Genomic DNA, 1,145,524 nt, shown 5'->3' with positions numbered 1-1,145,524 from the left:
TCTGATCCTTTTGTTGTTATAGGGCATCAATTCAGATCTGGCTACTTACTGCTGAGTAGGGGGCGTCATGGGGGTCCCTTGGAAGTGGGCAAGCAGGAGTAGGGGTGTAGGAGGAGTTGGTTGACAGATATTCAAGACATTTCACGAATTCGTTCCTGAATGAATCCGAGAATGCAAGGGGCCACCATTAATAATGCCAATGATTAGGAGTGGGCTTAGAAGGGGGAGGAGCCATGTAGTTAGTGGGGTCTGCCACCATTGAGGTGTAGTTGGCTGCTGGGGTGGTACCAGGTTTGGAGAGACTCATGAACTTTGGCAAGGGTGTGGAGATTGGTCTCAACTACACCTGTTTCACTGATATAGTAACAGCATTCTTCATTGAGAAACTTGCAAGTTCCGCCCTTGTCTGCGGTGAGGAGGTCCAAGGCATGTTGGTTCTGGAGAGCTATCTGGGCCACTGAGGTTATTTTGCATTGTAGGGAAGCCAGAGACTCTGCCGAGGCCTCAATGGCCATTTGAAGCCTTTCAGATAGGTCCCTGGTGGAATCTACAGAGTGGATTAAGGCCCCCATCCCCAATCCCCGTGGCCACTAGGGTTGAGGCCAGGGAGACACCAACAACTAGTGGGAGAAAGACCACTCGTTTCTGCTTTTCCAGGGTGCTGGTGAGGAGAGCTACTTCTGCCTGACTATAGATAGTTAACCCCAGAACCAAGGAGACAGGCAGACAGAGGAGAGAGGCAGAGGTATTAAGAGATTTAGAAAGGGTGCCATTGTACCAAAAGAAACCACCAATAGGGGCGTGATGAGCGGTAACCTTTGACAGGGTGGCGTTGCAGAGGGAGAGTTAGGGGTAGAATACAGAAAGGGGAATTGGTGGTTGAGAGGGTCAGTGAATAAGGGAATGTCATGGAGAGAGGGAGAAGGTCCCAGAGGTGTGGGTGTGGGGTTGGTGCAGTTAAATGGATTGCAGAGGGGAACAGCCACCAGGGGGGCTTTGCCCAAGGTGGCACAGATAAAGCAGTGGGACAAATTAATAGGTTTAAGACCCGGTCGGGGAAAAAAAAAAAAAAAAAAAAGACCCGGTCAGTGAGTTTCTGAAATTGGAAATTGGGGACTAGAAGGAAAGGAGGTTTGATCTTTTAACTGGATTTTTACTGGGGGAAAGGGGGGAGTGGCCACAATTGGTTTAGAGGTGTCCCAGACTTGGGGGTTAATGGGTAAAGGAAGATGGGGTGGTGGGGAGGGATCAGGAGAAATTAAGGGTAAGATGAGGTGAGTAGAGACAGTGGGTGAGGGAGAAAGACAAATGGTGGCCTTGAGTTTGTGTAGGATATCCCAACCGAGGAGAGGAGCTGGGCAGGAAGGAATGATAAGGAAGGAGTGTGAGAAGGGGAACCCATCCAGGCTGCAAGAGAGTAGTGGGGTAGTTCATGGACTAGAGGAGGTGCCATCAATTCCCACCACCGCTACTAGGGAGGTGAAACTGGCCCCTGAGTAGGAAGGCAGAACATAGTAGGTCGCCCCCATGTCCAACAGGAAAGAGATGGACTTATCTGCTGCCTGGAGCAGGACCCTGGGCTTGGCCTGGGTTAGGGGGTGTCTAAGTCTGGGCCTCATCAGTCATCAGCCAATCCGAGTAGTTGGAAGTCTGGACTCACTGGTTCAGGGTTTCTTCCTCGGTGTGCAGGCACCAAGGATCCTCCGAGACCTGGACAGTCGGATTTCCAGTGGCCCATCATTCAACATTGAGGGCATGGCCGCGTTGGCTCCTGGGGATTGAAACATTGACAGGCCCAGTGTCCCTCAGTGCCACATCTGAAGGAAGCCCCAGGCAGGGTACAGTTGGTTCCCCCTTTCTGTGGGATCCCGGAGCCCGCCAGCCGCAGGGCTGCCACCAAGTCTTGGGTCTGGAGTTGGACCTTCTGTTGGAGCCTGGCCTAACACTTGAGTTCAGCCGCTTCCTCCTGGGGATTAAAGACTTTAAATGCCATTTTCACCAGGTCGGGAATGGGAGTTTAAGGACCCTCCTCAGCCTTTAATTTTTTACAGATATCAGGGGAGGACTGAGAGATAAAATGGGTCACCAAGACAGTAGCCCCAGCTGGGGAGGTAGGGTCCAGGCGAGTGTACTGGGTTTGTACCTCAGTGAATCTATTAAGGAAAACCACAGGGTTTTTGTTATGCCCAAGATTGCAAATCCGAGAAACCACCAAGGAGCCGACACCAATGCAAGCACACGAGGGTTTATTAGCAAGCTCGAGCTTGGGTCCAAGTATACCCGACACAGCGGAGCAGGGACTTGGACCCAGAAGTGGGTTCCAGCTGGATTTTTATGGGCTGGTCTAGGGGATTTCCGGTAAGGGTGGGGGAGTTTCTCAAGCTCGTAGTTCCTCATTCCAATATGGAACTTCCTGTTAAGGGCATGCTCTGCGGTTTTTCTTGGAACTAACTTGGGCTAGAGGCTGCAGTTGTTACTATCTAGGGGCCAGGGGTGGGGGACATTTTCTGAAATTTCTTGGGTCCCACATTCCCCCCTTTTTCAGAGGAACCCAATGCAGGACCCATGATTGGGTCCTGAATGTTCAGTGGTTGGTATTGTTGCCTTAGCACCATGAGTTGAACAGTGTTAACCTGGTCCTTGACAAAAGCCACTAGTCTATTAATGAGGCAGGGTCTAAAGGTCAGAAAGAGGAGGAGGAGGAGGGGGCCAGCTAGGGAGGACAACAAGGTAGTTAGCCAGGGGGAATGATCAAACCAGGATTTGAACCACCCCTGTTGCTGCCCTCGCTCTTGTTTTCGCCTGTCCTTCCCTGACCTTTGCCATCGATTCTTGGACTATCCCTGAGTGGTCATTGTAGAAATAGCACTCTTTGTTCAGGGCAGCACAGATTCCCCCTTGCTGTAGAAAAATTAGGTCTAACCCCCTCCTGTTTTGGAGCACCACTTCAGATAAAGATGTTAGGGATTCTTGGAGGTGGGAAATGAAGGTCTCTATGTGCTCTATGTCTACATCAATGGCAGCCCTAACGCTACTGTACTGGGAAGCCTGGGTGGCCAGTGAGGCAATACCTATTCCTGCACCAGCCAAACCAATTCCTAGTAGGGTGGCAATGGTGACAGCAGAGATGGGCTCTCGTTTATTTCACCCGTGGGTACCCAGGTCCATCCATTAAAGTACCTGCTCATCTGAATGGTAGATGATTCTAGGGAGTAGTTGAACCAGCACACAGAAGCCCCTAGTTCTGTTTATAACCTGTCGGTGAGCACAGGGAGTTAATCCCTCAGAACAGGCCCACCAACTGTCTTAGGGCGGTAGACGATACCTGGTACTGTTTATAGGCTGTGTAATGTTGCACAGAATCTGGTAGTGGTGTGGAGGAGTGCCTAGCAGAGCCCCTGGCCTGACATGGATTGTAAGGTGAGGCCTTTACTACCAGGCTTTTGGTTCCACCTGCAAGCATTAGGGTACATGGTTGTGTTATATTGACCCATTATTGCAATTCCTTCATAGAAGAGGGGCTGGATGTCATAGCACAGCCAGCAGGATCGGGTAAAATTAGGTTTAGCTGCATTGAGGAATTTGTAAGCTTGGGACATCAGAGCCCAAAGAGGGTGTTGAGAAGGGTTGAGGGGAAGGCAAGTCGGGACTGGGGTGCCCCAACTGGAGGAGTTGTGGGAAAAATTCAAAGGGGGTGTTGTAGAAATTGCCTGAGATTGAAGAGGCACTAGCACAGGGTTGGGGCCTATCCCTTGAGTTTGACCTGGGGGCTTCTCAAGTTGTCTGATCATGAATAGGACTCCATTATCATACCATGAATAGGACTCCATTATCATACCCGCTTTGGTAAAGTTGGAGCCCCCCACAGAAGTCCTACCCCCCAATTTGTATCTTGTTTCCCAGCCTCTGTGAAGGAAACGGTGACTGGATTACAGTAAGGGCATCCCGAGCATGTGGGGCATGTAGTATTCAGTTGGATTTTTATGAGGCCGGTTGGGTTTTGTGACAGCCAATGGCATGTCCCAGTTTGTTCGCAACCCCATGTTTTGCAGAAGTAGTCCGTCCAGCCACCACATTTGGAGGCCTTATTATGGTCAGACTGGGAGGGGGCCAGACATATGTAAAAGCAGGTATCTCAGAGGGCCATCTTGGCCCTCTTGGTGCCACATCCTGGTATTCCTATTCTGCCTTGGTGCCAGGGGTCCTGACTAAATAGTTCACATAAGTCGATAGTCAGATTAGGCCACCAGGCACCTCTAGGGGGTAGCCCCGACAGCTGGGTTACTATCTGATTAGAGTTTGGGATGAGGACTTGCCAGGTTAGATTAAGTGGCTGGTGGGGGTTGGTTTTAGCCGCGAGGGGATACAGCGCAAGTAATATTAGCGGGGTAAATGGGAGCAACGCAGCCTTAGCTTTAGGGAATTGTCCTTGTCAGGCTGACTCTTCCATTCTGGAACAAAGTCCTTGAGGACAGCATGTGGATCAGCTGGCCGGACATGGGTGTAGTGGATCCAGGGAGTTATTCTGTCGACCTTGAGAGCGGTGGGTGTAGTCAGGATCACAATGTAGGGTCCTTTCCAGCAAGGCTGGAGTGTTGGTATCTCTGCAGGTACATCCAATCGCCCGGTCAATATCGATGGGGGTCAGGAGGTGGCCCAGTCTCATAGAGGGCCCTCAGCTTAGGCCATACCTGCTCATGGGCTCTTTGTAACATTTGGAGGGAAAAAAGAAGTTGTTGGTCATTGAACTCAGCAAGCACTTTGGGTTTCAGGGTAGGAATGATAGGTGGGGGTATACCAAATACGATTTCGTAGGGAGTCAGTCCCATCTTATATGGTAAGTTCCTCACCCTATATAGGGCAAAAGGGAGGAGAGTCACCCAGTCCCCACCAGTCTCTAAGACTAATTTAGTTAAAGTCTCTTTTAATGTCCTATTCATCCTTTCTACTTGACCTGAGCTCTGGGGTCTGTAAGCACAATGTAATTTCCAATCTGCCCCCAGTATTTGTGCTATTCCCTGTGTTACCTTAGAAATGAACCCTGGTCCATTGTCGGATCCAATCCTGGAAGGAAATCCATACCTTGGCAGAATGTCCTCCAGCAGCTTTTTGGTAATGATTTGTGCTGTTTCATGTTTGATGGGGAACGCCTCTGTCTACCCTGAAAAGGTATCTATAAAAACTAGCAATACCTTCCAGGCCTTACCTCAGTGAAATCTACTTCCCAGTATGCTCCTGGGCGGTCTCCCCTGAGTCGGGTTCTGGGGTTAGACCCATGGGCAGTGGCATTGGTTAGCTGGCATGCATGACACTTGCCACAATCTGCTCGATCTTTGCTTGAGAGTCTTTTTCTTTTTTTAAGATTTATTTATTTATTTATTTATTTATTTATTTATTTATTTATTCATGACAGACACAGAGAGAGAGAGAGAGGCAGAGAGACAGGCAGAGGGGGAAGCAGGCTCCACGCAGGGAGCCCAACATGGGACTCGATCCAGGGTCTCCAGGATCACACCCCGGGCTGAAGGCAGCTCTAAACTGCTATGCCACCGGGGCTGCTTGAGAGTCTTTAACAGTGATCTTTGCATGTCGTATGAGGTCTTCCATCTTTCTTGTTCCCATATGAGTACTCCGATGCATTTTGGATAGGACTTGTCATCCTAGTTCCTCTGGCAGGATGATGCTGGAGTCTGTGGCCCTCCACCAGCCACGCAAGCACTGGGTCATAGGCAAGCGTTTGATCCAGTGTAAGTCAGCATCAGTATAGTTGGGGGTGTCTGGCAGGGTCGGTGCCTCTGGATCGGGTAGCATGGTTGTTAAGACCTGGGTCACCTAAAGGGCCGCCTCCTTTGCTTTTGAATTGGCTATCCGGTTTCCCCTAGCTACTGGTGCATCCGCTTTTTGGTGTCCCAGACAATGGATGATAGCTAGTGCCTTGGGCAGCCAGAGGGCCCTCAGGAGTTCAAGGATCTCTGTTTTGTTTTTAAATAGTCTTTCCTTCTGCTGTCAGAAGCCCTCTCTCTCTGTAAAGGGCTCCATCGATATGAGCAGTGGCAAAGGCGTACCTGCTGTTGGTGTAAATGTTTATTCGTTTACCTTCTCCCATGGTTAGCACCTTGGCCAGTGCGATCAGTTCTGCCTGTTGAGCCAATGTTCCGGCTGCCAATGGCTCTGCCCAGATGGTCTCCGTTTCTGTGGTTACGGCTGCCCCCACGTATCTGATTCCTTCTTGGACAAAACTGCTGCCATCCATATACCAGGTGGCGTCTGCATTAGGCAGTGGCTGGTCCTGGAGATCAGCTCTGATTCCGTGTACCTGTGCCAAAATTTCTTGACAGTCATGCAGAAGGGGGTCCCAGTCTGGGTTAGGGAGTAGCATTGCCGGATTCAGTGTTGTCGGTGGCTTGAATAAGATTCTGGTGGGGTTTAGCAGTAGGCTCTGATAATGGGTCAGACAAGCATTGCTGATTCAGTGGTCTGGGGGCTGTTTGAGTACCCCTTAAATAGCATGTGGGGTGGTAACATACAGTTCTTGCCCCATGGCCAGCTTGTCTGCATCCTTGACCATAGTCGCCACCACAGCAATAATTTTTAAGCATGGGGGCCATCCAGCAGCCACCTTGTCCAGCTTTATGGAGAGATAGGCTATGGGTCTCTTCCAGGGACCTATGTACTGGACAAGGACCCCTTTTGCCACCCCGTCTTTCTCATCCACATACAGGTAGAAGGGCTTGGTTAGGTCGGGCAACCCGAGAGCTGGGGCAGACAGCAAGGCCTGTTTAATGTCATTAAAGGCTTTATTCATGGCCTCCGTCCATTCAAAATTTTGCTGGTGCCTGGTGGCCTCATAGAGGGTCTGGCCATCTCAGCAAAACTCGGAATCCATAATCGACAGAACCCTGCTGACCCCAGAAATTCATGTACCTGGCAGACGGTTTGTGGCTGTGGGATCCTTAGGACAGTTTCCTTCCGCGCATCCATCAACCATTTTTGTCCATCCTTTAATTTGTACCCTAGGTAGCCTCTGCTCTGCAGATCTGGGCTTTTTAGCTGAGGCCCGGTATCCTAGAGCCACTATTGTCTGGAGCAAGTCCTTGGTGCCTCACAGGCATGTGTCCTGGTCCTCTGCCACCAACAGGATAATATCTACATATTGCAATAAGGTCAAATGAGGGTGCTCGGAACGGAACTCACCCAAGTCTTCATGTAAGGCCTCATCGAAGATGGTTGGCTAATTTTTGAATCCTGGTAGTCAAGTCCAGGTGAGCTGGCCATTGATGCCTTTCTCGGGGTCCGTCCATTCAAAGGCAAAAAGGTCTTGGCTCTTGGGTGCTAAAGGCAGGTTGAAAAAGGCGTCTTTTAAATCTAATACCATATACCAAGTTTTGTCTGGAGGCAAGGTGGAGAGGAGGGTGTATGGGTTTGGGACCGTAGGGTGCATATCCTCTACTCACTGGTTGACTTCCCTTAAGTCCTGGACTGGCCTATAATCGTTAGAGTGCAGTTTCTGCACTGGCAGCAAGGGAGTGTTCCATGCCGATTGGCAAGGCCTCAATATGCCCAAGTCCAGTAGTTGCTGTACGTGGGGTGTGATTCCCATTCACGTTACGAGAGGCATGGGGTATTGGCGGACCCTGACAGGGTCTGCCCCTGGCTTTAGTTCTATGTATATGGCCAGTCGGTGCTGGACCAGCCCAATTCCCCCAGTTTCTGCCCATGCTTGGGGATATTCCTGCAGCCAACAGTCAATGTCAGTCATTGGGGCTGAGAGCATTTGGTGGAGATGATATTCGTCTTCTAAACTCAGGACAAGCACCTGAATTGGGTTTCCCTCCTTGTTTAGGATTTTTGCCCCTTCAGGGTGGAAGTGAATTTGTGCCCCCATCTTGGTGAGCAAGTCCCGACCTAACAACAGGTAGGGACACTCAGGGATGACCATGAAGGAGTGGGAGATACCCAACCCATGCCAAGATCCACAGTTCTTCGGGTAGTCCATGGTACTGTTTGGTGCCTGTGGCCCCTTGCACCCATGAAGTCTTGCTTGCCAAGGGGGTTGTAATAAAACCGAGTGTTGTGCCCCAGTGTCCACTAGGAATTCAACAGGTTGCCCCTCCACTCTGAGAGTTACCCTGGGCTCGGGGAGGGGTGCCAAACCCCGACTCCCCTAGTCATCCAGGCCCTCCATCTCCAAGATCTTGGCAGGGGCCTTAAGTATTTTGTTATGGCAGTCTTTGACCCAGGGGCCCTCTTCTTTGCAATAAGCACATTGGTTTTTGTTCAGTTTAGGGCACTCCCGATGGGGACCAGGGCCATCCTCCTTACCTGTCCCCGAAGCCAGCTTCTTAAGGTGCCTCTGTTGTTCCTGTGGGTCATCCATGGTTGTGGCCAGTAGGATCTTGGCCAGGTTTTGGGTCTGCTGGTCGCTTAGTTTAGTTTGTTGCTCTTCCAGACTTTCTCCATTATTATAAACTCTTTCTGCTACTATTATTAAGTCCTGCAAGCTCTTCTCTCTCAGTCTCTCTACTCTTTGCAATATCTTTTTAATGTCTGGAGTGGCCTGGTTAACAAAAGCCATGATAATTGCAGCCTTTGTTTCTGGGTCTTCTGGGTTCATAGGGGTGGACTCCCTAAAAGCCTCTATGATTCTAAGAAGGCTGCTGGACTCTCATCCTTATCTTGTCTTACATCATATACCTTGGCCAGATTGGTAGGCTTGCACGTGGCAGCCTTGAGACCTGCCATTAGAGTCTGGCGGTAGACCCGGAGTCTCTCCTTACCTTCAGCCGAGTTGTAGTCCCAGGTAGGCTGGGATAAGAGGAAGGCAGCATTTATGAGGTCTGGATTTTGAGTCAGCTGTCTGTCCTCTCCCAGGACAGACTTCCGGTCTTCCACCTGAATTCATTCTATCTCTTTGGTGGTGAAGAGAACCTACAAGAGCTGTTGGCAGTCATCCCAAGTAGGCTGGTGGGTAAAGAGAACAGTATCTAAAAGCCCGATTAGATCTTTCAGGTTATCAGATAATTTTGCATTTTGGGTTCTCCAATTATATAAATCACTGGTGGAGAACGGCCAATATAACATTGGTTGTTCTCCAGTCTCGTTGGGAGGCCCCATGGCACAGAGGGGAAGGGCGGTGGAGTTGGCTGGCCCCACATTTGGAGGTGGGGCCGCCCAGTGGGTCCGTCCGCATGTCCCTATTGTTGGCCCGCACACAGGGACTCCCTCTTCAGGGAGGGGTGGTGCCCCTTCTGCAGACCCTGGTGCCTCCAATGGAGGAGCAGAAGGGTGAGGGGGCGTCAGGTAAGACAGTGGGAGAATCAGGTCCTCTGGAGAAGAATCCTGCAAGACCGGATAAAGGGGCCTTTTGGTCTTAGAGTCAGTCTCCTTCTCGGCCTTTCGCAGGGCTAGAATCTTGGAAGGTCCTGCTTTGGGAGGTTAAAATGATTTTAGCCAAGGAGGGGGATTCTCGATCATGTCCTGCCAGACCAGGATGTAGGGCACAGGGTCAGGGTGGCCGACCGGTTTATCCCTGAAGATCACGGCCTTAACCTGTAAGATAATAGGTAGGTGGAAAGTTCCTTCTCGGGGCCATCCCACGTCAAAGGTTGGCCATTCTGACATGCAGTTAAGTTTGAAATTTCCCTCTCCATATGTCTGTGCTCAGATTATGAGCTCCTTCCCTAGCGTCCGAGAAGTGGGAGAGCATAAGAGACGGGGGTGGTTTGTGTCTGCCCTGTTATGTCCCCCATCCACACCAAGGCACAGACAGTTATGACGATTAACAAGAACACAGTAACACAGACAAATGTTCCAGTGCGTTCCAGTGGGGCCGCGGAGACAAGTAAACCGAAGGGCTGGCTGTCCATAAGGGCAGTCGGCCCTCCTCACAGATGAGGATTTCGTCCTCCTGGCGGGGGCAAGGGACGTCTCCTCAAGACCCTTGGTTGATGGCCTGCCAGCACATCTACCTAAGCCAATGTCGACCTAATACAGATTGGAATTCCTACAGGTAAAAGTACAGTTTAGAGCTCTCAGAGAATATGTGTGCAAAAGGTAGAAAAAGTTGAGTGCACTCACGAGGCACAGGACCCTCTGGGTGGAGTTGTGGAGGCCGAGAAAATTAAGGCCATTCCACCTCAAGTTTAGCGTTGGCACAAGTACAGTCATTTTAGCTTCGGCAGCCATCTCAGGCCCCTGTGAACAAGAGCTGAACTTCACCCGACTTCAGTTACAGGAAAAACCACAGAACACCCTTGACAGAAAGTCCCATATAGGAATGAAGACAGAGCTTAAGAAACTCCCCCACCCTTTCCCCCATATCAGAAATTCCTCCACCCCTTCTGGAAATCTCCTAGACCAGCCCATAAAAACCCAGCTGGAACCCACCTCGCGGTCCAAGTCCGTGCTCTGCAGTGTCAGGTACACTTGGACCCAAGCTTGAGCTTGCTAATAAACCCTCATGTGCTTGCATCGGTGCTGGCTCCTTGGTGGTTTCTGGGATTCGCAATCTCAGGCACAACAGGGTCCTCTCGGATCCTGGACGGGCCCCCAATCAGGGCCTTTTGTCTTTGGGACAGAAGGAAGTGGCGCCTGCGCCAGGACTTGAGCAGTAGAACATTGGGAACAGAGGGAGGGGTGAGAGCGGAGGGTCCAAGAAGCCTGAATGTAAGAGACCTCAGGCCATTCACCCTGGCGTTGACAGAGGTTGTTCAGATCCGTAAGGATCTGGTTAAGACGGCGTTTTCTGAGATCCTGTGAGAACCCCAGAGTTTCAAAATTGACCAGTAGACAACCCTAGGGAGCTTTGGGGTCAAATTTGGATTGGGCAGTTCCCATGATTCCCGCTGGGTAACCCAGAGACTGAAAACAGGCGTCCCCGTTTGCAGCTCAAGGTTATGGACAGAAACAAAGGTCACTGTGAGGATAAGGACATCTCCTGATCCCCAGGGACCAAAGGAGAGCCACGCGGCACTCGGCAGGAGTGCCCTGGCGTGTCGGGCAGGACCACCTGGTCCGGGGTGTGGAATCGGGGGAACTTACCAGCATCTCAAGGCGTTGGGTTCAGTTAAGGTCCTGGTGATGAGAGGAGAGAGGCTTCCCACCAGAGTGGGGCCTCGATCTCCTCCCGGGATTCGGCACCAAATGTCAGGTTTAATCCGGTTGGTAGTGAAGTGAAATAGAGAGGCCAGGCAAAGGTCGGTGGAGGCAAGCTTTTAATGGAAGCACTTTCGGATGAGGTTCCGGCCCTGCAAGGGAGTGAAGCTGGGGAAGTCGGGGACCGGGGAATCGCACCCAAAGGGCGTACATGGAGCATTTTAAGGGGGGGAGGGCAGAGGAGTTGTGTCTGTCTGAGGTGATAGGTATTAGGGCATATTACTGGTGGAATCGGTATGGGGCAATAACTGCTTATGCCCTTATATGGGGTTTGGGTAAGGTGCGGTTCAGGTTTCCTGCATAGGTCCTGTGTCCCCATGGCGACGTGTCCTTGGGCGGTCTGCTGGTGCTACCTTCTGAGGTGAGGGTAACTAGATGGGGGATCCAATCCCCCTTGATCCTGCGGGCCCAACAATTAGTACTTTCTGTGGGTATTAATGAAATAATACATGTAAAACTTTTATACCAGTGCCTGACACATAGGAAGTGCTCAATAAATGTTACCTCTTACTAGCTGGCAATGTGATCTTGGGCCACTGTCTTTTTCTATTTTCTTTTTTTAAATTTTATTTATTTATTCATGAGAGACACAGAGAGAGAGAGAGAAAGGCAGAGGCACAGGCAGAGGGAGAAATAGGCTCCATGCAGGGAGCCTGACGTGGGACTTGATCCTGGGACTCCAGGATCAGGCCCTGGGCCGAATGCGGTGCTAAACCGCCTAGCCACCCGGGCTGCCCTGTTTCTATTTTTAAAATGAGAAGTTTGAACAGGGTTGTTTTGTTTCCAAGTTTTAAAAGGTGATTGTAGTCCCTGGATATTTAATTATATACTGTCTTACGTTGTTCTCTAATGTTCCTTGTGTTATTGTTAATTGCTGTGGGTAGGGGACAACATAGGTTTTATACTTTTAACCTTTGGTAGCCATTGCTCTAGAATCATGTATATCTGTAGTGGCTCTTCCCCTTGTATTCCCCCTACCTCTGCCAAATATATATGCTGGATATCTATATGCATACATGTATAAATACACGTATGGATAGCCTCTAAGTTTTTCTGAGATAGGTAGGATTGAGCAAATTTATGCACCCTCTATCTCTTATATCTTATTGTCTCTCCTTAACCCTCACCATAGATTCTAATTTTACATACATTCCCCACTGATTCGTAAACTCGAAGGAGGTAACCATGTCCATCTGCTTCAGAGGTACATCTCAGCATATAGCAGTGCTTAGCCCCCAATAAGCATGTATTTTTCATTAAAAAGGTATTTTTAATATTGAATATTAGTATTGTGACCCAGCTAAACCTAAATATTTTTGCTACCTACAATTGTCAAGATTATATGTTAAATCTTCCCAATTTCTTTTACCTTATGAGGTATAATAACGAATTCATTAAATTTTTTTAAATAAATGATTTGGATGGGAAAAATTTTTGTCCTCATAAAATTTAAGATTCGATCTCTGTAGAAATGGTTTATCCTGACTTCGTTTTAGGTACTGTACCAACAACGTGTGTGTTTGCCTTATACATAGCCTAAGGGTTTCTAGTTTCCAAGTAAAGTTGGCTTTTGCTGAGCAAATGACGAAATCCTTGTTTAGTTGAGTAATGGCTCCAGCATGCAATTAGTTCCTCCTTCTTTTAATCTGATAAAAATGAGCTTGTAGGGATGCCTTTAATGAACCAACAAAAAAGAAAGTGACCATCTGGAGACCTCAACATCCGAGTTTCTGATCTTCTGTAGCCTCTTTTATTATTAAGTAAAGTCTGATCCCCCACCTTCCGGTTACCTTTAACTTAAAATAACATAGTAGTTTGTCTTAATATAGCCTCTAGTGTTTTCATCCGTTTTTAAAAATGTTTTTACATTAACTATTTAATAAAAAGTGATTGTTTGAAACTCACTTTCCTATGATTTACTGAGCTGATGCAAATAGATTGGCCAAGCATGATTAGCATTTCCATTATATTAGCTGGGATGCTATTTAACACAGGACTTTGGAATCCGACTTTTCCTGTTGCCCCGGGGTACAGTACTCTTTAACTAGTACTCACCTGGTAAGGCCTAGGGTCTTATAATACAGGCTTGGCCAATCAACTCCTTGGGAGACAGCTAGAGCTTGAAAATGGAGACCTGGGTCCCCATCTGTTTGGAGACTGAGCAAAATATCCTCATTTCTTCAGTCACAAAATGCATACAGGTGCAGGCCTGCTGTGAAGATTGAGTCTTAGAAAAGCAGTGAAGTCCAAGTACTCTATGTCAGAATTAGATAGACCTGGCTTCAAATTCTGATTTTTTTTAAATTAACTTAAATTGTTCAATGTCTTACAACACTTATTTAAATTGTGCATGATAGCATCTTCCTGATATCTCTTTTTGGGAGGATTAAATGGAGATAAAGTAGGTGTACTTGTCCACAGGCCTTGTCCAGTGCCTGGCATACGGAAAGCACCCCGTAAATAGTCTGTACTCAAGATAACCCATGTTAGTGGTTTTAATTTAGTTAGCATCAAGTATTTAAAACGCCTTCCACCTGACAAATTGTTTCAAGGGAGAGCGACCACCTGCTGTGTCTCTTTTAATGTGCTGGTAAACTTCCAGACTTTTTAATTAACTTAAATTGTTCAATGTCTTACAACACTTATTTAAATTGTGGAATACTTCAATACCGGAAAATTGAAAACACCAAAGGGGGGGGGGGAGCCTAGAAGCCAGCAATCCCCACACCCCCCTTTAAGTTCCCCAGATCCAAATCCTGTTAATACTGGGCGGTGAAGTGACATCAAAGGATCCCAGGTATTGACTGCTGGCTGGAGGCAAGCCACAGGTTCCAACTCTTTAAGATAAAAGCGGGGCGGGGTGGGTTGCAAGATCTGGTGGGAAAGGCCCAACCTCTGGGCTCAGGCTTTCAGGTGGTTGTTTCAGCAGTCCTTTGTCTTATCTCCTCTGCAGGCCCCCATACACACGCAAATATTTCACAAGGCTGCGTTTCCTCCCGTTTCCTCCCGCATCCGCTGCTTGAAAGCTCCTTTGGTGGAGGAAGCCCGTGCGTGCGGACAAAGGGATTATCTGGCTACGACAGGCGACGCCTGCGCCCGCGGGAGCCACCCAGGCTTGCCTCCCTCCCCGCAGCGCCGGCCGGAGCGGCCCGGGAGGTCGCGGCGGGCCTTCAGCTCCGGCCACCCCCAGAGCCCGCCGCGGCGTCGAGGTATTGGCAGGGCGTTGCCGTCACCCCTTTTGGCGGGCTCGGGCGCCCCGAGGCTCCGCCCCCCTGCGCCGTCTATCCGCGCCCGCGGAAGCGGGCGCCGCGCCCCCATTGGCGGAGCGGCCCGCGGAGGCCCCGCCCCCTCCCGGCCCCGACGCGAGCACGTTGAGTGGCGGGGGCCGGCAGAAGAACTGCCCGAGCGAGGAGCGGCTCCTGGGGCCGGGCAGCACGGTTGGGGCGCCAGCTTTGGGAACCCCCCCCCAGAGGCTGCTGGGTCGGGACCGCGGCCCGCGGTCACGGGGGGAAGGGGGTGGGTGGGCTGAGAGCAGCTCGGCGGCGAGGCCGGCCCGCCGCCCCTTCCCCCCCACCCCCGTCGACCTTGCCGGCAGAAGCTTCCCGGAGCTCCTCACGCCGGCGCGATGGCGACTGCTGGGGAGACGGAGGCCTCTCCGCCGACGGACGCGAGCTGGGAAAGTGGCGGCGGCGGGGACGACGAGATGAAGCTGGCGCTTCCGGAGCTTGAGTCCTCCCCACAAAATGGCGGCGGCGGCGGCGGCGGCGGCCTTAGCATCGCGGAGCCCGGCGGCGGGGCCGGGCCTGAGGAGACCGCTGCGGCCTCGGCCGCCCCGGGCGTCAGCCACGAGCAGCCTCAGGACGCGTCTGAGGCGGGCGCGGCCGCTCTGCTCAAAGGCCCCGAAGAGCCCGAGAGGCCCGTTAGGAGGAGTTTTCAGATCCCCAGGAAGAGCAGAGAAAAGAAAGGTGGTGCTTCCCCTCTTCCCCAACCCCTCTTTCTCTCTCCCCTCCATCTTTTCATTAGAACCTCTCTGTCTCCTCTTCCCACACCCATCCGAGACACGTAAACGCGCATGCAGCGCCAGCCGCCTCCCCTCGCTGCCACCCAGCTGCTGCGCCTGGTGCGAGAGGAAAGCGGTGGAACCACGCTCCCCTGCTCCCCCTGTCCCCGCGGAAGTTGGAAGTAGCTCAGGTTGGAAGCTTGTCCGTAAGGCTGCAGCTCCCAGAGAGGAAAGATGGTGCTCGGCGCCCCTCCCTCCCAGCCCCTGAAGGCACAGAAGCTGGTGTGTCCTCCTAAGGATGCTTCTGACAAGTCTCACTGTGGAAATAGCCCGTTGGCCATGGATTCTGGGGCTTTCTCCAAGGCCTTTGCATTCAGAGGACCACAAGTGCTTCTCCCTATGGAAATTTCTTCAGCTAGAAGTGTCTACTTGAAATTTGCTCGATGTCAGCGTCTCCCCTTGTTTAGAAGTCTCCATTAGATGTGATCCATGCACACTGCTATTTTCCATCACACTTCATTTCCATGTAGATTCTCCCCCTTGTTTTTGAAGCGTAAGATTAAATAGGTCTCTCTCTTTAAATCCAAACTTTAGAATGTTTTCTCTTGTATTTGAGAGGAATGGGAAGGTAGGTTCTTGGTGCAGTAATTTCCCTCTGGAAAGGAAAAAAAAAAATAGAGAAGTTAGCTTATGCCCAAGAGTCACCAACTTGATCTTGCAGACAAGAGAACTTTTTATAAAAAGGCCAGTCTAGTTTTTGGAACCAACATAGGAACAGTTATACGAACTACTTTTACCTTTTTAAAACTTAATGCTATATTATGACACATTTCTAATGGAGATCGAAATTACTATTATCGTTTTCTGTTGTACTATTTTTGACTATCCAGTGATTTGGGATGTTCTGGATCTAGTCAATTTAAAGTCTCTGTTGTACTGCGTGGTTCAGTTTTTCATGACTTCCTTTGGAAAAATTATGGGAATTCTTATTTGCAGAAAACTTTTTAATTTGTAATTTAAATAATAGTAAAGACTTAGAATCTTGAATGAAGCCTGAGCTTCCTTTTTCCATGTGCTTAACCATCTCCATTTGTACAACTGAAGTTGTTAGAGCCTTTTATCAGTAATATACAAATAAAGTCAAACTGTTAATTTCTATTTCAATGACAAAGCCAAGGAAATCCTTGATATGAGAAACCATGTTGACAAAAATGAAGTTACCTTTGTCCACTAGCATGAGGAATGTTTCTAGAAATATCTTTTAAGGGAATTGATGTAAAGTTCAAGAGGATACTTGTAAAAGTCAATTCTTTGGTTTAGTTAAGATATATGGTATCCTCTATATGAGGAAAGTTAGATGCTCTCATCCTAAATTATCAACTGGCAGAGAATAAGTTTAAAGTACATTCGGGTGGGCTCTGAGGAGGTAGGAAATTGAAGCTTTTTTGTTCCAAGCTTGATAGTTTTGAAGTCCCGTTTTTTTTTTTTTCTTTTAAGTGCCCAAGAATATGGTTTATGATAATTCTAAACCATAGATTTACCATCTTTAAATTTTTGATAGGACCAGAATATTGTAGAAATCCTCATGGTTTGGTTTGAGATGAGGGAAGTCACCAGTAAATGTTGAGGTGCACTGTATTTACATGTATTTTTTTTTTAATTAGGTAAATCCAGAGGTTGCTGTAAAATAGGCTTTATTTGAATGCTAAATGTGGATATAATTGAGGAATTAGGAAATATAAAACCTAGCTTTCTCCCCTGAGTCTGATGCTCCTTGGGGAAAATTTATGTTTTCTATTTTCACTTACTAGAGGCAAAGGGTTCTCAACTTTTGTCTTGTCAGGGAGGTTATAGGTAAGGAAAATAAACACACCGAACTTTTCTCCTGTTGAGTGAAAATAAATAATTTATGCACTAAGCGGCAGTTGTTCAAGTAATGCAGTAACGATTTAAATAGAGCTTTTAAAACTTTAAATAAGCAGCTATTTTACCACCACAGATTTTATCCTGTTTAAGCTGGAAGAAGTTAGTGATTGCCGATAGAGTTTAATAGGAAAATTGAACTTTGCATTATTTTTTTTAAAATGCTTTATTAGAAATACTGTAGCAGGTGCTGCTAGTTTCACACTTCATCCCCAAATCACCTCTTGAAAGGTATCACTTTATGCACCGGATTTGGCTGGATATCAGTAGTGGTCATTTGAATCTTTTAGCGCAAATGTTAGATCATTTTCAGAAATACCTTTGAGCCTTTCAGTATCAGAGATTCTTTTGCATTCATATTTTAATATGGCAGAACTTTGCTTGTGACTGTGCTTTTCCAGTGAAACTTAACATTATGACTTGATTATTTTGGGTATCTTAAATACTATATGAGTACAACTTGCTGACTCAAACGTTTTCTTGATCTTGACGATAATATAACACCCAGAATACTGCCGTTCTAATTAATAACATTGGCAAACACTTTGTAGTGCTTAGTAAGTTGTAAGCATTGTTTAAAGCAATTTACACATATTAACTAAATCTCAACAACTCTGTAGTAGGTATTCCCATTTTACAGATGAGGAAACCGAAGTATTGAGAAGTTAAAAACCTGGCTCAAGGTCATATAGCTAGTAAAAGGTAGAATTGGATTTTGAACTTAGGTGTCTAGTAGTTAACACTAAAACTGTAGCAAGACTTCTTTTTTTATAATATAAATGTCTTTGTTAGCTTTTGATCTGACATTAAAATTTTTTTAACCTCTTAAATTTAGAAATATTTAGTATGTCTTCATCTCTGGGGTATTTTGAGATTCAGAAAGTATGTTCATTATGAAATTAACACATTTAATCAGTGACAGATTAAGTGACATAACTATCGACTGGAAGAGTAAAATTTACTCTTTGATGTGTGTTGTGTTGTTTATCAGCTGGGCTATTTTCTATAGTGTAAACAGGCACTGTTCTAACATTTAACCAAATTGTATAATTGCATTTTGTCAGTAGAGGTTTCATTCTTTTTTTTTTAACTTTAATACTATAAGTAATTTAAAAGTAAATTAAAATTGGTAATTTGATATAATTTTTCCTTCCAAAGTTCTTGGGGAAATAGTGATGATTCAGTTTCTGGAAAATGTTTATTGGTTAATGTTTTCTGTAGGGCACAAGACTAACTGCTCATGTCCCTGCATCCATACTGGTCTAAGTCTAGCAGGATAAATGGCTAATTCTCTCCAACACCCATCTTTTCCCCACAAAATTTGCAGCTGTCTTTTTGAAGACTTTGGGGCAAAGTCTCCTTTAAGGATATTTGTATGGTGTTTCCATAGTTGTACATGAATGATTGGGTTCTAAGTACCATAGATTTCTCTGTATAGAAGTAAGCAGGCAAGCACAGGCAGAATCCGGTCATCCATATAAAACATTTGGTAGGTGTGTATAAATTCTAAGTAACAGAAGTACAGTTTTCTTTGATTTATTCCTCAGGCCAGAAAAAGTCAATAGTTTTATATTTGTATTTGTCTCTCTAGTTCTCTGCCAGCATAGTCATCATATTCTTATTTGTACTATGTTCAGTCTTTTTATTTAAAGATTTTATTTATTAGAGAATGAGAGAGTGCAACAGTGGGAGGGGGAGGAGCAGAGGGAGAGGGAGAAGCAGACTCCTTGCTGTGCAGGGGACCCTATGCCAGGTTTGATCCCAGGAACCTGGAATCGTGACTTGAGCCAAAGGCAGACGCTTAACCTCCTGAGCAACCCAAGTGCCCTCCTATGTTCAATCTTGATTTAGAGATGAAACTCCATTCTGTAAGTATTATGTCTGTAGCAATTTTATTAGACTGAAGAGAAATTATTTTTAAAATCTTTTAAGTAAATATTGGAAGGAACATGGGTATTTGTTGTATTTTAATCAGCACCAGTAGACCTCAGAGAAATGAATTCAGAGAATTGTAGAACCTACATGATCCACATCCCACTCCTGGCTATTTCCTTTTCTTCCATGAATTAGTTACTTTAAATTGGAATGTGTATTCCACATTGTCTTTTTTGTATGTTTTGGTAACAGTGGTTTTTATTTAAGAAGTTAGTTTGTGGGGCACCTGGGTGGCTCAGTGGTTGAGCGTCTGTCTTTGGCTCAGATCATAATTCCAGGGTCCTGGGATTGAGTCCTGCATCAGGCTTCCCAGAGGGAGCCTGCTTCTCCCTCTTCCTATGTCTTTGCCTCCCTCCATGTCTCTCATGAGTAAATAAAAATAAAATCTTTAAAAAAATATATAAAAAGTTAGCTTGTTTTGTATATATGTTTACATGATTTTTTTGTTTTACATATACACATAATACATGGTATTGAACTAAGTAAATTGGTAAAAGTAATTGAAAAAAATGTTCCTTTGAGTAAGGAACCAAGCTGTTTCATGACCTATATTTTATATCTATTCCAACTACTTAAATTATACCATTAAATTGAATATTTTGTAAGCTACCAGTTATAAGGAAAAATGATTAATGATAGTATGGATAGTATAGAATCAGGAGATCTGAAATCCAGTTCTAATTTTCCTTGTCTGAATTAATGTCTCTTATTGTCTTTCTAAATCTGCGTTCAGTCCCATAAAACCTCTATAATCAATTTTGTCAATAAGGAAATCTTGTGAATTATGAAAGTCAACTCATTAGTCCTGTGTTTAACATGTATTGGATGGAAGTCCTGTAAAGAAAAATTATGTTTCTCAGTGTGTGGAGTAACTATTCAACCTTTATGAACCAAAAGAGTGTGATGGCTTTTGGCCCTGTTAAATGCATTAAAATGAAAAAAAAAATAAGATTTGACAGAAGAGACAATAAGAAGGTAGAGCATAATCCTGGACATCAAGTTCATTTCCTTTTACACCTAACTTCCTGTGTCTAGTGTTATATATGATTTCTTGGTCTAAAATGAGAAAACCGTTTTTTTCCAGCTCTGTAATGATTAGTTTCAGCTCTTGTGTATACACACATAAATCTTAAGAGTTCAGGATACAAAATTTGGAGCTAAGTGGCCTGAATTTGAATCTTACCTGTCCTATTTATTCATTAACTGTAACCTCGGGCTGCTATAGCTGTTAGGTTCATTTGTGAAATGAATATAATCAAATTTCATGAGCTGGTTTTAATGACTAAATGAGATAATGCCTGCAAAGCACTTAGTATAGTATCTGAATAGTGATAGTGACCCACTAATGGTTAGACTCAGTAATTGTCAGAATCCAGAGAACAATGTATTTGATACTAACTTTCTTAAGTTAAATAATTACCATGTAAAATGTTCTGTTCCCCATTTGGATAATCACAGAGTTGATTATTATTGCCTCAAATAATGGCCCATAATAAGATTATGATACATATGTGTTTTCTTTAAGAGAAGTGACCAAAGGATGTGCAGTATAAGAGGATTATGAAGTACAAAATAGGCCACTAGGGAATGTACACTCAGAACATAAATTCGTTAAATTTCTAATTATTACCAGCACATTGATTTGAAATCCTTAAAAATAGTTATTTTTGTGGAAATGATAACTGGGAAGGGAAAAAAGTTCTACTGGCCTAAGTAGTAAAGCCAATGGAGTCATTTGAAATATACCTAGGACACAGGCATCTTTTTGTATATTTTCATACATAATTCTTTTTCCTCGGCAGTCTACTTAAGTACATTTAACGTGATTGTAGGACATACTTTGGAATGAAACAACTGTTAAGTACTTCTCAGAGAATTGGAATGTTAATTTCTACATAAATATATATGATTTAATTTTTCACTTATTAGGTCAGTGGTGAAAGTAGTATTGGGACAGCTTAGGTAAGGAAAATAACTTATGTAGGCGTGTAAAATTTCATAGAAGTTTAAAGCCATATGGTACTTTCAGGGGGAGCATTTTAGATGTCTGAAGACACTTTGTTAGTTAGAAACAAAAATCAGTCTGCATAAAATCCAATCTTAAAAATCATACTTCACCCGTTTTGGATGTGAAAGCCTATAAAGACTATTTCACATGCTGTTTTCCTTGCCAAGTTTTTCCCAATTTAGTTGGGAACAGTCACAAAGATGTTTTTCCCAACCATATTCTGTAAAACATTTGAATAAGGATGTATTTCCTCCTCTTGAGCTTTCATTTTGTTTTACATATTACTGAATTGTTGAATTTGAGAATTTAAGAGGACAGCCATGATACTTCGGTAGTTGTAGGATATATTTGTATTCAGTTTTAAAAATCTTTTACAAAGCTTATTCTTGTTTTCCTTACCAACTTATTCAGTTTACTTAGGCCCAGTGTTCATAGTTCCAGCGATTGGTATATGATAAAGATAGAGTAAAGAACAAAGCAGATACAGGTCTTGCTCATATGGACCTTAAAAGTCAATAAATTATTGAGTACATGCTACAAATTTGATTACAGGACACCTTTTGTTCTTAATAGTATGTTCTTTTTGAATTTTTTTCCTGCTACCCCTATTTAGTATCTTTTTTGCATCATAATTATGTTGGGTTTATTTTAGTGTGGGATCCCAAAGTAGTAGGAACCATTTATACACATTTTGTTACTGAATGTTAGTTTTTTACAGACACTTTTATGATACATACATAGTTTGGTAGATGAGTGGATATGTCATTTGACATCACATCCTTTAAAGCCTAATACTATGTATAGAAAGTACAATAAACAGTTTATTAGCCTCTGTCTAGTATTTTTAAGAATGGTACAAGTAGGACATTGTTTTTAGTAGTAGCCTAAAGGTAATTTGACATTTATTGACTCTTTAGAAATAGTATCTCAAAAGAAGTTAAGATAATATAAATTCTATGGATACTTCTATATACAGTGAGATATAAGTGGTTCCTTTTGTTGCTTGGAGAACATTTATATGTGTCAACTTTTGAAATTTATTAGTAAGTTAAACTATTTCATGCATAAAGTGGAAATTTGAAATTATTAGGCCAGAAATCCACTGATCCAAGAATAAATAGGATATTTGACTTTTAAGTATTTTAAAAATTAAATGTGGGTATGAAATAGTTGTAGGAGGGGAGAATAAACACTTTTATTGTCTTTATGCCAGATGCTATGCTTAGAGCTTTTTCCATGTGTTGTCTTGTGTGGCATGTAGAATTTAGTGGTTATTAGGATAGCTAGAGTTCTTTTTTATGGATGAGAGAACTGAGCTTGTTTTTGGTTAATTGGTTTACTCAGACTCCACAAAGCTAGTGAATGCTAGATTTGATATTTGTGTTCAGGCTTGACTCCAAAGCTCTACATCTTTCCATTTCACTAAGGTTTCATAATAAATGTTCTACTACTTTATGTTGGTGTATAAGAAGCCAATGGATGTAGCATATTTTATCCTAATTTTAGTACTAAAAACCAAATAGAATAATTTTATAGACACCTAAGTGTCTTAAATGTTTTTAGGCATTCATTTATGCTGTAAGTTTTTAGTTTGCTGAAGTAAATGGCCCTAGACATACTATTTCAGTGTAACAAAATAGAAGTTGAGGATATGCACAGGTTTTTTTCTTACGAGTGTCTTTAAGCAGTTTAGGTTGCCTAATGTAGCATTCTTAAGGTTTGCAAAATTTTTACCTCTTGTCTGCATGTGTAATGCCAGATGCTCATTGCTGAAGGAACTGGTCAATGTAGGCAACTGATTGTAATTTTTCTTCATTGACTTGATTAAGTGTCTCTTTGGCATATCATTTAAAAAAGATAGCCTTGATGCCTTTTTTTTCCAAATTCATTTAGAAGTTACATTAAACCCACAAAATTTAAGAGACTGCATTTAAGATGCAATAATCTTAAAATTAATGTCTTTTTTGTTTTAGCACTTTTTCAGCCATTAACTCCAGGCTCTCGAGAATTTGAAGATGTTCTGAATATTCTCCATTCATCTTACCTTGAACCAACCTCAGTAACAAATTTTAACTACAAACGTGCTTGCTTGATACATAATGAACTTTTGGAAAAGGAGGTAGGTTTTATATTTTGCTTATTGTAAGATTCTTCAGAAGCAATTAATAGCCTGAAAGTTGTTTTATGTTCCTATTCTTTAAACACACCAATTTTTAGGAAAACCAAATTATGGTAAGGAAAAAATTTTTAAATGACATCTTTTTTCTTCTAAATATTATTGATAAAGCACTGTTTATCTGTTGTGATAAGTTAATGTTCAGTTATATAAAATCTTAAGCATAGAAATAGCTTATTGTATAACGGCTTAATTATAAATTTACAAGGCCCTTTGCTCTTTTAAGTATGTATTAATTAAATGAAATCTATAATCTATATTACATCTAAACTGGAAGATAATGAAATCAAATATGTACTTTTTTTTTTTTAGGATATTTTTAATTTTTCCCCTCAATTACTGCCTAGTGGCTGAATTATCTTAATATCACTAGTAGAAATTCTTAATGAAAAAATAGAAACAGAAAAGAAAAAGTGGAAACAAAGTGTATACGATAGTAAATTTAAGTTTCATGTAAAAATTAGAATATTTTTAGGAAAAGCCAGAATGTATAATTCTGAGGTAATATAAATGAGATGTTTAGAAATATGTGTTTATTGCTTTCTGATGCACATGAAATACTATTAAGTATGTATTTTTAATAAGTTGGTGGTTAACTTTCTGGCTCCCTGAGAAGTTTAAAGCCTTGATAGTTTGATGTGATTTCATGGTATGATAGGGGTTATTTATTAACTTTATATGAAAATTTAGTGTAATGATTCATTAATTATATTACTGAACATCAGTAATGGCCTGAATACTGCATATAAATCTACTAGATATGAGTTCCATATTTTGAATATATATCTATTTGCTTGTATCTAAAAGTGAAAGTCAACAGTTTTAGGCGACATGCAGTTCATTTATACTTAGACAAAGGAGTTTTATCCTGGCAATATGTATGGAGCACATCTTATGTAGTTGGCATTGAGAATATAGTTATAAAGAAACGAAACATTTTTCCTTGTCCTAATTGAGTTTATAGTCCAGAAGTGGAGTTTATACTCATTCAGCAGAGATTTATTAAACCACCTACTGTATGCAGTGCATCATGTCAAGTAAAGTGAGAGATCCAAAGGTAACTAAAATATGAACTTAAAAATCTGTGGGAGAGGGGCAGCTCCGGTGGCTCAGTGGTTTAGCGCCGCCTTTGGCCAGGGATGTGATCCTGGAGACCCAGGATCGAGTCCCACGTCAGGCTCCCTGCAGTGGAGCCTGCTTCTCCCTCTGCCTGTGTCTCTGCCTCTCTATCTCTCTGTGTGTGTGTCTCTCTCTGAATGAATTTAAAAAAAAAAAAAAAATCTTAAAAAAATCTGTGGGAGAGTTGGAATATGGTAAAATCTTCATAGAAATTTAGTTAAAATTGATAAGCACTAAATGCTTATCTGATTTTATCTGATTATTATGAGGTAAAGAGTTATAATGGAGAAAAAAATTGAAGCACAGAAATTACAGGGAGAGAAAAGATAATTTGTGCTTTGGTTACATTTGGGATTTCTTAGAAGTACAATTACTGAAGCTCTTAGCTTGAAAGACATAATAACATACTTAAGGAGTTGTTACAGATTTAGTTTCATTTAGTTCACAGAAAAGCGAAGAGAACTGAAGTTTGATGGTCGTTTAGATAAAGAACTTTCAGAATCCTATGCATTTCTTATGGTTGATCGATACCAGGTGGGTGAACTCATTTTATAAAAAATCATTTGAAGATGTTTCCATTGTAAGTTACTAATTTTGCAATGTAATAATACACTTAATAATTATAAACTATTATTTTATAAATTAGTATAAATGATATATATAAATGAAAGAGATGATTTAGTAGGGCAAGATATTTCATTGTCAAGTAATTTGCTTTTCAAATATGCTTAGTTTTTCTCTGACCAAACCTATATTCTTTTCCTAGGATGTGCTTGATAATGAATAATTTTTCTTTTATTAATTTTATCATCTGTATTGTTAATATGTGATGGGAACTTTTTTTTTCTCCTTCAATTAAAGATGTTTAGGTGGGGTTACTTTTTATTTAAATATTTTGCCAGTCTAATGCTATCTAAAAAGGGGTGTTTATATATGTGAGTGGCATGAATTCTGACTGTCACACCTAGTATAAACAAAAATGGATTCCAGCTCTGGTTACATTGGAAGCATAAGCCAGTTTCACATTGATATTTAGTTACAAACTGTTATATATATATATATATGTAAAATTTCTGTAATGCAGAACTTACATAGTTCAGAAGCTTGGCTTTTATTTAGTGCAAGTTTGCAAATTATCTTTTCACTTTTTTATCTATCATGATTGTGAGATGAAGTGTTTTGTTTATTTAGGTTCAAAGCATATGTGAAAAAGGATTACAGGTTGGCCAGTCCAAAATAACAATTCTTGGCAGTCCTTCCATGGGTAATTTTTTTTTCATTTATCTACTATTAAGTTGCCATTTAAACATATGACTTAATTTTACTGCATTACTTAAAATTAAATTCATGTACACTTTGTCCTGTTTCCAGAAAAGGAGGATAGTTTCAGGTTCTGTGATGTAAAATCAGTTTTTCCCTTTGTTTCTGATTTTGCATACTTCAAATTGATCAGAGATTTTTTTAAAGTCAGTCCTGGTGATTTTGAGAAATTTGGTTGGTTTGATGTTTCTGGGTTTTTTTGATGTTTTGCTTTGGTTAAATATCAGCTAATCTTTACTGTAATTACATTTTTTTTTTGAAAAGTATCATACCTTTTATCTCTTATCATTAGGTTAAATGTTTGGATTTTCTTTTTGTATTTGTGCTCTTATTCAGATTCTTTAATTTTTCCTCTTCACTAGGTATCTATCTTTCTAGGTATGCTGATTTATTACAAGCTAATCCTTTGGAAGCTGGGGCAGTGGGCGATGTTGTTATTTTTAAAATAATGAAGGTAATTTTAACATTTACATTTTCATATATCAAGGACAACATTTGATTTTGATTTTAGTTGGTCCTATCTTTTTAAGAGTTCAATTAAATTAAAATCAGTCCTTGCTTAGTTTAGTATATAGAGATACTTCAAGAGTGGTTTGCTATCTTTGATCTATTTGGTTTCCTTTCCAAAGAGAAGAATGAAGAGGGTAATATGTTGGTAATATCATTTAGGCTAATGAACAGTATTGTAAATACAATTTTTATTTTCTTGTTATTAAGCATATTTGAACAGCACTACAGCACTTTTTTTTCCCCATGGTTGGTTTTATTTTTATTATTTATTTTTACTGCTCCAACATTGGTAAAAGGTGTTGAATGTTACCAGCTCTTAAAGAGCTGTTGTCATAGGTGATCTATATTCACAGCAGTATTTTATAATGTTGTGTAGTTGTTAATTAAGTTTAGGTGGACTTAAAAGGTTTTGTCTATTTTAGGGTAAAATAAAGAGTATATACGACCCCATGGGTGTAAAAAGTTTGGAATCTATATTAAATAAAAGTGCTTTGGACCCAACACCAAAGCATGAATGTCATGTGTCAAAGAATGCCAATAGAATTACATCACTTTTGGCTTACAGAGCCTATGAACTTACTCAGGTAGGTGCCTGGATTCATTATGAAATCTCTTTGTCACCAAATACTGTAAAATGTCTCTCTTTATGTACCTTTTGCCACCACACCAGTCAACCTCTGGTTTCCTTATACTACCACCAGACTTAAGTGTCTCTCGCTCCTGTTTGTTTAGTATTTTCAAGAGAGCTCAAAAACATATTGTGGCTCCCCAGACTTAAGAGTAATAATATTGAGATTCCGTAGTCTAGTTCTTTCTTCCAACCTGGTATTTTGTATGATTGCTGCCCTCAACATGCCTCATTTCATTTTGAAGCTGTGGCTTCTCTTGGCCTAAATCCTGGTCTAGAAAGATCTCCTGCCTAATAAAATACTACTCATCTTTCAAGGTAAAGTTGAAGCCCCTTGAATTACCTTCATTCATGTAATACTGTACTATTGATTTGATAGATATTTTTTACTTTTATTAACATTTTTCTAAGATGCAAACTTAGAGTTAAATTTTAAGCTTTATTCAGATACAGTTGATATACAGTAAAGTGTGTATTTGTCTAATTTTAGTCATTATGTTTTTATATGATCTTTGACAACAGTCCCCCTTATCCTCAGGGATATGTTCCAAGGCTCCCAATGGGTGCCTGAAACCACAGATAGTACTGAACTCTGTATGTATTATGTTTTTCCTATGCCTGCATACCTATGATAAAGTTTAACTTACAAATTAGGAACAGTAAGAGATTAATCATAGTAACATTAAGATAGAACAATTATACTATAATACAAATTATTGTGGTCTCTCAGAATCTCATTGTGCTGTTTACCTTTGTGGTGATGTGAGATTATAAAATGCCTGTGTGATGGGATGAAGTAAAATGAATGGCATAGGCCGTATGGTATAGTATTAGGCTACTCTTGACCTTCTGACCATTTGTCAGAAGGAGAAACCTCTGCTTCTGGACTATGGTTACCCACAGAAGCTGAAACTAGAAAGTGAAACTGCATATATGGGGGTAGGGGGCTGCTGTATAAATAAAGTGTATGAAGTATCGAATGTTTTTTTTTTTTTTTTTTTAACACTTCTAAAAAGTGTGTATAGATGGATTGTTTGGGAAGAAAGTGGTATGTTAACCCCCCTGGAAATGTTCTTTTTTTTTTTTTTCCTTTCTTTAACCTATATTTGTTTTTTTTTGTTGTTTTTTTTTTTTTTTTTAAATTTTTTTTCATTTTTATTTATTTATGATAGTCACAGGGAGAGAGAGAGAGAGAGGCAGAGACACAGGCGGAGGGAGAAGCAGGCTCCATGCACCGGGAGCCCGATGTGGGATTCGATCCCGGGTCTCCAGGATCGCGCCCTGGGCCAAAGGCAGGCGCCAAACCGCTGCGCCACCCAGGGATCCCCCCCTATATTTGTTTAAAATAAAATTTATTCTTGCTCCTTTTTTTTTTAAATTTTTAAATTTTTTATTATTTATGATAGTCACAGAGAGAGAGAGAGAGGCAGAGACACAGGCAGAGGGAGAAGCAGGCTCCATGCACCGGGAGCCCGATGTGGGACTTGATCCCGGGTCTCCAGGATCGCGCCCTGGGCCAAAGGCAGGCGCCAAACCACTGCGCCACCCAGGGATCCCTCTTGCTCCTTTTTTTAAAAAACAGTTGTAAGTGAAACTTTTTTTTTTTTTTTTTTTTAAAGATTTTATTTATTTATTCATGAGAGACACAGGCAGAGGGAGAAGCAAGCTCCATGCAGGGAGCCCGACACGGGACTCGATCCCAGGTCTCCAGGATCAGGTCCTGGGCTGAAGGCGGTGCTAAACCACTGAGCCACCTGGGCTGCCCGAAACCTTTTTTTTTTAATTGTAGTATAGTTGACTCTTAATACTCAGGGAGGCTTTTAGCAAAAATTATATTCACTAGTCTTCTGGGATGGCTCATTTGATTATCTTCTGGACAGTAGTTTCAGAAGGTAGCAGTAGGTTTTTCTTTTTCTTTTCTTTCTTTCTTTTTTATAAGTAGTATGTTTTTTTCTAGCAGAACTTGTAAACTGGCTTGACGTTTCCAAAAAATTTCCAGGCATTTTTAGAGCAGCAACATTACTGCAGTTGTTAGTTTCCCAAGGAAATGGACTTTGACGGACAATGCTTTGTTCATAAACTAGGGCATTCTTTTTAATGAAAATCACTAGTCCGCAAGTCACAAAATCCTAATGTTGTGAATAGGTGAAGGGGAGAGACAGATGGGTAGTAAGAAGAGAATGAACTACCTTTGTCACCTGCATTCATAATCTCTTCCACCTCCTCTTTGCTGCTTGGTCTGCAGTTGGAACCAATAATATGTTTTTCTTTTGAGATAACAAAATGCTAGATTTTGGTTGAGGTTGTGTAGCATTTTACTTTTTTGTATCAAAATGACATTTCTGGGCTGACTTGGGAGGTTACAAATGTTCATTTGTACTTTTTTTTTTTTTTAAGATTTTATTTATTTATTCATGAGAGACAGAGAGAGGCAGAGACATAGGCAGAGGGAGAAACAGGCTCCCTGCAGCAAGCCTGATGCGGGACTCGATCCCAGGACTCCGGGATCACAACCTGAGCCAAAGGCAGATGCTCAACCAGTGAGTCACCCAGGTGCCCCCAGTTGTAACATTTTTATGAGGAAATTTGTTGCACATTCGCAGCGGTCAGCTCTTCAGAATTAAGCTTTTAGTGTATCTAAGATAGATAGGTACGTAACATACAAACAAAAGCAGAATATATTATATCAAAATATAAAGTGCAAATTATTTTAAATATATTGGCAAACAGTGCTTAAAGATAGTTTCTTTAGAGGTACTTTTCAATAGTGTTACATTTCTCAGAAATCAGGCAGATAAAGATTCCACTGTGTACATTTTGTCTTCCTACAGAAGTTAATTTTGCACTCTCTTATTTTTAGTATTATTTTTATGAGTATAGCTTTGATGAACTCAGGCGAAGACCAAGACACGTGTGTCCATATGCAGTTGTATCATTTACATACAAAGATGATATACAAACTCCAAAGTTTGTGCCTTCATCAAGGTAAGACTCATGAGTTTTAGACATCATCCAGAATATTATTTTACATGTCCTGCCCTGCTGAACACTGTATTTTCTTCCCATTTTTTTGTTACCTTGCAATTAATTAGATGCATGAGTGTTCATGATGATTTTTTAAAGGTCATTGTGGAGAACATAATTTATGTGGAGATACAAACTGCAGTTTATTTAAACTTGACCAGTTAACCTTTTTTCTTGATATTAAAGATTTGTATAGTTGAGTAAAATGCAGTTTTTAAAAGTGAAGTTTTATGTATTAGCTCTCCTAGAAATGGCGAGCTTCTACAAAAGACGCTTGAGTCCCATCTCAAACCGATTAAATCAAATGTTTATTAAGGAGGCTAGGCATTAGTAATTTTTAAAGCTTGTAGGTGATTCTAATTTTTAATGAATTGAGAATCACAGATGATTTCTTATAAGCTCTAATGTAAAGTGACCAAATATAAAGCAGTTTCCCTTATTTTTTTCCCATGTGGTGATTTCAGAAAAATGTTGGTGAAGTTGATACTTACTTAGAAATACTGTTTTAAAAAGCCACATTTCATGAAATACATATATATATATATTTTTTAAATACATGTATTTTTGAGGTCAGTCTTTTCATTGGTTTTCCAGATCACATTATCTTGTCTTCATTTAAGTTGAGATCCAGCATTTTTTTTTTCATGTCAGCAAATAGCCCTGGTAACCATCCATCCATAGCCATAAGTAGCAATTCATATGACATCTAGACACTTGTGATTTTCATTTTTCTTGTGGCTCTGTATTTATGATTTCCATGATGTATTTACAATAGTGCATTTCAACAGTAATCTTTAAAAGACTCCCAGCACTTAATTATGAGGCCATACTTCTAGGAATAGTAACTATCTGCTAATTTTCTTTGCCTCTTCTTTGATTCCATCTTTTGATCTCTATATCATTTAAAACGAGCATTGATTAAACATTCTTGCTGTACATTGAATGCTGCCATGAATGCTTCTGCCACAAGGCCTCTGCATTTGCTGTTCTCTTGCCAATTAGCGGCATCATTTACACTTAACACTTTTATCAGATCTCTCCTTATCATTGAGGTCTTCCATGATTCTTATTTTTAACCCCATACCTTAAGTTGCTTTTTTTCTCCATAGCACTTAAAACCATCATTGTCTGGTAAACTATATACTTAATTTTTTATTGTTGTCTGTCTTCTTCATGAGATTGTTAACTGTGTGAAGTTAGGGGCATTTTTCATCCTGGTAATCTATTACCTAGAACTGTGCCTGGTAAATAGTAGGAGCTTGGTAAATATTTATTAAATAGGTTTAACTTGTAACTAATTTAACATTAACATTTAATTTTTTAAAAATATTTTATTTATTTATTCCTGAGAGAGTGAGAGAGAGAGAGAGAGAGAGGCAGAGACACAGGCAGAGGGAGAAGCAGGATCCACGCAGGGAGCCCGACGTGGGACTCTATCCCGGGTCTCCAGGATTTTGCCCTGGGCTGAAGGCGGTGCTAAACCGCTGAGTCACCAGGGCTGCCCAAACATTTAATATTTAATAAATAAGTTTAAATATATATGGAGGCTATTTCTTCAAGTCTCATCATTAAAATAATTCAGAGACTTTAATGGACTCTCTTCTCTCCTGATGACTATTTTTGAGAAAAATAGCTCCCATAAATTTGGACAGATACAGTAATTTGATCCAAGAGGGTAACTGTTTTCTTCATGTGGACTTAGATCTATTAAATGTTGTAATAAGTAGTTAATATGTTCTTCACACTTGGATGAAGGACTTAATTTTCCTATACGTTACACTACTAAAAGTAGCACTTACGTCAAGGTCCTGAGTGTTAACCTTCTTGTTGTTACCAATCAGTAATTTTTTTAAAAAATTTATTCACAGATCTAACAGTTTCAATGCAGATAGAAACACAGGTAAGATTCTTTTATTTCTTTCCTTCAATTTTTTAAATTGAAAAAATAAGTACATAGAATAAGAAATAAGTGTTCTTCTTTTTATTTATAATGAACAAAAATTTGCAAAGTCTGAAAAAGGGCTGAGGCCATGTTATGATGTAGCATCAACATTTGGTTGTTCAAGCATAAGGTCTCGTTTGAGAAGCTACTGATACTATGAATAGTCCAAAGGATTTTAACACTTTGACAAAGGTAAAAAAATAAAACAAGCTTCGCAACTCAGCTTTTTAAAATCTATGTTTATCAGAGGTTTAGGATTCAGAAGACCTAGAGAAGATTAAAAACAATACTGACATTTTCTGTCATTCAGTTTCTCCACAATGAAAAGAGAGTAAGTAGAAGGTATGAGATGCTGTAGGAATTCATGTAGTTAACTGGATTTAATACAGTTGTCTTTGGGGGAAATGAGGGCACTAAATATATTGTCTTTGATCTTAAACTTTCAGATATGAAGACATTTAGACAAATTTGTTATTTTTTGGACCTGAAATAACCATGTGAAGGAAAAAATACTGAAAGAAAAATCCTAATATTTCTATTCTCTTATAAATAGAAATGTCATGGGGTTTATTTTGTTTTCTGTTGTTGTTGCTGTTCCTCTACTTAAACATTGTTTCTAGGTGTGTTTCCCTTATTTCTATCTAGCAAACATGTATTTGCTCCTGGGCTGCCAGTGGCTGAATTATGTCATTATTCTTTTTATTTAGATAAATTTAACTACACCTTGTGGAAAGGACAGCTTTTAAATAAAGGAAAGCTTTTGTGTTATATTTCTCTGAGGTCAGCCACTCGTGCTTTTTTGCCTATCAAGCTGTAAGTATGTTATATTACAAGAAAATAGCAATTAGTGGTTGCTAATTATTCAGTTTCTTCTTTTGTTTTTTTATTCTTAAATTTTACTTTGGTTTGAAAGAATATAAATGTCTATTTGTTTTAAAAAAAATTGGTAACTTAGGAGAGTTAGTTGGCAAAATGAGCCCTCTACCTTTCTGTCTTGGTTTGAGAGTGGGCTAAATAAATAGTCATACACATTTATGGCATAAAACTTTCTCTGAGTGATTTTAAATTTTAACAATGATTTTTCAAAGTTTTATGCTAATTAAATATATATATATTTTTCATTTAGCACATGATAGACTTAAAAGTTATCAGTTCTGTGTTGGAAACAGTTTTGATGTGGTGAGTTAAAATTTATAGACTGTTTTCAGTCCTGTGCAGCATATATTAGGATAGAAAGGTCTAGAATGATCATTTGCTATCACCCCAGTAAATATCATGGGCCTTCATAAATGTTTGAAGATTACTTTAACAGTTCATACTTGAATTGTCTTTAATAAAAAGACAGCCTTTTATCCTTTCTGTTTTAGTAAAAGTGGTATATAAGGTTAGCTTCTGGCTTAAAGTTGAAGGTTGGTGATACTGGCAGCCTTTTATATACTTCTGTGAATATATCTGGACTTCCATATCAAATCCTCTTTAGAATCACCTATAATATTAATAAATATGCTCTTCTGCTTTCCACCAAGATCCTCATATGAGTGGGGGCGGGGAGGAAATAACATTGACAGAGTTAAACATACAGGTAAGGGAAACATGCTTTTTCAATTTTCTTTCAGTCCTGAAAAGTTAGATGTTGAAACAGTTATGAGTATTGATCATCTGAAACAGAAAATCCCTCCAGCACTATTTTATAAGGAAACATACTTAGGTCCAAGTGAAGGTAAGTAATTTAATTTTATTAAGATATATAAAAAGCAGATTTGATTTGAATATTTACTGTGTATTTTTTCTTATGTCAGTTTTGAAGAATGGAATGTATTGCAGCCTTTATGAAGTTGTAGAAAAAACAAGAATTGGAAGTAACATGGAGAGTTTACTACAAAAACTAGAGAAAGAAAAACTTGTGAGTGAAAAATTTTTAAATTTCCTCATTCTCCCTTAGAAATAAGCATTTGAATAAGTGACCAGATTATTTAAATTTATATCATTTTTGCCTCTGAAAGTACCATAACGTCTCTTTGTTGCTATTTAGCGAACAGTTATACTATGGCCTTTGATAGTCTTTTTATTTTAGCCATGACAGTAGACCTTCTGTAAGCCAGTCTTCCCCATGAATACAATCTTTATTGTATTTTGTGATGTGACAACATATAATTATTGAATACTATTTTCTTATGCTGAGTGTATACGTCAGTAAAGAATGAGATAAGGAGACTATTCTTTTCGATTATACAGAGTGATAAATGGAATTCCTCAGATAGATGTGGTGTGTTTCAGTAGACTCTGTGTCATATTTGAAGATTCAGAAAGAACAGGGTGCTTGGTGAGGTTGAAAAGAGATAAAGGAACACTAGAGTAGTTGGGGGAAAGTGGTAGGACATGAGACTAGGAAAATGTGTAGAGGACTGTGTCCTGCAGGGTCATGTAGGTGGTATTAAAATGTTTGGAAATTTGGATGTAATCTTAAGAGTAATTGGGTTTTAAAGGGAGTAGCATGAGGTTTTGATTATGTACACAACATGATCAGATCTGTGCTGTGGAAGTTTATTTGGTTACTCTTTAGATAATTGAGGGGAGGGGAGGCAGGAAACTAGCATTACATTACTGGGTGGTAGTGGCTTGGAGAAGAAAGGTTAAGAGTGATGATAGAGATTGATTTAAGAGATACTTACTAGATAGTATCCAATTTAATAGATACTGATTTTACTGAATTTGAATAGAGGGATAGGTCAGGCATCAGCTGTGATGGGTTCAGGAATGAACAGAAAATGAATATATGCTGTTATGTATAGTTTAACTGAAGGGGACAGGAGAGGAGCTATTTCAAGGTTTCTGTTAACCTGAGATAGATGAACTCATGTTTAAATGTTGATGGAATGTTTCAGTAGAGGGGAAGTTTTGCACAGATATGCTATGTGATACAAGTTTTTCAGTAGTTGACTTCCTTTTACTCCTACTTTGTTGAGCCTCAATTTCAAATTGTAGTCAAATGGAGGTTACTGTTAATGATTTTCAGAATTTGCAACTGCATTTTTAATGGCTTTGTAGAATTTCATTGTATACACATATATTTGCTTACCTAATCCATTGTTTATAGGTAGGAGAGTCAAATTGTATACAAAACTTAGAGGCAGAGTTTATACACTTAGGAATTGGTGGACATCTAACAATAACTTATTAATTAACCAGCTAGAAATCTTGGGGTTAGGCATTTTAGAACACACACATGCATACACACACATACACATTCATTACATATGGATATACTTTTATATTTACATATCTTTTTTCTTCTAAAATAAAACTATTCCTCATGATCAAAACCTGTTTAATTCCAGAGTTCAGGGGATCCCTGGGTGGCTCAGTGGTTTAGCGCCTGCCTTTGGCCTAGGGCGCGATCCTGGAGTCTCGGGATCGAGTCCCATGTCAGGCTCCGGGCATGGAGCCTGCTTCTCCCTCCTCCTGTGTCTCTGCCTCTCTCTCTATCACAATTAAATAAATAAATAAATCTTTAAAAAAAAAAATAATTCCAGAGTTCAGAAAGTGAAAGTTTTGGATAGTAGGTTTGGATATAATTAGATACTGGTTTATCCAAATCTGTTCCATTCTTGCATTTCAGAGAATGAATATTGAGTCTTGGCAATGAGGAGTTTATCAGAAGATTATAACATCTGTTCCATTTCTAGTAGTAAGAATCAGGATAGGAAGATACTAGTATTTTCTTTCTTTCTTTCCTTATTATTTTAGGTTCTTGGAGGACTGGGTTTTCCCAGAAGTAAGATCTTACATCTTAGAGGACATGAGCATTCCACAAGGTCCATTACCTAAATGTAATGGACCCTAGATATTTTGTGTAGCTATCCCTTTTCCTGCAAACCTCATTGGGAATTATTCTAACTACAGCTACTTTCTTTATAGTCTAATGATGGGAGATGCGTTGAGGACTGTTGGGTTCTCAATAATTCTGTCTTGAATATGCACACGAAATGTTATGGATCAGAGATAGATTTAATGAATACATCATAGTAATTGTATTAGCCTTCCTTTGCCCCAGTCTTTAGCCTTAGGGCAACCCAAGGAAAGACCAATCAAACAGGCAACAGATGAGGTAAAATGATTTCTCTTGGCTTATTAAAGGAAGAAGGCCACTATCTCCTTCCCCTCCTGGAAAGTTCTCTTTGAAAATGTAAAGTGCATTACATATTAATTACAACCCTGTAGTAAATAAATAAATCTTTTCAGGAGCTGTTTAGCCCTCTGGGACCTAAGGACATCTCCAAGTTTCTGGGACTCATTCATCCTTGAAATATACATACATAAGTCTTCTGGCACCTTGGGGCTTAATATAGGAATTAATTGTGCTGTAACCTCTTGACCTTCTTGTGTACCCACTTGGCATTCTCAGGGAGATAAGGGAAATTTAATTATCCTTTTCGATCAGAGCAGTTATTTAGATAATTGGCTACAGATCTAATTCTTAAAGTATATGAGGAGTAAAAGATTTCTAGAGGAAATGAAAGCAATTATTCCCTATCTTTGTATTTACTTTTCTGTGTATCAGCAGGCTAGTTTTGGTGGAGGAGCACTGAGAAATCTAGGGAAATTTTCTCACAGGGAGATTTATTATGTGAATATGATTATATTGAGCTCTCTTGTGGTAAGGCATAAGTTAATAATTCTTAGAACTAACTTAATATTTAAAAAAAAGAACTAACTTAAGGAAAATGATGGATGTCGCTAAATTTGAATGTTGTTTCTAATGTGAACATTCTGTATATCTCCTGGTGTATATGTACAGGTTTTTCTCTTGGGTATATATCTAGTATATTGGATTTATTTATAAGTAAAATTATTGAATCATAACATATACACGTGACTGGCTTTACAAGATAATGCGATAATTGTTTTAAGTGTTGGTACCAATATATATCCCCTGCTACCAGCAAGTTCTCATCAATTCACACAGTCGCTGGTACAGATTGTGGCAGAGTCTTACCAATCTGGTAGTTGTGAAATATATTGTACTGGGATTTTAGCCTGTATTTTCCTAAAATATGATGAGTTGATCATCCTTTTATAAATTTCTTAGTGTTCACTTGCCTATTTTTCCTTGTGTTTTCTTAATAATTTGAGGAATTTGATACATATATTTTGGGTACTAACAGTGAGGTATGTGTGCTAGAATTTTTTTTTCATAATCTGTGCTTGCCTTTTTTATTTTACTCATGGTGTTTTTTTTTTTTTTGAAGAACAGATGTTCTTAATGTAATTAACTTTATCTCCCTGAATGTGAAGCACTTTGTGGCCTCTTTAAGAAATCTTTCCTTACCCCTAGATCTTACAGGTATTGCCCTGTGTTTTCTTCTGAATGTGTTATGATTTGGCCTAAGGCACTTAAGTCCTTAAATAAATAGTTTTGGGTTTGTTTTTGTTTTTGTTTTTGTTTTGTTTGACAATATAGGAACCCAACTTCATTTTTCCCCAATGTGAGTAACAAGTTGTTCCTGAATCATTTATTGAATAGTCCCTCCTTTCTCCACTAAGAAGCCTTGATTGGAGGTAGGGCCAACTGCCCCACTTTTTTCATCCTTTTTGGTTTAGGAGTGTTTAGCTATTTGAGACGTAGCTTTTTTCAAGAACTTAAGTTTCAGCTTTACTTTTTTTTTTTTTTTTTTTTTTTTTAATTTTTATTTATTTATGATAGGCACACAGTGAGAGAGAGAGAGAGGCAGAGACACAGGCAGAGGGAGAAGCAGGCTCCATGCACCGGGAGCCTGATGTGGGATTCGATCCCGGGTCTCCAGGATCGCGCCCTGGGCCAAAGGCAGGCGCTAAACCACTGCGCCACCCAGGGATCCCTCAGCTTTACTTTTTAAAAAAAAAATTTAGAATCAGCTTTTAAGTTCCCCCTCCCAGCCCTCTCACCTTGCCCGCAAAAAACCCTATTGGGATTTTTTTTAATTGAAATTTTGTTAGGTCTATAGATCAAGTTTAAGAGAATTGATATCTTTTGTGTACTGTCTTATCCATGAACAAGATAGCTCTTTACTCCTTTAGGGTATTCTTTTAATAGAGTTTTATAGTTTTCTGGATACACATCTTGGTTATTTTTTGTTCAGTTTATCCAGGCATCTTACTATTTTTGATGCTATTTTAAACAGTATTTCCATTTGGGTTCTTTTTCTATTTGTTAGGTATATAAAAATGTAATTGGTATTTATGTTGATTTTATGTTATATCAGTGTATGAAATTTAAGTAATTCTTTTTTGTACATTCTTTGGGATTGCTATATAGGCTTTATTATCTGGGAGCAACATTGTTTTGTTTCCCTCCTCCTCCCTCTAGTCCTTAAGCTTTTTATTTCTCTTGTATTACTGTGTAATCTAGGATCTCTAGTACAATGTTTTTGTTGTTGTTGTTTTGTTTTGTTTTTTAATTTTATTTATTCATGAAGAGACGCAGAGAGAGAGAAAGAGACAGGCACAAGGCACAGGCAGAGGGAGAAGCAGGCTCCGTGCAGGGAGCCCAATGTGGGACTCTGTCCCAGGACCCTGGAATCATGGCCTGAGCTGAAGGCAGACACTCATGGCTGAGCCACCCAGGCGTCCCTAGTACAAAGTTTAATAAAGGTGGTAGTGATAGGCATTCTTGTCTTTTTGATTTTAAAAAGAACATATCTAACATTAATCATTAAGTAGGAAGTTTGCAGTAGGTTTTTCACAGATATCTTTACCAGTTTAAAATTTTCCTTCATTATTTTTTTTTAACCATGATGGGTTTTGAATTTTGTTAAATGCTTGGGCCAGGGGCATTTATCAAGATTGTAACATGGTGTATTGGTGTATTAGGGTTTTCCAAAGGAGCAGAACTAATAGGATGTACATATGGAAAGAGATTTATTATAAAGAATTGGCTCACAAAATTATGGAGGCTAAAAAGTTCCAAGATTTACAGTCAGCAAGCTGGAGATTTGGGAGAACTTATATGTTCAACTCATCTAAAAATACTCTCAGAAATACCAAGAATAAGGTTTGACCAAGTATCTGGACACGTTGTGACCCAGTCAAGTTGACATGTAAAATGCACCATCATATATAGAATTTAGCTTACAGGCTTATAAAATGAATTATATTTTATCTTTTTCCGGTATTAAACTGTATTTGTGTTGCTGATTAAGAATACCAACTCCAGTGGCCCTGTGTGGCTCATTCAGCTAAGATCTGACTCTGATCTCAGCTCAGGTTTTGATCTCATGGTCATGAGTTGAAGCCTTGCCAGCATGGAGCCTACTTTTAAAAACAAACAAACAAACAAAAAACACCAACTCTTTTTTTTTCTTTTAAATGCATGGTTTGATCTGTGGATGTTTTTTTTTAGGAATTTTGTATCAGTGATGATGAGTGAGATTGACCTGCAATCTTTCTCATACTGTCCTTATCTAGTTTTTGTATCAACATCTGCTAGTTTCTCAGAATTGAGTCAGGTAGTATTTCTCATTTTGCAAAAGATGGATATATATGTATGATTAAGATCTATTTTTTGGACGTTGGCTAGCACTTAACTACAAAACTGTGTCATTCATATATGGATGATTTTATTTTTTTATTTTTTATTTTATATATATGGATGATTTTAAAGTATTCAATTTAGTGTTTAAACTTTACAGGCTTTCTGTTTTTTCTCAAGTCTGGTTTTTAGGGATTTGTCCATTTCTTCTACGTTTTTGTGTTTATTGTGATAGTCATTTATATAGACTCTTATTAATAGCTGCTGTGAGCATTATTATGTGATAATATTTTCATTATGCTTTCCCTGGTTAGTCACTTTCACCAGAGGTTTGTCTATTTTATTAATCAAATATGGTTTTAACTTCTGTTACAGCTTTGTTTTACTCTTACTAGTTTTAGCTGTTTTATTAACTCCTACTTTTGGGGGTTCATTTTGTAATTTCTGCCTTCTTAAGTTGGAAAAATGTTCAATGAATTTTGAGTTCCAAATACTGCTTTAGTTGCATTCCACAAGAGTACTTTTGTTTTTTTCTAATTTAATTGTTATAATCAGAACAGGTGGTAATTATTGAAAATTTATTGATACTTGATGTAAAACTGACATTGTGGTCAGTTTTTTAACATGCCCCTGGGTAGATTTACCCCCTCCCCCCCCCCAAAAAAAGTGTCTTCCTTAATTGTTAGAAACTGGGTACACAATTCTGGGTTGACAGCTATTTTCTCTTAGCACTTTGACTATATTACCGTATCTTTTGGCATCTGTCTTTGTTGAGAGGTTAGTTCTTAGTCTAATTATTACTCCTTTGTCGGTTGTCATCTTTTTTGTTTGCTTTTTTAATCTTTGGTGTTTTGCAGTTACATATCTAAATATAGATTTTTCATTTATCCAACTTGCTGTATATTCTTTAGTATCTGGATTTACATATTCATTTCTGTAAATACAGTTAGTTACTATCTGATTAATTCTTCATTCTGTTTAGACTTTCTAGGACCCTAGAGTATCTTATGTCAGGTCTTTTCATGATGTACTTGATATCTGAACTTTTGTGTTTTACATCCACTTGTTTCTCAGTGTGCTGCATTCTGAGTATTTCATAGCTGTCTTCTAGCTTACAAATTCTGTGTTTAGCTGTGTCTAATTTGCTGTTTAATTCATGCATTGAGTTTCTTATATCACATAGTTTTTATTTCTAAACAAGTATACTTGATTATTTTTGAGATCTGCCTGGTCTTTTCTTTTTTTGGGACAGATTCTTAACTTTTTCATTAACACTTACTTGAGTACCTGTTATGTGTCAGGCACTGTTACAGGAGGTAAAAGTTATATTCTGATACTTTACGATTTTATTTATTTATACGTGAGAGATACAGAGAGAGGCAGAGACACAGGCAGAGGGAGAAGTAGGCTCCGTGCGGGGAGCCTGATGTGGGACTCAATCCCAGGATCACGCCCTGAGCCAAAGACAGATGCTCAACTGCTGAGCCACCCAGGCATCCCTCCTTGGTATTTTTTTAATTGAAATAAACTTCACTTTAAGTGTACACTTTTTTTTTTTTAAGTGTATACTTTTTGAGTGATTTTTAGTGGATTCACAGTATTATGCAACCATCACCACTATTTTCAGAACATTTTGATCACCCCAGAGAGCAACCTCATACCCATTAAGCATATACTCTGCATTTTTTTCTTTAGTTCCTACTAACTATGAATCTACTTCTGTCTTTATGGATTTGTCTGTTTTAGACATTTTATACATGCGGTATGTGCCTGGCTTCTTTCACTCAGCATAGTAATATTTTTTAAAGATTCTTTTTATTTGAGAGGGGAGGAGCAGAGAGAGAGACTCTTCAAGTAGACTCCCCACTGAGCATGGAGAGCCCTATATGGTGCATAAGCTCACGATCCATGGGATCATGACCTCAGCTGAAACCAAGAGTTGGTCGCTCAACTAAATGAGCCACCCAGGCATCCCTCTTAGCGTAATACTTTTATGTATCGGTACTTGATTCCTTTCTTATGGCTGAACAGTATTTTCTTTTTTTCTTTTTTTCTTTTTTTAAGATTTTATTTATTTATTCATGAAACACACGAGAGAGAGAGGCAGGGACACAGGCAGAGGGAGAAGCAGGCTCCATGCGGGGAGCCCAATGCAGGACCGGATGCAGGGTCTCCAGGATTTGGCCCTGGGCTGAAGGCAGCGCCAAACCGCTGAGCCACCCGGGCTGCCTTAACAGTATTTTCTTATGTGGATAATACCATATTTTGTCTATTCATCAATTGTTTCCACTCTTTGGCTGTTATGGATAAGCTGCTATAATAATTTGTATACCAGTTTTTCTGTGAGCATGTTTTCGATTCTGCCAGTTATTTCTTTAAGCATCCATACCTATTATTTTATATATTATATTTAATAATTCCAATTTTAAGTCCTTGGATGTTGGAATCTGTTGTTTCTGCTAAATTTTAGAGTAGCTTATTTCCTCTTAGTTTATGAGCTTGCTGTTTTATATTTTTAACATTTTTTTTAAAGATTTTTTTATTTATTTTTAATTTTTTATTTATTTATGATAGTCACAGAGAGAGAGAGAGGCAGAGACACAGGCAGAGGGAGAAGCAAGCTCCTTGCACCGGGAGCCCGACGTGGGATTCGATCCCGGGTCTCCAGGATCGCGCCCTGGGCCAAAGGCAGGCGCTAAACCGCTGCGCCACCCAGGGATCCCTTTAACATGTTTTTAAGATTTTATTCTATTATTAGATTTTGTGTCTGTCATGTTTAGTTCTTTACTTCCATTTTGCATACAATTGTAGTAGCTCATGAACTTTCTTCACATTTATGTTGTTTTCTTTCCTCCTCCTTCACAGTGCTGTTGGAGTTTTTTTGTTGTCATTTTTTGAGCTCCAGTTTGAAAGGGTGTGTATACTCTTGAGAGCATTCCTGGCCAACCTGGCATTCTTGTCTTTTTACAGTTGAGCCTAGGATCTTTCCTTCTAGACTTATACGTTTGGCCTAGTCTGTCATCACCCTTTTGCTAGTCATAAGTACTCTACTGCCTGCAAATTGTTCCCTCAATTATAACTCTGCCTTTGCTTACGATGTTCACTCTATTGAAATATCCTTCCCATAATTTTGGGCTCTTGGCGATGTTCCCATCCTTCAAAATCCACCTGAAGTATACTCTCAGTACCTTTTCCAGCTATAAAGTGTATTTTTTTTCTCTTCCTGTTATTTTGTATTATCTTTTTGAGAACTTCTCTGTCTTGTGTTGCTTGTCTTTGAAGTTATTTCTGGCAAGGCAGATTGCCTTAGGTTGAAAGGTGTTTATTAACTATGTGAAGAATTAGATTCTAAAAATACATTTCATTTGAGATTAGCTTGATTTCATGAAAGGCAGTACTTATGCTACCAACATCTAGCATACTGCCTTGACAATTAATAACATGTCTTTTGAATTGTGAGGAAGATATTTGAAGTCTTTAATTTGGTCCTTGTATTTGAGCTTCATGGAAAAATCAAGTTGGTCTTAATTAGGGAAATTCGTTCAGTAATATTTTCCTGTTATTGTTTGTATGAGAAAACTAGGGAATTTTTGTTTGATTGGAATCTTGTTAATCAGTAGAGTTTTTAATTTGGTAGCAATATTTTTCCTAAAGAAAGATGATCAATAACTTGTTTTCTTCATAATTAGGTGAAACTGCTATGTGCCTGCCTTATGATGAGTAATAATAAAGCAGATTCAACTTCTTCCCTCTTCCCAAAATTCAGGTTCTTGTTAAACCTTTGGGAGACCGAGGATACCTTTTTCTTCTTTCTCCTTGTCAAATGGTTTCTCCATATGGTAGGTGATTGCTTTAATTTTTACAGTTCCTTAATTTTTTTCATGAGAACATATTGCCAATCAATTTGGCTTTTTTTTTTTTTTTTTTAGAACATCAAACTGCCAAGTCTCGAGTCCTACATGCTTTATTTCTATTTCAAGAATCTAGAGGCATAGTTCCTTGTAAGTTCTTTGAATATCTAAATCCAGTCACTGATAGATACTTAAATTTCATTGAGATTTTCCAGATAACTCAGTAAGCATTTTGTTTCTTATATTTTAGAAAATATTAGGGATATTAAGAGATATTAGCAGAATAAAACATAAGTTATATATGATTTGATTTTTTTTAACGAAAAATTATTTGGGTGTGATCAGTGTTTTCACTAAATATTGTAATTATTAAAATACTGTTGCTTTGTTTTTTAGTGTTTTGTATTATGAATCTTTTCTAGCTGAGTTAAGTTTTGCATTCAAATTTTAGCAACAGTAAAAGAATCGTGCTAGGTTAAATTTACGCCATTTAAAATTAATAAAAATTTTTCACATTGATGTTAGAGAAAATTTGCTATTCACTGTTTTTAAAAACATACTGGAATCCTATATTAAGGTAAAATTCCCACTGATGGGTTTCACTGTTAGATTAAGAATGACATTTTCAGTTGTAGCCACCGGGTGCCTATATGCTTACTTATGAGGGTAGAACATTTATGTAAAGTTAAACTTGTTATAGTAGGAAGGAGTGACATTGCTATCATTTGCAGGATTCTCTTGCTAGGAGCCTCAGATCTTGCCCTGCTTCTTTATCTCTCCTTATATTTTGCTTACCACCAGTTGAATTGCCTAGGGGCAGTAAGAAATGAAGATCATCAGTGAAATGGGTGTTTTTCCCTTTAAAATATCTTCTGCAGTTTTTATTATTGGCCTGTTTTTAAAAGCAAACTCTTCATTTATTTCTATACTACATATATGTATTAGGTTACATACTGCTAGTTTGGTTTACCATTAATGTATGAATGTTGCATTTCTTTTTGACAACGTGTAGATGTGTATTTGATTCTTGATGGCTAACGTGATTTGCTTTTTTGTTTGTTTACAGCACAAAAAAGTTCAACTAATGCAGCACCACAGAAGAGACACGAGAGCATGACAGATGTATTAAAAATAACTCAGTTTTTACAGTTTGCTTTGATTCAGTGTCGAAAGGAATTCAAAAATATAAATACTATAAATTTTCATTCTGTTGTTGAAAAGTATGTAAATGAATTTTTTAAACGAGGTTTTGGTTCAGGTAAACGAGAGTTTATCATGTTTCCGTATGATTCACGATTAGATGATAAAAAATTTTTATACTCGGCTCCAAAAAATAAATCCCATATTGATAATTGTTTGCATGCCTATATTTTTCGGCCTGAGATGTATCAGTTACCAATTTGTAAATTAAAAGAGCTTTTTGAAGAAAATAGAAAACTTCAACAATTCAGTCCACTATCAGACTATGAAGGCCAAGAAGAAGAAATGAATGGTACAAAAATGAAATTTGGAAAACGAAATAACTCAAGGGGTGAAACTATTATACCTAGAAAGCAGAAGTCTTCTCATTCTTTGGATTATGATAAGGATAGAGTCAAAGAATTGATTAATTTAATTCAGTGTAGGAAAAAAAATGTGGGTGGGGACTCAGACACAGAAGATATGAGAAGCAAAACTGTCTTGAAGAGGAAGCTTGAGGACCTACCTGAAAATATGAAAAAGCTCGCCAAAACCAGTAATTTATCTGAAAATTGCCATCTGTATGAAGGTAAAAATATCAGGTTGCTTTTGTATAGTATAAAAAATAACCAAAAATATAATAAAGTAGTTTTGTCCTTTCCCCTAGTACAGGGCTCTGCAAATTACAGCCTCAGAGGCAAATCCAGCCTGTCCCTTGTTTTTATAAAGAAAATACGTCAGATTTCTGAATTGTGTAGTTGAGGCTAATATGAGGAAAATAAAGTATGCTCGGCTATTATCCTATTAGTTGGAGTTCTTGGCCTTATATCCCTTTAATTTTATGGTTGGAAAAGTACATTGAATATTGGGTTTTCTTAGCATATTGCTGTGAAAAGGAATCTTCTGAGTTTTAAAATCAGATTTCTTAGGGGTATACAGATTTTTTCACATCTCAGGAGCTCAGTAATATGTTTGCCTTTTTCTTTTTTCTGTTTTTCTTTATTTTGTTTTAGTTGACAGTAAAAGAAATGGGAGGCCCTTCTCTTAAAAGAGTGTGTTTCATTATTGCAAGTACTCTAAAACATTTTTTAATGTTTTAAAATAAGCATGAAATGTGTTCTTTGAGTTCAGGGACCTTGTAATTTTGTGCTGCTGCTGTTCTTGTTTATGGCAGATCTTAGTATTCTATTTTTGTTTCTTACTAAGCAGTTTAACTTGTAAATGTTCAAATTCAGTGTGTCTCAGAAAAGACTAGGTTAAATCAATGTTTTTATTATACTGTTTTCTGAGCAATTGGTGCTTGTGTCCTCAGTTACTTTTCAATTATCTGTTCTCCTTTACTTCCTCTCTTTCTGCACATATGATAGCCACTAGCCCCATGTTGTTATTTACGTTTAAATTAAAATTAAATAAAAATTCATTTCATGCACTATATTGAAACATTTTAGAAGCCGTACCACTGTATTGGAATAGCAAAAATGGGGAACATTTCCATCATTATAGAAAGTTCTATTTGACAGGGCTGTGTCTTCAGTAACTTTTAAGTGTTTTTTTTTTTTTTTTTTTCTTCACGTGACCTGTGTTCTCTTTTTCTTTCCAACATTTTCCTCTTGCTCTTACCTCTTGGGTGGCTTTCCTGGCATCTGTCACCCATTTCAGTATCATGTTCTTCAGTCTCAGCTTTGTATTTGTCTTTTCAAAGGTATTTTTATAGACCAGCCAGTTCCACCTGGGTAACCATGTTTCCCACCCTTTTTTTTTTTTTTTTTTTTTTTAAACATATTCCTTGATTAGGGTTCATCTCTCTCCTTGGAATGTCATGGTCAGCCCTTTACACTTCTCTCTTCCTGAAGCGTCTTTCATTTCTCTCAAGCCTCATATCTCCGCGGTTCAGATCCCTCCCTAGCTTTCTGGCTGTTCTGCTTCTTGATGGTTTTTATTTCCTTTTGCTTCCGCCATGCTGAACCTGTTGATATTTACTGATCTGCACTGTCTTAACACTGTTGACCTGTGTCTTGAGAATTAAGTGCTTACTATGTGCCAGGTGCTGTACATACATGGACTCAGTTCAAGTGGTAGACGTTATTATTCTTAATTTACAGATGAGAAAACCCATCTCCAAGAAGTTGAATAATTATCCCTAAGGTTATAACTTAGCTGTGTCTGGCTCTAAAACATTGTTCCTAAACTTGGCTGTATTTACTAGCACTGAGAACATAATGGTCAAGATACTTAAATGTTAGTACTATTTAAGCTGATAATTGGCTAATTTTTTTTATGTGTGAAAAAATAGTTGTAGGTGACCACAGGTTTTATCAATAATTGAAATGGTGGGAAAACTGTACTAATAGGCCAAAGGAGAAGTAGGTCAGGGGAGAAGGGGGAGATAGGTTAAACTGGAACTGGTGACAGACTTGCATTTATAGGTGTTCCTCATTTGTGTTTCTTTTTAGTCATTGTATATACTTTTGATTTTTGAAAATAGAGATTTAAAGGTTGGTTTCTAACTTTTAAAATACCCTCATCTTGATTTGCTAGTAAATCCACTCATTTCATAAGAGGTAACCTATCTTCACTACCCCCTTTTACATTAATTTTTTCGAGATCTGACTTCTATATATATATGTACCCATTTTAAAGGCACAGTTTAAAGATGAATTTTGATAGCTAGTTGCTACCACATCAACATGTAGAACATTTTCATTACCCCCAGATTTGCCTTGTACTCCTTTGTAATCTCACCCCACCCCACCAGTGATCTGCTTTCTGTTTCTATATAATAGTTTTTCCACTTCTGTGATTTTATAATTCATATAGTGGGAATTATATAGGTTATACTATGCTGTTTCCTTTTTTTTTTTTTTTTTTTTTTTTTGCCGTGGTACATTATACCCTGCTTAAATTGGAAATCATTGGAAATCCTGACATCTATCTAGGCTTTATCCCCCTTCAGCATTAAAAGGCACATGACTTTCTGAATGTTTTTTCCCTTTGCAGGTTTTAATATAGTGATTGTACAGAGTACCCAGATTTATACCTGCTTGTAACCATGTCTTAACATGTTTTCTTTCATAGTGTTTTTTGTTTTAGTGCAAGTTTGGTATAGATTTCTTGAGGATGATTTTGTATCTCCAGTATCTTAGCATTGTTATGAAATTAACTGAGTCATTCAAGATAAAGTTTTAGATTATAAGTATCAGTTATCTTAAAGACAAAATCTAATAGGCATAGAGGAGATAGAAATCAAGCCATATTTTTGAGGTTTTTTAGTAGAGTTAAATGTAATCTGCATATCCTCCTAACACTTTGCAAAAGAAGTACAGATATTTTATCTGTTTTCAAGTCAGACAAAACTAGGATTAAACTGATTGGGATTTTGGTAGTAGAGTTTAAGGTAACTATAGCACAGGTATTAATATATATTACCCATACTACCAACATGGTATCTGAGCTCTTTTCTCCATTAATACAATTTTCAAATTATGAAAATAAACTTTCATTTATGGGAATTTTTAGCTATGCAAAATTGTAGAATCAGTTATATTTGTAAAGAAAAGGATGAATATACTTCTATAATCTAAGCCAGTTGTTGCCCATAAATATCTTATAATTAATCTTTAGGTATATTTGATTTTTAAGTTTTTATGCTAACATTCCAAACTTAACTTTAAAGATTTTCTTTCTCTTCCCCTTCAGAGTCTCTGCAGCCTATTGGCTCTCTTGGGCATGATGCTGATTTGAGACAGCAGCAGCAGGATACCTCTAGCTCTGGTGTTGCTGACATCCATCGGCTATTTAATTGGCTATCAGAAACACTAGCAAATGCACGTCATTCTGATGCATCCTTGACAGACACGGTTAACAAAGCCTTAGGATTGAACACTGATGATCACTATGAAGAGCTGAGGCAAAAGCATGAGTATGAGTTGAACTCTCCAGATAAGAAAGAATATGAGCAGCCTACTTGTGCAAAAATTGAAAATGTGCATTTTAAGGGTACTCAGAGCCCATTGCTAGAAATTGATACATCATTGTTAAAATATCCTGTTGCTCTTTCTACCAGTGAAGCAGGCACTGACCATAAACTACATTTGAAAGAAGTAAGCCTATGTCTTTTGATTATCTTTCTTGCTTTTGTGAATGTATGTCTGAAAGAGGACGTAGGTGTGGTTCAATGGGGTTTTTTCCCTTTCAAAAAGAAATAAAATACACATTGCAATAAAATTATCTTTCCAGGGTAGTTAGTACTTCTAAGTTATTCCTTGTTATAAAGTGTAAGTGCAGAAGTAGCAGTTTTCCTTCCAGCTTATAGGATTATGTATACTAACTTATATATAGTTAGTAAAATTGAATCCTCAAAAGATTGGCTTTCTGCTGGCAGTACTAGAACCCAAAAGTGAGGTTGATAAGGTGACCAAAGCCAGTGTGTCAGTATTAAAAACAAGATTAGGTATTTCGTATTTTTCATGCAAATGGGAATGGAAAGTGACAGGACATCCAGTTTATGATACGACGTTGGAGAGTACTGATCCCTAGCTAAGAAGCGGTTTTGTCTTCCCCAGAGAGTTACTGCATCTCTGGGTAATAACAAGATGGCACCATTTTCCTAGGGGCTTATTTTTAATTTACTGTTCCCTCCTATTTCTCCTCCTTGCCTTTGAATAAAAGTCATATGCACGTGCCCAGACTCTCCATTTAGTTTTAGGATATTTTAGGGGGAGGATGATGGCAGGAGACTCACTTAGGGAAGTATGTAACTTATGTAACTTATATTAATGACATTTCCTGGCATATTTAATATTCTAAATTGGGTCAATGGGAGCGTGGGCTGAACCCCACCCACTGCCTTTTTTGTAACTAAAGTTTAATGGAACACAGCCATGCCCATTTATTTAGGTATTGCTTCTGGCTGCTTTTGCCACTACAGTGGCGACTTGAGTATCTGGCCCACAAAACCAAAAATATGTGGTGCTTTACTAATAAAAAAGCTTATCTGCTCTAAATCAACATCAAATTATGTTTTGAGGGAAAACATGTTTTAATTTAAGACTAGAGTATTTTAACTTTGCCATGCTGATTTTACTCCCTTGTAATGTTTAGATTGAAGGTTGTGGATTTGCTAACAAAAGAACATGTGACTCTTGGTCTCAGGGTTGTGAGTTCAAGCCCCACATTGGGTTTGGAGCCGACTTAAAAAGAAAGTTTTGTTTTGTTTTGTTTTTAAGAAAGTTGTTTATTCTGGACATAAAAATGAATCAAAAAGAAAGCTATTGAATATGTACTCTAATTTTTAGGATCCAAATTTAATTAGCATGAATAATTTTGAAGATTGCAGTTTGTGTCCCGCTGTTCCCATTGAACATGGATTCCGTAGACAATCTAAGTCAAACAATGTTGAAGAGACTGAAATACATTGGAAACTGATTCCAATTACAGGTAAGAAAAGTATACTGGGACTTTGGTTGGCTTGGTTTTACTGAGGGAGCAGTTTCCTGAAGGGCTTCATCTTTTCTAGATTCCATTCTTGGGTTACTAGGTGGCTCATCTTACTTGGCTCTGACATCTTCATATCTCATTTTGAGCAGTTTAGAATTCACCTTGATTATTGCTGGTTTGGTCAACATCAGCAAGTATCTGCAAAACAGCCTATGAAAGCAGAGGGATTTAAAACATACTTAACCTTCCCAATGCAGTTTAGCATGCAGACTTCCAAATGAAAATTGTTGGCAGAAATTTGAATTTCTAATAAGGTAAAGTAGTGACAAAGATGAAATGATGGTCTTTGGGGAAGCGGACTAAATGCAGTCTTCATTAGAGTATACTTCATAACAAGCTATCATCTAAGAAGTGGTCATGTTGAGGTTCATCTATTTGAAAAAAAAAAAAACTTCATTTCTTAATACTGGGTTATATTCGAGAAATTAGATCATCATAGAGTGTGGCCTGAAATGATCAAATGCAAAAATCCCTAGAAAGCTTATTGGATCATGGGGCAAGACTAGGTTAGCAAATGGTGAAATATCAATTTGCATTGTTCTGATTTCTCTGTGCAAACACATACATATACACATACACATATGTACATACTCTTACTATTCCAGTTCTTTGTTAGCTAAGCATTTTTTAAAATATTCCCAGGGCACGTCTTTTCTATTCCTAGATTTTTAAAAAGAAAAAAAAAAATAACTTTTGCTAAAAGACTGGCTTGTGACCTAGAAGTTACTGAGACTTCCAAGAACTTTGAGAATAATCTCTAAAACTTGATGAGTTTCCAACGGTGTCAGCACCATTCTCTACTTAGTTACCTTACCAGAAGGGGCAAGAGACCTAGAAGTGATGGTAGAGAAAAGTAACTGGTACTTAGGGAGCTGGAGGTGTTGGCTTGAGTGGGAAAAACAGAATAAGAAAGTAGTCCTACAAATGATTATCGTAACCATTCCTCATTTAGGCAGCTTCATAGTTGATGTTCAGAGCCATTTGAAGGCATAGCTTCTAGGTGTTGATGACTCCATCATCACCTGAATGGAAAGGGAAGCAACTTCCTATTTCTGAATGACCCTTCTGGATTATTGTAGGCAAAAGGTGGAATACTTGGATTTGTTAGCATTTGGGTTTGTCTGAAGGGTGTTTAATAGTTATCACCAATATCTGAAGAGAGTCTACAAATCTAACGGATGCTTTCCCTCAGGAGGGAATGCAAGAAGCCCAGAAGACCAGCTGGGGAAACACGGTGAGAAACAAACACCAGGTGAGAAGGCTCCCTTTGCTTTTCCTCCCCCTGTGCCCTTCTTCAGAATTGCTACGTGCATTTCTAGTTCTCTATCAATAGGCATCATTTTAAGTTCTGTTTATTACAGAAAATTTGGACAATACCATATTTGCATTTAAAATCATTATCTGATTTGCATCAAATATTCTTTTACAAAGAATGTGTTTAAAGAAGTCACTGAATATTCACAGAAGTTAAGTTTTCTTCACCTGTAGTGATTCTATCTGATATGATGACTTGGGAAGACTGGAGTATTTTTCTTAATACATTTCTATAGAATATCCTAAGAAATAGTCTTCAAGAAGTGATGCCGTTTATCTTTCAGGTTATATATTCCTTATCTCCTTATCTTGAATTTTTTTACCCAATTCTTATTATTTAAATAAGGGTAGTATAAATAAGAGACTAGGAAACTCTGGGACTCCAGAAACAGTTACAGATGTTGCTGATGAGCTAGTTGCTGGTGGTTCCTAGAAGACTTTTTCTTTTGTCTGAGTTGTCAATTCAACATCTCTGCAGATGGTCATAGACCTTGTTTTCTTGCTTTGGGTTTGGTGGTGGGCCTTTTTTGTTTTTATTTTGTTGTATCCTGCTCTTTCAGAAATCTTAAGTGGTAGTGGATCCCCCACACACAACCCTTAATTTGGAAGGAAAGCTGAGTGGCTTAGTTTTAGTAGATCTTTATGGTTTTCCTCTCTTTGGGGAATTAAAAAAAGACTGAATAGTTTTCTTCAAGAAAAATCTTTGTCTCCTAGGAAAAATGACCCAAAAAGGCAAAACAGGAACAACAGATAGATTACATACAGGAAGGTGCATAAATCTTTAGTACACAATTCAGTGGATTTTTACATGTATATAGACTTATGTTACCATTACCCAAATCTAGATGTAGAACATGTCCAACATCTCTTAAATTTTCTTCTATATCCTTCCTGTCAGTACTCTCCCTGACCCAACAGTAACCAGTAATCTCTTTTACCATAGATCAGTTTTACCTGTTCTTAAATTTAAGATAAATGGAACCTATACACGTCCTGTTTTACTTTTGGCTCTTTCACTCAACAATTCTTCGGGGATTCATCTATTTTGTATCTGTCAGGAATTCTTTCTCATTAGAAGCAGCCAGGTATCTTGTTTATGCTTCAACATGTGCCACTGGCATCTGCAGTCCTCTCTTATTTGGTATACCATCTTTATATTTTGTGATTGAAAATGTAAATACATGAATGATGCTGCCTTTAGAGAACCCATTATTCCCCTTTTCACTTAAGTCAAAGTACTGCAATGCTTGAATGACACTAGAAAACATGCATTATGGATATTGATGGGTGTTTCCTTTAAAACGTTTATTGAAGACAATTTATAAAATACAGTAAATTTTAGTGATTAGAATTTCATAGGGGAAATTTGTGCAAAATAGAATTAAAATTAAGTAATGGTAATTTGCATTTTTAAAAGGGATTCCCTAGATGGATGTAAACTCTATTCAGCTTTAAAAAAAAAAAATCACTTTATCTGTAGCCTTTCAGGTGTAAGCTTATTGGTGTGAACTACAGCTATACATTTTGGGAGCAGGTATTTCATTCGAAATAATACATAATCAGAGGTTTAAAAATTATAGGTGGTCCTCCCCAGCCTTTTTGTTTTACAAGGTACAATTTAAAATGTTTTATTTAATAAATCAGACATTTGATATGGTACATAACTCAAGAAGTACAAAAATATTTCAGAAAGTAAAATACTTCAGGAATTCTTGCAGCCCTAGCCCAGACACCTAGTCTCTTTGCATGGATCAACATCTATTATAAGTTTCTTATGTATCCTTCCAGACATTTTATGTGTGCACTAAACCCCATGGTGCAGATTTAAGAAGGATGTTCTATATTTCAGTTACTTTATGGAATTTGAATTTCTGGTTTATCAGTTTCACACAGTTTTAATTCTTACATTGGTACATTGGATATTTTGGTTCCCTACTCTTCTCCCACTCATAGACCTGTTGTGGTCTTCTTAATTGCCAACAGGTGCCTTTGCAATAGTTAATGGGAAGGAGTGGTTCATGGTAACTACCAGGGTTGGTGGAGAAATGTTACAAGCTGACTGCTGCTGAGGCTGTTAAGAGCCTTAAGAAAGTGTGAATGTGAGGAAACCCCAAACTGAATTTGTGTGGAGAGAGCATGTGGCCATATCTGGGTGCAAAACTTAAATAGGGAATTTACTATACCTTTAAAGTACTGTAATTTTGAAAACTATACTTGTACCTGCAACTTCCTGATATAGAGGTACCTTTTCATAGACCACAACAGTGATTTGTTAGGAAATATTGGCTAAGATCTAAGAAAAATTAATTTAAAAAATAGAATAATATCATCTAGGCAAAGATCACAAATTTTTTTCTTTTCTTAAAATATTACTATATATTGCCATTAACCATATTTTCCCCTTGTTTTTAAAAGGGACTTAAGGGGGACGCCTGGGTGGCTCAGCAGTTGAGCAACTGCCTTTGGTTCAGGGCGTGATCCTGGAGTCCTGGGTTCAAATTCCGCATCAGGCTGCCTGCAGGGAGCCTGCTTCTCTCTCTGCCTGTGTCTCTGCCTGTCTCTCTCTCTCTGTGTGTCTCATGAATAAATAAATAAAATCTTAAAGGGGGGGTACTTATGGGTATCTATTTTGAAATGTAGTTCTAAAAACATACTGTGTTTGGATTTAGAATTTCTGGGAAAAAGGTACAATCTGTGGATTGAGCTAGTTGTCAAAAGTCAAAGTTACAGTTCCATTAACATCAGGTAGCTGAATGACCTCTTCATCTCAAGAGTATTACTGTTAATGCAGATATGAAATATGTTCTCTTTCATATTATTGAACCTTTTTTATCCCCCTGATCTATCTGGGAAGCAGAAATAAGGAAATGACTTAATTTGTATTGATGCCAAATTGGCACATGTTCGAACACTTCAAAAGGAATCAAAGAAAATAACATCCAAACTTGTTACTCTAGCTACTGAAATCCAGAGACCAGGCTTAAGTAGGGCACATAGAAAATGGGGTTCATAACCATCATTTGAGATTTTTGTTCTGCCTACCAGTGCGTAATTAGTTTTAAATATATACTTTGATCTGACATTCTTATTTATGAATTTGTATTTTCAGATGTTATTTTTTTGGATTGCTCTTATAATAATGAACTCTTCCTATATAGGTATGAAATCACCAGAAGAACAGCTGGTGTGTCTGCCACCACAGGAGGCCTTTCCTAACGACCCCCGAGTAATAAGTAGACAGAGAAGTTCTGATTACCAGTTTCCATCCTCTCCATTTACAGACACACTAAAGGGCACCACTGAGGAGGACGTGTTGACAGGTCAGGTGGTGACAGTGGAGGAGCAGTGTGTGCCAGCAGCAGAGCCGCCCACAATGAGTGAAACCACAGAGAGGACAGTGTTAGGAGAGTACAATCTCTTTTCTAGGAAGATAGAAGAGATTTTGAAGCAAAAGAATGTTTCATATGTCAGTAGAATTTCCACACCTATTTTTTCAACACAAGAGAAGATGAAACGGCTTTCTGAGTTCATATATTCTAAGACTTCCAAAGCTGGTGTACAGGAGTTTGTAGATGGCTTGCATGAGAAACTAAATACTATTATTATCAAAGCATCAGCCAAGGGTGGGAATTTGCCACCAGTCAGTCCTAATGATTCTTGTACTAAGATAGCATTGAATCCTCTGGGAAAGCCTGTCTTACCAGTTTCCTCAAGTGACTTCAACAACAAACAGCTCCTTGAGCCACTTTGTAGTGATACTTTGAAAGACACCAACTCCAATGAGCAGCATTCCTCTACAACTTTGGGTTTAACTGAAGTAGAAGTGAACCAGCCACAGCATGTCACAGAGCTGATGTTGACTTCTGATCATACTGTACCTGGTGATACTGCCCGGGAACCCGTAGAAAAAGAAACAACAAAATCTCCCAGTGATGTAAACATTTCTGCCCAACCAGCTCTTTCAAATTTTATAAGCCAGTTAGAACCTGAAGTATTTAACAGTTTGGTTAAAATCATGAAAGATGTCCAGAAAAACACTGTGAAATTTTATATTCATGAAGAAGAAGAGAGTGTGCTCTGTAAAGAAATAAAGGTAACTAAATGAGAAGGTAATAGTCATGCTGTATAAACTTGTCTTGTTGGGCCTGATCTCTATAAAATGGAAATTTTGTTTTTAAATGTTGATCATATATTTTCACAATTTAATACAGTGTATTAAGACTAATTAATAGCAAGTTTAAATTTAGAACCTGTGACCTAAGTATCTTTGAATTTAGAATCTTGTTTTATCCAGTGATTTTAAAGACGATTTGTATGTACATTGCAAACCTTAAAAAACTTTTGATTCAAATATTTTTTAAAATGTTTTTTTACTTGGGTTTTTAACAGGAAAGATATAGAGAGGTAGAAGAAGCTGTTAGTGTTTACCTCTTGGGGGTTTTTATCAATCAAATAGAAAAAACTGTCCAGGGATGACCTAATGGTGATATATATAATTTTTTGGCATTTCTCGATACCCTGGTCATGTCAGGGTTCCCTACAGCCTTTTAGATCAAAAAATATGATGATTCTGAAAGACTCTCCAATCATGAAAGATTCCTCACTGCAAGGTACATTTTTTTTCTACTGAAGCTACAGAGTAAGACTAGTGTTTCAAGTATTTGATTTTTAAAAATACATGCGTATTTTTGTGTGTGTGTATCTTTTACATAAGATATGTAAAATTTCTAACAAATAGGTAAATTAAGACAGGAAAAATCATATCAGCGTTTTAATATTAATAATTAGTATTTACTAAACTATAGGATTTTAATCCTTTAAGGGATTGGCATAGGTTTTAAAATAAATGCCTGCTCCCATTTATAGAATTGACATATTATGATGAGTTTATGCTTGTTTTGTCAGAGAAAGCAGAATGTACTACAAACAAGTGCCTTATAGCCTAGAGTGGCCCAGAAACTGTCCTGACATGTCCCGAGCCTCAGTTTGAGGATCTCTTTGATGTTAGCGTGTTTCAGATAGTGTGCCCATGAGAACAAGAGGAACATGGAAATGAAGGAGGAAGTGATTTTTGGGGAAGATGAAACCAGACTTACTAGGAGTTTCTTAGTTGCATTTTTGCCCTGTATCATTAAATGTAGAGCTTCTTAACTTTTCCCACTCTCAGCAACATATTCAAGCATATTTGTAGGGGCAATAGCTGTGTGTTGGGGGCTCTAGATGAGAGGATAGAGTGGATACAGTTCCTCGGTGTGCTCATTATCCCACCTACCCCACCACATTTTTAAAACTAATTGTATCACACAGGAAATGCATTGATTTATGAATGGTGCATTTAATTCATTCTAGCATAGAGCAAGTCCAATTTTTGTTACGTAGAAGAAAAGGGTACCATGTATTTTACAAATCTGATAGGAGACCTGAACTTTAACTCTTTTAATCAATATCCATTGGAAAATATACAGCAAAAATGTTTAGAGTAAAAATACTGTGAATAAAATTTTAAGCTTCTTAAATATTTCCAGAGTCCAACAGATTTATTATTATAGGAGTAAAGTGGTCTTTTCTAAAAGGAAGTTGCAGTTAAAGTTTTTTATTGTAAAAAGGACCAAAAATTACAAGCTGGTCAGACAGTAATTTACCTTCTCATTACCTGTCTTTAAGCTGTTCTGAGATTTGCCCAGAAGCTTTAGAGGTTAGAGCAAAATCTAATAATGAAGATGCTGCTTTAGTTGAGGACTACACAGAAACATCCTCTTTGGGGTATTGCTTATAGACCGTTCTTGACAGAGCAGCAGACTGGTTGTGAGGCACGCTAGGTTTAGACTTAATGGCTGTCTAACCAGCCTTGCCAACCTCGAGAAAATTAATCTGCTCCTGTATCTGAAGGAATGTGACCTCTAGGACCCTGTAGTTTACTTCAGACTTCAGGATTCCACCAGCAAGCAAAGAGCAAAGGAAACTTCTGCGTGTACTACCACCATGTGTCCTTTGAAAGGTAGTACCATGTCACCAACATGGAGGGGAAGGTATTAGATGGGAGGGTCTGTTTTGTTTGAAGGTGTGAACTTGACAGGCATGGCTAAATAGAATGTGAATGCCATGGTACATGCTGAAGCTCTGTATGTAGGACTTTAGGACCATTAAATGAGCTCAAGTAGTCAGAAAAGTGCTCTGTAATGGAAGGAGTAGTTTACCAGCAACCTTGCTGCAAATAACCATTGAAAGGAGAGGAAAATGAGATGAGGGAGTGGTTACTGATTGGGTTCTGGGTTGCCCAGAATAAATAATGGAACTGGGTTAAGAAGCTGGGCTAATCCCAGCTATTATTGTTACAATTTTGTTACCCGTCACTGGCATTTACTTGGCTCTGATTGCATAGCATCCTAACATTGTGACTGTGGCCACTTAAGCTCTGAGCTATAGATTTTTCTACAAGAGTGGGCCTGATCTCTCAGGTTCAGAGTATAAGGCCCTCATTACTCAGTGACTGTACTCAGCGACTACTTATTATTTTAATACTGCATTTCTGGTGTTAAGTAGATATTTGCAAAAAAGCTTTTTAATGTTGATTTAGTTTTTCTCTTTAACAGGAATATCTTATCAAATTAGGCAATACAGAATGTCATCCAGAACAGTTTTTGGAAAGAAGATCAAAATTAGATAAACTATTGATTATTATTCAGAATGAAGACATTGCAGGTTTCATTCACAAGGTAGACTATTAAGTCAAATTCACTATTATTTTGGTTATAAAAGCTCCCTTATTTTCAAATCTTACGGTCTTTGAGGCTAAAACTGTTTGTTTTTAAAATAGAAGATCCAAAAGATAAAACTTCAAGGTTGGGAGATGTAGGACTTGAGACCTAAATGATCCATCTGTGAATCAGCTTGTGATCGAGTTTGTACTTCTGCAAAATTTTAAACTACAGCATGTCACAGACCCTCCCTGTCACTTATCAAGACAAATAATATTCTTTGAATGTCAATAGGTCTGTTGACTCTCTTTATATTGTTGTCATCTTCATTTGTATGTCCCAAGTAAAACCTGTTTGTACCCCCTCTTTGCCAGATCATTTCCCCTTTGTGTTGCATTTGGAGGTACCCCATCCAGTCTTAGGAGCCTGTCTCAAGTCCTGCAGCCCTTTGAAGGCTTTCCTGACTGCATGGGCTCTTGCCCTATAATTCTGACTGCACTCTAGAAGGCTAGACAGGATGGCCTTTATCATTCTTTTTCTAGGGTCTGTTGTGGGTGCCATTTTCTCAGAGTGTTCTGTACATGGTATGTACCCAGTACAGAAATGTTGGTTTATATATTTGGACATGTTGGGAATAATTATTTTTGTATTTGTTAGCCTTTACTTACAGGTTTATTTCACACCTGAGTTTTAACCATTTCATTCTCTTATCCTTAATTCTGTTTTTGTTTTGGGATTTAAACAGGTACCTGGCTTGGTGACTTTAAAGAAGCTCTCTTGCGTTAGTTTTGCTGGTGTTGATAGTCTGGATGATGTTAAAAATCATACGTATAATGAATTATTTGTATCTGGAGGTTTTATTGTGTCTGATGAATCCATTCTAAATCCAGAACTTATCACAATTGGTAAGATTTATGCATTCTTTGGAGCATGAACAACTTCTATCCTTTCTAGGTTTTTCTCATTAATAACTCATGCTTTCTAAATGTATTGTCCAGTGTGCCAATCAGAATAACTAGTACGTTTCTATCATTTTATTGCCTCAAATTCTGAGTCTCTCTTAGTCTTTGCATATAATTTCCTCTAAATCTGGTGTAAAGCAGGTCTCTGCACCTACTGCATTTGGATCCCTTCTGCTTTGTTACTGTTATCAGCATGGGTTTTTTGTTTTTTAATGCATATGTTTTTAAATCTAAGAGGATATATAGATGTCTGTCTCCCTTGTGGGGGGGTGGAACAAGGAAAATACTATATAGGAATGTAGATGTTTCTATATGGTAGCAACAAACATGTCTTCCATAATTCAGTTGAGTGACTTTTATTAAATTTAAAATGAACTTCATTATCTCTAACAGAGAACCTTAAAAATTTTTTGACATTCCTTGAAGAGCTCAGTACTCCTGAAGGAAAATGGCAATGGAAAGTCCACTGTAAATTTCAGAAAAAACTAAAGGAATTAGGCAGGTAAGATTTGAAAAAGAACTATAAAATGGTTGTTGATGTTAACATTGTGTTCACAAAATTTCTCTATTTTTGTTTATAGATTATAAATGCTGCTCAGTTTTCACATATGTGTTTAGCCAGCAATAAGGGGGAATATAGTTATTCTAGCCTGTTTGGAAATAGTATTCTTATTTAGGTAGAAGTTTGCTAACGTTGAAGTTCTAGTTATGTGTATAGGTAAAATTGGTTTAATCTTTGCCACTTGAGCATTTAGAATAATAATCAAAATGGAATAGTCTTTTTTTTTTTTTTTAATCAAATTATATATGCCAACTAGATCAGACTCTCTCCCAGTTGAGGACTGCCTTAAGCTGCTCATCTAATAACACACATACTGAGACATGAATTCCAAGATAATGATGGGATTTGTGATTAGGACATTGATTTATGTAGTTGATTTCTAAAATGCCTACTGGTCATTGGAGTACTAGTCCACTTGAGAGGCTCCACAAATGATCTAACATGAATTTTGGATACTGTATCCTACTACTAGAGTCCATATAGTGTACTTACATTTAAGGTTCTGAGAGACTCTCTAGTTAAAATTGTTTTCTATTTTGTACAACCAGCATTTTTTTAAACTTAGACAGGAAGACATTTTTTTCTTCTGATACTGTAATACCTTCTAATTCTATGGTACACAGGGAAATTCAGGCTTAAATAATTGAAAAGTATTTAACTTTTTGTATTTAGTTTTTTAAAACTTGCTTTATCTTCAAATTATGTGAAAACAGGCATTGGAAAAACCTTTACCTTTGTATAGGGCTTGTTTACAGGGAACGGTAAACAGATAATAATGAGGCCCAAAAGTATTACTTTGGTGCTAATTTCTACCACTTGTTGCCTTGTGCTTGGAGGTGTAGAAGCAGCTTTGAGCCATGGTTTTTTTTTGTTTTTTTTTTTTTTGCAGGAAAGATTTTTTTTTGTCCTTCTATGACCTTTATTCAAGTTCTAAATTAGTAAAGCTAAAGGAGGAAATGTTATTTAGTAAGTAAAGTGACTGAGATTTTAGTCTAAGTTCAATAACTGGCTCTCAGGCTTTGCACCCATAGAAATCCCCTGGACTTACGTGGGTTGCACAATATTCCTACTCCCCTCTCTCTTTGGAAGCACCCTGTGCATCAGGCAGGAACTAATAAGCAGTGCAGTTATCATTGGTTGCCTCAATTGAGAAATTACGGTTTTAATTTGAAGCAAAAACATCCATACCAAATTTTAGAAATGCAGACCTAAATATTGAACTACTTACTTTCACAGGTTGAATGCTAAAGCTCTAAGTCTGTTGACACTTCTGAATGTCTATCAGAAGAAACACCTGGTTGAAATTTTGTCATACCACAATTGTGATTCGCAAACTCGAAATGCTCCAGAATTGGATTGCCTTATCAGACTTCAGGCTCAGAACATACAGCAACGACACATAGTCTTTCTAACAGGTAAAGAGCCTCTTAAGCTTTCTATTATGAATATAGGAATGTGCATGGAATGGTTTTGTTGGCCTGTGGTGGGTGTTAAGCACTTTTCATGGGGGCCGGGGGTAGGCATCGTTGTCTGTGTAAGTTTTCTCAGGTCTTGACTTGAATCTTTTTTTTTTTTTTTTTTCCATTTAGAAAAGAATATCAAGATGCTTTCCAGTTATACAGATAATGGAATAGTGGTTGCAACTACTGAAGACTTCATGCAAAACTTTAAAAATCTTGTGGGCTATCACAACTCAATCACAGAAGAAAACCTTCCACTGCTTGGTGCTAATGAGAATCTTGAGTCACAGTCAGGTAACTTTTCAGTAGTTTTCCTTTTCTTTAAGGCAGACAGAAAAAGAGGAACGATTTTGGTTCGTTTTCATAGAACGAAATGCCTGTTCTGAAACTACTCCCCCCTCCGTGTAAATAGCTTCAGGGGAAGTGTTTCAAGGCACTTATCGTTCTTACGCTTAGCGTACACAAAATCTGCTCATTTATTATACTGTAGTCAATACAAGCTGTTAAGTATGCTGCATACTACAGAGTAGGCATTTTTTCTTTGAGGGTATATAAACTTTATTGGCTGCTGTTGTCAGCAAGGGGGTCCTATTTTTTAAAAGGACGACACCAGATAATGGGGATTTAGCACTGGGCTACGAAATCTCCCCAGACGTATAAAGCAATTTAGGTACAAGGTAGTAGGGATGTATCCATAGCTTTAGTGTTTTGTGTGGCGGCCTCTGCTTTGGTTCCAGGATTTAGGTTAAATGAAAGATGTAGTTTGTTTTTGATGAAAAGCAGAGATGATCAAACATTTGCTAGAACTAACCAGTTTAGTCATAATCCAATGAAGCTAGATGTCAAAATTTTTATTTTTTATTTGTCTTGTCAAATACTGAATTACCGTATAACTTTAGATGCTGTTTTGACATTAACCCCTTTGGAGCTGGGAGTTGGGATTTCCCAACATTAAACGTGAACACATTTCGCAGAAGCTTTTAGCATCGGATTATCTGGACATTCACACCTAGTGTGAGTGTTGTGACTAAGTGAACTTGTGGCTGAAGACCAAGCTTTAAGGGATTGTGGACTTGCAGACCCTGACGCATTATATTGTGTGAGTAGTGTATAATTTTAAAACTTAAACAAATTGTGTATTTCAATAGAGGAGGACTTTTTGTTTTTTAAATGTAGCTCTTTTAGAAAACGATGAAAAGGATGAAGAGGATATGTCTCTGGATTCAGGGGATGAAATCTCACAAATAGAAGTATGCAGCAATTTTCATTCAGAAATATTGGCGAAAGAGACCAAAGGATCACGTGGAACAGATCAAAATAAGAATATTCAAATTGAGTTGCAATCATCTCTTGACGTGCAAAACAGTTTATTAGAAGATAAGACTTATCAAATTGATTCTGAAGAGAGAGCTTCTGTTGCTATAGTATGCTCTGAAGGAGAGAACAGCAGTGCAACTGAACAAGATTCATATAGCAACTTTCAGGTTTATCACAGTCAATTAAATATGTCCCATCAGTTTAGTCATTTTAATGTTCTCACTCATCAGACGTTTTTGGGGACACCATATGCCCTTTCATCAAGTCAGCCTCAAGAAAGTGAAAATTACTTTTTATCTGCTTATACTCAAAGCTTGGATAGAGATAAACCTCCATTAAGTTGGGGGAAAAGTGATTCTTCCAGGCCGTTTTCAAAAGAGAAATAGTCACTTTTTTTTTTTTGAAATAGGTTGTTACTGGACTGTTTCTTATAAGTGAATTAACAATTTATATTTCACTCTCTAAACAAAAGGTTTCTTGTCCTTCCTCAAATGTTTTTTTTTCCTCTTATTTAAATCATGATGGCCTGTAACAGTTGAAGCATCTGCAAATTGAAATAAATATATATATTTTTAACATATATTGTACTTGAATTATCTCATGTTGGCACTTTTAAGTTTTACATTTATATGTCACCTGTACTTGGGCTTCAAATTGAAGCCTGTTTTATATATAAAATGAGATATTTGCAAAAGGATAATAAACAGTGGCTTTTCTTTTTCCCCCCCTCTGTCAGATGATACCAACTACTTTTGCTGAAATGACGTACCAATCAACTGTTGTATTTATTTTAAGCGTTTGTATAGTTTTTTATACAGGTATAAGCCAGTGATGTCAATAGATACTTAAGAGGATTTATCCTCTAGATTTATCTCTTAATAAATCCTCAAGATTTATCTAACAATGAATGCAGGTTCATTTAGATGATAAACTATGTACATAAGACTTAGGACTTAATACCAGGCAGCATTATTTTTTATCTTTAGGCTTAGCCGTGTAAAAATTGCCTGCTGCTAAAATTTTGGGTAAACCTTTCCTTTTATTTGAGGTATTTTGATCATTATGATTTTCAGTGCTTAATTAGTGTGTGGTCTTTAACTTAACCAAATTCATATTTCCAAAAGATAGACGACTTCTGTTTATTAAAGGCATTGAACTTTGCTATAGATTTTTAAATTCGTAGTCCTAGAAAAAAGTATATTTTTGAGGTGGTAAACACTTAAGTGCTTTACTAAAAATAACGTTTAAAATTCAGATACTGGTTTTAAAATTGATCCCCATATACTTTATCTGTTGCTAATAACTGCCTGCATTACAAATGCAAACTTGTTTTTGAAGAGTCTTAAAAAAAGAAATCTTGAGCTATTTTAGTTAATGTTAGGATGTGTTAAGTCAGACCTTCCTTTGGCCCCTCAGAGAACTTGGAAGAGTTCTAACCTCTTAAATCTTTTTATAGACTATACCTAAGTGGTACTTCAATAATAAGCTATGTAAGTGTAGAAGAACATTGTCTGTGAACAGGTCAGAAACCTGTCTTAAGGTAAGTAGAAAGTGCTTAAATGCCTAGATTGTGATAGAGCAGAAAAAAATGGTTTTTTAAACTAAGCTTTACAAAAATGTGTTTTATTGTAAAAATATATATATACACACACAGCGTTGTACTATATAATGTACAAGTTTTAAATAAGCATTTTTAAAATATAGGTTATCTGGAAAATACAGTTATGCAATGAACACATAATTTAGAAGCAACAAATGTGAAGAATTTGATTTTCTACATTTAAAACGAAGAATTAAAATTCTCTTCTTGATTTGCAGCTAAAGGCATGAGATTAGTTTCCAACTCCCTTTGCTTCTGGAGAAGGCCCTGAAATTACATTGATATGTTAGTAAGGTGTGCAGCAGACCTGCAAATTATTCCTATTTTACATTTCAGCCCCGCTAAATCCAAGAATTATATTTACTTTGAAAACCTGTAATAACTTACATCAGATTTTCTCACTTGGATATTGTGTAGCTATCACATATGTTTTTAGCATAAAAACCAATAGGGATGACTTTTCCAAGTCTCCACAACTATGGGGCTGAAATCCACCACCACCACACCCCAGGCTCTTAAAATGGTAATTAGACACACTGAAGGAGTCTCCCTTAACACATCCAGTGTTTATCTTGACTGCACTAACCTTTAGTGGCTTAGACAAGGCCCTGCTGAAATAAGATGTGGCTACTACACATGGTGGGTCACTATATATATATATATATATTCCTGCCTCTTGACCTCACAACTTTTACCTCTATTAAGTGCCTTGTCACTTTAAAAGAAAATTTTAAAATATTTACTGCTTGTTACATAACCTATATGTAATCAAAGCTAGCATTTAAAGAACTAAAGGATACTTTGTTGTCATTTTTTAGCTCTATGCCAACGAATTGGGTAACAGTTTTGAAATGCAAGAGGCAAATGTAAATAAATGACCGGACATGGAAAAGGACACTCCAAAAGTGGTAGCTTAGTTTTTCCTAAGATCAGGGATAGGTATTTAAAAGCCAGTTGATAAAGGTTATAGCCTTAAATATTGAATGTGTTACCAGATTTTATTTTTGCCTGAGCAAGATAATGAGAAGTGACAATAACTGATCTGGGAGGAAGACCTGTAGTCGGATGGGTATTTTTCTTTGGGATTCTGTTCTGAACACTGCCAACACATTCAATTTAAAAAAAAAGTGAACTGCATCACTAAGAATTTATTAAAGCATAATTGTATATTTTCTGCCGTTCATTTTAGGGCCTTATGATAATGTTTTACTTTTCAAATGTATGGTTTTTTTTTTCCACTTAATAAAACTGTCTTAATATTTGAACTGTCTCATGGTTTCATACTGGAATATTTAAGATGGCAATGTGAATCAAACTCCTGTTTTATTTCAATATTAATATACAAGGGAATTTTTAAACATCATGTAACCCAGTAGTCCTGCTAATATCTGCTGTATATGGCTGATGGACAGCTAAGGTTATTCACACTTAAAGCCTACCTGTCTCAGTTCTGATAGTCCCTTAAGGATTGCTTGCTGTCGATCCCTGTTTTTCACCAAGTTAGGATTGAGAAGTGGGTCCCTGACATCAGATTCAAATAGCTGCCATTGTTCTTGGTCACAGTCTGAAGACAGATGAAAGTGGTAAGTATTAGGATTCATTAAGAAAGTACCAATACCAAGCAAAATTTAAGTTAATATTCAATTAAAAATTTAGTAACGGACCCCAGAAGAGAGATTCTACCCCTCCTAGCTACTGTTTGGGGGGAGGGTGCTTACCATGTGGATTCTGGTACTGAAGATCCTGGGTTAAAGGCCTGGACAGTGGTGCATCTGGATCAAGATGATAAATCTCATTGGTTCGGACATAGGGGATAAAATGGGATGGTTCAGAAGCTCCAGCTGATGTTTCTGTCTGACTGTCTCCTAAGATCAGATTCTCTCTGTTTTTTAGTGTCTGAGTTTGTTGTGTTCTGTTTTTCACCAGTTCCAGTGGTGACTGAGACCTGTTTTTTTTTTTTCCCCAAAAAAGCACAATTAACTACTAAGAAGCTTTAAGCACATCTACTCTTTAATCACATTTCAATTTATTCTACATGTAGCATTTTTAAGAATACTAGGTATAGAAGTGAGTTCTATGACAGTTTTCCTAAAATGACAACAGAATAGGATGAATTTTTACTTGGCAAGGATATATGCAGTACAGAGGAAAAATGAAGATCAACACTAGCTGGGCTGATTTAAGCCTAAATAATGTACTTACCAAGTGAACCAAACTTCTTTGTAGAGCCACATTGCAACACAACTCTAAACCACCTGGTTCATGCACAAAGGCATGGAATAAAATTTCTCATCCCTACTAGTCATTTTTTCATAACTTCCTTGATCCAAGTAGAATGTCTGTTCTACTACTGACATAAGTAGAAAGTCCAAACTATTTTAACGGGAAGAAGGAAGGAGCAGAGAATTGTCCCAAGCAGACTAAGCACAGAGCCTGACATGGGGATCAATCCCATGACCCCGACCGAGATCATGACATGAGGTGAAACCAAGAGTCACTTTATTGAGCCACCCAGTCACCCCAAGTCAACACTATCTTGGCTAAGTCTGCAGACAATACCTCCCCTACACTGCTACCTAGATGCTTAGGCCCAGTCCTAACTGGGTCTTCAAATTGTAGATAAATGCTAGCCACACTTCCCTTAAACTTCTGTATCTCACCTCAAAGTCCCTACAGTTTACTGTAACTGACTTCATGTATATACATGCTTTGATCTTACCTATGGTCTGAGCAAAGATTTTGTACTTTTTTACCACACAGCACTAAGTAGCTATGCAATCAATCCAATCCATAACATACCTTTCCTTGCTGAAAGAATCACTTTTCAGAGGTTCCTCCTAAAAGGCAGATAAATGCAGAGAGAAGTAATAGTACTGCCGTATGTCCCCACAAATATTTAAGAACTTTTTGAAATAAAGAGATTGTTATTTTTTTCAGTCCCAGGGAACCAATGCAGTAATTCCTGACCTTGTAAAATTATCCTGTCTATATGAAATACAAATGAGTTTTTAATGGCTATTTGAATAATGAAACCCTGTAGAGATTAATGGTATTAAGTGTCAAGTCTTGCTGTAAGGACCCAATAGTAAATACTTTTGGCTTTGTGGGCCACGTGGTGGTCTCTTGGAACTACTCTAAGCAGACACAGACAATTCATAAAAGGATGAGCCTGGATGTGTTCCTATAAAACTTGATTTACAAAAGCAACAGCATGATGGATTTGCCCATGACAAATGCCTGGTACAAATGAAAGCAAATTTCTTAAATTCTTGCTTAGATCCAGAACAGTCTTGTCAAAATAAGCATGTGGGGAACTATTTTCATCTAGAAACATCAATACATACTTTAAGACAGAAGAGTTACCTTTCTGATTAGATGCCACCTGAACCTTGCCTCAGCTTCTTGAGATGAAGGAAGAACTGGTGAAGTCCCTCTATTATTTTGAGAGAGATGTCCAGGATTATTTCTTTCTACCAAATTAAGCAGTTCCATCTGCCTTCTTACTTTTTTTTCTTCTCTCTGCTTTTGAAGCTGTTTAGGGTACTTTTCTGATGCCGGAATATACCTTTTGAGTGGCTTATTTATATTCCAATCAGGCCTTTGAGGACACTTCTTCATATGTTTTTTCTCTGTCCTTGCAAACTCATACTGATCATTATACCAACTGTTTTCTTTTTCTAAGTTGGCTGCTTTATCCTGATTGATTAGTTCCTGTTTGTCTTTCTTAAACTGATCATTAAATTCTGCAGGAATCTCAGGAGATGAGCAATTTAGAATTTCCCTCTCTATTATTGATCCACAGCATGATTCTGCAATGGTGAACATTCCTGTATTTAAGTCATCTAAAGAAAAATTTTCAGAGGATTAAATTTCAATTGTTGTAAAACACAAAATTTATTATTTTATCTATTTTTTTTCAAAAGCATTTACATAGTTTTTGGTTTTCAAAACAGGTTGTTTCTATGAGTTTGACTAAGTACCTTATCAGTGGAATCATACGTTGTCTTTTTAGGACAGGCTTGTTTTCCTATTAGGATAATGTCCTCGAAGTTCGTTCATGTATTTGTATAGCTTGTGTCCTAATTCCTCCCTTTTTGAGGCTGAGTGAGTAATATACCACTGAAGGTGTATACCACAGTTTGTTTATCCATTCATCTGTAGGGACATTTGGATCGATTCCACCTTTTAGTTATTGTGACTAATACTGCTATGAACATGAGTATCACCCTAAAGCATCAGAATACATCCTTTTTGAGTGAACATGGAACATTCTCCAGAATAGATCGCATACTGGGTCACAATGGCCTTCAACAAATACAAAAAGACGGAGATCATACCATGCATATTTTCAGACCACAATGCTACAACCCTGAAGTCAACCACAAAAAATTTGGAAAGACCACAAATGCATAGAGATGAAAGAATATCCTACTGAAGAATGAGGTTAATCAGGAAACTCTTAAGAAATTTAAAAAATGCATGGACGCAAATCAAAATGAAAACATGACAGTCCAAAACCCCTGGGATATAGCAAGGTGGTCCTAAAAGGGAAGTATACTGCAATAAAGGCATACCTCAAGAAGCAAGAAAAGTCTTAAATACACAACCTAACCTTACACCTAAAGGAGCTAGAAAAGGAACAGCAATGTCTAAGCCAGCAGAAGAAAGGAAATAAAGATTACAGCAGAAATAAATGGTACAGAAACAAAAATACCAATAGAACAGATTAATGACATGTTTCTTTGAAAGAATTAATACAATTGATAAATCCCTAACCAGCTTTATCAAAATGGAGAAAGGACTCAAATAAAAGAGGGGAGATCACAACCAACACCACAGAAATACAATTATAAGAGATTATTAAGTTTGGTTTTTTTTCTTTAAGATTTTATTTATTCGTAAGAGAGAGAGGCAGAGACATAGGCAGAGGGAGAAGCAGGCTCCATGCAGGAAGTCCTGTGTGGGACTCAATCCCAGGACCCCAGAATCACAATCTGAACCAAAGGCAGACGCTCAAACACTGAGCCACTCAGGTGCCCTAGTTAAGAGACTATTATGAAATCTTATATGCCAACAAAATGGGCAATCTGGAAGAAATGGATAAATTCTTAGAAACTTACAAACTACCAAAACTGAAACAGGAAGAAAAAAATTTTAACAGACCCACAACCAGCAAAGAAACTGAATCAGTAATAAAAAATCAGGTCCCAACAAACAATAAAAACAGAAATGGAGGGATGCCTGGGTGGCTCAGCGGTTAAGTGTCTGCCTTCAGCTCAGGGCATGATACTGAAGTCCCGGGATCAAGTCCCACATCAGGCTCCCTGTATGAAGCCTGCTTCTCCCTCGGCCTGTGTCTCTGCCTGTGTTTCTCATGAATAAATAAATAAAATCTTAAAAAACAAACAAAAGAAGATCCCCACTAATAAAGAATTATAGGCCAATATCCCTGATGAATGAACATGGATGTGAAAATTCTCAACAAGATACTAGCAAATCAAATCCAACAGGACACTAAAAGAATTATTCACCACAATCAAGTGGGATTTATTCATGGGCTGAAAGGATATTTTGATATTTGCAAGTCAACATAATACACCACAGTAATAAAAGAAAGGATAAGAACCATATGATCCTCTAAATAGATGCAGAAAAAGCATTTGAGGGATCCCTGGGTGGCGCAGCGGTTTGGCGCCTGCCTTTGGCCCAGGGCGCGATCCTGGAGACCCGGGATCGAATCCCACATCAGGCTCCCGGTGCATGGAGCCTGCTTCTCCCTCCGCCTGTGTCTCTGCCTCTCTTTCTCTCTGTGACTATCATAAATAAATAAAAAATTAAAAAAAAAAAAAAAAAGAAAAAGCATTTGACAAAATACAGCATCCATTCTTAATAAAAACCCTCAACAAAGTAGAGATAAATGGAACATTCCTCAACATCATAAAGGCCATAAACTAAACTCAGAGCTACTATCATCCTCAATGGGGAAAAAACGGAGAGCTTTCCTTTACAGTTAGGAACAAGAGGGGGACATCCACTCATCACTGCTATTTAACATAGTACTAGAAGTCCTAGCCTCAGTAATCAGACAACAAAAAAATAAAAGACATCCAAATTGGCAAGGAAGAAGTCAAACTTTCTCTATTACAGATGACATGATACTCTATATAGAAAACCACCCCATAAAAGAAAACCAAAAAGACTCCACACCAAACTGCTAGAAATGATAAATTCAGTAAAGTTACAGGATGAAAAAAATCAATATATAGAAATCAGCTGCATTTCTATACAACAGTAATGAAGCATCATAAAGAGAAACGAAGGACTGAATCCCATTTATAATTGCACCAAACAGCTTAAGATACCTAAGAATAAACCTAACCAAAGAGGTAAAAGATCTGTACTCTGAAAATTATAAAACACTGAGAAAAGAAATTAGAGACAACACAAAGAAATGTAAAAACATGCCACGCTCATGGACTGAGAGACAAATACTATTACAATGTATTACCCAAAGCAATCCATACATTTAATGCAATCTTGATCGAAATACCACTAGCATTTTTCACAGAACTAGAACAATCCTAAAATTCGTATGGAACCACAAAAGACACCAAATAGCCAAAACAATCTTGAAAAAAAAGCAAAGCAAAGTTGGAGGCATCACAATTCTGGACTTCAAGCTATATCACAAAGTTGTAGTAATCAAGATAGTATGGTACTGGCACAAAAACAGACACACAGATCAGTGGAACAGAGAACTCAGAAATGGTCACACAACTATATGGTCAACTAATCTATTCAACAAATGGCGTTGGGAAAACTGGACAGCAACATACAAAAGAATGAACTAGACCACTTTTTTATACCATCCACAGAAATAAATTCAAAATGAATGAAAGACGTAAATGTGAGACAAGAAACCATTAAAATCCTAGAGGAAAACACAGGCAGAAACCTCTTTGACCTCAGCCGTAGCAACTTCGTATTAGACACGTCTCTAGAAACGGCAAGGGAAACAAAAGCGAAAATGAACTAATGGGACTTCATCAAAATAAAAAGCTTCTGCACAGTAAAGGAAATGATCAACAAAACTACAAGACAACCTAAAGGATGGGAGAAGATCTGTGCAAATGACAGATCTGAAAAAGGGTCAGTATCCAAACTCTATAAAGGACATAACGAATTCAACACCCAAAAAATAAGTCCTCCAGTTAAGAAATGAGCAGAAGACAACATTTTTCTAAAGAAGACATACAGATTGGCTAATAGACACATGAAAAGATGCTCAACATCACTCATTATCAGGGAAATACAAATCAAAATCATGATGAGGTATCATCTCACACTTGTCAGAATGGCTAAAATTAACAGCACAGGAAACAACAGATGTTGTCAAAGGATGTGGAGAAAGGGGAAACCTCTTACACTGTTGCTGGGAATGCAAACTGATGTAATCACTCTGGAAACCAGTATGGGGGTTCCTCAAAAAGGTAAAAGTAAAACTGTTCTCCAACCCAGCAGTTGCACTACTAGATATTTACCAAAGGACACAAAAATACTGATTCAAGGGGCACACGAACGATGATGTTTACAGCAGCATTATCAACAATAGCTAAAATATGGTAAGAGCCCAAATGTCCATGGACTGACAGACGAATGGATAAAGAGACGGAATATCACTCAGCCATCAAAAAGAATGAAATCTTGCTATTTGCAACAATATGGGTGGAACTAGAAGGTATTATGCTAAGTGAAGTAGGTCAGTCAGAAAAGACAAATACCATGTGATTTCATTCTTCTGCGCAATTTAAAAAACAAAACACATGAAGATAGGGAAAGGGGGAAAAAAGAATGGGAAGCAAACCCTAAGGGACTCTTAACTAGAGAGAACAAATTGATGGGTGATGGAGGGAAGTGGGCGGGGGGGGGGGGGGCGGGGGGCTAAATGGGTATTGGTATTAACAGGCACTTGTGTATGCACTGGGTATTTTACTAAGTGATGAGTCACTATATTCTATCTACACCTGAAACATTTTCACCACATATGTTAATAAAAATTTAAATAAAAACTTGACAGGCAGGGATCCCTGGGTGGCTCAATGGTTTACCACCTGCCTTGGGCCCAGGGCATGATCCTGGAGTTCCGGGATCGAGTCCCATATCAGGCTCCCTGCATGGAGCCTGCTTCTCCCTCTGCTTGTGTCTCTGCCTCTCTCTCCCGCCGTGTCTCTTGTGAATAAATAAATAAAATCTTAAAAAACAAAACAAAACAAAAAAAAACCTTGAGGGACACCTAAGGGGCTCAGTGGATGAGCAGCTACCTTTGGCTGAGGTCATGATCTAGGGTCCTGGGATTGAGTCCTGCACCAAGCTCCCTGCAGGGAGCCTGCTTCTCCCTCTACCTTTGTCTCTGCCTCTCTATGTGTCTCTAATGAATAAATTAATCTTAAAAAAAAAAAATAAAGAAAAAACACTGCACTGTATCCTTTAAAAGGGTTAATTTTATGCTATGTGAATTATACCTCAATAAAGCTGTTACAGAGAAATTAAAACCCATGACATTCCTTTATTTTCTAATTCTTATTGAAAACTTTGAATTCCTTTCATTTTTTAAGACTTTATTTATTTACATATTTGACAGAGAGAAAGAGAGCGCATGCACACAAGCAGGGGGAGTGGCAGAGGCAGGCTCCCCGCTAAGCAGGGAGCCTGATGCAGGGTTCAATCCCAGGATTCTGGGATCATGACCTGAGCCTGAAGGCAGACTCTCAAACAAATGAGCCACCCAGACATGCCAACTCCTTTCATTTTTAATCAGGAGCTCAATTCTAAATTGAGCTTAATTCTAACTGTGACATTAATTTTAAGTAAATTTTAAACCAAATCACAAGTTTTAAATACCTGTTTGTACAGCAGTATCCTTTTTGGGAGAGGTTGTAGAATTAATACATGTATTCATTTTACCACTGACATCATCCAAGCCATATCCTAAATTTGAAAGGTTGTTAGTAGATGTAGCATACTCCACTTTTATCATCAACTGACAAGAGAAATATATTACCCAAATAATGACAGTTCAGGAAGATTAACAGAAAATATGTGTAGCAGCAACCTAATATGCACAAGACTTTTGGTGCAATCAGTATGTGTGAACAGTGCAATGAAAATGTAAAAGGACTATCCCAAAGTTTCTTACAAAAAGTGACCTGCATTTTTCTCCCTTATCGAATATAGAGAGATCACTACATAGATTTCACCAAAAAAATTGGGTAAAAAAGTATACATTTTACCTACTATGAGCAAAACATCAGGAAATCTACGTAAAATGATATGGAAAACAAAGGCAGAAAAAAATTATTAAATTTCCTTGCTACTTACAGCCCACTGACCAGTCCCTGAAACAGGCAGTGACATTCCTCTAGGAACTCAACTGCCTGGATGCTGACACTTTGCTAAAGGCAAACGGCAATCTTAGCCCCCAGAATCCTGTAAGTCTACTTGATACATGTTGACAATCATCCCCCAAGCATATAACCCACCAATATACATTTGAAGGGTCCCTAATAAAATGAAGGTTTTATTAGACAGTAATAAATGACCTTTTCCTAGCCCCCACAAGGCCCTGGAAACCTTGCCTCCAAAATTCCTTAGAGACTTACATTCTCTCTAACCTCCTCCCAACCTGAAAGTATATAATGGGTTAAAAAGAAAAAGAAAGAAAAAAGAAAGTATATAATGGGTCACTACCTCATGACCACAGTGCAGCTCTTTCTGCCCATGGGTCCCCTCTCCATGCTTTAATAAAACCACCTTTTTGCACCAAAGACATCTCAAGAATTCTTTCTTGGCTGTCAGCTTCAAACCCTAACATCTTTCCTATATCATAAAAGATTATTGGAAAGTGTAACATTATTTAGTTCTGCTCTTAAGGCAATCTCCCAAATAAAATAAGCAATATAAAGTTACATTAGTTCAAGGTCTGAAATTCCTTAAAAAAATGTTAATAAATGTATTAAAAGTATTTAAAATAGGCAGTTAAAGTCATCTTCAAAAGATATTATAAGTGAAATTCTAAAAAAAAAAAAGAAAAAAGAAAAAAAAAAGAAATTCTAGCAAAGTGCTTACCACCAAGATTTTTAATCAATCCAGACGTATCATGTCCCTTCTGAGCCAATTCTCGTATTCTCTGTTCTTGTTTCAGTCTCTGTGCTAGCTCCTGTGCTCTCTGCATTGTCTGGAACAATTCATTTGTCTTGAGAGTCATGATTTCCTATTAATATTGAAGTATACAAAATTATTAAACATTGTTATCATGAACAAAAAAAATTTTTTTTAAAGATTTTATTTATTTATTCATGAGAGACACAGAGAGAGAGGCAGAGACTTAGGGAAAAGCAGGCTCCTCACAGGGAGCCCGATGCTGGACTTGATCCCAGGACCCAGGATCACGCCCTGAGCCAAAGGCAGACACTCAACCGCTGAGCCACCCAGGCTACTTAACTATTCTGAGCAGACAGGCTCCTCCTAGGGGCCAGGTACTATTCAAGATACTGGAAAACAACACAGCAAAGTTTCTCCCTTTTGTAACTTACACTTTAGTATCATTTTCTCCAGCTATATTAGACCACAAATATAAGAACTCCTTTACCCACTGAAGTTTATAGTAATAAAGTTTTCAAAGTTTCTAAAACCAGGTTCAATTCCATCAGAACTCCATTAAGATTAAAAATATATCATTAAGATGTAAAACACAATGTTAAGGCCATTTCATTCAATTCAAACAAATGATCCTTTTATTTTTTTCAGATCTATAGTTATTTCAAAGGAGTAGTTGGCTCAAGCCAATTCAACATAATGAACTTAGATCCCAGACTATCGCTGCTTCATCAGCTAAGTATGGAATGAAAGCAAGAAAATGCATGCTCTGGGCCCCATCTCCCAGAGCCAGGGGAAATGGTCATTGCTCTACCCCTAAATCTCACAAATCCTTGGCAATCAAACGTCATTGTAGGATTTGCTCACGTGAGGTCAATTCACACATGGCACCTGACACAATTATATCTATGATGTCTACACCACTTAATAGAGATGTTCTCCTAGGTAACCAAGTATCTACTCTTTTTAAAAAGGCTCTTATATATTAGCACACAGGAAACCTCTAACACAGCAATAAAATGTATCATTAATCCCAGCCAATCACTGCAAACATATGCCCCTGTTCACTAATGAATACAGACAGAAAGGCCAATCATTTCAACACATATAGAATATTTTTAATAATCACTGCTTAGAAAACATTTCAAAATGAAGCACATGGATAACTTTTGTATTCCGTTGTATTGACCCTTCTCAGCAGAGAAAACCACCAAAGCAATATAGCACGGTGAACCGATCTCTTGAAATAATTAAACCTTTTCCAGCTTCTCCTTTACGTTCATAACTTAAAAAAAAAAAAAAAAAAGATTTATTTATTCATGAGAGACACAGAGAGAAGGCAGAGACATAGGCAGAAGGAGAAGCAGGCTCCCTGCAGGAAGCCTGATACAGGACTCCATCTGGCATCACGCCCTGATCTGAAGGCAGATGCTCAACCACTGAGCCACCCAGGCATACCACATTCATAACTTTTTAATGCAAAACTTCAGTGTTTTTGCATATACCTTCAAAATTTCAAAATAACTGCAAATGTTCAACATCTGATTACTTTTTCTTTAAAAATACATCCATTTTTACTCTATGTTATTAATAATATAAATACTGCCATATTCGTGGATAGGAAGAATTAACACTTAAAATGTCCATTCTACTCCAAGCAATCTACAGATTGAATGCAATCCCTATCAAAATACCAATAGTATTTTCCATAGAACTAAAACAAATAATCTTAAAATTTGTATGGAAACATAAAAGGCCCCAAATAGCCAAACCAATTTTGAGGAAGCAGATACAAAGCTGAAGATACCACAATCTCACATTTCAAGCTGTAGTAATCAAAGTATAATAATGGCACAAAACAGATCAACAGAAAAGGATAGAGAGCCCAAAAATAAAACCATGCTTACCTGGTCAATGAATCTACGACAAAGGAGGCAAGAATATGCAATGGGAAAAAGTCTCTTCAATAAATAGTGCTGGGAAAACTGGACAGTTATACACACAAGAATTAAACTGACCACTTTCTTCTACCATACACAAAAAAATAAACTGAAAATGGATTATGGATCTAAACTGTGAGACCTAAAACCATAAAATTCCTTAAAGAAAACAGGCAGTAACTTCTTAAACATTGGCCTTAGCAACATTTTTCTAGATGTGTCTCTTCAGGCAAGAGAAATAAGAGCAAAAACAAACTGTTGGAACTACATCAAAATAAAAAAGTATCTGTACAACAAGGAAACCATCCACAAAACAAAATGGCAAATTACTGAATGGGAGAAGATATCTACAAACAATATATATGAAAAGGAGTTAACATCCAAAATATACAAAGAACTAGTACAACTCAACATCAAAACCCCAAATAATGTCTTTTTTTTTTTTTTTTTTTTTTTGAGAGCACCTTTACTTGTGCATGTGGGGAGGGGTAATGTAGGGGAGGGATCTTAAGTAGGCTCCACACTGGGCTTGGTCTCCTGATCTGATGAACATGACCTGAGCTGAAATCAAGAGTAAGACTCTTCACTGATTAAATCACTCTGGTGCCCCCCCAACCCCAAAATAATTTGATTTTTAAAAAAGGGCAAAGGACCCAAACAAACAGCTTTCCAAAGCATACAGATAGCTACCAGGCACAGGGAAAGACACTCAACATCACTAATCAGGAAAATTCAAATCAAAACCATAACTATATCATCTTACCCTAATGAGAATAGTTAATACCAAAAAGTCAAGAAATAACAAGTGTTCGTTGAGGATGCAGAGAAAAGGGAACCCTCATGTACTGCTGGTGGGAATGGAAATCAGTATAACCACTGTGGAAAATAGTATGGACTTTCCTCAAAAAATTAAAAGTAGAACTATCATACGTCACAGTAATTCCACTATTGAATATTTACCCAAAGGAAACAAAAGATATATGTACCCCTATGTTTACTCCAGCATTATTTATAATAGCCAAGATATGGAAGCCACCCAAGTATCCATCAGTAGATGAATGGATAAAGATGTGGTATATACAAAAAGTAGAGTATTATTTAGCCATAAAAGAAGGAAATCTTGCCATTTGCAATAACATGAATGGATTTAGAGGGTATTATGCTGAATGAAATAAGTCAGATGGGAAAGACAAATACCATATGAAGTCACTGACAGGTGGGATCTAAAATGATAAAATGGAAAGCCAAACAAAAAAATCAAACCAGCACAAAAATGACCCACAAACTGGTAGTGGGGGAGAGAGGGTTAGTAAACAGGTGAAAGGGAGTGGGAGGTACAGGCTTCCAGTTATGAAATGAATAAGTCATAGGGATGAAAGCAACAGCATAGGGAATACAGTCAATGGTACTGTAATAGTGTGTAAGGAACGCTTGTGAACATAGAATATATAGGACCCTTGAATCACTATGTTGTTGTACACCTCAAACTAATGTAACACTGTGTTAACTATATGTATTTCAATAAAAAAATTTTAATATGTACTTACTTCCTTTTGTTTTTGCTTAAGTATGTCTTCTTCATACTGTTTCTGCATCTCTTCTCGTTCCCTCGCTAAGCGACGCTCCTCTTCTTGTTCTTCCTTCTTTCTTTGCTGTTCTTCCAGCTGCTTCTTCCTGCGTTTCTCTTCTACCTGAGCAGTGATGGCTTTCTAGTCATAAATCATAAATCACAAAAAGCATTGCCATAAATTTAAAAAATCCATTTTAACATTTATTTGTATTTCTAAAATAAGTTTATCAATATCAGATAATATATAATATAGTACTACATATATAAGTAAAGTTAAAATGTCAAATTTCCAATGTATTAGTCCCATATCTCATCTGTCAGATTCTATATGCTTTTTCTTTAACCCCAGAGGACTGTTAAAACTAATCTGAAAACTGAAGAAAAAAAAATCTCAGTGCTTAGCACAGTGCAGAGAATAATATATGTTCTATAATTCACTTGGCTGATTAAGAGTAGCAATATTAATTAAACCAAATTCTCCATGTATCAGAGGTTTTAAAGAATTATTCAGAATCTTAAGTTCCTTTAGTGTTAAAGACTAAAATTAGGAGAGAATTTTAATCTTAGTCCTTTCTTCTCTTATCTGCTAGATTTCTCAATCAGAATTCTACTTCAATGCCCTATATAGTTCCCTTAAAAGAACGAATTCTCATCCTGAACAGAACTCAGAACTAAACCAAAGAAAAAAATAAACAATACTAACTTAAGATTTTTAGTACCATTTCACATATACGACTTCTATATTAAAGACCTACTCTTCTGGAAGGCAGGTGGCTGGCTATACTATGTGATACTGTCTGGTTCTCAAAATGAATATAATCTTAATGTAAATGTAAGCTTCAGTAAGAATCAGATTCATCACAGAACTGGACAGTGCCTATGCTGTACATTTATATTGAAATTTTTATTTCCATTTATTTAGGTATCCACTGGCCATGACTATTACTTATTAAAGCAAAGAACAGTGTTTTACAATGTAATACCTGATGTTCTAACTGTTTTTGTCGTCGCCTGTCACGTTCTTCAATCTGAGCTGGATCCAGGAGAGCAGTCATAGAACGGAGAAAGCTGGCAAGACAGACATTTTAGCTATTCAAAATCCCCAAAAGGTAGATTTAACAGGATGCTAAATCATTTTTTCCAGATATATCCACTAGTCATTTCACTTTAAAGAAAAATACCAAACTTACAATCAAGTAAGACATATTATAAATATGATGACAGTCCTTTTCATAAAGCACACTTTCTTAAGAATTAGTACTGAAAAATAAACTTACTTTGTTTTCTGACTATTTGCCATAGCCATATCTCTAACAGGTTTTGCTATATGCTCCTCCTCTGAAGGTTCAACCTGGCTTCCAGTCGTTGGTGTATAAACATTGCTGATATCAGACAGTTCCTGAGTGTCCGGAGAGACACAGAAGTACTCTGGTTGGTTGTGTATTGACCGAGAGGACAGTTGAGACTGAGAAGCAGGATAGTTCTTTAATGAATCAAAATGCATTGCCCATCTGTCATGTTCCTCACCCTAATCATGATAAACAAGAATTACTAAGAATTTTTCCAATTGTTCTCATGTATAAAGTCCTAAAACGACAATCAAACATGATTTTTAAAAGTTGCCAACAGAGTTAGCATCATAAAAATGAATGGAACTACATTCTTTACTGATTCCATATACTTAAGACACTAATGTGGAGAATATGAGAAATTCATAAAATTAGGAAATTCCTAAAAAGGTAGTTTTAAAGAGCTATGCAAAATCACTTACTAAAATACATTCAATAAAAGGTTTACAAGAGCAAATGTGAAATGATCTGAATACTAGTCTAGTCTTATCAAATAGTTTTAGGATACTTTTAGGTTTATAATTAAAGATTCTAAAATTATTTTTTCCCTTTATATCATCCACATAAATTTGTCAAGTTACCTTTGAAGATGTAATTTTTTCCTCTATTTTTCTTTGCCGATCATCTTCTATTTGCTTGTTCAAATCTTCAATCCATTTTCTCTGCTGTTGTTTCACAGTACTCAAAGGGCGCTCCAGTGGTACTGTTTCCTAAACAAGTCATCAATATTATCTAAAGCACAGCTCTCTTTTTCTAACCACTTTATAAATCTTCCCCAAAATTTATACAGATTTAAATAGAAAGGCATTTAACTCTAAGAGGAATAATAATTGTAAACACAAAATTTGAATTATACAATAGATGTATTCCAGTTTTCAGAATATTTGTAACATGTGCTAGTAAACATAGAATAACTAAATGTAAAAAAAAGTAATTTCCAAATAAAAATTCTTTTTCTAAAAAAATTATAGAATTTTCAAAATTCTTGTTTATACTTTGAAAGGAAATCACTAATAATTTAAAATAGGTGAATATCATTTTATGTTTGGCTTCAGAATACAACAAATACTGCCTTTGGACCAAGAGCCAGAAGGATGTCAGAAAACTAGAGGCTTTCTCTCTTGAATCATAATGTCTCCCTAGGCTATCCCTCTTTTCAATTTCTCCTGCTATAGCCCTATCACAATCTCTGATGTTTCAATAAGAAACACATATTGTGCCCAGGTTGTCTTTGGACTAAAAAACAAAAGCAATAGCATAAAAATTTGTTGTTGCTTAATTTATGAAAATTTAGTACACTCTAACATAAAAGAAAAGAATATTTTCTATTCAAATTTTCCTGAAAGGCAAAAGCTAAGCAACAAACATTTCATTATATGGAATACCTGGAGGATATACCTTAAAAAGTAGTTGACAGAATACTATGACGGCAATATACCTTGTGTACTTTGCTTTTGTTTTTAACAAAAACGATGGCAAAGCTCCTAGTTTACAAGCAATTGCTTTGATCAAAGGAAGGAAATAGTTATATAAAAGAAAAAAATCTTATTATCTCATATATTCTTACATGTTTTAAAGAGATAAAAACTATCACATTTCTTTAAGCCTGACCGAACCACTTCAAAAGGAGCACTATCTTTAAGGAGGTAATTCAACAATTCTATCTCTAGAAATCTTAGAGACCACAGTGGAAAAGAAAAACAAATGGCCCTTCTGAACTCCTTAAAGCAAGATATTCTCAACATGGCACTCATCATTTTAGAACTACCATCTGTTTTGGTTTTTTTTTTTAAGATTTTATTTATTAACTTGAGAGTAGAGCATGAGAAAGAGAAAGATCACAAGGGGAGGGTGGGTAATTGGGAGAAGCACACTCCACACAGAGCAAGGAGCCAGATTCAGAACTTGATCCCAGGACCCTGGGATCGTGACCTGAGCCAAAGGTAGATGCTTAGCTGACTGAGCCACCCAAGTGCCCTGTCATGTTTCTTGAGTCTGATTTAACCAGATCTGGCTTCAAGTCTTTTTTTCAGTTTGTCTTTTTAATTTGTTCGTTTTTTTTACATTCACATTTGAGTGAAATCATATGGTATTTGTCCTTCTCTGACTTATTTTGCTTTATACTCTCTAGCTCCATGTTTTTGCAAATGGCAAAATTTCCTTCTTTTTTATGGCTGAGTTATATTCCATTGTATATATGCCACATCTTCTTTATTCACTCATCTGTCAACAGACATTGGGCCTGCTTCCATAATTTGGCTATTTTAGACAATGCTGCTATGAACACAGGGATGCACCTATCCATTTGCATCCATCCATGTGTTCATATGCTTTGGGTAAATATCCAGTACTGAAATTACTAGATCATGTGGTAGTTCTATGTTTAATTTTCTGAACATACTGCTTTTCACAGTGGCTGCACCAAGTCTGCATTCCCACCAAAAATGCATGACAGTTCCTTTTTCTCCACATCCTTGCCAATAATTGTTTTTGATTTTAGCCATTCTGACAGGTTTGAGGTGCTATCTCAGTTTTGATTTGCATTTCCCTGATGTTGTGATGCTGATTATCTTTTCATAGGTCTGTTGGCCATCTCTGTCTTCTTTGAAGAAATGTCTGTTCATGTCTTCTACTCATTCTTAAACTGGATTATTTGTGGTTTTTTGTGTTCAGTTGTGTAAGTTAAATACTTTGGATACTAACCTTTATCAGGTATGTCATTTGCACCTATCTTCTCCCATTCAGTAGGTTATCTTTTAGTTTTGCTGTCTCCTTTGCTGTACAGAAGCTTTCTATTTTGATGAAGACACAACAGTGTATTTTTGCTTTTGCTTCCCTGGCTTCCCTGGCCTGAGGAGACAGATCTACAGATCTACATTTAACAATAAGAGGACTTTCAAGCTTTTTGTTTCTTTTTAAGTCAGTTTTTTTTTTGATTGTTTTTTTGAAAAAAGTAATCTCTACACCCAACGTGGGGCTTGAACTTACAACCCCAAGATCAAGAGTCACATGTTCTACGAACTGAGTCAGCTAGGCACCCTTTAAATTATAATTTTTACAGCAACGTCTCCCATTTCACCTAGTTTTTAGAATTGTTGGCATAAAATATTCACTAATGATTTAATCTCTACTGGCAATTATGTCATTTTCTCTTGTAATTTTATCTTCTTGATCAGTCTTTTCTGGAGATTCATTTTGTTATTTCTTCCAAAACAGGCAACTTTCAGCTTTGTATGTTATGACTGGTATCCCTATTTTCATGATTTATTCTGTTGTTCCTTTTTCTAACTTAAGATGGAAAAGTACACCTTGCATACTGACAGGTTTTCTTTTCTAATACACCTTCTCTTGAATTTATGTATTTCTGGAATATATCCATTATCATTCTTTCCAAGTATTTATAATTTCTGGGTTTTTTTTTTTAACTCAAGTTACTCAGGTAGTGTGATTTTTATTTCCAAATATATATATATATATATATATAGTACTTTAAAAACTCATTTTGTTAGTAACTTCTAAATTACCTGTAATTAGAGATCACTTTACAATAGCTATTTAAATTTTATCTGAACCTTTATGTCCTAGTACAAATGAATTTTGTAAATATCCATGTGTGCCTGAGAAAAATATTTCCCAGTTACTGAACAAAGAACCTGATATGTTAACTGGACTAACTTGCTGTTTTTGATTTTTACATTGAAATCTCTGTTTAAATAAAGAATTTATAAATTTCTCTGCCATTTTAAGGTGCCTGGGTGGCGCTGTTGGTTAAGCATCTGACTCTTGGTTTTGGATTGGATCATGATCTCAGGGTCATGAGACAAGAGTCCCACTTTGGGCTCCGCACTCAGCATGGATAGACTCTGCTGGAGATTCTCTCTCACCCCCCTCCCACTCATGCTTTCTAAAACAAACAAATAAATCCTTAAAAAAAAATTTCTCCACAGCTTTAACAATTTCTCAATTCAGATACTGAATAGAATCTTTGAATCTACCACTTTTTGTTCCATGTATTTTGTCAGGTTCATGCATGTTCAAAATTGCTATGCCTTCTTGATATGCTATATCCTTATCTATATTAACAACCCTCACCATCCCTAATAATGCTTTGTCTTATTTTTATTAGTGTAGCAATAATAATTTTATTTTGGTTAGCATTTTTAAAAAATACTATTTTCAACCTTCCTGTGTTCTTATGCTTTAAGTATATTTGTATTCTAGAAGGTATTCCAACTGATTTATTCCAATCAGTTATTTTCTTAATGAGTTTTGGTTCACTTAGATTAGATTCATTATGTTTATTGATGTATTTGGCCCTATTTCTACTATCTTAATCTTACATTTCAGTTTATCCTACTTTATTTTTAACACTCTTTAAATTTTTGATATCCAAAATATAATCTTCTAATAATTTTAATATGCTCTCATATCCTTAGATCTTGCATCCTCTGCCAACCCATCAAGGTTGGTATTAACTAGACCTTTCTTAGTTAGTAAGGGTATATCTATTATAAAGATAATAATCAACTCTACCAAGGTAAATAATCACGAATGTCTTGCAGCATCCTTTAATTTACCTTACCTTTTTGGTTAAGCACTTCATTCAAAACTATTTTCAATGTGCGCCTTTTAATAAAAATCTTCGGAGGACTTTAATAATGCCTGAGGGTATTATCTACTCTTATTTCAATGATAGTTTCGCTAGATATTAAATTCTAAGTTTAAGACCTTTTCTATCAACTTTGAAAATAGGATTCCATAGTTTCTTATACCCAGTGTTGCTGTTGAAAAATATGCCCCCTGCCAAAAAACAGTTAAGCTCATATTTGTTCTTTTATGTGCTGCTGCTTCTTTCTGTAGGCTTTTACAATTTCTTGGTCTTTCATATTCTTAAATTTCAGGTTAGCATGTGTAGTCAAGTTTTCTTTATTCTTTTTTTGGTGCTCTTTGGCCTTTTAAGTCTGAGGTCAGTTAACAAACTGATCTCAATTACTTTTTCAAATATTTTTTCAAATATTTCTCTTCTCCAAATTTCCCTCTTGTTTGAGCAGCTTATTATCTGAATGTCAGCATTTCTATTTTCATTCTCATACTGCCTTAAAATTTTTTTTTCCCTATCTGTCCTTTCCTTTTTCAAGGTATTTTCTAAATATGGCTTTCCAATTATTTACTCATTCCCTAGCTCTACCATTCCTGCTATTTCTCATCTATTGTGTTTTTTACTTTATTGTATGTTTCACACCTAAACTTTCTGCTTGGTTGTCTCTGGTCCATGTTCTCATTTGTAACACTTTCCCTTCTCTTATGATTTCATTAAGCTAAATTTATTAATCTGTCCTAATATTTTTGCTTCTGTTGGACTCTGATACCCTCTATCTACATTGTTTTTCTTTGAAATAGTTGTGTTTCTCCAGTGTTTTTGTTATTTCAGGAGTTAATTTTTTTCCTGGCATTATCAACCAAACTTGTCCAGCAATGAACAATATATTCAGTGGTAGGAATGGCAGAAAGCAGACTAGGCCTTGGGTGAAGACTCAGGCATTAACCTAAAATCACTGCCCTCGGAGCTTCTTTTTGGGGGGAAACACTACTTAGATTACAATTGTAAATCACCAGACAAGTGAGTATGAACAGGAAGAGGCAGAGCAGTCTCTACCTGATTTTCCAAGTTTCTCCAAAGTAGTAAGGTTTAAGCAAAGACTGGCCCAGGATTTTATTCTAGAGGACTAGAATAGAGATCTGATATACAGTAAATGGAGGGTGAGGTACTATTTAAGACAATGAAATTACGGGAGGGAGGGGGAAACATGTTAACAAGAACAGAATTCCAACAATTGGTTTCCTATTTTATACTCCCACAGAGATGCTTGAATTAACTTCTACCATAAACCACCTACCAATTGAACAAACCAAAAAAGTATCCCTCCCTCAGTTCTTCCAGCATCTTAGGAGCTAATCATAAGGGGAGGTACTAGCCGTTTACAACCAAGGTACAGTATCTTGAGATCATGGGATCTTAGTATTTTTAGGTCTGTAAAATCTTATTTGTTGTATTTTCTGCTTGGTTTTTATTTTTGGTTATGTTTTAACATTATAGCATATTTTGTAAATGCTCTGTTGACATTTAAAAATTGATATATTTGTAGAAAATGAAATTACTGATATTTTCATTGTCCAAATACTGATAATACTCTGGTAAAAATGTGCCTCAATTTCTCCTATTTATTCTTGGTTTATGAATCACAAAAACATTTTTACATCTTTGTTACTGCCTCTACTTTTTATCAAAAATCTATTATATGGGAAAAATCTATTATGGGGGCACCACGATGGCTCAGTCAGGTAAGCATCCAACCCGTGATTTCAGCTCAGGTCTTGATCTTGGGGTCGTGAGTTCAAGTCCATACTGGGCTCTACTCTGGGCATGGAGCCTACATTAAACTAAGTAAGTTAAATAGCTTTCTCTCCCAAGGTAATGTTTCTAAAATTACTAGAAATTTTGCTTTCTGTTTTTTTTTAATTTGGATTGGCTTATATAATCTATTTTTAGTAAAGAATAATTTTATTTCAAGTATATCTCTTTTAAGTAGCATGTCTGTGGGGTTCTCATACCTCTGCTTTTAAATAAAAGACTTTTGACCTTTCAGAGTTGACTTTTGTTTTCTTACTATATGTTTCCTGTTGTACAGGTTACATTAGTAAATACTCTGTTTATAATTAAACTAGTGGTTATCTTTGCTTTCTACATTTTTTAAAAAAGATTTTATTTGTTTATTCATGAGACAGAGAAAGAGAGAGAGAGAGAGAGGCAGAGACATAGGCAGAGGGAGAAGCAGGCTCCATGCAGGGAGCCCGATGTGGGCCCGCTACTCCAGGATCATGCCCTGAGCCAAAGGCCGACATGCTTAACTGCTGAGCCACCCAGGCATCTCTGCTTTCTACATTTTTTTTAAAGATTTATTTATTCATGAAAGACAGAAAGAGAGAGAGAGAGAGAGAGAGAGAGGCAGAGACATAGGCAGAGAGAGAGCAGCAGGCTCCATGCAGGGGGCCTGAATGACGTAGGACTCGATCCTAGGACTCCAGGATCACACCCTGGGCCAAACGCAGGCACTTAACCACTAAGCCACCCAAGCATCCCTGCTTTCTACATTCTTAAACCATTATCTGGTTTTTCAGAATAATTAACTCTGTCTTTATAAAGAAATCATGCAACATATCAACACTCTTCACAAAAGCATAAACATAAAATCATAAAGAACAAAAGTGCAAAGTTCCCATTTGCCTCCATTACACTTCACCAGACACAGACAAGGCTAACAATCTGCTTTCTTTTATGTATTCATATTTGTTGATGTCTTCCAGAGTTTTTTTCCTTTAAACACAGAAATGGTTACATTGTATCGTTCTGCAATTTACCTTATTGTACAAAGTCTTAGAGATTTTGTGTCAGTATATATTTCCTTTTTTAAACACACAAATTCCTGTGTTTTAATTCTGATCCACTTTTCTGACCCAGAAATCATCTTTAAAAACTTAAAAAAAAAAAAAAAAATGGGGAAAGATCCTTGGGAAGAATATTTTATAAATTCTTACAGGTCTGAACATAACTTCACGCTCCCTTTACATGTGAACATGTTGTTTAAGCATTATATTCTTTGCCCCACTGTATCTATTAAACCTCTTAAACATTGTTCTATTATCTACAGAGGAGAAATCTAAGGTTAACTTGATTTTTGTTCTGTCTTCATCTTATTTGAAATGCATAAAGAAGTCTATACTTGTTCTTTAAATTTTAACACTTACTGGGAAATATCTTCAAATCAGCCTCTTTTTATTCATTTAGCTTAATTTTTTTCCTGGTCTAGGAAGTTTTTTTCTCTGATGTGTATGTTAATATTTACCTATCTGCTGTTTTCTTTGAAAAAAATCTATCATTCAAGGTTGTGTCTTAAAAGCTATTTGTAATCTTCTATGTCAGACATTTCATTTTTTAAAATTCTATCTATATTCGAGCCACTGGGTGGCTCAGTTGGTTAAATGTCTGACTTCAGCTCAGGTCATGATCTCATGGTCCTGGGATTGAACCCTGAGTCAGGCTCTGCGCTCCATGGGGAGTCTACTTGTCCCCCTTCCTCTGCCCCTTGTCCTCCTGTGCTCTATCTTGAATAAATAAAATCTTTTAGGGGCACCTGGTGGCTTAGTGGTTGAGCATCTGCCTTCGGCTTAGGTCGTGATCCCAGAATCCTGGGATCAAGTCCCACATCAGCCTCTCCCACAAAGAGCCTGCTTCTGTCTCTGCTTCTGTGTCTGTCATGAATAAATAAATAAAATCTTAAAAATAAATAAAATCTTTAAAAAAAAATTTTGATCTATATTCATGGAGTGTCCCCACACTGATTTCTTCTTCCTGTGATTTCAATTTATTTCATTACCAAATCTTTTTTCTTTCCTTCTACTGTATTCTTAGTTTTCTGCTACTCTCACCTTGGACCTATTCTTGTATAAGAATTTCCTGAAACATGTCAGGTCATCAATGGAGTAAGACAGGAATAAATAAAAAAGGGCTCTATCAAGCAAGTGAAAAGGCAACATGAAAAATAGTACAAAATATATGCAAATCATAGATCTGATAAGGTTTGCAGAATATCTAAACAATGCCTACAACTCAATAAACACCAACCCAATTCAAAAATGGGCAAAAATCTTAGACATTTCTTCAAAGAAGATACACAGCCAATAAGCTATGAAAAAATGTTTAACATTACTAATTATTAAAGAAAATGTAAATCAAAACTACAAAGTGCTACACCACTTCACACCTAATAGAGGTCGGCTCTTATTAAAAAAAAAAAAAGTTGGTGGGGTGTGGAAAAATCAGAACCCTTGCGCACTGGTGATGGAAATGTACAATGGCATACCAACTATGGAAAACAGTAGAGTAAACATAAAATTACCAAATGAAAATTGGTAAAAATCTGGGGTGCCTGGGTGGCTGAGTCAGTTAAGCATTTGATCTTGATTTTGGCTCAGGTCATGATCTCAGGGTCTTAAGATCAAGCCTCACTTTGGGATTCCCGCTGAACATGGAGCCTGCTTAAGATTCTCTCCCCCTCTCCCTCTGCTCTGCCCCTTTCCACATAGCCTCTCCTACCACCCACTTGGGTGTGCTCTCTTTCAAAAGAAATCGCAAAAAAACAAAAACTCTCTTCTTAAAAAGAAAATTGGTAAAAATTTAACAAAAAAATTAAATATAAAATACTATAGGATCCAACAATTCCACTTATGGGTATATACCCCAAAGAACTGAAAGCAGAGGGGCACCGGCCGGTTCAATGGTTAAGCACCTGCCTTTGGCTCAAGTCGTGATCCCAGGGTCCTGGGGTTGAGTCCCGTATCAGGATCCCCAGAGGGAGCCTGCTTTTCCCTCCACCTATGTCTCTGTCTCTCTCTGTGTGTCTCTCATGAATAAATAAAACCTTTAAAAAAGAAATGAGAGCAGAGCCTTAAAGAGATTATTTGTACCTCAATATTCATAGCATTTTTCTACAATAGACAAGAAGGGGTAACAACTCAAATGTCCATCAACATTTGGAGAATAAACAAAATATTATAAATACAATGAAATATTTAGCCTTAAAAAGGAATGAGATTCTGAAACATGCTACAACATGGGATGAATCCTGAAAACATAACGCTAAGTGAAGTATGTCAGAAACAAAAGAGTAAATATTACATGATTCCACTCAAAGGTATCTAAAATAGTCAAATTCATAGACAAATTAGAATGGGTGCGAACAGTGCAGTTTCCAAACATGAAAAAATTCTGGAGGTGGACAATGGTGATGGCTGACTGACAATGTGAATGTACTTAATCCCTCTACATTGCACATTAAAATTATTAAAATGGTAAATTGTGTGTATTTTGTCACAATAAAAAAGTTTAAAATGAATAAAAATAGAACTTTTTACTGGCTAACTGCAGAACTATGATATGGTGGTAGTAATAAGAAACTTAGCAGAATGGATAACCTCACTTTCTTACCCATGTTAGAGAATGCATTAGAATATACTCCCTTCATTCAAAGGCCTTCCCAAAGAGAAGTAGTGATTAAGGAAAGCCAAGTTTTCATGGAAGTGAGGTATTCCCAAAGAAGTTGAGGCTATAAGTAAATTTCTTAGAAACACATAGTAATTCAAAATTACACAGTATGTGAGAATGTTTGGGTTGAATAAAACAGAGATGAGAATACAGGGCCATTCGACTGGAAGAGGAGGGGTAAGACTGAGAATCAAGAAAAGAAGGGAAGGAAGCTGGTGAGATGATTGAATCTAAAGAACCTCGCTGTTCCAAATGGATTTGCTTTGTTACGATACAGAGTAAACCGTCACTGAAGACTTGCTAGTTGTCAGTCATTGTTCTAAGCACTTTACATGCATTACTTCATATTTTAACAAAATTGGCCTTGGTGACTCTGGATGAAACCAAATTTCTGCTCTTTTTAACTAAATGAAAAGGTTAACTTAATATTCAAATAGTAGGGCAGCCCGGGTGGCTCAGCGGTTTAGCATCGCCTTCAACCCAGGGCCTGATCCTGGAGACCCGGGATCAAGTCTCCCTGCATGGAGCCTGCTTCTCCCTCTGCCTGTGTCTCTCCCTCTCTCTCTCATGAATAAATAAATAAAATTTTTAAAAAATCAAATAGAATAAATAGTTCTAGCTATGGCTTAGATTTCTGAAACCAACTGTTTGCAGATATTTAAGGGGAGTTTTTAAATTACAGTTAATTTCCCCTAAATAGCATTTCTCCAATATCTTAAAACATGCATATATAAATGCATAAAAACTGTATTATTGAGGAGTAGATAATCATAGCCTTTAACCACTGGTTGTCCTTATATTATTTTACTTTCTAGTCCTTCTCCCATCCCCAACTCCCATCTCTACTGTGAAATGTAAGTAATTTTATTGGTATTTTGGATTATAAAAAAAAAAATACGTTAGCATCTAAAAATATATACAAAATGTAAAAACATCTAAAAGTCACCTCAAATGGCTATTTGCATTAACAATCATAGTACGAATTACAGATAATAAACGACCTAAAATACAGTGCAAATTAATAATAAATGATATATTAACATTTCAACCTAAATTTCTTTTGCTAACTGAAAATACCTATTTCATAAATAGTTTTAGTTGTAATTTTCAGTAGTACCTGCATGCATCAATTTTTAAACTTTACACTTAAAGTTATCAAAGTTATCATACTGGGGTGCCTGGGTGGTTCAGTCAGTTAAATGTCCCACTCTTGATTTTGGCTTGGGTCATGATCTCAGGGTGGTGAGATCAAGCCCTACATCAGACTCCACACTGGGTGGGAAGCTTGCTAGATTCTCTCTTCTTTTCCCTCTGCCCCTTCCTCTTTATAAAATTATCCAGAACTACAGATTTTTACCAAATGCCTTTTTATAAAGGCTACTTATTGCCTTTCAATAGTCCAAGTGTTTTTGGGAATGTGGAAAAGTACAATTCAGATTTCATTCCTTTTGTTAACTATAAAACTCTTTGATATAGGCAAGTCAACCCTATATGGAACAGAACAGCCATTAGAGCCATGCAAACAATCTAACTTGGAGGGGTTCTATAAGAAATCCACCAGTGCTGAAAATGTCTACCTTTAGAATCATCCCTTTAGGCTACTACATTATTTTCAGAATACATTTGTTAAAAGGCAAATGTTCACTAGAAAGGAATAATTATTATATGTATAAAAAGAAACAACTCATAACTTCTTTAAATTTAAGGAGCATAATACACTCAGCAAAAATTAACTGGTAATTAATAAGAGTATTAAGATTCACTCTTTCAAGGAAAATAGGTAATATAGAGATCAAGTACAAAAGGGTTTATATATTCAAAGTAATGACACTTATGACTTACCTCTAAAATCTGACTGGCTCTACGTAGTGGGTACTCATCAGCCTGGACCACTGTTATCTGACTGGGAGACTGTGACAGAATGTTGGAAGAGCTAAGACAAGTCTAAAAACAAAGAGAAAACAAAATACTTTTTCTGTACATAATATTAAACACAGGCAAAATTTAAAGGTCACTAAAATACTACCTAACAGACACCTGGTCTGTACTTATGTTTGATAAGTAATCACTTAGGTTTTATAGAACCTTGTAGAAGATACTACAAGGTCAGTGGTAGAGTTTTGCGGTCATCTAAAAAATTGCAGAACTTTTTTACAGGGGCCTAAAGGAATAGCCTCAGGCCTCTACACTCACCTACAAAGTAAGACAATTTACACAATGCAAATAAAGACTAGTTGAGGTCCTAATTAAATTTAAAATAACATTTAAAAAAATAACACAAAAAATAATTTTTAAAACGCGTTATGAACATGGCTTACCATTTTAAAAAGTAAAACTAAAATGTATATATTCCATAAATGCTTCATTTTGATACTCTTACCTTAGACTGGCCAAGAGTTTGAAATTTTTCCCACACTATCTTATCACTTTCAAATTTTTTCCAAGGATTGTTCCATTTTTCAGAAGCTTCTTTTTCTTTCTTCTTTAAAGCAACCTGTTCATCTGTAAACAATGTCCTTTTTAAAAAAAATGTACAAAAACTGTAAAAAAAAAATCACGTAAACAAATCATGACCTTCTTAAAGAGCCCAGATTCCAACACAGATTTAATCAAAATTGTTTCTTAGGGGGATTAACTCACAAGACAGAAAAAAATTTTAAGAGATATAACATTTAACTGAACCAAACTTAGATATGGCACAAATGGATTAAAAATGTTTATCACAATTAGCAATAAAAATCCATTTTTTCAGAACATATTTTATATTATGCAAATTATTCTGAGGTACTATTGTCCTATAATGTTCCTTCATTTATTACTAAGAGACTGAAAAGCTAAATCTCTGGATTCAGAGAATCCTGGAATTAATCTAACTGCAACCACTTCCTATCTATGTAATTGTGGGAAAACTGCTATTCATCTTCCTAAACTCAGTTTCTTCTTCTGTAAAGAGAACAGTGCCTATTTCATACAGGGCCTAGCACAAAATAAATATATAATAAACGTCAGCCACTATTATTTGTAACTGCTGAAAGTGAAAAAATCAAAATCTTATGTCTAAAAACTGATATAAAAACTAGGCCCCACACTGAGGGGGGGCACTTGACGGGATGGGTACTGGGTGTTACGCTATATGTTAGCAAACTGAACTGCAATAAAAAAAATATACAAAAAAAAAAAAAAAAAAAAACCTAGGCCCCAAATCACCAATAGTTCTTTAAAAAGTCAGAGACATATAACTTTAAATTTCAAGAAAATTAATGAAAGCATTACTTCAACAAAAAAAGATTGCTTTTTTAACATTATCAAATAAAAGTAAACTTTTCAGATAATAAAGCATAAAACTTCATTTCCAAGTAGTTCCATCCTACTTCAGAAGTTTGATTAGTTTGATAAGCAAAATCTTATTGAAAGAAAATATACAGACTGAAATTATGATATAAACACATCAAATCTCCAAACCTTCAGATACTACTATATATTTATAATTTCTCCAAACTTCTGTTACCTTAACTTCCAAAATCAAATCATTCCCGATTTCTTCTACTTATCTCTTTTTCTGTATCACCTGTCTCAGCAGCATTACAAACTGCCTCACAGGACTTTCTAGTTGAGTGGAGGGTGAAGCCCATCTTTATGTTTTTTGTTTGTTGTTTTTTTTTTTTACAGCTATTCTTAATAAGTACAACTGTTACTTCACATATTTTCCAAATTCTGATACCTAGACGTAAGTCTAGTCCAAAAAGAAGCAAGAGTTTCTTAGTTATCAATATTTTAAGACCCTAACAGAAGTGATAAATTTTTCTAAGGTCTATATGCTGACAAAAGCAGTAAGCTGGCTTTTGTATGAAATATACTTACTGAGAGAATATTAATGATTCTTGATGAGAATGTTTTAAAGAATGAGCTCAATTATTTTTATTTTTATTTATTTTTTAAAGATTTTATTTATTCATGAGAGACACAGAGAGGCAGAGAGAGAAGCAGGCATACTGTGGGAAGCTCCATGCAGGACTCGACCCCAGGACCCTAGGACCACACCCTGACCCATCCAAACTCAATTATTTTTAAATAAAACCATCTTTAAATCCATAGAATTTCTAGAACAGAAAAAGATGAAAATGGATTCTCACTCAGGAAATGAGAAAAGTTAGGAATCTTTGAACTCCTGAATGATACTGATGACATTAATGCTCAGTGCTCACCTCTGGTCTTCTGGTATACACCAAGAGACTACCAGACAAAAAGACACAATCTAAAGGAATGTAAAACCACAAAGCTTTCTTTCTTTCTTTTTTTTTTTTTTTAAAGATTTTTATTTATTCATGAGAGACACAGAGAGAGAGAGAGAGAGAGAGGCAGACACACAGGCAGAGGGAGAAGCAGGCTCCATGCAGGGAGCCCGACGTGGGACTCAATCCCGGGTCTCCAGGACCACACCCGGAGCTAAAGGCAGGCTAAACCTCTGAGCCACCCAGGCTGCCCCCACAAAGTTTTCTATATATTACAGCAAACTACTGGATGGCAAATGTTATAAAACAAGATTTTTCAGAATATCATACTGAAAGATATATTTCAACCTCAATGTAGATTCCTTAAGGCAACCAACCTGTAATAAAAAGTATAGTAATTACCTACCAAGCTCTTTCTTCCACTGGGCTTTTTTTGCTTCCAACAAACTTCTATCACGTTCTCTTTCCCCCAGAGTACTGAATATGTCAGCTGGTTTCCATACATTCTCTCTAAGACAATACAAAAAATAATAGAAATCTTATGTTTCTACACAAGGTACTCCGTAAATATTAATAAACTTAAATAGCTCTTAGTCTTCAGAGTATTTTACATGAAAGGCAAGGAAAAACAAAACCATTTTCATAAGATGATTCCACAATAATAGATATGAGTTACATACATGGCAATTTTCTGCTCATACTGCTTAGATGTCTCTTGATTTTTATTTAAAGTGGATTTATTTTCATCCAGGACAGATGAAAGAGCCTCAGTTTTTTGGAATACTCCCATTATGTTCTCATCCTTTGGCTGATTGGAAGTATTGTTTAAATGTAGACTGTCTTGACCTCGGAGGTAAAAATACAGTTTTTAAAATTAACACTAAAAGTGCATGTATTACAAGAACTTATTTTGGCATACTGCTACATACTTTAAAAACACTGCCTTCCATATTGCCAGTTATCACCTCTCACGGCAGTCCTTCAGTGGGAATTACGACTCCCTTTCGTCAAAAGAGGAAATTGAGCCCAGAGGTTAAATGGTCCAGAGATATGGCTATTGCTATATAACCTCTCCTGTCTAATAAGAAAACAAATAAGCAACAACAAAAAAACTTCCATTCATTCTTGCTAACAATATTTTTACAAATAAAACACAAATCACAACTTAAAGAATAAATGCAAATAGATATATGAAAAACTCATTACCTTGACCTGATTTTTCTCATTTAGATGGGAAATAAATGGAAAACTTTTTTATGGACCACTGTCTCTATGCCTCCGTTATCTCTCTTCCAAATGTTTCATATACAGTCTCCTATGCCTGGCTCAAAAATTGTTCTAATTCTTCCTTAATGTGCTAGTTTTCCCAATGAAGAGAAAGTATACTTAACATGCATGTCATTATATGAATAGATAAAAATCTGCCTTCAACTTTGTTGATATTCTCACTCACTATACGTAGTTAAGTTTTTACTTTTTGCTCTGTAGGCTATAATTCTAGCATTAAACACTCAGCTCCCTCATTTTACAAAGAATAATCTAGACCAAGACAAGATAAATTCCTCCAACTTGAATACCTTGGGAGTGTGTATAGAAGCTACCTGGTCCCCATATCAGTTGTAGAGCCTCTTCCTGGTGACTATTAATGTTATTTTTATTTATTTCATTACTGCCTAACAACAATTTTTTTTTTTTTTGCCTAACAAAATTTTAATGACATTTCTACTCATATTAATTCCTTATCCAAAAGCTAAGGAAATCAGAAGGCTTTTAAAAATATAAAACAATGCCCTGACTAATGAAAAAGAAGACACATACTTCTACTCCTTCCAAGTCTGTATTTTATATTGCTTAAAAAGATAGTGCTGACAATCCTCAGCATGGATTAAGGGTCAGGAAAAGTACAATGAAGGCATCAAGAAAATAATCTTTTTTGGCAACCCAAATCAAATATTCAAGTTAAGGTTCTTTTAATTTTGACTAGGAACATTATAGTGATATTTTAGCACATTTTATATAATTATTTTTCATGTAAGTAAAGCCTCCTACATTTATTTTGTATTTTTATTTTTTTTAAGATTTTTATTTATTTACTCATGAAAGAGACAAAGAGAAGGTAGAGATAGGCAAAGGGAGAAGCAGGCTCCCCGCAGGGAGCCCAATGCAGAACTCTGGAACTTGGATCTTGGAACTCTGGGATCATGTCCTGAGCTGAAGGCAGATGCTCAACTGCTGAGCCACCCAGGCGTCCTTGCCTTCTACATTTTAAAATAAGCACAACAGCTTTTTGTATGAAGATCTTTATAGCGTTCACAGAGTTGGGTTTCTTAAGGCTATGGTACCATGGTTGTCATATTCTGATCATTAACCTTAAAATATAGCACATTGTAGCTATAAAAGTAATTTTGCATGAGAATGTTCTCTAGAAGAATAATTATTTTTTACAGTGTTACATGGTAAATTAGAATTTCAGACACATAATTATGTAAAATCCAAAGAATAAGAAATTCTAAAACACTGGTAAAATTAATATTAATTAAAACTTCAGAAAAACCTTACTTGTTTCCTCCTTTCCATTTTCAATCGCGGAAATAGACTTATTTCCTTGGTTCACAGTCATTAAAATCTGTTGTAGTTGGTCTTGTGTTAGACACACCAAACCGCTCTTCGTATTTTCAGCTGTGATGTGTTTTCTGCAATGCTTCTGCTTAGCTACTACAGAGGTATTTATGGTGTTTCTAGTCTTCTGTATAGTGGGGGTTGCAGGTGAAATCTCTTTCTGGACATAAAGACAGTCTTTATCTACATACTGCTTGCATAAATCCTTAGTGGGTGAAAAAATCATGCTACTTTTTTCACCTTTTGCCAGTGAAGTTTCTGAACCCATTCTCTTCTTTTGCAAAAGTTTTCCACTCCTGATACAAGTATTTTGTGTTGATTTTAGAATGTATCCAGTCTGTTTTGTTCTTATAGGACATTTTGCAATCTTGTTCTTACTTCCCATCTGTTAAAACACCAAAAATTTATTCTTTATAACAGCGACTGAAAAATCAACACTTATCATTATATCATCTGTCATGTCAGGCCTCTAAACATTTTGCATTTTGCTGGTAAGACATGCACGATACACTAACATTTAACCTTTGCACATCTTTACTTGAAAGCTTCAACAACTGGAAATTATCATTTTATTTAGACATAATAAAGAATTTTTATTCTAGCTGCTATAGGACATCTCCATTCTACTCCAGTTTTGAATTTCATGTCATGATTATACCACTCAGACTACCTCTTTTCTTTATAGGTATCTATAGACCTGTAACTTAGTTATTTCTTGAATAACTTATAGGTTAATATCCCTCTACCATAATTCCTATCTTAATTATTAGTGCTTTCATATCCACATAGATCATTCTTCCAATTCCCTGGCCTCTCATTTCCTTGAACTCTGCTCCTTTATTTTTTTTTTTAAAGATTTTATCTATTTATTCATGAGAGACATAGAGAGAGAAACAGACATAGGCGGAGGATGAAGCAGGCTCCTCGCAGGGAGTCCAATGCAGGACTCAATCCCCAGACCTGGGATCATGTCCTGAGCTGAAGGCAGATACTCAATCCCTGAGCCACCCAGGTGTCCCTTAAACTCTGCTCCTATACTCTATAGGAGTATATCTCAATTACTCATTCTCATAGTGATAGTTTATACTAATCTTGTAACTACTGCTCACAGTAATCCCTCCATAACCTCAAGTAGGGCACAATGACTACCACCTTTTTTTTTTTACCAGCTTAATTCCTTGCATATCCCAATTCTGACTATTCTTTTATTCAGCTGGAATCTATATTTATCCTACCACTTTCCTTGTGTCTTCATTTCCTTATCAATCTTAAATTCCATGATCAACCAAAACCACCACCATCTTCTATTGTCAACTGCTCTGCTCTGACATACATGCTTTGCAAATCCCCAGACTGAGAAAATCTAACTCTTCACCTACTCTGTGCCTGCACTCAGAAGAAAAACACAAAGCCACAGCAACTAATTTCACCTTAAATACACAACCCAAAACAACAAAGAGGCCCTTCATGCTACCTGGCATTTCACAAATTCATTTACTCTTAGTCTTTTAACAATTTCAACTTTCTCCTCTTTCCCAAAACTCCAAACACTTTCCCTTTCACACTTATTCTCAGCTGAAGATCTTGATCACTATTTCACTGAAAATCTTATAGAAAAGTAATCAGAAAAAACTTCAAATTTCTATTACTAAATCTGTACCAGCACTAGTACTCATACAAATCGCTTATACTTGTTACTCATAGATATTCCCATAACCCTCTCTTTCTAAAGGATCTTTCTCTAGCATCTCTTGCTTTCTCCTGAATCACCAACTGTTTCTTTCCTGCTAGACCACATCTTTATCATCTTTAAAAATACATGAACACACTTTCTCCTCTCATCTTCCACAATCCCATTCCAGCTAGGCTTTCACCCAAATCACTCCACCAAAACTGCTCATCAAGGTCATTAATAACTTTTCACACTGCAAATTCAGTGACTGATTCTCAGATCATCTTACCAGACTTATTAGCAGCACGTGACTCAGTTGATTATTCCTCCCATTTTGAGTCACTTTCTCTACTTGATTTCCTGAGGACTCCACAATTCTGGTTCTTGCTGTTCCTCCTCAGTCTTATTGGCTCTTTCCCCCAGACCTCTTTTTTTTTTTTTTTTTTTTTTTTTTTTTTTTTTTTTTTATGATAGTCAGAGAGAGAGAGAGAGAGGCAGAGACACAGGCGGAGGGAGAAGCAGGCTCCATGCACCGGGAGCCTGATGTGGGATTCGATCCCGGGTCTCCAGGATCGCGCCCTGGGCCAAAGGCAGGCGCCAAACCACTGTGCCACCCAGGGATCCCTCCCCCAGACCTCTTGAAGTTGCTTAGTCCCAGGACCTCTTAGCTCTAATTTACTTCATTCACTTGCTAGTTTCACTTACCCTTGTGGTTCTAAATATTATCCATATACTGATGACTCCTAACTAAACTTGTCTTCAGTCAGGATGGACCTCTCCTCTCACTTAAGGTTCCATCTGCCTATCCAAACACTTCCACTTGGATTATTACTAGCCATTTCAAACAGCATGCCCAAAACCAAACTCTTGATTTCCTACATACCCCTAAATAACTTCCTCCCTTCAATTTTTCCCATCTCAGCCCCCCATGCCAAAAATTTTGAAATTATCGGCTATTCTCTCATATGCCAACACGTCATCAAACTTTGTTTTGCTCCATCCCCAAAATATATCCTAAATCTGACCACTCCTGAACAACTCTTTTGCCACCCCTCTATTCCAAAACATTAGCTCTTGCCTGAAAAGCCTTCTGATTTTCTTGGTTCTGCCCCTGCTCTCTAGTCTCTCAACACAACCACAGTGAGTACCTTAATAGGTTAACTTAGATGTCACTTTCTACAAAAGCTTCTAATGGTTTCCTAGCTTGCTTAGGAGGAAAAATTGAACTTCATACTATGACAAAAAAAAAAATTAATAATCTGTGCACCCTTCATGCTTTATCACCTCATCTGATCTCATTTCCTTTTTTTTTTTTTTATGATAGTCAGAGAGAGAGAGAGAGAGGCAGAGACACAGGCAGAGGGAGAAGCAGGCTCCATGCACCGGGAGCCCGATGTGGGATTCGATCCCGGGTCTCCAGGATCGCGCTCTGGGACAAAGGCAGGCGCCAAACCACTGCGCCACCCAGGGATCCCTGATCTCATTTTCTATCTTAGCCACGAGCCATACTGGCTTCTTCACTATTCAACAAGAACCTTCAATTTTAGGCCTTAGCACTAGTCAATCCCTCTAACTGGGACATTCCTCCTTCAGATTCTACATGGTTTGTGCATTCACCTCCTTCAAATCTTTCCTCCAACATTACCAACTCAGTAAGGTCTTCTCTGATCACCCCATTTAAAACTGTAACTGTAGGTTTCCTGTTCTTTGTGTGTGTGTGTGTGGGGGGGGGTTGCAAGTTTCCTGTTCCACTCTCACACTTCTACCTACCTAGCACTCCCTTTTCCAAAGACTGCTGTTCCCCTGAAGTGACTGTGCCTCTTCCCTTTCTCTTTTCCTCTACAGCACTTTTCATCTTGTAACATACTATATTTATTCTTATTGTATGTCAATTCAACTCCTTTCAAATGTAAACACCCTAGGGTAGAGATTTTTGTATATTTTATCTATTGCTATAACCCCAATAGAGAATAGTGAATGGAACAAAGTAGGTGTTCAGTAAATTTTATTATCCTCAATGATACTATTTTAAAAACTGACTTCTATGTTTGTTCCCTGTTCCAAAATGTCCCATTTCTGTGGCACTGTTGATCTAACATCTCCGATCGGTACGTATAGTCTTCTTTAACTTCACCCTCCTTGGGTCTTCTTTACCTTACACACAAGTATTGGTCTTTTCTTCCTTTCAAATATCTTTTTCTCAACCATTTACATGATGATAAGCCTAAACTTGGGTTTTCATTACCACACTACTAGATTACAGCCTGCTTATATCTTTCCTCTATTTAATCTACTGTACCTTTTGGCAAATCTAATTAACATAATTAAACAGTCATTCAATCAATATTAACTGTTGCTTTTTGTGTGCTCACAAATATGGAAAAGTGCTGGATATAAAGATTAATAAAATACTTGCTGTCAAAGAGTAAGGTAGATACCACATGACTTACCCAGCTTATGATATCCCAACTCTCCTGGTCTTTCAGTAACTTACATGATATACAAAACATTTTGACCAATTAGCCAAACTCATTTCACCTCACTTTTCAAAATGTACCTGTACTATGAGCTACTAGATCGGTTTATTATCATCTTCATCTCATCTACATCCTATTTGTTCCTGGCTTTAGGCTTTTGATAATACCAATACACTATAAAATGCCTTTTTACCCTCCCAATTTGTGGCTGTTTAAAAAATAATTTTTTTGGGGGGGGGGGGGGACTGAGGGGGGAAGGAGAGTCTCACACAGACTCCCCACTGAGCGTGGAGCCCCAACGTATGGCTTGACCTCATGACCCTGAGATCAGGACCCAAGTGGAAACCAAGAGTGGGACACTAAACAGACTGCACCACCCAGGCACCCCTGAGGCTATTTTATGTAATATAACTAATCCTCTAAGAGAGAAGTGGCAAACTCAAATACCTACTATAAATTACGCTCTGTAGAACTGGTTTGATGGGATCCCTGGGTGGCGCAGCGGTTTGACGCCTGCCTTTGGCCCAGGGCACGATCCTGGAGACCCAGGATTGAATCCCACATTGGGCTCCCGGTGCATGGAGCCTGCTTCTCCCTCTGCCTGTCTCTCTATCATAAATTAAAAAAAAAAAAAAGAACTGGTTTGAGCTGAAGAACATTTTTCCACTTAAAGGAGGCAGGCATTCCTCAGAACCAGCCAATACTGCTATATAGGAATCTGAGACTACTTGCTAGATCATCCAGTATTTCAAGGAAACCAAAAATGTCAGATTTTACTTTAAATTTTCCAATTTTTAGATATTGACAACTCACTCCAGTTTTTAAAAACTACTGTGTGGATTAAGCAATTATCAGCAGATACACATAGCTTATATAGCTGAGCCCTACCACCTCAGTCCCTACAGCTCCTACTATGTCACTTTTCTTTGGCTCATACTAGCCTTTTTTTGGATCACTCATAGTTGAGCATTTCATTTCTCTAATCAGCTGCTTATCCAAACTGTTAAAAAGTACAGTGCATGCCATTAACATATCTTGAAAGTCTCTAATTTCTGTCCCATTTTAATCATTTCACTAACCACTACACATGTTCAGGAACTTATAAGACTCTCCTTGAACTATAACTGGCTCATAACTAGTCTCCCTTTTACAATTTGTCCTTCACCTAACTGTCCAAAGTCCTATCCTACACACAAATTATACTATACAGACTCAATACTTTAATCCTCCCTACACAAAAATCAAGGAGTTCAAACTCTTTAAATATACATTTGAACTCTTTAAGACTGTAATCTACTCCAAGTTTTATGCTCTGTACTTCCCCAAGATATGTACTATTCCCCAAATGCAAATTATGCTTTCTATCCTAGTGTTTTGCCCACTATTTTCTGAGCTTAGAATACACTCCCCTACCTCCTTACCTATAAATACCCCCCTCATTTTTAAGTTCTAATTAAAATGTCACTTCCTTTTACGAAGCTTTCCCTAGTCTCCTCACACCACAAAGAGCTGCTCTTTGCAGTGCTCTCTGCCTTTTATAACCCTACCATGGCATATTTACATTCTATTTGTATTACACAGTTATTTACCTGATACCCCCACTTCCAGAAAACAAGGCCTAGGTTTTACTCTTTTTCTCTCAGTCAAGGAAGAATTACAGTCAAGAATGGCACTCCACTAAAACTTTACAGCTTCAATAAATCATTGTCAAACAGAAACCTACTAACTGGAGCTCTAAGTAGATTTATCTTGCTACATTCCACCTATAAAAGAAAAAATACACCAAAAAATCTTCTAAAAGTATTTAATTAAGGGGGTACGAGGGTGGGCAATGACCTGGCTTGAGGTCAACATACATTCATTCAGCTCAATTCTGATTACTTTGGGGGGTAGGGGCAGTGCAGAGAAAGAGGGAGAATCCCAAGCAGGCTCCATGCCTAGCTTGGAGCCCAATGCAGGGCCTGATCTCACAACCCTGAGATCATGACCTGAGCCAAAACCAAGAGTGGGATGCTTAACTGACTGAGCCACCCAGGCAGCCCCTGATTACTTTTTGTAGCTAAACACCAGGGAAAAAAAAAAAAAAAAAACAATGAATGGAGCTAGCAAAAGATCATGAACTACTAAACATTCAATTATACTCAGGTTACTTAATAATAAAAGCAATCTAGCCTAAATAATTCCCCAAGTATTTACTGGATCAGATGAATTTTAACAGCTCAAAGAGTCTTCATGTCATAAACATTTTTATATAGCAAGTTGCTCTTTTAGCTAATTTTAATTCTACCAATGTTTTTCAAAATATAAACAATGTTCAATGTATTTGTTTAATACTGGCTGAGTTTACCATTTATATGGAGCCAAGATCCCAAGGCCAGAAAGAAGCAAAGTATTTTAAGATATAAAATATGATACCTAACACTAATATTGTATACATCCTTTAGTGTCACTACTCTGATTCTTTCATGTAGAAATACCTGTGGAAAAAAAATCTTTTAATGTTTTCTATTTCCACAAATTTGTGAGAATTTTAAGCATAAGAGTTTAGAATTTGTAAATTACTCATGACACTGAACCATTAATATTTCTTTCATTTCTCCTCCTATAAGCTTAAGAAATTAAGCTGTTAGCCATCTTTACTTCTTATTCCTTACCACAGATTTTTAAAATTGCAGAAGGGATTTTGAAAAGTAAAGAAAGTACTCTGACCACACGTATTAAACTTGATGATGAAGAAAGTTCAGTTGTGTTTAAAGAGCATACTATGATGATGATAGTAATTCAACCTGTGAGAAAAGGGAAAAACAGAACTGTAGGTAGATGCTGTAGTCACTCAGGAACTTCTCCCAGTAGAAAAAGAAAAGCACTATGAAAAAAGAATCCATCAATAACTTATGGAAAAGAGAATCCAACATATAGCTGCAGAACTGAGATTTGGGAAATTAAAAAACAGATTTAAGCAAAAGGAAAAAGACAAGCACTACTGTTTTTGTTTGTCTTCTGTAAAGAGCAAAGAAAGAAATGAGGAGGATCTTAGCAACTCCGATAAATAAGGGAACAGAAGCTCCTTGAAATAAAATCAATAGAGAAGGGAGACTTAAATTGTATCAGTATTTTCTTCCAGCTTTATTAAGTTATAATTGACAATTATAAACTATTTAAGATATACAATTTAACATATGCATACACTGTAAAATAGTCACCACAATCAAGTGAATAACATATCCATCACTTCACATAGTTACCAGCATCAGTATTTTGAAGTCCTCAAAGCAAGAAAAATAAAACGAAACAATTTGCTCTAAGACAGTAAATAAAGATCAACATCAGCTGACACATTATTCTGGAAAAGAATCCTAGGATAAAATATTTCTAGACTGTTAATATAATCTTTAAGTTCAAAACTAGAAGATCACCACATATTCTAGGTTGGTTACAAAAACAATGAAATGTCTTCACAAATGTGGTGACTAAAGCAAATGCATTAAAGACATCAATGCAAGGGGATAAAAGTGAGAGAAAATAGAGCGGAGGAAGATGGAAATCAACTACAACAAGCAGCTTTTTATCTAAGATCTCAAAAACAGGTGCTGTATTTGTTAATGTAAATCAAATAAAATAATGAGTTGCAATATTTTAAGAGTAGGACCTTGGACACCTGGGTGGCACGGTCGATTAAGCATCTGACTCTCGGTTTCAGATAGGTCATGATCTCAGGACCATGAGGGAGAGCCACAATCCTCATGTGGGGCTCCACACCCAAGTGTGGAGACTGCTAACAGTCTCTTCTCCCTCTGTCCCTCCCCCTCTAAAGTAAATAAATAAAACTTAAAAAAAAATTTTTTTTAAATAGTGCAGGAACAGGAAAAATATATACTATTCATATTGTAACTAAAAAAGCACCCAAGATATATGGCTATATACCATATTTGGAAAATAACTTTTATAAAGGGCAGCATATGGAATTACTCTGTATCATCACCCATTTATGCTGGATACTCAAGCAACTTCACTTTGATTAAACCTGGAAAAAATAGCAAAGCCATCAAGAGCTCAGAGGTGGAAAATGCCACATCATCAAATTGAGCTCTATTCAAGAAACACAAATAAAGACTAAGATGCTACAAAGAAAAAAAAAAAGATGCTACAAAGAGGAAAAGGAGGGCTACAGTTAATAATGGGAGGGTTGAAATTTCTGCTGATATCAATCTAAAACTGGAAAAATAGGGAACAAGAGAAGTAGGATATCGAAAAGTTGTTAAAGTGGTAATGTATTTTGTTGAAAAAGGCATTTTGGGCTCCTGAGAAAAATAATTTAAAAGGAAAACTATCATTAAGGTCAAGTACAATCTATTAAGGAGAAAGCAAAACGCATGTACGAATTTGTGAATCAAATACAGCATTTTGGTGTGGGAAAATGGAATTTGAGTATGAAAAGAAAAATATTTTCATCTCAGGAATTGCACTGTCCAGCAGAGTAACTACTAAATTTATTTTTTAAATTAAAACTTCACTTCCTTTGTCACACTAGCCACATTCTAAGTGCTCAGTAATCATACATGACTAGTGACTGGCTACCATCTTGGAAAACATTGATCTTAGGACAGTTCCACAGTTCCATCATCACAAAAACACTTACTGGACAGCACTGATCTAGAGAAAGAGGTTCTGTATGGCTTTTTAAACTGAAAAATTATGATTCCTTTTCTATGAAAGGACCAACCTGAAATCAAAAGAAAGTAACTTCCCACACCCTTTAAAATATATTGACAGGAATTATTTTTAAACCACTGTAAAGAAAACCACATTTTACATTCAAAAACAGTTCAGGTCATTTGGCTTACCTTCACAGAATTTTTTGATTTACATTCTACAAAAGAAAACAATAATTACTGGACTATCAACAAAAACATACTAAGGCAGTTATAAAAGAAATTTTTAATTAGCATGGTTTTAAAAAGATATTTAGCAGAAATATTAACCCCCAAAGCATTAACTTTAGGTCCTATTTGAGTGTTCTAACTTTTACAGTGTAGTTCAAGTATTCCTATTTCATTTGTTTATTTTCCAAGGTAAAACTACAAACAGAGAAAAAGAAGATGAGAATGAGAGGATTACCATAGTATACTGAGTTTTAAAATTAATACTAAAAATGACTTTGGCAACTGTGGTCTTACTACAAATTTAATTTTCTTGAGCAATACATCTTAACATGCACAGAATTACATAAACCTCACCTAATTGTTGATTAGGCAACATATTAAATACGAAATACACTGGAGCATTAAATTTTATGAATACTGACAGTGGTAAGCAATGATGTATTCTGACTTTACTTGGCTAAAAATAAATCTGAGAAAGTTAGTCAAAAACATCTTTTCGCAAAGTATCATTTAAATATTACTCTACAAGCAAAAAGTATATTAAGCTTGTATAATTTTACGTAGGAGGTTAAAAATTAACATTTTAGATTTCTGATAACACATCATACCATATGGAGACAATATTAACTTGGTTTTTCCATCCAATAATTCAGTTTCAAGCTTTAAGCCATCTCTGTAAAATAAAATAAAGTTTGTCATTTTTAAGAAATAGCAATATTTTAAATAGAAATGGCATGCTCATTTGAATCTTGAAAGTAACTATGGTCTTTTGAATTCATATATAAATCTTGTAAATATTTTTTTTTAAATCTTGTAAATATTAAACCATTCTTTAAAAAAAAACGTTTTTCAATCCAAGATAAAACTAAGCTCTAGAAGGAGAAAAATGCCTGAAACTTTCTAATAATGCAAAGAATTCGTTATGTTTAACATGAAAAGTCATTTTTGTTAAACTTCATTTTCTTACTAGTAAGCAATAAATTCAATCATCATAGCACTACTTAACTTTTTTAAGATTATTTATTTATTTATTCATTCATTCATTCATAGAGACATAGAAAAAGAGAGAGAGAGAGAGAGGCAGAGACAGAAGCAGGCTCCATTCATTCATAGGGACATAGACATAGAAAAAGAGAGAGAGAGAGAGAGGCAGAGACAGTAGCAGGCTCCATGCAGAGAGCCTGACGTGGGACTCGATTCCAGGTCTCCAGGACCACGCCCTGGGCTGCAGGCGGCGCTAAACCACTGCGCCACCAGGGCTGCCCGCTCTACTTAACTCTTAAAACTGTTTTTTTGCTGTTACCAAAACTCCTTACCTAAGTTACAGGAGCAAAAACATATCTAACTTTTATTAGTTTCACGATGATCTCATGACTAACCCATTCTATGGCAACCTACAGCGTTAATTTGAGAGTGAGCTATAACACTGCCACCAGGATTATTAACTTTTTTGAGTACAGTGACAGTTTGTTACTATCACAACAATAAATCTGTAATAAACTTTGGCTGCTCTAATTGACTTGTGCATGTCCAATGCAAGAGCGCAAAGTAACAGCAGACACTGCCAAGGAAACTTGTACATAAGATCCTAATAAAAACTCCACTGAGAACAAAAATAGTCCACATTTAATACATGGCTTCCCAAAAGCGGGGCGGGGAAGGGGGAAGGTGTGTGTCATTAAACATCAAGAGGAACAAAAATGAAGTCCAAGAGACAGAATTAAATCAAATGGGCGAAACAGAGAAGAGACACGTTGGGAAAGGTCTCCCTGGGAACACATTTGGCAGCGTTGCTCAGTAGCGGACATCAAAATACCTCCACTTAATTGAGATAAAACACGGGGGGGGGGGGGGGGGGAACGGGTTTTAAACCCTGTTGCAGGGCAGCCCCGGTGCGCAGCGGTATAGCGCCGCCTTCAGCCCGGGGCGTGATCCTGGAGACGGAGGATCGAGTCCCACGTCGGGCTCCCTGCATGGAGCCTGCTTCTCCCTCTGCCTGTGTCTCTGCCTCTCTCTCTCGAATAAATAAATAAAATCTTAAGAAAAAAAAATATTTGATTAAAAAAAAAATAAACTCTGTTGCAGGGTAGCCCCGGTGGCGCAGCGGTTTAGCGCCGCCTGCAGCCCGGGGTGTGATCCTGGAGACCCGGGATCGAGTCCCACGTCAGGCTCCCTGCGTGGAGCCTGCTTCTCCCTCTGCCTGTATCTCTCCCTCTCTCTCTATCGCTCACGAATAAATAATTTAAAAAAAAAAAAAAAAAAGCCCTTTTGCGGGGTTAAGACAATTCACGTTTATGTCGGTGAAACTGAACAAACGAATGAACCCAAGAAGTAGGTCTGTTCAACATTACTGCACTGTCCACTCCCTGAGGGGACATGGTATAAAACACCAAGTTCATTTGATAAACGAGATGCAGCTGTCGGAACTTGGGGGCCTTTTCATCTTTTCATATTAAACGTCCCAGGGGAATGAAAACCCTGCGACAAACAGCCCTTTTCCTTCAACCACTACTTAACAAGTAGGGTCTGTGAGGGGCCAAGCACTGGCAGCGACCCGGTTGCTTGCGCTGGCGGCGCGAAGCGCATCTGGGCGCTCCCCACAGGCCGCAGAGAAGCGAAAGCCAGAGCCGCACAGGACCAGCGAGCGGCCTGGGCCCGGATTCCTCCCCGGAAGCCGCGAAGCTTTATCTCTCCATCTGCCCTCCCCGCTTATCGCCTCTTCTCCCCCTCCACCCTGAGGTCAATGTGAGGGCAGGAACCAGGTTCCGGGCAGATTTACTCCGCGTTACCATGTGGAAAGGCGATGGCGGCAGCGGCGGCCAAGGCCGAGGCCGTTCTGGGGCCCTCGCCCCCTCACCCGCTGTCCGCCTCAGGGAGCCGGGCCGCTGACGGCGGCGCAACGTGGGAAGGGGTTCCACGAAGGGCTCCAAGGGACCACCCAGCCACACCCGCCTCAGCTAAAGACCGCTCTGCTCCGCCCGGCTTACCCCAGGTTCATGGCCTGACCTCTCGCTCTCTCCACAGAACGCTCCAGCCGCCTGTGTACGCCGGTTGCCGCCGCCGCCGCAGCCGCGCAACAAGCGCTGCGCCGATTGGATACAGTGATGCCGGTGAGCTGAGAGAACGGACCAATCAGAGTTGAGCGTGCTGCCGGGTGCGCTCGGAGGCGGGGCTGCGGGGGCAACCCGCCTAGTTGGCGGCGGTGGATTCGGGCGCTCTACCCTGAGGCTCTCTGGCTGGCCCTGGGCTCCTTCGTTCTACGGAGTTGTACCCCCCCCCGCCCCCGCCCCCGCCCCAGTTCACTCGGAGCCCTCAGAGGCGTGCCTCATCTCAGGTGGAGGTGACAAAAATGTGGAGAAACAAAAAGCATAAACTTTTTAAGAAACGGACATTTTCCATATTTGTAAGAAGAGAGGTTAAAATTTGGGAGTAAGGTAAGTTGGAGGGCTGGGCGTTGGAGAGAGACTCCTAGGTTGAGGACAAGATTTCTCTTGTTTGTCGCTCGGCATGAAGCCTAGTACATTAGACCTCTTTTTATTTTATTTTATTTTATTTTATTTTATTTTATTATTTTTTTATTTTATTTTATTATTTTTTATTTTATTTATTTTATTTTATTTTATTTTATTTTATTTTATTTATTCACGAGAGACACAGAGAGAGAGAGAGAGACAGGCAGAGGGAGAAGCAGGCTCCACGCAGGGAGCCCGAAGTGGGACTCGACCCCGGGTCCCCAGGATCACGCCCTGGGCTGAACCAGCTGGGCCACCCGGGCTGCCCAGAACTCTTTTTTTTTTTTTTTTCCAGAACTCTTTTTAAATTGCAACAATCACAGGGGATCCAAGCACTTTGTCTATTATTTGAGCTTTACAAAATTACCCGTGAGGCACCGAGCTTAAGCAGCTTGCCCAAGGACTATGAAACCATTTAACCCCAGACCCGGTGTTCCCAACTAGTGTTTTAGGAGTCTAACTGCGGTTCATTCTTAAAGATACAAATGTAAACGTTATTTCCTCCGAGAACCTCCTCTGGAATCCATTAGTGGGTAAATCAGGAACCTATTCTCTGCTCACCCCACCCCCAACCCCTGCCCTTTTGATCAGAGTACTAATCCACTTAAGATCCTGTGTCAAGAGTGAGCTGCAGACGGGCAGGCGGTTGGTGTCTTACCTCCATAGCTGAGCGCCTGACACTGAAGGGTGTAGACAGTAAATAATTGATAAATGAAAGAACAGTAAAAAGTAAAAAATGTCACCAACTTTACTAAATTTTTCTGAATGCTATTTTGTGCTGAGGATTTTTTTTAAGATTTTATTTATTTATTAATGAGAGACACAGAGAGAGAGGCAGAGACATAAGCAGCGGGAGAAGCAGGCTCCCTGTCTGGAGCTGGATGCAGGACTTGATCCCAGGACCCCAGGATCCTGACCTGAGCCAAAGGCAGATGCTCAATGGCTGAGCCACCGGGTGCCCCTTGTGCATGTGTGTGTGTGTGTGTGTGTGTGTGTGTGTTTTAAGGATTACTTATCTATGCATAGAAAAAACAAAAGACTAAAAGGATTTAAACCAATACTTTAACAGGAGTATTTCTCAGAGATACAGCTGTCTGACTTTAAAAATGTTACCTTATTTCTAACTTTTATTATTATGAAAATATTTAAATAAAAAATGACAGAAGGGTACAATGAACATCTAAATATCCTCTACCTAGATATGACAGTTGTTAAAATGTTGCCACAGTTTCTTTCTCTTTCTTCCTCTCTCTACACACGTGTGGGCAGGCACACCATACACTGTCCCCCACCACACACCTTTTTTTGTATCACTATTTGTAAGTAAGTTACAGATGTTATAACACTTTACCCTTAAACACTAAAGCATAGAAATCCTAGGAATAGTAAGTTCTCTTATATAACCATGGCACTATTATTGTACCTAGGAAAATTAGCAATTTCACAATAACATCTAATGTCCTGCCTGTATTTACCTGTCCAGGGGAATATCTTATGCCCAAGGGTCTTGGCATCAAGGTGTCTGGAGTCATTGGTCTTGGGAAACATATATGACAATATCAACCTCATTAGGTTACTCCTTAGATGTTATCTGTTATGCTGGAAGACTCCAAAGAAATCATTAACTCCTTGACCTTTACAAGGAAGACATACATTAAGGTGTGTGTAGGTGGGGGTGCAGGTCCTAGCAAGAATAGAGGCAGCAAAAAGCAGTCCTTTGTGAGGTCCCTTTAGCTTCCCTATCATAATATAATATTTGTCCTTTTGTGTCTGGCTTCTTTCGCTTAGCGTAATGTTTTTAAGGTTCATTCACGCTGAAGGAAGCATCAGAACTTCATTCTCTTTTATGGCCAAATAACATTCCATTGTATGTACATACTACAGTTTGCTTATCCATCCTTCTGTTGATAGACACTTGGGTTGTTTCCATGTTTTGACTATGGTGAATAATGAACATTGGTTACAGGTATCCATTTGAATCCCTATGTTTAGTCAGTGTGTGTATATATGTGTACAAAGAGAGAGGAAAGAGAATTATAAGGAATTAGCCCATTCAGTTATGGAAGCTGAGAAGTTCCATGATCTGTAAACTGGAGACATGGGGAAGCCAACGATAGAGTTCTAGTTTGAGTCCAAAGGCCTGAAAACCAGGATTTACACCATGGTGTAAATCCCAATCAGAGGGTAGGATAAGAATAATGTCCCAGCTCAAGGAGTCAGGCAGAGATACAATTCCATTGCTTTCCCTTTTTGTTCCATCTAGGCCTTCAACAGATTGGTTGATGCTCAGCCACACTAGGGAGGCCCATCTGCTTTACTCAGTCTACCAATGCAAATGCTAATCTCATCCAGGAACACCCTGACAAATACACCCAGAAATAATATTTAAGCAAACATCTGGGCACCCTGTGGACCTGTCAAGTTGACACAAAGGAAATTCACCATTACATTCTGTTTTCAATTCTTTTGGGTATCTACCTACACATGGAATTTCTTGGTCATATGGTATTTCTATCTTTAGCTTTTTGAGACATTAGCAAACATTTCCACAGTAATTGCTCCATTTTACATTTTTACCAGCAACATACAAGGGTTCCAATTCTCCACATCTTCATCAACATTTATTTTCCATTTTTTGTTTGTTTTTAATTATAGCCATTCTAGTAGATTCCCTGATGCTCATAGTTTCTGCTTGTTTTGTTTCTTTTTTATTATTTTTTGAGATTTTATTTATTTGAGAGAGATAGGTAGAGAGAGCATGATCAGGGGTGAGGGAGAAGGAGAAGCAGTCTCCTTGGGCTCCATTCCAGGACCTTGGGGTCATGACCTGAGCCAAAGGCAAACTCTTTCCCCACTGAGCCACCCAGGCGCCCTTTTGTTTGTTTCTTAAGAGCTTCTTAGAGCTTGGAGCTGCCAGCTCCATCTTTTTGCTGCTGTCATTTCTCTTTATTCCCTTTTAATGTAGAACAGTCACCTGACCTGTAGAATGGCTCACAGTCAGATTTGTCTGATTATTTCCTCAGGATGTTGTTTAACTCGTGCCTCTATCCTCTATCTTTCCTGTAATCAGCAATTTAGACATTTTTTGCTAGGAACACTTTAAGGTGGTATTGTGTGGTTCACAGTATAGCACATAAGGTTGTCCTGTTACTGTGGCCAAGTTTGAAGACTTTAGGTGTTATCTGGACCATCTCTCAAGTGTAAATGTCCATTTTCCCTTTTGAAATTAGTAAATAATCTGAGTGGTTGATAGTTTGATACTGTGCAGATACCTTGTTCCCTAACAGCCCTTCACCTAACCGTGAGGGGTAATTTTTATCGTACATGTTCTGTAAGTCATATTTCGCATGGCTTTATATCCTTTTGTGTACTACTCTTCTGCACAACAGAGATGGGATATACCTTGCCCATGATCTTAACTACAGTACTGTGCTTCCCTCTTTTATAGAACTAGTCTCCTTCAATTTGAACTAAACAAGTAAGAAAGGGACGCCTGGGTAGCTCAGTGATTGAGCATCCACCTTCAGCTCAGGGTGTGATCCTGGGGTCCTGGGATCAAGTCCAGCATCAGGCTTGCTGCAAGGAGCCTGCTTCTCCCTTTCTCTATGTCTCTGCCTCTCTCTGTATGCCTCTCATTAATTAATAAATCTTTTAAAAACAGAAATGTTTTCTTAAAGATAACAGCAGGTTTTGAAAATGTAGTTTTCTTAAAGATGACTATAGGTTTTTACTGAAGAAAGGAATATAAGCCATTTGGTTGTCTTATTCTCCTGAATTTAACTTTTGATTAAGCTAACTTTAAGGGCACTGCAGAGACCCTCCTAACATAATAAAAAGCATACATCTTGCTTATCCAAAAATGAGCAAACATGGTTATGATTATTGAGCTGTTGATATCTGTAGAAAAGCATTAGAAAAAAAAATCTCCATTCTTACTTTGCTCAGTCATCTAAATCCCACATGTGTGAATCATTTCCATTTCTTCATATACTGTATTTTCTTTTTTAAAGGATTTATTTACTTTTTTTAGGACTTTATTTACTTTCTTGAGAGAGAGAGTGGCAGAGGGAGGGGGAAAAAGATAATCTCAAGCAGACTCCCCACTGAACACAGGGCTCCATCTCACAACCCATGAGATCATGGCCTGAGCCAAAATCAAGAGTCGGCTACTTAATCAACTGCACCACCTAGGCGCCCCTGTATTTTATTTCTGTATGAGTAAACGCTTTTTGTCAGGGAAACTGCTGCTTTTATCAAATACCCAATAAGTTATCTTCAAGTTAAAAAGGTGTTCTGTGTTTATTTTGCTTCTAGGAGTTTGTATCAGCCTGAGCCCAATCAAGAGAGAGAAGCCAGATGGTAATTTGAACAAGGAAAATTTAATATAAAGAATTATTAACTATGTAATAGTTAATAGGGGTCTGGCATAATGAGAGATTGCTTAGTAAGAAATAAAGAGAACTCTAAAAAATACAAGAATAACAGATGTAAGGTGTTTTCCCCAAGGAAAGACCCTTTTATCCCACAGGACTGAGATCCAGACCTTACTGAGGTCATGCCCTGGCTTATGTCAGAAGATCTTACCAGAAATCCATGCTCTAGGTTATTGGGGGAATCTATTCAAGGAGATATCTCTCCAGGGGCAGGTCACTACAAACCTGCCTAAGGCGGTTGCTGGGGCAAGCTGCTGATGGCTGGGTGCCACGGCCACCATGCTCTACAGAAGTAAGTGCTGAAGGGGACTTGTGCACTGGGGGCTGGACCCTGGAGATACTGCCCATGTTGCATGAATCTGATGTTGGAGAAGCTTCCAGTGCTGCAGAAGCTGGAAAGTGGGGGAAGCTTCTTCCACTAAGATGTCGGATGCCAAGGAGCCTACCAAGTGAACACACTGGAAGCAAGGACAGGACTCTTTCCTCCTCAGTATCTCTCTAGCCTCCTCTACTAAGAAAGCTAAACATGCTGTCAGCTATAAAAGAAAAATATTTAAAGGACCCAGATCCGTTTTTACAGAGACGTAAAGGATGAATGTGAAGCTGAGCCAACAAATTGATAACTAACATATATTTTTGATACCTACTGAGGCTTTCACTAGCACCATGAATTTAATACTAGTAGAACAGTCTTTCAACAAAGAGCTACAACATAAAAGTAAGGTTCATCACTCCATGATCTGATGGACATTGAATACTAATTGATACAAGTGTGGATATAGCATATGCTGTTTGAGAAGATTATGTATTTCAGGTGTTTTTACATATTGCTGTCCACTTTAGAGTTCATTTGTTTAATAGCACTCTCCTTGAATGCTATTTTTATGACCAATTTATATTCTTAATAAAAACTGACTTTAAAAAAATTTAGAGAGTCACCTGGGTGGCTTAGTCGGGTAAGTGTCTGCCTTTGGCTCAGGTCATGATCTCTGGGTCCTGGGATCCTGTCCTGCATCAGGTCTCCCTGCTCAGCGGGGAGTCTGCTTCTCACTTTCCCTCTGCCCTCCCCCATCATGTGCAAATCCTGTCTCTCTGTCAAATAAAATATTTAAAAATAAATAAAATAATTTTTAAATAGTAAAGCACACAGATCTTAGGATATAATTCAAAGAGTTTTTTGGTAAATGTATTTGCTCATTTAACCATCGGTTCAATCAACATATAGAACATTTCTGTGACCCCCAAAATTCTCTTGTACTCCTATCAAACCCTATCCCTTTCTGTAGACAATCACTGTTGTGATTTTAATCACCATAGATTTAGTTAGGTTGTTCTAAAATGTTACAAAAATGGAATCACGCAAGGTGTGGCTCTTGAGCCTGACGGCTTTCAGTCAGCATAATATGTGTGAATTCATCATGTTGTGTGAGTATAGAAGTTTGTTCTGTTTTGTTGCTGAGTAGTGTTCCATTGTGTGAATGTATGACAATCTGTTGAATATTTGGATCACTTCTAGTTTTGGAGTTATTACGCAAAAAGGCTGCTCTATATACTCTTGCACAACTATCTGTTGGATATATATTTTAATTTCTCAAGGGCAAATAGGAGAATTGCTGAGTCAGAGAGCAGATGTTTTGAAATTTTTATTAGAAACTACCAGACTGGGATGTCTAGGTGGCTCAGCAGTTAAGCATCAGTCCTCAGCTCAGGGTGTGATCCCGGAATCCGGGATCAAATCCTGCATCGGGTTCCTTGCAGGGAGCCTGTTTCTCCCTCTCCCTGTGTTTCTGCCTCTGTGTGTGTGTGTGTGTGTGTGTGTGTCTTTCATGAATAAACAAATAAAATCTTAAAAAAAGAAAAGAAACTACCAGACTGTTTTCTGAAGAGTTTGTGTCATTTCACACTCCCAGTGTACAATAGCTTTCACATTTTCATCAACATTTGGTATTGTTGCTTTTCCTTTTAGCCACTCCAGTGGATGTGAAATGGTATTTCCTTGTGGTTTTAGCCTGCATTTCTGTACTGACTACAGAATGATTTTCAATACATTCACTCAGCTTTTATGGAATTTGCAAGGGGAGGCCCTATTATTGAGGGCTTTCTTCCCTTAGGTCTTCATAGAAGGCTCTATTAAATTCACTCCTGAAGGGATCCCTGGGTGTCTCAGTGGTTGAGTGCCTGCCTTCAGCCCAGGGCATGATCCTGGAGTCCCAGGATCAAGTCCCACATCGGGCTCCCTGCCTGGAGCCTGCTTCTCTCTCTGCCTATGTCCCTGCCTCTCTCTCTCTCTCTCTTTCTCTCTGTGTCTCTCATGAATAAAAAAATAAAATCTTAAAAAAAAAAAAATTCACTCCTGCAGGGGCACCTGGTGGCTCAGATGGTTAAGTGTCTGACTCTCAATTTCACCTCCGGTCACAGAGTCTTAAGATCAAGCGCCATGCAGGGCTCTGTGCTCAAGCAGAGTCTGCTTAAGATTCTCTCTCTCCCTCTGCCCCTCCCCTCATGGTCTCTCTCTCACTCAAACTAATGAATAAATCTTTAAATAAAAAAATTCACTCCTGCAGTTCCACCCTAAGTATCAGACTACTTAGACATTTCTGACTGACAGGGTGTGGCAGTAGACCATTCTCTCTTCATTTATATTAAAATGTTATTATATCGTGTATGTCAAGCATTAGCAGTTGGTGCAGGAGCATTTGGATTAATGGTGCAAACCAGTGGCTTCAGAACTGTATAACTTTGAGGACTATATCAAGACTACCTAGAAGCTTATTTTACCATCAATGACTAAGGACCTTGCTGTCGACCTCTATAATTTTCTTCCTATTGGACATCAGCAGATCCACTTTTATGTGATTCAAAATAATTAAAACTATACTGGAAAGTTGCATCCTTGACTGATTGAAACTATTCAAAAGCCTTTCAGAAATACCTAACTGGGAAGACCTTCCTACATCCTCTATTTATGGAATTCACTTTTCTTCCTTTCTTCCATTCACTACCATTACTGTCGAGTAGTGTTTGTGATTCTTTTGTGAGCACCACTCTACAGAGCCAGTTAATTAGCCATCTTCTCTGTCTCCAAGAATGGATACAAACCAAAGGAACAATATATTAGACAAAAGCAAAACTAAATTAAGTAAATTGTTCAGGTGTGAAGGGATGAAGGTCTTAATTGTGCAATTCTGAGAAATGTGAGAAATACCAAAAGAGCAGAGGAAGAAGAGAAAGAAAACCACTATAGGAATAAGTCAATTAACCCTCTCTGCCCTCAGAGTCTTCATATGAAAGATTAGATGAGCTGTCTAAGATTCCTTTCAGTTCCTAAGTGGATGATTCTAAATTATCCTCAGTTCTCTCCATGCCCACTGTTCCATCTCATTTAAAGCCCCCTACTGCTCTCCCCAGAACTATTCCAACAGCCTCCTAACTAGTCTCTATTTTGTGGTCAGAATGATTTCTAAAATGCAAATCTGTTTAAGTCACTCTGCTGTTTTAATTCTCACAATAATATAAAAACTCTGTTGCCCTTGCCATAAAATCCAAATCTCTTAGCACATTTACCAGCCGCATCTTGATCTTTCTGATTTTTGCTTCTTACCACTGCCCCTCAAACCCTGACCTTCCCTACACCAATCTCCCACTTCCTCGAAAGTAGCCAGTCCTCCTGTCTCCCACCTTTGCATCACAGATTTTATTGGGTGCCTATTGTGTCCCAAGAATTGTTTTAGCCCAAAGGATAAAGCAGTGAGTGATCCAGGTAGACAAAATCCCTGCCCTCCTCAAGCTATTTCTTCTTGCTGGAGTGCTTTTCCTCATGGCACTTCCCTCCCTAAGTAACTTTGCTGAGTAACTTGTCCTGTAGGTCTTTACTGAGATGTCACATCCTCCTGGGAGGTTCTTCTTACTGCTTTCTCTCCTCATTTCTTTAGGGTGTACCCTCTATTTCTCAAATAACATTTGTTATCCTGTGTGACCATCTCATTGTTCCACTAGAGTGTACTCTGTATGACAGCATGGACATGCTGCCTTTGTTCATCATTTCCCCCCAAAGCCTGACACATGGTAATTTCTAAACAAATATTTGTTGGAAAGAAGATACATTAAAAAGGCTATAAGCCAATGACTACCTGCTAGAAAAGGAATCATGTAGAATGGAAAAGTGCTACATATAAATCTGTAATGGGGCAACAGGGAGACATAATTTACATATTAGGCATACCAAAGAAAGGGGTACACACAAGGATAAGTATAAGATGTAGCAGCAACCAAAGAGAGGTTAGCTAGGCAGCTCTGAGTCTTAAATTTGGGGAAAAAATCTCTTGTAACTCTTGTAACAAGGGTATAAGAATAGAGATTCCTTCACTAACTCCCCAAGATGAAGTCACTAGCATGGAGACTTCTTCACTGGTCAATCTTAAAAGAGCACACAGAAGTAAAATGTGAAACCTTTGTGGAAAATGAATTGTGCTGGGACACCTGGGTGGCTCAGCAGTTGAGTGTCTGCTTTAGCTCAGGTCATGATCCCAGGGTTCTGGGATCGAGTCCCACATCGGGCTGCACACAGGAATCCTGCTTCTCCCTCTGCCTATGTCTTTGCCTCTCTGTCTCTCTTAAATAAATAAATAAATTCTTTAAAAAAAGGAAATGAATTGTGATATCAACTAATTATATTCATGACAGGTCATATACATGAAAGCCATTGTAGTAGGCAGAATGATGCTTCCCCAACCTCTCACCCCAAAAATGTGCCCAACTTTCCTAGAACCTTATGTGACACAGAGGAATTAAGGTTGTAGATAGAATTCACATTGCTACCCAGCTCACCTTAAAATAGATTATCTGAGATAACCTGAGGTGATCCAAAGTAATCACAAGGATCCTTAAACACAAAAAAGGAAGCAGGGGAGGGTCAGAAAAAGAGATGTGACAATAGAAATAGGTCAACTAGATGTTATGCTCTTGGCTTTGAAGATGGAGGAAGGAGACCATGAGCCAAAGAATTTAAGTGGCCTCTAGGAGCTGGAAAAAGCAAGGAATTGGATTCCCTTCTAAAATCTCCAAAAGGGGGCAACCCGGGTGGCTCAGCTCAGCGGTTTAGCGGTTTAGCGCCGCCTTCATCCCAGAGCCTGATCTGGAGACCTGGGATTGAGTCCTACATTGGGCTTCCTGCATGGAGCCAGCTTCTCCCTCTGCCTCTCTGTCTCTGTCTCTGTCTCTGTCTCTGTCTCTCTCTCGATCTCTTTCTCTCATCTCTCATGAATAAATAAATAAAATCTAAAAAAAAATTAAAATCTCCAGAAGGAATGCAGACCTGCCAACACCTTGATTTTAGCCACATGAGACCAATAGCCAGACTTCGGATCTTACAGTTCACCCAAAACTGTAAGATAATTAATCTGTGCTGTTTTAAGCCACTAAACATGTGGTAATTTGTGAAAGCTGTAATAAAACTAGCACGTATGTTTACTCTGTAAGCATACCTCCTTTCTAGTAGAGCACCCAAAAAGAGTTGAGCCCCCAAATCTGAGATCTGATCACTGTTGTGATAAACAAACTGTAGCATTTGCTTTAGATCTATGAATGGCTTGGAGTGCCCTGATTTTCTTCATCACCCACTCTCCTACACACGTTTCACCACACACATGCAAACATAAAAACGTGAACACCAACCTGATTCAGAAAGATGTGGCCTGCCACAAATATGCCTAAGATCCTTCTTTCACAATAGCATCTAAAGGGATGGTTTTCTCCTCCCTGTAAACTAGACTGAAGGCTCCTCTCTGGTTGTGGCTTCTCTTTTCCTTCAGGTTGGCCTGATATTCACCTAAACCAGTTTGTTCTTACATAGAAGTGTTGAAGAAGTTGGGAAAGGTTGTAGATGGTGCAAGGTCTCAGGCTCTGTATCCTTTCTTCTGGGATTGCCTCTATTCAAGTGCATTAGAACAAAAGGACACTTCTAAGATAAAGCCAAAAGAAAAAAACGCTCTGGTTATAGCCAGTAACAGGGGTCAGGTGCTGTGAGAATTGGGGGTGGGACTATTTTTATCATTTGCAAAAAAAAAAAAAAAATTGTGCTGTGGCATCTCAGTACTAACTCTTCTAGTTTTATTTTCTAGCCCCCACGGTCCATGCTCTTCTCCAACGCCCCTCCTCTGGCTGCTCACCCCTCACTCACCTTTATGCTCTTACCTCTGTAAGGGTGGCTCTGAAATAGCCAGGCTCTGTTTCTCTCCTTAGCTTCAAAATTCCCAGTTTCTGGCTGCTGCAGTTTTCAGGCTATTTGAAAATATACGAATGCAGCAGAGGCCATGCCCATTGTGCCAGGCTTTCCCTGACATGACACTCGGTGTCCAAATTTTCCTTCATTCTGTGAATGACACAATGTCTTTCCTGGCCCCTGGTAGTCAGTGTGCAGGTGGTATGACATGACCTCTATGTTTCTCCTCCTCCTCGTGCTCCAGCTGTGACAATCTATTTATTCTTCCCCGCATACACTTTTTATTCTCTCATTTCTGTGTCTTTTCCTTAGCTCTCCCCCACCTAGAATGCACGTCTTTGCACATGCAGTGTAATGGGACAACAGAGGCTGATAAGATATATAGCATCTGAGACATGCCAAAGCAGGAGGGACGCCATGTGATTGCTGTCAGACTTAGTGACAACCAGGGAGAAGTTAACTGGGCAGCTGTGCATCTTAAATTGAGGGAAAAGATTCTTGGGAACAGGTGTATTGGAATAGAGCCTTCTCCACTAGCTTCCTAGGATGAAGTGTTTCTACCATGGAGACTTCACTGGTAAACCTAGATAAAGCACACAAAAGTAGGTGAATGTATTTACCTGTTAAATGTACACATTTGCTTATTAAAAACTTTCCAGTGATAAACATGACACTGGAGAGTGATTTCTTTGGCACGGGTGTAGGAGTGGTGGGCAATGGGACCAAGGAGACAAATAAGCATTGGTAATATTCATTTTTCTTTTAAGATTGTATCTATCATCTATCTATGTATCTATTATCTATCTATTTGTGTGTATGTGTATGTGTGCGTGAGAGAGAGAGAGAGAGAGAGAGAGCACATGTGGTGGGGGGCAGAAAGAGAGAATTTCAAGCAGACTCCACACATAATGTAGAGGTCCACTTGGGGCTTGATCTTATGACCTTGACATCATGACCAAGGACTGAAACCAAGAGTAAGTTGCTCAACCCACTGAGCCACCCAGGCACTCTGGTAATACTCATTTTTACATATAGATGGTTGGGACATAAGTTTAGTTATATTATTCTCTATTATGTTTTTCATGTCATATTCAAAACACACACACACATAATTCCTCCCCACACTTTCAATATAGTTTGAAATATATAACTGTAGGCATTTATTTTCCCTTGTACTCATTTTCCACAAAGTGCAGTGAGACAGGCTTTCCATATGTATATTTTGCATTCCTTAAACCCAGTTTATGTGGGTAATTTTTCACCTAATCTTGACACAGCAGATGGCAGTGTAGGTCCAGCTTCCTATGCAATAATAACATGGATAATTTCTAACAAAACTTACTTTAGCTGAAAATTTGTGGTTTTAAATAGTTAACAGAAAATATAAAATTGTAGAAAGTCATGACTCCCTTCCTGGGGATTTGGAGATGCATATTCTAATTATATTAAACTCATTAAAAATACTTCATTAATAATATAAAAGCTAATTCTAATGCAGAAATAGGAATCAGCACCTCCAAAGAGACACTGAACAACTCTCATTCTCATAAGATTTGAGTAATTGTCTCCTAACTCTGGTAAACGAACAAGGGGTAGTGGAAAGGGAGGTGGGCAGGGGGTTGGGGTGACTGGGTGATGGGCACTGAGGGGGGCACTTGGTGGGATGAGCACTGGTGTTATGCTAAATGTTGGCAAATTGAACTCCAATAAAAAAAATAAATAAAAGATTTGAGTGATTGTCTGAACCGACTGATACTTCAAGTTCAACTTTGGCAAAAAAGCCCCCTTACATAAAATTACTTAAGAATCTTCATGTTCATTACCATAGTATAAGATTACATTTTTTACAAGACTTAAAAAAAATCAAACACAAAGAGAGTTAAATCAATTTTTATTTAAGAACTGCAGATAGATCTTGCCAGTACATTTTCTTTGCATCCCCCGCCCCCAGGCCCCTGTACCTTGGTTTTCCAGATTCTGTTGAATCTGCAGCTTTCTTCCCATTAGCAAGAACTTTAAAGGCAGTATGGGAAGACGCAGGAAAGAACAGTCTGGTTAAGCAAAGCCAGATTCAAATCTCTGCTTTATTGCTAGCACCTGTGTCATGTATGGGGGGGCCAGGGGTGTTAACTGGCTGCTCTGAGTCTCAGTTTCTTTTCCTGTAAAATGGAGATAATAATAGATGTTGATGTGTAGGATTACTGTAATAATATGTTCACAAAGTTACCACAGATGACAGCTCTTGAGGATTGCCAGGCTTCACTCTCATTGTTATCCTCTTGCATATATTCTCTCTTCCCTTCTACAGGATGTGTAAAAACACCCATCACCTGACATCTTTCCTTCCCAGTCTTTGGAGTGATGTGTTTCTAATATGCTGCCCTTCTTCATTAGACCCTGATTTTCTTTTCTTTCCTCCTTCTCATTCTCTTTACCATTCTGAAACCCCACTTGTGTCTCATTTTGCTCACCAGTGTTCATCTCATTCACTCCTAATTTCTAAAGAAATTAGCAACAGACCTTGTTTACTGCTTCCCTGCTGGGGACACAGGCTTCTTTTCTTCAGGGTCCACCACCCTAGAAAAGCTCAGGAGAACCGAGAACTCCATGTCTCAGCTAGAAGATACACCAACAGGCTCTTCTTTAAATGCTGGAAATATCTGGAAATGGGATATTTCAGAAAGTACTTGAAAGTATCAAATCATTGTACAATTTTCATTCTGTTGGAGAAATTTTTGTGATACTTTAGTTTTGTATTTTATTTTGTATATATTTTTGAAAGCTTCATTAATTTTTCCAGAACACAAAATACATCACAGCAAGAATTATCTAACTTTATTTCCACAGAGAATCACTGGATAGGGACAAAAAATTTTAATCATGATATTGATTAACTAGTTGTTTCACTAATAGTATCTTGAAATAAACTCCCTCTTATTGATTACCTACTATATTAGGCATAGACTGAGGACTTTAGAAGCACTTATTAATTTATTCTTTTTTCTCAATTTATTTTTTTAAAGACTTTATTTATTTATTCATGAGAGACACAGAGAGAGAGAGAGAGAGGCAGAGACACAGGCAGAGGGAGAAGCAGGCTCCTGACAGGGAGCCCAATGTGGGACTCCATCCCTGGACTGTGGGATCACGCCCTGAGCCAAAGGCAGACGTTCAACTGCTGAGCCACCCAGATATCCCTCAATTTATTCTTTTAAAAAACTCCTCAACTATAGATACTAATATTATCTCTATAATACGAATGATAAAACTGAACCCCAGAAAAGTTATATGATTTAAGTTCAGACAGTAAGCAAGTATAAAGCCAAATTAGTCTAATTCTGGAGTCTAACTTCAATGCTAATATTCTTTTCAAACTATTATTGGATATAATTGTTGTATACTATTATGTTAGTTTCAGGTATACAACATAATGATTTTTATATGTGTATACACTGCAAAATGATCACCACAATAAACCTAGTTAACGTCCATCACCACACATAGTTACAATGTTTTTCTTGTGATGAGAACTTTTAAGATCTACTCTCCTAGCAACTTTCACTTATACAATATGGCATTATTAGCTATAGTCAGCATGCTGTATACTACATCCCAAGACTTATTGATTTTATACCTAGAAGTTCATATCTTTTGACCACCTTTGCCCATTTTGCTCAATGTTTCTATTCTATAGTAACTAGTCAGTACAAGGCAAGTTTTCTCAGTGAAATTGGCCAGTTGGATCCTGAATCAATTCTACAGGTCCATCTTTTTTTGGGGGGAGGGTATTTATTTATTTATTAATTTATTTGAGAAAAAGAGTGAGAGAACACATGCATAAGTGGGGAAGGGGCAGAGGGGGATGGAGAGGAAAAGAATCCCAAGCAGACTCCTTGCTGAGCATGGAGCCTGATGTGGGGCTTAATCTCACAACCCTGAGATCATGACTTGAGCCTAAATCAAGAGTCAGATGCTTAACCAGCTGAGACACCCAGGTGCCCCTACAGGTTCATCTTTTTAAAACTAGTTTTCAATTACCAAGGAGCTTATTTATACACAAATTTATTAGGTACTTATCAAATAAAAGTCATTTTTAATTTCTCCACTTCCCTTCCCACCCATAAGAAATCCATGTACAAACCTTGCTGAAATATGGGATTTATCTCAGAAATGTGTCTCAAGTGGATCCAATTCTCTCCCCTTTCTCCTCCCTTCCCTCACTCTATTCCAAGCTAATATCATCTCTGCTCTCTGGATGGCTGGAACAGCCTTCTAACTAGGCTCTCTTCTATGTTCTCTAAATATGCTGCTCTACTATATTTATCAGCTGCTTCTTCCACTTCCATATAAACTCCATAAGGGCAAGACTCTGTGTTGTTCAATACTGTACCTCCAGGACATAGAATAGTGCCTGGCACATGGTGAAGAGCTCAGGAAATGTTTATTGGTTGGATGAATTTAACACCAAGCATATAAAGATGAGGAAAGTGGGGGTGCCTGGGTGGCTCAGTTGGTTAAGTGTTCAACTCTTTCTTAAATCTTTTTTTTTACATTTTTATTTATTTATGATAGTCACACACAGAGAGAGAGAGAGAGGCAGAGACACAGGCAGAGGGAGAAGCAGGCTCCATGCACCGGGAGCCCGATGTGGGATTCGATCCCGGGTCTCCAGGATCGCGCCCTGGGCCAAAGGCAGGCGCTAAACCGCTGCGCCACCCAGGACACCTAAGTGTCCAACTCTTAATTTTGGCTCAGGTCATGATATCAGGGTCATGAGATTTAGCCATGCGTGGGGGCTCTGCACTCAAAACAGAGTCTGCTTGAAATTCTCTCTCTCACTCCCTCTACTCCTCCCCTCCTCTGACACACACACACTCTCTCTAAAATTAAAAAAAACAAAAACAAAAACAAAATCTTAATAAAAAGATTAAGGAAGTGCATTCTTTACCCTCATGGAATGTATTAGATATTACTGGGAACAGACACATAAGCAAATATATACAGTATAGTGTGATAAATGCAGTAAAAAAGGAGCATACAGGGATCCCTGGGTGGCGCAGTGGTTTGGCGCCTGCCTTTGGCCCAGGGCGCGATCCTGGAGACCCGGATCGAGTCCCACGTCGGGCTCCCGGTGCATGGAGCCTGCTTCTCCCTCTGCCTGTGTCTCTGCCTCTCTCTCTCTGTATGACTACATAAATAAATTTAAAAAAAAAAAAACTGTACCATTCAAAAAAAAAAAAGGAGCATACACAAGATTTAGTTCATAGTGGTGAAAAAGGCAAGGGAGTGATTCTATCTGGTGGGGATGGGAAGGTCTGAGGAAAGTTTACAGATGCTTAAAAATATCTTCTAGGTTAAAGAAGAGTTCATCACATGGAAGAGGAAAAAGAACACTGGAGGTAGAAGCAGCAGTATGCTCAAAGAGAGAGAAGTAGCTACTGGTTAGTGGGATGAAGAGGACAACTAGAAATATCTTGAAATGGTTACAACCAACAGTACACATGGGGGAATGGTGAAGGATGAAGGTGGAGGGATGGGAAGGCGTCTTATTGTGGAGGCATGAAATATACCACAATAAGCAGCTTAAATTTTATTCTATAAATAATGAGAGTGCCATAAAAGACCTTTAAGCAAGGGAATAATAAGAGATTGATATTTTAGGAAAAAATAAGACTGGGGAAGTGAACAGATTACAGAAGTCTGAGGCAAGGTGATCCATTAAGATTTAATTGCAGTATTTCCTTTTCTAATCAGTACAGAGTAACAGGCTTGGATTTACCTTTCTTCCTGAAACAATGAATATATATATATATGGTTTTCAAAACACTGGACATCAGGCAACAAAGGACAGAGATCCCTGTGAAACAGGAAACAAATGAGATGAACTCTATGATTAATTACCCCAACTTACTACCCTGAGAGAGTTTCTAGACTGCAGTACAGGGAGGGGAAAACAGATGGGGTCAAGGGGTCTCCCTGATGAAAGAGAGTTAAGAGTCTGGGGAGACCAGAACAGCTGATTTCATAGAATAGAATACCAGAGAGGAGAGAGCTAACAGGGAAGGAAAGATTTGCAGAGACACCCCCTCCAGTATTCAGCAGAGTACTGACCAGCATATGTATGAGGCCAGGGAAAGAACTATTCAAAAAGATTAGAAAGAACAGCACCTGACACCCATGCAGGGCCAACAGTAACCATTCCCACCAGCCAGACTGGAAAAACCAATAATTCAATTCATGGCATTGGGTAGATAAATCAGGAAAGTTTTTCTTTCTTTTTTCCAATATTGAGGAATAATTATTCCTAGACTGAATTCCTGACAGCTCTGGACCTGTCTAACAAATCATAAAAACTAGAAAGGATCAAACTGTTCCCAAGTTACTTAACTGCCTCCTGGAACAAAGCTCAAGAAGATTTATAGGATTACAAAAACATTCAGTACTCAATAAGGTAACATTTACAATGTCTGGCACCCAATCAAAGATTACCACACATACAAAGAAGTAGGAAAACATGTTCCATAATAAGAAAAATAATCAATCAATTGAAACTGACTAGGAACCCACACAGGTATTAGAATTAGTAGAGAAAAACATGAAAAAAATTGTTATAACTATATTGTACATATTTAAAAAGCCAAGTACAGATACATAAAATATTATAAAAAAAGATTCAAATAGAACTTTTTAAAAAAATATTTTATTTTTGGGGTGCCTGGCTGGCTCAGTTGGTGGAGCATGCGACTCTTGATCTCAGAGTTGTGAGTTCAAGCCTCACATTGGGTAGAGAGATTAGTTAAAAATAAAATCTTAAGAAAATAAATAAAAATAAAAATTTTATTTTCAAGCATTCTCTTCACCCAACATGGGACTTGAATTCACAACCCCAAGATGAAGAGTCGCATGCCCCATAGACTGATCCAGCCAGAGACCCTCCAAATTGAACTTCTAAAGACGAAAATCAGTATCAGAATTTTCTGACCATTGTATGAGAGTGTAGAGACAGAAAGGGAGAGGGAGATTGGGTGTTAAATGCTGCCATTAAGAAGAACAAGGAATAAGGAAGGAAAGATGTGAATGGGTGTGGCAAAAACAGAGTTTGGGGCTTATTGACTTCGAGGTGCTCCATGATAGAACTCTGAGGAACTCTATCATTTAAGGGATTGATAGAAAAAAGAGGAATTTATCAAAGTGATTAAGAAAGTGGGGTCCTAGAAGGAGAGGGAAAGCAGGTATTAGAGGCATCGTAGAAGCCAAAGCCCCAAATTTCAAGAAAGAAATAATTGGTATGACCAGTGCTACAGAGATCAAATAGGAAAAAAAACCTGAGAAGTGGCCAAAGCAGTCCCTGGATTTGGTAGGTAGGAGGTCACTGATGATCTCACATACATGATGGAAGAGACTCCATCTGTTTTGTTCACCCAGTGCATATTCTGCAGTTTCTGGAAACAGATGCTTAAAATAATTTGGCAAATGGATAGATGAATTCAATAGTTATAAGATATTCTCTGTGTGGCAGAGCCCTTTTGTGATGAGAATTGTAGCAGATTTAGTGGGATCAAAAGGCAGAAGCTGGGGATCCCTGGGTGGCTCAGTGGTTTAGCACCTGCCTCCCACCCCGGGCATGATCCTGGAGACCTGAGATCGAGTCCCATATTGGGCTCTCTGCATGGAGCTTGCTTCTCCCTCTGCCTGTGTCTCTGCCTCTCTCTCTCTCTCTCTCTCTCTCTCTCTCTCTCTCTCATGAATTAAAAAAAAAAAAAAAGGCAGAAGCTAGGGTCGCCTGGTAGCACAGTTGGTTAGGTTCTGACTCTTGATACTGGCTCAGGTCAAGATCTCCGGGTTGTGGAAATGAGTCCCACGTAGAGCTCCATGCCCAATGAGGAGTCTGCTTGAGATCTTCTCCCTCTGCTCTCCTTTCTCCTCCCCCCTCATACCTGTGTGTGTGCTCACGCAAGGATGCTCACTTGCTCTCCCTATAAAATATATATATATATATATATATATATATATATATTTTATTGGAGTTCAATTTGCCAACATATAGCATAACACCCAGTGCTCATCCTATCGAGTGCCCCACTCAGTGCCCATCACCCAGTCACCCCCACCTCCCGCCTATAAATATATTTTTTTAAAGGTCTTCTACTAGACTATAGTGGATTTAGTGACTGGAAGGCGAAAGGAAGAAGGCGATAGGAAGAGGCAGGATCCAGTAAAACTTATTTTGGGAGGGGCCATGGATTTGGACAATATCAAGAAATCTGAAAAATACTGAGACAGGAAAACAGTATTTCAGAGCACATACATGTTCAGGTGTTGAATTGTATGGGCCAAACGTTGTATAATGAACTCATCTAGAGTTAACTTCTCTGAGCCTTATTTCCTGGATCTGCAATAGTACTCCCTACCTCATAAGGCTGTTGTCAGGATTTAATGAGGTAATGCAGGCAGAGTGTTTGGAACTGTCCCTAGCTCAGTGAATGCTAGCTGTGGCTGCCAAGAGGATGGCACCATAAGAGACAGACAGGTGGGCACAGGTGGCAAATTGCCTTGATGAGGAAGGAGTCTCTTGTTCTGAGACAGGAGGGAAGGAGGAAGGATGGGGTGGAGGTAGGTAAGCTCCAAAGAAATGAGGGAATTCATGGAGCTACAGTTTTATGTTTAGGGATGTGGAACTTAAAAAGCTGTTTGAGGGATCCCTGGGTGGCGCAGCGGTTTGGCGCCTGCCTTTGGCCCAGGGCGCGATCCTGGAGACCCGGGATCGAATCCCACATCAGGCTCCCGGTGCATGGAGCCTGCTTCTCCCTCTGCCTGTGTCTCTGCCTCTCTCTCTCTCTCTGTGACTATCATAAATAAATTAAAAAAAAAAAAAAAAAAAGCTGTTTGAATTTTGAGAAAGGTTATTTAGATGTTAAAAAGAGAAAAACCGGGACAGCCCGGGTGCCTCAGCGGCTCAGCGGTTTAGCCTTCAGCCCAGGGCCTGATCCTGGAGACTCTGGATCAAGTCCCACGTCGGGCTCCCTGCATGGAGCCTGCTTCTCTCTCTGCCTGTGTCCCTGCCTTTCTGGGTCTCTCATGAATAAATGAATAAAATCTTTAAACAACAACAACAGGTCCAAGCAATCATTGTGTTTGAGCATTTGTATAGATTAAATGAAACATATTCCTTTAGCTACAATTTTGAAACTTTTTAAAAAAAGATTTTATTTATTTATTCATGAGAGACCCAGAGAGAGAGGCAGAGACACAGGCAGTGGGAGAAGCAGGCTGTATGCAGGGAGCCCAACGCGGGACTCGATCTCCAGACCTGGGATCATGACCTGAGCTAAAAGCAGATGCTAAACCGCTGAGCCACCCAAGCATCCCTATAATTTTGAAACTTAAAAGCATCAGTCCCTAGCCTTGAGAAGTACTGCAATATAGAAGTCTATATCGGACTAGGATAAAGGAGATAGGAAAATGTAACAGTTGGAGCTCTTTGGCTGTGAGCAAAAGAAAGGAACTGGTAAATTTCAGCAAAAATAAAAAAGTCTGGAGTAGCTCATAGGATTTAAATGAAAGTTGAAGAACCATGTCTCAGAGAGCAAAGGCCCAAAGGCTGCTCCAGGGTCCAATGGAACAAAAGCTGACAGCTTGTCTTTTTGGGACCTCAGGCCCTCCAGATGAGGCTTCACCTCTAAGCATTTGTCCTGTATGATTCCCTCAAGATTTAAATTCCTGGGAGAGAACAGGTCTGATTCGCTTGCCTCAGGGCACTTGGTAACAATTATATTGCTTTCTTAATGTGTGACTTCAATCACCCTCATTCTCTCCTCCAGGAGGTTGGCTGGACCTCAAGAAGGATGGCTCCAGGAAAATAATCTAGTGTGCTGTTTTTCTTTTCTTTCTTTCCTCTTTCAAGGAATACTTTATGTGTTTGTTCTGTGCCAGGGGCTCATTAATATAAAGAGATACAGTCAATACAGAGCAAAATGTGACAAGGACTCTGCTCCCCTGGTGGGTTGAACTGTGGGAGATCAACATGAATTTAATGTTTAACTTAATGATTATGCAATGGCAAACCAAAGAAATGCTCTGAAAGAAATGACTGCCTCTTGGAGAGCAGAGAGCATTTAACAAGAGAGTCTGATCTGACTTGGGGGCTGAGGATAGACTTCCAACAAGAGATGCCAGAACTGAGATATGAGGGATGAATGAAGAGCCTGGCAAACATGCAAGCAGTATGTGCAAAGGGCCTGTGGCTGGAGGGAACCTATGATACACCCTAATGGCAGCACAACTGGAAAACAGGACTTCTTTGCTTTTAGCATCTGACAAGTTTGACCCAAGTGCAGGTTTATAGGTGATTCCACCATTCCTATTTGTGATATTAGTACACTTCAATTAATAAAAGAAAATTTTAAATGTGGGTTTAATGAGATCACTTTTTTGAGGACACAAACGTTTGCATTTTTGTGTGTATATTAGCTGATGCATATCTAGAGGTTGAACATAAATTTTGCAGTAAAAATTAATTCAAATTTCATCAAGCTTTAGCTTTCTGTAATATTGATAATAAGGATCGTGTTATATAACTAACAATAAAGAAAAAAACAAATCAAGCTTAAGAATTTTACTTTAAGTGGACTATTCTCTGTGGAGAATAATTACATAAAATTTGCATAAACGGCAAGAGCCAAGATAGGTGTTTTCATAGCTGTGTGTGTAATCATTAATTAAATATGACACCTTAAAACTTGTCTACTAAATAGAATTAAATGTTGATCATAGACATAATTATTGCTTGAGCTTTAAAAATTCTAGCAATGCATTATTAACTGTAAGATAAAATAGTCATGAAAACCCAGATCAAATTTTGTAATTGTTCTTTAGAAGACTTTCTCATGCACAAATGTAACCCAACCAAAATGAGTTTGCTCCTTGGTGAGTCAGAAATTGCATCAGATTGAGTTGTCCCACAGAGAAAACCTTTATTTGCAGCTAATCAGGAAATCATAGGGAATAGCTTCCAAAGCTTTGACTCCTTGAGAGAGGGTGAATGGGTTCCTTTTATTTAGGGTTAGGATGAGTATTTAGATAGGGATGCCTAGTGATCCTCTGTAGAGATAAGTATAAGGAAAAAAAAAAAAAAGATAAGTATAAGGTCACAGATGTGCCTTAAGGAAATATGCCTATCCATACATTGTATGCTATGTGAATGAGGCAAAGGCTCCTCCCTGGGAGATTTTAGTATTATAATGAGGTAAAGGCCACACCATGGTCCATCTACCCAGGTGCAATTCGGGTTTAGTTCAACATGTGTCCCTGGACCGGGCCTGCTGGAATCTTGTCTGGGCTGTTGCCATCACCTGGGGAGTACTTTGGGGTTTCATTGGCTAGAGTCTAGACATAAGCCAAAGAAAAGAATTTAGGGAAATGTGTAAGACAAAGGTTAGTGAGCACAAGCAGGTAAGTGGTAAAGGCCAGGTCTTGGGAGTCTAGCTGGTGACACAAATACTTATTTCACATAATAGTTGATACACTTAAGTGTTTTTACTATTAGTACAAAGTTTTAATATCACATTGGGCCTTATTTTTAAATTAATAGCATTTGGGGAAAAAAACCTTTTGAGTTTTCATCACCACCATCTAGTTTTAGAGCACTACCATCACTCCAAAAGCTCCCACCAAGATTCATATGGATATCTTTTGAAAAGACTTTAACTGAAAAAGACAGTACAGTTGACCATTGAACAACACAGGGATTAGGGGCACTGACCGTCCGTGGAGTTGAAAATTCACATATAAATTTTGATCCCCCTAAACTTAACTACTAATAGCCTACTTTTCACTGGAAGCCTTCCAAATAACATAAACAGTTGATTAACACATATTTTGTATGTTATGTGTATTATATACTATATTCTTACAATAAAGTAAGTTAGAGAAAAGAAAATGTTATTAAGAAAATTATAAGAGAAAATACACTTGCAGTACTAAACTATATTTATCAAAAAAAAATCCACATAATAAGTGGACTCATGCAGTTCACAGTTCTGTGTTGTTCAAGGTTTAACTATAATTATATGTTAATGTTTGTCGTTGATTAGGTAAGCCAATCAATCTCAAAAATCCAATTTTACAAACAAATGACATTCAATCCACACTCCCTCCTCCACCCCAGGCAACCACTGGTTGTCTCTATAGAGAAGCTTTTTTTTTTTTTTTTACTTTAAAGATTTTATTTATTTATTCATGAGAGACACACAGAGAGAGAGGCAGAGACATACACAGAGGGAGAAGCAGGCTCCCTGCAGGGAGTCCCGATGTGGGACTCGATCTGGAAACTCCAATCACGCCCCTAGCTGAAGGCAGATGCTCAACTGCTGAGCCACCCAGGCGTCCCTCTATAGAGAAGCTTTTGACCTGATTAAATTCAATTGAGCCAGAGAAAAATGTGGGAGAAATTGCAAAAAATGTGGTTCAACATGGAAGCTCTTGGGTGGCTCAGTCAATTAAGTGTCTGCCTTGGGCTCAGGTCATGATCCTGAGGTCCTGGGATCGAGCTCCAAGTTGGGCTCCCATCTGGGAGTCTGCTTCTCCCACTCCCTCTGCTGCTCCCTCTGTTTGTGCTCTCTCTCAAATAAATAAATAAATAAATAAACAAATAAATAAATAAAATCTTTTAAAAATGTGGTTCAAGGGCAACCCGGGTAGCTCAGCGGTTTAGCGCCGCCCTCAGCCCAGGGCCTGATCCTGGGGTCCCTGGATCGAGTCCCATGTCAGGCTCCCTGCATGGAGCCTGCTTCTCCCCCTGCCTGTGTCTCTGCCTCTCTCTCTCTGTCTCATGAATAAATAAAATCTTAAAAAAAAAAAAAAAATGTGGTTCAACATGTAGTTCATGGCACATAGTAGATGCTCAATAACCAGAATATTTCGTACATACAATATATAAATGCTGAATATATTGTAGTTACTTTTTAATATTTCTTTCCTTGTACCAGTGTGCAAAATACTACTACATCTACGAATTGAAAAGGAGAGTAATAGGGATCCCTGGGTGGCGCAGCGGTTTGGCGCCTGCCTTTGGCCCAGGGCGCGATCCTGGAGACCCGGGATCGAATCCCACGTCAGGCTCCCGGCGCATGGAGCCTGCTTCTCCCTCTGCCTGTGTCTCTGCCTCTCTCTTTCTCTCTGTATGACTATCATAAATAAATAAAATTAAAAAAAAAAAAAAAAGAAAAGGAGAGTAATATAATCCAATTCTACCCATCCTGATGCTTTATTCACAACTTCTTAAATAACATTTCCATTCTCAATAATAGCCCTTGATAACTGTCACCTTATTTACTGTCCTTTCTTAGAGGTACAAATAACATCAGCTTAGAATGTAGTAAAGCCCTGAGGTTATCTCTCTTAGCCTATTTGGGTTTAATGTTATTGCAACAACAAACAAAAGTAGTTTCATTTTATCATATGAAATGTCCTTATTTCTCTTTTCTTGATAAATTTTTCTTTTCTGAGTGTAAGAATTTAATGCCTTTTATTTCTGAGACTGGCTTTTTGGGATCGATTGGCTTGCTGATTCAAGAATAAGTATTTTAGGGGATCCCTGGTTGGCTCAGCGGTTTGGATCCTGCTTGGGGTGTGATCCTGGAGTCCCGGGATCGAGTTCCACATCAGGCTCCCTGCATGGGACCTGCTTCTCCCTCTGCCTGTGTCTCTGCCTCTCTCTCTCTCTGTGTCTCTCATGAATATTATCTGAAAGGAATTAACTGTGGAAATAGGAAAACCATATCTTGAACTCCAAATGTTCTCTGCTTACAGATTTAAAAGCATTGAAGAAGCATAGACATTTATCTAGGACACTAACTTATTATTATATTTTAAATCCATCCAAATAATTGTAAAGGAATGATAATTTGACAATGAAGAATATTCAAGGGAAGAGAGCACATTTTGTGCTTAAACCCAAAGGAACTTCTTGGGCTTTTCTTCCTATGGGCGGAAGGAAGCGGATGTGACAAGAGAGAACAAGCAAGTGAGGAAACTGATGGAAACAATCAAGCCCTAGGATCTATCCCTGTGTCAGCAAACTTGACTTCTATTCTTAGATATTAAGCCAATAATTTCCCTTGCACTTGAGCTAATTTGGTTGGAATTCTGTTACATGCAACCAAACCGTCCTGACATAGTTATGTTCTAATTTTCTTTTTTTAGGAGAAGTTGATTTTATGAAAATTTCAAGCACACAAAGGGACATATGTAATAGATACATTAAGTGAATATCAAGATATTCACACAAGAAGCAGAACTTCACAAAGACCACTGGAGTCTCTGGTGTGCTGCTTTCTGGGCTCATCCCTCTCCCAGCCACAAAAAGACCCACTGTTTTTTTATTTTAGTTATCTATTTTACTTTTTGTTTTTCACTGTAGCTTCACTTATATGTAGATATTTGTTGTGGGCTGAATTCTGTTCCCCCAAAATTTGTATGTTGAAGTCCTAACCCCTAGTATACAAGCAACCCTCAGTTTGTTTCCTGTAGTTAAGAGTCTCTTATGGTTTGCCACCCTTTCTGTTTTTATCTTATTCTTCCTTCCCTTCCTCTATGTTCATCTGTTTTGTTTCTTAAATTCTCTATATGAGTGAAATCATATGATATTTGTCTGTCTCTGACAAACTTATTTCACTAGACATAATAATGTGGTTCCATCCACGTTATTGCAAATGACAAGATTTCATTCTTTTTGTTGGCTGAGTAATATTCCATTATATATGTGTGTGTGTGTGTGTGTGTGTGTATGCCATGTATATATATATTAATATATATATGCCACATCTTCTTTATCCATTAATCTGTCAATGGACATAGGATCTCTTTCTATAATTTGATTATTGTGGACATTGCTATATTTTGCTTCCTTCTATATTAGATTCTGTATTTTCCTTCTTATATTGGGTTATCTTTTCCTCATTCACATATTCTTACATATATTCTGAATACTAATCCTTTGTTGCTTACATGGATTGCATATTTCTGCAATCAGTTTGTGAACCATCTTTTCACTTTCTTTATGGTGTATTTTTTAACAGAAATTCTTAATCTTAATGCAGTAAAATATATGAATATATTCCTTTATTATTTGCTTATAATGTCTCTTAATTAAGAAAATTTGCCCTAACCCAGAAAGTTCCCATATTGTGTGTGTGGGTATGTGTGTGTTTTCAATTAACTAGTTTATTAATTAATTTGTTTTGTTTGTGTGTGTGTGTGTTTAATTTAAAGACAGTTTTTGGGAGTTGCCTAGGTGGCTCAGTTTGTTAAGTGTCGGACTCTTCACCTCAGCTCAGGTCTTGATCTCAAAGTCATGAGTTTGAGCCCTTCATTGGGCTCCAGGTTGGGCATGAAGTCTATCCAAAAATAAATAAATAAAAACAATTTCTCTTTTTTTAAGAGTAATTTTAGATTTACAGCAAAATTGAGAGGAAGGTAAAGAGACTTCCTACATGCACCTTTTCTTCACATATACATAGACTCCTCCACTGTCACTATCCCCCATCAGAATAGTACATTTGTTATAATGAAAGAAGCTACACTAACATGTTATAATCACCCAAAGTCCATAGTTTACGTTAGAGTTCACTGTTGGTGTTTACATTCTGTGAGTTCAGATGAATGTATAATGACAACCATCGTTATAACATACAGAGTAATTTTACTGCTTTTAAAATCCTCTGTATTCCACCTCTTCATCTCTCCTTGCCCTAAAATTGTGTTTCTCACATTACAGTATTTAATCCCTCATTCTCATTAAAGTCTTTAATTGATTTTTTTGTTTGTGGGATGGGTTTGAGATCCTTCCTCCACTGCTCTAACAATGCCACTTCTCTCATATATTAACGCTCCATATGTGTGTTCAGCCTATTTGTTTTTTTCTTTCCCCATCAGTATATTGGCTTCCTAATATTTTATTGTCGTAACTACTAAAGCTCTAAAATAAAATCTTGATTTCCAGTATGGCAAGTCTTTCCACTTTGCTTTTCATTTTAGGAGGTCTTTTCTCTCCCATATGTATATATATTCACTCCCTTCCATATATTTTAATATTAGCTTGTCAGGTTTCTTGGTAGGAATTGCACTGAATCTATAGGCCAGTTTAGGAAATTAGAAATCTTTATGATATAGAGGTTTTCCATCTGGGAACAGGGCACATCTCTTCATCTGAGTTACTTTTAAATTTCTTTCAAAAATTTTTACAATTTTCTTTATAGAAGTCTTAAATATACTGGCTTGATTAATTTAAGAGCATCTCACAGTTTTTGACTTTGCAAATGGCATCTTTATAGTTGTTTTTGTGTCTGCAAATAGTGTTCTTTTAAAAACAATATTGAAGTTTATTACTCATCTGTTTATTATAAGTTACACTTCATAACTTTATGAATTTCAGTAATTTATAGATTCTTTTTTTTTTTTTAATTTTTTTTTTTTATTTATTTATGATAGTCACAGAGAGAGAGAGAGAGAGAGGCAGAGACACAGGCGGAGGGAGAAGCAGGCTCCATGCACCGGGAGCCTGATGTGGGATTCGATCCCGGGTCTCCAGGATCGCGCCCTGAGCCAAAGGCAGGCGCCAAACCGCTGCGCCACCCAGGGATCCCAATTTATAGATTCTTTTGGCTTTTCTATGTAAACAATTATATCATTTTCAAATAAACACAATTTGGTTTTTTTGCTATCTAATCTCAATACCTTTTTCATCTCATCTGGTTAGGATCTCTGGTTTAATGCTAAATAGAAGTGATGATAGAGGGTAGATCTGTTTTATTCTGCTTTTAATAAGAATGATCAAGATTGGGCAGCCCGGGTAGCTCAGCAGTTTAGCACCGCCTTCCACCCAGGGCCTGATCCTGGAGACTTGGGTTCCAGTCCCGCGTGGAGCTCCCTGCATGGGAGCCTGCTTCTCCCTCTGCCTGTGTCTCTGCCTCTCTCTCTCTTTCTTTCTGTGTCTCTCATGAATAAATAAAATCTTTAAAAAAAATGATCAAGATCTTGCCATTATGAAGGACATTTGTTATTGACATTTTGTTGTTATCCTTTTATAGGTTAAAAAAGCTCACTTTTATTCAGAAAGTATGTCTTAAATTTTATCAAACATTTTTTCTGAACCTACCAAGTACTTGACTTTTTTTCTTTTAACCTCTAAATGGTATTTAGTACACTAGCAAATTATTCTAGTGTTAGACTAACCTTACATTTCTTGGATAAATCAAACTTGGTCATGATAATAATATATAATTTACTTTACTAATATTTTGTTCAGAATTATTGTTTTGGTGTATAAGTGAATATAGTTGGCCCAGACCTTTTTATTCCCCTGAATATTCCTTGTTTTTGTTTTGATATCAGGTTATATTAAGTTTTTAAATAACCTGAGTATTCATCTTCATTCTCTTTTATTTTTGGAGAGTTTGTATAAGTTTGGAATTATTTATTAACTGGAAATTTTGATATATGTATCTTTATCTTATCTATAACTTTTAAAGTTAGGTGTAGAAACAGAAACATATGGGGACTGACATTTGCAAAGCTGAATAACAAATCAGGATTGAAATAATTAGTGTTAACAACTCAGCCTTCCTACGGTATTCACAACATGTAACTAAGAAGAGAGAAAAGATAAAGCAATTACTAATTGTGAGAATCTTCTCTAAGTCTGATGCTTCCTTGGTGAGCATTTATGTCGACAGGAAAGATAAAAATGAAAAGCTTTGAACTTCCATTGAAAGAAATAGAATCCTTATTTACACAAGACAAATTGAAGCTGATTGCCACCTTTCCCCAGACATACATCTAGCTCTTCTCTTCTGCTATCAGATAGGAAAGATTGATGTGCACTGCCATTCCTTAGAATGTTGTGTTGCCATAGACACTGGCCAGTTCTCAAACCCCTTTTATTTCATACATTTCCTTCACAAAAGAGTGCTGATTGAGTTCAAACAAATTTATGTTGAAAAATAAAAGTATACATAGAAGGGAGACGAAATTAGAATCTGGCTAAGTTTCTTTCCTTCCTAAATCCCCACCTTCGGATTCTTTTCTTAGTTAATGGAAAGAGCAGCTTGCTTAATGGCATATACATACATTTCACTACTCCTTCTAAGCTCATTCAATAATTCTTGAAATAAATCTTAGCCAAAAAAAGTAAAGGCTGCATAAAAATTGAGAAGTTTTGTCACGAATTTCTTCATTCTCCATTTGTTGCCCTGAGTGGCATTATTAATAGTTTCACTTTGCATTAATGTTGCATTTTATAGGTTAAAACAACTGTTGTTAAATATTTCTATGTCTATTCAATACTATCTAATTATATTGGAAAGACAGGCATCATTCCTATTTTACAAGTGGGAGTAAGGCTCAGAACAGTCATGTATTTCCCAATGGAAATATTAAAGCACCAAATACTTAGGGTATTACAATTATTGAGAACTTGGTTATGATTCCTTCATTGATAACTACTCCTTGCCTTAGGAAAAGGAAAAAAGTTAGATCCTTGGAGAGCAAAGACATTTTTATGCTACTGGGAATAATTTTTTTCTCTTGACTTCAGAAGAAAAATGAGAAAACCATCATGAAATTGCCTGTCTTTGCCAGTGGTGATGAGATTGAATCTACTCTTATATGGCACTATCATTTGAAACAATTGTAATTTGTTGGGTTAATTTAAATATGGCCAGTTATGGGCTGAACTGTTTTCCCCCTAAATTCATATGTTGAAGCCCTAACCCCCAGTACTTCAGAATGTGACTATATTTGGAGAAAGGGCTTTTAAAGAGGTAAATAAATTAAAATGAGGCTGTGAGGTTGGTCCCTAATCCAATGTGATTGGTGTCCTTATAAGAAGGGGAGATTTGGACACAGAGACACAGCAGGGATGTGTATGAACAGGGAGAAAAGACCATGTGAGGACACAGTGAGAAGACACCATCTGCAAGCAAAGGAGAAAGGTCTGAGGAGAAATCAAATGAGCCAACACCTTGATCTTGGGTTTCTAGCCTCCAGAACTGTGAGAAAAGTAATTTCTATTGTTTAAGCCACCCAGCGTGTGGTATTTTGTTTTAGCAGCCCTAGCAAACTATTACATTGGCCTAAAAAACATTAGATCTGAGGAGGGGAAATGATCATTTATCAATGAGAAGCATCCCAGGGCTCCTTTAGTTACTCAAGTCACAAATTAGGGCTTTTCAAAAGGAGCCTTCCCATAAACTAAAAAACAAAGATTGGCATTTAACTATAAATACTCTAAGAATCATTTCACGAATAGCATCCTCTATTTTGGAAAAAATGGTTCCAAATGAACTGCTCATTACCCAACACTTGACTGAACTACATTATGCAAAAAGCATGGCAAGGATTCAGCAGCATTTGCAAGTTAACAATAAGCTATAAACAGCTCTATATTCTTCTTCTGGGCCTTTCTCCAGAAGGAATTATTTAATTTGGAATTAATTTTTGTATTCAAATAAGTATTTAATAAAGTGGGTTTTTTTTGAAATAGTGTATTTGTAAGAAAACTATATTTTAGGTGCTATCTTTAAAAAATAGTTTATTGAGGTGAAATTCACATAATATAAAATTAAGCAGTGTAAAATAAACAATTCTTTTTTTTTTTTCAAAGATTTTATTTATTTATTCATGAGAGACACAAAGAGTGAGAGGCAGAGACATAGGCAGAGGGAAAAGCAGGCTCCATGCAGGGAGCCCAATGTGGGACTCAATCCCTGGACCCCAGGATTGTGCCCTGGGCCAAAGGTAAACGCTCAACCACTGAGCCACCCAGGTATCCCTAAAGTAAGTGATTCAATGGTATTAATTATATTCATAATGCTGTGCAACCTCTACTTCTCCATAGTTAAAAACATTTCTGTCACTCCATAGTAAAACTCTAACCATTAAAGAATTTCTTCCCATTGCCATCTTTCCCCAGCTCCTAGCAACCACCAGTCTGTGTTCTGTCTCCATGGATTTATTCATTCTGGATATCTCACATAATGGAATTAGACAACATTTGTCTTTTGTGCCTGCCTTCTTTCACTTAGCATAATGTTTTAAAGGTTCTTTCATGTTGCAGAATATGCCAGTAATGGATTCCTTTTTATGACTGAATAATATTCCATTGTATATAAATACCATATTTGGTTTATTCATTCATTTGTTGATAGACATTTGGATTATTTTTACCTTTGACTACTGTGGATAGTGCTGCTATAAACCTGTTTTATATGTACTTGTTTGAGTAGCTGTTTTCAATTCTTCTATGTGTAGATCTTGGAGTGTAATTACTGGGTCATATGGTAATTCTATGTTTAACTTTTTGAAGAACCACCAAACTGTTTTACACAACGGCTGCACCATTTTACGTTTCTACCAGCAATGTATGAGGGTTCTAATTTCTCCATATCCTCTCAAACTCCCTTTTAAAAAACTTATAGGGATGCCCGGTGGCTCAGCAGTTAAGCGCCTGCCTTCAGCCCAGGGTGTAATCCTGGGATCGAGTCCCACATCAGGCTTCCTGCATGGAGCCTGCTTCTCCCTCTGCCTGTGTCTCTGCCTCTCTCTCTCTGTGTGTCTCTAATGAATAAATAAAATCTTTAAAAAAAAATTTTTAATTATAGCTTTTGCTGTTTTCCGTTTTCTTAAAAAAATTATAGTTATTACCATGGGTGTGGAGTAATATCTCTGTGTGGTTTTTATCTGCATTTACTTAATGACTACTGATGTTTAGCATCTTTTCAGATGCCTGTTGGCCATTTGTAGGTTTTCTTTGGAGAAGTGTCTATTCAATCTTTTGCCCATTTTTAAATTGGGTTATCTGTTTTTGAGCTTGTAAGAGTTTTTTTTTTTAATATATTCTGGTTATTTTAAAAATAAATAAATAAATAAAAACATATTCTGGTTATTTAATCCTAATCATATATAGATTTGCAAATATTTAATTCCATTCTATAGGTCATCTTCTCATTTTTAAAATAACATCCTTTGGGGATCCCTGGGTGGCGCAGCGGTTTGGTGCCTGCCTCTGGCCCAGGGCGCGATCCTGGAGACCCAGGATCGAATCCCACGTCGGGCTCCCGGTGCATGGAGCCTGCTTCTCCCTCTGCCTATGTCTCTGCCTCTCTCTCTCTCTCTCTATGTGACTATCATAAATAAATTAAAAATTAAAAAAATAAAATAAAATAACATCCTTTGGAGTACAAAATTTTTTTAATTTTAAGTTTTTATTTATTTATACATGAGAGACACAGAGAGAGAGGCAAAGACACAGGCAGAGGGAGAAGCAGGCTCTATGCAGGGAGCCCAATGCCGGACTCGATCCTGGGTCTCCAGGACCACGCCCTGGGCTGAAGGCAGGTGCTAAACTGCTGAGTCACCCAGGCTGCCCCCAAATTTTTTAATTTTGATGAAATTCCAGTAATGTATTTTTTCATTTCTTCTTTGTGCTTTTCATCATCCTATCTAAGAATCCATTGCTAAATTCAAGCTCATAATTATTTTTTAAAATATTTTATTAATATTTTATGAGAGATGCACAGAGAAAGGCAGAGAGATAGGCAGAAGGAGAAGCAGGCTCCCTGTGGGGAGCCGGATACAGGACTCGATCTCAGGACCCTGGGATCCTGACCTGAGCCAAAGGCAGACACTCAACCACTGAGCCACCCAGGCACCCCAAGGTCATAATTATTTACTTCTATATTGTCTTCCAAGAATTTTATGGGTTTATTCCTTATATTTAGGTTGTTGCTCTATTTTGAGTTGATTTTTCTATATGGAGTGAGGTAGAAGTCCAACATCATTCTTCTGCAGATAGAAAGGCAGTTGTCCTGGCACCATTTGTTAGAGTTTTCCTTCCCCATTAAATGGACTTGACACCCTTGTCAAAAATTAATTTCCTATCTGGACTCTTATTTATATCCTATTGGTCTGTATGTCTATCTTTATGACAGAATCACATTTTTTTGGTTACTGTAGCTTTATAATAAGTTTTGAAATTGGGAAATGAGTCCTCCAATGTTTTTCTCCTTTTTCAAGATTGTTTTGGCTATGCAGAGCCCCCTGCAATTCCATATGAATTAGAGGATAGGTCTTTCCATTTCTACAAAAATGGCTGTTGAAATTTTGATAGGGATTGTGTTGCAGTTGAAGATTGCTTTGGGTTATTGACATCTTAACAATGTTGAGTCTTCCAATCTGTGTACATGGAATGTGTTTCCATTTTTTTAGGTCTTCTTTAACTTCTTTTAGCCATGTTTTATAGTTTCAGTGTGCAAACCTTTCACTTTCTGGTTAAAATCATTCCTAAGTATTTTATTCTTTTGGATGCTATTGTAACATAATTGGTTTTTTATTTTTTATTTTTTATTTTTTTATTTTTTTTATAATTGGTTTTTTAAAAAAGATTGTATTTATTTATTCATGAGAGACACAGAGACAGAAAGGCAAAGACATAGGCAGAGAGAGAAGCAGGCTCTGTGCAGGAGCCCAATGCGGGACTCCATCCCAGGACTCCAGGATCTCACCCTGGGTGGAAGGCAGGCCCTCAACTGCTGAGCCACCCAGGCGTCTCTAACATAATTGTTTTTAAAATTTTCTTTTCAGATTCTTTGCTGGTATATAGAAATACAACTGATTCTTGTCTGTTGATCTTGTCCTCTACAATTTTGCTGAATCTTATTAGAGTCACTATTAGTTTAAACAGTTTTTTGGTGGATTCTTAGAATTTTCTCTATATAGAATCATATCATTTGTGAATAAATAGCTTTACTTCTTCCTTTCTAATTTCAATGCCTTTTATTTCTTTTTCTTGTCTAGTTACTTTGGCTAGAACTTCCAGTAAAATGTTAAATAGCATTGGTAAAAGTGGCATCTTTGTCTTGTTCCTGATTTTGGGGAAAAAAGCTATTGGTCTTCCATCATTGAGTATGATGTTAGCTGCTGTTCATTCAATCCCTTTATCGTGTATTTTGTATTCCTAGTTTCCTAGTTCCTAGTTTCCTGATTGTTTTTATCATAAAAAAGTATTGAATTTTGTCAAATAATTTTTCTCTTTTCTGTATTCAGATGATCATGTATTCTTTTCCCTCTATTGATGTGTTGTACTATATGAATTTATTTTCTCATGTTTAACGACTTGCAATCCTGGGATAAATTCCTCTTGGTTATAGTGCATAATCCTTTAGATATGCTGTTGGATTTGGTTTGCATCTTTATTCAAAAGAATATTGACCTGTGACTTTCTGTTCTTGTGATGTCTTTCTTTCTTTTTCTTTCTTTCTTCTTTCTTTCTTTCTTTCTTTCTTTCTTTCTTTCTTTCTTTCTTTCATTTCACTTTGGTATCACAGTGATGCTGGCCTCAGAGAATGATTTGGGACAGCTCTTGCTCTTCTAATTTTTTAAAGAGTTTGAGAAGGATTAATGTTAATTCTTCTTTAAATGTTTTGTTGAGGGCACCTGGGTGATTCAGTGGTTGAGCATCTGCCTTTAGTTTAGGTGGTGATCCCGGGGTCCTGGGACTGAATCCCACATTGGGCTCCCCGTGGGCAGCCTGCTTCTCCCTCTGCCTATGTTTCTGCCTCTCTCTGTGTGTCTCTCAGGAATAAAAAATTAAAGTCTTTTAAAAAATGTTTTGTTGAATTCACCCATGAAGGCATCTGGTCCTGAACTGTTTCTTTTTTGGTACGGATGTTTTTGATTATTCATTCATTCTCTTCACCTTTTATAGGTTTGTTGAAGTTTTCTATCTCTTCTTGTGTATTTCTAGGAATTTGTCCATTTCACATAGGTTTGTTTGTTCACAGACATTCATAATATTCTCTTACAATCCTTTTTTTCCTATAAGCTCAGTAGTAATGTCCCCATTTTCATTTCTGATTTAGTTATTTGCATCTTCTATCTTTTTGTCTTTGTCAGTCTAGCTACAGTCTGTCAATTTTGTTGATCTTTTCAAAGAACCAACTTTTGTTGATTCTATTTTTTTAATTCTCTATTTCATTTATTTCTCCTCTAATCTTTATTATTTCCTTTTTTCTGCTTGCTTTAGGTTTGGTTTTCTCTTTTTATGATTTCTTAAGGTGTAAAGTTAGATTATGACGACATCTTTCCTCTCTTTTAATATAGGCATTTACTGCTATAAAATTTCCTTCTGCTCACTACCTTGACTACATTCCATAAGTATTTTGTATTTTCATTTTCATTTGTCTCAAGTATTTTCTAATTTCCATTTTGATTTCATCTTTGACCCATTGGCTATATAATAGTATATTTCTACATATTTGTGAATTTTCAGTTTTCATTGTTTTTGATTTCTTGCTTCATTCAATTGAGGTCAGAAAAGATACTTTGTATGATTTTAATACTTTATTGAGTTTTGTTTTGTAGTCTAACACGTGGTCTATTCTGGAGAACGTTCCAAAAGTACTCAAGAAGAATGTGTATTCTGACATTGTTGGAATGTTCTGTGTATGTCTATTAAGTTTAGTTGATTTGCAGTTTTTGTCTAGTAAGTCCAAAACCTATGCTTCCTCAGGGATGGTTTCTGTGAATGTATTTATTTTTTCCTTTAAATGGACCCTTCTTGGGGATCCCTGGGTGGCTCAGTGGTTTAGTGCTTGCATTTGGCCCGGGGTGTGATCCTGGAGACCAGGAATCGAGTTCCACATTGGGCTCCCTACATGGAGCCTGCTTCTCTCTCTGTCTCATGAATAAATAAATAAAATTTTTAAAAAATAATAAATAAATAAATAAATAAATAGACCCTTCTTTCCTGTTTTTTTTCTTTTGCATGCCTTGTGGGTTTTTTGTTGAAAGCTGAACATTTGAAAGTTATAATATGATAACTCTAGAAATCAGATTCCCCCCACTCCTCAGATTCTTGATTATTGAAGGCTGCCATCATCTGTTTGTTTACTGATTTTTCCAAAGTATTTTTACAAAGATATTACTTGTTGTACATGCTGACCAAAGTCTCTATTCCTTTAGCTTATGTTCATCCAGTGACAGAGATTTCCTTGAATGGGAGAAAAAGTGAGAAGAAGAAAGAAAGAAGAAAGAAAGAAAGAGAAAGAAAGAAAGAAAGAAAGAAAGAAAGAAAGAAAGAAAGAAAGAAAGAAAAGCAATAATTTGCTAATAAGATCTGCTTTGCTTCCTCCAGAGCCAAGTACCCAGATCCCACACTGAGAATATGCACTGCCATCTTCAGAACCAACAATGAGCCAGGGAAGGGGGGGGCAGGAGCAAATAAAAACAACACAAGGTTTTCCACTGTTTTTAAGTTGATTTTTTTCTTGATTCAGTGTTTGCTTGGTTGCTATAAACTGTTGACTGTTTTTTCAGAGTTCTGACAAAGTTGGTTCTAAGAGATTCTGCTTATTTTTTGATGTTTCCATGAAGAGACTGATATTTGGAGTTGTCAACTCTGCCATTTTGCTGATATCACTCCATGAAAAATATGTTGTAATGAACTTCCTAGCAAAGCCATGTAACTAACACTTAAGTCCAAATCTCCACAACATTTGGACCGGTTTCATATCTCTACCATAGTTCTTCCTTCTTTCTTCTCTGTCACTCATATCTCTTACTCACCTAATTTGATATACAAATCATAATGATATTAAAATAATTAAAATAATAGGTAACACTTATTGACCATTTGCTATGCACCAGGTCCTGGGCTAAGTGCTTTTCATGACTAATCTCATTCAATCCACTTAATAATTCCACTATAAGGACATTTATAATCTCTATTCCATAGGTGAGTAAGCAGAGATTCAGAGAGTTTGAGGAAATTGTCTAGAGCCAGCCAGTAGCAAATACAGAATTTAAACCAATTCTATCTGATAACAGAGCCTATGTCTTTTTTTTTTTTAATTTTTATTTATTTATGATAGTCACACAGAGAGAGAGATAGAGAGGCAGAGACACAGGCAGAGGGAGAAGCAGGCTCCATGCACCGGGAGCCCGACGTGGGATTCGATCCCGGGTCTCCAGGATCGCGCCCTGGGCCAAAGGCAGGCGCCAAACCGCTGCGCCACCCAGGGATCCCGAGCCTGTGTCTTTATTTAGGTTTAGACTTTCTTCTTGGGCCCCTGTGACTCCTTAGTCCTCATTTCTTGTTAATTCTCCCTAGGCAATATTTTTCCTGTTGAACGTTAACCACTTTTATTTCTATCATTCTGGTTTCCAGGCCAAGGAAAGGGCCAGACTTGGGAGAGAATGGGGTACCTCCTGAATGCAGCATCCATCCACTTGTTCTTTTGGCTTTTCAATAAAGCCTCATGTTTGTTTGGCTTTGATTTTTTTTTCCTCTGCTCTCTTCATGTCTTTTCTTTTCCACACCTTCTGGATAAGTATTCTTCCAGCTAACTTGAACCAGGGAAATTTTAAGGGAGGCTGAGCAGTATCCTTGGGGGCAACTCTGGGAGCTTATAGAGGTTCTCAGTGTCTAGAAATTTCAGTCCTAGTGATCTACCCTACAGGAAAATTCATGAAAAAAATATTTTATCTCAAGATATTTTATTTTTTGTTCTTCTAACCACACAGTCTGCTTATTTCTCTTGAGGCAAATTAATCTCCTCAGGGAAGGCCAGAAACATAAATAACAGGTTTGGTAGTATTGGATTTTTTTTCTTTCAAAATAGCTGACTTAGAATATAGTTTCCAAAGTTTTAGTTTATCTAGAAGTTATAAGACATTTTGGCAGGAGTATCCATGCCAGAGGTTTGGAAATATCTTAGAATGTTGCCACTTACTATACACCATCGCTGAACTTTTATAAATACCTAAGGAACCAAAGGGAAGGGAAAGGCTCTGATCTTGGCTCATTTTTTAAAGATTTATACTTTTCTTTCTTAATTCTGCCTCTTAGAGTCATCTGGAGCTGGCATTTGATATGCTTCTAATAGATATTTATCAAGCACTGCAGGGTACTGGGGACTCAGTGGTGCACAAGAGAGGCTTGGTGCCTTCTCTGGAGGAACTGACAGTCTGGTGGGAAGACATCTAATTAAACACAACCATACTATGACTCTAAAGTGTAAGAAGAACCTCAACAGTGGAAAGACATGCCATGAACCCCCTACTTGACTAGAGAAGCAAAAGGTGTCTTGCTTAGCATCTGGTTTAAACTCCCTGTGGGAAGTGGCCTACTTTTTGTTAGTAATTAAACCAGAACTAAAAGTTTTGTTTTATGTCTTATTTCTCTCTCTCTTTTTTAAAGATTTTATTTATTTATTCACAAGAGACACACAAAGAGAGAGAGAAAGAGAGAGAGAGAGAGGCAGAGACACAGGCAGAGGGAGAAGCAGACTCCATGCAGGGAGCCCGACGTGGGACTCAGTCCTGGGTCTCTAGGATCACACTCTGGGTTGAAGGCGGCGCTAAACCGCTGAGCCACCCGGGCTGCCCTTATGTCTTATTTCTCAATTCAGCATTAACACACATAAACAAAAAGACAAAAACAACTTATCTGCTATACTTTCTTTCTGATTTAGTTGGAAAACCTGATCTTGGCTTTTGATTTCTTTTTTACTCACATAGAAGTTAGTTTGATTGTTCAAAAACTAGAGACAAGTGCTGGCAATTGTGTAGGCTATTCACCATGTAGGCTTCCCATGGTACTCTGCACATGCCAGCCACTGCTGGTCTGATCTGTGAACAGGACTCTCTTTCTTATGAGCCAAACCTGGGATGAAGTCTGGGGTGGTTGGATGATGCACAAATGCTTCTAGCAGGCCTTGAGTTGACTTCAACCCCACTTTTTTTTTTCTCAGACCAAGCTTAAGCCTGACACCTTCAGATTCACTTATCAACTCAGTCTCTCTCTAAACCACAACTGCCTGGCAAATTTTTATTGCTTAACTGTTGGTTGTGTGATGACAAAAAAACACCAAACATATTTTAGTTTTCAACATGCATTGGGGCCAAACCACATTGTAATTGGTGGTTCTTTGGATTTTTATTTCATGTGACATGAGTAGGGCAAGCAGAGACATCACTGATTTTGCATGCAAATAAAATAGCCATCAGCAGATCAGGGCTTGAGGGATCTCAGAAGATCATCCTAGGAGGTCATCTGGAATCACACAATTTCAGAGTTGGAAGAAACCTTAAAAGGATCACCTAGTTCAACAAACACCCTTTTAACTCTTGAATTTCCTTTATTATGTAATTTTTCTTTTCTTTCCTTTTTTCTTTCTTTCCTTTTCTCTTTCTTTCTTTCTTTCTTTCTTTCTTTCTTTCTTTCTTTCTTTCTTAGAGAGAGAGTGAGGAGGACAAGGCAGAAGAAGAGGAAGAGAGAGGATCTTAAGTAGGCTCCATACTCAGTGTGGAGCTGCATATGGGACTTGACCACATGACCCTGAGATCATGACCTGAGGTGAAATCATGAGTGCTTAACCAACTGAGTCATCTAAGTGCCCCTACTATGTATTTCTTATATGGACATGCAGCTAGACTGATGTCCATCCTCAATTATCCACTGGAACTGCTCTCTGTTAGTTCACCAATGACTTTCTAGTGGCCTAAACACTGGTCCCCTCAGTCTTTATTTTACTCAATATCTTTTAGGTATTTATTATGGTTAATTACTTTGCAAGTCTTTGGCTTCTGGTACATTATTTGCTTCTAACTTTTCTCCTACATCTTTGATCAGTGATTTTGAGTCAGGGACAGTCTTTCCCTGCAGGGGACATTTAAGAATGTTTGGAGACATTTTTTTGGTTGTCACAAGGGGCAGAGGGTGCTACTGGCATCTAATGGGTAGAGGCCAGAGATGCTAAACAAATGCATAAGACAGCTCCTTGTGACAAAGAGGCTTGAGGACTCCCAAGCCACATCACAGGATGCTGCTTGATCCAGAATGTGTTGCTCCTTTCAGAACCAGAGACCTGGCATTTTCTCCTAATGAAACCTTTGCAGTTGGAAAAGATATCAGAGTGGCCACATACACCTGTTCTTTATGTCACTCATTCATGCTGCCAAAGCCAAGACTTGATATGTCTATCTGCAGTTGGAAGAGAGATGGCTTGAGCTGAATTGCTGGTCCTGTTGGCTTTTGCTGCCACTGCTGCTACTGCTGCACACCCCAACCCAGGCCTCAAAGGCTCCTCGAGGGAGGACATACTTCTTTCTGACTTACATTTAGGAAGAAGTGTCTTTGCTGGACTGATAGGTCCCAGGGTTATAACTCTCTAAATTCTCTTATACTGCCAGTCTACCACTTGGAAAGAAGGATGCATGGGTCAGAATCTGGTTTGGGCTGCCTCTTGGACCTACGTTGAAGGTTTCCTTCCACCTAGAATGGTCATCGGGCAATAACACCAGATGTCTATGTGGTCCCTTTCTTACGCAGAGACTGTGAATGAAAACGGATGGGCCCCCGAGTTTGGTATAATTCCCTCCTCAGCAGTTTTTTGCTCTGAGGGTTAATATGTTGGGAGAGAGGTGGCCAAAATCTGTTTGCCTTTAGGGCTAGTATCCAGGGTTTGGTAAAAAAAAAATACACTGTTCCATCATATTCTTCTTGATTAGACTATATCTTGTAAACTGAATCTTTTATTTATTGTAGATCTGAAGTGTAAAACCAATCTGTTGAAATTTATTTTCAGGGGTAGCACCCTTCAAAGCTGCACATAAGGTGTTTTGTTTTGTTTTATTTTTTTCCAGATCAAAGCACTAGAATATGTCAAGAAGGAAATTTCCTAAGCTCAGTAATGCCCACAGAAATAGTTATGCACACAGTATTTTAGCTAGCATTGGTGCAATATAATTTTTAAATCAGATATCTTGTATACCTGAAACTAATATCATAGTGTATGTTAACTAACTTGAATTTAAATAAAAACTTTTATTTATTTATTTTTATTTATTTATTCATGAGGGACAGAGAAAGGTAGAGATACAGGCAGAGGGAGAAGCAGGCTCCGTGCAGGGAGGCCGACGCAGCACTTGATCCCGGGACTCCAGGATCAGGCCCTGGGCTGAAGGTGGCACTAAACTGCTGAGCCACCTGGGCTGCCCTAAATAAAAACTTTTTAAAAAGATATAAAGGCAAAATGGAAATGATAAATACAGAAAATAGAATTCAGTAATTACAATTCACTAGTCTCCTAACCAGCTGTCTGCTTACTCATTTATTCATTCCTTAATAATTTATCAAGTATCTACTCTGAGCCAGTCACAGTGCTGGGTGCCTGAGATGGGGACAATTCCTATCTATATGGAGTTTGGACTCTAGTAAGGATCGCATTCTAGTGCTATGTTAATTTTGAAGAAAATTCATAGCTTGAATATGCAACTATTTCAAATATCCAAGTCATAAAACTATGCCAAAATGCATGGGAGAGTCCAAAAGGAGAATTCACATTTTTTATTTGGGAATGAATATACAGCATTTATGTCTCTAACTTCTACCTTTATCATAATGCTCATTTCCCCTAATTTCATTTCTTTTTCTTTAAAATAAAATGGAGAAATTAGGGAAAGGAAAGATTCTCCAAAAATTTGGATATGGATCCGTAACTCTTAATTTATTGTGAATAATTATTTCAAGGAATTCTATTGGAGCTCTCCATGAAAAAAAGCAGCTTTTCCCGCGTCCTGAGAGACCATACTTGTGTTTAGAGTGTGTGTGTGAGTGTGTTTCTTGAGATAGATCAGGTTGGCTGTTAAATGCTCCATGTGGTTCAAAAAGAGATATCAGGAAGCTTTGGAAACCATTTGGAGCAGCATCTACAACAGTGAGACTAGAGGTTTATAGGCCTCCTCCCTTCACACCACCCACCCACAGCTGAATTGCCCACAGTGGGGCCGCTGCCTTGGGGAGCACAACTCTTGAAAGAACAGAGATTCCTTCTGGCATGGTCTGGTTGGCATCCCCAGCACCAACCACAGCTGGAAGAGTTGGCACTCAGTAAGTATTTGTTACATGAATGAATAAACATTTAAAAATGTACTTTGAGCAAGAGAGGACAAAATTAAATCTCCTTGGGTTCCTAGTCAGATGATTTTTACAGCTTCTTTGATTAGTTGATTGGGAATTACATTTGATATACCAAAGACCCAATAAAAGCAGACAAGGAATGTGGGTACCCAGAGACCTCAGGTTTTTGAGAAGTAGCACCAGGTGCTTCTATGATTACATTTAAAGTAAACATCAATGCCTATATAGCCAGTGCTCTGGTTTAATTACAAATTATTGATGATTATAGGTTACATTTTGATTTACATAAAACAATCTGAATTCCAGATGCATATACTTAGAAGTTATTATTTTAGGATAATTTTTGGTATTTCAGGCATTTTACTAATTAAGAAGGATTTCTGCATCTTGTAAGCTTAAAGAGGGTTTTCTTATATCAGTGATGGCAGACGGATTTCATCTCACTTGCCGATTTTGATTAATTGGTTTGCCTGGAATGCCAGATTGGGAAGGATTCTGAGGCCAATCCTGAACCCTCTGGAGAAGGCTACCACACATGATAAATTATTAATGTCTTTTTTGGCTGATAGAGGTGGGGAGATGGCACATGTCCTGCATAATTTCCATCCCCATTCTATAAACTATAATGCAAGATCTGAAGTACCTCTTCTGCAACCAGAAACTGAATGCAGCCAAGATCTGCAAATCGGCATGGTGGTGGTGATGAGTAGATACATCAGTATACATCTTGAAGGAGAGTCTTTTTTTTTTTTCTTTTTGAAGGAAGAGTCATTTTTTAGCTTGATGGCAAATGCCCTGAAATGAAAATATTGAAAGAGTCTGGTTCCTTGCCAGAGAGATGAAGACCTAAACGAACACAAAATTTGTGAAGTCCAAGAAGTCATTGCTGAACCTTGAAAATGAGTTAATAAACCTGGTGGGAGTTAAAACAGCCCAGGATTGATGCCAAATAGCTACAGTTCAGCAGCTAGTGATCAACTGTGTGCTTTTGGTCAATGCAGGCTCTCTCCCTGGGACTGTGTCCTGATCTCTAAGATATGGATAATAATACCTGCTCTGCAGTTGATAACAGATATTATATCAAAGGGCTTGGCACAGAGAGCAACTCAAATAGTAATTTTTAGGGTGCCTGGGTGGCTCAGCAGTTGAGCGTCTGCCTTCGGCTCAGGTCGTGATCCTGGAGTCCCAGGATTGAGTCCCACATTGGGCTCCCTGCTTAGAGCCTGCTTCTCCCTCTGCCTGTGCCTCTGCCTCTCTCTGTGTCTCTCGCGAAAAAATAAATAAAATCTTTTTTAAAAAGTAGTAATTTTTACCACAGAAGTGTAAATTGCTGGATTTTCTGGAAAATTATCCTTTAAGCTAGTTTGGTAACATGTTTATGTTTTCAAGCATGCTTTTGGGAAACTTTCTATTCTAAAAGATCAATGAGTGTGTCAGCTATTGATTGCTTCATGAATACTAAAATAAAGCATAACTCCCATGCAGTAGCTGGCATTCATTTTATCTGGCAACCCTGTGAGGGCAATTTGCATTTAAGACAAATTACCAGTGCATCTGAATCTACTCATTTTTATTCTCTAAACTAGCTACAAGCTACTTATTGATGCTTGCACTGCCCAATTCAAATCTACTTTACCACCTCGTTAGCTGCCATGGTAGTAGAGTACACAGATTAGAAGAAATTATTCAGAACAGATGTATAACTCAAAAAATAGACAAACTCTGGGTTCAAGGAAAGATGGTGTTTTCAGCACTCTTTCACATGACTCTTGTAATTTTGGGTGCTCTTAGAAAGAGATCTCTTTAAGTGGAGGTTACTTTTTAAATCCAATTTAGGCTTACACTTATCTCCAGAGGAGTCTTAACAAGAAGAACTATGCAAACATTGTTTATTGAATAGAATTATTTTCTAGTTCCCTTTAGAACTCGAAGATGAAAATTCAGGTAAGGAAATTATCATTACCAAAATGGTATGTCAACAAAGAGATTTTATCTGTATTTGCTTGCCTGTAGGAAAGCAGTGTAAATATCTGCCTCTGATTTCACAGGGAGGGAGAGTTGGGCAGCAGGTGAAACTTTTGTCATTTGCCCGTGGTTTTAAAATGTAAAAAAAAAAAAAAAATCCAGCTGGACCCAAAAGGTAAAAGCTGCTTTGTGAACACCAATAAAAAATAAATTTATAAAAAAAAAAAAAAAAAAAAGCTGCTTTGAAAAAAATCCACTTAGGGGATCCCTGGGTGGCTCAGCGGTTTAAGCGCCTGCCTTCGGCCCAGGGCGTGGTACTGGAGTTTCGGGATCAAGTCCCGCATTGGGCTCCCTGCGTGGAGCCTGCTTCTGCCTGTGTCTCTGCCTCTCTCTCTCTGTGTCTCTCATGAATAAATAATTAAAATCTTGAAAAAAAAACCATTTGGCAGGAGGAAGTTCTAAAAAACAGTAAGATAGTTGCATTTTGAGTTATTTGGGCAATCTAAAAATATTTATTATAGAAAAAGTAAAAAAGAAGACACACATACATACTGTTGATTGCTGAGAAATGGTGTACATGTACATCTGAGAAAAGAAAGTTATCTAGAATATGAGGTACACATTTTTAAAGAATTACCTAATAGCCCTTCTGTCTTAGGATACAGTAGAATTCAGTGACTACAAAAGTGGGACTCTGAAGACTAACAGACCTGGGTGCAAATCCTTACAACCTCCTAGCTGTGTGATCTTGGGGAAGCTACTCACTCTTTGAGTCTCAGGTTCACTATCTGCAAATCCACAATAACTATGCCAGTACCATGTCACTGTTGCTGTGAGAATTAAATGAGACACTAATTATAAAGTGCTCACTATGGGGCTTTATACAAAAAAAAAAAAAGTCAATAATGTTGACTAATGTTAGCCTTGGTCATTTTTAAAATTCTGAGGTTTGTGCAGTTGACAGGAGACTCAGAGCTGTTACTGAAAGCAGAAAGCATCAACCCGTCCCAGGGGGCTCCTGCATTGGAGGTGGTGGGGGGAGGGGCTGTTGGCCTTCTGATTGAAAATCTCCTTTTTCACAGATAGCTCCAAGGTACTGTTTTAGGAATACGGTGGTTTTTAAAAATTATTCTTAAACTGTTAAACATTACCTTGTATGGTGTATTTTATAAGTTTTCAAAAGTAGCTGCTTTCAAGAACTATATTTAACTACATTAATTGCTTTGGTAGTGATACATATTCTCAGATACCCACAGTTTAAATTTATTTTTTTTATTTATTTTTTATTTTATTTTATTTTATTTTTAATTTTTTATGATAGTCATACAGAGAGAGAGGCAGAGACACAGGCAGAGGGAGAAGCAGGCTCCATGCAACAGGAGCCCGACGTGGGATTCGATCCCGGGTCTCCAGGATCACGCCCTGGGCCAAAGGCAGGCGCCAAACCGCTGCGCCACCCAGGGATCCCTAAATTTATTTTTTATAAATGAAATTAATGACAAAATCAAATATATTTCATATGGTCTGCTTGGATAATGAGGCCTTTTTTTCTTCTTGAGACCCAGTATGACTGGTATTTTCTCCATGTTTTTGTCTCTATATTCAAATTTAACTAGATAAATTTTAAAATACTCGTATTAGAGTTTAAACTTGGAGATAGGGGGGATCCCTGGGTGGCGCAGCGGTTTGGCGCCTGCCTTTGGCCCAGGGCGCGATCCTGGAGACCCAGGATCGAGTCCCACGTCGGGCTTCCAGGGCATGGAGCCTGTTTCTCCCTCTGCTGGAGCCTGTTTCTCCCTCTGCCTGTGTCTCTGCCTCTCTCTCTCTCTGTGTGACTATCATAAATAAATAAAAATAAAAAAATAAAAATAAAAAAATAAAAAAAATAAACTTGGAGATAGGGATCCCTGGGTGGCACAGCGGTTTGGCGCCGGCCTTTGGCCCAGGGCGCGATCCTGGAGACCCGGGATCGAATCCCACATCGGGCTGCCGGTGCATGGAGCCTGCTTCTCCCTCTGCCTGTGTCTCTGCCTCTCTCTCTCTCTCTCTCTCTCTCTCTCTCTGTGTGACTATCATAAATAAATAAAAATTTATAAAAAAAAAAAACTTGGAGATAAATATCAGATTGGGAGAAAACATTTCCTCTACTTACACTTGCAAAGGATTATGTAATCAAGAGGCACCAAACAAAGAACTCTGTAACAATGGATTAATATTCTTGATATATGGTAATGGTTGCACAACTTTATAAATTTGCTTAACGTCATTGAATTACATATTTAAAATGGGTGAATTTTATGGTATGTAAAATATACTCCAATATAATTATTTTAAAAAGTCCTCCATACATAAAAAACTGCAAATCAATTGGGGGAAAATGAGTCAACAGCAAAATGTGAAAGAGATATAAGCAGGAAGTTTGCAGGAAAGCAAGTATGGATGGCTAGTAAAGATACAAATAAGCTCAATTTCATTAGTAATTAGGAGACTTCACCATAAAACAGCAAGTGTACTTGTCATAAATCGTTTGTTAAATTTTTAATATTTTATTTTATTTAAAATTTTTTTAAAATTTTTATTTATTTATGATAGTCACAGAGAGAGAGAGAGAGAGAGGCAGAGACACAGGCAGAGGGAGAAGCAGGCTCCATGCACCGGGAGCCCAATGTGGGATTCGATCCCGGGTCTCCAGGATCATGCCCTGGGCCCAAGGCAGGCGCCAAACCGCTGCGCCACCCAGGGATCCCAAATTTTTAATATTTTAATTCAAATTGTATACATTATTTGAGTGGGTAGTACACTTAAAGCATTCAAAGATAAAAGTGGAAAAAGGTGTAAAAATGTACAGTTAAAGTCCCCTTTCTTGTTTTTTTTCCCCAGACATCTAGTATCTTTTCCCCTAGTGCAACAAATGTTACCAGTATCCTGTGTAATTTTCCTGAGATCCTTACACCTGGGGAAATATGTGTATTTACTACCACCACTTTATGCACAGATGTTCAGCCACTGTCTATATTGCTCTGCACATTGCTCTGTCTTCTCCCTTCTAATAGCTACCCCATAAGTCCCTAGATAACATCTTCATTATTTTTTTAAAGCTGTTATAGAATTTCATTGCGCAGATATGTCATTTAAATATTTAAATGTTTCTTATTGGCGGGGATGTTTTTTCAGCATTTTCTCATTTACACTGCACTAGACATTTCATCAGTTCACATACATGTGAGAATGTCTGTGGAGTATTCCTACAGGCAGTTTTGATAAAAATGGCAACACTTTGAAAAATCGATTGCATATAGCATCAGTGAGGGTTCAGGGGAATGGGCAGCTCATACATTGTTTGAAGGGAGCAGTCTTGCTCTGTATCACCATTAGAAATATGCTTACCCTTTGGTCCAGAAATTCTATTTTTAGGAATCTACCCTGTAGAAATCCTTACAAATGAACATGAAGTTGTTCATTCCCGCAATGCTTGTGATGGCAAAATACTGAAATCAACCTAAATATATGGTAATCTTAGTAAGCAAATTATGGTACATCTATATTATGAAATATTACGACAAGGTAAAAAGAAAGAGATGGATACTTATAAATTGACATGTAAAGACAGTCCTATAAGTTGTGTTAAAAAGAAAAGCATGTTATATGAGTGATGTGGCCCCGCATAAGACAGATAGATAGAAAAGATCTATAAATTTATATCTATATCTAGAAACTGTGTATCCTTTATCTCTGCCTCTCAACCTCCTTCCCCTTCTTTCTATAAATATATAGAAAAAGATCTGGATATATACATACACATTAACATTTAGCAGTGGTTAACAAAGAGGAAAAAATATTGAAGAAAAGTGAAAGAGAAATTTTTACTCTTTATTTTTTGTATGGTTGGACAGCTTTTACAATATGAATATATTCACATACAATTTCTATAATTAAAAAAATGGCATTTGACAATACCAATAAAATTCTAATGAAAGCTATCAGCTACCACTTCAAGACTTTTTTTTCTCTTTCTTCCTCCACCCTGTTTTTTGTTAATCATGAACATTTTCAAGTATACATAAGGTACAAAAAATAATATAACAGATACTCATGCATCCACCATCCAAATTTAACAGATGTTAACATTTTGTCAAATTTGCTTCAGCTTTTGCTTTAAAAAAAGAATGAAAATGTTATGCTACAATTAAAGCTCTGTGCCCTATACCCTCATGGTGGCAATATTCTTGCAGTTGTATATCATTTACAAGTTTTTAGATCATAAAATAAGATGCCCTTAGATGATTCAAAAGAAAAAAACTTTTAAACTTAGTTTTCCCACATTTTGTAGAAAACTACCTGTAAGAGAGATTAAAAATTGCGTTTTTCTTTTTCTTTCAAACTACTTGGAGGGTTTACCATTTCCTGTTCATCCTGCCTCCACCCCTCTAAACCTGGTCTAACTTCTGTCTCTCTGAATGAGTGTCTTCCCTAGACTCTTTGCTTCCATCCTCTTCCCTCTGTTCCATCTTGACAGCTACTGCCACACTATCTGCCTAAACTGGGTTTCTTAACTTTGGCACAACTGACATTTTGGGTGGATAATTTTTGTTCAGGGGGAGGTTATGGCAGTTATGACAGCCAAAAATGTTTCTGGATATTGCCATGTGTCCCCTGGAGGGCAAAGTTACCCTTGTTAAGAACCAGTGTCCTGATTTTTTTTTTAAGATTTTATTTATTTATTCATGAGAGACAGAGAGAGAAAGAGAAGCAAAGACATAGGCAGAGAGAGAACAGACTCCATGCAGGGAGCCTGATGTAGGATTCGATCCCAGGACTCCAGGATCATGCCCTGGACCAAAGGCAGGCGCTCAACCACTGAGCCACCCAAGTGTCTCCCCTAACTGACTTTTGATATTGCTTCCATGATCAAATAGCCTCCCATTTGCCTATCACAACATACTCAGACTCTCCCTTCATTCCCTCTTGCCACACCTGACTTGTCCTAATCTGCCCTCACTTCCTACTTATTTCTCACTTCTTCCCATCAATCAATCCTACCTCCCTGTTCCTCTGCCCTTTATGTTAAGCTAATTCTCATCTCTGGGCTTTTGTAGATGCTTTTCAGCATTGTATGCTGTTTTATCTGTTTCTGTCTGCCTATCCAAATCCTGTTAGTTCTGCAAGGCCAGACTCAAGTCTCATTTCTTCAATAACATTTCCTGATGCTTTTGACTACTAGCTGTGTCATTCTTTGGAAGCAGTGAAATCCAGTGGTTCAGTGGATGGGCTTCAGAATCCGGTGAATGTGGGGACAGACTTGACATTCCTACATGCAAACTGTATTATTTGGGTGACTAGTTTATCCTCTCTGTGTCTTGTCTCCTATTAGCATAATGGGGGCAACAGTCTCTTCCTTGCAAGTGATTGAGATAATTAAATTACGTTTTGTAGACCTCACGTGGCATCTTCAGTATATATGCTATTTTTGGACTTTTGAGTTATTTCACGTGTGTTTGTCTTAACTGTCCAAACAGAATGAACTTCTTTAAAGAAGGGGATCTTTTGGGGTGCCTGGGTGGCTCAGTTGGCTGGGCATCTGTGTTCAACTTAGGTCATGATCCCGAGGTCCAGGGATGGAGCCCCGCATCAGGCTCTCTGCTCCACAGGGAGTCTGCTTCTCCCTCTGCCTCTGTCTCTGCCTCTGTATCTCATGAATTGAATAAGTAAATAAAATCTTAAAAAAAAAAAAAAAAAGAGGATCTTTTGCTAAACTTCTCTGTCTTGCCAGTGACAGATCCTTTGTGGACACCCAATAGATATGATCAACTGCAAAGGGAAAATGTTGCTGTATACATGTACCAATTACTTTATTACTATGATACAGCCTTGTCTACATAACCTGCTTCTTTGGCTCTTCGTTCCTTTGAAATGACTTTCAGAAGCACTAGGCTTATGACTTTGATTAATTTCAAAATAAATATATACCACCAGTCAGTTGCTGCTCTGTCACAATGGCTGAAATAATGGATTGCCAGAATGATTAGTGAGGATGACTTATTTCATAGTGCTCTTTGAAATACAGATGGAAATCATGGCACTCAAAAGATTCAATTCCATGGTTTCTCTTTGGGATCATCGTTTGTGAAGGTGTTAGATGTTGCTAGTAGTTTGAATTTCTTCTCTACAGGGTCATAGTTAAGAGCACAAATTTAGGGATCCCTGGGTGGCGCAGCGGTTTGGCGCCTGCCTTTGGCCCGGGGCGCGATCCTGGAGACCCGGGATCGAATCCCACGTCGGGCTCCCGGTGCATGGAGCCTGCTTCTCCCTCTGCCTGTGTCTCTGCCTCTCTCTCTCTCTCTGTGACTATCATAAATAAATAAAAAATTAAAAAAAAAATTAAAAAAAAAAGAGCACAAATTTAAAATACAGACCATGATTGTAATTTCAATTCTGTGCATACCAACGGTGTGATTTGAAAAAATGTAAAACTTCTTCAAGCCTCAGTTTCTTGATCTGTAAAATGGAGGAACAATAGTACCTTCTTTATGGAATTACTATGAGGTAATATATGTGCTGCTCTTAGCATTATTTGTGGCACATGGCAAGTGTATGTTAGCTATCTAACCATTATTTTTTTTTCTCTCCACAATATCAAACATCAACTATGCTACAGGTAGTGAAAAAAAAGAAAGAAGAAAGAAAGAAAGAAAGAAAGAAAGAAAGAAAGAAAGAAAGAAAGAAAGAAAGGAAAATGGCCCTGCCCTCATAGAGCTTACGGTCCGGTTTTTATTATGTTGAGTGTGGTAGATAGATTTAAATGGAAGGCTTATTGGACTACGTGTAGGTAAAAGTTCTATTAGAAAAATTACTTTAAGGGCAGCCTGCGTGGCTCAGTGGTTTAGCGCCACCTTCAGCCCAGGACGTGATCCTGGAGACCCGGGTTCGAGTTCCAGATCGGGCTCCCTGCATGGAATCAGCTTCTCCCTCTGCCTGTGTCTCTGTCTGTGTCTCTGCCTCTTTCTGTGAATCTTTCATGAATAAATAAACAAAATCTTTTTTAAAATGTTTAAAAAAAAGAAAAGAAAAATTACCTTGAGAATTGATCAAAAAGTTCAAATAGGAATTATTAGGAAGAGATTAATAATTTTACAACAACAACAAAAAATAATTTTACATTATTCTATGGTCATTTCAATGCTTGGAAATAACCTTGATATGGATGTAGAGTCTTAACCATCCAGTAAGCCTCTTAAATCAAGTATCATTTTTATTGTTGTGGAAAATAAGTATAGCTGGTGTGGTTTGCAGTGACACACAAGAAAATCTGTTCACAGAACCAAGTGCCAAAGCCAGGGACTTAAATGATCCCATACTGTCCCTGGTATACCTTCAACCCCACTCTGCTGTTCACATTACATCCTGGGCATTGGAGACTTTCCATGCGGACACTGTGTATGTTTCATCTTTTTAGACTTGGAAACCAATTTGCAAAACACAATGAGAAGTAATCCACTTTCTCTGCACTTTTCAGTTTCACTTTGGAGTGGTAGATGGAGATTTCTGAGACATTTGTAGTTATCACTTAAAACTATTAGGAGGATTTCCTCTTTAAGAAACTGGGACAGGATCCCTGGGTGGCTCAGCAGTTTAGCGCCTGTCTTTGGCCCAGGGCAGGATCCTGGAGTCCCAAGATTGAGTCCCAGGATTGAGTCCCACGTTGGACTCCCTGCATGGAGCTTGCTTCTCCCTCTGCCTATGTCTCTGTCTCTCTCTCTCTCTGTGTCTCTCATGAATAAATAAATAAAATCTTAAAAAAAAAACTGGCACAATCTAGTTCAAGCCACTAGATGCCAACAACAACTGAAGCATGCTGAATGGGACTGGTAGGTCCATTCTTTTGTCAATTTTGATTTAGACATGCACATATGACCCAGTTCTAGCCAATAATAAGTGGAAAGTCGTGGGGCACCTAGGTGGCTCAGTTGGTTGAGCATCTGGCTTCAACTCAGATAATGATCTCAGGGTCCTGGGATGGAGTTCCACATCAGTCTCCCTGCTGGGGGAGCGGGGAGTCTGCTTGTCCATCTCCTCCTGCCCCTCCCCCTGCTTGTGCTCACTCTCTTTCTCTCAAATAAACAAATACAATCTTTTTTTAAAAAGTCCAGAGAGTTTCTGCATTTTCCCAGGTTGTGAGACACACTGTAAGGCACAGTCCCCTTTTTAGTCTTAGCTGCAATGGTGCCTGGAACTGCATAGCGATGTTGGGATTGAGAGAAAACAGCTGGAGGAGTCACCCTGTTTTGCTGAGGATAGAAAAGCAGAAAAACAGAAAGAATCTGAATCCTTGATAATGCTGTTTAACTCCTGAATAAATCATCCTGGGGTCAACAACCTCTGGACTAGTTTAATGAAGTTATACACTTTATTTTTAAGCCAGTTAAAATTTGGTTTCACTTTCTTGTAGCCAAAAGCATCCTCATTGGTACAATTGAAACCCAGAACAAAACACATTAGAGCAAAGTAAGTTCTATAAACCCTTGGATGCCTTTAGGCCTATACCAAAAAAACACAAACTCCCACATCTAATACACTAATACCAGCAAAAAATAGCTTTCCTTTGACTAAAGCCCAAGGTCTTAGTGAAGGACTCATTTTGTTTGGAATATTGACACCCGTAGAATATACATTTGAATGCCTCCCCTTTCATGTTCTCATGTCACTGAGTAGAGTGTGTTCCAGTGGCCAAGGGCCATGTTGCATAGCAACCTTAGAGATTACTTAATTTTAACAGCAGCCTCATCCCAGCCAGTTAACATGGGAGTACCCACAGAATGCACAACCCAGGATCCTCTTCTGGTGGGAAGCTGGGGGGCTATGAAACAAGAAATTCAATCCTACCTGCTAAATGCTTATGTTCAAGATAAGGGAAGGTGGATGGAGGAGAACCCCAAGGTAAATAAAGACAATGTATGGGTAGGTAGGAGGGATGGAGGGGTGGATACAAGGTTTGCTTTCATTGGAGGAGGCAAGAAAAAGACTAGAAAGTCAGAACTGTTTCCTGGACTCACCCATTTATAAACCATTTGCTATGTTCAGTTTTTTTTTTATTTCATTCAGATCCCTTTGCTAATTTCATTCACACAGAGAAGTCTTTGTTAACCCCCCAATCTGAGATAGGGTGCTCCATCTATCACCCCTGGTCTCTTCTATGCACTGTCCCTGCTTTGTTTTTTTCTTCATAGCACTTAGGCCTACAGTGACACTCTCTCAGGGGAATTGTCTCTTAATCTCTCTCTGTCAGCAGCACTGTGCAAATCAATCAATGATGTGGACTCTCAGAGACTTTGGAAGTTAGTTGAAAGGTTTGCACTCTTGTGCTGGGAAAAGATCTTAAAAAATTGCGTACATGTGGGCATAAAGACATATATGTACTATAGTTCCTTATAGCATTATTTGCAACACAGGAAAACTAGGAAACAATGGAAATGTCCATTAGTAAGAAGGCCATTACATAATTTGTAATACAACCGTACTATGGAATTCTATGCACCAATTTGTAATTACTAGTAGTAATAATAATAGCAGCTAAGAGTTATTGAATGTTCACCTATATTTTATCATTTATCCCCCCTAAAATCCCTCTAAGTATGAGTTTTTAATGATCCCTATTTTACCGATGAGTGAACTGAGGTACATAAAAGTTAAATGATTTGGCCAAGGTCAGACAATTAAGAAGTGGCAGACTTAGGGTTCATGACCAGTGTGTTGCTAGCACACATTCTTTCAACCACTCATTCATACTGTCTTCCACAAATATTAGGAGCTATGTGTGCTCAAATAAAAAAAATCACCTAGGAATTATATTAGTTGAAAAAAAAGCAAATGGTTCTAGAATGAATCTGTTCACAATAAAAGATGTGGGTAAGTATATGTGTGTTATCGATGCTTACCTCTGAGAAGGGGAAGGAAGTGGAGAGAATGATGTACACTTTCATATTTACTCTCTATATTCTTAAGATACTTAGGTCTTTTTTTTTTTTTTAAGATTTTTGCTTATTTATTTCACAAGAGACACACAGAGGCAGAGACATAGGTAGAGGGAGCAGGCTCCCTTTGGGGAGCCCGATGAGGGATTCGATCCCAGGACCCCGAGATCACCTGAGGCAAAGGCAGACGCTCAACCACTGAGCCACCCTGGTGCCTTGCTTAGGTCTTTTATAACAGTAATAGCTCCATTTATGATCTGAGTAATTAAAAAAACAGTCGTGCCAACTAAAGCTACCACTAGAGGGCTCAACAAGCTGCTTATCCTGATCTCCCTCTAGGGGTGACGCAGAGAGAGCTGTCCAGGTGCTGAAGTGTGTAGGATGGGTAGCTCACTGTAGTGACACTGGGACATTTAGAAGGCCTCTTGGAGCTTCCACTACCAAGTTCTGTGGCTGAGAATCAATTGGTGTTGGGTGTTAGGCTAGAGTATGAGATTGTACTAAATTCTTTCGTCCTCTCTGTCATTCCAGCGTGAGTCAGCTCTAGCATGTCAGAGAAGGATAGGCAAGTGATTGTATTCCTTTTTTTTTTCAAGATTTTATTTACTTATTTATTTATTTGTTTGCTTGTTTGAGAGTGAGCGACTGCATACAAGTGGGGGGAGGGGCAGAGGGAGAGGGACAAGCAGACTATTTGCTAAGCGTGGAGACTGAAATGAGGCTCCATCTCAGGACCCTGAGATGAGGACCTGAGTCAAAATCAAAAGTCCAATGCTCAACCCACTGAGCAACTCAGGCACCCCAAGGGATTATATATCAATACGGTCCTCACTCAAGAAAAGAGAGGACTCTTTGTTATCCTGGTGAGATTTGTAACTCAGAAACTTGAAGTGGAAGCTTCACTTAGCAAAAGAGACTAGGAATTCCTGCCTAGTTCTCAAATAATGGGAGAGGATATCGCCTAGGGAAAGAAATTAAGTTTTCAAGGTTTTAAAAAGGATTTTATTATCTTTTTCTTTTTTATTTCTATTAAAAAATTTTTAAAGATTTTATTTATTTATGTATGAGAGACACATACAGCGAGAGAGAGAGAGAGAGAGAGAGAGAGAGAGAGAGAGGTAGAGCTAGAGACACAGGCAGAGGGAGAAGCAGGATCCATGCAGGGAGGCTGACATGAGACTCAATCCCAGGTCTCCAGGATCAGGCTCTGAGCTGAAGGCAGCGCTAAACTGCTGAGCCACCCTGGCTGTCCCTATTTTTTATTTCTATTTTTAAGATTTTATTTAATTATTTGAGAAAGAGAGTGAGCATGAGAGAAAGCATGAGTGGCAAGGAGGGGCAGAGGGAGAGGGAGAAGCAGGCTCCCCACCAAGCAGAGCGACAGTTGCAGCCTTGATTCTAGGATCCTGGGATCATAATCTGAGCCGAAGGCAGATGCTTAATCAATTGAGCCACCCAAGCACCCCTATTGTCTTTTTTTGAAAAAAGATTTATTTATTTATTTTAGAGAGAGAGATAGTGAGCAGGAAGAGGGGAAGAGAGAGACCCTCAGGCAGACTCCCTCTGAGCATGGAGCCAGATGGCAGGCTCAATCCTATGACCTTGAGATCATGACCTAAGCTGAAATCAAGAGTTGGGTGCTTAACCAACTGAGCCACTCAGGGGCCCCAAAGATTTCATTGTCTATAATTAACTTTAAAAACCCAAACTTTAAACTCCTCTGTCACATAGTTTGGAAATGATAGGCAGGCCCTGCACTGTAAAGATTGTAAATACAAATGTAGAAATAAGAACTTTGTAAAAATGAAAACTGCCTACAATGCTCACAGTTGATGAAGGATTGAGGAAATAAGTATGGATGTATACTGTTCCTGAGAGTTTAAAGTGTTGCAGCCCTTGTGGTACCTGGCTGGCTCAGTTAGCAATCAGTACAGCATGCAACTCTTGATCTTGTGGTTGTGAGTTCAAGTCCTATGTTATATATAGAGATTATTTAAAAATAATATTTTTAAATTGTTGCAGCCCTTTAGAGGACAATTTGTCAGAACTTACCAAATATCAATGAGTATTTTTTTTTGGCCCAGTAATTCCACATGAAATATTTAACCTAGGGAAATATTAGTAAGTATGCAGTATCTTCATATTGCAATCAGATAGTCATTATACCATTGTTCCTTGTAGTAAAAAGTTGGAACCAACATAAATGTTATTAGCAGGAGATTAGCAGGAGAAATTATGGCTCAGCAATTAATATACAGACACTAAGAAGGTTGATTTATATGAATAGGCAAGGAAAGAAAGCCATAACATTTTGTTGGATTAAAGAATACAGAGTAGGGCAGCCGGGGTGGCTCAGCCGTTTAGCGCCGCCTTCAGTCCCGGGTGTGATCCTGGAGACCCGGAATCGAGTCCCATGTCGGGCTCCCTGCAGGAAGCCTGCTTCTCCCTCTGCCTCTCTCTCTCTCTCTCCTCTCTGTGTATTCTCATGAATAAATAAATAAAATCTTTTAAAAAAAATACAGAGTAAATAAATAAATAAATAAATAAATAAATAAATAAAAATACAGAGTAGAGAATGATATACATAGTATAATGTATTAAGGTGAAGAAATCTACATATGTATGGGAAGAAGCATCTAGAAGGCCATACACTAAAATATTAATGATAGTTTTTGTTCAGAGACTGGGATGCCAGAGGAAAAGTGAGGGACTTTTCACTTGTTTGATACATACTTATATTAGTACTCATACATACAATGAGCATGTACCATTGTATATTTTTAAAAAGATAAGGAATTCTTTAAACCAAAATATTGAGGTAGACTATAGTACCTTTCTTTGTGCCCACGTCCTTTTAAAATTTTATTCTCTTCAGTTTTGCTTTTATTTTTTATTTATTTTTTAAAGATTTTATTTATTTGACACAGAGAGAAAAACAGAAAGCACAAGTAGGGGGAACAGCAGAGGGAGTGGGAGAAGCAGACACCCTGCAGAGCAGGATCCCAGGACCTTAGGATCATGACCTGAACAGGAAACAGACTCTTTTTTACATTTTATTTTTAAACTTTTATATTGATTTTATTCAAATTCAATTTGCCAACATATAGTATAACACCCAGTGTTCAGGGGAGGTGGGTGGGGGGATAGTTTAACTGAGTGACAAAGGCAGACCCTTACAGATGAGCCACTCAAACGCCCCTCAGTTTTGTATTTAACACCACTAGGAAATTTTATTCTTCTTAGTCTTTCTTTCCCTCTTTTGGTCTCCAACAAGAAACTTTATCAGAAACCTTTTAAAAAGTGAGATGAATATTACACTAAAAATTCCTCACCAAAAAATCAAATCACAAAAGTCCCTTGACAGCTCAATAGATCAACTCACATGTCCTTTCTGCAAGCCTTATTGTAACAGACAGCTAAGACTGTATAAGCCTCTCACCACAACTTCTTGGCTGTGAAGTTTCAGGTGTTGCTCTTTTGAATCCAAGGATCTGGGAAAACATGGCGTAGGTCCATGCCAACTTATAAGGATAATTTTTAAATTGCCTTATGCCAATTTCAATTAGTATTGATTAAACTCTTGACTTTGGAAGGGGCAGTGAAGAAGTGGGGAGTGGGGAGTTTATTTAATATTGGAAAGATTCCTGAACCAGCCATAGAAGGAATCTTCTGTGAATATTCTAAATTAAAGGTGAGTATTGCAACAGATCCTTCATAAAAACAATCTCAGCTCTCAGATTTATCCAGTTTGCAAATTGTACAGTTGTAGGATAATTCCTCTGACTTGTGTCAGTAAGGTGGGGTGGAATGAGTCACCACAAGGCTGAAATCCTATAACAGATTACACTTCCATCTGCATGTGGGTAATTAGAAATTTTCTAATAAGATCTTAATACAGTTAAGCTGTGTTTCTGTACAATCTGTTCAGAATCCTGTTTAGGACATTGGAATTGTTAGAAAGTTAAAACAAAGCTAAATCCAAGGCTTTCACAATAAGGGTTCAGTAGGTCTGCCTTTTAACATTTCCTTATCCTTATATTTTATGTGTTCCATATATAGAGCATATTGTAGTTGATGCTTTGGCCATACAAATTGCTATTTAAACTGAAACATAACAACTAATGGGACTAGAAAACATTACTGAGGCAAAAAGCATTCCATTTTAGAGTGCCAGTGGAGAGAAAAGGGAACCTGGGTTCCATTATTTATTTCTTTCAACCAGTAAAATTCTGTCTCTCTCATCTCTTCATCCACTGGAGAGAACTGAACCTGCAGTGATTTTGCATCTTCTGGGTAAAACCATTTTCATTTTCCCAGATGTGGCTTCAGAACAAAATAATAAAATGATAATAGTTCTCTTTTAATGAAACACTTTCTATGTGCCAAGGAGTTTTATCTCATTTAATCCACACTGCTGTCTCAGAAAAATTCTATTTAAGAAATAAAATATATTCCCCATTTACAGCTGTGAAAACAGGAGTAATTTATCCCAGGTTATTGGATTCCTGGGTGGCTCAGGGGTTGAGCGTCTGCTTTCAGCTCAGGGCGTGATCCCAGAGTTCCAGGGATTAAGTCCCACATTGGGCTGTCTGCAGGGAGGCTGCTTCTCCCTCTGCCTATGTCTGCCTGTCTGTCTTCTTTCTGTGTCTCTTATGAAAAAATGAAAAAGTCTTTTAAAAAAAGTTTTATCCCAGGTTACATTGCTGATAACTAAGAAGAGTAATTTAATTACCACTTATTTAAGAAATTTAGATTTGTTGAATGCCCAGAGTCTATACCTTCTTTCTAGGCCTTTTAGAATAAAAGATGCTTATATAACCCGATTTTTTTCCCTGTGAGTTGATAATGTGCTTTGAGAGATAAGACACATTTTGATGAAGTAATGTGTGAACAAGGGAACAGTAAATAGAATAGACTTAAATCTGATAGAAAGACTGAAAACAAGACAGTATAAACTACCAAAGAGGCAGGCTACATAGAAGGCTAAAAATCTCCAGAGGGAAGTGGAAGTATCTTAGTCTGCTCAGGCTGCCATAACAAACCACTGAAGACTAGGTAGTTTAAACATCATACATTTATTTTCTCACAATTCTGCAGGCTGGAAGTCCAAGATCAAGGCATTGACAGGGTTGGATTGTCCTGAAGCCTTTCTCCTTGGTTTGCCAATGGCCACCTTCTCTGTGTCCCCACATGGCTTGTCTTCTGTGTGCCCTATTTCTTCTCTTACAATGACACTAATCCTATTGGATTAGGACTCCATCCTTATGAACTAATTTAACTTTAATTACCTCTTCATTTAATTTATTTTTAAAAGATTTTATTGTATTTATTTGAGGGAGAGAGAGAAAATGCAAGTGAGGGGGCAGAGGGAGGAAGAGAGCGAGAATCTCAAGTGACTCCCCACTGAGCGTAGAGCCTGACACAGGGCTTGATCTCAGAGATCATGACCCTAGCTGAAATCAAGAGTTGGATGTTTAACCAACCTAGCCACCCAGATACTTCCTTAATTACCTCTTTAAAGGCTCTATCTCAGAGGCACCTGGGTAGCTCAGTTGATTAAGCATCTGCCTTTGACTCAGGTCATGATGCCAAGGTCCTGAGATGGAGCCCCTGCCTCAGGCTCCATGCTCAGAGAGGGAGTCTGCTTCTCTCTCTTTTTCTCTACTCCTCCCCACTGCTTGTGCTTTCTCTCTCTCTCACTCTCTCTTCCTCTCTCTCTCAAATAAACAAAATCTTTAAAATTAATTAATTAATTAAAACAAAACAAAACAAAAAGGCTCTATTTCCAAATACAGTCATGGGAGGTTAGGGCTCAACATATGAATTTGAGGGGACAGAGTTCAGTCCACAACAGGATGTCAGTGTGAGCTAATGCAGTCAGCAAAGGCTTCACAGGGGAGGAGGGCTATGAAAAATCAATAAAGTTATAGACAAACAGAGAAACTGATGAGGAAGACATTTAAGGAGTGGGACCCGGAACAAGAAAGGGGCTAATGAGACAGATGCAGATAGACACTGAGACAAAGACAGAGTCAGAGAGATCACATTAGAAGTACAGTGGAAGGGAGTATCCTGCTTTCTCTAGGTGCCACAAAGTAGAAGAGATGAAGAACCTTCTCATGAAACTTTCACCAAAAGCTTCCTTTTGGGGTGATGTTAATCCTCTTCCCACCAGGTCGAATGGACTCAACATCTTTGGGGGAGGCAAGAAAGAGGACAGCAATCGAGACAACAAGTTTCTTCAACAGTTAGCAATGCAAAGAAGGAAGATTGTCGCTTCACAGTCACATAAAGAGATTTTCATGCAGAGATGCTAATACCAAGAGTACATGAGATGAGCCCACAAGTTCTTGAGCTGTTGGTCTCATCTCCCCACCTTTTGTTCCAGCCCCAAATCTTTCCTACACGAACGATCTCAGCCTACACCCTCTGCTTGGGTTGCTCTCAAACTTCGTATCAGTGCCTCCCCCCTTCTGCAATCCCAAGGTCATAAAAAAATATAGACTCTTTTTCTTTATCATATCTCTCTCTTGGCAGAGCTAAATTCTCACATTGACCCACTTAAACTAATTTAATGCATTCAGTTTCTACCAACAAACATAAAAGCAACATACATGTCCACATAGGGGCAACTGGGTGGCTCAGTTGGTTAAGCATCTGCCGTTGGCTCTAGTCATGATCCTGGAGTCCTGGGTTGAGCCCTGAGTCAGGATCCCTGCTCTACTTCTCCCTTTCCCTTTACCCCTCCTCATTGACTTGTGCTTTCTCTTTTACTTTCTGCCTCTATCTCAAATAAATAAATAAGATCTTAAAAAAAACCAAACCACACATATGTCCACATAACCATACCTTCCTTCATACAGAACCTCATGTCTGAGCTCTCATCGTTATCACTTGATTGAAGAATTTTAATCTACATTAATATGATGTGTCTTGCTTCCTGATTATTAGTCCCTATCAGTGTGATTTGAGTGGAACAAAGGAAGTGATCTAGAATCAGGGTTTGAGGCTTCAGGGAAGCCAGAAGAATAGGGAAGTGGCCTACTCAATTGATAATGCTTATTGAGATGCTACTGTGTGCTGGGCACAGTAGTAGGGACTGAAGATTGGAAGAAAAGTGACACCATACTGATCTTCAAAAAGTTTACAATCAATGGAGAGGAAATAAATGAGTACAGAATAAGTCTAATATCACCTATTGACTATTGTCTAAGAGAGGTGGCAAAGGGAGGAAAGCGGAGGTCCAGGCCCAAGACCCCTCATACTTGACATGTCTCTGCCACATTCTAGCTTTCTGACCTTGAAGAAGTTACCAGAGAGTAAGTTTACCCATTTCCTATGTGAAATATGAGGATGATAATATCTATTGTGAAGAGTTATTGTATAATATTAGATACTATACTGTCTAGTGCATAGTAAGTGCTCAGTAAGTTGCGTTATTGTGATGATCTAATAATGATAGCATTTGTGATGTATGAAGTGTTACAGAGACTCAGTGGGGGCAGCAATGAATTCTGACTTAAGGTGAGGGAAGTTTGCTAGGGGAGATGGTGCTAGAGGAGTACCTGCATCTGCAAACCATCTGTCAGGAATGTCAGGAAGGAAGCTCTACACTAGGAAAAGTATTTGATGAGACAACCTCAAAAAGCCTGTCCAAGTATAAGATTCTGTGAATATTAGGTCAGAGAATTCTCCAGCTGGCAGAGACCTTTCGGGAAGAGTGCTTGATAAATACTCTTGACAATGTGTAATGAACTGATGAAGCTAAATTGATCCTCAATATGCATAAATAGATAATTCCTTCTCCCCTTTTTGTGCAGATAGTGTAGTACATAAGCTTCTGTCACTTTCTAGGATTTTTATAATTCAGAAGGTCAAGGGTTTTGTTTTCTTGGATTAAGATATTCATACTTTCTTTAGAGGGGCATCCATTTGCAGTAGGATCTGATTTTAAACTTCTCAAAACTTTGGAACACAAGACAAATGATGACTGCTTAGCAATCTAATGTGGGCTTAGCAAAAACATAATCACCTGCACTAATACAATGATTCTTCCTCCCAAAAGATGTTTTATTTCAGTAAATATAAAGAATAAAAATGTGATACGATGCCTTCTGGATGTCAAACTTCAGATTTTTTTCAGAAAAATAAGAAATCAAAAAAACAAAAACAACAACAAAAAAAAGAAATCCAGATGTTTCTGAGCATGTTGAGTCTCCCCAAGATAAGCCCTCCAGCTAGGCAGGTGATGCTCCGGCAATCTGGATTTGTGGGAACAAATGTGGCCTATATAGAATCTCTCCCATTTCCTACTTGATTCTAATTCCTACAGGGGCAGGTCTTGTGGAATGTTTTTCTTTGGCCTTGAATTTCTCAGGGTAATGTGCATTAAAGTGAAAAGTCGATATCTATAGTTCAAGGGCAAAAGAGACCATAAGGTACTGAAAAAATTAGAGCCCTGCAACCCAAGAAGGCTGCCGCGTTGTGCTGGCATATCAGGCCCCAGCAGCGGAGTAAGCCAATTCTTGAGGCAAAAGCCACAGGGAGGGAATTAAAGCTAGGCCAAACCTCTTACTCAGCACATGCTGTTATTCATGCAGAAGCGGGGATACCAGTAAGACTCAACGTGCTGACTCAGCATCAGTCCACAATTCATATTATGAATAGAGAAATCCTTGAAAGGGCTAACTCCTAAGAGATGAAGCACCCCCTTATTATGGGTGAGCGTGACCTGATGTGGGCAACGGAAAGGAGAAAGGTGATTTGCCCAACCAAGGGCACAGCTGGAACTGAGAGAAATACTTCCCTTTGCAAATTGTGCACAAGCTGTGGAGACCTTGAGAGCCCTAGTGCTGGAGGCAAATTCCTTCTAGCTGTACCCTTGGACAAAGAACTTACTTTCTCTATGCTTCCCTTAGTTTACTTATCTGTAAAATGGGGAATAACTTGGGGCGAACGGGGAATGCCGCTTTGTAGGTGTCCCTGGAGGATTAAACAACATATGTGTGTGATGTGCTTGCCCCAGTGCCCTCACACTTCATGAGTACTCAACAAATGCTAGTAATAATTAAGATAGTACCTCATGATGCATTACCAGTTGCTCTTAAGCAACTAGAATTTACTCCTCATTTTTAAACTCCCAGACCTATGTTCATAAAGATTACTTTTACAGGGATTCCGGGGTGGCTCAACGGTTTAGTGCCTGCCTTCAGCCCATGGCATGATCCTGGAGTCCCTGGATCGAGTCCCACATCGGGCTTCCTGCATGGAGCCTGCTTCTCCCTCTGCCTGTGTCCCTGCCTCTCTGTCTCTCTTTGTCTCTCATGAATAAAAAAAAAAAAAAAAAAAGATTACTTTTACAAAAGTAAATGGAGAAAATTAAAAAACTTATTTAAAAGACAGAACAGGAAATTCTCACCAGAGTTCTAAAAAAAAAAAAATCAATATTATTCTGGGATCTTAAAAACAGGATCTAACTCTTAAGATTCTAATGATGATAATTGTGTGCACTTTGAAATGCTATATGACGGTTACTACGCTAAGGGCTTTGTCTGAAATATTTCCTTTAGGGACGCCTGGGTGGCTCAGCGGTTAAGCGTCTGCCTTTGGCTCAGGGTGTGATCCCGGAGTCCAGGGATTGAGTCCCACATCGGGCTCCCTGCATGGAGCCTGCTTCTCCCTCTGTCTGTGTACACTCTGCCTCTCTTTCTCTGTGTCTCTCATAAATAAATAAATAAAATCTTTAAAAAAAAGAAACACTTCCTTTAATTTTCAGAAGAACTGTGTGCAGTGTGATATTATCCCTATTTCACAGATTAAGAAACTGAGGCTTTGAGAAATCAGGTACATTTCCAAAGGACTGATAGCTAGCACACTAGTTAACTATTGTTGAATAACAATTATTCCAAAACTTAGTGTCTTAGGACAGCAAACATTTCCAGGCCTGAGACAAGGGAGAGTGAGAGAAGTACAAAAGTTAAGGGCATGCCGAAAAACTTAGTGGCAAAGGTAAATAATATTATTAAAAATAAAAATTAATGTAAAATACCCTTGAACAATATACCAAGATTTTATTTTATTTTAAAGATTTTATTTATTTATTTGAGAGAGAGAGAACAGAGATAGCAACAGAGAGCTTGAATTAGGAGGAGAGGGAGAAACAGGCTCCCCCCTGAGCAGGGCTTGATCCCAGGACTACAAGATCACAACCTAAGCTGAAGGCAGATGCTTAACTGACTGAGCCACCCAGGCACCTCTCAGATACCAAGATTTTATTTTATTTTTTTATTTTTATTTTTATTTTTATTTTATATACCAAGATTTTAAATAAAGACACGATCGGTATTACTGATTTTTCCTTCTGCTTCAGGCTCTGATATGGCTAGCCACAGCACTACTAATGATCTTGTCTTGCACTCCATTTCCCCATCTTTCAAATGATCATATAATCTCACATTTGTTTATTTCCATCCCCAGAGCCAGTGTGCTAGTGCGTGCCATCTTTTTCTATCACTTGCACTACTGAAATTGTACCCCCCCAAATGCCCTTCCCACCTGTCCTCTGGGTTCCCCAGGAAACAGACTCTGACCTGGAGATTTGCCTGCAGGATTACTGGGGGGCATGCGTGGAATCAGCAGAGATGGGAAATAAGGAAAGCAAGATCAGGCAGGGGGAGAAGCTGAACTGTGATACAGTCACAACATGGGTCTCCGCTGATTCCACAGGAAGTCCTGCAGTTGTCCCAGATTGCTGTGGCAACAAACAAGACTTTTATACCAACACCCCTTCACACTCCCATAACGTGTAGATTTGTCACTGGATGCAAGCTGCCCCCAGGGAGGGCCATGATCTTAGGCTAGGCAGTTCTCTTCAGACAAAGTGAATTCCCACAGAGGAATCAACTGAGTGCCTTCAGTCATCACTGCCAACAGAAGCCAGGGAATTGAGAACTTCAGTCTTGAAGAGACTGAAGAGAGAGTATCTGGATGGCTTACCACAATATCCACTACCTTCTTCAATCTATCCCCTCCTGTAGATGCCTCCTTTCAGCTATTAGAGAATCTGAGAGCTACCCATCCTGAGCCAAAACTCTATCATCCTCAGTCTGAAATGCTCTCTCTACTCTGAGCTTTGTCTTACCAACTCCTATTCATTCTTCAGCCTAGATGACCTACTCACCAAACTCTTGCATGATCCTCAATTGCTTCTACTGCTTCATACCAAAGTACCATAAAACGTAGTGGCTTAAGACAACATTAATTATCATTTCTCATGATTCTGTGGATTGGTAGAATGGTTCTTCTGCTGGTGTTACCTGGGCTAATTCATGGCATAGCAGTCAGCAGGGCAGGTTGACTTGGGGCTGGGCTCCACTGGGACAGTGGGTCTCACTTTCTCCACATGGTCTTTCATTCTGGCTTTTTTAATGATATGGTGGTTTCAGGGTTCCAAGAGGCTGAGAATGGAAGCTGAAGGCCTCCTGATGCCTAGGCTCTGGAACGTGCATATCATCACTTTTACCACAGTCTATTAGTCAAACAAGTCACAATGGCAGCCCAGATTCACAGGTAGGAAAATAGATCTGCCTTTTGTTGGGAAGAGCTACAATGACTTTGTGGCCATATTTGATCTATCAAAGCAACCTCACCTAAGCACCCATGCTAAACTCTCCCCATCCATGCCCTGTTTTTCCTTCATTGTTCTTCTTATCACAACAGACAATAATGTTTATTTAGGTCTTAATTTTTTCTGCTATTCTGTGAGCTCTGAAAGGATAGATAGCATGTCAATATTTCTCTGCTCATCCCAACTGCCTATTTGTGCCTTACAAGTAGTTGGCGCTTGGGGTGCCTGGGTGGCTCAGTCAGTTAAGTGTCTGCCTTTGGCTTAGGTCATGATCCCAGGGTCCAGGGATTGAACCCCATATTGGGCTCCCTGCTAGTGGGGAGTTTGCTTCTCCCTCTCTCTCTGCCCCTCCCCTACTGCTAGTGATCTTTCTCTCAAAAAAAAAAAAAAAAAAACCACTCCTGCCAAACACAAATAGTTGATGCTCAATTAATATTGGTTGAATAAATGAATGCAAGTTCCACCTCAGATCTAACATTCTATGACTGCTATGGATTTTGACAATCCAGAATTATTACCAAAACACCCTGAAACTTAGTTTAATTCTACATATCTCAAAGTAATAGTTCTTCAAGTATGGTCCCTGAATCAGCAGCATTGAAACTTGTTAGAAATGCAAATTCTTGGGGCTCATCCCAGACCTACTAAATCAGAAACTCTGGGGGAATGACTGAAGAATCTGTGTCTTATCAAGCTCTATAGGTGAGTCTAAGGAACATAAAAAATTTGATAACCATTGTCTCAAAGCATATTTCTTGGATTTTTAACGGGATTCAAATGAGTGTTAAAGGACAGAAGGATTCAATGGACCAATGACTGGGAAGTACTGAGTCAAATACAGCTAGATTTCTATACTGCACTTGTTCAGAACCTTTAGTTTGTTAATTTGTAATGGGACTTTCTGAGAAAAGTTTATAGTCCCCAGTTCCTATTCTAGGAGCATTTCATGGGACTCGCATTCCATGGAATGCACTTTGACTCTTGGGAGGAACACTACTGTAAATTAGAGCCAGAGTGTATAAACTGGCAAAAACATGTATATTACAATTAAGAATTATCTATTGAAAAAGAATCTTGAAGCTGATCCAGTTATAAAAGACCTTTTGGGTCTAAGTCACAATGTTGTGTGACATTGCATCAATTAGTTGTTAGAACCTATAGCAATGTTATCTTTAAAGTTGCATTGTTTCTTTTTTAAAAAAGATTTATTTAATTATTTTAAAGAGAGAAACAGGGAGAGCAAGAGTGTGTACACAAGTGGGGGTGGGGAGGTACAGAGGGAGAGAATCCCCAAGCAGACTCCCTGCTAAGTGTAGAGCCTGTTGCAGGGCTGGATCCCATGACCCATGAGATCATGTCCAGAGCCAAGATCAAGAGTTGTATGCTCAACCGACTGAGCCTCTCAGGCACCCCAAAGTTGCATTGTTTCTAAACTAAATCCATTTTCTGTTATTATAACCAATATACAGATGAGGAAATCAAGACTCAGAGAGGGCAAGAACTTGTTTAGGGTCATGAAGATGATGAGCATGAAAATGGGATCTCAAACCTGGCATGATATATGGCTATAGAGAAGTTAACATTGACAGAACATTGCAGTGTTTTTCTGTCTGGCTTCTTGAAGAATATCAGTAAGTCCTGGATATTCAGGACATTTCAAATGCCTTTGAGCCTAACAAAGAGACAGCCACTGGAGCCACTGCTGTTTCTTTCCACATGGTAAGGATACTTAGACACTTAGGATGCTCCTGGCACTGCCTTTACCACTGTTCCTCACCTTGAACAAGAAAGGCCATCCCCCATGCATATTTGGATGCCAGTTGGTGGGTGCTTCAATATAATTTTTTAAAAACCTGGCATCTCCTGCATGGTCCTCATCTGGTGAATCTGCATTGCTGCTTTTGCAATAGGAGAAGAACTAATAAATCACATCTTTCCACCCTGCTGTTGGTGCTATTCTGGCTTTCTGTTTTCCAAGCAGAAGCAACTATCACTCTATAATGATTCTAGAACCCTCTCCCTAAACAAAGCCACAAATCTAAGCTTCTATGAATAAACACCAACAAAATACCCATCAATGAGAAATAGTTATTAGCAAAAAGGAAAATAAAAAATTATAGTCTAAAATCAGAATATTTTCCTTATTACAGTTAGTTATCTCCAATCTATTACTGGCAATATCATTATATTACCATGATGTGTCAGCAGCAGTCTTTCTTTTTTTCTTTTTTTAAGAGTTTATTTATTTATTCATGAGAGACACAGAGAGAGGCAGAGACACAGGCAGAGAGAGAAGCAGGCTCCATGCAGGAAGCCCGGCGTGGGACTTGATCCTGGGTCTCCAGGATCAGGCCCTGGGCTGAAGGCAGGCGTGAAACTGCTGAGCCACCCAGCAGTCTTTCATAGAGTCCTCCCTATGTAACAACAGCTGTGCTTAATGCTGTATACATCACTGAGTTCTCACAGCAACACAATGAGGTGGTATAGAACCCCCATTTTACTAACAAGGAAACTGAGGTTTAACAAAGTTTTCCTGCCTCAAAGCCAGCTAGACGGCTAAACCACTCCACCATGGTAATATAGCAATGGGAAGCATAGAAATAATTTAAATGTTCCTTAGAAACACTTGCTTTATTTTCCTTTTGGCATACAAAATCTTAAGATAATGTACTTTTAAGAGTTGAACCACTGGATTTCTTTTAAGAAGTGCCTTCCCTTTACCCAATCCATTAGTTATAGGAGACAGCATGGTGTTTTTGTGAGTGGTCATGGCTTTGGTGTGAGAAGTATCCAGATACAAGGAGAATTACTTTATGGGCCACGGTCTTTCATCTTGCATGTGGGGAATACTACATTCCACCTCCCAGGATTGTGGCAAGTGCTAGGAGAAGAGATGTACGTCTGTGAAGCTCTTGGTCCCGTGCCTGGCGCACAGCAAGTGTTCCCTGAGTGGAGGCTGATTTTATTATTATTCAGGGAGTCCTTCCAGATCAGCTCTAGCCTCCTTCTGTGTTTACTCTTTCACATCCCCGACTCCACAGCTTTCATATGCATCTTCATTTACTAAAGGTTCATGTTATACCTGTCAAAGAGCATTCAAGACAGAGGCGCTAAGTCAATCTCTGTATAAGCACGCTTGGTTCCAAATTTATTGGAGAGGTTCAGATGCCATAATGCTAGTCTCAGCCATTAAAACTAGGCAAGCCCCATGCCTCAGTTTCCATATTTATCAGCGGGGATAAAAATCAGTACTCTGTTCTTCAAAGGCTTGTTAGTAGGGTGATAAATCACACAAATGGAAAGCTAAAATGTACTACCAGCAGCCTTTAGTATCAGCTTCTAGAAAGCCCGTAAATGCCACAAAGGGTATGTTCTGCAACAGGGAACAGCCTGACCCTGTAGTGAAACCCAGTGACAGAGTAAACTTATTTGTTTATCTTTGGTCTTCCTCTGTGGACCACCAATGTGAGAGGGTCAGCCATCCTGTTCTCTGCTTCCTCTAATGAACTCCCTGTGGTACAATCCCTTACTTAAGATCAAAAGGCAAGTCTTAAAGGCAGAGATGAGGCAGGAATATTGTTGTCCTCTCTGGTTTACTCCTAACATGGAAGTGTTTCACCCCCTCGAAGTGAAACAAGTGAAGGTGCTGTGAAGGTTACTCTCGATTATGAGCTGAGAATTAATGGACTGATACAGGAAGAAACATAGATACTAAAAAAAAGTCACAAGTATTGCTGATAACCTGGGAGAAGTTTCTTTTGCCCGGAAGCTGAGGTTCATTTGTCATTTTACATTTTAGAAGCCAGTCTCATGGAAGAAATTCTTTAACCTTCCTTTCTACTTGAGGCTACATCTGTTCTCTGACTCTTGCTTTTTAAATGATTTGCAGTGTTTACTTTGACAGATAATCAGCTGTGTTTCCTTAAAGTGGACTGAATGGCCAGAGCTACTTGGACAGTTAAGATTGGAATATCCAACCACAGCCTGCTCTGAGGAGGCTGGTATAAAAATATATCCTCTGGCTGTGTGGAGAGCATTTTCTAAAGAGGCAATTACTTATTTGAAGGCTGAGATGGGCATTCTGGAGCTGTCCAAAGTGCATTAGATGGTGAGAATCTTAGTTGTCTAGTGGTAGATCAGTAACTTGGACTTGGGAGGCACACAACCCAGTAGACCCTGACTTTGCTCATTGTGTGAGCTTGGGCAAGTCACTTCACCTCTCTGAACTTCCTTTCTCTCTTATAGTGCAGCTGGAATGGTAGTTGATTCAGGGTGTTGCTCTGAGGTTTAACTGAAATGAAGCCTATAAAGCACTTAGACTGGTGCCTGATAAGTTGTAGGCACTCAATGGATATTAGCCAGTGTCATCAAGATATGCAAAGTGCTTGGCACAAACATGCATATTAAGAGTGGCTGCTGCACCATTGTTACTGTGAATTTTGTCCCTTGTCACCTGGATCTTGAATCAGCTTTGCTTCAGCTCCTTGATCTCACAGACCCTTATGCCATGGAAGTGGTTCCATCATTTTTTGGCTTACAGGCTCCCTTGGCACAGAACTCAGACCTGACTTCCTGAAGCAGTGGGTGGAGGCCATTATCTAATACAGACTCTCAGCTATCCTCATCCATTTCAGTCTTTGCCCAAGACTAGAGTGACCCTCTTCCTCTCCTCACATTCTTGCCCCCTCCCCCCACTAAGTGCCTCTAACCTCTCATGCAAATCCAAAAGTTCCTTAGGAACTGAAGCATGTAATTGACTTGCCACTAAAACTCAGTTATGTATAGGGACAATCATGTCCCTCACTCAGTCTTCATCAATGTTTGGGTCAAAACTGACCTAGGGGGCAGCCCGGGTGGCTCAGTGGTTTAGTGCTGCCTTCAGCCCAGGGCCTGATCCTGGAGACCTGGGATCCAGTCCCAAGTCGAGCCCCCTGCATGGAGCCTGCTTCTCCCTCTGCCTGTGTCTGCCTCTCTCTCTCTCTCTCTCTCCCTGTGTCTCTCATGAATAAATAAATAAAATCTTTAAAAAAAAAACTGAGCTAGGGGTTCCCGGTCCTGGATACGCATAGATTTGTCTGGTGGGGGGTTTCTAGAACATACAGGTGCCACACTGTTGACGATTAAATCAATGTGTGGGGCTGGTCCTGTATATCTGTGTAGCTAAGACTTTTGAGTGTTTATGTCAGGCACTGTGCTAAGAGCTTTCTACGAATCAGCTCATGGAATCCTCGTAACAACTATATGAGGTGTTATCTGCATTCTACTAAGAAGCTAGTTAAGGTGCCCAGGGCTCAGTATGAGGTAGAGTCTGGGTGGGACTTGGCCAGGTGGGGGTGGGGTCTCTTAATCTCCAAAGGATAGACTAATGACCAAGCTACTTCTTCACAAAAACTATTTCAAGAATGACTCAGTATTTGAGCTTCCCTAATATTTCACACACTTGTTGTAAAGAGTCTACAGGCTCTGATATTAGCGGGTACCCAATTTCAGCTACAAGGATAGAGGAGGAGGTGGTGTTGAGGCGATGTCCCCCTTTTTCACACCCTCACCCACACTTCATCTGTAGTCATTGCAAGGTGAGGCAAGTGTTAGTCATGTTCCCTGAGACCCAGCACACATTGGCCATTTATTCTAATTAGAAGCAATTAAAGAATTATTCCTTATGGTGTAAGTATTTCCTTGCCCAAAGAAGAAAGGTTTGGGGTTTTGGCAAAACAGACAAAACATTTGACTCTTTTCCATTTCTTGTCTTATTTTAAAAATGAGGCAGATCTATGGGTTTAGTCCATAATTAAGTTTATTTTACATAGGTGTTTTTGATTTTTAAAAAAGATTTTATTTATTTATTTATTTGACACACAGAGCACAAGCAAGGGGAGCAGCAGAGGGAGAGGGAAATGCAGCTCTCTGCTGAGCAGGGAGCCCAATGTGGGGTCAATCCCAAGACCTAGGATCATGACCTGAGCTGAAGGCAGTCACTTAACCAACTGAGCCACCCAGGCACCATTGGGTGTTTTTGATTTTTAGTAGTTTTCAAAATTAACAAAGAAGCCTATAAAAATAACTACAGCAGAGTAACCCTCCAGAATCTTATAAACTGACCACCCTTTATGTTGATGTGAAAAAATACAATTATATTTACACATATATACTTGCACACACATATACACACTTACACATATACATGCTTGCTCACAATTCATACATGGAATGAAGAAACTTAGAGGTTTATTATATTTTAAAGTACAGCAATAAGCCTCATTTTCCAAATTAGTAAATATTACTTTATCAACACATCCATTTGTTCTGGTTTTGAGGAGTAGAATTAGAGTCAGACACACATTGGTCTTAATATAGTAAGAAATCACCTAACCCTTTGAACAATTTGATAATGGAAAGGACTGCCTTGTGGTATATGTGAGTTCTGTCTCACAGGGAGGATCCAAGTGGAGGGTAGGCTCTGGGAAGGGAAGCTGTCTCAGAATTGCTATTCTTTCAATATTGTGCTAAAACCTAATGTTGCAGGTGCTCTGAGAAGGTGAGCAGTATCATTAGCAACTCTAGTCTAGCACTTTGGCTTTTTTCTAGAATCTGCACTTTCAAGTATGCCTGAACAGGGAGCTAAGGTATGGCTTCTAAGCTCCCCTCTTATCTGAGTCTCTCTCAATTCCTTTTTGGATCTAACCAGTTACACATCCAATTAGTGTTAATTGTTGTAATTATCACTTTTTTTCCCTAAAACTGGTAACCAATTAATTTCATAGAATGTAGATGATATGACATCAAATAGCTACAGGTTATTTGGGGTTTTTTTGTTTTGGCCACATGGAATAAAGGCATTTTTCTGACTTTCATAAGGAAAGCTTCTTAGCAAATCAGCTACTAGTGGAGTTTCCAAAGCTTAGAGTCTAAATTCACAGAGTAAAAAATTTTATTCTCAGATTTTCAAAAGATATTTATTATATCACTATATTGGGCCTGACATTGGTGTCAACATAATAGATGTGGTCATATTCCTGATGAAATTGGAGCAAATAAGTGGGTGTCCACCAGCACCAGTGGACAACACTGGGTCTGTGAATCATGCATTTATTCCAGTATAGTCATGATAAGAACCATGAAGGAGAATTGCAAGGGACAATGAGATTTGGCGGTGTGGGCACCTAACAGATGGCTTGGGGAGAGCTTCCAGAGAAGATGCCATCTGAGTTGAGGCTGAAAGTTGAATAGAAGTAAACTAGGTGAGTGGTAAGGAGGGTGTTAAGCAGAGGAAAAGGCAAAAAGGAGTCCATTTTTGAGAAGGCATTCAATTGGATCCAAAATCAGGTTGCACTTTTTCCCATGGTGGATTTTCTATGAACATTAGTCTGAATTCTCGAGGTGCCTCAAAACCAATATGGGAAAGGCCCTTGAAATTTTATTTCACAAATTGTTTGTCTTATGGCTGGAGGAAATTATCCTTTTGTACCTGTTTGTATTTTGCAGAACATAATCCAGGGCAAGGCTGAGCATCATGGATTTTGTAGTCCAATGTAGGACCCTTCTTCTCTCTTCAGCCTTTTAATCCCCACTAGAGAGAGATGCAGACATGCAACGTATGTTCAAAATATCCTGAGAAGGGCATATGCCACTCTAAACAACATCTGACATGCATCATGTTCCAATAAACTCTGTTTTTTAACAAGGTCACAGAAACAATGAGTTTTGATCTTTACTCACAGTGTAAGTTTTCTCTTAAAGAGAAACCCAACATTTAAAAAGTCATACATCCCTTTCTTATTTTTAGGACTGTTTTGGTTCCAAATGTGTTCTGGCTAGCACCCAGCTTTTTATGTGTGTTCTGGAAGTTTAGAAAGAACAGTTTTTGAAAGTCGCACTGGCAATTGAGAAACTCAGAAAGTGGAAACTGCATAGAGCCCCCGACAACAGAATTTATTGTAGACCATGAAGAAGATGATGTTAGTCCTCATTTACTAAGCATTTACTATAAGCTTAGCATAGTCAGAGAAACTTTTCATGCAATTTCTTATTTAATTCTCTCAAATTATCTATGAGGCAAGTACTATCAAGCACCTTACCCCTGACCCCCCCCTCCCCTTTTTTTCTAATGAGGAACCAGGCTTAGATGGGTTAAGTAAATTGCCCAAGACCACACAGCTCATAAATGGAGGGCTGGGACTTGATCCCATTACTGTGTGACCACAAAGCCCAGTTTTAGCTCTTTTACAGTTCTGCATGTCCTGGAAACTAAATAGTGGAAACACAGGGTGTATTAGATTTTTAGACAAATTCAAACTCAATAGTAATTGTACTTATGGTTCCAGGCCTCAACAACTAATGCAAGCACAGCTCCTTCTCATCATCACTCACAAAGTTCTATCCTCAAACAGAGGTTTAAAGATCCTCTGCATGAATGGATGAGTTTGAGTTTACTACTAGGTGTGGTGGAGAAGCTTGAGATGCAAAAGGCATAGTCTTTAGTCATGTGGCAGCAATGATAACAAAAGCTGCAAGGGACAAGACAGGTGTGATGAGTATTGCCTGGTGCCTGGTGGCTTGGAACTATGCACCACTAAAACTTCATTAGGGCTGACCTTCATTTACATAACAATCATCACCACTCCTGGGCACCCCAGGTGGCGCAGCGGTTTAGCGCCGCCCGAAGCCCGGGGTCTGATCCTGGAGACCCAGGATGAGTCCCGCATCGGGCTCCCTGCATGGAGCCTGCTTCTTCCTCTGCCTGTGTCTCTGCCTCTCAGTCTCTCTCTGAATAAAAAAAAAAAAAAAAAAAAAAAAAAATCATCACCACTCCTGATGTGGCTGCAGCTCTTCATCTGAATTTAATTCTGTGCTTATTGCTTTTTTCTTATTTAAAAGAATGGCACTTTACAGACTTCATTTCATTTAAGAACAAATTCCCAGAAAGTTTTAACCCGCCTTTGTTTTTGTTTTCTTTCCCCCCTCTTTTTTACTTTTCGTTTTGCAAGTTTTCCAGCCTCACACAAAAGTAGAGAAAATAACAAAAAATGAACTTAGCTTCAACATTGCTTGACCTTGTGCCACTTTGGTTCATCCATCTTTCTTCTACTCCCTCAATTATATTTCTGGAGTAGTTTTCTTCCCTTAATTTTACTTTTATTTATTTTTAATTAACTTTTAAAATTCTTATTTTTATTGAAATAATTGACATACAATATTAAACTGATTTCAGATGTACAACATAGTGATTCACCAATTATGTATGTTATACAATGCTCACCACAGTAGGTGTAGTCACCACCCATCACCATATGAAGTTATTACATTATTGACTATGTTCCCTATGCCATAGTTTTCAGCTCTGTGACTTATTTATTATAAAACTGGAAGTTTGTGCCTTTTTACCCCCTTTTACCTTTTTGCCCCCTCCTAACCATCAGTTTATTTTTGGTATTTATGAATCTATTTCTGTTTTGATTTTTAGATTTGACATGTAAGTGGAATAATATGGTATTTGTTTTTTCTGTCTGACTTACTTCACTTAGCATACATAATGCCCTGAAGATCCATCCATGTTCTTCCAATGGGCAATGTTTCATTATTATTTAAGGCTGAGTAATATTCCAATGTGTGTGAATATTCCATCTTGTTTATTCATTCATCTGTTGATGGATACTTCGGATGCTTCCATATTTTGGCTATTGTAAATAATGCTGTCATAAACATGGGGTGCATTTATTTTTTGAATTGGCATTATTTTTGTTTGTTTGTTTGGGTAAATACCCAGAAATGGAATCACTGAGTGGTATGATATTTCTATTTTTAAGTTTTTGAGGAACTTCTGTACTGTTTCTATAGTGGCTACACCAATTTACATTTTCACCAACAGTGCACGAGGGCTCCCTTTTCTCCATATCCTTGCCAGCATTTGTTACTTCTTGTCTTTTTGATATTAGCCATTCTGATTAGTGTAAGGAGATACCTCACTGTGTTTTTTTTTTTTTTAATTTTTTATTTATTTATGATAGTCACAGAGAGAGAGAGAGAGAGGCAGAGACACAGGCGGAAGGAGAAGCAGGCTCCATGCACCGGGAGCCCGATGTGGGATTCGATCCCGGGTCTCCAGGATCGCGCCCTGGGCCAAAGGCAGGCGCCAAACCGCTGCGCCACCCAGGGATCCCCTCACTGTGGTTTTGATTTGTATTTTTCTGATATTAGTGATGTTGAGAATCTCGTGTTCTTCACTTCTTAAAATGTCTTGTGTTCCTGGCTCTAGAAGACGGTCAAATATATTCATCCACATACAATGGACAGTGATTCAGCGATTGAAAGGAAAAAGGGAGGGCAGCCCGGGTGGCTCAGTGGTTTAGCGCCGTCTGACCCGGGATCAAATCCCATGTCAGGCTGCCTGCAGGAGCCTGCTTCTCCCTCTGCCCATGTCTCTGCCTCTCTCTCTCTCTCTCTCTCTCTCTCTCTCTCTCTCTGCCCCTCCCCCCGTCACTCATGAATAAATAAATAAAATCTTTAAAAAAAATGAAAGGGAAAAGGGAGATGTGTGCTGACACGAAATTGTCCATGATGTACACAATCAGCTGAACAAAATCAGATTGTAGAAGTGTATGTGTAATTGGCAGACAGCCATGAGAAATTGGTTAAATGAGAAATAGAACTTTACTGTAGGTCTAGCACAGTCATAAGAACTAGAAGGATGGTAGAGTAGTTCAGAGAGTTGAAGATAATGTTACACAGAAGAGCTTTGGGAATCATGGGAACTTTGGGATCCTCAGCAATGGAATCAGGGACCTGACTGTTCTCAGAGCCTAAACTCTCTTTGCCTCTTATCTCTGCTTCTCAGTGTTTGCAGCTTTTTTATAATAGTGGAGCCATGGGTGCCACCAACTCTGTAATTACATTCTTAGAGATCCTTGACTAAAGAATAGAGGGCCAGTTTGAAAAATCCCAGGGAAGGATTCTTACTGGCCTGGCTGTGGTCATATGTCCAGCCCTTGGAGCAATCACCGTGGCCAGAAGGAAAGGTGGTATGAAAACTTCTGAAGTCAGAAAGACAGGTGTAAAACTAAAAGGAGAAGATAAGGGATACTGGAAGGAAAAAAAACATAATTGGGCCCAATTTTTGTTAAAATATACATTAAAAAATCCAAGAGCATATACACCAGATTGTGTTAAAAGTGGTTGATTGTGAGGGTAGATTTTCACTTTTCCTGGAATGTTTGAATTTTATTTTAGAATATACTCCTCTTACTTTTGTAAGCTAAAAAAAAATTTTTTTTAAGATTTTTATTAAAAAGTTAAGCAGAGGGGATCCCTGGGTGGCTCAGTGGTTTAGCACCTGTTACTGGCCCAGGGCGGGATCCTAGAGCCCCAGGATTGAGTCCCACGTCGGGCTCCTGGCATGGAGCCTGTCTCTCCCTCTGCCTGTGTCTCTGCCTCTCTCTCTCTCTCTCTATGTTTATCATAAATAAATAAAATATTTAAAAAAAAAGTTAAGCAGAGGGATGCCTGGGTGGCTCAGCTGTTGAGCATCTGCCTTTGGCTCAGGGCGTGATCCCGGGACCTTGGTTCAAGTCCCGCATTGGGCTCCTCCCAGGAAGCTTGCTTCTCCCTCTGCCTATGTCTCTGCTTCTCTCTGTGTCTCTCATGAATAAACAAAATCTTTAAAACAACAACAACAAAACTTTTTCAAAAAAAATTTTTAAAGAAGTTAAGCAGAAAAGGTCCTACACCAGTAAGCTCTTTGTTTGTTCAGTTGATAATGTATCTCATTAATCAAACCCAGGAGCATCATTCTAAAGGTTTTGCCAATTTGGTACATATTTTTATCATTCAAATAGCTTGTTTTCTTTTATTATTCTCCTCCAAGCAAATTAGTTCCCTTTCATTTAATTGTGTAGTTAAGGCTTTTGTTTGGAAAAGAACTGTTTCTCAGAGTTGATCCAAAGCCTGTTTCAAGAAATGGATGAATTTTTGGCAATGTAAGTTATGAAGCTTTTTACTGTCTATAAGAATTGCTCGCTGATAGATCATTCAGTAATCTGAGCCATCTTTGTAGGTGGTAGGATATATACCTAATGGTTAGAAGGAAAACTAGCACCCTCTCTTCTTTTCTGGGTCTGGGCATTCTACCATCAATCCCTGCCCCAAGGTAGGCTGATGAATGGGCCCATCACTTATATCTTTGCAGTATAACTGTGGATTCCACTCTTCATATCACATTAATGATTCTCCTGTTACTAAAAAACAACTCATGTTTATGTCAGAGTGTTTATTCAGACTTTTCTTTCAGTGACTCTTCAAATATGTAGCCTAAAGCTGTTATTTTGTAGACCTTGGGTCTTTGGTTAAGCTGGGTAAACAAGTCCATTTTGGTCCCAAGAAACATTTCTAGGCATCTTGCTGCCCTTTCTCTCACAAGAATCCATCTTTAGGGCTGGTATTTTTCTCCTTCCCAGAGAGACTCCAGGTGGTAAAGATAATAGATGAGCACCGGCATTCTCACAGCACAGGAATGATGTGCTAGAAGCACATCAGGAAGTTGGCTGCTAGTTAAAAGCCCTAGTGTAAGAAATTCTTTTTTTGGAACACCGCGGTGTAAAAATCCCTATAATTGAAGCTCCAGTCTCTTTTACCTGTTTCCTTTAAAGTTTGTTTGTTTGTTTGTTTGTTTGTTTCCTAAAAGTTCCAATAAAACTTAATTTACAAAAACAGGCAGTCAGCCCCTGGGCTGTAGTTTGCTGCTTTTTCATAAGCATTATATTAAGATATATTAAGTTAAGACATGATTAAGATTTACCTTGATTGCTGAGATTTTGATGCCTCCTTTAATTTTCTACCCAAGGCTAGTATCTCACTTGCCTTACCCTGGTCCTGATCATTTAGCATGGAGATTCACAGATTTGTTTAAAACTCCTGACAATGTTAATGTAAGTTTTACTCTTTTCCTTAACATGATCAGCATTATGGGCACAGAAGCCACCATTCCTTGAGTCTTCTAAGGACTTTACCTGCATGGTTTTATTTTATTCTTGTCATAGCCATGTGTAGAAGAAACTGTGAACTACTCCCCTCTTATAAATAAGGAGACTGAATCTCAAAGTAAGTAATTTATCTGAAGACATGTAACTATTAAATGCTGAACTTTTGCCACTAGGGAAGAAAATAGAAAAAAAAAGGGTGGCTTTGCTATGCTATTGATATTTTAAACATCTTTCATGTTTCAAAACCTCCTCCCCATTTTTTAAAATTATTTTTCTCTCATGTAACAAATCTCATTATTATTAGCTCCCTTAAAAGTTTTGTTGGGTCTTTTCAGCATCTGCATAGATAGGATTCAATGTGGATAGGATTTAAGGTAAGAACTTTTCATGAGTTTCTAGAATAGCTTAACTCTCCATAAGGCCTTTAGCTTTTTAGAAAGAGAACATGCTAGTGTTTGAATGTAACTGCTTTAGTAGGAAAAAGCACAAGTCTAAAGGAGTCAGGATTTGGGTGAAGCCAAAAGAATATGTGAGCCTGCAGCATTTGGAAGGTTTAAAACCCTGTATCTTTACTTATTCCTCTTCTTAAGGACTTCCAAGAGGCCTTTTCCACCTTGAAATTGTTCTTGAAAAATGAGCATGGTAAAAAGTCCTTTTAATTTTACAGCTTTTAGCATAATTTAAAATGTGTTAATGAACTACCTTTAAATAGCCAAAGCAGGGAATGCAGGAAGAAGAGGAGGCCTAAGGGATGGGCAGTAGATCATGGAAAATAACATAAAGAAACAGACGCAGGTCAGGCTCAGGGCTTGGCCTGGCCATCTGCCATAACTTTCCAGAAGCAGTGTAAGGAATACCCAATAACTATAACAAAATCCACTTATGTGATTTCCCCCAGGTTTGTTTTCTTTGGGGAATCTGGTATCTGGGCCAGATTCAGGCTTTGGATTCTAGTGGAGTGCAATGAGGGGCTTTGCCTAAGCATAAGGAAACTGGCTTTCCAATTCAAGGAGTAATTGTGGCTGCAAGGAAGAGAAACTTGCTCAAGCCACCTGAGGCAGAAAAAGAATGGTATGTATCTACTGGAAGGACACAGGGGCATCTCATGGAACCCAAGAACAGCAAGGGTGGCAAGACTTCATGAAGGGCCAGAAGTGTGGAAATGGAAAGTTATTGGAAACCAAGGAACTAAAGCATTTAATGTAATTTTACATTATATAAATATTTGACCAACATTTTTGCAAACCCCTGAAAGACTTTCATACCTTGAGATTACAGTTTTACAGGAAACTGTAAATGGGGAATTAATAAATGTTTAATTATAAATGTGTAAAAAACATAACTTCATGGTTTTCCATATTTACAAACATTTCATTACATTTGAAAAAAATTGTATGTTGGATTTTTTTCTCATCTCACAATAATTCTTGAGTATGCTCTATGATTATGGACAAATCATAGCCACAAGTGACTATAATAAATTAGCCAAATAATTTTAAAGCAAAGCTAAAAACTCTCAAAAATTTCCACAGGGAAAAATATTTTGATGGTGCTGGATTTTGGTATGCTTGCTATGATACTTAGGACTAGAAAGGCCTTAAGACATTCCTGGCAAAGAGAATTGGCTTAGATTGATTTAGCTAAGCCAATAGGTTGGCTTCCTAAGGGTCAGGTGATTATTTCTGACCCAATTAACTGTGGTGGTGGTGATGCTAGTGAATCAGTTAATTGGGTCTTTTTTCTTTTATGGGAACCCAGTGATGTTTCTCTTGAATTAAACCTACCCTGTTGGGCAGCCCAGGTGGCTCAGTGGTTTAGCACCACCTTCAGTCCAGGGTGTGATCCTGGAGACCTGGGATTGAGTCCCGCATCGGGCTCCCTGCATGGAGCCTGCTTCTCCCTCTGCTTCTCCCTCTGCCTCTCTCTCTGTGTCTCTCATGAATAAATAAATAACATCTTAAAAAAAAAAAAACCTACCCTGTTAAGATGCATATATAAATGACCTCATGGCTAGGAGGGACAGATAATTGTGAGTTGTTTAGGGATTTTTGTTTCTCATCTAACTAAATTCTTCTCATGGTTAATGACTTCTGGGTTACTCATCCATGCCCATGGCTCTAATTACTAAATGTGATGACTTCCACACACAGTGGCCTCATAATCTCTCATCTGACTTCAAAGCAGCCTGAGAGAGTCACCTTCTGGGTATTTCCACCATGAGATCCCTGGCACTGCAAATTTAAAAAGCTCCAAGTGAATCCAGAAATGATTCATAAATTTTCTATAAACCTGTATCATCCACACCCACCTTTATTTCCAATCTTAGTGAGTGGCATATTATCCAGCTGCCAGAACCAGACTCCTGGGAGCATTCTTGGCTCCTCCCTTTTGTCCCATATCCAATCACTCACCAAGTCCATTTGATTTTGCTTTGTTGATTCTGGGGCTGAACTGCCTGGTGTTAGAGGAAGTAATTGAGAGAATGTGTTCACCAGTTGACCATGAGCTGGACCTGGGTAATTTGAGGCTCCTCATCCACTCCCCAGTCCTTAGAATGTACACTCTGCTCACTGTTCCCACAGTGGGAGTCATTTCAAGGACATAGCCTTGAGAAGGTAAGGTGTTGTTGAGACCATCTGGAGAGTATACATGACTGAATGCAGTTACGGCCTCTATATAAACTTTCAAGATTCTGGTGGGCAGGTGTGGAGATCTATTCATCTTGCAATCACTGGAGATAAATCTTGTATGTAAGGTCCCTTGCTTATTAAACCTGCCACCTGCGAATCAGAAGTGGTCTGCCTCTTCCTTTGGTCTCTCTTTGTCCTCTATGTAAGGGGGCCAATTTGTGAAATAGATTTGAGTCTTTTTTTGGTAATAAATTTGAATCTTAATCCTGCGACTTCCTAGTTGTATATATGTATAAAAGAGAGAGGGGTTATTGTGGTTGTGTTTCATGACTCTGTATCATTGTGCAATAAGAACAATTGCTTATTTTAAAAAATATTTTATTTATTTATTGGAGAGAGAACGAGAGTGAGAGATATCAGAGGCAGCCTGACACCAGGCTCGATCCCAGGGCCCTGAGTTCATGACCCGTGCCAAGGCAGATGCTAAACAGATTGAGCCACCCAGACACCCCAAGAACAATTGTTTCTAACCAGTGTTCAGTTCCTGGGCCACTTGGCCATTGTGTCCACCTACTGGGCAGGTTTATGAAGGTTGGCCGTAGTGACTGAAAATATGGGGCAACATGGGGCTTTAGAATAGTTGTGTTTTTTCACTGTTGATATTTTATTAATTTTTTCTACTTGGTTTGAAAAATACATATGGGAGTACACAATTTTCTTTTTGCTTCAGGCTCTGATATGACACTGGACAGAGATGATAAAACTGGTGATAAAACTGGCCGATGGGGTGGAGGTATGGTATAAGCAAAAGGGAGAATCAGAGACGCTTCTAGGTTTGGACCTGAGCAACTGGATAAAGGGTGGTGTCGTTAATCTGATGGGTGACCTTGGGAGAGAAGAGACCTGGTACATAAAAATCCAGAGTCCTGGGATGCCTGGGTGGCTCAGCTGTTAAGTGTCTGCCTTCAGCTCAGGGTATGGTCCTGGAGTCCCGGGATCAAGTCTCACATCGGGCTCCCTGTGTGGAGCCTGCTTCTTTCTCCCTCTGCCTCTCTCTCTGTGTCTGTCATGAATAAATAAATAAAATCTAAAAAAAAAAAAAAAAAATCCCAGAGTCCTGTTTAGAATAAATCAAGTTTGAGATGCCAGTTAGATATCCACATTGGCGTTATCAAATAAGCAGTTAGATATTCAAATTTTTTGGACCTTTAGGAATCTCCGTTTCTGTCTACTTGGCTCTCTATTCTTTCTGCTGACCAGCAAAGGTCTTAGAGCTCATTTCTCAGTGACTTTGGCATCATGGTTTTGGGTGCCCTAGTTCTGATTTGGGCTACAAGCTCACCACTCAGTACCCACTGTCTGACTCATTCCAATGGCCCAGTTTCAAATACTGTGGAGAGAGCTTGTGACAGCCCACCCAGGGGCAGGTGTTCTCCAAAGATTCAATCTCCTGTGGTTGACTTCACAGAGTATGCAGGCTGCTGCTCTGGGTTGAGCACAGGGTGGGACAGGAAGGGTGGATGTAGCAGGCGAATTTAATGACATTTCCTTGGGAATCCATCAGGGAAAAGGCTGACTGTCCTTCCTGTATGCTCCTACGGTACCCAGAGCTTTGTCCCTTCATAAGCGGTATTGTAATGGCCTGTTTTCTTGTCTGTTTCCCTTACTGCAGTAAGGGAATATCCTTTAGGCCAGCTTTTTAATTTTTCAGATGAGAAAACGAAGTCCCAGAGAGGATGAAGATGACTTAAGATTCCTAATACTTCCAGTCCTTGTTTTACTACATAAAGTTGCTTTCTGTTTAAAGTGATTATTCTTAACTTTTTCAAGGACCTAATACAAAAGAAGTCTATTGAGAACCATAGATCTTCTCTCTGGGGGTAAAAATGTACATAAGTATATAAACAACTTATTCTTGTGAAGTCCAATGATTCTTGTTTAGAACCCAAAGATCAAAGGAAAAGAGAATGAGTGGCCAAGAAGAGTGAGCTTTAGGCATAGATGCAAATACATTCTCAACTGGGTATGTTACCTGATTTTCTGAAAGACAGTAAATATCTTACAGAGTTTTTGTAAGAGTAGTGGAAAAAAATCTAAGTGGTATACATAGGAGGTAGTCAATAAACATGGGTCACATTTCAAAAGATAAGGGATTTTAAGACTTCTCAAAGCACTCAACAAAGAACATTTATCTATCTATCTATCTATCTATCTATCTATCATCTATCTATCTATCTGACAAGCTTTTTTAGCAGAGGCTGTCAAGACGGTACACAGGAAACTAAACACAACAGGTGTTGCTTGGTTTTACCTTGGAGCATCCAGGTCAACAGAATGAGTGCTGATTTCTTGGTGACTGAGAGAAAGAAGAAGGTAAGGGCAAAGAGGCCTCAAGGGGGATGAGTCTGTGAAAAACTATGAACACCAGATGTGTAAAAGGAAAGCTTAAGGAACAGGGCATTTGAATAGTCTACTTCCTTCATTTAATATTTCAATTTCCATCATAGGAGGAAGGAAGGAATCATCCCTAGTCATTGTGCTGATACCATACCTCTGCTCACCCAGACAGCCCATGGCTGAATTTAGCTTCATTTGCTCAAGCTTCCCAGCAGGAGACATTTAGATCTGGCCACTGAAATTGCTGGCAGCAGACTCATCAGGACAGGAAGGAAATCACTGCTCTAGTTTTGCAAATTGACTACTCAGTGAGACACCAAATCTGGAGATCCCAGTGAGGTTTGGAGTCCCCCTTTCTAATATAAAATGGTAGTGGCTGGGGCTCCAGACTTGTTGGGTGGAAGCCTTTTGTAATGAAAAAAAGGTGTCCAACCCTGCTTGCACGTTACCTTGAGGCGCGTGTATGTGTGTGTGTAAATGAACTCAGACACCATCTTTCTACCTTAGATGGGGGCAATGCACACCCGCTGCGGGGCACAGAGAAGGGTCACTCAGTGAATGACAACGATGAGGCTGATGATGATGATTTTTTTCCTTGCTCCCTTTTTCCATCTTCCATTCGCTCTTTTCCTTGGGGCAACAAGAAAAGTGACAATCTTATGAAATCCCTTCACTCTCCTAAAGAAGATTAAGCTAATGGGAGGGAGGCTGCCAGAGTATGGGAACCTTGATTCCCGCCCCCCTCCCCCCACCCCCCCCATACTCTAAAGCTTAACTTAAAAGACAGCTGCATCCTCTCCACCAAGGGCCATCCCTGCCCCTGTTGCCAAAGCCACCTGACCTGTCCCAGGAGTGCTTGGCTGCCTTTGGGAGGGAGTCCCGGGGAAGGGGCCTCGGGCAGGTGCTTCCAGCGGGCAGCTGCTGCGAGGAGCGCCGCGAGGACCCCGCCGCCCGGGCCGCGCGCTCTCTGCTGCCCCCCGCGGAGGCGCCCGCGCCCCGGCCCCGGCCCCCGCCCCCGCCCCCGCCCCGGCCCGGCCCGGCCCCCCCAGCCGCTCCTCGGGAATGCTGGGAATGTGAGTCAGGGCCGCGGCGAGCAGGCGAGCGGGCGAGCGCGCCGAGCGGCCGGGCGGGGGGCCCCGGGAGCGCAGCCCTGGCGGCGCGGCGCGGCGCGGCGCGGGCGCGCGTCTCGGGACTGCGGCGGGCGCCGCCCCCTCGGCCGCCAGCCCCGCCCGGCCCCGCGCCCGGCCCCGGCCCTGCGCGCCCTCCCTCCCTCCCTCCCTCCGCCTCCCCCTCCCCGCGCCGCTCCACCTCCCGCTCCTCCTCCCGCTGCTGCTCGCTCGGGCTTGGGCTCGGGCTCGGGCTCCGGCTCCGGCTCCGGCGCCGGCTCCGGCTCCTCCCGGCCGCCCGGGGCCAGGGCGACGTGAGGTTGTAAAAATCCATGTGGGACGGCCCCGGGGCGAGCATCGCAAAGGTGAGACGTGGACGCCGGGGCCGCGGCCGCCGGGCGCCTGGTTCCCGCGGGGCGCCCGAGCCGGGCATCCCTCGTGCCGGGTCCCCCTCACTCGTGGGGAGCTGCAATGCGTTATCGCGGGGAGCCGAGGGGTGAACCATCCGCCTCCCCCGGGGCTTTTGGGGCGGGGGGAAGGACGGGGCGGCCTAAGGGCGGATCTGCCTTGATGGAGAAACCCCCGGATTGGAACAAGTGCACGGCTTGCTCTGGCGCGCGGTGGCCGCTCGCTCCCCCGGCGGCCCGGGCCACCTCCCGCAGTCCCTCCCCGGCAGCCACCCTCACTGCCGTCGTCTTCCTTCTCCCCGGATCCCCATCCTTCTCCTCCCGGCTTTTCCCCCCTCTTGCCTCGAGGGGTGGGGTGTTCGCAGGGGCAAGGGGCTCGGGAACCCCAAGCAGAACAAAGTGGAGAAAGGTGGAGCAGCCCCGGTGCAGGGGGGTGGGGTGCCTGGCTGCCTCGGTGGGCTCCGAGGGGACAGTGTCAAGAAAAAAGAAAAAAAAAAAAAAAAAAAAAAAAGAAATCCGTGTCAGGGAAAATGAAGCCGGCTTCACTGGGGAGGGGTAGAGGGTGGTGGTGCATGAAAACGAAGGGATGTGAAATTAAACTGAACGATAGTCCTTCCGTGCCTCTCCCCACCTCCGGATTATCCAAGAAAAGGAGCGGGGGGGGGGTTACTTAGGAGGTGGCACTTAATTTTTTATTTTCATTTTTTAAAAAAAAGATTTGGTGCGAGCCTTTTGGAAGATCATCTTAGGACGGCGAAGATTAAGGGCTGCTTGGTGCGGGATAATAAAACAGCGCTCATAAACTCTCGGGTCGGCCCGGCCTTATTTATTTTGTACTTAAGGGTCTCTGTTCTCCTTGCCGGAGAGGGAGAGTCTGCTCCGTTCTGAGCGGATCGATTTTAGGCGGCTACCTGCCTTTGCTGGATGAAAGGCAATTTACTCCCGGAGTGGAGAATTGTCAGGTCCCTCTGTGATTGACAGTCACACCTGCCACTTATGTGGGCAGAACGGGGACCGGTAAAACCTCAAGAGCCAATCAACGCTCGGGAGAGGAGGGCAGCTCCCACTTGTCATGGTTAGTTTCCTGGTTGGCTCTTTAAATCAGTGGTTTTACTTAACCATTGGTTTCCACCAGGTATGAGGCTCCAGCTGTGAGGGGCAGACCAGCGGGGAGAAAACTCTTCGAAAATGGGCTTAGAAGCAAGTATGCTCGACTTGTGTTTGTTTCTCCTCTCCCCCTTCTCTTCTCACTAGTTGTAGTAGTTGGGGATGCTCAGGCCATTGGCTTAAAAATGAAAAGGAAATGGATCTGTATAAGAAATTCAGTGGTGAGGGGGCGCATTGGGGTTTAGAATCGTTCACCTATTTTTCTAGAATTGCAGGCTCCCTTCTAAGAGACACCATTTACTGTTGAGCTATTTGGGAAAAAGGGTGTGGCACTTTGTCTCCTATGGTCACTCTTGTCCTTGTAAAGTCACATTGTTTTCTCAGTATACAGTAGTACTTGGCTCTTGGCTCTATTAATGGACTTATAAGATATTTTTGAAGCAGACAAGCATACTTTGTTAGGACTGCCATAAATAGAAGGGGTTCTTTTAGTTTTTGACGGTGTAACAACTTCTGGAAGTGAGGGTTTGCCTTCTTCACTTACAGTTTGGCTGTCGGTTTGGAGGTGGCAGTGGGGTCAAGCCAGATCCTTTCTGGAGGGTGGAAGAGTTTGCCTTTGAGGTGAGTTTGCTTCTAAGGTGAGCCATCTTGTCTTCTGCCTCTGTGCTTTAATAAAAGCCCTGCACAGTTTGGGAGGGCGGTGTGTGGATGGTGACGGAAGCATGGTTTCACCAGCAAGACTTTCATGGGTGGATGGAGTGTGGGCAGCAGGAAGGACCAGCTCCTCCTCAATTCTCTATAAGTGAAAGGCTTATTTTTTTCAATGCCCTTCTTCCTGAATTCAGTAGAAAATTTACTGGTTGATCCTGTTACCTTATAGAAGCTGTATCTGGATGTGATAGAAAGCCGTGCATTCATTATTTTGTGAACAGATTGTGGGCCAGAATACGCTGATTAGGATGGTTTTCATGTACCAGCCAGCTTTGTCAAGGTAGTATTATTATTATTATTATTATTATTATTGCTGTTGCATATGCTAGCACTTTGTGGAATATTTTACATACACTATCTTTTAAAAAACTTTCAGAGCTTCTATAAGGTAGGGGTTATTATTATTTCCCCCAAATTACAGATAAGGAAGCTAAAAGGAATTATGTATCTTGCCACAGTTTAGTGTAAGAGTGAGCACTTGAGTCCAAATTTCTCTGACCCAGAGCCTTTGACCTTGGCTGTGGCCTTGAATTCAAATTTTGTTCCTGCTGTCTGTATGTGTCCATTCTGAAGTATGGACTCTCCCAGCACACATAGGGCCTATTCTGTTGAATCCATTGCGATGTTAATGGTCTTTGCACTGTGTGCCTTGCCACTCTGAAGGCCAAAGGCCATCACTTTACCAATAGACAAATTTGGTAACCTTGGTATTATATATTTCCTTTAAGTCAGCTTTTGGCCCAGTGGAAATTTGGTTCCAAATGTAATGATGATTATTTAAAAGAAGGTAAAACAAAACAAAATCCACACTATTCTACTTTTACTGATACCTTAAATTTCCAGCTGGAGTTCAGAATAGGTATTGGTTGAATACATGCTCTTATCATTCAGTTGGCTTTTTTTCCTTTTCCTAAGGGATTGGAATTTTATTTTCTCTTTCACTTATAAAGTGACTCCATTTCATTAGTGATTAAATATAATTGTATTTTAAATTATTCTACTGGAATAGTGTGGCCCTCTTGTTTTATTATGTTGAAAAAGTCGTTAAGACTTAAGCCTTATTGGTATCTTCCCATTGGTGAAATGCAATGGTCATGGTTTGTCTAAACAGGATATGATGTTGGAATCCATAAATTTACCTCAACAGATAGTCTTTGACTTGGTTGAGGTTAACTTTGTGTAATCTACTGCTACTACTACTACTACTTCTTCTTCTTCTTCTTTTTTTTTTTTAACTAGGGACACCCTTTAACCCCTTTTATCAACAAAGAAGTTAACATTTTGGCTGTTATATGAGAGACCTACTTGCCAGCCAATGGTTTAGTTTCTTTATTGTGACTTTCCTTATTTTGGAAAAATAGACCAAATGGAAAATGGAAAAGCACTGATATTAATGAAAATTGTAGGTCTTATATCTAAAACAGTTGATCCAAGGAGAAACATCATTGGGTGTACCAAAAGCAGGTTCTTCAATCTGTTCTTTCTTGTGTGAAGAAAAGGAACAAGGTGAATTAATATGTAAGAAATTCTAAAATACACCAATTGATAAAAGTTACATTAGTCAAGTTATGCTGTGTATCAAAACTTCTTGATTTACAGCAACAGGTATTCATTTTCACACTCCCGAGTTTTTAGGTTGGCCGTGATTTGGCTGATCTAGGCTGAGCTCCTGAGGTGGCTCTGCTGTTGGCTGCATGTTTCGTTCTGGTCTGCTCCGCATGTTTTCTGGGGCCCAGGAGGAAGGGATAGCCCTTCGTGGCAGACGAAGACATACATACCCCTCTCGTGGCAGATAACTGGATTTGATAGCTGAGTCAAACTGCGCAAGCAATGTCATTTTCACAAAAAAACTTTTTGGACATGGCATGTCCCATAGTGAAGATCAACATCCATGGGTAAAAGCAGACTCTGCCCATAGTAGAGGAGGGAATATTTGATGAACTATAATCAGAACTCCCACAACATGTAAAAAGTATGGTGTTTTAGAGAATTTTATGATTTTTTTCTTTTTATTCTTGGGGAATACAGTCTTCATCTCCTCACTCCCACAATAAGCTTTATGACATATAAAGCTAGTAGTGTGTTTAACTTTTACAGTTCAGGAATATACCATGTTTGATTCTAGAAGATTGACTATAAATGTGGGTATGAATATGTACATGAATTACTTAAATTATCAAGGCACTGTTTATTAGAACCTACTGTGTTCCAAGAGACTATACTCAATGGAATAAGGAACACAGGAGTTTTTATCTGAAATGGGATCTGCCACCATAGAGCTTATTATTAGGAGTAGGTATCAGAAAGACTTCCTGGATGAAATGGCATTTTCCTGGACCTTGAAGCAGAGATAATGTTGGAGATATATAGAAAGCATTTAGATATATATTAGTAAAAATGTAAGAAGAACATCTAGATATAATGAGTTATTTCATTTGGCCAGAGGGTAAGATAGATGAATAATAATAATAACAATAGTGATTATAATAATAGCAGTAATTACAATTCGACTTTTTTTTTCTTTTTTTTTACAATTCGACTTTTATTGAGCTATTAACCACTGTGCTTCTCACTTTACATAAAATATATAATTTAATATTGGGATAGACAGTACTGATTGCTTATCCAATATTCATTCTCTCCTTTCTAACTAAAAGAACCCCAATTTTGTTTGAGATGGAAATAAGCCCATCTCACTTTCCAAGATGACCTTAACAGCCTAGAGTGGCCATGAGACTCAGGTTCTTATAATGAATAAGTGGATGTTGTTGGTTGGGGGCTTTCTTTTCTTTTTTTTTTAAGATTTTATTTATTTATTTATGATAGACATAGAGAGAGAGAGAGAGAGAGGCAGAGACACAGGCAGAGGGAGAAGCAGACTCCACACCGGGAGCCCAAAGCGGGACTCGATCCCGGGACTCCATCCCGGGACTCCAGGATCGCCCCCTGGGCCAAAGGCAGGTGCCAAACCGCTGAGCCACCCAGGGATTCCCAGTTGGGGGCTTTCTTGAAAGCTTAGTAAGGATGACACATTTGGCTATGATACCACAACAGCTTTGGCCCCTTTCTGCTTCCTGCCGCTGGGAACCTGGGTGCAATGCCTGAAAGGCCCACAGCCAACCACAACGACAAAGATAGGACCATGTATTAAAAAATTCCAGCAAAGCTGGAACTTGGAAGGATCGTGATCTTGATGATGTTGTTGAGCCATAGTACCAGCCTAAACTGACTTCTCCCATACTTTTTTCTTTTTTTTAGGGGAGAGGGGCAGAGGGAAGAGAGAGAATCTTAAGCAGGCTCCATGCCCAGCATGGAGCCCAACGTGGGGCTAGATCCCAGAACCCTGAAATCATGACCTGAGCTGAAATCAAGACTGACTGAGCCACCCAGGTGCCCCCTCCCATACTTTTTATTGCATAAAACAAATAACCTCCTTACCTGCAAGCCACTATATGCTGCTTGTAGTCAAACATAATTCTCACTGTTACTTCTCTCAAGAGCCTTTCAAAGTAGATGCCATCATACCAATTTTATAGGAGAAAATATTGAAACTCAGATTAAGGAATTTGCACAAGATCCAGGATTCATTACTATGCCACCATCTTGCCTTTGGCTGGGCAGGATAAGTACTATAGCAGAGATAATGTTGGAAAAGTAGGTTAGGGGAAAATTGAGGGGGTAACTGGATTCCAGGTTGAAAAGTTTTGAGTTTTATTTCATGGGCTATATACGATGATTTGAAAAAGCCAGGGACTGGAGGTTAGAAGACCATTGAGGTTTAAGTATGTGATACCTAATGCTTTAGTGTGAATGAAAGTGGAGGAAAAGCTGGGTACAGAGCAGAGCTGGGAACATGAGAAGAGAATGGAATTGAGTGAAAGCAAATCATAGCTGGCTGTTACCTGTAATCTTCTGAGAACAAAATGAAAGTCTCCTGAAGGTTAGTATTAACTTCTACTAATGGCTTCACATTTGCCAGGAAGTAAGGAATGAGTAATATAGAGAATTGCTAATGGGATGTGAATCATTATTTAGTGCAGTAGGGTGGGCACCACTTATCATCCATACCATTTACTGTGTGACATGATTTTGGTCTGGGTCTGGCTCTAGCTCTGTTGTGCCAGTTAAAGGGAACAGAAATGAAGGGTAAGACCAGAGGGTGGTGCAACGGTACAACAAATCTGTCAAAGGACATCTGCTAAACATTCTGGAGCTTTCCTGGAGGTGGGGTGGGGTCACTTTAACTTCCTGGGCCGCCCATTTTTCCCCTCTTTCTACTTTTTAAATCTGTAAAACAAAAGATTTGGTTTACATTAGTGGTTTTCAAATGTTTTTCAGCTGTAGAAACTTTTTTGTCTTTCCTAAATAAAAACTTATCTGGACCCTCAGTACAGTTAGAGAGAAAAAAAAAAAAAAAGCAGAGTTGCTCTGAAAATTCAGAGTCCAGGTTTATGTTGTTTGAGATTCCTTCATGTTGAGGTCACTGTTTTCAAATGATCCCTATACACCCTCCCAGGTCTAGGATTTGAAAGCCTTAGAGCTATGTAGTTGTTTTATTGGAGCATCCTCTTTAATAAATCCCTTTGCTATTCCACAGCTTGTTAGTCTTGTATCACCTGTGGTAGAGATTATTAATGTTCTCCCCAGTTACTTTTCTCTCCTAGGTATATATTGGAAGTGACTTGTGTCATGTCTATGCTAAAATATTTAATTTACAGTGTGAGACCATCCAGTGCTTACTTCTGCCATGATGGTCATGGAAGCAGGTGTTGAGATGGAGCTTCCATCTAACTGGGTCCTTGAGTCACTAAATGAGCAATTGGAATGGGACATATAATGTGACCAATATATAAACCTTTGTTGTTTTATTTTTTTTTTATTTTTTTATTTTTTATTTATTTATTCATGATAGTCACAGAGAGAGAGAGAGAGAGAGAGGCAGAGACACAGGCAGAGGGAGAAGCAGGCTCCATGCAGGGAACCCGACGCGGGACTCGATCCCAGGTCTCCAGGATCGCGCCCCGGGCCAAAGGCAGGCGCCAAACCGCTGCGCCACCCAGGGATCCCAACCTTTGTTGTTTTAAACCATTGAGATTTTATGATTGTTTGTTTATGTGGTACTTTTTTTTTTTTAAAGCTTAGCCTTTCTGATCGTCTTTTAGTATGTGTACCAAACTTCATTTAACTTGCTTTTAAAAAAAAAATATTTATTTTATTATTTTTCTGGGGGGATGTAGAGTGAGAGAGTGAGAGAAAGAGAGAGAAGTTGGGGTAGAGGGAGAAGGAGAGAAAGAATCTTAAGCAGGTTCCATGCCCAGCACAGAGCCTGATGCAGGGCTTGTTCTCACAACTCTAAGATCTTGAACTGAGCTGAGATCAAGAGTTAGATGTTTAACTGACTGAACCACTCAAGCACCCCTAAAGATTTTATTTTTAAGTAACCTTTACATGCAACGTGGGGCTCGAACTCATGACCCGAGATCAAGAATTGCACTCTACACCAATTGAGCCAGTCAGGCACCCCATTATTTAACTTAACTTTTTACATGTCTTCTGGATCAACCTGAAGCCTGTTCAACTTGTCCTTACTTTGTGGTTAGGAAAGCAATTGGTAGGCATCTATATTAGCTGTCCACGCAGGTCTCTATACTAATAGATTCCTTGAACTGGAATGCTTATTTTTAGTAACATTCACTTTCATGTGAAAAAAAGTCTGAAGGTATGTTGTGTAGTGCACCTTACTTAAAAAAAAAATGGCTTTAATTTAATGATTTGTTGCTTTTTTTAGGTAATAGAGCTCAGTGACTTGGGGAAGAATAATGATTATCACTTATCATAATAATGGCTACTATTGATTACTTATTCATTGATTTGTGAAATATTTATTGAGCATCTACAATGTTATAGATACTCAGGGGCATACAGCTGAGCCAGAGATAGCTCTTCGGTTGGAGCTTACACTTTATTTTTTTTAAATTATTTTTTTAAAAGATTTTATTTATTTATTCATGATAGAGAGAGAGAGAGAGGCAGAGACACAGGCAGAGGGAGAAGCAGGCTTCATGCAAGGAGCCCGATGTGGGATTCGATCCCGGGACTCCAGGATCACACCCTGGGCTGAGGGCAGGTGCTAAACCACTGAGCCACCCAGGGATCCCCTGGAGCTTACATTTTAGTTGGGAGTTGTAGATGTTAGTTCTATTCTATGAAAGATACCATTTACTGAGCATTTACTATGTGTTAAGTGCTTTATATTCCTCATTTCAGATTACCTATAATGGTAGGTATATTATTCCTATTTTATAGATGAGGAAACTGAGGCTCAAAGAATTTGCTAAGCTCTATGAAGGCAAGAGCTTTTGGTTTATGCTGTATTCCCAGTGCCTACAAGAGTCTTTTTTTTTTTTTTTCTCCCATGGAGCCCAACTTGAGGCTTGAATTCATTACTCTGAGATCAAGACTTGAGCTGAGATCAAGAGTCAGACACTTAACCAGTTGAGACACCAGGCACTCCCTAGAAGAGTCTTTAGTGCATAGTAGATGCTCAGATAAATGTCTGTTGATTGAATGAATGAACAGAAGAACTTGCTCAAAGTTAATACCTTGGCAGATCTAGAATTTGTTTTTTTTTTTTTTTTTAAGATTCTATTTATTGATTCATGAGAGAGACAGAGAGAAGCAGAGACATAGGCAGAGGGAGAAGCAAGCTCCATGCAGGGAGCCCGACATGGGACTCGATCCTGGATCTCCAGGATCACATCCTGGGCTGAAGGCGGTGCTAAACTGCTGAGCCACCCAGGCTGCCCCAGATCTAGAATTCGAATCCACGTCTGCTTGACCCGCAAGGTTGCTAAATCATCGCTTGCCACAGTAGGTGCTGTGAGTGGCCCCATGATTACAATAGAAACAACAACTGGGCCCCCATTGTTTTTGTGAAGACACCAGGAAAAGCCAGGCTGTCTTTCTTCAGCATCTAGGGCTGAGTCCTCTGTGTGATTTGCTACTCACTCTGCCTCAGTTGTGGAAGCTAAAGGCCACAACCTCACTGACTTAATTGCTGATATAATTGGTTACCCCTTTCTTGGGCCAGTTCAACTTCTGCCCTAGTCAGATTTTCTTAGCCCTTGGCTGGCTGTTTTCCAGTGTTGTGTCTCAAGTTGTGCATTTAAGTTTTTGGGCATTCCCTTTCCACTTTCATCTTTCAGATTTATTGCTTTGAAGTTCCAGGGAATCTCTAGTTGCTGGCACCTAGTGAGCACTCAACAGAATTAAAAAGAGAAGAGAAAGGAAAGAAAGGCTGCCTTCACTGTCAGGAAGGAACTAAGTGATTATTTGTTCCTGAAAGTCAATGATGAGATTGTGGCCCCAGCAGATGAAAAGTATGGGTTGGGTCGCAGGGCATCCCTAGGATACACCTCTAGGCAGAGGGGCAGTGACAATAATCATAGGTGCCTTATACAAGCAGTTTTACTTTGCTGTGGTTTATTCTTTAGATTTTATATTTTGCTCACTCGATTCTCTGTGTGCAGTGTGTTTGCACATGTGCGCGCATGTGTGTGTGATAGTGTTTCTTTTTTTTTTTCCCTTGCCTTACAGCTTTCCACTCCTAAAGGTAGTTGTCATGACATGATATCAGAGTATGAATGAATTGCAGGCAGCAAAGTGCCTTCCCTGTAAATGTATTAAGAGCAAACTATTAATTCAAGGCAACTCCTTAGTGGCTTAGAAGACAAGAGCTTGAATGGAAATTGAGCAATGTGACTGTTCTGCAAGAATATTCTCAGATCCTCATACAGACTGTGAGAGACTTTCCACTAAAGTGGTGTGGCTAAATATAATAGGAAAGGGCAAGGTTTTATATAAGAAACTAAATCTAGTTGTGCTTTGTAATTACTAGTTGGTATGTAGCAAGTTTCTCTAAAACAAGGTGGGTGTGATCAGAGTGAGTGGTTCATCCTCTGGGGTCCAAGGTGACTGAAGGTGGGGTCTGGGAGTTGCTCTGGGGGTGAACTCTGCTCTGAAGGTAGAGGTTTGAGCTGCTCTGCAAGGTATGTAGTTAGATTGGTACTATGATCCCTTGTTATTTTCTTGGTGATACTAGCAGCCACCAAACTCCTACCAAGATGGCTTTCTTATGCATGGTTTCAGGCAGATTAGCCATGCTGCCTTCCTGCCAGCCAGCTCAATGTTAACTGTTATCACCTGGAGGAGCAAAACTGTGGTTCAAAGAGCAGGATCCTGGGAGCAACGTTGTTGACTCTTTCACATTTGGCTCTCAGGAGAGGGCTTTTGATGTATTTTCTTTCCCGTGATGTGTGTTTTTTTCCTTCTAGGTAAAGTTCCCTCCTACCCCTTCTTTGTTTTGCATTTTAGCCCTTTAACCATCTTGTTCCTGGAACCTCTCCATGGGGGGATGCTGGACGTTTGGTTGTGAATGGGATGATAGCTTGGCATTCTTAGGAGCTCTTTGAAAGTAGATCTTGTTTGATGCTGGGTGAATACAAAGGCAACTGAGTTTCAGTGACTGCTGTTTATTAGGCTTGCTAGCAAAGAGCTGATAGCGCGGGTACACAGGGGGCATTCTTTACCTTTTTTGTTAAGTCCAAGAAAAAGCTATCTTTTCATACAAGCTCCAAATACTTTGACAGCCCATCTTGAATTCAGTAACACAAACAGTTGCTTAGAATAACTTCAGAGCAGATTCTTTTGGATATAGAGATGTGAGCACTGACCTGTGAGTCAAAAGACCTAAGTTCCATTTTTGGGTTTGCCACTAGCTTTCTCCTTATTTGAACATCTCTTGGTATGTGTCAAAATCATCTGGTCCTTTTCCAGATCTAAAATTATATTTTTTTACAACAGTTTTTTCATGCAAAGAATCAATGAACTGTAATTTTATTAGCTATTTTATCTTGGAAAACAAGATGAGCAGTGTGCATTCATGATAGACTATTAACAAGGAGTTAAGTGTTTGTATTATATATTCACCATATGTGTGTGTGTGCTTTATGCCAGTCCTCTGCTGGGCATAGGGGGGTACAGCTGTAAACAGAGCAAATGATTTTTAGGGGCTTAGGGATTGTAGTATTTAGTGGGGCACTAGACATTAAGAAGGCTATTATGGAGGAGCACCCAGGCTGTCATGGAAGAGGGAGAGTCAGGATAAAGGATGAGAATGGCTTCTGAAAGAAGGTGACACCTAGGGTGAGCTGGAACACTAGGTGGCATTAGCTGGCTACCCTTGGTTTTGATGGTACAAATAACAGAGGGGAATGGTCTAGGATCGAAAGATGAGCAAGAGAATGGGAGAGTTGGGATTTGAGGGGGGTGAAAGTAGACCTGTGGAACTGGAGATTAGCTTGGCTGGGGATGGGGGATGATGAAAGAGGCCAGACACAGTGGCACGTGTGAAGACTTGGTGTTTCACTCTGGAGACGAGGTTTGAACTTTATCACCAAGGGGTTTCAGTAGGGGACTAACACGAACAGATGCTGAATTCTCTTTATTCTTTCATTCCACTTTCATGGCAATAATTACTTGATTTGGGTGTTTGTGGGAGTATGTGGGGTTTGAAATTGGGGTGAGGGAGTGGTAGAATGACCTGGACGACAATAGAAAGATTATAAATATGATCTTGGGAATCCTAGCAGTGCCCATTCTGATTCCATTGACCAAACACAATTTATGCATCCTTAATACCTTTAAAGGACCACTTTTCTTTTCTTTTCTTTTTTAAGATTTTACTTATTTATTCATGAGACAGACAGAGAGAGAGAGAGAGAGAGAGAGGCAGAAACCTATGCAGAGGGAGATGCAGGCTCCATGCAGGGAGCCTGATGCGGAACTTGATCCCGGAACCCCGGGATCATGCCCTGAGCCAAAGGTAGACAGACGCTGAACTGCTGAGCCACCAGGCATCCCGAAAAGACCACTTTTCAAGTAAAGATGTTCCTGATATATAGTGGGACTCCACATTGCTTATTGGTTTTGAGAAGCTTTGCAAATGTTATCAGGGACTAAGTTCTTTTCTATGAGTTTTGAGCAGAGCCAGAGAGTATGGCTCCTGTTGTAAAATCGTCGTAAATATTTGCAGTTTAATGGATGGCATTAAACTGACACTGTTAGACTAATAGAAGGAAATTCATAGTATACAGCTTCTGAAAATAGTGTGAGAAAGTTCATGAACAGAAATGGTTTACTCCCTGAAATGCGCAAGATTGAGTGTGCTGCAGCCACATTCAATATCCTATGCCTACCAGCTGCTTAAGACTTTACTGTTGTATGACTTTTACCACTTTTGTACCTTAGATAGTAACATTGCTAAATTACCTTTTTATGCGTTAATCTTGACTTCCATCCTTCAGTTTATGGACCAACATTTTGAGCTATTGTAATCATGGTCTTAACTCCTAACAAATAATTTTATTTCAGCAGCACCACCATATTTGTATAGCAGTTATGTAATCGTTTGAAAATTTCTTGAATCTCGTCATTATTTTATAAAAAGTAAATGCAATGGAAATATATAGGCAGTAATGTAGGGAGAGGTACGAGCCTCACACTTTTTTTTTTTTTTAAGAATTTTATTTATTTATTCATAGAGACAGAGAGAGAGAGAGGCAGAGACACAGGCAGAGGGAGAAGCAGGCTCCAAGCAGGGAGCCTGACGTGGGACTTGATCCAGGGTCACGCCCTGGGCTGCAGGCGGCGCTAAACCGCTGTGCCACTGGGGCTGCCCCCGAGCCTCAAACTTCATGTAATTGAGGTAAAGATGGAAACCATTAGACATGCCCAGTATGGATGGTGTTTACCTTTAGTCAGATGCTTTGGACTTAAATTGACCACCTCTGTATAGATAGTTGTGGGAGATAAGAACTAAGTTAAAGGTTATAGACATATGAGATGTGGAAATAAACTTTGGATAAAAAGCAAGATATAATTTGGGATTTTATTTTTTATTTGTTTTGGTAACAGAGCATCCCTTTTTAACATGTAGGCCTAGTCAACTTTTGTTCAGTTTTTTAAAAAAAGTACATATTCAGTACTTTTTCCTATAAAAGTAGAGGATAGAAATTGAATTTCTTATCAGTCTTATTTAGGAGAATCCACCAGAGTCAGTAACCTGTTCCTCTGGTTAGCTAATTGGCATAGGTGATCACTGTGCTAACAAAATTCTCTGTGTATTTTGGCAAGCAAGTAAAGACAAACCGAAGCAAATAAAATGGTACTTAGCAAGGTGTATATATACACTTTAGTGGATTTTCATGATTTCATGGTTTCTTTTGGTATACTGTAGAACAGGAAAAGACTAAATGCATCTCAGTCTTCGTTGTAAGCCTTAATGATGCTAAGATCGTACATTCAGAGGCAAAGAGAAGGGGTAGGAATTAAAGTTTGTGTATGGTTAACCTCATAGCCCCCTAATTCACCAGGTCAGAAGGGTACAGTGCTGATCTGTCTGTTTTGGAAAATCTGGTTGATATCTGGGACCTTATCTAACTTCCTTTGTGGGTCTAGCCCACTTCTAAACAAAGAATTGAATGGGATGCAAAATCCCAGTTCCTTTTGGTGTCTTTTGTGGTTAAATGGTGAGTAATAAATCATAAGAAGGTGTTAATCAGGTAAAGGATGGGAAATAGTAGCTCTTGGATTTTTAATCTCTTCCTGAAACTGAGAAACTTAGTTTAACTTCAGTTAGAAAGGCATTTAACTATTGGACTAGAAGTTTGAGAAATTTACAAATATCTACTATGTGTCAGGCACTTTGCTAAACATGTTCAAGAATTATCTCATTTAATCTTTATAGTAAGTCCATGATCCAAGTATTATTTCTCATGATGAGGAAATTAATGTTTATAGAAGTTAAGAAAGTTACTTTTAGTAGTGAACACTGAGACAAGTATTTCTTGAAGGTAATTATTTGGGACATACAGGCATCACTAGTAGGTGAACAAGGGTATGAGACGGGGAAGAGAAGGCAGACACGGCAGTAGCTTATTCTGTAAGCTACTACAGTGGTGACTGGAGTTTAATTTAATCTCACAAAGAAATTCTGGAGGTTAAAAAAAAAAAAAACCCTCTGCAGGTGGTGTAAAACACTTCCCTTAGGATGATCTCACATGAGGTGTGAAGGTACAGGGATGTGAAACCACCAGGTTCTGTCAATTGTTTCTTTTTCTTTTAGTTTTTAAAATTTATTTTTATTAACTTTATTTTTTACTGTGGTAAAATACATATAACTTTTACAATTTTTATTTTATTTTTATTTTTAAAAATTTTATTTATTTACTCATGAGAGACACAGAGACAGAGAGAGAGGCAGAGACACAGGTAGAAGGAGAAGAAGGCTCCATGCAGGGAACCCGATGTGGGACTCGATCCCAGGTGTCCAGGATCACACCCTGGGCTGAAGGTGGTGCTAAACTGCTGAGCCACCTGGGCTGCCCCATCATTTACAATTTTAACCATTTTTATTTTTATTTTTTAAATTTAAATTCAATTTGCCAATATATAGTATGTCATTAGTTTCAGATGTCTTTTTCAGTAATTCATCAGTTGCATGTAACACACAGTGCTTATCACATCACATGCCCGCCTTATGCCTGTCACTCAGTTACTCCATCCCCCCAGCAACCTCCCCTTCAGAACTCTCATTTTGTTTCCCAGAGAAGGGTTTCTCATGGTTTGTCTTCCTCTCTGATTTTTCCCCATTGAGTTTCCCCTCCTTCTCTTAAGGTCCGTTCCACTATTTCTTATATTCTGCATACAAGTGAAACCACATAATTGTCTTTCTCTGATTAACTTATTTTGCTTAGCATAATACCCTCTAGTTCCATCTACATCAAAGCAAATGGTAAGTATTCGTCCTTTCTGATGGCTGAGTAACATTCCATTGTGTATATATACATATATATGTACATGTATATGTATATGTATATGTATATATGTATATATACAGCTTCTTTATCTATTCATCTGTTGAAGGACATCTTGGTTCTTTCCATAGTTTGGCTGTTGTGGACATTGCTGCTATGAACATTGAGGTGCTAGTGCCCCTTCATTTCACATCTGTATCTTTGGGGTAAATACCCAGTAGTGCAATTGTTGGGTTGTAGGATAGATCTATTTTTAACTCTTGAGGAACCTTCATACTGTTTTCCAGAGTGACTGTACCAGCTTGTATTCCCACCAACAGTGTAAGAGGGTTCCTCTTTCTTCAATCCTCACCAACATTTGTTATTTCCTGTCTTTGTTAATTTTAGCCATTCTAACTGGTATAAAGTATCTCGTGGTTTTGATTTGTATTTCCCTGATGACAAGTGATATGGAACATTTTTTCATGTGTCTGTTGGCCATTTGTAATGTCTTATTTGGAGAAATGTCTTCTGCCTATTTCTTGACTGGATTATTTGTTTTTTGGGTGTTGAGTTTGATAAGTTCTTTCTAGATCTTAGATACTAGCCCTATATCTGATATGTCATTTATGAGTGTCTTCTCCCATTCTGTAGGTTGCCCTTTAGTTTTGTTGACTGTTTCCTTTGCTGTGCAGAAGCTTTTTATCTTGATGAAATTCCAATAGTTCATTTTTTGCTTTTGTTTCCTATGCCTCTAGTGATGTGACTTGCAAGAATTAACCATTTTTAAATGTACGCTCTTGTGGTATTGAGTACATTCATAATGTTGTGCAACCATTAGGACCATCCATTTCCAATTTTATTTTATTTTATTTTTTTAGAGAAGGAGGGAGGGAATGAGGGAGAGAGAAAAGGAGAATGAGAGAGAGAAAAAGAGAGAGAGAGAGAGAGAGAATGAAAGAGAATATTAACCAGGCTCCATGTCCAGCATGGAGCCAGATGGGGGGCTGGATCTCACAAGCCAGAGATTATGACCTGAGATGAAACCAAGAGTTAGATGCTTAACTGACTGAGCCACTCAGATGGAGCCCCCATCTCCAGATTTTTTACATTATCCCGAATGGAAACTACATACCCATTAAACAGTGACTCCGTGTTCCTTCCTACCCCAGCTTCTTGGCAACCATTATTCTGTTTTCTGTCTCTATGAATTTGACTGTTTTAGGTATCTCATGCAAGTGGAATCATACAATATTTGTCCCTTTGTATCTGACTTAATTCACTCAGCATGTATTTTCAAGGCCCATCTTTGATGTAGCATGAATGAGAATTTCATTCCTTCTTTTTTTAAAAAATTTTTAAAATTTCATTCCTTCTTAAGGATGAATAATACTCCATTGTATTTATGTACCACATTTTATTTATCCATTCATCCATGGATGGAAGTTTAGTTTGTCTCTACCTTTTGACTACTGTGAATAATGCTTCTGTAAACATTGGTGTATAAGCATCTCTGCCAGTTGTTTTTTAGGGTGATTAGTTCTCTTGTACTTCTATCTTGCACCCTGTAAGAGTAGAGTGGTTTTCCATGGTTCAAAAGAAGTTTTCAGTAAGGATGCTGATATTAGCAGTGTGAAGTCCTTTGGAGCACTCTAATATGTTCAAGTCGGAGGGACATGAATAGGGCACTTAACAGCATCTACTCATAAGGCTGTTATACAAGTAAGTGGAGAAGCTGGTATTTGAATCTTGAACTCCTGACTCAAAGCCCATGCTTTTAATTGCTCTGTACTGAGCTGCCTTTAATTTTAAGTAGAATAGTGCTGGGATACAAAGGTGAATGATTAGACATGGTTATTGCCTTTAAAGATCTATCAGGGTTGAATCATCTGTCTTGCAAAATGTGCATGGGAAGATGGACTTCCAGATTACTTTGTGCAATCTGGAACTCACAGAGCCAATGATTGTAAGATGGAATCACAGATAGGAGGTGCATGGTCTCCTTTCTCTTGACATCCTGTGGTGAGGCATGCTTGGGCCAAATGTGACTGGACTCTTCATGGCACTGTGCTCCAGGGCAAGCACTCACATATGTGGTGATCATTGGTGTTGTGAGTTCCAGCCAAACCCATTGACGTTTCCTGTCATTCATTTGAATTGTTTGCATAACTATATTATCTCAGTAGGATTTATCCTCCTTCAGGCCTTTCCAACATTGCCTTCCTCTTGATGTCCAAGCATTAGGAACAGCTATTTGTTAGGAAAGAAATCAGGGTCCAGGAATGGTAAAGAGAATACATTTGGAGGCAGTTGAAATGGTTGGTGATGTGTATGTATGCCTGAAAAGACATAACTTGCAAGCGATTTGCATTTGTCTAGAGACCTAACATGAGATATTTTATCCCTGAAAGAATGACATTACCAGATTGGTATTATGGCAAAAGGAAGAAAGAGATGAGAAATAAATCAGTGAGAAAATGCTGCTCTATATTTTAGCCTAAATGTTAAATATTTTGTTTTAATGTTGTATTTGTGGGAGATGGGTATATTAATCAGACACTGCCAAGTTATGCTGAGATAACAACCTCCAAATCTCAGTGGTTTATTTCTCTCTCTTGGGTTGTCTGTGGCACTATCCTGCATTGTCTTTATTCTGGTTCTCAGGCGGAAGGAATGGTCACTTTCTTGGATGAACCAGTCTCACTGTAAAGAAGAAACCAATGGATTGTGCATAAGATGGCTCTTACGGCTTCTGTGTGGATATGGCCTGTGTTACTTTGGTTCACATTGCAATGGCAAAACAAGTCAAATGGCTAAGCCCAATGTCAGAGGGGCAGGAAGGACTCTCCTTTTATGGGAAACAGACTGTAGGGATGAGATAACTAGAGAGGGACAGTGAATATTTTGAACAAATGATGCAATTTTTGCACTGGCAAAAATTTTACCCTTATGTGCAAATTGCTTAGCAACCTTTTTAATCAGCCAATCTTTGTAGAGCTGTTGCAACATGTCTAATATTGTTATTCCTCTTTTATACATAAAGAAGAAACATATTGTGCTTAAGGGTCTAGTTCTCTTCCTGGAATCCATGTAAAACCACCCACATAAGTAATATTATTAATTCTAATTATTTAGTCAATTTACTGTCTTTTAAGAACTGATCATAGAGAATGAAGGGAACATAAGGCTCAGAATTGAGTGCTTTTCATAATCATATGTGAAATTAATATGGAGCAAAGAACTAATTTTTTTAAAGATATTTTATTTATTTATGAGAGATACAGAGAGAGAGGCAGAGTCATAGGGAGAGAGAGAAGCAGGTTCATCACAGGGAGCCTGATGTGGGACTCAATCCCGGATCAGATCCCGAGATCACGCCCTAAGCCAAAGACAGATGCTCAACTGCTGAGCCACCAGGGGTCCTCAAAGAAATAATTATTAACAACTAGATGATCATCCTTTAATGTTGATGATGATGAGAGTTGTACTCTGTATTTACTAAGCTTCAGGCATTGAGCTGAGCACTTGTGCTTTCTTTGATTTAATCAGGACTCACCTTAATTTTGTGAAGTAGCCATTGTTATTCACTGAAGCTCAGAGAGATTTGTTAACCAGATCAAGGTTAAACAAATAATAAATGTGGGATTCAGGATTCAAACAGATAATAAATATGGGTCTCAGGACTTAACTAGAATTTCTCAAAGATGGATGAGATACCTTTTAAAGAAATAATTTGTAGAACCCCAGGGTTGACTTAAATTACTGTATTATAGTAATTGTAATATGTAATGTGTAATGGATGTAATATGTAATGTGTAATGATTCTAATGGTAATATGTAATGTAACTGCAGGTGAGGGTTTTTTTTTTGTTTTGTTTTGTTTTTTTTTTTTAGCTCCTATACCTTTATAAAACCTAAATCAATTTAGAAGTTAAATATACTTCAAGGCACCTGGCTGGCTTAGTTGGTGGACTATGTGACTCTTTTTTTTTTTTTTTTTTAAAGATTTTATTTATTTATTCATGATAGACGTAGAGAGAGAAAGAGAGGCAGAGACACAGGCAGAGGGAGAAGCAGACTCCATGCCAGGAGCCCTATGTGGGACTCGATCCTGGGACTCCAGGATCGCGTCCTGGGCCAAAGGCAGGCGCTAAACCGCTGAGCCACCCAGGGATCCCAACTATGTGACTCTTAATCTTGGGGTGGTGGGTTTAATCCCCATGTTGGGTGTAGGGATTACTAAAAACAAATAAACAAACTTAAAAGTAAGTACACTTCATATTACTAATTCAAATTGACAAAATTAATTTAACCACATTAACTAAATTGCTGCTTATAACAAATATGATACTATTCTAGGTGGATTCTTTGGCAGTCAACTGGTCTACCTGCTATATAGTAGGTGGTGACTCCAGTTCTCCCACCATGTTCACAATATTAAGCTTCTTTGAAACTTAGATTCATGCTGAGGAACTTGACCTCCCTTACCTTTCATTGAGCAAGAACTTGTCATTTAGATTCCCAAGTTTATCTTTTTTTCTTTCTCATTGACCGAAGGTGATTCCTGCCGAAGGTGATTCCTGAGGAGACTTACAAATTCCTTATATATAGCTGTAGATCTTATCCCCTCCTCAGTACTTCCTAGGTTAAAAAAACTGGGTTTTCTCGCTCTGGTATTCTGTCTTTCTTTTATAAGACTCTCTCCATTTGAGACCACTCTCTATACTCCTAGAAAGGTTCTCATCTATTTCCAATGTTCACAACACCTGGCAGCCTTGCACAATATCTACAGTTATTGCTCATGTAAACCTGAATAAAGGGGCTCTGACTCCTCTTTGAAATGGAGGTCTCTGGATCTCTGGAAGGTCAGAAACTATATTACAGATTTGTTTTCTAGAAATATTGTTGAAGAGATTTGAACTATGTGCTGTAATTTCCCTTTTAATATACTTTTATATTAGATAAGCTTACCCTTATCTATGTACTAAGAGATTTAACTGAGCTTCTTGATAACTTAATGTAGATATTAGCTCTCATAATTTCAGTTTTTTTAATGCATTTCTGAGCAACACTCAGCACTGCCTTGCACTTGGCCCTTGCTATAGGCTCCTGTGATTCCTCCATGGTAATCAGTCATATTTTTGAGAGATCCCAGAATTAAGATATAGCATTTATTCTTTCTCTTCTTTGCAGAATACATAGATGAATACTTGTCTCTAAAATGTGCACATTTAAGCCATTCCCCATCTCTTGCTATTGACTGTACTGTGGTTGTTTTTGTTCTTCTTTTTTTTTTTGGAATAGCTTAAAATCTTTGCCAAATTTTTTCCTTGTGTGTGTGATTATGTGTATATTCTTTTCTAGCAAAAGCCTATTTAGACATAATCCTTCATGTTGATTTTAAATGTAGAAAAATTTTGTGTGATTGAGTTTTTAAGGGCATAGGGGTGGAGATGTTATTCCTTACCTTTCTATCACTTTCTCTGGAACACCTGTTGACAGATGGAGAATTTTTTAGTGTAAAGCTGATAATTCCTGAATATTCTTTTTTGTAAGTACACTATAGCTAAAGCTTTGCCAATTGACTTTTTATGTTTGCAGATTAAAGAAAATGCACAGATGTTTTAAAAATGAATCTAAAAACCTTATTTATCTCTTCAGTGCAACCAGCTTAATTTGTTATATTTATGGCACTTTATGAGGCAATGAGTAATGTTGTTATAGTCAGTATATTATATTAACTATAATTGTCTTTTTATTTTGGTTTAGCATCTCACTTTTCTATTTTAACTGTTTATTGCTTGAGATTTTACTATATTTTTAACTCATAGATTTAGCTGCGTACTAGATAGTGATTCCTTTAACAAAAGTTTTTAGGTCTTTCAGGTTTTAAATTTAATTCTTTAGAATGAATTGATAGAGTTTGAAATTAAAACTAAGGAAATGGTTAGTGGAAAGTACAGTTACCTAAGTACATGGATATACAGAGTCCTTACTTTATAGTACAGAATATAGTCAACCTCTTCACTTAAGTACCTTACCATAAAATAGAGCCAAGGCAGCTGAACATGTAATCATGCTAAATCTGCACATGGAAAACAGTAATTATAAAACGAGTTTGAGGGAACCAAAGGAGAGAGTAGTGATGTGTAGATGAATGTGTTTGAGTTGCAGAGTGCTTCTTGGAGAATGATAGGAAAGCATTTTTTAAAATCTCTGCTATATCAAGCTTGACTTTTTTTTCCTGATTCATACCATTGTGGAATTTAAAAATGAAATGGCTTATTATTGGGACTTTCAATACCTATAGATGTATAATAGTATAGCCTGAAGATGATGGGAAAATGGACATTTTTCTTTCCAGTTTTAAAAAATGGTTGATGTCTTGAGCAGTTTTGAACAGTAGGCTGTATTTGACTTGGGAGTGTCTGACAAAACAAGCTTCATGGACTGAGAGAATTCTAAGACAACTTGAAATTTCGAAACCAGCATGCCCTGTTCTGGTAGCCTTGAGCTTATCACAGTTAGCTTTATTTGAGCATTAGCTGTATGCTGGGCATTGTGCTATTTACTTTTCTTTTATTATCTTATTCTTTCCCAAATTACTATGAAAAATATTGCTATTATCCCCATTTACAGCTGAGAAAAGTGAGGATTGGGGAAGTTAAGTATTTTGCTTAAGGCTGCACATTGGGAAATTTCAGATGTGTCTTCAACTAGATCTGATTTTGAGGTCCTTTCTTTCCTTTTTAAAAACACTATGTTAGGGCACCTGGGTGGCACAGTTGGTTAAGTGTCCGACTCTTGGTTTTGGTTCAGTTTGTGATCTCAGGGTCATGAGATGCAGTCCTATGTTGGGCTCCATGCTCAGCATGGAGTGTGTTTAGGACTCTCTCTCCCTTTGCCTCTCCCCTGCCGCAGGCATAGGTGCCCTCTCTCCCTCTAAAAATAAATAATAAATCTTAAAAAATTATTTTAAAAGAACAAACACTATGTCTCACCTTCCTGGCTATAGTAACAAAATTGTTGTTACTAAATGTCATGGAAGTGATTTCAATGATATGAATAAAATATCATAATAGTAACTATGTTCTCTCAAATATTCAAAATTTTTTGCATATCTTCTGTGTACTCTTAGGCCTGGTCAGGAAGAACCCTTGGACAGGGCCTCAGGCTCTGCCTTCATCTGCCTGCATCTTCCCCGTGGGGGAAGAGTCTGCAGGGCTGAATGGAAATGCCCACCTGGAGCCTATGTCAGCATTCTAGGGTCCACTCTGCATACCTACAGGCTTGAGACTCCCTTTCCTAAATGACCCTGAGATGTCTTCCAGGGTCTGTTTGGGCTTTTTTGCCAGGTCTGTCCTCCTGAGGAGAAATCACGCTATCAGTGTGTATACCCTCAGGCCTGAAGTTGCTGTGGGGCACCTATTTGTAAAAATATAGGACAAGTGTCAGCAAACTCCTGCCTGTATGCTGAGTCAGCTAACACTTGTTTCTATAAATAAAGTTTTATTGGAACACAACCACACTCATCTGATTACAGATTGTCTATGGCTGCTTTGGTGCTGAAATGCAGAGTTGAATAGTTGAATAGACAAAGACTAATGGCCCACAAAATCTAAAACATTTACTATCTGGTGTTTTATAGAAAAGGTTTGGTGCCCTCTGGTCTAGACAAGCTAGCCTGGTGTGCAGGATGCAGAGTTAATGTGTATGGGACCCCCTGGGGTGTGGCTAAGCCAGGGGTGGGGAGAGAAGGATGTTGGCTGGAGACAGGCTTGTCTCTTGCACCATATTTTGGCCAGATCTTTGAAGAATCCAGTTCTTAGTTTAAAATTCAAACTTCACTTTCCACATTTTTATATTTGTCAAGGTAGGAATATAGAATACATTTTATTTATCAGTTTTTAGCTCACTTTATAACTGTAAAATGTATGGATAAATGGTACTTGGGCCTCCATTTGTACTCTTGCCCTGGGACCCACAAATGTTAGAAGAACTGTTAAACCCTGGGGTATAGTGTAAGGGTTTAAAGTAGGAGCCCAGAGAGGCCCCAATAAATAATGACACAAATTAATATGGAATTATAAAGTGTAGAAGGGCTTTTGGGTCATATATGGATTGTTCAAAAGCCTTACTCCAAGTTTCATTTGTCCAAATTAAACCAAAAATGCTGGAATCCATCTGCCAGCTTAGCTGGAAGTTTAGCTCTTTCCTCCAGGGCTTGCCCTACCTCTCTCTACCTCTTCCTGTCTTCTCTGACTCCCTTCCCCAGAATTACACTGCCCCAAAGTGAGGGGGGTATGGGTGTAAATTCCACGCCTAAGACCAGAGATGGGTTCTGTCTAACTATTCTGCTATATGATTGCATCTTTGTGCCACAAGGTGTTGCCATTGAGACTTGTCTTCCTCAGACAGAAAGATACTATGGTCCCTACTATATGGTCCTGCAAGGGAGGGTCAACCCAGTTTTTCAGTGGCCAGCTCAGCCACTGGTGTGCCATGCATGGGGCAGCTGATGCAGTTGGTGCCTCACCCACATCTCAGCACTCATGGACTGTATTTGGAACATGAGGGCTTTCTCATAGCTTCCATGTAATGCAGGCTGGAAGTGCCAGGGGAGCAGATGTCTGCCACTGGGCAATGGATAACTTACCCTTATGGAGGTATAGTTCCGAGGCAGGCTCTACACTTTTTCTCAAAGCTCCTTCAATAGACTGAACCCAGTTTCCCATGGCAGAAACTTCCCTCAAAAAGGACCCCATATTGACTTCTTTCACTTTCATGTTTTAGTGCCAAATTCTTTCCTGAGTCTTTCCTGGGATTACATTCTAAATGAACCACTTGTACCCAAATCCTTGTCTCAGTGTCTGATTGTGGGGAACCCTGCCTGGCACACTTGGACCTCCTCAGGAGTCATAGCCTTTTTTTTTTTTTTTTTTTTAAGATTTTGTTTATTTATTCACAGGAGACACAGAGAGTGAGGCAGAGACATAGGCAGAGGGAGAAGCAGTCTCCCTGTGGGGAGCCCAATGTGGGACTGAATTTCAGACACCAAGTGCCAGACACTAGGATCATGCCCTGAGCTGAAGGCAAATGTTCAACCGCTGAGCCACCCAGGTGTCCCAAGGAGTCATATCCTTGTACACAGCATTATGCCCTACTGCACAAGCTCCACATAATATGGCATGTTTCTAGGAGTTTCCCTTCTCACCCACATGCTTTGTCCATACAGGCTTCTCCATAACTTGAGTCCCAATCACCAGCCTGCATATTCTCTTATCTTTTTTTTTTTTATTAAAGATTTTATTTATTTATTCATAGACAGAGAGAGAGAGGCAGAGACACAGGCAGAGGGAGAAACAGGCTCCGTGCAGGGAGCCCGATGTGAGACTTGATCCCGGGTCTCCAGGATCACACCCCAGGCTGCAGGCGGCGCCAAACCGCTGCGCCACTGGGGCTGCCCCATGTTCCCTTATCTTGAAGTAGTTGTTTTATTCCTGGTAGCTGTAGTATTGTTTGTGACCATGAGCTCCCACAGAGCTCACTGAATCTTGGGCTTGTGACTGGAGTATCAGTGATACTGATACTTCCCTCCAGAATCCTTTGTGCACACTGATTACTCTCCTGTATGGCTTCCTGTTTTGCAAACCAAGAGCCTGAGGAGGTGCAGCTTTGATTGGATCTGTCATACCATGACAAAAGAGCATCATGCTTTGAGAGAATATAGCCAAGAGACTTAATTTGGATGGGATAGACATTGTAGAGAGTATGCTATTGGATGTTGTGATCCAAGTGATGATTAGGAATGAGCCCTATAGAGAGAATAGCACAGGTAAAGCTCTGAGTCAGGAAAGGACTTGGTGCAACTGAGCATCAGAAAGAAGACTCAGGCAGAGTCATTGATTAAAATGGCAAGAAAGGAGGCTGGCAGTATTGGCATTGGCCAAATCCTGTAGGGCCTCAGGCCATGGAAAGGATTTTGATCTTTGTCCAAAGAGCATTGAGATGTTTTGAAGGGCTTTAAGTGGGTCAGGGGAGGTATTTTGTGACCAGAAATGTACTTTAGAATATGATGTGCGAGACAGAAGGAGGAGGATTCGAAAAGGAGAGATGCTTTGGGAGGGTATGGGAAAGCTGAAGCAAGTCATGCTGCTGTAATAGGGTAGTGACAGCAGAAGTGGAAACAAGGGAGCAGATGAGGACAGATTTTGGATGTAGAATTGATAGGATTTGGTAATGGACTCAAACTGGGTGGTGAAGGAGGATGAATTCTTTTTAAAGATATTTTAGGGGCAACTAGATAGCTCAGTCAGTTAAGTGTCTGACTTTTGGTTTTGGCTTAGGTCATGATCTCAGGGTTGTGAGTTTGGGCCCCCATATCCGGCTTCAGGCTCTGTGTGGAGTCTGCTTGAGATTCTTTACCACTTCCTCTCCCTCTCCCTCCCCTCACTCCCCCGATTGTGTTGTTTTCTAAAATAAATGAATAAATTCTTTTAAAATATTTTACTCATTTATTCATTTATTTATTCATGAGAGACAGAGAGAGAGAGAGGCAGAGACATAGGCAGAGAGCGAAGCAGGCTCCCTATGGGAAGCCCGATGCAGGACTTGACTCCAGGACTCCAGGATCACACCCTGAGCCAAAGTGCCCCAAAATATCCTTTTTTAAAAAATATATTTTATTCATTTAGGGATGACTGGGTGGCTCAGTGGTTGAGCATCTGCCTTTGGCTCAGGATATTTTATATGGGTAAGAGTGATAAAATATAAATGCCTATAGGGGCAAGCATGAAAAGAAAGAATCAGACTGAATATAAGACCACAGGGAGTGGTGGGAACTATGGCAAACTGAAGGGGACATACTCTCTCTTGAAGGCATAGCTGCTGGTTGATTCTAACCGTTGTTGTCATGCAGCAAAATGGGTTTGACATTGTCTGATTTTTTAGATTTTCAGTAGATGCTGAAATCTGTATTTTAATGTGAAATGTCTGTGTCTTTCTATGCTGGCAACTAGATCAAAATTCTAAAGAACACTGTGCTAGCCATATATAACACATCTGCGGGCAGCATCTGGCTTCTGGGCAGCTGCTTCTTGCTTGAGATTTGTTCTACACTCTGTCTTCCTCTAGAAGAATTTCAGAATTAACTGTAGTCTGTGACACAAAGTTTTTTAAAAGTTGGGGATGCTGAGAAGAAAAAGGATATTTTAATTTGGGCTAAATCTTGGGAGATACTGATGATCTCAGCTCACACGGTCTGTCAGCAGGACTCAGGTGATGGGCTGAGGCTGAGATCTGTGGAAATAAACTTAACCTAATTTAGAGCAGATAGAAGGAAGTGCTTTCCTCTTAAAATAGACCATTCCAGACCATGATAGTCTGAGACACTTGAGGTAGACAGAACAAGGCTCTTTCCACCTTGTTTCTCTCTGAGCTTATAGTTCAAGAGTCCATAAGCCTTTTAAATAATGAGTGGATGAGTGTATGTTTTATTTATGAATCCATATGCAATTAGAGAAAATATTCTTATAGGTTCATAATATCATCTTTGATTTGATTTTGTATTTGAGCCTTAAATGGAACTTACCCTCAAACTTTGAATTTTATTCATGAGGTGCTTTTGAAGTGAAAGGTGTCATGCAATTAATTTCTTTCGTGTTGCATTCAGCAACATTTGTCTGTTTCTGTGCTCAGTTTAATCTAATTAATAATTTATCCTTCTTGGGATTGTACATTGCAACTACATAAGAAAGCGGGTATTTTTAAGAGTTTATGAGAAAGCTCAATAATTGAGCCTATCTTGGGTTCATAATAGTATTTGAAACAGTAAGATCTTAACTTTGGCCTCTTTTCTTATAATGCATTTATAGTTAGGTAGAAAAGCTTAGAAATGGTTACCCTGAAGTCAGTCATGGGAAATAGAAGACATTATTGCATTATTGATTGCTGAATAAGGTTGATCTCTTTGCTCTTTCTCAGGGATTCATTTTACAGAACTAAAAAAAAAAAAAAATTCAGGATAGACGAGAATTAGGAGACTACAACCCAAAAAAGCCCGAGTGTCAAAACAAGTACCTAAAAATATATCAGGAGACTTAAACACAGCTGGGGGTGTGTGTGGGGGGGTTGTGAGTGACTCAGTAGAACAAATAGGAATCATGAGGCTTGGGAGGACATGACAGCCATGGGAGCTCTCCTTGGCTTACCTTGTCAATTGGGCGTGCCTCATCTGTGAAATGAACATCACCCTTTGTGCTACAGCTAGCTGTAAGGGCAGAATTATTCCAGGAAACCATCTTGCTCTTTGTCAATCTGGAGAAAGAGAGTAATTCCCCAAGTATTGGGCCTAGGTTGCTAACGACAATTTATTGTTAAGAAGCAGATGTGTACTGATGAAGAAATCATTCTGTTACCATTTTGATGGTCTCTGAAATTCCTCTTTGATTTAGTAAGTCCTGTGGAATTGTATGTAATGCCTCTTGTCTGGTGAGCTTTGGAGTAAGCAACATCCTGTTTCCTCACTTGTTAGACACACATACTCATGATAATGGACTTGTATTCTTTTTAACATTCTGGCTCCTCTGTTGAGTGTTTGAAAAATAAATACAGAATTATATTTATTTCTTGTTCTGGTAAGGTCAAAACTCCAACCAGTCATTATTTTGATCTTCTGAATTTCCCTCTGAGAGATCAATTTTGATTCTTTTGGGTCACCTTTATGTCCTTGCCCTTAAAGCAGCGCCTGGTCCCTGTAATCATCTGCTCCTCAAACCAAGTTAGATCTGAGATGAAGAAGACTCAGAGAAAGTCTATTCTAATAGGTAAAATTTCCATAGATAGAAGCTGTGTCCCAGCATTCAACACTGGAAATTAGGCTGATGCTGAAAAAGTAATTATTACATGAATAAATCCAAATGTTCAGTGAAACATTTTCAGGTTTTTTGAAGGGAAAAAGGAATCTCTCGTCAAATAAATTTGGGAAGAGCTACATTACATGCTCACTATTAGAAGAGTCACAGTACACATTAGTGTCCTAAAGTCTCTGAAACATCTTGGTGTAAAATCAAAACCCTGTTAGCCTTGTTTATCTGAACATTTGCCAAACTGTTGAGGAAGCAGTGGCATAAAACAGAACTGGTGTAGCACCCTATTGGTACTTAAATGCTTCTTAAGGTGTATTTACTGAATATGTAGAGCTATGATCCTGAGTTGGATAATTCAAGTATTTTTGATAGCCTTGAGAGAAGATGGTGACTTCCAGAATATATTGAGAGTAAAGAGTAGAGGCTGTTGGAGGTGAAGTAGTCAAGGGTAAGGATGGGAGTATAAATTGTTTCAACATTTCTAGGGAATTTTGATAGTGGGTATCAAGAGTCTTTAAATTTTGATCTTGTAATTCTACTTCTGGAACTTTATCCTAAGGAAATAATAGGAGATGTATACAAATCTTCATCAATCAGAATACTAATTATGGTATTTCCTTTTTAAAAAGAAATTATCTAGGTGTCCCAAAATAGATGATTGGTTGAATAAATGATTATATAACCATTCAGTGAAATGTTAGTGACTGTTTTGCTTCTTTTGCTGCATAGCAACAACCAACTTCCCCTTCCCCAAACTTTGGAGACTAAACAAAAATTCATTATTTCCTATCACTCTTTGGGTTGATTGGGTGATCCTTCTATTACACATAGGGTTGGCTATCACTCATGCACCTAATTTCAGCTGGCTGGGCTGGAAGATCTAAGATGCCTATCTTCAGTGTGGTGTCGTAGTGCTGGCTCTTAGCTGGGATACCTTAGTTCTCCTTGTAGCCTCACTTCATGTGATATCTCAGCTTCTGGGATTTTTCTGTGAGCTCTCTTTCCAGTAAGCTAGCTTGGACCTTAAATCTCTTGTTTTTAAGGCTGCTATGCCTCTTTAGAGCTAGGCTCAGACACTGGAACAGTGTCACTTCTGCAGCATCTGCTGGTCCAAGCAGTCAAAAGGCCTGTCTAGATTCAGGTGGAAGAGAAATAGAATCCACTTCCTTGTGGAAGGCGAGACAAAGGTGTACAGGAAGAGAAGTTGGTGGCCATCTTGGAGACTCATGGTGGCCATTAAAAATCATGTTTTATTAAGACATTTTATGGCATTAATGTTAAGTGGAAAAAAGAAGATGACATTGAGATGAAACATTAAAGAAAATGGAGAGTACAATATTTTATATAGAATATAACAACTAATTTTGTTTAAAATTACATACACAGGCACTTAAAAAGAATTGGAAGCAACAACATCAACTTATTAACAGATATTGCCTATCAGTGCCAGGATTGGGAGTGTTTTCATTTTCTTCAGTATGCATATCTATACTTTACAATTTTTCTATTATCATCTATCAGCTGTTTTAACAATTAAGGAAACTGATAATTTATTTGGTCAACTGGAAGGTCTTTTACAAATTTCAAAGATTAGAAACATGTATATTTCATGATCCCATGCCAAAAATTAGAATCATTAGTCAAAATTAGAACCAATTAGCCAAAAACTTTTAACTACTTTGACATTTAAATATATCTTTCTGAATAATCCCTGGCATAGGAAAAAATTCAAAAAAGAAATAGAAAGCTAATTTATAGATGACAAGAGTTCTAAACATAAAATCCTGGAATACGCAGCCGATGTATATAATTTTACATACATTCATCAGAAAATATGATTGAAGATAAATGAACACTTTATACAAAAAGGCAAAGTAAACACAAAGAAAGTATAAATTATTATTAAGGATAAAGAGATACTGATGAAATGGAAGACAGAATGTAGTAAAATGTATCAATAAAACAAAAGTTATATCTTTAAAACACTAAAAAAGTACACAAACATTTGTCATATGGTTGTCAAGAAAAACAAAAATACAAACAACATTAGGAATAAGATGGGGGCATAACTGGAGGAGATTTAAAAACAATTTTTTTTTGAGATTTAAAAATTTTTAAGGAAAAATTACACAAAGCAATACCAGTAAAACTGAAAAATCTGGATGGAATGGACTGTTGCTTAAGAAACATTTTAATAGGATCCCTGGGTGGCGCAGCGGTTTGGCGCCTGCCTTTGGCCCAGGGCACGATCCTGGAGACCCGGGATCGAATCCCACGTCGGGCTCCCGGTGCATGGAGCCTGCTTCTCCCTCTGCCTGTGTCTCTGCCTCTCTCTCTCTCTCTGTGACTATCATAAATAAATAAAAATTAAAAAAAAAAAAAGAAACATTTTAATGATCATTGGTACAAAATAGGTAACACACCTGAGTAGATCATTAAACGTAGTGAAAAATAAAAAGTAATCAACAACGAAGCCCACTGAGTTTTATGGGTGTGTTCTGCCAAACACTTCAGGGATAGAGAAGTCTCTTACTATGCTAACTGTTCCAGAAAATGTGAAAAATGGAAAGCTTCTCAGCCCATTCCATTACACTAACATAAACCTGATACTATACCTAGAAAGAGAACCCAAGGAAACATGGGAGCTATTGTTAACATGTTTTGCTCTTTAAAGAAACATTGTTTCAAATAAGTTACTATATGTTTGTATATAGTATGTTATCTGTGTGTTGTGTGCCGTGTGTTTCCAAAATGATCAGATACACTATTTATTTATTTATTTATTTATTTATTTATTTATTTATTTATTATTCAACAAAATTTTTTTTAAATCAGATCCACTTTTTGTTGATTATTGCAATTCACCAAAGCCTAGGTCAGTTAGGCTGGTAAAATCACCGAAGATGAAATCTGTGTGGGTATACATTTTGTCAAGTTTGAATTGAGACCTCTAACCTAGCTAGAGACCTCAGAAATATCTGCTTCTATACACAAGAGGAGAAGACAGGGGATGACAAGTTAGATTTCATCACTTCTAGGAAGACAACTCTATAAGTGGTGGCTCAGTTAGAACCTAGATTCCTAGATTCTAAGCATAGAAAAAAATAACAAATTCATTTAGCTGTTGGAATTATAGAAGGGAAGTTCATAGTGATGAACACCTATATTAAGAAAAAAAGAAAGATCTCACATAAATATCCTAACTTTACACCTTAAGGAACTAGAGAAAGAAGAATAAACTAAGGCTAAAGTTAGTAGAAGGAAGAAAATCACAAATATCAGAGCAGAAATAAATGAAATAGAGACTAAAAAGACAATATAAAAGATCTTTGTTATAGAAAATTTCATACATACAAATAAAAGCAAGAGAAAGAAAACCACTTGGAATGCCAACACTGTTAACATTTTGATGTGTGTTGTCCCAGTCTTCTCTGTAAGTTATCATGTATGTATGTGTGTTATATAAGGTGAGTAAACCATAAAAATGTTTTGTAGTCTGTTTTCCCCACCCCTGCCCCAACTAGTATGTCATGAACATCTTCCATCTCATTAACTATTCATGTTGTAGCCACATTATTCTATTTGGTGTCTGTGTCTCTCATTATTTATGTAACTATCCTATTGTTGGAACTGTTGATTTATCTTTTCTATAGAACAGATTATTATGCAAAAATCTTAGATACAAAATGATTTTTGCATATTTTCAAGTTAAATAAAATAAAGCTCTGAGCAACATAAACATTTGAAACTAAGTTCCTTAGTTAGAAACAGGAGTATAATTCTTTGTAGGAACTTTTAAGGGAAAGGAGGAGACTTTATGGAAAATATTTCTTCATACTATATATGAGGACTCTTTAGGGTATAAAACACAGATACCCCAAATAGAATTGAATGTGATGAAAAAAGAAACTTATAAGTGAATGTATCCATTGTCTGTTGCTCCAGTAATGCTGCAGAACATCCAGCTGCAGAATATCAGTCAGTGACATACTAAGAAGCGTTTGTTTAGTCCATATTTGTATTGGGCTCATTGGATGTCAGCTAGACTTGCTCATGCATCTGTGGCCAGCTGCTGGTTGGCTAGGCAGCTCTGCTGATCTTGGCTGAGCTTGCTCAAATGTTTTGGGGTTGGTTAGCTGTTGGCTAGGACACCTTGACTCTATTTTATATTTCTCATCTTCCAGCAAGCTAGTCTGGGTATATTCTAATTACTATTGCAGAGGAAGATGAACAAGAGAGTAAATACACAAGTGCTACTTCAGGCCTCTGCTTCCTTCACACATGCTACCACCAATGGGCCAAAGCAAATCATATGAGTGAACTCAGAGTCAGATTGGGAAGGCACTGCCAAGGACACAGACGCAGGAAAGGGTGAAGAACTTGGGCCATTAATGCAGTCAGTCTACCTGGCACGTGTAACTAAAATGGCTTGGGGTAGATGTACCTTCAATGACTGCAGGGTGTCAAGTGATCCAGGGTGTCGAGTGATGTCACTTGGTTTGATTTCATACTATCTAAAGTTTGGTTTTGCTTTCCTTTGCATTAGCTTCGCTTCTAGGGAAGCCATTTCCACATCAGAAGCTCCATCTCAAAAACAAATAATTCTAGCTGTAAAAGAGCTTATCTTTCCTAGTTATTTCCAGCTAAAGTATGGTATAAATCTTTTTGGGCCAATGTGGGTCACATGCCCATCTCTAACCTAAAGTCACTCAGCTACTTAGTGTTAGAGTGGAAATTCGAACCTTCTTTTGTGTCTTTCCAAAATCTGTGGTCTTAGTGTCTAAAAGGTGAAGAAAAATAGAGTATGCTAAGAGGAAGAGCAGGAGGCCATGATGTACCCCAATAAGGCCATTTGGGTCCTAACACTGAAGGGATAATCACAACCCTGTAGCCCAGCCACATAAAATTCTGCACCAAAGTACTTGACTAACCATGTCAGGGAGCTTCTACTACTTTTCTCCAAGGGATATGGGACCAGGAACTCTAACATGGTGTATTGTTTCCTTGTGCCATGTCTGTTTAGGTGTGAATTAGTGTGGAGTGAATATTTAGGTCAACCAAAATGCAAAAGAAATCCCAAAACACCAGCCTGAAAGAAGTGTGTGGAGAGAGAAAAAGACAGGACTACCATTTTCTCTGGTAATAGCATTTAGGATCTGGCTAGATATATAGGAGTCTTGATGGTTGAGCCACCTCTTTTTCTTCTAGCTCCAAAATGGCCAATAGGTTCCAACGCCTGAGTCAATGTGAGCTGATTGGTGGTAAACTATCTAGAGTATTGTGTTGAGAAGAGTTCCTGACTTGGTGGAAATGAGGACTAGTGATGTCTGGAATGTGTACAGGAGGGGGACATAAAAACATGCTTGGCTGTTATTTGATATCCTAGGAAGCAAATGCTTCTCAGAGTTGCTGTTAAGCCACTTGTGTATGAGGGTCATGCCCTTAGGATAATGGAGTATTTTATAGCTAAATTCTCTACGACGAATTCTATGGTGAATTTTCTAGAGGCCCCAACTGTCACTTAGCACAAATTAAAATGCAGAGCTTCATTTTCCTGAGGAAAAATGAGCTGCTTCTCTGTTCTGAGAACTTTTAAGCTTGTTTGGGAGCAAGGTGGAAGAAATATACAAAACGTTCACATATAGTAAGTAAAGTTTGGGGCCACTTTCTCAAAAATAGAATTCAGTGTGACTGTATATTGTTCATGTATCTATCATTATCATCACTGACCCATCAATATATTTTAAAAAATATAATCAGAGTTCTGAAGAAGTTTATTTTTTATTCTCTCTCTCTCTTTTTTTTTTCTTTTTCAGATCTCCGGAGCCTTTTTCTGGTACAGATTGTGAAAAGAATGCATAGAAAATTCTGGCCAATAGTGGAAATATTGGCTTAACCCCCAGCTTAGTATAGTATTCCTTCTCTTCAGTAGCACCTCATAGTAGAAGAAAAAAATGTATGGAAGTGCAAGAACAATCACCAATCTGGAAGGTAGCCCTTCTAGATCTCCTCGTTTGCCAAGGTCTCCTCGTTTGGGCCACAGAAGAACAAGCAGTGGGGGTGGTGGAGGAACAGGCAAGACACTGTCCATGGAGAATATCCAGTCCCTTAATGCAGCCTATGCTACATCTGGACCTATGTATCTGAGTGATCATGAGGGGGTGGCTTCGACAACTTACCCAAAGGGCACCATGACTCTCGGAAGGGCCACAAATCGAGCTGTATATGGAGGCCGAGTCACAGCCATGGGGAGTAGTCCCAATATTGCTTCTGCTGGACTTTCCCACACAGATGTTCTTTCATACACGGATCAACATGGTGGTCTGACTAGCTCATCCCATCATCACCACCACCAGGTCCCCTCCATGTTGAGGCAGGTAAGGGATAGCACAATGTTAGACCTTCAAGCCCAGCTCAAGGAACTTCAGAGAGAGAATGACCTTCTCCGGAAAGAACTAGACATCAAGGACAGCAAGTTAGGATCTTCCATGAATAGTATCAAGACCTTCTGGAGTCCTGAGCTCAAGAAGGAGAGAGTCTTGAGGAAAGAAGAAGCAGCCCGAATGTCTGTCCTCAAGGAGCAGATGAGGGTTTCCCATGAAGAAAATCAGGTAGGTTATGACTTATCTCAGTGTGTGTTTCAGCCTTGGCTTCTCACTGAGTAGTTGATGCTTTTCAGATGGCACCACAACCTGTGCAGAAGAAAGTTTGGCATCATCAAAAAGACTATGGATTAGTTCATGTTTGACTTAGAGACTACAAAAGGGCATAAAAAATACGAAGTTATAGTTTGTGATCTTATTTTCCAATGACTTTTTCATACAGTTGTAGAAGAGAGGGCATCATCTTCATTGCCTAACTTTTATACTCGGTTAATTTTTTTTTTCTTTTTCAGCACTAACAACAGCAGCTCAGGTGTACTTCCCTCTGCACCGAAGAGGAACATGTTAATTTTTGCAAGAGTAGACACTTTAATGGAAACATTTAGAGAGCCACATTTGACTGGTGAATTATTTATTTTTGAAGTCACAGCAAGTTTATTTCCTTCTAGAATGAGTGGAGTTCATTCTCTAAACAGCATACCAAATAATATTAAACAACATAATATTCAACTAGGTGGAATGGGTTTGGTATCATGTTAGAGAAACAAAACTTTTAACATGGCCTTTCCTTTATCCATTCATATTGCATAGGCATGTACTATGTGCAAGGTACCTTCTTACTCTTTGATCTATCTTGCATGTTATAGCAAGATTAGTTTTCCCTGTGTCTACTTGCAGTTATGCCATTTCTCTGCTCTAAAGCCCTCAATAATTATTTATTGCCTTCAGAGTGAAATCTGTCTCTTAGGCTGAGCTGACAACACCTTCATTTGGAAGGCCTGAGCCAGCCTTTCCAACCTTATCTCAGAACGGGCACATCTCCTATGTTACCTGCACTACAACTTGGTAATTCCTGCACTGACTCAGGGTTTTCCCCCTCCAGTCCTTTGCTCTTTCTGTTCCCTTTCTTAGTGGCCTTCTCAGCACTCTCTCTCCTTGCCTCTTCCCTTTCAGTGTCTGCTGGTCTCCAGTTCCAAAACCTACCTATTCTGTGGGGCTCATTTCTCTACTGCTGTCTTCATAAGGGCTTTATGAGGGCTTTATGAGTCCAACATGTCTGGGTTTAAATCCCAGCTTCACCTCTTATTAGTAGTGAGATTAGTGTTATGAGACTGGAAGAAGAGAGTACCGTACCATTTCGTGGAAAAATTTCCAGATATCATTTAACTTTGTAGAAATTTAATTCTAACTTGGCTGAACTAGATTCTTTGATAATTGGTCTTGATGTTGGCCTCATGAAGCTCTCTGCCTTTCTTGGGGTTATCTGCTGGCCCTCCTATCTGTTTCCCTGGATACCACCCCTTGGAGTCCAGGCATCTTTAGAAGCACTTCTGATCTGTATGAGAATCTGCTCTTCATTCTGCTTCTGCATATAAAAAGCAATCACTTTATCCCTTTGACTATCTGACAGAGCCTTTGCTTGTTTTCAGATGTGGAAATGTGATTTTTAGTTGGAGGAGAAAGTTTTGTTCTTCAATTCTAAATCAAATTAATGCTTTTCACTATTATTTCTGCCTTTCCCCCCCTGACTTTGCTGGTTCATGATGTCCTTGTGAACCTGTTACTGCTATGTGTATTTCCCTAGTTGTATACTGGTTTTCTTCTTTTTTAGTTGTTTTGGAAAATGGCTACAGCAGTTTAGAAATGATGCAAGTAGTGACAAGAGATTTCAAAAGCCATTCTTTAAATTGTCAGCTCTAAAATTACTTTTATTTATGCTGCTATCATTAAACTTTTTTTGAGCATAGATCCCCATTTACACACATATTTATTTATAAACTACATGATATGCTATTATGCTAATGTATTATGTGTCTTTTCTGACATCTACACAGAATTAAATATGGAAGTGACTAAGTAAAATAAATAATATATTGATGTACATTTTAATGGCACACAAAACCTTCTTGCTGTTGTAAAAAACATTTTAAACCCCTTGTATATTTCATAAAAGTTAGTTTAGTTTAAACTAGGAAATATTCATAATTCTACTTAACTGTCCCATGTTGCCATCAGCTAGAAACAAGTGAATGCTTGAGAGTGCTTCCAATAACCCTTCCAAATTCTGGAAACTACTATGATCACAGGCGATCTTGGACATTATGGGTGCCATATGACTATGTGACATATGATCCAGTAAAAGCCCTGGTATTAATCTATAAGTAATGTGCATTTTCTTTCTTAGATTAAAAATGTGAAAGGAGGAAGAAGCATGGAGAGTTTGAAAAGTCAATTTCTTGCAGTATGAGGTAGTATTGTGAAGTAAAGAATATAAACATTGACCAAAAGCAAGTTATTTTTTAAAAATTGAAGCATCTCTCCTTCTCCTATGGGAATTATACCAGGATCTGTTTTAGGAGTATATGAGTACCTGCTTCAGGATAGGGTAGATCCTGCTGCAGCAATCAAATCTCGCTGGCTTAACACATCAAGAATCCTTTCTTATTCACCTGAAGTGTGAAGTAGGTCAGGTGACTCTCCAAGGTAACCCTCCTCCAGGCAGTGACTCAAGATCCAGGGTTTCTGCATCTTGGCACATGGCTTTAAGAGTTGCTACACCAGAGAAAGGGGGTGCATGAAGATAGCACATTGGCTCCTAGTTCCTTGGACTAGAAGTGACACAATTGCAGGGGCTTGGGAGGTATAGTATAGTCCTTACCTTTTTCCAGGAAGGAGAGTCAAAGATGAAGGAATGCTAGAAATTTCTACCAGTGGGGTTTTTGTTTGTCAAAAAGTGGAGCTAGAGGAAATAAAATTTGGGGAGCAATCCAGACTTCTACTGTTGGTGCTGTTTCTATTACTGCTACTGCTACCAATAGACATCTATTGAGGGCTTACTATATGCTACACATTGTTCTTGGAGCTTTGTGTACATTATCTTATTTACTGTTTGCTTCAATTATTTGGAGTAGGTGCTAGACTTTTCACATTTTACAGATGAAAAATAAATGTAGAGAGAACAAGCAGCTTGCCCAATTCACATAGCTAGTTAATGAGAGAGTTGGCTATACGGCTTTGGTCTAGTTCATGCCAATGTCTAAGACTTAACTTTATGTTCCCTAACTCTTTTTTTTTTTTAATTTTATTTATTTATGATAGTCACACAGAGAGAGAGAGAGAGAGGCAGAGACACAGGCAGAGGGAGAAGCAGGCTCCATGCACCGGGAGCCCGATGTGGGATTCGATCCCCGGTCTCCAGGATCGCGCCCTGGGCCAAAGGCAGGCGCCAAACCGTTGCGCCACCCAGGGATCCCTGTTCCCTAACTCCTTATAGGATCAGCTGTGAATATAATCTTAGTAAAATAGGAAGATTATATGTGTTAGATGAAAAAAATGAGTAGTTCTGATAGAATGATTAAGAATGTGATTTAGTTTAATTGGGATTTTTATTCTTAATTAGGAATTTATTTCTTTTTCTCAGAAGTGGTTTTTTGTGCTGTTTAGAGTTCTACATTTACTATAACTGACTATAATTTCCCTTTAGAGTAAAGAATCTTTTTTTTTTTAAAGATTTTATTTATTTATTCATAGAGACAGAGAGAGAGAGGCAGAGACACAGGCAGAGGGAAAAGCAGGCTCCATGCAGAGAGCCTGATGTGGGACTCGATCCAGGGTCTCCAGGATCACGCCCTGGGTTGCAGGCGGCGCTAAACCGCTGCGCCACCGGGGTTGCCCCTGCGCCATCGGGGTTGCCCTAGAGTAAAGAATCTTCGAAACTTTTTCTATATAGAAGAAAATAATGTAAAGGACAGGAGGGACATTTGATTGTGGTTTCTTACGCACAACAACCAGAGACTGCATCTACAAATGTAGTTCTACCAGTGGGTATTTGGATAATTAGAAGTTTACTAACCTAAATTCAGATGATCTAAAACAATTTGAACTATACTATATGAATACAAATGGGAAGCAAGTCCATCATAGAGTGGAGGTCAGGAAGCTCAAGTGCTCTTGTATATGAAATTCATGGTTCTGTGTATTTAATGCTTAGTAATACAAACCTTTTACTTTTTTGGGCAGTGTTGAAGAGGGCTCCCACTTATCAATTCTTTTGCAGAATATTTTGAAGTTCTAGTGATTCTGTCCAAGGGAGCTGAACCCAACTCCAGATCCAAGGGAGGATGTTGAATATTCTTCCTGTATAGGAAGTACAGGACTATATGGAACCTTGGAGGCGATGGGTAGGGCACTGTGACCAAATTTCTTATGTGCAAAGAGTAAATACTCAGGTTCTTGGATGGATATTCAACTCCAGACCTCCTCCCCACTCCTCTCACCCAGGTTCTCTCCAAGGCCCTACTTCTCAGCCATGTAGATCTACATGAATAAAAATACATATGGGACCATCAAGAGTTGCAGTATTGGCATTTGGAATCATTGGCATGTTTGTAATAAACTGGGGTGCAGGGATGCACAGTTACACTTACATTATCACTTGTGCTTTTTGCTTCATGATGTACTTTCTTGAATGGAAGAAGAGAGTGGTGGAGTATTTTTTTTTTTAATTTTTTTATTTATTTATGATAGTCACACAGAGAGAGAGAGAGAGGGAGAGAGAGAGAGAGGCAGAGACATAGGCAGAGGGAGAAGCAGGCTCCATGCACTGGGAGCCCGACGTGGAATTCGATCCTGGGTCTCCAGGATCGCGCCCTGGGCCAAAGGCAGGCGCTAAACTGCTGCGCCACCCAGGGATCCCAGAGTGGTGGAGTATTACAGACAGCTGATTTTTTGGAATGATGTGAACCTATAGCCTGTGCTCTGAATGTCACACCCGTACACTGATTTGAAGAGAAGTGAGAAGAAATGATTTGGAGTGGATGTTTGGCTGCCACTTGAGGCAGTTCCTTTAATATTTGTAAGAGTTAGGGTGGATGTTGGGGGCAGGAGAGTGCAAGTACTAGAAAGTTAAGTGAAATAATTTTCTCTAAAAGTTTATATGATTATCTTTTCTTTAAAGCTCCATTTATTTACCTGCATGATAGAGATCAGAGAGTGAAAACATGGTAGAGAAGAAATTTTCAGAAAGTTCGTAAGGCCTTATGTCTTATAGTTCGATGCATATAAGTTAATGACTTTTTCATATTCTAGAATTTTTTGGTAATTATTAACTTTATATTTTTAATAGAGTACTTTTTCCGAATTAGATGTGTATTCAGCAATTTTGAGACATTTTCCTAACTTGTGCATGGCTAGCCAAGGATCTGCATGAATATAAATAGCATCACATGCTGGGAGATTGTACTCGATCTAATATTTACCCATCTTGTGCATGCAGAAGTGGGGCAAGGTCACTGGGAAACGTAACCTAAGAAGTGTAAGTAAACCTGCCTGGGGAGGTTTATGGCTTTGAAGCAATGGTTATGTGATCATTTCTATTTCTGACAATAGGAAATAATCCACTTTAAATCAATATTAATCTGGGTTTTTGATGAATTTTTGAGCTAGTTTCAACATATGATTTATTAGTTCTCATTTTGAGCCTGTAGCTTGAACAGGTCAAGATGGGTCACATTTCCATGTTTATCACTGTTTTTTGTTTTATTTGATTAACTGTAGGGCCATTTTACCAGGGGTCATTAAGCTCTGTTCTAAAATACTCCTATCACTGGGAGTGTCTCTGTATGAAGAGCTGTACCAATTGGAAGTGGGTGATAGAATTCACTCTGTCTCCTGTTGGGAAGGTAGTGAGGCAGTTGCACTGTGAAAGGGTGTCCATGAATAGTTAAATGCAGCTGCAGTTACTTTGAGTACTAAGTATTTGTGAAATCAAGGGCTCAATCTTGGAGTGTCCAGATCCATCCAGTTTGTTGATGGGACTTAAATATATTCACTACTCAGATAAACCTGTGTTATCCCTGTGCCTTCTTTCAGGCTCCATTCCTTCTGCTACTCTGAGCCTGAGATCCACGATCCCTCAAAGCCAGTTTTTTAAAGTATATCCAGGGAAATGATACTTTCCAGAGGTGATTTTCCAGTCAAATAAACTAGAGACATGAACATCCTAGATATTCCTATCCTGAAAATTCATAATGCATATATTATGGGGTTGAATTATATTCCCCCCTCAAAAGATATATTGGAATCTTAATCCCCTGTAACTCAGAATGTGATTTTATTTGGAGATAAGGTCTTTATAGAGGTAATCAAGTTAAAATGAGGTCATTTGGGTGAGCGCTAACCCAATATGTCTGATGTCCTTACCAAAAGGGGAAATTTGGACACAGACATAAAGATGTACAGAGGGAAGACCATGTGAAGAGACAGGGAGAAGATGGCTATCTAAAATCCAACGAAAGAGACCTGTATTCTTCACTTACAGTCCTCAGAAGGAAGCAACTTGGCGATTCCTTGATCTTGATCTTCTAGCCTCCAGATCTGTGAGACAATAAATTTTTTTTTGTTTAAGCTACTCAGTTTGTGATACTTTGTTATGGCAGTCCTAACAAACTCATACAATGTATCAGCATGTGAAATGAAATACTCTAACTCTTACAGGTAAAAAAATTAAGGGGGCATCTCGGTAGGTCAGTCAGTTGAACGGGTAAGCATCCTACTTTTGATTTTGGCTCAGGTCTCACAATCTCGGGGTTGTGAGATTGAACCCCCTCATCAGCCTTCATGCTCTGAGGAATCTGCTTGAGATTCTTTCTCCGCCCCTACCCCCATTAAAATAAATTAAAAAAAAGAAAAACATTTACTAAGTTTGCTTAACCCCAGCAAAAACCATGAAATTTTATCTTAAACCAAGCATCTATGTATTGAACAGCTGTTGCTGCAGTAATGCTGTGTAACAAGCCATTTGTGTAAAAAGACAAGCATTTACCTCTCCCTCATGTATCTGCAGGTTGGGTACAACCTAGTTGGGCAGGACTGGACTTGGGACATTAGACTCTAGGATGAAACTTGGCTTCAAATATGTTCTACATGTGTCTACATTCTCCTTAGGACAGAAGCTATTCAGGAATTCATCTTATGGTGGATCACAGATGCCAAGAATCCAACCAAACCATACAGACATATTTAAAACCTCTGCTTATATCAAGTCTACTAACATTATATTGCCTAAAGCATGTTACACTGCCAAGCCCAAAGTCATTGGGGTCAGGAGAATGTACCCTCTGCCAAGTCATGTGTATATATATTCTGTTATATATATTAACATATATATGTTATTATTATATATATATATATATTGTTTAATATATATATTTTTAAATAGTCTTATTTGTTACCAACTATAAATGTTCCTAGGGCTAAAGGAATAAAGGCCACGCTTTGGGAAAGACTGCTTCAGGAGTAGCTCTGGAAGCAAGATATTAGTTTGAGACCTGTGAAGATAGATGAGCACTTTCAGCATGGTCAAGGGTTCCTTCAGTGGCTGGGCCTTCTATAGTGTCCTAGTGATGACTGTTTAATGGCTCGACATCGGGCTTCTCCCATTCTGCCTCATGTAACTGCCAATGAAACCCAAGTGGGAGATTCTGGGAAAGGTTTTGTTTTCTTAATAAAAAGAGTAAATGTTATCAGCAATGCTCCTTTCCCCTTCTTCCTGTCTTGAGTGTTGATATGTTGCCTGGAGCTATGTCAGCTGAGTAGTAACCATGTAAGAGAGGGCATGCCAAGCACAGAAACTATGTCCTGCCATCTCTGAGCACTTCCAACAGCACCCATAGTGGCTAGCCTCCAAACCGCTAGTCATGTGAGAAAATAGCCACTAGTGGTTTAAGTCACTGTTGGTTGGGTGTTCTATTACTCGCAGCTCAATACTTTCCTAAATGATAAAATATAAAATTATTATTAGTTTTTTTAAATTTTTATTTATTTAGATAGTCACAGAGAGAGAGAGAGAGAGAGAGAGAGAGGCAGAGACATAGGCAGAGGGAGAAGCAGGCTCCATGCACCGGGAGCCCGACGTGGGATTCGATCCCGGGTCTCCAGGATCCCGCCCTGGGCCAAAGGCAGGCGCCAAACTGCTGTGCCACCCAGGGATCCCTTATTATTAGTTTTTAAAAGATTTTATTTATTTATTCATGAGAGGCACAGAGAGAGAGTGAGAGAGAGAGAGAGAGAGAGGGAGGCAGAGACACAGGCAGAGGGAGACGCAGGCTCCAAGCAGGGAGCCCGACGTGGGACCCGATCCCGGGTCTCCAGGATTACACCCCGGGCCAAAGGTGGCGCTAAACCGCTGAGCCACTGGGGCTGCCCAAAATAGAAAATTATTAATTGAAAAAAAAAAAAGAAAATTATTAATTGATAACTATTATTCATAATAATTATCAGTCATGATAACCAAAAAAATCGGTGCATTTCAATGAGGTGAAATGAGATCTTAAAGGACTTTACATGTTAGAATGAAGAAACCTACTTACTAGTTGTATTGGGCAACACTCCAAAGTAGTGACACAAAAGCTGTGTAAGTGAAAAAGGACTATTTATTAATTCCTGTAATGAAATTGTAAAAAGGCTGAAATGTGGAGTTTGGGATTGTCTAGATCCAGTGCCTCTCTCCATTGTTTCATCTCTGGTTCTTGGTATCTGTCTCTATCTATCATATAAGCCTTATTTTTGTCTTTCATGTGGTGAGTGGTCTTGGCTACCAGTATCCTAGGGTCATAACTGAAGCGTGTCTTCACTTCCCATTTGGAAATTTTATAGAAGGACTTTGGTCTTGCCTTGGTGATATCCTCCCTCCAGGACTTGGTGAGTATGTATGGCTGGGGCAAGGGGAAGGTATGTGAGAAGGGGTTACTGTGACTGGTGACACCTTTAGACTGCAGGCATTGGGAGATGAGCAGTTCTTTATAGGAATTGAGATGAAGGGCAAAGGGATGCTGTAGGACAAAAACAGATATTCATTGCACTGACTTGAGCTGTCCTTAGTCACCCTCTTTCTTCAAATATCTTAAGGGTTTATAAGTCATATCAAGAGCTTGGGTGGCTCATTTGGTTAAGTGTCTGACTCTTGATTTCTGCTCTGGTCATGAACTTCAGGTCATGTGATCAAGTCCTGTGTTGGGCTCCTAACTCAGTGGGAGTGTGTTTGAGATTCTCTTCCTCCCTCTTCCCCTGTGACTCCCCTACCATTTTATCTCTTTCTCTCAAGTAGATAAATAAATCTTAAAAAAAGAGAGACTTGAGAAATTAAGGCAATCAAATGTCATATAGGTTTTCTTCATCTTAAACTCTGATTCAAAGTATGAGTGTTTATGTATGCTTTCTCCAATGTTACATAGGCATACAGATATAGAGCTGGATAATATAAGCCAGTTTAGCACCAAAGCATAACTTGAATTTTAGAAGGACATGTCCTGAATTTTAGAATGACAACAACAAAAAAGCCTACTTCCTCATCTTGAAATAGTCTTCCTCAGCTCTTCAGAGAACTGTTGCTTTTGTCTACCTTTCCAGAAAGGTGGAAAAACTTTGGTCCAGACTTAGGTGATGACCTACTTACACTGAAACCACAATTTTCAATGGCTTTCATGGATAGGTGAAAACTTCCTTTGGTTCTGAAGATAGATGAGATGGCACGGAGCCAACAGTTGATTTCTTTGTTTGCTAGAATGTAGGAGAATGATTTGAAGTGAACTACACACATCTTTGTCACAGATGTCAGCTGGTTTTTGCCTTAGTAATCTCTTGCAGTCAGCCCTAGGATCAGCCATGTGTGCTGCATTAGTAGCCTTACAGATTTTTATTCCCAGGTTTTATTTTATGAAAGACTTGGCTAATCGGGGGAGGAATATAAACATTCCTGTATGCGGGACTTTAGGAGAGCTAAATGACTTCCATCTTCCATTTTCTTTCTGGTTCGTTATTTTGGTGATGGGATAGCAACAGCACATAAGCAACTAAAGAAAACATTTTGGAATATTTCAGTGGATAGATTATTTTAGTCTTACTTGTGCCAAAGTTCTTTTTGAAACCAAACTCTAAGGGGGGAAGGTAGAGGGAGTGGTCACCCCCAAAACATTCACTGCCTAATAAAATTCCCTATAGACAACATCCTCAGAGGATTTTAAGAAGCAAGTCTATGGTGACAGGAGAAAAGTAACAGAGTGATTTTTATCGCCAAAGCAGATGGGGTGGGTTCTGAACCTAGCCTCCTCTGGCCAGAGTGCAATTTCAGTTTCTATAATTAGTTGCAGGTGGAGTTCTTGTGTTGTTGTTTTGGAGTCCGCCGACATCTGTGTGCAAATTCCCACCTCCCCCAGTTGGCATTTGGACTCAATAAGTCGTTTTGGCTTTGCAGGAATATAGAAAATTGTAAATCTATTTCACACACACACACACACACACACACACAAAGCTGCTCTAAAGGTCAGGTTCTGAAAGCTGTGGAAAGCATTTTCAAAAGTTTGGGAAGTAGGTTTTAGGCAGAGTGTAGGCATGTAGCCAAAAGTTAGGGCAGCTTGACAAACGGAATTCTGGCACGTGCAATTTCTTCTCTGTTTCTCTGTAAAGCCAGCATTTGATTATACTTTGGAAGTGATATGCAGCCATTTTGTTTTTCAGTGAGAACATTCTGGAGAGAAAAACTGTAACTACTTCCTGTCTTATAAACCCATGGCGGGGCTTGTACTGTCCGGTTTGGCTTTATATAGGATCAAGTTAACTTGTTCTCAAGTGAGGGCAATTTCCCTTCCAAGGGACATTTGGCAATGTCTGGAGACATTTTGGTTGTCACTACTGGAAGGGGTAACATCCAGTGGGTAGAGGCCAGGGATGTTGCTAAACAGCCCAAAGGGCATAGAACTGTGCCCTACATTATCTGGCTAAGAATGTGAATATCTACAACGATGAAAAATCTTGAGTTAATTGGAAGATTACTGTATCTTCATTTTTCTTAATACTTTGCCTACACTCAATTCTTTTACTTTGTGATGATCAAAATGTATGTATTTATGCAAAAAATATTCATATAAAAGGTAAAACCTAATTCAACGTTGTGTGGGAAAGAATTAGTTGTGAATGATGTCTTTTTTTTTTTTTTAATAACCTGGACGAGTAACCGTGAATCTTCAAATACCTTCTTTTAGAGGTAGACATTTGATAAATAGAGATTAATCTTTTAAGGAAATAGACAACCTGGGCAGCCCAGGTGGCTCAGAAGTTTAGCTCCGCTTTTAGCCCAGGGCATGATCCTGGAGACCCGGGATGGACCTGCATGGACCCTGCTTCTCCCTCTGCTTATGTCTTTGCCTCTCTCTCTCTCTGTGTCTCTCATGAGTAAATAAATAAAATCTTTTAAAAAAAAGAAATAGACAACCCTTTAAGGAAATGAAACTTTTTTTTTTTTTTTTTGAGAGAGAGAGAGAGAGAGAGAGGAGGAGGAGCAGGAGAAGAGAGAGAATCTTAAGCCGACTCTATGCCTAACATGGAGCCTGCAATAAGACTTGATCTCACAACTCTGAGATCATGACTTGAGCTGAAATCAAGAGTCAGACACTTTAATTGGCTGAGTCACCCGGGCATCCTGGAACCTATTTTTTTAAACCCTAATTTTTTCATACCTTTGCTGGCTTTTTATGGTGTTTTTTTGACTATGTCTGACATTGATCTTGAAAAGGAAAGGGAGAGATAATAACCATTTTTGAACTCCTGTTGTATAAGGGACTAATAGTTGCTTTCCGTGTGTGAGCTCAACAGCTCTGCAAAACATGTGGCATCCCCATTTTATAGATGAGAAACAGGACACAGGGTGATTAAATGGCCTGCCAGAGAGTAAGGAGAGCTCACCATTAGGTAGAGCTGGAATTTGAATTTGAGGTATGCTTAGCTTCAAAAGTGTGTTCTTTCTGTTGTCTGAAAGGGAAAAACAACAGATTTGCTTGAAAACCAGGGAATTTGGTGTGGAAATGGAAGCCCTAATATACAGCGGAAGTAGGAATGTGTTGCTTGACAGTATCTTAAGGATTCTCTCAAGAAATTATACAGATGGGCAGCTCAGGTGGCTCAGCAGTTTAGTGCCGGCTTCAGCTCAGGGCGTGATCCTGGAGACTGAGGATCGAGTCCCATGTCAGGCTCCTTGCACAGAGCCTGCTTCTCCCTCCGCCTGTGTCTCTGCCTCTCTCTCTCTCTGTTCCCTCATGAATAAATAATAAATAAAATCTTAAAAAAAAAGTTATACAGGAAGGAGCATCTGGGTGGCTCAGTCGGTTAAGCGTCTGCCTTCAACTTGGGTCATGATCCCACGGTCCTGGAATCGAGCCCCACATCGGGCTCCCTGCTTAGTGGGGAGCCTGCTTCTCCCTCTCCCTCTCCCTGCCACTCCCCCTGCTTGTGCTCTCTCTCTCTCTGTCAAATGCATAAATAAAATCTTTTTTAAAAAAAAGTTATACAGGAAGGACAGAAAGCCAGAGCAAGGAAAGTAGCATGTTGTCAAGAGCAACAGAGGAGAGAGGGCAAGCAGGAAGGAGCAAATGCATTCTTGTCAAATACATGAGCAGAGGAGAAATCCAGAGGAAAACTCCTATCTTGGAAACCTACCCAGAAGGATGGGAGGAAGCAACTTCAAGGACTGGCTGGAAAGTTAAAACTGCAGGTGGCAGAAGAATGAGAATTTCTCACAATGCTCATTAAAGGTCTGGCAGATCCATTCAGGTGGTTATGACTTTGGCAAATTCATTGGATCCATAAGAGCAGAGCTTCAGAAATGGGGAAGTTCTTTATTACGCATTATTGTACTCCAGTGAGGATGGTCTCACTAATCCAGTTAGAATTCTTCCTAAACTTGCCTCTTTCTACAGGAAATTCAAGGTGCATGGACAGCTTCTTGGCCCAGGAGTCATCTCAACTGGAATTCTTAGCATCCTTTTCAGGTGGTTTCTGACTTCACTGGAGTGACCACACCTATTCAAGATTTGGTTTTGGGTTGTTCCAAATCTTGCGTCTCAAAGTCAGAGCTTCCCCTCTTGAGAGTCCCAGCATTCCTGGTTTCTACCTCCCAGCAATTTCCTCCTATGAAACGTTTTCTTTGTCCTCTTTGAGAATCCAGCTCATTTTTTACTAATTGATTCAATCACCATTTATTTAAGGGGGAATGTAGTTGCAAGTAGGAGAAACCCACTCAAACGTGTTGAAGGGAAAAAGAAAGAGACTTACTAGGAATATACAAGAATTCTTTTCAGACCCCAAGTGTAGGTAGGGCAGCTAAGTGTCCTGGGGGATTGGGATCAAGTTAGTTGGAAAATAGTCAGGAATAAAAGGACACAGTCAGTTGCTCACTATTTTTCTCTCATGTCTCTTACTTTCTCTCTTTATATCTGTTTTTATATGCTGCTTGTGAAAAAGTGGCCATTCAAGAAATGCATCTATTCCATTCAAGTGCTTAATAGAGTTGACTAGAGTTGCTTGGTTTCAATTTCAAAATCAGAGAACCGAAAGTCTGATTGGTCTAGCTTGAATTCCAGAGTTTTACTAGGTCCAATCAGCTGTGGCCAAGAGAGTCATGAGAACCACAGTCTCTCAGCAGAGCTATAAAAAGACTCTCTGAGTAAGGTGCATGATGGGTAGATTCTCTAAGGAGGGAACATGAGGGTAATAAGGTGGGAAGGAGAAAAGGACAGCCCTTGCTGGGAAATAAGTTTGTGCAACACATAAATGGGAGCTTGCCTGATTTCAGTTTTTAAGAAGATCACAACCAAAAGAAAGTTAACTACTATCACTTCTGTAGACAGCTCTTTTAACAGCAATGTCAGTAGTCTTTTGGGATCTCCTGACCTTCACACCCAGATTGTCAATCTCTACCTCTGATTATGCCCACTGGAGAAATTCCAGATATGGTATTAACTGACACCAGGATCAGTTCATGCTGTCTTATTTTAGTGGACCTATGTGTTCTCTTTATATAATGTCAGATCACATCCTCTGTGGAACTTTAAAAAATTCTCCACTTTTCGTAAACTCTTTTAGTCTTTCTGGAGAATTAGGTCTCCAAAGTGGATGAGACTATGATGCCAGTTACAAACTTTTAGAACTAGGCCTGTTATAATCTGGCATCTTCTATTTTAAGTTACAACAGTTAACTTGAGTTCTAAAAAGTATTGTTTCCTGAGCATATATTATCTAAAAAGGAATTGAAAAAAATTAAAATTCACTGATTTGTCCCTTGGATGAGCTTTCTGAAATATCCATGTAAAATAACATAAAAGTTCTCAAGGAATCTTGGAACTATAGAAATAAGTAAATATATGAGATGGAAAGTTGGACAGTACACATGATGACCAAATTTAGAAATTGCTCAAATTTAGAAATGTGGCAAATAATAAAGTTTGCTTTCTCAAAATTTTTAAACTTCTGTTTGTGGTTTTTAACTTTGGGAAGCCAAGTACTCTTAGAGGCTAATGAAAACATTTACATCTTTAGAAGAATGTACATAACCTGAATTGTGCACAGCATTTCACTTCCTTATTCCCACTCTGAACCCCGAGGGCATCTGAGGATATTTAGGTAAAACCTCTAACTAGGTATTGCCATTTAATTTTACATATTGCACATTTATTGGGAATAAATAGTTCTTGGTAGTTAATAAAATGAATGAGCTCTTGGTAATGTGAGACATATCTTCAGCTCACAGCTCTTCAATTTTTGCTGAGAAGCTGGGGACATGTGCCAGGATTTTAAAGATAGTTAAAGGGTGTGTATATTCGGAGGGTGAAAACTGGTAGATGGACAGTACCACATTCACTAAACATATTCAAGTACAATATCCTAGAGGTGGATTTTAGTCCACATTCAGGAATAAGTTATCCCAGGAGAGTTTGCATGGTGTTGGATGTCACTCTGAAATATATGTTTAAATATTTTCATTAAGGACTTTTGGTTCATTACGTTTGTTTTGGGGTAACTTGACAGTTTACTCTACCTTGGAACTTTACTTGAGCATGAAATTTGGGCTAGGAAAGGAAGCTTCTTGTTCAATTCTCTTTGTGAGAAGAGCCCTTGCTTGATGTGAGTTTTCTCTCTCTTCTGTAGAAGCCTAGCCAGAGTCCAGGAGAGTGGGCACAGCATCCTTCCAACACCCAGATAGTGTAGGGCTTCTGAAAGAGGTTGGGGAGGGGGAGTTGGAGAAAGTCTGGGCCACTGTCTTTCTCAGGCAAGCATGTGAGTCCATGAATCACTTTTCCATCTAGCACACCCACCTGACTACAATATGTTCTCTTGATAAGAATAAAAATGATCAGTATAGCTTGTAAAGCACTTCCTACGTATACCCTAAATGAAATAATGATATTTCAGACACTGTGCTGATGGGCTCACATATGGTATCTCATTTAATTTTCATGATCATTCTGTGAAGTAGGTACTGCTAATAATGTCACCATTTCAGTTGTGAGTAAGGCAAGGCTAGAAGAGAGATCACTTTGTCCAAGGTTACAGTTAGCAAGTGGCAGAGCTGGAGTTGAGCCCAGGCAGACTTAACTCCAAAGTTGGTTTCCAGTCAGCCCTGATTGTAGTATGGAGTGGCCAGCTAGCCGTGTGTACACAGGTGATCTTAGGACAGGTGTGAACTCTGCATTACACAATTTGGAAGCCCAAGCCACTGGGCTTTATAATGAGAAAGTCAGTGCCTTTCCAAATCTCATCTAGTACTTTTGATGAACTTTAGTGAGAAAGTCTCAACTTGGTATCAGTCTTGACCACCTTTTTAATACCTATTAGGTGTTTCTTGCCCTCACTGTAGGATGTGGAGTGACATTCCTAAATGATGCTTATATTTTTGCTTTTTATATTTGATATGTTGTTTAGTTTCTGTGAGCAGACTGGTAATGTGGCCTTAGTTGGGCCTGCCTTCTTGGGTCTTGCTTGACTATCTTTGACAGTTTGAGAGCACCAGCTTTGGAGGTGGATTTCTTGGGTTCCATTTCCAGGTGTGGGACTTCAGGCAACTTTATCTTTCTGAAATTGTTTCCCCACTTATAAAGTAAGTGTAATAACATACTTGCTTTAGGGGTAAATTTACTGTGGGAGTAAATTTAACAGGATTTAAATTTAATTGGATTAAATGAAGGAGTTCATGTAAAAATATTTAGCATCATGCCAACATAAGTATCCAATAATATCCAATAGTATCCAATAAATATCCAAATAATAGATAATGATGATAATCATGAGGGAAACCAATCTGAGGACAAAGGCATCACATGGGGAAGTAGAGTTCTAAAAGAAAGGCAGAGAAATGGAATCAGAGCCATACTTGAAGATTGCCCCATCTCTGATCTTCCTGCAATTTATATAAGCCAGTTTGAATTCAGACTTTGTTACTAATAGCCCAATGCATCTTGACTGATAGAGCTATCAATATTCAGGGCTCTCTGTTTAGAAGCTTTATGGTTACAAAAATGAGTAGGTCCCAGTCCTGCCATGAGAACCTAGTGTAGCAGAGAAAACTCTGGACTCATAAAAACCTGTAAAAAAGACCCATAAAAAAAGAGAAGAAATTTGTCCCTGCCATTAAAAGATATAATTAAATTGATTTAGGAGCCCAGAGAAGGAAGAGATGAAGAAAGACTTTACACATAGGGAAGGTGGCATTAGATATAGTCTCTGAGGATGGACAACTATTCAGAATGGTAGGTAGGAGCAGGGGTTAGTGATAGGGAATCCCAAGTTCTCAATGGAGGGAATGGCCAAGAGAAACTAGATTACTAGAGATTGATTTCACAAAGCCTAGATATGGAGGTAGGGCAAAAATAGTGGCCTAATACTGAGAGGAGCACTTGATGGGATGAGCACTGGGTGTTATGCTATATGTTGGCAAATCGAACTCCAATAAAAAAAATACCAAAATGGGATCCCTGGGTGGCGCAGCGGTTTGGCGCCTGCCTTTGGCCCAGGGCGCGATCCTGGAGACCCGGGATCGAATCCCACATCAGGCTCCCGGCGCATGGAGCCTGCTTCTCCCTCTGCCTGTGTCTCTGCCTCTCTCTCTTTCTCTCTGTATGACTATCATAAATAAATAAAATAAAAAAAATTATATAAAAAAAAAAAGCTTTAAAAAAAAAAAAACCAAAATACCAAAAAAAAAAAAAAAAAAAAAAAAAAAAGAAGTAGTGGCGTAAGTATTGTGGATTTATTTATTTATTTTTTTAAATTTTTATTTATTTATGATAGTCACAGAGAGAGAGAGAGAGAGAGGCAGAGACATAGGCAGAGGGAGAAGCAGGCTCCATGCACCGGGAGCCTGATGTGGGATTCGATCCCGGGTCTCCAGGATCGCACCCTGGGCCAAAGGCAAGTGCCAAACCACTGCGCCACCCAGGGATCCCCAGTATTGTATTTCTATCTGAAGAGGAGGAAGAGAAGTTGGCCCTTGGAAATCACCTTTTAAAAATTTTTCTGAATTAACAGATGTTACTCTGGTGCATAATGTATATAGAAGCATAAGTTAGGACAAACTTTATTTTGCTTCTAAGATTTTTCCTATATGTTCCTGGCTCTGAACTCCTGGGACTGCCATGGTATAGCAGAAAGATAACTTTAAGATCTTCTCTGTTGGGGATCCCTGGGTGGCTCAGCAGTTTAGGGCCTGCCTTCGGCCCAGGGCGTGATCCTGGAGTCCCAGGATCTAGTCCCGTGTCAGGCTTCTGCATGGAGCCTGCTTCTCCCTCTGCCTTGTCTCTGCCTCTCTTTCTCTCTCTCTCTCTCATGAATAAATAAATAAAATCTTAAAAAAAAATATCTTCTCTGTCAATATGCTAAAGGTCAAAAGGGAAAGTTTCTTATGATCCCAGCAGAAACTGTGGGTCTTTTGAGTTGAGAACAGCTTAATTTTCATTGGCTTAATTCTTTGACATCCCTTTTCTATTATTTGTGTGTGTGTATCTGTGTTTGCGTGCGTGTGTGTGTGTGTGTGTGTGAGAGAGAGAGAGAGAGAGAGAGAAGTGCCATCTTCAAAATGTCATCATTGGATGTGTAAGTATTGTTATAGGCTAAGAAGATACCATATCACAATTTTGGGAATAGTTGTTGTTGTTGTCCTGTTCTTAGGAGTGGCTAGGAGAGTTTTCTTGACCGAGGTATTGACCCCTTTAGTTGAATCCAAGCCAGTTCATGCTGTTTTGCAGATGGCTGCTCTGGAAAAATTTGGGCTTTAGCCAGACTTTTCTCATGCTTTAAAAAAAAGGAGAATCACATTGCATTTTTCTGGTAGGCTGAATTGAAATATTTTCTGCAGCATGAGATGGGAAACTAAATTTTTATATCACTATAGGGAGTAATAGAGAAAAAAAAATGAGGATGACTCCAATAAAAGCTGTTATCTGAACCCTCAGGAAAGGCAAACTCTCAAGTTGCCCAAAAAAGGTCACATGGCTTCCAAGTCTAGAAAGCTCCACACATTAATCCAACCAGTTAGAAACCTGAGGACTCATAGGAGGTGTTTACATGATTGATTTTTGTGAACTTTGGCCTGTTTTGCTAATCTTTGTCTACTGAATCCAACTGCTGCATAATCTCTGGCCAGCTAAAACTCTTACAATGACACTTTAACAGTTTGTACCAAAGGAATGGTCTTTCAAAATTCTCTAACCCAAATCTCTCCATTGGCCTTATGTATGTTTACCCATTTTCCACTAGAGGGGTCACTGCTGTCCTTCCAAGAGGGTCAAGCAAGATGATGATTGGCTGAAATGGATCAAGTTAACAAATACAGAACTTCTATCATGTGCTGGACTAGATGCTGAGTGTATAGTAATAGATAAGAATTCCTGCCTGCATGAAGCTTCCTTTCTAATGGGGGAAACAAAAGGAGTCAAGTTTTGCGCTTGAGTCACTGGGAAAGGCTGAGTCTGAACAGGCTTAGTGTGTGGGGAGATCAGGAGTTTGGTTCTTTGATCATGTTTTGTTGCAAAGCCTCATTCATCCAAGTGGTGAACTATGTAGAGATGTGGGTTTGGTGGAATTGGCTGTCTTGTGGCCTTGCTGGAACATTATGGAGGTGGTGAGAGTAGATATTGGGCTGCAGTGGGTTACAAGTGATAATGTTGATTTTTATATTCTTTTTGCAAGTAGCTTGGCTTTGAAAAGTGGTAACTGGAGGAGATGTAGAGTTTGGGGAATCTCCTCCTACTAAAATGTGACACAGTTGACCACACATTCTTACCATGCAGAGAATCGCCAGGTGAGAAAGGGTTATTGGTGAAACAAAGTCTGAAAGGAGAGAGAGAAGACAAGATCAGCTGTGGGTGGGTGGTGAGGTTTCCTTAAACTAAGGGAGGAGGTGGTCAGGAAAGGTCCAGATAAAGAAACAGTAGGTGTGGAGTAAAAAAGGATGAAACCTAAGGAGATTGCTTGGTTTAATGAAAAGAGAAATCTCCAGAATAGGAATTAACTTAGATTTCACTTTGATGCCAAACAGGATGTGATGTTGGCCAAACTACCTCCTCTCCCTGAGTCCCAGTTTTCCCTGTTGCATCACTAAACTGAATAAAATGGTCTCAAACACTCATGTTGGCTAAAACGTGACACAGATCTAAACTAAATTTTCAGGGAAATTAAGAGTGCCCTAGTGGCAAAAGAGTCATGTGTGCAATTTGATGGGGACATGTGGTTAGGATGAGGCAGGTGTGGTTGAAATAGGCAAAGGAAGGGGCTTCTGGGTGGCTCAGTCGGTTAAGTGTCCAACTCTTGGTTTCAGCTCAGGTTATGATCTCAGTGTTGTGGATTGAGCCTCAGGTCAGGCTCCATGCTCATGCGGAGTCTGCTTGAGATTCTTTCTCTTCCTCTGTGTCTCTGCCTCTCTCTCTTGTGCTCTCTCTCAATAAACAGGTGAATCTTGGGAAAAAAAAAAAGAAATAGGCAAAGGCAGATGTGTTGGTGGTCAATATGATGTGTTGGTGGTTTTATTCAGGTGCTGCTGATGGGGCAATTTGCTTGCTGTGGGATGACACAGCAAGCCCAGTACTCTGCTTGGTGGAGACAGGAGCCACCAGCATGTCCCAGGAGACATTTTACAAGTAAAGGCTAATTTTACTTTTGCTGTTGATGGCATTTCTCAGCTATACTAATTACCACCCTACCATCCTGATAGAAATGCTGCAGAAATATACCCTGTGCTCCCAAGAGTACAGAGGAGTAAAGAGGTTGTTCTTAAATAATCCAAGAAGAGGTTTTACCTGTGGATTAAAGCTACAGTGCTTTCTTTGTCATGGTTTTCTTAGTGGAAGGTGCTCTGGCTTAAATGGAACTTTGCCTTTTAGATTTCAGACTATGTGACCTGTTCCCTCTTCAACATCAATTTTGAATAAAATTATTGTAGGAAGAAAAATGATAGTTATGGATTAAATGTTGTACCTCAGTTTTTAAAAAAGGTATGTTGTAAACTTGGGAATGTTTTGTTTTCTTCTTTAGTTCCTTAATAAATATCTGTATATATCCATTGATCCATCTACTTATTAAAATAATATCTCTGAATATAGCAATTGTTTAGTAAATAGCTGTTGAGTAAAATGCTCAAGTATATACAGAGCCAAGACCTCATAGACTTTGTGAAGTCAGGAGGCCTGGATCTGATTCTCACTCTGCCTTAATTTGGCCGTGTGACCTTGGGAATTACTTGCCAGCATTGTAAAACTTGGAGATTTCATGTAAAAACTTGGATTTCTGAATTTTTTCAACACTGGGCAGGTCTGGTAGCCCTTAACCCAGTGAGCTGGAGCTAAACAATTGTTGCTTGCCATTAGCTGGGACATTGTCTCTCCAGGTTGCTCTAGTCCAAACCTTTGTTGACAGGTATAGATTCTTAGTTTGAAGGTGAAACATAAAACATTTTCAAATTCAAGATGTTAATAAGATATGAGCATCTTTGAGTCTCAGAGACTTGGATGAAAATCTTGACCCTTTTGTGAAGGGAGTGTCTTAGTTCTCCTGGCCTATAGGAGTTTATCAGCTACCCACCTAGGTTTGGAAATGGGAAAGGACTGCCTTTTGATATTTGGGGAAGGAGAAATGGGTAAGATGTATCAGGCCTTGGTTAATTATTGAAAGTCAAAGACAATTGACATGATTATGGGTAATGGTGAAAGTCTGGTGCCTGGCCTGGAGTAAAAGGGATCATGTTTCTCAAATGAATGGAACAAAAAGGAAGAGAGAAGTATTAAAAATTCACCATAGATTAAGGTCTCACCCTTTATGCTAAGAAGGCAGATGCTGAGGTCCTTTTAGAGAATTTGCTTTGCAGGAGAGGAGCTGCCTTTGTTTGCTTTTCTGATGACTTAGATTTCTACAGCTGCTCATGGTTCTTGAACTTCCTGGAAAAAGTACAGGCAGATAGGATTGTGATGAAATCAGCATCCTAGCCCTATGTTTCCTAAGGACACTGTTGATTCCAATAGTATTTATCTTAATTCCAGCAGCTGGCTTGGATTTTATATTGGGATAGATATGACAAGGGGAGTAGTGTGTATTTGTATGTGTGTGTTTGTGTGTATGTGTGTGTGTGTGTATTTAGGTCCAGTGCTATATTTAGAGCAGGATAACCATTACAAAAAATTGATGGTTATTTGATTTGGGGGAGAAATGGCTTTAATTTCCCCAAGTGCTTCATTTTCTTGGTATTTTTCAAGTGTGCATTGTCATTCAGATGACTAATAGGAAGTTGAGTACATTGGAGGACACTTTATAATGAGCCTTATTCTTTGAAAAAATTGAGCTTATTATACACATTTTCCATCAGAAGGTAATATGAGGTTGTAGGAGTTTGGGTGGGGTTTTGGTGTCTGAATGCTACTGTTCTTTCTGCCCTTATCCAGGGTCTGACCAAAAGGGATATATACCTAAAGACCAGCAGTCAAAAGAGAAACATAGTATAGCTTTATTAAGCCCTGAGGATGGGCTCAGTCTCCCTCCATGCAGGGATTTTTTGACAGATGAGAGAGCCTGCTGTTCCATCCCCATCAGACCTCCAGATGGCCATGCCTGCTGCATGTTGATTCTATGTAGCCACCATACTCAAGGGGAAATCAAGTTAGCAAGAGGAGGAGGTTCTGCTGAGCTTACCACATGGATACCCAGAAGTGAAAGGGTATAGGAAGGTGGGCAGGGTCCTGTCCTTCCAGGCAGGTAAAGGCCCTGCCTGCTTTACTGGTCCCCATACCTGGAAAGTTGGGTGGACACAGAACTGCCTAAGAAAGCAGTGTTTTCAGGAGTGGTCATTGTGGGAGAGCAGGAAGCAGATGGCAGGCATGGGGCTGCTTGCTTTTGCTCTTTTGGGGCTGCATGAGCAGGAAAGAGGATGTGGGGCATGGCTGTGTTCTTTTTGCTACCACACAGAGGTTCCAGTCAATGTCCTGGTCAATCATATTGGCACTTCTTTTTGGGAGTGGGGCCAGTGAAGACAATCAAAGAGGTATAAGTGAAAGATGATGGACATTACCTTTTGATGTCCAACACCTACATAAGAAATTAGGAAATAAGGTTTGTCACAAATTTCTTTTTTTGTTTTTTTAAATATTTTATTTATTTATTCATGAGAGACAGAGAGAGAGAGGCAGAGACACAGGCAGAGGGAGAAGCAGGCCCCATGCAGGGAGCTTGATGTGAGACTAGGCCGAAGGCAGGTGCTAAACCACTGAGCCACCCAGGGATCCCCACAAATTTCTATACATGAAGATAAATGTTGCTAATGTGTCTATCAGGTTTCTTTTTTCTAGGTACTCCCATATTCTTGAATTTATAATTTGTCTTTTATCAATAGCTTAATACACATTGGAATAAAATAATAGTAATAGCTAACATTTATTGAGAGCCACTGCATACCAGTCATATATACTGACTCACTTGTTCCCCAAAATAACACAGTGAGGTAGTTGTCATTTCTGTTCTCATTTTGGAACTGAGAAAACGGAGGTACACAGCTAGCAAATGGCAGAACAAAGACACCAACATAGGTAGTCAGGTTCTAAAGTGCATATATAATTCTGTCTCTCAAAGAGGTGGGTTAAGAAGAGGTAGCGGGCCCAGGAATTAGGAGATCAGCATGTAGCCTAGAGCCTGACTTGGCTCTGCCACAAGCCTGTTGTGTGTGATTGATAGCATGCTAATGAATTCCTCATTCTGAACCTCAGTTTTCCAGATCTGTAAAGTGAGGATGTGATTTCTGTTAGTGTTTTTAGGCCTAAAACTCACTGTATTATCTTCCTGGGGCTGCTATGATAAATCACCACTAACTTGAAATTGAAATTTCACAGCAGAAATTTATTCTTTCACAGCCGTGGGAGCCAGAAGTCCGAAATCAAGGTGTATGAATGCAGGGTTGGTTCCTCTGGAGGCTCAGAGGGAGAATATATTCCATGCCTTTCTCTTAGCTTCTGTCGGCTGCCAGGAACTCTTGGCATTCTTTGGCTTGTACACACATCACTCCAATCTTTCCTTCTGACTTCATATTACCTTCTCCCCTGTGTCTCTGTGTCTCAAATCTGCCTGTCTTTCTCTTATGAGGTCACTTGTCTTTGGATTTAGGGCTTGTCCTAAATCTGGGAAGATCTCATCTCAAGATCTGTAACTTTATACTTACAGAGACTCTTTTTCCAAATAAGGTCACATTCATAGATTCGGGGGAGTAAGGACTTAGATATATCTGTTTTGAGGCCACTATTCAACCCACTTCACTCACGATTCAGCTTTTTATCTGCTACAAAATGCCAATGACAAAAAATATTGGAAAAGAAAGGATTAAAGCTAGGTAATGGCTAAAGCTTCCTGGGCAGATTGATGCAGTGGGTAAGAACATAGTATATGGAGTCAAGACCCCTGGTTTCAAGCAATGGCTCTGCTACAATCAGCCCTGTGACCTTGAACAAGTCACTGAATGCCCCTGGGCCTCAGTTTTCTACTCTCTAAAATGGACCTAGTAATAGAAACATTATAGGATTATTAAGTGAGTGATCATAAAGTGCTTAGAACAAATGTTATGTTAGTGTTAGCTGTTATTATGATTATTGTTTCTGTTGTTACTTCCATTTAGAAGTTAAGTTTATGCCCATGATTTTAATAGAGAAATAAATTTTGCAGGGATACATTTAAAATATGGCAAGGAACAACCCACAAGTATGCTATTTTTCCACCATATTTTAAATTAGGGTGTCCAAATGTGTCTGAAATGTGAGGTTTATACTTTCCAGCGTGCTGAAACAATTTTGGCTTAATCTTTTTAGACATCAAATAAGCTGAAAACAGAGTATGGCTGTGCTCACGTTGGAAGAGGCGGGCAAGCAGATGGAAGGTGGCTGAGGGAGCATTTTGATGTGCTCATGGAAGAGGCGTTAATATTTCAACATCTTTCTTGTTATTTACAGATAATTTTTATGAGAGATTTTCAGAGATGCTCAGTTTTTTCCCTTTTCTCTGAATGGCACAGAGTTGTCACAAATCAATCTGTTAATAAGAAACTGAAGAACTTAGCAGTCTCCTGTGTGGAGACTGATTGAAGTTTAGTTTTCTGGAACCTGATTTTATTTTCTGTGATAATTCATCACCTTGCAAAATTCACCCAATAGCCTAGAGTCAGCAAGAGTGATTACTGGCCTAAGCTTTGTTTTAGAAATAGAGGAGCTAATTGCTTTGTATTAATATTATATTCCTATTCTATTTTAGGCAAGGAGATAGACAGAGGTGAACAGGAGAGTCCATAAACTCTTCAAAGGCAGATTTGTAGTGGAGGACAGATCTCCAAGTAAACCATGACAACATAGTATATGATAGGTGCTTTGATTGAGGTGTTCTAATTGCTTGAAGTAGTTAAGCGCAAGTCTTCCAGAGGTAGATATACCTGCGTTTAAACTTTACCTCTAAAATAAAAATCAGCCACTTGGTCTCCCTCTGAGTTTCCATTTTCACATCTGTAAGCTGGGGTTATTTTACTATTTTCCCAATAGTGAGGTTTAAATGAAATAATATACACAGAGTGGTTAGCATGAAGCTTGGTCCACAGTGTCTAGTAAATGTTAGTCAATATTACCATAGGAATAAAGGTGTCATGGGAAAGCTGTCTATGGAGTCATTTTGTTAATTTATTCATATGGCTTGATATTTATGTATCACATTATATGATACATTTAATTCAAGCATGCTTTATTACCTGTCTTTAAATCTTTCACCAAAGTTCATTTACTAAATTTATACTCTATATCGTATGGACATACATTACAATCAGTTTGCTCTATATATTATATCCTGAAATTTGACATTTTGAATACAGCTTTGTACATAAATTTTTAAAAAAGCCATCACTCTAATTACAGGCACTGATAGATACTAAGACACTTGACAAGGATATTCTTTTCCATCTATAGGGAATGGGCCTCACTCAGACTAGCTCGAGTAAATGAGGCTCCGTTTTAAGAAAAGAAGAATCAGTTAATCATAGTGGTGGTTAATAGTACAGCCTTTTGGAGCTCCAGGTCTGCCCACTACAGCTTTATGACTTTGGGTGAGTAACTCAACTCCTAGGAGATGCCTCTTTAGGTATAAACACAGGGATAAGTGATTCTTGCTTCAGTACGTGTTAGCCAAGACTATGTGAGATAGCATGGAAAACCCCTAACGCAAAGCACAAAGTGTTTTATAGTATTACTCAAATGGTATTAAGAGGGCTAGATTCTTCCAGAAATATGATGATAAGAACCAAGGTTTAGCTGAAGCTCGGAGTTGAGACTACATAAGGGTTTTAAATATTCACTCGAGTTCTGTTATTAATATGTCTTCTATATGGTCACTTTTCCCTCCTGGTACATGTTTCTCCTCACCTCTATTTCTTTTTTTTTTTTTTTAAGATTTTATTTATTTATTCATGAGAGACACAGAGAGGGAGGGAGGGAGGGAGGGAGAGAGAGAGAGAGAGAGAGAGAGAGAGGGGCAGAGAGAAGCAGGCTCCTTGCAAGCAGCCCAATGCGGGACTCGATTTTGGGACTCTAGGATCACGCCCTGGGCGGAAGGCAGGGGCTAAACCGCTGAGCCGCCAGGGATTCCCCCAAACTGGTTGGTTCTTTCCACCGCCCTTGGGGTTAAGTTCTGGGAGGAATCTGATTGGCTCCTCTAAATGCCGCGCTCCCTGAGTGAGCCCGAGGCTGGCACCACGGATTGGATGAGCTGGGGTCACGTGCCAGCCTCTGGACCAATGAGCGGAAGCAGGTGGGTCCTGGCGGCAAAGCCTGCAGGTTGCGCGCGCCTCCTCTCGGCTCACAGAGACCCTGACAGAGACCGGAACGCTGCGGAGGTAGGTGAAGTCTTTGGTAAGAGATTTTGGTGACTGGACTGGTGATCAAGTGGCTTGCAAAGTTAATGAATCCACTTGTCCTGTGGGAAAAGCTGGCTTCCCTGTCCCCTCCAGGTTCCCGCGCGAGGGGACTCCTCGGAGAGGCCTGCCTTGCCTTACCGACGGTGTGTGAAGGAGCCTGCTGGCCTGGCCCTACCTCACCACCCCGTTGAGTTCCGTCGTGCCTTTAACCAGTTTCCTTGTGTGCTTATTCTCCGGTTTCCTGTCTGGTAATTGGTACGTGGAGTCTGTTAGGCACATATTTCCGGAATGCCTTCATCGGAGCAGGCACTTGTCAGGACATTTGTTTTCAGAGAATGAACATAAACTAAGGTGTCTACCATGGAGATAGAATAAATGAGCTGTGGTTGCCCTGGCATTGCGGCCATTATAAAATGCGTGTGTGTGAGAGAGAGAGAGAAGGAAGAAAGGAAGGAAGGAAGGAGGGAAGGAAAGAAGGAAGGAGGGAGGTAAGGAAGCAGGAAGGAAGGTGGGAAGGAAAGAGGGAGGGAGGGAAGGAAGGAGGGAGGTAAGGAAGAAGGAAGGAAGGTGGGAAGGAAAGAGGGAGGGAGGGAAGGAAGGAGGGAGGTAAGGAAGAAGGAAGGAGGGAAGGAAGGAGGGAAGAAGACAGACAAAAAGAATCTTTAAATTTTTTAAAAAAATTTATTCATGACAGAGAGAGAGAGGGAGAGAGACAGGAAGAGGGAGAAGCAGGCTCTGTGCAAGGAGCCCCACTGGGACTCAACCCTGGGTCTCCAGGATCACACCCCGGGCGGAAGGTGGCGCTAAACCGCTGGGCCACCCGGGCTGCCCAGAAAGAAAGAATCTTAAGGGGACTTCCGTAGTCCCTCATTGTGCCTGTTTCCCTTTCTCAACCTAGATTACTTGTGTTCAAATCCTATTTCCTCCACTAGGGGCCTCCATTTGTGACTTCTTTGAGCAAGCAACTCTGCTTCAAGTTTCTCATCCATAAAATACGGGTAATAATGGCACCTACCTTGTAAGATTGTGTGAAGATGAGATTAATAGAATCTTGTGAAATGCTGTGAGCAGAGGCTGGCATAGGGTAAGGTAGCTCTACCCACATTAGCATTTATTAGGGTGAAGTGCTAGGGGGCTGTTGAGATTATAATGATGAGTCTAGGACTGGGATCTGTGGCCTACTAAGACTAGTGGGGGTGAGGTGGACATTATTCCTTTACTTGTGCAAAAAAACATCATTGTGAAATACGTGATGCTCTGAAGGATGTTCAGAGTGCTATGAGCAGTATAAATACAGAAACCTCTTTTGGGTTTGCATTGGAGGCTTGTCAGGCAGTCTTCCCCGCAGAGGTGACACTTGAGCTGCATTGTGAAGACAGAGTGTAGGGTTTAACAAAGCCAACAATGAAAGGGTAGCTGGCAGTGGAGGAATTGTGTGTGCAAAAGCTCCAAAGTGGAGGACAGCATGATGGGAGAGCAGGGAGTTTGGGAGATGACTTGTGATGAATGAATGATATATCATGTGGTTATTCTCATTTTGTAGAGAGGGAAACTGAGGTTCAGGGAGTATCTACCCAGAGTCTCATTCCAGGGTGTTGCCTGGGCTCCATTATAGGGATTCTGATTCAGTTAGGAATCAGAATTGGGCTGCACACTGTAATGTGCAACTGAAGTGGGAACTGCTGCTCTTGGCTTGTTACAAATGAAGACTCAAATCCCTACCTAGATCGAGTGAATCAGACATAACCTACATTTTAACAAGATCCCCAGGTGATGTGTGTGTCCAATGAAGGGAGAAGCTCTGGTTTATGCATAGACTTACCCAATGTTGGTCAAAAGAATTGGTCAGTTTCTGCAGGTTAGGTATGCTTGATTCAGAAGGTCAAGCATAGGGCCCAGAAATCAGCATTCTTTTTTTTTTTTTTTTATAAATTTTTTTTTTAAATTTTTATTTATTTATGATAGTCACAGAGAGAGAGAGAGAGAGGCAGAGACACAGGCGGAGGGAGAAGCAGGCTCCAAGCACCAGGAGCCTGATGTGGGATTCGATCCCGGGTCTCCAGGATCGCGCCCTGGGCCAAAGGCAGGCGCCAAACCGCTGCGCCACCCAGGGATCCCGAAATCAGCATTCTTAAGAGTGTAGTTCAGAGGCAATTGATCCAAGACCAGATTTCAGAATGTGCTCTTGAGAATGTCAGGATGAAATTGGGATGGGAGTAAGGGTATGAAAAGGATGTGGACTTGAACTTAAACCTGAAAATCCTTCTGGCCTGATGAAGTGTGGGGCCTCCCTTCCGTGAATCCATCTGCAGAATTCAAATACTTTTTGACCATCTAAACTTTAAATAAAACTTGGGAAAAGGGCAGTGTTCACACTAGGGATACTAATGGTCTATTAAACTTGGGGCTTGGTGAAAGTTATGGAGGGTAGCAAGATTAGTGGTCTGGGTTCCTCTGGAATAGTTTTTATCGGCTCCTGAGACCAATTGTATTATGTGGCTCAGAATAATAAAAAGACACTTATCCTGTCTGTCTTAATTTTCCAGATGGCCTCCAGGAAAATTTCCAAGCAGAAATCACATTTATTTAGTTCAGGAACCTACTGGGAAGATGATATAGTCATAGCAAAAGCCAAATTCGCATTGACTTTGAATTTAATGTTTTTCTGAATTATTGTCTTTCTAGGGTTTTAAAACTTTGTTTACTTTTTCTTTTCATGACTCCTCAGAATTTCTGTGACTTGGATTTAACTTAATTGTCCCCTTGAACTATGTAACTAGTGAAATTAAGAGGTAATTTGATAATGACTTTTTTTGAAAAATGCATACTCTTTAAGGATGCAACTCATGTGGATTAAGTTTGATTTTTCTCCTCCCCCTTTCCCATAAACACAATAATATTGTGCTTTTTGGGGGGAAATTTTGAGTGTGTCTTATGTGCAACACATTTTCCTAGGCACTATGGGGTATGAACAAGACTGGCTAATTTTGGGGACTCAGTACAACATGAAAATGCTGGGCCTTATTAAAAAATTATTGGACAACAGACATTAAGCCAAACATGGGGCTTTTCTAAGCCTGAGGAGCCCTATGAGGCTCCACAGGTCATACTCATAAAGTCAGCCTGGGTATGAGGTCCTGGGTGCCCAGTAAAGAGTCACAGTCATATGGAGAGAGCAGAGTAAACTGTACCTTGGTTCCTTTTTGCACCTCCCTGGGACAGTAGACCCTCTCCTCTCTGGTTTGATTTCTCATACTATTGAGGAAGGAGGTAGAGTATCCAGAAGCCCGCCCCCTGCCTTTTTTTTTTTTTGATGAGATGGATATAGCAACATAAAAGGAATAAACACAAAGACCAGTATTGGAGGTTTAAATGGGTATCTGTTTTGTGATATGAAATTGGTAAATGTCTATTGAGAGTCTTAAAAATATTCCTATCCTTTTTACCAGTAATGCCTCTTCTAGAAATTATATGCACACAAAGTAAAAAATGTTCATCACAATTGTTCTATTTTAAGTTATTAACAAAACATGGGAACTAACCTAAATATCCAATAATTAAAGATACCCATATTATCATATTACTGAATACCAACCATTTAAAAACTGAAGAATATTTAATGACATGGGAGTTGCTGTATTTTATGCTATATATTATGAATACATGATCATTGATACTTCTTCAGTCAGCCCCAATAATAGACATGCTTAGATATTGTAGGGACAGGGACGCCTGGGTGGCTCAGTGGTTGAGTGCCTCCCTTTGGCCCAGGGCATGATCCTGGAGTCCCAGGATTGAATCCCATATTGGGCTTCCCGCATGGAACCTGCCTCTCCCTATGCCTGTGTCTTTGCCTCTCTCTGTGTCTCTCATGAATAAATAAATAAAATCTTTTAAAAAAAAAAAGATATTGTAGGCACAGTGATATTGCTCAGGGCCACCGCCCTAGTCAAGATTGATTCATTCTTTTCTAATCATCAAATATGTCTCTGGCCTTTTCTGCCTAGTTTCCCGCCATGTATCCATTACTTTGGCTAAAGCAGATGTATCTGTATTTGCAGCTCCCTTGTTCTGCACCTTTGCTTGGGTGGTCAGTGCTAGTCTCTAGCTCTCCCCACCTACATCTTTAAATCTTATCCATCTTTCAAACCATTACAAATTCTATTCTCTCTGAGCTTCCCACCCCCCCTTCTAATTATCCCAGCTAGAAATTGAGTGGTTCTTCCTCTCATTTTTTTATAGCTTATTGATTGTATTACTTATGTAGCATGCTTTGTATATTGCTTTTTATCATAATTATTGGTGTCCAAGTTTCCCCCCACCTCCCACTGGATTATTAGCCCTTCAAAGAGGAGATCTTGCTTATCTTTGAATCATCCAAGTCATCTCCCTTGTAAGAGTCATTTGATGTATAGTTTCCTAGTACATATGTTTAATTAATTGCATGATGAGGGCAACATGAATTGGAAGATTCTAGGGATGACACAGAAAAGATACAACAAAATGAGAAAGGGATAAGAGGGGCTATAAAAATTTCAAAACTCTAGAATTAATTTAGTGGACGAATAAAAATAATTTTAACTTAGAAAATAAGAGGCCATCTTACAGGTGTCATATCTAGTATTTTTCTTCATGGCTACATCATCTATGTAGAACATATTTGTAAAAATGAGGAGGAGAATATTATAAGACTTAAAGACAATCGAGTCATCTATGTAAGTAATGTGGTAAACCACATTTGTGCAGTGGAGAGTTGATCTTATCACAGATATACATTACTTGTTAAGACTACTTTTGATTATTTCAGTGTACATGAATATGTCTTGAAGAGGCAGTCATTTTCATCTTAATTTGGGGACTGGATAGAAAGGAGAGTGCTTTTATTATAAACTATCAGTAGTGAGAGAAGATTTGGGAAAAATTAGTTGGTCTTCAATCTTTAAAATAATATAAACGTAATCTCACATGTATTTTTTTTTGCTAAAAAAATTCTGTTTCTGAAGCAACACATTTTGGCATTAGGAAGTGATTTCAAGTATCAGTACAGGTGGGTGAATTAATGACTGGATTAGAAATATACCTAAGAATCTCAGTAGATTCATATAGTAGGGTGAAGAAGATTCTGTAGAACTCTAGGTCACTGTTCAGGGTTTCCTCTGGTTTAACATTTTTGAGTGTTTGGAAGAAGAAATAAGCATGCTCATCAAGTTTTCAAAGTTGGATGAAAGAATTGAGATGCGTTAGGAACTTGGTAGATGAAACCAAAAGACAGAAGCCAAGAAGGTTACATTTAATAGAGATAATTGTACATTTCTGAACATCAGTTTAAACAAGCATCCATGAAAGTTGATGAAATTTGTGACTTCACTGAAGTTCCATGAAGAAAGCCCAAGGAACCTGTTGACCACAATTTTATTACTTGCCTAGTATGATCTGACTGATGGGAAATTGCTAAATAAGGACAAAACCAATGCACACTGAGACAACATTGAAAGGAACCTGATAGTCAGCTCAAAGAAAGTGATGGTCTCCATTTCAGACCTCTCCTGAAACAAAGCCTTGCTTTCTGTCCTTTGTAGACGGGAAGATAATAGAGGGCAGTGAAGAGTTAGATCAGTGGAGATTTGGAAACTAGGTCATATGATGAAAAGCTGAGGATGTTTAGACTGGAGAAGTAAGGAATGAGGGCATGTTTGATAACTGAGCTCAGATGTTTCAATCTCCCAGTGCAATGCTTCTCAAACTTTGGAGTGCACCTAAATCACCTGGGGATCTTGTTACAATGCAGATACTGATTTAGTAGGTTTGGGGTGGGGCCCAAGATTCTGTATTTCTAACAAGCATTTAGATGATGCCAATACTGCTGGTCCTTGGACCACCCTTTGAGTGACAAGGTTCTAGAGCAGCTCTGTACATTGGAACACTCTGAGATGATGGGAATGTTCTATATCTGTGCTGTCCAATATAGTAGCTACCTGCTGCATGTGGCTATTGAGCACTTGAAATAAGGCTAGTATGACTGAGGAACTGAATTTTAAATTTTATTTAATTTCACTTAATTTAAACTTAAATAGTTACATGTGGTTAGTAGCTACTGTATTGAACAGTACAGTTCTAGGCAGTATAACTAAATTAATGATTGGAACTTAAAGGAATTTAGACTTCATTCTAGTTTTATGAGTTTTGGAGTAACTGTAGTCATTTAATATTGAGAGAGCTGCCTAGAAAATTAGCATAGTAATCAAGCCTGTAAAGAATCTTTAAAGAACATTGAAGAAGGGGCACTTCTGTTGGATGGGGAGTGGGGGGTATTAGTATCCAAGAGGCTGTAGCATGTAATTAGAACAGAGGGTTAATCTACTTAACACTGTGGTTCTCAGGCAGGGGCTATTTTGCTCTCAGAGGATATGTGGCAATGCCTGGTGACATTTTTGGTTGTCACAGCTGGAGGGAATGTTACTGGCATTTAATGGGTAGAGGCCAGGGATGCTGCTAAACATCCTGCAAAATTCTGGACAATCCCCCACAACAAACAATTATCCAGTCCCAAATGTCAATTATGCTGAGGTAAAGAAACTTTACCTTAATATATATAGAACTTTTATAAATCAATAACAAGATTAACAATGAAGTAGAGAAATTAGTGAAAAATATGGACAGGCAATTCCCAGAAGGGAAAAAAGATCTAAGGAAAGATAGTAACCTTACTGCTGATAAAAATATATTCAGGTTAAAATAATGAGATTATTTTCAGCTATCATATTGCTGAAATTTAAAGAGAAAGCTAATGCACAGTAGTGGACAGAGTGGTAAAATGCACGGTTATCACCTTTAGTAAGAGCTTTAAGTTACCTCAGGCCTCCTGGGAACAATTTGTTGTTATAATGCATATTTTAAATGGGTGTACCCTTTGCCCACCAGTTATTCTACTTCTAAGAATTTATCCTGGAGAAATAGTAGGACAGATTCACATAGATATGCATATTTGGACATGCATTATAGCATTGTTTATTATGGCAAAGATTGAAGAGAGCCTAAATGTCCAATTTACAAGATTGGCTACACAAATTATGGTATATTTTTGCCATGGAATATTCTGCAGCCATTTACACAATAAGGTAGACCTTGATGAATGAAAGGAAGGATTTTGATGATAGAAAAAAATATTAGGTTATTACAGAATAGTAATTTATGCTGCAAAAGATTTGCACATATGACCATGTGTTTACATTTCGGGGGAATGGGCAAATATTAGGACTGGTTGTTAGGGGATTTGGGTTCAAGTCAACTACTCCTTGACTCTTCTCAATTGACAAATCTGCTAATTCAGAGTTGCAGTTTCTTCATGTGTTAAAGTGAGAGTAATTCCTGAGCGGTGTACTCATTTTACAAGATGCCTAGACTGAAATTGATGCTTTGTTTGCAAAAAGACACTCTGTGTTTAATGCCTCCAGGTTGGCACTGGCCTGATTTAAATTTATTTGAGCTTTTGTGATATAAAAGTATAAGTGAGCTAGAAGAATTCACATGCTGTTTCCCCCAGGCATTGTTTAGATTGTACAACCTTGGGACTTGCCTTCCCTCTTTTCAGGTAATTGCTGGGGAGAGAAAATAAACTGAAAGGATGCAAGAGTAGGGCAGCTTTTGAAATTTTTTTTTCAAGGTTATGGCTGATAAGGCTGATAAAAACTATTTCACGGTATGGCAGTTGAGGTTTCTCACTAGCAACCTTTTTGTAAAAAAATTGCTTGGAGCTTAGGTTTCTTAGCTTCTATTAAAGTCAGACTAACTTATCCTTTTTTGATATTTGATTGCTGTTCCAATTATATGTCAGAATAAAAACGACCAGAGAGTATTGAACATAGTAAGAATAAGTGTTAGAAAAATCATTTGTTAGGATTTTGTTTACAATTTTTTTGGTGGAAATTAATAATTGCTTTTTATGAGAGAAGTCTTGATTTTGCTGGCTGGTAGGAAATTTATATGCATTTGAAATTACCTTAACTTGTATTTTCCTCATTTAATTCATATCAGGTGAGTCAAGCCCTTCTGAAAAATATTCAAGACAAAAGGTTCTATCTGAATTAATGCATAATTTACAATAGGAATTGAAATAGTGGGTTGTTTAAATTATTTTTTCTGATGGAATATTATATTTCAGATATTTGCAACTATCCTCGGGTTTTAGTTTAATTTTTTGGCATGTACTAGGCATTTTAAAAAAATTATGGAGAATTTCAAACATGCAGAAATATAAACAGAAAATAGTTTAATGATTCCCTGTGTCCTTAAAATCTTTTCCCAATCCATCAACCTGTGGCCACTCCTGCCTTATCCTTACCCATCTACCACATCCTCCTCTGTTGGTTTGAGGCAGAACACAGACATTCTGTCAATTCATTCATAAATATTTTAATCTTTACTGCTAAAAGATAAGGATATTCAAACAAGTTCTAGTATGATGCTAATTTTCTTAGGAGTTCTTTGGACAATTAGATAGTCAGGGCTAGGTTCCCCCAGAAAAAAATAGGGAGCTGGGACAGCTAAGACAAAACCACACTAGCATCCTGTTTTATAGCTTAGGCAAGACCACAATATCATCTTGTCTAGCAGCTTCTATAGCAGTGACTTTTGCAAACCATTCTGAAGCAAAACAATTAGCCATAAAATATTGGTCACTATCACAAGTTGAGGCAGTTAGTCTCCAGATGTCTGTCCAAAAGACCATCAACACATGAATAATAGCCTGATAGGTAGATGGGTGCATGATCAAAGCCTTGTTTGGCATTCCTTAGTAGGCAATTCACAGGGGGCGCACACTCAGATTGCTCAAAGTAGTTCTGCAAAAGGGCTTATAAAAACCCCTAGAGGGATCCCTGGGTGGCACAGCGGTTTGGCGCCTGCCTTTGGCCCAGGGCGTGATCCTGGAGACCCAGGATCAAGTCCCACATCGGGCTCCCGGTGCATGGAGCCTGCTTCTCCCTCTGCCTGTGTCTCTGCCTCTCTCTCTCTCTGTGACTATCATACATAAAAAAAAAAAAAAAATAAAAAAAAAAATAAAAAAACCCCTAGATCTGAATGGCAAAATGGCAACCCTTTCTGGTTCCCATCCTCTCAGGGAGCTTTGTATTTTTGCTCAATAAGCTTTGCCTTGCTGCCCACCACTCTTCATCTGGTCTACCTCTTCATTCTTTGAAGTGGCTTGACCAAGAACTGCTGGCTCTAAGGAAATAGAAATCCTGTAACATTATCATATGCACTGAAAAATTAAGTACTACCAAATACTCAGGCAGTGTTCAAATTTTTAATCTTCCCATTGGTGCCATAGCTTTGTTTTGTTTTTACTTTTATATGTGTGTGTGTGTGTGTGTGTGTGTGTGTATATATATATATATATACACACACACATATATTTATTTATTAGAGAGAGACTGAAAGAACATGGTGTGGGGGGGGGTGGGCAGGGGGAGGACAGAGGGAGGGGGAGAGAGAAACAGAGAGAGAGAATCTGGAGCAGACTGCAGTAAATGCGGAGCTTAATCTCACAACCCTGATATCATGACCTGAGCTGAAATCAGGAGTCAGATGCTTAAGGATTGAGCCACCCAGGTGTCCCTGTTTTGTTTTTTTACAACTGTTTGAATCAGGGTTTAAATAAGGATCACACATTGTGATTGGATGGTGCTTTTTAAGTGTCATTTACTTTTTTTCCATTTGTTATTTAGATACTGAAGAGACCAGGTTGTTTGTCCTGTTGAGTTTCCTGTGGCCTGGATTTTGTTGATTGCATCCCTGCAGAGTTTAAAATGTTGCTCTGTTCTTTGTGTTTTCTGGAAATTGGTAGCAGAATCTAGAGCCTGGATAACGATCAGTTTCTTTTTCTTTCTTTCTTTCTTTCTTTCTTTCTTTCTTTCTTTCTTTCTTTCTTTCTTTCTTTCTTTCTTTCTTTCTTTCTTTCTTTCCTTTTTTTACACAGTTTGCTAATTTTTTTGAAGACTTTATTTATTCATGAGACACACACACACAGAGAAAGAGACAGAGGCAGAGACACAGGCAGAGAGAGAAGCAGGCTCCATGCAGGGAGCCCAACGAGGTGGGACTGGATCCCAGGTCTCCAGGATCACACCCTGGGCTGAAGGCAGGAGCTAAACCATTGAGCAACACAGGAACCCCACCCCACCCCCCCGTTTTAATAAAGATCAATTAATTTAAGCGTATGACATGGCTAGCATGATGTCTGATGCTTTATAAAGGCTTATCTTTCGTAGGAAGGTATATTCTTTGTCCGTGAATTATTGGTGTGCTCTACTTCAGTTATTAACTGAGTGTCCATGTGACATGGCCACATTGTATATAGGAAAGCCTGTGGGCTCAAATCAAGAGATTTAAATTCTAAAGCTCTGCTATAGAGTTGCTACAATTAGCAGGTAAAAATACAGGATGTCCAGTTAAGTTTTAATTTCAGATAAACGTGGGATGATTTTTCAGTGTAAGTATGTCTGAAATACTGCATGTGACATTATACTAAAGAATTGTTTGAAAAAAAAAAAAAAAGAATTGTTTGTTTACCTGAGATTGACGTTTTATTGTGTGTCCTATATTTTATCTGGCAACCCTACTCTGCTGGGAGCTAGTTATATGACTTTTGGCAAGTTATTTCACCTCATTGAATCTTAATCCTCATATATAAAGTGAGGGAATTAGAATAGGATCTCTGAAAAATCTCATATTCCTCTTACAATAATTTGTGCAACGATACTCTCATATAAGTGTACATAGACAGATACATAAGGATGTTCTTTCCCTTTTTGTATGACTTGAGAAAGATCGGAAGAAATGGTAAAGATTGCTATTTCCAACTTTCTGTTTTCTCCCATATACTATAGTAAAATAATTCTTATTTTATGGTGGGCACTTGGCTACCTGGAATAAAGACTGCATTTCTTAGCCTTCTTTGGAAGAAAATATGACCATGTCACTAACATGTAAGTGTAAGTAGTATGTACAGTTTTTGGGAAGTGCATTTAAAGGGATGGCATGCCTTTCTCCTTTTTTTCCTTCTCATTGACTGGAATGTGGGCATAGTAGCTGGAGTTGGAGTTACTATCTTGGACTATGCAGTGAACTTGGAATGAGACCATGCCTGATAGAATAATAAGAGAGGAGAGACATGAGTGCCTGATATTGTAGAGTACCAGAACAGCCTTGTAATACTGACTTTTGTAATAAAGAAAGATAATTTTATCCTATTTAAGGCACTGTTATGGCTAGACCTTATCCTAAATAATATAATAATAATATAATAAATAATTAGATCTATATGTACTAATATGAAACATTTGCATAATTATTTAAGTTAAAAAGCAAGCTATAAAACAGAACCTATGTTATTACCATTTGTGTAAAAAAAAGGGGGCTATAAGAATGCATATAGAATATATGTGTAGACCATCTCTACATACTGGACAATACATGGATAACAGTCATTGCCAGGTACTGGGGAACTGAGAATCCAGAATGAGAGGAAGACAGACCTTTTTAAATTTTTTTGTACTGTTTGAATTTTAAAACCCAAGCCATTTAAAAAACATTAACCATAAAAATTGTCTTTTAAAAATTCTGATATGCTTGCTTAAGCTTCCCAGAACACTGTGTACAGGCATTATCCTTTGTGCTATGGAAGCCCTAGAGATGAACTGAGTCCTTTGTTTTTTAGGAGCTTAGGCTCCAACAGGAGGGTAAAGGCATGAGAATTGATCTATTCAGTAGTTTGAGGTAGAAAGTAGTTAAATATCAGAATCTAGAAGGAAGGGCCATAGGATAATAAATAAAGGGGTGGGGAGTGAGTTATCACAATGGAAGTTAGAAAGTTGCCACTGTTCTGAGACAGTTGCAATTTCTGCCTCTCTTAGTTCCCCTCACCCCCATTCTCCAGAGAGAACAAAGGGAAAATTAAAAACAAAACAAAACAAAACAAAACAAAAACCAATTTCCCTTTTTCTCTTTTCAGGAGTAATGTAATTCAAACTGAAAAAATTCAAATTTGATAGAAATATTTAAGGTAGAAAATGAAATCCCATCACTCTAAGATAACTACCATTAAATTTGGGATATATTCCTTCATATTTTTGCTATGCATGGATTAACATTATAGAGGCATATTATAGTCTAACTTGCTTTTTTTGGTTTAACAATACATCTTGGATACCTTTCCATGTGAATATATATCAAACCACTTCATTCTTTATATTTTTAAATTTTTTTCTTTAAAAAAAATATATTATTTTTTTCTTCCAAAATAACTTTAGTGTCCAAGGTTAGCTATCAGGTTTCAGGTAGTTTGTTATGGCTGCCTCAGGAAACTAATATATCTCCTTCCAAGTTTTTATTTAAACTCAAGTAAGTTAACATACAGTGTAGTATTGGTTTCAGGAGAATTTAGTGGTTTATCACTTGCTCATCCCAACAAGTGCTCTCCTTAATTCCCATTACCCATTTAACTCATCCCTCCGCCCCACAACTCCTCCAGCAACCCTAAGTTTGTTCTCTATAGTTAAGCGTCTTTTGTGGTTTGCCTCCCTGTTTGTATCTTATTTTATTTTTCCTTTGCTTACCCTATGTTTATCTGTTTTGTTTAAAAGATTTTATTTTTAGGTGATCTGTACACCCAGTGTGGGGTTCAAACTTATAACCTCAAGATCAAGAGTCACACACTCACTCCACCAACTGAGCCAGACAGGCTTCCTTACCTCATTCTTTTTTTTTTTTTTTTTTTAGATATTATTTGTTTCTTTGACATACTCACACAGAGTGTGTGCACAAGCAAGTGGAGCTGCAGAGGGAGAGGGAGAAGTAGGCTCCCTGCTAAGTGGGGAGCTCGATCCCAGGAGTGAGCCAAAGGCAGATGCTTAACCTACTGATCCACCCAGGTGCCCTTACCTCATTCTTTTTAATAACTGTCAAATATTCTATTAAGTGGACAGACTATTTTATTTAGTCATTCCCTTACCATGGACATCCTGTTTGTTTCTAGTTTTTCAGTATTACAAATAATTACTCAACTGAGCAAGTGTTTCTGAAGAATGAACTATTCTTCAGAATAGTTCAGAATGAAGGATTGAATCTCCAGATAAAATGATATGAATGTGTACAATTTTAATAGTTTTTGCCAAATTGCCCTTCAGATGGTTGAGATAATTTTTACTCCCACAAATAGTATGATTCCTTGTTAACTACACAATTTCCAGTCCTGAGCCTTTTATCTGAACTATAAGCAAAATAAAATAAAATAAAATAAAAAATAAATTCTAAGTTTGCGTTTAAAAAATTCTTTGTAAGCAGATTAGTTTAACATCCATTTGGTGTTTCTCCTTAGTAAACTGTACATTCTATGAAAGGAGAGATGAGATCCTAACCCACTGGTAAAAAATATTCTTTCCTCAACTTTCCATTCAAAATAACAGCAGTCTCCAACTGAATGATTTCTGAAGTCACAAAAAACTCCAGTTTCCCTTTTAACAATTGAAGACCAAATCCAGAGACAACTTAAAGAACTTAAAGTTTGAAATAAAGTAATTAAAGACCCTGGCACTTTGGTTTTTATAAGCTTAAATTCCGAAATTTTTGAAAATAATGGCTTTATTGAGATATAATTTACATGCCATATAATTCACCCAGTTTAAGTGGACAATTTGGTCATTTTAAGTATATTCAAAGAGATGAGTAAACATCATCACAGTTGATCTTAGAATGTTTTGTCTCCAAGAAGAGACTTTGGTTGATGACTCACTGAACTTTGTGCTGTGACACTTTTATGGTCTTTTATGGTTTATGGTGTTTTAGCTGATGGTTTGCTGACCCTGGCTTTTGGTTAGCTAGCTGGGGTATGATTTGAAGAAATAATGAATGGAGAAAGGTTCTTGGTTAGATAAGTTTCTAGCTATTTAATTCAGTTCATTCATTTATTCTATGAATTTATTAAGCTCTGTGCCAGAAAATGACTTAGCTATTAAGGATAGGGGGATGAAAAAGACAGACATAATCCTTGGTTTCAAGAACTAATAGTCTAGCATGATAGTTCCTAAATAGTTCTACAGATAATGAATTATAATAGTGTTGAGTGGCATGGAAAGAGGATATAATTAGGGGCCATAATGGAAGCCTCACCTGTATAGGACACAGAGTAAGTTTTCCTGAGGGAGTGACATTTTAGCTATAATATAAAGTATCACTAGGAAAGGGTAGAGGTACAGGATGTTCTAGGCTAAGAGAATAGCAGGTATGGAGACCTTGAGGAAGTGGTGAGTGGGAGGAACTGAAAGAGAATTTTGGAGAAGATATTGCTAAAGGGAGGGCAGTTTCAGGTGAGATTATGAAGGTTGGTAGTTGTCCTGTTAGGTAGGACTTCCTAGGCCACAGCAGCTTGTTTGGGCTTTGCCAGCCACAGTGAGTGGCTAGTGAGAAGGAAACAGACATTGGTCACTGACATTCTTTGATTATAACCACCATTGTCTTTATTGGAAGCCATTTTTAAAAAATATTTTATTTATTCATTCATAGAGATGCAGAGAGAGAAAGAGAGAGGCAGAGACGCAGGCAGAGGGAGAAGCAGGCTCCATGCAGAGAGCCTGATGTGGGACTCGATCCAGGGTCTCCAGGATCATGCCCTGGGCTGCAGGCGGCGCTAAACCGCTGCACCACCGGGGCTGCCCTGGAAGCCATTTACTATTGAACTTTGTCTCATGTCCAAGTGACACTTTAAAATATTAAAAAAAACATGTTCAAGAAATTTTTCTCCTTTTTTTACCTTTATGGAAAGCTAGTTAACTCTGTCCCATTGTGTCCCTTTGTCCTGAAAGAGGACGTTATACTTTGGTGAATTCTAGTATAATGGTCAAAGAAGGGTGATACACAAGTTAATGAGCATAAGTAGGGCAGAATCAATATAAATATTTTTCATCTCCCTGTAGAAAAAGTGATTTTTGACTCACTGTTTACATGTGTACAATCTCTTTTTGAAATTATCCTATTATGAGACTCAACAAGATAGATAGAGGATGCTTTTGTTGGTAGCAAATATCATTATGACATAAATAATCCTATGAAGTTAACTTGGTTTAAGATGGAGAGGCCAAGATGTGAGATACCTCTACATACAGCTTATGGCCAGAAAACATAAAGGAAATAAAGCTATATGGTGGAATTAAATGTTACATGGGCATCATATATACACAGATACACACTTTTACTTGGAAGAATCTGCTTGTACCTTGATAATTTTGATATTTGTAACATTTAAAAAAAATTGTTTCTTTGAAGTGTCTCTTCACCTTTATCTAGCAGGGGGTAGTATCTTTGCTAATATTTTCAGTACATAGTTCTAATATGTTTACTGAATACATTGCACAGCATATCATCTGCTATCCTGTGCTTTGTAATACAGTAGATGCATGGTAAATATTTGATTTGTCTTAAAATTGAATAGCATCCATGGAATGGAAAAATTAATCTTCCATCAGATGCGATTTAAGACAGTATGATGCCCAGGGGACAGAAAAGGTTATTTTTAGTATTTTTCGTAAAGCCCATAGGCCTATTTTAATTTGGCAAATAAAAAAAGTATCTAATTACAGGCATATTTTTCTACCCCCTGGAGAGATATTCTCCACAGTGTCATTAGCAACCCATATCTGTGCATGATTCAGTACACTCTACCTTTTATGAAAGCTCAGTTTCTACCTCTATAATTAAAACTCATTTTCTCTATCTCTTTCTGTGATAGAAAATATGGGGTCATCATTCAGCTGTTACTATATACCTATTTACTAAAGTTGGTAATTCTTATCTTAAGCAGTAGACATGGCGTGACCTTTAGAATCAAAGCTACAACTTCCTAGTCTTTTAATCTTTCTCTTTTTCAGACTCTTTATTCCAAAAATGGGAATGGTGGTAATATCTCTAGGGTCTTTTTGTGGTCAGTGACTGATAAACTCTGAAGTTGTAGATGGAAATTAATCACTGACATTATTTTGTTCTTTTCCCCTTACTGATGAGAAGGACATAGTCAATGGTATACATTGTAAGCTATGAGTAGGCAGTTTAGGTGGAGTGAGACTGTGGCCTCTTTCCAGGGGACAGTGGGGGACTCAGCCTCCTGTTCCTTATGGTAATCTTTCAGTAGAGAGTAATTTGCAATGTTGGTATTTGAGAACCTAATTTAGCACATATTTTTGGAATGTCTTTTAGGTATGAGACCAAAAGATGTTGAAGATATGTTGTGGTCAGAATGCTTCATTCAGGTTTTCATTTTAATTTCCACAAGAGAGGAGATGAGTGCAAAAGCCATTATTACCATTTAACTGATGACAAAACTAAGGCTCAAGGGTTAGTCTGACATAGTCTGAGTCACATTTGGGAATTGAAGCAGGTGCTCTAAGTTCAGTGCTTTTTCTTCCTATCTCTTTGCCCATAGCTCTGTTAGGCTCTCAGAATACAACAGAATGAGTGGTCTCATCCAACTGGGAGGGGTCCTTGTGAAGAGTACTTCCTGCTAATCCTGGATGCAACCTAGGCCCAAAGCGTTAAGATTACATTCCGTGGTGTGTTAATCCCACCCTTTCATCAGGCCAGATGTGTGAACTCTTAAGTGGCATGTGAACTTGCTGAATCCTAAAAATAAAACTTAATAATAATCATCCTATTGAAAATATTTCTCAATTCTTTCCTCTTATTTCCAATTGTATGCATATAGATTTCCCCAGTGATAAATATACTACTGCTCTCCATTTTGATTCCAGTGGCAGAAATCACTAATCAGTCATGACACTTTCCCACTATGCTAAACCTAGCTTTGGCTTTAGAATCTTTCTAAACCCAGGGCATCAAGGCAGGCAGTTACTACTGTTTGCTGGTTTTTTTTTTTGTTTGTTTGTTTGCTTTTCAGTGTTAAAGTAGCTTAAAACATTCTCATTACTCAATCACATAGAGTTAGTTTAGTTTGAAAAGCAATCTATGAGAAGTCGTGAAATTCTATTTTTGTCATATGAATAAGAAAGTTATTAGAAACCTAGTGTTAAGTTGGTTGTAATCTTTTCCCCTGAAACTTAGCAGAAGGATTTCCAAGAAGTTGAGTGATAGATCTTTTGTAGAGGGTAAAATACACTTGATGGAAAAGCTGATGGAAAAGCTATTTAACAAAGTTACTAATCAGGGCATTTTATCCTATTGAGAGAGATTTTGAGAAAAGGACTAATTTTTTCATTGTAAGAACACTTTATTCCATTCCCAAGTTCAACATGGGCATTTATTTATTGACTGTCATTGCTTTCAAATAGAAAAAGGAATTATGAACTAAGATAATTTTCCATTGTTAAAATTTCAGCCTTATTTTAGGCTCCCTTTCAGAGTCTGCTGTAGATTTAACCACAAAATTTAGCAGCCTTTGTGAAGTTGGGTTTTTAGAGCTGTGGTTAGTTGTTGTTAACTTTCCTGTTCTTGGTCTCTATCTGATGGATCTGACAGTAGATTCCTGCAGGTTTCTTAAATGCTTTGAACTTTTCTTTACCTAGAGAATGATGTCTGTGGGTTCTCAGTTTAGGCTTCCTGATTTCTAGTGTTTTCTTCTAAGCACAGCATCAAAAAGTAGACAGAATGAGATAATGGGACTAGACAGTGACATGATTTATTATCTCTGCTGACTCCAGCCAAGGTCAGTTGGAGAAACAACAGGCCAGTGTTGTTAAAAACACAGGTTTGACCTAATGTCTGGTCTTCCTTCCTGGGACGTCATTCTTTCTGTGGCACAACCCCTGAGGTAGCACTCGCAAGACCATGTGTGGACCTCACCTGCCATTGTAGGTGGAATAGTTTCATTTCATTTGGAGGGGACTTTTCTCATTGTCCTGCCATTGACATGAATTAGGGTACCCCTGTCAGTGTAACTGAATATTATGTATGTAGTTCTAGCGATCATGATCAGTGCTCAGTCAGATTCCTTATGTGTGCCTTACTCTTGTGGTAAAATGACTAGAGATCATTCCACAGTTAGACTTGCTTTTTATCTGCATTTTGTTTGCTGTCTTTCTCTCTGAAGTATGACTCTCAGCTCAGGGTCTGGATGACTGGTACAGTTTCTTCTGCATTTTTAGCTGAACTCCTTGAATAATTTCCTTCCTCCCTTTCAGTAGTTCCCCCTGTGATCAATATTTAACACCTAATATCTATTGCTTAACTTACTTATATTTTTTTGTTTTCCCTAGATAGAGTGTGATCAGATCAGAAAGTGAGCTATTCCTTCTTCATCTTTACAAGAAGAGTTCCGTAATATGTACAGTATAGTTTTTGTACTCTTTGTTGCTTTACGCTATGAAGGTTCTATTGCCCCATACTTTTCATAAACTTCTCTTCCTATTTGTAATTTCTCTTTAGACTTTGGAAATATAATTAGTGCTGATTTTGAAGTTTGCCACATTTCTTTTTTTCCTTGTGTTTTTAAATTCAATTTATAGTTTTTGGGGTGGGGTTCCACCTATAAGCAAGTATCAGCTGTGGTGCTTTTAGGGTTCAAAAATGAATGAGGACTTAAGCTTCTTCCAGATGAACAGGGAAGATATGTACACAATTGCCATACAAAGTAGAAAATGATACAGATGTGGGCACGTAGAATAAGGAAAGAAACCATGGAAGGCTCCTGGAGGAGGTGACATTTGAAATAGCCATCGGAAATCTAGATTTCAAGCTCCATGAGGGCAGGTTCTATGGATACTCTTGGGTTCCATTGTATGCTTAGGGCTGAGCATAGTCCATTGTGTATAATAGGTGTTCCATAAATATTTATTAATGAAAATCATGACTTGGGATTTGGATATGTAAATATGACATTGGAAAAGTTTTACTAAAAGGGAAAGAGTGATCAGAGGGAGAAATAATGGAAAATGAAAACAGGAATCATCTCTGAGGATCATGTCTATCTACATGTCTATCTACATGTAAATGTATAAGAAGATAGAGTATTCATGTTAATTCCAGCTTTCTCTACATACCAAATTATTCTAGCCACAGGCAGACAGCCTTTTTTGAAAAGGAGAGTTAGAAATGGGAATATGGTACTCTGTCTGTCCCCTTACCCAGTCAGTCATGTCTCTTTAGCATTGATGGCTGGGTCATACACTTCTTGCGAGGTCACTCTTGGAAAAGAAAGAGGTGACAGAAGGGCAATGATATTTTTCTTTGAAATGGAATTTGATTAGATTCTCCTCTGTTCCGGCAGTGAAAAAGAGCCCAACTAGAGAGGTTTTAAAATCTTCTCATCATTTTTGAAGGTTTGGATGCATTAGCAGAGGTGATGGTGTTGTCATGGTGAAAGAATGTTATTCTGCACCTGCCTAACCTGATCCCAGGTTTCACAGACACAGAATGGCAGAGACTCTGAATAGTCAAACAAGGGAGCGGCTGCAGGGAAATAATCTTAGTATGGTCTACTGCCCATTTTATTGGCATGTTCATTTTAGAGGATTTAAAAAATCACTTTGCATTGTGTGCGTTAAAAAAAACCCAAGAACATCCACAATGTGATGAGAATTCTTGAGTGTTAGGCAAAATTAGACAAAGGTCAAAACTTGAATTTTGTAGCAGAGATTGTGTGTGTATGTGTGTGTGTGTGTGGGGGGGGCTCTATAGTCATATTAACAATGGTTAAATCTTTCACAGGGATTGTAAATGATCTTAATTCATAGCACTTTTGCATTTTTAAAGTTAATTTGACATTCCTTAATGTCTATATTTATATTTATAATTCAGCTGAAATTTGGACATACTTAAAATTTTAATGTAAGTATTAAATTCTTATAGATTAGGGCCTTTTTTTTGATGCTATTTCACTGTGGCACATTTTGGGTATTTTTAATAGTATATATTCATGCATCTTAACATGCCTCAATTCTGGTTGTCTGTGGTCAAGCCTTTAGCTCCTTGGCTTTATTGTAAGTCCCAGTTGGGGTAAGTTTCAGACAGAGCCATTGTCTGATCCAGATTTAGCCCTTCATATGATTAGGATAATGGTTGGCCTGTCATAGTTCTTCAGAAATTATGGGATTAAATTAAAGCAAAGCATGTCAATTCTTTTATTGTTGTGATATTTATTTCTAAACTGGGACAAGAAAGTTGTATTGGAAACTATTTCTATTCAACATTTGTTATTCTGTTTGATTTTTGTTTGGCGATCCAAACAAAATCCAGGCCCAGAAGATGAATCAGGATTGACATAATTTGGTCAAGATAATCCTACTTTCTTTGATAGAATTTTTATTTTGTGGCAACCCTTTAGTTAGGAGTGGTCATGTAACCCATGGACTACTGACACATGAAAGGAAAAAAGCTGGAGGGAGCTTCTGGGAACACTGGTGCCTTTCCCTTTCCACTTTCTTTTGCTTTGAACATGGAAATGACACTGGAGCTGATATGGCCATTTTGCTCTGGTGATACAAATATGAAGGTAAGAATGAAAAAAAGAAAGAATCTGGGTTTTGGATGGCGTCATTAAATGGCACAACTGATGCCAGCAACCACCTACCTCCAGACTCCTTACTTTGTAGTGAAAAAAAAGACCTGTTGGTTGTGACCAGTACAGTTGGATCTCTGTTGCTATTGAATTGCGGTAGAGATGGTATACTGAGGAAGAAGGCTGTGGCAGATCTGTATTCATCTAAGGGAAATCTGTGACAGGGGAATACTTGAAAATCACCCGAATCCTTCTCACAGGTGGTTCTAGGCAATCCCTTGCTACCAACAGAAGGCTTCAGGCTCTGTTGTAATCACCTTTATATGCTGTTCATGTTGGGTGAAAGAGCTTATGTTGTACCTATTATTTTACCTGGCCACAATCTTAAGTTATGTAAAGTATTTGGTGTTTGCTTTTTAGTTAGCTGTATATTGTATGTGCTTCTCTATGTTTCTGTGTGGTCTAGAATTCATCATTTTTTTTAAAGATTTATTTATTTATTTGAGACGGAGAGAGACAGAGAGAGAGAGAGAGAGAGAAAGAAAGAGAGAGGCAGAGACACAGGCAGAGGGAGAAGCAGGCTCCATGCAGGGAGCCCGACGTGGGACTCCATCCTGGGTCTCCAGGATCAGGCCGCGGGCTGAAGGTGGCGCTAAACCTCTGAGCCACCCGGGCTGCCCCGAATTCATCATCTTTAACAGCAGTAGCTATCTCCCAGTGATAATGATGTCCCGTTCATTGGTAGAGCCAATTACTAATGCTGTCTGTCCAGCATGGAAAACGGGTCTGGACCAATTGTTGTCAAAGTCCCACTTAACATTAGAATCACCTAGGGGGGGATCCCTGGGTGGCGCAGCGGTTTAGCGCCTGCCTTTGGCCCAGGGCGTGATCCTGGAGACCCGGGATCGAATCCCACATCGGGTTCCCGGTGCATGGAGCCTGCTTCTCCCTCTGCCTATGTCTCTGCCTCTCTCTCTCTCTCTCTCTATGTGTGTGACTATCATAAATAAATAAAAATTAAAAAAAAAAAAAGAATCACCTAGGGGAAGTTTAAAAAATAAGGAAAAACAGATAACAACACCCAACTGTAGAGATTCTGATTTAGTGTCTAAAGTGGAGCCTGTTTTTCTAAAATCTCTCCAGAAGTTTTGGAGGATCATGACCTAAGCCGAAGGCAGAACTTAACTGACTGAGCCACCCAGGCACCCCTAAAAATTTATTCTTAACTGAAGTGTAGTTGACATATAGTACATTAATTTCAACATAATGATTTGACAATTATATACATTATGAAATGCTCGCCATAGGTGTAGTTACCATTGTCACCATACAAAGTTATTATAATACCATTGACTATATTCCCTATGCTATAATTTTCATCCTCAATACTTATTTATTGTATAACTGGAAGCCTATACCTCTTAATCCCATTACCTATTTCGCCTATTCCCCTAACCCCTCCCTCTGGAAACTACCAATTTTTTCTCTATATTGATGAATCTGTTTGTCTGTTGTTGTTTGTCTATTTTGTTTTTTTTCAGATACCACATATAAGTGAAATCATGTGGTATTTGTCTTTCTCTGTTTGACTTATTTTACTTGCCCTATACTCTTTAGATCAATCCATGTTGTCACAAATGACAAGATTTCATTAATTTTTATGACTAATATTCCATTATGTATATATATCATTGAGAATGATTCCAAGGTTTGGGGTCTGGGAAATCAGTAGGATGGTGTTGTTATTTATTGAGGGGGTATTTTAGGGAAGCAGGTTTGGAAGGTAAAACCAGGGATTTGGTTTTGGCCATGTGAAATTTAGGGTGTCTGTTAGACATCCAAGTAGAGACGGCTAGGCTCTGTAAGTTAGGAATTCAGGGAGAGACAGTCAGGCTCAAGATATAAACTTGGGACTGATCAGCAGAATTATGGATCAGATCACTAAGACCGTGAGTATAAGCTATATATAAACAGAGAAGAGAGAATGGCTGAGAACTGAGCCCTCAGATATTGCAACATTAAGTGGTCAAGTAGTTGAGGTGGGATGAAAATAAGGAGTATGGTATCCTTGAGGTCAAGTGAAGGAAAGTATTTCACAGCGTAGGGCATAATCAGTTTAGATGCTTCAAATTGATCAGGTAATATGAAAACTAAAAATTGAGTGTTGACTTATCAAGATCATGAGGACCTCAAAATTGCTAAGAGGTCTTTTGGGGAAATGGAAAAAGCTTGATTCTAGTTGGAGACCATAGATAGCATAGACAACTTTTTAAAGAAGTTTTTAATTTTTTTTTTTTTTTACTTAAATACAATTTAGTTAACATATAGTATATTATTAGTTTCAGGGGTAGAATTTAGTGATTCATTAGTTGCATATAACACCCAGTGCTCATTACATCAAGTGCCCTCTTAATGCCTATCACCCAATTATCCCATCCCTCCCCCTGCCTCTTCTCCAGCAACCCTCAGTTTGCTTCCTATGGTTAAGTCTCTTAAAGTTTGCCTCCCTCTCTGTTTTTTACCTTATTTTATTTTTCCTTCCTTTCCCCTATGTTCATCTTTTTTGTTTTTTAAATTCCACATATGAGTGAAATCATATGGTATTTGTCTTTCTCTGACTGACTTATTTCCCTTAGCACAATACCCTCTAGTTTCATCAATGTCTTGCAAATGGCAAGATTTCATTCTTTTTGATGACTGGGTAATATTCATCTGTCAGTGGACATCTGAGCTGTTTCCATATTTTGGCTATTGTGAATATTCCCACTATAAACATTGGGGTGCAGGTGCCCTTTTGAATCACTGTATTTGTATCCTTTGGATAAATACCTAGCAGTGCAGTTGCTGGGTCATTGGATAGTTCTATTTTTAACTTTTTGAGGAACCTCTATACTATTTTCCAGAGTGGCTACACCAGTTTGCATTCCCACAAACAATGTAAGAGAGTTCCTTTTTCTTTGCATCCTTGCCAACATCTGTTGTTTCTGGAGTTATTTATTTTATCCATTCTGACTGTTGTGAGGTGGTATCTCATTGTGGTTTTGATTTGTATTTCCCTGATGCTGAGTGATGTTGAGCATTTTTTTCATTTTTTAAATGAAATACAATTAATTAATGTATAATGTATTATTAGTTTCAGAGGTAGGGTCAGTGATTCATCAGGCCTATATAATACCCAGTCATTACTTCACATACCCGTCCATCACCTTGAGGATTTTTAAAAAAGATTTTATTTATTTATTTGGGAGAGAGAGAGTGTGTGTTGGAGCATGAGCGGGTGGAGGGGGTGAGGGTAGGCAAAAGGGGAGGGAGAAGCAGTCCCCCACTAAGCAGGGAGCCCCATGTGGGGCTTGATCTCAGGACCGCGGGATTACAACCTGATCCAAAGGCAAATGCTTAACTGAGGCCATCCAGGTACCTCTTGAGCATTTTGATGAAATACTAATTAAATGTGAACGGAAATGCTGTTTCCGTCTTTGGAATGTGATAAAGGCATTTAAAAAATCATATAGTTCTTGGGATGCCTGGGTGGCTCAGCGGTTGAGCATCTGCTGTCAGCTCAGGCTGTGACCCCGAGGTCCCAGGGTTGAGTCCCGCGTCGGGCTCCCTGCGCATGGAGCCTGCTTCTCCTTCTGCCTGTGTCTCTGCCTCTCTCTCTCTGTGTCTCTCATGAATAAATAAAGAAGATCTTAAAGTCTTACAAGAATTAAAAAAAATATATAGTTCTTTAAAAATACTGATGATGAAGTGGTTAGAGGAAACTCATTTTTTCCTTAAAAAACCTAAAATTCCCCATGAACAACATTGGAATAATGGCTTATTTTAAGTATGATTCATAGGATTTTCTTTGGCGTAGTCAAATCAAATAATGTGAAACTTGCAAAGCTTGAAAAGTGCTACCTTATTAATCAGTTATGTTTAGTTAAACTTTTCTGATTTTCCCTCTTTTAGCCTTGGGGACTGATGGTTAAGAAACAAAGAAATTGACACACATGGAAGTGTTCTTCTTTTCTGCTGTTCCAGTTTTTATGTAGTTTCAGAGGGATTGTAGGTGTAAATTGTCCTACTTTGGTAGTCAATTATCATTTAAAATAATTTTGAATTGTTTAACAGGTAGATTATAAGTAATTTTCACTTACTAAAATAGGACAAAATAATTAGCTTTTGTTTTCCATGTGCTTAATATTTTAAGAACAAATTTACAACTTGTATCAATTTGAACTTTAGCTCCATTTGTGAAGTTTACATTTTTTGTCACATCTCACTTTATATCAAAGGTGATATGCTGATGGCTTAATTTCTTTATAAGAACATCTTTGTGGCTTTTAATTGCTGTTGGCTAGGCTTTTGTATTAAGAATATGAGCGCAGATTCTTTTCCATAAGGAGGTATTCAGGCTTTAAACATTTATTTGTTCATTTTTTTTTTTAATCTTTTTTTTTTTTAATTTTTATTTATTTATGATAGTCACATAGAGAGAGAGAGAGAGGCAGAGACACAGGCAGAGGGAGAAGCAGGCTCCATGCACCGAGAGCCCGATGTGGGATTCGATCCCGGGTCTCCAGGATCGCGCCCTGGGCCAAAGGCAGGCGCCAAACTGCTGCGCCACCCAGGGATCCCTTATTTGTTCATTTATACCAAGCTGACCTGAAGAGTGATTAACCGTGAAAACATGGGTACAAATAGAGCTCAAAGAACACAAAATGGAAGGGGAAGCTAAAGGTGATTGTAGTAGAAGGAGAACTTCTCAGCAATGAGCCCTGAAGATGTAGTTTTATTTATATTCCTCTTTGGGATCAGACAAGGATTAGGAAAGCATGCAAATCCAGAGGTGAGAGGGTCAATACAATACTGCTTGTATTGACCAGCAGTAAAAATATGCCTTAGAATTAGACAAACCTGGGTTCCAGTCCCAGGTCCATCATTTATTAGTGCTGGGGCCTAAGCAATAATATTGGCTTCCTGTGGCCTTCTGTGAAGAAATTAAATAAGATAATGTATAGGAAGCACTTAGTCTAGGGATTCTCAACTAGGAGCAGTTTTGCCTCCCAGGAGACATTTGCCAGTGTTTAAAAATGTTCTTGATTGATTGACATATCTGGTGAAGGTAGAGGGCTGTTATTGGCTTCTAGTGGGTAGAGGCCAGGGATACTACTACATGTCTTGTAATACAGAGGACAGCTCCCATAACCTTATTTGGTTCCAAATGTCGGTAGTTACTGGGGTTGAGAAACTCTGACTTTAGCACAATTCCTGGCCCAGAGCAAAGGCTTCAGGAATGTTAGTTCTTATCACTAACATCATCATCATCATCATCATCACCATCATCATCATCAATTGTTGATACAGTAGGTTTCAGTTGGTTGCATGTTTCTTGTTCTTTCCTTTCTTTACCTTGTAAATGAATTTATCCCTGTACCTCAAGTCTAGATTTCTGTCCCAGCCTTGTCAAATACTTCCCTGAATCTTTTCTGTTACGCAGACTCATACCAGACTAAGATTTCTTAACCATTTATCTCCTATCCTTCCTTTACTCCTTATTAAGCAAGTATGATGAATAAGAGTGTACATTCTAGAGTCAGCCAGTTTGGATTGAAATGTAAGCACTACCACCTGTTAGAAAAGTGCTTTAGGCAAATTATTAATTTTTTGTGTTTTCGTTTTCTCATCTGTAAAATGGGGATTATGTTGTACCTTCTTATGTGATTGTGAGCATTAAATGAAATCAGCTATGTAAAGCACTTGGCTCAATGCCTACCATGAAGAAAGTGCTATGTTATTTCATGAGTGAATAGAAGCTGCACCAGGTTATTTTGCTTTTTCATCTCTATGTGGTTGTGCTTTTGTTTAAATTTATAATAGAAGAGCTATCTTGGTAAGTAATAAACAAAATGAAAAGGTCTCTACAGATTAGTAAGGTAGGAGAAATGCACTAACCTTGCACTGTCCAGTACAGTAGCCAGGAGCCACATGGGTGACTGAGCATTTGAAATGTGGGCTACCCAAATTGAGATATGCTTTAAGTGTGACGTACACATTGGGTTAAGAGACAGTACAAAAAAAGGATTGTAAGGTATGTCAGCAACTTTTAATATTGATTACATGTTAAAATGATATTATTTTTGATATATTGAGTTAAATAAAAAATATTAAAATTAATTTTACCTGTTGTGTTGAGATTTTAAAAATGTGGGTGGCTACTAGAAAATGTAAAATTACATATGCAGCTTGGTTTATATTTCCATTAGACTGTGCAGAGGTAACCTAAGAGGCAAGACTTCTTGAATGTAGGTGCATCTGCCAGATTCAGAATGCCCCTATTGCAATGGAAATGTCCCATAACATTTACTGGCATGATATGGATGTATAGTCATGACAAGGCAGGTATGGGAACCTGTCTCTGAGCCCAATTTATCTGGCTTATTTGGTGAAATTGTAAACTGGAGACATGTGGATGATTTTGAGCTCTCTTTGGAACTTGGAATTTTACGGAAGAAATATTTTCTCTCTGTATAAGTCTAGAGAACATCTGGAGAGTAGTTTCATGTGGCTGCCTTTTGTTTCCAAAATGGAAGGTATTGAGTTCTGGGAGAGTTGCTGTTTTCTGCTATTTTGTGATTTAGTCCAGTGATTCATGATAAAAATGTGAAGTTTACACACATATGTACAAAATCTCTTTCTACTTAATTGACTACATTTGGGGGTAATTGTCTTGTAGGTTGGATGCATCGATGCATTTTAAAAACTGGTTGGAGCTAATGTACTGTGCAATCCAAAGATTCTCATGTGGTTATTTGTAATACAGTATTTTCTCCTATTTGATACTTGTTTTAGGGCCTAAAGTGTGAAATGATTAATTCTATTTAAAGATGAAAATCAATGGTAACTATATGCATAATATTTTTCTGCAGGTGTTGATCTCTTAATTTATATTTTTTCTACATGGTGCTTAAGAATTTAGTTGTCAGGTTGAAAAATTGACAAGGAAGATGACAATCTATTATAAATAAGTGTTTAAACTTAGAAAGTTATGGCAGCAACCTCAAGATTATAAAATTGTAAAAGTGAATGGTATAAGGTCCAAAAAGCCTGTCTTATGTAGTCTTTGGTATTTCTCTCTGCATTAGGGACATTCCGGGAAATGCAGGTAAGTTTATCAAAGAAAATAAAAACAGATTATATTCTTCCATTTAGTGGGCATGATTTCTTATAGTGTATTTCTTTCCAGTCTTTTTCTATGCATATATCCTATTATGGAAATGAGGTCATGTTTTACTTATTTGGCAAAAATATATTGAATTCATGGGGTACCTGTGTGGCTCAGTCAGTTAAGCATCTGCCTTTGGCTTAGTTTATGATCCCAGGGTCCTGGAATTGAGCCCAGCATTGGACCCCCTGCTCAGCAGGAGTCTGCTTCTCCCTCTGCTTCCCCCAGGTCCCTCCCCCTGCTTGTGTTCTTTCTTTTTCTTCTCTCAAATAAATAAAATCTTTAAAGAAAACATGTTGAATTCTTACTGTGTGGCAGGCATTGTTCTAGATACTGAAGATATGGTGGTGACTGAAACTGACATTGGCCCTCCACTCTAATGAGAGAAACCTGACAGTAAACAGTTCAGTTGCAGTTCATCATTTTAAGGGATTTGATGGGGGAAATATGGGGTGCTGTGGGAGCACTAAAGTACTATCTTATAATCATATATTCATCTTACACTTGAAAAAATGAATCTAGGGGAAGCCAATTATCTGTTGCCTACTGAATGATATATTAGAAACAGCCTCCTCCTATTTATTGTGACTTCTTTGTTTACTGTTCTTTTCTACTATTCTGGTTCTGCTAGAACTCCCTACTCTGTCCCAATTCTTATGTCCAGCCCACTGGCAAAAGAGGGACTTTCTTTGTTCACATTTCTTCTCTGGGAGCAAGTGAGATTCTCTTTGGAATAGTGGAACAAGTGCAGTTCAACCTATAGGGAAGGATGGTTTCCATTTGTAGTATCAATGTTACTATACTAGAGCTTCTCGAGCTTGGCAGTGAATACCCTATAAAATGTTTCTTTTGTGGGAAATAAGAGAAGTTTGAAAAGAAGGGTTTGTGGGTATTTTCTGGGCAACCTGTTCTGGTATCTGTATTAGTTTATTTGTCGCTATGTAACAAATTTCTCCAAAACTTAGTGCTTTAAATAATGATATTTGTTATCTTACAGTTTCTTTTTTTTTTTCTTAAGATTTTATTTATTTATTCATGAGAGACACAAGAGAGAGGGCAGAGACATAGGCAGAGAGAGAAGCAGGCTCCTCGCAGGGAGTGCGATGTGGGACTCAATCCTGGAACTCCGGGATCACGCCCTGAGCTGAAGGCAGACGCTCACCGCTGAGCCACCCAGGAGTCCCTATCTCACAGTTTCTGTGAGTCAGGAATCTGGGAGCGGTTTGTTGGGTTCTCTGGCTCAGGGTCTGTATCATGTTTAGTCAGTGTGCAGCAGAAGGTGCAGTCTCATTTGAAGGCTTAACTGGAGGAGGATCTGCTTCCAACCTTATCCATAAGGTTGCTGAAGGATTCAGTTCCTTGCAGCCTGTTGGACTGAATGGCAAGGAACTAAGGACAGCCTCCAACAACAGCCCACCCAGTTCCTCTCGGGTTATTGTTGGAAGATTTCCTCAGTTCCTTGCTACTTGGGCCTCTCCGTAGGATAGCTCTACACATGGCAGCTGGCTTTTCCCAGAGTGAATGTGCAAGAGAGAGCAAGAAAGAGAAGGGTATAAGGAAGGCTGTAGTCACAGTTTTTAATAATCTAATCTTAGAAGTGACATCCCATCCTTTTTGCAATATTCTGTTTAGTTGAACCAAGTTGCTAGGTCCAGACCACTTTGAAGGGTATGCATATCAGGAGATGGGGATCGTTGGAAACCATTTTAAGAAGCTGCCTAATGGAGCACCTGAGTGGCTCAGTGGTTGAGTGTCTGCCTTTGGCTCAGGTCGTAATCCCAGGGTCCTGGAATCAAGTCCCTCATCGGGCTCCCTGTGGGGAGCCTGTTTCTCCCTCTGCCTATGTCTCTGCCTTCTCTCTCTGTGTCTGTCATGAATAAATAAATAAGATCTTTTTAAAAAAGCTGCCTAATGCAGCATCCTTAATGGTTCTCTCCCAATTGGTGTTCACATAGGACTCAGTATTTCCTCATTATCAGCTCCTTACCTTTATTTTAGTGGATTACTTTCCGTCAATAGCCTGTAGCCCAATGAGGGCAGGGACCATGTCTGTGTTGTTCATGGATGCACTCCCAAGGCTTGGGTTTGTGGCACAAAGGAGTGGAAGAAGCTATGTTAAATACAGCTTTTACTTCTCTTCTCACCAGAGTCAGCTCCTTGCTTCTGCTGGGTTTCCTGGACCCACCCTGTTTGCCTGGCCCCAAGTGACAACCCTTGACTTTAGACCTAATTCTTGCAGTTTTACTTTAGATCAGGGGTTGGCGAACTAGCACTTGTGGGCCAGGTCAGTTCCACTTCCTGTTTTCATAAAGCCCATGAGCAGGAATGGATTTTCATTTTTAAATGGTTGAAAAAAATCCAAAGGACAGAATTTCAGAGCACATGAAAATTACGTGAAATACTACTGCCCATGTCTGTAAATAAAGTTTATAAAATAAATTAAAAACAAATATAATTTAAAAATAAAAAAATAATAAAAATAAAATTAAGTTTATATAATATTCATTCATTTCAGCACTGCCTCAGGCTGCTTTTGCACCACATTGGCAGAATTGGAATAGTTGCAACAGAGACTGGTTGACAATCGCTAAAATATTTACTATCTAGCCCTTTACAAGGTAAAAGTTTGCTATCTAGCCCTTTACAGTAAAAGTTTGCCGACCCTTGGTTCAGACTAATATACTGCTGTCTATTTCTAGCATAAAGTTGGGAGGGGTGGAGATGGTGAGATGGGGAAGCCGAAAAGCTCTGCAACTAACCCCTTGTTGAGTCTTAAGTATGCTTTCATGATATGGTGGTGTCCCAGATTAGTCACATACCATATTCAGATTTAGGAAGTAACACATCCTGAGGTTGAATAGACTAAATGAGTTTCAAATTCCCTCCTCTTTTTAGTTTATAGAAATGGACTCCGTATAAAAATACCAAGTTATTGAATGTACTTCTTCTGAAATAGCACACACTTAGTATGATATGTAGATTTTTTTGGTTGATACTAGCTTGGCTTCCATGTAAGCTTATGGGATCATTATGATTAAAATATATTAGTTAAATTTCCATTAACATTAGGCTGAAAAATATGGATGAAGTGCTGGTCTGGTACATAAAGTAGACCATTACAATATATGAAATTACTTTAGTTGTTACCATCTCAAATAATTTGGGAGACAATTGCTGACACAAAATCAATTTTAAAACCACAGGAATTGAAATACTAGAGGAATTTATATTCTGTATTTGTCAAAGTGCAACACAAGTATCTAATTAGAATTGACATAATAGTAATAGCTGACTTGATACAAATTTGATTTTTTTTTACAAATTTGATTTTATATTAATTTCAGTTGCTGAGTAATGATGAATTTTCTTTCCCTTATATACAGTTGTTTTTCTTCATATTAAGCTGTCATTTCTGAGTTGTTGGTTTGTGGTCCATCAAGTATGGATTATATGTAGCCTTTTAAATTAGGTGGTAATAGCTCAGAGTATAAAGTCTAATAGATTATGGCTGAGTTCTAGTTTCTGCTAGGTTCTGCTCTATAACCTTGCTTCAATTTTCTTAGCTTCAGTTTCCCCATCTGTTAACTGGGTTTACTCACAAGGCTGTATTATCAAGATATTGTGAGATTGAGGAAAAAACATGTGATGTACTTGGTAATAGTGCATGGGATATAGTGAAAGTTTACTGAGTGTTAGATGTATTGTTATAATTACTCTTAGCAATATTATTTAATGTTGCTAATATTAATATAATTTAGGTGTTCTGCCATTAGTGGAAATGTGAGAATATTATGGGCTCCACCTGTTTGGAGCCACACTGCAGCTCGTAGCTTGTACAGTTCTCAGAATTTGAAAGCATGCAACGCCTCCTAGCCACAGAACTCTTTAGCTCATTTCCTTGGGGAATGACTCTCTGACCCATCTAAAGCATCCTATTCATGTTTCTCTCATTTTGGGCATCTTAAATGAGCCCCATTAGCCCATACAGATTCCTTCTCAGGGCAAAAGCTAGCACACAGCACAAGAGATCCAAGGGCTGGGTGGCATGAAATTTCTTAGTACCTTTCCAGTTTTCGAAGGCCATGGCATGCATATATAGAAAATTATAATGTTCCCATGTGTCTCTAGAGTGAGAGGCTGATGTTGCCCATGACTAGAAATGCCAAGTTAGGGTGGTGGCATGAGAATCAGTGACTTCTCAGTACACTGGTAACCCCAAACCACATGATTTTGCCATGGTGTATGGTTAGGAAGCTTCATCTCTTTGCAAAGTCTGGGTGCAGTGATAAGATGTCAGGCGATCCAAGGAACCAAATTTGCCTGCTGGGGAAGGGCATATTTGTAGATGGTTGCATTTGGACTTGAACTTTTGGTGAGTAGAGTGGAGGAAGAATGGGATACCTCATACAACAGTGACTCTCCATGGCTGCTGGGATTTCTAGTGTCTTGCACATGCTCCTGCTGTGTATATGTGTGTGGGAGTTATGTTTGTTGTGTGGAAATAAATGAAGATCACCTAAATGAGAGCAAACAGAGGCTATGTATTCAGAGCTGGCTATAACAAGAAGCGGAGTCCGTATCACTTGTTTTGACAAAGACTCTTAGATGCAGTGGGCGGAATGGGATATCTCAACAGTGAATAAAGGGGAGACTTCAGTTATATATGGTTTGTTTGGAGGTTGTTGGCATACGGAAGCTGAAGGCAGGCTAACCAGAAGCAAGGCATCTTATGTGAATTGTTTTGGGGAGAATATTTGGTTTCCTTTGGTTGGTCCTGAGTTAGAAGCCATAATAAAAGATAAGGAAGTTGGTCTTGTTGACCAAAGCCTGACTGTTGCAGGCTGGTTACAGCAGAGTTTTTGAGCCAGAATCCTATTGTCATGGCCACACATATCCATTTATATATTAAGTCTTTCAGTTCTCTCTTTCATCATTCTTTTGCTTGTGAGTGGTTGGCCAATTCAGGAAAGGCTAGAGATTTAGGCCTTCCCCTATCAGAGATGGTCCAGTTGTCTCCATAGATAATTGCATTGCAAGATCTTCTTGACCTTTTTGTTGTATTTTCAGAGCAGTCATTTGACTACTATGACAAGAATGAAAACACTTAAGAGTTCCTATAAGTTGCTTTAGAACGAGGAACACTGATTGCTCAGCCCAGGCCAAGAGAACAAATTCAACAGGCCATGAGAATCAATATTAGGAAGGAAAAGTAACTGTTTCCTTAAGGCAATGTTTAACCTGTTTTGCCTCTTCTGTTTCATTGATCCAGGTGTAGCAAGCAGCATTGGCAATGGCACAGATACCACCATCACTTAGCCAAAAAATCTAGAACAATGTATTTTCATCACTGCTTGTGCCATTGAGTTGAGACTGATCTATGTTCATCAGGGGTAGAAGTGGTATTATTAATAATGTTTTCCAGAGTAAGTCATTAATTTGTTACAGATCTTTCTATTTGTAAGATTCCCATCATTGGGACCACTGCTCTGATTGTTTGCATAAACAGTGAGTCAGTCATTTCCCAAGGTAAAGTGCCTGAATAATGAAGGGTGGCCTCATTTTGGAGCTCATGTCCAAGCTTGGTGATATATAGAGTTAGAGGCTCTGTGCATGGGAAGGTCTTAGAATATAATTCCTAAAGTGCATGAGGTATTAGTCTGAGGCAAATGGGATCAGGCATCTTGGTTGCAAAAGGAGTGGTAGGTGCTTATGGAGATACATGGTAAATGGAGTTGTTCATAACAGCAAACATCACATTAGCTAGGTTAAATATTTGAATCTCTAAGAGTTTCCTTCAGGTGGCAAGTATTTGGACCATTATTCTAGGAAATTTGTTGAATTCAAATGTGAAATTACCTAGGATCAGAACAACAGATTGTAATAATTCTTTTTTTTTTCCCCCCTGGGAGAGAGGGTCACTAGTAGAATCACACATTGGTTTGTTTAAGGTCATTTGGCCACATAGTTATAAGTAGAAATGCCATTGACTATAGCTCCAGTGGTTTCATTTGATTAAACTGAAATTGTCCAGAGTACTATATCATGGGTATCCAGTGATGATGGCAGTCAGTAACACTGAGGCAATTGCTACTGTTTAGAATGATCAAAGGGTGAATATTTTCTTTCCTAACAATTACAATAGAAAGAGAAGAGAAAAAAAATGCCATCATGGGTGGACAACAAACAAGGGTCTACAGAGAGAGAAAAATAAGTGTAAGGAGGTAGGTGAAAAACAAAATAGGAATTAGATAGGTTCTGGAACTGGCCTTGAGTGGAAACTGTCCCCTGAGGTTATCAGCTTGTTGCAGAATTCTTTTTTTTTTTTTTTTAAAGATTTATTTATTCATAAGAGACAGAGAGAGAGAGAGAGAGAGAGAGTGAGAGAGGGAGAGACACAGGCTCCATGCAGGGAGCCTGATGTGGGACTCCAGGACCACGGCCTGGGCTGAAGGCAGGTTCCAAACTGCTGAGCCACCCAGGGATCCCCTGTTGTTGCAGAATTCTTGAGTCAGCTGTCTACTTCTGAAAATTGACTACTTTTAGAGGGTCCCAGAGAATCTTCGATTTGATGTCCCCATGTGGGAGTAGCATTCTAATTCTGTGGAGTTTTCCATCTCTAGTTGTGAAGCATGAACCCATGGACTGACTCCTTGGAGTTTCACTGGTGTACTTGTTAACAGTACCAGATAATGTCTCCTCCAACAAGGTTCAAAATCAGTTTTTCTCTGATGTTTCTTCCAATTGAGAAATCTTCTTGTTGAAGATCATGGAGAGGCTGTTTAGGAAGACGTCGTAGGAAGGAGGCCTTCACTTGTTGGAGATAGGGCTGAGTGTAGTACATGAGTCCCTTGTGATATTTTTGCCACATCTGTGAGCTGCAGGACAGAATCTAGTATTCGAAGTAAAATCCCTAAACAGATGCGCCTTTTAGCTATTCATTCATAGGAGAATAATGTGTTCCCAAGAAAGTGAACCACATTGATATAAGGGTTAGTGGGAGTAGCTTTGGCCAAGATGAAAGAGCCACTATTAGATCAGCACCTTCTTTAATTCCTGGATGTTGTCGACAGTTATTTTATAGTCTGTTTTGAAAATCTCCTATAGTTTTATCTTTTTTCATCTTCATCATGATTGAGCTATGTATGGTTCAATCTATTTTTATTAGAAACATTTTGGGGATGGCTTTTTAGATTTTGCCCTACTTTTCAGGTCTTTGTTGTATTTTTTTTACCCTCTGGTTTATTGTGAAAAGAGACATCCTGTAGGTCTTATCCTGGAACAGTCCAATTAGCTTTTCCTAGTCAGAATTTAGATTCCAACAAACATGTGTACAAGTTGATAAAAGCCTGGTTACCCAGGATCATATGTACCCAAAACAATTATAAATTCTTCTATAAATACTTGTTGGTCTTGTCTGGATATAGGAAAAACCCTTAGTTATGGCTCTCGTTCAGCTCAGGTCCAAGGTTTAAATTTTGTAGTTGTCTAAATACGAAGTTCTTGGATGGAATGGATCTTTAGACACAACTGATATCTTGGGTTCATTGGGAAAAGGTAGAAGGTCTGGATAAGGGAAAGAGGAATAACAAAGATACAGATTGAGCAGAAGGAAGAGGGAAGAGGAAAAGCTGGTTGTAGGGAGGCAACTGGAGCACGGGGGAGGATTTACTAGGGACATGAGTCTAGTTTGTTGTTTTTTAAGATTATTAAATTGTTCATTAGCTTTGGCCAAACAATATTTTAGTGAAGTAGTTTTTATTTTTTTATTTTTAAATATTTTATTATTTTTTTATTCATGAGAGATACACAGAAAGAGGCAGAGACATAGGCAAAGGGAGAAGCAGGCTCCGTGCTGGGAGTCTGATATGGGACTCGATCCCAAGGACTCCGGGTCATGATGTGAGCCAAAGGCAGATGCTCAACCACTGAGCCACCCAGATGTCCGCCCCCTTTATTTAAGGTGAGGCAATTTTTAAATCGGAATTTTATTTGGAGGCCTTTGCCTGCCAATAAGAAATGCTGCCATGTTAGGATGACTTCTAGTGCTGTGGGAGCACATGGGAGGGTCACTCAATCCTATGGGGTGGACTCGGTGGGGTTGGAGCCCTTCCATGGCTCGCAATGCTTGGAACCCCAGAAGATGTAATTAGATGGGCCACTGGGGGCTGAGGTCCATGGAGAGTGTCAGAAGTCAAACAAGCAGGAACATTTAGTTACTAGTTAGACCTTGGGATAAGAGGGGAAAAAGGTCAGCTGAAACCTCTGTTGCCTTCACTGAGATGAGGTCTAAGAAGGAGGAACACATCTGTCTGTTGGAGCCTGAAGAAGATATGTATATTTTGCTTTCTGGTCTCTTTCATGTTTACATGTAAATACAAGTACACCCACACACATGAACATGCATTCATGTATAGTGTACATGCACACACTAACAAAGGCTTTAAATGTAGGAGGTCCTCAATAAACCCAGCAAATATTGGCTTCCGTAATCTGGAAGGAAGTTTTAGTTTCTACACTCCTTAAATGGAGAATTCTTATCCCTACCTCCCATCTCTGTTTAAAAGATTACATAAGGTAACATGCATGCGGCATAGCACCTGATGTATATTAACTGCTCAACAACCGTAAGTTCTCTTTGGAATTGTACAGTAGGTGTTGTTCAACCTTAGTGATCACTTAGTTCTTCAATTTTCTTCAATTTTGCAACTCATGAAGAAAAATGCTGCCAATTGTGCCTGAGAAAATCTTATTTCCCTTCCTCCTTTTTTTCCTATGGCACCTCTCAAATAAACATTTTGTTTAATGTTTTCTAGATTGTCTATTGAAGGTGGCATTGGTGAAATGAGGCGAGATAGGTGCAAGAATTAGGATTATAATGAACGTTCATATAAGAAGCAGGGTATTTTTCCTGGAGGAAGAGAGGAATTAGAATTTGATGACCCCATGAGAACTGGCAACAGTTGGTTGAAAGTGGTGCCTGTGGACTTAGTGTCTTAGACTCTCAACCTGACAGTTGGCTGCCTTCCATTGTAGACCCGGTAATGTCTGCCTCCCTAGTTGGAAGACTAGACAAAATGATCTTTCTATATTTAAACCAACCTCTCGGGACAAAATTGGAGATGGAAGGAGAATCTTTTTCAGTTTCATTGGTGACTCAGAAAAGCTTGTCCAATGGACACTGGTCTGGTGAGAACCACAAAATCACCAATCTGTGAGACTAGCTCAAACAACAGGTTTATAGGGCTTTGTGTTCTACACTGTGATTCTTTTTATGGCACACAATACTTTTAGATAGCACAATACAAAATAGAAGGATGTAAGAGAAAAAAAAGGAATGGCCTGATTCCCCTATACAAGTAGAAAGCAATAACAAAATCTGGGTACTACCAAATGTAGAATAAACAGCGAAGAACTCAATGCAAAGAGAGTGGTGTTCTGACCCAATGCCAACTCACCACACTAAGAGTCAACTAGCTGTGAGCAGCAAGGCACATGGGACCTCCTTGGATCCATGCCTGGGGGTCAGCAAACATTTTCTGTAAAGGCCTGGTTTGTAAATATTTTAGGCTTTTCAGGCCAGTTTTTGTTGCAACTGTATGAAAGCAGATATAGATAATATATAAATGTATAGGAGATTCTGTGTCCCAGTTAAATTTTATTTGTGTACATTGGAATTTAAATTTTATATAAATTTCACATGCCATGAAATCTCACTCTTCTTTTGATTTATTTTCAACCATTTAAAAATGTAAAAACTGTTCTTGCCTTATGTGCCATACAGAAACATATGGTGGGTTGGATTCGGCCCTTGGGCCATAGTTTGCTATTTCCTGCTTAGTAGGGAATGGATAAATACTCATGGGTGTGATAGAGCAATAATAACAGTAAAAATAATAGCAGCCAATAAATAGTTGACTAAACACGTAGGTCAAAGTACTGGGTGTCAGATGTTGTTTTAAATATTTCATATAAATTATTCATTCTCTTGTTAACATTATGAAGTAGTACCATTATTACTCCCATTGTTCTGATGAGGAAACGGAGGCTCGGAGAGGGTCTCAGTGAGTGGTGGAACCCTGGGAATCTTCCTTCAGAGTCCTTGGCTGCATTATTAAGCTCTTATGGCCATCAAGATTCATCACCATAAGCAGACATTTTAAAGTGATCAGGGGCTCAGTCAAGGAAAGTATAGGCAGTACTAGGTGCCTAGGGACCCCCTTTGCCATGCCACCATGATATGCCCTTACAACAGGAGATCACTGCTTATATCTAATTTTTATCTTTTTTTTAAGTTTTAGGGCTTTTAAAAAATACTTTATTCATTTATTTATTTTAGAGTGTGTGAGAGAGAGAGAGAGTGCAAGCAGGGGTGGGAGTGGGACAACAGACCACCCTGAGCACAGGGCCTTATCTCATAACCTTGAGATCATGATCTGAACTGAAATCAAGAGTCTGATGCTCAACCAACTGAGCCACCCGGGTGCTTCTAAAGTTTTGGTGTTTTTAAAATGATAATTATTCTTCCTTTTCTAGATATAAAAGCAACATGACATAAGTTCATTATGAAAAATTGAGAGAATGTAGAAAATCTTGGAAAAGAAAATAGGATTCCCTGCATCTTGCCATCCAGAATTAATTCCTTTTTTTTTTTTTAAGATTTTATTTATTTATTCATGAGAGACATACAGAGAGAGAGAGAGAGAGAGAGAGAGGAGCAGAGACACAGGCAGAGGGAGAAGCAGGCTCCATGAAGGGAAGCCTGACATGGGACTCGATCCTGGGTCTTCAGGATCACACCCTGGGCCGAAGGTGGCACTAAACCGCTGAGCCACCTGGGCTGCCCCAGAATTAATTCCTGTTAGTAGTTAGGAATATATCATCCCTGTCTTTCTCCTACACTACTATTTTATGTACATATTGTACATCTTTTTAACAGCTTTATTATAATATAATTTACATACAATATAATTCACCCACTTAAAGAGTACAATTCCGTGGGTTTTGGAATGTTACATTGTTAAATTTAGAAATCATGGTAAAATATATATAACACAAAATGTGTCCTTTTAAACTTCTTTAAGTGTACAATTCAATGGCATTCATTATATTCACAATGTTGTGCAGCCATTGCCACTATTCCCCAAACTTTTTCATTGCCCAAACCAAAACTCTGTAACCATTAAGCAATAACCACTTACTTCCCTTCTTCCTAAGCTCCAATCTACTTTCTGTCTCTGGATTTGCATGTTCTAGATGTTTCATATAAATGGAATCATATAATTTGTCCTTTTGTGTCTGGCTTATTCACTTAGCATAATGTTTTCAAGTTTCATCTGTTTTGTAGCATGTGTCAGATGTACATATTGTATTGTAGCCTACTTTTTAATTTAACAGCATGCTGTGAAAATGTTCCTGGGTAGGCAGGGACTAGACAGTAGAAGAGGTGGGCTGAGTTTTATAAGCCATTCTGTAGAGTTTGGATTTCCTCCTGTGGGCAATGAGGGAATGGCAATTTTTTTTTTTTTTCTTGTTCTTTTCTTAAGGAGGGGAATGACATGATGAGAATTCTGTTTTAGAAGGAGCACCCTGGCACAGGTATGGAAGAGGCCTGGGACTTGGTGATTTTGGAAGCCTTGATCTCAAACTTGAGTAAACAAAGTTAAAGTTGTCCATGGTGTTTATAAAATGCAGACTCCCTGGCCTTGACTTAGAGTCCTCCCTCAGTGGATTGAGAGTGGGAATCTGCATTTTAAACCTGTGTCCTGGTTGGTTGTTAATGCAGATGTTCCTGAGCTTTATTTATTTTGATAAGTACTGGATTAAAGGTTGGAAGGCTAATTTGTAGTTTTTCCCAATTTGATTTTTAAAATTTCAATGATAGATAAAATGCTTTTCTATTTAAAGTGAAGCAAAAGCTACTCTGTAGTTGCATCTTTTTTTAAGGCAAGACTATTGGCACTTGGGGATTTATTTTGACTGGAAGAAGCATATGATGTTGTAGTCACTGCCTGATGACTTCTGCCTCTAACTGTATAAATACTCTTTATCATTAATTCAGTCATGTGCACTTTGCTTGTACCAACAGGAGTTTCAAGCTACTTGGAAAAAATTCCCTATTATGTCCCATGGTATTTGGTGCTGCAGTTGACAGTCATGAGTGTTTAATTAAGTGATCTGAAACGAGGGATTAAATTCTAAGGTTGAAATACTGCATGTTTATTTTTCCTGTTGTGGATGGCCTGTTCAAATTGAAATTCAGCAAATCTCTTCTTTAAAAAAATGGCTATTTTTATTCATCCAGGAGTTTATTCTTAAGGTTTGATTACACGTTTAATCTATTTCTCATTAGAATCCTTCTGACTCTGCTCTGTTTTCTACTCCTTAATGAAACACCATCCACAGATTCAATTCTTTTTTCCTGTGTCATAAAAAGTATCATAAAGAAGTGATATTCATTATATCTGCCATATAGACTGACTACTGTTTGTTTCTATATGTGACTGTCCTAAAAAACAATTGCAACTATCCTGTTTACCTCTCACAAAGGACACCAGGCTATGAGGAGACAACATCCTCAATTAGGCGGGTCTGCCAAGAGCTGGGAAGATTTTTGAGACGTCTAGAAAGCTCAGGTCAAAAACCCTGAGAAAGCCTGTACTGTAAGAAAGGAGAAGCCTCCTAGCTGTTGGATGGAGCTTCCAGAGCAGGATCCCTCTGTTCCAGTGGGGCAAGCAATCTCATGGGAGGAAGATGGCATCTGTTAGGAAGAGCCCACTGTCACCTCCTTACAAATGTAAATAACTAATTGTCCCTTCTGAATAAGGCTTGTATGTAACTGTTCCTGAATTTTCATAAAAAAAATAATTCAAGACACACTGGAGACACACACAACAAGGGCAGGATCTGAGATTGGAACTGTAAGAGCCACCTGTCCATCACCAAAATGAGTAATTTAGAGTGGTCCAGAACTAGAGTGTGGCTAGTTTATCTCTGGTCTTTCTTTCTTCAAGAGAGGTTTGAGCTTACCAGTGTGGAAGGGGCTCGTTTGCCTGAGGACTTGAGTTCTGGACACTGGGAAAATCAGCTTCTTGGAATGGAAGGTGTAAGAAGCCCTGAGGAGGGGTTGTCCCAATTCCCTCCCCACTTCTGCCTCCCTCCTCCCCCACTCCAATATGCTGTATGAGGCTGTGAGTATCTCCCTTATTTTGGTCTTTATTTTCCCGATCGATAGAGCAGGAGGAGGTTGGGCAATATGGTCTCTGAGGAACCTGGCAGTTCTAACACTAATCACTCCTTGGTAGCCTGTGGACCTTTCTTCCTGTATTTACTCTGGTTTTGGTTGACCAGTGTCCTTCCTTCCATTTGGCAGGAGATGGAGTGTTTAGTCTTTATCTTGTCTTTATTGGGAACTCTTCTGAATCCCTCTGACAGAGAATTGGCTGGACTTTAAAGTTCTCTCTATATCAATAGAAATATATCACCTTCACAAAAAAAAAAAAAAAAAAAAAAAAAAAAAAAGAAATATATCACCTTCCTTTTTATATAAGTGGTCTGTATAATAGAAGTTTTTTTTCTTTGAGACCTTTAATTTCTGAGTATGAGTCATGACTTGCAGCCAACATCACGAGAGCAATATTGAGGATAACAAGGAAGTTGTGTTGTTATTTTAGGTCTTACTGTTTTCTGGGTTGTACCCTGGAACCCATGCTTCTCATCTATATGTGATTTATAATTTATGAGGAAAATATAGAAAACTGGCCCTGTGTGAGTGACTTCTGTCCCTATAGCAAGCAATATGTACCATATTTACTACTTATGTTGTCTTGGCTGACTGTGGTTGCTCTAACTGATGGTGTTGGATCACTCCTTGATATCTTGTGAGTATCATGTGGACCAGTGGTATCACCTCCAAACCAAACTAATTGTGTTTGTTTTTATTTTTTGGTCACTTTCAATTTTTAATTCCATTTATTTAAGTTCCTCTTATCACATAGAATACTGATCCTTACCTTTTACATTTTGGTTTTGTTTAACATCTATTGGAGACCTTGTGCTCATCTCCATCACTTTCACTTTCGAAACTTTCTCTTTTCCTTTATCTCTTTTCCAGATATCCTGTTGGCTTGTTTTGTTTTCAATTCTGTGATCCAAATATCATGAATCCTATACTGTTCTTACTTCTCTTGTGGGATTTTTTTGCCTGGTTAGACCTCCTTTGAGGTCTTTTCTTCCATGTGTTTCATGTCAGCCTTTGATATCCTTGTATCCCTTGTCTCCATCCTGTGGATATGCCTTATAAATTCACCCCACTATCCTTCTTCATTCTCTCTACTTTGTCCTGGTATAGCAACTGCCTTGCTGATTTCTTTATGCCTTCACCTGGTCTACAGAATCCACTTCACACTCTATAGCATGGCTGACAACACTTCACTATCAGCCCCTAGTCTTCCTCTCCAGCTTGCTCTCATTTCCCTCAGTTTAGTCATATACCTCTCATCTTACTACCTCCAACATGCAAGCTTCTTTCCTATGTCTGTGCTTCTGTTTGCAGGATAACCCTAAGCCAGGATGCCGGTTTCCTTTTTTTTTTTTTTTTTTTTGGCTGGCAAACTCTTATTCATCCCTTAATATCCAACTCTTACGTTGCCTTTTCACTTCTGGACTGAGTCCTTTTCCTCCTTTGATCTCCCATAACACATTTTTTTTAGTCCTAGAAAAACACTTTTTCACATTTTATCATTACTTGCTTCTATCTTTCCTTCCATGAAACTGTATGTTCTTTGGGGATAAGAGCAAAGTTTCTTTATAGAGGACCCCCCAGCCTGTCATAGATAGAGCTTGGAGAAATAGCAAGGACTATTAGGAAGAGTTTTGTTACCAGCAAAGGTAGGGTCTTGATCCTGATTCAACACTAATCCACTCTGTGGACTTGGGCAAGTCACTTCATCTGTAAAAGCCAGGCCTTATTTGTAAAATGGGAATAAGAATATGTACTCTGCATGTTGATTATCAGATTAGAGACAACACCACTAAGCAGATAATAAGTGTATCTGGTATAGGAAAGCTCACAGTTTTATTGTGTGAATAATCAAATGGTGTTGCTCTTTGATACTTTCTCTTACATCCTCAGTCTCCTAGGTCTTTTTCATTTTTACTTTTTTGTGAGCTCATTTCTGAGCTGTATATTCTTGGCATGGGTAAGCAGGTTCATTTGTGGGAGGATATGAGAAGTGGAGAAAGAAAAAAGGAAATTGTGAAACTGCCTTTATTTGGACAGTGATGATCTAATTTTAACTTGACAGTTGTTCTGTGATAGACTCCCCAGTCTGGTTAGATACATGAGGCATGATTATCACATGGTGGACTTTTTAGGAAATATGCCAGAATTTGTGCATATACACATCTTTGCAAATTCATGTACACATGCACACATGTTGAGATGAATTTATACCAACTGAGTTAGCCCCTTGTCAGGATGTCACCTTAGACCATCCACTCTTCCCAGTAATTTTATTGCTTAGCATTCTCTTTGAGTTCTCTTTTCAGAACTGTATATTCTTTAGAATCTCCTCAATGATAACAAGTTAACATTAATAATAACACTAATATCATAATCTATAGGTATTGAATCCTTACAGGGAATGAGACAACATATTAAATTACATTTAATATGGATTTACATGAGTTTAATATGTATTTACATGGATTTTCTCCTTCTACTCTCATAACAAGCTGATGGGGTAGTCATCTTCATCCAGTATCATAGATCAGGATAACAAGTCTCTGAGAGGCTAGTGGCTTGTCTACATTCACACTTACTAAGTGTCAGAGTTGAGATGGGACCCAAGGAGCCTGACTTTAGTTCTCATTGGGCCAAACCCTTAGCCAGAATACTCATCTATTGTACAGTTTTAGATGTAATTGGTTTTTGGAAACTAAGCTATGTCTGTCCAATTAGGTGATAGTTGTATTATATTACCTGCACTGAATATTTAAGCTAAATTGAAGTATGCTTTTGATTGATTAACTATTTCATACATTTGTGGATCAAAAACAAATCTAGGAAGACTACCACTTTATTTTTTATTTGTTTTTTTCTGTTTTTTATTATTCTCTCCTTTATTATTATTTTTTGTATATTTTTTATTGGAGTTCGATTTGCCAACATACAGCATAACACCCAGTGCTCATCCCATCAAGTGCCCCCCTCAGTGTCTGTCACCCAGTCACCCTATCCCCCCGCCCACCTCCCTTTCCACTACCCCTTGTTTGTTTCCCAGAGTTAGGTGGAAGACTATCACTTTAGATAACTCCAGTTTAAATGTGTCACCTTGCTCTTTTACCATATGCTAATAACTATTTGGAAGTTTAAAAGAATGTGTATGTAAAGGAAAACAATAGACACTATGGCAGATACTGTTTCCTGTGGTTAAAAAAACATCCTCATATAAGAGGAAAGAAGAGAGTGAGGATTAATGTTTGGGCCAGTCACTTTAGAAATACTGTTTCATTGCATCAAGAACTAGTGCCAAAATCATTTTTGTTCTCATGTTCCAGACAGGAAACTTGAGGATTGGTGAAGTTCAAGGTCACTCCAACAGTAAACTAGTTTTCTGGCTCTAAAACCCATGTTCTCTCCACTGGATGATGTATCAGCCCATGGGAGAACAAGGATTTATTCCTTTGTATCTGGGACCGGTTTTCCCCTTTTCTCTGTTCAGCCAGCATGGGGCTTGTCTTTTTTTTTTTTTTTTTTTTAAATTTATTTATTCATAGAGACACAGCTAGAGAGAGAGGCAGAGACACAGGCAGAGGGAGAAACAGGCACCATGCAGGGAGCCCAACGCGGGACTCAATCCCGGGTCTCCAGGATCACGCCTGGGGCCGCAGGTGGCGCTAAACTGCTGCGCCACGGGGGCTGCCCATGGGGCTTGTCTTTATCCAGTATTTGCAGAATTAGGGCAGAAGAAGTCTTATTATGGAGGAGAGAATGTTGTATGAGGATGTGGTTTAATATGGCAGGTTGGTGCCTCAGAATAGAATCAGGCAGTCGACTGGAGTGGGGACTATAAGTGAAAGGGGCTCTGGGAAGTGATTTCCTTGGTGCTTGCAATATTTATTTATAATTAAAAAATTACATTATGGGACATGTTGTATTAGATCCCTGGGATCATTCATTCTTCTGAATGTAATGGCTCATTAAAGTTTAACAATGAAATATGAAATCAGGCCTTCTGAAATGACCTTTGATCTTCAGTTTGCTGAAATGTTTTCTGCCTGTTCAAAGCAGTGAGAGGAATACTGTCTATGAGACTTGGATTGGGAGGCTAGAAGCTGCATTGGCTTTTTAATTACCCCCTATGGACACACATGGGTAGCAGAGCAGCCAAGATACCAGGACTCCATCCTGGCTGCTCACACTGGAGAGGTGTTGGTTCCCGCTTCAGTTAGCCTGATCGTATACAGGTTGTACAGGGGGAAAATGCATCTCTGGAGTCAGCCTCGGTTTAAATCTTAGCCTACCAGCCAAGGTAAACAGCAAGGTAACCTTGCGAAGTTCCTTCACTTCTCAAAGCACATCTACTCAAATAGGAATAGGACTGGGCTCTGCTTTGTGGGCAGGGGGGGTTTGTTGTGGAATTTTTGGGAAACATGGAGAGAGTCTGGCTTCTGACAAGTCCCTGGTAGAGGTTGCTGTTATTGTGGTTATTGTGGTCTAGACTGTACAGTGGGTGGAAGGGCATTGCCAAGATCTTGTAGCCCATTGACTATATATAGAGGAGTGTTTCATATAGGTCTATGGATAGATAACTTGTTTTCATAACTGCTGGTAAGCTGAGGATGTTTTTCCTTTTCATTTTTAAATGACTACTTTCATACTATAATTGCAGGCAGTTGAGAGGTTGAGACAAAGAATGTATGGCTTTCAAATCCTAAAATATTTACTACCTGACCATTTATCAGAAGGTTCACTGAGACCTGATTTAGTGCCAAAGAAAGACATGGGCGTGAGTTCCAGCTCTACCGTGTACCTGCTGTGTGATCTGGGGCAAGTTGCTTTTCCTTCCTCTCCTCTCCTCTCCTCTCCTCTCCTCTCCTCTCCTCTCCTCTCCTCTCCTCTCCTCTCCTCTCCTCTCCTCTCCTCTCCTCTCTTCACTCTTTTGTTCTTTCATTCTCTCTCTCTCTCTCTCTTTCTCTCTCTCTTACTTTTCCTCTCTTAACCTCAATTTTCTCATGGGTAAACTGGGGGCATAGGGAAATTAGATCAGGTCAGTTGTATAAAGATTTGGGCATGGTGTCTGGAACATCATAAGAGCACAACAAACAGCTGCCCTGATAACCCTATTCAGAGAATAATGTGACACTGTGTTGGCTGAAATTGGTCAGGGTTGGCTTCTTAGAGGAGGTAGAGCTTGATTTAAGCCACTGGGTTGTGGAAAATGTATAGAATCTGGATAAGCAGACACCAAGTAAAAAAGGGAAGGTCATAATAAACACCCCACATGTGAGTAAATACTAAGCCAGTGTAGGTGGAATGACTACAGAGAGAGAGGTAGTTCTTGGTAGGTCTTGAGGTCTGGGCTCAGGAATCCAACGTGAATGAATGAATGAGAGGGTATAGACAAGATGCCAACTAGATGTCTGCTCACACTTCAGACCAAGTCATAGCCCAGGGCTCAGTCCATCCATGTGAGCTCACTCATTGCCACAGAACCAGGCTAAAGGTCAGATGAACTTTACCCCCAGGCAGCCTTACCCCAGGCCCTGGTACATACCTGTATTTTTGTTTTCTGATACTGTTTGTTATGTACTCTGGGAGCTCAGGGGTAATGTTAAAATTAGTATAGGAAAATTATATTTGAGAAGTTAGATCTGTTCTTTCAAAGAATAACCTTCAGAGAATTCCAAATGTGACTATTTGTGATTTTGGGGTTCCCTGCTGCTTTGAATTTCTCATGCCCCCATTAAAAATAATCTGTGGCTGATTGTACAAAGCAGCCATTGTCTTTCACATCCAGCGTGGATTTGATTCTTTGAGAGGTAGGAAACAGCAGGAGCTAATGGCTTTGGTTTTCCAGCCCTGCTGACTGTGCTGGGTTGCAAGTCTGTCTGATTCACCAGGCTTCTGTGTACAGCCTCACTAATTGGGTGTAATCAGACACTCCTGAGGAATTTCAGAGGCTGCATTGTCCTGTCCAGTCTGATTCATCTCCCCATGGAAAGTATATTGCTGGAACAGACAGAACAATTTTGGAGCCTTCTTAGCTATGTGGCATGGTCCCAAAGGTTTTTTTGTTTATCTGGGAGTGAAAGAGGACCCAGACTGTACCCTGAGATTGGGACACAGAGGCATGGAAATATAAAATGCGGCATTTCCCTACTTGGTAGAAAATTTATTGGGATGGTCATTTGACTGTCTGGGCTGCAGGTTTAGATTTCTGTATGTTGAAAAATGGAATAATTTCTTCTTCTTCCTAGAATTATATATACACAACTCCTATTTATGCTAACAAACCACGGGGACTCTTTAATCATTCAGCAAATACATCTGACATGCTATAGAACAATATTTTCTTCCCTTTACAGTAATTTGTGATTTTTAAAGAAAGGATCATTTTGGGAATCTAGTCCATTTGTACATACTTGGCTTTCATATGTTTAAGGGGTGAGTGTTTATATAAGGAAATAAACTCTTTCTAGATCTTGGCATTTGATAATGCTTCTGGGTCTATTTGTTTCAATCTTGCATATTGTTTTGTTTATCTTATTTTTCTAAACTGAGCGTTTATTTGCTAACTCAACTATATAGGTGCTGGAGGCTGCTCTGGGTAGGCCTGTATTAATTGCAGAAGTAAATTAGCCTTCAGCGAATTCAAAGTAGGAGCTCTTAATTTGGGGGGAATGTGTTAATTGTTGAATAAATAACTCTTGTAGAAATAAAGCCTGCTATGTCTTTGAAATAAATTTAGATTCAAAAAGCATTTCTTGAACACTCATCACGTTTGGATCTTAGGCATAGGTTGGGAAAGATAGGATGATGAGGAACTCATGAAGTCCCAGCTCTGGTGGCATGTAGGTTTATCTTTGGAGAGTTAGGACAAATACATACAAAATAATAGAGAATTTTATATTGACAGATATTAGGGAATCTCAAACTTGACACTATTGACACCTTAAGCTGGATAATTCTTTGTTGTGGGGGCTGTCCTGTGCATTGTAAGGATTTAGCAGCATCCCTGGTCTGTACCTCCTAGATGTCAGCAACATCCTTTCCCTAGTCATGACAATCAAAAATGTCTTCAGACATTTGTCTATACCCTTTGTCCATACCTCCAAGGGAGGGCAAAGTCACCCCTGGTTGAGAACTGCCGATGTGGATTATAATCCAAGTACAGAGCAACGTGACATGGACCACTGATGCCCAGCTGAGGAGCCATAATGGGGAGGGCTGTGAGGCTCTGCAAATGGTTGCCAATCCAAATTATCTTTGGAGAGAATAAGTATTTGCACATGTATGTACTGTGTTCTGCAAATATTTGTAGATTCTATTGTGGGAAAAAATTACAAATATATTTAAAACTGTTACTGAACTCGGGGATCCCTGGGTGGCTCAGTGGTTTAGCGCCTGCCTTTGGCCCAGGGCGTGATCCTGGAGTCCCGGGATCGAGTCCCACATTGGGCTCCCGGCATGGATCCTGCTTCTCCCTCCTCCTGTGTCTCTGCCTCTCTCTCTCTCTCTCTCTCCCCCTGTCTATCATAAATAAATAAATAAATAAATAAATAAATAAATAAATAAATAAATCTTTAAAAAAAATCCAAAAAACTATTACTGAACTCAAAGTAGCTTTTGGTATTTTGTATTTTCTCACTCAGAAGATAATAAAAATGCGGCTGGTGATGTATAAGTGCCTAGTCTGGCTTTGAGTGTGGGCTCTGGAATCAGACTTCCCAATACCTGCCACTTAATTAGTTGTCTGACTTGGGCCAAGTGTCTTAGCTTCTCTATGTCTCAATTTTCCCATCTGTACAAAAGGAATAATATTTGCACTTAGTATCATTGGGAGGATTAAATGAGATATTCCATATATGGTTCCAGTATAATAAGTAACCATTTAGGAAATGGTAGCTATTATTTATTTTAGGACATATATAGTATTTTGACTCTGAAATTTTGGAAACCGTTAGTTTAGATTTTAAGTGCTATGAGACCAGAATGGGAGGGGGGAAGAGGATGACCTCTCTGGGAACTTTTCATGAAAGAAATTGAGAGGGATAGAGGGAATTGTATTTGAATTGAGAGGGATAGAGGGAATTGTATTTGAATACCACTCAGTAGCTAGTTGCTTAGGCCATGGGGCCTTAAGGGGGTAAAAAAGTGGGTCCAAGAGTTTCCAACTTTTGGAGACCAAATGAAAATGAGTGTGGTGGATAGACTCTAAGGTGGCCCTCATGTTCTCCACTTCCTGGATCTATGCCTTTGTGTGATCCTCTGAATAAGGTAGGAATCTGTGACTTGCTTCTAACCAATAAAATACAACAGGGTGATGGTATGATGTGATTATGTTATATAAGATTGTAATGCCTGTATTGTGAGGAGATGCTCATTTTTGGTAGCTTTGAAAAACACTGTTATGTTGTCAGATGCCTATGGAAAGGGTTATGTAGCAGGGAGCTGCCAGTAAGAAACTGAGGCCCTCAATCTAGTAGTCTGCAATGAACTGAATGCTGACAGTAGACATCTGAACTAAGAAATGGAGCCTTCCCCCAGTTGAGCTTCAGATGAGCACCTAGCCCTGGCTGACACATTGATTGCAGTTGCACTCTTGCAGAAGAGCCAGTTTAGTTAAACTTGGATTCCTGACCTACAGAAATTATGAGCTAAATATGTGTTGCTCAAAGCTACTAAATTTGTGCTAATATTGTTATGTAATAGATAACTAATATAGTGAGTATGATATAGAGATGGATGACTAGGAAGTCTTCACCAGACAAGGACCCTTTAAACTCAATATGTCCAAGTCTGAACTTGTTACCTTCCCCCAAATGTATCCTGTGTCCCTTTCTTAGGGAATTTTTTTTAGCCTCCCAACCCCAGCATAACCGGACTACACACTTGATCCCCTTTTTCCTTATTGTAACCCTATTCAAAGTTCCTTCTTTTTCATTCTTCCCAGCCCTGTGCTAGTTTAGGTTTCAGTATTTCTAGCCTGAACAATTGTAATAGTTTTTTTGACTTACCTCCTTGCCTCCAGTCTACTTCTCTTTCCAATTTCTTATCCACATTGTTTCCAGATTTTTGTTTTTTTAATGCCAGTCTGGACATGTGAGCCCCTTGATAATGGGATACTGAATGGCTTTGCCTTCCCTTCAGGATAGAATATAAAGCTCTTGCCATGGCAGGCAAAAATCTATCCCTGATAACCTGTCTGACCCTCCTTCCATTTCTTTCCTTGGCTGTCCCTCACTTTAAGACTCAGATGTCACCTCTGAGAAGACTCCTTAACTCTTCCTCCTGAATCATCCTGAATCTTCTAGACTGAGTTCCTAGAATCCTTGGGACATACTTCATCATGGGTAGTATTAATTGTTACTTGAAATTTTCTAGCAGACTGTGAGCTTCTTAAAGGGCAGGGGCTATGTCTGGTTCCCCACAATGTCTCCAGCTTTTGTTAATGAGCCAGGCTCATAGTAGGGGCTAGGTAAGTGTTCCTTCCATGCATGGATGCATGCCTGAATGAATGAATACACATGCCAGGGCTACATCAGTGCACTAGTTCTCCAGGCACCCTGCCACCAACTCTAACCTCCTCAAAATAGTTCTCCTGCATTTCTGGGTGTGAACCTTCTTCCTCTTCACATCTGTCACTTCAAGTGTGATGCTGCAGAATTTGGAAGAAAACACGTGATGAGCTGCCTAGTTTTCTGGGTTGTTAGTTTTTCTCTCTTTCTCTCTCTGTCTTTTCCTTTCTTCCCTTTCTTTCAAGTGATCATGTCCTGCAGCATTGTCACAGGCAAACTTTTTAGGGGTATGGTCTATAAATGGAATTCTGTTGCAGAGTGCTATTTCTTTTACTGATCTTCCTGCAAGTTATGTTATCTCAAATATTAAAATAAAGAAAAAGGAATAGTACAAGATGTCTGTTATTTTCCATCCCCTAGTAGTTCTGCTTTATCTTTCATTCTAGTATTCTGTCTGTTGTTTTGACAAGGGCAGTTATTTGGCCTGTCAACTCCTGTTTTTTTATTTTTTATTTTATTTTTATTTTTTATCTTTCACCAGGAAAGCTTTTTCTTTCCTTTTAGAATGAATGGTTTAAAGAATTGCTTGGTTTCTTTAATAGTTCAATGGGGATATCAATATTATATTACAGGGTTGTTCTGTGGAAACAATCATACCCTCATTCATTAGATATTGAGCGCACAGGCCATGTTCCAGATGCTGTGCTAGAGAGATGAGGTCTCTGCCCCTTGCAGCTGTGGTGGCTGCAGAGTGCAGAGAGCCTGGGACATCATTGAAGAGTATTATTCTGTTTCTTTTCTCCCCTTGCCTCTAATTCTTCTCCTCTCCAGGGCAGGCTTTTGAACTAGGTGGAGCTGAAATTCAGTTCAGCTATGTCCTTTCCTAGCTAGGTGATTTTGGGCTTGAGCTTTCTAAGCCTCTGTAGCTTCATCTGTAAATGGATGTAATACCTACTTCACAGGGTTGCTTAGGGGGTTGAGTGAGAAAAAACAAGTGAAATAGGTGGCATTGAGCCTGCATGCCTAAGTCTACAATAAATGTCAGATGCTACTCTGACAGTTATGAGATTCATGATATTTTTGTGTCTCTGGGCTATTTCAAATTGGTTACTTCCTGTTGATCCCAGTGTATTTCTTGCTTCTGTACTCTCCTTTTTGACATTCTCCTCCAGCCTTTCAAGAGGTAGCACTGTCTCTTTAAGACCCACTTTGAGCAAGGGGCTATGCACTCCTCTGTTTCTTTAACACATCTCCCTTTATTTTTTGTATGTGGTGTCTCTACCATGTGTTCTGGCATTTCACAATATATATGTCCTTTTCTTTCCAAAGTGCCTTTGATTTGTCTTCATATTGAAATTTCCATGAGTCTGATCTGTGAACTTTGAATTTACACAGGCTAGTTAGAATTTTGTGTCAAGTAAAAGTTAATGGACTGAAGAAATAATGGGTCTCCAAGGAGTCTTTAGGGCATGGCCTTTGTGCCAACCATATGAGCTCTGCAGAGACCTTCTAGTACTCTTCTATGGCTCTTGGAGATTGAGGTTGTGGGTTTTAGATAGGTTAATTCTCATTGTAGTTGACGGTAAGCTTCTGTGGAGGTGAAGCAAAGTAAGTTGGCTGTAGGTATTGCATTTTTTTCATTCTGGAGCAATAATACACGAGGACATTTGGAATAAGAAATAAGAAATTAACCCATTCTCTCCTCCCCTCCCCCAACTCTAGCATTACTAGCATTGCTCTCTTCCCCAGCAGTGAATTTCACATTGCTCTTTGCTGTTGGACATTTCAGGCAGCAGGCATCATAGTGCTTTGGAGTCTGCTCTGAGGCTGGTAGAGTGTGGCTGGGAAATGTAGCAAAGCTTTTAAAAGGGCATGGTTTTTTAGTTCACATCTGGTAATTATAGAGCCAGTGTGTTTTTCTTTTGCAGATTGGGTAATTGTACTTGGAGGGGTGGTATTGGGAGGGAAGTGGGTGTGTGCCCTTATGTGTACCCAAGTGGTCGACTTACTCTAATGACACCTCCATTTTGGAGCCTTAGGTATTGGTGATATGAGCAGAGGGTAATTTATCACCAGATCAAGCCATAATTTCATTGTCACCATTTTGATGTATGTATACCAGGCCTCCTCTATTTGTGTCATTTAGAACTCTAGAACAAACTGTTCTGTAAATATTACTTAAAAAATAATGTAGCACTGTTATCTTCTTCTAAAATAAAGTTTAAAAGCTTTACTTTAGTGAGCTATTTTCTTCTTTAATTTTTTTTAGAATTGAATCCCAGATTTTCGGAGGGTTTACATCAAGTAGTGTCTTCTGTTAATTCTTTCTTGCTTTCTTTCATTTTCGTGGTAACTTGGAAAAGTTGCAGGGAAAAAGAATCCTATCTTTGTTTGCTATTATGGCTTAGAGCTCTGTAGGTAACTATTAGAAAGTTAAACAGTTTTAATCATCAAATCTTTATAAAGAAAATGGGATATATTGAGCGGATTTAGGATCAACATTAGGGTTGTGTGGCAAATAGGGCAAATAGGTGGGATTGGATAAGTTTCATTTAACCTGCACAGAGTGTTAAAGACTATGTTTAGAAACTTAGCAATTTCACATAAGAATCTCAATTTTTTTTTTGCCTCCTTTGAAAAAATGAAGCTCTGACGTGTACAGCACACACACCTTTCAGTCCCCACAACTGCCTATTTCTCTTTCTGACTCTGAGGCTGAATGTACTTTCATTATAATAATGTTGGAGTCCCAGAGTTTGTATGCCTTGGTAGGCTTCTCTCCTGTGTTTCTCGCCTTCCCATTTGAGTCTAGGGTAGACATTTCTGTTGCTAACCTCTGTTGTGAGGAAAGGCACCCAAGTGCCCTGGACTCTACACTTGGTTTTGCCACCCTCTGAGGCTCATTCCTTTTTGGTAGACTGGTCCTTGGGATTTTATGACGGAGAATTAGGGGGAAGAGAGTTGAGGAGGAAGACAAGGGACCAGAGAAGAAGCAAAGGGTAAAGAGGATTTCAGAGGGAAGAGGAGACTCTTAAGGAGCAGCTGTAATTTTTGAGAGTGGCAGATGGAATTTTAAGTAAAGTTCAGTATCATGTGTCTGCTTCATAGTGCTCAAGAAACACAAATTAGGATTTGATTTATTTTGAAATTGCTGGATTGTGTTTCTGTCAGTCTAGCTTGAGTCAGGAGATAGAAACCACACCAATTATTTTCACCAAGAGAATTTAATATTAAACGTTATCAACTTGATACTGAAGAACTGAAAAGGCAACAAGAGAACACTAATGTATCATGGAAATAGCAACCACAGGAGGCATTTGTCACTACCAGGGTTGGGATTATTAAGATTTAGAAGCTTGCAGGAAGGGCCCTGTGGGGCTGAGCTTCAATCTCTGAGATGATGGCTGGTGCTGGGGCCTCTGAGCAAGGAGGGAAGCTGAGCGCCTGGTACCCAGGACTCTGAAGAGGTGGTGCTACTTGGTTGGTGTTGGAGCCTCTGAGCTTAGGTGAAGGGCAGCAGGCTAGTACTGGGACCTGTACCCGAGGAGCAGGGAGGCTGGGACTGTGGTCCCTGATGGCACAATGAGGCTGGTTCCAGACAGACTGTAAACTGGATTCAGCAGTTGCTACAGGAAGGAAGTGCTTCTATTACAGTGAGGGAATGTAGCTGGGCCACATCTACAGAAGCTGGAAGCCAATAGGAACCAGACTAGATGGACCAGGTTCCACCCCTCTTCTAGTCCCATGGCTTCCCTCTAGCACCTCTATGAGCACAGCTTGACAGGCAACAGCTGGCAAAGTGGAAAGGTGGTTCACAGAGCCCCAGTGCTAGCATCACAGAGATGATATGGAAGGATGGATATGGAGCTGAGGAGCAGTGGCTTAATTACAGGTCAGTATCCCTTTGAGTAAGGAACTTTGAGACTGAATCACAAGCACCACACAAAAACCCATATTTCAATTTCATAAATGTAATTTAGGAGAGTTTGGTTATCCTTATGATCTCCAGGTTTTCTCTTGTGCAACACTGGTTGCCAACTTGGCATTTAATTACTGATTTTTTAATAATGTACTCCAAGGTAGTGTTGTTACTAATTGATTTTGTCCTTTAGTGAAGGGGTTGGCAAACTATAGCCCATGGGCCAGATATGTCAGGCTGTTTTAATAAATTAAATTTTATTGTAATACAGCCATGTGCATTTGTTTACTGGAAAAACATACACTCCTTGCACACTCCTTCTTTAGTGTAAATTTCAGTTTTTCCTTATTTCTGATTTAGAACAGAGGACTATGACACATAAGTTTATAAAAGTATTCTCACACTGTAAAAACCAAACACATAGGAAAGATGATTTGAAAAAATAAAGACATTGTCCAAATGTGAGTACCACCATAATTTACCTTGGCTTTCTCAGGGAATGGGCAATTTATTGACTTGCTAATAAAGCCAAGATAATGCTATCTTTCTTGAACAGATAATAGCTGTTTGGACAGAATCTGTCCCAAATAGGACACTTCACTAGAAGTATCTGCAGTGGAGCGGAAAGAATGTTGAATTCAGAATCAGACTCTTTCTGGCCTGGTCCCACCACATTTGTGTTGTTTTGTGACTGGACAAATTAGTTAACCTCTGAGATACATTTTACATAGATGCACTGAAGACTAGAATTTTCACATTTATCCTTATAGTTCTTCATTCTATATAGCTCCCACCCTGATATATTCCCAAACTCTAGACTGCCCACAAGATGGTCTTCTTTAGTTGTCCAGATGTTGTGCTTTGGTTGTCCTGCATGTACTTCAGACCTAGCATGTCTTTGATGGACATTATTGCTGACCTTTATTTATTTAGAAAAGTTTTTATTTAAATTCCAATTAACATACAGTGTAATATTAGTTTCATGTGTACAATATAGTGATTCAGCACTTCCATACAACACCCAGTGCTCATCACAAGTATACTCCTTAATCCCCATCACTTATTTAACCTATCCTCCCACCCACCTCCCCCATGGTAATCATTAGTTTGTTCTCTATGGTTAAGAGTCTATTTCTTAGTTTGCTTTCTCTCTTTTTTCCTCTCCTTTGCTCATTTGTTTTGTTTCTTAAATTCTACCTATGAGTGAAGTGATATGGTATTTGTCTTTCTCTGCCTGACTTATTTCGCTTAGCATAATACCCTCTAGCTCCACTCATGTCATTGGAAATGGCAAGATTTCATTCTTTTTTTATGGCTGAGTAATATTTCATTGTATATATACCACATCTTTATCTATTCATCAGTCAGTGGACACTTGGGCTGTTTCCATAATTTGGCTGTTGTAGATAATGCTGCTATAAATATCAGGGTGCATGTATCCCTTTAAATTAGTATTTTTGCATTCTTTAGATAAATACCTAGTAGTGCAATTGCTAGATTATAGGGTAGTTCTATTTTTTTATTTTTTATTTTTAACTTTTTAAGGAACCTCCATACTGTTTTGCAGAATGGCTGTACTAGTTTGCATTTCCACCAATAGTGCAAGAGGGTTCCCTTTTCTCTACATCCTTGCCAACATCTGTTGTTTCTTGTGTTGTCAATTTTAGCCATTCTGACAGGTGCAAGGTGATATCTCATTGTGATTTCCATTAGTATTTCCCTGATGATAAGTGATGTTGAGCTATCTTTTCATGTATCTCTATGAGTATCTCTATGTCTTCTTTGGAAAAATGTCTATTCCTGTTTTCTGTCCATTTTTTAATGAGAGTATTTGATTTTTGAGTGTTGAGTTTTTTAAAGTTCTTTATAATATTTTGGATACTAACCCTTTATCAGATATGTCCTTTGTAAATATCTTCTCCTATTCTATAGGTTGCCTTTTTTTTTTAAATGCCTATTTCATTTTTTAAATTTATTTATGATAGGCACACAGTGAGAGAGAGAGAGAGAGAGAGGCAGAGACATAGGCAGAGGGAGAAGCAGGCTCCATGCAGGGAGCCTGACGTGGGATTTGATCCCGGGTCTCCAGAATCGCGCCCTGGGCCAAAGGCAGGTGCTAAACCACTGCGCCACCCAGGGATCCCCAAGGTTGCCTTTTTTTTAATTGATCATTTGTTTTGCTGTGCAGAGGGTTTTACTTTGATGAAATCCCAGTAGTTTATTTTTGCTTTTGTTTCTCTTGTCGCAGGAGAAATATCTAGAAAGAAGTTGCTATAGCCTTCTGTACACAGAGGTTATCGCCCGTGTTCTCCAGGATTTTAATGGTCTCCTATCTCATCTTTAGGTCTTTCATTCATTTTGAGTTTATTTTTGTTTATGGTTTAAGAAAGTGATCCAGTTTCATTATTTTGTCTGTTGCTGTACAGGTTTTCCAACACCACTTGTTGAAGAGATTGTCTTTATCCCATTGGGTAGTCTGTCCTGCTTTGCCAAAGATTAATTGACCATGTTCTTGTGGGTTCATTTCTGGGTTTTCCATTCTGTTCCATTGATCTATGTGTCTATTTTTGTACCAGTACCAAACTGTTTTGATCACTGTAGCTTTGTAATATACCTTGAAGTCTGGAATTATGGTATCTGCAGCTTTGCTTTTCTTTTTCAAGGTTGCTTTGGCTGTTGGGGATCTTTCATGGTTGCATACAAGTTTTAGGATTGTCCTAGCTCTGTGAAAAATGCTATTGGTATTTTGATAGGGATTTCATTAAATGTGTAAACTGCTTTGGGTAGTAGAGATATTTTAACAATATTTGTTCTTCTAATCCATTAGCATGGAATGTCTTTCTATTTCTTTGTGTCATCTTTAATTTCTTTCCTCAGTGTTTTATAGTTTTCAGAGACAGGTCTTTTGCCTCTTTGATTAGATTTATTTCTAAGTATTTTATTGTTTTTGGTGCATTTGTAAATGGTATTGATTCCTTAATTTCTCTTTCTGCTGCTTCATAATTGATGTATAGAAATATTACAGATTTCTGTGCATTGATTTTGTATCCTGTGACTTTATCAGTTCTAGCAGTTGCTTGGTGGAGTCTTTTGGGTTTTCTATATAGAGTATCATGTCATCTGCAAATAATGAAAGTTTTACTTCTTCCTTGCTGATTTGGATTCCTTTTTTTTTTTCTTTTTGTTCTCTGATTGCTGTGGCTAGGACTTCCTCTACTATGTTAGATGACAGTGGTGAGAGTGGACATCCCTATCTTGTTCCTGACTGTAGAGGGAAAGCTCTCAGTTTTTCCCCCTTTGAGGAGGATATTAGCTATTGGTTTTTCATATATGGTCTTTATGATGTTGAGGTATGTTTCCTCTAAACCTACTTTGTTGAGGGTTGTTATCATCAATGTATGTTGTACTTTGTCAACACTTTTTTTTTCTGCATCTATTAAAATGATCATATAGTTCTTATCCTTTCTTTTTTAAATGTGGTGTATCACATTGATTGATTTCTGAATATTGCACCACCCTGGCAACCCAGGAATAAATCCCGCTTGATAATTGTGAATTGTTTTTTAGTGTATTGCTGGATATGGTTTGCTAGTATTTTATTGAGAATTTTTATATCCATGTTCATCAGAGATATTAGCCTGTAGTTCTGCTTTTTGGTAGAGTCTGGTTTTGGTATCAGGGTAATGCTAGCCTTAGCCTCATAGAATGAATTTGGGAATTTTCTTTTCTTTTTTATTTTTTGGAATAGTTTGAAAAGAATAGGTATTAACTCTTTGAGTTTGGTAGAATTCTCCTGTGAAGCCATTTGGTTCTGGGCTTTCATTTATAGTTGTTTTTTGATTACTGATTAAATTTCTTGAGACGTCTGGGTGGCTCAGCGGTTAAGCATCTGCCTTCCGCTCAGGGCGTGATCCTGTAGTCCTGGGATCCTGTCCCACATCAGGCTCCCTGCATGGAGCTTGCTTCTCCCTCTGCCTATGTATGTCTCTGCCTCTCTCTCTGTGTCTCTTAGGAATAAATACATAAAATATTTATTTTTTTTAATTTAAAAAATTTTTTTAAAAGATTTTATTTATTTATTTAAAGATTTCTCTCCATGAGAGACACACACAGAGAGAGGTAGAGACACAAGCAGAGGGAGAAGCAGGCTTCATGCAGAGAGCCCGACATGGGACTCCATCCGGGGTCTCCAGGACCACGTTGTGGGCCGAAGGCGACACTGAACCACTGGGCCACTAGGGCTGCCCAAAATTAAAAAAAAAAAAATTCTTGGGGCAGCCCGGTTGGCTCGGCAGTTTGGCACCGCCTTTGTCCCAGGGCCTGATCCTGGAGACCTGGGATTGAGTCCTATTTTGGGCTCCCTGCATGGAGCCTGCTTCTCCCTCTGCCTCTGTCTCTCTCTGTCTCTCATGAAAAAATAAATAAAATCTTAAAAAAAATTCTTTGCTGGTTATTAAGTCTGTTCAAATTTTCTGTTCCTGTTTCAGTTTTGGTAGTTTCTATGTTTCTAGGAATTTATCATATCTTCCAGGTTGTCCAATTTGGTGGTGTATAGTTTTTCATAATATTGTGTTGTAATTGTATTTCTGTGGTGTTGGTTGTTATTTCTCCTCTCTCATTTGTGATTTTATTTATTTGGGTCCTTTCTCTTTTTCTTTTTCATTAGTCTGACTAGAGGTTTATCAGTTTTATTAATTTTTACAAAGAACTAGCAGCTGGTTTCATTGATATATTCTATTGTTTTTTCATTTTTATTATCATTTATTTCTGCTCTAATCTTTATTATTTCCTTCCTTTTGCTGGCTGTAGGCTTTGTTTGTTGTTCTTTTTCTAGCCTCCTTAGGTGTAAGGTTGGGTTGTGTGTTTGAGATTTTTCTTGCTTCTTGATGTAGGCCAATATTGCTATATTCATCCCTATTAGGACCACTTTTGCTATATCCCAAAGCTTTGGACCATTGTGTTTTCATTTTCATTTGTTTCCATGTATTTTTAAATTTTTTCTTTGATTTCCTAGTTGACCCATTCATTGTTTAATAGCATGTTATTTAACCTCCATGTATTTGTGGTCTTTCTAAATTTTTCTGTGGCTGACTTCTAGTTTCATAGCATTGTGGTCAGAAAAGGTGTGCATGGTATGATCTCAGTCTTATTGTACTTTTTGAGGCCTAATTTGTGACCTAATATGTGATCTAGTCTGGTGAATGTTCCATGTACACTTGGAAAGAATGTTTTTCTGCTGTTTTAGGATGGAATGTTCTGAATATATCTGTTAAGTCCATTTGCTGACCACTAATATTTAGTTCTCCTCTACTCCTGGGCTATTTCTGGGCTGTTTCTAAAAGAATTGCAACCTCTCTACTTCCAGAAGTTAGACACAATCTTATGTCTATTCCTGGCCAATAGATTGTAAGTAGAAGTGATGGGTGATACTTCTGGGTCAAAATGTAATTGTCAGAGTGTGATTCTTTAGCACTTCTTTCTCCTGCTTTTGCAGGCAATAGTGTTCCAGATGGTAGGGACTTCTTCAGTCTGGGCCCCAGAGGCAGGAAGCCAGTTGGAGTGTAGGAAACATGTAGCATGAGTAAGAATTTAGTCTTTGTTGTTTAAATCACTGAAATTTGGGGATTATCTGTTACCATAGTTTATCCTAATCTAGCTTGACCAGTGTGTGTTCAATCAGAAATTATTATTTTACTCTCAAAGTCTGCCACCTCTTTATTTCTTAGGTCATAGGATGGTACAACTTAAGTTTACTTGCCAGAAACCTAGGATTTATCTTTTTCTTTTCTATCTTCTCTGACTCTTAATATCCAATCTATTATCATTCCTTAGCTTCTGTTTCCTTAATTCCACATCTATTATACATCTCTTGATTCCCACTACTATTGTCTTATTCCAGGATTGTATAACCTCTCTCCTGAACTATTGTTTTTTTAACTACTTACTTGCTCTTTTTATCATTTTATCACAGTCTGCCCTACCTCTTATAGAAACGTACATTGGATCTTGAGTGGATTCATTTCTCATGAGTGGGTTCTGTGCTATGCCTGAGAGAAAGTCAAACTCCTCAGCATGGTGGGCAAGCCTCTCTGTGATCTGCCCAGGCTCCCAGTATGCTTTCTTTATGTGCTGTCCTTACTTAACTACCTTTAGTGTCATCTGCCACTGTTCCTGTTTCTTTTTGTCTGCCTGTCAATCTCTTTGTGTTTTCAAGGTTTAGCTCAAAAGTTACCTCCTCTATGAAGCCTTTCTGAATTTCACAAATGTATTTGGATGTTCCTTTTTCAACATTTCTCTTTATTCTTTGTACAAACTTCTTTACATATATTAACATATTAAATATAATTGCTTGCATGCCTGATTCTCTTACTAGGTTGTCATCTTCTGGAGGGCAGTTTCTGAATTTTTTTCCACTGTGGCCCAAGTAATTAGCAGAATGTTTAGCATATAGGTCATTGTAATTGTTTAATGAATCATTTATTGTTACTTTAGAATAAGAAATAAATGTTCTTATAAAATAAAGATAGGACAAACATAATTTATACAGCTCAACACCAAAAACAAACAATTTGATTAAAAAATGGACAGAGGACCTGAATAGACATTTTCCAAAGAAGACATAAAGTGCCCCAACAGATATATGAAAAGATGCCCAACATCACTAATCATCAGAGAAATACAAATCAAAACCATAATGAGATATCACCTTATACCTGTTAGAATGGCTGAAATAAAAAAGACAAAAAATAAGAAGTGTTGGTGAAGATATGGAGAAAAAGGAACTCTCATGCACTGTTGGTGGGAATGTATACTGGTACGGCCACTATGGAAACAGTACGCGGTTCCTCAAAAAATTAAAAAAAAAATACCATATGATCCAATAATTCCAGTATTGGGTATTTACCTAAAGAAAATGAAAATACTAGTTTGAAAATATATATGCACCCCTATGTTTATTGCAGCACTATATACAATCACCAAGATAGAGAAGCAACCTAAGTGTCCATCAATAGGTAAATGGGTAAAGAAGATGTATATACACATAGGTACATGTATACACAATGGAATATTACACAACCATAAAAAGGATGAGATTGTGCCATTTGAGACAATATAGAGACAACTAGAGAGTATTATTCTAAGTGAAATAGGTCAGACCAAGAAAGACAAGTAACATATAATTTCACTAATATGTGGAATCTAAAAATACCCCTAATAAACAAAAAGCAGCATAAGACCTATAAATATAGAGAACAAACGATGGTTGCCAAAGGGGAGGGGGATGTGGGTTGAGCAAAATGAATCAAGAGTAGTGGGTGATACAGGCTTGTAGTTATGAAATGAATATGTCATGGGAGTAAGAGGTACAACATAAGGAATATAGTTAGTAGTAGTGTAATAGTGATGTAAGGGATAGATGGTGGTTATACTTGTGATGAACGTGGCATAATATATAAACTTGAATCACTATGTTGTATATCTGAAACTAATGTAATGTGTGTCGCTTATACTAAAAAAAAATTACAAAAAGCAAAAAGACATGACAAACGATTTTAGTTTAGTAACAGAATTTACTAAGATTATGGTGGTGGTTCTTTTTTTTTTTTTTTAATTTTTATTTATTTATGATAGTCACAGAGAGAGAGAGAGAGAGAGAGAGGCAGAGACATAGGCAGAGGGAGAAGAAGGCTCCATGTACCAGGAGCCTGATGTGGGATTCAATCCCGGGTCTCCAGGATCACGCCCCGGGCCAAGGGCAGGTGCTAAACCACTGCGCCACCCAGGGATCCCTAAGGTGGTAGTTCTTTTTGAGGGGAGGATGGAATGCATCACATCAAAGATCTTATATTTTAGCAAAGCTTTAGGTGACTAAAATATTCTTCAATCAGTGTCAGTGAAAAGTTAGTTGTTTTTTATTGTCATGGTCTTATAAAAGGATGAAAGATATTATTTTAATAATCACATATAATTGGCCAACATCAGTTTTTAAAATGTTCCAGTTAGCAAGTAGGAGTTTAAGAATGACTGACACAGCCATGGAGACCACGTTTTAGCCTCTAAGAATATGTTAGCAAATTTAGAAAGGGCAGCTCTTTTAATATACATAGTAATTTTTTTATTCCAAGTGTTTCACTGAATTCTATCCTACAGAGATTTTTCAGTAGTATAAGAAGCCCAAATGAAATGGACAGAATGTATCAAAAACCTCAAAAATATTCATATCCTATGACTCAGTGGTTCTTCCTCTGGGATGATATCCCTTTGGGTGGTTTTGGCTTCCATCTGTGGGGTGAAGGACAGGTCTCCAAATAATAAAGAGAATGAGGCTTTGAAAGCTGTGTAAGATTACTTTCTTTCTCCTCTTGGCCTGGCAGAGGCAGTAGGCAGGGTGAGAAGCGAGTGATGCAGAATTCCCAGCTGCCCAGAGGCCACTCAGGGCCTCATACACTTAGTAAACCCTTTACACTCCATGATATATGCTTATAGATGACTCTCCTGCGTGTGCTCAACCATCTCATAGCACTTCCAAGTGTGTGTGTGTGCAGTCTTCCTCTTTATATAAATGTTTATTATTTTCAGATGATTTTGCCTCACCTTTGTACTACCCCAATGCCATTTTCTCTTTTACCCTACAAATGATTGTTTCCATAGACCTATTGTTTTCATTTCCCTGCCTCAGTGGAACCAGAGCACCTGTGTTTCACTTTCACAGCCCCTGCAGCTTCTTTGGGTAACATTTGGCTGAGTGCCTGCCTTTTGAACTAGATTGTAAACTCCGTGAGAGCTAGGCTGTGCCCCTCTTTCTTAGTGTGTCTCTAGGGGTTGACATAAAGTAGATGTTCAATAAAAGTGGTTGAATGAATGATTGAACAAAGCACATTAAAGGGAAACCTATATTCAGATTTACTTGTTTTTTGGAGAAGGTAAACTAGATCCTTAAAGCATGGCTTGGTGCTGTAAGTGGCCTTGAGAATGTACATGCACACTAGGAAATGGTATATTGGCTTTCCATTAACACATTCCACAGATTTCATCAACACATTCAACAAAAATTTTTGTACATCTTTTTACTTCTAGAATAACAGATACTGTGCTTAGACCTTGGGAATATAGGGCTCTGTCCTTGAAATATACAACAGATGAATAGAAGATACAGTGTAATGACCTTTTGCACATAATAGTCAATCCCGTTGTTGAGTGAAGGATCCACTGTCACCAGGACACTGTGGAATCAACTCATGTGCCATTAGTGAAAACGCTCCAATTTTGATTTCTTACTTGCTTTGGGTTAATGGTGTGATGGGGTGCCTTGATAACAGGAATAAAAGCTACTGTGAGAATAACCCATTTTGTTAAAGAATAGTATTTTTGTCCTTGTCACTTCTTGAGATTTTGGTGTGAAGGGGTAGGGTAGGGAGCAGCTCCTGGCTCTTCATTCTGAGTGATGGTGCAGCCATTTATTGGAGGCAAACATTAGGGCACTTGGTTACAATAGTTGTGAGCTTTGTGCTCAGTAGACCATATGAAGGCATGTTGCTGTCAGCCTTCCTCAGTATGCTAGGAAAAGAAGAGGAGGAGGAAGGAAGGGCTCTTCCCTGGGCAGTGGAGGCCTGATTGTGTTCCAAGGTTTGAAGGCTCAAATGGCAAGCTCAACCTCGATTATTAGACATTCTGAGAGAGGCCTTGAGTCTTTTCCTTATATTTGTTTTCTTTGCCATTTTTTTCTTGTTGCTTTATCCAGGATATATGAGCAATGAAATTGTATTTATTTTACAAATGTGAAAGGATATTTTATTTTATGTGGTATTTGAAATACCCATCTGCCTCTCTCTGCCTGTTTACTCTGATAAGTCCTAGTAACACAGGCATAGCTGAGTTAGGAGCCGAGGATCATGCCGTGTATTCTCTGGGAGAAAAGAATGTTAAATTTCAACAGATAGGATTATTGAAATAAGTAATCCTTTCTTTGTTATTATTGAATCTTCAGTCTGGCATTATATTGTGGCTTTTGAATACAAACAGAATTTGCAAAGCTAATGACCGTAAGACTTTGTGAGGGAAGGGAATTTATGATTAAAAAATCCAACTTTACAATAAGGAACAATAATTTAATTTAGGCAGCTCTCTTTTGTGGCCTAATGTTTGCTATTTATTTATTCAGTGAACATTTCTGGTGCACTTTCTGGAAGCCAGACACTTTTTGTCCTTTATGAGCTTATAGTCTTTTGGGAGAGAAAATTATCTAAAAATCAAAATTCTGTAGTTTGAACAATTGTCTCTTAAGTGCTTATTATGTGGCAGGCATTGGAGACATGATGATTAGCAGGACAAAGTCCCTGCTCTCATGGAGTCTAGTGGGGAAATGTTGGCTGTGGGGTGTGTGTGTGTGTGTGTCTGTGTGTGTGATCTTGGAAGGTTGCCCAAAGGATATGGTACCTGAAGGACAGATCAGGATAAAAACCTGGTGGAGAAGGATCATGTGTCATGAAGGCAAGAAAGCCTGGGATGGCCTGGCAGGTGCTTAGCTGTGGTAAAGTTCAACAGGAAGGGATGTGGGCACCCCCAGGGCCTTAATGGGAACAGAGGGAAGATTGGGCAGAGACAGGCCAAGGGGCTTGAACTTCATCAGAGTGATCTCTTCCTTTCATGGAGACTTTATTTTTCCTTGTGAGCTAAAAGAAGATCCTTAGAGATCACTTCTCCATCCCACAGATAATCATTTCTTGAGATTTTTAATGACTTCTCTGTACTCCACTCTATTCAATTTTGCATTCCATTCTATTCCTCTTTCTTCAATTAAGGATTGTTCTAATAAAGATGAAGTCTAGAATACATGGATGAATAAATAATCTTTCCCTCCTTAGCCGTGTCTGACACATACCTCACAGGTGCCCTGTGATAGCTATCCTACCCTACTGGAGTGTGAGTTCTCTGAGAAAAGAGACCATCTGAACTGCTTTATCTGCATGTCCATCATAGTACTTGACACAGCCTGGTGATTAATGTGTGTTGAATGCCAAAGAGGGCATACCCAAGGATTTGCCTTGAGTCTTTTGGAAGTTTGCAGTTATGAAATAATTTTTAAATGGAAATGAACACATGCTTAGCACAGTAGCTGGCAAATAGAAAATGTCTAATGAATGGTAGTTTCCTACTTATTTTAATCAAGTGCTGTATCACCGAGGATATTTATTATTATTATAGATTTTAACACTGAAGCTTCATTACACCACTCCTTTGTTAAGATCTTATAGGCCTTACATTTCTTAGTGAATTGAGAGAAGTGAACATGCTTTTGTAGTTGTAGTATTTTATTCTGTGAATTTCTTCTATTATGGGTCTTTTTTTTTTAATTTTTATTTATTTATGATAGTCACAGAGAGAGAGAGAGAGAGAGGCAGAGACACAGAGGGAGGGAGAAGCAGGCTCCATGCACCGGGAGCCTGATATGGGATTCGAACCCCGGGTCTCCAGGATCACGCCCTGGGCCAAAGGCAGGCGCCAAACCGCTGCGCCACCCAGGGATCCCTGTGAATTTCTTCTAAATTCTGTGATGTCAGTAAATAGTATTGGCTTAAAAATCGGGGCAAGAAAGAGTTGTGCAGCATTTAAAAAATGGTCTGGGACATTTGAGCTAAAATGTCTGTCAGGTTGCCCTGAGCTCAGACTGTTTGGAAGAGAGTTGTGTCTCTGAAAAGCTGAAGTTCTTTGTTCCCCATGTGGAGGGAAAGGCCAGGGGGGCAGTGTCGGTACTGCAGGTTTGTAGAATGCAGAGTGACAAATAAGCTTTATGATCGTTGTTAATGTGACCATACCCTTGTTCCCCTTTGCCTCTCTGCTTCTCCAGCCAGCTTTTGGGAGTGTCTGCCTAGGTGGCCAAAGGAGCTACAGAAAACACCTTTGTAAGCCTCCCAGAAGGTCTTGTCCCTGAGGTCTCAAACCATTTGTGCATGGCACACTGGTGTGTGTTGCCTTGCTTAGGAAACAAATTAGTGATCAGGAAGTTTACCTTGTGATTTCAGGAATCACAAATAATTAGAAGCCAAAGGGTTGCAATTAAAGATGTTTCTTTGGTGGGACAGTGTTCTGGGGGCTGAACAAATGATTCAGGATTGCTAACAGGATTAGAGAACCTTCTTGAGCTTGCCCAGTGGGATGATACTTGGTGATAGGTATCTAGGCGGTTTCAGAATAGAATTCATCTACCTTCTTTTCTTCCAGCTTTTTTTTTTTTTTTTTAAAGATTGATGATCTCCTGTCACAAGCCCCTTCACAAATGGTCATTCTGTGGTGGATATTGCAAATAGGAATAAATAAACTCTTCCTAACAAGTAGCTCTCCTTTCTCCTGCAAAGAGGAAGCTGAGCCCTTTGAGGATTATCTATTGCTCAGCACAACCTCTGCCTTTTCAAAATGGAAGGTTTGGCTCCTGGGGGCTTAGGCCCAGAGGGCTCTGTTTTTAATTGGCAGAAATATCCCTTAACACAACGGTGATGCATTGTGTCTGTTCCCAGAATGACTTTCATTATAGGTTCCCAGAGCTCATGCCAGCCTGGACCAGTTCACCCAGCTGTAGCCTTTGTAAGATAGAAGAGGATGGAGTAAGAAGGAGAAGGTATCCAATAATAGATCTCATCTTTTTAAAATAACCATGACCTGTTACATTAAGTATTAATTGCAAGTCTATTTCAATTTTTAAATAACATTCAGCTCTTTAAAGATTTACACTGGCTCATCTAAGCTCAATCAAATAAAATGTAAAACAAAGGAAAGAATGATCAACTTCTGGGTATCATTTAATGTATTAAATTAGCTTCAGGATTTTTCCCCACTAAGAAGTGGGACATTTATTTTTAGGACGTATATACTTTTTTTTTCTGTTGAAAACTGCACAGAAGTAGAACAGTTCTATCTAGAGAAGAGGGGGTCTGTCTACTTTTAAAGGTTTTTATAGTTGGCAATAGTTTTAACTTTTATATCATATAAGAATAAGGGGAAGCTAATACCTATAAATCTGGCTCATTGTTTGAACATAAGCTGTAAAGGAAACCGTCTGTTGAGTATTTGGAACGTCTGCTTTACAATTAAAAAATTTCCCTTGGTTGTCTTCTGGACATGAATTTGGTGCCACCTTGTGGGCAATTGTCAGACTATTATGCATGCCATTAAAACTAAACTTGCCCCTGGGCAATTAATAGTGCTGGAAGAATGTGCTCTGTAAATTAGTTAGATTAACAAAACCCAAAGCCTCAATGATTCTTCCACTAGGCTTGTGTAGCTTCATCTTAGAGGCAAAATTGCTACCTAATTTCAGGAAACATTTAAGTCTTCCTAAGGGATTTTGATACCCTGCTGAGGTACCAGTGCTTTATTACCTGTGGAGTACTTTGGTTATCTGTGTTCTTTTATTAAGACTTGTGTTTTCAATATATGTAATAGCATGTTTTTTTCTTTTTTTTCACTTTGAGCTCAATATTAGGCATGTCAATATAAATTTAATGCTGTCCTTTAGAGAGAAGATAGTGAAGTCAAAATAGATTACTACAAATATAATATCAGACACCTACAGGTCTGAGAAGTCTTTGTTAATTAGTTTAAAAAAAATCTAGATGTCATGTTTGTACTTATTTATCAAGTGGTAGGATTAATATACTTTTCATTAATAAGAAAACAAAGTATTCAGTGTAATGCTATTCTGTATTAGGATGCTACTTTTATTTTACTAAGTAGCATCAAAGATCGGCAGATTCAAAGATGCCAGGGATGTGATTTTTGACCCACTTTATCACACTTGTCACAATAGCTCTTTGGTGTGTTTACTACAACTGATTTCATTACTTCTCATTTTGCCCATGGAGAACATGGGACCAAAGGCATGGGTGACTTGCTCTAGCTCACAAGGCCTGGTAGTGGTGGGGCAGGGTTAGAACCCAGCTCTCAGGACAGTTGGTCTGCTGGTCTTACCATTGACTAATGCTGTTCCTCATGCTTACATAACAGGGTGACAATTGCAAGAAATGAATGTTTGGGCTGATGGGAATTTTAGAGATTCAGGCCACTGGGGAGGAGAGAGGAAGGGAGAGAGGAAGAAGGTTGAGAAGGAGTATATATATAGAGAGAGAGATAGGGAAAGAGAGAGAGAGAGAGAGAGAGAGAGAGAGAGGAAGACCTGCTGTCAGTTAGTGGCCTTAAAACATCGTGATCTTTCTAAAAGTGAAATTGGGCCCTGTTTTTCCTGTTTAAAGTTTTTCAAAGGTTCTTTTTTCCACATGACAAAGCCCAGACTCCTTTAAGTGGCTCTCAGCTCCTTTATGACCCACCACTCTGACTTCTCTTGCCAACCTCCCTCACTCCAGCAATACCAAAGTGCTCCTTCTGTACCCCTAGGTTCTTTTTCTTACTCCTCACCTTTGCTCAAGCTGCATCCCTGCCCCTTTCCCATTTCCTTGACCCCCTTTTCTCCTCTCTTTTCCTTGATGAATCCAAAGCATTCTGTAGGGCTCACCCAACAGACGTAGGGTTCAGTCACTTCTTTCAAAATCCTCCCCTGACACTTCCCTCTTCTTCCATCTGGTTAAGATGCTCCACATCCATATGACTCTCATAGTGCTGTTGGACTATCTGTTGATATCTATTTTCCTAATTAAACTGAGATATCCTTAAGAAGAGATACCATATATTACTTACTGCTCTGTTATTAGAATTGAGCACAAGAGTTGGCCCATGTTGTCTCCCTGTAGCTGGGAAGAAGAGAATTGAGGTTAATTTGCAGAAATCATCAGTGGTAGAACTGGGAACTCAGGACTTCCCAACCCTCCCGGCTTTTGCTGGCTTCTGTCCCTCTAGGCATGAGGCCTCATTCTTAGAGCCTTGCCTTATCTCTTTCCAGATCTCAGCCCTCCTTCCCTTATTTTTTACTTGCAGACATGGCTTCCCCCACACGATTGGGGAAAGTGGCCTCCAGAATCTCCAAACACATGCTGGTATCTTGGCAACCTCAGGGAGAAAGGTGCCAACAGTGCCACATTTCCCCAATATGTCTGTATGGATTTTAGGGGATTTTGGCTCTGCTTGGCTCATATGCCCATTCCAGGAACAAGGACTGTGGCCTGGCACTTTGTATGTGTTGATTGAGTAATCCAGATGACATTACTCTTTATGTCCCTAACTTCTTGCTTATGCTAATTATAAGGCTCTCCATTCACTTTTCTTTTTTTTTTTTCCCAATTTTATTTATTTATTTATTTATTTATTTATTTATTTATTTATTTATTTAAATTTTTATTTATGATAGTCACACACACAGAGAGAGAAAGAGAGGCAGAGACACAGGCAGAGGGAGAAGCAGGCTCCATGCACCGGGAGCCCGACGTGGGATTCGATCCCGGGTCTCCAGGATCACGCCCTGGGCCAAAGGCAGGCGCCAAACTGCTGTGCCATCCAGGGATCCCCATTCACTTTTCTTTGTTTCATCTCTCAACAGTGACATGATACAGGACACGGGCTGACCCTGGGAGTATCCCTTGAGACTGGGATGGAAAGCTTAGACAGTTCTATCAAAATAGTCCTTGGTGGTGGGTTCACCTCTGTACCTCTCTTGCATCCTCCCTGCCAACCCCCACTAAGACTTTGGCTCAGGTAGATGGGGTTCAGAAAGTCAGAGCTAGCTGCATAAGCTACAGTCCTCTGACACTTCTGCAAAGAGGGCATGGATTAAATGGGGGTGGGCAGATTAGTTTTCCAGCTATTGTACAATATAAAAAACATATAAGTGTATAAAACCTAAACATACAGCTTAATTAATCAAATCATATAACACACACATAACTATCATCCAGGTCAAGAAATACACCTTCAGAAGCCCCATGTCCTCCTTCAAAATCAAACTCCCCAAAGCTATTACCCTGACTTCATGGTAATCTCCTTATTTTCTTTATTCTTTTACCACCTTCGTATGCATCCTTAAACACTAGGTTAATAATTTACCTGTTTTTGAACTTTATACAGATCTATCCTACCTAGTCTTACTCTTTTGTGTCTGGCTTCTTTCATTCAGCATTGGATTTGAGAGAGTTGTTTTTTTTGTTGAGGATAGCCATAATTTCTTCATTTTTAGCATCATGTGGTAATCTATTATATAAATATACCATCATTTCATCATTTATTTTTCCATTTTACTGTTGATGGACATTTGAATTGTTTTCAGCTTTGGGCTATTATGAATGATATCTTGTGAGCTTTCTCATTCTTGTCTCTTGGTGCACATGGGATGTACTTCAGTTGGGTGCCCACTAAGAAGTGGAAGTACTGGGGCATGGGGTTAGGTTATCTTTACTATTAGTTGATGTGCCACTTTTCCAAAACAGGTGAGCAGTTCCAAAACAGGTGAGCAGTTTACTGACAGTGTTTTCTTTCTCTACCTCTTCTAATCCTCAATTTCAGTGGTATCATGGGAACCACAGATGGATAAAAATCATAACTGCTATTTAGTAAGTGCTTACTCTGTATGAGAATTTATGCTAAGTGCTTTACAAATAGTATATTAAGTCAGCCTCACAATAGCCTTGGAGACAGGTGAAATTGCTTTCTCCATTTTGCAGATGAGGACCCTGAGGATTAGAGAGAGGTTAAGTTATTTATTTAGGGTCACATAAACGTGTGTGGTAGATCCAGGACAGAAACCTTGACTACAAAGCCTGAGCTCTTATCTCTGTGCTGAAAGGCTGGTGTTTGCCTGGTAGTAAGAGTGTGAGAACTGTGGTTTGGCACATTGGACATGTACCTTCCTGGTCTACAGATGTGGGTCAAGCCTGTTGGCAGTCATTCCTTTAAAGAAAGATCCTGTTTTCCATAAGGAAAAAACTTGGAAGAAAATGAGGTAGCTTGGAGTTTGAAGCATTTATTAAGTCACCTTTGCACCATTAGGGCCAGGCAGAGCTGTGGCTGCCTCAAGTATTGGTCCATTCAAATTTGTTTTTGAAGTGTCAGGAGACTATGCCTTGACCATATACCTCCCAGGCCCTTTTAAGTTTCTGGACTTATAAAATATCCATGAGTTTTTCTTTTCTTTTTTTTTTTTCTTTTTAATTTTACTTATTCATGAAAGACACAGAGAGAGGCAGAGGCATAGGCAGAGGGAAAAAAGCAGGCTCCATGCAGGAAACCCAATGTAGGACTCAATCCCTGGACTCCAGGATCACGCCCTGAGCCAAAGGCAAACACTCAACTGTTGAGCCACCCTGGCATCCTTCCATGAGTTTTTCTAACAGGAATTAGAGTAATAAATAATTGATGGGAAGCTCCTGGGTGCTTAGTCGCTTAAGCATCTGACCCTTGATTTTGGCGCAGGTCATGATCTTGGGTATTCAAGATCAGAATCTCTTCATCTGCCCCTCACTCCACTTGAGCGCTCTTTCAGATAAATAAATAAATAAATAAATAAAATTTTAAAATAAATGATTGGTGGGTATTTGGCTTTTCTATTTTTTTATTAATGATAAAATTGAAATCTTAGACATATAATGATGTTGTATAAACATTAGCAAAACCTTCCCACTGTTTACATTGACCTTTTATTATTTTTTAAAATATTTTACTTATTCAGAAGAGACACAGAAAGACAGGCAGAGACAGAGCCAGAGGGAGAAGTAGGCTCCCTGCTGGGAGCCCAATGTGGGACTCAATTCCAGGACCCTGAGATCATGCCCTGAGCCAAAGGCAGACGCCAACCACTGAGCCACCCAGGCATCCTGACCTTTTCTATTTTTTTTTTTTTTTAAGCCACGCACCACAGAAGCTTTCTTACTGGCTGGTTGGTATGTCTATATTCATCACCATACCCCCACCAATCATCCTTATTACAGCCAATGGGATCCTTATTATTATTTTTTTAAAGGCAGTTTTAATATATTTTATTTCATTTTTTGTTTTGTTTTTATTGAAGTTCGATTTGCCAACATATAGTATAACACCCAGTGCTCATCCCATCAAGTGCCAATGGGATCTTTAAAAAGACCTAGTCTGCTTATGTTTCTTCTCATCAAGGCCCTGTGTGATTTGGCCCTAGCTACTCTTCCCCAGCCTCCTGCTACACTCCCATTTTGTCTGTTTCCCAATATGGACTCAACTCAACACTTTTCCACGTGCCAGGCACTGTTCTAATAATTTTTTTTTTTAGATTTTATTTATTTATTCATGAGAGACACAGAGAGAGAAACGCAGAGACACAGGCAGAGGGATAAGCAGGCTCCATGCAGGAAGCCTGATATGGGACTCAATCCTGGGTCTCCAGGATCAGGCCCTGGGCTGAAGGCGGTGCTAAACCACTGAGCCACCCGGGTTGCCCTGTTCTAATAATTCTATTGTATAGAAATTGTTATTCCTGTTTTAAATAGGAAGCACAGAGAGATTAAGTTACTTGTGTAGGATCACACAGCTAGTAAATGTCAGATAGAGCTGGGATTCAAACCATGTGTACTGGCTTCAGAGCCTATAATCTCACCTACTGTAAAGTGTTGTCTCTGTTTCCTATATTTCTCTAAGTACCTTTAATATACCCTTTTCCTCTTCTCAGGGATTTTGCACTTGGTATTCCTTTTATCTGACATGCTCTTTCCTTACCCTTCTTCGCCTAATTAATTTTCTTCCCCTTAAAAACCAGCCTTAGTATACTTACTTGAACTGCCTATGAGCTAAGTAGATGCTCCTTTAAAAAAAAAAAAACAAAAACAACCTGGTGCCATTATGGACTCTTTTGCTTTTCCTTGTAGAGTATAAGCTCCATGAGAGCTGAGGCCCACCCATGGCATTTATCACCAGGTCTCCCATGTTGGACACACAACTGCCTACTTGAGGTTTTTGTTCATTAAGTGAATGGAAGGATGGCTCATAGCAGAGTAAGAGAGACAGAGTTGGTTTTGTATTCCCAGATATAGTTTTCAAGTAAGCCCTAACTTAAGTGAATGCAGCTTCTAATTATTGTTTAGATGGCTTTTTTGGTCTGGTACCCGATTGATCTGGATTTTTAATATGTATTTTTAGTTCTCAATCTACTTTCCTTCAGGCAATGCCTTCTAATTTACAAGGCTCCATTAGCTTAAGGTGTCCTGCCCATAGTTTTGTATTTCATTTCATGGTTTATGGTTCATTAATAACACTTAGGCAGAATGTTCTAATCTGTATACAGAGCTGCTGCCTATCAGAATATCCCCCCACCTTTTTTGTTTTAAAGTGACAACTTTCTTAGTTGATTTAAAATAATCCTTTTAGGGGATCCCTGGGTGGCTCAGCAGTTTAGCGCCTGCCTTTGGCCCAGGGTGCGATCCTGGAGTCCCGGGATCAAGTCCCACATCAGGCTCCCTGCATGGAGCCTGCTTCTCCCTCTGCCTGTGTCTCTGCCTCTTTCTCCCTCTTTGTCTATCATGAATAAATAAATAAAATCTTAAAAAAAAATAATCCTTTTAGTCATGTGTTGTGAAAATCATGACCTCTTGGAGGAGAAATCATGGAGGAATTACAGCTGATGTCTATGTGTCCTATGTGTGCCTTTGTATGCTAACTTGAGAGAAGATGGGACCCTGGGATGAAGTGAGTTTTCAGTTGGTTCTTTAATTGTGAGCATTTTAACTAGTCTTCTTAGATTACCTAATTGAATGGAGAATCTACCAGTCTTTTAGAAATCACATTTTAATCTAATGTGCTAGTTAGTATAAATGCTTTCCATCTGTAAATATGTAGGTTTTTATATTCCAATCATATAAGCTTTGCCTTACATATAATATTTTTTTATGAAAAATTTTTATCATCAACTTTATAATCAGTATCAATCAGCTAGGCAACTTTTCAAATGTTTTTAGCTATTTTAATAAGTAAGTTTATCGGGCATGGCCTTTCCCTAGTCTCTTAGAAACAAAGCAGTGTTTTTTTTTTCCTATGCAATATTTAAGGATTCTAACAATATTACATGTTTATGGTTATTAGAGACACAAAGAAGTCAGGGTAGTTTTAGTTGCAAACACAGATACCCAAATCAAATCAGCCTATGAAAAATGGGAATTGATTGTCTCTCTATAGCTGGCAAGGGCATAATTGAGGCTAAATTGCAGGAATGGGGTCATCAGGGCTGGAACTGGGTTCTCAAGGCTGCCAGAACTCTCTTTCTCTGTTCCATGATTGGTCTCAGCTCCTCTTGGCCTATGGCATCATTCTTCAGCCCTTGCCTTGTCTCTCTTCATTCATGGCCCTCCTTCCCTCGTTGGTTGGCCTCCTTTGGTTCTCTTGTGACTGAAGAAGGTGGCCCCCAAATGCTCCAGGCATCTTCTCACACTTAGGCATCTGTGGCATGTTGGGAGGTAGTACTTCTCTCCCCTAATATCCTCATGTATATTTTGAGGGAAGGACTTTGACCCTCCTTGGCCCATATTCCCTCTGCCTGAACAGTTCCTATGTCTGGTCAGGGGGCTGTAAATAACTAATAGCCCCATCAGAGCCAGGAGGAGGAAGCATGAAGTAGCCAGAACGAAGGGGCACCTTCAGTTGAAGAAGGAGTATAAAAACATTTGAGGGAATAATGAAACTGTGGTTTCCATACTTCATTGTTAGTTGCTCTTGAGATTAAATAAACATTTATTGTCTCTGTGTCAAGTCCTAGGCACTATACTATCCTGTAGAGATTCAAAGACTAATAATGAGATTATAAACCAAGTTAAATTGTGTAAATTACAGTGGGAGGGAATGGGCTAAATGTAAGGAAAAGCTTTGTGACAGTGATTGGAGTTAATGTTTTGGAATGTGTTTCATCTTATTCTTTCTTAAAAAATTCCATTTATTTATTTATGCATTTTCTTTATTCTTTTTAAGTTTAAACTTAATTAACATATAGTTTATTATTAGCTTTAGAGGTAGAGTTTAGTCATTCTTTAGAATTTTCTGTTTTGTTGTGTTTTAATGAAATGTTACTTCTCTGGGGGGTGATTTGACTATTAGTTACAGATATCCTAAATCAATTTCCTGAAAGGTGAATATAGATTTTGAAGTTTATTCTTTGAAAATGTTCCTTTTCTTCTGATGATGAAAAAAATATATGTTCATTTGGAAAAGATAAGGTATATGGAAGAAAGTGAAAAATAATTCTAATAGCCAGAGATAGCATCTTGGTTAGTTACTTAGCAGTTTGGAGCACATATGTCCTTATAGTTTTTTATATGCATGTATGTTAAACAAAATAATTTGTCTATTATTTTTTTAGACAAATTGGCTTAATACTCTTTATGCGGTTTTGAACCTAGCTTTTTATTTAATGATTTTTTATTTTTAATTTTTAAAAAAGATTTATTCATGAGAGACAGAGAGAGAAAGGCAGAGACACAGGCAGAGGGAGAAGCAGGTTCCATGAAGGGAGACTCCATTCGGGGAGACGTGGGACTTGATCCCAGGTCTCCAGGATCATGCCCTGGGCTGAAGGTGGTGCTAAACTGCTGGGCCACTGGGGTTGCCCTAATATTTTTTTTTAAATGAAGATTTTCCCTTAAAAATATTTTTCCTACCCTTAGAGATAGGATTTTTATTATTCTCTGCTTCATAGTCCACTAAATGGCTGAACCATGGTTTATTTAACCATTTGTCTGGTATTGCACATTGAAGTTACTTGGTAAATTTTGCCAGCATGATAAATGCAAAGAACATGTTGGCACCTAAATTTTTGTCTACCTTTCAGATGACTTCCTTGAGTTTCATTCCTAGGAATGGACTCAGGAGATCAAAGGAAAAACACTCATTTAAGTCTCTGGAGCCAGATGGCCACTCTGCCCTTTGAGAGGTTGTTTTGGTTTACATTCTTGCCAGCTGTAGCAGAGAGAGAGCCTATGAGTGTAATGGCCTGTCTCTAACAATTAGCTCAGGTGTCCAGTTAACAGATTTTATCTTGTCTGTGAGGGGCTACTATGTGTAAACCAAGTGTGAACACATGCTGGATACTGGAAAAGGCTCTGGCAGCATGAACTGAAGATCTTAACCTTTAAATGAGAAATGAACATATGAATTCCTCCAATGATTCATTTCTTGTTTAAAAATGCTGTATTTGTACTGTTAAAGCCAAGTAAGTGAAAAGTACAATGTCCATATTTTTCTTTTCTTTTCTTCCTCTTCCTTTTTCTTCTTTTTCTCTCTCTCAAAATAAAGGAGACTCGATTTTCCTCTTGGGTCTGATTCCTAGGAGTACAACTATGGGTTCAAAGTTGAGGCTGGTATAACAGAATACCACAGACTGGGTAGCTTATAAACAACGGAAATTTATTTCTAACAGTTCTAGAAGCTGGAAGTCTGAGATCAGGGTGCCAGCATGGTCAGGGTATAGTAAGGACCCTCTTTCAGGTTGCAGGCAGTTTTCTTATTTTATCCACATGCAGAGAAAGTGAGCAAGAGAGATCTCTGGAGTCTCTTTTATAAAGGTCGCATTCATAAGCGCTCCCCTGCCATGATCTAATCACCTCCTAAAGACCCTTTGTCCTAATGCCATCATATTGAGGGTTAAATTTCAACATGTGAATTTGACACAAACATTCAGTCCATAACAAAAGGATACAGTAGTTTCCATTATTGACTAACAAACTTGGTGAAGTCTGATGAGAAGGACCCTAAAGTGAAAGTTATAGCCCCCAGGAAACTGGAAGTGTGGTTTAAGAAATGAAACAGATTCTAATTCAGCAAATATTTATTGAGCACCTACTCTGTGGCTATACCATGTTGCCATGTGAAACTAATTGGCCCATGAAAGGATTGGACTCTGAGATATTGGGTATTGTGTCCCACCCACTTATTTGATAGAAATGATTACTGATGTCAAATTAGGAGGAAGCGGAGGAACACTGGCTTGAATCAGATCTGGGTAGAAATCCTAGCTGTGCTGGGTGCTGTTGCACACATTACTTTACCTCTCAGTTTCCTCATTGGGAAATCTAGCCAACTCACAGGGGTGTGAGAAGTACACATAATGATTCTAGTTACTAATACATTGGTGGCACCAGTAGGTGTTCAATAACTGACAGCTGCTGTTATTTTTGTTATGATTATTATTGTTATGATGATAACTCAGGTGTGATGCGAGCTTGAATGCTTTGACAGTAGTTCCTAATATCTCCCTAAGTATCTTTCCTCACAGAGCAAAAGTATCTCTGCATTAATGTGTGTGCATGCATATATGTGTATGTGTGTGTGCAATATAGCAAATCTCTCCTTTGGGGTCACTCCCCAGAGTTTGTATCAGAAGGATTCTTCTAGGCGTCTGTTAGATTCTCGTCCTCCCTACTCCTCGGGGTGGAGGTACAAGAGAGTAAGAGCTCCTCAGTGAACCTTCAGCAGGAAATCAAGCTTTGCATAATCTGGGCTTTGACATATAGTGGCTGGGAGTAGAGTGCCTGGCTCCGAAAATCTAGATGTGAAGCCTCTTCCTCTCCATCTTCGTAGCTTTTTAAGTCCAGAAGGCAAGCTGTGGTAATAAGGGAGAGCGAGGACGTGATTGTGTCAAAGTCACATGCCCACAAAACACTAGCTGGGTTGGGGGAGGCAGTGGGATGGCTACTGGAGTGTGAGTCATTCCATATGCATCCACCAGCTACTACCTCCCATGTTTAGGTTCTTGGTGCTCTTATGTTCTTTTGCATTTGTTTCCCTTATCAGATCAAATACTGATTTAAATTATGTTTAATTATCCTAGTATGTACAGACCTCAGAGATTTCTGGGTGGTGGAAACTTAGTTCTAGGAGCTCCTAAGCCCAAGAACTGTTAATTTGTTAGAGTATCATCTTGTGTTTAAGGAAAAATATATTGATACTTGTTAAAATAGTAAGGATGACTTTATTCAAGATGATTGCAATAGAGGCCTTGTAATAGAGGAGAGAGATCCGATTCAACTCCTGTTACAGCAAAGATAGCTGGGGATTATAGCCAATGAGCAGAGTGAGGGGCTCAGTGAATGGGAAATTGCTAAGGAAAGACATCAAGAGTAGGAGTATTCTTGCAAACCTACCTAACAGGATTCTTGTGAAAGGGAAGGCCAAGGACTTAGGCATTAAAGGTGATGGATGAGGAACATCACCAGATATCTAGGGTTGGGGATTCACTCTGAACTGACAGCATTATTGCTAAGACTGGGCTCTGCAGGCTTGTCAAGGACAGAGCAGAGGCCAAGTTGAAGTCTGGTCAACCAGAAGGCTCAGAGGAGCCTAAAGTTTGGTGCAGGTGTGAGATTCTTTGTCACCTGCCATGATTAGAATGAAGCACAGTGGCAAGTGAGAAACATGTGAATTCCTCCAAATGATTCATTTCTTGATTGATGTGTAAGTTACTTGGCCTCTAGATCCTGAATCCCTTTCCAGAAAATGGACCAAATGGTACCTCCCTCATAAGGAAAGCAATGAGCATGCAATGAGATAATACACAGGAAGGGCTTGTCCCAAAGCCTGTCCTAAAGTAAGGGCTCAGTAAATGGAAGTAGTATTATAAGTTGGGGACTGTAATTAAGTTTTGACCCAATAAACTTGATTTAGTGAACCTCTTTAATCTGTAAGTGATATAGAAGATATGGTTTAGGAAAACTGATTGGACTAAATATTTGAATAGCTGGGTTTAAAATCTGTCTCCACCAAAGTTTAGCATCCTTTTAGAGCCTTAGTTTCTTATCCATATATTGGGACAGTGACCTCTTCCTTTCCTGTCCCACAGATTGGATGAAGTGAAAAAATATATGTGAAAGTACTTGGAAAGCTTAGAAGGGACTGTATTTGGCACTTGACCAATATTTGTCCAATGTTGTTTCTGAATAGTCCTGTGGTTAGTGGTTTGTGAGTGAGCCTATGCCTAGGGCTGTCACCTTTACTGGTGCTTCTCAGCTTTGTTTTGCTTTGCCCTCTTAGGAGAGACAAGAAGCCTGGGGAGAGGTATTTCTGTTCTCTTAGTCAGGTTCAGGTAAAATAGTTTCCTTTGAAGGGAGACCTTGTTAAAAAGAATAGAATGCTCTGGAAATATTTTAAAGTGACTGCTTTCGGGATCCCTGGGTGGCGCAGCGGTTTAGTGCCTGCCTTTGGCCCAGGGCGCGATCCTGGAGACCCGGGATCGAATCCCACGTCGGGCTCCCGGTGCATGGAGCCTGCTTCTCCCTCTGCCTGTGTCTCTGCTTCTCTCTCTCTCTCTGTGTGCCTATCATAAATAAATAAAATAAAAAAAAAATAAAGTGACTGCTTTCCCCATACTCCTGTGGGAAGAACCAGGGGATTTTCTCCTGTCTTCATTGTGAGAACCTGGTAGCGCTCCTGAAGGTAAAACACATGAATGTGGTGTGGTGTGCGATGGGATGGGGGCACAGACCAATACTGCCCAACCTGGAGTTTCTTTTTTTTTTATAACTTAAACAAAAATTAAGATATAAAATAGTAATATTTTTCTTGCTTTGTTCCCGTCAGTCTATAGATTGGACATAGGAAAATGATTAGCAACTATTTACGGAATTTATTTAGAATAAATAATAGCTGATAATAGCTGGCAGCAAAAGTATAAGTGTTTGGAGGTTTTAGCCAGATGCTTCTATCACAAGTGTGATAGAAAAGAAAAAAGGAGTAGATAAAAAGACCAAGCCACCTGTTTTTGGCTCTTTTGTAGTAAGCCAGGTAGTAATATGGTGGATATATTACTAAACAGAGAACTGAATAGTTTCCATTTCAGAATATGTTGAATCTTCAAAATCTACCAAAAACTAGAAAGTCATAGAAGCCATTGGTGTACTTTAAATATTAGACAATTATTTAAGCAGTCATTGCATTGGAAGGTCCTTTAAATTATTTCTTAAAAGTACCACTATGCTGAATGATTTTAATTGTTGGACATTTTGAAGATTTAATTATTTATTTGAGAGAGTGTGTGCACACATGTGTGCACGTGAGCAGGAGGGAGAGACAGAGAATCTCAAGCAGACTCCTTGCTGAGCACAGAGCCTTGTGTGGGGCTCAGTCTCATGACCCCAAGATTATGACCTTAGCGGAAATGAAGAGTTAGATGCTTAACCGACTGAGCCATCCAAGCACCCCCAATTGTTGAACATTTTGTATAACTGGATTTGTTTCTGATTTATGTTCTAAATAAAGTTAGGTTTAAAAGAGTAAAAAATAACTTTGTAACTTTCCCCCCAATCTATACTTAATCTGTTTATAACAAAATCTTTTATTTTTATTTATTTTAAAAAGATTTTATTTATTTATTTGAGAGAGAGAGAAAACACATGAGTTGGAGGAGGGGCAGAGGGAAAGGGAGTAGCAAACTCCCCTGCTGAGCAGGGAGCCCTACTTTGGGTTTGATCCCAGGACCCCAAGATCATGACCTGAGCTGAAGGCAGATGCTTAACTGATTGAACCACCCAGGCACCCCTTTAATAAAATCTTTTAAGCATTAGAAGTTGACTTCCTGTGTTGTAATTTACAAAAGGTTTCCTTTTTAATTATTTTCAGGATCCATAAGTGTCCTGTTACTGGAAAATAAAAGAAGGTGACCAAGGGTGGGGAGGATGGCGCCCAAAGGGAAGAAATAGAAAAATATCTAAGGTGCAGTGTCCGTGGACTTGTCCATTGCTCTGCTTTTCCACCTTTTCTTGAATTACTTTTAGGATGCTGGTGGCTGGGGTGTATCCTCAAAGAAGCAGCTCTCACAGAAGATGCTCTTGTACTTTTACAAACACTAAATCTAGGTTTCTTTCTCTCTCATCTCACAAAGTCTACTTATTCTTTTCCAAATTCAGTATCAGGTGGTGATGGAGAGTTCAGCTTCTGAGATCAGACTAGCTGGGTTTCAGTCTGGCTCTTACTGTTCAGCATGTGACCCTGGGTGATTACTTGACCTCTCTCTACCTTTGTTGCCTTGTCAGTAAAACAGGAACAATGATATTACCTCCCTCCTTGAGTGGTTGGGAAGATGCAGGCTTTGTTGAGAGGATTTGGTGAATGTTATTTGATGCTATTATTATGTTACCCTTTCCTTTGTCCCTTCTCTCTTCTCCTTTCTTACTTCTTTCCTTTACATAGAGTATTCTAAAAATTCCCATTTGTACTTTCTCCTTCTCTAGTGGGGGCATAGGATAGCCTACTGATTTCCAGCTCAGTTTCATTTAATACACAGACAGACACATGCGTGTGTGCACACGCACATATGTGCACACGTACACATTTCTTTATACTGAGTACCTGGAGTGTGAAAAGCACCCTGGTAGGTACTGAGAGTGAGATGCCTGTTTTATGGAATTTGCATCTTGTGAGAAAAACATGGAAGGAAATGAGTCAGTTATGCAAGTAGAAGAAAGTTCAGGGTGCTGTGGGGTTGTACAGCCAGGGCACAAACCCAGCCTGTGATGTCATGGAAGGCTCTGTGGATGGAGCATTCTAGGTGAAACTGGAAGCATGAAGAGGGCCTTCAAGGATTATCCAAAACTCCGTCTTCTCCATGGAACCCTTCCTGATCACATTTTTTTCTTTGACACCCCTGACCTAGGTTACTGTAACACTTTATTTCTGCTTCAGGTAGAGTATGTGCAAATGCCGATCTTCTCATATGAGTATGTGGGTCAGTCTCTCTCCCACTGCGTTACAAATACCTTGAAGAAGAAGATTAGATCTTATTATCTTTGTGTGGTCAGTGCTTCCTGGATAACACTGTTCAAACTGCTCTTTAGTTAGTGTTTTCTGAACTTTACCAACTGTGCTTTGAGGAGGGTGGTTCCAAAAAAGGCATTCTCCTTACTCATACTTCACTTGTTTGGGCCTAAGTTTCCTCTTTGCCTTGTGACTTTCATCGTATGCAAACGGGAAGGATTGAATTAGGGTCCTTCTAGTTAGAGTTTCTGTGATTCCCTTGAGGAAATCTAGAGGGAGATTTATGTTGTGTGGATGTCAGCATGAATGGATGCTTATAGTAGTGGTGTATAAATTTGGGTCCATTATCTTTCAATGGTCTTCTAAGGGTGTATTTTGACTAGGACTGAGTTAAAGTGCTCAGCAGGTGCAGCAGAGCAGCAGCACCCCCTTTCTATGCTCCTAGACCTCCCAGGTGTTATGAAACATTTGTGGGAAAGAATTTGAATTCTTATTACTATAAGTGCATATCCAGGCATATGTAGTCCTGTTTTGATGGACTAAGGATGCCCAGACAAAGCCAGATTGCTTTCTGGGAAAGATCCTGGGACCTCTGAGAAAAGAAACAAAGAATTGGGAGAATTCACAGAGACCAAAGGAGTAGAGGAGTGGTGGGGCAGGTGCCTAACTGTGGCCAAAACGACCTCTAGCCTGCTGCTTCCTGGGAGCAAGAGGATGAGGGATAAAGAAAGAGAAATGAATTACCTGGAGCCCACCATCCCTGCTGAGGAAATGGCCAGGAGGAGCAGAAGTTGGTGACCTGGGGAAAGTCCGTGGTGGTAGAGAGAGAAAAACCTGAAATCTGGATCTCAGCACTTAATCCTGCACATCCAGGATTAAAGAGTAATTCTAGGTGGTTCTGGATAACAGGTCCAGAGAGGGGCCTGTTGGACAAGAATTTCTCAACCTATACTTGGTTTTGGTCTAGTCAATCTGTTGCACTATGGTTGATTATGTGGGTTGAGACTGTCCAAGTTACTTCAAGAAAAAAAAGGCAGAGGTTCACTGGAACTGAAACACTGTTGGGATCTAAGTCAGCTGTTCTTTTAGGGCATTTCTATGGCTTTCCTGCTCTATTCTCCTTTCATCTACCTGGAAAGCCTTCTGCATGTCCATTTTGCTTCCTCAGAACTTGGGCTTCCCTGGGGCTTTGGTTTGCCAAGGTCCCATATCCTCCTGAGGAATTCTTTGCAATGTTGCTTCCTTTATTGACTGGCTCAGGCTCTCAGTTTCCAATTCAAATTATCTGAGAGAGGCATCTGACAGCCCAGCCAGGCCATGAATGAGAGGCCCATTTCTTGGTCGTTTAGTTCCTGGAATGGGAGGAACCAGGAGCAAAGCCATGTGACATGGAGCTTGACTGTGGATAGGGTGGCTTAGAGTAGGCTGCAACCGGAGCAAGTCATTACGGACATCTCTAGTTCCTGATCTACTCATTTACTAATTCCATTTCTTACTTGACAGTGTAGCATTGGGGTTAAGAGCCCAGTTTCCAGAGTCAGACTCTGAGGCTCACTTTCCTCATCTATAAAAAAGAAATGGTAATTGTACTCTATAAAGTCGTTTCAAAGAAAACTTGAGAAAATGCATATGAATGGCTTAGCATAGGGTCAGTGCAGAATAAGCACTTTGTAAATGTTATTATTTTTTACATATAGTCCATAAGTGAGTAAGACAAATAAGAATCTGTCTTTATAGAGATTTCAATCTAACAATCAAATAGTTTTCATGAGCCAGTCACATAGAGCACTCTTGGTAACACATTTACAATGTGTAGAAGACCTCTTATAGTTAGAAAATTAATTCGCTGAGCAAACATCTGGCAGAAGAGCATTCCAGGCAGAAGAAAGAGTAAAAGCAATGACTCCTGAGCAGGCATTTACTTGGTATTCTTAAGGAGCAGCAGGAGGCTGGGGTGACTGGAGCCTAGTGAGTGAAGGTGAGAGCAGTGGGAATTGAGGTCTCTAAAGAAACCAAAGGCCAGGAATAATTTCCAACAGGTTCTGTTACATCTGGTGTCTATGGCCCATCTGGCCTTCTCAGATCAGCCTAATCTCCTGGCTTGTCAGTTTCTTCTGTGATCAAGGACAGCAGACAGATGCCATTTTAGCTTGACTTTGGAGATGCAGGAAGGCTTAGAGTTTTGTATTTTGTTGTAGGTTATTGGCTCTTGAGACTTGAGACCGTGCTTGGTATTTCTCCTGCCAGGGTAGTGTGAGTCATGCATGGGAGGTGGGAAGTTCTGATAAACTTAAAGCCAGCTCCCTCTGTCATCACTACTATAGAGCTACTTCCTTAGTCATCCTTTAATCCTGTCTCTGTGTTCTGACCTCTTTCTCCAGGATTAAAATAGCCCAGCATACTGCATCCAGTGTAGTTATGTTTAGGGACAGGAACTGGGCTAAGTGACTCACCACAAGTAAGAGGTGAACTTACTTAGAACTTAGCTGTGCCTGGGACCAGGTGCTGCTGAGGGTAGGAGACCCATACAATACGCTGACATAGGTGTCACGGCAGGGCTCTACCCTCAGGGTTCCATGGAAGCAAGAAGTGGTTGTTTCCTTCAGTGAAATCTTGGGAATGTTTCACAGTGGATGTGACATTTGAGCTCTGATATTTCAGGATTCTCTGATTCAAAACATGTTTCCATGATATGGTTGTAACTTACTGCAATTGAAGAAGGCTGTGACTCTTGCTCTACTGGGGCTGGCTGCCCTTAGATATTGGTTTTTCTGGTGAGTGGCAGGAATGGGCTATTTACTGAATATTTATTGCTCATTTTCTACATGTACAACATTGTTTTAGACATCTTATGTATCAGTTCTCTATTGCAGTGTAATAAATCAGCCCAAAACTTGGTGACATAATACAACTCTTTTTATTTGCTCATGATTCTGAGAGTCATTAGTTTTGGATGGCCTTGGCTCAGTTCAGCTGGGCTGTTCTGATGAACTCTTCTCGGGTTATTCATGAGGCTGCAGTCATCTGCTGATTTGATAGAAGCTGTTTGGTTTAAGTTGCCACATGTCATAGTTGATGTTGGATTTTGGCTGGGTCTGTCTTCTTATGGTCTGTTATCCTCAAATAGGGTAGCTTGAGCTTCTTCATATCAAGAGAGCTAAAATGTAGCTCCAAATATGATTTCCTCTGTCTTTTTTGGTGGTTCTTCCCTGGCCTTAGGCAGTTTCTCACACACATATGAAGATTAATAGCTGAATACTCAAGGGGGACCCTCTGAAGCTCTCTGCCCATGAACTCTAATTGACTTGATCTTTTCAGACTCCTTCATTTCCTCACATCAGGCAGACCCTACATCTTTTCTCAGTATTCTTCTTCTGCTGCAGTCTGGACATTGTCACCAGGCAGGCTGTGCAGTTATAGTGCTCACTATATTTGATTTTCATATCTCAAGATCACTGTTCTTGAAGCCATTATGTCATATATATTGTCCAGTGTGTTAGTTGTTTCAGGAAAAGAGTTTTTTCTGTCTCTGTAACTTCATCTGGAAATAGAAGTCTCAAGAGGATATAAGTAGAAGCGGCAAGGTGTCTTGAGTCCTAGGCTAAAAACTCACAGAACCACCCATGAATTCTATTAGTCAAAACAAGCCCAGGACCAGCCCAGACTTAAAGGATGGAGATATAAATTGGACTTCTTGATAGGAGCAGTGGCAAAGTCTTATTGCAAAGGGGCATGTGGAAAAAGGGATGAAAAGAGTGATTGAAGCCCTGTTTATAAACATTCTGTCCCATTATGTGGGCAGAGAGGGGTAATTATAAGATGATAGCAATCATATGTCAAGCTGATGCTATTAACTAGGCCCTGTATGAAGCATTTTACACACAGTGCATCTGATTTTTTTTATTTACTTATTTGAGAGGTGATGGAGGGGAGAGAGAGAGAGAGAGAGAGCAAGCATGAGCAGGTGGGAAGGAACAGAGGGAGAGGGAGAAGCAGACACCCTGTAGAGCAGGAAGCTTGATGTGGGACTCGATCCCAGGACCTTGAGATGGTGACCTGAGCTGAAGGGAGATGCTTAACCAACTGAACCACCCAGGCATCCCCACACAGTGCATCTAAACTGAATAACATAGTGAGGTGTTGTGAATGTTGTGTAACATTGTTCACATGTGGAACAAGTGTAACATCATGCAGTTTATTTTATAGATGAGGAAACTGCCACTCTTCAGAGGTTAAGTGATTTGGTTGTGGTCATATCTAGAATCATGTGACTTTTGTGCCTATGGGATTTCATGCCTGTGCTCTAAATCTGTCCTTTTACTTTCAACTTTTCTATGCCCTGAAGTTTTAAGTTTATTTCCTGTAAGTAAATATAGCACCATTAAAAATAATATAAACAGGTGATTTCTGTCCTTTAGGTGGTAAGTTTATTCCATTTACATTTGTTGTAATTACCGATATATTTGGATTTATTTCTACTGTTTATTTTGTGCTTTATATTTACCCTACCTTTTCTAGACTTATTTCCTCTTCTTTTTTATTGTTTATATTTTCTTTAGTCTCCTTTCCTATGGATTTTAAGGTTCTAACTCTATTCTTTATTCTTTTAGCTTTTCCTCTTAAAATTTTAACATACCCACTTGGCATTTGTCTAAAGTTAACCTATTTATCTTCTGTTTTCTAAAACAAACCACAAAAAGACAATGAATTTAGAGCATTTTAACATTAACCATTTGCTTCTTGTGTGTTTTTATTTTTATATCGCCATGGGGATATAGTAGTATTGTACTTTCCTGTTTCCTTTGAAATTAGGCATGGTCATGTGACTGGCTTTGGCCTGTGAAATATGGGAAACAGGAAGCTTAAAGAGCCAGTGTGCAGTTCACTATATGACCTGGGGTAATTGTTGAAGGTTTTGAGGTCATGTCCTTTAGGGGCTATAGTGGGTAGTGTCCCAAGCTAACCCCTGAAAGATATTTAGCATGAGTGGAAATAAATATTCATTGTTTTAAGCTGTAGAGATTTTGGTATCATACCATAGCATGAGGTGATCACCTGATGGATAAACTCCTGATTCTCCAAGTTAGTTGTCATCATTATTATTGTCTTACATAGTTAATGCTTATTTAGAATATTTAGTAAATAGCCCATCCCTGCCACTCACCAGAAAAATCAATATCTAAGGGCAGCCAGCCCCAGTGGAGCAAGAGTCACAGCCTTCTTCACTTGCAGGAATGAGGATGAAATAAAAATTATCTCCAGACAAAAACAGTTTACCACTAACATAAGCCACCTGAAATAACAGTGTGCTTTTATACTGGCTCACAAGAGCCAAATTTTCAGGACTTTTGAGTCAGTGAACATGTTGATAACTTGAATTGCTCTTGGTGGGAGTATTTACACTACAGAAATCAGCTAACATTAAAAATCAGGCTTTTTTGCCTGATTTTTTGCCTGAAAAATCAGGGTACCAGTTAAACATTTACCACTAGTAACTTATAGGTATTTCTAGAATAAGTACTTCAAGAAAAAAGAAAAATGAATCTAGAAAGAAGAGTTGATATGAATGAAGGAAAGGTGAGCAAATAAATATGGTTAAGTGTTGTAATTCTAAATATTACATTGTTCTTTTGTAGTTAATCTGTTTCTTTTCTCTGGTTGCTTTTAAAATATTCTCTTTGTATTTAGCATTTTGTAGTATTATTTTCCTGTGCCTAGGCATGAGTTTAATTTTACTTACCCATTTTGCTCCCCTTAATCTTTAATGAATTTTAGAGATTATTTAGACATTCTCTCACTGAATATCATTTGATTTCTGGCATTCCATGTGGTCTGAGTTGAGAGCATTTCTTTTAGAGCACTTTTGTGTTTGTTTTTGCCACGTATCACCTTAGGATCATTTTTATACGTAATTTTATTTTCCTTTTTGGATGTGCTCAGATCTTTAGGCACTGTTAAATGAGTTCCAGATTCACATGAAGGTAGATCCTTGAAGAAACTAGTTTTATCTTATCCTGAGCCCAGAGTTCAGGCTATTCTCTTTTTGTGTCCACATTTCACTGATCTTGTTTTAGGGAAAGGTCTAGCTCTAACTTGCTTAGAGCCTGTACCTACTTTCAAGGCTATTAACCTAAGCTACCTCCCTATGCCCCCAACCTGCCTCTTCATAGCTAAACCCTCAGGTCCTCTCACCTATTTGATTTTTAGTTTTCCTTCCTTCTTTCCTCCCTCCCTCCCTCCCTCCCTCCCTCCCTTCCTTCCTTCCTTCCTTCCTTCCTTCCTTCCTTCCTTCATTCCTTCATTCCTTTTTGTTTTTAGCTTTTGAGGATCTCTTTCATGCATGCTCATCTATGCATACAAAGTGATATTGTTGTATTTTCTCTAGCTTTTCCAGGTGTTTGTGGTTATCTTTTTGCCATATTGCTAAAAATCAAAGTGCAGGTTACACTCTGGGCCCTCACCATCCTCTGTTTCCCTTGAATTATTCCAGCATCTTTCATATTTGTTTCTCTGCCTCTAATTGCCCATTCTTTCACGCTATCTTCCAGTTTTAAAATGCCTTCTCCCTATTTTTCTACCAAACTTTAGTTTGGTATACCCTGTATGAAATTAACACCATCTCACTATGTTTATGTTTTATTAATCTGTGTAACACTGTTTCCTGATATGCTATACTTTTGTTTATTGTTGTCTCATTTTATGAGATTCTAAGTTCTACAAGGTCAGGCACTCTTTCTATTTTGTTCAGCATTATATCCCCAATGATTAGGATTGTGCCTGGTATATAGTAGGGTTCAGTAGATTTTTTTAAAAATAATTTTTATTGGTGTTCAATTTACCAACATACAGAATAACACCCAGTGCTCATCCCGTCAAGTGTCCCCCTCAGTGCCCGTCACCCATTCACCCCCACCCCCCGCCCTCCTCCCCTTCCACCACCCCTAGTTCATTTCCCAGAGTTAGGAGTCTTTATGTTCTGTCTCCCTTCCTGATATTTCCCACACATTTCTTCTCCCTTCCTTTATATTCCCTTTCACTATTATTTATATTCCCCAAATGAATGAGAACATACACTGTTTGTCCTTCTCCGATTGACTTACTTCACTCAGCATAATACCCTCCAGTTCCATCCACGTTGAAGCAAATGGTGGGTATTTGTCGTTTCTAATGGCTGAGTAATATCCCATTGTATACATAAACCACATCTTCTTTATCCATTCATCTTTCGATGGACACCGAGGCTCCTTCCACAGTTTGGCTATTGTGGACATTGCTGCTAGAAACATCGGGGTGCAGGTGTCCGGCGTTTCATTGCATCTGAATCTTTGGGGTAAATCCCCAACAGTGCAATTGCTGGGTCGTAGGGCAGGTCTATTTTTAACTCTTTGAGGAACCTCCACACAGTTTTCCAGAGTGGCTGCACCAGTTCACATTCCCACCAACAGTGTAAGAGGGTTCCCTTTTCTCCGCATCCTCTCCAACATTTGTTGCTTCCTGCCTTGTTAATTTTCCCCTTTCTCACTGGTGTGAGGTGGTATCTCATTGTGGTTTTGATTTGTATTTCCCTGATGGCAAGTGATGCAGAGCATTTTCTCATGTGCATGTTGGCCATGTCCATGTCTTCCTCTGTGAGATTTCTCTTCATGTCTTTTGCCCATTTCATGATTGGATTGTTTGTTTCTTTGGTGTTGAGTTTAATAAGTTCTTTATAGATTTTGGAAACTAGCCCTTTATCTGATATTTCATTTGCAAATATCTTCTCCTATTCTGTAGGTTGTCTTTTAGTTTTGTTGACTGTATCCTTTGCTGTGCAAAAGCTTCTTATCTTGATGAAGTCCCAGTAGTTCATTTTTGCCTTTATTTCTCTTGCCTTCGTGGATGTATCCTGCAAGAAGTTACTGTGGCCAAGTTCAAAAAGGGTATTGCCTGTGTTCTCCTTTAGGATTTTGATGGAATCTTGTCTCACATTTAGATCTCTCATCCACCTTGAGTTTATCTTTGTATATGGTGAAAGAGAGTGGTCTAGTTTCACTCTTCTGCATGTGGATGTCCAATTTTCCCAACACCATTTATTGAAGAGACTGTCTTTCTTCCAATGGATAGTCTTTCCTCCTTTTTTGAATATTAGTTGACCATAAAGTTCAGGGTCCACTTCTGGGTTCTCTATTCTGTTCCATTGATCTATGTGTCTGTTTTTGTGTCAGTACCACACTGTCTTGATGACCACAGCTTTGTAGTACAACCTGAAATCTGGCATTGTTATGCCCCCAGCTATGATTTTCTTTTTTAAAATTCCCCTGGCTATTCGGGGTCTTTTCTGATTCCACACAAATCTTAAAATAATTTTTTCTAACTCTCTGAAGAAAGTCCATGGTATTTTGATAGGGATTGCATTAAACGTGTAAATTGCCCTGGGTAACATTGACATTTTCACAATATTAATTCTGCCAATCCATGAGCATGGAATATTTTTCCATTTCTTTGTGTCTTCCTCAGTTTCTTTCAGAAGTGTTCTATAGTTTTTAGGGTATAGATCCTTTACCTCTTTGGTTAGGTTTATTCCTAGGTATCTTATGCTTTTGGGTGCAATTGTAAATGGGATTGACTCCTTAATTTCTCTTTCTTCAGTCTCATTGTTAGTGTATAGAAATGCCATTGATTTCTGGGCATTGATTTTGTATCCTGCCACGCTACCAAATTGCTGTATGAGTTCTAGCAATCTTGGGGTGGAGGCTTTTGGGTTTTCTATGTAGAGTATCATGTCATCGGCGAAGAAGGAGAGTTTGACTTCTTCTTTGCCAATTTGAATGCTTTTAATGTCTTTTTGTTGTCTGATTGCTGAGGCTAGGACTTCCAATACTATGTTGAATAGCAGTGGTGAGAGTGGACATCCCTGTCTTGTTCCTGATCTTAGGGGAAAGGCTCCCAGTGCTTCCCCATTGAGAATGATATTTGCTGTGGGCCTTTCGTAGATGGCTTTTAAGATGTCGAGGAAAGTTCCCTCTATCCCAACACTCTGAAGGGTTTTGATCAGGAATGGATGCTGTATTTTGTCAAATGCTTTCTCTGCATCTAATGAGATGCAGCTTACCTCCTGGAGTGTATTGCCAAATAGCACAGCACCTCCTCATCTGCATTCAGCCTACCAGTGCACACAGCAGCACATGACAGGCATCACTTACCTTGACAGTGGCCGGAAGGTTTTCACCCGTGCTAAGAAACCCAATCATGCGAACTTGAGGGAGATAAGACCAGACTGAAGAACAGCAAACTGATGGCTGTCAACTCAAGCACACTTTGAGGCATGTGTTCCTAGAGAGGAATAGCTGGGTGGATGGTCCAAACTATTTCAACTGTTCTTACTCTTTCTTTCTGCAAACATATGTGGTTAAATTATAGACTTTGAATGTCTCTGTGGTGAGATTTAACTCTATCTGATGACCTAGTCTTTAACTCTTTCTATTCCCAATGTGATTGCCAGCATCTCCATCTGTAACAATAGCAGACTACGATTTCTTTTGGTTCACTGTTGACATGGAAGTATCCTATTTTTGAATTATAATACAATTCCCTGAAATTAAAGAAAGCAAGCTGCTGGCAAGAAAAAAAAAAAATCTTGGTTTTTCTCTTGCTGATATGATGAATCACATTGATTGTTTTACGAGTGTTGAACCAGCCTTGTGTCCCCGGGATAAATCCTACTTGGTCATGGTGAATAATTTTCTTAATGTACTGTTGGATCCTATTGGCTAGTATCTTGTTGAGAATTTTCGCATCCATGTTCATCAGGGATATTGGTCTGTAATTCTCCTTTTTGGTGGGGTCTTTGTCTGGTTTCGGAATTAAGGTGATGCTGGCCTCATAGAACGAATTTGGAAGCACTCCATCTCTTTCTATCTTTCCAAACAGCTTTAGTAGAATAGGTATGATTTCTTCTTTAATCGTTTGATAGAATTCCCCTGGGAAGCCATCTGGCCCTGGACTTTTGTGTCTTGGGAGGTTTTTGATGACTGCTTCAATTTCCTCCCTGGTTATTGGCCTGTTCAGGTTTTCTATTTCTTCCTGTTCCAGTTTTGGTAGTTTGTGGCTTTCCAGGAATGCGTCCATTTCTTCTAGATTGCCTAATTTATTGGCGTAGAGCTGTTCATAATATGTTTTTAAAATCGTTTGTATTTCCTTGGTGTTGGTAGTGATCTCTCCTTTCTCATTCATGATTTTATTTTATTTTATTTTATTTTTTTTCATTCATGATTTTATTAATTTGAGTCTTCTCTACTTTTTAATAAGGCTGGCTAATAGTTTATCTATCTTATTAATTCTTTCAAAGAACCAACTCCTGGTTCTGTTGATCTGTTCCACAGTTCTTTTGGTCTCGATTTCATTGAGTTCTGCTCGAATTTTATTTTATTTTATTTTATTTTATTTTATTTTATTTTATTTTATTTTATTTATTTATTTTTTTTGTGCTTTAAAAAAATGCTATTGGTTTATTCACTACCAGCAGGACTGGCCTGCACAGGGTGGTGGACACTGTGGGCTCAGGTCTGTGTAGGATGTGAGAAGGATGTGATGATTGGGAAGCTGTTTTGAAGGAAAGAGGTGGTCTGGAGGCCAGGCCCAGGAACCCCTCCGATTTACTTCCGGAAATGGGGAGACCTTGTAAAGGAGTCATGGCAAGCTATGGCCATGCCACCAATAAGATTAAGAAATTCTTGGAAATCCAGCTGCCCATCAGAGTTGAGGTCCAGTTTCTTCATCATGCGGTCAAGGACACCAGGGTCCTTCTGGTTCTTTGTGAAGGCAGCCAGTTCTGTATTCATGAAGGTTAGGAACTCTGTCTTGGAGAGTGTGCAGTTGTTACCCTCCTTTCCAGCAAACTTCTGGAAAACAGCAATCAGAGACTCGATGCACCGCTCAGTCTCCGTAGGGCTGGACATTTTTGCCATGTGTTCGCGGGATGGGCACGCAGCGGTCCGGCGGTGGCGGGGGAGCCTGCTCGAATTTTAATTAACTCTCTTCTTCTGCTGGGCATGGGGTCCATTTGCTGTTTTTTCTCTAGCTCCTTTATGTGTAAGGTGAGCTTTTGTATTTGAGTTCTTTCCAGTTTTTGAATGGATGCTTGTATTGTGATGTATTTCCCCCTCAGGACTGCTTTTGCTGCATCCCAAAGATTTTGAACGGTTGTATCTTCATTCTCATTAGTTTCCATGAATCTTTTTAATTCTTCCTTAATTTCCTGGTTGACCCTTTCATCTTTTAGCAGGATGGTCCTTAACCTCCACGTGTTTGAGGTCCTTCCAAACTTCTTGTTGTGGTTTAGTTCTAATTTCAAGGCATTATGGTCTGAGAATATACAGGGGACTATCCCGATCTTTTGGTATTGGTTCAGACCTGATTTGTGATCCAGTATGTGGTCTATTCTGGAGAAAGTTCCATGTGCACTTGAGAAGAATGTGTATTCAGTTGAGTTTGGATGTAAAGGTCCGTAGATATCTGTGAAATCCATCTGGTCCAGTGTATCATTTAAAGCTCTCGTTTCTTTTTTTATTTTATTTTATTATTATTATTATTATTTTTTTATTTATGATAGGCACACAGTGAGAGAGAGAGCCAGAGACATAGGCAGAGGGAGAAGCAGGCTCCATGCACCGGGAGCCCGACGTGGGATTCGATCCCGGGTCTCCAGGATTGTGCCCTGGGCCAAAGGCAGGCGCTAAACCGCTGCGCCACCCAGGGATCCCCAAAGCTCTCGTTTCTTTGGAGATGTTGTGCTTAGAAGACCTATCAAGGGTAGAAAGAGCTAGATTGAAGTCACCAAGTATAAGTGTATTATTATCTAAATATTTCTTTAGTTTTGTTATTAATTGGTTTAATTATTTGGCAGCTTCCACATTCGGGGCATATATATTGAGGATTGTTAAGTCCTCTTGTTGGATAGATCCTTTGAGTATGATATAGTGTCCCTCTTCATCTCTCACTACAGTCTTCTGGGTAAATTTTAGTTTATCTGATATAAGAATGGCTACCCCTGCTTTCTTTTGAGGACCATTTGAATGGTAAATTGTTCTCCAACCTTTTATTTTCAGGTTGTAGGTGTCCTTCTGTCTATAATGAGTCTCTTGTAGACAGCAAATAGATGGGTCCTGCTTTTTTATCCAGTCTGAAACCCTGCGCCTTTTGATGGGGTCATTAAGCCCGTTCACGTTCAGAGTTACTACTGACAGCTATGAGTTTAGTGTCATCATCATATCTATTCAGTCCTTGTTTTTGTGGATTGTTCCACTGAACTTCTTCTTAAAGGGGAATTTTAAGAGTCCCCCTTAAAATTTCTTGCAGAGCTGGTTTGGAGGTCACATATTCTTTCAGTTCCTGCCTGTCTTGGAAGCTCTTTATCTCTCCTTCCATTTTGAATGAGAGCCTTGCTGGATAAAGTATTCTTGGTTGCATGTTCTTCTCATTTAGGACCCTGAATATATCCTGCCAGTCCTTTCTGGCCTGCCAGGTCTCTGTGGAGAGGTCTGCTGTTACCCTAATACTCCTCCCCATAAAAGTCAGGGACTTTTTTTCTCTTGCTGCTTTAAGGATCTTCTCCTTATCTTTGGAATTTGCAAGCTTCACTATTAAATGTCGAGGTGTTGAACGGTTTTTATTGATTTTAGGGGGGGATCTCTCTATTTCCTGGATCTGAATGCCTGTTTCCCTTCCCAGATTAGGAAAGTTTTTCAGCTAGGATTTGTTCAAATACATATTCTGGCCCTCTGTCCCTTTCGGCGCCCTCGGGAACCCCAATTAAACGTAGGTTTTTCTTCCTCAGGCTGTCATTTATTTCCCTTAATCTGTCTTCATGGTCTCTTAATTGTCTGTCTCTTTTTCCTCAGTTTCCCTCTTTGCCATCAACTTGTCTTCTGTGTCACTCACTCGTTCTTCCACCTCGTCAACCCTCTTCGTTAGGACTTCTAGTTTGGATTGCATCTCATTCAATTGAATTTTAATTTCTGCCTGATTGGATCTAAATTCTGCAGTCATGAAGTCTCTTGAGTCCTTTATGCTTTTTTCTAGAGCCACCAGTAGCTGTATAATAGTGCTTCTGAGTTGGCTTTCTGACATTGAATTGTAATCCAGATTTTGTAACTCTGTGGGAGAGAGGACTGTTTCTGATTCTTTCTTTTGAGGTGAGGTTTTCCTTCTAGTCATTTTGCTCAGTGCAGAGTGGCCAAAAACAAGTTGTACTGGGAAAAGGAGAAAGAGAGAGAGAAGGAAAGAAAAGAGAAAAAGAAAAAAGAGAAAGAAGAAAAAAAAATGGAAAAAAGAGAAGAAAAAGAGAAAGAAAAAGAAAGGTGAAAAAAAAAAGGGTGGGGGAAGCAATCAGAAATCAAAAAGAAAGAAAAAACAAAACAAAACAAAACAAAAACCACGTGGGAGTATCTTCTGATTCTGTATACTTTAAATCCCTTGACTTCCCTTGGAACTGGTCCCTCTAGCTGGTCTTCTGGGGGAGGGGCCTGCTGTGCCGATTTTCAGGTGTTAGCACTTGGGGGAGCTGCTCTGCCCCTGCCTGGTGCAGGGCTCAGTGGGGGTTGTTTACCCCGTGAGGCCCCAGGAGGAACAGCCACAGTGGGGCGGCAGCTCTGGAAACCTGGATTCAGCCCCCGCAGTAACTCCGGGGCTCTCCGTCTGCAGGGCCTGGAGGCTCCCCGGCGGGCCGCTGATCTGCTCAGCTCGGGGCAGGAGCGTCCTTGCTGTCCTGGGCCCTCCGGGCCTCTGCCTGTCCGGGGGGAGGCCGGATCCTGGGCTGTGACCCGGCGCCCTGTGCCCGGGGGCCTGCGCTGTTGGATTCGCTCCCGCCCCGCAGCCCCCTCAGCGGAGCCGCCGCCCGAGCCCCCCAGCTGCTCCCGGAGCCGCGCAGCCCCCTCCGCACGGAGCTTCTTCCTCTGCCCGAGCCGCCGCCGCTGCCGAGCCGCTCCCCTCCCGGAGCGGTGCAGCCCCCTCCGTGGGAGTCGCCGCCCGAGCCTCTCCAAGCTGCACGCTGCAGCCCTTAGGGAGCTCAGCGCACTCTCCCGGGGCGCAGGTGCCTGTTACTATCCCAGGGAGCCCGAGGGCATCCCCGCCTTTCTGGGGATCCTGCTCCAATTCCCCGGGAGGCTTTTCCGCGGGGAAGGTTGGTGCAGCTCCTGCTCCTCCGGGACGGGGCTCTCCTGTCCTGGGGACACTCGCCCCGGCCTCAGCCCGGCTCCTCGCGGGCCCCTCCCCCTTGGAGGCCTTTTCTTTCTTTATTTTTTTCCCCGTCTTCCTACCTTGATAGAAGCGCGAAGTCTTCTCACTGTAGCATTCCAGCTGGTCTCTCTTTAAATCTCAGGCCGAATTCGTAAATTTTCAGGATGATTTGAAGGTTTTCTAGGTAATTTGGTGGGGACAGGTGATTTGGGGACCCTACTCTTCCGCCATCTTGCCCCTCCCAATCCAGTAGATATTTTTTGAATAAATGAATGAAATATAAATTATTAGTATAAAGAAAAGTTGTATCTTAATTTACAGAGAATTTTATTTTTAAATTATTATTAAATAAATTTCGAGTTTTTATAAAACTCAAGACATCCCAGAATGCATTCATAAGCCCAGTTTGCAATGTCCAGTACTAAACACTCCATTTATGTCACTTTCTGTTTTATGAAGTTTGCATCCTTTCTATGGCATTTAGGTCCTTTACTGGTGAGTGTTACCACCTTTGTAGCTGCCTCCTGCCGCTCTTGATCTTATATTTGGCTCTTGAGCTCCATATTCTTTTCCCACTTAGCATGTTATGGTTTCTTTCACACTTCTATGCCTTTGGCCAAAGCTCCATATTCTTTTCCCACCTAACATGTCATGATTTTTTCACACTTCTACACCTTTGGCCATACCCTTCACCCTGCCTGGATACCTTTCCTTTTTGCCTTTAGGAAATTCTTTGTTTTAGGCCCCTCTCAAAGTCTACATCTTCTGTGGAGTTGTTGCTTGTGCATGGACCAGATTGATGCCTCCCTCCTCTGTGGTGCTTCAGCACATTGTACCTGATTCCTTATGTTCACATCCTTTCTATGGTGATTACTGGGGACTTCACATTTGTAACTTTCTTTTGACTAAGAGCATCTCAAGGCCAAGGACAATGTCTCATGTCCTTATATCCTTGATACCTTATCATATTGCTTAGCATACTTTGAGTGAGTGAATGTTGCCTGGGAGTGGTTGTGGCAGAAATGAATGATTAGTTTATTCTTTCAAACTCTCTGAGTGGTCTCAAATGAAAGAAGAATTCTTTGTTGCTTAATGGTTGCCTGAGAGGGGATTTGATGAGAGATTGTGTCATATCCTGAAGAAAGAAAAAGGCAAAAGCCTTCTTTTTTTATGTGTATATATAAATATGTATATATATAAATATATATTTTTATGTGTGTATATATATATATACACACACACAAGCTCAATTTGCCAAAATATAATCCCATCAAGTGCCCTCCTCAGTGCTTGTCACCCAGTCACCCCAACCCCCTGCCCACCTCTCCTTCTACTACCCCTTGTTCATTTCCCAGAGTTTGGAGACTCTCATACTTTGTCACCCCTCTCTAATTTTTCCCACTCATTTTTCCTCATTTCCCCTATAATCCCTTTCATTATTTCTTATATTCCCTGTATGAGTGAAACCATATAATGATTGTCCTCTAATTACTTACTTCACTCGGCATAATACCCTCCAGTTCCATCCATGTTGAAGCAAGTGGTGGGTATTCATCCTTTCTAATGAAAAGCCTTCTTTCTGAGGAAGTAAACAAATGTTACCTGGCCTAGAGTTCATTGATTGAGTTGCTAAGTAACTTTCAAAGGTATCTTCCAGAATAATGGTGGTTTTATAAATACTAATTACAACATTAAGAAAAGTTGCTTTTCTTAGCAACTTCATAGACTTAGCAAGTTCACAGACTTTAATAAGCTATATGTCTATCTACAAATATATTTTTGTATATTCCTATATGTAGGCTTACTCATAACTATAATTGTATCAGCCTTGTTTTACAGAGGAAGAAATTGAGGGCAAATAATTTGCCAGGGATTAAACAGTATAGACAAACAGTGGTGGAACCAATTCTTGCTTGAGTACAGGACTCAGTTCTTAACTAGTCTCTTATACTGGATTTCAGCAACTCCTATAATAACAGAGTTTTCTTTTGCCCTTTAAAAAGTGATTGAAAAAAAAAAAGGTGATTGAATAGCTTACTTAAAGGTATAAATGAGGGAGAAGGCTCTTTGCAGATTGTAAACTCATCCTAGGTTTATTTTTTCCTCCTTTATAAAACCATAGATTCTGTTTTTAATTCTTTCCACTCTTATTTCCCTTTGAATTTTTATATTAAAGAAAGAAAACCTTCAAAGATACAAGACTTGGTATCAGCAAAAGACTCCACTCATATCACGCACCCCTGTCTCCGTTGGTATTGTATGGTCCACATTTAAGCACCAAATAATGGTAAGAGGGACAATCATGTTTTAAATAATGTTACAGATGTATGGACTCAAGAGGGCCATTGGCCTCCCTGTAGCTTGGTGAGGGCCTTGGTATGTTGAAATTTATGTAAAGCAGGACTAATAGTTCATCTTATTAGGAGAAATGGCAGTAGGACCTAGAGTTACTAAGGTATTACATTAGAGCTTGCTTCAATTTAAATTCTTCTTCCATTCAATAATACTTTTGTTCCAGCATCAGCAGTGTCTGCACTGTTAGATACTTTCTTTATATCCCTGTTGGACTTGATAGGTTAGCTCTGTTCCAGACTCAAATTTGAAAGCCATTTTTTTCTCCCTTCCTGACTTTAAAAGTCTCAAATGAATTATAAAACAAAATAAATATCCAGGGATGAAAAAAAGTACTTTGCAGTCCTTGTTTAAAAAATACTTTTTACTGTTCTTTTGGAGAAAACTATTCTTTCTCTTTCACTGGCTTAAAGACTTGAGAAAGAATCTTAAGGCATATGAAATGTATCTACATGCTAATGAATGCATATGTGAGTTTCTGGAGTCTTTGCTAAGGAAAACTCTTATTTTTTTATAATATATACAAAATTACCCAGATTTAAAAAAAAAAACCCCAAGTTGATATTGTTGAGGATTGGTGTCAATGGATCTTACTTCTTAGCCATATAACATGTTCTTCCAGTGGTGGTGTCTGCAAACGAACTATTCCTTCCTTCTGGTTTTTACTTTGGCTTGCCCAACAATAGCATGGATCTCCTGTGACTTATCATTAAGTCACTCAGGGGTTCCTGAGTGGCCCCTTTCATTCTTGACATTTATCCACATACTTTTTTGGGGAAAAAGTTCCTCTGAACTCTTTTCAAAGTCTTTAAGCTCTCAGGTGGAAGAATGCTAAATCTTTTAAAATTCACTAAAGGTGTTTTTTAAGAAGTCCTTTCAGAGAGAAGTGTTACTTTATCCTCGTTGGAATTAATCATTTGTTCCAACTTCTGAAGTCTTGGAGCTGCTGAGGTATGGACTGTGGTGGTTACAGCTGCTGTACCATCCGTGGTGTGTGGTGGAAGAGATGCGTCTGGGCCAAAGATGTTTGACTCCAGTGTGGAAATCTGGCTCGTGGCAGCTGTTGCACATACCCTGACACTAATTATGTGGTAACAGGGTCCTTTTACAGTTTAGTGACCAAATAAAACTGATGCATGAGGTAGAAGGGAAAGACCGGGACACAGCAGAGTACTGGCGATTTCGTGTCTGGGCTTTATAACTAGCAGTGCTGCCATCTCTGTTGTGGCTTCGGGTGACAAGCAATCCCCCTCTTTGGGCCTGTTTATCCTTCTATAAAAAGAAACAAAGATGATTATCTTTCTGATCCCTCTCATCACCACCAGTCAGTGATTTCTGTTCAATATTTGCTAAGTCTTTAAAGTGCATATACCAACTTGTGGAAAATCTTGGATGGTTCTTTCAAAGTATTTTATTTACTATTAAAAGGTTAGCATTCAAAGTGGCCAAGCCAGAAAGTTCCTGGCTTAAACGATTTATTTGTATATGATATAGGCAAACATAATTTTCCATTTTTTTCCCTACTCTACTTTCATTTCTTTCCATTGCACTTTGGGAGAGTTTGCAATCTGGGTTTGTATGTTCATAACAGTGGCTTTTAAAAATGATGGCTTCCTATGGGCTGAAGTGGGACTTGCTAAGTATCTGATATGCATTTTCAGTTTAACCTTATCGTGGTTTTGTGAGATGCTTGTATTTTTAGCAGCTTTTAAAAGAGCTAGAAACTGAGACCTAGAAAACAAAAGTAACCTGTTAGTATCATACAGCTCTCCCAAGGCTGTAGGACCCTGCAGCTAGTGTGTGATCAGATCGACCCCACAGCTACAGAGTGATTAAGCTGAAGATCAATCCAAGGCCTCTGACATCAGAGAGTTTTCAATTGGAAGCATTATTCTCAGTCAGATATTTAGGACTTTCACTGTCAAATTAATTATTTATTTCCAAAGTCTTGTTAGTCTCTAAATTTTCTAGTCTCTTAACTCATCATGTTTGTTAGTAGATATCAGAAACTTGAACTTGCATGGTTATGTCTGTACCATGAAGTTCACCTGAGTCTTGACTATATTACTCTTTGGAATGCTTTACCCTGAATAAACATAACTATAGCACGTTTACGTTTTTCATATTTTGCTTCTTTTAAAATCTTTAATTATAACAGCAATTGTACTAGTTTCTTCTTGAGATCTCTTCTCATCTTTAAAGAAATCTCCTTCCCCTTGGAGTAGCTCCTGGTGGTCAGGGTCAACTGCCACAACTGATTGATTCATGGTGCTTACCTGACCCTTGCCAGCACAATTCTGTCTTCTGTCCTGGGTATTTACAATTTGTATCAAGGGATTGTTGAAACCAAGTTGCAAACCTTTTACAAAGGTTCTTGCTGTGTCCTGCTTCCTTCTTTTCCTGGGTTTTGTTTTTACAATTTATGCTTTGATGCAGGGAGATACCCTGGTATCTTCTCATACATTCCCTTTTTTGGCTTAGGATAGGCCAAGTTAGTTTCTCTTGCCTGCAACTCAAAGAATATCAACTAGCCTAGCAATGATGAGTACATGACCCATGTCTTAGTCCATTCAGGTTGCTATAAAAAAATACCATAGCCTGCATGGCTTATAAACAACTAACATTTATTTCTCACAGTTCTGCAGTCTGGAGTCCACAATCAAGGTGCTGGCAGATTTGGTGTCTAATGAGGGCCTACTTCCTAGTTCATAGGGAGCTGTTTTCTCCTTGTATCTTCATGGTAGAAGAGGCAGGAAAGTTGTCTGGGACTTCTTTTATAAGGGCATCATTCCTATTCCTGAGGTCTCCATTCTCCTGACTTAATCACCTCTTAAAGGTACCACCTTCAAATCCCATCACTGGGACTGGGTTTCAACATGAATTATGGGAAGACATAAACATTTAGTCTATAGCAGTAGGCATTCAAAAATTATTCTTGGAAAAAATATTTGCTAAATGAAAATGGGAAACAAAGAAAGGCATCCTTTTTTTTTAGTGAGATGTTTTAAAAAAGATTTATTTTACAGAGAGAGAGAGAGAGAATGAATAGGAGGAAGAGCAGAGGAGGAGGAAGAGGGAGAGAGAGAATCCTAAGGAGACTCTGCACTGAGCATGGAGCCTGACATGGGGCTTGATCCCATGACCCCAAGATCATGACCTGAGCTGAAATCAAGAGTTGGACGCTTAACTGATTGAGTCACACAGGTGCCCCAAGAAAGGCATCTTAAATGCTCCTACCTCCTATCATTTTTAATGGCTTCACTGAGGTATAACTCATGTGTCATAAAATTCACCCTTTAAAATGTACCATTCCGTGATTTTTAGTATATTCATTTAAAACATTTTCAGCACCTCCTAAAGAAACCTCATATTCTTTAGCAGTCATTCCCCATCCCCATCTCCCTAGCAAAGATTGTTATGATGTATTTTTTTTCTAGTTTTTTCTCCTTGTCCAGTCATACTACTTCATGTTTGTGGGGTGTGGAATATTCATTCTCTCTCTCTTTCTCTCAACACACACACACACACACACGCACACACACACACTTTTTACATATAAATTTATATTATATGTAAAGTATTAAAAACCATAGAAATTCTCTGGGTATAGCAGTAGATACCTCACCTTCACACCAGAGAAAGAAATGAAGGTCCAGGCTTTTGATTCTAGTGCACTGATAAAATGGAAAAAATTAGAGAATTTAAGTAATTAGGTTACTTTAAACCAGTATAGTCACATTTTCTCTATACTGTTCAAGTTCCCTATATTGTTCAAGTTATAATATGAAAAAGAAAATTCATCTCAGACTCTTCATGGTTTCCCTAGTCATTTAAAATTCTACCAAGAGCACAGACATGCATAGGGAAATGCTATTTAAAACTAAAAATGAGGGACACCTGGGTGGCTCAGTGGTTGAGTGTTTGCCTTTGGCTCAGGGTGTAATCCTGCGGTCCTGGGATGGAGTCCCACATTGGGCTCCCTGCATGGGGCCTGCTTCTCTCTCTGTGTTTCTGCCTCTCATGAATAAATAAATAAAATCTTTAAAAAAAACTAAAAATGAACAAAACAGTTAGTTGACTGTAAAGTCTACTTCTGTCATTTCAAGTGACTTTTTAAAGTTTCCCTTAGATCCTTTTAAGTAATAACAGTAAATAACAGTACAGAATTAAAATTCAGATATTATGTATCTATTAAAAGTCAAGAGCATATATAGCAGTATATATTATTTATAATATAGAGTTGTATATTTTATGTGTATAATAAAATATATTACATATGTAATGTTTATTTATATTTGGGCTGGTAGGATTTCTTTTTTTGACTTGGAGAGGACACTTTGTATTGATGTCAAATAGCACATAGCTTAATAATGGTTGAATGAATGAACAAATCCCTGCTTTGTCTGCTTTATCTAGTAGTGTCTTATATTGAGAGGCACTACCTCATAGTGGCTCAGAGTAGGGAAAAACTGTTAGTTCAGTGCATGTCACTCAGCTATTTGAGATGATAATAATTTAGGTAAAGCCTCTTACCTATTTTAAAAATATTTAGATGGTTAGCAGTTTTGTTAAATAAACATGTGGGATGAAGAGGAGGTGACAGGGAAGGAAATTACAATCAGGATTTTAAAATGTCATTTATACTAACAGTTTGCTAAGCAGTTAAAATAAAAGAGCTGTCCTCTAACTGTGTGTGGCTATTAATAATAGAAAAGTTCCAATTTTAACCATTGTTTCCATGATTACATGTTTTGGGTTGCTTCTCTAGACACATTTTAAAAATATCAGTATTTCTTAAGCTTGTTCGTTTGTTTGTTCATTCATTCATTCATTCATTCATTCATTCATTCATTCATACATGCCTATAACAGGTTGAGTGTTATCACAGCAGGGGATACCACTATCCTTTAGTTGCTTATGTATAACTAGGGAAAAACTAGGGAAAAAAAATCCCTGACTTTCAAAATAGAAATGTTCTTATTCTCGAGAGTCCCTTGTAGAGTTATTTATAGACCAGCTAATGGGAAACCAATTTTAGCCATCTTTAAGTTGGTCTTAAAACAACTGTTTCCTGTTTCCCTTATTTATAAAATGCCAAAGTGCTTAGCATTTTGTTTCCCACTGTTAAATTTATTTGATGATCAAAGATTTATGTTCATTATACTTATTTCTTTTCCCTGCCCAGGGAGGAAGGAGAGAAATTTTAATTCCAGGCCTCTAGCCACCACCACTGTGTCAATAGTAATAACAGTGAACATTGACTGAGCATTCATTTTGTGCCAGGCCTGGTGCTTTATGCTTTATGGGAACTCTTCACTTAGGTGAGGAACATCTCATGTGGCCTTTGTGTGAACCCTGTACATTAGTTACAATTATTATTTCCTGTTTATGGGTGAATAATTCAATGCTCAAAGTACTTAAGTAATTTGTCCAAGGTGACATAGGCTATAAGAGGTAGATCCAGGATTCAAAACCCAGCTCATCGGGATCCCTGGGTGGCGCAGCGGTTTGGCGCCTGCCTTTGGCCCGGGGCGCGATCCTGGAGACCCGGGATCGAGTCCCACGTCGGGCTCCCAGTGCATGGAGCCTGCTTCTCCCTCTGCCTGTGTCTCTGCCTCTCTCTCTCTCTGTGTGTGGCTATCATAAATAAATAAAAATTAAAAAAAAAAAAAAAAACAAAACAAAACCCAGCTCATCATCACTGTTTTTGGAAGCCTAGACGGGTTTACTGATTTTCCCCAGATCATATAATTGGTTAGTAGCAAAGCTGGAATTAGAGCTTAAATCCTTAGCTCTCAGCTCAGTACATTATTCCAATACTGTGCCACCTTATAGTGTTGGTCTGTAATGAGAACCAGAACTTCTTGCTTACAAAAGCAACTGCCAAGAGGTCTTTTCCATGTATGCTGTTCTTAGTGTTATGAATCTTGGCGAAATGTCACATTATCGACCAAAGAGGGTTGTGCAGTTATCATGATGTGTCTGTGTGAGGATCCCAGGATCCTGGTGCTTTGGTGCTTTTAAAAATTGCCTATTAATATTCTCTATTATCTATATGTGCTTATTCTACCTACCCTAAGGGAGAAAGTCTAGGACCATATGTCTAAATATTAATTTCTTTATACTTTCCTCAAGTAGAGCAACTCTTCCACAGCACACTGGGGCCACATGTGTTTAGCCAGCGTCTGCTGTTTGTCTTTTCACACACATGACACAGCCTGTGGAAGGTTTGAAACCATGAAGAGTTCTGTACATCCTGCACATGGGATTATGGAAAAAAGGATCAGAAAACCTGCCCTTAAAATTTGATTCGAGACAAACTAAAAAATGATAAATAGGAAAATAAAGTCACAGGAGAAGCAGAGCAGGCCAAGTTGTCTGCAAAGAGATTCTGTTTTCTTTGAAAGAGTTATGTTAAGCCCTTGCTTGAGAAGAAGTATGGATTTATTAAAAAAAAGTTCAAGACTTTTGGATATAAGCCAATTCATATTTTTATATAGCTCAGAGATGGTTTTCATAGCAATGAAACCCTAAACTGCTTTATAGTACAAAACTTTATCATTTTTTTTTGTTTTTTCCCCATAGTGTGGAAAAGAGCTTAAGGTCACAAATTTTTTCAAATTTGCCAGGAACTCATATTTTCCATGTTTGGGGATAAGACACAGTAGATTCTAAACATCTGGCCAGTCCCTATTTAAATAATTGTGTGTTCCATGCACATCATACATATATAATTGTATTTTCATTCTATTTACCTTTTTGTGTTTTAGACATTCTAAAATCTGGATTAGATTCTGACTCCGGTAGCTGTTGGAAGTTATTCTTTTGAATGTTGGCTAAGGCAAAGTATATCCCCCTCCCCTTTCCATATAAACTGAAGTATGGCTTAGTTTCTTATATTTTTATTGTCTACGTTTTTCCTCCCAAGATTAAGTGACTATGGGAGCTTATAAGGGTTGTGCAAAATGAAGTTCTCTATATTTTTTATAGCAGGGGTGACTTTAGAATTGGCTGGAGGAAACCTCAGTTTTAGATACTGGCCCATATCTGCTAACAATGTGATTGCAGTCAAATCCCTTAAGCCAGCCCAATTTATCCTCTTGTGAAGTGGACATAGTGCTGGCAGCGTCAGAGCAGTCTTGTCAGATGAGTGAGTTGGTGGACGTGAGGCATTTTGAGTTTTGGAGGAGAGAACAGGACAGAGTAATCTGAGGTCAAGGACACCCCTTCCCTCCCCACCGGCCCCACATTCTCTCACCCCTAGTCTAAGTACAGCAAAGCAAAAAGGAATGGAAATCTATTGCTTGCACAGTGTTCCCCTGTGCCGACCATCTGGTGAGACAATTTCCCTTCTGGTCCTCTCATCTTTCTGTCCATACTTCACTATTTTTTGAATACCTATTATGTGCTAGACTTGGGGGTATAATGCAAATTTGGCCCAGAATGTACCCTTGAAAGGCTCAATTTCTTTCACTCAATCTTTCTCTTTCTTAGAGATTTTCCTTACTTTCTTATAAGCACAGCAGTGCTTTGAAAGATATATTTGCTTTTATCTAGCTGTTGTGTAATGGGAGGGCTTATCAGAAAACATAGCCTGCCATAACACCAGAAACAGAAGTCATTATGACCTCCTTTATTGTCTGAAACTTGGAATCAATTGGACAGAGTAATCTTTTTAAGCTCCCATTCCGTTTACCTATGTTTAAAGGATAGACCAATGATTTTAAACTTTTGTTTTCCTTTCTTGTACTGGAAATGGGGATAGTCTTTACTATCCAAGACAGATTTCAAAGTATGCTATTAAGTGTCAGGGAGAAAAGGCTAAAAAGAACTGGGCTGAAGTCCAGGTATCAGGATAAACACGATGCATTCTATTTGTACTCCTGGCAGAGTAACCATAAAGAGTAGCCTGGATGACATTGTGACATCTGCTTCGCTTCTCTCTGTGGTGTCCTCAGGCTGTGGAGAAGGGAGTTTGCCTTTGGAACTTTGATTGAGAACGACTAGAGAATGATTGCAGAATTAGGGTGTGAAGTAAAAAGCTTCTGAATACCCATCCAATCACAGACTCATTTTTGTACTTAAAGGAAATTAGCGGTTTTGCTACCTGTCCCACTTGTGCCATAAGTGCTAAGTTGACAGCAATTTGACCCAGGTACAATGTTGGATTACCTGGTGATGTTTTATCCCAATGCAGGTGGACATTGGAAAGGCTTCCCTCTCCAGATATGCAGTGGAATGGAAGTCACAGAAGGAGGGGTTGAGGCTTTGGGAAGCTGAGACCACAATGATGACTGGGAGATTCCAAAGAGATGGCCCTAGAATTCAACCTTATAGGTTGCTGGTTTGTAGGTAGGTACCTGATGTAGGTAACAAACTGAAATGAATGCTCTTGATTATTGATCCAGTAGGGTTTGGGTGACTGCCTTATAAGAAATGTGCTTTCATGGTTGAGAAGCGGGTGGTGATTCAATCTGAAGGAATTGAATAATCTGGGAAGCGCAGAATTGAAAATTGTGCATTGTTTTCCTTACTTTTTGGCCCTTGGAGAAGGCGTTTGGCCCTGCTTGAGATTTCACCTTGTATCTGGATCTTTTAGAACTAGTTTTTATTGAGCTTGACTCTCTCTGATAGCTAATTTTAATTAGCTAACAGTCTAAGTCTGAAGATTTAGAAAGGAAGTCTTCAGTAAATTATTCTTGGAGTATCCCATGCTATTTAACTATTGGGTAGGACCAGTGAGTAAGTAAAATGATTTAGGTTATCTCTCATCCTCCCTGTAGTAGATACCACTGCTATTTCCTGAGTTGTTATAGTAGAGATCCATCCCCTTTTGGTCTATTCTTAGGGTTACTAGAATATATAAGGATGGAATTCAGGATCCTAGAAACCAAGATTCCATGCTTCCAGAAACTGAGATTCTGGCTTTGGCAATGTGATTGCCCTTTTGGGTCTGTCATTTAACCTGTTTGATCTGATTTTCTCATTTGTAAAATGAAGTTAACAGGATAACCTTTAAGGTCTGTCTCTTTGAACTCTGAGAGTTCTGATTCCATATCATCAGTGTGTCAAGTGGATTATGTCTTTCAGAATATGAGTTTTTGTTGCTGTTTTCAAGGCAGCATATCCTAGCCTATCCTGTCTGACATAAGTGATTACTCTACTTGGTATTTTCTACAGCTTTATATGTATTAAATCATTTAATTTTCACAACAATCTTATGTATTAGGAATTATTACTTTCCTCTTCCTTTTACAAATGAGGAAACAGACACAGAGAGGATATTTTTTTTTTCAGTGGATTATTTATTACACATGGTTTTGTATTTTAAAATAGAAACTGCCTTGTTAAATATCTAAAATGGCTATCTGGTAAATGAATTTTGAAACTATATTTATTTGAATTTCTTAGAAATAGAATAGTGAGGGAGGAGAGAGAGAGATAGATGGAGAGGTTGCTTCAGATCCCCTCCCCATTCTCCATTACATGATGCAGAGAGATGATCAGTACCCTATAAGGTACATGCCTTTTACTCAAGAAATTTTTTTCAGGAACAGATCTCTGCTTAATTTTAAATATTTTATTTTATTTATTTACTTTTAAAGATTTTATTTATTCATTCATGAGAGACAGAGAGAGGCAGAGACACAGACAGAGAGAGAAGCAGGCTCCATGCAGGGAGCCCAACATGGGACTCGATCCTGGGACCCCAGGATCATGCCCTGGGCCAAAGGCAGGCACTCAACCAGTGAGCCACTCAGGTATCCCTTTTTTTTTAATATATTTTTTAAGATTTTATTTATTTATTCATGAGAGAGAGAGAGAGAGAGAGAGAGAGAGAGAGAGAGGCAGAGACACAGGCAGAGGGAGAAGTAGGCTCCATGCAGGGAGCCCGATGTGGGACTCGATCCCTGGACCCCGGGGTCACGCCCTGAGCCAAAGGCAGGTGCTACACCGCTGAGCCACTCAGGGATCCCCTCAGGTATCCCTTTTTAAAATATTTTAAAAGAGAATGAAAACTAAATGACACATGAATTTGAGAAAATTTTGAACACCAAATTTAGGTTGATTATCAAATTGTGTTTGGTCTTGCTGAAGTCATTTAGTTATTAGTAAAATGGCTACTTGGAAAGTAGCTTTTACTGATTAATAAATACGCAACCTGGAAGCATCTATCACAACAACCTTTGAATGAGGAACAGCCTCGATGGCTAACTTTAAATTTAAAGAATTACTGTAACTCTCATAATTGCCTGCCTGCCTGCTCTCACAACTTCTGCCCCCTTCCTATATCCTTTTTTTCCCCAGTATCCTGAAATATTTGTGCCAATTCAGAGACTAGATGGTATAGTGGTTTGAGCAGGGGAATTGGTATCAGACAGCAGGGGAGTTGGTATCAGACATCTGGCTGTACCACTTACCTTAACTGAATGACCTGGAGCAAGTTACTTAACCACTTTGCATCTCCATTTTCTCATCCATTAAATGGAGATCCTAAACAGTGGCTATCTCATAGGGCAGTTGTGAGGATTAAAAAGCTTAGAACGTTGTGTGGCATGTGGTAAGCACTATCCAGATTTTTGCTATTATTGTTCCTTAATAGGTCTGCTCTGTCTTTGCTTCTGGGCTTTTATACTTTCTCTTCCCTCTCCATCATTCTTCATGGGGTGGGCTCTCAGTTGCTCTTCAAGATGCAGCTCAGTGATGGCTCTTTGGGGTGTTTTCTCACATGTCCCCAGCTTGGGTGACATTCTTTCTGAATTTCTAGCCACCTGACTATGACTTCTGTTATAGTAGCAGGATACTTTACCTGCAAATGTTACCTCATAACATAGTAAAGCTACTATCAGTTTACTTATCTATATGGACCATGAACATGGACTGTTCGTTCATTCTTTCTTTCATTATATCTCTCTCTCCTTTCCTTTCTTTCTTTTGATATTTTGTGAGTATAAGGGAGACACTAGGTAAATGTATATTGAATGGATAAATAGACCAATTTTTCCCTCCATTTCTCTATCCCTTCTTTTTTCCCCCTTCCCTCTCATTCTTCTCTTCTTCTTTCTTTCCTTCTTCCTTCCTTTCTACCAAACTTCCTCTCTTCCTGCACTCTTAAACCTGGCCCTTGATACATTATCTTAGTTATTCCTCACAGGAACTCTGTGAGACAAGCATCATGATTATCCCCATTTTGCAGGTGTGGAAGCAGAGGATCAGGGTGATAGGCAACTTGCCCGTCCAAAAGGACAGACCCCTTACAGAGTTGTCTTCCAGTGTTGCTGTCTCTGCTCAAAGTATTTGGGCAATTTTTCCTTGGAATTCCCTTTTGGCCAATCTGTGAGCCACATAAGGAAACCAATCTTAGTTTTGATCACTCTCAGAAAAGATGATTTCCAGTCTGATCACTCCAATTCATCATGTTTGTTTCCAAATAAACCTAGATCATCTTATGAATCTGTTTTGTGCTGGTCTCAGTCTATCAATAACCAGTATTGTGGTTGGACTGGCCCTTGTGGTTCTTAGTATGATTTTAAGAGAACCTTAGCAATAACCACCAAGAAGCTTTGAAAAAATAAAGGTTTATCATCTAAAGAACCTGGAAATTGCACAGCGGAACTAGGGCCATGCAGTGAGGTCATGGGTAAAGAGTACATGGGCCTGGTTCTGCTTTTATTTGAGTCAAGAGGGGGGCTAGGGTTTTGTGAGCTCATTCTTTATTGGTGAATTTAAAACATAAGAGGAGAGATTTTAAATATGAGAAGAGAAAAAACAAGTGTCCCAAATGATCAGTTATTGATATCAATCAAGATCTCTAAAACAAAGGAGCTTCAATACGGGAGGCAGTCTGGCTCTTATCTATTTGTGTGGTTGGTAATGTGTTTATTTGAGATAGCTGTCATTGAAGTAGATGCCTCTTTGAAGTGGATGCCTTAGCAATCAAATCTTAAGTCAGGCACTGTCATTGCAAAAAAGAAAGAAAACAATTGTCAGGGCTTATGCAGAGATGCCTACTCTTGCCACTTTTATTCAACATATTATTAGAACTCCTAACCACAGTAATTAGGCAAGAAAAAGAAAAAAAAGGCATCTCAATTGGTAAGGAGGAGATAAAACAGATGACATGATATTATATATAGAAAAAAAGAAAAGCCTATTAGAAATAATAAATGAATTCAGTAAAGTTGCAGGATACTTTACCTGCAAAAATTAACTTGCAGAAATCAGTTGCTTTTCTATACATTAATAATAAGCTATCAGATAGAGAAATTCAGAGAACAATTCCATTTATAACTGCATCAAAAATAATAAAATACCTAGGAATAAATTTAATCAAGGAGATGAATGTCCTGTATTCTGAAAACTGTAAGACATTGGTGGAAGATATTTCAGATGACAGTAACAAATGGAAAGATATACCATGCTCATGGATTGGAAGAATTAATATTGTTCAAATGTCCATACCCAAAGCAATTTACAGTTTCAGTGCATAATCTCCATCAATACCAATGACATTTTCCACAGAACTAGAACAAAGAATCCTAAAATTTGTGTGAAACTACAGAAGACCTCAAATATCCAAAACAGTCTTGAGAAAGAACAAAGCTGGAGGTATCATACTCCCTGATCAAATTACACTGCAAAGCTATAGTAGTCAAAATTACATGGTACTGACGTGGAAGCACACACACAGATTAATGGAATAGAATAGAGTCCAGAAATAAACCCACAGATATATGGCCAAGTAATCTATTCCAAAGAAGGCAAGAATATAAAATGGGAAAAAGACTCTTCAGTAAACGATGTTGGGAAAACTGGACAGCTACATGTAAAAGAGTAAAACTGGACCACTGTCTTATGCCATATATAAAAATAAATTCAAAGTGGATTAAAGACTTAAATGTAAGGCCCCAAATCATAAAATCTGAGAAGAAAACATAGGCAATAAGCTCTTTGACATGAGTGTTAGCAGTATTTTTCTGGCCAGTCTCCTCAGGCAAGGGCAACCAAAGCTAAAATAAACAAATGGGATTACATTATAATAAAAATCTTTTGCACAGCAAAGAGACCATCAACAAAATGAAAAGTCAATTTACTGCATAAGAGAAGATATTTGCAAATCATACATCTGATTTGAGGTTAATATCAAAATATATAAAGATTTACACAACACCAAAAAGACAACCCAATTAAAAAATATGCAAAAGATCTAAATAAGTATTTTTTCCAAAGAAGATATACAGATGTCAACAAACACATGACAAGATGCTCAACATCATTAATCACCAGGGAAATATAAATTAATATCACTTCATATTAGAATGGTTATTATCAAAAAGGAAGGAAATAACAAGTGTTGGCAAGGATGTGAAGAAAAGGGAACCCTCAAGCACTGTTGGTGGGAGTGTAAATTGGTGCAACCACTGTGGTGAACAGTATGGAGATTCCTCAAAAACTTACAAACAGAACTACCATCTAATCCAGTAATTCCACTACTGGATATTTACCCAAAGAAAATGAAAATGAAAATACTAATTCAAACAATATATGCAGCCATTTGTTGTTCTTGCCTGAGGAGACATACCCATAAATATGTTGCTAAGGCAGGTATACAAGAGATTAGTGCTTGTCTTTTCTTTTAGGAGTTTTATGGTTTAGGTCTCACATTTAGATCTTTAATCCGTTTTGAATTTATTTTTGTGTATTGTTATAAAGAGGCCCAGTTGTATTCTTTTGCATGTAGGCATCCAGTTTTCCCAATACCATTTATTGAAGAGTTTATCTTTTCCCCATTTTATATTCTTGTCTCCTTTGTTATAGATTAGTTGACCACACAGGTTTATTTCTGAGCTCTTTTTCCTGTTCAGTTGATTTGTATGTCTATTTTTGTGTCAGTATCATACTGTTTTGATTAATATAGCTTTGAAATCTGGGGTTGTGATACTTCCAGTTTTTGTTCATTTTTTATTTTCAAGGTTGCTTTAGCTATTTAAGGTCTTTTGTGGTTCTACACAAATTTTAGAATAATTTGTTCTAGTTCTGAGAAAAAGTACTATTGGTATTTTGATAGGGATTGCACTGATTCTAGATTGCTTTGGGTAAAATGGACATTTTAACAGTATTAATCCTGGGGCACCTGTGTGGCTTTGTCACTTAAGTGTCTGACTCTTGATTTTGGCTCAGGTCATGATCTCAGGGTTGTGAGATTGAGCCCTGTGTTGAGCTGCACAGTGGGCATGGAGTCTGCTCAAACAAACAAACAAACAAACAAACATTAATTCCTCCAGTCCATGGGCATTGAATATCTTTCTATTTGTGTGTGTTGTCCTCAGTTTCTTTCATTGGTGTCTTACAGTTTTCAGTGTAGAGGTCTTTTACTTCCTTGGTTAAATTTATTTCTAGGTATTTTATTCTTCTTGCTGAAATTATAAATAGGATGGTTTTCTTAATTTCTCTTTCTTCTATTTCATTATTAGTCTAAAGAAATGCAATAGATATATTTCTTTTCTTTGAGAGGAGAAGAGAGAGAAAATGAGGGGGCTATTGGGGCAGACGAAGAGAATCTTAAGTAGGCTCCACTCCCAACCATAGAGTCTAATGTGGAGCTTAATCTCACGACCCTGAGATCATGACCTGAGCCAAAATCAAGAGTCAGATGCTTAACCAACTGAACCCCCAGGCACCCCACAACAGATTTCTTTATATTAATTTTGTATCCTATACCTTCAGAATTTCTTTTGGAATGATGATGAAAAAGTTCTAAAATTTATAATGTGGATGTTTGCACAACTTTGTGAATATACTGAATACCACTGAATTTTGCACTTTACAGGAGTGAATTATATTTAAAAAATTCATAATTATCATAATTAAATACATGCCAGTTGCTCACTCCCAGTCACTATCCTGTGAGACTGGCATTTGGATGAGAAAGAGAATACTTTTTCTTTGTGCTCTGGAAATGTCTCAGTAGATGTTCTTAAATGGAAAGATGAAGTAGAGCCATAAATAGTTTAATCAAGATATTGCAATACTTAGTGCTAATATCTGAGCATAGACTATACTCTGAAAGATCTCTATACTTCTGGGTGCCAGCTATAGGACTTCTGAAAGATTTCAAAATGTGGGCTGCTCCAATATTTGTATAGCTGAGACATGGTATTATTAATGGCTTCAATACTGTGAGGTACCTACGGGCAGGAGCTATGCTTTGTGTTCATTTTGATTCCCTTGTTTAGCATCGTGTCTGGTCTACTGGCAAGATTGTGTGTTTGGTGATTCAATTGAGAAACTGCTGTTTTGGAAGGCTCCTGGTTGTTCCAAGGACAAAAATGCCTTCAAGCTGGCTGTTCTGACCAGCCTGAGGGTTAGCCCTGTGGGGAAGATGTTGCAGAATTTGCCAACTGTCCTCATGCAACTGTTTCTTTTCTCAGAACTGGTAAACTATTTTGTTTCTTTGGTGTTTTCACTCTGATTCTGGTTAAAATGATGATTTGGAATAATATGTGGGTACTTCTGGAGTGTTGTGCTTTCTTCCCTGGTAGCACACCGAAAACTTTGGGTTCCTGGGTCAGTGAGATTTAGGAAAACAAAAGGTGGAATTAACCTCACTTTTCTTCTTCTTCCTATTCTTTTTTTTCTTTTTTGTACTTTTGATCACATTTATCAAACAGCAGCGCATAGATTTTGTGTAGCTTATAGATCTTTGTTGTAATAAATTGTTTTTCTTTTTTTTTCTCTGTGAAAGTACTTTATGTTGATTCTTTCTGTTAAATATCCTTTGCTTGCATTAGACTTTTCTTTGTGTTGATTTTTTGCTTCATTTTTTTTTCCATTTCCCATGCTGTTCAGTTACTGGATGCCAGAAGAACCAAGGTTTGTCCACTCTTTGCAGTTTGTTTGTTTTGCTCTGCACAGCCTCACCTCCTTGTGTGTGTTTATGTCTGTCTCTGTCTGCATTTGTTCCCTTTTGCTTGCAGATGCAGTAATCCTGTTTACTAAACCTGTTCACAGCTTTATTTGTAAAAAATAAAGTCGTTGTTTGTGTCTACTTGTAGTGGATGCTATTATTTTCATTTTTTAAATGGAAATGCATTTATCATGGAGAATAATGGATAGTAGAATAAAGAACACCTTAGGAAACAAGGAATACTGAGTCTGGAGCATTGCGGGCATAAAGAAGGTGTGTTTGTGAGACTTTTCCCCTCTAACCCTTTCCACTTCCTCAATTAAAACTTTGTAGATGTATAATTTCCCTTGTGACTGACACTAATATATTGTTCTGTGTATGTGTACATTTCTCTTCTCCTAAGACATTCAGAAAGCATCATTGAATTACTTTTCCCCTCTTCATGTGCTGTCCCATGCTTCTGAAGTCACCCTGGAGGACTTCACGGCTAGCCCTCTGGACCTCATGATTAACATTCCATCTTCATAGTGTGGTAGTAGCAAATAGCGCTTGGCATGTCCATTGACTTTTTCTACTTCTTTCTCCTCTTCTGCTCTGCCTGTCTTATCACAGCACCTGCAGTTGACAATCCAAGCCCTTCAGGATGAGCTTCGAACCCAGAGAGACCTCAATCACCTCCTGCAGCAAGAGAGTGGCAGTCGTGGAGCTGAGCACTTCACCATTGAGCTGACTGAGGAGAACTTCCGGCGGCTCCAAGCTGAGCATGACAGACAAGCCAAGGAGCTGTTCCTTTTAAGGAAGACCTTGGAGGAAATGGAGCTGAGAATTGAAACACAGAAACAGACCCTCAATGCCCGAGATGAGTCAATTAAAAAGCTTCTTGAGATGCTGCAAAGCAAAGGTTTGCCTTCTAAAAGTCTTGAGGATGACAATGAACGGACACGGCGGATGGCAGAAGCTGAGTCTCAAGTCAGCCACTTGGAAGTGATTTTAGACCAGAAAGAGAAGGAAAATATACATCTTAGAGAGGTAAGGACATTCATTCTATTTCCCCAAAGCCATATTTTACAAGTTAAAATACGTTACCAAGTTATTTACAGATTGGAAGATATCTACAGCCTTAACAAAATTTCCTGGCTCTGTTTTATAATCTTCTTGTCTGCTTATCACCTTTAAACTGGAATTTTGCATTAGTTTTTTTTCCCTGCTCACTACACATATGTTCCATTGTTATTTGACACATATTCAGAATCCAAGTGTGTGCAGCACATGCCAACTCTAAGGTGGTTTACAATTGCTTTCCCTCAGATGGCCATAGTTTCAGGTTTTTTTAAGTACAGTGCTAACTTTTAGATGTTTATCAAATATCATCCTTCTAAAGGAGCAAAACAAATAGGTGATTAGCAAAACAATGAACCTAAATATTTTTATAGCTAAATTAGGGCAGCATTTGCAGAAAGCATGTGGATATTTCTAGGAAGAATGGTAAAGTGTGCAGACCAATTTTGAACGTTTAGTTTTCAGATAATCTTTGTCTTCCTTTTCTTCTGTCTAGAACAAACTATCCCAGGTTTTCTGAATATACATTTTACCCTTAGTGGATTAAATTATTTGAAGTCCTTCAGAGGCAGATTTTCTGGCCTGCCACCACTATTGAATATTGAGATGTTTAGATATCTGAGGATATGTAGTTGGATAGAGCTTAGAAAAAATGTGGGTGACAGCCAAGGTTTGAAATTTTTATAGCAGTTCCTTGCCACTATGGTGGATATGGCTCTCAAAAGTACCATGTAGGCAAAATGCTGTGGGAGATGCAGATCTCACAGAAAATAGGAAACAAAATGGCATTAAGTATATTTTAAAGATATTCTATAACAATAAATAAAAAATTCCAAAAGATATTTGCTTTCAAACCAGGTTAGACTTCTTGGCATTATGTACCTTTTCACAGCCTTTTTGGCTGTGAGTCTTTTTTTTTTTTTTTTTTTGGTTCAGAAAACATGACTTCCATGATGGGGCTTGCTAATGCAGATGCTCCCAAGAGTTTTCTCTGATGTGGATTGTATTTGCTTAGAACATTTGAACAGACTTTTGTATCTTCAGACTTAATGTCCTCCATGCTTATTCTCTGTTGTTTTATTTTCATGAGACATTAACAGCATGCTTAGGAAACCACTGGCTTGGTTATGGATAGAGATGCTCAAAGAGATGTTTTGTTGGTCCTGGGTTTCTTATTCATATTCTAAGAGGCTGAGTGTCATGGGTAGACTTCTAAGATGGCCCTTAATGACTTATACTTCTTGGAAATCATACCCTTGTGTAAATCCATGTCCTTGAGTATAGGCTGAACCTAGTGATTTGATTCTAAACAATAGAATATGGTGAAGGTAATGGATGCCAGTGTGACTTACATGATTAGGTTATATACGACTGTTATTTCCATCTTGTTAACAGACTCTATTGAGTTCTCAACTTGCCTGCTTTGATGAAGCAAGTTGCCATGTGAGAGAGGCTAGTGTGGTAAGGGACTGAGAGTAGTCCCTCCAGTCAACACCTAGTGAGGAACTGAGACCCTCATTCAAACAGCCACAAAGAACTGAAAACTGCCAACAACTACTTAGTGCGCTTGAAAGTGGATCCTTTCCCAGTGCAACCTTCAGATAAGATGACAGGTCCTGGATTGACACCTTGATTGCAGGTTTGTGAGAGACTATTGAAGCAAAGGACCCAGCTAAACTGTGCCTGACTCACAGCAACTGTGAGATCATAAATGTGTGTTGTTTTAAGCTGCTGAATTTGGGAATAATTTGTTACACAATAATAAATAACCAGTAAATAACAGTGGAGAGAAAATCTCTTCCTGCCTTTCTCCATAGACTTTATATTTAGTTTACAGAAGGGAAGCAATAACTACTGGCATGTAATTACTTGCATGTAGAGCAACTCTGGATTTTGAAATTTTGGTTATGTTATCTTAGAACTGTGGCTAGAGATTGCCATAGTTGAAAAAAACTGCTGCTTTATTTTGGGTGCCAGGGGTTCATGTTGCATTATACAGCAGGGCAGTGATGCCAGAGAAACCTCCATCTGCAGCATTGACCTTGACTTTATGTTGAGGTCTTGTGGTCAAGGCAGAGTCACTCTTTTTCTGTTATTAGATTCTTCTCATTGATAGCACTAAGTAGATGGTGCCTTGATTCTATTGTGTGGATGCCTCCACTTAAATGAATCTAAACAAAATTCAATTTGTGTTTTATAAGATTAGTTTGCCCTCACTGTGGTCTGGCATGGAAATAGATCATGTTTAGAGCCTTGAACATCAGTTTGAGAGCCCACAGAGAGTGGTACAGAAAATTCAGCCCAAAATACATATCTAGTTTCCTTGAGCATCAGATGAAAGTCAGAGGTTTGCCTTTTTCTTGTATTATCGAGGTGTGTGTAGAAAAGGTGTCTTTATATAAAAATCTCATTTTAAACTCAACAAAAAGACTTGGAGGCTTGAAAGGACCTTCCCTAAGAGAAGGAATGTACTGGCTTCAGGAATTTTGTGAACCTGCTTTTAAACCATTGATAACTTGAAATCAGTCATGGTGGGAGTATTTACACCATGGAAATCAAAAAATTTCTACTCCCAAGGCCTACGCCCCTGCTACCCTATCCCTAAAGCCCACTTACCAACACATCTCTGAATAAATGACATCGAATGTTTAACCACAATGCAGCAAGAAGAGGCAAGTTAAATAGTGCAAGAATTATGAGTTCCTTAACCACTCATCATTCATTAGAAATTTTCATAGCAGTATCTGGATAGATGCTTACATGTCAGACATGTTGAAGAATGCTTTACATTGACTTATATTTAACTCTCATAACTACCTTGTGCATTCAGTTATTCATCCATTCAGTGAGCACTTTACTGAAGATCTGTTTCGGGTTAAAGCAATCATAACTAATAAAGTTGTGGGGATGAACCATAATTTAATAGTTAAATAGAGAAGTATCGTGAAAAAAAGAAGAGAAGCAAGAATTAGTGACCTGGGTGGGGCCAACTTGATATCAGGTGGTCAGGGAAGGCCCCTTGGAGGCAATGAAATTGTGAACTGAGACCTGAATGATAAAAAGGAACTGGCCATGAGAAGCTTTCAGAAGACTGTTCCAGGTGCTCGCTTCGGCAGCACATATACTAAAACAGAAGACTGTTCCAGTCATGTGGAAAGATCCGTACCTGGGAGGTAGGTGCTATTACTTGGCCATTTTACCTGGTGGGCCTGAGGGACAAGGGACATTAAGAAGCTTGTCCAGCTTCCCAGTGCTGAAGCTGGTATTTGAATTGGGCTGATTCCAGAGTTTCAGCCATTAAACCGTTTCATGAAATCCCTTTCTAGAGGAAACTTCTCCAAAATGTGCTTTGGAGAACAGCCTTTTTGTGGGATGCTGATAACGTGCTATGAGAGAAAAAGGGTTGTTGAGGCAATTGAGGTTGTGAAATGCTGGATTCCACAGAGTTTACTATAGGATTCCTCAGGCTCCTTAATATGCAAGCGTCAGTCATTCCCAGGAAAGGGAAGGTTCTCAAACTTATTTAACTTGCTTTTGTCTTGCGGCACTGGTGTTCTTTGTAAAAAATTTGGAAAAAAGCTATGCTAGAAAATAAAAAGTGCTGCTTTTAACTTGTGATCTGCAAAGCATGTAAAAATATATAAATAGTTCTTTCCCATGGCCAAATAACTGGGTAATTTCTTCCATTAGTTATTCTAGAAGGCAAAGTTTATTGTAAGCTATTTCCATATTCTCTACTGAGTTTTAGAATGCTCTTCTGTCAGGGTCTGGGTTTTTTTGTTGTTGTTGTTGCTGTTGTTTTTTTTTACTTTTTTACTTTTGAGTGGAAAAATGTGGCTGACTGCTCTTGGTATTAAAGCAATAAGAATAGCCCAGCTTGAATAAAGAAGTAGCCTGACCTCTGTTAATTTAAATGAGTCAAAAACATGATTTAAAATGTACTTGAGGTTTTAGGTTCAGTGTGTACCTGATTTCTTTTTCATTTTGCACGGTTCAACCCAGTTGGGGCTAGATGGTGTAATGCTGGAGAATGGAGTGCTAGTGGTTTTATGATTCATTCTCAGGCAGAGGTGTTGGGCCTCATATAAACCCCATCTCCTGAAATAGTAGTCTTGTGTAGCCTATTGTTTGAGGAGATTTTGAGTTGGCAGGAGTTGCACATGGGGAGGGTTGGGTTGCTTTAGTGTCTTGTTATCTTTCGGTGGTCTGGAAAAGGCTGAGGGCGAAACCACTTCTTTGCCTGGCAAGAAACAACAACAAAAAGACTATGATCTCAACTTATTTGGAAGACCAAAACCATTGCCCAACAACTACAACTGATGTGCTAATGTGAGCCGAAGTGTTGGCTGAAACACAGCATTACTCACTAGTGTCGTGGGATGCTTTTGGATACAGGTTGATTTGATAAGACATTATTGAATGTGGTAATAGTTTACCTTGTTCTCTAGCTTTTTCTGCACAGAACATATTGTTCCCTGTAAAGGTTTTGGTAATCAAGTACCCAAAATACTATTTATTTAATTAAAGAAAAAAGTGGGTTTACATATCAGATCCTCCTATATTCACTCTCCTTAATATATTCTTGGTTGGTCCCTAGAAGAGAGTCAGGAGTCTCTGGATTCATTGCACTGTAGGATGTTTGAAGGGAAGAGTATATGTTCTGCTGACATGCTTTCCTATGCTAATCCCTTTGGGCAGCGTGTGGCATCTTTGGTAGCAAAGGTTAAAGAGCACTCAAGTCATTGGGGGCCACAATTGCTGCTAACCCGGGAGACTAGGCCTGGGCTTCCCACTATGCTGCTGTTGGGGCAGGGAGAAAGAGGCAAGGCAACATGAATTCTTGCTTTCCTCATTTTTTTACCCAGGTTGTCCCTGGAGCAGTGGGAGATCTACCTAGGCAGAGTGTGTGACCTAGAAATTCCTGAGCTCATAAACCTTTTACTGATTGCTCAAACCTCCACTATATGATCTTTGCCCAAAGTTTTAAACTCCACCATAGTCCCATACCTCAAAACCATATGGCTTCTTTCTTTGTAACATAAACTTGTTGCCAATTCTGCTGGCTGAACCATGGTTTTGCTGATGTAGGCATTTCTAATTCTGATTCTACAGATTTAACATGTTCTATTTCTACCATTTTTTTCAAAGCTTATCACAGAAAATATTCCTAAACATGAGTGACCACTTAAACATAACATTCTACATATTCTCTCTTGCAAGAGGTATTTCCTTTTTTTTTTTTTTTTTTAGAGAATTTTATTTTAATTTATTTATGATAGTCACAGAGAGAGAGAGAGAGAGAGAGAGAGAGGCAGAGACACAGGCAGAGGGAGGAGAAGCAGGCTCCATGCACCGGGAGCCCGACGTGGGATTCCATCCGGGTCTCCAGGATCGCGCCCTGGGCCAAAGGAAGGCGCCAAACCGCTGCGCCACCCAGGGATTCCGCAAGAGGTATTTCCTATATATATTATAGAACCTAACAATTACTCTCTTTTTTAGAATAAGTTTCTTACCTGATCAGTATGTTCCATCCATATTCCGAGGCCTCATATATTGCCTGCAGGTGCTCAGTAAATGAAAGAGTGAAAAAGTAGTTCACAAACAATGGAGGTCAGCCGGGGTGGCTCAGCAGTTTAGCATTGCCTTTAGCCCAGGGCCTGATCCTGGAGACCTGGGATCAAATCACACGTTGGGCTCCCTGCATGGAGCCTGCTTCTCCCTCTGCCTGTGTCTCTGCCTCTCTTTCTCTTTGTGTCTCTCATGAATAAATAAAATCTTAAAAAAAAAAAAGATGGAGAATTTCTCTGTTTTATTTTGCCAATATTGCAGGGGTGGTTCATGATGACTCTAGTGCCAAGCTTTTTTATGTTTTCTGTATCATCACTCTGTGTTTGGTGTGGAGCAGGAATTTGAGTATAACCCTAACTGGAAGTTTTCTTTCATTTTTTTGAAACTCTGTTGATGCTGTGGGAGCACCCTTGGCAAGTTTGTGGTCTTGTTCAAGGATTCAGATGGGCAATAAGAGGAACAGCTCATACTTGCTGAGGCTTATTTTGTGCCAGGTTCTGTACTATATCAATCAGTTGTTATCATCTCTATCACACAGATAAAGAAATTGAGGCACAAAGAAGTATTTTAGTCACACAAAGCAAATGATGGAGCCAGGGTCAGAAGGCTGCAGAGTCTATACTTGTCACCATCACATGCTACTACTTCTTGGGGTGGTAGAGTAAGAGAACATAAAATGGCACTTAAATGCTGTGCATCTCAGAAGTAGGAGACTGACCACTGACTTCATCCATGACAGAGCTAGTCTTCAAAGGCAGAAAGAATTTCAACACACAGCAGTGGTGATGAAGTACGATTGGAAAAGAGACATCTGAGCCAAGCCTCAGAGGTGGGAAATGTGATCCGTTTGGGGGTGCCATGAGTTTGGAGCAGTTGAAACTCCACCTGTCAGGAGGGAAAGGAAATGAGGCTGAAGCGGTGGTTTGAGGTTAGGTCACTCAAGACCCTGAGCATGTGACACAGGGTATTTGCTTTTACTTGGTAGGCTCTGGGCAGCCTTTGAAGGAATTTTCCTAAGAGAATGGCATGATCAGAAAAGATTGTTATTGCTAATTGATAGTGGATTGGGAGGAGGAGACATGGAGACACATTAGAAAGATAATGTGGTTGTTGAGATCACCAAGAATCTGAATATGGGTGGTGGCTGCAGAAGTTGAAGGGGAAGATCATTTCCACATCCAGGCAGGACCTTGACAACCTGGGAGCTGAGTACTGAGAGCTGTGAGGAGCAGACAGCCTCTGTGGGCCTGAGCACAGGCAAATGGTGGGATAGTGGGCCAGTGGGAGTGGTCAGCAAGAGGTACTAGGCTTGAGGAAAGACTTCGGATGTGTTGAGTTCAATGAAATCCTGGTGGAGTTGTCCAACCAGGGTTGAGAACATGGCTGAGGAAATGACTGTGAAGTTCTCCCCGAGTATACAAGGCATTTCTGAGTATTGGTCATGTTGCTGTTGTTTTTACACACACCTGATCATTTGTGGCTACCAAGCCCCCAGTTGGTGTGATCATCCCAAGTTTGCCTTGTCTTTCACCCTACATGTTGTTTAAGAGGTGACTTTAGGAAATTCATACTTCTCTTTCATGCCTCTTTTCTGAGTAAGCATATCACTGAGTAAGCATATATCACATTTGACTGTGGTATATCTTTTGAGGTTACGTAGAATTTTCATTGACTGATGCCAACTTGGTACAGATTCCCTTTGTTTGCACTGAGTTCCATTTTCTCCAAGTACTCCATACAGGATGAATGCCAATGAAGCATCTCTATAGGAAAGCATTCTTTCTGAACCCTGATTAACAACACTTTCAAAAGCAGAATTTCATAATTTTACCCACACATTTCTGATGACAAAGGGAATGCACCTGTTTCCATTTCTGTTTAGCATCATTTGTCTTATCTTTAAATTCTAATACATTCTTTAAAGTTTGAACACTGCATGCTAATTTGAAATGGTTGAGGTTTTACCCCATATTGTTTTTTCATTTTTAAAGATTTTATTTATTTATTTATTCATGAGAGAGAGAGAGAGAGAGAGAGAGAGAGAGAGGCAGAGACACAGGCAGAGGGAGAAGCAGGCTCCATGCAGGGAGCCTGACCTGGGACTCAATCCTGGGACTCCAGGATCATGCCCTGGGCTGAAGGTGGCGCTAAACCACTGAGCCACCCAGGCTGCGCCCCCCACCCCCACCCCATTGATTTTAATGAGGGTCATTGATTGCTTTTTACAGTAAAAGAGACTGGTGGAGCCCCAGGGAACCCCAGGGAGCCGTTAGGCACAAGGCATTTTGGAACCTACTGAGAAAAGAAAGTGGCAGGGTAGAGGGAGGTGAGGGGAGGTGACACGGTCAGGGAGAATGTCAGGTGGTTGTGCTGGGAGAGACTCTCATGACTTGTTTTCTTTCTTTTTTTTTTTTAATTAATTTTTATTGGTGTTCAATTTACCAACATACAGAAAAACACCCAGTGCTCATCCCGTCAAGTGTCCGCCTCAGTGCCCGTCACCCATTCCCCTCCACCCCCCGCCCTCCTCCCCTTCCACCACCCCTAGTTCATTTCTCAGAGTTAGGAGTCGTTATGTTCTGTCTCCCTTCCTGATATTTCCCAACATTTCTTTTCCCTTCCTTTATATTCCCTTTCACTATTTTTTTTTTCCCTTTCACTATTTTTTATATTCCCCAAATGAATGAGAACATACACTGTTTGTCCTTCTCCGATTGACTTACTTCACTCAGCATAATACCCTCCAGTTCCATCCACGTTGAAGCAAATGGTGGGTATTTGTCGTTTCTAATGGCTGAGTAATATCCCATTGTATACATAAACCACATCTTTATCTATTCATCTTTCGATGGACACCGAGGCTCCTTCCACAGTTTGGCTATTGTGGACATTGCTGCTAGAAACATCGGGGTGCAGGTGTCCGGCGTTTCATTGCATCTGAATCTTTGGGGTAAATCCCCAACAGTGCAATTGCTGGGTCGTAGGGCAGGTCTATTTTTAACTCTTTGAGGAACCTCCACACAGTTTTCCAGAGTGGCTGCACCAGTTCACATTCCCACCAACAGTGTAAGAGGGTTCCCTTTTCTCCACATCCTCTCCAATATTTGTTGTTTCCTGCCTTGTTAAGTTTCCCCATTCTCACTGGTGTGAGGTGGTATCTCATTGTGGTTTTGATTTGTATTTCCCTGATGGCAAGTGATGCAGAGCATTTTCTCATGTGCATGTTGGCCATGTCCATGTCTTCCTCTGTGAGATTTCTCTTCACGTCATGACTTGTTTTCACTGCCCTGTCCTTTTGCTCTATGTTGGGTGTGAGTGCTTTTTGAAAAATACTCTTTTGGTAGCTGACCTAATTTATTATTATCACATGTGGTAAAACCATGTACCACAAATGAAACCTCAGAGGTGAGAAAGTACTCCAAGTACCAGGACTGTGGATACTTCGATATGTCACAAACCGTGACAATGAGAAGTTGAGACAGCTCAGTTATACCAAGGTCCTACCTGTCTTGGATGGAACGTCAGCCAATACCTTACATATTAAGGAGGCTTCATAGTTCATAGAACACACTCTGTTTTGATGTTTTCCTCTGATGCTCCTAGTAAACTTGTGAGGGAAGAGGCTCAGAGAGATTAAGAAGTAATGATAAGTAACATTTACTGGGCACTCAAGAGCATTAGCTTAATTTCCAGGGAGTGCCACTAAATCCTTCCAACAATTCTATAAGGTGGGTGTTAGTTTCCTGCCTCTCAGATGAGGAGTCTGTGGCCCAAAGGGGTGATGGGTCCAGTCCAGCTTCTTAGAGCAAGTAGTAGTGGATCTAGGATTTAAGTTTAGGCCTGCTGGTTCTAGGCACCTGTTCCTAACCACTTCTTGGCACTGCCAGGAATAATCCTTGAGTACACCAGAGACTAGAATTCTGGTCTTCTGACTTGCTCAGGGATATTTTCTCAGTCAGTGCAAAAAAGGAAAAAAAAAATGCAAAAGGCTCTGACTTTTTTTTTTCTTGCCTCATCTTATCAGGGCCTGTTAAATCCAGGACTATATAAATCTGTGAAGACACTGAGTAGTGGAAGAGTTAAACAGTGCCACAGAGAATACAGTATCACAGCTGGATCTCCTCAGTCCATTTGTGGCTCATGAAAGTTAAAGTACGAGCTTCAAATATGAAGAATGGTACTGTATGTCTAGGCCATGAATTACTAGGGAATAGATGACTTTTTGTGAATGGAGAATAAGGAAAAAATAGGAGGTTCTTAGAGATGGACCTTCCCTATTTTATCTGTTCAAAGTTAGTCTTCTTTTTCAGTGTTTTAACTGTATCATTATTTCATGCCTAAAAGAAATGCTTTGTTTCCCCAAACTGACTTTACTTTTTATTTACTTTTTGTTAGGTATTTTGGGTTTCTGTCTCTGTCAGTGTGAGACATTAAAACTGTATTTATAACCTCCTGATAAGTGCCCCATTTCATTGTTCTTCTAGGTGGCTAAAATTTGGTAAAGCAAAATCTACTTTCCCACACACTCTGGCTTGGATGTGAAAGGGGAAACTTTGGCACATATATTGAAGAGTGTCTTAAATCTTTTGGGTAGAAGGTTACATAAGGCAATGTGAATGCTTGCTGGGCGATTCCTACGATTGACTTATAGTTTACAGCAGTTGTGACTTATACAAAGTAGGAATCAAATCGTCCTTAATAAAGGTAAGATATAATTATATATGGGTGGCTTATAGAAAAAAGGAAAAAGAAAGAAAGATGAGTGAGCCTTTAGAAAAACATGAAGATTTATTACTCAATTAGATCAAGAGTGGGCACACTAGAGCTTGTGGGGCACTTGTGGCTCACCATGTTTTTTTTTTTTATGGCCTGGGAACTAAGAATAGTTTTTATCTTTTAGATGGTTATATTTGAAATGGTTATGTAAGTATATAATATCCTAAATAGATACAGATATATATATATAATATCTAAATAGTTGCTAAAAAGAAAACCTCTTTTGGTTTTACCTCCTAGCCCTCAAAGCCTAAAATATTTACTACTTGGCCATTTAAAAAAATGTGTGATGACTCCTGAATTAGATGATAAATAAACAGTTTTTGAATCAAGATGTTGGGTAAAAAGCATATGTGCAATTAGTTATATTTATATTATCAAATCTGACACTTTGTGTAGAGCTTTTGACTATTTTTTTTTTAAATGAGGAGACAGTATTTTTTTCAGTCATTTCTGCCTGTATCCCTTACCATGATTAGGCTGGTGATTTTCATCTCTAGAGATGTTGCACCTTGGGCATTGCCAGTTACCATGAAAGTCTGCAGCTCTTTCAGGAGTGGTGGGTGTTGGGGAGGTAACCTGTGGGTTTACAAAGGGATTATGTGGGAAGAATTCACTAACCTATAAAATGCTAGAGAATTTTAGATTGCCATTCAAACTCCAAAGGAACCAGGAATTCCTAATTAAAACACAGTTTCCAACTCCTCCTCCTTTTTTTTTTTTATTCTTTAAATGCCTGTGCTTACTGACACTTTTTAGGCCTATACAATGCTTTATTAAATCTGTGGCTGCTTTAGAGGAACTGGCCAGAAAAAGAAACTGTCCATGTATATATAAATCATGTTAAAAGATACACATAGTAATCATTGGTGTACTGTAGATTTGTTTGGTTTTCCTGTGGAAAGTATTCTTAATCAGGTAAAACCAGGGCCTGGTCAGAATGACAACTGAGAAATCCCTTTACCACCCTCTTCCCTTCCTTCTGCTTCTAAGGCAGTCAGATCTGTTTAGGTCACATGTGGGCCAGGTTGTCAGCTGTTTGAGCATATTTAGTGTTGGGGGAAGACCCTGCCTATTTTTTTTTTTTTTTTTTTTTTTTTACCCTGCCTATTTTTGATATTTTGCTTCTTTGGTGTAGCCCACGGTTTCTTTGGTGTAGCCTATTTTTGATATTTTGCTTCTTTGGTGTAGCTCACGGCAATCTCAGCACTATTGACGTTTGGGACAGGATAATTCTTTGTTGTGGGGGTTGTCCTGTGCATTTTAAGATGTGTAGCATCATTCTGGGCCTCTATCCGCTACGTACAAATAGCACCTTTCCTCTTCCCCCAGTTGTGACAACGAAAAATGTCTCCAGACATTGCAGAATATCTCCGGGAGGAGGCCAAAATCACACAGGTTGTGAACTGCTGGTGTAGTGATTGACACATCCTTCTGGTGGCTGGCCTGTGGCTGTGGCAAAATACAGTAATTCCCAGCCCCACCTGCTTGAAACTGTTTTACTGAGGAAGGGCAGCCCAGTCATGATAATTCTTGACCCAAAGACTGCCTGCAGGGGATTGAACTAGGAAACAGATGTGCTGAGTGGAGGTGGGGGCTTGAGTCTGAAAAGAAACAGAAGTGGTGTGTGTGTGTGTGTGTGTGTGTGTGTGTGTTTGTGTGACAGAAAGAGAGAGAGAGAGATAGAAGAAGAAGCTACCTATTACTACCCCCGCCTTCCCTCTCAGGAAGGGTAGGGCTGGGAATTAGGCAAGTCCTAGAAAATAAATCTAAGGGAGGGGCTGGAGGTAGTGTTCTGATCTGAGATACCACTTGGAAAAGCTGGACTTTGTGAAAATAAAAGATATTTGATTCTCAGGAGTATTTTTAGAGGTAATAATTATAGATCTGAGAAGACACATAACTTTGCTTTTTGACCACTGGACTCTTACTATTAATCAGCAGTTCTGTTTTACGGTAAAGGTCCCTGCTTTCCTCAAAAGGGCCTCTGAGTCTCCCTTTCTGTTTTTTCAATAAACATTTCTCTACATGAACTGCTTATCCACCCTTTCCCAGCTCCACCAAACTTCAGAATAGTTTTTGAGTGTGGTAGTTTTATCGTGTGGAAATGTAGTACAGATGTTCAGAATTACCTTTTCTTTCTCTTCTTTAAAACATCATGACCACACATGCTTTGCTCTAAGTACTATTAAGTATTTTTATTATTACTATTAAAAAATCTTGCCTCAGGCAGATTCCTATGAAATCTCAAGTAAAGGCAAATATTAAAATAGCAGCAAGTATTTATGTATATCACACTAAAAAGTCTGAACTCATATTTGGCTTTTCATGCAACTGAAGCCTTTATTTTTTGACTCACTTGACCAAGTTTTCTCTAGTTTTGCCCTCTTTTCCTAATTCTAAAATTTTAAGTTTAGACTATGGGATTTTGTTCACTATCCTTTTCACTTCCCCAGTTTTCTCTAGACTTGACTTTTTCTTTTTATCTTGTGTATATATTTGAACTTAGCCCAATCACTTAATGAAGTTTGATGGAAGAATTTGGATGCCAGCATGAATTAGTGCATGCTTTTAAAAGTTATTAATGGAGGAAAGTTCTCTTCTCCCAGAGAATTCCGCTGATGAGTGGCAGGGTTTCTGTGTTCTTCAACTGTAGCATACATATACAAAGGAAATGTTTTATCAACACTCAATACCTAACCCCACTCAGAAACCTATTTATGGAGATTAGCTGCTTCTCTAACCATTAGCTTCTTTTGGGTTTATTAGTACCACTTTCTTTTTATATTTCTTGGCCAGACTTAAACATATTTCTCTTAATAGTTGCTAAAAAGAAAACCTCTTTAGATTTAATTACTTGAACCTGGAATCAAGAGCTCCCTCACCACCTGTGAGCACTTTTTAGCATGCTGGAGATTAGTCCTGGTTCAGACAAATGATCTTTAAAGCATTGCTTTTTCCATCCACATCCAAACAGAAATGCATTGCAAGGTGATTTTCTTTTAAAGGGCAGTGGAGATATTTTTCCTTCTGTCAGAGTCCATACGGCAAGGAAGAGGCAAAACCTGACTGTGCCTGAGACAGCAGAAATAACACTTAATGTAGGTTTTCCACCATGGCTTCATGATACCCAGTGGTGTTCCTGCCAACAGTCTCTGTTGCAATACTTTTATGATGCATGTCAAGATTTAGATGGTTTTAAGGACTCAAGCTTTAGTTGCTTTAGAAGACAGAATGTTGCACGTGACTGGATCTTTGCCAATTCCACACTGGAAGCTTGAGACACCTGAAAAACCTGCCAGGTGCTAACCTCAATGGATATTCTTAGGCTGCCTCTTGAGCAATTGTTATAGGGAGAGGGATCACGAGAGTTTAGTGGAGATTTGAGGATGCTTATGCCGAGCGGGGACTTCTGATATGTGATGACACAGGATTCCCCAGAAGACATGAAATCTCTTTGAAGAACTCATGTTTGTAAGCTGTGGTTATCTTTGCATGCTGGCTTTTTGCTTGTTTGCCTCACAGGCACAAATGTTAGAGGACTCAAGAAGAATGGTCTAAAAATGACCACATTTTCTGAAATCACAGGAGCCTCTTGAGAAATATGTGTGGCATGGTCTGTTTGAGGGCTATCACATGGATAGAGAAAGGTTGATGGTGTCTCACCATGGGAGGCCCTGACAGGGTGCTGTTAATAGCATCAATCAGCGTTGTTGTTGCCACTACTTAAAAGATAGAAGGCTTTCTAGTGCCGGCACTGAGCTGAATGCTGTAACTCAGTTACTCCTCAGAGCAACCTCATGAGGTGTAGGTGCTGACATTGTCCCATTATTTCATCAGGGCAGCTAAGTAGCTTGCCTATGGCCTCACAGGGAACTTGACCTCAGAGGTGGGAACTGTTGTACCTACTGTTCTATAGAAGGTCAAAATAACTTTAAGTCATTTCTTCCCATCCACTTCCTCTCTGTCTCTCTGATTTGTTTTCTTTGAAACTTTCCTTTTCTATATGGGTTTCTGATCTGGCTCATATTATGACTTCATTTAAAGTCTTATTCTTTCTCTCATTATGTTGGTTTCCTTTTCTTTTATTTTAACCTCAATCATTTTCTTCCCTTTGTGTTTTCATCTGAATTGTTTTATGCAGTTAATTGTCTTTCTTGTTATGTTCCAAGTAGAAGTTCTGGGCTTTTGCAAGAGACCTAAGAATGCTAGTGAAATTTATAGGAGACTTCTGGCCTAATTTAATTTTAATCAGCAGTTTTCTCTGCTTCCTGTAAAACCTTTTCATCCACCTGTGTAGGTTTATTCTTTGGTCTCAAATGAAATGACCTATACTAAGCACTTTGTGCAGGGCTTGGCTCAACAAATGTCATTTATGTTTCTTTGAAGAAAGGTGAAGAGAGGATAAGTAAGAGTTATGGTCACATCAGTTGGTCTTCTTGTAAAGCAACTCCATGCTCCTTTTACGAATCATTGACTTCTCTCTTCAGAATAAAACCTCATCTGGTGACATTTTACAGGTCACTTGTTGGGGCACAAATGTTTGTACCAAGCTGTCCAAACTCCAGAGTGACCTTCTCTCCATCATCCTGGGTTCACTTTGTAAGTGCTCCAGTGTTGTAAATTACATTGTATGCTAAACATCTAGTTCACTGGGTTTGAATAAACTTAAATGTAATGCATGTATTAGGTGAATTATATGTAATGTGCGAATACATGTAAGAGTTGGCACATAGTAGGTGCTCAATAAATGTTAGTTTGATATCTTTATATATTTATCTCTATATATCTTTATATCTATCCACCTGTCTATATCTCTGCTGAAGATTGTGCATTCCTTGAGAGTAGGAATCACATCTTACTCATCTTTAATATTACCAGCACCTGGCACACAGTAGGTGCTAACAGAATGGGTTTATCATTATTGATACACATCTGCCTCTTATATATCTTTAATGACTAAAGTGTTTGATGTCTATAGAGAATGACTGGGGAATGAAAGAATAAAATAGAAGTTGTTACTACTTTTGGGATGACATAAAAATTCTAATGATTTGTCAAAATATTTTAACGAGTTGTGCATAAGAAATACTTATATAATAGCTACCCTTTATTGAGCACTTACTTTGTGCTTGACACTCAACTAAGTGCCAGTCACTCATTATGCATTTAATCTGAGTTTGGATTTATCCTCCCTTTACAGATAAGGAAACTGAGGCACAAATAGGTGTGACTTTTGCAGAGTAACATTGCTACCATGTTCTACCACGTTTGAGTTGGAATTTGAATAGAATTCTTTCCACTGTCTCATTCTTGCCTATGGAAATAATTATTCCTCATTGTGTATTTTAGATCCATTATATAGTAGTGGTAATTTTCCTGCCTCTAACATTTTTGTTAAAAGAAGATGAAAATCCAGTAGACCTCATTAAACATATACTGGGTACCAAACGTGTGGAAGATTTCCATCCCCAGTCTGGAGCTCTGTCCTGAGCATCAGGGCCATCCATCTATGAACTTTCTAGTGAGCATCTTGTAGGTTGCAGAGACGTCTTAAACTTAGCCTGCTCAGACTGGAACTTCTTGTCTTCCAGCTGTTCTTCCTCCTGTATCTTTGTCTTGCTGTTTAGCTCCCCACCCAAGCCAGACACTGGGAGTTATCATCAATTTCTCTTTCTCTATCACTCCTATATTAGTTTCCTATTACTGCTGTAACATATTACCACAAACTTAGTGGCTTATGTGTAAATTTATTCTCATACAGTTCTGGGGGTTAGAAGTCTGAAGTCAATTTCACTGTGCTAAAAATCAGTGTGTTGGCAAGCCTGTGTCCTTTCTGGAGGCTCTAGGGGAGAATTCATTTCCTTGCTTTTCACAGCCTTTAGAAGCCAGCTGCAATCCTTGGCTCGTGGCCCCTTCCTAGATCCTTAAATCTCTCTTTCTATGACCTCTGCTTCTGTTGTTACATTTCCTTCCCTCTGATTGACTCTCCCACCTTCCTCTTAGGAGGACCCTTATGCTTATATTGGGCCCACCCAGATAATCTGGGATAATCTTCTCATCCCAAGATCCTTAACTTAATTGTATCTTTAGAGCCTTTTTTTTTTTTTTTTTTTTTTTTTTTTTTTGTGCCATGTAAGGTCACATAAACACAGGTTTGGGGGATTAGGATGTGGCCATCTTTGGGGAACTATTATTCAGCCTACCATATCCCTTATAGCCACTGTATCACTAAATCTTGTTTATTCTCTCTATAGACTTTTAGATCTGCCTGTGGCTTTTTTTTTTTTAATTTTTATTTATTTATGATAGTCACAGAGAGAGAGAGAGAGAGAGGCGCAGAGACACAGGCAGAGGGAGAAGCATGCACCGGGAGCCATGCACCGGGAGCCTGATGTGGGATTCGATCCCGGGTCTCCAGGATCGCGCCCTGGGCCAAAGGCAGGCGCCAAACCGCTGCGCCACCCAGGGATCCCGCCTGTGGCTTTTCTATTCCATTGCTCTTACCTTTGGCCTGATCCTACTAACTAGTCTCCTCTTATAGTTCCTTCTTCACACTGCTATCATAGTCATCTTTGAAAATGCATGTTTATCCTTTTCATATCCTTCATTGCCAGGAGAACAAAGTACAAATTCCTGAACCTGGCTCGCATCCCTGCCATGCTTTTCCAGTCTTGTTTCTTGCTCTTTATCTCCCCTCTGCTTCAGTCACCTTAAACTCTGACTGCTTTGCTCAATAACTAGCCTGTGGGCTCTATGCCTGTGTTTGTGTGGTTCCCCTTAGTGTCTGCGTACCTGTTCCTCTCCATCTTTACCTGACCAACCTTGATTTGTCCTGTATTATTCAGCCCAGGTGTTACTTCTCAGAAGTCCTCACTTTTACTCCCTTTCACCCTAGACTGAATTAGGGTCCCTGCCTGTGCTTATTTCTCATAGAAATGATTAAATATCCATTTATTTGACTGTGAATATCCAGGCGAAGAACATCCATAGGATCTGGCACTGTCCTTGGTATATGGTAGGAATCCCATAGGATGTGACACATTTCATATTCTTTCTTAGACCCCTGGCCTCCTGAAAAAACTATATGATTTTAACTATACCTTAATTTACCCCATTATAGTCAAATGTACAGTTTTCTTCTTTTTTTTTTTTTTAATTTATGATAGTCACAGAGAGAGAGTGAGAGAGAGAGAGAGAGAGAGAGAGGCAGAGACACAGGCAGAGGGAGAAGCAGGCTCCATGCACCGGGAGCCCGACGTGGGATTCGATCCCGAGTCTCCAGGATCGCGCCCTCGGCCAAAGGCAGGCGCTAAACCGCTGCACCACCCAGAGATCCCAAATGTACAGTTTTCTTAAAGCATATGCTATAATCAAACAAAATAACATTTGAAGACAATAAAGTATGACTATTTCAGTAAAAATATATTAAAATTGAACTAGATTTTTGGTGCTATAAATATTAAAGATCTAGATGAATAACTGGTTTCTTTACTGAGTTTTGGGAATTAAGTGGATGCTGGGTGCAAAGCACTGCAATGTCCTAGCAATGTTGATGGTTGGTAGCAAAAACTAATGCTGAATAGTGAGAGATGGTTTCATGTGATTCTTGTCAACAGGGTAAGTGTTTGAACTGCCAGAACAGGAAATTATAAAATTTGCATCTAAAAATAATCTTATCTTTTGCTTTTCAATTGTGAACTCTAGTGCTATGAAACAAGGACCTTGTAGAAACTCCAGGCAATTTGTAAAACCCTTCTTTTAATCAGCTGATTTGATTTTCTTCAGTATGATGGTGGAATATTTTTGAGGAAATGAAACCTCATCATACTCTAGCCATCAGTTGCATGCTGTGAACTTTTCTATCAGACTTTAAGGAAAATTTTTGAAATACTGGAGCTACCTTTGACCCCAGTGCAAGTTTGCAAAACTACAGCAGCTTTAAGTGAACTTGGGACCTCTAAAGCAGAGTTTCTCAACTGAGTCAGTGTTGACATTCTGGGATGGATAATTCTTTGTTGGGAGCGAGGGTGATCCTGTATGTTGTAGAATGTTTAGCAACATCCCTGATTTTTTTACCTACAAAATCCAGTAACATTACCATCCCCAATTGTGACAATCAGAAATCCCCAGAAATTGCCAGGTGTCCCTTGAGGGGAAAAATTGTCCCTAGTTGAGAACCTCTAGTCAAAAACCTTGTTACTCCAAGTGTGGTCCAGCAACTACAGTTAGAAATGCAGCATCTCAGGCTCTGCTCCAGGCCTCTGGAATCAGAATCTGTTTTAAAACAAGATCTGCAGGATATCTGACCACATGAAAGTTTTGGGAAGTGCTGACCTAAAACTCTGCTCAGGGCAGTGTGGTATAGCAGAAAGGCAAGAACTCTGCAGTCAGAAATGGCTTACCGTTAATAGCTGTGTGACCTTAGGCAAGTTGTTCAACCTCTCTGAGACTTGGCTTACTCCTCTATAAAATGGGACTAAGAAAACCTTCTGTGTTGTGAGAATAGAGGGAGAGAATCCAGCTCAAGTGGAGAAAAGGGCACCTGGCCATTATTAGAATCTCACTGGGCTGGCTTCCTTCCCTTTCTTTATAAAGCTGTTTTTCTTGGCCTTGTTGCACTTACTGTTACTTGTAGTGATGATATAAGAGGATGAGGAAAAGCAATTCGTCTGAGTCAGTGCTCTGCAAGTAGAGCGGGCCATAAAAAAATCTGCCTGTTTACAGATCTTTATTTTTGAATTTACTTTCTTTAAGCTGTGGCTCCTGTGGTCTGGCCTTCCCATTGCTTAGGAAACTGGGATCCCGTTTCTGGAAAATCCATTATCCTGGGCCTTGTGAACTCTTAATGGTCTCATTTAGGGGCCAGAATCTAAAGGTGGGAAAGGTGAAGTTGATGGCAGCTAAATGTAAAACTATTTAAGGAAGAAGCTCACATGGTAAAAACTTTATTCCTGTGCTATATAGTGAGTGTATTTGAAATGGGGCAATTATTTTTATGATCATTAGTAAAATTTTTGATCATGCAGGGTAAGAATAAATAATTTTGCCTTGGGAATAAATTGTTTGGTATGGGACTCCAAATTATCCCCCTTTCCTCTTTTTCCCATCATGACATTGCCTTGTATAAAAGCATGTATTTTTAAATTTCTTATTTATTCTATCAAGAATAGCTGTTCTCATAGCTTTGGGCCAGTAATCTAACCTGACAGATAATTCTCTCTCTGTCTCTTTCTGTTTTCTTTTCAAAATTCATTACAAAAATAATATATAACATGGGTACATACATGCACACATGTAATCATACGCCCACACAAGCAATATATGAACTTGACTTATCAGGACTGTTTTTAGGCAGATCACAAGCAGTTTATATCGGAAATACTATGATTTAAGGAAGATGAAGAGACATGGTCCAGAATCAATGTACAACTGTGTAGATTGGGCACTGTACAACTCTGAAGGTGCCATGTATATCATGGACCTTATAGATTTGCATATACATTATGAGTTTTTTAGAAGATGGCAAGATAACCCCTGTTCCAGCAAAATCATATTGTAACAATTTTTGGGCAGCCAGAAGTAAGGTGTCTTGAGGAAGGGACTTCCTTTTATAATTTGCACAAAGATGCTGTATGAGCTAATCACAGCCCTGCCATCTCACATTTCTCTGGAAACTTCTACTCTGGTGTGCAAAGCAATATGAATCATTCTCCCAGAAGTCATAATGTGGCTTTATTATTTATTTATTCAAGTAGAATGGACTATGTTATATTAATTTCAAGTGTGTAGTGTAATGATTCAGCAATTCTGTACATTACTCAGTGCTCATCAAGATAAGTGTACTCTTAATCTCCTTCACCTATTTCACTCATCCCTCTCCATCCACCTCCCTTCTGGTGACTGCCGGTTTGGTCTCTGTATTTAAGTGTCTGTTTTTGGTCTCTTTTTTTATTTGTTTTGTTTCTTAATTTCCACATATGAGTAAAATCATATGGTATTTGTCTTTCTCTGACTGACTGACTTTACTTAGCATTATACCTTTAGGTTGTCCCAAATGGCAAGATCTTATTCTTTTATATATATATATATATATATATATATATATATATATATATATGAATATTATTTATATATAATGGAATATGTATATATATATATATCTCACATTTTCTTTATCTCACATGTTCATCTATGGATGAACATTTAGGTTGCTTTTGTGCTTCCATATCTTGGCTCTTTAGATGCAACAGTATTGGTGATGCAGATAACAGAAAGCTCTTCTAGATGGGCGGAGCAGAAATGAGAGAGTACAGTTGACAGAGAACCACGTGGAGGAAAATCTACTTTTTTGTCCAAGTGGTTAATTCTGAGTTATTTTTCTTGGGTCTGGATGTGCCCAATTTGGTCAGTTTGACTGGACTGCAAAGAAGGATCTTACCTGGATCTTTTGGTGGTGGTGTCATTTTTATGGTTATTAATGCTAGAGTTCTCAGTTATGAGCCTTGTAGGAAATGATCTGCTCTTAGTAGTTAGAGTCAAGAAATTTGCAAATAATGTGTTAAAATTAAATTATATGGTTATGATACAAAATAAAATGATGATATAACTAAGATGCAAAATTAGATTGCTTATATAATAGAAAGCTTAGTTTGGGCCCATAGTTGAAAATTTCCGTTATTATCTATAGCTTGTAAATGTAGAAACTGAGGCTTAGATAGGTTAAGTTCACAATGCTGGGAAGTGGAGGGAATGGGATTTGAACGCAAGTCTGACTGACAGACTCTCACTCACAGTTATATGTCCTGAGCTAAAAAGACAAGGGGTTGTACATAACCACATTTCTGGACACTGCCATGGGATGTGTGAATGTCACTGTTCCCATGTAGGATGACTGACTGCTACAGTTGCCCACGAGTGGGGTGGGTCCCAGGATGTGAGACTTCCAGTTTTTAAACTGGAAAAGTACTGGAAAAATTAGGAGGAGTTGATCACCCTACTCCTGTATGCCAAGGTAGGGACAAGGTGAGGATAAGGTGGGAATCATTGGGTTGCTTTCATCCTTCTAGCTATCATGTATATTCTGGACAGTTTGGATGAGAGAGTGGTTTTTCCATTAAACTTTTTCAGGATGTATAGAAAATGTGTGAAGAAATTGCAGGGCTGGTCTTTTAAGCAGCTCATCAGCCAGGATCCTCAGGGTCTTTCTAGAAGCAGGTGAAGAAGTTATAAATAAATACATAAGTAAATAGTCTGCCATGATGGTAGGACACTTATGACACTTCAGGTTTGACACAGTGGTTGCATTTCAGCCAGATGTCTTCATCCTGTTTTGCACTAAGTTGATGAATTTTAATAATTTGGTGGTAGGGGCTGGGAGCAGAGGGTTCATACCCTCACCTGACTCTAACCTAAATGTGGGCTGTTTTGCCTCCATTACAGGATTTAAAAGCTAGAATTTAGTATTTAACAACCATTCACATTGTTGTAACTAGAGAAAATAGCAATAAATATGCCTATTTTAAAATGGAAATTTGCTATCTGGAAGTGACTACTCCCTTGAGGAAGTTGTTCAGGTTTCATCATCTAATGGTGGAAGAGCTGCCTGTGGGCCTGGCAGTTATACAAAGGGAAATTTATTTGGTTCCTTCTTCGTAAAACCGAAAATGATTTTTCTTTTTCTTTTTTTTTTTTTCCTTTTTTTTTTTTTTTTTTAAGTGTGTGATGCTCTTGTGCCTTCATTGGAAACTTGAAATTTTGTTTTCAACTCCTTGATTGCTTGCTTATCTGGTCGTACCATTTGTGTGTGTATGTGTGTGTGTCTATTCCCCCTGCCCCCCCCTTCCTTAAACAGTTTGGGTGTGGGGAAGAAATAACTGTGCCTCTTCAGGAAATCTGTTGTTTGTTGTTATAACTGACTTTGGAATGCTGTCCTTGGAATGGCTTCCGACATGGACTGTACGTATGCAGTGCTTCATTAACTGATGGTGTGGGAGAAGGCAGCTTTTCTTATAAGACAGCTTCCCAAATGACCAGAACCTCACCCTCTATGTGTCAACACTTTCAAAAATGATTAACCACTTTAAGGGAAGTCTTTATAGATTACAGCTATTTGAATATTTCCTGGCTTTCTTACACAAAGAGTGTCCCCAGCTGATTGGAGCCTTTTCTTCATAGCTCAAGGTCAAGATTAGCAGTGTCTATTATTATTATTGTTATTATTATTTATTATTATTCCTTCCCGTGAAGGAGTGGGTGCCTTGGGATGGTCTTGGGAATATAGGGTTATTTGCTTTTCTCCTAAGTAGTCTCAGATTATCTCGTTTTGATGTCTACTTTGGTGTTTTTTGGAGGGTTCCTCCTATGTGGCTGGAGGACATCTGTCCCTGTTAACAATATTGGTGTCTCTGGCACTTGTTTCATATTCCATCTTTTTACTGTTAATTCATTGGAAACCAGGAATTAGAATGCCAAGCATGTTGGAAGTGTCCAGAGTAAGTAGGATTTGAGCAGACTCACCTATGAGTAAGTTGAATGTTTAAGTGTGTTGAACTTGAATTATCTAAGATAGGACTTCTAGATAATTGTGTAAGTGTGTTTGGATATCTCCTGTAGGTTTTGGCATTTTTGTCAAGATGGTACTGGGAACTTTTAACTCTTTTCATTTTTTAATAAGATTTTATGTATTTATTTGAGAGGGAGAGAGCCAGAGAGAAAGCTTGCACATGAGGGGCAGGGGGGTGGGGGGAAGAAAAGGTAGAGGGAGAAGCAGGCTCCCCACTGAGCAGGGAGCCCAAGGCAAGGCTTGATCTCCAGACTCTGGGATCATGACCTGAGTGGAAGGCAGACACTTAACTGACTGAGCCAGCCAGGTGCCCCCTCACCTCTTTTCAGATACCTTTCTTTCATCTGAATGTGTAACAAGAGTTTTTTTTTGCACTGTTTGGGTCTTGCCTGTTTATTATATTAGTCAAAGTACTAGCATTTACGAAATCATGACAGATCCTGAATTTTTTTTTTTATCTTTAATAACTTAGCCTCCTAATTACATCTTTATCCTCAACCAAGCTGGGTGTAACTAGAAAATAGGAATGACATCACATTAACCAAATTTGGAGAAGCTTCACAGCAAGTTAAAATTCATATCCCTTAATACCTTGAGGAAGTCAAGCTATGGATAGTGTGGAAGGGCCTGGGAGAAGGCAGGTGAAAATTAAACTTTTTAAGCAATTTGTTTACCTCAACTTGTTTTATTAGACCATGAGAGTAGATTTTATCAAATTGCCAGCCTGTTTTGGTCATTCAATATTTGTTTGAAATTTAAAAGCAATTAGAGTTACTTTGAATTAAGTGGGAAAGTTAAGTCATTTATACCAGTTAGGCTTAATATAACAAATTAAAAGCTGTTTTAATTTTCAATTATAGGCTAAAAATTCTGTATTATTCTGTTCTACTGAAAATTTCTCAAGTTTTTACTTTCTGTGAGAATGTAGAGGGCTAGAACAAATGTGCATTTTAGAAATCTCTTGTATTCCTGAGTCAGTGAGAAAATCAAAAGCTGATTGTATTAATAGGCTAAAAATAAAAATCACTTCGGCCTTGGTGGTGTCTTATAAATTACACAAAGCCTGAAAGTAAAAGGTTAAAGGCTCTTCTACCTGAAAGACCATAAAATGAATGGAAATAGGCTAGTATTGTATTTTCCTTTTTGCTACTGTGATTTGTTGTTGTTGTTCTGAAAATGGCTTCTCTAGTTAGTCTCCTTGTGGGTAGTAATAGGATAATTTTGTTTTAGGGGAATTAGCTCATGGCTGTGAAGACATCTAGGATTATAATTTCTGTACGGCAAATGTAAGACTAAAGAAGTGACAGTCTTCGGAATGTTAACTTCTCAAAGGGAATTTGTTAAGACCATACTCTTATGAAGGAGGTCCTCCTTACATGAGGACGTCCATATTGAGACCAAACTAGGATAAAAATTTGTATAAATAATGAGTGAGCTTAATAAGTTTAGTATGAACTTTCATCTTGCAAATGGAATTAAATGGTATTTAATTAAAGGAAATTTTCTTATCTCACATTTGACAAAATGTAGGTGACAAGTATAGGTAATTTTTAGAAAGAACAAAGAGTGAAACCCAAATATCAATTTTGATTTGGTATGAAATTTTTTGATAAAATTGCCAGCTAGCATGATACAGTATCTGTCAGTTAGTGTTTGACCTTCAAACTGCCGTTTTAAAAAAAAAAGTCATTTTGCCAAAAATATGTTAGAGAGCTTTTACACATTTCCCAGTGGCCTCCTTAATCTGTTGTTATTCAGATAATTTTCTTTTGAAGTTCTTATCCTGCCATTGTCCTCTTTAATCATCTCAGCTCAACAGATTGTCACTTGTTGGTGACTCTGAGATTTGATGGTTCCCTACCACCTTACCTTCACTGAGTGCAAGATATGTGCCAGATACGGTGGTGGGTGGTGGGATGATGTGGCCATTGCCTTTCCAGTCACACAGCAGGGGCTTGAAGAGTAGTAGTACCAAACATGGTCTACAAAAGACACAAAGAATGATCAATTTCCATTAAGTGTCGGGAACCCCTGTAGGAAGTAGCATTTGGAAGGGGAGAGATTTCAGGAAATGGAATAGGATGAGGGTAGGTAGCAAGAGACAGGGCACAGCCAAACAAAAGCTCAGGGGTAGGAACACACAGGACAAGTTCAGAGGGCAATTGGTTGTGTAATTTGGACAAAGCATAGCAAAGGCTTTGAGGATCAGAGGCAGTTTGGGATAGAAGGTTGGTGAGGCTTCCCCTTCTTGCAAGGTGTTATTTGCTAGAATGTAGTTAATAGGTGGAAGAATCTGTTAATGACTGCCCACTAGCCACTGTAGTTACAGCTGTTCATAAGATAGATAGTATTAATCCTTATGGGAAACAACAGATTGCATATGATTAAATCATTTCAATTATTAAATATGCCTGGAAGTATTTAACAGAGTTACTTAGAGGAGGCAAAGGCAGCCTCTATGGATCAGTGGTGTTTAAGCTGAGACTTGAAGAATCAAAAGAAATTAAAAGAAGTGGTAGGGAGGAGATAGTGAATTGGAGGCAAAGGACATAGTTTAATCAAATTTGGAGGCATCAGGGAGCTGAGTTCATAGTAGGAACCAGGCGTAGAGTTGTGCCATCCACTATGGTAGCCATAGTCACATTTTACTTTGAGCATTTGAAATGTGGCTGTTGCAACAAGGGACTGAATTAATTAGCCATTCCTTGATATAGTGGCTACCATAGTGGACAGCACAGGTCTAGAATACTTATAACAGAGTGGACAAGAGGAAGAGTTTTTCATCAGACTGAAGGAGACCATTGGAGAGGGATTTTGTGAGATATGGTAAACCATGGTGAGCAGTCAAGATTTTATTCTAGAACTTTAGGGAATCTAAAAGATTTTATGAAAGGGTGGGACATCATCAACTTGTCATTCTGCAGTTGGCCTGAGAACAGAATGCTAGTGCTGGATTTGAGCAAGGAAGTGGTAGTAATAAAGCTGTCCCTAAGGAAGATTGATCTGAAGTGGGATGAGAGGTAGACTAGATAGGGAGTGGAGGGAAGTGTAGAGGTCAGAAGGGAAAGAGGTAGAGCATAGTGGTTAATAATGCAGGCTCTGGAGCCTAATTGCCAGAACCAAAATCTTCCATCTTTGATTTTGTCAAGGATGCTTCAACTATGCGAACAGTACTTGACCTGGAGCCGGGCCTGGCTCACACAGCTATAGGTAGATTGGAATGGCGACTACCTGAGCTTGCAGCCAAGCCTCTGGGAGCCACTGTGAGTTGCCATTCTGGGAGCGGGGCACAGGGGTGATGTTCTCCTGTTTTTTGTTTTCACTTGGTGCAGAAATTAAAGGCTCTTGGTGACATCTCATTCAATCTTCTTTTACCTTATTTGGTAAGCTTTTCACTAAACTTTTATGGAAAGTCTGTTATTCTCATCTGCTTCCCATAAGAAAGTGTTTGGCAGTGGCAGAGTGTCCCAGGACTTACTGGAGAGAAGTGATTTCCCTCCCCACAACATTCTCATGGAGCTGCTTTCCCCAATTGCAGACCAAACAGACTGATGGAACAAATTTGCTTTCTCTCTGGAGAAGACTTGAGAGGTGTGGCTGGGAAGGTGGAATGAGAATTGGAACAGGCAGCATATGTGGAAATTAAGACTCTAGTTGTAAAAACTCTAGCTAGCACAAGTAGAAAAGGGGCCTTTACTGAAAGGGCAGTGTGTAGAATCCAAGTGCTGGATGCTACTGGTCCTGAGGAAGGGCTGGGTTGTGGGGAACCTGAGGATTGTCAGGATGTTCCAGTTCTTCTCATCACAGGCTTTACCTTTGCTGCATCTTGGTCCATATGATCAAATCAGCCAACCATAAATTCAACTCAACTATTGAATTTACTTTTTATAGATACAGCTGGAACCTGTGAGAGGGCCCACCCGGGTTGGGTTGGTTTTTTATCCTTGCTCCAGTCAAGCCTGACTTCCTAGGAATGACCTTGTAGAATAAATATAGCTTCTGGGCCTTCCTTCCATGATGCTTAGGGCAGGAGTTCAGCTTGGTTGTTGTCAGAATGGTGTTCACTATGGTATCATATCGTATAATAAATACAAATATAAACACATACATAAGTAATAGTTTCCTAAGCAGTATCTGAGGTATTATATAAAAAGTTATTCCAAAACCCATTTTCCCCCTATACCTATTACATCCTCAACCACTCTGGTATAATGCTTATTGTAAGAAAACTCTTGATTTGCCTTGTTTTTCATAGTATCAGCTATTTATACATGTGGGAGAAAGAACAAAGCCCAATTTTGTATGATACTTACATGAGACGCAGTTTTTTGGGGAGGAGGAATTGCAGGGAACATCTTCCAGGAAGCGAAATTCACTATGTATGAAAGATCACATTTGAGATGGTCATGATTTATAGAATTAAAACATAGTTTAAAGGCCCTAAACAGCTACCTAGTAAATGAATGAAGCAGATTTTTTTTTTTTTTTTAAACAGAGGGACAGAGAGGGGATAGGCAGAGGGAGAGGGAGAGAGAGAGAATCTTAAGTAGGCTACATGCCCAGCATGGGGTCTGACTTGGGGCTCAACCCCACAACTCTGAGATTATGACCTGAGCCAAAATCAAGAGTTAGACACTTAACCAACTGAGCCACCCAGGTGCCCCTGAGATAGAATTTTTGTTTTAACAACTTTGGTAAATATAGTAGGTAAAATGAAAATTGTCAAGAGTTCAAGTTGTGCAAAATGGAATTTCTGGTGCTTTCTGTGATGTATTCCACTTCTCCATCTTGAATAACATGTTGAACCAAGAGACAATAAAGAGATATGTCTCTAGTTTAGGGTTGGTAAACTATAGCCCATGGGCCAAATCTAGCTGGTCACTTGTTTTTTAGATAAACTTTATCAGAGGACTGGAATGCCCATTTGTTTGCATATTGTCTCTAGCTGCTCTTATGCTATGATAGCAGAGTTGAGTAGTTGCAACAAGAGACTATTTATGGCTTGCAAAGCAGAAAATATGTGTTATCTGTCCCTTTACAGAAAAAGTTTGCTGTTCCTCAGTTTAGATTATCCGGCATCCGGGGCAGTGGCTTTTAAAATGGCACGGAAGGGTCCTAAAGTTCTGTGAGGTAGTTGGGATCAGCCAAAGTGTGAGACCTAGCAGGGCAAGGTATCTGGGCCCCTAGTCCTGCTTCATCCAGAATAGTTTGGCTTTGTTGGGCTTCTGTGTAAGATGTGATATGAAGAAAGAAAGGCTAGTCCTTCAAAAATGCTATCAAAGCTACTGATCTGAAAGCACAAGAAGGCATTCAGAACAGAGGGGGGGTCTCTCTAATCTTATTGTGAGCTGAATTGATTATTGACTTGACATGATGTTTCCAACTTAAAACAACAATAACAAAACCCTTGATGGGAATTTGATAACTGAGGTGGACCTCTGTTATTACTGACTTGTTGGAAATTGCTTTTCAGTCTCTGGCAGGCTGTCTTCCTTTTTTATAGGCAGAGATGCTAAACTTTCTGTGCTAAATTCAGACTTTTAAAAGAAGGTATAACTAGAGCTTATGAAGAGGTGAAGTTTATACTTATAAGGCTATGGGTGAAAAGTAAAATGTGCCAAATCCTCAACTTTGGTTCCAATTCGTAAAGCATCAACACATTAATCTGGCCTTGAACTTGATGCCATGGAAAATGGCCTTTAACTAAGCTAATTTCCTCAAATGTTTCTATTTTTGTAACTTAGGTGAAAATCTAAATACGAGTTGCAAGAGTTATGCAGGGTGAAAAATAGAGCCTTGGGATTGGGGCAATAAGGATAAATCCATTTGGTTTAGTTTAGGTTAAGCCACATACACTGCAGCTGGTAATCAAGCTTGCTGTTGCTGATGAAGGTTTTAAACTATGATGCATTTAGGTGTATGATATACCAAAAGGATTGCAAAGTTTTGCCAATTTATATGGGCAGAAACTTGGGGCATATGTTTGCAAATGAATTTTCAGGGTGTTAAATGGAAGAGGGTGGAATTTATTATTGGAATAAGCACAATTTATACATATGGATACAGTGACCACAGGTCATCTAGAAGGGAAAATCTAGAAAGTGTGGTAGGGGTTGGGTAGCCCTTGCTTCATTCTAGAGATTTTACATACAGTATCTCATTTAATCCTTACAGTGTCTCTGTGAGATGGCTATTATTATCCCTATTTTATAGGTATGGAGACTGTTAATTAAGCACTTCTTAGGGGCCACACAACCAAGTACGTACTTAAGCATATTGGCTCGATGCTTTCCCAAGGGGGTGTGGTTGAAGTTGGAAAGTGAGTGGGTGTCTGGGAAGGGCTCCCCTGCATCTAGCTTCATTTCATGAGAGGAAGGGGAGTATTAGATATGGTCTCTTCAGATCCAGAAATTTCTGAAGATAATTTAGGAGGAAACTAAAGCAGCAGGGGAACTTAATAGCTTGCTTCCCAGAGCTGCCTTGGGAGACTCAATGATGCACATTTAACTGGCCCTGTGAGTGGAGAAGTGGCAGTGGGCTGAGGACAGCTATAGAGTACCCAAGCTCCCAAGTGTGGTATGGGAAAAGCAGCAGAGGCTCTGAACTCTTTTGGGAAGATGTGGCAGATGCTGAGAGGATTGGAAGACTTGGGGAGTCCTGGGATAGGGACAAGAAGGACTCAGAGTGCACAGACCTTGTTGAAGTGGCTGCAGTCATCAGAAGTTGATGCTAGACATCAACATCCAAATGCAGGTGGTACTACCTACTCAGACACTACCTGTAGATGGCACGTATGCCCCAGAGGTTGCTTTCCATTTAAGAAGTTAGGAACAAACGAGAAGAAGGAAAGAAGAGAATCTTAAAAGACTGATGTTTAAGTAGTGGTGACTGAATTACTTCTAATTACCAAGGTTAAGTTCTTTACTAGGAGTTGAAATTAGAAATTTGGAGGCTACATTGAAATTTAGATATAGAGATGTACTGTAACATGATATTTTTGTACATTGTATATGAAGTTGTATTTTGCACATTGTCTCTTAATTACTATAATTTTTAACCAGAATCAGCTAAATTAATTATGCTTTTAATTTTTTCACAATAACAACTAATCTATAATTTTTGAATATTTAATGGGTTGGAAACCATGTTCATTATGTATATTATTGGACTTAATTTGGGAAGCATGTACAATTATTTAATTTTGTGAGGCAGACCTATTATTATCCCACATTTTATAGTTAAGAAAACTGAGGCTCAGAAATGAGCTTACTTGGCCAAGGTAAATTTGGCTCACAGCTAGTAAATGAATGAAGCTAAAATTATTGATTCAACATCCATTTCTGACTCTCAGAACCTGGCACAGGACCTGACACATAATAAGAGCACAATAAATTTGAATGAATGTTCACTGAATGAATGTCCACACTCAGTTGTGTGGCAGAGTCAGCTGGCCAGCTGGTATGTTGGGAATCCTGTTCTGAGCAAGGTAAGGAAAGAAAAATTAATCAGAGCTGGATCCCCTTCTTGGTGAATTAGCTGTCTCTAATGTGTTGTGCATTCTAACTCCTAGCCAACCAAGCCTTTGGAAATACTCATGGGTCCCGGCAGAAAATACACAGAAAGCAAAAAGAGTTTTAGAAGTAAAAAAAAAAAAATTTTTTTTTTTTTTTTTTTTTTTTTTTTTTTGTGGTTTAGAGACTCCTGAGGAAAGTTAACTCTCGGGCTGAGTATAGTATGGGAGGAATATGTGAAGGGCCAAGAAAGTATTTCATATCAGTTCATGCCTCTTAGAATTGCTTTTATAACATCCCATATGTTGCTGTAATCCATGAGGAGAATAAAAGTGGATAGCCTTTCAGGGCAGTTGTAAAGAAATTACAGCTAGTTCTCTGGTGAAGTAGTGCCAATTTCAGACTTAGGCACCAGGCTTCTCCCAACTCATCTAACCAAACTGACAGTACTTTTGTCTGTTTTCACTTTGCACATGGGCTTCTATTAATCTGGTTAAAATACCAGTGCTATATGTAGGTGTTAAAACTCTTATTAGTGCCTTGAGATTGAGGTCCTAATTGAGAACTTTCTTTCACCTACTGGAAGTACAAGTCCTTTTGAAAACATAATCTTTTAAAAAGATAGATAGATAGATAAATAGATAGATAGATAGATAGATTCATTCATTCATTCATTCATTCATTCATTCATTCAAGACAGAGAGAGACAGAGACACAGGCAGGGGGAGAAACAGGATCCCTGCAGGGAGCCCCATGTGGGACTAGATCCCTGGAACTCTGGGATCACGCCCTGAGCTGAAGGAAGACACTCAACCACTGAGCTACCCAGGTGTCCTGAAAACTTAGTTTTTGAGTTTGGGATGTTTTAGGATTTGTGTTTCACATATGGGAGAGGGTTCTTTACATTAAAGTCTAAGTGTATGTGCAAACAAGTGAGTGTTTCCAGAGCCTTCCAACTTCTATGCACATTATACCTGGACTATATTTAGAGTGGCCTTCACACTTACAGTTATATCTCAAGCCTTTCATTTATAATTGGTTGATAAGAAGTCTCATATTTGGTGTAAGTTATTAGGACAATCATATTGGGGAGAAAGCTTGTCAACATAAATGAGTCTTACCCTTTGATTCTGTAATTCTACTTCTGGAATCTATCCTTTAGAGATAATTCGTAGTACAGAAAAAGTTTTATGCCCAGAGATATTGAGAGCAATTTCCCCCTTTTTTAAAAATAAGAGAAAACTTAAGTTATTTTTAATAAGAGAAAACTTTAAAAAAAAGATTTTATTTGAGAGAGAGAGAGAGAGAGAGAGAGAGAGAGAGAGAGAGAGAGAAAGGTAGCACAGGTGGAGGGAAGGGCTGATGGAGAGGGAGGAGCCTGTTGAGAAGGGACCCCCAATGGGGGGTGCTGAGCTGAAGGCAGATGCTTAACATGTTGAACCACCTGGGTGCCCAGTAAGAGAAAACTTTTAAATAGATAAAATTTAATAATTTACAAATATAAAACTAGTAGTGATGTTATAACTGGTACTTCATTGATTCCTTGGGATGCCCATAAACAACTACCGTTACTGTTTTTGTTGTTGTTGAAATTTTAAATTTATTTACAAATGAAAATATAGGGATGCCTGGGTGGCTCAGTGGTTGAGCCTCTGCCTTTGGCTCAGGTTGTGATCCCCAGGTCCTGGGATTGAGTCCTGTATCAGGCTCCCCACAGGCAGCCTGCTTCTCCCTCTGCGTGTCTCCGCCTCTCTCTCCTTATCTCTCATGAATAAATAAAATCTTCACAGGAAAAAAAATGAAAAAAATATTTTAGGATAGTTTGTAGCAAAAAGCCTTGGGAGCTGTTTTTGTGATCCCATTGTTACTATCCTATGTAATATTTGCAGTATTTGGGGAAGGGGAGGTATGTAAAGTCTACCTTTGAGTTTGTTTTTTTAGCCTCTAATTCTTTGATTTTTTTATCTCTATAATCACTACTAAGTATTGTGGTTATTCTTCAAGCTTACACTCAAATGGGACATAACTTTTGCACACTCTGAAATTAGGTAAAATTTATAGAGATGACTACCACCCATGTTGATATTTAACATTAAGGTCAATTAATAGCCAGATTTAAAAAATAATAACCATTAGAACATGAAAGGATAATATTATTTAAAAATTTTAAATAAATATTTAGTATTATCTATGTGCAATAGGGTATCCTTTCAGCTTCATAGGCACTTAAAATGAAGCCTCCAGATCTTTCACAATAGAGTTTTAATGCTAGAGGGGTGGGGCAGAGGAAAGTGTCCTGTAGCCCACCTCCTTCAGGTCACATTTGCTCACCCCTCAGGTTACAAAGACAGACCTGTAGGCTTGACAGGTTACAGGTACTACTGGGAACCAGGACAAATTATTTAAATTGCTGGATACCTTATATGTAAAAATGTGGAGGCAGGAGTTGGATTAAATCAGCATTTCCTAAACATTGTTTTGAGAAACTCCAGTGTTCTGTGAGGAGTTCAGAGGCAACCTCAAGTAAAGAGTTTCCCTGATCAAATACATGGGACAAATGCCACATCCCTTTTTGGAGATTCTCAATGTATGTGAGCTTATTCTAGGCTCTGAGGTATTCTGTAGTAAAGACATATTTTCCAGTGTTTCACCCAGCATGACTTAAATATATTTGATGACAGAATCCTGTTAGCAAAGAACGTATTTTGGGAAGCACTGAATTACGTTTTTTCCAAGCTTCAAGATTTCAGGGTTTTAAACATGCCATCCAGAGGTTGCTTAGCAACAGGACAGCCACCAGATTTTCCCACTAGATGGCACCCTTGAATGAGATTTACTTTTTATTTTCAACTAATTTCTCTTTGGATCTTTTTGGACATCGCTTTTCCCATGTACCAGGAGAGATCAGTTATGAAATTGATTTTAAGGCCATCCTGGTAACATTTTATAAGCTATTTAAAATAAAATAGTTGTGTCAACTGTAAGGATAAATAACAACCAAGCTTGAAATAATATATGATTTTTTTTCACTAAAGCAAGTAACTTCATAAAAAATATGATTTGAACAATATTGATGTGTCTTATTTTTTTTTTTTTATATTTTAAGTCAGACTTGAGCCAAAGTTTAGTTGGATGGACATTGTGGTTGTTCTACTCATCAACTTGAAATGTTGAACTGTGAGGCTCTCAGGGAATCTAGTGGCAGTTGAGAACTTTCTTTGGTTTCTATGATGGGTAAGAAGTGTCTTCAGCCATGACATGTATGTATATTTTGTTAGAGATCACTGAAATATTATTGTGCGTAGATGGCAGTCCATCGTCAGAAGGTGTGACTCTCTCGGCAGGCTGTGTTAAGTGGTCTCTTAAAGTCTCCTTCATGTTCTAGTAAATTTTTGATTGGTTCTTTATTAAAAATGATTTGCTATTAGGCATTAAGAGTTAGCTGGTCTGTGGGTTAGTCAGTTAGTCTGTGTTTCACTGGGTCTCACTGTTGTAAGCTTAAGCACATTAGCATCCCCCCACCCCAACTCCTTCCCTGGAGTTCATGGAATTTCACACGTTGGTTTAAGTGTGCCCAGGAGTTTTGGAAAATGAAGGCAACTTTACTTAGGAATAGTCATGCTTCGAGTTTGTTCAACTGAAGGATGTTTACCTATTAGAAATGTGTGCCTTTTTAATGATGGAGAGGGAGCTTTAAAAAATATAATGAGGAGGCTTCCTGAACAGCTTCCTGAATTACCTGAAATATGTGTGGATATCGGGGTTAGAAGTGACAAACCAAACTCTGTGACTGGAGTCTCATCTTGCTCTTTCAATGCTACTTTTTGAAGGTGAAATCTTTTAAGGCCTCTTAGATCTTATTCCAGTGAAAGATTTTTTTCTGAACCCCAAATAACATCCTGAGAACGTTAAAATTCTTAAACTTCCTAGAGGTAAGTTGTCTGAATTGTGATCTTCTTAGCATTACTGTCAGATCTGCTGCCATCTCTTGCTTCGTGTTTTTTGTTTTCTCTTAGCTTTTTCCTTCACAGTGTTCAGCATGGCACAGGACCTAGTTTTTAGCTAATCTTCGGGCCTTAGATTTTTAGCATAGTTTGTGTGGTGCACTCTTACTTTGTTGGGAGTATCTGTTTGAGAATTTTGATGCAGATTTTGTGAGTGTGGTTTATAATGGAAACATCAGATAAAATGTAATAATAATCATAGTTGGTGTGTATTGAATGCTTATTATTCCAGGCACTGTGCCAAGCATTTTACATGCATTATCTCATTTAATCTTCAGAGCAACCTGAGGGGGATAGGTGTCCTTTCTATGGTGTTTTCAGATGAAAATGGGGGATAGATGTTTTTTTTTTCTGTAGCATTTTCTCATGGCTTATGTTTTACTACCACTTGAAAGATATGAAATATTCTTATCCAAATATTTTGTGGAATGTGCATATGAATCTTTGTAAGGTTGAGATAGGCTGGGCCAAGTGGCCACAAGGTAACAAGAAATCTCCTGATAATGAGAACTCAACTGCCAATTTTGATCTCAGCTCTAGACACTAAGATTTCTTGGCCTGATGGCTTCATATTCAAATATGTTTGGCTGTATTTCTCAAAACACTGAGTTACTATACTTTGCATTAACAGTGCTTGGCTTTGTCTTTTATGCAGAAAGCCCCTCCAGGCCTCTGTAATGTGTTAAAAAAGATCTTGTCTAAAACTCATGAAAATAAATAACATAAAACTGTTCTGAATAAATTTGAGTTAAATGAACAGAACCCTTTTCTGTGTATGTGTATTGCGTACATACAGTTGTATGTGCCCATGAACACATGTTCTGTCGTCGGGCCTACGACCAATATCCTCCATTATGAGGGGCATCTCATAATTTCCATTATAAATTATTTTAGGGGTTTATAAACTAATACTGTAAAAAATTCAACCCTGCCTGGAACTTACTTTATTGTGTTTGCAGAATTCGTTATTGCAAGGAAGCACGTAGATGAGAACATATCTTAGTCTTAGCAGTTGGAGGTGGTGCAGATGTTTTTGTAATTGTAAAAGGATGGGAGGGATGTCAGAAGTAGATCAGAGACCTCAAAGATTCAAGTGGCAAAGAGTAACACACTAGATGGATGTTGGATGCCTGAAGGGCAAATGCGAAGTTTGATCTTGAACTTGCATACCAATTATAGACAGGAAGTCCACATGGCATAGCACTGAATTCTGTGAATCTCTCTCTTTTTAAGGAAATTAGTTGGTAGGAATGAGTACATTATTAGAGGCACAGAAGTTTATTTTTATCATCAAGGCCAAGACTCAACTCAAAAGTCAATTCTTCTGGAAAGCCTGCAATAATTTCTAAAATATATGGAGCAATTTCGGGGAGCATGCTAAGCTCTGTACATGAGTTTTCTCATTTACTCCACAGAACATCTTTATTTGACAGATGAAGAAACCAAAGATCAGAGAGATGAAGTAACCAGCTCAAGATCACAGAGTAGCTGGTAGAAGAGCTGATAGACTTCGGTGCAAGAGCCTACAGCCTCTACTGCAGTGTGCCTAATGTTTTCTGATTCTCTCTTTTCACTGACATTCCTTTCACCCAGTTCTCGCTTTGGAGCTTATTGGAACAAGCCAAGGAGCTTAAAAATACAGACACACAAGTCCCACCCAGATCAATTAAGTCAGAATCACTGCAAATGAGGCCCAGATGATTTTACTGTGTAGAGAAGATTGGCTGAGAGCCCCCCACTTTATTCCTGGTCAGCTTTAAGAGTTGTGAGCTCAATTATTTCTCATGTAAGAGCTTAATTAATTCATAACTCACTCATTTAAAATTTGTACCAGTTTGTATGGGCTGAGCAAAAGTTTGTCTTTGCAAAAGATTTGCTAAGTGAATTAATAGATGACATTGGAGCATAAAGGAAACATTTATCCTATTAAAGAGCACAAATAGCTGTCATGCATAATTGAAAACTGTATTCATTATAAATAAATTAATAGAAGAATTTCAAGTCATTTTAATATCTGTTAAATAAACTTAAGTATTCTTCATCTACCACATTTTATTAACCTGATTACTTGCTTTAAAAAAATGTTTTTTAGAAAAATATTTTATAATTCTAACTTTTGATGTAGTCAGCTTGAGATTTTTTTCACCTTTAGTTGAAATTAGCTTTAGCTGTGTAATGTGCTATAATGTCATTTTGTAGGTGGGTGTTTTGCCTCACCCATGAGATTTCCAATTTCTTAAAGATTTCATCTCTTACTTTTTTTTAGTACTTATGCTCATTTTTTATCAGAGATTTATTGTTTATTCATGGAGAGAGAGTGCAGGGTGGGATAGTAGTAGAGGGAGAGGGAGATAGTGTTAAGCACACTATACCCTGAGCACAGAGCCCAATGTGAGGCTCCGTCTAATGACCCTGAGATCACTACCTGAGCTGAAACCAAGAGTCAGACACTTAACCCACTGCACCACACAGGCGCCCCTACTTATGCCCATTTTTCAGCATTCTGCACCTTGTAGGTGCTCTATGAATTCATGCTCTTGACTGAGGGAGTGCCTGATTGGGCAAAACAAAGCTTTAGTTGAGGAAAACATAGAGCTCACATTCATTTGTAGATATCAGATGGCTAGTCATACTCATATGGGTTGTTTATGATCCACATCTGTGGGATTGGTCCATGCCCAAGCCACACCAGTTGTTGAATCTTTATTCCTGGGAAGATGCAAGAGCTCCTGCTATGCAAATGATATATTCTTAGATGTTTGATGGATCTCCTGGATGCTCTGAATCATAAAATAGGGAAGACATGGGGAGAGACTGTACTTGGTCTACTCCTATCAGTTCTGTGCGTTTCCAGAAAGGCAAAATGGTGCAGTAGTTAAGAGCTAAAGGTCTGACATCAGTGGACACAGGTTTAATAAAAGGTTCTACCACTTAGTAACAGTGTGGCCTCAGACAAGCCACTCATCTTCTCTGAGTATTTCCTCATCTTTAAAATATGGTTTTGTGAGGATTGAGTGAGTTAACTTATAAACATGATTGGAATGGTGGATGGCCAATTGTAAACCTGAATATATATTACCTTTTGGTATTAATATAAAATGGAACTAATAAATTTAGAGCAGTGGCTATTAATAGGGGATGATTTTGCCTCCCTGGTGACATTTGGCAATGACTAGAGATAGTTTCAGGTATTATAACATGGTGTGTGTGGGTGTGATTGTGTGTGTACTACCTGGCACTTAGTAGGTACAGGCCAAGGATGCATCCTCCACAACACAGAATCATTTGACTTCCAACATCAGTGGTGTCAAGGTTGAGAAACCCTAGTTTAGAGCCTAATAAGCACAAGTAAATGTAGATAAATTAACCAAGAAAAGTTGAAATATTAAATTACCCTAGTATGTTAAGGGAAGGCAATTCATGAGGATAAATATGTCTATTTTTAAGAATCTAGGGAATAGGGGCATCTGGGTGGCTCAGTCACCTTGAACATCTGTCTTCGGCTCAGATCATGATCTCAGGGTCCTGGGCTGGAGCCCCACACTGAGCCCCACATTGGGCTCCTTGCTCAGTGGGGAGTCTGCTTCTGTTCCCTTTGCTTATGCTCTCTGACACACACTGTCTCTCTCTCAAATAAATAGATAAATAAATAAAATCTTTAAAAAAATAATCTAGGGAATAGACTGTGATGACTAGGGAAGAAATGCCACTCAGGAATGGTGAGGAAAGTTTGCTTTTAAGAAATAGGACACAAGACAGTGGTGAAATAAACTTGAGAAAGCCATGGGGATGCTTTTTAGGGATTAAGCTACTAAAAGCATGTTCTTCCTGCAACTTCTGGAGCTATCTTTATAATTTTTTTAAATTTTTATTTATTTATGATAGTCACACAGAGAGAGAGAGAGAGAGAGAGGCAGAGACATAGGCAGAGGGAGAAGCAGGCTCCATGCGCCGGGAGCCTGATGTGGGACTTGATCCCAGGTCTCCAGGATCACGCCCTGGGCCAAAGGCAGGTGCTAAACAGCTGCGCCACCCAGGGATCCCTGGAGCTATCTTTATAAAGAAGCATTCAGGTAATGGAGGAACTTTTGTTGCTTTAAAAATAAAACTAAAGCTAATGTGTTCATTAATACACACAAGTGTGCACACACACAAATATATGGCTGGTAAATTATGTAGAGTATTAAATTAAGGTTATTTGGAAATAACCTAATTCATAGCTAGCAGTACATTGACTGTGTACTAATATATATTGGGTCCCTTCTATATATCTTAAAATGATCAAGTTCAAACTTTTGAGAATGAGTAGTGGTATTTTTCTTGTGAACTGCATTCACATTCTACTATATACTTTGCTATGAATACAATCGATTTTGAAGACTTATCTAGTGTTAGAATGATCTCTAGTGCTCTAGAACATAAGCAGAACTTACAATGTATTAAATATATATTTAGCTTATAAATATTTTAAATGTTTATTTATTAAAATATTAAATATTTTTAAAAATCTCATAAATATTCTTGAAAGTAGAATCCAGCCTCTTTGGCCTGGCATCCTAGGTACTTAATGGTAGTCTATTGAGTTGAGCTTTGTCTCCTATCTGTTGAGCCTAATCTCCTATGATATTTCTCCCTTCACTGTGCTCTCCTTATCCTAAAACGATGGTAATATGAAGCCAAGTTTAGAGGCAGTTTTTTTTTTTTTGCCTCTAAAGAAAACTTGTTTTGTTCCCAGATGTATCACTTAGCATAGAATAGGCACTCAATAAATAAACATTTGATTAATACATGATAATAGCTCTCTTTGTAGACCAAGTACAGACATACTAGGCACTGAGGCACTCTATCTTTGTGCCTTTATTCCTCCCTCATCCCAAAAGATTTTCTTATGGAAATATATCTTCTCTTTTAAAATCTACTCAAAAACTTTCTTCACAAGATTCTTCTCTTATTTCTTTTTCAACCCAATTCTATCAGAATTAATCTGTTCCTCTTGAGAGGCCCAGAGGAGACTGTTCTTCCATTTTCCTTTTGTTGGATTTGGTCACAACAGTACCCTTGTCCTTGTATTGTATATAGCTCAAGGTAAGAAGCCATGGTCTTCTATCTGCCACAGGGCAGATAGAAGTCTTCCCCTTGTTATTGACTTGAGTTTCTGCTTGCTATCATGCTGCTTACAATGTGTTTAGTATGAAATAAGTCTAAGGAGATGAAGTCTCAGTAAACTTTTAGCTCCCTGAGCGTAGGGGCTGTATCTAATTCAATTTGATAGCTCCTGATCTAGAGTAGCACAGAAAGCATGCTCAATAGATGTCTCGGAAATGATTGATGCCTTGAATTGCTGTTAGGTGGTTAATACTTCTTTGTTATATATTATTTGTTGTGTGAAAGGCAGTTGATGGTCCTCAAAGTGTTTGTTTAGTGAACTTAATCAAGGAGATAATGGAGTTACTCTGTTAGTCATATAGCTGGTGTAGGACTGATTTATAGACTGTATCTTAACTTGTAAAAAAAGAAAGTAAAATGGAGGGCAAAGAGCTTCCTTGAGAAATGCAAACTAGTTTTTAGAAGACCTTTTAGCTTGATTTAGAGGTATGCTCCTCTTAAATTTCTAAAATTACTGACACTAAGCATACATTAACTGTTTTTCTCTTGGTACCAGAGGCTACTGGGAGAGTAAGACCAGTATATAATATAGCCCCTGTCCTCTAGGGCCTTATGCTATAGTGCATGGCCAAGCAAATATTTTCTTAAAGGGCCAGATGATAAATATTTTAGGCTTTCTTGGCCATTCAGTCTCTTGTAGTTACTCAATTCTGCTATTGTAGTGTAGTTGTAGCAACCATAGATGATACATAAATAAGTAAGCGTGACTGTGTTAAAATAAAACTTTATTAACGAAACTGGTTGCCTGGCTTAGCTTGTGCATCGCAGTTTGCTGACCCCTGCTCTAGAGTGTGAGAATGTTTATATATGTGGATATGTGTATGCATGTAAAACTAGTTGTTCAAGTGTGTGCTTTTTATTACCAACATTGTAGGAACTGAGATGGGAGAGAAGTCTGGGCCAGAGTAATAGGGGAGAGGCTTGATGAAGGAGGATTATATGATCACATGTATGGTAGTGTTCTTTGCTCCACTTCCCTATCGAAAAAGTTATTTGTGAAGTTACTAATTTTTTCATGTATTTTACAAAGATTTGCTAAGTAGTAATCATAGACAAATGTTTGTTCTCACTTTTTCCAGTGTAAAGAGTTGGATGTGTTTTCCATATTTTAATGACTTATCTTATACATGTTAGTATCTCTAACATTGGGATGCATCTCATAGTTGATGGGGTTATTACAAGGTTTTCATTCCTCTGAAGGTATAAATTAAGATATGCTTTATAATCTTTGGTAGCATGGATTCAGAAGAAATAGGGTAGCTGCTTTAGCACTAACTTTCAGTATTTTCTAAAACAGGGTCATTTACTATAGATATTTTAGTTTTTACTTTTACGTTTACTCAGCAACTTATTAGACACACAAAGATTCTGAGAACATTTTAAGTAAAGATTAGAAATGCATTTTTTAAAGTAATACTTTAAGTCCTAAAAGAGATTGGCTATTTCACATGTCTTAATGTTCTGTAAGTAAACTTCTCATGTCAAACACAGCTTTTCCTGTGCTCTTTGATAATTTTGACTTGATTCAGAGTCCCTTCATAAAGGTAAAATATGGACCAAAATTTCAGAAATACCATTCTGTGGTCTAGTGAGGAACCTGGTCATAGCCTGCTATGTCTATTACCTATAACATTCCCTTTGTTAAAAGCACAGACTTTGAGAACAGGTGTTGGAATATATGTGTTTTTCTCCAATTTATCTCATTTTTATTTCATTGCTTTCAGATTCTCTAAAACTACAAAGTTCTTTATGTAGGACTGGCCTAATTAGGAGAGCTTGGGAAGGTTTGTAAAAGGTTTAATGTTCCCCCTCTTTCCTGTCTGTATAAATCAATTAAAATGTACTATGAAGAAACTCACACTCAAATCATGTGTAACTCTGGATTTTACTGCTGCGTGTTTGTTTTCTACATTCGAGGAGGAGGTTCCTCTTAACTGTATTTATGATTTATGATAGCTAGAGATACATTTCAACCAGTTTCATGATATACAGGAACACAACATAATATAGAAACATTATTTATGCCCCCTATCAGAAGAGGAAAGCTGTTTCTTATACAGACTTATAGTTTAGGCAGAATGCATAGTAAGCACTGCATCTGTCTTTGTAATTAGTATAAAAAAATCAGAAAAATTAAAATTCAGATTAGTATTTCACAACTGACATTTCTAAATATTTCTAAGTTAATCTTCCTAAGTAATAATAGTAAATACTCCTTAGTGTTTGTTGTCTTTGGCTTCTTTTGGCATGGCTTTGGTTTCTTTGTTCTCTTTAAAGTTATTGTTTGAATGCAGAGTCTTGAAATAATATCTACATAGTTTTTTCCTCTTGTGTATTTCAGAGAAGGTCTTCAGTTCAAGAAGGTGGTTAAATATTAATTGCCAGTTGGTCATTAGAGAGAGATAAACTGTGATTCTTATACCACATGGAGAATTTTACAGTGTGGTATTTGTGGTATTGTGTGTATGTGTATGTGTGTGTGTGTGTGTGTGTGTGTGTGTGTGTATTCCAAGGCTTTTCAAACTGTAGTTTTACTTAATGACATTCTTTTCATAAGGCGTGCAACCTGAGAGGTAGAAGAGGGCAAGCCAGAAGCTGCAATTCATTCAAAGATTTCTTCTTGAAATAACTCTGGAAAAATAAATTTTATTATTTTTTTTCCTGACATCTTGAATTGCATTTTTTACCTTGCTTTACCTTAAGGCACTTAAATGAAAAGTATAATGACTTTATAGAGCTGGCCCAAACCAAAGAGCAATTTTAGTTGAGTCCTTTTTTACACTGGAACCAGAGTCAGTCAGCCCCTACAATTTGTGGGGCCTGGGCAAATGGTAATTGAGACCCACAGACCAAATATCTAAATATGCTGAAGGTCTAATGAACCTCTCCCTGCTTTTTTTGCTCAAAGGGCTGCAGTCCAGTTCCCAGTCTCTCCAGGGCTGCCCTGTGGATCTGTTAGAGCAGGACAGGGTAAGAACTGGAGTCAGGCCCAAGATTCCTGGACCCACTGAGCCCCAAATGGGGATGACCTGCTTGAGCTCTCTAGGAAGGTATATGGGGTAGCTGTCCAATCTCCATGCCTTACTTGCCTGACTTAGGCCTTCCAGGGGTTTCTAAGAGCCTCTCAGATTACATCCTCTGAACAAGGGGAAGGGAGGGAACAGAGTTATTTGGGAGACACTTATTTTGTCCTTGTTTTCCAACAGCAGAGTCTTTGATTCTTCCTCTCATGGGCTTTTCATCTCAGTATCCTTTGGCCTGGGGGCCAAGTTCAGCTAAGGAGTCCTATAAGCTTGGGCAGTTACCAAATAGAAAAATAAACCAAACTTCCTTATAATATTGAAAAGAAAAAAAATTGCATTTTGGAGTTAGTCCTGTGTAGAGTCCTCTACAGTGTGTGATCCAGGAAAAGGGCCCTTCTGCCCTAGGTCTAAGAGAGGTTTAGGGGCTTGGACATTACACAGCTAACTAGTGGTACAAGCATTATGATCTTCTACAGAAACTACAAATCTGTTCCATCTACCTTATGACTTACAAATATGCTTGCCTCTGATAGTACAAAACAGGAAAAAATGGAAAGAAAAAAATCATTTAAATAATGTATTAGTCACATTATCATTATCCCATCTTAAATTTTCTTTCTCTGTTGGATAAAGAACCTTTAAAAACTGACATGTACATCGTGACTTTGAAAGAAAGGCTATCAAAACACTCTCCTGTGAGAAATTTTCCATTTCAGGGAATTCAGGTGTGTGAATCACTTCCTTCTGTCCTGTCATAGAGGGGGAAAAAAAAAAGCAACATGACTTTATAGTTCAGCTGAGGAGGCCGAAGTTGGCGTTTTCCAGGGAAGATTGCTTATCATGGAGCAAAGCTATGTACTGAAATGGATTTCTGCATAGACCTTACAGGAACAGTTTGCAGATGTGGACAGCATTCCCAAGAAAAGATTTTTACAGTGACTGACATCCCCAAAACCTTCCCAGAAAAAGGAAAACGTGTCCTTTCTCAATTTCACGTATGCTTTCTCCTTGATCAAAAGGCCGATTTATCCATGGTGGCACCTGAAAAATAAATTTTTTAACAAGGTTGCTTCACAGTAAAGATGAAAGTACAAGCAAGTATTAGACAGGCCAACTGGAAGGGCTCGAGTGTGGAGGATTTTATATTTCTTCTTGTAATAAACACATGTGGAGTCCAGGAAGGGTGATGCCGTCATCTGGTGGGGTGATGGAGATCCCCACTGACGCTGGAAAAATACCAGGTTAATGAAGTATGAAATGTAGCATTAGGCACAGGCAGGTATTTTGTGGGTTTGGGAGTCTGTTGAGGGGAATAAAATCTTAAATCTTGTTGTTCTCAAGGATCTGGGAGAAACAAGTGGGCAGAAGAGATTACACTGGGGAGTGACAGGTTCGGTTTGTTTTTTGCCTCAGATAACTGCACCTGGATGTTCTGTGAGAGGACCAGTGAAAGAACTGTCTGAGAGATGGTTCCCCTATAGGTTTCATATGTTGACTTGCCTTCAGGTTTTTACCAACACGTGTGTTGGTCATTCATTTAACACCTGTAACATACGTCTATTTTTTCACTGATTGGAGGGATTATGCTTGTTTACATGTCTGGCTTTACCCTGAGCTGGGAGCTTTTTTAGGACAGTGCTTAGTCATCTGTTTTTCCCCCTATTCCCAAAAGAACTAATGAAACTTTGGATATAGTTGTTATTTAATAGAGATTGGTTGCTTGGAACCAGAAAGGCAAGGTCTCCCTCAGTGGAAAGATCAGATCTGCTTCTACATTCTTACCACTGAGGGTTCAAAAATGCCTCAAATAATAAATGGACCCCCGCACTTGAGAAGCTGTTGGCAAAAACTTGGCTTTCAACAGTGTGAGATCTAAAACAATTCCCAAAGCACATCATTTTCCTAATGCAAATTCTTAAAAAATGTAAGCTGCAAGTTCTAAGAAAATTGAGGATGCCTTCCTCTAGAGAGAAGTCACTGTCCTTTAGAATAGAAAAGTATCATAGTGCAATCCACTCGAGAAGAACATTTCTGTTCCCCTGGAAACAGCCTGCTTAGCAGATGGCCTTCACATTTAGGGCCTTGATAGTCTCAGGATTGGAAACTACCATCCGAAATGGAGAAGAAAATTTGATTTTCTGGGTATGTGGTCTTCAAATGGAGATGGTTTTTCAAGTGTTACTTGGGGGAAAAAAGTATGGTAATATTATCTGAAGCTCTGAATTTATCTATGTCCCTCTATTGCTTAGATACGTGCTAACCAAGGATATTTTTTTTTTTTTTTGTGAGTAGACATGAAGTGAGCTGAGATCAGGAAAGATTCCTATAAGGATAAATTCCCACCTTACATTTCCCTATATGTTGTCCTCTCTGTCTAGATCACTTTTCCTCCAGCTACCCTCAGACAACTAATATTGGTACATTTTTTATATCCCAGCTTTGTGGCCACTTCCACTGGGGAAGTTTCCTTGAATTTTTAGATCCAATTTGGTTCTCTCTCTCTCTTTCTTTTTAAGATTTATTTATTTATTTATTAGCAGAGAGGGCAGAGGGGGAGTCTCAAGTAGACTCTACACTGAGTGTGGGCCCCAACATGGCATTCGATCTCATGACCCTGAGATTTGACCTGAGCCGGAACCAAGAGTTGGGTGCTTAACTGACTATGCCACCCAGGTGCCCCTGGTTCTCCTGTTTGAACAATTTCCTTCTTCCAATAGCAGGGCTTGTAAATTAGTATGCCTGTAAGAGCCAAGGTTGAAATGGGCTGTTGATGCAGAATCTTCTGTGATGATGAGAGTGTTCTATATCTGATTTATTATAGTAGCCACTAGCCACATGTGGCTTTTGAGTACTTACTGTGGCTATTGTAACTGAAGACTTGACTTTTAGTTATTATTTAGTTTTTAATTAAAATTAAGATTTAAATAATTACATGTAGCTAGTGGCTACTATAACAGACTAGCATAGACAGGTCTATAGGAAAAAAAAAAGCATAAATATGACGATGACTGGAACTTGGGCTCAATGTCAGGGAGACAGAAAGGAGTACTGAGGACTGTGGGAATCCAGAAATCATGTGCCTTTTTTTAAATTTTTATTTTTTTAGGATTTTATTTATTTACTCATGAGAGACACAGAGAGAGAAAGGCGGAGACACAGGCAGAGGGAGAAGCACGCTGCATGCAGGGAGCCTGATGTGGGACTCGATCCCAGGTCTCCAGGATTAGGCCCTGAAGGCAGTGCCAAACCGCTGAGGCACCTGGGCTGCCCATCATGTGCCTTTTTTTTTTAATTTTTTTAAATTTTTTTATTTTATTATTTTTTTTTAATTTTTTTTCATCATCATGTGCCTTTTAAAAAAAAAAGGACAGCTGTTGCTCAGCTCTAGCTAATTTTTAAAAAGTATAACAAAAAATTCTTATTTTATTGCAAAATTTCCTTATTCAGTATATGTGCTATTGAAGCAAGCACCGAAATTTCCTTATTAAAAAAAAATGTTGGCAGCAGTCTAAAATTCTTGATCAGATTTTGCCCCTGTGTAGCCATTTTGTGACTTCTCTGATTTCTCCATGGCAAGTATTATTACAACTATTGGTTTAAGTTTTGTTTAATTTTATCTCCCCAGTTGACTCTAAACTCCATGTAGACAGGGGCGATACCGATCTCGTTCACTATTATGACTCAGTATTCAGTTTGGTATTGACTAGACACTCAGTAATATTTGTTGAATGATTTTTGGATACATAAGATAAAAATAAATTAAAAGATGGGGAAAAAAGCCAAACCTAAGAAATAAGAGACCATGAATGTGGTCTCTGGATGAAATCCAGCTTGCTTTTCTGCATGGATAAGCAATTGCCTGGATGAGAGAAAGTCTTCTGGATATAACTCACTACATGATGGTGGGTTTAAGGAACGAGATCAGATCTTAGACGAACACATTATGTGGCTTGAGTATGCCTTATTCCTTGAGAAATGAGAAGGAATGGAATAGATCAAAGGATTCTAGATAGGGGACACTCTTTGTGAAAGCACTTATTCCACTATAAACTCTAAAGGACAACAGGAAGGGGTACTGGGTGGTTCAGTGGTTGAGCCTCTGCCTTTTGCTCAGGTTGTGATCCCCAGGTCCTGGGATTGAGTCCTGTATCAGGCTCCCCACAGGCAGCCTGCTTCTCTCTTTGCCTATGTCTCTGCCTCTCTTAGTGTCTCTCATGAATAAATAAATACAATCTTAAAAAAAAAAAAAGGACAATAGGAAGAATCAATTGTTTTAAGACTGTAGTGAACATGCTGTTGCTGTTATGTGTCATGGCATCCATATCCCAACTGAAACTGTTCTTTTTTTTTTTTTTTTTTTAATTTTTTTTATTCACCCATGATAGTCACAGAGAGAGAGAGAGAGGCAGAGACACAGGCAGAGGGAGAAGCAGGCTCCATGCACCGGGAGCCCGACGTGGGACTCGATCCCGGGTCTCCAGGACCGCGCCCTGGGCCAAAGACAAGCGCCAAACCGCTGCGCCACCCAGGGATCCCCCCTTTTTTTTTTTTTAAGATTTTATTTATGGGCAGCCCCAGTGGCTCAGCGGTTTAGCGCTGCCTTCAGCCCAGGGCGTGATCCTGGAGACCTGGGATGGAGTCCCATGTCAGGCTCCCTGCGTGGAGCCTGTTTCTCCCTCTGCCTGTGTGTCTGCCTCTCTCTGTGTGTGTCTTTCATGAATAAATAAAATTTATAAAAAAAAACCCAAAAAACCTAAACAAACAAAAAAGATTTTATTTATTTATTCATGAGAGACACACAGAGACAGAGGCAGAGAAGTAGGCTCCATGCAGGGAGCTCCATGTGGGACTGGATCCTGGGACTCTGGGATCACGCCCTGAGCTGAAGGCAAATGCTCAACCGCTGAGCCACCCAGGCGTCCCACCAACAGAAACTGTTCTGTCTTAATATCTCAAACTACCTGAATATCCTAGAAATTGCAGGGTTGAGGGTCCAAAAATTGTTAAAAACCATGGGTCAAGATCTTTGATGCTAGTAATAGTCTATTGCATGGAATTGCATTTGTGGAGTGTTGGTAAAACTTAGGAAGTTTAACTGAATTAAATTATCTGCTATCTGGTTATCCAGTTGAGTTTATAAAAAAGCTGACTCAAAGGAAATATCCTCTTTAGTTGTATGTGACATTTGCCTGCATTCCACATTTGGCTACTAAAGCAGCTGTTTTGAATTAAGCAAATTGAGATGAGAAATTTCAAGAAGAGAACAAATTGTGTTTATTTTCATGCTGCTACTCTTTTCTTTGTCTATAGATGAGTTTTCATAATGATTCTCTAAGATGTATAACTGTAATAGACTCTTAGGAATCTAAAGCTGATTAGTGCCCTCACCCCAAAGGGTGTGGACATCCTAATCCCTGAAACATGTGACTGTGTTGCCTTATATGGTAAAAGGATCTTGCAGGTGTGATTCAATAAGGATCTTGAGACAGAGTGATTATCTTGGATTATCTGGGTGAGCCCACTGAAATCACAAGGATCCTTATAAATGAAATAGGGAGGTAGGAGAGTTAGAGTCAGAGGAGATGGGATGATGGAAGAAGAGGTTAGAGTAACATGATTTCTGGCTTTGAAAATGGAATGTGCCCATGAGCCAAGGAATTCAGGTAGCCTCTGGAAGCTGGAAAAGGCAAAGGCAAAGATTCTCTCTGAGTTTTCAGACAGACTATGGTTCTGCTGACACCTTGCTTTAACCATTTTGAGGTCCATTTTGGATTTATTGCCTCTAGAACTATAGTATAGAAAATTTGTATTGTGTTTTAATTCATTATGTTTGTGAGAATTTGTAGCAGCAGGAATAGAAAATTACTATACCAGTGAACAAAATGAAGGCTGTTTACAAGTGATGATGGCTTTATTTTCTACACCAATAATTGTGAGTTGTGATCTGATAAGCGAATTCATTTATCCAATAGTATTAATTAATTACCTGCCATATGGAGGACACTGTTTGAGACACTTGGGGATTCAATGGTGAACAAACCCCATCATAATCCTTTCCCTCAGAGACCTGTGTTTCGTGGAGACAGACATTAAACAACTAGACATGCAAAAATTTAGTCACACATGTAGTGTTATAAGTAGAAGTAGAAGTGTGTAGTCTGAATAGGTAGTCAGGGAGGGCTTTTCTGAGGAAGTGATCTTTTGGTTGAGCTCCAAACACTGAATGGGAGTTAGCAAGGAAAGGGGGATGATGGGTAAGAGCATTTCTGGTAGCAGGAACATGTGTGAGAATCCCAGGCAGAAGTCCCTGGCATCCTTGGAGAACAAAATAATTCTGGTGTGGATAGAAGGGAGGTGCAGGAATGAACCTAGTGGAGTAGGCCTTGAATATCAACACAGTGGAAGCCAAGGAAGGTTTTTAAGCTGGAAGGAATCAAGGACTATAGTAAGGTTGTGTCATTTTGCCTATGATGTGGAGGAATAATTGTAATGAGGTGGGGAATAAATGAGAAGTGACTATATTTCATCCAAAGTGGGACATTTCTGAGTGAGAGGAAGTGGTATTAATACCTGCTGAGACAGCATCAACAAGGGCTGATCCAAGCAAACTGGGCACTAGAAGGTGAGCCAGAGGGGTGGTAGCCCCTTGAGAACCTCATTAGAATATACTTTATTTTTTCCTTGGCCCTTTATGTTCATTTGATACTAGAATAAAACTTACAGATAAATAATTTTAAACAGCTTCATTTGTTTTGTACATTGCCCTCTGTAAACAAGCTTGTTTGTTTCTACTCCACCTATTTCCTTCACCTGCTGCCACAGAATCCATGGGTCTCACCTCTGAAGAGATGCCACATGCAAGCAGGTCACACACGTGGCAACAAAGGTTTATGCCATTGAACTTGACAGTCTGGTTTTCTGGATGGAAGCTGTGATTTCTTAAGCCTGTGCTTAAGTTTTAATTGCATTTCCTGTCAGTATTGGAGAATGTTGAGCAGTTTGCTGGTTTTTGGCAGTGATTTCCAATAAGGGGCACTGTATTTGAACCCCTATAATTCAGCCATAGAACCTCACCTGAGGATCCTACCCTGACTCTTGCCTAATGTCTGATTATGCGGAAAGAGTAAGAATATTTACAATCAAACATGTGATTTATGTTGCTACTAATTCTACCATTTTGTGTGAACCTCAAGGAAATTTTCATACTTGACATTTGGTCTTACTATACTTATACCTACATTTTGCATTTTGATAGAGATGCTCTGTTTCCTGTATAGGATAAAGCTTTTTAAAATTTCCTGTTAAATGTGATGCAAAGGCCAAACTCTTATAGGCTACCTTTGGGGGTCTCACATGGTTATGCCCTCCCACCCCCACCTTACTAGTCAGCCCTTCACTATAATCCCACGGATCTTTTCCACTTTTTTGCACATTTTACAGCCTTTCCCCAAGATTCTCTGAGCTGTTTCTGCTTCTAGAACTCTGTGTTTTCCATACTCTCACTTGGGATGCCCTTCCATTCTTACAGGTCCATCTCAGAACTAACTTCCCTCTGTGTTTAGTATGATATTTGTTTTTCTGCTATGACACCAGCTCATGCCATTGATATCCTTGAGGGGTGTATTTCATTCCACTAGTGCCTTGCCCAGTGTACTTCAAATAAATATTTAATTCATTGAATTATGAATATAAATCTTTTTGAATAGGTGATATAATTCTGAATTTTTATTTGTATTTTATAATGTGGAGCAATTTTAACTGAACTTTCCTCCTTTTTCCTATTAGTCCTCAATTTTTGTATAGTTTTTAAAAGAAGTACTTAAATTTATTAAAATTTTTTTCCCCACAGTTTGGCTGGGCCATCTTACTTTTTTCTAAATTAAGTAGATTTTGCTGTGTAGTCAGTTTCTAGTATATTTTATATGGCCTTTGGTTATGTATGTCAAGGTTTGATAATACTGCTATGAAGTTATTGTTGAATTTATTTTTGAATGTCTTTACTTCATATCCTCTGGGCTTCTCTTAAGCTTTCCTTTTAGGGAAGGCTTTCAGAAGTGTGTGGTTTGGTGTCCATGAATTCCTGGAAGTTCTGGATGGTTGGAAAATGATTCATAGTAAATATCTACGGCTGGATTTGCAAATCATATGCTAAAATCTTGCAAGCATCATTGGCTATCAATCATTACCCTGCTGGAAATAAATAAAAGAGATTAGTGTCCATACAAATCTCAGCTATGGCTTTGACATAACAGGCATTCTTTAGGGCAGTGGTTATCAAAGTGTGGTCCTCATACAAGCAGAATCAGCATCACTTGGGAATTTGTTAGAAATCCAGTTTTAGGGCCTAACCCAGGCCTACTGAATCAGAAATTCTGAGATCGGGCCCAACAATCTATGGTTTAAGAAGTCTTCCAGTTGATTCTGATTTACACTAAACCTTGATAGCCACTGCTTAGGAAGATGGGGGAAAAATCTGAAATTGCCGTGCCTTTTGTATGTACTTGGTATGTACCTGGAATAAACTTTGGTTTTCTCTTTAGCTCCTTTTCCGAGCTTCCTCTAAGAAGGTCACCATCCTGGGATTTTGTTCATTTATTTATTTATTTTGAATCTAAGAATTGTAAATCTCAATGCTATATCTTAAAGATTTTATTCCCTTTTTTAAATAAAGATTTTATTTATTTATTCATGAGAGACACAGAGAGAGAGAGAGAAAAACAGAGACACAGGCAGAGGGAGAAGCAGGCTCCATGCGGGGAGCCCGATGTGGGACTCGATCCCAGGACCCCAGAATTACACTGTGGGCCGAAGGCAGGTGCTAAACCACTGAGCCACCCAGGGATCCCCCAAGATTTTATTCCTTATTTGGAAGATAGCTGGTAGCATACGGGTATTTGAACAAATTATTATAAATGGTTGCTTATGACATTAATTAGTTTTCTCACGCCTCTTTCCCTAGTTGAAAGAGATTTGTTTGTAGGAAGATTTATTTATCTTCTGTATTAGATAGCATTGCACCAAAATTGCAGCTGGCCAAGAATCTTGGACATGGCACTGTATATAGAGCTTCACTGCATTAGAAGAAGAACCCGTTGTGCTGAGAAGTAAGCAGAGGCTCAGGAAGGGGAGCCACTCATTCAGGGTTCTCTAGCTAACAAGTGGCGGAGCAGGGGCACACCCACAGCCCCTTCCAAAGTCTCTGCTCCTAAACATCATGTGTACCGCCTCACCAGACCATGAGACAGCACCAAGTAATTACTGCTTTCTGGACCTCTTTGCTCTCCGAGGATTCATGCTCTTGAATTCCTTAAAATCATGCCTCCTCTCTTCTCTCCAGGGTATAAACTTCCAGTCCAAGAAAAGGCTGCTTTCCAGGAAATATTTTGAAAAATTGCTAAGTATAGCAAAGGGCGCTGGAGATATTATTTAGTCTTAGATTTTCAGAACTTTAGAGTAAAAAACTAAATACACTAAAATAAGCAAGTATGTGCATATTTATTCTTATGTATACCACCAAACCTTTGATGGTGGCTATAGGATTGCCTCTTTTTTTTTTTTTTTTTTTTATGATAGTCACAGAGAGAGAGAGAGAGAGAGAGAGAGAGAGAGAGAGAGGCAGAGACATAGGCAGAGGGAGAAGCAGGCTCCAAGCACCGGGAGCCCGATGTGGGATTCGATCCCAGGTCTCCAGGGTCGCGCCCTGGGCCAAAGGCAGGCGCCAAACCGCTGCGCCACCCAGGGATCCCAGGATTGCCTCTTTTTAACTTTTCCAATTTTGGAAATTGAACAAAAAAAATCACAGCTATTATCAGCTACCTTTATCATTTTTGAACTCTGATTTTTTTTTCTTAGCACTCATTTCCTGGGTGATCTCGTCCAACTTATGGCTCTAGATACCATCTGTTTATTTTCAATTTTCAAATTTATATCTTTGACTTTAACCTCACCTTTGAATTCTAGAATCATCTCTTCAGTTGCTACTCCACCACTCCGCTTGTATGTCTAATAGGCAATTGCAAATGCAGTGAGTCCAGCCTAGATTCTCAATTCCCTCTATTGTCTTGGTCTTCCTTCAGTATTTCCTATTTGATGCACAGGACAAAAATCTTACCCTTACCTTTTAGCCTTTCTTTCTCTCACATCTTACATCCAATTCATAAACAAATCTTACTGGTTCTACTGTCAGCATATGCATCCCCTTCTTACCACCTCATCTACCACTATCCTAGCCTAAAAATACCATGACAGTCTCTCATTTGAATCCAATTCAGTAGTGTCTTGATTGGTTTCCATGCTTCTTGCCTTGCCTCATCTCCACACAGCTCCAGAATGATCCTTTTAAAAACGAGGACAAAACTCGCTTTTGTTTCTGCTCAAAACTCTCCCATGGCTCCTGTATCATTCAGAATAAAAGCCAGGGTCCTTCACCGTAATAAATCATGTGGATATCGTATTATCACCTGATAGGATGTGATGACAAGGACCCTCCACCTTTGTGGTATTCTTCCCCAAACTTATGACTCTAGGCTAAACATGAGGAAAGTATCAGAGAAATCCATATTGGGGGGACAATCTACAAAATACCTGATCAGTAATCGTTAAAATGGCAAACACATGAGGAAGGACTGAGAAATTGTTACAGAGTGGAAGACACTAAAAACACATGTCTTTGTGCATTGTTGGTTTCTGGATGGTATCTTGGAACAGAAAAAAGACATCAGTGGGAAGACTGGTAACATTTGAATAAAGTCTAGAGTTTAATGAATATTGTTGTACTGATGCTATTTTTTTAGTTTTGACAAGTATACCATGGTTGTATAAGATGTTCAGCATTTAGGGAAACTGGCTGAGAGATTACTTTCTGAACTATTTTTGTAGCTATTCTACAAGCCTAAACTTATATCAAAATTAAAATATTAACTAAAAAATAAAAAGTCAAAGTCTTCACAGTGGCCTATTAGGGCCTATGTGAACTGGTTCTTCTTCTTCCTTCTTCTTCCTTCTTCCTTCTTCTTCCTTCTTCCTCCTTCTTTCTTCTTCTTCCTTTTTTTTTTTTTGTATTGTAAAGATTTTATTTATTCACAAGAGACACACAGAGAGAGGCAGAGATATAGGCAGAGGGAGAAGCAGGCTTGCCTGATTCATGACTGGGTCCCAGGACCATGGGATCATGACCTGATCCAAAGGCAGATGCTCAACCACTGAGCCATCCAGGTGCCCTTGTGAACTGGTTGTAATAAGTGCTCCAACCCTGTCTTCTATAACTTACCTGCTATAGCCACACCAAACTCTCTCTTGGATCTACCAAATTTGTTTTTGCTTCCCAATCTTTGTACTCGCTTTGTACTTTGCTTGTCTTGTGCATGGAGTGTTCTTTTAGTATATGGTTAGCACTGTCACCTCCTTTAGATACTTGCTTAAATGGTACAGCAGGAGAAAGAACTTCCCTGACCCTTTTCTTCCCCCTGCCCTGTGTATTATCTTGCTTTTTCTTTGTAGGTGTGTGTGTGTGTGTGTATGTGTGTGTGTGTGTGTGTGTATTTACTGTCTTTCTCCCTCTTCTAGAGTGTAAGCTCCATGAAGCAGAGTATCTTTTATTTGCTCTTTATCTCTAGAATAATGTTTGACATTAGGGAGGTCTTAGACTTTTGCTGAATGAATAACTGAATTTCATTAAAAATTTAGATCAAATAATTTCAAAAGGAGCAATAGCCTTTTAGATGGAGTGGGTTTAACTTTATGAAAAAAATCACAGACTTGAACTTTTCTGGTTTGTTTTGCTGTAGACTAATGAAAATTTGAGGGCAGATTGGCACTGGTCTGTGAGATGGGATTTTAGAGCTATAGGGCTAGATCTTTCTTCCAAAGGAAAGTAGTATTATAGTTATTCTAAAGTCATGCTATCCAATACAATAGCCACTAGCCACATGTATTTGCTCATATTTAAATTAATCAAAGTTAGACAAAATTAAAAACCCAATTCTTCCATTGGACTGTTTCAAGTGCTCAATAGCCGCATGTGGCTAGTAACTACCTCATTAGAGCAGCTATAGAACATTTTTATCATCACAAAATGTGTTGGCAGCATAGTTTTAGACAGACAGGCCTTTGTTTTAATGTCTTCAGATAATAAAAATCAAATGATAATGGCAGCAGCTATAATATTTGGCACTTATTACATGGCAGGCACTGTGCTATTTGCACTCTAAGTGTTCTTTCATCCCCAGATCCTTGGAAGGGGTACTATTTTTATGTTTTAGATGAAGAAGTTGAAAATCAAGGAGAGTAAGGAAGGTTCCCAAGACCACAGAACCGGTAAGATAGATTTCAAACTGAAAAATCAATTTGCTACCAAAGTAAGGCCTGTAAATACTGCGATTCAGAGAAGCAGTATTCACAACCATGCGGCATTACCCCATTTTGTGTGTCTTTGGATTACCTTCTCTTGTCAGGCAATATGTTTCTTTCTTTTTTTTCTCTGCAATCTCATCAATAAAATTCAGCTTTATTCTGCAGGGTAAACTTTATTACTAATTGTCTCCTCACTATTCTGAATTTGCAAATATCTGTCCCCCATGTCCATTATAGATATTGGTTACAGGCACTGCTTACTACTGATAGGTAGGTGTCCTCCTTGCAATGTGTGATAAAGGATAGTGCTGTCCATTTCACTTTCAGTTTTCTCTTTGGGTTGCTGGTTGGGTACTTTAAAAAAATGTTGTATTTAGGGCAGCCCAGGCGCAGTGGTTTAGTGCTGCCTGCAACCTGGGGTGTGATCCTGGAGACCTGGGATCGAGTCCCCTGCCTGGAGCCTGCTTCTCCCTCTGCCTGTGTCTCTGCCTCTCTCTCTCTCTCTCTCTCTCTCTCTCTCTCTGAATAAATAAATAAATAAATCTTTTAAAAAAATGTTGTATTTGAGTGTAGCTGATACACAATGTTACCTTAGTTTCAGGTATACAACAATTTAGCATCTCAATGTTGTGCTATGCTCATCAAAAATGTAGTTGCCATCTGTTATTATATAAAGCTCTTATAATATCATTGGCTATATTCCTTGAAGATTCCACCAAAAAACTACTAGAGGTAATAAATGAATTCAGTAAAGTTGCAAGATACAAAATTAATACTCAGTAATCAATAGTGTTTCTATACACCAATAGCAAATAGCAGAAAGAGACATTAAGAAAACAATTCCATTTACTATTGCACCAAAAAGAATAAGATACCTAGGAATAAATTTAGTCAAGGAGGTGAAAGACTTGTACTCTAAAAAACTATAAAACACTGATAAAATCAAAGATGACTCAAATGGGATTTTCTATGCTTATGGATTGGAAAAATTAATATTGTTAAAATGTCTATACTACCAAAAGCAGTCTACAGATTCATTGCAATCCCTATTAAAATACCACTGGCATTTTTCACAAAACTATGACAAATAATACAAAATTTATATGGAACCCAAAAACACTCCAAAAGACAAAGCAATCCTGAGAAAGAAGAACAAAGCTGGAGGTATTGCAATCCCACCTTTCAAGATATACTCCCAAAACTTTAGTAAACAAAACAGTACAATACTGGCACAAAAATAGACGCATATATCAATGAAAGAGAATAGAGAGCCCAGAAATAAACCCACATGTATGTGGTCAATAGATCTGTGACAAAGGAGACAAGAATATACAATGATTGAGCATTTTAGCTATGCTTGTGCTCCACTGGGATTGTGAATTGTTGCACAAGGGTAAAGTCCCAGGCATTGATAGAGCTGGTAATTGCACATGGCTCCTCTGGAGTGGAGGTCATTGGAGCATGGGAAGATGTTTCCTGAAAGCTAAAAGAAGGAAATTCTAGATTGTTAGGAGAAAGCCCTCTGAGAGAGAGACCCTGCTTGATTTGAGAAATGATCACGAAACTAGTCATTTTAATCTCATGTATCTAGATCAGAGAGAATTTTTGTTTCTTATTTTGGTTGTTTTGGTTTACAATTAAGGAATATGTCTAGATCTTCTACAAAGAAACTTTTTTCTAGTGTAAATTGTATAATGCTTATTTTGTGCAGCCAAAGGGTACTTTTAGAGGGAAGAGAGTTTATTTAGGATGATTTCCCTTATTGAAGCATTCTCTGAGAGAAGTGGTCTGATATGCAGTAACTAGGCCATATGTCTGTTACGGAGGTCACTGTTGACAATTTGAATAATATTGTTCTTGAAGAGAACAGCTAATGGTGGTGATTGACTGCCAAAATTCAGCCTGTCAGGCCTGATCTGATTATCTGTGGTTCAAAAAAGATAGAGAAATATGTCAAATGCAGATAAATATGTTATAATTATAACCCCTGCATAATTGCTTCAAGCTCAACCTCTTTAATTTATAATGTATTGTGTACAGTTTTACCCATAGACTCTGATGGAGTTTTTTGATTGTAACAGATTAGTTGGTAGGGCTTTCCTAAAAGAAGTGTGTGCACACAAGTGAAGAGCTTGAAAAGGTTTTTATGTATTGAAGATAGAATGTTCAGTTCAATGACTGAAGTGTAAGAGACAGGTCTTAAAAGATAAGTATGGAGTTAAGGTAGGAAAGGCTTTGAAGCCTCAATAAAATAATTTTTTTCTTAATATAGGAGTCATTCAAATTATTGGGGCACCATAATTTTTAGTTTTTTTTTGAATTGGAATTCAAAGGGTATGTGTATAGTATGATGCTTGATAACATAAGCCCTGAAATCATACTGTCCTGATTAATTGCAAATAACTTAAGTGGCCTAAGCCTCAGTTTTTACATTTCTAAAATGGGATTAGTAATAGTTCCTACCTCTTAAGGTTGGCTTGAGGATAACTTTGAGATAAACAAAACACATGTCATGGTTGTTTGCCTTTCATCAGCAGCTAACATATTTTAATTTTAATCTGTTTTTATCACTTGAGTCAAATATGCCTTAAAAAAAAAAACTCACAAAAAAAAAAAAAAACTATTGCAATAATTGATGTAAGAGGTAGTACATATCCTGAAGGTGCTGGGAGAACTGGCAAAGAACATTTGAATGCCATTGGTACTATTTTAATTTTTAAAAAGATTTTTATTTATTTATTTATTTATTTTGAGAGAGAGAGAGAGAGAGAGAGAGAGAGAGAGAGAATGAGCAGGTAGGGGGCAGAGGACCACCCACTGCAGGGACCCAGGACCAGAGATCCTGATCTGAGCCAAAATCAAGTCAGATGTTCAACCGACTGATCCACCCAGGTACCCCAGTACTATTTTATGACATAATCTTTAGGTCACCTTTCTTTTCCTACTTTAGTGATAAAATGCTTAAAAATCACAAATACTAATTATTTCAGTTTTATAAAGAAGCTAATATTTTCTGACATTTATAATTCTGACATACATAATTTTTGAAGTCTTTTTCCTGCCTAATGACCTTGAATTCAAGGATCCTAAGGGAACACCCTATTACTCTATAATTGGATGATTTTAAACCACTTTACTGTGATGACTTATGGATGCTGTCTTGCCTTATTCAAATTGCCTTTATCACCTTTTCAAATGGTGGGTATGATAAATCATTTAATTTAATTAATATAAGGCTCAACAGTGTGATGAGAACTATTTAAAATTATGAAGCTTTTTCTCATTTTCTATTTATCATTGGAGATGTCTCAATATCATGTTATTAATAAGCATTAATAAGTTGACTGTTAGTCAATAGTTTTCTTAATAATTAACAAGTTATTATAAGTTATTAATAAGTATTATAGTAAGGCTAGAAACATTCTGGGGAAATGGCAAAGACTGCCTCATCTTCCTTGAATGTTTTAGCTTGTTACTATTGCTTTTGATTTTTTTTCTTAGATGATTCTCTAGAAAGACAAACCAGTTCAGACTTTGTACCTAAATATTATACTCAAGTACCTTTAGTTCTTATAGTTTGTCCTGTACTAATGATGGTTCCACAGCGGAACCAGGAGACCCAAATTCTATTCAGTTTGATACTAATAGTGTCACTAGGGAGGCTATTGTCAATTCTCTGAAACCACCTTTTCTTTATTCATAAAATCTGAAACTGGTGCCTTTCAAGGTTTTAAGAATGGTGGACGTGCCTTCTGTGTGTTTTGGACTGTGCATGGGGTTGAACCATGGACAGACCTTGCCCTCAGGGAATTTATAGTGCTAGAGGGGAGCTGGTGATAAAGCAGTACATGAGTATCACCATCAATTGTCCCATTAAAAAAAAAAATCTATCTGTATATTAGTATGTGAACTCCTGAAGGGCAGGGACTTTTTTAGGTTTATTTTCTTCACTGCTATCTCCTCAATAAACAGAAACAATCCCTGGCACATGGTAGGCACTTGGTAAATATATGCTAAATAAATATATTACACATATTGTTAACTAATATAACAAATATGTATAGTCTTGAAAATTGCATTTTGTAAAATCATACATTAAAAGTATTTGGGCTTATGGGAAAGATAGAATTGCTATAGACTATTCAGTACCTATGCACATTAGTAGCTAAAGCACTAACTAAACCAATAGTTGATGTTTCTTTCCCCACCCCAGGAAAACATAGCCAGTCCAAGCAGACATCTAAGTCTTGCTGGAGGCTGTTTCAGGGGATGTCTTTTTGTTGTTGTTTAGATTCTTTTACACTTTTATTAATGTATAGTACACAAGTCAGGTGTACATGTCTTAAACATATACTTTGATGGATTTTTGTTTGTATCCTCTGTGTATATACCTAAAATAATTGAAAGAAGGAACACCAACAGATATTTGTATATCATGTTCATAGCAGCATTACTCACATTATTCACAAAGGTGGAAAGACCACAAGGGTCCATTGATGAATGGATAGACAAATGTGGGTACACATGTGTCTATTTGTACAATAATATCCAATACAGTGGATATTATTCAGCCTTAAAGAGTAAGAAACAACTGATACACACTACAGCATGGTAAAACCTTGAAGACACTGTGCTAAATGACATAAGCCAGTTACAGAGAGACAAATACCATGTGATTCTACTTATATGAGGTACCTAGGATAGTCCAATTCACAGAGACAGAAAGTAGAATGGTGGATGCCATGGGCTGAGGGTATGGGGCTCTGGGAGTTTTTGCTTAATTAGTTGGAATTTCAATTTGGGATGATAAAGTTCTGGAGACATGATAATGTGAATGTACTTACTGCCACTGAGCCGTATACTTAAAATGGTTAAGAGGGTAAATTTTATATTATGTGTATTTTACCACAGTTTTTAAAAAAAGAAAAATGTTTGTACTCACATAATCCCCACTCAAATCAAGATAGATTTCCTGCCTCTAGAAGACCCCTTGTGCCTCTCTCTTTCAGTTATGTCCCCTATTCCTGTCAGTCACTAAAGCTCATGTAAACGGACTTAAGTTGTATGTAGTCTTGTGTTTGGCTTCTTCTCTCATCATCATGTCTGTAAAATTCTTCCATATTGTTGCACTTATCAGTAGTTGGCTCTGTTATATTGTTGTGTAATATTCCATTATATGAGTATACTTGTTTACCAGTCTGTTGTTGATGACATTTTGGTTGTTTTCAGCTTTTGTTTAAGTAAACTGCTATGATCATCCTTGTATATATATTTTGGTGGACATCTTTGCTCATTTCTCTTAGGTAGAATTGTTTGGTCATAAGGTAGTTCAGTAGATACTGCCAAATAGTTTTCTTTTTTCTTTTCTTTTCTTTTCTTTTCTTTTCTTTTCTTTTCTTTTCTTTTCTCTTTTCTTTTCTTTTCTTTCTTTTCTTTTCTTTTTCTTTTCTTTTCTTTTCTTTTTTTTTCTTTTTTTCTTTTTTTTTCTTTCTTTTCTTTCTTTCTTTCTTTCTTTCTTTCTTTCTTTCTTTCTTTCTTTCTTTCTTTCTTTCTTTCTTTCTTTCTTTTTTTTTTTTTTTTTGATTTTATTCATCTATTCATGAGAGAGAGAGAGGCAGAGTCACAGGCAGAGGGAGAAGCAGGCTCCACGCAGGGAGCCCAATGTGGGACTAGATCCCGGGACTTCAGGATCACTCCCCGGGCTGAAGGCAGGCGCTAAACCGCTGAGCCATCTAGGGATCCATCCAAATAGTTTTTTAAAGTGGTTGTATCAGGTTATACTCTGACCAGTACTATATGAGCTTTCCAACTGAGCCACCTCCTTATCAACTCTTACTATTGTTGGTGACTAAGGAAATAATAAAAATGCATAAAAGACTAGAGTGAAAAGGCTCATTTTGCAGTGCTGATTTGTGCAGTGGAAATAAAGCTGAGTTGGTGGGGCTTCTGTTAAGGAGGGCATGGAAAAGAGTACAACTTCCTACAACCTGTGAGCCAGGTAGGGCTTGGGTATGACTGGGTAGGGAGCCTAGATACAGAGGATTTTTTTAGTTTTTAAAAAATAGAGCTGAAAAGCCTTCAGTAAAACCAAGAACTGTTTCTTTCCTGTTGGAGGTTGTAAATTGACTCTTATATTCTTACTCCTCATTGTCTCAGAAAAATTGCTTATGAACCAACAACAACTTACACATAATACTGAATTCATTACCATCTTCACTGATCACATCTGAGGTCATTGGTTTATGAAAACATATCTTGTAGCAAAACATACCTATATGCATAGAAAATTAAGAATGGGGGTGAATGCTATGGGACGGGAGGAGCAGACAGAGGATGTGAGGGTGTTTTCAAAGGAGTGGTTATGAGTGATTTTAAATCTAAGCAGGGAAAGTGGGGAAATGACCATAGAATACTGATGACAGAGTACTAAGACCCATGAGGATGAGGTACTAAGACCCATCAGGATGAGGTGGAAGTAATTGAGCAAGGAAGATAGAGGATGGGAGGTGAGGTGAAAGAGCAGGATGTTAGTTAGCATAAAGATTATAAAAGGGGGGCAGTTTTTGGTGTTGACAAGGTCTTGAAAGTAGTCATAGGCATGTTGCCATAGAACTAATGGAAATATTTTTGGAGATGAGATAAAGAACAAGAGGCCAGAGCAGTTGGATGAGTCCACAAGAAGATGGAAGTTGCTAGAAAGGATGTGAGGGATTGGGATGGAGAAGAGAACGGTGAGCCCAGGACCTTCAGGTAGGACTGTGTAGGCTCTTCTTCCCTGATCACCTGGGAACGTGGCCTACGGGTGGGATGGGGAGACCCTTTTCACATTCTCAGAGTGCCTCAGGCTCTCTTCTCATCTTTGCAGACTTCTGCCGTTTCATATCTCTTTCCTGTCCCTTAAAAAAAATAACCACTTAGGGGCGCCTGGGTGGCTCAGCAGTTGAGTATCTGCTTTCAGCTCAGGGTGTGATCCCTTGGTCCTGGGATCAAGTTCCACATTGGGCTTCCTTCATGGAGCCTGCTTCTCCCTCTGCTTCTGTCTCTGCCTCTCATGAATAAATAAAGTCTTTAAAAAAAAAAAAACAACACTTACCATAAACTTTTAATTTTTTATGACTACAAAATTTTAGTTGACATTTTTAGTCTCTTATTGGGTTTTTTTTTTTTTTTTTAATCTCTATTATGTTCTAAGCATGGTGCTAGGTGCAGGGGAAATGATGGTAAAAACTCCAAGGGATCTTGCAGAGGATTAATTTAAAACTAAACAAAACAGAAACAGTCTTCCTGCATGTGGGCTGAAGGTATTTTCTCTAATTTAGCATATAAGACTTGGTTGCTTATGGGAAAAATCATAAGTGAAATATAGATCATAAAATATTTTGCAGGTAGATAATTTGCGTCTTGGAACAAATTACAAATGATATCTCTTTATTAGGATCCTAGGCCCTTTAACTGCTAACTATTAATGTAGCTGAAATATTGATATATTTTCATAAAAATTAATAGAAAGCATCTCAGTTGCAATAGTAGTTCAGTAAACAGAAAGTTGATGCAATTGTATGAGGCATAGTTTCCATTTTTCATAAATGCTGGTGCTTGGTGAGGCAGATTGCTGGATCCAAGAAAGTGAAGTTCTGGCCCGAGCCCAGTAAGTTAGGGGCCAGGGCCTATCTGCCCAGTGGTTGATGGACTGGTAGCATCAATAGGATGATATCTTACTTCCTTTCAGAAAACAGAGCTTGGTTTCCTTTGATATTGGTGTCAGTGCCATCCAGCCAGTGACCATGAGGAACATACTTGTTGAACATAACTGGATTTGTTATTCATTGCAGCAAGGGATAATAGGCCCTATGGGGAAATTTGGTGTGTTTCAATAAGAGGGTATTAGAGAAAAACTTATCATAGAAGTTGGGCTTGGGTTTGGTGATTCAGAGAAGGGGATTTTGCTCTAGATTGGATGGCACGAGAAAGTGGGTGCAATTCTGTGATCGAGTAGCTCAATAAATCTTATTTCTAGGGAGGGAAGACTAGAGCAAATATAAAATTATCATTGGTAAATAAGCAGCAGTCACTCATTTTAGCCAAGGGAAACTATTGGGGGGGATCCCTGGGTGGCGCAGCGGTTTGGCGCCTGCCTTTGGCCCAGGGCGCGATCCTGGAGACCCGGGATCGAATCCCACATCAGGCTCCCGGTGCATGGAGCCTGCTTCTCCCTCCGCCTGTGTCTCTGCCTCTCTCTCTCTCTCTCTCTGTGACTATCATAAATAAAAAATAAAAAAAAAAAGGGAAACTATTGGGTATTTTGTTGATGGCACAGTGGCCTCTTATTATTTATTGTCTGTGCTTAGGCAAAATGATAACATGGTCTTGTTTTGTCTCTCTTTATCATGGTCTCAGAATAAACTTTTCTGATGTTCGTGTTCTGTGAGGTCATTTATGTCCAACAGGAGGTTAACCTGGCCCAGCCGAAAGTGCCAGGCCAGCTTCTGGACGTCAGACACTTCTTTATCCCCCTCATTAGCTTCTATGTAGAATACATATATGTCTGTGGATTAAGAGTTTGTAATCTTGGGTATATGTGCATATTAAAAACTGTGTGGGTGTCTTTTATTAAACAGCCTGGACTGTGTGGTCCCATCTTTGCTTGGTATCTCTGTCTAGCAACCACAATAATAATTTCAAATAGCTCAAGTTCTGTAGTTAAATTTCTCAAATACAATGAAGCAGCATAAGACTGCAATAATACTTCCTTATAATAGTAAACAAATGCACTCCTTACCTGATCTGTGTTTCTCTTGCCCCATCATCCCTATTCCCATTACCATGAAAAATGCCTCACACCTACCCAAGCCATAGCTTTAAGAATTTCTGATCTTTTTTTACCTTTCTTATTTCTTCTTTTTTCTGGATTTGGACATTTGGGTGTTTTTTTTTTTTAATTTGGTCATAAATAGTGCTACTTCAGACATCCTTTTATATAAACACTAAGGTCTTTGTGTAAATAAATCCATTGGATAAATTCCTAGCAGTGGGATTGGTGGGCAAGTCAATTAAAAACTTGCCACATTACCTTATAAATGAGTTGTGCTTGTTTAGACACTCACCAACAGGATTTGAGAAGGCCTGTTTTACCACACTCTGGCCAGTGTTGGTTATGCTAAACCTTTGCATGTTTGCTGATCTGAATCAAAAATATGATTATATGCAACCCTTTGTATGTACATGTATATACATTGTTATATATATATATACACGTATATATATATATAACAGTAAATATAATTGACATGTAGTAAACATACAAAAACCTTAAATCTATGTGTCACTTTTCAGTCTTCATATTCTAAGTTGCTATGGATACCTTTTTAAATACTATTGACATAATGTTATTTAGAAATATAACACCAAAATATATAGGTGAATTGACATGTATATTTGGCAGTTCTTAGCCTTCAGAGATGACATTTTATAGAATTTTTTAAAAAGGTATTTGGTGGAGAGGAAACGCTGAAAATAAATTTAAACATAGAAATGGTCACTCAAAGAGTAAGGACTCTTGGATAAAGCCAACCACTGGGGCTGGGACATGATTAGTTACTAGGGAGATGCCAAAAAAAGCTTTGGTAACTAAGGTGCAGGTGCCAAGAACAGTGGATTGAAAAAAAAAAGAGATTTACATAAATTGCAGGCTAAAGTGTCAGCAGAAATGGTGTGGTTATCCTGCCAAATGAACTACTGGTTGTCATTTTTCAGCTATTTTTTTTTTTTTGATAGCCTTTGAGTTTGTTATCCCTCTATTAATTTGTCCCCTGTCTATTTGACAAACATGGATGCCTTTTCCTAACATATTTGTGTGCCATCTTAATTTGGGGAAAATGTTTTCCCATCCAAGAGACATAATTCAGTTGGTGTAGTGTGAAATGGGGACAGTGGTTAACAAGGGTCCCACCACAACGCTGACAAGTCTTGCCCTCCCAGCAAAGGAATCTTTTCAATTGGGATCATTCATACTGACCTACTTGGATGCTCTATTTTTGGTTTCCAAAATTCATTTTAGTCACAAAGATTCCTTTGAAAAATGAAATCTGAAGAGGTGAGGACAGTTCAGATTCCACAGAGCCCCATTTGTCAATAGACATGGACGGCTGCCTTGTGTTAGGGAGAGAACCAGTTAAATTCCTCTCTCTGAGTTTGGTCTGTGGTGGTGGTGCACTGTGTGTCTTCATTCCTGGCATGGCAAAAGGCACCCAACTAGGAGATGGCTGCTCATTGGGAAAATATGAGGGAGAGGAGAAATATGATGGCCTCAGTCAGAAGCCAATTCGTTCTGGGAACCGGTTGTTCCCAAGATGGAAGAAATGTTTAGGCATTGCCTGCAGCTCAATTAGGGAGGAGTCTTAGTCTTTTGAAGGAATCTGTCTTTAGGTTTCCTTTTATCCGTTCAACATGTCAGACCAGGGGGCTTTTGTTTGTTTACTTGAACTACAGAACAATATGACTGTAATGTATTTTACATTTTGCTATAGCCGCTGTTCATCAGTCTACCCACTCATCCATCTATTCAGTATTTGCTGATCATGAACTATAGGTGAGGTATAGAGCATTTATTGCTGAAGAAGATCTATATGGTGCCTATCCTTTGACCTCCCATTCTAGGGGAAGCCAAAAACCAAATAAATAGTTAAAAGTGTGGTATTTGTTCAGAAGTGGGAAGGAACAGAGTATATGGGAGAGTTAGGAAGGACACTTAAATTTATTTTAAATGGTCAGGCAGTGCCTTCCAAAGCAAGTGGTGCTGCATTTGAAAACGGAGGGAGGAATTGCAGTTGGCCAATCAAATGATGGAGGAAGCAAGTGGTGGTGTTATGTTTGTGTCCATAGTGTTTCATACAGAGTGGCATCATCTGCAAAAAGTTAGGGAAAAGGAGAGAAATTATTTGTATAGAAAACTCTTGGCTGTAGCTAAGAGAACTGAGGTCCTTGGTTTAAACTATACATTGTGCACACTTCTCACAATTATGAAACAGAGGATATAATCTATAACCATAGCCTGATGTTTCTTCCAGTAAACCAGAATACCTTTTGTGTTCTCTTTAATTCTTGGCACAGAGAGTTTTTATTTGGGTTCAGCAGCCTCAATAATTTTTACCCTCTTTAGGCCTACCATGGGTTGTTAGTAACATTGTCTTTGATTACTAAAACATTTTAATATGCTGTTGACCGTATATGACACAGTAAAATGGTCCCTCTCCTTGTACCAGTGAGTGAGTTATCTAAGCTTCCTCTGTGATTCATCATAACTTTTGTGTCTTCAATTTTTTTTATCAGAAGATTCCAGAGCTTCTCACTGAATTGTTGTGTGGATTGTTATAGGAATTTTGAAATGCTCCTAAATTTTGTGCAAAAACGACAGGATATTTCCATAGGGGTAGGTAATATTCCTTGGAATGGAGTGTGGCTTTGGGCAAGTTTATAACCTGCTAGGTGGCCCTTGTTGTTGTTGTTGTTGTTTTTTCTTTAGCAGGTTGAGAAGCATCTGAACAGAACCCCCCCTTAAGGTGCTTAATATTCTACAGGGGATGCCACATAGTAGGTTATCAATAAACAAGAATCACTATTGTTTTTTTGATGAGCTGGTAGCTTCGTAGGCTCTGAAATAATATCCCTTAACTTCTATAACCAAAGTCAGCAGAATAACATTGTTTGAACTCACTTTCAGTTTTGCAGAAGTGGGTGGCTTCTTTGTTATTTTCACTTGCTAATGCTTAGTCAGTACCTAATGTTAGCCTGACAAGAAGCAGAGAAAAAGAGAATCTTAGTAACAGCTACCAAACTGCCAAATTAAATTATGGACTTTGAAGTTCTTTACCTCACTGTGTATTTCTAACAGATATTTGTTTATGTGTGGGACTTCCAACAGGTTGCTCAGCCAACATATTATTAGAATATTATGTATACTTAAATTTATATATACATGTACAAGGAAGTGACTCAGCCAATTAGATGCATTAATTCTGGAATGGGAATAGAAGCTAGGTACAGATACTTGCTGTAGCAGTGGTAAAGTCTGAAGCCTATAGGCTCTAGGGACAATTGTCAGGGAGCCTGTGGCAATGTATAGTGGTCAGTGCGTGGTTGTGCTAGATATATGCTGGTGCTTTGGGTTGAGATCCTAGCTGTGAGGTATCCCAGTGATCCTGTGAGCTGCCTCATAACCTTTCAATACATTTCCCCTCTGTGAACCAATTTTTGGCTTGCAACCCAAACTGCAGGTGGCCTACATTGTAGAGAGTGTTTCCAAAACCATTTGTCCATACAGCCTATTTTTTATTGAACATTTCATTGGGTAACTATGTTGGAAAACATATTGGGAAATGCAGAGTAGCATGATATAGCAAAACCTGGGGTAGTCCCAAATCTGAAAAGGACTATGGTTAGAAAGTGCTTGTGTGTGTCTGCAGCTAGTCATACCTGCAGAAAGTTTTATAACCTCACAATTTAAGATATTGTAGGGGGTAAATAGATAGGCAATTGCTAGTACTTGCAAATTGAGCCCAGACCCAGTTTTGTTCTTTGTGCCATCCAGAGGAGTCTGCTTTTGCTTGTTACATTATTCTAATTGTAATAGTAGTAATAAATAATCATAATAGACAACCAACTTTTTATGTTCTTACCATGTTCCAGGCACTTTCCGTAGTTGACATTTTAATCCTCATAATCATCATGTGTGGGCAATGTAATCCTTATTTTTCAATCACCAAAAAGGAGGCACAATAAGATGGAAAAAAATTGCCTAAGATTACCAGAAGTAAAGCTGTGTAATCCACACTTTGATCCTTAAGCTAGAAGTGTCTCTGAAGTCAGACAGCACAGACTCATATTTCTCTTGTTTTCCAGGCATCATGGTTGGTTGCTCTGGCTGGTTCTGTAAGCTTAACACTCTGTCTTACTGTTCTTTGCCTCACTTGGGTTCCCTTGCCTTTTGGGTCTCAGCCTAAAGTCACTTCTGAAAAGAGGCACTTTCTGGTCTTTTAGTCATGTTCCCAGAACCTTTTTTCTATCAGAGTACTTTTTTTTCATGCGTTTGAATGGTGTCTTTAATTGTATGATTTACTTGGTTTGCATTTGTGTCACCCTTGGGCCTGTAAACTTTGGTAACTTTGGGTCTGTGTCTGCTCTGTCTACCACTGTTATCTTAGTCCTTGCACAGTGCATAACCCTTAGATTTTTTCTAAATATCACTTAATAAATGAATGGCTCTATCACTTACTAGAGGTTATGCCAGTGTTGTTCTTTTCTTTGTAGCCCCACCTCAGAAGAAAAATTAAATTTAAATTCTCCCTAATGAGAGAAATTAAATACTAGGGAATAAGGTTTTATGGGGTAGGGTTGGGCTTTGGAGGGCCACCAACCATTGTAATATCTAAGCTTTTCTAACCACCTAGGAGCAGATTTTTTTGCCCCCTTGGTGGTGATATCACCCTTGTTGAGAATGGATGGGTTAAGCTTTTGTCTTCTTGGCTTCAGCTTTTATAACAATAGAGCTAGGAATATTTAATTTGTAGGGTTTCTGTGAAGATTAAAGCATCAGTATGTGAAGTTCTTGTATTGTAGATGTTCAAATATGGGCCGGGGCATCTTCTATTAAGTATTAATTGAATATCAAGAATGACTTCAGTTGGTCAAATAATTTTCATGTTAATGTTACAGTTTATATAAATTGTAAATCTGAAAGATGGGACATAAACAAAATAGTATTTACTGAAAAGGCACAAAGGTTTATCCAAGATTTCTTCATTTAATGGAGATTTCTGGCTTTTACTTAGCTTAATTTAATTTTGTTTCTTCAGTTGTAGAATTTCCTGAGGAATGCCTGATAGTGTAGCTTAAGCACAGAGTAAAAGCCTACACCTACAATGGGATGCATTATTCATTTTAGAGGATGAAATGTAATGTTTAGTACAAAGCACACCTACATGAATTCCCTTAGGATATGCCAGCAGGCAATAATTAAATTATGTAAAAAACAGTTTAACCCTATTATGTATGCATTCTCCAGGTTCTAAAAGAGTTTGAGTCATAAATATTAAAAAGTGCCATTTTTGGCATGTTTCCTTCTTTTCAATTAGATAGGCTCAACAAATTATTTTTCCCATAGATAATAACTTTTTGTAAAGGAAACACCACAAATGCACATCTCCATGGCAACTGATTAGAATCCCTTGCCAAGTTCTCTTCTTAGATGTCTGATTTATCAGCCCCCAGGTAGTTCATTCTGGCACAAAACAAAACTATTGTCATATTGTCAGTTAATTAGGAGAAAGAAATAAGATCAGGAACTTGCAATTTAATTAGCTACAATACATGTTTACATAAGTCCTACTGATAATATTGGGAAAATGTCTGTTGATCCTAAAACTACTCTTAAAGTTTGTCCTTGGAAGAATTTATGTCTGAAGTATATGTTTTTTATGCTGTAGTATGTTGTCAAGAATGAAGTAAAGAAGGGAATATGTTCCCTCTCAACTCCACAGAATAGTGCTCCTCTGTCTGAAGGGACTGAGTGCATGACCTTATGGAAATTTCAATTGTATTTTTCATGGTCAACTCACTTGAGATTCTCTAAGGCCTGGAACTAGTGCTTGCATATAGTTTGAAAATGAGGAGGATGATCCTTGGGCTTGCTGACACCATTCATTATGATAAAAGTCAGCTGCCAAGGTGGGCCTGGGCCTCCAGACAGACTCATTTTGTTTCTACCTGTGAGAGATTTTGGGACTGTCTTTACCAGGCAAGAGTCAATAATCTTCCTTTTGAGTTCCTTTAAAAGAGAAACAACATAGTTTATTTATCCACTTTTTTTTTTATCCACTTTTTAAATGAATATTTCCAAAAAATAAAAAATAAAAAATAAATGAATATTTCCTGAACACTGAACACTGGTTATGTGCTGCACACTCTGCTAGGAATTGGAAATAGAGTAGTGAACTGACAGAAGTTTTCTGTGTCCTCATGAGACAGTCTTAAAGTCACCTCAGAGGAAACTTCTAGAATGAGGAATCAAATCAAGGGGAAGTGTGCTGGATAGCACTCCACAGTCTAGTCTGGGAGGCCAGAAAGACTGGAAGTGAGCCAGGTAGAGAAGGGGAGAAGTGTATAGGAGGGAGGCAGCACAGGGGTGAAGATTTGAGACCGAGAAGAGCATGAATGATGTTCTCCAGGAGCTGAAATCAATCAAGTTCTCATCTCTAATGGGAGACAGAAGGCGGTGAGGGGGGATGTTTTGAGAGGAGGCTGAGCAGGTCAGGAAAAGGCCTCAAATGTTGGCTTAAGTTGCTTGCACATCAGGTACCAACTGGATACAGGGGAGCCTTTGAAGGGTTTTAAGCAGGGGTGGGGGGATGAGTGATCAAGTAACCCCATTGCTGCTGTGTGGAAATAAGATGGAGGGTGAGAGTGGACTCTGGGTCCCAGCTCCATCACCAGGCACCTCATTTCCTGAGCCTGGGTTCCTAAGGCAGCTATGGCCATGGCCATCCTATAATTTCCTAGGCTGCCTATTCTAGTCTATATTTCCCCTGACAACTTCTGTGGAAGCTGTTGTAACTTCAGTTTTTGCAGAGAGGCCCCGATGTTCTTTTCAACATTCCAGTTTTTTGCTTTAATTAATGGATGTCCCCCTTAACTGTAGAGCAGCTCCTGCCCCTTGCCACTAGCTGGGTACATATACATTCTTATATCTCATATTTTCTTTCCTGCTAGAAAGCTTAGAATCTACCATTTGCCTATTTCTAATGAAGTGTTAAAGTGTCCTTTGCCACCGAGTCAGCTTCTGAGTAGTTGTCAGTTCCTGGCCACACAGTCTAAAGACAAGAAAGTTTATAAGGGTGAGGAACAGCACAGATTTTCCCCTTCCCCTCTCTTCTTCTTATTAGCTGCTCTGAACGTTGGGGATTTGTAACATTTTAACACCGTGTTTGCCATTACATCTGCAAAATGATAAAATATAGTAAATCAGTGTTTTAAAACTACAATTTGAGATAAGTATAGGTAAAATGAGCAGGTGTCCTGAATTTCTGACCTGTTGAGTGAAGCAGAACTTGCTAGAATTAACTTTGTTTAAATTGTGGGCAAAAATCTTACTTTTAAATATTTGTTCAGAATCTATGAATTTTGGAATCACCATCTTTCCAGTCAGAAAGAACGAACTTGGTATTCTTGGCAACAGTTAATAATCCGCTTGTGGCAGTCTCTCTGACATCTTTATGATTTGATAGGCTGAATCATGGAAATTTTATCCTGCCCAAGCTGACATCCCAGAAGAGATTGATTGGAAAATCCGCTTGAAGATGCGTCAGTTTATTCCCACATTGTCTGGATCTGATAAACCCATATGCATTTTGGGGATCAAATTACCACAATTGACTTTGCTGTGTTGCCAGCTAGTTTGCATGCTGCAAAATGGAAGCAGTTTACACTTAGTAAAAATGCCATCTATGAAACAGTAAAACATAATTATGTGTACAAGCTCTTCTTGAGCTTCACGAAATCTAGCAGAGGCTCACAGTTTGATTGAGGAACTGAGTTTTCTAGAAATCCCAAGTTTATGACTAAGTATAACCTCCAGACTCTAATGTTTAGCCCCCAGCATTTTTCTTCCCTTTAAATAAATATTTATTGTGCCAGGTACTCCTCTAGGCCCTGAAGATATCATGATGTGGAAAAGACAGAAATGTCCATAATCTCATGGTACCTTGGTCAGGATGTATCCTTTTGTTTGCTGTTTAACAAGTAACTGAACACCATAAAAATCATTTTTAGAAGCTTTTATCCTTGAGAAAATTTACCTTCTTCTAACCCTATAATCAAATTTCTAAACATTAATAAAAGGTAATTGTGATCTTTAAGATCTTTTAGGCCTGTGGGATGCAGTATTATAATGCCATTGCATATATTTTTGAAGACTAGTTAATGGAAAATACCTTAGGACATAATGCTAGATGAGAGAAGCAGAATGTAAGCTTAATATACCATATGATCCCAGTTTTATTTTATGAAAAACTACAGAAATATAAATATATCTATAGTTTGAAAAATAAATATATAGATAAGAGGATCATGGAAATACAGAAAAATGTGTGGATATGGGCATAGTGATTACTTTTTTCCTATCCTATATTTTTCCTATTTTTAAAATAACAAGTCTTTTATAATCAGGGAAAAAATTATTAAAAATAATCTCTACTCTTGAATCCCTATGAAATGGGCTTTTTTGTTTTGTTTTGTTTTGTTTTTTTGTTTTTTTTGTTTTGTTATAGAGATGCCTGCAGCAAAATTTTGGAGTTTTTTTTGTAACAGAGAGAACAGCAACTGATGAGAATTCTCCTGTCTCCTATTTCTTATATTCTAAATACTTTACATCCCTCCTTGAGACTGTTCTTCATTTTATCTCTATCCAGTTCTTCTGATTATATTTAACTGAATTATTATTGGTAAGTGAGAGAGATTATTATATTTCAGGTATAGCCTGGCTTATCTCACTGAGTTATATCTACTTAAATTCAGCCTAGGCAAGAACTTGCATGTGTTAAAAGTGGTGAAATTAACCAAAGATAATGCATCATGTGAAAATTCACTTGAGGTATCTTCAGAGATGTAGGATACTATGAATATACTCCTTAATGGGAGAGAGAAAATTGCTAGAGGATTCAGAGAAAAGTTGGGATCGCAAGAAGTGTTCTAAATGTGGCATGTTTGCATATGTGTGTGTGTGTATGTGTGTGTGTTTTACAAGGTCTGCGTATGCATATATGCTATGTATTTTTATAGGGATTTTTTATACTTAGCAAATCATATCTTTTATATATCAATATTTTTTCAAATGAATGTAAATGCTGTTAAAATGGATATAAAATTAATTTACTCATTAGCACCATCATTGGTACATCCAAAAAGTAGTTAACTATTCTGAGTCCTTCATAACAATACTAATGGTAATAACACACCTAACATTTCTTGGGTGTTTAGTATGTGTCAGACTCTGTGCTAAGCTCTTCATTACATATTAACCTTATAAAAGGTTTATGACCTTATGACCTTGTTTTGTCATTGGAAAGGTGTCTTTGTCCTTGGATAATTGGGAACTACTGGTTGAGATTGTCTAGTATAAGTTTTAGGACCCAAAAGTTTTTGAGGCAGTGTAGTTGTGGTTAGGAACCTGAATCCTACTGTCAGAAAGACCTGGGTTCAAACCCTGGCTCTGTCTTTTTCTGGATGTGTGACTTTGAAAAAGTTATTTAGCATTCCTTGACCTCATTCCCCATTTGTGAAACAGAGATCATTGTTATAAGATTAAATAATACAGGCAAAATCCTTCACAGTGCCTGACAAGTAGAGAGGGCTCAACAATGATACCTATTCCCATAAAGAGCTTAAAGTCATGGGTTAACTTGAAAGAACAGCACCGAGTGGCAGTTGCTATAAGAAACTGCATATGTGATTTTTGTAAAATTGACTCTTATGGCTGTAAAAAAGGATAAAATTTATCCAGGATTTGGAAATTTTAAGCCTTGTCCAAGCTGAAATTTGACAGGAAAGGAGAGAAAATTTAAGAGATTAACTAGAGCTAGGCAAAGAAGTTGGGGTTCTGTCATCTATATTGCCAGCTATTGATTCTCCTTACCCATGGGATTTGGTGTCCTTTGGGAATACAAGTGGATCTGTTTTCTTAAATATGTGCTCCTTCTGCCTTAGTCTTGTTCCTGGCATCTGTTGTATCTGGCCTTGTGACCTGATGGTAGTTTTGGTGGTCATGCCCACAGCTGGCAAGGCTGTTGTTATTTTAATGCCTTTAAATAGTCTGTCTGAACCACAGTCCTTGGATACCAAAAATCAACATTATAAAAGATAATGGCCCCTAATGATGTGGGTTGTTAGGTGGTTAGCTGAGTTACAGAGGGTCTTGTTACTGGGCAAGAGTTTGGACAGACATTAATCAGATGCTGTGTAATTGGGGTCCTGCTCAGAATACAATGTACTCCAGTGACTCAAATTGTAAAAAGATACTCCCCTTTTCTAAGAGAGCACCCTGGATTGTGGGGACAACAATTTGGAGATGGGTTTAATGAGGAAAATTTCCATAGCAATTTTAAGTATTGTCATACACAGCTGTGGAACAAAGGCTCCTGCTTGCTTTAATTATTTAGTTGTCTGGAGTCTGAAAATAAAATCTGAGGGCAGATGGAACCTGGTTACCATATTCCCTGATAATTTCTTCAATGGAGATGTTGTTGATGCCTGGGTAGCAGATAGTAAGGATTGGTTTTTTGTTGTTATTGTTGTTGCTGTTTAAAGAAATGGGGATTCTATATGAGACAGGCAGTTATGTTAAGAGAGGGCAGAGTTTTATGGAGTGTTAAAAGAATTTATGTGCAAATACTTTTGAAGACACAGATTCAAAGACAACCTCAAACTGACTTAGTGGCTTCATAATGAGACACACACACACACACACACACACACACTCACATGTGCACTTATGCATAAGCACATGCACACATACTTCTTTCTTCAAAGAAACCTGTCTTGCTGAGTGTCAGTGGCTTTTGGGGGCCACATTATGTCCTTTTTATGTACGTGGAAGATTTTTCAATGCTTTCTAAATATATACCTGATTAAATGTACATGTCACTTTAAAAACTTCAGGGGATCTCATTACAAATGTTTGCATGTCTCTTAATAAAAATGAGACTTTAAGTAGAGTTAGCAGAACAAAAGTAAAATTAAATCATGCATGCGATACACAAATATATTCTGAATGCTAACTCTGTGCCAGGCCTCATTTTGGGAGATGGAGCACACTGGTGTAAACAATTGTGATACCCCACTGCTGCCTTCATGGAACTTAGAACGATCTGAGTAATACACCCAAGATTGTATTGTGAGTATTCTCCAAGCAATAAAAATATCTCCCATGAGGTCCTCTACACAAGATTATTCTTTGTGTTAGTCTATGAGCTTGTCATGAGATGGAATTTTCTTAGCACTTACCAAGCTCATTGTAAATAAATATTTAATTCTTATTCCCAAGGTCTCAATTTGTTCTTTGTATTTTCTGTTTTTAATATACTTTTTTTCTTGGAGAATAGTCACAAGGTAATTGGGATGATTCAGGGGGTACTTATTCCTGATCTGTTGTAGACATAGTATATTTAGGGGGAATGTGTCTTTTCATTATGTCTGGAACATTTTCAGTTGGTACTTTACTTATTAAGTCATTGAAAAAAAAAGGTCTTGATGCAGATTTTAAAGAAATTGCTGTAAAAGGGTGCCTGGGTGGGTCAGTTATTGGTTAAGCCTCTAGTCTGGCTTTGGTTTTGATTCAGGTCATGATCTCAGGGTTGTGGGATCCAACCCTGGGTCATGGAGCCTGCTTAAGATTCTTTCTCCCTTTCTAAAAAACGAAAAGAAAAACTACTGTAAAATCATGTATAATTCAAGAGTATACCATAACTTTATAATTGAATTTTTCTCAAGTAGGAAATAATTATTTTTGTCCTAATTAGGATGAGTAGGACTTAACTGTATCTCTTTTAAGCTGGAAGCCAAGAAATACAAAAGTGGCCAGAAAAATCTGTCTTCCACCAGCTACCACAATAGGTCTTAGAGTTACTTAAGGTCAGAGGCTATTAGGCCACTTTCCTTCTCTCAGGCACTTAATCATACATAGTTTAATCAAGTCAAGAAGGAGATGCTGGGTGATCCCATTCTTGATGGACTCCGATAAACTGGCAATGGGCAGAAATGTTTTCCCAGAGGTTTAGGTTTCAACTGTGCAAAGAAACTTCTACACTGTCTTTCAGGAAATACGAGCCCAGGTACAATATCAGCTTGTCTTTTGCCCAAGTGCTTTCTTACCTTGAAGGCGCAAAATACTCTGGATCTAACACATGTGTGATTTCAATGCCAGTGGTTGAGGAATGCATTTTATTTTTCTAAAGCAATTAGTAGCATAGGCTTGGTTGCATTTTAGGAGCTTGAGCTTAGAGACACTCAAAATTCTCTATTATTGTTGCCAACTGTTTTTCACTCTAGATGCAGTACAATCAGATATGAGTTCCCCAATTAGGACATTTCCAGAGGCATTATACAGACACAAAATCATTATAATCAAATTTTGTAATTTTAATTTACCTTTACAGCTTAAATGAGTGTATACATGTTTTGGATAATTGAGAGAAGCCAATTTTCATCTTCAATACGAATCATTTTTATGTCCCCCCAAGATGCACTGCAATTCATGGATAAGGTAACTTGAGATTTCAAAACCCAAATGGAATTTTTTACCTGAGAACATTCTTGGTTTTAAGTGGTTATTGGGGAAAGTGACTGTAGGCTTTGGATATTGCTAGCAGGCTAAGACCTTCACTTATATGGCCTGTGGTGTTCTGCCTAATGGTGGAATACAAAGATGGCCAAACCAACATTCTGATGACTATTTTGATTCAAGCATTGGAAGAAATTATGTTTTTGTAATTTGACTCTGAGCTAATGGCAACATTTGCTTCTTGTGTAGCCAAGCATGTTAATAAAGCATCCTTTTCTGAAAGCAGTCCAGAGAACAGGATTCTAGAAGCAAGGAGGAATTCTATAGAAACATATTAAGGCATTATGTTCCTAGTGTTTAAAGAAGAAATTGAAGAACTAATTTATTGTGAATAAGAGCATATTCTTAACCTTTTATTCTTTTCTGATAGCAAAATACATGTATCTGATGAGATATTGTCTTAGGTTTTTGTTTTGTTTTGGCTTCTGCTGAGGGTATAACCTGTTGTACCCATTGAAGCAAACTGCTTTCGTCAGTCCTCCCCTGGTGCCTAGGCTGTGCATATATAGACAGAAGATTATGGAGTTGGGAATGGATACTTTGCTAGGTTGGTGTTTTAATCAGATGTTTAGAATTGCTTCATGTCCTTTTTTTACTGATTCCGCTCCTAGTTCCTTAAAAAGGAAACGAAAATTAAGGAAATAGGGATTAGAGTGTGCTGATTTCTCATACTTCTCAAATAAAGCTTTGATTTATATGTAGTTCTCCCAAGAAGAGCATACTAATTCCAAAATGACTCCATCCTATGTTTTGTAAGTAAAAAAAAAAAAAAATGAATACGGGCATTTTCATATATTCAAATAATAATGGTGATAAACTTCCAAAATATAAACTTCCATGAGAGAAGTCTGTACATGGCACAGAAAGGACAAAGAAGGAGTAGCAATTCCATTTGCTTGGTGTGTTTGCTGAATTCAATTCCTGAGGGATCCAGCAAAGATTCATAAGGATTATTGAGCCAGTTGTTAGGGAGATGGTAATGAAGTTGGGGTGAAATGAGGAAGGAAAAGTAGGCAGAAGGACTGACAGCAGTTTAGGCCAGGAGGAATGAGACAGCAAGGTCTGACAAGTTCGGTGTCCTGTCTGAGGGCTGCTGAGCGGAGTCAAGTAACAAAGAGTAAGGCACTTAGCACAGTGCCTGGTACATAGCAAGTACCTATTAAATGGTACCTTAAAAATAAAAGCTGCTTCCAGTGGTGTGCAGGTAAATGGTTAACAACTGGCTCATAAAAGGGAGGGAGACTCCTGATTTATATCATTTGCATAGGTCTTTGATGTAATTACCTTCACTAGCCAATTTTAAGCTACCAATGTGAGGTCTTTGAACTCAGTTGAGAAGAGATGCACAGTCAGCTCTCCCAAGCTGGTAACAAGCTGGTTTCAGCACACCACTGACTGCTTTTTTTTGTTTTTTAAGATTTTATTTGTTTATTAAAGAGAGAGGTCTCGTGCACACAAGGAGGAATGGGGTGGGGGAGGGGAAGAGAGCTCCAGAGAAGCAGACTCCCTGCAGAGCAGGTGGCATGACCCAAGTCTCTATTCCAGGATCCTGATCATGACCCGAGCTAAAGGCAGATGCTTACCCAGCTGAGCCACCCAGGTGCCCCTGACTGCTTCCTTCTTATGTATAATACTTGAGATCTTTGCAGCCCCTCTTTTCTATCTGAAGGGTATTCTCTCATTAATCCTGGTTTAAGCAGCAGAAAGTTAACTCAGTTACTAAAAACAAATGATATTAATGTGAGCTGTATTATTGGAAATAATTGCTAGGCCCTGGGATATGAATTTTGCTTGGGGGAATTTCTAGATTTTCACATTTTTGGCCAAGAGCCACTTGGAGTTTTAGACATGAGAATAGGAACGTTTTTTGATTCTCGGCTGGATGAGGGTGGCCCTGGTGGGAGGAACTGACTAATATGAGTCACTTGTTAGAGCTGGGAGGAATGTTAGGCTGGGAGGAAAGATATTTTTGCTCACTAAAATTAAGTATTTTTCAGGTTTTTTTTTTTTTTTTTCCTGATGAAAGTTTGAGTAAGCAAAATGTATGGGAAATAAGTTAAGGGAGCAGTCCAGGGTTCTGTGTGGTGGAGGAGAGTAAGAAATGAAGACAGAGCAATCCCGAAACCTGGTTTTAGGTGGGGGTCTGTCATGCAGGAAGAGTAATAATGTTGTAGAAGATACCTGTTTACAGCTGCTCACCTACCATGCTGGCCTTGGTGCTGAGTGATGGACACATGTTATTTCTTCATCCTTCACAATAACCTTGAGAGATAAATCCTAAAATCCATTCAGCTGCTCAAGCTGGAAACTTAGGAATCATCTTTGATTGTTCCACTCACCCACTCTATCCTATTTATAACCAAGTCCTGATGATTATCCATACAATTATATTTCAAAGCCATTTGACTCCTCCTCATGTCCCTGACTAACCCCCTGGTCTAGACCACCATTGGTGTTCACTTCTGATCTGGTGCCCCTGAGTCCACAGTTCCCTTTATCCATTTTCTTTTTTTTTTTAATTTTTATTTATTTATGATAGTCACAGAGAGAGAGAGAGGTAGAGACACAGGCGGAGGGAGAAGCAAGCTCCATGCACTGGGAGCCTGATGTGGGATTCGATCCCGGGTCTCCAGGATCGCGCCCTGGGCCAAAGGCAGGCGCCAAACCGCTGCGCCACCCAGGGATCCCTCTTTATCCATTTTCTATATGGCAGCCAGAGTGCTGCTCTTAAAAATATGTGTCTTATCATGTTATTCTGCTTAAACACTTTTGCTAGCTCTCTGTTACCTTTAGAGTGAGGTCCAAATTCCTTCTCGTGCTCTATTACTCACCATGCCCCCTTGTTTTCTAAGCTTCAGAGCATTGATCTGTCAGGTTTTCAAATATCCAATATCTGCTTTGTCCTTGTCTAAAGCCCAGTTGCTTCTGCTTCCTTTCTCCACTCTGGGTTTTTTTCATTCTTGAGGTCTCCACTGAAATGTTACCTTTTAAGAAAAGACTTCTCTGATTTTATAATCCAAGTAGGTCTTTCCCTTTCCCTGATATTTCTGTTTCAGCACCCTGTTTTCTTTGTGGCATGTTCTATTGATTTTTTTATGTGCTTTCTTGTTTTCAGCTTCCTTACCCAGTAGGTACCAGATCTCTCTTGTTTACCAAGGTTTCTTCAGTCGGAGGCACGTTGTGTCTCAAATAGTAGAGGCTCAATAAACAGTTGGTGAATGAATAAAAAAAAAACTAAGCTGTAGTCTAAAGTCAGTTGGGTGTTAGGCTGTTGCCTCTTCTGTAAGCAATCAAGTTCCCTCCCATCCCCCAACCCAACCCCCACCTTCTGTTGTGCAGTGGCACTAAGGATGGGGGGTTGGCTTATGATGTCTTTATAGTCAGAGCCAGATCTGGAGTGACCCCTGACTTTAACCAGCATTCATTTGCTGATCATTCTCAAATCTGGGACTCCATAATCTGCTTTTATCCCACATTTTAATGCTGACTGGGCATCTTTTGATTGAACCTCAGGTGCCTCAAATGTAACTTGTAAAAATTGAATTCATCAAATTCCCAGTTTCTTTTTCTGTATTCCTCATCTCACCAAACAGCACTTTATCTACTCAGTTCTCTAAGTCAGAAACAGTTGCTTGCTTCCTATTTGGAGATTTTTCTTATCTGTAAATCAGTCACAGAATCTACCAGTTTGAACCTCTGTGTGTCCTTTGACTCAGGGCCCTTCTTTATCTACCTACCATCTCTTCCTTAGCTCAGGCCACTGTCTTCTCTGACTGCAGCAACCTCCTCACTGTCTCCCTGCTCAAGGCAGGTCAGCACCAGTATATCCCAAGGTTAGGTATCTGGTTAGGGTTAGGGTTACATATCTGATTATGTCAGACCTTTCTTGAATTCTTACATAGTCTCCCATAACTATTGAGAGGAAGTTCAAATCCCTTAGCACATTACAAGGGCCAGGGAAGACACTGTACTAAGTTATGCACAAATTGTGAAGACTTTATAGGGCAAGGATATGAAGAACAAGACCTGCTATATCACTTGTGCACTCATTGAGAAAGCAGTACCTGGGCTTTGTGCTTGCTGTTGTGTATTCAGAGAGGACAAATGTCTCTTTTTTGTCAGAGCTCCTTCTTCTTTATATATAATCTCATCTCTTTTTAGTGGTCATTTTTCATTTCTATATGTACACGTGTGTATGTGTATGTGTTTATTTCTGTTAGTTTCTACAATGTGTGATTATAACTGGTTATGTTCCAAAGGCAACCAAGGCCTTTGGAATTGGTAGGAATTGATCAGTGTTTCTTCGTGTATGCTTCAGAGTCCTAGTACCTGAAGTCAGAATGCAAGCATGTTATCAGTGTAGTCTTGTGGACTCAAATACTAAGAATTTTCTGAAAAATTCAAAAGCATCTAGTTTGTCCTTTTACTCACTGCCACTGCCTCCACCATAACAGCAATTAACCCTTACTGAGCAAAAAATTAGGGGATTGTGACAATCAACTGAATGAATCATGACTAATGTGTTTTAAATGAAAAAGATTAGAATTGAGTGGAATAGAATAGAAATATCAGAGTTTCTCATGTTTAGTAAGTACAGGAATTGTTTCATGAAATTTTCATTTCTGTGAAACCCATGTTATATGAACTGCTGTTGTCACCAGTACCCCATTCCACTGTTCTTTCTGGGCATGCAAGTGCGCTACATTTTCCAGATGCCTTTCATGTATGGCCATATGACTAAATTCTGGCCAATACGAGCAAACCTGAATATTCCACTTTCAAGCATGGCCTATAAAAACCTCTATTCAAGTAATTGTTCAAGGTGTTTATTATAGTAGGAGGCCTATTCTAAAGTACATTTCAGAAAAATTTTCAAAGCCTTTGTATTATTACATTTAATTCTCATAACTATGTGAAATAAGTATTATTACCATTCCCATTGCACAGATACCAAAGCTGAGATACAGAGAGGTTAAGTTACTTGCCCATGGTCATACAGCTAGCAACTAGTGGAGTCAGAATTTGAAACAAGGCCACTGGGCTGCAGAGCCCAGGTTGTCCATCATGACATTTTGCTATCTCTCATGGTGATGCCTGTGTTTCATGCACAGACTCTGCCAACATCAAGAGCTTTTCTCACACCTGAGGTGGCTGGAGCTCAGTTTCCAGTTATCTTTTTGTTGTTGTTGTTTTGAATCTGTATTTATAAACATGATCTCTCCAGACACTGTGAAAATATTATTGTGAAATATGACTCTGAAGGCTTCAAAGTGTCATGTTGGAGATTAGCAGTGTTATTCCCAGGGATTCTAATGTGTGTGTGGCTGCCAAAAATCCCTTCCACTGTTTTGGAAAAGACAAAGGGGGGTATAGTCCCATTTATAGGGGCGTAGGGTAATTTTTAACATATGGCTCATGATTTACTATCTTGAGGAAACTTTTATCTGTGGCTCAGTAGCTAGGCCTCGTCAAGCCAAAGATGATGAAAGTGTTTATGAGGAATGGATTTGCCAGTTCAATTATTATTTTAAGGGAATGGCCAACAGGAAAATTATACTGTTATAGCTTTTAGAAACTAAACTCCAATTGTGTCTGTGTGGACAGCTGGATTGTTTTTAGAGCAGTTTATTCTGTTTCTCTTATATCTTCTCAATAACTCATCTGAAGTAGTTTTGGTCTTTGATGTATTAAAAAAAACAAAACAAAACAAAAGAAGGAGAAGAAAGAAAGCCATCTGTCCTGTTACTCAGCAGTGAATTTAGAGGGGAACTGCCCAACTGTGGATAAGTTGCCAGGACTCCATTGAAGATGGGCTGTATTTTTAATATACTTTAAATTAACTTTTTCTTATACTCTCAAGATCACAAAGGACATGGTGGGTATTGCTTGTATATTTTGTCAAAAATCTCCATTAGGAGGGAGTGGGGACAGTTTTCTTACTTGTCTAACAAGAGTATGGTATGCGCTGTTCAGTGTGTGGCATAGCCAATGAGCCATCCCTGTTTCTGAGAACCCCCCTGCCAAGTCACCATCTTTCCTAGTGCAGCAGCTTGCCAAATGGGGGTGGGATAGTAGATGTTGCTCCTTCCAGGCACAGGTGATAGCAGAGTGGATTGTCTGTGGAGGATTTAGAAATAATAATAAGCAGGGCATCCCTGGGTGGCTCAGGGGTTTGGCACCTGCCTTCGGCCCAGGGAGTGATCCTGGAGTCCCGGGATCGAGTCCCGCATTGGGCTGCTTGCATGGAGCCTGCTTCTCCCTCTGCCTCTGCCTCTGTCTCTGCTTCTCTCTCTCTCTCTGTCTCTGTTTCTCATGAATGAATAGAAATAATAATAAGCAGTGTGCTTTTATTCACAATAACCTCGTGTTCATAAATAATGCCAGTGATAAATTTTTGTACCAATGGGACCACTCTTACTGCTCCCCATCTGTCTTTACTCTATATTGTCCTGATGGCCAAATTTATATAAAAGACCAAGTTATTAGGATTTTATGTTAAGTGCATACAGCACTTTTCCACAGTATGTATAGTACCATCCCTTTTTTTAAAAAAAGATTATATATTAATGAGAGACACAGAGAGAGGCAGAGACATAGGCAGAGGGAGAAGCAGGCTCCCGTGGTAGCTCAATGTGGGACTCAATCCCAGCACCCCGGGATCATGCCCAGAGCCGCAGGCAGAGATGCTCAACCGCTGAGCCACCCAGGCATCCCTAGGATTGTCCTCTTTTAATTAGAGAGATCACATATGCATGCGCATGAGCACACATGCACACCTACATATATATACAGCCATAGAGAAAAAGTTTGGAAAGCATGTTTATACTAAACTATGGATAGCAGTTATCTCTCATAGTGGGATTACAGGTAAATTCACTTTCCTTTAAGCATTATTTGTTAAAAAAAAAAAAAAAAGAAAAGAAAGAAATGACTCACTATTTTTGGTGGTGGCTCTTCTGATCAGCATTTTTTTAACTTATGCCCCCTCCACTAGAAAGAAGCTGCTTACTAACTATTATATGTTGCCACAACTGATATTGGGACATGTGGGTGCCCACATCAGGGCAAAAAAAAAATTTTTTTTTTTTTTTTTTTTTTTCGGACACCATTCCTTTCTTCATTCCAGCAATATTTCCCAGAACCTCTTCTGGGTCAGGTCCTGAGGCCACCGGGGCACAGCAGAGCGCAGGGCAGACGCAGGGAGACAATCAGGTGTAATTTAGGGCTTGTTTTATCTGTTCCAAGCTGGGTGACCTCAGGCAAGCTCCTTAATCTCTAGGTTCCCATTTTAAAATGGGAGTGATGCCTATTACCTTGTGAGAAATACAGTAATATCTGTTAGCAGTTAGCATGGGTCCTGGGCTAGAGTAAGGGTTCAGTAAACAGCAGCTGTTGTTATTTTTTCTGGACATGTCATTGTGGTCTGCTTGTCCTTCTCTTCACACTCACAGCTTCCATTCCCTGCAGGCCCCATGCCCTTGGTTATTGAAAGAGCTCCTGATGGTCTGCCCTCCTTGAACTCCCCACACTCCAGTGTGCTGACTGATTCATCTTCACTGAGCATATTTCTGTTTTTGTGATTCCTGAAACCCATCAACCAAGCTTGAGCATCTCAGTCTGGCATTTAAGGCCCATGAGAATTGATCACCGCTTTACCTTTACTGCACTCCTACATTTTCCCCTCTGTGCCATGGTAATCCCAACTACTTGTTCTTTGTGCTGATCTGAAACATGGGTCAAACTATCTTGCATTTCCCTGCAGCTGTCACGTAGGCCAGTTCAAGTAATGTGTATGAAGGTGTATTACACACCTGCATTGCTGTTGGTAGTAGTATGTATTAGTTTTCTAGGGCTGCTGTAACAAATTACCACAAACTAGGTAGCTTAAAATGACAAATGTATTCTTTGACAGTTCTGAAGGGCAGAAGTCTGAAATTAAGGTGTCAGCAAGACCCTGCTACCTCTGGAGATTTTAGGGGAGAATCTGTTCTTTCTTCTTCCAGCCTCTGGTGACTCCAGGTGTTCCTTGGCTTGTGGTCACACTCCTTCCAATCCCTGCCTGCATCTTTATATTGCCTTCTCCTCTGTGTGTCTGTGTCTTCCCCTCTTTCTTCTTAAATCCATCTTAAATCTCCCTCTGTCTTTCTCTTATAAGGACATTGACACTTTTCATTGGATTTAGGGCCCAGCTAGGTAATCCAGGATGATCTCATTTTGAGATCTTTAACTTAATTACATCTGCAAGGACACTTTTCCCATATGATGTAACATTTGCAGATTCCAAGTAGATATACATTTTTTTTGGAGTGGGGGGAGGATAGGCACCATTTAACCTACTGTATGCTATTTTCTGAACCCCCTTTTTTTTTTCACTCTTCAAACAAATCTTTATTGGATGCCTACTGTTTGCTGGGTACTTGCTATGTGTTAGAATATAACTGTGACCATGATGGATGCTTTCACTTACCTTAGGAACCATATGGGCCTGGTAGAAGATGTAGATACTAAGCGATGAATAAATCAACCAGACCTGATGGCTATATTTTTGGATGCTCTTCTCAAGGCAATTAAGTAATTAAGCTCCTGTAATATCAGTTTATTGGTCTACATACTGGAGACAAAGGTGGTAGCTCTGCCTAATTCATAAGAAAATTATGAAGATCAAAGAAGACCATAGGTGTGGAATTGTCTTGACCTGGATATTTTATTGCTATGACTTTGCTCATGCTGGCCCTCTGAGCCCCAAAATTTTGTCTCTGGATTTTGACTCCTAGATTCAAATTCTAACTGTATTACCACAAGATTGAGGGACTCTGGGCAAGTGACTTAACCTCTCTGAGCCTTAGTTCCTAAGCTACAAAATGGGGGTAATAATAGTGCCTTAGTAGGTTCTTGCTGCATTAAAATGAGCTTATACATTGGTAGTTTAAAGATAAGTATAAGTTCTTTTTCTTAGGCAATTTAGAAAGTGTAGATTCACAAAAGTACGTAGTGTTTTTAAACAGCTCTTTTCATTTAATTTATTGTGAACATTTGCCTGTATAGTAGTAAGTTTTCTTCCCCAATATCATCAATAATAGACTGCCAACTATCATATGCCAGATTTGTAAATTATATACAGTTTTGTAAATTAATTAAATAATTATACACAGAGGTAAATCAAAATGGGGTAGATAGTTTTACAAGCAGCTCAAAGATATCCCTGCTGCTTGGGCCCCTTCTGTTGAGAGTTAGCTGCTAACTTTGGCTGCACTACTTAGTGGGAGACCTTATGGGAAACTATCTGACACACCTAATGTCAGATGGGTGTTTCCTGCAGTGTAGGTTTAGGGTTTCCAGTTCCACATGAAGCCATTGCTGAGGCCAGTAGGGTACCTTCTTGAGGTTCCACACTATCCCAAGTTAAGGCCTCATAGCACATTTCATTGAAGGGAATTCATCTCATTCAGGTAACATACTATCAAGTCCACCTTGAAGTGATTCCCACTCCTGTGCCAAGCCTGAGCTCCATATAATGGAAAAGCATGGTGTTTGTGTTTAGGGAGGCCAGAGTTCAAATTGTCTTAGCTGCTCACCAGCCCTGTGACTTGAGTGAAGGTTTATGAATTCTCTGATCCTCAGTTTTCTTATTTGCTTAATGGGAATAATAATGTACCCCTCAGAGTATTGGTATGAGGGTTAAATGTTGCCTTAAATTTCTCTGGAACAACATTAAGTAGAAACAAATGGATAGAATATAAGTGAGATTATGTATAACAATTCTCATGGAGTCATTTGCTTGTTTGTTTATGCATATTATTTCATCTTACCATATGCCAGGTCCTGTTACAAATATTAACCTCATTTTAAACATGGATAGAATTTAAATAAGTCAACTAGGCTTAGCAAACAGTGGTGAGTGTCAACAGTGGGCACATGCTGTAGAGTTATGTTAGGGATTGGGATGCCACATTCTACCCCACCCTCCATGACCCTCCATGGAAGACATACACACATATATGTATGAAGATTACTGGAAAGAGCTGCATACTAATGGCTAAGAGCACAGACTAGTAGGCCATTTGGTTCCTCAGTTTCCCGACCTATAAGATGGAAATACTTGTGAAGATTGAAGGACATAGAACATGTGCAGGTTTAGAGACTACTCTAAAATGTTGGCTATTGGGGATCCCTGGGTGGCGCAGCGGTTTGGCGCCTGCCTTTGGCTCAGGGCGCGATCCTGGAGACCCGGGATCGAATCCCACGTCGGGCTCCTGGTGCATGGAGCCTTCTTCTCCCTCTGTCTGTGTCTCTGCCTCTCTCTCTCTCTCTCTCTCTCTCTCCCTCTCTGTGACTATCGTAAATAAATAATAAAAAAAAAATTAAAAAAAATAAAATGTTGGCTATTGTTGTCAGTGTTCTAATGGAAAAAATGCTGGGTAAAGGGCAGAATTAATAGGGATGTATGTGTAGTCTTTTGCAGAAGATGGGATTTGGACTGGGCTTTTGAGAGACTGCAGTGAATAAGGGAATATAATAGTAGGGACAAGCTGGGAACTGTGTTGCAGAAGTGTGGATGGATGAACATGACATATTGTGGGGGACGAGATTGGGAGGCAATGCAAAGCTTTTTTCTAGGAAATGCTTTTTGCCTTAGGTTGGAGACCATGTTGCCAGCTTATTTCATCCATCTGTCTACCTATCATCTGCCTCTTAGCTGAACACTTAGGTATTCATTTCACCCCACTGGGCCTTTGTCCCCTTATCTGTAAAATAGGGTAATCATAGGATCTCAGGAAGCTGCCAATGAGGGCTGTGTGAGAGAGGCTGTGAAGAGGACCTAAATTCAGGTACAAAGAAAGTACTTTGCAGTGGATGTTAGGTGCTCTTGTCTCAGCCATATGCTGAAGGGGACATCCTGGGTGCTGGGAGGGGCTAGATAGTGACTCAGAGCCTGCCCATAGACAGTTTGTAGTGTAGTTGCTGGCTTGGCATCCCATCCCTCTTTGCTCCTATCCTGGACCTGGGCATTTTTTCCCAGGACCTCCTGAAGACTAGAGCTTGTCCCAGAGTTCCCCCTGCTGCCAGGTTGCCCACCTAGGTCTCTGCCAAGACCTTCCATTGACCAGCTCTATCTGTGTCTGAACTCCACATGAAACCCATCATTGCCCTTATGCCTAGACTTCCTCTTGCCTATTACACTTTTACAAAGGGACCATTTGTTATTCTGGGAGCATTCTCTTTTTGTGACCTTTCTTGCCCTCTCCCAGGGTGCATGACCCTTTTCCATATCCCTATCTTTTCTGCAGATTGGCTTATCTTAATGCCCTCTGAATTCCTTATAGTCAGGAGGATATTAGCTCTTCACTTGAGTCACACTATTAAATAAATTTAAATAGCCAACATCCCAGGTACTCTCTAGGCACCACTGCATACTGGCTTTATACCTGTTAACCACTTCACATCCACATAACAAATGGAGTGGGTGCAGCAATTGTCATCATTTACAGATGAGATTATGAGGCACAGAGAGGGGTCTAGCACCTTATCTAAGGTTTCACAACTGGTTGGTGGTAAAGCCAGAAGTGATTTGCAAATCAGATTGCACTTATATGTTTTATAGGAGAAAGGGACCACTGTCCCTATAGATATGAAAATAATTTAAAAATCTGATTTTTCATTTTTTAGTCATAATCTTTAGGCATCTCTTTCTGGCAGCATTACCAGTTTTATTACTCAGCCTCATATTCAAAAGGGAGTTGCCTGACTAAAGCGTCAGAATCATGGTAAAGATGAGCCATTTTGAGCTACAAAATGCACTGGTGCCACATGTCTTAGTCCTTTGGCTTGTGCTTGTTGTCACTTATATCAGTCCTTTTGCTTTAGTATTCCACTAGTTTTAGTTAAATAATAAGGGCAAATGCAATAAAAATACTTCAGAGTTGTACAGAATCTGCTGCAAGGGTTAGATGATAAGGATTTTGAGCAGGTTTAGGGCTGACTTGCAAGCAGCACCAGCAGGTTTTGTTCACCATCTGAAACCTTAAAACTCTAGTTCAGTGTATGGATGATGGTTTAAAAGGCTCCATCTGTGTTGCCCAAAAGCCAGATGTTTGCAAGGACCATGTATCTATAGGGTACTTCTCTGGGAGATTGGCGCCAGGCTCATCCTATGAGACCTCTTCCTTGTCCTACACCTTTATGTTCACACTATGTTTGATTCAGGAGCATCTTCATTTGATGCAGAAGAGCCTCAGCTTGCATCTGCCAAAATAGTTGACCCAATTTTTGGCTGTTTAATAATAAGATGTGTAAAGATGGACTCTACTTTTGTAGAGACTGCATGTAGAATGGTCAGTTCTTGGCACCATGTTTTTTTTTTTTTTTTTAAAGGTTTTACTTATTTATTCATGGGAGACACAGAGAGAGGCAGAGACATAGGCAGAGGGAGAAGCAGGCTTCTCGCAGGGAGCACAATGAGGGACTCGATTCCTAGACAGATGCTCAGCCGCTGAGGCCACCCAGGTGTCCTAGCACCCCATTTTAGAAAAGAGATTAGACCCTGGAACTTTTTCAGAGAAGGGCCACCAGGATGTTTTTTTTTTTTTTGTTTTTTCCTCACCAGAATGGTTCTTATCTTGGCTTTTATGTTCTATCAAGAATGGCTGAAGGACCTGGACATATTTCATGTAGGAAGAAAAGTCTGTAGGAGAGAGACGCTTCAATGTGGAGTGCCATCTTATGACAAAGAGGTCAATTTGTTCAGTGGAGGCTGCACTCGAGTGTGGCTGAGTTTTTGGAGAGTGATAGCTGAGGATCCAAATCTTAGCCTTGCTTCTCTGTGGTTTGATCTTGAGCTCCTCCTCCATTATCCTCTCTGAGGCTTAGGTTTCCTCCTGATAAGTGAGGTTAAAATTAGTGCTTGCCTCCCAAGTGTGAGGAGTTAGATGAGATATTTCATGTCAGGTACTTAGAACAATGCTCGGGACATGGCAAAGCCTTAGTGAATGGCCAGCATAAGTGTTATTGTCAAATTCTATGTAGTGAAGGACCAGACCAAATGGAGGCGTTATAGGGAAGAGATTTTAACATAATATCTAGAAGGAGAGAACTTTCCAACTATCTGAATTGCTTCTTGGAGGTGTGATGGCCCAGTTCTGAAATTATTCAAGCTTCAGCTCAGTGACCCACATCAGGAAAAGGAGGGAATTCACACTATGAGTAAGAAGCTACACCAGCTAGTTCCTTTGGGGCTTTCCAATTCTATGAGCCCTCAGTATTTTACACTAGAAGATTTTACTACAGATGGGTGTTTTAAATGAAAATTTGCAGCAAAAGAAAGACTGTGGCCTTTTTTTTTTTTTTTGGTAAAAATGTCACCATGACTACCACAGTGTGTTCCTTCATGGTCCAAAGTGTGGTATGTATCTTCAGCCAAGGAAGTTGTCTGTGTAGGAGCCGCCCTCTGCTTCTGGGATGTGTAGCCATCTGGACTGTGGGGGTGTGCAGGGAACACATTGTTGATTCATATGCCATTCCCTGCTGGCATCTCTAAAATGGGCCCTCCGGCTGGAGGTGTGAAGCAGCCAGGCCCTTCCCCTCCCACACCTTCTCCAAGTACTCGAGAGAGAAAGGGACATGATGAAGAAATGTGTAAAGATCCAGGAACATGGAATGATGGTTGGGTGGCCCTTCTGGGCAACTGAGCAGGTGTGACCATCTTCCAGTGGCTCTGGGTGCTGCTGCCAACAACTCACATTTGTGACCTTTTTGGGAGGTGTGCCTTTGGGTGACTAGGGTTGCCAACTTCCTCTTGCCCAGAGGTACCCAGGCAGCCCACAGATAGTGACTGACTAGAGCAGAGGTATGGGGGCACATACCTTTTGCAGCACATTTAGCCCCTAGAGCTCCCTGTAGGCTCAGGCTAAATTTTCTATACAACATCCTTGCTTAACTTCTCTTCTCTGTATGATTTATTTTCTTCTCATATGGGTTCTCCTGTGAGCCCTCCATTAATAAATTACTTGCATAAAAGTCCCTGTCTCAGACTCTCTCTCTCAGGAATATGACCTAAGGCATAGAAGTAGACTAGGATAAGTGGCTTGGGTACTGCTCAGAGCATTTGATGCCATACCTTATAAGAAACAGTGGATAGGACCCTTTAGTAAGAAAGGCTTTGGACCATGAAGCTGTCATCATGTGAGAGGAATGGGATTTGTTCTTTTGTTGTTGAATGAATAGAATGAAGGTCTATATATAGTAGTTTCAAGGGCATGTATGTCATCTCGGTATAGGAGAGCTAACAGGGGAGTCCATAGGTTAGGTATTGAAAGATTAACCACCTTATATTAGTTTTGTATTACTGGCATAACAAATGACCACACATTTAACAGCTTAAAACAACACAAATTTATTAGCTTACAGATCAGCAATCCTGGTATAACATGGCTTAATTGGATCCTTTATTTTGAGGGTGATGAGGCCAAAACAACTCTGGGACTCTGTTCCTTTCTAGAGGCTCTTGAGATCAAATCTGCTTCCAAGTTCCTTCAGGTTGTTGGCCAGATTTAGTTCCTTGTATTTGTAGGATTGAAGTCCCCATTTCCTTGTTGAATATCATTGGAGGACCATTCTTATTCCCCAGAGACCTCCTCTAGTGCTTGCACATGGCCCCTGTATCTCAGAACCAACAATGCCACATTGAATCCTTCTCATACTTAGGATCTCTAACTTCTCCATCTGCTGCATTTCTCTTCTGCCTCTAGTCACAGGAACTTCTGAGCTTTGAAAGGGCTCCAGTGATTAGATTATACCCTCCCAAATTATCCAGGATAATTTCCCTATTCTAACATCTATAACCCTAATTACATCTGCAAAGTCCCTTTTGCACAAAGTACAATATATTCACAGGAAATAGGAGTGGATATCTTTGGTAGGGGGCATTATTCTACTGGCTATAGTCCACCACCTGGCTCTCCTAGATGCACATCTCTTCCAAATAAAAAAATGCATTCTCCCCATTCCAAGGTCTCCAAAATTCTCATCCCATTACAGCTTCAACTCAAAGCCCCAAATCTCATTTAAATATCATCAGCTCAAAAATCCCCATCATCTAAATTATGTATGGCTGTGGCTCTGGGTGTAATCTATTAAGTTCAACTCCTGAGGCACAATTCCTTCTCATCAGTGGACCTGTGACACCAAAGAAACAATTTATCTGTGCCCTACAAACAATGATGGGACAGGAGGGTATAACAGTTACAGACATTCTAGTTCAGATGGGAGAAATGGAAGGTAAGGTGGAGTCTGTAGTCCAATGCAGTTTCAAAACCAGCTGGGCAAACTTCACTAGATTTCAAGGCCTGGGAATAATCTGTGGTTTTTGGCTCCATACTAAAAGCCTATAGCACCCAATTTTCTCAGATGCTCTTCCATCCAAGTACTAACCAAGCTCAAGCTTGTTTAGCTTCCAAGAGCAGATAAGATCAGGTGTGTAGGCTGGAGTGAATGACCAGGATGCTGCTGACAGCACCTAACAGTGTGCCATATAAGAACAAGTGGACAGAATAATGACTACTTACAACTAAAGACTTTGGACCACCCACATGTACTTTTCTATGAAGCTTTCCACAGTCATCCTTCCTTCTATAGGGAGTGGATGATTGCCTCTTATTTCTCCCCCATAACGTATTGTTCAGAACTGGTGGGGTCCTAACAAGGAACTGAGAAACAAACCAGAAGTCAGATTTACTTACTTTTAAAATATTAGATGTTTGTAGAGTGTGGAGGGACCACAAATAGCAATATGAACCAAGTGTTATGTTAGTAAATTAAGGGTGTGAGTTTAGGTGTCAGACACTGTGGTTGCACTCCCAAGTCTTACTACACTGTAATCTTCAGTGTGTTACTTACCTCTGAGTCCTTGCAGCTTTCCCCTGGTTGTGGTAGCTCCTACCTATAAGGATGCTGTGCAGATCCATTGAGGACTAGATGGGAAGCATAGGGCTTGGCATATGGTAAGCATTCTGTAACCGATAGCTGCTGTTATTAGTTGCAGTCTTGTATTCTAGTTATGTACTTCCTCTTCCATCAGAAAATCAAGTTCCTTGAGACTTGGCATGACATTTATTTATTTTTGTTATCTCTGCATTACCTAGTATTACTTTAGGCACTCAGTAATCATTGAATTAAATAACTTTGTTGTTACTCCTAGGACATTGCTAATGACACTGGCCAAATATTTGGAACCTGGCATCTTCTTCTATTAATTTCTGTAGTTCCCAGAATCAGTATCCAAAAAACCAAGATAAATCTTCCAAGCAATCTTTAGTGCAAATTTAGGAAAAGGAGTAGGTCATGTATTAAAACAAACTAAAGGAAATGTGTTTATGTGTACAGATTCATTTGGTATGGTCTTAGGTTCTCAAATGTCTATTTTTTGGTGAAGACTAAAAAAATAATAGTAAGTTTATATTTACGTATTTCCATGGAAACTTTTTTCATCTCTCTAGAATTTGTATAAGACCAAGATTTTATTGAGGGCCTACATGACCTTATACAGCCTGTTTCTTCCCCAGCCTTCACCCCTTGGGTCTCATCTCCTAGCACTGTATTAATCACTTCCTCCACTCCAACAACACTGGGCAATTCAGTGTCCCTGGAGTCCTATGGACATGGCACTACTTCCATTGAGAATGTGTGCACTAGAATATAAGCTTCATGAAAGCAGGGCTTCTATTTGTGTTTTCCCTGGCACATAGTGGGCCTTCAGCAAGTCTTTCTTTCTTTCTTTTCTTTCTTTTTCTTTTTAGATTTTATTTATTCATGATAGACACAGAGAGAGAGAAAGAGGCAGGGACACAGGCAGAGGGAGAAGCAGGCTCTATGCAGGGAGCCTGACGTGAGACTCGATCCCGGGACTCCAGGATCACGCCCTGGGCTGAAGGCGGCGCTAAACCTCTGAGCCACCCGGGCTGCCCTCAGCAAGTATTTTTTGAATTATTCAGGCAGACCTAGTGGCAATGCTTTAATGGTAGCCAGTATTAGACTGTGAACAAGTAGGGAATGCATTCTGCCAACTACATTCTCTGATATACTTTCAGGAATACTAATAATCATTAAGGAACAACAAGAATAATAAGGATAAGTTTCAGTTATTGAGAGTGTATTGTGTGCCAGCCCAGATAAGTACTTTGCATGCTTATCTCATTTCAACTTCACCATCCTCTGGATCAGAGAAAATTCAGGAACTTGCCCAAAGTCACACACCTGGTAAGTAGAGAGGACAGGATCTGTTTAACTGTATAGGATGAATTTTAAGACTTTCTGAGCTTTACCTTCCAATAAATAGTAAGGTTTCATTTACTTTTCTTATTAATTTGTTTTATTGCGTATGGACAAAGAATGTGGCCTATATCACTTCTGTCTTTTGTAATCTTATTAAAGTTTTTCTTAGTAGTCTGGTATGTGATCAATCTGCTTAAATATTCCATGGAATCTTGAAATGGAGATCTGTAGGATATAAAGTTCACTGTAATTGTCTACTAATTTAGTCTTACTAATTTTATCATTTAAATCTTTTACATTATATTTTTAATGCTTGATCTGTCAAAGATTGAGAAGGATGTTAATATTTGAAAGTAATCATTTTTTCCCTCTATTTCAGTATGCCTAACCATGTTTATCATTTAGGTTTTAATATCTACTTAAATATCTACTGGATATCAGTACCAGACAACTGCTATTGAGATAAGCCCCTTTTAATTTTCAACTCCTCAAGAAAAGAGAAATAGAAGACAGAATCAAAGGAGAAATAGGGAGGTGACTACAATGAAAGAAGCCAGTGGAGAGCTAGGTGTCAGTTTCACATATCAAATCAAAGCCATGTGGTAAGGGACCCTTGGTGGCTCAGTGGCTGAGCATCTGCCTTCGGCTCAAGGCGTGATCCTGGGGTCTCAGGGTCGAGTCCCTCATCGGGCTCCCTGCATACAGTCTGCTTCTCCCTCTGCCTGTGTCTCTGCATCTCTCCCTCTCTGTGTCTCTCATGAATAAATAAATATTTAAAAAAAACCTAAAAACCTCAAAAACCCCATAAAAACCCCCAAAACCACAAAGCTATGTGGTGAAACATGGGCAGTATAACACAGTGGTTAGGAGCAGATGCCCTGGAACTAGACAGCCTAGGATAAGTCCCAGCAGTACAATTCAGTAGATTGTGCAAGTCACTAACTTCTCTATGCTTCCACATATTTGAGTGAAAAATGATAATGATAGTATCTATCTAAGGAGGTTATTGTGATGATTAAACAAGTTAATGTTTACAAAGTACTTAGTACATGTATAAATAACTAGTAGCTATTGCCATCCTTCACATCAGATTCCTTTAGGTCCAAAGATGATATAGAATTTCCAGGCTTAGAACTACAATGTCATTTGTACTGTTTCCTTCAATCAGTCAATATTTATTTATTAAGCACTTATTCAGGCACTATGTTAGTTACTAGGAATATAATGGACATACAGAGTCCCTGTGCTCATGGAGTATACCACCCACCCAATGGTGAACATAAATATGAATCCATTGATTTTTATAGGTTAGTGTAAAATTGCAGCCATTTCCAGTGATATGAAGGCAAGGTACATAATGCTGTGAAAGTGTATATAAGGGTGGGGGATTAGTCTGGAGGACCGACTAATAACCTTTGTGAGATGTGTTTGTAATCTATGGCTTCAAAACACATAGCCCCAAACAGCTACTTAAAACAATGAACACTTAGTATCTCACAGATTCTGTGGGTCAGGAATGTGGAAGTCACTTAGCTGGATGGTCTGGCCCAGAATCCCTCAGAGGGTTGCCATCAAGCTGTTGGACAGGGCTTCAGGCATCTGGAGACTTCATAGGGGCTGGATGATCCACTTCTGCTATGGCTGATTCACATGGCTTTTGGCAGAAGGCCTCAGTTTCATGCCACCTTGGGTAGCCTGAGGTATCTTCATGATAGTGTTATCTGGCTTCTCCCAGAACAGGTGATCCACAAATGTGAGCAAGAAGGAAGCCATAATGTCATTATGATCATAATATCATTACGATCAAGCCTCAGAAGTCCCAAATGTCACTTCTACCATACTCTGTTGGACTGAATTACTAAGCTCAGTTGAGAATCAAGGGGAAGATATTTAGGTCTCATCTTATAAATAGAATGTCAAAGAATTTGTGTACATATTTGAAACAGCCACATGAGGAATTGATATTGGCTAGGATGAATATTGAAGATATTCTAGACTAGGATTGACAAACTTTTTCTGTAAAAGTCCAGATAGTAAATATTTCTAGCTTTGCAAGGCCATATGGTCTGTTACAATTACTGAACTCTGTCACTGTAGCATGAAAACAACAATAGACAATATGTAAATTAATGATATAACAGTGTTTCAATAAAACTTTATTTACCAAAACAGATGACGGGCTGCATTTGGCTTGTGGGCTATAATTTGCTGATCCTTGTAGGCAAAAAGAGAACAAAAAGGATAGGGGATTATTTCAAGCAGAAGAAACTGAATGCTTCAGGAAGAAGAGAGCTGTTATGCAGTTAAGGATGTAAAGATACCTAAAACAGATTTATTTTTTTTCCTCATGTATTGTGTTTATTGCAACATAGTAGTGAATAAAAAGACTGGAAATTTTACATAGATAAATTCTAAAAGCATAAGTATTGTTGAGGTAAAAACCAAAATGCAAAGTTTTGTGTAGGGCAGACAGCTGGCATTTATGTAAATTAAGGAAGAATGTTCTCTGTTGTTAAACTTATACTATTTACAAGGATATACATATGTAATAAAAGCCTCAAAGCCCAAAAGCATGCATGAGAAAGATACTGACTTTAAGATAATGGTTTCTTTCTAGAAGAATGGAGATGGGGAAGGTTGTGGGACTCCAACAAGTTCTGTTATGTTTGTGGCTTGCAAATTTTTAAAATTGTGATAAAATACAACATAAGCTTTATCATCGTAACCACTTTTAAGGGTACAGTTCAGTAGTGTTAAGTATGTTCACATTATTATGCAAGCAATCTCTAGATCTTCTTCATCTTGGAAAAGTGAAACTGTATCCATTAAATAACAGCTCTGCATTCTCTATGCTCTGTCCCTGGCAATCAGCATTCTACTTTCTGTTTCTGTGAATGTGACTACTTTGGATACCTCATATAAGTGAGATCATTCAGTATTTGTCTTTTTGGTGCTGTATTTCATTAAACAAAGTTCTGAAGGTTCATCCATTATTGTAGCACATGTTGGAATTTTGTCTCTTTTTAAGGCTAAGTAATGTTCCACTATTAAGTATATATCACTTTTTGTTTATCTTTCATCTGTTGGTGGATATGTCAGTTGCTTTCATGTTTTGGCTATTGTGATAATGCTGTAAACATGAGTATACAAATCTAAATCACAGTTTTGATGAAAGAAATTATCAGTTAAATAATACCCCATGCAAAATCATCAGGCTCTTTCCTACTTCCATTCTCCCACAGCACTTTCCAGTCAAATTTTATTCATACTCTCCACTAAAACTGCTCCAGTCAATGTTACTAATGGCCTGCATGCTATGAAGTCCTGTGGTCCATCCTCTGGCCTCATCCTATTAACTTCTCAGTAGCAGTTGATACAGTGTCACTCCTGCATCCTGCACTCATTTCTTTACCTGATTTTTGGGATGCTATACTCTTGGTTCTCTTCCTACTTCACTGGTTATTCTTTCTGTTTTCTTTGCTTCTCTCTCCTTTCTTCTCAGACCCCTTAATGTTGGGTCACCCCTGGCTTAGTCCTCTTTCCTTTCCTCTTCTTTCTATGTGCAATTCCAAGTTGATCTCATCTAGGCTTACAGCTTTAAGCACAATCTCTATTGGCTGATCCCAAATTTTTATTTGTAGCTCTTACTTCTCCCTTCAAATCCAACTCATCTATCCACCTGCCAACTCAGCATCTCCTCTTAAATGTCTTATGCAAAACCAAACTCTTGGTTCCCATAACTCTCACTTCCCTCTCCAGTCTTCCCTATGTTAGTTTTCCACCTGTATTCTTCTTCTTGTCCAGGCTGAAAGCCATGAAACCAACTTTTACTTGGCTCTTTCTGTCGTCTCCAGGCAATCTATCAGAAAGTCAAGTCAGCCTCACCTTCAGAACATATCCATACTTAGTTCCTTCTCATTACCTCTGCTCTGTCACCTTATTCCCAGGCTCTGTCATTCCCTTGCTGGCGTTATTCCAGTTGCTTATTACTAGTTTCTATGATATTCTGTCCTTACATCCCTCCTCAACCCCAACCATATTGCAGTCCAGCAGGCAAAGCAAATCTCTAAGGATGTGTGTTATTATCATAGTTTATCTTTGCTCAGAACCTTCCAGTGGCTCCCCATTTTTCTCAGAGTAAAACCAGTGTCCAGAAAATGATTCCAAATTTGAACACAATGTGTCATCGTGCTTCACCCTTGCACATCTCTAACCTGCTATTTTCCCCATCTCTTATTTAGCACTAGCTTGGTACTTAAACATTTGTTATTCTCCCTGCTTGGAATATCTGTACAACTGGTTCCTTGATTTCCTGTAGATTTTTGCTCATATGTTACCTTTGCAGGAAGCTTTCCCTGATCACTGTATTTAAAGTTGCAATTTATCCTCTCACACAATGTGTCCTGTTCTACCTTTCTGTCTTATATTCCTTTAAAGCACTTACAACAAACTGGTTTGGTCTCCTCTTTAAATTATTGTACCTCTTTCTCATTGGAATTTGAAATTGAAAAACCCATAAGGGCTGGGAAATTTGTCTGCTAGGTGTACTATTGTATTTCCTATATGTCTTACAACAAATTATTATTTGAATATATGAATCTGCCACATTTTAAGACCAATGAAAGTTGACGTTTGATATCATAGTGTTACTTTCCAGTCAGTTCTTCAACTGCTTTTGTTCCTCAAGAGTGGTAATTTAAAAATATGGCTTCAGGTTCTTTGGCACTCATCCCTGGAATCTGAGCAGGCTTGTAACTGCTTCAAACAACAGAGCATGGCAGAGATTATGCTATGGGACTTCCAAGGTCTTTGGAACCTTTTTTTTTTTTTTTTTTTTTTTTTGTAGCAAGCAGATACATTTATTGGGTAATTAGCAAGGAACAAGAACTCCTGAAATAGAACTTGATTCATGTTGTCATAGGCGTCCATGGCTTCTGTGTTGATCTGATAAGCGGTGGGGTGCAGATCACAGGATTCCTGGTTAGCATCTCATCCTGCAGCCCCTGCCCTCTGCCATACTCTGTCGACTCCTGGAAATGCAGCCTCTGGCTTATTTGCTGAAGCACTTGCTCTTTACACCTAAGTGTAAGAGGTTAACACCCCAAGGCTACCATGCTGTGAAGAAGCCTAAGCCACACGGAGAGGCCATATATAGGTGTCATCATATATAGGTGACAATTCTAGCTAATCCCAGCCTTCAAGTCTTCTTCTGGCCAACATAACAGATATATGAGTGAAGAAGCTTTCTTGGAAGTGGATTCATCAGTCCCAGCTGTTCTATCTCCCAATATCATGGTTTAGAAACAAGATTTCCCCAGTCTATCCTTTGTAAATTCCCGATCTAGAATTTATGAACATAGTCAAATGGTGGTAGTCTGACACCACTAAATTTGGGGTGGTTTGTTCCATAGCAGTAGATTACCAGAACAGTAAAGGGGAAAGGTCAGATTAAAATAATGAATTACCTTTAGACAAAAAGTTAACTTTTAAGGTGTTTTTTTTTTTTCTCCTGAAGAGAGTAGATGGTGTGTACAAACATTATTTTGCCAGGATCATCTTGGAAGCAAGTGTCCATCCACATTAACTCACTAGACTCTAGATTCTTATTAATTCTCCAGATAGACCAGCTAAGGCCAACCTCATCTTGAAATTATAGGAAAATATATATCTCACCGGTGACAGTATCATAGTGAGATACTAAAATTTTTGATGGGCTAATTTTCTTCTTTTATTTCTTTTATGTTTTTAAAGCTGAGAATTGGCATAACTAGAAATACCAGCCAGTGATCAACATTTCAGAGTCAGCTACCTATTAAAAATCTGGATGTTCAAAGAAACTCACTCATAAAGCTCCTCATTCTGTAGTTTAGAATGAGGAAGACGTGTGCCCAAGGTCTTAGGCTGGGACTATAGCCTCCTGACTCCTGACTCTCCATACAATGTTCTTTCTTCTCAGCGAATGATTTTTAGCCTATAGTCTGGTGAAAAGATGAATCTTCTGGGTGCTGGACTAGGTCCTATGAACCAGCTGAAATAGTGCACACCATTTTGTTTGTATGTGCTTTTGTACCCATTTCTGGAGAGAATCCACACCTTTCATCTAATTCTTATAGAGATCAGTGTCCCAGAAAAGCATAAGTCTACTGTACATGATTTAATACTGTCCTTTAAAAACTACCAGAATTAGTTAATTCTTGCTAGTTATATCTCTTCACACATTAAAACCACTTTTGTGATTCAAAAGCTACAAACAACACAGGGCTAATTAGGTATTATTTTTCCTTATAGTCATTGCAGTAGATAAGGCAGAGAGGAGTGGGATCTTTTCAGAGAAAATCTGAAAGTGCAGAGGCCAACTTAACAAAGATTTTTCACACACACCATCATCCCATGTGGGTGTTCAGTATTTTTTTCTATGGCATTTCAGGAATCCAGGCTCCTTGTAACTCGGGATTCTACCATCTTCTTGGGTCTTGGAGTTCTTTACTTCTAGCCAGCAGGGAAAAAGCAACTGCTCTTTTCTGCCACAATCAGAGTGAGCATTTTAAGGATCCAAAATCTTAAAGATGGATGAAGTGCCTGAGATGGAACTTTCAGACAGCCCATGATATCCACACGTGGATTACAATCTTCATTTACCTGACACCTTAGGAATTAAGGTGATTCTCAGTAACTGTTAAGTCAGGATTGATTGAAATGTAGTGTAGTTAAGATAGGAATATTATAATTTTCAGGTAATTGGAGATTTTATTTTACTTTTTAAGGAGTGACGAGGAGTGTAAGGGCCCAAACTGGATTTTGAGCTGGTTTACATTATATGGAACTTTGTATAATTATAGCAAAGAAAACTCTTTCCATGTTTGCAAAACTATTGCTACAAATTTAGCTTTGTTATTGCCTGTTTGCCCTTAAAAATGTTTTTGTGCTTGGCAGAAATTATAATAGCACATGGCTTTACCCTATGGTTTTTATTTTCTATTTGTGTTACTTAGTTGCTTCTTAATTATTTTTACTGTTTTATGCAAGCTTAACCTCTATCCTCAAATTGTCTTAAGATTTTTATTATGGAACTTGGTTTGGCTATGGTTTGAAATTACTATGAATTCAATTCTTAGCTCTTTTCACTAAGATGCTTTTGATGCCACATGGTATCAGAATTGGTGACGTGTGAAATGTATTTATTCTACCACCTACTATGGAGCAACTCTGACAAGTGACTTACTTCAATTTCTTCATCTATGAAATTTTATTGGTCCAGTGAACTCCAACAATCTTGGAAGTACATTGAAGGCTAGGTAGCTTTCTTTGGAGGTTGAAGTCCTTATGTGATTGACTCAGTGGTATGCTGGAACTGGATTGTACTGGTCCATGAAAATCAAAATTGGAAACTTGTCTAATGGCTAATGTTCAAATGTACAAACTCACAATTAAAGGCATTGTATTAAAACTCATAATTTCCTAATTTTGTGGTTACATTTTACTATTTATGTTATTGAGGTTATTACATTTATTTTGTCCATATGATAGAAATACTATACAATGGACTCACAACACAGGTCAGATTCTTCATATGGTAGTGTTGAGGCTTGAAAGACACATGCAATGCCAGGGACATTGTAGATGCTAATAAAGGGAAGCTGCTTTTAAGGTCATTCCTCAGAAAATCTCTGCCATTTCCACAGAGCCTAAAAAATGACCAGTGTTGCTGGATTATTTTAGTCCAGTGCCTCTAAAAGGACAGAAGATCTTTCTCTGTCTATTCATAATACAGATTTGGAAATACTTGACTCCATCTCTTCTAAGGATATGTTAGGAAAAAGAAATGTTTTAAATGATGTGAGACTACTTTGAATGATTAGGAAGCACTAATTCAAATTCTTCTCAACTTGGAGGTTGAGAAGTAGTGTTGCACAGGTTTGCTGGTTTATTCCAATGATGACTTTGGGAAGAAAATATGCTATATTCCAGAGCTGAAGTGGTGATTCTCCATTACTGGTCCCTTGACATGTGCACAGCAATCCATGACCAAATCTTCTTGGGCTGCTGGCAAATAAGAACAATATAATAGAATATGGGCAAAAGATTTTTTTATTATTCTGGAAAGAATGATCTTATATTGTGGGATTCTCTTTTTCTGGCAATATTTGCATTAATGTGTTCTGTCTTTATGAAGTGGTGATGATAGTAGATGGCAGTGGTGGAATGAAAGTTAATTTTGATGCCTTAACTTGAGAAGAGCGAGAAGTCATGTTGGTTCTCTTCCCTAAAGCCTAAGGTGGCTTTTCGGTTTTGTTTTGTTTTGTTTTGTTTTGTTTTGTTTTGTTTTGTTTTTAATGTTTGTAGCCCAGTGAAATATGAAGGCCTAAAACTACTTCATGTTGGATTTAAATGATTTTTCTGCAACCAAATAAGTATTATAGAATTATTCCATAGGTGACTTGTATCAGCAGTATGGACGTATGTGAGCACTTTTGTTTATTCCTCTCATTGGCTACTTTCATAAAACTGCTAATTATTATTAAGAAAATCAAAGCACAAAGTAAGAAATCTTATCTTTATCTCTTCTTCTGCCAAGGGAACTTTCAAAGCCTTGACAGAACTGTTCTTTTGAGAAGAGGCATGCAAAAAGTGAACCTTCCAGCTTAAAATTGTAATTATGTTGTGTTTTACCTAAAGTTATATTTGTCATATCCTAGGAGTTCTTGGGTCTGCATCTGGCTTTAACCATTTTTGTCTCCTTGCTAACAGTGTTGATAATAATGCCAATTTTAATTTCTTGGCATCATGAGTGCATAAACATATCACACACAGATGTGATTTTGAATAAGGAGTGAAACTGTAAATTAGGAAGCAAGATATGTTCACAGGGTTTCATCACATCAATTCACTTCCTAAAGTGACACAGTGGTACTGAAAAGGTCTTGAATTGCTCATTTCAAACCTACCTCAGTAACAAAATGCCATGCGTGCAGTGGATTTGCAACCACGTTAAGTCATTTTCTTTCCTCTGTTTCCATGCTGTGTTTGTATTGGGAGCACAGAGTAATGTAATTTAGTAAATTATGATTTGATGACTGGGCAACAGCCCCAGTGTTGAACAGTATTTGGACTATGATTACTTGCTGGCTTTGTCACAGTTGACATTAATTATTGATGGAAGTTTCAGAAATAGCGCATGTGCCAGGAGCTTTTCACTGGAACGGAGGCTCCAGGCAGGAGGGATGCTAAAGAGGGTGGGGGAAGAATCACCTGTGGCTTGTTTATGTCTGTGCACAGTGAACCTGCACCCAGTGGGCTGTGTGCTACCTGCGTAAAGGTCATGGTGTAACGGAAGGATGAACCGTCAGGCTTATTTCTATCGTGTTCCTCCCCAGGAATTGCACCGAAGAAGCCAACTTCAGCCGGAGCCAGCCAAGACGAAGGCTCTCCAGACTGTCATTGAAATGAAGGTAGGAGCTGTTCACATTTGTCAAAAACAGCTTTGCCTCCGGAGTTTGTTCTAACTTGATGGTGCCTAACATAAACACTTGAAAAAACCTTGTGTTTTTCTCTAGGTACCCTGGTGGGTGCTTTTCTTCTGAATCTTTTTGCCTTCTAGGGTACATTTAATTTATTGGCTCTTTAATTAGGATGCCTATTCTGGGCAAAAGAATAAAGGGCTGAAGTATCCCTTGGCTGAAAGGAGCTGGGTTCATTTCCAGAGCATGGCCAATTCTTTCAACCCTAGGGGAGGTTTTGTGTGTGCTTTCAAAGGAAATTTCTAAAGCTAGAATAATTTTTTTCTCTTTTTGTTCACATTACAATGAAAAGACACTTTAAAAAACTAAGATTTGGCAAAGAGAAGTTGTCTTATATGCAACGAAGTAGTTAAATAATTAAAATTTGCTATCAGCAAAATGTACTTTTCAAAGAATAATACTTTCCCAGGACTCCAGTATTTTCTCCTAATAAAGTCTGGAAGTAATAATAACTTATTAAATATTCATAAGATAATTAGCTGTGGAAGTATAGATATATGCTATTTAAAAGAATTGAAAATCCTCCTAGAGAGATTTAGGGTATTTAAAGAATAATGAAACAAATGATAGTGGTTAAGCCATGATGTATGATTAAGAAATAGATTTAAATGAAACAAATTGCTTTGTCAGTATCTAGAAATGTAAATAAAAAAAGTTTTTAACTTTCAGTGTTTGCCAGAGGGAAGCAAATAGTGTTTATCTTAAGAGTAAATAATTCTTGATTTAAATTGTTTCATGAAGAAAAAAATTCCTAACAATGATGTTTGCAATTTGGTAATTCCAGAGTTTAACACTTGAGAGTTTGCTTATCACCATTAGCCTACAATAGAATTCTGCAGCTTGCTGATAGGATAGGATAATGATTTTTCTTTTTTATAGCACATGATTTTGAACTATCTGCCAAAAAAATTCTAAGTCCTGGTGAAAAAGAAACTAACACCAGCTATTGAATTTTTGGCATGTACAATTCTGACTTTTTTTTGGGGGGGTCAATGACAATGTCTTTATCCAAGTGAATTTTTGTGGAAATAATGTAGAGCATTTGCTTTTAAAACTCTGTGTCCCTCAAATGAGGTTACATGAGTTGAGGCACTCATAATGTATTTGCAGCACATTGGTTTGAAAAATATCATCAAAGGAACCAAATGCCAATAAGATTGAATAATTCTTGCTAATTTTGGCTCCTCAATTCATTTTAAATTTATGTAATTTGAACTTGTTTTGAAAAGAAACTTAACATTTTACACTTGTGGGGGAGTATTTCATAACTGAGATTTCTTTCTCACTTAACATTGGAACCAAACTTGAAACTTGGTTAGGGCTCCCCCCACCCTTTTTTAAAGAAAAGATTTTAAAGACTTTATTTTACTTTTTTGCAAAGAGTCACTCCCACCTCCATGCCTACCACCCCAATCTCTGGCACAGTTACTAATGGGAAAGAGGATGCACATAAAATCTATTTCCAAACTATCTTTTCTTTTTAAAAAAGGGAAAGAGTGAGTTCCAGGAATCTTCGGAGAAACCAGGAATGACATCTCTTCCAATGCAGAGGGCATTTTCCATGGAAAGTCTCTATTCAAAGACAATTAATACCTTTTGGTGACCTTTAGAAGTAAAAAAAAAAATCTGTTTAATTATGACTGTTTCTAGTATTATATGTTTTAGTAGAAAATGAAAAAGTTAATAAATATACTCATTTAGGCTAGCTATATGAGAGGCCATAAAATATGATTTTTAGGGCAAACTCATATCCATATATTATCAATAAATTGAGTCTGGTATTTTATGCATGCCAATGATGCTGATTTATAGAACACATTTTTAGGACAAATAATGATCAATATAGTTGTCAGGGAATTGAGCCTGGAGTTTTTCTGTTTTTTGGGTGTGTATTAATTTACAAACCACTGCCTTCTGTTTTGTCAGTGAAGTCTGGGTCCCATTAGCATCTATATTCACCATGTAAAATTGAGTTATGGAGGCAGATGGTAGAGGGTCATCTTTTCAGCTGTGTGTAGCTTGTGACAGAGGCTGTGATCTCATCCAGTTTTGTACATTACATCCCTGTGAATTTGGAGGGAATATTTAAAACCCATATTTCACAAGCCTTAGGGTTGACTATCAAATACAGCTGACCCTTAAACCTGGTAGGTAGAACTTAAGACACTGTTGTGTTTTAACTTAAGCACCTTTGGGTAAATATTGGTCTTATCTGGTGCCTTGGCAAAATCTGAAGTTAAAAGGAACTTTCCTAGGGAAAATTTGACCTATAGTTTCAGGGAGATGACATGAATTAAGGGCTTATAAATTGCCTCTACTATTCCCTTGCTTCTGAGAGAAACTGAGGGTGAACTTCTGACCCCTCATCTTCCCCACACCTTTGTATCAACTTGAGAAAGTTGTTTATTATGAAAATCTGTGAAATCTTGCCCTAATTCAAGCTGTTTTAGAAACTTGGTCTGGTAGTTTCATTAGATCTCTACGTGCACCTCTGGGCTTGTAGAAATTGTGAAAATATATCTCCATGGGCAGGCAATGGGGAGGGCCATCTGCCAGCATCAAAGAGGGAGTAATTCTCTTGCAGCCATCACATCTACTGCAGCCACTTGAGCCAGGGGGTTAGGGTCATCTGAATGAAAATGAAAGGAAGCAAAGTGAATGAAGTTATTTGTGATTTATCTTCTTGCAGGAAGCTCCAAGTTTTAATTTTGATCCTGATTTGCTCTGGCAGGTATGTTACAGGTTTGCACTAGAACATTGTGTATATTTTTCACAGAAATTAGTTTTCTTGTAGATGGTGTAATGAATGCTCCTCCTTTTCTTGCTTTTATGTTTAAAGATTCTTTACTAAGCTCCTCTTTTCTGCTCTCATGGAGTGCTGTCAATAAAAATGGTAGTTAAAAAGATTTTTCCCTCTTTTTTTCTTTAATGCTACTTCCTTTAAAGGAATGTTTTAACCTACATTTACTATAAATTTGATATGACCTAAAGATGATGTCCAAAAATTTCACTATCTTAGATTCATTCATAAAACTGTATCCAGTTTCTTTCTTCCTTCCTTCCTTCCTTCCTTCCTTCCTTCCTTCCTTCCTTCCTTCCTTCCTTCCTTCCTTCTCTCTTCTTTCTTAAAAAGATTTATTTATTTATTTATTTATTTATTTATTTATTTATTTATGAGTGAGTGAGTGAGTGACACACAGAGAGAGGCAGAGACATAGGCAGAGGGAGAAGCAGGCTCCTTGAGGGGAGCCCAATGCGGGGACTCCATCCCAGGACCCTGGGATCACGACTTGAGCCCAAGGCAGACATTCAACCACTGAGCCACCCAGGTGTCCCCTGTTTCCTTTTAAGAAAAATGAATTACAGTAATGACAGTACTTGTCAGATAATCTTAAAATTGTTTTCTTTGTTAAATCTTCCAAGTGAATGAAAATCTAATTCAAAATGGCTAAAGCCAAAAGGAAATTTATCGGATCATTCAACAGGAGAAAAATGGGGTTTTGCTTCAGGTACAGCTTAATCCAGGGGTTCAAAAGTTGTTAATGATCCATTTCCTCTCATTTCATTCTATAGTTTAGCTTCCTTCATGTAAACTCTTCTTTTTTTTAAAGGAACTTCTTTCTTTTTTTTTTTTTAATTTTTATTTATTTATGATAGGCACACAGTGAGAGAGAGAGAGGCAGAGACACAGGCAGAAGCAGAAGCAGGCTCCATGCACCAGGAGCCCGACGTGGGATTCGATCCCGGGTCTCCAGGATTGAGCCCTGGGCCAAAGGCAGGCGCCAAACCGCTGCACCACCCAGGGATCCCCATGTAAACTCTTATTTTCAGACAGTCCTTGTCTGCCCATCTGAGCAAGATGGCTATAACAGCTCTAATAATCACAAAAAGAAGAGTTAGGAAGAAAGTTGTGTTTTAAGAAAATGCAAAAAAGAAAACCCCAGAATAAAAATAATGTGATGGAATATAAACTTCATTCTAAACTTAACAGTCCAGACTAAAAAAGTAATGCACAAGGTTTTCTAGTTCTCATTTGCTTAATAAATTAAAGGGCACTCGTTCATCAAAAGAAACAAACTTTATGCTAGCAGTAACTTCAACAGAATTTATCAAATGGGACCTAAATGAGTGCCATAAGAGACTTAGTAAAGTTGCAGAAAATGTATTTGATCTGGTGAACTTGTTATCTAAAGTAGATTAAGAAGCTATGGGCATAATGTCACTAGATAACAGTATTTCTGTGGTAACTAAAGTGAGAGGTGTGGGATGTTTAGCTTTCCTGTCACATGACAAGCTAGTAGCTAGTCATTTAAGAGTCATGAGTGGTTCTTCTTGAGTAATATTTGTCTCCACCAGGCTTTTCTATGGGAAATGAGCAGTGAGCAATTCAACATTGAGCTTGACTAAGTTGCTGATGTGGAGGTGCTGTTGATCAAAGAATATGACTTTGCATTCAGGTGCTAAACTTCCAGTGGTGAGGTTTATCTTTTACTATTAAAACTAAAGACCAAGCCTTGTCTTTGTGCTCAGGTAGATGACTGCTGTTCTTCTGCATGAGGTGGAGCTGAGCTGCAATTGTGTTAAGTTTCTCTTAAAAGATATGCTGATATTTGGTCAAATCCAGCCAATTCAGTTCCACTAGGTGGAAGGGATGCACTGGAACATGGAGAAGGTAAGAGCTATAGTGGCAATTTTTCCCAAGGTTAAACATCTAGGAAAGGAGGTATTTCAAGTTCAAACCTAGGCCATTGAATGCATCCCAATTCCCAGTTTGAACTTAATTTGAGTACTGGGATCTAGTCAGGAACACCACTTGGTGGCTGAAATGTTTTCTTTGGCTCTAGGGCCTTCCTATGTTTATTTCTGCCATCTTTTGAACTCTTACTTGTTTGAGTCTAAACACTGCACTCTACTTAGGATGATTTCTTCTCTTAGGATGAGGTGTTATTAGAAAATTTGTTTCAAGCCTAGTTGTTTTAGCCAAGCCATTATGATAGCTTTTAGGCCTTAAAACTATGCCCCACTCTGTGGCTTTAAAAAGAATAAGAGCAATAATAATAAAAAATACCACCTTGCTGCATTTGTGACAATCTACAGCCCAAATACCACTAACCGTACATGGGAAGCCAGACATAGGGCACCTGACATATAAAAACCTGTGGATAGGCATAATTAGCCCCATTTCACAGATGAGAAAGTTGTGTTTTAGGGAGGATAAGCAATCTGCTAAGATCCTACATCTAGGTTGTTGGCAGCTGAGATCTGCATATAGGTTTTTCCTCCAGAGTTCCTAAACTTTCTATTCCTTTAGTCTGCTTTTACTAAAGACAGCCCATAGGTTAAACTGGTTTTTCTTTCAAAACTTATTTTGGAAATTATGCACTAGTTTGTATCATAGAACAAATTGAGGCAGCTCTTGAGAGCTGGAGAGGTCTCTGATATTTTGAGGAAGGTGTTATCTGCTTTGTGCTAAGAGACAAGAGTCATCCTTTTATGTATAAACGTTATCAGCCCTCCAAATAGGGCTCCAGATATATCCTTTACTTCTATAGCCAACATATACTTGTAGTCCCCCCCCCCCCCAAGTTTTAAGTCTTGTCCTGAAGTCTTTATAACAATTGGAGCAAAACTCATTCAAACTTGCAAAGCCCTGTGTTTTTGATTTGCAATATCCATTTATGATACCAGAAATTATCTTTTAGCTTATTTTTTTTTCTTGAGAAATTTCATCTTCTCATCTTTTAACTTAAGAAAAAAACTTTGTCCCATTTAACTGTTTTCCTTAAATAAGGGGGGAAAATGTGGGTTTTAAGTGATAGCCAGAAAAAGCAAAATGTCAAGTTAAATGTTAGCTCTGGATGATATATAGTTGTTATTTGGAAGCAAGGAAGACTTTTTAAAAAAAAGAGATGAGACTTCTTTTCTTTTTTTAGCCCATATTCTTCTTATGATGTGTTTGAATATTTGAGTTGCCAATCAAAAATTCCTGTTGTGAATGGGTTTAATTGGTGTGAATTTAACTCCTGAAGTTGAATCACAAACACCTGTGTTGACTGAGTAGCTATTTTGTGCACAGCACCATGGTAGACCTTTTAGAAAAATTAAGCACTCGGTTTTAATGGGGCTAATGGAAGGAAGTACATGAGCTAGGATCTAAATAGTGACCTAAGAACAGCAAATTGGACTGCAGAGGCTCAAATGATATCAAATGAGAGAAGCTCAGGGAATGATTCCTGGAAGAGGTAGCATTTGGGGAGGGCCTTGAAAAGTTGGCATGATTTTAATAAAAGGGATAGGGATGGGTTATAAACAGCAGGGACTATAGGAATAAAGGCAAGGAGGTTGGAAAGTATGAAGAGTATCTGGGGAAGAGCAAGTCATTTAGTTTTGTTGAGAGAAGACTTCTTAAGTTCAAAACACAATTGAAAATCAAATAAAACCATAAGAAAGTGGGAGAAGAAATAATAAGAAAGTGAAATGAATGAAATAGAAATCAAACATACTGGAAGGGAATACCAAAACCAAACACTGATTCTTTGAAGAGATTAACAAAAATGACAAATTCTGATTAGAGTTATTGGGGTAAATAGCCAATATCAGGATTGAAAGGGGACATCACTGTCAATCTTATTGACATAAAAAATATGAGGAGTTTTTATTTAACAGCATTATGGTAATAAAGTTGAAATTTTAGAGAAGTTCTTTAAAATAAAAACCTTGTTAAAACTGCATGGGAAGAAAGAGAATATCTGAGTTGTTCTATATATTAAAATGATTCTATATTTAAAGTCTTACCACAAAAAAAAGCAACTTGCAAATCTAAAACCAAACCAAACAAAAAACCCTGCAGGCCCAGATGGCCTCTTCAGTGAATTTACTAAACATTTGAAGAAAAAAATTATTATCAGTCACACAGAAACTATTCCAGAGAATGAAAGATGGAGCACTTCCTATCTTATTTTATGAGGCCAATGTAACCTTGATATTAGTCCCCAACAAAGTCATTACATGAAAGGAAAATTACAGCCTTTCATAAATGTTCATGCAAAATTCCTACCGAACTGAATCCAGTGAAAATTAAATGACGTGTGCTTATTCCAAGAATGTATGGTTGGACTAATATTTGGATATCAATCAATGTTATTTACTACATTAACAGGATAAAGGAGAAACATAAATTCAATTTCAATAAATGCAGAGAAGGCATTTGATAAATGCAGCATCCATCCATGTAAAAAAGAAAAAAATGCCTTTTTTGCAAACTCAGATTAGGAGAACATTTTCTTAATAAGCAGCTATAAGAAAACTACAATCAACATCATATTTAATGGTAAAATGTTGAAAGCTTTCATTATGATATAAAAAATAAGACAAAATCACCTATTACTGTCACTTCTATTCCATAATGTTCTAGATATGCTAAGTATAAGAAGTATAAAGAAAGAAATAAAAGCATTTTTATTCACAGAAACCATGATTGGTGTGTAAAAAAAATCTCAATAAATTCATATAATAAAAGATTAGATTAATAGACAAACTTAGCCAGATAGCTAGTCAATATTTTAAAATGTAATCATATTTTTACATGCCAGTAACAAACATTTACAAAATAAAATCTTAGAAACAGTATCATTTGCAATGGCATTAAAAAACCCAAAATATCTAGAAACAAATCTAGCAATGGTGGTACAAGACCCAATTTAAGTAGAAGATTCAAAAAATAATTTAATGTGGAATAACCAAAACCTTGAAAAAGTGAAATAGCTATAAACAATGGAGTGGATAAATAGTGAAGTAATCATGCTATGAAATGCTATATGGCAACGAGAAGCACCAAGCTATTGCTTCATATAACAACATAATTCAGTATCCTCAGCATTGAAAAGAATCTAGACACAAAAGAACACATACAATATGGTCTGTTTATATGTGTGCATTCCAAAAATAGCAGAAGTAATGAATAGTGTTAGACGTTTGGATAGTGGATAATCTGGAGTGACAGGATATGGAGATTGGGTGGGGGAATAAAGGAAGCTTCTAGAGTGCAAGTAGTATTCATTGATCTGGTTTGCTTTTTCCCAGGTATGTTTACTTTGTCATAATTCATCATGCTGAAAACCTATGATTTGACTTTCTTTTGTATACTATATTTTAATTAAAAAGTTCATTTAAAAATAAAGGAAGAAAAACTCACCAGTAAAAAGACAAATAATCTTATCAAAAATTGAGCAAAGGATTTGAGTAGGCATTTTTCCAATGAAAACCAACAAATGGCCAATAAGGACATGTCCCAACAGGAAATGCAAATCAAACCTTCAATTAGATACAACTTACCCCTCACTAACATGGCTAAAATAAAACAAGATAGATAGTAACTAACAAGTGTTGGGGAAGATGTGGAAAAGCCATATTCTTAATATTGATGGTGGAAATAAAAAATGGTTCAGTCCATTTTTAAAAGCTATTTGGCAGTTTTTCCAGATGTTAAATGTAGGGTCTTACAGTAGTAAGACTCAGCAGTTCTCCTCCTAGGTATACACCGAATGAAACTGAAAACATATGTTAAAATCTGTACACAAATGCTCATATACCATTATTAATAATAGCCAAAAAACTAAAAAGAAATCCAAATGTCCATTATCCTATACGAATAAATGAAATATGGCATCCCCATACAATAGAATATATTTTGGCAATGAAAAGAAACGAGGAACGGATACATGCTATAACCTGGGTGAACCTTGAAAACATCATGTTAAATGAAAGAAGTCAGTGCAAAAGGCCACCTATTACATGATTCTATTTATATGAAATGTCCTATAGATATATCTGTAGAAATAGCAAGTAGATTAGTGGTTGTTAGGAGATAGGGGAGAGGAGCAGGAATGACTGCTCATGGGTATAGGGCTTTTAGGTGGTGAAAATACTGTAGAATTAGATAGTGGTGTTGGTTGTACAAACCACTGAATAATATACTTTAAAAGGATAAATTTTATGGCGCATGTACTGGATATCAGTAAAGCTGTTTTTTAAAAATAAAGATATTTCAAAGGAAATGGTCAATAACTTTGATTACTTAAAAATTGAAAAGATAGAGCTATAAAATAATCATGAGATGTATTTCTAAAAAGAAAAGGAGATGTATTCCTAAGGTTTATAGTAGAGACTTAATGTTCTTAATATATAAAGAAGGTATATTTATCAATGTGGAAATTGGCAAAAATACCAAAATGTTGACACTATTTCTGAATGAGTCAATTATGATGGAGTTTTTCCCTCTTTTTCCTTTTCTTCCCCCTCCAAATTTTTATGTTTTCAATAATGTGCATTCATTACACAGGAATGGTCAGGAATTATTACTTAGGAAAAACAACAGTAAGTTCATTTAAAAAAAAACTTAAAGCTGCACAGCTTCTTCTATCGTGGCTTTCTTTCACTGAACAGAGAAGGCTCCAAAGAGGAAAAGGTTAGATTATTTGTGGAAATTGATAATTTGGCTCTGCTGCTTATTGCTTCTCTGGCTCCAGCTTTCCTATCTGTGAAATGGGACAATGATACCAGCCTGCGTAAGGTTGTAGAAAATATTAAAATGAAGTAAGGCATGGGAAAATCCAGGTATATAATAAATGCTCAAAGAATTCTTTGCTTCTCTATCCATTCCCTTCCAGTCTGGAAGTTGAGTTTTACATGTTAAAAAAAAAATAGTGGTACCTTTGAGCAAGGAGAGAGAAGGAATTTAACAAATTTACTTCAGGCAGCTTCTTAGCTCAGAATGCACACATACACAGAGCTGGTATGTGGAAAGGCTTTAAAAGCTTCTTTGAAAGGAGAAACCAAAAAAAAAAGAAAGAAAAAAAAAGAGAAGAAACCAGTGGAGAAAAAAATAGCAACTCCTAGTAGGCCTGTGGCATAATAAATGATCTAGGGACCTGACGTTCTGGCTGTTGTGCCTTTGGCAAGTCACTTGTCTTTTCTGGCTCTCACTATTCTCATTTGGCAAATGAAGAGATTGGACCAAGAGCCCTGTTTTAAAAATTCTACCAAGTTTTGAGGCTTGGTGACTGGCAATTTGGAATCTCAAAGGGTCCTGCCTGGGGAGTCTGACTTGACATGACATACTTGCAAAGTTTAAATCTTGCTTTGTTTGCTCCATCTTGGCCAGCCCTGCCCAGGCTAGCAGCCCCTGCATTCTCCCTTGTTGGTGCTCAGGTTCCCAGCCTATTGTTTATTTAGGGATTGCAATTTCCTTATTGGCGTGCGCCTCCGCCAGTAGGGTTGAGAAGTCAACCACAGGCCTCATGTGAACTTCCCCTTTCAAGTTTCAGTAATGACAGTGGGGCCTTCACATGCCTCATCCCTAAGGCACGTTCCAGTTTCCACATCCATCAGGCCATGCTGGTGACTTGGGGTGGCCTGGATTCCTCTGCCGCCTGTTGCTTTTTCCATGAGACAAACTGGTTGAACATAGAAAGATTTGTGGTATGTTTTGGAGATCCTAAGGAGGCTCCAAACCAGGGCTGTTGAAGGCGTTGTGAGGATGATTTAAAAGAAATGGGAAGGGCAAGTTCAGGTTGATAGAAGCCAGTGAATGAATAGAGCTTCCTCACTCAATCTTTTCCTAAAGAGCACTGGAAGAGAATAGACGTGTCAGATGCCCGTTGTTTCATTACTCCTTGAAATGTAATCACTGTTTTGCAACGTAGTATTTCACTGGATCTCTGGGAATTCAAACTCTCTTTGTATTTATATGTATGTGAAAGATGACTTTGATCCAGCCTTAGGGAGGGTGGGGCTGCGCACAGCACACACTGAGGGGCTATCTTCTCATCTGGAAGCACTTTCTGAAATTTCTTCCTCCCTATCCTCTCTCCCTAACCTCTTCACTATTTTATTTTGACCTTGCTCCGTGATCTTTAAAGGCTAGTCATGCTGTGTGTAGAAAGGGATCAAAATAGCCCACATCTAGGTGGCACACCTTCTCCGAAGCCAGTTCTTTTGAGGTTTTTCCTGGAGACAGCAAGATCCCAGTGTGTGGCTGTGGCTTCCTCTCTTCTCTATATGGAGGGAACCATTCCAGTGTATGAATGGTGTTAAAAAATGGCTGAAGAAGACAATGTAGGTGATACAAACAAATATTATCTAGCACTTCATGAAGCAGTTTCCATTTGGAGAACTGGGAAATGGGGTAGGAGGAAGGAAGCTTTTATAGGATAAAGAATAAAGAACAAGGAAGAAGAAAAATAGAAAATATCTGATTGGCTGGGGCCACATAGTCACATTTGTTTGAAGTGAGAAGGAACAAGGAAATTAAAAGTCAGAGTTGGCTTGGCATGTGGAGATAGCCTGATTGGATACACTGCATTTCTGGTCAAGTGGAACATTTACAGGGATGTAAAAGTTAATCTAAGTATTGGTTTGCTGACAAGGAGAACCAAGCAGAAGTTGAGCCATCGTGGACTTGGAAAGTTATTTTAACAAAGGGAAGATCTTGGGCAAGTTATTTACCTTTTATAAGTCTCTTGACCTATAAAATGAGTAAAATAAGTACTTAATTCACAGGGTTATAGGAAAGATTAACTGAGACTTTTTCTAGCACAGTGTTTGCATTAGTAATCAATACACATTAGTTGTTGTTGTTATTAACTGCATTTTTAATGCCAGAATGGAGAAATACTGCTTCTGTCCTATACTATTCTATATATTTGGATAATGCAAATATATTTATATCTTCAACATAAATGAGGAAGAAAACAGAAGTCTAAAAAAGAAATATTTTGATATGGCTTTGTACCCCCCTGAGGAGTTTACAAATAAATACAGATCTTTGTGTCACCTCCATCCTGAAAGAGAATGTCTTTGGGTGACACCAAGTCATTGGTTCTTTTTATTCACTCCTTAGGTGAATCTGATAAACCTAGTCCATGGACTGGCACCCGGGAGCCTCTGTATTAATGTGTGTCACAGGCATGTGGAAATGATTTTGGATTAACAAGTGCTACCTTCCATGCATTGGGAATGTAGAAAGCTATCAGTATTAATTGAAGCAACTTTCTATGAAAGGCTGATAATCAGCCAAGAGGCACAGGTGCAACTACACTGGTTGTTAAAATACTGAAATATTTCTCTGGTTATCTCAAATCCCCAGATTATACTCCCCCACTCCAGCAACTAAAGAGTTAACCCCTGACTTTTTAGAGACTTCCCAGACCTGGTTCCCTTGCTCTAGGTGGTGTTTGGTGTCTGGTGTCCCTTGCTCTAGTTGGTTCTTGTCCTATGCTGTACTGGTTGTTGAGTGACTCAACTATCACTCTGATTCTGTTTGATTTAACGTATCCTCAAACCTTTTCTGACTCTTTTTCTTTTTTGAAACTTCACTATTTTATTTTTTTGTGACTTTTCATGATTTCCATCATTTTTCACTTCTTCCTTTTGGTGATTCTTGTGCTGTTTTTTCTATACTTGATTCTTAACCAGGTCAGAATTCTTTCAGCACTAGGCTGATGATCTATCATCTCTACTGTCCCAACTCCCATTTTGGCTTCTGTTTATTATTAACTTCCCAAAGGCCATCTTGTTGCTTAAAAAAAAAGATTTTATTTATTTATTCAGGAGAGACAGAGAGAGAGAGAGAGAAAGAGAGAGAGGGGGGCAGGGATATAGGCAGAGGGAGAAGCAGGCTCCATGCAGGAAGCCCCGATGTGGGACAGGATCCTGGGACTCCAGGATCACATCCAGAGCCAAAGGCAGACGCTCAACCACTGAGCCACCCAGACGTCCCTTGTTGCTTTCTTTTTACCAGCTTATAAACAACTCCTGTCATACCCAAGTGCAAACTATCTTGATTCTGAAGAGTGCTTAGCATTCAGTCCCTCCTTCTTTTCCAACTCCTCTGCAACAAAAAGTGATCCATAAATTTTAATTAGTCCTGTCTTCTTACTCCTCTTCATACATAATTCATACTGTTTTCTTATTCTTTCAACTTATATTAATTAAATATTATGTGCTGGACACCATGCTGAGTACTCTAAACTTTGCATATGTTATTATTTCTGGCTGGAAAGAATTTCATCTTCCCTATGATAATTATCCATCTCTAGGTCCAATATTAGACTCCTGTGCTTTGTGGAAATTTGTTGACTCTGCTATCATGGTCTTGCCCATTTCTGACTTCCCTTTGTTGATTTGTAGAATATTATATCTAGCTGTATTGTGGTGTTATCTTTCATGCTATCACTTTTGTATTGCAAGTAGCTGAAACCCTTCTGTTGTATTTTGGTATTCTGGGGGGGAGTGAATGGTTCAGATATCTGTACCTAGCTATTCAAATGATGTTATAAGGGCACAATCACTCAGGCAGATTCTTAATCATGGTACCAAAGAAGCCCATAACCAGCCACAGGCCCATATTTTCCTTATTATTCATAAGCTCAGAAAAGGAGAAACATAGCTTAGAAAAGTAGAGGCCTAGGAATTTATGTTGGTCTCCTAAAAGAACTCTGATTGGCCTTGATGGCATAACGAGGTCACTGCAGATCAATCAGCATCCAAAGAATCCATGGTACTTGCCACTGAGCAGGGTCATCCATGAAACCCCACTGAAACCACAGGGAATTGGGGAGATGTAGTTCCCAAAAAGAAAAGCTGAGCAGACAGATAAAAAAGTAATCGATAAATGCTACAGCTAGAAATGGGAAGAAGGTAATCTTTGTAGAGCACCTACTGTGTGTTGGCTATTATTCTGGAAGAAGTACATGCTTTCAATCATGTAATTCTTATAACAACCTTAGTTTATAGGATTAGTGAAGGTAGGAATATGTTCACAAAATTAAATGGGATAGACCAAAAGCATAAGCTACTGTCTTCTACATGTGCACCTCATAGAACTGAGGAATGGGTGGGGCCTTACTACACTGTTGTTGGCTGATGATAATAATGATGGCAACCCCTTTACTCTCATGGGGGATGTTCCATAATAGGTAATTTGCATGCATTATTGATCACTTGTAATTTTCATGACATGCTCTTGAACATAGTCTTATTTCAGGGATTCTTAGCATCTTGCCTGAAGATGTAAAAGACCAAACTAGGATTTACATCCTGATTTGTGACTCTCTGAGGGTCAGGAGGATTGTTCTATCTTCAGCTCTTTTTTTTTGACTTGAGTCTATCAACAACAAGAGCAGCAACATCAAATTGATATATGGAGACCAGAACCTCAGTGGTTGTATAGTGTCCAGAAAGAAACGTATCTTCTGCCCATGGGTCATTAGCAATGTGCACAGAGACAGGATGACAAGAAGGATGCATTCCTGGGGCATTGGGTTCATGAAGAATGAGTGAAGCTGGCAAATGAAGCCTTGGAAAGAAACGTCAAAGCACCCTAATTGCTTTGAATTTGACCTGATTCTGTGCTCATGTGTTTTGCTATAAAGAATTAAGTACCCTATGAACAAAAAACCAATACTACCACCAAAAAACAGCATGTCGTCTGTCATTTTCTCATCTATGTCACCATCTCTTTACAATTTGATAACGCCCAAGAAGTTGAGTTACTGATTTTTTTGTTTTTGTTTTTTCCTTCTTACATGCTTTAGATCCAAGCTGACTTCTTTCTGGAGTGCTTGACTTGGGCTCACAAAACCGCGGTTAATCCCACACAGTAAACCCTTCCAAAGCCAGGGCGTTCCTCAGATAGCCTAAGACCTAAGGAAGCTCAGTTATGTTTGCAACTATGACTAGATGAGTTTTAAAAGTTAAGCCTTCAGGAGCCTCTGTGGGATCCAGTAATAATAGTCTAGAATTTTATCCTAAATAAAGCATAATATAATTAGGTTGGGATGTTTCCTGAACATTAAATCACGTCTTCTTCCTTAAACCAAATTGGCCCTAAGTTTGTTGATCAGTGTCCATAGACTGATATGTGATCACGGTGAGTTCCATGCTCTGTAAAAATTGCTTATATTTTCTTTCTTGGCCTGATATTAAAGTGAAACCAGTAATTCTTACTGTATTTGAAAAAAAGCGCATTGTGACACTCAGCAATAACATAATTGTTACTTTTTGTGACTAAATGATACTGCTTTTTTGATATTCCACCCACTCATCATTTCAGAGTTCACAGTTCCTAGAGAGGAATTGAAATCTTTTTCTTGCTATTGAAGGGGAACATAATGTTTGACAAATACAGAAAGGGTAATAAAGGCATCTGTACTGGCAAAGATGCTCCAGAAAGTTTACTCCCAGGGTTGGTGTACACTTAGGCCAAGATGGATAGCTCTTGAAGGGAGGTTAATATTTTTCTAAATTTACTTGGCTTATAAAATTGTCTTGGTCTCTTCTGCACTGGTCAATCCCGTCTGTCATGTATGTGGGACACCTGAAGTCATTTAAAACACCTAAGTCACTTGAAAGCCTTATGAAAATGGGTTAGGGCCAGAGATTCTGCATTTCTAAAACTCTCTCAGGTGATGCCAATGCTGCTGGTCTGTGGACCACACTTGCAGCAACAGTGATCTAGATTGTACTCCATGTTAGAGAGAGAAGGGTGCCTATGAATCTTGTTGAGATCTATCTAGACTCTCATACCTGGCAATGTGGCTGGTACCCAAAAGATGCTTAGTACATATTTGTTGAATGAATGAGAAAACTCCCTGCTTCTAACTTTACTATTAAATGTAGCAAATATGTCTTAGAAAAACTCAGAGATTAGTAAAGCAAAGCAAAGGTGAAGCAGAGATAAACTTATTTCAGTCTTCTCACCTGACTATAGTCTAGCTATAGTCATTGCTATAGTCTAGCAGCCAGACTAACATTTATGGCTGATTTGAGACTCAGCAGGTGGGCCTGTTGGGGTGATGGCTGCTAAGTGTTCAATTCCAGGGGTTTATTATTAATTGCCCTTTAAATACCTATTTTACATTTTTTGAATGATAGATATAAAAATGTCTTGGGTATGAATCTTTAAGTAGAAGTTATAAGTTGTAATTGATGTATAAAATTTTTACAAGTGTTATTTTATGAAAGTGTGGAAAGAAATGTTTTGAAAGATATTCAATTCAGATATTTTTTCCAACTAATAAGGAATGAGCGAACACATTTCAGTTATTTTTCCCTCCTGAAACTTTATTTCCCACATTCTTACAGTCCTTAATGAAAATACAATGTAAAAGCAAGACAATTTCATGGTTGTACTATCTCAAGACTATTTGAAAAATGTCACCTCAGACATGTAGTGGTAGGTTTTTAGAGTATGAGAGCCTATGTTCTTTCATTGCTTTGAGCTCAGAGGTGGCTGTCAGTAAACCACGTTTGAGTTACAGAAGCCAACAAGGTGATCTGGGTATTTAAGCACCTAATTATTCAATGGAGATTACTGATAGTAAGTTTTCCCTTGAAGAGCCAAACATTGTTTTGACTCTTCACTTTAGCATATAATCCTGAGCATAATGTGGTCAATAAAATCCTAATTTTTATTTTAAAATTGACTTCTAGAGGAATTATACTGGGAAAAATCAAATCAAGTAGAATACTTTGCTGTAGGACTTCCCAGAGCCATTAATGCTAATGTAAGCATTAATTATTCTCAAACTTATTTGATGCTGCAATCCCTATTTCACAGAGCTTTTGTGTTCTGTGGATTTTGGGAAAAGCTGTTCTGTGTTGTATTTCATTTTCTCCATCTCCAAGGAAGGTCCACAATGATCTGCTCTAAGAGTTTGCTTATTTGTGAAACATAATCAAAATGAGTACTTGAGTGGTGCCTGGGTGGCTCAGACGGTTAAAGTGTCTGCCTTCAGCTCAGATCCCAAGGTCCTGGAATGAAGCCTCACATCAGGCCGTCTGCCTGTTCCCTCTCCCTCTGCCTTCCCCTCCCTCTTCTTGTGTTCACTCACTCTCAATCTCTGTCAAATAAATAAAATCTTTAAAAAAAATGAATACTTGAAAAATCACTACATAAATTGTTTTAAAATATCAGTGGTAAGTAACGTGTAAAGATGTTCAGATGAAGAAAACTCTGGTGATTGGGAGTAAATGTTGTTCTACCTTCTGAAACTACACTTTTCACCATGTTACAGCATTATGTCTTCACTATAGATCAGTACTTTTTTTAAAAAGATATTATTTATTCATGAAAGACACACAGAGGCAGAGACATAGGCAGAGGTTCGATCCCAGAACCTAGGGATCATGCCCTGAGCCACCCAGGCATCCTTCGAACAGTACTTAGAGTCTTGAGATGTTCAGTTAGCATCAGTTTTGAAGGGCAACAACCATATACCACACTGAGCCATATTAGGACCTGTGAGGTGGTTGCCTTCCATTGTTCTCCTTAAATATAGAAGTTTATAGTAATTCATCTCAGTCTTAGAGATTTGAAAAAAAAAGAAAAAATATGAAATTTCTTCTCCCTGAATTCCTTAAACAGAGGCAGCAGAGAAGCTGTGACCATGGCAGTCATATTATTTACCTTTATATTTCATACTTAGATTTCCTCACATCATTCTTTGCCTCAGCATTTTGAGTATGTTCGTGGGCACAGTCAGTATACCATCTGACATATCTATGTATTTTGTATCTGTTCTTTTCTCTGGACCTTAATGATATACTCATATCTCCTTTTCTCCATGCTCAAGATTTCAGGTATGAGGTCTGTTGTCCTTAAACTTGACTTCTTAAAGAACACAAATGTAAATAAGGACAGGAAAAATAGATCATTATTAAAGTGACTTCCTCAACAACCACCCTCCCCCTTTTCTTTTCTTTTCTTTTCTTTTCTTTTCTTTTCTTTTCTTTTCTTTTCTTTTTTTCTTTTCTTTTCTTTTCTTTTCTTTTCTTTTCCTTTTTCTTTTTCTTTTTCTTTTTCTTTCTTTTCTTTTCCCTTTTCTTTCTTTCTTTCTTTCTTTCTTTCTTTCTTTCTTTCTTTCTTTCTTTCTTTCTTTCTCTTTCTTTCTTCCTCTCCTCTCCTCTCCTCTCCTCTCCTCTCCTCTCCTCTCCTCTCCTCTCCTCTCCTCTCCTCTCCTCTCCTCTCCTCTCCTCTCCTCTCCTCTCCTCTCCTCTCCAGTATCTTGAGACACCTGTAGCTAAAGGGGAAAAAACTTTGTGAGGAAAAAAGAAAAGTTGATTAAGGAAATTAGTAATAGTTAAAAATATTATTTTTTAATTTTTTTCTTTAAAGATTTTATTTATTTACTCATGAGAGAGACAGAGAGAGAGAGAGGGAGAAGCCGACTCCAAGCAGGGAGCCTGACGTGGGACTGGATCTGGGGTCTCCAGGATCACACCCTAGGCTGAAGGTGGCGCTAAACCGCTGAGCCACCCAGGCTGCCCAATAATTTTCTTATGTTACAAAACTTTCTATCTTAATCCTGTTCTGATCTTTCTTTAGCAGTATGTAATTTTTTAAAGTGCGGTAAAAAGCTCCATCTAACCTAGTTAGAAGCTGGCGGGCAGTTGTGGTCATTGCTAACTAAAGCCTCAAGATTTGATGGAGGGGAAAGCTGATGGTTTCCCTCCCACTCCCCTGGCGTATGTGATAGAGACCTGAAATTCTAAGTGTATCAAAAATTAAAGTATAAAACATGAGGACCACAAAGTGTACTGCACATACACACACGTCTTTATATATGTGTATATATATGTACATATGTATGTATATATGTATGTACATATGAATGTACATATGAATATGCTCACTTTAGCCTTGGGTCTGAAATCCCAGAAGATTTTGTATTAGAAAAGCACAGATGTAGGCCCTTTTTTTTTACATTTAACTTTCAGTTAAACTCTTGTAAAGATTGTACTTAGATATTTGTAGATGCTGAAAGATTGTATCTCAAAAAGAGGAAATTACTGTCACATTGATTAGGTTTTTAATTGATAACTATCTTTTTATATGTCTTAAAGTAATAATATAATCTTAAGGCTTTCATAAGGATAAATAAAAGTGTTAATAGTGGGTATATCTGGGTGATGGGACTTGTGCAGTCATAATTATATAGCTTTTCAAGTATTCTGTAATGAGCTTGTCTTAATTTTATAGTCAGAAAAAATATTGATTTAAAATGACTCATTTATTTAAGAAGGCTCTTATGAATGTTTAGAAATTCTTTTTTTCTGCATTCTTTTTATTTTGCTGCTCTTTTTATCTCTGGACTTCTCATAGCTCAGAACTGAAAAGATTCAGTAAAGATGCCTCCCTACATATATCAGCTTGGGCTGCTGTAACAAAATACCACTTATGGGTGGCATATGAAACAGAAATGTATTTTCTCACAATTCTGGAGGCTGGAAGTCCCAGATCAGGGTGCAAGCGGGTTGGGTTCTGGTGAGAGCTCTCTCTTCCTGGCTCACAGATGGCCACTTTCTTGCTGTGTCCTCACATGGCAGAGAGCAAAAGAGAGAAAAGAAGCTCTGTAGTGTCTCTTTTTATGAAGGCCTCATCCTTATGACCCCTCATAACACTGATCACCTCCTAAAGGCCTTGTCTCCAAATGCCATCACATCTCCATTACATTAGGGGCTAGAGCTTCAAATAGGAATTTTGGAGGCATGCATTTAGTCCATGACACCCCTTTTACTCAAGCTGGAAGAATAAAGGATTTCTAGAAATTGCATTTGGAATAGAAAAATACTGGCAGGCTGTACATAAAACATGAGTCATGATTATCTCTTGGTAGTAGGATTAGAGGGGATTCTCTCCATTTTCTAGGAATTTAAGATATATTACTTTTATAACTGGAAAAAATAACAATACTATTTTAAAAGGAAAACAAAATGCTATAAAATATAACATTCCATAATCTTTCAAATTTCAGAATCTTTTTATTTCATTTTCTTGGGTTTTTTCTGAGAATTAATAAAAATATCTTCAGCACTTAAAGCACTTGGATGTTCACACAAAGTGGCACTCAGTAAGAAGTTGTTTCTCTTCATTTTCTTCCACTTAATGATGATGATGATGTTAAATGATAATAGTAATGATTATTACATTGCCCCATGAGACATGACATCGACCACATAATATAGGAAATTAGAATGGAAAATAGCCACAAAATCAGGACAAATATATTTGTTGCAAAGTTTTTTCTATGAGTTAGTTATAAATAGAATAGACCATTCATTGTCTTTACTTTTGGAACTCTTTAGTCTTCTAGATTCTTGAAAATAAGTTGGTAAAAAAATGCGTTTGTGTTTTTTCCCCCCCCCATTAACATTGAATTACAAATATAATATCAGCTCTTTGGATTTGCACAATAAAAGGGCAGGTAGATGGTGTCAGGGAGAAAACTTATAGTCAAACTTTCAATGTGTTTTATTCCAAAGACTGGTTGGAGTTTAACACCTCAGGTTGGAGAAGGTTTTTTCTTTTCCCCTGTAAGAGCTCACTCTCTTCTCGTCTTTCTAAAGCAATATTTCTTGCTATGCTCTACCGTATACATAGAGTCTGTCATTTCCTTAAAAAATTCTCTATGGTTTTTTTTTTCCTTCTCAATCCCACAGTTGAGTGTAATATTTCTAGTTTTTTAACTCTGAAAATCAATAGATTAGAAATGTCCTACAAGGTGACTTATGTTTTCTTGTCATGCAGGGAGCTGCTTGCCAAATAAATCATTACAATGTATAGTTGCTGTAAATTTTCAATATTTAGTGTATCAGTCATACTAAGTCAGGATTCAGTTATTTAATTTCATTGATGTCTGTATTCTATTTTTTTTTAAAGAATTTTATTTTATTTTATTTATGATAGTCACAGAGAGAGAGAGAGGCAGAGACACAGGCAGAGGGAGGAGAAGCAGGCTCCATGCACCGGGAGCCTGACGTGGGATTCGATCCCGGGTCTCCAGGATCGCGCCCTGGGCCAAAGGCAGGCGCCAAACCGCTGCGCCACCCAGGGATCCCGATGTCTGTATTCTAGATGAGAATCCTTTTCCTCATTAGTAGATTTTAATTTCCTTCGCTCTCAGAGTCATATTCCAAGCATGCCTTATAAAACCAGCCACATAATATACACATGAACAAACTGTTTTTGCATTTACAAGTAGACTAGAAATTGTACACTGGTAAACTGTATCTGAAATTATAAATTTGTCCACTTAAATGGTGCTTTTTTTTTTTTTTTAACACTTTAGATCACTTTTATCACTGTTGCTTTGGTAATTTGATTCCCAGACATTAGACAAACATATCTAGGCAACTCTCCATGTTGTATTGACACGTGTTCTTTATTGGAAACTTAAAAAATATCTTACAAATGATCCTCAGAAGTGAAAAACATAAATTATCCTGAATTCAGGGTTATGTCTATACCATAGTTAATGTATTACTACCCAAATTACTTTCTGAAATTCTGTTTTGATGATACTAAGAAAACAATTTTATTTCCTTCTTTTTATTCCCATTTTTTTTTTAAACAACAGGACACAAAAATTGCTTCATTGGAGCGAAACATAAGGGATCTGGAGGATGAGATCCAGATGTTAAAAGCCAATGGTGTGCTGAACACTGAGGACCGCGAAGAAGAGATCAAACAAATAGAGGTTTACAAAAGTCACTCCAAGTTCATGAAAACCAAGGTATGGTCCAAAGTTATAAACTTTTATACTCTTAATGTGACTGGAAAGTTATGGTTTGCATACATACTTTCCCCAAATGCCCACATAACCTGTTTTATGTGATATGATGAAATATATGGACAATAAAGAAGAATGTAGAACATTTTTTGTTCGGAAGTGTAGATTCCAAAAAGAGATCAGGGAACATCTTTGGTTGAATTTCTACTTACTAAGGTGTTCAGGATTTTCTAATAAGTAAGTTTGGTGTCTTGGGAATTAACATTTATTTTTAATGATCTCCTCTCTTCCAAATTTCTTGAGTTTTCATAAGTTTGATATTTGTGAAGTTTCTATCATTGCCAAATTTTGGCCCATGCCTAGGAAGGTGACTGTGTCCAAAGGTGTTGATCCTGGAAGCCAATTTAACTTCCAGTTGTATAAAGACATTTTGGTTTTAGCATAGTTTTTAAGGCAGAATTGACTTTGCATTCCAATACTACTACTTGCTTAAATTATTCAACTTCTTTAAGCCTCAGTTTTTTCATCCATGAAATAGATGCAGGAGAAAGGAAACTACCTTCATCTTTGGGTTGCCTTGACAATTTCAAGAGATTATGCATTTAAAGCACTTAGCCCCTGACTAATCTCTAGAAAGCATTTAATACATGTCAGGCATTGCTATTATTGATATCTATTGCTATGGAATATTTATAAAATATAATTATAGTAACCTGTTCTATTAACTTATATTGATATTGCTAGTTTTAAAGAACTTGGTTTGTTATTTTTCATTAAACTTTGGGCCAAAATGAACTAAACTCTTAAATATCTATTATTTTTACATATGCATAATTGTTAAGTTTATGAATAGCTCTACGTAGGTCTTTTGAGACTTTGAGATGCTTTTATTTATCCCTGGATTTAAACTATTTTGCCTCTGAAATAATAACCACATCAGTTTAAATTTTGTTTTTTCTACCATGTACTCTTAAACACTCCTGTTCTTGTTCAAAGTTTTACTTTTGTTTGTTGCCTTATAAAATGCAGCAGAGTTAAGAGTAATGCAGACTTCTATGAAGAAACAGTGGAAGTAGAGAGAAAAAATGGTTAAATGATGGTATAATTTTATCATTGTGAAATACATGCATACTTATTGTGGGGAATTTGCAAACTATAGAGAGGAAATAATATGTAGCATCTACTAAACCATGTCTATGTATGCATGTATGTGCCTTTCTCTAGGAAAAAACAAAAAGTTCGCTTGCTTCTGCCAACTTTATATTTGTAAGTTGACGTTGAGATTATGACCAAAAATTTGGATGAAGGGGTGGAGGGAAATTTGAGGAGAATGTCCAGTGGATTTGAATATAACCCCTTCTTTTCAAGGAGTTCCACAAAATCTAGAATGGGTTTTCCTGGTCAAGCCCTCTCTTCCAGTTTCTTTTTTGCAGTCCTTCCCCCTCAGAGAGTTGAGCTGGGGTATAGCAAGCCCAATGGTAGGGTGGCCTGTTGACCAAACAATGACCATTCACTCTGGGATTGAAGTTATGAAGATAAGTATGAACTCATAACATTTGGGCAAAATTATTGTTTTGGCTTAAACTTTTCCTCCCCACCCTGTCATTCAGCAGTGGGAAATAGTTCAAGTCCTTTCTACAACTAAAAATGCCATGAAATTTGTCCAGGTCAATAAAACATGTATATGGTCTCCAGCAAGTAGGACTTTATTAGCCCATAGGTGTCTGAAAGACTGTTGGTCCTTGAGTTGGTTACTTTTTATGGTTCCAAAGTGGTCAGGTCAGAAGGATATTTGAGGAGAGAAATAGAGTAAGGTGAAAAGAGAGTAGGCTGACATGGCAAGTGGACTCTGGCAGATCTCTAGCTTGCCTTTGCTAGTTGCATGGTCTTGAGGAGTAACTTATGTCACTCAGCCACTCTTCTATAAAACAGGACAACACTGCAAGCCTTAGAGGGAGACTCACAGGGTTAAATGAAATAATGTAATTAAAATGCTTGGCTTAAAAAAGTAGCTAATAATTATCCCCATTATTACTGAAGAAGTATTACCAAACCTAATAATAATAGTAATAATAATAATAATGTAATATTTGACTTGACTAATGGAGAAAATAGATTTCTAAGAATACAAATAAAATGAGTTTTTAATACTGTCATAGATTGACAAAAGCTACGTAGTAAGCATTTTTTATATTTTTTCTGTTGATAGAATGTTCTTATTGGATTAAATCTCAACATAGTTTTTATACTTCATATCATTACTTCAATTGCTGATTTTTCTTATTTCTGTTTTGAGAGGCAAGTATGGGTATGGTTGAGCAGGTCTATTAAGACCTAGGTATTGCCAAACATTTAGTCCTGAGTGCTTGTATTCTGTGCTTTGTGGGATCTGGGGGCTGTGTGAACTGATTCCAGTTGGATGAATCACTTGTCATGGAACTTATTAAATTTTAGAGGCATGGATTGATATCCTCTAAAATTGGATTACTACCATAGTTCATGGTCCATTGTGGCCTGTTTGGATAACTTTTTTACAAAATTTATATGAATATGCTGCTTGTCAACATTTTCACAGATATCTGAAGAGTTAATTTAGACAATTGTTTAGTGTCAGCATTAGATTCTCTTGAACTTTTCATTCATTCATTCATTTATTTAAAGATTTTATTTATTTATTCATGAGAGAGAGAGAGAGAGAGAGAGAGAGAGGCAGAGACACAGGCAGAGGGAGAAGCAGGCTCCATGCAGGGAGCCCGATGTGGGACTTCATCCTGGGTCTCCAGAATCTGGCCCTGGGCCAAAGTTGGCGCTAAATCGCTGAGCCACCCCGGCTGCCCGAACTCTTTCATTTATACAGAATTGTATGGATAAAGCTTTCAATGGTGGATTTTTTAGCTCTCTGATTGCCAAAGACTTACCAAACCCCGTTTTTAGCACATGACACTGTGCTAGCTACAGAGGGGCTCTTAAAAGTAGTGCATATTCAGAAATGTTTCTCACTTCAAAGTCAACACTGACCACTTAGTTGGGAAAGTAAGAAATGTCCTGGAAAAACTACTCCAAAGATTTGAGAAGAGTAGAGGTCACTTGTGGCTGCAGTAATGCAAGTAGTTTAGGGGTTAGTGTTTTTTGTCTAAATAACCAGATTGGCAAAATAGCAATGACAGGTCTGGTGAAGAGTGCAAACTCAAATTAGTGACTGAGTAAACCTAGAAGGATAAGTAAAAATACCATCCTAACCTAACTCCACATAGAAGAGGAAGTGGAAAGAACTCCAGTCTATGTGAAATGGCAGGTTTTCCAAAAAAGGAAAGAAATGTTAGATTTAAATTGTGAACACCTAGACCTAGAGGCTCTGAAGCTTACTGAGGGAAATGGAAATGTAATTGTGAAACTCAGGGGTTTAGTGAGGCAGTGATAGAAATGAAAATCAGAAGTGACTTTGGATCCCAACTAGCAAAAAATGCAGGCATAGTTGACTTTAGAAACTGTTATTTTAGCAGTTTTTAAAGACCTTGGTCTTGGTAAAATATTTCAGAAATTCTTAATGAGATGCTACATAAGGAAGGGAGTGGAACTCCGGAAACCAAATCTGAAATTGCAGTTAAATATTGTTACTTCTTCTAGCTGTTTGTAATGAATATGTAGAAAGCTTTTAAAAGGGTCCAGAGAACTTTTTTGCCTGGTGTTTTGGAGAGGCACTTTCAGAGTGATAACAGTTTGCAAAGAGCAGCCTTAGAGGTGTTCTTCAATGTGAATATTTCTTTAATAGAAATCTAAAATGAGTTCTATCATGATTCTCTGGAAGTTCACTACTTTTAAATGAAAAACATAAGATAAAAAATTCAGCCTAATTATGAAAAAAAAGCTCCTAAAATTGGATAAACACATATTTACATTCTCCTTTTATTTTTTGTTTTTTGGAAATTTTAGCCGGAAATTGTTTTTATGACTCATTGGTGATAATTGTCTCAGCATTTGATTTCTCTTCATTAACAGGGCATGACTTCAAATCATTCTCAATCTCAGTATGTAATTATTTGCTCCAAGTGGGTAATAAAGGCAGCTAATAATAATTCCTGTATACAAACTCATTTTTTAGATGCAATAGTATATTGAAATAGGCAATTTTAAGTTTCAGTGAAAATTTGACATAAAAACAATGTTGTGGATGTAAAGGGAGTGCTGCTTGCATTAATTATTGAAATAAGTAGTGGCAGCCCTGGTGGTTCAGCAGTTTAGCAACGCCTTCAGCCCAAGGTGTGATCTTGGGGACCCTAGATTGAGTCCCACGTCGGGCTCCCTGCATGAAACCTGCTTCTCCCTCTGCCTGTGTCTCTGCCTCTCTCTCTCTCTCTCTCTCTCTCTCTCTGTGTGTCTAATAAAAATAAATAAATAAATAAATAAATAAATAAATAAATAAATAAATAAAGCATGTAGGTGAAGGGAAAAGGAAGTATTTTAAATAGCCATGTGGAATGGCATGCACGCACCTCCATTTTGACGCTGAACAGATGACTGGGACTGGTAGGGTCTCTTGAAAGCTTTGTGATTAAATGAAGTAGAAGTAAAGACCCAAATTGCTTTTATAAATTATGTCATAGAAAAACCATGACATAACATGTTTGCAAAGGTGGAAGGCAAATTGCAAAAAATGTAAAAAATACAGTTTAGAGTCTCAACTTGTGCAATGGCACAGATACCAGACATAGTTGGCCAGGATGGAAATCCCTGCATCTTGAAGCCCTTTGGCACATGCACGTTTTCCCTGAGAACTGAGACTCAACCCTGAAAACTTAGAGGACTCAGACTGCACAGACAGAATCTAAGAGGTCATGAAAAGCATAAGTCACCATCAGGAGCACTGTTGAGCCTCTAAGAATGGAATGTACCATGTAAATAATTGTTTTTCTGTAGGGAAAGAGTGATGGCATCCCTTGTTCTATATGAGGCTTTGTTCCTAGTGTAACACATTTTTCATCTACTGATCTTAGTACCTCTGTATTAGTCACTCTCTCTGTTTTAGGAGTTTGCCAAAGACACTGCTCTGCTGTCTTAGATCTCCTCTTTTATTCTGAATTTGTAACACATTTTCTTATTAACCTCTGAAGGATTACAAACCTCATAACCCAAACTGCATGATAATAAGCATATCACTTTCTAGACATGAGGGCCATATCTGTAGTGAAAAAGAAGCTGTTTTCCTTGGCAAGGGAGTGTTTTCAGGGTGTTGGTTGTGTCACAGACGTAAGTGGTGGAAGAACTTTCAGACGAGATGAAGTGTTCCTGATGTCCACATGGACTTCATATAAAGTGTGTGATGTAATTCCGATTGGCTTTTCTTCTTGCCATCACCGAGACAGACCTTCCCCAGTCTCAGTTCTCATGTATGTTTGATTGCATCACTTTCCATTTTTATTGAGTTTATTGCTGTAAAAGAAGCAAAAGGCATATTTTTATGGAAGAATATGATTTTCTACCCTGTAACTATATTCCCCTTAGAAAAGCCCTTTTCTATTATTGTCTGCATAAAGTACTTATTTAAAATTTACCTCATGGCTATGATAGTCTGAAAGCTATTTAAAGCAACTGTCTCTTTAATATTTATAGACTGAAATAGTTTTATCATTATCAATCTATTTTTGTTGAATAAAGTAGGTGCATGTAGAACTTGTCATGTTCTTCCTTCCTATTAAATACCATTCTGTTGATCAGGTTATTTCATTCAATTTCCTCTCTCAATACCCCATTCCCATACTAAATTTCTACTCTGATACTTGTAGAAGCTAGCCCAGATCATTTTTTTATATGATAAACATCATCTTTGCTTAGGCATGTAAAGTTCAAAGTTTTTTTAGCTTTATTTTAGGACGAATCAGTTTCATATGTGGAATTAACTATATATTGTGCTGTGAGCTACAACTGCATGTGATTTAGAACTATAACCCATGTGAAGAATGCTGATCTTGCTGATCATAACAGATTTTCTCTCTTTTATAATTTTAGTTAATCCTAATCCAGATTTTCCCTTTTTTAATTGTATAGTCTGTTCTTGTTGTATGAGAGAGAGAGTGAGAAAGAGATAACTTACTTTTATTTTAGGTAGAAATGATTATAGATTCATGATTCCTTAAATTATAAAGAAGAAACATGTTCCATGGATTTCATATATGTGATCAGTGTCACTATCTCTTCACACATACCCAGAGCATATTGATAATCAATCACAATTCTTTTTCAGTGAATCTTTAAGTGTCCTCAGAATCCTTCTCAAGACTGCCAGTCACTACCAAATATTTAAATTTGGCAAGCAAAATGAAACCTATTTGCCCCCTGATCTAGTCTGACTTCATTCTGCAAATGATATTTCATCTCATCCTTTCCAAGGAATTGCACAACCTGAACAATTCCAAAAAAGGGGGTCTTATTTCTTTGTAAGCATCCCATTCTACTCATTCTCATAAGTTATTGTCAGTAGCTTGGTTCTTGTTTATGCTTTAGTTGTTGAAAAGAACAACAAATGCTAGTTAAAACACATTTTCAAAACATATATTTAAAAATGTACTTATAAACTGTCAAGTTAGAAAGAATCTCAAGGGCAAAAACTAAACCAAAGAAGGGAGCTGGAGTGATGATAGAGCACTGATTCTGTCTTCTCGTTGGCATTTTCTAGATGGTGAACTTGAGCATTAGTTTCCATAGTCACGGGGACATTGAAAGAAAGAGAAGCCTGAGTTTGTTCAAGATGAAGACTCAAATAGGAATTCTACTACCCCTACCACATTAAGCTGGGATCTCAGACAGCTACATGCTTTAGTACAAACTAAAAAACCTCCTCACTATACTCTCCTCCCACCTAGACTAGGTGAATCCAGGGAAAATTATCTATTTTAAAACTTTGAGCCAAGTGAAAGGTAAAAACAAAAACAAAAACAAACTAGCTTTGAGAATCCTTAACCACAGATGTCTCTTGCACAGATGTGCAGTGTATATATAAGGTGATCAAAAAACTTCAAGTAGAGAATGGAGTTTAAAGGGGTACTTGGTTGATAGTGCCCAGGTATTGGAAGAGACAAATGCTCTGAAGGGCTACATGTTCAACTTAGATCTCAAAGTTTTCCTCCAAATAAGGTTCCAAAAAACATGATCACACAGTAAAAGTTTTTCCTAAATCACAAAACTTGACAGAAATCAAGCTACCATAATTGATAGCTGGTATAAAAAAAATAGCAGAACTAGAATAGCAGAACTGTGGCATATTCATTCAGTGTAATATTACTCAACAATAAAAGGGAATGAAGTACAGATATGTACTATAATATGGATGAACCTTGGAACATTGTGCTGTGTGGAAGAAGCCAGTTGAAAGGTATGTATAAGATCCCGTTTATATAAAATTCCCAGAATAGACAGAAGGTAAATATGAGTTGCCTAAGGCTGGGGGTACAGGGTGAGGAATATGGAGAGTGACTTCTAATCATTACAAAGTTTCATTTTGGGATGATGAAAATCCTCTAACATTTGATTATCATGAGGGTTGCACAATTCTGTGAATATACTAAAAATCATCAACTGTACCCTTTAAGCAGTTGAATTGTATGGCATATAAATTATATTTCAATAAAGCTATTTAAAAAGGCAGCTAATGGAAAAAAGTCCCATTACCTTAAAGGAATGAATTTGGAGTGATAGCTTGAATTTTTAATAGCTTCTGTTAGCCAAAAGTTGGCTGAGAGAAAATATCTCTTTACCTAGAAAATTACTTTTAACACTCAGCAACAATATTAAAAAAATGAAGTTGAGATATTTTTAGACAAATTTAACTTGCCACCAACAAAATCCTACTACAAGAAATTTAAAGGATGCATTTTACACAAAAGGAGATTTCTGACAGAATATTTGAGATGCAGGGATGAATAACAAAGCTAGTGACAAATGTTGGGGCTATATCTAAACTGACATGGACTGTAAAAAAATAATGATGAATTCAAAGCAAAACAGGAAAGAACTGAGATATATGGCAATAATGTGTATGTCAACGGGATGGTGGCTGAACTTAAAGTGTCTCAAGATCCTTCTATTATTCAGAAAGAATGTAAGCATAGACTGACTTTAGACTAAGGTAGATTAAAAATGTAAGTGTGCTATACTTTCTAGGGTAGTAACCTAAAGATTAGAAATAATTGAAGTAAACATAAAATAAATAAAATAAAATTATAACTTTTAAATGAGTAGAGGCAAAAAAGAATAGAATAGGAAAAAAGTCATTCAAAAGGTAAGAAGGAAAAGAGAAGAAATAGAAAAGGCAGTATATTTAGAAAGCGTGAGGTAAAATGGTTGAAATAAAATCACATACATTGTAATGTTAATAAGTGCTCCATTTAATTTTATCAGAAAGGATAAAAGCATCTCGGTATATGCTATTTGTAAGAGACATCTACAACATAAAGTTAATGACACATTGAAATTGAAAAAAAGACACACCAGCCAAATAATAACCATGAGAAAGCTGTTGTAGACTTTTAAGGCAAGGGAATAATTTTCAAGCCAGTATAGACTGTTGTGCTCAATAATTTTTGGATACAAATTCTTTTCTAGCACACAGTATACAAAGTACATTTATGATAACTGACTACATACTGTGTCATAAAGCAAGATACACCAATTTCAAACAGACCTTGTTCTTTATTCACAAAGCAAACAAGCAAGAAAAAAACCACAAAGATGACTAGGAAACATCCATGTATTTGTAGAGTAAGAAGCATACTTATAAATTATTTGTGAGTTGAAGGGTAAATAATAATGGAAATCAGAAAACATTTGGACTGAACAATAATACTACATAATCAAACTAGTGAGATCGAGCTAAAATGATACAGGGAAATTTATAGTCTTAAGACATATATATGGTAAGAAAAAGGGGTGAAAATTAGTGAGATAAATATCCAATTTACAAAGTTAGGAAAGGAAAATTGAATAAATCCAAAGAAAGTAGTAGGAAGCAAATAATTAAAAAAGATAACACTAATGAAATAGAAAATAAGAATTTTAGGTGATCGACACAGCCAAAATTGACTCTTTGAAGAATTATTTAACATGACACACTTCTGCTGAGCCTCATCAAAAAAAAGAGAGTAAAATGAAAGAATATTAGGAATGAAATAGAAGTAAGTCATAGATGCTATAGATATTGAAAGATAAATGGGTTTTATAAAAATTTCCTAAGTAAAAGTGAATATTTAGATAAAATGAAAAATTATTAGGAGAAAAAACTTATTAAAATTATCTCAAGGGATCCCTGGGTGGCGCAGCGGTTTAGCGCCTGTCTTTGGCCCAGGGCACGATCCTGGAGACCCGGGATCGAATCCCATGTTGGGCTCCCGGTGCATGGAGCCTGCTTCTCCCTCTGCCTGTGTCTCTGCCTCTCTCTCTCTCTCTCTCTCTCTCTCTCTCTCTCTCTCACTATCATAAATAAATAAAAATTAAAAAAAATTGTCTCAAATAACTAGAAACACAAATATTCCTGTAACTATTAAAGATAGATGAAGTAAAGGTTTTTGGAGAAAGAAAATATCAGCTTTAGATGGTTTTACTGATGATTTCTAATAAATGTTAATGGGAAGAAAATTTCAATTTTACACAAACCATTTCAGAACACATTAAAAGAATGAGCACTCCATTTGGAAGGCAAAATTGGTACTAAAACCTGACAAGGAGAGAACGAAATGGAAAAATTACAAACCAGTTTTATCCATAAATATAGATGAAAGATCTTGACAAAGTATTAGTAAGCTGAATCCAGGAACTTATAAAAAAAATATAATGCATCATGACTAAGTGGGGTTTTTCATAGTTGTGCAGGAGAGCTGAGTATTTTAAAAATCCATTAATGTAATTCATTACAATAACATATTAAAGGTGAAAAGTGTGATAAATCATGAGAAGCAGAAAAAATGTTTATTAATATTAAACATTCCTTAATGATTAAAAAAAAACAACTCTTGGCAAAGTTGTAATAAAGGAACTTTCTGAAACTTAAGAGTGCCTATAAAAAGCTAAAGCAAACATCAAACTTAATGATGAAACATTGAAATTCTTCCCTTTAAGACGAGGAACAAGACAAAGGAGCCACAATTTCTTCCAGGCCTCTGTGTCTTTCTGCATGGCCTGTCCATGTGGCTGGTATGGGCTTCTTCACAGCATAATGGTTAGAGGGTTGGACTTCTAACATGGTGGCCAACTTCCACCTGGAGGAAGCTAAATCTGCCTGTCTCCTATAGACAAGGGCCAGAACAGGCATACTGACACTTTGGCTGTATTTAGCTGGTTGAAGCAAGTTGCAGTTTAGCCCAGGTTCAAGAGGAGGTTAAACAGATTCCATCTCTAGTTGTGAGTGCAGAAAGTGTGTACAAGCTGGAAAAACTAGGTGTCAGTCATGTTTGGGGATTATCTACCACAACTTCAGGCTTGTAAAAATGTAAAAGTCTGATGACATAAGATATTGGCAAAGATGTGGAGTGATTGGCACACTTACACACTTCTTGTGACCCTAAAAATGAGTGTAACAACTTGGGTAAACATTTTGATGTTGTCTAGTAAAGTTAAAGATGTGCATACCACATAGTCCAGCAATTTAACTCCTAGATCATTTTTGCTAGGTGTACCAAGTGATATATATATATATAAGAATGTTGGGAATAGCACTTTTTGTTCTAGCAAAAAACCTGGAAACAAACTAAAATGTCTATTAACAGCAGAATGGGCAAATAAATTGTGGAGAAGTCATACAATGAAATTTTGTACTTCAATGAAAATGAACAAATTATATATACAATAACATGATCTTTAGGACATAAGATTGAGTAGAAAAAAGCAAAGTACTAAAAACACAGAACAAATAAAGTTGAAATGCAAAAAATATATGTAAAGGACAAGCAGGGAAATGACAAACACAAAATTTAAGGTGATAATTATTTCTGGAGGGGGAGAGAAGATAGAAATGGATTGGGACATAGGTAATTCTAATGATCTTTCTTGGTGAATTGAAGGATGAATGTCTCATATTATTTTTCCTATACTTTACAAAATTATATGTTCTTTGGTGTCTTCTCAATATTTAGTATAAACAAAAAACATTTAATTCTTACTTTGGGGGAGGGTGAAGATTCTTTTTTGTTAAATGATGCCCATGAATGATCATTTCCACAGTGGAGTAGCAGAGAAGGACCTTGGGTTAATCACCTTTAATAGCATCCTGTTGACCCTTCTGAAGATCGTGATGAATAGTTTATGTGGCTTCATGGTTTCCTGGATGAGGAATAGATACGGCTAAGAAGTCTTCATTTCACTGTGAACCTTGGTTCTCAGTGGGGTGGAAAGTGGAAGGCAATCTGCTGCCTTTCTGTTTTCTATATTCTTGGCCACCTTTACAGAGCCTCCCTAAACTCATAAGAACTTCCAAAGCCATCTTTTTTAAACTCATGGCTTGCCTTGTTGGGTTAATGATCATTGGCTACTGAAAATTAAGAGAAATCAGCAGTTCTCAAATGTGAAGAGTAGGAACTGTGGCTTCTAATTTCTTACAATGTTGTTCTTGTTTCACAGATTGATCAGCTGAAGCAGGAGCTTTCAAAGAAGGAGTCAGAACTTCTTGCCTTACAAACAAAGCTTGAAACCCTTAGCAATCAAAATTCAGATTGCAAGCAACACATCGAAGTGCTTAAAGAGTCGCTTACTGCCAAAGAACAGAGGGCTGCCATCCTTCAGACTGAGGTAAGGCACTGTTTCATGATTCTAGGCAGTAGACATTGAGATGACAGAAAATATCCTACCTGGACAGCTTTCTTTAGAATATTCCTTACCAAACTCTTGGGGAGAGATGTGTTTTGGATATCAGATATTCCAGGGATTTTGAAAAGGTAAGATCTATATCACAGATTGCATAACACTCTCAGTGGGGATACAGCAACACCCTGTAACAAACACATAACTCTTCTGCACAAAAAAATTCCTCACACTAAAGTAGGATAAATAAAGACTCTATGTAGCATCCTGTTAGTTCATGTCAGGTTGTGCCACCAATGTTTGTTTTACACTGGAATTTTTTTGTTTCATTTTTCAGAGGTTTTTTTTTTTTTTTTTTGGATTTGGGAACCATAAATAAGTGGTTGGATCTAGAATGGTTTTATCAAAAATCATAGAAAAGTCTGAATGTCATCTACCTTACTTTACTGTGTATATAGGTCCCTCTTTTAGTGCCTGTGATTCCAAGGGTTTCTTACTTCCTAAAGAGTATCCTCAATTTTCAAGATTCTTTTACCCATTAAAGAAAGTTGATACTGTGTGGGTTTCTTAAAATAAATGTTGGTTTGTTATTTCTTATTCATACTTAGAAGAAAACCAAATACATTTTACTATCCTGTTTCCTTATTTCTCCTCATTGGATTATATCTTTGGTTTGCTAAGAAAGGCAAAACATAAGCTAGTTATTATATAAATAAAACAGTTGCCAGAAAATAAGTTATTGCATGTGGACAGCAAAGAATGTGGTAACTCTCCTTGATTTTTTGTGTTGAGGCAGTATTGTTATGTGGATGACTGTAAGATAAGGCAATCTAATTGAGTTGCATGTTCTTGTGCTCTTTAAGCCATGTCTTTGTGTATGTTTTTGGGTCTGTGGGGAGGTTTAGATTTTCCTTGGAGTTAATGGGGCCCTTGAGTAGGCCTATGCTCTCAGTCAAGGTGCAACCGAGTGTCCAGAGGTGAAAAGAAACAACTTCCAGATTGGACAGGTCTTGGCATGGATGTGACTCAGCCCTTAGGCACTTGACACTGGTTAATAGGCAGTTACTCGATTGCTGCAAACCAAAATGATCACTTTGGCCTTAATGTTGTAGATATTTCACAGTTAAGAAATATCATTTTCAGTTTTGTATAGTTTCATTGTGAATGTGGAAGCATGGATATTTTATTTTGCAAGGCAAAAATTTGAACTATGCCATAAATTGGAAGACAGCTTGTATCTCTTTTGAAGTAGCTGCAGTGAATAGTATCTAGAACTGTGCTCATACTTTAGCCAGTAGTCACATGTAACCATTCAAATTTAACTAAAATTCAGTAAAATTTAAAGTATAGTCACACTAGCCACATTTCAAGTATTTAATAGTCACGTGGCTAGTGAATTGTGTATGAGAAAGCACAATTATAGAACATTTCTGCTATCCAGCACTTGTCTAAATAGGAGTTAAAAACTATAGCTTGTGGGAGAAATCCTGCTTACTGCTTGTCTTTATAAATAAAGTTTTATTAGAACACAGTCACACCCTGTCATCTATATGTTGTCTTTGGTTGCTTTTGTGCATCAACAGCAAAATTTAATAGCGATAGAGATCATCTGGCCCTTAAAGTTGAAAATATTTACTCTGGCCTTTGTAGAGAAAATTTGCCAAGCCATGGCATTGTGATTTTGTGGGAAAAGGGTTGACTGGAATTGAAATACCTGGCTGGTCCTCTCTCTAGCAATCATACTCTGAATAGGGCCAGATAGTTTGCTGACCCTTGTTGTAGAACAAGGGTCAAGTTTGTTTTCACAGTGGTTATTCACAACACATGGTTGTCTTGGGTTGGCAATAATACCAGCATTACTAATAAAGTTAGTCTAATTCTGCTTTTGCTGTGTATTAGGTAGAAGGAAATTTGAGCAAGGCAATATGCTGTGGTATTGCTTGACCTGGTTCTTTTCCAGAAGGAAAGAAAGAAAAGTCAGCTCAGAAAGTGTTACCACCTTCCATTTATTACCTTACACTGATGAGTGCTGTATCCCCCAGCCTCTTTGTCTTTCCTTATACTCTCCCTTGTATTTTACTCCTTTCAAATTAGTGTAGTCCAAATTAGACCTATACATTTTTCATGAAAAAGACAGTGGTGGCATTATGTGGATAGCTTCCATCACATGTTCAATAATTAAAATGACCCAAAACAGAGATAGTGCTTTGAAGTAGGAAAAATTATTCTGTGTGCAGAGAAAGTGAGATGATTTTCTAGTTTCCTGCTTTGAAGTTGGGAGTATGAGATTAATGATTTTATCAGCTGGAAACATCCAAGGAAATGTCTTTTGCCTTTTTTCTTCTTTTAAAATCTTTGTAAATGGAAATGGAGAATGTTACCTAATGATGTCCATCTCTTAGGGGAAGCAATTGAGGTTGAAATTAGCTCTGATTGTTGGATCATAAGCAAAGGATTTTTGGCAGAAGGGTAAAGTACATTAAAGTGATTTTCCTGCTTCTTGGAGAAACAGACAGAAATAAGACTCTCTACCTAACATGTGGTGGGTTAGTGGGTGAGTCAGTGAATGAAGCATGTTATGTTTTTGTTGTGCCTTACAATGAAAAAGCTGAGTTTACACTTGTATCTTTCAGATATGGTGCTCATTCTTAGAGGAGGTTATAAGTGATAGTTCTTTCCAGTTATATTCCTGAGTCATTCTTGAAAGCTCTTGCCAAAACAGAAGAAGGCTGTTCCTAGAATGGGAAGAGCTCTGTTGGTTTATTTGGAAAATCTGTACCAACAGCTGGATTTTGGCTACTCTTACAATATGGTATAAAGGACAGGTGCCACTGGCTTAAAGGTTGATCTCTTCAAGGAAGGCTTTTGCTACTAGGGGATTTGTGTTTAGGAGGTATAGTAGGATGAAGGGTGGGATGGCCTTGGGTGTGGCATGGGAGGCAAGTTGTCTAAGTTTGTGGCTATGTGTCTTGGCTCCTGGATTGGTTTAACTTGTACACATGCCCAGATGCTCTTTGACATGTGTAAATCAGTGGAATAAAAATTACACACACACACACACACACGCGCGCGCACACACACACACACACACACACACACACATAGATATACTGCTTAGCTCTTAACCTAACATTTTACTTTTTAAAATAGCTTCAAAAGACCCCAAGGCCAACTTTATTATTTTGCTACTTCCCTTGATGTTTTTATGTACCAACTTACTCCCATATGCCAACACATTAATTCCGTAGCATTAGAGATAGTAATGAATTGGCTTTCCTAAGCTCCTCTATTTTTCTGGATTTTAAGGAATAATTACCAACGTATTCAGAAATTAGGAAGAAGAAAGGTGTAGTTCTTATGCTATGATCTGAAGCAAAATGTATGAAGAACATTAGCATTTAGAAATGGAAGATGTGTGGACATGACTTATTTCCCTATTTTGTAACTGTAACATGAATAAGACTTAAATCTGTCTGAGCCTCCTTGCTTTGATCTATAAAATGTCAGTCACTATGCCAGCCTGATGCATCTATGTGAAAAGCGCTTTGACTCTAAGAAGGGATTCCAGTTGTAAATTGTGTTATCATCATTGCTGTTGTTATTATTACTACTATTGTATATCAGGGATGTTTCAGGAATCCTCTACCTCACTTTTTTTCTTACCATGCATTCTCTGCATTCTGCCTCTGTGGCTCTCCTTTGCATTTGTGGTGTCTGCATTATCTAGCCAAGACTTTTATATTTTAATTAGGTTACTTTTTATGTCTTTGAATGATACAGAGAAATGAAAAAAAATATGAAAGAGCCATTTATTTTGTTCTGTCCACAAATTAAGAGACTTCCTTCAGTTTTCTGGCAGGTCCACTTTTTCCTAGCTCAGAATCATTTCCAAACTGCCAGGCATAACAACTCTTTTGCATGCTTTCTAGAAGATGTGTTATATGACAGTGGCATATAATGCTTGCTTTTGTACTCATTTTTGTTCCAAATAGATCATGGAAGAGTTCTACTTGTTAGAACACTTGAGAACCTATTAACAAATATATAGGGGTTTGTGTTCACAAAGTCAAGGGGCAACATATGTAGGCAAAGGTCCATAACATTTTTGTTTTTGTTTTTTAAGGATTTATTTATTTGAGATAAAAACGGGGGGACATGCAGAGGGAAAGAATGTCAAGCAGACTACCTGCTAAGTGTTGAGCTGATGTGGGGCTTGATCGCAAGACCCTGAGATCATGATCTGAGCTGAAATCAGGAGTTGGACCCTTAACCAAATGAGCCGCCCAAGTGCCCCCTGTTTTTATGTAATCAGTATAGAAGAGAGCTTCATGCAATCTATATGCTCACTCATTAGAAAAATTTACCTAGGGACATATACATTTATATTCACTTGTAATCATTTATATAATTTTAGGCAATTTACAGATGCCCTGAAGCGTTTCCAAGAATTTCATATTAAAGATCCCTGCCCTGTAGATTTCATGCATTTTTAATTCAGTGCATAATTTTTGAATGACTACTATTGTGATATGATCTCTGCCTTTACCCAGCCGACACTTCATTGGGTATATATATATATATGGATATATGATAGAGAACTGATTTTATAGTGCCATGAATGCTCAGTGATTTCATCATCACTAGTTGATAATCACAAAAGATTCACAAAATCTTAAATGGAATTCATCTTCCTTCTATTGTTTAAATCCAGATAAGTAAAGGAAGGAAAGAAGAAAAAAGAAATACATATTTAGCTCCTTTGAAGACTAAAGCATGCAAGCTGTATGCAATGTTTATTTATATCTTGTATAATTGAAGGCTAATATTGCTAAGGTAATTACTCTGATAATGTTAAGATCTTATATTTTGATTAAAGCTGGTCCTTTTTGAGTTCACACTCAAGCAACTTGGCTTTCCTTGAGAAAGGGAATGGTATTTACGGGGTTACAGACACTGCTGGATTGATTATTTCAGGAGTTACTGCATCTACTTATAAATGCTTCAACCTGTTATACTTCAGACAGATGCTTCCCTTGACTTATCTAAATGAACAGGTGTTATTTGATAATATTTTATTGAGCATCTGTCATGTGCAAGGTTCTTAACAAGGTGGGGCCCATAAACTCATGAGCTACTGGTCTTGGACCTCTTAATTTAACCGCATTGCCCAAATGGTTACTGAGTGTCTTGTGGCTGCTACATTGAGTTTCAGGAGATATAGCTAAATGTTTCCCATATGATACTTTATTTTAAACTTGACTTACAACTTATGAAGTTGGTATTATCAACCCTGTTTTTAAGATGAGATAGAGCCTTAGAACTTACTTAAGGTGAGTGACAGAACCTTGGATTGCAAACCCTGAAATCTAGTGCTTTCCATAAGGGCTCCAGTGGATTGAATGCTTTTTTTGTGTGTCAAGGAGCTGACCGATATTGTCTCATTTAATCTTCATGGCAAAGTTTATGGCAAGTTTTATAATTTTGTCTTAACAGGTGAGTTCACTGCTCTCAGTGCTTACTAGGTAAAATCCTGTATTTGGCTATGAAGAGTTAAGAATGAATAACTCTGAGGCTTAAATCCTCATAGTATCACTATGGCTAAAATAACCATTACATTGTGGCCATAATAATGAAGGATATTGCCCAAACTCTGGGAGGGAACCATTTTCCATGAAGTCTAGAATCCTAGAATATTAAGTATAGTTTATTATATAATATTTACTTTTTATTTCTTTAAAGATGTTTATGATTATGTGTACATACCTACACATATGCATCCATGAATAGTTTAAGAAAAGTAAAAGAATGGACAGCAGTACCTTATGGTGTTTTCTTTTTGTGTTGGAGACTCAGGTGATTTTTAAGTTGTCTATCATTTGCAAGGTAAAAAGAATTAAATGCAAAAAATTAACAGAAGAGATGATGATCATTTCTTTAGGGAGATTGTTTCCTCAGCAAGGTGCTACTGGTGGAGTAGGAGGTATTTGTGGGCCCATGGTGACATTTTTTTGGTCCTTTAGTCATAGATGTTTCAGTGTGATAATACAACCAGAAAGCAGACTTACGCTGTCAGTTTTCAAGATATTGTAAAAACCAAACTTTTGACAATAAAAATGTTACATGAAGAAAAGAACATAATTTATGACTACTTGTTTCTTGATTTTTTGCATTTATGTGGACCCCCTGCCCCATTTCATGATGAGGTTCGGACTCTTGGGTGTACAGGTCACTGTGACAGGAGCTGTGAATGCTTTGTGGCCTCCAGGGACTGTGGGACTAGATGAATTCATATAGGGCTTTGCAAACTATTCCAGATACTTGTTTCTGAACTCACTTGTTTTTAGCAAAGGAGTTTTTTTTTTTTCTTTGTGGGTAGAAATAATATTTGCCACAATATAGAAGGTGAGATTTAGAAGCAGTGGTCCTTCACTTTTTTTCTTTTTTAAAATTTCCATTCAATTTAATCAACATATAGTGTATTATTAGTTTCAGAGGTAGAGTTTAGTGATTCATCAGTTGCATATAACACCCAGGGCTCATTCCATCAAATGCCCTCTTTAATGCCCATGATCCAGTGCTCCTTTACTTTTAATTGGTAATTTCAGGTTTGTTTTGCTTTCCTTTCCTTTCCTTTCCTTTCCTTTCCTTTCCTTTCCTTTCCTTTCCTTTCCTTTCCTTTCCTCTCCTCTCCTCTCCTCTCCTCTCCTCTCCTCTCCTCTCCTCTCTCCTCTCTCCTCTCTCCTCTCTCCTCTCTCCTCTCTCCTCTCTCCTCTCTCCTCTCTCCTCTCTCCTCTCTCCTTCCTTTCTCCTTTCTCCTTTCTCCCTCCTTTCTCCTTTCTCCTTTCCTCCTGCCATGATTGACTGGCAAGCAATGAAGTCTTTTTTAAATCACTTCAGTCTAGGCTTCAAAGGATATTTGAAATGACTGTTTTGAGATAGACTTTTGTCTAATGAACACATGGTATTTAAAAGTGAGGCATTTTTTTCTAAAAAGTCAGTAGCATATGACAGCACCAATTTTTAGGACTGTTAGATTACCCCAGTGCTACATCAGGGTACATTGGTTCACTTTCAAGACTTGCAAGGAATGTCTTTAAAATTAATAAATTAAGGGATTTGGTGAAAAAAATATACAAAACAAAATCCTGGTGTTGCTTATACTTTTCCATTCTAATCCTGTTGTTGGCTTTACATTTTAAAATGTTTAAAAAAAAAATAAAATGTTTTTATTTGACTGGGAAAGGCATCATTTGAAATTTTTATTGATAACACTCTTAACTGTAAGAAAAAGACATAAACTTGCAAAACTGTAACTATCATGGTGGCCACAATTGGGAGGTCTGCAAAATGGTTTATTACCAGTAGAAAAAAAGCTGTTGGGAACCACAGTCGTTATAGGGGTCACCACCTCTGTTACATGCATTTTATTTTTTTCCCTTTTCATTTTGAGGGTATTTATGATGGCAGTGCCAAATTACATACTTTTCCCTCCCCTAATGTCTGTAGGCTTTGTTTTGATTCTCTCTTTATTAATGATGTGAAAACTTTGGGGTTATATAAAAATGAGCCAGGGTCAGGCTTTGCATGCCCCAGAATGCTGAAAATGTCCTTGTATCTACTTAGTGAAGGCATTGTTTAAAGGGGCACATTTTACTTCCTAGGATTTTTAGCTGTTTTGCAGATTTTAGATATCTGGGTAAAATGTGCAAGGCAGCCTTATACTCTTGCTTTCTTTCTTTTTTTCTTTTTTTATACTCTTACTTTCTTAAGGTAAAACATAAAAGACTTGTGGTAGAGGAATTAAAATATGTTATGGTTGTTGGCTGCAGTTCCATAGCAATTTCTGGCCTATTAAAGGATGATGCAGGTAGTTATAGACATTATTTTATTCCACAGGTCAAGAGTGTAGTACTTCTGTTGTTATTGTTGTTCAGGCTTTCAGAGAATACCTTATTTAACACCTTGTTAGTATAAAATTGCTTTTGACTTCATAAACACAGGTGTTCAGTTTGAATCTTAATGAACTGTGAAATAGGTAGATGTCTAAAAGGAAATTCTATAAATTGTGAACATGGCTCTGTCAGCACACTAAATGGATTAGGAAAATTCACTGTCTGCCCTGTAACTGAACACCAATGTGATGCGTGGACATGAATCAGTCCTGAAAAGCCAATAAAATGGAAGGAAAAAGCAGAACCTAGGAGATGTTGATTGTGTGGGTTCCCCCTACCACAAATGAATGTTGATGCAGAAGGCTCTGAAATCAGAATGGGTATTCAGAGGACAGCCAAGAAGGAATACATATGAGCAGACAACTTAGAATTTATAGAGTAAAACCACAAACACCTTATTTTCCATTGTACTAAAATAATGATATTTTACAGTACTCATTTTGTATGGTAATTCTGCTTTCAATTTTATATTGTTACTGCAGCTCAAATCTCATTATAAGTGTTCCAACAAAAATTCCTTTTTAATCAAAAACTTTCCAATCTTTAGCCCATTGTCAACTTATTTTGAGCAACTTATTTTTCTAGTGAAACAAAAGAACTTGGTTCTTCTTTTTGAGTTCATCAGGATGTTATTTGACCTGTGTGGCTAAACATGTAATTAAGATAACTGAATCATTTTAATTTCTACATTAGATCCCTTTGTAATCTGCATCTGTTGTTTTAGAATGTAGAGATATGGAGTCAGAGCACTTTATATTATTTGAAACGAAAGAAAGAGATCATTAATACTTTTGTTTGGTTATATTTTTGTTTGAAAAGGCATTGTCTGTCTATACTATATTAAGCTGCAACTGGAAGTGACAATATCCAATTAACCAATCATCTCTGGGAAAGTACTTGTCCCCTGGTAAGTGTTACTGGTAAATGGTTTGTAGGGAAAAAAGAATGTATTTCTGTCATGTCTATGGGAAGCTGACTTGTTGCTTTAAAAAGGAGATGATGGAATTTAGGAGGAGGGAAATTCAACAAAACTCACTGACCTCCAAGCTCACATTCTTTCTTTCTCTTGTTTTGGTATGAATTTTATGGAAAACAGAATTTATTAAGTACTTTCTTTCATTTTTTTCCTTTTGGGGGCACCATTTAGAAATAATCAGTTTACATTATGATTATGTTCTCCTGATACTGGACCCAATATTTGTAACACTTGCCTCTATTCCTCTGAAAAAAGCTAACATTTGCTGTGGTTGGATTTTTTTATGTATATATTTACATATCAAACCAAAATGTAAAGAGTGAAGTTAAATTGCAGGGTTTCTGCAAGAATCTTTTACCCATTTTCATATGAACTTTATTCTTTTGTAAGTTAAAATACAGATATTTATTCCATATAGACATATACTTTCCCTCTCTTATTTTATTTAAAAAAAGAGAGGAAGAGAATACAACTTGAAACAAAAAGTTGTGTAGATGATAGGATACTTGTAACTCTTAAAAGTTTATTTTTATTGCAAGCATTTCTGTCTTGAGATGTATGAAATTTATTTTCTTGCAGTTATTTTGTATTTTATTTTCTTATTTTCAAATGTAGTGATTTCTTAAATCCTTATGATTATAACAGAATGATGATAAAATGCTACTTGGCAGTTGTTAATTTGAAACTGGACAGGTCATAAGTTCTGTCATTAAAATCTGGCCAATTGTGAAGGAAAAGAGAAGATCTAATTCCTCATTTACTGAGTGTGACCCCTTAGCCTAGTGCCAGCAAAGCTGGGTGTCAGCTTTCTCCACAGTGATGACCACCTTTGACAGCTCTTCTGAGGACAATACAAGAAGAAGGGAAAAGTGTGACTTGGAGAACAGTTGGGACTATCAGAGATCTAGAGATTAGAATTTGTCAACTCTTCAACCTCACTCCCATTCAAAATCAAAGTGTGCATTTGTGGAAAAATGTACATGAATTTTAAAGATTTAATTTGGAAAAATTTAATCGTTTGCACCTTGCCGTGCCTACATGAATATGTGTGTGTATGTGTGTAAAAGTGAAAGAGCACTAAGATATGAAATTTAGGTGTACAGTATCATTTTGGTAACCTTGTTAGTTGGATCTCCAGTAGGTTATTTATAAAGTACTTACTGTGTGTTAGGCATAGTGCTAGGTACTAAGAATACAGAAGTAAATAAGAGATGGGTGTTGTCAACATTATCACCTGTAATATAGAGATTGAAAAAAATGTAAGATTATTGGTAATTCTTTTTGTCCTTGAGCTTTCACTAGGGTTGATACATGAAAGATTCAATCTAATGAATTGTTGGTTGCTTGACAGAACCCATAAAGACCTTTGGACATACAATAGGGCCTCCGAGTAAGTCTAATGAAAGTACCTAACCAAATGGAGAAATTGTTTTGATGTTTGGAGCTTTTTTCATTTCAAATCCTTAAATTTTCAAGGATCACATTGTTGGATAGTCTCTTGATAAAGGCTGTGTAGAACACAAAAATATAATCTTATTCCTCTGAAACACTGTGGCCTACCTGGGGTTTTTATTACCATGTTTAAGTATTTATTTTATTCCTTTATTAACCTAACAGTTATATAGAAGGAAAACTTCATCAGAGTATAAGTTTCTTGAAGGAAAGTATCTTTTGCTTTATTTTACTGGGATATATGATCTCTGAGCAGTGTCTAGCATAATATAGGAACTCCAAAAATGTTTGTTGGATCTATTGTTGCTCTCCTATGTTATAGGAGGTATAGTGAGAGACTTAGAGGAGATATTATATCACACAAGAAATGAAAGTATCCAGTCTCAGGTGGTGCTTTGATATTAGCAGTAGGAGGAAACACTGATTAACTCTTCTACAACTTAGGTATGGTGAAAACTTTCCTAACTATGAATCAAGATCTGGTAGCAATAATGTATACGATTGATAAATTTGATGACATGAGGTAAAGAATTTTTGCATGGCAAAAAAGTATCAGGTAGGATAAAAAACAGTAACAGCTTAGACTATAGACTTGCAAGCTGTGCTACAGATAAAGCGTTTGTATCTCTAAAAATAAAGTTTTTAAAAACAGAGAACTGAAGAACCAACAATCCTATAGAATACTGGGCCTGACACATAGATAGTACACAGAAAAATAAATATAAATGGTGCTTAATTCGTGATGTTCAACCTGACACAGGATAAGAGAAGTGCATATTAAATCTACATTGAAAATTTTTTTCACTTATTAGAATGGCAAAAAAATCCAAAGATTTGAAATGTACTCTATTGGTAATACTGTGGAAGTAACTAGCCCTCTAATAACATTGCTGGTAAAAATGCAAAATGGCATATCCCCTTTCAGAAGGGAAGTTGGCAGTATCTAGCAAATTATACATGTTTACCTTTGGCTGTAATCCCAATTCCTCCCAGAATCTCTAGATCCCAAAGATCCACTGGCAGAAATACAAAATATTGGAAACTATTCATTGCAACACTATTTGTAATAGCAAAAGACTGGGGACCATCGACTACCAGGAGGGGATTGATTGAATAAGTCATCGTGATCCACAAAATGGATTACTTGTAGCTGTATAAAAGATGAAGAATATCTCTAAATACTGATATGGAATGACCTCTAGAATATATTGTTTAAAAAAAAAGGTTAAAAGTATATAGGTTATGCTACTGTTTACCTTAGAGATTAAAGGAATGCGAATATATATTCATACATATATATGTATGTATTTGCTTATATTTTTAAAAATTGATGGGCAAACCATAATATTACTGTTTCACAGTAGAATGAATGGACAGGGAAAGAACCTAGACTTCCTTGAATATATTTTGTGTCATGGATTTGACTTTGGAACCATGTAAATACATAATTATAAAGCAAAACTGAACCTAAAGTCAGTCCCTAAAAAGTTAAACCTATCTATGTGTCTCAGTGGTGGTATAACCTCACAGCATCTATTCCAAGTGGCTTTAAAACACAATACTTTGAGTGTATGTCTCTAGTGGTATACAGTCCAGGATAAAAAAAAATATGCAAAAATCTTAAACTTTTTAAAGTAATTATATTATTGATTATAATGTAGGTATTATTATTCTAAGGCAGGTATGTGTGAAACCTGGGATAAAACAAGTAAGTGTTTTTGTTTGTGTCACTAAGCTCTTAGGAGAAAAGAAATATGATGCAAGATTGATGAAGTTAAGAAAAAATATGACTGCAGTTTTAGGTTGTGTTTCCTCTTTAACATCATGTAGACTTATATAGATAAGTGTTTTATATTTATATTCTAGCCATGACTCTGTGAAGCCCTAGGAACAAGGACCAATCTGGTAGCAATGAACATTCCTAGTGTCAGATTTACTGTTTTCCCATGAAAAACCTTTGTAGAAGTGGAAAAGTCTATGTCTGGGGCAGGGAATGATGCTTAGAACATCTTGTCATGCCAGAAAGTGGGGAAGCTATCAAAGACAGGGCATGTCAAAAAGACCGAGGAACAAATAAAAAAGATATGCCCACTGAACAAAGAATTTGAGCATCAATAACACATAAAATATGCTTAAATCCAATAGTTCAGAATAACCCTTACAAAAAAAGCTCTTTTGTAGATTCTAGAGAACCAATACATTATTTCTGAAACTAGTAAATAAGGGAAAGAAATGAGCATTTATTGTAACTCTTTTATATAAATTGTACCTCAGAGTAGTCAGAGAGTTGACAGAGAAGATTCTCTGTATAAAAGTATTCCAGGGATCCCTGGGTGGCGCAGCGGTTTGGCGCCTGCCTTTGGCCCAGGGCGCGATCCTGGAGACCTGGGATCGAATCCCACGTCGGGCTCTCAGTGCATGGAGCCTGCTTGTTCCTCTTCCTGTGTCTCTGCCTCCCTCTCTCTCTCTCTCTCTCTGACTATCATAAATAAATAAATAAATCTTTAAAAAAAAAAAGTATTCCAGTTAATAAATGAAGAATGCTAGACTATCAGCATTTTGCATCCTCTAATGATTTAATTAGTGGATCTGGGAATTGAGTTTTAATGATTGTCATATCAAACAGTATATGCCTCCAGATGAAAGTACACTCTGTTACAATTAAGAAGTCTTGTCAGAAAAACCCAACTTGAATTTTACTGGAAATAGGATAGAGAGAAACTTGGCAAATAGCTTCAAGGGATGAGCAAGTTCCACATCATGGGAAACTTGTAGGACAGATGAACTCTGTTTTTGTTTTAAAACAATGACAAAGTTTTCAAGGAAAAAGAGAAAGAGAGAGGAAAACTGTAGATAAAAAAAACTTAAGAGACATATTAACTAATCATAATGTATGAACCTTGTTTGGATCTTGATTCAAATAAGCAAAATGGTAGAATTGTGAGCCACTGTGGGAATTTGTTGGTTAAACTTGCGATAGTAAAGAATCACTGGTAAATTTTTCTAAGTATGATGATAGGATTTTTGAAATTTAATGTAGAATTCTTATTTTTTAAAAACACATACTAAAATATTCACAGATGAAATAATAATATCTGGTGTTCAATTTTAAATAATTAGGGGGCTGGGAAGGATGTGTGAGTTCATAGAAGGAATAGGGTAATAATACATGTATAGTGAGAAATGGTTGCATGGATATTCATTCTGTTATTTTCTGTGTTTTTGTATATGTTTAAAATTTATGTAAGAAAACACTGAAAACAAAATAAAAATAATAAATGAGTAGTGACCTGCATAGGCTTTTTGAATTTCATTCCCTGGGACATGGATATGTCACAAGATGTTTCCCACTCATCTCCCCTGGGACATTATGTCCTTCTTTATACAGATGCTTTTTATGCTAAATTATTCTAAACTTGATGGTGACCCTGAAGATGATTTCAGACTTTTTAGTGAATCAATGAAAGTACACATTTTTAGAAGGAAAAACTCTTATTTTAACTTTTTCTAGTTTTTCTAAGTCTTTGTTTTTGTGAGAAGGTAATTTGGATGTAAAAGACGTAGAAGAAAGCATTGGGAAATCTGAAAGGGAAGCTGAGTCAGTTGAGCTTTTTATCTTGAAGCTCTGGAAATCTTTTTTCAACCTAGCCAGTTGTTGTAAGAATGCAGCTGGCTGATATCAGAGACCTACCTGCTAATGACTCATTCCATTTAGGCAGGGTCTGTCCTAGAGAACTTCCCTGGAAATGGTTTGGGTTGCCAGATACAGACCATGACCACGTGATTTGCACTTGGCATCGTTTCTTTTACCCGCAATGGTGGGTAGCAGTCATCAGAGGATCTAATTTCTATTTCACACTCAGCCGAGAAGTCTAGAAGACTTTATTTTGCCTGTTTGGATTCTTCTATTCTTACAATCTCAATGTTTTCTAATTAGTAAAACATAAGTATAGCTCAAGGAATCCTAAATATTTGTCTTACATGTTTTAGAAAGAAAAAGTATATAAAAAATGAAATACAGGTAATAAAACCATGTTAATTTTATTCTTTCTTTGTGCCAGTTTTGAAGCCTCTTAAATACTACAAAGGAAGCAGAACATTCACTATGGAGTGAATTGTTAGAGTGCACCGGTATGTGTTTTGTAAATTGAGTTTATCTAAATCCCAGTCTAGAAGAACTAAACCAGCTTTCTCTAATCTTTCTCTAGAAAGTGAGTTCCAAAGTGATACCACATGTTGGGTGCAATACAATAGAGCCAAGATTGTTATCAATATATCTCAATATGTTATAGAGTGCATCTGAGAACATGAAAGAATAAAAGAATGCTCGTCAATTTATGTAAGATTTAAGAGAGAATGGGCGATTTTGAAATGTTTCTTTTGTTCAGTTTTAGAACCTGTATAGATAAGTTCTGGCAAACTCATTTCCTCCCCTACCCCTTTGCTTTTGTACAAATTTCTCATCTTCCTTTCTCCACATATCTTTAGATCTGGGCAGAAATTTGTTTGTGCTCATTATCCCTGGATGATGTGGCCTTGATCACTTTCTCTGCTCTCTCTTAGCATAGTAGTTGCCACTAAGTTTCCAGAATGCTTTTTAACTTGACTATGAGTTTCTTGAGTATGGAGACATCTTAACTTGTATGCTTTCCTGCTTCTGCAAAATCTGGTTTTGCTCAATTCCCTCTCATTATCTACTGTAGGTGTGGGTTTTGTCAAAGAATTTTGACAGGGTTTGGGAAAGTTTGAGCCTGGGAAGATGTTGTATTGAGTAACCACTATAGGAAGTGAATGTAGCTTTGCATTTAGTTTCATTTTTATAGTACTTGGCTATAATCCTGGTCTTTTAGGGAGAAATTATTACACAGAGTCTTATCCTGGGCATTGTGTTATTTCCTAAGCTAAAATTTGTAATTCAAGTTAGTAACATTTCTAAAGCACATAGTTCTTATTTTTATTAGCCAATTGATGCTTTATACTGATGATAAACATAGTTAAAGTGCTTTTCCCTTAGGAGCTTGCAATTGGTAAAATCAGAATGAAGCTACTAGTGCAGTTTGACACATTTTGCCAACAGGAAGTCTTATGTATTATTAACCAAAACAATAGTAGGATATCATATTTATTATGCATTTTCCAGGTGTCAAGCCCACTGTGATGTCAGATCATCCTCATATCAGTCTTATGAGGTTGGTACTATCTGGTACTTCTCATAGTTTTTTTTATTTTATAAAACTTCTTTGTGTGCAAAGTGGTCATAGTTAGAGTGGATTTTAATAATTATCTATAATACATATTGACTGAGAAGCCTCAGGGTAGGTTAGATTAAGGACATTCCCTTGTCCTTAGGGTGTCCCTATGTAGAGACTCAGAACCAAAATTAACATGATGGAATATGTTCAATAATAAAGGCAGAAACAGAGAACTCTGAAACACCAGGGATTAATGTGCCTGTGGGAGAGCGAGTCATTATAGGTGTTAATGGGGAGGAGAGTTTAAGATGGACCCTGAAGGAGCAACAGTGTTTACAGTGATGGAAGAGAGGTGAGAGAAGAGGTATTTGAAGCAGAAGAAATGATGCAGAGGGTAAAAGTATGCCCTATACAAGGCACAATGAATAATTAGTTGTAACTGGTGTGTCCTGCTTGCTGTGTGTGTGTGTGTGTGTATGTGTGTGTGTATAGGAGAAATAAGGATTGGATGGGTGGATGTGCGATATAGCATAGGGTTTGAGCTCATCAGTTTTGGAGTCAGAAAGAAGACTGCTTCAGAGTCCCAAGTCTGTGTCTTCCTACTCTGTTTCAACTGAAAATTTGTTCTTTCACTCATTCAACAAATATTCATTGATGTCTTCTGTGAGTTTGACATTATCCTATGTACTAGCGACAGAGCAGTGAACATAATAGGCAAAAATCCCTGCTACTGTGGAGCTTACATTCAAGTGTAAATTTGGGGGATGGCAGTGAAGTAAAGAAACATATATGAAAAGGACCATTTAACAGTCAGTATGCTAGATCAGATAGTGATCCTAGATGGAGGGAGGTACAAGTGCCCAGGCCCTCAGTCAAGAGTGAACTTTGTGTATACAGAACAAAGTGAAACCAATGAGGCCCAAGTAGAATGCATGAGAGGAGAATAGGAGAAGGTGAACTTGGAAAGATGGCAGAAGCCAAGCTATGGAAGATCTTGTTGGCCACAGCAAGGAAATAAGATTGGGTCCGCAGTGCAATGGAAAGCCACTGGAAGGATTTAAATATAGTGGTACGTGGTCTGGTTTTCATTCCTAAAAGACCATTCTGGCTACTGTGTGGGAATGGCCTGAGAGGCCACTGCAGATATCCTGGTAAGGAGTGATGGTGGCCTGGATCTAGTGATGGTATGGAGGTGGAGAAAAGAGGATGGTTTTGCCATCCATTTTGGAGGGATAGTTATCAGGTCATGGAGGAATTAGGTATGGAGGCAGAAGTGAAGAATGAGAGGAATTAAGGACAAATTCTGAGATTTGAGGTTGAACTAACTGGACGGGCAAGTCACTTGTCTCCTTAAATTCTGGAGAGCTGTTCCAAGGATTAAATGGGATGGGAGAGGTATACGGAATGGTAGAAGAGTTCATTAAATATGCCTGTGCTCTCTTGGTGTGTTTGAACCCAAGATATAAAGACATAAAACCCATAGAGTGGCAGAGATGTTGGGAGAGGGCTAAAGAGAAGGTACTTAGCCGAAGCCATGAGGGAGCAGATCCTAAGAGCAATAAGAAGCCATGAGGTAGAGAGAAAAAGAGGGTGTTAATAACAGTAGAAGAAGCAGTGGCAAAGAGATTGAATTACAAGAGTAGTGGGTGTTTTGGCATCACTCTTGAGCCACCCCATCTCCTTGGATACAGGAAAGGAATTTCCATTTCCCCCCAAGACCTAGCTGTACTATTATTTGACTTTGACCCTCCTTTTGCTCCCCATGAGCTTTTTCTACCTGAAAAAGCCCAGAGTTGTCTACTCATCTAACCTGATGAGTCAAATTAGGACCAACCAGACCTCTTTGTTTATGTTGGAAGACACATTTAAAAAAAAAAAAAAGTTTTGTTTATTTAAAGATTTGTTTTATTTTATGTAATTAATTTATTTTTTAAAGATTTTTAAAATTTATTTATTCATGAGAGACACACACACACACACACACACAGAGGCAGAGACATAGGCAGAGGGAGAAGCAGGCTCCCTGCAGGGAACCAAATGTGGGACTTGATCCCAGGAACCCCGTGATCATGACCTGAGTCAAAGGCAGACAGCCACTGAGCCACCCATCTTCCCTATTTATTTATTTTATTTTATTATTATTTTTTTTTTCCTATTTATTTATTTTAGAGAGAGAAGAAGTGAGCACGTGAAAAGGGAAGTGTGCAGAATCAGTGGGAGAGAGAAACCCAAGCACACTCTATGCTGAGTGCGGAGTCCATCACAGGGCTTAAGATCAACCCTAAGATCATGGCCTGAGCCAAAACCAAGAATCAGTTGCTCAACCAACTGTGTCATCCAGGCATCCCTATGTATTTATTAGAGAGAGAAAAAGAGAGAGCGCAAGCATGAGCAGGGTGAGGGGCAGAGGGACAGGGAGAGGCAGAAAATCTCAAGCAGGCTCCATGTTCAGCACAGAGCTCCATGTGGGGCTTGAGCTCACCACGAGCTCACCACCATAAGATCGTGACCTGAGCCAAAATCCAGAGTCTGATGCTTAACCAACTGAGCCACCCAGGAGCCCCACATATATCTTATTACACATAGATTTTTATTTATATCTAAGTTACAAAGTAATGCAAAAATACATTTATATTGTCAGTTTAAAAATGTAAATAATGAAAACATAAAATAAATTCCTCTTCTGTTTTTCTGAACACATTGAAGTGTGTCCTCTCCTCAGTGGCAAGCACCCTTATCATTTAGGGGTATAGCCTTCCAAACACTTTTCTAAGTAGTTACGTATTTTGTGTATATATATAAAATACAGTTATTGTGGGGATTTTTCCAAACATAAATGAGATCATATTGGATATGAAAAACAATCACTGTCATTTCTCATTTGCTGTTTTTTAGAGTTTCTTCTATGTCAATGCACAGACCTGCCTTACTGTCAGTGGTGTTCCATTATTCCACTGACCATGCTTTAGTCAATCATTCCCCAGTAGATGATCAGATTATTTCCAATGTTTCTGTTATTACAGACTTACCCTTAAGTGGTGGGCTGTGATACTATGTGCCCTTTCACCATTTGGGCAAAAACAAAGTAGACTGGATGAAGTCCTTTGCCATTAGGGCTGTGCAGTGCACCTTGGCCCTGGATTGTGCTGAGTTGCAGGCAGAGCTTGTGTGGGTTGCAAGCCAGGCACATGTGGCAGCAATTTACCTCATATTCTGTTGCTGCAGGGAGGAATTAGAGCGGGGTGGGGTGGCAGGGTGAGACTCCAATGTTGCAGTCTCCTCAAGGAAAGCTGGAAGTAAACTACCCTGTTTATATTAACACCTAGTAAAAGAAAATATTAACTTTGCTAAAATAATCTTCCAAAGAGACAAGTTTAATGAGAATATCTGAATCAAATTTAAGAGTTTTAATTAAACATGCAAATGATAAATAGTATCTTCAAAGTTCAGCCTTAAGAAGTAAAAACTATTTTTTAAGAAGGAAAAATATTTAACTGCATTGCATGCCTGGATGTTTGATCTATAAAAGTTGGAGCATTCAGTTTTTGAAAATTAATCTAAAAACATGAAATAACTTAAGTCTTTAGGGCAGTCATAATTTGTATGCTTTCTATAGACAGGTTCATAGAAGCCAGGATTTCTTTCTTTCTCTCATTTTGTTTTTGTTTTGAGAGAGAGAGTGAGAGACAGCAAGCAAGAGTGAGAATGCATGAGTGGGCAGGGAGGAACAGAAGGAGAGAGAGAATCTTAAGCAGGCTCCCATGCCCAGTGTGGAGCCTGATGTAGGGCTTGATCTCAGGACTCAGACCACAACCCAACCTGTAATCAAGAGTCTGATGCTTAACTAACAAAGCCACCCCAACACCCAGGAAGTCGTGATTTCTTTGAAGGAGTACACTTTTGTTTTATGGAAAGACATTGTACTTGCTGAAAGATAGTGAGTGTTCTAATTGTTCTTATATCATAGCTGTATATTTTACTAGTACTCTTAAAAGTAAAGACAGTAAGATGTTGCAAACGGTTGATGTTCCTGTGCCTGTTTCTGGGAGATCAGGGGGCTGGAGAAGGAGCAACCTGTGTGTGCTACAGACTTTGCAACTTAGTCGTAGTATAGTACATGGTTATAGCAATCCTGTACAACAGATAGTGCTATCCCCATTTTACAGTTGAGAAAACTGAGGCACAGAGAAGTAAAGTAAATGTTCCTAAGACCTACCACTAAAAAGTAGTATAGCATTTTAACCTCAGGCTGATCTATTCACTGCTCTTTCAGCTGTGTGATTCTGGGGTCATCCCCCCGACACACACCGTTTTTGGATTTATCAGTCCTTTTGCTCTCTGGAACTGAAATAGCTCTCCTTCCTTATGATATGTATAAAGTATCATGATTGTTAATTTCATTGGCCAACCTTGACTATAAAATAGACCTTTATGTCCTGAAGGTCTTAGGTTAACTCCAAGGTCATCAGAGGGCCTGGTAAGCAAAATAGTAGACACCTTTTTACAGAGTAGTTTGCTGAATCCCACGCTTAAAACATAGCTCCCAGATGTGGAGGGTTTGAATGAAATAGCTGCTAGAATTTTGTGTCTGGATAATTCTTTTAGGTATTCACAACTCCTTGTATCATATAATACTAAATCAGATCATTCTGGCAGGAACCATTGTGGATGCTCCCTCCATCACTGCTGTATGATCTAGAAGCTGATTTCCTGCCCCAGTCCTGGGTTTAGACAGTTACAATATTATGACTAAGGTGAAAATGTTTCACCCATCTTCTCAGTATTTCTATTTTGGCTTCTAATTTCACCACTACAATTTCTCTCTTTCCCTCTCGCTCACCACTCTCCTCTCCATTCCTTCCTTCTTGCCTTTTGATATCCTTTCAAAAGGAAACTAAATAGTCACTTTCTCTTGTCTTTCTACTTAGCTTGTAGCCCTCCTCCCCTAAATCACCTCTGTTGAGTCTCCATATAACCCAGGGGTTCCCAATGTGACAGAGTCCAGGTAGGTTTTGTAATTTGGAGAAGCTGGCTGAGTGGAGACTGCTGTAGCTGGAGAGCAGAGGCTCAATCTGAAGTTAATTCTTGCCCTCAGGAATTAGGGGTCCAGATTTGCCAGATCTCTGACTTTAAGAGAAGCAGGAAATCCAGACTTTTGGGTGGAATTTCTCTCTTTGTAATGCTGACAACTAATTAAAAAATTATTTTGCAATAGTGTATAGGCAAACAAAAGACACCTATTTGTTAGACATCACTTGGAATCTCTTAGTAAACCAAAGAAAAATTTTGAACTTCCTTATTTTGAAGGTAGTCACTCAATTCCCTCCATATTTTCCTGCCTTTTGGCCAAGGTGATCTTTTCTTTGGTACTTTTATTTCCCAGGTATGTTATTCCAGGATCCCTGGGAGGTAGTGGGGTGTTCTGCTTAAGGTCAAAGCTTGAGTATCAGCTGAATCTGGGCTTAATTATAGGTCTATCATGTAATAATTTTTGTCATCTTGGATGAGTCATTGCAGCTTTGTGAATCACCAGTAAAAGGCGACTATTAATGATTTACTTTATTGCTTTATGGCACAACAAATATTTATTGACTACCAATTATATACCAGACACTGGTTTAAGGATTGGGGATGCCATGGTTAACAAAACCAGACATGGCTCTGGCATTCCTGCAGCTCACTAAGCAGTGGAAGAGAAAGATATTAATCAAGTAATTTCAGTAATATAGTTAGAATGAGAAAAGGGGCTTAAGTGCTCTGCCAAAGCCTAAGCTGGCTCTGGGCTGGGCTTCCTGGAGGAAGAGACGCTTGATATGAAATCTGAAAGATGAATTGGAGTAAACCAAATGAGAAGGGGTTGGAATATCATTTCTGGCTGAAGGTCCAGTGGCATTAAATTCTTCTTCTTCTTCCCAAGGCATTAAAATCACACTGATGTTCTTCAACCATATTAAATAAGAATCTGAACTCAGTTGTACATGGTTCCGTTTTAACAAATGTTCTTTCAAAGAAACATGAAACGAACATAAAGTGGGATGCCTAGGTGGCTCAGCAGTTGAGTGTGTCTCCCTTGTCCTCAGGGCATGGTTCCAGAGTCCTGGAATCGAGTCCCACATCGGGTCCCTGCATGGAGCCCGCTTCTCCCTCTGCCTGTGTCTCTGCCTCTCTTTCTCTGTGTCTCTCATGAATAAATAAATAAAATCTTTAAAAAAACAACAACAAGGAAACATAAAAGTGTCATTACTTCTCTGCCGCTCTCTAGCAGGATTCCCTTTGTCAAGTGTAGTAGTGATTATATAAGATAGTATAGTCCAGGTTAGGCTGCCATAACAACCTCAAAAATCTCAGAGGCTTAAAGCAGAGGTCAACAAACCATGATGCACCAGCCAGATCTTGTTGCTGCCAGCTTTTTTTTTTTTATTGGAGTACAGTTTACACATGTTACATTAGTTTCAGATTTTGTAAATAAATTTTATTGGAACACAGCCATGCCCACTCATTTATGTATTGTTTATGGCCCATTTTTTATAATACAGTGGTAGAATTGATTAGTTGTAAAACAGACTACACAGCCCGCAAAGCCAAAAATATTTAGTACCTGGCCCTTTACTCCCAAGTTTGCCAATTCCTGCTTAAGAATATTGGTAGGAACTTCCTCAGGGAAAACTAGAAGTTACACTACCTATGCAGGGGCTGTGTAAAGGAACAAATTAGTGTGTGGAAAAGACCTAGCATGGTACCTGGCATGTAATATGCTGCTGCTATTTGTTATTATTCTGCAATAGTGTGTGGGCAACACTATTTATTATTATTCTTAACATTATCTTCTTTATTTTTGTTCTCAGAAACCTCTGTTCTTAATGCTGAGCCTTATGTATATTATATGAATATTATTACTGCTCACTACTAACAATAATGCTTAGCATTTACTGCTCACCTGCGGTGTTTTAGGCACTGTGTCTGGGAGCTTTGTGTATCATCTCCTTGATCCTTTAAAATGGTTCTCTTAAATAGAAGTATCCCTATTTTATAGATCCCTGTTTATATAATTAACAAACACTACAGTTGACTGAGCATTTACTCCATGCCCAGGCATGGTGCTCATGTAAGTAATAGGTCCATACAAAACCATCCCATCTGACAGAATGGGAAGCTGAGCCCTAGAATGCTAAAAAGTTATTTGTTCTGAGCCCCATATTCTGAAGTGGCAGAGCTTGGATTCTAGCTCCAGCCTGTCTAACCCCAGAGCCCTTGAACATACTCTTCATCACTATGTCACCCCGTGTCCTATGGGTAACCCAGGTAGAATGGGTAAAATGACTGTTTCAGTGACTCCTGTGGCCAGGCCCATTCCCTGTCCCTGGGACACCTTCCTTATCTGCTTAGAGTAGTCTTCCTTTTTGCTTCTCACTGTCTGAAATCTGCTTATCTCGAAACCCCTGTCTTAGAGAAGCTGGTTCCCATTGCCATGGTGACCTGTCCTTTCTCCAGCTTGTGTTAAACATTGGGATTGCTCGTTGGATGCTAAAATGACAATGAAGTATACACTAGGATGAAGCCCTTAGATAGAACAAGCACTCATTTAGTGTGGTTTATCCTGTGTACTTAGCAGCAGTTATTCTCTTTATCCTCCTTCCTTTTGAATAGCTTACTAGCACTTTAAATGTGTGAGGCTTCATGCCATTTTCATAGCACCTTTAAAGGGGGTTTCTTTTCTTATTCTGATTTACAGATGCAGAAACTGAGTCTGGCCCAAGATCACTCTCTAGGGAGAGATAAAGTGGGTGTGAAGTGCAGGAGCATACCCCCTGGGCTGAGCTTTCCACAGGTGCATCTCATGACTGTTGAGAATATCAACTAAGGAAGAAAATGTCTTTTGGACCAGTTGTCTTTTTGATTTAGCAGCTATGTTAATGGAATGGAGGTCTTCTGTCTGAGGGTTATATGATTTCACGTTGACATAAAGAATCCAGGCAATGGCCCATTACTGCATTAAGTGATAAAGCTTAATGGATGAGCAGTTGCAATTTATAATTAAGCATAACTAGAATTATTTAATAGACATTAAGCACCCATTATTCACTGAGTAAACACTGAGCGGAGTGTATGGTATTTGCAAATGCCTGAGGCAATATTACCATCCTTAGGCAGAGTATAGCCCAGGAAGAGGCAGTACCACCTATTAAGAGCACAGGCTCTGAGGAACCTAGGTTCCAATCCAGGCTCCATTGCTTGACAAATAAGTATTCTGGTCATGGGTAATTCGCCTAAACTTCCCAGAACCTTAGTTTTCTCAGCCAGAGAGCCAGAGAGAAATACCTGTCTCAAAAGGTTAACGCAAGCAGTGCGCTAAGTGATAAGTGCAGTAAAACATTTAGTGCATTATCCATCACACATAGTACACTCAATAAAGTCTTAACTATCACTAGGTATCTCATGATAGTGATAAACATGGTCCCCCAAGAAGGAACAAACAAGGCAACATGAAAGAGATGTCAGAGAGGAGGATAAGAATTAATTCCTCTAGGCTGAGGGGCATGTGGAGAAGTTCCATCATGGAGGCAAACTAAAACTGAAGAATAAGAGAAACCTGGTAGACAAAAATGGCTGGCAGAGGGAATGGCATTCCAGGCAGAGGGAACAGTGTGAGCAAACATACAGAGACAAGGAAAAAAGTGTGTTCAGGGAATTCTTCATAGTGTTGTGTGACTAGAAAGGGGAGGGCGAACAGAAAGATGTGGACAGTCTGACTTTATGAATATTGAATCAAATATTTCTGGAACACATGACTGCAAGTATGTGGTGTCGTCCCAGTGAATGTGCAACTGTTCTTCTGTGGATGCCTGCCATTCCTAGAGGCTGCAACGTGATCTTTTCCTGAAAGCAGTTTTTAAAGTTTGCTATTCTGCTCTCAAGACATTAATGCCTTGACATCACAGGAGGCAGAACAATTTTATCCCTTCCAACTTCAATACCAGAGATACAATTGCCCTTACAATATGGCAGGAAACCGTATTACCCCACTACTCCCCATGACTATAAATGTTCCTGAAGCCAGGCTTCTGGGCCATACTTGCTTAGGTGAGGGTAAAATAGACTGAAACATGGCTTTTTTAATTGTTTTAAAATGTAGGTTTTATTTTTATTTAGGTCTGGTGAGGCCAACAGATCAGGAGACAATTGCCATTGGATAGATAGTTGGTTACAGTTCCCAAAAGGAGGAGCCATGCTATGCCATTGCGGCCACACAAGGAAGCACCAGAGTTGGTCAGGAGATGGAAGGAATGAGGGGAAAACATGGGCAAGAAGCTTTATCGTGGCTTCCATGGAAGGAGTGGATGAGGCAGGGTAAGCAGGTTTAGGATTGCTAATCTGAATAATTTCAGAGGTGCCTGGGGCATAGGGACTGTCCCTAATTATCTGGTACCTTGCCTGGAGTAATTGGAGCAGAGGAACAATGGTGCTGAGCATGGGAACCTGATGAAAGAGGTGGGGTAGGATTACTGGCTCTAGACTAGTTGGTTTGCACATGAAAGGCACAATTGTAGGTTGAGTCTTTTACTATTCATAGGAATTGGCTTGCTCTGAGAGGGGCAGTCTCTTGGGGTCATCAAGGCCACAAGTGTCAAAACATCAGAATACAGAAAGTAAAAAGGTATAATTAAGAGACTTACGTCCTTGAAGATGTAAGAAAATTGTGTCCTTTAGGAGTTTAAAGAAACTGTTGTTGTGCCCAAGATTGCGAATCCGAGAAACCACCAAGGAGCCGACACCGATGCAAGGGCACGAGAGTTTATTAGCAAGCTCGAGCTTAGGTCCAAGTATACCTGACACAGAGGAGCAGGGACTTGGACCCCGAAGTGGGTTACAGCTGGGTTTTTTATAGGCTGGTCTGGGGATTTCCAGAAGGGACGGAAGAATTCTAAGATGGGACTGTATACCACGGGCTTGGGCTCTGTTGTCTTTCTGATATAGGATTACCTGCCCAGGACATTGAGGACATTCTGCAGTTTTTCCCCTTAAAGTTCAGCTTTAAGATGGCTGTACTTGTGCTAATGCTAAACTTTAGGTGGGATGGCCTTAATTTTTCTCAGCCTCCACATTTCCCCCTCTCAGAGGAACGTAAGGAAGAACCCAATCATGGGTTCAGGTTGCTCTCAGAGTGAGCCAGGGGAAATGATTAAACCAGGATTCAAACCAACCTTGTTGCTGTTTTCGTTCCCGTTTACGTCTAGCCAAACCTTTTCTGACTTTTGCCATAGATTCCCGGACTATTCCTGAGTGGTCAGTAAACAAGTAACACTCCTCATTTGGGGCAGCACATAAACCACCCCCCTTGCTTGCAAAAGCCTCTCTACAGTTAAGATGCTCCCATCTTTTTAACCCTTAAAAGACTTTAAAAGCAAGGCTGAATTGGGTGCACATTTTTAAATGGCTAACGGGGAAGCAACATTAGTGGGGTAAGCGAGGATGGCGCAGTCTTAACAAAGTCCTTGCAGCCGGCCAAGCACGGGTGTAGTGGACCCAGGGAGTAATCCCGCGACCTTGAGAGCAGTGGGAGTGGTCAAGATCACTGTGTAGGGTCCCTTCCAGCGAGGTTGAAGTGTCTGGTGTTGGTATCTCCGCATGTACACCCAGTCACCTGGCCAGTATCTCTGGGGGCCCGGGGGTTGCCCAGTCTCGTAGAGGGCCCTCAGCTTAGGCCACACCTGCTCGTGGGTTCGTTGTAACATTTGGAGGGAGAAAAGGAGTTGGTGATCAAACTCAGCAAGCACCTCAGGTTTGGATATGGGTACCGCCGGGCGGGAGATTTACACCCTCTCCCCCAGATTTTCAAGGGCCAACGAGAGCTCACCGGACGCCGCCAGAACTGCGACGCTTTCCAAGGCACGGCCCCTCTCTCGGGGCGAGCCCATTCCAGGGCGCCCTGCCCTTCACAAAGGAAAGAGAACTCTCCCCGGGGCTCCCGCTGGCTTCTCCGGGATCGGTTGCGCTACCGCACTGGACGCCTCGGCGCCCATCTCCGCCACTCCAGATTCGGGGATCTGAACCGGACTCCCTTCCGATCAGCTGAGGGCAAGGAGGCCAACGCCCGTCCCTTCGGAACAGCGCTCGCCCATCTCTCAGGACCGACTGGCCCATGTTCAACTGCTGTTCACATGGAACCCTTCTCCACGTTCCAACATGCCACAGGCTGTTCACCTTGGAGACCTGCTGCTAAATTGGGGATAATAGGTGGAGGAATACCGAACATGGCCTCTAGGGAGTCAGTCTCATCTTATATGGGGAGTTCCTCACCCTATATAGGGCGAAGGGGAGGAGAGTCACCCAGTCCCTGCCAGTCTCCAGGGCTAATTTAGTTAAGGTCTCCTTTAATGTTCTGTTCATCCTCTCTACCTGTCCTGAGCTCTGGGGCCTGTATGCACAATGTAATTTCCAATCTGCCCCAAGTACCAGTGCCACTCCCTGTGTTACCTTAGAGACAAATCCTGGGCCGTTGTCTGATCCAATCTTAACAGGAAAACCATACCTCGGTGAGATGTCTTCCAGCAGTTTCTTGGTCACGGTCTGTGCTGTCCTTTGCTCTGCAGATCTGAGCTTTTTTAGCTAAGGCCCGGTATCCTAGAGCCGCTATGGTTTGTAGCAAGTCCCTGGTGCTTCGCAGGCATGTGTCCTGTTCCTCCGCCGCCAACAGGATATCAAATGAGGGTGCTCGGAACGGAACTCACCCAAGTAATCGTTAAGAGTACGGTTCCCAAACCGGCAGCAAGGGAGTGTTCCATGCCGATTGGCAAGGCCTCAATATGCCCGAGTCCAGTAGTCGCCGTATGTGGGGTGTGATTCCCCTACATGCTACGAGAAGCATGGGGTATTGGCAGACCCTGACAGGGTCTGCCCCTGGCTTTAGTTCTATGTATTTGGCCGGTCAGTGCCGGGCCAGCCCAATTCCCCCAGTTTCTGTCCACGCTTGGGGAAATTCCCGCAGCCATCGGTCAATGTCATTCATTAGGGCTGAGGGCATTTGGTGGAGACAATATCCCTCTTCTAAACTCAGGAGAAGCACCTGAATAGGGTGCCCCTCCTTGTTTAGGATTTTTGCCTCTTCGGGGTGGAAACAAATTTGTGCCCCCATCTTGGTGAGCAAATCCCGACCTGACCATGAAGGAATGGGATACCCAGCCCATGCTGAGATCCACAGTTCTTCGGGTAGTCCATGAGTACTGTTTGGTGCCCGTGGCCCCTTGCACCCATGAAGTCTTGTTTGCCAATTTCCCTTGGGGTTGTAATAAAACCAAATGTTGTGCCCCAGTGTCCATTAGGAATTCAACAGGTTGCCCCTCCACTCTGAGAGTTACCCTGGGCTCGGGGAGGGTTGCTGAACCCTGGCTCCCCTAGTCGTCCAGGTCCTCCATCTCCAAGATCTTGGCAGGGGCCTTAGGTCTTTTGTTAAGACAGTCTTTCACCCAGTGGCCCTCTTCTTTGTAGTAAGCACATTGGTTTTTGTTCAGCTTAGGGCGCTCCCAACGGAGACCAGGGCCATCCTCCTTACCTGTCCCTGAAACCAGCTTCTTGAGGTGCCTCTGTCTTTCCTGTAGGTCGTCCATGGTTGTGGCCAGCAGGATCCTGGCTAGGTTTCAGGTCTGCCCGTCACTTAGTTTGGTTTGTTGCTCTTCTGGACTTGATTATTATAGACTTTTTCTGCTACTATAAGTCCTGCAAGCTCTTCTCTCCTAGTATTCTAAGAAGGCTGCGGGACTCTTGTCGTTACCCTGTCTTACATAACCATACCTCGGCCAGATTGGTAGGCTTGCGCTCGGCAGCCTGGAGACCTGCCCCTAGAGTCTGGCGGTGGACCCAGAATCTTTCCTTACCGTCAGCCGAGTTGTGCGCTTTGGGGAATAAAAATGGTTTTAGCCAAGGAGGGGAATTCTCGATCATGTCCTGCCAGACCAGGATGTAGGGCACCTGGTCAGGGTGGCCGTCCGGTTTGTCCTGAAGGTCACGGCCATAACCTGTGAGATAATAGGTAGGTGAAAGAGTTCCTTCTCAGGGCCATCCCACGCCAAAGGTTGGCCATTCTGATATGCAATACATTTGGAATCTCTCTCTCCATATGTCTGTGCTCAGAATACGAGCTCTTTCCCTAACATCCGAGAAATGGGAGAGCATAAGAGACAGGGGTGTGGTTTGCATCTGCCCCATTATGTCACCTGTCCACACCAAGGCATAGTTATGACAGTTAACAAATAATACAGTCAAACGCACAGTAACAAGAACACAGTAACAGACCAGCGCGCAATTAACAATTAACAAGAACACAGTAACACAGACCACCGGGCAAACAGGTAACAAGAACACAGTAACAGACAAACGTTCCAGTGCTGCCGCAGAGACAAGACAGAAAGTAATCCGAAGGGCTGGCAGCCGGCCCTCCTTACAGACGAGGACCCCCGTCCTCCTTACAGAACGAGGACCCCCGTCCTCCTTACAGACGAAGACCCCGTCCTCCATACAGATGAGGACCTCCGTCCTCCTTACAGATGAGGACCCGTCCTCCAGGCAGGGGCAAGGGATGTCTCCTCAAGACCCCCGGTCGACGGCCCACCAGCGTGTCCGCCTAAGCCAATGCCGACCTAATACAGATTGGAATTCCTACAGATTAGAGCTCTCAGAGAATATGTGCGCAAAAGGTGGGAAAAGTTGAGTGCACTCACCACGCGTGAAACCCTCCGGATAGGGTCCTGGAGGTCTCTCAGATCCCAGATGAGCCCCCAAATGTTGTGCCCAAGATTGCGAATCCGAGAAACCACCAAAGAGCCGACACTGATGCAAGCGCATGAGGGTTTATTAGCAAGCTCGAGCTTGGGTCCAAGTCCCTGCTCCGCTGTGTCAGGTATACTTGGACCCAAGCTCGAGCTTGCTAATAAACCCTCATGCGCTTGCATCAGTGTCGGCTCCTTGGTGGTTTCTCGGATTCGCAATCTTGGGCACAACACTGTGATATTCCTAAAAAGAACAGACACACAGCACACAGACCCCTCCCTCCCCCACTGAAAAGTGTGGTCTCAGAATATGGGTATTCCATTGCAGAGAGCTATTCTTATCTGCTTGCTTAGTACCAGGGATGAGGCATCTTCATGGGCATAAGGGAAGCACCATAAAAAACACCAGATTCATCTTTTCAGTATTAATAGCACAATTAATTTCATAGATGCTTACAGAGTAATGTTTCCAACCTCATTTCTTTAATCACCATTGCCTTTAACTTAATGCACCCCTATTCATGTAATTCAAGAAACTAAGGAAGAAAACTAGTGTTCACATGAGGCTTTGGTACAGCAGCTGGTGTCTCCTGTGAACTAGAGTTTGTATGTTGGGCCCCATCAAGCTGCTTAATTTTCAAAACAGTTATTAGCACCGCTCCCCCCGTCAGATGGAAAAATACATATGTGGGGTTGCCCAATAACTTCCCAGGGTTTTATACCAGCAAGAGGCAGAGAAGCTTTTCTTGATTTTTTTTTCATGTAGGCTTTTGGGTACTACTTCCCTGAAAGACCGAGTGACTTTGGTCTATTTTTCCTTTCCAGGTAGCAAATATCTCTGATGATAGATCTGTATCAGATACTGTTTCAGATTTATTTGTTGGGTTACATTTGCAGGCATCTTAGAATTTTGCAGTTGGAGGAGTGTGGTGTTGAGCTGCTAGTGGAAATGGGAAATTTAGACTCTCTCCTCCTCTCCCCATTCTGAATCTTAAACATGTGCTATCTTTATCATGGTAAAGTACTTTGTGAGCATCCCTACTGGTTTTCTCATAATATATGAAGTTAGTTAAATGCATGAACTCTGCTTTCCAGTTTATCCCTGAACTTACATGTTTTAAATTGTGATTTTAAAACTCCAGGATCATCTTTTAATAATGACAACCAGCCAGAACTAAATTGTTTAATGTGATACTCTCCTTAGAGACTACAGAGAATTGATAGCCCAACAGCAGTTTTGTACCGTGTGTGTGTGTGTGTGTGTGTGTGTGTGTGTGTGTTATTCTATCACTCAAGGTTTGTTACTCTCTGCTAATATGCTATTGCCCAGGATTGCTTAATTAAACGAGACTTAAAAGTTTGCATTATGCTTTAAACTAGTGACAGAAATTGCTTAACATGATTTCTTGGTTATATGCTGCCTTTGGAATGGCAAGAAAACAGAGTCAAGAAAATACATTCATTCTGTTAAATCTTTATTTATTTTCTAAGGAGTGAGAGAGCATTTTTATCCAAGTGATGAGAACCTCCTGGAGTTGATTGACTTAAATTAGCTTGATTGCTTTTTATCAATTGCAGCTGCACTGTTTAGCATAAAAATGCAAAACATCTAAAAAGCATTTGCCTTGCAGCATACTGGAAAGATGTTTTTAGTTAGTTTTAAGATGTTTCAAATTTTTATTCTGCACAGATTCTCTGAGAATGTATCCAGAACATATCTAGTTACAGAGAATTAGTACAGATATTGTAAACTTTGAGAAAATGAATTAAAGAAAATATGCTGTTTTATGAATTACATATTTAGAATTTGGGCTTTTTAGCTTTTAAATGTCTCTCATAAGTTAAATAGTTCAGCAATATTTGTTGCAGTGGCCAAGCCAAGCAACCGCTGCTAAACATTAAGTAACAGTCTTTGGAACTTCTCTTGTAATGAGCCATTTGGCCTTTCTTGTGGAACTGTGACATGGTTGAGTGGAGACTGGCTGTTGTAAAGTTAGGTAAAACCATCTTTGTCTTGAAATCCGATGAATGGATTTTAGACCATCATCTTCATTTTCTTCTTGGTTTAGATGGTTTAATGATGAGTATGGCTGACTTCCTAACTCTTCTTGGGTGGGTGATGCCGAAAGGGGTCGGCTCTGTGAGCTGTGCTAGTTCTCTTTCTGAACCAGCTTCTGTTTCTTTGATTCTCCCTTATTTGGCAGATTTTGCCCTCTAGTGCTTTCAGACATTATCAATTCCAAAACCAGAAGAGGGTACACTCTTGGAGTTATTGAAAGAGAGGGAGTAAGGGAGGGAGAGAATGAGCTGATTGCTTGTCTTCTTGTTTTTGTCATAACCACCTACTGGTCTTGGTTGATAGTGAATCTCTTTCAGACACTGAGACTGAAACACAGGATTCCAGTTAGGACAGAGCCCCAAGGACATGTTCAAAGAGGACTGACCCTCAGGGCCACGTTCCTTGTATGGGCTCTGGGTTGTGCTTCATGGCAGAAAAATAAATTTTTCCTGTAAAAATATTTTTCAAATGCAGCACCTGTATTTCTTTGTTGGACATTTTATAAGTTGTGTGAGAATGGCACATGTCTACCTTCACTTGGCTGATTTTTCTCATAATTTAAAGGTGTGATGTGTTATGCTCCACCTGTAATGGAGTTGTAGAGACCATGTGCCCTCAACTGGAGAGAGCACTGGAATCCTTGTATGCTTCTAAGGCTGTGGGCTCCCCCACCACTGCCCATGTGAAAGCATCTGATGGTTAAAGATCAGTTCAGTAATCCAAAGATACAGAGCTATTCCACACAAACAGGTGGGGATCCTAACAAGAGTAGACTTGTATCCGACTCTAGAGGTCACTTTGGCAGATGAGAATTCAAAGGCTTTTCCCATAGCCTTTCATTCTGGATGAATCTCTGATTATTCATTTAGATTTGTAGAATCAAATAAGTCTATACTTGATATGTCACATTATTCTTGGGAAATTTTTGAAAAATGCTTCTGCATTTTAATACTGCCTACAGGCCACTTTCCAGAAATCTTTTTTCCTTCCACTTTTAATGTCTTATTAATATGCTGTGATGATATTATTAATGTTTAAATCAATCACAATTTCAACATTATGACAGAATTTAAAAAACAGCTCCCATATTCCTTTCTCATCTTTGTTATGCTGTGTTCACATTACATTTGGCATAATTGCTTTTATAATGTAACAAAAATTTAGTTTTTTAAGAGAAATTTAATATAATGTCATTAAAAGTGTGCCTATGTGATGATAAGCCTGCTGATTTTTATTCATAATCACATTAGATGCTGTGATTTCCCCAGCCATACTCCCACTTTTGGTCATTGCAATTGCTTTTAAAAATTTTCGCTGATATTGTTTCAGTGATTATTGTTATCACAATAGTATTTCAATGTGAATGTCTTTGGATTGCTGGATTAAAGAATATAATGATTTTTATGGTATTTTACATGCACATCTAAATTGATTGAAAGCAGCCTCTATGTATAAGGTCAAAATAATTTAAACATCAAAGTTTGAAGTGTCTTATGTTAGTAGTTGTGTACCTTCATGTACTTCAGTTAGTGATATGTCCAAGGACTTATTCCACCCCCAAAAAAGATCGTTGACCTCATGTGTTTTTCACTACTGCATCATATCCCATTAGGTGCATAAAGTATAATTATGAAGCCAGTTTGCCTTTATTTGAAAAAAAAACTTGCTCTGTAGAGTCTATCTATACAGTCTCTTTTAATATGTCTTGCAAAGTATAAATCTAAGTTAGATCTTTTCATTTGATGTATACTAATGCAGTTTATTTAATAGTCTGTCCTCATTGTTTTTGATGCTATCTTCATCTTATGTCCTATATATATAATTGGTTGTCCTGAGCCTTTCTCCTGTCAACCTGATGATTACTGCTGTAACTTGCATCAACCTTCCCTACTTCTTGTTGTAGATGAGGAGGGAGACTGTGTTCTCCTTAATCCATACTTTTTCAGAATGATATTTGATATGTTTATCTGATTTCTTCCCAATTTATTTCTAGAACTGTTTTTATTTCTAAGAAGAATCATCTAAAAATCTACATGTAAGTGTACTTATTTGCAAATTAACTTGGTGAGAATTAATCAAAGTAAATAATTAAATTAAGTAAATAATGTATTCTGTCAAATCTTTCCCCACTTCTAGTGGTTTTTATAACCCTTATTAAGTTTATTCCTATGTGCTTTATCTTTTGTGACGTTATTATGCAATATATGCTCATATGAAGTACATATGTATGTGTATACACAGATTTGTGTTCAAATCACTTACTGTTTTACTGTGAGAATTATGAAAAACTTTTGGTCATTTCAGTTTTCATATAATGTTAAGGCAAATAATAATATCTTATCCCTTTTGTTGTCAGTATCAATTCTTGAAAAACTTTGTCATCCTTATGCAAGCATCCTTATGCATCCTTATACATCCTTATGCATCCTTATGTCAAACTTCAAAACAATTTTAATTTCTTTTGTTTCTATTTTCTATAGGAAAGACTAGAGTTTCTGCAGTAATGGCAACATGGATTCTTTGCTATGCTTTGTATTTCCTAAGGTTGAGAGCTTTTATTTCCTTTAAAAAATGTTATGGGAATGAAAGTTACATTTTATTAAATGGTGACATAAAATCAATTAAAGAGTTAGTTGTCTTTTTTCTACTTTATGGTATTCTTATTAGCAAAAGTTCTTATGGTGAAAGAGCCAGATGAAAGCCTATTTGATTTTTAAAGTGTTTTAAACTCCATATGCTAGTTTTATTTAGGACTTTTGTATCTATTCTACCAAGGAAGATTTTATACACACACATTACTAGCATGGTTTTAAAATCAGAATCTATTTCTTGGTAGTATAAATTAGTGGGGTCTTTGGTAGTATAAATTAATGTTTTTCCCCTATATTCTTGAGTAGTTTATTTAATATGGAAATTATTTTATCCTTGAAAGTTTGAAAAAATTCACCAGTTGCCATCTTAGAAGGAATAACTTTTTACTAATTTAAGTTTTCCTCTCTGGGTGGGATCACATCTCAAGTTTCTCCCTTTGTTAGAATGAGAAGTTTGGACAATGGCTTTTTTTTTTAGCATGTGTTTAATTTTCTTCAATTAATTATACTTTATTTAGGTAAGGTTTTTGGTATAGTTAAAAATCAGAAGGGTTGCTTTGGTGACAGGGAGAATTCTTTCTTTGTACTTAGCTACCTGACTATTTTTAGGGTAAAAGCAGTGTATCAGAGGTAGACAGGGTCCTTACAAGCCCCTATTTTTCAGATGAGGAAACTGAAGCACAAATTGGCTAATGTGGTTTGATCAGAACAAATCAGTAGGTATCTATCATGGGAAGATTGGGACTAGGACCCAAAGTCCCTTTGTCCTCATCTAGGTTTCTTTATATTATAATCTGTTGTCTTTTTTATGAACTGAGAAGGTATGGAATTGGATATATGGGCTACCAAGATGGAGGGAAAGTGAACCTGGAATCTCTTATTGACCTTGAGAGCATAACCTCTGAATCAGAGATTATTGAATTAAGCTTAAGGATTTTAAAGAAGGGTTGGTAAGTTTAATGGACTGCAGTTTATATCAGTTAGCATTCTTTTTTTTAAAAAAGATTTTATTTTATTTATTCATGAGAGAGAGAGAGAGAGACAGAGACAGAGGGAGAAGCAGGCTCCATGCAGCGAGTTGGATGTGGGACTCAATCCCAGGACACTGGGATCATGCCCTGAGCTGAAGGCAGATGCTCAACCACTGAGCCACCAAGGCGTCCCTCAGCATTCTTGTGCTAGCAAGTAGCTAGAACCCATTTCAAATTAATTTAGACAAAAAATGGGATTTAGTGATTTGTACTATTGAGAATTTAAGGTTATATTGACTTTAGGCTTAGCTGGATTCTGGGACTGAAACCTCATTCATCATCATTGCTCTTCTTTCATTTTACCCTTTAACCTCTTGGTCTTTTGTTCCTTTTTTGGCTATCTCCTATAAGAAGTTGAGGCCATCAGCAGAACCAGAATCACATCCTCCATTTTTGCAACCTCAACAGAATAAATTAGGTGCATTGGATGGTTCTGGGAAGCACTGTATTTGGTTTGACTTAATTACCTGTTCATCTTTGACCAAATAATTGCGTTGATTCAGTCACAGTCAATGAAATACTTCCAGCAACCAAAGTAATTAAAAAACTAATCTTTTCTTGTATATCCTAAAGAACATAACAAGTTCTCCAGTTTGTGAACAATAGCAATATTTTTCCCATTTTGAAAGGAGACTCAGGACTACTGTTATTCTCTCCTTATTACTTTCTGACCTCTGTGGCTTTTCTTTCTTCCTCTCTCTGCCCTTTCAGCATTAAAAACAAAACAATACAAAACAAAACAACCATGGACCTAATATCTAAGGCTGTTTTTATGTTTCCTCTATCTTGTGTTATTCCTGGGGCCCAGGAAGGCCCTAGAGACAAAAAAGAATAATCACCCCTCAATGCCTGGGGCAAAGGGAGGGGAAGTAAAGAATAAACAATTTATTATTTTATTCATGTGAAACATTAATAATTTTGGTTCCTTCTTTCCAGTTGTAGACCTCTACACAAGAGAGATCTGATATATAATTGTGTCATTCTGGTTGCAGGTGAACATCTGTCTTTTCTCCTCTTTCTACGAGGCCAGTGTAATTTTCCTGTGCACCTGGAGGTATTGCCAGGTTGAGCTTGGCTGTGATTACTGTGGTTCCTCCTTAGGAGCCTTCCACTTAGAGAAGAGGCCCTTCTCAAGGGTCCCACTCACCCATACTGTAAAAGGGACCTTACTTTCTTAAGAAACTGGATGCCCATAGAGATTATACTAAAAATTAAGATATACTTTGTAATTTCATAAAGGACTTTTGAAAAATTCTCTCAGTCACTGAACTGAAATTATGCCTTGTCAGTTTCTTTGTCTCCGCAACACCTAGTCCTGGATTGTACATTCTTTTTAAAGTTACATGCCAACTTTATATCATTTCCCCATTTCTCTTTAAGGTTGTACTTTAAGGATAGGACTGCTTGGTCAGATTGACCCTGATTCCTACATACCATGACAGTCCAACCACCATGTTAAAGTACCTGCTTAGCTTAAGTGTTGACTGTTCTTTAGTTAAAATATCCTTCAACCAACGTGCCAATCCTCCTAGCTTGACCTGGTATTGGTCCACCATTCTAATTGTCACTATCATCTCTCTTCTGGATTGTTGCAGTTTCTTCTTAATTGCTTTCTGTCTCTCCCAGTGCCTCCCCACAGGAAGCCTGTTAACATGTAAGTCCAGTCCCATCTTTCCTCTGCTCAGAACCTTTCAAGGGCTCCTTATTTCATCTAAAGTACTCACAGTGACATCCAGACCAATGTGATCTCTCTTCACCTCTGCCCCACCACATTCCCATTGCCTTATGACTTTGTCTCCTAGCATTTGTCCCTTCATTCACCCGATTCCAGCCACACTGGCCTCCTGGCTGCTGTCCCAACATGCCAGGCACGTGTCCACTCCTGGTATACTGGTTCCCTCTACCTAGAACTTTTTTCCTCTGGCTTGCCACATTTCCAGCTCTTTGCATCCTCTACCTTCTTAGTGAGACCTACATTGGCCACCCTCTTTAAAATTGCAGCTCCCTCAACTGCAGGATTTCCCTTGCCCTACTTTATACAATTTTCTAGCATTCTATAATTTTAATTATTTGCTATGTTACCATTTACTGTCTTTCTCCTGTCATTTTCCCTCCTCCTACTAGACTGACAGCTATTTTGTTCACTGATACCCCTATGATCCTAAAGAACAGGGATTCTGTTACTTTATGAATATTTTAAAATAAACTGATGAAGTTCTATGGAGATGTTTTAAGATATGGTGTACCTGGGTACTTAACCTTTGGGTCAAAATTTCAAACAGGCCCTAAAATACAACTCAAAAGATATAGAGGATCTCGTGTGATCCAGGCCTGTCACATTCAAAGACACATAGCCCAATAATTAAAGTAATTAAAAAGTAGTTCCATTCTGTTGAACTCCCCAAAATATCACCAGCTAAATTTATTACAACTTTTAGTGAGGAGCAAAGCTTTGTAGTTTCTCAGAAGGGAAAATTAGAAATGGAATATTTACAGGGCTTTGAGGTTGGACTCAAGTGGTTTAAGATGGGCCTTTTAGACAGAACTAATTGGAATTGGCCAAAGTTTGGGATATAATAATTTAGGGTTGGTTAACATAGCAAAGTGATGGTCTTGAAGAGAATCATGATAAATAACTATGGTTGATAAATAAATTATTTGGCCAGGTGAGTAGATTATTGTCTCCAATAAAATGATCAATGGGAATTTCCTGATGCTAATAGTGAATTTATTGGTTTATAGCCTTATAGGGCAAAGATTTCCTGGAACAAACAACTGAGATATTGACATGGGTTTTACTGTCATATTAGAGTCATAATGTCAAATATGGTCTCAATCCTTAATTCTTGTGACTCTTTAAAAAGACCCACTTCATTCATCTATTCTTAATGCATACATCTGAAAAATACTTATTGGTTTCCTATAGTGAGTCAACACTAGGTTAGTAGTGCAGCAGAGTTTCCTATCAACCATTCTTTTTTATCTCAGGTTCCTTTCTTAACACTCAGCTATTCTGTATCTTCTCACCACTTCAAATCCGTGCAAACTTCTTTTGATATCAAAGTCATGCAGCTTTTTGGAATCTCTCACCGTCTCCCCTCCTGCTTATTTAAAAAAATATATAGATTGAATTTTTTTATTTTTATTTTTTGTAACTTATTTCAAAATTTCTCAACCTTAGAACTATTGACATTTTAGGCTGGATAGTTCCACCTACTAGATATCAATCACATGCTCTTGCATCCCAAAATGTCTCCAGACATTATTGTTTGTCCTCTGGAAGGCAAGATTGTCCTGGCTGAGAGCCATTAGCTTCGTCTGTTGTTTGGATTTTGAACAATAAAGGGGAGTCTGAGAGCTGACCCAGCAAGTGAGAATTCATTCCCTTTAGAGGAGGGAAGGATATGTCTATGCACACATGATACTTTGGCACCAGTACATCTTTGCTGAGTGCTCCTTCTCAAGGGCATGTATCATTATGCCAATTCCCATTCCCATCAAAACAAAACCCCAGATCTGCAGCATGGCTCAGTTCATCTTTCTCATCTCTCCACTGCCCCAGACTCAGTACTGTCAGTTGAACTCTGTGGGTATATCAAGCTATTTTTTGGTTCTCCAACCAGTAACACTATTTCCTGCCTCCAGATTTGAAGTCTTTTCCATCTCAAATGAGTTCCTTCCTTTTATTGACCTTTATCCCTTCAGTTTCAGCTTCAATATCCTACTCCAGGGAGCTCTTCCTAATTCATCCTAGACTAATTTAAGTGGTCCCATAGCACTGTCTACCTTTCTTATCATAAGAGCTAGCCAAATTTTATTGGGATTGCTATTTAGTTCTTTCTTGCTAGGTTATCAGCCCAGTGAAAAAGATAGGACTATCTCATTCACCATTGTTTTTATCTTTAAAACCCTACATAAAGCCTGGAACTTGGTCAATATTGACAAAAAAGTTGTAAAATTAATTTTTGAAAATAGTATTAATTATCAATTTAGGGAATAATACATAAGACTTTAACAATATCAACAGGTTCATTGGAAGAAACTCAACCTAACTTTCCCCCGAACCTTTTATTTTTTATTTTTTATTTTTTCCCCCTGAACCTTTTAGAAGTTTAAAATATCAAACTATCAATAGATAGAACAAAAAATTAGATATTTTTTCTTTGTCTTACTGTAAATTCAGATTAAACCGTCTCTATGGAAAACAAATCCATTAAACTGTCTCTGCTTAACAATGAAGTATCTTAACTTCTAATTTTTTAACTGTTATGTTTAGCAGAAGTTTTACAAGGTGGAAATCTGCAAGGTGAATCCAATCTAGCTTTTGTGTTCTGGGCTCACGCAGTGTCCTTTCTTTGTGTGTGTGTGTGTGTGTGTGTGTGTATGTGTGTGTGTGTTTTATTTCCCTTTGGGAAATAAAAAAGTTGCTAGAAATGAAAGTCATGCCATGTCACATAATAATGTAGATTTCTAGTTTCACTTGAGTAAAATGAAGCTCTCAGCAGCACCATGGTGCCTCTTGACAATCTTGGGTGGGCACTCATGCAATGGCTAGCTTGGGATGAGACATGTGCTCCCCAGTTTGCCCAGTCCCCACCTAACCACTTATTCTTGATATTGATTGGCCTGACCTCCTTGGCATTTAATTTGCAGCTCCAGTATTAGTATGCTGTGTAAGTGAAGTTAGGAAGGGAAAGGTTAGCCAGTGAACATTTGAATAAAATATGAGCGTAAGAACATCCAGGTGACAAGGATCTGGTAACAGTTGTTAATGAAAGTGCCTCGTTTTATTGGATTCAAACTTCATTCTGAAAAAAAGCACAATCAAAATCCTTTTTTTTTTCTTCTAATTCTAATGCAGGTTGCAGAGGATGAGGGGAGGACGAGATGCTCCTTGGCTGAGGCATGTACAGACTAATTTCCTCAGCTCAGCAAGTTTGAACACAAACATCTTGATTCTTTCCTCTGAGGCTCAAAGCAACCCAGTTTCCTCCTGCTAGGTGGAGTATTTCCAACCTAGCGCATTTTCTTCTCTAATAAATGACTTCCTCTTGACATTACTGGGACACTAAAACTATAATGGCTTCTCCGGGGCCTTGATCTGGGAGGCAGAAAAGCTGAGGTCTTGGATCCTGTTTGTCTGTCATGTGTTCTACATCTCCTAGTGTTCAGGCTGTTCTTCTTTTTTTTTTTTAGATTTATTTATTTATTTATTTATTTATTTATTTACTTACTTATTTATTTATTTATGAGAGACGGGCGGGGGGGGGTGGCGGGGGGAGAGAGAGAGGCAGAGACACAGGCAGAAGCAGGCTCTATGCAGGGAACCCGACCTGGGACTGGATCCCTGGTCTCCAGTACCACGCCCTGGGTCAAAGGTCGCGCTAAACCACTGAGCCACTGGGGCTGCCCTGTTTAGGCTGTTCTAATGGACAGATGAGCCTCATTTCTGACTTTGAATGGATGTGGGGTCATGGGTTGAGTCCTTCTCTTTCCTGTGGCTTACTTCCCTTCTTTGAAAACGGGAATGATGATGCTTTCCACCTCGTCATCGCATCCTTAGGCTGGCATGTAGCACTTAAGGCATTCAGTACAATAAATAGCAGATTTTGTTACTATCACAATGTTGTTTTATTTTATTTTATTTTATTTTTTAATTAAAATTTTTTAATTATTTTTTTATTTCTTTTTTTATATATTTTTAAATGGCACAATGTTATTTTATTTTATTTATTTTTTATTTTCTATTTTTATTTTATTTTATTTTATTTATGATAGTCACAGAGAGAGAGAGAGGCAGAGACACAGGCGGAGGGAGAAGCAGGCTCCATGCACCGGGAGCCCGATGTGGGATTTGATCCCGGGTCTCCAGGATCGCGCCCTGGGCCAAAGGCAGGCGCCAAACCGCTGCGCCACCCAGGGATCCCGGCACAATGTTATTTTAAAGAGGGACTAGAGTGTAGCCCTTCAAAAACATATAGGAATGGTGAAGGCATATATGTGAATAAATTGATTTTTTTGAAGAAAAACAATCTCTCTTTTTTTGGTTACAATATTGTTGTTATTGTCTACCCTGTAAGTGCTCCTACCTTGATTGGCAACAGAAAGCACTCTGGGAAGATCTGTTTCCCCGAGGTGTGAAGAGGATTACAGAAGTGCAGGCTCACATGCCCACAGCTCAAAGAGTGCAGGGCCTATCCACTCATCTCCAAACATGTCAGAAAATGCCTGCTTTTCAGAGCAGACATCATCCTATCCAATGAAATGGATCTTTATTCTTACGATGTTTATAGAGATTAGAAAGAGCAGAATTCCATTCATCTTTGCCTGGAAAATAACTTTCCATTCAGGACGGTACCAAGAAGTGTGAAAAACAGAAGAAGCTCACCCTTCCTTATTTTGATTTACTCCAAAATTTCATTGTTGAGGACTCGTCAGAGGAAAGAAAATGAGTTTTTAGGCTCCTTTCCTTGTAATTCCATCTTCCTTATGATTTTAATATCATGTATAATCATGAAATGAGATTATTTTAACAGGTTTTATTTATTGTATGGGTTTGCAAGCATAAATATATCACAACTTAGTAATGTTAATGAAAATAACTAATGATGACACGAGATATATAGAAATGGCAGGGAAGTAAATTCTAGCCTTGGTCTTCTGGAGGGTGATATTTCAGGAAATGCCTTTTTTCAAGTTCCTGGGGATTCTTGTGAGTCTGATAAAATTTGGCATTTGAAAATAGTAAATTTTATGGCCTATTTTGCCTGTTTGTGCAAACAATGTTTAGAATTGTTAGCAATCAAGATGAAAAATCTCCTTCCATTAGGTTACTTTAACTCCCTTTATTGTGTGGTTATTTTGTCAGGTGTAGAATTAAATCATATTGCATAATGTGTGGTCATGTCAAACTTCTGAGGACACAGACAACATCTTCTATGTTGTTTCCAGGCCTATCACTGCATTCTGGATATGAGTGCTTAGTCTGTGCTTGCTCAGTGGTCCAGGAGCATTGGTTCAGGCCCATGTTTTCTGATAAAGGTGTTGTTGAGTTCTGGGTAGGAAAGGGTTTGAAAACATTCAGCCTGTGAGCCTAACTAACAATACATTTTGAGAACCTGCTGTGTATAGAATACATTATTAAACTTGCATTTGAAAAACATTATTCTGGTGTAGCATTTTCCACAACATGTTCTCTTGGATATAAATAGGATATTATAAGAAAGAGAGTGTTAGAGGTAAATAAGCTTGGGTAATGCTGATTAACCAAAGTTAACATGGATTCTCAGAGCATTTTGTAATTCTTGGAAGAGCATTTCCCATATTTATCTTATGGTGGAATGTTTGCCCCTACCCCACTTCCAGTCCTTTATCCTCCAACAAGAGTACTTGTAGAACTGGTTTGCTCTAGAAATTTTGGGGGGGAATGCTAGGATTACACATAGTGAAGGGTTTTACGGGGAAGGAAACTTCTTACAAATGTCACTAGCAGGGTAGAATGGCAATCCAGGGCCTGGAGCAGAAAGGCTATGTTTATATTGGGAATGAATTTGAACTTTGAATTTTTGAGTGTGACCAAGGCAGGAAAAGAAACCTATATATATCTTTTACATGATCAGGAAGGGCATTTTCTACAGATTTCCTCTCTTTCCTATAGGAAAACATGCCAAGCTCATTAATGTGGTATACACAGTTTTTAGGATCTGGCATCTCACTTCATGGCTCCATTCTCGGGTAACTTCTTCTCTGTCCTGCTGGCCTACCCCATGGACACCCTATACACCCCCTTGTCTCCTGTGAACTTATTTTCCCAGACTCAGGTCAGATGTTACATCCTCTGAGAACATTTTCAGCAGTTGTTTGGGAGAGTTCTGCACTTCTCTCTCATGGTTGTCAGTTTATATACCACTCCTCTAGAACATAGGCCTCTGGAGAGCAAGGGTACTATTTATCTTTGGATTCTCATAAAAAATAATGAACATTGGTTGTTGGTAGTGAGTGAGTGAATGAAAGAGGATACTGTATTAGTTTTCTAGGGATGCCATAATAAATTCCTACAACCTTGGTGGCTTAAAACAACAAAAATTATTGTCTGACAGTTCTGGAAACCAGTTATCCAAAATTAAGGCACTCCCTCCAGAGGCTCTACAGGAGAACCTTCCCTTGTTTGTTCCAGCTTCTGGTTGCTCCAGGCATTTCTTGTCTTGGACTGTATAATTGCAACCTCTGCCTCCATCTTTATGTGGTTTTTCTCCTGTTTATGTCTCTACTCCACGTGTCTCTTTTTTTTTTTGTTTTGTTTTTAAATTTTTATTTATTTATGATAGTCACACACAGAGAGAGAGAGAGAGAGAGGCAGAGACACAGGCAGAGGGAGAAGCAGGCTCCATGCACCGGGAGCCCGACATGGGATTCGATCCCGGGTCTCTAGGATCGTGCCCTGGGCCAAAGGCAGGCGCCAAACAGCTGCGCCACCCAGGGATCCCTCCAAGTGTCTCTTATCAGGATCTTTATCATTGGATTTAAGGCCCATCCAGATAATCCAAGATGATCTTATCTATAGATCCTTAATTTCATCTAGAAGGACCTTTTTTTTTTCTAGATAAGGTCACATTCACATATTCTATAATGTGGGTATATTTTTTGGGGGCTGGCCACCATTTAACTCACTACAGATATGAAGTAGGTCTTTCAAGATCAGAGGATATATAAGAAAATCCTACTTCAAGAACAGGGGACCAGCCATACATGTAAGGGTGAGGATTCAGGATTGAGTGTTTTAGATCCAGAGAGACCCCATAGGCTACCATTGTTCCTCAAACTTCTGTACCTGACAACTCATCATCTCTTCATCCTGCTGATCTTCTTACCAAGTCTGGGTGTGGCCTCTAGATCCTTCTTAACACCAGGCTCTATAAAGCTATTTCCAGTCACCTGGAGTGGGCATGTGAGGTGGACAAACAGAACATTGAGATGATGAACAGAGCAAACTTTCTAAGAGGTTTGGGCAGTCCTGTTGAAAGAGTTCCATAAGAGACTAGGGAATTCAAGCTTAATGGAAGTGGAACACAAACATATTATTTTATTCCGTGAAGCATGTATTTCTTCTAGGGAATGCTTTGGGGATCGAGGGAGCACATATTTGTGCATGCCTCTGGTCCTTTATATGCTTCCCCACAGGATCCAAAATGCCTGGTGTGAAGATACCTAGGAGGGAAGAAATGCCTCCTCTGTGTTCCATTTCCTAATCCACAGAAGAAACTGGGACCACTCTGGTTAATGTTGATAGCTTCTAAAAGACTCAAATTCTGCCTGGATATGGATATGAAGGAATCTTGGCAGTATGTTTGTCCTGGCAACATCCTTAGTCATCTTGTTTTTTGCATAAACTTACTTGTATTTGGGATGCAGTAGAGTGGCAACCTTCTTTGGTGCATTTGGTTTTTCCGTCATCAGAAGGTTATAGTTTCTAGACATATTTTTACCCTCTGACTCAGACAGTACTTCTTTTAGATTACTTCTCTCATTCCTAGGTATTTCTTGTGTTTTGACTAGGTAGGATGCTGTCAGCACCCCCCCCCCCCAATAAAATTGGTAATTATGAAATGTAGTGCTATGATGATTGTCAGTTATTTTCTCTTCAAGAAACTTTTTTTTTTTTTTTGTGAGATAAATGTGATGCAAAGTGCTGTCTGTATTCCCCCCTTAGACTGCACTGAAAATGCTTACTTTTTAAATGGGTAAATACCTAGTGACCAGGTTTGCTTTTGGATATCAGGCTGCTCAGAAACAACAGTCCCTTCCTTTGTGGGTGATTTGATGAGTTCTAGTATTGCAGAATATGAACTAACATAATAGAATCATAAAATCACAGAATGTCAGATTTGGAACTGGATCAGTGAGTTCAACCTCTTCATTTTACAGATGTGAAAATGGTGGGAATTTCTAATCACCAATTATTACTCTTTAAGCAGGTCACTTTTGATTTCTCTCTAAAATTGTAGAACTCTAAACAAAGAGAGCACTGCTGCAAGAATAATACAGTGGAATATTGTTAACTTACTGCTCATGGTAATTTGATTTACACATACACAACACATACTCACGTGTGCATGCACATAGAAAATTTACGGGATGAAACAGATTTTTCTATACTTTGCAAAATGTTTCCCATCGTAACATGGTAAATATTTTCAGGAGCAATGATGGTGAATCCAGAAAGGGATGGGTGTTTGTTTCTCTTTATGAAAAAAAAAAATGAGCAAAGAATGTATTTACCATGACTTGAATTTTTTTAAACATCATGGAATGTCTTGTTTTTGGCTTAATTGTTTTTTATAATTATTGATTGATTGTCTTCCTCACTCCTGGAGCTGTGTTTTTTTCCAGTTTTATGTTCCTTGGTAACAAAATGCTTACAAATTGGAAGAGTCCATAACAAGTCCCAACAGAGAAACAGTTGCTTTCTCTGGCCAAAGTAAATTTGTGCAGGATTTGGTGTTACCACCCATTTCGGAATCATTTATGCTCGTCCTAACAGTCAATGATGTGAAGCTTCAACTTGGCTTAAAAATGCAGATGTTTTCCTAAATTCCATACACACTTTAGTGGAGTGTATTATAATGGAACTATAGTAGTGAATCTTCCTTTCCTTCAGTTATTCATGTGTGTAAAACATGTTTCTGAATACCTAAGGATGGAAGTATTTTCATTATTTTGAAAGGCAAATCTGTGAAAACTAGTTAAATAGTAAATATTTGACTTAAGTTGAAACAATGCAACATAAGCATATGTAGAGGAAATAGTGTATACCTGCTAGCATTTTGCAGGATTTTCTTGTTGATGACATTTTGTTCAGGGGATTTTATTTTATTTACTTTTTATTTTAATTCCAGTTAGTTAAGAGACAATGTTATATTAGTTTCAGGTATACAATATATGATTCAATAATTTCATACATTACCCAGTGCTCATTACCTGAATCCCCATCACTTATTTAACCTAACCCCCCTCCCCCTTCCCTTATGGTAACTATTAGTTTGTTTTCTTTAATTAAATGTCTTTTTCTCAATTTGTCTCTATTTTTCTCCTTTTTATTAATTTTTTTTTCTTAAATTCCACACATGAGTGATGGGGATTCAGGTAATTGTCATATGGTAATTGTCTTTCTCTGACTGACTTATTTCATTTAGCATTACACTCTAGCTTCATCCACATTGTTTCAAATGGCAAGATTTCATTCTTTTTTATGGCTGAACAATATTCTGTTTGTGTGTATGTGTGTGTGTGTATGTGTATCACATCTTTATCTATTCATCTATCAGTGAACACTTGGGCTGCTTCCATAGCTTGGCTGTTGTAAATAATGCTGCTATAAACATAGAGGTGCATGTATCCCTTTGAATAAGTGTTTTTGCATTCTTTTAGTAAATATCTGGTAGTGCCATTACTGGATCATAGGGCAGTTATATTTTTAACTTTTTGAGGAAACTCCATACTGTTTTCTGTAGTGGCTGCACCAGTTTGCATTCCCACCAATAGGGTGCACAAGTGTTCCTTTTTCTCCATAAGCTCACCAACACCTATTGTTTCTTGTTGATTGATTTCTTATTGATTTCAGTCATTCTAACAAGTGTGAGGTAATATCTCATTGTAGTTTAGATTTGTGCTGATGATTAGTGAGTGATGAAGGGCATCTTGTCATATATCTGTTGGCTATCTGAATGTCTTCTTTGGAGAAATGTCTGTTCATGTTTTCTGCCCATTTTTAGTTGGATTGCTTGTTTTTTTGGGTATTGAGTCGTACAATTTATTTATTTATTTATTTATTATTTATTTATTTATTTATTTATTACTGTAGACATAGAGAGAGAGAGAGGGGCAGAGACACAGGAGGAGGGAGAAGCAGGCTCCATGCCTGGAGCCTGACGTGGGACTCGATCCCGGGACTCCAGGATCGCGCCCTGGGCCAAAGGCAGGCGCTAAACCACTGAGCCACCCAGGGATCCCCGAGTTGTACAATGTTTTTAAAAAGATTTTATTTATTCATGAGAAACACACAGAGAAAGGCAGAGACAAAGGCAGAGGGAGAAGCAGGCTCCCCGTGGGAAGCCTAATGTGGGACTCAATCCCAGGACTCTGGGATCACAACCTGAGCTGAAGGCAGATGTTCAACCACTGAGCCACCTGGGCATCCCTACAAAGTCTTTATATATTTTATATACTAACACTTGATTGGATATGTCATTTACAAATATTTTCTTTTATACTATAGGTTACCTTCAGTTTTGCTGGTTATTTCCTTTGCTATGTAGTAACTTTTTATTTTGATGTAGCCCCAATTGTTTACTTTTGCTTTTGTTTCCCTTGCCTCAGGAGGCATATCTAGAAAGAAATTGCTATGGCTGATGTCAAAGAGGTTACTACCAAATCCCTCTTCTGGGATTTTTATGGTTTCAGGTCTCACATTTAGGTCTTTAATTCAATTTGCATTTATTTTTGTGTATGGTATAATAAAGTGGTCCAGTTTCCTTTTGTGCATGTTGTCTAGTTTTCCCAGTACCATTTGTTGAAGAGACTGTTCTTTTCCCATTGAATATTCTTTTCTGTTTTGTCAAAGATTAATTGATCATCTAGTTGTGGGTTCATTTCTGGGTTTTCTGTTCTGTTCCATTGATCTATGTTGTCTATTTTTGTGACAGTACCATACTGTCTTGATCACTACAGCTTTATAATATAACTTGAAGTCTGGAATTGTGATGCTTCCAGCCTATTTTACTTTTTCTTGATTGCTTTGGCTATTCAGGATCTTTTGTGGTTCCATACAAATCTTAGGATTGTTTTTTCTAGTTCGGTGAAACATGCTGTTGTTATTTTGATAGGGATTACATTAACTGTATAGATTGCTTTGGGTAGTATAGGCATTTAAACCATATTTGTTCTTCTAATCCATGAACATGGAATGTCTTTCCATTTCAATGTGTTGTCCTCAATTTCTTTCATCAGTGTTTTATAGTTTTCTGAGTACATGTCCTTTACCTTTTGATTAGGTTTATTCCTAGGTATCTTATTATTTTTGGTGCAATTGTAAATTGGATTGATTCCTTAATTTCTCTTTCTGCTAATTTATTATTGATGTATAGAATTGCAACAGATTTCTGTACATTGATTTTGTATCCTGTGAATTTACTGAGTTTATTTAGCAGTTTTTTGGTGGAGTCTTTCAGGTTTTCTATATATAGTATCATGTCATCTGCAGATAGTGAAAATTTTACTTCTTCCTTACTGATTTGGATTCTTTTATTACTTTTCATTGTCTAATTGCTGTGGCTAGGACTTCCAGTACTATTTGAATAAAAGTGCTGAGAGTGAGAGGGACATCCTTGTCTTACTCCTGACCTTAGGGGTAAAGCTCTCAGTTTTTCCCCTTTAAGGATGGTGTTAGCTGTGGGTTTTTCACCAATGGCCTTTTTTATGTTGAGATGTGTTCCCTCTAAACCTACTTTGATGAGAGTTTTTATCACCAGTGGATATTAACTTTTTCAAATGATTTTCTGCATCTACTGAAATGATAATATGGTTATTATCCTTTCTCTTATTGATGTGATGTATCATGTTGATTGATTTACAAATATTGAGTCACCCTTGCAACTCAGGAATAAATCCCACTTGATCATGGTGAATTATTTTTTAAAATGTATTGTTGAATTCTGTTTATGAATATTTTGTGGAGGATTTTTAAATCTTTGTTCATCAGAGATATTGGCCTGTAGTTCTCTTTTTTTGTGGTGTCTTTTTCTGGCTTTGTTGTTAGGGTGATGCTATTCTTATTCCAATCAATTTGGAAGTTTTCCTTCCTTTTCCTTTTTTTTTGAATAGTTTGAGAAGAATAGATATTAATTCTTCTTTAAGTGTTGGATAGAATTCGCCTGTGAATCCATCTGGTCCTGGATTTCTGTTTTTTGGGGAATTTTTTGATTACCAATTCAATTTCTTTGCTAGGTATTTATTTGTGCAAGTTTTCTCTTTCTTCCTGTTTCAGTATTGGTAGTTTACGTGTTTCTAGAAATTTATTTATTTTGTCTAGGTTGTCCAATTTGTTGACATATAGCTTTCATAATATTCTCTTATAGTATTTCTGTGGTGTTGGTTGTTATGTTTCCCCTTTCATTTGTGATTTTATTTATTTGAGTCCTTTCTCTTTTTTTTTTTCTTGTTAAGTCTGTCTGGAGGCTTATCAGTTTTATTGATTTTTTTCAGAGAACCAGATCTTGGTTTCATTGATCTGTTCTATTGCTTTTTTAGTTTCTATATCATTTATTTCTGTCCCAATATGTATTATTTCCTTCCTTCTCTGGTTTTGGGTTTTTCTTATTGTTCTTTTCTAGAAAGGTGTAAGGATAGGTTGTTTATTTGAAAATTTTTTTTTTTTTGCTTCTTGATATAGGCCTATATTGCTATAAACTCCTCTTTGAGCCACTTTTGCTGTATCCCAAAGGTTTTGGACCATTGCATTTTCCTTTTCATTTGTTTACATGTACTTTTTAATTTCATCTTTGATTTCCTGGTTGACCCATTCATTGTTTAGTAGCATATTTTTAAACTTCATGTATTTGTGGTCTTTCCAGATTTTTTTCTTTTGGTTGACTTTCAGTTTCATAGCATTGTGGTCAGCAAAGATAAATGATATGGCTTTGATCTCTTTGAATTTGTTGAGGCTTGCTTTGTGGGCTAATGTGTGATCTATTCTGGAGAATGTTCAATGTGCAATGGAAAAGAATGTGTATTCTCCTGTTTTAGAATGGAATGTTCTGAATATATCTGTTAAACCCATCTGTTCCAATGTGGCATTCAAAGCCATTGCTTTCCTTGTTGATTTTCTATATAGATGATCCGTCCTTTGATGTAAATGGGTTGTTAAAGTTTCCTACTGTTACTGTATTATTATCAATTAGTTCCTTTATGTTTTGTGTATTTGAGTGCTCCTATTTTGGGTACATAAATATTTACAATTATCATATCTTCTTGTTCTATTGTACCCTTTATTACTATATAGTATCCTTCTTTGTCTCTTCTTACAATCTTGTTTTAAGACTATTTTATCTGATGTAAGTATAGCTATTCCAGCTTTCTTTTGGTATTCATTTGCATGATAGATGTTTCTCCATCCCCTCACTTTTTTTTCAAGATTTTATTTATTAGAGAGAGAGAGATAGAAAGAGCAGGAGCAGAGGGAGAGGGTGAAACAGACTCCCCCTGAGCAGGGAGCCTGATGTGGGGCTCAATCCCAGGACTCTGGGATCATGACCTGAGCCAAAGGCAGATGCTTAACCACCTGAGCCACCTAGGTGCCCCCAACCCCTCACTTTTAATCTGCAGTTGTCTTTAGGTCTAATATGAGTCTCTTGTAGAGAGCACATAGATGGGTCTTGTGTTTTTTACTCATTTTGTCACCTTGAGTTTTTTCACTGTAGTGTTGAGTCTGTTTACATTCAAGGTAATTATTGATAGATATGTATTTATTGCCTTTTTATTATTTGTTTTATGGTTGTTTCTGAAGACTTTCTCTAATCCCCTCTTGTCTCTTATGATTTGCTGATTTTCTTTAGTGATATATTTGAATTTCTTTTTCTTTATTTTTTTAATACTTATTATTAATTTTTGACATATGGTTACCATTAGACTTGTATATAATCTCTTCTGCATATAGCAGTCTATATTATGGTCATTTAGGTTGGAACCTATCTATAATCCTCTCCTTCCCATATTTTAGGTACATGTTTTTATATTTTATATCTTTTTATTTTTTGAGTTCCTTGACTGGTTCCTTATAGAAATATTCATTTTTACGTTTTCTAAATTTATTCTGTCACTTTTGGTCTCTTCTTTCCACTCAGAAAGTCCCCTTTAATATTTCTTGCAGGGCTGGTTTAGTGGTCATGAACTACTTTAGTTTTTGTCTGAGAAACTCTTTATCTCTCCTTATGTTCTGAATGATAGTTTTGCTGGATAAAGTATTCTTGGATGCAGATTTTTCCCATTCAGCACATCAGCACTTTGAATATATCATGGCACTCCCTTCTGTCTTGGTAAGGTTCTGCTGAAAAATCCTCCACTAGCTTTATGGGTTTTCCTTTGTAAGTTACTGTCTTTATTTTCATGCTGCTTTTAAAGTTTTTCTTTATCACTGTATTTTGCCAATTTAATTATAGTATATCTTGGTATAGATCTGCTTTTGTTGATTTTGATGGTAGTTCTCTCTGCCTTCTGGATCTGGATATCTGTTTCCTTCCCCAGATTAGGAGAGTTTTCAGCTATTATTTCTTCAAATAAATTTTCGTCCCCGTTTTCTCTCTCTTCTTCTCTGGCACTCCTATAATATGAATGTTATTGTGTTTGATGGAGTCACTGAGTTCCCTAAGTCTGTTCTTGTTTTGCATAATTCCATGTTTTCTCTTTTGTTAAACTCAAGTACTTTCTAGTACTCTGCCTTCTAGATCACTAATTCATTCCTCTGCTTCTTCCATCTTAGGATTCATTCCACCAAACATGTTATTCATTTCTTTTATTGAGCCCTTTATCTCTCATACGTTATCCTCTATCTCTTTGTTAAGGATCTCACTCATGTCATACAATCTTTTCTTAAGTTCAGTGAATATCCTTATGATCATTACTTTAAATTCACTATCAGGCATTACATATATCTGTTTTGCTTAGATCTCTGGCCATGGCCTTGTTCTGTTCTTTCAGTTAGGGTAAATTTCTCTGTCTTCTCATTTTGTCTAAGTCTCTGGGCTTGTTTCTCTGTGTTAGGAACGTCAGCTACTTCTCCTGTTCTTAAAGGTAGTAGCCTTATGAGGAAGAGGTCCTGTAGTGCCCTGCCATGTGGTGTCCCTTATTCCCCAGGTCTGGCACTCCTGATAATGTCTCCAATGTGTGCTGCTTGTATGCTGCTGTTTTGTCCTGGCCACTTTTTCCTTCAGGTCGGTCATCTGCAGAGGCTCTTTTTGCTTGTTGTGGGCAATGTTTGGTTACTGGCCTGAATGTGGCATGTTTTAATGAGATGTGCTTTGGTCTGCTTGTGCAATGAGACCTATTACCACCACCACTAGAACTGAGGCTCCATAAAGTTCTCCTGTAGGGAGATGCGATGTGAGCAAGGGTTTGGGCTGGTCTTCTGTGGGAGGGGGCCTGCTGTGATGGGACTGAGACAGGTGTATCTAGGAGGTGGGGTTCCACTGGAGTATGGATTGTGGGGCTTGATGTAAGCAAGTTAAGTAGTGAGTGTCTGCACTGAGCTGGTTCCCACAGTGGCCCTGTACTTATACTGGGGGTGTGAGAGAGAAATGGCATCAGCCAGTTCCTTTGATACCAGAGGTGTCTCTCAGTGAATGCAGTCTCTCTGGGTGTGCTCCAGTGTTCAGAGCATTTTAGAAATGGAGAATAGAGTTATTATTTGCTACTGTGTAATACACTATATGGCAGCAAATAATATATTTTAATTTTATATCGTATATCATTATTTATATGTAAATGTGTATTATCCATAATTAATATATGGTTATTATACATGATTCAATATAGAATAAACATAAACATAATATAAAAACAGGTATTATATACAATATATAAATATATAATAAACATATTATATATATGAATGTATATATATATATATGAATTACAGTTCTACCATGTTAGCCTGGAGACCCCTCAGAGCCCGAATCTTTTAAACTGTAAATAATACCTACCAATACCAATATATCAGAAAGTATGAAATGTATACTATAATTTTACCAACTTTATTTATGTTTTTGGCTTCATGCTATGTTCCTCTTCCCTTCTGTGCTTGTCATTCATACAGTTCACATATTTACAACTTTTCTCCTTTTGAGCATGATGTTCAGAGTAGGCCCTTTGGAGTTTGATGGATATGGGCTCAGGTCTTCAGGTTTGCCACTGTAAGCTGTGTGGCTCTAGGCTTGTAAAATGGAGAGCAGCATCTGCTGTCCCAAAGTGTTGGTGGATCTCGTGAAATTGCTCAAGGGTGTTAACTTACATTCCCATGATTCTTTTCATTGTGATTAATGATAATCACATTTAATGATAGCTGCTAGAATATAGCACTCTAATGACTAAATTTATAACCATATATAGATGATTAGTAATCATAAATGATTATTATTAAACAGCAGCCACTGTTCATGTTTCTGTTTTATTTCTTAGTACATTTAAATGAAGCTCCCTGTAGGTCATGATTCAATTAATCCTTATAGTATCAGTACTATTATTATCCTTTTTTTATGGACAGGGAAACTTAAGTTTTGGGAGATTGTATCTTGCTATAAGCTATAGTGATTAAGTGGAAAGTTAAGATATGAATTTGAGGAGTCTAGAGCCTCTGTGTATATTTATTACTATTATTTGGCTTTGAACAATGTGTTAATAAAATATTAAAGAGTCATAGCAGTTTTGATATGTATTACTATAAATAATTCTAGGAAAGATTGTGCACTTGCCTGCTCCTCTGACTGCAGCATTTCTGCCCTGAGAAGAGGTCAATTGGAAAGGCAGATGATCCTTTGATTTTCTGGGACCTCTGGGCCTGCCTGAATTTACCTTACTCTGAGTTCCCCATAGCAGTCAGTGGGATGCCTTAGTTAGCTTACAAGTGTAATTGACTAATATCAACTTAATCTTTGTTTTTATCACTTATGTAACTGAGTATATAGTAGGGATTTAATAAACTCGTACTTATTTGCTTATGTGTACTTCCAGAAATATTCTTTGTACACACAAGCACATATTCCTTCTGTCATTCACAATTGGAAACATATTACACTGGAACCCACATTGCATTTTACATTTGGCTTTTGCAGATATTTTCTACAGTTTGCCTTTTGTCTTTTTTTCATGAAGACATTTTCATTTGTATTTAATCTTATTTGTCTGTCTTTTCCTTTATGGTATTTAAGCTTTTTTTTTTCTCTTGCTTAGAAAGTGCTTTCTACGAACTAGGGGTGGTGGAAGGGGAGGTGGGCGGGGGTTGGGGGTGAACTGGGTCACTGGCACTGAGGGGGGGCACTTGATGGGATGAGCACTGGGTGTTATTCTATATGTTGGCAAATTGAACACCAATAAAAAATAAACTTATTAAAAAAAAAGAAAGTGCTTTCTATAGAGTACTCCCCAACCTATCTGCAGTTTTGCTTTCCATAGTTTCAGAAAGTCAGTGGGAGCTTAATGCTTCATCATTATGCCTATGTCATTCATCTCACTTCACCTCATCATGTAGGTATTTTATCAAGTCATATCTTCACAAACAGAAAGGGGTGAGTATGGTTGAGAAAGGTATTTTGAGAGAGAAAGAAGGAGAGAGACCACATACAGCAGTTTTATTATAGTATATTGTTATAATTGTTATATTTTAACAGTAGTTATTGTTAATCTCTTATTGTGTCTAATTTGTAAATTAAACTTTATCATAGGTATGTATATATAGGAAAAAAACATAGTATATAGAATTTGGTACTATCTGTGGTTTCAAGCATCCACTGGGGGTCTTGGAACATATCCCTGCAGATCAGAGGGGACTATTATACTCAGAAATAAAAGGAAGAGCCCCCATATTTTTTTCTAGAATTTTCATGGTTTAATTTTTTTACATCTAACTCTTTATTAAGAATTAATTTTTATTATAAGGAGTTAGGTTAGAGTTTATTTTTGTAAGTTGATAGTTTTCAGGCATTATTAATTAAATAATCCATATTTTCTCTATTGAATCTAAATCTCACTTTTATCATATGCTAAATTTCTTTAAGTATGGATGCCAGGGTGACTCAGTCAGTTGAGTGTCTAACTCCTGATTTTGGCTTAGGTCATGATCTTATGGTTGTGAGGTAGAGTCCTGTGTAGGGCTCCCCACTCAGTGGGGAGTCTGCTTCTCTCTCTGCCCCTCCTCCTGCTCTCTCTCTCAAATAAATAAATAAATAAATAAATATTTAAATTTCCATAAGTATGTGAATCTATTTTGGATTTCCCCTTTTTCTTTCTGCATCAATACCAAACTCTTTTAATTACTGAAGTTTTAAAATATGTTTTAGTATCTGGAGCACTCATTTCCAGACATCATAAATGTTTGGGGTAGGTGGTGATTTTAGAGGCCATTGAGCAAAATTATGTTGGTTTATAAAGGTGGTAGCTGAGTTTCTGAGAAGCAAGAGTCTTCCCCCAAGGGCCTCCCCTCCGGGTGCCAACAGAACCATAAAAGAACCTGGAAGCAGACTGGTGTAGTGGATCTTAAACCAGAAGATGGGGCTTTAATGCAGTCTACTGAGTTAGCTCTACAAGCTCTCAGAGCTTAGTGTTTTTACTTATAAACAATACCTCCCTCACAGGTGGTCCTGAGGAATGTATTAGGCATTCTGGTGCATCACCTAACAAACACACTATGAGGCACAGAGGACATCTTGAAAATATTTAGTTGACTCTGAGCAGGGCTTTCTGAGAGTAATCCAGAGCCGTGTCCTCATTTCAACACACTCAAACACATCATATGTATGCCATGCCTTAAAATTTGATGGCTAAAAAATACTTGAGAACAATCTTTCCTAAACATTTCTGAAGGATATTATTATGCATTCTTAGATAAACCAGGGTTTTGTGGTTAAATAGATGCAAGAATAGGTGAGTTAGGTAAGATCTTTGTTATAGGATGTCAGAACTTTAGTATGTTAATGTCTACTATAAATTAGGAGAACTAGCCATATTTCCCCAGTTAGCTTGATCAAGGAACACACCTTTACTCCCTCATTTAACATTTGCACAACACTCAGGAGGATTTCAAAGAATAAATACTGTTTATTTAGAGCAGTATGTCTTACACTTGAGAAGTAAAAGAAATTCCTTTTAAAAGAAAAATGAAAAGAATGTTGTAGACACTCAGTATTGCTTAATGTAACAATTATTACTTATGTTGCTTAATTATATACAAAGATAAGATTAAGCATGCCTATAACTCTTAGAGAACTGTGAGGCTAAATTGAAATTACACACTAAATGAAAATATAGTGCCAAAGCTTATAAAATTTAAACTACTGATACTAACTTTATATGGAAAAGGATTATTTGCTGGACATTAATTTATACTTGATATGAATATGGTGCTAACCGCCATGGCTCTGATGCTAGTTCAGGAGGTCTGCTAGTGGTGTTCTCTATGATACCCTGCTTTCCTCACTGATTTCTGTATCTATAGTTCTGAGGAATCCCTTGTTTGCATGGTCACCATTATGTCTAATGGCAAAGATTTGAAGAGAACATATCAGAGAAATAAGAGGTCATTCTGTTCTTTCTCCATTTCACTCCAAAGGAATCTTAACTGCAAACTCAAAAGCAGATATTGAAATCTCTTAACAGTTCTTGGTTATAAGGATAACAATTTACATGACCCAGAATAATTCATCCTAACTTTTGAGATAATCATCAAAAAGAAAAAATAGTGTAAAACAATTCTGAAACAATTCTTATAGCAGACTCATGGGTTCTTGAACACAAGTGTCCATCCTCCTGGAGTCTGGGTCTTGATTTGAGAGACATGACTTTAAAATATGGATTTACTTCTCTTTTAAATAAAATGACTCCAGTTCCTAATTTGTAAGTCATTGACAAACATATCAAGCATACCTAGATGGAGATTACTTACTTGGATTTGTTGAAAAGCACTGACCTTGAGATCACAAAATTAATACTTAATCTTGATACTAAATTATCAGTGATTTAAGTTCTTTGGGCTTCAGCGATAGTTTAGAAAGCTCATGGCATATGTAAATAGAACCAGTATTTTAAAATTTTATGATAAAATGCATCTTCATGTTTAAATATAATGTGCTTACTTGATGGGAAGGTACAATATGAGTGATACATGGTGTTTTCTTAAACTTGTTTTTCGATAATAGTAAATGTTTTGAAGATGGGGTATTTAAATGTTAGGAGGTACTAAGATTGATAGCTTTGCAAATTGGTTTTAAGTATTTTGAATTTATAACTATCATCATGTTGCAAAATAACATTGATTTTGGAATGGCTTACTTCCTTTTGTAGTAATTCAAAAATATTATGACAGCTATAGTTTTATAGTGAGCATAAAAACCAGTGAGGTAAGTTCAATGAGGTAAGGTTAGTGTTGGAAGTTTTATTAACAAAAACTTTAAGTATTAACACATGAGTTACAATTCCCATGTGTTTTCAGAAATTTGCTGGAACTGAACTGAACATTAAATTTTGAACTTTGGACTAGTCACTTAAAACCACCTAATTTTAGTGTAAGAAGTAGCCAAAAACTTAAGTATGAAAACAGGCTTTATAAAGTTGGCTGGATTATTAACCCGCATATGATACGAATTCCTCCATGTGGGTGATATGAAGTACTCTTAACCAAGCATTGTTTTCTTCAAGTAGGTGGCATGTGGGTCTTGGATATAATTTTTTGACAGGTAGGTAAGACAAAATGCATCTTTACAACCTGAAAATCTCAACTGTGTTATTAACAAGCTGGTGATTGTAACTTAACTTTTATAAGCACAGTATGTGGTTATTACAATACTAAATATCCCTGAATTTTATTTTCTGAGTTGAAATTGTATAAGGGAACAGACTTATAATTTAAGAGAAAGGTATATTGTAAATTATGAAGCACTTTATAATATAGCCATTATTATTTCTTTTTTGTGCTATCTAAATATCTTAAAATATAATATAGGTTTCTTCCTTGGTCAAATGTATAAGTTTTTGGCTGCTAAAGGAAAGCCAGCACACAGAAGTAGAATCATATAGCCTGTTTTTTCCCAGTCAGTATCGATTTACTGACTGTAGTGATCAATAGGACAGTAAATACGTCATTGACATTAACTAGTCTCCTTGAAGAATTTAAGGGCATAATAGAAATGACCAAATCTGTTGCTACTCATGACTGTGTGAAGAGAGACCTTATAAATAAAGATAAAAGACCACGAATCTTTTTGGGAGATTTTTCTTGGTTTCTTTTCTTTCTTCTTTTTCTTTTTCTTTTTCTTTTTCTTTTTCTTTTTCTTTTCTTTTCTTTTTTTTTTTTTTTTTAAGATTTTATTTATTTATTCATGAGAGACACAGAGAGACATAGACACAGGCAGAGGGAGAAGTAGGCTCCATTCCATTCAGGGAGCCTGACATGGGGCTCAATCCTGGGTCTCCAGGACCACACCCTGGGCCGAAGGCGGCACTAAACCACTGAGCCACCCAGGCTGCCCTTCTCTTGGTTTCAAACTGTATTGATGTCATCTTTTTATAAATGCTTATTAACTTGGTCTCAAATAGCTATATCTAAGTGGGAGTTAATCTGTAAATGTGCAGTAGATGTCCTAATTAGTCTTCTGAAGGAATGTAGATATGTGTACAAGACTGCTTATTCACACATAGGTTAGAGTGTAGTTCAGGTTCTATTGTCTCAGGGTCTTCCAAGTTATATAGCCTTTTACCATCTGATATTTCCTTGCATCTCAAAATATGTATAACCTAGTCTCAGACTCTTGATTTCCTACCCCCACATCTGATTCTCTTGTCTTTCCAAGTACAGGCAATAATTGCATTATCTAAAGAGTTGCTCCAGCCAGGAATTATTTTTGTTTCCTTCCTTCTTTTGATCCCTATACATACAAACCCTCAGTTCTGCCAACTGCCTCCTGATTGTATCTCAAAATATGTCTCAAGCACAGCCATGGTCGTCTTCTCTATCACCTCCATCCCTATTGTGGTAGCTACTGTCTCTCTGATTGATTGCTATAGCTCCCTACTTGTCCAGAATCCATTCCTTCTTCCTAATATCTCTTCACACAACAGCATCCAGTTGTTCCATGTGTGGCCAAAAAAAAAAAGACTATTTGGTCTTTAATAATTTCCTTGCTTTCTGGTTTAACAAAGTATTCTATATTTACCTTGTATGTTTCTTGTCACATATCTAAAATTAATCATTTCTACAGTGAAATTGATTTTCTTTTAGTGAGATATAGTTTTTAGAGACCACAATCTGGGTATTTTGGGTATGTGCTCATTGCTACAAAGGTAGTCACTTTTTCTAAGCCTTTTTACCGGACAAACCTAGAAAATAATTTTTTAAAAGAGAAAATACATAATCTGTTCATACTTATTAGTATTACAAAACTACTTTTAAAGACCTAGATTTATTCAAAATTATCTTGAAAACAGTGTAGCAGGTATAAAGCACAACTGATTTAAAGATCAATGAAGACCACTTTGTGTTCCAGGACTGCACAGTAAAGAGTAGCTATTGGTTAAATAAACTAACTTACTGAATACCAAAATGTCCACCCAGGTTTGATTTACAACAGCTGATATTTGCTAAATCATGAATTTTATTACTTAGTATGCATACAAACATACATATACATTTTTGTCAGTACACACAAATATCCACAAATTAGTCTTTGTCATTCCAGTTTTTTATAAGTATTTTACATAAGCCTTTGAATTTCATATTTGTATTACTTCCCACTTATTTTAAAAATTGTGTTTACTGATGATATTGACATAATACTTGTTTGCTCTGCCTTACCCTCAACTTCACAAATATGTGTTTCAATAAGTCATACACCTGATGGTCTTGTTAAAAGGTTGTATCTCTGACAGCTCAGGTGGCTCAGCGGTTTAGCGCCGCCTACAGCCCAGAGCGTGGTCCTGTAGACCCAGGATCAAGTCCCGCTTCGGGCTCCCTGCATGGAGCCTGCTTCTCCCTCTGCCTATGTCTCTGCACCCCCCCCCCCCCGTGTATTCTCATAAATAAATAAATAAAATCTTTTTTTTTTTTTTTTTTAAAAAAAGGTTGTATCTCTAACCTATAACAATGCCTGGTACAAAATCAGTTCTTTATATTTGTTAAATGAATGAGTAAATAATTCTAGTTACTGTAGATTTTGAAAAAATCTCCTACAAAGAGGAGAAATCTGAAATCAGAATAGCTGCAGAAATCCAAGAATAGAAGGGCATAACCCAACCAAATATAGCATAAGAGATGGACATACCCTCAGCTATATAGCTGGTGTTTAATGGTGCAGCTGCTGAAGGACATTTTTTTCTGAAAGGCAAATTTTGCTATAATTGAGGATTGGTATAGAAAGAGTTTTTAAAAGACAGTGATTAGGGAAGCCTGGGTGGCTCAGCGGTTTAGCACTGCCTTCAGCCCAGGTCCTGATAATGGAGACCCAGGATCAAGTCCTGCATCAGGCTCCCTGTAAGGAGCCTGCTTCTCTCTCTGCCTGTGTCTCTGCCTCTGTCTCTGTCTCTGTCTCTGTGTCTTTCATGAATAAATAAATAAAATCTTTAGAAAAAAAAACCCAGTGATTATTCTGAATTCTTCTCTTCAACAAAACTCCAGAAAGACCATCCTAAAAGAATCAAGCCATTTAGATCATTGACAGTTACGTGGTTGTCTCTGGTAAAGATCAATAACCTCTGATGGTTAGAGAAAGGAAAGCTATAGGATTTCTGCCCCATGAGCCTTTCTTTAAGTAGTACATCACAGCCTCTCAGAGTGTTCCTTCAGGTTCTAGCTATCTGTCCTTTTGAGGCCAGAAACAGTTTACACTAGCTAGGTCAGTGCCATGATAGTTTCTGAGTAGAGCTCAGCCAACCTTGTTTGCTTTTGGGCCAGAATCCTCCCTGAAGCATCTGTATTCGGGGGATATTGAAATCTAAAAATTGAAACTTTGGGGCTTACTAGAGTCATAGACCTGCACTGTCCAATCTGGTAACTATGAGCCATATGTGGCTCTTGAGTACCTAAATTGTGGCTAGTCTTAACTGAGATACATAGAAAGGGTAAAATAAATGTTGGATTTTGAAGAAAAAAGAATGTAAAATACCTCATTAATATTTTTCATATTGATTACAGGTCAAACAATGTTTTGGATATAGTATGTCTAATTAAATATATTATTAAAAGTAATTTTACCTGTTTATTTTTACCTTTTTAAATATGGTTATTAGAAACTTTAAAATTATAGATGTGGCTTACCTCATATCTCCATTGGACAAACCATCTTAAATCTTGTCCCTGGAAGAGTAGGAGACTTGTGCAACATTTCTAGCCAATCTACACATCTCAAACACCACTCAGATAACCAAGGAAAAATCATTCCTCACATTAATTATGTTAATCGAGCAAATTTTAGGTGTTGATCAAATATAAAGAATATCTCTGTACTTTGGTAGCTATCTCTGCCATGTCAGCTTTTAATTAAAGTCTTTCATAGGCTAATTACCCCTAGAGAATTTATTTCCAGTTGGGAAATACACCCATTCACCCACCCACCCTAAAATCCCTCCATACACACACACACATATCATACAGTGTATGGTGAAATATTTTAAATGACAGACAATATAACACCCTGCTACATGTTAGAGCACAAAATCTTACTTTCTGAGTCTCCACTTTTACTGAAGGCTGCTGATTAGCAACCTTTATTGCATTCCTACAGTATATAAATCACTGGATTAAGTAGTTGGAGAAAGCAGAATAGTATAATAACAATAGCAAAGATTTATTGAGTGTTTCTAGGTACCAGGCACTGTGCTAAGTGCATTACATGTTATTTAATTTAATCCTCAAAATAACTTGATGAAGGAGGTATTGTTATTATCCTCATTTTGCTTCAAACACCTTGTTGTGTTCCTGACCTCATGGCCATTACCATGAGTTGCTTGAACATGTATATTTGCAATGCAGAGACTTTTGCAAAATAGAGTAGTTCCATTGGGCCACTTGTTATACAAATGGAAGTTCAAGCCAATGAGCTTAAAGGGATTCTTCCTCTCTTGATCCCTTTCTGCTCCTAAGATCTTGGTCTTTGACCTTAGTGTCTACCCCACAGGGTTCTGCTCCTTGCTCCATTTAACTCTGTCCTTGGCTTTCCATCATTTTCCCTCCTTCTTTGGATTTGGGGTCAAAGGATAGGGGAAAGTAGATTTTGAGGTCCTACACATAGAAGGAGTAGAGGGAGTAATAATGGCCCTTTTTCTTTGAGGTTTATAGCAATCTCTAAGACCAACAAACCTTTCTAGTTTTAAGGTGCCCACTCCCCAGCAAAATCAGTGGAAATTATAATAATTTCTGAGTGGTTTTGACACATCACACTAAAAGTCCAGCCCATGTCAAGGGTTGAAGATTAGAGTGGAAGATGGTAAGGAGTGATCCTGCTTCTCATGGTCACTTGGATCCAGATTTATGGGAGTTCGGCCGTCCTGTAGCTCTACCATCTGGAAATTGTAGCCTTCAAGATTTCTGAGTGAGGGAAATAGTATGGGGATAGATGGACAGGAAGTGACATATGTTGTTTCTGTTTACATTTCATGAGTAACACATAAAGCCCCATCTTCCTGCAAGGGGGTGGGAAGGGTGATTGGATGGGAGATTGGATGCGAGTGAGAACTAGTGACTATTACCACAGCAAGTTTTAGATTTTAGGTTATTTTTAGTGTTTGTGTCTTTGGAGGCTGTGTATATTATGCATACTTTTAACTTGAAACTGTCTCCCCATTTGAATGATTGCATGTTGAGTCAAATTCAAATATACCCTTAATCCAAGTCTGCTATTAGGAAAAACAAACAAATGAAGTTTTGAATGTGAAATAAAACTATATAGGGAGTTTTATGAGTGTTCCAGTTTCATTTTCTTTTAAAGTTGTTCTTTGTGATAGTGTTTATTCAATTCCTGAAGTGTTGTCAAGTAAGTAGTATTTAATCTGTGAAAATTTTCAAGTGGCCCCTTTTTCCTTCTCAAGGTTTTTTTTATTTTCTCAAGTGTTGCTGTAGTCATTTTAAGATTGAAATGAACCATTTGATTTTAAAAAATTATTTATGGCACATCAAGTAGCACTTAGTGTTTTGTCACAACATTGAAACTGTTTCTGAAGCCTATGTAAAATACAGCAGAAAGGTCGGGAGGCTTATGTATAGAACTTCTAGAAACATACCTCACCATTGGAACTGGTTATAATTCCTGGGTGCTGACATAAAGATTAATAATATTTAACTCTGATTTTGGCAATTTTTGCCAATTTTATTACCATAGCCCCTTTCTTTCAAGTTATTACCTGGAACTGAAGTGATAACAAATGTTTGATATTTTATACTGCCAGATAAAAGGTTAAATTTTCATATGTTACACGCACTTAAACACACGCACACACACAAATACACATACAACTGGGTCAGAAGGAAATGAATAATTCTCCTAAAATGAAAAGATTGTCCTAGTTTTAACATTAGGTGACTCATTCCCATGTGGTTAAGTCATATATAAAAATTGGAAATTCGACCTATGGGTCTTTGTGCACTGCCTATATCATACAGTTCTAATTTTCTTTTGTTTTTCTGGGAAATGATGGTGCTCTTTGCCTTGCCAAGTTTTATTATTGAGTCAACTGCCAAAGTTTAAGAGAGAGAGAGAGAGAGAGAGAGAGAGAGAGAGTCAAGGCCCTTAAAATTATTTGGTGTTGAGTGAAGAGGCAGAGAAAGGTATTTCATATTCCCAAACATTTTAACTTTTATGTTTCTACCTGATGTTAGAATATAATCTAACTTTTTAGGCTTTTCTGATTCTTTTATAAATTATGTACACTGTTGAGTGAAGTCTGAATATTCATGAGGAGAACCCAATTTGAAACTCTATATTCTAATTTTTAATAGAGGGTATTCTTCCTTTCCTGATCTTCCCTGTATTTAAACTTCTGTGCATCAGGAGGCCTGTGTGCCTGCTCGTGGTTTTGCACCATCTGGAAGTTAAAATTTGATTTTAGAAATGATGTCATACTTGCTTACTGCAAACTAGGCTAATGTTGGTTGAGAATTGGATGCAGTTCAGGTCAAAGTTTTGTTAAAAAAAAAAAAAAAAAAAAGACCCTTAAACCTAGTTTCTTGATTCTAGGAGACTGCAAAGCTATAAGAGTAGCTTTAAGTGATTGAAGGTCATGAGTCAAATTCCTTTGAAGCTAAATTAGTGCATTTGGGTACATGGAAATTAAGCTCCCCAATGAAGACATTAGCTGGCACAGACTCCTTCCTACCATGTAAGGTTTGCGAGCAGTATGTTGGTCATGGGCATCCTCACTGTTTTACTCCTGGAGAAATATTCTTACACCTAGAACTTTGTCTCTTCTAGGCCCAGGAAGGTCTGGCAGGGCACTGAAAGATCACACATGATGAGAAGGCACAGTAAATGTTAAGTATGTTAGTCATCAACACTGAGTCTCTTTTTTCTAAACTCTCTACAGCACCATTTACTATCTCTCAGAGTGTAATTTATTTATATCACCATTTTGGATGTTGAGCATTTCCTCTAGTCCAGATATAGACCATCCATGTTTGATAGCTAGAACGCAAGGCTAATGGTACCAAAATTTGTTCTCAGATTCACACTGAGTCCTGGTTAGCCTGTGGGAAATCTCCACAATTGAATGTAACCCCTTATAGCCACTACTATAATCTGGAGTGCTCAACATGTCCTACCAATTTCCAAGGAACCCACCAAATTCCACCCTTAATGTATAAACTAAAAATCACCTTTTTTTTTTTCCCCAGATAGGATAAAAACCCAAAGAGAAGTATTGATGTTATTCTAGGTTGGTAGATGGAGATGACTTTAAATAAAGATAGGCCATTTGAGAATCTGGGATGCTTAAGCTTTAGTGCAACTGGCTTGAATTTTCATTTAGTCAAAGGAAGATTCCCAGGACCTGAGTATCCCCTTCACTTCTCATTCCCTAGATTTCTGTGACCCTTATGTAAGAAGAGGCACAGCTATCAGATGTTTAAGCAATCTGCTGTTTTCACCCTGTGTAGTCACAGAATGTCCATCTTGTCTCATAATGTAGTCAGGGTCCTTCTGCCAACTGGGCTTCAATTACTTTTTCACCCTTTCCCTTCCCGGGAACTCACTGCTTATTCCTCCTCTCTGGGACAGAAACTAGAGAAACTCTCTGCTCATCAACCTCCCATCCTCCTTGCCCTTTAGAAACACAAACCCCCTGGCACAGGGTTAAGAAAAGGAGTTTCTACTCTGATAACTTTGTCATCTCTAATTTCATCACCCTTTCCTAATGTAGTCGATCTAAGATTGATTTTTGCCTTTAAAATCATAAAAATGTCAGTAATTAGGGAGTTCCAACCTCAGTTTTATGGATGGGAAAACAGAGACCTGAAGGCTGATGGGGGAGTTATTTTCCCTGATGCTCATAGCTAGATAGAAGCAGAATCCAGCCTAAAATCAAAGTGTCCTTTCCCGTGTTCCAGCTTGCCTTTTGAATCTGTGTCCTGATAGTATTTACACATCTATTTATTTTGGCTTATTGTGTTATTCCTTCCTCTTTTTTTTTTTTCTTAAATTTTTGTGCCCCTGCCATCCAAATTTTACTTGCTAAAATTAGTAGTATAATATAAAACATACTCAACAAGATTTGTGATGAGATGCAGTAGACCCCTACTTACCTATCCTATTTCTTCTTCCCCAAGACAATCTGTTTTAACTCTTTTTGTCTGATTATTTTGATATCTCTAAGTAACATGCTTCCATCACTACTTCTTGATTGTTGATGTGGCTACTACTATCTATCATATTTCTGGTATGGAGAATGAGGATTAAATTCTTCCACTACCCCAAAAGCTGGAAGGGTGGTGTTCACAACAGGGACACATACTACTATTTCATAATATATTATATTTCATATAAACTTTATATTTAAAAAAGCATCTCTGTTCAGATACACACATATAACAGGACTTTAAGGTAGATACAGGCTGTTAAACACAGGGCACTGAGGTGCTTGTGAGCAATGGTTTGACCATGCTGTGCTGAGAAGGCACACTGATGCCCCACTCCCTCCCAAGGCATGACCGATGGTTACTGATGACCATGGTGTAAAACTGCAACCTTCTTTCTTTTTCCTGACTTCAGGTAGATGCACTGAGGTTACGATTGGAAGAGAAAGAATCTTTTCTCAATAAAAAAACAAAGCAGCTGCAGGACCTCACGGAAGAGAAGGGGACACTGGCTGGAGAGATTCGAGACATGAAGGATATGTTAGAAGTGAAGGAAAGAAAAATCAATGTTCTTCAGAAGAAGGTGAGTAGCCGACATAAGCCCTTTAGGTTGGGAATTGGTATTATCTATGTTTTGTCATTTCAGAGAAATTTTTGAGCACATGAAAGAGGAAAAACTATTTTTTAAGAGTTTTAGATCAGGAAGTATATACTTTTTACTTACTGTTGGTTGTATCATGCCATTTGTAGCATGGCCTGATGAATTTTCTATTTGATTAACTGAAAACTAAATAGTGATGGTTCTTTTTATATTTTCTAGCTTAAATATAGAAATAATTGTACAAATTCATATTTACATCTAAAATTGATATATATATCTAAATTATACATTCAGATAGATATCTAAATTTAGATATATACCTAAAATAATAACAAGTCTGAAAAGTTAGTTCATTTTTTCTTTTTTCTTACTGAGTGTTGAGCAATGTATTCTGTGGGTCTTAAAGGTACTTTAAATGTATTTTTTATTTGTGTAATTTTTTTTAATTTATGTAAATTTTAGTAGATATTTCCTTGCTACAGATTTTTTTATTTTTTATTTTTTGGTGTGGGAGGAGTAATGTTTACACCTATTGCTTAATTGAATCAGTGAGAGAATATGTAATAAGTTCCAACAATAGTTACCTAACACAGAAGATGCTTGATTAAGCTAGGGCCCTTCTTTCCTTTTTTCTTTTTAAGATTTTAATTTATTTATTCATGAGAGACACACAGAAAGAAGCAGAGACACAGGCAGAGGAAGAAGCAGGCTCCATGCAGGGAGCCCGATGTGGGACTCAATCCCGGTACTCTAGGATCACGCTCTGAGTCAAAGGCAGGTGCTTAACTGCTGAGCCACCCAGGTGTCCCACCTTTTTTCCTTCAGCAACTAATTTTCTCCATTGTAACGAGTCCAGATTTGGGGAATGCACCCTGATTTTTAAAAAATTCCTATTTGCTACTGTGTACAGTTTTGGGACCATAGGATCCTCTTCTCTCCCCTACAAACAAGTAGGCAAGAAGAGAAACCAACTATCTGTTCTTTTAGGATAGGAAAATATATCAGAAAAACATAGGGCTGTCAGATTAATAGGCAGCCAGCATGGAAACTGGGCAGGAAATGGTGGTGGGCAGGAGGAGCCAGCTGGCTGGGACACTGCTGCAGACAGGCATGCCCAGGTTGCTGGGCACCTCTGCTGTGGCTACAGACAAATGGATCCTAACTGCCCCCTTGTCCTGGTATCATTTACCACTATCATCTCCCACCTTTTTTACTTTATTTATTTTTTTTAATTTTTATTTATTTATGATACTCACAGAGAGAGAGGCAGAGACACAGGCAGAGGGAGAAGCAGGCTCCATGCACCGGGAGCCTGATATGGGATTCGATCCCGGGTCTCCAGGATCACGCCCTGGGCCAAAGGCAGGCGCCAAACCGCTGCGCCACCCAGGGATCCCCATCTCCCACCTTTTTTAAAGCAACAGCGCCCTAGCTGTTTTTCCTGTTTACACCCTTACCTTCCCTATAGGCTGTTCTTAACACAAAAGCTGGAGTAGTCCTTTTAAAACATGAAACAATTATATCACTCTGATCAAAACTCTAGTTGCAACCACCTACATAATTTGTGCAAAATGAGGATTATTCAAACTTTTATTTTTTTAAATTAATTTATTTATTCATGAGCGATACAGAGAGGGAGAGACACAGGCAGAGGGAGAAGCAGGCTCCATGCAGGGAGCCTGATGTGGGACTCGATCCTGGGTCCCCAGGATCACACCCTGGGCTGCAGGCAGCGCTAAACTGCTGCGCCACCGGGGCTGCCCAATTATTCAAACTTTATTGAGAATTTTCAAATGAAGATAAAACCAAGCCCAGGGCCCTTCTGAGGATGGCACCCTGTGCAGCTACACAAGTCACATGCCTATGAAGCCACCTCCAACCCCTGTAGAAGTGATCAGATGGATCATATTATTAATTTGTTTCTGTCGAGAAACAAACAGGGCCTTTTACAGACAAGGCCCTGGTGATCTCCTCTTGTAGCTCCAGCTAACTGATAAGGTGTTTAGAAGAGAGTGCAGATGATATGACTGAGAACCCTTGAATCAGTGAGGCTTTCAAGGGCAGATGGGACCAACAGGAGACAGAGTGGCAGTTCTTGGAGCAGGTACTAAGGATTCAAAAGAAAACTTATCATTTAAAATCCCCAGCAGTCTATAATGATGAAAGCTGATATTTATTGAACTTATGTTGAACACTGTATGCTAGATACTTTGCTATACTAGTTACATGCACTGTTTGTTTATTTTTGACCATAATCTTGTGAGGCAGGTATAGTTATTAATCCCAGGAAGCTGGAGGACACTGAAGCATATGGTCTGCTTGCCCAAGATCATGTGATCTAGAAAGAATTTTTTTTTTTGTCTTTGGGAAAATAGAATAAAATGGTTATTGCAATTTAAGAGAATAAGCCTCATTTTCCTTTGGACCTCAAGTTGTATGATGATGACACCAGGTGTCAATCAATGAAGAACATTACAATTGCTAGTTTTACAAGGAGTTGAACTAAGTGCTCTTATTCTTGAGGAATAAATGGCATTGATGTTCTCGGTAAAGATTTTGGGAAGGTACTTTCAGTGCATGAGTGACAAATGATATTTGCTGATGTGGACATTTTGCAAAATTTTATACTTTGCCCCAAAAGTGAGATTCAAAGATTTGGGAACTAGTTTGGAAATTCTAGAACAAAGCCAATTGTATATTATGGCTCCTTTGGGCAACTTGATTATAACCCCACTTACTTAAACCAGGTAAATAATGGATTAGGAAATATTTCATGTGTATTTAGAGAGGTTATTCAGCTTCAAGTTTCTTTCACTGAGTTTTTACCAATCCATTTGAGGAGGAAATGATACCACTGGCAACATAGTGAAAGGGACAGAAATTTTATTATAACTGCAATATGAAGGAGAGATAATCCCCAAAGAAGTAATACACACAATTCAGAAACCTACTCAAAATGTGGAAACACTACAGAAGCTAATGGGCCAATGAAACATTGTCTTTGGGACTGGAGACTCTTTTGAGTTTTGACCACATCCAGCATAATTGGCTGTTTTAGGGCAGGCAGGCCTGGATTGGAACAGCGTAAGCTTTGGATTAGGGTGTGTTGGTATGGAAGAAATAATAAACTTATGTCAATGTCAGACATGTAATATTACTTAGTATTTCTTTCTTATAGACTCTTTGGCAACCAGCACTGTGTTCTGATGCCAATAGAAATGGGTATGCTTCTTGATAGTCACGTTTAACCTGGCGAAGCTGGGCTTGCACCTTGTATCTCTCAGCCTTGCCTTCAGAGCTCTGGGTCTCAGAAATCTTGTGTCCTCCATAAGCCACGTGAATAGGTCACATGTCTAGGCATCAGGCATGGACACAATGCTCTAAGCATTTTGTTATTTGAGAAAGGAAGTTAAGTTGAATAAACAGAGAACCCCAGGTGACACAATATCTCTGAGCAAGCTTTTGTAGGAAAACAGCAGCCATTAAGCATGGATTTTTGGTTCTGTGGCCATATTTTTGGCTCTACTCCATAATTCTCAGATATGGAATTATTTTAGTAGGGACAAAAATGTATATGTATGAAAATTGTTAAGTGGAGTCTGTGATGCTGAATTCAGAAGACCAGTACAGTTTTCAAGCTGCAGCCTTTGCATTCTGTTCTCATACCTGAATTCAGACTTCACCTGATGAAGTGTTACCTGACTATTGGGTTTTGGTAGGAAATGTCATAAAACCTTGATGACATTGTACATTTGGAAAGTGTATAATGCCCAGGATTATAGAACATAGTAGCATTATTTGAACCAGATTAAATTCAGACTGTTATGTAGCTCATGCGACATAAACTTAGTACCCAAGAAATTTTTAAAAAACCAATAAGTTGGACAAAAATTCTATCTCTATCTTCATTCTAGGTCTCAGTCCCACATTATAGAACAGAGGTACTTTACTTATTAGTGGTAGAAAAACAGATGGTGATTTCTCTGGAAGCCAAGTTCACTAGTTTCATGGATTGTGCATTGGAAAGGGCAGGGAGAGGTGAGTGGAATTGGTTTCTGGGAGTGGCATCTGTGTACCTGCTCACTTCCACAGCTTTATTCTACCAATTTGGAAGTATGGCAGTGAAAATTCTGAATGAAGATAAGCTCAGAGGTAAGGATGCTACAGGAGTATTGTTATTAGCATACTGAGTTTCTTCATGAAGTTTATAAAAAAATAGTATCTGAGAAGATGATTATAGAACATAGAGATTTCCATGTTATTATGAAGTTGATGTACAGAGGACTTTCTGACTGAACTGAGCCCGTTCTTGGTGTTTAAATATCCAGTTGCACTTTTATATTTATTATTGTCAAACCTTCTATTTTTTGAACATATGGAAAATGGTATTCTTTTTCCATTTACTAAGTTTTCCTATATGTCAGTGAGTCACTACTCTAGATAGTAGAGGCTCAAAAGGAAACAGGACATTCTGCAGCCCTCAGGAAGCTGACAGTCTGGTTAGGAGATAGACATGCTTAATAGAGAGCAACATGATGTATTACCAGAAGCAAATTGCTTGATGAGTGCAAAGAGCAGAAGCTAATTCTGACTACCTTGAGCAAAAGGGAATTTACGGCAAAGATATCCAGAGCCCTAGTATTTGGCCTGTAGAACCAGATTAGGAATGATAAAGAACCAGGACAGTTATAGGAGACCAAGAGAAAGGAGAGAGTGCCATGATCTCTTAACTAGGAGTGTCTGGTCAGGCGTCTTCTCTGCTGATGGCGGCCCTCTCACCTTCCTCCCTCTGCTCTTATATTACATTGTTGGTTAAGATTTAAAGTCCTGAGAGAGAGAGAGAGCTCCAGATTTCACACAGGTGCTTCTTATTGGCAAGATCTAACCAGACCTGCCCTAAAAGAAATCTGGGAATTGTGGTTCCAAGCTTTACACCTGAGATTTCCACTCAGTTTTTGTGTCACTTACTCAGGGAAGTCTTTGCTGACAGTGCAAGTTGGGAGAGGTTTTACCCTTTTAAAGAATCATTTCTTGGCTCAATTTGAAATTCTGCATCCCTTTGGTGAATGTTGGCTTCCTTCCCATGGCTAATCTCCATGAGTGCCCCAACTGTGGTCATCAAGATACCTCTAGCTCCTTGCCGAATTCTTGGCAGGTGACGGTCCTCAATCAATACACACTGGATGAATAAATTATATCAGCAAATTCTGAATGAATGAGGACTTGGGAGAAGATAAATCATTTTGAGATCTACTCCTGACCCATGAATATTGTTAAGTGTGAGAGGAGTCTTTTGCCTTAGTGAAGTGTCGGACTCACTCATTGTTCCCAGGACAGTATGTTCTATATAGGCTGCAAGATGGAACTATCCCAGGGATAATAAAGCAGGATGGGGAAATGACTGTTGTCCTACCCACATCTAACATCTGAAACCTTGGTTCCATTATCCTGATAAGGTAAAAAGGGATTAGGGCTTGAATAAGGGAACTTAGCTATTTTTGCTTCCTTTTCCTTTTTAATAAAAAGAAAATGTGGCATTTATCAAAAATATTGTCTTATTCTGCAAAGAGAATAAAGCTTCCTCCTCCAGTTCTCACTTCTAACTTACTGGATTGTTAGTGGTGAAAGTGATAAAGTGAAATTATTGATAATTTTTAATTATGACCATGCAAATTATAATTTTTTATAACAAACAGATTATCTACTGATGATTATGCCCTCACTACACACCAGACACTGTGCTAAGGGTTTTGCCTCTTTGGGTTATGAGTCCTTACAACAAACCTAATGGCACATAATCCCTATTTTTAAAATGAGAGACCGGTTTAAAGAGTAACTTGCTCAAGGACACCTAGGTGGATCAGCGTGTGATCCTGGGGTCCTGGCATCAAGTCCCACATCAGACTTCCTGCATGGATCCTGCTTCTCCCTCTGCCTATGTCTCTGCCTCTCTCTCATGAATAAATAAATTTTAAAAACCTTAAAAAAAGAGTAATTGGCCCAAAGTCACATGGCAGGGAAGCGATAGAGCTATTCTTAATCGCCGCAGTATTCTGGTGTTTTTCTGTTTTTTGATCCTGTCTCACTCATGAGGCAAGTGGCATCATTAACTTTTAGAGATTAGCTAAACTACAATTTGAGCAATTTACCTGAGGTTAACATACAAGGATGCCTATATTTAATACCAAACCAACAGAGATGGAGTTACCAAATAATGTGATGAAAAATAGGAAACCAATTAAATTAATAAAATATGACATCAGTTCTAGAATTTAAAAATGTATGTTAATATATATTTAAGCTATTAAGCTATATCTAGAAAAAAGATTGTGATGACCTTCAATTTCTGTTTGTTTTTCCCCCATGAGGTTCTTCATGTACCATTCTAAGCCATTGGATTGTTTTGCTGCTTCTCTTTCAAAGGATTGCATCATTTTTGCTATCATAGCAGTTTCACTTTATTTTTGTAAATCCAGGAAGCCAGTCTTTCCTGAATGAGTCACAGATGAATTCATGATTTGGGGGACTCCTCATGTGCTCCCAAAAGGAAGTAGTCTGGGAGGCTGCTCCTTTTTGCAGTGAGCTGCCCACCTAAGGTCTGTCCTTGGTGTAGGTGGGCTCACCCTGCATCTAAAGCCAGGAACTTAGCTGACATCTAAGGGTTGGAGCTGCAACTAGAGTGGTTGTGGATCTAAGGTAGGCCTCTCAACTGGGAGGCACTTTATAATCTTCCCATCCCCAGGAACATTTGGCAGTATCTGGGGATAGTTTTGGTTGTCATAGGGGGGGGGGAACTGTTATAAGCATCTGGTGGGTAGAGTCCAGGGGTGCTGCTAAACATGCTGCAATGCACAAGAGACATCTCTTGCCAAAGAAAATAATTATTGAGTCCAAACTCTGGTACAGGAGTCCTTTTTTCCCCCCATGTGTGGACTGTCCAACTCATCTCAGCTCTCAAGATAGTATTCCTTAAAATTATTTTTACTTTGTATAACATTTTTCTCTCCAATATCTCTGAATATTATCTCAACTAACATGATTAACATTTTTAACTACACTTTTTATCTCCCATCATTATAAGAAGTTTCCAGAGGTGAAAATCTTATGTGTGTGCATATGAGTGTATATGATTTTTAACTATTACTATTACTTTATTTTTTATATTTTTGATGTACAAGAATCCATACTTTATAAAGAGTGTATATAGCACTCTTGAACTATTAAAATTATTAGAATTAAAACTGTTTTGACCACACTGATCATATCAACTAATTTGAAGAGAAGTGGTGGTCAGCTATAGTATGGGGAGTATATAATAGAAATAAACACCTTATTTGAACAGAGCAGTGATGGGTCACCCAGCAGGTATCACCCTGTTTAAATTTCTTTGGCTAAATGTTCTAGTCATTTGGAAAAGTGACCTTTCTAGTCATTTGGAAAATTGACCATTCTAGTCATTTGGAAAAGTGACCTTTAAGGCTATTTTTAAAAAAAAAAACAAAAAAACAAAACTGTGATTGGTTTTAGTAGCCTTTGGGGCTGAAAATCTGATTTCTGTATTCACATTTAATATATTTTTAATATATTTTAGTCATTTGGGATGTGAAAATATTATTCAGTGTGGACTGAATGTAGCTTTAACTAATATGTTGCTTAAATATTTGTAACTAAAATGTATTGTCTAGATTAGTGTTTGTGATTTGCCAGGTTTTTTTTTTTTTTTTTGAATAGTGCCTTTTTCAGTCTAGAAAATATAAGAAAATCCTATCCTAACTTACTACATTATATAACAAAGTCTCTACACATATTCTATGTTTGTATGGCTATCGATGTTTGCATGTTGCTGGGTCTAAGCAGAACACCTTTGTTCTAGTGTCATTTAATGAATCTTTATCATGGCTTGAAGTTGATGCCAAAGTTTCTAGTACTAATTAAATTCCACAGGACAAATATGCACCAGGGATGTGTGCCTCCTGTTTTTGGCTGGAATTATTTGCCCAACATTGGCAGTGATCTAGGCAAAAACCAGCTTGGTGATTTTAACCAATTGATCCCATTGGCAAGAAGTCCATTTTGTTCCAATAAAGTGATATTTTGAAGGTCAGTTTGTGTCTCATGAGTAGAGATGTGGCTAGCCTCTTTGGTAAACAAATGTTTCTTTATGAAGCAGTAATTTCACCAGTCTCCCTTTTCATGTGGATTGCTAAAGAATTTGAAGGCCCTTCTCTTAGAGATGACATTGATGAAGTGATATTTTTTTTTATCAAAGAACCAAAAAGTTCACCTTCTCATGGAACAACTAAAGAGATTTAGGGAAGCCTGCTAATTCATCCATGCATTCATTCAGCAACTGCAGTCACTGTCCTCAATTAGCTGCATTTTTCTAACCCCCTGGCTGGCTGGCTGGCTATCTATCTATCATCTCTCTCTCTCTCTCTCTCTCTCTCTCTGTGTGTAATTTATCTATCTTAGAGAGAGATAGTGTGAGCAGGGAGCAAGGCAAAAGGAGCAGGGCAGAGAGAATCTCAAGCAGACTCCTGCTGAGCATGGAGCCCAACGTGGGACTTAAGATCATGACCTGAACCAAAATCAAGAGTCAGATGCCTAACTGATTGAGCCACCCAGGTGCCCCTACTCGCTGGCTTTATTGACTACAATCCAACATTATTAGACTTTAAAAGATATGTATAAATAGGGATGCTGATGAAGCATGGACAATCCTGAAGATAGAAAGATATGAGAGAACAGAAAACCTGGAAGAGACTTGATGGGCCCTTCTGGTGTAGTCTTTTCTCATTTTTCCACTTAGGACTCAGAGGTCCTGAGAGATATAGTGACTTATTTAGGGTTATAGAGCTAATTAGTGACAAGGCCTGGGCTCTGATGACACTTTTCCTTCTTCTCTTCATTCTCCTGTGACATCTGAGGCCTTGGGCACCATTGCCCTATTCTGGCTGGTTTGCCTTCCCTTTGTACAATCCAGTCGTCCCACAAAATATATTCAGCATCCATAATGATAGGGATGCTCTGCAGGCACTGGGGGATACGTAGGCTACTGAAGAAAGTATAGTTTCTTCTTGGAGCTCACATTCATAGGAAAAAAACACTAAAGATTCAGTTACAGGGCAGCATGAGCTGTATGCAATGCCACCTATATGGTGCACATAGGAGAGGTTCCTCACCTATTAGGAGTAGATATGACTAAGGAGGACTTCTGGAAAAGTTGATGACTAAATTGAGAGCTGAGGGATTAGGAGGTTTTGTCCAGTCAAAGCAGCAGAATATCATTTGCAAAGATTTGACTGGAGGAGGCAGCACAGTGCATTTGGTGGAATCAGAAGTAACAGTAATTTAATATAGATGGATCACACTCCACTGCCCCATTTGGGACAAAAATTTCACAGAAGTTTTTTTTTATTCTTTATGTCTTCTCGTAATAAAATATATTTTATAATTAAGGTTTGAGAGTCATTTTGACTTCCATATTGTAAATATTTTCTTCCAGTCCCTTGTGACTTGCAAGTGGCAGGAGCGATTATCTGTGTTATTTCAAAATGCAGTTCAGGGCCAGATCATGCTGAGAACTGATTCTTATTCAATGAGAGAGCTGATCCTGAGCCAGAGGAGGCAAATTCTCTTTTAAATAAATATTTGCTTCTGGGTTAAGATCTTATTTTCTGTACTCAGTTACAGCATGATGGATATTTTAAAGGTTTGTTTATAATTACCTGCAAAATCCCTTTAAGATTTAAAATAAAAATGCTTAGAGTGCCCTGACAGTGGCTGCTATCCTAATGGGTACAAGCATCTCGACACATCTGTCAATCTCAGCTGCCAGCTGTTGTTGTTTTGTGATATGGGATTAGAGGTAGTTGAGCCTTCACATATTTCAGTCTGGAGATGATTCCGTTTTTTCTTCCCACATACTCCCCAGGCCATTTGATTTAAATCAACCTTATTTATGTGGGAAAGAAAACTCTGTCTGTCTTTTTTACTTATCCTGTGTTTGGCAGTGGATTCTACTTTGTTGTAAAGAGTTTGCACATAACTCTATTAGCATTTATCATGTTGTATTGTAGAGAGAAGTCTTTAGTTCACAACTTTTATAATATATGTCTATGTTTCCCATAAGAGTAAATGTAAATTAAGGATGATGTGTTCTTGGGGACATATAATGGCAAAGTCATTGTGGGTAAGGGGCATCTTAGTACTGTTCTGATATTGCAGTCTCTTTGCCATTTTTTTTTTTACTTTATCCTTACATGATTATACTATATATTTTGTAAACTGAAAGATATAACTGCTTTAAAAAGACTATTTTCACAGAAACTGAATTCTAAATTAATGGCACAGTATATGGCAGTTTGGGGACTTCATCATAGTATTTTATCACACCTCCTTTGCTGATTTTTGAGAACCATCAATAACATCAATATATAATCAGCTCTTGGATAAAAATAATTTACAATTCTAACAAAAGTGTTTTGGTAGGTAGAATTCTAAGGTGGCTGATTTCCGATCTCTCTGGTGTGCATTTCCTGAATAATGCCCAGAACCGTGAATATGGTAGATTCAACATCCATGATTAGATTATGTCATATGTAATAATTGACTTTTAAAAAGGGATATTATTTAAGTGAGTTTGACCTAATCACATGAACCCTCTAAATCTGGGTTCCAAGGTCAGATGTAGGGAAGTCAGAGATTCAAAATAGGGAGATACACTGTGGAAGAAGTTCTTTATTATTGATTTGAAGATGGAGAGGGCCATGTGGCAAGGAATGGGGTGAGAGTTGTTCTTGCTGATATTCAGCAAGGAAGCAAGGACCTCAGTACTGAGACCATAAGAGATTGAATTTTGTCAATAACAAGAATAAGCTAGGAAGCAGATATTTCTGTAGAGACTCCAGATAAATACTCATTCTGGCTGACACCCTGATTTTACCCTTATGATATCCTGAACAGAGCCCCCAACCAGACTGTGCTGGACTTTTGGACTTCTGACACACAGAACTGTGAGTTGTGGGCTGATAAGTGGAAGTTGTTTTAAGCCACTAAATTGGTAGTATTTTGTTACACAGCAAGAGAAAACCAGTACAAGTGCATTATTAAAATAACTGTTCAGTAGTGACAAATCTCTTGCAGAAATACGGAGGCAACTAAACTGGGGTGGAGTTCACAGGATACTGACAAGGGGTGTAAGTTCTATTGCATTCTAGTAGCTTTTTTTGTGAGTAGATTTTGAATTAGGCAAAGCTAAGCAAACAGAATATACTCAAATGAATAGTACTGAATGACTTGGAAGAAGTCCTGTAGAGACTTCTTAAGGTAGAGATCTTTCTGTAGCATTGAAATATATAGTTACATTCTTTAGGTTGCTTATGGTACTCAGATTTACAGAAATGTATGAAGGTTATCATAGATACACTGAGGCTTTCTCCAAATTATGAGTATTTATGAACTTATGAAAAGCTGGAAGCATAGACAAGGTTGGCCAGGTGGGAATAGAGGCAAGGATATTTTGCTACCATTCCATGTTACCAACTTTTCAGTAGAGGTTGCAGGAAAATGTTCTTCAAAAGAGATGGAAGCAGGTATAAATTGTCAAATAGCTGGGGAAAGACAAATGTGAGGCAGTTGACCAAAGATGCCATTTACTGATTGTAAATGGAAAAATTAAGGAGGTAGGCATAGGGATGCCTGGGTGGCTCAGCAGTTGAGCATTTGCCTTCAACTCAGGGTGTGATCCCTGGTCTGGGGATGGAGTCCCATATCATGCTCCCTGCGGGGGGAGCCTGCTTCTCCCTCTGCCTGTGTCTCTGCCTCTCTCTCTCTGTATCTCTCATGCATAAATAAATAAAATCTTGGAAAAAAAAAAGGAGGTAGGCACAGATTTAACCACAGCCTTGCTCATAGCTGTTCTTAAATTTTTTTTTTTTTTTTTTTGCCACTCAGTGAAAATATTTAAAGTAGAGAAGTGGCTACATAAATGATGGTATATACCTACATGGAAATTCAGCCAATAGAAATTATATTATAGAAGAATATTCAAGAACATAGAAATATATTCACCTTATTTTATTAACTGAGATAAACTGCTTCTGATATGTATGTATAGAAAATGATCAGAGAATGCCTGTTTTCTCATACTCTTACTATCACAGTACAACTCTATTTTTGTTTTTAAAAGTTTATAAACATAATACACATATACATATGCATATACACGCATGTATCAGTAAAATCAGTTTGTTAAGAACATGGACTGTGACAGACCTGGTTTTTAATCTAGCTTATGGTCTTTTTAAACTTTGACAAGTTACTTACATTTTTCTCTGCTTCATTTTCCCTATCTTTAGAATGAGGATAAGCTTAAATATCACTTTCAGTCTCAATTCTTCTCAACATACTAGATGTTCAAGAGATATTTGTTGAATAAACAATGTGCCCAGCCCTGTTGGTATAAAACAAAATTATATATATATATGTGTGTATATATATATATATATATATTATTAATTTAAATGCTAGATCAATCAACTCTTTCAAAGAACTTGGAAAGAAAGTGGAATTACTTCATATAGATTATTTTAAATTTATTTTTAATACTTGCAATAAAATTCACTCTTAATGTTGTACAGTTCTATGGGTTTTGACAAAGGCATAGAGTTGTGTGACCACCTTCACAATCATGATAAAGCACAAATCTGTCACCTCAGAAACCTCTCTTGTGCTGCCTCCTCTGCAGTCAACCTCTCTGCCCAGTCCCCAGTCCTTGGCAACCACCAATTTATTCCCCATACCTATAGTTCTGCTTTTTCTAGGATGTCATAGAAATGGAATTATACAGTACAGAGCATTTTGCACCTGGCTTCTTTCACTTAGCATAATGCATTTGAGATTCATCCATGTTATAGCCTTTATCAATAGTTCATTCTAAAGATAAGTCCTATTACTTGTGAAATATTCTGTATCATAACCACCCAGGTATTTTATCCTGGAGGTTGTCCTGAAGCCAGAGTTGTGACAATACAGAATGTTAGCACCTAGGAAGACTGGAGAGATAGCCTACTCCAACTTAGCTTTAGTTGAGTTGAGGATTCTGAGAGCCAGAAATGACATACATTGCCCAAGGTGAGCTTCAGTCAGAGTTAAGATCAAAATCCACAGCCTTGATGCTAAATTAGCAAAGTTATGTTGGAAGTCAGAAAGGATAAATCATTCAGGTGATGGACTAGAGAAAGTCTCTGAAGGGTCGGGAAAGGGATGTGGAGCTTGTATATGTGTTCATGTATGTGAGTGGTCTCATATGTTGTGTTAAAAGGACAACATTAAATTATTTTTAGAAGGAAAACAAACCAGTGCTTTTTTGTGTGTTTAGAATTAGAAGAAAGGATCTTCTATCACTATTATTTTGTAATAGGGATGAGTTTATGTCAAGCTAAATCCATTTCCTAGTGTTCATAGTAAGCACTGGTTTGGAGAATGGCCAGCAGGTGTCATGGGTATTGCTTTCATGCCCAGTTCTTTTAAACACCTCAGTTTGGTGAGCACCAGATTCCCACAAAAAACTTGCACTAGATTCTGAAATGTGCAGAGGTGTGTGGTTTGCTTTCAAGCCTGAATTAGAAAGAGTCCTTTTATGGTTTGTTACTTATCCTATTTATCTTTTATTTGTAAAGGCACAGTCCTATTTTATTTTTAAATAATTAGTTTACATGTAAGTACCATATTATATGTCTTTCTTTAAAAGAAATGACAAAATAGATTTTCCTTTCTTTTTTTTTTTAAGATTTTATTTATTTGTTCATGAGAGACACAGAGAGTTAGAGACACAGGCAGAGGGAGAAGCAGCCTCCCTGTGGGGAAACTGATGTGGGACTCAATCACAGGACCACTACCTGAGTCAAAGGCAGAGGCTCAACCACTGAGCCACCAAGGTGCCCCTAGATTTTTCTTTCTTAAAAGTCAAATTAGATTTTTAAAAGTAGAATCTCTTTTAAATAGATGATGGGGATTAAGGAGTGCACTTTTGATGAGTACCAGGTGATGTATGAAAGTGTTGAATCACTATATTATACACCTGAAATTAATAGGACACTGTATATAAACTGGAATTTAAATAAAAACTTTTTTAAAAAGGGAAAAAATGTAATCTTTTAAGTCTATATAGAATGTTTATCCATTTATACTACATAATGCTAGGAACAAAATAAATATTTGACCTTAAGAAAAATTTAGATTTATTGTTTATAATATGAAAAAAACCTTCCATAAATAACATGAAACATTTATTCACTAATTTAGGTTGTTCACAGTAATGCATGTTTATACCTATATGCCTATCAGTATATTTTCCTTTGTCTTATTTTAAATTTTTCTTTAAAAAAATTTTCATAGCTATTGACAGAATATTACAGATATAGAACATAGTTCAGTGTCCAAAGTAATGTATATATTTACTCTGTTTACAATCACTTTGACTTAAATCTATGGTAAACATTACAATTGTCACAAGGAAATCTATGCTATTTGCCATGTTCAAATCTAAACTTTTTGGAAACAGTTCTTCAGGAACTGTAATTGTGTCTTTGGTTTGGTATTTCATTTCCGTTTATAGTTCAATCATTAGTCGTACATTTCTGTGTGTTTTATATATTTTTTTCACGTCAGTAACACCAGATCTTCACTTAGGATTTTAAACTAAATGTTCTTTTTTCTTTGAATAATTCATCTCTGAAAGTCCCTTTCCTCTTTCTGTAAATTCTCTATGATCAAGGATATGGGAACTAAGCAGAGACTGTGCTAAGTGTTATGGTAGTTGACAAACTATTTTGGTTAGATAAGTCTCCCAATTGGAGTGTCAGCATGGATTAGTCTAGCCCAGGGAGAGATGAAGAAGGTAGGAAATAATGTCCAAAATGCTTATAAAAGCAATGAGCTGTGACAGGGAAAGGGCCTGAGACACCATCCCTCTGTTGCATTGAAGGAAAAATCAAGAATGTCAATTTTAGCTATTAAAATTGCTTTATAGTGCACGGGAGGTGCTAATTTGCTCAGACATCTTTTGGCAAACTTGCATGTAGGATATGCTCAGACCTGTTGTTATTTATGTACAGTAATGCTTGCAGCCAGAGAGCTATCTTTCTGGACTTGCCTCTTTCTGAGAGTAAAGGCTTGAGGAATATAGGAGATGTCAGTAGCAACAAGCAACTTGAATTCCTCCAGATAAAGACCATGGCTGGGAAGAATTGAGCAGGCAAGTAAAGGTTACTGACTCTACATTAATAATAAATTTACGAGAGTACAGAACAATCATGCCAGGCCATCTTTATCGTTTTCTAGGTGGACGTGCAAGATTAAAGAAAGGAATTCAATAGCTGTAATATCTGGAATTGAGTAAATCATCTAATTCAGTGTCTCCACAAATCTTTGGGGGCTGCGGGGGCGGGGGATGGGGAGAACCTCAATGAGAATTGGCTCTGAGCACTGTCATGTGGATTCAATTTGGCTGTTGTAATAAATTACAATGGAACAAGGTCCATTGGGATGATGTTGGGATCAATAGAAGGTCAGGCTGTAACATCTCCAGCAGTGGTCTGGAAGAATGGATAACACAGTTTATTAAGCTTGGCAGGCCAGGAGGCTTTGGTACTGTTGTGGTCACCACCACTGTCATTAGCCTTTATGAAGCACCTGTTGGGTATGGGGCACTCTGGGGACTACTAGAAGAAAGATAGACTGTGCACAATTGTCCAAATGGTCAACCTGTTTAAAAATGATGATTATTGGTACAATTTGTTGCATATTTACAGAGCTACCATGCATAATGCTAAGTCTTATTCATGGATTATTTACTTTAATCCTATTGACAATCCTTGAGAGGGGTTTTTGCCTCTATTTTGCAGATGGGAAAAGTGAGGTATAGAGAATTACAGTAGGCAATGTAGCTGATAAGTAGCAGCCCTAGGTCATGATCTGAAGTAGTCTGACTTTTGCCCTTAATTACTATCTATGCATACATATGCCTGTGTACTCATGGAGAAAAACATACGTTCAATCATTAGTCGTTCATTCAGTTGTTCATTCATTCAATAAACATCTTAAATTTACTTAAGACTATTCTGATATATCAGAAGAGACAGAACCTACTCAAAGAAAATTTTCAAAAAATGGTAATATTATGACTCTGATACAGATATGAAATGAATGTGCATAAGGAACCAGGCAGATGTTAGAACTGGATAGAAAACCTGGCAAGCAGAAATGTTTATAAATCAGAAATATTGAAATGGATGTGCAGATAGGGGTAAAACTGATTTTCCCCAAGTGTGGAGGGAAGTCAGTATAACCTCTACCACACAGGTGAGAATTTGTATGATTATAAACAAGAATTATTTTCATTGCCATGAGTTATCTATAATTTACCAGGTTGCAAAATAGCTCAAAGACAAAGAAAGATTAGTATCACATAATGTGAAAGGGTGTGATCTAAAATAGTTTTCTGTCATTTAGAAAATGATTTTAGTTAGAGCAGGGAAGGAAGGCCCCAAACCCAAGTGTCTATGTGGGGAAAGAATGCCCCAGATGTATTAGTTGGGATTCCTTAGAGAAGCAGAACTAATAGGATGTGTGTGTGTACATACATACATACATACATACATATATACATACAAACACACACACAACACACACACACACACACACACACACACAAGAAAGAGAGAAACAGAGACTGAGACAGAGAGATTTTAAGGAATCACCTGATTTGATTGCGGAAGCTTGATGAGTCCAAAATCTAATGGAAAAGGTGTCAGGCCAGAGTCTCAGCAAGGGATTTCAGTTTGAGTCTAGGCAGTCTTCTGTTGAACCAAGAAGAGCTCATGTTGCGGAAGTCTGAGGGCAGTCTGCTGGAGAATTTTCTCTTATTTGGGGGAGATCAGCTGTTTGTTCAGTTCAGGTCTTTAACTGATTGGGTGAGGTACAACTCACATTATGGAGGGCAATCCACTTTTGCCAAAGACCACTGACTTATATGTAAATTTCATCCAGAAATACCCTCACAGAAACATCGAGAATACTGTTTTACCAAGTATCAGGGGACTATGGCCTAGCCAAGTTGACATAAAATTGACCATCACATCAAGTCAGAGCACTGAGTGGCTTTGTCTTTACAAAGAGATGATTAGGGGTGATGGCAGAGTTGTCAGGCACTTGCTGGATACCAGGTACCTGGAAGGTGGTATGGTAAGCAATAGCAAGGTTGTGATTCTGAAGGTAAAATTTTCCCAACTTCACAACTTTCCCAAGAGCCAGTCCTTGAAATAAGTCCATAGGTTGCAACACTTATGGATACCAGTCACAGGTCTGTACATATGCCTTGCCAGGGTATATGTCTCTTTAGGTGTGAAAGAGAGGTGTGAATTCAGGATGGGTTTCCAGATAGTCTCCACTTCATAGAATATGTTTGGGTATTGGGAATTATAATTGAAGGACAGCTGATTATCAAGTCCAGGATATCTTAATACTGAAATTTATAATCTGAATTGATTTGTTTTATAAGAGCTGCTCTGAAGATCATGTTGATTACATCACTTTAAGGATATCTGATAACTGGAAATCAATTCTTTAGAGGAGAATTTAGTGTGAGAATAATGGAAAGAAAAGTAGTAAATTCTTAACTTTATTGTTTACTTCTATAGCTTTGCCAGACCTCCTGGGGGCAGGATCAAGAAGGTATTTGTGATTGTTATCATCATTGTAATTATTATTTTATTTTACAATAGCAGCTACTATTTATTAAGCCGTTCGTTCCTGGGTGTTAGGTACTTTACATATTAGAAGGATGACTTCCTCACCACCTCCCAGTGTTTCCTCTACCATTGCTTTCTCAATGAGGCCCCCTGACCACCTCATGCAGCAGTGCAGCCTACTTGCCCCCATTCAGCAGTCTTTATCCTTCTTACCTTGCTCTACTTGTTCTTTTTTTACTGGTAATATTTCACCTATCAATAGATTTGTCATTTCCTTATTATGTTTATTGTCCTTCATCCTTTTTGCTGGAATCTAAGCTCCACAGTCACAGAAATCATTGTCTGTTTAATGTATGGATGTAGCCCAAGTGCACAGATTTATTCCAGGTCAGCTTCAAGGACATGACCTGGTTGGTGCTGTTGATTTGCATGTCTCTCTTCTGAGATGGTGGACAGTGGGGCCACTGAGTTGTAATTCTTCCTTTCTTATTTGAGGCATTGAGAAGTAGATTTCTCTTGTTTCCCAAGAGAAACCTCACAAAGTCATAGCAAGTATTCCTTTATGATGTTGAGGAAGCTATAAAGACCCATTGACATTTCATGTCATCCTTCTCTCCCCTAATGAGAATGGATATAAATTATCTTTTAGGATTGGAGCAGACTAAACCTGTGTCTTTCAGGGACAGGTTTTCAAAAGTGTTTGGCTCCACGTGAAGGGAAGATTGTCACATGGCAAATAGTTAAGGTCGTAGTCTGGCAAGGCAGGGTGTTCTGAGGGTTTTCTGGACACTGCTCAATAAGCGTGCATTATTACTTATTGAAAACAAATGATTCAAGTTCATGCCCCCTTACTTCTGCAAGTCTCTTTCAAAGCCCTGGCAGTGTGTTCTCATGTTTATATGTTTTTGTAAATGTTGCAAAATTAAGATATTTCTGTATTTTTTTAAAAGAACCTCCCCCAACCCCACCTAGTTCAGGTCCTAAAAAAATCTGAATCCACCCCTGTTGTCATTGTTGTTGAAATATGGACATACAGTACCACCACAACATGGCAGCTCTCAACACAGAGGGAAAAACACAGGTAGAGAGAGAAGAGACTCAGAGTAGGGTGGGCCAAGAGGTGGAGATGGAATGAATTTGCTGAAAATTAGAAAACTCTCCATCTGGGTTGTGCTTTAAGGATGGGGCTAATGCCCCCCCCCCCCCCCCCCCCCCCCCCCCCCCGAGAGTGGCAGATTTGGAAGCCAGCCTCCATTACCTCTGCAGTCTGTCCATCTCACCTCTTATGCAGGACTTTCTAGTAGGAAAAGTACTGCTTGAGCTCTTCGGGGCAGACTTGATGACTAATGTCTTTTAAGTCAAATTTCCTCTGAACAATAGAAGCTCAGGTTGTATATCAGAACCAGACACAAATATATTTGGCCATGGATTACAATAAAATTTACTGGTGCTAAAGATAATCAAACCATTTCACTTTCCATGAATTTTATTGTCTGAAAAAAGTGAAATCACTCCTTGGAAGAGAGGAAAATGACTTGCTTCATATGCTATTTTGCTGGGAGAGAAAATCTCTGAAACTTGAAGTGAACCAATGCCTGTCTTTTCTCCCCAGGTCTGCCCTCTGCATCAGGGAACACTGCCATTCCAGCTAGAACGCGCTGGATCAGGTTGTTCCCTCCATATCACATTCCCTTTGCTGGGCTGCTAGAGAGGCAAACTGTTGAGCAGATGTTGAGTAAAGGGGCCCGGGTTGCTGTGTTCGGCATTTCAGTGTAAGTTTAGTGAGGCTTTGATAGCTTATACACAGAGGGCTTGTGTCTCGCCTGCCCGAGGTAACAAATTCTGTAATTCAACACTAGCATTGTCTTTAGGAGCCACTGCCTTAGAGTATTGGATTACATCGCACTGCTGTGAAGGCTGTGAACCTCTGAAGACCAACATTTGGCCCATGTCAGATCTAAATTGCTTTTCGGTATAAAAGTATAAATACTAAGCATGAGGGCAATTTTGAATGACTTAGTAAAAATTGAAGCATCTTGGAAACAGACATTTGATTGTGTTATTGCACCCATTTTTCCTACTTGCTTGCTTGGGTATTGGCAAAATCATTTGATTTTAACTATTGTTCTGATGGAGCCAGGCAGTGTTTTTATTGAAGACAGATCTTGAACCAGTGACCTACTAGCTGTGTAGATTTAGTGCAGTTATTTTACTACTTTAAGCCTCAGTTTCCTCACTGATAAAAACAACATTTCCTCCCTGCCCCCCCCCCCCCCCAAGGATTGTGATGAGAGTGGAATAAGAGGAGGGTTATATGGATGGCTTTATTCAGTTATTTACTCAATGTTATTGTTCACTCACCACGATCCATGTCTGGGCTTCACTCATTTGTTATCCCAAAAAAAGTTGGCTGTAGTGGTTTGAAGTGGAGTTTCTCTTGAATTTTTGTTTTGAAACTCTTAAAGTCACCTTCCCCTCTTCAGCAATGCTTGCTTTGCTTATTCCAATTCAAGGCAGGGTCATCACTTTGGCACATGTGATAGCCTTGCTATTTCTCTTTAAGCACTACCTGACATCCCCTAAATAAATGACCCTACAGCCCTGGGTCGGGATGCAGGTACTCTACACAGCTTTATTTTAAGGATTACTTTATATTATTCTCATCTGTTTTTCCAAAGGGTGTGACCTTAATTCTAAAAACCAAGTGGATATAATGATTGCTATATACTTGACAGCTATTAGCAAAGTTTAACTTAGTAGCAACTTGAAGGAAAGGTTCAAGATGGTTTAAAGGTGTACTTTCAAATAAATAGTCTCAGCCAATTGGAAAAGGGGGGCCATGAGCTGCAGTTGGCCTGTCTACCTCTTCATATCTCCTAATGCAACTCTGAGGGGGTCACCAGTTGTATTACCTAGAATTACGAGGGGAGAAAATGTAAACTGCTTCAGGATCTTTGAAGTTTTGGTTTTATGGGGGGTCAGACTGGTTAATGTTTTACCAAAAAGTCAACTATTTCTTAATGATGCCACATTACACTGGGATGGCACTTTACAATATTCATGGGGTACATGTCCCATTTGATCCCTTCCATAACTTTGTGGAGTCATCAGGGCAGCTATTATCGTGCCTCTTTTTATAGATGAAGAAGCTGAGGTCTAGAAGTAGTTAATTAGTTTGATATTATGAGACAGAAAGCAATAGGAATCAAGTTTTCTCATTCCCAGTAAATAGTGACAACAGTAATCATATTGGCAAAGGCATATGAAAGATCAGGTAAGTGTTTTGTGTGTCAGCCTCCATGCTAAGTTCCTGATGTATGTAACTCATGTGTCTGTACTTTGAGATGAGTAAATACAGCTTGCTTGTCATATTCCATATCCAGTAAGAAGCTCATCCCTTTATAAGAGTGCTCAACATCCATCACAGCCCCCTGTTCTCAGGATGCCCTTCAGTTGTGAATTTCCACCCCTATGGCACTTCAGAGCTTGCCTACACCTCCTTCCTCCAGTGGGTCTGGTTGTTTTGTCTATATAGTCGTGGAACACAGCTCCCCTGCCCCTACTCTGCCACTTAATTTCTACTTTTACCACTCATGCAAGGCATGTGATGGGTTAGCAGCACTTCTTGAAACTCTGAGGTGGGAGAGCAGGCCACAATAGGCCAGACTTGAGAAAATGGAGCGTCAGGCTTCCTGATTTTTTTTTTTTTAAGATTTTATTTACTTATATGAGAAATAGAAAGAGGCAGAGACCTACATGGAGCCTGATATGGGACTCGATCCCAGGACTCCAGGATCATGCCCTGGGCCATAGGCAGGCGTTAAGCCCCTGAGCCACCCAGGGATCCCCCGAGGCTTCCTGATTCTTCACAAAGTTTTTGCCGCCTCATCCTGTGGGGTTTCTGACTGATTATCTGTGTCTACTCATTTCAGCAATTTGCCAAACTGCTCAGCCCTGTCTCCTGCCTATTTCTCTCCTTGGCCCACCTAACTACCTTCCTTTATAAACTTTGGGACAGCCCACTTGAAGTGGAATTCAGGTCTCAGTGAGCTGCTGTTTCCCTATGGACCACACTCCCAAACCCTTGTCTTTCCTATATGAAAAGGACTATGTAATACTTCCTATCTCCCTAAGCAAGGGCAATTTTTAGTCCCAAATGAAATTCAGGTGTCAACTCTTAAAATCCCATTTCCCTTCTAGCTTTGTGTAGATGTATTAACTCCTATAGCCACCATAATTACCCTATGGGATAGGTATTATTATTATTATTATCCCATTTTACAGTTGATGGACCCAAGGCTCAAAGAGATTAGCTAACTGCTTAGGGTCACACAGAGATCTAATCTCATATCCACTACCTCAGAGGTCAACAAGTATTTTCTTTAAGGGCCAGATGGTCTCTGTTGCATCTCCCACAATTTTGCCATTTGTAACAAAGCAATAAAGCAGGTATAGGCATTATGTACACAAATGGACATGGCTGGGTTTCAGTAAATTTTGTTTACAAAAACAGGTGGTGGGCTGGAAACTGGCCTGCGGGCCAGAGTTTGCTGACCCTGCATTTTAGTGCACTGCCTTTTTCCATAATATCGACTCTTTATTTAATGTCTCTAATTTAAAGCCTAAAGTGGATTGAGAACAGAATCCACATGGCCACATCATTTCAAGCTCCTTTTCTTTTTCTTACTGAAAGCAATCTGTAGCTTTGCACAGAGTGAACAAGTTTGTACTGATCATTAAACTATCCATAGGGCATCCATAATGGTGCTGCCTCTGAACTTCGATGGAGACATGCTGGGATTTTACAGTCTGGGCCAAGGGCGCATTGCTAGAATCGTGTGGCTGTTATTTATACTTTCTTTTAAGCAAAATGGACACTGCCCACATTTCTCAAAGTCTGGTTTTCTCTCTAGGGCCTTAAGGGACCTAAGAGAACATAGTTTATGCTCAATTTATTGTGTCTAAAGAACAGCAGGAATTGCTGTTTCCTACATCTTGGGACAGTAAGTCTGACAAATAAATGTGACCAGGTTAAATTTGTCTTGTTTTTAAATGGCTGCCCAGTGTACTGTGTTAATGGAAGTCAACACCCTTTTTTGCATGAGTCAACTTTCCCATAAAAACATTTCCCATGTTTGTGTAGTGGTCTCATCTCTGATCACCGGTCCTCAAGATTAATGTTGAAAAGAAAGACTTTTTCTCTCTATAAGGATGATTTAAAGAAACACCAGAACTGCTTTTCAGATTTTCTTTTTTGGCAATTCAGTAACTTACAAGTGGCTAATGGTTGGATTCTCTCTCTCTCTCTCCCTTTCTTAAAAAAAAAAAAAATCTGTGAAGACAGTCCATCATTATTTGGCAAGTTTTAGTTTAGAATTAAGTTTTACTGCTGGCTTATCGTGTAAGTCCCTGAAAATAGGGATTTATAATGGAAATGTTGAAACCACCTTAATCTGTTGGTAAATGTTTTCATTCTAGCACTTATCTGAGTTCCAACAGGGCCTTAGAAAATTATTTTTGGGGCTCTTATTCAATCTACGAATCATGAATTGCATTCATTTCAGAGCAAGCAGAGCAAAGTTCCTGTGAAGTCTACAGCCTAGGGAAGTGTCTCATTCTGAACTGTAAATAGGTCCTGTGTGCATGTGTCTCATCTTAGTACTTCAGCTGCACTCAGGGAAATGATTGGAGAAGGGGCTTTCTTCTCTCTATAAAAGCCTTACAGGGACACCTGGATGGCTCAGCGGTTTAGCGCTTGCCTTTGGCCTGGGGCGTGATCCTGGAGTCCCGGGATTGAGTCCCATGTCAGGCTCCCTGCATGGAGCCTGCTTCCATGGCTCTGCCTGTGTCTGCCTCTCTCTCTGTGTCTCTCATGAATAAATAAATAAAATCTTAAAAAAAAGGCTTCTAGAACTTTCTTTCCTGCTTTCCCTATTAATTACTCATTTAGAAAAATCAAGAAAATGTTCCAAAGTATCTTTTATAGAACTAATATTTTTAATGAGCTACTTATTTGATATTTATTTAACACATATATATTGAGGCCTACTATGTGCTGGGGGCTGGGGACATAGCAGGAGATGAGAGAGATGGAGTCCCTGACCCTAGGGAGCCTCAGTGGAAAATGACAGTCAATAAACAAAAGTCAAGCTATAATTATGGTTAGACAGTTAATGACCCAAGTATAGTTGCAGGGAGTGTCATGAAGAAGTGCAGGTACCCAGAGCAGAAGAGTAGGAGCTGGGCAGGGGAAGGGGCTCGCTCCCTTTTCAGGAGTGGGAAGGTCTCAGGGAAACCTGTGACACTTCAAGGAAAGGGGAAAAAAGACAAATATTGGCCAAGAGAGTGTGGAGCTGGGGGAGCTTGTCAACTCAAGGACTTCAGTGGGGCAGAGTTGAGAGGAAGCTGGGGAGTTACGCAGAGCCAATTGTTGTTGCTGGGGTCTTGCACAGATGCATGGGTTTCACACTTGACCCCAACACTTTCCCACGGCAACCCACCAGCTGTCCTCTACCCTCATTTCCTCAAGACCTCAAACCCAACCATAGAATGTTCCACACTGAGGATATTGGGCAGAGACATTCTGTGAAGGTCATGGGCTCTACCTGTCATTTGAGTTTTAGTGGTTCAACCTTTAGATATCTAAAGGTATCTATAAGTCTAGTCACTTAAAAATATGATATATAATTTATATATGGTAAAATTGCCTTCTTGGGGGTATCTCGATTGTATACAACTATGCATTTTTAAAAATGCATACAGCAAAAATATTGAGACAGTAAAAAGATCAGTGGTTGTCAAGGTTAGAGAGGGGTGAGAGATGAATAGGCAGAGCTCAGATGATTTTTTAGGGTGATGAAAATACTTTGTATTATTCTATAATGATAAATACACATCATTATACATTTGTCTAAACCCACATCATGTGCAACACCAAGAGTGAACCATAATGCAAACTATGGACTTTTGGGTGACAGTGGTGTGTCAGAGTAGGTTCATCAGTTGTAACAAATGTACCCTCTGGTGAGCTGATATTGATAATAGGGGGGCTGTGCATGCTTGAGTGCAGGGGATATATGGGAAATCTTTGTATCTTCCTTTCAATTTTACTTTGAACCTAAATCTGCTCTTTAGAAAATAAAGTCTAAAAAATATTTTAAAAATGCATATAGTATGTGGCCACCACCATAATCAAGATATACAACAGTTGCATCATCCCATGAAATTCCTTTGTGCCCTTTTGCAGTCAGTGTTAGCTCCTGGCAACCACTAATCTGTTGTTTTGTCCTTGTAATTTTGCCTTTTGCAGAGTATCACGTAAGTAGAGTTCTATACCTTTGAATATGGCTTCTTTCACTTGACATAATGCATTTGAGGTTCATCTGTGCAGTTGTGGGCACAAGTAATCCATTCCTTTTAATTGCCAACTAGTATTCTGTTGTGTGAATGAACTGCAGTTGTCTGTCCATTCACCCATTGAAGTTGTCCAGTCAATGTCACATTTGGTGCCTCTTTGCAGTCATCTCGCCTGTGTGGTTTTGGGAGCCACCTGCCTTTTCTGCATTCACCCTACCCTCCTGTACATTCACCCACAGCAGCTAGCATCATCTTGATCAAACACAAGTCAAGTTATGTCATTCCCATGCTCAAACTTTTAAGGCTCCTGCTGCCCTCAGGATAATGGTACTTAGCATTCTCATGATTTTTTGTAATTGGGGCCTCATCTGTACCACTTCCCTCTTTCACTCTCTCTTCCAGCCATTTGGAGCTGCTTCCAGGTCCTAGAATAATGCATTGCTCTCTCTTGCCTCTTACCCTTTGAACACTTTCCCTCCTCAGACTGGAATCGTCTTCTATTCTTCTACCTCATTTCTCACCTTGCTAACTCTTACTTGTCTCTTGGGTTTCAACTTAGTTATCACTTTCTATGGGACATCTTCTTAACCCCACAGAATGAGATGGTGCTCATAGTCTATACTTATTCATAACATCATATTGCTTTGTAATTCCTGGCTTATTTCTGGGTTTTCTCCCTGTAAGATCCTTGAAAATAGGAGCTGTGTTGTTCACTGCTATGTCACAATAACTAGTGGGTGTCCAGCACTCAACTAGTATCTGTTGAGTAAATGAAGATGGCTGGGGAAACAGCATTATTATTCCAGCTATACAGAATAGAACACTGAGTCTTGGAATGCTCAGTGAATTGGGGGAATCTCCCTTTCTCTTGGGCCTGGCTATGCTGTCATATATGATATGACTCCAGAGGGTAGGAAACCTCTCTAGTTTTCTGCATTACACAGTGTCTTATTGCTGCGTGTACTTCCTCTATGCCTTTCAACCTTGCTTGAGACCTTGTAGTGCCCATAGAAATAGAACCCCAGCTTCTCCGAGGTTCAAGAATGTGTTCTTACATCTCTACTGCAGTGTGTAATACTGAACACCACTTGATCAGCTTGGCCCTGGAGGGTTGTCCTATCTACTATTGAGTTCATCTTGGCACTCTCTGAATCTTGGGGGAAGGTTCTGTTTGGATCTCCAGGCATGAGGTTTTGCTTCTTTTCTCCTTCTGTGGAGTCTGTTCTGATATGCCATTGATGAACTGACCCCTAGGTTGGGAGTCCCCCAGTAGGGAACATAGCTCTGTAAATCATCTAACTAGATATCCCTCATATAGTAGACAATAATTATCTATTAAATTAATGAGTGAATGAGTAAATAGCAAAAGAATGGGTGAGTGCCTCAGCTCTTAGAGATTTTAATCACATTTTAATCTCTTTGGAAGTTAAAAGGTTTGTTACCAGTGATATGATACGATCTATTGGTCCAGGTTTGAGAATCCTTCTTGCTGTTCTTGAACTACCCCAGTCTCCTTATTTTACCTTAGGGCCTTTGCACTGTAGTTCTCCTAGTTACTTCTCATAGTTACTTCTATGTAGTATTCATGTCTCCTTTCAGATGTCACCTCCTCCAAGAAGTCTTTATAAGCCTTTGCACTGTAGTTCTCCTAGTTACTTCTCATAGTTACTTCTATGTAGTATTCATGTCTCCTTTCAGATGTCACCTCCTCCAAGAAGTCTTTATAAGCACCACATCTGACATAGTGCTGTTCTAACTTCCACCACTTATTCCCTGATCTGATTAATTTTTTCTGTATATAAAAAAAAATTCTGTTTACTTTGTACTTGCTACTATATGAAGTTTCTATGCTTTATGATCATTTGTTGACTTTTTATGTTAGTTTTGTCCCCTAAGGTACATAAACTTTTGTGGAGTCTGGGAACTTGTCCAGCATCTTTACCAGGTCTGCAAGGGTACCTGACATACAAATATTAGCTTAATACTGAAAAAATTAATATATATAAAAATATGAATTTGAAGAGAGAGAGAGAGAGAGTGTGTGTGTGTGTGTGTGTGTGTGTGTCTGTGTGTGTGTATCTCCAGGCACATTGGGGGAAAAGATGCCTTGATTTTCTTATTAATAAATAATTTACTGTGCACTATCTTGTACCTATTTGATCTTTACTGCGACCATACTGGTGGGAGGCAGGCAAAAGGAAACGTTAACAGTACATAGATCAGTCAGGAATAAACTTATTATAGAAGAGCTATTCTTGAGCATGCTGTGTCCAATCTACATTAAATATTTAAAAAATACATAATAAAATAGTGTCTAGATGACAATGGTTAAAAAGAAAAAGAAAGAAAGACACAGTGTTTAGAATCTGACAGGCTTGGGTTCAAGTCCAACTTTTCCATCTAGTAGAAATGTGATAGTTTTCTTGTCTGTGAAGTAGAGATCAGTGTCACCAAATCATAGGGTCATCATGAGGATTTAATTCACGAATACAGCTTCCGGCATGAGAGGCTTCCCTCTGGATATGGTTTCTTTCTTGTCCCCTTTCTTCAGGAGCTAAAAGAAGACTGAAGTGGAGCTGGGCAAAACATTGAAGAAACTTAAGCCTGTATATTTAGACCAAGTTAAGTATCAGGAGCTGATTGGACTTGCTCATCAGAGTATCACCTGCATATACTTAAATCCTGTTGTTTTGGCTGTTCCTGTTTATTTGTCTTAAAGAAAAATCACCAAGGCAGCCTAGCTGGGTGTCTAAGTAGGGATGCACCCCATGAATCGCTGGGTTATTGCAGTCTCTCTCTTGGAGTTCCACTGCATCTAGGGCCTATGGTGTGGAAGCTGCTTCCTTTTTTGGGTACAGTTCTACATCTGCAACTGATTGAGACTGCAGATGGGCTTATACAGAAATAATTAGCCACTTGCCCCTTATTTTGAGGTGTAAGTGGCCCCTCTTGCCAGCAATTACTGAATCATGGAAAAGAGTAAGCCTTAGGGAGAGCCTGTGGAAATTTAAGCATGAGGGTGAATTGCTTTTACTTTTTAAAAGTTACAGCTATCTTCTTTAAAAAGTCCTTGAAAGTATGTAAGCCACCTTAGAATGGACCTACCAGCAACTCTATGTACCTTTCCCAGAGTGTAACGCTTCAAATATTTCCCAGTTTTCCTATTGATTTTATTCTAAGAGCTTATTTAAATATGCTATATGTTTTATGTGCTGCATTTGGTTTCACAGTTGGTTCATGCTGTACATTAACTAATTACTGGAAAAGTATCTGACTCCTGAACTCTGATCCTTCTTCCTCTGGAAAGATCCCTTGTTGACTTGCAGCAGTGCCTTGCATTTTAATATACTTTTGCAGGGAATTTTGTTGTGATCTGCTCTGTGGTACCTTTGGATACATCTGGATGTGAATGACTTACCCCAAATGTGTTCTATAATTAAGGAAAGCATCTAATGGTATTAGGAGACCAGAGGAGTTTGTTAACAAAGGGTAGAAATTATCAATGGCCATCTTGAAGCATTGATCTGAGATTCAGAAATAACACAAAGGGAAGCTGCCTTGGACAATAAAAGAACAAAACACATTCTAGATCTTAATAGGAAACAAAAGTGCATAAACAAAAACAGACTGCTTCTTTAAATATCCAATTTCAGAACAAGACTAGCCTCCCAGGAAAGTTTAGGGAACCCTGAATCTAATTGGGAAAAGAAGCGGGTTTACGTTTTCTTTAGTGTCAGGCTAGGAGATGAGATTGAATTTTTGACACTTTGCAGAAGACAGACTTCTTTCCATTAGCCAAATGAATCTGGAGCCTGCGCCATGATTTTATTTTGTAAATTCTGCATGTGCTATAATCAGACCTCTCAAATGCAGATGGTTACTGCTAGAAGGAATGAACAAAGTTAAACTTTGAAAAGAAGAAAAATGAAAAGTCTGCTTAACCATTTCAGCTCATCTCTCCAGCCCCAGAGTCTAGATCAGAGGTGTAATCTTTTTTGTGCTTCTTTTCTCCTAGTACATTTAACATCCCATGAAGTTATTTTCCCAACAACTTGAGAGGAAGAGAATATACAGAGTCTGTTTCCTTTATGCTGAAGCTCTGTCCACTAGCATTTATCAAGTCCCGTACTTGTTAGATCTTCGGCTTCTTTGTCTTATCTTTCACCTTTAATGGGTTCTAAGTGAAGACAGGCTATGGATAGAATTTCTTTTTACAGACTGATCGATTGATTGATTTTTAAGATTTTATTCATTTATTCATGAGAGGCACAGAGAGAGAGGCAGAGACATAGGCAGAGGGCAGACTCCCCATGAGGAGCCCGATGTGGGACTTGGTCCCAGGACCCCAGGATCACGCCCTGCCGAAGGCAGACACTCAACCACTGAGCCACTCAGGTGTCCCTATTTATTTATTTTTGAGAGAGAGCTGGGGATGGACAGAGGGAGAGGGAAAGAGAGAATCCTCAAACAGACTCCTCACTGAGTGCAGAGCCTAACACAAGGCTCAATCCCTGAGATCATGACCTGAGCTGAAATCAAGAGTTAGCTGCTTAAATGATTGAGCCACTCAGGTGCCCCTGGATAAGATTTGTCATAAGTAACTGATGACTTCCCCTTTAGAGAGCCTTAGAGGGGAATTGGATCCTTCCAGACCCTTGCTTTCTCATAAAGATGATCCTATCAAATGCAAATGCCACTGATATATATATGCTATTTGAGATAAGGAAGGCACAAGGTAAGAGGTTCCCTCCACTCCCTCAGATCCATGTTCTGAGGATGCTTTTTAAATTCTCAGACCTTTGAAAAATAATTTCAGTTATGAGAGACTGAGGGAAAATATTGCCAATTTGTTTCTTTCTTTCTTTGTTTAGAGAGGGATGGGGGAAGGACAGAGGGAGAGAGAGAATCTTAAGTAGGCTCAACACCCAGTGTGAAGCTTGATCTCAGCACCCTGAGATTGTGACCTGAGCTGAAATCAAGAATTAGATGCTTAACTGACTGACCCACCCAGGTGCTGCACCCGCATTTTTTGTTTATTGGAGATGACTGAGGGAGAAATTCTTTTCCATACTCAGTTTGAGGTAAAAGTGTTTCAGTGCTGGGATGCCTGGGTGGTTAGCTGTTGAGCACCTGCCTTTAGCCCAGGGTGTGATCCTGGAGTCTTAGGATCAAGTCCCACATCGGGCTCCCTGCATGGAGAACCCTCTGCGTATGTCTTTGCTTCTCTCTGTGTGTCTCTCATGAATAAATAAATAAAATCTTTTTTAAAAAAAGTGTTTCAGTGCCAGTATTTTTAAAAACTCTGGTCCATGGACTATTTGATCAAAGTGATCTGCAGGACTTGTTCAATATCCCTGGACCTAATGAATTAGCACTTGTGGTCCTGGAGCCAGTAATCTGCATTATCGGCTGTAGCTACCCAGATGATTCTTGTTTGTGGCCAAGTTGGAAGCCACATTATTTTGGATAATTTTTATAGTTTAATAATTGAGTCCATTTTTACAGTGTATGAGATTGAATGATCATATCATAATGAGTGACAGGAATAGACGATCACTTTTGGACCTCTGACTGTATTTAGTGTGTAAATTATTAGGATGCTGGTATATCTCAGGGATTGCTGAATTACATTCTTGTGGGCTTCTTGGCCACCTGTCCCTTTGGTTGAGTGAGGAGCATAAGTCATTGTTTCACAAAAAATTCTTGGAAAGGAACTTGATCTTAACCTCATGAAAACTCTTCATTTCCGGAGATCCTTTCATGATTAGCTTCCAAAATATTTGAGATAAATGTTAAAGATGTTCAGAATCTCACGCAGAATACTGTGAATTTAGTTAGAAGGACACAGAACATTCTATGTCCCTAAAGTAATCCACCTGATGTGAAAGGGAGTTGGGGGCAGGTGACCTATATCCTTTAGGTCCTGCCAGAGCCATTTAAGACTGGGCTCTGGAAGGTTTAGGGTGGGGCAACTCTGGCAAAGTATAGATAAAACACATTGTTAAAATAAATTGTAAAGGTCAAAGAAAAAAATACTGAGTTACAGAATGATCATCCAACTGGTCATGCTCATAGACCTAGTTGAAGAAATGTTACTATTCCTTTATATTTCTTGTTATTTCTAAGATGAAAATAAAAAGTGAGTTTGGAAATCTTACCTTCCATACTTGTATGTAACAGAGCGCTCTTTTAGGGATAGTACTTTAATTTCTGTTTCACAAAGCTTTTATTCCAACTGAAGAAGAATTCTGATATACTATTAGGTTATTTTACAAATTATATTGATAATAAGATTCATACATACTGAACTTCAGGATTAATGTTCATTTTTCTAATCTACCATAAATACATTCTCTAACCACCAGAACTATTGCTTTGGTGGTTTCTATTTCCAGCACGTTACTATGTTTTTGAAATGGAACATTTGCTGTAGGGGACAGAACATTTAGCATGAAGGATACTAACCAATAACAAAATAAATTGTCTGCAAATAATGATGTAGGGTGCTTTGACATAATGTTTCTATTTTTCAGTCTAGTGGTTCATCTCCTTGTCCTTCCTCTGGGTTTGTATTTGATTTGGGGAGAAAGAGCCAGGATTTGTTTATTTAGGAAGTAGATGCAAGAGTCCAAAAATGAACCGCATCCTAATCCTCCCCCCAGTGGCTCTTATAACAACATGGTGGGGAACTTTTTGAAATGCTACCTCTTCTTAGGAGGAAATTTTCTACAGTATGAATATTTTATCCTATTAAGTATTTCTTAAATTAAAGAACATAGAATATTTTAAGTTGGAAAATAGTTGCTTGGGTACTAGGTAGAGTGCTGTCATTCTTTCCCCAAATGCATATATACTTTTAATCTCAAATTCAGTTTCTTCTATTATTTCATTTTTGAATTCAAAAGAAATACATCTTTTACTTTTATTCCCTTCATGAGTTTCAAATGTTTAGCTCATAAAATTATATAATCTCTTTAAAAAAAAATAGAAGACCATAAGCCAAACTTAGAGTTCAAAACAACTATAAATAAAAAAATTCTTAAAAAAAAAAGCTTCCTAAAACCCCAAAAAGACAGTCAAAATTGTGAAAAGACATCAACTTGAAGTAATTTAAATGACACAATTTTATGGCTCTCTTAGAAAGACCTTGAGAAAATATTCCCTAAAACGAATTCTCTCTGAAATAATTCTTTTAGACAGTCTTGAAGAACAAACTCTCTTGAAGTGAATTGTTTTCTTTGATGCTGCTATTTTCTTGCAAATTCCAAAGGATAGAATCATTGGTTTTAACTTAAGATGATGAAAGTAATTTTCCTTTGAGAACTAGGTTTTCGGCTGAATTGAAAAGCCTGTCTGCAGGTGAGATTTAATTTAATCCTTTGAGTACTTAAGAAGCATTCCTGAGACAGTGGCCAAAAAAGTGACAAGATTAGCACTTTGTTTATTGACAGTGTGTAGACAGGAAAAGACTTTTATCCCAAAGAGTTTAATGATTTTTTTTTTTTGGTGATCTTAATAGTAATTTTTAATTTCTAAAATATTCATTATTTAAATAGCCAAAGATTATATGACACACTTAAAATTTAAAGTTAGGTGAATTGCAGAATTGAATTAATTGAATTGCAGCCTAGGAATTAGATAGCAACAAAACAAGCATGAAAGGCAGGTAGTATCTTGCTAACTAAATTTTAAGTTTAGAACAGTTAGAGTGGAAATTAAATCTGTAACTATTAAAAGAAAATACGTAAACGAAAATCTACAGGAGATCTGTTGTATCTTTCTCAGAATCACCTATATATAGTTTTCATGAGACTTTATTTTATGTCTTTTTTTTTATGTGTCCCATTATTTCCTTTTTAATTCCTGTTTTCTGTGTTTTGTGTGTTTGAAGAAGTAGACCAATTTTTCTGATGTCAGCTATTTGAATAAATTAAAAAGTCCATAAATATGAAAGGTATATACATGGTTGAAAATTGATACTAAAGCTGTATAATGTATATAGCTATGACTTTCAGATAAAATTAGTGTCATAAAAAGTTCCTAATTATTTCCTGTTCAATGTGTTTGCAAATGTACTTTTGCTACATATAATGATTCCCTTGTTTATGCTTTGCTTTTTCTTTTATTTGGGGGAATACAAAATATTAAAACATGGGGATATTTTGCACTCTAAATTTGATGGGTCTTCAGGGTTTTTTTAATGTGGAAAACAAAAGTAAAATCTTCTTTCTGACTATGAAGACATTCAGCAGAAATGAGTTTAAACAATGTAAGGAGTTTTTCCTGTTTAGGAGGCTCAGACCTCTTAACCAAACTGCCATTCTCTTAGTAGATTTTGCTGTGATTAGCAAACCTTGGAGATCTTATCCACAGTAATCACTTATTAATATTTTTACATCATGAGAATTTCTAGATGCTTCCTTAGACCATGCCTGTCATTTTATCATTGGACATTTTCAGGATGTTCCATTTTAGAACAAATTGGGATGTTTTAAATTTGTTGCCTAATAATTTTATGTCTATAGGAAAGATTACACAAAATACCATACTATTTGGGAACATGTTGTCTTGGTTAGAGTTTGGATCACATTTTAAAATTAGTTTTAAAGGAAAGGAAATCATATAAGTGGTCTGGAATTCAGATAAGCACTAAGTATGGGAAACAGGCACTTTTATTTTAGAGTGCTTAGCCATTGGGGTCAGACTGCTGATGACAAAAAAACATTCTAGACTTTTAAATATTGATTATGCATTTTGGGGAGCTATTGTCTTTTCTGTTTTACCTCTGTCCATTTGAATTTGAACTTTGGTAGAACTTGCAAAGTGCAGTATCTCAAATATTCCACAGGGTGTCATGGTATGGTTGTTTGTTCTCAGGAACACTGTCTAGTGGGAGGTAATTTGAGCCAAGCCTCATCCAGTATTTAAAGGGCTGGTTCATTTTGATTACAGTCAAGAATTATTTACCGAGGATCTACTATGTGCGAGCTCCATGATAAGAAATGTAGCTGCTAGTGATATCATGCAAATCCTTTTCTTCACTTTGCGTTTGGCATTTTGGCCAAGAGAATATTTACCAACACAGTGAGTTTGCTTGAGTTTGTTTGAATTCACTTGCTGTGTAGCTTCATGCCACTCAGGAATGAATCTCAAATGAAGGAATCAGGTTCTGAAACTACTCAACTGCCCAGCTAGACTCTGGCTCTCTTCCCTCTATCATCTGGTGGGAGTAGACCACTAAGGTAGTAGTGCAGGAAGCAGGCTGAGAGTTACTGCTCTAAAGACTTCTGGTGCAGCCATGAGGAAACTGAAGCAGTGCTGGGGCCTCAGTTGGACAGTTTGAGTATGAATTCCCCCATCACCACTAGTTATCTGGGTCACCTTACCAAGTTTCTTTGCTTCTTTTCATTTTAAATCCATGATGGGATTTTGAAGAGCAAATTAATCCATTTCTTAAAAGTGTTTGGTGGTTTCCAGTTCTGGGATAAGATAGCATAAACTCACATTTCCCTTCTTTGTAAATACAACTTAATTTATATTGCTTAGAAATAATTCAACAATCATAAAAGGACTCTGAAAGTTGGGATAGAAGAAGGATTGGTTAGGGGCCTCAGGAATTGAATACCATGATGAGTTCCCTGGGTTTTATTCTTGTTTTTCATATATCCCTGCCTGGGATTTGGAGAGCCCTGCAACCCTGAACTGCCAAGAGAAAATAGATGAAAAGAAGGAAGGATGAAGGATGAGAGAAAGAGATTAGAAGGGAGGAAGGGATGAAGAGAAGGAAATGCCTGTTCTCTCTGGCTAAAGGACTGGGAAAGGGAAGTCCCACCTGGGACTTAGCACCAGCCCATTCTGCCCGCAATGGCATTGCTAGCAGAGTCCCAGAGTACCAACATGTTCCCCATCTCACACCTGCCAGCAGTGGCAGGCTCAAGCTGCCCACAGCAGCTTCATCAGTGGAGTCAGGGCAGGTCAACCTATTCCCAGCTTTCAAGCCCCTGGTACCAGAGAGCTGTCCTGCCCCTTGTAGCAATGTCAGCAAGCCATGGAGGTCACCCGGAACCCACATGCTAAACTGAAACAAGGTGACTGCTTGCTAAAATGGAAGATATAAATAGGAAAACAAAATAAAACAAATCTAACATATATCCAAAATGTCCAGGATATAATAGAATATTATTCCTCATACCAAGAGCCAGAAAAGGCACAATTTGAATGAGAGAAAACAACTAATGCCAACACTAAGATGAATCAAATATTGGAATTATCTGACAAAAAATTTTTAAAAATTATCATAAAATTGATTGAACAAGTAATTATAAATTTCTTTGAAAAAATGGAAAGCCTTACTGGAAGGATTCCATAGTAGAATGGAAATGACAGAATGCAGAATCTGTGAACTTGAGAACAGATTGATAGAACTTAATCTGAACAACAGAGGAAAACTATACTGGAAAATAAATAAACAGATCTCAGGGAACTGTGATTATATAACAAAAGATCTACCATATCATCAGAACCCTAGAAAGAGATGAGAAAGAATATGGAACTAAATAAATATTTGAAGAAATAATAGCTGTAAACTTCCCAAATTTGGCAAAAGATATAAACCTCCAGATTTAAAAAGATGAGTGAACCCCAAATGGGATAAGCCCAAAGGTACATGACAAACATCTAAAAATTAAGACAAGAAAAAAAATCTTTAGATAACCAGAGAGAAATTACTCATTTTTTATAGGGGGATGGATATCAACTCAAATGACAGTGGATTTCTCCTCTGAAACCATTGAGGCCAGACACAATTGACATATTTTTAAAGTACAGAAAGAAAATAACTGCCAGCCATAAACTATCTGGTAAAACTATCCATCACGAATGAAGAGGGAAATAAAGACATTTTTAGACAAGGGAAAACCAAGAGTGTTTGTCACTAGCCGTTCTACTCTTGAACAATGGCTAAAAGAAAATCTAAACAGAAAGGAAATGATAACAGCAGGATTTGAACTTCAGAAAAAAGAAAGATTGTCCATCTCCGATTGACTTATTTCACTCAGCATAATAACCTCCAGTTCCATCCATGTCCAAGCAACAATCATCATATGATTTCGCTCATACGTGGAATATAAGAAATAGTGAAAGGGATTATAGGGAAAGAGGGGAATTGAGTGGGAAAAATTAGAGGAAACAAACCATGAGAGATTCCTAACTCTGGGAAACCAAGGAAAGGGGAGGTGGATGGGAGGTTGGGGTAAATGGGTGATGGGCACTGAGGAGGGCACCTGATGGGATGAGCAGTGGGTGTTATACTATATGCTGGCAAGTTGAATTTAAATTAAAAAAAAAAAAACCAAATTGAAAAAAGAGAGTGGAATGAATGGAAAAATACGGATAAATATATTGAACTCTTCATTCTCATAATTTTTACAAATCATATTTGACAGTTGAAAATATTATAGCAATATCTGTTGTACTCATGTATGTAGAGGAAATAATGAGGCAATTAGATTTAAAAGGTGGGGAAGGTAAAATGACCTTAAGTAAGTGAAATTTTGGTACTCCACTTGAAATGGAAAAACATTTATATCAGTAAGTTATGACATGTTTCATATGTAAATTGTACCACATACAGCAGTTGCTAAGAAAATATACAAAACTCTATATGCAAAAATTGTATAAGTAAATGAAGACAGATTCCTAAATATATATCCAGTAACCTTCAGGAAGACAAAAAATAAATGAAGGAAATGAACATAAAACAAATAATAAAATGGCAGGTTTAAGCCCTAATATATCAGTAATTACTTTATGTAAATGGTCAAAATATACCAATTAAGAGAGATTATGCAGGTGGATCCAAAAAACCCAAAAAACCCATGACACAATTGTATGCTGTCTATAGGAAATTCACCTCAAACATAATGACATTGTAGGTTGAAAATAATAGAACAGAAAAAGATATATCATGTTAACTTTTTTTTTTTAGAGAGAGCAATAGAGAAAATGTGAGGGGGGAGAGGTGCAAAAGGAGAGGGAGAGAGAGAATCTTAAGCAAGATGCATACCTAGTACAGAGCCCAACAGAGGACTTGATCTCATAACCCTGAGATTTCACAACCTGAGCCAAAATCAAGACTTGAATGCTTAACTAACTGAGCCACCCAGGTGCTCCTAACATTAATTTTTCAAAAGGAGAAATGGTTACATTAATACCAAATTAAAGGGACATCTGGGTGGCTCAGTGGTTGAGTGTCGGCCTTTGGCTCAGGGCATGATCCTGGAGTCTCGGGATCAATACCTATATCAGGCTTCTATGGAGCCTGCTTCTCCCTCTGCCTGTGTCTCTGCCTTTCTCTCTCTTTCTATGTCTCTCATGAATAAATAAAAATAAATAAATAAACAAACAAATAAATAAAATCTAAAAAAAAAACAGATTAACTTCAGAGCAAAGAAAATTACTAGGAACAGTAGGAGACATTACATAATAAAGGAAATAATTTGCCAAGAAGACATAGTGATCTTCAAGGTGTATGTACCAAACAAAATATATGAAATAAAAACTGATAGAACTGAAAAGAGAAATACACAAATTCAGAATTATAGTTGGGGACTTCCACACTTCACTATCAGCAATTGATAAAATTAAAGACAGAAAATTAGCAAAGATACAAACTGAATAGCTCTATCAACTAATAAAAGCTAATTGATATTTATAGAAGACTCTACCCAACAACTGTGAACTGTATGTTCTTTTCAAGTGCACATGTGACATTGATTAAGATAGAGCATATTCCGGGTTGTAAAATAAACCTGAACTATTTGAAAGAATTGAATACATACAGTATGTTCTATCACCATCATGGAATCCAACTAGAATTCAATAATAGAAGGATACGAGAATCTACAAGTAATCCATGGTTCAAAGATGCTAAGTAGGGGTGCCTGGCTGGCTCAGTTGATAAATTATATGACTCTCAATCTTGAGGTTGTGGGTTCACACCCACATTGGGTGTAGAGATTACCTAAAAAAATTAAAATCTTAAAAAAAAATCAACAAAGACACTAAGTATTTGATAATCTAAGCCTCAAAGATGAAGTCAGAAAGGAAAAATATACACATAGCTGAATGAAAATGAAAATACAATATATCAAAAATTTGTGGGATGCAACTAAAATAGTGCTGAAGGGAAATTTATGTGATTAAATGGCTACATTAGAAAAGAGGAAATGTTGCAAATGAATAATCAAAGTTTCTACCTCAATAAACCAGAAAAAGAACAAAATAAACCCAATGGAAGTATAAGGAAGAATAATAGTAAAGCAGAAATCAATAAAATTGAAAACATGGAAACAAAAAAAAATTAATTAAAGCTGCTGCTTTGAAAAAATCAGTAAAACCGGTAAACCTCCAGCACCACTGACAAATATGAAAGAGAGAGGATGAAAATCACCAATATCAGAAATGAAGCAAGAGATATCATTACATATTTCATAGCCCTTAAAAAATTGATAGAGGAGGGGCACCTGGGTGGCTCAGTTGGTTAAGCATCCAACTTTTGGTTTTGGCTCAGGACAAACTATCAAAACAACCAAGATGAAATACATAACCTGAATAATCTTATAACTGTTAGATAAATTGAACTTTTAATTTAAATGATCCTACAAGAGATGTTTCTAGGCCCAGATAGCTTCACTGGAGAATTTTACAAAACAGTTAAAGAATTAACACCAATTATACTCAATTTCTTCCTGAAATTGAGAAGAGAGAATATTTTTCAACTAATTTATGAGGATAGTATTACCTTGATACCTGAAACAAAATAATACAATAAAAAAAGCAAAATCCCCCACCACTTAAACCACAGCCCACTATGTCTCATGAACTTAAATAAAAACCCCTCAACAAAATATTAGAAAATCAAATGCAAAAATTTAAACCCCTTAACAAAATATTAGAAAATTAAATGCAAAAATTTATTAAAAGAATAATATATCATGACAAAGTGGGATTTGTCTCAGTTGTACAAGGCTGGTTCAACATTTAAAAATCAATCATTGAAAAAAATCAATCATTGTAATCCACGATATATGAACAGAATAAAAAATAAAAAATGTAAAAATATAATCATATTAATATAGAAAAAGCATTTTATAAAATTCAACACTCATTTATGATTAAAAACTCTAAACACGGGATCCCTGGGTGGCGCAGCGGTTTGGCGCCTGCCTTTGGCCCAGGGCGCGATCCTGGAGACCCGGGATCGAATCCCACGTCGGGCTCCCGGTGCACGGAGCCTGCTTCTCCCTCTGCCTGTGTCTCTGCCTCTCTCTCTATCTCTCTGTGACTATCATAAATAAATAAAAATTTTAAAAAAAAATTAAAAAAAAAAAAACTCTAAACACGTTAGGAATAGAGGGGAACCATCTCAGCTTGATAAGGAACATATACAAAAAAAACACAGCTAACATCTGTCTTTTATTATTAAAACTAAATATATTTCCCCTAAATTCAGGTAAAAGGCAAGGATATAACGTAGTACTCTGAAGTTCTCATCACTGTGATAAGAAAACAAAAAACAAAAACCCATCCTTTTTTGCAGATGACATGATTGTCTATATAGAAAATTGCAGAGTATATTTAAAAGGAAAAAAAAACTCCTAGAGTTGATAAGTGATTTCAGTAAAATCTCAGGATATAAGGTCAACAAACAAAAATTATTACATTTCCATATACTAAAATCTATATGTACAAAATAAAATTAAATAAATTTTAATAATGAATTCTTATATTTATTATTATATATTATTATATGTTTGTTATAAATAATAAATTTAAAAATAATAAATTAAATTTCCAAAGAAAATTAAATATTTAGAAATAAATTTACCAAAACATGTACAGGATCTGTATGCTGAAATTTATAAAATGTTAATGAAAGAAATCAAAGAGGATATGGACTGTATTTATGGTTTTGAAAACATATTAAAGGTATTACTTCTTCCCAAATTGAGCTATAGGTTTAATGAAATTCTTTTCAAAACTTCAAGGATTTTTGTTGACATAAACAGGCTTATTACATATTTTTTATGGAAAGGCACAAGTCCTAGATTGGCTAAAACATTCTTGAAAAAGAAAAGGTGATATTAGTCCTTACTATATAGCTACTGTAATCAAGAAAATCTCCTATTATTGGAGTGATAGAGAGGTAGGTCAGTGGGACAGAATAGAGAATCCAGATGTATACCCACACAACAATGCCTAATTGATATTTGTCAATGGTGCAAAGACATTTCAATGGAGGAAGAATAGATTTTTTAACAAATGGTGTTTGATCAACTGGATATCTAAAGGCAATAAAAATGAACATTGACCCAATCCTCATATCTTATATAAAAATTAGCTCAAAGTAAACCATGGACTCAACTGTAAAACATGAACCTGTAAAGGTATTAGAAAAACTATAGGATAAAATCTTCAGAATCTAAAGCAAAGCAATGAGTTCATTAAAAGCATGATTGGACTTTCTGGGGGATCCTTGGGTGGCTCAGCGGTTTGGCACCTGCCTTCGGCCCAGGGTGTGATCCTGGAGTCCCGGGACTGAGTCCCATGTCGGGCTCCCTGCATGGAACCTGCTTCTCCCTCTGCCTGTGTCTCTGCCACTCTCTCTCTCTCTCTTTCTCTCTCTGTGTCTCTCATGAATAAATAAATAATATCTTAAAAAAATAAATTGGACTTTCTGCTGTTTGAAACATCCTATTAAGAGGATGAAAAGAGGGATCCCTGGGTGGCGCAGTGGTTTGGCGCTTGCCTTTGGCCCAGGGCGCGATCCTGGAGACCCGGGATCGAATCTCACATCGGGCTCCCGGTGCATGGAGCCTGCTTCTCCCTCTGCCTATGTCTCTGCCTCTCTCTCTCTCTCTCTCTCTGTGACTATCATAAATAAATAAAAATTAAAAAAAAATTTAAGAGGATGAAAAGACAGGATACAGACTGGGAGAAAGTAATTGTAAACCATATTATCTTATAAGCGATTGGTATCTAGAATACTCTCAAAAGAACTGCAAAATCAACGGTAAAACAAAACCAAAACCAATCCAATTAGAAAATAGCTGAAAGACATGAACAGATAGATATTAACTGTAGAGAATGTGCACAGATGGCAAATAAGCACATGAAAAGATGTTCAACTCATTAACCATTAGGGAAATGCAAAATAAAACTACAATGAGATGTCACTATATATCTATCAGAATTACTAAAACAAGGAGTAATGACAACACTAAGTGTTGGTGGGAATGTAGAAAAACTAGATCATTCCTACATTGCTGGTGGGAATGTAAAATGGTATAGCCACTCTGGAAAACAGTTTGACAGTTGCTTATACAGCTAAAATTGCAAGTTCTTATGACCCAGAAATTTTACTTTGGTGGCATTTATCTCAGCTAAATGAAAATTTATATTCATAGAAAAAACTTACACGTGAATGTTTATAGTAGGCTATTTGTAATAGCCCCAAACCAGAAACAGCTGAAACATCCTTTAACAGGTGAATTGTTAAACAGGCTAGTATATCCATACCATGGACTACTACTTAGTAATAAAAGAGAACAAATTATTGATAAAGATAACAACTTGGACAGGTTTCCAGAGAATCATACTGAGTGGAAAAAACAAACTAACAAACAATGCCAGAAGTTATGTTATATACTGTGTGCCTATTTTTATGTAACATTTATGAAATGACAAAGTTGTAGAATATAGGAAAGATTCATTGTTGCCAGGGGTTAGAGATGGGGACAGAGACAGAGAATAGTGGGTGCAATTACAAAAGGACAGCACAAGGGATCTTTTGGGAGATGGAATTGTTTTGTATCCTGACTTTGATGGTGGTCACATGAATCTGTACATATAATACAATTGCATAGAACTAAATCAGACACAGACATATACTCACTTCAGTGAGTGCATATAAAAATGGTGACACCTGAATAAGATCAATGGATTGTATGAATATCAATTTCCAGGTTATGATACTGTGCTATAGTTATGTTACTACTAAAGGAAACTGAGTAACAAGAGTAAGGTATCAGTTTATATTGCTTCTTAGAAGTGCATGGAAATATCAATTATCTCATTATAAAAAGTTTTTAAAAAAACAAGTATTTAGGGCAGTGCCTGGCTTGTAGTGAAGAGGTCTGGTGTATCCATTACCTAACTTTTTTATAAGCTTAAAGTTAATTTTAATTTTAAGCTGTATAAAAATGGCTACATCAGAAATACTACTTAAAATGTCACACATCCCATTATAATTAATTCTTCAGATTTGGATAAATTTCTCTTGCAGAATTCTTTGTTCAAGGAATCTTTTAAAAGACTACTATGTTTTTGTTATAGATGAAATATATGGGTTTAGTAACCTGAATTCTAGGATGGCCCTCATGACATGGGCCCCCTGGTGTTATGTCAATGTTTAGATACATTTTATGCAAAAGAAAATTTGCAGATGTAATTAAAGTTCCTATTCAGTTGACCTTGAGTTAACGAAAAGTGAGATTATACTAATCACCTGAGCATTGTAAATCTGAGTCTAGAGGTCAGAGACAGAAAACTCAGAAAAATTCAAAACATGGGGGAGGGAATTTGACATGTAAGAGGTTCTCTGTTGCTAGTTCTGAAGATGGTTAGGGGCATGTAGAAAGGATCTAAGGCAAGTTCTAGTTGCTGAGAGCAACTGCTGGCCAGTAGCCAGTAATGAAATAAGTAATGACAACAACCTGAATGATCTTGAAAGAGGATCCTAAGTTCAGATGAGAACTCAGCCTGTTTGATCTTTGATGTCAACTTTCTGAGACCATAGGAAGAGAAACCAATTATACCATGCTTGGACTTCTGATCTATAGATTGTGGGGCAATAAATTCATGTTGTTTTAACCGGCAAAGTTTGTGGTACTATTTTATGCAGTAATGGAAACCCAATACAAATGGGTTGATTTATTTTATTTTATTTTATTTTTTTAAAACATATTTAAAAAAAAATTTTTTTTTTAATTTATGATAGTCACAGAGAGAGAGAGAGAGAGAGAGCAGAGACATAGGCAGAGGGAGAAGCAGGCTCCATGCACCGGGAGCCCGATGTGGGATTCGATCCCAGATCTCCAGGATCGCGCCCTGGGCCAAAGGCAGGCGCTAAACCGCTGCGCCACCCAGGGATCCCTGATTTAAATATTTGTATTTAAATCCATCGTTTAGTGGATTCTGTATTGGTGGATCAGTTTTGTGTTTTCCTTGGTATTATATAAAGGGTATTTCTGAAGGAGGATTCTGGGAAGATGGAAGAATAGGAGGCACCAGTATTTCATCTCTCCATCTAGACAACAATGGCACTGTCAGAATCTGTCTGATGTAACTATTTTGGACCTCTGGAGTCTATGGAAGGCTTACAACTTCTGGAGGAAGGCTTAGATGGTAAAATGCCATTGATTTTGGACAATATTAGCTCTTAACACAGTGAAAGCTAACCATTTCCCACCCTTTAGTCTAGTGGCAGGCAGCTGAACATGTGTGCCTGGAACAGCCCACACACAGCTTATAGGAGCCAGGGCAAGCAAAAAGAAACCACCTATCAAATATCAAGGATTTGTGTTCTGATCATTGATTGTTGCTTCTCATCTCAGAGGTCAGCAGAGTCAGCAGCCATTGTTGTTGTCCCTCCCACCATTGGTACACATCCCATCTTCCTCTGCTGAACTGACTTCCAGGGACTTGGTGGGCTGGCAGTCCTTTTTCCTCCTCATTCATTTTCTTTTTCTCTTTTGAGAGCCATACATTGAAGATTAGGGCATTCGTGGACAATTATATATATATAAAGAAAATTAGAAAGTTGTGACACATACCTGGGAAAAGGCATAGGCTCAGAAAGGACCCAAGAAGACCTCATATTTATACCTCAGTCTAATCTTTGCATGGAGATATCCTACAAAAACAATAACAACAACAGTAACAACAAACTCCAAACAATAAAAATGGTAAGAAAAAGTAGCACACCGTGGGAAATGGAGAGAATCTGATTTCCAGAGTTACCACATTATGAGTTTCCACAACAGTTTTCAACAACAAAAATCACAAGGCATTCAGAAAGCTGGACAGTATGATCTGTTCAAAGGAAAAAAATGACAGAAACTGACCCTGAGAAGACTTGATGGCAGATCTATTAGACAAAGATTTTAAAACAGTACTCTTAAAGGTGCTCAAAGAATAAATGGGAGATGTGGGAAAAGTAAAGAAAATAATGTATGAGCAAAATGGAAACATCAATGAAAAGGTAGAAAACTCAAATCAAAACAAAATTCTGGAGCTGAAAATTACAATAACTGAAATGAAAAATTCAGTATAAGGAATCAAAGGCAACTTTGAGCAGAGACAAGAAATAATCAATGAACTTGATACAAAAAGAAGTGATTGAAGAAAAATAAAGAGAACCTGAGAGCCCTGTGGGGCATCATCAAGTGGACAAACACACATATTATAAGAGTCCCAGAAAGAGAAGAGAGAGGTGCAAAAAGAATATTTGAGGAAATAATGGTTGATACTTTCCAAATTTAATTATATCCAGGAAGCTCAATAAACTCCCAGAAAGATTAATTCAAAGGTGCCCACACCAAGACCCATTATAATCAAACTTTTGAAATATAGAGACAGATATACATTTGAAAATATCAAGAGAGAAGTGGCTTGTCACTTGTAAGAGATCCTAAATAAGGTGATAAGCAGACTTCTGATCAGAAACTTTGGAGGTCAGAAGGCAATGAGTTGATATAATCAAAGTGCTAAACCAAGAATCCTATAAACAGAAAAACTGTTCTTCAAGAGAGAGGCAAACAATAAAAGACTCTTAACTATATGAAGAAACAAAGTGAGAGTTGCTGGAGGGGAGGTGTGTGGGGAGACGGGGTAACTGGCTGATGGGCATTAAGGAGGACACTTGATGTAATAAGCACTGGGTGTTATTTATAACTGATGAATCACTAAATTCTACCCTGGAAACTAATAATACACTATAAGTTAATTAAATTGAATTTGAATAAAAATTTTTTTTAAAAGTGAGGGAAGGGGCAGCCCCGCTGGCGCAGTGGTTTGGCGATGCCTGCAGCCCGGGATATGATCCTGGGGACCAGGGATCTAGTCCCATGTCGGGCCCCCTGTGTGGAGCCTACTTCTCCCTCTGTCCGTGCCTCTGCCTCTCTCTCTGTCTCTCTCTGTCTCTCTCTGTGTCTCTATGAATAAATAAGTAAAATCTTAAAAAAAAAAAGTGGGGGAAAAATTAAGATACTCTCCCAAAAAACAAAAGTTTAGGAATTTGTTACCATTATAGCTGCCTTACAAGAAATGCTCAAGGAAGTCGTGCAGGTTGAAATGAAAGGACACTAGATGGTAACTTAAAGCCTTGTGAAGAAATAAATATCTCAATAAAGCTAAGTACATAGGCAATTATAAAAGTATTATTGTAATGATGGTATGTAATTCCACTTTTTGTTTTCTACATGATCTAAGAGACTAATATATTACAAAATTTATTAGTCTAAAAGCTAGTATTGTAACTTTGGTTTGTAACTCCATGTTTCATTTTTTACATAATGTAAGAGACTAATGCCTTTAAAAGAATTATTATTTGTGTTTGGGAATACACAATGTATAAAGATAAAATTTTGTGACATTGGGAACCAAAAGGGGTGAAGATGGAGTTATAGAAGAGCAGAGATTTTTGTATGTTATTGAAGCCAAGCTGATATAAATTCAGTGTTAAAATTAACTGTCATAAATTTAGGATGTTACATGTAATTCCCATGGTAACCAAAAAGAAAATAGCTAGCTGTAGTATATATACACACACATACAAAATGATAATAGAATTTAATCATTTCACTACAAAAATATCAGGTAGGTACAAAAGAAGACAGTAATGCAGGAAATGAGGAATAAAAACATTATAAGGTATACAGAAACAAATAGCAAAATGACAGATATAAATCCCTCCCTTTCAGTAATTCCTTTAAATGTAAATGGATTAAACTCTAATTGTAAGAGATTGGCAGAATGAACTAAGAACAAAGAAACAAACACACACCCCTCTAAGCTCTGCACAATGGTCCAACTATATGCAGTCTACAATGGAATGACTTTAGATCCAAAAGACACGAATAGATTGAAAATGAAAGGATGGAGAAATACGTTCTATGCAAGTAGTACCTGAAAGAGACAAAACAGACTTTAAGTCAGAGAAGTTTGTAAGAGACAAAGGCATTATAAATTAATGAAAGTTTCAATACAAGAAGATATGACAATTACAAGCATTTATGAACCTAATGCCAGACCATCAAAATATGTGAAGTAAAAGCTGATAGAACTGAAAGAGGAAGAAGATAGTTTTGCAATAATAGTTGGAGATTTCAGTACTGCACTCTCAATAATAAAACAATCAGAAAGAAATTAAGTAGGGAAACAGAGGACCTAAACAATACAATAAATCAATAAGATCTAACAGACACATTCAGAACACTCTGCCCAACAATGACAGCATGTGCATTTTTCTCAAGTGCACAGAGGACATTCCCCTGGGTAGACCTTATGACAGCTCACAGGTTAAGTCTCAATAGATTTTAAAAGATGGATATTATACAAAGTATCTTCTCCAACCACAAAAGACATGAACAGAAATTTCACAGAGGAAGACATAGACATGGCCAACAAGCACATGAGAAAATGCTCCGCATCATTTGCCATCAGGGAAATACAAATCAAAATCACAATGAGATACCACCTCACACCAGTGAGAATGGGGAAAATTAACAAGACAGGAAACAACAAATGTTGGAGAGGGTGTGGAGAAAGGGGAACCCTCTTGCACTGTGGGTAGGACTGTGAACTGTATAGCTACTCTGGAAAACTGTGTGGAGGTTCCTCAAAGAGTTAAAAATAGAACTACCCTACGACCCAGCAATTGCACTGCTGGGGATTTACTCCAAAGGTACAGATGCAGTGAAACGGCAGGACACCTGCACCCCAATGTTTATAGCAGCAATGTCCACAGTAGCCAAACTGTGGAAGGAACCCCCATGTCCATTGAAAGATGAATGGATAAAGAAGTTGTGGTATATGTATACAATGGAATGTTATTCAGCCATTCGAAATGACAAATACCCACCATTTGCTTCAACGTGGATGGAACTGGAGGGTATTATGCTGAGTGAAATCAGAAGAAGGACAAAATTATATGGTCTCATTCATTTGGGGAATATAAAAAATAGTGAAAGGGAATAAAGGGGAAAGGAGAGAAAATGAGTGGGAAATGTCAGAGAGGGTGATAGAACACGAGAGACCCCTAACTCTGGGAAACGAACAAGGGGTGGTGGAAAGGGAGGCAGGTGGGAGGTTGGGGTGACTGAGTGACAGGTACTGAGGGGGGCACTTGACGGCTTGAGCACTGGGTGTTATGCTATATGTGGGCATATGAACTCCAATAAAAAATATATATACAACAAAAAAGATGAGGTTAGATATCAGTAACAGAAAAACTGGAAATTTTGTAAATTTGTGGGAATTAAGCAACACACTTTTAAACAATGAATGGATCAAAACAATTCACAAGAGAAATGAAAAATACTTAAAGGCGAATGAAAACAAAAGTGAAATGTACCAGAACTTAATGGAATATAGAGAAAGCAGTACGAAGGGGAGAATTTACATGTTAAGAGACTATCAGCAGAGTAAAAAGGCAACCCACAGAATTGGAGAAAATATTCATAAATTATATATGTGATAAGGGATTAATATGAAGAATATATAGAGAATTCCTAAAATTCAACAAAAATCAAACAATGTGATTTTAAAATGGGCAAAAGGCTTGAATAGGTATTTCTCTCCAAACAGTATACAGTATATAGATGGCTAAGTAAGCACATGAAAAAGATCACTCAACATCGTTAGTCATTAGGGAAATGAAAATCAAAACTAAACCATCTTCTACCCATTAGTATCCACTGTAATATTAAAAAAATGGAAAATACCAAGTGTTATATTACCTTACCTGCATACTGGTAGGATCCTGACCCTAAACTGTCTCAGTCCTCTCAGGGATTTGGGGAGGCCCTAAGGAGTGTCTCATAGGTCATAAGTGAGTCTTTTAGCCTCTATTTCCAGTGCCGAAAGTCACTTGAAATCCTTGTCTACCACTGCCCCAGAGCTCATGCCTGAAAGAAGAAATCCTCAGTCCTGTCCAGGGAACTGTCTCCCAGAGTGACAGGGGGTACCTCATCAGTTTGCTTGGAACTACCATGGATCTACACATATCCGTGTATACAGATATACCTGTGGGTGTGGGTATATGCAAACTAATAGTACACACTCTCCTTGAAGAGCCAGTCCTCTCAGCTGTTGGCTTCTTTTATAAAATGAGTATCATTCTGATATGTAACCATCCATATTCTTGCTCACCCATATATTTATTTATGGTGTTGTGAAACTGCATGAACACTTGTCTGGAATGGAGGAAGCTCTGTTTTGACTGCAGATAATTATGCCTTTGGAGTTCCTGGGTTTTCATTGGAAGGATAGCGAATTTTCTCACAGTTGTAGGTGGGCAAGAATACATTGCATTTTGATGAAGGAGAGGGTTAATTATTTGACTTATAACTTGAGTTTCCAGGATGTTTGTCTGAAGGCAGAAGACATGTCTTATTAAAAAGATACATTGGTGAGAAAAAGAAAAGGAAGAAGGAAGGGATAAAGTAAGAAGGAAGGAAGGCGAAAAGTCCATCTGTTAGTCCAAATCCATTGTAGCCACTGGAAAAATTAGCCAAGTCCCATGTCTTGGCAGTTGAGGGTCACCAGGGTCATTGTCTTTGCATTCAGGGTGATTTTGCTGCTCCTTCCCATTCTCCCACCTTTTTTCCCTTTCTCCCTCTTATTTTCTCTCCCTCCTTCCCTTTTTCTTCTCTCCTTCCTTTCCTCTACCTTCCCTCTTTTTTCTTCCTCTTTCTTTCTTTCCCAACCTTGTCCTCTGTATTCTAGCTATGCTGGCCTAGCTTTTCTTTTTCTTTCTTTCTTTCTTTCTTTCTTTCTTTTTCTTTCTTTCTTTCTTTCTTTCTTTCTTTCTTCTTTCTTTCTTCTTTTTCTTTCTTTCTTTCTTTCTTCTTCTTCTTCTTCTTCTTCTTCTTCTTCTCTTCTTCTTCTTCCTTCCTTCCTTCCTTCCTTCCTTCCTTCCTTCCTTCCTTCCTTTCTTTCTTTCTTTCTTTCTTTTTTTCTGATTTTATTTATTCATGAGAGAAAGAGAGAGGCAGAGACATAGACAGAGGGAGAAGCAGGCTCCACGCAGGGAGCCTGATGTGGGATTTGATCCCAGGACTCCAGGATCACGCCCTGGGCTGAAGGCAGTGCTAAACCGCTGAGCCACCCGGGCTGCCCTGGCCTAGATTTTCAAGTCCACCATGTTCCTTCCTGCCTTAGACCTTTTGCATACACTATTACCTAGCCTAGAATGTTCTTTACTTCCTGCAGATTTAATTCCTCTTCTTCTGGGAGTTCAGTTTCCTGAAAAGCTGTATTACACAGGAGTCAAGGAGGTAGATTTTGGAGCTAGAATGCATGTCTCTTATATTTGCCATTATCATAGTCTATAAACTGTAGTAATGAGGTCAAGTGGTAGAAGACCTAGGTAGGAGTCAGTCCCAGCCTTGCCATTAACTAACTGGATGACCTTGGCAAATAACTCTCTTTTCTAGCACTTCAAATTTGTAGAATGGAAAGCATTAGATTAAATGGCCCACAGATTTTTAAAGCCAGTGTATCTTAGAGAAGGCTTCTTTTACTTTGTCAGAATCATCAGGAGGTGCCTGTTGAAAATCTAAATGATTAGGTTCCATCTATACCTACTAAGTCATAACCTTGAGGGGCCCTGGGATTCTGAACTTTAGCAAGTTCCTGGAGTGAACATCCAGTCATTGTGGGGTCACTGTAATCTGAGAGCCATTGCACTACATAAAAAAATAGAGATGCTAAAAAGAAGAGCCATAATTTTATGGCTAGATAGAAATTATAACATTATAACTTTAATATTAAATTATAAAGATATAAGATTTTACTTGAAAACTTATAAGAATAAATAAGATGGTTTTTCAGGGAAAATATTCTTTTTTGAATTTTCTAGAATTTATTACCAAAACTCTGTGGTAGGTTTTTTTTTGTAAAATTTTGAATGAGGGAATATTGGTTCAAAGATTATTAATGATTCTGTATCCTGTTTGCAATATTTGAGTGATGCGATGTCAGTACATTAGTACCTCTCAATTTCCTTCTGCAAGTTTACAGAAGTAAACATGTACCATATAATTTTTCCGTGTCACAGATTCTTGGCAAGATTTTATCTTTTTTTTCCCCTGGCCCTATTAAGATTTGATTTATTCTAGTTTAAATCCCAAAATAATTTCCAAATCTGAAATTACTCCTTTTATGTAAGCACTTCCTTTGAGGCTGAGGGGGTGACTGGGAAGGAAGGCTGAGGTCTGTGGGAGTCTGCCGCCCTCATACTCATGCCACCACTTGACAGTTGTATCACATGGGGCAAGCATCTTCTCTTAGTATATTATTTCAAAATATACATTTAAATTAGTTGACCTCTAATTGAAACCACCTTGATAATCCATATTCTCAGGTACATGGAATCTGATTTGGGCAGTAGATGAGGAGTGGATTAGATAGATACCTTGAGGGGAGAGGCAGAGAACAAAAATAAGGAAAGTAGGTTTGGTGTGAGACAGTAGGGATTGCTGACAACTGTAACAAGCTGCAGAGTCCTTGACCTGCCTCAAACCATTCAAGTTCAGATTTTAAAATATTATGATGCTCAAGCCAAATATGATGTAGGCTGGCTTTGGCCTGTAGGCTCTTAGTTTTCAAGTCTTATTTGCAATTGACTTTTAGCCTTTCACAGTAATAAAGAATAAAAACAAAACACAAATCAGTTATTTGAAGGCAATTTTCAAAGGGTGCCAAAATTAGAATGTTAATGCATTTGAAAAAGCACAAACAAAAACATTAGATAGGAACGGGCAAGGTTTTTTGTTGTTTTGTTTTTGTGTGTGTGTGTGTGTGTTTTTATCATGTAACAAAGAATAGTAGATTCCTTTTAACTATTCCAGTATCAAACTTTTGTATGTATCCAAATAATCTTATCATCTAGGGAGCTTCTTAAAATGTAGTTTCTGGGTCCCATTTCCTAGTGATTCTGATTCAGTTGCTTTGTGATGGGGCCAAGGAACCTGTGATTTTTAAAAGCATGCCCAATGATTCTGATGAAAGTGGTCAGATAACCACACTTTGAGAAATACTAAACCTATACTCTTCCATTTTAAAGATGGGAACTGGCCTTAATGAGGTGAAATGACTTGCCCAGAAATGAACATTTTGGACAGATATAGCACCATTCCCCATTTCTGGGTTCTAGGTGGATGTCATGGATAGACCATGGTGCATGTTAACTTCTCAACCCAATGATCCAGGAAGCCACTTCTAATCTGTCTAAGTTGGCCCTTTGTTGGGACTTTGTTGCCTCCCCTGGACTATCCCAAGGCTACTCAGCTCACTGGTGATGGAATGGGATGAAATTCAAACCTTCTGATAATTGTATAATTGTGCTTTTGACAACAACATAATTACCATTAATGGCCCTTCCCTCACAAGTTCCAGTTTTATCCACATTTAATTGAACAGATCCCCTGGAACAAGATATGGTACAAAAATTTAAATGATTAATTAAAAATCATGGACTCATAAGAACATCTAATTACTTGCTGTCATTTGGTTGATGAATAGAACCTATTAGGTACTATTCACCATTTCACTTGAATTATGACCTTCTGGGGAGTGTGTTATTCCTTTTAGTTTCTAGGAATATATATACATATTCACAGTGCAAAGAAATAATGCCACTTAGCAAGTCAAGATTGAGTATGACTTAGTTCTAGGATCGACACACAGAAGCTCAAGAGATGGAACCCGCAGTATTTATAAAACTGGTCTCGCCAAGCCTTGCTGTAGCCACATAGCAGATAAGCAGTTGAGAAAGGCAGATAGCAGAGCCGGAGGCCACTGTAATTCAGTTCCCACTCAGTGATAAAGCACAAATAGATTAGACCTGTGCAGAGCCAGATGAGTGCACAAGAAACATTTGCCAATGCAAATAAGACTAAAACAAGAACACATTGTTGGAATTTCTGCAAGTTAGTTGTTAATCAAGTAGATCATGGCATATTAGGGCCTTTTAACACATGTTTTTGACATCTGGCCCTGCGTGGCTGACAGTTAAATTAGTTTTGTGATTGACAGAGAAATATTTTGTAGTACTGAATCATCAATAACACTTAAAAACATTATAGTGCTTGCTGATTTTTTTTGTCATCGACACCCAGTCAATAGTACAAGTGCTTAGAGTGAATCAGCCTACATACCAAATGATTCTGGCACCTTCTGGATGTTAACACACATACTTAATTTTATTTCCTTTCTTTTGATGCTAAGGCAATGCCTATGTTGAATTCTTATTCCTTCCTTCAGCCTTTGTAATTGCCTGTTGTATGCCAGACAGTTTGCCCAGCCCAGGTTAAAAGAGTCACAGGATTTGAGTGCTGCCCTTTGGAAAGCTAGGCTGGGAGGATGGACATGCAGTAAAACCATATGAAGGGGCTGAGTGGGAATAAATGCCACATGATCCAGCCAGAGCAATTCCTGGGAAGTTTCCAAATAGTGAGGTGACATAGTCAGTTTGGGACTTAAAAAAAAAAAAGTCACTCCAACAGCTCATGTGATAGAAGTGATGGCATGGAGAGGGCCTGGTGGGTAGGTGACCAATTGTGATGTTTTTGCAATGAGTATAGGCATAAAGCAATAAGGGCTCAGTTGCTAAAATTTGTAAAAACCCTTGAGAGACTTCCTGAGCACTGAGGCCATTTTCTCCTTTTGTAGATGGCATAATCATCCAATCACCAGTGTCATGGACAGAGTCAAATAGGACTATAACTAGAATTAAGAAGAAACAAATGTGGGCAATTAGTAGACTGATTTGTTCTGTTTCCACCTCCACTGTTGTAATACTATACTTCATTTTAAAGTGTTTTTAACTAATTGCAAAACAATAACGATATTTCTTTTTTTCCTTGAAAGCATTAGATACATAAATTATTGTCATTGGAGTAGAACATTTGCTTCCCTGGGGGATCTTAAATCACAGGCTAAGTGTTCAAACTAACTTCCCTCTGCATCACATACTGTTTTACATTGTCTTATGTATCAGGCCTTGTCTCATACTACATCCTTAAGAGTAGTTATTGCACCAGTATATTTTAATATCGCCATCTGAAGGGAAGTTCAGATATGTGTTGGGAAATTTGAAACAAATTTTATAAATATAACCCAAAATTTACCCCACTGGAATTTTACTTAAAAAGAAGAGGGCTTTTATTTTGATACTAGTAAGTTTCCACATTTTTGGAAAACATGTCTAGCAGAGTAGTGTTTTCATTTTAGCATGTAAGTCAAGGGCAGCAAGGTTCTCAGATCTCCTTAGGTGGCACCATGCATATGTTTATGGCAGTGTGGTCTCATGAATATGACTAAGACTCAGAGAGCCCTGGATGCTAGGGTGTGCCTTTGGTTTATGCACTAGGTCACCTTGGATGAGTTAGCTGGTCTCTGGACCTGGGTTTCCTACTATACTGTTACTAGTAGCACTGGTTCAGAGCTTGGAGTTGTGATGAGGTATAGATGGAGAAGGGCACGTTGTAGTGTCTAGCATGTAGGAAGCTCTCAGTAAAGGAAAACTGCTATTTGAACTTTGTCAAATTCAAGCACTCTTTTGGAGTCTCTACTGATTCCCAAGAACCCATTGAAAGAATATGGAGGAAAATGAAAATCTCCAGGCACATTAGAAAATCACTTATCCAGTGAGCTCATTCTTTATTTTGTCTCGATTTTCATTGTGTGTTCAGACCTAAGTCCTAGAGGGCTTATTAGGTCTTGCACCACTTAGATTCCCTTTCTAGCCAGAAAAGAGTCTTCATAAACCAAGGAAGTTTCTTTGATATCAAATGGGAAAGCCAAGCAAAGAGGGTTGAACCAAAAGGTTAGTTCTACTTCTTCTACTTTCCATTAAAGGCTTTATTAAGTCCAGATTCTTGGTGCCTAAACCTCCCCCTTCTGGAACTGCTTTTGGAATTTTCCAAGTACTACCATGAACCACGAACAGCCTCAGAGCTTGAACATTTAGGTTCCTTGCAACACTGTGATGATAACTTTTATTAGTATGCCAAAAGCCATATTGATTGTCTTTCCCAAATGCTCTAATGGGAAAGGACTCTCTTCACAAACCCAAGTTTGACTATCTTGCATGTGTTGACTTGTGTAGAGCATTTCTTACATTTATTGCCTCCCATTTCCTTTTGTATCATGCCTTGGCACACACACTGATGGTTTCTCACTTTTTTTTTTTTTTGATGATTGCCTCACAGGAGAGAATAATTGAGCGTTTGAAAGAACAGCGGGAGAGAGATGATCGGGAAAGACTAGAAGAGATAGAATCTTTCCGAAAAGAGAACAAAGATCTGAAAGAGAAGGTCAATGCTTTACAAGCTGAACTGACTGAAAAAGAGGTGAGTTTTGGAAGAACAAATGGACCACACTGATAGTCCTATTTATGGGAGCCTCAAGAGACTAGAGAGTGAGCTTGAGGGGCAGTGTGAAGGCTTTCCCCAAAGCCTTTCCTTGGCAAAGCTGAGTTCAAAGGAAAATATTTACTGTAACTCCCCTCATCCGAATGCCCTATGCTGTCGTCTCTACTCTAATTGCATATGATGCAGCTCCTTGAAAGTCTTCTTAATGTCTTTCACATTTGTGTGGCTTAGAGGATTCTGTATTTTTTCAATGTCCCATGATCTTTTGCTTGGGATAACAACAATATCAATAATAGTAATAACATCGCCACTTCCTGAGGGCCTGTTATATGCTAATAATCCCTTGTGTTGGGTGCTTTACATTCATCTGTGTTTCTCAACCGGATCACTCAATACTTCAAGGTTTGAGGAAATGGTACCATACAGGACACAAAGTATAGGTTAAATTTGGCTTCTGGAATATTGATTTTACATTATGATAAATAATTTAAAACAATATTTTCATGCTAGAGCAAACATGGATGTAGAATACAAATCCTACATGCATTTTTAAAGTAAAACAATATACTTTAAGGAAATTTCTTGCTTGGGGATTATGGAAAAGATGGATTGGGCTATATTCCCCACAATCTGAGAGATACCTGTAACTCCTTTAGTTTACTTCGGGATACTTTGGTGGAGAAGTTTGAGAAGCAGTAGCGCATATTATTTTGTTCAATCTCCAAAACTCTGAGATATGTGTTACTGTCTACAACTGGCCCCTTCATACGTATTTTTGTCCATAGGAAATGTCCATCTCCTTTAGGCTGTTACAGATTTTTTCCTCCTATTGGGCTGTATCACTGCATTGTTGTTCATTTTCCAGTTCCAGATTATTACCTCAACCCTTGGGTTTTAATTTGTATAGAATAATTCTATACAAATTAAAGCACTGTCTAAATGAGGAATCCAAGAGGGGGAGAATTGATGAATAATAGAAACAAAATGCATATTCCCTAAAATGTAAACACACTATTTTTTTTTACAGAGGAGATTATTTCTTTGATATGAAACTAAGGAATGTAAATCTTCTTCCTACAATTTTGCTGTTAACTCTAACTTGGGGGATCTGTAATTACTGTAGTTGGTATGTGACAGAAGGCACGCTTTGACCTTACTTGCAATTTGAATAATTGATTGCAAGTGTTTTTCATGAATTTTACCTTAAAACCTATCTGTCTGTCTGTCTATCTATCCATCTATCTATCCATCTACACTTGTAATTGAAATGCGATCTTGATGGCATTGTGGAGCATAGCTTTAAATGAAAATAATTTTGTAAACAATGCCTACATTATATGATTTCAGACAGGCATTTCAGCAAACATTTATTGTTCCTGTATAGTAATATGTCTGCTCTGCTGTTGGGATGGGTGTGTCAGTCAAGGTTCTACCGGAAAAACAGAACTATATTAAGAAATTTAACCATATTAAGAAATTTATTGCAAGGAATTGATTTACATAGGGGGTACTGGCTAGGCAAGTCTGAAGTTCATAGAGTAGGCCATCAGGAAGGGCAGGCTGGAAACACTCCAGACAGGAATGATATAGTAGTCCACAGGTGGATTTCTTCCTTCTCAGGGAAACCTCAGTCCTGCTCTTAAGGCCTTTCAACTGATAGAATCAGGCCCACCCAGATTTGGAGAATAATATCCTTTAAAATCAACTGGTGGTAGGTGTTAGTTACATCTACAAAATACCTCAAGAGCAACACTAGATTAATATTTGATTGAATAACTGGGGACTATATAGCCTAGCTAAGTTGACACATAAAGCTATCAGACCTTGCTAGCTATTTATTTATTTATTTATTTATTTATTTATTTATTTATTTATTTATTTATCTTTCTTTCTTCTTTCTTCTTTCTTTCTTTCTTTCTATCTTTCTTTCTTTCTTTTTTTTTGGTATTTTTTTAATTGGAGTTCAATTTGCCAACTGGATACAACATAACATCCAGTGCTCATCCCATGAAGTCCCCCCTGAGTGCCCGTCACCCAGTCACCCTGTCCCCCCACCTACCTCCTCTTCCACCACCTCTTGTTTGTTTCCCAGAGTTAGGAGTCTCTCATGTTCAATCACCCTCACTGATATTTCCCACTCATTTTCTCTCCTTTCCCCTTTAATCCCTTTCACTATTTTTTTTATATTCCCTGAATGAATGAGACCATATAATGTTTGTCCTCCTCCGATTGACTTACTTCACTCAGCATAATAGACTCCAGTTCTATCCATGTTGAAGCAAATGGTGGGTATTCATTGTTCCTAATGGCTGAATAATATTCCATTGTATATGTAGACCACATCTTCTTTATCCATTCATCTTTCGATGGATGCTAAGGCTCCTTCCACAGTTTGGCTATTGTGGACATTGCTGCTATAAACATTGGGGTGCAGGTGTCTCAGTCTTTCATTGCATTTGTATCTTTGGGGTAAATCCCCAGCAGTGCAATTGCTGGAGACCTGGCAATTTAAAATGTACAAAGAAAAACAACATATAATTGTTGTCAGCTTGTAATTTAGTTGGGGTGATAATCACCTTCATCATGACAAAAATGCCTGGATTGTAAGGTCCTTTATTATTTCTGTGGGAATGGTATGATAAAGAGCATTGAAACTGGAGTCAGAGTTCTGGGTTTGAGACCTGTATCTTCCTTTAGTAGGTTAGGAACCTTGGAGAAGACAGTTCATGTGAGCCTCAGTTTCTTGACCTGAAAAATGAGAGTGGCCACCCTATCCTTCAGAGGGTTATTTAGAGCTGGGTAGTTTGCATCAACAAGGTTATTTCAGGGCCCAGGAAGTAGCCCAGACATATATCAGTTAACATCATCTACTGAGTGGCCACTGTCTACTTAGTGTCTTTCTAGATGCTGCAAATGGATATAAAGGAAACTTAAAAAGTCTGATTTTGGGTATTATCTGAATATTTTAGTTACATTGTTAGATGTTGCTAATCAGTTCATATTTGATGATAGACCTTGCTTTCCTAGCTAAGCAAAATTATGTTTCATGATATATACACAGATTTAGTTCCTTATTTTTTGAAATTCAGGCTATCCAGGAGAGCTCTTGGTTTCTGAGCATGATTGATAAGTGGAACAATATAGGCAAACCCATGTCTGAGTTGGGAAGATTCATTATATCTGTTGAATTTGGATTTACAAAGGACTGGGATGTAAAATCTACTCTAAATTTTAAAATAACTTTGTCCTTTATTAACTAAATAGAAGAAATAACTAAAATAGTAGATATTTAAAAAATCATTGGTTATTTTTATGTTAAAGACATGGAATTTGATAAAAACTTAACAGGATGCTTCTTTTATACTTGGTTTGCCCTTTGGGGAGAAAGAATTAAAGTCAGTGTTTTCTTTCATATTTGTCTTAGAGTCTGCACAACTTGACAGCAATAAATGTAAATGGAAGGTTCAGGGTATCTATTTTGTCATGACATGTAAAGACCACCTTGGGACTTACATCATTAGCATGACTTTGAGATGTGAAACATGCATTTACTGACCACACCATTTGGTCACATTTGATTCTACTGCAATTAGATCCTGCTCAGTTCTGCAAGCTGGCCAATTTTAATTTCCTGGCCAGAGCCTGCTATTGTTACCTTAGTAAGACTATATTTACCCTTTCTGTCTAATGCATACTTTATTACTATGCAGAGAATCAGTGTATTCAAATTGAAGACAGTAGAAATTGCAGTGTTTTACTTACTAGTGTTCTTTCTTTTCAGTCTAGTTTAATTGACCTCAAGGAACATGCATCTTCATTAGCCTCAGCAGGGCTGAAAAGGGACTCCAAATTAAAATCTCTAGAAATAGCCATTGAACAAAAGAAAGAAGAATGTAGCAAATTGGAAGCACAGTTGAAAAAGGTAAGTGAAGTCCAAGAAAAAAATGCTCATTTTACAATGAATTTATAAAATGGAAAAGGAAGAGATATTTTGCAGAGAAACAAACCCCTTATCTTTTGCTGTCTGCTGATAAGAGAATTAGGCACTCTTAACTTACAAAGTCTGCATCGAATTGGCCGGTGAACCTGAAAAAATATCTTAGGTTTCCTGTCTGAAAAAAACTTGCAAAATAGATGAAAATAGTAGTGGAAGTAAAAAAATATAAAAATAAACTGTTATTCTCTGGGTAAATCTCAACTATAAAAAAAGCAAATGAAACTGTAACAAATCAAAGAATCCGGAGTCCCATTATATATTGATAAACTTTTACTACTTAAAGATGTAGGTCACTTTTTGTATTGGAACTTTGTAAAAGTTTACTTGACAATACTAAATTTCTAGAAGTCCACCCTAATAGTTGAAGAAATCCCTAGAATATCTGTGGGATGACTATTTATACTTAACCAAAATATAACCTTAATGTCTTAGAAAGCTTGTTGAATGTAGAAGACTTTGGAAAAGAAAACAGGATCTTTACATTGCAGCATTAACATGTTTTTTTCTGAACTGGACATTTTTGTGGAGTACATTTCCAGTCATGCATCGTTCCTTCGACTTTTTCCCTGTGTTGTTTGGTACGTCTGCACTCATTGTTCACATAAAACTCATAACTTTATGAGTTTAAGCATTTTGTTTCCCTTTGACAACTTATAAACTTATTCAAAAGAGGTGATAAAAATTTAAATAACCAAGCAAAGCATATAATAAAATTTGACTATAATTTATAGCAAACTAGAACGGGGATTTATTTGCTAAAGTTATGAAAATATATGATGTAGATGATAGGGATGTTAAAGCATCCTATCTGTGGAGAAATTATTCTGAATATTTAAAAATTGAATATACTATTTTGTAAGAAACAATACATAACTGAAATGTGATCATACTCTGTTCACTTTACCAAGGAATTTTAGGAAATTGTCCTGAGAAATTTCATACCTTTAAAGTTTCCTTACTAAAAAAGATAGACATCAAATCCCTCTATAGCAAAACAGCAAGAAAATCTCTATATTGTAAAATCTACCTTCCCATCCACTCAGCATCTCACTTATTTCAAGCAATATCTAGTTAAGCAGAAATCTTAAAAAAATAAGTAAAAGAATTTAAATTGCCCATTTGAGGATGCTTAAATGGCAATTGACTTGGCTATTTACACATTGGGTGTATGATAATACATTCTTGACACATATATGAATGGATTCTGTAATATGTTATACATGCATGTATGTATCAAGAAATGAACCTAGGAAAGGTACTTTTAATTTAATGAACAGTTTTGTGATCACAAGGCAGGCTCTAAAATAATTGTGAGAGAATTTCATTGACTCGCTTTGCATTAGCTTACCTCAGTTGTATTGTGCTGAATCCTGAAGGAGGATCTCAATTAGACTTGGCCATGAAAGATACCTTCATCAACTCTGTGTAGCCACTTATGTAGCTGAGGTCACCACCTATATTATTTCTGCAGATACATGCTTGACATACTTCCTTTTAGTGTATATCACCTATGGAATTTGCGATCCTCTAGTAATTAGAAGGAAGAGATTCACATATTGACACAGTTTCCATGTATATAACTTGAATAGTTTAATAAGTGAATGTCTATGCATTTCAATTTAATTTCTTTCAGCGTAGCTCTGACTTGCCCAAAGAATCACTCAGGGTATGTGTTTTCCTTAAACTCTCAGGTATATATTGTGTGCTAAAATTCACAAAGGAAATCCTGTAAATATTTTAGCAGTATTTCCAACAATATTTTAACATTTTGCCACATCACCAGGACTAAAGTAACAAATATGGTTGTCTTGCTGTAAAGGACCTGTTTAATTTATGAATAGATAACTTATTTCTAAGTATATAAATAATATGTTAGATTATACTATCTCCTAAGTGAATAGTACAGTGAGATTAAATAAGGTAATTATAATTTAAATATTTTCATACCTAACCTGCAGATGCTATTTTGTTATTTTTGGCTCTCTAGCATCAATGAAATTCAAAAGTTTAAAATACTTTTTCTACTAGTCTTTAATTTCTGCTAATAAATAGTTCTGTAAAAACCTCAAGTACCCATCACCTTAAAAAGAATTGAGATCTACATGAAATATTTGAAAGTATAAGCCAGCAGTATGTGAATATACATATAAACACATCATTTACTCATGGAAAAATAAGCAGCTATAAAAGCTTAAGGAGTGTCTGGGCCTCCTTTTAAATAAAAGGGTATGTGACTTGTGAATAAAATATAAAGGGTTACTAAATGAAAGCTGAAAACATAATAGTTTTATTATGTCATAAATAAACCATGAATTCCCAATGGAATTTTGCTAAGATTTGTGTGCGTCCATGTATTTTTGCCATAAAATGTACACAACATCATAGATGTGTTTAACTGAACAGAAATCTTGTTTGCCAGTGATAATGGAAACCAAATTGTGATTTAAATTTATTTTTGCCTTATGAACAATTCTTGACATTGGTAAGGTGAGTTTTTACATAAATGTTTGTGGAGAACATTCACAGGCCTAGTTACTTTTAACCCTTTACTGTTAAGTCGGCAAATACTTCATTATGAAAAATGGTTACAGGCAGAAAAGGAACTGTTCCTTACACATTACATCTCCCATCTTAACAACAATGCCATCAAATATCCACATGTGAGGAAAGTTTTACTGATACTAGTGAGGTTGATAAAATGATGTAATGCACAACAAGTTATGAGTGTCCTTTACAAATTAGCTCATTCATTAATCTTAAACATCCAAGGGGTTGAGAAGAACCTCTTTAGTGACATGTGGATAATTTTGTCTTTTAAAAGAATATGTGATGTTCAGTGTATAGAAGTAAGTTTACCTTATCTGACTAGGAATCAGTTGAGAAGCAACAAATCAAAATGTTATGATTTGGTAATTTTCCAATTAATATCATCTTTGAGGAGAGTGGGTTTTTTTTAACCATGGTAAAATTATCATTTTAGTTCATCGAAGTTGAACAAATGAAAAATTCAGGCTCTTCAAAGGCACATGTCTCAGCTTATAGCAAAGTGAAAGTTCCTATAGTATTTTACCTTCGGCCCCTTGACATTGATCCCCAAGTGAATGATGTAGGTATTTAAGAAATAGCACCTGTGAGTGATATGTAAGATAATAATCACTACATTTAAATCCACAAAAAATTAAATCTTTTATACAAAATAGACTGAAGAACTTTATAAATTCAAAAGCACTTGGGACATAATAAGATAGTCACGAAAATTACATTTTTATTAATTATGAACTAACAATTGAAGCTGGTAATGGGCAATGGATAATACTGTATTTTGGTTCCCTTATTCTTCTTGCTGACTTAATTTTTTTCTTCTTCCATTAACTGTTAATCCTGTAATGTCTTGCTTACTGATATTTTGCTATTGCTAACCTGCTGTTTGCTGATCTATATTTTCCTAAACTTAGATTGAATAGAAACTTCAGGCTTGTGTTAATATAAAAGAAGAGCTATAATTCAATGATAAGATTTAATTAATCTTTTATTATTACTATCTTTGAAGTTCAGGTAATAAATTGCAGGCTTGGCCAAAAGTACTTCTTCTGATTCATTGCTGGAGGCCGGCACTTCATGTATCATCAAAAGTAGACAGCTTTCTTTATTTCATGGGTTATTTAACTTGAGAAAGGGAAAGTAACACAAACCTTAAATTTCTTATTCCAGCTATTCTTTTTTAGGAGCCAAAGTCAACATTTCTATTTCCCTAGAGCCTCTCACTTTCACTGTGGAATGTTTAGAAACTGAAATTTCTTCTTTTTTAACAACCAGTTCGTCTGTGCAAATGCACTGGATTTGTTGAGCTAATACTGTTTTTCTGGATCTTTCCTTCTTTCCCTGTCTGTGCTTCAATGCCTCCCCAACTTTGCAATGTAGCAAGCTGAGCAGTTGTTCAATCAGATGTACAACCCAGTAAGTCATTTCTGAAAGTTCCCGCTGTAACATATCAAAGCATGAGGATCTATTGATCACATGTCACGGTGTGCCATACATGGGAGATTTCAAAAATATTTATGAGTCTCTTCCCATTTCCTTTCTGTCAAAGGAAATGACCTGTGCAAAGGCCACTGCCATTTCTTTTGAATGTGAAATTTAAAAATGAAAAACTTAAGAAAATATGGCCAGCACTGATATTACCTCCTTCTTAACTTCAACCCTAAGGCTATAGAAAAGTGGAGGTCAGCTGCAGATCCAGGCTCATGGAACTCTTTCTTAGATCCTTTTAACTCAGAATTACCTATGTGAAAAGGGATAGCATTTGTAAAATAGCAAGCAACTCGATGTAAATTACATCCAAATGATAGAAGTTAAAATAGGCTTAGATTTAAAAATAGGGCTATGCTCTTTGAGATTGGTAAATGCCTAACATTATTGTGGGTTTTGTAAGAGTTAAAAACATGTCATTTGGCTGAGGACAAACTAAAATATAGCCTCCTAATAACAGATAGTAACAATTTTGATTATAGCTTAATGGTACACAAAACAGGTAACTAGTAAAAATACATGTAAAATGGCTGGCCCAGATGCCACCACTGATTTTTTTATCCTAATGACAGGTGTGCATTTATATGAAGCAGTTTATTTGTTTCTTTAACTTATTAAAGAAGAAAGACCTTTTTGTCAACTCAACTGGCTTAACTGGGTGAAATATTACCTAACGGTGATCAGAATTTGTCATTTGGCAGATGTGATCTGTGCTATCATGCATTCTAATTACCTCCTATTTATGAATTCCCATCATGGGAAAATGGAATAGCATAGATAAAGGAAGCAATTTAGGCAACAACTTTTTGTTAAGCTGCTATTCCAGGATACATACAGCATGATACACACTGCTTGGATGTATTTAATTAGATTCAACCTCCACCCCCCATTCTTTAAAACAAATTTTATTTTTGCAAACAGAATTTCTCAATTTCCTTTTGGTGCATCTATATTAACCTCTTTCCCCAAATATGATTTTTAGCAGAGCACGAAAAATAATCCATATTTCCTATCTCTTAATATTTGAATGGGATTGTTATTTATTATTATTTTGGTTTTTTATATGGGCGGAGGGAAGGGCAGAGGGAGAGAGAGAATCCTAAGTGGGCTCCAAGCCCAGCACATGAGCTGGATGTGGGGCCGGATCTCACAACTTCAAGATCATGACCTGAGCTGAAATCAAGAGTCAAATGCTTAACTGCTTAACTGACTGAGGCACCCAGGCCCCTTGAATGGAAATATTAATAAGCAGGCTCCAGACAATGGGTAGATAAAGAAAGACAAGACTGGAATATCTTTAAGCTTGAAAATTGACCCTGGGAAAAATGAGTATTTTCTTTAGATCATTTTTAAAAGATGTAAAGTAATCCCACAGAAATTGTTTCACATTTACTAGTTAAGGCTAGGAAGAACATCTTAGGTATGTCACATTTTGAGTGTGTTCAGGATAACTGGGGTGGGCTTTTTTCCTGTAGCAGCAAAGAGTTATTAGAACCATGATAGGATTTCCGCATCCCTGTCAGAATAGGTAGGACTGAAGAAATGGCTCTGTTAACTCTGAGACCATTTCTAGGAATATTGATGATATGGCACTTATTAGACTTTTCAACCACAGTGGCAAGCCCCCAAGGAGCAAAAACAAACTTTTCTCCTTGAATTAATTAAGCTAACCCATTGGTTTGGCATCCTAGGAGTATAGCCAGCCTCTCATTACTGTAACTCTCCCTGTGTGCAGATATTCTCAGGGTCCAGTTCTTTTTTGGACTGATAGGGATGCATCATGATGGATTTTCTATTCTTAATAGTCTTTTAAAAATAATCATGTTATTCTGGTTATAAAAGTAACATACGGTCACAGTGGAGAATTTGCAAAAGTATGGAAGTATAGGAGAAAATAAAATGACAGGGTATCTCCTGGCACAAAGATAATCATTAGGAGCATTTGGGTGGTTCTTTACTAAGACATCTTTTTGTAATTCTTGTTCTGCCCTTTCTTTCTTTCTTTCTTTCTTTCTTTCTTTCTTTCTTTCTTTCTTTCTTTCTTTCTTCATCTTTCTTTCTCTAGTTTTCCTTTCTCCTCTGTCCCTCCTGTCCCCCTTTCTTCCTTTTTTCCTTCTATTTCCTTTCTTTTTTCTCTCATTTAATACTCTTATTTTCTTTTCACCAGACTATGTCAATGTTTATTAAATTGTATATCCTGTTTTTGTAACATATCATCAACATTTTCTCCAGTAACTAATTATTCTTCCAAAACACTATCTTACTGATTATGTGATATTTTACTCTATTTACTCACTCCTCAAATATTGCTCATCTCCACCCCCCTTTTTTTTTTGCCTGTATATAATGTTCAGAAAAACATCATCCCATATTAATCTCCCTACATTTCTGTGTTCTTCATAGAATAAATTTCATGGAATAAATAAATAAATAAAAATAAATGATTTTTAAAAGCTCCTAATAGTTCTCGCTTGTTGAATTTTAGAGAAGTTCTACCATGACACTTTTCTTCCAGCACTGGATAAAGGCAACCTTCCCGCCACACCCTGACCAAGACCAAGAATTGTCATTTTTTTATAACTTGGATAAATGCATAGCTGGATTTTTTTTTTTTTGGTCATTTTTACTTTGTTTTCTTTAATCACTAGGGTGGTTGAGGTTAGGGTGGTTGAGGTTTTTAAAACATTTATTAGCTGTTTGTTTTTTTCTTCTGTGAATTGTTTCTTTTGGTCATGTAAACACTTGTTTTTGAGTTTACTGTTTTCATCCACTGTTTGTGTGAGCCATTCTATGCTTTTATAGAAACTTTGTCAGATTTGTGACAATATTTTTAAAAGATTTTATTTATTTATTTATTTATTTATTTATTTATTTATTTATTTATTTGAGAGATAGGGCAAGAGAGTGAGCACAAGAGAGAGGAGGGACAGAGGGAGAAGCAAGCTCCTTACTGAGCAGGGAGCCTGACTCAGGGCTCCATCCCGGGACCTTGGCAGGGATCATGACCTGAGCCAAAGGCAGATGCTTCACTGACTGCGCCACCCAGGCACCCCTCACTTAAATTTTTTAAATAAATAAAACTATAACTATTTTTAGGTCTTTTGACCTTTGTTTCCCTTTAGAGTTTTCTCATTTTCTTTATGCTCAGAAGCCATTCTCTGATTTCAAGAATAGACATTTACGTTTAAAACATTTTTAATGTTACTTTTTACATCAGCTTAACTCATTTATCTGTCTTTAGTATATTTTGATTCATGTTGAGAGGTGAAGTTTTAACATATATTTTTAAATGATCAACTAATTATCCCAGCACCATTTATCAAATAATTCTTTAACCACTGTTCTTCATATTATTTCATCAGATACTAAGTTCTCATCTGTATGAATGTCTTAGTTTCTGAGCTGTTCAGTTTTATCAATATCTGTTATTTGTTGGGTCAGAATTTTAATTACTGTGGTTTATAATATTTTAAAGTATCTAGTGAAACAAATTCCACCCGAATTCTGCTTTTCATTTTTTTTTCATTTTGTTTTGTCTTGTTTTAGTGTTCTTAGCCTTTAATTTTCTCTTATTCCAAGTAAACTTCCGGATCACCTTGTCAACTGAAAAGCACAACTGTTAGTGATTTTAATTTAAATTATACTCAGCCTATAAATAATTTTAGAATGATATCTTTCCAATATTATTTCTTCCAATTCATGAACTTGATACAACTTTTATTTTTTTCATAAATATTTTACAGTAGAGGTTTGACATTATCCTATTATAGGCCTGGGATATTTCAAGTGTAGTTCTAAGCATTACTAGATAGATAGATAGATAGATAGATAGATAGATAGATAGATATAGCTTTATCTATATAGATATCTATAGACTTTCAAGTTACTTAGAAATTTATGTAAGATCAATTTTTGGTGAATGCTGTATTTCTTCTTTAATTTTCTAGCCAGTTATTGGAACCTAGGAAATTTCTTTTATTATTGTATGTTTATTTTGAAAAAGACCACCGTATAAATTTTGGTGAACTATAACTTAATTGTTTTTGTTAAATAAGATCATTTTACAGTCAGTTCTGTGTCCATAAATCTATACTAAATCAGAGTAAATAAAGATTCAACTTCGAAGTCTTCCTGGGAACATTTTTTTCCTGGAGTAGAAATAAACCTACTTTTGAAAGTCTTACTTTTACTTTAGTCACCTACTAAGTGATGCTGTAATGCCATTTCTTAGGGATCTAAAATTTTGTCTTTGTATCCTTATTATTTTTTATAATAATAACCTTTCTGCAGCTTAACTACCAGTTTCTACTCCTGGAGGAGTTTTGTCTTGTCATATAAACACTATGTAGGTTATCTTCAATTGAATTCTTTTTCTTTCTTAGTTTTTAGTTCCAAACAAATAATATGTGTTTTTCATTAGGCTCAAATACCTTCTTTGCTGTAGCCCTAGTAGTTATTATGCCTAGAGATGGTATCCAGAGGTCTCTTATAAATTTTTAATAAAACTTTAGAGCTTCTGAGTCCTAAATTTAGTGCATTGTATATCCTTGTTGCAAGGCAAATGATGGATTTGGAGGCACTGAGGGCAACTTCGTGACTGGCTAGGGCACACTTGAGACCACTCTGATGTATTTCCACACATGTGAGTTTCCTCCCTTGCCTGATCACTCATTGAAATCCTGTCTTTTCTGCAAACGCATCTTTTGCAGGGCTCACATTTTATGTAACAGTTTATAAGAAAAAGACCGAGCATTTTTCCAGTCTAGAGAAAGAAGAAAATCCTGTTAATGTTCAGTGAGGTCTTCCTGATATATAGGTCATATAGGACTTTGCAGTCCCAAGGACATGGCCGACTGTATTATAAATGCAGTTTAGGGACAGTGGTTTATTTTTGCGATTTTTGGGACTATTTACGAAAATTATTTGATTCACTCATAGACTAGTTCCCCCCAACACAATAGAAAATTAAAACTATTTAAGAGATAATTCACAGCATGCACATAGCATATATAAACAAACAAACACATATACACAGCATACTCGCTCTAGGCTTTCAAATATCTAAAGAACTCAAGTAATATTTATAATAATTAAGATTTGACGTCACATGTCTTATTTCAGAACATCCAGATAATTAGTTCATTTCTTTATTTTGCTAATTTTTGAAAAGTCCATAGTTAAAAACGATTACATTATAATTGTATTTTTGTTTATATGGTCTTAAAAACTGTTAAGCATACAATTGGTTCTTTTAATTTTGTATATGTGTGATATAAGAAAAATTATTTTGAACATTTGTTCATTTATTTAAAATATTCTCTTTGTTCCATCTATGAAAAAAGTTTCATTTTGAATAGTTGTTAGAATATGAAAATTCTGAGTTCCGATTTACTTAGCCAAAATTATAAAAGAATAGTTTCCTTTAGAACTAAGTAGTGTAAGATTCAAAGACATATCACTATTAGACTTTGAATGTATTATTTAGGCTCAGCTTTTATATTTGGTATTAATTAATTGAACTTAAAATATAAATTTCATAATATATTGAAGTTATATAATCACCCTTAAAACCTTTATTTTAAAAAGTAAGGCTTATTTATAACAGAATTATGTGAAGGTTGGAACTTCTTTTGGAAGACTGAAATAAAATACAATGTTTAAGTAGTTTATATGCCCTTTTCTGTTGCTTAGATATGAAAAGAATGTTCAAACCCCCAAAAGTACTGCAATCAAGAATCATATTTTCACTGGGCATAAATTTAACAAATTATTGCTGAAACTCATAAGTAGCAGGGAAGAAAAATCATCAGACTCATTAGTTAGTGTTCTGCTTGTGCTTTATGATCATGACTAATCATTTGTTTATTTTGAAAGAAATGATTTTTTAAACATTGTTAAGCCCATTTCAAAGAAAGAATGCTATATAATATTATAATTGAATATTCCCTGCCCAGTTTTGCAGCAGGTTTCTGGGCCAAAGTTAATGCTTTCCTTTCTAGGCACTCAAATGATGAACTAGAATTTTACTGAAAATAATCAACATCCAACCTTTACCAAAGAAATATTAATAAACTTGTGATTTTTCATATCGATACTATCAATCTCTGGTTTGGCTTAAGGCACTTTTTGCTCTTAACTTTAATTTAAATAAAATATTAACCTGAATCTTTGCCTTATTTCCTGAAATAGTTCTAAATTCTATAATTTAAATAGCCACTAGGTATTGTTATGTTTTCTTTGTCCTAAGTCATGACCAGATTTCTTGTTTGTGCTTGATTCAGACTTTCAAAGTCAGTTCACATCAAAATTCCAAGGCATGCCCACATCAGTGAGGCTCCAAAGTTTGTTTTGATTATTTCCATTTGTGGGGAAATTTTCTTACATGTGGAAATGTAGGAAAACATAATTGGGGGACCCTCAAAACTTACTGATCTAATATTCAATACAGACTTTTCTGAAATATATTTTCCCCAATTTTCTGTGTTCCTGAGAGATGTTTGAGAGCTGCTCTAAAAGTGATCAGAAATATGTTGAAGCAGAACCAGATACTTGAATTTCCCTTTAAACTGACTGGTTTAATCAGCAAAATTAAATCTCTACTTTAAGAAATGAATGCTCATCGATATTTTTTTGGTTTTGATGACTGGAGATGTCTTTGAAAGTGGCAATGTTCTTCCCTATATTTATGATAAATAGCTTCTAAAACCATGAAATCCACACAATTTGCATTTTAAAGAGCTAGATTCCTGACAAATGAAGAGAGGGGACAGAGTTGATGTGCCTTAGAATGAAATGGGCAGTCACTTCCTGACCTTTTGGGAGAATTAATTTCAAATTGACAGATCCACAAGGGAAAATAATTACTGTGTATTTTTAGTTTAAACCTTGAATGGGTCAGAATGCTGTGATAGGAATTTATTAGATAATGATCATTCAAATATATTTATTATTTTTCTCTGTAGTGTCTAAAGTATATTAGGTCCAATTCTGTTACCTACTTTTAATCCCCATCAGTAGCTACCATTCTAGTTTAAAGAATCCATGTTATAATTAGAAAAGGCAAGAGCATTGCTAAATGCAAATAAAGTGCTTCCTTCACTTCATTTTTAGAGTAGGCTCTGGCCTTATAACTTGGAAAGAAGCACTTCTTTATAAGCTCAAGTTCCTCCTGTATTTCTTTAGCATACTATAATCCTCATGTCTGTATATCATAGTATAACACACTTATGCTACACTGGTTAACAATTTTAGTCCATCAGCTGAAAAGTTATGATTGAAGCTGAATAGAGGTGGTTACTTGCTGTATCTTTTATGAATTCTGTGGAGACTTTTGCCCTCACGACTCAGGTTGGATCTGGGACTAAGCAGCTATCAGTCATGGGAAACTCCTCTCCCTTGAGTCTCTGCATGGACACTAGTGATGACCCAGAAGCAACTGTTACTCATCCATCTCTATATGATTCTTTCTTAAAGCTTTCTATTGACTTTAAATTTTTTAAATGGTATCTATTTGCATTTTTTTCTATTTGCATCTTTGTTTAATAACCCTTCAAAGAATTGTAACCTATCATTGATATGGAGATGTATTTAACTCCAAGGTATTCTTGTGGTTGCTTATTTCTTTTAAAAGGAAGAGTCATTAGCACCTACAAGTATTATCTAACAGATACCAGGCTAACTGTAAACTTGACTATGATCTGTTTTAATAACATGATCTAACTTTAATATCATGAGGCCAACAGTGGTCTAGATTCAGGCATGTCTTTTCCTAGGCTTTCTGTACTTCTAAACATCCCGTGTGTCCTTTAACCATATTCATTTGTTTGGTTGCAAAGACTACCAACCATCTAATTTCACCTGGTATTGAAAACTGGCTTTAGGTTACCTTCTCTTTACAGAGTTAAAATAAAGAATGTGCTCAGATACTCATCTACCAGCAGACTGCTTTTTCTGTAAGCCTAGTGGGGAGGCTTCTCCAAGATATATGTACTATCTTGATGAAAAACTAAATAAACCAGTACCCTAGCTGTATAACAAGCTGCACTGGTGGGATGCATATCATTAAATAATAGTCATAATAATACAAATGAATAATACCTTTCCCTTGTTTATTTTATTCATAGCTTTTGTTGTCCTTGGAGAGGCTAACTCCTTTGTCCGTAGTACTCATAAGACACAGGGCTAGATTTAGATTCTAAATTCTAAGTCTCACAATTAGTAATCCTGTACCCATTCATTAAAAATAATGATAATAATAATCATAAGAATAAAAGCAACTAAAATAAAGCACAGTGGCTAACTGAACTGCTAGCTCTTTGTGAATCTTTAAATCAGGATCGAGAAAGGAATCGTAACTTAAATCAGGAACATGGAATCAAAACATTTATGTTTGTTTTGCACATTTCTAGCTCAATTCATGAGTTCTCTTTAAAAGATCTTAATATCTTGGTCAGGTAGTTTGAGAAAATGTCATGAAAAGCTTTTTAGCTGCCTAAAATAATGGTAATATAGCATAAAAGTGGAAGAGAATTAATATCAACATTTTGTTTCTCTTTCTTAGAAATTTTTAAAACTGTATTTTCAGCACTTTTCTGATATAAGAGTAATGAATTCTTATACAAATAGAAATAGATATTTGGAATAGTTATTTTCTTTTAAAATAGAATATCTACTCTACATTTTAAAATTGGAGATTAACAAATTTAAATGTTCATTACTTCAGTTTAAAATAAAATTGTTAGATAAATAAACTTCTAAAGGCATATTAGCTCAGGATTCTCTTTTAGATTATTTTAATTTTACTGAAAAAGCTCACTAATCTAGTAGAATGAAATCCAGTGTACATACTAAGTAAATAAAAATAAATAATCTCTGAGAAATGTTGGTAAAAGAAAATAAACCAGTACTGGAGAGTATGTCGAATTAATAAATTTTCCCAAGTTCTTTTTGCGTAGTTGAGTTTATTTCTTGAATAAGGAAATCTTAGATTAAAGAACATGAAAGCAAATTATTTTCCTCCTATCCTCATGCTTAAATAATATGTTACATGCAAGAATATTATTCTAAAAATGATTATTTTGTCATAAATAAGAAATTTATTTTTATACTAATTTTTAATTTTTTTTCAACTAAATCATTGCAAAAGCTGTCACCCTTGTAAAGTAGTATTAGTATTAATTTTTCTAACCATGCATGATTCATTTAACACCACAGTAGCTGTAGCTTGCTTGCCTTGTTTTTTCCCTGAAATTAAACAAAAAGATATAAAAATACAGTGAACATCTATTCTACATGGCAAGACAGCAGAACAACTTAAGTCCTAATAAATTGTTAACATTGTATGATTTCACACATGGATTTTGGAGATACACACATATATGACTTCTCTGAACTTTCTCTGTTGAATGTGCACTGTTGTTAAACTACTTGTTTTTTCCCTGCCTACTCTTTGAAGAAGTCAATTAGGAATAATGGGAAACAAGGGGTAGGCAAAACATTGCAGTGCAGTGTTATTTCCATCTGTCTGAGAATATTTCAGCCAAAAGTTTATTTTGGGAAAAAAAAGTCATAACACACTTTCAGACACGCAAGAATCACAAATACTTTGGCTGCAAATTATTCTGCAGTATTGTTGCTGTGTTGTTGCCTGTGTATGTTTTTGTGTGTGAAGCTGCCACCCACCCATGCATGTGTTTGCAGATTCTCGTCTGTGTGCTTGTTCATGAATTAGCTCATCCTCCTCCTGGTTCAGGTTAAATTTAATCAAGAGAACAAGAATTTATGGGTATGACTGTTAGCTGGAAAGCCCTTCCTCACTTGCAAGTCTTTCTCTCAACCTACATCTTCTGCTGAAAAATCTCAGTGGGATGAAGTGTTCAGTGATCAAGTAGTCTCTTACATGTTCCTTGCCTTACATATACCCTTGATGGTTCTTGGAAAAATAATTTAATATTGTTTTATCTATCTCAGTTTCTCTACTGGAAAAGGAAGCTGTTGGTATGAATCACCTCCTTAATTGTAAGGAGTTGAATTGTCTTAGTTCTGCTTGCCAAAACATCAGGATAAAGATGTCACAATCTCTCCCTCAACTAATCTCCCATTTCTTAGTGGGGAAAAAACCTCCTAAAAGTAGTAACATATAATGCAATAAAATATTAACAATAAAAGAAACTCTCCTGTGAAGCTATGTTATAATTTAAAATCAACATTGTTCTAAGGTAGCGGAAACATGTCATTTTCCATTTTGCCTTTTAACTGACAGTATACCCATAATTCTTGATGGTTATTATTTTTTTCTCCAAAGATAATTTCTGGGCCATTGGTGACTGTACTACCTATTGTTCTAAATTGTTGTCTTAACTGCATTCTTTAAAAATATAATGTTGAAGGCTCATAATATTGAAGATGACTCCAGGATGAATCCCGAGTTTGCAGACCGAATAAAACAACTTGATAAAGAGGCATCTTACTACCGTGATGAGTGTGGCAAGGCTCAAGCGGAAGTCGACCGGTTGCTGGAGATCCTCAAGGAGGTGGAGAATGAAAAGAATGACAAGGACAAGAAGATTGCAGAACTTGAAAGGTAAATTTTGCAGTCATGTTGCGAATTGTCAGCAGTGAGTGAGCATGGATTGCTTAGTTGCCCATCACAGGTGGTAGTAGACTTGGAATGCACATTCATATTTCAAGTTGGAAATGGGTTATGTATGAGGAATAGGGACTGTTAGGGATGATGTTATGTTTCTGTGGACACTCAAGAAGACAATTGGCTTATCTTTTGAAAGCTTATGTATTTCTTACTTGTTTAAAAATGCAATAGCCAAGTTTCTTGAGTGATATCCCTCATTTAACACATGTGCCAGCAAGGTGTGTGAGACATTGAGGCTATGACTACTTGAAACCTTAGTTTTGTTTTGTTTTTGTTTTTGCTTTTGCCATGAAAGACAAACATGTGTGGTTTAGGTTTGTTTCACACAAAGAATATATTTGGCAATTCATTCAAGGTAAGAGAAAGGAAAGGGAGCTCATGTCCTTTGGATGTCTTCTGGCACACCACAGCAAATTCATCGAGGGATGTATCTTTTAAGAGGACCTTATAGCATTTGTTAAATAAATATGTTTGAATAAAGTCTGAGGCAGGCCTATCTGATAGCAAATTCGGTCACAAACAAAGAGGGTTATATCAGGATGCTAGAATATTTAGTTTTCAGATAAATCACAATCCATATTGTATTTATATATAGGATAGACTCTAAAAATAAGCTTTCTATCAATGCTTTTTCCTATATTTCATAGAAGGAAAGAATTTCTGAATAATCTTATGTAACTCCATTACCTCTGAGTATTTCATATTGGTTCAGCAATAAGGCAAAATTTGTCTTTCCTAGATTTAGTCCATATGGAAGAGATCAACAAATTCTGAATAAATCAGTGAATGCTTGCCAGCTTTGATCAAGACACTTGCGAGGCCTGAAAGGACTTCAAGACATATGCAGAATAGCTCTCTGTGGCCTTGTGGAAAGATCACTGGCTGTACTGACAGAAAGACCTGGGTTCAAATTTTGCCTCTGCTTCATGCCAGCTGTGTGACCTTAAATCTTGTTAGAATTGAGTCTCTAAAAACCTTTTAAAATGTATCATACTTTTTAGGTGCCAAGTCCTGGTGGGACAGTTATATTACCACAAGCAGTTAAATGCTAAAATAAATGAATTCTCAATATTAAGTGGCCATGTATTTAAATGGATAGGTCAATTCTCAAATTTTTAAGATTTTCAAACATAGTATTTAATATATTCAGACTTCAAGTCAATTAATATTTTGTTTAAAAATCTTAGTATTAGTTTGATGATAATCAGATTTTTATACATTGTGACCAATTTTAGTGATTAAATCAAGAATTTATTTTCCTGAGATAAGCAGGCAAACAAAATCCTTAAAGGTGAGAAAGCTGAGACCCTGAAAGGTTGAGTTACCTTCTGGAGGTTGATTCTATAGTCAGAAATAGGCAAAACTATGGTAAATGTTTCCTGATTGTTAATCTGTTCTGAGAAGCTGTGAGCTTCTGAAGGGCATAATACTATCTATGCCCTAGATAATGTTAATAATAGTAATTACAATAATAATAATATATGTATTTTATGCTCACATTGTATATCAGGTACTCTGCCAATCAGTTGATCTGCAATACTGTATACCATCTAATCTCCCACAATACAGAAAGTATCATTGTCTTTATTTTATAGATAAGAAAACTATGACTTATAAGATTAAGTAACTTCCTAAAGCTTTCAGAGTTTATAATTTCAAGAGTCAGGATTTGAACCCAGGTCTAACAGACGAGGGCTGAGAACAATCCTGTCCCACAGTAAACCAGAAGGAAGAAGTTAGTCCAGTAGCACTAAACAGTCACATAGCCTACAGAGAGAGAGGCATTGCTGCTAGGCCCCAGGAGATCTGTCTCATCTTTATTAGCTTTCATGAGAGAAAGTGATGTGCCCCACATTTTAAAGGCATTTTTCTGCGCTAACCCAGCTCCCCAGAACTATAACTGAAAAATCAGGATTAGCTACTATAAATATTTGTATAAAAATAGCATCGTCATCTTGTTCGACAAACAGGTCTTAGCTGGACACTAGTGCCATTAAATCATTTAGAATATTCACATTTTTATATCCTCAATATGGAATGCATTAAAACAACAGTGATTTTACAGGCATTTATCTTTATGTACTTTCTGCACATTTTCTTTATCTCTGTCTTTGCCTTTCCTTAAAGCTGATGCCTCCCAGGCACTGTAATTCATAAAATGTGTGGTGAGACTTGAGTCTGTCCCAGTTCTCTGCCTGCCTATGTCTTGGGTCCAGCAGCAGAACATAGTCTGGGAAATGTCTGAGCCCAAGCCCTAGTCCCAGCCCAGGCCCTGCAGGAGATGGTGGGGGTAGTGGGGGTGGAGAGCAAGAGGGAAGTTTCTTGGGAAAAGGCGAGCTTAGCCTTGGCCTGCCTTTCTGAATCATTATCTGCCGGGCTTCATGTGTATTCTGACCAAAACACCTTCCTTGTTTGTCAGGCAGCCCTTTTCAAATTGGGCAGTACCTCCATTTTCTGGCTTAAACTACAAAATTCCTACCTCGTAATGTTGGGAACTAAAGATTTCTTAGCAATGTGACATATATCTCCATTTTGGAGTCATGGAGGAGTGTTTGCAATTAAGTTTGTGATTTTGAAAACCAAAAAAAAATTGAACTTGAAATAAATTTGTGGTCTCTGGTCTGTAATGTGACCTACCAGAGTGAAAAGACTTCTTTTTAAAAGCAATGAGTGTTCTAAAATATTCCAGAACTTCAGTCATGTGCAACAAAAGGTTCAGGGTTAGGAATAGCATAATTCAAAAGACACTGACACTTGTCTACTTCTCTCTCAGAGGGCAATTCTTGCTTCTTTCCACTCTGCTAATCTTCCCATTTTTAATTTTCTTCACAATGTATACATTCCAAATAGCATATGCCTGGCACTTACATGGATGCATTTACCTCTTAAATTCCACGTGAATGATGTTTTACATCAGCCATTAAAGATTTGCTTCCCAAAATGCATATTGTTCCAGTATGGTCCCCACGTGCATTTTTTTCCTATAAATTCTTGCACTTGATGCTTATGGCTCAGCATGGAGCTTCTGCCTTGGGCAGCAGGCAGCTGGACTCTGGGGAGGTTTAACACAAGATGGGTGAAGGGCCTTAAGCATACTTCTGAGAGTTGGTCCAAATCAGACTGAAGTCTTCATTTGATTAACCGTGCTAGATACCATGTCTGCTATATGATCAGATAGGTAATCAAACATTAGAGGGAAGGAATATGTGGTCTTTCTGTGTCAGTGCCCATTAAGGGCTCTGAGTTTTATTTAGAGTTTCAGAATTAATTCTGCCTTAGGGGAAAGAGAGAGTTAACATCTCTTGTCAAACAAGGCATGCTGCCACTAGGTTTTTGGCAGCTCAGCCACAGGAAGGAATCCATCAGGTGGCCTTTCATGTAATTATCCTAAATATGGTAAGAGGTTTGTCGATATTTGTCTAGGAGACAGGGAATGCCCGAATCAAGCCCTCATTCATATCCTCCCCACTGTGGAGAGGAGGGTGGGTCCTTTGGGTTTCTACTCCTAAGACATAATATCAGAATAGAAAACAGGTAGTTCTTAATTATCTGGTTCAAGGACTAATTCCATCAGATATTTGGAATTTTGAGAAATCATTTTAGATGCCTAAAAGCACCTTATCTAAGAGTTGAGAAACAGACTATTATTTTTTCCTTCTGAACTTTTTCAGTAATGTGCCAACATAATTTCTTTGATGCCTTTCAGAACACTTTTAACAAAATCTAAACTGAAGCTTTATTTAAAAAAATGTACTATGTTCTAGAAGTCTCATGGTACAACCAAGAAACCTGATAGCAGTTCTATTTGTTTTGATATAAACTCTTCTTGCTGAGAAATATCCATTTTTGTTTGTTAAAGTGAAGAAATTTCAATGAAACAAGTGGCAGATGGTTTTGGACCATCCCTAGCAATCCTTTGGTTGTCATGGATGCCTTTGAGAATTTGATGAAAACTACGAATCCTTGGAAAAGGCAACTAATCTTAAATGTTTGCTTGCTGTTTCAATTTAGGATCCTCTAAAGCTTGTCTATGGAGCTACACTTCTCTCATCCAGAACAATTTGAAATAACAGCTGGGGTCAAAGTCCCCACAATTATCATGACCCCGTCACTTATTTTTGATCAGTTGTGTGTTCATGATCATGAAACACTGTGCAGGGGGCTTTCAGATACAAGGGGTTATTGGACCAAAGCTCTCATTGTGTGTTTAATTCTGAATTTTCTCTTTGATTTTTTATCATTATGATCAATACTGTTTTCACTTGAAATATTCTTGTTTAAGCTTTCTCCTGAGGATTTGTTTTGTTTTACCTTCCTCTGTGAAATGCTTAAAGTTACTTATTTTTAAAAATATTTTAAGTTTTATTTATTTAAGTAATCTCTGCACCCAACATGGGGCTCAACTTGACAACCCTGAGATCAAGAGTTACATGCTCTTCTGACTGAGCCAGCTATGTGCCCCTAAAATTACTTCTTAATAGTATGGAATTATTAATGGGGTCCCCTTGAGCAGATAGCTGGTAATATACTTGTTCATACACTCTGTTTTTTACAAAAAGCATTATATAGGTTTACAAATGAATGCCTATTGTTTGCTCCTGTGGTAGCTTGAACATCATGACTTTTTTTTTCTTTTAATTTTTGCTTGGATTTGGGACTTTATTATTTTGATTAATGAGAAGGGCATGTTAAATATTTTTGTACAAATAAGTTATCAAGCATCTGGATATTTTCAGTGATGAAGTATAATCCTCATTTTCACAACTGAAAAAAATTACCCTCAGCTTTGGAAGTTGCCCTGTCCTCTCTTGGGAGGCTGATAGGCAAGCAGCACCTCACCCAAAGCCCTGCTCACAGTGTCTTTGATCATTGCTAGGTACTGTGCTTTGTGAGCATCTAAAATGGAAATCTTTAAACAGAAAGCCAAATTGTTCAGCTCATTTTGGTTTTCAGGGAGGAAGGAAGAATATCTCCTAAGATATAACCATCCAATTTATTGGTTCAAATAAATATTTCTGACATCAGTGCTTACTACTAACTCTAATATCTTAGCAACTTAAATAATAAAATTTTGTGTGGACACATATAGGAACTTTCCCTATGAATATTCCTCTAGAAAAGGGCAAATTCTGCTATTGGGTTGCTGGAGCACACCTGTATTTCATACCAGTACTTATAGTGATAATGCATGAGAGCAAAGACTGGTTTCTTATGTATATAATATTTAATAGAGCATCTTACATTGTGTGCCCATGACTTTTTGGGATAATATCATATAAAAGTTGCTTTATTATCCTTCATTTGGTTATAAAACCTGCTAATATAACATTTGTTGGCTGTATGTTTAAAACTAATGCATTTCCTTCCTTTTATTCTCTTTTGCTATCCTTTTCCTTTCTGCTTATCCTCCAAATCGCTGCTTTCACCCTTGCTCCAATCAGCTTGACTGTCAGGTCAGTACTTCTAGTTTTTCTTCTAACTGCCTTTCCCTCCTAAGCTCAATTTATTGCTTGCACTTGTTTAACAAACACATTTCTGAAACGGTTTTCCTCTGGCCACCACATTTTTTCCCCCATTTCATTCTATGCCTAGGGAAGGTTTATTTTATGAGAAAGCCATATAGGTGGGAAAGGGCAAAAAAGAAGATGGGAAATAAATCACTGTTGGATTATTTGATACATTTGATTCCCAGATTATACAATCAGTAAGAGAAATCAGAGTGAGATTCTAGAGCATTTCTCCTGAGCAGCTCAGAAAATTGACTGCGTGATGATAAAGCATGTTGCAGTGGAAAAAACAAAATCCAGGATGCTAAATATAACCTAGGAGAACAAAAGATCTGCTTGTGACACAGCAACTCAAAAGCTAAATTTAATAGTGCAAACCACTCAGACTTTTTGCTTACTAAATCACTGTGTTTTGAAAGATTTATGATACTTTTTGTAAAGTCACTTTTGAAAATTATCAGTGTGTTGGTAACATATTGTACACACATGTTATTTCCTGTCATTGTTTTGGTTTTTGACTTTTAACTTCATTTTTATTAGCCATAATACATACTTTAATTACCTAGGGCATAGCATATGGGACCAAATGTAAAACTAGATTCACCATTAACTATGTACACCCTGATATTAAGAAGCAAAATGAACATTTTGTTTTAGAAATGCATCCCAGATTTGATTCCTCTTAGATAGCAGTCCAAGTCAGTAACTGGCCCTCGTTTAAGTCAAGCAAGACTTCTCTTTACAGTAATATGCCGTACTATCTAGTTATTTCTTTATTCAATCAATGAATTTACCAGAAGCTGCTCATTGTATGATTTGAGCTACCCAGTTTAGACAAAAAAAAAAAGGACCCAAATTGATAGCCAGTGTAGTTGCTCTTTTGAGAGGCAAGCAATGTTATTCTCTTCTCTTTATTCAGTATGTACACCTTTTTATTCTGTCTACTGCTCATCACCTAAAGCCACCAGACCAAAGCATTTATGCTAGTGGCAGATAATTTCAAAATGAGGCCTCCTGCCCACACACCAGTTTTGTCCCACTGCCTGCTCCCAAGTTCTATGGCTTATATAAAGTCCTTGAAAATGAAACCATATCTCTGCTGTTCCCACATACCATGCTGGGCGTTGCACAGCAACTGCCTTGAACTTCATCTCACTGAAAGAAGCCCATTCTCAAGAATTCTCCAGAGATCTAAACAGAGATTGAAAGCATGGTCCTACAGAACTGTTCTCACCCAAAACTTAATGACTATTAATTCACTTTATGGTACCCCTATATGCAGATACAGACATCATAATGAAGGTGGGAGAGGAGGAGGTTGGCCACATGGCATCCAAATCTTTCTTGCAAGTTTTGGATCCTCTCATTTAATGAGGCTGTAAGCTTTCCTACTTGCCTGTCTTTTTTTGTTTTCTTTCTCCTTTTGCTTTCCTTTGCTACTCCTCATTTGCACCTATTGATATGGAAGCTCTTGAGACCAGGGATCCCTTTGGCTCTCACACCTGAGGCTCCCTGCCAGGACCTTCAGATGTTGTTCACAGGCATTCTGCTGTATCTTATGTGTCAGAAACTGTACTGTGTAGTATTTAGTTTTATCTTGTTTCATGGTGAATAAACATGAACTCTGACTCTCAGAAGATGGAATGCAGGATTAGGGCTGTGAGAGGTTTGGGTAACAAGGGGTCTCTCTCTACAAGGGGTTCGATATGTCAATTGAGTTTGGTAAAAAGTTTAGGTCAAGTCTGGTTGTGTGAACTGTATGGTCAAATCAAGATTCATATTATTTCTATATCATTTAACCTCTTACCCCAAATGAACACAATAGAGAAAATGTACAATCCTTGTCAACAGTCTCGTTATATTTTTAGTGTAAGAGGAATTGGGCAGCTTACTTTCCTGGAACAAAAATATCTAAAGGTCTTGGAAGCTTTCTTGAGCTTTGACGGGTCCAGAGTTAACTTTGCTTTTTTCCCAACCACTTATAAGTTTACCAGTTAAAATAAAATGAGATGTAACAATTTTGGAGGGCAGGTGGGGAGGAGGGATGGGCTTAACTAGGTTAGGTGATTGGTATTAAGGAGGGCACTTGTTGTGATGAGTGCTGGGTGTTGTATGTAAGTGCTGAATCACTAAATTCTACACCTGAAACTCATATTAGACTGTATGTTAATTAACTGGAATTTAATAAAAACTTGGAAAAATACTTAAGGGGAAATAAATGAAATATAACAATTAGATTGAATACAGCTCATGTACTTTCTTTATATGGCTCATAGTTGAGATACATGTATTTGTATATGTAGCATACACGTATCCCTGTCTATACATATACATGTTATGTGTGTATAGACTTATCACATATTCTTTAAAAGATGTATGGTCTTTCTTACCATAGAATTTTGTAGTCTGCACTGCATCTCCCTACTTCCCAATCTGAAGTGTGAAAACTTGACTAACTCTTGGGTCTTTTTTTTCTGTGCTGTAGACTCCATGGGAAATCTTCCCCTCCAACTATTTTTAAAAATGGCCTGATTTCCTTTTCAAACTTTACGTAGTCTCTCTGCTTTAAATCGAATGGACATAAAAAAAAATTAGATGGACATGTAATAAGTATCTGGTTTGTAAAATGCAAATGTCATATTCCAAATTTGTTCAGGTTCTTATTCCAGAAAACTCCACTTCTGTCAAGAATCTCTTTACACAAAAATCAGTGGGAAGCTGAAGAAGATTTAGTAGGATCCCTGCATTGCACTCTGGGGGAGGGTTTATGTGAAGTTTGCTCATTTCTAGGAACTATTTGTGAGATTAGCATGTGACTTATGGCAGATGAAGTTATCTAGATAAATGTACCAGCACTTGAACAAAAAAAGAAAAAAGTATCCTTTGGGATTCACTTCAAAATCCTGCCAGAGAGTTCACCAGGTAAATTCAGAAGCCTCAGGCCTATCCTGGGCTCTTCTAGCCTCTGATTTGCTTTGGATTCTGAGGCAGGTGCTTCCTTGTTTATGCCTCAGTATCCCCTCCTGGAGAGGAAAGAGATGTCTTTGGAGTAGGTCTTCTGGGATCCTCCTCCCTGCATATGTCCTACAGAGATGGAATTGGTGATGGGCTGTGTGCATCTCCCTGGCAAGCAGGCTCCAGCTGATGGCTGGCACCTGGCAGCAAACGTGAGCTCATTGTTACAGAGTCACTTCAAACATTTTCACCAAAATAAACTCTTTGTGATGTTTCCCCAAAGCTCAGTACTGCCTCATTCTTATAGCAAAGGATGAAGTCATTACTCCTGGACCTCAGAGGCCTGTTGTACAAAGAAATAATGAGAAACAACTTGCTTAGAGCATTCCCTTTCTGTCCTACAATTTGCTCTTTGCTAGGGTCAGTTCTTGCCCCATTCTCTCCACAAATACCTAGTAAGCACCTCCTGTGTGCTAAGGCCTGACACTATATGCTGGATCTGGCATTTTTAAAAAATAACTGATGAAAAACTGACCAAATCATTGAATAAATAATGTATATGACATTCTTCATTTTTATATTCATGATGCACATTAATATTAATAATAATAGAAATAGCAGAAGAAGCAGCAGCAGTAATAATATTGGGCATTAGCTAAGTGTCAGCACTGAATTAATCACTTTCTATATGGTATTTACTCAAAACAACTGTATGAGGTTGGGACTGTCAGTTCTTCTGTGTTGAAGAAGAAGAAACTGGAGTTCATGAAATTTAAGTATTTTGCTCAAGTTAATACAGCTAGTAAGTGAAGAAATTGGTTTTTTTTTTCACCCAAAAGCCAGTCCTTTCTGACATACAAAAGGAATCTTTTGCCACTTCTGCTTTAATTGCATTAAAATCTTTGAGAAGGCCCACAGTAGGGACTCCTGTGCAATTGTGTGGGATCCATGGTTTTCCAAATATGAGGTTCATAGAATATACCTCATGAAGCACTTTGGGGAAGTACTGTTTTGCCTGCTGTGCAGCCAACCTTTGTCTTTGCCCTGATATTGATGCCCTCCCTTCTCCTATAACCCTTACCCCTTCTTGGGCTGGTTTCTTCTCAGGCATCATCTCTTCAACCTTCCCTGAGCTCCTTAGGCAGCAACAATTTCTCCCAGCCTTGATCTCCTCAGAGCTTTATCTGACCCTTTTCCCTGGTCTGTGTTATACCCTACCTCGAATTAGGCACTGTATCTCCTGGTAGATCGTGGCCTCCTTGAGCACTGGCTGGTTCTCCAGCTCCATGGGATATTGTGCCACACACTGGAGGTGGCAAACTCCTGTATGTTGAATAAATGACTGTTGAGAGAGGAATTTCCATTAACTTCACCTTCACCCCTCCCACCCTCTACTCAATCCCCATGGAGAGTTGCTGGAAGGCTCTTTCTGGAGGTGGAGTTGACTGCACCGGAGATCTTATAATTCGTTTTTTCTCAAGTTGGATGCTTGAAAGTTCAAGAAAAATTAAAACACAAATAAAAGAAAAGGATAAAACATCTCCTGGATTTATTTTATTTTCTCCCTGCCTCTCTCCCTTTCTCTTTCCCTCCTCTGCTCCTTCTTCCTTCCCTTCTTATATCCCTATTTCCCTTCTTGCCTCTCTCCTTCTTTCATTCCTTCCCTTCGTATTCCTTTTTTCCCTTCCCTTTTCTTTCTCCTTCCTTCTATTCCTCTCTTTTCTTGACTGTTTATTGAAATGTTTCTGCATGCAGGAGTCAGTGCTGGGTGTTGGGAATATAGCAGTAAAACAGACATAACCCCTCCCTTCACTGAATTCAAAGACCAGCACTTCCTATAAGGAAGGATTTGGCCACTAAGAAAAATAGTTTGTCCCATTTGTACTAATAACTGGAAAAACTGGGTTTCAGGTGTTTTTTAAAATTCCTTTTCCTGTTGGGGTTGAAGGGGTTATCCACAGGTCAAAAAATTATTTCCCTCTTTTAGCTGCCTTATACTAATGCTGACATTTCTGGTGAAGTGTCAGAAAATTTTATGCCCAAGCAGAACTGGTGGAGAGCCAGAAATCAGTTGATTTTGCTTTGGGTGCAAATATTTTATTGGGGATGGAAAAAGTTGTTTTCCCTGATTTACAGCTCCTGCAAACATAAAGTAGGTTCTATATTTGGAAATGTTTTTGAACCTTTGAGGTGTAGCCAGGGGTTGGTTCTTGCACCTTTCCAACCTGGCCTTGGTAGGACTTGCCATGGCTAATGTTTTGCTGAGCCAGCTCCAATTTGTAGAACTAGGGCTTTATGCTCTGTATTATTTTTGCTTTTTAGCTTTTACTTGAGTGGCTGCTCTGGCTCTTTCTCTGCAGCCTCTAGAATGTGAAGAAGATAGAGGGAATACAATGTACATTGTAGTTGAAATGCTTTGTGGTACAATATGCTTCTAAGGTTCCTTAGAGAGGAGTAAAACCATTCTCAACTTGCAGATCTGTTAAAACAATGACAGCAGGGCAGCCCAGATGGCTCAGCGGTTTACCGCCGCCTTCAGCTCAGGGCGTGATCCTGGAGACCTGGGCTCAAGTCCCATGTCAGGCTCCCTGCGTGGAGCCTGCTTCTCCCTCTGCCTGTGTCTGTCCTCTCTCTCTCTTTGTGTCTCTCATGAATAAATAAATAAAATCTTAAAAAAAGAAAACAATGACCGCAACAGCAAAATCAAAAGATAGTTCCAGGTAGGCCTGATAAGTCTTGGCCTCAGAAGAAGAGATGCCAATTTAGTAGGGTTAACCATTCCTTTGTGTTTTTTTTTCAAAACCTCCTGCCCTCCCCCAACAAGCCACCCCCCATTCCTCCCCTACTCCTGGCTTTTGGTTGGTCCTACCATATGGATGAATATCAGCAAATAGTAAATCTCTCAAGATATGTTAGCCTTTTCTGTAAATGTTGAGAAGGGGAAGGAATGTAAAAAAAATAGTTTCTCAGTATTATTATAAATCACTTTCTAGAAAAATAATATCTATTTCCTTTATATGGCTTTTCTTATGAAATGTGAATTCTATCACTTCATTACCCACAATACCAGCTCAAGTTGTAGGGAAACCTATCCAACTGGTGACTAGGACTCTCTTCCGTATTGGGTAAAGGTACTTGGAATTTTCACACTGCGTAATTTCACATTTTTGTGAAGCCTACATTTTGGAGGGACCTCTTTAAAAATGAGTGGGTACTGTGTCTGTTTCTCTGAACAAAATACTTTATTGTTAACATATCTAACAAAAACTTTGGAAATTTCTTTGTAAGGAATTCTGATAATATTTGCTGCTCTTTTAAATTGTGTTCTAAATTAAGTGACTACCATACAGGTGAACATTAACTGCGATATCAAGCTACAGAAATATGAAAACTAGAATAGGAAGACAGAAATTGGCTGATTTTGCTTTCGGTGCAACTATTTTATTGAGGATGGGGAAAAGTTATTTTTCCTAATTTATAGCTCCTGCAAAAATAAAGTGAAATGTGTAAAATTATTTTTGTAGGACAACTTTAATTCTAGAAATTATAGAGTGAGTCAGGGACTGGAAAGAAATTTCCCCTAGAAGAATCTCTTGTTGCTCTTTTTTTAGTCCAAGAGGAGTGAGACTTATGTTTTAACTCTAGCTTGCCCGTTGACCTTCTCTTCCAATTTTTTTTCTAGTTGGTAACATTGTTAATCTAAGCATTATTCTTAATGGTATAAACAGAGCTGAGTGTACAATAATTTATGCTTTGCAATAATTTTTTAATGATAGTTGAAAAGTGTGTGATCTTCACCATTGTGTGGACAAGTTATACTATTTCTTGTGAGACCCCACATGTAATTGTGAAGATACATGGTGAACATGAGCAACTTTTGAGACATTTAATGTGTAGCAGAAGCAGAACTTTTGGCAGTGAATTGCTTTGCAAAGTTTTACTTTAGGTCCTAGGAAAATCTCTTTAGAGGGTTTTGAGAACATAACCATTGCCTCTCCCAGATGGGAACGTAAAGTCATGGAATAGTCTCTCCCTGGCCTTTGGTGTTGGTCAACTGGAATATTCCCATGGCTGGACAGATCTTGATGTGATGTGTGAGTTGAAGTGTAAGAGAGTGGTTTTAAATTTAACTTCAGAGCCCTCTGCTATTTAATCATATGTCAGTTTGATGGTTCCAAGGACAGCATGATACATTGCTCACAGATAATTACCGTGGAGAGAATGAGTTGGTTATAATAATGAATAGCTGGAGAATCTTCTGATAACCTGTGATGAGTGGGCCTTGGTGAGAAACACTCACTGGGCAATTGGCACATAGGTGTCCTATCACTCTGGTGAGTGTGGGTGCTCTTTTGCCACCTAAACATGCAAAGCAGGGGCTTTTTAAGGATTCCTGAGCAGATAAAGAAGCACTGCTCTTGGATTTCATGTGTGTCATTTATCCTAAACCTGTTACTACTTTATATTAGTATTTCATTTGTAATCCAGATTATTCAAACTACTATCTATTGTCAGAATGTTACATGTAGAAAAGTAAACTCTATCTTAAGAAGCAACTTCCTCATTGCTGTGGCATGTTGAGTACACATCCACAGGTTGTCAAGCCTCTCCCTGTGTCTGTAAAATGGAGACACTGTATTATACTCATCCCTTATAGGTTTGTGGTCAGGATGTACATTGAACATGGAGCACAGTCTGGCACACAACAGATGTTCATAAGGGATGATGTTGTGATGAAGGTTTTCATGACAAGAATACTGGGTGAGAGTAGGGGGTTCATGCACCAGAGAAGTAGGAGATGATCTGTTCATGTAGCCTCTTTAGCTTTCCTAGTTATAGAAAATTTAGTTGTTGGAAAAAAGCCTTTAAGGCTTTTTCCTCTTGAGCCATTGACAGATTTTGAGGGAAAGGTTGAAAACAACTGTACCCTGCCGAATGCTTCTTTCCTGAGGGATATGAATAGCTAAATACAGAAAATTCATCCTATGTTTATTGAAAAGTAATCTTTGTCTTACATAAGGATGTATTTAGATTTTTCTGAAACAAAATAGCTAGGATTTAGCCATATTTTTTTTTCATAGGTTTTCCATATCTATGCATTAAAGGACCATATGTTGAGTTTAGGCCAAGTACCCAAGTTTGTTCCTTTATCCATTTATTTACTTTATTCATCAACTTACTTTCATCAAATACTAATTGTATGTATGCTTTATACCAGGCATTGTGGTGTAACTTAAACTATTCTTAGAAGCAGGATCTAGAAAGATGGAAGCAAATTGATAGGATTTATAGTAGGATACTTATGCAAGTGGTATAATGGGATACACACTGTTCTGCACCTTGGTTTCTTTTCTTTTTTTTTTTAATGTCTCTGAGATCTTTCCATATCCATAAATAAAAGCTTTCCATTCCTTTTTACTCCTGCATACAGTTCCATTGTACCAGTCTCTTCCTGAAAGGACTTTAGGTTGTTTCAAATTTTTCCTTTTCATATAGATTCCTATAATTAATAACTATGAATAGGCTTAATTTCATATGTATATGAATATGTCTGTAGGATAAGACATTTAAACCTAGTTTTCATTTGCTTTTATCTTGTTACAGGTGAAGATGGGGCACCGTTAAATATGTGCATAATTTGTCATATTCTTTTGTTGTTTTTAAATTTATTTTTAGAAGTTCTTATATTGGAAAAATTACCCATTTGTCTGATTTGAGTTTAAAATGTTCCTTCCTAAAAAAAAAAAAGGTTCCTTCCTGACAGTTTGCTTTTTAAAAAAAATTTTGCTAATGGTTATACAGAAATGTTTAAAAATTATTTTTATATAGTCAAGTATATTGTTTTTTCTTATGTCTTCTGAGTTTTGTGTCATAGTAGAAACCTCTTTCATACTATAAGAACAGTTGTCCTGTGATTTTTGGGGGGATATTTTTATGGTTTGATTTTCTGCATTTAGTCTTTGAACCATCTGGAATTTATCTTACTGTAAGGTATGAAGTATGGATATAACTTTACTTTTTTCTAGGTCAAGTGAAGTTTAAATGTCACTTCCTCTGTTTGCCTTTCACTGGAGCTAGCCCAGCCAGGTTAGGTTTGTCTCTTATAAATTTATGTAACTTCCCACTAGAACATGAAGCACAGTCTTAATTCTTGTTCAGTGTCTGTCCTCTAGTCTAGAGTGGAACTTCCATCTGAAAAGGACCTGTGTGCCGTAATATAGTGGACACTTAATAAATATTTGTAGAATGAATTAATAGTGTGAATTGTAATGAACTGAAGTTATGAGGGGATAGAAATTATGAGTAACTAGAAGCTATGTAAAGATGTGCAGATGGCATGTGAACCATTGAAGATTACATAGAGGGGAACCAAGTCACCAGGGTGGTGGAAGATTAGATAGCTATTGCTATGCAGGACAATAAAATAGCCCTCTGTTTAGAATCACCTTGGACTCTAGATGGCTTTCCCATACCCTTCTCTGTGAGACCCAGCAGGAATATCTTTTTTTTTTTTCCTTCTTAGGAAGCCTAATTTCTCAGCTTTCCCTAGGTTTAGTGAGACATGCCTACATGATTGAGATCCCTGACTAACAGTGGCAGGATGTAGGAACAGGTGTGGAAAATATGGCAGGAGCTAAGAACAGAGAGGTTTTGTCCAAGCTGTGTTTTAGATGCTTTGGGATAGCTAGGTAGCTCTGTCTAGTAGGCAGATAGGATTGAAAATCTGGAATTGGACAAAGAGGCATTACCCATGGCAGAGTGTGCCAAATTGAATATGAATATCATGGGCATTTAGAAGACAGAGTGCAGGGAAGTTTCTATTAATGTGATAGTATTTGGACTGGACTAGAAAAGTGGAAAAAATTTTATCAGATATAGTACCAGATGGGGAGCATGAGCAAAGGCAACAAAGTGAGACGGGACAATGCTTGGAAGAGAGGGTAGGGGATTCTGTAGCTTAAGCTCTGGAATAGGGAGAAGTAAGGGTTTGCCAGGCCAAGGAAAGCCTTGAGTGCTTAGCTCAAGATTCTGAATTTTTTGAGTCTGGGAATAGCAGGCAAAAGTATCTTCTAGAGGATTAACTCTATAGCATTTCAGTGCCAGAGAGGTAGGCAGTAGCCTATGCTAGAAGAAACACTGATGCCAAAAGAAGGTGGTAGCATTAGAGGTGAAGAGGGAGGAACAGGCTTAAGGATGCACGGATAATTAATAAAACAAGCAAACAGACGAAACACAAAAATCAGCAGCCTGTATTATCCATCCCTTAGTTTCTAAAAGAAGCTAACAAGAAAATAGGAGTCAGCAGAACTGGAAAAGCAAACAAAACTTACTCTAATAGCAGGAAGAGAATAAAGGTGTGGTGGCAGGGATTTTTTGCTCAAGCAGTCTGTTGCTGTTGCTGTTATAGTAGCAGACAAGACAGAAGACTTAGTTGAGTGTGTGTTTGGTGCTATGCATGATGCTATATTCTTTAGACTTGGTCACACATTTTCTTTATGGTAACTCCAAGACAGTAGATGCTATTATTGGTCCCATCTGTGAGATGAGGACAGCCAGACTCAGAGAAGTAAGTTGCCCACTGTCACACAGCTGTTAATGAGTAGAACCAGTATTCAAACTCAGCTGTTCTGACTACAGAATACTGCATCCTATTCCACAGTGAGAAGTTTTGTGCTAGGATAAATTGGTTTGGCTCAAGAACTCCTGATACCATAGGGACCACTCTTTAATGTGCTTCTTTTGGGGTGGAAAACTATTTCTATAACACAAAGGATTCCAAGCATTGATGAAAACCTCTTATAATAGAAGCTGAGAAGCTGTTTGTGTTGGCAGTTTCAGCAGCCTTTTTTTGTGCTGCCGGTCTGAATCTTCACCCTCTCTTGAGCAGGAATGTGGAATTCCTCTTTTTGAAGTGAGTTTGAGTGGGTTTGGTGAGTGGGCCTCCATGGAGGCAGCAGCGCCTTTGTAGGCCAGAGACAGTCATCAGCTCTGGATGGGCTTCAAGAAACATGGATGGGGAAGAGGTGGGGGAAGACCTCAGGCCATACATCCTCTTGCCTGCTGAAGACAGTTCCCAGTGGGGAATTCTGGGGAAACAGCCAAGAGAAAAGATATATTTCCAGGAGGGGTTTTCTGCTTCTTCCAGGAATCATTCTTGGGACAGTTCTTCATGGCCCCACACAGTGTGATCGGAGAATCCCAGCAGCATAAAAGCTGAAAAGAAATGAAGGCCTTTTTTTGTGATAAATGAGAACTTTCCTTTTGGAATAAATTAAAAAAACCAGCACAAACAAAACAACTCTCTGATAGAGAGATGGTCTTCACTGTAGCACAGTATCTGTATCTCCCTTGATCTTGTCTGAGGCTTGTGAGAGGGTTGGCAGCACATAATAGAGATTGAGAATTCAAACCCATGTACTAGTGCACTTGTCCAGGCAGTCATCATACAATGGAATCGTTTCTTCCTCATCATTATAGTTAGGTCAAAGGGTAGGTATCATGCCATCAAAATGTAGTGTCTTCCTCCTACAGAACTTGAGTGGGTTTTTTGTTTTGTTTTAAACTTTTAAACTTTAGACTTTTAAGCTTCAACAACTTTGTATGCCTGATAGAAAGGATCTGTGTTAGCTTCTCAGTTCTTAGAGCTCTAGAGAGAGTGGGATTTCTTTTCTGTTTGTTGCTTGCCACTTTGTTTGGTTTACCATCTCATCTCATAGACATTTTACTTTTGTTCAGTCCTCTCAAATGAAGATATTTTGGGTAGAATGATTAACATAGCTTTCCTCAACTTCTCTACATTGTGTTATTTGTAGATTGTTTTTTATCAATCAACAAAGTTTTGTAAAGTGTAGAAGCACACAAGGCCTTTCTAAAGACCCTTTATGCTTTTAATTTAGGTAGTTCTAAATTTCTAAGGAATTAGAAAACTTTGCTACCATTCATTAAGCAGTTTCCACGAGACAAGCTCTGTGCAGAAAACACTGGTGTGAAATATTTTTTCTAATCCCCACAACAACCTTGTAAAAAGGGCAAAAAAAATCTCTGGAAAGATTGACAAAAAACACTGAACCGTGGGAGTGGTTATTGCAGAGGTGGAGGGGGAATATAGCCTTTCTTATTATAAACTCTTTTGTGTTGTTTGATTTTTTTATTACTAGCATGTATAATTTTTAAAATTAAGATATTCATATATAATAACATACCTTTTATAGAGTATAATTTAATTGTTGTTGGTGTTTTTATAAGATTGTGTAACCATCACCACTAATTCCAGAATTAAATTTTAATCACCCCAGAAAGAAACACCATGCCTATTAGCACTCACACTCATTTCTCCAATCATTCCCCTTATTCCAGCCCCCAATCTACTTTCTCTATGGATTTGGATATTTGGGACATTTCATATAAATGGGATTGTATAATATGTGGTCTTTTGTGATTGGATTCTTTCACTTAGCATGATATATTTGGGTTCATTCATGTTGTAGCATGTGTCAGTATTTCATTCCTTTTTATTGCTGAATAATATTCCATTTTGTGAGTATACCATATTTTGTTTATACATTTATTAGTTGATCAACTTTTGGGCTATTTGTGCTTTTTAGCTATTTTCAACAATGCTGATGTGAACATTCATGTGCAAATTGTTGTTTGAATATTTATTTTTATTCTCTTGGGTATATGCCTAGGAGTGAAATTGCCATATCATATGGTAATTCTGTTTAAATTCTGGAGGAACTACCCAATTGTTTTTCATAGTGGTGTGCTATTTTATAGCACCAGTACCAGGTAATAGTTCCATTTTCTCTACATTCTCACCAACGTTTGTTATTGCCTGTCATTTTGATCATAGCCATCCTAGGAATATGAAGTGGTATCTCAGTATGGTTTTGATTTGCATTTCCCTGGTGACTAAGTGATGATAAACATCTTTTCATGTGCTGATTGGCCATTTGCGTATCCTCCTTGGAGAAATGTCTATTCAGAATCTTCGCCCATTTTTAATTGTGTTATTAGTTTTTATATTGTTGAGTTGTAAGAGCTATTGTATATTATGGATACTAGGTCTTTATTAGACATATGATTTCTTATATTCTCTTGTGTACAAGTAATTTTACACTTGCATTTGCTGTATTCCATTAAAAACACACAGTCAATATTTTTTAGTAAGTTGGAAGGGTGATAGATTTAACAAAATTATGCCTTTAGGAAAAGTACATGGATTTGTACTATTTTCAAAGTGTACAATCTTGACACTAAACATATACACTGTATTCTTTGAACACAGACATGGTCACTTGTATCAAATGGATGCTTATTCTCTTTCGGTGATATCTTAGCTACCTTAGAAATGGACTTTACCTTGAATGTTCTCTTACCTTTTGTCTTTTGATATGACTGAACTTCAAAATTTGAGCCACTTCCAACCAAATAATTTGCCCATTTAAATGCTTAGGGTATGGCCTCATTTTATAGTGCCGTAAAATGAAATTTAAAAAGCCTCTCCAGAGAGCTGTGATTACCATTTTTTTCTTTAGTTGTTAGCCAAGCTAATAAATATTCTTAGCAGTTCTGTCATCATATGTCATATAAAACTAGATCTAATGATCAAATCCATGAGAGGATCCCAAGTACCTTCTGTACAGCTTGAGAGGAAGAAGTGACCCACCTGATCATTAGACCCTTGGGTCTTCTGGAGCAAGATTTAACACACACCTCTCAGAAGGGTGGATGAAGGGGCCCTTAACAAGGTTTGGCTTGTTGAGGATCAACTGGCTGGCTGCTCTGGGAAGTGATGCTGTAGCTGCCTGGCCTATAGTACTGTATGCTCCCGGTTCTCACGGAGGATAACTTGGCTGTGTTTGGAGATGATCCCTTGAGCCCCTCTTCTGATACATACATATATGTGTGTGTATTCCAGTTCCTGACCAGGGCCTCTGCAATCTTCCTGCTTTTCTGGCTCCCTCGCGTACCTTCTTGGGTTCTCCAGCACACGGTTTCTCTTTTCAGAGGTCTCCATTAAAGCCTGGGACCTTTCTCAAATTCTTGACAGCCAGTAATTCATAAAGGGAAAATGAATTAACTCCGTTTTAGCATAGCTGTAGGGCAAGAGAGTTGTTTGGAAGTGATTGCTGCAGGCTGTTAAGACAGCTACTTAGCTTTCAGGGCTGGCAAGAGAAGGATGAAAAGTAATGAGTTAACCTGCTAAGAATTTGGCCATTTTAATCATTTGAGTCTGGCTATACTTTGTCTCCATTTATACCGAGTGGGGAAACAGTTATCTTGATAAGCAGGGATTTATCTCACCCCACCTCTCAGTGGCTGCCTGGATTCAGAGTAGAATAGATTCCTTTATGTAGCAAGGGGAATGGGCATGCTTTGTATGAGTAAGAAAAGGAAAAAAAGCCACTGGTATTTTTTCAAAGTTCTTATCAGCAAAGAGCATTACCGAGAAATCCAATAGGGTAGTGATGACATTCAATTTTATTTGTACCAGGAATGCACAGATGGCTAGAGTTAGCAGCTATTCATTTTTAGCACATATCTCTCATTAATGTTAGGGGGAATTACAACAGACCTATCAAAGGGAAAAAATAGAGGAGAGTCTGTGGTATCAAATAAACGTGCATCATTTTTTTGTGCAAGGGTCACATACTTGGAATAATTCCTTTCTGTAATTGTAACTTTCCGTAGTTAGTTTATTCTTCTTGTTGAATTTGTATGTTGTCATGGTATTTTTAATGGCCTGAAGAAAAGCATTTCAGCAAACTGCCCAGGTCTGAGACTTACAATTAGTCACTGCAGCTTGTGGGATCATTTGTGAATAGCTCAATCGAGATGTGTTTTTACATAAAAGTTCCCCTTGATTAATTGCCCAGGAAATGCTTCCAGTTCATAGAGATTTGTAAATCTGTATCATAAAATATTCCATTCCCAACATTTCAGCCAGTGAGAAACTTGTGATTTTTTTTTTTAAACCATCATGTGTCCAGGTGTTGCCAGCACTTTTCTTTTAATCAGTTTCTACCAAACAACAATATAGAAATTAAATTCCAACAGCTAGGAAAACTAGAGTTCTTTATTTCCTTTCTACATTCAAGACATAAGCAAGTAGTCAAATAGTCTGGTTTTCTAGAAGATCCAAATTAAAATGTAATTTACAAAAAAAGATCAAATGGAAAGAAAATAATTTAATTAAAGATGCAAGTAACATAGGACTTGGCTTCAATGGTACCAAAATTTAGTAAGAATTTGACACATTATTTTTTAATAGGATGTTGCTTTTCTCATGGGCTGGACTTGGATATATTAAATTTATAGTCGTTTTCAGTTTCTTCAGTTGGGAAAGGGGAAAAATCTTTCTTGCTTCCTATTTCTTCTTTGGATGATGAAGAGTTCTCATTTTATCAGATGCAACCAGAAGGAATTTAGTATTTATACTAGCAAATGAGCATACTAGTAATAGGAAGCATTGCCTAAAATGAAAAATGAGTTTGAGACACGAATAGAGCAAGCATTCAGTTTTTGCACATGAATTTCTTTTCTTCTGTTTTCTCTTGAATCTCAAATATTTATCATATTCATCTAATTAATACTGATATTTTTCTCATAAAAATGAAAAAAACATTTAATATGAGTTATCACCTAGTAGTGTAGGAGAATTAGTCTATACGATGTAAGTTTAAATTGTTTCTCATTTCTAAATTACATGATGGCTACATTTAATAGAGTCATTCATCATCATCCTGTAGGAACTTTATACAACTTCCACTATTCCCCAAACCTCAGCTATTCACTGGGTAAATGGTTTCCTTGAATTCTGTGTGAGGAATGTGAGAGCAGGCTTCCTCTTGTCTGTCTGTCTGTCTTCACAGAGTCTCAGATGATTTTTGGTCTCCTGTGCTGTCTATTTTATACAATGGATAGAGCCTTTGCCTAAAGGAGAGATGTGCTCACAGGCACTGCTTAGGTGTGTGTGTGTGTGTGTGTGTGTGTGTGTGTGTGTGAAAGAAATATAAATATTTATGTGTATATTTATGTTTTGTGTGTAATTAAGATGAGTAATATATGTGTGTGAACTAAATATATGTGTGTGTATATATATGTATGTATGCGTGTGTATGTATATTTGTATGTCTGTGTGTGTATCTTCTTATGTAAGAAACAGAATATTTGCTGAGTTTTCTCTGGTGAGAAGAAGAGAAGTTGTTTGGGGCCACTGATCAGGAGTTGTGGTAACATAGCTTTGGGAAAACAACCTTAGAGCCAAATAATAGTAGAGTTGTTTTTGTTTTCGTTCTTGTCTTGGTGGGAGGATTATCCTGGTTAGCTCCGATAAGAAATTAGCAAGTGCGGTAAATCCAAGAATAGCAATGATAGGTTAGGAAAATGGCCTGAGTTGTGGAGTCTAACAGGTTCAGATAGAACCCGGCTCTGCTTCCTCCTAAGTGCAGGAGGTACCTCTAAGCAAGTCGCTTGCTTGCTCATCCTCATCTTTCGAGTCTATAATGGGGATAACAACACCTATACCATACAGTGGTCCTGAGGAATAAACATGTACATTGTCTAGTCCAGAGAGATGCTGATAAAAATTCTACCTTCTATAGCATTCCTGCTTATGAACCTCAGTCCTGGTGGCTGCTCTGTGGATTTTGGGTGGAATAATTCCTCAAAGTTGGGCCACCCTGCCCTTGGAAGCTCCAGAAGCATGGCCATCCAGGTGAAAAGTAGGGCATGAAAAAACTCCGGTGGATGCTTAGGATTTTGCTGCATCCCTTCAGGTAAAGAACCTATCATGACTCCAGTGTAGAAGCCTGGGTCCTTTGAGGAAATAGGCTGGGTCAGGAAGAGGGAAACATGAGAGGTGTCAGGAGTCTACAGATAGGCTTTGGAGGAGGCCTGGGAGCTCACTGTATTTTTCTGAATCTTCCTGAAATGGACAGATGTCTATGCTGACTCTTGGTATTCTCTGTTTTGCTTTGAGTAACTGTCCTGAAGTAGAAGATCAAGAAAAGGTCTTGATCTTCTTGATCAAGAGAACAGGAATGCATTGATTCACAAGAAGGATAAAAGCTGCCCAAATATATCTTATGATTGGGAGGTGGCTGCAAGTTTTCATAACTTACATAGCAGATCTAAGTCCTGCTCCACAAACCCAGGAGAATAAGAGATGCCCCATCTTTATGTCTTTATTGCTTTCAAAGCCACTTAGATCAGACCTCAGATTGGAGGCTACACAACCAGTGGAGGCAGAGACAGAGGCAGACATGTGATCCAGATATCATCTTCAGAAACCTCAATCAGCCTATCACATTGCCTCCTAAGGTTTGAGCTTTTAACTGTGGAGCTTAGATAACCCAGGACCTCACATAGGTGCCATCTTCATGACATTTTGGGAGTCCTGGAATGTGATGTTGAGGGCATAAAAGTCTTCTTTCTTAGCTTTCCCCATTTGTCATTGAGTAAAGGATTTTTGTCCCCACGGTGATCCAGCCTGGATTCATGGAGGGCAGAAGCCACTACCCTTATTATTTTTTTCCTTATCATTAAAATCTTCTTGTATTATCTCATTTATTTCTCCTTTTAATAAGCATTGTTTTACTATTTATATCCTATTGCACAGATAAGGAAACCGATATAAAAAAATTAATTCACCCGTCTCACATCCTTCAGGGAAGAAATGGTTGATCTGAGGTTTGAACCCATGCAAACAGGCTCCAAGTCATGACTCTTAAGCTCATTTTGTCCAACTGTTACTTTTGTTTCTAGCCTGAAACCAAGAGCTGATTCAGGGCTGTCCTGATTTGGCTTGGATGGCCCATTGGCGAAAAGCAAAGGAAGGATGTTGTTCTGTTTATAAGGAGAATCCTCAGGTTGGTCAGGACTGAAATTTCTCAAGGAGAGAGTGAAGGTCAGTGGTCTTTACCTCCCTGGGAATAATGAAGTCACTGATCTATGGCAGAAAGGGTGACTTTTTTTTTAAGATTTTATTTATTCATTCATGAAAGACACACAGAGAGAGGCAAAGGTATAGACAGAGGGAGAAGCAGGCTCCCTGTAAGGAGCCTGATGCTGGACTCAATCCCAGGACCCTGGGATCACGACCTGAGCCAAAAGCAGACACTCAAACCACTGAGCCATGCAGGTGCCCCAGGTGACTTTATTTAGTACTGAACAAAAGGAGACATTTTAAGCAGCTCTAATTGATGAAATTTGGGGACTCAGTGGCATTCAGAGATAACTGCTTGTACCTCATAGCTTGCCTGGCACTTCCCCTTGATGCCCAGAGTTTTAGACACACCAGCTGAGTTTTTGTGTGCAAGTCACTGAACTGCTCTGAGCAATTATCTCATCAGGCATACATGGAAGATGGGGACTCAGCTCTTGTTCCTTCTTGTTCTTAAATGCTGTCTCTGTCATTTCTACTCAAGACTTTGGTGGTATCCAGGAATCTTTGTTTTTGTTAGTTATGTGTTTAAAAATTAGGATGCTTTTGGGTGGTTTAGAAGAACACTTATGTATTTTATTAATGATGCTTTTTTGTATTAGAACATCCATAACTTGAAGATCAAATATAAACATGATTTCATTAATTCTTGCTTAGAAAGAATCTAAGGCTAAAAGATATGTATAGTAAAAATATTTAAAGAAAAATATTCAGTAGCACAGGTAGTGCATGGTATAGCAAAAATCATTGAGGTGATGTACTAACAACTGAAATTTGAGTAACTCTGATTAATACTATTATTCCTTGGACTTTATATCTCAGAACAATAATTCAGTGGGATGATTCTTGGGCGGGGGAAGGGTTTGGGTCAAATAAATTTAATGAACACATCCTATCATGTCCATTTTTAGAGATTCACAATGAACTTCACAATAGTAAAGGCCCTGGAAAGTTCTGCAGTATAAGAAACATGTTCACATTTTTTTTCTATGTCCACAAGACTTATATGATCCTAACCCTTTCTTGTTTGTTTGTTTTTGTTTTTGCAACAATTAACCGCATCTCCCAGAGCTAGTGCTGCCAGAATAGTATTGTAAACCAGTGAGTCAGGCAAATATCACCAAGTGGGACTGAAACAGGTGGCATCACAGTAATAGACTTTGAAAGTGGTTAATTGTTTCGAGGCAATTGTGTGGGGGAAGTGGTTTGTTCGGTCTTCTCATATAATTGGGGCAAGTGGCTTATATCCTCTTTGCCAATAATTCTGCCACTTTGTTATCCTTCACTGATTTTCATTTTATCCACCTCCCACTACTGATTCTGTTTTATTCATTGTCATTTAACTAAGAGTTAGAAGAGATTTGAGTTATGAGAAGAAGAGTGGAAAGAACAGGCATTTATTTTTGCAGTGTGTTGTCATGGGGATAAATACTTGGGAAAGCGTAAGGATGCATAAATTTCCATAACCCCTCATTGGCCATAAGTTATGCCTTCCAAATGCCTTAGTTTGCACTGGTGAAAATGGTTTGGAAGAAGTTTGAGAAATGGAAAAATGAGGTCTGTTAGGTAGATACCAAGATAAACAGTTTGAAATGGACAGTATTGTGAAGTATTTTTGAAAGATAAAGACAAACAAAATAAAATAAAGGTTTAAAAATTTTAAATAATAAAAATTAATTCCGTCTTTGTTCTGCTCCCTGGTTTTCACTCCATTGTATAGTTCCCTCCACTTGAATGTGGGCATGACTTGAATCTGGCCAATAGAATGTGGCTAAGGTGATAGGTGCCACTCCCTCAAACAGAGTGTGTCACAGGGCAAAGGTAGTTGTGGCACACCCATGATTGCATTGTATAATACTCAATCTTAGGAGACTGGGGAGAGATTTTTCCTGCTGGCCTTGAGGAATCAAATAGCCATATGATGAGCTGCCAATGGAGAGGGCCACATGGCAAGGAACTATGAGCAGCCTCCAGAACCTGAAAGCAGTCTCCAGCTCCAGCCAATAGCTGGTAAAAATCTAGGAACCTCATTCATTCAGCTGCAAGGCAAGGAATTCTTCCAACAACCTGAATGAGCCTGGAAGCACATTCTTCCCCCGTTAGGCCAATGGATAAGAAATGCAGTCTGGTTAACATCTTGATTTCAGCCTGGCAAAGCTGGGATCACAGGGACCAACCAAGCTGTGCCTGGGTTTTTGACTCAAAGAAGCTGTAAGATAATAAATGAGTGTTGTTCTAGGCTACTAAGTTTGTGTTATGTTGCTGTGCAGCAATGCAAAACTGTTCAGTATTAGTCTGAATTATTTTGGGGATGGTCTGATAAGCCACACCTTGGACCAGATTCTAAAGAGAATATAACTTACTTATTGATGTGTTAGTGCTTTGCTTCCCTCTAAGAGAAAAAAGATTGTTAACTCTCAAAAAAGAATGCCAATGTCTGGCTAGAATGTTCCATTTACTTTTGTGGCAAAGATCTTATAATAATGTACAATATTATATTGTTTCCATATGACATAATAGATAAGCCAATGAGCTTTGGCGTCATAGAAATGACGCCAAATTCTGGGTCTTCTGCTTAACTGTATGATGTATGATGTTAACCTCTCTAAGCCTCAGTTTCTTCATCTGTGGAATGGGGATAAAATTAGTCTCCATGTAAGGATGTTGTTTTGTTTAACTGAGGCTATATATTTATAGTGCTTTAGCATGGTGCCTGACACTTAATGTAATATTGAAAGGTAGAAGATGTTTTATTATTTAGCAATATTTTAACATTGATTTTTGATAAGAAATCATATAGACTCTGACACACTATTTCTGTACTTTAATTTGGAAAATCAGCATATAAGATTTTTATCTTCTTAGACCTCTGCTTTGTTTTACGTCTGGACTGCTGCAGACCAATTCCAGATTGGATGCAATAAAAATAGGTCTTGCATACACCAAGTGCCCCTGTGCTCATAGGTTGCTTTGGCTGTATATTGTCTGGGCAAATCGCCCCCAACCTCTGGCCAGACTGTGGAATGTTGGTTTCCTCCAACATTAGCCCCCCAGGGGTCAATTTTCACAGTTTCCATATGTTTTTATATTACCCCAAACTGTAAATACAACTGACACCCTACCAAATTGGCCCTAATGTGCCTATGTCTAACAGTGGAGTCGTAGGCTTTTAGAAGAATATAATACTCCCTGGAATTGTGGCAATTATTAGAATGTTTTGTTTTTAAAGTGTTTAGATTCTTTTTTTTTTTTTTTTTTACTTGGGAAGAAGTAAATGATGTGCAAGGAGAAGATATGAGGTGGAAACAGGGCAGCAGTTTTAATCTTATGTCTTAGCCCTGCCTTGGGTTTGCCCCCACATTTTTAGAAGTTCTGTCCTAAGATCTGTTACCTGCTCTTGCCCTTTTGTTTTTCTCTTACTTTCCCTTTTTGTTGAGTGTCTACTTATTTTTATCTTCACTTATTTTATCATCTCCAAGTCCTTTGTGATTAAATCTGTCTGTACAGGAAGAAGAGCCAAACTCATTATGATGCAGTGAAGTTCCAGGATATGAAATACGTTAAATATTTCTCCGTGTAGATTCACCCATAAAACCACATAATTTGTTCAAAAAGTGGTCACATTGAGGTTAACGGGTTCAGAGAACGGAAATTAATAGGGAAATTGCATGGCGTCCTTGTTGGTTTTGTGTTCTGCTTCATAGCTGGATCTTCATTTCAGTAACTGTGGCTGCCACCATGAAGTTTGAAGCTGTTAAGCTCCCACCTTCCATTCCAAGGCTCCCCTGGTGGACAGCCAATATTCTTGGCTAATTACCTCATGTGTATCTAGTTCTCTAATAGCCAACTGAGTTGCTGCTCAGGGCATCCTATAAAGTTTGGAGTGGTGTGCCTTAAAGGACTGGGCTACAGAGATTATATCCTGAGAATTTTCATTGCTGTTCCCTAGACCTTTCTAGGTAAGCCTGGGAGAAGAGAAAGTGAGAGGGGTATGAAGGAGCTGTGCAATATTCTCCACAGTTAGGTGGCACAGGACAGAGGTTAATGGCTTGGGTGTGGCCGCTGGAGCCAGACTGAGAATCCTGCCTCTGCACTCACTTGTGCTGTAACTTTTGGCAGTTTCCTCATTTGTAGGCAAAATAATCAAAGAACCTTCCTTATAGGGTTGTTGTGAGAATTAAGTGAGCTAATAAGCGTAAGATGCTTAGAGCACATCATGTGATGTGAACATTTGCTGTCTGTAGTTATCATTGCTACATAGCAGTATTAGAATGTGTCTAGACCAGCATTCAGGAAAATCTGGCCTATGGGCCAAATCCAGCCCTGCCCACCTGTTCATGTAAATAAGGTTTTATTGGAACACAGCCATGCACATTTTTGTAGCATGCTTAGGCTTTCATGGTGCAATGACAAAGTTGAGGCAAAGTTGAATAATTTCTGCAGAGGCCATATGATTCCCAAAGCCTAAGATATTTACTGGCTATACCTTTATAGAAGAAGTTTGCTGATCCTTGTTTTTAGATGTCAGAAAGCTTTCTCAGCAGCATAGATGAGAAAATATCAGTCTACTGTGAACCATGTAGACTTTAAAAACCATCTATTGAATATGAGTTAAATTAGGAAAGAGATCCTGGGTTTCTTTTAGGTGCCATCTTATAGATATTCAGTGTAATATTAAAAATGACCTTTATAGGAATGAGAACTCTGAGTTGTTATTGTGCTGGCACCAGCTAGTAATACCCAGTTGTATTCATCAGCAATCCAGTCTTACTCCTTTTTACTTTGACTGGTACCTTTTCATTGACAATAAGCCATATTCATTATATAAGATTGAATTCTTGGGATCCCTGGGTGGCGCAGCGGTTTGGTGCCTGCCTTTGGCCCAGGGCGCGATCCTGGAGACCGGGGATCGAATCCCACATCGGGCTCCCAGTGCATGGAGCCTGCTTCTCCCTCTGCCTATGTCTCTGCCTCTCTTTCTTTCTCTCCCTGTGACTATCATAAATAAATTAAAAAAAAAAAAAGATTGAATTCTTCTTTAATAGAAAGTGCCTTTCTTAAAACAAATATAAGAGGGCAATCTTAACTCCTGTAAATCCCTAAATACATATTCCTAAATAGATTTATGGGTTCACACAAAACACCTAGTCAACACAAGGGGGACTGTTTCATCCCCCTTTTGACTAAAAGGTTTTAGAATTAAATTCAGTGCAGCAGAAATCTATTGGTAATAGTGGGAGTAGGCATTGTGCTCAATTCTTAGAGAACAGATAGTTGTGATCACTGTACAGAGGGTGCTTATAGCAGAACAAGGAGGACATTAAAGGATCAGAAATGTGTTGCAAGCACAGCATAATTTGGGTTTTTATAACATGGGGATCCAACTTTCTAGATTAACCAAGACTTCTAGGACAGTGTCCTAAGAGGGATGCATGTGAATTGTCTGTGATGAAAGGGCTGAGATGGCAGTGTGGTGAAGAGCTTTCTAGAAGAGGAAAGCACTGTGCAGGGGCCCTCAGGGTGGCAGGACTTGGTGTATTGAGGGTGCAAATGGAAGGCCAGTGTGGCTGTGGGGAGTAGGTTGAGATAAGACTTTGAGAGGCAAGAGGTAGACCTGGTAGGAGTAAAGGGAAGAAGCATGGCCTTTTCCTCAGGTAGTGGAAATCCAGTGAGAAGTTCTAAGCAGCAGAGAAATATGATGCTGTTTGTGTACCAGACACTTTGTCCCCTGTCCTGCGGAGAATGAATTAGGGGGACCAGTTGGAGCTGGCATCCTCACCCAACTCGGAGGTGATGTAGTGTGGGCCAGAGAGGATGTGGTTAGAAGTTATTCCTTCAGTCTTGTGAATACTCCAAGATTGGGCCCTGTTCTGGCAGTAATGCCTGTCTGGTGGTGCAATAGCCTGTAATCAATCAAAAATGCAAATAAAGATATCATTACAAGTTGTGGTGTGTGCAATGGAGAAAGTGCATGGATGTGGCCATAGCAGTTTTGGTGAGAGGGAGGGGGTATTGTTTGATTTAATGCCCAGAAAAGCCACCTTTGAAGAGGCGACATTTAAGCTGAGACCTGAAAGGTCAAAGTCAGTCATGTAGAAGGAGCAGTGTCTGTGAGAGGAAAGGGGTGGGTGGGCAGACAGAGAGGAAAGAAAGAAGACTGGATTTTGGATTCTGGGGGTAAAGGTGAAAATGGTTTGGGAGGCAGCTGCTGAGGTCCACAGATGTACAACCCTCTTCTCTAGGAAATGGAAAACTCTTGGAGAGTTATACATCAACAAGCACATGAATTCACTTGTTCTGAAACACTCATTCTTGCTGCTGTGTGGAGAGTGGCTTAAAACGGGCAGCAGAGCAGGAGCAGGAGCGTGGTGAGGAGAGAAAAGTATCATGGACCAGGCAGAAATTGATGGTGACTTGAGGGTTGTGGTAGTAGGAGTGAGGGAGAGAAGGGGTCTGTCCACTCTGTTTCCTTATCTGCCTTTCTGTATTGTCAGCTTTTAGCAGGGCATCAAAGCACCAAAGGATAGGTGGAGCCATGGTGTACTGCAGTAGGGGATCCTTACCAGGCAGGTCGAGATGACAAGGGACCCCGCTTTCGGTTCTTCTGGTGGTGAACTCCTGCTGCCAACTTTGACCATATGGGCTGAGAAGCCTGAGCATATATAGTCCAGTCTACAGTGAGGGGATGTACAACATTACAATACATTTATTGCTTAACAATGAGAAAAATAATCATTCCTGGGCTACCATTTTCAGACCTACATGACCAGTCTGTGCTCTCTGGGTCACCAGACATAGATGAAAGGCCAAGCAATAAGAAATGTATTTGATGAATAGTAAATGGGAGCCAGGCTTGTTAGTTATGTGACCCTTGTGTGTATGGTCTGCTCTCCAGGCAGAGTGACTTGTTATTAGGTGCCCCTCTATTGAATATAAAGTCCTGAGGAGGGTGAAGAACAGGCCAGCCTTTTCCTATTTCCCTTTGAGTTTCCTGTGGGTGCATGCCAGTCCTACCAAATGCACTGGGAGGAGGGCAAGGGGCATCAGAGAACACCTGGCTTTCTCCCTGAGGTGTTCCATAGGAAGAGCCCTCATCTACTCTCTTCAGCATAGACTTTCAGCCATTGGGTTCCATTTATATTTAGTATGATGCTCTATAGGGGGAGGAGGTTTTTCAGGGCCAGAATAGTGGAGAATAAAGGTAGCCAGCCCTTCAGAACTTCACCAGAGTGGAATATCTACAAGAAAAACAAACCCTTCTCTTGCTGATTGTGACTAGCTTCTGCTGTGTGACTTGCTTCCTGGGTTTTCCCAGCTTGGGTGGGAAAATAAACAGTTGAAAGCAAGGAGAGTGCATATGGGCTCTAGAAGAGAGTTTGGGGTAGGGAGAAGTAAATCCTAAATTGTGTTGGAGCTAAGTCCTAAGACTTTGGCCTTACTTATTGCTCTTTGCTGAGAGGAGAGCTGGATTCAAGTAACCACAGCTGGCCAGATATTTTCTCTTGCAGGAAGAAATACCATGCTTGTGACACTTAGCACATTTGTATGTGCTATAAATATCTTTAGAATAGTTATGCAGCTTTCTACAATTTATAGGTATGCTGGAATACTGAATGGTATTTACAAGCCTTAAAAAAGTGGAATCATCCCAGTGGTTAAAAGTAAAAACCTTTATTATTGGAAATTCTGCACGCAATACTCATTGTCAGCTTCCATGTTGTGTGTGTGGCCCATCTACTTGTGTGGTCACTGTAGGATCCCAGCTCACTTACCCATGCTTGTCGTGACCTTCTTGCAACACTTCCATTAGGATGGACTAATGGAATGCAACTCATCTTATTATTAAGAAAAGCATACTGGAAGCTAAATATATGACACAAAGAGTTTGATAATGCATTCCAAAGTCCATTGTTTGAGGCATTTTGAATACCTGCTGCTGGTGTGGGAAGCAAGACACTAAATACGTATTCATAACATTATATACTACATGATCACATTATATTGTGAGCTAACAATGAAACAGAGAGGGAACATGCTGGAATCTATTCTAGGCATTTTACTTGTACTAATATATCAACTCTTCACAATAACCCTATGGGTTAGACAGAATCATTTCCATTTTATATATGAAGAAGGTGAGGTACAGAGAAGTTAAGAAACTTGCCCATGATCATACAGATAGAAAATGATGGACTTCTGATAGAGCCCAAGGAGCCTGGCTCCGGAGTTTATGCCACTATTTTCCATTTTTCCATCCTTCAGTGGTTCCTGGAAGATTCTTATAACCTGTAATTGTTTTCCATGGGGGTTATACCATTTACACTCCCAGTTGTACCTACATCTGGTTATTTAACCAAGATATAAGAAAACAGATATCCATAAAAATATTGATACAAGAATGTTCATTGCAACCTTATTCTTTTTTCTAATTTTATTTTATTTGAATTCACTTAATTAACATATAGTATATTATTAATTTCAGAGGTAGAGTTTAGTAATTCATCAGTTGCATATAACACCCAGTGTTCATTATATCACGTGCCCTCCTAATGCCCACCACCCAGTTACTCTGTTCCCCCATCTAACCTCCCTTCCACCCACCCTTAGTTTGTTTCTCATAGTTAAGAGCCTATTATGGCTTGTCTCCCTCTCTGATTTTGTCTTACATTACCTTATTCTTAACAGTAAAAAATTGGAAACGGCCCAAATATAAAACAGGCTAATCAAGCTGTAGTATATTCATATAATGGAATACCACTTGACTTCAGCAATAAGATAGAACTTAAGAGCAATTATAAATGAGTCTCAAAAACTTTATACTGAGTCAAAGAAATCAGACACAAAAGGGCATGTACTGTGTGATTCCATGTATATGAAATGCAAGAATAGATAAAACAAATCCATGGAGATAAAAAGTTGGGTTAACAATTACTTCCTGTCAGGGGACAGGGACATGTGCCTGGGTGGTGGCAATGGTCTATATTTTAATTGGTCAAAAATCATTGATATTTACACTTAATATCTGTGCATTTTCTTGTATATATTTATACCTCACTTGCACAGACACACAAATGCATACAGTATCACATGAAAACTCCCCCTTCTTCCCTTATTCATTCCCTTCTTCAGTGGTAACCACTGTTTACAGACTGGTGTGAGGTTTCCATCAGTTTCCATTTCAATAGGATGTGTGTGTATATATATGTATATATATATATATAAACAGACTTTAATATATATTTTTAAGATTTTATTTATTTATTCATGAGAGTCATACAGAGGGGGCGGGGCAGAGACACAGGCAGAGAGAGAAGCAGGCTCCACGCAAGGACAGGCTTTAATATTTTAACATAAATAAGATCAGACATATATATATTATTCTGTTACCTGCTTTCTTTTTCAATTAATGATATGTCTTGAAGGGCTTTCCATGTTTTGCCTTAATCTTCTTAGCTAGCTTGTAGTATCAGAGTATGCATGCAGTTGATTTCTTCAGCCAGTCTCCTTCTGATGGGCAATTTGGCAGTTACCAAATTTTCACTTTGATAGTGCTGTAGTGAAAATTTTGTATATAAATATTCATGCATATGCTGCAAGCATTTTTTTAGGCTACTTTCCTAGAAGTGTATTTGCTTGGGCAAAAGGTATGGACACTTTGGTGGATACTGCCAAATTGGTTTATAATTTTGCAACCAATTTTTGTCAATTATATTCTTTCTGACTGCATATAAGAGATTTAGATTCTGGCCTTCTCTCACAATGGAGATTATGAATCTTTTAACGTTTTTGAGAGCTGATAGGTAAAAAGTGGCATCTTTTTCTGCTGAGATTTAAAAAAAAGAGAGGTTTTGATTTTCTCCTGTATATACAATATACACATGCACTTAGAGAAACATATGTACTCCCTGCTCCACACTCCCTCCCAGCTATGTAATTGTAGAGGCCCCAAAGCCTAATAATCTCTCAACCAGCAAATTAGGGAACATTTTCTAATTTTAATTTTAATTTTAATTTGATAGACTGTTCTAGTGAATAGCAGGATTCTGTCCTCTCTGACATTCATTCCTAATATAGATGCCATCGTTGATCTTGATATCTAATGGAATTTTTTTATCTAATCGAAGTTCCTTAATGATGGCTGAGTTTTGAAAAGTGACATGACTTGCTTTATGAAACTAGTCAATTTAAATTGAATGATGAAAACTGACCTTGCCACTCTACTCTCCAACTAATCTCCATCTGCCTCCCCCCATAATAGCCTTCTTAAAATTTTTGTTTTCCTGGAGAAAAAAGTTTGCCCCAAGTCAACTTTATTTATGAACATGGAGCAGGTCTTTTTCTGGCAGAGCTTTAGAATCTGAGTTGCCTAGTGGGTGGGAATTTGGGAAATGGTTATCAATGATACTCTCTTTTGAGGCCATGTTGCCAGAGGGCTTTGCATTCTGCACCCCCAGGGGTTCTACTTTCCTGAGTTTAGTACCATTGAGAGCTGTTCTGAGTTAGCCCCTTTATTTATGCATGTGGTTTACTTCTGCCAGTGGGAGGAGAGGCAGGGAGTGATAGATCACCAGAGATTTTATTCTTGGAGATGAAGTTATTACTAGCAAAAATCACAGTGACCATTCCTTCAAGAAGTGTCTGGTGAGCTTCTGTGGGGGTATTTTTTCTTGATCAGGGGATCTCATATTTTTAAATTTCATGACTTCTTTACCTGTCTCTCCTACCCCTTACCTCTTTCCTACCTTTGCCAGTACAATCCTTCTCTTTTTTTGGCTTTCAAGTAAGCTTTTACTAGAAGAAGGAAATATATTTCTGCTGCTAGAATTATATTTGAAAACCTAGCACTCCTGTAAGGGAGTGTGTATACTTTCTAGGTATCTATTGATATTCATGTGTACAAAGACAAAATGATCATTTTCATCACCTTGCTCTGCATCTACCTAATTGGCAGTTCTAAGCAATGCCATTCAAATCCCAGCTTTTCTTTTCCAATCATGCGTCCTATGTCAGGCAACACTTGAAGGAATGGTTGGAGAATACTGAGAATAGGCCTCTGTCACAATGTCCGAACTTCAGTTTTTCATTATTCCTAGCCACTCATTCTTAATTCAGAGAAGTTTTACGGGATGCATGGAATTGGAGGTTTATTTTATAATTTTTGGATTGTAAAAAACACTGCAGTATCCCTGAAAGTAAGATTTATGTATGTTCATACTGCACCAAGAACTTTGTGGGAGTTCTTTATGCAAATGATATTTGCAATAATAATCTATTTTCTTTTTCAGTGGTGCTTGGAGAAAAAAAAATGTTTAGTAGTTGGTTCTGTGTAAGTGTCTGCTTCAAAGATATAAAAAGCATTTCTTTATAAAAATGTCCTCTACTTAATCTCACTAATAACACTGACCTCTCCATCACATGCTATTTCTGGGCATGGACCTTATTTTCTGAGCTGGAAAGTGTGCTTGCCTTTGGTTAGTATGAGTTTTGGAAATACTATATCCTTGTTCAATTAGGAAGCGAGAAGTTGTTCTCAATAACTTTGTAGTAACCAAAAGGTAATTTTCTAAAAGAAGATTCGCACGTAGACTTGATAGTTTTATATGTGTGTATTACTGTATTGGGTAAAATCAAGGAAATGTCAGACAAAAATTATCCAATCCAAATGTTGACCAAGTAGATGGCTGTTCTCTCTCACCTCATTCCTGTTAATAAGTGTCACCAGGAATTGTTAAATCACTGCTTCAGCCAGTACTGTAAGTTTTCATCAGGACCAACATGTTCAGAATATTTTCATCAGCAGGATTTTTGATAGAAGATCATTCAGCTTAATAAGTTCTCTTGAACTTTATTTTCTTGGAGAGAGAGGGAGTAGCAGAGTATATAATTTTATGAGGATTAGAAATAGAAGTTTTTTCTTCTTCAGAGTGGCTTCCATTTGATTAGCCATTGTTTCAATTCGATATGTTTGCTGCATATCATCTAATTCTTACCTTGTACATGTTTCCGTGAGAGCAGTGATTCTCACTTGCTTTGGGAGGCAGGACTCCATGATAGTGACTGACTTAGCAATGCCTGGAGGGGCTGGGAGGATTCAGGAAGGATCCCAAAAGTTTCTACTCTGAGGTCTTCCTCTTTTGGAATCAGTGCTCTCAAGCCCTCTCTGTACTGCCCTTTTGCCTCCTCATGTGTGAGATTAGATTTATACCAGCTGCCATGGACATGGTTGCCTAAATCTGTGGAATGTTTTATTAAACGCTGCTGGTGAAATAGTCCACATTAAGCCTAGCACTCCTCCCCCCACTCTTTTAACCCATCCTTTGTCCTTAGTCTTTTTCTCACTTGATCACTTTATGATTTTGCACTTTGACATCCTATAGATTCATTAAGAACTTTTATTGCAAGCACCAGGGCTTTATTTAACATGATGATTAGCCAAAGTGTTATTCTATTTGAGCTAAGTGATGACAATGTATTTGATTGGAGCCTTGTAATTGTTATTTTAAAATCAAAGTAATGGATTATGATCTCAGAATAGGAACATGATCCAAAAGAATAATAATAATTATAAGAGCAACCACTTAGAAGAAAATAAATGCCCCGTCACAGACCAGGGGCCTTGTGTTCCCTAAGTCCCACCTACCTTTGCAGTCCCAGGTTCCCAGGAAGAGGGGGTTCTCTTCCCTCTGGCCCTGGGCTAGCCTCTCCGGCAGCCTTCCAGTTCCTGGAAGTAATTGGTCATTTTTTACCTTGGGAATTCTACTTGCTGTTCCCTCCTCTTGGGGGACACCTCCACTGGCAATTCTTGGCTGGCTCCTTGGAGTCTTACCCACTGTCTCACCTCCTTAGGGCGGTTTCCAGGCCACTATGCCTAAAATCATCTTCCTACCCCATGCCTGTCCATAAATGCAATGTGCATCATCATCTTTCACAGCATTCAATTTTTTTCCTCTCCTTTAGGAAACCTAAATTGTGTCTCCTTGGTCCTGGTCTGTGTCTCCCACTGACATTTAAGCTCCATGAGTTGGGTGAAGACTATACATATCTCATTCACCATGGCAGCCCCAGTGCCATCCTGGCACTTGGCATTAATTGGTTGCTCAATGTATACTTGTGATTGAATTAATGGGATATTCTGAAGTTTCAACTTTTCCTGAATCCATATCAATATATTCTATACTTAGTATTTCTAAGATAACATATGATCTTCCAGTGGTTGAATTTAACCACACTCTGCTGACTTTTGTCAGGCATATGAAGGATCAGAATAAGAAGGTGGCCAACCTCAAGCACAATCAACAGTTGGAAAAGAAGAAAAATGCCCAGTTACTGGAAGAAGTCCGCAGGCGAGAAGATAGCATGGCTGACAACTCACAGCACTTGCAGGTGAGCTCAGGCTTCTCCTTTTAAAACCTAAATAATTGGAGATTGACTCTCTCTGACAGGTACCCATTACTGTGAGAAAATATGCACAGAAATGGGAGACTTGCCTTAGCTCTGAGCCCAGCACTAACAGTGTACTCCTAGAGAACCCAATAGATCTTTACAACTGTGGAGAATCATTTTCAGAATGGTGCCTGAGAAGAGCTGATTATGGTGGAAACTTTAATGCTGTACAGAGTCCATTGGCTTTTATACCTCACTTGAAAAGGTAAGGGCTGTGTTTATATAGTTGGCAAAAAGCTTAAAACGTAGACATATCCCCCTTTTAGAATTATATTTCAATGGTTTTGGTGTTAGTAGAAAGGAAATATATGTGTATTATCACAGAAGCTATTTGAAAAAGGATGCATTAAGTTGATCTCAGATAGTTTACAAAACTGGTTTTGTTTTACTCAAAACTCTGAGGCTCTGAGACATCATTATTCTGTCTTTTCTGTGGAATATAGTTATCACTGAATGGACAGACCTATCTCAGAAACCAACTGGCTAACTGAAAACACCAATTTTTCCTCATTAACATCCCTATTTTTGGCAAAGGAGCTCTCCCCATGTGCTCAATAAAACATTCAAGCTAAAACAGGGCATTTGCTTTGAAGTTCCTTTATTTATTCCAGTGTGCCTTTAAACAGAGCAGTTCAAGTTCAACTTGGCCAGAGTTCATGTTAAATTTTGCTTATTAATTAGTGTCTTTCTCCAGTTATATATTAGGTTTCCTCCTTGGAGATAGAAGAAGTTAGATAGTTTCAATATGTACTCACAGTTCATCTTTTTAATTGACCAAAAGAGAAATGAATAATTATTCTAGAGTATGAAATAAAAGGAAATGTCTTACACAGAGCATGGCACATGGAAGTTACTTAGTCAATATTAGTTTCTTTTTGTCTCTGTGTCTTGGAGGTGCCTTAATGATTTCAGTCAAGCCCCTTTGCATGCATGTCTGATTTGGTTAGCACAGTAGTACCATCAGGTCCTTTGTTCAGGCATGGCAACCCCTTAGCATGGACTGGTAGCTTATCTGAATCCACAGCTTTCTCAGTGTTCTTGTCCTAGGATTTGGGTCTTAGTTTCCCCACCAGTCGTAGGAGATGTTAGATTGGAGCCTACAGAGTGAGATCATGAGAACTAAAATTTGTAGAACATTTTATTGCCTTGCCAAGCATATATTCTCATTTGTTTCTTACCACAATGTTGGTGATTTTACATTTGGTAAAATTGGAGTCTCAGAAAAGTTATGATGTGACATGCTAGTAAAAAGTAGAGAGCTACCTGATTCTGGGTCTCCCTGCCTTCAAGAAACTAATGTAGAGGAACAATTGCAGTAGTAGCTATCATTTATTGAACTTTTCAGTATGGTGGGTATTAGGCTATGTACTTTATAGCACCTATTTAATTCTTTTTTAAAAAAAGATTTTATTTATTTATTTATTTATTTATTTATTTATTTATTTATTTGAGAGAGAGAGCAAGAGTGTGTATATAACTGGAGGTGAGGGGCAGAGGAAGAAGGAGAAACAGACTCCTCACTGAACAGGGAGCCCAATGTGGGACTCGATCCCAGGACCCCGGGATCATGACCTGAGCTGAAGACAGACACTTAACTGAAAGGCACCCAAACGCTCCAGCACCTATTTAATTCTTATATGAGTTGAGTTAGGTGGGCCTCTTGGTTGCAATTGATAGGAACACAATTCAATCTGTAGTAAGCAAAAAGGGAAATCAATTAACTGAAAAGGCCATGGTGGACTTCAGGCCTGACTACACTCAGATATTCCAACACTCAGATCCAGGCATTAGGGATCTGTCTCCATCCTACTCATAGGTACACTCTGCTCCTTGTTGTCTTGATTCTTAGGAAAGCTGTCCACAGTGATGCCAAACGTGACCACCAGCAGACAGCCTCCACTGTGAGTGCAGTCATACTTGGAGAGGAGAGAGGTTCTTTCCTGATGATTCTAGCAAAAGTTCAGACCTGTACGAATGCATATATTGGCCAGGCCAGGATGTGATCACCTGGAGCCTAGGGGATAGCAGTTAGCCACACGAATCCTATGGGCTGAGAGTGGTAACAGGTGACCTCACACAAGAAAAAAAGGAGTGTGTTACTAGAAGGGATGCTGGATGATAAAACCGTAGAGATCCATTACAGCCATCATATGGGTAATGGATAGACAAGCTATTATCTCATTTGATGTACAAGAAGGAGGAGGCTCTGAGAGGTTACATAACTTGCCCAAAATTACTTAGCTAGTAAGGGGCAGAGCCAGGACTCAAACTTAGATCTGACCATCTTTGGATGGTGAGTTCTGGAGAAGAGTTCTAAGAGAGGATGACAAGAAAACTGGAGTGGCAGAGAGACTTCATGGAGCAGACAGGATGACAGCTAAATGAGTCTGAGATGGGAGGGACTCAGCAGTAGTGAAGGCACTCCAGGCAGGAAAACTGTCAGCAAAGGTATAGAGTCTTATGTAGAGCAAAGTACAGTCAGGGCACAAAACATTACACACCAATTGATTGTGGTGGTAGTTTTCAATGAGGTGAGTGTTACCATCTTTCCTTAACTGACTCTGGAGCTAGAATGCCCAGCATTCATTCCAAGCTTCAGAATTTACTAGCTGAATGTTCTTGGACAGGTGACTTACTCTCCCTCATTTCAATTTCCTCATCTGTGAAATGGGAATAATAATAATTGTATCTACTCCAGGGTTGCTCTGAGAATTAAAGGCAATACCTATAAAGAATTTAGAATTTTACTTGGCACAAGTTATGCTCACAATAAGTATTAATGATTAATTATTATTATGATAACAAGGAAATGATAAAAGGAACATTTTGTGAAATTGTTGTCTATGATATGTGTGGGCCTTTATACAGTTCTACTCGATATGCGTTGAGCATCAGTCTTCTATATATAGTCATTTCTAAGGACACATCTAGTTATGGAAATTAATGTCTTGTTTTGACTCATGAACTTTTTGCATAGCAATATTTTTATAAGGGGCCTCTTGATAACTACCTCATAGACCTATTCATAAAAGACAGAATGGTCTGGAATTGCTTAGTTGCATTCCTGACCACCCCAAATAAAGGATAGCATTTGAAATGCAATAAAAAGTAATCACAATTAATTTTGATGAAAATGTCTCTGGTTAAGGTTAATAGAGAGTGAGTGAAACTCCCACTTTCTTGGATTGTTAAGCAGATGTACTCAGATGCAGTAATTACTGCCTTCTGAAGACAGAACTTTCCATTCTTGGGGCACTTGATTTTTTTAATATTACTGTTGTTTTAAGTATTTCCTGTTTATGAGTTAGCTTCTTAAGCCTTTTAATAGGTGTCTGTCAGCTGGGATCATTTTTGGTTAGTTGGACAGTTGGTTGATTGATTGATTGGTTAGTAGATGTGGGATTGGCACCTACTAAATTTGAATTATTCTATACTAGTTTTTTGTAAGGGTTGGACATTATGACTTACTGATTTTGATCAACCAAGTAGGTATCATATCCAGAAAAATCTCAGGTAGAGTATTTTCTGCAATAATAATAGCCTGTTGGATGAGGTTATAAAAGAGAGATTGAAGAGATTCAACTAGTTATGAAAATTGGAGACAAAGTTGAATGTATTCAAACCAGGACATAATAGCAATGGGCAAAAACTGGGCCATTTCAGTCCAATCTAGATATACAGTCATGCTAAGAAACATTTCACAAACCCCACTTTCTTTAGTTCTTAGGTTTATAGTTTTATGGCAAGAATTGCAAACTCAGATGCCTTCAAGGTCTAGGCTATTAGCACAAATAAGAAACAGGTTTGCATGTAAGAAAAAATTATGATGTCTCATTCTTTCAGCCTGTCTTAATCTAAATTTTTGGTAGAGATGTATCAGTTAGCAATTGACATAATAATGCTATGTAGCAAATCATCCCAAAACTCAGTGGCTTTAAAGCATCAGTAGTTATTGTCACAGATTTTTCAGATTGACTAAATGGCCCAGCTTCTCCACGGTGGGATTGAATGAGCATTCCTATTTCTGCAAGTCTGTGAGTCTCTAGGGCACCTCCCTTCCACTTATGTTTATTCTGAGACTCAGGCTGAAGGGGGTCACCCAGGGGAAACTCTTATGATGACAGTAACAGAGGCACAAGAGAGTGAGCAAAAACTTGCAAGGTTTCATAAGGCCTAGACTTGATTTTCATCCCACCTCACTGGCCAAAGCAAGGCACATGGCTGAGCAAATAAGCAGGGATTAGGGAAGTACACTCTACCCATGGAAAGAACATTTTAAAGGGGCAGATACAAGGAAGGGTGAGGACTTGAGACTAATCATTCAAATTGTCAAAAGAGGCAAGATTTGGAGAAATATTTCTATACATAAGAAAAAACAGTAACATAAACATAATGAAAAATTATAGCTGCAGTGGCCTTAGTTACAGATGTCATAGAGGGTGGTAAGGAACTCAAGAGCCCATGGCTCATCAAAAGGAATTGAGACTACTAAGCTTTTACTGAAAGCTGCCATAAAGGTGGGCTTAAGATTGAGGGGACCCTCTGATTGCCATAAAATATAAATTTTTATGTGAAATCTATGGATTTGGTACGTTTTTAAATACGCTCTGGGTCTAGGGAAGCACATGTGCAGATGAATTGACCATTGGCTTGTAGCCTCTATTGTACAGCCCTGCATTCTGGTCCCACTGGGTTCACATGATATAAGAGACTAGCATCCTAGCTAGCTCAGTTTGACCCATCCAAGAGAAAGGGCAGTTTAGTGCATTTGCCCTGAGTCCTTTTTTTGTCTGAAAATACCTCGAATACATTGAATTATTGTTTCTCAGAGGAAATATCCACAATGTATAAGAATAGAGAGTCTTCTTGATTTAACTCTTAAAGCATGTTTTGGAGAATTTGGCAAAGAGAGCAGGAAAGGAAAAATAAAGAACCATGGAGCTAAACTGTCTACTCTTCAAATATTGGCCCTTATTTATTATTAGCTCAGGACTTTGAGTAAGGTAAGGAATCTCTCTCTTACTTTTTTTTTCATCTATAAGTGAGAATTCACAATCTCTACCTCCCTGGGAGGGTTAAATAAGGTGAGCTTTATGACAGGACCTAGCACAGTACCTGATCTATTTGGGGTTCAGTTACTAGAACTTTCCCCCAGAGAGACTGATAATGACCATTTAACCATAGAAGACAGTGACCATTGGGAGTATCATCCAACAAATCCTTTGCAACGATTCTATACTGATGAGTAATACAGATATAGAGCATACACCAGTAAATGAAAGTTTCCAATAAAGCATTAAACAACAGATTAGGCAATAAGGAGGAAAAATTAAAGCATTTTTCAAGTTGAACTGTGTGTAAAAAGTAAATGTAAAAGATCATGATTTTTTGGTATGATTCTGTAGAACTATTCTCCAGGACACAGATTATGGAGGATGATATTTATGTCTGGCCTTGGGGCTTTGGGCTTCTGTGTGTCCCATTAGAGACTGCATGGAGATTTTTCAACAAGGTGTCTTTCCGGAGATTCACACTAAGTCGGCATTACCAGAATGGGATGCTTTCCCACCCCCCACTCCCAACCTCTAGCTATTTCTTGCTGAGTAAATATGCCAATTTGAAATCCCATTGGACATCTTTGTAGATTTTGGCTGCATTTTTCCATGTGCAGTTATCGAGTTAATGAACTAACATTCTAAGAAATGCACAAGCCAATATTTTATGCTCTTTTTCTGTTGTATGTCTGCAGAATTCTCTTCAATTTATTGCCTGAAAACTAAAGTCTGTTCTTGTGTGCTTCCGTTTCCAAATTATAGGTTCCCAGGGAACTGTAAAGTTTCTTCTCTGCCAGTGGTTAAACCCAAGTGTGATCAGTTTAAAAAGCAAATGAATGTTCCCATTTATTCTTGTCCTTTTAGTAGAGTTCTAAAAAATAAGGAAAGCGAAAAAGACAATTTTATTTTTCAATTTGTGTGAGTCTGTATATCCATATCTTTTTTCCAAGGGGACTTCCTTTACTTTGCTTCTCCAATTAGAGTTGGAGTCAGCTTACTGAGGAAGTGTAACAAACAACATAAACCTCAAAAAAATGCATAACCTTCAGCAAACATAAAGTGCATTATGAAGTTCCCAAGCATTGGGAAGTTGTTTCTTTGCAGAGAGACACTTAATGATTTAAGCAACAATTTTTAAGCCCCATATCTGTATGTTCATCTCTCCAAGTCACTAAGTTAAGTTCATTTCTCTTTCAATTCCGTAAGCTTAAAATTGTTACTCTAACTGTGATCCATGTTCATGTGTTATGGTACACTTCTAAGTACTGACCTGACCAGCAGAGTTAAGAGATTCATCATTAGAAGAAACCTGACCAGCAGAGTTAAGAGATTCATCATTGTCAAAACACGTTTAGTTAGCTCCTGGTTTTTCATGGCCGTTTGTTTGGTATAGCATAGAGTGACTTAGGGCGGCTCCATTTCAGCCATCTTGTTCAACATATGGGAAGATGGGAAAAGTCATCGAACACAGTTTTAAAGAAAAACACACATTTGTTCAAATTTTCATTAGAATTTAATATGATTTTTTTTAACACTGCAAGGTGTTTTTGTTTGCCTTGCAATTTTCTATGTTGATGGGTAGAGATTGTTGGGACTTTCCATTAAATTGTGAATAAATTCTATCATGTTGTTGAAATTTGGACTGAACCACATCCAACATTTCCAGACTCTGTTCGTGGCTTCAGACAATAAGAAATACTCAAGTATTTGCGAGTCTGAGGAGGACACAGAACGTTGGAGGGTAGGACTGAGGTTTAGTACAGAAGTGCTTTCTTTCCTTGGGGATTTATGTTGACATTTGTTTTTCTTTCACACTATAATCCCCCACGAGCCAAAACTGACTTTTGTTGTAGCAGCTCCCTATAGGCAGTCTCAGAAAATCTTATTTGACAATCAGTTCTGGTAGCCTTGAGTTGAGTCGTTATTCTTTGTAGTAACTCACAGACTGTCAGGGATGACAAGGCATTCTGTGCAATGTATTTGGGAACTAACCATTTGTTAGAAATGTTCCAAGAAGCTAAAGTGAAATTGTGTAAATAAAACTGTTGTATGTGGGGTTTTTCTTCTTTCCTCCCAATAAAGTATTACTTGTTTTTCCAAATGTGCAGTAACTCACATGTTTCTTCTGAGAAATGTCTTCTGCTTTTTCTTGAGGATTTGTGACCTAATCCTCCACTTCATACAGCCCCTCTATACAAACACAATATATTTCTATGGAAAAGAGAGGTTTACCCTTAATCAAGTGTTGCCTAATCTACCTACTAAATTACCCCCTGGAGACAGAGTGGGGTTCATTATTCTTTTCTGAAGGGTTTTCAGGTTTCACTCCATTAAAGGCTCTTAGATAGTCCTCAGCAAAGTGAATGTTTGTTTGTCCAAGGCTGAATATCCTATAGAATGAAATGCAACATATTTATCAAATGAAATCATTGTTATTATAGAGGTAGAGTCCTGAATGTCCTGGAATGACAAAGCTTGAGGGGATGGGGGGTGGAGAAAGGAATCTTCCTAGAATAATATGGTAATCTCTTAATTCATTTCAAAGGAGGTTCCTAAGGAGGATCAGACAATTTTTAATATATTATTCCATTTTCTCTTTTTGGTCCCTGAAATATAAATCGATAAGGGAAAGGTAGCATGCATCCTCCTGTGCTCTCCAGTGAGATTTAAGCATTCATAGGTATGCCTCACCTCTAGGGAAGGAGGCAGGGCTGGCTCTCTAGAACCTGCATTTCTTCTGTTTATCTTTGATTCTGACCTCTGGGCTTACTTTGAGGTGAAGCTTGGGCCATATACTGGAGACATCATCTTAATTTTTTTTTTTTTTTTCAAATCACTGCAGATGATCAGGTTAGTCAACAATAACAACTACACATCTCAGCCAGAGCCCTGCGTGTTTCTCAAAATGCTTCCCTGAGTATTCTTCAGGCTAGATCTTCCTACTGACCTTAAAGATTGGGAGGGGCAAGTTTATGTGTTTTTGTTTTATAGATAGGGAAACTGAGCCTCAGACAGTTGTTAAGGCTGACTTATCTGCAATTTTAGGTGTTATTAAAGGTAAAGATTTGAGGAGGTACCAGTGCATAAGAGTTATTCCTGTGAAGGTCAGACTAAAGCTTAGCTTTTGGAAACAAAAAATTGCTGCTCCACGCAAAAGTTTCTAAACCTGGAGTTGCACTTTAAAAGCCACTGAAGAGGGGATCCCTGGGTGGCGCAGTGGTTTGGTGCCTGCCTTTGGCCCAGGGCGCAATCCTGGAGACCCGGGATTGAGTCCCACGTCAGGCTCCCGGTGCATGGAGCCTGCTTCTCCCTCTGCCTATGTCTCTGCCTCTGTCTCTCTCTCTGTGACTATCATAAATAAATTAAAAAAATTAAAAAAAAAAAAGCCACTGAAGAAAGAGATCTTTAGGGTGTGTGCTTGGGAGCATCTATATGTCTTTCCATTCTGCTTGAATCTATATCAGGCATAATATAATTTTCAAAATAGATACAATGAAGGCATTACTAAAGAACCCACACTTTGAAGGCAAGGGGATTGAAAGAAGAAAATAATTCTGATAGCATACTTTATTATTTTTTCAAAGTTAGAATTCACATGATAATTCACTCACAGGCCCCTGGAGATCCCTAAAGGGTGCTCATGTTCAACATGCATCAAAAGAGCCAGTACAGTTAAACCAGCTTTTCCTGGCCAGGGTAATCATGACAGGTTTACCTTGAGATATGACTACCAAAGGTTAGTCAGGGGGGCACCTGCAAATCACAGTGCATGTCATTCCCAACATCAATAACCTATTTCTAATAGATGCTGGTATTTCAGCATGTTTTTATGGAAGGCAGAGACCTGGGCATGGTTAATTTTTTTTTTTAATGTTAACTTTGACTTATGGCTTGTCCAAAGCATTGCTAAACTGTATATTCAAACACTCCAGATTAAGGAAATGACAATCAATGACATGGGCAATGATTTAGATGGAAATCTTGCAAAAGGAAAATACAACTATAAAATCTGTTCCTGGTCATTTAATAGTCTCTCCTGTAATATACATTTGGGAAGCTGGTAATTTGAATTTATGACATTTTTAATTTCATCTCTGGTATTACACTTTCCCTCTACATCTTACTTATTTATGCTGCCTGGAAAAACCCTGCAAGGTTAAGCAATCGTAAGTTTTTCTTACTAGAAAGGACCTTAGATTTTATTTAATATAAGCCCCTTGCTTTGCTGATGAGAGAAGTAGGGCCCAGCAAATGCACATGACTTGCCCAAGATTCCAGAGAGAGTTATTCACAGAGGGGAGACCAGAACCCAGGACTCTTGCATCCTGTCTGGTGACCTTTGTGTAGCCCACTGGTTCCATAAGATAGGTCTACCTTTAGTAGGGTTTGAACAATTAATCCATAAGCCCCAAGAGCCTGTGCTCTTTCGTCAGTGGATATTAGATTGGCAATTTAAGATAACATGAAATGATTCCTCACAATGAATGAAGCTTTATGCAAAATCTATGAACAAGGTATTCATTTTATCATCCTCTATCTTGCATGTCTTTAAAATTAGAATTACTAAAAAAAAAAAGCAGCAAATCAGTGGTGAAGAAAATTGTGAGAACAGACTATGTAGTTTAGGACTCTTAGATGCTAAATAAAGATCAGTTTAAGTTATTTATATCTTTGCCACTTTCCTCATCCACAGAGGGATGTCGCCTGTAAAGGAACTCAGGAAGTCTCTTGTCATGGAAAAGAAGTGTAAAAAAAAAAAAGGAAAAGAAGTGTAGATTGCTTAGATAGTTCAGCAATTAGAATACTAGCTACTGCTTTTCATTGAGCCATGAACTATTCCAAGACTAATGTCTTTGGTTGAGTTCCCAGAGAAACTGAGAGTGGGATTAACATGCAGGAGATCTGTTGGGTAGAAGGGCTCTCAGGAAGGGAAAGAAGCAGGACTGGGCACTGAAGAAGTAGAACTGGGGCATAGTTGTGAGGGAGGCTCAGCTGTTTCCATCAATATCCCATGGAGTTGGGGTGACCATTTGGAAGGAGATGACTCCAATTGAGATGAGAGCCTTTATTGCCCTCTCAACAAGTGAGTGGATGGATATGGGCAACCCCTGGGGAGGGCATAACCCTGGAAGGAGCATCCCCAGCAGCAACTGGGGAAGGAATGAATGCCTTAGTCCTGAAGGGGAATCTGGGCAGTACACCCCTTACTTCATCTCCAGTGAGTATCTGATATGCATGTGGTTCTCTCCTCTTTGATGATGATGGCAGATACATGCCTTTGATTTCAGGACTCTTGCCTACCCAGCTTCACACTTCTTTTCAAGACAAGCAGCTGTTAAAAACCAACCTTAGTTGGCCAACTTTCTCTGTATATATATATTGACTTGTTTAATCTTCCCAAGAAATGAATGAGGTAGCTACCATCTTTGAAACCATTGTACAGTTGAGAAGATTGAGACTTGGTGATGTTAAACAAGAAAAAGTGCTGGCATTCTTTCTCAGGCCTCAGTCTTGAGTGGGGCACCCCTCTCTTCTGTGCAGACTGTTTCTTTATATGCTTATTAGCCCCGTAACTATTGTAACAGTGAAGACGATGGTCAGGCTACTCCAAAAATAGAAAAACTCAGTAGCATAAATTTGGGTAAAGAGGCTTCACATGAATTTTTTGGGGTGATGGATAAAATTCTTTTAACTAATGAGATAGACTGAAATGCTTCTTCAAGTCATGCAAGGGTCTTCCCTGAGTTCTGAAGTAGTCCCACTGATATTTTTTGAGGACTTCTGTGCATTAAGTACTGTGCTACCTGCTGGGATTTAACATTTGGAAGGACAAGATTTCTTCACCCTTGAATATCTCAAGATCTTTTCTTCTGACTAAAGATGTCCTGTGGCATCTGACTTGCAGCAGCTTATACAAGTGAGCCAGATCATGTGTTCCTTGGCTGCTGCTTGCTCTGGAATAGAAGACCATTGGAAAGAGGTAACCATGAGAGTGTGTCTATAGCTGGAGCCTTAGCTCTGGCAAGCTGGAACAGAAGCTTCCAGAAGGCTATCTGAATCACAGTTCTGTCCTAGGATACAAAGATCTGAGTGAGTGAGGGATGAGAGTACCAAGGCAGTTGCTGATTTAGGTTCTAGTCTAGGCTTAATCACTAATTAGCCATGTGACCTTGGGAAAATCATTTTTTCTCCCTCTCTGAGCCTGTTTTCTCATCTACAAAACAAGAGGCTTGTATTGGGGTAAGGTCCCTTTTAACTCTGAAATCCTGGCAACCTGAGACTAACTGAAGTGTACATGCATGTGGTGATTAAAGGTGCCACCAAAGAGGACAACTCATGGGCACTTGGGGATGCTGCTGCCCAACTGAAGCATCCAAGTCAGTGGCAAGGACATCCTCCAGTTGGGAATCCATGGGTCTCCTTCAGTACCAGCCCTGTAATATGTTATTTGGCTTTAAATATCATTTATTCTAAACTCTTTCTGTTCTTTATCTGAAGTGCCATGCCTGCCATTTTGAGAAGACTTTTGTAGGGCAGCCTGGGTGACTTAGCGGTTTAGCACCGCCTTCAGCCCAGTGTGTGATCCTGGAGACCTCGGATCAAGTCCCACATCGGGCTCCCTACATAGAGTTGCTTCTCCCTCTGCCTGTGTGTCTGCCTCTCCCTCTCATGTGTCTCTCATGAATAAATAGATAAAATTTGAAAAAAAAAAAAAAAGAGAAGATTTTTGTAGTGTGCACTAAAACATTGTGTTTTCTTTCTTCAGAGTATTATAATAACACACCCACCAGTTGCTACTTTTTAAGTATAAGATAAAGATTAAAACGGTGACAGCCTGGACACAAGATACACAATGCAAAAACTCTTCAGAATTGGGTTACAGCCTTCTTCTCAAGAGCAGGAGCTATGTGGCCTTTAAATGTAATTGTTGATGAAATAGACTATTATTTTAATAAGCCACTATGTCAACTATGTCCCCTCAACTATGTGGGTCACAATGAACTGTGGGAAAATGGAAAGAGACTAATTTGACAAAAACTGGGTTGATATTATCTAGACTTGTATTTCCCAAAGCATGTTTATCGATGTGAAGGTCTATGAGATACTGTTTGAAGAAAGGGTTCCATTTGTCAAATGATTTTGGAAAATAATACATCCTGTATTCTACATTTGGAAAGCCATCCATATTAGTATAGTAAAAACCCTGAGAGGTTCTGTAGTCGAGTTTAATGTTCTTTAATCCAAAATTTGGAGAAAATCATTTAACAAAAAGATTTTTTTCTCCAGAGCATCTATTAAATTGCAAAGAGTTAGTATTGAAATTGGGTAAATACTGATCTAGACAATTCACAGTGCTGATAACTGAGATATGCAATCAGCTCTTTGATTACAGTTTGAAATTGAAAAAACTCTGCAGTGATACTTTATTAAGCATAGAATTATCCTTACTGAATAAGAATTCACCTGGGCATATTGCAATGGCTTTATGCCTGCCACTTGATTAAAAAGCAGTTTTATTAGAATGACTGGCCAAGAAAATTATATGTCTGATACACCTTTTAAAAATTTTGCCTCATTAAAACAGTTGATGTGAAGCAAACTTGAAAAATGTTTGTGACAGGCATAGGGATATTTCCTTCTATCACTTCTTGACTTTGGTATCTACATTGACTTCTGATTATAAGCTCACATTTTGCTATTCCCCAAATCCAAATTAGATGAAGAATGTTTCAGAGGAAGATATGGAAAGTATTCCAGCCTTAAAATATAAAATTGCATTTTGTTAGGTATTTATTGTCAATTCTCATTTGGACAGTTTGCCCTCTTCCTGCTAAAGCCGTTCTTTGCCAGTGTGGACTATAGTGCCTTAGGTTCCTGCCATGCTGTCGAAATCAATTATACGGGTTGAAAATGAAGCACAGAGTGTCCCTGTGTCATTACCAACAGGCTTGTTTTCATTTTGGTTGTACTTTTTTGGCTGTGAAAGGATCTTTATGAGAAATTAGAGAACCGCAAATTTGAACACGTTAACAGTTAAACAATATAACTTTGAATGTGTATGTATGTCTCCTGGATGCCTGAGACTGATCATAAATGGGCCTATAAATCTGAATGAACTGCACCTCTCTTAACCTGGCTAATGATTACTTTACCCTTTTAGTAATCTTTCAAGGTTATTTTGCCCCTTACTCTAAATGGGGGATTAAGGCCATACTAGACTGTGGCTTGGTCACCTGGATAAAGTTTCACTTCACAGGAATTGCCACATGTACACTGCAGTCCAATGTTTGAGACTGGGTTATAGTTAGAAGTGCATCTTTGGGGCTAGGAAGTCTGGGAGGTATATAATAGACAATAGGAGTACCCTCTTCAGTTTGTAACAGGTTTCGTAATGTTTTTAATTCTTCAGACTTGTTTTATCCCCACAAAAAAAATAAGGTCATATGTATCTCTATATTTTAAATGCTTATGAAAGAAAAGTTTCATCTATATATTCATTCATTCTACAGCCATTTGTGTCAGGCTTTGTGCTAACCTCTTGAATACCAAAGGTCAGATTCTTGCTTCTCCCTTACCCTGTCTAATGTACAGACAAAACCATAAAGACATAATCATAATGTAAGACATACTAGGAAATGGAGGGATATAGCCCAAAGAGATATTTTTTTAAAAATATAGGTTGGAATAGGCAGCAGCACAAGTTCAGAAGATGAACATAAGCAAAGGCAGCCTGAGTTTTTCCACCTAAGCCACCTCCTGCAAATGTTTTTAGGCTGCAGGCTGGGCCCTTTCCCTGGTTCTGATGAGCCCTTTCTTCCATCATTTATGAGTCAGGAAATATCATTGTATATATCCAAATATAAGTACCCTAATTATATAGCCTGTGCGATGTGAGAAAAGTTTCTGGATCTTAGGTGATGATAGCACCCACCTCCTAGTGCCTATGGTCATTTAGGAAACAGCACTCAGTACAGATTACATGTCGGCCAGTGCCACGATGATGCTGATGAGACTGTTAATGTCATGTTGTTGTTTAATGTTTGTACTTGTCAGGGCTCCCTAGAGACCTCCCCATAGCCTGCAGTGCCCTGTACAATTGGCCCTGGTTTTCTTTGGGACCCCATCTCCTCCCACTGTCTCCCTCACTGGCTGTACCAGCATACCAGTCTCCAAGCCTGCCCCACCTTTGGATCTTGGAGCTTGCTTTGCCCTTGACTAGAATGCTTTCTTCAGATGTTTGTATAACTTATTCCTTTACTTTATGCAAGTCTCTACCCAATCTCATAGAGGCTTCTCTGCATGTTCTTTCTAATTAATTGTTCTTTTAATTTGTTATGTCCTAGCCTTACTTTATATTTCTTCATCATGCATGGCATAGCCTAAACATAATAGTTTTTGTGTACTTGTCTCCTAGTTGTCTTTCCATGAGCACATGGACCTTTGTCCATCTCCCTCCCTAGGATATAAGATTCTCTAATGTCTCTAGAACAAGGGTTGATCTTTGGTAGGCATTTAATAAATATTTTTGACTAATTGAATAAATGAATCATGATGAATAAGCAGATTGAAAAATAAGTTCCCATAGCATTTCTATGGCTTGGGAGCTGCTGCTTGGCACAGAGAGAGAAGGACTGGGGAGCTGGGTCCTGGAGGAAAGAGGATTGCCCACCTGTTCAGCAGTGCATGCTGGGGATTTGGAGAGAGCAGGGGGAGTGTGTTCCAACTGAGATTATGGGTGGTGACCGCCTTGGAAGTGAGGGCCTGCTGTTTCAGCGCCAATAGGTAATAAGATAATAATAATTTTTAAAATTATTAATAACTGTGAGATAAATGGCTGAATAGTCAGACAGTAGAGATGTATCATCTAGACCTTGTCATGAGGTTTCATTGAACAGGGTATTCTTGCAAGAGGCATTCTTGTTGGCACTTGAAGATGTGCATCTTTAGAGCTCTGTCCTGGTTATTTTTTCTTCCTTGCTTCAGCTGCAGGGGAGAGCCATCATCACTGGAAGCTTCTTGGAGTGGGTGCCCTGAGAGCAAGGTAGATAGTAGCATAGTGAGGGGCCAGAGGAAACCCCATTCTACCCTGCCCTCAGAGCGATTACCTTGTGTGGCACCTTATATGCCCACATTTAGGAAATATACTCACAGACTAGAAACATCTTGAAAAAGGTAGCAAAATTAGCAGCAGAACCTTAAAGGAGGATTTTCTTCCTATTTTAGTTCTTCAGTGAAGCCATACTATCTATTGTGAGTGTTCAGGTCTTTGATCCGATAACTGTTAGAAGAGTGGAGAATTTTCTCATTAGGAATGTGTTTGTTTATTGTTTAACTGACAGATGGGTGGAGTCTCTGGGTCATTCATATAACTATGCAGTGGGCATCTACATGTGCCAGGCACCATGTAGGGAGCACTGAGCCAGTATGAGTATGATGGCTACATCATTGCCACCACCTTAAATAGGCTAATTTTGACACTGTCATTTCCAAATGCATGTTTCCTTCTCAGCCATCACCCAGTGGAACTCATGTACATTTCCCTGCGTGGAGACATTACTCAAAAGCTTCCTGGAGCTCTCCTGGCCATTTAAAAAGCTACACAGGAGACCTTACTCTTTTGTAATCACAACACAAATTTCTTTCCTAAAACTAGAGTTTCCTTTTCTGATCAGCAGCCTTATTCCCCAGACTTGGGTCTAAAAGACATGTGACTATTAAGTTATGCTGCTGGCAAGATACTTTGTCACAAAAATGTGCCAGACTTCGGAAACTATTCCAAAGGCTAGTTTCCCAAATTGTCTTGGAGAAAAGCCTGGCTCTTTGGAGTAAGTAACAGCCTCCAAGGTGACTCCTTAGAATAGGGATGATGTACATGGAGATGGAAAAGTTCTGACATATTTTGTCAACTGACCTTTTTTTTCCACAGACCACATTTTAAAGTTTTGAAATGAAGCAAGCTAGTTTTTAGGCATCATATAAATAATACACTGATTGAGTTTCCAACTTCTCAGATGACTGCTTCTATGCAATGAAAGATGCAAAATCATTTACAACTACACAAAAACTTTATATTGCCATAATCATGGATTATGCCATAATCGTGGATGACATTGACTTCTTGGAGGCCCAAATTACCTATAAAATTCTCTGGGTTCTTTCTGTTTTTCTTTCTTATTCTAGATTTTTTTTTTCCTTTCCCACTTTCCATTTCATGGGGGAAGCTGCATATCAATGGCCATCATTTTTTATTCTTTAATCTTTAGTTTCACAGACTTGTAATCCATCCCCTCTCCTTCCACTTTATGGGTGTGATATTGAGATTTCTTAATCTTACTGTGCCTCAGTTTTCTCTTTAAAAAGGGGATTCTTGACTACCTCACACATTTGCATGAACCAGTGACATCTCCATGTAAGATCATTACCTCAGTTCTTTGTGCATGGAATATGCCAGGAAGTGACAGACACAATTACTTTTGCCATCATCACCAATACCATAGTTAGCATTGACAAAATAAATAGTTATTTTCCAATATGATTGTTGAGGCTGTTGTTAATTTTAGGTTTTCTGTTAAACTCTCAATTCCTTGAGTTATACTTTATTAAAGATTTGCATGCCTGTTCTGGTAGTATACCATTGATTGGGAGAAAAATCTCAGATTTATGTCTTCATATACTTTTTCCAAGCATCGTAAATTTTTAAAACTTTTCTTAATGTTTGGCAGCAGGCCATATCCTCATTGTTTGAACACACATGCACATATGGTATATATGCATGTCTATAGATATGTATACACACACATGTATATCCATTCCCAAATTATTTTATTTTCTATTTGAAATATCGCAGCCTTCATAATTCTGCTTACTGGCATTAGATGACTATATTTTCCACCTCTAAATTAAATACCGAAAGAATTTGACGCATAGGCACCAAAGTGGTAGCCTTTAAAAAGCCACTAACTTCACACAGACAGATACTTGAGACAGAAAAATCTTTGCTTCTTTGTACTCCCTTGGTGTCTGGCTTCACCTGGTTGAGTGAAGTGAACTGTGGGTAGGTTGAGCTAAATATGGCCTTGCATACCCACACGCAGGAGGTGGGCAAGGGGTTCCCGTAAATCGAGAGGCTGGACGCTGTCTCCAGACTGGAGACCATGGGAGTGAGGAGACTAAGGAGGAAATGGCATGGCTCCTGTGGCCAAGTGGTTTACCTGCAGCTGGCTTGGGCCACAGAGCACCCTCCAAAAGTACTTTGATGGCTACTTGGCTAATTTGATTGATGCTATGGGGTGTGGGAGGGAGGCAGGACCCCTGAATAGTATTTATAATGCTTTGCACATACAGGCTGCAGAGGCAGCCACAAAACCAAGCTGAACATAAATTTTAACTATGAAGTAAATTCTAGAAATGCTCTGTATGCTTCCTTACTGGACTAAGTGCATGTTAGGTAGTATTATTCATTCTTCTCCCGTCTGAAGCATTTTGTTTGCCATCTTTACTTTTGCTTAAAGATCGCGATTAAAACATGACCTGACCAAAACCCATGTATACCTGTTTTACTGAGAAATTAAGATTCTTTTCTTTGGCTTTATCTTTGCACAGAGGGCAAGTTTTTTCCCTTCCCCACCTGAAGGTTGGCACTTGTGACTGGGCACCATTATTTTCTTTATTCTTCATAGTATAATAAGAGTAATTTTTTTTTCTGGCTAGGCCCATGTATTAAATACTTGCTTTTTCATGGTTCCTTGTGAAAATATGTGTGCATTTCAACATAGATTGCCTTATTCCAACTAGGTATTTATTGAAAAGAATTCCAGGATGGCTCAGCCATTAGGATGATCTATCCCTTTCAGAAGATTTTAGCACACTTGTGATCAGGAAATGAGGAATTGGACAATTGCTCTTATGAATGCTGAATGTGTTAGGAATATATATTAGGGGGTACCAGAAAGTGAAAGAAAGCTAATGGTATAATGAGAAATGTGTAACATTTAAGCTAAGACCTGAAGGAGGAGCAGGAGCCAGGCAGGCAAAATGCTGGGGGAAAGAGCATTGTAGGTAGAGGAAATAGCATGTGCAAAGGCCAAGAGGTAAGCATCAGTTGGCTTTTCAGAGGAAAAACACTACACATCATGTAGAATTATCAAGAAAAATCCTGTCTCCTAGGGTTATTGTAAAGATTAAATCTGATGAACTTCATTAAATAAATACTTAGTTCTAGGCACATAGTAAAATAGATACTGTAATAATAATATCATTATTGTCTCCATCTGCTTTAAAGTTCTTCTCTGTACATAGTAATTCTTAAAAATATTCTTTTGTTTTGTTTTGTTTTTGTTTTTTAATATTCTAACAGACATAAAAGAAAAGGAGCATTATATTTCTAGGAATGACTCAGGCCTTTATCCCCTAGGTTGTTCAATATCCAAGATTTTCTCAGCCTAGCTTTCTTTAGACATACTCTCTATCTTCAAACAGATCTACTTTGATTCATGAACGGAGATAAGCAGATGGAAGGTGGATAAGAAACATTTATTGTAGTGATGAGAACTCACAGGAACATGAAAAGAGACTTGTACGTTTCTTTACAGAAATCTAGGTGATTCTTAGTTTGTAGAGCCAAAGAGGATGAGAGTTGAAAAATGAAAGCAATAATTTTTATTAAGTATAATACAAATGGAGAAAACAGCTAAAAACACATGCATGTACAGCTAATGAATTTGTAACAGCTTTGAATCCACTCATGAAAGAACCTACAACTTTCTAGTGACCGCAGAAGCCCTCCAAGAGATCCTCTCAAACCAATTCATTTCTTCCCCTAACTGCTCTCTTACTTTCTATGGTAATCATTGCCTTACTTTCCTTTATGTTTTTTTCTTCCCCAATTGTGTGTCCCTATGTATTATTTATTAGATTTGTCCACTTTTGTTTGTCTATTTGAAAACAAGATTTAAAAGTTCCACATTGGAGGAAGTGGAGTAAAATAAAAGTGGCCATGTAGGGAAGACCCAAAATCAAGAGAAAAAAAGTAGGCAAAACTTCAACTCAATCAGGATTAGTGGTAAGAGGACAAGTCTAGGAGAAACTGGGGAGGCAGTGGAGGTGCCTGGGCAGGGCTGGATTAGAGCTCCTTCCCAGGAGAGTGTCTTCTGCCAGGTGAGGAGGTCTTACCATGGAGACTTGGAGACTGTACATAGCAGGATGGCAGCTCTGAGCAGAGAGTTTTAGGATAAGTTGTTTGTTTATACTAGTCTGGAGCTCCCCCTTTGGAAGAGCTACAGTCATTTGCCCAGAGCCTGAGGCTCAGGGGAGAGAGATCAACCATCAGTGAATAATTCAAGAAAGATGAGAATGGGAGCTTCCCTCTGCTGGCCAAGGAAGCAGGGCCCTGGACAAGGAGATGGGAAGAGAACCACAGGTTGACTCTCTATTACAGGAACAAAGGGATGGTGGAACTCCCTGAGGTCAGTCATTCCTTAATGATCTTCAAGAAGGGAGAGGAGTTGGGGGCGACAAGGCCTAGTACTGAGGAGCTACTTTGAGACTGTACTTAGCTTTCTAACTTCCCTATTAAGTGCCATTTTTGAAAGCCATGCTCAATCTCTTTATAGTTAGTAATGTAAACTCTGAAACAAAAACAAATGGGATTTTTATTTCCAGGAAGATCTGGGGAATAGTTTAGGAACATGGTCCTTGAGAGCCTGGTAAGAAAGGAACCAGCTGGGAAAGCTTATGATGAGACAAGTCTCCAAATTATCTGACAAAAAAATTATCTGACAGGGATCCAACTTGGAACTGAGTTGCCCTCCATTCCCTGGGGCTGTATTGGGGGGAATCTGGATTTTAACGCTGGCATTGCTATTAACAAACTACATAAACATTAAAAAAAAAATTTTATGGGCAGCCCGGGTGGCTCAGCGGTTTAGTACCGCCTGGCCCCAGGGCCTGATCCTGGAAACCCGGGATCGAGTCCCACGTCAGGCTCCTTGCATGGCGCCTGCTTCTCCCTCTGCCTGTGTCTCTGCTTCTCTCTCTCCTCTCTGTGTATTCTCAGAAATAAATAAATAAAATCTTTAAAAAATTTTTTTTAATTTAATTTTTAAAAAGATTTATTTATTTATTTTAGAGAGAGACAGTGAGAGCACAAGTGAGAAGGGCAGAAGGAGAGGGAGAGAGAATCTCAAGCAGGACTTCATGCTGAGTGTGGGCCTGAATCTTACAACCCTGAGATAGATCACTATGTGAGTCAAAACCAAGGGTCAGACATTTACCTGACTGCGCCATCCAGCTGCCCCTATAAACACTTAAAAAAAAAAAAAAAAGCATGGGGGGGGGGTGGGGGCAGCCCGGGTGGCTCAGTGGTTTCGCCCAGTGTGTGATCCTGGAGATCCAGGATCGAGTCCCACATCGGGCTCCCTGCATGGAGCCTGCTTCTCCCTCTGCCTGCGTCTCTGCCTCTCTCTCTCTCTCTCTCTCTCTCTCTCTCTCTCTCATAAATAAATCTTTTAAAAAAAAGAATGGGGAAGTTATCTGGAGTTAGTTACTTGAAAATATTTGTTGAGCTTTTCCTGAGTGCCAGGCACTGCACTTTTTGGAATCAATAAGATTAAAAAGACTCCCATCTTCGTAGAGCTGTCTTCTATGCATGAAGACTGAAATTAATGATAAGCTTGTTGAATGCAATGGAGAGAGGCATGTGGGAGGACTTACCATGAGCTGCACAACCCATGGTGATCTTGTCGACCTTCTCTATGTTTCAGATGTAGAGGTGGAAGGTAAGAGAGCGAAGGAGGATGCCTTATTGAAGGCAGTGTGATTAGCTAGTGATAAGAGTCAGAAATCAAACTTGAATTTTGCTTGTATTCACAGTATGGAACTGGAAGATCAGGAATCTATTGTGAGTAATTTATCTCAATCCCTGATAAATAATTTAAATCCTATATATACTCCGGTTTTCAGGGCTTTTGTTCTTGTTTTTATAAAATGTTCCATTAGGGGACTGTGGAAGCCAGACTCCTGGTTCTTGGTTTGAATTCAGACACAGGCTGTAGGCCTTGAATTATCCTCAGGGAACTGATCTTGCTAAGTCCCTGGACCTTTCACTGCTCATTTTTGTATTTTCTCACCCTACATGCCTTTTTGGATTTAGTTACCTAAGACTTGTGGTACCTTAAGTCCAGCAATTCCATATCATTTTTTGGTAATAATCTGACATCCATTCGATGATGTATATACAGAGATAACTTGAAAATATTTTTAAAGTTACAAGAATAATAATAATTTATAAACCTAAACAGTAAATGGATGCCCACCTACTCAAATATTTTTTCTGGCTGAGTAATTTGAAATATATACTTAGTAAAATTTCCTCCACTGTTTATACACACTGTCTAATGAAATACTACAGGACAGAAAGTATTCATCTGAGGTATGGTATGGCTGTAAAACACACAGACACACATGTGATATACATTTTATAGCTTTGTGTATTTTTCAGACAACACATTGAAGAAACATTGTAGAAATACTACTGTGTACAGTGAAACCTGATTTAATGTTAGCATGCTTTAGCCCTTCATCTCTGTTAGCCTTTTATTTATATGTGTGTAATTATGACTTCTAGTACTTGTTACCAGGATATTTCCAAACTTGGTTTTGTCCTTACATCTTTTTTTCCTTGGGGACTTTTTCCAGATTGCCTGTTTCCTGGGAGCATAACTCTCTCTGTGGTTGGAAAGATCATATTGGTATGTGGTATGGTCTGGCCTCACAGAGGTATGGTGTGGCCATCTGCCCCATGTCCAGATTAGAAATCTGAGAATTACGGTCTCTCAGAGTTCCTCCCTGATATCCACCTTGTCTTACATCTGATTGCTCACCAGGTCCTGCTGAGTTTAGTCTGTAAATATTTCTTGAATCTGTTCTCCTCTCCACCCCTGTTATTTCCTACCTTTGTTCTGATCTTCTCTTGCATGGATTATGCATTGGCTTCCTGACTGTCCCCTTTGCCTCTAGCCTCATTGTGTTCTGATTAACTCTCTACAGTTCCTCATCCCTAGCTAATACGTAGCCAATATCTTCAAAACCTTTGTCATCTTGTCTGCTTTTAATTGGGGCAGTTAAGGCCTTCCATTGTCTTGCCCAAGCCTAACCTTCAGCTTCATTTTGCATCAGAAGCTGCATCCACTTTTATTCTGGTAATACGGAACAGATCTACTTCTTATACACACTTAATCTGTGCATTCTCTTCCCTGAGCATTGGTCCCTGGACTCTTCATGTTTAGAATGCCCCTCCTCCCACTTACCATCCTCAACTACCTCCTGCTTATTCTTACATCCCTCTGCTTATTTGTCAACTTCTCTAAGAAGCTATATGTTGTTCCTGTAGACTGACTTAGGTCTTGATCTTTGTGCTTCCATAATTCCATTCTCAAGTCACAATTTTTCTTCCTATCCCTTCCCCTGCATTCTTGTTTTTCCCTACCAAGTATTTTTATCTCTTTCAGTCCCACCTTGTATTGAAGATAGACCATCAAATACTTGCTGAGACAGGATTTTTTCTTCCCTTTATTAGATGTTATCTTTCAGTCTGAAGACAGATTACCTGGAATGTATATCTTTATTTATCCTTGTATGGAAACATCATTTGGATTCCCACACTAAATATAAGAAACAGACCTTAAATGGCTTGCTCACAATTAGTGAACTACAATGACTGGCCTAGGAATGAGCTACCCTGGCTCTGACCTCGTCCATACTTATCCTGCTGTATCTGATTGTTACTGAGCAGAATTTGTTATAAGTGGCAATAACTTTGTATTAGCTTTGAACTTGCTTTGCACCAGTCTCCAGAGTTATCTGCAAAGGACATCACTTTTTGTATGACCCTTAGTAAGATAGTAGAGCCCATAACTAAAATGGCTCCTAGTCATGTCAAGCTTACACACAGAAACCGAAACCACATCCAGAGAGAATTCACTTTGGGTAGATTTGAATCCCTTATTCCAATACATCCAGCTTTTGTGGATGGGTAGAAATTGGGAAGTAGTTTCTCCCTTCTTTCCACTTCCTTCTTAATGCTGTGCTTTCCGTGTCAGTTGTTCTTCATTCAGCTATTTGTGGGGAGAGGGGGCAGTGCTCAGGTCAGGATAGAAATGGCTTTAAATTCTGAAGGTGGATAAAAGGAAAGGAGAAAGAGTCCCCTAATTACATCTGAACCAAAGATGAAATATCTAGAATACTGGTTTGCAAATTATGGCCACAGGCCAAGTCCCACCTACCACCTGTTTTTGTAAACAGTCTGCCCATTCATTTATGTACTGCCCATAATTGCTTTTATAGGGTAGAGTTGAATAGTTGCAACAGAAACTGCATGATCAACAAAGTCTAAAATATTTGCTATTTGTCCCTTTCAGAAGAAGTTTGCCAACCTTTGCTCTAGAAAACAATGAGGGCTTTCATAACAAAAGATTTGATTATACTGACAAACCCCTTTTTATTATCATGCTATAAGAATCTCTGTCTCTCTCTAGTCACTTGAGTTGCTTGTGTTGAGTTGCTTTTCTTGTACTTGGCCCTGTATGTTTCAGAATCTAGGAGAGTGAAAAGACATGGGCAGAGATTGGGGCAAACTTCTCTTCTTACATCTGCTATTTGGCATACTTAGCTTAATAGTAACCGGTTTTTAACGTGTAGGATTTTAGTTTGGGTAAAAATAACTAGATTGCCACATAGACCACTGTGGCAAATAGATTTCATTTTGACAGGCAGTTCTGATGAGGTAGCTGTCTGAACCCTGTGTTAGGAAGGTTTATAAAATTGTGCAAAGTAGTACTGTGATTGATTAGTGATGTCTGTTAGGATCTATGCATAGGGAGAAGGTGATTCATTTGTCTCAAGCTAGTGTTTTCTTCCTAATACCATGAATGACTGTGGTTCAGTATACCACAGCCTAGCCTCTGATCTGATGGCCACTAAAAGGAGAGTCTTTGCAACCCAGAACCATCATATTCATAGGCTAGTGTGGAGCTGCAAAGTGGCAGCTTGTTGATTCCTAAAAGTAATAGTTGACTGAAAAACATTCTGAGTTTATAATTATAACCTCTGAGTCAACTTTCTTTTATTGTGGCAAAATATAACATGAAATTTGCCATTTTAACCATTTTTAAGTTTACAGTTTTGTGACTTTAGCTAAGGATATTCACTTTGATGTGCATCCATCTCCAGAACTTTTTTATCTCCAGAACTGAAACTCTGCACCCATTAAACAATAATTTCTCATTTCCCTTTTCTCCCTTCCCCTGGCAACCACCATTCTATTTTCTGTCTCTATGATTTTGCTATTCTAAGTATCTCGTATGAGCAGAATCATATAATATTTCTCTTTTTGTGTCTGGCTTATTTCACTTAGCATAATGTCTTTAGTGTTCATCCATGTTGTAGTATGTGTCAGAATTTCCTTTCTCTTTAATGATGAATAAAATTCCATTGCATGTATGAGCATATTTTTCTTTATCTATTTGGTGTTCAATGGATATTAGGTTTTTTTACTTTTGGCTATTGTGAATAATGCTGTCATGAACAGTTTGAGTTTCTGCTTTTAATTCTTTCAGCATATCCCCAGAAGTGGAAGTTCTGGGTTGTATGGCAATTCAATAGACAATTTTTTAAGGAACTGACACACTTTTCTACAGGGACTACACCATTGTATATTCCCACCAACAATGCACAAAGATTCCAACATTTACAGTCAGTGGGCAGTGGTATCTCATTGTGGTGTTGATTTGCATTTCCCTAAGGCTAGTGATGTTGTACATCTTTTCATGTGCCTATTATATATTTTATTTGAAATGTCTATTCAAACTGAGTCTTTTTAGTTAGTTCACACTACTGGTTTCTTTAAAGAGTAGTGGGCAGAGTCAGTTTCAGCCAGGAATTTCCCTGTCTGAGGACTGAAAGATCTTGAAGACAACCTTGTAGGAGCTCTCGGTGACTATAATTACAAGCCAGAGAAGTCTGAGGAGAAAGAAACTCTAAGTAAAATGGGAATGTCTTGATGCCACTGTAGAATATAAGACAGAAAATAGGGTAGTGGGGGGTGTGTGGAGAAGAGCTGCTTAAATTTTTTTTTTTAATTTTAATTTTGTATCTTTTCTCCTTCCCAAGAGTGTGAGAAAGGGAAGAGGGTACAGAGAGAGATCCAAAGTGTGTTGCTTCCTCTTGACTTCTGTTTAAAATAAGTCTCTTTCAAGGTTCCAAAGCCTCAAAACCCACAAGTGACATTTTTAGGACAATTTTTTTTTCAGTGTGGAGGCCTTTGATTATCTTACCATAATTACTATGTTTACAGTGTTTTTCTCCCTGTTGGCTATATTTTAGTGAAGCAGAGTTTGAGTTGGTTTTGTTAGAAACATCACTCTGGGAGCGTTGAATTTACTTTACCTCCAGTAATAGAAATAATTTAAATAAAGCTTTAATGTGCTTAAAGTCCCTGATTTGAACTATATGGATCAGAAACATTCCAGAAACAGAAAATCTTAGTCCATTTGTTTAATTTGAAGACTAAATAAGGTGTGTTTGGGAAGGCTTGTGAATAAATGTTCTTTGTGTGAGCTAATGTATAGGATGAGACCATACCTTTGGATTGGTACTATCCAGTTGCTAGAATTTAGCAAGAAGATGGACAGAGATGTGTTTCTGATCTTATTTAACAAAGCCTTGCTTAAATGAGAGAAAATATTAAGTATATAAATAATATTTTCTGAAATATGTGATTAGCCAACAGTGAATTTGTTTTTTTTTTTTAGTGTCCCACCAAATACTATTGATGTTCCTCATTGCATGTAGTTCCTAGCAAACATGATTTTCCAGTTATTTCCATTTATGAGGAATAGTCTTCTCCATATATGGACTCCATAAATACTTAATCTCCTGTTAAACAAAAGCTAGTAGAAAAGTGGTATGCTAGTTCTTTTTCATTTCTATAGCTAAAGGCAAAATACAATTATTTACACTTTTCAGTCTTGATTTTCTTGATCTTAGATGCATTTGTGTTGTATTCATTTGGCCTTAGCATATCACTTTTAAAAAAAAAACATATTCAGGGGTGCCTGGGTGGTGCAACTGGTTAAAGCACTGACTCTTGGTTCCAGCTCAGGTCTGATCTGTGTCCTGAGATTGAGCTCTGTGTTGGCCTCCTTGTTCAGTATGCAGTCTGCTTGAGTTTCTCTCTTCCTCTGCCCCTTCCTCATCTGCTCTCTCTCTCTCTCTCAAATAAATAAATCTTTTTTTTTAAGATTTTATTTATTTATTCATGAGAGACACAGAGAGAGAGAGGCAGAGACACAGGTAGAGGGAGAAGCAGGCTCCACGCAGGGAGCCTGATGTGGGACTCGATCCCCCCCGTCTCCAGGATCACGCCCTGGGCAGAAGGCGGCACTAAACCACTGAGCCACCCAGGCTGCCCTCAAATAAATAAACCTTAAAAAAAAAAACAAACCCATATTCAGTTTTGATCAATCTGTTTGCAATAACAGAATTTTGGCCTGCCAGGTTGAGAATTTCTTAAGAGAGGCAACCTCCAAACTTTGCCTCTACAACTCGGCAGGACTGATATATGTGGCGATACAGCCTTTAGGGAAATGATTATGGTTTTCAGTGAAAATCAAGAAGCAATTCTCACAGCCAAGTTGAACTCTGCCTCCAACTTCTCCAAACACCATCTTAAGGATGACAGTGTTTATAAGAGTTGAAAAGATCACAACTAACTTTGGATGCAATTTTATTTACAAGAGCCCACAAGATTTCAAATTTCAAATTCATGTTGGTGGGTAATCAAGGTTCACATTGATTTAAATGAAGCACATAATCCCATCAGTTGAAGCAAATATGAATGATACAGTTAATAATTTATTACCCAGGCACACAAACATATTCACAGTTGGTTTTAACTTTAGTATACAAGTGGCTAATTGTGGGAGCAGTTTTAGGGTGTGCTCAGAGGTTTCTGCTTCACCAGCAGAGCTTAATGGTTAAAGTTCAGCCTCTGCTGTCAGACAGGCTGCTCTGTTTGAAGACTGGCTTCGTCACTTCCCAGGTGTGTGACCTTGGGCAAGTCAGTCACCTCTTTGCAACTCTGTTCTTCAGTTCTCAGATGGAAGTACTATCAATGCCTATCTCAGAGAACTGTTAGGAAGATTATATAACCTGCTGTACAAAATGGGAGTGTGAGAAGGGCCTTGCAAGTACTGAGCACTCAATAAATGTAGTGCTATTATTGTCATTATTACCAACATCATTAACCTCCTCTCTTCCTGTCCAGTTTTGTATGAGCATCTGCTCTTTGAGGTTATATTAGAAGCAGATAGAGAGGTACTAAAGGATTGAAACAGAACCCACTTTGGTGTTTGCCATTATCAACAGTACCATTTGGTCATTTCCTAGCATTTCTCTTTGGGTAAAAGTTAAAGAGTTTATCCATAGTATATATTCAGAGGAGAGATTCCTGGCTGTATCAGTCACCTATTACTGTGTCACAAAACACCCCAAACTTACTGGCTTAAAATAATGATTTACACAATTCTAAGGGGAGGCAGGCTAGTTCTGTTAGTTTTCCTCATCTGATTGCAATCAGATGATGGATGGAGTAGCTGAATAGTCTAGCATGGTCTCACTTGTATGTCTGGCCATCGGGGCTTTCTGTAGACTAAGGTACCTCAGATCTTCATTTGTCTTCTCATCCTCCGGTAGAACAGACACACTTCCTCACGTCATGGCATTCCTGAGGCACTGGAGTCTTTTTAAGCCCTAGGCTCTGGAGTGCACTCAGCATCACTTCCACCTCACTTGTTGGTCAAAGCAAGTCATAAAGCCAGCCCAGGTTAATAGGATAAAAGAAGTTGCAAACTGTACTCAGGTCTTTCTAATCTATTACATTGGGTCATAGGTTTCTTATACCTTTGACTTTCCTGGATTTCTTTCTAAAGAAACTTCCCAAGTTTCTTTCTAAAGTAGTTTTACCGGGGATCCCTGGGTGGCGCAGCGGTTTGGCGCCTGCCTTTGGCCCAGGGCACGATCCTGGAGACCCGGGATCGCATCCCACGTCGGGCTCCCGGTGCACGGAGCCTGCTTCTCCCTCTGCCTGTGTCTCTGGCTCTGTCTCTGCCTGTGTCTTTGGCTCTGTCTCTCCTTCTATCTCTCAAGAATAAATAAATAAAATCTTTAAAAAAAAATAAAGTAGTTTTACCAATTTATTCTCTAATTGGTACCAACTAATTGTTAAGAGGGAATATCTTTGGGCAGCCCCAGTGGCGCAGCAGTTTAGCACCGCCTGCAGCCCAGGGTGTGATCCTGGGGACCTGGGATCAAGTCCCATGTCCGGCTTCCTGCATAGAGCCTGCTTCTCCCTCTGCCTGTGTCTCTGCCTCTCTCTCTGTGTCGCTCATGAATAAATAAATAAAATCTTAAAAAAAAAAGGAGGGAATATCTTCGGAGAAACAGTGTGTATGACAAAATGGATGCTCAAAGGCTTCTCCCCAAATCTGGCTTTCCTTTATGTGGTAGTATCTGCTATATATTTTTTAAATATTTTATTTATTTATTCATAAGAGACACAGAGAGAGAAAGAGAGAGAGAGAGAGAGAGAGAGAGAGGCAGAGATACAGGCAGAGGGAGAAAGCAGGCTCCCCACGTGGAGCCTGATGTACATCAATCTCAGGACTCCAGGATTACACCGTGAGCTGAAGGCAGAAGCTCAACCACTGAGCCACCCAGGCATCCCTCTACTACGCATTTCAAAAAAACCTGAATCCTTTTCCTTCTGGACACACAGATAGGTTACATTTCCCACATTCCACTGTAGTTAGGGGTGTCCATATTGCTGAGTTTTGGTCACTGGAAGTGATTGTTGCCATTTTCAGATTTGGCATGTAAATTACTCTGGTACCAGAGTGTCCTTTACTCTACCTCCTTCCACAGATTGGTGGAAAGGGAGTGAATTTCATTTGGGGACATGTTGAATTTTGGGAGTTAGATGTAGTTCAGGAGAGGGGCCGGGGTTGCATGTGAAGATCTGTGAATCCTAGGATGTGACTGAAATTATAGAAGGGGATACAGAAGATCCAGTGGAACTGTGAGGGTCAGACTAAAAGATAGTGAAGCTATTATTTAACAACCTAAATGATTACTGAGAGTAAACATCACACCCTCCTATTCCCACTGTTGATTGGAATCTATTTGAACTAGAAATAAGCTTATAATAAGTCATTGAGATTTCAGAGTTTATCTGTTAGAGTGGCTGACATTTCCTTAAGCAGTGCATCCCAGGATAAGCAGAGAGTACTTTTTTTTTTTTTCTGTAGACTTTAGGTCTAGATGAGAATTAATCATCCAATGTCATCTCCAAAGATATAATTGGTACCTATATGCCAAATATGTATTCATATATATATATATATATATATATATATATATACACATATGTGTCTATGTATGTATAGACATATGAAAGCTTTATTGAGATATGATTCACATACCATCTAATTCACCCATTCAGAGTGTACCATTCAGTGATTTTTGATATATTTAGGGAGTTGTGCAACCATTATTGCAATCAATTTTAGAGCATTTTTATCACCCCCAATGGAAACCCTGTACCCTTTAAATAGTTACTCTGTATTTCCACTCCCCCAATACCCAGTCCTTGGTAGCCACTAATCTGTAATCTGTTTTCCCATGGGCTTACCTATTTTGGGCATTTGGTATAAGTGAATTTATATACTATTTGGCCTTTTGTGTCTGGCTTCTACTTAGGACAGTGTTTTCAAGGTTCATCCATGTTATAGCATATGTCAGTATTTCATTAATTTTTATGAATGGACACTATTTCATTGTATGGATATTTGGATATGCTACATTTTATTTTATTTTTTAAAATATTTTATTTAGGGATCCCTGGGTGGCTCAGCGGTTTAGTGTCTGCCCATGGTATGATCCTGGAGTCTCGGGATCGAGTCCCGCATCGGGCTCCCTGCATGGAGCCTGCTTCTCCCTCTGCCTGTGTCTCTGCCTCTCTCTCTCTCTCTCTCTCTCTCTCTCTCTCTCTCCTCTCTTTCTCTGTCTCTCATGAATAAATAAATAAAATATTTTTAAAAATATTTTATTTAAATTCAGTTTGCCAACATGTAGTATAACATGCAGTGCTTATCCCATCAAATGCCCTCCTTAGTACCTGTCACCCAGTACCCCATCCCCCCATCCACCTCCCCTTCTGCAACCCTTTTGTTTGTTTCCCAGAGTTAGGAGTCTCTCATGGTTTGTCTTCCTCTCTAATTTTTGATCTGTTCATTAGTCGATGACATTTGGGTTGTTTTCACAATTTGATTATTATGAATAATACTGCTGTGAACATTAATTACACAACTTTTCCTAGATGTCATTTTTTATCTTTCAAAAATCTTGATAGAAAGTGTATAAGAGCATATGACCAATTTAGTAGAAGAAAATTTATTTGAAAAGCAAACTGTTTTTAAAGCATTGACATCATGGAAGAAAAAAAATACAACAGTGTATCTTCATGCTGGAACTTTGGGAATGAGTAAACTAATGTAATAACTTTTATTCTACAGACTGTGAACCTAATCTTAAATATGTCCCCTCTAGAATATATTTTATTTTTATAATAATGGAATACTTAGAATGTAATAGAAGTCCAACCTATGGTTTTGCACTATAGTTCAGTGAAAAGTCTTAGTACTTTGGATTAAACTTTTGACTTATTTATTTAGCATATATATATTGAGTCCCTACTCTATCCAGGAACTAAGGAAGTGACTATAAGTAAGGAAGAAAAAACTCTGTCTCATTAATAAGAGATACATTTAAAAAATGAACAAGGGATGTAGAGATTGTAATATTTGCTATGTGTAGAGAGGGAGGAGGGCTACTTCTGAAGCTGAATGATGAGCAGAAAGCAACCTTGCATAGCACTGGGATGAGTGAACACCAGGCATCAGGAACAGCAATGCAAGGTCACGGAGATAGGAACAAACTCAGTATATCTAAGGAACAGAAAAAATACCAGAGGCATGGACTTTATAAAGGGCATAACTTTTGATGGTATTATACTATCTTACATATGATTATTAAGAAGTATTTTTTTGCTTTCAGATTCTAGAATTAGTGTAATTTGATGTCAGCTGGTGTCTTTGTGACAGTTTTTGCCCAATGTTCTGGAATCACATTCTGGATTCCTAGCGGTGTGAAAAATCACCTGTTACAAGTACCAGTCTAAAAATCTGTCAGCGAGGCAATAAACATTTGGAAACCCTAGAGTAAATCTTTCCAAAAACCTGGATTTTTGTGTAAAATGAGCCCAAAGTCAACCAGCATGCCAAGCATTTTATGGGAATAAATTGGGTGCTTTATGAAGTACACTCATTCTTCTAGGCCACTGGGACCAAAATACTCACCGCGCTGTTGCCACAGCGAGTGGTATGGGTTTGCAGTGGTTAGAGGATTTAGCACTTCTTTCAGAATTGCCTGGCTTGACCTTAAGGTAGAATTCATGCTCTGGGTCAGTGGCTGTGAGTGGGTTGGGATGTTCTTATGCAAATACTATGGATATGTTCTAAATATGTCTTACTTAGGAGACATGAACTATTCAGAAGAATTTTAGTGATAATTTCTTTTTATTCTATAAATTAAAAATGTCATGTTTTTTTTAAAGTAGTCAAATAATTTTTGAAATAACCTATAATGCTTAACTTTTTAGGAATTTACTTATTTAGCATTGTTACTATCTTCAATACAGCAATGAATGAGGAAGGAAACACAAAGCCTCTGGATAGGCCCAATAAATTAAAAATCAGTTCTTCCTAATAAAGTCATTAGAGCCTATTGTCTTCCCGCATACATGTATTTTTAATGAGGGTGGTTACCTTGTTTCCACCCCCTCAGCCAATCAGAAAATAGGTAAGATGTTACCTGTAACTAGGTACCTTGACATCAGTAAGAATAAGTGAAATCTTATTGCACATCCCTGTTAGCTCTAATATCCTATCTCTTATTAATCCAAACCAGTTCAACGTCACAATCAAAATTAGAGAAGTGGCAAAATTTAATAAAAGGCCTAAAATATTTAAATTTAGCAATTCATTTCCTAAAACCAAGATATATTATAAATTTATAAGTAAATGTTTTGCGTTTGATTTTATATCCTACATACCTCCACAACAGCCTTTTATGTACTGCTTTTATTTTTATTTTTTATTTTTATTTTTTTTTAAGATTTTATTTATTCATGAGAGACACAGAAAGAGAGGCAGAGACACAGGCAGAGGGAGAAGCAGGCTCCATGCAGAGATCCTGATGTTGGGATTTGATCCCGGTACTCTGGGATCACACCCTGGGCCAAAGGCAGGCCCTAAACCGCTGAGTCACCCAGGGATCCCCTCTACTGCTTTTAGACTTTTTTTTTTAAATTAGCTAAAATGACCCTTTCTGTCTATTCTCTGAGAATATCTTCTGTAAGCTGTTAAGAGCATCACAATCTTTGTTGGTATAGTAATGATTGCATTTTATGTAAACTTCCTAATTGCATTTTATTTTTATTTTAAAAAGTGCTAAAAATAATGGTAAAGAGCATGTGGTTTATATACTTGATATAGTTAAGACAAATATGGAAATTATTAATATCTTGAAAATGCCCTTCCTGAGACTTAATCAGTGACACTTTGAAGGTGAAGGCATGTTTGAAATATGGCACTACTGTGGCCTTTTCATAAAAAACTGGATCTGAAAAACAAAATGTCATTAGATATTTTAACAATTTTTGGTTCTAGCTTACCTGTTTTATTTTCATATGTGTTTCCAAAAATGAATCATGTTCCTAAACAGAAGATGGCAGGTACTGTTAGGGCTTAGAAGGAAGCACCTTCAGGAAGGAAGCATGTAACCTGGTTCCTTTCCTTTCTCCTCCCAGTAGTGGGTATCTATGTAGTTTTTGTGGGATAAACTTGAAGAGAGTCCTCAAAATCAACTTAACATGTAGCTGTTTCCTTTATGAGACTAGATTAGCATGTTTGTACATCTTCTGGTTGGCAAATGCTTCAGTCAATGAACAAACCATTTCTCCTGACCTGAGGTAAAGCTTAACAAGTCAGTTGAGCAGGGGAATTTGTGATCTTCTGCGACCTTATGTGTGAAGGGAAGAGCTATAGGGTGATGGCTTTCTAGAAGTAGTAAGAGATTCGGGTACATATCATCAGAAAGAGGATTTTGGCAAAGGTAGTTTCCACTCTAAAGAAAAAAGCTGATGGTATTCTCACATGTTAAAGATGGTATTCTCACATGTCCTCTAAAGTAAACATATTCATGGCCTCTGAGTTCTCTGATCTTCTATTCCATTCTTCACCAATAAAGAGTGTTAAGAATAATTTAGTATTCAAAGAGAAGAGACCCAGGCCGTGTCTCCCTTTCTCTCTAGATGAGACCTGAAACGGAAGGAGTTTGGGAGGCTAAAACTGTGGTTGGTAAGAAGCCTAGTCCATAAAAACCTAGGGCTGTGGTTGGTAAGAAGCTAGTCCATAAAAAGGACTCTCTATTGTCGACTAATTTCTGCATGTGTCTCAAAATTTCTTCTCATGCTGCATCTTCTCCCTATCATACAGTTAAAAAACTCCATGATAAAATATTAAGGGAATGTGTTTTCTTAATATATCACTTTTGGAGACTTTGCTCAGATGAGTATCCGGTCTTCTTGCTCTCCAGCTACTAGGTTCAATGGCCTGTGTCTTTAAAAAAACAATCAGGTGGGCAGCCCCGGTGGAGCAGTGGTTTAGCGCTGCCTGCAGCCCAGGGCATGATCCTGGAAACCCGGGTCGAGTCCCACATTGGGCTCCCTGCATGGTGCCTGCTTCTCCCTCTGCCTCTGTCTCTGCCTCTCTTTCTAGCTGTGTCTCTATGAATAAATAAATAAAATCTTAAAAAAAAAAAATCAGGTAACAGGAAATGGCAAGAGTGTTTTATTGGTTTCAGGAAGAGGGAAGGGAATTGGAAAGTCTTTTTTTTTTTTTTTTTTTTTAAGTTTTATTTTTTTTTTATTTATTTATGATAATCACAGAGAGAGAGAGAGGGAGAGAGAGAGGCAGAGACACAGGCAGAGGGAGAAGCAGGCTCCATGCACCGGGAGCCCGATGTAGGATTCGATCCCGGATCTCCAGGATCGTGCCCTGGGCCAAAGGCAGGCGCCAAACCGCTGCGCCACCCAGGGATCCCGAATTGGAAAGTCTTGAATCTACCTAAGGAAGATTCTTTTGAATCTCTGCCTTGAAGGGAAATAGTCCAGCAAAAAGGAAGGGGGGGGGATCCCTGGCTGGTGCAGCGGTTTGGCGCCTGCCTTTGGCCCAGGGCACGATACTGGAGACCTGGGATTGAATCCCATGTCGGGCTCCTGGTGCATGGAGCCTGCTTCTCCCTCTGCCTATGTCTCTGCCTCTCTCTCACTGTGTGCCTATCATAAATAAATAAAAATTAAAAAAAAAAAGGAAGGGGGTCATTATCTTGGTTTTGAAAAACTAGAATAGTCTTTGATTAGTGAAGTGATGACTAGGACCATTTAAAAGGACTAGACACTCAGAGTTGCCAATCACTTTGTTCTCCCCCATAGATGACAACTGTATGGGAAGATAGCATTGTGGGCATGAGCAAGGGAAGTGAGTTGAGGGAGTTTAATGCACAGTAGTGTCAAGTTAGAATCCTGTGTCCCCCTCATGCTGGATATGTATAGTCTTTCAGGAGGCTGATTTGTTGGTATGTATTCTAAACCTTAAAGATATGGAAGCCTTTTGACCTAGCAAATGCCCTTCCAGGGACTTACCTTAAGTAATAACTTGATCATGAGAGGAGAAAATGTTCAGAGATCATTTCTGCACAGTTATTTATATAATTTGAAAATTTGGAAACAACCTCAAGGCCCATTAGGAGGGGATTATGATAGATTACACTGTGGCCCCTAGAGAATGAACTAGACCAATATTTATGGGTAGGAAAATGGCAATGGTATTTTGTTAAGTTAGAAGGAAGGTCACAAAGCAGTATGCATAGTATGATTGACTTTTGTTAATGCCATAGGCATAGATGGCAAGAAGTTTGGAAAGCCACAAATATGGTCATCAGTAGTTTTCTGGTTCCTGGAGTTGTGTTTTGTTTTTATTTTGCTTTTTTTTTTCTCTCATATTTTCCCTTATTTCAGAATTTAAAATACGTAATTGTGTATTATTTGACAATTGAGATCAAAGTTGATAAAGCAATTTGGGGTTTGGATAATGAGAAAAAGAAAAAAATCCATGATTCATAGCTAAGGAAAACTACTTTCAATTCTCTGATATATTGTATTTTTCTAAACAACCTTCTCTGGCTGTATGCATGAATATTTATATATGTGTATATAATTTTGTTTTAGAAAACCAGAATGTCCCTTAATTAATTGAGAATTATAGATTTGACCATCGGGAGGGGTGGATTCTCATATAAAAAATAGATGTACACTCACACATGCACACTTATTAATACTCACTAGTAGGTATTTTTTAACAGGTGACTTTAATATTGTATTATTAATTGATAATTATTAGTACTTGTTAGTGGTAATAAAGATAAGACATTTGATCATTCTTCAACCTAAACGGTTTTTGCTTCTTTTTTTTTTTAAGATTTTATTTATTTATTCATGAGAGACACACAGAGAAAGAGACACAGGCAGAGGGAGAAGCAGGCTCCATGCAGGGAGCCTGACATGGGACTCGATCCTCCGTCTCCAGGATGGGGCCCTGGGCCGAAGGTGGCGCTAAACCGCTGAGCCACTTGGGCTGCCCTGGTTTTTGCTTCTTTCTTGCTTAATCTTTGAGTTATTTTTTGTCATGAAATGATTAAAACTATTTACTATCAACAAATATCTAATACTGTGTTTCCTATTAAAAAATACATTGATTTTTATGTCTGTTAGTGACCTTCATGGTCATCATTATCTTTCTTTCTAGCAAGTGCAATTATCAAATAACTTGGTGGGACTGAAATATTGGGCTCTAGGATATCTCCTCTGAGGTTGCTTGTCTCTCTTGTCCCCACTGGGTACTATCACTTTTCACTACGCACCACACATTATGCCAACCCTAATCTAGTATAAGCCAATTTATGCTAGTTCTTCAAAAAGGTTATCTGATCAGTTTCTAACACCACCAGTGAAAGACTTTATACAGTCTTCCAGATCAACTGGTTCCCCATCAGCATATCACTCCAGTTTAGTCAGGTGGTCTGTTTGCTTTCCTTAGATACCCATGCATCCCTTTAAATCCTGTGTCCTTGCTGGTAGAAGGTCCATTCTTTCTCCTGTCTGTGGCCAATATAGAACACCCACAATCAAATTGCTCCTTTGACCTTTCAAGTTTGAGGAGAACAAGGAAGACCATTCAGCTAGAATTACCTGAAAATTTGGTTGTATCTACATGAATGTGGCATTATGACTTATGGTATTTTCTACTTTCAATAATGGTGATTTTATTTTGTGGAAGCATTAGCAAAGAAATTCACCTCATTGAAGAAAAGGAATTTTTGTGTCTTAAATTTTTCCCTCCACAAATGGTAACCTGAAATCTCATTCATGCTCTGTGAAATTGAAGAAATTGGATATTTGGGAATGGAAATTGGTGGTCCTCCAAGCAATATGGGATCTAAAAGTGTTAAATCCTTTTATAAATAAACCTTGATTCAGACTGGAATGTCTTGGCTTGATCTTAAAGGTGATATTATAGGAGACATATAGCTGTTGACTAGCCTTAAAGATAATTATCTACACATTCCAGTCTTAGGCTGCCATCAGCAGGGCCTGCCTTGCGATGAAGTCAATGTTCTTTCCCTTACAGGAATATTACATTTAGACAGGCCTCTAACCCCAGGATGTTTGTAAGCCACACTCAGCTTGGGAACTGTGAATGCAAAAGAAATCCCTTAATAGTAGCAAATGTTATCTTTGAAGCTTTCTAGATTTCCATGCGTCCATGTCTCAGCAATTTGTATTTATTTCTAATTGGACCAAGTCCTGCTATCTTTGGGTTAAGAGATCAATATTTGTGATTTGCTTTGCTAAATTTGTAAGAAGAAATTAGCTTTCTTTTAGACCTGTTATGTTGTGTATTAAACTCAGCTATATCACTAGGGTATGTGCATGTGAGATTTTGGATGAAGTTGTGGAATGAAGTCTGTTGATATAGGTAATTTCCTAAGGACATGAGAGAAGGAGGGAGGAACAGTTGGAGGGAGAAGGAGGGAGGAACAGTTGGAGGGAGGAGAAAATTAAAAGCAAGTTTCTTACTAGACTGTGAATACCATGGGTGCAGGGACTGAATCCCTGATACCTGCCATAGTGCCACAGTAAATTCTGTTGAATTAATGAATGAACTTATAGAGAGCTTGAAACATGCTAAATGCTCTACCTTCAATTCTTACAACAGAAGCACAGTACTCTTGTGGTCATCAAAGACTCTAGAGCCTGACAGCCTGAGTTCAAATCCCAGCCCTGCCACTTACTAGCTGTGTGATTACAGGCAAATTACTTAACCTCTCTATGCCTCAATTTCTCTATAAAATGGGAATGATAGCTCAAAGGAGTGTCACAGTATATAAGTGGGATTATAAACAATTATTTATATGTAAGACCAAGCATCCAGGTTTTTGGAAACAAAATCTCTTATGTCACCTCTGTATCAAGAGGAGTACAAAACTTGTCAGGATTCAAACCCTCCTGGGCCACCCTCTCTGGAGCAGGAGAGGGAATCCTAGTCCCAAGGCTTTCTCGATGCATCCATCACTAAAGAACATTCCCATTTGGGTTATCCTGCTATGTAATTTCGACACCATCGTGTAAGGAACACAGGACCAAAGTATAGATTTGAAAGATTCCAGAAGGGAGGCGTTTGACAAAAGGGTGCTGGGACTGAGGGTACTGATCAGACTGACTCACTGGCCTGACTGCTGTCCCTGCAACTTCTCGCTATTGGATCTTGGGCCTATTTAGCCATTCTAGGCGCATAACATGGGAATAATAATGAACTTGCCTCATTCAATGAGATAATCCTGTTCAGTAAATACATCAGCACCCGGCCCAAAGCAGGTATTCAGTGAAGGTGATTGTGTTATTATTTGAGCTATTGCTTTATCCAGGGATTTGGTTGACACTTAAGGCCTCTGGTTCCCCCTGCATTGCTCAGGACAGCTTGTCCTCTATGGCTAGTAAAGGTGGTGCTTGGGCAGATTTTGAATCCTCATCCTCTTGATGGTGAGCTGGAGTCACATCCCTCACAGCCTCAATCACAGGAGCTGCCAATGGTGTTCCCCAGGTGAGGAGGTTGCAGTGATACCCCCAGTGATGCAGAGAGGGCCAGAAGGGAGCTTAGAGCTCATCTAAGGAGATCACCTTAAAAGAGGGAAGACTGTGGGATGCCTGGGTGGTTCAGCGGTTGAGTCTGCCTTTGGCTCAGGGCGTGATCCAGGAGTTCCAGGATTGAGTCCCACATTGGACTTCCTGCATGGAGCCTGCTTCTCCCTCTGCCTCTGTGTGTTTGTGTGTGTGTGTGTGTGTGTGTGTGTGTGTGTGTGTGTGTCATGAATAAATAAATAAAATCTTTTAAAAAAACAAACAAAACAAAACAAGAAAGAAGGCCGGGCCCAAAGAAGGGAAGATGGTGGCTTGATACAGTTTTCTGTTCTTCATTTCCAAGTTCTTCCTTCTACGTGTTTGTATTCTCAGCCCTACCATGTCAGTCCAGCCCATCCTTCTCCCTGTAAGCCTTCTTCACTGGCTTGTTTTCTCTGACACTTCTATTCCTCATCCTCTCCCTTGAAGTCTCTTGGAGCAGTATTCTTCTTTCTGAAAGCTTCCTAGCCTTCTCCCCTACTTCACCTCCACTCCCCCACCATAGCTCAGACCATCCTCTTGCTAGGACTCTCTTCACTATCCCTACTTGACAAAATTCTACCTATCCTTTAAAATAGAGAGTCAAAGTTGGTAGCCAGTGATCCAGATGTGGCCAAAAAATGTATTTCATGAATTCAGGTAGGTTTTGTTTTTAATTGAGGCACCATTTCACAAGAAAATTCAGATACTTTTTCTTCTTTGGGTAAGAGGATCTGGCCACTTAGTACCTACATTTTTGCTTGGTGGAAATTAGTGGCAGCTAAGGAGCATTTTCCCTGCCTGGCCAGCATCACTCCTTGTTAATAACTGCTCTGCTTTGCTGGTGTTTAGATTTGTGACTCCTGTTTTAAGATGTTCTCTAAATATTATCACTTCTGAGAAGCATCTCCTGCCCTTGTCTTGCTTTTCCAAATGTATCTTCTCCTTGTCTTATGTCTCTAAAACTCTGCTGCCTTTTCTATAGTGGATATGGAGTTCTGTCCTGCTTATTGTTGGTTCTAGAGAATAATACTTAGCATCTATCAAGTGCTTACTAAGGGCAGGGCACAGGGGCTGAGTGTTTCATGGACATCTTAATCTCCAGGCCTCATTACGACCTTGTGTGAAGTGTATTATTATCGCTGGTCTACAAAGGCAGAAGTCCAGAGAGTGTAAGTGGCTTACTCAAGGTCACACAGTGGGTGGCAGAGAAGGGATTCAGGCCATCAACTACCCAACCTTAGTGCTTGTGTTGCCCCGTGTTTTATACTGATGGATCTTTCCGAACACATTGAAAGCTGTGGGATATTTAGGAGTATAATTCTCTAGCTCTCCTACATTAAATGTTTCCAGAATACATACTTCATCAGAGGCACAGAACTCTGATCCATTTTCTCCAGTTAAACAAGTAAGCGATAATTATATTATGGGTCATGATAGTGTTTTGAGTATTCACAACCTGCCCTGTGCTGTGCTGGACATTTACCCTGCAACCTCATATAATCCCCATAACTGCCCTATGTGGCAGAATGTGTTTCTTTATGTTCAGTTAAAGAATTGGAGGTTCAGTGAGGTCAGGTACCTTGGCCAAAGATATATAGCATCAAGTGAACAGGATTTGAACTTGGATTTTTTTTTTTTTTAAGATAGGGAGAGTGGGGGCAGAGGGAGAGAGATTCTTAAGCAGGCTCCATGCCCAGCACAGAGCCTGATGTGGGGCTCGATCTCACAACCCTGAGATCATGACCTGAGCTGAAATAAAGAGTCAGATGCAAACTGACTGAGCCAGGCACCCCTTTGACTTTTCTTTTAACAGCAGCATAGTCCCAGTTCTGCTTATGTTTCTGTTGTCTGGCTGCACAGGGGATTGTCATGATCCTACTGAGATTAGGCTATATCTGTAGGGTTGTTATACACAAATAGGTGGGCCATACCCCTGAGTTTCTGATTCTATAGGTAGAGGCAGGGGGCAGGTAAAAAGATGCTATGAATATGCATTCTCACAAATTCCCAGATGAAGCTGCTGCTGCTGGTTGAGGAACCTTCTTTGCAAACCACTGGTTTGACTATCAGGTGTTACTGTTTTTACTAATTCTAATTTTGAGTTAGGTGATTATTTATTAAGTGCCAGCCATGTGCTAGACCCCAGCTGGGGATTATAGATATTTGGGTAAATTAGACATGAAGCAAAGAGCCTAGTGGGGGAAATGGGAAGATACATACAAAGAAATTCTTAAGTGTAGTAATTTATTGTGATACATGCTAGAAGAAACAAACTTGGAGCTGAGATGAGAAATACCAGGGACAGGTGGGAGGTAGGCAACTAACTAACTGTATCTCAGGAGATTCAGAAGGGCCTTTGGGAGGTGGTGACATTTATGTTGAGACCTGATAGGTGAGAAGATACCTGTCCTTTGAAGAGTTTGGAAGGGGTGGAGGAGAAACAAGGCATGGTAGAGGAGAAAGACCAGATTCTACAAGGCCCAGGGAAGGCCAGAGTGTCATGAAATGTCATTAAAGGGGGCAGACAAGGGCTAAATAAAACAGGGCCTTTGTCAGTCAGGGAATTGGGGTTTTATATGCAAGGCAATAGAAACCATACTGCCTCTTTTAAAACAGTATTTTGATTTTGGAAGTCTGTGCTTGTAGGTGTAAAAATTCCTTTGCTCAGTTATAGGGTTTGGGCTCTCTTCACCCATAGTATAAAAAAAAGGAAGTTGGTGATTCACCCTCACCAATCACTGAGGATAGGAACATGTGTCAGGGGACTGCTGGGAGGGGTAGATAGGACGCTATATGTGCACACACCCATACCCTCCAACACAGCTCTAAACTGAGCAAAAAGGTTGGTTGATTTGTCTCCTTTTTTTCACCTTTGGAAACTGGATCTGCTTTTCTGACATAAGAGAGGTAGAAAATACTCTTACCATGCTCACCTTTGTCTTTGAAGAGGTGAGCATTGTTGCCAAATGTTGTAAGTTAAATCCTAGCAAGAATGACTATAATCAAAGACTGAGTCACAAATTAAAATGGGAACTTGTATTATTAGCTGTCCTGCCTTTCCTTCTCTCTGAATCAAAGCAGAGGATGCCAGCAGGCCAGCTGTCTCCAACCACACCTCAGTGCTCCTGAGTGTCAAGGAGTTCACATCGCCATCTCGTTCAGAAATGTGTTCCCCCTCTTTCTTTGCCATAGAATGGAGTTATACTTCTTCAAATCATCCAGATGAGAACATATTCATGATGGTTTCTACAGAATTGGGAATTCCTCCTTTTTTTGATTAGGTCTGCTAGAGTTGTAAAAGGAAGCTTTCTGGATGTTAACTTTGTAGCAAAGAGGGGTAGAATGAGGTTGGCAAAGGAAGAAACAATTTTGATGTAATAAAAATAGGATTGCTCAGAGCTGAGATGAGAGCTTTCTTACTGTTTGGTATTCAGATGAAATTTAGTTTGGAAGTCACATCAGCGAATATTATATTTCTTCAGAACCTCGGCTGTGTTTTCCATCAGGGGGCATCTTTATTTCACTTAACTTGTGCAGCAAGCTGAAAAACCATAGATGATTTCAACTTTGTTTTTGTTTTTAAAAATCTACAGGTACTCCAGACATTCAAATATGTTTTTAGTGTCCATTCTGGAACCTTAAAGAAATGATTTTGGACAAGGCCAAACATTTTGTGGCACCTACTCCACACAGTCCCTTTCTTTTCTATGCTTACTTGCATTGGCACTTAATTTGTTACTGTATATTAGAACATTTCCCCGTCGCCTCTGAAACTGTCTCAGAGGCAAGGCTTTTAGAACCTGAATTTTTTTAACACGAAACAGGATTATGGATTAATCTCAGGCAGGGAAGTCCCTGGGGGCAATGTAACCTGACAAGTAAGACTCTGCTCTTGGCGAGCCCCTTGCAGGGTCACCCTCTGTTCCTGCCATTGACCTAGTGGACGAAAGAGTGGATGTGTGTGTGAGTCTAGGCATGACTTCGCTAAAGATCAACATTTGTACACACTGGAGTCACCTTTTATACATAGTGCTACTGACATTAACCAGAGAAGTGGGCCTGACAGCCCCAGCCTTAAAGCCAGCTCGAGAGTGGCCCGGCTGTGCATGCAACGGTTTATCTGAAGGGATTCAGCACATTACACAGCCTAATTGTGTTTCGTCCAAAAGGAACTATTGCCCAGATAGAGGCGCCTCTAAGGTTACTGAGTGTGACCCATCAAAATGGGGTATTCATTTCCATATATGTATAGTTGTTAGATATTTTAAATACCAAGGCTGTTTCCCCTCGTGAAGTCCAGATACAATGATTTCCTTATAGATAATTATAACAGTGTTAATTCTTGAAGAAGGGAGGAGAAATATTTTTAAACAAAATAATTTACATATTTGGAAAATCATAAAAGGGAGAAGTCCCAGCTGAAGCAATCAGACCCTTGAGTGACTATTTGGCATTGAAGCAAGGAATCCAGTGTTTTCACTTATGTTTGTCTTGAGACTACCTAATATCAGGGTTATGTTTGATTCAGGGTTATGTTTAATCATTTTATATGGGACTAGACTATTATCTTGGTAATGAAATGGTGATTTTTTTTTTTTAATCTGAAAAGAGCTACTTGGAGAAAGAATCACTTATTTTGAAAATAGAGTTCAAAGGTGTAAATTGTAGAATATATCTTATGGGGAAAACATAGACATCTACTTCCAAAGCATGATACAAGTACTTGGTGAAGCCTGGCATTTAATATGTGAGTATAAATTGTCCTGTTGACAGAGCACTTTCCGTCACAACTGTGAAGTTTTGAAGAACAAAGTGTCACCACATTTAGATTTGAGTAGTTTTTGTCTCTGCTCAGATTATCAGTGAATGCTCCCCTGTGTCAGGGTAATTGAGAAAAACAAAAATTGCTGCTTTTAAGCATGAAAATTATGCTTGGCAGGATATGTACTTTGGTTGTTTTTATAGAAATGGGCTGGATTTGACCCTTGCCATCCACCCACTGTCTGCCAGGCTCCTTTGGGACCAATACACAGCCCCTAGCAGGGGTTGAGGGACAATCTCCGGTGCAGAGCCAGGTGAGAAGCAGAGTAACTGGTCCTGGGAGCCTGGTGTCATAACCCCACTCTCATTAGTTCAGCTGGATGGCCAGAAAGTAAAGTCTCAGTCCCTAGAGTGCAGGGAGGATGTTGAGCAACACACTGATGACTGCTAGGATTGGAAGAGGGGCACAATTTAGCAGATCTGCTGTTGTGATCCAGTGGATACTTAATTCCACTTAGAGATGGAAGGAAAGTGGATAAACTCTCCATCCAGCCTGAAAGGACAGTTCTATTCCATCTGTCCATCAGCCTTGCTTACGTGGTGTCTCTCAAACTCATCCTCAGTCACTTTGTATGTGGAGAGAACTGGCTGTTTGGGTGGGCGTCTTTGTTCCAAGTCTTCTCTTTATGAAGCGGTTTTCCCAAAGTTAACCAATTAAGAATTGTTTTTTTCCATGTAGCAGTAATCGCTCTGAGAGGAGGGAGCCAAGTCGCTGTGGGGGATGCTGTGCCTCAGGGACACATTTGGGAGGATTTCCTTCTCCTGAAGCCACAGGGTCAACATAAAGCCCTATAAAATGTTTTAAATAAAGAAGAAATTGAAGCGGAAGATTTCATTCTGGCACTTCATGTCTGCTTTTTGCTTTCCTCCCACTGAGGAGCTAACCAAGCCAGAAGCCTGGAGGATGTATTTAGTTTGAGGATAATGAAGCTTTACTGTGATTTTTTAAACTTACCTGGATTATAATTATAAGGAAACCAGTACCTGCCTTTATGGGTTAGTCTGTGATGTGCTGATGGCTGTTGTTGAACACAGTATTTTAAACGGTGTGTGTGTGTGTGTGTGTGTATGCGTGTGTGTGTGTATGGTGGTTTATTGGTTTTATAAAAAGGGCACCGCAATTATGAAATTTTTATCACTTGACTCTTAATGAAGTCACTTTCTCATCCTGATTCAGTAGATGTCAAGCCATTGATTTGTATGCTGATGGTTTTGCATATAAGTCATTGTCCTAATGGACAACGGAAGGCATTTAGGGCGTGAGCATTCTCTGCTAACATCCTCATAGTTATGACATTTTGGAGAGGATTCTTCTTCAGGATGATGGGAATGGCCTCACTGACCTTATGTGAACATTTCTCATCTCTCCCAGTATTTGTTCTTGCTGTCCTTTTTGTAGCTGAAGTGGGCACCAAATATGTATGGCATGCGCTTAAAATTGTCTTAACTTTTAATATTTAGATAATTATAGATTCATATACAGTTTTAGGAATAATAGACATTTTGTATATCCTTTACCCAGTTTCTCCCAGTAGTAACGTGTTGCAAAACTGTAGTATAATACCACTACCAGGATGTTGATACTAATGCAAGTTAAAAACACTTCCAACACCAAAAGGATCCCTCATGCTGCCCTTCTATAACTGCATTCAGCTTCCCTTCCCATTCCTTAACCCTGGTAAGCATTAAACTATTCTCCATTTCTATAATTTTGTCATTTGAAGAACACTGTATAAATGGAATCATATAGAATGTGGCCTTTAGTGATTGGCTTCTTTCAGTTAGCATAATTTACTGGTAATTCTTCCAAATTGTTAGTTGTATTAATACTTTGTTCCTTCTTATTGCTGAGTAGTGTTCCACAGTATGGATGTACCACAGTTTAACTATTCACCAGTTAAAGGACCTCTACGTTGTTTTCGGTTCTTGGCTATTAATAATACAGCTCCTATGAACCTTCATATATAGGTTTTTGTATGAACATAAGTTTTTATTTCTCTGAAGTAAATAATGAAAAGAGTACAATTGCTAGGTCATATGGTAGTTGTATCCTAAATTTTATAAGAAACTGCAAAATTGTTTTTCAAAGTAGTACCACTTCACATTCCCACCAGCAATGTATGAGGAATCCAGTTTCTCTGTATCCTCACCAACACTGGATAGTGCCACTATTTTTTATTTTAGCCATTTAAATAAGTGTGTAGCATTATTCCATTGTGGTTTTAATTTGCAATTCTTTAATGGCTAAAGATGTAGAACACTTTTGTATGTCCTTATTTGCCATCTGTATGTTCACTTCAGCAAAATGTCTATTCATGTCTTTTATCTATTTTCAAATTGTATTAGAGATTTTACTGTTGAGTTTTGAGCCCTGTTTAGTATAGTTTAGTTCATGTTCTTTTTTTTTTTTTTTTTTTTTTTTTGTCTATGGATGTCGAATTATTCCAGCACTATTTGTTGAAAACACTATATGGGCAGCCCGGATGGCTCAGCAGTTTAGCACCCCTTCAGCCTAGGGCCTGATCCTAGAGTCCCAGGATCAAGTCCCACTTCAGACTCCCTGCATGGAGCCTGCTTCTCCCTCTGCCTGTCTCTCTGCCTCTCTCTCTCTCTCTCATGAATAAATAAAATAAAGAAAATCTTAAAAAAAAATAAAAAAGAAAACACTATCTTTATTCCACGGAATTGCTTTTGCTCCTCTGTGAAACACCACTTCAGCATTTTCATGAATGTCTGTTTCTGTTCTAGTGACGTATACATCTATCTCTCTGCCGATATCACCTGTCCTGGTTATTGTAACTATACAGTAGCTTTGATATCAGGTAGAGTGATTCTTTCCACTTTATTCTTCTTTATCAGGATTGTTTTAGCTATTCTAAAACCTGTGTCTTCCCATATATATTTTAGAATAAGCTTGTCTATGTCTTTAAAAAAAACTTGCTGTGGGATGCCTGGGTGGCTCAGCAGTTGAGCGTCTGCCTTCAGCTCAGGGTGTGATCCTGGGTCCAGGGATCCAGTCCCATATGGAGCTCCCTGAGAGGAGCCTGCTTCTCCCTCTGTCTATGTCCTTGCCTCTCTCTGTGTGTCTCTCATGAATAAATAAATACAATCTTTAAAAAACAAAAAAACTTGCTACGATTTTGATAGAAATTACATTAAACCTATCATCAATCCTAACCTAACATCAATCTTAGAAAAGTTGACATATGGAAGGGGAGGAGGGCGGGTGTTGGAGGGGAATGGGTGACGGGCACTGAGGTGGACACTTGACGGGATGAGCACTGGGTGTTTTTCTGTATGTTGGTAAATTGAACACCAATAAAAGTTAATTAAAAAAAAAAAGAAAAGTTGACATACTTAATTATTTAGTCTTCTAATCCATAGATGCTCTATTTATTTAAGTTTTCTTTGATTTCTTTCATTGGAATTTTATAATTTCCAACATACAGATCCTGTACTTTTTTTTTTTTTTTTTTTTTTTTTAATTTTTATTCATCCATGATAGGCACACAGTGAGAGAGAGAGAGAGGCAGAGACACAGGCAGAGGGAGAAGCAGGCTCCATGCACCGGGAGCCCGACGCGGGACTCGATCCCGGGTCTCCAGGATCGCGCCCTGGGCCAAAGGCAGGCGCCAAACCGCTGCACCACCCAGGGATCCCAGATCCTGTACTTTTGTTGTTGTTGTTGTTCTGTTAGTTTTTTAGAGAGAGAGATAAAGTGCATGTGCACACGAAGAGGGGAAAGGGGCAGAGGAAGAGGAAGAGAGAGAATCTTGAGCAGGTTTCACAGAGCCCAATGCAGGGCTTGATCTCACAACTGTGCGATCATGACCTGAACTGAAATCAAGAGTTGGATGCTTAACCGACTGAGCCCTCCAGGCACCCTCAGGTCCTGTACATGTTTTAAGTCAATACATAAATATTTTATTTTTTAGAGAACTATAATTGGCATTTAGTTTTTAATTTTTGTTTCTATAGTTTACTATTAACATATAGAAATGCAGTTGATCTATGTGTGTTGACCTTGTGTTCTATAACCTTGCTGAGCACATTTGTTAGTTATAGGCATTTTTTCTTTTAGATTCCTCAGGATTTTCTGCATAGGCAATTATTTCATTTACAAGTAATGACAGTTTTGTTGTTTTCTTTCTAATTGTTATATCTTTTATTTCTTTTTCTTGCCTTAGTGCAGTAGTTAGAACTCCAAGTATTATACTGAGTAAGAGGGGTGAGAGCAGATAACCTTGCCTTACTCCTGATCTTAGAGGAAAGCATTCAGTCTTTCACCATTAAGTATTATGGTAGCTGTGGATTATTTTTGGTAAATATTCTTTATCATGTTAAAGAAGTTTTCTGTCTTTGACACATACATTTTGAAATGCAATTTTATATTTTTACAGTGAGTAGGTGTGGCTTATGATATAGCTGAGTTTTGGAAAGGGAGATTATCCTTGGTGGGCTTGATCTAATTAGTAAGCCCTTAAAAGGGACCAGGCTATTCCTGAGGAAAAAGAATCAAGGCGTGAGAAAAATTTGATGCAAGATAGGTTTTTCTGTTGCTCACCTTGAAGATTTGAGTGGCTCATGTGACAGGGAATGCAAATAGTCTCTAGGAGCTAGGAGTAGTAAGGAAAAGGAGACCTCACATTTGAACTGCAGGGAACTGAATTCTATTACAACTGCATAAGCTTGGAAGAGGGCTCTGAGCTCTAGATTAGAATGCAGCCTGCCATATCTCAATTTCAACCTTGTGAGGCCCTGAGCGGAAAAACCAGTCACACTATGCTTCCTGCCAGGAATTCTGACCTACGGAACTTTCAGCTGTCAAGATGATGGCAATTTGTTACATAATAATAGAAAATTAATGCAAAAGTCAAGTAAGATATTTTGGAACAGTGGTGGAATCAAAGGGTATACTGAATACTCCAGTGATTCAAATGGGACCCAGTTCTAGTCCCTAAATTATATTCATCCATAAGCCTGTGGGTGCTGGTTGTATGCTAGATGCTATGTTCAAGCCTGGGAACACTGAGGAGAATGAGCCAAGGTTTTATTTGTTTGTTTTGTTTTTGTTTTTATTTTTTTACTCTTGAGAGCTCATGGCCCACATAATCTTAGGATAGCCCCCTCTAACAGTTATCCCATTATATTTTTACTCAACAATCAGACTCACATCCTGGTAAAGAGTAAGAGTAAGCCATCTATACTTCTTTGGTAAATCCCTTACCTTTTTTGAGCTTGAGTTACTCAGCAGTTAAATAAATGGCTTGCTTCTTTGGAAGTATGTAAGGATCAAATGGGTTATAGGAAACCATATTGATTGATATAATTATTACCTTTCTACAGTAGAGTTTCTTCTCTTCTTTTCTCCCTCTTGGCATCTCTCCCATAATTATTTACTGACCATATACTGTGTGTTTCAGAAGATGCTGGGTCCAGTGGGAGGATCAAGGATGCATTAGACTCCCTGTGATCAAGGACCAAGATGTCATACAGGGAAGCCCGTACCTATTTTGCTCAAGGCTGATGAAACCATGATGCAAGTGTCTTTAGAGCCTTAGGAAAGGGTTTGGAGTCAGGCTTGATTTGGACTAATTGAAATTTGTCATAATCAACAGGTATCTCCTGCAGAGCCAAGACTGTAGGAGAACTCAGAGTAAAAAAGGCCTCCTTCTTTCATCCTTCCTCCTTGGAAATGCCTCAGAACCATTCCTTACATCACATGAAAGTATGCCTATTTGAGAAAACTGCCCCAATTTGTTGAATAGGAATGAATAGACAGTAATAGAGGTGGCTTAGTGGCATGAACAAATGGTTCTGATTTTTTTAAGACCTGACAGATAATTTTGAGTGATGTAGAAATAAAATAATAGCAAAACCAGAAAATGTTACACAAGCATAAAACAAACAAGCAAACAACCATACTGGACTTCCAAAACCCATAGGAACTTTATTAAGGAATAGTAATGAAATGAGCAGCATTCAAGTGCATTGTGGGGTAGAGTGAGGTGGCAAGAATGACTGTTGACAGCTCTGGAGTCACCAACACTCAAGCACTCCCTGGTGAATGGGGATTATAATCAGCATAAATCTAAGTGACTGTCAGGAGCAAAGTAGCCTTGCCCGGAAGTGTGGCCTGAGTTAAGATTATTTTGGCTGAGGGTAGCTGCCACTGTAACTGCCACCAGAGGGCTCCGCCCTGCTCTGGACTTCTGCTTTATAACTCTTTTTTGGAAGCTGGTTTACCAGCAACCAGTTGTTCCATGGGAGCAGAATAAGTCCTATGCAGACCTTCCTTGGTCACAGTGTTTTAGAGATTGTTCTTTTTTTAACTTAATAATTCATATTTGCAGCAAAAGTACAAAGAAGAATGTAATAGATTACCTGAAATCTCTATGCCTAGAAACAAACTCGTCATTAATATTTGGATGTGTTTCCTTCCAGTCATTTTGTTTTCTGTGACTATACATTTAAAAACCTACATATAGTTGGAATTGTATTTACCATTTACTAACTTGCTTTTCTTTCTTGGGATTTCATGAACTTCTTTCCCTTATATTCAGTCTTCCTACTTAATGTTTAATATCTGTCCAACATCTCAACAATTGGATGCCTCTAATTTCTTATCTAATTTCTTTTCAACATTTATACACACACACATATTTTAATTTATTTAACTCATTTATTTGGAAGGTGAGTGTACATATGTATGTATTTATGTATTCATTTGTATTTATGCGTGTGTATACTTATATACACACATACATGCAAAGTTTTAATTCTGACTTTTATAAACAAAACTATGATGAACATATTTATTATATACTCGAGTAATTTCCTCAGGAAGCATACCTTATGATATCCTTAGGATAATTTACTAAAATAGGATCATGGATCAAATGGTAATTCATGAACTGTAGTGGATTTAAAGGAATTTAAAAGTTTTCCTCACATATTCAAAACAGATAAAATTTCCACAAAGATTGAAATAATTTCTTTTTTTTAGGGATGCCTGGGTGGCTTAGCAGTTGAGTGTCTACCTTCAGCTCAGGGAGTGATCTCAGGCCAGGGGATTGAGTACCTCATCAGGCTCCCTGGGAGAAGCGGGCTTCTCCCTCTATGTCTCTGTCTCTCTCTCTGTGTCTCTTATGAATAAATAAGTAAATAAAATCTCTAAGAAAGTAAATAATTTCTTTTTTATTTTAAGATTTAATTTGTTATTCGAGAGAGCAAGCAGGCAGTGGAGGTAGGGGAGAGAAGGGTAGAGGAAGAGGGAGAAAGAATCCTAAGAGGACTCCACACTGAGCATGAAGCCTGCATGGGGCTAAATTTGATGATCATGAGATCACCACCTGAGCCAAAACCAGGAGTCAGGCACTTAACTGACTGTATCACCCAGGTACCCCAAAGATTGAAATAATATCTAAACATCACTGGACAATAAAGTTGTAAAACTTAGATGCTCTGGCTCTTTCCAGTACAGTAGCCACTAAATTTGGCTATTTAAATTTAAATTTAAATTTAGATCAAACTACTTTACAGATTCAGTTCCTCAGTTGTACCACCAACGTTTCCAGTGCTCTGTAGTCACATGTAGTTAGTGATATGTGTATTGGACGATGCAAGTGAAAACTTTGCCATCGTCATAGGAAGTTCTTTTGTATAATGCTGCTCTAATATCTTCAACAAGTTCCTTCATGTTGTATTTGAAATTCAGCTAAGTTAGACTAAAATATGAACAATACATATTTGAGAGTGATTCATTTGGTTTGTTACAGATTCCCTAGTAAAAAATTTCACCATTCCATTGAAGACATAAAATACTGTGTCTCTCTGAAAATGGAGAAAGAAAATGGAAATTGTAACTTTATCTTGCTTACTCATCCTCTATGAGGTTGAAAGCTAAGCACCAGTGTTTAAACTAACATCACTGTTGATAATGATTACAGGTTACTATGTGCTTGCTATGTGCCAGTGTGTAACTACTGCAAGTCAGGTATTCTTCACAAGGAGGTCAGGAGGTATGGTTGTTATCAATAGTTTATAGAGAAAGGAACTGATGTAAATAGAGGTCAAGAATCTTTTACAGAGTCACATAGCCAGCACATGCCTGGATCCTGATTGGGAGCTAAGTCTTCTGGCTTCAAGATCCATAGTCTTACCACTAGCTACACTGCTTCCAAGAACGTCTGAGACTGTTAGGGAGAAAACCAGCTCTTTGCTATGCTGAACAACTGTGCACATTTAAAGTAAAGAATGCTTCCCTATTGTTCAAGAAGCACCTACACAGCTTTTTTTCTCATGGAGGTTCCACTTGGTCTAATCTGGAATGAAGAATGCTCAGGGCATGGTGGAGAAACTTTTATTCATTTGTATTCCAACACTTTGATTTAGCAGAATCTAAGTCAGATGTATCTTACACATTTCTTCTCTATCTTCGATTATGGTCTGAAGTTTTGCTAATAAGCCTGGGGAGAAAAGAAGGAAAAAGGAGAAGTTAAAATGCAGTCAAAATCAAAGAGTTTGAGCCCAAACACACTCACTTGATGTGGGTATTGGTTTAATGCTGAAATATTAGAGGTGACACATTTAAGCAAATCTCCTAGATGCTTAAACTTTAGTGAGGAGGGAACAAATCCCAAATCACAGTACTGAGGGTGGTTAGGTCCAGGCAGAAAGCAGTCTGGGCATTTTCAGTTTCAACCTTTTCCAAAAGGTGTCACTCTAAGGCAGCAGTGGGGAGGTGGGAAGGAGGTGGAGATAGAAATGTCAGATAAGAGTAATTGGAAAAATAAGATTAGTAGCCCTCATTTTAACAGATTCTTCGCCATAAGCATCACTGTCTGAGAAGTTCTTGCTTTTGAGTAGGGAGGGTTTTGGTGTTTATCTTCACCTTCTGATCTCTGGGTGACCTCCTCTGTGCCCAGAGCGGAGCTGGGCCAGGTCCCAGCTATTCCCACAGGGCCAATTCACATTCCGTTGTGGCTATATCTTGGGATATGGGGATTCCATTGGCTCTGTGTTCTGGTACAAACTGAAAACTACCATCCTCTTGCACTTAGGACAAGTGAAGACAGAAAACCAGGATGAATGGTGAAGGCTAAGGCAGAAGGGCCCATGTATTTTTAAAACGTAGTTTAAAAAACTTTAAAAATTCCAAATCATTAACACAAAATAGACACTAACTCAATACTGACATATAATTTAGGAAAAAAATTGTTTTATCAAAATATTTGAAGATCAGTTCTTGCCAAGCAAGCCTCATGAAAAGCACAGGACGTTGCCACGTGTCAGGAAGAGACACACAAACTCAGAGTGGGGCTCTTGGCAGATAACTGAGAGAGAAGCTGGTTTTCAAATATTTAGTTAAACAACACAAATGTATGTGTAAGTTTAAGTCGACACATGTTAATGATTTAAGGTCTTAAACAGGTTTTTTATTTTATTGTTTTAAGGCTCCGCTGTTCACTCTAAAAGTTCCAACAGTTTCTCCAGAGCTGGGTGTAAGCACTAGACTCTTTAGAAATTCATTTAACGGCTTCATTATTCTTCAAGTGTATGGAGTTATGAATTATTCAAATGCAATTGAATAGTCCTGGTAATTTAACCATTTTATAAGACAGTTTTTATGATCTGCCACATGGAATGACTAATAAAATCAGAAATGGCACATAATCATTTGAGTGTTTTTTAAACTGGTGTGGCCTAACAGACATCTAGCTTAAAGAAACCATTAATTATTATGTTCTTCATTTGTAAAAAGAAGTTGACCGTATTTTAAAATGTAAGCTTTCTAGAAGTAATATCGGAATTCAATTTTGACATATTTGGGGACCTTGTCAGAGTTTAAGACTTAAGATGTTCCATTTTAAAATATACAAGATCCTTGAAGTTACCGTGAATTCTGTTTTCATTGAGGGTGGCATTTTAGGAATTAAACAGTTTTCTAAATTATTTTCCCCAAGAAATATTATTGTCTGGTGAATCACCAATAGATGTGCCTCTGAAAGAAGCAAATGCCATATTAAATCAAGACAAATATGTCATTTTCCTGCTGGACTTCTCAAAAGTGGTTATTGACTCAATCATTGTGATTCTCTAAGTAGCAATTCCCTAATGCACAGGACCACAGGTCCCCATAGCCTGGGTTACCAGCATCATTTTTTTCCTTCCTCTTCAATAAGCCACTCCCACTTGACTGATTTAGGGAGGTGGACCATGAGGCCTAGAGCAGGACTGGCTCTTGTTTCACTCTTGCTCATCACTCAGTACTTTTCTTTAATAGCTTTTTTGGGGAAAAAAAGATTAATTAATTAACTAATTAAAGAGAGAGAGGGAGAGACGGAGAGCAGGGGGAGAGGCAGAGGGAAAGGGAGAGAAATTCTCAAACAGACTGTCTGCTGAGCACAGAGCCTTATGTGAGCTGGATCCCAGGACTCAGATCATGACCTGAGCCAAAATCAAGCATCAGCCGTTTAAAAGATTGAGCCACCCAGCCATTCCTAGCTCTTTTTTTTTTTTTAAATCACAATTGTGATTAAATGGTTTTTGATTTATGCTTGTCTGCCAAACTAGACAGCTTCTGAAGATGAGCCTATCTCAAGTGTCCAGCAGAGTGCCCGGCACATAGGCAACAACCAGTAAGGTGGTGGAAAGAAGGAGGGAGTGCACATTTTCTAGGTCCCAGGGAAGAGCATGTAGAATACAGAGCAGGACTAAAAGATTCCTGCTTGTTGCCCAGCTCAAAGCTTGGGACCTTTTTAATGTGCCATCCTGAATCTCACAGGTTTCTGGGTGCTCTTAGTGGCTGCTGGGGTGACAGTGAATTTAGGTCTTCCTTGCATTCAGGAGCTGAGTAACGGAGCCCCCTCATCTCTATAGCAAGGAGAAGGTGCTTGAGGCAAACAGAGAGCAAGACCTGAAGGGTGTTTGGTGAGGATGGCAAGGGGACCACTGATTTATGGGGTAGGAAAGTATCAGTTTCAGACTCACACTTCATCCATCATTGCACTAAGTGAGTCAAAGGAGGGTGTTTCAGAATCATGCTTTTGCATTCCCCTTCCTGCCATTCTGCAGGTATTTATTGAGTATAGGCAGTGGTATTGTGTCAGGGGCTGAAGGGGCTTTCCAAAGAGGACAAAGATATGGTTCTTGTCCTCCAGCAGATTACAATCCAGTTGTAGCAACTAAGCATCCACATGAAAAGTTGTGCAGGAATATGAAGTGGTATTTGATTAGGTGGTAGAAAGTCAAGTGTAGACAGTAAGAACTGGGACTTGGTGGATGCCTGGGTGGCTCAGCGGTTGAGCATCTGCCTTTGGCTCAGGGCGTGATCCCGCAGTGCCGGGATTGAGCCTCACATCGAGCCTGCTTTTCCCTCTGCCTACGTCTCTGCCTCTCTCTCTCTCTGTCTCTCATGAATGAATAAATAAAATCTTAAAAAAAAAATCTTAAAAAAAAAAGAACTGGGACTTGGTACTTGGGTTGGATGAAAGAAATGTGATTAGGAACCCCTTCGAGGACAATGGTAACCGTCATGTACTAGACTTCCAGGGTATCCAGCAGAGAGGGCTGGATGCATTATGTGTATTACTTTTCTTTATGCTTGTGCCAATGCTATGCAGTAGCTTCTATCTCCTTCCTATTTTATAGGGGAGGACCTACAGGCTTAGAGAAAGATAAGGAATATACAGGGTTTCTAGACTAAGCTACACTTTGGAATCACTTTGGAATCATCCGCATCTTTAATGAAACACTAAAGCCTGATTCCCACTCAAACATTTTGATTTAATTGATGGAGATGCAACCATGGCATCAGGATTCTTAATATCGAGGTTCCTGAATGACTCAGTCAGTTGAGCGTCTGCCTTCAGCTCAGGTTGTGATCCCAGTGTCCTGTTGGCCTTCCCGCTCAGTGAGAGTCTGCTTCTCCCTCTGCCATTCCCTCTGTTCATGCTCTCTCTCTGTCAAATAAATAAATACATAAAATCTTTTTTTTTTTTTTTTAAATCTTTTTTTAAAAAGGAATTCTTAATATCTTTTCAAAGGATTTTAATGTACAACAAAGTTTAGGAAACACTGAGTTAAGATTGGCCTAAGGTCATAGAGACCCTATTGTGAAACCAAAACTTGATCCAGGTATGTGCTTGTCCAGCTTTTAATCACTGTAGCCTTCCTGCCATCCTGCATGTATTTATTGAGTATGTACACTAGCTAGAAGGAATGTCAGGGCTGTGAAGGAGGTCAGGGCTCTGTGACAGAACTTTAAGGGTAGAGTGATTTTGGGAACAGGAGGGGGTCATCACTGGCAGTCCAGATGTGCATGTGTGTGTGTGTGTGTATACAGTTGAGAATAGGTGACAGGAAGCACAACATTTGAATTCAGTAATAAGCAAACATAAGATGGGTTAAATACTTACCAGGCACTGTATTAATAAGAGTTGACACTTTTATGGCACAAAGAACTAGACATTGTTCTCAAGATATTACAGATATTAACCCATTGAATCTTTACAAAACCCCTGTGAGCTAAGTTTTGTTATTGGCCTCCCATCACAAGCTAGGAACCTGGGGCTCAGGGAACTTTTGTAACTCACCCAGAGTGCCACAGATAGTAAATGATAAGCTAGCTCCTGAATTCTAATTTCTTTCTTTCTTATTTATTTATTTATTTATTTATTTATTTATTTATTTATTTTTAAATAAATTTATTTTTTATTGGTGTTCAATTTGTCAACATACAGAATAACACCCAGTGCTCATCCCGTCAAGTGCCCACCACTCAGTCACCCCCACCCCCCACCCACCTCCCCTTCCACCACCCCTAGTTCATTTCCCAGAGTTAGGAGTCTTTCATGTTCTGTCCCCCTTTCTGATATTTCCCACTTATTTTTTCTCCTTTCCCCTTTATTCCCTTTCACTATTTTTTATATTCCCCAAATGAATGAGACCATATAATGTTTGTCCTTCTCCGATTGATTTATTTCACTCAGCATAATACCCTCCAGTTCCATCCACGTTGAAGCAAATGGTGGGTATTTGTTGTTTCTAATGGCTGAGTAATATCCCATTGTATACATAGACCACAGCTTCTTTATCCATTCATCTTTCGATGGACACCGAGGCTCCTTCCACAGTTTGGCTATTGTGGACATTGCTGCTATAAACATCGGGGTGCAGGTGTCCCGGTGTCTCACTGCATCTGTATCTTTGGGGTAAATCCCCAGCAGTGCAATTGCTGGGTCATAGGGTAGCTCTATGTTTAACTCTTTGAGGAACCTCCACACAGTTTTCCAGAGTAGCTGCACCAGTTCACATTCCCACCAACAGTGTAAGAGGGTTCCCTTTTCTCCACATCCTCTCCAACACTTGTGGTTTCCTGCCTTGTTAATTGTCCCCATTCTCACTGGTGTGAGGTGGTATCTCATTGTGGTTTTGATTTGTATTTCCCTGATGGCAAGTGATGCAGAGCATTTTCTCATGTGCTTGTTGGCCATGTCTATGTCTTCCTCTGTGAGATTTCTGTTCATGTCTTTTGCCCATTTCATGATTGGATTGTTTGTTTCTTTGCTGTTGAGTTTAATGAATTCTACTTTCTAAACACTGTGCTGTGCTACCTCTTTTGTTAAGAATGTACTGTTTTCATATTTGCCAGTATCTACACTAGGAACTTTACATTAATTGCTTCATTGTGTACTTGCAGAGACTCTTATGAGAAGTATTGTTGTTACAGATGAGAAAACTCAGACCAAGATTCTGACTGACATATGGTAAAACAGGTATTATTAGTACAGTCTGATTTCATAATCATGCTTTTAATCATTCCTCAGCATTTTATTTTTTAATATTTTATTTATTTATTTGAGAGAGAGAGAATGAGCAAGAGAGAGAGAGAGAGCATGAGCAGGGGGAGGAGCAGAGGGAGAAGGAGAAGCAGACTCCTTGCTGAGCAGGGGGCCTCATGCAGGATTTGATTCCAGGACTCTGGAATCATGATTTGAGCTGAAGACAGACGCTTAACTGACTGAGCCACCCAGGTGCCCCCATTCTCAGCATTTTAAAATACGTTAAATTTTTTTTTATTCAAAATCCTGAGTAGAATTCTATATATAAAACAAAAGTAGAACAACTCCCTTTGGGACACCCGGGTGGCTCAGTGGTTGAGTATCTGCCTTTGGCTCAGGTCATGATCCTGGGGTCCTGGAATTGGGTCCCGCATCAGGCTCCCCCAATAGGGAGCCTGCTTCTCCCTCTGCCTGTGTCTCTGCGTCTCTCTCTGTGTATTTCATGAATGAATAAATAAAATCTTAAAAAAAAAAAAGAACAGCTTCCTTGAGTGTGGGATGGTAGAGAAAGATCTCTGCTGATTCACATTCCTCCCATGTCATTGACCTATTTATCAGTCCCTAGATGTCCTTGGGAAGCCCTGGTGCTCAAGGGAACACATTTTGAAAACCACTACCGTGGGTAATTGGTAACTTCTTGAGATGTTGGAGCCAGGCCAGTGATATTTAGACGAAATATTGGTGGGTTAGGTATATTGATTTGGAAGTAGAGATAAATTATGACAGTGAGTCCTGTGGGACACCTTTGAATCTCAGACCCATAGGGCCCAGTATAAAGATACTTTCAAACACATACAGTCAAAACAGGTGAAAAAAATCAAAAGGTAGTCTAATTCTTCAATTTGTGTCTTTGGAAAACACTGAAAGGGCCCCAGAAATAGCCCCTAGCAACATTTTCCTCCGTCCCTTTTCTCTTCTTTGCAATTTCCTTATTGTGCCCTGAAAACATACCTCTCTCATCCAAGTTTCAGAGCTTATTCTTCCTCTCTCTGTTCTGACTTCCTTCTCCTTATTACACAGATCATCATAGCCTGTGCTTCAATGTCCTGTACCTTTGTACTTAGTTTCTCAAGTTCACTTTGCTACCCACATATCCTAAAATCCAGGACTGGACCTGGCTGAGAGATACACTATGATGGGGAGAAGCTGATCAGACGAAGCCATGTCCTTGTTTAGGATAGGAGATAGAGTCAAAGGCTAGGAATACACACACACACGCACACACACACACACACACACTCAGTCATGCAATTATTTTCAACCTCATTAGGAATGTGGGAGTGGAAGGGATGTGAGTTTGTGATGTCAAAAGTAATGATAGGAAAGAATGATGGGGGCACCTGGGAGGCTCAGTTGGTTAAGTGTGTCTGCCTTTGGCTCAGGTCATGATCCCAGGGTTCTGGGATTGAGCCCTGAGTCCGGCTCCTTGCTCAGCAGGGAGTCTGCTTCTAACTCTCCCTCTGCCCTTCCCACCCACCACTTGTGCTCTCTCAGGAGTGCTCTCTCTTTTTCTCCATCTCTCTCTCTCTCTCTCAAACAAAATCTTTAAAAAAAAAAAGATGGATATGAGAAGTATTTCCAAAATAGAGCCATATGACTTAATGATGAACTGAAAATAAAAGAGGAAGGAGAGGAAAGAGACAGATGTGGTTCTGAGGTCTTAAACATGAATTACTGAGTAAAGATTAGGGTGTTGGACCTGTGGATGTGTTAGAAAGTGGCAGGTTGAGAGAGAAAAGGAGTAGGTAGTAGGGATTCAGTTTAGGCATGTGTGCATGGATCATGAATTGGCTTTTGGTCATCTTGCATCTAAAGTGATATTAGGACATCCAAATGAAAGTGATCAACAGGTGGTTAGGTATGTGAAAGAGGTCAAGGGAGTAAAAGATAAAGTTTGAAAGGTATCTATGCATATGTGAGAGCTGTGGAAACAGACTCAGTTCTTCTCCTAAGGATACACGTGGATGATGAAAATGTTTCTAGGACAGAGTAATAAGAGGAAGGATCCAATTATAGACTGCAGGAAGGTGAAGAATTTACAAAAGAAACATGGGAAATAGGTTCCCAATCTAAAAGAGAGCTTCAGAGAACCCAAGGTAAGAGTTGATTTTAGGGAAATGTTGGATGGATATGACCCCACTAACCCATTAAATCTATTACAAAGGGCTATTTAATTACAAGGGGGGAAATTCTCATGATACATTTATTGAAAACTGTTTGGGAAATTGTATATAGCATCCCAGTTATACATACACGGATGGAGAGAGAGAAATGGAGAAATTATAACAAAATGTGTATATTGTTTATTTCCAGGTAGCAGGATTTTGGGTGATCTTAATGAAAAAGGATGTCATTATTTTATCTTAAAAAGAGAAATTTTAAATGTTTATATCTGTATCTTTTACAATTTGTACAGTGAGTGTACTTTATTCTCATTAAGAAGAAAAATTATTTTATTGACATCAGTTAGAAAAGAATAAATAATATAGAGGCTACGTCATCTCATTTACTGCCCACAAACATGGAACAGAATAAGCAGCCTGGTTCTGTGTTTCCTGGCAGGGAAACTGAAGCTGAAAGAGATGTAGGAACTTGTGTCAGTCACATAGTAAGTGATGGAGCTAGGATTCTAACATGGGCCTTTTTAAGGCACAAGTTACATATACATGGTTAAAATGTTATATCAAATGAGAGGAAAAAGTTGGCTGTGCAAACTATACCTTATGAAAAGATATGTTGGGGGCACCTGCGTGGCTCAGTCAGTTAAGCATCTGCCTTCAGCTCAGGTCATGATCTCAGGTCCTGGGATTGAGCCCCATGTCAGGCTCTCTGCTCAGCAGGGAGTCTGTTTATCCCTCTCTCTGTCCCTCCCTCTGTTCATGTTCTCTCTCTCTCTTCTCAAATAGATAAATAAAATCTTTAAAAAAAAAAAAAAGACATGTGGCAAGAAGGAAGATACCAGTGGTGCAAGTATAGAGTTTCCATGGTATAGCAAGAGTGAAAAGCAGTTTTCTTTCTTGATGAGAGGGGACTGGTGGTGGGGAGATGGAGGCAGGTGTAGGGCACTTGATAAGAAGTGTGACAGTTTACCTGGCCTGTGGTAACAGACAGTCCATCATCTCAAGGTGTATAACAAAAGAGGTTTATACCTTGCTTAGGTGATATGGGTTGGCCTTGGGCTTTGTTGTGGTCACTCAGAGACTCAGGCTGAAGGAGACACCATCTGAAACACACTTTTATAGTCACAGGGAAAAGGGAGGGTTGGGGTTGAATACTAGCACTTAGATGCTTTACCTGGAAATGACAATGATTTTATTGGCCAGAACCTCAGCCCAATTAAAATGGAGGGGCAAAGTGTAGCTGTACCACGTGCCCCTAAAGAGGAGAACGGGAATATTGTGAACCACTCTAATGACCACCACAACAGGGAGAATATTACTTGCTTTTTTAATGCTCCTGATTTCGTGTCAAAAGAAATAGTTGGCAGAACTCTAGTAGATGTTTAATACAGGAGGTATCATGGGCATCACCCAGGAAACTGAGACTCAAAGAATCAAGTGATCATTTGTACAGTCACAGAGAGAAACAGTGGCCGTGTGAAGACTAGAACTGTGTGTCTGAGGCCAGTGACCCCCAGTGGCTCTCAGTGTGCAATACTCTCTGGCCTGGGGTATGTGATTTTGGAGGAGTGGTGGCCATGGCCTAGGAAACTATTGGAGACTCTGCTTGCAAGGTGTTGAGAATAGCAGTCTCACCTCATACTGGGAGTTGTTGATGCTGGAAGCCAATGGTATCTCCATCAGTAGAAACTCTGGACTGCATCTCTTAGACGCCCAGGTTTCTCTATATGGTTATTGCTGAAATGACCAAGGAAGACTGCAAATCACTACTCTAAAAGTGTAATCGTGAAAGTTGAGTTAACATAAAACTAGCTGAGGCTGGCCCCAAGCAGTAAAGTGGCAGGTGAATTAAATACCTGGAAACCCAGTGGAGCAGCTCTGTGTCTGTAGATTGCAGACAGGTCAGCTTCAACTTAATGAGAGAGAGTTCAGCTGGTGAGAATCCTGGATAGTGTCCTTCTCTGGGATCAGTAGTGCATTCAGAATAGAGAGCAATTTATGAAAGGAAATGGGGTCATGAGGACATAGGCCATCCTATAGAGAGTTAGGCAGACTAAATCTGAGTTGGTACTTGGAATGAACATAGTTCTGATCTTTTTTTACACTGCTATCAAAAATGGGAGGAGGGAAGGAGGAAAAATATCTGCTTCAGTCTCACTAAAGCATTGCTTTGCAGAAGATCTGCTAGTCATACTTATAATATTCTATAAATTTACATCAGAAATTATTACAATTGTTTTTTAAATTTTGTATATTTCTAAAGTTAAAGAATAATACTATTTATTCTACACTTAAGCAGGTGTGGTTCTGGGACTTCCATGGTTAACCGTCATATTCCTTGCTTTTTAAACTATTTTTGGTTTTGGCTTTGACTTACATTATATGGTCATCAAATTCCTCTTTTTATCAGGGAAAAAAATGGAAGGTTTTCTGAATCCTAAGAGCATGTAATTTACCTTGGATGTGAACTCTAATGCTTATTCTGAAAAAATTCCATGTAAAACTGAAGAAATTGTGTAGAAATTCTTTATGAATTGCAACCTAACATGTCATTGACACATTTTGAAGGGCATTTTGTTGACTTTAGTGATGGATGATCCCATTCTGCCAAATTCAGCTGGAAGGGGGGGTAGCTTAGAAACCCAAATATCAACCCTGGAATCTAGAAACTTCCTGGAACCATGGTTTTAAATCAGCAGGGTGGATGCGGCCTGCATCTGTGCAAGGGATGGCATTTCACTGGCTCGCTCCACGGAAGTCTCTGGAACAGAATTGTAAACACCAGCCCTCTTTGTTGTGTGTTGGCTTTTAAAAGCCCCCAATGGTTTGGGGAGGATAAGGCCTTGCCTTGGGGCTCCCTGGTCCAATTTTTTGGGACCTGGCTAAAAATCCTGGATATTTGATAGTCTGGCTTATTTCTATGGTGTATTAGCACCCTATAAAAGTTACATGTCATTTATTTCAAGTTTAGAACCCTCTCAAACTTCAGGGGCAAACCAAACTTGAACCTTTTGTGGCTGGAATTCTGTTTACCTTTGGCCAAACTTTACTTCCTGAATATGAGGCAGGGAGGTGAGGTGAGAGGGGGCTCCTGAGGCCCCTTGGACATCAAATCGCTTTTGCCAAACAATGCTTTGATAGGTTAAAACATGAATGAATCTGAAACACGTAGATTAACTTCCTGTCAGAATACTCTGGGGCCTACACACAAAAGTATATTGTGCTGGGCAAATGCATTTTGAGTGTTCCCTTCCGCCAACTGTGAGGCAGTATCTGAGATTTTTTGCCAAACACAGGTTGAAATTGGGTCAAGCCAGTTACCTTCCACTTCTAATAAATATATAAATAGTTTCTATAAAGGTTATTGGACAATCCAATTGAATAAGAACTTTGGATAAATTTGGACATTACTTGTGTTTGAAACATTTATTTTCAACCAGCGACAAAGAAAGAATGAGCTCTAAGATACAGTGCCCTGTTCAAGGATGGCTATGATTCCTTTGTGTCTATTGTCAGTATATAGGCTAGCAAGGAAGTCCTGGTGCTTAAATGAAGGAGAAATAACACACCATTCGATGTGCCTTTCAGATAGAGGAACTGATGAATGCATTGGAGAAGACCAGACAGGAACTGGATGCTACCAAGGCACGCCTGGCCTCCACACAGCAGTCCCTGGCTGAAAAAGAAGCACATTTGGCCAATCTCCGGATAGAAAGGAGAAAACAGCTGGAGGAGATCCTGGAGATGAAGTGAGTATCCATTTTTGTTTTCCTAGTTTCTCTTTTCTAACTTTTCTTTAGGGATGGGGAAAGAAAGTCTATAGAAGACAAAGAAAGAGCTTGAAGAAAGAATAATTTAGCCAACACTTAACTGTTCATTTTTGTGACTCTGCTTCTTATATTTTTTTAAATTATAGCTTCCATGTCCCAATTTGCACATTTTTCATATCTGTTATTAAAAAAAATTCAGCATTAAATTTTGTGCGTCTGTGTTTTGTGGATGGCGCTATTATTCTTAGATTTGTCTCAAAGGTTTGAGCTGGCCAAGAGACAGAGTCCTCATTAAGCACAATAGTAATTTGAGTGCTGCTTAAAGTTAAGTGGAAACTTTTCTGAGGAGGTATTTCCTAATTGTGACTATAACTTTGCTAATTATATTCTTTTCACATGTGTACAATGTGTAGCTTGTGTTGGCTTTCATAGAGTCTCAAGGTTGGCACCTCTTTGTTTAGAAAGCAAGGACTCTGATTTGCTGGGTGATAAAAACAGACTTGGAAATCCCACTGCCACCTCCTCCCCCTCACCCAAAGGTAGGGTAGGTGAGGGATATGGGGAAACTGGAACCAATCTCTTTCTTTGATTTAATCAATAAAGTGTGGCCTCATGCTGGGCAGTGATCCTTCCTGTGGGCCTGTGACACACCCATCTCCACCTAGCTCTTATTTCATTCTTACAATGAAATAATATTACCATGGAAGAACATAGGAAAGAAAATTATTCAAAGTTTTTAAAAATAATCACTTGCTATGGATCCATTTCTAAAGAAGTAGGCAAGAAGCAGCATCTCTCTATATAAATTAAGATGAAATAATCACTAAGATATAATTTAACTTCCTTCCACAATAAGGAAAACGTACATAATTATGGCATCTTAAGCCTGTAACATAGACTTTGAAATTGGTGGCTAGGTATGGAAGCATGACCTTATCCTGACCCCACAAGTCTTACACATGGTTAACATTAAACCCAGAAAGCTTAGATCATGGAAAATATGGAATGAAATATTTTAAACGATTTAATAATGAGGACAAAACTTTTATTCCTTGTCAACTACCTCAGTTTCTCCAATACCAAAGAATAAGTATTTTTAATGCATAAATTTGCATCTTTCCTAATTAAACAGTGTATAATAGAAACAGATATTATTATCCTTAGTTTAGAAGTGAGTGAACTGAGATTCAGAGAGATTTCAAATAATTTGCTTATGGCCATCTGGCCAGGATTAAAACTGAAATCTTCTACTTCAAGCTCCCTTTCTACTGTCTTATTTCCTCATGGAGCTTATGTGAATTCCACCAAGCCTGGAACTTGGTTTGCTTTGAGTCACTGTGGATAACAGACTGCCTAGAACAGCAGCATATGGTAAATGCTCAATAATTGTTTATTGAATGAGTGAATAGATTGAATGCAAAGACTAGATTTATTGTAGCTAAGAAGAAAAGTATTTCAAACAGCTATGACATTACCAGCTTGATCAATAATTTATTAACAATAGCAGTCCATTGATTCCGTGAGGCTTTATTCTTTTCCATTCACCAGTCCCACTTCTGCCTCCTTGTGTGTTGTGATGTATGAAGTTCAGCCTAGTTTCTCTCATTGTTCTCCAGCTATTCCCAAGTTAACTCTTTATCTCTTGGAGTGATTTATTATGACTTTTAAAGGAAACTTCCATTACTTCCTGTTTATAAAAAGGACATATACTTTCAGCATTTTGAGAGAGCAAGTAATGGTGAAACACACTGGTTTGGGAGTCATCAGATCTAGGTTGGAATCCAGTTTCTTCCACTTGGCGGCCGTATGATTTAGGGGAAATGACCTTAACATCGCTGGCCCTTCTGTTTCCTCCTATAATGACTTTGGTGGGGTGTTTGAGAGGAGAGGCACTCAGGAGGGCTTGGCACAAGGAAAATGATATATGTGTGTAAATGACGCTATCAGCCAATGAAAATATGTCATTTGTTTAGTATACTTTGTGAAGAGTATCATTTATCTAAAATTTGGATTTATTTTTCTTAAACATATAAACCTTTTCCGTGTGTATGTTTTCCCACTTAATTTCATGATTTCAGATAGCACCTAACTAAGACCTCTTTTGGTGAATTGCCATATTATTGCTCAAGTGCTTAATCTTCTGCCACTGCAAAATAAATACAGAATTCTTCTGTTAATTCCTTTGGTAAGAGTAACAAAGCCCTGCTTCATTAAGCCCAATATGGACTCTATTCACTATTTAACTGGCCCAGAAGCCTCACTTATGGGCTCCTTCCCAGGACCATAGGGACACAGGTACAAGGCAATTATATTGACCAACAACTTCAACTTGATTCAGGGGCCTCCTGGGCTATTCATGTCAACCAGCTAGTTTGATCAATCTTGATTTTTAAACTGAGTTGACATATTGGTTACTGGACACTAACTGAGTCAGTGTAGGTTAGTGGAAACAATCAGATGGATATATCCCTGCCCGTATTTACTATCATTCTGTGCCGAGCATTATTGGTTTTCTTTCAATTGGCAGGCATCATGTAAGCAACATTAGGTGAAGTCTATCTACTTCCAAACCCTGGTGGGGAGAGACTATATAGTGTTAGAGGACAGAGGGGTAGGACCATGAGTCAAGAGAAAGGAGGTGGGATATGTTATGGGTAAGTTAAGATATAAATATGATCTCCTTCAAGGAGATCACTCTCTGGTTATTTCACTTTTCTCTTCAGTAACATGGAGGTGATAATAACCGCCTTGCCTACTCTATGTAATTGTTGTACAGACAGGATTTTTTTTTTAAGTACTGAACTGAAATGAATATAAACCAGCATATGTGAAAGTGCTTTGAAACATAAAAGGGGCTTTTGAAATGAAAGGTGGTGTCTGTTAAATTCGTTGTAAAATCAAATGGCACAGAGTTTTAAAATTGGAAAGCAGCTGGGTCCAACCTCCCAGTGTGCATAAACCAGACTCCTACCCACATAATTACTAATAGGGAATTCACCAGGCTCTGGTGAACACCATTCTTGTTGGAAGTTGTGGGCTCTGGCAGGTACCTCACTGGTTCTTATATGGAACCAAAATGGCTTTCCATGTAATCTCACTTGTCTTGGTTTTTGTTCAGGGCTACACAGAATTCACCTGAGCCCCATACACAGCACAGACAGCATTTTAGATATTTCATCTGGTAATAGTGTTCCTTTTAGAAAAGAAAAATGAAGAAATATGAAGAAGCAAAATTAAAAAGAAAATCACCTATGATCCTACTATGCAGAGGCAGACACTGATGGTATTTTGGTGCACACCTTTACAAATAGTCTTTACTTTTTTTTTTTTTTGGTCTATATTTTCTAACACAATTCGAGTATTCTTGTATTTTGTAAATCCTGCTTCTTTTGCTTACTAGATGATGAACACCTTTCCATGCTACAAACATAGAATTGTATTATTTTTAAAATATACTGTCATTTATGTTCGCTTCTTTATTGGACATTTATCTTGGTTCCAATGTTTGGCCAATATAAAGAATGTTTTGATAAGTATTCTGCTATTCTGTTTTCTTAACTTATTTTTAAGTAATTATAGATTAATATGCAGGTACAAGAAATCATTTTCCTCAATGGTAAGATGTTTCATAATTATAGCACACCAACAAATTGATATTAGTACAATTTACCAACTTTATTCAGATTTCTCTGGTTTTATGTGCACTTGTATGTGTGTACATATTTATTTATATGCAATTTCATCACATGTGTAAATTCATGTAACCACTATAACAGCCGAGATATAGAACTGTTCCATCATTACAAAGATGCCTTGTGCTACCTTTTGATAGCTACCCCCACAACCCAGCTCTTTCATTTATAACCAGAATTTTGTTTTGTTTATAATACTTTGGGACATGTGCCATACTAGTCTATATTTTTCCCTCTCATTCTCCTGGAGCAGGGCAGGGAATTATCTTCTTAGTTTAAATTAGATTGACTTTAGAATGAGAAAATTTTGCTTGATTCCTATAACAAATATTTCTCATGAGTTAGTTTTATTTACAGTAGAATTTCTTTTTAATATTGGATATGTAGAACTTGTCATGTGGTAGGCATTTTTTTAAAAACTTTTGAGGAATGAAAGGATGAATTAGCTCAACATGTCATGAATATTCATTGAGCACCTACTACCTGGCAGGTACTGTTATAAGTAGACAAACAGAAAATCCTACCTGATCAAGCTTGCAGTTTAAATGAATGGAGGAAATAAAATGAACTAATAAATAAATCAGTAAACGAATAGATAGACGAGTAAAATAGTTTTTTCCTGTAACCAAAGAAATCTGGAATTACACTTAGAAAACTATTCCAAAGAGAAGAACTCTTGCAGATCTTTGGGGTAAAGAAGGACATGGAAAATGCAGTGTAACTTCCTATAAACCTAACTACAAGTCAAAAGAGAGCCTTTGACTGTATTTCATGTAGGATTCTTCCCCCTAAGAGCACCTCATTTAGTTTGGTCTTTATTGGTTAGTGTTCTAATTGCCAATCATTATTCCCACACTGGGAGGAACTAATAGTCCCCAACCCTGCAGTTTCTTTCTTTCTTTCTTTCTTTCTTTCTTTCTTTCTTTCTTTCTTTCTTTCTTTCTTTCTTTCTTTTTTTAAATATTTATTTAATTATTTATGAAGACCTTATTACTTATTTATTTAATTAATATTTATTTTTAATATTTATTTATTTGTGTGTGAGAAAGAGAGTGCACCAGCAGGGGGAGGGGCAGAGGGGGAGAGAGAGAGAGAGAGAATCTCAAGCAGACTCCCTGCTGAACATGGAGCCTGATGTGCTCAATTTGATTTGATGCTCAATCTCAGGACCCTGAGATCATGACCTGAGCCAAAACCAAGAGTTTGGCTGGGTGCTCCAGCCCTGCATTTTCTTTTCTTTTCCCTTCTTTTTTTTTTCTTTTCTTAAAGATTTTATCCATTTATTCATGAGAGACACAGAGAGGGAGAGAGGCAGAGACATAGGCAGAAGGAGAAGCACACTCCCTGTGGGGAGCCTGATATAGGTCTTGATGTAGGACCCTGGGACCATGACCTGAGCCAAAAGCAAACACTCAACCACTGAGCCATCCAGGTGCCCCCCAACCCTGCATTTCCATAGAAGAGCACAACATTCACTTTTCCTTGTGCATAGGATTATTCTTTAAAAAAAAAAAATCTAAAACCTACAACATTTCCTAATGCTTCCTCTTTGCTGCCTTTGCTCCTATTTAAAAAGAATTTTACTAAAATAATATTAAGAACATCATTCTATATATTTGGTTTTATAATGCTGGTTAATAAGCTTACATTTCATTAACCAAAGAGCAATTATCTAACTTGTGACAAGTGAATTTGGTATCTGTGGCTAAAAGGAATTGGAGGCCATGAGATACAGTACTTAAAAATCTATCTGTATCACTTGCTTAGATGACTTAAACTAGAATATAATTTAATAGGAAGACAGTGAGGCTGACTGATATGTTCAATTTAGTTTTAAATACAGAATGAGTGAGAGTATAGAGAGCTGGTCAATAGTTACATGATTTGAAATGTGTATTTTAGACTTTTGGTGATTTCTTGTGCTTATGTAAAGATTTTAATGAAACCTGTACATTTTTAACTCATCTGATGATATTCTAAGATCCATCTTGCTTTACTGGGTATTGTTGCATTTTAGACATTTTCTCCAGATAGCTTCAAAAGCCTTTGTATATATTGAGCTATTTTAGGAAGTTTACAGTGAGGTAAGGCAGCAGCTTATTCCAAGGCATTATCCTGTAGGCCTCTTTGATCTAGGATCCTTTTTGAGAGAGCCACTCATTAGGTAAGTACTCTTCAAAGGAGAGACAGGGTGCAGAAAATGATAAAATCAATTTATTCTTTACTTCATGCCAGCATGAGAAAAGACAAATCATATTTCTTTAGGGAGGAATCCTAAGTGCTTGGCAATTTGAACAGGATAAATGAAGCCTGGGAGAGGAGTTTTGAAGGCATCCATTACTTAAAATTGGTAATCTCAGTTGCACCATCTTACAGAGATGTTATGGGGATTGAATGAAATTATGCATTTATGAGAAAGTTATTTTTAAGTAGTAAAAGATCATATATGTATGTGTGTATTTATGTATATATGTGTGAATATATAATGTCATGTTACATATTAATGTTAGGTAAACACATAGTTCACATATACAGATTCTGTCTTCAAATTCCAAATTAGCCTTATGCTTTCAACATTTTTTTTTGTCACAATGAAATCCTTTCTGTATCCAGTGGTTTATCTAGAAAAACTTTGACATGTCTAATACAAAAAAATATTAAATACTAATGGCAATGTGTTGTAGAATGTCCTACTTTGTCTGGTTGTTTCTATTTATTACCTGCTCAGTGTGAAAAGTAAGGTGAGTCAGCTAGAACACCAATGAAGCTCATTGCAGCTTTCCAGGTTTCCTGCAATGGTTGAGGACACATGACGGAGAGAGGAAATAAATGTCACTAAGAACTGCTCATCCAACATTGATTGTGGTTTGCACTGCAGGCAGTCACATAAATGCACAGTTGCTTATCACTTGTGATTTCTGTTTTTCTCTTATACCCTGAAGTTGGTACGTTAGAGCCGTTAGTGGATGAGAAAAGACCTGCTATACACAAAGTGTATAGTGGGTTAGTAAAACTTAACTACAAAGAAAATAACTTTAGAATAGTAGAATGGTCTAATTAACTTTAAGTGCAAGGAACAGAAAACCTCACATTTCATAAGCTCATACAAGTAGCCATGTAGTCACTGGGGACCTCTACTCCTTCTGTCTTAATGCTTTGCCATCAAGTGTATGGCTTTCAGCCTTGATGCAAGATTTTTGTCTCAGCTCCAACCATCCTGTCCACATTCCAGTCAGCAGAAAGGAGGAAGGAGAAAGGAACCTACCCACTCTTTAAGTCACACAGGCCATCCATTGGCACCTCAGTCATAATGGTTCATTCAAGAAGCATCCATTCCGTACAAGGACTGTTCTGTGCCTTAGGCACAAATCTAACCACTGTTCTAAGTGAACAAATCAGGACACAGATTCTTCCATTTCTTTCATTCTCTATAGGTGCAGGAACTAGTGCAGGGGAAGGAGCCCATCAGCCAGTGATGAAGTCATGTGGTCACACTTAGCTGCAAGGCAATCAGGGAAATGAAGCCATTCACTGGGTAGCTCTATGTCCAGTTAACATTCAGGGAACCCAGTACCAACACAGGAAGGAAGCAGATTGGCAGCAATTAGTAGTATTTGCCAAAATAAACAAACTATGAAAAAAATGTGTTGATTGATATGTCATTTCACTGAGCACATGCAGACCACATTCCACCTACACTTCCAGAGATGGTCTTTCTAATAGACATTTACTTATATTCATGCATTCAGTCCAGTATATATCTGAATTCGTTTCTGGCTATCAACATTGGTAAACTATGGGGGAGACATGTGGTGAGTAAACAGGTTCAGGAATACCTGTTGTCTTAGTTGGGATAGCTGATGGGCAAACTGTGTTAGGCTTAGAGAAGGCCAAGAAGCATGTGCTTCCTTCAACCGTTAAGGGGGTGACACATAGGAAAAGAAGTGGGCTTGATGTATGTTGCTTCAAAAGATTGTGCTAGGGATCCCTGGGTGGCACAGCGGTTTAGTGCCTGCCTTTGGCCCAGGGCGCGATCCTGGAGACCCGGGATCGAATCCCACATCGGGCTCCCGGTGCATGGAGCCTGCTTCTCCCTCTGCCTATGTCTCTGCCTCTCTCTCTCTCTCTGTGTGTGACTATCATAAATAAATAAAAATTAAAAAAATAAAGCTACCACCTTTTAAAAAAAAAAAACAAAAACAAAAGATTGTGCTAGAGCTGAGGTATAGAATTTAAGAGGAGGAAGACCTTTCTTCTGTGTTCTGTAGAACTTTGTAGTAGTAGGACTCTGTAGCCTGTGGGGGCAGCTTGCAGGGTATGTCAGCAATTCTTGTGTGAGCAAGAAACACTTATTCTGGGTGCCATGAAAGGAATTTCCATCCCCAGAGAGAGGACAGTAGGGTGATCACAGTGCTTCAAATATGGAATTCTATCCATAATTTCACTAAACAAATGACGTGAAACATGGATGATATTTAGGAAATGCTGGAATTTTCTTTGTTCTTTCCTTGAGGAACTTTGTTTATATGCAGAAACTGCCAAAAGCCAAAAATGACCACTTGGTTTAGGACATGGTCTTCTCTGATAGAATTAGACCACAATAGAATTTTTGTGTATTTTTGTACATTGTTATTTGTCATAAAACTCTTTAGATGAAAAAGATATTAGCCAAACAGAGACATGTTTCACAAATCATTATAGGGAAAGAATCACTTGTTAAATTGCATGTCAGGTAGAATCAAGAGCCCTTTACTCTCCCTACCTTAAGGAATGTACTATCTCTGATTGACATGCCTTCAGAGAATTAAACTAGCCCAGGCATATATACTATTCAGTGCATGCAAGATTTTGGGTGATGGAATTACTATGACCAGTAAACTTTTATTAAGTATTTATTACATGTCAGGCAGGGGCACATTGCTGCCACCTCTTGTGAGCTGGGAAGTGTTATTATCCCCACTATGTAGATGCAGAAACTGAGTCTCAGACATCTGGAACTCAAATGAAAGTCTGTTTAATACTATAGTCCATGATCTTAACATTGAGCACACTGTCTCTGAGCGAAGAATTTAGATTTTGTTGTAAGAATTTTAAGTGTGGGAATGGCGGGACTGGTTTTGATTAAATAGTAGAAGGCAATGGGCAAATAGGTGCTTCTTCCAATTTGCCTCTGGGGTGCAGGACAGCAGGCTGGGGTGGTGGTGGGAGGGAGCGGGGAGAGAGGGAGCTAATTGGAAAAGGCCTTTGAAGTCAGCTTCCTTATCTTAAAACAAAATAGTCACACACTGTCTTCTTGTCAAAAACATGCACTATATGTATAGTTTTAATAGTGAAAAATGTCAGTCAAAAGGACCCTTGGCCTGGTGGTTTTTAATGGAAATACAAACATTTTCTGAGCTAAAGCAGTATAATCTTTCAGCTTAAATAATCATAATCAGCAGTTAAATAATCTAAATGCTTGTGAATTGAGGAGCTTAAATAATTTCAACCACCATACTTTATGTTATCTCCATCCTCACAGCAGCTTCATGGGGGCTAGGAAAGGTCAGCCATTAAGACAGGGAAAGAGAAATGTACAGGCCTTCCAACCTCATAAAGCACAGCAAGTCAAAGGGGACAGTTGTGGTCCTTCTTCCAGTCCAAGAGCAACATCCTGTTGGAGGAATTTTTTTAAGTACTTGATCTAATGCTGTGGGGGTTACTGCCAGGTTTAGCCTCAGGATGCAATGGATGGGGCAGCTATATCACACAAAGAGAAACCAAGGGCCAGATGGTACAGCCAGGATCATGCATCAAGTCCTAAAACAAGAATTTTCTGTGAATTCAGTCCAGTGAGCTGGGGTCTTGGGACTTGAACTCACAGCCTAAATCTGCCAGTTATAGCTGAGTGAGCTGAAGCCAGACTGACCCAGTCTCTCCAACGGTGAACAAGGCTTTGGACTTAGATGACCACATTAATAGTCTATGATTATCTAAATAGTAGGTTTCTGCCTGGGGTTGAGTTGCCCCCTGGGGGACATTTGGCAGAGTCTGGAGCCATTTGTAGTTGTCACAATTAGAGGGGAGTTGCCTCTGGCATCTAATGGGTAGAGACCAGGGGTGCTCCTGAACATAGGACAGCCTCTATAACACGAAAGAATGATCCAATTCCAAATGCCAACAGTGGACATTGACAAAACCCATAACTAGCCTCCCTTTTTAAGGAGGCTGGCGTATAAGTTTGGGAAGAGAAAAAAGCTTTGTAGGATCTCATCTCTCATTTAATTTGACTTATTTTCAAAGGGGACTTACATAGGTTTTCCCCATTGAGAATCATGATCTTGGCCCAGAGGGTTTGGTGGCCTGGGATTTCCTGTTTTGTGTAAATGACTTTGAATTCTTGACTCTGGCTTGCTATCTTAGGACTATAGAACAGCTCACCATGGAGGTCCCCAGTGAAATTGGCACAAGTCTCATATCCAAATCCCCAGGAGACTGTAGTCCTTATAAAACATAAATCCTCACTAAGATACAAAAGACTTGATCCATCCATGCCTACTGGTCAACAGATGATGAATACCTCTCTAGCTCTGGTGTTCCATCATTCTTTAATCTGTGGTTCTTTTTGGTCCTCAGTTTGCCCAGCTATAAATTGAAGGTATGAAAGTGGACATTTATCAATAGGCTAGTCCTCTAGCCAGCTCTATAAATTGATGCCCCTCTCTCTCCGTTTTTGTTCCTCTCTTCCAATTGTTCCCTTCTTTACTACATCCCTCTGAGGAGCTAGGTGTTTTGCTAGGGACTACTTCTTGCAATGGTTGTTTAGAGCAAAAAGGATAGAAGAAAAATGAGGACACTGCAAAGGTGGGAGAATGTATGCCAGAGCAGAGGCTAGGAGCATCAATGGAAAATAGACTGTTGCCCAGATGCCAGCTGCCTGCCAGAACTCTGAAGGGCAGAAGTTAGGGCAAATCCCAACTTAAAGGGTTTTCTGTCTTCCTGTAGTATCTTCTTTGCATAGATAAAATGTAGTCCAGATATAATCAAGGGAAGCCTGAACCCTGAAGAGATGGAGGGCGAACAGGTAAATATCTACATCCTCACTGGAAGAGAACATCTCAAAGGCTCCAAGTTAGTGAAGACATATAGAGTTATAGGACAAGGCATAGCGTGGAGATGGGAAAGGCTTTGAATGTTCTGGATCCCTGGAAAGCATTTAATAAAAGTGTGTTGAAGGAATGAATGAATGCTGATGAAAGTTATACTCTGCCTCCTGCTAGCTGCCTCTTCCTCCTTTCCCTCTACCTTGGCCATCCCTGCCTTCTCTTCTACCCAGACTTCCCCTTCTTGTCCTTTTTCTCTTCCTTCTTTCCTTTACTTCTAACTACTGTCCTCTCTCCTCTTCTTCCCTTCCCCTCCCTTTCCTGCCCTTGTTCTGATACCCTACAAAATAATGGGGTTCAAAATATTTTCTGGATTTTCTTAGCATAATGGTTGTCTTGCTAGATTTTAATTTTGACCTTTGGGCAGGAGGCAGGCCAAGCACCCTGGGAAGGAGTAGTGTGTGTGTGTGTGTGTGTGTGTGTGTGTGTGTGTGTGTACACATGCATGTACACACATGTTTGGAGAAGAGAAGGGCCTGGCTCTGGAAATCTTGTCTGGAGAATGAAATGTTGAGAGAAGACTAGTCAGTTCACCAGCAGCAAAACAATTGAGAACTATAGCCTGAAGCCAAACCGCCAATCAAGTATGGCCAAGGTCTTTTGTTTTCCAGTCATGGAATTTGGGAACCAACAGATTGTGAAAATTGAAATGCAGTGTTTGACTTGATCTTTGGGTTAAGCCAATATCCCTGGGATCTTAATTCGAACCTGCAAGAGGCTGTGGCCAACTTTGAGAATCTGTTATTACTCATACCCTACATTTCACTTACTTGAAGAGATTTGCAGAGTGCACTGCAGCTAGTGCCAGCATGCAGTTATGATAAAAGTTAAATTACTGTCTTTCTGTTCTATTTTGAAATTGGTGTTTGTGTGTTCATTTCATGAGCCCTGAGCTTGGAGCTTCTTTTTCCTCTTGGCTCCATCTCTGGAAGTTTTCTTGGAAAACCTTCCATTTGATACATTTCTAAGACTCTCATTAGCTAAGGCTTTATTCTAAGGCAACATGGGGTTGGGTGTGCCCAGTGGTTATCCTCTGCTCTTTCCTACCACCTGCATTCTTTGGGAGGGGAAGCTGTGCCCTGGGAAGCTGCCCTCCATGGGGTACATTTCTAGGGTTCCCTTGCTGGCTGACTCCTGGTCAGGTTCAAGACAAATAGGAGCCACTATAGGATATGGGAAGTTGGAAGGAGAAAAAAGCTAGAGAGTTTCCTCCTTGTTGCCTTCCTGCTTTGTGGACATGTCTCTGGAGGTAGACTTCTCTCCATGACTTCAGCTTCTTCTCAGCAATGCTCCCTCCATGGCTCCTGCTGGCACTAAGATGAATTCATGTTTCCTTTTGCCCCTCACCCCAAGGCGCAGAAATGGCAGCCCACTATTGGCAATTTCTGGGTGTCTCACCATGTCTTGTTTGTTTTATTAACCCTGCCCACCTCTCCTCTGTAGACTTTCATTGAAGTCTCCTCATTGGACCCATCTGTGGTGAATTCTGTCTTCAGCCAGACCTGGACTGGTATAATAGGGAAGGCCATGGTGCTATGGTCACATGTGTGAGATTTGTTAGGATGATTTGAGAAAGTGATGTTAGAAAATGTTTACATTTCCCATATTAAGTAATTTTGGAAAAAGAAGCAGATTGCTTGATGCTTAAGTCAAAACACTGAAACAAAACTGCCATTCTGTGGTTTTTCTAAAAACACTTGGCTTCCAAATGACCTTTCAATATGAATGACGGCTGCTGCCCCAACCCCAGAAAGATGTAGGGCTGATGTGCCCAGAGTCAGTCTTAGTCTTAGGACTAGTGAAAACAGCCTCTTGCTCCTTCCACATACAAGGGAAAACAATTTTTCTCCTATTCTTCAGGCCTGGGGATGTTGGCTTGACTGAGAAGAGAAGAGGTTCTTGAGATAGAAAGAAAGAGATCATTCTAGGGCATCCTGGCCAGAGTACAAGTCAGCTGCCTCCAGGCCATGAGTAGCCTCCTTTCACCCAAGCTCTGAACATTTGGGATTTCCATAAAGCTAAAGGCATTGCAGCTCTGAGCAGTAACTACTCTAATAGCACTCTAGCCTGAGGTACAAGCCAGGCACGCCTTATTTACTCAGCCATTTGTTCAGGCATGGACTCATTCACTCATTCATAAAACAAATCATTCAGTGAAGTCAAAGTTACTTATCCAGAGCATGAATGAATTATTTGATGTCCAATCAAAGGATTAGAAATCTGAATGCAGAATGGTAGTGAGGGTAAGTGTGTACAAAAGGAAAGTTTTGTATAGTAATGAGAGTACTGAAAGTAGAAGAGCTCCCTGAGGATGTATCTGTGAGCCAGGATATGATGGATGAGTGGGAGTCCATTGCGTGAAGAAGTAGGGCTAGTAAGTAGGGTCAGGTGAGGGAGCACATTCCAAGGGGCAGGGGCTATCCCTGCAAAGGCCCTGTGGCAGAAGGGATGACATACTTAACATTAGCTCATGGGAGGCCTGTGTCACTGGAACACAGAGACCACAGCAGGGAGCAGGAATAGCTAAAGTTGGAGGGGTGGCAGAGGCCAGGACCTTGAGGGCCAAAGTCAGATTATCAATATTTACCCTAAGGAGAACAAGAATCCATTGAAGGGACGGGACATGATGGGATTAGAATTTGAAAAAAATAAAAAAGCAATTACAATGTACTTACCCTGTGCCAGAAACTTTTAAAGAGCTTTGTAAAGATAAACTTATTTTATCTTCACATGACCCTCTAAGATAAGTACTGTTATCATCTCCATTGTATGTTTGAAGCAACAGAGATACAGAGGGGTTAGGTACTCACCCAAGGTCACATAACAAAAGAGATTTGGACCCCTTAGGATTGTCATGTAGTCTGGCCACATGCTTGACCACCACATCTTACTGTCTCTGGCTTTTGCTCATAGGATAAATCTGGATGTGGGCATGTTAGTTAGGAAGTGGTGCAGTCTTCCAGGAGCAGAGAACTAGACTTAGGGTTTTGGCAATGGAGTCACAGGAGAGAAGTGAAAGATTTCATCAGAGCCATAGGAGCTGAATTTACACAATGAGGGTTAGATTAGCTCTGGGAATGGTGGAGATGGGTGCTCCTGGCTTTCCCTTCTTCCTGCCAGCTCTGTGTTCTGCTCCCCTAGCACTTTCATCTCTCCATGCATGCATGGGGCCTGTGAGGGGATTATTGTGACAACTCTTGCTCTAGTCTAAGGGTTTGCAATAACAACCCTACTGAAACTGGGACGGATGATTATTTGTTGTGGGGATTGTGTTTAGTAGCATCCCTGGTCTTTAACTACCAGATACCAAGAGCAATCCCTTCCTTCAGTTGGCAATGAAAAATGTCTCCAGACATATTGCCAGAAATACCTTAGAAGGTAAAATCATCCCTGATTGAGAAGAGTTGGCCTAGTTCTAGCCTGTGTGATGTTTATAGTTTCTCACCTTGGACCAGCAGCTTAGCTTCTTTCTGGAATACATGGACCTGGAGCAAATGTGGTAGTGACATCAGTAGGATTGTAACACTGGCCTTTCCAGCATATAGGCCTTCTCCCATCAGGACACAGGTGGCCCCAGATTCAGAAAGCTTAGAAAGGAGTCCTTTCCATATTCAACAGTGTCATTATCTAACAGTCTTTAGTGGGGTAGACTAGAAACGTGATCACCATCCAGAGCCATTTTCTTTTTCTCAGGGACATAGTTTCTTAAGTTTGATGGAATTGATATCAACACGATCTATTCTCATATATGGTCATCTTGTGAATGTTATGTTCTAGAGAAACAATTTTCTAAACTTCTCCAAAGCTTTCCTATGTAGACTTCCATTTCTTTAGAAAGTTTTCCAATGAAGAATATATTGAAGTCAGATAAGCTTCTTATTTGGAAAGGTGAATTTATCAAATGTCTATATTTAAAGGAAAAGAGAATTTTAAAGAATTTTGGCCAGTTGAAAATTCCTTACTAAGTCATATTTTTGAAATAAGGTACTTGAGAACTCTGCCTTTAATGTGGGATCCATGCACATACCTGAACAAGCTCTCAAATGAGATATGACTTAAGTTCAGTATGATGAGTGGTAATTTCCCTTCATTCAGAAGCAGGGGGCACCTCCATGGACAGAGAGGAATATTCCTATGAGAATCATCTCTTTCCTAATGGTGGTTCAATGCATTTAGATAAAATACTGCTAAAAGTTTTTTTTTAAGTCAATTATATATGAAAGTAAAATGAACTCTCAGATACCCATTATCCGACCTCCGTGATTATTCAATCATTGACAATCCTGTTTCCTTTCTATCTGGATGTACCCCACACCTATCCCTGGGTTATTTTGAAGCAAACCCCAGACATTATATCATTTCATCCATAAATATTTCAATATAAACATTCCTTTTTTCAGATAAACATTTTTGACACCAAATTACAAACACTTTAAGGTGGAGGAGAATTCTAATGAATGCCTTTCCCCATAAAGTTGAAACTCCCTGGGATCCAAACGTGAGAGGCTTAGATTTTAATTTGTTTTAATGTTGCTATAAAACAGCAACATGTACCACTTAGTGGTATTATACAGGGAAATCAGAAGGATTTACACCACTTGACACATTCCTTAATCGATTTTCGGCTCTATTCTCCCTGACTTGTGCTTAAGTCTTAGTGTTCCCAGTGCTGACATAATGACATACCGGGTAGACTGTTATCTCTTAGTAGTTATTGACATTTCTACACATTACTGGAAGAGAAGGCTTTTTCTTGATTGTGTCTCTTTCCAACTTCTTTACTGAAATGTAACTTTCCAGGGTTTTAAAGAAATAAATAGTAACTTTCAAAGTATGAACATGAATTTGTGATTGGTCACATCTTTTACACCTAAGGGTTCTTAGATCTTGATTGATGGTAGCTTTTTTGCAGAGAATAAAACTAAAATTAAGCTTTCTTTGCAGTTAGGTTAAACTCCTGAATCTCTTGTGAGGCCTGAAGATAACCACTCAGCTTTTTGCACTATTTTTATTAGTGATCACATCTGCTTGTTCCCAGAAGCCCCCATATGACTGGGACAAAAATTTAATTTTTTAAATGAAAAAATTAATTTAAAATTTAAAACTTATTCAGGGTTATTCTAGAGCATTCATTCATTAATTATAGTTGACCCTTGAATAACGGGTTTGAAACTGGATTTTTCTTTTTATAAATACAGTATGGTACTGTAAATAGTACTGTATTTTCTCTTCCTTATGACTTTTAAAATAGTATTTTCTTTTCTCTAGCTTACTTTATTGTGAGAATACAACATATAATGCATAAAACAGAAAATATCTGTTAATTTGCTGCTTATGTTGTCAGAAAGGCTTCAAGTCAACAGTGGGCTAATAGTAGTTAAGTTTTGGGGGAGTCAAAAGTTACACATGGATTTTCGACTCTACAGGGAGTTGGTGCTTTAGTCCTTTTGTTGTTCAAGTGCCAACTGTCATTCAACCATCATTTATTGACCAATAACTAGGGACCTCCCACTGTGTTAGAAGCTGAGCAAGTCATGACTCAGACCTAGTCTCTGATTTCCAGGAGCTTAGCTTAGTCTTGATGTTTTGACTACTTGAATATCTATTGTACAGCCAACCTTGGTGATTTGAGGGAGCAATGGGATGGATTCCACATCTAAATATTCTCTGTGCCCTTTTCTCCCTCAACTAGGTAACCATGTGGCATCATTGGTTTGAGACAGGTTTTTGTCTTGGGCTTGGCATTCAAATCTGGTTGCTCTAGAGGGGGGTGACTCAAGAAGTCATAACAGCTGGGTGAGGGATTTGGCAACATTCTAATGCTGGCTGCAATAGAAGGTAGGGGGAAAAGGTGTCCCAAAAGGGTGGAGAAATGTGAAATCTAGGGTCCCACATGAAAACAGACCTTATGTCCATTACATTTTGGTTGACAGACTTTATGTCCATTACATTTGGTTAACCTTGAGCCAGGCAAGACCAAGTGGTGACAATAAAGTGTTGTCATGGAAACAAACTTTCATATCATCTAGCCTGTTATCTCCTCTGGTGGTGCTCCCTATCTCCTCTGTAGCATCTGTAGAAAGGGGTCCTTTAGCCTCTGCTCAGCATCAGAGGTGATGAGGAATGCATTAGCAAACTAATGCACCTATGCAGGCCAAGCACCTAGACTTTGAAGAGTCAGATAACTTAGGTTTGAATATTGGCTCTTCCACTTACTCTGCTTGCACTATGATCTCAATCAAATATATGGATGACATTGCCTTCTTTATGGGGTTTCTCTGATAATTAAATGAGGTAATACATATAAAATGGTTATGCACCTTAGTAAGTCCTAAATCTACATGAACACTCTAAGGGAACTCATTCTCTTTTCAGAGAACTCTGTCTTAAAATGTTTGCCTTTTGTTCAATTATAATAACTTTCCTTATCATTTTATCTTCTTGCTCTTTACTATTTTTCATTTTGAAGCCACTTAGGTACTTAACCCATCTTTATAATTTTTGAGTCTCCTCTCTTCTCCCCAGGTACACTTCACATCGTAGAATCTTTTCATCTCCATCTGAAAGTACCCAGTTATTTTTGTTCTTTTTGTACCAAGTTTAGAGGACCTTCACTATTCTAACCTATCTCCTTTGGATATTCTGTGCATTCTTTATCTCTGCCTTCCATTTAGTCACTGGACATTATCTATGGGCTGGGCACTATGTCTGCCTCTGGTAACATGATACCTGCCTAGGAGAGCTCACATACTAATGAAGAATATGGAAAGATGGATTAAGTACTCTGATAAGGAAGGTCCTGGAGGTTTTGGGACATCTAATCCAGATTGGAAGGAAGCAGGGTGATTGGGCTTCTGGGGGGAAGAACAGCTCATGTGAGACCTAAGGGATACAGAAGGGGGACAGGAAGAGTGTTTTGTATGGGACTCACAATCAAATACAATATTCAAGTGACAAATTTAAAAAACTCAATAATTGAACAAATTGGGTCCTCCTAAAAGCCCAAAACAGTTCTGGGAGATTCTGTTGGAAGTACCCATTTATATGGGGGAAGGGACTCAAAAATATCATCCCCAGAAGGATGTAATAATAGCTAATCTTCTACCACAACATCCTTGACTCCTAACCTTATCCTTGCCCCAAAACAAATATTTTCCCTCCAAATAGGGCAAGAGCCCCCCTTTTTCCCTCCATTCTCAGCTTCTTCTAAACATGTAGCCATTAAAAGTTGGCTACTAACCCAAGTTATTTTTTCTAAGCTACCATTAGAGATGCTGTGTCCACAATGTGTTGTCCTGTGGTTTACATTTACACTGGTCAGCTATAATTAGATATGAAATTTTCAACATTATCTTTCCTTCTTGATGGTATTTAGTAATAATTTACATATTTATAATAAGAAAGCATTTTAAAAATATAAAATACACAATGAAAGAGGCTCCCAGAACTGGTCTGGAATTTTTCAGAGAGATATTGAGCTTGGAAGATATTTAAAGCTCCAAGCTAAACTTGGAGTTTAGCTTTTAATGCACTAAAAGTGTATACATGAAAATCTGTGACAGCAAACTTGACCCACTTTCCATTGCATAACTAATATTTTATTATTTTAATTTTTGAAACAATACAATTTTACCAAAAGAACATAAAGCCTTAGGAAAAAAAAAAGAGTTGACTTCTGCCAAGGCTGACCTCAGTCAAAATGGGCCTCTGCCCCTTAGCAGCTATCTCTGAAAACATGCTTTCTTTAAGTTTTATTAACTGAGGAAATAATGATGATCAAAATGATGGAATGGGATGGTGTTTTTATTGAGCAGCAGCCAGTAAAGGACCAGGAAAGCCTCAGCCTCTGACGTCAAAGTCCACAGAACAAGGGCTCTCCAAAATCATCTGGGAAGGCAGGCTTCTGTTGCCAAGATTGCTTTTTTTCTATTTTTGTAGGCTGACTGAATTATGCCCTTGTCTCCAGGAACTCTCTTAGTATCATCCCCTTGGGCCTCAGTGGCACCCAGAGCAGAACTAATCGACTACAGGCTCCAGGGTTCTTAAATCCAGCCAACAAACTGAATACAGGAACTTAGTAGATGTTCCTGCATCTTAGACTCAGGTTATATTATGGCCAGTTTGTCTCACCTGCAGAAGCAAAGACTGCCTGTTGGAGATGCAGGGCTTAACCCTGCACATGCATTTATGGATGGCCCCTGACACAAATCATTGCTTCCTGATAGTCCCTAGAAATATAGAGATTACTTCATTTAAAAGTTATGGAGCCAGTAAATTAATATTTAATATGTAGAAACACATGATCAGTAAGGCAGGAGAGAAGAAGGTATATTATCATCATGGCAGGTCCAAATGAATATAAAAAATTATCTGTGCTAAATTATCAGAAATATCAGTGCTAGATATTATATAGTATAACAGATTGGATGGTGTTGATGCATTGTATTATTATTATTATTCCACATAAGAGTAGTAAGTCATATCTGTATAGGACTTTATAAAAATGCTTTCTCTTATATAACATTTTCAAGTGACTAACAGCAGTTATGTTACATCCCTCTTATATCTAAAAAATCAAGAATAAATTTTTATTTTGAAAGAGACCTCTTTTTTTTTTTAATAGAAACTAAATGTGCATATTATGGCAAATACTGGCTAGTAGAAAGAAGAAAATTTACCCAAGAAAAAGAATTGACATTTCGAATTCTATTTTTTTTCCTAGTCTGTTTTCCTATGCATGAATTTTTCATAGTCATGATTGCAGTTATTAGTTTTCTCTTGATTTTCTTTCATTTACATGGAGCAATGTTTTATATTCAGTTATTATAAAATAATTTTTTTGAAATCGAATATGGATAAAACAGTGCATGTATAGTCACTGTGGAGAAGGGATTCTTATAGTTTGGTTTGTCACTCAAGGATAGGATCTGACTGTTCAAATTAAACCCTAAAAAACTTCTTGCCAGGCCTTATACTAGGCATCGTGTGTGCGGGCAGTGGGGGATGGTGGCTGATAAAGGGTTGTGAAGACAATCAAGACCTGAAGGATATTTTCGAGGATACTTTAGTTAGGAGAATTAAGAGAGGAAATTAAGAGGTAAATAAGGGGGAGAAGGTAGGAAGGAAGAAAAGGAATAAGAAAGTTGAGTAGGAGGCAGGGAGAAAAGAAAAGAAGGAAGGAGGAGGAAGAGATGGAGAAAGGAAGGAAGGAAGAAAGGAAAGGAGAAAGGAAGGAAGAGGAAAAGGGAAGAACTAAGGGGGGGAGATAAGGAAGAAGAAACAACAATAAAAACCAAGAAACCATAAATACCTATTCAATTTTAAGTATTCAGAATATAGAAATCATTCAAGACAGTGAAAGGAAAATATCACAGGACAATATAAAATCAAAATTTAAAAAAATAAATAAAATCAAAATTTGATGAATTTTACCAGCATTATCAGTGTCTCAATGATGAACAGTCTTTTTAGCTTTCTTCAATTCTCCCTGTATAAAATTCTCAAAATGTCTTGAATACAAGGTCTCTGTAAAATGCTCATGAGAGTATACTTGAGTATTATTGCCACTGAAGAGAAACTATTGGTAATGTATATATGAGATTCATAAGAAAAATGTGTGGTCTATTCCTTTCCAAAAATGCTAAGCTATGTGAAAAGTTCTTTCATACCATATACGAATATTAACTCAAAATGGATTACAGATCTAAATGTAAGAGTTAAAACTGTGACACTCCTACAATAAAATACAGGTATAAATCTTTGTGACCTTTTGTTAGACAAAGCCTTTTAGATATGACAAGAAAAGCACAAGCAACTAAAAAAAGAATAGATAAATTGAACTTAATCAAAATGAAAAACTTCTGTACTTCAAAGGACACCATCAAGAAAAGACAATGCACAAAATGGGAGAAAATATTTGCTATCATATCTCATAAGAGGCTTGTATCCAGAATATATAAAGAATTTGTACAACTTAATAAAAATTCATATAACCCAATTTAAAAATGGCAAGGGATTTGAATGACACAGACCTGTAGAAAAGATACAAATGGCCAGTAAGTGCATGAAAACATGCTCAACATCATTAATCTTAAGGAAATATAAGTTAAAACTGTAATGAGATATCACCTCACACTCACAAGGATAACTATAATGAAACAGACAATAACAAGTGTTGATGAGGACATGGAGAAACTGGAATCCTCACACATTGCTGATGGGATTGTAAAGTGGTGCAACTGCTTTGGAAAACAGTTAGGTAATTCCTCAAAATGTTAAACACACAGTTCCCATATAACATAGCAGTTCCACTCCTAGGTACAGACCCAATAGAAATGAAAAGATACATCTATGCAAAATATTATATATGAATATCCACAGTGGCCTTATGCATAATGTGAAAAAAGTGGAAACAACCTAAATGGGTGAATTGTTGATGAATGAATAAACAAAATGAGGACTATCCATAGATGGGACAATATTCAACAATAATAAGAAATGAAGTACTGATAGATGTTACAACATGGAAGAGCCTTGGAAACATCATCCTCAGTAAAAGAAGCCAGTCATAAAAGATCGCGTATTGTATGATCCAGTTTATATGCAAATAGGCAAATATACAGAGGCATAAATTAGTTTCATGGTTGCCCAGGGCTGAGGGGAAGGAATGAAAGACAACTAGTAATGGTATGTGGTTTGGTTAGGGGTAATGAAAATTTTCTAAAATTTGATTGTGATAATTTCACAACTGGAATATACAGAAGCCCATTTAATTATACAATTTAAATAAGTGAATTACATCTTATGAAAGCTATTAAGAGTGGGGGACTCTGCACAATGCTGTGAAATCTACAAAGAATCACAAGTTATGGCCTATGTCCGTGTTTATTTACAATCTGTTTGAAGGCAAAATATATACAAAATTATTGGAAATATCAGAACACAGCCTCAAAGTCACTTTTTAGCTCATCATCCAAGTAATGTCTACATAGTGAATGCCCTTGAAATGAAACCTATTCATTTAAATTCAACCAATTTATACTTATTTTGAATCCTAGAGTTGGTACCTGACCTAGTGCTAGGAGCTGAAAGTAGGGAGAGAAGATTGCATAATTAAGTCATTATGTTATAACCCAGACATGTTCAAAGGACTTTTTCAGTGGTTCCACAAAAGTGAGAGAGCAATTCGTTTGGCCTATAAAATGGGGAGAACTTTGAAGGGTGATGTTTAAAATAAGGTCGTAAAGATTGAATTCAGAGGATGAAAGAGTGAAGATATCTTAGGGAAGTGGGTAAAGGAACTAAGTAAGGACTTATTACGTAGAAGGCATGGTAATGATGATGATAATACTCTTGGTAGTGATGATGGATGATGATGAAGACAATGATAGTGGGGGTGATGACAATCCAATGATAATGGCCATGGTGGTGGTGACAGTAGTGGTAAAAACAATGATGGTGTTGATGATGGCATTAATGATGATAATGGTGGTGGTGGTGGTGGTTTTGGAGGCTATGGTTTTGCAGAGAGTTTGAGGAGCTTATGAGGCATCTAAGTGATGTGCTTCTAGGAGTCTGCAGCCATAGGCCTTGAGCTTCACATGGTGGCCAGGAACATATATCAGTGGCCAGTGTCTTACTTTTTGGTCAAATATTATCTTTCAGCCACGTTTGTAGAAACTGTGTTTTGGCCAAGGAAAGAGGAAACAAATGCTTTAAGAGTTAACAAATTGCTGCACTTGGACCGAAATATCATTGGCCCATACTTTTGTGATGAGCAACTACTCAAGACAGTAACTTTTATTGGAGGCCTGCTATAAGCCTACATTCTGAATCTCACCATGAATGCTCTCATGAAAACTTTGGATTAAAATATTAAGTTGAATCATAGGAAATTGCCATTTTTGCAGGTTAAGAGTGGTTGCATCTCAGCAATTTCATCTGGGTTAAGCTATACAATGCCTATGCTGATTTCTATCTCCTCCCTCCCTCCACTAATTGTATGGGATGGACATGAGGGAACAAAAAAATATACATGTTATTCTGCTACAATGGCAGTCTTTGTGCCATTGACTCTATATGTACTATGTGTGTGTGTTTAGAGGATAGGTACTATCCAGTACAATTTAACACTGAACTAGTGTTGTCCAGTGCAGTAGTCATGAACCTCATGTGGCTATTGAGAATTTGAAATGTGACTAATCCAAATTGAGGTGTGCTGGGAGTGGAAATTATATACCTGATTTCAAAAATTAATGTGATAAAAAGAACATACATTATCTTCAATAAATTTCATATTTATTATATGTTCCAGTAATATTTTTGATATATTGGCTTAAAATATTAATATTAATTTAACTTATTTTTTCTTACCTTTTTAATGTGGCTTTTAGAAAATTTGGTTTATATTTCTATTTGACTGTGCTGCTAAGACAGAAAGTTCCTTTCAGTACACTTTTTTTGTTTTTGGCAGATGCAGGAGGAAGACAATCCAAAGTGGCTTTTAGAAATTGCCCAGAATATTCTGAGCCCAAATCTGCTTCAGTTTCCTCAAAAAAAGGAAGGAAAACCAATCTGGCCTCTAAAATCTACATTTTGAAAATTGCATTATGGACATATATTTCCTCTCAAATATACAAAATAAATTCTAGAGGCTCATCATTTTCCCCATGTACTTATAGTATTTTCTTTGCTTTTATTTTTTGTTCTCTGTGTTCTTCCTGTCATCACTTTATCAAAATATTGAGGCCCTGGCATTGAGCAAGTAGAGATATTCAAGATACATAAATGCTTCACTTATTTGGTACTAAGTTTATCTGAATCACTTGGGGATTGGCTAAGTGTATAAGCATTCGGATTTCTCCAAAATTGAGACCATGCCATGCAGCGTGGGATTAGTGGGAAGAAAAGAGTGTCAGTCTCCTGGCGCTGACAATTTGAACTGTCAGGGTCAGGGCCCTGTGGTCTCCTTTTGCTCCCCTAATCCTGACTAAGAAGGTAATTTAAGTAGAATCCTGGGGTGCTAAATTAAGGAGGCTCTAATGGGAAAATGGGAAGTGGAGGGTTTAAAGGACACCCATTAATGTGCTCACTTCAAGATGTACTCTCGTCAGTGCTTCTTAGGAAGGCACATGCTCGCCAGTAATGTCTTTTCTTTTTGGAACACAACCAAGGGTAAGTATGGAGATTTTTAAACATAATATTTTGGAACCCAAGGGAAGCCAAAATATCATAGACAGTGATAAAACCATGATTTAGTAATTGTGTTGTGTGGTCCTGTAGCATGTGGTGGGGCTGCTAGAAGGGGAAGTGTGACGAGTTTGGGCAGCAGACATTATGCATCTCAGGTTGCTATATAATCTTTCCTTAAACAGTCCCAGGCAAATGTGCAGGTGTCTAGAAATCCTCTTTTCTCTGTAGCCACTTCTCAGCCAAAGAGAAATCAGTGTAGGTATCAGCTATGGATGCACTTGCCTGCCCCAACAGAATACTCCCAAACTCAATAATTTATTTTTTTCATATAAGGTAAGTCTGGAGTTAGGCAGTCCAGACAGTGTAGGGTATTTTACTCTTGCCATCCTATCTTATCTTCTGGCATGGTCAGCTTTTGTCTCCATGTTGCAAAATTGCTGCTGCAGCTCCACCCATCACATCTGTATTCCATCAGAAGGAAGGATACATGCCAAACAACGTCACCTGTAAGAAGGGACATTGCATTCCAAAGACCTTTGCCTCTGTTATGGGCTTGAAATGGGCACATGAGTTCTTTCATATGCTAGGGATTCTAAGGGAAGAAGCAGCTAGAATGTGGAGCCCATAGAGCTTGCCACTCTGACAAAGGAAGATATAGTCTATGTAAATAGCTCCTAGTTCAGGAGTTCTTGGCACATAGTATAAATTTTTAAAAAATGGATCTTGAAACAATCTCACCTTTGTAGTTAAAAGACCAGACCAAGCAATACTACAACCACATCTTTGACAAATAATGGTTACTTTGATTAGAGCAGTGTCTAACACTTACCAAACATGTCCTTTAAGCATATATGGCTTATAGAACACAGGTACAGGGCTCAGTCTTTATACCTTACTCCTTATAACAATGTGATGAAGATATTCTTCCCAGGTTATGGAGAAGGAAACTGAGGCTCAAAGAGGCTAAGTAAACTTGCCTAAAGCATACAGCTAATGTGGGGGAGGCCTGGGATGCTAACCCTTGTCTTCTGGTTTTTTTTTTATAACCTCTAAGCTCTCCTATAAGTAGAAGGCTCTTAGTGGGTAGTTAGTTTGCCTGTTAATTTGCTAACCTAGTTAAAACTAAAGGTCTTAGAATGAATAGCAAAAAGGACCTTTCCGCTCAAAAAAAAAAAAAGGAAAAAAATTAGGGTAACTTTGGAGTACCTGAAATAGTTCCCATATCATGGGCTATTAATGGTCTAAATGATGCTGAGTTCTGAACTCTCTCAATCACAGAAGTTTTCACAAGTTCTCCATTTTGGGAGATTTATAATGATACCACACAGTAATGGTTTGTTTGGGGTTGTCTAGGGGCATTCTTAGGAACAGTTAGGCCATTTGGTGCTAGGTGCTGTCCAAGGGAGTGAGAAGGAGCTGTCGTGTCTTGGGGTGCAACCAGCCACTGCAGAGTGGCCCATGGCTGCCATGACATCCAGTAGCGTGGAAGGAGGGGTAACACCAGAATCACCTCCAAGGAAATGGAGGTTCCCCAAGAATGATGGATCTGCCTTTGATGTCTAGCAGCTTCCAAATAGCACAGAAATGATACAGATACATGCCAAAAGGGGGAAAAACAACTTTTGATCTAGTTAGAACTAATTAAACTTTCAGTGTGCATGAAAGAAACTTGAGTGCTAGCCAGTTGTTTGCCATGGATGGATTTTGTCAAAGAGCATACTTGAAAATAATGTAACTGAAGTAAACCCCTTCCTGGCGTTCTACTTGGGGGGAATTAATTTTTTGGTCTTTGCTTCTAAAATGTTAGGGATCCTTCACCCGCCCCTTGCAGGCTGAAATTACCTGCAGTCTCTTTTTTTCTTTATACAGTGATATTAAGAGTGATGTTTTTCTTTAATGTTTTCTCAGAAGGCTCTCCCTTCAGCCCTTCCTTGTTGTCATATCTTGTTTAGTCTAATGTATGTTTTCTGTTAGTGTGTGGACTTAAAAAAGGTAATCTAATTAACAGCAGAAGGTAAGAAGCCCTGCAGGATTTTGGCAACAGAGAAAAACATGGGCTCTGGTATGTGACCAACAACTCCCACTTTAAAGCTTACAACTCTTACCTCGTTAGCAGGAGAGTCTTTCGCTCTTTATAAGCAGGCTTCAACAAAAATATAAAGTGTGTATTTGACAGGACAACAGTCAGGTCTAAGAGTAGCTTTTAGAAATTTCTACTGCCTTTATTCAGAGCGACTGGTCTGGTAAATGTTTAGAGGGCTCTAATTATGCTTTGGGGCGATTAAAACATCGTGGATTTATGCTGTTTCACTAAGGAGAACGGCCTACTCCACATACCAAGGAAGAAAGAAAGAAAAAAAACTAAAAGGGAGGCAAGAAAAGAAAAAGGGGAGGCGGGTGGGGTGGTGGGGGGAGCACACACCACCCCTTCTTGGAGAGGAGGCCTCTTGGTAGAGCATATGAATCCACTTACATGTAAATTGCTTGTCGCTATGAATTAAGGGAAGGCAATGAAAGAACTGCTTTGCCGTGTTTACTATAGGATTTTTGACAGACTCTTTCCTCTTTCAAGTAAATTTGGCTTAAGTCCATAGTCAGTCCAGTTTTAAGTAAACTCCTCTTTTGTTACATTAACAAGGTTATAACATCACTGGGGCAGATTTCCAGCTGCAGGAACCGAGGCCTAAGTATGGGGCTGAGGGTATAATTAAAACCTTCGGGTGGGAGAGTTAAACTCTCAAGTAAAATTGGATAAAAGGCTAATTGTCCATAGCAACATAATACATGCTCTAAATATCTGTGAAATGAAGATGAATAGTAGGAGGCTTGGAAAAGAACCTTTCCTACTCTGAATTGAGATCTGATTTTTCAGTTTCACGATAAAGGGCATTCCCCCTGCCCCATTTCCAAATCAACTTCCAAAGCACAGTGCTATCCTCTGTAGTCCCTGACTTGTCTTCTAACTGTGCTAAAGATCTACCATCTTTTGCAGAACTTCCCTTACCAAGTGGAGAGTGTTTATAACTGATAAGCGGGACCATGAGTGAAGTCCTGGATTTTCTGGTTCCCTAGGTCCGAACAAAGGTGTTGAGTGCTTTGTCCACATTTGCCAGACCCTCCTTTATAGCAGGGGTGGTGATGGGGGTGCGAGCGGGTGGAAGGGGGTCCAAGGAAAGGGCGCACATACCTGTGGTGACCTTCTCAAAGATGACATCCAGCCAAGCAAGATGATACATTACCACAATACTAAAAAAACAAAAGGGCTTGTAATGGCAGCTTGTCCTGAGCAAATGCATCAGGAAGGCCCATTTGTTATTCATTAGAAGCAGCCTGGCTGGGCTGGCGTGGTAGGGAGCCTGGAGACTTAAGGTCATTCTACACCCCTGCCCCAGTGGCACGGACAACAGCGAAGACAGCTTTAGCAGCCCCTATACTTCTAGACCTTGCCGCACTGCTGTTTGAAGCTCTGCAGGAATGAAGGTGTTCTAAAACAGTTTCGAGTTACTCCAAGGGTGGGAGGGGTACTGGGGGGAAGGGAAGAAGAAGAAGAGGAGAAAAAATAAAAAGAAATGATTTCATGGGTAAAGTAATTCCATGGAGCTAAGCACAGTGGAGCCCACAGCTGAGAAGTTCTGCAGCCTCCCTCCAGCAGCCTAGGAAGTATACCCCCAAAGAATTCCGAGTCTCTCCATTTGAAATAGGGACGATCAGAAGAGAGGGTGTGGGAGGAACTTAAGGCTGTTGGAGACTGGTCAGTGCTTGAGGGTTTGTTGAAGAAAACATGGCCATGTCCAAAATAAGAGTTGCTGGGTGGGACAGGGTAAGGCATTGAAGGCGCCTTGGGGCTGCAAGAGGGGCAAGCTAGTTTGTTGTTGTTGTTGTTGTTGTTGTCGCAAAGACAGAAATGTAGTACTGCAGCCAGGGGGGGAGCTGAGGCTGGGCAGAGGAACGAAAGGGCAGTGGGAAAGCTGGCAGTTTGGGACCTCAGCAAGTGGATGGGTTGAGAATATAGGTCCTGCATGCCAGGAAATCCGGATCCAGCTCCTCAGCTCTGAAGCAGAGTGGTAGTGAAGCTGGCCTGAACTCTGCCTGTCCTGACAGCTAGCTATATGATGTTCCTGGTTTAAAGGAGAACACCAGGAATTGTATTTTTGGTATTTTCCACCTAGTTGTATTGCAGAGTACCTTTGTCTTATTGCACAGTATGGAGATTTGTGTTTTGAATGGAAGAGTTCCTTCTCACTTTGTGAATCAGAGTACCTTCAAATGGGACACACCTATTTGTTGGAGCCAGGGTACTTTTCAGCAGGACAGAGATGCCAATCTTCAGTTTCATTGTGAGCATCAGTGTGCTTTTATGAAAAGTACTGCAGCCTCCTTTCAGTATTTTTGCTCAGAGAGTTGTTTAGATCACACATTTGCCTCATGGCAGCCTACTATCAGTAGTGTTTTAAGTGTGTTTAAGTATGTTGAATAAGAGCTTATATTTTAGAGTGTATAAGTCCATTTTTCTAGCCAGCATTGTAAATTTAAAATCCTTCTTACATGTACCAAAGACACATAATATATAAACTAGATTACAGAACAGAATAAGAATGACATTATGAGAAAATAAAGCTGAGAATGCTATGTTTAATAGGAACCAACTCTTACTAGTTCAGCCAATAAAATTTTAGCCATCTTTACATTTCTTTGTCTTGTAAAGTCACAAGTTTCCTTTTTAAAAGAGGTTTAGTTATTATTGCACGTATGTGCATACATGTGTGTGAACATACATATATTGCAAATTAGTTTAAGTGAAAAAAAGCACTGCTTTTTCTGTGAGTTATTATGATTTGATGCCAAGATATGGAACAATAGTTCTATTTTTTGAAGTTATATACTATTCAGGGAATAAAAGTTGGGATTTTTAATTTTTTTTAAATTTATTTTTATGATTTTTTTGGAGGGGGTGGATTTTTTAGAACTGGATACTGTCAGATGACTGTTCATTATATAAAGCACACAGATAAGGGGCAATACCTGGTTATTTTAGACATGAGAATCCACACTCTCTCCATGAGTCAACAAATATTTAAAAATCAAATGTTGCATGATGAAAGAAGGACTTTTTCCACCAAAAGGCAATCTTGCCAGACATCCCTTTCTCCCTGACATCCCTACAATTTTCTCTCAACACAGGGGCTGAGTATCCTATATGACACAAGTATTGCTATCATCATCATTAACCATTTATTGAACAGGAGAGAAACAAAACAGTGACATCATACACTCCCTGTTCACTTTTTCTCTTGTAAAATAGTTTTTCTTGTTTTATTTTCTATACTAATGACCTAACTGTAGCCTTAAAAGAAGAATAGCAGTTTTCTGTTTCAGGCAGTGAAAAAGTTTTAGAAATAGATGGTGATGACAGTCACACAATATTATCATTAAAAATGGTTAAAATGAAAAGTTTTGTGTTGGAAAAAGGAAGAGAAAGAGAGAGGACCAGCAAAAACAAAGATCCCAAATATCTGCTTGGCATGTAAACCTCATTGTATTCAAGTTTCTTAACTGAAAAGGCTTTTCTGATCACATTAGCTAAAGTAGCACCTTTTCTGTCATTACCTGTACTCTTACTCTGCACTATTATTCCTACTTAAAAAAAAATCTTAAAACTTTAAATAAAATTCACATAGCAAAAAATTCAACATTTTAACCAAGTAAAGTGTATAATTCAGTGATTTTCAGTCTATTTGCAGTATTGTATAAACATCACCACTGTCTAGTCCCAGAACATTTTCACTATCTCCAAAACCCTATGCTCATTAAAAAGTCACTATTACCTTTTCTCCCCAGCCCCTGGCAACCACTAATCTACTTTTTGTGTCCATAGATTTGCCTGTTCTGGATATTCCATATAAGTAAAATCATACACTAAGTGGCCTTTTGTGTTGGCTTCTTTCATGTAGCATGGTGTTTTCAAGGTTCATCTGTATTGTAACATAAATCAGTACTTCATTTCTTTTTATTGCCAAGTAATATTCTATTGAGTAATATACCACATTTTGTTTTTCCATTTATTGGTTGATAAGACAATTGGGTTGTTTCCACCATTGGCTGTGGCTAATAATGCTGCTATGAATATTTGTGAACAAGTTTTTATGGGGATATATGTTTTCATTTCTCTAGGGTAGAGATATTTTTCTTTGTAGCACTTATGTGTAAGTGTGTGTAATACACACTCATCTATCTATCTATCTATCTATCTATCTATCTACCTACCTACATGTATTTTGTTTATTTGTTCATTGTCCACTTCAGAATGTCCCTATGTTAGAATATAAGCTCTAGGAGAACCTGGCCTTTGTGTTATTCTTTGCTGTATCTCCAGTACTTAACACAGTGCCAATTAAATGAATTAGCTGATAAAGAATGAATGGTATTCTGTATTGAGTGAGCCACAAAATTCTTCCTGAGCCATAGAGTTATTAGTTCCTTAGTCTTTCTCTCTTTCAAGGCATTCTTTGGGTAGAATATAGCAGAAAGGATCACTCAAACAAAAGAGCTGTTACTGAATATCACAGCTGTGTTAGGCTCAATCAAGCCTTCTTTCAGGCGAACATCCAAAGACACACACACGCAAAATACCAGGATGTCTTAACCAACCACAGGCCCAAGTTCAGTTTTGATGCTGATTACTGATATCAGGAGAATCAGTTCTGCCTATGACAGACATCCTCTTGCATTTGTAATAAAGGCAAAGATAAAGTTCTTTTTTAGTAGTGCCAAGAAGAGCATGATCTTCATCTTTCTGAGAGGCATGATGTCCATCTCTCCTTTGACAGACATGCCAGAGAGGAAAGAACAGGATGTTGCAGCCTGCTGGGGGTAATGCCCAAGTACATTATTATTCACTAGTTGCATTTAAAAGGCCAGGAACATCTTTTTACATAAGGCCAAAGTGAAATTGAAATTGCCGCAGAACTTTTATATACTTCAACAAGAAAACTCTAAGTTCTGAGGAAGGGAAATAAGTCATTCTAGCATTCGTCTTCAGATCTCTGATGAATCTGGGAAAGTATTATTTTGGCTTTTAGGAATTCTGCTTGCTCCACTTTTGTTCTAATTAACTATGTGATTCCTTTTAAAATATTTTTCATGGATCCTACAGGACTTTGATTATGTTTGATTCAATTTTTTCTTTATAGTTAATCTATATTTAAACATTTAAAGAAAATAGTTCAGTTTTTAAAAAAACTTCTACAGGATGTGATATGTATAGTTTAAATGATAAATCTTTTCCCCCTAAAGAAATGTCATGGCATAAAAGCAGACATAGTTATTACACTGTTTATTATTTGACTTGGCCAAAGGCCTAGATTTGGGCTCTAATTTTAATGTATTAGAATATAGTTTTCTTGGAGTTTTGCATGTAAATGCTATATGTTTGGTGACAGGGTGAGCAGCAGGATAAGCTGAAATTACACTTAATTGAATTATTTTCTCCATGTTTATTATTTATTTCTTTCATTGGTGAATGAGGGATTTCTCATCTTATGTGCTGTGGGTGAGTGCATTTCCATCCAAGATGCTCTTGTGATAGAGTGGGTCAAGAGAACAGATTTTGGGTTTATCGGGGGTATTTTGTATCAAAAATGTCCTTTGGGTCATGATAGATGCATCATCTACTGTTACAATCTAGATGGAAATAAGGCAGTCATCTTCCTTTGGGATATTTTTTGGGATGAATTCTTATTCTTTTTTTTTTTTTTAAAGGAAAATAAAAATTGATAATTGGTAAGAGAATCTTAAAGGAATCCAAGATTCTGGGCTCTCATAGATAACCTGGCTCTTTATACTTTGAGCACTTGAAGAAAACAGTAAGATAGCCATCAGACAATGAAGAGAAGATCCTCATTGATAGCTGAGCTTTGGGGAGGGGCCTTCTGTTAAAACAAGGATGGATGAGCCGTCCCACCCCCCTAGTAGCTTCCCCTTGCAGTTTATAATACACCAGCACATAGGAATGTGAAGCCCACTTCGGAGCCCATTGTGAATGTGTTTCTGAGTTGTTTAACGTGTTTCTCACAAACAGGACATGACATGTATGGTTTAAATGAAAATAATGGCCTTACCTCTTGGTACCAGACCGTCTTTTGTCAAGAGCATCCTGGCAATTGCAAGGGCTCTGGGCTGACGTGGCCCACAGGCTGAGTCCTTAGGGGATCTGGACTTGCTGTGTTTCACACAAAGAAGGCTCTTAAATCAGGGGGCCTCCCTGAGGGCCTGTACCCTGGTGCATGCATGTGCACTGCTCTGCAGCAGGGCACCAGAGCCCTGCTCGCTGCTTTTGCTTCTGGCCATGAAAGCTTGGTCATGAATTAAGAGGGAGATTTTCTTAGTCTCTGATTCCTTAGCTATGGAGTTTATTTTCAAAACAAAACAGCCCGCTACTGCCTCCCCCCAAAATAAGAAGAAACAAAACAGCAAAAACAACAAAAACCAAAAATTTTTTATGGGAGTTGAAGCATATCTAGATATTTTTGCTTTGTGGAGTTAGGCCTTGTGATGATGTTTTAAAAAGAATTTTAACCATTTTTAAAAATCTTGTAGTAAAATATACATCACTTAATATTTACTGTTTTAACCATTTTTAAGTGTACGTTTCAGTGGCATTAAGTAAAGTCACATTGCTGTGCAGCCATCATCACCACCCATTTTCAGAAACCTTTCATCTTTCCAAGCTGAATCTCTATAACCATTAAATAATAACTTCTACTTTCTTCTCCAGAACCCCAGTCCCTGGAAATTACCGTTTTACTTCTGTCTCTATGGATTTGACTACTCTAAGTTCCTCCTATGAGTAGAATCATGTAGTATTTTGTCCTTTTGTGACAGCTTATTTCACAGAATATAATGTATTCGACGGTGATAATGTTTGATATAAGCAGATTAGATGATATCAAATCAGTTTATATTTTCTGAGAACTTTCTATATGTTATCTTTTAATGTGCCTCCAGTTGATTCATCAAGTTTTATATTTCATGGATGACAAGGGGATATGCTGTCACCAAAGGTCAGTCGTTCCCAACCAAGCACAGGCCCTCCAGGAATATTTGACAATAATTGGAGACATTATTTTTGCTTGTCACAACAAGGAGCGGGGAGACAAGAGAGCATGGTACTGGCATCTTCAGGGAAGAGGCAAGACCACTAATAAACATCCTGCAATGGCCAAGAAAGCCCCCACAACAAAGCATTACCAGGCCCAAATGTCAATAGTGCCAAGTTTGAGAAATTCTGTCAAGAGTTCATGAACTTGTCAGTCACTTACAGGAATAAAAATCTGGAGGAAAATGCAGGACATTCTTTTATTGAATAGTTTTGAAATTAATTTCTATACTGTCATCAATTTATTACTTCAGTAAAACATTGAATATTGAGAGCTAAATACAAACAATTGTAGACTGAGTTTCTGACTTCATGGAGAGACTTTAGCCATAAAAAATAGAAAATTCAAAAGCATCCGTAATACTTGTAATTCAATTAATGCTACTATGGGTTCTTTTTGGAATTTTTACATTTCTGTGCAGATTATCTTGTAATTAGGTTGGGTAGCTACATAGAGGTAGTGAGGTATAGCTGGAGCAAGGAGGTCTTAGTTCTTGTCCCTGTTCTGTGGCTAAGAGGCTTTGTGACATTAAGCACTTCTGATAATCAATTTGGGCCTTACTTTTCTCATCTGTAAAATGAGGGAGTAGTATTACAATGAAAAGTGCATGTCTTTGACATGAAGTAAAATGGATAATTTTTAGCAGTGACTTTCCTTATGATGCAATTACTTTAAAATACATTCTGCTATATCATTTACTTCTAAATGAAGACCAAACATTGCTTATTAAAAGAATAGATTTCGAGAAATGAATAGTAAATGAGTGGGTTAAGACTGAAGCTAATCTTGCCAGTGAAGATATTACATTCTCTGCAAAGGATCTAAAACCCTGCACTCCTGCTGCTGTCATATCCTTTCATTAATAGGTCAGATGCCTACCACCAGTATCAGTATGATACCTGTGTGATCCAATAGATTATTTTTTAATGCAGTTTTGTTGTGGCCCACTTCAATGAGAGCAGATGGTTTATCTAGAATTTTTTAACATTAGGTGGACAGGAAAAGCAAAAAAAGTAATATAATAAGAGCCATTTTTAAATTTTTAGGCAAGAAAGGTGAGAAACAAGTATCTAAAGCCAAAGCTCTAGAGTCCAATTATTAGTAAGCCTTGCATAATGATGCATGAAGCAAACTATAGAACTCTGGTGATCCTCAAGTTTCTAAGTTGTACACACAACCTAGGAAAATGTTATTTTCTCGGAACATGTTATGTCTTTTCCCAGTGAATTCCCTCGTGTGTGTGTGTGTGTGTGTGTGTGTGTGTGTGTGTGTTTAAATAAAGACAACTGAAAAGGAATTGATTGTAAAGAGCTGTAGCAAATGCCATTATCTGCAGCAAAGTTTATGTAAAGAGCAGCTTGATCATAGGGAATGTTGAGAATGAAGCCCAGTCTCTGGGGAAGCCATACAGGGCTCTTCCAGTCCAGTACACCTGCTCTCCTGTTACCACATGCATGTTCATCCCAACATCAGCCCCCATTGTTGGCTTAAAAAAATCATTATCTAGTATTTTTTCTTAGAGATTGAAGCAAAGTTTCTTCCTAAGGCCAGAGCTTTTCCAAGAATTTGCTGGCAGCCCCTGCAGTCTTTGAATTTCAAACAAAGTCTGGTGGGATCTGGATTTTGAGCCTGGGCTTCTGTCTGGCTCTCCATGCTGTTTGATCTGATCCAGTTTTACACTGTCAGAGTTGGAAGGCAGATATAAGTCCTAAGGGAAGGCAGGTTAGAAGACAGGACAGGGGCTTACCTTCCAGCAGGAGACAAAGGAGACCCCTCACCCCTCAGCCCCTCAACCATTCTCTCCATTTTTTTTCTTTGTAAAATGAGAGATCCTAGAACAAAGATGATAAAGAGGTTTCATTTTGAGTACCACCTTGAACTGACAGCCCAGAAATGTTTGGAATGCTTGAGGCTATCTTCAGGCTCCATAGGAAAGAATTCTATGATCATTTAGTGATGTCAGGGTTGGAAGTAAGCTGCAATTGCATATACATTATGTATTTCCCAACATTGTTTAGTGTAGAACTCCTAGATGAACAATGAGACTCTCTAGAAGTGGTCCTATCTTTTAATTAGGGCACTTTGAATCTGGTAAATGCATCTGAGGCAGTTGATTCTGTTATGAAGAACATGAATTCCTAAGTCAGATTGCCTGACTTAGAATACTAATTCTACTTTTCACCACTTGTGGGCTCTTGAAACAATTACTAGACCTCTGTAGATCTTTATCATTCTCATCTGTAAAATGAGGGAATGGCTACTTCTCATTAGTATGAAGATAAAATGACTTAATATATATTATTTAGAATAGTACCTGGCACGTAGTAAACTTTTCAACCAGTGTTGGGTTGAATAGTGGCTGCTAACTGATATATTCATTTAGAACCTCAGAATGTGATTTTATTTGGGATAAGAGTTTTTGCATATGTAGTTAAGATAAAGATCCCAAGATGAGACCATTCTGGGTCAGAGTGGGGCCTAAATCCAATGACTGGTGTTCTTATAAGAGACAGAAAAGGAGAAGAGTCACCAGGGAGAAGGTCATGTGAAGATGGAGGCAAAAATTGGAGTGATGCATCTGCAAGACAAGGAATATCAAAGACTTCTGGCCATCACCAGAAACTAGGAGGCAGGAATGAAATGGATTCTCTTTCAGGGTCTCCACAAGAACCAACCCTCTTAACTTCTTGATTTCATACTTCTGGCTTTCTGAACTGGGAGAGAATAAATTTCTGTTGCAAGTCACTACAGAGGTAATTTTTTATAGCAGCCCTAGAAAACAAATACAATTGGTTATTGGTATTATTGCTGTTGTCTTCAAGGTAAAGAGTAAGTCCTTGCTTATCTGGGCAGTCCTGGCATTTGTTGACACATTGATGAAGTCAGCTAGAATCTCTGGCTGCCCAGAGGCATTATTATCTCTGATGGTGGTGAGTGACTGGTCAGTGGGCTTCTTTTCCTTCTCAGTCACTGGCTCTCAGAAAGCTTAAATCTGAAGTAATCAGAATGTAAAAAATAAAGAATAGAGGCATAGACCGTCATTGAGATGGAAATAGAATGACTGACAGTAGAAAAGACAAGAAACCTTCCTGGTCTGTATGCCAGCTCTTACATCAGAATTTGAGAGAAGGCAGGGAGTTGAATTCTGGGCAAAGTGAGCCTTGGGACAAAAATAAAAAATGTGTAAAGAGGCCATATTCTCAGAGGGATAGTGAATGAGATACCACAGACCCAGGGAGGTGGATGATACTTGAACTAGCCTAAAACAAATTCAAAAGTTTTATAACTTTTTTTTTCTGGAAAAAATTTTTTTTTAAGTTTTATAACTTAAGAATACATTGACCACTTTCTTATTTGAGAAAATTGTTTTGGGGAGCCAGCATTTCCTGCGTGTTTAGATTGGTCCACTTCATATATATATGTATAGGAACACTGGTTAGTAGAGGAAGTTCTGAACCTGAGTCAGATGGCAGTCCAGGGCTTTCATATCAGATCTGTCATGACTACCTGGTCTCTAGCAAGTTACTTAACCTTTTGGCCTCAGCTTTGACATAGAAAATGGGAGTGACCCTGCCTACCACACAAGCTTACCTAGCACTTACCTAGCACACAGTAGGTGCTCATAGCTTTTTTTCTTCTTCTTCTTTTCTAAGTGCCTAAGGTGTGAAAAAGTCTGTGCTAGGTGCTTCAGAGAATAAGAAAATAAAAAATTTATCCACTCACAAAAGCTCCACATTGTAGTAAAGAAGACTTGGACATACTTAGAAGAATGAAGTATTAATGAAGAAAGGCAATCATTTTTGGTTTTGTTTCGGTTTCCCAAACTGGGAGATGAGCAAGGTGGTCCTAAAGGAGATTCAATTTTATCTGACTCATGAAATATAAGCAGGGTTTCCATAATCAGGGAATGGGCAGGAACATTTGCTTTTTAGTGGACAATATGACTCATGGCATAGAAATAAAAACATAGGTTGTGAATGTAGAGAATGGCGAGTCATCCTAATTACTGTGGGTTCAGGACAGAGAGGGGTGAGCATGGGAGAAGTGAGGCTGAAAGTGCAAATTTGGGTCCAGAGGGAAATGTGGAATACTATTAACAGCATAATAGGAGAGTGAGTGGCTCTGTAGTGTGAAGGATGAATCAGAGCCAAAGTCAGTTAGAAACAAAGGTACAAGTTAGGGAGTTATAGGGATGATCTAGGTGAGGGGTGATGGAGGTTGAGCTTCATGAAGAAGAAGAGGGGGAAGAAAGAGACACACAGAGAAGATAAGACATTTCTATGCCAAGCTGATTTGTGTTTGACACCAAGGAGGCAGCCTGAACTTCACCAGCTGTTTGCTCTACTTGTTTAATCTTTAGTAGAGGTGGCTGCTGTATTGCGAAATTAAACTGGACTCCTGTGAACTGAGTCATCTTCATCACTTAGCACACAAGAAACTTCTTGAATCCAGTGTGCTGGGAATTGATAAACCCAGTAGACTTTGTTTTTTTATGGATTATCTGAATAAAAACATCTCATCTTCTTTTAATATCCATTGCAAAAGAAAATGGATTCTAAATAATTCAAATGGTTGAAGAGTGAAAATTCCTGCTTGTTAGGTAAAACAATTGGTATTAAAGTTTTAGATAGTTGACATTAGACCCAAATGTTATCAGATTTTCCTAAAAGGTAGTTCTTCCTACTTTTCCATTTTTGCCTGTTCTCTGTAGTATATCTTACTGTCCTTTGATGTAACTTACCCGTTTTTATAGATATGTCCATAGTATTCTTTAGTCTCAAAGATGTTTTAGATAGAGAGTTGCAATAGTCTTTTCACTTTGCTTTTGGTATTATAGCCAACTTGATGTTTTGGATTCATGTATTTTAAAAAATCTTAAAAATTGATGTATAGCATGCATGCCTAAAATTGCAAAAATCATGTGATTTCTGCTTGGTAAATTTTCATAATGTGAACATACCCATGTAACCAGCACCCAGATAAGAAAAAAACAAACAGAATATCTTGTGTACTCCATAAGTCTTCCATTCCCTTCCCACTCATTACTTCTCCCAAAGGTCACTATTATGATTTCTAATACTATAGATTAATTTTGCCTGGTTTTGTGCTGTATGTTGATGGGACCATAAAGCAAACATTCTTTTCCTTTTTTGTATACAACATCTTATTTGTGAGATTCATCCATATGGTTTTGTGTTCTTGTAGTCAATTCAGCCTCTTGCTTGAGTATTTAATGTTTGTTTTATCCATTCTGCTTTTTATGGACATTTGGGCTGTTTCCACTTGTGAATTGTGTTTTGGTGAGTATTTGCACACATTTCTGTTGCTTATATTCCCAGGAGTAGAAATGCTGGTCAGAGGCATATTCTAAAGTGATGGAAGAGAGTGTATGTACCACATTTTGCATGAAGGTGGACTATGATGCTGTGTATTTTTCTATTTCTGGGGAAACATATCAGTATTTAATATATGAAAGGAATTGAAAAATGTTCATTTACTTTGGCATGGTTTCCATTATTTGCTTCTATTTGAGAATTCACAAGTTATTCTATAGGTAATATGGTCTGAAGTAAATTGAGTGTAAATGCACAATCCTTGCCCCATTCCAATTTACCAAGCCCAGAGGATAGCATTTGTTATCCTATATTTTTACAATACTTCATTGTGATATGATGAAGATCCAAGCTTTAAGAAAAGGAAATTGAGAGGAGAAAATTAATATGATCCAGTGTGACTTTAGGGTAACAACTAGAGTCTTTGCAAAGAAAGGAGCTAATAGGTCTGATGTGAAGTATTGGGGCCACATATTTTTGAAGTGGAATTAAGGGAATAGAGGAACTTGTGCTTTTCAAAATCAGGGAGTCCTTTTCCTAAACATCCCACATTTAAAGCATAATATCCCAAGCCATCAGAAAGAAGCTGCAAGTGGTAATTGAGCTAGCCCAACTTGACTGCATTGTCAAGATTTTAAGTCTATGGCAATATATCACACTTTTGATCTCTTCTTGAATTTATACCATGTGGTAGTTGGAGGAAGTGTTTCCAGAAAAGTTTGTTGCAATGAAATAAAATCCTCCTTTCTATCAGTGTAATTTGATGTCATTATCCTAATTATTAATCTTGTATGATCTGCTGTACTAGTTATAATTCACATTAGGCTGCTATAATGAAGAGATCCCCAAAATCCAGTGGCTTACATAAGATAGAAATTTATTTCTTCCTTATATAAAAGCCTCTATAAAAAATGAACAAACAAAACCAAAATCTGTTTAATCACTATGGACTGTCTTAATGGTTTGACAGTGAAAGAGATCCAGGCTTCTTCTTTCTTACTGCTTTTATCTTACTGCCATCCTCAGTACATGATGGCTTCCATCTCATGGTTTAGGATGGCTGTTCCAGTCCCTTTATCCAGTCTGTGTTCTCACCAGAAGAAGAACAGGAGACAGGGGAAGAACATATTCCCTTCCTCTAAGGATTCAGTCTGCATATATTACTCTTGCTGTCATTTCCTTGGCTAAAACTTAGTCATGTGACTACATCCAGTTGGTAGTGAGGGCAGAAAATGTAGTTCCTTAACTGAAAGCTAAAGGCCAGCTAAAGTTCCATAACTATAGAAGGGGAAAATGAATATTGAAGAACAACCAGCAGTTCACGTGGGTTTGAAGATTTTATAAATATACTAGATATTTTTATTCATGGAGTCTGATTTCATCTCTCTTACCTCTTGTCTTTCTTACTTGTTTTCCTTCTTGCATTGAATTCACCTCTTAGAGCTTCTCAACTTACTTTTGATCCATGGAAGTTCCTTGTTAATCAGGTCTGCAAACTCTGTGATCCTATCTGTTCTTTCCCAGGTCATAATCTGGGAAAACAGAAATTTTTCTTTGTCTTATCCAGTCTACATGTTAATTTTTCTGAGGTAATTGGGATGGTTCTAGAAGCCTAAGTGTAATTACCCTTGGTAAAGTTGAGCTAAAAAATGTCCATCCTAATTCCTAGCAACCTATATATAACCAGAGAACATGTAAGTATGTGTTAGACAAGGAAATAATAGTTATCAGTCTCTATTGAATTAAAAAGGAAAATAATTAGTTAACCTTGAGATAGGAGGGGTGCTGGACAGCTGAATAACAGAGCCCCTCCACTCTTGAAGAGGGCTGGGAGCTTGGAATGCATTGTCTTCAGAGACAAGGATTGCTGAGCATTTATTGTGTGGCCCTGGAACAGGACACCCACATTCCTTTGTAAGCTTGTCTCAGTTCATCTGCAGCCTTTCAACACCTCTGAGCCACTTATGGTCATCTTAGAGGGTGTCATTTTCTGGCAGACAGATTTTGAGCATCTCTTTCAGAGAGTCGCAAGTCATCCAGCTCTGGAGTTAGCTAAACTGAGTTTGACTTCCAGGTTCACCATTATTCATTTGTTGGGTAGCTTTAGGCAAATTTCTTTATCTCCTTCTGAACGTCAGTTGCTTCTACTCATTTATACAAAAGTTGTTGGTTATGTGAACACTGAGGGAGGATGAACATGGGTCCCCTCTCTGCTGACTGTGGAGGCCAGAAAGTACACATTTAATTAGCACAGATTTGCTCAGTCTAGGGTTACTATTATGTCTCTGACAAGATGTTTCCAGCAAGGGATGCAGTATAATGAAGTGGTGAAGAGCTTGGGCTCTGAAGTCAGACAGATCTAGAATGGATCCCCAGATCTGTGTGGCCTTCTCTGAATCTATTTCCTCATGAGTTGTTGCTAACATCATTGACTCTGGAACAAATCTCAGCTCTACCCCTTTCTAATTATATAACTTTAGACAAGTTGTATAACTTCTCAGTGTCCTAGACCCCCTTTAATAGGACCTGCCTTAGGGTTTTCAAAAGAATAAAGTGATATAACACATGAAAAGCATTTAACAGAGCAACTGGAACATAGTAAATTCTCAGTAAAAGGTTGCTGCTATGTTATTTGGTCATTGCCAAATTTTTAAAAATTTAATATTTTATTTTAGAAAAGAATTTATTAAAGTTTTAGCAGCTTTATTTAGGCATGATTGACATACAATAAATTGCACTTATTTAATGTGTAAAATTTATTTTATACACCTCCCAGCTGTCCCTCTATACAAGTCTTTATATACAGAAGTATTTCCTCTACTCTGCTGTTAATACCTAAGAAAAATGACTAGGTCATATGGTAAGATACATTTAGCTTTTTGAGAAATTGTCAGTTGTTTTCAAAAGTGGTTGTACCATTTTACTTTCCTTCCATAGTATATGAGCACTCCAGTTCCTTCAAATTCTTACCATTTGATATGGTCGATCTTAATTTAGCCATTCTAATTAGTATGTAGTAGTATCTCATTGTGGGTTTAATTTGCCTTTACCTCATGACTAGTGAAGTTGAGTGTCTTTCCATGTGCTTATTTGCCACTTGTGTAGATTCTTTGGTGAAGTCTTTGTTTAAATATTTTTCCTGTTTTGTATTGTGTTGTTTTATTTTTGAGTTTTGAGAATTCTTTACATTTTCTGTATTTCACTGCTTTATTATATATGTGATTTGTAAATATTTTCTTCCAATGTGGAGATTGTCTTTATTCTCCTAATATATTTTGAAGAGCAGGTGTTCTTAATTTTTACCCCTGGATTATTTAATAATTCCTTATTTAGTTTCTATACATTTGGGGATGTTTAAAGATATATTTATGTTATTGATTTCTATTTATTTTCCACTGTAATCAGTGAACATAATTTGTACTAATTCAATCATTCATTTTTATTGAGACTGATTTTATGGGCCAGAATATGTGCTATCTTAGTAAATGTTTCACGTGCTCTTGAAAAAAATACATATTCTATTAGTGGTGGTAGTATTCTAAAAATGTCACTTAGGTTAAGTTGGTTGTTAGTGTAGTTCAAGTCTTCTGTGTCCTTACTGACTTTCTGTCTTCTTGTTTTATCAATTATTGAGAAAGGTGTTGAAATCTCCAGCTCTAATTGTGGACTTGTCAGTTTCTCCTTGTAGATCTGTCATTTTTTGCTTTATTTATTTTGAAACTATTAATAGGAGCATAAGCATTTAAGATTCTTCTATCTTCTTTGTTAAGTGATAACTTTATAATTATAGAATGGCCCTCTCCATCCCTGCTAATATTCTTTGTTCTGAAATCACATTTGGTATTAATATATCCACTTTGGTTTTCTTTTGATTAGTATTAGTACAGTACGTTTTTCCAACTTTCTACTTTCTTTCCATTTTTCTTTATACTTACAGTGGATTACTTGTAGGTAGCATGTATTTGGGACTAGCTTTTTTATCCAATATGGAAATTACTGCCTTCTGGTTGGTGGTATTTAGTCCAAATACACTGAATGTGATTCTTTGTTATGGCCAGTTTGTTTGTTTGTTTGTTTGTTTATAAGATTTTATTTATTTATTCATGAGAGACACAGAGAGAGGCAGAGACACAGGCAGAGGGAGAAGCAGGCTCCATGCAGGGAGCCTGACATGGGACTCGATCCTAGGTCTCCAAGATCACGCCCTGGGCTGAAGGCAGACGCTCAACCGCTGAGCCACCTGGGCTGCCCTGTTATGGCCAGTTTAAATGTATCTTGCTATTTGTTTTCTGTCCTTCCCCTCCCCTGCCCAACACACACATAATATCTTTAATCCCTCTTTTGCTGCCTTATTTTGGATTGAGGATTTTTAATTGATTCACTTTTCTCTTCTTATTAGCTTATTCACTATAATTCTTTATTATTTTAGTGGTTGCTTTAGGATTTATAATGTATATCTTTAACTTATCACAATCTACCTTCAAATGATTATACCATTTCCTGTACAGTTTAAGAACTTCACAGCACTAAAATATTATATTTCCATTTTTCCTCTTATTTTTTGTGCTTTTGTTATTATACATTTTATTTCTGTTTTTTATAAACTTCACGATATATTTCTTATTATGTTTGTTTCAAATGGTAGATTATCTTTTAGAGGGATTTATTAATAAGAAAAAAGTCTACTTACTCCTACAGTTAACATTTCTGGTGCTCTTTATTCCCTTTAATAGGTTAAAGTTGTCATCTGATACAATATTTCTTGTCCTTATAGATTGTGACTTTTTTGGTAAATCAAGTCTGATGAACTTTTTTATTTATCTGAAGAAGTCTTTATTTCACCTTTGTTTTTAAAGGTATTTTTTCCAGATGTAGATTTTATTTTTTTCATTAGTATTGTAAAGATGTTGCTCCACTATGTTGTAATCTGTATTTTTTCTGATAAGAAATCTGCTGTCATCTTTAGTTTTATTTCTCTGTATGTAATGTGTCTTTGTTTTCTTCTGGCTGTTTTTAAGATTCCTCTTTCTCATCGGTTTTGAGTAGTTTGATTATGATGTGCCTTGCTTTAGGTTTCTTCATGTTCTTCTCTTCTTAGATCTATGGGTTTATAGTTTTTATTTGCTATTTAAATTTACCATCATGACCGGTAGGGTACATTTAAGAGATCACTTAGGTCATTCATTTCTTTTTGAGTGAGCTTTGGTAGTTTGTTTCTTTCAAGAGATTGCTACATTTTACCAATATTGCCAGATTTATGAACATAAAATCATAGGTAACTCCCTTATTAATCCTTTAGTATTTCTAATAATGGTCTCTTTTTTCCGTGATATAGGTAACTTCTCTCTACTTCCCATTTTTTCTTGGTCAGTATGCCTAGGGGTTTATCTACTTCAGTGATCTTTTAAAGAATAAACTTTTTGTTTCATCAATTTTGTATTTTCTTCTGGTTTTAATTTCATTAATTTGAAATTTTTTCACCTTATTGTCTAATAAGTCATATATTGCTAAAAAGTTTCCTCTAATCATTGCAGCATCTGCATTATATGTATTTTTATTTGTTGTATTTTCATTTTTGTTCATTTTAAAATATTTTCTAATTTCTCTTGTGACTTCCTCTTTAGCTCATAGGCTATATAGAAGTGTGTTATTTAATTTTCAAATATTGGTGATTTTCTCAGATGTCTTTTTGTTATAGATGTCCAATTCTACGGTACTATGCTAAAAAAAAGTGCTTTTCACTATCTTTATTCTTTAGAGTTTTTTTTTAAAGATTTTATTTATTTATATATTCATGAGAGACACAGAGAGAGAGAGAGAGAGAGAGAGGCAGAGACACAGGCAGAGGGAGAAGCAGGCTCTATGCAGGGAGCCCGATGTGGGACTTGATCCCCGGACTCCAGGATCACGCCCTGGGCTGAGGGCAATGCTAAACCGCTGAGCCACCAGGGCTGCCCTATTCTTTAGAGTTTTTAAAATTTATTCTATAACACAGAATATGATCTATTTTGGTGAATATTTAATTTGGACGTGAAAAGAATACTGTTGTATTCTACTGTTGTTGAGTGGAGTATTCTTTAAATGTCACTTAAGCCAAATTAGTTAATAGCATTATATATATCTTCTGTGCCATTTTCTGCCTATTTATTGTCAATTACACTGGGAGAAATGTTGAAGTCCGAATAAATAATTTGTTCTCCTTTCAGTCTATCGGTTTTTGCTTGATGTATCTGAGAAGGTCTGTTACTAAGTACGTAAATGTTTAATATTGCTTTAACTTCTTATTATATAATGACCTTTTATTACCAGAGATTTTTTTTTATTCTTGATAATATTCTTTGTTTGAAAATTGACTTTATTTAATATTAATGTAGACACTGCAGTTTTCTTTAGTTTTTGCATGATATATTTCTTATTACTTTTATGTATGTATATCTTTGTATTTAATGTGAGTTTCTTATAGATAGCATATAGTAGGATCTTGATTTTCAATCCATTATGAAAGTTTCTGTATTTTTATTAATGTTTTAATTATTTTACTTCATTATAATTATTGACATGATTTAAGTTTACTACTTTATTAAATATAACCTGTTTGCCTTCTCTTATTTTTGTTCTTCTGTTTCCCCATTAGGTCTTCTTTTAGATTTTTTAACCATTTTTAAATATTTCAGTTTAGTTCATCTATTGGCTTTTTTACTATATCTCTTTAATTTTTAAATGATTGCTCTAGATAGTATAATATATACACCTAATTTTCACAGTCTACTTTGATTTACTATTTTACCATATCAAGTAAAATGGAGAAACTTTGTAACAATCTCGTTCTTTTCACTTTCCACCTAGATGTTATGTTTGTCAGATGTGTTGCATACATACATTGAAAACTCCATCAGACAACATAATTTTTGCTTTTACCAGTCATACATATTTTAAAGTCTCAAAGAGAAGAAAATGTTGTCTATTATATTTTCCAGTTATCTCTCATTGCTGTTGAACTTCCTTTTATTCTGTATTTCTGGGTTTCCTTCTGGTTTTATTTCACCTCATCCTGAACAATTTTTTTTAATTATTTAATGAGTTTTTAGAGCAAATCTACTGTTAATAAATTCTCTGAATGTGTCTTTATCATAGAATGCATTTCCCTTCATTCCTGAAGGATATTTTTACTGGCTATAGAATTCTGGACTGACAGATTTTTTTCCTGCCAGGACTTTAAAGAACTTGTTCCTCTATCTTCTGGTCTTCATGATTTCTGAGGAGACACACAATCATTCCATTCACTGTTCTTCTCTAAATAGCATGCTATTTTTGTCTAGCTCTTTTCAGACTTCTTCTTTTATCAATCTTTGGTTTTTGACAGTTTGATTTTGATGTAGCTGTAAGTGATTTTCCTTAAGTTTATCCTACTGAAGTTTGTTCTACTTCTTGAAATTGTAAATTTATGTATTTTACAGTGTTTCAGAAGTTTCAGATTTTTTTCAAATCTATTTCCTTTTTTTCAGCACTAGAATTTTCCCTCTCCTTCTGAGATTACAATGTCATAAATGTTAAACATTTGGATATAGTTCCACAGGTCCCTGATTTTGAATATTATGAAATTTGGATTCTGAGTCCTGTTAAAATCCTCTGGAGAGTATTGAGGGTATTTAATTGGTTGGTTGATTGGTTGGGGTTTTGGTTGTTTTGTTTTGTTTGACTTAACAAGAAGTCAATCTAGTTAGGTTCACACTGCAAATTTCTTTTCACTTTCTGTGAGTGGTGGTTCCAATGTCAGTTCAGTTTTTAAAGCCTTTAGATCTATCCCTCACATGCACAGTTTAGGGATAAGCCTTATAGTTCTACAGATACATAAACAGAATTATGGGATTTTTCTTCTTCAGCTTTTTCCCCTCCAGGATTTCCTTCACATTTTTCAGCTCACAGGGTCTTTGTTCTTATTCTCCTGATTAGAATATTAGAAAAATGAGATTTCTTTTGGGATGCCCACTGCTCCAATAGTTACAGCCCATTTCTGTAACCATAATCCAACTTGGATCAGATAAATGGGGATTTCCCCTATAGTCCTTGGATCTTAGAGGTCTCTTTCCTCAATTCTGTGGACAGAAAGGCAAGATTTCTCTTAGAGTTCTAGTTGTGTGGGCTGCTACTGATGTATCATTTTCACAGTCCTCAGGTAATAGCTTTTATATTTTGTCCAGAGTGTTTAGTTGTAATCAGTGAGAGTTAGGATATAGTGAGCTAACCATCTTGGCCAGCACTGAGGTCTCTGGGAATTATTTAACGTGTTAAATGTTGCCCACCATTATGAATTTTTCCCCTTGCTCTTTAAAAGTTAAGTTCAGAATTTATTCTTTCCTGCCTCTTATTGCTTAAGTGATTTTTCTAAACAGTCACAGTTGGTAGCACAACTGTGATCTAAGCTGAATGCTTAAAATGGCTGACAACTTGCCAGCTGGTTTTAATCGGTTTGGCCACAGCAATGGGTGTACTGAATACAGGCAATGTTGTATGGCTGCCACCATTGCTTCTAAGTGGAATAGGTTTGTAAACATCACAAGTGACACTCTCATGAGGAGCTCTGCATTTATCATGAATTCTGGAACTTTGTACTGGTAGGAATTCTTATTCTTTTTTTTTTTATTTATTTTTTATTGGTGTTCAATTTGCCAACATATAGAATAACACCCAGTGCTCATCTCATCAGGTGCCCCCCTCAGTGCCCGTCACCCAGTCACCCCCTTCTCCCACCCACCTCCCTTTCTACCACTCCTTTTTCATTTCCCAGAGTTAGGAATCTCTCATGTTCTGTCTCCCTTTCTGATATGTCCCACTCATTTTTTCTCCTTTCCCCTTTATTCCTTTTCACTATTTTTTATATTCCCCAAATGAATGAGACCATATAATGTTTGTCCTTCTCCAATTGATTTATTTCACTCAGCATAATACCCTCCAGTTCCATCCACATCGAAGCAAATGGTGGGTATTTGTTGTTTCTGATGGCTGAGTAATATTCCATTGTATACATATACCACATCTTTTTTTTAAATTTTTATTTCTTTATTCATGAAAAACACAGAGAGGCAAAGACATAGGCAGAGAGAAGCAGGCTCTATGCAGGGAACCCGATGTGGGACTTGATCCTGGGATTCCAGGATCCCACCCTAGGCCAAAGGCAGACACTCAACTGCTGAGCCACCCATATACCACATCTTCTTTATCTACTCATCTATCGATGGACACCGAGGCTCCTTCCACAGGTTGGCTATTGTGGACATTGCTGCTATAAACATCGGGGTGCAGGTGTCCTGGCGTTTCACTGCATCTGTATCTTTGGGGTAAATCCCCAGCAGTGCAATTGCTGGGTTGTAGGGCAGATCTATTTTTAACTCTTTGAGGAAACTCCACACAGTTTTCCAGAGTGGCTGCACCAGTTCACATTCCCACCCACAGTGCAAGAGGGCTCTCCTTTCTCCACATCCTCTCCAACATTTGTTGTTTCCTGCCTTGTTAATTGTCCCCATTCTCACTGGTGTGAAGTGGTATCTCATTGTGGTTTTGATTTGTATTTCCCTGATGGCAAGTGATGCAGAGCATTTTCTCATGTGCTTGTTGGCCATGTCTATGTCTTCCTCTGTGAGATTTCTATTCATGTCTTTTGCCCATTTCATGATTGGATTGTTTGTTTCTTTGGTGTTGAGTTTTTAAGTTCTTTATAGATCTTGGATACTAGCCTTTTATCTGATACGTCATTTGCAAATATCTTCTCCCATTCTGTAGGTTGTCTTTTAGTTTTGTTGACTGTTTCTTTTGCTGTGCAAAAGCTTCTTATCTTGATGAAGTCCCAATAGTTCATTTTTGCTTTTGTTTCTCTTGCCTTCATGGATATATCTTGCAAGAAGTTACTGTGGCCAAGTTCAAAAAGGGTGTTGCCTGTGGTCTCTCCTAGGTTTTTTTTTTTTTTAATTTTTTAATTATTTATTTATGATAGGCACACAGTGAGAGAGAGAGGCAGAGACACAGGCAGAGGGAGAAGCAGGCTCCATGCACCGGGAGCCCGACGTGGGATTCGATCCCGGGTCTCCAGGATCGCGCCCTGGGCCAAAGGCAGGCGCTAAACCACTGCACCACCCAGGGATCCCTCTTCTAGGATTTTGATGGAATCTTGTCTCACATTAAGATCTTTCATCCATTTTGAGTTTATCTTTGTGTATGGTGTTTCATTCTTCTGCATGTGGATGTCCAATTTTCCCAGCACCATTTATTAAAGACACTGTCTTTTTTCCAGGGAATAGTTTTTCCTCCTTTGTCGAATATTAGCTGACCATAAAGTTGAGGGTCCATTTCTGGATTCTCTATTCTGTTCCATTGATCTATGTGTCTGTTATTGTGCCAGTACCACACTGTCTTGATCACCACAGCTTTGTAGTACAACCTGAAATCTGGCATTGTGATGTCCCCAGCTATGGTTTTCTTTTTTAATAGAATTCTTATTCTTGATCTATGAATCATATGGGTCCCCTTGATTCCTAGCATTTCTCACAAGCTTAAGCCCAGTCTTTGTCAGTGTGGGGGATGGAAGATATGTAAAATTCATAGGGACTCATGTACCACAAAAAAGGTAGTATTGCACCTTTATTATTTTTTTTAAGATTTCATTTATTTATTCATGAGAGACACAGGGAGAGAGAGAAGCAGAGGGAGAAGCAGGCTCCATGCAAGGAACCTGATGTGGGATTTGATCCTGGGACTCAAGGATCATGCCCTGGGCTGGAGGCAGGCGCTAAACCACTGAGCCACCCAGGCATTCCCCAGTATTGCACTTTTAGAGACGTTTCTGCTCATTATATAGGAATGGATATATTAAAACAACAACTTGATTTACATTATGCCCAAGATTTTTCCATGACAAATTGACTGGTCAAATTTGTGTAGTGATTACTCAATCACTATCTTTTCCCATATGTGCAATAGCATTTATGAATAATCAAATATAACATTTCTAGAAGCAAGGTAGGGGTTAATTATGACCATGTGACTATTTATCATTTCTTTTTTTTTCCACGTAGAGGGAATGAATAAAATACTGGAATAGGGCCAGGAATGCTCCTTACTCAAGAGGGAATTGTTGCAGAGGAATCCAGAACAATTAGACCATGTTACTTCCTTTTGTTAAGTTAGTCATCTGGGGTCATAGCTAATGTAAAGGAGGGCATTTTCAGTAACAAGTAAAGTGAGGCTGTTGTTAAAATGAAACAGGCTGTGCTTTGCTCTGTGACCTCTCAGTACAACTAGCTCTTCCATGATAGCCATTGGCTCCAAGGAAAATTGGGCAGAAGAGTTGGAACCCTTCCCAGTCCAGAATATGCCTTACCAGCCCTTCTACTTAAAAGCTATTTTAAATCTTTTTGGAACAATCTTAGTAGTTAATGTATGGAAATACATATATTGCTAATAGATAAATAATTTTAAAAAGTTTAAGACTTTCTACAGAATAAAAAAAGGACAAAATGAAACAGAAATTAGGAATTGTGGACTTGCTAACTTGACATAGCCTCAGGTTCAGTCCTTTGTGTAATAAGGAAGAAGGGTATATTTAATAGAGCAAACAAGGAATTGAAAATGGTTATTGAGGGGTGCCTGGGTGGCTCAGTTGGTTAAGCATCCAACTCTTGATTTTGGCTCAGATCGTATTGAGATTCTCCTTTCCCTCTGCCCCTATCTGCACTCATTATTGGTGTTATGTGTGTGCTCTCATTCTTTCTCAAATAAATAAACAAATAAATCTTTTTTTAAAAAGAACATAATTATTGAACACTGATCATTGTCAGGCTTTGTGCTATATGCATTATATGTATTATCTCACTTAACCTTGCAAGAACTGAAATATGCACATTATTGATACTACCTTTTCCCAGGTGAGCAAATTGATGCTTAGAGAAGTTAGAATGGTTAGCTAATTTGCTAAGGTCAAATAGTTTGACTTCAAATTAATATATTCTGTCTAGACTCTGGTAGATTTGGTAACTATAACTACTTAGTAGTGGAGGTCAACTGGAGCCCTGATTCTCATTGTTTTGTGGTGGCTTCCTGGAACACTGTATTTATGTCATTTTTGAGGTCCATACTATCTAGCACCAGAATAGACCCTGATTGATTATTGATGTCTGCCATGGCACAAGAAGACAAAATGAAAGCACATTTGCCCAGTGTTTGCCATCTTCACCAGGTAGTTACTGAGGGCCCTTCTAACAAAAACACTGAGCCAGATAGTTAATGATATCCTCAAATATGGCAGTTTTCCAGTTTGTTTCATTTTATATTAACTTTGGGACTTTGTAATATCACCACAGATAAAATATTAGTTTTCTAGGAAAGAGCTCTTCTCTTTAAGATATCTTTTGATAAGTTATCACAGGACTAAATTATCAAAGGACTGAAAGAACCATTACACATACATACTGGTCCTAATATAAAAATATTCAGAAGTAACTAGTTAGTCCGAGAAAAAACCCAGCATGATATGACTTCAAATAATAATTATTAGGGATTTTTGAGTTAAATGTTCTTTTCTGAAGAATAATAATATTTTAAGTTGTTACATACATACATATATACACCCACACATTTTGTGACAAACTAAGTCTGGGAAAATTTGTAGATTATATCCTACTCTTGGAGTTTTAGGAGTTCAGAATATAATCATTTCATAAAGAAATCTGATAAATTTTACATTGTATTCCCCAATAATTTTGACCATGGAACCATTTTATTTGTTAACAATTATTAAAATTCTGATGAATCATTGTCAGACTTTAAGCAATGCCAACCCAAGACCTACATATGTAAAATGGAGTAGGAGTGTTTTTCGGGGTTACTCCTTCTGTGACTCTACATGGACTTGAATTTGTGACAGTGAGAACTAAGCAACCCTGCCCACAGCTTGAAGTGAAGATACAAGGAAAAACTCTCTGGGTAAAGTTGTCAACTGTAAATGTAATTTCAATTGAGAGTTACTAAGATAAGTCATAATAATAAACAAACAGTAGTTTTAACAAGGACCTCAACCAGTGGTACATCACCATAAATAGTAATAATTAAAGAGAGAATTATTTGTTTAATCTACAACAGAAAGGAAATAAAATTGAATGAACATGTTTGGTAATTCCATGGAGAAAATCTGAAAACCTATCTCAATAGGTTTAGGCAAGAATGGCTTTGCTACATCCATTCAATGTTCATTTAAAATTAGAAAGGGGTCCACCAGGTAAACCAATACTTTTTATATCTTAGTATGCATTTGAGTGGCATATAGACTTATTAAAAATGTGAGGCTCCCAAATGCACTGAGATTTTGATTAGCAGGTGTGAATTAAGGCCCAGGATTCCATGCTTTTACAACACTTTGAGAAACATTGATGTAAACCATGTGATAATACTAGAAATGATAAAGTATTGTGTGAGCTCTCAGAATGCTCAACATAAATAATCATTCCACTGAGGCTGATTTTTTGGCAAAATGTCAAAAAATGCATTGCCCTTTTATGTTAGGTGGAGCCAATGAATTCTTTAACACGTAGACCTCAAAATATATAAATGCTTAAATATAGAGGAATTTGTTTCTTGCTCATACAGAAGCTTATTTTTGCTTATGTAAACAGCCCACAGAGGGTTCAAGTTAACAATCTCTGCTCCCATATAATCATTCTAGGTTCTAAGATGATGGAGGTTGACCACCTTCAACTTATGGCTTCTAACATCACTTGGATGTTAAGCCAGCTGGTGGAAGGCAAGTAAACCTAGAAAATCATGAAAAGTGTTATGGGTTGAATTGTGCCCCCTACCCCCAATGCATAAGTTGAAGTTCTAACTCCCACTACTTCAGAATATGGCCATATTTGGAAATAAGCCCTTTAAAGGGGTTATTAAGTTAAAATGAGGCCCTTGGGTTGGCCCTAATCCAATATGACTGGAGCTTTTAAGAAGAGGAAATTTGGACATACAGAAAGACATTAGGGAAGTGTGTACACAGATAAAAGGCCATGTGAAGACACAACAAGAATATGCCAAGGAGAGAGGCTTGAGGAGATACCAAACCTGCCAACTTCTTGATCTTAGACTTCTGGTCTCCAAAACTGAGAAGATACATTTCTGTTGTTTAAACTACCCAGTCTGGTATTTTGTTGTGGCAGCCCTAGCAAACAATACAAGTAGAGTTTTAAGAGTTGTCCTGGAAGTGGTGCACATTATTTTCATTCACACTTCATTAAGTAGAAGTCAGTCAGTCACACGGCTCCCTAAATGCAGTGGAGTCTAGAGAGTACAACCCTGCTACATGCCAAGAAGATCAAATGAGTTAAGAAAATAGTGTCTGTGACACATTTTGCCTCTTCTTTTGCATTTGGACCATCATCTATGGATCCAGAGAAACCTTCTTAATTCCATTAGAGCATGTTATCAATGTCCTTTTCCATCCCTATCAAAGCTCTTCCTTTGGTGGGGGGGGGGGGGGGTGAGTGGATGGGTACCAGCAAAGGCAAAGGTAAGAAATACCTGCAGAATGAGGGACAACTTCTGGCTCATGTACCTGAACCTAGCATTCATGATTGTTGGAAGTGAGGAAGGGCAGAAAGAAGAAAGCAACAGATGGAACTGGCAAGGCCAAGAATTGTAACCATTTACATGGTGCAGAACCCAAAATGGAAGGACTGTTTGTTTCAGTAGCAAACCCATTAGCTGCAACCTAAGTAAGGGGAGTTTTTCTAATTTTTGACTTAAGGTTAACATACATATGAAAAGAATATGAATCCTAAGGATATAGCTTGAGGAATTTTATGCAAACTCAACTTACCCCTGAAACCAGCAACCAGATCATGAAATAGATATAGAATAGAATCAGCACTGTAGCAGCAGCAGCAGCCTCTTGCACTTTTTCAATCTCTGTGCTTCAGGTTCTATCCAGACTTTCAACCTCATAGATGAGTTTGCCTATTGAACTCTATATAAATGGGATCCTATAATATGTACTACTTTATGTCTGTCTTTTTGACTTAATATTGTGTTTATGGGATTCATCTATGTTGTATGTATCCAGTTTATTAAACTATGCATTCTTATTGTTTAGTATTTCATTGCATGATTATATCATAATTCATGTGTCTGTTCGTTTCTAGATGGGCACTTAGGCAGTTTCCAGTTTGTGGCAATTACAAACAGTGCTGCTATTTGTAGCATGTTTTCCTTATGGGCATATATATGTATTTCTATTGGGAGTAGAAGTGCTTGGTCAAGATAGATATACATATAGTTATAGATATAGATATTGCAAAAACAATTTTTAGGTGGTTATACCTAAAGACTTTACTTTTTGTTCCATATGCTGCTCTTTCTTTCTGTCCTAATCCCTGAAAATGCTTCCTGCTGCATCCCTGTTGACCTGTTGCTGATCCCTGAGACCTGAATCTGTCAGACTCACCTTCAAGGCCTCATTTAGACTGCCATGTGCCTTCAACATTTGCCTGTTAGTCTTCTCATTCACTTAGGTCCTTTTTAACTTTAAATAAAATCAATTCCAAAGTACTTGTACAGCATTCTATCAACTGCAGTTGATAGAAGCTCAGTGCAAAGTAGCTTAAGCCAGAAAGGGAATTATTTGGTCCTCATCCCCTAGAGAAGCTGGAGAGATTGTGCTCAAGCACAGTCATCAGTACCCTGTTGCTTCAATCATCTCTTAGCCATCCTCCCCTGTATAGCAGCCTTCTCTCCTATTAAGGATGAGTTTTCTCCACACAGTGGCTAAAACAACCTGAAATTCCTGTTACCTCTTACTGAGTACCTCTTGGGTTTCAGGCACACTTCTAAACCAACCATTTGTTGTGAAGGGGGCGGGTGGGGGGGGGGGGAGGCATGCACTATGAATGACACAAGCTGGGTAAAATTCCAGCCTGAGACAGGGAGAAGTAGGACCCATGCTTGAGATATTGTGAAGACAACAGGTGTCAGTGTGAAGTGTGCTGGACAAGCAAAGACAAGAGCTGTCCACTACAGGGGCAGCCTCTCCTTGCTCTGGGAGGGTATTGGCATTTCCAAAGAGCCTCACATATGGTCCAGCTTAAATGATGGCAATTTAAAGCCCTGGAGCAGTTCACCTGAACCCTCCAGGGTCACTTCAAATAACTCAGATGGGTGACTGCCCATGGCCAGCTTTCTAAAGAGGTTGGCTCAATTATAATGGGCATAAAATGTCTCATTAAAATGGACCCAGTTTTGGTCTACTAACTCAGCCAAAGAGGCCAAGTGATTTCCTTACATCTTTTAAAATGGAAATGAAAGGAACTGCACAGTGCCTGACCTCATCAGTTTAGCCAAGATGATACAGGCAAAGCCACGTTTGATTGGGGCAGGAAGGAGGGAGGAAGGGGTTTGCTATGGAAATTCTGGGCAGCATGATGGCTATTCACAATTTCTACAAATTAAGAACTGTCCAGCTGGTAGTAAGAGGCAGTAATGAGGATGAGAAAAACAATTTAAAAAGCTCACTGTGAGGGGAACTCAGATCTTACTATTAATGCCATGCAATTCATGGTAAGGCAGAGTGATTTAACTAAAGAGATGTAACAAGTTTTAGCTCAAATGGAGTGATTTGAAGATTATCTTGTTACATATGAATTTCAGGAACAGGCCTCACATGTTAGTTGACTTTAAATTTTCTGGGGAATAAGTGAAGATCTTGAAAAGATGACTATCATCATGCCAAGTTCCAAATTTCCTTAGTGACCACCCTTTGTGAAGTTCAAATTTCAGGGCGTTTTAGAAAGGACAACTGACATGTACTTTTGCATGGCTTTATGTAAGCCAGTAGAATAAATGCCCAGCTATTTAATAAAACTGGTAAATCAGGCAGACTTTCATAGTGGAAATGTCTTTAACACCATCTCAGAAAAGAAAATATATTTGAAGTTTTAAGTGAGGTCCTAAGAAACATCAAAGGAAAGATCATTTTCAAACCACCTCCATGTGCATGCTGGCAGCAGAGTGTGAAAGCATCCAAATGTACATATTCCCTCTGTTCTGCAACTTGCCAGCTGTATGATCTTGGGCAAGTGTTGGACTTTTCTAAGCCTCATCCAGTGGCATCTACTTCAAAGGATTTTTGTGAGATATTCCTCATCATCAAATAATCTCTTTACGGAGCTTTGCACAGTGTGAGGCACATAGAAGCTCTCCCTATGTCTTAGTTATTATCGGGATCATAGATTTATAGCAGTTCATAGGCTTATTATGAATGATGGCCCCTGAGAAAAAGTTAGTATGTACATTGGTCTCATTATAATGACTATCAGCCTCATCAAGAAACAATGGTTTGTTTGTTTGTTTTTAGTTCCAGTGCTCTCCTGAGTTTTGCATATCCTTTAGGAAACATTACTGCTAATCTTCTGTTTCAGTCTGAGACACTCATCAAATGATAGGTTAATATGTAATAATGTGATTATTAAAATGTGCTTCAATAAGATGACAAAATACAGCTGGTCAGTGAGCAAGGGAAGGGGTCAGCAGAATGTGACTCAGTAGCACTCGGCTCCATCACTGAATCCACAGATTCTTTAAGCTCCTTGCCATGCATTGGATGGGCTGCCCAGAATGTGAACACTCAGAATCAGCCCCTTCATAGGCCACAGAGGTTAGGGTGCTGAGGTTTGTTTTGGTTTTCAGATTTCAATGTGGAGACTAATTTTTGGCAGTCCCATTAAATATGTGCTCTTGTTAAGTAAGAAATACGCAAAGGGAGGTACAGCAGGGTCTCTCTTCAACATTCCTTAGTATACTCCTGCTGTTTGGTTGATGTGACTTCTCCCCATTTCTCATAAAGGGATTTGTTTTCAGAAGACAAACTCATTTCCAAGGCTTCTCTTTCCCCCTTTTCTTCATGCTATCTAGCTCTTGCCCTCCTTCCATGTCTCACTCCCTTCCTACCTCTCTCCTTTGCTCACTTGGTATTTCCTTCCCTCTTTCTTGCTTGCTTCCCTTTTGAAATTACCTACATTAAACAAGCAGCCAGGGAAACTTCTAGCTTATAAAACATTTACCTGACATTTGTGCTGGACCACAGGACTCATTGAATATTCCTTGAATTGTTACATGGATGAATAAATGGATGCACAAATGAATGAGCCAATGAATGACCTTGTGTTCTGCAGAGCAGATCTTTAGCTACTGTTTCCGTCTTCTCATTTGAAAATTTTCCCATCTTGAGTGGCAAGCTGGCTTAGTGCCCTGGAGACAGCCTGCCTGGCTTTGATACCTGGTTCCACTTCTTGCTAGTCTTGTCTCCTGGGTCATGTTACTTCATCTCCCTGTACCTCAATTTATCTTCTTTAAAATGAGTATAATAATTCTTTAAACTGGTATGTTAAGAGCATTAATTGAACACACATATCCATATTCACAAACACACACTTAGAATAACAGCTGGCCCAGTAAGCACTCAGCAAGTGTTATTGTCATTAAAACTTTGAAGATTCTAACTTTAAGTATATGGGCTCACATGGGATGATTACATGGAAATACTTTAAGTATAAAGCTTATTATAAAGTTAATATAGACTTATTTTTCTCACTGAGCTGCATTTCTTATTCTCCAAAATGTTACTCTGTAGCTCTGGTCCACTTCTCTCTTGGAGCTAGTTTTCATGAAATTACCCAATGTTATCAGCCCAGAGCTTTAATCCTTTTTGTCTCAGAGAACCCCAAACCCCACCCTCTATGTGGGGGTCCACTTCTAAACTCCAGATGCACACCTGACACTCCTAAATGCTCAGCATTCCATTTCACAGATCTAGATACCCAGACAGCAGTGTGCAGCGGAGCATTAGGCTCAACCTGGTCAGGAACCGTTACCACCTTGTGGGCACAATTATCCACTTGCCCCCTCAAAGTGAGGTGGAAATTGCTAATTACACCTGCAAGAGCCTAATTGGGAACTCACTCTGTTGCATGCAGCAGAAATGCACCTGCAAATAATTAACTGCAGACACCCAAATTGTGCCCACAAGAAAGGAAAGGAAGCCCAAGCTGAGACTCCAATCCCTCTGAAAAGGCTCATGTTTCCCAGGTTTGTAGTTTGGACCCTTTGAATATCCAAAGGGGCAAAGAAGGATGTTTCCATATACAACCACGGAGTCTGGTGCAGCATTCCAAGGCGGCACGTGTCTTTGCAGTCTTAATATCATCATTATCCAATAGATGCTATCCCACAAGTGGGAAAACAAAAATGGGCTCCAGAGCCTTTTATTTCTCTTCTCTCGGTGTGTGGTAGAGAATTTCCACTCACCACATGTCTCTCTATTATATCTATATGGTATCTGCCAAAACAAATATTGTAGTCCCTTTATTTTTAGTTGGTATTGCACAGGTCCTTCTCAGATTAAACAGTCAGAGGTCAGGAAAGTTGAGATGAACCATAGGTTTAAAACCATTGTACTGCATGGAGTTATTTATATAGAGGTTTTTCATATATAGACTTGATTAAAAGCTGAGGATATTTGCTCAGCAGAGAGGGGAAAAACCATCATTATCTGATTTTACATGGAATTCAGTGGCTGCTAATCAAACCCGGGCCTGCATCTGGTTAAGACATACTTGGCACTGGCTTGTCACAAGTAGAGGTTTTGCCATGTCAAGGGGATCTTTCACTCAAAGCGGCGACCCATATTGGACTGAACAAACACATGAGTTTTTAATCGAGAACAATAGTTTAACAAACCACTTCCCAGGACCATCGAAAGGAAGGTATGTGCCCATGGCAGTTCTGGCACCAAAAGATGTTTGTTTGAGTGCATTTACTTCAAATCATAGCCCCAAATGCCCAAAAGAGGAGGACCGTTAAAGGCTAATGCAGAAAACTGAATTTCCATGGGGTGACCCACATAAGCTGGCACCAACCTTGAGAAACCCATCTCTTCCCAGGAGCCCAAGTGGACCCAGGGACACTTAGAAACTTGCATATATGCATTAACTTTGAAATGCTTTTCATTAGGAAATATAAACCTATTGTTCCTTTTCTAAATCCATTAGTAGTTTCCTTGCTATACTTTGCCAGTGAATCTACACAGTGAGTTTTGAGGAATTTTACTAAGAAAAAGTATTTCTAATGCTTTCTAAACCCCAGGTGCATTGCTAAGTGCTTTGGTTGTCTTGTCACACTTTACACACACAGCAACCCTCTGAGGTTAGCGATCTTTTTTTTTTCTTTTTTTTTAAGACAGGGAATACTTTATTCAAACCCATCAGAGAAATGGACAGCTTGGGTCTGTAACAAAGTGTTGTGTTTTAAAACATAGGTCAGTAATTGTTTATGAGAGTATACACTACTGCATACAAATTAACTGATCCGAGCACAACTTTTCAATGTTCAGAGCAGAATAAGCTTCCCTATAAAAGCAGCACCTTTGTGACATTTTTAACTTTAGTATTCCTCTCCTTCTTCTTCACCCTCTCCTTCAACAGAATCCACACCAACCTCCTCATAAGAGGTTGATGATCTTGATATTAACATCTTGCAGATGAGGAGAATGTGGCCTATGTGGTTAACTCACCTGTTAAGAAGCCTGCTAGTAAGAAGCCAGCCAGAGTTTAAACTTGGATCCATCTGAGCCAAAGATCAGCCTCTCTGTTCCTGTCTTCTTCTTTCAAATAAGAAAGATTATTGTGCTGTTGTTCTGCATGTTTCACAGAAATCTTATCAGGGTAATAACATTTGACAATTGGTCGCTATTTGATCCAGAAACAGACTTATGTTGATAGTTCTGCTTTTTAATTCTGATTTTTAGGGTTTATTTGCTCTTTTAAGGTCCTGCTCTATGCTGCTGAGATGAAAGGCATGTCACCATGCTTTCCTCCAGCATGGGGACCAGGTTGATTGGGCTCTGTGAGGTCTAAACTCTGAATGTGGAGCTTGGTGCAAGTATGTTTCATGAATGTCACTGTAATGAATTGAAACATTCAGGGTATGGTCTCCTTCCAGGGCAGCTCTGGAAGGCCTTGGCAGTTTTGCCAAAAGAAAAGAGGAATTCCACTTGACAGTCCCATCATGCAGATCTTAAATCTTACTTATGATCCCCCAGAAGTGTGGTGCCCCGTGAAAGAGGTGGTGACAAGCAATCAGATGGCTGACTCAAAGGTCAACAAGGAGAGGCCAAGTCTGGGGCTTTATCCAGTTAGAGAACTGGAAGGCAGTTCTTGTGACTTAGCTGGAGTTGCTGTGTCCTCTTCAGCTGGAGGCTTGCCACTAATAACAAAGAACTGGAAAATAGTATCATAACAATGATGATGAGATGAACATTTGAGGACTTGTTATGTCTTAGGCATTATGCAAAGCTCTTTATGTATAGAATTTCATTTGATCCTTACAACATCCCCATCTGCAGGTACAATACAATGGCCCACTTGACAGCTGAGGAAATCGAGACTCAGAGAACTTAATTGCTCTGCTCTACACACTGCTTGGCTAATAATTGGTAGAATTAAGTAGGTAAACTCAAAAGTTCTTTTGGCTTCAGAGCCCAAGGACTTACCAACTATGCAACATTGCTTCAAACATAGTTTGGGAATGGTTGAAGTTTTTCTAAATGTGTGAGAATGGATTCAAAGTTATTCTTATAACAACATAAATGTTATTTATTTGTAAGAAAACTGAAGTGCTTTCTTGAGTCAAAGAGTTGAGATTGGACTTGATAAACTGCAGACTGCCCATTCCTTGAGTGAACTCCCAGAAGTGTCCAGTTGTGGATGCTCTGACACCAGCCAGGGTTGGCAGGGGGCAGCTTATCTAGGAGGCTGCTAGAAGGCTGAGTCATTTAGTACCTGACACCATGTGAAACATAGAAAGCTGGGAAATGTTTGAAGCAGGGACCAGAGTAGTGGGTCAGACCTCAGGTTCAAATCTTAGCTCTTTGTGACCTTTGTTTAGGCAAGTGACCTTTGAGAGCCTCACTTTCCTTGTCTATAAAATAGAGATAGTAACAATAACAGAATATGGCTATGGATATTACACAAATGCTGCCTAGCTCAGGGCCTAGAAAAGAAAACAGCACACGTATATTGGGCATGGGTGGAAACCCCCTCATGTTACACAAACCTTTGTCTTTGAGAAATGGGACTTGAAGCATCTGGTGTTAAGTGATGGCCTGAGACTTTAGCCCCATCATCGTATTCTGGGGAATCCTGCCACATGCGAGATGCAAGTGTCTCATCCAGCACTTTCTTGGTATTGCCATGCATACTGGATACCAGAAAATGTTTTCCAGTTCCTTTCACAGTTTGTATAAGGAATTTCCACCCGGCCAGCTCTGTTTGTTCAGAGTACTGTTTTCTGATACAATATATTCTGTAGAACAATACAGCTTATTCTTGCTATAAAAAGCCCCTTGTTTTGCAATCACAGCCTTTTGTCTGAGGAAAGGTGGGATTTAAATTGTCTTGAAATAATGAAAATCATGTGAGGAGTGAGATTGTATCTGACAGAGATGCAATTGTCCCTCTGCTAAAAAAACTAGTTCCTCACTGGGTCTCCTGCATCCACAGACTGTTTCCAAGCACTAGGTTTCACTCTTGGTTTTGGGAATCATTACCATTATTACTAGTGAAGAAGAAAAATACCTTGTATTTATAATGTGGGTTTCACTTGAGAAGTCCAAAGTGGTTAAACATGTGTATAATGGAATGGACAGAGGCCACACAGGGCACAATACTGATAGGGCTTACATCTGTATTCACAAAGCTGTGTCATTGGTAAATACTCACTTGCAGAAGGGTTCAGGACAGAGTAAGGAGTGGGGAGGGAGTGTAAGATAGATGTAGTAGGGAGGTTGAGAAAGCCTCTTATATAGGTCAAATCCTAAAATCCTTCTTTTGAGGTTTACTATTAAGAAGATTAAATATTGTCCATTTTCTATAAGTTACCCCTTAAGTGCATAGCAACCCCAAAGGGATCATAGTTGAGAACTGCTTTTTAAGAAGTTCATTTATTGGATTGCTTTCCTCTTCTAGAACAGAGACTATAAAGGAAAAGGAACTATAGAAAGGCCAGAGGTGCTAGAGAATTAATGCCTCTGGGAACAGGCCCTCCAATGCCAGTACAGGTGGATCAGTGCTCTGGCGTCCTACCTTCAAAGAGACTGATTCTGTAGGTTTCCTAGAGGTCCCTAGCAGGGCTGAGCATCTTTTCCCTGCAATAGTATCCTGTATTGTATTGGCTCTCTTCCCTTCATGGGCTCACTTCTTTACTCCTTTACCACTTTTTGGTGATTACCCCTCCAATTAAAAACTTGAAAGTCAAACTCTGTCTTGAGGGTCTGCTGCTTCTGGAGAAAGCTCCTGTATTAGTTTTCTATTGTCACTATAACAAATGACCACAAATGTAGCAGCTTAAAACATCACACCTTTATTACCTGACAGTTTCTATAGGTTATAATTCTGGCATGGCATGGTCAGGTTCTCTGCTCAGGGTCTCACCAGCCTAACAAGGGATCAATCATGGCTACAGTTCTGGGGTTCTGACTCCTCTGCCAAGCTCCCAGGGTTTTGGCAGGATAAACTTCCTTCTTGTGTTTTACACATTGCTCCCCCTATCTTCAAGCTACCAATGGTAGATTGAGTTTTGAATCTCTCTGATTTTCACTTCTGAATTCTTTTTCTGCTCTTAAGGGCCCAGGTTACTACATTCCCCCACTTTCCCATTAATCTGGGATAATCCACCTATTTTAGAGTCAATTCGTCAATGACCTTAATTACATCTGCAAAGTTTTTATGCCAGATCATGTAGCATATTCATGGTATAATACCAGGGAACAAAGGTTATGGGAACCCAAAGGTTCTGCCTGCCACAATCACTAAGAGAGCAAGTATCCTAAGCAAATACCTAAGGGGACATCTCTACCATATTGAAATCCTGATTAAAACTGGAACCATTTGTTGATCATTTGTTCATGTATCCATGACATGGACAAAAAAGATACTACTTCAACAAAAAGTTGTTCAGCAGACATTACTGGTGACCACTCTGTGTTAGATCAAGTTCTAGTACTTGAAGAACTTGCTTACCAGGAGCTCATAGTCTAGTGGCAAAGATAGACTAAACAAGGGATTAGAACATTGTGAATCTTCCCAATGAGGTGGCGTGGACAACTGCTATGGAAAGGGTCAGGAGTACTGAGGAGCTCAGGGAGGCTTCTGGATGGCATAGCAGCTCTAGAACATAGACCTACAGTCTAAGAAGGATTTAACCAGACAAAGGGGCAAAGGGCAGAGCAGACCTCTTGACAAATACCATGTCTATTTTAGATGACTTGCTGTCATCATGTGGGGTCCATTGAGTTTTAGCATGAATTGTATGCTTGTGTGCTTGATGGAGAGGAGAGGGCCGGGGAAAATACTCTCATGTGGGACATAGAGAAAGGTGAGTAGAGCCATATATTCATTCAGCTTTCATGTAGGCTTGTAAATAAGTAGCCCACATTTACCAGCCCACATATATCTTACAACTTGTCATCTGCTATGTAACTATAACTACTTTTATAGAAAGGTTGACCACATCAGCCAGCTTTTCTATTTTTGTAGTTATTTCATGCCCTAGCTATGATTTCAAAGGCTTTCTTTACTTAAGCCTGGACACTGCAGGCTTAAATTGAAAGAGAAGAATCAAGAACCTGATTCACATTTCAATATGCAAAAAGTAAAGTAAAAAGCAGCATAGTATAACAAAAACTCTTCAGAATTGGCAGCAAGAAATCTTCATTTAATCCTGTATCTCTGGTAATTTGCAAGCCTAATTGTAATTTGTGGTTTTCTTACCCATAAGATGAACATACTATTACTAGCTTTTTGCACCTTGCAGGATTGTCAGGAGAATCAAAAGGAGAAAATATATGTGAAGTGATCTTGGAAGATTTGATTATGCATGTCTCACAACCAAAGGGCATTTTTCTAACTTATATCTTCCTGTATTTTAAGACTCTTAATAGATTTCTGGGAAGGGCATTTGACTGAGACCGAAGATACGCTTTTATTTTTGTTTTTCATTGTTTCTTCTGCAATTTGCCTGTGCTGATGCATTTGCAAAGATGTTCATAAATGCTTTCATCTTGCTCTACAAAATTCATATCTTATCCTACCCCTGGAATCTTTTTTCTTGGCCTTGTAGATCCTGTTCCCGCCTCTCACATGCTTTGAAGTGGATTTTGTAGCATTCACAGTAGCCAAGAGGGTTACATGAGAAGAAATGGAAAAGTGTGTGTTGCCCAAGGCTAGGAGAGCGGTTGACTAAACGAGCAAATGTGGCTTTGATGGAAGAACTTGCATTTAATAGGAGAAATAATTTTGAAGGAATGATAAAAATTTGGTGTTTATAATAAGGCCAACTCTTTGAAGGTGTTGTAGCAAGTTTTTATTTTCTCTTATGTAACTATTTACACATGCTGAACATTTCTGTGTTTCATAAGTTTTAGTTTATCGTTCTTTAAGAATGGTCAGTGCAGAGTTCAAGGCTAGCATCGAAAGCTGGCCACCACATCATGTAGTCCCAGGCCCCCTGGTGCCCTTCCAGCTCAGTGCAGGGCAGATATCAAAGAATCTTTCTGAGTTGTTGAGATTCTGTAAGGGGCATCAACATCAGGGACCTATGTTTTGGAAGCAGTGTGGAGTAGTGGAAAGAGGACAGAACCAGGCATGAGTCAACTTGAACTATATTCCTTGTTCTGCAACCAGCTAAGCCAAAGCTGTTCAATGGAACTTTCTGTGAATTCTCCATCTCACTTTCCAGGATAGTGGCCAACTAGCCCTATATGGCAATTGAGTACTTGAAATGTGACAAGTGCAACATGAAATGGAATTTAAAATTTCATTCAATTTAAATTTTCAATTTCAATTCCGATTGCCACATGTGGCTAATAAGAACCATATTGGATAGTACAGGTAACTAATAAAGAGCCTTAGAAGGTTGTGACATAGTGGTTTAGAAGATTATGGCTCTGTCAGGGAAATACAAATCAAAACCACAATGAGATACCACCTGACACCAGTGAGAATGGTGAAAATTAGCAAGACAGGAAACAACATATGTTGGAGAGGATGTAGAGAAAGGGGAACCCTCTTGCACTGTGGGTGGGAATGTGAACTGGTACAGCCACTCTGGAAAACTGTGGAGGTTCCTCAAAGAGTTAAAAATAGAGCTACCCTACGACCCAGCAATTGTACTGCTGGGGATTTACCCCAAAGATACAGATGCAGTGAAAGACCAAGACACCTGTGCCCCAATGTTTATAGCAGCAATGTCCAAAATAACCAAACTGTGGAAGGAGCCCCGGTGTCTATCGAAAGATGAATGGATAAAGAAGCTGTGGTCTACACAAAGATAAACTCAAAATGGATGAGAGATCTAAATGTGAGACAAGAGTCCATCAAAATCGTAGAAGAGAACACAGGCAACACCCTCTTTGAACTCGGCCACAGTAACTTCTTGCAAGATACATCCACAAAGGCAAAAGAAACAAAAGCAAAAATGAACTATTGGGACTTCATCAAGATAAGAAGCTTTTGCACAGCAAAGGATACAGTCAACAAAACTAAAAGACAACCTACAGAATGGGAGAAGATATTTGCAAATGACATATCAGATAAAGGGCTAGTTTCCAAAATCTATAAAGAACTTATTAAACTCAACACCAAAGAAACAAACAATCCAATCATGAAATGGGCAAAAGACATGAAGAGAAATCTCACAGAGGAAGACATGGACATGGCCAACATGCACATGAGAAAATGCTCTGCATCACTTGCCATCAGGGAAATACAAATCAAAACCACAATGAGATACCACCTCACACCAGTGAGAATGGGGAAAATTAACAAGGCAGGAAACAACAAATGTTGGAGAGGATGCGGAGAAAAGGGAACCCTCTTACACTGTTGGTGGGAATGTGAACTGGTGCAGCCACTCTGGAAAACTGTGTGGAGGTTCCTCAAAGAGTTAAAAATAGACCTGCCCTACGACCCAGCAATTGCACTGTTGGGGATTTACCCCAAAGATTCAGATGCAATGAAACGTCAGGACACCTGCACCCCGATGTTTCTATCAGCAATGGCCACAATAGCCAAACTGTGGAAGGAGCCTCGGTGTCCATCGAAAGATGAATGGATAAAGAAGATGTGGTTTATGTATACAATGGAATATTACTCAGCAATTAGAAACGACAAATACCCACCATTTGCTTCAACGTGGATGGAACTGGAGGGTATTATGCTGAGTGAAATAAGTCAATCGGAGAAGGACAAACAGTGTATGTTCTCATTCATTTGGGGAATATGAATAATAGTGAAAGGGAATATAAAGGAAGGGAAAAGAAATGTTGGGAAATATCAGGAAGGGAGACAGAACATAAAGACTCCTAACTCGGGGAAACGAACTAGGGGTGGTGAAAGGGGAGGAGGGCGGGTGTTGGAGGGGAATGGGTGACGGGCACTGAGGTGGACACTTGACGGGATGAGCACTGGGTGTTTTTCTGTATGTTGGTAAATTGAACACCAATAAAAATTAATTAAAAATAAAAAAAGAAGCTGTGGTCTATATATACAATGGAATATTACTCAGCCATCAGAAACAACGAATACCACCATTTGCTTCGACGTGGATGGAACTGGAGGGTATTATGCTGAGTGAAGTAAGTCAGTCGGAGAAGGACAAACATTATATGGTCTCATTCATTTGGGGAATATAAAAAATAGTGAAAGGGATTATAGGGGAAAGGAGGGAAAATGAGTGAGAAGTATCAGAGAGGGTGACAGAACATGAGAGACTCCTAACTCTGGGAAACAAACAAGGGATGGTGGAAGGGGAGGTGGGCGGGGAGATGGGGTGACTGGGTGACGGGCACTGAGGGGGCACTTGACAGGATGAGCACTGGGTGTTATGCTATATGTTGGCAAATTGAACTCCAATTAAAAAAATACAAAAAAAAGAAAAAAACGAAGATTATGGCTCTGGAGTCCAACTTCCTTGGTGTAAACCCTGACATTCACTTGCCATAGAAACTTGACAAGGTACTGGTTTTGTCTATGTTTCAGTTGCCTAATCTGTAAAATGAGGATAAAAAAGTACTTACCTCATTGGACTGTTGTGAGAATTTAAATGAGAAAGTATGCGTTACTTAACATAGTGCCTGACATTCATTCATATATATTTTAATGGATTTCAGATTATCAAATTGGTTGAACCATGATTCTTGATTCACAACACACTGCCATCTTTGGTCCATGCAGTATGCAAGACATATGCATACACATACATGCATATACATGCAGACTTAACACTTATACTAAGAATCATCAGATCATGAATTATAACTGTATGTTTTATGAGTATCCCCCTTCTAACCCATGGCCTTTCCCTAATGACCTCCTTGCCCATGACCCTGGTTTTTGTGTTTGCTATTACCATGCTTTTTATAAAATAATCACATATATATGAATATTTAAACTATACTTTGGTTTTATTTGCTTAACATTACCAAAAATATAGCATACTGTGTGTGTTCTTCTGGGACTTGATTTTTCTTAGCAAATATAATATTATTCCAAACTACCCATATTACTGTATATAGCTTTGGTTTATTAATTTTGCTATTGCATGATATTCCATTGTGTGAGCACTCTATGATTTATTTTTCCATTATCCTGTCAATGGCCCTAGGTGTTACTTCCAGTTTTTCTTCTCATACAGCCAAGACCTAAGTAAATATGTACAAGAATGTCTCTTGCTTTTGTACTTAGGAGTGTGATCACTGGACCAAAGGGTATGTGACAAATTCTCAGTTGATTTTAGAAGTTACGATGCCACTTTATACTTCCTCAGCCATGTGTGAGATCCAAATAGTTGCTAACATTTGATATGTTCAAATTCTTAATTTTGCAGTTGGAATAATGTGAAATGATATCTTCTTGTGGTCTTGAATTCCATTTTCCTGATTTGAGGTTGAACACCTCTTCATCTCTTTACCCAGGTGCTGTGATAAGTTAGCCAAGGACTCCTCTTTTGGTCTTATCCAATGACCCACATTTCTCCCTCTGATCACTCCAGCCTCATGAGTTTCTCCTGGAGTCTGTCTGCACACCATCTAATTCATGTCTTTGTTATAAGCCTTTCTTATATTGATATCATGAGGCCAAATAAATGGTGAGCTCCTAAGGCAAGGATACCAACCAGAGATGACCACAAGCACTGCCTTGTCTGGAGTGTGTCCTTATGCTGCGCTCTGGATGCCATGTTTTAACCCCTTTAAACCTTACAACAACCCCAGGATGGATGAATTTCATTCTTACTTTATGGTTAAAGAAAACAGTTCAGAGAGGTAAAGGAACTCTTGGGTATTTGGGAACTCGATATATAAAGAGCGTGGTATCCAAGCGATGGGGAAAAGACAGTAGCCACTTTGTAATAGTTGGTTAAATAGGATCACCGTGTGAAAAGTAAAGCAAGGTCCTTATTTGGCCCCACATGCAAAAGTGCATCACCTGGATTAAAATGCCAAATGAGAAAGGAAAATCACTAAAGCTAACAGAAGATAATTTATAACAATCTTTTTGAGACTTATGAGTAGGGAAAGACCCCATCATTAGAATCCAAAAAGCATAAATCATGGTATGAGAAAATAAAGCAATTTTATTCCATCACAATCTAGGATTTTTATCCCAGGAAGTAAATGATAGGCACAGTTTAAAACTAGATGATGGATTGAATGAAGATATTTACAATGTCAAAAACTGACAGGGAACTAATAGCTAGTGTAGAGAACATCAGCAGATTACCAAACAATAGACAGATAACTCATTAGAAAAAAGATAAAGGTTATGAACAGGCACAAGTCTATTTAGAGATGCTCAAACTCACAAGTATTTAGGGAAACACAAATTTTAAACAAAGTGAGATGTTACTTTATACTCATTAGATTGGCCAAAATTGGAAAAGTGGGATTTGGTATATGAAGATACATCTCCAGATTTATGACATGTCCTGCACTGCTGGTACAAATTTAGATGGGGGTAGCCCTTTGGGAGAACAAGCTATGATAGCACTGAGTCAAATGACTTGTATACTTATATGAGCAGTTCTTAACTGGGAATGATTTTGCCCAGCAAGGACCATTTAGCAGTCTGGGATATTTTAGGTTGTCACATCAGAGGGTAGGTATGATGCCACTCATATGGGTAGAGAAATGCTACTTAACATCCTGCAAGTGGTTAGTAGCTACTGTACAGATAGTATGGAACGTTTCCATATCACAGAGTTCTATTAAACAGCTGTAAATAATTCTCTTCCTAATGCAGGAGTTATAAGCTTCTGAAGCCTTTGGATATTTATAGTCTATGGTGCAGCTATTCTTTTAGGAATTTAGTCTATGAAAACAACTGTGTGGGTATGTAGGGATCTAGGTTCATGGATGCCCATATCTATTAAAGTATTGTTTAGGAATGCCTGGGAGGCTCAGCGGTTGAGTGCCTGCCTTTGGCTCAGGTCATGATCCTGGGGTCCTGAGATCAAGTCCCACATCGGGCTCTCTGCATGGAGCCTGCTTTTCTCTCTGCCTGTGTCTCTGCTTCCCTCTCTGTCTCTCATGAATAAATAAATAAAATCTTAAAAAAAAAAAAAAGAATTGTTTATGAGAGTGAGAAAGGGAAAAGAGTCTTCCTTTATCCAAAAGTGGAGCTAATTCAATACAAACACACCTTGTTTTATTGCATTTCACTTTATTGCACTTCACAGATACTGTGGTTTTCACAAATTGAAGGTTTGTGGCAGCCCCATGTCAAGTAAATCTATGATGCCATTTTTCCATCAGCATTTGCTCATTTTGGGTCTCTGTGGCACATCTTCATAGTAATTCTTAAAATATTTCAAACTTTTTCATTATTACTGTATTTATTATAGAGATCTGTAATCAGTGATCCCTGATTGTTACTATGATCTCACAGTTACTCTTGTTATTGTTTTGAGGTACCAGGAAGCATATTCATAAAATGGTGAACTTCATCATTAAATATATATTTTGACTGCCCTCCTGAATGGCCATTCCCCCACTTCCCTTTCCTGGGGCATCCCTATTCCCTGAAACACAACAATAGTGAAATTAGGCCTACAATGGCCTCCAAGTGTTCAAATGAAAGGGAAGACCACTTTAAATCAAAAGCTGGAAATGATTAAGCTTAGTGAGGAAGGTGTGTTGAAAGCTGAAATAGGCCAAAAGGTAGGCCTTTTGAGCAAATAGTTACCCAAGCTGTGAATGCAAAGGAAAAGTTCTTGAAGGACATTAAAAGTGCTACTCCAGTGAACACACCAATGATAAGAAAGTAAAATAGCCTTATTGCTGATATGGAGAAAATTTTAGTGATTTGGATAGAAGATCCAATCAGCCACAACATTCGTTTTAGCCAAAGCCTAATCCAGAGCAAGGCCCTAACTCTCTTCAATTCTATGAAGGCTGAGAGAGGTGGGGAAGCTGCAAAAGAAAATTCTGAAGCTAGCAGAGATCAGTTCGCGAAATTTAAGGAAAGAAGCCCTCTCTGTAACATAAAAGTGCAAGGTGAAGCAGCAACCGCCAATGTAGAAGCTGCAGCAAGTTATCCAGAAGATCTAGTTCAGATAATTCATGGAGGTAACTACCCTAAACAACAGATTTTCTTTTTTTTTTAAGATTTTATTTATTCATTCATGAGAGACACACACACACAGAGGCAGAGACATAGGCAGAGGGAGAAGCAGGCTCCCCATGGGGAGCCCAATGTGAGACTCGATCCCAGGACCCCGGGATCACGACCTGAGCCAAAGGCAGACACTCAACCACTGAGCTGCCCAGGTGCCCCAACAACAGATTTTCAAAGTAGACAAAATGGCCTTCTGTGGGAAGAAGATGCAATAGCTAAAGAGACTTTCATAGCTAGAGAGAAGTCAATGCCTGGCTTCAAAGCATCAAAGGACAGGCTTTACTTGTTAGAGGCTAATGCAGCTGGTGATTTTAAGTTGAAGCTAGTACTCAGTTACCTTAAAAGTTATGAAATTATGATAAAAGTACTCTAGTTATGCTATATAAATGGAACAACAAGCCTGGATGACAGCACATCCACTTCAACATGGTTTACTGAATATTTTAACTTCACTATTGAGACCTGCTGCTCAGAAAAAAAGATTCCTTTCAAAATATTACTTCTCATTGACAATGTACCTGGCCATCCAAGAGTTCTGATAGAGATGTACAATGAGATTAATGTTGCTTTCATGCCTGCTAACATGACATCCATTCTTCAGCCCATGAATCAAGGAGAATTTTCGACTTTTAAGTCCTATTATTTAAGAAATACATTGTAAAAGGGTATAACTGCCATAGATAGTGATTCTTCTGATGGATCTGGGCAGTGGAAATTGGAAACCTCTGGAAAGGATTCACCATTCTAGATGCCATTAAGAACATTCATGATTCATGGGGAGAGGTCAAAATATCAACATGATCAGAAGTTTGGAAGAATTTCATATGGAAGACTTTTAGGGGTTCAAGACTTCAATGGAGGAAGTAAGTGCAAATGGTGGAAATAGCAAGAGAACTAGAATATGGAGCCTGAAGATGTGACCAAATTGCTGTGATCTCATGATAAAATTTAAACAGATGCTTCTTAGGGATGAACAAAAAAGTGGTTTCTTAAGCTGGAATCTATTTTGGGTAAATATGCTGTGATGATTGTTGAAATGACAACAAAAGGATTTAGAGTACACATAAACTTTGTCAGTAAAGTGGCAGCATGATTTGAGAAGATTGACTCCAGTTTTGAAAGAAGTTCTATCGTGGGTAAAATGCAAGAGTGAATGAAAGCAAGAGTCATTCGATGCAGCAAACTTCACTGTTGTCTAATTTAAGGAAATTGTCACAGCCACCCCAGCCTTCCGCAACCACCACCCTGATCAATCAGTAGCCATCAACATTGAGATAAGACCCTCCACCAGCAAAATATTACAATTTGCTGAAAGCTCAGACGAATGGTTAGCATTTTTTAGCAATAAGGTAATTTTTAATTAAGGTGTGTAAACTTTTTAGACATAATGCTATTGCATACACTTAATGGACTACAGTACAATGTAAACATAAATTTTATATTAGGAAATATATTAGGAAACCAAAAAAATTCATTTGACTCGCTTTATTGTGATATTCACTTTAATAACATGGTCTGGAACTGAACCTACCGTATCTCTAAGGTATGCTTTTAATGGTGTGTTTGTACACATACATATGTTTACACATACTCAGAGTGGAAATCAATATAGTTGTTAAAATATATAATACAAAAAAAATAAAATATGTAATACAGGTAGGCATTTACTTTCCTTTTTTTTTTTTTTTTAATTATTTATTTTTGATAGTCGTACAGAGAGAGAGAGAGAGGCAGAGACACAGGCAGAGGGAGAAGCAGGCTCCATGCACCGGGAGCCCGACGTGGGATTCGATCCCGGGTCTCCAGGATCGCGCCCTGGGCCAAAGGCAGGCGCCAAACCGCTGCGCCACCCAGGGATCCCAGGCATTTACTTTCATTAAAACATTCTACATACATTGCTGAAAGTCAGATTAATATTTATAGTCTGCATTCATTTTAGGATCCTTATGTTTGTGTTGTGTATGTAGAGGAGAGGGGAGGTGAAAATGAGTGCATGAGAGAAAAACAGAAATATTTGGAGGAATATTTACCAGTGTCTGAAAGTTATTCATTCTTAATGAGATCATAGTTTTCCATTTTTATTTTTCCTCATATATACCTTCTGAGTTTTTTTCTAGGGTATGAATTGTGTGTGTAACAAAAAAAGGAGGGAAAATCTTTGCACATATCAGAATATGAAAATGTATGTGTGAACAGAAGACTATCAGGATAGATTTTAAAAATGTACAGTAGTTGCCTGATGATTCGTAGACATACAAGTGAGTTACACATACTTTGTGAGGAGAAGGATTTATCTTCTTAGAATCTTGTCATTGTGGATTATTTAGTGTGAAATACATCTTTGCTCTTTGTGTGGAAACGCTCCCCAGTCCCTTTGACACTAGGCTTAAGAATTAGCAGAACTGTTTTCCTCTACCTGGGCTTCCCTTGATTGCAGTGTATTTGGTATATCTGAAAATGTGTTGAAAAGGTTTGTACGTGCATTTCCCCTGCAGTTTATGGGATCAGAAATGTGGCCTGAAGTTGTTAGCTATTACCTTACCACAAAACCTCTGTGATTTGAGGCATAGATGCCAATCGACTTGTAAGAAAGCTCACTGGGGACTTTTATACTTGGGTTGTATCGATAGACAAATGCTCCTCGTATGAGCTCCCGGGTATTGGATTGCAATCCCAGAACTTCACAGCCAGCCATATCCTTTTGAATACCAACCTGGCAAATTTAATTTATATATATATTTACACTAAGTACTATAAAATATATAGCTATAGTGAAATTAACAGTCCAGAAGCTATGTTCTAAACATTTTCATGTCTCAACTCTATCTTGTCAAAGAAGTGATGGTTTATTGAATTTGGGGCCAGGGTCTCCCTGGCTTTTTTCAGTATCTGGGCCACTCTGAGGAAAAGAGGGAATGAGTGCTACTAAGACTTATAACTCCACGATGGATGGCAGCCTGGTCCAGGGACCCTGCCATGTAGAGTTGTGTTGGAATGTTTACTTTTCTCTCCTACAATTACGGTGTACTCTAAGATGCTGTGGAAAACACAGAAGGACCTATGTAGAGATGCAAGGAAACTGAGAACAGAAAACTGAATTTTGCTTATGATGACCCTTTAATATCTCAATTCAGACAACCAGCAGTGCCCCCTCTGCCCTCATCTTATTTCCAAAAACCACAGAATTCAGTAGGGATAAAAAGGCTGCATTGAGGAACACAGCTATCATTATTTGCTGGAAACATGTAAATATCTTAATCATACACTTTTCTCTAGAAAATGGAGTGAAGTTAAGAAATCAGTCAAAATTTTGGAGGTTTAATTAACTTAAAGTTTTGTAGGAGTTTGTGATTTGGTCATAAAAATTGATTTTTAAATTGAGGCCCACATTTACCTCTGGATCTTTTTAATATGGAAAACAAAAAGGGAAATGGACAATAGGGTTGCATTTTCTTCCCCAATTTCAAACACATATCAAAATTCAGTTTTTTCACCCTAAACCATATAGGTACATTATTTCTAACTTAGTTTTGTGACCTTGAAATGTTAACTTCGCTAGACCTCAGTTTCTTACCTGTGAAATAAGAAAATGAGACTAAAGTAGATACTATTAATATTCCTTCCAGTTCAGACATCGTGGCAGGGCTACCCCTTCTCCTCATGCCTCAGGCTGGTTTAATTCTGCTCTGTCAAGTTCTAGGGCTCTGTCAACTCTATTTAGAGTTGGCAGTGGTTTCTAATGAAGGTTGAGTTGCCTAAAATAGAGCTGTAGATATAAATGGATTATGAATATAAAAAGGATAATGGTCATTTTACTTCAAACTCTTTGGGAAAAAGGTCTTCTAGGACACTTTAACTTTCCTACTTCCCCAATAAAAACAGTTATAGAACAAGCCAGAAATAATGAATACCACCAATGAACTTGGTCCAGAGGCCCACAAAATATTCAGCCCCATCTTATATAAAGTTACTGAGGCCATTTCCAGCCAATATGGCCTGCCACTGTAAGCATCTGGGGAGTTTACTATTTTATTGCCTCCTTCGTATGCTCTCTACCATGCCTGAAGATCCTAGATATTTACTTAGTAGTTTCCAGGAGGACACCAACAGGCACCCAGCAGCGTGAGTAGATTTTCTGGAAATCCTGAATTTATAAGTGATGGCAGTATCTTCAATTTGCTTCCCTCAGCTGAATGGGGAGTGAGAACTGAAAGATAAACTCTGGACTCCTCATTGCTAAAGCATGAACCCCCGCCAGCCTGGAAGCAGTCTTACTTCCAAATGCTGAATGTTCAGGCATCATTTCATCTGAAGATGCTATTATATGGGCATAGTTTCTGGGTTGCCAGGACAGTCTAAGGGTCCTAAGAAAGTCATGTGTTCATTAGGTACAGGCTAAGCTGTAATGCTCAAAGAATATATATATATATATATATATATATATATATATATATACACACACACACACACATATATATATGTTCGTTTGTTTATTTGTTTATCTTTTTCTCATAATACTTCCAAGGGGAGGGATCCAGGTTGATAGGGCAGTTCTGTTCCTTGCCATCACAAATCCAGGTTCCTTCCACCTTATTGCTTCTTCATCCCTTAGCACAGGGGTCAGCAAACTGTCGTCTGCAAGCCAAATTCAGCCTTCTGCCTATTTCTGCAAATAAAGTTTTATTGGAACATAGCTATGCCCAGTTGCATATTACAGCTACTTTTGTGCTACAACAGAAGAGTTGAGTAATTGTGACAGAGATCATATGATGCATAAAGCTGAATATATTTACTCTCTGACCCTATACAGAATGACTTTGCCTACCCATCATGGCATGGCCGAAGTTGACTCTCAGCTATATCCCTATTTAGCAGTCAAGAGGTGAACAAAAGCAAGTCATTGAGAAGTCGCATTCTTTAACATGAAGCCCATACTCAAAACTCAACACATCATTTCTCACATTCTATTGGCAAAAACTTAGTCTCATGGCTGTACCTAACTAAGGAAGGCTATGAAGTATCTAGCCAGGGAGCCAAGAAATTAGGAAGTAAAAGACAGTTTGGTAAATAGCAGTCTCCACCATATTAAAATGATCACTACTGAGAAACAGGATGCAAACAGGCCCACACAGTGGGCCTCTTTGGAACATTTGGAATAATTCCCATTATGGAACGAGTACATCACATCAGGTAGTGTAGTAAGGGTTTCACATTTGTTTTCATATGTAATCTGCCCCTCTACACCTGACCAACCCCTCTCCATCCTTCACATGTCCAATTAAATGCTATTTCTCCCCACAATTAAATGCTATTTCTCCCCACAAGGCATCTTTGGTCCTTCTGCTCTAGGGTAGATCTTCCTTCCTTGTTGGAACTTCTTTAGCCTCTAATAATATCTCTGCCGTAGCATCCCTACCTCCTTATTATTGCTTGCTTATATGCCTGATTTCCATGATTAGCTCTATGAAGATGAGGATTGCATTCATTTTACCCACTGCATTATCCTGGGACCTAGAATAGTGGCTGGAACATAGGAGACCCTTTAGACAGATCTGTTGAGTAAAGGAGTGACCATTGTAAAGTAGTACTGCCAGCATTTCCCATTTAACAGATGAATACACTTAAGCACAATGGGGATGTGTCATTTGCCTCTTGGCTACTAAGTAGCCATTTGTCACTTGACTACTTAGGGGTAGAGCTGGGACACCAACCTAAGTCTTTTTGCCTTCAAAGCTCATGTTCTTTACTCAAAGCCAGGGTTTCTCAACCTTACCACTGTTGGCATTCTGGAATGGATAACTCTTTGAGAGGAGAGAGGGCATTGTAGGATGGTTAGTAGCATTCCTGTTCTCTACCCACTAGATGTCAGTAGCAGCCCCCCTAGTTGTGACTGTCAAATGTCCCCTATGGAGCAAAGTCACTCTGTATTTAGGCCACATGAGAACCACTGGACTAAATTCTCCTGCCTCTCAGTTTTGCTTACAACTCCAGGAATCTATTATTCCCCTGCTTCAGCTTGGTGGTGACTTAGGGATTCTTCTTTCCATGGGTAATGACCCTCTTCTTAGCGCAGGTCACATGCCTCTTCCTCCCTGAAGTCTTCCTTGATGCAGCCTTCAGATAACAGCCTTTCCTTTCTCCGCACTCCTACTGTACATTGTTTCTATCACTTCATGATGCCTCATATTAAACCTATGTGTTTCACTGCCTTTCCCCTCATAGTAGACTGTGAGTTACTTGAGAACAGGGATGCATCTTCCTCTGTTATGAACAGTAGAGTGGACCCCAGTCAGTGTTTGCTGAGTTGGATTGCACCCATCTGAACCAGATAGGGGCTGAAGGCTAAGAGAGGAAGTAACAAGGAAGAATTGTGGGAAATATCTACTGCTGGTATAATTCCATCAATGCCATTTGTTTTTAGTGTTTCCTGAGTCTGGGGATATAGCTATGGTCTCAGAACTAAGCTTCTTTCACTTTTTTTAATTGTGAAGAAGCAATAATTTCAGGAGTCCCCTGGTCAAAGGGTGCCATTCACAAAGCACTGCCAAGTGATATCTTTACTGTACTGCCCCAGCTGGTGAGACACTTCAATCATTCAAATGGCCCTGGGCCCAGAGTTGGGGTGCTGGGTAGCAATTGAGTACAGATAATAGAGGGCTTAGTTCCAAAATGTGTACCTCAAGAAAGCTTTTGAATATTGCTGAGCCTCTATTCAGTTAGTCAGTTAACAATTATTGCACATTTACCATGTGCCATGCACTGTTAGGGATATGACAATAAATGAAACAGACCAAAATCTGAATCCTTTATGGAATGGAGGGCCTAACGGGGTGTGCAGGACAGAGATAATGAATTAAATACATAAAACATATAGTAGGTAACATGGTAATAAAAATTAACCAGAGGAAATTAAAAATATATACTCGGTACCTGTTGTAAGGATTAAACGAGCTCATGTATGTTACATGGACATTGGCATGTAGGTGCTAAGTTAAGGTTAGTAAGGTCCCTCTCTTCTTTCCTTAATTGTTTCACCTATAAAGTAATAATGAAAATATTGGTCCTGTGTGAAAGTGGGGGGCCAAAATATAAACAATCCTGATATTAATTCACATTGTATTGTCTGTAGCCTTTGACATCTGTAAAGCTCTACCATCCACTTTATGTCCAAAAAGTGATCATATTTCAAGTGGAAGACCTCCTAAAGGAAGCATAAGGAACTGATGATGCTTTTAGATACATGGTCCAAACAGGAAGTGGATTACCTATCTTCAAGAAAACAAACTCTGACACTTCATTTTGCCAGTTGTTGATTTTTTAGATCCACTCCTGCTGCTGAAGGTGACTGGATTTGGTTGGTCACCAGAGGGCAGACTGGCAGAGAGGCTAAGTTCACTGGCTTTGTAGTCAGCCATATCTCCTTACTGGAATTGTGTATCTGTTACTTCTTCACAGTGGGCTGTGGGGCAAGGAGCTAACCTCTCAGAGCCCCGGTTTTCTCACAGGATGCTGATAGGATTAAATGAGATAAGGCACATAAAACAGGTAGACCTAATTGTCTTCACCTGGCAAATGCAGCTGGTTCCTAACCATTCACTCTGTCTCTGAGATTGGGTGAACACTCATCAGCCAAAGTGTTCTTTCTAATGGTACATCAACAGTGTTGCATCCCATTGTCTTGGTAGCAGAGTCTTGTCTCCTAAGGAGAATACCAGGATGGCATGTTGAATGGGTACAAGACAGCTTTATTACTATAGGAATAGAACCAAAGCTGTAAATAGTTACTTTCAAAGGGTAACCTGGATATAAAGCTAATAACTGATAATTGGGTCTGCTTTACTAGACGCTGTGAGGCAATAACAAACTAGATCATCAGTGTTGTTGAAATTTATTTATCATTGTTTTCAGTCTTTTAATCCTTAAGAGTGCTATCAAACTTTCTTTTTTTTTAAAAAAAAGATTTTATTTATTTATTCATGAGAGACACAGAGCAAGAGAGAAAAAGAAAGAGAGAGAGAGGCAGAGACACAGGCAGAGGAAGAAGTAGGCTCCATGCAGGGAGCCCGATGTGGGACTCGATCCTGGGTCTCCAGGATCAGGCCCTGGACTGAAGGTGGCACTAAATCGCTGAGCCACCTGGGCTGCCCCAAACTTTCTAATATTTGAAAACACACTACACATCAAGTATTTGAGAACCACTGCAGGATACAATAGTTAAACACGTGGAAAATAGTTTGATCTTGTACTAGTTCCAATCACTCAATAGTGACTGCCAGAGTGCTGTGATGAGAACAATACAAAGACTGGCTTGAGTGCTGAAGAAGTTCCAGGATCATTTAGTAATGTCTGACACTGTGGCAGAACTAGAGAGTAAGGACTCATGGGCATGTTTTGCTTTCCTTGGATTTACCTGTGTGTTTTAAAAGCCTTTGGAAAGAAAGAGACTATATCATTACTGTACCATCTGCAATCAACCCCATTATAGAGATGGCCCAACATCTGTTCTCAAAATGAACCAGTGTTCCATGACTATGTTTACAGTTTGACACACCACTATAGTTCACAGTTGTTAACTTTATAGATAAATATTTATTTATTTTTTTTAGATAAATATTTATAAATTGAGCCCTATGTAATTTCATTGTGAATTTTAAAATATTGGCAGTTAAACTAATTAAATTAATAGTAGACCAGATACAAAATATTCTTTGATCTCTGCATGAAAAAAATGAGGCCCTTGCAAAAAATATTGTCAGAATGTCATACTAAATATTCATCTGTTGAAAATACTTTTGATTTGAAGATTTTCATTGGAAACTGGGTTTCCCATATTTATTATTATGTTTTAGAAACCTAGCATAAAGTATTTTTAGCATCCTTCATTAACATTCTTCCCAGTAACTCTTATAATGTGGCACATACATTTTCATCTTCTTCACATTTAAGTAGGGGAACAGAAAGGTTGTGGAGAAAAAAAATCATTTTATTTTCTCCATATAATTTACAAATGTTTACAATTACAATTATTTAATTTTACTAAAATTACAATAGAAAAGGCAATAAATTTAACTTAGAATACAGGCAGTTAATTATCAACACTTGAGGCCTATAAAGAAGAATATTCTGGAAATTGTAGACTGTTATACAGTTGTCTGCTGATCTTTCTTTGAAGGCAGACATGACCTTATCAGATTTGTTTAATATCACCAGACTCTCATATTTTTTCCTGGCCTCAGAACAATGGAGTTCAGAGGTCAAGATACCTACATTCCACATGAACAAACTTTTCATCCTTTGAAATTTTAATGATGAATAGTCAACAGCCAGCCACACTGTATACCCAGAAGGGAGAAACCAGAACCCTGAAGCTGGTATATGTTCTTATAGGCTATAATGCAGAGGACATTTGTGAAAATGAATTGGCAGTGGTTTTGTGGGACTTTGAAAGTGACAGTGGAGTAGTTTAATCTTCAAAGAAGCTGTCTTCTTGTTAATCCTTCAAGAACAATTCACCCTAGACTCACTGATTTTCTTAGTACCTTGGTTATTCCAAGTGTAGTATTTGAAAATTTCTGAAGGTTTTTGTTTGTATGTTTATACACAGGGTATTTCAACATAGGATGGAACTTCATAATTCTTAAAAAACTTCATAGGTCACCACGAACTTCTAATATCTCATTTTCATTTAAAGTGGGGCATTTTTTACCTTTTAAAATCATCTGCAATATATTTTTATATCCTATATCAATTGTATCAAAGCCAAGATGGTTTTGTTAAGCTATCTTTTCTCAATAAGCATATAATAAATATATATTTATAAAAATGATAGATTTTCCATATTCAGATATCCCAACCTAGGGGATCTCACTCATCCCAACTCTGATCTCCCAGCTTCCCTGTACTTAATATCACTATTCTAATAATATCCTCATTTATTTATGAACTATTCATAGATAATGCCTGAGCAGGCACAGTGCCCTGGCATATAGTAAACATTTAATAAGCATTTGTTGAGAAGAAGAATATCTAAATGTGAGATAAGCAATTAATATTATTTGGGATATTGAATTAGTACCTATAAATTTATAAATGCATAGATAGATTTAACTTTATGAACCAGAGTTTTATTTGTGATATCCAATACAAAATTTATTCAGGTAGTTTGGGTTCTGAATTGGTTGGTTATGTGTTCTTTTCATCCTGAGATTTTATCCCCCTCCCTTTTATATTCTCCAGGGTAATGGTTCTCAGAGTTTGGTCCCTGGACCAGCAGGATCAATATCACCCAGGAATTTGTTCAGAATGTAGATTCTTGGGCTTCACCCCAGACCTCCTGAATCAGAATTTCTGGGAGTATGGTGCAGCAATCTATATTGTAACAAGTTCTCCAGGCAGGGCAGCTTCATGTTCGTTCAACTTTTCAGTGATGGGATTCTGCATTTAAATGAGCCTTGTGCTTGGTTTAATGATTCTGCTATCACCAACTTGGAATTCTTAGTAATTTTTTAACGACAGACCCACATTTTTGCCCTAAACCCTGCCAAACTATACCCAGTCCTGACTCCAGGGTGATGCTCATGGCACACTCAGAGTTTGAGAACCTCTATCTTGGAGAAATATTCAGATTCCTTTGGATATTTGATAAGTTGGCCATTTAGTTATCAGTTAAAGCCTATCCAAAGTGTTCCTTTTTTCTATTTTTTTATTGAAGTTCGATTTGCCAGCATGTAGTATAACACCCAGTGCTCATCCCATCAAGTGCCATCCTCAGTGCCTGTCACGCAGTCACTCCATCCCCTTGCCCACTTCCCTTTCCACTACCCTTTGTTCACTTCCCAGAGTTTGGAGTCTCTCGTGTTTTGTCACCCTCTCTAATTTTTCCCACTCATTTTCCCAAAGTGTTCTAAGGCAGTTGGTCCTGAGAGAAGTTACTACTAAGTTCTTTTAACATCCTTTTGACTTAGTAACCTGGGTTTTAGACAAACCTTGAGCCTCTCCTGGCTTTCCATAGCAATTGCCCAATAGTTACAGCCAGAGGTAGGGCTCTCTTACTTTATATGAGCATCTTGGACCTTCTTCTTTCTGGTTACTCAGAGAATATTCCTATAACAACTTTATCTGAGATTGTCAATAGTGCCAAAGAGGTAGTCAATTTTGTTTCCATAGCAAATTACCCAGAGCTCTGAGCTTATGGGTTTTTAAAGAAAATCTCTCCAAAAAGTGGTTGGTTCACAGGCATTGTGTTATATAACATGAAATTACAGTGAGTGGGTCAGTCAGGGCCCCCATGGAAACAGCTATTTCAAATTAAGAAAATTAAAGAAGCATTTACCTACAAAGGGATTAATTCTAAACATATGAGTATACCTTTAGAAATGGTTCCTGCGTAAACCCAGGGTTACAGCAGCAGAGATGTCACCACTTTTAGGCCCAAGGGGATGAGGGAAGGAAACATTTTCAAAACTTGGAAGAGAGTCAAATGGAGCTGCTTTGAGAGGGACATAGCCAGTCTGAAGTGAACTCATAGGGAGGGAACCAGAAGGTCAGACGTGCTGATGTCACTCTCCTCCCTACATCGATCTCCTGCAATTAGCTTAATTCTGCTGGAATCCCAAGGACAGAGAGAATACTCATGTCACCTGTATACATCATCCATTGAGAAAGAAAGCACAGAGAGAAGAGTGGTATAGATATAGAGGGACCAATGGACAACATCCGGCACAGTTTACTCCATTTGCCTCTTGGCATCTCCTCGTGTTCTTTCTTCAGGTGGAAAGTTGGTGTCCCTAACACAACCTCAGCCCCTGTGTCATTGTGAGAAAATATCAGTTTGGCCGTATTCATATCTAAAATCTGAGCTACCACCAATCTTGTAAAGTATCAATTGATAAAAGGAGGAAAAGAAATGACTTAGTGAAACAAAATGTAACTTCTGTAGCTTCCCTCCCTGTAGCTGGCCATAAGGCCTCATTGGTAATCATAGTTTTCTCTACTATCACTTCTTCTATGATCCCTTTACTTTCTGCTGGCACTTCAGCTTGATAGGGTTCTTGACTTGGTAGTGTGTTGCACACCTTCATTCCTACAAGATCTGAGTTCTGATATTTTGAATTTGTTGAGGTACCACAGTTTACATTTTCATTTGAGGGTACCTCAGTGAATACTTGGGTTCTACATTCCCATTGCAGTAAAGGTGACCCCCTTCCCTGTCTGTTGGTTCAATGGTGTGATGAACCCAAAATGACCAAGGGACAATCTCAGCTTCTAATTCATCACACCATGACAATGTTCTTTGGTGGAAACAAATGTTGTCTCAGGAAGTTATTAGGTATTTTAGTGGGAAGGGCTCCTGCATCTCTTCCTCTGTTTCCCAATCCACATACTCTTACCATGAGGAAGATGGCATCATATATTGGCCTATGATTTAAGACATTTGCCCAGAAGACAGTATCTTTAGGTGTTGTCCCCCCATCAGATACTAACCAGCCTTTCTAGGTAATAGGTCTACTGATGTTCTTCCTTTGCCGTAAAATGTGTCCCATGGTTGGGGGCAATGTTGTGCAGGATACCATGTGGTAGATAAGACACTTTTTATGTCCAAAAATTGTCCTGGCAGAAGTGCTGAAGAGAAGAGAAATCGATAAACAGAAAGTTTCTCTCCTTTTAAATCAAAGCACTGACCTCTTCACAGTCAGAAAAATCTAATGTCATCAGTTGTCCCTAGGTAGCTAGTTAGTTAACCCAGGACTCAGTACTGGCCTTTGCTGTGGGTAGATGTGGTACTCAGCTGTGGTGGTAATTAGGTCAGCCTTGATGAGAAGAAGACTGTGTGACTGACCTGTGCATGGCCCATATTTCTGCCGGTGTGATCAATGACTTCCCTCTTTCAGACAATATAAAGATGACAAAACATATTAACTCTGTTCATCATTCTCCCATTTATTCTCCTATTTACATGTTCTTGTCTAGTACTTTAATTATGCCCCCTTTTTTTTTGGACCAATGGATTAGATACTGATAAAAAAGAAACATATTGGCAATTCTAAACAAACCTGTATGTGAAATTATTTTTAAGAAAAAACAATGTTCTTTGTTTACCATTTATTTTTATATCTCAAACTTTCCTCCTCAGTTTATAACCCTTTATGCTTTTTACAAGTTCTTTTAGTATAGACTTGTTGCTGATAAACTCTTCGATTTTTGTTTCTCTGAAAATATCTTTATTTCACCCTCATTCCTGAATCAACCAATTTTAAGTTGATAGTTGTTTTTTCTCAGCAACATAGTATTCTACTAACTTCAGGCCTCCACTGTTTCTGTGGAAAAGTCTGCTTTCCAGCTAATTGTAGGTAACTAGCTTTCCCTTGCTTGCTTTTAGTCTTGCTATAAAGTATAGATATGAGTTTTATTTTATTTATTCTGCTTTCTATATAAGTGAATTAATATCTTTTACCAGTTCTGTGTAATTCTCAGGCATTATTTCTTTAAATAATGCCTTCCTGCTGCATCTCTAGTCTCTCTTCATGGGACTCTAATTAACAGATGTGTTGGATATTCCCTTTTTGTTCTCCCTATCACTTAACATCCCATTCTCATTTTCCTTCTCCTAGTTCTCAGCTGCATCTGGGTAATTTCTCTATTGATATCTTCCAGTTCACATATTGTCTCTTCAGCTGTCTCTAATCTATGGCTAAACACATTCATTGAATGTTTTAGATTAACCATCTAATATATATATATATATATATATATATTTTGTTCTCCAAAGTGTAATTTGGATTTTTCAAATCTTTCTAGTCAATTTTGATAGTTTCTTGTTGCATGGATTTCTTTAAGATTTCATAACTAGCTATTTTACATTCTATAGTTAATATTTCAGATATCTGAAGCCATTAGGTAGATATATCTAAATATGCACATATTCTTGTTTATTATAGCATCTTTCCTTCATTGGAAATTAGTTTCCTTATATGCTTGGTAATCTTTTGGGATTTATATTTGGCAAATCTTAGTGGAAGCCCTGAGTGACTAAAATAGGAATTCTTTTCTACAGAAGGTATTTATTTTTGCTTCTTCTAGAAGCAAGGAGGGCTGCTACCAACCTAGGACCACTTAGTTCTTTTAAGAATCCTTATTTAATCAGGGTTTCCGGGTTAATAAGCTCCTCTAACTTGCCACTGGCTTAGTCTCTCAATTCTGTAAATGGCCTTGGAATTTGCTCACAGAGCAATCTGTTATTTATGTGGGCTTTCAGCACAATATTCTGGTTTCAGCTCAGTTCTGGAGTTTTGTTTGTTTATTTTAGTCCTTTAGAGGTTTCCTTGCTTCCCATGAGCTCTACAATGCAATAAAAATTATGTTTTGAAAGGAGTCTTCATAGCATCTAGTCAGCCATGATGCTGGAAGCAGAAGTTTCTTATTTCATATGCGCAGTTAATAGAAATAATAGAAATTAATATTGATTTATTACTACAAATTATAATTAATGAGTAATATTAATAATATTAATCACTATTAATAGATATAATCTTTAAACATCTTGTTTATCCATCTTAATTTTATGATATTCCTGCATTCTAAATTTCCCAGAATTTCCAATTTAACCTATCCCTCAAAGATTTTCAAGTTAAATCCCATTACTTACTAATTCCCATGGATATGCAAGATGATTTACCTTTTTTTTTTTTAAGTTAAAAAATTACATTTATTCACCTCTTGGTAAGAACACAGGTATCTTGAAATTCAGGTAAAACTTCAGTTTGAGTTGCAATATTTTATGTGGAATCCAAGAAAAAGCAGATTTGGGGGTCTGAAATATGATCTACTGGTGAAGATCTTATTACTTTAAAAAAAGAGAAACTTTTTTTTTAAAGCAGTCCTAGGTTCACAGCAAAATTGAGTGAAAAGTACAGAGAATTTCCATATATCCCCAGCTGTCAGACATGCACAACCTTGCCTACTATCAACATCCCCACCAGACTTGTACATTTGTTACAATTGATAAACCTGCATTAACACATCATTATCACCCAGAGTCCGTAGTTTACATTAGGATTCATTCTTGGTGTTGTACACACTTTGGGTTTAGACAAATTTATAATGACATGTATCCACTATTAATAGTGTCACACAAAGTAGTTACATTGCACTAAACATTTTCTGTGCTTTGCCTGTTCATTCCTACCTCTCCACAACCCCTGGCAACCACTGATCTTTTTACTCTCTCTACAGTTTGCCTTTTCCAGAATATCATAGTTGGAATCCTACAATAGTGGCTTACTTTGTTGTTGTTGTTTATTTAAACATTTATTAGAGATTACTCTATTTCCGAATTGGCAATCTTTTTCTTAAAGGGCCAGACGGTAAATATTTTAGACTTTCAGGTCTGCTGCAGCCACTTAACTCTGTTGTTGTAGTGTGAAAGCAGCCATAGACAATACATAAACAAATGAATGTGGCTGTGTGCCAATAAAACTTTTATTACAGAAACAGGCAGTAGGCCCATGAGCTGTAATTTGCTGGTATCTGATCTCTTCTAAATTCTGGATCACATTTTTGTTTTTTGTTTTTGTTTTGTTTTTGTTTTTCATGTTGAATCTCCATTGATATTCACCAGTCTTGTTTTGGAGGTTCTCCCTTTTCACATAGTCTCCTGAAGACACAGTGGTCTGTTTTCTTTCTCACAAAAGCCAAGCTTTGCCTGTTTACAGTCTTTGTATATGCTGTTCCCCTTCCTAGAATGCCCTGTGTCTGCTTCTTCCACTGTAGCCTTCAGATCATAACCTAAAAGCTTCCTGCTTAGGAAAATTTCCCTCTACGAAGACATCTCCCTCCACTTCTCATTGTTACTCTCCAAAGAGTTCTGTCATTTCCTTTAGAGCATTTATCAAAATTTGTAAGTATGTATTTTCATCTGTTGGCTTAGTATATAACTGCCCAATTAGAATGAAAGAATGTCCTAGGAGAGTAGAATCCATGTATATTCTGACTGTACCTGGTGCCTGGCACAGTTCCTGGCAAATAGTAGGTACTTTGGGAAATTATTTCCTGAATGAATGAAGCAACTTTATGAGTGAGGTACTGTTATTAGTATTCACCTTTTATAGATGAAGAGGGTTAGGTCCCACGGAATTAAGTAACTTAAAGTCATAGAACTAGTAAGTGGCAGACCCTAGATTTAATATGAGGTCAGTCTGTCTGATTCAAGACCCTGTACTGATATCCAGTCCCTCTGTGGCCTTTTGGTTTTTTGGTTATGTGCAGAGTTAAAGAATAAAGCCACCCAGCTATTCTTGGAGACCTGTCAAGGGAATGAGAGGTGGGGGGTAGAGAGGTGGGGTTACAGAAGCATGGTGTTAGTATCAAATGAACTGACTCAAGTTAAATAGGAAAAGGATCAGTTACTTAATTGCAAACAATCCCACTGTTAAGGTACAGCTTTATGATTCAAGGGTCAAAACAGTTTTATGCCAGCGGGATCCCAGTGTTCTTATGGTGGTAAAGGGGAAAGTAAGTAGGAAGGTTCCAGTCTCAGTGGAGATCCAGGGCAAAGCAAAGTGCCCCAGCTTATCCAGGAGGTCTGGCAACTATTAAAGAGAAATGACTTCCTAAATTCTAACTGACAGGAGGACTGAATGCATTGTACCATCCAGGAGGCAGAGCCCCCATGCTCAGGGAAATGAATATGGTTTTAAAACTCATGGGATCTTTCCGGTTTGTCCCAAGCTTGGGAATTCAGTGTGGAACTTTTTTTTTTTTAAAGCAACAATTTGAAAGAAAGTTAATGTATTTCTCTTAGGATTTTGAAAAGATGTGTTTTGCTTATTAGTCAGTGGAAAATCTATAGGACTAAAATATGTTTAAATGTAAGCTGGATAATAGAATAGGCTCAGGGCAGGAAAATAGACCATTTGAAACAAATCAACCATTAATTTCATATGTATTACTTAAGAAAAAAGAAAACATTGAAGCGAAGTGAAAATGACATGATGGTTCATTTCAAACATTTGGTAAACGTAGTGTAAATGAATTCTCTGCAGTGATTTCTGTGAGTTCAGCCAAGCCATCAGAGCCAGCTCTAAGGACTTCATGATAACTGTGAGCTTAACAACGTTTTGCAGAATTATGGTGTTAATTTTCTGAAAGGCATCAACTATAAATAAGGATATATTATTTTGTCAAAGAAATAATCCATAAGCAGAATAAAACTTATCTGTGTGTAACACTGACAAGCACTTAACTTGTATAGAAGTAGTTCCTGAAGAGAAAGACAAGATACTTATGCTCACACACGTGTATGAAAACTATTTGTACCAAGAAAAAGCATATTTTGACATCTTCCTGGATCTTTTACTTTATGCAATAAACATAATCCATCATTTTCCAAAAAAGGAATTGAAGTTATAATAAAGCCCATATCTGCAATTAATGAAAATAAAAAATGAAAATAAAAGCCTTGAAAACCTGGAGGAAGTAACTCTGCTAACCACAAAGTCCATTGTAATTACTATGATTGATCATCAAGTTTGGCCCTGAACTCCCTGGCAGCCAGGGCAAAAAGGGAAACAGGATAAATTGTACCATTTTTGTTATTAGAAAGAAGGAAACAGACTAGTTCCTGGAGATAGAGATTTTCCTGGCACCAGATATTAAAAAGAGTTTCTTGTGTGTGATTTTCTATAGGAATATTGAACCACATAATGGATAATGCCCTCCACAGCCCTTTCCAGCAAATGCAGATGTGGTTTTCATAGATCTGTCTCCTGCAACGACCCCCAATAAAAGCTGGTGCCATAACATTACGTGCAACTTAGAGAAGGCACATTTTGTGACAGTACTGGTTTTTACTTCCATATTTTGAAAGGTGCTTGATTTAGCTTTTAATGCATATTTTAAAGGTCCAGAGAGAAATTCTAATTTGTTTGTTGCAGAAATCTGGCACCATTCCTATAGTTAGGCATTTCCCTGGGGATTTGTATTTGGGTATATCATACATTAAAAATTTTCCAGTCATCATCATCTTCTCAATGTTTTCAAAGTTATGAGCTAGCACTCTAGTTTTTCTGTCAATCTACCTCTCTCTATTCTTTAATGATGTAATAAAGTTTTCAATAATTTTGTTAAATGTAGATGGAGGCCCTAAATTCTATGGAAATTCATAGGAAGGATAGTCTTATCCCTTTTAGCATATTCAGGGTAAATTATTTCTGCTCCATTAAGGTCTATTTGCTTTTAGTTTTAATTTTTGATTAACAATATTATATTGTTATATATATAGTCAATATTTCAAACTAACATGACTTATGTAATAATCAAAAGACACTTTTTAAAATCTCCTACCACTCCTTTAAACATTTAAACAAACAATGGAGAAAACCTTCTGTGTGGGACTGGAAAAAAACTTAGTAGGCCCAGTATCTTCTCTGCTCACTCATAGGCAAAAACATCATATAGACATCATAAATCACAAGACATTCAATAGTTCACCTGGGTTTTTGATCCACAAACAATTACAACACACTCAAAAGAAGATGTAACTGATTAGTTGAATCCATTAGCTTAGAAAGACTAAACCAGTAGTTCTCAGCATTCTTTTAAATTCTATTCTAATATCGACAGATTCATTTACTGCCCAAAGCTCAGGCTTATAGCACCACAAGGCATGGTTCTCCCATGTATTAGTAGCACATGAACTTGTGCTGGTTATGATTTGACATTTGTCTTTCCTCTCTTATTTCTTAGGTGCCAAAAATGGCACAGCACCCTACACTGTATCCCACAACCCATTCAGCTTTCTAGTCCCTGGAAGCCATGGTGGTCCTTAGCAGCACAGAGCCTCATTTGTGGCCATTGAAGAACTGCCAAGGACTTGATTTTGCCTTGTCAGTATTGGGAAAGCCATGTACACTCATTTATTAGCTCATCTTATATTTTGGGAAAAGATAAACATGAGAAATTTTCTAAGGTTCTAATCTGCATAAAGATATTCAGTTTTATTCAGGTTTCTATTACCATTATTATTGGGCATTGTATATTCATGCACGCATTTCTTTGCTGCAGCCAGTGGACAACAAGTGGAAATAAAAAAGTTCCTTCAACAAATGTTTATGCCTACTGTGACATAAACAAGTGGAAATAAAAAAGAAGTTCTTTCAACAAATGTGATGCCTACTGCGAAGTGAGCACAGGGGCACTTAATGGAGTGTGGGGCAAGAGGTTGGTCAACTCACTTCGTTTTAGCAGCACAATGGTCTGAAGAAGACGTAAACATTTGTCAACAATGAAATTATCCATTAACAAGATAGTGGATAACCTAGTACACAGCAATTTTCTAATGTCTAGCTTTAAGAGCTATACAATACCCTCTTTACCCTCAGCCTTCTTCCCTGTTTCCCTTATTGGAAAAGATGGGGTATTCCTTTTTGATTGTCCAGAGTTTTGCTGACTTAGCAAAAGCAGTGCATTTTACTCAGTCTTAACCTCAAAGCCTGCAAGGAGAGTCCGGTGAAATATTGCACAAGCACAGCCTTGGGTTAGCCATGAATTATACATTGTGTATTTAGACTATTCTACTGTTATAGTCTGTTTATCTGTTGACTTCCATCAAGATTTAGGGTTTTGTTGTACTTAATAACTTGCTTTATTTTGTTTGACATGTATTTTATGTCCTCCATGTGCATGGATACATAAGATACACAGTCGTGGGTGAGGTCTGGAGAGAAAGCCCAGCCCTGGAAGCACTAACTTTGAGAACTCTGGGGCAAAAATTTGCTTTTCCCTCTTACATGGTGCTAATCAATATAATGATAAATCAGAGTTTTCCCATCCACCTAGAATACAAAACGCTTAAATGGAAGGAAAGAAAATGAGTGCAGGTTTCTCTTATTTCTAAATTGTGACTCTTTTTTAAGCTGGTCCTTAAATTAGAACATTGTCAAAAGATGTTCAGTTAATTCCATATTGATGTTCAGTATTGACTACAACTAAAAATTTCACTGTTTTAGACAATATTCTAATTTTTTATTCTTATTCTTTTATTAAGTCTTATATTCAAAATTGTGGTCTGATGGGTTAATACAGGATTTGGCAGGTCTCAAAAAATAAAAGGAGTATTATGAAGATACTAAGTTGACACTTGATTTTAGTTTGATCTGAAAAAAACTCAGTTATTTCTCAGCGTGTATGTGTTTAGGAATTTTGAAGTTATTAAAGGAGAAAAAGTAAAAAATATACTAAGATTTTTTTTTTCATATTTACTATGGTTCATTAGGAGTCTACTGCCAAATAGACCCATAGATAGATGCAGACATACCTTTTATGTTTACTTAGCTTTAGCAATTATTTCTAAACTTTTAAAAGCCTGTTTTACCCCCTAATTTCAATCAAAAGATGTATCAGCCTCTAAAGACTCTCCAAATGGAATTAACTGTTTACCCAGCCCCTGTTTTCATCAACTTCCTCTTCCTATCACAAGTGCTTGTGGTATCTGGGATGAAATCTCCTTCCCCTTACTTAGGCACAAAGAATTGCATGACTGCCTAAAACAAGGACAACTTACATTTGTGTAAATCCTCACAGTTTTTAAACAGCAATCCTCTGAGTCTCATAAAGACTCCTATTGTGCAGAAGGGGACACTAAGGCTCACGTGTCTTATCCCCAACTCCCACCCTACCCAAGACTACACCAATTAGAAGTGGAAGATTACTTTTTTTTTTAAAGAACCCAAGTCTTTTGACAGGAGAGCCTTTGCTTTTGCTAGGCTCCACATTGCCCTTAAGTAGAAAACCAACAATGAAATAAGTGTTCATTGAGTGTCACACACAATTTTTTCAATAAATATCTATTCTGTGCCAGGCATGTGGTAGGCACTGATGATGCCCACTGATAAATGAGAGACTTCAGTTGCTGCTAGCTTCACTGAGCTCACAGTCTGACTGGGAGATGGACTAATGTCTCAGGCTGAGTTTTCCCAGAAGCAGACCTTCGGACAAGGATTTGAGTGTAAATAGTTTATTTGTAGGGAGAGAAAGCTAGACTTGTCACCAGCCATCTTCATTCCACCCTTAGTTGAGGGATGTTCCCTAGAGCAATATCTGGTGCTCATGGCCTATATGTACTGTGCAGGCCAAGAAGAATCAGGTGGAGTTGTAGGTGTACACAGTAGGACTCTGTTGGCAAATTCTGTGTTCGTGACTGCCAAGGGGATAAGGGTGAGGAACTGGTTAGGGTGGCTGAAGCAGCAGGGAACAGGGTTGCAGTCTGTAATTATTGTGTTGTGGGATGCTACAGGGGCCTTCGGAGGCCATCAAGGAAGCCTTTCCAGAGAAATCAGCAGTTCCCTGAGACCTGTGAGACAGGCAGGATTAGCCCGGTGAAGGCTAGGGGAAAAGCATTCTAGGTAGAGGGAATTAGAAGACTTTCATATGGCTGGAGTGTGACGAGGGAGAGAGCAAGCAAGATAAGCAGAGATCTACTCCAAGAGCACTGAAAGCCACAATAGAGGATTGGGACTTTGCCCTATGGGCAATTGAGAATTATGAAAGAATCTAAAATGGAGGCCTGTCATGATCAGGTCTGTGTTTGGGGAAGATCCTTCAGGCTTCAGTTCAGACAATGTAGGGAAGAAGTCACAGATGGAGACTGGAAGCCCAGTTAAGAGTATGTTGCAATAATCCAAGTTTATGAGGCTAAGTCACTGCCTTAAATCTGGCCAATAGAACAGCCTGTCTTCAGGCTGACATGTCCCAAGAGTGGCAACATTAGCTGCCAAATCAAATCATGTTGATGCCAAAAGGTCTCTGGCCTTGTCAGGCAATGTGGATAATGGCTCTGGAACTTCTCTTGCCTTTCTGCAGCACCAGTAGGCTCATTACCCTCTGTATTTGATCATTTGCTACAATAGGAAGGTTTTTATTTCATTTTTCAAAAACATGGCTAAATTTTTTTTAAACTCTCTTCAGTTTATTTTCCCCAGGTTACAATAACCATGGCCTTTCTCATTGAGTGTTCCTTGTGAGCTCTTCTCAGACTAATTGTTTGGAAAAACAATAGCGATTTTACCTGGCATAACCCCACAAAATGCCTTTATCTTTCTTCTTGCACATGAATTATTTTCTTTCATTTATGCTGAATGTGTTTTCTTTAAACTAGGCTATGTATTGGGTTTCCTGTCTGTGTCTATAATCTAGGTATCAGTGTTGTCTTTTTCGCTTGGAAACTCCTAAGGGGCCTGGGATCTTATCTGTATAAATCTCATGCAATAGTAACAAAAACAAAAAAAGTGCTGCTTAAACAAGTTTGATACTGTTGGCACTATGCTTTCTACTTCTCTGGGCATAAGACCTCTGGGGACTTGAAAGAACATGGCATCCATGACCCCAAGATGCAGTAAATAAAGTCTCTCTCAGTTCAGGCATGTTCTTTGGCTTTTCTACTTCATTTGCAAGGCAATCTCAGTGGTCATGAGCTATAGAACAAAATTTGGGACATCAAGTAGTAGCCACAAATATTAGACCTTACGCAGTATATTAGTGTGCACTGGAATACTCTAGAGCAGTGACAATGAGTTTTTGTAAACTTCACACCAAAAACGAATCTCATCAACATGTTTAGGGAAAGAAGCCAGGCACACAGAAGCCCATAAAGTCCAAATGAGTAAAACTAATTTATGGTCTTAGAACTTATGATCATGACAACACCTCTTGGTGGGTGACTGAGAAAGTACAGTGGGTGCTGATTATGTTCTATTCCTTGAGATGGTCACTGGTTGCATTCATTTTGTGAAATGCATGGAGTTGCATCTTTACAATGTATGGAATTTTCTGTATGCCTGTTATTCTTCAATAAATAAATTTACTTAAAAATAAAACCAAAAAAAAAAAAAAAAGGAAATTTTAGGCCTCAAAACTGCACAGAGCTAATCCTAATGGCCATCTGCTCCAGCCTATCTATATCTACATCTGAGAAGAGGTAGGATATGTTCAAGGCCTACAACTAGCTACTCAGCTGCAGAATTGATCTGGTGCCCAAAGGCACCCTCTCTCAGGCCATTGCTCCTATCTCTGTATCATTCCTAATTTTATATGATGGACTCAGTGTATCCAGATAAGAATTCATAATGAAAAAATTGAGAATTGATAAGGAAAATAACTTTTAATGCAATAATCCACAGGACAAAAAGATCAAGATACTTTTGTGTTGCTTTTGTTTGTTTTAAATTTCCTCTTGTCCTTCCATATTAGCTATGATCATGCTGGGGAGAAGCAAGAGAGATTTCATGGGCCCTTTCTCAGCACATAGCCAAGATTTAAAATACTCTTTGAGGAATGGCTCCTGCTGCCCAGTGTTTAAGGAACACTGAGATTTAAAAAAAAAAAAAAAAATAGGAACACTGAGATTGTCAGAGTAGATTCTTTTCAGGCAGACACATCCAAGTGAAACTGGCCCAACCCATGCCACATTCTTCTTTGCTTTTAGAAGAGAGAAGGGAGATAGTATACAACATGGCCTAAACGATATTTGAGGTAAATGTTTTAATTAGGTACATGAGTTAACCACCCTTTTCTTCTCCTTTTTCTGGTAAGTCTAATATATAAGGTTCGGGAAGCACTAAGTTGTTTTGTGTGGTTCATGTAATGAAACAATTGAAAGAATAGATGTGTTCTATTGGTCTCTTAGTTAATGATACTGGTGACTGGGGGCTGGGTCTATATGAAAGTATTTTCTAGACATGGCTTTCTGCTCAAAGATACTAAAAGGTCTTAAGAATTAGAAAGCCTTTGTGTTTCAGGAATTTGCACTTGAGCTGTAGTTACATCTTGAATATTTGACCTTGAGATTCTTTTGAGCCTACAGGTGTAAAATTGTCAGATGTGATGTGGTAAATTTTCTCTACTGAGCTCTTATGATTAATAGAGATCTGTTTTGGTTCTTTATAGAATTGCTGAAACCTCCTTGTTCCTATTTCTCATTTGCAATAAATGAAATATTGTAACTAAAAGATCTTATTAAAGGTATAATGCATAAAATAGTAAAATATTCTGCTGTATAAGAACTACTCAACATGCCAAGTCAAGCCCTATATTTGAATGGACATGGCTGAGCTTACCTAACAACAATAAAAGTAGAAGTTGTTTTTTAGCAATCAGGCATTGGGCTTTATCTAATATATTTCTCATAGCAGTCCAACTAGGTATCAATAGACATGTAATATTCTTATCCCCATTTTACAGGTGAGGAAACTGATGCTCAAGGACATTAAGTGTCTTACTTAAGCTCAGATAGTAATTAGGGGAGCTGATGTTAAAACTAGATTATACTACAGTTTATGTTGCATCCATATGTATTCTAGGACACAGACTCAAAGCATCATATTCTCACCTAGGAATGATCTTTCTAAGGGCTGGAGCATTAGCTGAGTAGATTTTTCCTTTTGAATAAAGGCCAAGGACAGTTTTTTTTTATTCACCATCTTGAGGGAGATGCCACCTTTGTCCTTGGTAGGGTTTATTCAACTTACCCTGTATTCTAGCCACAGCCAAAACCTGGGGCCAGAATTCCCTATCATGCTGGCTTACCTATATGTGGTTCAGAATGGCAATGCAGATATTGATCAAAAGACCAAACTTTGAAATGGACAGAATTTGGTTCATATGATTTTACCTTTCTAAAACTCAGTTTATTCAGTCACAAAATGGGGATAATAAAAAAAATGGGGATAATAATAGTACTTACCATATAACAGGCTTGTTGGAAAGGCCAAATGAGACATTTACATAAAATAGTTGGCACAGTGCCTGGCTCACAGTAAGTGTCACAAAATTATAGATTATTGTATATAATCAGCAGTGGCAACAAGAAAGCCTCATGCATATATCCAAAGTCACAGTCACACACATGTAATTAATTGTGAGGCATGACTCTAGCATGGAGAGTTAGAGATCAGACTCTTATCCTTCTAGAATGAACTAATGGGCATGGACCTTGGCACCAAGATAGCATTTGGATAATTTTCAAACCATTTGCTTCAACATGGATAGAACTGGAGGGTGTTATGCTGAGTGAAGTAAGTCAGTTGGAGAAGGACAAACATTATATGGTTTCATTCATTCAGGGAATATAAAAACTAGTGAAAGGGATTAAAGGGGAAAGGGGAGAAAATGAGTGGGAAATATCAGAGAGGGAGACAGAACATGAGAGACTCCTAACTCTGGGAAATGAACAAGGGGTAGTGGAAAGGGAGGTGGGCAGGGAGATGGGGTGACTGGGTGATGGGCACTGAGGGGGGCACTTGACAAGATGAGCATTGGGTGTTATGCTATATGTTGGCAAATTGAACTCCAATAAAAAATAATTTAAAAAAAGAATAATTTTTGGGGCATTAGAGTCAATGTATAGAAGGCTGTAATCCCCTCCAAAAAAATATGGCTAAACCAGGCTCTGGCTTTCTCTAAAGAACCCCCTACCCTCCACCCTACCACCATTCACACACATTGCACAGAAGGGCAGGACTTGGCTCATTTTCGATCAGATTTACAAAAGAAAAGATAATTGTTCCACTGAATGTTGGCATATTGCAAGCTAAGTGTGACATACTATGGAGAGTTAACTCAAATGATGAAGGAATTTTTTAAAATTCCCACATCTAAAACAGATGTATAGGCAGGATCCATAAATGGTAGTCAATTCACGAATTAAGAAAATAAGTGAAAGGATAAATGCACATTTCAAGATCTAAGTCTTTGTTCAATATTTTAAACACATGGCTGATTTCAAAGTCCCTGTAACCACTGAGTTGGAAAGCAACCCACTCAGAAGTAGCTGGCACCTTGGAGGAAAGGATTAGAATTCCTTGTGTCCTTGATATGTTAAGGAAGTGATCAGAAACAATCAGACTGAAGCCAGTGAGCCCCAGAAAAACACACTCTGTGAGTAGAAGGTGGTGCAGAGCTGGCTTTGTGTAGCCCTAGTTAAGAGAACCAACCCCCAAGTGATAGCATTGCTGAAAGTCTGGGCACTTCTAGGCAGCATTAATGAGAAGATTTGGACTGCCTGGGGCTCAGGAGGCATCTCTCACTACCTTTTCATTGGCATAAGGCAGAGCACAGTTCAGTGCCATGTGAGATCCACAGGGAAGGAAAGAATTGAGGTTGAAGAACACAGGGCATTAGGGATCTGGAAGGGAAGAAAGACAGTTAATGCAAAGACCACAGAAAATAGGTATTGTCCAGGGAGACCAGAAGAAAGAGGCTCAAAATTACAGCAATGGGACTGAGGTGAGCTAAAAAAAGAAACTGAAAAAGTAGTAGCAGAAAACTTGAAACTTCACAAGTTTAACAGCATCTCCTTTTTTTTTTTTTTTTTTTTTTTTTTTTAGAATAATTTGAAGCGAGGTTTGGCAAGAAGGTAGAAGATGGTGCTGGTTAATTTGGGCAGCCCCTTTCTGTCATCTAAATACTGACAGGCTAAGCAGGACCATTAAGAAAGTCTTTTGATCAGGAGTTATTTCCAGGTTCTCTATGTGTACCCTAAGTGATCTCACTTCCAGGTAGTTGTTTTAGTCATTCTGTTTGGGTCAAATGTTCTTTTTTCCATCCCCATATAACAACCCTACTATCCCTTCAAGGCCTCGCTCAAATGACACCCTTTCCAAGAAGTCTTTCCTAAAGCTGGAAGTAACCTGTACTCTATCTGTACCCCTCCTCAGCATTGTACTATAATTGCCTCCCTGTAATACTTTCATAGAATCTTTAGTTATTCCTTTAAATGTCCTTCTTATCCAGAATTATTCACATATATTAAGAGCTAAGTAATATTTGGTGAAAGCCTCAATGAGCAATGCTTTCTTTTGTTGGCACTTATGGAAACTCTAGTGTTGGCAGAAAATTTCAGCCACGTGTAAAGGACTAACTTCTGACAAATACCAAGAGACAAAGGGATGCTTCCCAGTTGGCTTCCTGTGGATGGTGATTGACACACCATTTGAAAGTCAGGGAAGAGTTCACCTGTGCTACTGTGATTTGTATAGACCTAGTTATTTGAGTAGAATCCACAGAACCTAGAAAACATGGGAAGAAAAAAGAACAGTAGACGTTAAAACATAAAAAGGGGAAGAAAGCTCTCCAAGTCATCTGTGTTAGGAGAGGGACTTGAAACAATTAACAGACCATGAGAGCCTTTTCCACCTACAGGCATAATTTATTTTATAAGTTCCTATGAAGTATTTCAAAGTCTCAGAGAGTCCTCTTGTTGATATGACTGGTTTGGGCCCTATGACCTCACCAGGCAGCCTTTTTTTACACAGTTCTATAAATTGGTAGCCAATATGAAGAAAGTTGACAAGCTCTATAAAAACTCTCTTGAAACTTTGTTTCTCAGACAAGTTGGAAACTGATGAACTTCTGTGGCTTATGGGTAAATTTTAAATCTTCTGTAAAAGGAGTCACATTCTCTCTCAAGCTTCATTCCACTCTCTGTAGAGATAAAGGGATAATTACAAAGACAGGGAAGACAAACTAGAGTTCTCTAAAAGAGAAAAGCTACATGATCCCAGAAGACACAGGATTTTCCCTCTTTTACATGAGAAACGACTCCTAAAAGGCCCTGGTGTATATCTATGTGTTCAAAATGAATTGTTACCTACTATAACAAGTACTTTTGTCCTCTAGTATGAAAACATCTTAGTTTAAGATAATGTCTTAATCACAAGAAATTAATTTAATTTTTTTTTAATTTAAAAATACAAACTGGTAATCCATAATGGTTAAAAGTAAAATATACAGAGATGTCATGAAAGTCAATATCATTTTGGATCGTTGACATCTAACCCTGGTTTCTTTGTTACTGTCCTATATTTTTAATGGCTACCTGTTGCTTTCAGCGTTGAGACCCTGCCTTGGGAGTGTGTGTTTGGTAGTCTTCATGTTATCATCTGTATGGGCCACTATAATGTTTTGTCACACAAGGCAGATGACTGTTTTTCTTGTATTCTCAAGGATGGGCATTCTCTAACCCATCTACACATCTAAGCGATATGTACATCAAGAGCATATCATCAATCTACCTCCAAAATTAGCTTGCAGATAATAATGATATTTTTAAATGGCATCAGCAAAAAGTGGGGTATTTTTTGTTTTGTTTTTGTTTGAGAGAGAGAGTAATGCCGGGGCGGGGGGCGGGGGGGGTGGAGGGGGGAGAAGCAGAGGAAGAGGGAAAGAGAAAATCTTAAAGTGTGTAGAACCTGATATGGGGCTTGATCTCACAAGATCATGACCTGAGCCAAAAATCAAGTGTCAAGACATTTAACTGACTGAGTCACCCAGGCGCTCTGAGGAATTTTTTTCTTTAGGGCAATTAGTCATTCTAGGGGAAAGAGCAAAGTATTTCAAAAAGTTAAGTCCACGTTTCTCATTACTTAAGTTCAAAACAAGAAAAATGACATTTGTTTACAAAATAGCTTTAAAAATGGCAAGTAACTCAGCACCATGCTAAGGCACTTTTGGTACTGTAAAATATTTGCTCCTTTTGGTCCACAGGGAAACTGAGGCTCAGACTAATGACTTAGCCAGGAAGTGGCCAAACTAGGATTTAATCTCATGCATTCAGTCCGTAGAGCCTGTACTCCTTGCTGTGTGCATGTGTTTCCTCCATGTGAAGTACAAGTATTCATAAAAACAGAAATCCTTTATTTCATGCTTTAGTAGTATTCACTGCATCCCTCCAGGTTCTATTGGGATAGAGTTATTTGATAATGTGGGTGAAGAGTGTGGCCCTCTCTGTGTGGGACATGTCAGGCTACAACTAGAGGAAAGTGCTCCATTTTGTGACCTCAGCTGTGGCTGGCCACACCAGCCGTTTCTGGCTTTGAAGTCTTGGTGTGAGTTCTGACTCTGCCATTGGCTATCTGCTGAACCTCTCTTTGCCACTTTGTAAAATGGGAATAATAACAGCCTCCACTTCATAGGAGTGTAGTGCCTATTAAATGAGAGACCATTAAGAAAGCAGTTACTCTAGTGCTCAATAATGGTAGTACTTAATGTGGTTGATATTTTGTCATCATGACATAAATATGTAACATTTTGCCTGTCTTGGCAGCAGACATCTTGCCAAATTAACATATGCAATGTTAGTCTATTCATTACATTTATTGAGTACCCACCATGTACAAGACAGTGTATGAATAGCTGTGAAAAGATTATGAACCTAGAAGGGAGCTTGTAGACTAGCTGAGAGGACAAAATTCGACAGTGAAATGGAGCTTTGCTTGTATTTTGCCATCAAACTCCTGGTAGATAGTAAGTGCTTAATAAATAGTTGCTTCAATAATTGGATTGTAAGCCCTGGAGTTAAGAAGTATGCCTTTTAATTCCTTAAGTATTTTCAATCATAGTGCTAGACGGAGTACCATGTATGCAATGAGCAGAGTAAATATTCACTGTGATGGTAAAATTATTTGTCAAATACTCTTTTGATGACCTTTGATTACAGTGACCAAAAAAAAAAAAAATGATAGAGGGTGATGAATGTTATTCAAAATGCCAGTGGATGTTTCCAAGTAGAAAGGTAACTTGATCTGATGTGCATCTTGAAAAGAAGGTCTGGCTGCCCTGTGGAGTAGGGGAAGGGTTAGAGGGGCTTGGAGCAGAAGAGCCTCTTTATCATTTAATCAGGAGGTTTCCTCATACTTGTGACAGGAATGCAGTAATCTTTGCTCCCCATCCCATTTTCCCAGATGGTTTTTTGTTTGCTTGGGTTTGTTTGTTTACCACTGTGTTCCAGCACCTAGAATATTTCCTGGTACATAGCAGGAACTCAGTATTTTTTTTTAATAAATGGATAAAAAGTGGGACAGTAAGTAAGGAGTTTATTGGGTTTGTGACTTGTAATGTGGGAGCAGGCTTCCTATGGAAATGGGGAGAAGAGTACTGATTCAGTATGAATAAATGGAGTAGATCTGGTGGGCAAGAAAGAGAAATAAAGAATATCTGTTGTGATTAAATGGCCAGATGATGGTATCTTTTACTGAAATACAAAAGGATGCAGTAGGAAGAGATAAAGGTATGGGGAGTTGAGGATAGGTAGAAAAACCAGTGGACGTTAACCACCCAAGGGACCTAGGAAAATGCTGGCCAACCCCTGTGGCCTCTGTTATCAGCAAGCATGTCTATGTAACACATGCAGACTCTCCTCAGTGGGCTGTCTCTCCTGCAAAGTTGAAAAGGAAAGGAATTCCAGTTGAGGTATGAGATAGCCTTACTATCCCTAAACTGTATCCCAGAGTACACAGTAGGAACTAATATGGGGTGCCCCTCCCTGATAATCCAGGGACATAGGCATGGGAGCTGAGGGGAGAGAAACAGTGAGATGCCTCAGGTCCCTTCTTACACTCCACCATTCCCATTTTTTAGGGAATTAAATGAAGGTACCTATAGGCCGCTTTCCCAATTCCTTCATCCTTTGTATGCCTCTTTATATATGTATATGGTCATTTCACTCCTCAGACCTTCTGAAAGAAAGACAGGGAGCACGGAATCAAGGCATGGCAGAAAGGTTTTTAAAAAATTAAATGAATGCATTATATAAACTTAAAAATTTACAGACAACAAATGGTTCTTCTCCTGCCTAGGCCTCCATTAAGAGCATATAGAGAAGTCTGGGAATGTTTTCTAAGTGTCTATCCTGGAGAACAGGGCTGGCATGGAAGGCCTGTGGTTTTAGGAATGTGGGGTCTCATTCCCTTCCTGGTGCTTCTCCTGCCAATAGTTCAAGTGTTGCTTTCAGTCTCAAATTGGAGACTCTGGAAGAGGTTCCAAGAGCAGGTCTGAACTTGAAACACAGTGATGAATATGGGATGTCCTCTGCAAAATGTCATGGCCCTGGACATCCCTTCCTGGCCTGTGCTGTGGCTGCCTCAGCATTTCGAATGTTGATAGAGTACTCAGCTCAGCAAAGGCAAACTTGCTTGTCCAAGGTCTTACACAAAGTCTTGGGCGAGAGCCCAAAACAACAGCCACGACAGTGTCCAAATGTATTTGGATGACATACCACAAGCTGAGGCCCTGGACTTTACCAGTGGTTTCCTTCAAAGCCCCTCATTGCTTTTCTCTACTTAGGAAGTTTTAGTGAATAGTGACATGGAAATATTTGACACTCATGAGCTCTTCTTGGCATATCCTTTACTGACACACAACACAGGACTATAGAACAAGATGCTCCCAATCCAGTGGGGGGCAGATATTGTCAAAGAGCTTGTGATCAGGAGCATGGCAGATTTGGCTGAGTTTGAATCCAGGATTTGTCAGTTACTAGATTTGTGCCCTTGAATAAACTTAGTATAATCTTTGGCATATCCCAACTATGAATGAATTGTTGTAAGTAGGAAATGAAATAAATAATGCATGTAAAATACATCTTCATGCAATAACTGGCACATTTTACACATTCAGTAAATATGTAGTAGCTATTATGATTGAGATATTCTTTTATATTTTGTTATGTTATTTGTATTCACTTACTGTAAATCTAATTCTAAGCTGCAAGTTTTCTCCATTTTGATATTTTTCATTTTGGAACTTATAATTGATTTCTTTATTTATTGGTATCGTATATACATATTGTCTATTATGAGTGGAACATTTTCCTATTGTCTTTTTGAACTGGCAGTGGAAGTTACAGGAGAACTTCATGAATTTTTTCAGTTTGTCACCTTTCCAAATTATCTTTTTTAAAGATTTATTTATTTATTCATGAGAGACAGAGAGAGAGAGAGAGAAAGAGAGGCAGAGACACAGGCAGAGGGAGAAACAGGCTCCATGCAGGGAGCCCGATACAGGACTCGATCCCAAGTCTCCAGGATCATGCTCTGGGCTGAAGATGGTGCCAAACCACTGAGCCATCTGGGCTGCCCCTGAATTATTTTTTTTAATTCAAGTAAATTTTAGTTGACTCTTGTACTTTTTGAATAGATAATTATATGATCTGTAAATAATCACACTTGAGCTTCTCTTTCATGATAGCTATGTTTTAATATCTTTTTTCTTGTCTAATTGCATATTTAGAATATCTAGAGCAATATTAAATACTAGCAACTGTGGTAAATATCCATGTCTTATACTTGGTTTTTATGGGAATGCTGCTAGTGGTTTACCATTATCATGTTTACTATTCAGATGAGATCATCCTTATTAAAGGGATTAATTCCAATTTTTAATGATTAATATCAAAATTCAATTTTTATCAAATCCCTCTTACACATTTTTCTAAATCAATGGCTCTCAAAGGATATATAAGAATTCCCAAGGAAAGCCTAAAAAAAAAAAAAGACCAGGACTTGCTGCAGATATATTGCAGAATTATTTGTCATGATAGAACTCAGACCCTTGATTCTGATGTGTGTCATTGATTAAGAAGCATTGATTTGAATGATTACATACATCTCATGACTTAACTAATGTTATGAGCTATATTATAGAACTCCTAATATTAAACCATTCCTACTTTCCTTGAATAAATACTGCTTGGTCATGTTTATATTATTCTTTTAATATGCTGCTGGGTTTTTTTTTTGCAAGTATTATGACTTACAGTTTTTTATGTCATAGTCACAAGTTGAAGTGGCTTATACTTTCTTTTTTTAATGTACCCAAACTATGGCTGCTTTGAAAATTAAATTTTAGGCAATCCATATTTCCAGAACTATTTAAGCAGCAAAAAAAAAATATTGGTCTGTTCTTGAAAGTAGTATCTTGTTACGTGGCCCAAACCCAGTGCCATTTTTGGAGATAATTATTCAGCAATATTTTCCATTTATTTCATGATTTGTGAGGTGTTAATTCATTTAGATACTCTTCCTTTTTCCCAGTGAATTTTATTATATTCATTGTTCTAGAGTATTATCCAGTTCATTCACATTATACCCATTGTCCATATTCCAATCTCTTCTTTACCTCTCTTGTCTTTTGGTCATTTTGTATTGGGTTGCTTAAATTCTTCCTCTGCCTTTTTTTTTTTTTTTTCTTGATTAGACTTCCTAAGAAGGAGATCTTCTGTTTTTTTTAATTTTTATTTTCCTAATTTTGGTGTGTGTGAACTCTCTTTTATATTTAGTTATTTGCATGTCCCTCTTCAGTGACTTACCTATTCATAACTTTCTGCATATTTCTCCTGGGCTATTGGGCCTTTTTAAAATTAATGTGTCATATTATGGATATAGATTCTTTATCTGGACTGTGCATATCTAATTGTCATTTATCATATACCTTTGCTAATGTGAAATCTTTTGCTGTCCTTTGTTTTGGATTGTTGTTATGGTTGTTTGTTTTATGCTCCACAAAACTTTTATAATTATATAACTCTCAGTCTCTTCTTTTATAGTGCCCAGATTTTATATCTTTTGAAAGTGTTTCTAATGCCAGTATTTTGAAAATAAAGTTGAGAAATAAAATAACTGGGCATTATGTTCAGTGAGGTATGTGAAACACAGTAGGTACTCAACAAATATTCTTCCTTAACCTGCTCTTCATCCTCTTTTTTTCCCTTCCTCTTTACCACACCATTCTGAATGGGAGGTAAATATGCCAAAAGTGGAGCCAAAGGACTTACCCAAACACTATTCCAAAGGCTTTGATTTTCTTCACAGTTTTTACTATCAGTACCCCTCTTGGGATTTAAGGAACACCTGCACTTGCCTAATCTTGTGTGCATGCATGTACATATATACCTATTCACACATATCTGTTTAGTTGTGCATAGGCATATGCATTTATACACATGGATTCTAGTGTAAAATTCTTTTCTTAAAATTATGTATTTTTTCCCACAGGTGTTTGTATTTATTATATTGAAGAATATAATAAATAAAATAAATAAAATATAATAAATATCATATTGACCATCAGTGAGCATTAATAATCTTACCTAATGGGATGTGAAATATCATCAAGGAAATTTTCTATGCATTGGAAGTTTTGTTTCTTTCAAAAAACATAAAGAAGCCCCACAAAACTGATTTTTTTAAAATTGCCTCATATAGGAAATAGTCAATTATGTCACATTTCATCATGATAAACAGTACACTAAATGGGCACAGTATTCTGACATTCACATGTGAAAGAGAACCACACAAGTGTAAAAAGTAAAATTTATATATAGGATTAAGGGTAAAAGTATATGTTACAACATGTTTGCCTGATAGTGTATAATTGCTGAACATTATTTGTCGGTTAGGGGGATCAGCTAAAGCCTGGTGTATAAAAATTCATACCAGTAGGAAATTTACCATAAATCAAAGTCTAGATTACTCCATAACATTATGTCTTCAAGTTGTAAATTAACTTGCACAAATATGGCTTTCTGGGTAATAAGCAACATTTCCAGTGGAGCTGGAGGTCTCTATAAATAAGTTCAAATTAGATACCAAGCCTCACTTCCCCTTCTGCCATTCTGGGGGGTATCTGTATGCCTGCTTTTGTTGCTGGTCTTTCGTCCAGATATAGACTGAAGGGTGTGTCCTTGGGTGTGGGTTAAGGACATCCATCTTTAGCCACATCTGTTGCACCCCGTGGGAAATTTTATTTTTGCTGTAACACAGCTACAGCTATTTCCTGCTGTAGATGGATACAGTTCTGCCTTCCAACAGGGCACTGACCCAGAAAATAGTGATGCATGGGCCTTCAGATGCCACACTGAAGTCCCATGTCTCTGGCTCTGAATACTAATACTGGGTATGAACCATAGGGTGCTGAATGCTTCTATCTGGCAGGGCCATTTGTCCCTGGGGAGAAATGACATGTTCCTTTACGAGATGCTGCATACTGCATATTACTGTTTTTTTTCTAATGTGTTTTTATTGTCCCCGGATAAAGAAGAGGGAGACACTGGGCCCTGTAAGCAAGAGGTAAGTCTTTGCAAGAGAGTTCCAGAAAAGGGCCAAGGAATTAGAGATGTCTACAGTGTTTCTTTAAGATCTACCAGCCAAAAAGAATCCTATTAAACAGAAAATTTACTATCTATATCAATACTAAAACTAATACTAATGCTAATTTTAACCATAGTGCTAATGCCTAATATGTGTGTATATTTGCTTCATGTCAAGTGTCATGCTATCTCTCTGCCTGTTCTTTCTCATTTTCTTCTTCCTACAACGCTGTGAGATGGGTCCCATTTACAACAAGGAATTCAAGGATTAGAGAGGTCATGTCAAACATCTGAGATCACCAGCCCCAGTTTATAATCTCTAGAATGCTCTGAAGCCAGTACTCAAACCCAAGTCTGGCTTGACCCTTACCTGACTCCTTTTGTCCATCAGGAATGAACATCAGAGACTTATAACATATCTTTGCGTAGGACTTCTCCCTCTGCTCCTACGTTCCTCTGGCTTCCAGAATCCTCAGTTGATGTTCCAAATGAATCCTTGTCTCATCAGGTCTCCTCTTTGGTCCTGTGAAATCCACTTGTCAAGCTTCCTTGCTCCATCCCTGTGAATGTGTCTGCCTTTTCTCTCCACCCTCAGTCACACTGAATAATTAAAACATTAGTCTGTTCTTATTCCTTAGTCCTCTGCATTATAACCTCTCCTTCAATTCTACATTTATCCTCTCTCCATGAACTCAAACTGGCCTGCTTCTGACATTTCCAGGGCCTAGGATGGGAGGACAAATGGAAGCCCCTTTCTTATAATTCTAGTTTACTTGGTCAATTAGTAAAACTTCCAGCAACAACTTTCTTACAAGCCAGAAAAAAATTTGTATATGAGTGTTTTGATATGCAGGCCCTTAGAGCAGGGGCCTAGCTAGGCCAGGGGCCTTCTTGGCCAGTGTCAGGGTAGAACAAGGCTTAGTCCTAGCTCAAGGAAGCTTGGAAGGGGATCACTATCAACCTACCATCCTAATGCTTTTTTCCCTTCTGGTGTCCTTCTTTCTTTTAAAATTGAAAGGCAGGTGGATTTGTGCAAATTAGGATCCAACTAGAGTTGTCCTTACCTTACACAGACCAAAGCAGATTATCTAGAAACTAGCAGAGAGTGGCAGAGAAAAATTGGTTTGGGCTCATAACTAATTATCTGCTACTCTGAATATTGGAAGACCAAGAGGGAAAAATACATTTTTTTCTGATCAGATTTTTCTGGTCAAGCTTGAGGAGGCATTCTCATCTTTTCTCTGTCTCATCCTCTCCCACTTATTTATATATATTTTTCTCATTCTCTCTCTTTCACCTTTATCATCATTGAGAGGAAGGGAAAGATGAGAGGAGGAAGGAAGGAAGGAAAATAGTAAAAGACAGAGGTCTTTTGCAGCTTTGTAGATTGAAAGCTATATAATGAGATTCAAGGCAGGAGGACGTATCTGGGAGTTTTTAAGGCACGTGAGGCGTCTGCTTCAGCTGTGAAAGCCCTCCACAAGGGTGCTAACTCTCCTAAAATGTCCACTGAATTCAAGTTTGTTCTCTAGTTAGACCAGGGAATTAGAATTAGTGTTGGTGTAAGCAGTGACCTATGACAATTTAAAATTTAATGAGGCAAGAACCAAATTGGGCTTGGCTTTTATGTCTCTAAAACTTGTAAAACATGCCATTCTCTTAACCATGTTAAAATAAATATTAGTAATTAGTTAATATTAATGGCTATTTTGATGAAGGCCTTTCTTTTTAAATGGAAAATAAAGCAAATTGACTGGAAAAGCATATTATGTTCTCCCTGGCTGGGCCAGACTGCGATGTTTACCTGGTGGCAGCCACCCAGGCTCAAGGCAGAGGGCCTGGGGGAGATGTGTACTCCAAAGGCCTGACTTTATAAAGCCAAACCTGCAGAGTGAGGATAGATGTCACCATCTGTGAACCACATCTGTGGAAAACTATCAGAGCATGAGGGAGAAGGACCTGGAGAACCAAACCTGGGAACAAGGGAGCCAAGGAAGGGAATACCACAGCCTCATAAAATTGTTAAAAGACCACGGAGTCTGAGAGTCCCTGAGCATTTTGTCATCCCACTCCAGGCCACAGCTCAGGGAATTTCACTTCCCTGGTGTCTAAATGCATGCTCATTCTTATTTAGTCCTGGGCTTGGGCTGTGGAATTCATCATAACTTGCTGGAAGAACCAATGTTGACATAATGCCTCCCTGCATGAGATCCCACAGGCTTTCTTCCCAACCCAGCTTAGGTGGTTGTTGGAGTATGGGGACATTGGTTGCGGTTATGGCCCATTGTCTTCTCTTTCCCTAAAGTAAGGACATGTTTCACCCAGCCCAGTTCAAAACTAAATGTATCATATTAAAATTGTGTTACATGAAGATGCCTGATGTCTCAAAAGGCTGTAGGGTTAATTACTGCTTTATACTTAAGCAGGGCAACCAGAAGGATGTTTTTTTTTAAAGATTATGATTATGGGGCTTCTGGTTGGAATCCTTTGGGCATAAGGCAGGGGTAGCAGCTCAAATTTGGGGGATAGGAGAATAAAATGACAAGAATCTCAAATTGGATAAGTATATATACAGAGGCAGCCTCCTTTCCCTCTGTAATCTCTGTTCCTTTCAACATATCCCGGGTGTTTAGTGAACCGGAAAATATACTTAAAATTTTTCCTGCTGCACTTTCAAAAAGCCCAGGATACTTTAACTAAAATTGCCTTTCCCAAGAACACCTGTCAGCAGTCTAATTTTTTTTTTCATTATTAACTGACACTGAAGCACCAAGCCAAATTCATTATTCATTGAATGACTATTGATGGGAGGTGGGGACGCTAACATTCTTTTATGCTAAATACTATTCTGGATGCTGGGAATACAGTAAATAAAATGAACATCTTTGCTCTCATGGAGCTGATGTTCTAGAGGCGAACAAAAACAATCCACATGCTAGGTAAGATAAATAAGAGGTTGATTCAGATGACAATGCCAGTTTTGTAGACCAATAAGTTTTAAAATTTCATAAGGTTCAACTTAGTATATGATTTTTTTAAAGAGTTATTTATTTATTTATTTATTTATTTATTTATTTATTTATGAGAGAGAGAGAGAGAGAGAGAGGTAGAAACACAGGAGGAGGGAGAAACGGGCTGCAGGGCCAAGAGCAGAAACAGAGGGACCAGCTAGGAGGCCACTGCAATAATCCAGGCAAGAGATGATGGAGAACTAGACCAGACGGTGGTAGCAGATTGTAGTGTGGAGTGTGGTGGTCCACTTCTGTATCTGTTTTGAAGGTAGAGCCAAGCAGAAATGCTGAAGGATCAGATGTAGGGTATGAGAGTAGGGGGATGGTGGTTAAAGTTGACAGTGAGGCTTTGGGTCTGAGCAGTGGGAAGAATGGAATTGTCCTGAACTGAAATGAGGATGACTGTAGCAGGAGCTGGTTAAAACCTAAGAGAGACTCTTCATCTCAACAGGTTTTACAATTCCAGTATGATGGGCTCAGTTCTAATGCAAGAAGACGTATCAGAAGGGAAATAGCCTTCAATAGCCTTTTCGGTAATAAAAATAAATGGTAATTCTAAGAATAGGTATCGATTGCTTACGGTATACCTACAGCACCATTCTAATCTTTGGGCATGGATTTTCCTATATAATTCACACAACACCTCTTACTGGTAGAGGAGTCCACAGATGTGAAGCTTTGGAAAGCAGAGCCTTTTTGAGGTCTTCCTGAGTTGCTGATGGATTTCACCCCTGCAAAGTGAGGGGCTATTTGTGAGGCTCTCCAGTGGATAAGAGAAAGACTAGGCATGATTAGGATTTCTGAGAAAATCAGGAACTACTAATATACTGAGTATTCTGCTCTAAGGGAAATTCACACAGCAGGTGGAGAACCTACCTGCCTCTGCAGGCATGTGGTGGAATAGGGTGGGGATTGCAGAAGGCACAGTCTCATCAGATGTGTAGGATCAACAATCTCATTTCAGGTCAATGGGAATGAGAGACATCACTGCCTCTGCAAGGTCCTGAGAGAGGACAGTGGTTAACTGGAAGCCCAATTTGGTTAGGTGACTCGTGCTCTATACCTGTATAAACAGCTGGCCTGTGCCTCAAGATCCAGATAGGAGTGAAGACAGAGACCTGGAGAGATAAGTCTGGTGTTCAGGGACATTAGCAGACTGGGATCCAAAATGTGACTCTGTGGTGAGAGTTGATAATTAAATCATCTCAATTTGTTACTTTTCTTAGAATGTATAACTGTATAACTCCTAACCACCCCAGAGGGAAGCCATTCCTTAGCCACCTCCATGCAACAGGGAAACTCAGGATAATGATATCCCAGCAAGTGAAATTATTGAGGACATAAAAGTGTATGTAAATTATATGAAAGGTTATTAAGGAGGGAAAAGCACACATATAGCTGACCCTAGAAAGAACTATGTAATGTTCTGGTTTGTTGTGACTTTTTCTGTCCTCCTTTCCACTTATTTTCATCTTCTAATTTTTCTACCATAAGCAAGTAATAAGAGGTTAATAGCATGGGATTTGCAGACAGACCTAGGTTCAAGTCCTAGCCTCAGTTTTTATGAATTGTCTAGCTCTGAGCAGCTGTGAGCCTTTTCAAACCTCACTCTCCCTATCTGTGCAGTGACAGTAAGGTTGACTCAAAGATTCAGTGAGGATAATGCATGGAAAGTATGTAGCAAGATTGGTGTTGCTTTTGTCATTGCTCATTTTATCTTTAAGGGTAATAATCAAGACCATCTGTAATCTTAATAATCCATATTGGGCTGGTTATAAGAAAATCAACAGTTTATCAGTTGTGATAATGGCAGCCAACTCAGAGATTCAGATCTGGAGGGACACCAGGACATAGTGAGGACTAGAGACTACCTGCCCCATTGAAGGGACAGTTCTTGCTCATTTCCAGGGGATTTCTGTCATGTAGGAACACAATCTCGGTATTACTAATTCTTCTTGTTGTTAAAGAAAGCCCTACACTGGGATTTTTAAATAAAGGCAACTAATTAAAAAAAAGACTTTTAAAATTCCATTAAAGTCAAACAAAATGTTTTTGTGAGTTAGAAATGGCTTGAAGAATGCTAGTTTGTAAGCTTTGCTGTATAACAAATGACCCCCATAGCTCAGAGGTTATAGATCAGTCATGGGCCAGTGGGGGGCTCTGCTCTTCATGTCATCATCACTTGAGTATCCAGGATAAAGTAGCAGGCTGTGTTTGGGACATACCATTTCATGGCAGAGAGGAATTACACAATGATTTTGGCATTTTTGCTTAGAACTGGCAGTATTACTTCCTCTTGTATCTTAATGGCCAAGCAGATCTCATGGCCAAGCCTGATAGTGGTAAGAAGGAGTGTACACTCTTTCTCCTGGAAGACCCTGCAAATCACCTGACAGTGGGAGGGGATGTTGGCTATCTCTTACAGAGAAGTAGGGAGCAGATAATTGGGAATGGTAAAATAATCTACCACAAGAACCTTCTGTCCAATCCTCGTCTTTCCATTCACTTGCCTTTCCAGGGTTTTGTTCAACTGTTGCCAGTTATCTTCTAAAATCCTTAGAAGGATTTTATAGACTGATATATTTCCTTAGAAACAAGTATAACTCTTTGTGGCCTGTGGGGTGAATACCCAATCTTTAAGCATGGCATTCAGGCCTTCCATAATTTGGCCTCTATATGTTAGGTTAAATTGAGTGATTGCTGATATTCAGCTATTTTTTAATATGAAAAAATGACAATTTCATATTAGCCAACTAAATATATTTGTAATTTTTTCATTCTCTGAGAGCTGAAGGCTGTACTATACAACATTGTCTAACATTACTCTATAATTCCACCTGCAGACCTTTGTTCCTTTTACCCCCTATTCTTTTTTTTAAATATTTATTTATTTATGATAGACAGACAGAGAGAGAGAGAGAGGCAGAGACACAGGAGGGAGAAGCAGGCTCCATGCCGGGAGCCCGACGTGGGACTTGATCCCGGGACTCCAGGATCGCGCCCTGGGCCAAAGGCAGGCGCTAAACCACTGACCCACCCAGGGACTCCCTACCCCCTATTCTTATATATACTTTCTCTACCCTCTGCCCACCCCAGACAGAGACTCTGTGGTTTTGTCCCTAAAATGTGCTTGGGAATAACATCAGCAGGGAAGGAAAAGGGGCCATTCCTATATTGGAAGATAGCCTCATGTGTCCCAGAGCTCCTAAGCCAGGCTAGACTGGCTCTTGGCCCCCACCACACCCCTGAGTAAATGCTGAATGGCTTGACATCATCAGTAATGATGGTGACCTGAAAGGTCCGGAAGGGCAGACTTCTTAAATAGCAAGATGACAGGTCTTTTGAGTGGGAAAACAGATATTCTTTCAGGATATATTTACTGACCTCACCTGTGAGCATGACCCTGGTCCAAGTTCTTTTTTTTTTTTTTTTAAGATTTTATTTATTTATTCATGAGAGACACATAGAGAGAGAGAGAGAGAGGCAGAGACACAGGCAGAGAGAGAAGCAGGCTCCATGCAGGGACCCTGATGTGGGACTCGATTCCGGGTCTCCAGGATCACGCCCTGGGCTGAAGGCAGGCACTAAACCACTGAGCCACCTGGGCTGCCCCCTGGTCCAAGTTCTGAGAAGGATAACAGTGAGCATGAGTGAAAGGCTCACTGTGCCCCTGAAGCTCAGCCCAGTGCATCAGAGATTCCAGAGCCAAACGGACGTTGGAGCATGTAATATCCCACACCCCCATTTCACAGATGAGGAAACCATGGTCCAGCTCTTACCACAACCCTAAAATGTTTCCACACAGCAGCCACAGGAATGTCTTAGGGCATGAGTTAGATTATGTCTGTTTCCTGAATTACATCTTCACACACATATCATTGCATTTACATAATTAAAGTTAACATATAAAAATATAGTAAAGTCCAGACCCTTCACTAGAATGTGCAGCCTGTCTCTGCCCACTTCCCAAACCCATCTGGTATCCATCTCTCTCTCACTTCTAAACTCCAGCCCCACTGATTTGATTTTTCTAAGCTCATTCTTGGCTCACCGCTTTTACATTTATTGTTCCCCCTGCCACATATGCTCTTCCCTCTGATCTGTCCATGAGTGACCCCAACTCCTCTATGCTTCAGGGCTCAATTCACATGTCTTCTTCACAAAGGAGAGTCTGTTTAAAGTCAACCTTCTTCCTTGTAACTCTTTATCACTTTCTTCTTTTAGGTTGTCTTTATCTGAAATTATACTTGTTTACTTATTTATTTTTATTCTCTACTACAGACTGAATTTCAGGAAGGCAGAACCTAGTCCCTTAAGTTCACTACTGTGTCACCAGCACCAAGCACAGTGCCTATGACAGAGTTGGTGATCATTACTAGTTGTTGAATGAATGAATGAATGAATGAATGATGTGAAGAGTCTGGCTTATGGATACTCAGATGATACTTTGTTCCAGAATTGGTATTCTGATCTGTAAATCAGCCTTCTTCCCATCCTTCTATATTCGGTAGTTAGTAGGCACTCAAATATTTGTCAAATGAATAGTTCATAGCCTGGTTGTCATAGAGAGGACATTTCATTTTCATGTCTGTAATTGACATTAGTAATCACTCAGAACAATCATTTCTTGCTCAGTCTCAAAACACTCTTCAATCTAACATTCCTAGTGGACATCACCCATAGATTAGAGCAGGTCTGTTTGCCGTTCCTGGTTTCAGCTGTCTTCATGTATCTGGGCGTGTCTGATTAGGCAGGCTCCTTAGAGGTCTAACACATGAAGGACCACCTTGTCTCCTGCAAATTAAAGAATCATAAGTAAACCTGGGGCTGAGAGGCAAGAAGTGACTTTGAATAGCACTGGACATCTGTCACACAGGGAGTCTTCTGTTTTACTTCCCTCACACATGTTCCTGAAGGCAAGGAGCCCATAGTCAGGACAGCCAGTGAAAATTGAATAGGCTGCCTTACTGAAGCCTCTGGGGTCTTTGACAACCCCTGGAATCAGCCGCTTTGGAGCTGGCAGATGTTAGCAATAGAAGAAGGTGCTAGTGACTTGGAAGTTGGCACTCCTGGCAAAAAAACCAAAGCCCTCTGAGCAATTTACATTTTATAGTACTGCATGCCAATTGATTATGCCTTTGCAGTGCCAAAGTTTATATTTTACCTGTATTATGGTTTAATTAGCACTTCCTCATTTATTGTCTCCCCCCCCCCCCCCCACTAATTCATAACTCCGTGAAGACAGCAGGACCCTTGCTTGGTTTTGCTCACTATTTTATCCTTGGTGCCCAGTCCAGGGCCTGGCACACAACAAATAAATATTTGCTGTCTGAATAACCTGGGGAAAATAGGTGACAGGACAAACACGATGATAGGAGGAGGAGGTGACGTGAGCTCTAATGTGGGGGATTAGTCAGGTGACCCACCCACAGGAATCCTGTTCTAGGAAGTGGAGCTGGGTGGCAAAGGAGGAATATAGAGTGCTTTTTGGCAGCCCTTTCTCCCCCTAGATGTTGGGCTTTCAGAGAAGATGAGTTCTGGGTTATAGTCCCAGAGTTCTGTATATAACCCAATCCCAGTGTGCCTGAGGTGCCCAGTGGGGTCAATGACCCCTCCCAAGCTGTGCCAGAAATAGGGTTGGGGCTCAAAGGTGAGCACTGCCTTCCAAGATACCTTCTTTTGTGGGATCTCAGCCTATCTCTCAAGCTCCACTCATCCCCTGTCCCCGTCATTGTTCCTGGGGCAAGCTGCAGTCTGATTTTCTCCACATCCACTTGAAATGCCAACCCTGCCTGACTTCCTTGGGTCATTTCCAAGGCTAGACAGGGAGAGTTCTCATATTGTTGTTTGATTCAATTAAAATCATCCACCCAAACACTTACATGTCCATTCCTCTTTTATTCTGCTTGGGTTTTTGTTCCCTTTCCCTAAAGAGAGAGCTAGGAAGCATGTTTTAACTTTAAATGGAGCAGATTCTCTGTATCCTCAGGTTTCCTGTTGCCAGCCCCCCGCGACAACAGTGATCTTGGTGATCTGCTGGGATTTAGGTGGCTGGGGGCAAACAGGACTTTGAAATCAGCCTCTCATCCCACAAGCCTGGGCAGTAGACATAGCTTCCTGCATTTCCTTTAGTGCCCTGAGATGCAGAGCCTGGGTACCCCCATGGCAGGATCTGAGCCCTGTAGAGGGCTCCTCCCCAAGTCTGGAGTCCAGCCTGGAGCCAGCTCATCCAAGGCCCACACTATACTACTATTCTCACACTCATTCTGTCACAAAAATGCTTTCCTCAGAGTAAAACAGACTGTGGGGTCATTTAATCATTTTATTCAGCAAAATACACTAAACCCAAACTTACCTGAACAGGCAAGGAATACAGCTCTGCACACACACACAAGATTTCCTCAGGCTTTTCCTCTAGTCTGCTGCCTTCTCTCTAAAGCAGCCTTTGCACTGTTTTGTATTAATGCACTATCTGCATGATGTAATAGCTCCAGTGACAGCTACTCCCTGAACCTCCGGGAAAAACCTTAAGTAACGACTGACTCTCTAATGCACATTCCCTCTGTTGAGGATGTCTCTGCCAGTTTAGATTGTCTAAAAATGTTCATTTTGAGTCATTAGGGCAGAAAGCCATAACAATAGTTGCACGTGCTACGTCATCGAGTGGAATACAATAGCTCTCTCAGACCCTGGGAAAGATTGATTGCTGCATTTATCTGTAGATTAAATATGAATGTGGGGACCTTGAGGATCAGCCTATGCAGAGCCATTACACTAGTTTGAACAAGTACCAATGGCTGGAGATGGATGGGCAACTTAATCTGCCAAGAAAACTAGATTTTAGATTGTTCTTGTATCTTGAGAGAAAAAAAAAGTCTTTTATTTAAGCAGGTAATGTGGATAATTGCATGTGTTTTGCATAATTTGATTTATGAGAATACTACAGTCACATATGTACCCTTGTCTGAATTCTCTATCTTAGGAATTTTAGCTTCATTCCATCAAAAAAGAAAAGAAAGAAAGACATCATGTAGGCTTGTAGGGAGACTTGATTATGACTTACTTTTATGACCATTGGAAGAACCAGTAGTACATTGACAACTTCTAAGAAGCTATCTTGGGTTGTATTAAAACCCGTCTCCTAGAAATTGTTCTAATAGGTAATTCTTGAATTTGACAGTTTGGCACAGAGTTGAAGGGCTCTAGAATTTGGCAGCCAATTCTAACCCGATGTGTTGCCAAAAAGAAGAAAAGCCCCACCAAATATGAGCCTGGCTGGCTTGTATTCCGTTGTTCATAGTCATATTCAGCTACATACAGTGGAGAAGTACTACACTCATTTAAGAGACAGGGAAAAGGAGGCCCCATGCTCTATTCTTAGACTTCTAGATTTTATTGGGTGTTAGTTAGTCTACAGATGAATCCTATGGAGATATGTGGGTAAATAAAAGTACGGTTTCATTCAATGATTGCCAAGATATCCTGGGGGTGCCTAAGAAACTCTCAGAAAATCTTATTAGTTTAGAATCCATTAATTCAGACTTTAAGATCATATGACCTAAACAGAGCTTTGCCTTTGCTCTGTCTAGGAAATCAAAGTTTGATGAGCAAAATAACAGTGTGACCAGAGCCCTAAAATATCTCATTCACTCATGGAAATATTCAGCTAAAACTTATTGTGGGTTTAGCATCTGCCAGACCCTGGGCCAGGTATCAGAGATTGTGATGAGCAGTCTGTAGACCTGGTATATACAGTTCAACAAACAAGAATCCATTAACTAGTAAACATGGTACAAGTGCCACAGCACATGTGGCAAAATTCAGTTCTCTTCCAAGGAGTGGCAGAGGTAAGAAGGAGGGAGGAAAACCTCCTTTGCTGTGCTTACCTGGCAGCAAAAATTGCCTGAAAAGAAAAAGAAATTGCTTGTAAATGGGGGTAATAATTATAAATAATGCTTCATAATCCATATGGCTCTTGCATAGATTTCATTTCAGTTAGAATTATCTGTGTTAGAGAGGTAAACACTGTTTCTAAATTTGGAGAACATTGAAGCGCTCAAAAGTAAGAATTAAAAACCTTTATTCTAAACTAAAGATAAAGGAAATGATGAAAATGTTTCTGAGAACCTTAATATCTGAGAACTTGGTTTGGGGACTCTAAGATTGAAAAAGTTAGGTCTGCATGTGTGAGTTAGTGAATACACTAAAATAATGTTCATGAAGCTATAATTATGAGAATTCAACTTTTTTTAGATTCTATTTTTTAAGTAATCTCTACACCCAATGTAGGGCTCGAACTCACAACCCCAACATCCAGAGTCATATGTTCTACCAACTGAACTAGCCAGGCACCCCAAAAATCCAAATTTTTTTAAAAGAGAGAGGCTTTAAGTATTGATAATATTTATTATTTATCAGGAATGTGGAAGGGGGCACCTGGGTGGCTCAGTGGTTGAGCTTCTACCTTCAGCTCAGGATGTGATCCCAGAATCCTGGGATCGAGTCCTGCATCGGGCTCTCTGCAAGGAGCCTGCTTCTCCCTCTGTCAATGTCTTTGCTTCTCTGCGTCTCGCATAAATAAATAAATAAATAAATAAATAAATAAATAAATAAATCTATCTATCTTTTAAAAAAGGAATATGGGAGAAAGTTCTTATTTTTTAGAAACACATACTGACATATTTAGGGATGAAATGTCTTGTTGCCCAACTCACTTTAAAATATTTCAGAAATAAGAGATGAAAAATATAGCATATCTGTTAAGTCTTGGCAGTGAGCTTGTGGATGTTTCTCCTCTCCTTTTCTGCATGTTTGAAAATGTCTGTAATTTATACTCAGAAATCTTTTTCTATACTATTTGCTGAATACCTTCTATATGCAGGACGATTATGCTTACTACTAGATATTCATTCTTTATAAATTTTACAACAACCCTGCAAGGGCAGTAAAACTATCCTTCTTTAAGAATGGTAGATCCTGGAACCCAGGGTCACCCAGTTAGTAGGAGGCAGAGTCTGTCTCTGAATCTGGGTATGTTTAATGCCAGACACACCCCACATATCTTCATCATGAATGCAAACTTCTGTTCAGAGCAGGAATTCTCTTCATAGTCTCTGTCAGGATGGCCATTCTCCCACTTACTGGAGACTTCAGTAGATGAGCAGCATTCCATCAATTCTAGATACCTCTTCCTTAAGTTGAGTCACTTTCCACCTAGGTAAAATGAATACCTACTTACTAATAAAACTTTTTCATGTCTCCTCAGCATCCCTGGGAGACAATTAATTCTTCCACTGACCCCATTCACTTAAATACATGTCCCAAATATCTCATGTGACATAACCCCCAAAAAAGTATTTACTGTTTATTTCCAGTTCAAATTTAATTGGGCTCTTGTGTTTTTATTTGCTATATTGGGCAAGCCTTATCCACAAAGCCTAAAATCTTTACTATCTGGCCCTTTACAGAATAAGTTTGCTGGCACCTGAGCGGTAGCAATAGCAATGATGATGATAGGAATAGCTGGAGTAAGAACAACAGTAATCAAAGCAGCAACAGCCTCTTTGATTTGCTTTGTCAGTTTCAGTGCACTATCTCATCCGATCCTCAAAGCATCTACATTAATGCTGGCAGAAGTTCTGGATCACACACTGAGCACATGGTGATGCTGAAAATACATCGCCTGTCTCCCCCTCTGGCATGTCCCCATCCCCCCTAGGCCTATCTACTTTTTTTGGAGGGAGGTCTGTGGCTCATCTTTGTTTTTTCCCAGGTTTATATCACACCTTTTAGGCTTCTATTCCAGAAATAAATCAAGACACCCCTGAACCACTACCGTTTGCTGTATTTCATTCCTCCGTTAACTGACTCCATATGCTTATTATATGTGTCAAATAATTATAGCGTTATTTCTGGACTATTTTATCTGAGAGTTGTTTTTATACAGCACGTTCTCATGCACCGAACCACCTCCAAGCAGACCAGCAGAGACACCCTGTGGGAAGCTGGGTTCTATATGAACGAGCGTTTAATAGGGATGTCTTCATTATGCACCATAGTTCATTTATTTTTCTCTCCACTGTATATGTGAAAATAATGTATCAAATCACAACTAGATTTGATAACTAAGTTTTTCTACTCAGTCTATTTCATGTGTTTCTGCACCACAGTAAAATAATATTTCTGCCCTTATATGCAGCAAATATCAAGAGATGATTTATTTAACAATTATTAAAAACACTGGATTGAGGGGGACCTGGGTGTGCTCAGTGGTTGAGCATCTGCCTTTGGCTCAGGTTGTGATCCCAGGGTCCTGGGATTGAGTCCCACATCACACTCCCTGCAGGGAGTCTGCTTCTCCCTCTGCTTGTGTCTCTGCCTCTCTCTCTCTCCATGTCTCTCATGAATAAATAAAATCTTAAAAAAAAAAAAAACAACACTGGATTGGGGTCTCCGAAGTGCCCCTAATCAATTTTTTCAGCCACACTGAGATAGTTGCTTACATTATGGACAGTAGACTATTACCTTTAAGGAAGAAGGTGATTGGAAGATAAAACAGCTACAGAATGTGTTTCTGAAGAATCCAATCTGCTCCTTGACTTTGGATAGTGGGAGGCACATAATTTACCTATGATACTGCAGGCTTTCAAATGTCAACATGCTATTCCATCGGGGCTGTGAATTTGCTTTTTTCAGCCATTAGAGAAGAATGAGATTGAAACCTACAGTCTGTTTTCATGTGATAACCTTGACACTGGACTACTGTTTGGTAGGGGGCTTGTGTCAGGGTGGGGGGCTGACACTCTGTAGATAAAAAGGTTAAGCCCAATAACAAAGTTTGTATTATGAAAAGTCACAGCATTGGAATTGACTAACTTTTAAAGAATCTTTAAAATGCTCAAACTTCTGATGTACAGAGATGAACCCATTAAAGTAAAGCACAGTTTCCTTATTTTTTCTTTTGCATAAAAATATTTCTCATAAGTTTAAGTGCACTGCTCTTCAAGATCTACTGTAAAACCTGAAAGTGTCAGTCATACAGGTAATTGGAAACATATAAATTAAAGGAATGCACAGCTGTAGAATTAACTACTAGATCCATTTAAAGGACTAGATTTACTAAAAGTAAAATCTGTTCTCCAAAACCCTTTTTCTCCTTCATGATTATGTTGCATGGAAAGAAAAAACAAGCTTCATCATACATGTAGTGAATTTTAATGTTACATTTTTTTTTGTTGTTTAGTCTTTCGTCCTTGAGTATTGAGAATAGAAACTACCATGTTTATCATACTTATTTTGACCTTAACCTTCTTTTTTTAATGAAAGAGACTTAAAATGTCCCAGCTGGTCTGACTCCCAGTGAGGGGGAGGAGACAATAGGGAACCCTTCTTCCTGTGCAAATGTTGAGAAGATGGAATAAGACCTGAGTGATTTAGGTGAACTGTGAAGCAGTCATCATCTTTATTTATGAAAAATTTAGGAAGCTGCTTCTTAAAGTTATAATACAATTATAATCTTCAAAATTTCAAGAAGAAATAGCAAAACACTGCACCAACTCAGGGACTGTTTCCTTTTCAAATACTGCTCCCAATTTGTTTTAATTTATGCTCTGCTGGATTGGTACAAAAGGAGGAATTCCATAGATAGGTAAACTGGAGGAGCCTGAAATGTAAAATAGAGTTGCTTTTGAGGTTTGACTTAATTGTTAGGGAGTAAAATTTTATTCCAAATTGAAATTCCACTGCAAAGAACTAAAAATATTAAGATTTAGAGTCTATAACCTAAAAAGAAAAAGGAAAAAACCAACTTATCTGCTGGAATTTGATGGTTAGCCCTCAGCTTGGCAAGCCAAGTGTTTTGAATTTCCAAAGTGGACTCTCTTTTAATATGCTTAAGGCTTATTTGTTGGTAGAAGAATTCACTGCAGAATATATTTGATCCATTCACCTTCATTGACATAAACCCACTGTAACGTTCTTGGAAAATGTTATATAGTTTGAGTTGGTTTGGCTTTTAATGTATAATAAGAAGAGTAGAAAGATCCAACATCCACAATTTCTTAGATTAAATGGCTGGATTTCTTTTGGCTACAGACATGCCCCACCTTGTCTGAATGCCAGCTCTCAGTGTGCAAGCTATAGCAATGTCCTCAGAGACAAGGAAACCTAACTCAGAAAATTGGAAAATAGGAGCAGAGATATTAAAAGTTCAGAGATTCTTGAAGGGCATTATAGGGCCACTGATGTATGTGTATGTGTGTGGGGTTATGTGTCCACCCCTCATTAGTCCACCCCTCACCTTTCACAGTACCAAAGAAGTATGTCCAAGGGTGATAGAGTTCTAGGAAAAACACACCATGAGAAGAGGCAAAGGTTTCCATAACCTTCCTGGGTGTGAGCAGAGTGGCTACAATGTGGGTAGTTTGAAGTTGGGGAATCCAATTAACTTGATTTGGTTTAACACATTTAAGAAATCATAGACTATCTTGGCCATAGATTCTGGTTCCTTAATCTTTCAGAAATCAATTTAGTGTGTTACAGGTTTTTGCCTGGAAGATTTTTTTAGATCAAACTTAATATATGGAGTTGTCTCTTTTTCATGAACTTAGAACACACCATGTTTTGATGAGAATAGTGGATTACTAGAGTCACCTGGCACAGCTCAGGTAGTTGCTGGGAAATATTGGATTGACAAGGGATTGGGAAAGAGTCAATATTTTAGCCACTTTACTAGTGATCACATGCAATTCTCTCTAGGTGATAAAATTATCCTTATTGTTACTTGAATACAAAATATCAGCAGTCAAAGACATAAATGTGTGTATATTGATCTAATATTTATCTCAATTTGATAGAATGGTATTTTACAAAAGATATATTACCTGAGCCTAAATAAAATTGACTTTTTAAAAATATTTGACTGAGGGCACTTAGTTAATGTTAACTAAGAACGGTGATTACATTTCTTAAATTGTAAGCTATTTGATAAACAGCCGATGTTTATGTAAGCGTCAATAGCCTAAACGATTGGAATATTCAAAATGAACAATATTTACAGGTTTATAATTCCTTCTCCTACCACATGAATTTATTAAATTCCTCCCATGTGTGAGGCATTCTGGTAAGTCCTTTATAGAATGCATTCATTGAATTCCCATATCAATCCTGTGAGAATATTATCTTTAGACTCGTTTCATATATGCAGAAAGTAAGTTACCTTAATTTTAGATTGAATCTTACATTGTCATTTTTGTGGATTGAACCTACCTGCACACTAGAAATTTCATATAGATCCACTAAATATAACTATATTATAATGAATTTATATGCATAGTTATAATAATCACATGAATTTGAATATAACACTAGTCAAATCACATTGCCACTGTGAAGTGCCTTACCACGAAACTTGAGGTAGTAGTCAGTCTGGAAAGGAGGTCCTTTGTTACCTCTTGAATTTGTTTAAAAATCCAAATTTGCTTTATGTTCAGTTACATCATAGTGCTCTTTTGTAGAAGGTAAGTCTTCCAGAACAAGCTGTATATTACAAAACTGCTAATTAAAACTGGGAAAAGTGTCACAAAATAAAGGGAAGCCTTCCCTGGCTGGAAATGATAGCCAGGATCCGCTTTAGTTTCAAGCAGAGTAGTTTTTAGTTCGATGTGGAGCACTTTTACCAAAAGCACATTAAGTGTGGTGTGTTCGTGTATTAACAAAGTGGGTTTTAAGTTAAAAGTTGAAAAGCTGGTAGTGTATTTTAACACGGACTTGGGTATGCATTTTTTTTCTTTCTTCTTTGTATCTTATTATTTTTTAAATTAGAGTTAAAAGTGGTCCTTTGGCTTTCTCCTTTGAGAAAAGGGATCCCTCTCCTTTGAGGGAGGGATCCTGAAGTGGTTTTCTTTGCATTGTTGGGGGAGGTGGGGTGATAGGGGAGAGATTCAAAGAGGCAAGAAGGAGTGACTGCCCTTTATAAAACGAGTTATCTTGCAAGCATTTGAATGGCTTGGAAACAAACAGTTGCTAGTGCCACTCTGTTTTCAAGTGATTTTATTTCTCGTGGCTTGGGCCAGTGTTTGGAAATAATTCATCAAACGGAGATGTCAGGATGAACAACAGACACATTAAAGTGAAACAGCCTTTGACGTGTCATACCTCTGGTGCTTTGAGACTTTTAATTTTGAAATTTTAGAAAGATAAGCTAACCGGAAAAACGGTGATCCACATCATCAAAAATACTTACTGTCAAGTCCAATTTCCCATTTCTTGTGTCCCATTGGGTATGTAGGGGAAGCTTCATTGCACCTTTTAAAGTGAGACTAGCCTTGAATATTTTGATGTCAAATGGCATAAACCAAGTTTGCTAATATTACAGTCATCTAAGATCATGTTAGCATCAAAAAGCCTCGTGGTGCCCCCAGTTTTAATAATTATCAATGCCTACTATAATGTAGCCTAGTATTATGTACGCCTGCTATTATATGTGCACCTCCTATTATGTAGGTGCAAAAATACTCGAAGATGATAAAAGTATGCTTAAAAGTCTGAGGATAATGAAATTATGTCAAGGTGGCTTTTTAGCTTAGTGATTGTGTTTCAATTTGTAAATGTTATAACTGTTTAAAAAAATTTTTTTTCTTTAGCAAGCTGCAAACTTTTAAAGACATTAAGCCTGCCAAATTATAGCCACTTATTTCTGCCTGACGTATTTTTCAGCTTAGAACCACAGAGGGACTGCCAAGCCTGTTCCTTTTCATTACCTGTTCTGTGTCTGGCCCAGAGTTTAGATTTTCGAAAATGGAAAAAAGCTGTTTGCAAAATCACAAGGCTCTTGAGCTCTTAGTTTCTTCTTAGTATCAACGTTTATTTATTTAGGTTTGGGCTGGGTTTCAAAAGATTGAAATTGGAAACAGAGAAGGTGACTCTGAACACCATTTATCTGTATATAAGCGAACGTTCAATGTACGTTTAATTTAAAAAATTGCTGTTTCCTACAAGAGGGAGCTATTTTTCACATTGTTACAACATTTTTAGAGGTCACTAGGTGGTCATGTCACCAGCAGGGAGTTTTTGTTTGGCAGGCAGCATTGGCAGTTAGTTACAAATGCCTCCCATGATTCAGTGTTCAAAGGGGGCTGCTTTGCAAGTAACAAATACTTACAACCTGAGAACTGAAGTATAAAAAGTAGTGACAGGGGAAAATGTTTGGAAATGTAAAACAGCATCTTTAGTGGCCAAATTGGGGTGTTCGGGGAGTCGAAGATTACATGTCTACTTGATACTTGAGTTTAGCGTTTACAGAAGCAATAATGCCTTAACTACCCCACTTGGCCGTCACCTTGCTTCTAGTTAGCAAGTGCTCTTAATTTGGGAGTCATTGGTTACCGTGATTTGGAATAATGTTCAGATTCCTGACAATAATCTTTATTAACCTCATACCCTGCATTTGCCATCCTGATGGTTACTCAACCTGTGCCTCTCAAGTCATTCCTCATTGTGAACACTGGTAATTTAAGCAAGATTAAGTGGGCAGCTAAAAGCACCAATTACCGGGGCTTCTTCTAGGCTTCCATATTTACAGACAAACCAGTATTTCAAATTTGGGATAAGCGAATTATAAGCTGTCTTTATGTGGAAATAAATAAATGAAGTGCAGATGGATCTTTGAGGAAACCAGTTACGTTGAAAAAAAAAAAAGATTAATAGCCAATCATTAGAACTGCAAGAATTTTGTTTGTAATTAGTTTTTTTAAAGCTTTTAAAATGGAGATAGATTTTTTTTTTTTTTTTTTTTTTTTTTGGTCTTTAAAACGGGACAATTGCTGTGTCTCCTCTACCCTCCTCCTTTTAAGCCAAGGAAAGATTTAAAGAATGCAGTTATCAGTTAGGAATACAATGCAGTTAATTTGCTGTCTCATACAGCTTGTATAAGATACCTTATATTTTTTTAAGCTAGAAGCTAAATTAATTCGATTTGAGCAAAGAATTGTCAGGGCTCATGTTGAGTTGTTTAGGATAGAAGAGCCTAAGAATTTCAGACTTCTTTAACAGAACAAAGGAAGACATTTAGCACCTGTGTCTATTTGCAGTTCAAAGAGAAACTACAAATAAATTGATGGGGTTTTCCTTTATTTGACTATAGCAGTTCGTTGATATTTTTCCCCTTATAATTTTGTGGGGTTTTAAAATCCTGTCTATAAGAACGAGCAACTGTCACAACCACACTTTTTTTTTCCCCTTCAAGCGAATTAAATTTATATTCTTAATGACACTTTGCTACTCCTTTAATCCTTTGCAGAAAGCTTTTTGGCTCTGAAGATCCATTGAAATACTGGGTTTGGATATTCAAGAGTTCTGTTAAGTGATTTAAAAAAGGAAGGCAGAATCCAGAGTGGAAATTTTATCTTGGATACACTGTCAATTTTAGAATTCAATTTTTCTTTTTGCACTTATCAGAAAAATTCATTTCTACTCTCCAATTTACATTTGCTTAAGTGTGTGCTAGTGGAGTTGTGATACCGTGGTAAACACTAGGAACGTACTAAATCTCTAGATACAAACAGAAAACTGAGAATATCGTTGCTCAACATTCCTTTTTTAAAAAAAAAAAGTTTTCTGGTCTCTAGCAGCTGGGAATACTCATTACTCCCTTGACAATTGAAGATTTGAACATATTTATCTTATAGCTGATAATAATAGTAAATTAATAAATAAAACTAATAACTATATCTTACATTTATAATAGTAATAACTGCTTTTACTTGACCAAATGTAGTAAGTGGTTTACATTATTTTATCTTATATAATACCCTACAAGAGTGAGTATTATTGTTCTCATCTTATAGATGAAGAAACCGAGATTCACAGAATTAGTTTCCCCCAAATCACACAGATGCTAAGGTGCAGAACTAGGATTTGAATCCGGATCCATGAGATTCCATTAATTCATTCAATAAATATTCATTGAATCTTCAGTGGATTTTTAAAAATTATAATTTTTAGATTCTATTTAGAAAGAGTCATTGTCTCTCCTGCCAGTGGGTTATGGTCACTTCTTTCAAGGAATCGTTGGAAAAGGAAAGCTATATTTCCTACAGATAGCAATTTTCCCTTCATGGACTTACACTGTTTGTCCTAGGTGAAACTCCCAGCAGCCATTTGGACTGATGATTTTACGAGGATTAACAAGTTTGGCTCAACTGATGGAAGCAGTACCCAGCTCATGATGGGGTCCACCACAGATATTGTTTGGAGTGAATCAAGCTGCACCATCACTGTTTGGGCTAGGAACCACAACTATGTGTGTAGGGATACTGCCCATAATAATGCTTGCCATTTTCATGAGATTTTGCAGTTTATGAGATGCTTTCCTGTGGGTTATCTCATCTGAACCTCTCAATAACTTTGGGAGTAGGTAATGGTATTTTCATTTAAGATGCAGTATGTCAAGTGACTAGTCCAAGGCACACATCTAAAATCAGATGACTGTCTTTCTATGAGTCTCCTCCTTTCTATTTTCCATTAGTACCAGTGGGAGAGGAGAGTTGAAGGTTCGGACGTATCTCTCTCTTCTCATTGGGATTGCAGCATCATGGCCAATTCAATGCCCACTGAGTCCTGAAATGCTCCTGCCACTCACTTGGGGAATTCTGGCACCATCCACAGTGAATCGCTCTCTTCTCTAAGGATTTGTAGCAGGTTTAGATTTGTCTTCAGTCTATTGGCATTCCAGAAAATGAAAAGAATGAACATCCAAGCACTAGTTGTGAGCTGTCCTGGGTTCCTCTCACTGACAGCAGCTTTGTGACTAAAGGGAGATCCTTTTATTGGGATTCAGCCAAGTTCTCACTGGGTTCAAAGTGTTTGGGTTGTCAGTTTTTTCTGTGTCAGTGGCATCAGTGTTTAGAATAACAGTTACACATTGTCTATTTTATTTTGAGACTTATGAAATTGTAGACTTCCTGGGTTCAAATCATCACTTTGCCATTTGTTAGCCATGTGAACTCCAGTGAGCTAATTCACCCCTCTGTCTCTATTTCCTTATCTCTAAGTAGGGAAATAATAGCACCTGCCTCATTAGATGGCTATACAGATTGAATGACTTAATACTTAGAGAAGAGTTAGAATAGTGTAGTGTATAGTATAGTGTTATCTTGCTATAGTGCTATAGGATAGTATAGTGTTTGGTACAGAAAAAATGCTGGGGAGTGTTAGCTAAATATTACCTATTGCAGAATCTGTGTCATGTCCTCCGGGGTGGATAGCAGTCTTGGCAAGAGTGTGCAATAATCTTGAAACAGGCCAATGGAGTGCTGGTAAACCAGATTAATGGGAGAGGGATGGGAGGTGAGAAAGTAGGGGAGGGTGGTAGTATTTGCCAATTTCCATAGTGTAAATACTTCTACCATGACCAAGGTACCAACTGACCATGGAGGTTGAAAGAGGTGCACATAACTGACTCTCACTAGCCAGTAGCATCCAGTTCCAACATACCACTGAAATAGACTCTTCAGGCTGTGAGATTATTAGAGTAATTGCCATTGAAAATGGCCCCCTTTTATTTTGATGTGAATCTGTTATTTAGGGTCAGGTCCCAGTGACAGGGACCCTCTGTAGCTGATTGACCTGGATTGGGCTAATCTATTTTCTTTCTAGGAAGGTCAAATATCCTTTTTTCATTAAGTCTGAAGGTTGTAGCAGAGTTGTTATATAAATGGTATGTCTTCCCAAGATGGATTTGGAATTTCCTGCTACCAGGGTACTGGAGCATCTTTCTCACTGACTTTCCTAAGATTCACTTGTTAGCTCTATTTTTTTATCCTTGACCTATCCAATTATGCCTCTAAGACTCCCTCTCTTTGCTAAGTTACCTGGAGTCAATCTCTATAGCTGGCAATCCAAAGAAACCTACAAACTCATCTTTTGTTAGAATTCTTTTTCTGGGAATTGCTTGACATGGGCCTCTGTTGTCTTCACTGAGACCTTCGGAGATGGGAAAGAGGCAGCTTGTGCCGGTTGTTTGAAGCTGTGACTTAGCTGGAGTTCTTTCTATTACTGGATTTGCATTAGCCTGATCTACCTGTGATTTCCATGCATTCCATTTCCTAATTCAAATCTTAGTGTCCCTGGGGAACAAGCCTCATCTGTATTCCCTTTAACCAATAGTTGGAGGAATAGCTACCATGTTCCTAAGTCTTCCCAGACATTGATTATTGATATACTGGTAGGTTCCATACATATTTATATTGCATTAAACAATTCAATGCAAAGAGAGGCAGAGTATGTCATATTTTCGTATTTCATACTAGACTTTGGCCAGATGTGGTTTCCCTAAAAGTTAGTGTTGACCAACCCAGTTTTTTTTTTCCTTCTCTGGGCACTGAGGGTGCCGAGAAGGACCTGGACATCGTGTGTGGTGGGAAATATTTATGTAATAAAAGACCACTCCCCGCTTTTACCCTAAAGAAACAATATCTGAAACAGAAATCAAAGGAATGGTCACATAGTAAGTGACACTTGGTAAGAAAAATTGGGGTTCAATATGATGTTTCTAAGGCAACCTACTTGGAAATCTTGGCAATATTTAGTGAAAGGTCAAGCACTTTTCAAAAGGAATAACAAGCAGACTGAAAGGGAATGACCAGATGTTCCTCAAACGCACCCTAATTATAATAATATTCAGCAATCAAATGAATGCTTCCTAGATTTTGAATGTCATGGACCAATAATGTGAAAAAATATTTTTGAAAACAACATAAAGCTTATTAAGCTATTAAGTTAAATAAGTCTATTTAAATGTTAACTCTATCACCATCATTTGATAAAAGGACATTTTAACACCACAAATGAGGAAGAACATTACCTAATTTCAGAATAAAAGGCTGCCATTACCTGGAAAGTGTTTTGGCAATCTTATTCCTACAGTGTTTGCCCATGTCCTCACCTGTGTGCATGCATGCATGAGTAAGAGTATATGTGCTTATATGTGCATGTTTAAATGAGTGTGTGCGTGCATGTATGAGAACTTAAGCACAAGCAAGTGCCAGTCTTTGATTTGGCACTTAAGAATGACTTAGTCTGACCATGCTTTTTCCCTGATGATACTCTAACATCCCTGGAAGTTATATAGCTGTAAATAGGAGTAAATATGCAAGAGAAACATAATTTTAGATGACTTGAATCCTCTTAGCTTTTCCTCAGATGCTTATCCTCATCTGAGAGTCCCTTGTTTCCTTGTAGAGCCCTCCAGTACAGCCTTCCTTCACACCCCACCACCTCTGCACACTGTGAAAACCTACTGCCATCATCCCAGACCAAAGGGATAATCCTTCCTTCCTACAAACATTTCAGTGAAATAACCGAGTCACACAGACTTGGGTTCAAATTCCAGTTTTCACCATTTACAAGTGATATGACTTTGGGCAATCTGCTTAAATTTCACACACTCAGTTTATTCAGCTTCATGATATGAATAATAATAACTTTCTCTCTGGAGGATAATTTGAGAGAACTAAATGAAACTATGTGCTTTACTTAAGCCTCACATACGCATATAGCAAACAAAGTAATAACTGTTAATAATTGCTAATCCTCCATCCGAACAATGGAGGCATTAATTGACTATTATTCGTCCTTTGTGGTTTAATTTTTCCATATGCATTTGTTTTCTTTAGCAGAAGAGTTTGCGAGCCCTCTCATTGTTCCCACATAGCATCTAGCACAGTGTTTGTCCATAGTAAATTCTCCTCACATGTGTAGAGATTAAGACACAGAGTAACATTAGATGGTTCTTTTATGCCACCACCCATGATTGTGTCACCATCCTCATGGATGCTTTTTTTATTGGTCCTCTCACTAATGGGAATTTAGAAAACATTCTAAAGCATTCTGCAGCCACATTCTTCTTTGACTCCTGTCTTATGTCCCATGACTTGAAGTTCAAATCTAAAGGAAGGTGCTCTATTGCTGCTCAGTGGTGCAGGGCAGCCTCAAGCCTGTCCTGGGAGATAGATGATCTGATCTCAAAGCAATCCATCAACAGGTCAGTGTTTCAGGGAGTGGTGATCAGTGTCAGGTTGGGATTTGGTCATGAGGAAGTTACTCACTAAGTAGTTTTCCAGTTCTGGGGGTACCCAGTAAGGGACTGGAATTTGTCACCTTTCTGGGCTTCTAGTCCCCCTCTTCCCACTCTGATTTGTGTAGCAGGCTCTCTTCTAAAGGACTGGGTTGTCTCTAGTAGGTAGTCTTTGGTGCATGTAGGATTAATAGTTGGATATTGTGAAGGGGGAATTGCTTCAATATTTTCAGTCTTTGAGGTTAAAAAGTGATAAAGAATTATAATTTTCTATGGGCATGTATTATAAACAAGATGAAGAAACCAATAAAGCTGCTTTTTTTTTTTGAGATTTTATTTATCTATTCATAAGAGACACACAGAGAGAGAGAGAGAGGCAGAGACACAGGCAGAGGGAGAAGCAGGCTCCATGCATGGAGCCCGACGTGGGACTCGATCCCAGGTCTCCAGGATCATACACTGGGCTGAAGGCGGCGCTAAACCGCTGAGCCACCCAGGCTGCCCTAAAGCTGCTTTTTTATGGAAAAAGAATGTTAGGTTGAACTGCATGAAATCACTGATATTTGACTATTTCTGGTACACAAAAAAGTGCACTTTATATCATTCAGCCTAATAGCTATGGATATGAAGTTTTGAGTTTCTGTTTATTTGTTTATTTTTGAGCTTCTGGATTGCAGCTGCATAACACTGGACATTCAGAATGAAGAGGACAGGATGGGAGAGAGCTTTTGAATCAATTATTCCAGTATTTGATGCATGTGGGTGAACCTACCATATGAATTCTTACACCCAGCTTTTGGATTGGTAAACAGAATTCATGGATATCTTCTTTGCCTGGTATTGCTAACGATCTGGTATTTATTACTGACAGAAATAGAATGGTATTTCTTTGTGTTTTGTGGCATCGTTGCAGGGCCAGCCATCATGACTATGTGCATGGAGAGTCTCTGGGGCCTGCTGTGTGTAGCAGGAGTTGTGCCTGTCTTCTTTGTCCTTTCCTCGCTGGTACCCGGTATGCATGGGTACTCAGTTAATATGTGTTCAAGGAATTGAAGAACTGGGCTCTGATCATCTGGTTAGTTTATTCTTCCCTGTGTGGTCAGTAAACAGCCATGCCAGAGGAAGACATTCCCTCCAGTTGCTTTGGACTGGACTTCCTAATTTCACATCAGAAATATCCCTGCTTCTTAGTGATTGCTCCTCCTGGAGTGGAAATTTCACTTCCATGAGCCACAAGGCCACCCATACTGTAAATCTGAGACTGCTTTCTATACCATTGTGTCTTGGGCTGGTTCCCCCACGATTCTTTCCAGATGTGGAGTTCTTTCAGGTAGTTTACCAGACTCTTTCATTCTGTATCCGCTGTCTGGTTTCACATTCCCTCAACCTCTGAGAAGGAGCATGCTAGTAGTGTCCCATATATTATATCATGAATCCAGAAATTTCAGGTAACTAACAGATACAACTCATTATTTCTGGATTCACTAGCTGATTTTTGTAAGTCTTCATTATATATATATATGTCTTTTAAATCAGTTGCTTAGCAATGCAATACTTTGGGTGTATAAATGTGTATGCATAGTTTTATACTTCTGTAGTTTGGGCTCTGAAATTAATTTATGGCCATGGAATATGCTCTTGCATCTCTTTTTTAGTTTAGAGCTTATGATACATTGGCTTATGAAACCTTGCTGAGAAAGTGGCCACACACATTTACTTTCTCTCCCATTGACACATGCAACAAGTGGCTAGTGAGTGTGCATTAGACAGACTCAGTGTGTTTTCATGGCAGCATTTTAGCAAATTCTTCCCAACATATAACTGCTATAAATTTGGTCTCACTTTTTCCCCTCACAATGTTGAAGTGTGTATTTCTAATCTCTGTCATTTGGACTTTAGGCTTTTTCCAGAAAAATATATCATCCCAGTTTTTAGGTATGAAGCTCCTTTGGATTTGCAATGTATTTTATTCTATATGTTCTCCTCGCAAAGTCATGTATTGGGAATACAGAAATGCTGAGATTTTCATTCCATTTGGGTGCAACTTTGTGTCCATTAAGTTTTCCCTTTTTTTTTTTTTTAAAAAAAAAGGCACCTGAAGTATAGCTATCACCTCTTAACCAACTTCTCAGCAGATCTGATCCTATGCTGAATGTTCATTTGATAATTTGATAAGTGCTCATTTGAATCTAAGCTTCCACCAAGGAATGAAAAATGTGAGCAGAAAGAGGATTAGAATGTGAGATGTCCTAGCTCCGTATGCATTGCTGAGCTCTCCTATGGCTAATGTTCATTTTTTTAATAAGCACCCTCTGTGGTACCTTTTTAGAATATAGATTATACAGATGTAATTGCTTTGGGAAAAACTGGAAAAGGGAGGTATTTATTGCAATGGCCACAAGATGGCAGACCTAAAATCCAGACTTCTCAAAGAGATTTGCTTGAGGAATTACATGTTTGAGGGTGCTTTAAAAGCCATCAGCTTCCCAAAGGAAGACTCCTACAGGTTATCCTGAATTGCTGTTCAATTCTGTGGCAGGCATAGCAAAGGAGAACAACTTCAAGCTGATGGGAATCTGGTTAGCCCCCCTCCCCCCATCAGATATGATGCCTTCCTGCTCCTTCTGGAAACCTGCTTTTTGCTTGGCACACACAGACACAGGACACTGTCTTTCCTTCCCCCAGTCAGAAGACACCACTGCCTTTTTTCCTTCCCCTGAATAGGAACTATCACAAAGGAGCTACTTCCACCAAATTTCTTTCTTTTTTTTTTTTTTTTTTTTTGTATTTCTCTACAAAGATCTGCTTTATAGAACCTTAATTCAATTTTCTTCAAATGTTGCATTAACAAAATTCTGGAATGTGCCCCCTTCTGCTCATATTCCTCTACAGCAATGACATGACAATCTGTTTTGTTTTTCATTATAATTTAGGCTATGGGAATAGTCTATTCCTTGTAAACATAAATAAAGGGAGGTTTGATTTAACACAAAAATTTCAAATTAAGAAGGGAAATATTTAGTTCAGGATATAGGAGGGCAATTTGCTGCTATGTGCAAAGACTTACTAACAACTTTTAGTAGCATTAAATATACAGAAGAGGGAAAATTAAAATGTATTATATTTTGGGAAATATGTATACATATACACACGTATATACATTTATATATATCACCAATAAGAAAAATAATTGGTCAGATGCCCTGAGCGCTAAACCCTGGAGTCAATGACCTATTTTCTGGCTGTTATTCATTTCCAACCAAAAAGTTAATGTGATAAGACAAGTGTCTTGACAGTAACTGATCATCCGTGGACAATAGGTTTAGCAAAGATCTGGCCCACAGTGAGGTCCAGATGTATTTGGTTTTCTTATTATCAATCATCAATAACCCTTCGAGGGAGTCTGGTTGGGTGTATTTCACACAGAAAGCTACATTGACAGAGTTAAGTGATCAACAGAGAAGCTTTCTCATCACTGAATGACGAGAATAATGGGAACAAACGAGAACTACAGCAAGCAATTACACACTAATGTCTGGTGTGCTAGTGTGTACCTCATATGCCTGGTGCAGTGCGGGGTCAGAAGCCCTTTATTTTATTTGCCCTCCCTGTCTTCCAAATTTACCCTTTTTTTTAGTTGTTTTTTTTTTTTTTTAATGGAAGAATTTTTGTTTTGAAGTTGTTTGACTTTGGTTCGATTTTGCACTTGACCTTGACTTTTAAAAGGTCACCTTTCAGAATACATTTCCATTTCTCATGTGGCATGAAATCATATCTCACCCACTTTTGTGTGGCCTTTCCTATCAGTTTGGATGGGTGCTATTGAACAGTTATTGACTAAATCAAACCTGGGTGGCCTGGGATGCAACTTCTATGATGAACACACTGTGTCCACAGTCAAGCTCTGTTTTCTCCTTTAAATTTCTTTGCAAAACAGACATCATCTTATGTAAGTCAAATGTGCAACTAAACAAAAACCAATTTCAGAGTCAGTCTTGAAAATAAGAGACCCACTGGCATGTTTAGAATGTTTATTATAAAGGGGAGCCTGGTAGAAAATAATGCAAAACTTGAATCTTTACATTTGGTGGTATCCATGTTATGTAATAACAAGTAATTGCTAACATTTGTGTGGTTGTTTCAGGCACCCCTGAACAGAATCTTTACATGCATTATCACATTTAACTCTTGCAAAGAATTAAGAGAGAATTACTATCATCCTTCTTAGTTCAATTATGAGGAAATCTAAGTTTCAGAGTCATTAAGTAACTTGCCCAGGGTCACAGAGACAACCAATTTTGCTGAGACTTAAACCCAGGTACGTTCAGTTCCAAAGTTGAGGATTAGTATCCTAATCAAGGACCTTAATCACTTCTTAAGGACATGAGTGATACATTATTTATGTAGATAAGTTTAAAGAAATCACGATAGGCTAAAAATCAAAAGAAGTAATTTCTTATCTCGTGTGTGTGCGTGTGTGCATGCACATGTGTGTGGTACACAGTAATCAGTAATACCTCAAACAGATGCCTTCTACTAGGACTTAGAGAGGGGCTCCTCCCATCTCCCATTGCCTTTTTATCAGTTCTCCCAAGGGATGGGAATGGGGCGAGCAATTTAGGATGGGGCTGGAACTCTTCCTGATACTCATCCTCCTCTGGCCTCTTCCACATGGGAAAGTCAGCTAGCCTCCAACATCCTGATACTCATTTGAGCAGAATGACACGAGGTGCCAACATTTGCCATCTTAGTGTCCTGAAAGTGCACAATGCTGCCACTTCAGAGTTTCCTGGCCAAGACACACGTGGTGGAACCCAAGGATGGCTCAGCTGCCCAAACTTAGGTCATGCCCTGAGTAAGTAGTGGGGTAAAAGCTGGTGCATGGAGTAAAGAGCTTCCACAAGACTTCATGGCCCCTATGTTAGGAAATTCCAGTCATGTGCTATTAGGTTTCAAAGACAAAATTCTCCGTAATTGGAGTAAACTGTTTCTTGAGGTCAGTTTTAGGTGGGCGACAGAGAGCAAACCACATTAAGGAGTCAGGCTGCCAAAGCCTGGCCTTTACAAATCTGGTCTGTTCTTTGTCCTTGGTGGAACTTGTGGTTGTTCAAATATATCTCACCCTGTGGGCCCCACCTTATGTGAACAGCTTTGCTTTCTGCGTGGGCCCTTCTGCATACACAATATATCATTCTACTGGTGGGTCGTGTTGATAGTAATTGATATCAGAAGACTTCCCTTTCTCAAGATGCTTTTTTAAAATTCTGCTTTTAAAATTTAAGCAAATGAGCATCTATCTCCAGAGTTGATCACAGCAAACCTCCACCCATCCTCACTCCAGGGGTGAGAGAGAGGCTGTTTTGAACAGGATCTTTCGTCACCGTCTGTCTTAAGTCACCTCCTACTGAACTTATGGTTGAAGATTCAGGGTCATGAGGGAAAGAAAACAGTAATTAACTGGGAAAAGTTGATTGAGCGGAATTTTTTTTTCCCACAGTATGATTAGAACATGACTGCGGGCTGAGCACCATACATAATGTAGGTTCTCCCTTGCATGTCATTATCCAAACATTTCTTAATGGAATGCATTTTTTAAGCATCTGCTTTTGTAATTGAATGTGTTCCTAAAGATGGGTCAGCTCACTAAAACAAGAGCCTGTAGGAAAGCAAGAAAAAGAATGTGTTAATACTTTTCCCCAATCCAATTTATAAGAGTTCCTAATTGGTCTGCCTCATTTACAATTCCTAAAATTAATTTTGGACCCTCTCAGCTCAAGTCATCATTAATAGAGTGACAGCAACAGGGAGTGAAATAGAAATGTTTATAAAGCTCCCTTTTAAATTGACTGTGATAAGTGATGTAGTGATGTATTACCATCAGAGGATTCTGGAGCTCTCTTTGTGAAGGTTAGCCACAGGCAACACTCAAAAGAAGGCATTTATCTTTGTGGGAGACGCCCTTCAGTCTTTTGTTTTATTCCATTGAGGTTTTTTTTTCAGGGTGGCTCAAACCATTTTTTTGGTGTTTTATTAGCTGTATCTTGACTACCTCCTACAAACTGAATGACAGCATAGGGCTATTAAATGTGTTCTTGCACATATTTTTATCCATTGTTAACCCTGACTAAATGTGTATAAGGGCACAGAAGGCCCCCCTCTTTTTACTTCATTGTTGCCCATATTTGTTAAAGAAATTATTCCCCTTGACGTTTGTTTAGGCTGCACTTTGATAAAATGCTGTCTATGGTCCACTTTCTTAGCTTGGCATTCAGCAGACTCTTATAGATTTATTTCTCTTTGCATTATCTTATCTTCCTTTCTAGCTTATTTGGGCTTCTTTTTCATATTTTAAGCTACATTTTGGGGCATAGACGGATCACCTTAGTAATTGTATACTGAAGCGTTGCAGTGTTCTAAAGATAATTTTGCAAGCCTTTGGCATATACTTAACCCCACTAACTATCTAAAGATGAGGAAATATGTTCTTTTCATGTTGTCTATGAATAGAAAGGACAGACTAAGTGTTGGAGGTGGTTTCAGACTTCTAGAAACCTTCTTCAGATTGATGGGACCGTAACAATTTCTGAAGCAATGTAAATCTGGCCTTGAATCTAGAAGATGATTCACTTGATGGAGAAAACAATGAGGATATTTCTTTGTGATTCCAATTTATATCCAAATGTCTTTTCACAGATACACTCTATACTTAAGGATTTTTTTTAAAGATGTAGATGTAAAAGGACATTAGAAATGCAAATATTTCCATTTTCCCAGACTTTGAAAGACTGAATCAAAATTCCCTTTTGGGGAGAAAAACAGTGGTAACATTTAAGCTTCCTAATTTATTACAATGTTTGCCATTTTCTCAGAACAGGCCTCTGTGTATTTTCAGTAAGGTATTTGTCAGTAGGTGTAGTAGTTGTATTAGCAAATTGCCTTATGGGAATTGCAAAAAGTATAGAATCTGGTATATGGCTGGCAAATGAAGTTAATCTTTAAAAAATGTATGTTCAAAAAAAAAAATGTATGTTCAGTATCTTCAAAAAGCCCCTGACTACTAAAGCAGGAATGATGAAAACCCATTTAACTCTGCAGAATTAGCTCACAATGATTTAAATTATTAGTTGAAATGTATCAGCTTGATAAAGAATTATTTAAAATTCATTTTATAAAGCTTATTGCTTAAAAAAGCCACAAATGCAGTGGTTCTGTCACCCTAGAATTAAGAGTTTGCTTTGCCTGACATCCCTGTACAAATAAGTAGTGGCCATATAAGTCTTAAAATATTCAGAACATTTTTCCAAACATCCTAAAGTGTAAAATGTTCATATTTCTAGTTTTATATACTTTTTTTCTACCAATTACTCTTTGCTTTAAATAGACTGGAATTATTGAACATAGATTTCAATCAAGTTATTTTAAGGGAAATTATCAGTAGTTTATGGTTAACATATAAAGGAGGATTTCAAAATATATATATGATTCTTGTTACACTAACCTTATTCATAGTTCTATGATTGTATAATACCAGCATTTATAAAATAGATTTGTTAGCCTGAAGCAAACAAAACAAAATAAAAAAAATAAGGAAAATGTTACAAAGAAGAAAATGGGTTATTTTGCATGAATATTAATGTTGATGAGTAGTGGTTTTAAATATACTTTTATAAAAATGATTTAAATGTATTTGAGGTATAATAATTGATACTGGGATTTGGGACTGTATTTGGCAATAACATCTGCAGAGAATTAGGAATTGACATATGTTTTGTAATCAACAGTTTTCTGATCAACAAAAAACCAAGAGTTAGAAATTAATTTATTGGGAATTTTAATGATATTACAAGAGGAAATATAAGTTTTAAGTTGGAAAAGGAATTTAGAAGAGTCTATGTTGGCAAATTGAATTAAAAATATTTTTTTAAAAAAGAAATCTCAACAGTCAATATAAAAAGAAAGAAAGATCAGTTTTTAGACTGATGACTTGTAACAGTTATTAAAGCTGTGTTAATTCTTAATTTTGACCTGGAAGACGAAAATGGGTTGAAAAGGACCATAGGACATAGAGATATAAAAGTTGATCCAGGGAACCTATTTAGGTAATGCTTACAATTAAGCGGGAGATGATGTAGATTGTACCAGACATGCGTATATGAAAGTATTTGTGCGTGCACTTAACCCGTGCATAAAGACTAGAGGGACAGAGAGAACATAATAAATACCTTGATGGGAAAATGAACACATTTCACATATGCCAAGTATTTGAAGCATGCATTTGCAGTTTTTTTGGTGACTGAGAAGCTTCATTTACAGTGTTTTAATGTTTACTCTCATGATATTTTGTGAGAAATGGGAAGAATGCTGGAAGGTATGGGTAGAAAGGGGCAAAAACCAACCTATTTCACCAACGTGAGGTAATGACCATTAGCATTTTAGTGGTCTTTCCTTCCCATTTTTTTCTATGAATATAGTTTTATGTTTTGGCGATCTTATATATACACATGCACATCAAGAACTGTGAGGATTCTAGATTTTTCCTTATTGGCATGCTAATAGGTTAGTCTGCCTCTGTTTCATGGATGTAGGTAGATGACCAGAGACTTTGAGGTCAGAAACAAAGGACTTCACTGCTCAAGGTGCAGAGAGTAGGATCAGTATATTTATGTCAATTCTCCTTTCCTTAAGTCCCGTGGAAGCAAGGCAGATGGACCAGACGAATAGCTGTACCTACAGTGGATTGATTACATTGCAAGAGAAGAATCCTCAATCTACGGAATCTGAATCTTTTATAATGGCAGTAACATGCCTGCTCTTTGCTCTGGATTGAGATACTAAAAAAAAAAAAAAAAAAAGAGAGATACTATTATATGAGGGCAGTAAGCATGTCTACCCTCTGATCCAAAGGAAAAAAATACCTCTGTCTTCTAAGGCTATTCACTATACAAACGTTCTGGAAAGATAGTGAGAAAAGAAGATAGTGACTTTGCTTGTAAAATGGGCAGAAATATGAGACACGTGTAGAATTGTCTCTCAACAAATGTTTTCAAAGATCTTTTTTAGTCAGCATTTTACATGCAGCATATAGCTGTAAAGAGTGAAATGTAGAGAGATATCTGGGTGGCTCAGTCAGCTAAGCATCTGACTTCAGCTCAGGTCATGATCTCAGAGTCCTGGGAGTCTGGGATCTCAGAGCCCCACACCCCATGCTGAGCTCCATGGTTAGTGGGGAGTCTGCTTCTCCCTCTCCATCTGCCCCTACTCTTGCTTGCATGTGCATGCTTGCTCTCTCTCTCTCTCTCTCTCTCTCTCAAATAAATAAATACAATCTTTTTTTAAAAAGAGTGAAATGTGGAGATGCAGCATAATTTATGATCAATTCCCAGTATTTCTACCAATGATTTCTTAGGTTGTTTCCATTAAAAAAAGCATCACATGGACATTTCACTTTGGGGCAGAGTGGAGTAAAATAATGCAATCACCTTAGGTGTGTGGTAGTTATATTGGAGGAGGTAGCAAATAGGCTCCCTTTGATTTGAAGGCTGTGCTGCCTCTTCAGCTTGGCTTTATGTACAAATATGCACAAACTGTGAACAGTAAGCATGTCTATTGTCTCAAGATGTTATCCAGAAGGAGACAGGCTGTGTGAAGCTGGATTTGAATGCTGCTGTTGATAGTCCAGGCTGCACTGGTTTTCTTCTGGAAAGTGGACATAGTCCCTGACATTTCTGCTGCTCATATGTCTGACTGAGCCTCCAACAGAAGCTCCTACTGCCTGCCATTAGCAGGGCCCAGAAAAGTCCATACAAATCCCTGCAGTGAAAAGGGAGAAAATCTGAGATCCAAATAATGACCATCTTGTTCAAACATCTGGAGGGGGCCTGGTCTGGAGGGGGCCTAGTCTGGGAATTAAAGAAAGATAAAACAGGATCATGACCAGGTTTTAGTCCTGGGACTTGTATGCAAAGAAAATACCCAATACAGACACTTTCCCAGGACTGCGACGTCTTATAAGAGGTCTTCTCTCATTTTTAAAAGAATTACAATGCTTTGGGGCACTTGAGTGTCTCAGCTAGTTGGACATCTGGCTTTTGATTTTGGCTCAGGTCATGATCTCAGGGTCATGCCCCAGGTAGGGCTCCGTGCTGGGTGTGGAGCCTACTTGAGATCCTATCCCTCTGTCCCTCCTCCAGCTCTTTCTCTTTCTCTCTCTCAAATAAATAAATACAATTAATCTTAAAAAAATTAAAAATCGGAGTGCCTGAGTGGTGTAGTCAATTAAGTGTCTGACTCTTGGTTTCTTCTCAGGTCATGATCTCATTGGTTATGGGATCAGCCCCACATCAGGCTCCTCACTGCTTGTAAGAGCCTCTCCCTCTGCCTCTCCCCCTGCTCATGCTCTTTCTTTCTTCCTCTCTCTCAAAATAAATAAATCTTTAAAAAATAAAATTAAAAATAAAAATTAAATAAAAATAAAAAATGAAAGGAAGATTTGTACAGTGATATCTTCAGACATTTTTTAAAGTACAAGGTAGACATATATTTCTTGAGCAAATGTTTTTGACCCTCACTATGTGCTTAGTGCTCTTTCATAAGCCAGAGAATTGATGGTGCACAAGGTAGATGAGGTTCCAGTTTCATGGAGTGCCAAACCTGGACAACAAATAATGAATGTCTAAGATCCTTTTAAATAGCAAAGAGTTTTATGAAGAAAGAGTATAATAAGTATAATGTGATACAGTGGCTTGGGCACAAAGTAGAAGGTAGGGAGTCACTGCTAGGTAAAGGAGCTAGAGAGGGCTTTTCTGAGTAAGATACATTTGAGTTGAGACCTGAAGGGTAAAGAACTGTGCGAGGGCATTCCAGTCAGAGGGTATGGCAAAAGCAAAGCTTATGAGGTGAAAATAAGTATAACATTTTCAAGGACTAGAAAAAGTTTGGACACAAAATGTGCTGGAGTCTACTGATTATGGAAGGAGAAGGGGCACAAGGTGATCTCAGAGAGGTGGTCAGGGCCAGTTGGTATAATGAGTCACAGGCATCAATAAAGGGTCTGGATATCAAGTCTAATGGGTGACGCAATGGATTTTGCAATCAGCAGAGTGGTAGAATTCAGATTTATAATATTTTTAAAGATTACTTGGGGTTTTGTTCCAGGGAGACCAGTGGTCTGCAGGAGTGAATGCTGGTGGTTAGGAGAAATTTGGTAGCAGTTGATCAGTTTAGGTAAGGAATCTCTTCTGGAGTGAAACCTACTGAAGTTGTTAATGGGTTGTCTCTGGGTAGAGAAGAAAGGGAAGGAATCAAGAATGACTTCTAGGCTTGGTGTTTGGGTTACTCAGTGGGTGGTGGTATAATTACTAGATAAGGAAGACGAGACTGAGGAAGGAATGGTATTTGGTGGAATGGCAGAAAAGCATCATTAATTACATTGAAAATGGAAAGGACCACCCTATCAAATATCTATGTCTGCCTTCAGAAGAAAATCTTGCATGAAAAAAATGATATTTATATTAAAATTGTTGGCCAGTTTTGTTGGGTTGTCTTGGTGTACCTAGAACTTTACTTGGCAAATGGTGGGTGGGTGGATGGATAGATGAATGAATGGATGGATGGATGGATGGATGGATGGACAGATGGACAGATGAATGGGTGGATTAAAGTGTCCTAGAAGTGAATGCTCAGAGTGATTCCCTCCATTTCTAACTTGCAGCTTTGTCTATGAAGCCAATGAAAGATGGCTCCTTCAGAGAAAGCAGTGCATGGGTCTCGGGGGTTCTGACACAAACTACTTTGTCCATTCTGAAAATCAAAGAGTTAGCTTGTCTTAAACATTGTCCATGATTCCATCCCATTAAGACAATGCTCTATGGTTCATTTCAACTATAAATGACAACTTTTTTTTTACACTTTATAAAAATTATCGCAATAATCTTTATTTTACCAGACAGGAAGCGCTGCTTGCGGCAATCAGTGAAAAAGATGCAAATATTGCCTTGCTGGAATTGTCTGCTTCCAAAAAGAAAAAGACACAGGAAGAAGTCATGGCCCTCAAGAGGGAAAAAGATCGGCTCGTCCATCAGTTAAAACAGCAGGTGGGGCCTCCTGCACGAAAGGTGTGTTTTGCTGGTGTGGGGGCTTGGGTGCTTTCTCTGGGTTTAGCTACTCTTCATTCTCCCATGTCCATCGTGCCAGCTCAAACAGCTAAAACCAGGTAGGAATGAAATGGCCCAGGTTGTTGCTGGAACATCACTTTACTGCTTTTCTGTGTTTATGTGCATGTGCCTGAGCTTGTGTGGTTTGCAGCCAGCTCTGTTTTCCTTTCTTTTGTATTTGCATCATCTCCCCAGAAATAGCTCTCAGGTCTCTTCCTTCCAGTGGACTTTGTATGACTTCTGACTAAATCTTACAAACTATGAATTAAATTCTGGGCACTTTCTTTCTCATTGGAGCTATTACCTTCTGTTTTGCTCACTTTCTGGGCCCCATCAGTAACTCTCCTCATCTAGTTCTTTATACTTCTTTCTCTCTATACTTCCAACTTTGATTCTTTAACTAGTTCCTTCAGGACCTTTTTGGCTAAGGAACATCTCCCAGCCCCTAGTACTGCCAGACTACGCTTGGAGACCTCCCCAGCCATTATTTAAACATTCTTTTTATCACCTATTTACCCAGTTATCCATCTTTTTTCCTCCTCTCTAGGCCAGTCTATTTCTTCTGAGGGAGAAGGAAGGAGGGGCAAAGTCCTAACTTGTATAGAAAGTAGTTCTTTTCTTTTTGGAGGGGTTTCTGAAAGTGGCTTGAATGGAAATTGTACCTGAAGCATATTACAAAATCATTCCTGAAATCTTCAGACATTATTTCTTCTCCATATATAACTTGGGGGCTTTGGGTAAGCAAATAGTTAAAAGAAATTCACTTGGATTCTAGCTTCATGATGAAACCAACTCAGCAAATACTATGGCTCAATGGTCTGTGGTCTCACAAGGTAACAGGTCACATCTTAGTTCTGGGCACATGTGGCTCTGAAGCTTTCTAAATGCCATATGATACCACATGGAGTGTGTCCACATCAATTTCAGCCTCCAGGACTGGTTCTCTGCCTGCTAGGGTGATCTGGGCACAGTGTACAAGATGAGTGGAAGGGAAGCCAAAGAAATAAACCCTTTCACCTCACAATTGGGCCAATTCTTTCCCTCCTCAGAAAGGAGGAGTCAACCTTTGGCCCTGAACCAGAGTCCATTTCTCATAGGGCTGCCTTGCTGAGAGAGAGAGACCAATGCCATGCCTGGGTGCCCTCTCCTGCAGAGGAGGGTCCCAGTCACTGCCAGACATTGGGGTCATTCCACAGAGCAGCATGCCTCGCTAGCGCTGGCCCTGGGGGTTGGGAACTGCTTCCATCTGACCTCTTTGTTTGGGGCTATGCATCTTCTACACTGGGCTTTCCACCCACTTGGCCACAGAAAGTCAAGATAAGCCCCTTTCTTTGCTTTCTCCTAACTCCTTCCCTGTGAGCCCTGCACCCTCCCCTCCTGCACCTAACCATTGTAGCTTTCTCCCACAGGTATATAGACCTAGGAAACAGCCCCTGAGCTCGAATATACCATGCACTTGTGATGCTGGCTACAGCCCAGATATTACGGCCAAGTACCACGGGTCCAGCTACGATGCATACATGATCCAAAGGTCTCAGGTCAGTCAGCAGCTAAGGAAACACTCACCCCCACCATGGGGGGTGGGGATGCATAACAGCTACATCCTGCCTTGCCCTTTACCTCTTTTGATGATTTCGAGTAGTTGGTGGCCAAAAATCCTGAGACCATAGATGATAGCATTCTATCTTGATTTGTAAAGTGATTTCATTTATTATGTATTTGCCAGGGGTTCCAGACTTGGTGGCTACCCTCTGGGACCAGCTCTTCTAAAATGGCCTGGCATTACTGCAAAGCCAAGGCTGCCAGAGGCCTTATTGTCAGGCATAGTGGATTAAATTTTTCTTTCTGTCTCTTAGATACCTTGCTCCCCAAATTTCCCTTTACTTTTCCAATAAGGAATTTTTTTAAGGCTGTTTTTTCTCTTTCTCAGCATCATGAAAATGCACTCCTGGATTCCAGGAAGGATTGAGTGTAGCCCTTCAATTTGCTCCTGGGAAACTGCACAAAGCCTTCATTATTCACGACAGGCTTGGTTTTGGGTATCATGGGGCACATTTGGGAAACCCCAGCCATGCAGAGTTAGGCTTCTGCCTGAACTAAGGGCTCTTGTGGAAAAAGAGACAGCAAAAGAGAAGGATGGGCTCCTTGATGATTTAGGTTTGAAATCCTTCCCCATACCCTGTAGGCAACAGAGAAGGGGGGGGGGGGGAAGCACACAAATTGATGTACCCTTGTTGTAAATGATATGATTCTAAAGACAATGATTAATTGGCTTTAAAAGCACTCCCTTTTAATTGAGTGTTTGTTCTGTGCCAGGATATGTATCCAGTGTTTCTCAGGGACTTTGCCCAGTGTCCTCACAGCAGCCCTGTAGTATGGATAGCAGGATCGCCTCCCTTTTCCAGGGGGCATAACTGAGACTCAGAGTGTGGAATAAACCAGCCTAAAACACACAGCTTGTAAGCAATAGAGCTTGAGTTTTGGATAGTCTACCTGAGTCCACACATACCCCACCCAGTTCAGGAAAGAATTCAGAGTGACAAGCAGAAGGGTATTCCAGAACCTGGGAGGTCCCCTTATCTTTTTAAGCTTGAAGTAGATGCCAAAATGCCCATTTAAGAATGTACTTAGACTATTCATAAGGGGTGGGTTCTGCCTAGAGCTCTTAGGTTTAGGCTATTTGATCACATCAGTAATTCCTAATACTTCTGAGTTCTCACCACATGCCAGAGGTGGATGTAAAGATTTTACATACACTAACTCATCAACTCCCAACAACACTGAAGGGCTGATGCTCTTATAAGAGGTCCAGAAAGGTTGGGTCCCTTGCTCAGGCTCCACAGCTGGACATTCTATGATACTTGAAAAGACCCTTTTCCACACAACCATAACCGGATTTTGCAGATGCCATCTAGAGTTGGACTGCTTAGGATGACTCTTACTTGAGCATTTGTTAACTGTGTGATCGTGGGCAAAATACTAAACCTCCATAAACCTCAGTTTTGTTATCTGTAAATTGGGCTAATAATCTAATTCGAAGTGTTGTGAGTGTATTGTATGTAAAGAGCTTTGCACCTGCCTGGCACATAGTAGGTGCTGTAAATGTGTGAGCTGCTATTACTACTACTATTACTACTACTACTACTACTACTACTACTAATAATAATAATAATAATAATTGATTTTATCATCACCAACCCTCAGAGATAGTTTGATTTTTATTTCACTGTTGATATTTTTCACAAACCTAGGAGTCCTAACTTATTAAGAACATACTCTTGACTGTGGGAGAAACTGCAGACAGATGTTAGTACCTAGTAAGCCTTCCTGGTCCTCCCTCCCTTAAAGTCCAAGCACTTGGGGAGCAGTGAGCAGTCATGTCAAGAACTGTAGACCCCAGGTCCCAGAGTGCTGAAGAGGCTCATAGTGCTTATTAAATTTGCTTGAGGGATCCCTGGGTGGCACAGCGGTTTAGCGCCTGCCTTTGGCCCAGGGCGCGATCCTGGAGACCCGGGATCGAATCCCACATCGGGCTCCCGGTGCATGGAGCCTGCTTCTCCCTCTGCCTGTGTCTCTGCCTCTCTCTCTCTCTCTCTCTCTCTCTGTCTCTGTGACTATAATAAATAAATAAATAAATAAATAAATAAATAAATAAATAAATAAAATTTAAAAAATAAATTTGCTTGGTTTGTGTATGCAGTCACATAAAGTGAATCAGAGAAGGCACCCCTGGGAGAGCAAGTCTCAGACCTCCACTGTCATTCCTGCATAAGTGACCTCGGAGAGCAGAGCTCTTTCAAGTGCCCATGCCAATGGGAAGGAAAGGCCTGGTCTGGATGTTCATCTGCCCAATGTGCTGTGAGGATACTGAGGCAGACTGGCTCATGAGAGATGCCACCCTCTTCATGCTACCTCCTGCTCAGCTCAGCTCATGCAAGTCTTTCTACTGCCCATGACATTCACAGTGACTGAACATCAGTAGCTCATTCAACAATCCCCATAGTTATTGTACTTTGCCAAGAACATAGTAGTCACTCTATAAATATTTGTTTTGTGAATAAATGCATGATTACCACATGCCAGGCTCTATGCCAAGTGCTTTATGTATACATAAGTTTACAAATATTATCTCACTTTTTCCTCATAATCAACTATCCAACATATTGCATATCTGCCATGTGTCAGGCTCTCTGCCAGGTGCTGGGGATTCATCCACAACATATTTTATTTGCCGCAATGAGGATAGCATCATTCTTATTTTTGAGTTAATCAAACCAAGGTTCCAAGAGACCACATGACACAACTACCATACCTATACATACATATCTGGTTGTACAGGGTTGGGCTTCTGAGATGTAGGAGTGCTGACACTTTCCCTTTAGCTAGGCTAACTACTGCATCCTTAAAGCAATAGTGTAAGCCATGGATTAGCCCCCACACCTCACAAATGTTGTCAGAGGAATCAAGTTTGAATGCCTCAGCCTATGGCTTACAAGCTACTCAAGGGCACAAGTGTGAGTGGGTATGGGTAGCTTGGTGAGGCCAAGTGCCATGTTGGGATTTAACTCAACAATATTCATTGAGTGCCTTCCCAGTAATAGAATGGTATGCATTTTTGGAATACATCAGTGACCAAAATAGATAAAGACACCTTCCTTGTGGAGTTTATGTTTTAATGCTTGGGGTGGGGAGGATGGGAAAAAGGCAATAAATCTGAACATCATAAATAAGTAAATCACATGGTAAAAAAAAAAGAAAAAAGAAAGAAAAGTGTAGACCAGTATAAGGAGAACAGGAGTGTCAAGGGAAGAATTGAGGATGTGGTAACAATGTAAAATAAGGTAGACAGATGGGCCTCATTGAGAAGGAGACACTTGAGCAAAGATGTGAAGGAGGTGAGAGAGTGAGAGCCCTTTAGAAATGTAGGAGAAGAGTGTTTTGGCAGAGGGAATCACCAGTGCAACGCCCTAAGGCAGGCACATGCTGCTGTGTTTGGTGAAGAAAAGGGAAACCAGTGTGGCTGGAGTAGAACAGACAAGGAAGTGAAGAGGTTAGCTATCAAAGCAGTAATGGGGTGCAGATAGGATGTGTAGGACTCTTGTGCAAGATCTGCTGAGAGTGGTACATTCTAGAGGAGAAGTTCTCTGCAGTTAGGAAACAAAATACATTAGCTATGCAAACTCAGAGCAAGGAGGGCTTTTGGGTACCACTCAGAGTGCCCTGTCTAAGGCTGCCCTACTTGAGTCTACCCTCCAGATCCCCTGCCGTTAGCTACTAAGGAGTCCCATTGCTTAGCTTGCATTTTTAAAAAGCATTTCCATTTCCACTGGAGCCATGAAGAACTAATGCCAAAATTTGCTTGTCATGGCTAGTGAGAACCTTTGAGTAGGAACAGAACCCTTTGACGAAATATCCTCCCTGACTTTCTGGCAATCTCAACAGTATACTACTGAAGTCTAAATCCTGCATTCTCCTTACCATAAGGAGGTAAGCAGGTGGTCAGGAATGGTCATCATCATGACATTGGCCTACTCAGGGTGATGGCTATGCCTAGGAGAAGTACAGCCTGCCTCCAGGCCAAGACAGAAATTCTCAAATCTCAGTGGACAAAAGCTTGGTCTTTTTTTTTTTTCTTTTTCTTTTTCTTTTTTTTTTTTTAAGCTTGGTCTTTAGAAAAGATAAATCTTATGATACACTTATCACTCTTCAGCCTTATTTCTCAAAAATCTTCCCTGGCTTCCTTTACTGGAAGGATAAAATCAAATTCAAACCAATATGTGCTCTGCTTTGTACATGCAATGCAATCCCCTCTGCCTAGAATACATTTCCCTCTTTTCCTTACCTAGTTAATAGCCATTTACTCATTCAATCTCAATCCAACACCACTTTTCTCAGGGAAGCTTTCTGGAACTTTCTCAATTGGGTAAAATCTCTAGTTTGACACTCCTATAGAATGTGTACATCACTTAATTGCACTGTAACATATGCAATTTTGCATTTGTTCTTTGATCATTTGAATGGTAACTATCTGCCCTGCTAGTTTATGAGCCCCAGGAGGACTAAGAACGAGACTCTGAGACTTTTTTGTTGTTGACCATTTATCTCCGGGCCTAGCACAATTGCTAGCACATAGTGGGCATTTAGTAAATATTTGTTGAAAGTATAAATTCATAAGTGAGTGAATTACCAGGGCAGCTTATTTTAAAAAGAGACATTATTGATCAGTCATGACTTTGACAAAACTTAGTCTTATGATTCTTCTCCCCCCAGTATTCCAGGCAGCCACCACCTATAGGAGTTGGTAGAAGATATGAGACTTGTTTGCCAAATGATGAACACAAAATGTTGTCATGTCCTTTCCTGCCATGATGTAAGACATTTTACAGAGATTGCCTTTTTCCGTACTTGAATAATGTGCAATTGTGGCCATTTTGAACCTTTCTTCTGAATCTATTCACTGTATTTTAGTTCAGATCCCCTCCAAATTTGGGGATTCTTCTTGAATAAAATGTCACTGAGTTTCCAGATGTGGCAAAGGTTACTTGTTGTTATGAAGGGAGCTCTTCTACTTCATCCCTGAAAAACTTCTGAGTGTCATAAATCAATTTGCCTAGAAATACCTAAACTCCTGTTAAACATCTGTCAGGAGAGCTAGAGAAGGTGATATGAAATGAGTTCAGAAATTCCAAGTATGCTTAACAACAAAAGAATCTTTATGACACTCTTCAGGTGTTGACATTTGGGTTGGTTCTAGGCTAAGCAAGGTATAAAGCTGAGAGAGCAGTACAAATTAACTTTCTGTTGCATAAAAAAAGATAAAGGATTAATCATAGCTTAGTAGTAGATACATAAGTCTGTCCAACTTTTGTATTCTTCCCAACTGCATTTCTTCATAAGCACACCTCTGACACTTTTACTCTGGCTCTTTAAAAAAAAAAAAAAAAAAAAAAATCTGGCTTCCAGATTTTTGCAATTTTGAGAGAAGGTCTCAATTGGGAATGAGTTAAGTTTTCTTTTCTTTCTGTGGGGAGACTAGTTCTGAAAAATATTAGTAAAAATAACCAATTTTCCTTCTTTTGTGTTTTGGATCCAATCTCCCCCAACTCTTTTTCTTCACCCTTAAAGGAAGGACTGACATCAAAATAATTAATTCTGAAATCATTGGATTTTTTCTGCTGCTAAGGGGTTTTTGAAGAAAGCTTAAAACTAAATCTTACCCCCTAAGCCTTATTCCCAAATGCTCCCCTGTGTGCTGAAGTAGTGATATGCACATCCTTGATGAAAATGCCTTCTTAAAATGAGGGCCAGACACTATTGTTTAGCTAAAATTAGAACCAGCTTATTTCTCAGAACTGGTTAGAATACCTCTGTGATCAGAGATAAGTTGTGCTTGGTTTTCTTTTCCCTTTCCTACTAGTTCTGGGTATTGCTTTTGGCTACCAGGAAATATACTGGGCATTTTGGGACAGGGAGGTATTAATAGGCCAGGAGAGACTAGTCCAGGTCAACATTCTGGAGGCTATGCTAGTTCTGTAGAGTAGTATCTATTTGGGTAGCTTTCCCCCCTCTCCGGTGTTGTTCAGGTCATAGAACTCCTATTGAAGAATTAGCCAAGTAAGTATGGCCAAGAATGGGAGATGGTGGAGGCTGCCACCATCTTGCTGTTGAACACTTTCAGGTTGTAGGGATGGAATCTTAGTCAAACTGGATCTTGGCAGAGACAGAACCATCCTGTCAAGGAAAGTGGGAAGCACCTGCATGGGATGGTTGGTCAGGCATTTCTTTCTCTTTCTGCTTGAGGCCACACATGGTTATGCTTCCTATTTACACTTCCATTGCCTTGTATGCAGATGACTTTTAATTACACTTTATGGTTCAGGAGGTGAGCACAATTAAACAGCAGTGGAGGAGCTCTGTGCAGTAGGGTTCCCATAGCCTCATGTTTTGGTTGGATGAGCTCCAGAAAAGCTTGATTTGATCCCAGCATTGTAATGCATCACAGACTTGCCCCAGATCAAATTGCTGAAATGCAAATGCATTGGTTTTCACTGCAGACTTACTTTGGGTTAAGTTGTTCTTGTCCCACTGGTAGAATCTAGGCACATCTCTATTTATCATTGATTTCGATGCAAGGCATCTTCACAGTATATGTTCCAGAGAACCCTCCTTTAAAAAAGAAATATTCAGATTCCTCCTTGGCAGACCAAGGACAGTGTATCTCAAGGAGATAAAGCTTGAAGTACTCAGTGTTACTGAAAAGTTTCCTCATAGTGTCTAAGTAATTGGTCAGGACACTAGTCTGCTTTCTTTACCTCGACTTTCCTCACTCTAAGTAGCTGATACCTCAACCCCAGTACTCTGGGTATCAATTCAGCCGACCAGTTGCAACATGAAATGGCACTCGGATTGCGGAGGCAAATATTTTCTTAGGGATTCAACAGGTTTCCCAAATCTCTGTTGGAGGTGCATTTTCCCAGAGCTGCAAGCTGACTTTGATGGTCCACTTTCTGAGTCTTTCATTTGAATAGTCATATTTTTAAAACCACTTTGGTTCCCTTCCCTAAATATTCATGGAGTACCTTTGGTGAGATTGTGTTAGGCCCTCTTGAGCTATAGAAGGACATACTGAGTTCACCTTTGAACCTTGGGTTTTTATCATCTCTACCACCAGTATGACAAATGTTAGCTCATGAAATGGATAACAGGGGAAAATTGCTATTTTTTGGTGCAGATGTGCTATCAACATTCAAAAATCTTTCCTTGCTGGAGAGGTCAGGGAATGCTTCCTACAGAAGTAGGAATTCCTGTGAATTTTATGATTGGCAGCCCATAGTCTATCTTTTGTGACAGAGGCTTATCCATGATACTTCTCTAAAGTATTTAAAGATTCTAATATAAGAATTGCTAGTTTTAGAAAAGCTCTTTACTTTTTAAATATACCTTTCTAAGTAGAAAAACTTGAAAACCTCAACTTGATCAGTGTGTTCCTCCATTTTTAGAAATACGTAAAGGGAGAGATGGATATGACTTTTAAGTTCAGAGTGATTTGCCAACTGTGCTTCAGTAATTTGAAGCACCCCCCACAGTATCCAGCAGTTGGCAGAGCACATTAGAATAACAGGCTTAGCTGAAGGTGACCAAAACAGAGAATAGCATACAAATGCCAAGAAGATCTCTCACGCCCTGTCTCTCTCTTTTTTTATTCAAATTTCACATCTGTGCTCTATTTTTAAACATTTATTCTTTAAGTGATAACGCATGTTTTACCAAGCCTCTTATTGGATTAGACATGTTTGAAATCCCCTCGATTTTAACCTGTTCATTACTGCCTCTAAGAACATTCAGATCCATCACCAAAGCAGACAGCATATATGGGGGAAGTTCCCAAGATGTCAGCCACCAGGAAGCCATTGTACTTTGGGAAAGGACGGATCCAGCTGTTACACTGGGTAGATTTGAGGGGATCTTAAACTGACATTGCTTCAAGAGGACTTTGTGTGTGTAATGTGTGCATCATTCTTGCTCTTCGTGACAGTTTTTCTACTCACCTTTTAGAGTGGGAGTAACTAACAATTTTTGAACTCTTGCTATATACCTGGCACTGGGTTTTAAATATATTATCTCATTTAATCTTCACAATTCTGAAAACCAGATGTTATTAATATCATTTCAGAGATAAGGAAACTAAGGTCCGGGAACTAGGTGAAGACACCGCAACTGAAGTTGTGAAGAGGTCTCACTTCAGAGCTCTTCCATACTCTTCTCAGCCCAAGTCCCCAGGTTGCTGCCATACCTCATTCAGTCATCGCCCCCAAGCAACGGGGTAGCATAAAAAGAAGGCTTTATCTTGTGATACTGAGCACCACTCCTCCTACAGGCCCCACCAGCTCCGGCTATGACCTGAGGTCACACATGCAGGCTGGGAAGGGAGACTTATCTCTTTCTACATCACCAGGTGTCTCCTGCTGCCATGGGGAAGGTTTGCCACAGGCTTGATCAAGTCTGCCACATTTTCTGCTTCCCTATGTGAAATCTTGGCACTTGCCTCTTTTAGCCTTTGTGTTTCATTCTCAAGATAGCTGCTGGAAGCCTTTTTCGCTCTCCATTTTCCACTGTCTTCTTCATCATCTCATATATAAAACAGGTTTCTCCTGGTCTCTTTTCTCTCCCTCCCTCCTTTCCTTCCTCTCATCATATAATTAAAAGTCCTTCCAGGCTGTCTTCACCTTATCATTTCAAATGAATTGAAAAAAGATCTGACTTCCTGCCCTTGTGTCTTCCTGATGCTGAATTTCAAAATGAAAGAAAAGTCCTTCTCCCCCTCCCTTTGTGTTCACACTGCCCCTTGCATAACTGTGTCTAAATCACACTGATTTGTCATTGATCAGCAGTGGTGTACAGATTGTGCTTCCCTGGCTTCAGAATTTCTTCTTTTTAGGCTTTTTCAAACAATAATGTTTCAGGAAAGGGGATTACTGCCCCTTCCCTCTCATGATTGCAGAAAGACAATTATCAAACACAGTATTTAGCATTCTTGTAGTTTATCTTTACTCTCTCTTAACTACATATTCTTTTTGGGAAGATGCCATTTTTTTTCCATTCTCTGCAACATGCTACTAAAGACAGAGTTAAAACTTCTAGAACGTCTCAGGTGTGTGTTTTTTTTTTTTTTTAAATGTGATCCATAGTATTGCACAATATTAAAAAGTAATAAGGATTTAATTCTGTAACCATCCTTATTATGTTAATGATACTTTTCCATACTTGACAGCATATAAATATATGTTTTATCATAAAAATAGTATGCTCGTTTTAGAAACTTAGAAAATGTATGTAAGAATCTAAAATCACCCATAATCCCGCCATTCAGAAATAACTGTCATTAAGATTTATAGTTTCCTACATTCCATTGTCTACATACATATTTGAACAAAGACATGACATACTACATAATAAAGTTTTTTTTAGCCTTATAAACATTTAATGTTATACATTTTCCCATGTCCTTAAAAGCCTTCAAAAACATATATCTTGGTTGTATGATTTCCATCATTGCCGTAATTATTTTTATCATTCTCTTATTTTTGGAATTTCAGTTGGTTTCTAGTTTTTCACTTTTATAATCATATTTGATGAACATCTCAGTATATAAATCTTTTTTCTGTTATTTCCTTCATGTTAGTGCTCAAAAGTTGAAATATTGGAGTTATAGTTGTTTTAAGGATTTTAGAGAATTTAGAAATGGCTCTCTCCTACAAAGTACTTAACACTTCTAAGTTTTTACAAAAATTTCAGTTGTTTGTGTTAAGTTTGTCAAGTCTATACTCTGATAACATGCCAACTATAGATTTGGGACAGAATATTACTCTAAGTAGTGCAAATGACCAGTAAAAGAGAGGGAGAGTCAGAGGGAGATCTTTAAAACTTCTTAGGGGAGTAGGCGTGGGAAGTAGTGAGCAGCTTATTCAGCAAATCTTATTGAGCACATACTATGTACCAGACATTGTTCTAGACACTGAGGACACTGTAGTGAACAAAACACAAAACTCCCTGCCCCAAGAGAGTTTGTATTCTAGTGGAGGGGACAAACAAGAAACAAAAGAAAGGCGTCATATATATGCAACATTAAATGACAAGTGCTGTGGGGAAAAATAAAGATGGTGTTCTATGAGGTGTTTGGGAGTTGACTTTGAATATGGTGTTCCCAGGATGCCTCCTTGAGAAAGGGACATGTGAACAAGAACCTGAAGGGAGGTAGGGGGTGATCCATGTAGAGTACAGTGCAGGAAGGGAGTCCTCAGAGGGAACAAATTATAGCCAGGAGAGTTGGAATCTGGTCTTCTCAGGTCCAAGTCTGAAGTGCAGTTGCTGAGCTGACAAGGTGGGGGAGCCAGAACCCCACAACACCAATGTTTAGATGAGATTATTTTTAAAAATATGCACACAACAACCAAAACCCCACTCTCTTATCTCTGCCCTGATATGGCCATTGGGAAATGCCCATTGGACACAGCCAGCAAATTTTTATTCAGATGATCTCTGATGCAGTCTGGGAATGGAATTGTGCAAAGAGGTTATAAGTTCAGATTGGACTGAGAGGCTGTCATTTCAGAGAACAATGAAAATCGACTGAACAAGAATGACAACTCACAAGGTAATGCAGGGTGGTTCTTTTGCCCCAGAAATCTCTGATTAACCAATCATCTGGAGGCTAGTTTATTTCCTTTAGCTCACCAAGAATTACAAAGATAGCTGAGAAGCCAACCAGAAACCCGACTGCTTTGGGCTGCCTTGGATGTGCCAAAGCTCCTTTGAGTGCTAGGGTAGGAACCAGATATGTGGGTCACGAGGCCAGGCAGTTTCTGTTGTCAGTCTTCTTGCATTTGGGCCCCAATGTTCTCTGAGATATCTGACAGCATGCAGCGATCTAGGAGGTATTATATTAACTATTTAATACAGCAAAGCACAAAAGACACCTCAGCAAGGAAGACTTGATAGGTAATAGAAGGTGTAAGATCTGAGAATCAGAGTTCTCACCCAGCTCTGACCTCAACACACTGAGAAACTTGGGGCAGCTCATTTTGCTTCTCTCTCACAGGCTCAGTTTTCCCATCTGTAAAATGAAGGGAATAAACCAACAGACCCTTAGGTTCCTTGCATTTTTGGTAGTCAGAGACAATTCCAGTACATTCACACATACAACGAGGACTTTGAGGCACAAGGCTGTTATTTGCTTTCTTGGAGTCTACAGTTGAGTAGGAGAGATGCATTGTTCAATAAGATATGAAGACAGCTGTCATTTTTTGAACAAATGATATTCTAGGCATTTACTTTTTTACTTTTGTTGTTGATTTACTTTTGTTGTTGTATTACAATTATCACAAATACTTAAAGAGGTAGTTTCATCAGAGTCCTCCACTTTGCAGAGGCAGAAACCAAATCACAGAGCTGGTGAGTAGTCAAGCCAAGATGCCATCAGTGAATATCTGTAGGGGTAGCACTCTCAGCCTCTGTTTTTCCACTGCAATGCATTTACCCTCTTTCCTACCAAGCAACATTTGAGTATTCTAGATTTCAAAGACAACAGGGAAGAAAGAAGACTCTGAAGTTTGCTCATTTGGCTTGTGTAATTCTGACTCATCTTCATTTATTACTTAGGTGATGGTGAGCAGGTCAACTTACCTTCCTGTAAAAATGAGTATTTTGTTTCCTACCTAACTCACAGAGAAGCATTACCATGAAGCATCTTCTCTGGGACAAGGTCTTTTTTTTTTAATTTTTATTTATTTATGATAGTCACACACAGAGAGAGAGAGAGAGAGGCAGAGACACAGGCAGAGGGAGAAGCAGGCTCCATGCACCGGGAGCCCGATGTGGGATTCGATCCCGGGTCTCCAGGATTGCGCCCTGGGCCAAAGGCAGGTGCTAAACCACTGCACCACCCAGGGATCCCTCTGGGACAAGGTCTTAAAAAAACCCTGAGGGTTGCACAAATGTGCAGAATGTTAATCTCAATTCTGAGGAGCAAGGACAAGACTATCTTACTCTTCCCCACAGGGTAGCACTGAGAAATGATGGTCCCACATTGTCTCTGCTGACAATCCATTGACACAAACCCATTCCACATGACTTGTTTCCCTGGCCAAAGAAAAAACTTGAGTAGAAATGTTCATAAATCGCCCTTGCCTTCTGCAATTTTGGGAGGTAAATCCTGATTCACCCTTGAACAAAACATAAGTAGTGCAGAAGGTGCAAGCGTTGCCTTGAAAGAACCCAGTTCAGTATGGGTTCAGGCATCTTCCTTCCAAGGAAAGGAGTGTCCAGATCTCCCAGCCTTGAACTTTCTTGTCCAGGGTGCTGGGGGGGGTCTGTTGGAGTCAAGGTCTTCTGAGGTTTCTTGACATGAGATTGGGCTTCCAGGGAGAGCCTCTGTGTTCTTGAGCTTTCTAGTGATGCAATCCTTGGTGAGGCAGGGAAACAAAAAGCTGATATTTGGGGGGGAGGGGGGGGAGAACCATCTCCAGGGGAATATTTTTATGAACAAAAGACACTTAAGTGTTGCTGATTTATCTTAATAGCAGATACTATGAGTAAATGTCCCAGTTGCCTCTTCGTGCTTTTGGCAAGTGTGGATGAGAAATGGAATGGAGCAGACCCAATCGGAGCTGGCTAGCTCAAAGTTCAGGAGGCTTAATCTTTTTCACTCCAAATATGTGACTTAGAACTGTTTCCAAAGTTTTCCAAGTTGCAGGTGGACACCCAGCTTTGGAAAGAGGCAAAGCAGGTTCTATCACCAAGTTTTCTGTTTCCAGAATGATTATCTTGGGCTCAAGAGGAGAAATGCCTGTATCTCCCCTAGGTAGTTAGTTCTATAAGCTCAGTTACTATGTTCTGGTTCTGAGGGTACTATTTATGTATATAGAAACCTTCTTTTGTCATGTGAAGAGCCCTCCTGCTTGTCATACACATGATTGGGATTCTCAGAGGACACTACAGGACTGCTCAACATATCCTACTATGTCAGGGCTGGAATGAGAGCACGCTGAACCCAGTGCCTTAGAAGTTGGAATATAAATTATGTCAAGGCTGTGTTCAGTGTTGTAACATTTGCTAATCCTTATTAGATATGGATAAATTCTCATGGCTTAATTTGGCATGTTGAACCAGTTCTTCAGATTGTCTTTGGGGACTGGAAAGGAAATGCACAACTTTACTATAATTTTTCTTTTGTTTCTTTAGAATGGGACATAATTTTTTATTGTTAGCTGGTGGAAACTTTGGTGAATCGTGGCCAACTGTGGCTCACCCCCACAGGAAGAAAGAATCAGACGTTAGCTGAGAACATATTCTTTGAAACAAACCAGAATATTTGATTTTTGAAATATCTTCCCACTTAAAAATATGCTGTCCAACAAACATAATGTTCTGACCAAGACCAAGAGAATTGAGGAAGTAGAAAGCTACAATTTCTCTCTGAGGAAAATTTTAGAGTGATGTGTGATGCTTTAGTTTAATGCTAACTCCACTGAGCATAGAAAGAGTCTGTGAAGATGCAGGTACAACCACAGAATTTACAGAACATCCTCTCACTCTTGGTCTTCCTTCCTCCAAAGTGGAAGGAGCTAGGTGTTGGCTGGAAGTCAGGCATTCCACATTTCTTTATCTGGTTACCCACATATACATGACCTTGGGCACATCCTGTCACTTAATTTCCATTTCTGGAATTTGGTCCAAAAATATACTTGCCAATAGGCTCTCCCTGCTTGTTGCCAAACAGTTTTATATTGAAAAGCATTGTTGAATATTTTAAATTGCTTTGGTTGGAAGCTATTGTCTTGTTCTTTATTCTTTTTTCAGCATCTCACATAATTTGATGGTCAGTCATGCATGCTCTGTAATCACCTTTAGGGGACTTGAATCTTGTCAAATTTGACTAGTCCAATCAGGTTTGGGGGTTATTGAATCAGTTGGTATTAAAGCTGCAAAATTATTTAAGTGAGATTTTTGTTGTGTTCATAATTATAGGTTTATTTTAACAGATCTGTTTTGCAGATTTTTATGAGCAGGAATTCTCTTAGGCAAATCCACCATGAATTCTCAGTGGGGTGAGGGTAGGCAATTTTTCATTTCTGTGGTGGCTTTTCAAAAGAGTAGTCACATTAAAAAGCCTGATTCTGTCCTCTTAGCCACACCCAATTTGCAGCTTCTGCTAAGAGCAAGACCCAAAATTATCCCCACATCTCCTTATGAAACTCTGTTGAAAAACATTAGTCCCTGTGCACTGTGCATAAAAGCCAAATTACTTTTGGAATGTTCTGTGGAACTCTGGGAATCCAGATAGGGATCAAGGAAATAGCACAGCATCTTTTCCCCCCTCTGCTCAATCTGTTGATTGATTTGTAGGCAATTATTCTCCTTACCTCCAACCATGTGGGATAAAGTATTGGGTCTAACTTCTACTGCTTGTGTGTTGATTCCTTTATTTGTTAGTTTTTTTAGATATTATATCTTGTTCTTAAACTCAGAGAATACAAAGAAAAGTTCTGGGAAAGCAGAGGCCTCATTTTCTAGCAATATTCTCCTGATAGTTTGCCAGGAGGTTAGGATGTTTCTCAGATCTTGCACACTACTGAAATGCAAATCAAGAAAGAGTTTCTGGAACAAACCAAATAAAAATCACACACTTATTCAGGGACAGAGTTGATATACGCTTATGCTGGTTTTCATGCTCAGTGATACCAAGATCTTTATAGACATGTAGGCTTCCCAGGACTTCAGGGAGGCATCCCTTAGGAAGTAAGAAAACTTTAAAAGGAGGAAGAAAGAATCCTTTCCTGATTATTCTTCAGCAGTGGCATATTGAGAAGAGATAGTAAGAAATACTGGATTTTTCCAAGTCTACAGTGATTCCCAGCTTGAAGCTCCCAAAAGGCTTATTAATGCTATGGCGATAGATTCATAGATAAAGAAGGAAGATCACAAATTAGAGTGGAAATTAAAGGAAAAATTATAAAGATGATACAGATTATTATTTCAACTTCCAATTCTCTGTGACATTTCTGCCTATCACATGGCAAAATTCTCAAAAAAATTTATACATGTCTTAGTCTTTAAAGTGGTTTCATTTACTTCAGCAGCAGGTTTAACCTGGCTCTGTTTTGACATGTGGTGGGCTTCTTCACCAACTCTAGGACCAGCCTTCCAAACTACATCTTCAGGATCTCAGGGAAGGAGAACTAAAAGCTGACAGATAGGATTGACAAATCAGCATTTAGAAAGTATTGATGTAATGAAAGTGTTCAGCAACACCCCCAGGAGGGAATTGATCTCAGAATGCATATAGATGGCCTTGCAAATTCAAGCACTGTAAACATAAAATAAATGGCAAGATTTGGGGTGGTTTGGGCTGCAACTGTGACCAGAAGAAGTGTACCTGGGGCCTGGGACAGGACCATATAGCACAAATGGGCATGGGAGTGAAGATAAGCCAGTAGCCCAAGGCACAAGATGGTAATGGGTAAGAGAGAGTTGCTCAACAGAGTTTCTTTTTCTTTTTTTAAATTAATTTTTAAATTTAAATTCAGTTTGCCAAAATATAGTATAACACCAAGTGCTCATCCCATCAAGTGCCCTCCTTAGTGCCTTGAGCACAAAAAGGATATAAGCCTTATTTCAGATATTCCAGGGCTATGAAAAGGTATCAGAAGCTACAGACTGAGATCAGAGAACCCCTTTTGATATCCAGCAGTCTCCTGATGACTTTTGCACAGAATCAGAGAGGTTGAATAACTTGCTGATAGTTAAACAGCTCTTAAGTGACTTTGACCATTTGATGGAGGCTTTCTGACCCCACTTCTAGTTTTCTTTACTCTCCAAGATACTTCCAATTATGGAAATTACCTTAATGGGGTACATTTGAGCTCTAGCTGTGATGGAGGCTGTAAGACCTGGTTTTGAAGGAAGGGGCAATCCCTGGCAAGGGAAGTACCAGAGTAGAGATGAATCTGTGTGTATATGGTATTGGAGACAATCTTTGGGGATAGTTTCTATGGATACAGCTGGGGGGGGGGGCATTGTTCAGAAAGAAAGGGAAAGGATGGCCTTGCCCAGTGAATGAACTATTTTTGATACATAAGACAATAGGGAACTATGATATATTCTTAAGGGAGAGTATAATATGAAAACTGTCACCTGAAATAAATTTGGTCACCAGCATCTTTGATTAATGATAGAATGGCTTCTGAGATTAGGTTGCTGGGTCATCTCTATCTATGAACACTTACCCTGGGTTTGATGAAGCTTGGGTACATCCCAGGCATATTCTTGTTTTCTGCATCCTTAAGAATGGTTGGCCAGTAATGACTTGGGTCTTTTATTAATGCCCCCTCATATCATATAAAGTATAACCTAACAGCTTCTTTCAATTACACAGTCTATGAGACGTAGAGATTTGAAGTCTTTCCTCTGTGGCACAAATTTCAAATCATGTCCTGTAAAGCTTCATAAAACCTGAGAGATTCTTGGTCCATTAACCTTAAAATCCCAGAACTAAAGACTTTATTTTGCTGCTAGTTTTCATCTCATGTCTGTTTCTAAATAATCATGATAGGTACATTATTTTTTAGTGGGTTATTTCCCAAAATGGGAAAGAGAGAGAGAAAGAGGGAGAGAGCCCACTATTTGATTTTGGGTGCTGTTTTGTTTTGTTGAGTAGGACCTGGCCTGAAATGTCCTCAGGCTCATGCTGTTTCTGAGCCATAATTATGCTTTTTAACCCACTCCTTTATGTCTGGGTCCTTAATGTCCAAGCTCCTATATAATTACCAAGTTTCAGAGTGTGGGAATGAGACAAATATTTTTTGCATGACTTTACCCTATACATTACTGCAATGCTGTATTATTACAAGAAATTTCCTGAACTTGGAGCTGTACTATTAACTCTCCCAACTTGAAAGGACCCAGCAAAGAGATACGCCCAATCTTTGGCCCATGATGCAGAACTCAGATGGACAGTGACTCGATCCAGCTGAGGGCTCTGGGGCTTTTGGGGGAGTACTGGAGTTTGGCAGTGGTGCACTGGTTCAGAGCCTGACGGGGCCTTGGGAACCTTTCCTCTTCTATCCAGCTGTGTTGCATAGCCACAGCCTTGCCTCTCATTGCAGTTGTGAAGTGCGTGCATTCTTCAGGATTTGAAAGGGGTCAGGTTTGCTAAATGCCTGTCCTGGAGGAAGCTGCTATGTTAGTTTGCTAGATCAGGCTGAAATAGGAGAGCTGTGGCCAACAAGGCAGGCAGGATTCCATTTAACCCTGGTCTGTTGAAGTTCACAGAAACAGAAGATTGCGGGAGACCAGAGCCACAGTGCCAGTCTCAGGAGTCTCTTCCCCTGAACTAAAATGATTTCAACCCCATTTCTTTCTAATATGAGGAATAACTTGTATTTTAGCATTTTTGTATGTGGAACAGAGAAATATTTTTTATTGTTTCATTTCTTATTTCCTATAATTTGTTGCATATTCAAATAATTTAGAAAGGAATAAAGGAAGAAGTAAACTCCCTGAAATCTAAGCACTTGGCAATATTTTGTGCTCATCATTCTGGACCTTTCTCACATATGCATGTATGAATATATATGCTATACACATATACATGTGTAAACCTGCAAATGTGTTTAAATATAGATATTTATATATTATTTTATATGGTCATGTTGTTTTATCACCTGCATCTCCTTCCATTCAACTACATGTTGTAATAGTTTTCCTTCTGATGAATATAAATATATATTATTCTTGAATGGCTTCAAGAATAACCATTCTGAGGATTCCATTATATGATAATGGATATTCAATAATTTGTTTAACAAAATCCTGACAGATGAGCATTTTGTTTACTTCTCATTAATTGCTACTGTACCCAACATCCCAGTGAATATCCTTTTATCCATTTCATTCCTGTGTACCTGTTCTAACTTTCTTTTCAGGAAGAGACTGTTTTACCCCAGGGCATGCATATTTTGAATTTTAAAACGTAGTTCCAAAATGCCCTTGAGAGAGTTTATTCTAATTTACAATCCGGCCAACAGTGGATAAAAAGCACCTAAAAAATAGGAAAACTAACTTCCTATTTTCTTAGGACTTTTTGAATTTTACACACCTCCAGAATTTTACTTCTAAATGCCTAAAAGACAAATGTGTTTATAAGATACTGTAAATTTGTTATCGATTCACACACAAATTCCAGAACAAGTTATTCAATTGATGGTTATGAAACCTGTAATAAAATCAACAATCGCTAAGATTCTTTGTTTACTAAGATTAAGTAATGCTAAACTCACTTTGTTTTTTGAAAACGTTAATATAAAGGTAGGTTGAGGGAATGCCATAGACACAGGGTATTCTTTTGCCTTTTCTTCTACTTCTCCTCCTCCTCCTCCTACTTATTCTTTTCTTCTTCTTTTTTTTTTACCAGAGAAATAAGGACTAAAAATGGTGGTTTAGTTGGATAGATTCATAGTTGTTTGAACAACCCCGCCCTAGGCAGATTGGTTAGAGAATCCTGTCACCTCTACAGAGAGGTTGCCAAAGTGCTGGGCTCTGTCCTTCTGGCATGTACACGGACCTAATTATATGGTCTTTGAAAACACACTTTTTGAAAATGTGATGGCTCAAAGCTGGGAAATTTACCTAAAAAAATGGAAGACAGAATTGAGAAAGTCAGCAGGATGTAATGACAGACCCAAATTTAGTATAAGCCAAAGCAAATTTTCAGTAAGGAAAAGAATTAACTTTATACTTAGAATTAACATTCTGGCATACACATGCCTCATATCTTGTGTGTGTGTTTCTGTGTGTGTGTGTGTGTGTGTGTGTGTAAATGGCAAGGAAACTGGCCACCAGGATATGAGTTTAATCAATTGCAAACTTGAATATGAGTCATCATTGCACAGCAGATGTTAAGAGATCAATGCAACATGGGAGTATGTTAATTATTTTAAAATAATGTTTAGCACAGGTTAAGAACATATGTGAAGACTTGGATTATCTTACTCTGTTCAGGGACTTATTCTCTAAGAGGAGCCCTTGTGTGATGGGGTACAGAAAGGAGACAAGGAGAAGTAGAGAATGGCCAGTAGAGACGACAAAGGTAGGTAGGTAAACGAGAGATAGAAGGCATAACTGTACAGATAGGTCTAAAGACCTGAGCCCCCCTCCCAAAAAGTAGAATTGAGACAAGTGGACTAAAACTGCAGCCAAAAAGCTCAAAATATGTCAGGCATGGGGGAGGGAGGACATCCCCTTTAAGCCATTTAATACATATTCTCTCATAAGGTACTATGTTTCCTATGGCTAGGTAATGCATCTACCAGGACTGCTACACAGGGAATTTCTGTTTGGAAAGGAAAGTTGTATTAGATTCTTCCCACCAACACATGCATGATGAGTGTCATTTACATGCCCTGTGTTCTCCTGTGGATGGCCCAGACTTTGAAGAAGCCCACAAGCCTTTTGCAGAAAAGTGAATCACCATATTAACTGCTCACACTAAGACTCCTGCTAGTGTTCCCTCTATAACCACCGCCTGCCTGCTAGGGCTGTGGCACAGAGGGAAGGGAGGCAGCTCTGTTTGCATCCCAGCACACTAACTGGCTAATACTTCCCCCTTTCTCTCTTGCTCACGGGAACATTCCAGATGCTGATGTTTTCCAATAATCAGAGGTTCCCCAGCATCTTCAAATCCAACCTGAGTGTGTACATTTCCCTTTCTTTATATGGCCTGCTCATACTTGCTTTCTTCCCACTTTTACTTAGATTCTTGTCTTTCTGAAAGGAGCTCTCATCATTTTTTATATATGTGATTATTCTCACAACCAATAAAATACATTCCCCCAGCCCTCCCCCCAAAGTTGACAAAAGGACAAGGAGACTCACAGATAGTAAAACAGAAACAGCCAATACATGTAGGGAAAAGATACTCAGCCTCAAATTATAATTACGGAAATATGAATGTGACACAGGTTTTTATGATTTTGAAGATTAGAGTTTGAAAAGACTGTGTTGGCACAGTCTGGGGAAAGAGGCACAGACTAGAAGTTGACTGATATTTCTGAAGGGAAATTTGATGATAGCTTTCAAAGTTTGGAATGTGTATACTCTATTCTAGAGATCTCTCCTGAACCTCTTTTCCTAGCACATTATAGAAACAGCTTTTATAAGCTGTTTCAGCATCCATCCTTGTTGAGAGCAAGCACATGAAGACAGGTAAAACTGTCCCTTTAGAAAAGTGATTTTTGTTTTCGTTTAAAATTTATTTATTTATTTGAGAGGAAGAGGGAGAGAGAATGTCAAGCAGACTCCATGCTCAGCAAGGAGCCTGATGCAGGGCTCAATCTCATCACCCTGAGATCACGACCTGAGCCAAAACCAGGAATTGGACACTCAACCAACTATGCCACCCAGGCTCCCCTGGAAAAGTATTCTTTAAAGCCTTGTTGAAATAATGAAAAACTGGAGATTACACAAATGTTCCTCATTCATTCACTCATTCATTTGTTCACTTATTTATTCATTTAATCATTCAACAAACATTTACTGTGTGCCCGGCAATGTTTTAGGTACTTGGGATACAGCTCTGAACAAAATAAATAGAGTTCTGCCCACTATTTTAGTACATCGATAGAAGATTGGTAAATAAAAGTATATGCATTGAATGGAATAATGTGTAACCATTGGAAATGGGGTCACTCTACATGATCTTGATATGGAAGGGTAGCCAAGAGATACTGGGCATTTTATTTTTAAAGGGTATGTGCAAATGTCTGTGCTTGCATTATCCATAAAAATTGTATGATAAAACTGGCAAAAAAACCCCTTAAGAGTGGGAATGGATATTGGGGTAGGCAGGGAGGGAATATTACTTTTCTTTTCATAACATCTTTTGTACTATTTAATTTTTCATAGCTAGTATATATGCTTTCTATAAGCTAATAGATGTGTAAAAAAAGAAGAAAATATAAAGCTAAATCAGTAGTTCTGCTAGAGAACTAAGACTCATATCTCAAAGAAAATGGAAAATTCCTTAACCTATCTGTAGACACTGAGACCAGAATGATTAGGTGTTTGATGCTGTTCAGACTGCAAGAATGGAAATTAATACCATAGTACTTTGGAATGCAAAACGAAAGACATAAGGTGGTCCTGTGGTGTTACTGGTCTTGGGCATGGTGGACTTGTCTACACATGCAAATCAAATGGGAAGGCAGCCAGGGGCAGAGGAAGGGCCTGGGGCCAGCAGTCAAGTATTCTAGGGCTTTCTCCTGGGTTTGTGATTAACTTCAACCTTTTGGAGCCTCAGTCTCTCCTTCAGTAAGATAGTAAACTTGGATTCATTGATTTAAGGTGTGGCCTAGCACTAACGCTGCATGAATCTGGATTATGTTAGTAAATCGTCATTTGTAGGGGAGAGATTTAAGATAGCTCCTGAAATTCTCAAGAGTCTTAGAGGAGGGATCCCTGGGTGGCGCAGCGGTTTGGCGCCTGCCTTTGGCCCAGGGCACGATCCTGGAGACCCGGGATCAAATCCCATGTCGGGCTCCCTGCATGGAGCCTGCTTCTCCCTCTGCCTGTGTCTCTGCCTCTCTCTCTCTCCGTGACTATCATGAATAAATAAATAAAATCTTAAAAAAAAAAAAAAAGAGTCTTAGAGGAGATCACTTTAACTTTCCAGTTAGCCACCTTCTTATAGTGCTGTGGAGAAACATTAGTTGTATACTTTAATATCTGCTTCTGTTTAGATTCAAGTCCAAGTACATTTGGATATTTTCTACTTATGCTGTTTCAACTCAGGACAATAGAAAAATCAGGCTTTTTGGATTCTACTAAACAGGTGACTAAGAAAAAATGATTTTCAAAAAGTATCCATTTGATGAATTTAATCTAAAGTGTTGGGAGGTGGGGGGCGGGGGTGAAGAACATGATTCAGCACATTGGACATCTCCAGATGAAATCAGAACGTAATTCCATCCTTTCTGGAAATTGGATTTCTGTCAGATTCACAAACCCAGGAGTTCCACTGCCTCTTCTTCTAGGGTAGGTTTTCACAGGAGAGGAGGTGGTGGTTATGGATTTCATTTTTGCGTGCTGAGGTAATATCAGCTCCAGGAGTGTATAAAAGGACCTGTGAATGATGTGCCTGTGGTGTTTGTGTGTCCCTGGGTGGGGCCCACAGAGACCTGCCCAGAGTGGAACAAGTGACTCAGACTCTTTGTTCCACGTAGAAGTAAATTGGTCCTAGCTAGAGTAAGTTCAGCGTATCCCATATAAAGCTAGTAAGGGCACTGAAATCCAAACAGCGAGCAACCCAGTAAGAAGATAAACGCCAGAGGGAATGTTTCATAGATTTGGTATTTGGGACACTCCACTGCCATTTCTCTCTTCTCATTTGTTTTCCAACTGATTGGAAAACTACTAATGAGTGTGTTTACATATTCTCCTGTTGTTTTACCCAAATGTGAGAGCAGCTGGGGAGAGGGGTTTGTTCTCTCCAGGGCCTATGCTGTCTCTCCCTGTCTTCCTCCTGCTCTCCGGCTGCCAGGCCCCTGCACCCTGCCAAACCTCTGCTCTTGTCTCACCGCCCCTCCCTGGGTCTCTCCCTGTGTGCAGCGCAGCCAGCAGCCCCACCACATGTTCTGTGTTGCTCACACCCTCCCTTTCTCCCTCTCTTGTTGTCATTTGTTTTGTTTTGAAGGGAGTGAGGTGCAGAGGAGGTCTTGGGTTTATGCCCCCTCTGCTCAGCATCAGAACTGGGAGCAGGCCCAGATTTCATTTGCTCCCATTTCTGGATTGAGGTCACAAGCCCCTGGTGGAGAATGTCCTTCTGTCCTCTGACAGTTCCTGGGGACACATTCATTCTTTGTGGTCTACTCCATTTTCAGAGACTCTGCTGTCTGCAACCCAGTCCATTCTCAGCTGCTTTGCTCTTTCTTTCTGATGAGATGTCTCAAGCTTCAGTCATTTTAAGAACCACCTTCACAATGTTTTCCACAACTTATGATATAATTTGTATGAATTGTTTTTGTTATGCTTGTGAGAATTTATTTAAATACATTTTTTTTTAGATTTTTATTTATTTATTCATGAGAGACACACAGGCAGAGACACAAACAGAGAGAAAAGCAGGCTCCGTGCAGGGAGCCCGACATGGGACTCAATCCCGGGACTCCAGGATCATGCCCTGGGCTGAAGACAGGCGCTAAACCACTGAGAGCCACCCAAGGATCCCTATCTAAATACATTTTAAAGTCAATCCATAACTTAAAGACTCTGTTTACTCCCTGTGAATTTTCTTGCACACCTCCATGTATATGGACACTTGTCTTCTTAGCCCTCACCATGGAAGACTCTCCAGTCCCTTGCTGGGGTGCTGCTGGGTTACTCACGCCCTTCGAGTTCTCCTTAGAATAGTCACTCACCGGCAGTTTCTAATCTGTCAGTCAACTTGGTTACACCAGACCCTGGTGTGACTGGCTTTTCTTTTTTCTTTTTTCTCTTTTCTTTTTTCTCTTTTCTCTTCTTTCTTTCTTTCTTTCTTTCTTTCTTTCTTTCTTTCTTTCACTCTTTCTTTATCTTCTTTCTAATTCATTAGTTGAGGAGAAGATGTGATGCCAGTTCTGCCTAGGCCAATGATAATAAGTATTTGTTGACTGTATGAATTGAATGAAGACCTTGACCTCCCTTGTCAGCACAGTTTTAAGTCTGAATCGCAGTGGCTAGAAATAACCTCCTCTGTGCCATTCTTCTTTTTTCTTTTCCTTTTTTCTGTCTTCTCTCTTTCTCCTTCCTTCCTTCCTTCCTCCCTCCCTCCCTCCCTCCCTCCCCTCTTTCTTTCCTTTCCGTCCCTCCATTTTCTTTTTAGTTAAAAAATTGGGATTTGATTTTGAAGCTCAATTTCTAAGGAAACTCACAATAGACCATGCACAAAATGCATCCTTAGTTAGTGGGACAGGGACAGTTTTTTGTTTTTGTTTTTGTTTTTTTTTTGTTTCAGAGACCCTCTATTGACTCTCTGAGTTGAAACAGTTTAGACTCCACATAAAATATGCGTTGTTTACCCAGGCTCTTCATGCTCTGCATACTGTTACAGTCCTTGAAGAGCTTGTCAGTGACAAGTAAGATAAATGAATGAAGAGGTCTTTACAAGTGTTTAAAAGCTAAGTATAGCATGTGCTGCCCACTACTTAATTAAACAGACCTGTGCTTAACTAAGTAACTTTGTGGTGGAAACTTCTACGGCCTTCCCCTTCCCCCAAACTCTACCACTTCCAGCGGTGCTCAGGATGTTAGAAATTCCTTGGTTGTCTGCAGTTGCTAATATGTTAGCCTAGCTTCAAAACCATCTTGCTTGAAGCATTAAAAGTTAGTATGGATTGTGGTTAATGATGTTTGAATTTATATTAGGGTTAGTCAGCAACATGGACTCCTTTGAAACTCGATCAAGATTTTATAATATGTCTGAGTTCTGCTCTTTTCAGAGAACTTTAAAATCAATTATATGAACTGCTTCTCTTCTCAGCTCTGAGATCAATGTCCAGAGAGTCAGAGCCCATTCCCAGATCAATCTTTTTTTTTTTTTTAATGTAGGAGCCAGTCTTTATGGATCTGAGCAGTAGGGTGCAGTGGTTACATAGAAGGTTCTGGAATTATAATCCCAGATCTACCAGTTGTGTGATCTTGGGTAAACTTCTTAGTCTTTCTAAACCTCAATTTCTGGGCACCTGGGTAGCTTAGTTTGCTAAGCATCTAACTCTGGATTTTGGCTCAGGTCATGATCTCAGGGTCATGAGATTGAGCCCCAGGATGGACTGTGTGCTTAGCAGGGAGTCTACTTGAGATTCTCTCTCTCCCTCTTCTCCCCGCCCCCCAACATGCTCACTCTCTCTCTAAAAATAAATAAATAAATCTTAAAAAGATTAAAATAAACCTCAGTTTCTTCATCTCTAAAGTGGGGATAGTAATAGCCTCTACCAGAACTGATATCCACGTCATTTGCACTTGAGTCACTCTCGGTTCTTAGGAGTTTGTGCCTCTGTCATAGCAGCTATTTTTTTTATAAATTTTATTTTTACATATTCATGAGAGACAGAGAGAGAGAGAGAGAGAGAGAGAGGCAGAGACACAGGCAGAGGGAGAAGCAGGCTCCATGCAGGGAGCCTGATGTGGGACTTGATCCCAGGTCTCCAGGATTAGGCCCTGGGCCGAAGGCAGCACTAAACCACTGAGCCACCAGGGCTGTCCCCAGCTATTTTGAATATGCCCCCCACCTCCAACCTACATCATTGTGGATGTAACTGACTAAATTAGATGACGAGCAAAGGGCTGTGCTTGGCACATAGCAGGCCAACGTAAGCATTGGTTGTTGTCACTGATATTTATACGTGGCTCCATCTCACAGCACTGGCCTTCTTTCTGCCACTGTGAAGGATCCTAACCTCCCCATTATCAGCAGAGCACATAGAACTTTTTTTGGAGATAATTACCCCTGCCATGGGCTGCATTGACTGATAGTAGAACAGAGGAGAGCATGCCTTCCCTACAATGATTATCTACAACCCATCCAGGAATTCCTCAAGTTCCTAAGGTGGCAGCAATAAATGGTTTACCAAAATAATTTCTCTCCCTTGATTTTAGGAGGAAAAAAGAAAGAAAAGCTGCAAAATGTACAACAGAGAATAAAAACAGTAGTCCAGCATTAATCCATGTGGAGTTTCGTTCATGCTAAAGACATCCTTCCCTCTCTTGCCCATTTTATAGATATAGGAATTGAGGCTCATGGAAAAGTAATTCAGCCTGAGTCTCAGACTGAATATTTGACAGAAACAGAATTAGTGCCAGGCTATGTTACTACCCTAAGAAAGACGAGATATCTGCCTCCCCAGGTGATGAGAAATCTCAAGAGCTGTCCTTGGGAAGGCCTGGTAGTCACCAGAATGTTAGTCCTGTGCAAAAGTTAGACAAACATAGGCTTATTACTCATTTGCTGGTATTCTCACAAAAAAAGACCCAGAGACAAAGATTTGGTGCGAGTAGTTTATTTGGGAGGTGATCCCAAGAAGCATGGTGAGAAAATTGAGAAGTGAGGCAGGAATTGAAAATGTCAATAAAGGTGCATTAATGTGTGCTTTCCTTCTATAATCAACCAGGACTGCACTCGGTGAGGAATTTACTGAGAGATTCTGAAACACAGCATAGGGTGATCCCACCAAAGGACAGAGACACTAGTTATTTACTTACTTTACCTCCCTCCTCCCTCATAGAGTGAACATTATTCTGAGGATGTGAGCTCCCTACATTCTGGTCTGCCCTATTCCCTAGCCAAACCTGCACGTGAGGCCAGAGGAAGACCTCAGGCAGAGAGGTACATGGATTTGAGATGGGAAGACAGCATCACATCCAGGATTGTCACGGCAAGTGACTTTTAGGGTAGAGCAAGAGGATATGGGAGGGGCACTGACATGTTCTATAATAATTTAAAATAAAATAAAATAAAATAAGGATATTTAATGAGTAGATAACAAAAATAACTTCTAAACTCTACATAGTGACCAACTACTTTTCTGTTTATAAATAAAAACTGAGGGAGGACATTCAATAAAGTTGGGAGGCAGATGGTTGGCAGAAAGGACTGATCAGCCTAATGAGTTGGAGGATATCAGACCAGTTTTCAAGGCAGGCCTGATGTTGTAGCAGTAGATTGTGTAGACAGTTGTAAATACGTAGATATCCAGAGCCAGGCCCATTTTCCGAGAGATGTCATAGTTTGACATGTGTGAACATATGACTATGGCTCTGTCTTAAATTCCTTCCAAAATGTCCCAAGTTTATAAACTCTTTTGAAAAATAAGATAATGAAGTATTTATTATCTCAAATATGTTTCATGCTCTCCCTACATCCAGTACAGGAATGAAGAAAGCAACACATAACATGCATACACACACACACACACACACACACACACACACCCCTCACATCTTGGATTCCAGTCCCCTTCTTGATCTATTTTTCTTCTCAAGGTGAGTTTACTATAAAATCTCCCACGCCTACTCTTCTTTATACCTATATCCATGCCAACTTTCATTCCTAGCTCAAAGGACCCTTGGAGCCTTATTTGATGCCCTCACCCTTACCTGGAGGGGATTTTTCCTGCCTCTGGGCATTTACATAAACCAATCCCTTCACTTTTCTTTTCTTTTTTTTTTAAGATTTTATTTATTTATTCATGAGAGACACACACACACACACAGAGAGAGAGAGAGAGAGAGAGAGGGAGAAGCAGGCTCCATGCAGGGAGCCCGACGCAGGACTTGATCTTGGGTCTCCAGGATCATGTCCTGGGCTGAAGGTAGGCGCTAAACCGCTGAGCCACCCGGGCTGCCCTATTTTCTTTTTCATACCATGTCTAGTGAGTCCTTTAATTCCTCATGTCTTATCTTTGCTTTGTCCCCCGCCTGTGGCCTGGGACCTTACCCTTCACATAACTACTGTAGAACTCTGGAGTCAGAAACCTGAGTTTCAGTCCTGTTTTCCCACTCAGCAGCTGAGCAATCATGGGCTTGGTTTCCTCATCTGTAAAAGAAGGCTCATTAAAATAGCTGTCTGAAAAGTAAGGAGTCAACAAAAGCATACCAGCCAAATCCTTAGCCTGGCACATCATTGTTCTTGTCCTTAGGGTTACATAAGTTTGGTAAGTATTGAATGAATTTCTGTGCAATGTCCTGAGTGGAAGCCTTTCCATCACTGATTCTTACTTAATCCTATAAAGTTCCCCAATGCATCAAACTCCCATAATAGCTTCTTCATCCTCCTACTTCATTTTGTCCTCCAAGAGTGACCCAAGTATTGGAACCCAGACCCCATTCAATTATGATTCATTGCCACGTGGACCTAGTGGTTATACAGGAAATCCCTCTCCTCCTGACTGTCCAGTTGTTGTCTGGTTTCTCCATCTTTTGCTCTGAGACAAGAACTGTTGACCTTGCTCTGATTTGGCAGAAACAAGACCAGTAGAAGAGTTCTGGACTATTTCAGATTTCTCTGGCAGGAAAGAGGGAGAAAAGAAAACCTGATAGAAGAAAGTGTAATTGCTATTGTATGGTATTATCTCCATATCCCATAGCAACAAATCTTATTATATTTTTTTCTTATTTAAACCATATTCATGAAGGTTTTATTGTTAACTTGATCCAGATGACTGATCAAAGCATAGTTCATTATTGCCACCTTGCTAAAATATTTTTAAAGGCAGTTTTAATATTACACTTTTATAGCTACATATTGCCATTAAGCTATTGAGTCTATTACTAGTCAATCAAGGATTTTCATTTTGTTTCAAGAGCTCCTTGGATAAACTCTTCAGAAATGTCAAAGAGATGGAGTATATGGCACCTTTTCACAGATGGTGTTCATCAGGGATTTTAGTTAATGGATAAAGTTTCAGTTTTCCACGGTTGACTTTTGGTGCTAACAAAAGTATTCCAAAGGCCCCTGCTCTTCTAAAGGCTAGGGGATAGTAAGGAAATGAATCCCATAACACCACCAAACCTTTTATTCTAAATGAGGTAAATAACCAGGGACATGGAGTATTTCACCAGGTCCATTTTACTAAAGAATGGAATATATCTTGGAGAAAACCAATTCAACTTTTCCAATAGCTCCAAAAGTATATGTTTGCTCTCCCACTCTCAAGAATAGCAACCAAAAACAAATATATAATAGGAAGAGCTAAACTATCATGTGAAGAGTTATATATTCAACTGGCTCATCATAGAGGCTGATTGTAGGCTTTTCTCTTTCATCTGTTCCAAACTGTTCTATCCATTCCTTCATACATCCATACATTTATTTTACACACATTTACTTACTACTTAATGCACCAGACTGTGTGCAGGTGCTGAGTGTAAGGGTGTTTCAGACATAGTGCTTCCCTTAAGAGAATTTCAACCTAGTGGTAGAGAAAGCCAAGAAAGCCCGAGATTATTTGCCATTCATTGGGATAAGTGTTGTGATGGAAGGGGGCTTGGAGGTGGATACAGGAATACAGGACCCTGGGGAAGGCAGTGGAAGAGCTCTTAATCCCTTCTGAGGCAGGCTTAGGGAAGGCGTTTCTGGAGGTAATGGTATTGAAGCTAAAATGGGTATAACTTCGGCAAAGAGATAGAGGATGAAGAGCATGACAGGAACAGAGAATAGCACATCCCAGGGCTGGGACTGGAGCATAAGAGGTGAGATTCAGAGGTGAACAGCAAGCAGTTGCCTCAGAAGAGCTTTGTAAGCTGTGGAGGAGCTAGGGCTCTTTTCCTGAGGGCAGCGGGGAGTCTCTGAGGATCTTGAAGTCAGGGACTAATGGGTCTAATGTCACTCCAGCTATAGATTATATTCAGTGGGAGGCAAGAGTGCAGTGGGAGAGCTGTTAGAGGAGTCTTTTGCCCTAGAGAAATAAGGTTGCGCCTGGAAGAAAGAGGAAGTGGAAAATGAAATCTGATTAGAGCTGTCTCAGCAGTCATGACATAATATAGTAAAATGAATATAACATAGTTAGCCAAAGGCAAACATGTCAGGTCAGCAGTTTGGTAGACACTGAAAAGGAAATAAAAATGGGCTTCAGTGCACTGCTAAATGAGTCCGTGAGTTCCCAAGTGTAGTGCTGTGGAAAGCTCTCCCTCTCTCTAACTCTGTTTTCGTTTTCCTGGGACTTCAATTATGACTGCCCGGAAGAACTATGGTTTAAGGCTATGTGGCGGCCACCTCACGTATCTGTTGACTGCAGGGATATGAACCATTGCACACGGCGTCACCTGATCAGTGTGTCTGGAGTTAGTTGAACAAATGCTATCCTTGTTAAAATTTCTACAGTTTTTCTTCTGTCGATCTTCTAAGAATGCTATTCATGGCTTCTTATCCTTCCAGACCATTCTTGGTATGTTAGAAGCCAATATAATTGGGTGGGAATGAGAATAGGAAATATAGATTTAAAAAATTGAGAGATCCATTTTCAATTTGACAATTAAGTGGGCAGGATCGGTCAGACTTTTTTATAGAAGGGAAAACTAGCAACCAGCCTGTAAGAAATTGGTCACAGTTTAAAGGATATGTTACAAGCAAGATAAATAAAAGTGGTCTAGAATATCAGGGCAAACTCTCATTATTCATCTCTGTTTCACACTCTTCTCTTCCAGTCCAGACTAATCAAAAGAAGCCTCTTCCGCTCACAATTGCTGTGTGTACATTTCCCCCAGATCTGGTATTCACATGAACAACATGGTTTATTTATATTTCAGCACCAAATTGGAAAGATGACATCATTCATTTACAGTCTTTATCCCATGACATGCCTATTCTCCAACACCTCATTTCAGCAGACACATTTAGGACTTCATATAGCATCTTGTTTAGCTTGTACATTCTTTTATGGGATACAGTTCAAAGGTAGGGAACTTTAGGCTTGTTGCTGGTAAAAAAATAATCTCATAAAATCACAGGAGCTTCCCCAAAGACTAAGGACATTATGATGTTTACAATAGCAGAGTTATTTGTTCACTTAGGCTTCATTGTTCATTCTTGAGTGAGCCCCCTTCCTTCCTGACCATAGCAGATCTTACAGCTCCCTTCAGGCTCTCTGAGTTCTATTAGAAGAAACAACTTCAGATTTATTAGTTCATGAGTTCAAAAGTACAGATTCTTGACAATACTGGAGTTTTAGGTGTGAACACTGAATTCAGAATCTTTTGTACAAGGGCAGGCTGAATGAGAGGACTCTCAGTACTTGGTCGGCAACAGCTCCACTGACCTGCTCTTTCTCACAAGATGTAACTTGTCCATTGGGTCTTCTGATGCTATAAATGGATAAGAGAAGGATAAATATGCTATCGGTTGCCAAAGGTTGCCTGGGATTTATTATTTAATTGTTAGATGGATTTTTCTCTCTATTTTTATTGTTTTTATCCATATACATACATGTTTTTTATACCCACTGTGGGGACTTTCAAATATTGTACACATTTCTCAAAGTGGAGTACATCACAAGACATCCTCTGGCAGATAGAATTGGGATATAAAGTGTTTCCAAAACTGAGCAGAACCAAAGCATCTATAGGAAAGCTGTTTCTGCCTAATTAGCTGTTTGCTTTTTCTGCTAGCAGCATGGCAAAGAGAAAAGGCTAGAGATTGAGAATCGGAAGACCTAGGAAATTTCCATGTTCTATGGTAAGGAGACTCTGAGGGCTGAAATCTCTGCTTTCATGTTCTGGCTGCAAGTGAGGATAGTAATTACTCCTCCCAGGAATGTTTTGAGGATAAGTTAGATTGCACATGAAACATACTACAAAAATATACTATATTGGGTCCATAATTGTTATCAGAGTATTATTTATGTTACAAAATAGAATTCCAACCATTTGGAGGGTCTGCCAGCCTTTGCTTTCCAGCTCTCTTGAAGTACTTCTGGCTCACTGTCATCTCAGGTCACCAGTGGGATTGTTATGGCAACTCATGAGATGTCCTCAACTCTCAGTAAACTTCCCTGGCTAAAAACAAATGTGTAGTCACCACTAGGATGGCAGCATCCCTCAAAATTCAGTCCCCTCATTGAAGCAACATGCACAGTATATTTACATTTACTAAGCCCCGTTCGATTCTGGGGAGGGTCAGGTGGAAGAAACAAGCTCAATTCAACCAACAGTTGAACAGATAGATCTGAGGTTATGCATGATAAACAGGAGGTGCATGTGCCCTGGCATCAGGGGTGGGATTGGGAAAAAGCTCCTAGAGAAAAAAAAATGCTGAATTAGCCAGAAACAGAAGGTAGGGGTAAGGGTAGGTGGTTGCGGGAGGTACCACAGGCAGAGGAAACAACATGTATAAGAAGGAGAGGTTATTACTGTAAATGTAGCAAAAACAAAATAAAATAAAATAATAGAATTTGATTTTTACTGCAAGCCTATGATGGGCCAGGTCCTGAACTGACACTTGAAGCTTATCATATTCTTTGCTCCTCACAGCAACCCCAGGGAGGGGGGCACTATTACTTCTATTTTGTAGTTGAGAAAATTGAAGTTTACAAATAGTTAACTCTCAAGATCACATAGCCAGCAAAGAGATAGTGCAGGACTTGAATCCAGACAGTCTTCTCTTCATACACACATGTGTAGTCTCTACATTTCCTGGCTTCATGGGGTAGATATTTTTATCTGCCTTTTTCCCTTGTCTATAGGCACTTTTCTGGATTCTGTGACTCTGTTTAGGCAATTCATTGCTGGTCCCTTTCTTGCCTTACATAATAAAACAAGGTAATTGTGTGTCCTGGGAATTTAAACCATGACACCTAGCTACCTCATGTGATAAACATAATGGGACATAAATTACAGTAGTTAGCTCTTCTACATCAACTTTGCTCCTTTTGCTCAATTTCCCCAAAGAGCACTATCAGTTAAATTGTCCACAGAGAGTCCTTTCCCTAGAAGCCATCAGAGCAACAAACCTTCTCCATTGCTATTTTTGCATTTGGCAGCTTTTGAGTGGATTCCTCTGCTTTGTCTCGCAAGACCATTACTTGTCTGTAGTTTTCTGTCTCCACCCAGCCCTGTTCCATCATTTTTGGTCCAGGGCTTCCTTCTCTTGCTTGCTCTAGAGTATAGGATGTGACTATTCGTAGTTTGTGATTGCAAGCTTATTCTGGATCTGTGTGTTCTCTTGATAATGTAAAACAGAGCACCTTTGGGTTTATGTCCATTTTCCCCCTTATAAATCACATGAAGGGGAAGTACATTTACATCTAATGTAGATCCAAGAACAGGGTAATTTCAAGAATGTGACAAAACCTCTTTTACCAAATGGCATGGTGCATTCTTTATTGAGTTTCAATTTGACTAAAAATGAAAACTTCTGGATTAGGAACCAAAGGAACCCTAGACGTACTGTAATTATGCCCTGAGTCTTTTTGGCTGGGTTTCCAGCTCCTGATAGACTCTTCTCTGGTTTTTGTTCTGTGCAGACCCAGAACAGAATGAAGCTGATGGCAGACAACTACGATGAGGACCACCATCATTACCACCACCACCACCACCACCACCACCACCGATCTCCTGGGAGGTCGCAACATTCCAATCACAGGCCTTCTCCCGACCAGGTCAGTTTCATTGCCGCTTACCTCCAGGACCCCTTTTACCCTTTGGATATTTTAAGATAAAATAAATAATCCTCAAGAAATAATAAACAGCATAAAGTGATACGTCCTTTGAACTGAAACTAATAGCTTTGGTATTTATTTCCATCACTCAAGGAGTCTAAATGTTTTCCTTTCTCCTTCCTCTTTAAGGTTTTGTCTGTTCTTGTTTATGTTATGCATTTTCTTTCCTCCCCTCCTTTCTATTTTCATAGATATGAAGTCTGTTGCTGGCTCAGTATCTAATGGTGGGTTACTTTGGAATGTCTCTCTCAGAGTTTTAAGAGAAAGCACTTTGTTTCCATGAGTTTGGCAACCAGAGAAGCCTTGAGTTTCATGAGCACTTTCCTAGAAAATTCCTTAGTGATGCAAATTAATGTGGGGTAAAACAACATGAAGAGAAATCAGTTTTGCTTGCATTTTACCTGGTAAAGTCAAGGGATCTGGTTTATTTGATTTGGACCCTATCTTCTCCCTTGACTAAGTGGAGCAAGTGAAAAGACGGGTTGACAAAAACAAAAATCCCCTGAGGTCTTCAATATTTGCATTTGCCCACCAAATGTAAAAACTAATGACTGTATGGGATTAAAACTCCTAAAAATGAACTTCATGGAAATTATGAAATTAAATGCAAACTAGCAGGTTGATATAGTCAGTATTGTAGTATTTCCTCCGTTATTGTACCATGAGCTTCTTGTGTGTGTATGATCCTAGTGTAGCTTATACAATAAATTTCAAGAGAGAAAGGGCCATAGGTAATGGAATATAATCATCTAGATAAGTGTAAATGCCTTTGTTATATATTTCTGGGTATGTGAGGGGGGAGGACTTACTGGAATTACCTATGTGAAGAGAGGTTTAACTGTTTGTTGGAGGAAGAGGTGCTTATTATGCTCCTAAGACCATTTTTCAGATGGCTCCATTTCCTTTGCACCTCATGTCACTAACATCCCAAAGAAGTTAAGATTACAAGTCTCCAAGATGTTTTACTAGGAGTACAACTCCAGGGGGAGCCATTTATATAGTATGCAACATAAGAAGTGCTCCTGGAGCTTTGCAGTAAAGTAGCTCCAACCAGGAGGCCCTCTGCCTCCAACCCCCAGCTTGGCTCTACCCTTAACTATGAAGCATTTGCCCTCAGAGACCCCAACATTACAGATGTTCATAGAGGACATCTAGATTTCTGAAGTCAAGTTCAGAAAGGCACCAGTTCATGTTATTAGTTCTCAAAAATAGTTCTTAATTTAGCAATCAGCAAAGTAGAGAGAGATACAAATTTCATGTCATTATCGTGTATGCCTGTGGTTTTGCTTTGATTTCACTTTATTTTTTCATATCTCATCCCTTGCTATCAACCACCACCTCACCTGTACTCACCCACCGTGGTATACCTGGCATCCTGCTAACTAAATGTCTTTGTTCTTGTTCTTAATCCCAGCCTTTGGCACACTGACCTTTGTTCCTTGAACTTCTCCTGGGAGGAGTAAATGTGAGACTTTATTGGTGCTAGAAGGCCACCCTGGGCTTTTTTCCCCGAGAGAAATAGGAGCAGAGGGCACTATAGAGGCAGAAAGAAGAATTTGGAGCCAGCGGGTTTGGGCGTCGAGGGATGGTTAGTCACACAAGGACCTGCTGAGATAAACAGGCTTGTTTCATCACAGAGACACATATGCTAATATGTCCTGCTAGAAACTAGACACCAGATCAAAATTATCTGCCTTGTGAATGATATTTCTCACAAAAGCTAATCTCCTGCTACTTTTCCAGAGATCTTTAACACAAAATAGAGGTCTTGCTGGCTTGGTTGACTGTCTTATGTTTGTCTACCACCACCAGAGGTTGTCATAGGGTGGAAATCATTGCTCAAGGGCAATGCTCTTCCCAGAAGAGTTATTATCCCTTGAGAAGTATCTGGCTAAGATGTGTCATCAGGACCTCTGATATACCTTTGTCATTGCTACTGTTAGGAGGATAGTGATGGTCATCCACCTTCACATCCTTCATTTCAGTGACCACTCTAAGCAACCCATGGACATAGAGGTAGATAACCTCATCTTCTTCTACAAATGAGAAATTTAGGCCCTGGGAGGGGTGGTGGCACACTGACCTGAGTCCTGCTTCTGGTTATTTGCTCATTCAACTAATACTTGAAGCACATATTCCATGCCAGCTACTATGCTGGCCTTGGGAAAGAACATGATGGACAAGAATCCCTACCTTTAGGGATTTTGCTGTGTAGTCTGAAAACAAAAATTCAGGTCATCTGATGTCTTGTTCAGTTTTTTTCTGGATTGTGTCAATCAAAACATGACATTGAAAGGGTAGTTACTACTTAACTTGTGGCCTATGACTTAGGAACTCACTCTGCAGTGAAGTTTAGGAGCCCAAAAATTGGTGCAACTCCAAATAAAAGTAACTTATTTGCCTCTTCCATAATCACAGCCCTGATTCTACGGACTTGACCTATCATTTTTACTACCACTGAACTTTACAAAAATAGACTATCTCTACTATGTGAAACTGCTATCTCTTATGCATATATAACTAGCATGATCCTCACATACCCTTGAAAGTGGCATACCCTTGACCAGAAGGATAACTTTGCCATTTTAAATTGGAGTCAGCAAAGCTATAAGGCTTCACTGATACACTCTTTCAATTAGAGAAAAGAGAACTGACTAAGAAGACCTGCAAAAGTAGATTGATTCCAGTGATAGAAATGGCAAGATCCTCTGGGCTGGTGAGCTTTTTGAATAGGAGTCACAGGTCTTAGACAACCATACCCTCCGTTAAAAGCACCAACAGCTCATATACCAATATATAGGTTGTTCTAAAACTAAATTCCAGAATGCCATAGTCATCAGAAGGCTGAGAAGTCTTTCCCAGATGATTATAAACTCTGTATATAATTGTGCACGCATATATATTAATATCTATGGAGTGGAGGTACTTCTCAAGAAAAAGTGACAGCCTTATGGTGACAACATAAGAGTCTGAACAATGAATTGATTTGGATGGGATTTAAACTAAATGTCCACGATGTACCCATGTTAACTGAACTGACTTAAAGGGAAGATGTCTCTTCCAAGGGATTCCTGATTTCTTTCCCATGAATCTTCCAGCCCTGACTTTCCTGTAGCCTGGGGGTTAACCAGCAATATCTTCTGGAGGAGGAACTACAAAATGTTGCCATTGTCTGTTGAGCTTTATTAAAAGGTCAGAACATGTGAAAATAAAGAAATATAAAAAAACCAGTCACTTAGCTACTTTTCCAGAGAAATTCATTTTTCCTTAGGAAATTCAATTTAAGTATCCTAGGCACTTGCAGAATTAGATTCTTTTTCCATTTCTTGCTTGCCCCTTTCTCCTTCACTATGATTTTGCTTTCTCCTCAGGAGAAACTGAATCCAAGGGTTGTAAGTCTAGACGAGCATTTCCCAAAGTAACTTTTGAAACATTAGTCCCAGGAGGAAAATCTTGAAAGAAAGATTCAGTGAATAAAGAATTTTGTTAAAGTGCTGCATATTATAAGTCTATCTTAGAGAGTCTTGGTGCAATTAGCAGATCAAAGGATCTAAAAAGTCATATAAGAAAGAAAACTCTCCAATTTTATTTAATCCAGCATTTCCCAAACTAATTTGCTCAGAGTCTTTTCTTTTCTTTTCTTTTCTTTTCTTTTCTTTTCTTTTCTTTTCTTTTCTTTTCTTTTCTTTTCTAGTAACATCTGTGCTCTGAGAAATACTGTTCTCAGAGTATCAGGTGTAGAAAGAGACTACCCAGTTTAAAACATAGCTGCCAACAGTGTTTTTTCATCAGAAGGTGGAGTTTTGAGGCAAATACAGCTTAGCAAAAAATCAGAGTGCCTCTTTCATTCATTTATTGGAATACCTTTTTAAAGGCTATAATGTCTGGGAATGAGTTATCCTATCAAAAACCCAGTAGATCTAAACTAAGGAAACCTTTATAAGGGTGAGGACCCAAGAAAGCAAGAATAATAATAAATACATGGCCCCTCAGAAATTGAAAATTAGTGTAATGAGGGGAAGAGGCAATTTTGAAAACACATAAGAGAAGTCAGTGGGATGTGGCAGTCCAGCAGCTTAGACACTTACCTGAGAAAGAAGCAGGTGGCACTTGGTGGCCTATGACCAAGCAATGGCCATAGCCATTGAAATGTCCAAGTAGATCATTCAGACAAATCCTAATAATAATGCCATATTTGAAAATTTTCAAACCAAGAGGTAGGCACAAATATTTCCAAGCAGAGACAATAAATACTTCCCATGACACAAGCTGCTGGTAAGCTTTGAGAAACGACAAAGGCTATAAAATAAATGGAACATGCTGGAACCACATTCATTTTTATATTCAGTGAAGTAACCAAGATTGATTTTAGAAAAGTCAAGTGGAAACTCAACTTCTTCCAAATGCCCTCTGTACCTGTCACCAGTACACTATCTGTTATTATGTCTCAGGAGCATCTTTCTTTGACATATCAATTACGTTAGCTCTTTTTAGCATGTGATTTTTTTGATCTCAGGAAAAACCCATATTTTATTAATCTCCTAACAGCTTCTAGGTATGAAGAAAAGCATAGCGTCAAAGTGAACTCCAGACCCCAGCCAACTCAAAATGCTGGGCCTTGTTCAGGATGTCCTTTGGCATCCAGGACTCACATTCCTGTGTCTGGGACTTAGGATGGGCTTTGGCTCTTTAAGGACCTGGATCTCACTGCTTTTTTTTTTTTTTTTTTTTTTTTTTTTTTTTGCAAAATGTGCTTCCATTTGTTAAAGCATTCTAATTTGTAGGGGCCTAACTGGAAAAATCCTAAACATTTTTTGTCTGGAAACCTCAGAATATATGACCACTTTCCAAGCCCAGAACTTGCATCTCTTTTCTCTTATTTTTGAATGGAAATGCTCACTCACAGGAGTTGAGCTCAAGGACTTTTGACTACTTTGAAGACTTTCAGATCCCCTTTAAAATTTAAATTTTACACTTATAAAAATCCTGCTTCTAATGGAGAGCTACAGAGTCCAGGATCATGGAGGCATTATGGAAAAATTTGGTTGAATTTTATGTTCTATTCATACTCTGTTACATATCGCAAAGTTTATTCACAACTGGGTGGCCCACAGTGGGCACTCTCTAAATGTCTGTTGAATGAGATGTTCCCTAAGGAACTTTGGGAAGTAGGACTGGCAGATGGAAGGATCTCCACTGTACATGTAAGGAAATTGGAGCTCAGAGATGTTGTTAATTATGCACAGTCACAAACCTGGAAATCAACAGGCACAAAGTGAGGTCCTGGGTCTCTGAGCGCTGTACATTGGCGGCAAACCTCTTTGGATGTCAGTATGGATGCATTTATGCAACAACGTGTATTAAATATGGTTGCACAGCTATAACATCAACTTTTTCTAGAGTACACATGTGCTGTCACCTTTCCCATTGAATTACAGTAAATTTTATCCTATTTTGATGTATTTTCCAAAGTTGAAAAAAAAATGTCATCTCCTCAGTTCTCTTTCCATTTTCCTCAGCTCCCGCTGTCTTTATTTACATTCTTCTGTTATGTGACTTTATCCTTTCATTTCCTCCCATTTCACCTGTTGCCTTTTACTCTTTATTCTTGCTGTCCCTGTGCCAGTGAAAATGCAGCTTCCTGCGATTCTTCCACCGCCATGGAATTACCAGAGGGAGATCCTCAAGCAGTGGAAAGTGTGGTACAGAGAGGGAGGGAAATTGCCCTGGGTTACAGAGGGCCCTTAGCAGTAGACTGCCAGGACTCACAATCCCTTGCTCATTCACTTATGAGTCTCTGCACAAACAAGAGTCTGGGACAAGCCAGGCTCCCAGAGCAAAGTAGAGGATGCTTCCCTGGGCCAGGGGCTGCTATCAGATCTGCCAGGGCTCAGGGCCTACTTTAAGGTAGTGACCTTCCTGTGGCAGAAGATGGTTTTTCCATTTTGCATCCTTAACTTTAGGGTGTTTACTCTGCTAATCTATTCCCAGAATAGATATTGGTTGCCTTAGTCCTAAATATTGCTCACTCCACTTGGCAATTTCCAAAATTTTTCTACAGATGTAAATAGTGAACATTCGTTCTTTCTTTGTTGCTCTTGGTTACTGTGTGGTCCTGGCACATGTTGGCTTTCAGCTAAGACTTGAGTTTGTATGACTGGACATATTTCAGAACACTGAATGTCCATTTTGACTTTCTGCTGAAAACTCCTGTTGAATTTTACTGGAGATACATGTCATTTTCCCATAAGCCATCAAATAATTTGGTCACTAAAGAACCTAAATGTGGTCTTCTTTGCAAGCTATGTATACAGGACAGATATACAAATTGTATTTTAATATGTAATGAAATGGTCTCAGTGGTCCCACCAATGTTGAGTGCCACCTATGCTCTGCCTCAGAGGTTGCAACCCTTGCTATCTTGGTTTTGAGATTTCTGGTCCCCAGTCATCCCTTACAGTCAAAAAAAAACAAAAAACAAAAAACATAAGGTAGAGTTAGCTCAAAATAAAAATAGGTTTTTTGTCCTCTTGCTCTCCCACCTCTGTCCATGCTGCACACACCTGGGCCTTAGGTACCTGCTGTCTGATAGAATTAGTCAGTGTCCTACAGAGCCTTTCCATAGGAGGGGAATTTCTAGCCATTCCTACAATTAGGTCCTCGTTGAGGTAGTGGCTGGAGGCCAGTGACAACATCTCCAAACCCCAGATGTTTCTTAGCCCCAGATCTGTGTAGTAAAAACCCCCTGCTCTCTTCCTCCCCTTCCTCCCTCTCCCAGAGGCCTGCATTTTATGTTTAGTCAACAAGGAGTTGGTAGAGTCTCATTGTCCCCCAGGAGAATGAAGCTGTCACAGTAACCCCTCCCCAGACCCTATTACTTCTCAGAAAGCCAACTCAAGGCCCTTGGATTCCCCACTTGCCCACAGCCCCTCTCTGTGAAATGGTGGATGCAGTTTATGATTGATTCCCTGCTTGCCTCATACTTTCACCAACAGATTAGCCAAAGTGCAGCCCTTTGAATTCTAACAAACAGACAAGGGGCTTAACTTGCTCCATTGCCCTCTGAAGATGGATTCTGTATATAGAGTTGTTATTCCTAGCTTTTGCGTAGGGAAGAAAAAAAAGAATTTATTTTATGTTTTGAGGTTAAATGAATGTGGGATAAATGTATACATAGTGTCCTGTGTGTATATATGTATGTATCGCTATATGTCAGACGAACTGAGGACTTTCCCACATATGGAAGAATTTCTCAAGATCATGTTTAACTGGAAAGTTCTCTCCTTAACTTCCCCTGAGTACATGTTTGAATATACATTATATATACATATATTCGTGTGTGTGTGTAAATACATTTTCATGTTTCCTACATAAAAGAAAAATTAACTACCATGTATCAGAGCTACTAAAGTATAGTTACAGCACAACAGAAAAAAGCAGAAATTTGAGTCCCCTATGACAGTAACCTAATAAGAAAAATTACATGTCTTTGGTTTTTAATATCAGTTTAATATCAAGCTAGTATGTTGGAAGCTGGCCAGAATAAGAAATGACCAGGATTTTACACAACAAACCTAATTTCATGGCCCACTTCTTAGATGAAGACTTGGGTTTTGGCTTTCGGCAGGGATAAAGGCTTCAAATTCAAAATCTATGAAGAAGGCTTCTGTTGGCTGATGTTGATTGGATGAGAAGAAATGTTCAGAGGTTTCAGCTGTTCCCACTGTTTGCTGGTCCTCTCACAATCAGAGCCAAAAAGATTCTGGGGTGCATTTTGAAATAAATTTTATAAGTCATTTGTCTCTTTCCTTTTTTGAGAAAAAGATAATTAGACATTAAAAATTGAGGTGTAACACATTTAACATTATGTTAGTTTTAGGCATATAACATAATAACTTGATACATGTATATATGCAAAATGATTAGCAGAATCCATTTAGTTAACATCCACCACCACACACAGTTACAAATTCTTTTTTTCTTGTGATTACTTACCTCTTTGCTGATACGCCTTTTATCACAAGTGAGTTAGAAGACGCTGTGTTTAAAACCCAGCAGGATTTTTAAAAGTAGATGAAACAGAAAGATAGCTCAGATATCACTTTTTTCTTTATCCCTCAAAGACTACTAAAAATCATCGAAGCTACTGAAACACAAGGAATGCGTGGTTTCTCACCATTGGGAAATAAAGGTGGCTGCTTGTTTGCTTGTTTTTAAGAGCAGAAGCTCTGGAATGACCCTGCCAGGGCTCTCTGTGAGGCCACAGGTAAAGAAGGAAATGAGGACAAACATCTGAACTGTTGCTGGGGGACTATTTAACTCTCCTTCCTCTACCAGCAGTTGTGAGCTTACCCAACCATCACAAGCCACAGAAGAGCAAGGGGGGGGGGGGGGGACAGCCTCTGGGGAGCTGGCTTTGCAGATGAGCAGGTTGTTACCAAAGCTCTTTAATCTGGGTGTGATGTTAATTCCTGACATGTAAGCACATGAGGGCACAGTTTGATAAACCCTGCCAGGTAGGGTCTTCATGCATGGGAAAAAGGCAGAGCCGCTTAATACAGCAGGATCCTCTTATTAGAAAAGGATTTTTTCCTTACAGAAGACTTGAGCCTGTTGAAGATTTCAGTCTTACTCTATTTTGGGTCAAGTGTTTGTCCCCCCTTTTACTGATTCCTCTCAGTTTTCAACCTTGTTTGCAGTATTAGGGTTTCATTAAAAGATTTGTTGCAGTATCTTTTGAGTCAACAGGGGTTTTCAGACACAGCCTGCACTCCCCAGCTTGTAGATGTAACTCATCTTGGCAACACCAGAGGGTTGATTCCTTTTCAACTTGCTGCTTTAATCCAGTCACATTTGTCTAAGAGGCAGATCAGCTCCCCCGTGGAAAAGGGGGTGGCCAACCTTGAAAACAGCTGAAAGCAGAGAGATCCGTTTTCTGTTGCTAAATACTACTGTTCCTCTTTTTTTTTTTCTTGAACTGATGTCATGAGGATCATGTTTGACTTACACACACCAGGTACTTGTAGTACCCTGACAAGAATGGAGCAGCACAGGGAAGAGAATCAGAAACATCTTTTAAACTTAAGTACACTGCACACACACAAATTCTGAAAACTGTGTTACATACACAATAATAGCGCTTTAAAATTGTCTCAGCATCTCTATATGAATGATGTGAATAACCTCTAGCTGTGAACAGCCCAGAGATGCTAAAATATCTGAGGCTAGTTTTATACACTATCAGGTCCTTTTAATACATACTCTTTTGCCTTTGACCTGAGTCCAATGTCAAATGATTTGTCACAGTAGTAGCAAACTATAGATGCTACCAACAGGGATGGTGAGCCTAGTTGTATTTGAATATGTTTGTAGCATCTACAGAGTGGTTTAATTTACATTCTCCAAGTTAATTCAGTTAGTACCCTCTGAAGCATCAGGGTCAGGATATGGCCCCATTTTTCTTTTTGAGGCAGCTGAGGAAGTGATGAGTCAAGAGGCTAGGGGATTTGTTTGCCCACTAGCCAGATAATGGCAGAACCGGAGTCATGTTAAAAACACAGTTTTCACTGTATTTAACAAAGCCAAGTGTTAATGACTGATGGATGAGGGAGCAAATATAAAGCCTGTCTCCACCCTCACCCCTTTTTTATGACTGTCTGGCAGTGGTTCAGCTTTTAACAGATGTTGACTTTGGGCTCTGAAACAATATTGTTGGCCAACATAGAGCCTTCCAGCATTTCCATCTACAGCTGGGTATCTTGCATCTTTAAGCTGAGAGATCTGGTGCCATGCACCAAAGACTGGTTTGTCAAAATTACTTTTGCTGGAAGGAAAAAGAAAACTACTTTCCTCAAGTTGCCTCACAATGAAGGGCCCTCCAAAATCAAGAAAATGCCTGAAGATATTTCATTAGACGTGAAGGAGAACTCCATCACCCTACCCCCATACTTTGTAATATTCTTAATGGTTTAGCAAAGGACTCAGATGGTTGCCCTGCCTAAGGTGTCCCTGTGAGTTGAACTTGCTGAGAAGATCCAACTCAGACTGCACAGGCTTCCAGTCTGTACCTCTTTCTTGAGAAACACCCCAGTGTCTTTTAAATATATGAACATCTCCTGTCAAGCTCCCCCTGAGCCAGTGATATTCAGCTTTCACCAACTGGGGTTAGAAGAATAAGCCAGGGAAGTGGCTGGTGCAAAAGGGGAAGGAGCCATTCTTGGGAGAAACAAGTAAACACAATCTTGGCAACCCTAAGGAACTCTGGAATCCAGGCAGCCTTGTGTCTCAGAGGAGTTGAGTCATTCAGAAAAGCAAGAACTGATCCTATATACTTACTCATTTGGAAATAATTTGTTAAATTCCCACATCTGAGACATTGTAAGGCAGTGTGAAGTGAGTGAAAGCTCTGCCTTTTCCTTCAGGGACCTTGAAATTCGTTGGGGGTGCTGCTGATATATGCCCACTTAAGGGACAGGTACTGCTTACATGTGAGGTTCTCTTGTCTTCCGATAGCCAGAGAGACCCAACCTAAATTGTGCCATCCAACTCCAACCAGGACACTGAGGTTGAAAGAGGGCAGTGCAAAGTCTAGGGTACTTCAGAGCTGGGCAGCCCGGGTGGCTCAGCGGTTTGGTGCCGCCTTCAGCCCAGGGCACGATCCTGGAGACCCGGGATCGAGTCCCACGTCGGGCTCCTTGCATGGAGCCTGCTTCTCCCTCTGCCTGTGTCTGTGCCTCTGTGTGTGTGTGTGTGTGTGTGTGTCTCATAAATAAATAAATAAATAAATAAATAAATCTTATTAAAAAAATGAACAAAAAACAAAGTACTTCAGAGCTGAGAAAAGCTGAACCAACCAATGCCTTCAGGTGTCAGATCTTCTTTCTGTGGCTTCAGAGTTCATATGTCAGAAGGGTATACCTTTGTGGTCAGATAGACTGGAATTTGACCCTGACTCCATAGCCAGGTGTCCTTTGGTGAGCTATCTGATCTTTCTTCATGAGCCTTCCTTTTTATATCTGCACAAAGGGCTTCCCAACACTTGTTGGGGGCACAAAGGGCTTCCCAACACTTGTGAGGCAGTGGTAAGACTCCGTGAAGAAACACAGAAAAGCTGTCATACTCTCTCTAACCTTGCACAGGTACTAATACCTGCTGAATCATTTCTAGCCCAGGTCAGAAATAAGCTAACATTTATACTTCAACAGAACACAGAGAAGGTGTCTGAGTCTAGATAGGGTTTTCTTCTTCTTTGGAGCAAACTTTTCTGCAAATGGGCCTCACAAGCTGTAACAAATACAGATCCTATAAGAGTTTACAGCCAGTCCTGACCTCATCACCTGAACAGAGAAATCCATCCATGGGCTAGCTAAGCTTTACAAGAGGCAGGAGAGGTGAAAGGTATGGATGGAAGGTCTCCAAAGAGAAGATTTGGACTTGACTCTGAGAGTAAACTTACTAGTGCCTGACAAGGCTAAGTGCCCCTGTTTTTCAGATTCATACCCATTTTTTTCCTTTACACATGTATTTGTCTTCGCCAACTCTGGCCAAATCTGTAGTTGGAAATGCCAAGGGGAGCCGCTTTGGTTGAACTCAGACACAGGGCACATCATAAATCACATACTATAGCCCCACTTCCAGGAATTTTGCAGCCAAAGTTAGCAGAGTCCTGGAGCTTGATGTTTCCAGAAAGTGTCAGAGAAGGCAGAGACTGAAGTGGGTGTAGGGATAAACCTGGTAGCTATCTATACCAGACTCTATTATAACCAGGACAATCTCTTTGCATCCCTTCCCCAAAGGAAGCCAGTGTGAACTTTCTGGCAGAGACAGCTAGCTGAATTCTCACAGAGGCAAGTGGGCTGATTTGAAGGTGACGCTTCCATGATTTCACTCTCATTTTCAGCTAGGACAGGTGTGATAGTACAATCCCCATTAGGAACCTAGTCCTCCAATTTCAAGAAAAAAGCTGGCTGTTAACTCAAAGAGAATTGTAGGTGTTTTTGAAAAAAAGAAAATCCAGTGATGAGCTGGGGCTTACTGGCTGGCTATAGATAACACTTAAAAATAGAGACCAATTAGAAGTTTACACTGGGCCGTTTACCATGCGATATTGTATAGTTCCTTCCCAGAGCTTCTTTGCTGGGGCTAACAAATACCCCCCACAACAGGAAGTCACCTGTCTTGTCAGTGATGCCTCATCCCTCTGCCCTTAGATCTTGTCATCAACATAGCCCTGTGAGTGGCCTATCCCCATGAGGAATTTTATCTTAGTATTTAGAATCCCATTAGGGCCCAGCATCTGAGACTGCAGGATTTCCATCAAGGCCTCATATAATCTCTGGAGCTATGGATTCATCCTGAGGTTATTTGATAGCTAAGCCTCCCCACTATTCAAAATTTGTTGTTTTGTGGTCACTGTGCTTTGGGCTTCAGCCCACCTTGGATGTTCCCATCCCCAGATGCTGTGGAAAAAAGCACATGGATGACTGATGGGAATAGAGGCTTTCTTCCCATCCAGATATTTTGGCAACTCCTGGCATAGCAGTCACTCAAGAAGGATACACAAGGGAGGTAACACCAGGCAACATCCAGAAAAGCTACTGCAAAGTAGATTTGGAAACAGAAAAACAAGGAAACTGTCTCTCCCAGACCTGATAGATGCATTTTGAAAGTCCCAAGAATTTCTAGATAGGTTGGCATGAGGTTAGAGATCAAGTGACATTTATCTGTTTCTTATTTTTTTGTCTCCCAAATTTATATTTCTGTTCAGTAAGATTGCTGAACAAATTAATATTTGCATACAAGGAGTAAGCAGTGCAGGAGTCAGACAGCTGTGAATGTTTGGAAATACTGGGAGCTCCCCCTCTGATTAGCTCCTGCATTTTTTGTTTTTTATTCCCTAAGCAGACTCACTCTGACCCAGATCACTTGGTGATTAGGGTCAATTCATGTTTAAGCTTTGAAGATTAGAGAGACCAGAAATGGCCACCACCACCCTTTCTATTTTCTGTTAAAAACTTTCAACTTTAGAAACAAAAAACCTGAAAAAAATGCATAATATTCCGAGTTCACTAAAGGAATTTATCCACATTTCTGCCATGTTAAATGTTAGCAAAGTTTATATTGGACTGTCATATTTCTTTACTTTATTCACCAGCATACAAGACGTCGATCTCAACATCTGGTTTTTAATAACCCTGGACATCTGGGAGCTCCTTTTTATTCCTATGGTGGACGAGGCACAGTAGTGATATTGGCAGTGTATATTTTCAACCTACAACTCCTGTCTGTTTCAATCATAATTAATTACCACTTTTTAATATATTTAATTTGCTAAAAGTCATTTGCATTAGACCACATTTCACTGTTAAGAAAATAGTGGTAGATTTTGGTGCCAGTGGCTTTCTTTTTTTCTTTCTTCTTCAAAATTTAAAACACCCTATGAATGGATTTGAAACAAACTAATGTATACATCTTGTTGAGTTTTAAATGCAAAATGAAATAAACTGCTCTGCAAGGAAAGTGGTTTTACAGCCATTTAGAAGCGGTCAGTAGGAGCTGTGGGCTGCATTTTAGGGAAAGCCTTCTATTTTGTTTTGTAACTTTGGCAAGTCATAGCGTCACTATGCGCCTGGAGTTTTCCTATGGCAGTGACTCTGGGGGTCAAAAACCTTATAATGAAAACGAGGGCTACATCCAGAGAAATATACTTACACACATCCCTACAACATTCTTCTTTGAAGTTCAAGGGGTGGCTAGAACCCTAGAAACCCATTTGTGGGTGCCTGAGGGTCCCATGCTGTAGACTTTCCTTCTTCGTTAGCATAAAAGGGAACATTAACTTTGCTTTTCTCCAGTAACTGAAAGGAAGTTTAATGAATGTAAAAATACATATTTCTCAAGTTACGTAGGGAAAAGAGAAGCTTATTGCCAGAAGCAATTGCTAGATTGTGTAGTGGCTAAAAAACACAGATAAATTATACATGGGAAGACCCAGCTAAAGCGATCAATTATACCTTTTTTTTTTTTTTGCTAGAATATTCCTATCTAAACTGTCAGTGCAAGTTCACACTAAGTTGTCCAATTTGTACTCTGTGCAAATCACTTGGTGGACTCAAATCAGTTGGGGATTATTAACCCTTTGTGGGCAATAGATGCCCTTGGCAGTCTGGTAGAATATTTTTATTCTCTTCTCAGAATATTTTTAAGGCACAAAATAAAATACACAGAAATAAAAGGAAATAAATTATATGAAAACTCACTTCAAGGACCACAGATCTGATACTTGAATAGATGAAAATTACCCTAGCCTATTGGCAAGATTAGATTGAACTCTATTAAATTGCTGTTTTTCTAGATCAAAAATGGTGAAATATTGGCATTTTTATATGATTCAAACAAATATTACAACTTATGCAATAAGAATCCAAATGGTGAGAAAATGATCCAAATTATTTTGTTTCCTATTCCTGGTTTTCAAAACAAAGAAGCAAATCATGGCAAAACGTGGTTTCATTGGGGATTTATTAAAAAACACAGCTCCCAAATTATTCGTGAGATCAGGATATGACACTCAGTCTTCTACATTTTGTTTCAATCTTTGCAGTAAAAAGTGAGAATCCGTGTTCAGAACAGGTCCTTGGGATGGTAGATTTACTTCTGTCTTCAAAGACTGAATTTCTCTGCCTGTTGGCCACTTCACTAAGTGAGGAAAGTGGCCAGAGCCATTCTGGAAAGATTTTCAACAATGAGAATTCAGACCAAATAAGTTTCAGTTTATCCATAGTTGAGCACAATTCTAAGTTAAACAAAACTCTCTTTCTACGAGCATTCTACTGAATTGAAAGTTTTCTCTCTTTGAAACTTATTTGATTGCAAATGTATAATCATTCCATTCAAATGTATAATCATTCCGTGGTGTGCACATCCTCTTTTATGCTGAGAGCAAAATAGAACCTGACAAATAGAGAAGATCACAGCATGTTTGAGCCTTTGTGAAATAACCGATGTGAATTATCGCATGCTACAAAAGTTTGTTCCACCCAAGTAGATGGAGTTGGTTTTTTTTTTTTAATTCTTCTTCAGCCTTTATTGATACTCTAAGCTTAAGAGAAATTAAGGGTATTTGATTACTATAATTACTTCTCTGCTTACTTAAAAGGTTTAATCTACTCCTTAGGCATATGCAATTCAAATTGCATGCTTTCCAAAAATATAATCATCTGCTAATGTAGACTAATTTTAATCTTCTAATCCAATCTTGACACAGAGTCAGAGCTGGGTGGGTGGAATGTTTTTGTGTGTGGGTTGCCATAGATACAAAACTCAGTTATGTATTTGACAAGTCAGTGATGTGGAACTTAAGTTACTATAGATTTTTTTTTTCCTCACTCTTTAAGGTTAAAAAACAAAGTGAAGATCAGTGTGCCTTTCCAGTGCATCACGGTGTAACTAACCTTCTCTTCTTTCATTCCGGTGCTCCCCTCCTCTCCGTGCACCTCCCCACCCGGGCCGGCCACAGGATGACGAGGAGGGCATATGGGCATAGCCGGGCCTGTAAACCAAAGTTCCAGTTTTGTTTTGAGGGGTGAGAAACCATCTTTTATATCATTTTTCTTTTAAAAATTGCATTCTGGTGTTGTATTGTATGTGTGCTCAATTGTGTTCGCTGATGTTTGTGTCTGTGCCCTGTGTCTGCTTCTGTGTTCTGTGACCATCCCCCAAGAGCCCCCTCCTTCCTACCACCCCTCCCTGCAACCACATTATTGCTCTGCCATGTTGGGGCTGGGTTGAGCACGATTCAAATGTTTCTGTGTTATTTAAGATGTAAACTGTGCCCTTGCTAGGATTTATACACACTTTTTAAGGCATGATTATGGACTCAGAAATTGTCACAATTCTCTGGTAGCGGTTTTTCAGCCAACTGCTTGCTTTTATCAGATATGCCAGTGTGATGTGACTCTCATGTCCTTCTGGTTGTGTCAAATGTTTGGCAAGGAATAAGGAAAATAAAACTGTATCTTCATGGATCTGAGACTATCATCTCTAAGAAGCCCATTTAATGGATTGTACTATCTCTTCTATGGCAATTCTGAAGAAAACACAAGGATCGAGGCATAGTAATGGTGAATGGGTAACAGTATCTCTTTAAATGAATTAGGATAGAAATATCAGTATTGGCAGGTTAGTGGCCTTATCTCTCTCTCTCTCTCTCTCTCTCTCTCTTTTTTTTTTTTTTTTACAATTGTGCTTCTACAGAGCTTTGCATTTTAAATTTCGTACATTGCATTTTTTCCAGAGGATTTTGCTCTTTTAAAGGTTGATTTTTAGCCATTAAGAACCCACCCTTTATTTCTGTATTATCTGTTTTGTAACTGAATAGTGGCACATGTAATTACCACAAGGTTATAAATGGAACATGGAACTCTAGAGACTTGCTGCTGTGAATCATACCTCTCCAGGACACTGCAAGTTGTTTAACAAGTCATAAACTCCCCAGAGTTGAATATACCAATGGTTACATAAAATATGCTGTTGAACTGATGACACTGTATATGCCATTTTGTTCAGAACAAGGAATGTGGTGAATTGTGTGCCATGGTGATTTTTTATGGTCAAAAAGTATTCAATGTGCAGTTCTTTTTCTGGGACAAATATGAAATTCACAAGTCTGTGATTAGAAAGGAATTTGGGGGGGAATAACTTAGCAGGTGTGCCCTTCCTCAAATCTTGCCTTTATATTGCATGATAGTGGTGCTTCAGGCAAATTTTTAAAATAATAACTGGTGTGTTTTGCCCGCAAGTGACAGTTTCGTTGGTGCATTTCACTGCTTAGTTTAACCTGTTGCAGGTCCCACCAATGACTCAGATGGCTTTCTCAGTCCTGTTGAGGATACACAGGGGTTGATTTTCAGATACAACATCTTTCTGCAGGGTAAAGATGTAATACCTCCTGGATCCATTTACTGGGAGTAGAACATGTTGCCCAGTCATATCAGTCTATCTGTCTCTCTTCTCTCTTTCCTGGGTAAAGGGGAAAACAACACTGGAACCAACTCTTCCAAGAGCAGAGTAGTTCCAGAGGGAAGTTTGTCAGTGTGCAGAGGTGGAGAAACCAGAAAAATTCCTAAGGTCCAATCTGAGAGATTCTCTCCCTATCAAGAAAAAGCTCTAAGGGAAACATCACATTTACTTATGCAGAAAAGCTAATGCACATGTCAATTGACCTACAACAACATTAAATAAGAAATGAAGATTTTATAATGTTAAAAAGTAAGTATGTGAAGCGTGCCCACAGCATGCAGAGACAGGTAGGCAAAGGAAGGCTCTAAGAGTCTGGGGGTTGCCTTGAGAAGAGTAGGTCCAACTTGGGGCTCTTCCATGAAGCTCTTTCTTTTGCCATTGTGTTAGGATGCTGAGCTGTATTGGTGTCTCCTCCTGAATAATAAATACTTGTATTCCTCTTTCACAAGATTCATGTTATCCACCTGGTCATCCCCTAAGATAGGACCTGTGTTGTCATCCTCAGGGTAGAATTGGTGCCAAGGTTACCAGAGAAACTTCCTTTGCTCAAGGCAAATAGAGACAACAGTGTTAAGCCCCTGCCCCCTTTATTCTTTCATGAATTTCCCCAAGTACCGTATACCCCAGAAAACAAATGTCTCCTGAAAATTAGTCAATATATAATCCTACTTTAATATTATAATAAATTTTATAGACTTCTGAGGAAAACTACCTATCTTCCTTTATGACTCCTTTAAACAAGTTTGCTTAGATATCCTCAGGCTTTTAAAACCATATCTTATGGATTTAAATAATGAGATACGGGGGACCTTCCACTTTTGAACAGCCATTGCATGTTTTGAGTCATATTACAATCTGTTGGGCCTAACAAGACATTAAATTTATAACTAAAGATGGATAATAGTGGCACATTAAAAATTAACTGTTTTGACATTTTGATTTATGGCCCTTATAAAAGAAACATCACAAGAAGTTATTTTACTAGCCATCAGTAATATGCTCATAATAGCATCAGAAGTCTTTGACTTGAATCTGGTGTTTTGGTGCTGAAATGAATCATAGTTTAGGAAAAGTCGCTCCAAAAATTACAACAAATTGGAATTAACATAACAGCCTTGACAGCTCCTCCTTCTTTTGCCACTTCCAGACACTAGCCCAGGCATGATTTATTTGTCTCACTGTGATCATTCAAGAGTGGTGTTTTCTGAGACAAAGTGAACTGGGGAAATTTTCTAAAGAGTTTCGACAGTGCTTAGAACTAGGCTTTCTCCCTATAAACCTCACACCCCAGTGTTTGACCCATATAGTCCAAGAACCCCAACCTTAGAAGAGCTCTTGGTCTAATGCTCTGCTGTCACTGTCTTCAAGTTCTTAATAATTTTTGAACATGGAGCCCCACAATTTTATTGTGTACTGGGTCACACAAATTACGTGGTTGGTGCTACTTGAATTCGACATATATTCCTATATTTTATTTCCAACTTCTCTCAACTCTCCATCCCTGATGGCTTATCCCCACTCCTACTTTCCTATGTCTAGAATTTACCTTTGGCTTGCCTCATTTTTCTGGTTTTCTTGCAGAGACCCTGTAAAGTCACATTTCCCAGCAAGTTGTTGCCCTCAGGGGTATCCCTGTAACGTGTGTTCAATCATTGTCCTCTCGACACCTCCAACTTTTGATTGTGAAAATGAGCTCTCAGAGCCCTTACTGCATTTTCTATCTTGCTTTGCAAAAAGGAAAAGATGGCAGCTTAATTCTTCATTACTTTCCTTCAGGAAAATCCACTTGATGTGGCAATCATTTATGTCAGGAAATAATTCTTCATTTCCACTGAATGGAGATGCTTCCCTTGGACCCCCAAGAAGTATCTTGTTTAGTGAACATTCAGTAAGGTAGAGCAATGAGGGACTAAATCTAGGCACCTTGTGAGATCCAGTGCCACACCTGCCATGACATTTGAACATTTGAGCTTTTATTGTGAACTCTCATAATTGGGCAGACATCGAACACAAGATCATGTTTATTTCTTAAACCACTAGAAAGGAAGAAGTCTTTTTAAATTGAAAACATATGCAAATTTTTAGGACCTGATTCATAAAAATACAGATGTGAACATTAACAAGTTTGGCAAAGGGCCATGATGCTGTTAGATGCGTTTTATTCAAAATGAAGAATTGTAGTTCTGTGCCACCAGCACATGGACACTGTTACAGGAGCGTAAGTATGAATCACAGAACACTTAAACATGAGGAAGGGGGTTTTTTACACATAGAAGCAGTGCTCAGAGGCCACTGGAACTCCCTATCATGCTTCCTGTCAGGAAGAATGAGGAAGGAGATATTTTATCGTAGCTGGAAAGTTTATATCTTCCTTGCTTTCTCTTAGTAGAAATGTTCTAAACACTAGGCTTTGTGCTTGTACTAGGACAAGAGAAATCCAGTGGATGGCACAGAAGTCATGGAAAGAGACTTTCAGTCTCTTTAACTGAAGTCCCATTTTCTCTGCATAGTGGTTTCCTTATACCTCCCATACTGGGATGCCACCCTCTGTCTCCTATGGCTGAGGATCAAGTGCATCTCCTTTCATACCATTTTCTTTGATTCATTTATTTGTCCATTTATTTTCCACTTCTTCATCCAGTTTTTCATCAAATTCTTGGTTATACGCTAAAAAAAAAAAAAACAAAAACAAAAACAAAAAACACCAATGAGTAAGATAGATGTGATTGCTACTCTGTGGATCTTTCAATGTAGTTGAGGGAAACAGACCATAAAGAAATACCTGTGAGTGGAAACTTTATGCATTTTGATTATTGCTTTGATGGAAACCAAGAGGATATCAAGATTAACAAGAGGAACCTATTGCTTAATCTACCTCAGATATCAGCGAGCATCTCTCCAAGGAAGTGAGTTTTATGCAAAGCATTGAAAGAATCAGAGTCAGCAGGCATCCATGCCAGGATGTGTGTTTGAGAGGTGGTCCCAGGCAGGCATGCAAATGGCAGAGGGTGGGAAAGGGCTTTATGGGCTGATAGACCACAAAGACCATACCCTAGAGTAGAAAATTCAGACAATAAGAAGAAGGTGAAGTGGAAAGGGGCCAGATCATGGAAAGTGTTTTTAGCCAATGTAGAGTTTGAGTTTTATCCGAGGAAAAATAAAACCATAAAAAGAAAATTCGAGGATCTTAAGCAGGAACATGGCATGATTCAATTTATGTTGTAGAACAAGCTTGACTGTGGTATGGAGGATGAACTGTCATGGAAGGAAGAGCAGAAGGAAGGGTCGTTGCATCGTTTGTGAGATAACTGATGGTGCTGACCCAGGGGAGCAGTGGGAGAGAGGATACCCTGTGGGGGATAAGTGGATAAGTTGGAGAGAGACTAGGAAGTAAAGTCAGCAGGACTCTGGTAGACGGATAAGAGAAAGGCCTGAATGAAAATGCCTCCAAATTTCTACCTGGGTTGCCAAAGCCAGGATAGGCCATTGTTGGAGGTTGAGGGCTGATCAGGAGTCCTATTCTCTTCTGCTTTCCCCAGGTGTCAGATCAGACTGACCAAAAGAAAAGCAGACTTTGACCTCCCTCTTTTTTATTTCCCTACATATCGGCATGGGAATCTTTGACCTCTCATTGCAGTGACATGCAGACCGCCAAGTTTAAAGCATAGCTGAAGCCCAACTTCAAGAGTGACTCTCAAAAAAAGGATAGAGCTCGAATATCAAAGATTGCAAAGAAAAATCAGCAGTCATATAATAGGGAGACAGGTGAAGCATAGTGATCTCCAGAAAAACCAAGCTCCTGAAGTTGTAGAAGGATGAGGAGGACCCACAGATAGGAGGAAGATGCCATTGGCTCTTGCAGTACCCCCTGAGATCCTCAGGCATCAAGAATTCTATCACCCAAGGCACATTTTGTGAAATTTTGCCTGCTCACAAGGATTGGCTTCCCATCTTAAAATTCCGAGTGTATTATTTCCGGCAGAAGAAACTTTCAATAACCTGTTTTCAGGAGTTCAGATGGGAAGTGACCAGAAGTAGTCATGAAGTGTTTCAGAACCACTATGACAAAGGCTCTGCGTATTCCCAATGCAGAATTCATTCTTGGGCAAAGTGAGATGCTTTTGTTTTATCTGTTCCCCCACTTACTTTTTCTTCTTTCCTTCTTCTCCTTCCCCCCCTCCTCCTCCCCTTCCCCCTTTTTCTCTTCTTCCTCTTCCTCTGCTACTCTGGAAGATATATTGAAAGCTGTTGTTCAGAGTTACAGCTTAAATGTTTTTCCCAAAGTCCTTGTGGTCAATAATTCATTCAAAAAAATATTTCTTCATCTCAGTACTTGTGTTGAGGCAGTGAACAAAGTACAGTTCCTACTTGGGGAAATTTCAAGTAGTATATGGATTCTTAAGCAGATGTCCACGAACCCCCAAGGGGCTGCAATCCTTTGACATGGCTAACAGACTTGGTTTTGGGTATGTGCACATCTTCCAAGGATTTGTGATCCTCCATGGATGCTCATGGGCCAGGAACTCAGGAAAGGAGAACCACTCATCTGTGAGATATTGCGTGACAGTGTGATAGGGTAGTTCATAATGTGGTCACTGCATTTAGATGGTCCTGAATTTGGATGCTGAATCAGCACTGCTTGGCTGGGTGGTCTTGGACAAATATCCTTTCTTCTCTGTCCTTCCATTTCCTCATTTGAAGAAGATAATGCACACTTCACAGGGCTGTGGTTAGGATTAGATGACATGAGGTGAGTAACACACCTAGCCATGTCTGGTGCATGGCAAGAGCCCAGTCCTCATCAGAATATCACTGTTATTGTTACTACTATGCTTGGAAGAGCAGACTCTATAAGTCAACTGTGAGGTGGGTGGATTTGAGGGATAAGAAAAAACACAGAAGAAACGAAAACCAAAGGGGAAATCTATTCCTGTGATCATAGCTATTCAAGCCAGATACACATTTTCTAGGTCTTAAAGCATGTTTACCCTAAAAAAAAAAAAAATCCTCTTCAATTATCTTTGATTGTAATGACACTTTGGTATAGCAAAGGAAATTTTGATTGCTGGACACTATGTATTAGCCCATGTTTCTAGAGGAAGGTTTCTTTTAACTCAAAGAAAAATTGAGTGTATAAGATGAAAAGTTAACAAATATTTGACAAACAACTATGAGCTGAGGAAGAGAAAGAAGGGTAATAATATCTCAGTCCACTTCTTTCTATTCTCAAGTATGATGGACTTGGGGGAGCTGGAGTAGAAGCTTTTAAGCAGAATCGAGTGCAGTAAATAAGTTTTTGTGGGTTTTTCTGGAACTTGTGAGGGTTACCTGGCAAAGCAGTGCATGTTGGCTTGGATATGACCATACTCTCAGGACTTGAAATCTGGCTGAGAAATCATAAACAAACAGTGGTGATAAATGACCATGAACCAGAGGCAGGAGGTGTCTAGTGGAGTCTTGTTGCATTACATTACATCCTTCCTGTGCCAGGGCTGGCGCTCAGGGAGCACTCTGGCCTCTCCCACCCCTTTGTCATTTGCTCTAGAGTGTGGTACTGGTCTGGTCTTGTTTAACCTCTTTATTAATGATCTATAAAGGAGAGAGAAGAACATGTGAAGGAAAGTTGCAGATGACACTAATTTGGGAGGTGTTGGAAATACTAGCAAGGTCAGAGAAATCACACAAATGGCCCAAAGAAGGTTAGGAACATGGAGGGAAAGTAACAAATCTTGGAAAGGTCTAGACACTCACATCTGGTGAAAATTAATCTGAAACACAGATATCAATGGGTGGGAGGACTATGGAAATCTGAAGGCTAAAAGAAAAATAATAAGCTGAGTGGACATCGGGAAATCCAGCCATGGGTGAGAGCAGGGAGAGAGGTTCCAATGGCAGTTAGCACAATCCAATATTGGCAGGTGCCAGAGAGACATATATCACCACTTGTGACAATCCTGCCCATAAATTGTATCATATTTGGGACATGATAATGTTGTGCACACTCTTTTCCAGAGGATCACATGTGTTACTGAAAAAATGAAAAGGGTTTTTAAGGAATGCAGCCACTAAATGAGGTTAAGGCACCATTTAATGTTGGGTGTGGATCCAGAACTCCCAACAAGAGTCAGCATTCAAACACATGGCCAGAATGGCATTTTCAGGGAAAGCACAAGGGATTTCTCTTGGAATAGTAAATGTAGACTTGATAAGACCACATAGGTCTCATTCCTAAACTTAGGGACCTAGAGTAGATGCTTCTCAGAGGGCTGTTTGGGGAGCCATCCAATTGGTAGACAAAAAAGCTGGACCAGAATTTTCTTGGTAGTTCAGGGAGAGAAACCCAAGCCCCATCTCTTTGCAGCCATTTCCACAGCCCCAACGAAATGGAAAAATGAGATGATAACATCCAAAACAAAAGTGCCTATTTAATGGCCGCCATTGGGTGTATTAACCAGAATGTCTATTTTCCTTTCTGCAACTGAGGCATCAATTTTCTGGAGCTCAGGGGAGGATGTGAGAGTAATGAACACTGCCCGGTGCATTTGTTCTTGGCAGCGTATGAGCCTTCATTGTTCTGCACTCAGGTGTCACCCCAAGAGCCCAGATGCCTGTGGCTGCCCTGAGTCAGCATGTGGCCAAATTAGCAGCCCTGCTGATCCCTCAGCATCCATTCTTCTTTCAACACACCTTGATATCTGATGTAACTGCATTATTTGAGAGGAGTTTCTGTACAAATCCCTCAAAAACAAAGAAAACCAAAACCCCTCCATGATGAAAGGGGGACTCTCCTCGTTGCCTCATGTCACTGGATTTGACCAGGCTCTGCATGTTGGGCTTTTTGTGGCTGTTGTTGGTCATGTTATGGTTTTAGTAACTTTTTGGGATTGTATCTTCTGGTGCCAATGCACCATGGGAGCATAATGAAGTCATGTTAGAGGAAATGCTTTGTGCCTCTCATTGTCCAAAGGCAAAGACACACTGGGAAATGGAAGCAAGAGTGTTTTCTTCTGAGAGGGACACAGTATGCCAGGGGTAACCCCACCTCCACCAACTGATCTGAAGGGCAATTCCGTCTCTACAATCGGCCACAGAAAAGAATTGTCCTTCCCTCTCATGGAATGTGGAAAGAAGAAAGGGAGAATGAGGAAGTGTTCCAGAGCCAAAGAGCAATCTTTGTCTCTCCTTATACAACAGGCTTGGGACTCGGTGAAATCCAATATGTCAGATAAGGCATTGACCGTGTGTGGGTATGCAGGGCTGAGAAGTAACAGGTGAATTTTCTTAAAAATTGTGAATGCACTAACATGTTTGCAAAGGCCAGACTGTTTGGTAAGCCGTTTCTGTGCTTTGTGGGTGAGTGTGAACATCTGATCTGAGGCTTGGGACTCCTGCCCACGGAGGTTTTCTGGGAGCTTTGTGTAACTAGGAGGCTGTCACCTTGGACAGGGGCCAGGAACAGGGAAAGATGGGCTCTCTCCATCTCCTCTCCACCCCACCCCCAGGCTGGTCACTGCTTTCCCAGTAATCACTGAGGGCAGGGGCAGCTGAGGGGAAGCCTTAGTTGCTGGTGCCTGGTCCACTCATCTCTGGACATGTTTTCCAAGTGCTTCTCCCACCTCTCTCTCATTCACACAGCTCCTTTCCTAGTTTAAAGGAAATCCCCCACATCATCCTTACTTTCATCTGATCCCTTATCAGCTCTATGAGGGTGGCAGGCAGGTAGCACTGTGCCTGTTTTACCAAGTAAGAAAGTTGACTCTTGGTCACCTGTTTCGCCCCTGTAGTAGTAATTCCCTAAGGATTTTCCCTAGAATATTGATGGTATTGGATATTAAGAGACACGATTCTTAAAAATTATAATAAAAGCATTTTATGTTCAAATAAGTTTGAACAAAACTGGACTAAACAGAACTAAATAGGTTTCTTCATTTCAGGCCTTCTCAGACCCTTTAAGATTTCCACTTCAGTTTTCAAGCTCCCCACCCAGTCCCTATCAAGGAACAGGGAATGTGGGCCTGCCTTTCTGAGGATCGTGATGTAGCCAGCAAGGGCTCTGACATTCCCCACACATACACACCTCAGGAGTTTCCTCCACTGACCACTTCTTCCCTTCCTTCTGCTCATACCTTCTATCACCTCATCTTCCTCCTCCTTTTCTTCCCCTTCTCATGAATTAAGTGTCCATCAGGCACATATAGGAGTTCATGGAACCAAGATGGAGCTGTAAGTCCTAGATCTGCCCCCTACGCAGCCATATGGCCTGGGGCACATTACTTAATCTCTCTGAGCCTCAGTGTTCTCATCTGGAAAATGCAGAAAATACAGTTTTAGTTTCCTCTCTTGTGGAGTTCTCATGAAGATCAAATGAGACAATGACATAAAACACTAACCCGTTACTGATACATAGTAAGCACTCAGTGAATACAAGCTCTTGTTGTTTTAATTTTTCCACACTATCCACACCTCTGATATCTTCTTCACTAGTCAGTCCTTGCAGACTTGGGACTCAGTGGCACCATCAGTATTTCTATAATTATGTATCAAGTATCTGCTATGTGTTGTAAAGATTTAAATGTTTACTCAATGGGTGTATCCTGAATCAACTTGGGTGCTGAGCACCAGTCTGACCACTATGACCACTGTACATCAGCACACAATATCAAAGGAGCAGATGAAACGGGTCCCCCTGGGATCTTCATGCTTTGGATCAAAAGCCCCTTGCCTGGAATGGCTGACCATAACTTTCCTAGGGCCAAGCCAAGGGCCTCAGAAACAACAAAAATATGTGCCTGCAAATTCAAAAGCCCTCAATACACAATCCCCAAAAACTAGCCGAGAGAGTAGCCAATTGGAATCAGATTGATGAAGAAGCTTAAAACATTTCAGTCATTACAAGAAATATCACCACCATGTGAAGTCAGGAAACATTCCAACAGAGGCCATAAAGTAAGTGAAATTACAAAGAAAATGCTAAAGCTGCCTTTTTTCCTAGATGTTTGCACTCTCTTATCTTGGTTGATCCAGAATAGATAAAGGAAATATTGGAAACAGCTTGTTGAGAAAGGCCATGTTGCATCTTCTTTGCCTTCAGGAGAGCAAGTACATGCTTGCAGGCCTTGGTGTGTTCTTCGAGAGGTTTGCAAGGAATTGTGCAAGCAAGCTATGTTCCAGGAGATTATGGGTCCTTTGTGTTTCATGTTTCATGGTTGCCAGCAGCTGGCATCTTTCAGAAATCCCATGAAAAGTGGGCAGAACTCATTGTGCAAACTTCTGAGCAGAGGGTTTAGAAGACTTTGTGTGTGACTCTTAATCTTGTTGGGAAATTTTAGGGTAAAAAATGTAATTACATCTGAAATGCCAACAACCAAGGCCAAAGGCATGTCTCCTCTTTGGAAGGTTCTTTGTTGATGAGATTAACAACTAAGCTCTCGTGCTCCTGCCTACAAATTATTCAGATTATTTGAAAAGAAATAAAAGAAGATACTGGGAGGAAAAACGCCACATACCACATTATGTAGCACTTAACTAATGCTCACCTGTTTAGCGATGAGTTCAACAAATATTTATCAAGTACCTACTACGTGTAATATAACAGAAACTATACAAATAAGGTTCCTGCTCTCCTTGAGTGATTTTACCCAAGTAAACTATATTCTTAGCTATTTGTCAATGGTGGGTTATAAGAAGAATTCAAGGACCCTGTTGTTTATCACAGGGCAGCTTCAGTTGCATGGTCTATATTGCCATCAATTCCATATAGAAATAGATCAGCATGGACAATTCAGTTAGCGGACAGAGAGGACTGTGTGATGTGGCCTGAACACCAGAGGTGGAGGCAGAGAGGGGCGACACATGAAGGAACTAAAGGAAATAGGACGATGATACAAGAACATTGAAATGTGGGGTCCTAGTCAGTTAACTTGTCCCATAGAACAGGAGTTAGTAAGCCATGGAATCCCAGTCATGATGATGGCTGAATTTGTTCAGAAGTGGAGAGCAGTCCTTATCAAATGTCTCCTTTGTCCGTGTGCAGCTCCACTTAGTCTTCTTCTTAGACCAACATGTAGGTCTCAGGATGCCCCATTTTCCAGTGACCTCCTGGAAGGCTGGAACCCCATCATCCTGTCATTCACCACCACACCAGCCACCATATAGCATGGGGCTGTTCAGACCCAGCTATTTAAACCACATTCCAAAGTCTGTCCCCAGGTAGGTTAAGTTCTGAAAGTTTGTAAGTCATCTGACTCATGGTTGGGAAATCAAATTATGATTATATACATATGATATATACATATATATTCTCTCTATATATAACATATAGAATATACACAGGTTTCCCCCACTTTCAAAAGGTTTGCATTTCGCCACTTTGCTTTTGCAAAAGATTTACATTAATTCCTGTTTTCACTAACCAAAAGAAATCCAAAAAATGTTTTCACTTTTACAGAAAAAGCAAAAAGAGCATTTAACATTTCTTTGCAGTAAGCCCTTATAGAGGCAGCATTTACCCCTTGCAGTGAGAGCAGCCCACTTAGCTCCTTCTCTGGGCACTATACTCCATCCCAACATCAGGCTACCATAGCTTGGACCTGGGGCTGTGAGCATCTGCGCCTTGTCTTGATTTATTTTGTGCATCCGTTAGCAAGATGTGTCCTAAAGTATCAGAAAAACTTGAGAGGTTATTTTTTTGGGTCTGGGAATGCTAAAAAAAAAATTTCTGCATAAATTAAAGGTAGTTGTTTCTTCATTTTACATCATTTTGGCTTAGGAAAGTTTTCATAAGAAACTTTCAGACAGCAGGGAAAACCTATATTGCATATGTTAAACAGTGTGCTAGGTGCCTAAGCTAACCCACAAAAGCCTATGTCATGTTGCTTAAATTCCTAAGCTTGTGGCCAGGATTGGGAGCCTACCAGGAGACAACAGCTATAATGTAATAGGACAAACAATAATATTGAATGAAAACTTAATAAAGCAGTGATTGATCTTGGGTCCTGATACTTCAGAAGTGGTTTTTGTTTAAAAAGAATGGGGGAAGGCAGTGCCCATCTCATGGGGTTGTTTTGAGATTAAATCCATTAAACCATGTAGTGTCTGGCATGTTGTCAAAGTGATGTAAATGCTACTTCCATAGATAAATGGAGACCTCTGAGAAGATTCCAAAGGGAATTTCTGAATACTTTTAAAGATTTTTAGAGAGGGATGGCCTAAATCATTTACTCTGCCTGATTTTGCTTTTGAAACAAAGAAACTTCTATGTTGCACCTTGCAGTTTGCGTATATGGTAAGTGCCTGAGTCAGCCATTCATAAGTCTAAGACTACCTACTTCAGCTAAAATTGCAGAAAAGTACATTTGAGCAGCAGCTACTGAAGCCCACAGTCAGACACCTAACTTACAGCGTTGGAAATACTAGGGGTGACTATCCTGAGCACTTACACTGTGCCAGGCACTTGGCTTAGTGAATCGTCATGCAACAATGCATGCACTCTACACCCCCCCCCCAAAAAAAAACATAATGTGGGCACTATTACTCGTCTCATTTTGAACATAAGATCACTGGATCCTAGAAAGTTAAGAAAATTGCCCCAGGTTGCAGAACAAGTAAGCAATGGAGCTGGAATTTGTACATGGGCAGTTTGCCTCTGAAGGTCAGACTCTATGTCAGGATTTCTCAACCCCAACAGTATTGACACTTGGTGCTGGATACTTCTTTGTTGTGCATCTGTGTGATGTGGGAAGTGTAGCAGCACCCTTGGTCTCTGTTTGCTAGATGCCAGTAGCATCCCTGCACCCCAGCTGTGACAACCAAAAAGGACTCTAGAGATTGCAGATGTTCCCACATGGGGGCAAAATTGCCTTTGGCTGCGAACCACTGCTCTACATCCAGATGCGCTCTACATGTGTGGCCCAGGAGAATTCCTGGAATTGACTTAGAACATTATCAGAGTTTGACCCATAGACTGAAGCAATTTCATAGACTTTATAGCCATGAAGCTGTGTTCTGCACTACTTGGAAGAAGCAGAGGTTTCTTGTAGAGGGAGGGAAGAGAAATGAACTCTCTGAAAATGTCCATGTGTGTGCATTAAGATATTAGAAAAAGGGTATGATAGAGTGTGCATGGTGGAGGAAAGACAGAAGAAAAGCTCCTGCATCGAGACATAGGAGGGAGGAGATGGTAATTTGAAAAGGGATACACACATGCACTGAGACCCCAGCAAATCTGAGCTGTCTAGGCTCCTGCTAGAGTTCACAGACCTGGTTCAAACCTCAGCTCTACCACCCATGAGCTGCGTGACCTTGGGCCAGTCATTTAACCTCATTACCTCCTCTATGAAGTATAGATCATGTTCATTTCTACCTCGTGGTGGTATTAGTTCTTAAAAGTGCCTGTCATGCTTACTGAAAGGGCTTATTAAATGTGAGTCAGTTGTCTTGGCCTCTCCACTTGAGGTTATGATATTTAGTGGTTAAGAGAACAGGATCTGGACTCAGATTGCCCAAGTGTTGATCCAACTTGGCCATGTGCTAGCTGTGTCATGTACATTTAGTAGCTCAGCCTCTGTGAGCCTTAGCTTTCTCATTTCTAGTCCCTATCTCCTAGATTTGATGTAATGATGCACATGAAGCCTTCTACCACTAACTGGCATCAGTATTAGTACCAAGATGGCACTTTCAACCTTAGGATTTATATTAGTTTGTTAGGGCTGCTGTAAATAAAGACCTCAAACTTGGTGTCTTACACAATAGAAATGGATTGTTCCACAGTTCTGGAAGTGTCCATGCCTGTTCCTCAGCTTCTATTGGTTTGTTGGACATGTATGGCATTCATTGGCTTAGAGATGCATCACCAGATTTCCACCTTCACCTTCACATGTGGATATATCTATGTCGAATATTATCCTTTTTATAAGGATGGCAGTCATGTTGGATTTGGATTCCAGTATGTCCTCACCTTAACTAAGTATATCTGCAATGACCCTATTTTCAAATATGATCACATTCTGAGTTACTGGGGGTTAGGACTGAAATGTATGAATTATGAAGGTACACAATTCAACCCATAACAGAATTCTACGAATCTACGAATCTTTTTAAGGTTTTCTCCAGCTCTGAAATCCCGTGAGGGATCACTGAAGTTCAAGTAGTTTTGGATGATCAAATAAATGAATGGGGGAAAGAACTATTTTAGGAGTCAGGAAATGTGCCGCTTAATGGAAGTGGCTTTTTTTTTTTTTTTTTTTTTTTTTTTTTTTTTACTTTTAAAATTTGTTTACTTGGTCACACCTTCTCTGTCCTATGGGGTTAATGATGACTACCTTCTACACTTTCACCCCTTCTCTAAAAAATTATTCTACAGACTGAAGAAGAAAGACACCTTGACACTCTGGAGGTTCTTTCTAGATACATTATCATTATCCTCATTATTTATCAAGAATAGAGGGAAATGTTGATTCCCATGTATATGTATTCATCATCTGTTAACAGAGCCTTACTTCTGCATCCCTGCTCGCCTCTCCCCATCAAACACAGACCTGCTGCTGAAGTTTTCAAAAGCTCCGTGTGTTGCAAGATTTGAGCAAACTTGATCTTCCAGGTTTAACTTAAATATTGTTTCCATTTTGAAGCCTGTCATGTGGGTGTACCACAAAGAGCATTTGGTTTTCCCCCCTGAAGCCCTGGGCCACGGTATGTAGGCAGTAACAGAATACTAGGAAGAAAGAGAGAGCCTGAAATGGATCCTCAGGCTCTCAGCCTGTGCACAGGCAAAGCAGGATGTAAGTAAAACCATTACTTCTCCCTCCTGATCAAAGGCAAGCTGGTAACCCCGCCCCTCCTCCCCACCACCCAGCAAGCAATTAACACAGCCTGGCGTCTCTGCTGGAGTGATGGGATTCAGCCCTCAGGACCAACTCGGGCTGGTCAGTGGTTGAAAGTGGGATGCCCTGTGTGTGCAGGTTGAAAAATGCGCACATATGCAAATAGAATACATTCCAAAACTGTCCAATAAAGGAGACATACAAACCAACCTTGTTGACGGATTACTCTTTTCATCTGCATTTGATGCAGATGTGAGATCAGAATTTGCCAGCAGGACCTAAAAGTAAAAGGTTAAAATTGCAGGAGCCAAGTAGACTAGTGCCTCTTGAATTTTACAACCACCCAGAATCTTATTAAATGCAGATTCCAATTCCACAGTTCTGGGTGGAGCCTGAGATTCTGCATTTCTAATAGTCTCTCAGGTAGGGTTGCCAGATTTAGAGAAGAAAAAGAAGAAAAAAAAAGCTGGATACCCAATTAAATTTGAATTTCCTATATTTTATCTGGCAACCCTATTCCCAGGCAATGTTAACACTGCCGGTGTGTGGACCATGCTTTGAGTGGCAAGGATGTATATCATCAAAACATAAAAATGTGATGGAAACATGAGGCTAAGTTCATGTGTGAGCATCTGGTACAATTTAGAAACAAGCTGATGGCTCGTGGAATAGTCACACTACAAAATGTTGTTCAGTGGTTGGCAGAAACAAGCTAACAGGAGTGAAGAGTATGCATACATCTCCAGAAATGGGGTTCCCTGAATTCCCCAGCTTAGAGTCCAGGGGCCAATGTGTTACTCATGTTCACTTTATATATTTATTTACTTAGTCACTTATTTAATTATGGTAAAATGAAAGTGAAATTATGGCTGCAAAAGAATAAAAAGAGGAAGAGTTTTTTAAAGGCATTTTAAGAGCTAAAAAGAATACAGTTTTATGCTTGAGGGCATTGGGGTAACATTTCTCCATGGTCTACCTCCCTTCCGAACTGGCCCTTCAAAATGAAGGGGCCTCATTGACTCTTGAAGCTTAGCCGCAGACAGGTGATCTGTGGAGAAGGTGAGGACTGGCCTTGGGTTTACTTTGACATTTGACATGTAAACCCAAGGCTCTGTTCCTTGTAACCTAAGGGAACTGCTTCCAACTCCTTTGAGGCTACTTGGCCACCAAAGCAGCCTCTTATAGATTATAGGAAGGTAGTGCTCGGAGAGAGGTTAGCTATCATTTATTCCATCCCCTAAATTCTACAGATGAAGGAGTAGACACTGTGGAGAACTTTCTCCTCCTCTGAGTCCTTTTCTTCTTCTCTGGCTACTCTGGCAGGCACCCTCTAAGAGCTTTATCATAGGTAGCTACATAGGGTTAGGATCTGGTCTTTCAGAGGGTTGTTTGTCTTGTTCTATTTTAAAGTACATCAGGATTGCCTACAGTCCAAATCTTCCTTGCCTGTGTTCTATAATGGAATCATTTGCTTTCTGTCCATCCATTCTTGAGATTGGGTTGAATATGATATATATGTCTACTATAATTTTAGTGTGCTTCATAGGCACCATACTTCCCCAAATTGAAGAGTGCCATTTGTTGTATTCTTCAAGTATTTATTGAGCACCTACTCTGTGCCAGGTCTGTGGAAGGCCAAGTTATCTAGAAACTAACTTCTCTTGTCCAGCCCATTTTAGGCTTGGCTCTACTGCAGCAATGAATAAGCATGGAATTTGCAGCTGAAATGCTCAGAGGTTATTTGTTTTAGCACTTTGACAGACTTTGATTTCTGAAACACTTTCAAATAATATCATTTATCAATTCCCATTTGTAGAAGTCCTACATGCCTCTACTCCTTAGTGGTATGTCCAACCTGCTATATTTCACCCAGCATTTTTAGTCTACCATTAATTCATGATTCAATTCTCATTGTAAAAGATTTAAACTCTACTGAAGTAAACAGCTTAAAATCTCAATGCCCCTTTCCCTTTATCCCCCAACTCCACACTTGCCCCATAAGCAATATATACCAGTTAATTGGTAGATGTGCCCTTCTTATGCATTTGCAAAATATATGTACGTTTACAAAGTTCATTTCTAACACAAATTGGGTCATATTATACAGATTTTTCTGTGATTTGCAGTTTTCATTTATAAGAGTATGTCTTGCTAAGCCTTCCATTTAAATACATATGAATCTACCTCATTCTTTTCTAATAGCTATAGGAATGTTCCATGGAATTATCCTGCCAAGGTTTATTTAATCAGTCACATTTGGTGAATATTTAGATTGTTTGCCATTTTTGTTACAACGGACAAGACTGGTAAATAATTTTGTGTCTATGTCTTTGGACATATTTGTAAGTATTTCTGAGACCCAGAATTTTAATTTTCTATGTCAAATGGGTTTGGTAACCTGATGAGAATGGGATCAGTTGCCAATTGGCAAATACATTCCAACCTGAATCTCAAGTTTCTCAGCCCATGCTGTCTTGTTTGAATTAATTCAAGATTGCCCAAGAGTCTTCTGTGTTTGGACACTGCTGGCTGACATTTGAAAGCCAGAGTTGAGCCTCATAGATTAAAAACCTTAGAGCTACAATATCTAAATACCTTAAAATACTATGGATTTTATTGGGCAGAAAGTGGAAAAGAGAAGGATGATGGGAGTTTCCCTGATAAATGGATTAAAAACTCCATATTGAACAGAGCAGTTAGTCTCTCAGGAAAGAAGGTAGGCTACTTTTTTGAAAAGAACTTTTTCATTTTTTTTTGTTCCTAGCTAAGCCAACTTCACAAAACAGCCAAAACTAAACACATAGTGAGTGTGCTATGTTAACATGGATTTTGTAGCAGATTTTAAAGTAAAACTAACAGGATATCATAAGCAGAATCCAAAGACATCTCCCTAAAACTCCCATCCCTCATTTATTTAATCAAACACTAACCCAGACACTGGGTAAAGGGACTTTGCATGTGGAAGTAAGGTTACTTATCAGCTGTTCTTGAAATACGGAATATATCCTGGGTTGTACAGGTGAACCCAAAGCAATGACACAGGCTCTTTAAAAGTAAGTAATAGAGGAAAGTAGAAGAGTCAGAGAGATACAGTGGAAGAGGGAAGGAGGGAGAGATGGGGCAGAAGGAGAAGTCAGAGTGATTCTAAGTGTAAGGAAAAGTTTTGAAGATAGAGGAAATGGGCCAAGAGCCCCAGAATGCAGGAGGCATCTAAAAGGTAAGAATGACTCCTTGTGACAGTAACCAAGGCAAGTCCCACAACCACATGGAACTGTATACTGCCAATGGCTTGAATGAGCTTGGAAGTAGGTTAATACCAGACCTCTAGAGAAGATAGCAGTTGTACCAACACCTTGATTTTGGTCTTAGGAGACCCAAGCAGACAGATAATAAGTGGATTCTTTATTCTGCCAAATATATAGTAATTTGTCATAGATAGCAATAAAGAATAAATACAAGGATTGAACCAATGTCAATGTATTAGATGTAGCAGAAATAAACCCATAGGTGGATGTTTCTTACTTCCTAGCATCTGAAGGAAGGTAGGGTCCAATGTTATAATATAAAGAAGATTAGCTCACATTTTCTAAATGTTTGCATAGTAAATGTGCTGCCTAAGCGAGCACATAAAAGTTTGCATAGAATAGGTGCTGTGCTAGGTATTTTATGTGCATTTCCTACTTTATTCTTTACAAATAGCCCTGTAAGGGTTCGTATTTTACTATTATCTCTGTTTTATAGATGAAATAACTGAGCCTCTGAGAGGTTAGGTACCTGGGCAGGAATCACACAGCTTATCAAAGGCAGGACTGAGACTCAAACTCCCATCTATGGGACATCACACCCAAGTGTGTGCACATGAAGGCTGTATTTTGCAGTATACCACCAACACCCCTGCAATTAATATGCTTCCTTAGGCAAAATCACTAATATTTAAACTCTTGCTAAACATTCACAACCAAGAATGCCTTCTTGACCTTGTTTTAATGCCCTCAGAATACTACACCATCAGATGCTGAGCAAGGAAGAAAAAATCAAACTTGGATGATCAAGGAAACAGAAACTCCTGCTATCCCCCACACCCAGGCTCTTCAAGCCAAAGCATAGTGCACAATCTTATATTTCTCTTCAAGTCCTTGGAGGTCCACTTGCTCTAGATTGTGTCAAAGATTGTGCTCTCTTCCCCACACTAGGCACTCTTCTAGAGGTGAAAGTTGTGATAGAGAAATTTTTATACCTTGAACATAAACATCAGGAGCCAAAAGAAGTATCAAGTGAAACAAATGTGGAACATAACTGACATTTTATCTGAAGGTGGTGGGCAGTATGCTGATTTGATCTCAGTTGTCTGTACAGAAAGTGTGACTTTAAATTCAGCCAGTGGAAAGTCTGAGCATGCGAGACTCCTCCTATTATTCAGTCACATATTCCAAAACTTACCAAATATGAACTGAGCTTCTATTTTGTGCCAGTTTTCATTGGAGGCTAAGGGTACAGTGATGAATAAGATAAACTCCATGTTCATTGAATCTTCCAGGCTAGAGAAAAAAGAATGGATAAGCAAAATATTGCAGACAGGTAAAAAGAAATGCTGAGATGGAGGAGTACCGCATACCATGAGAACATGTGAAAGAGGTGACAAATCCAGATTCAGAAACCAGAAATAGTGGCCCCTAAACTGGAGCCTAAAGGAAAGTAGGAGTTAGCCAGGAAAATATGGGGTAGAGGAATATATTCCAAGTAAAAGGAATATCATAATGTAGGTCTAATCTAGAAACATAGGTATATGTTCATAAATATATCTGGAATAGAGAAAGCAGAGAGGCAGAATGGTAAAGGATGAAGCTGAATATATCCGTAAGAACTGAGGTCAGAAAGACTCCCTACTATTTAAGGATTTTGAACTTTACTATAAGGGAACTTGGAAACCATTGAAAGAAAAAGCTGAGCAGAGACATGATGAGATTTGGATACTTTAGGAGGATCCCTCTGGTGGAATTATCAAGAATGGATGGAGGAGAGAAAGTGAATACAGGAATACTGTTAGGAGGCTGGGGTGGGGTGTGTGTGATATGTATAAAGGATGGGTCAGATTAGGAATGGAGAGAGGTAGCTGGATTCCAGAGATATCTGGGAGTGAGAGTCAACTGTATTTGGTTGTGGAGTAGAGGGAATCTAGGATGACAGCCAGGCCTGACTTGGCTAAATCATCATCCAAATATCATTCTGGCCTGATACACTAGAGCTGTGGTCTGCAGACGTGAGATGAGGTTATAATTTGTAATTTGTGGAAGTCCTGGGGAGTAGGGGATTAGCCAGGAAGCACATCTTTCTGCTGCATGGGGCGGGGTGGGGGGCAGCCAAGAGCACTTCTGTGGATGGGGATCTTAGGGCTTTCAGAGCAGGTGACTTCTGCTGGTTGTTTTGAATATGCTGACAGAACAAACGTTTTTAAGAAAACAAAGTCCCAACCTCTAACAAACAGGAAATGATATACAATTTCAATTGATCACTTTCTTTCCTGTGTCCTTATTTCTATCGGGGAGAATGGCTTTTCTGTTGAAGGTAGTAGGTGCAGGTTGCTCAGTGAATTCGAGAAGGGTCAGGGCAGCTATGATCTGCCCACCCCATATGCCCTGATGTGCTGTGATATCTTGACAGGTGTCCTGACATTTGACTTTGACTTGTCTTGTCAGGGCTACCAGTCAGCTGGGATTGGACCCTGAGAAAAGCCTGTGGGTTTGGGACTTAGCAGCACTTGCTTGGTTAAACACCTGTGGCCATGGCTAAGCCTTGTCGCAGGCTGACAAGCCGGGTTACTCAGATTCACTTGCATGGTGATGATCTTTCAGTTCTCTTCATATTCTTGTAACTGCATCAGGAGAGAGAGATTTTTCATGAGCAAGTGTGTGAAATGTATTCAGTGCCTGGTAGTGGTGTATGGCTACTACCTACTGCTGTCCTCTGCCCATAATCTGTCTCCCTTTCTTCTGATACCAGCAACCCACACAGTCAGGTATAGGCACATGACTCAAGTCAGCCAATCAGAATCCTCTGTCCCCAGACTTGATCACTCAGAGGAAGCTATCCCTTGGGTCACGGTGATTGGTTCAGGGATGGGCACATGACCCAGGTAGACCAATTAGTCTCAGTTCTGGTAAAAGAAGTGCTAAGCTGGTATGATGATGTTTGGGATACCAGGGAAGCAGAGTAGGTGATGGAGAGAGAGAGAAGATGAGACAGATCCCTGGGAAATATCAATAGGACAGTGGGACAGTGGGACAGGAATGGGAAGGCAGCCAATAAAGGGGATCACCACTACGGGTAACTGGTAACTAGAGCTTAATCCTGCAGCGGACCTCTGGGAGGCAGTGTAGGACACAGGCCTCAGAGTCACCTGCCTGAGAGAGAGAGGAGGAAGGAGCTGGGGTATGTATACACTCTCTCCTATTAGCTGCTTCCCCAGGTCATACTTCTCCCCTGCCACAAGTCTGTGTACGGTGGACCTTGGGGGCCCTAGAAGTTCTCAGGAAAAGACAGGCTAGGATCAGCAGTTGGACACAGACAGTGTCAGCAGGAGAAGGGCAGAAGGAAGCAGTCAGCATTAGGCACTGCATTAGCAAGTGTTCAAGAGACACTTCAAAACATTTCGTCTACCCCAGTGATGAGGGGTGGATGGCAAAAGCCCTCACACTGCCTTCATTTGTCCTGTCAGTTGAGGCTTCCAACACATGCCTCTGGTCTCCTACTTGTGCCAAAGCAGGAGTTGAGGCTGGAAAGAGATGTAAGTGAGCTCCTAACAGGAATGCCCGCTGGCCGCACTTGCCTCTCGAGGCCCTGCCTGTCAATTATGGAAAGATCTGCGAGATTCCATTCTCCTCCATTATCTTCCACTGGAGTCTCCAGTGGCAACTCTGCAACCGTTTTCTGAAGAGTGGTTCAAATTGTTTTATATCTCCTTAGCTGCCAAGTACAATGTCATAAGCAATAAATAAATAAATTGGCCTACATGGAAAGCATATTTTGTCCAGATGCGTCCTTGAAACTTCAGTCCTGAAACATGAAAGTCAGATTGGAAACTGCGTTCTCAAAGCTCAGGGGAAATAGGCTCATGAGGGCAAAGCTGTCTGATTGGCAGGTGCTGCCACCCAGCACCCGATGTGAGTCCTGCAGGTAGGCTGGGCAGCGCACCTTCTGAAACCAAGCATATGGGTTTTTCACACCGGTTTGAGAGCTTAGCATAGGTGAACCAGCTGGACAGGGCAGGGGCAAAGGTTTACTGGAGCTTGGGGAGTTGCTTGGTTGGAGGGGCTGAGACCTGTGATTCCTCTTGACCAGCTAGCTTGGAGTAAGCCTTCCTCATTTAGAGGACTGAGTTTAGCACCCTTGTCTGGAGTGCTAACAGTTCCTGGTTGCTTTGTCCTTGCTGTATGCAGAGGATGAGGCCATGGGAATATGTAGCCAGGAAGAGGAGGAAAAAGAGGGGGACCTGAATAGCTGAAAGTCACTCAGAAAGATGCTCTGGTATTTTATGGGTTAGCCAACCCTGAAACCCTGAGATGGAGTGGGCTTTCCAAGACCAAAGGAGGCTAGTGGGTAGATGACCTAGGAGAGTAGATGTGGCCTCAATGGCAGGAATCTGGATATAGAGCACACCAGTGGTGATGGGGCTGTTTGTGTCAGCTGGGTGGGAGTGCTTTTAAATGTCATCTTTGTTTCTATTTAAATTCAAAATACACTTACATAAAAAGGGTTAGACTAGAGATGCTTGCAGTGAAAAATGGAAGTTCCTTCTTCAACCAAATCCACCCCTTCTGTGTCCTTCCAGAGATTTTTCTTGACTTATACACACATACACACACACATGCATTTTCATAAGAAATGAGCTTGTATTATGTAAATTATTGTGTAACTCACTATATTGCACTTTATGTACTTTGGGCACCTTTCCACATCAGTACAATCTTTGTCATTGCTTCATAGTGCTCTTTTGGCAGATTACAATAATTTGTTACAATTTTCAAGATGACTTCTCAGATTTCAGGCTCTGGTAAATAACCGAAAATGTTACTTGCTACTCTGTTATCATTCCTACCAGTAGGCATAATCTTTTATTCTATTATCTCTTGAATTCAATAGAATTAAAGTGAACAATAGAGGAAATCATGAAAAAATGACCAGAGAAATAGCAATTTTGGATGTGTACATATACATGTGACATGTGTAAAGTGTAATCAAAATCAAGAGAGATATTTGACTGAGTAAAACTAAAGATGTCCTTCTAAACTAAAACTAAAGAAGTCTTTTTTCAAATCTGAGTTTCAAGGTACCCTTTTTGAATGAACTCTTTTACCCACATGCCCACTTTAGACTTATGTGTATTCCTTGACTGGTAGCTCAGCTTCGTAGCTAAGTGTGAGGCCACTACAAGATGCTAAGATGATTAAAAGCATAGGCTGTGGGCTTGAATCCCAATTCCAGCACTTTCTAGCATACAGTCTTGGTATGCTTAACTCTCTCTGTATCCCAGTTTTTCCTCCTTTCTCAGAGCAAAATGATGACATGTGCTTCCTAAGGTGCTTTAGGACTAAGGGAGAGAAAGCCCATGAAGCCCTTACTTGGCACTAAGTACCTGCTCAGCAAATAGAGGTTATTCATAATAGGAATAGGAGCATGATCACCAGCAGACAGCTGACATCTGTCAGGTGTGCATGCCTCATGAGATACATGGGATATGCACACGAAATATCTGCCTTTATAGATGCTCATTTTCTTCTCCCAGCTTGGGAGCTGAGAAAGAATTGTGGAAAATAAAATGAGAATAAAATGATTTTTAAAGTCAATAGTCAACTAAAACTATTCCAAAATGCCTTGGAGGTTGTCGCAAACCATCAGCTGCTCTACACCAGAAACAGAACCTGATTTCTAGTTGCAGATAATAAATAAACACAGTGCACTGCCCTTTGCAATGAGTGACTATTTTTTTAACCCATGCAGATGTGTCCTATTTACATTGAAGCTGTCATACAAATTAGCAAAGGCCCATGGAATCTGAAAGAAGGCAGGCTTCAGGCCCTGAAACGTTCACAGGAATGGAAAATGGCTTATCCCGGCTCCTTATTGCTCTGGTGTCCCAGTGCTGGTAGGGAATGATTGGGAAGAACTGAAGAGTTTTTCCAGGCCAGCAGAAATGTTTGCTGACCAAGCAGACTTTGAAGCTAATCTGCAAGGCTGGGTAAAATGGAATGCAATAGTGTTTGGAGCTGCTGTGATTTTGACTTTGTTGCAATCTGTGAAAAGTCCTGAACCTTTCATAGATATGCAAAACCCCTCATTTGGTACAAGCTTGGGCATGGCAGATGCAGCCTCAATTAAAACACCAATTAGAGCACAGTGGATGATTCTTGGTTGTTTTTTGTTTTTTGACCATAACATTTTTTTTTTTAGCAAAATACTTGTTTCGCTACACTTATCAGGCACGTTCCTTATCACATCATATGTATGGGCTGTTACATGGGGAATGTAGAGACAGAGCCACAAAGTCAAAACAAGAAAGGCTAGAAGGGTATTCAGGTTCCAAGCTTTTCAACCCCTTCCCTATAATAATGAGATAGCAAAGATTCAGGGAGGTGAAAAGACCAGCTCATGATGCCTCTGCGAGGCCTGAGAGTAGAACCCAAGACACAAGGTTCTCACCGAATGCCCTTTCCACTAAACCACATGGCTTCCAGATGATCTTTCTCTTGGGGGGACACACATGGACACAGAGATGTAAACAGTTTAAATGTAGGCTTTACAACTCCTATGGCTTATCTTTCCTGGAGAGGAAGCAAATCCTTGATTGTGCAAATACAGAGATGTTTGGGTCCTAGAAGAGCAATTCATTGATTCTCTAAGCACTATGGAGGACCTGCAGGGGACCAGCCCCCAGCAAAGACCTGGGACCTACAGGACAGCACACACAAGTCCCTGCCCTGAAAGCAGATGTGTGCTCTCACGGTCTGATGACAGAGTTGTATTCTCCATCCTCTGAGAGGCAGGCAGAAAGGGCTGTGGGAAAACAAAGCAGGTGGCTCTTCAGTTCTGTCTGAGGATTCACATGGTTTTATTTGACCTGCATCTTAAGCAAACTGTTTCTTAACAAAGAATATGATCATTCATTCATTCATTCATTCACTTCATTGAAGTTTACCAAGCACCTGCTTTTTGCCAGTCTCTGTGCTGGGTAAATAAGCAGTCATTATGGAGCAGTAAACAAACAACACTCTGCCCTCAAGCATTTTACATTCTCTTGGGAGGAGTCAGAAATTAAGCAGGTAATTGAATGAATAAATGAGATGATTTTAGATAGTGACAAGTACAAAGAAAGAAATGAGGTGATGTGGTAAAAAAAAAAAAAAGCCTAAGGGTGAGGATGCTGCCTCGGATACAGTTGTCCAGAAGGCTGATGGGGAAGTGTGACCCCAGCCTGAGAGGAGGTCAGCAGTGCAAGTAAAGCCAGCGTGAAAGTGATGGGATGAGAAAGAGAAGGTGGTAAGAGGTGGTTTTGGAGAGGTGGGCAGTAGCTAATTTGCAGTCCTGCAGGCTAGCGTTAAGTATGCTGAGTGTTCTCCAGGAGAACTAGAGAGTGAGCAGGGGATGCTGTGCTGTATGAGGAGGCAGAGAAGCATAACAATCACCAAGGTGGGTAAAAGTTACAGTGGTGGATTTGGGGCTCCCCAGAATGCCAAGTAGTCAACCTGGATTCTACCAAGACTTTCTTCTCTAGGATCATATATAGACAGTACTGAAAGACAACCCTTTTGTTTCACAATGAGGAAACTGAGTCTCTGAGACTCCATGCATGTGGCCAGCCTAGGCAGGGGAAGGCCTGGGCTCACACCCAGAACTTGGGATGCCAAATCCTGTGCTTCTCCCATGCCTCCTTACCTACGTGCATGTCTTCCAGGGACTGTGATTTAAAATCTGTTCCCCATCAGACATTTTAGGGGGTGCTTTTAGGATTTGTTTTTAGCAGAGTGTTCCAGGGCAATCACTTTGAATGATTTGTGCTTGACAAGAGTGTCAGCATTGTCACCACCTACTCCAAGGAGCAATGGCACATGCCAGGGGTGTGGCTCCAGGAAGAAAGGAGGAGGAAAGCAGAGAATTGTTCACCAGAGCTAGACTTCATGTTTAGCTCTGCTCTGACTGACTGTGTGGTGTGACCTTAAGAAAGTCTCAGTGAAGAACACTGTAGACCTGCACTCCTCCTTTATATATGAAATGAGAAGATTGGGACATAGGAATTATTAAATAGCTATTTTGAATAACTTTGAACTAAATTAAGCTAAGCAGATTGTTATAGGACTTCTCAGAGCCTTTACTATGCTAATGAGCACTATCAGACTCCAAGAGGGAGGTATAGTCTGATGCATGTCATAAACATATTTATGTCTGTGACCCTGGAATACTTTTGTGAAGGACAGCTCATAGAACTTGTGCTCCTCAGGAAGGTGTCAGGGAACTGGTCTGTCAGATGAGCCTGAGGCTTTGAGACATTAGAGTTGAAAGGGAGCCTCCATTCATGTCCTTGTTCAGCCTTATTCAAGAATGACACAGAGCAACAGGTTGTTCAGTGTTTCGGTGGTATGTGTCCCCTACACACCCCACTTTCTCCACCTCTCCTGCCCTCCCAGTGACCCACAAAGGCTGTCTTTGATGGAGCATGACAGCAGTAACGGCTTCTCTCCTTAGAACCTCCTGGGAGCTCTTTGTGTGTTCCAACCCCTTAGAAGCCTACTTCCTTGCCTGATGCCCAGGTCACAGCAGCCACAGCTCTGACACTGAGACAATGGGATAGTGAGAGCCTCTTTTGGTAAGTAACCTCCAGGTCCAATGCTCGCTCTCTCTCTCTCTCTCTCTCTCTCTCTCTCTTTTTCTATGGGGCTTTCTCTGGAACTTTCCCTAGGGACTTTTTTACTTTTTCATTTTATCTTGTTACTCATATGTAAGCTTTTTCTGCTTGTCAACAACCATCCAAGGTGCCTTAGGAGGGCAGCCTGTGTGATGCATCTCTAATGGCTCTGAGGTGACCGTCCTCCTCATCCTAGTATTCGCTATTAATTGAGCACTTACTGTGCTCTAGGTAGTATGTAAAGAGCTTTTTCTACACTAACTCATAGTCTTCTGGCAGCAGCCCTATGAGGTATGGGCTCTGTTATTATTTCTACAGTACAGGTAAGGGTCCTGAAGCTTGCTCAAGTAATTCCCCCAAAGTCTCACAGCCAGCACATGTGAAGTCTGGAAGTCCCACCCAAGTCTGCCCCACCAAATCTATATATATGATTGTTGTACTGCATTGCTTCATTAATATCTGAATGAATGGAAGGTGAATGAATGAATGAGTGAACGAATGAGAATGTGAGGAAAGGATACCTCCTCATTCCCCACCTCCCCACCCAGCTTCAGGAAATTGCCTGGCCACAGGGGGAAAGCAGCCATGCCCCTTTGGAGTTGCCATCTTCTTAAGACCACATTGTCCCTCTCTGTTCTGCACCTGCTTCCACCAGGGGATAGGCGGGCACTACCTTATGGTGGGGCATGGCAGCTGCTAGCCAGCAGCCACCTGAGATGTCCCACCAGGAGCTCACGTCTACTCCACTCTGTGGTGGGCATACACGCCCACGGTGAGGCAGCCTCATCTGGATCCCAGTCAGCCAGGCTTCCAGCCTGTTGAGTTTTAGGCTGCCACTGCCGCGTGTCTCACCAAGAGAAGGGCAGCTGTTCTGGGATTGAAACATGAAGAAAGATGGGCTGAGATCAGATAAGCATCCTTTCCCAAGCAGACGTACCTCCCAATTTGCAGGCCTTTGTTATATTGCTAGCAGTCAAGGAATGTTGAAATGGAGCTCTAGCCTTGATCTGAATTATAATCTCCGAAGCTATATTTAAGTCTACCTAAAGATATTTCAATTTGCTATCTCTCTTTTTTCCCTCCTCTCCTTGGCTCAGAGCACACTTGTATCCCTGCAGAACGCAGAAAGCCGGGACGTATTTCTTAATGTTTTACATTACAGCTGTAAGTCCTTCTTATCCTTTGATAATCATATTTTAACTTTTAGTCCTCATACTTATGGGTGTGCCTGCGTCTGTGTTGTATGTAAGTTCACATTTATACAAATGGCATTAGCTCCTTTTATCTTTTTTTCCCCCAAAGCCATACTTGTAAGACTACATTCAGCAGCGGATTAATCCCCAAATAACTTAGTTCAGCTTTCGCAGCTGCTGCCAAACAGACTCTCTGCCTGATGGTACAGACTGTGTGGTGGTTATAATTAAGGAGTCTTCTGGGGGTGGGGGGTTGTGGCACAGGGAATGAGAACTGGGCAAGAAGGTCACCAAATACTAGTGAGAACTACAGACAGAAGAGCCCATCGAGGACTTTTGTTGGAGGACAGATTTGGGGTGAGGGGGATGAGTGTTGTCCTTTAGCAATGTGCCTGTGGTTTGCTGAGGGAGCAGATGGGCTGGGGCAACCTGTGTGTGTGTGTGTGTGTGTGTGTGTGTGTGTGTGTGTGTGAGCGTGCATTGGTGGGTGTGACTGTGTGAGTGTGTGTATTGGATGAGGGAGAGAGCATATTTTTTAGGACTATAGATTTGGGTATTAGATTTTGTGTGAAATATCATTTGTCACTTATTACCTCTGTGATTTTAGGTAAATTGCTTATAATTGGCCTCCCTGTGCCTCAGTTTCCCTACCTGAGAATAGGGATCCATTCATTATTTGACAAATATTGATTGGGTGCCTGCTGTATTCCAGGCACTGTTCTAGGCACCAGGGATGCAACAATAACCAAAAAGAATAAAATATTTGCCTGTATTAAACTTCCATTCTACACGGGGAGAAAAAAACCTATACAGGGAGGGTTAGTATAAGGATTAAAATAGATTATGTATATTAAATGCCTAACATAGCATCTGGCACATAATAAGACTTTAGTAAAAAAAGAGCAAATATTAATATTATTATCCTTTAGGTTATATTTATAAAGTAACTCCTCTCCCCACCCCAAAAAAGAAGCAAAGTCATGAGTCTAAATTCCATCAGTTTTATTTTACAAACTGATTCTTCTTTGGGAAGTAACATAAGAGTACTTTGGGAAAAGATGCTCTGTATATGTTTTGCTAGTTCAGTCAAAACAGCCCATCTTTGCACCAGACATCTTGAAGGGTAAAGATGCTTCTGGAATGGACTTCAGTCAAGGAAGATCAGCTCTCAGGTGACAACACAGACACGACAAACTGGAACAATGCAGAAAGGAATGCATGCAGGGGTTGGGTTAAGAATTGCAGGGCAATTACTTTCTGCAAACTGATATGTGAGAAGGAAACACAGGCACACCTTGTTATCCAGAAACACAATAAGCAAAAATTCACTATTACAGAATTGCAGAATAGGCAACCCACTACGTAAAAATGACTTGTTATTAAAAAAGTGGGGGGTGGTTGTGAAATTGGTTTGGAATGTGGGCCTCATTTTCCACTAGACTTGAGTTCATGGACTGGTCCTTGAAGGGGCTTATTTAACATACACTTGCCTGAAATGCATTTTTCCCCCTTGCCAGCCACTATGCACAACATGGTTTTTATGGGAGACTGTGTTGCAAGAGCCCTCTTGTTCCCACACCAACCCGGTACCAGTTTGTACTAACTTTATAGGAGTTTTCCTTAGGTTCTTTTTATCCAAAAATCCATTCTCTAAGGCTAGTGGTTCAAAGGTTGTAGGAAAGCCAAAGTTACTATAACATTAAAACATTCATGAATTAATTGACCACTTATCAAATTAGGCTTACTTAGACATCTTCCCCACTTAATGCCAGGCCTCCCAACTGTGTTGAGTCAGCTCTTTATACATCTGTCTTTTCTGGATTATCCAGCAGCCAGGAATGTAATGAAAATAGAATATATAACACTTGAAAATTAAAATAGCAAATTTCTCAAAAGACTCAAGATTTTATCATGTTGATGAAAATGATGTTGGAAACCAAGTTTGTGTCACATGCAAATTTATTAACCAATGAAGATAATTTATCAGTTAAAAAGAGGAAAAGTCACTAAGCATGATCACAGCCCAGGGGTTTCACAGTGAATGGCTGGATGTTAGAGGCTTACCAATAGATCCTTGGGAAAATGGCAAAGTCTCAAATATGTCTGTGAATGCCACCATCCTAATAACCATACTCACAGGAGTGAAGGAGGTCACATCAGGCACTCATACATAACCTGGTTAGGAAAAGAAATGGGTCAAATAAATCCACACTTTTCATTCTTTGTTCTTCATAAGAACTAGCGAGTTGTTGACATTGCAACCTAAATTTTATCAAAAATAAGGTATATATGATCATGCTCAAAAATTTTAATCTCATTTTTTTAAAAAAAGCCCCAAATCTCTTCCCCATTATTTACTATGAAATTCTGGTCCCTGTCAAAGGTGCAGTGTCCTCCAGGTCCTAGTTTTTCTCTAGTAAGGAGAACCTGGTATATTTGCATGGAGGAGATTTGCTATAGGTGACTACTATTTATGCACACTGAATTAGGGGCAGTGGGCAACATGGGAGCAAAGTATCCATCAGTCTCTTTATCTACATAGGGATGCTTAGTGTTTTCAAGGTCATGGACCCCTTGGATGGAAAACATAACTGTGGATTATCTTTCTAGAAAATGCACATGCACAAAATAAATTTCAAGGGGTTCACCTACCTTCTTGATGTCTATCCATGGATCATAGATATTAGGTCATAGATTTAATAGCCCTTGATCTATACCCCTGTCTCCCAATTTTATTTATTTATTTATTTATTTATTTATTTATTTATATCAGAGGGGGGAGAAAGAGTGGACAGAGGGAGAGGGAGAGAGAGAGAATCCTAATTAGGCTCCAGACCCAGCACAGAGCCCGATGTGGAGTCAGTCCCATGACCCTCAGATCATGACCTAAGCCAAAATCAATAGTCAGATGCCCAGCTGACTGACCCACCCAGGCACCCTCCAATCATATATTATTTATTTATCTCACACACACACACACACACACACAGACATACTAAGTACCAGAGCACTTTATACATTTTTATCTTTTGTTGTTGCTGACAGCAATCCTATGGGGTATGATATTGTCCTAATTTTAACATATGGAAAATCTGAGTCTTGATAAAAGTTAGGGAACTCACTCAAGGTCAAAGTAAGTGACTGGTCTTGCATTTCAAACACCGGGGTTTTCTAAGACCTAAACCCTCACTATAATTTTCTATAATTTTAGGCAACACTATGTGTTCACATACTACACTATTTTTTCCCTTAATACGTAACTTTTACAAAGTGTTTTTATTACTGCACAAGAGATGCATGTTTGTTGCAGAATGGTTACATATTCTAACTCCTAACTCTGGAAGTGCTACCCATTCTTGCTTTTTTTTCTTTTTTTTTTTTTTCATTTTAAATTGAAGAAACAGGAGGTTTTATTATTCCTCTCATTTTTACAGATGGTAAAATGGAGGGACTTGGGACTTAAATGACCTGCCAAGATCAACCAACTTGTTGGCAGCTTACCGATGCTCCTGCTCAGGTTGCCTGGCCCAGACCTGGGCCTACCTGTGGGCCCATGCTGCCCTCTCTCACCCTGACCTACTTTTGGCATCTCTTTGACCCCCTTCATCCTGTCCCAAAGCCGCCCCTATCATTATATATCTCCACAGTCACTTGTTAGCCTGCCCTAGCATCCCAAAGTCTGGAGGCATTCGTGAGTTTGGCTCTCATTATTTTTTCCATATATCTTGAAATGTAGAGCCCTAATATTTATAGTAAAAACTGCTTTGCATTAATAATTGAGTCTCAACTTTATTTAAAATTTAATTCTTATTTTTCTCTAAATATTTTATCTTCAACATTAGATGCTGACTAAAGTCTAACTTTACTACAAATGGGAGCCACCAATTTCTACAAATATACACTTGTCCAGTAATATGTTGAAAAGTAATGAGGAAATAATTATAGCAATAAAGTTGACCCTGTGCCAGATACTCTATTAAGTGTTTTATGTGTATCAACTTGCTTAATCTTTGCAACAATCCTATGAAGTAGGAATTGTTGTTACCCTCATTTTATGGGTGAAGAAACTGAAGCACAGAGAGATTGAATCATTTCCACAAGATTAAAACACTGATAAGAAATTTGCATACAAACTCCTGCAAATCCCATAAAATTCAACTCAGTGTAATGATAACAAATCCCTTGAAAACAGAACCATACCCTAAAGGAGGCATAAGAGACTCTTTTATTTAATATTGTATTTACCAGAATTTTGTATCCATATGATGGTAATTGATGTTCATAATGATTACCTTGAGTCAAAATAAGATTTTGAAAAATTTCAATCATCAAGAAAATATTAGTATCAAGGAGCTGTTTGAGGCAATGTTAGCCTGACAAGTGCACACATTAAGCAAGAGGTTGTTCTTATTAAGGATATAATGCAAGTCTGACTGAAAAGTTTTTTGGCTTTCTCCCTCCATTGATGGATGTCTTTTAGTTATAAAGCCTTCAAGGCTTTAGTTTTTATTTAATAACACCGTGGTTTTTTTCCAAAACAAACCTTACTTTAAAAGATTGCCTTCTTGTGAAGTTAAATTTTTAATTTCTCCTTAAATTTTTGTTAGATCAACATGAAATCAAAATTATATGTATATTTATGCAATAAACTATTTTTCAATAGGATCGAAGTGTTATCAGGGATGCCTGGGTGGCTGAGCAATTGAGCGCCTGCCTTTGACCCAGGTCGTGATCCTGGAGTCTCAGGATTGAGTCCCATATCAGGCTCCCTGCATGGAGCCTGCTTCTCTCTCTGCCTCTCTCTGTGTGTTTCTCATGAATAAATAAATAAAATCTTTTTTTTTAAAGGAGTGTTATCAGAGAGAGTATTATCAAAGTTAAACTTGAAATTAGCAATTATCATAGACTTAGAATACTTTTTTTTAAAATAAAATGCCAGACTAACATAGGAAAGAATCTCCAAGTCATCTGCAAATCCTAACTCTACACATTCCTTATTATTTATTCATTCAACAAATATTGGGCCAGTGGTGTTTTGATGTAGCAGAAAGTGGCTAATCACCAGTGCTGTTTCTCCAATGCAGTTGGGTTCAGGCCAATAAAATGTGGGTGGGAGTGATGGACAATACTTAATTCTTCAACATAGAATATCCCTCAGGATTCTCTTATGCTCTCAGAAGACATGTAAGACTATTTAAATCAAACTGAGAAACTTTAAAAAAAATTTTAATTACAATATAAATGACATCAGACTGAAAAATTTAATGGTATAGAAAAATGTGTGGAAAAGATGGCTATATGCTGGTATAGAGTTTGCAAAGGCAACAAGGTAATGGAAGGTAGAGATTGAGATTGCTGCTCTTTTTAATTTTTTTTTAACAAGGTAAGTAGTGGAAGGAAAAATGAGATAGGATTAAGAAGAAAGATTCCTATGCTGCAAAGAATAGTGGCTGATCGAGGCTGTCTGAATCTAAAAGGAATATGTAGTAGTCGGTAATCTTGTGTCAATTCAAACTATTTTTTAAAAGGGAAGAAAGGAATATATTGGCCCTTATATCTGAAAAGTTAAGGTACAATGACTTCAAGTATGGCTGGATCCAGTGGATTAAAAAAAAAAAAATCAGGACTCTGTCTCTCACCATCTCTTGGCTTGCTTTCCCCTAGAGATATTTCATTCATTAGCAGATAACCACCAAAAGATTCACCATAAGATAGAGAAACATCTCTTAACAGCCCCAGATGTTTATATAATAATATAGATGCCCCAGAAGCATGAAGCATCACTCTCTTAATAGTTCCAGCAGAAGTCCCCAGATGAAACTCATCCCACCAATTTTTGCCACAATCCCCTCCATGAGCATATCACTGTGTGGCTAAAAAATAGGATATTTTGGATTAGGTAGTTCTATGTAATGTTATGTTCCCTCCCCCAAAGTCTTACAATGGGTGAAGTGTGATTCCCTGAAGGAAAAAAAAAAAAAAGTCAAGATACTGCTACAAAAAGAAACTGTACTAAGTGATGAGCAGGCAAAAAGAGCAGGGGATGTGCTGAAAACCCTTCACAGAGTTGAAGGGTTGGCAGTGTAGCTGAGCAGCACAGGACTAGATCTGGAGAGTGGAAACTCAGGATATCTATTTTCTCATCTGTTCTGTCCCCTCTCATAGAGCTTCCTCTACCTTCTTTGTACTCTCACCATAGCCTGCATGTCCCCAAAGCCTTTTCATGGACTGACTCAGTCCCTTGGAATCCCTCTTTCTCAATCCCTAGGGGAAGCAAGCTCATTAGTCAATATCAGAACTAAGCCACAAACTACAGGTCACTAGCCATCCTTCTAGATGTATTTGCCTGAAGCAGGAGGCCTTGCTGGGTACAGTCAATGCTAGCAAGTTAGGGCAGCTCAAGCTCCCTGTGGGATTTTTCCTTCCAGGGCTGTGGATAAGGTAGGATCTCTAGAAAGATATGGCAGAAAAAGTATTAATATGTGTCAAGAACAGAAGCGGGCTGCAAGGCCATTCCTGGAATGGGAGCCTTGTTGAAAAACCTGGAATCTCATTCGTTGACAAAGACAGATGGACGAGGAACAGGCTGTCAAAGAAGCAGGGAGGCCAAGTTTGTCACCAAGGAGGCAGACAAAGAATCAGAGCCAAGTCTTGGCTGCCCCAACACAGCCATGGAGTTCTTCTCTGAGGGAGGTAAAATGCACACATAGGACTCATGAATTGTGGCATCTTTCAATATCAGGGAGCATAAGCTTCCTGGGCAGCCCTCCTCAAGTTGCTTCCTCTCAGTTTGACGGGGCTGTCCTTAAGGTTCCCTCTGTGGTCTTCCTCCTCATCTGAGTGATGTACCACCTCTTCTCTCTCACCCTGGGTCCAAGTGTGAAAACATCTGCTTCCTGCCCTTGATAAACTCATAAGCAGCCCAGGGGGTTAAGTAAGTAATTTTATTAGAAACAAAGATTAAACACACACACACACACACACACACACACACACACACACCCCACAGGAACAAAAGTACCATAAATTCATGCAAGTTGATTGGCTTCGGTTTGGTTGTGTTAAATGCAAGGGAGCATATTCTTAATAAAAGTATCAAGATTAACCTAGGTGCTACACACAGATATTCTTTCTCAGATGATGTAGATTTAAGCTAACAGAGCTTCTCAGGCCAAGCAGAATGTTAGGTTTCTCCCTCTCATTCATCCATATTTGTTCATTCACCTGACATATATATAGGTGTCCACTGTGGGCCAGATATTGCATCCTAGCATTTTCTTCCTTTCCAGCCCCAGCTTAAGCTTTCGGTGGGCAGTTTGTGGGCATCCTCCCTTCTCTCTTCTCTCCAGGGTATGAATTCAGTGTCTTTCCTGACTTCAGAGATCCTTCCTGTGAAACTCTGTACCAAGAATCATCCGATAGCATTCCAGTAGTTCTTATCTCTATCCATTTGGTGTGGGTACATGCTAATACTGCTTCTGAAAAGGAAGGGGATATTTCTGTCCTAGCACCTGGACCTCGTCTCCCCGGAGGTGGATGACATATTTCCATGGTGACTGTGCACCAGATTCTGGGCATAGCCAAAGCCCTCTTTTGACTGAACTTACAGGTTCTAGTTTCTTCCTTGAGAGCTACCTCCAACTCTCACTTGCAGAGTCAGGCAGCTCACTGACTTTGAAGCCAATGAGCAATTCACCTGGCTTTGAAGGCCTTTTCCCAGGGTGTTCTTCATCCACAGGTTTTATGAAGAGAGATGTAATAGGGATTACTTTTTTCAGAGACTTCCCTAGGTTGTCTTTGAAACCACCCCTGTGCTGCCCAGTCTCCAGCAAAATAAGAGATGGGCCATCTTGTGAAGGCTGTAGCTGCACTATTAATATTGTACTAATGTAATTTGGTGAGTAAAAATGAGGGAAATTTTTTCAAGTTTTCTTGATTTTCTTTTAGTTTTTAAAACAAAGTGGTAGTGATTAGCCAACCCTATCCACCTTTAAGGAAGTCAATTTAAAACCTGGTAACCAGCCAAAAACATAAAATATTTGAATGCTGCATATTTATTAATTAATGTATTTACTTGGGGGATGGGCAAAGACTCTAGTTCCTGTTCTTATGGTGCCCTTTGGCAAAAAGACGGCAAACTCTAATGTGATTCTTTGGGGAATCTCTCTGAAGTAGTAAGTCATTCATGGCCAACCTTTTAATTGAAGGTAATAATAATTCCAATGATATTATTACGAACAACCATTAGCACGGGAAGGACTGAATTCATTGACGTCAGGGCAAAGCTATGCCCAGCGATGACTGCTGTGCCGAGCCCCTGGGGGAATAACTTTCATAATCCATTGAAAAGTTATGAGCTCCTTGTGTTTGCACCAAGAAAGAAATCAGCATTAACCATTTGAGAAGCCATGTAAAAATGGAGAAAAAGCTACTTGTACTTTTAACAGCTTAATTAATGACTGCAAATGGAGTTATTTCTCACAAAAAACCCATGGAGGAGGTTGGGATGTATGTTGACAATGGAAAATTATCCTGATTTTATAGGTGAGAGCAATTTCCAGACACTAAGAACAAACATGGCCAGAGAGAAAAAGAAAAGATGACTTTTTGTTGTGGAAGGAACAGGGCCCTCGGCCAATGGGCTCACTGTCTGGTTTGGGACAACGGCGATCATTGTGTGGGGGGAACTGAATGGAGGAAGTAGAAGCTGGGTTAAGAGCCTAAAAGCATTGGGTTCAATTATTGCTTCTGCCATTTGTTAACTTTCTGACCTTACCCTAGAAGGACTAACCTTTCAGAACCTTAGTTTTATCATCAATAAAATGGGGAAAATAATACTAACTAACTTGTCGAATCAGAGAGGTCATTGAGATGATGTATGTCAAATTCTTAGCCCAGTGGCTGGCCCATAGACAATTTCTATTATCTAATATCTTCATTATTCTTCTTTCATAATTAATTCTTCAAATATGTAATAAGCACCTATAGTGTGCAGGGACTATGCTGGAGATACAGAACAGTTTCTTTTGATTTTGTAATCTAATGGGAGAGATGTCAAAAAAAATAAATAAAGTGAACACATCAGTAAGTAAAATGCTTGCAAATTGTGCTGAATTTGAAAGCCTGGCTCCCATGAGTACTCAGTAGATAAGAGTTGCCATTTGTACCCAGAAGCAGAGAGTGGGTTTTCATAACTTGGTCTTTTGAGTCTGTCAGAACAACTTAAGCACCCGTTTCTGCTCCAGGTTATATCTTTGGGCAAGTCCTCTGTACATTCTGAGACCCACTTCTGTACACTAGGGGTGGGAAGTGAGGGGCATTCTAGACAGTGCCTTGAACACAGTAGGCTTTCAGTGCAGAGAAGTGTTATCTCAACAAAGCTCCTACTCATCTTGGCTCATGGCTTTCCATCTTCCTCAACATGATTCTATACTCCCAAGATTAATAGGAGTTTAAGATGGAATAGTATTCCCATTTCTTTCCTTGGACATGGACAAGGAGATTCCTATCTCCATGTCTGAGGATTTTGTAAGAAGATTTTATCATTGGCTTGAATAGGAAAAGAAGGAATACATTCCAGGAGGCCCTTTGGCCTACCAGAGTGTCACCAGAAACCCAGTCCTAAGAAGGAATTTGGTACAATAGGCTGGTTTAAAGGATAGGTGAGTCCACCAGATGGATAGAAGGCCCCCAGCATACCTGTAAGACCACAAGGGTCCTGCCAGTGGTAGGGAGTATGTGACAGGATGTAGCAAATGGCTACAGTGAAGCTGCGAGGGACTGACTTATTGCCTCTTAGTTTCCCTTTGAATGATTTGGTCTAGCACAGAGCTTTTAAGTCATGACTGAGCACTTGTTTTTGGTCAGTCTGGTTTGTCATCAGCAGGCTAGGCTTTTAGAACATGGATCTGCAGTCTATTGCTTGTGGTCCAAATCCAGTCCCCTGCCTGCCTTTGCAAATAAAGTTATATTGGCACACAACCACATTCATTTCTTTATTATGTATGGTTGGTTTCTGGTACAACACTGAGCTAGGTAGTCATGACAGAGACCCTTGGCCTCCAATGCCTAAAATATTTCTTCTCTGGCCCTTTTCAGGGAAAATCTACCAATTCCTGATTTAGAGCATTATAGTTTTGGTAGGAATAGATTCATTGACTGATCAATTCATTCATTCATTCATTCACTCATTGCACAAATAATTATCCATCATTTCAAGTGACCTAAACATATGCTAGGCTCACAGTGTCCCAGGTGGTGTGCTCAATTCTTCTCACAGCTATGTGAGTTAGTGATATTATTATCCCATTTTGCAAATGGTGAAATGGAGGCTGGGGATTTCAAGGTTATTCAGCCAGCAAGTGGCAGAACCAGGACTAGAATCATATTTGTCCTTATTATCCCATCTTAGAATGGATTACTGTAAGAAGGGAAAAAAGATACAAATGGTGAGAATAATTTATTTAAAAAAAATCTCTGACAGAAACTCTTGCAATTTAATGAGATGGGTGAATGAAGTTGCTACTTTATTTGGCAGAGCCTCTCTTGAGATGGTTCTTCATTGTGCCTTGTTCTGAACTCACACACTAATTGCTTTAGATGATATTGAAAAAAATCATCTGAAAATGTTTTCCCTTATAATGATATGATTTCACCACTAATGTTGATAAACATTAAAATGACATAAAGCATTTCCTGTTCCAACCCGAGACATCTTGGAGGATTTGTCTAAATATTAGCATACCTTTAAAATAATCAGTGGGTGATTATCTGGATAAGAGGTCAAGAAAAGGATGTTTAGGGAAAAGAAATAAAGTGGGGCAGATTTTTCCTTTCAGAACTCCAAACTGCTGTGGGAGAACAGAGAACTGGCATCTTGCTTTTATTATTTTTTTTAAGATTTTATTTGTTTATTTATGAGAGACACAGAGAGAGAGAGAGAGAGAGGCAGAGACACAGGCAGAGGGAGAAGCAGGCTCCATGCAGGGACCCCGATGTGGGACTCGATCCCAGGACTCCAGGATCACACCCTGGGCTGAAGTCCGCACTAAACTGCTGAGCCACCCAGGCTGCCCGGCATCTTGCTTTTAGCAGGTTAGAAAGGAACTGTATCCACAAGCAAAAGTGAGATTTTGTTCTTTCTGGTGCTCATTCTAGATGTGGCTTTTGCTGGTGTCTCCACTGGGGAAATGCAAACTTAGAGTTTCTAAGTGGAAATTAGAGAAGAGCATTTTAGCTTGAGGGACGCTGCCTCCTTCTAATGACAATTTATGAAGATGGTTTAATTTCACAGTCCAAGTAGAGGGTCTACTGACAAGTTCTCATATGAACTGATTAGGCTTCCCCTGTAGACATTTTTATCAGACTGATTCATTCCTCTGGAAGAATGCTGGCTTTTACATTTTTTAAGAAGAGATTCCAAATGGCTTGTCAAGATTACATCTTGCATGTGAGTCTCAGCCAGGATTATGTTACAGCCGGGACTGACAATATTTAATAGGTAGAATACAGGCAGAATTATAGAAATGGAGCAAGCTGATCCCAACAAATAGAAGGAGCGTGTATGTATGGTGTACATATATCCCAAGTAGCTTCCAGGCAGTCTGTGGATTGGATGTCCTGAGAGAATGCATGAATACATAAAATGTAATATTCCCAAAAAATCAATTACTTCAGCTTTTGTCTTATAGCATGAGCAGATTCTTATAAACTGTCTTTGTGTCTGGTGCATTCCATGACCAGAATTCCTAACCACCCCTTCAGATCCCCTATAAAAACCAGATATGTGGGAAGAGGAGGGAACCCCAGACCGTTTTGTGCCAAACTGGTCTAATATAGAGATTGCAGCTACATTGGATAAGTGCTGACAAACTCACCACATCTGAAGGGGCTTCTTTGGAATGGCACGTCCCCTGCTCCTGGAACTCAAATGGAGCATCTATCAAGCCACACAGGAGGTGAGCAAAGCATGTGGCCTTTCTCATCTGAAACCCTTGACTCCTAGGCTTGGCATGTTTAGGAGTGGTATGGCATAGGCTGACCCAGACAATAGGAAGAACATGCGCACAGGCTTAGCAATAAAAAGAATCATGAGACCTTCAAGAGCCGAGTCCTTCCCTGCCTTGGCCATGGCTAACAGGTTGGTCTTTCTGGGAGTACAGCTGGGTTAGTCTTTCCACAAATGCCATTCTGTCTGCCGCCTTTGTATAGGACACAGCTCAATGACCCTCTCATGACAATAATTTTATTATTTATGGGAGAAACCACACAATGACAAAAAGGGATCAGGAATGCATTAACCCTTTAAAATTACTTTGTGATACTATCTACTACTGTTATCCTCACCCCTTTAGCCCAATGAATTCCAACTCATGCCCTCCTGTGCTTCCCCAGGAAAATTTTCCCTGGACCCAGCCTGGGCAGGTCCCTTCACTCTAGGGTCTCATAGCCTATGGCATCTTTTTCTTACTCCTCATATTCTTTGTCATGTTACCACTATTTGTGGGATTTAGTGGATTAACCTCCATGAAAGCAAGAGCAGGTTGGTTTTGCTGGTTTCCATAGCCCTAGTGTCTGGCACAGGCCTGGCATATACTAGGGCTAGGCAGATGGATAGATAGAGAAATAAAGGAAACTCCACAGCATTTTAAAAATGTGGATAACAACACCTAATAATGGGGTTGTTACAAGGTTAAATAAGATAACATATGTGAAATTTCTGGCTTGTCTTGCCAAGGAACAAAGACTATTCTGATTATTACTTTAAAAATTATTAGCAAGGTGAAGAATTAGAGTATATAGAACAGAATTCAGAAGATGATACTCGAGGCAATAACTGAATCTTCCAGAGAGAAGTGTCACCAGAGTTGTCTGGACATCTTATGCTTCTGGCATCAAATTAACATCTCAGACCAACCCAGTTGTGTTGTTGTAAGGGAAATCATCTTGTCACAACTGATGGTACCAGAGGAGCTCCTGGTGATGAGCATCTAGTTACTGGTTTCCTGGTGCTATTTGCTTCAGTGAGCCACATCACCCCTCTGCTAAGTGGGTTCAAAGCTACACCTTGCCAAGCTGACATGACCATTTTGATGATCACTTTCTTTTCTTTTTAAGTATAAGGTAGTAGTCTCCTGAAAACTACTGTCCCTGAGTTTTGAACCATGCAAGGATAGTGGTGAAAAGACCAACATGTTTTCAGGAGACAGCAAGTGAGTGTCCTTCCACTTTTGGCAAGCAACATAGCATAGTGGCCAAGTGCTTAGAGTCTGGGACCAGGCTGCCTCCCTGGGAATTCCAGCTTGGCCACTTTCTAGCTGTGTGACTTTGGCTAGTCATTTAACCTCTTTGCTCCTTAGTTTCCTTGTAACTAAAATGAGAGATTATAGACCTGACTCCTAGGGTTGCTGTGAGATTGAGTATGTTAATATTTTTAGAGTGCTAAGATAATGCCTAGTAAGTAGGAAGTGCATATAGATAAATGGATGGATGGATAAAACAGAAAAGTTTTTAGTGAAGACTGATAGGAGTTCTTTGTATTTCTGGAGAATTGCTTGTATTTCCTGAGAATTTTATTTTACCAAGTTCTAATCTTCCCAGCAGCCAAACAAGGCAGGTTCTCCTTTGCCCTACTAGAGAGCAAGAATCAGGACAAAGTGCTGACTTGTCCAAGGACATCTGATGAATAAGTGGCAGAGCTGGATCCTAATATAAGTCTTTCAGAGTCCTGTAAGATTCTGGAGTCCAGAGACCTGGATCTGTACTGAACTAACACAAGACCCATTAGAGAATGTTATGTAAGGGAGTAATTTCTGCACAGACCTTACTACCGAGTGTTTTAAAATCTAGCAGTGCCAATTATGCTGGACTCAGCTCTGTTCATTTTCTTATTCATTCGTTTGTTCATTCAACAAGTATTATAGAATGTCTCCTCAGCAGCAGTTACTCTTCCCACTGTTGGGGTATTTCTAGCTTCTTACAGTCTGCCCTGAATTGTGTTATCTGGGTGCTTTCATGCATCTCTTTAGGAAATATGTATTGAGTGGTAGGTCAGGCACAGTTCTAAACATCAGTTACTTGTCTTAGAGTCCACATAAGCCCATTAAAGAGGGGAGTTACTCATCTTTGCACTTTCCAATACCTAGCAGACAGTAGTTAATAAAGATTCTTGATCGAATGGATACATACATGGACTTAACTTAAAGAAACTCAGGAAAAAAATAGTGGAAGGATGATATAATGGGAGGGCGACATACTATTTGCATACTTGTATTCTTGCCCTGGTTTTCCCACTAACCTGGTGACCCTTCATAAATCATTTAAGCTCTTAGAAACTTAGCTAGCTAACCATCTTTTCTTCTCTCCCCTTCTCCCATAGAATTGTATTAGGGATCTTGGCTATAGGTCAGTGATAATTGAGAGAAAGATTATATTGCTCTAAATTATCCCTAATTTATCCCTATATACCTGCTTTAAGTTTTATAATGTAATGATAGTTTAGATGAATTACATTTTCTGAGCAGTCTTAAAGTTCTAGGTCAGGACTGCAATCATTTCATGCTGCTAAAGGTCCTATATGATAAGCTAAAGGTGAGGGATAATTAATCCATGGCCAAACTGGATGTCTTTGGGACAACCCTTGGGCTTCCACTGAAGCCAAACTTAAGAGAAAGAAGAGATGCGAATTTGGGCCAATAATTCTTGCCTCCTTACCTCCATCTCACCCTGTCTCCCAAAGCCTCACAGCCTTCTGGCAATAGATTAAGAGTGAAAAGGACCAGATTCAAGAAAAAAAATATGGCTTGAGCCTCATAGTCATTCATACCCTGAGCCTCCTTGCTCCTATTCTCTAACCAGTTAGTTCTCCTGATTTGACTAGGATGGGAAGCCACTGTTTTATGGATCTGTCAGTAGCTTTCACCACTTGCCAGCTCTGCAGATTGGTGTGTAAGTGGGCACACAGCACACATTTGCTCTCTGGCTAAAGTGTTTAGCCTTCTTCTCTTGGAGTGCATAGAGAGAGCCAGCCGTTTGGCCATCCCTCTAGCTCACCCACCCAATAGGAGTTCACCCAGAGAAATGCAGTATCAGGCATGAGCAAGAGTTTGTGCAGGCTTGAGGGTCACATATCCTTGGTTGCAATCCCAGTTCCTTCGTTTGTTAGCTATGAGACCTTGAGCAAAGGACTTAATATCTCAAAGTTTCAGCTCCTGCACATGTTCTGCGGGGGATGATAAGAACACTGACCACTGGTTATTGGGAAAGTTGAATGAGATAATCTACATGGAACACTACACATGGGTCTGACGCATAGTAGTTACACAGTAAACAGAAGCACTTTTTAGTGTTGTTATTGTTGCTCTTCGTGGAATTCTCTTAGGAGCCAAGAGTGTTGATTTGATAATAATAAAAATCCCCACGTTTGTCTAGCCGCCTGTCAGGTGATGGTTGGTAGCCAGCCAAAAGTAGTCCATTTAGTCACCGTCTTCTGGAAGTATTCAGCATTCCAACTATTCTTCCTAGCTCCTAAATTTTCTCAAGCCTTCTTTTCACTGCTGAGGGCTCCTGACTTGAAAGTAGGAAGAAATCAAGTGAGAATTTAGTTAAGCATGCACTGTAAAGATGGTCCATTTAGTTGGCAGAGTGAGAGTTTTGGAGAGGGTGTTTGAAAGACTAGCTTGTAACTTCTGATGCCAACCCGGAGGCGTGAGGCAATATTTTTTCTTTTCTCCTGGAAGGTCCACAGCCTCCTTCCAGGGCAATCTCTTGGGTTTCATTGAATTGGCTGTTACATTTGGAAACCAACTTGTGCATCTGAGCATTTGGAGAAAAGCTATTGACTAACCCTTGCTCTCTTTCAGCCTGCCTCCCTTTTTCCAATATTTAGGAGTCTTGGCCAAAACAAAGAGCCCATTGTGTCCCTGGTACAAGCACCAGAACTAAATTAAACATTCATTGAGTCCTAATTAATTGTATTAAGGTTAGGCAATTCCCACTGCTTGGAAAAAAAACCCAAATACTTAATTTACTCGCGATGTGGTGTGTGTCCCCTAGCATTGAACTAAACCACCACGAAACAATCACTCACTTAACAGAAACTGGGGCCTCGGCCCAGGAACTAATTAGCCCCTCTTTCTCTATATATAGCTATCTTCACCACCAGGACCATCTGGAAGTTGTTACCTTCCAAATTCTTTCCATCTATTTTTTTTTTTTCCAAACCGATCATTACTGCCATGATTCTTTCTTTCTCTTTTATTCCTATATTACGTGACTTCCCACTCTTAGATTCATTGGTGTTATCTAGATCACAACCCAGCTGCCCTGGGTATTTACTGTCTGTTTGCTTTTCAAGTGGCACACCTATTTTTATGTACTTTTCCCAGTGGCAGAAGGAAAAAGAAAATCTTTGTAAAACCCAGAGGCGGAAGCAAGAATAATTGCCAAGGGGTTTGGGCCTACCAAAGTTGACTGTGTGCCCACCAGGAGGCCCCTGAACTCTATGAAGCCCCTATAGTCAGTGTCTTTAATGGTCAGAGACACATGGAGAGCTCTTAGAAGACCTTGATTTCTTGCCCAACTCATTGAGCAAAAAGCACCAATGTAATTTACCCTTTCTTTAGGGAAAACTCACCCATGTCAGGGTCTACTGTGCTTTGAGAGTCAGTATGGAAGTATAGAAACTGCCTTAGCTGACAGTATACTTTAGGAGAGTGGCCTCAAATACTTCATGAATGCTTAATTAGTCCAGAGCCCTTACTCTGACTCTCAGGAACCCCTCTGGTCTGGCCTCTCTGTGCCTCTCCCACACCCTGTCTCACCAACATGCCCTGGTTTACTGCAGTCCTGGAACCCTGGTATTCCTTCTGCCTCCCAACATGCCAAGCTTATTTCCACATCAGGACCTCTGAACCTGTTGTCTCCTGTGTCTGGAACCCATTCCCCTCCATCTTTGCAAGACGAGCTCCTTCTCATCACACAGGTCTCAGCTTAGCTCTTACAGCTCGAAATGGCCCTCCCTAGCCACATTATCAGAAGTCCCTTCCAGCCCTCCAGGCCCTCCTTATCACATTCTCCTGTTTTGTGCTCTTTAGATTTTTTTTTAAAACTTAAAATACAATCTAAAGGTTACAAGAAATAAGGAATATTTTAAGAAACCTTGAATAACTCTAGTAAAATCACCAGGAAAACTCAAAATCATAGGCTCACTTTACCTGAAGTGCTCTCCAATTCACCATAAGTTTCAATGTTTCAAGTTCATTCCATTTCTTGCATTTTAGAGTCCCTTTGGGGTAAGCCTCTCCCCTTCCTCCGCCCCAGGCATCAAAGCAGAAGAAGCCTAGCTTTCCAGAGTTCATCACTCACTCAGTGGCTTCTGATCATCTCTGGGAGACTCGGCCTCCCCATCACCCCCACCACCCTGGCATCCCTTCTGATATCTTGCTTCACAGCATATATTGCATGCTGGCTCAAAGTCAAGGGGGTCTGGGGGACTAGAAGTATAATGAATTCTTGTTTTATGGAGGGTGGTTCTCATCTTCAACCTTGGAGACTAACTCCAGGCAAAAGCAAATTTCTCTTTTGTCCCTTTACAGTAGTTCATCTGCTGCTTTTGCCTGCTGCTTCCACCCCTCCTTTATAGTCCCAAATGGCAGAAATCCCTGGAAACTTAGCTCCTGGTTCTCAACTCCATTTATCTTAAAAATTCTCCATATAAAAAAGGCCCATGGTGTCCAGATTTCAGTAAGGCTAACAGGACCCTCTCTACAGAGTATCATGTGTCAGAGTTATAAGTCCCAAGGAGGAATCCAGTTACATGGGAGTTCAAGTCCACAACCTGCTCTTCAAGCATTTTGATTTTCCTTTGAGTGTCACATTGGATTCAACTAATTCATTTTTCGGAGGAGAGAAAATATTCTTAACAGCCAGGTTTCTGGCTTGGCTTTCATCTGGGAGGCCTTCAGCTTTTCATGTTCTCTCTTCAATCACCTTTTCATGGACCTTTCCTACTAAACCTCTGGGACTTGAATCCAAGGAGGAAGGAATTCAGGCCTCAGTAGAATCCTGCATAGGTCTGTTTTTTGGCTGATGACTAGTTTTCATAAAAACAATCAGAACAACAACAACAAAAAATGGGTGGGGGGTAAACATAAGGAAGTAAAAAGGAAGTAAATTTTTTTAAAAGGCCAAAGGCATAGTAAATAAAATAGAAAACAACAATAACAACAAGAGATGATCCACAAAAATAAAAGCTGAATCTTTGAATTTTACACTGTCCAATATGGTAATCACTAGCCACATGTAACTATTTACATTTAAATCAATTTAAAAAGTCCAGGGTAAATAAAGAAAGAAAGTAGACAAGATATAAAATGCTTCATTAGGAAAAAATATAGAAACATAACTACAGATAGAGTAGGGACATAACTACAGATAAAGTAGAGACTTTTTTTATTATTATAAAAGATGTTATGAAGAACTTTGTGCCAATGTATTTTTAAAACCAGGTACAATAAGAAATTTCCTGAAAAAAAAAAAATAAGCCTTTCCCAAACTGACTCCAAATAAAGTGGAAGCAAGTCTGGATATACCAGTAACCATTGAAGGAACTAAATCTGTAGCTAAAATATGACCCCACCTCCATCCTCCTCACCAAATCAAGTCAGGATAATTTTACAGTCAAGTTCTACTAAAACTTCGAGGAATAGCCAATCTCTTAAATTAAAAGTGATAGTGGCCAGACCTATGGCCCAAAGCAAGATATTTTCCTGCTTGGTGTCTCTACCCTGAAGCAGTTAAACTAAAAAGTTTCAGGGGGTAGGGAGGCACCTGGGTGGCTCAGTTTGCTAAGCATTTGCCTTCAGCTCTGGTCATGATCCTAAGGTCCTGAGATGGAGCCTCGCATCAGGCTTCCTGCTCAGCAGAGAGCCTGCTTCTCCCTCTCCCTCTGTTGGTCCTTCTTATGCACATACTCTCACTCTCTTTCAAATAAATAATATCTTAAAAAAAAAAAAGGTTTTCAAGGGCCTAGGCAGCTCCATGGTCCCATGATTCCAGACTCTAAATCATTTGTCCTCCCACTAATCTTGTCTACACATTAATAGCTTCCAAGTACAAAAGTGACAATATCAGATCACCTCTATGACCAGTCTGATGTGCTATACTAATGATGATTGTTAAATAGACCCAGACAAAAGAGAAATTGCTAAAGAAACAGTTGACTCAACAGTATTGTGGAGCTGAAGCCAAATTATGATTTGTTCCTATCTCATTTAGGGAAGATTTCTCCACTGAAAAGAATTTACTGATAGCCCTGAATAATAACAATGTCTAGTGAGGGTAAAAGTCGTGTTTTTCTTGATTTTACATTAATAGCAATAGCTAATATTTATAGCATGATTCTCACATGCCAGGCATAATCTAAGTGCTTTATATGCATTAGTTCATTTGACATATATGATGTCCTGCGAAGTAGGTAGATATTTGCTTCCTCTTAAAGGCTAGGAACAGTGACTCAGGGATATTCTTACTTGCCCAAGATTACATGGTTCTCACATGTTGAACAGAACTCCAGGTCCAAGAGGTGGTACAAACGAACTGCTCTTATGCACAGATAGCAAGTTATGTGTGCTTGTGGAGCTTCTGCAGTAGCTAAAAGTATTTCTCTTTGGGTTTTATGTCTTTGGTCCACAGGAGCAATTCTTCTGTATCATGTGTCTAGTATAGGTTACTTTCCCAATGCTACCTTATCCAAAGGACCTTAAGAAGCTATTTATTTCCTTCTGTAATCAAAGCAATCACTGGCTAGGGCTGTATTCAGTAAGGAAGCTGGCTGGTTATTAGAAATTCATTGGTGTCATAATATTAGTTGCATTTGTAAAAGATGGATGAAAGGATAATTGTTCCGGCATTTCCATAGTCTAGGGGGTATATAGATTGGAGGGTCCCTTCCTCAGTGAATATGCTTTAGCAGACTTAGGGAAGTTACTCCATCATTTCTTTCCTGCTGATTTCTTGAAGGGTCTGAAGTCCTTATTCTGGTGACCACCAGAGCTGCCCATCAGCACTGGTCAGCAGCAGGTCATTTTGCCTGATCCCCTTTGATTTTGTGGCTTTTGTCAAAACTTTGTCTGCAAATACCTCACAGCCCAAGAGGGAAGCAAAGCCTTGCATGCTCCAGGCCATCGAGGACAGTTCTGCAAGGGTCAAAAAGGCATGCTGATGAAGAATTTCCTTGTGTTACCCACTTCCTTCGCTATTCATTCCAGACTTATTAGGTCAAGCGCTGCTTACCTCTGCAATTTGCATTGTGCAAGATGGACTTTGGGAAAGTTAGGTGGATGAGGAACATTTCTTGGGAACTAAAACAAAAGTACATTCAGTTTAAATTCTTTGGAACACACCTACCTGAGATAATAGGGCACTTCTTTAAAAGTTTCTGAACCCACCACAATCCTCCTGTAGAAACACAGACATGCCTTTCAGTCCCCTTGAGTTATCAAAGGGGCTTAAAGAAATAATGCACCTGGATTTAGCTTTGCTTTAAGTCTTTATGCTGCTGACAGGGCTTAAAATGGGCAGGTAATCACTGGTACAATGTGTCATCTTTTTTTCCTCCCTTTTCTTATGAAATAAAGTGCAAAGTACCTACCTTTTTTTAAAAAAAATCTTAAGCTATTTCTTTTAAATGAGGCAAAGCTATCACTATTTTCCTTTGCTCTGATATTTTTGACAGGACTTGGTTTCCATGGTGAGATGGAAATGAGTTAGATGTATAATAAAGAGGATACAATACATGAGTCTCTATTCATATTGACACCTCTATTTGTCTCTGAGGCATTAAAGCCTGGTGTTAAATGTTAATGAGATCTGAAGAGTGAACCAGAGGGCAGCCAGATCTGTTGCTTTCTTCATTGGCTTAGGGACCAGAGGTACAACCTCTTTTTCTTGCCTCTCATTTTTAATTCCTTCTGTATCATACCAAGTAAATGGTTACTTTTTTTTTTCTAATTTTACCACTTTGGAGTGAGCCACGTGTCATGCTAAGTGGACCTTAGCTTTTCATTCATATGAAGTAAGCGTTTTTGCTTCCATTTTGCAAGAGAGGAAGCTGAACTTACAAAAAGTCAGTGCCCTGGGCTCAGGGCTGCTGAATGGCAGAGCTGAGCCTCAAACCCATCCTACGGGACTCTATACCCAGTGCATTTAGACCTTGTATTCAGATGTCTAGTCATTGACCAGAGAGCCTTTATCATCCTCCACTTCCCTATCTGTCGTCTCAGCAGTCTGGTGTGGGCCACAGGACCTCACCCTTCCACTGGCCTCTTGGTGGCCTCCCTGATCAGAACTTTCCCAGCCCATCCAACCTGAGTGCCTCAGCCAGGTTTACCTTCCTGAAACACTTTCTCTGAGTCCCTCCCATGATGACAGATTGCCAGTTTCTCTTGTTTCCAACCACATTAAGTTCAACTACCTCTACTCAGTCCTCATATTCCTCCCAAATAGGTCCCCTGAGGAAGTTTTTATGAATTTTCCACCACTCCCAGATAATGAGATATTTTTTCCTCTTCTAAAAATATATAGTGTCCATTTTTCTTTCCATGTCTTCTTGAGTATTGTTTGCCATTGTCTGAAGTGCCCTATTTTCTGTCTGAAGCCTGCCTATTGGATTCAGCCTAGATATAATCCTTTAAGCCTCCAAAAAAATTTGAAAATGTCATTATCTCTCTTTTTCCTTACCTCCTGAGGCTCTTAGAATGTCCTCACTCAGTTTTCCTCAGGATTCCCTTGTGGATCACCATGGTTTCTCTTCTGGCCATCTTGTCTTCAGCTAGACTATAAGTTCCTTATAATAAAGCAGTGGTCTTTATTTCTGTTGTTCTCATTCTGCTTAACAGACAGCTAGAAAATAAGAATTGTAGCTAACATTTATTAAGTATGTAATATGCACTGGCACTGTTTCCCTGTATTCATTCTTATAATCTTCACAGTAATCCTCCGAGGTAAGGAGTAGCTCCATTTTCAGATGAAGAGACTGAGGGACTGAGAGATTAGATGACTTTGCCCAGATGGTGAAACCGTAAAGCAAATCAGGCAGTGGAGCAGGGCCTCCACGCTGCACTATGCCCCTTATGCTGTCCGACAGGTCAAATGCATATAAACACATATCCAGGCATAGAGAACAAATGAGAAAGTGTGAATTTTTTATCTGAGATTTTATACAGCTAGTGAAGCTCATGGTTCCCAGGTTTCCTCTAGAACTGGGTTCTTAGCTCTTCGCCTATCACTGAGCAGCTGGAGATCTTTGCATTAAATCAGTATATTCCTTTTTAGAAAAGTATTCTGAGTTTTATTAGCACTGTCCAATCCCACTTAGAGCCAACCTGACCTTTGCATGGTGGATGTAACTCAAGCTCTCACTCCCCTTCTCCAGTAATAAGAGCCTCTTCTATTTGGTATTAGGTGCCTTAATCTTCTCAGAACGAGATAGAATATAAACAAACAGAGTTGAGTATTTTAACTTTATAACAGCAGCAAAAACTTCCATAAGTCTCTTAAAAATGAAGTAATTTTAGTTTTGAGAAATTTGTGACTGCCTAGGTCAACACTGTCATTTCTGACTCTCCATCTCTGTAGTACATTTAAGCAGCTAATTTAGATTGCTTCCATTTTGCAAGAGTTGCATTTTCCTATACTACAAACTTGCAAATGCTATAGCTGTAGCATATTTTCCACATCAGTGCTCTTCTTTTGCATAGTAGATGTGGTTTGGGAGATTTTATTTATTTAGTTAGTTAGTTAGTTAGTTAGTTGGTTTTGGTGAGGTTTTGTTTTTTGTTTTTGTTTTTGTTTTGTTTTTTGGCCAAATCCAACCAAATTATCATCAGAAATGCAAGAAAAAATCATATTAGTAAAAGACCTTTAAATTCTAAGATCCAAGGTGTGTCACTTGTGTACCTCAAAGTCACACTGCATACTGAGGTAACACCTCCTGAACCATGTTTCTGACTCATCCACAGAGCAGTACCTTATATGGAGTCAGCACTTAGCATATGTTTACCAGGTAGAATTTTGGATGTTTTCCTTGGCTTCTACAAACAGAAGTTGGTTTAGTAATCAAAAGCAAAGTGTTCTCCACCAAGGGAAGTATGACTAGAGTTTCAAAGAGTTAACTTTGTCAGGTTAGACTGGGGGATTTTACAAATGGCAGCTGTTGATGCTGATGGAGAAAATAGATTTGGGTAAGAAGAAGAAATGGTTCTTACTCAGCCATATCTAACAAGTTTGTGGAAAGGGGTACTATTATACCAGGTCTCCTTTGAACAAGAAGGGTGATCACTATGTAATGTAAATACAAACCCCACAGGGTAGGGCACCTGAGTGGCTCCATTGATTATATGTCTGCCTTCAGCTCAAGTCATGATTCCAGGTCCTGGGATCAAATCCTGTATCAGGCTCCCTGAGCTCAGCAGGAAATCTGCTTCTCCCTCTCCCTCTGCCCCTCCTGCCTGCTCATGCTCTCTCTCTTAAAATAAAAAATAAAATCTTAAAAAAAACCCCACAGCATCTTGTCCTGGTTTTGCTTCCTAGCCTCAGCTCTCACCACTGCCCATCTGGCACGTGATGCTCTGGAACACCAGCCTGTTTGGCATTCTCACACGTGCTATACCCTCCTCAAATCCATGTCTTGGCTTTTGCTCTCCTTGCTGGCAAGGCTGTTCCTTCTCCTCCATTTGGTGTAGTTATCTGCCTCAGACAAGAAATTCTTTTTCCCAAGGACAATTGCCTCCCTTCCAAAAGTGGAAATGCCACTTATCAGTCCTTCTAGAATTTGCTGTGCACAACCTGTTAATACTTTGTATTCTAATTAGTAATGTGCCTGGGTTTCCAGCCAGCCTGGGATTTTCTCAATCTGTATCACCTACACTGTGCCTGAAATATAGTGGGTGCCTAGGGGCCTTGCTGAAAGAAGAAACAGCAAGGGGAAGATGATGGTAGATGAGTGCTATTCCACAAGGGAAAAGGAAAAGCTGAAACCTATCTACATGAAATCCCCAAATATGTTCCATTCTTTCTTTGTTGTCACCTTATTCTGCCTTTCCTGAGGGAGCAGTTGGCCCCATGTGAAAGGTAAAACCCATGAGTCTTTAGGGACATTTTATGCATGTAGAAAAGTCTAGCATTTCCCAGTCCACTACTTAGGAGTTTCATCATAGAGTGTCTCAGGAGGTGTTATCTCCCCTCTCGGGTCTTAGGGGGAGAAAGGGTGATCAAAGAAACCAACTCTAGGGGAAATTTTAGAGTCAGTGGTTTTTATGGATAAGCAAGGGGTCTGAGCTTCCAGGAACAGAGTGGCAATGGGTATGATCACAGTATGGGGAAAATTCTTCAAGAATCTCCTGACCATTTTTACATGCAGCCATCTTTCATATCCCTATGAGATAAAATCACCCTAAGGGTCATAAACCACTGTCAGGGGTATTGGACAAGCCCCATAGGTAGTTGTTCTGAGCCAGTAAAAGCATCTTAATTGACCTAAATGACAACAGTTATGTTATAAATATCTAGAATTTATGACCTGAGAAGGCATAATCACATCTTCCATCAGTTAAGTTTGCATAGGAGAAGCTTGGGGATTTAAGATAGGGCTGCAAGTTGGGGGAAATCTGATTAGCCTTAACTTTATGACAAACACAGAGCTAAGTGAATCGGAGTGCTTTCAAGTTCCTGATCCCTGAGAGTTAAAGGCAGTGGTGTTTCAGAGTCGGTAAAAGCCACCCCGTCCCCTCTGTGCAGCTGTCATTTTATTGGCCTTGTAAAGTCTCGCGTTCGCCGTGACAAATCCAAGACCATATACCTGCAAAGAAGAGATGTTTTAGATTATGGGGTGTGCAGGAAGCAGACGGTGGAGTTAGAGGGTGTAAGCTGAAGGCTTGTTGGTGTGTGTGTTTATGCTGAGCCCTCTTTGGAATGTGCAGAGTCATTGTGAAAAGCAAGTAAATGCTGCACCAAAGAACACATGAAGATCTGATGAGATGCCTCAGCCTCTACAGCATTTGAGTAGGTGAAATTCAGGGAAGAATTTTAAAATGAATTTATGCATCTAAAAACTCCACATGTCTTTCAAGTTAGTTGAAAATTAAACTTGGGTTTTTAAAACATAATGTATTTCCTGAAGTTTTTTATGAAGAGAAGCATTGATATCAAGCAGTTTGATTACATCTGAAGCAAAAATTGAAACAAAACCAACCCAAAAGAGAATGTGTGTTTTTAAAATCACACATTATAGACATAAATTTGATATCATTGATCAACCAGGTGATTGCCCCAGACTCAGTGATCAATGGAGTGGAGTCATCTTTGAGGTAAAAGGCAAACAGCCAACTTAATCCCAATTTGCAGAGCTTCAAAGGTGAACAGTCATTTTGCAGGGCAATGAAGAGCTCAAGTTATCTATTTAATGCCGAAGTCTGTGAAGTCAGTGAAAATTCTTTAATGAATTTGAGAACTATCCTTCAAAGAAGCCTCCAACTAAAACCCGTAGAGAGACCAGTTGTCTTTGAACTCTAGAGATGACGTTTATCCTAGATTAACCTGATCTTTTGGTTTCCTCTGTTTACTAGGGACAGAGTTCTGAATTTTGAGAGTAGCATTACAGTGCTTTGGCAGGCATACCTATCACAGATGTATTATAACATGGAGGAATGCTTTTTGCTTCCTACAGCTTCATCTATTAATAAGGACTTGTCCCAACCAAAGGATCCAGTTTGTGCATGAAATTCTTGCATGTGTCCATGTTCTGTTTCTAAGAGTCAAATGGGCCCTGAGATATGCACTCAATTCATTACTTCTCAGGAGGTATGCAACAAAACTTCAATTTTGGTTTTATTTTTATCATACTTTCCACTGTTCTGCTATACCTTTAAACCTTGTATCTTCCAAATCCAAAATTCCATGCCTTACAATGTGGAAGAAATAGGAAATCTGGAACTGATTATGAAATTATGAAGGAGGGGAGATGCAGAAATGTACGAGGATAAGTGTACAAATGCATAAGCTCTGATATACACAAAGCCTGGTGCGAAGGACACATCATTTTGGGTTTGAACCCCTGCTTTTACATTTCAGCATAATGAAATCTAGCATTTGCTTTGTGTAGTGCTTGGGGAGCTTTTGGTGTTAACAGAATTCTTTTCTAAAGAAATTCCTTTGGATTCCTTTAGAATTTGTCCAGTTTCCAGGTTCCAATAGGAAAAACATGGATGAGATTTTAATAGAAAAATAGTGCTTCAGATTTTTCATTTGGCAAGCACCCTACTCTAGAGCTACTCTTATTTTATTGAGTAGAACACATCAGCTTAATAGAGGAGCTCTCAGTGTTTGTACCCTGATGAGACGGGCATGGGCCCCCTGGGAAATAGGCCCTCTGGGGTTTTGAGTCCACTTGTGGTTTGCCATTCATTCTCATCTCATTGGAGAATACACTTGAACAACAATTATATGTGCTGATAAATCAAAGCCAAATCCTTTAATGTTCTGTACTCATATCTCCTTGAAAAAGGAAGGCTGAACCTTTCCATAAGTTATTTCAGATGTGATTGTCTTCCTATTGATCAGGTGGTGGTGGTAGTGGGATATTCTATTGTTTAGCTTTAGTGCTCGCAAACTGATTTTAAAGGCAATGCATTTTTATTATTAAAGATATCAAATAATTCAAAAATCTTTGCAAAAGAATTCCACCATCCAGAAATACTAACATTTTGGTGAGCTGTGTGCCTTCCCAGTCTTTTTTTTTCTATATCTAACCTCTTTACAAAAAAGAATGAAACCATGTTATAAATATCTTTATAACTTGCTATTTGAACTGTTAACATTGTATGTTGGACACATTTCTGCATTAATAGATTATACCTAGGGCGCCATTTTCATAGCTTCAGGGTATAGAATTTTGCATTATTTAATCAGTCCTTAACAATGAACACTTAGTTCTTTATAAATGTTTCCTATTAGAATGCCATAGCTCCTTGGGCTTCATCTTTAAGCAGTTGTCTAATAATTTATTTAGAATAAATTACTAAAAGGGAAGTTGCACATGTACATTGATACCTATTGTGAAGTGGCCTCCTAGAGAGTCTGTGTCCAATCACTCTTTTATTTTTATTTTTTTAAAGGTAGTAAGTAATCTCTATACCCAATGTGGGGCTGGAACTCACAACCCCAAGACCAAGAGTCAAATGCTTTACTGACTGAGCCAGCCAAGTGCCCCTCATCCTACTTTTATGTCTTGAATGGCACCATCTTGCTGTACTACCCCTCAAGTCTTTGGTTTTGTTTTACTTTGCTTTTCCAAATTAACTCTAATTGGTACTGAGTTCTCAGGATTTTTCTCCCGAGTGATAGGGTACAAACCAGGGAAACAGTTAAGATGCTAACTTGAAAGTCAGTGCAGCAGGAAAAGAGAGATGAAGAATATGCTTGTAGAAGTGACACTATGATGCTCATCTGGCTTTTCCCCTGTGGGTACAGGCCTTTAACTTGAATGTATGAAGTTTCTGAAGGAGTTGCCTCTCTCCGTTTCCTTGCAAGGACAGTTTTCTTTGTTGTAGGTGAAGATTTGTAGGCCTCGGCCAATAAAAGGGAAGTGGCTGGTGCAAGAAATGAGCAAGTGGTCCCACTTTCCTTGCTCCAGATCTTACAAACACATAAAACAAAATTCAGTTAACCAGTTGATTTTTGCTGGCATACGTTTTGAATCTGGAGCTTCTTGGCCATTGAGGGGTCTGAGGTTCGGGGCCCTTTTATCCTTTTATTGGTGAATTCACTGAAGTGTAGGCAGACAGAAAATGTTCAAGTGGCAGGCAGATAAACTTGTTAAATCCCTGGGAGTCTTTCCTTCCTTGCTCTGGGAGTTTATCATCTTGGCGGAGTTAAAAGGCAATTAGACCTGCAGGTCTTTGCCGGCTTGTTTATTGGCGTTTTACACATGGGTGTTGAAGAGACAGGGTCGTATTAAACATTCCGATCCTGCTGGCTGGAGGGGAATGAGACCTCGTCCCAGCTAAGTCTCCTCGAGAGAGAGCCTTGCCAAAAAGCTGGAGGAAAATCCGTTTAAATATAGTACCTGTGCCCCACGATGCTCATTGTTGGTGGAAAATTGCAGTCGGCTAGCTCCATGCTGCGTTACATTTCCTGGGAAATGGTTTTATGGAAGGGCGTTTGATGAAAAAGTTCATTCCTTTTGTAATTGTTAGCTGCCCTGTGGTGTTAGTTAAGGTAGAAGCACACTAGAAATGCTTCTTGCTCCAAATCTCTAGGGCAAGCCCATTCATGACAAGGGAAGGCTACTAGTTTGAAATTGGATGAGGGACAGATTTCCTCTAAGCCTCCTGGTCCTTCTGGTTCTCTGCATCTCCCCAGGCAGGCTAGTCCTGGGCAAAATTGCAGAGAAGCCCCGTCTTAGGCTTCTGCAACCACTTCTCCCTCTTCTCACACCCCTCCCCTCCATCTGCCAGGAGCCTTGTAGACAGAACTCTCACACTCATATGCTAGTGAAGTAATATGGCCCCCATCCCTTCTCCCTAGGAAGTTGTTGTTGTTGGTTTTTTTTTTTTTTTCAGAGTCAGCTTGGGCGCTCATCTCAATGGAAGTGATGAGAATTTGCAGGGCTGAGCATCCCGTGGTGGTTAAACACACAGGCTCAGGACTCAGATACCCCTGGGATCAATTTTAGGCTCTCTGACTAATCTTGTGGCTGGAATCCCCTCTGATCTCAGGATTTTTTTTTAATCTATAAATGAGGGACAACAATAGTCCCTACCATGCTACTCTGTTGAGAGAGTAAATGAACTAAATCATGGAAAGTGCTTAGCAGAGTGCCTGTCATGTAAGAGCACAGTAAATGATAGTTATTATTATTATTATTATTATTATTATTATTATTAAAATATATTTTTAATTTTTCTTAAAGATTTTTTATTTATTCATGAGAGACACACAGAGAAAGGCAGAGACACAGGCAGAGGGAGAAGCAGGCTCCATGCAGGGAGCCCCATGTGGGACTGGATCCCGGGTCTCCAGGACCACACCCTGGGCTGAAGGTGGTGCTAAACCGCTGAGCCACCTGGGCTGCCCTAAAATATGTTTTATTTATCTAAGACACACCTAATGTGTGTAATATACATACAGATGTGTGTATACACATGCACAGTTGGTTGTCAATTATTTTTTTTTTACAAAACTTGTAATACCTTTTTTAGTGTTTTTTAACCAATCTAGGGTGTTCCTGAAATATAAAAATCTATCCAGAGAAAATGAGAAAATCCTTGCTCATGTCCAGAATACCTGGAATGTTTAAGGACTTTCCATTTCCACAACTGACCATTGTGCTCAGTAGTCCGGGGAACTCCTTTCCTAAGTGGCTGCTGCTTATCCAAATCTTTGTTTCTTAGGAGTCAGGCACCCTGCCTTAATTTTCTCATCTAAAGAAAACACAATAGATGACTGCAGCTTTTATTCCCAATCTGACCTTCCGTGTTCTGAAACTAATTTGCCCTAGTGTCTTGCCAGCGTCTGTGCAAGGACTTCCTCTAGCTGAGGAATGTGGTTCTGATTAAGGACATCCTATAAGACCCAGGAGGATCGCCTGGGAAGGAAACCGGACTGAGACTAGAGTGAATTTCCATTCTCCAGTCAGATATGTGATATAGAAGACCAGAAGGTGTATGGAGTTTATCATTAGAAAGACTAGGAAAGAGAATTAAAGCAAATGGCTGACAAATTGGCTGTCTTTTATGCAAAGTTGACGAGCTAGTCCGCCTCTCTTACCAGAAAGAGGATATGCAGAGCCCTCAGGCCAAATGGCTCTGCAGGCAGCAGGCTTTTTGAAGTCTCTGCTTGCAAGCCACCACTTTTAACAAGGCCTCTGCTGAATTGCCTCCTCATAAAGATGTAAAAACTTAATTTTTACCTAAAATATCTTAGTTTCAACAACTGTGATTCCCCTCCTTAGTGTGTACGATGCTAGGGTGAAATGCCTGTGTTATGTACAAACATGGTGTGTTTTTTCTCCCTACACTCTTATGAATTGAGTTGAAAATGCTAAACCTTGCTTTATTCTGAGATGCTAGACCTTTTCCTGGACACCATTAGGCACTAGCTCAACCCTGCTGTAGCCAGGAGGTGACTTGGTGAAATGCTCCAGGATCCCTGGAGTAATGGGAGCTTTGCATCCATGGGAAGAGGGATGGCAGTGGCACGCAGTGGGCAATGAAGTTTTGGAGAGCTTGGAGTTTCTTTACCAAATATCTAAGAATCTACTAATAGTTGTAACCCTAATATGATTTTCTTGTTAATCTCTGTCAAACCATGAAATCTGATCTGCTAGCCATGACTAAGCCGTGAAATTTGTCAACTTTGTCTGTGATTTACACAAGCTCTGTTTAAAAAAGAAAAGTCTTAACACAAAGTGTGGAACATTACTTCCCAGCATGCCGCTAGTATCTTATGACAACAAATAAGAACAGAGTGAACACATTTCTTGTGCTGTTTCAGGGACCAAGAATGGATAAGATAAAACCCAAAAACTAAATAATGTATTTTCCTTTGAGATGATAAGTATGCACATGGTAGATCTGCTTAGTAGATGTCAATAAGTATGAAATAAACATTCAAAACAGTTTTATGGTTCATATCATTGGGCATGATAATAAGCTTCCTTAAAGTGGTAGATTGTTTTTGAGGGAAAATAAATGAGTAAAGTCTGTATTTTTTTTTTTAAATCATAGGTTATATAACTAATCATTTAACATAGTAAAGTGGCCATGTATTTAGGCATTGGGACTTGAAATCTCTTTTTGTCGTTGGCTAGCTGGGTGAATTGTGTAAGTCACTTAACTTTTTTTCCCTCAGTTTCCTCTTCTGAAAAGTGGGGGTGATAATATTTTATAGGTGCTCTAAGGCACAAGAAAGATACTGCCTTTTTTTGTAGGTACTCCAAGGCCTTATCCATTCGAGTTCTGATTATAGTTAGTGACATTATATAATGATATAATAGATTGTTGGCTATCTTTGTTACCCCCAGAATTGATTAAATTAAGTTCATGTAATTGGGAAAAAATATTTTTATTTTACCAAAGGAAATCTGGGCAGTTTCTGAGTTTTCCACATGGAGGAAGGGAGAGAAATACAAATGAGGAAAGACATTGCAGACCTGGGGAGTGGTAAGGGCTCTCCTAAACCTGCCAACTGCCTTTTACTCTTGGACTCAAAGAGAAAGAATTCCCAGTCTTTCTTAACTGTCTCCTGACCTCTATCTACGCTGTAGATTCTAGAATCAGATATCAGATGACTTAGAACTTGTCTTATTGTATACCTAGAGCATTGATTTTCATTTTTTTCAGAAACAGGGGCATATGCCTGCTCAAGCAGACCTGTGTATTCACTTTGACTAAAGTCTTTGGTACAAACAAAATGCTTACACACCAGTGTGTAAAGTCAGTCAGGAGGTACCTCCATCAAGACACACAAGACTTATCCTGTGGTTTTAATGCCAGCTAGAATTGGAAGTGGGTTACTCTTCTCTTTTATCTCTGTTGATGTACCCAGGTATTCTGAGAAACACAGGTAGGCAGAGATGAATGATTTCAGTAGAGAGCGGCTGGGGTGGAGATACTTATTCACACAAAGAGTATGTTCTGAGAAATTCACTCTTTATGTATCAAGAGTTGAGGACTAGTTCCTGCAGATTTAATTATTAAATTCTGTAAAGGATAGTTTTTTACATAGCTGTAAGAGTCCCTATGGACTTCTGCTGCTAGAACCTTCAGACAAGTACTTCTATTTTTCCCGTTATTGTTTATTCTAGCTTTTTATTAAAGCAAAAAACAAGCTTAAAAGCACAAGGGGAGGAGGGCCAAGACCTCTGGAGATCCTTTTATTCTTGTTCTTTCTCCATTTGAGACATGGCTACACCCTAGTCATCAGATTTCACTGGTTGCAGGAGAGAAGTGGAGGGCAATTAGAAGAATGGGACAGCTGGAGCATGATGATAAATGCAGGAGGAGGCTGCATAGGAACTGAGGAGGCAGGGTGTCCCAGATGTGATCATCTGAACTCTCCTGATACAATTCTCCATCCCCTAAGGCATTAGAACTTTCAGTGAGAGAAATTGCTAGAATCCAAACATTTGGATCCGTATTCCGCCAAAGGATCCATATTTGGATCCAGTCCGTCAAAGGCCAGTCATCATACATAAACCAACCTGGTTCCTGACAGAAGTCAGTACTTTAAGGTACATATAAGTCAGTGCCTTGAAGCAAAACCTCATTGGAACCTCACCACTGTAGAGTTGTGCTTGGCCTCAGCTAGCAGTTGTGTAAAGATGCAACCAATTAGCTCATTGAGAGGACAAACCAATTCCAGGCCCTTCTTCAGGGCTTAACAATGCATATGCTAATTAAATAAATTATACCTTACCTTTCATTCAAATCCATCCTGAAGGAAGGACATCTGCCAATCCATTCTTAGTTACTGCTGGAATTTCAAAGAAAGTCAATAAATGCCTTTACTTTAAAAAATATTCTATGAATCCATTCAATTTTTTTTTTATTTTTTATTTTTTTATTCAGAGAGAGAGAGTGAGAGAGAGAGGCAGAGGGAGAAGCAGGCTCCATGCAGGAAGCCCGACATGGGACTCGATGCCAGGTCTCAAGATCACACCCCGGGCTGCAGGCGGCGCTAAACCGCTGTGCCACCAGGGCTGCCCTCATTTTTCTTATTTTAAATGTCTTTGCCTACATTTGCCCAAAGAAGTAAGGCTTTACCATTTTGGACTTTTTCTTCACAGTGTGTTTTAGGCCGTTGGAGGCATCTTTTGAGATGTTTGAGCCCAGCCTCTTCCAGCTTTTTCATTGGACCTAAATCCAGGAAACCCAGCAAGAATCTTAAGATTTCATTTTCTTTCCTGTGGAATGAGAAGCAGGATATCTATCCACTTTGGAACTCATTGCATAGATGCTTGTTCTTCATTTCTAATTTTCTCCTCCATATCCTTTAACTCTTTCTGGTTTAAGATAAAATACTTTGTATTTGATATAGTTTTCCCCACCTTGGTCCTTAATGGGTCGGTGAGTCTTCTGTGGCTTCATGGCCCTGATAGTAGGGGGTGCTGCTTTCTTTGGTCTTTTTGTTTAGTTAGCTCTCCTCAGCTTATATTTTACATGGCTCTTAGAAAGTTCTAGGTGTGTGGTGGTGCCCTCATTCCTCACACTTTAAGTAGAAGATATCACAATACTACAAGAAATTTTATTTTCAAAGATGCTATGAGGAAAATCCAATAAATACCTCAAATGTTCTGTCAAAGCAGTGGTTCTCAAATGGAGGTCATCTTGGCCCAGACTCCTAGATAGATATTTGATAATGTGAAGAGACATTTATCTCTCCAACTTAGGGAGAGAGATGCTACTTGGCATCTCATAGGTACAGGCCATAGGAACTTTGCTTCATATCCTATAAGGCATAAAGGAGTTTCAAAGACAAAGAATTATCTGTCCCCAAATTTCAGTAGTACCAAAGTCAAAAATTTTGCGTTAGAGGAATTCTTGGTCTTTTTTTCTTTTTCCTCAAGGCCTGAGGAAAAAGAAAAAACAGGAAAGGAAAGGAAAGGAAAGGAAAGGAAAGGAAAGGAAAGGAAAGGAAAGGAAAGGAAAGGAAAGGAAAGGAAAGGAAAGGAAAGGAAAGGAAGAAAGAAGGGAGGGAGGGAGGGAGGAAGGAAGGAAGGAAGGAAGGAAGGAAGGAAGGAAGGAAGGAAGGAAGGAGCTCCATTTTCATGAGTGCAAATGTCCTGAGTTCTTATATTCCACACAGACCCAGGAATTGGAGAGCACAAGGGTACTACTAAGCAGGGCAAAGTGCAAGGTCAAGGCAGGTCTTCTCGGCTCCAACAGCTGTCTCAGCTCCAAGAAGAGACAACTCAGACCAAAGCAGAGGACCAAAAAGTTACAAGGATGTTTAGTTTGTGATAAAAATCATTTTGCAGATTAAAGTGCTTCCTCCTGCCCATAAAATGGTATGTTCTTTAAATAACTCAAAAATAGGAGGCATTTAACTGTGTTGTGAGCAGGAGGCAGAACTGCTGCTCAAAGCCACGGTCAATTAATTCCATCCTTGTAATCAAGCCTACTGAAGCTGTAGGTGGTAGCGCTCTTCATATTTTCTCTAATATGCTGTTGAACTATCCCATGTTTTAAATGCCTCTATTCTCAACCTGATGGATTCCAGGGATGTTTCCTGGACTCAGGTTCTCTCTCTACATCTCTTGGCTGCCTTCTCCCTCACTCCTTCAGTGGTAGCTAAATGGCTACTCCACCGCCAGATGGTACCTCCCCACATGCAAGCCCAGTTAGGAAGAGTGAATCTCAGTGTATCTCACTGGCTTATATTGAGTCACATGCTCATCCCTGAGCCAATGAAGTAATTAGGGGAATTCTAGGAGCTGATTAGCTGAGGCCAAGGTTCTAACACACTCCTGAGCTGTAGCTGAACTTTGATGTGATGCATGTAAGCTGGAAGTGGGTAGATGTGTTACATCAAAGGGAAATTGGGGCAAGATAATCAAAATAGAAAGGATGGATGTCCAGGAGGGTAATCACACATAAACACACACACACATACACTATACACTACACACTTCTTGCTAAGAAAAGGCTTGGGATTTTGAAGGGGGAAGCCTCAGGTCCTTTCCCTGGCCTTGCCTTTAAAGACCTATCTCTACCATTAACTAGCTATCACTTGAGATAATTCCACAGCTCTCTCTGCCTCCTTTATGTCATCCACAACATAGAAGTAATAATACTATTAGAGTGGTTGTGAAAAATCAGCCCGTGGGATATTGGAAAGGTGCAAACAAGTAGTGGTGGTGACATTAGACTCGAATGGATTCAGTTCAGCTTCTAGAGGCTAGGAGACCAGCTACAACCCACCCAGCTAGTCTATGCCAACCTTCAGAACCCAGTGTCTAAATTTATCCCAATCCTCATTGTTACAGGTCAGTGTGGGAAATCTTCTGAGGTCAATGATTGAGGTAATTGGCTTGCTGTGGATCTTGAAAAAGTCTCTCTGTTAAATGACATAATTGGTTTTAATTATATAATTATGGCACTTAAAGTGTGGGGGTGAAAGGTTACTATTATATTTAGAAGTGAGATCCCCAAATGAAGCAAGGGTGTTCAAGCCAGTGTTTCTTCAAATTTCTCTTTTTATTTTTTCAGAGGGAAGTCAGAGTAGGCTGGCCTTGGCCCTGGCCATTTTGGGACGATTATCCTGCATGAGGTAGTGCTGGGGCTGCTCACAGCATCATAGGAACCTTTGTAAAGAGACGGGAAAGGGCTTCCGTAAAGACCTCATTGCGATCTGAAGTTAATGAGCAGTGGGAACTCAACTGTCAGCAATTGAATGTGATTGGGCAGGGTAATTATATGATTGCCTCTGGTGTTTGCACATGCACAGGGATATTTTTATTGGAAAAAACCTAATTGCTTACTTACTTAGTGGAGGGAAAACCTAAACAAATTTGTGTTGTCATAGATTAAAAAGACATCCTTTCTTTGTCTCTAAAATAGCTGCTTGCCCTGCTTTTTAGAAATGAGGGTTTTATTCTTTTCATGTTCAATCAGAGATGTTGTTTGCAGGACTTGAATTATATGCTAATATGAAAATATAAAGGAAAGCTACTTTGGACTGTGCGTTTTGGTAAAATGACCACGTGCTTATTGCTATGTCTTAAACCATCCCCTACAATGGTCTCTTTCATAATGCAAAGGCAGCTAGAATGCTGGGCAACACTCAAGATACTGAGGCTTTCACAGGTTTTTTTGTTTATTTTGTTTTGTTTTCCTGCATGGAGCCCCATGACAAGATTGGCTTCAGAAGCTATCCCGTTTTCTTTAGTTGCATTAGGCAAGTGGGAGGTATCATTTCTATGGCAGCCTTTTAGACATCAGAACGTTAAGGGTAAGAATTGCAAAGTGTTCCCTCTGTGATTTCCTAGAAACTTAGAGGAAAAGAAAGGCCAAAGTGAGAGAGCCCAAGGGAAGAAGCCTTGGGGCTCTCATTTTGGTGATGATAAATTTCAGTCCAGCATCTTGTTTTGACGGTCCTGCGTAGGTATGACATCTCACCTGTGATGCTGGTGTTCAGAGAGCAGATTGCTGCAATTGAGTCTATTCTATTGCAGTTCAACTCTGCATTATTGGTCTTTTTTCCATCTTCTTACAGAACAAACTATTTTCTAAGTTCTTTCCTGACATCCCACCAGAAGAGGTCAAAATATGACTGCATGATGGGGGGGGGGCACCTTGTGTTGAGAACAGCCCCTCAGATCAACCATGCTTTCTCATCTCAGAATCTTGCACATGCTGAACACACCATAGTCCTGTTGGCTAACTCCACGGGTCCTCTAGGCTCAGTGTTAGACATCACTTCTTCCAGGAAGTCTTCCACGACCATCACCACCCCAGTCTGGTTTGCCTGCCTTTGTTTTATGCTCCCTGGCACCCTCTAGGTTCCTTTATCCACTGTCCTTTAATTGCTTGTCTCATTGTCCTGAAAATGCATAAACTCCGTAAAGGCAGGGCTTATATTTATATTTGTCACTGCTATATCCCCAGAGCCTGGCACAGTGCTTGATGAGTGTATTCAGAATGACTGAATGAGGAGAGGAATGGTTGCTGAGTGTCCTAGGGAATTGTGGTGTGTGATGCTTGGGCTTCCCTACCCTTGCTGTTAATACCGCTTTCTTGTTGCTTATAATTTTCATTGCCCCAGATGATCCAGCTCTGTCGGAGGCACGGAGGCACAGTCAAATCTCATGCTGTACATTGATCACCTGTCCAACCTTTGCCTAGAGTGGGAGCCCCCAGTTCCTTCAAGAGATCCAACTTTACCTGTCTGTAAAGAAGAAGAGGAGGAGGGAGACAGCGGGGAGGATCCGGTGGCAGTTTAACACCAGAGCAGGTCCAATGTTTACTTTTACCCTTTTGGAGGTGGGTAACTGCTGGGTCTCAGAGAGAAACCTGAACAACCATCTTGGATTTGGGGGCTCACACATACTTTATTTTTTTGCTAGCATCTAGAGCTTGCTATTTTTGCATTTAATTCACACCCAGACTACTCCATGATTACCCCAGCATAGAACAAGAATCCAGGTTCATCATCCACATGATGCAAATTCTCATGCTGGCCTCATGTTGTTTTGTGTCTTGCTATGTGGACAGAGAGTACGGTTCATTCACTGGTTCCTATTTCATGACTATTATATTTATTATTTGCTTTTCAAGGTCTGTGATTTTCAACAGCCTTGCTTGTTTTGATTCTCTGGCTTTTGATGTTTTGAATCCCACCTCCCACCACTGCCCCCTCCCCATCCTCTTAGACCATGAGATCTGGAATAACTGCCAAAGGAATGAGCTGGCATTGAGAGCATCCCTCAGTGTTTAAGTATAGCCTTACACAGCCCTAGGGTATGTCTAACCAGCTTTCTCCCTAAGCAGAACATGAACCTCTAACCTTGTAGGCCTCGGACAAAAGAGCTTCCTACTAAACCCCTAAACTCCCTAAGTTTGGACAGCCTGTTGTTAGTTAGGCCACGATAATTTCTGGGTGAATGGATATTTGCATGTGGAAACCATGGCCCCAGGTGGGAGGGAGACATAAACCCTCAGAGCCCCAGGGTGCTTCTTGCATAGTGGTCTGTGACAACTCCCCTAGCTCTAAAGCATATTCTCTCTCTGTTGGTTCTGAGGGTGTATTTAGTTTTTATTCTTCAGTTTCATTTCTATTTTGGCATAATAAGCACCTCAATTAGGATCTTTTCGGTTTCCTTCAAGAAAGAGAGTTTGAACAACCTCTCCTTATAGCAGGTGTGTTCACCAGTGTTACGTGCTTTGAATCAGATGGGGATGGGCCATGGTGAGCTTTATGCCTGAATTCCAAGGAGTTCAGTTTAATTTCCAGTTTTGGAATAGTACCAACGGATGTCTCGCCACCTCATATCCTTTCTGGATTGAGGCAGATAATTACTGCCTACACAAATAAATCACATACTTTTGTAAAAAAAAATGTTTTTTAATGACATTTGATTTGTAATTAAACTTGGTGATGTGGTCTCTGAAGTGTCTCATCTTGCCTAATCACAATTATGTGATTTATGTCCTTTTAGAATATTTCTGCATGCAGGGCTTAGTTCTCTGGTCATTATTGCATAACATGGTGAAGGGGAATAATTTAAGATCAGAAAAAGACAAATTAGAATAAATGGTTGCCATTTTAGGTCAGATTCAAACCACTAATTGTTTCTATTCTATCATATTTTCATGGCCCTTCATTGACTGATTTATTCAGCAAACAGATTTAAGCACTGGCTCACTAAGTGCCCTGCCGAAACCAACAACCTGCTTTCCACCATCTATCTTCTGGGAACTTGTTGGAAATGCAAATTCCCAGACCCACTGCAGCAGAAACTCTGCAGGTGGGGTCCAGCAGGCTGGGTTTGAATGAGCTTCCTGGTGATTCTGCTGCACACAAAAGTTTATGCACTATTGGTTTAAAACTTCTGTAAGTACGTGAGGTGAGGTCATTAATAGGAGTATACTGATAGCCCTGTCAGCCAGGAGCTCGTGATCCATTTTGGGCACAAGGCATAAATTCATCAGACAGCTCAGCAGAATGATCTTTATAAAATGTAAATTACATCATACACTTACTTCCTAAGTGCCCCTAGGCAGTTCCCTTTGTGCTTGTAATAAATATAAATGCTTGGCTAAGGCCTGCAAGGCCTGGCATGCACCATCCCTTGCCTACCTGCCCAGCCTCATCTGGTGCCATTCCCTCTCTCTGCTGGTGCTCTGCAACACCACGTGGGCCTTCTTTCTAATCCTCAGACACATCTGCTGAGTGTGATGTCAGCAGGAATGTAGAGGAAGGGGAAGAAAGAGAGAATATTGCAGAGGCTCAGTAATAGGCTTGGTCACTGAAGTATTTTTTTCATATGATACAATATATCTAAACCCCAATGTCCCTCTTGGCTGATACATTAATATATGGATATTGGTATGTATTGATGTGATAATGTATTCATGTGATAATATAACCAGCCTTATCTTGTAGCATAGCCAAGTCTGAAAAGAGTTGCTGAATCGTTAAGGAAACATTAAATATAGTTTACTTTGGTCTTAATGTTATGGGACCAATTTGTATTGATTTCCCTCTCTAAGAGTTGGCCCAGCGGGCACAGCCGACCACTGAGAACTGAAGAAACATGGCTAGAGGTACAAGGTGCTGAATGTGAAATCATCTGTGTGGCACCAGAACAGTCACGGAGCCCATGCATGATTCTTGCTGGCTTCATTTAGTTTTAAGAAAGACATGACCCTGTTCATTAGGTTTTGTCTTTGTAAAAGGTGATCTGCAAAGGCCAATTTTGATCTTTGGGGGTAGTCAATGTACCATGTGATTTGGGAACAAAGCAGCTGTTTTGATTTTTATTAACTATGAAAAATCATGCTCTCAGGATTCTCTTTATAATAAGAAAGGGGAAATACATATTTTAAATATCATTTGTTTAAAAAACTTATTTGAATTTGAGGCAAAGGGGTTCTTAAAGATTTGGGACTCTTAGAATGAAGAGCTACAGCTATGATCTTCTGGTCTCACTTTTTGTCTTGATTTTGTTTTGACTATCCAAAACTCTTTTGTGGTAACAGACTATAGTATAAGGGTAGCATCTCTGGTTTGGTGCATTATTTGCTTTTTACAAAGCCTCTCATGTGAGCTCCTCAACAGAGGAGGGAAAGGTGGATTTGAAGGAGTCATTACAGAGAGTGGGAGGTGGGAAGGACTCCTGGCAGCCTTACAGCCTCACCTGGCTTATGGAGTTCTCACAGGTAACGAAACAAAGTCTCCCCACCACATAAGCCCTTCCTATTGGAAGGCAAAACTAGGCTGCCACAGGTGGCTGGGAATGCACGTGTGAACAAGACAGACACAGGTAGCCCCTGCCCTCCAGGAGCCCACAGCCTGGAGGCCAGGGAACTTCAGCAAATAACTAGTCAAATAAAGGTACATTCTCACACTTTGAAAGGCACTCTGAAGGATAAGAGAGCTAGATGAGCAGAGAACAGGGAAGCAGATTCCCTCTTGGATTGGCAGGGAGGCCTTCTCTTAGACACAAGTCTGAAGCTGAGAACCAAAGGATGACCAGGTGTTTATTTGGGTAGATGCCTAGGTTGGTGGCATGGAGGGTAAGGGAAATGTGTCCCTGGGGAGTTGGCACCATCTCCCATGCCAGCTGGGACTCTACCCATAGAAAGAGAATTCTGTGCCATAGCGAGAATCTGAGCAACTACCTGAGTGAAAACACCCGAAGACCAGCTACAAAGTGAGTCCCAGGGGAGGAGCTCTTCCTCCTGAAAGGAGGACAGACAGATTTCCGAGTGTGCACTGACAATACTCAAACCACTGTGCCTAAGCGTGACACCAGCACCTGCCCTCCACATCTTCCAGTGGCTCTCTGAGACCCCCTCCTTCTCAGGGCAGCCCTGTTGGTCTCCTCCTTGAGAGCAAAGCTGTCTATAAGGGACATTTATCATACCCTGGAAGATTCTTACGTGGCTTTTAGGGAGACATTTTAATCATCTTCAGAGGATCTTCATAGGTGTAGCCACCAGCTCTGAGAAATGAGGAACTGTCTTCACCCACTGCCCTCTTGACCTGGAGTCATCACAACACATGTCTCATTTGTCCTAGTCAGAACACGTTTTGAGGGAAGGTTCTCTGTTTTGTTGGGGGATGTGTATGTGTATGTGTGTTTGTGCACGTGTGCACGCATGTGTACCAGGCATGCTGACTTTGCACAGATCTGGCTCTTAGAAATAGTTGACAAATGAGAGGAGAGAGTCTGCAAATCCAAATGCCCTTGCAGCACCAAAGCTTGGTTTGTGGAATATGAAATAAAAGTGACATCTGATTCATTCATCTATTTGTTCACCCAGCCAAAAGCAGTTATTGAGGTCTTACTGTTTAACTGTGCAGCCGGAACACCATGCCCAGCATAGGGAAAGTTCACAGGCAGTACTGGTTATTACAGAGGAAGTACAAGCTAACTCTGCCTTCTGAATCCTTTGGTGTTCTTGTCTTCCTGAATTTTTTATCTGTTCATCCCTCTCCTGTCATTTGGGAGTGACAGTGCAGTGTCCCAGGCTCTGAGTGTGTCTGCTTCTCTTCAGAGAGGCAGGACTCTCCCATTGGAGGGAACTTGTGGCATGAGCTCTGACTTTTAGAGTGCCTAAGGACAGCTTACTGGTTGTCTGGACAAAGCCTGGGAGCATGTAATGACATCAGTTAAACTTCAGGGTGGTCTGAGTGGCTTTTTAAAAAATTAGCAAATTAATGAAGACAGTTATTTGGAGAATCTAAATTTTTACTTGCTAAAAAAAGGCCTTGCCTGTTTCTGAAGAGACTGAGGTTTTCTTTGATTAAAACAAAGGAACTACTTCTGCAGACCTGAAAAATTTGAGGCTGGAGTCCCAAACAGAGCCTAAAAGTCAATTCTGCCCAGATGGCAATTGGGCTGGCCCACACAAGGTTCCTCCAAAACCTGCAAATATCACATAGACTCCCGCTTCTGGATTTGGGGGAAAATCAGGTGATTCGGCTACCCTGGACCATGTTCCCACAGATTGCTGTAGCAATGCCCCCCATCCCAGCCTGCCCTCTCTAGTTCATGGTCACTGATGCCTTGCTTACATCAGGCTCACATCCCCCCTTCACATTACCTCCCTGGTTCCTGTCAGCGCAGCATGCAAACCTTATTAGGACATGAGGGCCTGTGGTAGGCTTGTTGTGGTTAGCAGCAGCATGAATGATACCCTCCTGTTCAGATGTCATGTGGCAGGACCTGTCAGGTCAATATCAGTGGATTACTACCCAACCTGAGCTGCTCCTAAGAATGAAGTGGGCACTCAGCCAGGCCCCACCTCAGGGATTCTGACTCATTGGCTCTGGGCTGGGGGTGGGGATGGAGGCCTGGGGCAAGGTCCACCCGGACAGCTTCGGAGAGCCCACAGCATGCATGACCATGCACAGCCCACCTGCTCTCTTCACAGGTGTTCTGCTCTCATCAGCACCCTCGGAAGCCTCTATCCCCTTCCTGAATTAGTCTTGAGCATCACAAACCACTGTCATAAACATGAATTCAAAGCCAGAGCACACGTGTTCAAAGTGGCTCTTAAAAGAAAAGGGATATAACGCCAAAAACAAAAATGTTTTAGTTTGAAATCCCAAATTTATCAACAAAAATCGGGACTTGGGTGGGTAAGATGGTAGACGCAAATGCTTGCCTTGTCTTATGTATAAGCGTGGGAGGTCCCTCTATGTCTAGTGGTTCCAGAGGCAGGCCTGATGTGTGTTTCTTAAAGGCAACCTGTTATTTTCTTACTAGATGCTTGTGGATTGTTTTTTCTTTACGTAGACAAGCCAATAATTTTGCTAACCTATATCTAGTATTTACTTCCTGTATATATTACTGGTGTTTACTGAGCCCTTTTAGCCTTCTACATCTGCATAAATTTATTGCTTCTTTTCATAGATTTAGCCTTTTCTTCTATAGCATCTGCTAGCCTCCAGCTCTTCTCTATCTTATGCCCATGTACCTCATCTTGTCCCTCCTAGGTTACATCTCTATATTCTGGGAAACCGGGCAAGTTTATTATTTGTTTCACTGGCAGTATTTTCTGCAATGGTGATTCAGGTCTTAGCTGCTTCTAATGTCAACTCTAAGTCCATTATTGCATTCGTATCGAGTAATGGGTAGTAGAGTCTCCTTCCATTTTCCATCCTAGCCATGGCCCTCTGCCTCAGTGCCCCATATGAGGTGTTAGGCTTATGGAGAGACTGAGGCCCAGAGAAGGATGTGATTTGCCAAAGGTCACACAGCTGGCTTCCGGGGGAAGTGAGAGGAGAAGTCCAGTTTTCTACCAGTCTAGGGCTCTTTTTATCCAAGACTCTACTTGCAAGATTGACTCTGAGGTACAAAATAAATAATTAGATAAAGTCATCATTATCATCAGCCTAACTAAATTTCATACCTATTAAGAGTGAGTATTGCAACAAAAATTGCTTACCCTGTATTCAGTCTTCTTCCTCTACAGCAGAGCTTGCCTCAACAAGCAACTCTTGTTAGAGAGAGCTAGAATGTGGGGAAAGTTGAAAACAGTGGTTTCCAGTCAGAGGTACTTCTGCCCCTCTGCAGACATTCAGCAATATGCAGAGACATTTGTGGTTATCCCAATTCAGGTTGTGTGTGAGAAGGGTGCTGTTGGTATCTAGTGGGTAGAAGCCAGGGACCATGCTAAGCATCCCACAATACACAGAACAGCCTTGACAACAAAGAATTTTCCAGCCCCAAATATCAATAGTACTGATGTTTAAAACCCTGGTTTAAAGGGAACTAATTCTACATTTTACGTCAGTAAACTACGGTCTGTCTACCTGTGGACTACAGCCCCTTGGGAGGCCTCATCCTTCCACCTCCTCGCAGCACACACCCATAATCAACCCTGGACCAGAATAGAATACCTCATAAACATCCAAGTGACAATTTCTGACATATGTATAGATACTATTGTGACTTCTAAAATAATTCACTTACAGATTTACTGAATTCCTAGTAGCTTTTTGTCACCAAGTGTTTTTCTGAATCAAAAAATAAGAGAAATAAAATGGAGGGCTATGTAATATTTTTTTTATCTTTAAAGGAGTGATCGTCTAAATTATGCTGCTCCTGTCTTCCATGACAAATTTGAAGTTTGGTTATGCCATTGTTCAAGTAGCTCCCAGTCCAAGAGAAAATCTTTAATGTCTGATGGCTTTTACTAGTGGCTACAGTGTTGGAGCAGATCTGGCAAGCAGATGTTCATGGTGGAAATTTTCCATTCTAGAATAGTTCCTTCTGAGGCAGGAGGAGAGTTAGGTCAGAGAAGAATGTGCCAGACAATATGCCCCTTTGTTAATCAATGCTGTCACCTTGGCTGCCCTTCTAGCAGCCTCATCTTCCTGAAATCTTCAGTAAAAAGGCCATTCAACCAATACATGTGGCTGGCCAGAATTTTTTCTAGCTCAGCCCTCACAATAAGGAATGGATTTAATCAGATTCAAAAGAACCTTTAGACCCATGCTATAACAGTGTTACATCTCTGGAAGAGATCTGGAAGGCAGATTATAAAAAAAGTTTCTGAGCAAAACTCTCAAACCACTAATGCAAAGTAATCAAGGTGACTGTGCAAGGTTCTGAAATCTTAGCAACATTTATTAAGCACACCAGGACACATACTATATATTCAGTGCTCTGTTACATTAATTTAGTCTTCCTAGCAACCTATGATTTAAGTACTGATGTTATGACCATTTCATAGATATGGAAACTGAGGCTTTGATCCACTGAATGACTTGTCTGAGGTTACACAGTATTACCTCCTTCTTTAACCCCTGGGCTGATAATATAGCCACACTGCTGATCTTGAGTCAACAAGCTATTGTTTTAAACTCCAATTGCTAAATTGGAAAACGCAGTCCTAGTAGAGATGTGCAGTTATTATAAGAAACGATTTGAGCCAATTGTAGTAGAATTGGCAAAAGCTAGTATCTGCATAATAGTACCAGAAACACCAAGTTTATTGCAAAAAGGTATTTCCAAGTTGTCTCCTCTGTCCTCATTTGTAACCTCTACACATGATAGGGTGTGATACAGAGGTCACTTGGAGGGGATCAGAGTGATGCTCACAGTTGAGAATCAGGCACTTTCATTAACCACATGTGGCTTTAAACAGGCCACTTGGCTCCTCAAGCTTTCAGACTTCTTCTGGCACACAAGGGAAGTCCTAGTTTATTCAACAACCATTTATTTAGCATCTATTATATACACAGATATGATGACAAGCTCACTATCTCTTACTGAGACAGTCATACAAATAATTCTAATGTAATGTGATCTGTTTTAGGGGAGAGATCTGTACTCTATGAGAGACTATGAGCACTGCAGGCTGCCAATGCACACTGACCCCAGCCTTGTTTATTGAGTGCCTACTATGTATCAGGCTCTATTTCAGAAGCAAGTGATTACAAATGCATTGCATTTTAGTTGGAGGGGTGGGGTGGGGAGAGACAATAAACCAGTAAACAAACAGATAAGATTATTTCAAAGACCAGTTAATTTCTTGAAGAAAATACAGTAGAGTGATACAATAGAGTGACAGGGGATGGAAGGCACTAAGGTAATCAGAGAAGGCTTCACTGAGGAGGTGACAGCAAGAAAAGCCTTGGAAAATGAGAAAATTTTTCTAGGCAAAGAATTGGGTGAAATAGCTTGATGCATAAGGTTCTAAAATTACAACATTCTTTCAACAGAGAAGTTCAGATGCCAAGCCTGTGGTATCACTTCTTGGGATTTGTTGAGACTTTTTAATGGCCAAGCACATGCTCAGTTTCATGTAAACATTCCATGTGTACTTGAAGAGAATGTATATTTTCTCTTTTTTTAAACATTTTATTTATTAATTCATGAGAGGCACACAGAGCGAGACAGAGACACAGGCAGGGAGAGAAACAGGCTTTCTCTGGGGACCCCAATGTGAGACTCTATCCCAAGACCCTGGGATCATGACCTGAGCCAAAGGCAGACGCTCAACCACTGAGCCACCCAGGCGTCCCTATATTTTCTCTTTGAGTTCATATTCTTTGTATGTTTTTTAGATCAAGCTTTTAAATTATGTAACTGAAATCTTGTGTGCCTCTCTCAATGTTTTAGCTGTTTAACTGTTCAGTTTCTGAGAGATAAACATTCAGATACTCATGATAATTATGGGTTTGGTAATTTGTGTTAGTAATTCTATCAGCTTTTGTTTTATTTAGTGCTAGGCTATGATCTTAACCATATCAAATTTTTTCTACTGTTACAACTTCCTGATGGGTTGTTCTTATTATCATTAATATCCCCCTGTATCACTATTAATGCTCTTCCCTATAAATTTTATTCTGATAATATTGCTATTACAACATCTTTTTGGTTAATTTGTGTGAGTGTATGCTTTTTCTGTCTTAGCCTTTGTGTGTCACTGGTCCATTTAATAACCAACATAAAGCTGGATTTTTTTTTAATCTAGGGTCTCTGCCATTGGTGGGTGAATTTAAGCTATTTATATTTATTGTGACTAATCTATCTGACTTAGCTTTGTCTTCTTATTTTGTATGTTCTGTTATCATAGGTCGTCTTCTTCTTCTTCTTCTTCTTCTTCTTCTTCTTCTTCTTCTTCTTTCCTTTACTGCTCCTTTTGCATTAACTATGCTTTCTTTATTTCTTTTTTAATTTCCTTTCTACCGGTTTTGAAGTTACATATTCTATTTCTCTTCTCTTAGTAGTTTGGATAGTATCTAACTCAGAAATATGCAAACATTCAGAGACAATGCATTGCCTTGTGTTAGTTTAACAGCTTTCTCTAGTATCCTGACTCCCCAGTGGCTGGGTGTTTAATAGGGAAGGATGTAAATGAAAGTGCAGAGCATGGTCACTATGATGATTATATCTTGGAATATGGATTTCCAGCTTGCCTTTGCCAAGACCTGTGCCCTGGTGCCTGAGGGTTCTGGTACTCGACAAACTGTAAAACCCTCATGGGTTAGGGGTAACATAGCAGCTTCTAAGCAAGGAGTTACTTGGTTTCCTCTGTTGCCCTTCTTCTTGTCTGCATTTGAGCTCTTGTAAGTGATGATAAACATTAAATAGCTCCTGTAAAACTGTTGAATTGTCAGTTTTTAAACTGCATAAAACACTGACATTTTCATTAGATCCTGGTCCTGAGGAATGTCCGGCTTTCATCATAACGGATTTGTTTACTTCTGCAGAGAGTCTTAATGTGCTGCCTATGGGAGAGATCTTACTGTCACCTGCTCTTAAATGGGAAAGTCTTTGTTCAGCCAAAGATTTTTGGAAAAGGATTTGCAAGAAGGCTTTTTTACCTCCCCCTCTTCTTCTCCTGCCATCTCCCAAAAGGGTAAGGGATGGGAGTAGAGTCTTTGAAGAACTTTGGTATTGGACAGGAAAAATTGCAATGTAAAATAATCCTGCAAAGCCCATTAGAAGACAAAATGTTGGAAAGATGCTATTAAACCACTATTTAGTTTCAGTGTATCCTGTTAAAGATAAGCAAGTTGTATCTATGTCTTTTTGACCTCAATCCTTTGCTCTACATTTAAACAGATATCTTGATTTTGGATTAATAAACTCTCTTGTGTATATTAGTAGAGAAAACATTTTAAACTGCTGGGTCCTTCTAAGCAAATAAGAAAAGAGAGAGCTTTTATCTTCTGATCATTGCATTAGAATTTCAACATTTTTTGCAGAAGATGCCAAAATCTATGAACAAATGTAGAGTCATCTCAACTTAACAAGGCTGGAAAATGTGTGTTGAAAGACAGACTTGTCTTAATATGACCAGGGCCTGAGAATGTTAACTTTCTTGGAATCAATATGTTTGCAACTTATGGCAAAGTTTCTTGCTTATTTTTTAAAAGAACTCTCTCTTCTGCATTAGCTTATTGAATATGTCACTGCCAGGTTTGTCTTCTTTCACATTTTAAGAGAGGCAACCTGGCATGAATCAGGCAGATTAGCATTTAAATTCTCCTCCTCGGACATATCAACTGTGTAATCATGGATGTGTTACTAAACCTGTCTGAGCTTTGGATTTCTTCTCTATAAAACTGAGATAATAACTGATTTTTCGGAGTTGGTATGATCATTAAATGAGAGAATATATGTGAAGTCCTCAGCACAAAACTTGGTACATCATAGGGGACCATTCATCATTTGATAATGATGATGCTAATAGTGGTGGGGAGAATAGTCATGAAGATGATGGTAGTGGTGGTGATTGTGGTAAGGATGTTGATAATGGTGGTGATGGTGGTGGTGGTGGTGGTGGTGGTGGTGGTGGTGGTGATGACAGTGGTGGTGATGATAACTAGACGTTAGAAGTCCCCTGAAAAAGTCTGAGAGAAGGTATCACATAATCAGAGAACCTGAGGAAAGGTAGATTTATCTAGTACTACTTGGTCCACAGTCCTCCGACTTCTACTGGGGCACTTCCAGTCACCAGGAGGTCCTTAATAGAAGTCTGCTATAGACAGCAAACCACAAAAGCCTAACTCATTCATGCAAATCTGTTTCCAGACCTGGATTTGTCTTAGAAAAAGCCAAGAAATGTTACTGAGTCATTTGATCCTGTTGGTATCCATCTCCTTCCTAAAATTTGTTCATTCCTTGGCTTCTGTGATATTGGATGTTTTAGAGTTCTTGTTCAGTCTCCTAGAACATTTCTCAGTCATCTCTTTGCCAGCCAGCTTCTCTTTCTGTGGTAATTTGAATACGTGAGTGGAACTCAGGGAAGGCAATGCAGGAGAAAAAGAAGGTGGCACTGTAAGTTCAGTGTTCGCATTGGACACAAAATCACTGGAGTGGTAAAAGAAGAAAAGTAAAGGAGTATCTAGGAGATGAGAAGGTGGGTAACATAGAAATTGAAGAAAGAGGAAGTTATACAACGGAAAGACTTTTTTTTTTAGGTGGGAGAGAATCAGGCCTACTTGTAGACCAAGAGGAGGGAGCCAGAGGAAGCTGAGTATGAAGATACAAATGTAGGAGGATTCAGATATTTGGTCCTACAGGAAATGGAAGAGGTAGGAGCAAGAGTTCATTGGCCCATAAAACCACCTGCCACATCCCCAGTGAGCACTCAGGGGGCTAGAGGAGAAAAAGTATAACCTGTGATACCTATGATGAATGACCTTGACTTTTTCTTAAAAGAAGGTAAGGTCTCTGAAGAGAGTGAGAGATGTTTGCAGGCATGGAGATCTGGGAGAGAGTTTAAAAAGAACTACTGTCTGAAATAGAAAGTCAACCAGTGATGATTAACTTTCCAAAGAGCCCTGTGGAGGTGGGGAGGTGTGTGTTTCTGGATCTTTCCGTACTATTCGCACCCTGGTTTCTGTCCCTAGGATCTTCTGTGTACCATAAGTACCCTGGAATCCCACAGGTGGCCCTCACCTTCCCTTTCCCTCTGCCCATGGGGCCTTCCCTTTCCATCTGCCCATACCCAGACCTGCTTGCAGATGATTATTACATAGAAATGAAACAATGGACTGATTTTTACCAAGGTGAGGCAGATTGCAAAGGTGTAATGCCTCATCCCACCACTGCATTAATGTGACAGGTAGTCAAGTGGAAGGAACATAGGATCAGCAGTCAAGGACATGGAGTGTAGTCCCAGGTCTAGTTGGTTAACCTATTATCGTGCCCTCCTATAGCACAGGATGTCAGGTCATTCTTGCCCGCCATTGCAACACCAGCATGCTATCTAGCACCCAGCATACAGTAGGGGCTTGTAAGGTTTATTTGACTAGGTTGGTGGATAAAGATATAAAAGATCTCCAAACACCCCATCATCCTATGCAAATACGAGGGACTATTATTCTGATGTGCATTTTAACAAGCACAATATCAGCCCCAGGAATTACTCTCTAATAATAGAATGTCAGCCACCCTGGTAGGCAGGCAAAAGGAAATACTTTCAGCGAAGCTGGGTGGAGGCTTTCCAGAATTACTCAGATTTAACTACCTCCATGTCTACATCTATTGGTTTGGCTTATAGAAAATTAGCTCCTATCTCTTCAGTAATCTGATCCAAGGTGATTAGTCATTTTTCATTCTTGCTGTTAAAAATATATATATACTTTGTCATTACAGACAAGAAGCTGAGGTGGAGGCAAAGAGATGAAAATGGGTTCTAAATAAAGAAGCAGAGCCTCCTTCTCACCCACTCTTTCTGCCCTCCCCCCACCACTACACACAAATAAGATCTTTCTCTACCTTTCCCCATGACTCCACCAGCATGGAGAAATCAATTGTCAGCCAAATCCCAAAAGAATAAAAGAAAAATATCTCTTCAGAAGGAGAGGGCAGATGGGAGAGATGGAATCATCAATAAAAGGCTGAAGGGATTGGCCTAGAGAGTGTGGAATCCAAGAGGGTGTTTATTTTCAAAACAAAAGCTTACTGATCATGTACTTTTCAACAGATGAGAAAAATGGAATGAGTAGAGCCTGTGCCTGGGCTTGGGGACATGCCCACAGTGGCCTGAGCTACTGAGTCAGCAAGAGTGGCTTTTGTTCTCTTTCCTCAGGCGGCAGGCAGCCTCTGTGTGAGCAGGCTTCACCAGCAAACTACCCATAAGCTCCAGGAAGGCTGCATCTGGCCTGGCTGTCCTTCTCATTTCACTAGATCACTTAGAATTCCAACTTCCTACCCTGCCCACATATTGGAACAGCCCAAAGAAGCCTCACCAGCCATCCTTTGGCATACAATCCCCATGATTGGAAAGATGTCCATCACAAATCTTGCTTTTGGCTGGCATCTTTGGGGGCACTGCTCTTTTCCACAAATGTTTCTTAAGAAAAGGTCTTTAAGACAGGACAGTCGTTTTTTTCTTTAGAAGCTACATACCAGAGTATTAGACAGACATGATTAGATTTAAAGTAGGCCTCGGCAACTTGTGTGCTGTGTGACCTTATGCAAATGAGTTTTCTTTTCTGAGCCTTAGTTTCCTCATTGGTAAAATGGGATAAATCAGACCTGCCTCACAGGGTGTGGTGTGAATGAGGAAAATGAAGACAAGGTGCTTGACAGAGGGTCTGGCAAAGAGAAGGAAGTCAGCAGTGGGCAGTGAACCTGGCTGGAGAGACTCCAAGGACCCATTCAAGACTTGTTTGTTTACTGTTGTGGATGTTTGCTTTGGGCCTTGGTCAGTGGCTTTTTCAAACAGAACCACACACATGCTTGTGTTTTGAGTGCTCATTCTCTTTGGAAATAGCTCCTGGCCTGCCTGAGTCACATCTTCCAGGTCCTGCCTGCGCCCTGGGTCTCAATGTCTACACCTGGAAAACAAAGCGTACAAACTCGACTTTGATTAATTTGAATCAGCCACCCCATCCCTAATGTCTGAGAACTCTCGACTAGACTTTCTGCACCAGAGACTTCCCCATCCACTCACAGTGCTGGGTCCCACAAAGGTGGAACTGTGAGGTCATACATGACAAAATGCAAACCTAAGTAAGAGAAGAAATAAAAAACAAAGTCAGTTTGTTGGTTAGTATTTCTTGACTATGTGCAAGTGAAAATCATCCATACAAAGTAGGAAGTCAGTGTTCTGCACCCACCAACTTTTGGCAATTTTATCACACCCCCAGGTGCTACCACTGTTGACAGTTTGGTGTATGTCTTTCCTACTTTTTTTTTCCTGAGTTTCTCGCACATATCCCTATTTACATTTATGTAAATTTCACAGAACTGTGGCCTGCAACCTGCAATTTACTTGGTACCATATCAAGTGCATCCTTTCATGTCAGTATAAATAAATCTACTTTCTGTGTTGAATGTGCCAAATTGTTCACACCATAGAAAAACTGTAGTTATTCAGTTAAAACCTTATGATGAGCAATAGGTTGTTTCTGGTTGTTTTTCATTTGGGGTTGGTGTTTTGCTACACCAAAAAGGCTGAAGCAAGCATATTGCATATATTGCTGTATGTTCTGGTGCTTTTATTTCTGTAGAATCAACTCCTAGAAGTGTGACTTCTGAGTCACAGGGTATACTTTCTTTAAATTTTAATAAAGACTTCCAAATTGGCCTCCACAATGTTCAAAAGACCTTATATTCACACTAGTAGGATGGGAAAGCATCCATTGCCCCATAATCTTACCAGCTTTGGATACTGTCAGTCTCAATCCCCACCCCCCCCACCCCCCCCGTCTGATAAGAGGAAAACTGCCTCATTTTACAATTTTCCATCTTAGATTTAGCTTATTTCCATTTGTTCTTAGGACAAAAGTGTCCTAAGAATTGCTCGTTTGTATTGAGTGAAATTGTTGTCTTTTTTTTTTTTATTTTTTTTTTAATTTTTTTTTTGAAATTGTCTTTAAAAAACACATGGTTTTAAAAAACAAAAACAAAAACAAAAAAATAAAATCATGGTCTTAAATTGTTAGTAAACAAATGAATAAACCAATAAAGTGATGTTTTTCAAGGTGCTCTGAAAATGTAAGACCTCCCAACACTGTTGGGAGAACAGGGGGTTTCACAGAGTGGCGATGGGTGAGTGAGGGGGTGTAACTCCTCCAGTGTCCTATGCAGTTCACGGGTGTTTTCTCACACGTGTATCATTGCCCCCATATGTTCCCAGTGCAGTTCTGGGAGGTAATGTGTGCTCTGGATGACCTTCTGGCTGTCAGACCTTCAACTTGCCCCTGACTGATGAGGCTTGCTTCTTGGGCTTGACCTGAGCATTCTGAATCCTCTGCTTTCTCGTCTCCTGCTGGGACTGTTGCCTGACAACCTTCCACTGCCCTCCACACACTACCTCCCTCCCAGATCCTCCACCCATGAGCTCTGCACACTTCCTGGGGTCCTGGGAACTCATTTATAACCTGCCTCAGTGCCATCGGGGAAAGACTCCTCATGGAGTTCTTGGATGATGGTATTTTTACTCTTACTGATAAAGTATTAGTTACGTTTATTGAGCACCTGCCATTTGCAATGCCAATGCTTATGGTGCTGTGGAGGCACTATTTACCACATAGTCATTATAGATTTGCATAAGTATTTTTATCAGATGGCAGTCAATTGTCTTGAAAAAGAGTGCTTTTTTTCTAATTTGTAAAACAGAAACACCATAATTGCAAGTGGAAGGCTTAACTATGTGCCAGGCACTGTGCTATGTACTCTGAACACATTTTTTAAAAAATCATTCTAGTAGTTTACTGAGGTTGGTAATATTACCTCCCTATCTAAAGCTGAGGAAACTGAGTCTCAGGTTAAGTTGCTTGCACAAGTCACACAATTAATAGGTGAATTCAAACTCAGATCCAACTTATCCCAAAGTCTGTGCTTAACTTTTGCCCTTCCCTTCCTCTTGTATTGAGATCCGGTTATCCCCAAAAAGTCCTCTGCAATAACTCCAAGCCATGCTTCTGGTACAAGCACTGAGTTCAGTCAGCCTGTCCACCATGGTGTTCCTACAACATTCTGGAAGGCCTGTGGTGGCCAGTGGGCAGTACTCCTACAGCCAGGGTGAACTTGAAACTACCTAAGGGACCCTCATGATCCAACAGTGCCTTTCTGTGAACTAAAACCAAAGCATCAGAGAATAGCACCTGCCTCATAGGAATCTGATCAGGAGGTCAGCATCCTTGGATCTCCTGTAGGAGGGGAGAATCCCACTTTTTTGCTGAATACTCTTCCCAAGTCAGGGTTTCTTGGTCTCCGTCCCAGAGTTGGTTTGCTTTGACCACACTCAGAGTATGGATAACTGTAGCACAGAGGTGCTAAGAGTGAGAGCCACCATTTCCCATCTCCTGACTCTGGTGCTGATGGATGGGGACCAGGTGAAAGGGTTTTTCTGGAATTGATTCATCAGGCCGAGGGGATTTCCCTCGCGCTCTCTGCTTTCACTTCTGAGGTTCATGTGTCTTTTTAACATTCTGTCGGCTTACTGGGGCCTGAGTTGAAAGCCATCTTTAGGATCCATTTGTTCTGATTCAATTGCTGAGGCTTTATGAGGTTGTTCCCTCTCTTGGAAAAATGCTCCAAATGGCTTGCATGACTGATGCACTCCACAGCACTCTGATTGATGGTGAGGAGGCCCTGCCTGCAGGACCATTCCTGGAAGGAGGGGCTAGGGTCTGTGAACACCATTATAGCTGGGCCCGGAAGCAAGGATATCTGCCCTTGATGCCACCCAGCTTGGAACCTTCTGCTGATTCCTCGGAGAAAACTGTCAAGGAAACAACCTTGACCTTTGTGCCAGCCTCAGGTTGGGGAGTAAGGAGTCAGGAGCTCTGAGTTCAGTCTAGGGATATGTACCAATTTTTTAGCGCTTGGGTAACGTTATTGTCTCTGTGGCTTCAAATCATGTGTCTGCTCAATGAAAAAGGATGTTTTTGCAGTTTTGAAGGCAATAATATTTTTAAGAACTCTGGAGCCAGACACAGCTGGTTGTTATTATCAACCCACCATTTGCTGTCAGGTTGACCCTAAGTGGTTTCCTTCTCCGGGCCTCTGATTCCTGTCTGCAAAATGGGATTGATAAAACCTGTTTTATAAGGTTATTGCTAGGATTACATGGGGGTAATTAATGGAATACTATGTGTGAATAGCTTAGCCTAATGCCTGGCAATAGAAATCACTGAATAGTAGTATCACCAGTTCAGCAGACAAGGTAAATAATACACTACACCACATGGTAAGGACATTGCCCTGACTGCTAATGTGGATTTTACAACCACTCTGGAGTGCAACTCAGCAATATCTAGTCAAGTTTAAGTCAGACATTCACTATGACATAGTAATTTGACATCTAGATATATGTATATATATATATATTATATATATATACACACACCCTTGGGAACTGCTTGAATCTACACACAAAAGGACATGTGTAATTAGCATCACTGAAGCTTTGTAATGGCAAAAAGTGAGAGACAATCCAAATACTCATCAATTAAAAAAAAAAAAACACAAATACTCATCAATAGAATTCTAGTATACAATTCAATAGCATACATCACAGCATTAAAATGCTTTGAACCAATTACATTAACGTGGATAAGTTGCAAAAACATAATGCTGACAGAAAGAAGCATGTTTAATAGTGATAAATGTATGATATGTATGATAACATTTAAAAATTTTAAACTTGCAGATTTATTCTACATTTATTAATGAAATATGTAGCATGCAACAGTATTTAACAAACATGCATGGGAATAAGACTCTCCATCTTCAGTGTTTACTTCGAATTAGCGAAGGGAGGGGTGGGAAATCATGGAAGGAGGCTTAAAGTAAAGGAAAAAAGATTTGAAAGGAATATGGCAAAATGTTAAGATTTATTTATTCCACTAGATGGTGGATATATATGTGTTTTAAATATAATTTTTGACTTTGGTTAAAAATATACAATCTTTTTTGAGATCAGTTAGAACCAATATTTATTTTAAATGTACTTTTTAAAAAATTAATAACAGCTAAATAGGTCACCAACTCAGTCACCAACTCTTTCTGTTTGTGAACACAGAAATGGGAAATCTGGTAAGATGCTTTCCATAATAGTTGTATTTTTTGGCGGTGATGGTCAAATGCAGTAACATAAAGCTACACTTTAATTATAAATCTTTTCCCAGAGTACCATGGGATCTATGAATAGCATTCCTCTAAACATCATGGCTAGAATCCACCTTCATTCTGGCCTATGAGGGTTTGGAATTAATATTGAAAATGCAGGGAAGGACCTACAGTCCAAGGGCCACTCCACATATGGCTTTCCAGAGCTTCTTGGGGGCATTTAAATGACAGATCCTCATGCATCTGAGGAGAGCTTCTGGGCATCTGCTTTTCCCCCGTATAAACATGTTATGCTCCTGTTTTAGAATAGGTCCCATCCACTCAATCTGCTGTCTTGTGGGACGTATCAACCCCCCTCTTGGTTTTGTCTTGGTTCTTCCCCTACCCCTGTAATCCCTCTTCCTTCTCTGGTCCAGGGTCATCTTGGGTGCACCAGTGCCCTGGACTTTAGGCCTGCTGCCAGTGCCTCTGTGTGAACCAGGGCACAGCCGGGGGGGCTCCCAGACTCCCCTCTGGGAAGCCCTGCTCTCAAACACTGCCCTTTGCAAAGCTTCCTCGAGCCTCCCTCCCACGTCTACAGGCTGAGAAGAAGGATTTTCTTTTCTTGTTTTCAGTCTGGTTTTTTGATTTTCGTTCTGCGGTTCTGCTCTGCCTTGCTTTGTTTATCAGCATCAAAGCTGAAACCAGCTGTGTTTGTTTGTGGATCTTTCATTTCCATGAAACCTGCAGATTTTTCTAGGTCATTCTGTGTTCTTAATAATCAAGAAGGTGGTTCACATGGCCACAAAGGAAAGACTGGGGTCAAAAAAACCTCAAACCCACAGAGGCCCCTCAGTAGCCCTACCCTTGGCCCAGATTGGGAATAATAGTTAAATATACTGATACGGTTTGGGTTTTATTATCTTCCAGGGTGAAGTTCCCAGTGAGCTCTCTCAACAAGGGAATTCAAGTGGAAAAATCACTTATTATCTTTGAGCAATACCCTGTAACAAAGATCTCATTTTTAAAGTCTAGAACTCTTAACAGTTTATAGGAGGAAGAAGGCTATGCTGGAAATTTTTCTTCAAAATTTAATAACGGGGCCCTTGGTTGCATTATTACAGGCCCAGCAGCCCCTGAGGTCACAAATGTCGAGGTGCTTGGTGGAAGAGCATTTGGCCAAATGGAGCCCCAGTTCAGTGATGGTAAACCTAGCCTTTTAAGGAGCCACTTAATGCCCAAGGACAGTTTCTTATGCAAACACCCTCAGCCTTAACACAGGAGAAACAGGAGACCCAGGGAAGCCTCTTTTTAGAAATTGAGTCCTAAAGCTGTTACCTCATCCTGCTAAGTGCTGCCCAGGTGACAGCACAAACAGACCATACTGGGTGCTCTTTATCTCTAAACAGGCTAGAAAACTTAAACTGAATAGATGGCAGCACTTAAACTTTACAGTATGGGGGAAACTCAAATAATTGAATCTCAGGGACCCCAGCAGAAGCAGCAGCCAGCATGAAAGACCCCAGTTTCCGCCTGAGCCCCTCCCCACCAAATGGACTGGCTTACATCAGGCTCCTGAAACAGCAAAGACAAGACCGTATTTGGATTTGTAACTCCTGGGCATTTTGCAAGCAAGTCTGGTTCTCGTTGTCCACTGACTCAGCGATAAAATCAGGGCCTCTGCTCAGCTTGAGACAAGCCATTGGTTTGGACACCAACCACTTGGGGTGGGAATGCACAAGTGCTACCTAGGTGACTCCAATGTGCTGGTGGTGTTCCTCCTGTCAGTCTTCCTAGGTCTGTGAGGAATTGCCAGTCTGTCTTACATCATCCTTCCCTCATATGTCCTTTGATCCCCACCCCACCTCGCAGGTCTCCTGAAAAAGGCAGCTTTAGAAGAGAGATGGGGAAAAAAAATAAAATAAAAAATAAAAAATAAAAAAAAATAAAAAGAAGAGAGATGGGGGCCATGGCTAGTTCTACTCACCAGAGCAGGATACACAGCTGTAAAGAGCAAGGTCATAAATAGCCCATGGAAGTGACACATGGAAGTGAAAGGAGAGAGTCTCTGGCCTCTGCAAACCAAGCCCACCCAGTGCCTCAGGGTCTTCGAATTCCATGGAGTGGGAAGGTAAGAAAGGTGTGGTTTAAAAACCTCAGCTAAATGAGAATTGCCTCTCCTTTGAGTCTCAACAAGGCAAGGCAAGGCAGAGGCTGAGGTCAGGGTAGAGCCAGGAACCAAGCCCGGAACACCTGGCATGAATGGCTAGTAGTAATCGCAACCGTCTTTGGTGAGCATTGTTGTAAAGCAGGCATGGCTCTGAGGCCCTCCTGCCTATTGACTCACTGAGTCCTTAGCAAAGCTCCAGGAGGTGGATGCTGTTATTGATTACACTTTGCAGATGGAGAAGCTGAGTCTGTGAGATGTCACGTATCTTGTCCCAGGTGGTACACAACTAGACACACAACCAGGTGGCAGGCCTAGACTTCAAAGCCCCAGTCATCTGGTTCCAGGGCTTGACCTCTTACGCAGTATGCTACTGGGATCTCTGAGGTTCCCATGACTGCTACTAAGAATGACTGTCCTCTGAGTGCTTTCTCTGTGCCAGGCACCATTAAAGAGACACCTTACCTGCATTTTCTTCTATAATCCTTAGTCACTCTGAGGTTGACACAGTGCTTATTATACTTTTCCACATAAGAAAACTAAGGCTGGGGGAGGTTGAGTGACTTACTCAGAGTTGCATAACTAATATGTGAAGGAGTCAAGATTCTAATCCAGAAGGCCTTGAGAGGTTGGACTCCTGACCCTTGTGCCAGTATTGGGATGGGTTGCTAGAGAATGGGCATATGGTTGGACTTGCTGGCAATGACTTCCACTTGCTCCTCTGCTGCCCTTGGAGGGGCAGCCCTTGGATACTCAGCCAGGATTTCCCATGGCTCCCAGTTTCCTCCAGCCCATGTTGTCTGATGCCAGCATAGCACTGCACAGAGTTGCTGATTTGGAACTGAGCTCAGTAAACTATTAGGGAAGCTGATATTGCCCAGTGCCTTCTTCCATGAATGAATGAATGAATGAATTAGAAACTAGCCAGTGTTAACAGATGCCCAACTTCACATGTGATTTCTCTAGATTCATATTCATTAACGTAAAGAGGCTAAAGTCCAGCTTTTGGTGGGTAAAAATGTAACATTTTGCTTTGACTCTAAAGGCTGGGTAACCCTGACTAAAGGGCTCCAGTCTTCTCCCTCTGACTTAGCCACAGGAATAGCTGTACCATTATGTACTGCTCTACGTAGCATAATAACGACCATGAGGGTAATGCCATAATGATAGTAGTACAGTAACTAGTTAGTACTTACTATGTTCAGTGTTGATTGATATTTTTGCTAATAAACCTTTCCTAGTCCCACTTGCCAGATGATTAAACTGAAGCCTATAAAGATTACATAACCTGTGAAAGGCCACTTGGCTGGCAAGTGTCAAGACAGAATTCAAACTCAGGGCTTTGCCTCCAAAGCCCTCTACTCTTGACCACCATGCAGTGCACTAAGCCAATTAAGTGTGGGGAAACTGAGGCCCAGGGATGCTAAATATTCTCCCAAGGCCCTTAGTGGGTTTGTGATAAAGTCAAAATTTGAACTCAGGCTACCTGTAGTCATCCTGTCTTTTCTAACAAACGCTCTCAAAGTGAGGCTCCACATTCACTTTTCAGGCAAAGAAAGGCTCAGCATGGAGCCTTGCAGAAGGACCAACAGGGAGAATTGTGAAGACTGATGTAGGACAAGGCAGTCAGTAGTTTGGGCTTTCTTAAAAACTTACCTGAAATGGGAATCAATCAACTGGGCAAAATTTAGTTTTTTAAGTAGATCAATAATTTTTTTTTTTTTTTAAGATTCTATCTCTGAGGCACCTGGGTAGCTCAGTCAGTTAAGTATCTGACTCTTGATTTCTGCTCAGGTCATGATCTCAGGGTTGTGAGATCAATCCCCACCTTGGGCTCCATGCTGGGCATGGAGCCTGCTTGGGATTCTCTCTCTCCCTCTGCCTCTGCCCCTCCCACCCTTTCTTAAAAAAAAAAAAAAAAGATTCCACCTCAAAAGATTGATAGCTGTCTTTTAGGTGTAACTACCCAGGTCTGTAAGAACAGGATTTGTAAGTTGTAGTTGACTATTTCATGGAGCCTGGCCGCTGGTTGGGGAGGGGAGCAGGTTAGTGTCCAGAAAAACTGGCCTCTCTGAGAAGAGTAATTGATCAGCATACCTATCCATCCATTCCTCTGGAAGTACCTATTGGGTGCCTACTAGATCCAGAGCTCTGTGCAGAGGGAGAAAGCCCCACTTCCTGCCCTCACAGAGCTTACATTCTAGCAGGGAGAGTTTCTATGAACTAGAGCTCATAGGAAACTCTGATGGGATATGGCGGAGAACATGTAGGATTCATTGGGGGTTCATAATGTAGCCTAGTTGCCTCCCACAGAATCCATGAAGTAAGGATGCCAGGAACCCTTTTGTGTCTACTGTTACCTTGACTTTTACCTGAAAACAGTGCTGGACACAAGCACTGAATGCTGTTTGTCCAACCTTGACAACCTTTCCTGTCATGCAGAATTTGTGCTTACACATCTAAAGTCTCCACCTCTGGGTAACACTCCTGGATTAATCAGCCTTCTGTGTAATCACTGTCTTCTAGAAGTTACACAGTCTATAAACTCACCCTGATGAATGACCCTAAACATCTTACCTTTTTGCCCCATGGCAGGACTGAATGATATTACTGCATGTCTATTTTTACAGGGGCCATTTCCTTTCCCACACTTAGCTTCCTTTTTAAAGGAAAGGACAGTGGGAGAACTATGGCTCAAGTGTTTGAAAGGAGAGAGAATGATAGTACCTTTGTTTCCCCTCTACACTGCTCATCCTGAAGTTGGCTCCTTTGAGGGCTGATAGGAATCACCCAGATCTGCCTCCTAGTTGGAACACTTCCTTAAACTGGTGTCACACAAGGTCCCTATACAATGTGTCCCTTTCCCACCCCTATCACTCCCCTCCACCACTGCCTTCATAGACTTCCTAAGTAGGCTAGGCACCTATTGCCACTAGGCCTTTGCACTGCTTATTCTACCTAGACCACATGGCTCACTCACCACCTCATTCAAGTTCTTATTCAGATGTTACCTACTTATTGAAGCCTCATCTGACCACCCAATTTAAAAATGAAGTCCAACCCTTCCCTGGTTCATCATCAAACATACTGTTGTATTTCACTATAGATTTTGTTTGTAAAGCCCCAAACAGGCAAGCATATAGGCTGTTGTGTTCACTCTGCCTAGAATAGTACATGGCACATATTAGAGTATTCAATCCATATTTAATGAACTAAAGGAACAATAATGTCCTGGGCAGGTTTGAGACAGACAAGCATCTCAGGGATCAGAATTATATATAGTGAATCAAGAGGCCTACCTTCCAAAACTGAAGCATTGCTCAGGGCCAGAGAAATGAGAAAATCATATTCACCAAGCTCTGGGGTTCTGCTCTAGCCAGCACCCTTATGAAAGCAATTAGCACCTTTGATTTGAAGAAATGACTTCAAGGCTCTCATGGGAGTAGGTAACAATCTGAGGACTCCTGATCCAGGCAGTGATTTCCAAAGGAAATGAATTTAGCCACTTTTGGTTTCCATCCTCTGTCTTTTCTTCCATATTTCCCCGACATTGAAAAGCTATTGCTCTTTTTTGTGACTGAAATCGGTTTCTTGCCCTTGGGTTCTCTGAGCCCAGTGATAGCCATATTCTTTTACTTCTAGTAGCACTGCCTCTTCCCCAAATGGAACCCTCTAGGATTCAAGCTTCCCCAAGAATAAAAGATGCCCTTGATGTTGCTATCATGTGGCATTTACATTCACTCTTGGCAAATTGGCAAAAACCTTTCTTGCTTTTGGGTCTTTTTTGCCTCGTCTCAAATGCAAAATCATCTACAAATTATTATATAACCTTTTGCGTTTTCTTCCTATGTCCCTGAGGCTGTGGGCTCTATTGTTTGAAACCCTGACCATTGCTGTGGAGATATTAAATTAAGCATTGCAGCTTAGCATGGAATGTGCAGATACTTGAAGCAGGGTTTAAAAGACGTTCTGATTTCCTAGAAATGTAACAGTATATTGCCTTGGAGCAGAGAGCAATGCAGGAAGGAGCCTCCTGTTCCAGAGCCGAGTTTGCCGCTCCTCAACGAAAAAAAGGTTAAATCATGAGCTGAATGTAGAGCATGTGAAAGGTTGAGGATGTGTTCTGTTTAGGAGACCCTGTAAACGGACTTGTTTTGCTGGAAGGAGGAATGAATCATTTCAGCCGTGCACACCAGCTGCAGCCTGTGGAAGTAAAGCAAGGGCTTTCCCACAGCATGCGCTGTATATTTCATTGTTAGAGCTTTGCATTTTGACAGGTAGTTCTTATCCTTCTGGAAAGAGAGGTCTGAAGCCAGCAGCTGGAGGAAGACCTGGCAGGGCCTGCTGTCTAAATGGAGAGCAAGCATGTGCAGTGAAACCTCATTATAACATGACCTGTTATTACGTGGATTTTGGTATCCCATGGGGCAGATACGTCTCCCAGTGTAGAACAACTCCATACAGCAGACGCCTGTTGTAACTTGTCTGGGCTGGGATACAGCCTTGTTCCAGAATTCAATGTTATAAAGGCGTTTGTGCCACTTTTTTAAAAAAATCAACGAGTATACCAAACACAGATTGTGAACTACGTACACTCTGTAAGAGGATGGTTAAATCTGTGTATGGTGCTTGGCAAGTGCTCATTGAGGTCCTTCCTCTTGTGGAACTTCCATTGTAGAAGGAGAATGTGATAGATTGCCAGAATGTGCCCAGTTCTTCAGGATCCATATATCTATATCCTCTGCAGTGTGGTTTTACAGCTTCTCCCATAAAGAAGTGGAATTCTGTTTCACTTTTTCTTGAATCTGGATTAATCTTGAGACTTTCTTTAGCCATCAAAGTGTGGTGGAAATGACTACATGCCAGTTCTGAGCCTAAGCCTTGAGAGGCCTGGTGAATTCCTTCCTTCCCCCTCTTTCCCCGGAACTCTGCCTGGCCACATGAAAACAAGCTTATGCTAGCCTGCTGGTACATAAGAGGCCATGTACAGTAGAGTATAGTTGTCCCAGCCAAGACCATCCTATACTAGGTCATAGCCAGCCAACCCCCAAACATGTGAGACAGCCCAGCTAAGACCAGCAGAGCCATCTAATAAACTCCTGTAGACACATGGGTGAGCCTAGCCAGGACCAGATGAATCATCCAGTTGACCTGTAGACTCATGAGCAGTAATAAATGGTTACTATTTTAAGCCACTGAGTTTAGGGGTGGTTTGTTACATAGCTAACTAATACAGGAAAATTGGCGATATGTTAAGTGAACGAATACGTAAAGAGACAGCTTAAGTCTTATTTCAGAAAGAGACAATTACTTTGAAGGAAATAAAACAGGGTCACATGATGGGGAGTTACTTGTGCAGGCTTCTTTATAGAAGCTGGGTGAAGACCTTTCTGAGGAGGAGACAGGTGAACAGACCCCTGAATGCAGGAGAGGATGCTGACCGTGGGAAGAGCTGAGGCACGAGCTTTTCTGGAGCAGAGAGATGCATGTATCAAGGCCTCAGGGTGGGGTCCTGGGAATAATGACATAGGAAGGAAATGGCAGGAGAAGAGATCTGGGAGAGAGGCAGAGACTAGACTCTGTGGAGTTTGGGTGCATGTGCTGGGCAGCCACGGAGGGCTTTGATACAGGAGAGTGACTGCATTGTTTTTACCCTCTGCCTGTGGTGTGGTGCAAGAATAGCTGCAGGAAACCAGTTGGTGCACCACTGCAGGGATCAGATAGCAGGTACAGCTCAGATGAGGATGGCCCTAGGTGGGCAGACCCCCTTTATGCCTGCCATGGCACTCACCACAGCCTTCCTTGTTCAGTCTTCTGCTTACCCACCCAAGCTCCCACTGGCTAGTGGTGAACTCCAGGGGAGGGGGCATGTCTCCTTTGTTTCCCCATCTCCAGTGCCTCACGCATAGTAGGGCCTGAGTAAGCGCTTGCCTTAGGACAGCTCTGCTCTGAATGTTGATCCTAACTCATGCTTGATGTCCTGTCCAATCTCTTCTGTTTCCTTTTCCCCATGGCTTGGGAGGGACATTCTTCCTCTTTTGCAGGACTATGGAGGCCCCATGAAGCACTCCAGGACATGGTCTTTTTATTACAAAGCATCTTTTAATGGCCTGTGGCCACCACCCAGTGGGTTCCTCTCCAACGCCTGGAGAGCAGTGCGTGCCTGGGCTCTGTTTGGGGTTCAGCCCAATTCGTCAGGTGACTGTGGGGAAGTCTTTAGGGTTTTTGGCACCTCTTTCTCCTGCTATAAAATTCTTCTGGTCTGCACTTCCCACCAACCCACCTCGAAGGCTCTCAAGTGCTACAATCCCGTGTTTATGGAACCCCTGGAGCGATAGAGGCAACCATTGGGAGCAGATGCTACATTTGGGACCCTGCCCTGATGAGCTAGTGTTCCTCAAGTGCCTTGGGAATCACAAATAAAGGAACTTTATGAGGATATAACCTTATTATTTTTACCCTGTCTCTCACTGCCCTTTTATTAGTAGAATTATTTGGGGCTGGCCTTCTCCTTTCAACTGGCATAAATTTTCTTTGACTCAGCTTGGCTTTTTTTTTTTTTTTTCCTTTTTTCCTAGGGAGGTGGGTGGAATTTAGAATTAAAAAGTAGCAATGCAGTGGGAATGCAGACTTGTCTTAAATTTCACAGCAGTTCATGAACTTCAGGAAATCTGAACACACAGCATGCAATTAAGAGCAGGAGGGGATTTTTTCTTTTTTTTAATCAGTTGTGAAAGAGAAGGTGGCTGGGTAGAGAGGAGCTGTTTGCTGGTCTCTGAGGTTGGAAGGCGCGCTCTGGAGACAAGGCAGACAATAGCCTATTGGCAAGCCACAAGCTTCAGCTTGCCTTTTGATCTTTTATCACCTGAACTGTCTAGGAACAAATGTGACAAATCCATCCTCTGGACAGAGAGACCAGAGCCATGATCTAGGGACTCTAAATAAGGCTAAGAAAAGGCCAGGGGGGCCCTGAGGGTGTGATATCACCCCCTAGAAGATTCTCCCCTGAGCATCTTGTGCTGCTGTGTGACTAATGCTTGTCACCACTTCGAAGCTGTACTTTTACAACATGGTTCAGTAGGACAGGAAACCAGAAAGAGGCCATCAGTTGAAGCTATAAGGTGACTAACTGAAAGGCCTGTCAGCCAGTAGAAAGGCCCACAAGATGGTAGCCTTACTTCAAAGCTGGTTATTTACCTGTCATCTTGGCTGAGAGATGGAGAGGGAAAGCCCATCTCTTGCATCTACTCTGGAGGTTGGGAGACAGAGTGGTGACATACAAAATGCCAAAGGGCAAGTGCTTGGAGCGCAGCAGACCTGGATTCCAGTCCTGCTTCATCAGTTCTCTTTGGCACACCCACTCACCTTTCTGGGCCTCACTTTCCTCATCTGTAAAATTAGCCGTGTAGATACAGGTGTAAATGTGTCTCCCTTGAAGGATTTTAGGTGTACCAAGTTTTGAGAGATAAATTAGTGTATTTTTATAGTGCTAAAATGCCCTTCCATTTATTGATTCTGTATGAGCCAATAGTTCAGAAGAGGGACCCAAAAATTACCATTCCTTTGGTGTGTGGTTTCTCTATCATGGACAAGGTGATGCTTATGTGGCAGTGTGAACCTGCTAGGGCTTTTGATCTGGCCCGGGGAAACATCAGGGTCCACTCTGACCTATGTCTGGTGGGGACTGGTGATAGTTAATGTATCTCTGACTCTCTGAAGAGAAGTTATGGGACTTTGGGGCTTGAGGGAATAGACTTGATGATCACAGTCATGGCAACAAAGCCACCATCATTTGAGTTCTCCTGTGAGTGTCACCCAGTAAACATCTTGAATCCTCAAATGACTCTCTAAGACACTTGTCCTCATTGCATACTCACAATACAAAGTCCCTGGAGGTTCAGAGAGGTACAGTGATTCACCCCAGGTCACATACTGATGGGTGACAGGGAATTTCCCTGACACCCCATCATGGGGCATCCTCCTCCTCTATGGACCTGTTTAGTAGCAGAGAGCTCATCACCTATGGGATGGTCTGCTCTCTACATCCTCTTATTTATGTTCATGCATTGGCCAGATGACTTGGGAGAGAAAATTTTGTTTTACTGCAATATTTCCTCAAGGGACTTTGGCAAAGGAAGGTCATATCAAAGATTTAATCAGGGATTTGAGAGAGAAACACTACCGAATAGTGTAGATGATAACAGGAAGAATTTGGGAGCCATTTAGGCCTGGATTTGAATCCAGGCCCTTTGGCTTTAGCATTGAAGCCTAAGTGGGTCACTTCACACCAGAGTCAGATGTCTTCATTGGTCAAACGGAAATATCAGAACCTACTCTTCAGAGCTCTATTTATAGGGATTAAAAATGGTACATACAAAGTCTTGGGCCTTTGTAAGAACTCAACACAAAGTAACTGCTAATAATAGTAACAATAATTTTATAATTACTACTACCAGCTCTAGCAGGATGGTGTTTAATCTCTACACAAAATGCAAGGACAAATGAGTGTATTCCCTCAATTCTAAAATGCCCCTCCCATTTATCAACATCTCTTTGGTGATGAGGATAAACATTATGTCAAGTGCATTCATCAAATGTAAACTATATTCTCATTTCAGAAAACCCTAAAGGTAGAAAATTGTACATTTTAAGACCGGAAGTTCATGGCTCTTCCTCACTCCAGGAAGTTTGTAGACAGAACCACTGTTACTTAGGCTGATGGCCTGTGACAGGCTTCCTGCATGCCTGAACTGTGTGCATGCAGAAAAAGATGAGGCAGGGACCTGTGGGCTCTAGAAGGTTCAGGCAGGTAACTCTGGCAAGCAGAGGATTGAGGGACAGACCAACACTGGCTATGCAGATGGAAGAAATAATCATTGTGAGGAACCACACAAGGGGTAGCCCAATGGGTTGTCTGGCTACCCCAGCCTTCCCTTTTATAAGCTGCCTCCAATTAGCTGTGACATTGCCTTTTGGTGCTGCCTTCCAGCTCGCTAGCAGATGGCTATGGTGGACTCTGCTGTCCTGATTGCCCTCCCATCTGTTGCTCTTCACATCATCATTCCAGATGTGGAAGGCATGTGAAGAATAGAGTAAATCATAAAGTTCAACGATCATATTAATGGCTAACATTTACTAAGTGCTTCTGCTGCCCAGCTCCATGCAAAATGCATCATCTTGGACAATTCTCAGAAGAGTCTATGGAACAATGACTGTTGCCAGTGACCATTTTACAGATAAGCCTAAATATTTCGTAGTAAGCCGTGGAGGTAAAATTCAGTCTGTCCAGCATCAAAGTCCATTCCTTACCCACACATCTATGTGTCATGTCCCATAATTCTATCACATTCCAGAAATATTTACTTTGAGACAGGAATACTGGAGAGGAAGGATGTGGTACAGGTAGAGAATTCTTGGAAAGAGCTTGGGCTTTTGGAGTCAAACCTGTTTCCTGCCCATTTTGTTCCCTTCTCTGTTCTCAGAGAAGTTGAGCAACTGGCTCAAGGTCACAAAGCCTATAACAGTTGCTTCAAATGCCCTGCAGTCTTCTTAGCTCCCAGAGGACATCTGCAGTACTTGGAAGTATCACTTGTTGAGTCCAGATAATAAAGCATAGAAAACCTTTTAGTGAGATGATCTGGAGTGAATTATTCACAGTAGAGAGAGGGAAACTGAGGCCCTGAGTAGTCACTCAGCTGTGGCTTTTGAATTCTTAACAGAATTTGATTGTTTGCAGGATGCCATATGGGGAAGTGGAGAGATTTTGAAGCTAGGTATCTTGAGCTTAAATGTAGCCCCACCCTCACTGTGTGACTGTGGGCAAGTCCCTTTACCATTGTCAAACGCCAGGTTCCTATCTGAAAATGGAGACCGTGATACCCTTTGACAGGTTTCTCAAGGTGTGGCTCTCACACACACAAATTGCCCAGAATGGTGCCCGGCATGTGATAACTGTTCAATACGTATCATTTATTATTCTGTAGAAGATTCCAGATATCTCCCAGGGGCCAAATAAATAAATAAATAAATAAAAGGTCACTGGTATTATCTCAGCATGGGTTGACTTCAGTTCTTTCTTTCTGATGCCTGCCCAGGTGGTTATGGGAGATGTTGGGGATGGGCACGAAGAAGGCTAAGAATGTTGGGAATGGTGTCCCCTCAACAATCACATGCTCACTTTCAGATCCCTGTGCCTCTTGCAGCAGTGCTCCTATAGCTGAAGGATGGGTGGCCAGGAGGCACAGAAGTAAAGCGACATAGCCTGCCTGGCCCCCAGTTCACTCTCTGGCTGTTCCTGAAGTGTTGCCAGGATGGAACCATAAAAGGCGAGGCTCCCTGGCTGTTGTCTCTGTTCTTCTTGCTAGCTGGAATGTCTCATAATGACAGGCAGCCAAGAAAAGCCCCTTCAGTGTCCCAAGACACTCTCCCTTCAGCAACACCATCAGGCTTGCCTTCTTGGGCCACACCAACCCTGCAGGCGGCAGGAAGAATGGTACTCCCTGAGTTGGGAGGGACCACCTGAATTTTGGCCAACGTGGTAGCCTGGTGTGAGGAAGGAAGAAGCTTAAGGAAACAATGGACAGGGAATTTCTGTGGACTTTGAAGTCTGGAGGGCAGGGCTGCAAGAGTCATCTAGTCAGTCATTCAGTCTCCTGCAAATATTGATCAATCAAGCACCTACTGTGTGCCAGCTACTGTGATAGTGTTTGACAATATAGGCTCTATTAGTATTCAGATATGGTGAGACCAACAGATCAGAAGACTACTTTCATTGGAAAGATAGCTTGCTACCCACAGTTCCAAAGAAGAGGAGGTACGCCATGCCACACAGGGCCGCATGGGGAAGTGACAGGGTCAGTCAGGAGGCAGAGGGGATGAGCGCAAAGTGGGCAAGAGCCTTTATTGTGGTTTTTATAGGAAAAGAAAGGGAAGATAGAGTAAACAGATTTAGGATTGGCTAGTTTGAATGACTTTGGCAGTCTTTGGGAAGGGAGGAGTAGAAGTACCTGGCCCTGGGGTGATTAGGGTAGAGGAATATTAACCTGGAGTATTAAAGAGCTTTGTGAGTAACCTGTAAAGGAGGTAGTTGGGGAGCATGGGCTTTGGTTGATTGGTTTGCATAGAAAGCCACTCAAGTCATGTGCTATCTCTAAGAATTGGCTGACCCTCAAATGATCAGTCTCCCTAGGGTCAGTAAGTCCCTCGATGTCAAAACATCAGAAGAAAAAGACACGTTGGCTACAGCTAGGGTTTGGTGTCGGGTGTACGTGGTACACAAAACAGACCTGACCCCTGTCCTCATGGAATTTTCCATCCGACAAGGAAGAGGACATCAGATTACTGATCACTACAAAATGCGTAAAGAGATAAAATAGGAAAAGATCAGGGTTCTGTGGGATTTTTCATAAGTGAATATCCCTGATAGCCTGAAAGAGCCCTCCGCACAGAGAATGGGTTTGAATAGGGCACGTCACTTCTCATTACTGAGGTTAATCAGAATCTTCAAAACTGATTAAAAGTTGGAGCATCTCAAAAGTGAGAAGAAAACAAAATGACTGGTATGAGGGTAAAGACCAGAAATCAGGGAGGGGTGAAGAAGAAAGGGAAGCTGTAAGGTTTCAGAGTTTTCCTAAAACTTCTTTATCACATGCCAGTCTTACTGGCCTATATGACCATCAACCATCTGGGCTTCTCCTGGGATGTCAGCAGCCAGCTAGAGAAGATCATCAGTACTCTTTGAACTCCTGGAAGAGATGTCCTGCAGAATAGCCACCTCTTCCAATCTCTGCGTCATCTGGCTGCTGCAACTCCACCTGGCCCTCCATCCACATTCACCTTCCAATCCCAAACCATTTGGAACCAACCTGGAAGTCATTATCTCATCAAGTTACATTGTCACATCAGCAAGTGGGAAACTATAACCCTAGATATAAGACCTGGAATGTGCCTCTCCTCTGGCTGAGGTTCATATTCTGACCACATATTCTATTATTATGCTACTTCCCAATGTCCAGCACAGAATTCTCTTCTCCTGGGCAACCAACAGTGACAGCAGACCAGGACAAGAACCATTTGGAAGCATGAAATTGAATGGGGAGGGGGTGATTCAAGGCACCATTAATCCTTGAGAGGGAAAAAGAGTCAATGAATATAAGTAACAAAGCCATCTTGGAAGTCATCATCTAAAAGTAGAAATTTATTGCCTGTGTTTTTTTCTATCCCCAAACTTGGGGCACCCCAAAACGATAGTCAAACCCAATTAATTACTTGTCATGTCATTTGAAAAAAGAGATGAATAGTGTAATGTTTCTAAATTCGTGACTTAATTGAAATCAGTGTTTATGCGAGTTGCCAAAGTTTTAAGAATGTGTGTGACGAGCTGAAAATGCTAGCGTTAAGAAGAGTTTCAGGCACATCAGATGCAAAAACATTGAAAACCATTCGTCTAATTTAATTGTCAAGTTGTGCCAAAAACGCTAACGTGATATCTTTGAAGAGTAATTGGTACAAAGAATATCCTCAAAGAGAAATATTTCCACACGTCTGGCTCTTATCTTGCCCTCGTTAAAATTTTTTTCCTCCTTGTTGGCAGAGTGAGTGCATGCTCCTTCCCTGCCCCTTCCACACCGAGACCCAACTTGTTCTGTAGATTTTTCAGCCACTGAACTTTAACATGTTATCAGGATGAATGCAGATTCCTTCTCCAGATTTGGCCCAAGATAATCATGGAGGGATTTTTAATCCTTTGTTGCTGCCAAATGTGGTCTTCTCTTGTATTTGTTTAATCAGCGAGATTGGAAAGTTGCTGCCAGCTCAGCTCCTTGGAGACAAGGGTACCTGCTCACTGAAGTGGGAGGAATTCTGGGGTTTCAGTGACATTTCCTTGAAGTGGGTCCAGAGGCAACTTTTAGCTCCTCTCCCTCAGTCACATTACCCAGAAGTTCCTGGAATGGTCCCAATGAGAGATGAGTGAAAGGTGAGGAAAATGGAGAACCCATTCCATTTTCATCACTCTAAAAAGAAGAGGATAAAAAGAAGCAGTGGTCCCCAGACCAGGGGGTGATGAGAGCCACCCACAGTGTCCCTGCATCTCTGCGTCCCTATGGCACTAGCTTTCCATTCTGCTTGCTGGGCTACAGGTGACCTGACAGCTTACCAGAATCTCATATCACCTTCCTGCACAGTGACTGTGTTTGCCAAGGCCTGGCACAACAGATCTGCCTCAAGCCACATTCCAGAACCCCCTTTACATGCTGCACCCCGACTTCTCTCATGTCACTTGCACCTTCCAGTGCTCAGCAACTAATCATGTATCTCTCTCACTGTCTGTTGCACCTCATAGAATTTAGTCTCCTTGAGGGCAAGGATCTTTGTCTTGTTTGCTGTGTGCCTGACACATAGTGGATACTCAGTAAAAATTTATTGAAATGATGAATGGGGATTTAAGTATTCACAAAATTATTGACATAATAAATCTCTATTTAAAGGAGTAGTAAGGGACAGTTAGCCAAATAGTATTGTTAGCCCTCATAGATTCCATACGTTTAAAAAAATAGTCTAAATCTAACCTATTTTTTTTTTAAAGCACGGGATGCCAAAAGGCTGGATCTTCCTCTGATCACTAAAATCTTGGTGTCAGCCATGTGGAAGTCAGCCAGCACTGTGCTCTGTCTAGTGGGCAGAATGCCATGTGCCTGTGCTACTGGACGAAGCTTCATAACTTGTGAGCTTTTCCAGCCTTGCCCTTCAGTCAGCCTGCTGAAAAGGTTCTGGCTTTGCCAGCTGAGTTACCCCCACCAACTTTACCCTCTGTGGAGGCTGGCTTTGCAGAAGTGGGCCCTTGGCTTCTGTGATGCAGAATCCAAGGAATGATATGTGTATGTGTTTGGGGAAGAGTTAGGGCTGGAGAGAGGCATTCCGTGAAGAAGGAAGGAGAATTTGTTGAGGGTGCTTTGGAAGATGAAGGGATGGGAGGAACCAGGAAGGCTATGGGGAAGGAAAGAAGTAGATGCAGATGAAGGGTTTTCACTCTGCTCTTCTGGACCGGAGTGATCATTTGGGCCCTTCCCCAATCTCACTCTAGGAACAAGGCAGGATTTTACCTCCTCTCCTCTTGAACTCAGACTTGACCTTGTTATTTCTGTCTTTCTGACTGTGAGATCTTGTGCTGAGATAGAACCCAACTTACCACTGCAAGGACGACCCCTTGCTGACCCACAGTAGACACAGAGCATGAAAAAGGAATAAACCTTGCTGTGTAATGTCAGTTTGTTGTTTCCTACAGCATAACTTGGCATATTATGGCTAATATGTGACCAATGCCCATGGTAGTGGTAAAGACAATCCAATAAAAAACTTGAACTTATAAATAGTCTTTTAATTAATTGACTGATTAATTAATTAGTGCAATAATTATTTACTGAACCCCAATAATGTGTGCCAGGTACTGGTTGAAGCACTAGAGTTACAGTGATGAACAACAAAACTTGCCCATAGCAAGTTTACATTCTAGTTCAGGGAGATAATTCGAAAAAGGTAAATATGGAAAATATTTGTTGATGAGAAGTGCCTCTGGTTCATACAATAAAGAAAATGGAACAAAAAAAAAAAAGAGGCTATGAAAGGTTTGGGACAGTTGAAATTTTAGTTAAGGATGCTTGAAAAGGCCTTAGTGAGAATGTCCTATTTGAGTGAAGTCCCAAAGGAGTTAAGGTAGTAAGCTTTGCTTATATCAGGAGGAAGAGCATTCCTGGTCGTCAGAGCAGTACATGCAAAGACCCTGGGGTAGAATGTGTATAACATGTGTTCATGACAAATGATGTGAGTATGGTGAGCACTAGGAAAGCAGCAAGGGATGAGTTAGAGAGACCATGTAAGGCCTCAGGCCATAGTGAGTATTTGACTTTGTTGGGAATGAGAAGGTAAGTCCTTAGAAGGTTTTGGGCAGATGTATGACATGATCTGACTTTATTTTTATGAGAATTCTCTGGCCCACTTGAGAATATACAGGAGGGGCCAAGGGCCAAGAAGGCTATTAAAATAATCCAGAAAAGAGATATTGAGGATTTGGACCAAGTTGGTTACAGTGGAAGTGAAAGGAAATGGTTTAGATTTTTGATAGGTTTTAAAGGAAGAAATGACAGTATTTGCTGAAAGATTGGATGTGGAGTGTGAAAGACAGAAGTCAAAGATGGCGCCAACATTTCAGCCTGAGAAGCTGGAAGAATGGAGTTACCGCCACCTAGAATAGGGAAGATTACGGGAAGGGATGAATTGATTATCAGGAGCTAGGTTTGGGAAATGTTAATTCTGAGATGTTGAATGATTCTTTTCCCACCTCCTTGCCACTCTGAACTTAGAGCACATAGGTCCCACTCAGCTTTATAAACATTGCCAAGCTGAACCAGGAGCATGGTTTAACTAACACAGACCCAAAGTGTGAACTTCTTGTGCCCATGTACAATTCATCACAATTTAGGGGGAAGCCTTCTGGAAGATACCAAGAGAGCATGAGATTTCTCTCTCAATAAGAGCTTACCATTATGAAATGTATTTGGCTAGTGGGACCCATACACTTATAATGAGCTGAATATAGATTCAACTGAGCTATAAAATAAAATAATAACTATTTTAATATACAGCATCTCCCTGCCAAGGCAGCTGAAGAGAGGGCTATGAGCAATAAAATTAGTCCGGAGAAAGAAATGAAAAACCACTGAACACAGCCACCTTCTAAAAGGAAACAGATTAGAAGGGCCCAAAGAGGGAAGCCATCAGCAGGAGTGAAACTCACCAGATAGTAATAAAACAGTTGTGAGGGAAAAGGCCGGAAGGAAATTTTCCAGGCTGCTGTCTGTTGCTCCACTAATCACTGGGGTGACCTCATCTATCCCTCTGGCTTCATCTTCCATCCATGGGTGATGACTCTAAGGCCTGAAGCAGGCCTCCAGACTGCTGTCTCTATCCCCAGTGGTAATTCTTCTCAGTGTCTTCTCACCCTTGTTCCAGCTCTAGACCTTCTGAAAACCTGGAAATCGTTGCCACCTCTTCCTTCTCTCTCACGTCCTATACCCAACATGGTGGCCCTACTATGTCTGTTTCTTAACATTTCACCAGTTACTACCCAGTCCATCATCTCTTTGTTGGACCACAGCAGCCTCCCAGCCAATCATCCTGCTTCCACCCTGTTCTGTACACATTCATGAGGATCAAGTCTTAAAGTGAAAATCAGATTAAGCTTTCTCTCAAACCCTCCAATAGGATCTTGTTTCATTCTGACAAAATTTGAAAGACTCATCAGGACTTCCAAATCCCATACAATGAGGGGCTTTCCCACCTCTCCAATTCACTTTATACCACTCTCCCCTTTGCTTAATTGTTCTTCTATCTATTCTTCACACATATCAAGCTCCTTCCAGCCTCAGGGCATTTACACAGGCCTGCCTTACTGCCTGGAGTGCTTTTTCTCAGATCTGAACATGGTGGTTCAAGCAATCTTCCCCTGACCTCCCCTATACACACCATCATTGATTACGCTCTATCATGACTCTACCTAGTTGTTTTCATGGCAATTATAACCATAGGAAAGGTTCTTATTTGTGTCCTTACATATTTCCTGAGTTCCCCATGTATATGTAAGTGCTATGAGAAGATGGACTCTTATTTCCTTCTGGATCTCCAACACCTAGAATGTGGTCTAATGTTCATACATCCATGTATTTTATCAACATGATGACAATGGGTATTAATGGAATAATTACTTTGCATCAGGCAAAATATATGCATGGCATTTGTCATTTTGTCCCTAAATATCTAACAGTGCCTGGCACACAGTAGGTGCTCAATATTTTTCATGATGAATGAATGAATTTAATTCTTCATGTAACCCATTTTGCAAATGAGAAGTTATACATTTGCCCAAAGTCTTACAGATGCTAAGTGGTGAAGCCAGAATTTGAACCCACACAGACAGAATACAGCAGACGTTCTTAACACACAGTAGGACTTCAATGAGTGGCTATCATAGCATGCAAGTCAAATTTACATAAATCCAGAGCAAGAAAACTCAGTAGCCAGGACATTTTTTTCCCCAAGCGTAGAGATCTTTGCCTCCCCACTAGATGTAATAATTTCATTGGAGACATAAGGAAAAAGAAATTTGGAATTCGAAAGTGTGTTTTTGGACTTGAAACTTGACAGCAAAAGCCTTTTGACTGGCCTTGATTTCAGTTGCTGTTGAATGCGCCTGTGAAGACAGAGTATTTACATCCAGCTCAGTGCTGCCCACAGTTTGGAGGCTGAAATCAAATGATTATTTCTGAAAGTATTTTATTTTAAAAGCCTTTGAGTGACAAATGATTTAGCAAGTTTTCAACACTGTGCTTCATGTGGTTTCAGTTGCCAGAGGGTGACTTATGGCCAAGCCTGGGCACTCTAACCCAAGTCAGCTTACATGGGCCTAGGCCGTCATCTTTTTTATTATAGTCAATAAAGGTTAGCACATTTTCTGTTCTGAGTGGTTTATTGTTGTCCTGATGGGAACATCTCGGAGGAAGGAATACCAGTGCAGCAGAACAGACCATATAGAGGTGGAAAGTGGAATTCCTGTTCCCATGCAGAGCAGAGGAGCATGGCAAAGGGCAGAAAGCATTCACCTGTATACTTTGCCTCTCATCCTTTCTGACTTCAGATCAGTTGGCCACCAGGTCCTCAACTTGGTAGTAGTTAAAGCTTTTTTGAGGATAGCTATCTGGTTGTTATTATTATGAAATACCCATTTTATTCAATATCCACTTGTCTTTAATGTGTATTCTGGATATTTCACATGCACCATTTATTTATTCCTTAAACAACTATTTTAGTTTGGATTAAGTTTGGCTCGGAATGACAGAAATTCTAACCAAAAAAAAAATCATGATTTTTTTTTTTTTTTTTGTCTTGTATAAAATAAGTCTGGGAAGAGGCAGTCCATGTTCAAGGAATGGGTGTCATGATATCACCAGGAACCCTGGTTTTTTTAACTTGCTGCCCTTCCATCCTAGCAAACTGTGGCCTACAGCCCACTGCCTGTTTTTGTAAATAAAGTGTTATTGGAACACAGCCATGCTCATTCATTTACATGCTGTCTGTGCCTGCTTTTGCACTACAGTAGAGTTGAGTAGCTGCCACAGAGAACATATGGCCTGCAAAGCCCAAAATACTTGCTATGTGACCCTAAAAGGAAAACATTTGCTGATCCCTGTCCTAGGACATGATTTCTGTCTCCTAATTCAAAATGGCTGCTTAAGCTCCAGCCCTCATGTCTGTACCCTAAGCAACAGGAATGAAAAAGGATAAAAGAAGAACCCTTCTTCTCTCTTTATGGACACATCCTAGAAATTGCAGGTAACCTTTCTGCTTACATTTCATCAGTCAGAATTTAGACAAATGGTCCCACACAGCTGCAAGAGAGGCTAAGAAATACAGATAAGAATCTGTATATGTATATATAAGCTGTATGTATATATACATTATATATCTACATATATATTATGTATATATGTATATATATATATGAAATACAAATAAGAAATCATTATTCTAGTAGCCATGTACCTATGTAAAAGTCAGAGAACCTAGACTAAGAAGAATGGCAAACAAAAAGTAAAATAGACAACTAGCAGTACTTCTTTCACAGGAATTCTGCAACTTAGATATTATTCCTACCTGACAGTTGGGAAAGCTAAATCTCAAACACTTCATCAATTTATAAGTCATATCCCACTTTCACAAATATTTAAAATGTGAAAAATAGGCCATTTACAATGGGAGGATTGGGGGACATCAGGGAAGCGTCGTCCTTTCATAATTTTCCACTGTACCAAAATGTTAAAATTGGACTTCCAAGTCCATATCCTACAAGCTTTTCTTCTTTCCCTTGACTTAATCCACCTTCTTCAGTGCTGACTGGTGCCTTTCTGGTTCTAAATAACCAAATACCTCCCCATCTCCAAAATACCAAGAAGAAAGCCACTGCTTGACTCAGCAGGGAGATCCTTTAGGGTGAGGCCTATGTCCTAATCATCCTAGGATCACCCAGCCCCTCACACAGGCTTTGGAACAGAATAGATGTCTAGCAAACCATGACCAAACTGAACACAATTAAATGGTGAGTTTCTTTGAAGTAATAACCGTGTCATCCTTTTCCTTTGTCCAGTTTCTTTTATGGTCTTGATCGTGCTGCAAATATTGTGGGTAACTGTATCAGTCAAAATTAGTTCAGTTCCAAGTAGCAGAGCCCAGCTCAAACTGGCTGAAACTGAAAAGAATATTTATTGGCTAATGTTATTAAGAAGTCCAGGCAGGGGTGATGGTTCTATATGCAGGCACAACTAGATCTCATATCTCTCCACCTCTTTCTATCTATTATCTATCTATCTATCTATCTATCTATCTATCTATCTATCTATCATTTATCTGCTTACCTACCTACCTATCTACCTCTCTCTCTCTCTGTTCATCCATCTATCTCTCCCACTCCTGTTGCATTTATCTCTTTTCTCTGCTTCTCTGAGCATGGTAGCCTCATTCCTTCCTATACAAAAGGCTGGAGGAGAAGTAACTATTTCTCCACATCCCATGGTCTTTGCTCCCCAGGATCCTGAAAGAAAATGGTCTCTCTCTCTCTCTCTCTCTCTCTCTCCTTCTCTTTCTCTCTCATTCACTATCAGATCTTATGGAAGACTCAAATGGGGAACTTGCCATCCTTGAACCAATCACTATGACCATGAATAATCTTATTGGCCAGGTACAAGTCAGGAGCCCATCTGAGGATTGAGAAGGAGTAGGTCACCCACCCCTCCAGGTTCCTGACAACATATAGAGGGTCTGGGGTGCCAGATATGCAAGAGCAATCTGTTGTGCTCTTTTTAGATGTGGTCCTTGAAGTAAAAAATATAAAGGCCTGAAGGATACATACCCATCAGTCCATTAGCAAAATTCTCTTTCAGAAGCAGAATTCAGATGGCCATTCAAGGGAAACAGCCCACCTTACATATTGCTAAGAAGTGATTATTATGTTTTAAACATTGATGAAGGTTTTAGAAGCTCAGCCTTTCAAACCTCACCACCATCTTTTTCACATGTGTGCATTCTCTCTGGTATTCGGGGCAGATATTCAGGCCTTTTCCTTGTACATCAGTTATTGTTTATTTGGGATTCATGTGTTTCTTTGACCTTCCATGCAAGGTTGATGGATGGGTTTTTAAGCATCTTTAAATGAATTACAATATATGCCAAACTTATATTTTTGTAATATTTCTGCCAAACTGGACTACAGTGGATGGCTTATTTCCACATTCCTTTGGAATGTGCACGTTCATAAAATTTTACGCCTGTCAGTTGGTAATTTGCCAACATTCATTTGCTATCACATCATGATCATTTTTTTTAAAACCACAACAAAAAAAATTTAAACACAGGTATTAGCATAGACAGAAATGTCTTCCAATAGCATATCATTTTGGATGTCTTGGCTGGAGAAAGATAAGCTCCATAAAAGAAGGTGCAGCTGGAAAGAAATACAGAAAGGGATGGGAGGGTGACTGTGCTGGGTGAGCATGGTATTCTTTGGTGTTTGTACAATGTCTCAGGCCACTAACCTGGGAAGTTGCTTTCTCTGCAGAGTATGCAAAACACTTAGATTTTTCTCATGGGACATCCCCAGACTCAAGCTATGTTTACACCTATTCTGTTAGCTGAAACTCTTGGTTTCAGAGACAAATATCCAACTCAAAATGGCTTAATTAATAAAGAAGGGGGGGAAAGAGGAATTTTCAGCTTAAATAACTAAAAGGTCCAAGGACCCTATTGACTTCAGATTCAGCTGGATCCAGAAGCCTATATGATATCATCAAGGTACTGTCTCACTCCATGTCTCAGCTCTGCTCTCCTCTGGCTTGGATTCATTCTTAGATTGGCTTTCACACAGAGGTGGCAAGAATACTGCTGTCAGCTCCCACCTGGCATTTTACAACTCCATGAAGAGATGGCCGCTTTTCTGACAGGGCTGACTCTTATTAGGCTGGTTTGGGGCCTGTGCCCATCTATCACTGAACAATATGTCATGGCTAAGAGGACACTGCATTTTGAATGACTGTGTCTGATCATATGCTCCCACTTAGATGGAGCACAGACTGAGTGGAGGAGGGGTGATTTCCCAAAGGAAATTTAGGATGCTATTGTTTAAAGAAGGGGGGTGAATATCGTGCAGGAAAAATGAAGAATGACCCACCATGCCTACCTTTCTGAAATATTCAGTGGGGAAATCAATGCATGTTTACCACACCCACTCCTCCTCAAAATTAGAAGAGAATTCAGGGATGAGAGTTTTAGAAGGTCCCTTACAAATCATGAAGACTGGTAGTGTTCCGGAATGTTTTTTGCTTTCTTTTTGAAATTAAGAGTTCTATCAAATGTCAGTAAGTTCCTTTGGTTGAAGTGCAGCTGGAGGATGCAGAGCTCAGGTTGCTGAGTTGTCTCTTTTACCCCTACTAACCCCCATAGACATACCAAGTCTCTGAAGATCTTCCATGAACTTCTGAGAACTATAGGTGAAAACTTTATACAGAACCATAATGGTATGCAAAGGATTTTGCTCAAGGTTGCAAAGTTTGCCACCTTCCAAGTTTACAGAGCTGGTTCAAAGTGACAGAGCTGGTTCTAAATCCCAGGGTGTCTGATTTCTAGCCCAGAGTTTTTCTTCTCTCATTTTTCTCTAAGTGAAGAAGCAATAGCTTGGTGAACTTTCTACTGGGAACATGCTGACATCATCTAAACCTTCTGATAAAACTATATTTGCCTTTAGCCACTGATATGTGGATGAGCCAATCTCTCAGATTTGCATCCCAAGCCATGGGGAGGAGATCTGGAGCAGCCCTCCCTCCTTTGGTGCATGAATCTTGCTGGGAGATAAGATTCATTGTACTCAAAGAGGGAGGTGAGGGTCTAATAGGCTGATAGTCTGCCAAGACAGTGACCTAAACACTCTGCCACAACAGTGGGTTTCTGATCACTTGATTCCCATTTGATCATATTTCTAAACTGAGTTGGTAAGACTTTTGACTAAAATGATAGATTTTCCTCTGAAAGTATTCCAATTATTTCTTGTTGTATGGCAAACTACACCAAAACTTAGTGGCTTAAGCAATCATTTTCATATGTTTCATGATTCTGTGGGTCAAGAACATCATCAGGACTAAGCTGGACAGTTTGGTTCCATGTGACTTGATGATGTTCACCTGGTGGTTGGGCTAGGTTGGACTGGGCTGGACTGGCCTGTAGAGTCCAAGAAGTCTTCAGGCACAAACCTGATGCCTTGGTGGGCACGGCTGTAGGTTGGGCTCAGCTGGGCCTCTCTTCTGCATGTACTCTCAGAGCCTTTCCTGTAGGTTCTCCATCGGGATAGATGGGTTCCTTATGTGGTGGCTTAGGGCTCTTGGAAACCAAGTCAGAAGCTGTGAGTCCTTGCAGAGTCTGGGCCATAGCATCACTTCTGAGCAAGCATACCCCCCTGGTCAGAGAAGTCACAGACCAGAGCAGATCCAAGAGGTGGAAAAATGGACTCATTTCTGATAGCCACCTTTGCTCCATACAGTAATACACCGTGGATCCAATCCCCTAGTGCAGTTTCCAGTAACCTCTGCATCCCCAAAGGATTTCCTAACTGCAGCTTTGGATAGACTTAGTCAAAGCTGTACCCCCTTTTCAGTACAGAAGCTCCCAGGAGGTACAGTAATGTGAATTTCTGCATTAGAGGATCCCGAGAGCAGAGCTACTCAGACTTACCTGCCATAGTTTCTCTGAATGCAGATTCTGAGACAGCAGGTCTGGGATAGGATCTGACATTCTACACATTTGACCATCTCCCAGCTGAAGCTTGATGCTGATGAGCTGGTTCAAGGACCACACTTAGAGAACACAGACCTCAAGCGATGGTTTTTAGCTCTATTTAGCAGCTGAGTCCATTTTATAAAAAGAATATCAAGTTGAGGCCCAGTATTACAAAAGATAAAAACATAGGTGCTCTGGGTGAAACGAGTGGCACAAGGAGACCTGGACCTAATTGCCGTGCTCCAGAGAGTGCCAAAAGAACCTCAGAGAAGGGCTTGGAGCCCAGAACCCAAAATGAAACCAATAGACTTAGAAGGAAGCTAGAGAGGGAGCCAGTCTGGAGTAGTGGCCACCCTATGGAAAGGGACCATTGGTCCCAGTCGCAGTAACAAAACTGATGTTTCTTTAGGACTTCAAGGTTTGCCAAGCCTTTACTCTGGGTTATCTTTCTGGTCTTCCAGCAGCCTTTCAAAGGCAGTATTATTATCATCCCCACTTCACTGACAAGGAACATGAGGCTGCAGGATGGGGCACTGGCTCGGAGTCAGGCAGCTAAATGTGGACGTGGAGGAGTCTAGCTCTTGTCTCTACACTGCCCTGCACAGACATAGAGAGGAAAAGTCTCCATTCTGGGCAGACAAGGCCAGACTTGAGGTGCAAAGCCAGTGTCAGAAAGCCTGAGGCAGAAAGGCAGACAGAGAGCTGACATCAGCACCGGAATGATTCAGGGCTAAGGGCATGGGCAGATAGGCTGCGGATTTTAGTCCTGGCCTCTGAACTTGGTGATGTGATCTAGGGCCCACCTACCTTTGCTCTACTGTAGGGTTAAAGCAGTGCCTACTTCATGCCATTGTTGTGATGATGCATGCATAGCAGGCAGCCTTGAACAGGGCTCATAGTGGTGCTCAGGAAGCAGGAGATATGGCACCCCTTTACATCATCTGAACCCAGGTAGAGGGGTTCCAAGTGAGAGTGCCACATATACCTCTGTCTGCAGGTGTGCAAAAGGAGGCTGGGTAACCCTGGGCAAGGACAACAGTTAAGGGGACTCAAATGGCATGATCTCTTTACGTTCCCTCCAACCCAGTGCTTCTCAACTTCTGGGCAGACTTCCTCCTCAGAGGAGGTTTGGCAATGTCAGAGGACATTTTTGTTTTTTGTTTTTTTGTTTTGTTTTTTTAAAAATATTTATTTATTTATGACGGGGTGGGGGGGGAGCAGAGACACAGGAGGAGGAAGAAGCAGGCTCCATGCAAGGATCCTGACGCGGGACTCCATCCTGGAACCCCAGGATCGCGCCCTGGGCCAAAGGCAGGCGCTAAACCGCTGAGCCACGCAGGGATCCCCGGAGGACATTTTTGATCGTCAAGATTTGAGGGAGGTGCAACTGGTATCTAATAGCTGGAAGCCAAGGATGCTGCTAAAATGTACAGGACAGCCCTCCTCCCCAATATTTATGGGCCCCTAAAATGTCAGCAGTGCTGAGGATGAGAAACCCTTATCCCAGCTGACAGTTTAAGATCACTTCTTGAGCAAGAACCTCTCTCAGGCCTTATACTAAGATAGAGGTTGGCAAACTATGGCCTATAGACCAAACACTGCTTGTTTTGGGAAATAAAGTTTTATTGGAACACAGCTATGCCCATTCATTTACCTGTACTTGCTTTGTGGTCCAAAGAGTTTGTCACCACCATGCTGTCCTACCCAAGAAGGGCTGGGCTGCCGAAGATTTGCCTGGAGCTAAGGAGAGTTGGCATGGGCATCACTCCTGGTACTGCACAGCTGGAGAGAGGAACCTCACCTCCAGGCTAGAGTGCCTTCAGCAGCATAACCAAGATAATGTTCCTAGCCCCCACCTTGCTCTGGGGAGTGGGAACGGATGAGATCATGTCTGAGCAGCCCTGTGGGCTCCTGCGAGATAGGAAGCCATCCATACCTCATGGGTGGTGCCTTGTTCCGCTAGAAACTAATGATTTGGTGTGAAATATGGCCTTGCCCGGGATGGAGCTGAAACAGGCCAAAGCCCGGGGTCAGGCCCCTGCTCAAAGGGAAGGATTAAAAAGAAATTAATCTCTCTTGTTCTCTCTTTGTTCGCCATCTCCAATGGAGAGAGGCCAAGAGCAAGGAGGACATTGATGGATAGACTGAGGGTGTTGTCCTCTGAGGCCTCTTTGGGTGGAGTTGTGCAGGGATCTAGGTTGTCCCCTGAAAACCTAGCCTACCACAGTCCTCAGGCCACATCCACAAGAGAGTTCCACCCAGCTTCATTTCACCAGCTGGGTCACTCAGGGACACACATTTATCTGAGGAGGCGAGTGGAATTTCTAGCATTGATTTCCAGCAACTTAGTTGCTAAACAAATAGATATTTAGACCTAAAATGAGGTACTGAGGTAAGAACCCAGATGGTAGGAGTTCAGGTTGGTAAGATATGGGACGGTGCAGGTTTTACAGGTGTAGCTTCAGTCCCCGAGTGAGGGGTGTGAGTTTTGGGTATATGCATGCATTTCTTGTTCCTCTAGCACTTTCTTCTTGTAAGAAGCCATTGTGAGGGGAGAGTTGTGGCTCAGGACTACGCTCCATAGATGCTTCGTGGAATCAGAACCTGAGAATTAAAGAAACATTTCTTTTAGGGAAAGCAGAAATATGCAGAGAAACTTTCAGAAAGCTGAACAATCCGGGAAGGAAAACATCTCTGTGGTTCAGACCAGTTGAGAGACACGTGAAGTGAATGCTGCCCAGCTGGCTCAGGCGAGGGAGATGAAGGGAGGGAGGCATCAGGAGCCCTGCTCCAGGGAAAGCAGCAGCGCCCAGACAGAGCTGCATTACTTGCTCAATCCAGAGGTGAGGCTCCAGGGCCTGGCTCTTCTGCCTCCTTTCCCGTTAGTGCTCAGCCTTCACTTCTGCCTCTTTCAACCTTTCTGCAAGACTAACTTGAGGAGTTTTGCAGAGGGAAAGGCTAAATGTCCCTACTGCAAACCCCAAGCCCACTTTTGGTCATTCGCATCCAAGCCGTCCTTTCTGAAGGACCACAGAAAAATGAGGGATCAAAAGTTTGGCATTGAAACTGCTGTTTACCCCTCAATCTATAACGTATTCCATACTTTGGAGATCTAGCATGGATCTCGGAGGAGAATTTGGCCCATTATATGGTATGAGACACATATTAAAAACATACCCCAAATATGTAAACTCTCAGACAATAGCATTGCAGAGGAAAGCATAATATTATTTAAAATCTGGGCCAAAGGTCACAAATGCAGAAACTTCCCTGGAACTGTTAGGGATGCTAGAAGAGGAATTATCGTCATTTGATGCACATCAGACGGACTTCTGCTGACTTCAGAGTGTTGCATCTGGTTGGCTGGCCATGCTTACTCTGAGCCTTGTATCCTTCTTTAAGGAGGAAATGAATTGCTAAAGGGGAATTCAGTGGCTAGAGCATCTTCTGGAATCTGTTTTCTTCATCTTTGAAACCACAGATGTTTGCAACTTCAAGATCTTGCTCCTGAGTTACTTGGAGGAACATCTTTAGATCAGGGTTTTTGCAAATGATGAGAATATTTGGGATCTTGCTTTTTTTCTGTCTGTATTCCTTCATTCATGGCTGCATTCTTGAAATATTTATTAAGTACCTATTATGTGCCAGGGAGGGTACTAAGTGCTAGAGATATAACAATGGACAAACCCAGACATCACCCCTGCCTCATGGGGCTTTTAGTCAATTGGCAAAGACAGATGCCAATCAAAGGATCACATGAATAGATTAAAGTACATCTGTGAAATGGCAGAAGGCAGAAGGATGGGTGGTTTAAAGTCATAGGACACTGGATCTTGTTTGTTTAGTGTTTTTCTGTGCTAACATTATTGCTGTGATTGAGCCTCTTCATTATTATGTCGACATTGCAAATGAGAAAGCAGAGGCATAAAAACATGACACACTTAGGGAGCACCAGAGCCAAATTCAAATCCAGATATTTTGACTCTGGAATGCTGGCCCTTAACCCATACACTAGGAGAAGTAGAGCCCTGGAAGTCCAGGCGCGTTTTTATGCTGAAGTGGCAATTGAGTCATGAGCTGAACGATAAATTGGAGCTGATTAGGTAGACAGATGGTGTTCCAGGCAGAGGGAACAGTGCATGAAAAGGTTCTGTGACTGGAGGACATGGGGAATACAGAAAGCAAAAGGATTGGTGGTGTGAGAAGTCGGCAAGGGCCAGACCGTGCTAAGGCGCTGACTGCGGTGCTCCTCTCAGGCTTCTCCCAAGTGGATTTCCTGCCCATGTTGTATGGCTTGGTGCTGGAAGCAGCTTTTGGGGAGTGCAAAGTGAACTGGCTGACTTTCAGAGATAGCAGAGCTCACACCACAACTACTCAGTAAGTAAAGGATTCCCTCCAGAGGTAGCCTGAATAATCCGAAAAAGCAAAAGCTGGATTCCTTTGCAGGCTGAGATTTGTTACACAAATTGGTTGCCAGCAACGGGAGATAGCACAATGCTGTTCAGAATGGTGCGAAGACATCAGAGAGGCACAGAGTGGGCAGGTCCTGGCTACGCCCCCAACAGAATTCTCAGTGTTTTCCCTGGTCCTTGTCCCTGCTTCTAAAACATGTGTCCCACAACTTGGCTCACACCGTCGCCTCTATCAGGGGTCCCCTCTGCAACTTTTCACCCCAAATTCTGCTTGTCGGTACGACTCTCTTCAAATTGGTGTGAAAATCCACAAACCTTCTCCTGGCCATTGGCCTAAGGAAGGTTCTCGCTCCTCTTATGTCAGTAGGATTTTGTGTCCCCCCTTTGCAGCATTTGTCACTTTATTTCTTACTATTACCATCACTCAAGCTCATGTCTCATCTCTCCTAAGAGACTGTCAACTCCAGATCTATGTGTGCTTGTTAGTCCTGGTATCCTGTAGTGTACCCAGCACAGAGCCAGGCACATTGTAGGCTTTCAGGAAGTCCTTGCTGGATGCTGCTGTCTTTTGACAAACCAACTCAAAAGCACATAAGCAAATGAGAGAACATAATGACTTGTGGAACTGGAAGATTGAGATCCCACCTTCAGGCATGGTGGGACCCAGGGGCTCAAATGATATATATGGTAAGAACCTGATTTCTCTACACCCTGTCCCCTATACTTTTCTGTGGGCTGGTTACTTCCTCAGGCTCCACTTGGTAGCACAAGGGCTACTATTCATCATCCTTCCAGGTTCAGGTCCATTTGCAAAAAAGAGGGTGCCTTTTTTCCAATAGTCCAGCAAAACTCTTGATACACCTCATTGGATCCAACTGAGACCTTGCAGCCAGGGGATGTGATAGTGTGATTGGCCAAGCTGAGTCACATGCTCTATGTCCTGGGTGGACTTCTGTGCCCAGAAGTGGAGGACATGGGAGTTTGGGCTACCTCCCTGGCAGTAGGGTAGTGGGATGCTATAGGGCCACACCTCATGCCCCCTCTGTTCTGCCTAAAGGGGAATAATGTGAGAGGGTGGACCTCCCTGCTTTTGGAAGACCGCTGCTGACATTGTTAGAGTGGGAGTATCCATAGTGAGAGAAAAGATGACTCAGCCCCAGATTTTAGGTCCTAACCCTTCTCTCCAAAGACCTGCAAAGGAAATCCCCCAATTTTTAAGGCTGGATGAAACGTTAGGAAATGCAGTTAAGTGAGTCCCCAAGGCTTCTTTCCTGCTTTCTCTCAGCCAAAACGAAATGTTTGTCTCCAAGGGAGGACGTTCATCCTCTGATTAAGAAGGCAGAGATTCCTCCCATTCTGGGAATTTCTGCAGCCCCATGGGGTTATCTGTGTGGGTACATGAACTCCAGCGTGGGATCTGGGGGAGGCAGTTGAGAGGTTCCACAAGTCCTGGGGCACAGTCACGTTGGTATTGTTGTAAGGGCTGCTCTCTCTTGCTGAAGCCTTTCCCCTCCAACGTGCTAACTCAGTGAGAGCTACGATTTCAGCAACTCCAAGAATTTACTGATGAGGGTACAGAAGCACTGCCCGGAGTTACCCCAGAGCTCGACATGAGTACCTGAAGGATGCTGCTTCTCTGCCTGGTCCATCGGCCTCCCGAGGGCAGGGACCATACCATCTTTGCTAACTGCCAGGCCTAGGGCTTCATCTCATTTGATTATCATAGTGATCCGCGAAGAGCCTGAGTCTTGGAAAGTTCAACAACTTTGCCCAGGGCCACTCAGGTGGTAAGAAGTTGACCTGGGTTGTCTGGCTTTAGCACTTCTGTGTGTAACCATTTTTCTAGGTAGTTTGATCCATTTCTGAGGTGTCTGTGACAATCTCTTACAAAATGTTAGCACCTCTGGTACCTGTTTCTCTTTCTGAAAGAAATTTTTGCTTTTGCTCCAGGCTCCTTTGAAAGGCTAGCTGGGATGAGGAGATGCTGCTGCCTCACACAGGTCTTCCCCAAGACTTAGCTGTGCTCCCAGGACTGTTGCCTTTCTCAATTTAAAGCTCAGATGTGCTCAAGCTGGGGCCGATAGGATTTCTCCACCAGTTGAGACAACGAAAACGCATTTCTGGCATGGTTTGAATTAAACGAGAATTTCCCGTTTTTCATAAACATTTACAGTAGTTGTGAATGCAGAGTTGAAAGGTTTAGGGTTTTGGTGTTTAATTAGAAACAAATGCCCTTTATGGTCCTGTTAGTGAGGGCGGCAGGTCTCAGATTATTAGGATTATTCCTATTATTTGTGCCTGCATTTTGATTTTTTTTTCCAAGGCGCCTGGTGCCGACTTCCCTCCAGTGGCTGGATGTGGTGGTGGGAAATGGGATCCTCAGAATCACCGGTGAATTTTCTGTCTGGGAGCCAGGGCTCTGTGCTGGCTTTGGGCTTCACCTCCACATAGCCCAAGGCTCCCTTCCTTCCTTTCCAGGGACGGGTGTGAGCTGCAGGCTTAAAACAGACAGAGCAGCTGTGGCCTCTCTAGAGGCCTGGGCGGAGAGATGTTTGCCTGCCTGGAGAACCCAGGTGCTCAAAGATGAGGCTGGCCAGGCCCCTGGTTTCAGCCCTCACTCTTGGTTTAAAACAAGGGTGGCTTGTACTATGGGGCACATGCATGGAAACCCAGTCCTTAGGAAGCAGCAGAGAAAAATCACAGCCACACAATTTGCAGGTGGCTTTGCTTTTGTCATTGATACCGATTCTAAGGCTGTGTCTTCAGGAAGGGAAGAAGAAAAGGCTGATCATAGCAGCCTGAGATACCCCATATCCTAAAAGAACATTTGGTATGTTCTGAAAAGAGGCCTGTGTCTCCTGTCACAGTCCCTAAGAGGCCGTCTACAGCCTGGCTACTAATCCCTTTGGACCTTCTCTGCACCTGTGTCTTGAAAGCTCGAACAAGAGGACAGAAAATGCCTGGGAGTCCGTTCTACCCTGTTAGGGATATCATGAGCTCCCATCAAGCGGTGTCTTTGAATATTTGGTGATAGAGACCATCTAGATTATTTCATAAGCAGTTAAAGAGGTCATAGGAATTTGCAGCTGGAAGGGCCCTTAAAAGCATTTCAGTCTACTAGTCCCATTTTACAGATGAGATAAATAAGGCCAAAGAAGCTCACCCACATAATCACAGATGAGGAGTTGGACAGCCAGCATAGCCCAGGTCCTCTGCATCCTGGAATACTGCATTCTATCTCGATGTGCAAAGAATCAGGCAAATTTTGTATTCAGACACTCTTGGGTGTATTTAAACACTTTATAAAAGACATTCAGTTTTCTTTAGATAAGACTAGGCAGGATTACATTACTTCCCCCACAAAACAGTTATATAAGCACTATTCCATGATTCCTTATAGAAAATCTGAAAATTTTAATGAAGTTTAAAGAAGAAATTAAAAGTCCCACGTATCCCTAGTAAAAGTCACCCATATCCCATACTATTAGTATGTCTTGGTCTCCTGTCCTCTTTTGTTTTTTTTTTTAACTTAGAAAATTAGGCTTTAAATGATGCAGAGGGTTTGGCTCTGAGGTTTCAGTCTCAGGACTGTCATTTCCTTGTGGTGACCTGGGACCAATCACTTAACGCCACAAAGCCTCCATGTCCTCGTGGGGTTCTTGTGAGAATTAAACAAAATTATTAATCTAGGGTGTTCAGCAGAGTGCTTAGTGCATTTTAATATACTTCTGTTACTATCATTGTAAGAAAAACAGAAAAATCTGGAAGCCCAACAATCATAACAACACAAAATTATTAAGTTACAAAAGCCAAACAAAATGACACTAAAGTAGAAGAATGATTACAAATTGTTCAGCCACTCAAGAAGAAAATTTATTTGGCTGGCCAGTTTTTAAATCCTCATTCCTAAATCCATTTGGACAATTAAAAAATAATTTTTTAAGGGAAAATTATTGGGAAGCCACATAAAATGGGTTCCTGTATAATTTGCCTACAGGAAAACTCCAAGTGTTTTAAACAGCAGAAATGATACTAATGTTGATATGAAATTATGAGACATATATGCCAACTGAGACATTTTTAGAGGCCCTTTTGTTTCTCTCTTTTCTCTTTCTTTCAGACTCACAGGGTGGGTTTAGTTTTACCAGGCAATTTTAATAGAACAAAGTCATATAATGAACTTTTTCACGTAAAATGCATTTTTTCCATGATTCGCTCACTGTACCTTGTTTACAAAGCTTGTAAATATGGTAGATTAAATGGGTCCCTTTCTCTAGTGTGCAGAAGTCCAGACCCCTCAAAGGCAGAGGAGGAGAATGAGGGGGAGGAGGCCAGGGAGGAAGAAGGAGAAGAAAGCAATAAACAGAGGGGGAGCAGGCAGGAGCAACATGAAAATGAAAACAAATGTATGGCTGTGGAAAAACGGAGTGATTTTCTAGAGTGGAAGGTGCGAGCCTCGCCACCTGCCCCACCCCACCCCCACCCCTAGCGAAGGTCGCCTTATATGCTGACTTGCTGGAGCACAGAGGAAATGTCTCACTGAGACGGTGAAAGTTGTCCCACAAATCAGACCTCCCCTTCAGGCAGTGAAAGCTGGGCCCTGAGCACTGGAAGCCTCCTCTTCGCATTTTGAAAGACCATGTTTCTCCAAGTTGAGGACAGGAGCCTGCTCTTAGAGGTATGGGGAACTAAGGGCATGTGTTGTGGTTGGGTAGGCATGAGTTCAAAAGTAGTTTGGGATATAAAAATACGTGGCGAGGGGTATGTTTCAAAACACTTTGCCAACAGAAAGAAAAAAAAGAAGAAAGGTTAGTTAGCTAAAGCAGATGTAGCAACTTCTTGATCATTGTTGAATCTGAGTGATGGACATATGGAGCTGGTAATTAGCCTAATTTTGTGTGTCAACTTGGCTGGGCCATAATGCCCAGGTATTTTCAAACATTATTCTGGATGTTTCTGTGAGGGCGTTTTTTGGATGAGATTAAAGTTAAATCTGTGGACTTTGAGTAAAGCAGCTCGCCCTCCATAATGTAGGTGGGCCTCACCTAATCAGTTGAAGGCCTTAAAGAAGCCAGACTGACTTCCACTTAGCAGGCAGGTAATTCTCCCAGCACTGCCTTGAGACTTGAGCTGCAACTCTCCCCTGAGTCTCCAGCCTGGTGGCCTCTCCCATCAGATTGTAAAATTACCAAACTTCCAGAATTGATTGAGCCAATTCCTTAAAATCAATCTCTTTCACCCACTCTCTATTTCTCATTCTATACACATGCATGTGTACACTCACACACACCTGTTGGTTCTATTTCTCTGGAGAACCTTTATTAATATGGAGGTTCACTCTATTATTTTCTTAGTGTATTTCTGAAAATTTGGAAATGAGGCAGACCTGTGGCTGAATCCCACCCTCATCTCTTACTAGCTGTGCAACCTTGGGCAAGTCACTGACGTTCTCTGACTCTGTTTCACCATCTACCACAAGGGACTCCTTATAATGTCTTGTTTATGGAATTTGGAGAGAATTATATGAAACAGTGGGTAAAATGGAATTCACACATCTATTTATGCACTGATTGAACAAATACTTACTGCTTACTGTCTGTTTCTTGTGTTGGAGTTATGACGTTGAATGCAAAGAGATGAGATCTCTGCCCTTGTTTACAGTTTTCAAGCAGATTTCAGAGCTTGATGAAGGAGATGAGATGGAATTAGATGAGATCATCAGACTCCTGAAGGTATAGAACGTGTAATCACAAACTGGGATAAAGGCTTTGAAGTGAGGAACTGTGATTATCCGAGAGCAAAGGAACGTGAGCAGGAAAAGGGGATTCAGGGGAGGCTCCCTGGAGGCAGTGTTGCTGGTGCTGAGGGGGAACAGGTAGTGCATAGGCTTTGAAGAGGGAGAGAAGAGACAAGTATGACTGCAAGAAGGCCAAGGGAGAGGGAGGGAACATGAGGCCAGGGTGCATGGGGACCTGTTCGGGCCAGGCTGGATGTTGTGGGGAAGAGTGTGTGAGGAGTATGGTCCAGACCATAATGAGCAGTAAGAAGCCATGGAAAGGCTTCTGTTACTATAGTGTGTGTGTGTGTGTGTGTGTGTGTGTGTGTGTGTGTTTGAGAAGGTCTGTCTAATTTTTGCCTTTAGGAAAGAAGAGCCTGGACTTTAAGATTTAGTAGGTTGGTGAAGGAGCTGAGGGAGGGAGCCCTGTAGGCAACTGGTTCTCTGGGCAGGAGTGATAGTGGCTAGAAGCAGCTGCTGCTTTTACTGCTGTTAGAACTGCCACCGCAAATGGTACTGACCAGAGGCTTCAGCTGTCCTAACGCTGGCTGAGGGCAGGGCCCTATGCATTAAGCCTGTATTTAGAAAGGTATGTGCTTTGCAAGCAGCTGGCCACCCAGAAAGGATTGCCAGCAGGCAGCAGCCCACGGGGCCTCCATCTCATGCCATTCACATTCTCTGGGACCTTGGCCCAGTCATTCTTCTCTCCGAGCCTCAGTTTCTCCATTTGGAACGTGGTAATACCTGATCTAACAGCCTGGCCGGGCAGCTGTGAGTTCAGTGATATCAGAGCTCATGAACGTGGAATGACTTTGAAAAGTTACAAAAGCACTGAGGGAAGAAAAAAAGGTAAGGCGGTGTTTGCTCCGCATCTGGTTTCCATATCGTCTCAGGCATTTGCTTCGGGAGAGCAGCCTCGGAGACGCGAGACAGCTTAGTTCCAGGTTTGGGCCTCAGGGTCCCAGTGGTGAGAAGAATTTTTGCATGATGAGAATAACCAGGGCATGGCACTCTATCCTCCCTCCATCTACCCCTTTGCAAAAGGAACCCTGCTGAATCCTCCTGCGGGTGCTGGGACCTCCTCCCGTTCGGAGACGAGGGGACCTGACGGGCTGCCCGGTGGTGGTCGGTGCTGTGAATAAGCGCTGCATCCGGGACCCCAGCTTCTGTCTGGGGCTGCCAGTCAGTTTTCTGTTTTACACACACTCCACTTTTCTGTCATAAATAAGTATGGATCATAGAGTTTTAAACCAGGGGTTACTTTAGGGATCAACAAATAGATTTTTTTTTTTTTTTACCTGCATGCACACCATCTTAAACATCTGATTTCATTGCCAAGATTTAAGTATTTGGTGGTTCACGTAAAAACCTAGGGTTTTAGTCTCTCTGGAGAAATGGAGAATCCGGCTGCTGAGGATCTGTATTTCTGAGAAACAATACTGGCTGCAATAGAACGATGGCTGCCTCTGAGCTGGTACAAGGGTGTCCCCAGGGTGCCACCGTCCCTTCTGCCCCTGCCGGGGGGGCTGCTGCCTGCCGGCCTGGTGCCCAGGTGAATGCTGAACATTTGTGAGCCCTCACTGAAACCACCCTTCTCATTTGGAAAATGGGAAAACTGAGTTCCAGAGAGGCCAGGTGACCTCTCAGAGGTCACACAGCTTGTGGGGGGGCAAACATTGGTAGCAGGAAAGGATCGAGGATCGGCTGCCCTCCTCACTGCCAGGGCATCTCCCCTTCTTGCTGACTCAGGTCAGCCAGGTCCGAGGGAGAGGCTCCTGCATGGCTATCTCTGCTCTTGTCCCTTCCGCTCAGAGCAAGCGTGGCCACTGGAGTGAGGAGCCAGAGGAGGACACAGGCAGACCAGAAGTCAGCGTGGCTTTTGCAAAGGACCCAGGATCAATCGACTATATTTAACCCTTTTATCACTTGCAGCAGTTGACAAAATAATTAATTGATAGTGTAGTTCCAAAATGATTTCTGACCACAGAGGTATTCTGAAGGGGGAAACACAGCTGCATCTTCAGGAGAAGAGCATTACTGTGCTGCGTAGGACCTGTCCTGCGTGGCTATCTGGAGAGGACCTGGGGCGTTCGGGTCAGCTGGTAACCAAGCAGCGCCTGGGCCTTGGAGCACTCTGGCAGCTACAAACCCAGGGTTTTGTATTCAGAGGAGGCCTCCTGCTGTCTGTGACGCTGGCTGTTCCCGCCCCCGCACCTCCCCCCTACTGCTGACCCAGACCCATCCATCCTCTTCAGGCACCCCTGACCCTGGCCTAGGCCTGACAAGCCTGAAGAGTCCCCTGGCAGAGAATCTTCCACTTCTCTGGACTGCAAGCTTTTGTTGAAAGGCTTATAGAACACCCTCTTCTGCAGCAAGAATTCTTCGGTTGACAATTCCTTTAGTGGGGACAAGGAACCCAAGTTCCATTTCCTGCATCTGCAGCATTCAGAATTCCCAGGCCTCTGCTTCTCCTCCTCCTTAGGAGAGGCTGCACTGGCTTGTTTTTCTCCTCCGGTCTCTGAAACTTCCCGGGGACTGAGCAAAGCTCTCCTGCGGCCGAGGGTTTTGTGTGCTACCCCACGGAGGGAGCGTTCATCTTCATTATTTCCTAAGAGGAGCTGCCGGAGCAACAATGAGACATTTTATGAGAAAGAAGACCTTAAACTGGTTTTCATTAAATGTGGCTTGATGGAGGCGAACCGGAAACATCCATTGGAGCAATGGCAGCCTTTCAAAGCCCCCCTGCAGAAACGATAAGCTATAAAAACAAATGGCCCAGCAACAGAACAAAAAACAAGGCTCCAGGAACATTTGCTGGGCTGCAAACACGGCCCGCTGGGCCCTACCCCGCCTCTCTGAGGCGGATCCATCGGTCCTGGCTGATCTAGAGGATAACATGAGTCAGGGGAGCTTCCCCACCCAGAAGAATCAGTGGTGGGGGACCTGGATGGAAGCAGGGCTAGAGTGAGGGGGGAAAGGGTCCTGGGCAACAGCAGAATGGCCACAACAATATCTAGCAATCACTTTGTGCCAGGCACTGAGAAGCCCTTTAGGTGCAACCGAGCCATCCCACCAGTTGCCCTGTAGAGATGCATTGCCGGCATTCCCATTTTGCAGCGGAGAAAGCCGAGGCTCAGAGACATCAAGAAGTGCCTCAAGGTCCCATGGTTGAGTGGGAAAACCAGTACTTAAACTCTTACTCCAAAGAGACTGCTCCAGACCTCTGTGGTTCCACCTCTTATGAAAAAAATGATTATGGACTTAAACTGACTTCCAGACCTCATGAGGGAGAGCCTCAGAAGTCATCAAGCACAGACTCCTCGTTTTCCACCGAAGTTGGAAGTGATAGATGTGGGTGGGGGCAAAACTGCTCTCAATCAGAGACAGGGGCACACACACACATTTTCCTCTCTCACCCCTTCCCAGCTGATGGCGCTTAGCCAGTTCCCCACCCTCGCTGAGCCTGTTTGCTCATCCATGAAACAGAAAGAGCCACAATGCCTGGTTTTGATTAGTGTCATTGGGGTGGTTAAGAGTCTCTCAACAAATGTTTATTGAGCAACTTCTATGTGCCAGGCACCATGCTTGGCCTTGGAGACATAGCAGTGAGCAAAGTAGACTAAAAACCCTGCCCTCGTGGGGCCTGGATTCCAGTGGAAGAGACAGACAGTAAATATGATAAAAAGGAAATGATGCCATGTGTCAGAAGATGACATAAATAGCTTGGAGAAAAACACAGCTCAGAAGGGATAGGGAGTGGGGCTCAGGAACAGGGTTAATAGGATGACCAGGGAAGCTCTCACTGGAATGGGACTTAGAGCAACAACTTGACAGAGATGAGAGAAGAGTGCTCCTGGCAGAGGCCACAGGGAGGACAAAGGCCCTGAGGTGGGAGGGAGCCTGGTCTGAAGGAACAGCAGTGAGGCCAAGGTGTCCCGAAGGGAGGCAACCATGGAGTGCCTTGCACAGCACCTGGTTCCCGGGTTATTCTTATTTTCATTCTATTAATTAACAATGGAGCCAGGGGTCTGCCCCCCCACACACACCCGCCACACACACACCTGTCTGAAGCTTTTCCTAACCTACCACCTCCCTGCTTAGGTGGTGAGATTCTCTGGCTCCTGGCCACTGGGTCCTCCCTTCCTGCTCCACCTTCCTTCTATCTACTCACTTCTGAAATAATCACTGAGTGCCTCACGTGTGCCATGAGCCAGTGAATGTGCAGAGACTCTAAGGAAGGCACTGAAGACTGGTGGTGGGACGCAGAGCCCCCTAAGTGGGCTTCCCTGACTCCCCTGCCCCTCAAATTCCTCCAGCAACAGTGGGGGCTCCTGGCTGTCCAGCTACACTCTGGACTCTGGGCTTTGACTCTTGCAGCCCCTGCAAGAGGACCTAGCCCAGTGGGGGAAGGGCCATACCTCAGCACCATAGATGTGAGCACAGCTTGCTACCCATGCTTGATCTGTGCTTCTTCCTTGACTCCTTCCTCTTTGCCCCACTCTTTGTACTCGTTCTGCTGCACATAACGCATACAGAAACTCTTTCCTGGAGGCAGAGATTTGCTGATACTTGAGTGCTCCTTGGTGAAGACAGTGGCCAACTGCTTCAGATTGTCCCAAGGAACTGTTCCTCAGATGCTCAGGCCCCATGTGCCCTGTGACTTATCCACTTGATCCCATGCACAGCAGCCCAGAGCCTTCCACAGCTCCACAGAAATTCCAGAGGACACCGGTGTGCTCAGGGTGTCCTGCTTGCTGCTTATCACCACTCATCCTTCTAGTCCCTCCGCAGTAGAGTCACATAATCGAGGTACCTCTTAGAAGGAGCTCTTTAGCTGCCATTTGGCGTTTGGAGTGTGGCTGAGGAGGTGCCAGGACTGGAGACGGGGAGCCCCAGTAGGAATCCAGGGCAGGAATCTCAGAGAGGGATGTGGCAGCAAGTGGCAGTGAGGATGGGCAACAGGCGCCACTTCTCAGGGACATTCTAAAGATAAAAGCAGCAGGACTTGGTGACTAATTAAATGGGAAAGAAGTCTTCTGGTGAAAGTACTCATAGAGCCAGAAATTGATAACCAACAATACAGTGCAACATAGCAGATGAGAAATGACAGTGCAACATAGCAGATGAGAAAAGCAGGAGCTCCTCTCTACTAAGTGGTAGGAATCTTTTTTTTTTTCTTTTAAGATTTTATTTATTTATCCATGACAGAGAGAGAGAGAGAGAGAGAGAGAGAGAAGCAGGCTCTGTGCAGGGAGCCTGATGTGGGACTTGATTCCGGGTCTCCAGGATCACACCCCGGGCTGAAGGCGGTGCTAAACTGCTGGGCCACCAGGGCTGCCCTAAGTGGTAGGAATCTTATCATGACCACCACAAAAGGATATACTTTTCAAAATTAGTCTGTCAGTCAGTGGATGGCCTATCATCTCACGTCTGGCACTAGTCACCAGGCCTTGGGCACAACAATTAAACATGTCTTTTCATCTGTTGAATGGAAATTCTAATGAGTCCTATCTTACAGGGTTGTTTGGGGAGTCAGTGAGGTGAGAGCCATAGCACAGTGTCTGGCACACCGTGGGGATTTGTAGATTGTTGTGTTGAATGATGGTAATTGGTAGATTGACTCTCTCCACCCCACTCCCACCCAGGCCTGGTAAGGGTCTCAGAAATGATTCCTTGACTTTACGTAAGCTCCTGAGTTCTTCAACAAATCCAAGGAGTAGCAAGCAAGGAGGCAGCATTTGGTAAACATTTTGGAATTAAAATTTATCCTAAATGACACTGATAAGTGGGAGGAAAACAAATAACTCCCTAGGGAACAATTCATAGAAGGATGCCCTCTCTCCCCACCCTCCATTGATATGAGGGTAGGGGAAATGGGGGACATCATGGGTGGGGAGAGATTGTCCTCTTCACAGCCAGAACCAAAGGGGGTAGATGTGGTAGGACTGGGGGGGGGGGGGGGACAAATGGCACATCTGTCACTGATAAAAGGCTGTTGTTGGGACCCAATCAACCTAGTAGCCAGTCACTGGGCCATATGTGTGAATGGGCAGCTCGTCTCTTTTCCATCTGCTGAGCATTCACCCAACACAAGCAGAAGGCACCTGGAGCTCAGGAGGGGGTCATGCTCTAAAGCAGAGGCTGAAACATGGAGTTTGCAAGACTGAGTTATATGCTTGGCAGAGGGGACATGGAAAGTCCCGGACAGGTGTGCAGCTTACATCACTTTTGAAGAAACCTGCACCAGCCCTTAGCTCCTGCTGTAGAGGCGGCCATGTGAAGGACCCCCACTGCCCAGGCCTGCCCAACCCTGGCTACCACTGACTAGGTTGGTTCACCTGAACCAGTAAGACCCAACGTCATTTCTTAAATGGTGACCTATGACCCGACCTTTCAGGAACCAATCAAATGGGCCTATCGGGTTCTTGTTCTTGGGAATCTGAATTGAGGAACATGGAGAGGTAGCATTGGTTAGCTGTGAGAGGTCAGGCCATAGGGTTGGCAAGGTGAGAGAGGCCAGGCCAGCCATGACATGCAAACAGAAGTTGCAAGGATGAGGAAATCACAAGGAACCAGAGGAAGAGGATCTGCAGAGAGAAGCAACCGCCACAGAGAGACAACACAAGCAGGAGGGAGGAATTTCAAGCTGTCCCATTTCCTGACACTTCTCCAGATCCTCGGGACCAGCTAACTACTTCCCCAAAGTCCCATTTTGATGGAGTAGCTTAAGTGCCTCCTTGATTCTTACAGTCCAGGTTGACGGTACACTGCATCATCTACATGCCCCACCCCCGGGGGTCTTCTCGAAGGGAAGGCACACTGGAAGGGGGCCAGGCTCCAACCCACCCCAGGCAGCATGGCCTTGTTTATAACCATGCTGGAGCCGAGCTGGGGGAGCACAGCAGTGACCTGGCCGCTCACTCATCTTTATGAGAACATCCCCCACGTGGGAGCCTTCCCTTTTCATCAGGATGTTTTTCTTGATGTCCAGCCGAAACATTCCCATTTTTTATTTCTTCCTATTAGTCTAAGCTCTGGCCCTCGATATTACTGGCTGATATAAGCCCTGTCTCCCTGAAGCTCTCCCTCCAAGTTCAGATATTTGACTGCTTACGCGTGGACAGCCCATTGCTGCCGCTCCCCTCCCAGACAACTCCTCAATAGTTGTGTTGTTTTTTCAGCCTTGCTCTTCCATTCCTCCCAGAGAAGAGGTCTGATGGAGTTCAGGGACGGATGGAAGGACAGATTAAACACAGCAGGCGCAGGAAGGCAGGAAGGCAGGCCAGGAGAAGGGATCCTTTGGGGCTTGCAGAGGAATACTGGGGAGGCAGAAGCTTTGAGCAGATATGGGACCTAAGAGACCACCCCAGCAGCCAGAGCCCAGGAGGGATCTCTACAGAAGTTTCCCTTCCTTGAGGGGCAGAAACTGAGAGTGACTAGATACGATTTTGTAGGAAGACCAGATGCCTTTCTGGGTGGAAATAGGAGGCCAAAAGTATATAAATACTGGCCACAGTGGAATCCATTCAACTTGGAGAAGCCTTTGAGCTTTCCTGTTGGTATCAGGCAAGAGCTATCTGGTCTGCTATTAGGCAAACTATGGGTCACCTTGAGGCAGACAAAAATTTGGATTAAAAAAAGGTGAGCCAGAGCTACTGTAGTGAGAAGAGACAAAAGGAGAAATTTGGGGGACACTCAGGACCCTTCATTTTTCCATGAAAGGAGAAGTGTGGCATCTTCTTGTTTCTGTTCTTGGATATTTCACTGCTAGAATAAGTCCCTGGGGAACTGAAATTTGATGGCATGTGTCATGGAATCACACTAAGTATTGTTTTTTTAAAGTATGAGAAAAAGTGAGAAAACAAGAGAGTGGGGAGAAAAAGAGAGAGATGAATTTTGATCATGATAGTATCCTACAGCTTGGAGTCAGAAAATATACAAATACCTTACCTCTTCTCTCCCATGGCTAGAAGCAGCAATACCTCCCAACTTTCTTTTCATGGGTCTATAGTAAATACAGCTTTCCAGACAGCCAGGCCAGGCCATCTCAATTAGCCCTCTAGATGAAACATATTTGCCCTCTTGGACAATGTTTTCTTTTTGATATGTCTTCCATTGTCTTAGAATTGGGGTTTAGGGTGGCAAAGAGAAAGGTGACCACCACGATAGCTGTACTGAAAAGAACCAGAATTTTTTTTTTTTTTTTTTATGTAGTCACACAGAGATTGAGAGAGAGAGAGAGAGGCAGAGACATAGGCAGAGGGAGAAGCAGGCTCCATGCACTGGGAGCCTGACGTGGGATTCGATCCTGGGTCTCCAGGATCGCACCCTGGGCCAAAGGCAGGCGCCAAACCGCTGCGCCACCCAGGGATCCCTGAAAAGAACCAGAATTGACATCTTCTACAGGCTATGAGGGAAAGAACCTACCTTGGCAAACTTGGATTCAAACTCTGACTTCATCATACACAAACCCTGTGATCTTGGATAAATTGTTAGGTTTCTGAGTCTCAATTTTCCCCAACTACAAGTGGGTTTCGTACTATTAATCATGCAGGATTGCTATGAGGATTAAAGATGGCACATTATGTGTCACTGCTGTTCACAGTGCTTGGAAAATAGGTTTCCAGTAGAGGGTCACTTGGAAAGTGAGGAAAATCTTTTTTTTTTTTTAAATTAATTTTTATTGGTGTTCAATTTACCAACATACAGAAAAACACCCAGTGCTCATCCCGTCAAGTGTCCACCTCAGTGCCCGTCACCCATTCCCCTCCAACACCCGCCCTCCTCCCCTTCCACCACCCCTAGTTCGTTTCCCCGAGTTAGGAGTCTTTATGTTCTGTCTCCCTTCCTGATATTTCCCAACATTTCTTTTCCCTTCCTTTATATTCCCTTTCACTATTATTCATATTCCCCAAATGAATGAGAACATACACTGTTTGTCCTTCTCCGATTGACTTATTTCACTCAGCATAATACGAAAGTGAGGAAAATCTTAAAGTGCTTTCAAGTCTGTTCACTCAACTTAGTTTGTGTGGGGCTGAACTGATTCAACGGACATTGACTTAGGACACTTAGCACATGGACTTGACTATTTTCAACATCTCTGAAACCAGGCAGCACAAATACATTTCTGTTTAGACTATTATCTAGAATCTAATGACAGTTGTTTTCTGGCTTCCTAGATAATCCATTTTGTGGAGACACGTAGCTGCACACTTTCGGTATTCTGCGGATGTCATGTGCTGAGAAATGGCCAATTTTTATGTTGGATAAAGTAACAAAGATTATGAAAGCTGCTCTCGATAAATCATTAAAGTGTCCTGTGAACTTTCCTTACCGGAGATAGTCAAGATGCACAAGCCAGATAAGAGTCAAGAATGGGAACAACCATTCCTAGCTTTTACTTACAATGGAAAGTCAATGACTTTTCCTCTAGGACCCCCATCACCAGGGCTCTTGTCAGCTAAGATACAAGGCCCAAACCCCGGCAAGCACCAGTGGCATGACTTGACAATCTAAGATCTCTCATCAAAACTGTTTTTTCTGGGACCTGAGGGGGAGCCGGACTGTTTTTGGCTGGCTCAAGGTCTTTGTAAAAATAAGTTGTTTGTCATCTTAATTTTTAAAAGCATGGAATTTGAAATCCTGGCCAAAAAAATTAGCAACTTTGTACATTGCATATAGCTTGCATAACAGATGGTGGTCTGGGAGGATGATCTTTTTAAAAACTTGAGGACTTCACGGCTTGATGTCCTGAATGAAGTTGTTTTCTCTCAGATAGCATTTCAGGAATGGGGAGTTTTGATCCAGAGGAAGACCTGAGCTGACCCCAAACTTGAGACCAAACTTTTCTGAGTTTCTGAAACTCTCTTCCAAAGAAAACTTAAATATATATATATGTATATACATATATATATATATATGTTTATTTGTTGGCTTCTGCGCATCTGTACCTCCTGCTTTCTTCTTAGGGAGTGGGAGCCAGACAAGAGAAGCTGTTATCTGAGGATCTTGCAGTCCCTGGGGAGTAAGGACAGCCAACCCTTACAGGACTACCCCAGGTGCCTCCCAGAAATGGCACAAGCTTTGCATAAGCATTTGTTCTGTGGGGTGCTGGTCTGAACTGACCTTGCTTTTTGAAAGAACAAAGAAAATTCTTTCCCAGAGAAGAGGATTTTGACTTTAAAAGCGGCTATTCATGATACAGTCATTGTGTGAATGTGGCTTTGAGTGTCACTCCCTCCTGGGAGCATAGGATAAAGAATGTAAAAGCTGGGAGGGGGCTTCAGGATAGTACTGAGGTTCCCCTCCCTCATTTTACAGATGAGGATTCTAAGACCTCAGATAAGAAGGCATATCCTGAGCTCAAACATGAAGTCAGTGCCCGGGCTTTCATGAAATCTTATATTTTCTTCTCCCAAGTGAAGATAGGCAACCTCTTACCCCTCCCCTGCAACCACCTCAGTGTCTACATTTTGTAACAAGGATCAGTCTGAAATAGCACCAGCCTAGCCTCCTCGTTCTCAGTCTGGAACATTCCTACTATAGCAAGCTGTCATCAACCAGAGCAGAAGAGCAAAGTGTGAAGTGATTCACAGGAATGCTCAGTGAGCGCCTCCTCTGATGAACAGGTGCCCCAGTCTCCCAAATGCACCAGTTCCCTAAGTACATTCTGCATTCTCACTCAAAGTCTGATTCTTTGAAGATGTTGCAGAGAGGTATATTGGGTTACCCTGATCATGGACTTAAAGGCCATACGGACTTAAAGGTCTGAGTCTTAGTGCTATATTCTCATCACCCAGGTCGGTCACTGGTTTCATCCACAGGGCACTGGCCTGTGAATGCAGTGAACCACTGTCCTCCTCTTCCAAGAACCACCTAAGATGCCGTACCTTTCCTAAGAGCCAATCCTTTCCTCTTCCTAGGACTCAGTATCTTTATTTATGACATACGGGATTTGATTAGCATTTCCCAAAGTGTGTTCTGAGAAACACAGGTTCGTGGGACCATAAAACATTAATTAAAAAAAAAAAAAGGGGGATCCCTGGGTGGCGCAGTGGTTTGGCACTTGCCTTTGGCCCAGGGCGCGATCCTGGAGACCCGGGATCGAATCCCACGTCAGGCTCCCGGTGCATGGAGCCTGCTTCTCCCTCTGCCTGTGTCTCTGCCTCTCTCTCTCTCTCTCTGTGACTGTCATAAATGGATAAAAATTAGAAAAAAAAAAAAAAAAGATTCTCCAAAGGATGTATTAAGTATTATTGATTTTAAATGGTTTTTAAAATAACATTCACTTACTTTAATAAACATGACTTAAATAATGATTCTTTTCAGAAAATCACATGAATTTGGCGAATTCTGAACAAAACAAGATTAAATATGTTGTTTCTTTGGCCTTCGGTATGAAAATGTGCCATAGAAAATCTCCAAGCAGAGATGAAATATCCACTATTTCTCAAACATGTCTGGCCACAGTGGTCTTGTTGAATCAAGCACCCTGCCTCAACTTGACAAACATGGGACACATGACCTCTCAAACCAGGTGCAATTCTAGCTTTGTGCTTCTTTCACGTCCTTCCTTGATACACCTAGTAGCTCTGTTTTCTAAAATAATAGATGGACCCACTTCCAGGTTTTTCTCTCTCATTATCAGTGTGATTCTGTTTGCATTTTCTCAGCTTATGTTTTTTCAGATGCAGAAAATTATGTAATTAGCTATGAGGTCTCAGGCCATAATTTGGGAAACATTTCCCACTTAAATTAAAGACTCTGCATGCCCACCCAATCCGTAATTGTGTGGATCTTTCAAAACTTTCCGTTGGCTTCATTTAATTGTTAAACATTAATTTACTGGGGGGAAATCTTCAAAGAAGGGGTAGAGGGATAGAGGAAGCGTGGCTGGTAGGACAAAATATTAATAGGTGGTTAAAAGCAAAACAGTAATTCTTCTGGTCTAAGCTTGCAGTCTTTGGTTGGGTGGAAAAGAAACAATCAGTTATTCTGGGATTATATAGGTTTCAGTGACTTAAAATGACCTAAAAGCAGCCAGAGGGAATTTACTTTGTCTTTATTTTTTGCCTGAGGAGACAGAAAGAAAAGCAGGGTTTTGTTTTTTAAAATTTGAAAATGCCCTTTTCCAAGCCCCATTCCAAAAGGTTGGTTAAAGAATGCGATGCTGTTCAACAAAGACCAAAAATTAAAACGGAAAAATCCCATTTTGCCAGCAGAGTTGCTCCTATAGCCATTGAGCTCAGCAAACTCCAGCCCAGTCCTCCGTGCAGGGCAGGACACAGCACCTTCTTGGGCATCGGGGTTGTGGCTGGAGATGTGTGGAGTTGCCATGGTGATTGCTGTCAACAAAGGTTACCCCTGCTGGAACCTCTTTGGCCCTGTGACCCACACACAGAGTTGGAATAATAGACTCTGTAAGTGGCTTCTGCTCTGCAAATAGAGACAGGGCTGGAAATCAATTATTAATGAGCTGGGTGACATTGACATTCATCCCCATTTAATAAGCACAGCCCAGCAACCAGAGGAGAGCTGGGTTTTACCCAGCAAAGTCCCACGGGTTGGTGGGGAATTCAGAGAAAAAGAAAAAGCTAAGGACAGAAACCCAAAGAGAAAGAGATGATAGGCTGTCTATAGCCACTAAACAGGTTTAAGATATTTAGATTTCTCTGCTTGACATTTCTTTTGATACCAGTTTTTATCCTAAATGAACTCAAAGGATTGGACAGTCATACGGAGCATCTCCTCCTTCCTGCCTCCCACTTGCCTACCAGAGAGACAAATGGAAGGTGATGGGGCTGGTCCACAGTTTGCCAGGGGCTGGGGGTGTGCAGTGTTCTGATACACCGGTAGGCACAGCTTTCCTTAGTGATTCAAAGGCCTTTTGGTTTATTTTTGGGCATCTTTGCAGAAAAGTAAAATGCTAATGAAACATGAAAAAAAAAAAAAAAGGAGGTTGAAATATGTGTCCTCATTCCCTGTGTTCTCCATGCAGAATAAGCAGGACTTTGGTTTCTAAAGCTTTCCGTGGGAATTACTCTGGTTTGTCTTCTTAGCTTTTTTCCAAGGCAGCCTGCGATTTCTTTATATCTGGGACGGTGCAAAGCTACATTCATACTGAACTTGAGGCTGCCACATGCATCCTCTGTGACAAGAGGGGAGCCTTGTTTTATTAAAAATGTGCATCTGCTCTAAGGTGGGAGTGGGGGGCAGGGGCACAGGAAGTTTTCTAGAACCACTTCACAGATTGGTAAGCCTGGACCCAAAGGAATGAGCTGACTATGAAATTTGCTCAACTGACCTTTGAATTAAAAACTCCAGCCAGCCAGCCTGCCTTTGGCCCAGACTTTGTCAAGTCTCGGGACTGGCATCTCACCCGTGATATTCTAGAGGCTTTCTGGGATCTGTCACATTGGGTGGGGGGAATCGTCCTCCACCTCTGTGCTCCAAGTCCGGCTTCTAAGACTGTTCTTTCAGAACACACTTGTCCCTTGTAGACTTGGATGGCTTGTGGCACCCAGCGTGGTAGTGAGGGGAGATTCCTCTGGGAAATATGGCTGCTGGCCACCCTGTTTCCAGTATCAGGGGAACCCATCCCACCTCCCAGCATGCTGACAAAGGAGGCCAGGGTGCTTGGCAGAGACTGGAGTCAATTAAAGGCTACAACTTGAGAAAAGCCCTCCCTGCATCTCTCTTTTTAATCTGGACTCTTTACCTTTTGATATTCTAGACGCTTTTCTTTTGCCCTCTGTCAGCACAGAGTTTTTGAAGGTGACTGATGTCTCAGGTCAATAATTACATGTGGCAAAAGTTCTTAAGCTAGAGGTTTAGATGCCTCTAATTTCAAGGCAAAAGCTTGAGGTTCCACAGTCCCTTCCTGTAGGGCAGAGTGAAGGCATGGCTGCGAGGGCCAGGAGGCCACCAGCATATTACTGAGGGTGACCTAGGGCCTGCCCCCACTTCTAGTAGAATCTCTGCATAACTGAATCTGGTAGTGGGGGCCTCCTTCTACTCAGCCATTGCTCACACTCCTGTGTTTAGTGTAGTCCCCTCCATGAGAGGCAAGAAGTTCAGATTCATTACTACAAAGCTCTTTTGAGTTTCAATTTTCACATTTCACAATATGTCAATTTATGACTTCAACTCAGACAGACTGATAAATTTGGATTCTAGAAGACCTTACTGCAGGCCCTACATCAAGTCAGCTCAGTGGATCAACACTGATTGGCCACATGCTATGCATTGGGCAGTGTCCCTGTCCCTATGGAGCTCACAGTATAGCTGTGAAGACCAGGCAGATATGTGCAGCAAGTGCCAAGAAGGAGTGGGTGGGTGGGTGTGGGGGCCTTGGGAGCGAGGGGGAAGGCTTCCTAAGGAGGATCTGCTGAGATCTGAAGGGTCAGCTTGAGTTTGTGAGGGGACAGGAAGAGACAGAACTAGATCAGAGGATGGTAGCAGTTGGGACAAAGGGGGAAGCCAGAAGAGATGAATGGTCATGTCCCTGTTTCCCAAAAGCATAGGGAGCTCCTGAAGCCTCTTGCACAAGGAAGGGCCCAGTTACTTTTATGTTGTAGTAGGTTCACGCTGTCTGTGCTGGGGACAATGGATTAGAATTTGGGATTTAAAACTACTGTTTTGGGGGATCCCTGGGTGGCGCAGCGGTTTGGCGCCTGCCTTTGGCCCAGGGCGCGATCCTGGAGACCCGGGATCGAGTCCCACGTCGGGCTCCCGGTGTATGGAGCCTGCTTCTCCCTCTGCCTGTGTCTCTGCCTCTCTCTCTCTCTCTGTATGACTATCATAAATAAATAATAAAAAAAAAATTTAAAACTACTGTTTTGTTTGGATAACCAGAGATGGAAGAGGATTCATGGTGGATGGGGGAGATGGTTTTGCTGCAGGGAGTGGGTACAGACAGCCCCATCACATGTGTGAATCTTGCATCTATTTTTCTTTCTGTTGTCCTCTGCTACCTGTGTCTCTCAGCAGTCACCAGACACTCAGTTTCCCCAAACACTTGTATCCCGGGTTTCAGTCTTTTGCTCCACGTCACCCCTCCATTGTGGCTTAGGTTAGACTTCCACTTTATCCTCCCCCTGCTTCCAGCTTTCTTCCTAAAAATAGTATTCCCAGGCTTGCAGGAGCACACACACGCTGTTGTCCATCTTTGAATCTGGAAGGCCGTCATCTAGTAGAATCCCGGAAGGCTGGTGTAAGGGACCCTTTTATTTTTGTAAAGTAGTTTCCTGCTTTCAAATATTCCAGGGGATAGCTCCCCTGTCATTTAGAAGCAAGGCCTAGTGAAATACCAAGTCAGGCAAGATGAGAGAAACTCGGTGAGGAAACGAAGCTCTGAGTCATTGAAATAACACACTGCCATCACACAGGGTGAAATACTGCGGTCTGGATGCCCCGCAGGGAGTTATGGCCACACATGCCCCTGGCTGTTCTAGATGCTACACTCCAGTCACTGGATTCTGTGGGGATACCACACCTCTCCAGCCTTCTCTTCCATTGACCAAGTTGCTTACCTGTTTTCTCTCTAGAGCCAAGGGGACCACACAATTCAGATTGTGTCCTGGTTCTGAAATGACTAGAGGACTTCATGTCATGGTTTGGTGCAGACTTGCCTGACTCCAAGATGATAGTCAGAATCTGAGAGAAACTAAAAGTATTTCTTGCTACTATTTATTGAGCTACTGCTTTGTGCCAGACTCTGACAGGTTCTTTAGTACATGTTCTCAGCAAACCCTTCCTTGCAACCAGTGAGGAGTTCCTCGTATGCTTTAACAATGGAAGGAATGGGGTCTTGAGAGGTGATACAGCTTGCCCAAGACACCAGGCCAGTAAGCAGCAGAGCTGGGGTTCAAACCCCACAGCTCTGACTGTAGGGGCTGCATTCCTAACCAGCTTATTGTGCCATCGCTCACCTGCGGGGAGACCCACCCCTCTCTGGGCTTCATTTCTTCCACATCATCAAAATGAAATTGTATAAGGCACAGAGGATCATAGGGTAAGGGAGGGAAAACTGAAGAGGAGGTCATCAGAGAGGGAGAAAAACCATGAGAGAGTCTTAACTCTGGGAAACAAACTGAGGGTCGCTGGAAGGGAGATGGGTGGGGGGATGAAGTAACTGGGTAATGGGCATTAAATAGGGCACATGATGTGATGAACACTGGATATTATATGTAACTGATAAATTATTAAACATGACATCAGAAACTAATAATGTACTATATGTTGGCTAATTGAATTTAAATAAAATATTTTTAAAAATAAAAATGAATGAGTGACAAAAAAAATAAAACTAAATGAGTGATAAAAAAAAAAAAAAGGAAATCATGTAAGGAGACTCAGAATACAGAAGAGAGAGAGTAAATGCAGGACTGTCCTGGATGAAGTGTGGGTATGTGAGGGTCAGGGGGGAAGCAGGGAGATGCTTAGAAGGAGCTCACATGTTGCTCTTTTGTTTGCTGTAATCTTGACCTCTCCACATCAGCCCAAAGAATAGAAACTCCCTCTGGGCCTCTTGTCTTCTGCACTCCCCTCCCAGCTTCTTGTCTTACCACTTCACGTCTTCTCTTCCCTTCTTTGCCATCTTGGGACTCTTCGGTACCTTTGCTTCCTCTTGTCTGAGATAATGGCCATACAGAGAGTAGGACCAGTGTTAGGATAGGGATATTATCACCCACCATCCAGGGTGGTGGTGCAGACTGAATGCCAAAATCCAAGTCAAGTGCTCAGCCCCATGCCTGGCACATGGCATTCGACAAATGAGGGGTCCTAAATGGATTGATATGGATATTGTTATCATTAAGGACACGGAGGGGAGATGGAGATGAGGAAGGACAGGAAGAATCGTGAGCTCTGGTTATAAACTCCACTCTTGTGCTTTTCCCTCTGCCTCCCACCTCACACCTCTACCTCCAGAATCACCAAAAAACAGAGACCCCTCCGTGTGCTCAGCCTCCGTGCCTGGGAAGCTTCTGTGTCACCTTGGCCGCTCCTGTCTGTGATGCTCTTGCCAGACCTTACTGTGTCCCCTGAGAAATACATCTTTTGCTAACTGAGAAAATGCCATGTTAGGTAAAAAATGTACTTTGGGAAAAGGGGCTCTTCCCCTGAGCTCCTCTTAGTGTTGACTGTCTTTGTGGTTTTGAGAACTCTCTAAGTTGGGAAGACATTTTATGGCTCATGTCCCAGGGTCCTAGGGACAAAGCGTCTTCACCAGTGAAGAAGGATCTTAGGTAGTGGGGGAGGAGGTCTCTCCTATTCCACTGTGAGCCCGGTGACAGCAGGGCTCCTATCTTTCTCAGCTGCTGCTACATTTCCAGCACCTAGCACTGGGTCAGGCCAGAGGTTCATTAAAATGTTTTAGAATAAATTAAAAGGTGAATTGATTAACTGGGAGCACAGCACAACTGTGTGTGCTCCCACACAACCTCTATGTCCCTGAGGCTTGAGAGGGCCCTCCAGTCAGTCTAGGTGTGTCCCGTCTCCTTACTTAATATCTGTGTGAAACTGATCAATTGTCTTGACCTGTTAGGTCCTAAGTGTTCTCATGTCTCAAACCAGGATGAAAAGAGTATGTACTTAAAAGGCACCTGGGGAGCAATGGGTATTATAAGCAACTGATGAATCCCTGAACTCTACCTCTGAAACTAATAATACACTATGTTAATTAATCAAATTTAAATAAATAAAAATGAATTTAAGGCACTTGGGGAGAATTGATGCATTAATATTTAGAATGGGCCTTAGAAACTACACTTGACACCTGGTTTGTGCTTGGTAGGTATTATCCTCATGATTACACGCTTGACGTATTAGACAAAGAGGTTTGTTTGCTTGACTGTTTGAGGACAGGGATGAGTCTGATTGAGTTTTGTACCCAGTACCACTCATGCTTAGTATATGATAGAAGTCCCTATTGCTGGTGATGTTTGTGTTGATGAAGGGAAAGGAATCATCCCGTGTTGGTCCTTAGGTCAGAGGGAGAGACCTGTACTGCTCAGGGGCCCTGATCAAAGCATTGAAAAGTCGAGCAAATTAACCCAGGTCACCTTATGTGTCAATGTTGAAGCTGGGACAAAGACACAGGTTCAGGCAGGACCACAAGTTAGCCCCTTGGTTTTTCCATTCATATGGGGGCTTCTCCAAGGCACAGTTACTTTGAAATGGCCCTCACTATCTTTAAACCACAAAAAATAAATAAATAAATAAATAAAAATAAAAATCTGAAACGCCTATGAAGAGGATGATGTGGCTCAAACAGAGGTCTAGAATGGCCCTGGAGTCTTGTTATGAAGCAGCCTCAGATATGGAGTGTCCTCATAGAAAGACTGGACTCTGGAGGACAGTTGCCTGGGTTGTATTTGCTGACCTTTTTACAACCATGATTAATGACTGTGAAATTTCCAAGCCTCTTGTTCAAACGAGTGAGAGAAGTTCCCCAGGTTTTCTTGGTGACTTAAGATTCTTCAAATATGCTGAAGCTGGAGAGAAGAGGGAGATTGTGCCCTATCAATGCCAGTGGTGGTCCTGGGAAAGCCCAGCTTTCTAAGAAAGGCAGCCAGGCAGCGGAAGTCGTTTCTATCACTGAGCTAGAAGCCTGGGCCTGGCTGAGAGTTCCCGTCAGCAGGTTGAAATCAGAGGGGAGAATTACCTCCTTTCCTGACTAGATCATGAGTATCGGTGATTTGTGCATGTGGTTATACACCAAGCCACCCTTTATCATCTTTTTAAAGGGAACCGAGAGTCTTTGGGGACCTCTCTGTGCTCTGACATTCTGCTAGCAGGAAGTCGAGAGTCATTACTATGAAAAATGGCAGCAAGGACACAAATGCACATCAGGGGCAGACAGTGGGCTGAGCAAACACATTAATGTTCAAGGGGCAAGGGAGGGGTGGTTTGTCATGGGGAGGGATCAGCTTCCTTTCTCTGGAAGCTACTCCCAACGACTGCTTTACAAGTCGGGAAACTTTGTGCTTGCTTTGGCAAGGGTTCCTGCTTGCCACTCGAGGGTTTCATCAATTCATTCCAAATTGTGTTGGTAAGCGATGGGAGTCTTGCCTTCTGGAGAATTACTGCTCCTTAAAGACATCCTCGCCAGCAAGCCCGGCCCAAGGAGTAGCAGGCCAAGGCCCCCAGGGTAGATTATTCACTTAATAATCAGGTCTTTCCTCCTGGTTCCCTCCATGGCTCTCCCTCCCCTCATCCTGTGCCTCTCTATCGAGGCAAAAATCTAATCAAAGGAATGCAGGGGCAAAGGGACTTGGAAAAATCAGAGAAGGGATCACTCAAAAATGCAACATAATGAGGTTCCCTGAGCAGACTTCAAAAGGTCAGTTGGGCTCTGGAGCCCCATGTGATGACCTCACGATCAAACTATTCCTTCATAGTTCTGTTAGAATCCAAATTGTGCTCATGTGTGAGCCGGAAAGGTGTTCTGGTGGGAGCAAAGCCCACTGCTCCTTCAACTGCTGCCTGCGATAATTGGGCATCGTAACTCTTTTAACACTTGGATTTGATTTTCCAGGAAAGACAAGCCAAGTTCCCATGCATGGGTGCTCCATTTCCATCCATCCCTTCCATCTCATTTCCCTGCTCTTGAGGCCCCAGCCTAATGCAGGAAGACAGTGTGGCTTTGATGCCAATAATCTTGGAGATCTTTGCTCCTCAGCTGAAAACTTGGCTCTTGTAAGAAGATTTTTGTCGGCTCTGACTATAGGAAGATGAGCCAAGGGAGAGATGGGGCTGCTATGATGGCAGATATTTTGGGAAGTGGCCATACTATTCTCCAGGCCCATAGTAAGAGGGGCTGCTCAAGATGGAGTGGACACGTGTGAGTTGGTTGGCCACACCGACAATAGCCCATGGCCAAATCCAGCCCACCGCCTATATTTGTTTTATTGGATCACAGCCACACCCATTCATTTACTTATTGTCGATGATGGCCACTTTCATGCCACAATTGCAGAATGGAGTAGTTGTGACAGATACCATAGGCCCACAAGGCCTCAAGTATTGACTTGTCCCTTTACTATGTTGCCAACCCCTGGTCCACACCATAGTTTTCATAAACCTGTAAATCGCTTATGTCCCAGAGTAAGTGATCCTTGGTTTGGGATCACACATGATGGCAGAGGTGGCTCAGCACTTCAGTTGCAGGAAAACCACACCCACACTCATTCACTGAGTCATTCATTCAAGCAGTACTTGCTGGGAGCTATTATTATCAAAGGCATCATCTCTTGGCGCCTCCCCAGAGGACCTCCCAGCCTATATACAGACCACAACTACTGTGGAGAAGAAAATCATTGACTGACAAAGCCAGAGGAATCCTTTGTCTCATCTAGTCCAGTGAGGTCATTTTGCAGACAGGGAACCTGAGGCTCGGTGAAGGGAAAGTCCTTGGTCCATGTGACATGACGCATTACTGGCAGAGTTGGAGCCAGTGCCATGGATGCCCAGGTCAGGGAACTTAGATCACAACAGATGACTGTATTACTTCTGCTTGTCTTCTGAATTTGGTCGTTAGTGACCAATGGCTTTGGCACCTTTTTGGGGAGCGGTGGTTGACTGTGTGACTCAGCAGTTTTTCTCTCTCTGAAGGGTATGTCCCTGCTTCCTTCTTCAGGGCGGCTGATTGCAGTGATTATTCACATAAATTGCACCTGTCACTCCTGTGCACAATGCCAAACTAGGGGTAATGTGAGCTCCTTGAAAAAGGAACCCTTTTTTTTTTTTCAATGCGATTATAAATTAGATATGAATGTAGGCTTAGGATCCTGGCAGACATTCTCTCAGGGAATTCTTTATCTTGCATATATTTGCAGAGTAACCCTTGCAAAGGTTAGGCCAGTCTTGAAACTGAAGCATAACTTTGAAGTTTAAAAATCTCAAGATATTTTGGGAATATAATAATCCCATTTTTCTCTTTCGTTGAGACTTTCTGTACACCCTCACAGAGTTACTGTTTAAGGAGCCGAAACCTGAACTTTGGTCCAAAGGGCCATCCAGGGGCTTATGGGAGAACTGGCTTATGTCTGTAGCAATGCTCGGGGATGTCTTGGATTCAGCATGTGGGTTACCTAGAGTCTCCTCCAACGTTCAGGAATTAAATAAATGTCTGTGGCTGATATGATGTGGCAGATATGGAGAGAAAAGTCAAAGAATCCAAAGGTAGACATGCATTGTTAGTAAATGAAACAAGATCACAGCAGCTCTGGCCTGGGAACCCCCGCCTCCAGACCTCAACAGGCAGAAACAAAGTCACATCATCAAAGATCAGCTCTGGCTTCTGCTTAATACAGCTCCCTTACTAGAGGTGCACTCTTGGTCTTAGCCGCTCTGGGATTCACTCCATCATTTTATTAAGGCAGTGGTTCTAAACTGGGAGCAATCCTGCTCTCCACCCACTAGGGGAAATTTGGCAAGTTCTGGAGATGTTTTTGTCAAACTGGCATCTATGTGAGGAGAAGCCAGGGATGCTGCTAAACACCCTACAATTCCCAGGATAGCCCCCCCACAACAAAGAATTATCAAACAAAAAGTATTGGCCCAAAAAGTCAGAAGTGCTGGCACTGAGAAACCTTGACTTATGGGAAGGGACTAGAGCTTGCTTATTGTTCTATCTGAAGCAGACGGTATTGTATCTGACGTATAATGGATACTCCAGAAATACCTGTTCAACAAATAAACTTGGGAAAATAGATGAACATGTGAATGATTGAATATTATGTCTGCTTTGTAAGAGTGCTAAAAGATTTTCTACCGAAGATAGATAGTATCTATGCATAGTTCCTGGCACAGTGCCCAGCACATAGTAGGTATTCAGTAAATGGTAGCTCAAGAGGATGCTGATAACGTGAACCTGAATTTGTTTCATGCTCATTTTAAATAAGAATTCCCTTGTTTTCATCCTTTGCCAAGATAATAGGCAGTCTGTGCAGGCAGAAAGCCCAGTGGGGCTTTTACAAATATTGGTTTACAAAGAATCTTTTTCATCTTGTGTTTTCCAGATAGGTAAGCCAAGGGCCACTTGGTTGTGCCTTCATTTCCGCTCCCTCTGGCAGACTTTTCCTAGGCTGGGTTTTGTTTCTCTAAAATTATTGTTTTATTGCTTTGTTGTTCTAAAGGAACCTGTTGGTTAATATTAATGCATTTTTATCTTGGGCCATTTCCTTCCGGTTCTCTTTTCCAATCTGCCATCATATTTTGCTTCATCCTTTTAAATACCAGTGCTGCTTATGAAGCCCTTTCATGTACGTATCACTAGAGCTTCAGAACAAGACTGTGGGGGTGCTATTATCTCCATTGGACAGATAGGGAAACTGAGGCACAGGAAATTAAATGACTGGTAGTCAGTAGCTTCTCATTCCTTCTTATTACCCCTCCTAGGGTTTGAGAATTGGCATAGATTTCAGAACAGAGGTCAGAGAAGCGGAGGTGACTGCCCAAGCCCACACAAGAAGTGATGCCCGGTCATATCTCTGGATGCTTCCATCCTGTGGATCATCGCCACCTGTGGATCATTTTACAGTTAGATATCTCCTTCATTCATTCATGGAGGGATCATCGAGTGCCTCTGTGCTCTGTCAGGATGTAATGGGAAAACTTCTAGGTCCGGTCTCATTCTGCCACTTATCACTAGAAAGCATTTGCCTGAGTTACTTAACTACCATGAACTTCAGATTCTCTTATCAGAAGTGGAGATGACAACCCTTGACCTATGTCACAGAGCTGTCATGACAGCCAATAGTGATTAAAGCAATAGAAGGAATTTGTAAACAGAATTCTCATGAGGATTTTTCCACCCTCTCTTCTCTCCCCTCTACCGTTTCCCCTAAGTCTAGAACTGGCAAATATCAACACTCTTGTTACATTGACACATGACAGCATGAAGAAAAATTGTGATTGTGATGGCTAATATTTAGGAGCCCTTATTACTGTCAGGCACTCTCCTAAGCACTCACATGTATGATCTCACTTAATTCTCTCAACACCTCGATATTTTTAGTGTTTCCATCTCACAGATGAGGCCATCGAGGCTCAGAAAAGTATAATTCCTCATTCAAGGTTGCACAACTAACCCAGGCCAGGACTGAACTCAAATCTCTTTGGATCAAAAATGGTCTTCATTTACTTACATATGCGTTTATGGAGAATCTCCTAGTGCCAGGCACTGTACTAGGTACTGAGTGGTCCTGTTGCTGCTTCCTAACTCCCATCCCTACCCAGGCAGAACCAGAGTAGCAAGGCCTCTCCTCCTTGTGCAGAGGTGTGGAGACATGTATCTTCCTGCAGCCTGGCCCACAGTCCCATCAGCTGTGTCAGCTGGTGTCCCTGGGAAGCGGATGACATTAGCACTTCCAGCTGGGAACAGCTGATCAGCACTGAGGGAGGGCCTGGAGAGACTCAACTGAGCCACATGAGGAAGTCCTGCCTGCCAGTAGCACAAGCACAGCGATTGTCTGCTGAGTCTCCCTGAAGCCCCTGGCTCTGGGACCAGTCCCCTCATGCTTCCTGAGCCACTCTTGCCAAAGCCCACTGTTTGGGACTTGCATCCCTCCTGGCTCATCTTCAGCGGTTTCCTCGGGACAAGGTTACTTCATGGCCTAAAGACCACACGGACTGAAATGTCTGAAAAAAACCTGGTGAGGCTTTCATAGCGCAAACACAACTGTTGCCTAGGGACAAATATTGACTTTTGGTGCTAACTCTCTCACGGATGGCCACCCTTGGGAGAGGTCCATTGCAGGCCATGAAGCACTGCTTGCTCAACCAGGTCAGAGGACCCAGAGTTAAGGAGAGATGCTTCTTGGATCTCAGATGACCCTCTCCCAAACTGACCCTGGGGTCTCAGTGTGCAGGCAGTGTGGAGTTTCAGAGTTTTGAGGAGCAGTACAGTAAGTACAGCAAGACTCCACCATGATTCCTATATCAGTTTACTAGAGGTGCTATAGAAAAGTGCCATAGATTGGGTGGCTTAAAACAACAGATATGGATCGCTCATGGTTTAGGAGTCCAGAAGTCCAAAAAAAAAAAGGTGTCAGCAGGTCTCTGCTCTTTTGGAAGGCTCCAGGGGAGGATCCTTCTTTGTCTCTTTCTAGCTTCTGGTTGTTGGTAATCCTTGGTGTCCTTTAATTTGTAGATGCATCCCTCCACTCTCTTCTTCCATTCTCACATGGTGCACCACGCCCTGTGTGTTTTCTGTGTCTCTGTGTCCACATTTCTCTCTTCTTCTAAAGTCACCAGTCACTGGACTAAGGCTCACCTTAATCCAGTATAACCTCATCTTCATTTGATTACTTCTACAAAGACCCCACCTGCCAAGTGAGCAGGTACAGAAAGGTAGCAGGTCCCCAGAATTGGATTGCTACCAAGTTCAGCTGAACTGCAGTCCAGGGCTTATGGACCCACTATGGTGAGATGCAGACAGACCCTACCACCCAAGACGCACATTCACAGGTTCTCAGGGTTAGGACTTGAACACATCCTTTTAGGGGACACAGTTCAACCCACACTACCCCCGTGGAATCGTCTGTCACTTAAAGAAAGGAGATGTGCCTCTCCACAGCCTCACCAGCCTCCACCCAGCCTCCACATTGCCCTGAGGAGACCCTCCTAAATGACACATCTGGTCAGATCACACCCCTTCCGTGGTACCCCTGAGCCCTCAGGGAAGATCCAGTATCCCCAGTGTAGCCAAAAGTCTTGTGTGGCAGGCCTTGCTTGCCTCACTGCCCTGTCAGCTCCCCTGCTTCCTTCTCATTCTATGTTCAGCTGTCCTTGGTGCTTGGGCTTCTGAGGAGGCCTTAGTCTGGCTCTATATTAGGCCTTTACATATGCTTCTCCTGTAAGCAGAAAACTCCTTTCTGTCCTCTTTCTCTGGCTATGTCCTACTTCTTACTCCTCACATCTCAACCTGGAAGTCATCTATGGGGGTCATTATGGACCCTCTTTGCCACTGTATTGGGTGCCTCCTGGGCTCTCTTGGCACCCTTCCTATCTAACCATGTTAGCTCACCCATCATGTTATATTGCAGTTGTCTCCTTACTCACCTATGGTTCTAGCTTAGCCGTCTAATTTTAAGATCAGGATCTATGTCTTACTCCGACTGTATCCCCAGTCCTAGCTCAGCAAAAATCAGTGCTTCTTGAATAACCAATTGAATGAATTAATGAATGAATGAGAAAGTCAGCAGAGTGTAAAACCAGTACAGTAGCCTAGCCTAGCCTCTGTCGCCTCCCTCTATATCCCCTCCTCTTCTCCTCCTTGTTTTTATTTTTCCTCTTTTTTTATGAACTAGATGAAAGGGATATTATAAAAGGAAGTAACTCAAGAACAGTCAGATAGAAGAGATGCACAGGACAAGGCATAAGGAAAAGGCTCAGAGCTCCCATGCTCTCCCCGGGCCACTCTGCCCAAATCTCCATGTGGTCACCAACCCAGAAACTCCCACCTTCTTAATTTTATGAAATGAGAGACTTTTCTGCTTTTTTTCCAATGACTACCCAACACCAAATTTAATTAGTGACCAATGCTCAGAGAAATGATGTATCAGAAGACATTATTATGCCAGGGTTTGGTCACGGCTCAAGAAATTGGGCAAGACTCCTGGGGAAATCTTGATCTGTTGTCAGGAATGACCAGTCTTGGGCCATGCTAAGGGTGACCATTGTGCCTAAGATCTTCTTTTGAGTTTGCAGCCTCATTTCCCTTCTCAATGAGGGTGGAAGGCAACAGAAAAAGTGGGTAAACTGAGCTCATTTCTTCTGCTTTGGCACATGTGTGGTGTCCTTCTTTTGTGTGATTGACCATATCGGCCCAGTAAAGAATAAAAACTGTAACTCCCCCTCCTTCTCTTCATTGTGTTTAGCCAAAACAAGCTGTGAAAGAATGTAAAATATATCATTTTGTTGGCACCAGTTCACAAGTGAGTCAGTGAGCTTGCTCGCATTTACAACTAAAATTGGATTCTAACCTCCCAAAAATTTATGACAACTGCTCCTTCTTGTGGCTTAAATGTTGACATATAATTAATTTAGGATTTCTTCCTGACGCTTCCTGTCCAGGTTTGTACCTGCCACAGAAATATCCTTGAAAGTTTATCTAACAGCTGGAGTCATGAAAAAGCCCTACTGAAGCTTTGTAAAGCAGGTTGGCTGTGCCAACAGGAAAGGCCCAAAGAGAAAGGGTGAGGCTGCCAATGAGGCTGGCTGCCAGGGGTGCCGCAGGTTGGAGGCATGGAATTTGTAGTTGGGGCGAAGCTCTGGGTTCCCTCTACCACTGTTCCTTCCGGGGCACTGTGATGTGCTCCCTCTTTGTTCTGTAATACTTCCTTTCATGAAAGTGACCAGACCTGGCCATGCATAACCTAGGCATGAACACCCCATGCTGGAACTTTCACACTCTGGATCAAGCTGGTGGTGATGCCCTTCTCTCTACCCTGTATGTGTTAGTATGGAGGAGGAGGTAACAAGAAGTACTGGTATTTGAGCACCTACTACATGTCAGGCGCTGGTCTAGGGGCTTTCTAAACAAACTCATTTTATTTTATGCTCTCAACCACCTGGAAAGGTTAGAATTATTCTTCACTTTGTAAATGGGAAAAAAAAAAAAAAACTGAGGCTCAGAGAGGTTAAGTGATTTACCTGAGGGCAGCCAAACTAGAAAGGGGAAGAAGTGATAGATAGTTGACATGTGAAGTTTCCATTAGGCTCTATCTCATGGTAACTCTCGGAGGTGGACAATGTCATCTTTCTTATCCATCCTTGGATGAGAGACCAAGGATCCACAAATAGAGTCACTGGAGCAGGTGCAGAAAGGTAGGTGGTCCCCAAATTTGGATTGCTACCAAGTTTGGATAAACTGCAGTCGGGGGCCTGTGGACCCCCCATAGTGAGATGCAGGCACACTGGGATCTGAGTCCCAGCTTCCCTGTAACATTCTATCAAGCCTTCCACGTACCTAAGAGTGAGGTACTTGTGACTCACCTTGCTAGTTGCTGGCAGCCTTGCTCCGAAAGGGTCTGGGCAACACTGACCACAGACCCAGGAAAAAGAAGCAGTCAGTGAGCAGAAGTCATGTAGCCACTTCCGATCTATGAGGAGTCTTTCTAGAAACCCAGCCCAACCCTAGGAAAGGGCCCTCGGTTGGCACAATCTGGAAATGCAGGTCAGGGCAATGGCCAGGAAGCTCACTGAGCAAAGATGAGAAAGGCCTGGTGCAGGTCACACACTGGCCACCTGTCTACCTGTGTGGCCTAGAGCCAGCCCTTTTACATTCCAGCGCCTTTTCAGATTGAGAAACTGAACCCCCCACCCCCACCCCGGGTCCTGGATTAGCTTCCTGCTAGGGATATGACTTTTAGGGCAAGTCACTTAAGCACTCTGGGCCTCGGTTTTCTTAACTCTGACACGAGGGAAAGGTCAGTTCCAGTTTGTGGGGTGATTATGCACACTAAGTAGTAGGTTAATATGTGTACATCACTTATTCTCAACAGGGGAGAGGGTGGGTTTTGCCTCCCTTAGAGGCGTTTGGCAATGTCTGGAAACATTTTTGATTGTCATGACTTGGGGAGGGGTGCATGTGCCACTGGCATCCCGTGGGTAGAGGCCAGGGATGTGGCTAAACATCATACGAAGCATAGGATAGCCCCCAGAACAAAGAATTAGCCAATCCCAAAGGTCAGTAGTGCCAAAGTTATAAATCCCTACGATAAAGCATTTAGGAATATTCCTGACACATAGTGAGCATTCAGTACATGTGTGTTATCATTGATGGCTTCACCTCTCCCTTTAATCCACTTAAATGTTTTTGAGCACCTACCACGTGGCAGGCATATAAGAAATACAGCAGTGAGCAAGACATCCACAGCCTGTCCTTGTGAAGGCAGCTGAGGCTGCAATCAGACATTAATCACGTGCTGGCACAAATGCATGATGCCAGGTTGTTCCAAAGCAGGGGCACGTTGGGGGAGAGGAGGGAGAGAGTTCTGAGGGTGTGTTTGGCAAGAGGATGTGACCAGGAACAGTAAAAGTGAAGGACCTCCTGAAGAAGTGGCATTTATGCCGACATCTAAGGACAAGCAGAAGGCGATTGGGTAAAGGGTGATGGGACACCAGAAAGGAGCTGGGTGTGCAAAAGCTCTGAAGGGGCACCCAGCTACGTGCCTCCTTGTGCACCAGAACCCATATTCACAGACTGGCACTGCCAGTCAGAAATTTTGTGTGCTTCTGCAGCAGTTTGCAACATCACATGGGACTGGATCCTAAGGCAATGCTCTGTAGCAAAGCTAAGGCCTCTGGTATAACCTTGGGTCACACGGGGACTGCTTGAGTACTCTGGAGACATGCTGTATAAGTCTTTGAAAGTGGCTCCGAAGATGCCCCCGGAACCTACTGGTATCATGCATCAGGTATCCACTTTTTCATGCCTCAGCTCCTTGATCTCTGGCCTATTTCTTCCTCAACGCATTCCCTAGCCCTCACTCCTGGCGGCCAGCCCTGTCTTGGAAGAGTTAAACCCAGCCTCTGCCTGCCAGGACCTTGGGATTTAATAGGGAAACTTCCAGCCAGTTTCTATATTATGAAAATGCGTTTTTCCCTCTTTAATCTTCAAAGTGACCAGCGACAAAAGCAGCACAGGAATTGCCTCTCAGGGCACCTCCACATCTAAGTTGGAAACATTTGTGATAGCCAGATGGGAGTGTGGGTCTGCCTGAGGGGCCCGTTGTTAACCGTTTCTCAATCACCCTGGGAGCCCATCAGCCCCAGTGGCTTTGCAGAGTTCACTTAATCCCCTAGCAGAAGCCGGAGGTGGGAGACAGAGCTGCAGCCATGGGCCTTGTATGAAGTGCAGACCTGTAAGGGCAGACGGGCACTTTTAAATGTAAATTCGAACCAGAGAGCATGTCCCCTTTTAAGTGTTGTGCAAATGTGACTGGCCTTGGCTTTCCTCAGAGATCGCCTCTGCTTTCCTCTAGCTCCTCTTTGGGAGTGGACGTCATCATTTTCCTTTGAACAGCGGTCCATTGAGCCATGGGCTTTGTGAGTAAACTCTGCATGTGCGTGTTTGCAGAGAAGAATTACAATTTTGGAGGCATCTTGTTGTGTGTGCGTTTCTTAAAACCTACATTGTATGAAACTCACAGTAGGTTCTCAGTTAGGATCCACCATTATAGAACACATACTTGGACTTAAGGACCATGTTTTCACTGCCTGCTCCCACCCACACATCCAACGCAAAATCAGTGGTACTATGGACACTCCAGAAATCTTGTTCTATAACATTCTGGCCATTTTCCTGCTGACCAGGCCACCCTACCCAACATAAAGGGATTATAATGATATCCTGAGTAGAAGCCAGAATGGCAGCTGCGATGCCAATGGCCTGGCCCAGATGTCCCAGGAAGGTGCCCTTCTGTTTATGCTGCAGTAAAAATTGCTTTGCGACAAAGCAGCTTTAGGTTAGATAGAAATCTCATGGAATAAAGTCAAGTCCCACCAATGCCAACGGATTTCATGTGAAGGTTTTCCCCAACCTTTCAAAGTTACATATCAAAGGATAAGGTCAGGAAGGCAAAGATTCCCTGTGTGGGGATGAAGGAGTGGGAGTAACTCAGCAGCAGACATCCAGGCCATCACTCGGGGAGGCTCTAATTTGGAGCAAGTAAAGCCTTGGAATTATACTTTGCCGGTAAAGGCAGACCCTCCCTCAATAATCTCTTTAGCATTCCACTCCTTCAAAGACAACTCGGACCCCGAAGCCCTCTTGCAGCCAGAAGACATGTGAATATCCCATCAGTTGCATAGAAGCAATAGATTGGAATCCTCCAGATAGTTCACTCAATCTCAGAATGATAAATGATCAATCATTGCATTCCTCCTAAATGAAATTAAGATGTTAAGATATATGGCTTGGGGCTTCTGGATGGGATTTCTGCAGTTGAATTGAAAATGTATTGCTTTGGAACCGCTGGGAAGGGGAGCCATTCTGGATCTATGTTAAAGCAAAACATTTGACAGTGGAGAAGAACGCTTCGGACATATTAATTTTTTTCATATTTAAAAGCAATTAATCATCCCCAATGCCACAACGCTGGAAGGCCACAATGTAAACTCTTGGAGAGGAAGGAGAAGGCATGTACCTCAATACTCTGAAGTGGAGGTTTTTGAAGGAGCCCATAGGTGAGCTCTTGTTGAGAGACAAAAAGCATCAACTAAGAATCCATCTGAAAGGACAGAGAGTCTGGACAAAATCCTAGGAATACATAGAAATCCACAGACTTTTCTGTTAGCACAGTGAAAAAGAAGATGAGGGAGAGGAAGAGGAAGTAGCCATTCCCTTGCAGTAGGTATATGGAACCACCAGAGATGTTAATTCCTTGGAAAGTCTCTCCAGGCCTCCAGCCAGACCAAGTCAGGCACCAATGTGTTCCTGTAAATTGGGATTGGATGTCTCCATGTGCAAGATTGCACCATGGCCCCACCACCTACTAGCTGTGACTGAGTGTGTAACTTTACCTCTCTGCTCCTATTTCCAGAGCCATGGAATGGGCTAATAATAGCAACCTCTCCAGCATATAAGGACTGGGTGCCATAGAACAAGTGTCTTTGCTCAGTGAATTTTGGGAAGTCATTCTCCTCCTTGGTACTTAATGCAATTTTAATTAGTTAATCATATGTCCATTTTAATTATTTTTTTAATGCAATGTCTGACATGCAGAAGTGACTTCCATGAAGTCAGCATCTATCTTGTTTGGCCACATGTCCCCAGGACTTAGCATGGTTCCTGATAGATGCTTTAAAAATTGTGTGTGTGTGTGGCGGGCGGGGGGGGGGGGGATTAGGAAGGAAAGAAGGAAGGAAGGAAGGAAGGAAGGAAGGAAGGAAGGAAGGAAGGAAGGAAGGATTCTTGTACTTTTCATAAGCATAACTTGATGACCATATCAAACGCAACCTGAATCTGCCTTTACGTCTCATTTAAGAACCCCTGTCCCTTTCAACTCTGCCGACCAAAATGAGGAAGCTTTTTTCTTATTCCCTTATTTGCAGGTGGGTGTGGATTAGGGCTCAGAGGGCTCAGAGACCCTGAAGATCTCTAAGAGGCCGGCAGTGGCTCAGCTGGTTGCTGGCTTGTGTTTATACATTTCCTTTTTTTCCTCTCCACCTACCAAAGAGGTCTTCCCCACCCCCAGGAAGGCTAGAACCTTTTGTTGCAGGAAACCCTGATTTGTAGCTTAGAAAACACAGAAAAGTTTGAAGCAAGTTGAAATTAAAGCACAGTTAATCAAATGCAAAACTCCATTTGGCCCCTATCTGCCAAAAATAAATAGTTTAAAATATGAATCTCAGATCAGCGACAATGATGACTGTGTTTATGGCAGTGAGGTTGACTGCCTTCAGCGGCCATCGTTGCCAGCATGCACCCAGCATTTAGAAATTAAACAGAAACATATTGAACTTGCTGCATTAGCCGTTGCCACATCGGAACGCTAATGGGTTTAGTGACCACAACCGATCCAGGCCAGAGTGTGTCAACAGCCCAAGACCAGCCTCTGCTCGCTGTTTGAGCTTTGCCCAAGTTGTTACAAGTTTAATTCTTTGCAGCTTACTTTTCCTGCTGTGTTGGCCTCTCCTGCACTACTAAAGAGCCTAGCAGCCAGCCCTGTGTCATAGAGCAAGGCCATGGGGGCCCTAGCAAGAGCTCTGCTGATGCGGACACCTCAGCCTCTTGGAGCTCCAGAAGGTGCACTTGACTATCCTCCCCTGCTCCTTGGCCCTCCAGCCTTCTTTATTCCAGTCACTTCTAAAATCTGTTTTGGAAATGGCCCAGCCTGAAGCAAAATGCAAAGGGCCTCTTGATTTGCCACTCATTTGGAAAAGTGGAGTCTTCCTGCCTCTCTTCCTGCACAAGAAAGCATGCTGCGTAGTGTTCGCACTGTGAAGGGGGGGTTCTTTGCATTACACTCAGGCTTTCAGCCCGGTCTGAGAAAGGACGTCTGCTCTCCCTATTTCTGGGGAGCTAAATCAAGCCCTGGGCTGCGGTCCCTCGGCCCTGAAGAGGTTAAATTGCTCAACCGGCTGAATCTGTGTTTTCCTGCCCACACTTGCTCCTGGCCTGAGGCAGTGCCTGCTGTTTGGGGAGGGGGGAAGGGAGGTCTCGCCTGGACCCAGGTGGCCGACAGGCAAACCATGTTATTAAGAAGCAGGGATCACAAAACCTTGATCTTCAAAAGAGACCCCTAATTAGTCGCCAGCCCAAGAGTAAATGGCATTCCGCCTCAGCTAGGCGGGAAGGGAGCCCTCAAATCCTGGGGACTAATTGCCATTATTGGCTCTATGAAGATCCTGTTGTAAACACTTGTCATCTGAGCCACTTCTCAGCGGCAAACTTGAGATATCAAATTGTTCCTTCGTGTTTCAAATTCTGCAAAATGCCTTGCTGGCTCCTCTTTCTAGGAGGAGCATCTCATTCCTGCCCATGACTGCTTTCTTCATGGGCAGGCTGGAGAGATGTTTCCCTGTTAGGCAAACTCATCCTAAAACTGAATTCTTGTCAGTAAGGGATTTGAAAACATGTTTTACTTTATTCTCAATCGAATTTGAAAATTGCATTTCAAAAGCGAAGTTTTAATTGCAGGTAGAACAATTTCTCATGATGCTCATTCATGGGGCTTAAGCTTTGAGGCCCCTCAAGTAGATAGACTTTTCCTAAGACTAAGACCCTGGGAGAAGCCCTCGTGATGCGGAAGAGTCAGCTATGTGTGTCTTCTTTATCTCTAAGAGGGTCCACTGAATGGTATAGAATCAGGATGTGCTCTGCAGTAGTACTCAGAGCGTGTTTCTTGTCTCTTATATCAGGTACTCTTGTTACTTCTGGAAGTAAGTGTTTTCTCTCTATTCTTAGACTTAATGGTCCTTGGTTCCTTGGGGCACTTGTGAAGGGAAAGGCAAACTTCTCCAGGCCACAGTGCAGGACCCTAGATCTTGTCTAAGTTTACTCTTGATCTGGGAGAAGTTTTCAAGAACCTGAAGCCAAGATACCCTGCATGCCTGCCCTTCCAGGACAGACTGGCTAATACCAAACCCAGATGACAGAAGAGGCCAACCTGAAGAGCGGTTTGGGAGACACGGAGATTTGGCCTCGTGACTCTCCAGACCACTGGGATTTTGTTATCTGGACACGTTCATGGCAATAAATACAGCAGAGGGAGAGAGAGAGAGAGGAAGGAAAAAGCAAGTGAATAATTTGTGAATTTTCTAGCAGCGTGGGAAGAGTTTTCTATTCACCTTTAGGACTGGCTTTAGCAAGCATTTAGGGGCTCTGAGATGCTGCATTCTACGCTGACATCCACAGCCAGCTGTGTGGCGGGGCCAAACGTCACATAGTGACAAATAGCCTCTCTCTCCCAAAGCTGAGCTGTTTCTTCGGGGAGCTAGGGAGCCACCGTTACTCAGCAATCCTTCCTTTGTGTGAACAGCTCAGGGTGGGACTGGAAGGTGGACGTTCTAGACGCAAGGCAGAGGATATTTGCTTATAGGATTCCACGGGCCCCGTGATGAAAGCGGCCGGTTTTCCCTCTCCAGGTCACCTAATAACCCCAGACAACCCGGAGGCGCGGAGGTAGCAGCCTCCCCGCGCTGGCTTCCCCGGGATGGCTCGGGCACTGTCCCCTCTCCCTGGGGCGCGGCTGTTCCGTCTAATGAAACAGTCCCTGTCTCCGATGTCCCCCTCCGTGCTCCCAGAGATTCCCAGAGCGTTATTGTAACCTATACGTTTCACTGATTTGAGATGTTAGAAATCGCATGCCAAACTTTTGGTTATTTTAACTAGTTCAGGAAAGAAAGACTAACATCGGTTTTGACAACAAACAAAACCAGTTTTTGTTCTATCACTTATGTTTAAAAGATTCCAATTTCAAACTAAACACAATGTGTGGTTATTCTGTCAGCGATTTATATAGCCACCAGGGCGCCACAGTTACACACTGCATACATCATTGTATTTTTAAAATGTACTTAATGAACATTTTTTTTTCTTTTCTAGTAACTACTTCATTGCCTTAAATGAATGCATTCCAATAGAATTTGTAACAAATGACCACTTTGTGTTTGCATTAATGCCAAACACGTTTAACAAATTTTTAACAAGGAACCCTGGCAAGATGCCAAACTCCTAGAGGGACACTGAAGGAATGCTATAAATTTCAACTAGATTTTACCTTTTCACTTAGCTCAGCAAGTGACTTAGGTGTCTCGCTATCTCAGGATTGTGGCATTTCTACTTTATGTCAGATAAGTTGTACATTTTCATTATTTTTATTACTTAGGTTGTACCTATTTCCACAGGACTTTTAAATCTGTGCAGCCATGTCTGAAATAGTATGATGGCAGCTTCAAATAGATGTTTATTTCTGCGAAATTTCTCGTGTCTTGTATAGGTTCGTGGACGCATGAAGGCAAGACATGCCTTACCGAAAATTAATTATATTTAAAACAACACAGTCAACCAATTAAATACAAAAACAAGGGATTAGACCAGTGGTTCTCATCCTGGGGGAGGAGGTGTTTTGCCCCCCAGAAGGTATTTTGGCAATACTGGGAGCCGTTTTTGATTGTCATGACTGAGAGAGTGGGTGATGCCCACTGGATAGAGGCCAAGGATGCTGCTAAGCATCTCATCACAACGAGCATCCCCACAAGAAAGAGTGACTCAGCCCCAGGTGTCCTTGATATCAAATCAAGAAATCTTGGAGTAAAGTAACAAAGGCCTTTGGCTTATGTCTCAAGCTGAAGAAAGTATTAGCTTAAAGAAACTTGTAACTAAGAGCACATCTGTACTCAACCGATGTTTTTAAAATTACACAGATTATCTAATGCTGATGTTGAGTGGCAGATTTCTTTTTTTTTTAAGATTTAATTATTTATTTATTCATGAGAGACACAGAGAGAGAGGCAGAGACATAGGCAGAAGGAGAAGCAGGCTCCCTGCAGGGAGCCAGATGTGGGACTCGATCCCAGGACCCCAGGATCAGGACCTGAGCCAAAGGCAGATGCTCAGCCACTGAGGCACCCAGGTGTCCCAAGTGGCAGATTTCTGACTTTTAGTCCTCCTGCTGACTGCCCTTGAGCAGAGAAGAGAAAAGCTGGCCCATGGTACTAGCCTGGCCTAAAATGTCAACTGAGGCAGTGCTGAGAATGCTAGGGGCCCAAGTATGAGAATGTGTGGGCCTGATGACCACACCAGGTGCCACCTGTGGGAGGCCGCTGCTGGGCAGTGAGAATGGTCTCCAAGGTGAGGCCAGGGGCAGTCAGGGCCCCACGTGTCCACAAGAAGATAGCTTTAGGTGTTTCCTGGACATTTTTATTTTAATAGCTATGTAATTATTATAATGTATGCTAGACAAATACTGGCTCTGTTACGGTATAAAAAATAAATCTTTTTTTTTTTTTTCCGAGTATAAGTCCTATTTTTTAGAATGATGCAAACAGGCACCTACATAAAAATAAATCTTTCTTAAAAAGGAAAACTTAAGTTTTAAAAAAGATTTTTAAAGAAAATTATCAATTAAATGTGACAGGTGTTATGAAGATATTACAAAGCCTGGGAAGGTGGAAAACAAAGGATCAAGGTTGAGAAAATTGTGGCATCAGAGTAAAGAGAATGGGCTCTAGAAGCGAAAAGACGTGGGTTTATATCCGACCCCAGGAAGGTGGAAATTTGACGTAAAGCGTTCATTCAGTCCCCGGAAGCCTCAGTTTCCTTACCTATGTCAGGGGCTGTCAACCCGATAGTAATATGGTGCTCTTAAGCTTGTTTGAGATAATTGGAGCAAAATCAGAGAGCACCAGGCCAGATGGGCGTGCGCCAAACATTAGCTATGAATAATCTGACTACAATACTACCTACAGAAATAAATCCGAGGAGACCTAGTAGTATATGCTGCTGTCCATCTGATTTCCTCTATTTAAAACACCGTGGGTGACTTGCACTCAGAGCACAGAAACTGAAATGGAAATCCAAATCCAGAGTGTCTCAGTTGCCCTTGGCAGAAAGCTCTACCATCCCCAACAGCAGTTTGCAATTCCAAGCTGAGTGCTTGCTGGGCCCACCCCACCCCCCACCCCCCACCCCCCACTCCCCACTCCCCACCCCCAGCCCTTTGGGCTCTCAAGTGTTACATTTTATTGCCCTGTGGAGCTGTAGGAGGCCACTCGCAAGGTAAAATGTTGCTCTCCACTCATATTTTTGAATTATGGCTTCAAGGTGGTTGCTCCTATCAAGAAAATTAAATGATTTAACATAATTTGTTGCCACTTTGATCACAACAATAATAAATAAATCTTCATGAGAAAAACGGGAAACCCATTCCGCCCTGTTTTAAAAGATGTTAAGTAATAACACAGATGTAGTTATAGAATTTTTTTTTTTTTTTTTGAGCAGAAACGACTCTACTGGGTTTTCCTGTGAGCAGAATCACTAAGTGGAGTTTTGCAGCAGAATGCCTGCTGCCCCCCCAGAATGAGCTGCTCTTCTCTTTAGGCAGTTGTTAATTAGCCTATCAAGGGCTTGCTATTATGTGGGCACCATGTGCAATGTCAGAGGCATCCAAAGCCAGCGTGAATGGGTGTCTGTTTTTGTACCTGGGGCCACAGCACACATTTGGAAAGCACATGGAGCGTAATGGACATTAACCCAGATGTCAAAAATAGCCTGCGTTTTACTACTGTTATTAAACAGTTTCCCCTTTAACCCCTCCGTGTTTACCAAAGACCCCTTTCTCCCAGTCAGTTTCTGCAAATCACTACTGAAAGGGCAGGAGAAGAAAGTCATAATCGGGCAGGTGTCTTTATTCCAAAGAAAAACAGTCTGAAGGAATATTTGTGAGACACCACACGTTTATAGCCTGCTCTCCTGGGGGCGCTTGTCCTGGGACAGAATCTTACTGCTGTGCTCAGGCCGCCTGCCCCACCTCCACAGGCACCCCCACCCCCACGCCTGCACACCAACTGCCAGGTTGGTTCCCTTCCCTAGAATGGAGTCAAGATTTTTCACAATGCAAATAGACTTCTATTCCACTATGATACTAGTTACACATTCTTCGGATTAAAAAAACCTTAGAAGTGCAGCAAAACAAAGATCCTAAAGAAAATTTTAAAACACCATTCAAAGATAATTAACAATATTCTGGTATATACATTTCCAAGTGTTTGCTGTAAATGAGTGTGTTGCTACAAATAGAAGATCGAGCTACACATATAGAATTATTATCTGCTTTTTTCACTGGAAAATTGTGGACATCTTTCTGTGTTAAAAAAATACGTCCTAATTGTCACGTCATATAGTGAATAAATCTTAAGCATGCTGGTCACAGATCCCTGTTCATTTCATTTAAGCCACAAATTTTTTAAAATCCTCATTCTCATCTCTTTTTGTGTATCTGTTGTTTATCTTATCCTAAAAATAGAGGCTTCATGAGGGTGCAGATTTCATCTTTTTAATTATCATACCTCTGGCACCAAGCACATTGCCTGAGACAGAAGGGAGCTGTATTGGTTTTCTATCAATGCATAGCAAATTAACACAAACAGTGACTAAGACAGCACTCATTTATCAGCTCACAGTTCCTATAGGTCAGAAGCCAAGTCATGCACTACTGGGTTCTCCTCTTAGGGTCTCATGAGGCCAAAGTCAAGGTGTTGACCAAGCTGGACTTTAACCTGGGGGCTCTGGGGAAGCATCCCCCTCCAAGCTTATTTGAGTTTTTGGCAGGTTCAGTTCCTTGTGGTTGTAAGACTGAGGGCCCTGTTTTCTTGCTGGTTGTCAGCTGGGGGCTGCATTTGGATTGTGCAGGACACTCTCAGGTCCTTGTCCCATGATTCCCCTCCATCTCAGCACCGCAAACCCCAGTCTATTTCAAGTTTCCCTTTCTCTCCCACTACTAGCAAAAGAAAGGTCTGTGCTATTCAGAGCTCCTGTGATTAGATTAGGTCCCTCTTGATTAACTTAAAATCAACTGATTAGTGACGTTCATTGCATCTGTAAGGTAGCATAATTATGGTGTGAGTTGTTCACAGTATTGATCTCAGGGGTCAGAGCAGGAAATCTTGGTGGGAGGTGGGATTCTGCCGATTCTAGATGCCCTCTAACACCTGTGGAATGCATGAGTGGCTCAAGGCACAGAGGATGCTAAGTGAGCAAGACTGGCCTGGCCCCTGCCCTCTGAGATATTATAGCCTAGACCAGTGTTATGCAGATAGAAATATAATGCATGCCACACCAGTAGTTTTCAGTTTTCTAGTAGCCATGTTAAATATAGTAATAAGAAAAAGCTGAAATTCTTTTTAAGGATTTTATTTATTCATGAGAGATACACAGAGAGAGGCAGAGACACAGGCAGAGAGAGAAGCAGGCTGCATGCAGGGAGCCTGATGCGGCACTTGATCCCGGGACTTCAGGATGAAGCCCTGGGCCGAAGCAGGCACTAAACCGCTGAGCCACCCAGGGATCCCAAGAAATAGGTGGAATTAATGGTAGTACTCTATTTATTGGTCCAGTATATCCAAAATATTGTTTTAACATGAAATAAATATTTTAAAAACGAAATGAAATTTATACTAGCCAGTATTACACTGTATGTTAACTGGAATTTCAAGAAAAACTTAAAAATTAAACAAATGCAGAGGAAAAGAAAAATTAAATGAATAAATTCATACTAAATCTAAAATTCAACATCTCAATTTATATTCATTCAAACTCAATATAAAAAAATGAGTCCTTACTAAATCTTTGAAATCTGGTGTGTATTTTACACTTAAAGCACATCTCAATTTGGGCCAACATATTTTGAATGCTGAGTAGCCATATGTGGACGGTGGCTACATTACTGGATAGTTCGAGTCCAGACAAATCTCCTGAAGGGGACAGTGAAGTATTCCCTGTACTCCGCCCCACACTTAAGGGGGTCAGGCCAGACTCCCAGGGAGGAAGGGATATGTAAACTGAGACCAGAGAGTAAGCAGGCATCAGGCACCGGGAGGGTTGGTGTAAATGCAGGTCAGGCAGAAAGACAGTGTTGTGAGGTGAGGAGAAAAGAAAGCTTGAGTTGCAGGAGCAAGTCCAGCAGGGGAGGAGCCTGACGTGTGGGGCTGGAGAGGCCAGCGTGGCCAGAGCCCTTCCTCCATCCTGAGGGCAATGGCATTGTGAATGCAGGTGTACCCAGGGAACACGAAATGGAGGAGAACATCCTTATGGAAATAGCACTGTTGGGGGCACCTATGAGCACCCTGAGTCACCACTTGAGGACAGAGTGGGCCTGCTGTGACCCTCCAGGTGAGGCAGGACTGGCCAGAGATTATCCCACAGTGGGTGGCTGCCTGGATTGCCTCATTGCTGGAAGCCAGGATTCCTTTTTTCTTTCTTTCTAGCATAGGTTTATTCGCCCCCCAGTAAGGGATCATCTGCATTTCTGACTGCTTGAAATGTCATCTGAGTCTTGCTCCCAAAGCCATGTGGGCCTCCCAGTGAATGGATTGTCTGGTCGAAGGAGTGGCAACTCTTTCTGAGTGTCCTCTTGTCCACGGCATAAGCCTCGCCCCAAAGCAGCGCATGGCCTTTGCGAGGCACTGTGTTGTGCCTAGTGACCTGTTACCCAGCTGGAGATCTTTCTCTCAACTGAATAAATGATTGTTCTTTGCTACTTTATCTTGGAAAAACATCAAGGACATGAGGCATTCACTGTAATTATTTTTCACTCGTTTCCCCATCTGTAAAATATGACCAGTGCATTTTAGTACTACTTTGGGTTTCTCTTTACCTTTTAATCATGTGGCCTTTTAATATATTGGTCAGCCCTTTAAAAGGATGATTAAGAAATGCTTAATGCACAAAAGAATTAGAGCTATGCACAGCTCATGAAGCAGAAAGCGTGCTCTGACTTACAATTTTCATACAAAGTTTGCAGAGATTTTATGTGCCAGAATGAGTAATATGATCTGCTCTAGGAACTCCCTAGCTTTCTGGCTCTGCAAAAGTCATTTTTTTGCCCCGATTCAAGTTTCTTAACCAGAAGGGTTACACCAAACTCCTCAGAGTATGAATTAGCAGAGTTCATCCAAGCCACATATTTCATGTGTACTGTTTAACCATGGCTGGGACTAACTGCCTACCTGTGCGGACACTGGGATCTTTGGTGCGCTCATTAGTCACTGTGGCTTGAGTAATTCTGAGCGTCAACCACCAAATCAAGCAGCTCAGGCTATATATAAAAAGTGGCTCACACATGTGTGAGTGTGAGTGTGTGTGTGTGTGTGTGTGTGTGTGTGTGTGTGTGTTTGATCTTTCCCCTCCCTGCCATATTCCCCAGATAGCTGCACTATTGCCATGTGCCCGGAAACTCCCGAAGTATTCAAAGGCCATATGTGAATGATAATGAGCATCAGCAGGGAAGAAAGTCATTGTTTGAAGGGTCACGTGGACTGGTCCTCTCTTCCCACCCATTTTACTGATTCTTCCCAGCTACATTTGTATTCCACATGAAGGCCTCCTACGGGGGCAGTGAGAAAACGTGGGGTGCTTCTGCATATCTGTTCCCCAGGGCATGAAACATGGGGATGAATGGCTGTTACATTTATATTTAGGGTCAAGCACACACACATACGCTGTTGCATGCAGGGATGAAGGCCAACTTTGTTTTGTTCCTCTCTATTTAAGGAGATATCAATGTCCTTTTTAAAAACATGTTCGCACTGTGGCAAAACATACCTTAAAAATGCTCCATTTTAACCAATTTAAGCAAACAATGTAAGTGTAATTTAGTGGTATTTAGTACATACACAAGGTTGTACAACCCTTACTGCCCATTTCTAGAACTTTCTCACTATCCCAAATGATCACTTAAATGTACCCACTAAGCAATAATTCCCTGCTCCTCCCTCTTCTCCAGCCCCTGGCAAACCTCTAATCTATTTTCTGCATATATGAATTTGTCTGAGATATTTCATGTAAGTGGAATCATTCAGTATTTGTCCTTTTGTGTCTGGCCTCTTTCACTTATTTCACTGCCATGATGTCTTCAAATGTCATTCATATTGTGGCATGAATCAGAACTTCATTTCTTTGTAGAGCTGAGTAATATTCCACTGCATGTATGTATGTATGTTTATCCATTCATTTGCTGAGAGACACTTGGCAGTTGTTTCCACCTGTTGGTTTTTGTGAACAACACTGCAGTGAACATTTGTGTACCAGTATCTTTGTCCCTGTTTTCCATTCTTCTGAGTCCATACCTAGCAGTGGACTTGCTAGGTCCAGTATTCTTTTAAACCATTGGTCTCAGCTGATTTGTAAGCAAATGTTAAGTTTTCTGGTGTCCTGACCATCTTTAACTCTCCAGTCTCTATAAAGTCAAGTTAAAAACAGTTTAAGAACCATTTTCATTATAGAAAAGTGTGGGGAGAAAAAAATGAACATATAATCTGATCACATAGAAGTAATCACTGGAAGGAACATTTTGGTATATTTCCATTCACTTTCTTGTTGCCTATCAAGAGATATCTATACCTGTATGTGACATATTTTGAAAGAGGCCTCTTCTCAGATGTGTTTACGGGACGTAATTTAACTTAATGTTCACTCTGTCCTTCCTCTATGCTTCCTCCCCGTTGATGCCCTCCTCATCCCAACCAACCCCAACCAAAGCGCGGAGTGGAGGGTCAGCGCAGGGGTCGGGGTATGGAAATGCCCGCCAGGATTCTCTCCTCTATCAATGGCAGTTGCTTTCTCTGCTAAATTATGTGCTTTCTTGTTGCAGCTATCAGAAGAGCTAACTAAAGGGGAAATGCAGCTCTGCAGCAATATTCTGATAATCTATTGCAGCGTGGCTTACGTCACTGGCCATCACCACCTGGAACGCGCATCAGAACTGGAAGAGGAGCTTTCATTTTCATTATGGTGCACAGTTCTGTTCGACTTGATATTTCCTTTATCATCTCATGTCATTTCTCATGGATTCAGATGTGTTGGACAGGAAGAATGAGAGGAAGAGGAGGAGGAAGATGACAGATCCTCCATTTTTTGTCAGGATTTGGGTGTTTAAAATGTGATCATCTCTTCTGAGTGTCATTATTTGATAACTTTTATTTATGTTACTTAAACATCATTGGATAAATTCGAACTCCATGGGATTTTACCTGTGGCTTCAGCTTCTGTTGGACAACTAGCTTCATCTCCAGTTTTTCTGCTGGTTCAGTCTAAGTGGTTATTCCTAATGCACTAGATTATCAAAAAAGTGTAAATTCTGTGAGTGAGTGGTGTTGGCGGTGTTTGTATACCAAGATGCATGGAGTGTTTGATGAAGAAACCAAAACACCAAAAATGGCGAGCCTTTACCCTCCTCTATTTCTTTAATCCGCTGTTTGAAGAACCATATTTTGATGGTGTAACCAGTAGTTACCTCTGGGCCAGGTTGGAAATGAAATCAATTTTTTAAACCACTAATACTTGCCAAGAAATCGCCTTATGAGAACATGGTGTGTGTCTCTGACAAAGCATGGCACATCTAAATCGATCATTCATGATTCTATCTACCCTGTTTTTGTACCGGAGAGTGGCAAAAGCCTGAGGCACCTGCATATTTCTATTCCATCTGTTCCACTCATCCCCATGGCTGAGATGTGCCCGAGCCTCAGACTCTTACCAGTCCCATACTCACAGGTCTCCATGAAGAAGCTGGGACTCATTCACATTTCAAGATCCAAATGCTGTGCAAACAGTGTAAGCTTAGATCTTCTGTAAATGAAGGGTCGTTTCTCATTTTTTTAAAAATGTCTCCAACACGGATTCCAAAGCATTTCAGCATCACACATGAAAACATTGATGAATGAGGAATAATCACAAAAGCTGTGTATCTGTATATAGCTCTACACAACATGTGTGTGGGTACAGAGTCATTATTTAAAGCACATGCCAGGGAAAGAGACCAAATTTGGAGGTCTTTTACATATAGAGACATGGTACTAAGGAGAATTTAACTCCTACTGCTTTCTCTGAAGATTCAAAAATAATTAAAGTTGTTCTAACTTCATAAAACTCATGACCAGTCTGGCAAACATGTGCAACTCTCGCATTGATCCACTTTCTCGTCAATGGAAGAAACCCTTCCACAGGTATGCAAGTGGGGGATGAAAATCTGCATTCTTAAAAGGATAAACCGTGAAGTTAAGCATGAGTGGCCTTAATAAATACAGTTGTCTTTCTTTGCTGCTGTGGAAAGGATTCTACACAGATGTTCCTGAAGTCTTGCATTGAATTTAGTTGTTATTATTACTTTTCAAAACGTTGGTGCAATTAACTCTGGACCTCTCCCATGAGCCATAGAGATATTTAAGAGACAGACACCTTATTTGTCGGGGAAGATGAAACTGTGTCTGAGTTGCACTGTTCATCCTTGGTGCGTTAGGAGTAATATAATCAAGCAGGTTTCTTGCTTCTGGCTTTGTTCTTGTCGTCAGTAAGTATAGCGAACTATGTAAAGCTTTCGTGTTGCATAAACAATCCAAATACATCCATGTTTAAACAGTTTGTCCTTTAGCAAAGGGATTTAGAATGTCGGTTGGAGAAAAGAGCAGAGTTCTTTGCAAGCGTATATAGCACATTCTGACATAATGTCGCACTGAAAACCCAGGCCATGCAAACGTGTCCCCATGAACAATTTGAGTGTCCTCAAATAGGCAGTCCTCACTGCCTCCTACGGCCAGATCCTGACCTGAACTCTGCAACTGAATACTTGAAGTAGGAGTAGGAATTCCACTAGGGAAAATAGGGTCCTCAAAACAGAAAAAGCAACCAACCATGTATAGTTAGCTATTTCTAAGTATGTGCCAATTTTGTCACAGCTATCGTTTGGGGGAGCATATTTTGCCCCACTCTTGTTGGTTTAAAGTATTATTGATCTTACCGTTATGGGGGCATACTATTTAGTCCCTTAAAAATTAAATTCTGTCTAACATAGCATCTTTTCCCATTTCATGTAATATTCTCTGATGTTTGGGGGTTACCAAAAAAATTCCCTTTTTACAAAAATAGTCTCTGGGTTTACAACAAACACTGTGATGTTGGGGAGATATTTCCTTCGTGCAAACGTCAGCAGGTGCCCCTCTAATCATAACGAAGTTGAAAAAAAAAGTTGAGGCTAACATTTAGGAGAAGTTGGTCTTCTTGCTTTGTGCACAAGCAGGCTTGTATTTTATACCCCATTTGATTTTGATGTACAGTCTCGATTTTGTATTTAATGATTTTTGTGTATCCAGTATGCACGTTAACAGCGTGTCAACTTTCATTTGAAAGTGGGTTTCAATTTACTTTTTAAACAGTGTTTATGATGAGACCTCAAATGTGTTGACATAAGCTCTATCTGAGATGTTTTTGTGTAGAGTGGCGTTTGAATGCTGCCAGGGGTCAGTGTATCTAATTCCCAGAGACCCTTGTTTGATAGTGCTTCTTGTAATTTCTCTTCAAGTGAGTGGCATGTGGGTTGTGAATATTGACCATGTGATTATGGACTTCGATATGAAAACAATAAATAAAACTAAGGAACCCTCAGAAACTACCAGTGGGCATGTATTAGCCAGTCATTGTAACCTCGTGTCTAGTAGAAGTACAACATACAAGGTATGTACAGTTCATAAATTTGTTATCATGTGTATGAGAAGTACTTCGTGCTGATCGCCTTATTTATATTCATCAAATAAACTTTGTTTCTTTCTGAAGTGAGTTCATTCCATCTCTAATAAATGCTCCAACTGTGGTGGTTTCTAATCTTTTCTGGGTCCTGGGTCTTCATTCGAGGAACCTAAGGTCTTGAAGAAAAACAAATGGCAGAGGGAAGACGTACTCTGGCTTTCCTGGAAAGGCCAAGGCATGTCCCTTTACACGTAGCTGGAGTCAGAGGTTCATATGAAGAAGTGAAGTCATTGGAGGGATCTATCTCCCTTCCCGCTTTCCCCTCCTTTCATCTCTCTCTCTCTCTCTTTATCTCCCCCTGCTTCTCTCTCTCTTCTATCTCTCTCTCTTTCTCTTTCCCACCTTTTCTCTCTTCCTTCCCCCCCCCCCTCTCTCTTTTCCCCTGTCTCCTCTGCACTTCCCATGGGGTTGACATCAGTCCCTGCTGGGTTGTTTCTGCTTGGTGGCAAATATGACTTGCAACAGCTTCGAGCACTCTGGGATCTAAGAGTGGGGACCCTCTCCCTCGGAGCAACCGTGTCAGCCCCTGAAGGGACTCTTACTGGCCCTTGTTGGATCATGCATCTAATTACCTTATTCAAAGGAGTTGGGGGGGCGTGAGGTGAAGCCATGTGATTGACAGCCTCACTGATGTGGGCGGGGCAGTTTCCAAAGGGGGAAAAATGGGCTTTATTCTAGAAGAGAGGGACAAGAAAGCTGGGCAGGCAGGAATAATAGCTAGCCCTGGATACACTTGGTTACACACAAAAAATCATCCAGAAAAACACACAAAATCATCCATGCAAGGGTTCACCAGCCTTCACAGCCCAACTGTGGATCATGGTGGGGAGCCAGCTCCTGATTTCTTTAAAGGCTTGAATTCTATTCCAAAAAATGAACTACCAAATCTTACCGTTATTGAAATCATAGAGTAATTGATTATCAAAGCTAGGAAGTATGTTAGATGCCATGTGTTCAATATTCTCATTTTACAGATGGAGAAACTGAGGCCCAGTTAGACGGGATCGATTCAAGTGTGTATGGTAAGTTCATTGCAATCCAAGACTGTCCTCAGGGCTTGTAAACAGAAATATAGCTCCCTGACGATTCTCTGGGGAGGGGAGGATGGAGCAAAATCTACCCCCTCCCCCCCCCCCAGTTGGCCCCTGACACAGGGGACATACCATTTTCTTTATGGACTCACAGCCACTGTATGGGAAATTCTCCCACAGTCCAGAACATTTTGAGGCAGTCTGCAGTGGTGCCCTTTCCATTATGTTGCCTTTTTGTAGAAAAAGAACTTTTGTTGGACAAGAATTTCTTACTTCATAGAACTTCCTGAAGCAGCCAGCTAGCGTTCAAGCCTCATTATGTAAACCCAGCTGGCCAGATGGAGCCTCTGCTTCTTTACTCACAAACCACTCCTTTTGGTAAGAAAGGTACCAGCCCATGCACTGCTGAACTCATCCACAGGCCAGTCCGTACAGTGATCCCACTGAAGCATGGAGACGTAATTTGGGTAAACCTGAGGTTTTGACCTTAAAAATCGACCTTGATTGCTGCCTGGATCTGTAAACTGCTCCACAAAAAAATTGAAGAGCTTTTCTAATTATTAGAAGTGCTAATCCACAGTAAGAATTGTACTACTAATAAATGAACACAGATTAAAAATGGCTGGATGTTATTGAGCATTTGCTAGGAACCAGGCTGTGGTCCTAGGACTAACATGCAAGAACTTGTTTGTCCAGACAACAGTCCTATGAGGTAGATACTGTCATGATCCACACTTTACAGCGAGGGAAATTCTAGACCAGCAGAGATGACGAGCGCACATTTATAGAGCATGTGTCGGGTGCTGGCGTGGTGCTCAGTGCCAGGCTTACATGAACTTATCCTTGCAGGAATCTCTTGAGGCAGGAACTATCATTATCCTCAGACAAGGAAGGGGATGCCCAGGGAGCTTACATAGATCACCCAGGGTCCCACTGATTGTATGTGGTGGATCTAGGCCTTGAACCCAGTACTCAGCAAGCCCCTCTGTCCTAGGGTTGCATCAGGCCCTCTGGAGGTGGCTGGGATGCAGATCCCAGTCTCACCCACCCAGCAGTGCTTCTGTGTTGCGAGTTTGGGACCTGAAGGAATTGGCTGCCTCCAGAATGCCACAGTTAACCAATACTATGAGAGGACAAACGGCCATGCAACAAGGCCATGGACACTAGAGGAACTCAAGCCACATGTGAAAAGAGAGCCCCAACAGCACATTGGATTTAAATCTGCTATCCAAGGGCCTATTTCTTCCAAGCTCCCAATGTCTGGGCATCAGCACCTCTGACCCAGGTGCTTTTGGGTTTGCGGGGTGGGTGGAGCATCTGGTGACAAGACAGCAGACACGTGTCCCTAGTGGGAGAGCGCCTAGACCTAGTACATTGGTTCCCAACTTTAGTCATTTAAATACCACTTTCCTGACCCTTTGTTGTACTATAGCTGAAGACAATACGTAGTCTCATACAGTAGTTTTAAAAAAATTAAATGGGCTCCCTTTTCTATTTAAATAAGTATAAGAAGAAAAATGGTCATGTTTAACCGTGCAGCTCAGGGTTACTTAAGACTGTGTGGGTGTTCCACTGTAATCATCTCAAGGACCCTTTTAAACTCTGAATTTTAGGAAACCCTCCTACTGCAACAGAAATCTGGTGAATTTTTAAATAAACTTTATTTTTCATAGACTTTATTTTTTTTTAGAACAGTCTTAGATTTACAGAAAACTTGAGCAGATAGTACAGCACGTTCCAGGATAAACTTCCTTCCCACAAACATACAGCTTCTTCTATCATTAACATATTATATTAGAACAGTACACTTGTCACCAATTGAACCCACACTAATACAGTGTTATTAACTAAATATCTCTACATCATTCTATTAACTAAAGTCTGTGCTTTATTCAGATTTTCTTGGTTTTTATCTCATGTCTTTCTCCTGTTGCAGGGTCTTATCCAGACGGTACATTCCATTAGTTGTCAGATCTCCTTAGGCACCTTTTGGCTGTATGTTTCCATACTCCCCTTATTTTTGATAAAGACTGTGATGGTTTTGAGGAGTATGGGTCAGATATATTGTGGGTTGCCCCTCTCCTTTTTTTTTTTTTAAGGATCAGTCCGGGGAAATGGGCTTTAGGAGGAAGACCATGGAGGTAAAATACCACCCTCACCAGAGCATGTCAAACAGTACCTATGATCAGATGAGGGTGACTTCTCACCATTGATGGCGACTGTGATCACCTGGCTGAGGTCACATTTGTTGGGCTTCCCCGCTGTAGTTACTCTTTACCCTCCTCTTTGAGACAGACTTTCAAAGTGCAGATGTATATAGATGATTAGATCTCTGTCTCAGAATATGCTGCTGACAGTGCCGAGGACACACTGGCTAGAGATGAAAACAGTTCTAAAAGCCTTTTGAACCAAGACTGTTGAATCTTACACAGCATCTATAGATGCTACACAGCAGCAGCACTGTTTGGACCATTTTTTCCTTCTATTTGAAAATATCTTTGCCCCCTCTAGCCTCACCTCCCCTGTTGGATTACTTAGGCATCAATGGCAAAAAGGATCAATGTGGGTAGAGAAGACCCTTTCCCAAGCTCACGGCAAAGCCAGCACTTATATAGTTTAAAAACAAATGTTGTCTGTGCCGACCCGTGTGACTCCACACGGAGAGGACTCAGGAGAAAATTTTCGCATAAATTCAAGGTAAAACCTCTCTGTCTGCATAACTGCAACTCACTGGATAAAGACAGTGTGGCTGTTTGAATTCAAGAAGAGAAATATGAATGTTTATTTGAATAAGGGTATCTGTTAGGATTTATTTTTCTTTTGCAAGTATCTTGCCCCACTCCCCCAAAAAAAAGTAAGAAAAGGAACACAAGATAACTTGAGCAAAAATAAATATATACACATACACATACATGTATATGGCATAATGCAACAAACAGTTTAGAGGTAGCGGGTTTCAGATGTGGCTTGTCCTAGGGGCTCGAATAACTTCTTACTCTCTGCTTGGTTTTGCTTTCTTGGTGTTCATCCATTCTGGAGCCCTTTCAAGGTGGCAAGTGAGACCCTAGACCCTAAATCCCTCTGCTGGGGGGATGAGTCATATGCTCTTCCTCACAGTAATGTAAATTTTCAAGTAAGAAAGGAGACAAACATCAAATGCACAGAGCAGTATGACACACAGTGAAATGACTTTAGAGGCTGGCTTATTTTTCCTTTGAGCCAGAGAGGAGCAACAGGGTGTGCGTTCAGTATTAGGCAAACAAACAACCAACAGCTCAGCCAAAATCTCAGTTGCCACTTGCAGGCAATCATAAAACTGTGAGGTTCACCCTCTAGTTCTGAATCTCCTTAGTAGAAATGGTATGTCTCTTCACTGCCTGACATGGGATATAGAAGAGAAAATGAGACAATAAATGAGAAAGTGCTTAGAAAAAATACTATAAAAGTCTACATAGTCCTAGAATGGTTTGTTTCGATGTTAGGACCTGTGTTCCAAGAAAGTCTTCCCCCTTAGTGGCTTAGCTGGAAGGTAGTTGGGTGACCAGACTGAGCAATAGATTTGAGAACAGCCCCTACAAGGGACTCTTGCTACATGCCACAGCACGGATGAGTGTCACATAATATTAGGGAGAAGCAGACCCAAGTGAACATACTGTGTGATTTCACGCGTACAGAGCTCAGAAACAGACAAAATTAACCTATGGGGTTAGGAGTCAAGTTAACTGGCTAACTTTGGGGGGTTAGTAACTGGTAAGGCACAAAGAATATTTCTGGGATGCTGGTAACATTCTGATGCTCTAACCTGGAAGTTAGTCAACATGGGTATGTTCAATTTATGAAAATTCATCAAGCAATAAGATTTGTGTGCTTTTCTGTCTGTATTTGTATCTTATTTTGAAAGTTTATCCTAAAAATGTTTAATGCCATGAAGCGCGAATCCAGTTTCAAATTACAGAGGTGAGAAAGCCAAAGCCTGTGGAATGAACTCAGGCTTCCCATCTTTCCCGTCTGGCCAGTGCTGTCTGCGTCTTAGAATGTTCTCACAGGGCAGCAGGGGCGGGCTTGGGGGCTGGGAGCTTGGTGAAGGGTTAGTCATAATTCCACTTCTCCATGGTCCTCATTTCTCTCCGAGCGGCCATGCCTGGCCAGTCACACCCTGGGTGCTACCTGCCTGACCCCTGGATGCATTTGAGCTTGCCGCCTCTGAGAATGTTAAAATCCTGACTCCACTGCATCCCAAGAAGTGACCCTGGGCTACTTTCTGAACCTTTCCATGTTTTCTATCCTAAGATTATAATACATTCCCAGAAGGTTTTTTTTTTCTTTTTTTTCTTTTTTTTTTTTTTAACAAGGATCGAATGGGCACTTAACACAACACTGGTCACATAATAGATTTTGAACAAATGGAAATGATAACTCTTAGAAGTAGTAATATTGTCATAAATAATAAAAAGATTTAATGAAATAAAATTAATAGTCCCTCGTTGACTCCCAGCCATTCTCTCACAAGAATTGCTGCTAAGCTTGTCCTTGCTCAGATCTCATTTGCCACGTCAGGGTTTTCCTCGACCATGTTTAATAACCAGTTCCCAGATCTGGATATTGGGGGCTGTAAATTTTCCTGGTGACTGTTGCCAATGACAGGGAAGGAAAGACTTGTGTAATTACCACTTGTACTTCCACAAAACACATGAACTCAAGTCAAGAGCAAGGGTTTTGGACAATAAAACACTGAGTTTTTTTAAATCCAGAAAAGATCTGCCCAACTTATATGATAAGAAGTGTGTGTCTGTTTAGAAAAACAGAACAAGGGCTAATTGCAGTGTAGCAAAGCACCACTGGAAGGGACCGTTTCCCTTTCCCTCCCAAATGCTGCACACATCTGGAAGAAGAATTAAGGCATTAGGATGAGTCGTGGGTTGCTTGGAAATCAGTACCTTTGCCTCTGGTCAAAATCCATGGCCGTGGTTTTCAGGGCTCCATCGGTAATGCAGCGCCTTTCCCAGTTCATTTTATAGCGTGGTTGTTTGCAAATGATGCTATAATGTTCAACAGCTTTCAAACAAGTTAGCTTAATGGGATCCATGGAAATATCCCAAGACAGCAACATACTAGGATTTTTGGAAATAGTGAAACACCATAACTCCACTTGAAAATGCTTAAGACAGTCCTTTGCAAGATGTTGGACTTGGCTCCCCAAAACTAGTTAAAGATGCTTTCATTTCTGAGTATCATGTTTTCAGTTCATGAGAAAGCGGGTAGACGTGAGTTTCAGGGAGAAGATTGCTTTGCCATTGCATTCCCCCAAAGTGTTTTATTTCTGGAAAGAAAATGAGTAAGCTTACTTTTTTCCCCCTGCAGTGTCGGTACAAGATAGCAAGTAGGCTTAGGTCGAGCTTGTGCTTCTGAAAGGAGCTGTCCACATCAGCACAGGACCGACGGGGTTGTGAAAGGTTGAGCAAGTTGCACAGAGCTGGAATTTCCTAGGATGACCAGTCCCATATCTCCTGGACTTCCAGAAATTACATTGTAGAAGCAGAATTTCTCTAAGAGGCTCATCTGGCTGGCCAAAGAAATTGAAATTCAGCAAATCCAAAAGTGACCGCTGTGAATTCTTAACCAACAAGCTCAGAGCATGGCACATAGTCATTTCTTAAAAATGTAGCTGCCCTCCTCCCGAGTTGACACAGACCCTTATTTTCCTTCTGACAACAGTTGTATTGATATCTTATGTTGCCCCAAACCAGTGAAAATTGATAACAGCATAGCTGATTTTAAATTACATTTGAGGGAGGTGGGCGGGGGGATGGGGTGACTGGGTGACGGGCACTGAGGGTAGCACTTGACGGGATGAGCACTGGGTGTTATGCTATATGTTGGCAAATTGAACTCCAATAAAAAATATACAAAAAAATAAAGAAAAATAAAAAAATAAATTACATTTGGAGGGGCAGAGCCTTTTGGAAAATTGGACAAGAGGCATCACTCGCAGCACTTTCTCCAGTGGACCCATTTTCTATGCATCTGCCTTTGCAAGTGTCAGCTCTCTGCAGAGATTCTTTCTGGCTTCCCTGAAAGTCTTCTCTTTTCCCAACTTATGACTTTGGTTCATGTAACTTTCCCTGTTGTCAAAGGTACATAGCTGAAAAGAGTAAGCGGTATTTAACTGAAGAGTGACAGCTCAAAGGTGAGCGATTGGATTCCAGATTTTGTATAATTCTGAGACAGTTTATGCTCATCGTTCTTCAGTCTAAACATCACAGTAAAATTGTAGATGCCCCTAAACCTTTTTATGGGCTACAGAGTATCTCTAAAGTAAAAGAAAACACAAAAAGTACTTCTTTATAGAACAATTCTCCCTTTATGCTCCAAAAGCTGTGTAGGTATGATTAAATGTAACAGAGCTCGGTAAAATGGATCCCACATTTGGAGCAGGGTGCTATATTTGCCTTCAGCCAATATTTTGGAAAAATCTGATGTCAGTTTAGAGGCTGATATTAAACCAATCCCTACAAATTCAGTGGAAGGCAGCTTCAGAAATCTCACGAAAAAAACCAGTCATTTTGTGCAAGGGCATCTAAGTGGGTATCAGCACGTGGTGGTAAACTAGCCAATCAGTTTGCGTATTTGAGTGGAGTTTCAGAAGATAATTGCTTCATTTCCAGGTCGGTCTAGCTCACCACTTAACCTTGGACTAATTGCTTAATCTCTCTTGGCTTCAGGTTTTCTATCTTGAAAGCAAGAATAGTAATAACTTGCAGCTACCTATCTCATCCGGGTATTGAGTGGATTAATGGGGTCATGTTTGTAAGGTCCTGGAAAATTCTCCAGAGAGAAAGTTCTACCACTTTTTTGTTTCTGGCTGGTAGCATTTTAGAGCTATGGATGGGAAGGACCGCATTGAGTGGGGTCATGACTGCAGATGGTTCTCTGCCGCCTTCTAACTAAAGAATGGAGACCTTTCGAAAGCACAGCCTTTCATTACTATAAAATCTCTGATTTTCTTTTGTTCATGCAACAATCTGGAACTCCTGCGGAAAACCAGATTCTCCCCTCTATCTAAACAGTCCATGGAACTCTGAGGAAGGCACTGTGATCTCATGGGCCACGGGAAACTACTCAGAATATTTCTGCTCCAGTCAATACCTAGATTGACTTCGGGGGTGGGAAGGACTTGGGCTGAGTCCTATCTCTGCCAGTTCTTGGCTTGGGGACCCTGAGCAAATCTCTTGGCCCTCCTGTCCTCCTGGGCTGTTGGGAGCACCACCTGTAGATGTCTGACACGTGGTCGGCTCTCAGGAAAAATTACCTACATTAAGTGTCACAGTACCTGCGTGTACTCTCTAGTCCCACAAAGAATGGCGATGAGAACTAGTCTTTCATTAGCCCAAACCAGAGCCGTGGCTAGCCATTAACAATACCCTCATTTTGCAAGCACTGTAGATTTGGGAAAATGGCAATTTGAAAGGAAACAACTCTGCGTCAGAGATTTATCCAAATCCCCATCGTATATTTTGCTACTGATCTAGCCCAACCCCCTGACTTCCCAGGGGTGACATGAAGAGTAGCTCTGAATAACAGGCATTTACTGAAAACAAGCTACATGCCAGGCATTGTGCTAACACTGTGCATAGCCTTTCTCACGTAATAGTCACAAGGTAGGGACCGTCAATAATCCTTTTTACAGAGGGGGGACCGTGAGGTCTAGTGAGGTGAAGTTATCCAGCACCACATGGTTATTAAACAGAGAAGCCAGATTGCAGTCTTCGCTCTGGCTCCAGAGTCCTGTTCTAACCCAGTTCTGTCCAATGGAAAACAATGTGAGCCATGGATGTAATTTTAAATTTGCAAAAAGCCATATATTTTTTTAAAAAGGGAGAAAAAAGGCTGGAGAAATTAATTTCAATAGCATGTCTTTAATCCAAAATATTTGAGAATACCATCATTCCAACGCAGTCAATATAGAGATTATTTTTTAAGGATTTATTTATTTATTTTTGAGAGAGAGAGACATAGAGAGACAGAGACAGAGAGAGAGAAAGCGAGCTCATACAGCGGTGCGGGGGGGGAGGGAGAAGGAGAGAAAGAATATCAAGCAGACCCCACATGGAACATGGAGCCAGACCTCGATCCCACCACCCTGAGATCATGACCTGAGCCAAACCAAGAGCAGGACACTTAACCGAGTCACCCAAATGCCCTATATAGAGATTATTAATAAGAAACTTACCACCTTTTTCTGTTTTCGTACTAAGGCTTTGAAAGTCAGTTTATATTTTGCACTTACAGCCTGTCTTAATTTGGACTAGCCACCTTTCAAGCACTCAACAGCCACTGTCACTCATGATCACTGTACTGGACAGCGTAGCTCTAACCATTGCACCATCATGCCGGAGTCTTTGAAGTTGTATCAACCAGGGTTTCCCAACTGTATTTACTGAGGATGCAAATCATAGATTTTCCAGAGGTAATAAAAAGGGAGAGATTTAGAAGTGTAGTGGGATTTCAGCACATTATTCTTTATATTCTCTGTTTATCAAACAATTCACTCTCAAAGAATAGCTCTTTTCTAGAACAACTTGCTATCTGAGCTTTATCTTTGTCATCTATAATATGTGTACTTATATAAGCTGGTTCAAAGAAAAAACTGTTAACTGACTGGATGAATGAATGAATGAATGAATGAGTGAATCCAGTGCCATAAAACAGGATGGGCTCTTGTGCAGGGAAATGTGTAGGCAAGATCTTCATCTAATTTTGGCCCACCTCTGTAGCCCTGCCTGTGGAACGGTGCCAGGTATCAAGAGGCTTGCAAGAAGCATTTTTTTTGGTGGAATATATTGATGAATCCACATGGAGAAAGTAGGTATTTAAAATTGTATTCCTAACGGACATAGGGAATCTAAAATCCTTTCTCTGTCCCATGTATTTGGATTTTAAGATCCCAAATCAAACCCCAATGGATATAGCCTATTTAAACCAGTTCATTTATTTATGTTTCCAAATGAAGTAGCATCAGAGAGACCGGAGGAATCAAGAGTCTACTTTAAAAGACAGTTGCTGACTTTCCACTGATTGTCCCAAGGATGTCAGAGCCAGATGTTCTACAGATGTAAGTACAGGTCACAGGCTGCATCATCCATGATTCAGCTGCAGAGTGTTCTGTCTCCAAGAGAACCCCTCACATACTCTCTTTCTGGCTTAGACCTCACTGGCTTATCCTCAAAGTGCTCTTGAGATTCCTGCCTGGCCCATCTATCAATTCACCTCCCACTCCAAGCCATCCATACATTAGTGGTGACTCCTCAGGGTTTTTCTGGGCTGACAAGATGCTCCGTCTCAAGGGGGCCTGAGGATGGTGTTAGGGCAAGTCCCCTTTAGATTCTGGAGGGCTGGTCCAAACCCAGCACGGAATGAACTGGGTTTTTGTTCTTTAACCGTAAAGCTGACTTTGCTTTCTTCACTTAAGCATGAATTTCCCTAAAACGACCGACCATTATTGTATTGGTAAGACTTTTTGAATTGCAAGTGATACTCTACTTAAACTGATTTCATGAAGGAAAGGTGAGGAGGGTTATATGGACCTCAGGCACAGCTGGATCCAAGGGCTCCCCGGGTCAGGCTAATGTCTTAGTCTTTCCTCCATGTCTGGGCTCTGCTTACTTCTTTGTTATCTTCATTTTCCACGATGCTTCCTGAGCCCTCACCCAGAAACTGCCTTTACGGCCAACCAGGGCAGCAACCTCCAGGGAAGGTCACTTCTCCTACTGCACAGTGGCCAAGACACAATCCTGAGACCGTCTCTCATTGGTCTAATCTGTGTCACATGACTCCTCTCCAATGGGCCATGGGGCCATGGTCGAGTCACAGGCCCATGCCTTGAATTAGACGGTGGACTCATCTGGCCTGGAAGGAGAGTAATGACGCATCCTTAAAGGAGACTCGGGTGTTCTTACTGGGAGGAATCGAAGCTGGACAGGCCAACGCTCTAAGCATCGAGACTAGGGGCCCTATCTCTGGACATAATCCTTGGTCTCTTCTCTTTGGTATGGAGTCGGCTTTGTTCTCCTTGCTCTGTCTCCCACATACCTTATTGTGTAGCACTAGTAAGTGTTATGCTCCTCATCATTATTGCAGGTGCCAGGGTATCCCGCTTTAGTGTGAGCCCCTGAGAGCAGGGACCATGGCTCATTCATTTCTGCATCTCCAACGCTTAGCGTAATTCCTGGCACACAGTAGGTAATTGGGGAAAGTTTGCCAAAAAAAAGGAAGAAAAAAATGAACCATCTAGGAATCAAATGGCCTGAGTGAAAACTCTCCATCATGAACAGTGACATTTGGAAGCAAGCTGAAGAATGCACCATTGTGAGACTGCTCCGGAAAAAAAAGCAATCTAATTTTGGCCTTGTGACCACTTCATCGGGTCCATGGCAACATGCAGTGATTACAATTTTGATGTGAATATGGGTGTTTGATCCTGTAGACAAAGAGCAGAGGGCAGATATAATCCTTTCTCGCTGCTCTTCTGGGAGAATTGACTCAGCACATTTTGCCTCATTTCCGTCTTCATCCCTCTCATTCTTCCCACCTCCCTCTCCTCTGCTTTCTTCCCTCTGTCTTGCCTCTTCTTTTCCCAGCTCTACCTTCTGCTTTTGCCCTGAGGAATTAGGGCTTGAGTTTCAGTCCTGGCTATGTATTGTGGGGCAAGTTGTTTCACCTATCCAAGCTTACTTTCCCTGTCTGTGACATTAAGATCATAACTAATGATCATAATAGCCCTTACTATTATCCAGGTCAAGTTTGATGGTAATTATTATTATTATAAAATGCACAGCACAGACTACAGCAAGTGCTTTAGGAGAGAAGCAGGGTGGCGGGGGCAGAGATTCCATTTCTGTGGGGTGGTCAAGATTGTGAAAAAGAGACTTTGGTTACAAATTCACTCAATTTCAAACCACCCTCCCACACAGAGGCCAATATGCCTCTGCTCTCCGAGCCTCCTATCCGATGACAGTATTTGGGGTCTTTGGCCATGATGTGGCTACAGAGCATTTGTCTCCTGATGATGACCCACTGGATCAGAATCAACCGCTCTCTCCAGCTGGATGCCCCCTCCCCCGGGACTTCTAGGGTAGCCAGCTGGCACAGGGAGGAATTCCTCATGTTGACCTCGGTTCTTAAGCCCTTTAAGCCCTGTTCCAAACACACTAAGAAGCCACAGGCCCAATGACATCACCCAAGTAGCAATAACATCCAGGATATGTTTACACATTTTGTGGGCTTCCATCTCACCCATTCACTTGAGCCTTTTTTCTAGAACCTATTAAGGTCTAGCACTTAAAGTGCTCAACAATTATCTGTTGCCTACACTGGACAAACCAATATGATCTGGCACATACAATACTAATTTGAGACATGAATCAATTATGATGTGCCATAAATGCTTACAAAATGAATGATGAATGATCCGCAGTAGAAAATCCACGGATATGTGTTGAATGAACAAACAACAGAGCGAATGAATGAATGAATGCACGCATGAATGAACACCCTATCGGTCATGCCATAGGCATGTGGTAAGCTGCTCTTCTATTTATTTTCTGTAGCTGTAATTTAGTCCTGAGAAACTGACTCTAAATTTATAATCTTTTATTTTCTGTTGTTGAATTTTGAAATAGATACTGCTATCAGTATGGATTGAATTCCGTTTTCAGCTAGCAAAAAGATATTTTCAAACATCCTTGAATTGAGCATGCAGAACCAGGGAGGGATGGTGCCTATGCCCCCACTAATCTCTGTTATGACATATCTGCATGACGGAGAGGATCACGCTCCTGGGCTGAGAAGAAGAGGATTGTCCACGAACAACATGTGAGTGGAGCCATCGTGTTCCTGTATATACTCAGTAGATATATGTACAGGCTGGAATAGGTAAATTTAATCCTTTGCCATTATTCATTTCACTTCCCTGAATTCTGTGGTATTTCCAAGGAGTGACTGCTTTTCTTCTGGGTTAAGTAGAAATCTTTGCTTAAGTCAAAACCACTTACTTTAAATACATTCAGTGACATTGGGATCTTTTGCCCTGAGAGTGTTTCTCATGTTTTTCAAAGTCAATGAATTGTCACTTGACCTTATGGACACTTATAGATCACTGAATTAAGGATTAAATTGAATACAGTAAAGAAGCTTTTATCTGAAATTCACTGATATATTGAGACCGATTTGGGAAGTCATAACAGTGTCACTTTATTAAACACTGAAGATTATAACGGCAAAGTATACAAAATTAAAAGGACTTGGGCTTTAATTCTGCTATTTAGAATTATTTGCGGTCTCTTTTAAGGAGGTCAAGAATATTTGCATAGAAGAAAAAATCATATCAGAGTAACTCCAGTTAAAATTCAATCAGATGTGAAAGTGCTGTAAGTCAGAACAGTCTTGAAAAGTTAAAAATGCCCTCAGCTTCCTAGATGGTTCATGCAGAGCTTGGCGTCAGGAAGACAAGTAACCGAACAATGATGAAACTCTGTTTTTTTTTTTTTAATTTAGATATTTTGCTATTACGTTTCTCTCCCTTAAAATTTTTCTCCATCATTGGTTTGATATTAGAATGTGTCACACAGCTGAACTTAACAGAGAGAAACGTTCATATCCTTTTTTTTCTTTAAGATTTTATTTATTTATTCATGAGAGAGAGAGGCAGAGACCTAGAGAGGGGAGAAGCAGAGGGAGAGCCCTATGTGGGACTAAATCCCAGGACCCAGGGATCACTCCCTGAGCCAAAGGCAGAATCTCAACCACTGAGCCACCCAGGCGTCCTGAGATGTTCATATTCTTACGTAGTTTTGAAATGCCAGGATGTATGTACTTTCTTCTTTGGGCAAAATCTGCTTTCACACTCATCCAAATGTGTCCTGGTGGTAGGCTTTCCAGGTTGTCGTGAAAGAGAGACTGTTCATTGCTTCTCATCTGGAAAGGATAGATCTGATCTATATTAGAATCTAGTTAGAACCAAATCTGCTCATTATCTAGATGCTGTCTAATGAGATTTTATTTGTCTGCCAGCCAGTTTCATGGCCTGCCCAAGTCCGAAGAGTTTGAAAAATAATTACAATTCTTTAGATTCCCCTCTTCCAGGGAAAGGAACTTAGTTGAAGAGTTTACAAACATGATTATATACCCAGGAGGTTGTTTGGGAACAAGAGTAATAATGAGAATACTAAATCAGATTTCCAAATCCCAACACACAGATTTAGGTACATGATATTGAAAATTGTGGACAATAAATAAGCAAAATAAGACAAAATGAAAATTCCAGCATTTTTTCCTGTCTCCCATGTGAGAAAATCAGCTTCTTTCATGTTAGTAAGTGGACTTGTGTCCCCCCAGAAATGGTTACTCTGTGTTCTAAACCCAGTATCTAGATGCCCAGTGGCCCACATTGAGCATGCATGGGATGGATAGCAAGATTGAGTATTCCAGTTGTATTTTATGAAAAAAAAAAAAAAAGCCAGTTGAGAGAAAACTTTCCAGAAGAAACAGTATGACAAGAGGGAGAGGAATAGGAGACTGTCTTTCTTCAGAGGAAAACTATTTCTCTTATCAGACTCTTTCCACTTAAAGTAAGCCTTATGTGGGAGAGGCCAGAGAAAAAAGTGTGGGCACATTTAGGAAAGCAGGGAGACACTTGTTAAAAAAAATAGTTTCCCTTTCTTTATAGGTAGATAAAATATGGTGGTTAAGCCCCTGCTATTTAGAGTCAGATTACCAGGGCTCAAGCTCTCGCTTAGTGGTTAAATGTCTAAAGGCATGATCATTCATTCATCTATCCATCCATTCATTCATTCATTTATTCTGAGCACTTTCTCTGTGCCAGTTACAAGAAGCTATAGGTTTGAACGACACAGGATCCCTGCTCTCCTGGAGTGGACATTCTCTTGAGGGGAAAACAGAAAATAAATAAATAAACATGCATGCAAATGAAATCAAATACTTTTATAGATCAGGATGAAAAAAGAAAATTATACAGAGGATCATCAGCAGGGGAGCAGGGCCTATGTTAGTTTAATATGTATACTGAGGTGGTGACTGAATGGGGGGAAGTACCCAGATGCGAGGAACAGCTTTTCAGGCAGAGGGAACAGCATAGGCAAAGGGTGTGTTCTGATGAGCCTGGCAGGTGGGTGAGGACTAGTTTCGACTATATCTGTAATCTAGGGAGTCCTTGAACGGCTTTAAGCAGGGGAATGATACAATCTGAGCTGTGCTAGTGAGAGAGAGAGACCTCAGGTCCTGATCCATGGTGTCAGGGATAACTCTGGAGGAGCACCAGACCCAACTCTTTTCAGAGAACAGGGAAATCACAGGACACCGCCCCACATGAGGTCAGAATGCAAGGTGGATTGCTGAGTATGGGCGCAGTGGTTCCTGATGGTGGTGGTGGAGTGAGGGCAGGGAGGTCACGGCTTGGTTGGAAGCCAATTAACAAGACAGCTCCGTCAAACTGGACTTCAGCCAGGCTGGTTGGTGGGTCGATTCTGCTGGTATTCCTGTTTGGGGCTTAGTGGAGTGAACTCAGAAGCTTTCGGGAAAGAATCTTTCCACTTAAAGTATGCTTCGTATGGAGAGGCTCAGGAGGAAAGTGTGGGCACACTCGGAGAACTAGGGAGACACCTTTTAAAAACTAGTTTTGTCTTTATCTCTAGGGAGATAAAGTATGGTCGTTAAGCCTCTGTTACTTAGAGTCAGATTACCAGGGTTCATACCCTGGGGTTTGGACACAAAAACAGCTTGAGTTTATAGAAATTGTGACCTCTTTGAACCCTTCCTCTTTTCCGTATCATGCAGATAATAATAGGATTTACCTCATGAAGTAGTAAGGACGAAACACATCAATGAATATTAAGAGTTCAAGCAGGCTGGCATCTAGCACATAGTAAGAGCTCCAACAATGTTACCAGCAATGATTACTATTACTCATTATTATGACAGGCGTTTATCAGCCTCATACTTATGAGCTGTATCACACAGACACTACAGATAATCGTATGACACAGTTCTCTTCTTTTCCTGGACCCCTGCCCCTACCCTCCTCAGGCAACTCATTTGTCTCCAGATTTAACCCAGGAATTCAGGGACCTAGTATTGAAATAGTCACAACAGCTATTGCCACGGCCAGAGGCTGGACCAAAAAGCCTTTGGAACATTACCCCAATTGTCAGAACACCTTAATATATTCCATTTTACAGGTGAGAAAATTGACCACGCAGTCAGCAAGAGGCAGAGCTGATATCAGATCTGATTTTTTGATCCTAATGCCCCTTAAAACTAAAAGAAGAAAGAAGAAAAGAAGAAGAAGAAGAAGAAGAAGAAGAAGAAGAAGAAGAAGAAGAAGAAGAAGAAGAAGAAATGAACAAATGAAAAGCATCTATTGAGACCCCCCAAAAGCATCATTGATGATAAAAATAAAGAGGGCTCTCAGTGAGGGAGCACAGCACTAGGAGAGCTTGAGTCAGTCCAGTGTCCAAACATGTCCTCGAACCTGAAGGGAGCCCCTGTTCACCCCACCCCACCCCCCTCCAGCCCGGTGGCTGGGGCATCACAATGTGATGTACTACGTTGACTGTGGCCATGTGGTGGTGAGGAAGCCCCCTGCCCCCTTCCGGCTCCTTTGTCCCGTTTAGTGCTCCATCTGTGGGCCCCTCGCAGGCAGCCTGGCTGGTCTTGACTCTGAGGTGAAGGAGTAAACATCTTGGGGTGCTTTATTAGTTTATTTCAGAAGATGGAGCCTGTTTGTCCCTGGGGCCCATCCCTCTTTTATGGCCTCCAGCCCTCCTTAACAAATTCTAGTGACTGGAGAGAAAACCGCTTTCTACGGTGGATCATTAAAACACCACCATAAACCCAGGGCCATAAAATATTATTTGCCAGGCATAAAAGGGGGGTAGATTTTCCCAGAATGACAACCCAGGCCCTCTTTCTCCCACTGGGAAAGGCGGCACAGGGATGCGATCGTTCATAAATTCCTTATCTTGCGCTCCGTTTTGTGAACTAACCCTGTTGGGAGAGCAGCCAAGAATATTGATTTATTTGTTCCACGGACTCAAAAGCATTTTTAATGAGTGGAGCGTCGTGATGCCTTGCCAGCGTGTCTGCAGATGACTCAATCTGAGTGCACACACCCAGATGCACACGGGTTGCAAGGGGAGTTCGACAGACTGGAGGTCTACGGAACAAGAACCTTTAGGTGAAACTGGGGGGGCATCGGTTTCCCTCCTTTCAATCTGCTCACCTCCTAGCCAGGTCCATCAATACCCTGAGAGGCTCTTACAACGGAGCCTGGTTTTCCAGAGAAGCACCCCTGGACTGAAGGCTTAAAGTGGATTTCTAGTTGGTTCCCTGTGACATCTTTCCCTGGAAATAATCCTTTCATCCATTCATGCATTCATCTGGTCATTGAACAAATATCTTGGAGCACCTACTAGGTGCCACGCGGTGCTCTGAGTGCTAAGTGTCCAAGCCGAGAAAGATACTGTTACGGAGCTTACTGCATCGGTGTGGGGTGAAATCTGAGCACACCCATTATTAGTATGTTCAGATAAAATTCACAATCCCATATCTGAAGTCTTCGGGGCCAGATCAGTCAGAGATTTCAGAACTTTTTGGAATGATGAAATGGGGGCATATAATTATTTAGTTTGCAAATGGCTCCGGTGACATCTGTAGAAGTACCCAGTAACTCAGTGCTGTTCATATTTCTTCAATGAAAAGTGTGACTCTTCACCGCAACGGGAATAAATCAAGACTATAAATGGTCTTGTCACATGAGGTCCGGTTCTGCCACTAAAGGAGTCTGAAAACTTCTGTTTTCAGAGCTGCTTTTTGAAGAGCGCATATGGAGTGCCTGGTAAGTGACCCACGCTGAGTACTCCATGACCCTCGCTGTCCATTCTTGCCACGTGCCTGATTTTCAAGGTCATCCATTTCCTTTTCACTGCACCCCTGCCACAGGTCATTATATTTCTCTGTCTTGTTTGTGTGTGTGTGTGTGTGTGTGTGTGTGTGTGTGTTTATATGTGTATTTAAGAGGATCTTGAGGCACTGAGAGGCTAAATGACTTGTCCGAGATCTGACAGCTAGAAAATAGCCCAGGAGGACTGGAACTTCAGAGTCCGCCCTCAACCACTACCTAACACCACCTTCCTCTAGAGGAAAGACAGCAAAGCAGGAAATAAGAACATTTGAGGCTGTGTCTACATAAGCAACAGCAACCAGGGAAAAGCAGGCAAAAATCCAGATAATCCCGAGTTTGGCAGATTTTAGAAAAAGGTGTGTGTTGGGTAGCCAGTGTTTCTGGACAGGCTATAGGGGTGGGAGCAAGTTAGCAGCCCTTCTCTTTTAGCAATAAGATCATCTCTGTGGGCTCAGGGACACTCAGGCGTGGAGCCGCTCCTGCACCCTTGGAGAGCTCCACTCTTGAACAAGACATGTCCTGCCACTTCCCAGGCCCTTCACGTGTGAGCCCCGCGGGCTGAACTGCTGCCCCTGGGCATCGCTGGGTTGCCCGCCCAGGAGACACGAGCGCTCCTCTGGCCAGGTGGATCTCAGAAGGCAGTTGCTGGTCAAAGCCAAAAAGCAAGAGAGGGAGCTGCAGAGGGGCCCACCAAGGGGCGGTTCTGCAGGCACAGACCCCCGCACACTTAGACCCTCCCCTCCAACTGGCAGATCTCAGACTAGATTGGAAAAGTGGAAAATGCCCACAGGTCATCATTAAGTGGTCAAGGCCTAAAGAATGTGAGGAGACATGGGACTCGCGAGATGAAGGGGAGATGTTTCAAGAGCAGCTTTGATGACCTTGGGCTCCCCTCCTTAAGGTTTCCTGCACCCCTGGCTACAGAAAGCAAGGCCAGAGGGAGAAAGCGCATCTCTTGCTGGTCCTGGGAAGCCCACGCTGCCATTTGGGGGCGCAGAGCAAAAGGAGGCCAGGGCCGGGGAGGAGTCCCCTCAGCCGAGACAAGTAAGGTCCAGGAAGGGGCCGGGAAGGGTGGGACAGGATCTCTGGGAGCCTTTCCCCCACCCTGCACGACCTGGGGTGGTCAGCCAATGGAAGAACAAAACAAAACAGCCACCACCCCGAAGTACCCAGGCCGAGGAGTTTTCGCCTTAAGGTCAAGTGCATGCTGCTGGATGGCGGAAATTGAATCCCGTGTGTGTGTGTGTGTGTGTGTGTGTGTGTGTGTGTGTGTGTGTGTGTGTCCCCTCCACCCCACATGTCTGGAAGATGGGGAGGCAGGAGAACAAGAGTTGTGCTCCAGTGTGAGGCATGGTTTGGGAGTGGCGTCCCTGTCCTGCAGGACTTGGGGGGGGCACACATCCCCCAACCGCGTCCCTGCAGGGACAACCACAGGTGTCTGCAAAGTGTCTAGAAGTTCGAGCGCCTGGAATCGGGTTTTGCGGAGGTTTTGCGGAACTTCGCAAGCTTCTCACCTGGGGGCACCCGCCTAGATCCACCGCGCAGCACCACACGTCGCGTCCGGGTGCGCTGGGTCGCAGCCAGGGCCTGAATCGCGCCCCAGGACCCAAACCTACTGCCCTGGGGCGGTGCAGGATGTGCGCGTCTCCCCTGTTGTCCAGCCCCGGGCTTAGGGACCCTCCCTCAGGGGTAAGGACGGGGTGGAGGTCCTCCCAGAGGTTCGGTGCTCGGGCAGAGCCCCGCCCCGGCAGCCCCCAGTAGGAGCAGCCCGGGACCGGCAAGCCAAGGGGTGCAGACCGGGAAGTTGGGGTTCAGCCTCCCGAGGGTCTGCGGCTTTGGAGGATCGCAGACAGCGGGGCGGCGGGCGGGCAGCGGCTGCGGAGTGCACGTCTCTGTTCCAGCAGATGCCTGGGGGATGGGGAGCCCAGAGAGGGGGGCTCGAGCAGGGAGCCTACTCCGCCCCCCTGCACCCCAGCCGTGGTACGGCTTTAAAATCCTGCGGAGTTTGTCATAGGCCGGCCTCACCACGCATGCGCACAGGCGAAGTTGAGTTTTTTTTTTTCTCTCTCTCTTTCTTTTCTCCCCCCTTCCCTCTCTTTCCAGCCGCCTTTGGTTCTGCAACTTAAAAAAAAAAAAAAAATTTTTTTTTTTTTTTTTTGGAACAGCAGGGGAAAGCGGAGTCCCGAGAGAGGGAGAGAGAGTGAGGCGGTTGGCTAGCAGGGCCGGGGGTGGGGGGGTCGCGGTCCCCGCGGTCCCCGCGGTCGGTCAGTCCGTCTGGCAGGCGCAGGACCGCGCGGAGGGCTGCTGCGAGCTCCGGCCGCCGCCTCCGCCGCCCCTGGCCCCGGCGCCAAGCGAGGAGGTGGGCAGCCGCGCGGGCCATGGAGCGCCGGAGCTGAGCCGCCGCCGCCGAGCCCCGGGCCCTCGCCCCTCCCCAGCCCGCGCCCGGGGCGCCCCGCGCCGGGGGAAGGCGGGGAAAAGACGGGGACTAACCCGGAGAGAGGAGGAGGGAGCGGGAGGGGGGAGCCGGTGCCTCCCCGGGGGCCGCCGCCCGCCGCCCCCGAAGCCGCCGCGCGCCGAGCCTTCCAGGGACGACTTTTCGCCCGTTTCGCGCCCCCTCCTTCTATGTTTTATTTATTTATTATTACCATTATCATTTTTTTTTATTTTTTTATTTTTGGCCAAAACCCTAAAATGAAAGGACAAAAGTTGGCGCTGACTCTTGTAGTCCGGATGGCGACCTGCGCGTTTCCAGCGGCATCTCCCGGAGAAAAAGCCACGCGCGCCTGATCGGTCCGTGGCCGCGAGGCTGCAGCGTGCGCGCGTGGGCGGGGGTGGGCGTGGGCGTGGGTCTGCGTGTGCACAGGCGGCCGCGGGATCAGCGCCGGGAAGCAGACGCGGCGGCCCGGGCTCGGAGGAGGAGCTGCAGACGGGAGGCGTGAGCCGCCGGGAGCTGCACGACCCGCGCCGAGCCTGAGCCGGGGGCACCTGGGCGCGCGGCTCGCCCCCGCCCCCGCCCCCGCCCCGGGCCGGAGCCGAGCGGCGGGGCAGTTTTTTCACCCTCTTGTGAAGAATTTCTTTCTTTCTTTCTTTTTTTTTTTTTTTTTTATTATTTGTTGTAAAGTCTTTTGCACAATCACGCCCACATTTGGGGTTGGAAAGCCCTAATTACCGCCGTCGCTGATGGACGTTGGAGAGGGAGCGCCTCGCCGCGGAGCAGTCGCCTGCACGCCCTCGCCGGACCCGCGGCTCCCTCGTTGCGCGCCGGCCCGGCTCTGCCCCTGCGGCCGGCCCGCGGGCTCCGGCGCCCCCTCGGCCCCCGGGCGCACCCCGGCGCTGCTCCGGCTCGGGCCCCCGGGCTCGGGCGCCAGGGACCGCTTCGCCACCGATTTCCTGCGCCTGCCGGACGCGCCCCGGAGGAGCCCGCCGCTCCGCGCCGGATCGTCCCCCCGGGCTTAACCCGGCCGCTCCGCTCGGATTCCTCGGCTGCCCTCGCTGCGGTGGCGACTTCCTCCCCGCGGCCGCGTCCCCTCCCCCTCGCCATGAAGGTAGGTGTTCTGCGCGCCGCCGACGCTCGCCACTTTTTTTTTTTTTTCCCTCCCCTCTTTGCATTTTTTCTTTTGGGAGTTAACTGGACCCCCCTCCCCACCACGCACACACACGCACACACACACGCACACACACACACACACACACACCCCTCCCTAGACCTCCATCTCTCCCACCGCCTCCAGGAGCTGAACTCCATAGCCGAGCTGGCAGGGACCCCCCATCCCTTCGCCCACCGCCCCCCTCGCGCACCGCCTGCGTCTCTGGGGACACCTCTCCTCCCGCTAAAAGTCACTGCAGACCTAGACTTTGGAGAAAAAGGGAGGATAAGCAAGGGCAGAAACCCCGAGAGCGAGAGCGGTCCACAGATGATCTTCTTTTTGCCCGGAGGAACACCAGTGTCATTTACTAGGTATATTTCAGGAGCAGGATAATGATCCAATTCAACAAGTATTTATGAAGCGCCCACTGCGCGGGCACCGAGAGGGTGTGTGGCCGGGGCTCGGGAAGGGGAGGAGGACTCCCCGGCTGGGAGACCGGGCAGCAGGAGCCGACACCCCGGAGCGCTGCACCGCCCCCCTCGTCCCCGGTGCCCTGCGGCGGGAGCCAGGTTGCAGGCTCGGGACTCGCAGCGCTGCGGGCCGTGTGCCTTTAAGGGTGCCTGGTGGGGGGCCAGCGCGCACCCCGGCGCGGGAGCCGGGTCGTTATTAGCATTATTAGCCGCCGCTGGTGAGCTCGGCCCCGGGCCCGGGCCCGGGCGGTGGGGGCGGGGAGCGCTGGCCGCGGTGGCTCCAATCCCGTCCGCCGGGAGAGCGCGCCCCGGCCCCCTGCGCGGAATCCGCCGCGTCCTTTGGAAACATTTGGGCCTCCGCTTTGGGAGAGCGGGCGAGGAGGGGGGGGGGGGCCCGCAGTTTGTGAACTCTTGTTTGTTTTAATTGTCAGTTGTATGTTAAAGCCGAGTCACACACTCCGAGGGTCACCGGGAGTTCACTTTTGCGAGAAGTTAACATTTCTTCCTGCAGTATAACTTGTTATTTTTGCAAACAACGTCTCCGTCCTCCGAGCTTCGGTCCCTATTTCTGCTCTTCTTGATCGTCTCTCATTTTACGTTTCTAGAACGGTAAAGGTTGGAACTGGGATTAAGGGGTTTCCTGAAACAAACGAAATTCCTGCACGCCTTCCCAAAAAAGTCAAAAAAAAAAAAAAAAGAAAAAGAAAAGAAAACCCCAAACCTGGAGACCCCGCGGCCTTGTTTTACTTTCCAATTCCAGTTTGGCGTCGGGGCCCCTTCTCCTCTCCCGTTTCTAAACGGACAACCCGCTGGTTAGAAGTCCCCTGGAGCCAGGGGTGGGATCGCACCTCCCCAGCCCCTGCTCTCCGGCCGGGGCTCACCGCTGCTCCAACCTGATTTGGAGATTTCGTTTGTACACAGCGTCTGCCAGGGGAGCTCCGAGGGGGCAATGCTGAGAGCGCGCGAGCGGTGGAGACGCGGTGGAAACTGTGTCCGAGTGTGTAAATCCGTGTCCTCCGTGTTGGGGGGGGGGCGAGGGGACGAAAGGGTCAGTTGTTCTCGGGCATTGGGCTTGCCAGCCCTAAGCCCGCCGGGCCCCACAAAGGAGGACCCTCTCCTGGAGGACTGGGCCGGGTGTCCCAGGCCTTTGCCTTGTCTCCCCCGAGCGCCCCGGCGCACAAGGGGTTAGCGCCGTGCGCTCGGAGCTCAGCTCTTCCCGCTGCCTTTCCATCCTCGCCGTGCGGTGCCGGCTGCCCCCTGTTGGCCGCCTCGAGGTAGGGCGCCTGGGAGTCTTGCTTGGGGCGGGCGGTCAGCTGCTCGCCTCTCCCTCCCACCTCTGGCTCAGCTCGTCCTTCCCGACCCCCAGGTCCTCCTCTCCCGGGAGGGCCCCTCCGAGGCCCCCGGAGGACAAGCTGCACTGCGCGGCCCCGCAATACGGAAGGGGCAGGGGTCCGACCCAGCAGACGGGGCTCCGGCGAGTGGAAGGAAGGGCTTACCTCCTCCCCAGGGCGTAGGAACAGGAGCGTCGCCCTAGGAGGCCTAGGGTACGGCCTTGGCGCTCCCACCCGTGCTGTCTGGGGGAGACGAGTGTTGCTTTCTCTTTCTCGGCCTCAATTTCTTCTTCTATTAAAACGTGGAGTTGAAACTGCCTCTGGAGGGTGGGGGGTTGAACTGATCTTTAATTTTCTTTCTCCTTCACTTTGCTCTTCCTCTGGCTGGAGCTGAGAGCCTGTCTTTGGAGTTAACCTGTGTGTGGAAGGTGTAAGTGATTGTGTGTGTGTGTCTCTGTGTGTGTGTGTGTGTGTGTGTGTGTGTGTGTGTCGGAGAGAGAAAGTCTTGACGTCTGAAGAGACTTGTCTGGGGATGGAAGTGGGGGAGATAGGGAACAAAACCCGGCTCCAACACCATTCTTCCTTTGGAGACTCCTTGTTTCCTGACCTGCTGTTCAGTCCTAGCCCAGGCAATCCTTGCATTGATCTGGGCACAAGGAGCTCTCTCCACCTTATAACTCGTCTCTCTCCCAACGCCCCCCCCCCCAACACACAAACAACACATAGGCAGTGCTGTATACACAACAAAGCAGTGAGGGGCAGCCTCAGTCCCCCTGAGCCCAAGCTGGAGGCTTAGGGACGCCCTACCTCCTGGTCTGTTCCCCCAAAGCGAACCTCCCTCCCCTCGGTGGCCCCAAGCTCATCCTCATCCGCTCCGCTTCTCTGCTGGCACTTCCTGCGGCAGGGCATCCCAGTTTTGTGGTTGCAGCCTTTATCTCCCACAATTTTCTCTGTTAATGTTACTCTTCTTTGGAGAGAGATCAGAGTGGGGAAAACAAAGTTTATTTCCCACCAAGAGCAGAGATTCTTGCAGTTTCCTATCCTTTGAGCCACCGTGATGAGCCCAGGTCGAACTCATTTTTGACTCCTAGCTGGTCTCGCTCTTCATTTCCATTCTCCCAGACTTGGGGGGACCCTGGACGCAAAAAAGCCCAGGGGAAGGGGATGACCAGACTGAATGAGGTGTAGTACCAGTGAGTGAGGGCCAAGAATCTTCTTCCTGCCTTTGTGGAATTTCTCTTTAGGGGCCATGGGGCTGAGAACTTGGGTGCTGCCTGCAGGCTCGGAGGCTTTCTGCGGCCTGGGAACCTCCTCTAACCAGAGTGATGGATTCCTCTCTTTCACCCCTCATCACCCTCAGTCCTCACCCCAATTGATAAAGGTTTTAGGACACCTTCAATCCACTGTGAAGGCTTTGTTGGAGAAACAGAATCCGCATCACTGCGTAGAGCTGCTCCGGCTTTGGAAACAGGGGCCCTCCACTGCCCTACCCCCACCTCACCCCTCCCCTGCGCTAGAACCGCTCAAGTGCCCGCAATCCTCCTCCCCATCGCCTGCTGGGAACAGATCGTCAGGATCCCTACCTAAGTGGGCTTCTCGCGGCCCTGAAAGTGTTCGAAGAAAACATTCAGCCCGTTCTTTGGTAAACTCAGCTTCTGCCCAGAACTTTTATTTCCACACACTCCCCTGTGTGACCATTCCAGGAGAGGTCTCCTTTCATACCTACCGTCTTTTCGGATCGGATCTCTTGGTGAACAGGCAGGGGTGTTTACCCTACAGAGTCTAAGTATTATTTATTAGGGAGTTCGCTGTGAGTTCTTTCAGCCCTGCAGACTTGTGGGGCCTTTTGGGGGGTTGCACGGGGATTGGAGCGGGAAGAGGGCCAAGGTGTTTCCGGGCAAGCACGCGGGGTTAAGTGGAGACGCGGCTCGAAGGGCTCTCCTGCAGGATCCCCTTTGGGACGCCCCTGGCCCCTGGCCTACCCCCAGTCTGGAGCTGGGGAGACCTGCGTCTTGGAGACCCAGCGGCCCACTCCCAGTTAGGAACGGGCGGACTCTCCCCGGGGTCATCGGGCCCAAAGTCGGTCCGGTTTGTGTGGCTTCGCCTCTAACAAAGAGATCCGCTGTAATCCGCCGAATCTGTTATCAATTTCTCCGCCGCCCGCGCCCCGCCCCGCCCCGCGCGCCCCGCCCGTCGGGAAGCTCTGAAAGTGCGCGCGGCCCGCGGCAGCCTTCCCCGCCGGCGTCTCGGGAGCACGTCGGTGCGTGTGTGTCTGTGGATGCGTTTGAGTGTGTGAGCGTGCAGCAGTGTGGTTGCGAGTGTGCGTGTGCGTGTGCGCGCGCGGCCCTGGCCGCCGAGGCGGAGAGTCGACTTTGCAGCCCGGGCCGCGCGCGAAGGCAGACCTCGCAGCGCACCCCCTCCCCTGGAGGAAACTTGACACTTCGGGCGGGGGTGGGGAGGGAGACCGAGCCTCCTCTCTCCGAGGCTGGGGAAACCCCAGGTTTCTACTCTCCGGGATGCGCCCCTCGCCTTGCGGCGTTTGGAGAAGGAGTGGGCCCAGGGCTCGGAGCCCTGGTTAGCGGGCGCGGGGGACCGCAGAAGCATTTCCTCTTGGAGAAGCCCGGAGCTCCCCTGGTCAAGGAGACCGCGGGCACGGGGGAGCCGTGGCACGCTCCTGGGCCCCAGCGCGCTTTCACGGCCGCCTGGGTCCCCTCAGCCCCTTGGCCCGCGCACGTTCCAGGCTCCTCTGCCGCCTGGAGGAGGCTCACCTTTCTTCCCCCCGGCCCCCCCCCCCGGAGAAAGGGGCTCCCTCGGGGGCTGCGGGCGGGTCACATTGATCAGAAATGTAAAAGGGGGTTTTTTGGAAACCCGCTCCTCCCACCCGCACGCGCCACGGCCTCGCGCCCCCGCCGCCTGCAGGTGGAGAAGTCCCCAGTGGGGAGGCACGGCCGCGAAAGCTCCCAGGCCACCCCTTCCCCCTGCCCCTGGAAGCCCCCGCGGCGGGAGGCTGCGCCCCGGGGCCCTTTGCGCCTTGGAACCCAGGGGCGCCGCGGCCGCGCGGGAGCCTGCGCATCCCCGGCCCCGCCGAGGGCCGACTCGCGCGCGCGGCGGCCTCTCCCTGCCCCCGCGCCGTTCCGGGCTCCCCGAACCGCGGCGAGCTGGGCCGGCCGGAGCGCGGAGGTGCTGCACCGCCAGACCCGCAGCGCCGCGGTGGCCAAGGGGCCGCGACCCCAGACCCCGGACCTAAGGAAACTGGAGCCCCCCTTGGCTTCCAGTCCTCTTTCTCCGTGGCAGCTGTCAGGAGTGGGGGCAGCAGGGGGGCGGGGGTGACCTGAGAAACCAGAATTCGCGGGAGGACAGGGAAGGGACAGCGGGGGCTCGGACTCCTTTCTTTCCTCCGGGGCGCTGTCCCTTCTCGGGGGGGTGCACTGGCCCGGAGGAGGAGGCCTCAGGCAGGGGAGAGGGCACTGTTTTCCCGCTTCCTTGGTTGGGAGAGCACATCTCTCTCGTTATCCCCGGTGCCCCCCCCCCCGTCTCCAACCCCACCCCAGTCTGGTGGAACAGTGTCCTAAGGAAACCCAGGCTGCCCCCCCCCCTGGAAGCGGCTTCCCCCCCAAAGCGGCCTGTAAACTGATTAGGAGACATACGCTGTTAATTCCGAGCTGCATTTCCCAGCTGGGCACTCGCGCGCGCGCCGCTCCCCGGGGCCTCGCCCCCCACCCCTGCCCTTCCCTCCCGCGTCCTGCCCCTCCCCACCCGCTCCCCACCCCACCCCCACCCCACCCCACCCCCGCGCCGGCCACCCCGCCTCCTCCGCAGCCGCCGGCGGCGTGCTCCACTCGCCTTCGCGCTCCTCTCGCCCATGGAATTAATTCCGGCTCCACTTGTTGCTCGGCCCAGGTCGGGGAGCGGACGCGGGTGGCTGCGGGGGCCCGAGTGAATTCCCGAGCGGGGACCCAGCAGAGCGCGCACTAGAGGGGAGCGAGGGGGTGCGGGAAGCGGCCGAGCAGGAGAGAGGCAGCGCTTGGCACCGGGGCTTTGACTCCACAGCACTGAGACATGCTGGTAATCGCTGGCGAGCCCCGCGCGCAGGATCCCAGCGAAATCAGATTTCCTGGTGAGGTTGCGTGGGTGGATTAATTTGGAAAAAGAAACTGCCTATATCTTGCCATCAAAAAACTCAACGGAGGAGAAGCGCAGTCAATCAACAGTAAACTTAAGAGACCCCGGATGCTTCCGTTGTTTAAACTTGTATGCTCGAAAATTATCTGAGAGGCAATAAACATCTGCTCCTTTCTTCCCTCTCCAGAAGTCGATTGGAATATTAAGGCCAGGAGTTGCTTTGGGGACGGCTGGAAGTGCAATGTCTTCCAAGTTCTTCCTAATGGCTTTGGCCATATTTTTCTCCTTCGCCCAGGTTGTAATAGAAGCCAATTCTTGGTGGTAAGTTCCTTCTAAGTACATATGCTTTGTTTTATTTTATTTCATTCTTTTTTTTTTTTTTAAAAAAGATTCATGTGTACGATGCTGCAGTATTTAAAGCAGAATCATGAGTTTGAGTGCCTTTAATACAGACGTGCGTAATATGATTTGTTTGTATATCTGGAAATCGGATTTTTTTTTTTAAGTTGTTAATATCGTCAGGCTTAATCTGTAGCTCCGTAGGGAATGCGACCCTATAAATCTACACCTTTTTCTATGAGGCCCTTGTTCGGATGTCTGCTTGTAGTACATCATGTAATAAAAGGGGACCGAAATTCACGTCTCTAATAATTGTAAGCCTATCTATAAAGTTTACTTTTTGCCACCTCGAGGTAGTAAAAGTCAGTTCCAGCTTTTATTTTTGGTCATTGTGGTTACTAACCTTCGGGGCCTGAGGTAGGCAGAGCGTTCTAGGAAGACAGCTACACTGCAAGTGGGCGAGGACTGGGGCTTGAAATCTGATCAAAAGGAGGTGAACGTGAAGTAGTCAACCGTCCCTAAGTGAGCGTTTCTCTCTGGTTAGGGGCCCATGTAGACAGACTGCAATATATCCAGAGGATTATTTTTGACGGTGTTCTGGATATTTTTTTCCCCTGTAAATGAACAGCGTTTTTCTGACTGTCAAACATGACTTGTATTCACTGGATACCCTGTCTTGGGTCTCTCACAATCACATAAGGAGCCCTTTTAAAATGTCCAGAGAACATGGTGGATTTTCTGCAGCCTCTATACTTGTCTCCCTGTTCGGTCTCCCCATCGGTCAGAGGGAGCTGCTATCTCCTCCCCGTGTCTAATTGTGTCTACTTTCGGCATTCATACGTTTCCAAGGCACATCGGTCCAATTTGTGGGGCAAAGTGAGTCACTTTCTCTCATGTCAGAGGCCCGTCCCCAAAAACCGCCATTCCCCCCTCTTCTGAGTGATTTCGGAAATATTGGTTCAGGTATATGGCAATGAGGGCAAAGAAGGGAGTGAAAACCTAACTGGGGAGCCAGATGGCGGGGTGGGGACTACACAATACCTCCGTTTTCTGAGTGCAGTTGAAACAGAGAAGTTTTATGAAGCCCTTCTCATACTTTGTCATGAGGACAAGCAGGAGAGAAAAAGCATCTGTGTGCTTAAAACTATGTATTGCTGACATGCTTTCAGGGGGCCTACCTCAAGAGTTCACGTAAATCTTGAATGCACATCTCCCCCCTCCCCTTTTTAGGTCGCTAGGTATGAATAACCCTGTTCAGATGTCAGAAGTATATATCATAGGAGCGCAGCCTCTCTGCAGCCAGCTGGCAGGACTTTCTCAAGGACAGAAGAAACTGTGCCACTTGTATCAGGACCACATGCAGTACATTGGAGAAGGCGCAAAGACGGGCATCAAAGAGTGCCAGTATCAATTCCGGCATCGGAGGTGGAACTGCAGCACCGTGGATAACACCTCCGTTTTTGGCAGGGTCATGCAGATAGGTAGGAAACCATTTAACATATTTTTAAATACGGATCAAGTGTTCTCCTGAAGAAAGAGAAAAAGAAAAAAAAAAAAAAGGGCTTCAGAGTGTACTTACAAGCTTGATAAGGAGGGAATCTCCCAGCAGGCTGATGGCTGGGGAACGTTAGTCACTACCGCTCCTTGCGCCTTAATTCCTGTTCCCACACCTTGATTATAATAAGTTTTGGGCTGCTTTAACCAAATGAGAAGGGAAGCATCAGAGACACCTTCGTTTTTCCAAACACTCAATTTTTCTTAAAAGCATTTTGTTTAGAAGAGAAGCAGAACGCTTAATTTGGTTTCTCAAAAGGAGGTGAGGAAAGATGAGTCATTTATATCCTTTTAAACTTCAAAACTCTTTTTAACGGTTAGAAGTTTCTTAAGCCACAATTCAAATGGCCCACGCATCAAACTAAATACTGTCATCTTTCGAATGTTGGCTATGTTGGAAGTGAATAAGGTTTTAATTTTCCTAATATAGATATTTCCTGAGGCCATAGAGATATATATGTTAAAACTTTATTTTTAGTCCCAGAAAGAATTTTAATTAGAAGTGATCCAATTTACGTTGCGATTTTGGCAATTGATATAAAAGCACATGCCTCAGATCTCAGCCTAGAAACTAAAAAAAAAAAAAAAACCCAACTTAAATGTATTGCTCACAGTCAGATTCTTTATGTTAAACATATCCTTGAACTTGTTATTCCGTGCAGGGAGGAGGTGGCATTAAAATGGGGCTAAAAGGCAAAGAATTTGGAAAATCAGTTTGCCTCTGGTTTGGCTTAATAGCATAGGATACTTACTATCTGACAGATGTGATCCTATGTGTGTTTTCTAGTGAGAATGTTTTAGGTCCATTTAGTTTTATGCAAACAAGCCCTTATAATTAATATGACCGCGGTGATTCCTAAAATAAGAAGCCATTTATCAAAGCAATTAACTGTTTAGACTGACTGAAGATAAAAAAGTTGGCTTAATATCCGTCACGGATGGATAAAATGCTTTTTTAAAAACCCTGAAAAGTGCATTCATTGAGAACAAAAAAGAGTTGTCAGTGGATGTTTGAGCCAAGCGACTTCATATACTAAAATAATACAGGACTGGAAGCCATTCCTCTAATTGAATGGCAAAATGGTCTGCAGCCCTCAGCCTGGCAGTTTCATAGGGCTTTGTCCTTCCTGTTAATGATTAAAATGTGCTAATGTATATACTGGGATCTGAATCCAGGAGTTGAGCGGCAGGAACACAGGAGCTTTCCCTGAACGGGGACTGCCCTATATAGTTAACTGGGGGTGATAGAGATTCCCTTCTGCACTGTGATATTGTGAGTAAGCTCAAAACTTTTTCTTTTTTTTTTTTTAGCTGTATCAGAATGGTAAGTTGTCAGCTTTCCCTTCTCACCTTTGCGTTATATATTCCCCCCTAAGCTCCTTTCCTCTCAAACTAAGGGAGCATTTTTTCACATGTATATGAGTTTGCAAAAGCCATACGTTTTTTATGGTAACCAAGAGGCAAAATACCCATTGGAACAGTTTTTCTGTGTAGTGACTCGAACACAACTTTGATTTAAGGTCCTCTTCATTTGTAGCCTCTTTTGGGCCAAAATGTTCAGAATAAGCTATCATTTGCTAAGTGGATTTGAGTTCTGCTAGAGATTTATTTAAAATGTGGTCCAAGATTCAAAGAGCCTGCTTCCTCAGGGAACAAGCAGAACCTTTGGTACAAAGGCTTATATTTAATTGTCCCTTGCAAATACAGTGTCTGGTCCTCAGCTGTGTGGTACTCCCGTCTGGGTTGGTGGCAAGTGGGTGGGAGTAAAACCTCCTGGCAGCCTCCAAGGGAGCCCTGCTACATACTACCATCAAGTTAGCTGATATCCTGGGCATCTGAGGGTGCCCACCATCCTCCTTTGCCAAAGGTCCCCCAGGTTCTGGGGTCAGGAAGCTGCTGCTGGGCTTTTGGTGGAACACGGATGGGGCCTTCTCTTCTATTTATTTAAAAAAAGAGACGGAGAGAAGGAAAACCAGAGTAGAGTTTTGTGGAAGGGAAACATGGACCCAACCCCAACAGTGGGAAATTTACTTGGCTTTCAGTTTTCTATTTAAGAGTCTGTTTGAAGAGAAGGAGCTAAGGGAAAATTTAAAACACCTTTGATGCTTAAAGGGGTGTGTGTGTGTATGCGTGCGTGCGTGCACGCGTGCCCTTATGCACACGGGCGCTGACGCCCACTCCAGAGCACTTAGTATGCCAGGGACCCGAGCGCAGTTTGTGCCCGTGAGAATCTGACCCTGTGATGGGGCCAGTGTCTGAGAAACTCAGGCTGCCACTTCCATCCCTCTTTAACTCATTTTTTCTAGGGTGCCAGTTGCCTGGGAGGCACTGTACACAATTGGCTGGTGAAGGGCCCACTCTTCATTTTGGAAACTTCTCATTTTTCATCACGCTAACCTTTCCTCCAGCTTTTGTCTACGTCCCTTCTTTGTCTCCACACTGTGAAAGGATATATAAGAAAGGCTCCATTTTTAAGGGGTGTGAGGATCCAAATAGATGTAGATTTCGCAGGAAGGAAACCTAACTGAACCAGCAGTATTCCATACAGCATGGTTGTGTCCACAGGCTACTCGCCAAAGAGCGCTTTTCAAACTGACGTTTTCTCTGCAGTGACAAAGTGGCTTAAGAGATTTCCACCAGGTTTGTGTTCCAGGGTAAAAAAGGAAATGCTCAAGGTAGACTCATTAAAAAAAAAAAAAAAAAAAAAAAGCATTATTGGGTTTTGTATAAAAGCCCTTTATGCACGGTCTACTCACAGGACAGTGCCTTAGGTTCTTCTAGCTCCAGAGGATGGTTTCTCTGTTTTCCTCTCCCTACTGCCTTATTCTACAAGTCTCCCATCCAGGACCACATTTTCTGTCCTATCAGTGTTGATCCTAAAATAACTCCCTTTAGAATCTTTCTGCTCACCTCATTTCTCTCCACTCTCTGATGGGCTCTGCCTCTCTAATTTGAGCTAGCTAGATAGAACACCCCTTAGGAACTCTCTGGATCTTCCTGCCAACCATCAGCACGCTCCTCAAATCATTCATTTTTTTAATTGTGGGAGGGTAGGTCTGTGGTAACTGGGAACCTTCACCGTTCCTGGAAGGAGGAATCACAAATGTCTGTGGTTTGAAGTATAGAGCTCAAGTCCCAGGAAGGGCAGCCTGCTGGATTCTGGAATTGGCATAGCCATCCTCCTCAGGCTGACCTTTCTAGTTGGGGCTGAGTCCTGTTGTCAGCGGTTCTTCTGCTGGACCACCCCCTCCCACCCCAGCTAAAAAAAAAAAAAAAAAAGATGGTCAGCAAGCTCTTTAAGGGTTGGAGAAACTTCTGATATAGGGATTTCAGCACTAAAAGCGGCCTTTTCCCCTCTCCTGGACATCTAGTTCAATAGTCTTATTTTTATAGTTGAAGAAAGTGAGGCCCCTGTGCCCCAGCATACCCCTCAGGCCCAGCTTCAGTCCACCCGGGGGGGGGGTTAACCCTTTCTCTCTGGCACCACTACATTTTTATCAAGTGGCTTCTTGTTACCCATAGAAGTGTCTCCAAGTATGCGCAAAAGTTAAAGTAGACTATGATGGCCTCCATTTTCCCTCTGACAAATGGGACTATAGGAAGTAGACCTTACAAGTTCGGGGAAGGAGAAGACTCTTCTTTTCCCCTTAGATTGTGCTTTCTTCCTGCTTGCAGTTGATTCTAACAGTTTGAGGCAGAGGCTGTGCGAGGGGGGCAGGCGGGTGGCTGGGATGCAGAAGTAGCCTCTAAGGCAGCAGGCTGCTTTACAAGTCCACTGCCGTCTTTCTGAGTAAGTATCAGGCCAAAGCAACTTGGGATGTAAGAAGAGGCCAAGCTTGGCTCTGATACCCCAGGAACAGGTTTAGAAAGGGGAGGTCAGGGCAGGTCAGCGGTTTAGCGCTGCCTTCAGTCCAGGGCCTGATCCTGGAGACCCAGGATCGAGTCCCACATCAGGCTCCCTGCATGGAGGCTGCTTCTCCCTCTGCCTGTGTCTCTGCCTCTTTCTCTCTCTGTGTCTCTAATAAATAAATAAATAAAAATCTTGAAAAAAAAAAAAAAAAGATTAGAAAGGGGAGGTCAGGAGCCTGGCCTGCGTGGTGATGGAGCAGGGGGAGCCAGGCCCCAGGCCCCCGCCCTGGCCTGTGACTCCAGGCCTAGCCACTTCTGCGGCCCTGGCCCTGCCGGAGCTAACTCAGAATGACCCCAAACGTTCAAATCAGTGTCAGGAAGTCTCCCCACATTCTGTTCGCCCTCAATGGCTTCTTTCATGTGCAGTTTTGGGAAGGAAGTTTCCAGGACTTTGAAGGAGCTGGAGGCAAAGCCAGGCTGGCGCTTGCTCGCGCGGGGCTCTGGCTCCCCAGGGTCAGAGTGGAGACGCCCGCCCGGGGTGCGCGGGGGCCTGGCACCTGCCGCGGGGGCGGGGCGGGGGTGCGGGCGGGGCAGGGCAGGGCAGGGCAGGGCGGGGCGGCCCCCGCTGACCCCGCGTCCCGCCCGCAGGCAGCCGCGAGACGGCCTTCACGTACGCGGTGAGCGCCGCGGGGGTGGTGAACGCCATGAGCCGCGCGTGCCGCGAGGGCGAGCTGTCCACCTGCGGCTGCAGCCGGGCCGCGCGCCCCAAGGACCTGCCGCGGGACTGGCTGTGGGGCGGCTGCGGGGACAACATCGACTACGGCTACCGCTTCGCCAAGGAGTTCGTGGACGCGCGCGAGCGGGAGCGCATCCACGCCAAGGGCTCGTACGAGAGCGCGCGCATCCTCATGAACCTGCACAACAACGAGGCCGGCCGCAGGGTGAGTGGGGCACCTGGGGCACCTGGGGCACCTGCGGCCCTGGGGGGGGGTCCCGCGCCGCCCCGCCCGCGAAGGTGCGCCTGCAGCTGCCTGACCAAGAGCTGTCTGGGCCCCTGTCCTTAGTCCCCAGTGCAACTGGGCAGCTCAGCTCAGGCAGAAATGTGCATGAAGGTCGCCCTCCCCCCTGGGACGTGTGTGTGGCTGCGCTTCCCCTGGGCCGAGGGAGCTCCCTACCCCGGGGGGTGCCCAGTGCGGGGACCGGCCTTCCCGGACTCCGCGACCGACCCCCTCGCTTGGTTCCTCCTTGCCTCCTCCCCTGGCATTAGACAGCAGGCCTGAGGGTTTTGTTGGGTTTAAAGCGCTTCTCTAGGAAAACGACAGCAATTTTATAGGTCTGCCCATCAAGGCCAGTCGAGGGTGGCTCTGGATAGAAGAGAGGGCCACTCAGAAGGGCCCAGAGAGCCCAGCTTCGCAAGCCTGGTCACCAGCCTTCTGGGGCCACTCTTTCCTTCCCCTGGTGGGAAGCTTCTCCACAATAGTTAAAAAGACCCTTTTTTCCCTGCGGTTAAACACATGGCACTTTATGGCTGCTTTAAAATGAAGGGGTGAAACTTTTCTTAACTTTGGCAGCATTGAAAACCAGGGTCATTATTTTTTCACAGAACCCAAGGTAGGTGCCAGGAACTTTCTGGTCAGAGATTTCACTCTTCTGTATTTTGGGGTGAGGAAAAGGGAAGATAATCACAGAGTAAAATATAGAGGACTGGGAGGAGCCTTAGAACCCTCTAACCACACACCCTCATTTTTGAAGCTTGGGAAACTGAGGCCCTAGAGGACTGCTTCATGGCCATGGAGGAAAATTGATGGATTTGAGATACAGGCCCAGGCACGTTTTTATTAAACTCATGCGTCACAGCTCAGAGGTAAAGGGCTATCAGCTTTGGAATTAAGGAAATCTAAGTTAAGATCCAATTCTGTGCCTTTCTGAGTATGAGCCTCAGTTTCCACGTTTCCGCATCTGTTGGATGGCCATGGCATTAACTATCACTCCGAGTTATAGGAGGACTGACTGGGATCATAGAGGAGGTGGATCCAGACAGAGTTACCGGTGCTTGACCATCTCTCACCAGTAAAATAAGAATAGTTCAGTCCAAGGGTGGAGTTTAGTGTCAGCCTGTAGTAAGTGCTTGATAAATCCTAACTGAATTGTGAGACATGCAGAAGTTAGGGAACAGAGAAGTCGAAGATGATCTAGGCGATTCCGGGTAGCCCAGTTCTCACATTGATGGTAAACGTTGGAGGTGTTGGGGAAGGACTAAACTGGGCAGATTTTTTGCCCCTAGTGGCCTGGGGGTCAGATTATTGCTCCAGAGGGAGCGTGGCCTCTCCTTTCTCAAGCCTCCCATTGCTGTCTCTCCCCATGGCAGCTGACCAAGGCCACATAATGGGCATGTCAGCCCCACGCTCTGTGGGAGCCCATAAAGCTTGGCCGTGTCCTCACAGGGGACACATCACATTACTCTGTGCATACAGTGTGCCCAGTGCCTCAGACCAGAAGTGCCTCCAGGACAGAGATGTGGTTGGCTCTTCTGGGCCCCACTGTGCCCATGTTGGGTACTTTCATCCATGTAGGGGATTTCTTTGACTCCTCTCATGAAGAGAAATGATCCGGGGCCTGGCAACCAAGAAGAGACAGTCAAGGGATTTCCAAGTAGAGAACGGGGGTTTTGGAGAGTTGGAAAAGCACCTTAAATATTATCAGAATTTCGTTTAACATCTACATTTTTGAAAAGTGAGTGAGTTCTTTTTGTAGGTTTTATTATTTGAGCAGTGAGCTGAGCTTGGATTCTGACAGATGAGGTTACATGTAGAAGACAGTTTTTCTCCAGGACAGTGGGGGTGGAGAGGACGAAATCGGGACACTGTGCCAGGAAATCCTATTAGAATCGCCTTGGGGCATTAGCTTTTTATTTTCCTCAAAGGGGAGCAAAGGTTAAATACATTTGCAAAACCCTTCTGCACATTAGCTAAGTGCCTGAAACTCTTTATGCCAAGGGAGTACATTGTGCCCCCCCCACACTTTTGAAAAAAAAAAAAAAAGCCCCTTATGAATCTTTAGAGGACAAAGGTGGCTATTTGGTGTGGTGTTCAGGATGGAAGGAGCCTTCTAGATCGCTCCAGGCTCCAGGGTCCTGAGAGGCCCTCTGCAGAATGCCAGCAATACGCCGACTCTGGAGGGTGACCAGCACAGGAACTGTGGGCAGTGGGGACTATAAATAGGTGGCCACCACCTCCCAGGCTGCTGGGCACAGTGCCATGAGGTCAGGCCAGTGGGCACTGCAGCTGGGAGGCCAGGGTGACCCGGTGAGAGCCCAGGATTGGCACCCAGATGCCGTGGGCTCATCACCTTGGAGAAAGAGCAGATTCATTGATTGCTTGCCCTATGCCAAGCACTTTCCTTTTATCCCCTAATTTTATCCTTTTTACAATATCGTGAGGTTGGCGCCATTACATTACAGTTCCCCTTCACAGATAGAGGAGGCTCTGAAAAGTGAGGCCCGTTGCCGGAATTCAGGGGCAGAGTTAGGACAGCACGCTATCAGCCTAGCTCCTGTGCAGATGCTCTCATCCAGGCAGTGGGGAGTAGAGTTGGGGACTGTGCAGGAAGCAGGAGTGAGAGCACCTGAGATCCAGGCCTGGTTTGCCCACATTCTAGTTATGTGGCCTGTGCAGGCCAGTTTTCCTCTCGGTGCCACTATGGCATCATCTAATCCATGATGGTGTTATTTAGGAGGATTCAAGGAGGTAAATAGTATCAAGGCTCTGATGGCAGTGCCTGGCACACAGCAGTAATAACTGATTAATATTAGAACCCTGATCCCACCTGGGCTGGACGCCCTCTCCACCCTCCCACTTACCAACCAGCTGGGTGCCCACGGGCAAGTGACTGAGCATGAGCTTGCAGCCCAGTTGCCTGGGTTCAAATCATGGCACTCCTGCCTTCCAGTGGCTGGGTAAGTAACTCAACTCTATATAGGCCTCACTTTTCTTCTCTGTGAAATGGGCACACACTAGCTAGCACTTCTCCCGGAGGCTGGCTGAGGGGATTAATCCAGGTGATGAGGAGAGAATTGTGAGTAATGTATGGGGTGAGCATTCAGGATGTCTAAATTAGTTGCTGTAACGTTTTCCTGGAAAAGCAGCAGCAACCACGTGGTCTCCTGTTCCCACTTAAGAAAGCGGGTTGTTTAGCCCGACGGAGTGTAACAGTGAGGGGCCCAGAGCCTGTTTGTTCTGTAGACTCTGTAGAGAAGGCGACAGCAGCCTTCTGGTGGCACAGGGTACAGGCCAGGCCCTGGCGGGTCCGGGTGACCACAGCTCCACGGGGGGAGGTGGAGCGGAGCTTTGGTAACCTGCCAGTGCCTGGGCCCCGGGCTCCTGCCCCGATGGCGCGTCCGCTGACTGTCCCGTCTCCCCACAGACGGTGTACAACCTGGCCGACGTGGCCTGCAAGTGCCACGGGGTGTCGGGCTCGTGTAGCCTCAAGACGTGCTGGCTGCAGCTGGCCGACTTCCGCAAGGTGGGCGACGCCCTGAAGGAGAAGTACGACAGCGCAGCGGCCATGCGGCTCAACAGCCGGGGCAAGCTGGTGCAGGTCAACAGCCGCTTCAACTCGCCCACCACGCAGGACCTGGTCTACATCGACCCCAGCCCCGACTACTGCGTGCGCAACGAGAGCACCGGCTCGCTGGGCACGCAGGGCCGCCTGTGCAACAAGACGTCCGAGGGCATGGACGGCTGCGAGCTCATGTGCTGCGGCCGCGGCTACGACCAGTTCAAGACCGTGCAGACGGAGCGCTGCCACTGCAAGTTCCACTGGTGCTGCTACGTCAAGTGCAAGAAGTGCACGGAGATCGTGGACCAGTTCGTGTGCAAATAGTGGGCGCCCGCCGCCCGCCTGTCACCCAGCCCCGCTCCCAGGACCCACTTATTTATAGAAAGTACAGTGATTCTGGTTTTTTTTTTTTTTTAATATTGTTTTATTTTCCCCTGAGAATTGCAACCGGAACCATTTTTTTTTCTGTTCCCATCTAAGAACTCTGTGGTTTATTATTAATATTATAATTATTATTTGGCAATAATGGGGGTGGGTGGGAACCAAGACAAATATTTATTTTGTGCATCTTTGAAAAGGTAAGACAAGACTTCTTTGGATGGTGTAGGATGAGGGGGGATTACATGTACCCTGTGTGCACATCTAGAAGGGAAAGGAAATATGCTTTCTTTTTCTCAACTGCGGGGTCAAATACAGGACAGGTAGCATCCAGCTGGAAGGGGGTGGTACAAATCTATGCATGATTCAGCTTCTGTGACCAAAATGAATTGTAAATGCTCTGGGGAGAGTCGAGAGATCTTGAGAAACAAACAGAAAAATGAGACCCCACCCCATCCTTCCCTAGGGGCTGCCAGCCCGAAACATTTTCAAATTGGTAATTTAAAAAATAACAGCAAGAATCTCACATCCCTTGAAGATAGGTCATTTGTGTCATTTTCATCAAATGTTTTACCTGCAGATGGTCCTGTACTAGTAGCTACTGAAAACTTGGGGAACAGGGAGGAAAGCCCCGGAAGGTAAAAACAACCTTAAAAATGCCTCTATCAAGATACCGATTTGATGCTGTTACAGGAATTAGGTGATCAGATTGGAAAAGGATCCCCAAATGATTCCGGGTACTAGACTTTTTTTGTTTGCGGAGAGGCGGGGAGGTTGGCTTGAACAGAAAAAGAAAAAAATACTGTAATTTTCTTAGGGATGCTTGGTTAATAAATGATAATGATGAAAATAATACGCGAATTCCGTTCACAGATCCTCAGCCCAGACAACAAAGTAACTAACTGCGTGCAGGTCGGCCGCTGCATCAGAGCAGAAGCCCTGTGTGAGGGGAGAAAAGTGAAATCGGCCCTCCCCCTCGCCCCCAAGTCCTCTCTGATTCCTCCTTGCCTTTGCTGCGATGTGATGCTGGCCACGTTGCCAAACGGCAGCTCCACTGGGTCCCCTTTGATTGTGGGACAGGAAATGAATCATTACAAGCTCCACTTGGGAAACAGTTTGCTACTTAGGGATTTTTTTCCCCCTAAAACTTTTATTTTGAGGAGCAGTAGTTTTAAATGTTTTAATGACATTACACGGCTAACAGAGTTCCCAGAGGTGTTGCAACGTTTCACTCTTGTGATCCTGTGTGTAGACTATCCACTCCAGCTTTTCCTATTATACTGCAGGTGTACCCTAAGACTGTTCCTAGTGTACTTGAACAGTTGCATTTATAAGGGGGGGGTGTGGTTTAATGGTGCCTGATATCTCAAAAGTCTTTTGTACATAACATATATATATATACACACATCTATATATAAATATAAATATAATTATATCTCAGCGCAGCCAGTGATCTGTAGTTTACTCTGGGGTTATTTCTTGGTCTAGAGCATTGTTGTCCTTCATTGCAACCCAATTGGGATTTTTTCCAAAAGGTTTCCAGGTTGAGCTTGGGCTGTGGCCCCGATGCGATCACACCAGGAGCATCACGAAGCAGACTTGTTTCCGAGGAATCTGGAAGGTCTTAACTGATAATGCATGTTGGTTTGAAGATTTCTTTTATCGTCCCTGCGCCACCCCCTTTTCTCTAACCTCCGTTTCTGTACACTTTCCAGAAAGGGCATTACTCATTTGTCACAGACATAGGAATGAAGAGAGATTCAGAACTCAGAAACATTGTCAACATTTCCATTTCCTTGGTTCATTTTGTAGAGTGGAAACCAGTGCCTCTTAGATCTGCTAGTACCAGTATTGAGTCCGTGAGGAAAATGGAGCTCACGACATACATAGTTTAAAAAAAAGTGGTGTTTTTTTTTTTTTGATTTTGTTTTTTTTTAAGCAAAGGACACCTCTTTCCTAAAAGTGCCATCAAATGTGTTCTTATCTCAGACTTACGCTGTTTTAAAAGTTTGGAAAGATACACATCTCCTGCAACCCTCCTAGGCTCGGTGGCCTTCATGATCACCTCTGCCACCTGTGGCTCTTTAATTTATTGCACGAAGATATTCACATCCTCTCAGTTGCAGTGCATTGCAAGCAGAAGATCTTGAAATTAAAAAGCACTAATTAGTTTAAAATGTCACTTTTTTGGTTTTTATTATACAAAAACCATGAAGTAATTTTTTTTTATTTGCTAAACCAGATTTTGTTCCTTTTTAGTGATTCATGTTTATGAAGAGAGTTGAGTTTAACAATCCTAGTTTTTAAAAGAAACTATTTAATGTAAGATATTCTACTTGTCATTCAGATATTATGTATATCTTCTATGGCCTTATTCTGTACTTTTAATGTACATATTTCTTGTCTTGCGTGATTTGTATATTTCACTGGTTTAAAAAACAAACATCGAAAGGCTTATGCCAAATGGAAGATAGAATATAAAATAAAACGTTACTTGTATATTGGTAAGTGGTTTCAATTGTCCTTCAGATACTTCATGTGGAGGTTTTTTGAGAAACCATGAGGGATAGTTTAGAGTTGACTACACGTCAGAATAACAGAAGAGTAGAGAGTTTTACCAAAACCAAACTTTGGAAGCTTCAAAAGATTTCTATATGTAACGGAACAAAAGGGGAATTCTCTTTCCTATATATGTTCCTCAAAAAAAAAAAAAAAAATCAAGCAGATGGCTTAAAGCTGGTTATAGGATTGCTCACATTCTTTTAGCATTATGCATGTAACTTAATTGTTTTAGAGCGTGTTGCTGTTGTAACATCTCCGAGAAGAACTGAAAAGGCACATGCTTTTATCCATGACCAGTATTTTAGTCCAAAAGTCTATTTGTGTTTACCACTGCATCTGTTGCACCTCTCTGTTTGAAGTTACTATGGACGTATTGTCTCTATGCCCCTTTGAAAGTACTTCTATGAAAAGCAAGCCTCAGTCTGGAGAGAATGAAACTCATTGGAAACTAAAAGGTTCGTTGTGTTAAGTGCAATTAATATGAGTTCTTGTGCTTTCTGAAAATGTACACCGAAATCTGGCCAGCGCCGCACAGCCCAGATTGATACGTTAGCCCTTTGCTTTTTTCTTTCCGGATAACCTTGTAACATATTGAAACCTTTTAAGGATGCCAAGAATGCATTATTCCACAAAAAAACAGTAGACCAACATATAGAGTGTTTAAAATAGCATTTCTGGGCAAATTCAAACGCTTGTGGTTCTAGGACTCACATCTGTTTCAGTTTTTCCTCAGTTGTATATTGACCAGTGTTCTTTATTGCAAAAACATATACTTCATTTAGGAGCGTCAGCATATTTTTCCTTCTCATCCTGGAGTGCATTCAAGATCTTCCCAATACAGGAAAATTAACAAAAAATTTATATATAGGCAGCGGCAAACAGAGCCATGTTCAAAATAGTAATTATGGGCTCAAGTAAAAAAGGAAGACTGTTTTAGGTTTTAGTCCGATTTATCTGTTCAGTTCTTCGAGCTGCTGACCTCCTGAGACTGGCACTGGATATGTTTTAGTAGCCTCCCCAAACCCTTTTCATGTACGATTTTGCCTGTACCAATTTTCAATTTGTTTTTGTAAAGCATTATTGAAGCCACTGGAATTATCAAAAATGACGCTCTAGCAGGATGAGTTCTCCAAATGAGAGACTGGTACTGGCTGACTCCAAAAGGTCATTAGCAAAAACAGTCCCCAAAGACTGAGTGGTGCATAATATAAATAGAGACAGATAGAAAAGGTACTTATAACTTGAAGCATATATATAATGCAAATACGCACCAAGGCATAGGTCTAAGATACTGCATTATCACTGTAAAGTATACTTTTAAAATATTTATTTTTTTAAAAAAAGTATTCTTTAGTCTCCCCTGTCTCTATGGAATGGGGAAAACCAGATGCCATGTTTTGAAAGATGATAAAATAAGTTTTAATACAGGAAACATTTGGCAATGTAGGAATTAAAACTTAGGAAATGAATCTTCTGATTTACCTGTTTGCACAAACTTTACACTTAAACCTGATGATTGGATAATTTATTTTAGTGAAACATCTTGTTAGCCAACTGGAAAAAAAATGGATGTAGAATGATTAAAGGTTGGTATGATTTTTTTAAAGCAAAAAAATGTATCAATTTGAATTTAGAAGATTTCATTAAAATGCTGTCTCAGTATTTCAAAAGCAGAAAAGAAATGAGGAAAATTGCCGCTTAGATCAGTTTTATATGCAGTGTACAATTTGCTGGGCTAGAAATGAGATAAAGATTATTTATTTTTGTTCATACCTTGTACTTTTCTATTAAAATCATTTTATGAAATTGGCGCAGTCATGTGTGTGTTTAGCAGAGATGGTGTTCATGGCCATCAAAGTTGGATGTGGGCACAGAGTACAATGATGGCTTAGGGCATCCAGAAAAAGAAATTCACGTTTCATGCATATGCGTGACATTTTGGTTGAATTTTGAGGGTTTAATTTGTATCTTAATGCTCATTTTTCTTTTGCCGGATGCTCACCTTGAGTTCTTATTCATTCTGCTGCTGTTAAAGTAAAAGGGTCATTCTCAGAGATTATCGTTGAGTGTGGGAACTGAGCATAGTGACATGGGGTTATGACGAAATTCCAGGGCAAGAGAAGAAAGACTAGGATTTGAGGAGAGAGAGAAAATAATACTCGAAATAAACAGACTGAATCACCTGAAATATTCTGCTGGTTACTTTTTGCATGTTGCACGGTTGCCAGCCAGGTGTCTAGAACTTCAACACTGTTGGTGTTTGGGGCTGGGAAATTCTTTATTTTGGGAGTTTCTCCCGTGTGGCAGAGGTTTAACAGCATCCCTGGCCTGTAACCACTAGATGCCAGCAGTACCCCCCCCAATTCGTGACAACCAAAAATGTCTCCAGATGTTGCAGAATGTGTCCAGGGAGCAAAGTCACCCTCAGTTGAGAACCACAGCTTTAGATGGAGGGACTGAGGACCTGAGCACTTGAGGAATACAGGCTAAGTATAACGGGGGACTGTTAGCTTGCCCGAATTGAGTAATGAGCCAGAAAAGCCCCTTGCAAGTGTTCCTGTGTAGAAATGGAGATGCAGCATCTTCCATAGGGCAGCTGGCTTAGCAATTAAGAACATAGACTGGATTCAAATCCTGGTACCAGCATTGGCTGTGTCACATTGGGGAAGTCGTATAACCTCTCTGTGCCCCTGAACCTTTGTCTTTAAAATGAGAGGTAGTATTATACCCACCGCTTAGAGTTGTAAAGATAAAACGAGTTAACATGTTTGGAGTGCTTAGAGCAGGTTCTAGTACAGTCCGTGCTCACTATCTCCCTGGGAGGGCTAGAATAAGTCCGAAGGCTAACCCCCCCCCCCAGGAAGTGTGAACCAGTTCTGCTTAACATTCACAACAGTGGCCAGCTTGACGCTAGGAAGGCACCCTTAGTGTTTGGGGAAGTTGCAAACTTGCGGCCCACTGTCTACATCACATTTCAGATGTGTTTTGTTTGATTGGCAAAGCATTAAAAACAATGCTCAAGTGAGTTGCCAACAAGATGAGTACTTGCACATTCAAATTTGAATTTCTGGCTTGGAAAATGGGATGAGCTGGCCACCTGGATGCATGATATCACAGGTCCCCTGTAGCAACAATCAGCCGGATCCAAGCAGCGACTGCCCCTCAGAGCCAGGGTGGGGCATGTCCAGTTCACCAGCCATTTATATCACCGTTAGGTTAGTCTCCTGCAGTTTCTTGCACTTGTGATGGTTTTTAAAGGTGTTTTTCTTCTAAATCCGAGTTTCTAAACCTTACCATGGTTGCCATTTGGGACCAGATAATTCTTGGCTGGGAGGGACTATCTTATGCATTATAGCACGATTACTGGCATCCCAAGGCCTCTCTCCACAAGATGCCAATGGCACCTTCCCATTGGTGACAAGCAAAAATGTCTCCAGACATTGTCAAATGTTCCCTGGGGGGCGGGGTGTGTGTGGCAAAATCACCCTAGTGGAAGCCCATTGGTCGAAACCCAAAAGATCTGTATTTATAAGTTAGCCAATGAGGGTAAACAAAGAAATAAGACAAAGAAGATTAGTCTCTTGGAAGGAGATATTTGGCACATCACAGGAGCTCAATAACTAATGAGTGAATGAAAACCACATCCATTCTCTGGTTTTAGCCTCACCACCATTCTTGAATCTCTTTGATCTTACTGTTCCTCCGCTGAAACATGGGCAGAAGAACAATTAGGCTTGATACTGAAATTACGTGACATCACCTGCAAAAGGCTACCTCCAAAGCCTAAAAATAGTAGCAACTTAAGAGGGGGGATTAGTATCAAAAACAAAGGCAATAAATTATCAGCTAAATTTTTCTAACCAGCCTGCTGCCAGGAGCTTAACAAATGGGTGTCCCAGTTGATTTTCAATCTCGAGCTGCAATTTCTGAAGACCTTTCCATCACTCACAGACCCAGGGGATGCTCAACAGTAGGCGCGTCAAGGCCAAACAAGTTCGGGAGATGACAGACGATGGACTACTGCCCACTGGGAGACGTACGATGTTCGTTGGCAAGTTGGCAATGCTAAAATCGAAGAGAGCGCGGAAACAAACCCGCTGCTTAACTCGGAGCCGGTCGGAGCTTTTGACTTCTGTTCCTTTAGCACCTGTTCCTATCCCGTGGGTCAGCTGGGAAGCGCTGGGGCTGCTTGCCCCTCGGTGTGACTGTGGGGACTCCTCCTACTGGGTCCAGAGCGGCCTGGCTTGTGTCCACGGCTGCCCGGGGGATGCGGCGCTACCTGTGTCATGGCTAGAGAGCTGGTGTCTGTCCCGCATGCCAGTGGAGGCTGGTCCCAGGTAGCAGCTCACCTGCTTCGCAGTGCGGCTCGTTAGGAGGGGAAGGATGTGCTCTGGAGACACAGAGGGACCACAAAGGTGAAGTGAAGGAAGAAAGAAAGGGAGATGGAGAAGGGGGGGGAGAGGGAGAGAGAGAGAGAGAGATGAAGGAAGCCAAGAGGGAGTCCAGATGTTCTCTGACCATCAGCTTCGGACAAATCTCCTTCCTAATAGTTTTTAAAAAGTG

The 1,145,524-nt window shown here is 39.6% G+C and overlaps 5 protein-coding genes and 1 long non-coding RNA gene across 22 annotated transcripts; 3 read left to right on the top strand and 3 right to left on the bottom strand.

Annotated features, from left to right (window-relative positions):
* Positions 1–14,522: 14,522 nt before the first annotated feature.
* On the top strand, positions 14,523–62,665 carry TASOR (transcription activation suppressor). Of its 5 annotated transcripts, none has more exons than XM_041764273.1 (24): positions 14,523–15,119; positions 22,994–23,139; positions 24,757–24,849; positions 25,507–25,579; positions 25,998–26,089; positions 26,568–26,729; positions 29,634–29,758; positions 31,666–31,697; positions 32,447–32,552; positions 33,356–33,459; positions 33,539–33,642; positions 43,013–43,085; positions 43,176–43,247; positions 44,164–44,355; positions 47,973–48,376; positions 49,571–49,712; positions 50,965–51,024; positions 54,245–55,179; positions 57,680–57,802; positions 58,530–58,689; positions 59,140–59,248; positions 60,545–60,723; positions 60,898–61,062; positions 61,945–62,665. In XM_041764273.1, the coding sequence occupies exons 1-24, from the start codon at positions 14,780–14,782 to the stop codon at positions 62,469–62,471; spliced, it is 4,518 nt and encodes a 1,505-aa protein (XP_041620207.1). In that variant the 5' UTR covers positions 14,523–14,779; the 3' UTR covers positions 62,472–62,665. The 5 variants fall into 5 exon arrangements, with proteins under 5 accessions (XP_041620207.1, XP_041620205.1, XP_041620208.1 ...); XM_041764271.1 differs by having other exon boundaries at positions 44,164–44,865; positions 54,368–55,179; XM_041764274.1 differs by having other exon boundaries at positions 44,164–44,865; positions 54,368–55,179; positions 61,668–62,086.
* A 1,128-nt stretch (positions 62,666–63,793) lies between these two features.
* On the bottom strand, positions 63,794–107,745 carry CCDC66 (coiled-coil domain containing 66). 11 transcript variants are annotated; one of them, XM_041764281.1, is made up of 20 exons: positions 107,691–107,724; positions 105,293–105,357; positions 104,646–104,671; positions 102,456–102,587; positions 95,593–96,037; positions 93,714–93,879; positions 93,440–93,543; positions 91,182–91,303; positions 90,644–90,745; positions 79,281–79,409; positions 78,628–78,878; positions 78,334–78,418; positions 77,328–77,489; positions 73,811–73,955; positions 72,587–72,673; positions 67,049–67,527; positions 66,485–66,522; positions 65,404–65,630; positions 65,125–65,249; positions 63,794–63,952 (listed from the first exon to the last, which is right to left on the bottom strand). In XM_041764281.1, the coding sequence occupies exons 5-20, from the start codon at positions 96,035–96,037 to the stop codon at positions 63,866–63,868; spliced, it is 2,754 nt and encodes a 917-aa protein (XP_041620215.1). In that variant the 5' UTR covers positions 102,456–102,587; positions 104,646–104,671; positions 105,293–105,357; positions 107,691–107,724; the 3' UTR covers positions 63,794–63,865. The 11 variants fall into 11 exon arrangements, with proteins under 11 accessions (XP_041620215.1, XP_041620209.1, XP_041620214.1 ...); XM_041764275.1 differs by lacking the exon at positions 102,456–102,587 and having other exon boundaries at positions 107,672–107,740; XM_041764280.1 differs by lacking the exon at positions 102,456–102,587 and having other exon boundaries at positions 107,691–107,735.
* Positions 107,746–192,717: 84,972 nt separating this feature from the next.
* Positions 192,718–1,100,281, top strand: ERC2 (ELKS/RAB6-interacting/CAST family member 2). The gene is made up of 18 exons (XM_041762409.1): positions 192,718–192,856; positions 194,552–194,626; positions 226,253–227,047; positions 368,353–368,769; positions 471,788–471,862; positions 493,348–493,503; positions 505,105–505,272; positions 571,305–571,472; positions 626,155–626,295; positions 630,098–630,238; positions 644,731–644,924; positions 650,432–650,443; positions 681,647–681,782; positions 744,721–744,881; positions 886,104–886,251; positions 920,853–920,987; positions 1,001,795–1,001,983; positions 1,097,277–1,100,281. Exons 3-17 carry the CDS (start codon positions 226,391–226,393, stop codon positions 1,001,849–1,001,851), a joined length of 2,766 nt encoding a protein of 921 aa, XP_041618343.1. The 5' UTR covers positions 192,718–192,856; positions 194,552–194,626; positions 226,253–226,390; the 3' UTR covers positions 1,001,852–1,001,983; positions 1,097,277–1,100,281.
* Positions 345,729–346,239, bottom strand: LOC121496267 (protein S100-A11-like). The gene has a single exon (XM_041764678.1). The coding sequence runs from the start codon at positions 346,211–346,213 to the stop codon at positions 345,902–345,904; it is 312 nt and encodes a 103-aa protein (XP_041620612.1). The 5' UTR covers positions 346,214–346,239; the 3' UTR covers positions 345,729–345,901.
* A 20,113-nt stretch (positions 1,100,282–1,120,394) lies between the features above and the next one.
* Positions 1,120,395–1,142,767, top strand: WNT5A (Wnt family member 5A). 3 transcript variants are annotated; one of them, XM_041763445.1, is made up of 5 exons: positions 1,120,395–1,121,757; positions 1,127,910–1,128,043; positions 1,129,292–1,129,542; positions 1,134,113–1,134,405; positions 1,137,887–1,142,767. In XM_041763445.1, exons 1-5 carry the CDS (start codon positions 1,121,752–1,121,754, stop codon positions 1,138,343–1,138,345), a joined length of 1,143 nt encoding a protein of 380 aa, XP_041619379.1. In that variant the 5' UTR covers positions 1,120,395–1,121,751; the 3' UTR covers positions 1,138,346–1,142,767. The 3 variants fall into 3 exon arrangements, with proteins under 3 accessions (XP_041619379.1, XP_041619381.1, XP_041619380.1); XM_041763447.1 differs by lacking the exon at positions 1,120,395–1,121,757 and adding an exon at positions 1,127,425–1,127,500; XM_041763446.1 differs by lacking the exon at positions 1,120,395–1,121,757 and adding an exon at positions 1,127,644–1,127,665.
* On the bottom strand, positions 1,121,950–1,125,364 carry LOC121495642. Its single transcript, XR_005989030.1, has 3 exons — positions 1,123,766–1,125,364; positions 1,123,163–1,123,283; positions 1,121,950–1,122,870 (listed from the first exon to the last, which is right to left on the bottom strand). It is a non-coding gene; the product is annotated as an uncharacterized LOC121495642 (long non-coding RNA).
* Positions 1,142,768–1,145,524: the final 2,757 nt, after the last annotated feature.

This window comes from Vulpes lagopus, chromosome 7 (genome assembly GCF_018345385.1).
Source record: "Vulpes lagopus strain Blue_001 chromosome 7, ASM1834538v1, whole genome shotgun sequence".
Classification (NCBI taxonomy): domain Eukaryota; kingdom Metazoa; phylum Chordata; class Mammalia; order Carnivora; family Canidae; genus Vulpes; species Vulpes lagopus.
Note: the sequence above shows the minus strand (reverse complement) of the source record. Positions and strands in the feature narration are given on the sequence as shown.

What these genes read in the sequence shown, in the direction of transcription:
- TASOR (XM_041764269.1), top strand. Translation starts at nt 14,780, where the DNA reads ATGGCGACTGCTGGGGAGACGGAGGCCTCTCCGCCGACGGACGCGAGC. An exon ending in AAATTGCCATCTGTATGAAG is followed by an intron (nt 44,866 to 47,972) that starts GTAAAAATATCA and finishes CTTCCCCTTCAG; the next exon opens with AGTCTCTGCAGCCTATTGGC. An exon ending in GAAACTGATTCCAATTACAG is followed by an intron (nt 49,713 to 50,964) that starts GTAAGAAAAGTA and finishes GCTTTCCCTCAG; the next exon opens with GAGGGAATGCAAGAAGCCCA.
- CCDC66 (XM_041764275.1), bottom strand. An exon ending in AATCAAAAAATTCTGTGAAG is followed by an intron (nt 96,038 to 104,645) that starts GTAAGCCAAATG and finishes GTGTTTTAACAG; the next exon opens with ATGGGAAGTAAGAACAAGAT. An exon ending in AAACTCTTGGCCAGTCTAAG is followed by an intron (nt 90,746 to 91,181) that starts GTAAGAGTATCA and finishes CTTTGTTTTTAG; the next exon opens with ACTTGTCTTAGCTCTTCCAA.
- ERC2 (XM_041762409.1), top strand. Translation starts at nt 226,391, where the DNA reads ATGTATGGAAGTGCAAGAACAATCACCAATCTGGAAGGTAGCCCTTCT. An exon ending in AAAATATACATCTTAGAGAG is followed by an intron (nt 368,770 to 471,787) that starts GTAAGGACATTC and finishes GTTCCTCCCCAG; the next exon opens with GAATTGCACCGAAGAAGCCA. An exon ending in TCAATGTTCTTCAGAAGAAG is followed by an intron (nt 571,473 to 626,154) that starts GTGAGTAGCCGA and finishes ATTGCCTCACAG; the next exon opens with GAGAGAATAATTGAGCGTTT.
- LOC121496267 (XM_041764678.1), bottom strand. Translation starts at nt 346,213, where the DNA reads ATGGCAAAAATGTCCAGCCCTACGGAGACTGAGCGGTGCATCGAGTCT.
- WNT5A (XM_041763445.1), top strand. An exon ending in ATAGAAGCCAATTCTTGGTG is followed by an intron (nt 1,128,044 to 1,129,291) that starts GTAAGTTCCTTC and finishes TCCCCTTTTTAG; the next exon opens with GTCGCTAGGTATGAATAACC. An exon ending in ACAACGAGGCCGGCCGCAGG is followed by an intron (nt 1,134,406 to 1,137,886) that starts GTGAGTGGGGCA and finishes GTCTCCCCACAG; the next exon opens with ACGGTGTACAACCTGGCCGA.